This window comes from Strix aluco, chromosome 7, assembly GCF_031877795.1.
Source record: "Strix aluco isolate bStrAlu1 chromosome 7, bStrAlu1.hap1, whole genome shotgun sequence".
Classification (NCBI taxonomy): domain Eukaryota; kingdom Metazoa; phylum Chordata; class Aves; order Strigiformes; family Strigidae; genus Strix; species Strix aluco.
This window is the reverse complement of record NC_133937.1, coordinates 17,249,870-18,329,848: the sequence shown is the minus strand read 5'-3', so window position 1 is coordinate 18,329,848 and position 1,079,979 is coordinate 17,249,870. Positions and strand designations below refer to the sequence as shown.

The following is a 1,079,979-nucleotide window of genomic DNA, read 5'->3' as shown; positions in this document are numbered from 1 at the left end:
TCTTAAGTTTTTAAGAGAAAGAGAGCTTCTCTTTCAGAGTTAAGATAGGGAAGCTGGGTGGGTTGGTTTTTTTTTGGGGGGGGGGATGCTAATTGCAAAAATAAAGTTCAGAGTGAACTGGCAGTGTAACTTGACTGTAGCCTGGAACGTTGTGTACGATTTGCTGATAACCTTACAACAATCTGTATGAAAGCACAAGACAATCATTGCTAAATATCCAACAATACTTAGTTTGCTGTAGAACATTTTTGAGATTACTCTCCTACAGAATGTACAGTATGTCCAGAATCTGCTACTGACCTGATATATTGTGATAATGATGGACATTGTACGTCAATCGTGTGGAGTAAATTGTGCTTGCGAGCATTTTTGTGGCAGCACCCCTTATGATGCATGTGGAAATGGCCTTGCAGAGCCCACCTTTGCAATCTGGTGGGATGTGAGGAGCCGGTGTGGATGGCACAGGGGTGGTACTCTTTCTACCCTGACTGGTGTCAAGACCTAACTTTTCAAAGGAAAGCAAAAAGATACCCATGTTTGAAGCTGTTCCTTAGACGGATAGAGAATACTTCTTTGCTGAATCCATGCTAACCAGTGTCCTGTATTATGAATTATCAGTCATAAGTATTGTCATTGGGATTAAGTTATCTCTTAGGTTAAGGAATGAATTTGATGCTTTTAGCAATTGCATAACTGGGAATTCTGGCATACTTCTGTTGGATTTTTATGGTGTAGCCCAAACACAGCTTTGCAGACACCACTTTCCCCCTTACAGAATATTTTAACACCAAAGGAGTTATTCAAGGTTGGTACAGAAGAGCAGTTTCAAGGGAGCTTTAAACCTACCTGTAGACATTTTAAACACCAACCTTTCTGTTACTAAAAGGCGTTTTCAGTTCCGTCCCTTTCTGGTCCTCAGCAGGAGCTAATCGCAGCGTCCTTGCCCCATCTCGCCGCCTGCTCGGCAGAGGAACCGCGCTCTGCAGGTGTCCTGCGCCGGGCGGGCTGTGCCTCGGGCCGGGGCTCGGGCTCGTCCCGCCCCGCTGTCGGTGCCGCCGATGCAGGGCCCTTAGAGGCGGAGCGGGTTTACCCCAGCTTGAAGTAAGACCTGGCGGAGGCTGCAGCGCTGCTGTGGCCGTACCCGCGCCGCGTTACGCCTCGCTGCCCCTGCGGCCGCCTTTAACTGGCGTGGAGAGCACAAAGCGGCGGGAGAGAGGTGGTACCGCCGCCGGCTCGGCCCCGCTCTGCCGTGACGGAGCGCCGCCCGCGGGCGGGGCCCTTGCGGCCGCTTCCTGCAGCGGAGCGGAGCGGGGGGGGCCCAGGGCGGCGGGCATGGGTGGCGGCAGGCCGGGCCGCGTACCGCGGCGGGGGCCCGCCGGCTTCTGGGTGATGCTGGCGCTGGCCTGGGGCGCGGGGGCCGCGCTGGCCGCGGAGGGCACGACGACGGCGGAGGAGGAAGAGGAGGCGGCCGGGCTGGCGGGCGCCGAGGAGCCGTGCGGCGCGGAGGGGTGGGCGCAGGATGCCGTCCCGCCGGGCGCGGCCTTCGTCGCCGCCGCCTCGTACCGCGGCCCCGGCAACAACGACACGCGGAGCAACAAGGCGCTGCCCATCCTGCTGTGGTGGAGCGGGAGCCTCTTCCCCCACTTCCCCGGCGACACGGAGCGGATCGACTGCCCGCGCGGCTCCTGCCTCGTCACCCGCAGCCGGCGGGTGGCCCGGCACCGCCGCACCAAGGCCCTCATCTTCTACGGCACCGACTTCCGGGCCTACGAGGCGCCGCTGCCCCGCCTGCCCCACCAGACCTGGGCGCTCTTCCACGAGGAGTCCCCCATGAACAACTACCTCCTCTCGCACCCGCCCGGCATCCGGCTCTTCAACTACACGGCCACCTTCCGCCGGGAGTCCGACTACCCGCTCACGCTGCAGTGGCTGCCCGGCGTGGGCTACCTGCGGGGCCCGGCGGTGCCCCTGGCCGAGAAGGACGCGTGGCGGCGGGAGGGCTACGCCCCGGTGCTGTACCTGCAGTCCCACTGCGATGTCCCCTCGGACAGGGACCGCTACGTGCGGGAACTCATGCGGTACATCCAGGTAGGTGGGGGCGCAGGGAAGCCGGGCCGAGCCGTCGCCGGAGGAGCTGGGGCCGCCTGGCCGCCCCCCTCCACCTCCGCTTTTTAATGGGGTTTGTTTGTCCTTGTTTTTAGCCAAGACGCGAATCGTAACGGGATGCATGCCGACTACCAGCTGGACAGAAAAACTAGTTGTATTCCTTCCCAAAGCGTGGTCTAGACTACACCGCATGCCAGTAGGTAGGCCTGGTGGTGGCTGTTAGTCGTGGAGTTGACCAAACTCGGGATCAGTCACAAGTTGGGCTAAGCTTGAATAAGCTTGGTCTTGTGCTAGAAGTTGCTGAAGCCTCCGGACCTCTAAGTTACTGTACCGTTAGGCTGCCCGCTTATAAGCCTTGCTCCCGTTTGAAAGGATAGGCGTGCTGTAAAATGACGGGTCACTGTGTTTTGAGAATCTGCTCCTTATCTGCATTGTAAGACCAGGTTATTTCTGTGGTGGTTTGTACTGCTGTGGCACAGCTGATGCAGAGTAGCTTCATAAACTGAAATAACATAGTTTCTTTCGAGCAGAAAAAAAGTTTAGTGCTTTTTATACTTAAAATTCTGAAGGATAGTAGATTAGAAGAAAACCAAACATCTGGTTTTAGTCTTTTGCCTAGTAATTTCTGTTTCTATTGGTTGTGATTATTGTGCAAATTCATCATGTACTCAGTAGTGAAGCAAAGACAAAAGAATGTTTAAAATAAGACTATTCTCAAAGTATGAAGCAGATTCCAGATCAAGTGCATTGTCTTTCATTTTTAAACAGTATCCTTTTAGCTCACTGTATCAATTTTTCTCAGTCTAACAAATGGAAAATTTTTGCCAGCCTGCTGAGACTGGCAGAACTGTGTGTAGTAACTGGAAAAGTACTGGGTCTCTGTTAAGTAGAAAAGTGACTTTTAGATTAACATGGAGTTGAATGCCCTTACTTACCCCTCAGTTTCTGATTTATCTGGTAATAAATACATTTTTGGGTGACATCTTCCTTTCTGCATACTCCCCCCACCCCTCAGTCTGTAGTACAGTTTATGCTGCTTTTGAAACTGAGCACTCCGTTTCCTCTAAAACGGGTAGAACTAGGACTCTAGGAACAGTCACAAGGGAAAGAACTTGGAGTGAAAGTGAAGCTAGACTAAGGTAGCTAGGAACTGTTCAAAGTTAGGAATTTTACGAGAACTATAAGCCCTGAAAACAAGCTTCGGACAAACAAATCACTTTGTAAAGATGCCGGTTGTTGTTTTAGGTTGACTCCTATGGGAAATGTCTGCATAACCGTGAGCTTCCCAGTGAGCGACTGAGAGACACTTCTACAGCCACTACAGAAGATTCTGAATTTATGACTTTTATCGCCAGGTACAAGTTTCATCTGGCCTTGGAGAATGCCATATGTGACGACTACATGACAGAGAAGCTGTGGCGTCCCATGCACTTGGGTGCTGTCCCAGTATACCGAGGCTCCCCAGCTGTGCGGGACTGGATGCCAAACAACCTCTCCATCATTCTTATAGATGACTTTGACAGCCCCCAAGAGCTAGCAAAGTATCTTGATTTCCTCGACAAGAATGGAGAGGAATATATGAAGTATCTAGAGTATAAAAACCTTGGTGGAATCAAAAACCGGTTCTTGCTAGAGAGCTTGGAGAGGCGGGAGTGGGGTGTGAATGACATGACTCTGCCCAATTACCTGAATGGCTTTGAGTGTTTCATCTGTGACAGGGAGAACACCCGGGTCAAAGAGGAGCAGGAACACAAAAAGTCGCGTGGGAAAATTCCAGCTCCCAGACCTCACATAGCTCAGTTCAAGCACATGGGATGTCCTATGCCAACCCCTGGGTTTGGAAGTGTTGAAGACCTCTCTGGAGGAGACAGGTAATGTACCCATACTATGCTTTTTGAAGGGAAAAAAGCTTCAAATAATAGTAGCTGTAACTTTTAATAATGCTTAGTACTTAAAGGATCTCTTAATATATCTCCAGTTACACTTTATATTATGTCTTGTGGGTGGTGTGGTAGTTCTGCTAATACTGTCTGGCAGTGGGGATGAAAAAGAAGCTTGGGTGGTGGTATCGGTTAGTGGTTGAATGAGGAGTGTGAGACACCCAGAATATTCTGTTAAAATGCTCCATGGCCCGGGGCAATGTGGTTATCCTTTGTCTATCTTAACCTCTTTGTTTGGAGGAGAGATGTTTTTAGGTCCAGTGATGGTAAAGCACTTAGTAGCCCTTGGGTGAAAGAAGCTCTTTACCTCATTACAAAGTAGTGCGTTAAGAATGGGGTTGCCACGGTTCAGTGGAGGCCTGGTTAACTCCTGTTGACTTCAGAGCAGAAGTTAGTGTCACTCAGAATACTTTATGAGACTTTTTGTTGTTTTGTGTGACAAAATTCTGGCTTGTGTTGAAGGACGCCATCCCATTCATTTAGGAGAAGGACTACGCAGGACAGAGTAGATTGAGTAGCTTCTTGTTACCTTTGTGCACAGGGATTGCTAGCGTTGCTGGAATCTCCCAGGCCTATAGCCCAGTGTTAGCCATCTCCCATGCAAGCTGCCCTCAAGTCTGTCAGCAGGGAGCTAACCACACCAACCCTCAGGCAGCCCTTTTTGACAGGCAGGATAGAGCTTTGTTTGCGTGGTCTACTTAGTATTTATACGTGTGTTGGTACAAAACAAGTCAGTGCTTGGGTTCCCAAACCTTGAGTTTTTCCATTGACTGTGTTTGAAGTTGCAGTTGCTAGAAGGATGGGTTCTTGCAGTTCATAAACCACGTGCACACTTCTTGTAACGTGTATTACCAGTGTAGCATGTTTGGATCCCCCAGGTTTGTCATTTTCCTTTGCATTACCTGCAACAGCTTCTGTCTTCTTAGGCAGTTACTCAAGTGCATGCAATTCACTTTCTATTAAGCTATCAGACAGCAATCATAAAGATAAGCCCTCAGCCACAGCAGATCTCGCCTATGTTCATAGCTATTACCAAAGCTTTCAATGTTCTGATGTCAGTCCCACTGTAGTATTAAATTAATTGCTTTTTGAAAATGTTGAGAAATCTCATGTTGAGATCTCCAGAAGGAAGTTGTCAATATACTCTATTCCAGTTTTTATCAGGTTACAGCTTTGTTCATTATTTCCTAGACTAAGGAATCAAATGCTTAGGAGTGTTAAAATGTTAGAAGAAACAGTGTGTTGAAAATGCAGAATCCATTATGCTAACCCAGAACTAAGTTCTATGTGGATATGAAGCTGTAAAAAAGTTTTTACTACGTTATCCATCCACAAAAAAGTATGAAGAATTTTTTAAGTGTGGGGAACTACTTTGTCCTATGTTCAGGTGCTTTCAAAAATGGCCAGCTGAAATTAAAAAACGAAAACAAACCCGAGGTCATCCCGGTTGTTTAGGAAATGCCTATTTCACAAAACTTGTGACGTTTGTAATTGAAAAGCCTTCTTCACAGTGCAATTAATTCTCGTATTGACTAATTGACAAGTTATGCTTGTAAGTAAAAGGAATCCATAATCCTTTGTTTTCTGTTGGTTGATTCATTTATTGGAGCTTTTTTATAGTAATAACTTTTCTCAGTCTCGGTAGCAAGATGTGGGTTTTTTTCCTTGTAGCATGCTATGCAAGCATCCTGTTCTATATTCTGTACTTTTTCATAGATTTTCTTTTGCTTGAGCAGCAGATGGCAGTAGAGAAGTACATTTGAAGGCACAGCATGGGTGCCTGTGCCACTTACTGCAAGCTCAGGTGCTCCTATCATTCTGTGCAGTGATCATCAGCAAAGAGTTTTGAACAGTTGGTCCATAATCCAAGCTACAGTTGCATCCCACAGAAGTTTCCGTGTCTCATTGAACCATAGTATGTTATTCTTCCCCTGTTTGTAGACATGAGATGTGTCTGGAAAAATTGTACCAGGGAAGCTTCTACATTGTCTGCTATCTGTTTTAGAAAGATATGTATCTATACTTTCCAAAGCATGATCAAGGGGATTCCAGTGAAATACAGTGGTTTCTATCTCTTAAGCATCTGAGCTTTCACCGTTTTTATCTCCAAAATGGAACACGGTTACTTAGAATTCTGAGTGGTGTGACAGTAGCATAAAATTGCCACCAAAACATCAGCTAAACATGCTCATATTTTGTCAGAGTTTGACAGTAATATTATGTCAACAGTATGATCAATTTACATGACTGTCTACTGAGCCAGTCAGTTGTATATGTTGTGGAAAAATGAGGCAGGCCTAGTGGGATGCAAGTGCTAGAATATATAATGCAAAATACAAGGTCTGACATAAATGTACACTGTGATTTGGGGTTCTGGAGCTTCTGGAACTCAAAGGACAACAAAAGCAATTGGAGTTTATACATTTTTAGAGTAAGTACTCAATTACAATACGGTTACCCTCTGCATCTGCATGGTCTGTAACCCTTATTCCCAGATGTAATTTGTTCTTACGGCTGATGAATGTGCTGAATTGACAGAACTGTTGCATCAGAATCTCTATGTAGGTATGTGTAGCTGGAGCACATTATTATACCTTCAGTCAATTAGTATAATAGTTACAGTATAATACTTAGCTGTATTAAAGGACAGCTAAGACTGAGCTGTCCTTTAGTGCTCAGTGTGGAGATGTGGTTCCTAAATCCTTATGCTTGCAGCCTCACTTGTGTCTGGACGTCTGGGTTTCACACCCGAGTGAGCTTCAGAAGACAGGCTGTAGAACAACCATTTGTATGTGTTAGGTTATGGGTCAGTCACTATAATGTATTGAATTTTTGACTGCTTTCTATAGAAAATAGTGAGTTATAGTGCTAGTGATGAGCTGAATATCTTTTTAGTAGGAACCGGAATCTCCAATTATTCTTTGACTCTCACCTTTGTGAAGAGAAATGTTTGGTTTCATTGATAAGGATTAATTTTCGAAAAGTGGGGTGTTTGAGAGGATAACTGTAAGAAGACTAAGTGCCAATACCTTTTCAGTTACCTACTTTTCATCTGTGGTATCATGAGAAAAGAGAAGCCAGTGTGCCTTTGATAAAGGAATATTTTGAAACCATCGTGGTTTTGCTAGTTCCATTTTATACCAGTGTCACAGTTTATTTATGAGAAGAGGAAAACCAGCTTAAAAGTGTATCAGATTTGCCACGTGTACACTGTAAGGGTCTCTTGCAATAGAATCCAATAATCAGCCAGGATTAAAGATAGATCTGTATCTCATGGTAATAACGTTTCACGTGTATCTAGTTGGTAATTTCAGGATTTTCCTGTTCATCCTGGGGTACCAATTTTTTCCAAGTTACAGAATCACAGTGAAATTATTTTCTTAAAAATCAATAACAGCAATGTAAAATGAAAAATATCAAAGTGTTCTTATTTCATGTTTTTGGTGAAAGTCTTCACTTGGATACTGGAATTCCTTTCAGTGTTGTTTGCACAGAGTTCAGCTGGAAAACATTTTCTTTATTCTGTTACCTACTGCCACTTAACCTTGTGTCTAGTACTTAATGCAAGTATACTCATTTTCCTAACGTGTGCCCTTATTCAGTGCTGTAAAAAACAAGTAATTCATGTTGGCAGTCCATGAACAGAGGTTAACAAGTGCAGCTGGTAAGCAAAGTGATCTCACAGTACGTCCAAGTGCTGCATTTTACAAAGGAACCTTTCGGCAGACTTTTTTTTCTTAAATGCAGAAGTGAGCCTCTGTCTGTGGTCCTTCACATTGTAATCTATGTTAAAAGGTTAATTTTGAGGTCTCTGTTGGTGAACGCTGCCGAAACGTCCCACCATAGATGATACTGTTGACCACAGAAAACTTAATTCTCATGGCATACAAGTTGTGTAGTGCTCTACAAAGAAAGCGACTATGACATGATGTGTGTTTCTTTTGCTCTTCCTGGAGTAGTGGGTGAGATCTGCTTCTGGGCAGTGCAGCCATGTTTGCTTTAATATATGGTGTATATAGTGAACGCAGAAGACACTGTACTTATTTCTGTGATTGGGAAGGAGAAAGAAGAAAAAAGCTCTGTATGTAAGTTAACAAGTATTAAGTAACTCATATGGACAGATTAAAAAGAGCATCATGTTTAGTCCTTCTTTCCAAAATTTGTGATGGGTTTATGTGGCTGGGTAGCAGATATAACGGAGAAGAGATAAATAAATTATTGCCATACCTTGATATAACACAAATGAGAGAAGTAGTCCACATGATCATGAATTGGAAGGGAATTGCTGGAAGTTGCAGTGATGTGGTCTGTGCTATGAAAAGTTTGAGAATGTATGCATTGAAAAAGAGAAAGCCTATTCTCCACCATCTAGTCTGGAGATAAAGAACAGGGTCAGGGTTGAGGGATATAATGATTTTTTTGTCTCTGCCATGTATAACCTGAGTTTGTAATGAGTAGCTGTTATTCTCTAATTGATAAATGGATTATTTGGAAAAAAAAGTTGACTCTTAGGCTAACTGTTGTACATATACCAGGCATGGAAGGCTACTCTCAAAATCATATAAGGACTCTGCGCTAGATTTTATTTTAATTTTTTATTCTCTACAATTAATAATTTAGTCTCTTTGGTTACCACCATAGCCCCATGCTGATGTTTCTAGAATGTTGTAAAGCTAACAGTGAACTTATATTTTCTGTAGAGAATTTTCATAGCAAGTTTCTTTAAATGACTTGGTGCTCAATGGCATGGTAACAACATACTTTGTTATGACCATCTCTGGGCCTGTTTTCCTCTTAGGTGAAAGAAAAGAAATGCTTTCAGTGCTATTACAGCTGCAGACTCGTTTGTTGTTTTTAATGGTTGATGGTGGTTTCTCTGGTTTTGTTTCAGTTGGAAAGAGATGTGGCTGCAGGATTATTGGCAAAGCCTTGATCAGGGTGAGGCCCTCACTGCTATGATTCATCGCAACGAGTCGCATCAGGGAAGATTTTGGGACTATATGCATGAGATTTTTCTCAAGAGGACGAGGCAACACTGACCCATCTTTGTAAGAGCTTGATTTGAAAATAGCATTGAAAGTTGAGACTGTGAATTCTTACCTCGCTCCAAATGTTTGCCTTGAAATAGAAAACAAACTCTGACAGAGACTATTTTTTCTGGTGTATGAAGTGAGTAAGTTTCTGCTACGATTGGATTTCAGCAGTGGAGATCTTAGCAACTCCTCAGCTGCTTTGATTTGAATTTCAGCTCAGTGGTGTGAAGCCACTCCTGACTTGCAGATGTCAACGTGTGGAGCAAAAGAGGAATTTACTTTCCCTTTGCATATAGTATAGTTTCCTTGTGGCTTACATGACTTCAGAGTAACACCTCTTCAGACTCTTGCTCAAATGCCCTAAGTTATTTCAGGGATTTTTTTAATCTCCAAATATTAATCATTTTTTCTAAGTATTTTATCAGTCACTTATTCTCCCCATTAAGGTGTACTTTTAGCTGCTATTAACAAATAGTTTTTCCAGCGAAGGAAATACAAAAGACAAATGTCTGTGGAGAGCAATTGTGCCTTATGAAATTGCAGCAATAAAGTTTCTTCTCAAGTAAGCATGCCTCAAATACTCCTACTTTTCAGGGTTACTGAATAGCTATGGGTAGGTCACTTACTCTCTGCCTAATCTTCCTCTTTTACTAATTTACCAGGTGATAGATACAATGGGATAAGAGACTAAATTATTTAATTCACAGTTTTCAACAAAGTATTTCACACTGGAAAGTGTATTACCTGGTATTGTGCGGAACTAGAGTAAAATTAGGGTACTTTGCTTCTTTTCAGTTTCCATCAAATCTGGAAATCCCAGCTATAATCTTGACTTCTTGTTACCTCTGTAATGCTAGCAATTCAGAGTTCTTTGAGTTGTTCTTTTTGAGCATCTGCAGCTTTCTGCAAAGACATACATTTCAACGATGGTGCCTTTCCAGTGGTCTCTGCAGTTTGGATACAAACTGTGCAGTCTTTCTGTGCTGAAGTGGATGATCAGAATCAGGTGCACTGAGCTGGTTTTGTATCTCCATCAAATCTTAATACAGTATGATCCTGGTCTGTGACTGGAGTTCCTAAAAGTAAGTGATGACATGCGGATAGATCTTCCTTGTTGCACAGCCTGTATCTTTTACAGATATAAATAAATTCTGCTGTTCCCTGCCATGTTGGGTACTTTTCTGAAAAAACTGGTCTTGCATTGGAGGGAGGCTAATTCACTTCAGTGTCCAAGGTTTAAAAACACAAGCAAATATGGCCACACTGCAGTGATGTCTCTAATGGTATAATGGTACTTTATTTCTCCGTTTGTCCTCCCTCTTCAGAAGTAACTACTGACTAAATAGCCAGAGTTTATCCATGCCTAAGACAGAATGTTGGTAATGAGAGTCTAGAGTCTGTGGGGTAATTTCATTTTGTAAGGTAGTTCATGCATGGCTATGGGAAGTCTGAAGCCTGTTAGTAGAAGCTAGGAACAGGAGTGAATCTACCTTCTGTCCCAGATTAAGTCACTATCTATTGCTTAGCTGTGGATAGTTCACTTAATCTATTTTTTTTTCTCAATTTTTGATTCGTAATGTTATAGATATGATATTACAGATATAATACTGGTATAGTCATGATATGCATCTCAATGTTTGCCTCTCAGGTCATACAACAATATTGCAGTGTTAAAATCAGGGCACCTTGACAGAGGAGACTTCAGACTCATAACTATCACCAGATTCTTGTAAATACAGAAAATGCATACACTACACTGATCTCACCTGATTATTTCTTTTTGTTTTAGTAGAAAACTGCTTTTTTATATCTCTTTTGTAATAATACTACCAAATGGTTCTTCAGCTAAAATGCTTTCATCAGTTTATATTCCTTTTTTTCAGTAACTCAGGAGACATGAATACCTAAGTGAATATATCTGAATTGTTAAAGTGGATTACTCAAATCAGATTAAGATTACACATACATGTATTCAGGTTTGAGAAGCGCTTGAGAAGTAAATTAAGATAAAACAAGTTAAGGCTGCTTTATTTCTGAATATCAACTCCTACTGAACAGTTTAATGGTATTTAAATAAATTGTTTGAATTAATGCTTTCAGTTACTTCAGATTCTCTTCATGTTTCTGTATAGAAAATCATTCAGTCTTTGACTGCATGGTTCTCTTAATTAGCTACATCTCAAAACCCTTTCTTATTCAAGTTTTTTGTGGGACAGTCAGGAGGAGAAATTATGATCCTGCTTTTTGTCCTAAACCTAAAATATAAGAATCAGGTACTAGCACTTCCTGCTTTAGCTATTTTCTCCTGTAATTTAAATAGATTTTCTAGAAGTGTGGTATTTATAACCAAGTTCAGGTATTTGTTATAAATTTATCTGCTGTTTCCAAAATTAGACATGCTACATTTAATGTATTGTCCTTGCAGGAATAACAGGATGAAGTACCAGTATAAGCATGTGTATCATAGCACGTGCCTTAGTTCTTGATTAGTGATGCCCTAAAGCTTCACTTTGCCATCCCGCTTAGCAAAATGCGCATGTTTGTCAACTGAGAGTAGAATTGAAGATATGGTGATGCAAACATAAGAGTAGCTAGCAAACCAGATAAAAACCTATTCCTTGGGACCCTGATTCATGAATTTGCTAGTTCACAACCAAGTATTCCTGTTCTCAGTATATTACAGTAACCAGTCAACAAGGTTTTTTAAGTCCTACGGGGTGTTTTGGGGGTTTTTTGCTATATGTATGTACTGAAGAAGGCTGTTGCTTTGAGCCTCATGGCTGTTGCCAAGCATGAGTATTTCTGATTGCCATATCCCTTCTTAACACAGGTATGAAAGTAGCACAGATATGAAAGTAACTTTATCACAGATACTCCATGGGTTTTGTCTGAGTTTTTCAAAGTACAACTTCTAGTTTCTAGTTAAGAGTCACGAGCCAGTTTCAATAGCTTTCTCTTTTGAGTTCTTAGTGTCTTTGTAGGTTTAACTATTTTTTACATTCTTACAGGTGGTGAACTTCTCAAAAGGTAATGAGTATCAGCTACCACTCTTCACAGCTGTGATGCTCACCCAAACCTTGTGTTTCTATTGTATCTGCAGCTTTTTCTGTAATAATAGCTTTATTATCTCCTGTATCTCACAATATGTCCATGATTTACAGAGTGTCTGTTGCCTATATTAATACACTAAATGTGTTTCACTTACTGTACACAGTGTGCAAGAATTAAGGCTGAAATATTTCTCCAGTGCGTAGTATGAATAACTTGTATAGCTGCCAGGCAAACTTCTCAGGGGCAGGAGAGGTGAGAATCCTCCCCAGCTGGGTAAAGAGTTGTGGTTGCAGTTCTGATCCAGACTGCTGAACAACCTTCACAACATCCACTTCTCTGCACAGCAAGGACTGCAAAATGTTGAATAAAGGTGGTTCTACCACCAGGGCTTTGCTTTCATCTTTCTCCTGTTATTTGGAGGAATCAGGAGGAGAAGCTGGGTCTCATACCCTCAAAGAGTTTGCCATTAATTTACATAAAGCATTTGAAAGGATTGTTATGTGATGTCCAAAGACTACTCCCAGTCCTAGCCAATGAATTTAATTTACAATCCTAGTTGTCCTACTAATGCAAGTATGTGAATGTAGACAAGGAGGAAGGTCACTGCAGCAACTATAAATATTTTGGAAAAAGGTTTCTGATTTCTGCTCTTGGCTACTAACTAGCATTCTCACTTCACTGCTCTAAATCCAAACCAGCTAGATGGCGGCTGAATGTCATCACTCATGTTGTGACTACTGGAAGGCTTATATGATACTCAGACTGAACAGTGTATGCAATGTCTTACTTAATCAAGTTCTTACAGTACTGCCCATACTCATAAAAACACACAACGGAGACTAATCAGGAATTTTAGAAAAGAGATCAAATATTGAGGATGATAAAGAGATTACCTCTGTAAACCCTTTGGTAGGCTTCTGCTAACTAGGGTGAGTAACTTCACTGCTAGTCATGCATTTTTCCTGTTTACTGTGTGACTAGAGGGAAGATTCCAAAGCCATCAGGATAGCTGTATTCACTAGCACTGATGTTCTAAAAGTAGGTATCTGCTCATATTAAACACTAGTAGATTCTGTTGATGCTGTGTCTCAGAATTGACTTGACAAGCTAGGATAACTTTATGCCCTCTGAGAGGTGAGAGAGGAGAAACGTCTGTCAGAAGGTTAAAAATCTAGCAATCCAGTTCATTGTTGGATAAGCTACAAGTTCTCATTCTCCTGCCAAACTGTGATACCAGGTGCTGCCTACTGTTCCAGTAAGAAGCTGGATATTTTATGTACTGAACTAGCAGTCTGTGTTTTCTGTCCTTTAGCAAGGACTGCAATTTCTAGGAAGCATATAACCTCAGTGAAGAATATTGATTTGATACCTAACACTGATAGTTTCTAGAACCAAAGAAGAATTGCCTCTTCTTATTTCTGTCACTGTAGTAATTTTCAAACTTAAGGATCTCTGGGTCCTCTGTGCTGGTAAGTAGAATGAGAGCCAAGCCACAGTGGATGTATATGTTTGGACGGAAAGGAGAATGCGATTCTTTCCCTGGAAATGGTCTGCAGAGTGCAGCTGCTGGAGAATCACAGCTGAAACGCCCCTCTTGCACCTTGGCAGGGTAGTTTTAACTGGTGTGGAAGAACAAATAACTCCTAGAGGACTGGGAACAGGATAAATTGAATCAAAACACAGTCATCAGGGACATCACTGTTTAAACAGGCTTTGCTATGTTAGACAAGCGGCCATCTGCCTCCCTTACCATCCTTGCATATGCACTATCCAGCCATTGTCCCAAGAGAGCCACTCCCTTAATGATTAGCTGTCATCCATTTGGTTGGATTTAATTAAGATTGTTGATGGATCTCCAGGCACCTTCTCAGAAGTTGTATTAATTGGAAGCATGCAGGGTGGCAGGTTCCTTCATTCTGCCCAGAGACCTCTACTGACAGGTTGAAATTAATCAGAGACAAAATCCTTTTAGTGTTATGACCAGCTGAGCCAAAGCCTGTGTCAGCCTTTAACCAACTGCATTTCTCTTATGATTCAGTGTCTTGGAGCTGGCAATGAGAGATACATGGCCCTGCAGAGGGATTAGGAAGGGTGGAGAAAAATGGAGCTGCAGGATTTGTTCCAGAGCTCTGACATGACTGGCATCTTAATTTGTATGCTGTTATATACATTCTTTCCTGCAGAAAAGACCCATCTAATGCTGAAGTGTCTCAGCTAGAGATGGTTCTGGGGATCTTGGAATGGATCAGAGTAGATCATGGTATTTTATGGCATCCCTGAGCAAATAAGGAAGCATCAGGTAATTTTCAGTAGAAATGGGCTGGATTTGAGTAGATCTGGGACTTAGGGATGGCAGCTCAAAACGAGTCAGGTGGACAGAATAATGCAGGGTGGCTGATTGAGATAGTTCAGGATAAGGTAGGCTGGCATTGGAGTTGGGACAGGGGGGTGACATGTCAGAAAAGAAATTGCATCTGTCATTGAGCTAATGAATGTATTTGTGCTAGTGAGTGCATTAAGTGCTAATACTGTCCAAACACAATAGTTCAGCAGACAGGAGTAAGTCTGAACCAACTGGAATCTTAGCAAAATTAACTACTAAAGTTAAAGTGGGGGTGCCTTAACTTTTAAAGCATCTCCAATTAAATTGGAGTTTAAGGAGGTCAGGGTGAGACAGCTGAGAATAAATTGTGGTAGGTGAGGGCATTATGAAGTTGTATGAGAATAATTGAGGCATTCAGGATAACCTTGGGTGAATATACTGCAATTTACCTGAAAGCTGGATCCAAGCAGTTCAGAAAGACATGGCTATCAACTCGTTTCATTTCTCCCACTACAACTGATTTCTTAGCCTCATCCCCTAATTGCTTTTTAGGCAGTGAGTGGAGGTTTTATATGGTTACTACAGAAAGTGAAGGATCCATGGTGTAATTTATCACCTCTTAAAGAGGTATTTAAGACACCAATCTCATGTTGGGGGTGTATTTTACTACAGCATTGTTGGCATTGTATTTAATTGTGGCATAGCATTTACTGTAGCATCATAACTGGCCTTTATTCCAGTTGTGATATAGTTTCTTTTTAAATCTTATACTAATAGCTTAATCTGTGTGGTTCATTTTGGTTTTGACTAGCTGAAACACAAGCTAGGATTCAGCTTTATGTTGATCCAAGTAAAGTAGTTGTAAACGCAGTTAGAATTTTACATGTTCTTTATAGATGTACATTCAGGATTCATAATGAAACGTCTGTGGGGTTCACTTGTCAGTGTGTTGAGGGAATTGGGTTACTGACTGTCCCTATAGTCAGAACTTCTGTCCCATCCATTAGTGTCTGTGCTATCAGCTATACAAAATACAGGCTATAGAGAGACTTGCCTGTTGACACATGTTTGTGTCTTGCTTCAGACATCTCTGCATGGTGTGTGCAGACATCATCACGTACGTTATTCTGTCTGCTCTGGAATTTCTTAGGCTGATGCTCCAGTCCCAGGCTGAATGCCAAAAAAAAGAGGTTCTAATGCAGACAGTAATAACTGACAGGAAGCTATTACAATTCTCCTTGCATGGCTTGCCTTTCTCTTTCTCAGCCTCCCCCCCATTTTTCTTGGAATTACTTAGAGAGCAGTTTTTGAAGGTGAATGTACCTGAAGGTGCTGCCACCATTAGCTAATGTAATTTGGAAAAGGGAGGTTGATTTACAGAAAGTGCAGTTCAGCTTCTCTTATGTCCTAGTATTTGCATCTTCCCTTTTTATTGCTCTTGTGCAAGTCAATAATTGCAGCAGGCAAATGCAGCAACGAAAAGTGGGTATCAGTAGGGGTAACTGGAAGAGGCAAAACCAAGAGTAGTTGAACTTCACGTGAACTGAATACTGAAAAGTACTTCATCTCCCTGTCTTGAATTTGCAAGATTTCTGATGTTTAGAGCTCTAGCCTAATTTGAAGGTGTCAGCTTGTTATTCTTCTTCCTCCACTGGCAGCCAAGCTAGAATGATAGCTCATTTCCTGTCCCATCAGAAAAAATGGAAGTAGAGAAACATCCCTCTTACCAAAATGTTGCAGAACTTCCAGATAGACTGAATTTGGACCTAAAGAGATGGAAATCTGCTTCTAAAGAGGATCAAAAGAAATCTTTTGTTTACTTGGAAATGTCTTCTCATATTCTTTAAATAGGACTCTAAGAAAATACTATTTTAACAGTAATGCAAAAATAGTTATAGAATCAGACATACCTGAATATGTTAAATCTGCAGATGCAATAAATTCTAGTACTGATACTGATGCAGTAAATTCTAGTAACAATACTGAGAGTATTCTGGTATAGGTCTGGTGATGTTGAAATCAAGGTAACAAAATTTCCAATGTCTTGTTAACTTCATTGACTGGGGAGAGGCAAGTGGAGTACTTTTTTTTTTTTTTTTTTCTTATGACTCAACTAGGTGGTTGAATATATCCTTTTCATCCAAAGCAACGTGCTATGCAAAAAATTGTTACAGCATTCCTATGGAAGAAAACTGATTTTTCTTATGTCCTCCAGTGCACAAGGGAAATTGGTGGTGCCTGAAGGAGCCCTGATATGGTGATAACATGGCATATTCACTGACCACTATATGACAAGCGTCAGAGTATTTTAGGTCCCCAGTCCAATGTCGAACTCATCAGTTCTGTACATCTACCTTGTCCCTCATACTGTGCAGAAATCTGTTTGCAACCCCAGCCCTTGAGATGTTACTGTGCCTTCTGTATCACCTGTCATTTTCAGCTGGGGACATAAGGGCTTGAGAATCAGCCAGATGAGTTGAGGAATTCCAGATACTTAAACTAGGAAAAAAACTTCTGGGAACAAGAATTCTCCACTACTGAGTACGAGCCTGTGAGAACACTAATACCATTTCAGAAATGGCAGTTTCAGTATCTTCGTGGAAGATACAGTAGGAACAGTGGAGGGGAGACCCTGCTGTTAGTATGCAATGGAGAGAGAGGAAGGGCTGGGGGTGAAGGTGCTGCTGAGTTTCAAGCACCGAGAAGTTTCCCTAGGGTTGCAACGGGACGCCCTCAGTTCCCTTTGAAGCACTCATCGTTTCTTGTGCTCTGGCTGAAGGATGGTGAGCGCCTCCCGCGCTTCGCTTGGCTGCAGAGGAACGTTTGGGACGCGAACTGTTGGGAGTTGTTACGGGGTGGTTCCGTCTAGCACTGAAACGGCGGGAAGTTGCTCGGTTGTCGCGGCCCTTGCCTGCAGAAACAGGGCGGGGGAGGAAGAACGCGGTTATGCCACCGGCGGGTCCGTTTGCCGTTTCGTGGGATAGCGCCGGCCGCAGCTCCCGCCGCGCGCGCGCCGGCTGCCGCAGGGCGCGACGCGCCACGCTACATCACGCCACGCTACGTTACGCCACGCCCCGGCGCGTGAGGCGGCCCCGCCCCGCCACGCCCGGCGGCGCCCCGGGACCGGCAGCGCGCAGGCGCCCGCCGGGTGGGCGGGGCGCGGGGCCCGCTCGCCGCGCGGCCTGTCGCAAAAAACATGGCGGCGCCCGTGTACCCGGCCTGGGTCATCCGCTGGGTTTCCGGGCAGTGGCGGCAGAAGAAGCGGCCCCCGGTTCTTCGCTCTACCCGGCCGCTGGTGCTGGCCAACAAGGTAGCGAACCGCAGGGAGCAGGCGGGAGGTGAGTTCCCGGTGCCAGGCCGTTAAATGCCCCCTCCCCGGGGAGGAACGGCGGGGGACGAGGCCCCCAGCCCTTGAGGGGTAGACCTGCCACCGGTGGGAGCTGTCCCGCTGCTCTCCGGCGGCTTCGCCCTGGAAAGGGTCACGGTGGTGCCAGGGCTGGGTCGAGTTGATGCTCGGAAGCGCCAGGGCGGCGGTGGGGAAGGGCTCTGGCTTGGGCCGTAGAATTAGCACACGGGTTCTTTTGGAAAGATTGCTTTCTCATACAGCAGCCCTAAATTTGTGTCTTGTGGTACTCCGTATGCGAATCACACATGTAAAACGCTTTGTTACGCCTCAACAAAGCATTTACCTTTAGAACTCAGTCAGGTGTGATGGCAGCAATGGTGCTAATCTTTGTGCTAGCAGCAACATCTTCTCTACACAAAGCAAAGGTGAGATCTTTACTTTACTGTTGTTTTTTCTCACCTGCTTCTACCCCACCTTAAACTTCTCTCTGGAGGTTCGTGCACTGCGGAGGCTGTTAGCATGAAATCCCAAACACCTGAGGTTTTTGGTTGTGTCTTTCCCTTCTAGAGGCAACGTGCATTACGGAGATGTCGGTAATGATGGCCTGCTGGAAACAGAATGACTTCAACGATACAGCTTGTGCCGAGGAGATCCGGATGTTCCATGACTGCGTGGCAAAGGCAGAAGTAACTAAGGCCTCTTTTGTGTTCTTAAAGGCTAGTAGTAGGGAAGGAAGAAACACCCAATCACTTTTTCTGTGTAATAATTTTGTAGTAATAATGTTCTCTGAACAGTTTGATTGGTGGTGGTAACCCATTTGGTGGTGGTAACCCATTTGATGCAGGATGGTGTAGATCAAATGTGCAATCCTTCCTTTTTGAATGCAGCAGTTAAGTTAAAATTAAATTAAATTAGAATGAAAATAAAGGACTGTAGGAAGGGACTGGATGTTTGGTATGTTATAACTAGGGATGAAACAATAGTCCCATCCAGTCCTTTTTGTGTTGTCAAATTCTTGAAGTAGAGCTCAGTTGCTCTCAATTGACACTGACCTAGGCCCCTTCTTCTGATTTCTTCCAGTTTTTAATCTCTAGAGCTTCAGGCCTAATGAAGTAATAACAGTCACTGTTCTTCTCCATATGATACGATAGTTCTGAATGAGTGCACAATTTGGAGCTGTTAAGTAGAACTGATTTGTATGGTGCGAGATGTGGATTATATTGTAATTGGGGAGATAGATGTACAGTGTAGGTAGGTTTCTGCAACTGGTCTGATTCATAGAATTAAGAAATAGCTGACTTGGGTGCCAATCCAATACCTGCATTATCTAGACAGTGGGAGAAAGTGGTGAGTTAGGATTCCCAAATTCCAATCCGTCATAAATCTGTAAATAGTTCTGTGCTTGCAGGGGTGAGGGTGGAGACAAGGTGGTAGAGACATAACCAGTAGTTTCAGTAATCCTCATAACAAACAGAATTTTCAGGATACATGGGGGTAGTTACAGCTGTTCTCAATTCTCTGAAAATTAGGACTTCTTTAAGGCTGTTTCTTTGAAGGCTATACATTTTCTTGAAAAATAAATTTCATATTGCTTGGAAATTAGAGGTTTCCAGCTGTATGATAAACTTGAAATCAAGTCAGTTTCAAAAGCAGACTAAAGGTAAGTATATATACTAAACTTCTCCTTAAACTGATTTCAGGTTTCAATTTTTTTTTAACAGTACCATCGTTTAATAAATAGTCATTTACTGTTGCATAAATAAAAAATTGTCCACAATTTATTTGGTAGATTACAAAGAATCAAATTGAATAACAGAACGTAAAAAGAAAAAATCTGAGTTGTTGCTATAAGTTTATAATATTGTTAATGAAGAATATGGAATAATATCATCTTTGCAAGATGTCAGTCAGTTACATCATTTAAAGGTCATCAGCTTTTGAAAGCCTGGTGAGTATTGAGCCAAGTGCTACTGTAAGTGTTCCTTAAAGAAATAGCATTCATCTGAAAGAAACATCCCAGTACAATTAGTAGTAGTCTTTGGGGGTGAGCATCAGCTCTGCAAATAAGCAGAGGTAATATTTTGAGATTTCTTTTTCTCTTTCAGAAAGAGCGCAAGAATCAAAATGAGAACATCCCGTCATCCAGGGAAAACTTAACTTCAAGCAAAGTGAACACGCTCCTGAGGAGGTTTCCTCAGATCACACGTTATGTATAATGTGCTTTATTAAAGGGACTGAAGACAAGCAATTAAAATTGGTATCTTTGGCAAAAAAGTAAAAAGTAAACTTGAGTGAGCATTTGATGTCAGGTGGTATCTGTCAGCGCTGCTGTATGGATCTTGACCACATATCTGTTTCCAGAGCAAAAACCACCCATCTTGACCATCAGCTGACTTTGTTCATGAGGTTCTTGGGTCTTGTGGTCTTAGGATTTCTGAAGTGTGCTCTTCAACTAGCCACAGTGTGGAGTCAGGCCCTCACTGTGAAATAAAGTCTTCTAGCAATGCATGTAAATGCCTTTTCCAACAGTTAGGGGGTGACTTTTCCTCATGTATGAGCTTCCTGCCTAACTTCTGAGCTGCTATCAAAAAGTGCTCAGGCCCAGACATTGAGACAATTTAAAATTGATAGTAATCTCATGACTCGTACTCCTACACATATGTATACGCAATTTGGTTCCTCTTAAAATTTTTTTAATTCCTGCTGCTGTACAAGAAGGCTGTAGAATGAGGAAGTAATCTCCAGCAAAATACCTTGTTAAAACGCAATACATTGGTAAGGATCAAATGTAACTTTAACATAGAAGCTTGTGATTTAGGCCCTCTGACTTGCAGGTGGGACAGATATGGTGCCATGTCAAATCCATTATGTTGTCTGTACTATAATAAAATAATGTAAAACTCTTGTTTGGCTTGAGCAACTCATAAGCCACAAAAAATGCTCCATTGTTTTGGTAAAAAAGCTAAAAGGGGACGAGAAGGTTCAAGCATGGACTGATACTGAAATAATGTAATTAATTATTTGTTTTGATTTTTTTTTTCACTGGAGTACCACAAAACTGCAGGCAGGTCCCTATTGTTTTAGGACCAGTACCTATTTGGTAAGAAAAATGCAGTGCCTCAGAGAACTAATGATATAACCATTTATATCACTAATTCTTGGGCATAAAGAAAAAGCAGAGTAAGAGGGAAGTCAGGAGCACACAGACTGTGACTACCCACATGTGACTAGAGTTTGCATGGAGCTGGAGCTGACTTCTCGGGAGCCCCAGACTGATTTCTGTTCATCACATAAATACTGGTCAAGTGTATGCTTTCAAGTTACTGAGGCCATTTTCGTTTAACTGTTACAATGGCTCATTAGTGGCTTATCCCACAGGGTAGCCTATTCTGTTATTGCTATTATGGCATAACTGGGTCTTTCAGAGGACTTGGAGTGAGTAAGAACATGATGTCCACATCTGAGTTTGAGAAAACGCTTTGGTTCTATGACATTTTGGATTTTCAGTCCAAAAGATGCTCTCTGAAAAGGAGAGCTACTTGCTGATTCTTTGTTTCTGAAGGAGACAAGCTAAGTTGGGAGTGAGGGACCAATGAATTCTGAATTGACTTCTGTTGATGATGGTTTTCTTTCTTTGTATTAAACCTTAAAATACAAGTGTAGTTTTGCATCTCTTAGTCTAGCAGATGTGCTAAATGTACCAAATTGTAGTGCCTGTGAAGAACTGTCTATGTAAGAGGCTGCAACAGAGAAACTAACACTTTTTTGTTCTGTTTTTACTTGGAAGTTTTGCACAGCTCCCACTAATCTGGACAGCCATTTTTTTATTTTACTGCTTCACAGTTAGCTTCACAAGTTGAGTTATTTGGGTTTTTTTCTGATCTTTTACATGTCAATGTAAGCTTGAAATTACTATGCTAAGGTTTTCCAGTCCTTAAAGAAATGCATTTGTTTGGAGGAAGAAGGAAGGAAAGAGAATGCTTTTCAAATGCACCCAGATTTTACAGTGCTTCTCAGGATCCCATGCTGTAACCAAAAAACCTCCAGTTACTGATTGTTCTTGGCAATTTGAGCTGCTGCCGTTTCCCTGTATCTCACTGTTAAGCTTGTATTGCGTGTTTAAACGCGTTCTGTGACATGCTCATATTGGGGATCATTCCATTAATAGTTCATGTGCGTAACTGCAGTGAGTGACACTGTCCTCTCTGAGTTCAGGGTTTGTTACCACCCTATGATGCTGTTACTGGGGAATAAAAGAAAACTGGGTTCTGGTGCTGAGCCCACTGGTTAAGAAGCTGCAGAGACCTGGGGAAAGAATTAAACAAAAGCTGACTAGCTGTTCTACCCTCTTAAGTCGGATTTACAGGATTTAAGCAAATCTGCTGGAATTCCTTGATCTTACTCCTGTTCCTTACAGCTTGAGTATTAGACCAGTTCTGGATATGATTGCTATTAACCACCTCTCTTTTTAGGCTTTCACTGAAGATCTCTTATGGAGGAAGCATTGATATTTATTTCATCTGGTTTTGATGAATAGTAGTCCTGACAGTTCAGGAGAAATAGGTTGAATTCCAGAGAGCCAAGAACATTGTAGAAGATAGTATTTCTTGTTCATAAGGGTCAGTACAGAATAATTTGGAAAAATCAAGGCAGAAAGACTGTAGGGAATCATAGACTACTTATTGTAGAACTGTGCTTATGTCAGGGTGAGAAGGTGATTTGTGTTAAATAGTGGACTTAAGATATTTACAACTATTTCAAACTTGCCCACACAAAGTTCAAGATCTGTTTTACCTGATCTTTAGATACGTTACCTGTGTAAACTGCTGTAGTTATATTGGTATAATTTCCTTCTTGTTCTTCCTCTCCACCTTGGAGAGGGCCATGTAGCCATGAGGAGCTTTTGAGAATCTGAGATCCACCTCTTTCAAGAAAATGACACTACATGTGCCAGAAAACCAGGAGGAGTCTTGGCAAGAAGGAAATAGTTCCAAAAGAGGACCCGCCACAGAGGAGACAACTGCAAAACCCCCCATCTTTGCACAGTTTGTCAGTCCAACAAACTCGGACTTCTGTTCCTTCTGGGGCACTGGCCTGTGTTTCCTTTAAAATCTCTTTATCTAGGAAATCACTTTATCTAGGAAAGCCTTGCCTTGAGAGGGAAGCTATTTACAAGCTACTGTGAAAGATGTCCAGTACCGGCTTTTGCTAGAGGTTTTAAACCCTATTAGTATGTGTTAAGAGGGCTAAATAAGTGAGTGTCTTATGGGACTGCTGAAGGGGCATCAACCACCTCTCTGCTGCTGACTAAGGATCAGATTTGTCTGAATGCCAGTAGATATTCTGTTCCTGACTCTGGTATATTCTTTCCTTGTGTTTTCACTGGAGTAAGCAGTTCTAAATTCCAACACATTCCCATATTTTCATTTTGCTCCTTTCTGCCAGTGCTGCTTGAGAGTTACTGTGTTGTAGCATCTAAGCTATTTCCATCTTCTGTTGCCCTGATGATCTGCCTCCCCCGCTACAAGGATATAGATTTGCTCCTGATTAACTGAGTGTAATTCTTGGCCAAATGCACTGTGTCCAGAATGCACTGTGGTACAAATCCACTCTAGAAAGGGTGCTCTCCTACCACTCAGTGACTCCTGTGAAAGATCCAACGTGTAGCAGAATTTCCTTGCATTTGATGAGTGGCTGAGGATGAGGCAACACAAAACTGTCATGTGAAGTGAGTAATGGGCAGTAAGTGAGGGAAGAAAAAAAGAGGGTTTTTTGTCAAGCCAATGGATTTTTTTATCAGCCCATTCCTTGTTTTTATGCTGAAGGTGTCTCTGGAAATGCTGCTCAGCAGACTTTGCCAGAAGTGAGCTCATTTCTTAAGGTGACCTTCATGTTTCATGCTGCAGAACACCAGGAGTTAATCTCTCCAAAATCAGAACATAGATACAGGAAATGCCCATTAGGCTGAGCTGAGGAGCAGCACAGAGAACGTGTAAAAAAATTCCCAAGATTGAACAGCTTCAAATGGATGAATTCCCTTCTTAGATTTAATAATGTTTAAAACTTTTGTTGTAGCCTCTAACCCTAGTTCATAAGCAGTAAGCCAAAAGCACTAAAAAACCCCATAGAATTGTTCATAGCAATACAATAATGATCAACCCTCTGGAAAGCATCCTAGCCAGTCGAGTGAAAATAGCTTTACAGCCCAAGGCCAAGGAAACACTTGATAGAAAAGGTCTCTGGAGGCAATACTCATGATGGCAAGATGCAGGGCTGAGAACTGGGAATGCACCCTGGAGAGGGCTGTGCCACCTGTGGGTTTTCCATGGGGACATCTGGAAGCTGCTTAACGTAAAGTTTTCTGGGTTCAAATCTGATGAGAGTTTGACCTCCGGAAGCTGCGAGCAGCTAATCGAGGAGGCAGCAGTGGGGGGATAAAGTCCAGATTCCTTCCAACAAGTCTAATCTCTGGCAAGTGTGCGCGCACAAGCCGTTTCCTTTCCCAGTTTTGTAGCTGGAGGTTTGCGGCAGGACGCAGCCCAGCTCCCAGGCGTAGCTGTAGCCTTGGTGCCGCGGGGGAGGAGAAGGACGAGGCGGCTGTGGGAAGGCGGGGGCAGGGGCAGGAGCAGAGCGGGGCAGGGGCAGGAGGCAGGGAGCAGCCCGTACCCGGGGCGCGGGGAGAGGCTGGGGAAAAGGGAGGGGACGGGGGTGCGGGAGCAGGCTGAGGGCAGCGCCCCACCCGCCCGCGCCTGCCTCCTCCTGCCGATAAGGGTGCTAGAGAAATTGTGGGACATGTTCTCCTCCCTCATTTCCCTCCCCTCCTTTTCCCCTTTCTGAAGAGAAGAATCAAGAAGAGGTGGGGAGAGGAAGGGGAAAGTGAAATTCTAAGATGCTGCTGGGAACTTTGACCCCTTCCCTTCCATCCCTTTCCCTGCACAGAAATGGAAGAGGCATCCCGCTCCCTCCGGTGCGGAGCGGCTAGTGCCCTGCTCGCGGGGAAACCCAGCGGCAGAGCCCGGGGAGGAGGCAGCAGCTGAGCGAGAGAACGTGATGCTTGAAGAAGCTTCTGCCCACTTTGTAGTGGAAGGATGGAGATCCCCAAAGTACTCGGGCTCCTGGTAGAGCTCTTGAGTCTGTTATCCTGTCTCAGATGTGTGGAGGTAAGAAATGGTTATTCTTCTATCTGCTTGTAAGAAGTCACATGGCTTTTTTAATATCCTCACTGTAAGTGGATCTTGTTATTACTTGAATATATTTTCCAAAGCATCTAGGCAGCTGTAGTCTCTGGGAAGCGCTGGGGGCTTGGGGAGGGATTTATTTCGTTGTGCATATGAAATTCAGGAAAGGAAATAAAGCAGGAAAGCATGATGCACAAGGGCTTGCAGATGCTTTGGCTTAGGTTTCCTATGTTTCTCAGGCGCCGCAGTGACCCCGGCAGGAGAGACCCTTTGTTTCTGTTCTTTGCTGATTGAGTGATTACCCCTATTGCTGTTGTGGACAGATGATTTATAGCCACATGGACAGATGATTTATAGCCACACGGACCTGGGGCAGTGACTGCAGCACAGGCTGGCTGCACTAAAATTTGGTGGTGGTGACGGTCAGTGTTGAGGGATTTTGGAAGCTGCTATGGGAACTGGCAGCAACTAATCTTTCATCAGAAGGGAAGCATATTACTTGGACTGCAGTTCTTTCGTTTATGGTCCATCTCCAAGAAGAGCAGGTTCAGGCTTTCATATACAGCCTGTTATTAGTTCAACCCATCCCTCTATTGCCTGCAGGCTTACATGTGTGTGCAGGTGCACAGTAAAAGCTAGGAGTCGGGGGACCTGGATTGTGGCTCAGTCACCTGTTTGGTGCACTCACAAAAGTGTAGTTTAGCTCACTTTCCTCTCTTTGCAAAGAGCTTTGAGATCCTCAGATAAGTCCTTCAGCATTGTTGGCTCACAGACCATTACGTGGGCTTGCAACAGCCTGATACATGCAGATAGATGGATATTTGGCTGAAAAGCATTTTTCAGTTAAATACTGTTTTATCTGTGCATCCCTTTGTGCATACACACCTGAGATCTGATCTGCTGTTTCTGAACCATGTCAGGAATTCATCTTCAATATGCAGTGTCACATTCTGACTTCTGGAGGGTGATGCTGGAGCTTGGCCATGGTTGTCAACACTTGCTGGACCATATTCATAATCTTGATTTGAAAATGACATCTGCCATGAGTAGGTGTCATTCTTGTCAGGTATCTATGGGAACTATCTCTACTTATTCCAGAGGTAGATTTGGTTTAATTCCAAATTTTACTCTTCCCGTTTTCCAGGGAGAGGTGAAGCTGAGGGAAGCAAAATTGCTGCATTTTGGAGAAAAAAAGAACCATTTCCAACAGCTAGTATTCTTTATATGCACACCTCTGTTCTGTGAATTACAACTCCTTGTTCATATAAAAGTATTAGCAATGTTCATTAAGAAGTGTTTAGAAATGAATTAAACTACAAGGAGCTAACAGAAGCATGTGCAGTTTCTTCTCATTTTGCGTCTGTGAAGATCTTGCACCTGCCTGCACACCATGTAATGGTATTGAGTGGAGATCCCTATCTCTCAGCCAGCAGTCAAGTTATAACCACCAAAACCGCTGCCTATAAGAGGAAATGCAGTTTTGGGGCCAGACGGGATGCTGGAATTCTGAGGGCTTTGTTTCATATTTTTTGTTCTTAGCTATTTAACCCCTTTTGGATAATAAGACCATAGGCCATATCATATTGTCATGTATTAAAACAAAAATCCTCAAAAAGCCTTGCTGGATTTTCTTCTTTAGGTGCTTCCCACTTTGTACATGGATGCTTATTACTATTTTAACAGGGATCCCTGGGGGTGTCATCCCATCATGTAGATATATCTCTGTTTGCTGCTGTGGCCATAGATGGCTTGCCTATAAATGGAGAGAGAATGAGTGGTTATTCGTTGTTTTTTCTTACTGGTAACAATGATTTTCTTCTAGCTTTTCTTTCCATAGGCATCTCACTCAGGCTTCCAATTCTATTGAAAAAGAACATGCAGAGCCCTGTAATGTAATGCTTAGATCAAGGGTAAATCTCTGTAGGCCAGTAATTACTCATTTTGCTGCTAGTGGGCAGAGCTGTGATTGGATTTGAAGAGGAGAAATGGGGAAAGTGGGGACAAGGCTGGTTACTAGGGTGTGTTTGCCTAAAGCAGCAAAAGGATGAGCTGCTTTTAGGACATGCCCATGTTTATTTCATCGGATAATCATCTCTCTGCTTTTGCTCTGTTTCTTTTCCCAGGCTTTCCTGGGATCCCAGCCCAACCAAAACCATTTGCAGAGTGCAGGTAAGAACAAGAAGTTATTAATTCAGTCATCGGGCAGATTCTTTCCTGCAGTGAGACCATAGGTACAATGAACCACTGCTATCTGGCATTCTTCCTTTCTTTCCATCACTTCTTCAATCCTTTCTCCTGCCTCAATGTTTCTCTCCTTCCCCAAAATGGCCAGACCACTTTCTTTTCTTCATGTCTAGTACTCTTACAGTTGGCTACTCCTCCCACATGTTCTTTTCCTTTTATCTCTTTCTCTGCCTCAGTCTTTTTTGAATGCTCACCTTTCCACTGCTCTAATAACTACTGAATTCTCATACACCCCCCTCTGAAGGTCCCAGTTGATGTAAAGCAAATGGTGTGTTTTCCAGAGACCTACCTGTAACTGCTTCTCATTTTTGTATCTTGCAGTTAACCTTCAGCTGTCACTTACACCCTCTGGGCTTGTCAGTGGCTAGAAGGCAAATGACATGAGGCAAAGTTTCTTTGTACCCTTGCTGTTTGCACTATGCATCTTTATGGCAGAAGGGTTTTCTGAGAGTGTTGTCTTCCTTTTGTTTATTCAGTGAATAGAGCTATAATTGTTATCCCTTTCTGAGTCTGCTCTTCCCATGTTATGGACTCTAAAAAGCCCACCCTCACACAGAATCTGGTTCTGGTTTCCCTCTTTCTTATTTCAGGGTCATGAATGGAGAGTTTTCTTCTTTGTTAAAGACCATATTAAATTAATTGTTGGGGTTTCCTTGCATGAGATATTTCACATGGGTACTGGCCTGGAACATTGGCACCTGCACTTCCCCCCAGAATAGGTTTCCTTTCCCTTCCTATACATTGGCCAAGTTCAGATAAGACAGGTGATATGCTAATATGTATAGGGAACATACATACAATGAAATACAATGTCATTTCCCACCTTCCTGCTTTATAAAATGAAATTATAGCTAATTTTAAATTCTTCCCAGTTTCAATCAATTTAGATAGGCAATTAATCTTCTAAAGAGTCTAGGATCAAATTTAAGAGTATCCTATTCAGATGTCAAAGCAGGTGGGGAAGGAAGTGGAGGAGTGTGTGCCAGGCTCAAGTGCTGCTCCAGAGTAAGTGAATACATCTATTGAAATAAACGGTAGTGGGAACTGATTCAAATTGTCCATGTTTGGGCCCAGAGTTAACACATTTCAAAGGTCTATCTGGGCAATTCATGACTTTCAGATCACTTTGGTTTTTAGATAGTGCATATTTTAAACATTCTTTGAGCAGCTGCCTTGAAGAGTGATAGAATTGAAATCAAGCAAGTAGCAATCAAGACTTCAGACATGGGAGGTGTTTTGGGAGATCAGCTGGTATCTTCCACATTGTCTGAGCCTCGGTGTATGATGCCTTAAGTGATGCTAACAGCTCCCTTCCTGTACCCAGCGTCCAGCGTGTGTGGTGTCGGATCTCTTGGGTATTACAATGGCTCGCTGGCAGTCACTGAGGCTGGGGCAGAGTGCCTTAGCTGGGCAGAGTTCCCTGACTATGTTCAGCAATACCCAGACCGTGGCTTGGGGGACCACAACCACTGCAGGAACCCGGATGGGGGAACTACACCCTGGTGCTTCTACCGGCTTGCGTCGGGGGCCATCGGTTGGGCTAACTGTGACTGTAACCAAGGTAAGGGCTGCTGCATGTTTGCCAGTGCCCAGGCTGCACTGTCACGGGAGGCTCAGGCCAGAAATGTGTGCTGCATGGACTTGCAAGCAGCAGGTGGGACACCCTGTGACAGAAGCACAGTACAATAACTGTCCCAAAATGTCAAAATAATTAGGACTAGAGGCTAGCCTGTGTGGGAGAAGAACGTCTGTATATAGCAGGGGGTGGATTTAAGCCGCTGTAGCCATAATGCCTTGTATAGATGTTTTTATTCTTTTTTTTTTTTACTGTTAACTTATGCCACTTTGAAAACAGTTTAAGTTATGTGGAAAACAACCCACTCCTGCTCCTTAAGTGTCCATATCAGAGCTCTGCTCATATAAGTGTAGCAGTTCAAACATAACAAGGAAAAATCTTCTGTGGCTAGGTTTGTAAATCTTCTGTGGCAAGGTAGGTCATAGGCTTGCTTTAAAATTCCTCGCGGTGCTAAACAAGGACTGCTGCTTACTTTGAGGCATGCAAGGGAGCTGAACTCTCTCAATGCACTGACTCCAGTGCAACATTCTTGTTTGTCCTTCTGTTTTCTGACCTTCCTTGCTTTTCTCACATTTTGAAGAACAGTTGTAAGTACCAGTTTAATAAATGAAATTACAAAGTCTTTTCCCTTGCCAGTGGAAGTACTTCCAAAGATGGCCTCATTAAAGTGAAGGACACAAGTTTAGGTGTGCTGTGTGACTGCACTGAGGTACTACAGACAGCAGGTGTATCCTTCTCCCAATACATAACTGAGCGAGGAGATGTGCTTTCTAAACAGTGGTAGGTATTTGTGGTGCAGTGGGAATTGAAAGGGCATTTACATTGGCACTTCCTTTTCTTAGAGAAATTAAAGATGATTCACCTGTTGTTACTGAACCTCTAGCTGTAGCAACAGTGACTCTCATAGGTGAGGTGGTTGATGGAAAATGGAGTGTCAGAAGGAATTAGAGAGCCTGCTATTTCCGTACACCTTTGCAAGGTAGCATGTCAAATCATCCCCATTTCACAGAAGGAGAATCCAAGAGGTGTGGCAGAAGCCAAGTTTCCTGTTGATATTACCATGACTTTGAAAAGGACATAGCACCAGCCATCCTCCCCAGCAGGCATTGCTGGAACCGGGAAGGTGCCACATCCCGCACTCCTTCATACAAGTCACTTCAGTGACAGCAGAAGCAAAACAGGGATGAGCGAAGCAAGTGCAGCTCAGCTCAGCTACATGCAAGTCCAAGAGTTGCTGGTCTGAAACCTCCATCAGAAGATAGCAGCTTTTTTTTTTTCTCTTTTGGAAGGTGCTGTGCGGTTGGCAGAAGATAGTAGTGTGGAGCTGTACTTCAGTGGACTCTGGGGCACCATCTGTGCTGACCACTGGACTGACTGGGATGCCAGCGTTGTCTGCAGGCAGCTAGGTCTCAGGTGGGAACCTCGGTCTGGTTGCAAAGAGCTACATGCTCATTTGGCCTTTGAAAGAACAGCCTCTGTGGTTACAGCCCCTCTGGCATAGTGTGTTGGCTGGGGTAGAGGAGTTTGTTTTGTGGGCTCATTTCCCACTTACCAGGGTCCTCTCATACTGTTTTCTTTCTGTGGCTATGCCCAACCCCAATTGGCATTTGCAAGAATTTTTTAAAACAGTAATTTCTGCTTGGTGCTCCAGACTGATGAGTGAGCTGTGAGATCATATCCCCTTTTTAGTATTACTAGGTGGCGTTACTGTAGTGATCTAATAGAAATTTTGAGAGTGTGAACCCTCTTTGGGAATCTGGAATTTAGAACTTCAAACTTCCAAATAGCAAGGAGATAAGGTCCACAGAAAAGGAAGAAGGTGATATTTGGATGTTTGAATCAGTTGATTGGTTTGTTCATCACTCTCAACAAGCGTGCCATTTCTGACCAGACCAACTCCTCTCCAGTAAGTAGGAACACAAAACGGGTTAGGTGGTGGGAAGTGCTTTGTGCTTGCTTGTGCTTTCCCATTAGACTGTAAATGGCCACCCCTTTATGCACTCCTAATCAACTGGGTTCACTGGGATGTGAAATGACGCAACTGGACTGGAGAGTCACAAGAACTGAGGGGAACTTGTAAGTTGCTCAGTGCTATGGCATTTCATTGCTCTGTTGCATTCTCTGTATCAGTGAGATTGGCACAGCGGGAAAGAAGAATCATCCTGGACTGTGGCCTGTTCCCCTGCACCTGCAGTCAGCAAACTGCCATGGGGATGAGAAAGCCCTGCTGCAGTGTGGCTATCAGGAAGCTATGTCAGGAGCTTGTAACCAGGGGACTGCCATGGTAACCTGTGTCCCTCCAGAAGGTAAATCTCCAGGGGAGGTTTGCTCCATGTTTCTTGCATCAGTGTTGCTGAAAGGATGTAAAATCTAAGGTCATGAAGCTGTTGAGAGCAAATCATTGGAGAATGTTCTTCTTTCACTTGCTATTCAGGTTGCTATCTTCCTTCCAGTGGAAAATTATCCATCCTTTTCCAATCCCAAATACTCAGAGTGGGCATATTTCTACAATTGCTGAAAGATGGCTGTTGCTTATGACCACATGCCCTTTTTATCAAACCAGGTTTTTGTCTGCAGGCAGCAAAGTCCTAGTCATCATAGCAGCCAGATAAAGAGCCATCCCTGTATCAGCAGTACCTCATACTGTGAGCTGCAATCATGGATGCTTCTGGGGGGGTCTAGAGGGGAGGATGTGGTAGGGTGGGACAAGAGCATCCCAAAAGCCCCTCTGGCTGGTGAATGACTCTACACCCTGAACTGCTGGATGTGCTTTGTCTTTGTCTTGTTCTGTTGTGCTCTCTTTCCCTTTCGTGAAGCACAGGTGTAGGTGCCCCACTGCGTTTAGTTGGGGGAAAGGAGAGCTTTGAAGGGCGAGTGGAGGTTTACCATGATGGCAAGTGGGGTACCATCTGCGACGACCAGTGGGACAACCGGGATGCTGAAGTAGTCTGTAGGCAGCTGGGACTCAGGTAATTTCTGCACTGTACATTATGGAGTGGTAATAGAAGTAGGCAGAATGAAGAATGTGAGAGCATGTCCCTTCACATAGTACCAGCTCTTTCTGTAAGATGTATACAGAAAGCCTGGGAAAGACAGTTCTGGACTGATCATCCTATAAAGGGATTTTGTACTTAATTCCCGTCAGTTTTATGGGTTTATGCTGTGAAAAAAAAAGTTGGTGCATTCCTATGTAAGGTTTGTTTGCGTTTATCCCTGTTCACTATTTTTGCACACATGTCCTAATGCAAATCTTCTTGGCCTCAGTGATAACTTGCCCTTGTGATTTCCATATGTGAACTTACTTTTCACTGACTGCCCTTATCCTCTTCAGATGGAAAGCAAGACAGAGCACCTTATTCTCCTGTGTGCCATTCAGCGCTTAACGTGGGAGCTGTTGTGTACTGAGCATTCTTGAAAATCACATTGGTGTAAAATTGTTTAAAATAGACAATTCAAGTTTGAAATCCCTCAAACTTTGGGAGTTTTGCCTGTTACCGAGATTGAAACATCACTGTCCTCGGAAGTCCCCAGGTGTCTGGACTGTTCATGTTGCAGATGCGTTTTTGTTATGTGTTGGAAGGTTTCATTACAAAACTTTCCAATAACATATTTCGGTTAACAGTTGGCAACACCACTGTGTCAGAAATACAGATTATCTATGGGAGGACACTGGCCTATCATAGGAGAGTCCCTATGCAAGGCAGAATCTGAGGGCACAAGACTGTGACCTTTCTCACTGATCATATGTGTCTGTAACATTTGCAGTGGGAACCCGAAAGCCTTGTCATGGGCTCACTATGGGCAGGGATCTGGCCCAATCCTGCTGGATGAAGTGGAGTGCTCCGGCAATGAACTCTCCCTTGACCAGTGCAAGAAGAGTGACTGGGGACAGCAAAACTGTGACCACATTGAAGATGCTGGAGTCTCCTGTGACCCTTTCACAGGTACAGATCTACAGCCCTGTGCCAGTCAGATGTGGCTGGTCTTACTCCCATATTACACGACTTGCTCAGCAGATAACCCCACCACTTGAAGATCCTGCAGGGCTTCTATGTATGGCTCCCACAAGGGCTGCCAGATGTGGAGGTAGAGAGCAAGCAGCAGGTGAGAATGTATCAGGGTATTGGTGGTGTTCCCATGGCTTTCCACAGGTGGCATGGAAAGGCTGAGATGAATCCTCCTCTGGTACATGGGCATGTTTGGGAGCAATGAATGTTTGGGTTTTGAGTGCCCACAGATATCTGTGTCTGGTTTCTTTCACTCATGGGCTGTACAGAGACTTCAGCAGTGGAGCCCAGGCTGTTTCTTTTCTCCCCTGCTGAGTGCTGATCTTTCCTTCTCCCACCCCTTGCAGAGGGCACTGTCAGGCTGGCTGGTGGCCGCAGCCACAGCGAAGGCAGGGTAGAAGTTTATTACAATGGAGACTGGGGCACAGTATGCGATGATGGCTGGACAGACCTTGGTGCCCAGGTGGTCTGCAGGCAGCTGGGCTTCAGGTAGGAATGAGAGTGTGTGTAGTGTCTGTGCTTCCTAATTTCAAGGATTAGGTACCATCACCCTTCACTGCGATAGGTTGGACCTTAATGCTTCAATGTTGTCTTCATTAGAAGGGTTATTACCATTATACAACTTTATTCAGGAAAGATTAATAGGTATCCACATCCTTTCCAAGGGGGGAAAAAAAAAATCTTTATTATCTCTTGCCTCAGTCGGTTTTGAAGGCAGATAACAAGATTGATACTGTCTTTATGAGCCCCTCACCAAAGTCAGAAAGTTCTCTTTAACACTCCTTAAATTTGCAGGTGTATCAGGTCAGCACTGCCACCCCCTCTGCTCTGTCAGCTAAACATATCACCTGCTTCAGTAGTTGAACAAAGACTATTAGGGGGAAAAAAAAGAGTAGTAGTAGGGATTTTCAGCCTGTTGCTGAACTGTTTTCCCTCCAGGTATGAGTTTGAGGAAGATTTAAAATCAGGATGCTGTAGACTTGGAGCCACTAAAGGGTTGGGGGTTTTTTGTGGATTTTTTAATATGATTAGGGTATCCTTGTAAAATTTCAGCTTTATAGACTGAAACAGACTAAACTAAATTCTTCCCTTTGAGTTCAGCTGCACACTGTGTTTGTCATCTCTTATAGTACCTAAAAGTTTGCAGCTTTCTGCATTTCAATTCCAGGTAGCTGCTTCCTATAAAAAGAATTACTTAAATGTTGATATTTTTGATGCCTCCTCTGCTAGCCCATCCCCAAATTAATGTACCTGGTGTCATGTCTGCAAAGCAGCCTCTGTGCTGTAGCTGGCCCTCTGTGCTACTATGTCTGTGTGACTGTGCCTTTGACCAGATGCTAGAAAATGGACTGGTCTGAGTGGGCCCTCCCTGAAAACTGAAGCTGGTGAGATGTGCAAGCTGCTTGGTTGCCATCCTGTGTGTCACTGAGTGGTTTAGGTCACCAATATCACAGTTGAGCTCTGCAGGGGAGTTTCCCTTTGGGTCTGAGCTTGGGTCCCTCTGTGGGATTAATGAGTTTTAATGAATCTGATGTTATGGTCTGTTTCCTTCCTCTAGTGGTCCTGCTACCCTGGCCTCTGAAGGGGACTATGCTGCTGGCCAAGGCTTTATCTTACTGGATGATGTGGCTTGTGTGGGGACAGAGCTGTCCCTCCTGGACTGTCCCCACAGCAACTGGGGGCAGCATGACTGCTCACATGCCGAGGATGTGGGAGTCCGCTGTTCCCCGGAGAGCAACACAGTCATGGATGGGAGCCTGGGTAACTTGCCTTGCTTCTTGCCCTGGATGGTGGGGAAGTGTCACCTGCTGGTCTCTTCCTTTGGAAACTCTGGCAGATGTGGGAGTTTTCCCTGTGCTGTTTCAGTGAGGGGGCTGCTTTTTGAGGACTCCTCCTAGGAACAAGCCCTGGCTGTCCTGGGGCAGAGCCACAGATCTGTGGCTCTACCAGACCTATGGCCAGACCTGCAGAGAAACTGAAACTGGAGAGAACTGTGTTGGCAGTCTCTAAAACAAACCTGAGGGGCTGAGGAACGGTCGCTGCCTTAGTGTGCCATTGCTCACTGATGAGATGCCCCAGCCCCATGTCTGTGGGAACATGGGACCCCTTTAACTAGACCCTTTAGGAAACTGGTGTAGTTAGGTTAGTGTCACACCTTGCCAAGACAAGAGGACTTCAGGTGCGAGTGGCTGTTGTGCGGAAATTTGCACTGTCTTATGTAGATGGCACACTTTTAATTAAAATTGTGAATGTATTTCAAGTTAGCATAATTTCCTCATTTATATGAGGCCTGATACTCTCCCCTTTCCCTACTACAGGAGACTTTCCAGTTTGTCAGACATTCTTTATTGAAATAGACAGCATCCAACATTTATGTTTTTCCTGGATGTAGAACTCTTCTCTTGCTTAGAATGATATAATAGTTTTATCATTTAATGGATTTCTTTCCCAGGCATGTTTTAGCTTGTCCACTCTTGGCTCAGGAATTAATAACTTTTCTTCTGTTCTTGTTCTCCTCTTTACTCAGCATTCAGAATATGATCCACTAATGATTTCCTGTATGTATTAAATAAATGAATATGACTTCTGATTCAGCACAGAGGTGAAATGTCTTCATATAGAAACAGTCCTTTTTTTCTTTTTTTTTTTTTTTTTTTTTAAGCTTAATGGTATCTGGGATTTATCTTTTCCTATAGGACCCAAGTTCTTGGCACCTCACACTCTCTGGTGTTTTGCTTGCAGCAACCCATGTATTTTCTCCTTCAGGGCCTCCTGTACGGCTGGTGGATGGAGAAAGCACCAAGGAGGGACGGGTTGAGGTATTTCTGAATGGGCAGTGGGGCAGTGTCTGTGATGATGGCTGGACAGACAGAGATGCTGCAGTGGTTTGCAGGCAACTGGGATTCAGGTAAGAGCTCTGATACATGCATCTTACAGACAGAAACAGCTCTCAGGGGGATTGCTTCTTTCTGGACCTGTTTCTGGGGTCTCCATTTCTTAGTTTTGGCTTACCCACATATGCTTGAGGGAGTAGGGTCCTATTCTCACTGTATTACAGTCTGTGTGTGGAGTGACACATAAATATTATTTGTCTTAAAATGTTCTGGTGCATCAGGCTCACCTGCCTCCTGCTTACTGCAGGTTAGCCACCCTCTCTCTATTTGCAGTGGTACAGCAAAAGCCAGGGCAATGGCTTATTTTGGTGAAGGCCATGGGCCCATCCATCTGGACAACGTAGAATGCAGTGGCATGGAGCACACCCTAGGGCAATGTGTCAGGCCTGACACTGGGATTCACAGCTGCTGGCACAGTGAGGATGCTGGTGTGATCTGTGACTATGTGGAAGAGAAGGTCCAAGATATCGTGAGAACAGGTAACATGCCCATTTCTTCTATGCAAAAATCTGGAACTCCAGTTGTAGGATCTCTGCATGCCTTTGCTTTTTCCCTGTATTTCTTCCCTTTGGCTGAAACTTTACCTTCAAAATAAGCATGTCCTGTCCTGCACCTCCTACTTTTAACTTGTTTTCATTGTCTATTCTTAGGAGCACAGAGTGCTCCCAACTAGTCTGAGGGGCTCCACCCACGTCAGGCCTTTGAGCCTGCAGAACTTCCCCACAACCAAGTCACCGTACCCTTCCTTAGAGCAGTAACCATGAGCAGACTTTGGGTTTTAGAGTACTGAGGAAATAGCTGTAGAGGTCCCATTCCTGGCTTAAGATCAGATACTGCAGGTAAGCACCTCCACCAAAACTGAGGAAACTTATGGAATCAAACCTGTGAATTCCATATGCACAACACAATGCAGTCAACTACCATGAGGATTAATGCCCTTAGGGACGGCGAATGGTATTTGGCTCTTGTTGTTACTTAACAACATATTTTGGCAATTGTTGTTACTTAAGCTGAAGGTATCTACCCAAATGCTCTAACTTTGGCTCTGCAGGTCCAGAGTCTGGTGTGTGTGGGATGCGCCTGCTTCACCGTCGCAAGAAAAGGATCATAGGTGGAAACAAGTCTCTCAGGTACTACCCTGTAATTGTTGGGAAAGTCAGAACTGGTTCCAGCTTTCCTACAGGCTCTGAAAATAGCCTGGCAAATGATGAGTACACTAACACATTTTCACTGGTGGTTTTTGAACTTGATTTGAACCAGTGGGCCTATCTAGGGAAGAATGCATGCCAGCTGAGCCCAGAGGGGGAAAAGTGGACGGGAAAAGAGGAAAACAGCTCCTATGTGTGTGACACCTATAAATCCTCTGTTTCTTCTTCAGAGGCGGTTGGCCATGGCAGGTGTCACTACGTTTGAAAGGTTTTCATCGAGATACTCGTCTGTTGTGTGGAGCAACACTGATCAGCAGCTGCTGGGTGGTGACTGCAGCCCACTGCTTCAAAAGGTGTGTTTGTGAGTGGGGAACCCCGAGGGATATTCAACAATGAACAAAATAACCTCATACAAGATTATCCTCCAGCCCAGTGGAACTACATGAGCAAAGCTTCTAAACCAAGACCTTCAGGTTATGTTGTATGTGATCTTGGAGCACTTATGGGGATGACTCAATATAGACTTGCTTTATCCTTCACTGCTTACGCCTGCCCTCTTAACTTTGAGGCTTTACAACTTAAAGGGAACCAGCATTTTTCCATTCTTCAGTGCTTTAAGGAACTGTGAACAGATAAGGTCACAAGCCTGTTGCAACTATTGTAGCCCTTTTTATAGGAAAAAGAATTCTGTGCATGGTAAATAGTGATTTGGGACACCCATTGAGTGCAACGGCTGGCATTATCACATCTGCTAATGAGGGCCTACAGTCCTGTAGCTGGCGTTGTTTTGCCCGTTTGTGAGGAGGTGGTTCAGTCTCATAGCAACTGAGACTTGTGTGAGTCTGTTTCCTTCTTAGAAGGAGTATCAAGACCTTAATTCTCATTTTTCTCCAGGTTTGGTGTTGATGTACGGCGTTACCTGCTGCGGGTGGGTGATTACCACACAGGTGTGAAGGATGAGTTTGAGAGGGAGCTGCTCGTGGATCGGATTGTCCTCCACAGGAACTACTGGGCTGGCAGCAATGATAATGACATTGCCCTGGTCCGGATGCGGGGCAGAGAGGGGCACTGTCTCTCCTTCAATCGCCATGTTCTGCCTGTCTGCCTGCCCAGTAGGAAAGAGAAGTCTGACATCAACAGGCAAGCCTGCATCATCTCCGGCTGGGGAGACACAGGTGAGCGATGGGGCTTTGAGGGGCAAGAAAGGTGCGGGAGTCTGGTTTCAGAAGCCTACATGGACCGTTAATTTATGCCTGCAGAACTCAAGGCCATGTTCTTACTGCTCCTATCATCTGTTCCAGCACATGGTGATAAGGAGCGGGGAGGTGAGGGGATTTTTGTGCCATTTTGTTTTCTTCTGATTTTGTGGCTTCTTGACCCTGCCCATGGGGGAAGTTTTTCTTGCCATAGCATCCTTCTGAAGCTGTGGGAGAGAGCAATGCTGCCATTTGGCCACAGTCATCTCTTTCTTCCCATTTCTACATGCATGTTTGCTCACAGCAGACCCCTTAGGCAGCAGCCTGTGCAGAGCTGGTGTACAAAGCCTTTGGGAGGTCCCCATGTTTCCATGACCTCCTGCCTCCTTCATGATACTGCAGTAGTGAAGTGGGGGCTTAGAGGTGGAAGGAATCTCTCTCAGACTACCTTGCTTGATCTCCCTGGGTATTGCTGCAGGGACAGTTGGGCTCCAAGGCTGGTTTCTGCACTAGGTTCGAGACAGAGCCTGTACCTGTTCTCTTGCAACACATTGCTATGGAGCTTTCTATGTAAAAGAAAACGGAATATTCTAGAAAGTATTAATAATTAAATCCTTAACTCTCTCAAGGCAATGTTTTAAAATGTTGGACTTGGTGGAGTCCTGACATGGATGCATTAGCGAGGTCTGCAGACAGCTTTAAACTCTAAATGAAGCTTTATAACTGTCTGTCCAGTCCTCCCTCCCTTTGAGGATCAGAGAACCAATGCAGGGCTTGAGGCAAGGAGGCCTTTCTGGGGCTACTGTGACTGGAGCAAAGCCATATGTTCAGAAAGCCTTGCTGCCAAAAGGCAAATAGCCCCAGGAGCTTGTCTGTTGATTTTGGACTAACCCATCCTCCCAGCTGTCTTCCTAGCTGTTACCCCAAGTGTTTAACTGCAAGTATACATTTGCCTTTGGAGTCAGGTGCACCAGGTGCACGTGTCACTTCAGGGTGTCTGGGGGGGATCAAGGAGCAACTTAGCCATGTAACTCCCTTAAGGTGTCCTGGGGCTTAATGGCTAGAATCCTTCCCACACACCAAACCCAGCTTTCCCAATGAGAGGGGCAGTTACCTACTACCTTGTGAACTTACCATAAACCTTGGGCACAGAAAGGTTGCATTCTAATATAGCACATGAATCTTGTGTTCTGAGCAAGTCTGGGGTAATAAAGAGATTAGAGCAAATAGAGACAAATCTGGTCAAAGATGAAGTAAGCTCCCTTTGAATAATATTTGGATGCCTCTGAAACATCTTCCAAAGCTTTTCTGAGGACTGATCACTTCACAAATATTACTGCATTTATTCTCTTGAGAAAACAAAGTCCTTGTTCTACAGAGGAGGAAACTGAGGCTCAGAGAGGTGAAATAAATTGAATAAGATTCAAGTTACCTGTTGGCAGAACCTGGAGTAAGACTCATCCTTTGATCTAACCTTTTTCTCCAACCTCTTCCCTATTTCTTTGATCTTGCAGATCTTTTTTGTGGTCTGGCTTTGCAGCACTGTTTTCTGAAGTTCTGGTGGTTCAGAGATGCTGAGCTCGGCCTATTTCTGTGCTGCAATCTTGACATGAAATGTACAAATATCTGTTTTTGTGCGGAGCACTGTTGCTCTAGGTTGCTGCTGTTGTCCCTAGATAAATTGGTCTGACTGGTGTGTTCTGTTCCAGGGAAGTCCTACTCGAGAACCCTGCTGCAGGGGGTGGTGCCTCTTCTCCCACGGGAAGACTGTGAGGTCCGTTATGGGCAGAAGTTCACTAACCGCATGATTTGTGCTGGGAACCTCTCTGAAGATAAACGGGTGGACAGCTGCCAAGGTGACAGTGGAGGGCCACTCATGTGTCAGAGGTCAAACGGACGCTGGATCATTTTGGGGATCACTTCCTGGGGTTATGGCTGTGGTCGGAAGGATTCCCCTGGTGTGTACACAAAGGTCAGCAAATATGTACCCTGGATCAAGAAAGTGACCAAGCTAAAATGAAAATGTCTGAACTCTAGGAACTTCAATGTATGGTCCTTTTGCCCTGCAGCAGCAGAAGGCTGTGGCTTCTGACCTGTGACTGATGGAGATTTATTTTGTCATTAGACTGTAGAACTGGGAGAAAAACAGTTATGGTTGATTCTTTAAAGCCTTTGTTTTCACTTTAGTCCATAATCTCTGAGCAGAGAAAGCAGGTGCACACTAGTAAGAACAATAAGTCTATGTTGCTCTGACTATCTGAGTCCTGTAATCACACTTGTTCCTTTGCCCTGGCACACAACAATGGTAGAAGTGGAGAGATACCTTCCTCTATAAATCTATTCCTGTTTTTGTATGTTTGCACAGTTGAAAAACACTCCAGGGAGAGGTGAGATGCTTGGAAGAGGGCACCAGGCTCTGGCATAGTGGAAAACTTCAGATATTTTTTCATAACAACTCTCTTCAATTCCAGAAATCAGAAGATTTTACCTGAGCTGAGGAACAGGCCAACAGTTGGATTTTTTTCCTTCCCTCTTGTGTCCCTAGGGGGAACCTTTTCTCTTCTGAATAGTAGGTCTCCTCCCATATGATCCCTTTAAAGTGTCTGTCCCTGCTAAGAGATGCTTCTCCCTCCTGCTGTAATCCTCTATCACACATTTCCAGCTGCCAGATGCTGTGGTTTTATTGCTGTTTTCTCAATATAGTGTTTCTTTTTGTGTTTTTTTTTTTTTTTCCTTAAAGCAGCATCTTCTAGAATCAGGTGTTGCTGTGAGAGTAAATCTTAATTTTTAAGAGACAATAGCTTTCTTGCCCTTGTGATTACTACGAAGAACTTAAAAATGTGACCTCAAAAGGCTGAATAGATATGTTATTTTTCTTTAAATCCAAATCTAATGTTAATCTCAAATATTCAGGTGTTGAATCATGATTTAATAGCACTGCGGGGAGTTTCTCTTGGTACCTTTATTCACCATAGTTATTAGCTGCCCTTTATTTGTGATGCTAGTCTTTAATATCTCTGTGTTCACAGTTCTCCCATGAAAAATGGAAATACTCCTGGGGTATAGATGAACCTCAAGCAAATTACTCGCTCCTTGTGTAAAACAGCAAGTGTGCTGCAAAGCAGCTTCCGGCTTTCCTGAAGTGTGTCCTATTCTTGCAACCTCTGGGCTATGCTTCCTCTCTTCTCTTCTTTGCACTATTTCTCTTTTCATTCTTCTCAGTGGGAGTAAACTGGCTTAACTCGAGGGTATGCAAGCACTGCCATCAAGCTGTAGTCCTCAGCCTGAACAGAAATAATGCTGAGAGAAAGCAGGGGTTATTGATTGAATACTTCAATTTCTTCCTTCCCTCTCATCTGAACAAATGAACATAGTTTCCTCTTAGGCCTTAAACACTTTTGTAAGTTAATTATTATTCTCGAGTAGGTAGCAAAATATAAAAATAGACAGAAGGGCTAAGTGCATTACCAGTTGTGCAGGGCACAGTGTCTTCTCATTGTGTATAGACAAGCCAGAGAAAAGACGGGTCTGCTCAGGAACAGGGGCAGTAAGCTTTGATGTATAACCAAGGACCCGAACGTGGAGTAATAATACAGGATGGGACATGTGCATATTTTGGGTTTGCTCATGCACTGTAGGGTAGGCAATGACTGGGTCAGGCACTGGACTGCTGTCTGGAAGGTCTGCACTCAAGGCACTGAGGTGTTCAGTACCTAGGTATTGCCAAGGCAAGAACAGGAGGCAGAGCACAGCCCGTGGATTAGCAATGTCATATTAGAGGGCATCTGGTGACAGAGTCCTAGAAATTGCCTTGGATTCAATAAGTAGTGATTGCTTAAAGCTTTAATTTGTCTTCTATAAAACAGCTTAATGTAAAGGTGCTGATCTGGCTAGGTAGATGATTTTTGTTGTGTTAATGCTAAACTAAAGAGTTCCATTTACCCTCTCTAGGGATTATAGGAAAGTTGGGTTACCAGTGTTGCAATGGTCTGTTTAAAGATCCTGCTTGGAAACCTTATTTTAAAAAAGAATTGTAGGAACCTTTAAAACATGAAATGTCAGAACCCATGCAAACTGGCCTTTGAGACAGTTCTGATCTGTTTGTGCCTCTTCTTGAGGGCCTGAATGTCTGCAGTGCAGCTTGTGCTGATAACCCTGTTTAAAGTGCCAGGCTTGATCTTTTGGCAGCGCTGTGCTTGGCTCCACACTGGCTGTGTTGTCCTACAGCTGCTGGCAGAGAGTCCCTAAGGCACAAGCTGCAGACTGCTCCTTATCTCTCAGGAATTAAAATGACAGGAGGACTGAGGGCAATTATGTCACAGACCTCTGGTCTTGCAGGGAATTAAATGCCAAGTTCCATGCTGGCAGCAACAGTACCGTCTGGGAAACATGGAGGGATTTGGCTTTTGCCTTCAGCCTTCCCCAAGCCAGCATGCTACAGCAGCTCAAATGGAGTTTCTGTGCCTTGGGTGCTGTCACATCTCTAGTTTAACCTGATTTGATCTTTCAGTGTATGTCCCTAACCCCAACAGGCACAGAAACACCCAAAGGATTGAAACAATGAGTTTATTTCCTCAAGTCTACTTAGCTGGTTGACATTCAGGAGTTAAAATACATTACCACGTAGCACGGGTGAGATGCAGGCCTGGCATTGTCTTCTGAAATTCCCATTTTCTAGTTCAAAATATTTCTCCTAGATCTTGTCACCATGAAAGCTGTCAGAATCCTTGTGATTAACACCCCGTGAGTTCTGCATGAGCCAGGAGGAGGGAAGGAAGTATCCAATCTCCTTTGCCTACTTTTACACTTTACTGTCACTGTAGGCAAGCCTGCCAATACTCTCCTCAATTGTCCTGACCTGTTTCAGAGCACCACTGTTGCTCTTTACTGTTTAAACTGGGATTGTGGCCCAAACCAAACTCACGTGCTTTGCCACCAGGGCTTACTGGGACTGCATGGTTGGATGAGCGGCACTCAGCTGCCCTAGGACTGCATTTTGTACCTAAAGTTGGCCAGCAGCAGATGTTTCAAAGGATAGTATGTGTGAGTTTGTACTAAACAAGTTTTAACAACCTTTCCTTTTGGGGAATTTTGTTCTTGGCCCATTTAAATTAATTACTTGCATTACTATTATTATAATTAAAAATAGAAGTACTTGGTCCTCTAGGTATTGTAAAAACATTATGCACTATCCTTTTGTGATTTTTTTTTTTTTTTTTCTAAAGTGTGAGAGTTTATATCCCCAACTTTCGAAAAACTATTTAAGGTAACCAGCCTTCATCTTCCATATAAATGTTTAATCCCCTATTTAATCCAACTAAGGTCTCAGCCTCAATATTTTCTGGCAATGAGAACCAATATAATTTTATTCTCCATAGCATATAATTTCTTTTTATGGTTCCTGAATTAATTGACTTTTGTTTTCATTGAATCCCATCTGTCCTTGTGTTCTCAGCCACGAGAGGAAATAAGGGGCCTGGCTTTATATTCTCTGTTGTTCATTACTCTAGAGATAGTCCCTTTTCTAAAACTGTGGTTTCTCTGTCTCTCTTCAACCCAAACTGTCTAGATATCTGATAACATGATGACTGTGTCTTCACAACATCTCCTTCTGCTGGATCTTTAAGCTCTGGTAACCAGAACTGAATGCAGTTTGCCAGGGGAGGCTGTGCCATCTGCTGATTACTTTCAGTATTATTTTCTATAGTAGGCAATGCTGTAAGTGATTTCAGTGCTGTATGTGTATTATGTATGTATGTTGGAGCTAGCTTTAAACTTGCTAGTGTGGTCTTGGTGGCAGCCTAGCTACAACGGGATGAAAACCCGCCAAGGTGAATTCCCCCCTGTGCATCAGGCAGGTGCAGCAGCCTCTCTGAGCCCAGAGCAATTGCTGTAGGTATGCTTGGGGAGCATAACGCAGCTCTGGGCAGGGAGCATCTGAATAGCTGTAGAGCTTTGCCTTGGCTGGTGTACCTGTAGGGCTGATACAGTCTGTCTTCGCAGCATTAGTCCATTGGATAAGGCTAATGCACAACACACGATTTCCAGGAGCTAAGAGCTCAGACACCGTTGCTGGTGGCTGCACTGTGCCATGTGGATGCTGTGAGACAACTTCCTGTAGCAGTGTGGCACATGCTGGTTACATGAGAAAGGGAAGCATTGGCAGAAGTAGAAACATGGCTATGGAAAGGGTCTAAGGAGCAGCTATTAGTGCTCCAGGTATCCCTCTTTGAGGGAATACCCCAGTGCTCTACAAAGACTGACCCAGTGCCAGTGTCTTCCTGACATGCAGTGTCTGCACTGGTACCCCTATCAGCCCTGCCTTGACACCAGTCCAGGCTTTGGCCAGCTGAAGATGGATTAGAGATTTATCCCTTTCCTGTAGCTGACCACTGTTCTGATGATTTCTATGAATTATGTTCTATGCTGTAATTAATCAGGCAGCTGTTTATTAACCTGGACAGGATGTCGATTACCCTTGTAATCCTTGTATGCTTGTAGCAGAGAATAACAGATCAGTTTCTCAAACATATTAGTGGAGGCACTGGTGAGGAACCAGGAACACAGATATTTGCTATCTCAGGGGTAAGAGGTGGGTCTGTCTGCCTTCCTTTCTGAAGCCAATATCCTGAAGTCTCTTCACCCCAAAAAAAGCTGCAGTGATCCATCAACCACTTGAAGACAGATTTTTATGTGTATATTCAGCAATCAGATGAAAGCTTTTGAGAAATGAACTGCACTGTGGTATTTAACACCATCTTGATAGACTCACTGGGAGTTTCTTGCAGCTAGAAGGAACAGAATGGCACCTGGTGGTAACCAACTTGGGGTCGCTCCTTGTGCAACAAGGCAATGTGACTTGGACCAATGCGCATCTCTTGGGCTGTATTTTTACTTGTTCAGAAAAATATTTAATTTCCCACATCAAGAAGAAAAACTTGCTTGTGTAGTAGCCTACTCAGTCCTATTAAAATCCCTTTCTACTAACCAGGGGCTGAGTACCTCTGAAATCAGTTAAGTGCCAAAACTGTCATGTCCCCTGGATCAACACCAATGGCTCACAAGTTATGCTAATAAATGGATTATACTGTGACTGTGTGGGGCTCTGTCTTATTTTTAACAAAGAAATCTGTTCCATGGGCAGGTTTTAAGATTTTTTTCAGCACCGAATTAAGCTAATTAAATTTCTGTATTAGTTATTTTTAGAGCAGATTTAACATGTTAAAGCATGTTACAAATTCAGCATCGTGTTAGCTACCATTACAATGAAATGCAAGCATTCTTCAAATGCCACATTTTTGGCTATTTGCAACAGGTAAGGGGTATCTGCAGGTTAACTCATTGCACTTAAAACTTAACAGGATTTAATATATTAGCTTTATAATTTATTGTTGTAGCTGATCTTTCTCTACTACCTTTGAACAAACTTGGTCAGCATGATTTAGGCTCCCTTCAGTCTAGGATTCATGTGATACCACATTAAGAATCAAATCCAGCCTCTGGAAAAGTAGAAGCAGGAGGAAGGAAACGCAGTTTGAATGAGCCACTAATGCAAGAAAACAGTTCTATTCTGCACCCCTCCCTCCTCCCCCCTCCCCACACCAACCCCACTGCTGAAAGCTACATTGCTGTATAAAAAGTCTGTTTTGAAAAATAGTCCAGTTCCATGCAAGGTCACTGCTACTGCACTGATTTTCCCAAGTCATTAGAGTTAGACTGGGGCTTGGTGTAGCTGATTCCTGCAGGCTCCAAGTATTATAGTGTATAATTTTTGTGCGTACTGACTCCAGCTTGCTGTTGGGAACTGACATACACTCACTGAAGAAAGAGCTACTTGTGGTTAACACTTCTCTTGATTCATGTCTGCCTTGGGGGTTTTCTACACCTACCTACATTTCCTCTCTTGCTTGTGCAAAACTGGGAAGGAGAGTGCAGGCATTTTAGACGGCCTTCCACGTGTCAGCGGGCACTGTTTCACCAAGCCAGTTCTGCAGCACTCTTCTGTAGTTACTGCCTGGGAAAGAAACAAAGTCGAAACTGTGGTTAGGGTTACAAGTCTGTCAAGTCTCGTGTTTTGTATTAAAGTACTTGACTGCTGCCTTCATGTGGTGAAAAGGCTTGGGAGGAGTGTATGGCGTGAGCTTACTCGTTTCAGATTGCCAACCGTAGGATAGATATCTGGCTTTGGATTTTGAAACTGAAATATGAATCAGGAGGAAACTGGGCTTTACTTCATGCAGTTTTCTAACTAGGATAGCTACCATATTCATTAGGAGAGAGGAAGGCGGGCATTCAGGTATCACCACTGACATTAAAAAAATTCGTAGTTGGGCACAATTTCCACTTTCTAATGGAGGAAGACAGTATACTGCTCAAGCAACTTTGGGTTGCTGGGCTGGGTGCTGTGCCACTCTTAAACTGACATGTCTAGAGAGGGTAGCTAGCATTGATAGGAGGTTTCTGTGGAATTGTGTTTATGTGCAAAAGCAAAAAGGGGCACTAGAACCAGCACCACGGATCTTTAACTACGTAGATGATCCAGCTAGAGGAGTAGGACAGACAAATTCAAACAAATTGGTGAAACCCCGGTGCACCATTTGATCTTCCTCTCCCTGCTTTTCAAATCCCACACATTCTGCCAGAAATAAAAGGCACCCTTCTCTTTGCAGATTTTCAAAACTAGCCTGTCTCATAAAAGAAGAAACAACTGCTTTGGATCAGCTTTACCAAAAAGAAGCTGTGAAGCTGTGTTGCTCTGATATCAGCTAAGCAAAAGGCCTCACTTCTCCTGTTTGTGCTGGCCTTCATACAGACTTTAGGGCAGCTGTGGCTCAAAGGGATGAGCTGGAAACAGGTGTAACTCAATGCTACACTCATGTTCAGTTGCTACCCAACAGAAGAAACAAATGGTCAGCAATTAAAATTGCAGCAAATTAATGCTGCTGGAAAGTGTTTGATGAGCATGTTGAGATTCCCAGCCTATGTCAGCCCTGGGGCTCAGGAGCCAGAGGCCAGTACCTGTCAAAGGGTTCCATGAGAAGAGGTCATGCAGTGGCTTGCTGTCATGTTTGCCTGATGTGCTAGCCTGGACAGTGGGCCCTCCTCGCTGTGAAGATAGGGAGCGTGGGAGAGATTTACTGTGGCAAGGTAACTGGACGACTCAGCTGAAACCACTTCAAAAGTTTATACTTCTCTGTTACTTTCTTCTCAAAAGCAGAACAAAACCCCTTCAAACAACAACAACAAAAAACTCTTCTTTGCAGTTTAACTAATGTGCTCTGCGTAAAACTGAGCTGTATGCAAAGAAGAAAATGTACTTCTAAAGGGTAGTTCCTTCCTTTCTCTTTTCCCCCTCCCCACTTGCATGTACAGGCTTGCTGGAGATAAAGTAGGATTACACCTCCGATTGTGGGATGGAGACCTGTTTAAGAGGGGACAAATGTACTATTCAAGCTACAGAACACTCTGTTTTTTTTAGAACCGGTAACCAAACACACAAGAGGAAAGCTCCTTGCTTCAGGTTTACCATTTCATTATCTCTAGCAAGACTAAGAAGGAGATTCTGTGATTCAGTACAACTATACTGAGGTGTCAAGAGAAACCCTTTAACTCCCCAAATACTTAAACCACATCTGGGTTGATTAAGACTTGGAAAATCTTTATTGTCCTACAAGTCTTGTCCTCACAGTTACACAGGTTTAACAATTTGCTTAAACTGATGCAACTTTGTTGTTGACACACTTTGTTGTTGTTTGAATCAGATGCTTCTGTTCAGCTGAGGCAGGAGCATCCACACACAAGATGCCTGAAGAAATAAGTAAAGAGCATGCCACTACTCAGTAAATTCCTACTACTATTATTTAACCATCCTGAATAAATATAGGTTGCTAGATTCAACACTAAATGTGATGAGAGAATTACACAAATCTACTTTTCTTCCCCCAGGAAGACACAGGAAATTACTTTGGGAAATGCATTAAAATTTGGGATAGTAAGTTTTACAGGACTTTGTCACAGCATTTTGCAGGCACATGGCTGAAAATGAAGATCTGCCTAAAAAAGCTACTAGCCTTTGAGTCATCTCACAAAACAACCAGCTGTCAGTACCTGCTAAGGGCTGGTCAGCTACCCTGAGAGCTGAAAATAGAATCAGCTGGTATAATCTGGGAATCCCTAAATCTCCTAAAGGAGGAGGATCATGTTCAAAGAGCTTGCCTCCTGAATACATCAGGGATATGAGATCTGCAGGTAAAACAGAATGAGATGAACACTATTTACCTATAAGCATTCAGGTAATTTTAAGGATCAACTCATTTGTTTTACAGAGCACCCTGCAATAGGTCCTACTTGCTCAAGTAAGTAGGTCTAGGGAAAAAGAAATCTTTTCTCCCTTGCTTCTTACAGAAACAGAAAAGTGTCTGAGAGGTATTATCTCTGTATCTAGCAGCTATGGTAGTTTCCAGTCATTGCGACATGCATAGTATTTCTGTTAGTGTGTCCTCTTTCTTACACAAGAGGCCAGTTAAACATATATAACTTGGAAAGCACTGACCCTTACCCATGCTCATGAGCACAAAACTTGTCAAGGTATGTTTCCTTAAATGGAGCGTTGCTGTGTGGTTGTAGCAACAGTGCTTTTTGTAAGAGAGAACCTTATGCTGAATTGACAATCCAGTTGACGATTGAACCTCTCATTGAATTCTGATGGGAGATAGCATTAATTAATTTTTTAAAATAAAAAACCTCACATCCCTAAGTTCCAAGGTTTCATTATTTTTTCTGAGGAAATGCTCTGCAGAATACATAGACTATTTTACTGTCCATCTAATATTGTACAGTGTTGTTCTCGCACTTCAGAATCACCTTTTCTTAGCAATCTGTTATTCCTATATTTAAATGCTAAGGTGCCTAATCTTTATATTTTGAAAGATTTAAGTGCTGAAAGGAAGCTATAGTGCAAATTTTGCTATGGCCAGTTACATCTGAAGGAGCAGGTTTCTTAGTATGTAGAAAGCTTCTGCTCCTGAAGAGGTGAGAAGCATGTAAATACAGCAGAGCAAGGTACCTCTGAGTTTGCTGGATTCCTTCAGTTAGGCAAGGTCTGCTTACATATATTGCAGAATAGTGTACGTTGGTCTTGACACGAATTAATGGACTTCCTATGTCACCCTAACAGTGATCCTTTACATACCAACTGACTGTACACTCTACAGCAAATATAGAAACCTGACTTCTACAGCAAAGGTGTGTAGAGAGCCAGCTACAGCAGCATGTGCATCTTTTTTTTTCTGTGTTTACAATTTTTGATTTCTAAAACTGTAGATTGATAGAGAAGGAATGTCACATTTAGAAACTTTCCTTGCTTAATTCTGGAAAACTGAAAATAATGCGAGGAACCTATGTTTTGCTTAATGCCTGCATCAGAAGAGGCTTCTCAGAGTATTTAGGAAGCTTTCAAGGATTATAACATTGCTAGTTAGGGTATAATACACTCTCTAGACAAACTGAGTTATCAGTTGCTGAGTTTCCATAAATGGGGTATCCGACCTGTTCTCTGGACAAAGAAGAGAGAGATTACTGCTTTTGCAAACTTTTCACCTTAGCTGAGGAAATGTCCAAATATGGTATCAACTGAAAAAATGTAACAGTTGTTTTCTTTCCCCTCTGAGAAATTGAGGACACCCCTTTGCAGTTTCTTTTAGCTTGATGTTACTCCTTTAATTTATCTGTGAACTTACAGTGCATATTAGAGCCTGTCAGACTGTCAACTTTGGTAATGGACGGAGAAAGAACGAAGTGTGAAAAAGAAAACAAATGCTCCTGCAGGTTGCTGTGAAAGAAAGAGGAAAATAGACTTGTAGCCTGTGAAATACAAGACACCAGACAAAACATGCTCAGCAATCTTTGCAGGCGTTATTTTCTATAAATGGCATCTTATGCTTTCTGAAGAGTAGTAGTTCATACATGAGGTCTTTGCCATAATTGTTGTCTCCTGTTTTACAACAATAATTTTAACAGCTGTTGAAAAGTGGTCCGCTACTGACTCCATTTTCCATGCATGTATGTATGTACCAATCACTTATCTCACAAACAGTGAATTCACTTTTGAATAAGGCTTTAATATCAGGCATATGTTCATATTCTGTAAGATTCCAAAGAAAGAACCTTGGACACCATCAGTTCAGTCTCCTGTGAAAAGGATTAGTCAAAGATTGGAAACTGCTCAATCCAAATGGGGGAAATTTGTTTTCCAGAGCTTGTGATTCCTCAGAGCAGCTTTGCTTTCAGCTTCCCAGTATGCAGTGTCTGGGAAGGCTCCATGCGTCTTGCATAGCCACTTGTCTAGTTAGAAGCAGAGCAAGGGGAAACGAGCTGTGTGCTGTCCCTTCTTTTGTGCTGAAGCAGTATTTGCTCCATCTGTCCTACGGGCCCAGTGTTTTGAAATAAGTAACAATGGTAGTCGGTTGTAATGTCTCTAGAGATGTTTAATATCTGTTATTAACAGTGATCAGTATATCATGAAACAGTGATCTTCTAGGAGGAACAGGAACTTAAGATACAAGAATTATCTGTAATTTTCCACAGTGTCATAGTGCCAGAGCACAAGAAACTATTCTTCTGCACATCCAATGTATTACTTAGACATAAAGCCATATGTGTGCTTTAAAAATTTGCCTTTGATTGTCATTTCCGAGTGCATTACCGCATGCGAAAAGACAATGAAATCTTTGCCGAGTCAGAATGTAGCTGAACAGCTGGGTCCCACTGCATCAGCAGTGATAAAATCTCTAGAGTGCTTTATTTTGTTATTGAGTCTGTGTTAGATTCAAGCCATAGCAAGGATGTGTTTTACTTTCCATACGATCAGAAATAAAACCATGCTGGATATGACTTGTAGAGTACCACATGACTCACCAGTGAAAAGCAGACACTTCTGGGGTGCAATGCAGACTCTCTTTGATTTTTAGTCCCCAGTGAGAGGTTAAGACAGGAAACAAATATTAATGTTGCAATTCTGCTTCAGGGTATGTGTGAGCACTCATATGCGTCTCTCTCATATGAAACACTGCATTCTGAAAATTGTGTATAACAGTGGCACAGGAATTTTGAACAGCAATTTCCTTCCTCTGAAATAAGAGAGAAAGGAAAAGGAAAAAAAAAAGTACATCTCTGTATGGGAGAAACCATCTTAGTGGCAACCTTGTCATCTCTGCAGGATTTCTCATTTAATTTCTTTCTTCCTAGCAGAGGACTTCTGAAATTGTCAGATACTGTTTTTCATGGTCTCCTCATCAGTGACTATAGTTTTTGTCTGCTGGGAGATCCACAAGGGAAAATACATGCCTATCTCATGCAGTAAATTGGCTGGAAAAAAAATGGATGTGTCTCTATGAATTCCTGTGCCTTTCCAAGCCATAGCCCTGAGGACAAGGAGAAGTGAGTGATCACACCTGCATTCCCTCATGTTGGCCAGGGGAACAACACAGCCAAGTCTGGTCTGCACAAGCCAGAAGACACATTTTTTCAGTCTCTTGAAATGCATTTTAAGATAGAAGTGCAAATGTTCACCCTGCTGTGCTTGCATCATTACTTTCATCACCTCTTCCATGCTTTCAGCCTGTGGTGTTTGAGAAGTGAAAGCAAGATTTCTTTGGAAATTTAGTCAACCTGTGGTATCCCAAAACTGGAAGAAGAATGAATGGTAATGGGGACCGCTTCAATTTAATGCAGTTAAACATAATGTGCTGAAGCACCCTTATAACTGAAGCATTTCACATTAGTGAATCTCTCTACTATTCCTCCTCTCCTCTTCCCTTTCTTGATGTAATGTGTATTCTCTACTGGATTCTGGTAAAAGCTAACAGTGCTGTGTTGCACATAAGGTTGACAAAAGATATTGGTGAGTAGCACCAGGCTTATGCCATCCCTGCCCATTTATGCCGTTTCAAGTACCGCAATGTCTAGGTCAGGGTGCTGAATCTTACCTGTAGCTATCTCTTCATTCCTTGGACACAATGTGTTTAGTTTCTTATTTTGCTCTTCTTTCATCTCCTTTTCCACCATCAAAATACACTTCAAAATTTCAGCTGTATTTTTTTTTATTTTTAGACTCCTATAATCTTCTGAATAATTTTTTCCTCACCAGAGAAACAATTTTCCTGCAGGTGAAACCCTCTTTTCATGCAACACTCCACAAAGTATTGTGATACCTTCTTGCATCTCTGCTTTCTCATGTGGCAGAGATTCTCTGCAATGCCCTTGACCCAGACTGCTGTTGATGTAACCTGCCAGAATTCCCATTATCAGGCAGGTGTGTCTCTCAAATTACTGCTGGTGCTGTGCACTAACAGGTCATTTGGCAGCACAACTTTGATTCAGTCGGACATCAACACAGGACAACTTTTCTGCTGGATTAGCTAGAACACAAGACAGAACTTTGCCACGATGTGCTACGGCATGTTGTCTTGTACCTGGCTCGCACAGTGTCTTGCCTCCCCTAGCCTGCTTGACCTTGAAGCATTCTGGGGACATGTGTGGTAGATTGCTTTGAAGAACAACCTGTTACCAACCTTAGCCACCACCTGGGAAAAAGTCTTGGGAAAAGCATCAAGCCAGCATCAGGATGTCATTTGCAGCCTGGCATTAACCAACCATTAACATGGTGAAAAACACAAAAAGCCATTTTCACCTCTTTGTTTTCTTTCAATATTCAGCACTGAGGAACAGGCAGCAACCCCATGGCAAACAGGCCTCACTTTGTTATATGAAATTTTGTGCACGCTGTAGAAATGCATCTTCATTGTCTTTTCTGTGCATGGGTCTGTTCATTTGCTTCAAAGTTGTTGCCAGCTGCATCAGACACAGGGAGTTCAGGAGAAGGTGTAAGAATGGACAAAACACCTGGAGTAGGGTAGTGCTGCACCTCCCCAGACCAAAGCTGGGGAGACAGCGTGGCGGGCATGCCCTGCAAGATGGACAGGCTGGGGGGTTGTGGCTGTGATACCAGCCTGGGAGCGTGGCATGCAGTAGAAGTGCGCACTCAGACAGAAATAGTGAGATCAGAGAGCCTGAGAACTGCTTCTTGGCGAAAAGCCCAGCACTTGGCAAAGCACCCAGAAACAAATCAAGACAAAACAGAACCATCTCAAATTAATGAAGGGATGCACTAAGCAAGGCTTTCTTACCTGGAGTGGTGTCCCCTCATCCCACCCTCCACAGCTTCTAGAGACTGGACATCTTCTTGGAGCATTTGATTCAGATGCTTGACCTTGGGAGCATCATCCTGCTCCCTCATAGTCTCTTCTCTCATGGTGTTCTTGTTCTTACCTTCTTTCCTTCCACTGGAGGATGCAAACTGTCCTTGAACTTGGTGAGCCCCAAGCACTGCCCTGCTGAATTGGAGAATTATTTCTGCATCTTAGTTCAAGAGGTGATTATGCTCCTCAAACCATGGAACAGAAGCCCTGCTGACAAGGAGCATTCATTAGTGACAGTCGTCTTGTGAGCCCAGGTTAGAACCTGTACTCTGCGTTGGCTCAGGTCACTGAGGTGTCCACAAGAGCACCTGAGCAGGTGCTCAGGTAACTGCATCATTCCTCAAATTCTCATACCAGTGCATGCATGGAAATTTTCACCTCCCAAAACCAAACAGCTCCCGTACCTCTGCCTGGTAAGACTGCAGTGGGCTATGCCGGAGGAAAACTATGCTTTGTCAGAAGGATGAAGACAATCATCAAGTTTTCACGTTGCACTGTGACTGACTTGTTTTGACCTTGGCTATGACTTTGGGCCACTTTGGGTTGATCAGGTCAAAATTTTTGTTTGTTAGGTACTACATTACATTTTGAGATAGTTTTAATCCAAGTAATTTCATAAAAGGTTAACAAAACTCCAATTCTGGTAAATTCATAGGTGAGAGGGTACTTGGACTAAATCTACCTGAAGAAAACAGAAGTGATATTCCTGAACCTCAGACCACTGACAACAGAAAAAAGGAAAAGAAGAACCCATGAGCTAGACAGTGAAGTACCAAGTGTGGAGAATGGTGTGGTACCAGCCAGAGTTACACTGAAGATCCTCCTTCAGACATCTGTGGAGAACTTTCTATCAGGAGAGTCACTTTGCACCAGCTCAGCACTGACATACGGCTGTGGTGGTTTTGAGGATATCAAGTATCCTATCACTGTTATCTTTGTGGAACCAAGGTCCAAACATTTTGACTTTGCAGAACTAAGAGCAAAGCATTTTACTCTAGTCAATGCTCTAAGTCTCCAGGCCCTGCTAAGTATCACACTCTGCCTGCCCCTCCACACTGTAGAAAGGGACTGAGCACAGTAATTACCTAATTGCCCGACTGTGTGTCATCAGCTCATACAGCAATTACAACAACTATTGTTAATTAATAGTATTCCTCAATAGCTGAAAAACAGGTTCTAGGCAATTATTTTCACCAAGAAAGAGTCTGAATTTCAGATATCCTGAATTGATTTAATAGGCTTTGATACACATATTTTTGTGTAACAGATTATTAAAGATAGTCTCACCCATCAGATGTTAAGCCTTGCCATATGTATGTGTGCATGAGTATAAATGAGCTCTTCCTATGAAATGAAAATGTATACGGATAGCCTGATGGCAAAAATTTCTGAGAAAAAAAGCACAGCAAGTCTACTAATGTTGTGAGTTTATTCACCTAAAAATTATTTATTTATGTAAAAGGACATGAAGCAAATAATTTTCTTGTGTATCTGTTACCTCAGATAGCTCCTCAATAGGATCCCTGAAAGGAATTGTGTAAGTACTTTTAGAACAGTGGCTTTGGACAAGCAACACATTGTTAGATGAAGTTTGGGAGAAAGATTTCAGGACTAGGAGGCTGTGGACTCCCATTTTTTCTCTACTGGTAGGAAAGCTACTGCTTTCCTTTGCTCAGGGTTCTGGCCCTTCCCAGAAGTTAAGTACACTAGGAGGCACTGAAGGATCTGACATTTACACAAAAAAACATACTTCTTACAGTTGATGGATGTTTTAGTAATGCATCTTTGTGTGCAAGATCTTAAACTGGTTAAGCATTACATACCTAAGAACAAGCCCCCGCCCCACCCTTCAGAGGAGGGTACGATATTACAACCTTACCTAACCTATGCATCTCCTTACGTAACTGGCATGTGAGTTACTGTTTGTGTTTTAATTTTGGAGTTGTTGACTCCTGCAACTCCCCAGACACCTGCCTCCTTCCCTCCGGCCTGTGTTAGAGAGCAAGGGGCTTTTTTGGCCTAAGTAAAGAGATCGTTGTGGTTTGACTGGTATTTTTGAACAGGGCTTATTATTCTAAGACCCATATTGCCCTCATGTTTTATTTCCTTTGTGTTCTTTCCTTGGTCTTCTTTCCAGACTAGTGCTTGGGTTTTTTTAATAGAAAACATTACTGTGAAGTTTAGTATTTCTTTCATCTCCAATCAGATGATCACAGCTGAGTTATTTCTACCTCATGCAACTTATCTGCAGTATGTTCTGGGGGTAAACCTCCACACTTTAGCAGAACTCGTGCTGTCCCATTGCCTTTGGCAGTATGTGCAAGCACAACAGGCAAGCTTTCGTTTTATTACAGCCCTTCAAAGGCAAACCGCCCTGCGAGCCGCTGCTCCGGCCTGTCCCCGGGTGCACCCGTTTGTTAGGAAGCGACCACCAGGCCCCGGCCAAGCACTGCGGCCCTTCCTTTGGGACGCCCGCCTTCACAGCGAGCCGAACCCGGCTACCGGGCACCCCGTCTTCCACAGACAGTTCTCTCAGCTCTTCCCTTCCTCGCTGACCCCGAAGGGCCGGGCCGGGGCTCGGCTCACCCCTCCGGGAGGTGCGGCCCGTGCGGGAGGCCCGCGGTCCCTCACCCCGCAGCACTCAGCTGTCCCGACATGCCCCGCGCGCCCGGCGAGCCCCGGCGGCGGAAGCCGGAAGCGCCTCGGCGGAAGTAGGGCTCAGCTGGCGGGGGGGGTGTCGCAGGTGAAGCTGGGAAGCGCGGAGCCATCTTGGTGCCCGCGCCGGGCAGGGACCCGCCGCCGCCGCTGCCGCCGCCGTCGCATCAGGACAGCGAACCGCCATCGGGCCGGGCACGGGGGGGCGTCCGCGCGCGGGGCCCCGCTGGCCATGGGCACCTAGAGCCGCGGGGTCCAACCGCGACGGGAGCGGCGGCGGCGACGACAGGCTGTCCCCCGCCCCTACCCGCCGGCGACCAGAGCCGGGCTCTCCCCGCCTGCCGCCGCCCGCGCCCCCATGAGGCCGGAGCCGCTGCCCGCCGCCCGCTGGCGCCGGTGACGAGCCGCCGGGAGGTCGCGCCGCCCCCGTCGCGGGCGCCTCGGCCCCGCCGGGCCGTTTTTAAGCCTCCGCGAGCGGGAGGGAAGTTGTCGCCCCCCCACCCCTCCCCCTCCGCTGCCCCTTCCCGCCCTCGCCCTCCCTCCGGTTCCTGCACCGAGAGTGAGAAAAGCACAACCTCAGGGAGACCTGGCCCTGCGCACAGATACCTGCTTTCCCTCAGCGGGAGCCCCGGAGGAGGAAACCGGCCCCTTCCCTCGCCCTCCAGCGCCGGGGCCGCTGGCGTCGGAAGCCTTCAGACCCTCCGTGTGCCCGGCAGGCACCTGTCCCGCCCGGAGGCAGCTCTCGTAGACTGAGCAACCCCCCTCCGCCTCAAGTACATTTTGTGGACATAAGCATTTTTTTAACTTTTTAAAGAACTTGGGTTTTTTTCTGGGATTTTTACGAGCTTCCCCTAGTTGAATACCTGCTTCTTCCACCTCAGATAGTGCTGGCTCTGATTTTCCTGGTACTGTAGTATGGGGATCGAACCAAAATTGAGATTTTAAGCATTGCAGGAGCCCTTAAGTCCATCCACCTGTTAAAAGTGAGCAGTGCTGTTTCTGTCTTCTTTTCCCCCCACGTCGCCTGTTGGATGTGATGGAACTCATGTTCGCAGAGTGGGAGGACGGGGAGAGGTTTTCATTTGAAGACTCTGATCGCTTTGAAGAAGACTCTCTTTGTTCCTTCATCTCTGAGGCAGAGAGCCTTTGCCAGAACTGGAGAGGATGGAGGAAGCAATCAGCTGGACCCAATTCTCCCACTGTCAAAATGAAAGGTGAGGTCACCCAGTTTCACTGGGATGCTCTTTGGACTCGTGGAAGTTGTGGGGCTAGGGAGATTGGTGGGTGAGAAGGAATGTCAAAGTTGCAGAGAAGTCACATGTAGGATCAGTGTCAGAATAATTTTTGACCAAAGATTGGAACTGAAAATTTTCCGGGCATCTTAAGACAAAGCTGTCTTTTGGGTAAGTTTTCACCTACATGCGCTCTGCAGTATTGTAGTGCTGCTTTTCTGAGTAGGTTTTGTGGTCTTGCTCTTGAAAATCTGAAAACAGTTTTCTATACACAAACTACAGACTTGGTTTGGAATAACTATACGTAGGCTCCCACTTGCTTTGATTGAAATACACTAAGGTTTCACAGAGGTTTTTGTAACTGCTACAAAACTACTCATGTAGAGGCATGTAAGCCATCATTGTATAGAGCAGCCTGTTTTCCTTATCTGTCTCTTTAAATTTTACTTTTTTCTAGTAAATTAGCAAACTTTCTTTTGCAGTAGTAGGGCAAGAGGGCATTAAGACTGTCTCAAGTCATCAGACTTCAGTGTGTCTGCTTCAGGAGTAGTTATATTTCCTTTCTTTTGATAGTAATTTACTTTTAATAGCAGGCAGAAAATAGATAACATTAGCAATTTAAAAATACTTAAAATTATATAGCTACTAACTCTTTGCTTGATTTTTTTTTTAAAGTGAAGCATAATTTCTCTTTTATCCTGATGTATCGTGACCCTAGAATTCAGGTGGTGTTTACACCAAGCAGAGCCAGATATAGAGTTAGCAGAAATTACACAAGCTCTTTCTACTCTTAGTTTTTTATCTCCTTTATTTTCTTTCAATCCAGTGTTAGTACTTTTCCTGTTATTGCTGACCTTTGTGACCATCACCTGTCTCATTAATATCTCCCTAGCTGGAACTGCAAAACTTCATTCTCTTCTGAATGTTAGCCTTATGTGACCAGAGAATGCAATTTATATTGAATTGTGCTGAAATCTGGCTGTGTTATGCTATGGACAAATGTTCACTTGTCACTGGATTAAGAAAGTACACTTTGCATTAACCATAGGCTTTCCAGAGTGGCTTAAGTTCTAAGTTTTTAATAAATTTGAGAAATGTCCCTAGTCCTAGGTATGTAACCACCTGTGTCTCCCGACTAGTCAGGATTAGAGTTGAGGGTAGGATGGAAACTTTAAAAAAAACCAACCCAAAACAAGAGAGAGAGAGAGAAATGCTGAATACATGTCCAAGTTGGATAGCTCTCTTGGATCCTGCTGCCAGGACACAGTGATTTTAGTTTGGAACATTTTGCTGATGTAAAGAAGGGGAACAGTGTTGGCGTGTTTTTTAAAGCTATGAATCCTTAGATGTAGAAATAAGCATTGGGCACAGGGCAAAGCATATAAACTTCATGTTTTGCTTGAAGTCTTCTTGCATATGTTAACTTGCTGGAAAGGAGCCGAAGTTTTGAAAACATACCGCTGTGGAAATAAAGACATCTATAGTTTGGCAGAGGTGTATGAAACTGGTTTCTACAGATCTACAAGTCAGACTGATGTTTGAAAAGGTGATCGTTTTTGTTCAACTTCGAGATGCTTTTAGCCAGCTGTTCTCCACTGGGTCAGTGTATGATTGTGTGTTTTTCTGGGTCTTGGCCTAGTTCCTTTAGCTCTCTTGACCGAATTAAAAGCAAGCAGCGATTGCTCTCTCTGCTGTCATCCACCTGTTGCATTAAAATGAAAAATCACTAGATTGTGCATATTTGCAATCCTCAGTCTCTTTATTGACATGAGAAACACAATAGCTAACATTATTGTTGTGATAATTGTAATAATTTACACCATATTGAGATGTTGCTGTTCTGGGTTCTGCAAACCTGCATAAGAAAGGGTTGTATCACTTGTACTTGGTTCATATTTTTTAGGTTTTAGCTGTAGAGAGACTTAATTCCTTTGTACAAAAGTCTTACTTTAACAAGAGAGACATTCTGAAAGGATACTGGTGCCTGCTTTAAGGCCTTTGCTGGCAATTCCCAGGCTCTGGTCAGAGTTATTTTGAGAAGTATGTGAACATGGATTTGCTGCCTAAATAATTATTTATCCACTCAACAAAGTCACATATGATATTACCAACATGGAACACTTGCAGCTACTTTACTGTATGCAGTGTGTTGCCAGCAAGTCTGGTCTGATGAGAGATCTGTCATCATCTGCGTTCTCCTTTGATTTGAGAACTCCCATACCAGTTTAAATTATTTTTAACACCTCTTTTTGACAGTGTTTTTGTAGTCAGAAAAAACAGTTTGTATTGAGAACTTGCTGGATCCTGAGGTTGTCCGTTGTAGTGAGTCTTCTAAAATGTGATCATTCTGAATTGAGCCGTGTGTTTTTATTTCCACAGTTTACAATTTTGCAGTGGCCTATGATGTAGTTGCCTATGCAAACAAGAAATGAGGTTAGACACCGAATTCTTCGGTGTTAAATGCTAAGAGAAAACAAGGGGAACTATATTCTGTTAGCCTTTTCCTCCAATTTGGAGCTCAGCCTTTGTTTTGATTTGGAATCAGCCAGACAAGTTATGTAATAGAAAGGATTTCTAGCTTTTTCAATTGTTTCCAGTTCGTCCTTGTGAGCATCCAGTTCTTCATTAATTAGTTCAAAGAGAATCCTCCTGAGACTGATGGAAGTGCTGTTGACTGGGGAGTCCTCTTAAACACACAAACTGCCTGCATACCCGTTATGGCTTTCTTACTTTTTGCAACTTTTAATTTCCTGCTTGGGTATTTTTAATATTATGATTACCCTTACTGTAAATTTAACAATAAGGCTTGGGGTAGCTTGTTGCAAATATACACAGTATTCACTGAGGTCACCACAGAGGGTCACCAGAAAGTTGAGTTATTCGCTTGTCAGTCACCCCATCAGCTTGCTAGAAAGATGATGGAAGGTGGAGAAAAATGTCTGAGTTTCTCTAATATGATCTTGGAATGGAATTCTTTATAAGATCAGGTTATCTTGAGTAGTTACATCAGAAAAATAGGACTGTAACTGGTTGGTTTTCCCTCATTTAATTTGCCCTATGGTGAAGTCGTCTTATATTACTTTTCAGAAGGGAGTTTTCTCTTTAAATGTGGAGGAGGAATGCATTGCATCCACTTTATGGATGCTCTTAGGCTTTGAAACTGCTCTCAGTCTCCGCTGATTCACCTGTAGTGAAATCCCAGAGGAAACTTCACCAAAGCATGTCAATTTTGGGAATACCAAGACTCCTTTCATAATTTTGAATGCTTATTTTAGGAATGGCTTGTTCTCTCATTAGACTGCCTTTATTGCTTGTTTTTACCCCTCCTTTTTTTCCATTTTGAATGAGGTAATGCTTGTAACTGATATTTGGCTGTTGCCTGTATACATCATTGATAAGAAGCTTTCATCTGTACTAGGCAGACAGGGGGTTCATCTCTGAAGTTAAGGTGAATGGCTGTTTTGAAGAACAAGGTCTTGCAGTGTATTCAGAACCATGTGGTTCCCTGAGTTGGTTTGTGGCTCCAACTCACTTTCTTCCATATCAAATTACATTCCACCTATTTTTTACCTTTCTACTAATGAATGCACCCACTTGCCTTTTCTCCACTTTTCTGGATAGGCTTTTCTTTCCCAGAAACCGTTATGAGAGCCATTATGATCTTCTCTTTTTCCCTTCTCACTTTTTAAAACAGTTGTATTTTTCATTGTAATTGAAAGAAGCCCAGTGTTTCTGCAAATGTTTTGTTATCAATTATCTTCACATAAGGATTTTTGTGACAGAGGTCTTAGGAGTAAATGTTCAAGTATGCTCATTATCTCTACAAACCCACTGTGGCTTTGTTTCATCTTGAAAGCTCCTAATCTCTTTCCCACTCTTAGTCCTTTCTATTTCACAGTTTCTGAAGCATAAATGTTTACCAAACACTTAAGAAGTTGCCATAAATACTGTAGGATTGCTAAATAGTGTGTTCACAATATTTTTGCTCAGTTTGTATTTATTCATTCACACTGGCTTCTGCTGGAAGTGTGCTGATGAGTTGTGTTGAAACTATTTTCAATAGGCAGCTAGTGAGAAAGATTGATTTTTTTTTTTTTTTCTTTCCTTTACTGTAAGCTTGAACCACTGTATACTGTATTGCAGAACACCCTCAGACTTAACTAAGAATTGATGCAGGCAGTGATCTCCTAGAAAACATTCTCATTATCCAGCCCCAGACAGTTTATGTTCTTCCAAACCGTTAGGAGTGCCCACAACGTTAAGTTCTGGGCACAGTGCCTCAAAAATGCAAGCTGTAGAGAGGGAATCATTGGCAGAGAATAGACAGAGCCTGAGGTGAGGATATGATCAGTTTAGAGAGACAACCTGATCACAGTCTGAGCAGTGTCTACACTGGTAAAATGGCAGTGACTGATCTTCATTAATTTATACAGACAAGGAAGAAATGGCTTAGAGAGCAACACTTCTTCCTCAGGACTGCCAATAACTAATAAATTAAAAATAACCCTTCCTCAAGCAGTAATTGCAGAAAACAGCAGCAGAAACTTGTAGTCTCTTTCAAATTCATACTGTGCTCTTCAGACTCGTTCTTTTCAGAGAAGAGTGTTGGTGTTATCCAAAGTGTGTCTGCTCCTTGAGCCTGGTGAAGCTGGAAATGAAGACTGTGGTTTGCTGCTGTTTTGTTACTGGCTATTACTGTGTATTATAAAGTTACAATTGATTTTTCTTTTCTTTCTACTTTATTTGTGTCTCTGGTATTAAGAGGGAGATTATGTAATCAGCTCACATCTCTGGGAGGTACAGGTGTAATATGTCTTGTTTGTTGTGGTTTTTTAATTTAATACAACACATAACAAATCTGTTTTAGCCCAAATATATCTGTTGTAATATATCCAAGTTCACTAAAAACATTAAAAATCCAAAACAGTAACTGTTGAGCAAAAGTATGGTATAGCTTCTTAATGAGTTTCTTTATAGAAGCAACAGAATTTTAAAAATATAAATGTTGGTGGGAAGATATCACAAATGTTTATGAAATAAGCAGAGATTAGGTGTCCAAAGAGTAAAGGTGATGTGAAAGTGAAGGCTTACCTGCTAGTACAAAATACATTTCTCTGTATTTTCTCACCCTAGTAAATTAGTTTCACCTACATTTGTACTCTTATTCCATAGTGGCTGGTGGTGTTGACTTGCTATATAGTAGAAGCAAAAGTTCAAGTTGAGGAAGGGACTTACTGGGTTGTAGTACGAGGTGCAAAAGGGACATTGATTCATTAGAGCTGAGGACACCACAGGGAAACTCTAGAGGCAGTCATTTATCAAGACTGATTGGCATAATTAAATGCACTGCTTCAGAGCTGGGAAGTAGATTTCAGAAGCTGTCTAGAAGTTTCTACCAAACAAAAAGGTGGTTTCATAATGCAGTAATATCTCTTTCTTTTGGAAGGATGACAAGTTGAATGACTCTCACACATTTGTCTCTTCATTTGCATTTTCCTGTGCACTTCTGAGATAATTGAATGTGTGTACCCCTCTCTTCAGAAATGGGTACCAGAGAAACCACATAAAGAAGCTACCAGGAAAAGATGCTTTTTTACTACTGACATTTTAAATGACCAGCCAGTTTTAACTCTGTTGTGGTCTTCTGGCCTTTTCCTTTTGATAGGCTTTCTCTTCCCCTCACAAGAAGTCTTACACATTCTTTCCCTATTTTAATGTCTCATATTTCTACTGGGAAATGTTTTGTCTACTGGGAAATGTCTCATTTTCTCCTGTCTCATCTTTCTACTCATCTTTCTTCCTGACTTCCATGGATTTTTCTTTTTGTTTGTTTTCTCCTTCCTTTCACCTTGAGGAGATCCCCGTGTTGCTGAATGACTAGAGATCACAGATGCTCTATTTGCATTTCAGGCTGACTGAAGCTACAGGGGTTATTCTTATCTGTGGCATGTTTACCTCTGGGGAAGCAAGGGTAAGGATTCAAGTTTGATCCTCGACTCTGGATTGTGCTCTCCCTTTGTTTCCTGCCCCTTCCTTTATCTCCCTTTTTTTTTTTTTCTTTGACCTGTTCTTCATTGCTAAAAAGTGGGGTTTATTTTTATCTTGTTTATTTTTTACCAGTAGGTAACTAGGTCTGTCCTGAGGTAAAAACAAAGTGAAGGCAAAACATCTCAGGATTTTTCTCAAGCAACACTTCAGGTTTGAAGTGTGTGGTTATTTGGGCAAATGTAATTCTACAGTGAAATGTAAATGTCTTTTGATTATTGAGTATTTTACTCAGAATAACACATGTTAAAACAGCCTTTTCTTTTCATGCTTAAAAGGTTTTTTTCATGCTTAGAAGTACTGCTTATGTCACTTTGAATACTAGCACCAGAAGTTGCTTTCTTTGTTAAATTAATGTATTTGAATATCTATATAATGTGGTGCTGTAAGCAGGAAGAGCAGGCAGGAGACTAATTTTGTGTGTCTTATAGCCACCACAGAGAGCCTCGGGTTTTGAGCTGTGCCCCCTCTGTGTACCTGGGGTCACCCATCAGCGAAGCGGTGGGGAATGAAACTGGGAAAAAACATCCTGCAGCTTCTGGAGTGTTGCTGATAAAGGCCAGGAGCAAGAGAGACCAGACTTTTTTTTTTTTCTGCTGGATTATAAAATGTGTAGGAGAAGATGTAATTCCTGCCCTCATAAAAACCCTGGAAGATTTAGAATTAGAGCTTAGTTACTTTCAAGATGCGTCTTTATTTCTAGGCAGATTATTCAATTTCAGAACCTTCATTTTCTGGGTCTGCTTTTTGCTAATGTCCTACAACATGGGTGAATCTTTGTATTCACTTTGACTGTTATAGATTTTTTTGTGAGTTGCTGAGTTCAGAGCGATGGGAAGTTTCAAGAAGCCAGGCACGCTTGTTCAATAGGTGGACGTGTCCTCCTATGAATTGTTTCATGAATTGCGTTGGACTGTTGTCAGTTCCATGCTCCTCTTGCTCTGGTTTGGTGTTGCTTCTTGTCATCAGTTTTTTAAAAGATTAAAGAGAAGTGATGCATAATATACAAAATGTTTAAAATACTGGTTCTAATTTCAAAACACCATACCACACATTTCTAAGTTACCTCCTCTGAAGCTGTGTAGTCTTGAGCAATAAGTATAGGGTTACCGACCAGAAGGTTCTCATACTTCTCGTAATTTGTGTGTTTTTTGATGCATCCTTTCTTCTTTGTTTCTTTGCCTGTAAATGGCAGTGACATTCTGATAAGGCTGTGGATAGTTGCATAGCATTTTTAACAGAAAATACTGCAAGTGATGTCTTTGAGCACATTTCTTGATGGTGCTTTAAATGCTATGGGCAAGGTTTGTGGAAAATCTGCTGTTTTGATGATGTTTAGTTCATCTATACTTGCTTCCATACAGCTAAAACATACTATCTTTGAAAAGAATGAAACAAAGGAGCTCTGTCAGGCTGTGATATACATGTTACAGAATCACAGAATCGTCTAGGTTGGAAAAGACCTTGAAGATCATCTAGTCCAACCATTAACCTAACATTGACAGTTCCCAACTACACTATATCCCTAAGCGCTATGTTGACCCTGCTCTCTGGAATTCCTTATTTTGAGAAAAGTGATGCTGTGAAAAGTATCTGGTTTTAATAAAACATTGTTGCTATTATGAATCATTGTTAGTGTTTTTAGGTTGCTGCAACAAAAACCTAAGAAAGGAGAGAATGTCAGTATTTACCAATATCAATTAGGAGAAGGTTGAACGCGTTTAAGATGTATACAACTGGAAAATCTGCGCCTTGTTTTTTCTGTATCTAAATCTCTACTGCTGTGTAGTTAGCACTGAAAAAAATTGAAAGTTAAGACATTCCCTTTCCGTAGAAGAGGAAAACCTGAAAAGATTGCAGGAGTAGTGTCTTTAAACAAATTCTTAACATCCTCATTCAGCTGCTGGAAGTAGGGGGACCTGAGTGTTATTTCTTGATGTCTCAGTGACTTTTATGCCTTTCTTTTGTCTGCTAGCTTTAATTTGTGGCTGTGAGATCTATAGTAGAGCTTTCAAGCTTCTTTTTCATATGGGATAAGGATTGGCATGTAGAAGAAAGGGAAAGGATAAATGGATAAGATGGAGGGAGGAAGAAAAAAATCTGTCCTCAGTTCTTTGTGGGAGTAAAGCTGGTTGCTGGAGGGGAGAACAGACTTGAGAAAATGAAAAAGAGGGAGGTCAGAGACCAAAACCAATACAGAAAAAGAAGTCCACATTTTTTACAAAAATATGAATAGGTAGTGTGATAAAAGAAATATTACTCAGAATTTGTCTGCAAGCAATGAGAGTCTTTACAGGAAGGCATCCAGCTGTACTTTTTTCTCCCAAGTTAGGACACCTAAGAGGCAACTTACTGAAGTAGTGGGCAGGTGAATACCTGGGCCATCAATTCAAGCTTCCTCCTCTGTTCAGAGAGATGAAAAATTGAAGCAGATGATCATCCAGAAATATTGGTAAATATGAGTAATTCATTGGTGGAGAACTGAAAGTGAAAACACCAGTTTAAAATCTAATTAGTATGGTTCTTTATTTTTTTCCAGATAAACTAGTAGAAAAAGTAAATTGCAGCTTTTCTGTTCATTAGGTTTGAGATCTCTAAAGATGCTGCTTTGAGCATGTCTCCCCAGCCAGAACTAAAGAAAAAGTGAGGCAGCCTTCAAATCAATGTAGTCCAGATGGTAATATGGACTCTTCTTTAGATATATTCATTAGAACAATGCCTGCGTGCAGCAAAGCCATTCTTACTGGCATCTTCCAGTGTATGTGACAGAACAAGATTCTTCCTTGAAGTACAGAAAAGTTTGCTGAACCTGTGAATATTGAGTATTGTATGACCTTATGGAACCTGTCCATGTCTTGGTTTTGGTCTTTGTAGGACTTCAGGTTTACTGTTCTCAGTATGTGCTCACGTGTGCCTGACTTTGTGTATGACAAATTGTGATTCTCAAGACTTATCCTCTAATATTTTTCTTTTTAATATCCATTATATTGGAATTCTTACCTGGTAAATTTGTATCTGTCTCATCCTTGTTAATCCATGTTGAGGCTAATTGAATAGCTTGAATGCCCAGGTTCCATGCTTCTGGGAAACACTGATTGCTGAAGTAAAAATTATTGGTAAGTATTTGGCATTTAAGCTTCATGGTAGCTGGTGGGTGTGTAATTAATAGGTGTATAAATGAGATGACAACTTTTTCTGAGAATCTAATATCTTTGTGAATTCTATAGGGCATCATTTAGTAATTCTCTTGAGCTGTTTACAGTTCCTGCTGCATATTGCATGTAATTCCATTTCCTACTTCATATTTAGGTCAGTAAATGCTGAGATGGGAGAAAAAGTGAAATGCAGCTGCAAATTTGTTTACCAGGGCTCCAGGTGAAAATATTTGTAACTTATGCCTACATGTAACTTTCATGCATGGCTTGAAGAGAAGGCGATCTGACAGAGAAGTTAGTTGTATTTGACCTTGAATGCCTTTGGAAGTTTTCATTGACTAATGGATTGGATTTAAAGCAGTAGCGCATGGGGTCAGCTAAGCTGCTTATCCCTCTCAAGGACAGGGAGTTAGGTTTCCCTGGCTAGTTATGACCAGCAAGTGTTTCAAGACTTCCATGGACGTTTTCAGAAGATGTTTGACTTTGCTTCAGTCTTGTGATGTTGGAGAAATCTTGGGAGATACTGTGCATTTGTCTAAGCAAATTCATGCAATGGACTGTAGTTAATCAGTGGCTCCACAGTTTTCCAGTGGTGCTTTTGTTATTATTTTTGTGCACTGAAAGTTATAGATATGCTTGTAATTAATTCCTCCTCTGTAAACGTGCTGTAGCTGCCTGCTTGCTTCATATATTCCTTGGTACCCAGTTTTGTTTCCCCCTTCTGTTCTCCCTATAGGTGATGTGGGGGAAATGGAAGAGAATTTATTTCTTCTTAGAGGAGGAACTTTCTCCAGCTGTAGGATACTAAGAAATGATCAGATGGATGCCTTACTTTGAGCAAGAGGAAATGTAATTGCTGTGCGGTGAGAGCTTGAGGAGTGCTAGGGACTTTGGAAGCCTGTGTCCCACAGTGGCAGTTCAGGCTGAACAGGGACTGCTGTGCTGCACCTTTGAACTGCGGTGGGACAACCTAGAATTGAAGGACATCACTGGGTGGGCTCTGTAACCTCCCATACAGCCATAGATCTGGGGTTAGATTTGGGGATATTTTTATGAAACCAAAGGAGATAAAAAGGGGAGTCAGGTAAAATTTTTTCAAAAGCATTTAGATATCTAACTGACTCCTGTCTATGAAGCAGATTTGTAAACTTCCAATCATTTTCCATTGGTGATGTTAAGAGGTGGTATCTTCTTTTAGTTCCTGACAGATGTTGAATTTTTTTTTTTTTCCCCTAGAGGTGAGAATGCCTGATCCTTGATCTATTATTTTCAGACAATAACTCTCCTATCACCCCCAACAAAATTGGCCTGATCTCATTCTGGTATGCTCAGTAATGCAACTCTTCAGTGTTTGCCAGTGCATTTGTTTGGAGGCCAAATGATACTGCTCTGGGATTTAGACACAGGAAAAAAGCTGGTTAGAGATTAATTTTGCATGTAATACTTAAGGATTGATACTAATGGTAGAGAGCAGCACATTAAATAGTAGAGGTTGCATGGTGTTTTGTATGGCTTCTTTCAGCATCTGAAAACATTAATACTTCTCGGTAGAGATTGATCCTCAGCTTTGATGCAGTCTGACTTTTCGATTTGTGTTTATGTTCCATCGGCTACATGCAGAAAAAATACCTGGTCCATGTTGGTCTTCATAGTTTGTTTTTTTGTCATAGATCACTGGAGATAATTTTGAATTCTGAGCTTTTAAAATACCTTGCATGGGGCAGAAGTGGGAAGAACTGGTAGTACTGAGCCCTGCTTTCAGGAAATGGGAGCTGTTTGATGTCTGTGGTCTGAATGCACAATCCCGGTTATGCAGTATGCTTTCTGCATGGGCTGAGAGAGCGAGGGAGTAACAGTGCAGGGGAAATGACTTGCCTGAAGCTGATCTGCTTCATCAGCTGTAGAGTTATTCTGAATCCAAGCTGCCCAATTTGTCATGAAACCTTGGCCAGCACTGGCATGAATACAGTGTTTTGTAGCACTGTCTGTCTTGCTTTACAAAAATCTGCTGTTCATTTTAGGATTTCTAACAGCTGTCGGTTGCTTGCCCAGGCTGCTCTTTTTTTGAGGTGAATTCTTTTTTTAGGGAAGGAAATGGAAGGGTGTTTGGATTAAGAATTTTCTTGTCTGAATTTCCAGAGGAGGTTGTCGAGTTGTGAATGCTGCATTGCCTGCCTAATGCTGGTATTACCGTTTTGGGATCTCAAGCGTGTTAGAGTGGGTGAGAGTTGAGAAAAGAGCTTACCGACATTTTGCTCTTGAGATGCAGAGCTTATGAAGAGGCAAATAGATCTCATCTGGCATAAGGCATCAACATAACATCAGATACTCCAGTTTCATCGGCACAGCCCTGTGTAGAAGATTTTCACAGTTATTGCATAGGAGAAGCAATAGAGTTAAATGGAAAATGCACCTTTCTGATCTGGATTTTACTTGTGTTTGGAAGAGGTTCTGACATTTGCCTAGAGCAGATGTTTTCTGTAGGTGTGTTGTATGCATTTGCAACAAAATCTTGTGTGAATCGTGAGGCAGAACTTAGGTGACTAGGATCTTAGGAATTTGAGTTTAGTGATGGACGAATGTGCTGGTGTTCTGTCCTGGAGTCATGAAACTAAATAATGGATTTTGGTTTAATCTTTATTTCCCTCCCTTCCCCCATCAAACATGTTTTTGGTTGCCAAATATAACTTCTAGCTTTCCACCTTTGCCTTGTTCTGACATTCTGACTTGATTCAAGTGGGTTTTTTTTCTAGAGATCTGGTTTATAATATAGTAAGAGTGTTGTAGATGTCATGCTTTAAGGACATAAGGAAGACAAGTTTGTAAGGAAGGAAGGGAAATCTGTTCTTCAGCTGGTTGACCTTTGGAGTGCAGAAGAAGTTTTCAGATGTGCAGCTCTTCTTCTGTCTACTAATTGCAAGCGGACCTGTGAGGGATGATTACACAGCAGGTTATCTGCTTGGCAATTAAAATTTACTTGGGCATATTGAAACTCTTTAGTCATGTTTACCAGTGGTGAAAGGAGGAATAACACAACAGGGGTGGTTATTTTTCTTATTAACATCTCATGCTGCTCTGAAGAGAGGATTTCTTTAGATGTTTTGCCTCCGAAAGTGTTCTTGCTGACACAGGAAACTGGTGTATTGAGAAGTTTGCCTCCATCTTCATGTAAATTGTAGCCTCTTGCTGCGAGGAGCTGTTTCTTATGTTATATTTTTAAAAGCCCTTCATCAGAAAACATTGGCCTTTTTCTTCTGGCATAGGTCTTCTCAGCAGAACTAAGCACTCCAGATTTCACCTGGTAACGCCAGTACTACATTATTTGGTTGAATTGTAATTTCTCCCTATTGATTAAGTTGTGTCAAGAGTAACAGTATTCCTGCTGGCTGTTGTTGCAGTTGGATTATGGCAGACAGTGATATTTTGTGGAATGAATGAATGTTTCCGAATAATTTTGTGGAAGTTTCCAAACAAAGTTGTATTTGGATGGTCTGACAAGGTGATCTGAGTAGCTGCCTGGCACTCAGAGGATGCTGAACTCGCTCCCCTTGTGTCTCAGGTTCTCATCCAGTGGGGTACAGGGCTGGGAGATCTGATTCTTGGCAGAGAAGTCTCATTTGGAGAGTGTGGGAAGAAAAAGGAACCATTTCCCCACAAATCTCTAGAAATTCAGAGAAAGTAAATGCTGCATGTATTAGTGTGAGCTATGCAGGGTAACATAAGAAACCCCACTATTCATCTGTGTCTCCTTGCTTGTTTCAACATTGTTTTAGCTTTAAAAGGAGGGGCACTGGTAACTGGAGCATCTCAAAGGAAGCCTTTCTGAAGTTAGATCATGACCACTTTATACATCAGTAGAAGGTTTTGCTACTGGTAGAAGGTTTTTGCTAACAGGAAGAAATGATGAATTACTGTAGGGAAGGTTGAGACATGGCTGTGGGATTTTTGGCATACTCTTACTGATTTAAACTCTTAGTGGGTTAGGACTCTTGGACCTTATGCCACATCATGCATCTTGTAAGTTTTAGTTCTGTGATCAGTTATTGCTTAGCATTATGAAGCCTCACCAGCTCTCTTTTTGTTGTGCTTTTTTATGCCTCAGAATCTTGTGGAAGTGTCACCAGGAGTTGGCGTAATAGTTAAACACTTTATTTTTAAATTTACATCTTTTAAATCATAATAACATAAAGATAAAATTTTTTTTTAACTCAGTCTAATATTGAAACAGCAGGAGTTGAGCTGAGTATGTGTGATCCCTCCCCTATTAGGTGCTCAGAGTCTTTCAGAAAAATTAGTTTGGGATACAGTCTCTATGCTTGATGTTAGCATGGTGGTGATGCCATTTTTCCACCAGTGAGCAAAGTTAGGTCAGGTGGTTTTTGGTTGGGTTTTTTTTAGCTCTGAACACATGCAGAGAGTGAGTGTAGAAAACCATTGTGAAATAGGTTTGTCAGAAATGGTTTTTTTTAATAATTCAGATGACCAGAAGGGGAACTGCAAGCTTTAACAGGTTTAAAATTACTGACACTTGAAAAAAACCCCTACTCATCCACTGTAAATCCTCAATGTGATTTAGAATTGTATTCTGTAAATCTACAGGGCTTGTGTGCAAATAAAAAATGAGGGGTTTTTTTTAATATTTTGATGTATTTTAAGGACTGCCTTATAGAAGAAACGAATTCTTGCTTCCTAAAATGTCTTAATCTTGGAGGCAGAAGTCATGATGTCATATGTTTATGCAGTCAGCCAAATTTTGAAGGGAAGTGTAAGTACAGCAACAAAAAGATAGTTTGAGCCATTAAATGTTTTGACTTACATGTATGAGCTGTTTGTGATGCAGTGTTAAGCAATTTTCAGAAATTGAGCTGAAATTTGACTCTGTGCTTTTGCTGTAGGCGGCAGAGACTTTGGGGGTGAATTGTACACCCTCCTCTGATAAAACAAACCTTTTTGCATCAGATTAAAAAAACAAAAAGCCATTAAAATGTAATTGTGATGGTTGTAACAGAATTTGTGTAGTAATAGTTGCTGCAGTTTGTCAGTTAAGCGTGAGGTTTCCAATTCTGGACCATAATCTGCCCATCTGGGATTTGTATTTTTAATGGGTTTTGGCTATGAATCTCATCAGTCTTATCCAGTAAGTGCTAATGAAAAAGTTCTGTTGCTTATTTGTCTTCTCAACTGTTTTGTACATAAAAATGTCATTCTGTGGCTTAGGGCTGATGTGGACCTCCTCCCGGTTCTTCCTTTCGCTTTCCATGTGGTTTTATTGTATCTCTGCATTTGCTACCCTGTGACATTATTCTTAGTGTAATCTCACTGCTGCAAAATGGTTATGGGGTCCATATAGAGTTGTATAACTGTAGTTGAGGAAATAAGAGGTATAAGAAAGTCATGTAAACAGAGATCCCATTAGGGTTTTAATACTGTTAGTAAGCTTACAGGGGTAGTAGCAGTGGAGGAGGAGGAGGAAGAAAACAGCAAACAAGAGAAGCAAACCTGTTTCTAAATTTAGAAAAAAACATATTTTGTCATAACTTTCCTTCCTGAGAGTTCTGTACTATTTACAGGCAATAAGAAGGGTATGTGCAGATTTAACAGGTGAATTACATGTATAGAAAAATACAATCAAGTAACCCTGATAGTTCTTTTTTGTTTGCTTTATTCTGTGAGCAAATCAAGGTACCAGTGATCCAAACTGAATCTCGATTTGTCCTCTGGTGCATTTTGTTAGTTTGTTGATCACTTAGTTCTCTCTAGGGCTATGTTTTCAATTATAAAAAAAAGTGTATATATGTGTGTGTGTATATATATATGAATTCTTGTGTAGTAAGAATATCATCCTGCCATATAACCCTAGTGAAGAAAACCATATTTTAGAGTTTTTCCTGTGGCTAACTTTGCCTGAAATACCTGATGATTGCATTACAGTGCCCTGTCCTGGCTGTTTTTCTAGATCAGTTTAGCTGCACTTGCTACCCTGTTATGAGTATGTGGACGTTTTAAAAATATAAAAAGATTGAGAGAAAACAAAACCAAAGGAGCCCTCAAGTCAGAATGCTCCCTCCATTCATCTTTTCAGAGCAAGCTTGATTAACAATCAATCAGCAGCAGCATTTGTAGCATCCTTTCTCTGTCAGTTGATCCCTATTCTTGTCTTACCTAACCTTCTTAGTCTGTCACAGCATGTGGAAAAACTCGCACAGATGAATTCCACCAAAAGCTACTGTTTTCCATTTGTTGTTGCAGCTAGCTTTGTGAATGCTGAGGTGTTTTGCAGGGAATTGGTTTGGAGTGGGTAGTATCAGAGAAACAAACAGCAGAAACTTTATTCTGACTTGGTGCAGCAGGTGTTCCAGTGTAAAGGAGTTGCTTATTTTCTTAAGACTGACAGTGCTTGAATAGTTGAGGAGCTAGGAACCTGTACCTTCACATCAGTTTCCTTAATCTGTAAAAGGAAAATAAACTCCTACATTTTAGTAATACCATGGTTTGCTTGTTTCTTACAAAAAACATCATGTTTTTTTTTTCCCCTCAGTATAAAATGGCATGGAATTATTAATCTGAAGCAGAGGAATGCTAATTGAAGACAGCTGGGTGTCAGTGTTTGAATATTGCACTGTGTCTTCAGCTTTTCAGATGCTTTGTTCTGCATGTAGTCAAGCTAGACCAGAACTGGGTGCAGGTGGCAGCTCCTTGTGTCTGTTCAGCTATTGGGGTAGGACACTGTAGGGTCTTGGTTCAGTCTTGGCGTCCTCACCCCTCGGCTTGCCAGTTTGGTTTCTTCTCTTGTATTGTAATTGGGGCAAGGAAGTTCATTCTTGGTGCCTTTTCAGTACTTGGCATGTTTGCTGAGCTGCTGTAAGAGTAGTTCCAGTTGTGCTCAAGCAATCTGTGATGTGTATGTACGTGTTCACTATGAACACCACTGAGACCAGCTGTGTGATTTGAAACGATCATCTGCAACCCAGAGAGTGATTTTTTTGGAGGGAAATGAGTTTCTAATTTTAAGAATCAGAATACAGGCCTGAAAGAGGGCATCTTGAGTGAGATTTTTATTTATTATATAATGTGCTTTTTTAGATAATCTACTCTTGACATATGTCTAGCTAATCTTTCTTTTACTATCTGATATAGCTTCATAGCTGCTCCAGCAGTTCACCTGTGAGCCTTTACAACAGAAGTTTCTCATGCTGTTCAATTCAGTTTGAACTCTTACCACATTTTCTCTCTCCCCTAACTTTGGCATGGGTGTTTAAAGGTGAATAGTTATTCTATTGTTTCAAGTGCTTGTATGTTATCTCTCTCCTCTACCTTTAAAATTAAGTTAGCTATTTCAGTTGCTTTTTTTATGCTAAGTATTTAGTTTCCTTCTGGAGCTTGGTGGTTGTGGTTCAGCAGTTCATATGTTCCAAGTCTTACAGGCACAGACTAGAGTAGCTGCAATAGCTCTTCTACTCAGGTAGCGAGCTTTTCCTTTACTTCTTTGAAAACGTAGCTATCATGTTTGTGACTGCATCATGAAGCTTACATTTAATTGTGCTTAGTCTGTTTTACTCACAAGATTGTAATCCCAAGACTATTCAAGCATGCTCTTCATATTCTACCATTTCTGTGTATTATGTACTAGTGCATTATAGATGTGCTGTATTTTTTAATAATGTTACCTGAAGTTTGAGGAATTGTGTGGGACAGGTATTAGCTACCCATCTTACAAGTCTGTGCTTGAAAGCCATAAACCAGCAAGCAGACAGAAATGTACCTTTACTTCTTGCATAGGCTGCAAGTATATTAGTTCCACACTTCTGAAAATATTCCCTTTCTGATGACTTCCTAGTGCTGGGACCTACCCAGGGAAAATGTTAATGTGACAGAAAACCGACTGGCGGTGGTGTGTCTGTGACCCACTGAATCAGTGCTGCTCTTAGTCAAATCCTCTTTGAAAAGAGAACTAAAGTTAATGAGCCTTGTAGACAGAGCTTTGGATGATAAATGCTTTTGAAGGAAGAGAAAATACCTTATTTTCAGACTTCTGCAACATGCAATATCATGTGTCTTGTCCTCAGTTCAGAGGTGAATTTTGTTTATTTTTAAAAACACATATGTTGCTTTCTATAGGATGTTGATTATTTGGTAAAATGGAAGAACGAGTAAGAAAGTATAAGTAATATCCTAAACACCTTGTATCTAATTTATTTGAAATGAAGAGTAAATTTTTAATTCAAAAGCTCATATCATTTTGCAATGTTCACCTTAGGAAACTGTTTTTTAGAGTACATTCAGAGCATTCATCTTCGAGTATTATAGAGTTCAAGACAAAGGTGAAGTTTTCTGATGTTTCCTGCAGAGTTTGAGACCTGAAGGAATATATTTCTCTGGCATGTACTTAAAGACAACAACTCTGAGAATAAATTTCTACAAAGGGAAAAAGAACAAGTGAATAAACTAAAACCAATGGCAGAGTTTTAGAAGGAAATGTACAAAAGATGAAAAACAAACAAAATATTTTTTAAGAGTTTTGATTTAGGTATGTTATGGTTAAATGTAATGCTTGCTCTGCTTGCCCATATTTGAGAGTTCTCAGCACTTCTTGGTTTTAAGGGTATCAGAGAGAAAATATATCACTGACTTAAGTCAAGGGGCATTTTACTGATAGGCACTTAACTAAAATAAAACAAGCAGAAATGCTTAAAGTGCATTCTACAGTAACAGATTTATCTTTCTACGTGGCAAATCCTGTAGAAAGCAATGTAATATTAACCATTTTTTAAATGAGGCTCGTAAAACAGGTTTTATAACACTCCCCACATACCTCCTTCACTTGTCAAGATTTCATTCTGCTTATTTCCAGTTAGTTTTACTGTTTAGCTTTTGATATTTGAAGTGCTTCACTTAATTTTCTTCATCTCCTCATTCTGTCTATAGTTGTATTACTTTGTTCCGCTCTATTACATTTTGGACTGAAGCCAGTGGGAAAGGTGAGGGGAAATGTGAGATGGGGACCAGGGATAGCTATAAAATCAAAGCTATAGGCTCATCTCTAAAAAGATAATGCAGCCTAACATGCCATTTTTCTTAAGGTGTATATAGCAAAAGCAATGTGTCCTGCCTTTGCACTGCATCTTATCGCTCGCTGTGAGATTTGTTCATTTGCATTTGTATTTATCCATTTGTATGTATAGTTTCTTTTTAGACACGTGTGTCAAATGAAAATAACCCAATGGAAATAGCATAATCAGATAACAAATACATTCAGTGCTTGGCCCAGTTGTTTTTTCTTTCAGTTTCATGTAATAACTCTTGAATATTCTCATGGCCTCTATTTTGCTGATTATTCAAGCAGTTTCTTCTCTATTTGTCTATCATGGAAACTCAATTACTGTACTGAATGAATAATAGCTCAGTTTGAACATGATCTGTTTTTATGAATAATTGTTGGCTGCAACTTGTTACAGGCTACCCTATATTAGGAAAGGTTAAGCAACGTAGCTACACTTGCATCCCTATGTCCGTAAGCCCTGCTGGCACAGAAGTTGTTTCCACTAGTGAAAATGCTTTTTTGTGTGCACAGCTTGTGTTGGCTGTTTTGGGGTTAGGGTTATTTTTATTGTTGTTGCTCCAGCAGGAATAATGATGTCTCTGCTAAAGTTTTAGCTGTTACAAAATGGCTATAAAAATCAAACCTGTAATTCACATGAAACAGTAGCAAAAAGGGTAGGATAGTCCTCATCAAAGCTGCATGTTCCACGTAGTAGTAAATAGATGAGACATGATCTATTCAGAATGGTTTAGATGCACTTGAATCCTGCTTCTTAGGTAGGAAGGTATAGATTAGATGGCCTCTCAAAATCCTTTCCTGACCTGGGTTTTGCTAGTCATTTAACCGGGAAGTGAGAATTGCTTGAGGTTGCTTATGCTTTGCCCGTGACTTTATTCTTCCAAGACTTGAAATGTTTCCTTTGTTCTGCTTGGGTCATCATGTCTGCTTCCCAAGGGGAGGCAGTGATTCTTGATAGTTTTGCTCCACAATTTAAAATGATCTTCTCCCTTGGATAGATTTATCTTGCAGATTTGTCAATTCTGTATTACTTCTTTGATTTCACTACTGTATCATTTTTTATATTAAATTTGCAGGCTTCCTTGCTGTCCTTATTTTTGCTTTCTGAGCAGAAGCTGTGATGGTTTCTCCTTTTCTCTGTTAGCAGACTTTTCCTTTTTTTTTCCTTCCTCAAAATATATTTATTATAGAACCTGAGAGTACCTTTTGTCTGTTTTATTGATAATCCCTTTTGATACAAGTAGGTATGAATCCACCAGCCTTGGATTTGTGTATCTAGAGATAAACTTCTTGAATGGATCTCTTTTTGTTTAGGACTCAAAGGAGAGTATTCAGAGTTTAATTTAAAAGCACCTAACTCAGACTGTCCAGCTGACTTTACAGGAGGCCTAACAGGAAAAGACCCTCTGATGCTCGGAGTCACATTCAAGATAAGTGTCTCACCTTGGCTACATAGGGGACTACCCCCTTGAAAATAGGGCAGTTAAACTTCTTAATTTTAGTATTTACATTGTGTGTCATTAGCTACTGTGAATACACCCTCCCTTAAAGTATCATTGAACAATTATTTTCTACTTTACAGTTATTGCCTACTATTTCTTTCCCACATCTCTTTTTTCTTATAGAAAATACAGCATTTTAGAAAGATGCATGGTCTTCTAGATAACATTATTGCTTTTCAGATTATTTTTTCCCCACCAGGTTTGACTGCTTTCAGCTTATTCTGAAAACGTCTAAGCTATGTGCTGTGAATGTCTGACTGTGGGTTATGATATGCCAGATAATTGGCCACCTGTCTTCTGCTGATTGCTACTAACACAGTACAGCTGAAGAATCAGTTAATGAGTTCAATGCAAAGTCAGCCTGTGTAAAATTGTTAAAATCAAGCTGGCTGATTTGTACTGCAGCAGATGAGGAGGGCTTGTGTTGTCTTCCCACTTGGAAGAAATGTTTTCTCTGGACAGGTAATTTCAGTAACACTTGTCAAAGTATTTTTCTTGAGCCAGTTTAGTTTAGCTTGAAAGAGAACAGCTACACTGTATAATGGAGAGATTGGAGGGTAGTTGCAAGGATCATTCTACTGCTCCTGGCACCATTGCTACTCTGCTGGTACCATTGAGAACTAGTAACTGATAGTATGTGTGTCCTAGTCCATTGCAACAGTAAGTAAAGTATTTTGAAGAGTAAGATGTACTGGTAGAATAATAAGCAGAATGCATTTGCCTTTGCTGCTTTTTTGTCAACTTAGTCTGTCTTTAGCATTTCTAATCTAACCTTCATACCCAGCACCAAATCCTTGTGAAAAGGAAAACTGTCCAGGCTGCAGGCTTGTAGCTCTTTGAAGAATGTGCAGGTGTTTCACCTGGTACTGAAGTCTTTTTTGAGTCTTGTACCTTGTAGAGGTTGTTTAGGTGTTATGTCTTTTCTAGTACTGTGTGATGAAAGACTTGGATAAAGTGCCTCTATACAAAAAGTGCAGTTAAAACCACAAGAAATACCTCTCCTTTTGTTGCTCAGAGCAGTTTCAAGTATTCAAGTGCCTCAGTTTGGACCTTCTGTAGTATCTACTATTACAGTAGTAGCAGCAATGATATTTAAATTGACTGTGTTGCACTAATTAAAACCAGTAATTTTTTCTTAGTAATTAAAAAGTAATTTATTTTTTTTTACTGACCTGATGAAAGCTTTACACCTTTTCTGATTGTCGAAAGTGGAAATGAGATTACTTTTCTGCCAAAATCTTGTTTATCAAAGGGACGCTCTACTTTTCCATTGTTCATTTTACAATCTGTTCGCATTTGTGGATGGGATTATGGCACTGTAAAACAGAGGCTCTGTCTATAACATAGAGTAAAAGTCACTGTTGATAGAGAAACAATCCTGATGGTAAAAAAAATTACTATCTGGGAGAAGGGAATGCTGCCTAATGAACCTAATTTCACTGCAATCAAAAAACCATAAATGTGGATGTTTGAAAACTATATTTTCTTTCCATATTTATGTAATCCTTCAATTTGACAGGTCGGCTCAGTACTGGGGGAGATGTTGGCTGCTTTGCTGTGTGCATGCGCTTTCAAAGCCCTCTCCTTTCCTATCTGTTTCCCAGCTGTTTGGACTGGAGGGTGTCTCTAGGCAGAGGGTGAGAAAGCCTTACTGACATCAGGGCTTAAGTTTTCCTTTGATATGTTGCCTGGAGGCCGGTGGGGAAGGAAAGCTGAGGGCCAGATTGGTTTACATTCTGGCTTCCAGTGGTGTTTTAGAAGCTGGTTAGGGAGGTGAAGAGACATAACATTGAATATCTGAAACTGAATTAATTAGGCTCTTGGCAACAGGGTTTGGAAGATGGGAGAACCAAGGCTGCTGTAGTGATGGATCAGGAAGTGATCGCAATAAAGCAGTGAGGTGCTTGCAGATAAGACAAGTCTGGCATTTTGTGTAGCGTGTAATCTAGCTCAGAGCAAAGCATAAACATAAGGCTCCCATAGCCTGATGATAAGAAATCCTCATCTGTGCTTAAACACATAAAAAGTGAAGCTAGTTTGATAGAAAGGTGGTGGTTAAATGTATTTGTATAAAACTCTTGGTGACTTCAGTTAAGATCCTCTTGGGCTCAGTGTAGTCAGCACTGTACAAGCACATGAATTCCCAGTTGCTTCTGTAAAGAACTTGAAACATAGAGACAGATATCATATGAAAGGTGGTGCTGAGGGGGATAAAACAACAAATACTATTTGAAATTAAAATCTTGTAAATAGCTGAATACTGAATGTTACCAAAAAAGTCAATACTAAGGTTCCTGGATAACCTTTCCATTGCTGTCTTGTGCATATACACTGTCATATTTCTTCTCTGTGTAATCACCTAGCATTCACAGGATGTTGGTGCCATGTTCTAGCAGAAGTGTGGGAAAAATATTTGGTTACCTTAAGCCTTGCTAAATGGCTTCAGTTTTGTCAGGAGGCAAAGTTTGAGTCACTGATGTCTGCTAGGCTAATATAGCTCTCCTGACAAAGGATTGTTTTTCTTTAGGAATGTGTACCCATGCCCTAGGCATCTGAAAACAAACATAAAGTTGGCAGGCAATTCTTTAGAAAATTTCTGTGCTGCCTTTTACTGTCTATCAAAATTGGTCCTTGAACTTGGTGAGATAAGAGAGGAGGTAGAAGAGCTGCCTGCTCTGATCTCTTTAACCTCTCATGAGTTTTGTTCTCTGAATGGCTAATTGCATTTTGTGTCTTGTTTTGCTAGATGGGCTGGTGATCCCATTGGTGGAACTGTCTGCAAAACAGGTTGCATTTCACATTCCGTTTGAGGTGGTGGAGAAAGTTTATCCTCCAGTGCCTGAGCAACTGCAGCTTCGAATCGCCTTCTGGAGTTTCCCAGAAAATGAGGAAGATATCAGGTAATGAATACTAGTTCTGTTTCACTGATGCTTAAGGAAAAGTTCTGTTCCCTAGAGGAGAATGGTTGTCCATTTGATGTCCATATATTTGCTGCTTCTGCTGTTCTCATATGCATTTTGTAATACGTGGATGGATTACTGTGGGATATGCTATAATACGGGTTTTTATTTTGGGGTGAGCTGCCCTGCGTATGTCCCAGGAAAAGCATGTACACTTGCAGGTTCTGTGTGTAAATGATAGCAGAATAAATGCACCCTTTAATTTGTCTGACAGTGACTAGTTTGTAGAGTTTTGTCCCTATGTTAGTCTTACGCAGTACTCTTGCCAGTTTGAATCTGTTGCTTGAGTCAGAGCTTTAACTGGGTTTGGAAATTGCCAGGGACGGCTGGGTCGGTATGCTGTGCAAGCCTTTTGTTGGTGTAAGTAGGAGAATCAGAATTTGCTGACTACATCAGTGATCAGAGTGGATACAGAGAGATGACTGTATTTCTTATATTTCCACATATATTGTGTGAGTACGTAGTCAAAAACTGTGGTTTTCGATCTTTTACTGAAGTATTTTTGCTGAAGCTTTTATTCTATAGGAGGCCTATCCATGTAACTGGGCATTCAGAATTTTGTTGCAAAGTAGTGATATTACACTCTTCTAGAAAAAATCATCCTGAAAGTTCTTAGATGCATTCATCTAATGTTCTTGTATCGGATGGGGGAGGTAATGTTAGAAGTGCTGATGTAATCCATAAGATCACCTGTGGGGAAATAGAGCAAGCCAGCTGGTTGTACATGTTCATTATACTGATGAGCACAGGTGTGAAAGAACCTCACATAAGCACATGAGTACGAGGAGTTTTTACTGTGGAATACTAACATTGGACCTTGAATTGATATTACACTGTATATAAAAGCTTAATTTTAGGCTATGAACGTATTTCAGAGCCTTAGGTTGAAATTCCTAGAACTACCCATGGCTATACACAAACCCATTTAGGAAAAGACTAACAATTTTTATGGTTGAATTGTAATGGAGAAATGGCAGAAAAGAGCCGGACTTCAGCTTAAAGGTGAAGATAGTAAGGATTTTTCAAAAGCCATGTCAACGAAGAATGCAAGAGGATAATACTGTGAAGTTCTCAAAAACAGGCTGATCTTGACATGCTATGTGTATCTCTTGCAGATTGTATTCGTGTTTGGCAAATGGCAGTGCAGATGAGTTCCAGCGAGGGGAGCAGCTGTTCCGGGTGAGGGCTGTCAAAGACCCTCTCCAGATAGGTAAGAACTTTGCAGCTCCATGTCTCTAGGTATTTCAGATTCCCAAAACCATGCCTGCAATGGGACAGCTCAGGTATGACCGTGTCTCAAAATGAGTTTTCCTGGCATCCTAGACTAAACTCCTGGCCACATCTATTCTTTCTAATGCCTTGAGCTAAATGCTATGTTTATTTCAGCCTCAATCAGCTGAGTGAAAAGCCAGAAATGTTCTGAAAATTAGATCCTTAATCTGTCTCAGCATTTTGGAAAAAACTGTCTAGAATGCCTTTGCCTCCATAATGCTTAAATTCCTCATTGATAAAGACAACTTGGTTTTCTAGTGGTCTGATCATGTGAATACCTTGCCTAAAGTGCATGTATGGCAGAGAGGAAGTTTGCAAGGTTTAATTATTCTCGTAGCAAAAGAACTGTATTAATAGTATAGTTAGTCATGTAGTATTTTGGCAGAAGGATTGCTGGACAGTGGGTTTTATCACTTCTCACTTATCTTGTTATTTTTATGTTTTGTGGTTACAGAAACTAATCTTATCTTAAACAAAGAATTGGACTCTGGATTTTTCGTTAAATTCTTGAAGTTAAGAAGAATGTTGAGCTGGCTTTTCCAGTGACAGCTGTTAAGACAGGGAGGCATTGTATGAAATAGAGACACTGGCATGTCAAGGTGGGCCATGTCAATCCAATGCAGATTTGTCATTTTTTCTGCAAGTATAAGCTTCAGAATTAGAATTGGCATGTGGGAACTGAGCCTTGTTGTAATGGGAAAAATAATAATATAAAAAGCTGTATAATGTTAAGGAGGGAAGTTCCTGTATTTTCCTGGGATGAGAGATAGAGACTTCTATGAGCCTGCTTAGTTGCTAGTACCAGTAATACTTAACTCTGTGATGAGTGGAATGAATAAATTTAGGTAAAGGACCCTCAAAAAGGGAATAAAAGGGACTCATACTGTAAAAATTCGGGGAGAACAAAAAGAGGAGGAGATAGTCATTGGGATACACAAATTGCAAGAGGCTGATGAACTGTTACCTGAATATAGGGTAAAGCATTTACCTAGTCCATTGTCTACTGTAATAACAATAGCAAGAATTCTTGGAAATGGAAGTGAAGCACTTCCTCATACATAAGGTATATTGAGTTGTCAGTGAGACCAGATAGTAATTTTGGAACATCAATGAAATTGAGCTAAATAGGATGAAACTAACTTTTGAGTGTATTCATAAGCTCCTGATGTCAGGACTGAAATGCTGAGAGGCCTCTAAGGCATCTGCTGAACTTCAGGAAGGCAAATGTTTAAGAGAGACAAAATGAGTTAAAATGCAACTGGCTGAAATTCAGTAATCCCTGGAACTTTCACAATGGGAAAGAGCAGAATATTGAATATATAGTGCTAAGACTGTGGTCAAAACTTGTTTCAGTAGTAAATTAAAAAGGCGAGGAGGTGTAAAGCAATGTAAGTGAACAGAGGCTGGGAATATTAGTGCAAAACCTGTGCGAGGAGGAGGAGGAGGAGAGGAGTAGGGAAAAAGAGGAGGTGGTGAATGATACAAGGGAGGAACTTCTCAAGTACACATACAGCAACTGGGCTTCTTGACAAAGGATTATGTGTGTGGAAGGGAAGGAAGTAACTTTGTTTAAACAGTGATGTTGTTTCCTCCTTAGTAGGGGAACTTTATCTAATGGAGGGATTTTAATTTTTTTTTTTTTCCATGAGTAGCAGTCCAGAAGCTGGGCAGTAGAGGTGGGGTGGATATAATTTCAGTTGTCTACTCCAAATGATTTTAAGATGTGTGGTTGCAGTTTTGAATTTCATATACTGACAAATGGGAAAAGAAATGCAGGAAATTAAGTGGCCCTTGAGAGGGGATTTGATTTGGCGGGGGATTGGGCAGTGCATTGTGATATTGTGATCAATACGACAAAGCTTGAAATGTGCTTTGTGCTCTTTTTGTCCCATTTCCCTTTGCAGTATAAGATTGAGTTTCTTTAAACGTGAGTAATTTTAGTCATCTTGCCCACGTGCAAATCCATATCCATAATTTCTGAACAATAGCACCTCTTCACCACATTCCAAAACCCCACTTTTTTACTGTGTTCTGCTATATATACACAAAGAATTGGCTTTTGTAGACCTTCTCCTGCACATTCCCCTTGTAGCAGTCATTACCCACCTCCTTGCACTGAAGACCTTATTGCTGTTCTCAAATTGAGGATAACTTCTTAAGCCAGGTAATAGACAGCCCAACCACACGGGATGCAATACTGAACCTGTTGGTCACCAGTGCAAATGAGCTAATCAGTGATGTCAAGATTGAAGGCAGCCTGGGCTGCAGTGATGATGCACTGGTGGAGTTCACAGTCCTAAGTGATATGGGTCAGGTGAAGAGTAGAGTCAGGACCCTGAATTTTAGGGAAGCAAAATTCCAGCTCTTCAAGGAGTTAGTAGGACCCCCTGGTAAACTGCCTCAGGGACAAGGGAGCAGAACATAGCTTGCAGATCTGTAAGGACTCTTTCCATACAGCACAACAGCTCTTGATCCCCATGTGTAAGAAATCAGGAAAGGAAGGCAAGAGACTGGCATGGATGAATTGAGACCTGCTGGTCAAACTAAATGGCAAGAAGGAAATGCAAAGACAGTGAAAGCAGGAACAGGTATCCTGGGGAGAGTATAGGGGCACTGCCTGGTTGTGTAGGAATGGGGTCAGGAAGGCCAAGGTGCACCTGGAGCTGAACTTGGCAGGGGATGCAAAGCATAATAAGAAGGGCTTCTACAGGTGTGTCAGCCAGAAAAGGAAGGTCAAAGAAAGTGTACCCCTGCAATGAACAAGACTGGCAAATTGGTAACGGTGGACAAGGAGAAGGCTGAGGTACTCAACAACATTTTTGCCTCAGTCTTCTGTGGCAGTCTCTCTTCCCACACCTCTCGAGTGGATGGACTGCAAGATGGGGACTGGAGGAGCAAAATTCCTCCTACTATAAGAGAAGATCCAGGTTTGTGACCATACATACATACATAAGTCTATAAGACCTGATGGGATGCATCCCAGAGTCCTGAGGGAATTGGCTGGTGCAGTTGCCAAGCCACTCTCCATGATATTTGGAAAGTTGTGGCAGTCAGGTGAGGTCCCTGGTGACTGAAAAAAGGGAAACATTGCACCCATTTTTAAAAAGGGTAGAAAGAAGGCCCCTGGGAACTACCGACCTGTCAGCCTCACCTCTGTGCCTGGGAAGATCATGGAACAGATCCTCCTGGAAGCTGTGCTAAGGCACATGGAGAACAGGTGATTTGAGACAGCCAACATGGCTTCATCAAGGGCAAGTCCTGCCTGACCAACCTAGTGGCCTTCTATGATGGAGTGGCTACATCATGTCGTCTATCTGGACTTCTGTGAGGCCTTTGACACAATCCCCCACTACATCCTTCTCTCTAAATTGGAGAGAGATGGGTTTGATGGATGAACTGTTTGGTGGATGAGGAATTGGTTGGATGGTCGCATCCAGAGTGTAGTGGTCAACGGCTCAATGTCCAGATGGAGATCAGTGACAAGTGGTGTCCCTCAGGGGTCTGTACTGGGACCGGTACTGTTTAACATCTTCATCAGTGACATAGGCAGCGGGATTGAGTGCACCCTCAGCAAGTTTGCAGACAACATCAACCTGAGTGGTGCGGTTGACGTACGTGAGGGAAGGGATGCCATTCAGGGGGACCTGGACAAGTTTGAGAAGTGGGCCCGTGTGAACCTCATGAAGTTCAACGGGGCCAAGTGCAAGGTCCTGTACATGGGTCAAGGCAACCCCCAGTATCGGTGCAGGCTGGGGAATGAAGGGATTGAGAGCAGCTCTGCTGAGGACTTGGAGGTACTGGTGGATGAAAAGCTGGACGTGAGCTGACAGTGTGCACTCACAGCCCAGAAGGCCAACCGAATCCTGAGCTGCATCAAGAGAAGTGTGGCCAGCAGGTCGAGGGAGGAGATTCTCCCCCTCTACTCTGCTCTGGTGAGACCCCACCTGTAGTCCTGTGTCCAGCTCTGGAGCCCTTAGCCCAGGAAAGACATGGACCTGTTGGAGCGGGTCCAGAGGCCACAAAAATGATCAGAGGGATGGAACACCTCTCCTGTGAAGAAAGGCCGAGAGAGTTGGGGTTATTTGACTTGGGGAAGAGAAGGCTCTGGGGAGACCTTACTGCAGCCTTTCAGTACTTAAAGGGGGCTTATAAGAAAGATGGAGACAAACATTTTAGCAGGGCCTGTTATGATAGGACAAGGGGTTTTAAACTAAAGACAGTAGATTCAGACTACATAGGAGGAAGAAATTTGTTATGATGAGGGTAGTGAAATACTGGAACAGGTTACCCAGAGAGGTTGTAGATGCCCCATCCCTGGAAACGTTCAAGGTCAGGTTGGACAGGGCTCTGGTCTAGTTGATCTAGTTGAAGATGTCCCTGCTCATTGCTGGGCAGTTGGACAAGATGACCTCTGAAGGTCACTTCCAACCCAAACTGCTCTATGATTCTGTGAAATAAGTGTGTTGTAGTTCCTGATTTCAGGGACTTTTTTTCTATTGTAGTCTTAATTTCTTTTTAACAATTGAGGAAGGCAGCAGCAGGCTCAGTCTGGATCCTAACTTTGCATCGCCTTGAATAGTGTCTCTGAGTCTCCACTTCTTAGAGATTCTCCTATCTTGGTTTAAAACAAACAAATGTCCAAAATTGTGTTGCTTTACTTCCTGTCTAAAAGCTTTTGTTCAGCTCTTGTTTTCCCATTTCTATTAGTGCTGGGAAAGCCAGAGAAAAAGTTCTTAAATTCTGTGCTGAGGTGTGTTTGCTGTCATTATAGGTGCATCAGAACTACCAAATATCAGTGAAGAAAGCTTGGAACATGCATTGCAAGAAGTATTCATAGCAGGATGTTGTTAACTCCTAGGTCACTTAAATCTTTTCATTCCAGTTGCTTACTGAGTAGCTTGGGGTATTTCAGATTTGTGCATTTCCACCTGAAATCAGGAGGACTAATAGGACTTCAGAAAAATGAATAAACAGACCTGAAATTTCACAATAAATGATAAAATAAATATTAAATGCAAAAGACATTGGTGTAGGTATCCTAAAATTCTGAAAACTGAATTTTAACCAGCGGGAAGCATACATTTCTTTTGGATACTTTCCCAGAAAGATTAAGTTTCAAGGGTAGAGCAGTGAGAAGGATATGTTATGGACTAAAAAAGAAGACCTCTCTATTTTGTAGGACCTAGTCTAGGCAGCAGTTGATTATTTCCAGCTTTTACATTTGATCAAACCATGTGTCTCAATTGAGTATCAGAGAGGACAGTGTGCTGTTACCCCTTCTTCACTGTGTGATAAAACCTTCTTCATGGGTGCAGTAGATCACTCCTGGTACTCTCTGTGCATAGCGAGCATGTTGTTCAGTGCATGTACCTGATAAATCCTCTGAAGCATTGGTGCTGACTGCTTGATGTATTTGTTCTGTGCATGAGTAGTAAATCTGGTGCTCATAAGAAGTGTAAGATGCACTTTCTGTGTAGAAAGCCTAAGTGCTTTCACAGAAGCACTAAGCTTGCCCTGCACCCACGATGCATTTAAGAAAAATGTCAGCCAGGGGGGTGAGACTACTGACAGAGCAATTCCTTTGGCCTGCAGCACATTCTCAAGGTCTCCTGGGAGTGAAGCTTCCCAAGAATTAGGGTATAGATCTTAGTGTTTTTCTGGTGGGCTACACACAGTTGCAGAATGAATGCTGCTGGTATGTGCAGACATATTTTTGTAATGTATTGTTATGCGTGGAGTAGATAAGCTGTTATCAGGTATTGGGAGCAGGGGGTGGATGGGAGGGAAGAATGTTCTTGTGGTCTCCACAAGGTGGGCAGGTCACTCAGGTGTGCAATAGATGTGATTCTTGTCTTCACATTTAAGCAGGAGAGCTGTGGTCTGCAGGAGAAGACAATAGTTGCACTTTGACTGTGAACAAGTACAATTTGATGACCATTTCTTTAAACGGTAGTGTTGGGCTAAGTCCAGAACGGTCCCCCTCATAGTTACGTTTTCAGTCCCTGCAGGCTCAGACTTTTGTAAGCTGTGCAGTGAACTGAACTGTGGTATTTTTCCTGGTAAAAGTAACCATTAATTCAATCCAGAGTTTTTTCCTGGTATGGTTTCCTGTGCCATCTCACAAACAGTTGTTCAGTACAGCAAGGTGCAAAAGAATTGGACAGAGCTGCTAGACTTAGCAGTGTCAGTGTCAGACCCTGTTCAAGCTACAGTTTGAGTCAAAGCTTGTGATATGTCATGCTGAAGCCCTTAAATTTTCTTTGTCTTTTTTTATAACTGTTCTTCCCTCTTTGCAGTTAATCAGTTAACTGTCTTCATATACAAAGAAAAATTTTATGGTAGGAGTATGATAAGAGTGTATAGCTGCAACCCATTCTTCTCTAACACCTTTCAAAAACTTCTTTTTCTCAGTGAAACAGAATTGCTGCAGTTCCAATTTGTGAAATGCTTAATTTGCTTTTGTGAAAATTAGGGCATTTTGGCATTAGTCTGAGATGCTTCTAGTGTAACAGAAGGACTAGCTGAACTGTTTGGGTTGTATTATCCAAGTGTGGAACATAAATTAGAACTGTAGCTAGTAATAAGCAGTGCAGTAATTTTGTGTGAATGCCTTCTTTTGTTTTGATTCTGTTCCAATTGCTAAAATGGCTGAAGAATTTGGGTGGCATTATGTGTACTAATCAAAATAATCACCCACATCAGGAAGAGGATTTGAATTCTGGTGAACAGGAGAAATAGAAAGGTTAAGCAAGGTAAAAGCAAGTTTGTATTGGCATGGAGATTATGTTGTGAGGAAGAAATAGTGCACATTCTTTTAAATGGGATTTAGTAGGTCACGTGCACTCCTGAACACCATCATTATTATAGTATCACAATATTGTAATAAAAACTTAATCGTATGGATTTATAATGTACTTCCCTGTGCTGATGATAGAGAAACTATTTCAATCATCTGTCCCAAGCCATATTTTTTTCACTTAAGGTAGACTGTTGGACTGAATTTTGGTTATGGCTTGGATACCCTTGGTGCTTTCTATGCTTCATTAAAACTGAATTTGAGACTAGCAGAGAGGTTCTGAAGCTGATACTCATTACTGAAGAGAATGATTAACTGGTGATAGGGACCTTCAAGACAGGTAGAAGATTCATGCTCCTGATGGCCTTTTGCTGCTCGTAATATGTGTGCCTCTGGATAACCATTATGTGTAGAGGAAGCTGCATTATGAGTATAACTGGTATGCATTGTACATGAGTTTACATGAAGCCAAGCCTCATTAAAGTTCTTTGTCATCCTGCCTGAGATGAGATTCATAATTTATTTGTTTGATCACAGATTAATGGGGCTGGATTCATTCAAGTGTTATTGCTGAAGTTTCCCTTTTCCATTGATTTTGGTTTAAGCAAGGGGTTTTTTTGTTTTCTGAGTACATGGTTTATAAAGATGGGATATTCACAAAATTGCAAGGAACTATGTAATTTATGAGAAATGGGTAGCTTCTGAAGCCACAAAGTGAGTTAATTATCATAGAAATTATGCCTAAAATATGTATAGTCTAGCTTTGACCCTGTGATCAAAAACCCACACTTTTCAGTGATGGCTTTATCCAGTTCTGCTTGTCTTTGTTAGATATTAATATAAATAAATATATAAATAAATCAATGTATTAAAAGTATTTTAGAACCTCTTATAACATGTTATGCCTCTCTGATAATATTCTGCTGTAGCTGATTGGGAAGAAACAAGTGCTGGAGACTCTAGATCCATGTCCATCCCTATATGGATGTTGTTGCTAGACATGTTTTGCTGTTTAAGTGACACATACCTAAATTTCTGTGCTAGCTGAATCTGTCTCCCAAGCACCAGAAGAGTGACTTTGGACTTCTCGATTTTAACAGGTTTCCATCTGAGTGCCACTGTGGTACCCCCACAGATGGTGCCACCCAAAGGTGCGTACAACGTGGCAGTGATGTTTGACCGATGCAGGATCACATCATGCAGCTGTACCTGTGGAGCTGGGGCCAAGTGGTGTGCTCACGTCGTGGCGCTCTGCCTCTTCCGGATACACAATGTAGGCCTTTGAATACACTTCTGCTCTCCCCTAGGCATCTTCTCTGAGTCTCTTCTCATTGCAGTTTTATGCAATACGCACTCTCTTTAGGGAAATTGTTCTTGGCACTCCTTTTGGTTACAGATTGTGCAAATGTGCGCTCACAGTTGTAGTCTGCAGAGTGAATTGTCTGAGGCTCTAAACTGCAGAATGTCCTTTGATAATGTGCAAATTGCTAAGGATAGATACAGAGTCCTTTTTGGCCCCTTCCCCTTTCTCATTTAAATGCTAGAATTATTCATTCTTTCTTTAGTTCTGCAAGGAGTGAAAGATCACCAGTAGTTAGTCTTTTATTAAAAGTCTTTGTAAATATGGGATTTGAAAGCTCTTTCTTTAGGTTGTTTGATCAGAGTGCAGAAGAGGTAATTTTGATCGCTGGTGGCCTTTATGTCCACCATTTCATTTTAACACATACTGAGTCAGGTGGGCATCATTTTGACTTGTAGATTTCAAACAGTCAGTTAAATTTATGTTTTTGTTTGGCTGCTTGTATTCTGTGTGGCCTTGTACAGAGTGAAAAGTAGGTGTTTCTTATCCCAACTCCAGGTGAAAATGCATAGAATCAACATGAAATACAGAAGTTGAAGGTTCAGTCTTGCATACAGATTAATTTCTTCAGTCTTTGGGAAGCTGAGAAATACATCTTAAGGAAGGATTAAGCTTGGATGATTGAAAGGAACAAAAGATTTTCTGCTGTCGCAGAACATTTTGTAGCTAACATGCTTATGATCGACTCCAGATTCTTAAATAAGTGCTAATAACCTGCTGAAGATTGTTAATATTTCACAATGGGTAATTGTAATAGGCTTAAACTGATACTCCTGTGAAATCATTGGAATATCAGTATACTTTCTGTACTTAGGACAGGCGAGTTGGGAAAAAAATGGGTTCTGCTTTGAATTATTAGTTCCAGTTTTAAAAGGTGGGTATGAAGAGTGGGGGTAGGAAATAAATTTTCATTTATATTATTTACACTCAAAGTTTGGACCCTGCATGAGATAAAAACAGTTATTTTTCCCTCCAATCCTTTCTTCTACCTGAAAAATGATAGTGAAAGGATTTTCAGATTTGTATATACTGACTGCTGACACTAGCATGTCATGAGCCAAGGAATATTGCTGTATGTGGACAAATCAATATCAGAAGCATCTTTATTATCAAACTGCTCTTGCCTGTTTCTAGGTTAAATTTTAGGCAGATGCCATTTGGGCATTTTTTGGTTCTGTAGAGTGAAAAAGTTTAAGAAACTAGTGGTGGGTTTTTTATCATTTTAGTTGTTCTAAGATATGGAAAGACACTGATTTTAAGATTGAAGAAAAAAACCTCTAATGAGATAAATGAAGTGGTTGTGATTCTGTGAAACAGTCTCCCACAGAGCTGGTTGGTTTGCCAGACGCTTAAAGAATAATGTCCTATTTTAGAGGTTTGTTTGTGAAATCCCTGCCAGTATTTGTGCAATTGCTAGCAACAACAGATCTTAAGCACAGCTGTTAAAACAGTTTCCTTGAAAAGAAACTCTTAAAAACAGTTTTTATAAAGCCTAGACAGCTTATTTGCATCTTATCTGCAACACACCACATAATTACAGAAAAAAAATTTGTCCATCAAGACCAAGCATGATATGCATCAGCATAGCTACTGTTCATGACACTTCATCCATGCAGTAGACACGGCTTCACTAAGTCTGACCTGTTAATGGCAGTTTATATCTCCTTTTCTTTCTTCAGGCATCTGCGGTATGCTTACGAGCACCTGTTTCTGAGTCCTTGTCTCGGCTACAAAGAGACCAGTTGCAAAAATTTGCTCAGTACCTAATCAGCGAACTTCCACAACAGGTAAAATGGGGACAATCAATAGGACTGACTTTTTGTTAAATTCAGTTATCTTTATTCTGGGTCAATTTATATGTCTTTTGTTCCAAGATAACCAGTTATGCTATTCAATTGTGAGTTGCTGGGAAGACTTTTACTTCTTGCTCTTTTAAGGTTTGCCATTCTCTTATTTGACAATTGCCTACTGCTAAATAAAAGATAAGAAGTGTCTTAAAAGGAGAAAGAAGAGTGGTGGCTATTCATATTAGCGTGAACATGTGCTTAGCTTGTGCAAGATCAAACACAATCAAATAAATACATGGCGGTGAAAAACTTAGGTCAGAACAAATCAGGTTGATTCCTTTTTGTGTGTTTGATTAGTTAACTGGAAAAGACTACCCAGGGGATGTGTTGTATGCCTTAGGTGGACAGTTTCTAATACTCCTTGTTGGTGACCTTTTGACTTCCCCTGGTGTAGCTTCTTGGGGATTCATAAGAATCATTTGGGTTATGGAAAGTAATAGACATGAAATTTTGTTAGTCAAAGGCAAAATCTACTGTCATATTCCTTAAATATCTGTGTTGTTCAAGGTCAGGTCATTTATATCATCTGTCTAAAATGCACAAAATACACAGGAATACCTAAGTGATTGTGAAACGTTTGCTTTAAAAATATAAGGGCTTGGCAACCTTTTTATGCTGATTCAACCGAAGGAGGTTGAGAAAAACTGACCTGCATGGGTATCTGTCACATGTTGGTAGTGCATGCATAATGTCTTAAGTAGGAGTTAGATTGCTCTCAGCATGTGCCTAAAATTCATATTATGGTGCTGTACTTGGGACACCAAACCACTATTGCTAAAACATCCTCTGAATTTCCTACAGAAATACTAATCTTCTTACAAGAGGAAACAGAGGAATCATATAATATGAAAGTGATATAAAAATACTGCTTTTTTGTTGCTGAGAGTTCAGCACCAATAGTTTGTGCTTCTTGCTGCATTACATAGCAGACAAAACTTTTGTTCTTTCCTTAAGGACTCGGAGCTTTATGTCACATAGTCTGGTGCTTAATAAAGGAGGGTTTTGAAAGGCTAGCAGTGGTGGTAGTTGTTTCCTGAATGGCATGTGAGTGGTTTGCTGTCAAATATTATGTGTCTGCTCCTTTTGCAGGGTTTCTTTCTCCTTTGGTCATGTGTACTAGCTGCGCACCCAGGAACATCTGGATTATTTAATTTATTACTATCTTGCCAGATAATCTGATGCATGCTGCCCAACAGAAAAGTTTGGGTTTTACTGGCGGATGCATCTTAACCTGTGTTGTGCAATTCCCTTGAAAAAGGCAAGGCATGCCCAAAGCTCTTCCAACAGTTTCATTTCTGGTCTTCAAGATTTCTGAGTGCAGAGAGATACTCTGATACCTTAGGACCCCATATTTTGACTTCATGATGTAGAATCAGAGTAGGCTGTACACGTGATTCTATTTTATCTGTATTTCCAGCTTGTGAAATTATGGTACAGTAGTATAACGCTGAATTACTTTCAAGTGTCAAGGGATATGGTGGTCTGTAGGAATGTGGCTAGATAAGATATTTTTCAAAATCTCTGTAGAAAGTGTTTTCTATATCTGTGAAAATGTCAGTGATTCTGAGCAGCTGGAATTTATTACCCAGAGCTTCTCCCAAGAGCTGTTTCCCTTCATGAAGCCAGTATTCCTATTCCAATTAAATATGAATATTTTGGCAAAAATGCCTGAAGGAGAGTCACTGCAGGTCCCTGATACTTCAACCTTAAGGTGTGACATTGCCTAGACCTGTGACTTTCCTGCTTTGGGGTGACTTAAAATCGGTAGTAGTGGAAAAAGGTACAAGAATAGCTTAATGCTGAGTTTGTTTCTTCAGGTGAAATGCAAAATATGCCTCTGAAGCATTGTTTTTCTTCTACCTGTTTGAGATAGATCGGTATTATTTGCAAATATAGGTGTGTTGAATGTGCCTTGCTTTACAGTAAATTGTGTGAAGAGAGGTGGGGAGATATCAGATATTCTGTTGCAAATCATTTAAATATTAACTATATGCCTAACCTATTGTAAGTGTGCATACTAAAGGCTAAATGGATCTACAGTTTCAGCCCAGACTTTCTACTGTGTATTTTTCTTTCAAAAAGAGCATATTAAGGGTATATCTACTTAGGATTTTGCAGTCAGGTGTGAGCCTTCTCTGTTTATGCTCTGAACTGTCCAGAAGCCACGATTAGTTTAGTGCTGAAATTGTGTTAGTTTACTATTGAGTCTGAGTTAATATATAGATGGTCCCTTTGCTGACAGGATCATAAATAAGCTAAAGTCTGCCCCAAAAGTTATGCATAGATGTAATTTATAGTTTGCTCCTCTGTTCTCATTAGCTTGGGTTTTAGAGAAATGATTTAGGAACAAGAAATAAAGAACATTCAAAGTGCAAGAAAATGATGACCTTGACTGCAGGCACTTCCATATCTCTCAAAATTAGCTCCTACTCCTCAAGAAATAAGAAAGAAACTAATAACCCATGATTCCTTTGTTTACTTCTTAGGGTGTGAATGTAGGAAGTAAGCCTTGCATATAGGTTTGCTTTCAGAAAGGAGAGGAAAAAGTGTAACGGCTGACATGCTATTGTATAATCTTTAGCACCCTCTATCGTCCTTTCTGAAAACATGACTGTGTGTATTTGATACTTCTGAAATTATGAGAGTGCTTCAGTCCTGAAAATCCAGGCAGATCTTTGGCTGGGTATATCAGGATAACAAATACTGTGTATATTGAAAGTTGGCTTCATGTTTTCAGATTCTTCCAACAGCTCAGCGCTTGCTGGATGAGCTGTTATCTTCTCAGTCTACTGCCATCAACACAGTGTGTGGAGCCCCAGGTAACCTTGATATATCTTATTTCAGTAATCTGTGTCACAGATAGGAAGTGGATATATTCCCATTGCTTTGAGTTTCGGAACTGGTCTGTTACCATGTAACTGGGATTGCAGAGTGGAGGTCAAGGAAAAGGGATAAGTACAGGCACTTGCATGTATATGTGGCACAGCAACAGGCAATTGCTGGTGTAATGGACCCCTCAGAGTGTATGCAGAGGAGGGAGAATCAAGCAATACACCTTTCTAGCAAAAGATTTTTCTTTTTAAGTTGGTATTTATTACAGACTTCTGGAAACATTGATTGGAGGGGAAGTCTCCAACCTCCTACTTGAAACAGGACTGTGTGCAACACTGGATTGGGTTAGCTGTGGCTTGGGCTAGCTTAGCCAAGTCAGACGTTACAAACTATTCCTATTTTAGTGCTGCATTACCCTTTTGGTTAAGAATTGTTTTCCTAACGTCCAGTATGAGTTACCCTTTTTTTATCATCTTCTACTACCAAGAAGAGTTTGTCTGCGTTGTGTTTGTGATTCCAAGTCGTCATAGGCTGTTAATGATCACCCCTCACCCTCTCCTTTTTAGATGAAATTAGCCCATCTTCCTCAATCTCACCTCAGGTCACATGCTTTGTGCCCCCAAATATCTTGATACCCCTCCACTATATCCTCTCTGGTCTCGCAGTATCATTTCTGGATTGGGGGACCCAAAGCTGGATACAGTATGCCAGGTGTAACTTTCCCAGTGCCAGGTAGAGTGGAATAAAATAAGTTCCTTACATCTGCTAGCTGTGTTTTTCTTCATGTAGTCCAGTTTGCAGGTTGGTTTTTTTGTTTTGTGTTTTCAGTGAAAGTTTGCCATTGATTTCTGTTAAGCTTTACATCCACCATAATCACCAAACTCAATCAGCTACTCAGCCATTTGGTTTTCAGTCTGTACTGATGCATGGGGTTTTCTGTCGCAGGTACAGAAGTGTACGTTTTTCCTCAATGAACTTCATGAGGTTTCTGTTGGCACAGTCCTTGAATTTCTCCTGGCCCTGCTGTTGTAGTGCTACCATTCAGCATGCCAGCCATGTCTCCCAATTTAGTGTTGTCAATGGTTAAGATAATGTTATGATAGCATTTTAAGATAGTTCTGAACAGTGAGTTCTGCAACAGGTGAAATAAACTGAGTAATGCTGCTTGTGTACTCCCTATAATCTCTGCGGTTGGGCACACAGAGGAAAATATTTTCAAAGCCTGCAGACTGTATATGTGTTACTTTTTTGTCAAGATCCCACTGCTGGACCCTCTGCATCAGATCAAAGCACCTGGTACTTAGATGAATCTACGCTGAGTGACAATATAAAGAAAACCCTTCATAAATTCTGTGGACCCTCTCCTGTTGTTTTCAGGTAAACTGTTTCCCACTGAAGGGGAAATGTGATATTCATGTAATCTATAAGCTCATTCACTGTATAGCCTGTTCCCTTATGTGACGCCGTGGACTGAAGGATGCTTAGTTTCATGGTCACTCTTCTGGACTGTATTTTTACATAGCTTGTCCGATGTTATTTCAGTAGAGCACACTGTATTTGCACAGTAGCTTGCTGTGTGGTGTTCTCAGTCTCATTATGCATCCTCTCTTTTAGGTTATGCATGTCTGCCCGATTTAAGGTGCAAATATACTTCTGGATGTAGAATAGACTCAGGATTTTGTACGGCTGTACTTGATTTAATTTTTTCTCATCCCTGCTCTTCTGTTTTGTCTACAGTGATGTGAATTCAATGTATCTTTCTTCCACGGAGCCACCAGCTGCGGCTGAGTGGGCCTGTCTCCTGCGTCCCCTGCGAGGAAGAGAGCCTGAAGGAATCTGGAACCTGCTTTCCATTGTGCGGGAGATGTTTAAGAGACGGGATAGCAATGCAGCTCCTTTGCTGGAGATTCTGACTGACCAGTGTCTCAACTATGAGCAGGTATTCAAATCTCTTTACTGGGGGGGGGTAGAAATTCTGGGGAACCAATGACTGGTGCCATGTACCTGTAAAGTCCATGGCTGAATAAATTTTTAACAGTCTGTATGCATTATGGGCGTATGCTTCTCCATGCTAAAATGATGTTACAGCTGATTTAGTGATGTCCCGGTAACACTATATCCCCAAAATACCTCAGTCCTTTTAACATGAATATATGGAGTCTGATGATGTCTTCTTTTCAGCATGTTTGATTTGATTTCTGCCCAGTCAAGGTGATTTATTTTAATGCTTTTTTTCTAAACAAAGTACATCACATATGACCTGTCATTTTTATAAAATCTAAAGATATGTGTTGAGTGCTAGAATCTCAGATTCTTTTGTTATTTTTGTAGAAGATATATTTTGATGGGTTTAAGAAATAAATTTTCTCATATTTGAAAAATAATATTATGAAAAAGGTTTCCTTTGACAGTTGAGGATGCTGATCTCACTCTGTAAATTGCAGTAATAAGTTTCCTTATAACTCTATCACGCACCTCAACTTTGAGCAAGGGAAACAAAATACTTAATTTATCACATTTGTTCACTTTTTCCCTCCAAGTGTGAAGGCTTCTAGTAAGAGAACCTCCTGTAAGTGTTTTGTTCTGTGGGCATATGCTTGCTAACCAGAGAAATTTTGAGAGGCCCTTAGTTCTCACAGACCAATACTGCTTTAATGCTTGTAGTTATTTTGGAGTCAAATGAAAACATGGTATTAGCTACAGATCCTGTTTCCTTGTGGTTATGAGGTTAAGTGGGAGCAGGGATGAGATGTTGACCACAACGCAGCTCCAGTGAACATTTTCTTCTGCAGATAACTGGCTGGTGGTACAGTGTGCGAACATCTGCATCACACAGCAGTGCTAGCGGGCACACAGGACGCAGCAATGGCCAGTCAGAAGTAGCTGCTCACGCTTGTGCAAGTATGTGTGATGAGATGGTGGTTCTTTGGAGGCTGGCTGTCCTTGACCCAACTATTAGTCCACAGAGGTGAGCACCAGAATCAGATCCAGTCTCTCTCTTATTTCTGTGATATTCAAGCACACTCAAGGGCTTCTTCCTCTAGATTTCTTGTGGTTTTATGATTATCTCATTACCTGTTCAACCATTGGTCCTTCTGGACTATGTGCTATGTAAGGTTCAAGAGCGCTATAATTACTTTAAACTTTAATTACTATTGCTGCTCACTTTTAGCAACATCATGTAGTTTGAATAATTTGGTTTCTGAGAGTTCTCTTTTACATGTAAGTGTAATTCTGCATTTCAGTGTCCCAGTGGAGAACATTTCTTTGAATGATAACACCAGCTACCAATAAATTTTAATGCTTTCTAAATTTAACTATTCCTCAGTTTAATAGGTTTCTGTTTAGCCCAATCATTCACTGTTGTCTAGTTCAAGACGAAGCACTTCTTGCTTTTTATGCTCTTAGGGAGTTTATTCTCTGCAGTGTATTGGTAAACTGTGTCACCGGTGTATGATTTTTCAGTCAGTGTTTTCAATTGTCTTAGGAAAAATTGTGAGGCTTTTGCAGGTTTCTAAACCATATTGTGCCTTAGTGAATCACTGCCATCTTTATTTAGCACTGGTTGAATAGCAGTGGAGATACTGAGGGCTCATGTTGAGTTACTGTGGTTGACATTGTAATAATTTGGCTTGTACAAGTCTACAAAGTGCGATGTATAAAATGTACTGAATTAGTTTAATGTGTTATAAATGCTCAGAAAGAGGTTTTTCAGAACAAACGAAAACAGGATGGTATTTTCAATACAATTACAGATCAACAGGATTAGCTTTCTGTGAACTGTTGTGTAACATTAATAAAATGCCCTATCTACGTAAGGTACATCAGGGACACTAAAATGGATGCAGTTTCTGTTTTGTACAGTTTACAATATGAAGTAGCTAAATATAGGAGATGAAGGCAAATCAAAAACTGTAGGAAGCTGGGAATGAGGCTTAAAATAAACACAAACATCAATCAGACCACATAGAAAAACCATAAAAGGTTTTGGCTTTTAATAAAGTATGAAGTTGTGCTATGTGCGTTCACATTTGAGTTATTTGGCACAGTTCAAATTTGCTCAGATCTCCTACTTGAGCTCATGCATAATTGAAATGCTCCTGCTTGATTACCTATCCTCTTGGCGTTTGAATAGTCACCAAGAAGAACCCTCTTCCACCCATTCTTGCTGTTCTTTGCAGTGAATCATAAGGAAACTTGCTACCTCATTCCTAACTCATTGCAGGCTCTCATCCTTATGTTACCTTTCCTGAGTAGTTCCCTCTTCTTTTTCCTTCTGAAAATCCTCTTCTTGATTAAGCCCTACCAGTCTGTTCTCTTGTTAATTCATTTCTTTAGTGGACAAATAGAAGCAGTCAATTTTGTTTAGCCCTTTTTGTCCTAATACCCTTTGTACCTAAATTGGGTCACCCTGTTTTGATTTTATTTTTTTGTTCTTTTGCTTTTGATAGGAAATATGAGAGGATTGAAGTGTTGGGCTTGTACCTCAGATCTCTGAAACCTGTGGCAGAAAAAAGATGGCAATTGATTGACACACTTGGTGCAGTTTCTAGAAATGACTTTTCCTCTTCTTGAATTAGATCATGCAAATGTGTAATCTGTTTAGACTATCTTGCTGCTCATATGTTTAGGCCCTCCATGAGATTTGGAGCTGGGAAATACAGAAATGCTTTGTTCTTCCCCTGGTAATATGGGGTGTGGGACTAACTGCTGTGTAATTTAAGTCTATATAATCCTACCAGCTTGCTTGTTCCTCAGAGTTATTTGAACATCAATTACTTTTGTCTTGCTTGTTCTGAGCCTATGGCTTGCAACAGTTTAGTCTCCTGAGGACAGCCTGCTAAAGCCTAAGTTAAACTGTTGGGCTCTAGATAGGCATATCAAGGTAGAGGTAAGTGCCTGCGATGTAGATTAGGTAGTCCTATCTGGCATTGTGCTTCCCTGGCTAGGCTGTTTAGATTGTACTTGCAAATGTCTTGACTGAAGTTGTTCACAGGGCTGTTTCACAGCTGCAGCAAACTGTTTAATGAATGTTTCCAAGGGCAGCTCCCCACGGTACTTGCTGGTCTGGGACTGCTGAGGCTAACGTCACTATTACCTTATTTGGGGCAGATTAGCAAACAGGACAGACAGTATTTCATTTTAAACCTCCCGGTTTGTATCATGCTTTCATGCTGGTACTGTTCACATTTTGTTTCTATATCATGGGTCTGTCTAGGACTTGGTTGTTAATATACCTGGGTTTTTTTTCAGCCTGTCTTCTTACTAATGCTGTCTATACTTAATTCAGCAGAAGATGTTTCTGGCCAAAAGGAGGAGGTATTCTGTGGGTTATGAGATAGTTTGTCACAGGTGCATTTTGTGTCTGTTTTCTAACCTGTCCTCTTACTTCTTCTCTTAGGCGCAGGGACCTTTGCTCACAGCTCAGACAATGGCAGCTGAAAGTCATAGATAATGTTAAGAGGGGGCAGCACAAGAAATCACTGGAGAAGCTCTTCCAGGGTTTCAAACCAGCTGTGGAAGCCTGTTACTTCAACTGGGAGGAAGCTTATCCCATTCCTGGGATCACATATAGCAGCACTGACAAGAAGAACTCATTCTGTTGGGTAAAGGCCATCCAGCAGAGGAGCTGCCGCTTGCAGTGTGCAGAAACTGCCTGTGAGGCTGGTAGAACCCATGGACAGGAGCCTGGGGGAGCATGTCTGCAGCCTGGGGACAGGCTGCGTCCCTCTCCCCAGGAGCCAGCAGTTCGTCCAAAGGAACTTACTGGAAAGCGGAAAGTTGTCTCTGAAACGCCACAGAGGGTTCTGAGACGACTTTCAGCAGAAGGTGATAAAGCTGTGTATAAGACTGCAGTGGGGAAAGCAAAGTTGCCAGTGAGCAAAGGCTTGACCAGTAAACATAGTGGGAAACGTCGCATGAGCAGTGAAGACAGCTCTCTGGAGCCGGACTTGGCAGAGTTGAGCCTGGATGACAGCAGCTTGGCTCTGGGGGCAGAAGCCAGCAACACATTTAGTTTTACAGAAAGCCCACTGAGCAGGAGCTACAGGGATACCTTTGAGGAGGATGGTGGGGTGTACTTCTCTGAGGGACCCGAGCCCAGTGTCAGGACCAGTTCCATGGCCAAGAAATCGCCCAAGGATCCTGTGGGGGAAATGGGTAGTGGTGATGACGACCTGCCTTCTGCAGATGAGAACAACGGTGGTGTGAGCCTGAAGCCAGAAGAAGTGGGAGAGAATGGTGCAGCAGGGGGAGGGGATGATGGAGAAGAGGAAGATGATTACCAGGTATACTATCTGAATCCACAAGAGGTAGCCAAGGAAGATGATGACAAAGCTGAAGGGGGAAATGAAGAGGAGCAGGATATATTTGCTGGTATAAAGCCTCTGGAGCAGGAGAACCGGATGGAGGTGAGCTGAATCTAGTTCAAAACACTGCTTTGCAGTCTTATGTATTGTATACATCATGGTCTTGCCACCCTCCTACCTGTCACGTTTAACTTAGTATGTTGTTAAATCAAGTGTTTAATTATAATGTAATCGTAACCCATTGTATCATAAGATATCTACAGTCTTAGTGCAGTAGTATCACACATGTCTCTTTCCCACAAGCTTGACTCCCTATTTCGGCACTAACTTCAAGTGTGTCCCAGTTTTAGCTGGTCCCACCTCACGCTCCAGGATTTACAAATGTAGGCAAACCAGTGTGTGCTTTTTACCTAGTTTCACTCTTGGAAATGGCAAAATTGAGATGAAATTCAAAATAGGTAAGATCGAGACATGCCCAGCAGGAAAAATTTAGATCCAACCATGTAAGCAGAAATTCTCTGGAAAGCCACAGGCAATCTAAATAGACTGTGTCATGTTCCTGTAATAACCTCAAAATACATTTAGAGTTTTCACCTGTATGAGCAAGCAGCTGAAATGGACGTGCATGGGAATAGTTATAGTCAGTTTGGGTTTCAGGGGTTTTTTGAGTTATTCTCCGATCTCTTATAGCACTTGGAGGGAGAATGGAACATAATCATGGAAGAACAGGCTTTTTAAGGGAGTGTTTAAAGGGATGGTGGTGAATGTCCAGGCAAGGAGGACTCTGAGAACACCTGCTGCTGAAGTGAATTGTGTTTGGAGAGTCTTTGTGACAAGTGGTTTGAGCAGGCTAGCTGCAGCCTGGGGGAGCATGGTTTGAATATGACCATCTGTTCTTTCTTGCAGATCCTGTTTGCTTGTGCAGAGGCCCTGTATGCACATGGATACAGTAATGAAGCATGCCGCTTAACCGTAGAGCTTGCCAGGGACCTACTGGCCAACCCTCCAGATCTCAAAGTGGAGCAGCCACCAACTAAGGTAGAGAGAGAGCGTGTCTAGTTTTGTGGGTAGAGGGTAAGTTACAAGGATTATATGGAATGGATATAACGACATTCTCAAGCATTTCTCATTTACTGTGGTTTAGGGCCCTGCACTGATGCTTCCTCTGGGTTGAACTTCTCTGGATGTCATTAATGTGCTTGATCACTGTGCGTGTGGGGGTGAATAAAAGGGAGAAAGAAAATAAGGGGCTATTCAGCAGGACTTAAATCTTCAGAAACTTGAGTTTAGTTAAAAGCTTCTTCGCTTTTCCTTATGCTTCAGAGAGAAGCTTGGTTTGTCTGTTAAAAGCTGCAGGTCCTTTAAGACTCTATTTTAAGTCAGTTGAACAAAACACCCTATTTAACAACAGCTTCAAAGGATGTTTTGTTTAAGAGGTACCTGCTACTGTGTGCTATAAGATTATGCAGCAGCCATAAGAAGTCTTGATTTTTGTGCAGCTCTGTGCAGGTAACACTGTTTCTTGTGATTCTTTCCAAAACTTTAGTCTCCTATTTCGTAATGTGCACCACTGGAGATGTTAGAAGTTTGTTGTTTCAGTATAAAGGGTTGAAGAGGAAATAAATAAGCATAAACTTATGGAAAATCACTTGTAGTGGTACTAAGCAGTGTTTGTTGTATGAAAAGGTTCCCCTGGAAGGGACAGGCATGCAACATCTGCCTGCACAGTATCAGTCCAATAGTGGACATATGTCTTATCAATGGGCCAGCTCTTCAACTGTGTTGTGCTGGGGTGAGATAGGGGAAGTAATGATGTTCATCAGTAACTGCTGGTGTTTGTGACTCCTCAGCACAGGGAATAAAATTTAAACATGTTTTGTTCTTCCTCCTGTCTACTAATTATTGCAAAGGGTAGGAGAAGCATAGAATCATTTAGGACGTTTAGGAAAGTGTCCTGTGACAAATTCCTCCTCAAACAGGGCAAAAAGAACAAGGTATCAACCAGCAAGCAGACGTGGATGGCAACCAACACCTTATCGAAAGCTGCTTTCTTGCTGACTGTGTTGAGTGAGCGGCTGGAGTACCACAACCTGGCCTTTCGAATAGGAATGTTTGCTCTGGAGCTGCAGAGACCACCTGCCTCCACAAAGGCTCTGGAGGTATGAAACACCTCAAAAAGGCAGTGTCCGTAAGCAACATTGGTCTGCTTGAATGCTTTTGCTCGTGTGGTTTCCATTTCAACTCCTGAAGTTTGGTTATGCTTTTATATGTTTCCTTAAAATTGATTGCAGTGGGACTAAATGGACTGTGTGGACATCCCATTAGCACACATTGATCTGCCAGAAAAATGATTAGAAATATCACTTCATCTGGAGTTACCTTCATTAATAGGAAACTCAGACCTCACGTGCCAACATGCCTTGGATTTCACATGAAGCTACAGGCTTGAAAATATTTAAATGAGTACAAAATCTTTTATGAGTATATTATTTAATTAGAACAGTTTACTACTTATCTTAAATATGTTTCCCATGTACTTGGCTAATCTGAGGAAAATAAAGCCATTTGTAAATGGAATTGTCCATATTTGCATTGGTGAAATGGTTTGAAACTCATTCCTTGGGGTCAATTGGTGCAATTGTTACATGTTTGAAAACTGTTGCTCTTGCTGATACCTCATTCGTTGGCAAGTGAACATATGCACTGTGGAGGCATATTATTTTGGACACAGGTTGATTACTATTAGGCTTCCTGTTTAAAAAAAGAAGTGTCCAATTAAGACCTTGTCTGTGTGATTTGCAGTGGCCCTGCTTTTCACTACAGGGTTGTGTAGTCCCTGGAGGTCTGTATTGTTGCTAGTTATCCACCAACTACACTTGGTACACTAATTATTGGTACTTCTTACCATCTGATTAGTAGACTGTGAGATTGGCAGTCACTTGCTACCTAAAAAGAAAACAATCACTTTCACATGTTAAGAATGGAGAGAATGCAGAAATAGCACACAGTAGTGAAATGTAACAGTCTTCATCCCATTGACATGCGTGCTGACACCCAGTGCCCGTTCTGCTGCTAGTCAGTCTCTCTTTGTCTCGATTGAGTATATTATTTAACATAGCATCCTTTTTCCTACAATTAAGAGTAATCACCTTTTCCACTGACTTACCCAGTCAAACGCTTCTCCTGATGTTCTTATGAAAGCTGATGTATGTTTTTCTGTATGCAGCTCAAGAGTCATAATTTGAGTAAAAAAAAGTATAAATATGAGGCGAGACTTGTATTAGATTTGAAAACCTGTGTTCAGTGTGGAGAGAATGGTAAAGGTGGCTAGGGTGCTAAGAGTTGCTATAATTTAATGATCCAATAAAAACTGTTCCTGTACTTTAAGTATAGGGAAAAATGGTCCACTGCCCACAGGGCCTGTGCTGATGGCAGCTTCTTGTTTCCTTGTGGATACTACCAGGTGAAGCTGGCATATCAGGAGTCTGAGATTGTAGCCCTCTTGAAGAAGATTCCCTTGGGCACTAATGAGATGAATACTATTCGAGGAAGAGCTGAAGAACTGCGAGAAGGGACACTGTGTGATTACCGTCCTGTCCTGCCTCTGATGTTGGCTAGCTTTATATTTGATGTCCTGTGCACTCCAGGTACTGTCTGCATTGGCTTGAGTGTGTGAAGGGCATGTTCTGAGATGCCAGGTCTTGAGGGGTTTTCAAAGAGAAACTGTCTTCTGTATAAGAACAACCTAATCTTGATTCTTCACACACTGTTGCTTGCACTTCCCTCCATGTTGCTTTAGAGGCACTTTGTGCCCCAGTGGAACTGTCTCTCCTTCTGCTTACATTTGAAAACAACTGGAAACTTACCACATTTCAACACTCTGTATTTGTAAAATAGTTACAAATGACTGACTTTTCTACTCTTATGCTGGTTATATTCAGAAGAAGCTAATATAAATCTAGTATTTAAAAAGGAACACAAAAACCTGGAATTAGAAGACTGACTTGACAATGTACCTGCCTGGTTTGGAGCCCTCTGAGTTTAGAGAGAGAAAGGGGAAAAAGAAAACCAAGAGATTGCTGTGGTCTTGAAACTGGTACAAGGCTAGGAATAGGACCACAGGAAGCTCCGCAAATTCAGAAAGGTCTCAGAAATGGCTTTTGCATTGAGGTCCTGGTTTTGAAAGCTGAGCGCTAATTCTATTGCCGTCTTTCAGTGGTTTCTCCTACAGGCTCTAGACCCCCAAGCCGTAATTGGAATAATGAAATGCCTGGTGATGAAGAGCTTGGTTTTGAGGCAGCTGTTGCTGCTCTTGGTAAGAATCTTTTACAAGAAAAGTCTTTTTTCATCCATGTTCTGCATCCTGCTTCGTTTTGGATGGTGAGAGTTAGTAGTTCATTCCAGTTTGGTGCAGAAATGAAAACATTTGCACGGTTTGTCAGAACCAGATGCAGAAGGATTCTACATGATGGGGTTGAGATGCCTTTGCAAAGCTGTGAAAAATAGAAGGGGGATACGGGACGGGAACTGAATGTTAAAGTAGCAACGTGAATTTTAGCTTTCTTCTTGCTCTTGTGGAAGATGTATTGCCTGGACTTTAATGGAGATGGACAATTCCAGAGAACAAAAGGCAATCATTTCAGAAGAGGTTAGACAATGATAGTGAAAGACTAGCAGAAGTACTCTCAAGCATTATCATATAATTCAGGATCTAAGCATAATCTTGCCTCATTTATCAGCTTCAGCAACAAAGCAGTGATTATATATATATTATGTTGACAATATTGTATGCCTGTTTTAAAGCAGCATACAAGAAGGAATAGAATGGTTTAAACAAGGCCTGTTCTCTGTTACCTCATCTATGAAAGGAGGAAGATGAGTTCTTTATGGGGTGAGAATGCTGGTTTGTAGCACCTGCAGAAACTGGAAAAGTTTGTTTCAAGATGGAGTTGTGGGCTTGCCTGGATTCTCTTCCTGTAATGTCTTAGGATCTGGTTATTCTGACAGTTGTAGCAAGCTTAGTATTCTGGGGACAAACAGTAGGTCCTGTTTATTCATGACCTATTTCTGAAGTTAACAGAAAAATTGGCAGGGGTGGGAAGTCTTCTTTTGCCGGTGACAGTGGAGTGAATAAAATGAGGTATAGATACTGCTCAGGATGTGGTGTAATCCCATGGGCTCACTTGTCTCTTCATCCCCTCTTTTCTGGCCTGCAGGTATGAAAACAACTGTCAGTGAAGCAGAACATCCTCTGTTGTGTGAAGGCACCCGAAGGGAGAAAGGGGATCTGGCACTAGCCCTGATGATTACTTACAAGGATGATCAGTCTAAGCTGAAGAAGGTTAGTTTTCCTTTAAAAGTGGAGAGGGAGATGCAGTGCAAACCATGTTTGGGTTTTGATGGATTTGATAGTATTGCCAGTGAGCATAAGTTGCTGTGTCATGTACTGATGATTTACAAGCTCTGTTGTGGTATTTATATTCTTCCACTGATGCAAAATCTGATTGTGCAGTGTGCGTTGCCCTGGAAGAGGCACTCTTTCCGTAGGTTTCTTAAGGTCCAGTCAGAAGATGCTTTCTCACTGCTTTTAACGCTTTTGCTTACCTGCTAAAACAAGTCCTTTGTCTCGGGTTTTCAGTGTGCACTGTGTGTGTGGTCTGGGGATTGATTCTGTTTTGCTGCAGGGATGTTGGCTTGCAGAACAGTATATCTAGCAAAGTCTTTGTTTCTTAACCTCTCACCTCTTGATATACTAGTTCAGTCCACCTGTGCCTTAATTTCCCATGCAAGGTAGTAAAACTCTGCCACACCACCCCAAAGGAGGAAAAAAATATCAAAAACTGCTGAAGCTTCAGGAAGGTTTTTATTAATTTTTTATATTCAGAAACCCTCCTACCCGGTAAGAATATTACAAGTGTCTTTCTGTCTCCTAAAGGAGAAACACTTTTGCTATACTCTTCTCCAGGGAATAACAGGGACACTGCGATATCAGTCATCTGCAAATCACACACGGTGTGACTTTTGTGTGGAGAATGAACAGTAGAAATGGACAAACCCATAAAATGTGGTTATGCATTGTTACCCAATCACATACTAAATAAGGACAAGAAAATGTTGTTGTAGGCTGGTAGAACGCAGTTTCTCTAGTGGCTTTGCCAGTTTCTTAGTAAGAGTATGACAGGATTTTTTGAATGGTGAGTGCAGAATTTTGGTAACTTAAGAACATCTAATGACTGGCAGAACTAAATATAGAGTCCTTCATTCTGTCCTTGATGTACCAGAATTACTGCTTTATTGTGAGTGTTGGGTGCTTGTCAAGTAAAGTCAGTGGCTATTTGAAGTGAAAATGGGGATATTACTGAGTACGAATGAATCTTTGCTTCCCCAGTAATACAGACTGCATGGCTCTCAGCTGCGCATTGCTGATCTTCAGTACAGGAAGATAATGCCTATAGCTTTCTAGAGAATAAGCATTTTCTTCTTTTCTCCAACAAATGGAATTTGTTGTCCACCAGGAAGCTGATTTAGTACTTTTCTGCTCTGTCTTAGTGTAATGACTGTTCTCTTACCCTTCTGCCAAGCTCTTATTTTTCTTCCCCCCCCCCCCCCCCCCCCCACCTTTTTCCTTGCTGTTAAAGATTTTAGACAAACTCCTGGACCGAGAGAGTCAAACTCACAAACCACAGACTCTGAGTTCCTTCTACTCATCTAGCAAGCCTACAGTAGCAAATCAAAAATCTCCTTCCAAACATGCTGCTCAGTCCACTGCAGCTATCCAGCAGCTTCCAGGGACTTCTGTCACTCAGCAAGCTGCTGTAAGCGCTGCAGTCCAGAGCAGTCCTGAGAACTTCGTGGAGAAAAATACACAGGGTAAGAGGTGGTCTGTAAGGGCTATGGTGAAACCCTTCTGCTATCAGTGCAGAACTGGAACTGTACATATTTGTGTGTTTTGGGAAGTAGAGTGATTATATTACCATCTGGCTACTTGGTGGTTACTAGAATGTCATTCCCCCACTATCTGTTTGGCTGTATCCATTTCTGTACACATTCTTGTTGCATAGAAGTTCAAGCTAATTTTCAGGTTTTCCTATCTTGAGCCAGTTGTATAACCAGTTAATGTAAAACTACTGTGGCTCCATCTTTTAGGTTTCTATCACAGAGTTGCAGGATTTCAGAAAGCTACACACAGAGTCAGGTACCTTCGTGTGAGATAAATAACCAAGAATGCTGAAGGGCATTAGAGATAAATGTGGTTTTCTTCAAGCTGTGCCTCCACTCTGGTGGCAAACATCACATACAGCAGCCTTTGGTGGAAAGCAGATGCTCTCTTAACTCTTCCCAAATAGATCAATACTATCTGAGGATGACCGCAATAAGGTTAGGGTTGCTGGAGCATTTTTATTCTAAAATTTTTCTGTAGTTGCAGTAAATTTTCCAAATCTTGAGTTGTTAAGATTAAGTGTTCTTGGCCTGGTATAGGGTGATATGCTTAATACTGAAAGAAAACTGAGATAATCCTGCTCATAAATACCACTCATTTTATAAAATTCCTGCATCTTCTGATGTTTATATATTTTAAATGGCCACATCTGGTTTTAGAGATACAGAAACAAATCATAATGTTTACCTTATCACTGTCCTGTTTATGCAGAGAGCTCTCAGAGGTCCCCCTGTGAGCCAGCTGCAGAGGCCACTGTCTTGAAACAAGAGGGAAAGGTGCCCAGCCGTCTGGCCCTTGGAAACCGAGGTGGATACAATGGGAGATGTTGGGGTTCACCTGTCAGGCAGAAGAAGAAACACACAGGTAGGAACTGACTAGTTCATACAGCATCTAGTGCTGTGTTAGGCAGCCTGTTGGAGTTTCGGCAATTCCCTTGCTCTTTCATTCCACTTGTCAGCCTTTCCTGTACTACAGAAGCAGTTGATTGTCTCTGGGGTGTTTGGCATGGAGAAATAGGTTTTGCTCCACAGAGTTCCTGCCCCCTTCTGTATGGCAAGTTACTATACCTTTCTCACACCAGATATGTCCTGGGTGATGGATTGGATATCTGGAGCTGAATGATTGCTGGACTCTGTGCTCCTGGGTCCAAAAACAAATTCAGAGGAGCTGCTGCCTCTTGACACTTCCCTTGGGAAGTGTGTAAGTTAGAGGCTGAGGATGTGAAGAACTTTTGTGTAAATTGTGCAGCAAGGATTTTCTTCATACTCATACAATTTGTGGAACTTGACTTTGTGTGTATATTTGCTTCTTGTTATACTCTGCCACAAAGCTTGGCAGATGCAGTGAGGGACTGGGATGGTGTGAAGGGGAAAATAAAGATACATTGTTCTGGGATTCTTCTGCTTTTTAATCTGAGAACTTCAAAATGACACTGACATCTGTGACCAAACTGACTAATTTAACCTCTCTTAATTTGCAAAGTTGAATGCCTGGCAGCTGTAAGGCTGACTGTCGCTGTCATGACTGATCTTAGTTGGGACTGTAGGTGGTGGTGGGAGTAGGAGTTTAACTACACACATTACATTTACTAGCCCTGGTGACGTTACTGTGTTGGTTTTGGTGTTGTAGGCATGGCTAGTATTGACAGCAGCGCTCCTGAAACCACGTCTGACAGTTCTCCAACGCTCAGTCGGCGTCCGCTACGTGGGGGATGGGCAACAACATCCTGGGGCAGAGGACAGGACAGTGACAGTATCAGCAGTTCTTCAAGTGATTCGCTGGGATCTTCCTCTTCCAGTGGCAGTAGGAGAGCCAGTGGGGGAGCCCGTGCAAAGACTGTGGAAGTTGGCAGGTAATGAATAATAGCAATGCACAGAGGCAACCTCTAGGCCTGGTGTCAGGGAACTAGCACATATACATCAGGAAGTACTTCCTTGGGAGTTTGCTTTGTTTCTTCTGGACCTTAAAGACTCCAGCTAGTGAAGTGGGGTACTTGTTACTGTCTGAAAGGTTCCTCTATTTTTTTCTTCTAGGTACAAAGGGAGGCGGCTAGAGAGCCATGCTCCTCATGTCCCAAACCAGCCCTCGGAGGCAGCTGCTCACTTCTACTTTGAATTGGCCAAGACAGTTCTCATCAAAGCAGGTGGAAACAGCAGTACCTCCATCTTCACCCACCCTTCCTCCAGTGGTGGGCACCAGGGACCACACCGCAACCTTCACCTCTGCGCCTTCGAGATTGGGCTGTATGCACTAGGGCTGCATAACTTTGTGTCTCCCAACTGGCTCTCTCGAACTTACTCCTCCCATGTCTCTTGGATCACAGGTTACAGCAAAACTTTATCGGGAAGCTTGCTTTTGGGCAGGAAGGAGCGGGGGGAGGCGAGTTTATGCCCCAAAATGGTGATGCTGGTGTGCTGTGGTAGCCATGTAAGCTGCTGGCACAGCTGACAGTACAAGCTGAGCACCAGTGATTTTCACAGTGGTGCTTGTTTTGGCTTGGAAAGTTCTTGCAACTTGTTTCTTCTTGTTTGTACTGCAACATGCTTCAGTCTTCAGAGCCATAGACCACTTCTCACACAGAGACTGGTCTTAACTTCTCCTTCAGGGGTCTGCTGAAGAGACACATTTGACAAGTTTGAACATGCTCTGGTGTGTTCAGCATTTCACTTTCTTCCTTCTGTTTGCACCCAGACCTACTACCTGCTTTCTATCCATGTGGCTTCTAGAGCCTGAAAAACACACCCTTGAAAATTCATGTTTTCCTGACATGATGGAAATAGTGACAGTCTAGGCTGTCGTTTGTGCTTACTAAAATCAGCTATAGCAAATTCCTCTCACTGCCTCAAATGAATCTTTAGCTTAACTTTAATAATGGTACCCTCACTCACTGCTTGCTTATTGAGGGCTCTTGCCTGCCCTGTGTTTTGGGAGGAAGAGCCTAAGTTTGACTTGAAGCCTAAGGTGAGCAACTGGGCTCTGTCCGCTGCTCTTGAAGGCAGTGAGGAGCGCACCTCCTGTTGAGGGAAGGCTGACTGGAACTGCACTGGGCATCCAGTGGTGTGAAAGTCTTCTCTCTTCCTCTTAGGGCAGGCCATGGAGATTGGTAGCGCAGCCTTGAACATCTTGGTGGAGTGTTGGGACGGACATCTGACTCCCCCAGAGGTGGCATCATTGGCAGACAGAGCTTCACGGGCCAGAGACTCCAACATGGTGCGGGCAGCTGCTGAACTGGCACTCAGCTGCCTGCCTCATGCCCATGCCCTGAACCCAAACGAGATCCAGAGGGCTCTGGTGCAGTGTAAGGAACAGGTGAGCATGATGTGGGGGCTGACTAGCACAAGCTGATTTCCACCATCGAGGATGTGCTGTTACTTATGGGATTGGCTCTTCTATGCTACTGAACAGCCTTAATCTTAGTTCTGTGGATTTCTCTTATCTTTAATGAATAGCTGTGGTTATTCTGCAGCGTAGTTGTGATCTGTCTGTTCCCCATAGCGTCAGTCATTTTAGATGCCTTGTACTTTTTTCCTGCTGTAGTTTTGCCTTCTTGTGTTCCTGGTTTTGCATTCTTCACTTCTGCTTTTCTTTCACTGCCCCCAGGACAATCTGATGCTGGAAAAGGCCTGTATGGCAGTAGAGGAGGCAGCCAAAGGAGGTGGCGTGTACCCAGAAGTCCTCTTTGAAGTAGCTCACCAGTGGTACTGGCTTTATGAACAGACTGTTGGTGGGACCCCAGCCCAGAGAGAAGGTGCCACCGGCTGCAGTGCCAGTGGTGCACGGGCTGCCTCTGAAGCAGCGCGTGGGTTGACAGACAACCGGGTGACCTCTGAGCCCACCACTGTAACAGTGGCAGCTGCGGTAACCGCAGCAGCAACAGTCATGCCGGTGATCTCTGTGGGGTCGACCATGTACCAGCAGCATACGATGGCAGGGCCAGCAATGGCACATACACACACGCAGGGCCTCCACCCTTACACCACCCTTCAGACTCACATCCCCTGTAATCCCCAGTATATTGGACACACTATCCAGCACATGCCGCGCCCAGCTGTCTTCCCAGTCCCTGGCTCAGCATACCCACAGGTGAGTTTTGCCTGTGCCTTGTTCATTTATGGTGACTTTGTGTGGCTGCTTCCAGAGGGAGTATGTCTGACTGGGGAGAGCGTGGGGCTCACACCTGCTGTGGCTTGAGATCTAGCTTCTGCTATCACTTGTTGATTTGTGATAGTTGCTTTGGCTCCCCAGCTCAGCTTTTGCATTTTAAGGAGTCTTCTGTAGGTATGTGTAAAGTCTCAAAAGAATATCAAATATAATACATCAGTAGTTTTTTTGCTTTTATTGCTCTATAGTTTCTCAGAAGGCACTGTACAGAAAACTTGTCTTCTTGAGAGCTTGCAGACTAAATAGAGACTACAGAGAGAAAACCAAAGGTTATTTTAACCTCTGCATATTTTTGAAAGTTCTTGGAGTGGGTTTCTGCAAACTGATTAGATTTAAAAGGAGGAGGAGCAAGAAGATGTAATGGTCATGTGGTGCAATGGAGTTTCTGTGCTGATTCTTCCTGTGTTTCCTCCTCACTGTCAGGTTGGACTTCCCATGCTTCAGGGTTTGTGTGGGGACATCATGTTTTGGACTACTTCTCAATGGTCAGACTTACTTATTTTCTATTTTAGGGTGTCCATCCGGCATTCATAGGAGCACAGTACCCTTATTCAGTAACTACACCATCATTGGCAGCTACAGCAGTGTCATTCCCTGGTGTGCCGGTCCCATCCATGACGCAGATTGCGGTGCATCCCTATCACAGTGAGACAGGACTGTCACTGTCTTCCAACGTAGCGAGTAAGTGTTACAGCCCTGGGCTCTGCATAGCATAGAGTTGTCTACTGTGCCTCCTAGCCATACCCCAGTCAAGTCCTGCCCCTCACTGGCTACAGGTGGAACCGGGGTTCTTGTGCTGAAAAGTTCTGACCAAATCTACCCCAGCCTAAAATTTCATATGCCTGCGGGTACTGGGGTTCATAATGGGGCCTGATTCAGCTAGTGGAATTTTAATTTCTGTTTAGCTAAATTTCCAGAATGAGGTTATTTTGGCCCCTCAGACTGAAGTGTGTTTGGAGCCCTCCTGGTCTTTCTGACTTCTAACTTATTAGAGCTTTATTCCCCCTCTCCTTAGGGCAAGGTGAGCATAGGTGATCTTGAGCAGGCTCTTGTGGTTCCTTTGGGTCAGATGAATAGAGAGTGCAGGAAGTAGGCAGACTTCTGCTACAGTAGCACTAATAGATGTCTTTCCTGCCTGAAAGGATTGGAGGCAGCCAGTACCCAAAATGTGGAACTTCTGTAGAGAGGGCAGGTGTTTTGGCAGGATCATGCCAATGGCAATCTGAACAATTGCTCACATGTGTTGGGGCTAGAGTGGTGCTGAAGACCCATCAAGTAGTGTGCAGCACTGGAACAGCAGATGTTGACTGAATTGTGGATGTGCTCTCATTGCTATGGGGATTTACACCGGTCAGGCATAATTGACACAGGCTCTGTTATACCCTCACTGGGGAGGTGGTAATGTCTATTTGTACATTTGCTTATCAGTGCTTTGCAACTCACCAGGTGCTGGAAGACTGGTACATGGGAAAACACTTGAGATGTGTTGGCCTCCTTCGTATCCAGATTATCAGGAGAATCTTTTCAGTTATTTTTGTCTTTCATTTTGATGCTAAAAAGCCACCACAAAAGCAATTAGAATAGTCCTAAGGCCTCAAGATCTGAAGAACATCGTTTGCTGACAGCCTTATTCCTGGACTGATGCTGTGACTCTTAGTTGTGAGAAACCATTTCTGTACTCCTCCAAAGAGTTATGAATCTTCCAGAACTACTAACTCATCCTAGAGCACTTAAAATAATGAAGGGAAAAAACAACCCCACCCTTTCCAGCTGCCATTGTTTATGGCTTGCATAAGCTTCTGTTTTCAGTCCTTAAAATACTGTTTCACTGTTTCTGGAGTATGTGGTGACGTGATGATGCTTGAGCTCTGGCAACAATCCAGCTCATTCTTTTATTCTCCTTGGCCAGACTTCAAATGCAGCATGGATTTTGCCCCACTCTGTGGGTTGTTTGGCACTGTGTGTCTGGTTGGTTGAGGACGTTAGACAGATCTTTCCTTGGAGGCACATTGTTCTCAGGTATTCAACTATTCACTAGTAAACATTTTGAAAAACATGCTGGAGGTGGCAGGGGAAGAGCAGAAATCGGAACTTGGAGCATTGCCCCAGCTGGTGTAGTAGCACCACAGAGAAGCTGTGAAATAAGGGTAACAATGTGCACACACCTGATGGCATCTCTGCTCTGGAATTCTCAGGCAACCTTGCTTTTTCCTCTCTGTACCTTTCTTGAGAGGGAAAGTTAGATAAACTTCAGTCCCTTGTCAGAGTACAGCTTACTGGCTCAGTGTTAACTGCTGTATGTACAAGTTTAGGTGGTACAGTGTAATGGATTTTTCTGTGATTTCCCTTGATTTTGCCCATACTAGTGTCTGAAGGTGGCAGAGCTTCTCAAATTTCCTTGCTGTTTTTGCTCGTGGTACGTGCTGCCAGTGTGTGCGATGGCGGTTCTTCCCGAGGATGGATTGGAGGCTAGCCTCCAGTAACACGCTTGCCCCGCAGTAGCTGGATGGAGTCATAGCTGTCTTACAGCAGAAGTGGAGGAACCTCACAATGTTGGACTTGATCTTTGAGTGACTTGATACTGGTCCTGCTCAGTTAATTTCCTCAGCAGTTTCTCATCAGGTGTAGACATGCACATGCTTGTTTCCTCAGACAAGAAATTGGGACCAGAAATATCAGTTAATAGTACCTTTGAGTCAACACATGTATTTGTGAGTCAAACATGAATAATGTGCATGTTCGTGGAATACTGCAAAAGAGATGGACAAGCATGTAACTGACTCCCTTCAGGCTCTGCTTGCAAACGAAACAGAGATATTCCTAGCCCATTGTATTTCAGTTGTAAGCCTGTAGTTTTCGGTTGCAGTTTTGTTCTGTTTAGGGGAACAGACCACTACATTGGCAGGGGGCGGTCAGGTGAGGGAGATGATGGCCCAAGTAAACCTTCTTTTAGGCTGGTGGTGGGTCCTAATGCTGCTGTTTTGCTCTCTTCAGTAGGAAGTGTCCATGCAGGATCAACGTTCCCAGCGATTCAGGGGGCTTCCTTGACAACTCTGTCCTCACAGCCCAACTCCCTTGTTACAGGGGGTTTTCCTGCCGAGGATGAGCAGCACAGTCAGCCTGTGAGCCCCCAGGGTCTGCACTACCTCCACTCCGCATACCGAGTTGGTAAGGATGGCCGAGTGGGTTTCTATGGCCCCCTTGAGAGGGATTCAGGGCAGGGCTGCAGGTTTTCACTGTTATTTGGCAATTTGCTACTGCACCTGTTGGGGGTGATGACATCTTAGCTACATGGGGAAAGCCACTTCATGATCATATGTGGAGGCTAAAAATGGAGACAAAGCAGTAGAAGATTGAACAGTTGCTGTTGAGAGCCATTGGAGTAGAAAAGAAAGCTAAGTGGGTTAGAGCTGGGAAGAGTCTTGCCTTTCAGCAGGTGTACATAAAAGAGTCTGGATAGGGCTCTGAGGATGTGGTTGTGCAGGTTGTGACTATGTACAAAAATGGAGTTCATCTCCTGTTCATGGATGGTGAGGGCACACTTCTAGCTTAATACCACCAGTTGAGTCTTCAGAGGCATGGAGCGATGTGTCCTGTGCCTTTCCAGCCAGGTTGTTGAAGGTTGACTTGGAGAGAACTTCTATTTTGTGGAGAGTGGGTATGTAATTAGCATTCCTTTCCCAGTCATACTGGTTATGAGGAAATAGAGTCTCTGCCTGAACTGCCATTGGTACGAGGATATCAGTCTTGGGGTTTCTGACTGATCTTAGATTGTAGTAAGCTACTAGTACATAGTTGTGGTCCAACCCATTGGATACCTGGGGAGGGAGGAGGGAGCCTCTAAGGTAAACAAAGCTAGCACAGGGCAGCAAACAAAGAGAAATAGCAAGAAAATAGAAGGAAGGCTATCTAGAGGTTGCTTGAGGTTTTTTTGCTGAAAGCTAGAGAAGAAAGTACTTGTTAGGCAGAAAGGGCTGCAAATGTCATTGGAAACATTGCAGTGGTAAGCGGTGAGTCATGAAGGGCGTTTAATAGCCTGAATAACAGAAGCAGGGGCGGGGAAGCAGGTAGGAAGATCAAGACATAGTGCCTGTTGGTATTTTAAAACTTTTTTAATGGGAAGATTTGTGTGAATAACTGTAATGGAATAAGTGAAATGTGTGCAGATTGACAACACTGACAGTCTCGGTGTTGGCCTGTTGTCTTTGCAGCTGAGTAAGTTGATTTGGGTAGCTTCTCTGTTGCAAAATTTGGAGCAAATGCATTGCTTTCAGGACACCTTCTGTAGTGCAGCCTTTGGGTCTATTTGCTTGACTCTGCTGTAGATGCTAGTGGAGTGTCTCTTTGCAGCTCTAGTGAGGTGTGATGGCTGTGCGGATTTCCCAGCCTGGAGCAGCAGATCCAGATGTTCTTGCAGATACTTCCTGTGGTGACGGGCTCCGAGGTGGGCCTTCTGTTTCTCTCTGGACTCTTTGTAGCCAGGGAATTTTCTGCTGACGAAGGACAGGCCAATCAGGTTGTATTGCAGTGAGTGAGGTGCTAGACTAAGCCTTACTGGGCAGAAGTGCTGCTTGACTCTGGCTGCCCCTTTCTCACAGGGATGCTGGCTCTGGAGATGCTTGGCCGAAGAGCTCACAACGACCATCCCAACAACTTCTCCCGCAGCCCACCTTACACAGAGGATGTAAAATGGCTCCTTGGGTTAGCTGCGAAGTTAGGTAAGGCTCAGAGCAGTACTTCAGCAGAAATCCACTTTCTGGGATTTGGACCATGGTGGGAAAAAGCTCTCCAAAGAGTGAAACTTCAAAGATTGGGTGAGCCTGATATCTGATCCCATTTCTGAGAATGTTTCAGAAGATCCCTGCTGCTCTTTCATCCAGGCAGTTGTCCCATTTCTGGGTTCTGTAGTTGTGCTGTTGAATTTTGAGCACTGGATGAAGTGCATGGGGTTGGACAGGGCTCAGAGCTTGTATCTCTTCCATTCTATAACAGCAACTTTTTTCTTTTCCCTTTCCACTATCTTGTAGGTATTCCTCTTTCTTATGTATATTTACACCTTCTGTGAAGACTTTGTATAACAATAGGTGCTGAAACCACCAACTGTTTGGTTTTTGGTTTTTGTTTTTACTTCTACTTTGCTCTTGGATCTTTTTTGTCAGATCATTTTATTTTTTTTTTTTTTTAAATTATTTCATCAGCAGTAGGAACTTAAAAACCCTCTACAAACAGCCTGTCTAGTGGCCTGGCTTCTGCTGCTGCTGCTGGGGGAGCTCCACTGTAGGCAGTAGTGGGGAAGCTTGGCTATCTCTCTGGCCTCCCTAAGACCTGAGTGCTGGGGCTGCAGGTGGTTCCTAGATGGGCAGGCAAGAAGCAATGGGAGGAGGTGCAGTGTATCCTTGCCTCTGTAGTTACTTTGCCACACCAGTTTTCTTTCACATCCCCTTTAAGTGAACTGGCAATATCAGCAACTGAGGTGGTACCTGGTCTCTAATCAGACCTGATGAATATATCAGAATGAACTCTTGTCCCCATGAGTTTGCTAGACTATCTTCCCTGAGCCTGCTGGAGGATACCTTACACTGAGAAGAAGGTGCTCCAAATCCAGGTTCTTGCTGGGAAGTACTTGATTTCTGGTGTGTCTCTTACCTTAACACTGTTGTTCTGACTTCTCCTTCCTGTGCAGGTGTAAACTACGTGCATCAGTTTTGCGTTGGTGCAGCCAAGGGGGTGCTGAGCCCTTTCGTGCTACAGGAGATCATCATGGAAGCTCTACAGAGGCTCAACCCTGCCCATGTGCACAACCACCTGCGCACCCCAGCCTTCCACCAGCTGGTGCAGAGGTGCCAGCAGGCCTACATACAGGTAATGTGTGGCCTGTCCTCTTGCCTGGCAAAGCTGCCAGGCCACTGCCTGCCTTGCGGATACTGCCTGTGCGTGTGTGTGTGTGCAGGGGAGAAGGGGCTTTGGGTACTGGTAGCTGAACTGATCCATTGCCTGACGCATCCCTTTCCCTCAGCAGGGACTAGAATAGGCATCGCTTGCCTGTATGGAGGCTGCATACAAAGGACCTTATTGTACTGCTTCTTCCAAGGCCTCTCACCTCCTGTGCTCACCACAAAGGATGGGGTGGTTCTGTGTTCCCTGTCCTCTTTCTTCCTCCGAATGCTAGCTGTACCTATACTTCTTTTTCTTTGCTATGTTTTCAAGCCCCCTGTCCACCTCGCTTCCTAGCCAATCTTTTTTTTTTTTTTCTTTCCTTGTTTGTAGCCTGTCTTCCCCTCGTCATGAAGCCCTGGCACAACTGTCTGGTGCGCCAGTGCTGGCACTAATAGTGGAAGTGGCTTGTTCAGCTACCAGTATGGATGAGATATCTGGGTTTCAATAAATCCTGATATAAGTGTGTTTCAGTGAGCCAGCTGGAATACTAGAGCCGCCTGTTCCCTAAAACAGTGTGAACAGGACAGCCCACATGTACCTACTTCTCTTGAGTAAATGACCAGAAGGGTGATTCTGTAGATACACTCTCCAGCTTGGCTTAACTGTCCTATCACCTAGGTGATATTCTGGAGAAATGACAGCTTCTTCACTTAAGCTCTTTTTCTGAGCTACATTAGTGAAATAGATTTCTCAAAAGCTGGACCTGCAATTTTGGGGCCTTAGTTGGAAGCTGATGGAAGTGACAGTGCTAAGCCTAGAGATATTCTGTAGCAACTTAGTGTAAACCTTATTCCTTCCATACCCCTTAGCAAAGGAGATGTCCAGTGAACATGCTGGGTCCCCATGTATAACCTGCAAATGAGTGGTGTGGGGGTTACATGGTGGTGGGTGGTGGGGCAGTGTTGGCTGGCCCTTTTGCACTGTACTGTGGTGCAATTTGGTGCCCGTGAAGGAGAGAACACCCGCTGATACTGTGTGGTGTATTTTGGTGTTCTGAGGGGACGCTCTCCTTGGCTGTGTTACAGTGTAAGATATAGCACTGCTGTCTTTTGAGCTAGCTCTCCTCTGTCAGAGCCTCGGAGCCTTGGGACCTCTCGTGGGGTAACAGGATCATGTGACATATCGCCCTGGGAGCTCTTGAGTCCTGCTCCAAGTGTGAGGGTGGTGAGCAAATACCTTAAGGCTCTTTCCCTGTTCCCATCCAGTACATCCATCATCGGCTGATCCATCTCACTCCAGCTGACTATGATGACTTTGTGAATGCCATCCGCAGCGCCAGAAGCGCCTTCTGCCTGACTCCCATGGGCATGATGCAGTTTAATGATATTCTCCAGAACCTGAAGCGCAGCAAGCAGACAAAGGAGCTGTGGCAAAGGGTCTCTCTGGAAATGACCACCTTCTCACCGTGACAGCAGGCGGAGCTCCATGGACACACAACCCTTTGCTCTGCGTAGTTGTAGTTCCATTTACACCATCCTTCCTTCTGGTGTCTTTTTTACTTTAGTTTTAACTTGTTGGAAACCACTGATCTGATGTATTTATACCATGACATTCCTCTCCAGCACTGTTGCGTGTTGGCGCTCTGCTTTGCTCGCTCTTCTTCCTCCTTCCCAGTGGGCTGCAGGCTTCAGAAACATCAGGAAATGAGAAGGAAGTTGAGCTGGCTGCCCTGTGGTGTAGTCACCGCTTTTTTCCCTGAGCCCCTGGAGGCTGTCCTGCGAGCAGTTTGCAGTGTGGTTACGCACGTGTTAGAGGGGTGGGGGATTCTGTCTTAAATATTTATTTTGGCATTTATAAATATGTAAACTTTTTTTTTGTATGGGCTTCTCTTACTCCACACACCATCTCCTGTCGGGAGAGGCTGGGACTGCTGTGCACAGCCAGTGCTCCCTCCATTCCTTTCAGCACCTCCTGCTGAGAGAAGCTGAGACTGGAGTAGCAGGGCCAGGGCCTCTCTGCAGCAGCTGCTGAGGGCAGAGGCTGGAGCTTGGGCAGTCAGAGTCGGTGACTGCGCTGAGCTGCCTGGAGACTGCCAGAAGTGCTTGAGCTCTTTCTCAGGAGTGTCCCTCACTGGGCACTGCTGGCTCATAGGATGTTTTGATCCTGGTTGTTCTGAATTGTACAATCATGTTTCTTTTGGCTGGGGTATTACTCTCCTGTAATGAGTTTCTTATCCCTTGTCTCTTCTCATTTCCTGATTAAACTCTCGTTTTCTTAGACTGACTCTCTTCTCTCTGCTATAATGTTGACAGTCTGATGGAGCTGGCCAGCTGTGTGTCAGTGGGAGCTCCTGTGAGCCCGGGTAGCTGGCTGTCCTGCCTTGGGGAAAAGGGGTCCAGCACAAGGCAGGTGGCCAGAACTTTTACACAAGCTGTTGAGCCAAAGGTTTCTTGCCTGGTACTGCTCTGAGAATGACATGCCTTTGCAGAGGCTGAGGTACGCATGGGCTGGGACGTTGATGGGTGTCAGGGGAGTGGTGGTAAGCCTGGGGTGTTCTGCCTATGCTTCTGCCAGCTACCAGGTTCCTTTTCTGGTCTTGACACCAGTGCTATCATGTGGTAATGCAGAGCTTTGTACTTCCAAAGTATCCTGCAAAACAGTAGCTGCTCACCCTTGGTATAATTGTTAAAGAAAGCTAGTGGTCTGCTCCCTTGTGTTTAGAGAGATGGTTAGTGGACTATGCAAGATATCCAATAGGGACAGCATTGCAGAAAATTAATTTTAGAAAGCTTTTCTTTCTATGCCAAGGAAGTGTAAAAGGCCACTGCCATTTGTAAGCATACAAGCACATAAATTTCAGGGCCTTTAAAACTGGAAGTCAGATGATTGATGGATGTTAAGAATCCAATTTCTCTGTAGTAATGCATTTTGCGTCTTACTTGGCTTTAGCCAATGACAGTGGGGAACTTAGTTTCTGCAAGCTAGAAGTAGGTGCCTGTTACTTTCAGTGATACTCTTAAAAAATAAACTAACTCATAGGCATAGGCCAAAACAGATGAACAGGCTCCTTTACTTTGCCTTTGTGTACTGTACAGGCCAGAGTGTGTGACAGGTTCCTCCACTTCTGATTGTGCAACAGTAACTATTTAAATATCTCCTTACAGCCCCTTGTATTCTTCCATAAACTGTTTAGTTACATGCTAATTATAAATACTGATGTTCGGAAGAATATGTGAAGTTTTGTGGCTTTTAAACTAAGTTCCATGTTGATTATGAGCTGGCTGTTGGGCAAAACTCCTGAATTTGACTGGAGAGCATAGCCTGATGTCTGGAAGGTTTGGGTTCCTGGAGCCCTTTCTGTGCTCTCTGTTTCTTGCAGTTCAGAACTGGGAAGGGAGTTTGGTGAAAAATGAGTTTTCTAATAAAGTCTAATCTTTTCCTTTCTACTGCTTATAGGAGAAAATTATGGGAAGAGGAGGGAGCATCTTCTAGAAGGAAAGAAGCAGAAAGGAAATGGGCAAAAGATCTGAATGTGTTAAATACCAGGAGCAGAAGTGACTGTTATTGCACTGAGGATTTGGACTGAATAGGGAAATGAAATGGCAGAGCCTTATCTGTGATATCTATTAGAAGACTACACTTAGACCCTGAGCAGGCAAGTTCTCAGACTACTGTAATTAAAAAACACGCAGAGCATGAGAGCACTGTCACCAGTATCCTTGTTTTGGGAAAATACAGTGGAGCTGCTTACCATGAGGTTAGAATGGACTTTATCTGGAAGTGTACTTGCTTTCATTCTGTGTAGTCTGCATAAAGACCGTAAGAGAAAAGAAATCACAATACCTGTTATCTTTCACTGTGCTCAAAACTTTTTCTTGTTGGTTATTTTACTAATTCTAGTCCTCATACAGATTGCACTGCTTCCGTATGACAGACCCTGTCGCAGTTGTCCTCCAGTAGCTGCAGAGCCCAAACAGAGGAAGAGCCAGGGAATCTCACCTCAGCCTGACATTGACTGAACAAGCAGCTCAGTGGTATGAGGCACAGGTTGGTAGTTTCAGAAGTGTCCAGTCTTTTCGCTGAAAAAATTCCTCAGACTGAGCAGACGGAGATGGGAGCTGTGTGGAGGTGCTGCACACACTCATGTATTCAGGCCTTCCAGAACACACTTTTAGTCCTGCATCTCTGCATCTGTTAATCTGTTGTTATTCCTGAGCTGTATCCCATGGAAATATATCTGAGCAAGGACAGGAGAAAGTGAGAAGGGAGATGGTGATGGTTTTTCTTGCCATGTGGCTGGGAGGTTCTTCAGGTATTATTCCTTCATAAGAGATGAGATGAGCTCTGGTGGCCCAGGAAACATTGATCTGTTTATTAGAGCAGAAAACATTACCCAGCGCAGTCTTGTTAGTTTGGTCACTACTCCAGGAGTGGGGAAAATACTTGTGCTCAGAAATTCTGTAGACTTTTCAGCAGAAGACCTGTAAAAGAGCAGAGGTCACAGCCAAGTCAAATTTCCTTTGACTTTCAGTTAACCCATGTGTTTTTTCACTTAGAGTAAATGTTCTCTAGGTCCTTGGCCTTACCAGCAATATGAAGTGGCTGCAATGAAGGCCAGCTGCCACAGCAGCTGGATGCTTTAGAGCTCTTCAGGGTAGAAATGGTTTTAGATAGCTGCGAAGCTGTTTTCTGTGGTGGCTACCACCTCTTCCCAGGCTGGGCAGTAAATGCTGAGTTTAGTCGGTACTAATAGCTACAGGTATTTGTCTGGATAGGGCCTCGCCCCCACTTGCATGAAGACAGATGATATTCTGGGATGGGCAACCTTGCAGTGGGTTACTGTCATGTTTGGTGAAGTCTAATTCATTGTTCATTCCTTGAAGGTCAGATGAATGAGGTCTTTAGACTGTGCTGCTTCCTGTGTCCTCTGTTCACAATGTCTTGCTTTCACTTGCCAGATTTGTTTCCTCTTGTGACCATAGGAAATACACTTTCCCTTTCAGTTGTGTCTCTAGAAATAACAGCTCACTTCAGTGGGGAGTTGGAGAAGTCAAATTTGTACAGGTACAGATGAAACCAGCTGAGAAGGGGCTGATGTCTTTACTGCAAGATACCTGTAGGCCAGTGTTCACTGTCCTGCTACTGTTGAAGATTGAACTGCTTAATTGTCCTAATTAGGGCAAGTGTGCTATGGGCAGCCTTGCACTCTGAGTTAACCTGCTGTCTGCACTTGATGTTTTGTGGGTACTTCAGCTAAACAATCAGGCATGGTGCCTAGATGTACATTTTGTTGTTCTAAGGATCAGTACATGCAGATAAGAGCAGATGGTGTTCCAGTGTTAGGATACTTAGAAGCAGATCCTTGAAAGATGGAGATTCCCTCTGTGTGTGTGTGTGTGTGTATATATATATATATATATATATATATACACATACACACATATACACACGGGGCGGTGTGGTGTGTGTGTGCATATATCAGAAAGTGTAAGGGAGAGGGTGTGAGAAGATAAAGGTGAGTGAAAAGGCCTTTTTTCCCCCTCTCCCCTTTCCTGAGGACATAACTGGCCTCAGGTGGCTATGTAGCAACTTTACCCCTTGTCTGTATGCACTCTTATCCTGTACCTGGGACAGCAGCATTTCTAGAACTTAACCTAATTGCTGAGTCTTCAGGGGTAAAATCTTAGTGTTAATGTAGTTGGTAGGAAACGTGCCAAGATTAGGTCTGTACTTTTGGATATTTGGTTTGTTGGAAGGAATAGTGTGATTTTTGCTCTTACGGAATGGATAAAATAAAGGTTTTAGTCATTGCAAGCCTCATTCATGGGAACACATCTCGTGGTGCAGATACCTGTTTTCTGTGTAGAACAGGTCTGCCAACTGCTGAGAAGGCTGGCTCACCTCCTCCCTCTCTGGACACAGTCACCTACAACTATCTTTCTTGCCTGTGAAAATTTTCCTTTGGAAGCACTTTCCGGGAGCATGAGTTAGCAGACCAGTATTTGCCTTTGGACATCAGTGTCTTTACAGCCTGTGAACAAGCTGAGTTGGAGTTGTCATCTGATGAAGCAATGTGCCGTGCCTAACAACAGGTACACCTGGGGTTAGCTGAAAAGTGTCTAGTTTCTGTCTAGTTTTGTTTGCTGTCATTAATATTTATTTGGGATATGTATTTTCCTTCTCTCACAACCCATTCAGAAATAGCCTCCTGGGGAGCTGTTGAACCTAAACTGTTTTTTAATTGTGTGTGTGTTTGGTTTTTATCAAGCCTAGCACTGTTGTATTTTGGGGCAGAATACAGGCTTTTACTTTCCCAGCTTATTTAGCGCTGGCTTGGATATTCCTACACAGTGCTAGAGTGCACTGAACTGCCTTGCAAACCACCAGTCAGTGGAAACAGAGTAGCATTGAAGTATCCACAAAGTTTATCACTATCTCTTGGTATAAGTCAATCAGAAAAGCTGTAACATGACATAAACTTGAAATAGTTTTATGTAAGAGTTGGGAAAGTTGTATTTTTCTTACCTAGACATTAAGAGAAGAGCAGGGTATTAAAATGATTTTTTTTCAGCATGTATGTGGGGAGAGAGTGTGCCAAAACAGGTAAGTGTGCTCACAGTCTGCTACTGATGCCTTTTTTTTTTTTTTTTTTTTAAACTAAGCTGAGGAAAGTAAAAGTGCAGGTTGGGCCATGAGGAATACTCAGCATTTGCTGATGCCTATGACTGTTGTATGACTTTGCTTTTAAGGCCTACTGATAGAGTGAATGGCTCTCAACTACACTTTCTTTGGAATATTTTGTATCTGAAGTGTCATATGACATGATTATGGTAAAGAAGGCCTTTTTTAAATAGTACTACTTTCTATCAGGGTTTTTTGTTTGTTTTTTTTTTTAACTACCTCCCCCCTCACTATGCCCCCACCTCCAGCATAACTCACATGTGGCTTTTGAACTTATTTCTGTTTCCTAGGAGTTTCCATTTAAGAGGAGTACTTGCACTTGGGTCAGGGTGGTGGGGGCACCTCTCCAAGTGGTGTTATTCTGTGAAAGCTGGAAGTGCAGCTTGGGGCTACTCTGTGCTACGGCTTTTGTTTGACCCTATGACTAGTCAGTGCTTTTTCTCAGGGTAGAAAGTCCGAATACAAGCTTTGTGTGCTGTCAGAAGGTAACTTCACTGCTGTGCAGTTTCTTATTGGTATAAAGACAGTGACTGTGCTCTGTAAGCAAGTTGACTTTTTTCCTTCCTTGTTGGTGTTGCCTGCTTACAGTTACAGCATTCATAACTACTTAATACTGCACAGGCTGCACTGCATAATTACTTTATTGCTGTGAAGGGGATGTGAGCTCTAAGAAGGGGAAAAGGCTGGAAATGCATTAGAAGTCTATTTTATGCAGTATTTGTACCTAGATAGCGTGCACTATGAACAGGGACTGGGTCCCCACAATTTCCTTCCATGTCATGCTTTACTTTGCCTCATTTAAGTCAGCCAGGAGAGCTTCTTTTGTCAGGAAGTTGGGGCTTAAAGGGCAGCTGTTGTGCAGGGTCTTAAGTGTCAACACAGTGTTGTTAGAAGTCCTGAAATGCACCTTTTCCAATGACTTGAGGGGTTCTGAGACCAGCCTGATTTATGATACTCTATTACCATAATAAATGTGAGCTGGGTTTCAGACTGCTGGGGCAGTGTCACTATTATGGACGTGTTGGTTTACAAGCATTTTGGAGAGTTGATAAGACTAGCTAGATGAGAACGGGGAGAAATGGAGTCTTGAAAGACAACCACTCTTTAAAGCAAAAAAATGAATTAGTTCTACATAGTTCTCAAGAGTAGTAGAGATGACAGTGTCAGGAATACTTTTTTTTTTGTAGCAAAACCAGCTTGCAAAGTGTTTCTCAGATTAGAGCCTAATCTTAACAATGCTCAGTGTTGACAGTTGTTTGTTTTGTGTTGGGTTTGTTTTTTTTTTTTTACACCCCACCCCCCACCCCCCCCCCCTTTAAGAAAAAGGGGAAAGAAACAAACTGTAGGCAAAGCCCTGATAACTTGACAGAAGGAACCAGTGCTCAATCCATATCCTGCTTCATGATGGCAGCCTGCTGAAAACACTTGTTAGCTACTACTGTCTTGGGGTCTTGCTTGCAGCTGCACTGTGTCAGCCAGGAGACACTGAGGATCCAGCAAGGGGTGGGGTGAACATCTGTTTCGGATTGATTTGGTGTGTTCAGACCTGTTTGTCATTGCTGCTCTTACCATGTACTATTGATATAGCAAAATGACTGGCAAGGAAACAAAGGATTCTCTTACCAACAGTGTGAGGGCTGCAAAACAGGCAGAGTTTGATTGAGTTGCTCGATAGATTCCTATAGGTAAACTCTGGTATGTCATCCTGCCTGCCAGGAGCTGTGGGCTTCTGCCAGCAATATGCGCCTTTGCAGTGCTGTCAGCAATTGAAAATTGCAGTTTTCAGGGACTGAATTTTTATGCAGAGCTGATACATGCTGCCACCTACAGAGACATTCTCCTAGCTCCCATGTCTTTACCCTACAGTTGAGAGTCATACCAGTATTGCTTGTACCTAGTAGAAAGAGGTACCAGCCTCCTTTTCAGTAGCTTCCTGATTGAATTCCAGAGGTTGTGTGTGAGTAGAAGTTCCAGGTTTATATGCTGAGGTTGGCATATATACATGGTCTGATGGGTTGGGTTTTTTTTAAAAAAGAAGTTGTTTCCTAGTGTTTGTTTTCCCAGTTCTCACCTTTCATGCACTGCACCCTTCCATTTCTGAAGAGTGACATCTGACTACTGTTTCTATTACAATCATGTGCCTTTCTGGTACCTAGCTCAAATTACTCCTTTTTAAATGGGTCAGTTTCCTATGCACCGGAAGTATTAAAAATATTTTTAATACATTACAAAAATGTTTTTCAGGTAATGTTTTGTGTTTACTGTTGTTTATCTTACCTTAGAAGTGAACTGCTTACCATGAAGTTCTGTTACTAAACAGTGAGGTACAATGATGAGGTTTATTTCCACTGTCAAAATGAAGCAGGAGGGTCTGTAATGCGTAGGCGCCTAATGGATTAGTATCTAGGAACCTGCATATCTCACTGGAAAAGATGATGTTGGCTTTTTGATGTCACACAGCTGCTGATACTATAAAAGCTTCTCTTAGGAGGGGGTATTTGTTTCCATAGCCTTGAAGGGATGTCTGGAAAGAGGGCAGCTTCTGCAGCAAGGTGCTGTCAGAGGGCGTTACCAGATTTGAAAATGACTCTTCATCAGCTAAATCAGAGAAGGACATTCCACATTTGGATCTGACCACAGCAGGTGACTTGTTTGCTGTTAGCATAAGCAGTAAGAGAACAAGTGTAGCATAGAAATGAAGCAATGGGGAGGAGGAAAAGAATAAATAATGGTAGTACACAGGCTGCCCTTTGCTGCTCTGAGTGAAGGACTATATCACCTGTAAACTCACCCTGACATTTAGTGAGCTCCTCCCAACATTTATTCCTGGTACCTTGATTATTTTGTAATGTTTAATTCCATCTCCTCAAAGATGTACCATGATCTGAGGTAAAGCATGAAGTAATTGTGTAAGTGACAGCCTGTAATAGATTAAGAGCAGGGTTTAATGGAGCATCAGTAGCCGTGGTCCTGGGATCATCCTCCTCCTGGGGCAGCATGTAAAAACAGCTGCGCTGCTGCTGTATTTGTGTGTGAAGTGCTTGGTGGAGAAAGAGCTGTGAGGCTGTTTTATGATGCTGTCACAACTGTGACTATTTAAACAATGTTTTGCTTCCAGTTCAATGTAGGCTGATTATTACTGTAGGTCTGTGCATCTGGACAGGAGGGGCACAGCAGCTGGAAGCTACTGCGGCAGCCAGGGATAGCCCAAGAGTCATCACTACCGCAAACCAGTAAGAGTGAGCCTGCAGGCTGTGTGCTGTGCCAGCTTCTGCAGGCCTACAGGTGCACGTGCAGAGAGAGCCCCCTTAGGACACTGTTTCTGTGTTGTTACAAATGTAAGTTAAACACCTTTGTTGCCCTCCCAAATATCAGCTGTAAGGCCTGGAGTAGGTTTTTCACTTTTTCTTACTGTCCTACCAGCTTAGGGTCCATGACATCACTCCAAATCATCACAAAGAAGAAAAATAAGTAGTACATTTATTGAATCTCCACTTACTACTACTTCTAGCCTTTATTTAGACACTTATGCTCAGCTTCGAGAGCCAAGAATTTCTTCATTATCATTCAATGTGAATGATGCTATACATGAATCCAGTGCAGGAAGTCAGGCTCTTCTCTCTAACAGGAGTGAGAGAGGGGTTTCTAGTCTTTCTGTCCTTTTTTTGGCTGCACAAAATAACCCTTTCCAAGGGCACATGAAATAAAATACTATATTGCATACTATATACATTTACATACAATGGTAAATGCACCATTCATTCAGAAATACACAATACCTAAGGCTCAATGAAGAAGCTTTGTTGAAGCAACTTCTCTCTGGATAGGAGAAAAGGAGCTCATGACAGTTGTGGAAGCTTCAGTGTACGGATCCTGCCCCTCCATTCTCTGCAACTGCAGCAACCTCCAAGGCCCATCTGCGCCTGGGAGGGAGGGACAATGGCCCACACAAATCCAGAAGCCCATGGGTCAGCGACAGAAAACGTGTACAACCATGGTGGAGGATTTCCTCTGAGAATAATTATCCAGCAACTGCAGGAGGAGGCAAAGCACCTTAGTGTACTTATTTACTGTGTGTAGTAGTAAACTAAACAGCCCCTTTTAGGTACAGGAAAACACTTTTAAGTCTAAACCTTCCCTTTTATATCCAAATGATTTCTTAACTGGTTTTTGCTTTTCTCCTTGGATTGTTGGGACTGCAGGGGGATTAAAACAGGTGCTATCTATCAGCATATGTAGTAGGGGCCCTGGAGCTGTCAGAAAGAGAAAAATGTTGCTTTTTTTTTTTTTTTTTTAACCTGATCAGACATGGGGAACTGAATGGTCTGCTTTCAGCTTTATCAGCCTTATTTTACAATACCTGAGCTTTGCCTCCCCCAACTGCTGTGCTGCACTAACACATGCCTCCAAAGTGGTCTAAGGGGACATACAGCTCCTTGGTTATCTTCTGAAATGTCTGAAGTCCCTGCAGAGAAACACCTGCCACGTTGCCATATACGGCACCCTTTTCCCTAAGATAACAAATCAATTCTGTGTGTCAGTATCTGCAGCTTTGCCTTATCTCCCACTGCCCAAAGTCACTGGACATTGTATCACACCAGCAATGCTGCAGATAGACAAGACTGCCTCCTTATTACATCTGTCTCCAAGAAGGTGCAGTCCCCAACAGCTGCACACAGTGGCACTGTAAGTAACAATCACAGCCACTGTACTCAGCCTGGGAGGAACAAGGCATTCTTGTACCTTGCTGTTGCCAAATAGACTACCAGATAAAAGCTGGGGTTCACTGGACTAGATTCCTCTTTTACTGAGATGCTGCTCTTTTCTCAGCAGTGGGCTCAACAGCTCACCTCTTAAGTCTTTACTTCTGGACTCAGAGGAGTAACACATTAACCCTCCAGCTAGTGCCTGTTTCATATACTGAGAAGAGTAATTTAAACATAAAGTGTTAACCGTGCTCTCTCCCCTGCTCAAAGTAGGGCAGGCATTCCAAATCCTTCCTGTAAGTAAAAGTCAAAGTGTAACACACCATTAATACTCAAGAATGTGACTTGCACTCCATGTGGCAGGGCAGTGTCAGAGGCAGCAGCCCTTCCCAGTGGTGGGGAAAGGCTCCGCATGCACATTCTCTGCTCATTTGTCCGGTTATTTTGGCTTGACAAGAGATGGCATCACAGCACACGCAGGAGCACCACACATCCCAATGGCACTGGGGCAAGGGAGTCCCTCTCAGCTCCAGCTGGAGTTCTGCAGTTCCTCTCGGAGCCAGGTTGGAAGGGGCTGCCCAAGTCTGTTCATCAGCTTGGATAATTCAATGTTGTGCTCCCGGTAGAAGTCTCTTAGGAACAGCCGTGACTGTGTGGAAAATACAGACCACATTAGCGTGAAAGGAAATGTTACCCTCAACACATGTTCCATAGGTCATCTAGGACACAGATGGTAGGAAAATCCAGGTTGGTTTGCTGGGATGTTTCTACATCTCTTGCTGCCAATGGATCGGAGACAGTTACTCACCGAGGAATCCATATCAGGGTATTTTCTTCCTTTACTCTTTCCTAGGCATTTGGTCTTTCCTCCATCTAGCAGCTGGCACCAAAATCCTTTTGCTTCATCAAATCTGAAAAGGACACTTGTTTTTAAAAGATATGGCCACATGCCCAATTAGTAGTAGCAGAAATTAAGTAACTCCGTAGGTATTTCCCATTTCAATGCTTTACAAATTAGGTTGGGGCTTTATTTCTTTATGGTATTGGTTCCTTTTTTTCTTAGCACCTGTCTACTTTGACAAGAAATCCATTACCACCATGACTGTTTCAGCTCTATGCAGAGGTAACATGGTGTTTCAGTATTTGTCTGTTAAGCTTGTGGGTGGGGAATAACAGTCAGTGTTTTAGTGTATATAAATTCTTTTAAAACTCTTTGTTACAGTTGAGAAGTATTAGAGAATCCCCCAACCATTTAAAGAGTCAGTGTTTTCTTGCCAAAACACAGGTATAAGGCAATGCTGGGAACCATGCCAGGGTCTGGTCTGTCCTGTCCCCTCAACTGGCCAAAGGTGAGTGTGAGGTCTGAGCAAGTACCTCCACCAAACTCTGAGGCAAGCTGACCAATACTGTTTCTTTTCTGGCCCTGGCTGAAGTGTACAGGCCAGTACCACTACTGGAAATATTCCCTTTACCATCACTACATGTGCTTCAGCCAGTAAGGCTTTCGAGTAATCTGACATTTCTCTAAACCTGCCCTCCCCTGGGGAGCCATGTGCCACGCCCTTGGAAACCAACTGTAGGAGGAGAACTGAGCTGGTTAAAGAAAAAGGCAGTTGCTCTGGGCACCTGTCAGGTCCACGTCTTCTGTAATAGGCTCTTTACCTCAGACTGTGTGATACATCCCTAATCTCCATCTAGTTGAAGATACAAGCCGCCTGTCACATGTTTTTTTATCATAGCTCCTGTACTCCCTGTCAGATATAGGTATAACATAACGTATAAGGAGTGCTAATAATTCCAGCCCCTTTTCTGAAACCACAAATACCAACTGGAAAACATCGTAACTACTGCTGTGAGCATCTTCATGCTTCTTCATGACAGTGCCAAAAACCACCCCTTCCTCTTATTTTTGGAAAGGCTAAGCTATGATTCCCATCTCAGCATAGCATCTCATGCTATCTGAACCTAATTTTAGGGTTAGGCATACCTCTGAAACCTTGGCAGGTCTCATAGTCAGAGATAAGTTTTCTTCCCATCAAGTGCTTACTAGTATCACACTTGGCTAAGAAAGTGCCCTCCCCAAAATGATTTCCCTACCTGAGGGCCTGGGTGTAGTTGAAGAGCGGTGTTACTCCCAAGAACTTCTGGATGTTGTCCATTACAGAAGCAGGGTTGTGTCTCAGCTCCTGACCATCCACAATGAGAAGCTGAAAAGACAGCGGCCTCCTTAGCCTGACAGCTCGTGCTGAACGACACCCGTGAGCTTCATGGATCTCAAAACTCCCCTGGCCTTTCTGCATGTGAGTAAAGGCTGCCAAAGCCCGTTTATTCCAGAGCAAGAAGGTGGGGAGATGTGGCCCATCTGTCATCTTAGATAGCGAAGTTAAGATACAGGCCACCAGTACCATGAAACAGTAGATCAGGACAGGCTTTGCTTAATAAACTCGCCTTTGGCCAAACCCCCTGTAACTAAGCACTAAGGCCCAGCAGTAGCACGATTTACAGATTGTCTCTGAGAATCTCATGTATTCTTTTTAGATGTCAGCAGCCATTGTGCAAACTATTCTTCTGTAACCTGTGATTATTCTCCTGTTACATGTATGATAGACAATAATGAACAACATTTGTGCTAATAAATTACCCATTCCAAAGAACAGAACAGAAAAATAGTCACATGAACTGACATCTGGGGAAGGTAGGATACCCTGACCTATGGGTCAGTACAAGGATGGTGTGTCTGGCTCTATCATTCCTCACAGCAGTAACCTCCAGGAATAGGAAGGCAATGAGATATGAGCCCAAGAATGTTTTCCCATGTCTCTCTTAGTCTTGGCAGATCTGTCATGTACAGTTTAGGCTGCTGCTTTGGCAGAGAGTAAGAGACTAAAAGGGCATTATAAGCCTCTGCTGGATTACAGGCTGCCTGAGGATAACCAACAGCAGCAGAAAGGAACTTGAAAAAACATCCTGACTCACAGAATTTATAAATTTCTTGGGAATTTAGAGACAGTAATGGTCTATATTGTCTATTAATTGACTTTTTGCAAATTTATACACAAAAACACAGAATCCTGACATCTCTGCAGTGAAACTTCCCTTTAGCAGACAGCTAAAGGCTTCACAAGACAGAAACTAACAAGTGGCAGAGCCCAAGAGCCTCTCTTTAAAGCAATAAAACTGCAGCAAGTAGTTTGAACACCTACTGGGCCTGAAGAGGGTCCCTGGGCTGCAGGCTGCCAAGATGAAAGGAAGGGATTGCTAACACGGCTGTTCTTACTGAACTTCTCAATATCGTGGAGCGCTCTGGGACATCACAGGATCCTCCTGCACTCATTTACTTTTACAAATACAATAAAGTGCAAAATTGGGAGTATTCAAGCCTGATTTCTTATGAGCTCATAATAGAAGGAAGCAAGTGGTGGCTCCTGTTCCAAAAGGCAAGACAGAAAGTGAAATGAAAACAAGGCAGCGGGGAGTGTGTGCACATGTACAGTTTGTTCTCCTCTCCTCTCCACTAAACCTACAAAGGGCTCCAGAAGAGCCTCTACTGCCAAACCTCCTACCTGCCCAGAGGGGTAGTATGTCAGCCAGCGCTCTAGGTGAGTTGAATACCAGCCAGGGAGCAGGCATCGGCTTTGCAGGTTGCGCAGTTCCTGAGGGGCCTGGGATTTCGCAGAGATCACTTGGTAGAAGGTGTAATTGAGCGCCACAGGGTCATTACGAGCACGCTGGTGCTGAAAAACATAAGCTGAATTTAGGAGCAAAATTCACACAAAATTCCACCTTACACATCTCTGTGCAGACCCCACTGACTCGGCACAACCACCCACCGATGCCTTTGTATGTAACTGTCCGCACTCTGCAGGCAGCCTGCATCATCGCCACGGCCCCTGTCCCCTACACCCCACTGGAACATCTCTCTGGCCCTCACCCACAGAACGGTGCAGGGAAGTTACCTGGTACCACGAATAGGCTCGGTCAGCAGGGTTGATCAGAACAGTAATGATTTTGGCTCGAGGCAGCAGGGCTGCACCACGTTTTGGTACCACCTCTGTGTCAAAATAGTTGGCACTCTTCTCAAACATGAAGTCTGTGCTGGCATTGGAGGGGATGGGAAAGAATTCCATGTACCTGCCAAACAGAGGGGATGCTGGTGAGTGGCACAGCCCAACAAAGAAATGGCACATGACAAAATGATGCCCTTGCTCCTCTTCAACAGGCACAGTTCACAACAACTGCACCTCCCCAGCAACACGATGAATGGGCAAATGGGTGCAGAGCTGGCAGAGCCACGACTTGGAAAGGGGTGGTGGAGCACAACATAGGAAGTTGGAGATGATAAGAGGGTAAGAAAGTATTTTGCTGAGAGTGTGTTCCCCAAGTCCTTGGCTGAGGGTAGGGTACTAGTTGCAAGCTCTAGCAAAAAGGAGGTTTTGTCCAAGACTAAGGTCAGAATCAGCTGCTGGCCCTGCCAGTGACTGCTTGTTCAAACCCATCTAAATCATTGGTCTCTTTGTGCCCCAGTCCACAGTCGAGAGGCAGGGTAAAGAGCTCTGCTCTGCCTCACGGGAGCTTGTCACATTAGTAAACATGGAAACTTTAAGACATTCGAATAATGGTAGGGTAGAGGGTAATGGGGGGACAGGGCACTGTAATGCACTGGAAGACTGGTCTCTGCTGAAATTTAAGCTGTACAACAAACTCAAATTCCATGCTAAACACAAAGATTCTCTCCTTTTGCATGTGATGCTACACTCAAATCAAGTATTTCACTCAAATACCAACCACCTTCCAGTATCTTTTCAACAGTTCTCTAAATGATCAGACAAAATCTCCCACAGCTCACGGGCAAAGAGATTCCCCAGCAGAATGCCTTACTGCCACACAGCTGTCCCTCAGAGCCACGCATGAGGGAGCGCAGTGCTTTGAGCAAGGAACACCTTTAAAATTTCTCTGCCTGGAAACATACTGGCATAATAGTGCCATAGCGACACTAGAATTTCCCTGCCGGGTGGAAACACTTTATCATAACTGCATACTTTTACAAGTAAAGACCAAGGTATGCATGTGGACACTGGGAGCCGGTGCAAGGAAGGCAGTAACAGCTCTAAGTCTAATGGGCCCAGAACAACAGTAGGGAGGTTGCCCCCTCCATAGGATGTGTCTGAACTTGGAAACCACAAAGAACTTTTTAATGAGCACACTGTTGTCTGTTCTGCATGTCAAAGGAAAATAAACCTCATGACAGCAGTGCATTCAACAAAGACTCTGATTTTTCAAAGCTAAATCAAAATCTCCTGGTGACCAGTGAGTAAAATCAGAAACTACCTGTCCTGTTCCTGGCACTAAGCAGCTGGGTTAGCAGGAAAACAGAGAACATGCGCTGAGCAATAGCAGTGAAAACAGCTGTTCAGAAATAGAGAAGCTACTAAGGTGGCTAAGGTGGACATAGAGAAAGACTCAGGAGAAGACAACATGGGTGCACCTTATCACAGAATAACACGCATCAGGGTTCTTACCAATCGATTCCTTTATGATAGTTGGGTCCATTAAAAAACTGGATCTCCTCGAAGGTGGATGGACTTGGGAAGTTACTGGTGACAGCTGGATGCATGGTCAAGAAGAAGTGCACAGCTGTTGTGCCTGCAACAGGAACCAGTTAACAGGACCCGGCTCACACATAATGCTTGGCTGAAAGCGCAGGCTTTATCTGCACTGCAACACACGGTCCCCAGATGGGCACACTCCTACCATGCGTGGCTAACTCACGCAGGTTACAACAGCGCTGACACCAAGCGCTTCGGGATGGAACTTGACCTAGCGGTTCAATCCCACATTTCAGCTCATGCAGCTGATTTAAGTCACCTGGCTCAGCATGACAGCTGTCACCCATGTCAGCTACCCCCACATCTTTTTTTCCCCGGTGGCACAGCCCCACTGTCCTGTGGCAGAGCCCACACCTGCCAGAGGGGAGGTGGCCTGGGCACTGCAGGACAGTATCATGTGTTTGGGAAGGAGATGTGCTAGGGACAACATTATTGTCCTTGGATGAGAATTCAGCTAGAGATGCCTTGGCCTGCCTCTGCTGTAGATGTTTTCCCTTTACCCAGCCAAACCTGATAGTCCTGCTCAGCACCCAGCTGTTGGCCTCCAGCAAGCCAATAAATCAGCTGAGAGAAGGGTTTTCTTACTGTGCCCTGCAAGCAGCTTGGGCCATGATACAGGAGCGCTCATGCTGCACTCACCAACAGAGCTTCACAGTGACACAGGCAGGAGACAGCAGCTTGGCTGGGACAAGCTTCCTCCCAAGGCCAGGATCACCATTTGCTGTGCATGGTTCGCGGCTGCTGTTTCACTGCACTACAGAGAAAGCCTGGGTTTGAAGACTTGGCTTTGGCTGAAGAGATTTTGTTCTCTTCAGCCTAGAAGGGACTCTTCAGTACAGTATATACAGCCATGTCACTGCCAACCACAATGCCACAGCAGTTAAGAGGTGGTGACAGAGGTCAGACAAAAGAGGATCCCTGCCTCCCACTGACAGTGACACGGAGCACGCAGTGGTACACAGATCTGTTGCAATAAAAGCAGTAGGAGGCATTCATCGTAAGCTTTGCTAAGCGTGTGCGTTTAGTCCTGCTGACAGCTTATGTTTGTGACACACTCAGAAAGGTCACAGTTTCTCTGAGCTTACGTGGAAAAGCCAAAACACAACTCTGCAGGTAGGGCTTTTCTCTGCAAATCAGGACTGAGCCAAGCAAAGTGCCAGGGTGCGAAGTACCGACAGGCTTGCCAGGTTTAGGTTAGAACAAATCTGAGATTCTCTGAAATGTCCTCTGCAGCCATTTGGCAGCTTGCACAAAGGGCAGCCATACAGATCTACAACACAGACCTTTCCAGCTCTCCTCTCTAGAGGAATGAGATGGAAGCTGCAATCTATCTTTAGATAAAACATTCGCATTACCAGTTTTCTGAGGTCCCACGATGAGGAACTTGGGGAGTCGATCACACGTTTTCTCTTTGGACCAGATATCCTTGTGCCTCTTATCATCACAGGGATTCTGCAGCACAAGTGATGGGATTAAGCATTACCACGGGAGCTAATGGAAAAGGGAGGAAAAGCTGGAAGGCCAGTCCTCTCGGGAAAATGCCATTAGCATATGAAGAACACTTCACAGCCACACTGCTGCTCTGCCAGGCATCAAGAAGAGTTAAGTAAAACCACGAGGGAACGGTTTCAAAAGCTGCAAAGTGACACAGGAGCCAAAGTCCCTCTGAGAGTGTTAACCACAGACCTTGCCCTGTGTAGCCATGCTGGCTGGGCCACCAGGATAGTACAGCTCAGCATCTGTGAACTTCTGGCAGACAGACAACTCTATCACCTTCAGTTAATTTCATCTGCTCGTTACCATGCAGAGAGCTGCTACACTGGGATAAAATGGAATAAGCATGTTTTTATTTAATGAACATGAATTCTGCAGTGTGAAATTACCTTAAGATTAATCACATTAACATGCCTGCAAGCTCCTCCAGCACCAAACAGAGCTCTTCCTCGCACACTTAACATTTCACAGCAGCTTGCTCTAATATAAGCCGTTTAACGACCCGAATGCCTGCAAGGCTGCCCCCCAGTCACTTAAGACAGCTACACCATGACTGTGTCCTACTGCTCCTACTTCCCATCCCTTCCACCTTGCAATTTGTCACTTGCAGCCTCAAGCCACAAAGGTTAAACCTAACAGCTTTATGCATTCCACCTCTGTGCTCTCGATCAGCAGTCTTGCCACACTTTAAATGTGGGACATACCTCTTGGAAAACCACTAGGAGTGGTTAAAGCTGGCATCTCACCTGCCACAAGGGATTCTTCTCCTGGGGAAAGATTTCAAAGTACTTTTTTGCAAGTTGGACAGGGGGCAATGTTTGCAGGCGAAGGTTGGTCCAGCACTGCACAAACTTGACGAGGCTCTCGAAAGTGTACAGTCCCAGACGGTCATTCCCATAGTTGGACAGGTGCGTCATGAAGATGCTGATCTGAAAATAGGAAAGACATGGGATACTGGTAGATCAGGTAACAGCACTGTTTCCTTCTAGCTTGATTCCACTGTCAGCAAGAGGCTGTTCACATCTCAGACAGTCCTGGCTGTCTGGGTTGATGAATGTCCATCTGCCAGGATACAGCACTGCCCTGGTGAAAAATGAAAGAAATGCAGCACTTGCAAGACAGGAGGAACTCAGGAGAGGAGGAACACAGACCTCTCAGTAACCCCTGGGAATGGTGTGGGTGCGGTGATAACTGAGCCCTGGATGTCAGTCCAGAAGAGTTTCAAAATTCCATTCAAGTGGCTCTGAACATTTAGGGGAACAAGCGTTAGTCAGTGACTCCCTCCTAGTCAAAACCTTGCAAAGCCTCTTTCATGGGAGAACAGGAGCTTCCCTTCCACTCCCTGAGGCACAACCAGGGCAACCTCTCTAGCTGTGGTGCCTGCTAGAGCAGGGGAGCAGGCTAGGGCACAGTGGCACATGGGACAGTTTTCACAGCGACTTGTTTCTAGGCCCACAGCTTGTCACCTTTCATTCACTTTGGAGCTGACATCTCAAGTGTAAAAGAACAACTGGCAATTCACACGTTAAATTACAAACCAGTGTACCTGGGGATCTGAACAGGGACTGCAAAGAGACCTTGCACTAGACACTGTCGTAGAAACAGACACCAGCTGATAAAAGTTTTAGATTCCAAGAGCCTTCAGCACAGGCAGCCCCTGAAAAATGTCCTGCCAAGCCTGAGGATGTAAACCCTTGGGCAAAGTGGCACTGAGCACCCATGGGAGCTCCTCCAGCACTGCAGTGCTCAGGAGCTGGTATGCTGTCTCTCCCTTGCCAAGTCATCTCTTCTCTCAAGCACATACATTTCCCTCCTGTCTGTTTTTCAGTATTTTAACGTCTGGAAAACAGCACGAAAGATTGCTGTCAGCTTGACTCTGGTGTATGGCTTTGACAGGTCCCATGGAATTGGGCATCCCAGTGCCCCTAACACAATAGCACTTTGCCAGACACTAAACCACACCACGGCTAGAAGTTAGCAAAACAAAAGCAGAACAACTAAGGCCTATGGAAGAATGACTTCGTGGATGATTTAGCACTCCACACTCAGTGTTTGCTAGTGCAGGGAAGAGAACTTAGTCACAGTAGGGACACCCACTGCTGCACAGCTCAGGGCTGAATCCTGATGATGCCAGGTAAGGTCAGCAGGCAACAAAAGGCTTCCCTGGCAGGGGGCAGGAATGGCTTTCCCACTCACAGTAGGAAAAGAGCAAAAAAGGGAAGCAGGAGACAGATGGTCTTGGGATGAAGAGATTTGCTGGCACTCAGGAGGTTTGAATTCTGTTTTCTGCCCAGTGTCACCATAGACTGGTCTCAGTGCTGCAAGGTAGTAGCACTTTGTGCCTGAGCCATCCCCAAGACACTGAAGTGAATTTAATCCTGTCCATAAGGTGCTCACACCCCAGGCTCTTTGAGTAGGCAACAGAAAAAAGTGGTAGGACTCTGGGACACATGGAAAGTAAGCGCAGTTAAAAGATTTATCACGTTTGTCTGCCTGTGAGTTTTTCACTTCTGGTTTCCTACTGAGCTGACAGAGAGGCCCTGCCAGACAGGCTCTGGCACCTACACTTCAAAGAGCAGTGTATACTTGGTGCTGTTGTGTAAAAACGATGTGCTAAATACAACACAGAGCAAAGGACAGAAAGATCTTCTGTCTAACTGCAGGGCGGTGCCATCAAGCACATAAGGCGGCAGAGGATGCGTCTCATGTTGTATTTTGCTCCTCATTTCTGGGAGACACCAGGAAGGTGGTGTGACAGCAAAGGGTGGCTCATCCCTTTGACTTACTAGTGAAACACTCAGAGGTAAAATTTGCTGCATGAACCAAGTACTGCAGCAGGGAGGACGCAGGTCACCACCTGGGGCCCCTTCAAGATTTCCAGAATAAAAAAAGCCCACACGTGATCCAGATTACCAAAGGTGTCTCAAGACTGACTACATTCAGTAAAGTGGCTCACACAGGTAATGCTGTCACCTGCAAACAGTCCGAAGCAATTGGATTTAGAAGAAGATGAGACAAGCCCAACCTAAGAGCCATTTCCCTGTACTTCTGAGCATGCAGTCATGTCCTGTAACACACATGCACTGTTTAACAAGGCCTGGCAGCTTGCTCTGCCTCATCACAGCTACTGCTGCCAAAACAGCTCTGAGCACTACTTCTGACATAAGCTACACTCAAGTCCCATCTTTCCCTCCCTCCCATCCACACCCAGTGACCCCGGGGGACTGGCTTGGTAATAACACTTCCCTCCTCTCCCCCTCCCTTCCACTGTCAGCATGCCATGGTTTCCCCTCCTTCATGCTGAGGAAAGATGAAAGGAAAGGTCACAGAGAGCCTAGAATACAGAAACCAGGAGGGTATGAGCATCCTTGCAAAATGTAACAAGCAGCTGTGGGCACAGCAGTAACCTGCCTGCGCAGTGTGAGCAAAAGTGTTTGTGAGAAGTGATCAGCCTGTCTGCTGAACATCAACAGCTATTCTCCTTCCTGACATCAGACCTCATTCACTAGTCAGAAGATCAAACATGTTCTGTTTGCACTGTGGAGTTAATCATACGCATACAGGCTTGGAGACTCCTGCTTGTGTATATCCACTCAAAGGGAGCTGGAAGCACCAAAAAGGACTAAAAGAGCCTGGTCCAAGTCTGCTACGGATCACTGCTGGGGCTGCAGGGCTGGCCAGCTTTCTATCAGGTCCGTGAGATGGCTCTATCAGAGAGGGGAGGAATGCAAGGGACTGAGTCACTGTGCAAACATGAGCAATGAAGAGGAGCTTAGAGCACAGTACTCTGCTGTTGACACAGAGAGAGAAATGCTCCACTGCCAAAAGAAAGCAAAAGCGTAAACATCAGAAGCATCTGAAGGTGCCTGAAACAGTTTTAAAAGTCACCACGAAGAGCCAACAGTAAACCTGGCAAATAAACTCATCCTGTACTACAGCACAATCTTTCCAAACTTTTTAGATCACAGATCACTGCCAGCTGCTTTGACCGTCACATGCTTATCCGCAAATTTTAATGGGTATCTCTAGAAACTATGTTTCTATAAATTCCTTGGCACAGCCTCCTGGACCAGCAGCGATCTCTGGATTACAGTCTGGCAACTGGTCTTCCTAGAGAAACCGAGAGCTCTTATTTTTCACAGTGGCTATTTCTGCAGGCATTCTTTAAGAACTGACAATTATGAATTTGGTCAAGGTGGAATTCACCCAACATATGGGAAGAGAAGCCCAGAAAAGAAAGCAGTTTCTTTCCAGCTGACCAATCGCGCCATATGTAATGCAAAGAATAGCCTTCTCCTTACTACAGACTTTCATTAAGCAGGTAGATTTGGTTGTTGTGGGTAAAGATAACAATTCTGTCTCAGGTGACAGGGACAGAAGGCTGGCTTCTAGACCTTAGGGATGGAAGGCTGGCTTCCAGACCTGGAAGTATGAACCCCTACAGCTTTTTAGCTAGGGCTGTTACACACCCATACCTTCTGCAGACCATACACACCAAGCCAGAGCTGGTCACAGGCTAACCTCCAGAAACACAGGGCCTGTTTGTAAACTACAGCTTGTCTGTGTGATGCACCCAGACCACATTGCAAGGGTCTTTTCACTATCACAGTTCTAATTCTAGGAGTAGAAAGGCACTAAACACTAGGAAAAGTAAGAGTCAAGAAAAAAATAAAGCTGAAGGAAAAGCTTGATCTTCTGATTCACTGAGCCTCTACAGTCCCAGCTGAAAGTGGCCAAAGCTGCATATTCAACACAGCAATCAAGATGCACAAGAAGGAGGGAATAAAAGAAAACATCACGGTGAGCAGAGCCACTGATGTTATGTGACAAATCCCACAAACAAGTACTCAATGACTGGGGCCGTTACTCTAGGGTTCCCGCCTAGGACGCTAGTGAGAAACAACCTACTTTCAGATTTGCTTGCATGGCTTCTTGCCCATACTCAGGCACTGGTGGAAAAGATGTATGAAGGAGAAGTAAGAACATAGAAAATTGGAAGTCAGGAGAAAATAAGCTTAAACATCATTATATTCAGAAGGCAGAGGTAGACATTCTAAAATCACTATCTAAACCCGGCAGGGCAATGTCCATTCAGAGAAAGGGAGGACAACAGGTGCCCAATCAGCTTCAGTAAGAAACAAATTCAGGTGGGGAACTGAGAAAGTTACTGTACAATTGAAAAGAACAGCATGTCTTCCTGCTGCAGCCAACAAGCAGGAATGTGAGGGACTGTGATCTGTGGTTGAAGATTGCTACAAAGCTTCATTTCCTAATTCTTTCCATTCAGGATTTTCTAAAAATGACCATTTTTTTCAATGGGAAGTGAGAAACTCATGTGATTTGCCATCCATGGCTAAGAACTGGGAAGGGACTGCAGGCTGTTGAAGGTAGTACATTAGCTTGGTGGCTTGATGGAACTGTCAAGTATTGAAAGGGAAAAAGAAACACCTGTGTTAGATCCAGATCTCCCAAAAATGCCTCAGGGCAACAGCTACACACAGAAATTGTTTCAAGTGTATACATGTTGAAAGAAAGGGGAGAACACTTCGTAAGGAAAGCCCAGAGAAAGCAATTATTCTGAACAAAACTCATCAGTGAGCCAGGGAGAAGCCAACAGGCGGCAGATGTGCGTGGAACAGAAGGAGCCAAGGCACATCTCACTTCTGATTCATGAAGACGCAGCAGCCTAGGTAACACCCACGCTACGGTGGGCCATGCTCAGCATGTCACCCTGGCTAGTTTCTGTCTGCGGAGTGTTACACTTGTCAACACTCAATACTGATGCTTCCTTGGCAGAGCGTAAAGCAAAGCAGCATTAACTAGCAAGTACTTCCTTGGCCCTCTTTTTCACATCTCCTCAGCATGACAGTGGAGACACCCACACCATGATGAGTGGTTATACTGAATCTCCCGTAAGATCTAGTCCTTTCCCACATCACACACGTAAGCTCAGACACCCATGCACTGATTCCCCTTTCAGATGAGCTTACTGGGTTCAGGAGCACCGTCAGGAAGAGTTCACCACCACGAATGCTCTTGTCCAACTCCTTTGAGCCACCGGGATATTCATTATAGAAGATAGTATGAGTAAAAAGACCACAGGTCTGTCGAGGCAGAACCTGGCAATATCAGAGAAAAGCAAAGTTAGGTAAGAGGCAGATGCAGCAGAATCTACACATGAATGTGTCAAAGCAGTACTCTGTGGATCAACATAAGGAGTAAGGGACACAGCGACATAGGTTCAGAGGACTCTTGATATTCCTCCCAACCACTTACTCATCACAGTGCAAACAAGGCAGTGGGATCTCAATTTAGGCTTGCTGTGCTTGGTCTTGCTCCCCATTCAGTACTGACCTCTGAATTGTACTGACAAACACAGAAACTGGCTTTAGCCAAGTTTTTTCTCTTTGCTCGACTTAATGATTTTGGAAACACTGGTGATACTAAGATTAATGTCTCTGATGCAGGTCACTCAAAGGCTGTCCCTTGGGCAGGAAAGCGGGCTCTGCTCACCATGATTCCATTATGGATGAATCCACGCCGGTACCGGGCAGGCCGTAGGTGTGGGTATTCCTCTGTGCTCGTTACTTGGATGCTCCACACAGATTTCCATGCCTCATAGAGTTGTGTGTGGACAGGATAAACCCCAGAATGATGAGGGGCTACGGCATAGCCCAAGTCTGTGGGAATCCCATGCTCCTGGAAGCAGAATATGCAGCTCAATCATTCAATATTTAACTAATATCCTTAATAAGGATCGTATTCAGCAATAGACTCCAAGTTAGAGCAAGTTGACAGAGTAACATGAAAATTCTATGTATTGGGAAACCTGAAATACTGCTTGTACTTCTTGTTTTATGCATCTATAGAAATATAAGAGTGATTTTATATCAACAAGGATGTCCAACACTGGTAACAGCTGCTGTAAGAATGGTCTTGTAGCTTACAGGTGTGACAAATCAGATTAATTCACAAGCCTCAGGTCAGGTTCCTCGGTTACTACAAACTAATCAATGCTGTTAAGTGACAGACACATCTGACTCCCACAATGCCTAGATGTGAGTCACTAAAGAAGGAAAGCAAAATTTCCTTAACTAATATAGACGGAAAGGAAGATGACGACTGGGCTCTGTCTTGTCTCTAGCAATTCAAAGAAAAGCAGACATGAAGCAAGAGACTGTTGAGGGTAAAGATATGGGGCCTGGAGCTATACTAAAGTGACAGGAAATATCTGAATTTCATGGGTTTTAATTCCACTATGTGGTTCTGGTAACAATATGAATGATGACAGCTCTGCCCTGGTGGCGTACAATAAAACCAGAGCCCCTAAATGAAGCAGCAACCTTCTCCTTCCCACTGCTAGCCTGTTTTACATTAAATATGTGTAATTGTGGTCTGTGCTTTGTCTCTCTTTGCAAAAGACTGTACTGTTGTTTAACCAGGAAAAGGAGGAGCCTAAACTGTTTCTATAATGCTGCAACTGTGCTCTGAATTCAAGATCATTCCTAAACTGTGTGTGTCATGGGAACACAAGACAGCAGCCTGCTATTCCCGAGGGGACTACCATCAAAAGCACCAAACTAGAGGTGAAGAGGACAATTCTTTTCAGAGAAACATGTATGCTATATTCAACTCTGGGCTGTAAGCATCAGACATTGTTCCAGCCATGCAGGATGTTCAAGGTTTCCCCCTCCTCTGCCAAAACCCAGGGCATTTCCCCTGGACTTCCTAGATAAGTAACTTCCTTCAGCATTGTCTGGGGAGGCCAGATGTAGGGCTGTTAGCCACAGAGCATTTTATGCTACCGACCAGGTGACTTCCCTACAAAACCATAGTGAATAAGGATGGAAAAGGAAATGCTTTCTCACTGCCAGAGTTTGTAAATTAATTGCATTTGGATGGTAATGCTACAAATTCACACCTCAGCAAACAAGAGCCTTGGGATTTGCACCCTGGAACTAGCCGAGCTGCCTGAGGCCATGCAGGTGCCAGGAAACACTTACCACTGCACAGGCAGGCATGGGAATGGTGTTTCTTGCCTGAAGACAGCAGGAGCCACGCATCAATTTAGACTTTCAGAACTGCCCTTCTTAAATGCAGCTGAGTTACTAGACTAGTATTTGGGTTCAGCAGGGTCCAAACAGCTATTCCAGGAGAAGAATTAATACTGTGAAGTAAATAAACTGCAATGCTCCTTACCACAGCAAATTGTTTGTTAAGCTTCATCTGTTCAGCCAGCACAGTGACATTGTGGAAAAGATGAGGCTGCATGTGACTCCACATGTGAGGGAACCACCAGAACTCCTTCCTGTGTTTGAGCAGCATGTCATCCCCTTCATCTTCCTCATCTGTACCTACAGAGAGTAGAGAAGGAAGCGCAAAACAAAAGGCAGAAGAGATGCTCGATGTTTCAAAGCAGTGCTAATCCCCTGCAATGCTGAGTTGTGCCAACAGAGAATCATGCTCTCTCTCATGTGTTGCGCACACACACGTGAACATTGGGGCTGTACACAGGCGCTGGGACCAAGGGGGTGCTAGGGGCTTACCTGTGTGGTAGAATTTCCCTGAGAAGCCCAGGTTGAAGGTGAAATTTGGGACTAAAGTTCTTAGCTTATTCTGGGTGCTCAGTAAAGCCTGTTTGAATGAAAGGAAAAAGAAATGTTCATATTCAGTTGCTCTGTAACATTTCTCTGTGCCTTACTGGTGCCCAGTTCAGTCTGAAGAGGTATCACAGGGGATGGTGCTAAGGCATTGTTGCCTGTGGAGTGAAGCAGAGTAACCAAGTGCTTGACATACAGAGTCTTTACTTGAAGTAGTCCTGCTGTACTAAATGACACCACTTTAAAACCACAGTCAGATGATGCTCTCCACTTCAGTGTGAAGGACCCAGAGTGTCTGGTGCTAAGGCAAAGGGACAGTAAATCTCATTTCCAAGCAACAGACCCCTTATTTTTTCCAGGTGCAATCTCAACACTCCCCTCCTCTCCCATGTTCACTGGGACTTTGCTACTGAACCTCTCCCCTTTCTCTGATCCTATGTGTTAATGAAAAAGGAGGACGGGGCAGCACATGGTACACAGTAGAAGGAAGAGAAGTCACTAAGATCGTGATCAGTAACTAAGTGATGCAAAAGGAGGGGGCTTTTATTTAGAGAGGAAAGGTGGATTAGCAAAACTACCCAGGGAAGGAGCCCTGCCATGGCAGGGAGGCATCCCTGGGTCTGTGTCCCTTGAAAGTGACAAAATCCTTTTGTAACAGGAAAGTTTCCTGGATTGTGGAAAGAAAACTTGGGGGAGCTGACATTCAGAGTCATCACATCTCCTACAGGTTCTCCCTTCCTCACTTGTGTCTGCTTGAAATGTCCAAAATAATTGCTATAGCCAAAGGGAAGGAGCCTTGTGCCACAAACCCCACAGTCCAGCAGGGTACAGAGTAAGACAACAGAAAGCCTTGACAGAAAAAAAAACAACCCAGAGGCTCAGTATGTCACAGACAAGACACAAACAAATTCCAGTCAAATTTCTTCTAGTGGAAAACAGTAAAAAGAGAAATGCCCTGAGATGCCCGCTCTGCTGCTACCTGCATGCTTCGGGGAAAGTGTCACTGGTGCAGCTCCCTATGGGAGAAGCTCTCAATCAAATATGGATCTGGCAGGAGGGCTGTTGGCAGGTGACAGAGATGCAGTTATTTAGATTTTAATAGCTTTTCTAAGAAAGCAATGGATTGGTGGCTACACCAAGGTGAAGGTGATGACCTCTCAACAGCAGACTTGGGGTAGATGCAAATACGCAAGCAACTTGTCACATAATATTGGGGGAAGCATAAAGACTTTTCAAAATGTGCAGGGGAGATGGGCAGATCATTCTGCATCATGTGCCCCCTCCCAGCCTCAAGGAGCACAAAAGAGAACTACAATGCTGTCTTCACATGGCTTACACTCTATAGGCGTTGTTTAGGCACACTGCTCCCTGAGTGGTGAAAGTGCATTCACAAATGCAGACTCTCATTCAGTGGAGGGATCAGCCTTGACACCTACCACTTAAGGATATCCTGACAAATCACTGCTGTCACTAATAATTCAAAACAGTGTTGACCAAACACTGATCATCACATTAATTTAAAAATGGTGACTTCTGTAATTTACTTCAATCACCCACCCATCTTTGAGCAAAGAAGTTGAGAGGTTTTATTCCCAAGGCAGGCAGCCCATGACCTCTCACACACGGCAAGGTGGGAAAAGCAGACAGATTATTTCTGCAGTGCTGCAGACACAACCAAGCTTTCAGACTTTTCCCTAGAGATGTACCTAATTGCCTGTTCTTCCTCCCCACATCCACACAACAGTGACATCAAATGCAGCCTGGAACAAATTTCAAAGATCCCAGCTCCTCCACGGCCACATGCCTACCACATCCTTACCCCAGTCCCCATGCAAGGGTAGTATTTTGAGCAATGTATGGCACATGACATCTCCAGAACCTATCACAAACGTAGGCAGTGCTTTTAAAAGGTGACATGCCAGCAGCACTGATGGCTGAAGCCTCCTTCGCTGCACAAGATCCAGAATAGGCAACGGGAGGTCAAGTTCCCCTCACATAACCCTGGTAAGACACAGGAACTCATCCTACACATCAGGGAGCACAGACTAAGAGCTGTGCATCTCTCTACAGAGAAGCACCTGCCTGCCCAGATGGATGACAATATTGCATCAAATTTGGGACCAGCACCTTGAACACATCGCCCAATATCTTAAGACAGGAAAGTGCCACTTTCTTGTCTCCAGAGCTGTCCCAAGCCTCACCACTTCTCTCTGCTGCCCTGAAAGGCATATCCAGGTCCTCAAGCTCAGGTAGGAAGGTGGAGGGAGGAAAGACAGTGGTTAAGAGGCTTAGCATTCCTCTGCACAGAGGGAGATGTAAAGGCTGTCTGGGGTTACCATGACAACACATCTGTCTGATGATAAATCCCAAAAAGCCCTGCTCTAGCAGGCAGCAATCTTTTGTGACTGGGGAGGGACCAGGGATGAACTGTGGGGGTCCCAGAAATTCTGAAACTATGGAGCCTCATGGAGTCCTGTTTTTCTGACAAGATTTATTGCTAATCATGTCCCATCCCTCTGCTGATGCTGGGTCCTTTTCACAACCAAATCCGTAAGGTGGCATAGCATAGGTTTGAAGAAATGTCTTACTCCTGCACAGAATAAAAGAGACTAAGGTGCCAAGTAAAATATTTGGAAATTTGTTTCAACAAATTATGCATTCACTGTTCTCTAGCACACTGGTTCAAAGAGGTCTGTGAGCTGTAGTAAGGTGAAACAATACAGATGTGGGAACAGGACAGGACGATGGCACTTCTCTCTGCTCTGACACCTCTGCTGCACTGTTTCTCCTTTATAAAGGAGGATGAATGATAGTACTAATAATGTCTTACAGGTGACTCAAGGGGCATTCCATTTATATCCATAATGTGCTCTGAGATTCTTAAATGAAAGGCAATCAAGAGTAGGAGTAGGCTATCCATTAAGATATAAAATAGCCAGATGCAAACAGATCTTCACGTGCAAATTTGAGAAATTTAGTTGCTCACATGGTACAGGACAGAGGGCTAGCATTTTAGCTATCCTCCATCTCTAAAAAGCAAAGTTTCTTCCCCTAGAACACGGCCCCTCCAATCCCTCCAAGAATTTCTGTTTTATTTTTCTAACTATCTTCCATTCCAAAAACCCTTCCAAGATGCAGCCAAGCCCCCAACCCTGAAAGGCCCCTTCCCCAGCTAAGCTCCCTGCTCGAAGCTCAGCAAGGCTCACCCCAGGAAGGAACAGATGGGATCTTCAAGAGATTCCCAGCACTGGCCACCAGAACTCATAAGCTACATCAAGTCCAGACCCACTTCATGCTTGTCACAGTCTACCAGAGAACATTCTCTGCAACTCACAACCTGTATTTTTGGAGGCCTTTAGTACTTAATTGGGGCAGCGAGGCTGCAGGACCAGTTGAGACATCTACATTTCTGGACACAATGCAAAAAAAGGTCTAAGCTTCAGTCTGATGTTCAATGCCCATCACTTTAAAAAAGGCTTTTCCATAATCTCAAATTATGATAAATATTTATGTCTAAGCAAATTTTAGGGGAAAAAGTTTAACATTGTGTCTTTTGTTGCAACACATTAAAAAAGCTATATAATCTCACTGATGGATCTGCAAAGATTTACTCAACAGTTACTACAAGCTCTTGATGCCATCCAGTGAAAGACAAAAACTCTCTCAATGGGGTTAAAATTCCAGGAGCAAGGAAGAAATCTGGGGAAGCCACAGCACCCTGATTCTACAGTCTTTAGGTTGCTTCTTTAGGACCTAATCCTCTTCTAAGATGGCATGGTGTCCTTGGAATCACAGTAATACAGGGCTAAACCTTCATGCAACTATGAAATTTTTAACTTCCGAAAGTATTTGCAGAGATTTTAGCTGTTTCATACAAACCCTAAATATTACCTCCCCTATCTCACATCCCTCTAAAAAGAGACAAAAGAAAAGGGGGAAATAAGGTTTAGAGTCAGATGCTGGGAAGAAAGGATACTATGAGTCCAGGAAAATGAAGAGAAACAGATGATAAAAAATGGAGGAAGAAAGCAGATTCTTTTGACAGCCTCTTCTCAAATGCTCATGCAAAGCATACTAGGAACATGTTGCAGAAACACCTTCTTCGTAAAAACTGCCCCTGTGGACACTGGGCAGCACATTCTCAAGAGGATTTTCTTCACAGCAGTAGCACCGGCATGGCTCAAAACAGTGCTGTCAAAAGAGAAAGCATTCATGGTACTGGTATTTCTACCTCCCCTACAATGTTAGAATCAGGGAGTTAGAAACTGCTGAGTATTTTCATTTCAGGTAAGATCTTCTGCTACAATTTAGAAAGGCAAGCGCTGGCTGACAGCCACCCTCACTAGATTCTCTCTCTCCCACCCTCAGCATTCATAACCCAAAATGAAATGACTGTCCTTGATTTTCACTTAGCTTGCTTTCAGACTTGCTAGCAATGATTGCTCACTATTTACGCCTTTGTAGAGATTACCAGCAAAAGAGGCAAAAACTCATCTACTTAATCTTCCTTCCTCATACCTAAAGACGACCAGGAAGGATCATAAGAGCCAGATCCTTTTGCATTAGAAACGGCTCATCTTTGTTCGCCAGTTCCATGGAGGTTTGGTAAATTCCAAGGATTATGATTTTAGAAGAGACTGAATGTGGAATAATTGAGAAGAGAAGGGATTCTCAGAGATTTTGTTTTGTTAATTAAGTGCAGCTCAAATTTCTGGTAAACTTTACAAGGGAAAAACATTTTTGTCGTGCAACTTCCCACTGTTTCACTTCAATTGAGGACTGCAAGCTCCTGCTGCAGCCCTTCAACAGAAACAGGAACTCAATAGTTATCATCTTTAAAGTAAAAGCAAGCACAATTCCTTTCTTTCTTGTTGAAGAAGAAAGCTATTCAGCTCTCCTTTAAGCATCACAAATAAAAACATTTCTCCCCTCACGCAGGACATCTACCATGGGCATGCATTCAATCAAATTATATTCAGCACCTTCTTTTAACAGTCATTTTGACTGGGAAGCTCTCTGAATGTGGACCTGCATATGGCAAACAGGCTCACTGGGACAGCAGAGTCAATTTTATACCTTCACACAACATCCAATCTTCAAACCGCTACCCTGACCACTGTAATCTAAGCTTTAAGATAAGGACCTGTGTGTTGAGATAACAGTCCTGAAACAGAGCTTTCATATAAAAGGCCAAAGAAAATGCCAGCTGTTCTGTCACTATTATATCCCCTTCTCTCCCCACGGTGCGAGGCTATCAACAAATCCATGTAGTTATTTCTCGCTTTTAAAAAATAAAAATTCATTAACCTCTCGTGGCTCTGCAGAGAGCTTCTTTTAAATGGATAAATCTGGGTTTTATCTGCTTTGCCTGAGATTCTCTGCTTACTGATCACAGATTATTCCTCCATTTCACCCTGCTAAAACCCAAACAAAGCATCTTTTGGAATTATCTTGTCTGGGTTTGTTTTTAACATCACTAGAGCAGCCTCTGTTTCCAAAAGCTTTGGCCACCTATCTCCTGTTTTCTTACATGGGTCTGTAACCCGCACAGATACTACAGAGGTGAGAATCTCTGCCAGTTTGGACTAGAGGGTGCAGGGCCTGCTTAGGAACAAGGTAAGATTGTGATCCTTCCAAAAAAAAAATCTTTCTGAGCATTTCAGCACCTCAAAACACAGGAACACTGCAGTGAAATGAAGAAAATCTTAGCATTTTCCTTAGATAAGTATTACATAGAACTGTTCCATTTTTCCATACCTGCCTGCTTGCAAACACTTTTTCTATACCTGTTTGCTTTGAGAGTTATGGTCAAAAGGTGACTCTAAAGAATTATTAAAGAATGAAGGAAGTAAAACAAATAACAGCATGCAATTAGAGCTGCTTCAGGCATGCAGCTTCAAATGAATTGTAAAGATAAAGCTAGCTCCAAACAGAATGCAAGGGCTTCCTTTTCTGATCCTTTTCTGGGATCAGAAGCAGAACTTAAAATCTCAAAGACCTGAAAAAATGGAGATGAACTGAGATATGCCTTGCATGGATACATAAAACATGTAGAAAAGGTGGTATGACTCCTAGTGAGGTGGAAGAGTGCTCTTGGGAATACGTAATGGATGATGTTCAGTTCAGGTAAGGGGACGCACATGTACAACAGCATTTTGTTTTATACCCTTGTCTCTAACGTTCTGTGCTCTTAGACAAAAGGTTAAAGGGTGCTTCACCTTGAAGTCATTTTGGAAACATGCTAAGGCAGCTGCTGTCACAGGCTTATCGTCATCATGGCTGGCACCCAGGGAACTCCATACAGAACCTATCTAAGGGCAAGTGCTAAATGGGAATCCAGAGGCCTGGAGCCTCTTACCTCTGACAACCACCTCAGCACACCTGGAGGTACAGGCAATGCCCTGTCTCAATGGCTACAAACCAGAACTGGTGGGGAAGATACAAAGGCAAGTCTTGGCTCTGTGAGGGAGCATAGGTACACGTTATCACAGACTTAGGAGAACACTTTATCACATACTTTCAAGGACACAGAGAAGTAGAAGGTGCACTTAGTTTCTTACTTTCTTCCTACTTGTTTTTTCCTTTGCCTGTCTCACTTCCCTCTCCTCCACAAAATCTCTCTCTCTGTGTCTTTCCCATATCCTTTCCTAACAGGTCACTGTATTACTTAAGGAACTGCCACGGAAAGCAGACCACAAAGATGGCATCTCTCCTTCCCAATTGTGAGGCCACAGAGACAACTCACATGAAGGCTTGGTCTGCGAATGTTCCCCTGGTGAATTTTTGTATATTCCCTGCCCAGGGATGGGGGCTGCTAGTGGAGGATATGAGTGGGCTGTAACAAAGGGTGAGAGAAAAGCTTTCTATTCCCAGTTTGGTTATGTCCTGAAAAACTAGATGGCTAAAACATAGGCTATAGCAATTTATACCGCATGGACTGGCCTACAGTTTTGCAATATAATATATACAGTTTATACATATCATAATACAAAATAATACAATAAATACAGTTTTTCTATTCTATTCTGTTCTATACTAACACAACTTGCCTTTTCCTTTTGAATGGTAAAGTTTACAGCTACAAATAGGTTGACAGAGGAAATCTGCATACGCTAGTTTCCTATGTCAAAGAGGAGACAGGACAGACCACCACAGGCATCCTCCTCTTAAATTCAGAGAGACCAGCTACAGGTCCCAGAATGAAAAATGGTCCACTTAAACCTGCAAAACTGTTGAGAGCACCACATATGGTGCCTCGGCACCTTTGCAGGCTACTTCTCTGTTTAAGATGAAAACAATTGCAGCAATCAACTCTTACACTCAAATTAAATGCAACCTTGACTCTCCTGGCATACCACACACACTAGAAATTTGTCTGGGGCCTGTAGTTATTCTGGGGATTTTACCTCTACATCGGACACTTTCATGCGAGTGCCCTCTTTTCCCACAAATATATCATCAATGTCGACTAGGATATAGCGATCAAGCGTGAGACAGAGGCGCTTGCCAGTCAAGTAGGCAATGGCATCCACGAAAATGAGTTTGTGCAGCCAAAAATTTAGGTTATTGCCAAAGAGAACCCGCTGGATCCCATCGTGGAGACCCAGGTCCTGCACCACAGTGGCATGCAACGCTTTGTGGGTGGCCAGGTGAGGAATGGACTCCGAGGACTTTGTGCTGGCCAACAGCACTGGCTCATAGGTGCTGTGGTTTGACTGGAACACTGTCCAGTCATCACCAGGCAAGGGACCCTGCTCCACCTCATTAGCCCGGGTGACGTAGAGCAGGGGAGCACTAGGGTTGATGTGATAGTCCCGCAGCCCCAGGTTGGAATGTAGAAAAAGGGGGAAACCCTTGAGCTGTGCACTGAGCAGGCTGTTCTCGTTGGCTTTGAAAAAGCCTATAATCCCCACTCCATACTCTACACAGTATTTGTCCAGCAGCTCTCGGTTCCAAGCATCTAGGTTCACATATTTAAGGATGTTCTCATAGATAATAAGAGCGTAGCGTCCTCTATCTTTGTCTGTCAGGGTGGGCATATCTCCTTTGCCAGGGGCGATCTCTGTCCTGTATTTAAACCGGCTAGATTCCAGGATGGCCACTATTTCCTGCCCCAGCTGGGAGTAAATGCTTTCCACAAAGACTAGCACCACAGGATCTGTGCGTGAGGTGTCCACAGATTTCGTAAGCCTCCAGCTGGCTTGCGGTGGGATCAAGATGCGGTGCTGGTTGCTGCAGTCACTGAAGGGCAGGGGTGGTGGCTCTTTGATTTTGGGACTGTTAGTGACGTAGTAAGCCAGGATGCACATGGAGATCAGGCTGAAGGCAATGAGCAGCAGGATCAATCTGTGGAGCTCCAGCTGTCGCACGTGCCGCACTACTTTCCACAACTGAATCATGGTGAGGCGGGCTGCCCACCCCCTCCTCACAGTCTGCACCCACGTCCTTGAAATCTCCAGTGCCGCCGTGGCAGTACCCAGCAGCAGCTCACAAAAAAGAGTGAGCAGCTGCAGAGAGAGACAAAGCTAAAGCAAATAGCTACAAGGCTAGACTCCCAGGGATCTGCCATTTATCTCAAGTAACCATGGCCCTCAATTCCCATCGCTCTTTTGTGTGCTTCCTCCTGTTCCTCTCCTCTCTCTCAGGAAAGTCTCTTGGAGGAGCGAGGTTTCCTGAATCTTGTCTCCAACAGCAAATCAGTCTGTCATCCTGTGCACAAGCAGTTTCAGCTCAGCCTTCCCAGGTGTCCTGTTTCTCATTTAGCTGTTTCGCATTCACATGATGGCACCTTCTCTTTGCATCCTGCAATTTAAAAAGAAAAAGTCAATTCTTGGTATGGATTCATGGTATTTAATGGGTTTGAGATGAAATGGCAGGATCAGCAGGTGCTAGGTGGGCAGCATCACTCGCCTGTCAGCAGGCAGACCTGTTCCCTGGGAAGTGACACACACCATTTGTGCGGGAGCTTGGCAGAACAACCGTAACAGCCTTTGGAAGAAAGGTCCTGAGAGTGCACAGGGACTCAGCATTTGCCTTGCTTACAGCAAACAGAGCCAGTGTAACTGGCCTTCCTGCACTTCTCTCTATGCCACTGAACAGAAAACATGAACCCCTTTTATTCTAGCTTGTATTTCAAAATTAACAAGAGGAGGAGAGAGCCCTCACATTCTCTGTCTTGTCCTGTTCTCATACTAATGATGATGTGTCCAAGTCCTTGCCAGTGACTTTCCAGGCCCTCAGGATATGGCTGTCCTGAACCCAGCAGGATGCCTTGAATTCCCACCAGCTCTCTTGCTCCACAACTGCCGATTTCCATGCCCCTCTATGAGGCTGCCCTACTTGTCCTGGGAACTCATGTTCTTCCAAGGCTCTCAGAACACAGCTCTGGGGAGGCATCGTTCCTCAGGCATCACAGAGCCAGGGGCTACAGGCTGCCTGCACACTGCACACTTAATTGTTGCCAACTGATTCAGCAGCAGTTGGAGAGGAAACATCTGAAACCCTCCTCACCTTCCTTATACGCCACTGAAAAGCATGAAGACTGTTTTACATCACCAACAGCACAACGTAAATTTGGGTTGGTCTCAAATACGTGAAGGCTTCTTGTTATGAAGTTCTCCCACCTCCCGCTTTGTGTTTATGACAGCAGACTATTTCACCATATGTTGTTATTTTTCCAGGATAAAATGCTCAACAAAGCCAACAAACACCAAGCCATCTAAAACATAAACACCAGGGAGAGTAGCTAAATTGCTCCTTGGTTTAAAAATAAAATCACTGTGTAGTTTTCTCTCCTTTACCAGAAGTGTGACCCACCTACAGCAACAACACCCAGGTGTGCATTACTTGGGATACAGGCACATTTTGGGGGAACACCTGCTGCCCCTCCCAGCACAGTGCAAGGACAGCCTAAATGCCAGATGTTGCTCACCAAGTCAGTCATGCTCAAAATGAGCTCCCTGTAAAAGTTAAAAAAACTTTTTTCTCTCAAAACCTTTCTTACTCACACACCCACACTCCTGCAGACATGTGCTGCACCACACACAATCCCTCTAACCACCTGCTCAACTGGCAGAGCTTACAACACCAGGAGACATACGAGCAACAACAACAAAAAGTACTACCAAAACAGTTCTTCATCCTTTCTCCATTCCTCTCATTTTTGAGCCTTTTTGTTACTATCATTGTGATAAAACAAAGAATATTATACTAGTTTGCCCATGAGTTTCAGACAGACATAAAGTTTTTATAAAGTCAGGGTTTTAACAACTAGCTCCACCAGAAATGAAACTACGTGTGAGACAGATGCTTATTTTGCTCCACCAGAAAAGAAATTACTTGTGAGACAGATGCTTATTTTGTAATGTGTATTACTAAACAGAAAAAAATCCTTCTGAGTCAGGGAAAATATCAGTTCACAGATGAGGCCAAAAGTCCCACTCTAAAACTAGACTGTTTTCCAAACTGCTGGTGCAGCTTGAAGCAGAGAAAAAAAAACAAGCAGATTTTATATGAAGAGATATAATATTGCTAACTTTGTGATAGCAGATGGAAAAGAGTCAGAGTGCTCTTTACACAAGCCTTATAATGATCATTAAGTATTATCTCAGGTAACTTCTATGCTATAAGCTCAGCAGAGCAGGGATTGGCTTGTGTAGTGCACAATGAAACCTTAGCCCTGGTGAGGTCTTCAGAATAGCTGTAGACTGTAAAATGTAAAGTATATTACAGAAATAATTTTCCACTGGAGAAACTGAGACACAGTAAATCTTATTGAAGGTCACACTACAAGGCAGCAGATGAATCAAGACTTAAAAAAAAAAAAAATTCACAAAATTCTGTTCACCACACTCCAAATGGATTGAGTCTCCATTCCCAAATGGCCCTCTGTAAGGACAGAGCTGGCTCTGGAAATCCAGCTCAGTCAGTGACAACAAGCTGTGTTTTCTTCAACACTGATGACCTATCATCTCTGTTTAGTCTCTATATACTGTTAATTTTTTATTGGAAAAATGACAAGGGAGAGAAGGGGAGAAATTACTATGGGAAGATGTAAAAAACAGAATTCAGATAGCTTTTTCCTTGTTACTGAAGTGACAACTGATTTTGAATGCATGACTCTGGATTGAGTGCAGGATATGGCTTTGTAATTTCAGTTCAAGTCAAGATCAGTCCCAGTGATACACTGGGACTGCCAGTGTATCAGCATAATACCCCAAAACATGTGTCACCTTTCAAAAGCAACCACAAAAATTACCTTTCCACCTCTACAATGAGCCTTTCCCACCCCACTGCCTCTGCAAGGAAGGCCCTGGGGATGTTACCACCCTCATGCTTGGCACTAGAGCTCCAAAGTCACACTGCAGGAGCCAGTGGCAGCAGAATTCACCAGGGCAGAGAGAGGTTAGATAGAAACATAATAAATGCTGCATGGTTTTTTATGAGGGGAATTCCCTGTAAGACACAGTATACACAGCTCCATGTGTATCAGCTGCTATGAGAAGTGGTCTTCATTCCACTCCTGTGCAACAAATTCATGCAGAACACTCAACTCAGATTCCTACATACTCGATTTTGACTGAGAAGACTGAGAATAGCAAAACTGTCTTCCCAAATAGCTTACATTCTTTTGTTTTTCAATCTCATTGGATAAAAGAGACTAATTAGACTATTTTGGATTCAAAGATTCACTATCTTAGCATGTATTAGACAAGCAGTTGTTTTTGCAGGAGAAAGTAATGTAAAGAGGGACTTAAAAGCTCAGAAGCCCATGCGTTTCCTACAGAAATTTGTAAGCAAGTGTTTCTGGGGTAGAATTTGTAATCTAAACATCACGGTAACAGTAAGAAAACTGAGAGTAATCTGATCTGTGCAAAAGCCTGGGAAAGTACTGATCTACTCTTACAACTCTTTACCCCCAAAACATCAACCTGGAAAACACTTCTCTTCCCTGGTTACACTCACTCACCTCTCCAACTTCATTTTAGTGTTGAATTGAGTCTCTATTTTGCAGAGAACTGTAGCTTCAGTTTCCTGGTTATCAGTTTAAAGATGAAAATCACAAGACAACTGAATTATTCTGCAGAATAAGGATGAAACCACAGTTTAAGCTAGGCTGCCACACCTGCAGTGCCCAGCTGAGGGGCAAGAGGGAGAGGAACCCCCTTTGCTGGGCACTTCTGAAACACAGCAGTGTTTTGATAACAATGACTCCATTCAAGCCTCTAGCGAAGCTCCTAAACAAGCCCCCATTTGTTACATGGGTGAGCTCAAAAAAACAAATTAAAAAAAAAGGCCTGTATCAGATTGCTGCTCAAGAATCTGTCAGCTCCGATCTCTTTAACAAGGCTTCACAGCCAGAGGGCATGCCAGCTGGCACGGTATGCATTTAGCTCTTTGGGGACCACATCAGCTGATTTAGGCTCAAATGAAAAGAAAAAAAAAGCAACAAAACAAATATACCAACCTAAATTTATATTAAAAGGTGAGAGAGATGTCAGAAACCACCCATATCCAAAACAAAAAGCCCAGGAAGATCTATCCTGGAGAAAGAAGAGGGGGGAAGAGGGAAAAAAAAAAGAAAACACACTAAAAATTGTTCCCTCTTAAAGGAAAAGAAAATACCTGTGTCTTCTTTTGAGATCAAACTGCTTGGAATCTAACACAAAATCCCCAAGTTTATAGATAACTTAAGGTCCATTCCAAACTCCTGTCAGGACTGTCTGAGTGATAATTGCAAGAGGCAGCAGTCAAAACCCACAGCAAGGATGAAGTGTTTCACTGGTGCAAGGATGCAGGCTCAGCAGGCTCCCACCCTGCCAGAAAAGTATTGCTACATGAGAGAGCATCAGCTGTAAGGTCACCTATCTCACAAATCACCAGCATTAAGACAAATGCTTTATAGAACTTAGATGTTCTGTTTCCTAGTGATACACAGTGTTAATGTGAAACATAAACCGTTTTGTGAATAATCAGCTGCTAAGCCACATGGCAACTGATGTGATATGAAAGCAAGATAATAATCAGAATTGTGTGGTTTTAATGTCTGATCCCCAGATATTTCCAATGCTTGAAAATTATTGTGGGGATCAGTACAAATGCTCAAGACCAGCTCTTATCCAAAACAGTGAACAGACTATATGTATTTGGGGCTGCTGGTACATTCATGCCAAGGCAGGTGGAAGATAATGGGGTGTCATTTGACACCTTTATCAAGAACTTTGGTCATCCAAGCTCCCTTCCTAGCTGAGCCACAGAAGGTCTTACCACCCTAAAAATCAGTGCCACAAGTACATTTCCCCAGCCCTTTTTATTATTCATAATATAACCCCTCTTTCTGGAATGCACAGCAGCAGGATCTTGCCTTTGTCCAGAACAGCTCTAATTCAGAGATCTTTCTCTGGCGCTTCCTGCGCGACGGTTGTTGCCTTGGGCCCCCAGAGGGACTGCAGTAATTGAGTTACACAGTAATCAGAGAAGGAATCTGATTGATTTTCCAACCCATTCCACTTTAATGGTGTCATCATGACACACAATTCCTCATTAGTTTGCTTGATTGTGAGACACCACAGCCCCTCCCTTGTCTGTGGTGGTATCTGTTTTGCCAGGCCTCCATGTACAGCCCACCTCTCTCACGAAGGTGGGGAACCTGGCAAGTAATGTCAGCAGAGCACAGTGAGCCACATGGCAAAAGAATGAGTAGAATCTCCGGAGAACTGGTTGTATTCCACATACTGGATAAAAAAATTACTGTGGAAATTACAACCACGTTGTAATGTAATTGCTAACCAAGCTCATTTTTGGGCTCTGGGCATGTGTTTCAGCTAGCACCCACTGCCAGTCAAATCCTGTGGTGAGAGACTGCCCAAGGAATACAAAACTCAGATCAAAGAGGCAAGAACCACTAACGGTGACTGTGCTGCTCCAGCAAACAGGCTTGCAGCCTCCAGCCAGCGCTGTGCTCTGCTTCGGCAAGTCCCCACACAAGGATAGGCCTCTTTCGGTACAGACCTGCGGTAAGCCGGAAAGCTGCCAGCCGGCCAACAAGCTTGAAATGTGTCAGTCTGATATAAAAGGAGAAGATCTGTGCGATGGAGTAATAATTATTTTTATTTTTTTATTATCATCCCCAGACAAATATGTAACTTCACACCTTCTGCATGAGAAACAAACTGCAGTCCATGCTAAACAGATCTCATGAACTCCTCTCCGCCCAGCCTGGTGGAAACCCAACTGCAGGTTTGAATTTATCCTTGTGCCAGTGCAATGAAGTTTGAAGGCACCATGAAGGCACAGATCTTAAGAGAGGCTGCCTCATGTTGCCAGGCCAGCTCCACAGGGGGGCTGCACATGGATCCCATGACTCCTGCAAGGTTCTTGCTGTTGGGATATATGATATACCCCTGCCACTGACAACCTAGTTTGTGGCAGATCTTTGTTCTCTTACTCCTTTACAGCACAAAAAAAGAAACAACAGGTTTAGTCCTTCCCATGCCAGTGACAGAGGCATGGCCCAGCACTACCTGCTAGCAGTGTAAACTAACCCTTTCCTCTGAAAACGAAAATAGCCTCCTTATAAGAGCTTCCAGGAAATCTGGTTTTCAGCTCCCTGCATTCTCCCCATCATACTACACTCACTGTTTAGGTCATTACAACTGACCTGACTCATTTTCAAAAGCAAGGGAATTTCAAACTTAACACTGAGGTATTCGCTCAAGTTGAATGTCAGCACCACAAGCCCCTATGTATTTCACTGTCTTGGCACAGGACAAATTTGGGAAGGGAGAACAGTTATCTTGTTTTTTAGCCTGCCTAAAGATCAGATGTGCAAATCAGAAACCCGAAGAATTATTTAACAAACAAAATTTCAACCTTCAACAGTTGCTGATGATTGACTACATAATAAAAATAATATGTAGCTTGGCTGATGCACACCTTTGCTGGAATGAAAAGGAAAGACTACAAGTATTGTGGTAGTGGAAGTGCTCACGGAAGTCAGAGCTTTTCACCAGCTGAGGGGACGTAACTGCTCCGGGGGCACACAGGTCTCTAACGCAACTGTCCACGTGACAGAAAGGAGGCACTTTCCTCAGAAATAACCACAGGGGCATATCCACTCCTTTACTTCATGTGCTACCAAACCTCTAACACCTAGGTATCAGGCCACCACAAGAACTGCACAGTTTCATTCTAGCATTACCCTTCCTTCTATTTTGTGCCTTTCCTGACACATAGGTCTATGCACACTCTGACCCCTAACCCTTTTCCCAAACCAGGCGATAACATGAAACATCAGCTCCTTTCTGCAGCCAGGCCCTTGGAGCTGCAGGATGGAGAACCAGAGTTAGCACAGGTTAGAGCCTGCCACACAAGGGACTCCAAGTTGCTCTCCAATCCCACCCAAGTGGGAAGTGAATATCGCAGTCACCCCAGATGGTGGGAACACACCATCTTCAGCCTCCTCCTTACATCAGTAATCAACACGTATGCTCTATCATGGCAGAACATCTTGAATTCAACTATGAGAACAGGAAATAAATGCAGTTCCTTCTGCATTAGATATTGACAAGGATCTAACTTCCACTCCCTCACGCACCCTGCTTATCACAATTCAGATAAACGATCCTGCTGCAAAAAGCAAAACGTCTTCTCTGCTGTCTTCTCCTAAGTAACTTAATCAAGTGGGGAAATACAGTCAAACTGTGGCAAAAACAAGACAACTCAGTGTCAGTCAGAGTTGAAGTGCCTTAAATAGAAATGTACATTATGGAAGTTTATCTGTAATTGCTATGAAAGCAGCCTAACCATTCTTCCTTCAAGCTATACTTTTAAAATTTCACCTCAATTAGCAATAGGCTGATCTTCTATATTCAATTGCTTCCTCCTTCCTGTAACACATAGGAAGTAATCTTCTTTTCCAAACTATTTTACCTAGGAATATATGACAGTAGGGAACAGGTTTAATAGTGTTACACTGAAAGTTTGTCCAAACTGACATGAGAAGTTAAGTATGCCCTACCAAAGCATAAAACCTCAGGAAAACTCTTGTGCTTACCTGTACTTGTGTATTTGCACCAAGATCCACAGGGTCAGAATTTGCTGAGCTTGTAAAAGAATATGTTCCCCAGAGGTGTACAGCAGGTCCCTCTTGCCTTCAGCTGAGGTCTTCTATTCACCAGACCTCCACCCAGTGTAAAGCTAATAGCCTATCTCCCAGCCTTTTTAGTTTCTAATATCCAGTTCTCTATTACCTTGGTGTGATTGAAATAAGTAAGTCTCCTGGACTCAGAGAACAAAACATTCACATTTTCGCTGGTTTGGCTACTGCAAGACAGCTTTTAACACAGTGCAAACTTACTTCAGAAAAAGGGAGTAAAAGTGATATAAGTAAGCTGTAAATCTGGCCTACCAAAGGCATAATGAGTAAAAACAAGCAAAGGGAAGAAGAGTAGAAAGGGTGGAAAAGGCATTACTTGAGGTGTATGGAGATTACATAGGCTGGCTGAGACAGTGGTTTGGAGGGCTGGGTTTTGCAAGAAGAACAAATGCAAAGTGCTCTACTGCCTTCACAACTACCTGTGCAATGAAAATCATCATCTGTTTTTTCACAAGCGTTATGGCAGAAATAGATTTCAATGGGGAACTCTGTCAGGAAGACTGTCAGGGCCCTGCATACACCAACGGTCTCTGACCAGCCTCCATCTACTGACCTGGGAGCCGTACCTAAGCTCAGGCCGTGACCTGAATTACAAGTATGGTCTGCCTTGCTGACCTGATTCTGGACCTGCCTGATGACTGTGAACTCATCTGGTGATCAGTGGACTCTAGGTTGAACCTGATGGCTGTCACTGACCACCTCTTAGTTGTCTTATTGTTGCAGAGTATGCTGCCTGGGCTGGAGGAGGAGGGTGGATGGAGACTCCATGCATGGTGGGTGAGGGCAACTCCAGCCTACTGGGATCCTTATAGCCTTGATAGACTCAGCAGCAGCTTCACAGGCTAGTTAGTTTTCAATGCATGAAAGATGTGTAAATGACAGCAGGACAGAGTCTGCTAGAGAAACAGGGTGATAAAGAGTTATGGCTATTGTTAGACTTCCCTGTCTTAATGTGGGTGGAATTATTTAATTTTCTCTCAAACCATCTGTGTTTGTAATCGTTACAAACTCAGAGCAACACAGGCAATGCACATTTATTTCCACACCACAGTTTACACTATGTCACGCTCACTACCATTTTAAAACAAGAATTTCAACACTCTACCTCCTGTTCCCCCTTGTAGAAACCTTGTTTTTAATCAACACAGAAACAAAACTTACTATTTCAAAAGACATATACCTCAAATATATTAATTCATTTTAAATGATACTGTAATTACATGCCACTAGTTCTCAGTCTTCCATTTTATAGACTTAATCGCTAAAGTGGGTGCTACATGCTTATATTTTTAATTAGTCAACTGATTAAGAGCAGAATTTTTTTCTACTATGAAGCTGCATCTTTAAAATACTCCTTCATGCACAGTAAACCCAGGACCTCATTAACATCCTAATTAACAGTACAGACAAACTCAGGAACAAAAGCTGCTGTATTTGCAATCAAATCTACCCTCTGATCAAACTGAAGTTTTGTCAGGAAAGCTCAAGATTTTTGAGCAAAATGTACATCTCCATTAGGGACTGCAGCTGAAGACAAAAAGGATCTGGGTACTGAAAACTGCAAGGTGCCCAATTATGGGTTTTGGAGACTAATTCAGATACCTTGGAGACTTTTTTCCAAAATTTACAAGTAGTAAAATTCCCAATAAAAGGCATTAAACTACTGAAAATCAGATTCATTTTTCATTATTAACATGGAAACTATTTATGTTTTCAAGTAAGAAATTGTTTTTTCCATGAAGAAGCTTAGTTTTGAAGTCCACTTTTATTTTCTGACAATGGAAAAATACAGGATTAACCTTCAAGTCAAAAATCAGTGAGGTTAGTTTTGTGTGCCATTTTGCAAGCTTGTATAAGTATTTATATAATTAAACAATTATGAAACTATTACTGTTTCACATATAACACTAAGATATGAGGTCAGATACTATCAGAAGTGGGACCTGAAAATAGAAGTATTCAGAACACTGTTTATTATGAAACTTAGTCTAAAGCAACATTAATGTTTTCAGGGTTTCAATTTCTTTCTTAATAAATCTTCAACTTGGTTCAAGTAAGTGAATTGAAAACAAAAAATCCCAGTAACTTTTTAAAAAATCAATAATCAGACTGCCTTGTCTCAGTTGGAATGGAAAGAACAGACTTGTCAGAAAAGTGTATTCTCTCCAGGTAGAAACATGCATCAGCCTGTATGGTGAGGTGTTCCGTGGGATGGAGAACTCGCTTCCCTTCGTCTAGCCTGGTAGAAGGTATTCAGCCTATAAAATGCACTACAAAATATGCAGTAACTTGATCCACCACTTGCATACAACAACATAACCACTTACCAACATGTAGTTCTACTAATATGGGGGGCCTTGTGCTTTTCTGCAATGTTTTTGTGGTAAGACTTGTTCCACAAACAAGGACACAAAAATGCTTTATAAACAGTAAGCAGATACATCTCCACGCATGCCTCTGCGAGCTTGTCCATGCTAGGAAAGTAACCACAGCACCACAATTACCACCGCAGTAAAGCTGTGCAATGACAGTAATATTACAAAACACCACCAGATTTGCCCAGAGCCCTGTGTTTTCTACCACCGTTTCATGCAAGTTGATAGACACAGATGAACTTTGCCTATACAGACAGGCTAGCTGATAGCACTTGCTGAAACACAGACACTAATCTTCCACAGCCTAGCAATTACCTTAAGATAAAACATGGCTGCTCTTAAATAGCATACCGAAGATAGTGAACTAAGTGAAAAATTCTGCACTCAAAATGGGAAGGGGAAATTATTACTAACCATTGTAGAAAGAGCTAATGCAAACAATGCTCAACAAAACAGTGGCAAATACACTCCTTTATCCTGCCATAGGTACTATCTCACATTAAGAAACACGATCCAGAACAACAGATACAGGGAAGAAAGCACAGAGAGACAATTAGTCAAGTAAACAACTTGGGAATGATTGCTGGAAGAAACAGGTTCACAAGAGCAGAGAGGGGGGGAGGATTTGGCAGCAGAGACTGGAAGACTGTTCCAGGAATAGGAGGCAGCATGAAACAAAATGCAAAGCTGAGAGTAGGAGGAAGAGATAAAGGGAGGAGTGCACAAGGAGTCAGAGGGGAGTAGAAGAAAATGACAGCTCACATCACTTAAGAAGGCAGAAACATAGTGCCTAAAGACAGAATTTGCCTGAGACATTAGGTCTAGCTTGCCTACTTTTAAAAAACATAGGTTCTTTAATAATCAAAAGAAGCAGGGTCTAAAAGGCTTAACAGCTCATCTTCCAAGACAAGTTCCAGCAGAAATACACTAGCATGCTTACAGCTTATGTATTTAATGCTGATGGAGGAGGGCTCATACAGTCTGCAAGTCTAAAATTCACCATGTGCTGCAATATTCCGGACACACCACAGCATTATTTCATCCATATTCTGACTAAAGCCACTCCTGGTTTGGTTGTGAAAATCTAATACACTTGCAGTACTAACTGCATTCATCCCTTCCCCCTCTGTCCAGAGAGAAGCATTCAGGAGCAAAAGAAGGCAAGGACTGCATTAGGCAGGAAAGTTGCCTCAACTACATTCTTACAGTGCTTTCTGCCCTTTCAATTGTAAACCGTTTCCCATACAGAGACAAAAGTGGTATTAGCTAGCTGACAGTGTAGATTACCTGCATTAAAGAATACCCACAAGAAAACATTATAAATGCTGAAATTTCATTATTAATGTTGAAATCTCAAGCACAAATGTGCTAATTGATCTCAGTGAGGTAACAGATACTTTATAGGTTTCAGATCACTTAACACTGCAATCATGTGCACAGATGTGATGGGAGAGAAACAACCCCGTTTAGAGCATTCAAGTAATTCAAACTTGACTTTGCAGCAACATTTAACTAAATAATTAATGCTCTTTAGTAGCTCCACATTAGATTAACACTATACTTCCAGACAAGAATTCTTCTTCTTTTACTACTCAACATTGCTGCAAAGGAAAGAGCAAAGACAGTCTGGATATCCAAACTGAATTTTCTTCTTCATCATAGCCAAAACACAAGAATTAAATATTTTTTAGCTAGACAGCAACTTTGAAGAGCTGTAATTATGTTACTAAAAAATACACTGTGATAAACATCTTTTAAAATTTTATACATTAATTTTAAAGCTAAATACACAAATTAATTTAAACTCTAATTATTTGGTCTACTTAACTCTCACATAATTAATTTGGTAGCTGGAATACAAAGATTACAGCTTTTTGGAAGACATGCACTGTTTTCTTTCACAACAAAGAAATGAAGCCTCTACTTGAATTGTAAAATTCACTCTTCATTATGAATCTGGGTTAGTGTTTCTGCAATAATCTGAAATGCTTTGACTTTGTCCTCACTCTCCCCTGAAGCGCTAAGTGGCTTGCAGAACATCTGTGATTGCAAGTGTTAACAGAAAGCGTATTCAAAGGACCCACTGACATCTGGGTATGGTAGCAAGAATCCTGTCCCAGTGCTTTTTTATACTTCTTTTTGCCCATATTCCCCTTTGCCTGCCTGTATTTTCCCAAACAGTTTATTTGACACAACCAGGCAGCATCACAGGGCAGCTGCTTGCGACTGGATGCAACAGCCTCCTCTGCGCTCGCCAGGCGCTGGCTTTGCTGCCTGACTCCCCTCTCCGTGGAGGGGGCATGGGCAAATGTGCAAATTCATCAGTATCCCCCACCCCGGCCAGGAGAGCAGACCTGAACATCCTTCTCCTCCTTGGCCGCACAGGGCTGCCAGTTTGACAAATGCATTGGTCATTCCAGCTGCAGGAAACCGACCGATGTGGCTCTGTTTCAAGTCCTGGTGTTCGTCTGCTCCGTGGGGCAGTCCCTTGGCAGCAGTGCCAGCAGATAACTCTACCAAAGCAGTGCCAAGGTGCATGTGTTGGGGTTATCAAGTCATATGCTACCCTCATTCAGCTCCTCCAGAGTTAAGACAGGGTGACTGTTTTCTAACTCATTCCTGCACACGTAAACTGAGGACCCAGTTTTGTCCTCTCATCCAGACGCTAATTTTCCAGAGCATTCAGAGAGGAAGACTCCACAGCTGAGCCACAAGCGAGGGCTCCATGTTCAAGAGACCAACACTGGGAATTGCCAGGGAAATTTCAGCACCCTTTTTGGCTTCCTTCTCTCCTTGCACAGTTACAAAAGTGGCAGAAGGAAGAACAGCACTATCACGGGAGATGAGACAGGGTAGGATATTAAAATCTTCAACTTCCCCTTTGTGGACCAGTGTGTACCCTCTGGGAGGGAGCTAGACATCATCCTAAAAGCTAGGGAATCTGAAAGTGAGACTGAGTTCAGTTCTTTATTCCACTTCTAACTTGATATGGTTACACATCTCCTGAACCCCATTCGTAAAATAAAAATCACGTTACACAAAGATGCTGAGCACTGATGCCTCAACACTGCTTTGTGAATGTATTAGAATGAATTGGTATCCTGATGTTACCTGAGTAAAACACAAACTTCAAAAGAGCAATAAGGGTGGGATGGCCACCACTCCCTGCTCTACTGCAAACACTCCAGAGAATGACATCTGAGACAGACAGAAGGTGAAAAATCCTCTAGCAGTTCTCAATTAGCAGAAGGATCGTAACTCGGCTTCGTTTGCTGACAGCACAGAGGTTGCTCCATGCAAGGGGTGAGAATTCTCTTCCCTTCCTCTGCATTTGCCAGGCTCTCATCCATTTCTTTTTCTTCACTGATGCTATCTGCATCAAACAGGGGAACCACGCTCATTCAGCGAGGGCCACCTCAGAGGTTAAACTACTGGCAATGGAATTTAATTTAGTGGGAAGGGGGAAGAGAGTGAATTTATTTTAGGTCAAATTGCTTATACAAAGAATCACCTTGGACTCTGCAAATCTAGGAATACAAATAAGAGGAGTTATTTGAGACCTCTGCTTTTTTAGAGAGGTCCGCTTTCCTTCACGATCCTAAACAGACGAATGTCAATCAACCAATTTAACGTATTACAACCAATTTAATGTAAATGTAGGCTGAACCAATGCCACGAATCCTACCCCTAAACTGCCCTATCACCTCAGAAGAGACACCTTAACTTCTTATCCCCTGCTCCTTATAGAAATCCAAACCAGAACAACTGTACGTGTGTCAGGAGACCCTGGAGGTCAGTGTTACATGCTTTCTCACATTCCCCACCCTCCCACCCCTGGAAAAACATTTGGCCTTTGCACAAATATATTCTGCATTTGAATTTTCAGTATAAAAATGATTACTTACTCTGAAATGAAGCACAATATGGAGTGGCCACTAAGCACCACAGAAAGGCTGAAAAGCTACAACACACTAAAGCAGACAGAGGTGAACTTCTACATTTGGTCTTATTCAGTTCCAAAAGGGAGGGTCTTTGTATAATGTCAGTTCATATATTGGGGTATGTAAAAGCAAGATTATGCTTCCTTTGTTGTACGATACCTAACTTTACAACCTTTTGTTGAGAAGGCGGCATCACACTGGCTTGAAAGCAGCTTTTGAAATGGTAAGCAACAAAAACAAAATCCCTTTGAGGAATATATTGCATTAAAGATGGCTTCAAATTTGCAGTGAAAGATTCCAGCACCAGCCATATTCCGAAAACAATGTGTGCTCGCTCTCCACCAGCCCCTGTGCCTGGCTTGCTGGCTCTACAGTGAGTTTGTTATTGCCCTAAGGGAGTATTAGATAATGAAGAGCTCTGAGCTTTCCTTTTGCTTCATGCCTGGGCTCATCCTAATGTGTGTAAGCAGGCTTAGCTTGCAGACTTCCTTTCTCAACCTCTTCCCCCTCCTATTTTCCAGCAGCCCAGCAACATTTTTTATAAATGAGCACTATCAATCGCCTCTCTTGAAACAAGCTTATTGAATCCATCACCTTCTTTAGATTGTTTCAGAGACTAAAACGAGGTTCCCAGCTTTCAAACACACCTGAGTACTTTTACTGCACTAGGTGACTCCAACATGAAGCATCAGAAAACAGGCACCCCACAGAGTGATAACTACTCAAGTACCTGCTCCAGTCCAGCTCTGCACTACAGGTGCCACTTTATCCTGCTAGAAGAAAACTGCAGCAGGGTCCAGGTGTATGGAGTGAGGTATGACAATGGAGACACATCTGTCACACTGAAGCGGTAACACCAGGTGAACGGGAGCTCATGCAACCGGACCTTAATTGCGGTTTCAGGCAAATGGCTGCATCCACTCATGAAATGCCTCTGACATAGAACATTTTACTGAGGGCATAAAATGGTTGTTTAACAATGAAGGACAGCAGTGGGGTTAACAACTTTTTGTTTTATTTCATCTAAGGTGAACAGACTTGCTACATCATATCTGGATGGTTTAAAACAATGGAGACCATTTTTATTGACAGATCGTTTGTATTTTTTTAGTAATTTCTTTCAAAAGCAGAGAAGCCACACTGGCGGTTGTCTGACAATTCCAGCAGTGAGGTAAGACCCAAGATTCCTGGAGTTAGCAGCAGGTCAACCTTTGACAGGTTACTTCAGCTCTGTGTTGGTTAAATATTCCTGTCAACATACACCTTTTCATTATCTCTTTGGGATTCTTGAATTGAATGCCCTATTAAAAGGCCAGATTCTAATATAATAGGGGGAAAATTTCACTGCAATTTTAACTAAACAGAAAAATATGACATCACTTAAGCAGAGACCAACCACCCTTCCTCATCCTTTATGAGCTGAATCTGGGGAGTGAAGAGGGAGGGAGGAGAATGGAACTGAAAATTGTGTCTCCTTTTCCATATAGCCACATCGTAGAGGGAAGGTTTTAGACAACAGGAGCTACATCTACACAGTTACTTATGAAGCAGCCTAACTATGTGACTACCTCTGTTACCGTAAGAGGAAAAAACAAAGACCATTAAGAGAAGAGGCCCTGTGAGAAGTTTCTTGTCTGTGCTCCAGACCAAGCTCTTGCTTCCTACATCTGTGTCACTTGGCCACATTGCAGAAGCATCTGTACTATCAGAATGAACTTGACTAGTTAATTAAAGAACATTTTTAAAGGCCCAAATTCTGTTTAATGTGCCTTGATCAGGAGAATGGCAGCTATATCTCAGCTCGAGGATCAAGAAATTTCTTAATAACCAGAAAATCCTCAGCATTTCAAGTGAATCTTATTTCCCAAGGAACTAAAAAATGGAAATCAAACACATTTTTAACCAAAGGATCTTCTTTTACTAGTTTGCGGTGAAAGGAAAAAGAACATGTGTAGCAATTTCCATTTCTAAGCTTTCAAGTCACTAAATATTAACTTTGCACAACTAGCTTTGCTCTTGAGATGCAAATGAGAATTTAGATTGCTGTGTGACATACCACTAGAAAATATGGTTGCATTAGTCCTCAGGGAACACACAAGACATTATCTGATTTTTTAAATGTTCTATTTGTAATGGCTCTAATCTTTACAATGACTTTATCAGTTACCAATATTGCTGGTATCTGTTCATCTTCCACTCGGGTTCCCAACACATAAAGTGACTATGAAGGGTCAAGGGAGTATCTATTTATAGTGCAGTGTGAGCAGTAACGTAGATGAAGGCACGCAGCTGTAACCAGCTTCCTTGTACTATTCAAGTGCATTCGTGAGCCATCGGCAACAAACAGGCCAGATTCCATCCTCCTTCAGCACATTTCAGAACCTGAATTTAACCCAGCAGCAAGGTTAGATGTAGAGACATCCTATCAGGGAGGGCAAGGGAGAGCAGAGGGAGGAGGAGGAGAAGGAACTAACAAAGAGCTTAATGAGCAAGCAACATAGCAGGCATATCGGTGGGAGACACAAGCCCTGCCAACTCCACTCAGTGCACTGCCTAATACAGTCACTGAAAAGCAGCTCCTCCATCCTCCTCTCAGAGCATTGTCCTTGCAGATGACAACTGGTTAACAAGACAAATAACAACGCATGAAAGAAAACAATGTTTCTTGTAACAGCCTAGGTAACAATTACATAAGGAATAGCAAAGATAAGCACAAAGATTCAAAAGCCTACCTTTAAAATCGAAATCCTCAAGTGAAGTTACTCCCTCAAAAAGGGTCTGGATAGTCAGCAACCCAAGGAAACACATGGAGCAAAAGGGAAAGCAAGAAAGCCTGAGAGCTGCTCTTCACAAAAATCACATATAAAGTGAGCTGGCCTTTCTGGAGAAGGGCAGCTGGGCTGCACAGTTGGTAGATGGCTGAACCATTATTAGTAGCAGTGGCTGCCTTCCCTTCACTCAGTGTTGCCAAAATCTCTCAGATCGTTTTGTGAAACTAAGGATGGTGGAATTTTAAGTGCAGACAAATGGAAAAATGTAAATAAATACATGCTAAAAAAGAGCACATCACTGCTGAGCATAAGCACCATTAACCACTAGCTGGTATATCATACTGCAGCTACAGGTGGGTGGTGGGCAAAGCACAGTCCCACATAAAACAATCCAAAAGCACAGCCCTCTTCTCCTCAGAAACTATCTTGCCTTGCAGCTCCTCTCTGAAAAGCTTCCATGTCACTCCCTGAAATCCCAGGAACAATGAGGAAAGTAAGGAAGACGGTGTGCAGAGGAAGGCAGAGAAGCATGGTCCAGTACTCAGATTATCATGGCACACAGCAGATTTGAGATGCTCCTTCAGGGTGAGGATACAGCTCCACTCCTTCCTCCTCTTACACACTGTGCATCTAATCTCGGCAGGGCGTTGAACTCCATTTGCACGGTAGACAATGGGATCTGGCAGCAGTTCAAAGGCATTTCTAGCGAAGTGATTGAACAAGCTCACTGCCGGCGCAGGCAGACAGGGATGCAGAGCGCCCCGCTTTCCTCCCCTTCGCTCCCCAGGCTGCAAGGGCAGGTGCTGCACCACGGGCAGCCAGTTCTCCTTTTGTTCCAGTGGCAAGAGGATCAAGGAGGAAACCAAAAAGGTACCGCCATGGAGAACAGCAGCACCTAAACCCACATCAATAAGGTAGAGGGAGGCGGGGAGTGAGGGGAAAGAGGAGGGAGAGAAAGAGAGAGAGAAGAGGGAGGCAGGCAGGGAGAGGGAGGGCAAGCGGGCGGGCAAGGGGGGAGAGGGGAGCAGGGCAGCCCAGACAGCAGCGCCTGGCACCCTGACAGCTTGCTGCCGGAGTTCGTCTTCTGAAGCTGTCACAGGTTTATGGATGCCTCCAGACTGACAAGCTGAGGGAAACTACACTCACCAAATGTATTCAGCAGCAGTAAATTGCTTCTCTTGCCCTAATGTGCCTTGCAGTTTCACTCAGTGAACTGATCTCATTATCAGAGGGAGGGGGGTAGGGCAGACCAACCCAACAGCACACCAGCTAAGTATACTCAGACACTATTATTGAAATCTGGAGACTGGAATAAATCTGCAGAGGGACACTGAAAAATCATCTTCTTGTGCACCAGTAATAAAAAATTAACATGTTAAAAGAACAAATACATAAATCTAAGGCTATGTTCTGTCCCTATTTAAGCGTGTTTGGTCACTGTGGTAGTGGGGGAGCTAAACTCTCTTTATACCCCTGAAAGACTGGCATAAGAGGGGCTTTTTACTTTAAAATGCAACAGAAAAAAGATGTTCTAGAGGAGCAGAGAGGCAGGCAGGAAAGGAGGCGCTTCTGACCACAGCAGCATACTCTGCTCTTTGAAGAGGCAATGCCCTAGGTATGCTCAAAGTTGTATCCTTTCCCAGTCAGCATTTGGGAGAAGAGGGTTTTCAGACAGGATGACACACTAGCACACATCTCTAGAGGAGTTATTTTAACAGGAGCTGACAGCACACAGCAAACACTTGTGTAATAAGACAGTGAAAACTAATGCAATGGAACATTACAGGGTATTAGAGAGTGCTCTGAAAGAGGCCTGAATCTCAGTGGTGCTATCTCTGTAATAAAGCGAACAAAGCACCTCCCGAAAATTTTGTCCTGACAATTACAAGCTAAAAACTAAAATCAGAAACAAAGGTCAATTATCAGGCTGTTGGGGTTACCTAGTATGACTTAACCTGCTTTTGCAGAATGTCTAGCTTCTCACAGTTATATTGACCAGGTACTGCAGTATGGTCTGTCTCGAAGATATTTTCTACTGTCTCATTGCTCCTACAGGACAGGAACAAGCCCTGGAAGCTAAGGTAGAAAAAGTTTTGAATTGTTTATGATGAGTAGATGATTTTCCTTTCGAATTAACAATAAAACTCATTCAGAATGGGCATAGTATTATGTATTCTTTCTCTCCTATAATGGCACAGTCATTTGTTCAGTGTTGTTTAATCCTAAAAGATACATTACAAAAACACAGCAAATTATTTATTAATTTAATATGAAAACTGAAAAAAGCACTGAAGTCTTTCAGAAAGAAAAGCATGCAGACATTGATATTTATTGCTAAGTGGTGAATACAAGATGAGGTGCTGAGGGACAAGGATTACACATATGAAACTAGTGCTGCTGTCCTAATCAATCAGCAAAAGTTAAATGGATGTTGAGTACCTTTGAAAAATGTGGTTTCCATATCTAACAGGAGACAACTCTCTGTTCTGCCTCGTTTAAAAAAAAATCTTCTCACATACATGTCATGCTACAATGCAGCACTGTAAGTTTTCAAGCCTCTTTGTGAACTGCAGATAGATGATGCTGAAAAAAAATTCATTTATACATAACCTAAAACGATTTAAATTTTTAGCTTCCAGCTCCCCTTTCCATTCAGGCTGCAGTACACAAAAAGCAGATGTTGGAAATCTCTTGATACTCCACTAATCAAAAAGACAACAGAAAATCCTGACTCCACACAACAAAGAACTGATTTTTAGAATAACCAAGATTTTCATGATGAGTTTTCACCATACACTTAATACTTTTTCTCCAGTCTCCAGTGTTTTATAGAGATTCAGGTTTATTGGACACTTGCTGGTAGTCTTTTCAAATTTATTCACTTAAAAAATATTAGAGAGAAGAATTACTGCTGCTCCAGGTATATGAAGACAATTAACTTTTGCTCACTGCCTCAAGTCACAACTTCAGTATCTCTCTCAAAGGCTAGATTTCCTCTCCTCCATTCTCCCTACCCAAACCCCCTGCACTTTCCCACTCCCCCCAACTCCCAGAACTATTTCACAGTGTCCCCCAGATGAATGGCAAGCAGAGAAAAATTTACTCAATTGCTGTTAAGCACCACTTAGAGGCAAATACATCAAGTATGTCCTCATGCTAGTAGATAGTTATAGTGAAATTTCAGTGATATTTTCCTGAACAGTCAGTCCTAACTACCCTGGCATGCCACAAACTAGTTCTGCTCAATCTCACTTCATGGTGACTGTCTCCAAAAAGCCCTGGAAATAAAGGGGGAAATGCTGGATGTTGCTACCAATCAAGAGAGAACCTCTATTGCTGCACATTGTAAGTACAGCCTCCCCTTCCCAGCCAGCTTCCCCGGTCATGAAAATAGGGATAACCACGTAGGTGTCTCTGTAACATTCCCGGTGCTGGCTATGATATATAACAAGGCCCTTCTGACAGCATTATGCGATCTTTGTATTCACTACTCCATGGATTTCAATTATCATAGTGAGAGCAGAGGCACAGCTGCAGAATTATGCAACACCAGAGCAGAGGTTTTCCACCAGAATCAGCAGACTATTTCTGAGGGGTCTACAGAAACGTTACTAAGAAGATCAAGCCAATCATCAGTAGCTTTAATTCACTGTAAAGGTGTCAGTATCTTTATTAGACATTTTTTGTAGATCTATCAATTAAAACAGATTTTTAAAGTACCTTTTGTTAGGGTAGTGCCCAAGAAAATGAAAGCAGACTCAAAATGTCTAGTCATGGTTCAGATAAAAGTCTCTCTTCTGTCACTGGCTGAAATCACATGCCCGCTGCAGCATTTCTGGACCAGCCTTTATCTTTCCTCTACTTCTAATACTCAAAATCTGTAAAACCCATCTGAAAACCAGAATCAACTATTTGGAGAAAGAGAGGGGCCTTTCAGAGTCTCTATACCTAAACTAAGAATGGTGGTTGTTACAAAAGTATTAACAGTATTTGCAGTATTTCCTCCTTAACAGGGTCATACTGTGTAATAGCTTAATTTCCAGGATGTTGATTAGACCCAAATCTCTTGCTGTGCTTTGTATCAGTTGCTTAAAAGGGTATATGGTTTCAAGGTAAATATGTTTGAAATAAGTGGCCTTAGCTTGTAAATAACCCAATCTTGAAAAGTTACATTAAAAAAGAAGCAAAATCCCACTATCCAAGCAAATCTGCTAAAAGACCTATATTGAAATCCTGGGCTTCAAACCCCAAGAGAGACTCGACAGTCCTCTCTGATGTGTCTCATTTATTGGGCTATACTACAAGGTGTTTATTGGACCTTTACAATGACTGTAAATGGCTGGGCAAAACACATTTTTCATGTCCTGTCATGTCAGAAGGACATACACTCCTCTGTTACATGTTTTTCAAAATACCTCAAGGTTTAGGATGCTATTTACACTTGAGAAATGGATGGGGACTAAATGGTTCTGGAACTACCAAGACATAGCAAGATACATGTTTGTTTAGGTTACATTCTTTGAAAAATTTTCTTGATCAAGCCTTATTTGTAAGCCACCAAGGCACAACAGTGTTGATAGCACTATCCCTGAACAATTCCTAACCTCCAGACAAAAACACACAACAAATCTAGCATGGTTTACAGTAATGTGCCAAACAAGCATTTCTCACTCAGTTCTTCAGTCTCACACACACATCAGTCTCGTCTGTGCACAGATCTTGTCCTCCAGGACTCTGCCCACTGATTCACTTTACCACATTTTACAGGTAGTGACAACACACGGGATATGCTGTACCCAGTCCCATAAATCTTGAAACTCTCACTGGAGTCAGTGAAGCTGAAACATGTTTGCGTGTAAATTTCATTGAAAAAATACCAGCAAAGACAGGTCACTACTGAGGTACTTCAATACTGCACCAAGTACCTGAAAAAAATTAGAGTTCTTTTAAATTCCTCCATCCTTCCTCACCCAAATATTCATAAAGAACCTAGATTACCATAGCTCTTTTCAAAAAGATACTTGGACACAAAGCAGATTTTTGGGGGATCGCCAAGGGCTGAGAGAAAACTTCTCATCCTCTTTAGTAGCCACAGAAGGGATAGGAGAAGATTTAAGGATGCATTCAACCCAGCCAGTACCTATTTGATAACAGAGGAACAGCTTCCTGTCCTGAATTTCCCCTTTAACTGAGGTTAGCTGAGATCCACTCCCTAGCACAAGGAAGACTACCGTTAAACCCAACAGCTTTCTGGTGTAAGAAGCCATGTGAACATTGCCAGAATTGAGGCGTGGATGGGGGGTTGAGAAAAAGAGAGGGACCCTGCAGACTTGTGTAGGTACAATCTGTTCAGATCCACTAAGCTCATTTTATTTGCACAGATTTTGGTAAACTTCTAGCTGGCTTTAATGTTTATGTTGTCACTGGTAAAATCTACCCTACCTGAAATCCAATTGAAGACATCTATGTCATATTATCCTTTTTTTTTCCCCTGCCACTGAAATAGAAAACAAGAGTAGTTCTTGAGAAGGTCTAGATGTAGTTGACCTTGGGATTGATGGGGGTGGGCGGGGACACAAACAAAAACCACACCTCTGTCCCTTACATCAGGAGACAAGTGAGCCATCACCCTCCCTGTTTGCAATGAAGCGCCTATCTGAGGATTGACAAGAATTTCTGGGGCCAGAATAAGCATGTGAGGGAAAACGTTTTTCTTCCTCTTCAGTGAAACAAAGGGACTTTGTTATAGGTACCAGTTATAGCATTAAAACTTGTGAGAGATGACAGCATACACAGCAAGCAACTTTTCATCTGTTCCATTAAGGAGCTGAAGGTGTCAGGACCCTGAGGGCACTATCAGCCCTTAATGGCACAGACCAGTCTCACATGGGACCTCCATGCACGCACCGCTCTGCCCATGGTCCAGCATCCCCATCTGCGCTCAGGCCTGGGCCTTTGCTCTTTGCCTGAACTTTGCTGTAAGTGTACCTGTCTGCAGCCCTGCCTCCAGCCCTGTCTCTTGGATTGACTTAGGCTGTAGGTAGCTTGTCTCCTGAAGAGACCCCTCATACGTACACTTTAGCTTGTACCCAGTGCTGCCTCCAGCCCTGTCTCCTGGGTGGATTCTAGACCCATGTTGTAGCTTTGTCTCCAGCCCGGTCTTTTAAACTCCTGGATGGAGGGAGCCTTATTGCTCCATCTTGCCTGGGACTGTCAAGAGACGCCGTTACTAGCACCCAGCTCTGCCTGCCATGCTCCGACCCCGTGCGTCTATGCCCCATCACTGAGTGCACTGTCTGTACTGGGGTCACCCTTGCCTCCTGGCTTGCCTCAGCTCCTGGCCCTTGCTGTGCCCTGACAGGAGGCCAGTGCACAGTGGTTGCAGGAACAGATTTAAAAATCAATGGAAACAATATTCATCTCTTGTAACTGTTGGCTGGACAGGTCCTTTCTGGGAAGCCCTCCAAGTTGTCTATAACCACAACCTAAGTTGATTTCCAAGCCTTTAAGCATGGCCTTAGGACTGACCTTGGCAGTTTGGTGACGGCCTTGGATCAGCAGCTTTAATGCCAAATACAGTAAATATAATCTGAGAAATGAACAGAGTTTTGTAATATATAAGTACATGAATAATTTTGTGGAAGGTGAAAGAAAGGAAGAACATGTTTGCATTTATAGGAGAAAACTTAATGGTAATGTTGTTACTTTACCTCTTCCTCCTCGAAGTAGAAAAAAAGCTCTTGATGTACTGAACACAGCACTTCCCAACCATAAGATTATATTCATTTAAAATGCATGGTGAGAGAGGTGAAAAGCGCCAGAGTTAAGCCATTCAATTGACAAACAAATGATACGTTCAGAGGAAAGGAAAGTGCCCCTGCCAGAGCACCTTAAGTCATGCCCTTCTGCTTTGTAATTAAGTTTTTCTCTCTGTTCAGCTGTGCTCACATTTCTTATCTCACAGAAGATCTCCAAAGCCCACTTGCGCATAAAGTAAGCTTATATAGAGGAAAGGATAATGAGGTTAGTAGGTGTTGCTATGCATGTTGCTAGCCTTACGTAGTCTTTAGACTTAGTGCCTACAATTTGAGACATTTCATTTTTGTATTCATCTTTAATACTCAACAGGCTCATCTTCAGCAGCAGCCAATCCTTAAAAATGATGTAAACAGTAACTGGCAAAAATTCACTACTAACTTGCCAGTTCTCTTGAACTTCAGTCCAATAAACTAATTAAAATGTTTAAGACCAAATCCTGTCCAAGCACTACAATTCATCTCTGTTACAGAAATGAGCATGATGTCATGAAGACACACCATCTAAGTAAGCCAGCATATTTCTGGAGATGTTTCAATGACAGGACCTCACCGATATGATTAGATCAATTCCACAAGTTTCAGAGGAAGTGGTTACTATAACCTGCCCCCAGACAAGGAGATGAAGAACTGGTGACTGCAAAGAAACACCTGGTAAACAAGTCCTTAGTAGAAACGAATGACAGAACAAAACAGACACAGTTAGGAACCAGAAAAAGATAAAATATAATGAAAGAGAAAGGGAGTTATTTGTTCCTTTACTTCTGCTACAACTGAATAGAGTTGAGATATCTCACAGGAAAATAAAGGTTTTTAGGAAAATAAAGGTTTCTTGGAAAGTAAGCTGCAGGCATTTTGTGGCTGACTCTCTGTAATTGAACTGTGGGATATTACTGGCACAGGCATCTCATTGCAGAAAACATTGAAACATTATTAACCAATAAGTAAGTATTGCTAAGAATGAACTAATTATGGGTTAGAGCACAAGGAAAGCCCACAGTCCACTTTAGAATTAGTAACAATAACTTACAGTTTCCAATAACTCTGTTTGCATGTACAGTGAAATGGGTTCTGCATGGCCTACCAGCCTATATATTCTACTCCATGGTCCTCTTTCCATCTACTGTCTTTCTACATTTTTGCTGTCTTTCCCCATTTCCTAGCCTCTGTGTCAATAAAATCGAAGGTGCAGTGGCCATTTACTGTGGCTGTACCTGAAATCAAAGCATTCTTCTCCCTTTGCTTTTTAGCCATAATGTCACATGTACCTTTGACATTAGAATATATGAAGCATTCCATTAATATTTTCACTCTCTCACTTAGAAATATTTATCAATTTCTCAAGTGAATATTACACCAAATGTCTCTAGAATTATGCAACTATTCAAGCTGGACAGAATGCTAATGTGGTCATCACGCTCATTCTACTCCATCAGAAGTTTTTGTTTATTCTGTTTCTACTCTTGAGTTTGCAAAAGCAGCCCTGGTTTCTATTACCACTCACAACAATGTACTGCAAGTACAAAACCCATCACATGTTTCAAGTTATTTTTGCTTGTTTACTAGTCTTTGCAAGTTGCACCTGCAAAATTGCCAACAAAAAGTTTACAGGAGACAAGACTTATTATTTGAATCACACTGGAAAAATGAGCTATGAAAACAGGGGCACACCACCTACACAGGTCCTACCTCTTTTCCAACCCTCCAAAATCCTTTTATCCAACCAATGCCTGAGGACCCTTCTCTACACATCTCCAGAAAACTCAGGGCTATGGTTGAGAGAAAGCACAGAGCTGCAGTGTGAGTGGGGCTGGGAAGGGGCTGCCAAAAGAAAGTGCGAGCTGCATGGAGACCATCCGTGGAAGAAAACTTTCATCTGGGCAACAGTATTGGACTTGCCTATCCCTTTCCAGGAAAATTAGGGTTAAAGTTCAGCTTCTGGTTGACAGACAGAAGTTTAGAGCTGAAGCATGTGTAGAGCTCAAAGAGTCTGAAGTCCTCATTTTAGCATGTCCACCTTTCCTCACCACCTGAGTTTCTGTACACTGGAACACAGCATTAAGTACCAGCTTCTGCAATTTCCTTTTTATAAACCCAGTCTACTTGCATAAGGAGCTTGCAGTTCCAGCCTCTCTTTTTTTGCTCTCTGATTTTCTGCACAGCTGAAGCCGTAACAGTCTGCTCATATAAAGCAATCTGAGATATCCATATAACTGAGGACACTCTTCAGGCATGAAAAAGTATTTCAACCAGACTTGCCCAGCACACACACAAAACCAAATCACCTCTGTTCTTTCCAAGCAAATCTAGGAACTTCAATGGAGGGAAGACTTGACCACATGCCTCTTCTACTGCACTCACTGTATGAACTTTTACTCTTAAAACAGAATTGACCTTTCTGCAAGTATTGCAGCACCTGAAATCCATAAATGTCACAGGAGCCTGAACATTTTGCATCAGGCACCTCGACAGGACTGGTGCTTTTTTGCTACATTAGAGTGCAGTAGTCAAACATATGTCCTAAATAAACTCCACAAGAATTACCTTCCCTCGCTATTCATCCAGACAGAACTGAAGGAAAAAAAGCAGGACGCCTTTCCTTCAGCACAGAATTTAGACCAACCCAATATTTCTATTTTTAATTACATTTATGATATTTCCTGTGGGTATAACTCATGAATGCAGTTCTAGTATGCTGGGAGCAACATAAATATAGTCATTCCCAAAAGGATCTTACAGCTGTTATGCACGGGTCAGAGATTCTGTGAAATATAAAATCTGAAACTTTAAAAGCTTTTTAGTCCACATCCTTCACATTCCATTTCAAAGGCAGAGTTAATGGATACATTGCCCCAAATTTTGCCCACAAGGTATGGAAGTAATAACTCCATTTAAGCAAAGTAATATTTAGCAATAAGCAACCACCCAGTCCTATCTCACTCTGGAACTGCATTAGAAATTCCTTTCTGATCCAAATTAATTCGTTTGACACTTCATGCTGACAACTGTGCAACTGAAGACAAGACACATGGAATTGTTTCCTCTGCAAATCATTCTAAGGGGAGGAAGGAGGAGCGCAACTTCACACTGCAGCATACAAGTCTAACCGCCTCCTCCTCCTCCCTGATTCCTTGCCTCTTATTTTGACATGAGACCACTCAAAAGGACTTAAGTAAGCTCTTCCCCTTACCAAATCTGGAGATGTCAGCCCATAAAAATGCAAAAGATTCTGCACTTACCTCTGATCACAGTCTGGTGAAGGAAAAATACTCATCAGCTGCTTCTCTCAGGAACACCGTTCTGTTTTAAAATAAATAAAAAAGAAACAAGACTTTAAACAGTGCTTCTCTCTCTTCCCTAGTGTTAGCCTCCACATCAGTGTTTGTAAACATTTACTTAGCAGGAGCACCTTTGTTCTCCAGAACCAAGGTAATGATTACAGTACCCTAACCATGGCATGAGGACAGAATGAGGCCGTGACAACAGCCTTGTTGGCACTGACTAGCTGATGACGTAGGGTTGCACTGCAGCAGGCTCAATTGTGCAAGAGTGAGAAAGAGTGGGGCGAGATGAGAAATGACAAGCACAGGGGAAAAAAAAACCAACCAACCAACAAACCAGGAACCTGGATTTAGAGGTAAACCACGAAGGAAAAAGAAAGTTCACAGAACAGGCAAATGCAGTATGAGCTGAGAGAACTGGACTTGCCAGCATAGTCCTAATGAGATTTCTCACATCTGTTCATTAATATAGTTGCCTTTGAAACAGCAAACAAAGCAAACTGTAAGATGCTACCTTCTTTAGTCTTGGCCACAGCTAAATCAGTTCGGTAAAACTTCAGTGTTGTGACAGTCTGTGTAGTCTATTGCCAAAGCCTTTGAAAGAGTCAGGACCATTAGGTATACTGCGAAACAAAAAACAAACCACTGAAGGACAGAGTTACACCCTTCCTCCACCCCTCTAGCTGGCTACCGATCACAGAGATTAAAGTACTTTGTGAAGCTAACTGAAGCTCAAGAAACTTCTGTGTGTGTACACAGACACACACAGCTTACCAGTAAGAGCAGCTTACTAGTGAGAGCATCTCAGTGGAGTCACCGAAACCCTGAGGGAGGACACTGATTAGAACAGGGTCGGGTCTAAAAGGCTAATTTTACTATACCTGTCAGCCTCTAAAGGCAGCTCTTCCACATCAGCTGTATCTCAGATACACCACTGCTCTCCTGTAGCTTTCTAGCTCACACAGACCTTAGTTCAGCAAAAACTCTGACCTTTGAGTTTCCAATAATCTTTAATACCTCTACAGCCAATTAGTAAACAAATAAGAACCACACTTGCACTGTCTGTAAATATAACCAAGGGCAGCCAGCTCCCTGCCTTCCTTGCAAATTTACAAGAGCAAAATTTTCTCTTTTCCTTTTTGCTGGTTAGATAAAGATTAGTTTAGGAAAGAAAGCACCTACCCTTCCTCAGTACACAACTTTCCTCTTTTATTTTGATCCATAATTCTTATGTTTCTTCACTAAACAGTTTGAGAAGGCAGAACAAGAAGCCCTGCAAGTCTTGCCTCCACAGATCCCAACACACCAGGGTAAACATCAAAACAGCCAGATGCAACAGCAAAACAACTGAACTACGAAAGGGGTGAATGTTTGATGTCACTGTAAAAGAACAGACAACTAAAGAAATGTTTTTCAAAGAACTGTGACAATCCAGTGAAACTCACTGAGAAAACCAATCAAATTAGGAAGTTAATTATGAGTAGAATTTATACGATGGCAGTGGATAAGGCTCTCATATGTCCACTACTCCCATGGTAGTCATTAAGACCCACACCAGCAGACACACCAACATCCAACTAATGGCATTTAATGTAAGTTTCCCATAGGGGTTGGCTGTCCCCTGATGTTTTACTGCAAAATAAATATTTTGCACTTTCTGATGCAAACTATTACCAAAGTGGTGACTTGGACCAAGATGGAGTATCACTCTGGTTCTAGTTGGTTTTACTCTCCAGAATACAGCACACTTGAAAAAAAAGGATCAACAGATCACAAATGCAGGAGAGACACTCAAAGAGGAAAATGAGTTACAAATAATTCTCTCTTCAGATTTTAAAAATGCAATTTACTCACACTTACAGAAGCTCAGAAACAGTTGTATCAATGAGGTAAAGAAACTCCTGCTTTTGCAGTCCCACAGTTTTCCACTAAGCCATGTCACAACCAATAGAAATAGAAACACAGGGGAGGCAGAATTTAACACCAACTGAATGGGGTAACAAGGAATTTAAATTGAATGCAATAATTGATAAGGAGCCAGTGACAAAACACAAAGAACACAGTGATATTATCAAGCAGATAGATTTTTCCATCAGGAGAATATGACTGGAATCGGCTAAATCGGATTTCACTGCAAGATTTATTTTAAAGAACCTTAAACTAAAGGAGTGGTTTAAAGCAACACTAAAGAGATGACACCGCTGTCGTTTCCACAGAAAGCCAAGTGAGGTGACAAAAACCTTGCCTAATAATTTCCCATTAACCTCCCCCATACAAACTCATCTGCCTATGTTGTTCATGAGACGCAAACAGATTTGTTTGTCTAGAAAGCCCTCAGTACAAAGCGCACCTTACCACCATTATCAACAGCTGCTAAACGCCACTTCCCAAATACTTAATAGAGAAGGCAACACCACATTTCATCTCTAGGCATCAAAGCATTTACTAATGGAAATAAACCTCTGCATAGCACACAATTAAGGGATTTTGGAAAGGTGTCATTAACTCTAGGAGCATCATATCTTTTCCTGTGTTTGTATTTAGTTTCAAATTCACCAGTCATAACAGTAGAGTGGAAAAGCTCAGGTGCTTGTGTGCTGGCCATGCAGGCTCCTGCAGGAGCTCCCATTAGTCAGGCTGTGTGCCGTATGGAGACTCAATAAGCAATGACATTTGTATTCCTGACAGTTTCATTTCTTTACACACCAGCCACACTGGAAGTTTCACTTTACCTTTTACTCCGGAAAAAAGGTCAAACCTGAGTGTAACAGATGCTGTCTGGAATGCCCAGGACACATACTAGAGCATGTGTGTGGTCCCCTTCACCATTACAAGATAAAACAGCTTTCAGAAAAATGAGAAGGGTGCTTAGTTTTTCTAACCATAAAAACCTTAATATTTACACAAATTAAAAGCAACAGGGTCCACTTAGTCTGAAGAACAGTATTCACAGGGGAACCCAACCAAGTAGAACTATTTTCCCATGAAGATCTCAGTCTGGGCAAATAATCCAAGTCACACTAGACAGACAACAGTTCTACTCTGTATGTCTCTGTAATAATTACACCAGAGAAACATGGCAGTCCTTAGTTTAGAAATAATAGTAACTTTAAAAGCCCAAATCAGAAGCACAGTGAAAATATATAATGATAAAGCATACATTGGGAAAACACAGAAGGTAGCTTGATACGGTCAAAATATGGAAAGATTTACAGGCACATGAGCAGAGACTAGAAAGCCCTGCTTAGTAAATGGTGGAGATTTTTAGTTAATTTCTGTAAAAGAATAAAATAGAGAATAAAAACTATAGGGACCTGAGGCTTGCATTTCTTCCTGGATAACAAATATTTTATATCACTGAAAGAGCTGTGTAGCTTTACAGGTCAAAGATGCACAAAGACAACACAGAGCAAAGACAGGGGTGACTTTTGGTGGCTACAGGGAGCAAGGATGAATAGACTGCAGGAAGAGAGGGGAAAATGTACATAGAGAAGGGAAAGAGAAAAGACATAGAGCTATGTGGGAAAGAGTAAAACTGAGGAACAATTATCAGAAAAAGTCCCTGTCGGAAACTGCAAATGCTCAAGAAAGAAGCACTATGGAGAAAACAGCATTGCCTGTCAGGTTCTCCTAGGAAGTGAAAGAAATGGAGACTAGGCAGCAAGGATATACTTGAAATAGTTTATCAAGGACGTTTGCCATCAAACCAGATTATTTTAACACATATAGCTCCTTTATGGCTCATTCACGTGCATCCAGCAGAACTGGTTTGAGAAGGGAAACAGTTTCCGAGACCCTGTGAAGCTTTTAAGTGAATTCATATTTCTAATAAGAGAAAGCAGTCTCATTTTCAAAGTACTGTAAGTGATCTCTTAAATTCCTCCCCTCTCTCTTGTATGATGGGTTGCCTTTAATATAATTCACGAGAGCAGCTTTCACAAGAGAAGAAAAAGGCAGAGGCATCTGAGGAAGGAGAAGCATCACTTCAATAATGTAAAGCCAAGGGCTTAGCATGGTTCATGATTCAATCAATGCCCTACTTCAGATCTTGCATGTCCTTATGTGGCATCACCTGGCCTGCACACAACAAATGAAAGGAGTCCTCCCTGTAAGCCTATTCATGGCACGGAGGGCATGTGGCACATACCCCATCTGCCATCAGCACGACTGTGCTTGCTTGCAACCATGCTGCTCTGAAACACCCATGACTCTGACTGCTCCAGCAGTCTGATTTTGCGGAAAGGCCAATGCAAGCAGTGAAGTGTTAAAACCGTTAATGCTATCTGTCTTTGCCTCTGTCCTTTTCTCTTCTGCTATCAGCTCCCAACAAGCAAAAAAGCAAACCAATTGCAGTGAAGGCCAACGGGGAAAAAGATATCAGTAACAACCTTCTACCCAGTGTTGCAGCCTTGCAGCTAAAATCATGCCATCTTTGTGAAGAGAATAAATTTGTAAAAGAAAAAAGGGAAATGACTACAACTAAAATATTAGGAAGAGATCTCTCCTTGTTCTCTTTTGCTTTCTGCTTTCATCACATGAGTAGGAAGGAAACAGTTTTCTCAGCTGATGAGCTTCCATTGCTGCAATTCTCTCTATCCCCTGCCCCTTTGTTTCTGACTGTTCCTCAATGAGCAAAGAATGATCTTGAAAAAGGAAAAACGATCAGTTATGTATTAGATAGATATATCTTAAAAGACTGTCAGTTTCCATCCTGTCAGAGCCACTGCCTCCTGATACCAATGCTGTAATTAAGTTGATAGCATTAGGCATTCTCTGAATTACTGGGTTAAAGTAGCAGAGCACTGTATTTAAACCTTTCACCCCATTCAGATCGTTTAAAACAATTCTGCTCATGGCTTGTCTAAGCTACTCCTCAAAGCATTCAAAATTCAGAGCACCCAAAAGAATTAAAGACACCTAGTTTGGACCTATCTTTCGCTGGTGCTAATAAACCATGGCTCACAGACAAAGCAATGCCTTATCTCCCCTATACCAGTCATAAAGCAAGCATTATCTTAACAAAAATAGCATTTGAAAAAAATAGCAAACAAATAACTAGATTAATGAAAGGCAATCATGTGTTAGGTTTCCAGACAGCCTGAAAACACCTAGGAGCCCAAATCCCACAGGAATGAAGTTAATGTCAACATAAAACTATGTAACGGCTTTGTGCCTAAATGGTGACCCCCAATTTACAGTGAAGTTGACAGCTACCATGGAGAATTTAAAGAAAAAGTGGGTCATTTATTTCTTTCATTTTATTCCTTCATTAAATAAAACAAATTAAGTCAGAAGCCTGCTGACTTTAAGTCCATGTAATTCCTTCTCTACGTTTTTCATTTATCATTGTCAATATTTGATCTGGACAGTGTTGCCTCTTCAGGCTCCTTATGCTTACTTTTATCCCTGTCTTTTATCATAAAGCAAAGTGCACTCTACATTGCCGAGGAGATTCCTCCAATATCTAAGATGGTGTGGGGGCAAAACAATGCATAAAGAGCTTCTCACTTAACCTCATAAATGCGCCTACAATATTATGAATCTTCAATTCCAAGTTATGATTCACCCCCACCAAGGAACTAATTAAAACTAATATTAACATTGCTCATTTTTTATAAAGGAGAAAACCCATAAAGCCAATAATCTATACTCAAATAAAAGGTACAAACCACGTTTGATATGACTGTAAAGACACATTGCAATAAAGAAAATGGAGTTTTGACCATAATTCAGTTCTAATGTGCTGTTTAAAGATCTTTCCTTGTATGCACTTTGGGGTTCATAGTAGTAACTTCCAAGATGCCTAATAAGTGGCCATAGCACAGCTGGCTGTACAGAAAAGATACATAATGAGAAGAGATAGTCCATCCAATAAACCAAATAAAAATTACAAATATAGTTCTTCTTCCTGGATGCAAATGCACAAAGCTGAATGAAATCCAAATCTGGAAGAATAAATATGGTATTTTGAAGCCAAATTTGAAAGGGTAAGATTTGTTAGCAGATTTGCTATACCTGTTTAATTAGGTGCATTTTGCCTTTTTCAGTAGGTGAGAGGAAGGAAATTTGCATATATGGAAATAGAGAAAACAGGTAAAAATAATTTATGTTTTCAGGGGGATGAAGGGAAAGAAGAAATCAAAACTTCTTACTCAATTACCTTTTACATATTTAGCCAATGTTCAGCCCCAAATTCAGCTTAGCCAATGCTCAGAAACAGACAGGTATCTTCAGGATCTTTCCCACACTTTGAGGTATGATAGCTTGCTTTCTCTTTCCACAGTTTTCTCAAGCTCTGCTCCTCACTGCTGCTGCCTTCCAAACGCCTCTATACCCAGCCACTGATGGTGAAGGCTGCAGGTGCAGTCAGCTGGTGAGGAACGCACAAATGTTGAACAGACTGTTCCTCCTCCCTGGGGGCTCCCAATCGCCACCGACAGTGGCTGTATAAATGCTCAAATTGTCACCAAACCTTCCCACAAATGGAAACAGATACCTGATCCATCCACAGAAATCTCCACTACCATATGAGCTTGTCTGGAAGAATATTTAAATGCACTGTTTTGCCCCTATCTACCATCCCTCTTTCTTTATATTTTCTGGGATGCAGAGGTGAAACAACCTGGTAAATGAAGCCATTTTAAAAGAATATAAATGATGCAGCTGCTTAATCCTATTGTTCATTATGCTTGGAAAAAAAATCTTTGCATGAACAAGTAATTCTCTTTATTTTCCATGAGACAACACTACAGATTGTGGCTACTGAGATAGTAGTGCCAAAGCAATGTGAGGAATACCAATTCTTTCGGTGCTACAGGTGCAAGGACTTGGCCATATCCTTTCACTTGGTCTTTTGAAGTCAACAATCTGACTGTGGTTTGAATTGCCAGGAAGAATGGCATCTGAAAAAAGGTACACATGATCAACCATCCTGAGTTCAAGGAACACCGTAAATGCTTTAAGATTAGTAGTCAAGAAAGCCTGCAGATTCTCTAGGACACTGGGTTATGATCAGGGAGAAGTTTCAGCACTTAGAGACTGACTCAGGGAAGCACAACTAAAGCAGCTCTGTGTGGCATTTTTTGAGAGTCACTGACCCAGAAAGGCACTAAAGCAAAGCTGTACATAACATTCCCAATGCAGACACTCAGCTCTGTGCTCTGCTGCTAGAAGGAAAACACTGCATGGAGCTCCACAATTTCATAGTTCACAAACAGCTAAGGGAGCTTTTGTGCTTGCAATGAAATGAAAATTTCTACTCTCCTTCTTAATTTTTCTTTTCACTCAAGTCAAAAGCTCTTTGCTGCCTTCCTTCTCTCTTCCTCTGTCTTATTCCACCCTTTCACAGTGATTCTGAGTCAATCAGTGATTAAATTCCCTATATTTTTTATGCGAAGATCTGACTTCCCTGGCTTCACTGGAGCATCAGTGAAGGCCTCCCTCCCACTCCTCTCTCATCCCAAGAGACTGAGGCATACACAACTTTGCCTGAGCATCATTTCGGAATAAGGCCACACTTGTGTTTTTAAGAGAGGCATCCAGCCAGCTGGAGGTTTCTTTATGGCTTTACTAAGTGCAAAGCCTTTTAGACTCACAGACTGAGCCAAAACCCTGACCTACCATGCCCTTGTGGGACCAACAATATTCTTCCACTACTTGAGAGAGAAAATACATTAACTGTCAGTTTAGAAAGCATGCAACATGGCAACTGAATATTATCACTGTAGGATACTATCAAAGAGAGTTTCAGTAGATGAAACACAGCAGGGTCTGGTGTGCAGGACAAATATTTTTTTAAGACCTTCAATCAACTCTGCTCCATTTTAAGCCAGGTAAAAAAAATTTATGCAAAAGCAGAAGCTTCAGTTTGAGTTTTAGACTACATTTACATGTCAGCATGAGAATCTGATCTAACACTTGTCACAACCATCAGAAGTATTTCCACTGAATTCAACAAGCACAGGGTCAGGATTTAAATTTATGTTGTGCCAGTATTTGTACATACATTTATGTATGTAAACACCATGGTATACAGTATTAGAATAATTCTTTTTTGGCATGGAACTGTCTAAGTATTACATATGCATCACAGCAAAGGGCTGGGTTTTTTAATAATATTTAAAAACTTCTTTCTCCTTTGGAACCCAACCATAACTCATTTTTACCTCTGTAATAACATAAATTCTCATCTCACTAATCTGCTCCCCTCCTCAATAGAAAAAGAGAATTTGCAAAGAGGATGATTAACCAAAACCGCTTCAGTTAAGGCTCACTCTGCTTAGATGTTTTGACACTCCTAAGCCATATTTTTCTACTCATTTTCTGAAAATGCATGTTCCTTTTGATTCAACAGATTTACAATAGACGAAGTCAAGAGACAATGCCCCATCTGAGTTACCTCATAAATCAACAAAAACATCAGGGGAAACCAACTTTTTTATCCTAGCAGTGCAAACAGAAATTGCCCTTGTCCAGCCTTATTTACCCAGACCATCTTGCTGGTGAACTGCATAACCCTCGCATCGTGTCCTGAACATGTCCACGCTCCTGTGGACCTAGGCAGTTGCAGATTATAGGCCTTTTCATCGGAAACACTTTTTTCTTATTTCTTCCCTTCAGCTTAACCACCAGTCCAACCTGAACAGCATAAAACCAGACAAAAGGGAAATAATTTCCCAAATACCAACACTCAAACCACTCTGTACTTCTAACCACCATTTTCTCCAGGCAAAGGCTCTGCCATCTCACCCTCACCCAGACTCAAGTCTGACTAAACTGGCAAAAGTAAAACAGAGCTGTTCAAATACAATAGCATTTAAGTCTTGTGTCAACAGAAGCATGAGAAGCAAAGCTCTCTCTAAAACAGGCTAAGTATAACTTTCTGATTTACAAGACAGCAAAATTGAGGAACAGAGCACACACTCGGACACTTACCATGTAGCAGCAGAATCAAGAATGTGAGGTTGCAGGAACAGAGTTCACTGGCTCCTAACCACTGCCTTTTTGTCGCTGGAGTGCTATTTTTCTGCCCGCCCAGAGCACCCCTCTGATTTTTTGCCTCACATGGAGCACAGGCCAGACTGTGTGCTCTCTGAGGTTGCTGGCATAGCCAGGGCTGGGACTGTGGCACTCTCAAAGTTGTGTCTTCCAGGTGTTATCCTTGGTCACCACAAACAACATTAAACACCCAACATTCAACACAGGGCACCTTCAAGCGTTTACCAGAGAAAAGGCAGTCATTTGATGCAAAACCTATTTCCCACTAAAAAGCACTGGTCTTTCCTTTTTTCCTAGTACCCTGCCAATTCCAGTTCACCCTCTGTTATATATTTGCCCTAACAAAGGATATCCCGCGTTGCATCACAAAATTAATGAAAACATTTTTTCACCAACAAGAAGACTGATACCTTTTTACCAAGAAGAACAAGAACAGTTCTTTTAACAAAATCAGATTTTACAGGTTATCAGAGCCATCTCTTTGCCATTTCAGTGGCGTCTGGATAACAGTTTTCTGTCCCTTTTGCTGCCTTTCTTGTCTATCTCAGCTGGACTCAAGCTAATAAGCTTCTCATTAATGAAACAACTATGCCAAGGTACTGGCAGATGGTCCTATGTTCCAAGCACATCTTCCCATTCCCTCCCTCCCAGAAGTCCTAATCTATACACAGTGTAATCATCACAAAAAACATATGCTCCCTGACAGAAAGCTTCCCTTCCATTATCTCTGCACTCTAGGGGATTGCCCCCAAAACCTCAGCAACACAAAGCAACTCCCTTCCTACTTAAGTCTCAGTTTCCTATATGCCTGAAAACACATTCACCAGGTCCTGGCCAAAGTGCCTGTACAGGGTTTAAAATCCATGCTAATCTCTCCATAGTACTGTCCATGTCCTAGTCCATTACTAGGCAAAATGCACACACACACATATATGCACATTAAAAAAAAAAGGTAATATATATCTCATATTTTTTACATGTAATACTTTGCCACAGTTTTATTTACAGGTCCCTGTAAGAGTATGCAAGCCCTTCTCTTAGATGAAAAACCATATAGTATAATTTAATACATTGGTTACCAGTAAATCTCTTGTGCAACACTTCTATTTAAATGCTGAGTCAGCCACTAATTGGGTATCTCATATATCTTAAAATAATCTGTTTGTTTCATCTGCTGGCTCCCTCTCCCCCATCAATTTAATCAGATTATTGTGATTGATGGATTCATTAACATGGTCATCGTATCCTGAGAGCACAGCAACTTCTACAGAGAAAGTTTCAGGAAGGAAGAGCAAGTATCTCCTTATAACAGATAGTTATGAGCACAGGAATACATGAACACTATCAGTTTCCCAGCTGTGGGAAGGGCTGCACAAGGTTATTTCTAGACACTTATGATAACTTGACTGGCTTTGCTGGAGCTCCTCAGAGAAAGCTAGGGGTATGATGGGCACAGACAAGTCACCATGATGTGAAGGGTTGTTTTAGCTCTCCAAATTGACTCTGAACCTTCTGAAAAATCATTTCTTTCCAGAGGAAGAGAAAATGTTATTGTCAGTTCTCTGCATTTAATCCCAACAGTACTCAACAGCTTTTTCTCTCTGTAGATAGGGAAAAACACCAACAGAAAATAGAAAAGCTTCCCTTTAATCTTTGCCACTTCCTTTACAACTTCAAGTTGAAAGTCTTCAAAGTAAGACCTCTTCTCACACTGCATAACACCTTAAATCACTCCTGATTGTTGTAGGGAATAATTTTAGTAACTCCAAAACTATCTACCTTACAAAAGGTTAAAGAATTAAAATGCACATTCATTTCTAGACTGAAACAAAAAATGATAGGTCAAATACAGGCAATGGTGGGCAAGGAAAGAGTGAGAAATATTATTCAGCTAGCAGTAAAAATAACATAATTATGCTTCTGTAACTTTTGTCATCCAAAAATAAAGAAGCCAAAGGACTTTGATAGTGCACCTTCCCAATCCTCCCAAACAGTAAAGGAAAATAGAAGAAACGTGGCACTTACTGGGAAAAACTAACTACAGAAAAGCATGTAACAGCACTGCTCCAGTACCCAGAAGCTGTGACTGCCTGAGGAGAATGATATAAATGACCTCCACCTGTGCTTACTAGTTGGCTGAAACTTTATTCACAAGTGAGACAACTCTGCCTTGAGCTGTAACTTTATATCTTTTTAAAAACATCATAAACCAGATGAAAAACATATTACTTAAAAATATGGTAAGACACCAAATTCCTAGGGAGAAAACCTAGTCTCTATCTTTTGCTGTCTGCCAGAGCAACATCTGAGAGCCACTGAGCATTTCAGGATCAAAAAAGCTCTCGGTGAGCATCTGTGAAGTGGAGAATTTGGATGAGAATTACTTTGGGAGGATGGCCAGCCTGGTAAACAGCAGCAAGCAAACAGGAAAGGCTACTTGTTGGAGGCAGAAATGCATAATAGGCTTCCAGAAACTAAACGCACCATACGCAATTAAAGCAATTTATTACAGTTACATGGCTTTGCACATTTGGAAATGCATTTTCCCCTTTTTAGTCTCGGAGTTATGTGCTTATTCATGCAAACTGAAAGGAAATACGTAAACAGTTTTGAAAATGCAAGAAGAAAGTGTGAGAATGGAACATTTGATATGGCATTATCTTGCAAATGCCTCCAGATTCCTCTCTGGTCACTGTGTGGGCAGCACATTCCCAGGACAGAGCACGGGGTGGGCGGGAGAGAGGGGACTGTAAAGCTATTCATGAACTGCATTTTGTCTTTTCCCGCTGAGGTTCACTGGTGACCTACTGGAGCACTGGGGAGGAGGGAGGGCTGGCCGTGGCAGGAAGCACACACACAGGAGCCCCCAACGCCCAACGCGCTGGAAGAGGCCGTGCCAAGGGAGCGAGGCCCTCTCTCTGACTCGCTGCCCACACAGGGCCTTTTAATTGCTCTGCTCAGGCTGCTCAGCCACTTTGCAATCTCCCATTTGGATGTACCATACGTGGTCATTCAAGAGGAAAGTTAATCCATCACAATGAAGTTCTTACAAAACGGGCAGCCCTTATCCCAGCCCCCGCATAAATAAAAATACAAGTTACATCGCCCTGATTGCCTAGACTTTCCCTGACCCCACCGAAGCTCAGAGACATAGGCAACAGCTCCCTGAGACAGATGAACTGAAGAGGACGGCGGAGAACCCACGCTCACTGCTATGCTGACAAACAAGGCCTAAGGGCACCCAATCCTGGCAAGATAAAGTCTCCACATGTTGCATCATACACTGAGCTGCTGTAAACATGGGAACCATCCTACGTCTCCCTACTACAGCGAGCATCAGGAAATTCCCCATCACACAGCACTTAAATTTTGACAGCTGAAGATGCTGGTAGAAATAGAAACACAGACTTCCAGTTTACTAGGGAAGGACTCTGCCCAGGATTTTTCTCTTGACCATCCTCTGCCAGCAGGTCCTCCCTTCCCATATTCACCAGTACCCTTTGTAGCACAGGGCAGCTCTATAACCAAGGCAACACAAGAAAGCAAGGAGTTCTTCTGGAGTTCTGAAGACAGGGATAGATTTTGAAGCTGTGGTATGGAAATAATGTGCAATTGCTGACAAGTGGATGGTAGGCACCAAGTACATAACAGATAGCTACTGGTGTAGGCTGGCTATGGACAGAACAGCACAAAGTAGTGCCCACAAGGTAGGGGGTAAAGGAAAAGGGTGGGTGGAAACAGCTGGAGAATCTGGATAACTGGTTTATCTGTGCAGCCTATCATTACTCCCAGTATCCCTCACAGCAGAGGGATATGGAAATGACAGCGCTGTGATATAGCCCTGTCCCCTTTCAAAATGTTCTCCCTGTGAGAAGCGTCAAGATTCATTCATACACAGTAGCCTGTAGAAGTGGTAAAAGAGAGTCTTTGGGGTCTTCTGAGTTCAGGGTTAATTTCTGTCCTATTTTTAGACCAGCAACATCTGGGGCTCAAGAGGATGATGTAGGATGAAGGATGGTATAAAAGAGAGAGAAAATTACTCTGCCATGTAAGAAGAGAACGACCTAACAAGCAAAACTGAAACACAGTAGAATGACAGAAGTCACTAGGCTGTGATCACAGTGGGCTATAAACCAGAATACATCACATTAATGAGGTAGGAAAAGATCTGTCATATGCAGAGTATTACACAGAGTCTAATAAAAACATTCTCTATTAAGAGAAAAACATAATCCAATTCCTATGTAAACAACTTTCATATTATACAAATCATGGTACAAAATGCAGAAAACACATTCAGGAAAAATGGCACGTAACACTGACGTAAAGCAAGCTGTCAATAAAATCTGATAAAATCATAACACTGGTGAACAGAAAATATATCTATTTGAACTAATCAAACATAACAGTAGGAGAAGATTTTAAAGATTTGAAGCAGCAAATGCTGCACTCTAAAGAAGCAGAAATGGGGGTGCAGTGAGGTTTTGATTAATAAACCTGACTTCTGTAGCTTACAAATGAATTGAAATGAAGGATTTGGGTTTTGTGCTGTATTCATGAAACATTCAAAACAGCCGGCACCTAACTTGCAATAAGGACTCTATGCACTTTGGCAATACAAACAAATTGTAATCCAAACAATAATTTCATATATATGTATCAGAAGAATAGAATTAAGAAGAAACATGCTGATACATTATGCCTAAGCGAAGTACTAAACAGTGAAAATTATAACCACTCATACTTTTTTTGAACAGGGTGATAAATAAATTAGCAACTCAAAAAAAGGGGAAAAACTAGACACCTTCATGAAGGCACACTGTGTGCTCAGTAAGTAGTGACAGTAAAAAATGCAGTAAAAATGCAAATTGAGTTATATTAAGATGTATAAGAAATTAAAAGGTGAGCAGTACAAGAATGAACATGTGCTTTCCACGGAAACACTGTTCAGTTCTCACCACTTTATCCTAAAACAACAGAAAAACACTGAACTAATGGATTGAAATTGCTAATTGAAAAAAAAAATCATATAAAGAAAAAGATCTAAAGTTGGTTGGTTTTCTTCTTTTTTTTTTTTTTTTTTTTTTCTTCCTCCCCTGATTTGACAGAAGGTTTAAGAGGTACATGAAAAAATCCAAAACAGTCAAGAGGAGAGACTGGACAGATTAAGAACTATTAATTTGGTTTCTTAATAAAAGAACAGGGAATACATAATGAAACTCAGGAGCAAAAATCTGGGCAATTTGAGATTATATAGTTTTATATCATACACAATTATCCAGTAGTGCTTACTATATGGCATTAACACTGATGTTAAGAAAATTATGAAACAGTAATATTTATAATAAGCGTATCAATCAATAGCAACAAACATCAATCACAAAGCACAGAAACACTCCTGTTTCAAGACAAAACATAACTATAAATAGCTAGGAAAAGTGTAATATAATAATCTTGCTCAGAACTTTTTTCTTAAACAGAGCTACTGTTGATAAGGGAAGGACTTTGAATCTTGATTCACAGATGCACTGATCCACTATGGGCAATAGAGAAGACATACCAGTAGCAGTTTCTTCTGCAGGAAAAACATGTTGTAAATTATACCACTGTAACTACAGTGATAAAGTCTTATGAAGTGTGCCACACAAATGCAGAACAAAGAAGAGCTTATAGTTTAAGCTTAAGAGACAACAGAAAGATGTATAGACAAAGCTGCAACAGAAGTAAGACAACAGTAATCAACAATACTGGTCTAACTTTTTTAAAGTAAGGGGTTTTTTTAGGTTTTTTTGACATTACTAGAGACCTTCTTAAATATGAGGGGCAGAACGGGAGGATGATACTTTGACAATTTATGACAGACAGGATGGAAGCTGTTATCATTGACCTGAGATAAAAGCTATATACTGCCACAAAAAGGAAGACACATTACTTATTTTTTTGACAAGATATTATGCTTGCTGGATATAAGCAGATCCCTTCACTTTAGGATCCCTTTCATTCCAAGACTCCATATCAGTGACAGAGATAGTGACCGCCACGAACGCTGTCACTGCCACCTCCCATTGTTGGTACTGTGGCAAATACGGGGAGACAGAAAAGAGAATTTTTGCTATGTGCCATGTGTTGTTTACCAGTACTGTGGGTGGCTGGTGTCAGGCAGGAACAGCTTTAAAAATCAAGAAAAACTAAAATACCACCAGCAAGAAAAGAAACACTTTAACCCTGTGCTCTCACGTTTTCACCTTTCCTGTTTCAGCTTCAAAAGGAGACAATGATCTTGCAGGTAGTTTGTTCCACCTCTTCTGGCTGCTTTCTCACCAGAAATGACTCAGTTGGTACAATGTCCTGTGGTCTCGGTTGCATCAAGGGCTGGCTGCTCCAAGAGAGAAAGTACAGGAGACCCCGGGGCACTTACAGGGTGCAGTTCCACCATATCTGAACATGGCAGGCAGAGCAGTGTGCTGGTGACAAGGTCCCAAGCAAGGAAAGTGATGAAACAGATCCAAGGGCCACTCAGGGGTCCAGTTAGGAGAAAAAGGAGCCAGGGACAGGACAAGACAGAAGACAGACTATCTACAACATAGGTTCATGGTCCATTCAGGAAATAAGGCTGGAGACAGAAGAGGAGACAAGCACACCTACCGCGCCACTCAGGCCGGGACTGAAAGCCCAGGCCTGAGCTAGATGGCAGTCCCTGGCCAAACAGTGCACAGGTCGGGGTCCATAATGAAGCTTCTCAGGGCACTGGCACCCTCAGGGCTGATGCTTAGCTGGTTTCTGCAACCTCTGAGTGCAAGGAAGGGCTGTGCACCTCTGAAGGAACAGACAGATGATGTGCCAAAGACGTGGTATCAAGGGTGGTTTATATTCACACATTCTACTGTCCCCACAGGAATATATACAAACTGCAGATCTCTGAAAGCATTTTTCCCCGTGGGAATATACACAAAATTACGGATATCTGAGAGCAGTTTTCCTACTAATTACATAAACATATTGCTGTCAAACAGTGTGCGGGGTAAATACTTTTTTCCCCACTTCACCTGCACTGGAGTGTGCTCTCCTGTAATTGCTCTTTCAACCCATACTGGCCTCTGTATACCAGTGCACTCTCCACTCAACTATAACTTAAAAGGTCTGAAGCAGCGTTGTGCCTTCTAGCAATCACCATCCCAAGTGTTTTAAATGCTCTTGACAATACAGGCAATAAGAATGCATGCCCTTCTTCAACGCTCTGCTATTGTCTCTTACACCCTCTTCAAACAAAGATCAGGAAAGGGGAGCCTCTCCTGCAAGAGAAGGCAGTCCTGGAAGTCAGAAGGAAGAATAGTGAGGAGGTGTGACAAGAGCAGGGAACAGCAAACCTAAACAGAAGATAAAATCTTCTGGACCAATTCCTTCCACATAAGCAGCGCTGGGCTTGTCTACACCGATACTCTTCTTTAAAATTTCCTCAGTTTCACTGCTGCCAGTGCCCGCAGGGATTGCAGCGTGAAGTGCTGCTCTGTACCAGTTTCCCAGGCACAGCCATTAACGTCTGTACGCCGATTCGAACGGGAGACACCCATTTCCCTCTTGCCCGGGACTTTCTTGCTTTAAAACACTTGACAAGCATGGTTCAAACTTTAAAACCATAAATACACTCTTCTCTGTGTGTTGGGAGGAAAAACTTGGGCCATGAAGAAAAGTACTATGGATGCAGAAAAATAACAAACTTCTGCAATTTGTTGGGCTTTGCTACATAAAACTGCCATAATTACTAAATTTTCGATTAAAAATCGTACTCCTGAATTTTCTTTTTTGTCAAATAGCTTAAAAATGTGAAAGTACACAAAGTTGCTACCAATGTTCAGCCAACAGTTACAACACACTGACCTCTATCTTAACTCAACATGGCTCTAACTTCAAAGACTGCTTAAAACTATTTAAATACCAACATTATTAAGCACAGCAGGCATGCTGAATACTCAAATGATGCCAGCATGCTTTATGCCAAACCCAGTCTCTGCAGTTCCTCCCCCTTATTTCCCAGGCTAAGCTTACCTGTTCTCCAAAGCAGGACTTTCCTGTCACGCTCCTTCTGATAGAGAGGAGTGGTGTTTCCCTGCTCTCTCACCCTTGGACTACAGCTTTTTATTTTGCCATCACTTCCCCTTTTTAATAACTGCAGTGGAGGCTAAGGACACAGCCTCTTTGTTACAAGTCACAGGTTTTCACCCTTACCCCAGCGGCTCTGCAGGCACCTTAGTGACTGCTGATGGGGGGAACCCAAGGCTGGACTGAAATCCAAGCGTGGCTCTACCGCTGTACACCAGGCAGAGGTGAACGGAGACCCCCGCTACCACTGACTGCACTGATGGGCTCAGGGGGCGCTTCATGCCTGACTGCACCTGCTTGTGCCGATTTAGAGGCTGTAACACTACAGAGATTTCTTTAAATAAGCAGCATACAAGGAATCTGAAAGTATTATCTACAGAAGGACAGAACAATACAGGAATTTCTGCAACTCTTTACAAAATTAACCAAGAACAGAGCTACTGTAAAAGGCTCAGTCTCATAAGATGACAGGCAAGTGGTGGAAAAGCCTCGACTGCTAAAGCCCTTCAATAGTGTTCCTGGAACTTCCAGCATCCTTTTCACTGCATTTGTTACGATCATACATCTTGATTGACACTGAAGCAAAAAATACTACATCAAGAAAATTATCTGTCATCAGTAATGGTTACAAGGAAATGTCATAGTTGAACCAATGTCAAAAGAGTTTAACTGCTTAACTTATCAAATGCTTAGCATACTTTAAAAGTAAGGCAAAACTTTCAACAGTTTCTCAGTCATCACTCAAAGGCTACCATTAGTAACATTTGGATCTCAAGAGCATTCAGTAGTACGTATTGTTGCTATCTGCCAGCGCAAAAGAAATGTTTAGCAGCCTGAAAAATGTCCAAGGGGTAAAATTGCAACAGCTCATTTAAGAGGCAGCTATGAGGCTGCACAATCAAGAGCGCAATCCCAGAGGAACAATCTTCACAAGAATGATTTTATTTTTATTTTAAGCTCTTCTTCTTTCTGTCTCTTAAGGGTCCTGGGTGCTGTTATGATACCCAGACTAGTACTAATCACTGTGTTTTATGTATCATTTTCCTCCTGGTCCTTATTGCTGTGGCCCAAACACTTTTAGTCTCTCCCAAAAACCAGAGCATGGAAAGATACACTGTTCACCAAGACCCTTTATTCCAGACTGCTGGACTCCAAGGCACAGTCTTATAATCAAATTATTCTTAAGGCTTATGTCAAGTGGAAAATGCATCAAATTCTTGGCTCCAACAAAAACAAAACAACTCCCTCCAACTTAGAAGACATATACTTTCCGGGGTAAAATTTTCAGAATTGTCTTTTACCTAAAAGTCATAGACCTTGCACTTCTAAGTAATAATTTGCTTTTAAAAACATTACCCTTGAACATGATTTTTTGTAAGTGGGAAAGAAAAAGGAGGAATCTGGATATAAAGAGTCTATGAGCACATGGGGAAATCTGTGTTCTGTTCTCACAAGTTAACCAGTACTTGGCACAGGTATTGCATTTTTCCACCACGAGTTATCTTCCCTGCCTCCAAAGTAATATATTTCAGTTCTATCTACAAAAGGTACATACAGTAAATCGAAGTTTAGACATACTTAAGCTTATGCACCAGCAAAGGACTTCTATTTACAGTCACTTTCTCCACTCCCTTCCCAAAGTAACTCTTAGCCTCTGAGTGACGTCATTCTCCACTAGTTTGCAATGATCAGTTCTACATTCTGGATACTTGCTGTGAAACCTCAGAGGAGCTGGAGGATAGACAGGGAGTAAAAGCTGGACATAAGAGACCATGCCAGCACAAATATCCCAGATCAGTTACCAGTATAGATCCCCTGCATTAAAAGCCTCCTGTTTCTGAACGCTTCCTAAAAGAACCCTCAAGCACACAGTCCTGCTGTATGCAACGATGGGATAAATTAAAAATGGTAGGAGAGGAAGAAAAGAAGAATCCTAAACATAAGGAGTTTACCTAAGGAAAGGTAAACATGTTCAAAGAAACAATCACGCACACAGTAACATCTACGGACTGAAGCTTGAATTCAGGTACAGATTTCTGGTACCTGATCTACAAATCATTGAGAAGTCCTGGCTACTACTGTCAGTCTTAACATGCTGAAGCCTTCTACAGCAAAGCTTTCCATAGAATCGTTGAAAAGCTTTGCGTACTAGCTCATCTTGCAGCTATAAGACATACCTTCTTTTGAAACTTGGAAGGCATATTTTGATGAAGAAGGATAAGGCAAGAAAGGACCCCAGAACTTAACATATGGGTTCAAGCGGTCTTTCTTTCGCTTTGCTGCAGAGTACTCAAGCACTTTCTTAGACCAGTTCAGAGTTGAAATCCGTTTTCCCCTCTCTCAGACATGCTTATATCCCCTCAACACACTATCAAAATTATTACTTTGGCAAAAAACTTTCAATATATCACTACAGGGTTAATTTCCTTTTACCTTCTACTATCTCACTTGAGTGCAGAGTGCTCAGCTTGGCTAAAAGCTCAAAGGGCATGAATAATGTAAGAGGACCCCACTTCGAGGACCATTAATGCCTCAGAAAGCCTTACTGGATCTCTCACCAGTTCTCACTTGCCTTATCCTTCATTTCCTTTAAATGTTACAATACCAGCACTAGATCAAACCCAAAGCTCTCACATCTAGCACCTCCCCACCAGCCATGCAGCTAACAGACTACGGAGACTGAGGAGTCAAAGGGGGGCCAGGAGGGGAGTGGCCCCTGCAGCCTCCTGGCTATGCCGACTAGCTGCTCCACCTTCTCAGCCTGTTGTCAATTGCTCCTCAGCTTCTTTAACTTTTGCCTTCAGCACTGAAATATTACATCCTTGGTTTAAGTAAAATCACTTCAATTCCCTTTGAGTTATATAAAGACATAACAAATGCAAGAAATAGTTTTAATATTTGGAAAAAGTACTTTTTGCTTTCAAGGATAGCTGAAATCCAACTGAACTATTCACCTTGTGACATAACATGCACATCAACCTTACTAGATGGCCCATTAAGCTTGGGAAAATTTGGCAATAAAATGAGTCGTGGTTACAAGAAAATCCAGCCAGGTGCATGCACAGAGGGAAATGGTGAGTCTGAACATTATCTGATGAGTCACAAACTTGATACATCACACATCTATGAAATTACATACAGTTCTTAATTGAATAATTCCAAATCAAATCAGGAAAACACAACCAGAATTACAGGAAATACTGGAATCTTGAGCAAATTGCCTTCAGTGTCTGCTCTCAGTTACGCTATTTGTAAAATACAATCGATAAACATAACTATTAAGTAAATGCAAAACATGATTAGTCCAATTCTTAAACAGAAAAAAATTAGGTAGGGACTTGTTTTGGTGTTATGTATCAGATACCTGCTTTGCACTACATTGCAACTATAATACAAATTCTGAATGCTGGAGAGGCTGGAAAATGGGAGCTGGAAAAGCAGGTTACATGTAGGCAAACAATCTGAATGTAGAAAATCCTCAGATTTGCATATGCACAATTATGATTTGTATCAGCTTTCCCTGCATACATAAACTGAAGTAACAAAATACATAAAAACAAATTGTGAGAACTTAAGGTGGAATGTCTGAACCTAACACTGCATACAGAAAAAACCATCCTCTACACTTCAGTTTTCAGTTAGTTTGGCAAAGCCCACACCAGAGGAATTTTAAGTGACACTGCAAATAGGCACCAAAGAATAACTGAAGGGGAAGATGGGAAATCACAAGTATTTTCTGTGGTGATAAAACAGTATTAAAAGAAAATGAAAGAGGAGGGGCTTGAAAAGCACAAAAGATTCTAAGCCTGGCTGGAAAAGTACTTACAAGTAGTTTGAAGCTGTGGTTTCAAATATTTAGTATCTATAGGGGCATCTGTTCCAATACTCAGAGGGTTAACTAAAACCTTCTTCTACAAGCTTTATAAACTGAGTCCTGTGTTAGGAACCACTAGACAACTATTTTGTACTAAACATGAAAAATTGTAATACAAGACATCTGTTGAAGTTATAGAATTACCTGTAGCTCTTCAAAATTTGCTTTGGTCATTATATTACCTATTATGTTTTCCCAATATCATATATGATTGTGTCAAGTGCTTTGAAATGAAAGATGCTATGTGCTGCATGGCTCCTTTATTGAGACATCTGCTAGGAAACTGATTTGGCCAAATCATAGTGAGTGACAATGAGTGCTATTTAATCGAGACAGTATTAACATAACTTTTAACCTGTGTCAAGTAGCTTAATGGTAAATTACTGAATGTTAAACAGATATGGAATTTTACAATCTGGTCCTTCAATAAACAAGTTCTTGAGTAAACTAAATTGTATGGTTTCTTCAATGTGAAGTCAAAAAGAGCTAGATACAACCAGAGTTGAAGTCAAGCCATGCAAGACTTGAAATCATAAACTTAATTTTAAATTTTAAAAAGGTTCAGTACTGAAACGCTCTTATCTTTGAACTAAATATGTTATCTTTAATAAGAAAAGTACATCCAGATGTGCTTATAATTAGAAAGTAATAAAAGATATTTTAATTAATTTCTGGCTTTTGTACATATATGAAATTTCTGACTTGGATGTTTAATCCTGAACAGCTTTTTACATTTTATATGGATAAGCATCAGTGAATTTCTGGCCTTAGCACTGTAAAGATGGCTATAAACAACATGCCTTTCCATGATAACCCCAGATCATGTGGTTTCATCCATTAGCCATTGCTTCTGTCAGTCAATACATCCACATACTATTTGTCAGAGAAAAATATAAAACTTCTGGCATCCTGACTCAAAACTACTGGGAACTAAAATACTGATGGTGAAGAGCGACCACACTCTGACATCAAGCAGAAGCCTTTACTGCAAAAGCATAACATAGTGACAGATACTCCCTTAAAGGAAGGGAGATTCCCGAATCCAATATTAATAATATAATTGAGATGTCTGAATTTTAAATCAAATGGAATTTTAAATTATTCCGCAACATACTCAGTCAGTGATTGTGTTAAGAGCAGAACAGCACTTACTACAATGTTTCCTAGAACATGCAATTCCTAAGAAAGGGGAGTAAAGGAGACAAAAAAACCCACAGAGAACAGTTCAATACCACAGATTATACGCTCTGCAGGAAAAGATGACAGTTTAGTTCTTAGGACTAGAATACTGGGGAAGAGTCAAAATAAACCAGTTGAAAAACAAAGCAATTATATTTAGACTTGCATTAGGCACCCGCATAAGAAAAGACTGCTTTCTTAACCACAGATGAAAAAGCCAACCCCGGCAATATATCAGCATCAAACCATGCACTTCTGTTCTCACTCACCTTTAAATGATAACAAAAAGGGGCTGATCTATGGAAATATTTCAAAAATTGAAAGCTTCTTAGTCCTCCACACAGCAGCAGATGTTGAGACTGGTATGTGTACTTCAGTTTGAAGGGAAGTGTCTTGCTACCTACAGGAGGTAGCTTGAAGCTGTGCTTGAAGCCCAAGAGGTGGCTTAACATTTACTTCTTATTTCAGTGGAGCAATTAAACATAACATGTCCCTTCCCCACAATGCTAGGATGAATGCTGTGACAGAAAAGTAGGTTTCTTAATGTAGCACACACACAAAAAGTGTCTCTGAGCAGCTGGACAGAAGAATGTACACCTGGTGTCATACTGCACATGAACACATGCATGAAGTGGACAAGCTCCTAAATGATTACAAGAGCACATGCAAAGGGCTAAAATGACCGTTGCTAATGTCCCAGTCCCAGGCCTTTAATTTGCAGAGCTTAGAAAGAGCCATGACTTTCAACACAATAATTTTATTAACACTAAAACCCACAATTAAGTTGGACTTGCTCCTTCCACTGTCACTTCATAATCACACTGTCTCTGTCGAGGGTTACACTCTCCCTTGTGCAAGCTGAAATCTCAACAGGGGACAAGAAGGCCAAACTTTTCCACAGGTCTAATTCTCAAAGCAACAGCCACCTTGGGGGGGGGGGGGGGGGGGCAGGGGGGGAAGAAAGTGTGCTGTTGCTGTGGAAACAGAGCACAAAAATACTCCTATTAAATCGATTACCTCTTGGAGGATCAAACACAACTGCCGAACAGTTACTGGAACTTCCCCTAGCATACAGGAAGGGTTAGGACAGGGAACACAGTCAGCCCAGATGTCTCCACCACCACCCAGTTTTCGGGAGATCTGGGACAGCTTTTCAGAAGCGAGTCCCTCACTACACTTGGTGAGGAAAGGCATCTTGTTTGTTAAAACAATTACCATGACATGAAGGCCCTGAAATGGGAAGAAGATAAATTGCACAGCTTGCTTAAATACTTCATAGATGCATTAATACAGAATCCAGGACACGGTGTTTAACAGAGGACTGCAGAAATGCCTGAGCCTGACCCAGAAGTTTACAGCCTGAATTCAAAAGCAATGCTGGTGAATGGTAAAGAAGAAAATTAACATACATCCTAGTAGAGTTGTTCTGTTCCTTGATCCCTAAGAGATGAAAGGGAATAAATAGAATGTGATAATGTAATTAAAGACTATATGATAATTAACACACAAAAAATGTCTGAATTAAGATCACATGGGCAAACATAGTATCAGACTACTCTAATTTTCGAGTGACTTGACTTTAAAATAATTCTTATGCATAAATCTATAGTTTTGTTCCTCTCTCTATTCCCTTTGAGATCCCTTAACTGTGGAAGCTGTTCATACCCTGAACTACATGAACAGTATGAGACTGCAAGAATCTTATCAGTCAGAGAGAACACTATAGTTAAAAACACAGATACACGAAAGCCAGCTCCAGGTTTTCAGGAAGAAAGGAACTGCCAAGTGTCAGCATTAGAACTCCTCATACTATCAAAGATCAGGTGAAACCAGCAACTAGTAGCTATTTGATACTCTAAACCACTAATTTTGCTAAGACATTTTAAACATCAGACAGAGATGGCAGGGGATTCCAACAGGTTAGAAATTTGTTTACTTAATCAATGCTACCAGACATTAATTCCCCTAACTCTGAATCTTCTACCCTTCCTTCTCATCCTCCCAAAACATCTCATATTAAAAGAAACTAGACATTGGCAAACTAGAAGAATGATTTATTTTACAAGAGTGTTGTGAAGTTTAATTCATGTTTGTAAAGCCCTTTGTATTGCGCCTTTCATCTACTGTGGGAACCTCATAGTATTATCAATAAGGTCATTTCTACAGTAGAAAGGCTTTGCTAAAATAGCTATACTAGCAAATCTGCCTAGTCAAGATGTGGTTTACACAGGCAAAAAAGTTATTTTGCCAGAACAGCCAATACCACTTCCCTGAAAAAACAGGCTATACTTGCATACATTTTTGGTGGTATCTCACTGAATCTAGCATATAATATTTTATGTCAGCTAAGGGTGATTTCTGCAGAATCTTAACAAAACACAGTTATGCTGGCAAAACCTTGAAAGGTACTTCTGATCAATGTATTTTGGAGACTGCAAATGAGGGATGTGTATTTACTACTTCTACAATACCAAGCCTCTGCGTTCATTTATTCACATGAATGAGCTAGAAGAGTCCTCTGTAAAAAGATCCCGTTAGCAGCAAATGCATTTGACTTTACTTTTTTATACAAAATGTTTGTTTTGGTTTGGTTTTTTTCCTTTAAGAAGCTTCCTTAAGAAGCAGAGGAATAAAGGCAATTAAGATAAAGCTTTGGTCAGATATATTCTGCCAAATAGAAAAGAACAGAATATTAACAGCACTAGAATGAATGCCTAGAAACTATTATACAACTGAAAAGAACACAGATTATGGTACAAGAAACTAGTTCATGCGACAGTCATTTTTAGCTGTGCTATTATTATTTTCTATTCAAGATGCCAGTTTTCTCACTCAAGCTTAAAACATCAAATATCCAATTGTTATGTGTCTCCTAATAAAGGTGGAGAGGCTCCATCATGCCAGGTTCCCAAACAACTACTCGCCACTTTTTTCTAGTTGCATTTAGCCTTTTTCTGAGCTGCTCAGGGTGGTAGCCTGCAGATATCAGCAGTAGTGCATTTACATTTTGCCTTTCAACATTTCCCGATCTTTCTAGAAGTCTGTAACAAATCTTATCACCCGAGGGCTTGCTTACACAGCAAAAGGAAACTCATCTGCTTCACATCTCTGGAAGGCTTTTCTTCAGTAGATACCTGTATTTATTTTAGAAGGGTATCTTTCCATATCTACATGCAGTAGCACACAATTTCCTAACACCCACAGCACCAAAGCTATGCACTACAGTGTAAGACTTTGGCAGAGCCAGTTTCAAATCTGTGGCGAGTTACAAACTGGCTAAACATTTTCCCACAAACTGATTTGGATCAGACATGCTTTTATCCGGTATAGAGCTCAAAATCCAAAGACAGAAATTGCCAGAGTTAAGGGAAGTAAGCTACTTAACAATATGGAAAATTTGTTTTCCATATGAAATATGGTTTCATTACCAAAAGTTAAGCATGTGTATTCAGTTGCTTTCTACTGAAAAGTAAAGCTAAATCTACTTTAAAGCAAAACTAAACATGAAACTCAATCTTCTCTGCTATTGAGACAAATTAGAAAAAGACTAGCTGATGTAAATTAATCAGTAACCTATTATTTACCAACATAGCACTGTAGATTACACAGCCCACATATCAAGACTACTTGATGCACTTTGTTACACCTAAGAATTATTTATGTGACCTCTGAAATAATAAACCCAATAATAAGCAGTAATTTATAATTGTTACATGTTCCTCCTCAGTTACTGATATACCTGTCTATATATCATGAAGAACAGCACTGACTCAAAAAACAGACTTGACAGTTCTGGACTAGGCTTAAAAAGAGCAAAGCTCAAGCAAGAGTCAAAATACATGAACTCTTTTTGCAGATTGGTTAAACTATAGACCAAAGCATGTCCAGGTGGCCAAGCTGTATCACAAATAGCGTAGCCAGCAGGACTAGGGCAGTGATTATTTCCCTGTACTCAGCACTGGTGAGGCTGCACCTCAAACACTGAGTTCAGTTTTGGGCCCCTCACAAGAAGAAAGACACTGAGGTGCTGGGGCACGTCCAAAGACGGGTAACAAAGCTGGTGAAGGGTCTGGAGAACAAGTCTTATGAGGAGCAGCTGACGGAACTGGGGTTGTTCAGCTTGGGGAAAAGGAGGCTCAGGGGAGACCTTATTGCTCCCTACAACTACCAGGAGGTGGTAGCAAGGTGGGTGTTGGTCTCTTCTCCCAGTTAACAAGCAATAGGACAAGAGGAAATGGCCTCAAGTTGCGTTAGGGGAGGTTTAGATTGGATATTAGGAAAAATTTCTTCACCGAAAGGGTTGTCAAGCACTGGAACAGGTTGCCCAGGGAAGTGGTTGAGTCACCATCCCTGGAGGTATTTAAACAACATGCAGATGTGGCGCTTTTGGGACATGGTTTAGTGTTGGACTTGGCAGTGTTAGGTTAACAGTTGGACTCGATGATCTTAAAGGTCCTTTCCAACCTAAATGATTCTATGATTCTATAAAGCTACAGCACCAAAAGCTGAGCTTTCTTGCTTCCATTTAAGAAGCACTTTCTTGTCATAATAGCTTTTAAAAAAGCTGGATCATGTTTCCTTTCTCCACTAATGTACATTATGCATGTAAGCAGCTGTTCCTAATCAATGAGAGTTAGATATTAACACTTCATACAACATGAAAATTTATGTCACAGCCTTCTTTCAAAAAACTATATAAAGATATTTTCCCCCTAGCTCCATGCCATAGGCCAGATATCACTCAATTTCCCCTACCTACAACACAGCAGCCATGTACCCCTCTATCCTCCATAGCATCCTCTATCGGTATCACTAGAAGGTTTGCATGAAGATCAAGGACAGAATATGGCAATTAGACAGTAACTATATTTCTAGTTGGAAGAGTTCATTCTTGCCTTTGGGATACTCAGCAGAAAAATTTAAGGTTAACAACCTTTAAAGGCAAGGCTATCTTGCCCCTCTGTTTCTTCCCATTCCGCTCACTTCTCTGTTTTAGCTCCTTCCCATCCCTTCTTAACCATCATCTTTCTTTAGTCTCTGATCACAATGACTGATCCCTTCATTTCTTCCCAGGATGAGAGCTCACAGGAAATTTGAAGGGTTCAGTGCATAATCTTTCTGTATTTCCTGGGTCCTGCCTATACAAAATTGCTCCCTTGCTGAGCATGTCCTGGCAGTGAAGTTTAGCTAAAGCATTTGGAGTAAGAGTCTAGGAGTAAATATGTGGACGTTGAGACCAGGCTTCCCAGTGGAAGGTCACCTACTCTGAAACATCCCTCCATCACTGACAAAGATATCCCACATTTATCATTCTCAAGTTCAAGTACACTTCAAGGCCAACTTTGTTTCTCTTAAGCAAAAATGGAAGAAAAAGCATGCACTCAGGCTGAGGCTTTTTTTCTCTATAAGTTTTCTGGAATTTATACCTGCTCCAAAGTTTCAGCAGGGGTAGAAATGAAATTTAAAGGGTAGAAAAAACAGTTACTCGGCATGATCAGCTGTTCTGTTCTGCTCTACACTGAAGCACAAAGCCGCAACCACAAAGGAAATGCAATAAAATGATGAGGAGCTCACTTCTACTCAGAGAGAAAGCTGAAGCACCGTGAATGGTATAAGAAGACTGAGGCTTCATGCTTTCAGCAAGCTCACACAAATATGCTCAAGCTGTTGCTTTTGACCTTTAAGGCCCTTCATGATTTGTGTCCTGAACCACTAAGAACAGGAAAAAGTCTAGGACAGGTTAAAGATTTAACCAGTAAAGAGCATTTACATCTCAATGATGAACTTCCTAGTTCTAACAGAATGGAGGTTCACCGACTTTCAGAGCATGCTAGGGCTTATGTACTGAAACTTTATGGGGATGATGGGAAGAAGGATAAAATACAGAGGAACAAAAGATTTAATTTTTTGATATGTAAGTTTTGTAGCTCTCAAATAATCTGTATAGATGAAGTTTAGAATTAGATCTAACTGCACCCGAAGATATTTATTGTAAAAGAACAACACAATTTGGAAAAAATATGCAGAATTGAAGATATACTGATTTTGCAGAAAGGACTGTGGCACAATCAAAATCCAGAATTTCTTGCATATTAAGTATCATTTAAAAGGTCAGCCATAAATTCAAGAAATTTTTTTCAGTAAAAAAAGCAAACAGAAAAAGCAGAACTCTGCCTGTCTAGGAATCCATTTGTGCACACTATTTCTTTGAATGTAAAACACAAGCTTCAAACGCAGCTGCACCTATTTCATAATTCACATCTTCATCACCTAACTATAAAGGCAGCATAACAGTCTCTGCTTATGCACAAGGTATCTATGACAAACCATCAGTCCTAATTGAGGAAAATACATTGTAGACAATGATTAGAAAATGGCCTTTTGGCCTCTGAGAAATAGCACTGAAATTCTAATTTGTTCTCATTTTAACATATGTCTGTATTTTAACATAATGAGAACATACTTCGATGCAGTTTTATCACTACTTTCACAAAGGAAAAGAACAGTCACTCTTCAGCTGAAAATGGGTCAGAAAAATGTTACCTTAAGACCGAACATGCAAGACACGTTAAATCCAGGTGCCTCCCACCAAAATGTTAACACTTTTAACACTGCTTTTCCACAAACGTTTTATTTACAAACAGTTCTTTCATAAGAAGTTTTTCTTGAAACAGCTGTAAAACAAACAGTTGAAGACCACAATCATGCGATGTGTTACCCTTCTCCCCCCTTTCCAGAGCATGTGTCAGAGCCAGTGTCTTGCACAGAAGTACAGAAGAGTACCTCTAAATCAGCAGACAAACCCACGATATGAAAATCTGTAATGTCATATGATAATAGCTGATCCTAAATTACTTTTAGAGTCCTGAGATTTGAAAAGGTGAAGAAAAAAGAATCACTGCTGGATAAGTCTCATATAATCATCTGAATGGCTCTATTGTCTCTTTCGTCATGCTGAAGTTTGCTTTGTTGTTGTTTTCATCTTTCCTTTTAAAATAGCCTCCTGCAGCTCTAAGCTAAGGATCTTCCTGGAGCTTCTATGCGACAGCTGCAGTATCTTAGCCATCTGTTTAATTTATATTTGCTAATGCAGCTCCTGCTGTTTTCAACTGACAGCTTTTTTCTCTCTTATTACCCCCACACGGGAAATCATTGCACTTGCCAAAGTTTCTCTGTAATCTCACATGTCAAATCAAGTCTGGTGACAAAAGGTGATGAATGAGGCTCCTATGCACCTCCCTTTTGTTTTGTTAAAATTATGAAAATCTGTAAGGGGGTTTTATGTTATTTCTTTAAAGAACAATTATAAACAAAAAGAAAGGAAGTAGTATAGAAACAAAGAGGGAGATCGTCAAGGAAAATCATATTCCCTTCCTCTCAACATGGTAATTCTGTGGGAAGGTTGAGGCTGGAGGATCTCCAGGATACTCTCAGAAGTAGAATATCCATTCCATTCCAACCTCTTCAGTCATCTATGCCCACTTACCAAAGACTACTGACTTTCCCTCACTTGCAATCAATATGCCTCCTAACTTTTCTGGAGTGCTCTAGATCTCAGAAGTATTCATAAGTCAATGGGAAGTGATGGAGCCCTAAGGCCCACATGTTGCAATGCCAGTAGTTACTGCCATCCTGTAAAGCCTTCAGCACAGCAGCTGATGAGGAGCTATCAGGGATGCACGTCTGAGAGAATACTTGGGAGACAACAAGTCATAATCTCTTATTACCACTGTTCCCAGAAGATTATGATGAGAAATTACATCTATTGTTCCGACATTCTAGAGTTGTCTCCTGCTCCTAACATCAAAGCAAGCCATAGGACTGAACTTGTGACAGCTCCCTATCTTGTGCACAATCATCCCACCAAGCTCTGGAGGATAAAGTCACTTGAAGTAAAATGAACATTTCTGCTTTTGAAAGTACAGCAAGCTAGTGCCAAAAATAACTGCTGGTGCACTCTGGAGAAGGTTACTGCTTCATCTTCATATCCCCACTCCTTGAATAATTGTGGTACAAAAAGTCGATCTTGAAGAACATATTGGACAAAACAGAAAAGCTAAAAAGAATAACCTAGAATAACATCAGACCTAACATACTAATAGTGACACCATACAGGAGGACATCACATCCTTTCCTACCCAGATTTTGTCCAAGAGCCAGACAAGACAACTCTTAATTTTCATTCTGTGTCTCAGTCTTTCCATCTGTAAATATACATAAATGTTCATGTACTTCACTATAGTACCATTATACAGCGCTATAGGCTAGATAGCCAGCACAGATTCTAATGTTTTTATAACTCAGTGCCAATACCAAGGGGGAAAAAAAAGTCAACCCAAGGAGTATACAAGCCTGAAAACCTGAAGAGCCACTACTCACCTTCACTTGATTACTTGTACTTTATGGCATTTCAGAAGTAACACAATCAAGAAAGCATAAAATCTTACCATATAATAATGTAGATACAGACTAATGTCCCAAGTCACCAAATATCGGTTTCTTACTAGCTCCATCAACATACTGAACCGAAGACCCACAAAATATGAATTATCTCCCAGTGTCTATGTCTACCATGCTATGCAGGCCAAAATTATCCTTTATATCAATTCTTCCTTACCTCAAGAAGTGTATGCGCAGTCTCAGAAAGAGCTGTGTTGTACCAGATGCAGACTGAGTGAAAACACCATGAACCTGGGGAGAGAGAAGTTTCATATGTGTACCTGACAGTGTAAGGCAGTAATATTTTCCAAACTGCAAACATTCTCCAGCCAGGGTGTCTGATTCATTTCAGTACCTGAACTACTGCAGTTTTCAGTTCAGGAAATTAAAGGCTGATTTTAGTGATTCCTTCAGCCAGAAAGAGGAATAACCGAACTGACTACAAACTACTCAAAGCTGCAAATAAAATAAAAAGATCAAAGAAGAACTGTAAGTTAGGCATACCGGTCTTATCTTTTTCAGCCAGATTTCTTTGTTTTCCTCCTTCTTCCTGGGTTAATAAGAATTATTGAGTGTTACTTTGACTAGCCTCCAGTCACAAGCTCCTGAAGGAAAGAGGAGGCTCAGCCATGTGCTGTTGCTCAGTCTGTTTACACATTATTGTACCTGTTAAGCAGAAAAGCTAAACCAAGGACTAGGAAGACCACAGGATTCCAGCTGAAAGGAGAAAACCAGTGCACAGTGAGGTGCTCTCCTAGGTGAGCAAAGATGTCTTATACAACATGACACACCACCACCGAAGACACAGCATAACGAATGTTGCAAAACCAGGTGCAGGACCCAAAATCTTCAATGTAAGATGTTAACAGATTTTACAACTAACAAACTAGGTTAATTTCTTCTCTGTAGACTACCACAGCCCAAGGACAGAACAATACTTTTATACCCCTTAGGGGCAAACACAAGCAAATATTAGAATCATAGAATCATATAGGTTGGAAGGGACCTTTAAGATCATCAAGTCCAACTGTTAACCTAACACTGCCAAGTCCAACACTAAACCGTGTCCCGAAGTACCACATCTGCATGTTGTTTAAATATCTCCAGGGATGGTGACTCCACCACTTCCCTGGGCAACCTGTTCCAATGCTTGACAAGCCTTTCGGTGAAGAAATTTTTGCTAATATCCAATCTAAACCTCCCCTGGCACAGCTTGAGGCCATTTCCTCTTGTCCTATTGCTTGTTAACTGGGAGAAGAGACCAACACCCACCTTGCTACCACCTCCTTTCAGGTAGTTGTAGAGAGCAAAACGTCTCCCCTGAGCCTCCTTTTCTCCAAGCTGAACAACCCCAGTTCCCTCAGCTGCTGCTCACAAAACACGTGCTCTAGACTATTCACAAACTTCGTTGCTCTTCTTTGGACACGCAAAGCATTGCTTCCTGTGGGACGTTACGTTGTGGTAAGTAGTGTATTCATACACACCTGCTTTTGGACACCTTCTCATCACAAACTAACCACATAAGATATAAGGGGGAAAAACCTGACACTTCTTACTGAAAGAAAATTGGCTGCTCTTTTTTTTTTCCCCCCTCCATAAAATACCTCTGCTATACAACTTCTTAGTGCATGCAAACCACACAGGTCTACAGGCTTTCCTGGAACCAGAAAATAAAAAGGCACCTTTGCCATTCATACTCAGAGACAAAAGATACTTCAAACTGAGTACATTTGTTTTAGGAAGAAAGACATTATTCAAGGGTAGATGGATTTAACAGCAGAGTCAGGTACAGGTTTATCTGCCCTCTCAATCTTTTCCATAAATGTCCTGTACATTGAGCATCCCAGGAGAAAACATCTGAACTAAACACGTTATTCTTAGCTTGGTCAGACACCACTTGATACAGCCTTCAACCAAGCATTAACAAACTAAATCAGCTTTCCATTGTCTAGGATAGTGGTGGATGGGAATAGCCAGATAACAGAAAACCCCGAGCACACAAACCCTGCTGCACAGAGGCAAAAGCCCAGTGTCTTTGCACCACGCTCTGCAGCGATCCAGGTTCTGGGAAGACGCATAGCTGGGGTACAGAGGCAGCCCTGTAAAGAACCCCATCTGACAAATCTCTCAAAGCAGAAGCGATTACAGTACATATATTACTCTTTTTTACCACTTATCCCTTCTGAAACTACTGCTATCATCAGCTCCATTGCTCTAAGTCTTGAAGAGCCAGAGCTTCAGTCCAAATCTGCAAGTTGTGGACCCCATACTGGCTCCTGAATGCTGCTCCAGCTTCCCAGTGTCCCATGTTCCATGAGCACAAAGCAGAGCGATCAGCAGTGGCTCTGAACAAAGCTGATGAAGGCTCAGCATGTGAATTAGCTCAGGGTCTGAGCCACGCAAAAACTTAGGTACTGCTTCCAGGTCTGAGCCTGGGATTTCTGTATGGATAATTTGTTACCTGAATAATGTACCCATGGAAAAGAAAACATTAGCTGTAAAAATTAAATAGAAGAAAGGCCAATTGCAGTGTCTACACAGTAGTTCAGAGGTCATGATTACAAAGGCTAATTGGAACATCCCCCATACAGTGTTTGAAATCCTGTCCTCTAAAGTTTTACCTGTGTGTTATTACTCTTCACTTCCCAGCATCCTCAGGCATTCCCCAAGAGCCACATGGGCAAAGAGTATAAAAATGATACTCTCAAGGAAATCAGACTTGACTCTCTAGGCTGTCCAATGTATGCAAGTAACATATACTTAGTTAAGCATGATTGTTCATACAAACCAAACCATTACGGACCCTAATAATCACCACCCTGAACCTTAACTCTGAGCTCCAATGAACAGGTCACAGCCTTCCCAAAAAGGCTAATACTAGTTTACTTTAAGCACAGAAGCAATAGCTTTCAACAAATTTCAAAGAATTTGAAAGTTTTACCTTCCAGAAAACCAAGTTTTGTTATTCATCTGCACTTTAGGTGCCTAGATTTACAATGAAAAGGCAAGTACAGCTGCTCACAGCTGATAAGGCCTCATGCTACTGGCGTTTATTTATATCCATGATCCAGAGTAACAAACCCACGTACTTTAAAACAACTGAAGCAACTGTTAGATAAAATATAGAAATGGGAAGATCGGACTAGAAGCCATCTCCTTTACTGTATAAATCCCTTCACCATAAATCAAGAAAAAGCACATTTGGGTGAAGGTAATAAATGATCCATACTGTCTCTGAAGATCAACTGCCAAAGCAGAGAATCTCAAAAACAATTTCCAAGTTAGTACATGATGGCAACTCCTGATGGCACCTTGTTGGTTCTCATCTGAACGCTGGGGCTAGCACCTCTGCCAAACCAGTTAATGTCTTTCGACTGAGCTCACTTTGTTTTGTGTACAGGCAGCTTCTGCTGCTCAGAGTTGCTCAGGACCACAGGCATCGCAGGATGACGTCTGAGAGCACGGGTTTAGCATTTGTGATTAACCTCAAGCAATGCCTGGTTTGTGGGGTTGCAAAGCATAGATGGAAACACAAGTTTAAGGTCCCAGGAAATAAGGAAGACATACTTGGTCCCATGGGGCTAATCCCAAGAAAGAGCAAATATGAGAGAAGACAGAGGAGCACGGAAAATAAGTGTGCTTCAACCTATGGCCATACCAGCTTGGCTCAGAGCTGATGTTACTCCTGCAGATGATACTCAGCCCAACTGAGTCTGAAAACCCCAGCGTAAGAGGACACAACTCACACATGCAGTTATTATACCACATTGAGATACTGCCTATAGAAGAAACTGCAGCTTGTCCTGTACTCATCTGCAACATAGTATTTCTCTGTGCTCAGTCTGTTATCCAAAAGCATATTACAGAGGAGCATTAATAGCTTCAAGGTACAGTTCCACAAGAAGCATAAACTAATGTTAGCAGCTACCAGCAAAAAAGGTGGACCCACATCCCTGGCTATTCATAGCACGCTGATCCAAATAACTAATCCACCAAAAAATTATCAGTCGGTCAGATTTATGAGCTGATCGAATACACCCTACAGCTGTCTGATTGCAGGAACTGAAGCAAGACAGAAATGCCACAACTATGGCATATGAGAGCAACACTAACCTTTTCAGGAGAAGCATAGTCTGAGACCACCTTTACAAAACAGTTTCTTTATTACACAGACTAGAGGGGAAGGCAGGGGATATAGAGGATGGCTAAAGAATGTCCTAGTCCATTAGACCACATATTTTTTTTTGTGAGCATGCATGTGTGTGTGTCTAGTCCTAAATCTGAAGAATCACTATGCAACTGAGACACTGGTTATTTCCATCTAGACTTTTAAACTGTAAAATGGTAACAAACTTTGAATATGTCATAGGAATCAAAACCCTGAACAAGAGTGAAATACAAGCAGCACTTTCAAAAGCTCTCCCTAGTGTGCCCTCCTGTTTCTTCTGTAGTGTCTCTCTGCTGTGAAAGATTTTAACTTTTAAATAAAACAGAAGCAAATACCACTTTCAGATATCCCTTTCCCTGCTTCTCTCTTACCTTTCTGCTCTACTGATAGAATAAAAAAACAGTATCACAGCTGGGGAAGCAATACAGAGCCAACAAAAAAATAACCAGACTAGCTGGGGAGGGATGTATTGGTATACACTCCTACAGCTCTGGAACAAGACTAAAGGAGAGAATTTCACAGGGACAAATCTGAAATAGCCAGCAGCTGACCTTGAGGCATACACTACACAAATCCATCCAATTATAAGGGGCACCCCTCATGTTGCACCCAAATTTGACTCCATCCCACACTAGTTTGCTATTCCTAGTCTTTATGGTAAACTGATACCAAACACCTATTCAGAAATCCAAGGTCAGAGGGAATAGTATTTACATTCAAGAAATTAATCCCACTTCTTGTCATGCCCCCTGTACTGTATTTTATTTTACAGTTTTTCATTTTGATTTTGTGTTCCAAATTTGGGTATGGCAAGACAACAGTAACTTCAGTTGCTATGCGCAATGTAAAATAAACAAAATAAATAAAAACTCTCAGCTTGGAGACTCCAGTGTTCTACATCTATAGATAATGCAAGCATCAATACTATGTGCACAATGTTTAGGCACAAAAAAATCAGGCAGAAAATCAGTCTCAGACACTGACCAAGGTAATTTTAAGTATAAAGTATGCCAGATGCAACAGAGTTCTACTTGGACAGTGATTACAGGCAAAAGCAAATTCACAGTACCTGAAACTGTCACATTTTTTCCAGTCAAACCCTCACAAGTATTTAGCAATTATTTAAATCTCCCCATCCCTGATGAGCAGTAATACTGCACATTTGAGTCTTTTAACTAGCAGCCACATGGTTTATGGAACAGCCACTCCGCCAGGTGAGGGGAAATGATCTCCTGTTGTGCTGACCTAGACAGAAACACATTTTGTCTCAGCTGGAAATTGTTCTTACACAACCAGTGCTCTAAATACACTACAAAATAGCTTAGATACCTGATATCATAGATTTTAATATTCTGAATGTGGATATGGCCATCAAAATCCCCACGGCTTCTCATTCCTCATACACTTAATATGTTGATTTAATTATATGCCTATAATTCAGTTTACATTTTACAGAAGACAAAAGGTAGAGAGATTCCAGTAAATGACACTTGAGATAAGAGAATGAGCAACTGGAGAGCACGATGCTCATTCTTTGCATATAGACCAGCCTATAATAAAGGGCTTAAAAATTCACTTGACCAGAGCAGGTAGGAAGCCTTGGCAAAAGCTAAACTAAAATTAGTTTTCCAGACTTTAAGGATATAAAGGTAACTTGCAAAGTATGAATCAATGAAGAGCTGTCTTCATAAATCCGTGGACAGAGACAGCTTCAGTCTGCTGCTCTGCTCAGGGCTTTTTCCGCAGCTGCAATGAACAAAGCTTTGCCCGTGCTCACTGACTGGGGCACCAGGCAGCAGGGACAGGAGATGAAGCAAACGAGGTCAATTCCATGCTGCACCGCCTGGGAAAGCTCTGAATGGAAACCCAGACACTGATCACTGAGGAAAGGTGAAGTAAAACATCTAGCAAACAGAAGGAAGTTTAGAGATGGATCTTCCTCCAGCTGCCTGTATGTAAATAGCACCCAGGAGGCTTTAGGGTGGTAAGAAAATGACAAGCTCTGGCTACTGTTCATATGAGAAAGGAGGAGGGGAAAATGAATCAACTCTGAATCTAAAATGAGTGGGACATTAAAAAATTTTCCAAGAATAATTTAACCAAAGACCAGACGGAATGAAGCAGAGAAGCTACCAGATGTGTCTTAATAATAAAATTTATTATTGCTGTTGTTATTAAGTCAGTCCAATTCTCATTAGGGAAAATATAAAAAAATAAAAAAACCCCAATCAAGTAAAGGTCAATCTTGGTGGGAGGAAGAGGAGGCAGCATTTCGGAGGGCAAAGTGAATCAAAATATATCCATGTTGAAAACTGGAAGATTTTTTTTCAGAAGTTGAAACCTGTCAGAAATACCCAGAAAAATTTGACAACCTCTAAAATTATTAGCATAACAATCCTCACAAACAGAGTAGGAGAAAAAGATTGGGGATTTCATCTTATGCAAACTCATAAGCAGGTAGGAGTATATTTTCTTCATACAGAAGGTATAGTCTAAATCAAAAAACCCAAGCAGGTTAACAGAATAAATGGGAACACACATGCAAGCCTTGGTGCTGTTGTTTCAGCTCACTCAAAATCACCATGTTAAAACAGATGCTCACCCTTTTCCCTATCCCTTACAAATGGCATCATGAAGCTGAGTGCCTGTTAGGAAGCTAATCCCAAACTACAGTATCATTCTGTGTCCCAATGGACTTCCCCCCTCTTTTTTCCTCCCTGTATCACTTTCAACTCCATCTGACATGGGTGATGTTATTTATAACAAAAAGAAGCTGCTTCAGCAGTGCATTTTTGAAAATTTAAGTTTTTTGCGTACCCCAGCTAACCAGGTTCAAACCAGGAAATCAAAGCGCTGCATATTATCTGATACCACTATAAGTCACAGATAATCAGGTCCACTACACATGCATCCTTCTAGGGAATCCCTAGCTTTGAGGACAAAAATACTACTACAATCTACAATTGTCACAATAAACTAATTAAGGAATGGGATGGTGTACTCATACATACTTCATATTTATATATCTGGTTTTATTTTGTAGGTATTGACACACACACATGCCTTTCTGATTCAGGAATTAAAAATTCCCTTTTAACACACCACTGGCTGAACAGCTAACATATTAGCATTTTGGAACTGGCTTGCACAACAGGAAAAGCGACGGCACAGTAGGAAAACTCCAGCAGAGAGACAACAATCCAACAACAAACAGGACATAAAGCATCAAATAGAAAGTGAACTCTTGAGGAACTAAGACAGATGCAAAAGCTGTTGGTGGTAGTGTGGAAAAGTGTATTTGTTTAGCAAGTTTAGGAACACAGAGAAGGTGTGGAAATATTTACCAGTGCAATGCTCTAAAAAGACATAAAGAATTCACAACCGCTTATCAAGCACAGCTTTTCGAAAGCACCGAGAACAAATTTCCATGTATGACCTTAAACAAATTGAAATGCCACCCGCTAAAGTACACCACCAGTATTAATTCCTATGCTGGTATGGTCCTGACACAGCAGCTTTTAGCAGAAAGCTCAGAAAAATACTTCCTCACTCCCAACAAGTACATGTTCGTGGAATGCTTCTGGTTGGAAAAACTGTCTGAATTAATTCTAAAGTCATAAAATTTATTAACCACTACTTCCAGAAGTGAAATCCACACACCTACCAAACAATGCCAGATATTCACTTCTCCCAAACTCTATTAAGTGGTCATCAGTCAAAACAGCCCCTCCAGTAAAAATGACAAGCTTAAGCCTTTCAGCACAAACTGAAAATTCTCCTGATCCCCTCTAAAACCATAGTTATCTTGTATGAAAAGTAATAAATCACAACAAATAAATACTTACTGTAAGATCTATTGTTTTGATTTTTCTGCTTTGTAGCTCCATTTCATGCACTTCAGCAGTATCCCCAACATCACATTTCAACTTTGGGCCTGTCAAGATCCACAATTCCACATATTTGTTATTAAGAGGTACCTTATTCAGAGAGCTGTTTTGACACTGCACTAATAATACCACACGTAGGCAACCAGTGCGTACAGGGAGTGTTAGAATCTCACTAAACACTGACTCTCCTGCTAACTTCAGCATCGCAGCCAGGAAACCAGGCAAGTCAGACTGCAGCAAAGAAATTCCACTTCTCATGTGACGTGGCACTAAGATGAAGGCTAAAATAAGTATACGAGAAGAACAGGTTATACCAGAGCATGCATTATATATTCATTCATTCCTTACCTTTCCCTTTACACTGCAGAGGTTACATCACCACTTGAAACACAGTCATAAGCAGGAGCAAGTCTTGTACGTGAATCTTTCTTTCCCTGGGTGCTTTGGGGAAGTGAGAGCATGCACTGAAGTGAGCATTCATGCCTCAGCCAGCTTGAGGACAAGGCTCTGCACCAAAGTCCTTAAGACCTTCTCACGGCTGCTGATTTCATCCATGGAACTGAAAGAGCATCTCAGCAGGACACTGCCAGCCTCCTTTTCAGCTCCCTCTCGCTGACTGTGAGTCTCTGGCAAGTGAAATGTCAAGAACCAGGCAGGGGCGGTGTTTGGAGAAGGAGGGATAAGAGATTCTCACCATCCATCAACCTCAAAACCTATTCAGCCGACAACTTGAATGGAACTGGCATTTCATTCTCCATGGTAACAAGAGATGGAAGGAGCTTGGAAAAAGAGAGAGAGGACAGACCCAGGAAAACCTGATGTTGAAGAAGCAGGGAAAGTTGTAAACTTTGCAACTTCTCTCTGCTGTGCAAGTTGCATGTAGAAGAGGGAAAAACCCTTTCCTTGCCTGCAGAGTCCCTGAGACAAGCTGTCTCACAGCCATGATGAGGTGCCCTTTATGCAGGGGGAGGAAATCCCTTATTCTGCACCTCCCCAGAGGAAAGACAAAGGCCTTCTGAATAGTGAGAATTGGGGAAAGCTGCAGATTATTGCCCCACAGAAAACAGAACTGCCTGAAAAAGAAAAGATACTGTCATTCCCCATACAGCACTTCATGTCTACAGATTGAAGCCACTGATGCCAACTCAGTCTGTGTGCCAGCACAGACCACAAACTGGAGCGGAGAATCAGCCTCTTTGCCTGCTTTCCATCTTACGTGGAAGTAAATGTTTGTTACTTCTATTATGCTGAATCACTTAGATGCACAGAGAAACAGGGTATTTCTTCTCCAAGGCAAACCAAAATGAAGCATGGAAGCAGCTAGACTTAAAATTCGGGCAGCACCTTTGCCAAGCTCACAGGAGCTCTGGGTAAGTCAGTTATTATTAACATTTCAGGCCTGGCCACCTTCTGAACTTTTTTTCTGCTATTTTACATTCATAACTTGAGCTGCCACAGCCCGAATGTGCACAACAGGGAAATTACATTTGGATTCATGCACGTTTGTGTTCCAAGCTGGCCCCATGCAGCTACTGAAAGAGTCTCTGGCTAAAGCACTTATGCAAGATAACCAAACAAAGGACTGAAAAGCTCTGCAAATCCTGGCTGCTGCCACTGCCATCTTATTTCTTTCTCAATTCTTTACACAGATTCTTTCCTGAAGGACACATTTAAATCTCCCTCCCCCACCCAAACCCACCACCTCTCAATTCTAAGTTTGTTCTCACTTTTGTATTGCATATGGGACACACTGTTGTGTGGTACTTTTTTTTTTTTTTTATAGCCTTATCTATACAGTGAGCTTTTTGTTAAATGTGACCTGCAGAGTTTTGAGTTTTCCCAGTAGACCTCACATCTCAGCAAATATGTTTAAAAATCATAGGTTTTTTTAAACTATCAATTTTTCTTCATCTTTCCCATTTGAATTTTGGACATTTGTCTTTCAGTTTCTTATGTAAGTCTTTATTTACCATTCATGACATTGCAACCCATAAGGCTTATATATGCCCTTGTCCACTGAACTTCAGCCTTTATCCACCATCAACCATTTCAAAGCAGTGTGAATACATTCTTTCTTTTGGAAATATTTTCCTCCTCTGAAAAAAATGTGTTTAATTTTCTCCTTTGTCTTCAACGCTCTGAATCTTGAAAAAAACAAAATGGAACCTCGGAGGGAACAATCCTACAGTCACTTCACTGCTGCAGCCACATTCTATCGTTCTCCAACTTATCTTCCTGAGACAGGGGGGGTCTTTCCTTAGGTAAAGGGGGGCATATTTACCTTTTGAAAAGTACTTGAGGTGCATGGTTTAGAAGTTCTTTCCTGAAGAATTTAAAAAGAAAAAGAGAAATGAGACTGTTCCATCCTTTCTCTCCCAGTCAAAGCCAACTAAACTGGGAGTGACACAAACCAGCTGGAAGATGTTGGCCTTCTACAAGTCTAAATAAGCAAATAAATGCTGTTAAATGCATCCACACAATCAGATTAATTCAGTTCTTTTCACTTCTGAAGATATTTCAGAATTCCAGGGAGATACTGCCATCTCTTTTAAAATATATTCTACCCACATCTATTTAGATGAAGGTATTTAACATAAAAAGCTTTTTATGTTCCTTTCATAGAACAATCTCAGAGTACTTTGTTATTTTGCTTTGTTATGGGTGCACATAAAGGAAAGAGGTATTTTTGCCACTTGTCACAAAGCAGCATCATCTTCTCTGCACTTGCTGTTCACGGAGTTTCACCTTGATCCTCTTGAAGGTTTGAAAGCATTGTTGTTTATCTGCAGCTCAAGGAAGGGATTTTCTTTCTCTCTGAAGTTGATTCTAACATACTTCAAAGACTTGCCATCTACTGACACCATCCACTTGTCTTCCTGTGATCCAAAAACTATAACCATAGAAATGGAGAGCCTTCCCAAATCTGTTCTAGCAGCGTGCTTTAGGCAAGGGGGAAGACACTGACACTGTCACCAATATTCAGAAATGTGCCAAAAAGCATTCCAAGAGCAGAGGGCCATACCAACCATACTGTGCTACTGTGTTTTCCTACAGCCACCAGAAAGGGAATGTGAATGTGTCTCACCAATGAGATACACATTTTGGAAACAAATCTACTACGAATTGGCAAAAGCCAGCATCTCAAAAGGCACCCTACCGAGAGGTACTGAAGTGAGAAGCATGCCCACACACAGAATCAAGGTCTTATCCAGCTTCCCAAAACAGAAGAATAAACAGTACAGCACAGCCAACATTCAAAGGACTGCCACCATGTGTGCCTGTCATGCAGTAATAAAAGCTGGAATACAGCAATAGCTTCAGGCTGGCTGAGAACGAAGCTGACTTTGGTTCTGATCAAGTTTGGTGGTCCCACACAGCTCTTGTGTTACAAAAGCTACCATCTCAACTGGCAGCAATTTTAGAGAAGTGAACCAGTGGTGAACCTGAATCAGTGGTGAATCTCACTAGTGGGACAGCATTGGCAATGGACGTCATAGCAGCCTGTATTGCACCTGCTCAGGAAACAAACAGATTTTCTGCTGCCAGAGCTGTGAACCCTGAACTAAATTCACACTTTTTTAAAGTAGATGCCTGCTCTGAAAACCTTGACATGCCTACCAAGAAAGCTAACATGTGAAGTGACTACATTGTAACAGTGCTATGATTTAGCAGTAGAACACCTTACTACAGCTACTCCCTGAAGTACCACATTAAAATAGGGAAACAAGCAATGCTGTTCTAGATTAAAAAAAGAAAATAAATACATTAAAACTTAGCAAATATGCCAAGTTTTGAGTTAAGTATCCATCCACAGACCAACACAGCCAAGACTGAGCCAGAATTTAGAGCGTACAAGAGAAGATGTCTTGAAAGGTGTTTTAATACAACATAATAATCCCCTGTACTTGGGACTGGTAAGGCCGCACCTGGATTACTACGTTCAGTTTTGGGCCCCTCACTACAAAAAGGACACTGATTTACTCAAGCGCGTCCAGAGAAGGGCAACGAAGCTGGTGAAGGGTTTGGAGCACAGGTCTTATGAGGAGAGGCTGAGGGAACTGGGGGTGTTTAGTCTGGAGAAGAGGAGGCTGAGGGGGGAACTCATTGCCCTCTACAACTACCTGAAAGGAGGTTGCAGAGAGCTGGGGATGAGTCTCTTTAACCAAGTAATGAGCTATAAGACAAGAGGGAATGGCCTCGAGTTGCGCCAGGGAAGGTTCAGACTGGATATTAGGAAGTATTTCTTTACAGAACGGGTTGTTAGGCGTTGGAATGGGCTGCCCAGGGAGGTGGTGGAGTCCCCATCCCTGGAGGTGTTTAAGAGTTGGGTCAACATAGCGCCGAGGGATATGGTGTAGTTGGAAACTGCCAATGCTAGGTTAACGGTCGGACTAGATGATCTTCAAGGTCCTTTCCAACCTATATGATTCTGTGATTCTGTGAGAGATATCCCAGCTCCAGGATGACTCACCTGACACATGGAAACAGTGGAGAACAAATACCCTCCTGTTCCTCCTCATAACCGTGTGAGAAGCTCAGTCAATCAGATACTCCATATCTACAAGTACTCACAGAGACTGATACTATGCCATAAAGTAACACAACAGTAAAAACCCCTAACTAAAAACTAGAAGAGTGGAGGGACCGGCAGGGCAGCCATGAGTCATTGTTCATTGGATGCTTTTCTGGTCCTCAATGCCCTCTTATTTCATATAAACCAGAACCCTTCAGCCCCAGAATAATGTCACCGGAGAAGGAAAGAGGGCATTTATCAAGTTGACAGGGCAAAAGACTCAAGTCCAGCAATCTCCAACCAGGCCAACAGCTACCCCACTGAATACCATGGGGAAAAAAAGGCAATGTCTCCGGTATCTACAACTCTGAAGCTACAATTCAGATTTTCTTTTTTTTAAAGCAATTTTTACTTCTGGGATTAAACAACACATTAACTTATCATCACCACTTGAGGAATAAACACCCATTTTGATTTCAGGTCAGAAATCAGGCACCATCACAGAAATAATTTATGTAGTTGTTAGGTTAACAGCTTTGCAGATTCTGTCAATGTCAAGAGTTCACCTGCTGTGGGAAAGGAACATTTACTTTTTGGTTTGACATTCCCAATTTCATCCCAGCTAAACAAAAGACAATTTCTAATAAACATGGCAAGAGAACTACAAATTTATACTTACGAGCATCATAGAATAAAACTCATATTTTACCTGGCTGAAATGCAGAAGTGAGAAAGATCAAGCAAAAAAGACAGATACTCAATGATAAAGATTCAGAGGACAAAACAGTAAAAACACTACACATGAATCTCTCAAAGCATGCATTAAAATGGTTTCTGGGAATAAAACGTGATTAGAAAGCACACAAAAATCTTCCAAGAAGTCGAGACCTCAAACAATTCTGGACAGCATTCTGGAAAGCCAAAGCATCTTGATTTAAATTGGTAACTATGGCTGAAATATCTCTGAGCTATTCTCAATACAAGTAATTTCAAGGTAGGAATGATCATGAGATGATTGAATTTTTGATCCTTGGAAAAAACAGAGAGGGGTTAGTAAAACTGCCACCTTAGACTTCCGGAGGGCAAACTTTGACCTGTTCAAAAGACTGATTAACAAAATCCGTTGGGAGGTTGCCTTGAAGGATATGGGAGTCCAGGAAGGCTGGACATCAAGAGAGAAGTCTTAAAGGCACAGGAGCAGGCTGTTCCCGCGTGACAAAAAACAAGCAGGCGGGGAAGGAGACCAGCCTGGCTAAACAGGGACCTTTGGCTGGATCTCAAGAACAAAAGGAGAATCTAGGACCTTTGGAAGGGGGGCAGGTCTCTCATGAAGACTATAAAGATGCAGTGAAACTATGCAGGGAGAATATTAGGAGAGCCAAAACGCAGCTAGAGCTCAACCTGGCTACAGCTATTAAAGATAATAAAAAATGTTTCTATAAATTCATTAACAACAAAAGGAGGATTAGGGAAAATCTCCCTCCTTTACTGGATGCAGAGGGAAACATAGTGACAAAGGATGAGGAAAAGGCTGAGGTGCTCAACCCCTACTTTGTCTCAGTCTTTAGCAGTGGAACTGGCTGTTCCCTGGACACCCAGCCCCATGAGCTGGGAGATGGGGAGAGGAAGCAGAACCAGGTCAACACAATTAAAGAGGAAGTGGTCAGAGACCTGCTACACCACTTGGATGCACACAAGTCTGTGGGACCGGATGGGTTACACCCAAGGGTGCTGAAAGAGTTGGCAGATGTGCTCGCCAAGCCGCTTTCCACGATTTACCTGAAGTCATGGCTAACTGGGGAGGTCCCACTGGACTGAAGGGTAGCAAATGTGACACCCATCTACAAGAGAGGCAGAAAGGAGGATCCAGGAAACTACAGACCTGTCAGTCTGACCTCGGTACCGGAGAAGGTCATGGAGCAGGTCATCTCGAGTGCCATTAAAAGTCATATAATGGACAACCAGGGGATCAGGCCTAGTCAGCATGGGTTTATGAAAGGCAGGTCCTGCCTGACAAACCTCATCTCCTTCTATGACAAGATGACCCGACTATTGGATGAGGGAAAAGCTGTGGATATTGTCTACCCGGATTTTCAAAAAGCATTCGACACAGTTCCCCATAGAATTCTCATAGAAAAACTGGCTGCCCATGGCCTGGATGAGCGTACGGTCTGCTGGATCAAGCACTGGCTGGATGGACGGTCCCAGAGAGTGGTGGTCAATGGAGCTAAATCCAGCTGGCGGCTGGTCACAAGTGGTGTTCCTCAGGGCTTGGTGTTGGGACCTGTGGTGGTTGAGTCCCTGCCGGGGTCTGAGACCACGCAGCTGCTCCCCCACAAAGGGAGTGAAATACAAAGCCCCAGGGCTGAGATAAGGAGAGGTTTAGTACAACAGCGCAACAGCAACAGAACAAACAATAACAATAACAGTAACAGTAATAACAATGAACAGAGCAAGATATCTACCGATACAGCAGAGAGATGTCGTAACACACGCGTTAACCGACTCTCCAGTGCTTGGGCGCCAGGAGGTGATGTCAGCATGGTATATGAATAACCCAGCTAGAGCTTCCCCCCACTGCTGGGGAAACTTAACCCTATCCTAGCTGAACCAGGACAGGACCATTTCTGTTTAACATCTTTATTGATGATCTTGATAAGGACATAGAGTGTATCATCAGTAAGTTTGCAGATGACACCAAGTTAAGCAGGAGTGTTGATCTGCATGAGGATAGGGAGGCTCTACAGAGAGACTTGGTTAGATTGGATCAGTGGGCCAACGTTAACGGGATGAGCTTCAACAAGGCCAAGTGTCAGGTCCTGCACTTGGGCCACAACAACCCCATGCATCACTACAGGCTTGGGGAGGTGTGGCTGGAGAGCTGTCTGGAAGAGAAGGATCTGGGGGTTCTAACTGACAAGCACCTGAACATGAGCCACCAGTGTGCCAAGTGCCAAGTTGGCCAAGAAAGCCAACAGCATCCTGGCTTGTATTAGAAATAGTGTGACCAGCAGAAGTAGGGAGGTGATAGTCCCCCTGTGCTCTGCACTGGTGAGGCCACACCTGGAGTATTGTGTCCAGTTTTGGGCACCTCAATACGAGAGAGGTATCGAGGTGCTGGAGCGAGTGCAGAGGAGGGCAACGAAGCTGGTGAAGGACCTGGAGAATAAACCCTATGAGGAGCGATTGAAGGAGCTGGGGCTGTTTAGTTTGAGGAAGAGAAGGCTGAGGGGAGACCTCATCACTCTCTACAACTTCCTGAAAGGACATTGTAGAGAGGTTGGTGCTGGTCTCTTCTCACAGGTAATTAGTGACAGAACAAGAGGGAACGGCTTTAAACTGCAACAGGGGAGGTTTAGACTGGACATTAGGAAAAAAATTTTCACAGAAAGAGTGGTCGGACAGTGGAATAGGCTGCCCAGGAAGGTGGTGGAGTCACCATCCCTGGATGTGTTTAAGGGTCGTTTGGATGAGATGCTGGGGGACATGGTGTAGGGAAGAACTTTGTAGAGTAGGGCTGATGGTTGGACTCCATGATCCCAAGGGTCTTTTCCAACCTGAATGATTCTGTGATTCTGTAATATGAATGGAGTACAGAGACTGACCTGACCTGATGACACAACACATGTGGCATCAGTAAAAGAACACACCGTACCACTGAATTACCAGTCATTTCCCACTGCAGACACACCACCCCAAAAGGGGAGGGATGGACTTCATACATAAAATTTTATCAAACTATATTTCTCTAATAAACAACTGATACTAACTCCACAGCTTCCTAACTTCAAGTGTGCCACAAAATTAATCAAAGAGAAGAGCTTAATAGAAATATCTTCAAAAGAATCAGAATTATTTATTCAGACTATCCCCATAAGGGTAAAGATCTTCTGAATTCCACAGGATTGAAATTTTAATATATTTTAGGTTAAATGTTTTTTTTTTTTTTCTTTTTTTGAATTAGTCAGAGTGTTTTAAAAACTTTTCATAAAATAGGAACTCATATTCAACATCATCCATTAAAAAATCTTTCCACTACTTTAGAAACAAAAGAATAAATACAAAATCCTTTGCATCATAAGAGTCTCATGTTTCATAAGAGACAGAGAGCAAATGACTACAAGAGTCCTAGCAATTTGTTTGGCTAATGTTGTCTGAAACACCACACACAAAGTCACCTCAATCTGTTATCCAAGAACTTGCAATAGCACTAAACATTAATGACACATGGAGAGGTGAAAGCTATCAACCAGTGACGGAAGAGCTCTTAGAAGAGCATTAGAGGCATCTATGTTTTGAACTACGAAATGTTGTATCTGCAGTAAAGGTTTTCAGTATTTCACAGGCAAACATTTTCATGCAAATAAATACATGTTCCTCTAAACTGAAGAAGTTTACAAGGGCACAATTAGCTGTTTTCAGTGAGTATAAATCAGACAGCTGCCTGTAATTGGAACCAGGAGCAAAAGATGTATAAGAAATGCTTTATTCTTTGCAGATGTTTTTCTGAGATTTAAGGGAAAGTTCTACTTCAAGAAATGAATATAACACTATTGAAATCTACATGGTCTATGGCTTTAATGGGTAAATTTACATATGAATAGCTAGTTTATTTTTTTTTTATTCCCAATTTCCTCTTGGATTTTACCTATTTCATATAAGATTAAAACAGCTACAAAGATTCTGCAAGCCAAATTAAGAACACTGTGATACCTCTGCAAATAAAGCTATCTTTTAACAAGCAGCAAGGGGGGTCAATGCAAATGAATCAGCATTAACTGCTAACAGTGCAGAAAAGGAAAACACTACCCCTTCATTCTAAGGGGGATCAGAAAAGGCTCCAAATTTTAAGAAGTGAGTTTTACATATGAATAAATTAGATACAAGTTTCATTTGACAGAGGCATGTCTAAATGTCTATTTCTGTCTATATTTCATAACACTACTGAAATACAACTGATGTCCAACATATGCTTGAGACACAGGACACTATTTAAGGCACAGCACTAAGCTATGTCTTAAAGGTCCATCAGTGTAAATAATGCAAAAACAATGGGTTTGGGGATTGGGGGGGGGCGCAGGGAGTGGAGAAAACACATCCTAACCAATCTTATCTTCCCGCTAAGTCAGCATCTCAACAGCTTAACTATCTATAAATGAACCCATCTCTTAAGAAGAAACTGATTTAATTTAATTCTGTATCATTCTGCAAATAAGAGGACAGTATTTAGAGCAGGTGGCACAATTTACTTCAGCCTTTCTGCTACAACTAACTGCTCCCACAGTTTCTAAATCACTTTCCAGTTTTACACAATGATTCCAGCTGGTACAAAACGGAGAAATTTCTCCTTCAGTGGAGTGAAGGGAAAACCAGAATCAAAACCCTTTTCAACATGCCAGCTGACCAAAACATTACAGATAAATATAAAGAGGAACCACAGATTACATATTTTTATACACCCCCACTCCCAAGATACCAAAATAATGGAAGAACCAGCTGAGGTGCCAATGCAGATGTGACCTAAGAGGCCTCAGGCACAGACAAATAAGTAACTTCTGCAACTTTCAAGGCAACATAAGTTCCCAGCTGCCGTCTTCTCTTCCCTAGTGTAATAAGATGTATCACAAATTCAGTTTACAGTATGATGCCATATTTTGGCTGGAAGGCATAAGAGATCTGAATTTAACAATGTGTTAAATTGGAGTGTAGCACCTGTGTCTTACTACCAGCCTGTTTGATTTCCCCAGGGCAGGAGATATGCCTGCCACCTGGAGAGGGGCAGCACAGGCTGACCTACTCTGCCTAGGCAGAACTACCTGGGTGCAAGTTCCAAACCTGACCGCAGATCCTAGGTACTGTGACAGTGGTGGGGAGGGAAAGCACACTTTGAATGCTATCAAATGTTTCAGAGAAGAGGGATAGTCTCTGAAGGAAAATATTTAATATCATTTACAAGCATCTCTCACATTATCTCTTCCCACTTGTCTGTGCTGATATAAAAAAAGGTGGGCATACATTATAATTCAGGCAACTGCTTCAAGTGACCACACCACAGACAGAAGCATCAACAGCTACCACAAAAGGACACATTAGGGAGGCTTGTCTCTCCTACAAAATGCTTTAAAACAACCCTCTCTGCTGCAACATGGACTTTAATTGAACACCTGCATTCTCTCAAGGTATCTTACTGACAAAAACGGTAATATGATGGGTAATGAAAGGGGATAAAGCCTTGCTTCCCAGAAAATAAAATCAGGCAGCTGATTTTACCAGAGGAAAAAAAGGAGGTTCAAGCGCTCACTAATGGCTTTGTAAGTGTCTGATTTCTAATGCTAAAAGCTTCCTGCACTTAGGTTATGAATCTGGAAAGGAGAAATTACGAAACAACAGTATGTTACACATTGTCTCACAGGCATGTTAACTTCTACCTCTTCTATGAATATAATTTGTACGTTGCAGCTTTCTGCATTTTGAAATTTCATCATCTTTTGGAGCAGCAAGAAGGGAGACATGTTGCTGAAAACATCTCATATTTTCCAGGCTGACCTTGTGTTCACTGATTCCCCACACAAACAATTGCCAAAATACCAAACCAATCCTTCTGTCCTGCTGCCTTTTCTCTCTGACCTCCAAGTAAATACTCCTAAATATTCTGTGACTGCTTGGAAAAATCTACTGTATTTCCACCCCCTCAAACCATTCCTCTGTGAAACATTTAATCTTTAAAATACAATGCTGTCACCTTCTGTTTGCAGGTTTCTGCCATTGCTGTCACTATGGAAACAATCAGAACATCAAATATGTCAGTAGGCATGACTTATAAAATATGGAAGCGCCAAAGGTAGAGACTCTACATAAAAAAACAATCAAGACAAAATTAGCTTGATAGCATGGAAACGTTGGCTTTAAAGGATTTTCAAGTTCATATGAATTCCTAGGGCAATGCTGCAGCAAGCTATGGCCAAGGAGAAAGGTGTCAGTGCAGCATCGTGCATGAAGTTACACAGCCAAAAGCTGCAACTATCCACCAGGACAAAGTGTTGTAATCATCCCTCTTCCATCCATTTAAAACAGAAAAATCAGACAGTAAAGAACAGTCAGTATATGCCCAAAACATTACACCAACATAAAAAATACTATGGGACATACAAATATTTGTTTCTTTGCTATTTAGAAACAAATTAAGGAAGGCCTTTGCTCGTGCAGCTTGCATTGCCTGTATCTCAATAGCGCAGTCATCTTCCCTTCTGTTCATAATCTTTATTCACACCTGCATCAGAAGCAAAGTCAAAGCCAATTATTCTTGGCTTCCCAACCAAACAAAGACTTAAAGCAATTATTAGAGAAACTTCGGCTATAGAGCTTGGTTGGACAGCTATTCTGTTGTGTTGTGGCTTCAGCAATGCAAAGGCAGAGTGCTTATTACTGCTCTAAGACAGGGTTCATCCAAGCCCTGCATGTGCAAAAGAAGCAGTTTTCCCCCACTCCCAAAGCTCACCACATACTTCACTTTGACATGTTGACTCAATTATAGCACATGGGAGCCTCCAGGGAAAAAACACAGCTTTTTGAGACAACTCCTGCTCCACCACACACATACTCTCTCTGTGCTTTTTTTAGAAGCTCATTTCAGGGAATGTTTTGCCTTTCGTCATCCCATTATTCTCTTTTTCTCCCCTCACTACATTACTGTGATGTACCTACACCCTCCGTGTTGGTGCTTTTCCTCACCTGTACTGGCTTAGAAAGTAAGCCACTATTCTAACTCAAATTCAACTACTGAAGTTACAATACAGAGAGCAAAAGTGAGAGGAACCTCTTCTTATGCCAAGATAGAACATTTTAGCTTAAGAAAAAAGAGCAAGAAAACAGCTCAGTCACAAATTAGAGCCACAGAGCACGAGGAGAGGAATAGACATGCAGCTGTGAAGCACTTTTAAAGCGTTGTGGAGCCAGAAGAATAAATGTACACTTTTCTTACTAATTACATGGCAAATGGTAAGCTTCAGATGCCACTTCAGGCAGGGGAGACAGTTTGCCAACTAGTCAGTTCTGGACAAGGGACCCTGAAGACTGCTTGCTGCCTTTAGGACTTGGCTGAAAGACTTAGGCACATCCACTGCCTTCAATGCTACGTGCACAGAGAGCAAATTCCCTTACATTCAGATTCTCCCAAGTGGCTCAGTAAAAGAAATAGTCTACAGTATTCTTGACTTAAAAACAATTTTTTTGACTGGATATCTTAATGACAGCTGGAAATTTACCAGATTATTCACTTTTTGCCATGGGACCCGCCACTCTGGCAGCAGTTAAGGTACTCTAAGATGGAGATACTCCCTTCCTTACTTGAAACATATGCTTTTGATTCCTGATTTCCAAAATATGAGATTACATGCTTTGCCTGAGGTTCCCTCTACTAGACTGCAGGAGTCAGCTGGGATGAATCCAGGCAGGAGCTGCAAGGAGAGAACAACTGAAGGATTTGGAATCCTGCACTATCAACAGGGTAAGAAAGAACAAAAGAAGTTATAAATTACAGAACTGAGAGGAAAGGTAGAACAGAGGACAAGGTAAGCTGAATCATAATGTCTTCTGTGGGAGCTCCCCTTCCACAAAAAGCATCTTCCAGAAACAGAGAGTGAATTTTGATGCACCATTTCCCTGGTAGTTAATGATGACCATTAGTTCAGAATATGAGGAAACTATATGATAGTACAGAAGACAATTCAGAGCTGGAGTTTATCTTGCTCAAATATTGGACAATTTGAAATAAGCCATTCCACCCCTTTTGAAAAGTTTCAAGAAATCCTAAATTAAAATATTAATGAAAATAATCAGTCTTTAGAAATTCACTCACACATTGTATCATGTGTGTTTATACCCTCTTCTATCTGGCTCTTCTTTTTCCTCTTTTCCATCAGTCATGCATGCCCAGTCCCACTGATTCCCATTTACACCTTGGAATTAATAACAAGCATGGCCATGAGTTCAACAGAGAAATTTGGGCATAATAAAAAGTACCTCCTGTTAGCAGTTTAGGTTTCCTTCTGCTCAGCTCTTCTGAATAACTCTTTGTTCTTGCATAGATAAAGCAATGTAAAAAAGGAGATTTTAAATTACCTGTGCTATTCACTGCTTCCAAAATATTAATATATTCATATTTGACATGTCTTCAAAAAAGTACCAGATTTTTAAACCCAGAATCATATTTACATGGTACTACGCTGTTTCCCATTTGTGTATGTACCTCTCTATCTCTTCTTTTCTCTTGTATCCTTTCCTGCCCTTTAAGGGAATTACAAAACACTGCACTAAGTATTCTAGGTAACAATACATTATCTACACGCTAATTTCAGTATTATCATCTATTGTGCATTTCAAGAGACTATAGTACAATTCTGAGACCATAATTAGGCTACTTTCATCAGGCTGATGTTAATTATAATGTGACCTCTAGTAAAGACTGCTCTTAGGACTCTGAACAACCACCAAAGTCAGTGCCACAACACTGAGCTGAGAAAATCTAAGTGATAAACATTATGAACTTTTGCATTTACTGTATGACTTCTGCTGCATCAATTATGCCACTGAGATCAGTAAGGGAGATAATTAGCAAAATTCCTTGACATACATGGAGGGAGCTTTTATTCTTTGGGCATTTGGAAAGGAAGGTAAAGGAACAGCAAACTGAGGTTAACTTATTTCTGAATAAGAAGTTCACACCATGATTTAAGGTACCTGAGTTTACTACATACTGATTTCCTATCTTTATAAAGTTAAATTTCACTTTTTCTCAATGCATTCATGCAAACAAGACTTCAGCAGTCAACATGGTCAAACTCCCACTCTCCATGTACATTCAGAAAACAAAGTGCAAGGCAGAAGAACTGTTTCAAGTGAAAACACTTCCTTGTGATGGTGAATGTACCAAAAATGAAAACTGATTTTACCAGATGTCCTGGTTTCAGCTGGAATAGAACAAATTTTTTCTTCTTAGTAGCGAGAATAGTGCCGTGGTTTGGATTCAGTATGGAATATGGTATGAGAAGAATGTTGATAATACACTGATGTTTTTCACTGTTGCTAATAAACCAAGGACTTTTCAGCTTCCCATGTCCTGCTAGTGTGCAGGTATATAAGAAGCCATGAGGGAGCACAGCCAGAGCAACAGACTCAAACTGGCCAATGGAACATTCCATATCATACAGCGTCATGGTCAGTATATAGATGAGGATTGATCAATAAGCCCTTTCTTGCTTCCGGGATTGCAGTTTCGGGATTCTCGCTTCTCTGGGATTGCTAGCCAGCAGTGGGCTGCGCATCGGTCAGCGGGTAGTGAACAATCACATTGTGCATTACTTGTTTGTATTTTCTCTTATTACTGTTATTATTATCATTGTTATTTTGTTTCAATTATTAAATTGTTTTTATCTCAACCTACAACTCTCCTTACCTTTACCTCTCCAACTTTCTCCCCCATTCCCTGGGGTGGGGGAGGGTGAGCAAGCGGCTGTGTGGTGCTTGGCTGCTGGCCAGGTTTAAACCACAACAGCAGACACTGAAATGAGTACTTTGTATCAAAGAGAAAAGGTCCCCAAAAGGGTCATTATGTCACTATAAATATCATCCCCTATAGCCCTGAGATTGATTACTTTCAACCCCATTACTTGGATATAACTTCCAATGACCCTCTTAGCAGAAAGGATTTTAGAAAAAATGGAATACTAAACTCCAATCTATGGAAGAAAGACCCAGGCAACTAGGGACAAGGTTAATTTTATCAGCTATCTTATCAGAAATGCTCAGTGCAGGAAAGAAGTAGTCCCTAAAGCCTGATGCATCACGTACATAAGTAGTCAGAAATATTCCTTTCTTAGGGTGACTAGAAGTATAGCCACACTTAATCGTCTAACACAATATTTGCACATTTAACCAAACATATTTGAAATCTCTCAAATTGGCCAACTGGCATTAAAGGCTGAAGAAACCAAGCATATCTGGATCTTTATAAGAGATTGATATCAGAGAACTGAGAAGCTTCACGAGCAGTTATCAACATGGGAAACCACTACTAGTGTGGAAAAAGAGAAGTTTCGTTATCTGTGATTCCATTGAAGAAGACAGATAATTTTTATCGGTCTTGTTTATAATAGGACATGCAAAGGAAGCAAATACAGAACTGAAGAAGGTAATCCTGTTTAACGGAAAAATATACCTCAAGTCTGAAACACATATGCATTTCTGCTCAGACTGTTCTTGCTTAGTATATCCAGAAAATAAAATTGCATCCATTAACTCTTCCCTCTTTGCTTATCTGATTAGCGAACTAAATATCATCTTCTTACTCTGGGTGCTTGGAGTTTCATTTTAATAGTTTAATGACAATGGAAAAGCCGCAACATTGAGTAACAAACACTTGCTATTTTCTTTGCCTTTCATATCTTTTCAAACACACTCTAAACTAGAAGATACTTTTCATACACATACCCAAAGTTCACAGGTACAAACCACCGACAGAAAGGAGGGAACAAGGCACTGCATGCAATATAATTGTGCCACAACTGTGGGCTAGTCAGTACTGACTGTATCTGCAGCAGACTGAACTCACTCTTCCACTCTAGATACTCTGATACTCTAAAACAGAGCACCAACAAGGGAAATACGCTTCAAAAGACTTATTTGTTTTGGAAAATGACAGAGATTCTCAGTCACATAACAGTCGTCTTCAAAGAAAATAAATTAAATCTAAAGCATCCTACTGATTCTGTGATGTTCAGGAGCCCGCACTTAACACTGCCTATATCCAAATGCAGCTCTAACAGAGCCCAGCAGGCTCTCCAGTGGAATCACACTACCAGAACAACAGTCAAAAATCAGCATGTAAACCCAGGTCCCATTGTACATGGTGTACCACAGCTATTTCAAATATCCCTTCACATTAACATAACGGACAAAGACAACCTGTTTCGTAAAAATGAACAAGTAGGAAAAAAGACAGGATAAAATGTAATTTATTGCTCAGTAAATACATTAAGTTATGATTGAATTGCATTGATGACACTTGTGCTCCTTTTCTTTGGCATAAACAAAGTAGTTACCCCTGCTGAGAGAAGAGAACCTCTAAATCCAAACAAAGTGCCATCTGTGTAGAGAAAGAATAAGATGACAATCATGTAACATACATCTATCACATTTTTAATGCTATTCTGGAAACTGGAGATGTTCTCCAGTAAGTACAGCATAAGAAGTTAGAACAAAATGAAACACCTGAAAGCATGATTGTTGGCAAGAAGCTATCCCCAGGAAGGACTAAGGGCGGGCAGCACTTCTCAGCAATTTTTCAGACCCAACACACATGCAAAGCTTCTACTTTGTGGAATCTCTCCTGCTCTTCTAGTTCATGGGAAATTTCATCTCTGCCAAACAATGCAAGGGAAACTGAACTGCAAATTCCATTAACTTGAACTCTGAGACAGCAACTCAGCTACTGTCAGTCACTGACAGCTGGGAACAATCCTACCAGTTGGGAGAGACACTAAATTCAATGCAATATCCACCCCCGTATACTCTAGTCCACGAAAGCCAGTGCATCTTAAAGGCATCACACGGATGCTACTGCTTACTGGTGAGGGACATGTCAGTCGTCTTGAAAAAAATCCCTCAACAGGAAGGGCCTGCTTCAGGCAGTTGCTGATAACACAGCCCCACATGCCCAGAGCTCGTAAACAGAAGAGCACTCCATCTTCAAATCCGGTGTTTCTAACACAGAGGTCTGAAACTTTGCCCTGTGCCCGAATTTCTGGTTTGAGTGAGGATTTGAAGGGGGGGCTTAGAAGGTTTTCCTGCAGTAAGCTTATGTACTTACAATCACCTCCAAACCATCAGTTCTCTGGGGATGGAAAATGAAGAGTAGTATGCAGTATGTTAATGTAAGGACTCCAAAGATCCCTCTACAGATTTCACATGTATCAAAGGTGGTGTTCAAGCCTTCCTCCATCACGAATCAGAGAACAAAGAAACAGATACCACAGAACATCAGGGATGACCAGTCAGCTTCCTTCCGTACCTAAAATTACATTGCTAAATCCGACTATATTCCAAATAAAGAAATATTTTGTATTTCTGGTCTCATCAGGCTGTCTGATTTAACAAATCTGACTTGTGCATTACTTACTGCACTTCTGTTAGATGCAAGAAGTTAGTACATGTCTACAGCTCAGTCAGTTACATGGATATGAAGGCGGCATACAGTAACTCATTTAAAAGGGTGAGAGAAATGAAAAGAGGAAAGAAGCAACTTGCTTCAGATCCCTAAAACTCCATCTTTTATAAAAGTATCACATTTGGAAATAAAGTTAAGGGAGTTTGAGGCATCGGTTTGGGGTTTTTGTTTGTTTCTTTTTAAGGAATCCATGCCTTCTAGAGGACAACCACAAAAACACAACTATCTTCAGTAACTGACCTAACACTTTTCAACATAGAAGCTTTGCTTGCTATTAGGGCCTTGTCTACAACAGAAAGTTTTAGAGAAAAAAAAACAAAATGCTTTTTCCAATTCAGTTGTACCACTACGCACATGATTTAGCTGCTAACGGTAAAAGGACCAAAGATGCCTAGCCTCAAGAGTACCACGATAATTGCCGATTTAAACCTTATTGGAAATTATTGTTCTCTACAACCCCCCAGGTACAGAGTTCTTTATGATTATTAAATAAAATTGCAACCTCATAACTGTAACTCCAGGCCAGATCCTTACATCTACCTGCCACCTCTTGCTATTAAGCTTGCTCCTTGTTTGCTTGCAAATCTTTCTGTATATTGTATTCCTCATGATTGCTCCTCACCACTTCCTGACAGAAGAAACATGCCAAATACAACTGCAAACTCTAATTCAATTCATACTGTTCTGCCAAATGTCAGTCAGGGACACACTTCTGACACAAAGAACTAGTTTTTGAGCTGTATGCAGTAGACTACTTATTTTAGTGTCCTTCTGTTAAGAGATTATAAGTGTCCTTAGTCAGAAAGGTTTTTCTCATAGATGTCAGAGCAAGAGAATCACAGAACAAGATCTTGCTCCACCAGGAATATTTATCTATACACAAAAGCAGGAAAAGAATCTTGCTTTGTCTTTCATGATTTCAAATATATGCCCTGAAATTTAGTAGATGTCTTTGAAATGACCAAAGTCCAAAAATAACCCAACCCCCAAACAAAAATCAAAACAAGTTAAAAAAGGAAATAAAAACATGTAACACCTTTTGGACAATAAACTCCATGAAATATTCCTATAAGGTCAAAAAACACGATTGTGATACAATAGTGGCACGTTAACATGGATTTCTGATATCAATAGACAAATCTTCTGAGACAAGATGAAGAGGCTCCAGATCAGACCAACAGCAAGTGTACCATGAACACACATGAACACACTGCTTTTTAAAACAAGTGGATTCAAAAACAGAATCCAAATAGCAGTTACAGAACAGGAGCTCTTCCAACCTTTCCTTTTAACAAATACCCACATCTCTCCAAAAAAAGTGTTTAACAGCTTCTTACAAGACAAGGCAATACTTAAATCATGATTTTTAGTAATTAATACATATTTTATTAAATATGTATAATAATCACATTTAATAATGCAGTGATATCTCTTTAAAACTTTACTACAGGAAAAATTAAGCAATAACAGTAACTGACAAAATTGAAAATTATGTATCTCAGCATGTTCTAGTTTTATCAAGTATAAAAGTCCAGTTTTCTAGTGGAATACACAATATTTGCTTTTAATCTTGAACATTCCAAGATATTTTTCTCCATGAAGTCAAGATATTCACTTTACATACCTTCTTGTATGTAAGTATATTTTAGGCTACTAGCTGGAAACTTCTAGAATGTTTTACCCATGACTCTCTTCGGCTCCTAAAATATTAAGCTAGTACTCTAATGCGGAGTGGTTTTACAGGTAGATAACACCAGTATTTTTAAATATAGAACATGTATAAGGAAAACAGTCTGCAGAAGACAAATACACATATAATATCTGACAACATAAAGTTTTACAAATGCTCCTGAAGAACAATCTTCAAACCTTATGCATGACATCCCATTTCTGATGGTTAATGCAGTCTCATGGAAAACAGACCAATACAGACCTTACAGTATCACATATTTACTTTCATCTACCCTTCCTTGAAGTACTAATACTCTCCTATAAACAAAGTTTTGTTTGCATGCCGATAAAACACATTATTTCTTATCCATAAAGCACTCTAGATGTTTTTGAAAGTTCCCTTCTGTACTAATCCTTTGTTGTTTTACTCGATTCACTGCCAATTGGAAACACTTGTAAAACGACACACCCCCCCACTGCACTGCTGCATGCCTGGCACACTCGGTATTTCACTGACTGAAGAGAAAGGTTTCGAGAAATTCCTAAGTATTCATAGCAGAGCATACTATTAAACTTATCCCCCATCTCATAAGTAGCTTTCTCGATTTGGTAAAAGCTTGTTTTCTTTTCCTTTCAGTTAATGATCAGGTACCTCAGCTACTTTCAGAGGACAGCTGATGTGACATACATTAGATTTGATGAAGAATTCACACAACTATGTAGGAAATGGGTAGTCAAGCACTCCTCTCAGCCACACCATCCCATGCTCATCGTAGGGTAGGAATTGTATTTTTATTACTATTTTCAGGGTGTCAGAGATTTCTCTGTCTCTAAATTCAAATCTGTTCAAGAGATGAAACATGCCAACCTTTCAGCTACTCTGATCTGCAGTGCTGCAGAATGCCACACAATTTACACTAAACCAGAATTTAACAGTGCTTTGATGGCTGACACTCACGATTTTATGAGCTGGTAGATTAGATTTTCTCCATTGCAAACCAAGACACAGTTTAAGGTGATAGGTTTGGTGAGTCTGAATTTATCAGTTCCTCTGAACAAAAATCTGCATCAAAGAGGATGGAAGTTAAGTACTCACCTTTTCAGCACCTTTGTTCAGAAGCCAGCACACAGAGCAAAAGCCAATAATGCCTGGCTTACAAGCACACCCTCCAGCTGGGGTGTGGGGAGGGGAGTGTAAAATGGGTCTGGATTAGAGATACACAGGAAAGAAAGATCAAAGAGTACTTTATTTTATACAAGTATGAAGATCACTGCACACAGGCTGAGCAAACAAATGCTTTGTTCTAAACGCAAATTATTCAACAAGACAGTGCACACACTATTGTGCCTCCTTAAAAACATGTCAAGTGAAAGTGAAGACAGTATTTCTTAATCACTGAAACTGATTCCCCCTTATATAAAAGGAAAAGCAGGAAGGGGAAGAATATGCTAAGAACCTCCTGGCCTGTTTTAAAAGCTGACAGTCCACCAGTCAGAGGGTTGCAACTTCCAAGACCGTAAGCATCATGGCACTGAGAACTTGGCTTTAAATTTCACATGAAGACCTTACTCCATAATGAAAAAATTAAAACACACTCTCAGATGAAGTCCTCAATAACAGAGCTCAGGCAGACAACAGTTTAAATCCTTGTAAAGACTGCATGTAGAGACCATGTACAGAAATACAATGTAGCATCATAAATTCACTTAGTGCTGTTTGAAAACTAAGGTTTAGGGTTTTTTGCTTTACAAAGGAAAGCCCCAAAACTGGTACTCTTTCCAAATTCTTTAAATAATCTCTTCAAATTAATCCCAGGGCTGCCTTCTAGCCAGCAGGAGTCAGACAGCAAATGCCAAGCATAACTGCATCTTTCCTCTCACAAGCAGCAGCTTGACGCGACTCCTCCTCATCGTCCTCCTTCGCCACACCAGAACACTAGCAGGCAGTTGACATCTACTCAGACAAAAAGCCACCGAGAGCAGCAGTGAACCTGAACACCTTCTACTACTTACCCTATCGCACAAGCCAAATGGAGCAATTTAGGGCTGCTCTCCATCCTCTCAGATGCAGTCAAACTGACTTTCTGGCTGCAATTTAAAATGCACTTTATTTCATTAAGGAAAAATTCTCTGCTGCTTCCTCTATGCTAAAAAGATTTTGCTCCTGTTCTTACCATCCTATCAGTTGCAGGTTTAGCTACACGCTGCACGTAACACAAATAGTAACTCGCAGCCTGGGAGCTCCCTCACCCTTGTTCACCTAGATGCAAACAGGAACAAAATAGTGCAACTAGACCTCTATATCTGCTATTAGTTTGCTCCCATTTATTTGCAGCTACAGCTTTTAGGCCAAATGTAGCAAGACAATGTTCTTGAAAGTCATTCCCAAAGCTTATTCACCTTTCTTCTCCCCTTGCTTCTTTTTTCATTGTTTGCCCAACTGTTCCTTTTTAAAACATTTTTCTAAAGAAAGGCAGCATCTAAGCCCGGCTTCGCCTGTGGCTGCTCACACCTCCTGCTTGGAGGATGTGGGGAGAGGGTGCCCCCATCCCTTGGGAGAGGGGCTGGGAGTGGGACAGGGGCGAACACCGCAGGGGGAGCTGTGAACCGTCTCCCTCCGGCACCACTCAGTGCAACCTTGTCTTGGCAAATCCCTGCACAGTATGCAATAACATAGATTTGAATTGGGAGGAAGCATTAGGGAGGCAAAATTGAAGAGTTAAGAGAGGCTGACAACTTGCCTTAATACCTCAAAAGCAAACATAAATTAAATGTAAAAGCGACTTACTAAATTGTTCAATCTATTTTCATCAGAAAGCTGACTCTTTGATGTTATATTTCCTGAATCTTTCTACTAGTCTCATATATTTGATCTTATACATTTGTCCTTCCAACCTTTCCTTTGGGCAGACTATTCCATCCTTTAATATATTTCATAATCTCACTCCCTTGTTTCTAGTTATGCCCCTTCTCACCTTACTAAATTAATTAGTTTCTATCTTTCAAGTATGTGCCTCTCAAATATTTGTAGACTCTTATCACATCTCTCACCTACACTTCTAGTTATCACATAGCCAAGGCAAGCATGTTTGCCTGTTGGTCCCTTAGCGTGTACCCATTTGTGATTTGTCCCTCAACTCTCTTCAGTTGGTTTACATCTGTATAGAAACAAGATGTTTGGGCCTGCACACTTGGCAAGTTAACTTTCACAGTTGTTCAAGAAGGAACTTCTCTTTAATTTGTATAACCCAAAACCTTATTAATTTGGTTTTTACTGCCATGACGCATCTGCAAACTGGTTTATCAGCTGCATAGCTACGCACTCCAAAGCCTTCTGGTGCTTGGAAAAACACTAGCACTTTTCCAGTTCCACTCTTCCCCTAGGCACACAGACAAATACACATTTCAGGTTAAACTTTTTTTTGACTTCATTCTCTCCAGTGCCTCCCCACAAATGGGAAATAGCTAAATTTGATGCTCTCTCATAATTTCTAGTATCTCTAGTTCTTCTCTGTTAGTGTCTTCATCTACATCTGGATTTACCTCCCAACATTCAGCATCTTACAAGTTTAAAAAAAACCAGGATGTAAAAAAGATGTTAAAAACATACACTTCTCAGTAAGATACAATGAGACAAGGTGGCTAACATCATGGCTAAACATGATGTTCTTCAGTACTACTGTGTTTACATTTCTGTGACTTTCTGTTGAGAATTTCCTACTCAGCCTAAATTGCCTAATGCAAAAGGAAAAGACCAATACAGATAATCCAAAATATCTTAAACCAGGTTAAGTCAACAGCACTGTCAGAAGGTGGCAGGTATCTCCCTTCCTTCCCCTCCCTCTCCCACACATGAAGCAGCTGCACATTGCCTTTGTCGTGCTGTCACTGTCCTGTGCTGGCATACGCTGCGGTAAGCCAGGTATTTTTCAATTTCTGATTTAGTGCATTGTGCATCTGCACAAATACTTGTAATGGCCCTGTGCACCAGATTATGCAGGCATGGGAGAGGAGTGGGACTGTGTGAGAATTTACACCACTGAAAATTGTCCATGGGATACTGGTCCTGTATTCCCATTTGTAAGCACCACCTCAGCATAGGAAAGTAAACCTGAAATGTTGTAAACTGGAAAGTCTGCAAAAACCCAAAGACTTCTCAAGAACAGAGGGAAGGAGAATCCTGAGCATGTGAACACTGAAGGTTTCTGCGAAGTTGAGGGGACAAGATGAATTGAACACAAGGTAGATCTGTTAAGGAGCTGAATTCTTTCAAGGATTAGAAAAAACCCCGATGGAGTAAAGGAATACAAGAACACATTGTTTATTGGAACTTTCTCAAAAGATTTGGTCAAGTCCTTCACAAAGGGCTACTCAAGTCGCTGTTCAGGCAAGAAGAACAAAGTACTGTCACAAGCGGGAAACTGGCAAAAAGAAACAAAACAAGAACCACTGATCAGTTTTGAGCGTGGAAGAAGGCTATTTGTGGAGCTCTCAAAGATTAGCATCTATTTTCTTTCAGGTTGTTATTAAATAGTTGCAAAACAAAGCAAAAACTGAAATAAAATTTCAACTGAACATAACTTTCAGTGAGGTTGGTTGAATACACAGAATAACATGAATTAGTTTAGGAAATTCTAAGAGAGAGTGCTGTTGGGCAGTTTGGGACCACAGCAACAAAGAAAATGAGAAAGAAATAAAACACAGAGGGAGGTTTTAAGTTATGATCTATAAATTACCTGTAGTTACTCTGTAAGAATTTATGTCATGTGTCAGTGAAAACAGTCATTTGATCAGCATGGTAAAAAAGTAAACAAGACATTTAGAAAAAAATAATATTGACATTATATATATTATTCTTTAACATACGCTTTCTTAACACAAACCTTCACATTTACTGTGTTTAAGTCCACCCTGACTGAAACTGTATTTAGCAGAAAGAAAAATCCTCAAGAAAATGCAATGAAAATTATCAGGACAAAGAGTATGCTTAACACTGAAGGGAAGCTATACAGAAACAATGTCGGTACCATTGAAATCACAAACAGACTTGGAAGGAAATTCTTTCAGGTGGAATCAGTGATATCTAAAGCATTCCCACCACATTCGCCTGTTATCTCCACTAACATCTTCCAGGACAGAATGTCCAGAAGGTCCCTAGGCAATGCAGTCTACTGCTTAACTGCTTGCGCTGTTGTAAAGTTTTTCCTGAAGTCTACTCTAATTCTGCAATTTAAGCCCTTTACTTCTGGTCTTACCCTGCATAAACATGGAGGAGAAATTTTTCTCTTTGCAGCACACTGTAAAATTTTAAAATTATTTTAACTTCTCCAGCCTAAGCAATTCTGCTTGTTTCATTCTTTACTTGTGGGTCAGATTTTCATTGCTATTGCTTTCTCCTGAGCTACTTCCAGTTGGTCCTCATCTCTCCTCAAGTATGGTGCAAACAAGCTGCAGCTGTACACAGTTCCAGTACACAGTATAGAGAAAGACTACCTGTCTCAGACGCTGGGCTCCTTCATAAACATTATTTGCATTGTTGACTCATGTACAAGGTATGATCCACTACAACACCTGCTTCTTTTCCACAAGCCTACTACTTAGCTAGTCTTCACTGTTCAATATTTGTGCAGCTGATAATTCTTGCCTAAATAAGATGTTTACCTTAAGCAACAAAAAAATTCACAGTAAAATTATAAATCGAGTTATTTAAAGTGGGAGGAATTAAGGGAGAAGCAGCCATGCATACCCATGTAATCTATTAACAGAGCAGTATTTTAGTTAAATCTAGCAATAAATATGAAAATAGAAACATCTTTAGTTTCTACAAACACAAAGGAGATAGGCATTTATACAGTTAGGGCTTTTTTTAACCTCCTTGTCTTTCAGTGAGATGTGTGTGCTTAAATCTCTTCAGTGTTTCTGAAACTCACTCATAATTATGTAATTGTCCACTGTGGAGATTTTAACACTTCCTCCAAAACAACCAATCATCGGGTACTACTGGAAACAAAACAGCATATTACACATACAATTTCTCTGACTGGATATGGCATTCTCATCTTCTCCTTTATTTCTCGTAAGCACATTTTATGACACAAACTAAGCCAAAAAGGAGAATGGGCATTATAATAAAATGAATCATGATATCAAAGAAATAAAGTCATGAAATGGCAGATAGAAATTTTTCTTTTACATATTTGTGCATGGATGTATGAGTTCTGAAAGCTATCATACAGTATTTATGGCAAGACCTAAAAACATCACCTACAGTTAAAAACAGGAAGCTGTATTTTGTGACCAAACTGTTGAGAAAGCATCATATCATTTGTTTCAACCATATTCTCATTGCTATTTACATCACAGCACACACCAAAAGGCTTCAGCCAAGGTTAGGATTTCTATATATTATCTATCTACCTAAACACATACACAAGCACACAAGTGTATCTGCATATATAATCAGACTTCTGGATGCCTAACAAAAGACAGTCCCCGTCCCATATACTTTTTTCAAAAGAAACAGAGATAGCACACAAGTATAAGAACATAAGTATTATCCTAATTTGACAAAAACAGAACTGAGGCAGCAATGAAGTAAACTACCAAAGTTCATATGAAAAGCAGAGCAAGGGACCTAGGTCAAATTTTCTAATCTCCGTTACAGCATATTAACCACTAAACAATCGTCCTGCATTCCTTTCCCTAATCACCAAATAGCACAGATGTAAGATGCCTGCACTTAGCACTCATTCACAGTAATACTGGTAGCTAAACAACATATGTAATGATTCTCCAAGAGAAAGCAAGAAATACTTTAATTTTTTACTGTCCTGAATTTAGGAAGCCCGTATCACTGTTTTCACTCCTCCTTCTCTGGCAGTTTATACCAAAGGCCTACACAGGCAGGGTTTAAGCGAACAATTTATTTCACAGCTGAAGCAAACTAAGAACTCGGTCACTGCTGTCTACCTCTAGCAGTTGGTTGTTAAGTCATGAGACCTAAAAAATTGCATTAGTTACTTCACCCTGAAAACAACACTATCACAGAGTGCTATCAGAACAGCTGGGAAGAGAAAAATAACACCTTAAAGTACAGTGCTTCTATATGTGAACAGACTTTAAGAAATAGAGAATTAACTGAAGAAACATTACCAAACCTGTCACAGACATTTTCATCTACCCTTGAAAGAAGCATGCAAAAAAGAGGTAAGAGCAGCATCAAAACTGAGCATATATTTTCACAAAGAAAATCGGAAACGCTGCAGGAAATGATGGAAAAGAGAACCACTGAACCAGAAACTAGGTTAGGAAGGGACATCTCCCCAGAGCCCTAACAAATCCATTACAAGACCCTAGGGAGATGCTAAAAAACAAGGGCCTTTTGTAGAAATGTTTAACGCTCCTTTATGTGATACAGTGCATATATTTACCAAGAAGAGTAATGCAGCACACTGAAACTAAAAATACAATTGCGTACTGAAAGAAGTTAAGAAGACAAGACAGCATTTGATCAAAGACACACAAAAGGTAACAGATTACAGAAGGGTACAAATGATGTGAGAAAAACTGATAAGGGTTTATTTCAAAGAACAGGGAAGAAACCACAGAGAGAGAGAGTTAGCAGAAAATATCACAGAGGTTATACTTGCAGTTTTGTGAAAAGCCTAACGCAGCATTACAGCAAAGCACAATCTGCAACAAGCAAGGAAAAGAGCCAAGTACCAACGTGCACGGTGGGCACACGGGAAAAACATCTAACTGGGTACTTTTACGACCTATTTTGTTCATTTTATATTAATGATAGCTTTCTAATCACTTTACGTTTGTATCCAGGCAACAGGACCAACCATGCATGTAAGAGATCAGGATGCTATTAATATATCTTTAAGCTGGGGCAGATGACAATTTTTTACAGAGGCAGTAAAGAATCCCAGGCCTTGTTCTCTCCCCACCAACTGGAAAAAGACATCCCACTCACACTCCAGATTATACACTCTGCTGCAATACAGCTGCAAACTACTCCCACCACACAAATTACCATGTGATAAGCGCCAATTCCACTTCTATCACGTGATACAATTACTTCCAGTCAGAGGACAGAAAAATATCAGTAAGAGTTGGCAGGAAATGGGTAATTGGGACAATTCATAAACTCCTCAACTTGCTTTCCAGCATGTCTGCAGAGTCCTAAGAAAAGGGGGTGTACCATCAACCAGATTAATTTTTCTGCTGCTGTAGATCCAATCTGCAGTCCAAGCTTCTCACCTTTGAGTGAGATATTACAGTTCTTGCTCTTATCCTGTACCTTCACACACAACTTTCAATCTAGCAACATCAGAATGATTTATAGAAGGAAATAAAAGAGTCCTCCCAGTAAAGACAAGGTAATGTATGCAAACAGCTAAACGGCAATAGGATTTCTGGCTCATGTCAGAAAGAGCAGCACACTGACCTCAGCTAAATACAGAATCCATCCTCTCTATTCAAAAGAAATGCCTGTATGCTATTAATATCACAAGATGAAGCTCAGCTGTATAAATAAAATCTCTTATTTCAGCTAAATCTTCATCATATCTCTGGCATCCACCACCTTCTCCTCTTCACAACAAAACTCTCAGGAGAGCCTTCAGTGGAGGTTTTTCATAGCAAGCCTGTTGCTCAAGTACACTGGACAGGAATGTAAGTCTGGTTTTATTATCTCCTCTTGGCAGGTTAACATTTTCAAACAATTAGCTTGGAATTAAGAAAAAAAAAATCAACAATGAAGTTCTGAAGGAAATGCTCAACTAAGTATTTGCAAGTCAGCATGGTTTAAAATGGAAAAGTATTGTCTGGGAGTCAAGGGGACCTGCTCACTCTTTCAAGAGACTTGCTGACGTGCTGGATGACCTCAGGCACATCACACTTGATCTTTCCCACATTAAAAAAAAAATCTCCTTATATGACCTTCCTACGTACCTCACTTTGAGAATTAAAAAATAAATACACTGTAAATCCTCCTATTATTATTACTGCTGTTACTATGGGGGCTGGAACTGTCGTCAGCAAACAGGCAGGACATAATTTAATTTTCTTCAAATATTTATTATGCAACAACATAGCCATCTGTTTAACACTCACTAGATTTAGTTTCTGTCTTAAAAAACACAGGGAAAGAAAATACCAGCTTCTGCCTCTCCTTCTACATATCCTTTTCAGCCACATATGCACTAATACATAGCCAATATCCTCTTGTACCACACAAGAAATTGCAGGAAAGCAGACAAAATTTCAGCTTGGATGAAAACAATTCCAACCACAAATTTATTCTCCGATATACCAAAATCAGAATCCCTAGTTTTAGCAGTATTAAATAAATTTTAATTTCAACATTGAGGATAAAGGACAGGATATGAAGGAAATGGGGGGATGAGAGGAGATAGGTGGCAATAAAGCACTGTGCACAATGACCACATGCTAGAAGAGGACAGATATAAGAATATTATATATCTATATAGAAAAAGTAACTTTTCAGTAGCATTAATTTCTCTCCAGTACTTTATAAAATAAACGTTCTTAAGTAACATCTGTTTCACAAAGGTGCCTTTGGAATCTAAATGTATTCTATTTGGACACTTCTATGAAAAGGTTTCTCTTCCTTCCATTTACACTGTATTCTTCCATCAGCCTGTATACAAAAATCTTTATCTAACATGTCTCACGTCATATCACTGGGACTTTGAGATAATACAAGTCAAGGAGGTAGCAAAAATCTAAAGTAATTAACACACACTGAATTTGCTAATGAGGAAAACAAAAAAACAGAAGGCACCGGTTAAAATGCACACATTTCCTTTTATTCTTCCCTACTCCCTCTTCTACTATTCCAATCCTGAGATCATGAACCATTCCCAACACACCTTAGCTCCTGGCAGCAGCATCCCTTACCATGCCAGTCCTGGTCCACCAACGCATTTCCAACATACAGAGCTCAGCCCTAACTGGGAGCATGCCCTAATTTTCTAGAGCTATTTATAAACTGTGATACCACATCAGATCAGTCATGCCTCTCAGAGGCCACTATCTGATACCGCAACAAAAAAGGGCATGGAGCTCAGGCTGAAGAAAGTCCAGCGCATAGGTGAAAATGCATAAGCAAAACACATAAACGCAAAAGATGCCCAAAGTTATGATGCTTGGATTATTTTAAACAGTTTATTTTCAGATCTTCTATTGCTGACAATTCTTCCTCTGTTTTCACACACCCAAAGTATAACATGGTATAATAGCAATACACTGATACCATTATTTATTGGCATTTGATGGTTGAATGGATAGCAAATAGTAACTCTCTAATACAGTGTCAGTATTTTGTCCATCAACTACACACGTTTGTTGATGTGTCTTTTTGCTCATGAAATACGTGAAGTAAATTAATTTTTAAAAAACTGGGACTAACAGAACCAATAAGGATCTAAATATTACTTTTTGCACAAAACCCAAAGAGAAGCCTAATCATTTAAGAGAGGTAACGACTGTTTTGAAAATACTTCTGTGTTTGTGACCATAAGCCACCAACTCAATTTCTCTCACTCCAACTTGTGGCATTGCACACTTACTCAGGAGCAATCTGGCCAGAAAAGCAGCAGGTAGCCCTGCCGAGCCCCAGCCATGCCCTGATGCGTCAAGGGAGCATCAATGCTACAAACAAACTGAGGGCTGCTCTGTACCAGCGTGTTGGCCCAGCACTTCGGGTATGGCACAGTAGGACCAGATAATACACTGCCTTTTTATGTATAAATGACAAAACAACATCAACAGGCTGCCAGAGCATCTCTCAATCCACCCATATCCAACCTGTATCAGCAGCACGGAAACACAGCTACCCACTTATGAGTCACACTCCTGTGGAGGAATGGTTGAGCACCAGCACTGGCAGGGGTCTCTAACCTCTCTTCTCAACAAGGACAAAGGTTTAGACAAACAAAACAGCAGACAGACTTCAGTCCAAAATGAGGTAACACTGGACTTTGTTCCAAATGAACATGATTTGAGAACAGGTTAAAGATGTGCCACTGTCTGCCTGATCCAGGCAAACAACTAGGTCTACTGTCTGTTATGGTTCTTGAAGATACTGTAAAAAAAAAAAAAATAAAAATTCTACATTATTCCTCAATCCTGTCAAAACCCTACATTTATTTTAAGTAGCCTATGTTGCAGAATACACTTCTACCTAATATTTTATCACCAGTGTAATAATCTGAATGTAACACCTTGTTTTTAGTGGGATACTGATAATTATTTGTGGTCTGGTAAGAATCAGTTATTTAAAACACTTCAAAAATTATCCAGGACATAAAAACGTCATTCTGAATTTGGCCTAAAACTCATTCACATCAGTATCCTACCATCTGTACTGTCCAGTTCCAGGTATTTCAAAAACTAGCAGAAGAAAGCCTTGAAGACAAATCTGCAAAACAGTCATCAGGAAAAGTAGTCCTCCTTATTATCCTTTACACTTAGGGATACTTTAAGCTCAAGGAAGCTGTCGGTCCCTTCCAAAAGGCCTTAAAAGTTTGTTTTCATCTGCAGGATTTGTCTATATAACAATTACTACTCGCCTAACACATAAATATAAGATTACTTTTGACCCCACAAAGTTTTATCCTCAATGATGTACTGCAGCAACAAGTTCCACAGATTAATTTATGCACTCAATGAAGTATCTTCCCTTTGGCCAGAACTGAATTTGTTACCTTCCAGTATCACTGACAGTCTCCCTTTCTGATGACAGCAAGCTATCTATTCCTAAACCACTACTCAAAACAAGAAATCGTCAATATCTCTTTTACAAAGAAACTATTTCATAAATAGAAAGTGCTCTGCAATGACCATAATTCACAGAGATGCTGTAATCAGTATGAAAGCTACCAACAACGTATACATTGCACCTTCTGCATCTGAGATGAGGTGTCTTACCAGCAATACTACCCCTTCTGTGACCCTGCACTTGGGCTTAAAGAGCAGCGCTCAGAGCACCTCCCTCACAGCTCAACACCCAGGCCTACAAACAGCAGGACCAAGGTCCCATCATGAAATAACAGCAATACCATTGTCGTGAAGCATAATGGTAAAATACAGTTTTTAAAGGGCTGCTGGGTTTTCTGTCAGCACAGCTGTGGTATACTAGAAAGAGACACTCCTCCCTTGATGGTAGGAACAAGCCTAACAGCTGTATGAATTAGCTGATCACTGGAGTATTGTTCTTCTGAACTTTCCATCAGACATAATGTCTACCTGCAAGATGTGAAGTTTGCAGCAGTCGGTGCCTTCATGATGCTTTTTTAAAGAATTAAGAAAGTGGCATATATAAAAAACAGCCAAATGATACCTAAAAATTACTGAAAGAGGTTACTTAGCTAACTGACAGAAAGGGAGAAATACACTTGGAGGATCTGATACAGTAATTTGTCCTCTTCATCCACCCAAATTGTTAGAGCAGGCTGAATAAGGCATTTCCTGATACTTTTCATTGCCATAAAGTGGATGTTATATCCTGATCTGGCCAGAACTACTGACAGGAGCTGGAACCAAATCCCCATCGGTGTGCTTGCTAACTTCCACTCCACCATCTGAAAACCTCAATAGCAAGTATGTGACCCACTCCCCAGTTAAGAAGCTTTGCATAGCCAGTAACTCATTCTCTTGCAATTACAGGTGGCCCTGAAATAGATTAAATATCTTGCTATCCACCTTCGAAGGTACTCTTATTTGATTTCAGTTTTTCTTGTATTGACAACTGGAAAACACTGATGGATATCTAAACACTGATGTTAGCCATCAGGGCTTCACCTGGGTCAAATAATCTCTCCATTTATTAGAAGGACAATTACAGATGACTCAACAGTTTTTAAAATATTAAATGAAATCTCTGACAGGCCTAACAATGAGATCACCACCAATTCTGAAATGACAGAAGCTTATGCAATGGTTTCGAGTCATCTAACACTAGCAGTGACCAAGTATCAATAACACTGTGCTTTTAGGACATATGAAAAAAGGTCTTTTGGTACTTCAGAGATGGGCTATGACAAAGACTGCTCAATCTGGATGAGCCAGAGACATTCAAACTGATCATACACCAAAACAACAGTGAAACAGAATTTTTCATTAGTTTTGTCATGTTTATCTAATGCTAAGAAGTTAAATGTGATGGATGTTTGCTGAGTTCCTCCTTGTCAAGACAGGCTGTGAGTGACAATGGTCCCACTTGCCTGACTCTATTACCCCTCTGAAGCTGCAGAGGTACAAACACTGCAGCTACCGCTACTGCTTCCAGTGAACACCCCTTCCATACACACGCTTCCAGTGAATCTGTGACACAATCCAGTGACACCTACTTGGAAAACCATCATTTTAGCAGGTCCTCTGAAAAAACAATACAATAGTACATAATCTACCCACAAACACTAAGACAGGACAAAGACCTGCCCTGTGTATAAGCTAGTTCTCCTGTTTCTCTCCTTTCATCACTGAGAATTCAGTTTAACTATCTCCAATGAGTAATCTGCGTTCTACTCAATTCACCTGTTTTTACCTTTCCCTGAAATAGTACTGACAAATAATTAAACATACTTACTTGCTAATTAAGGAGCCAAGGAGGAGAGGGAACAGCAGACACAGCAGGCACCTTCCTCTGATACATGTTATGCAGATGAGATAAAAGGCAAGAGCATTTTACAGAAAGGCCTCAAGCAAATGCCATTTTCCATTTGATCTCAAAAAATAACTTCTAGCACAGACAAACTACCCCGTGAAGATCTCAAACAGCTGAATTCAACATTGGGCACAAAATGAAAAGGTCAATTACAAATCAACATCTCCTTTAAGTTCCTTTTAAAAACATCTAAAAAAGGACTTCTCCACATCAATTTTCCCTCTTCAGCATATCTCTTCCAAGCCTCAACACCTTGCACAGTAAGTTTGTTCTTTAATATCGAAAACATGTATCCAGTGACTTTTTCCTGTGGGTGTTGCTGACAAAGGAAGATGAATATGACTCACTTCCTGTTTGTTTTTTCAAATCCTATCAGCAAAGTCCGTGGCTGTCTCCTACCCCGACTTTCTGCTCCAGAAGATCTGATGCTTGCTCCTACCACCAGCCCTCCTTTCCCCCATAAAGGGCAGGTGGCTCACAACCAGCCCTGTGCAGCCCTCAGAAATGAAAAAATCCTGCAAGCCATGGGTCAGCAGGCAGTAACACGGATGTTTGCCGGATCCAGTACTTCTCGTTAAATCTGTATGCTGACTATTTCAAGTAGTAAGCTTCTGGATGCAAGGACTGCCTCTTGCCTTCTGTAGTGGAAATTTCCTAGGGCTAAGTTAATAAAAATATCATTTAAATACCAATCACAACTCTGAGAACTAACGAAATTCCACAGTTACAGAGGCAGACACCTAAAAATCTGCACACAGGTTGCTAGCAACAGTCTTACAATAAGGGTGGCCTTGTAACACAGCAGAGATGAAGCATTTTATTGTTTAAACACAGTGATCAACTGATGGTTAACCTCTGGTCTCTTCACTGTTGAAGACATGGATTTGAAGTAGGTGATATGGAAAAATGGGTCTGCTTTAATTATAGTGCCTCACGACCACTGATCACACAGATTTTTGTTCAGAACTACTTAAGAACAAAGTACCAGATCACAGGACTGCTCAGCTACACCATCAAGTGCAACACAAACAGGTCTGATGTAATAAAAAATACTCCAGTCTACAGAACAGCAACTCCACTAAGAGCCCCCAAATTTAAATCCCTACAGATATAAATTACAAAAGGAACAACCTTCCTGTAAAAATAACATGGAACTCTTAATGTAGAATACAGTAATAAAAAGTGCTATTTTTCTTCCCCTCAAAAGGAAACTTGAAAAAGTGTAACTACTGAAACAACTCTGTGGTGATATGGAACTAAGGGAGCCATACCTCTCTGAACTATTGCTTCAGTCTTGAGTCTAAAAGGATTTCCTCAATTTCCTCGTAATCATTCACAATAACTTGTTTTGTCTAAAGACCTTGCATGTTAGCTATTACGTTAGAATATACTCTGAAGCTGCACGCTTCTTTCTTCACAGGCAAGACAAACTCAAGGTGGTGAGTGATCTGGGTTGTTAGGACATGCAGTATGCAGATTAGGAGAGGGATATGATCATCATTTATCCTAGTATCTGTGGGATCTGCTGTTCCAGCAGTGGATTCCTGCCTGTTTCCTTGCTCTAAGTTTCATGGCCTGAAAAAACACCTGTGCCACTGCATGTTATTCTTGCAGGTTTTTTCCCTAAAGGAGTAGGGTAGAAAAGGAGGCTGGCTTGATAAGGAAAAGGAAAATAGCAAATCTGGACAAGATGACTGCAAAAGCAAAGGAAATTACTGACTCATAAGCTGTATATTAAGCTGTTTCACAGGACCTCCCACCCTCAACCTCTCCACTTCCTTTTTCCCTAGAAGTGCTTAGATTTATGGGGTTTTCTCCCTTTATGCTAGCAAAGCTTCCCTATCATTTAGGACAAAACACTACTGCTATTGCCACAGAAGAGAAGACCAAAGGACAAAATACAGGAAGTAATTCAAGGTATGACTTTTTCTGCAACTGATTATTCCCCAAAGACAGGAAAAAAGTCCTAGAGAACACGGCAAGTTTCACAGATCTAGTGTTTCAAGGCTGCAAACTGCACATACCACTCTATAATACCAGTAAGAAGAATTAATATATATACAATGCTTGCTTAACTCACACTGTTGAGTTCCAAAAGTTCAATTAATACCAGTAGATACAAAAAAACCTTCAATCTGTAGCATGCTTTCTTCCTCATAGTAATTACAATAAAATGTGTATAGATGGTAGAATTAAAAGAACGAGTTTGAGAAAATTAATTTTTTTCCCCTGTATTTTCATGATCTATGTAAGTCAGAAATTGTTTTAAGGGAGATGCATTAAGGTTGTATAAGCAGAATTAATTCTGATATGTTCTATCTTACAAGTGTTCGTCTTCACAATCTTCAGAATATCTGAATGTGGTGGTGTGCATCCATACACATCTCCATGTGTGTCTCCTCCTGTTTCCAATTTCCATGTTAAAACAAAATCCTAAATGATGAATTCCACTACCTAATCATCCCTCTGATATCACATGCGCAGAGCTATCACCTGATCTGCCACAGGGGCACCCTGAGCTAACCATAAGTTATAGCAACTATAGGTGGTTGTTCTCAGTGTGGAAGAACTATAAAACAGAAGCACCACTGCCAGAAGGTTTTAGGTATACTCTGACAGCCAGGTCTTCAGATTCAGAGACCTGGATTCCATCCAAGGCACAAGAAGATGCTACAAACCTTTGTATCTACTTCTTGCTATCTGAGCTATTTCATCTTTTCTCCTCCAAAGCCTCTCTCTCACACAACCTGTTATAACCTAACCTTCTCGTGTTCCTTGTGCCACGCTTGCCCGTCCTTGCTGGTCATCTGTCAGTTCCCTGTCTAGCATTTCTCCTTTGGCAGCACACGCTGACAGACGCAGGATCGTCCTGACACAATATTTTCCGTTTCATTAGCACCCAAAAGCCTACTAGCACCTCAGCACATCCACCGTTTCTATGAACACCATTCATTTCCTAGAATCAGACATCTTTTTTCAACAGCCAGTCTTCATTTCCCACAACTTACACCTTCAGCTTCCGTCTCCTTTAAGGACCAGTTTGTCTGCTGGCCTGCTCCAGCTCACAACCCCTGGATGCCCCAGTACAGGACCTCCCTCCTCCTGTCCCCTCTATACAGAGACTGCAGAGTCCAGACTACAGGACAGGTTCTCAGTTCTGGTGCAACTCCAGTGCTGACCGTATCCAACTGACAGGGACCTGCAATTCAGAGGAGAAACCAGGGTCAGTCCCAGGCTCCCACTCGCTCAGTGAGGGTGGCATCTTCAGAATTTCTGACCAGCTCTACAAAGTCTTAAGCATGCTTAAACTATATTTATTCCCTTAACACTGTATCGCTCAGCTAATTCCCATGGGAACATAAGAGAGTATTCTAGCTGTAATGCAATATCAATAACCACGTATTTTGTATATACGCTTCTATTCTTTTTAATAGTTAAAAACACTATCATTCATGTTCATGATAGTCCATATTCATTCCCCTATCCCACCTATCTACATTAGCAAAAAAGACACCAGGTTCAATATACAGATCCTCTAGAGTGCACACACAAACCCACCACATAGCTTAGTTAAGTTACCAATTCTCGTAAATCTTATCCACCTACTAAAAAAAACGCGACGCTACTTTTCCCCTGGAAGGGGAATTGAGGTGTGGAGGTAAAGACTAAAACTACAGCAAAAAATGCTGTGATCATTCTAAGTACTAGCCCAAAAAGACTCCATGCTTCCACCATTTTCTGATGAAAATGTGGCAAAGTGCTGAAGCTGACTCAGCTCTCTTTACAAATGCTTTAAATACTTGTATCTTCTGATGAAAAGTAAGCTCAAAGTTTTCCAAGCAAAGGTAATGTGTATTATATACTTTGAAAACATACAGTGTGGTTTAGTAAATGTTTATCATTACTCGCTGGAAGGAAGAAAAAAAAAAAAAAGCAGCAAAGTAAAAACACCTTCCAAAGAGAATTAAATTTTCTCCTTTCCCAATTTGCGTACCTATAGTGGGAGGGTCTCTTGATAAAGCCAGTGGCCAACCAGCACATGCTATTTAATTGTGATGAGGAGCATGATGTGATAAGAACAGCTCAGAAGTCTGGGAAAATAGCACTTGATAAAAATCAATAGAATCTGTTAGGGGTGGAAATCTTTACAGGACCTCAGATGTACGAACATCACAGATCTCTTCATGCAATGAAATTTCCTGAGATAAAGCTGCTCTCTAGAAAATTAAGTCCCATTGTGCAAAGCACAGCCCGTACAAAGTCACACCACGAACAGCTCTTCTAACCATAAATAAACTGCTTTAGAAAATGTAGCTTTTTACTGGAACTGACTTTCGGGTCTCCTTCTGACAGCTGACATCTTTCTCCAAACCAACACAGCAGAATGTCTGATATCTGTAAACTACTTTATATCTCATAGTAACAGAAGAAAAACATTACATTCACTGTTTAAACTTCACAATCAGGAAGCGCTCTTAGAGAAAATGCCACGTCAGATATCACAACTGGGTGGCAACTGGTTTGTACTCTCTGCTAATGGGGCCTTCCAGTCCCAGCACCATCTTTCAGAAAAATATCAGCTGGCATTCAAAGATCAGAAACATCAATATTGATTAAAGTTACATTCCAATTTGAAAATTTTAAAGCCATATGAAATTTTCAGGCTGCTGGGCTTTGGGGGAAAAAGCAGCAATGCTGGCTTTCAGAACAGGTTTCTGATCTCCTCGAAAATCCACATTGGTGTGTAAAAGCCAGCATTCCAGCAAGAATGAAGATCCCTTATTGTAGGTGCTCTCAACCTCACCACATGCATCCCCCCTTTCTCACATACCATCTGAGTGCAAGTGGTCAGAAGGAACAGGGCTTACCTCGAATTGTTAAGAGGCTGACACACTTCACTGGAGTTAGAAGCAGAAGAATATGGTAGAGGTAATCTTATGACTGCCTGGCTCTTGGAAGGGCCAGGGGGCTCTGATGAATATATTTATTGCTATAATCTTGAGCCAAATGCCTAAGGGTGACTGCTATTTCAAATCCTCTAAAGCCTGTGAAAACAGATAATCCATTGTTTAAAGATTTTAACCAAAAAAGACCAAGGTTGCAAAGCCTCAGGCAGAAAGAACAATGAAACACTAGACAGGGGAGCACTCTGCATTAGTTTGCTACCCACATATTGCTATGCTCTGCACACTATACAAGAAATAGCAGCAATTGGACCTTTGTGTTGAGAGCGAGCTTTTACTGAAGAGGGATGAGAAAGGGGATTCCTCTGCCCAGTCTCACAGCTACCTGTTCCCAGATGCACTATACACCAAACGTTTTAAGCCTTAGCAGTGATTAGTTATGCCCAACATGAGCTATATTAAATAGGCACAGAATTTTTAAAGCACCTGGCACTTGCTCTGGTAATGAGGCCCCTTTAATAAAATGCCTCAAGCTGAATACTTAAATATTGCAGCATTCAAAAAAATCAGGAGTCATTTATAACCTCAGCAGCTAGTGCATTTAAAGCATGATGATGCTGTGCTACCCGTGTAACGGCAATGCTGACCTTGTACAGGAAGTTTGCCAAGCCAAAAAAATGCACTGTATAACTTGCTCCCCAGGAGAGAGACACCATATCCAAGCAACTGTGAAAGGGAAAGAACTACTCCACTTGCTGCTCTCATGTACTGCTTCCTAGAATTTGCCATTTCCAAACCCAATAAAAATTAACAAACATTTCTAAGAATTTTTGATGTGACATTTCCTCATTCCCGTTGAAGATGCTCTTCAGTGACAGTGATAGGACAAAGTCTTTCACACCAGTATTACCAACTTGAAGCTAGATTCAGATCAGTACTAGTCAAAAGTCTTTTCTACTTTTTTCTCATATTCCCCGCTGATCTCTATTTCTGCAGTCTCAGTGAGGTCAGCCTTACAGGAAGGAGTGAGAAGCCTCCTCACGTTCACAGGATGGATTTCACTGCAGCAGCCAGTCGGTTCCCATAACTTTTCATGAAGCCAAACAGTTCTTTCTGCTGCTTCTTCATTTTCCTTCAAGACAGGTGGAATCAAGCTAGATGGCAAAATTTTCCTAAAAAATATTACCTAAGGATAATTCATTGTAGGAAATCTAAATTTTAAGAGTTGAGTGTTAGATTATATCCTAACATGTGTGCATACAAGGTCATTCCCATTTCATTTGGCTGAGTTCCCTCACCTTATTCTGGCCATCATGAAAGTCCTGGCATGCATGCTCACAAGCCTTGCAACCACTTCCCCAGCTTTGTCAGCAGTTTCACAGCTACACTGGAAGACAGTGATGGTGAAAGGTCATGACTGCAAAGGGAGATGGAACTCCATACACCCCCAGGAAAAGTTACAGATATCCCAATAGAGAGCTGGTAGCAGAAGCTGTATAACACCAGTGCCAAAGGGTTGTGAAGACAGGACAAAACCAGTACAGCTCTCAACACTTGTTTTCAAGACTGGTGCCATCAGTTCCATCCTGGCAGAGCAAGCACAACGTTTCTAAATCACTAGCCCATGAAGACCAAACAAACTCTGCATCCCTACCTAATGCTTTCTCCAGATGAATTCTAACAGAATCTTGCATTTGTGGTTTACACCGTACATCTGTATGGAGAGCTGTTTGTCTGTCTTTATTTATAAGTTTGTTCATTTTTAAAACTACCCAATATAGACTTTAAGACCAAACAGTTTACAGACATATCCTTCAAGAACAGCCTTGCTTCCAATGCAGACACTGTATCAATTACCACTGCTTTGTCTTTCAGCATTGCCTCTTGCTGATTTTCACCCTTGCACAGGATGCATTTCAGGAAGATATAATTGCAGGAAGGGGAAGGGTCTTGAGCACTCACAACAATTTCAGTCCCCAAAGATCTGTCCAGAATAGTATCATGGGTCAGACTGTCAGTGACAGGGTGTTAGGAAAAGACGTTGAGAAAAACACAGAAATGTGGGGTTCTTTTTTAAACAAGGTATGGAAAAAAACAAAACCAAGAACCATTCTATAGAAACCTAACTAGTTTTCTGACATAACGTGTCATGTCTTTCTAGTAAATTACACAGATAATGCAGCACTGCTCATGAGAGAAGCTGGCAGGTCCTGGAGCAGGACTCCAAAAATTACAGTGCAGAACCTGTAACCCCAGGTCTGGTTCACACCCTGATCAAAGCGACTGCTTTCCTCTTCCCCTGGATGCATCTCCTTTAGAAACGACTATTTCTATGATTTCTTCAATCTTCCCCCTCAGAGGAAATCACTGGTATAAAAATTAATCCACTGTCCAATTAAAAGTGGAAAAGAACAGGCAGCGATGAAGGGCTGCAGTTACTGGCTCTCAGTCTGTTGTGGATGCACCTTGGCTCTTAATCATGCTGCCTGCTTCCGATATCCTTTTGGAGTTTGTCGTGACCACTGTTAGTTTTGCTGGAGTGGTGCAAGGAGAATTAGCCAAGACTCCTCTTCGGCTTACACCACGTGAAATTGTACTTTTAAGGTGATCATCTGGCATATGTTTAGGTGGTCACACCTCTCCTCTTCTCCAGAGAGGGCAGTCCTGGCACCTCATCAACTCATCCTATCCCCAAGGCACTCTGTGCCATGCCAATACAAAAGCATTTGAGCCTGACTGGGTTTCTTACAGATCAACTGAAAAGTAACTTTTTCTCTCCTGTAAAAGGATAACGCAGCAAGAAAATGAAATTTGTTTTGTTCTGTTTATTTTAATTTCCACATCAGTTTCCTGATTCTGCTTGCTGAGTGGTTGTGCCAATATTGAGAAGGGTCAGTATAGGATTGGATTGCTTTCCTCAGTAGTAACATCAGCTTAAATGCAAATCACAAGGAGTATGTTCAAAGGGCATCTTCACCCTGTTTTCATTTAGCAGTGGGAAAAAGCTACGACTGACATATAAATAGATAATTACACAACAGCTCTAAAACTTGAAAAGGAATTAACCATAACAACCTCAGAGAAACATTATACTCAACACCAACTGCAATTACGACAATCCCTGAACACTACCTTGTTCTTCTTCACCTGCCCACATACACAGCGCAAGACCAAAAGGGACTTCCAAGCTCTGTCTGCTACCACAGGCACTGTACCATCACGTGTGGTTAGTGAGGAATTTGTATTTAAAAGTAATGCTGCAAAAGGCAAACATCAATATTTTGTTTGAGGCAAAGCAAATTTTCCTGCAGAAAGCTCTGTGTTTATATGTTTATGTGGACTTGGGCCATGGAAACATACCCTGTTCCACGCATGGTTACATGATACTAAACTACAGACACTGACACATAACAGCATGTTTTCATGGCAGTCTTAACTCGGGGAAGTAGGCTTATTCACATCATGCTTGATACAAGTGGCCAGATCTGAAACAGGAACATAAAGGAAGCATATGGATGAAAGCCTGCAGACAAAACTAAATCAGGAGACAGTGACAGATCTCTGCTTATGAGGAAGATGATTATGACTCAGCCGCAAGTCAAGCACATGCAGTTTGAGCTCAAGTATCACTGACTGAATCCAGAACATTTAATTAAAAATGAATAAAACCAAGGAAATTACAGGTAACAAATTAAAATACATTATTTGTAACTGAAATGGGGGGCAGGGGAAAACTTGATGTTTCAGAGGTGTTCTGGACAATAGATCAGACATGTAGACTAGCAATTTATGCCAGGCTTCAATGCTGAAATGAATCTGTCTCTTTGCAGCTGCCGGACTGGGCCAGGATCCCACTTTATTCCACTGAAAAGACAGATTTGACATTGTGATAGCCCACAACATTCTCCTGAAAGTGGATTCACTCAGCTGATGAAACAGGGAGCTGCAGCAGTCCTCAAGCACAGCCACTCCATGTTGATCGATGCAACGTCTACACTAGTTTCTGCCTGCTCTTTTTAATACCTCTGCATCCCTCGATAACTGGAAGGACAACCAGTTCACCAACAGCAAGGTGCAGATGATTTCATTTCTGCAGCTCCTCAGCTGAGACAAACAATACCACTTCAAAGACATCTCTACACCTGAAACAGACTCACACACAAGTGATGCCCAGAAGAGAAATACAAACGAGACATGGGCGATGACAGATGGGAGAGGATGACATTTTAAGGAGTCAGCCAAGACGCCAACCTTTTCTCCACTGAAAACTTCTGCCTGTAATTAGATTGCACAGCATTCTCAGTCTTATTGTGCTCCTCGTTTACCTTGGGCCATCAAATATTAAGAGGTATTCAACTTGCTGTGAAATTACATTATCCATCTCAAGCAGGGATCTAGACACTATATGCCACTGCACTGGGCCACTCCAAGCCTGACCTCATCATTCTTTCAAAGTTAAAACTTCCAGCAGTGCAAAACTGAGGCTGTGCAGGAGAGAAGCCTGCCTCTTTACAGAAAAAACGTCATAGGCCATTACCTGACATTTTGGCATTCAGCTTGCTTCCACAATCAACTATAATCTCAGCAGTTAAGGTTCTGAATTGAACGAAGGCCTACTCATGACTTGGTCTGACTTCTCTGGGACAGGCACAGCTGGCCGGGACCACAGTAAGGTCCTGGTTACCAGTTACAGGGGAATCCTGTCTGTTGAACAACTTAACCACACAGGCAATGGCAAAGACAGTCCACAGTTGCAGAGCATGCTGTAACATTCAGCATTTGCAAAAGCTTTCAGAATAAAGTGTGAGTGGCACAGAATCACTGCATCACCATTAGCTAAAAAATCTAGAGAAAAAGTGCTTTAAAGATGGGAAAGGTAGTTAAGATCAGAAGAAACAATTTTATGTAAATCAGTTATCAGTGAAGGCATTAAAAATGCAACACTGAAAGCAGTCCAGGATTAGGAGCAAGTTAGTGTCACTCTGGGGAGGTGTTCAACTTGCCTTCTGCTCAGGTATCTGTCCTGCTGACATTTTCTACATTTGGGCTAACATCCTCTGTTTTCATTATATTCGGTGGAAAAACAAAAAAGAACTTCCAGAATGTGATTCTCCCCACCAAATGCGGACATCCGTTTCAGTGTGAAATTAATTGAGCCCTAACATACCCTTAAGATAAAGGGAACTTACAGTGCCTAGCTCAGATGTGGACACTTTAGTTACAGATCTTCATGCATCATCAGACGAGTCCAACTCTCATCATCCACAAGATGACAGAACTGACTGTTTTAAAAGCCCTTTCTGACATGAAATTTCCCATGCGCTTTAAAGCACTGGGTAGGACTAGAGAGCTAACGCAAAGGCGTTCAGTAAGAGGCTCTTAAGACAAAAATAGACATTTATAAAATGTTCTGGGGTTCTTCTAACCTTTCTGAAGCAAATCCCAAGTTTCCCTTCTTTTCTAAATTGATCTCTACTACTTGGAGTCTATCACAGCTCAGACCTGTCATCCCACTGTTTCCTTTGCGGAATTTATACCAAAGTGTTTGAAAATTTACGAGTTAAGATCTGTTGAGGAGCTCTAAAAATCCACATGCAAGCTCTGATTTTACTTCAGAAGTACTGCCAAGGAAACTAGCATTAATTAGAGACAAGCTGAAAGACCAATAAAATACTAGGCTAATGGAATCATCTAGAACAGTAAGACTAAACATGATCAAAGAAAAACAAGTTGCTCTGTCACGTAATCTAATGGTCCTCATATGGGAGCCTCCCAACATGAACCACTCAGAGGAACACCATATTCTTGGGAGAGTTTCTGATGCAGAAATGAAGGATGTAGGAGACCGGAGAAACAGAGGAGAAAGGGCAGGGTGCTGGGGTTGTATGCTTTCAAAGAGACTGACCAGATGGCAGACCAGAACTGCAAAAAGAGATTAAGAAGGGATAAAATTGTCATTTTGCTGTCCTTCTTTCCTCCTTCCTTGTTGCATCAGCTTTGCCAACCCAGCTCCCAAGGGAAGTGCTGAATACAGAGGAAAAACATACATCAATAAATAAAAGCAGCAGTGATCCCTAGCCCCAGAGAGGGCTATAACTTGTTGACATATCATTTAACACATGTCCTACTCTCTCCCCCATTGTGGAAACCCTTCCTCCCTGAGGAGGTACCTGCGAGCCCTTGTCTCCTCGGTGAGCTACAGTATTGGGACAAGAAGGTAGGAGAAGAGGGGACAGACTCCGCTGTCTCTTCATTTACAGGGAATGCCCAAGACAATCTTTTCCACTAATGCAGACACTTCCAAAGGAAAAAAAAAAAAAAAAAAAAAATTCAGAATAATGCACTGCAGTGCTGGGAGAAAAAGTGTCTGATTAGTGCAGCTGTATTCGGATCCCACCAAAACCCTAGATCACACTCCCCTCATTCCCATCCCACACTCAAAACATGCACCAAAGTGCTGAACATGGTAACTGCGGCATGACACACAAAGAGCACAGAGACCAGCACTAGGACCCACACAAGCCCTGTACACTGGGCAGAGGACAAAATGTGTCTCTCCTTTTAACTCTTGTTTCTGGGTAAAAAAAAAACCAAACCAAACAAACACACTGGTATCTAATAACTGTTAATTTTCATGCTTAACTTCATAATTTGTATTTAATGATGAATATTAAATTCACTTCATGGAAAAAAAGTGTGCAGTATTTCAAGCTAAGTTAAGGTGTTAACATTTCAGCCTGAGAGCAGCTGCAAACACTGTTGATATTCAATGTCTGCAACCCCAGCAGGAAGAACAGCTTCGGTTACATACAGCTACAAACACATGTGGAAGAGACCGGTATTTCTGAACATCTTGGTGTTGTCGGTACATAAGCAAGTGCTGCGTGAAGCTGTCCTTACTTATTTTGCACTATTCATTTTACTCAACAAATTCAAAAGCAGGCTGAGTCTATATATATAGACCATGACCATCCCTCTCCTTGTTTGGAGAGTTTGGGCAGCTTTAAAAAACAAGCCAACACCAATTCCCACTTCTGTGAAAACAGATCTTGTGACATTGCCCAGACTAAGCCACAAATATTTTGAGAAGGTCCGAACTGCATTTACAATCTTATCAACTCCTTCGCATTCACTGCTAGATCAGTTAGCTTACTAAAAATACTAGAGCAGGCAAGAACATGATGGAGGGTATCTTCCTGGTGCAGAAGATTAATTCATCATTCACATCTAGAGATTTCTACTGCATTTTTAATAGGGTACATATGGATTGAGTATAGTGATCTATATAATTTCCTTTCTGGATACAGGTCTATATTGAAAAACAGTCCCCAAACAGCAATTGCCAGAGGCTTGAGACCTTCAAATATCGCTATGCAGAAAGACGAGTTTGGGCTCTGATGTATGCACTCCAGTAAATCTTTCAGTGGCAATTTAAGATGTAACTGTGGTCCACAACTCTGCTGGAGATTCCTGCCCTCTGAGCTGGATCAGCAAAGCAGAAAGTCTGCCTGTACCTTTGCTGCTGCACCACACAGCCCCGAATCTCAACTCCAGCAGCTGAAGCAGAAGCACGTATTCCCTTCTGATTTTGCTATAGTGGGAAAAGTGCCAGTGTAAGGGCAGGAGACACAAAAAAAACCCCACCAGCCTTTGAGACTTCTAGAGCTGATGTCAGAGCACCCAGAGATCAGGCGGGAGCTGCACCAGCACACCGTGCCTGCAGACTGTGCTGTTCCAGGCCAGAGGTGAAGTGCCTTAGCTCAGGCATAATGAAACGCAGAGCTTCACCTCTTTGCATTACATTCAATTAACCAAAGCAACTGCGTTCAGCAAAGTCACAGGGAATTTTATAAAGACAGCTAAAGTTGCTCTGGGCCTTCTAAAAATACGGTCCCAGCCCTAGCCTTCTACCAATCCTGTGCTGCTCAAAACCTGTCACCAGACAACAGCAGCAACTTAGATGTATTTGCATTCAATTGCAGAGACTGAAGCTAAAAAGGGAAAATCGAACTCAGAGACCCTTGCATCAGCAACGGCTACAAAAAGGCTAGAGGAGCAGAGAGAGCAAACGGGAGCATTCACCCCAATTATTTTCAGACCCGGCACTCGTGCCCAGCGCTGCCACCGCAGACTGCTTGTGTGCTGCTGCTGCAGCATCGCTGCCTTACACCCACAAACTCCGTTGCCGCTGCTTGTTGAGCTGGAAATTTGATACACTGCAAAGGTTGCTGACAACCAGAGGCTGCTCGCTTGTCTATAAAATATCCTGTAATAAATTACATTACAGACTGGGGAAAAGGATTCGGAAGAGAGAGAATTAAAACACAACCTTATGAGAGCTAAATGAGACCAATTAAAAGAGATTTGCTACAAGTGCTGAGGGATTTTGACCCAAGCTGTAATCAGGGATGGATATGCATTCCTTTAAAAGAGGAAAATGAGTGAGAGATCATGTGTAAACAACTCTGCCAATTAAAATGAAATGGATTATCTTATCTATGCAGCTCTGCTCAGAGAATCACTGCATATTCCAGATATACCACAGAGAGATCTGAGATAGGTATTTAAATCTCTGAAACAAGGCTCAGTGATGAGAAGATACGCTGTGGTTCAGGACACGGTGAGGCCTCAGCTGCATTTGGGTATCCTCCCCCTCCCCCCTTTTTTTAAGAAATCATGAAATTATAAATGGTAATATGAAACCAGGCTCAGGCTTTTTTACCAGGTCACCTACATGAACTCTGATGCAGATCAGACAGAAGAATAGGCATCACAACAATAAAACATGCCTTACATAAAACCACACAGCAGACAGCACCATCACTGCGCTACTAGATACTGCTGAAAAACACACAGCTTGCCAGTACACACGTTCGTGTCCTGAAAAACACTCACAGGTATTGATCTATACCTTAAAACTGCATCACAACCCCATTTTGCTGCCAGATGCCCCAGAACTCCTCTCTCCTCACAGTCAGCAAGACCGGAGGGCAGGATTGGCCCCTGCTCGCCACTCTGACACCAGGTCTGCCAACACATACCCAAGAGCAAAAGTCATTTCTGCGACCTGAGAAAAAAACGTGACATGGACAGATGTACCACTACTTCTACTCTGTGTCCTCACTCTGCAGCTAATTTTCACTGCTTTTTGAAATTTCCAGTCCTTCCTAGCTCAAAATCATATATACAAAAAACCAGTTTTACAAGGGCTGAAGAAACACTGAAACAGAGGAAGAAAAGACACATTAGGGAAGCATGTATGAGAAGCAGCAGCAAGGAAAACAGGATCATGGACTTGGGAAGAGCAAAAACTAAAAGGGAAGAATGAACGAAAAGAGGAATTTGGGATGAGGAATAAAACTTTAAGAAGAAAGCAGCAAGCATACAAGACAATAACCTTAAGAGATACGTACTCGTTCACAGTTGCTGACAGTGGAAAAGTTTGAGAACATTTTACGCTGGTTGCCAGATTCGAGCACAGAGTTTTTCCACTGGCTCAAATCTGGTCTAGTGGAGTTGGGCTGCTTTTGAAGCCAGCCTAGCTCTTAACACAGCACAACCACTTTTGTATCATGTGAAGTCCTAACTAAAAAGACCTTCTAGGTCCAATCTGCCAGGAGTTGGAACAGTAATCTCAGTGCCACAAGAACAGATGCACTGAGAAGCCTAGTGCAGAAACACCACCCAAATCCACTGTGGATGGAGCACTTCAGGTGCCTCCATGCAGCAGTCTTACAGGGCTCAGCTCTGGGACTGCTCAGTGGTGTGGATGCAGAGCCAGCTCACATGGGCAACATGAGCACCTTAAATTCTTGGGGCTGATGCTAGGCTTGCAATTATTTCTGGCTCTCAGGGTGTTTTTGTGCATAAGGTGTCCCACCGTAGTGGTGTCACCTAGATTCTTCCATCATCCAAAATTTCCCGGCCCAATCATCGTAGATAATTGAGTTGACTGCACATAACCTGAAAAATTCATCAGGCGTTTCTTGTTTACGTCTTTGCCACAAAGGGCAAGGTTACATTTCCTAATGAGAAACGCACGTACAATTAACAATTCTGAATACTTCTTTGGCAAGACTGGTCACAAAGAATCCCAGTGTGGAGTAGTGTAACTTGTGGTTAAATTCAGATATATGACATTTGCCCACTTCTAATTTGGGCCACACAGGGTTTATTCAGCCTTGCATAAGCAAACAGGGGCGTCTCGTGCTTTATTTATTACTTTACCACTGCAAATGTGTTTTAACAAATAAAGAATGGGACATACTATAAGAACAATTCCTCACGTTCTATCGGCTTTTCCTGCATAACGTCATTTTTGTTGAGTCTTCACGCAACCACAACGGAACCGGCTGTTGGCCTCTACTGACACAACCCCCGAACAGACGCGTGTGTAGCACACGCTGCCCAGCTGCGGCCGCACGACGGGGATACGGGCATCCTTCGCCCCGCTGCACGCCGACTTGTTCCATGGCGGTCGACGCTGGACCAAGTAACCCGGCCGCTCGCAACACAACGCCGTGGGGTAAACAAAGCCGGAGCCAGGCCGGGAGCGCCGCTCCGGCACAGGACGGTGCGCCCAGCCGGCGGCCAGGGAGAGGGGGCTCCGAGGGCCGGGAGGCACGGCAGCTGCCATGGCGAAAGAGCTGCTGCTCCGGGCCGCGTGTCGGCGGCTCGGCGCCCACGAAGAGCGGCCGGGCAGGGCTGGGAGACCTCCGGCCCTGGGCGCCGCCGGCAAACGGGGGCGCCGGCGTGGCGGGGCCCGAGTGCCCGCCCCGGGGTCGGCTCCCGGCGAGGCCGGGCCCCCCCGGCCGCACAGGTGGCTGCAGGGCGGGCGGCACCGCGCCTCAGGGGCAGGGGGCAGCGCCCTCCCCGCCGCCTGCCCCAGCTCGGCGCCCCCCGCCGGCGGCCGCGGCCGCTCCCCTCCCGCGGCCCGGCAGACACCCCGCCCGGGGCCGCCGTCCCCCGGCCAGCACACAACTTCCCCCGGCCCCACCAGCGCCGCTCACCCGCCCCCGCCACCCCCCGGGCCGGGCCGGGCCGGGCCGGGCCGCCGCCACCCCGCTGCCCTCCTCCACCTCACCTGCCACAGGGAGGCCCCGCCGGGCGGGCTGGCGCGGGCAGGGCACGGCTCCAGGAGGGCGGGCGTCCCCCGGCGCGGCGCGGCGGCGAGCTCTCAGGCCGGCCGCGGCCCGCCGGCTCCCGGCCGCTGGGCGTCCCTCCGGCCGCTGGGGGAGCCGCCGCCGCCTCCGCGTCGCTCGGCCGCCATCTTCCGCGCGGGGGAGGGACGGGAGGCCCCGCCCACCGGCCGCGCGCCGGGGGCCGCCGCCGGGCCGGGCCCGCCCGGTGCGCCGGGAGCGGGACCCCGCCGTTTGGGGGGAGAAGCCGGCGGGAGGGCTCGGCGCTGCTGCACACCGTGACCGAAACACGGTGCGGCGGGTCACCCGCCCCGCTCCCCGCCCGCCTGCTCGCTGCGGTTTGCAGCAGGGAGGCACCGCAGGCGCGGCAGCGAGGGGACGGCGGCACCGCCGCAGCCCGGGATTACAGGGCACGGGTGCAGCCGCCGTGCGCGCGGAAGGCGTGGGATGCCCCGAAAAGCGGGAGGTAGGGATTGACACTGCTGTAACATCCCCTGCGGCAGCACCCGCCCGAGAAAAACAAACATACGCGCGGTGCAATTTCCTACTCGGAAAGACGGAGAAAATTGTAGTAGGAAGCCAGAATGGGATGTGGAGCCACATCACACGATTCTCGGCGGAGGATGGAGAAGGGGACAGCAGTGTGGCAGTGCTGTTAGCACGGTCCTGCTTTTGAATCTGCGGTGCTGAAAGCACTCACGGTGCTGCGAGGGAGTGAAAATTGTGACAGGTTGGCAGGAGTAGGACCTGGAGTGGTCAAAAGCAGCAGAACTGGCTGGTGCCAGAAGAGGAGCAAGCAAAGCGAAAGGTGGTGCTCGGGGAATGAGGCCTCATCCTGGCAAAGCACCGCTTCCCATCCCACAGTCTGAGCATTTCTGGCACCCTGTGGATCACTCCCCGGAAACCCTCAAAAAAAGCATCACAAGATGGAAGTTTGCTGTAGGGGAACCTGTTCCTCTACTGAAAAGTTGAGAAAGCTTGAAAGTCACTGCTTTCAAACACATACACACAGGGCTTTTTGCCTTCAGCTAATCAATTTGTACCTGAAGCAGTGACCATGCTTCTGCAAGCCTGTTAAGCCTGAGTTAGCAGGTGGATCAAATAACCAAAGTAAAGCAGACAAAGCTATGAGCAATCATATCTTAGCGCTGTTCAAAAGCCTGTTCTGCTTCTGCTGAGGTGGGGGTGCTGCTGGCCAGAGGCTGACGAGGCAGCTGATCCCACCACCTGCACCAAAGCTGTGGTCCCATCAGGCCAGGTCTGCATGCTGCCAAAATACCCAGCAGCACATATTTGAACACGTGGTTGCATTGCTGTTGAATTAACCCCAACACGTGCCACAGTGCTTACATCAGATTAAATATCATCCCCCTGCCTGCAGCCATCCCGAAGCTAGTGTGGCAGCAGCAGGTGACACCCCATCTACCACAGAACTTGCACTTTCCAAAACAGCTGAGCAAATCTGAGCCAACAGGGGGAATCTGTGGCAGTTCAACACTTGGTGTTATGTGCTTGTAGCATTTATGATCCAGTACTACATTCTGTGAAAGTGGATTTACTGTTTCAAACCACAGTTTGATATTCTGGTATAAAAATAGTTTTTTTGTAGTTCCTCCCTCTCCCCCAGTCCAAGCAATCTCAGTCACACCGAGGGAGGGAATCATTGATAGGAGCGTATGTTGTGCACTATAGTATGCTATACAGGTGCAATAATATTGGCTTAAAATTCCATTTAAATCTTCAGTGGAAGAAATCACACCAAAATATGCCCCACCTCTCCAAACCCTTCCTCCCTCCTCAAACCACCAGAGCAGAATTCACCTGTCTTCCTTCGTGTTTCACCACATCACAACTCTCAATCCCTCCGTCATCACTGCCTTTCTAGCTACCTCATATGTAGCTTCCTCTACTCACTTGCAAGACACCTTTAAATCCATCTTGCATCTCTGCTCTCTTCCCCACACCAGCCTCCTCACACTCCAAACCACTCCAAGTGCTCGGCTTTATTATCCCCTTTTCATCTTCCAGGCTATGATATTGCTCTATGCCCATCTCACTTAGCACGTGCTATCCCTGGTAACATTGCATTTCTCTGAAGCAATTCTTAAGGTTAGATAAACAAACAATCCTTCCCTGGATATCCAGTAAAAAAATGAGTTATAATGAATATTGCCCACTTCTATTCAAGTTTTAAGGAGTCAGGAATGGAAAGGTCAAAGTACAATGCTGTATAGAAGATTAAAAGTGTTATTGTTTATGTGGAAGCTCAATTACGTATTTCTAATAGGTATGGAAGACTTACTGATATTGTAACAGATTAGAAAGTGTTCAAGCTTGCTGGCTTGTTATATTTAAAATAATTTCAGCATTAATACTAATTTTGGAATGAACAAGGCTGAAATCCGTTGACAATTCTTGAAAACATTTAAGACTATCTCAAAGTTGGGCCTTTTTTATACAAGAAAAATATGATAAATTCAAAGCAATGAATTTCAAACAACACGAATAGAACATATCATTCTTGTATAAGTACTTTTTCAGTTTATTTTGAACTTCTAAACATGTAGCAAGAAACAAACAAATGATTGCTTTCTGGAACAGGAACAACCATACGGCAGTAGCACTGCTGTAACTACCAATAAAACCTGTAAGATGTTCCAACATAAACAAGGCCTCTGAAGCACAGCCTTGACACCATTTTTACAGGCTATCCTCTGTCGGTATGAACACTACACTTTCCACAGAAACATGAAGAAGAAATAAACCATGACAAGACAGCATTTCATCCCAACAAGAACTGGCCAAATCCCAATTCTGCCAATGTGCAGTCGTATGATGCATTAACAAAAAGGTTTTCTGCGAATAAATGTCATCCTGCCCATCCATTCATGTATAATTATGGTGAGTAAAATTATGTAAATCGTCACAGATTAGGGACAAAAACCTTTCCCTCTCCTCCCATTCACCTGTCTTTCAGAGGACTCCACTGTGGCATAAGGAACTTTCAGACTGAGATTTTATTGACTTAATTATTTGCATCCTTTCACTGTGGCCAGGTTGTCTTAAAAAACAGAAGCATATGCATTTTTATTTTCTAATACTTAAATACAGAAAAAATTGCTTGCTTAAAATTCCTCATAATACTACACAGCAACCAGTAAATTTGTGTTCCTTACTGGCAGGCAGGCAGGGCATTCCTGCAGGTGAGGAGTTATCAGGCACTAAGGATCTCAAGGGAAAAATTCATAACCCTCCATTCAAGCTGCTTTAAGTGCCCCCAAGGACCACCTTTCCCAACTCTAAACTAAATTTATGCCAAACCCAAATAAACAAGCATTCCAGGTGCATTAGTCTGCAGTCCCAAATCTTTCAAATTCTCAGGAAAAATAAAAGACATCTGTAAAGTGTAGCAGCAATACCACCCAGCTGCTCTGCATCACTGTTCATCAGTCTATTCCAGTGGTTTCTACAGAGGTCAATCTCATTATATGCACGGACAAATGGGAAAGCTGAAACACAGAGCACACAAGTGGCTTGTCTGCAGCCATCCTACAGAGCCACAGCAAAACCAGAAACAGACCACAAATCTCCTGATTGTTAGTCAGATGTTCTGTCTATGTACCTATGTCATCAGCTACACATAAGTAAAAAGTAACAGTTTTCATAATAAAATGGAAAGGGTAATCAACACTTGAGGTCTGGTTCAGCTTATGCTTCTCCCCACATCTCATATGTACTATAGCATAAAAGCATCCTCCCAGACTTGTGCCACTAGCCCAGCAACTGAGAGCAGACCAATCCCAGTTTAAAAGGAAATCTGATTTGGGTACAAATAAAAGGTACCATCAATCATTGTCTTCCACAGAGTAATCAACCTGTATGTACAAGCATGCATGTGCATATATTGGGAAAGAGGGAGAGAACTTAGAAAACCATGCTCAGACACTTCTCTTAGGTAGGAAGATGTCAAAACACCATCCAATAGGATGAGCAGATTTTAACCAGATAGGGCATACCAGAAAATAAATTTCTGGGAATATTGCTGCTTGATAGCTCAATACTGGAGCTATCACATTGCAGACAAGTACCATTCCCAATCCCTGCTGTCAGCTAAAACATAAGAAAACATAAGACGGGAACCCTTTTTAGAGCAGATTCTATCCCATTTTTCAGTGGCCCTGCCTAAGACTAATAGAGCACTTGCAAGTGGTAAACGCATATACAGTACAGCTTAAATGGAACACCATCATCTTTTTAAAATGTGCTTAAATCACACACATACACAAGAACCCTCTGAAAGGCCCCATACATATGCTACATAAATATTCTTGACATAAGCATTAATCTGACTATTGTGCTTTCAGTAAGCGTTTAAATTACTCTTGTCCTGGTTAAAAGAGCTACTAAGAACATGGGAAATCATCACTAACTTCATGGGTATCTTCCCAGCGCATATCAGATCATACTGCAACATTTCTTCAAAGATCATTAAGATATGATTAACTGCTTCAGGAGAGACCTTACCTGATGAATGATGCTGCCTTGGATGTCAAAAAGGATAGCAGAACCTCTCTTTTCTACTGTAATAGCAGGAGCTATCTCTCCTGGCCATGAACAGATTGTCTTCAGTCCCAGTGAAGTGGGCTGTAAAATCTTACCTTCTCCCTTTAAACACTAAGGACAATTTTCCTCCTGTTTCATCAGCCAGCAAAAGCAATCATTTCATTAAGCAGCAGCAACCGACACCCATTTACTAGGTAATTGCTGCAGTTAGAGGGGATTAAGCACACTGAACTCTCCTTCGGTGTTAAGGCAAAGCCACCCCCTGCCACCTGCAGCGCTTCCCAGAGGCACCTGAGCAGAGCTGCGGGGAGCGGGGGCCAGCCAAGCCTGCCAAACTGGGGGCACAAATGCTAGTAGGAGCCCCCCAGGCTTACCTGCAGCCAGTACCAAAACAAGATGTGTATCCCCAGGGCTATCAGAGCAGTAACTGTGCCAGCCCCGACACACGATCAGCTGCCACAAGGCCAGCAGCAGCAGCAGAAGAGGCAGAAAAGCAGACAAGCGTCTCGGGCTCACCGATGGCCGTGCTCCCGGCCCAGCTGGGAAGGGGGCTCAGCAGAAGGCAAGAGCATCACATGCTGCAGGCTCACCGCTGAGCCCACCGGCCCTTCAGAGAGCAGCCTGAACAGTACAAGGTGGGAAATAAAAGAAAAATGCCAAAACAGTGAAGGCCTGGGTGGAAGAAAGCCTACCCAAGCGAGAATAACTGAAACGCTAATAACAAGAGGCAGTATAGAAACAAAACAGGCTAAATCCACCTAACTTCTAACTTCTGCTAGGAAATCACACTTATGCGGCTAGACCAGACAAATTTGTACAGGTGAGTGGTTGATCTGTGCCTCCACAGGTGCATCCCATCTAGGACACAAAATATACTAGCTCACAAATGAAAGAGCTGCCACCTGAGTTCAGCACGTTTACATCACGCAAACCTAATGGCAAGACAGCTTCTCCCACAAAGACTCTGAAATAGCCAAGAGGAAAACAAAGACCAAGAAAGGAAGTAACAGCATAGTCTTGCCAAGGGTTAGGCTATCAGGAACAGAAGCAACGTTTCCGTATTATCCCATGGTCTGTCAGGGAAATGCCATGAAGTTCATTTTAACAGGTTCTGTTGTGCCTTTGTTTTTACTAATGCTAGTATTTTTTTCATTTTAGGTATGGTACCACTTTTTTCCTTTTTAAACCTACTTTCAAATTACATGATCTACTGACACACACACAAAAAAGCTTTGCGGATTGATTCTTATCTCAGAAATGCCAATTCCGCATTGTCCCATGGTTTAAGAGAAAAATGTGACACTCAAAAACTTTGCACTGTTTAAATGTTATTTTATTAAATATCTTCAGTTCAAGGTTTCATTGTAACAAAGCTATGAAGGTTCTACCAACATTCAGACCAAACAAACAAACACTAGCTAACTTTAATTATTTCTATATCATGCAAAAATTCTGCATCAAATGCCTTCCATTTCCTGTTTAAAATGTGATATTTATAATATATATTATATAGATGCTTATATTAGCCCCATAAGAGAACATTAAGAATGCTAAAGGTGTACAGCTGTGTTTGATAATGGCCATACCAAGCTAAGTTTCTCATTAACTTAAAAGGAAACAAAACAAACAAAAAAACCCAAAAGAGAGTTTTTGTCTCCAAGACTGTGCAAAACCAAAAAGCCCAACAGTTCTGTTCTTTTAAAATTTTTTTTGAAAGATGCAGGTACTTAATACAGAGGGTTTTCTTTTTAATTATTAATAATAATCAGGTAAAGAGACAAGGAAGATCAGACCTAAAGAAGGCATGCATAATGTTTTGTATTTATCTTTTTTAAATGGCATAATTGTAATCTCCTGTTTGCTCTCTCTTTGTGGCTTTAAAAAAAATCTGAATAAAATACCAAGACTTTTCACTTTTTCCACTTCACTCACTGACTTAGTGCTGTCTTAAAAATGTTTCGAAATAATAAAATCTAGTGTTTGCCCCCCATACCCTCCCATACTCCTCCCTGGGATGGTGGAGGGAGGAAAAAAAAGGGTATTTGCTCAGACAAACCTGAGAAGTGTGGATGGTCTTTTTCTTCATCAGGAGTTGGCTGATCTAATACTGGTGTGGGATAGCACCTCTCTAACAAAGGGAGCAGAGAGCTATCTGTTGCAAAGCAACAGCTCCACTTTGTGCAACAGCTTTTATTTTCTACATTCTATTAAATAAGGATTAAAATTCCAAATTGGCTTTCTTCTCTTCTGTAGTCTGTAAAAAGGTTGCCTCACACTTAGTATGCTGTCAATGCAATCACTTAACTCCCTTGAAAGATCTGAAAAATTATTAGGGGTAGACAGAAATTCAGGTAAAAGCCCATCCCTACTTCTGCAAGTGATGCCTTCCCTTGGTCAAGACAAATCCTGCCAGGTCCACCAGAAAGACTACTTTCTTCTTGGGGCTAGGCTCCCTCCTTGGTAAGGTCAACAAAACACTTCCACATTCCCCACCCAGTGAATAAAGGAAATGGACTCTTTTTGCAGCAAAGAAAAGAAAGAAAGATGAATTGGCCCAAAGGACAAACATCAGATCACATGTGCTAATTCCCTTTCCCCTCTACTTCATGAGGTATCCTCTAACACCCAGAGGCAACATAGGGGGGTGGCCTGGAGTCCTTCGGCTACAGTTTTTGAGGTTCTGATCTGATAGTTTTCTGTGTTACAACTTCACTGTAAAAAATAGAAAAATTACCCAAATAAACACTAGGAAACATGACACTTACAAACATCAGATGGGTTAGTGGTGGGGAGAAGCACCTGGCTGGGGCTGCTGGCTCCCACTGCTACTTTACTCGGAGACCAAACAAATCAAACAGGAGGCCAGGTAACCCCTTTAATTCTATGGGTGCATATATTTCAGTATAAAAAACACACGCTATTTATGCCTCATATAGGAGTGTATGTGCAAGTTTTCATGAAGAACATAACACTAAGTTTTTTGTCTGCTTCCTAAGGAACACGTGTTCTGCAGCACTGTGGATCCCAACTATGCTACTAGAAAGGAAAAAAAATAGAAAATCCCATACATGTACCTTCTTCTTCTAAAATCTCTGCTCTTAATGCAATGCTTTTTTTGTTTTGTTTTGTTAAATTAAATAAGCTGGCTTCAAACCTTCATGTTTGGCCAGGTAGTGGCTGTTTCTAAAACCAGTATCTCTGAAGAGCAAGCTTCTATATTTAAGTTATATTCACTTAAACCCATTTTTTAAATCCCTACTTCCACCTTTAGTTTTAAATCAACATCCCATTTTGTTTGGTTGTTTTTTTTTTTTCTTTAAAAAAAAAAAAAAGTCTGTTTTGGGATCCAGCAGCCGAGCAACCGGCTTTCCATAGCGTTCTTGCTGTGCAGGAATTGAAGAAGAAACAGGCTGAAGTCAGTCTGCCAGGCAACAGGAAGAGAAGCACCTCCTCTCTCTTGAACCCCAGTCTTCACACTGGCTCCTCTGGGGTCTCCTCACCACCTCTCACCGATTGAAGTTGCAGCACAGCCTGAATGCGATGTTAACTTCCACCATAGCTTTGTGGAGCACAGTTCAGCCATCCACTGCTCAAGTCGCCTCCTTTTTTGCTCTCCCACTCTCTTTCTCTCTCCTTCACTTTTGCTTTCCCCCTCACTTCATTTCTGAAAGGTGTTCCAGCTGCTGCCATTTTCTTAGCCCCGGGGGAGGGGGCATGTTGGATAATCTGTCATTTACTTAGCATTATTCCTGGTTTTTTTATTTTATACAAACAACATGTCTTTTTTAGATTTAAAAACACCTTCGTACAGCAGAAACAGACACGATGGATCCATGGAAAACAACAGAAAGGCAGCGCCCGGAGCATCAGATGCATGCAGGGTTTCGTGCATTTGGCTGCTGCCTGTTTGTAATTTGTATTTATTTTTTTAACGTCAAGACAGACATGACCGTTGCTGTCACTCAGGCACTCCAGAGCTGCTTGCTAGGAAGATATTGCCCTCCAGCTGAGTATCTCCACAAGTTGCTGCAGTCAGGAAGGTGTAGTGTCCACCCAGAAAGGAGAGAACAGGATGGAAGATGGAAGAAAATAAAGCCAAACATTAGCTGTACACAATTAATAAAACATTTTCTACGGGCTAATTATTTGGTGCAGACAGAAACCCTTCCTAATGCAACACAGGCTCATGAGGAGAGCCTTGAAGACAAGAGGCACACACTTTTGCTTCCAGGTGACTGAGTGTGCCAATGAAAACAAACTACTTCCTAAAATGAATTACTCCCTTGATTGGAGCAGACCTGGGCCCACTATCTAACAGTGACATACCAGAAGTTGAAGTTTCCCAAGGGATGATCAAAGGCTCTGGTCCTAAGGAACTGTTTCTGCCTCACTTCTCATGGGCTTTTGCCTTGAACTGAAAGATTCAGTTTTTTAAGTCTTTAATAATTTTGTCTCTGAATGTTCTTAATATTTAAACAAATGTATGAGCTTTTCTGCAGTTTTACAAAGTTGTATCCCTAGTGACTGCTTTTAGTAAAGGCTCCTCCTGGCTAATCTTCTTGGGTCAAACTATTGGATTTATTTTGATGAGTTTTAAGTTTGGATTTTTTTCATGTTTGTTTAGAATTGTCCTGCCATGGAAGTCTAGTCAAAATCTTCTTTCTACCAGTTCTTAGTCTGCAAGTCTTTATCACAAACTCTCTTATTAAAGTCTTCTCCCTTTTCCTCTCTTCTTACATGGAAGTTCTCTGACTAACCTCAAACTTCCTTTACAGCTGCAGTTTTTAAGATGACTTACTCAAAACTGAATTCTGCCTTCCAGGTGAGAACAAACCACTGACTTCTATTTAAGCATTCTTAGTCACCTCATTCCTTCTTCATCCTTGCCATTCACTGCACATGGGCCAACACTGCTCCAAAAGTGTTCAGTGTGTTCAGCTGGGGGCTGCCCACACTGACCCCACTCGTAATTGCACACAGATACTCCTCCTTCAGAATCCAGAAATGCATGCAAATATTTCAACTTCAATTTAGTTTACAGGTTTTTTAAAATATTGTTTTAACTAACATTTTGTGGTTTGGAAATGGCTTCTGCTCTGCAGTTTTTTCAGAAACATACTCTTTTGGAGGAGATGCAACATTTCAGCAACCAAGTCAAGGAAACATACCTCTTCTGTAGCAGCGAAGACTCTCCATTCCTAAGTTTCCTCAGAACTCCTAGGCATAGTCACTGAGCTATACTGATCTTTAATTTAATAATTGCTTTTGCATCTTTTTTGAACTAAATCCAGGAAGAAGTCTCCCTCAACATCTCTATGATGAAAACTGATGCAAGTAAGTTATTCTTTTGTTCCCCTGCAAAGGCTTTATCCTTCTCACTTCCTTACTCCCTGGAAACTCAGCTGATTGTCCAGCTTTCTTGAAAGCTTCCCTGCTTCTGGTGCCCCCAACTGGCTTTTGCTTTTCAAATTCCATTTGTGACCTCTACAATTTGCTTGTGACAGTTCACATTCCTCTCCATTGCCTTCAGCAGGATTGAATCCCTCATTACACATAAGAATAAAAACTGCTCTTGGCTTAGTCCCAAGTAGTACACAAGACTAGGACTCAAGTAGTAACTATACTTGAGTGGTTCATCCTGAAATGACCACATTAGAAAAACCTGTCTTCCAGGTGTAGATGTTTTTTGTGTTTGCTCTTAAATAGAAAATCTTTAGTAAAAAGGTCCTAAGATTAGGAAACATAGATCTTCAAAATGAATGTAACATGTACTTCTGCATGAAATTAAATGAAAGACTTTGTACATCTCACTAAAAGAAACCAGTAAGGCAATAAACAAGAATGCCTAAATGCTGCAGAAGTAAGTGCATCTGCTGTCCTTCAGGAGCAGGCAACAATTGTTTCTTCCTATCAGATTTTATATTCAAAGTTTCCTCCAATGCTGAATTGTGGCAAGCTAATTGGGGGATATTTTAAATCCTCTGATATTAATATTTGTTTAGATCTTTTTTTCCCCACTAAGTTATCTCATTTACACTTAATAGCTTCTGCTAATCAAAAAATCAGTAAAATTTATATGAATAAATCTTTACTCTTATGACGTAGAAATTGTTCTGTATAGATTTTACAATATCCTCTCTAGAATATATCATTCTCATCAAAAAAGTTCTCTGAAATCTCCCCCAGCATGTAAAGGTAGATCCCTGACAGCTGGTAACAGCAAACCTGTGCACAGCATGAGATACTCTTCCTCTCTGCTCTGGATTAGCACTTTGTCTGAGCACAGAGCTGAGTACCTGGGAAGAAGCACTGCTGCTACAAGGGTAGTCATGCTCAGGAACAACTGTCTGGCACATGACTTCAGTTTGTCAGGAGAGGCAGATAAGCCTACTGAGTCCCGAGAAGGTGATGCATCACTTGCACACAAGTCCTGCTGAGTCTGAGCTTAGAGAAAGGAACATCAGCTGATCAGCAGAAGTTTTTAGCCTACAGACAACTAAAAATGGTTCTCTCACAGCCAGCTAAACAGCCTTGAACACTGATTTCCCCACATACAGCAGCCTTAGCTGTGTGTATGATATACTCCTTCCCTGATAGTCCATACCCGTATTTGATCCTCACTGGAGAGGTGCTGCAGGAGCTCCAGAGCAGTGGTAGTGGACATTCAGCCACTTGCCATCTCGGCGGTGCCAGACACGTGTCTCTTCAGACTGCGTGGTGCGGGGCCGGCCTTGGCCATCGATGTACTGTGTCAGGCGGATGTATGCGATGCAGGCAGCATCTTCACCAATGACATGGACATGGGGGTTCAGGATGGTGGTGTGTATTGGCTTGCTGTTCTTCGACAGTACTGGCAGAACATGCAAAACCATCAGCTTCATTTCACTACTAAGAACGAACAGCCCCTGCATCCTCCAACCTCGTTTTGTATTCTACTCACCTTCCACTGGATTCTGGGATACAATGAAAATCGCTCCTGCAATTTTCCAGGCAAAATCCAAGCAATTCTTTCCCCTATCACCCATTCTTCTCCTTAAGAACTGCACACTTATTGCCTAGAATTCCCTGGCCCCTTTCTTCCCACTTTTGCAAAGCATACTCGCCACTTTTTAAACATCAGTGCTGCTGCTTCTTCAGTCATAGGAAAAGATCTTTTAATCACAGAATATTGTTGCAAAGGAGTCAATCAGGTGATCTTTAAGCTAGGCCTGCATTAAATATGAACAAGCCTGAGAAGTCTAAAAATCACTCCAGAACAGGCTTTTGAGAGAGACAAAGTCTGCATACTTAGAGCACTAGGAATTGCCTATACTAAGGACCTTGATCTAACCCCCAAAATAAAACAAATTGAACAGCTCAGGATTTAAATTTCAATTATATCATCCTGTGGAGACATCCAGGAAGAGAGGCAAATCCAGTAGTATAAATGATAGCATTTCTCTCAACTCTTTTTCCTGCCCCAAGTTGACAAGGTGACCCTTGTATCCATGTAACAAGTTCATTAGTTGTTAGAGATCTGAAACTGTCCAGGGAAAACTCAAAGCAAAGGTGTGACTGATTTGTTCATGACTATGTCTGACCATTTGGTATGTCTATCCCAAACATACATGTTGTTTCCATCAAAATATACTCATTTTTTCCATTTCCGTATCAGTACGAAATCTGGTGTGCCTCAAACTTTTAAAGCTCCTGCAGTCCATGCTTACAAAATATTTGCACCAGGCAAATTGTACACATACAGTGAAATGATCTGCGGGGGTTAGAATTGAAATTGTTGCTGAAAAAGGCTTTTGAGAGAAAGCATGCTGGCTCTTACTAATGCATCATAACCCATGCACAATCAAGTTCTTGCTGGTTCTGATAGCCAGTAAAAACAAGGGAAATTCTCCCCCAAAAAAGGCATAAAGGAAGATTAGAGAGAAAGCTGTTGGTGTTACCAGATCTACCCACTCACAGTTCTCAAAGTAAAACTTATGGAAATCCATTCCTTCAACCAGGTTCCCCAGTGCTTCAGGTTCAAATGAGGTCAAGCCAGGATCACAGATTTTTCTGCAAAGAAAAGTACCACAGCCTTACAGCGTGCATTTGAGCCCAAGGGCTATTTAACACAATGAAGCACTGGTACGTCATTTGACTCACACCCAGTGTCCACCTAACTATTGCCATACTCCAAGGAGTAAATTCCTGGAGGACTCGGTCCTACTGCAACAACACGGAGTTGGTGATAGTTGGCATTTCACATAAAACAAGCCTCTAGGTTTCTGGCTTTTCTTTTATTCTCTTTCTGCCCATCTCACTGCCTTCCCCCCTACTTTTCTTACAATGCCAGGACATTCTCCTTTTGTCGCTCCCATTTCTGTTTGATACCTGACTTCTTGATGCTCATTGAGAGAGCTCTACCATATCCCTAGCCCTAACTGATGGGAGGTTAAAAAGCACAAAACTTTTTACCATCCTGGACTGCATGGCAACTGCTCATACCCAGGAGCCAGAACATCATTTTCACACGAAGTGATAAACAACCTGTCAGAAGACATCTGTACTTACGTATAAGCCTCAAAGTCTCCATTGTTGATGGCTTCTATCAGCTGCTCTGTTATCTTAATGATCTCTTGCTTACGCACTGCAAACAAGAAGAAAGACCAATTTAACTGTGCATAAGACTTCAGTGGGAATATGGGGCTAGTGGGTGCTTCCTACAAGCAATTTGCAGAGCACCGTTAGTCTAGATCTCATAGGATGCTGCTCCCTGCATTCTGGAGATATGCAGTAATGACAGCCATCCACATGAGAGTAGAGGGGCAGTGGTATGAAAGGGGAATGGTGATCCCATAATGCAGGGAGAAAGAAAATAAAGAAGTCATATTCAATTTTTAATTCTAGAGAGGTCTAAGGCACCAGAGGTGTCTCCTGAATAAGAGCCTGAGGTGCTTCTGGGGAGTCTGACCAATGAATGTCAGTGAACCTGCCAATGTGAAGCACTTCTCTGGCAGCTTAAGATGTGGAAACCCTTCACCACAGTAGTCATACACAAATGGCCACCACACAGATCAAGCCAATTGGAAAAAAAGTCTCCCAACAACTTGCCTATCACCATCACCAATACCTCAGCTATTATGAATGCTGCAAACAAGCAACTGGGACATGTAGGGATGACTTCCGCAAGCTAGAAAGACAACCGCAGCAGGATGGATGGGTTGGATGAACAGGTCCTAGCTACACACTAGTGCACACACCGTTCGTCAGGCAGTTAGCTTCTGCCAGCTCCTACAGCACAATTATTTTCAGCACTCTGACAGCACTGCCTTTAGCCCAAGCCAGCACACTGGACTTCAAGATGAATGAAGATGGGGCTAGCTGTCTACTGTTATTTGGTCCCTCTCTGGCCAGCACCTCTGCACTCTCTTCTCTTGTTTCCCACAGCCGACTGCCCAGGCCCCATCCCCTCTGAGGTGTTCTATCACCCACGCTCATCTCAAGAGTTCTTAACACTTGCAGTTTGGGTTGGCTCTGTTAAATAACACAATTCTAGTTCTATGACTATATGTGCACCATATATATGCCTGAGCCTATATGCTTACCCTCACATCTCTTCAGCCTTCCCCACAATTTCCCTGTAGGTAGAATATCCTGCACATTATACAAACATTTAGGAGGCGCTCTAGCACTATCTTCAATGTTACCAAATAATTTACAATTTGTACCACCAGAAGTGAAATTTATCTGCCCTTAGGCATCTAAAATGTAGGTGTCTGAAATGGAACCAATCACCTGACTGGTCCTCCTCTAGGCCCTGAAAGAAGTCGGTACTTCAGAAGTCTCACCTGAGGCATCTCAGATGCCTATCATTAGGGGGATGGCATTTAAATCCAACCTACCATCTTTAGCTGTCCAAATCGGGAAAGGTGAATTCTACTCTAAATGCCAGAAGATGCTAGTCTGAACTGCTCTCCCCTGTAACTTCCATCCACATGTGCATCTCAACACACCACTGATAAGCGCAGCTGAAGAGCAACAAGATGATAATCTCACTGGCTCTGAAAGATGTGTGCACCCATTCTGGAAATCAGTTAAGAGAATTATACTACCCAGCCAGCCACAGAAACATCTCAGATAGGGGACAACTGGCTCATAATAGTAAGGGAGCTGGTTTTGCCACTCAGGCTGTATGTATTTCCACATGTCGAAAGATGTATACAGGGAATGGATCAAAACGACACAGTGGGCTATGCCTATTATGAAAAATGGCTTCACAAGCAAGTCATCTGGAATTGCTTCTGCATGAAGCAGGGCTACTTGTTGGACCTCCCTCCTATGAGGAGCACACACCAGTGCGTGCAATGTCCAGAAGATGGAGTTCATGGGAAAGGCTCCATTTGGGATGAGTGAGGAAATCTGCAGACAACAGCCACTATGTGCTGACTCATCTCAAGATTTGTACCCCCTTCCCAAGTGTCACTATGCAGCAGCATCGCCCCTATCCTTCAACACAGGTCCATTCCATCAGACTGGGCTCGTCTTCTTGCTTTTACTACATGTCCCAAGCTACAACCAGCACACAGGAGGTGAGCCATTCTTCCTGAAAGACAGAGCACCTCGGGATGTCACGGCGGAAGGCATTCGCGCCTGCCGCTCCTGATGAATCCACGGGGCCTCCTAACACACGCTGCACAGAGGCACGAAGGGGGGGCAGGCATGCACCAGCACGGGTGGACAAGTGTGACTCACGGCTCTGCTCCTGTCCTTCTCGAGTAACGCAGGAGGCAGCCCCGCTGCCGCCGCCTGCCAGCAGGGCTGCAGAGGGGGACCCAGCACACGGGCAGCCAGCACACGGGCACCCGCAGCACCTGTGGCGGAGGGCACTCCCAACACCGGCCAGAGTTTACAACCGGTCGGTCTCTCAGAGCCGGGGGCCGGGTTTGGGGCACCCCCGCCCCCCACCCCCCTACATCGCCCGCGGCCCCGCGGCTCCCCCCGGCGGCGGCCGCCGCTGCCTGCAGCCCCAGGGCGCGGCGGGCGGGAGCGGCGCCGGCAGCCGGCGGGAGCGGGGGAGCCGGGGGGGGGCTGCCCTCGGCCGTGCCGCCCGCCGGCACCAACCCGCGTCGGCGGTCAGCTCGGAGGGGCGCTCCGTCCCTTCTCGGACGGACGGGGGGTGAGGGACACAGAGGTGGAGAGAGGAAAGGGGGTGGCTTTACATCTACGGTAACTAGTACTAGTTGTACTACTCCACTACTGCTACCCAGCTGCTAACTTACACGGTGCAGGGTTAAGTACAAAGGGAACTACTGGAGTTAGCAAAGGCTCCGACCGAGCACGCTCTAACTCCAATGTCTGCCCTGGGCTGTCCCAGGCAAGAAGCTTCTCTTCACAAGACTGTGTAGCTGCAAAACAAATGTAAGCATTAAAATAATAAACAAAAAACAGAAAGCAAAATAAAAACCAACAAAGAAGTACAAACACACACAGCCCCAACCCCGGTCAGCACACAGAGACAGCCACATCCCAGCAACCTCTACCCGCTCTCCTGCCTCTGTCACACATCAGCTGGGCCGGACGCTGCCCAGAGGGGACCACCCCGGCACCGGCACAGGAGACCCCTCAGAGCACAACAGGAATCGCACCAGTGCTGCTAGAAGTAGTCTGAGGGTGACCTAAAACACTGGTCGGGGCAGTGACAGAGCAGCACGAGGGCAAGTACGAGATATGGGTGACAGGGAAAGAAAGTAGGGTACCCAAATCACTGCAAATCTCAACTCGGAGGGGAGCAGGGTGGGAGAATACTGCCCCACTTGGCAGAGAAGTGATTTGGCACTCCTCAGTGTACCAGGCAGGGCCTTGCTATGAGGAAGAGGAAGGAGTTAATAAGAAAGCAGTGATGGACAGTTCACAGCAAAAAGGACTTCAGAAGAGATCATTTCCCTTCCGTTCTGGCTGGGCAAAACACTTTTCACATTGCACCTCACAAACCAGCACTTTGACATCCTTAGAGCTACTTCAAAAGTAAGTAACAGAGGCTCCGACTGCTGCATCGTATGAGACTCTGGTGCTGTGTGCAGGAAACCAGGGAAGGAAGACAGGAGATGGAAGAGGGCATGCCTGTTTCTTTCTTTCCAGACTGACCTGAACAGAATCAAATACTCCAGACATTCCCAACTCACATTAAGGACCCCTCCATCATAGGTTTTAAGTCAGGCAGCTAGTACAGTATGTCTGTGTGGGGGAAAGGCTGGGAATCCCATCTAGATTTTCTCCAACCTACTAGCTTTTCTCATATCCATTTTCAGCGTTTTTCAGCCACAGGATCCTCTATGGATGCAGCCAATTCAGGAGAGATCAGGCAGACGATACCATAACTGTCAGACTAATCATGGTACCAGCTAACTGAGCTAGCAAGACAGACATGCAAGGTAAAGCTCACAACAGAGAAATGCCCCTCAGAGACAACATTATCCAAGGATTTTCACTCAAGAGCACCTGACAATGGATTCAGAAATGCTATGGGGTCTTGCAGCAGCCACACACTCCCTTCCAAAGCATCCTTGAAGCAGTCTGTAAAAACTCGGTTTTTGTTCCTTTTGTACTTCCCAAGCACCATCCATGTCTCGGGTGCTCAGGAGTTCTTGACAAGCGAGATAGAATTTAGCCTCGTGCATCCCCTTCATAAGCAGGCCTGCACCACTGACCCCATTTACCACAAGGACAACTAAGAGATGCAGTGACTTGCCCGAGGAAACCCCGAAAGACAGTGTCTCTGCAAAGAACTCCACGTCTCGCCCAGATGAAAGCAAGGGAATGAAATTAGCTAGGATGAGGTTCTGTTGTTGTGGGTTTTTTTTTTCAAAAAGGGAAGGAAAGGTTTGAAAATTTTCAGTGTGCAAAGGAGGGTATTTTGCAGGAAGGGAGATGATTTCTTTTCATTCCAGAGTACTCAACATGAAAATCAACATTCTGGAAGGAAGTTGAGGAAAGGAAAAACCTTGGGGAAGGAGAAGGGGGGAAGGTGGAGGGAGGGGTGGGAAAAAGATGCCGTGAAGCACTGCACCCCTGGACTTACTGGCTGAGAAACAGAGAGAAAGCTGGGACTGCATGGACTCAGTCTGTGTTTTGCTCTCACTGTGCCTCCGTCCTTCAAGCACTGAGCTGCCGTCCCCGGTGGAGAGAGGGGGAGCTAGCATGGCAGGGAATTAAAACACAAACACAAACAAAACACTCAAGTTCAGTAAATAAAAAAAGAGAAAGGAAATAGGAGAACATTAAAGAAACCACAATGCTGGGCACAAAACATGCAGGAGTATCCTCCAGGGCAAAGCCAAGTAGACAGCTCTACAACATGGACCTGCTGTGCAATTTAGAATGACACGGGGGGCAGGGGGGGGCGCTGCCTTTAGCCCCACCACAATGGAAACAACATATCCTTGAGGCAACTGTCACTGATGGATCAAGATGATGTCTCCTACACCAGAGCAGAACAGATCTGTGTAACCTGCTGTCTGTTGAAAATAAGAAGTCGGCAGAGGAGTCATGGCTATGCAGACTGCCGAGAACTCCAACACCCCCAAACCTTTTGGTCTATTTAGTTTTGCTTGAGTGCTTGCTTAGCTTAAAACATGGAAGGGCAGGAGCTGAAAAGGAACACTGGTGAACACTGCTACACTTAAAACTGAAGCACTAAAATTACCAGAGCTGGCCATAGCACAAACCATTACTGTGCAAGCTCCTTCCCTCCCAACCACCATTCAAATGGTCCCTTCTATTAAAATCTTAACAAAATTTTCTAACCTCTGCCAAAAAAAAATACCTCAGTTTTGATCTGCAGCAATGTAGCCCTATACAATTCTTCATCGATTTAACCCTGGCCAGCTGTCGTCCTTCTGTTTCAGTTCTAGCCTTCCTCTCCTCACAGCATTCGTATTCCTGTCTTACAGGACGCATTGGCTCAACTGGTTCAAGCCTGGGACCTCTCCTGAACAAAAGCTGCCAAAGGAGACAAGGTTCTGGACAAATATCTGTTCTGGAAGGATACCCAGCAGAGATTAGATATATCAATTTCTTTACCACACTACCAAAACCATTCAGTTCCCTTCCCTCAAAGCTGGATTCTTAAACCACGCATTACTCTTTGGCAAAAAGATGGGAGTTAGAATACTGTCCTGGAATAAGGTCAGGTCATATCTGAAACAATCTGTATTGCAGAGCTCATTCACTCACTGGCATGTGTTTCTGCTCCCTGTGACTCCTCAGAAGAGGAGGCAGCAGCCTGTGATAAGCCACAGGAAAATCATCAGGAATTAGCCCAGCTGACAGAGGTGACATTGCTGCTACACCACACGGTCAGCACTGATTTTACGCTGGATATGTAACTCAGATTGACTACAGGGAGAATGAGAATACCTCTGCCTCAAAATGCAACTATTAACACATTTGCCTCAGAATGCAAACTGCATTCACCCATCCCAAACCTCCTCATTCAGGAAAATGTCTGCTCATTCTTCTTTAGGGAGGTCAGGAAAAGGACAGCTGCTGAAACAACATAAGCAGATATGGGACTCGGAGCTCCTTCATTTAAAGAGTTTTACAAGCACAGAATATTTATGGTATGGTCACTGAAAGGTGTGAAATCTCTTCTCAGCCTTTTCCTCTACTGATATCTCAGTTAAGAACATGAAAAATCATTTCCATTCACAGATGACAGGCTGAGAATGATCTTCATCTTAGAAACAAAAATAGACCCAAAGAGGAAAAAAAAATAGAGAGGGACGTGTTTGCATGTCACTAAAGAGATTCCCAGAAGGGGTGAGAAGGGAGACTGAGCAGTAACAGTGAGGTTTCAACTGTCTGTAACCTAACCTACAGGGAAACACAAAAACACAACCAGACTCCAAACCTCAAGGGACTAGTAGGGATTTTCCACACCTAGAAATGGACTGGAGATGAACAGATTATGGTATTTGCATGAAAAGAATTCCAACTCTGAGACAAAACCAAATTATCTCAGGGCAAACAGTGTTTATATACCACAGAGGCCAAGTCAGCTGGTTCCCCAATGCATGGTCCCACTGTGACAGGAATGACAGCGTCATGGCGAATTTATGAACTGAGTCAGACACAGAAATCTGGGAAGCTAGTTCAAGGCAATGATCGGATCTCCAGGATCCCCTGCCTGCACTCAACTGTATTAGAAATTACAGGAAAAACACCTACCTTTCAGATCCTCATCTTCAGTCGTGGTGTTACAGCTCTCTGTGGAACCCTGCACAGCAGAACAGAGCATTACCAGGCATCAGCAGTTGGGAGCATGAGTAAATAGTCTGATTTTTTGTGAAGAAAGATGAGGAAAAGCGCAAAACACATTGGCAGGGATGGCAAGGAGAGTATGATACAAGGAAGACTTGGATGGAAGCAGGCTACCTATTAAGCAAAACTTAGCATCTCTGCTCAGCTTTTGCATGTTCAAGCCATCCACCCAGAAGTTTCACAAGGACAGAAGTTACCAAACTCTGTCAAATGAGATCAAATAGGAGTTGCTTCTGTCTGGAAAAAGAATAGCCACAAAAAGCTGAAGAAGGGCTCCTAGGCTTTCTCAGAGGAACAGGTCTCCACTTCCAGAAGATTAAAAAAAGTGCGTAAGTGCCTGTATCTTCTCTTCCACCCCACATACGAAAGAGAGTGGCGATTATACACCACAGTAGCAAAGAGATGATAGAATCTGAATGCCTGTCCCTATTCAGCCTCTTCCAGAGATCCACAGCCATACAACACAACCCTCCCAGTCTACTGCCAGCAGTATTCGGGAGCGTGCTACAAACTAGACGTCGCAAAGGCAGAAACTGAAGTAAGACACACGAGTACAAGGACGACAAGAGAGAAGTGGAAGTTTCTCTGGCAACACTCCCATCCCTTACCTTTATGCCATCTGTAGCATTATGGACAACAGTTGTTTGAGGCTCCTAGGAAAGGATGGAAGAATCATTAAACTCCAGTTCCAAAGCATTCTCTCATTTCTTTTCACTCCCCAGCAAGTGGAGAAAAGGTGACTGACATAAAAAAAAATAAATCAAACCACAAACTCCAAACAGCACACGTGTGCTTGCGTGCGTGCGCACACACTTCCTGCACCGAAGGTTTCCTGAAGAGAGAGGCTGCACTAAAAGCTACAGTCACAAAGAGACAAAGCCCCCAGCTTCCCTGCAATTGCCCTTAATTCCCAATTTGCCTCCAGTGAACCAGGCTGGCACAAACACCAGATGGCAAGTGAGCAGCCAGCCTGCACCCTCTGCAGCCGTTTGTGAAGTAATGAGCCCTCAGCAGCGTCCTCGCTGGAAAATGCTTCAGAGGAGGAAGAGGGGGAGGAAAGGATAATACTGGGCTGGGGCCTTTGTCTCCCAGTTTTTTGGAAAGTTTTCTGTGTGTTTTACCCTAAAAAAGGGACATTCATAATTTCCATAATAAAAAGGGGATAAGCCAGACCACCTCAATGCCTCTCAGAGGAGTTGCTAAGGGAACTGAGCTGTGAAAAAAAGGCACATTTTTCTTAAAGTCTCTAAAATGAGATCCAATTTCAATAATAACAAAAATAATTAATAATTTAGAAAGGCTCCCTCAGTATCAAAACCATCATGAACAAAGCCAGTGAAGGGAAAGCAGAAAATTATGAAGTGTCCCAAGAACCCTTCACCCCACAACAAACAACAAAAACATCAAATCCCACCCTCTCACCCCCCAAAAAATGCCAAATCCAACTCTCCACAGACACACAACAAAGAGCAGCTACCAAGCCTATGGGTGCTAACTAGCTGCTGCACTCATCCCTTCATTACCGGGACAAGAGTTCAGATCCTGCACCATCTCCTCCCAGTGCTGTCACTCCTGCAGGGTGGCTGAGCAAGGGCACCAGGGACTGTGACAGTGCAGTGATGGACACTCACCCATCTGCCTCTGTCACCCACTGCACTGCTGCCTGGTCTTCCAAGCATACTGAGGCACACCACACTGAGCTGTGCCGTTAAACGGACTAGGCACAGGGCACCCTATGAAGCCCGCTGCACACAGCCCAAACAGAAAACGCTAGCCCAGTAAGTCAGCAAGCTGCAGAGGATCAACCACACAACTGAGCAGGCCAAATGGGCTATCAAAGGATTCGTCTAAAAACCATTTGCCTGCTCTTTCTTCTGTGGTCTCCTGAAGTTCATCTTCCATTTCCTAAGTGTTGGAGAGTGGATGGAGCTTGCCACTCTCTTCTTCCAAACCAGCCTCCCAAAAGCCAGCAGGAACAGTTGAACGGGACACACAGAACTATACAGGGATGGCACACAGGGAAGTCCAGGCAAGCTGCAATCCCCACATCCAACCACAGCTCTGCTCAGCACCCCCACCCCGAAGCCCGTGAGGCTGTGATCAGGCCCCACAGCAGCACAGGGACACAGACAGAACAAAGCCAAAACACAAGCTGAAACAGAGCAGCACAGGCAGCACTCGGGATGGGGGGGAAGGAGAGAAGGGGAGAGTACAGAATCAAAATTAAACCAAACAGGAAAAAAAAAAACAGTGGTTGGGGAAGATACCATGGACGTCTGCACTGGGGGTGTTTCTTTTGCAGTGCTTACTATACTGGTTTTGTTGTTGCTCTGTGGCTGAGACAGAAAAACATGGTTTTAGTTCCCCTGCTGGGCAGCAGAGGCAGCAAGAAAATGACAGTATTGCTTCAACCCCAACCATCTCCTCAGACCCTCCCCTCCCCATAGACTTGATCACCAAGAAGTGGGAGGAAGGAGTGCTGCCCGCTGTGCTGGACATCATCCTTCCCTCAGAGGCAACAGATGTTTTAAGAGATGTACCAAAACCCAAATGTGCATGGACTGCTAGAGCTATAAGGAAGGAAAACAGAAGGGAAAGGCAGTAGTCAAAGGGATGGGGAGAATCCTGAGATGAGCACCAACAAAAGTATTTGGTGAATAAGAGTGAGAGATGGCAGAAGTCCCAAAAGAAAGAGACTACAGAAGTGAGAGACACACAATAGTCATGGTGCAGTCTCAAACAGGGGACAAATGGGAGTCATGTCTGAGGAGTCCCAAAGCGTGCAGGAACAGTCCTAGGTATGTGATGATGCTGAGGGTCCCAGGGAATCTACTGATGCAAGAAAAAGTGTGGTCAGCCCTAGAAAAGGTAGAGAAAAGGAGAGGTATAGTGATGTTGTGTCCCTGCTGTGACCTGAATAGAGACTTCAGGATCAAAATATGGAAAGGGATGAGTATGGGACACAAGGAAAAGGCCATGTCATTCCTCAAGTAGCAAGTCCTCTGCATGGTGCCCAGTAGTTTTTCATCTTTCCCCTCTTCAGTCTCTCTTGTAGCTGTGGTAGAATAATAAAATCTCCATTTCCTGCATTCACACAGCACAACAGTGAGGCAGTCACCAGCTTACTGCAAAGAAACATCCCATTGAGTCGTGTATGTCAGTTACATCAGGAATGAGCAAAGTCTATGTCTGTAGGAAGTCAAACCTGTGTCCACTAGTATATAGTTCCTAGCCCACAAATCCAATCAGTTGTTGGAGAATTAGGCTCACAGTTACACTGCCGTGTAACCCCTACACCAGGTATACAGCTCTCTTGCTGCCAGACACCTGCGACAATGTCAAAATCAGCACTGCAGGAGCTTCACTGAAACTCCCTGGTTTACAAATCAAGGGTACTAGATGGGAGCTCAGAGCAGCGTGACCCTCATTGCATCGGCTCTCTATCCCACCATTCTTGGGGAGTGCAAACTTGTACTGCAAAACATCAGATCCTTCTCATCACCCCGTAACCACCACAAAGAATGCAGAAGTCAAATGCTGAGCTGGAAAACATCTGCCAAAGGTTTAATTATGTCAACCAGAGACAGATCCTATGATGACTTCACACATGCCTACTAATATTTCAGTTTTTCTTCACAAGCAGAATGCCTTGGCTTAGCTATCCCTTTTGGAGAGGGAGAGAGGAGAAACAGAAGAGGAAGATGGGGCAGGTAGAGAGGGGAGGAAGTAGAAGAGAGAGGCAGGAATTAATTCTTTAAAAGTCCATTGGGGAAAAAAAAAAGCATATAACACACTCATCCCCAAAGCTAAGAAAGGAAAATTACTGTTTACTGCCTCTTCCTATACATCACCATGTTGTCCTAAAACTTTGGCCTTCCAATAGCTTTGTTTCCTGCATGTATTTCCACCCTAATGGCAAAAGAGATGACAGGCTGCTGTGGATGTAAGAGAGGCACAGATAAACCTGAAAAAATTAATCCCAAGCTATTTTGTGGTATAAGCACAACCAAACTTCTGGCAATGCCTGGGTCCACCCCTCCACACAGCACTGAGGTTCCCATACTTCTTCAGAAACAGTGATCCTCATGCAGAGAGATCTATCTTCCAAACCTCTTCCGGGTGAGAATAGCACAGCCCATTTTTCTTCCACTGAGATAAGAAGATAAAGTTAGCATAAAAGAAGCTATACAAAAATACTTCCAATTTTTGGAAGGCTTTATAAATGAGGCCAAATGGGAGGGAAAAAAAACATCCAGGAAGACACTGTTCAGGAAAAAAATTGACAGCAGCTTGTTAGGTGTGGGATGTCACCTTAGAAAGTGCAAACCCATGCACACCCAAAGCACACTGTCTGCCCTCCAGGCTGCACTGAACACCCAGTTCAGCCATCATACTCTTCCCCAGACAGTGAACTGAAGATGACCAAGTATCATGTTTGCTAGTCCAGAATCACATAACATTTTACTCCAGGACAGAGCCCCAAGGAAATAAGAGGCAGAAGACTTAGCCTAAACATTCTTCATAGCTCTTTCTCAGATGGAGGTATCTGACATACTGAGTTTCCCACACACACTCATGTCTTGTGGCCACCTAAACAACGGCCCTTCCCTGGAAAAGACTGGTCGGCCCTTCCCAGAACCCCAGGTGGCACAGCCAGCTCTTACCCCTCCTTCCCCTCCTACTGCCAGCCAACATCATAGTCACTGGGCAGGCTACGATCCTTGGTAATTCACAGCAGCACAGTTCAAGTTAAGAGAGGTCAATTCACCTAAAAAGGTGCCAGGCCCTTCGTAAAATCTATGTAACACTATTAGTTTTGGCACAGCAGTTGGCAGCGCTTCCTGCACTAGACAAGAGACAGACAGGCACAAACAACACAGAGGGTGCAAGAGAAAGAAAAGAGACCAGTGATCATATCGCTAGGGTCACACATTTCCAGCCAGCTAAAAGAAAATAAGTACCAACACATGGGCCACCTTCACTGCTTCCTTTTTTTCTGAGGCTGACACATGGTTTACGTATCCCAGCTGCTTTAAAACAACATGCAGGGGGAATTTAAGTATTGCTGGTAGTGGGCAGGAAAGAAGGGAAAGAAAGGCAAAATGAACTCCTGCCCTGGAGTTTCATAAAGGCAGGGCTGGTGAAAAATAAGTCCCCCACATCAGATTTTCCATGCAGTACTTTCAGAGTATTTTTTTGCATTTACCTAGTTTTAAGCTGTCATTGAAGGAGGAAGAGGAGAAATATCTTCCAGAAAGTAATGTAGAAACAAATTATTCTGCTTTCTCAGTACTATAACATTCCTGTTCTTACCTGCAATATGGGATAAATATTTTCTATTCTTTTTTTTGTGTAAAGGAGATCATGCAATAACTAATTTTTGTACTTTAGTTACTGTTCATACCTCAGTGTCAGAGACAAAGGCATCATCTAATGGGCTGTGTATGACTCCTTACAATATGGTACTGGCCAATTTTCTCTTTGCTCCCTTGAGAGTGGATTCGACTACTTTCCTGACAAATTCTATGGATGTCAAACATCTGGATGGATGAAAAAAGGAAATGAACAGGACAGGGGAGGCAGTTACTGGGTGTTTGGTCATGCTGGGATACATAAACGAGATCAGGACAAAAGGAAGTTTTGGATTATAAAGGCTCTGACAAACCTTTTCAGTAAGTATGCTAAAAAAAGAAGTGACCGTCAGCTCTGAGCTGCCCGGCGGTGCTGTGCCCACACATTTCATCTGAACAGAGAGGCCCCATCAGTCTCTGTCACATTTGGAGCGACTCCCAGTTTGTTCTACACTGCAGGGCTCCCACCAAGGATGACGGCACCAACACCAGGCAAAGCACCTGCTCCTCTTTTTGGCACCTCTGCAACAGAATGACAAAGCCCCATGTCCAGGCAAGGCACACACCTGCTCTGCTGAGCCCAGGAGAACCACTGCCTTTTTTCATTTCACACTCAGAGCAGGCAAGGTCAAACTGCATTGCCAGCAGTTGATTTTCTGCACAAAATGGGAACTGTAAGACTGGCTGGGAGCCAGACAATCACAGGGCCCTTTTAGTGAGGACATGGACCTTTCAGTGCACAATGATCCCCCCCTGCCACCGCCCCCCTGCACAGACATGCTATGTAGGGTGATGAGCACAAGCCGAGCGTGCATGGCATGAGAATGGCGGACGCACGAATCGCAGGCAGCTTACGGGAGGTGCTCACCATCAAATGCACACTGGAGCTCGACTTCCTTTTCTGGACACACCATTGAGAGAGGGAAAGAGAAGGGAAGAGAGGAGATGAGAAGAAAAGCACAGAAACTATTCACACATTAGTGTGCCAGCAAGAGCCCCCCTGCCAATATTGCTCCCCTAGGGGCAGGTATAAGCAGCAGCAGAAATGCACAGACACGCGAGAAGGTGCAGAAGGAAGTCATCATTAAAGAACATGACTACACACCAGGGGAAAGGGCAGGGTTGAAGACCCCCATCCACTCAAACATCAAGGTCAGAACATAGGTGCCCCACACACTGATATAAGGAGAGGAGAAGAGAGAGGAATATATATGCACAAGATTTGGGATGCAAGGTGCTCTCCCACCTCAGAAAACTGTGCAGCTTCCCCAGACACTCTGAAGAGGTAGGCAGAAACCCTCCATGTGTTCACATTTGGAGGAAGCAGAGCTGTGTTTCAACTAGAATTGGAGGGTAGGGAAGAAGGCACAATGGGAGGGGTATCCCAAAGGGCTAAAGAAAGAAGAGGGAACTTTTGTTCATAGCATGGGGAGGAGAAAGGCTCTCTCATACAGAAATTGAGGCTGACTGGAGAGGCAAGGTGCACCCATGCTCAGACGTAGAGGAAAGGCAAGACAGACAAAGAGGCACTCAACAGCCAGAACACCTTGTGCTCTTAGATACTGGGAGGAGAACACACAGAGAGCAATGCTCAAACACTACTCAACCTTCTTGGACTCTACTCTCGTTCAAAGGCATCTTCAGTCATCTTCAAAGACACCTTCACACCAAACTGCACTCTCCAGTAACCCAGACTCAGCATACATTTCTCTACTCTTTCACTACACTCTTAGGGTCATCCTGTCCAAACTGAGCCTGGCAGGTCTTTCAGCATTACAATGCTACCCTTCCTCCTGCTGTCTCCACATACATTTTCCATCTGCCCTTCTCCCTTGGTACTATCTAGGTTATTCCTCTGCTGCTTACTACAGAGTCTAGCTCACAGACTAGTGTAGGACGGCACGTCTCAGCCAAAAAACACAATGGTGTGGGCTCAGCTATGTAGCTTTGGACTCCTGCACACTACCACAGCCCACCTCTGGAGCAGCCCTTTGAACTCAGTATAAGCCATGGAGTTGTACCTCCCCATTTCACACACTTACTGAGCCTCCACAGCTGTCACCTTGAATACTGCCTTCGTCCCTGCTATCCTCACATCAGAGCTCAAGCACGCATACAGATTGGAATGTCTTTGAGAGCAGAAGTGCCCATGTTCACCTCATACCCAGAACCACATTTCTAATCACACCATACCGTCCAGAATCATGCAGCCACTGCACGAACAGACTCAAACTAGCAAAGCTTCTGCCTCATCTGATCTTTAATTCCAGTATGGACAGACTTGGAACACTGATCTGTTCAGCATTTGGCTCATGAATCTTCCACCACATGGAGGCACAACATAGGGCTTGCCATTACCTAGTTTACAAACTTGTGATTCCTCTCACCTTCTTTTAGGAAAATTTAGCTTCTCCACAGGCTTTTCCTCAAGCTAGAACTAAAATAGGATGTACTACCAGTGCACGAATACAATGGTTAGACCATCAACAACCCAGAGAAATCCTTGTACCCAGTCACAACAGGGAATTCTTAACTGGAAGTGAAAATTCACATCAGCTGAGAAACTGCCCCAAAACTTCAGTTTTTATTTTTAATGTATCCTGTAAGTTGCAGCAGACAAACAGAGGCTATATGGATACTGCAGGGAAACTTATCTCTAAGGAAGACAGTCTCATTTGAAGTTCATACAGATTTCCAATGACTTACAGAAACAAGAAAAAGGACAGAAAATGTAAAGAGACAAGCAAAAGGTTCAATATGAGGGTCAACCAAGCCATACAGAAAACAATCACCCTCCTATATTAGAGGCACAAGGAACACTGACACAAGAGGAAACAGAATCCTCTGCAGATCAGAATTTAATTAAAGTACAATCTAAATTTAAAACAGTGTTGGTCTATTAACATGGCATGATGTAGTGTAGAAATCCCAGAAAGCACACTATTACTGGCTACTATAATAACCGCGGGAAGAAAAGCTATCTAGGTAGTATGAAAAGGGTGGGGAGTGAGGTCTGTGTTAAGACCAGAGCATGAAAGTACTATTACAACTCAAGACAGGTTAGATAATGCCAACATGAGGCACTGGCAGTAAGTGCTTCAGCACTTATTAAGTCAAAACATACACAAGGAAATTACTAAAACCAGATCGGTCTCCCAATCCCCTCTGTAACAGCTGTATCAGACCCATAATACCACCTTCCCGAGGTGACTAGCTGAGTGAGCAGAAGTTTTTGTTCTTCTTGTAATGTGACTATAACTTAGCAAAGTAAATAAAATAACAGAAGTTTAGTTAGAGAGTTCTCTTTCCATAACACAGATACATCTCTCAGTATTTCTAGGCAGTGCAGAGACATCTCAGGGAATGCAAAAAATTGTTAAAGGCAGATAGCCTATGGTAAAGTATCTCACTGATCACTTTAAGGACTTCCCTACATCTGAGTGACAAAACATTCTCCCAAAGCAGCATGGACGTTTTCCTCTCAAACTCAGGGATGAATGTTTGTTAAAGTTCTATTTCTGTATTTGTGTGAAATTCAGGTGTTCATCTCAAAAGAGAGGCAGATTCTCTACAACGAGACTTAAGGAAGACACTTTAAGTAACAATAAACAGAAGTCAGCAGGTGACAGAAGTCCCTTCAGCATAGCAGCAACACTAGAAATGTCAAGTGTAAATCATTCCAAGCACCTGTAGAAAATGCAACACATAATAGAAGATGCTATAGGAAGTAGAATGAATCCAGGCAAGGTCCCATTCACAGTTCTGGGCATTTAACATGGATATCTTTTACAACAGCTTTTTGTGTTTCTGTCTTCTACATGCAGTTCTCCCACAGTTTGATACTGACAGTATATTTATGTTAAAATATGATGTTTGCTGCAACTCATACTCCTATAGAGAACATAGTTGTTTCAGGATTTAAGGTAGGAAAAAAAAAGTTGAACTCAAAGATCAGTGAGAGGCAGCCTGAACTAGCAGATTTGAGGTCCTATTTCTACTTCTGCTTTAGTCCTTTTGTGTGATGCTGAGCAAATCATTTCATCTTTGTCAATCCATCTTTTCTCTTGCCCTTTGTCAGCTTGTCTATTTAAATTGTAAGCTAAGAGGCAGGGATTTTCTGCTTAGGCATTGCTACAGTGCTAAGAACACTGGACCTTTGATCTCGGTTGGAGTTTCTAGGCATTATAACAATGCAGTAAAAAAAAGTGAATGCATCAAAGGTGGGTAGAATGTGTTATTGGATGTCAGCACTTAAACAGATCTGAAGCACTCCCCAAGTATCTTGCATAAAACAGTTTGGCATAAAACTGTGCTGTTCAGGTGAGCTTGGGTTCTCCTCATTTAGCTCCACCGTAACAATCTTTAAACAGTATGGCTTTAAGATCATGAAAAGTCCAGATACAGAAATAGGAGCATTAACTCCTGTTGGTCACTGCATGGATGTTACTTGACCCTTACAGATTTCCAGGCCCTTGCAGACTTCCTAAGGATTCCCTGTTGGTTCACTTTGCTACTGTGCCTTCTCTAAGGCATGTTTCACAAACTGCTTTCTCAGCATCCGTGCCAGCTTACAGAGGATCCTGCCTTCCCCTCATACTCTTTACTGGGCAAAGGGCAGGAAAAGCTGGTACCCACCAGGCATAAAATGTACACTTACCACAATATTCCTTACAAACAGCAGAACAAATGGAACTTGGTGCCTCTTTACAGTTATGTAAGATGAAGGGCAGGTTTTACATTAACCTTGTCACACCAAAAATCTGGATTTTTACTCTTTCAGCTGAGTTGTTCTTTCAGCTATGCTATTCAGCTTTTACTGCGAAAGAAAACAGTGTGCATGCAGCAAAGAGCCAAGGTAGAAAATCAACAAATTTTGCAGAGCACTGCAAGTGAACGCTGTTAAAATCTGCATCCCATAGCATTCTCCACAAGTTACTATTTACATAGAGTGTTACCCGGGGCCTGAAAAACATTATTGATATAATTTTGTATCCCCCAATCACAAACCAAAGTGCTCAGGAAAAAAAAAAAAAGAGAAGAAGAAACTCACAAAGAGCTTAGAGAATTGATTTTAAAATACTTACAATTACATACTTAACTACAAATAGCACCTTGTGCATTAACAAATTCTGATCATAAAGATGGATCTGACAGGCCCCGCTAGAACAGGAAACACATGCATCCTCTCATACCAGTAGGAAGGGAAACTCCCCTTTGGGAAAAAGGGAACACAAGTGTTTGAAGGGCTGCCCAGAGACAAAAAAAAATAACAGTAGGACTGTAACACTAACTACATGGAGCCCAGACCCTGACAAGGTCAGAGAAAGGACATTCAGCATAAAGTGTCCTTAATCTTCACCCAGGTGTCTGCCCCAGCCCATTCCTTAACCCCTTCCTCACCTTGCAGTGGATGGCAAATCCAGATTACAGGCAGAAAGGGGAACAAGAAAGCAAGTAAGTTTGACATGAAACTATCTAAAGTAAATTTTAAAATGGCAGGTGCACAATGTTGCTCATAAATTTAGAATCTTAAAAAAAAATACCTGGGACCTACAGTGGTGGCCACAAGATACGTGGTACGTTACATGGCTCTGCAATTCGTCACCCAGTATCTTCTAGCCTCACTTTCTGGATTTGAAAGAAGAAAAGCATGTTCCTTGGGGATAAAACCTGGGCCTTCCTTGTTGTTACTCCACCAGCTTGGATCCAAATTCTGCCTGAAGAAAGTGAGTGCAGCACTACCAAAGGTTTGGTGAGCAGGGACAATTTAAGATTCAAGGCAGTTTAAATCATTCATTATTTAAGATAATGGAAAAGTTCTCAAGTGCCAAGCTGATGAAATATCTACCAATTAGCAGAATTAGTACTTGAAATAGAAGCAGCAGTGCAAAATGAAAACCAGGAATGCTTCAAATAGATTTTGGAAGGGAATTTGCTAGAGGAGAGGGTCATACACATGGACATTTATCAAAATAACCCCAGTTATTGGAATAATAAAAAGTTTCTTTCCTCTCCTCCCCTCCTGATTTAAGCTTCCCATCCTCACTCCCAAATGGTCTGATGCTAGTAAAATGCACATATCCTTATTGTTTTAGTGCGTTAGGCTTCCTTCAGCAAAGGATTAAAGCCATTTCCCGTAGAAACAAAAATTGTGGTGTTGTTCTTACTTATCAGCTCAACATGACTCACACTAGATGCTTGTATCACCACATATGACTAATACATCATTCCTCTCTCATTTATGCTAAATCAGCAACACACTGCACCTTGCATCAGATATTCACCAACACACATTTTCATGGAGTTCTTGGGAATAAAGCATGAGAAAGACGTATAGGCCTCACACAAACTTGCTTAATACTATGTAATAGTAAATCCTACTGTATTTGTCAAATAATGCAGGTTTCTAGCATAGATAGCTCTGAATACCAGCCAAGAGGATGGGAAAGTTACCTTGAACAGAAAGTAAATTAAGACAAACCGGCAATGTTAATTTTTACACTAGTGTAATCATCAGTTTGTGGAAGAAATACTCTTTTCATTCTTATCTACTGTGTGGTAACACTCTCATGCAGCACAGTCACCCTGGCCCAGATAAAGCCAGTGAAGAAACTGAAACATATTTTCTCTCAAATCTCCATTAGGAATTAATTTCAACAAAGGCTTTAAGAAACCAACAAACAAAAAACCCAACCACCAAACAAACCAGGAGTCTCCATATCTGGAGAGAACATGAGGAACAGCCTAACCTCATGGCATGTGGTCAGAAGCAGTTAAAAATACAGCACACAATGCTCATTCTAAACCTACATCTGATGTAAAATTATTTATATAGGAAGTAGGAATGAAAAAGATACCACAAAGTTGAAAATATGTTTGGTGTTCAGATCATGGTATCTGTGCTCTGCACTACTGCAATGGGCAGAAAATCAGTGCGCTACAAGTAATGCTCTTAACTCATCCAGTCACTGGCACAAGTTCTTTGTCAGAACTATCTAAGATGCAAAAATCAGTGAAGCTAAAATTACAAGTTTCCTGCATGAGGAGCAACACATGAAAAGCAGGCTGTTCACAACAGTAGGGCCACCAACCAGACAGTGACCAGCACAGAGACTGCTGCACATCAGCCAAGTGTGCCAGTACTGCTCCAATAAGCAAATTGAAGTGGTAAAAGGCTACACTTCCATGGGATGACTAATGGGAAGCAGCACCCCCTGTTGACAGTAGGGGCAAGGAGGGAGATAAGCATATAGCCACAGAAATCCTACAACAGAAAGTGTTAAGGATGTACCACAAACACACACAGACCACTACCTGCTCTCTATCTTGTCCAAACTTAGCACTGGGGGGAAGCGACTTATACTTTTAAAAGTCTGCATTACTGAGCAAGAGGGTTACTCAAAACACCAGCTTTAAGAAGAAAAATATAACTTCCTTCTGAGTTTTAAAGCTTACAGAAATGAGGACTCAAAAGCCACACCTGAAGATAGATGCCATTCAGGGAAAATGGAAAGCTTAAACAACTCTTCTGAGGGCTTTCAGCCCAGGTTGAAAGCATGCAATGCCCATTGTGGGCACCACTCCTGTTCATACTGCAGAGCAAGACTGCTCTGACGCTTAGGAGCAAGGAAGTTGCACGCTGACTCTTGATTGCAGGTCTCCAGTGTCATGCAGAAGTAGAGAAGAGGCTCCCAGAGGGCAACCCCATTCACCATGTATGGAATATGCTATAATCTCTAATCTACCTTCCACTTTATCACAAGTATTCAATTACATATATCAGGAACAACGTATACTGTGAAGAGTTGAAGAATACTTCAAATCAGCTAGAAAAGCAAATCCAGCTTTACCCTTTTCACACAGGAAGACACTGTGTTCTCAATGAACCAAACACCACACGCTTTCTATGGAGCTGGAAGTCTCTAACATACAGGTCTCCTTCTAACTACGTGACCAGGAAGCTGTGGCTCAAAACGTGTGTGTGCGTCATCTGTCCATTTCTGGAAGATTTTGACCCAAGTTGTAGCACTCCCTGAGACCCTGTTGGAAATCAAGAATCCTGAGAAGAAAGCCAGTTTTTTTTCTAGGTAGGTAACATAAAACACGTGTTGTTATCTGCTGCTTTTCTAGCTGCTTCTCCCCTGCCATGTTGGGAATTTGAAGCAAAGTATCTGCTGGTTCTCAGTTCACAACATTTGCGATCATCCATTCTTACTCCACTGGGATTTTACAGTAATGTTTTCCATATCAACAGATGCTACAACTCAAACACACTTGCTGTATCAGCGTGCATGTGTTCAGTGCATGTCTGTGCAAGAGGTAGACATGTGCAAAGGCACAAAACCGCACTCTTTGCAGGCACATTTCAAAGATAAGTATCCTAGGGCAAGAACAGCAGTTCCACATAGTATTTTGGTCAAAAAACTCCAGAGACTTTGGTGTCATTAGGGCAGAACACAGCAGAACTGCAAGAATGCAGGTTTTACTAGAGTAGTCCCCAAAATAAACAGAACTTCTCTGAAAACACCTCTTTTTCCAGCACCCTGCTTTGTGAGCCCTCTAGAAACAGAGCCTCATTAAAATGGAAAAAGGCTAAGACAGCAGGAGAGAATAAGCATGCTGGTCCTGCAGTGTGTATGTCAGTTCCCCAGCATGGGGAGAATGAAGACTGTCCACAGTGCAAAACCAGGAGATTAACCATTCCACCTAACAGCTGTGGATGAAGGTTTGGGCTTCAAATGGAAATGCAAGCAAATAAACCAAACCCTACCTTCCCATGTAGAGGACAGTTATCCTGTGGAACAGTTAGGGGAAAACAGTGGTCTAGCCCCTGTCTCTACTCCAGTACCAGATGGTAAAGGGCTACTGCCTGCAACAACATACAGCCTTGGGAATGGCCTGTTTGACCTCCAGAACCATGCGCACAAGGAGTGAAATTGAAGTGAGGAAAAAATAATTCCCCTCAGAAGGTAAAAGGATAGCACCTGGTCCTCAGGGATGTGAATTGAACTCTAGCAAAAGATTCCGTTTCCATTCTGTCCAAACATGAACATCTGGAGATTCCTCCTTCCCTACGCCTCTTCCCAGCTCAACCTTCAACATCTGTCCAAGGGGGGAGGACAAAGACATTTCCATGGGGTGTGCTGGGTATCATCAGTCACTGACAATTGTTCTGTGCAATTTCAATATCCAGAAGCATTCTGCACTGAACAGAACAGACTAGTCAGAGGCACTTGTCACACCTGAGCAAGTCCTTGGTGTTTCTAATCCATAGCATTAACCAGTTTTCCATACTTCAGAGAAAGGTGAATCCTGCTAGTACAATAGCATACTTAGCTAGTTGTTTGATGTATAAGGTGCATGTAAGGAACATCAAGATCCCACCCAGGGCTCCATAACAATACACCAAACATAATCCCAGCCACAAGACAGGCTGTGGTTTTACCCTGGAAGGGGATAGGCACCAGAGAAAGCTGCTGACTTCTGTTCAGATGGTGGAAGAGACACAGTGAAATGGGAAAGCAAGAACTTACCTTCACTCCATCTGACTTCTTGTTCAGCAGGCTTTTGGCAGCTGTGGAGAGAAGCAGAAGTAGGTCAGATTTTGGTTTCAAGACTATTTTCTCTCTCCCCACTTGCCTCAAAACTGCACAAGACTTTAAGACAACCATTCTGCTAATTCCTCTCTAACAGCAAGAGACCTGGAAAACAGGCCAAGTCACTCATCAAATCCATCCTGCTAGCAGAGAGTCACCCATCCTATCTATTGTCCGCTTATTTAGGCAAAAATGCTCCCACTTCACTATCTCAGGAAGGCCAAGTCTGAGACTTTAGAGCTCCTCTGTTTCAATCCTCCACTCACACACTGTGACCCCATCCAGAAGTGCCCCCCAGTTACCGGGGAAAAGCTAAAGAAATCTGCCATATCTTTGCAACAGGATAAAGGCTTCACCCTCAAGTAGTCATTCACATAACAGGCTTTGCTTATAAAGGGGGCACTGATAACGCAGAGGCCTCCTAATTACTGCTATTCACAGTTACTCTGGGGAAACATCTGGATAGCTGAAAGGAAGAGACTGGAAAAGTGCAAAAGGCATTGTCTGGTAGCTCTTTTTAAAAAAAAAATATGAGAAAAGCAACAGGAACTAGGCTGAATTTCTTAATTTAAAGATAAAGATGCTCTGCTGTGCTCAACTTGAACAACTGGCACTAGCAATGAAAGTGAGAACATGATAAACACAGACAGGGAGCCCACAACAAATGCCTGGCAGAAGGCACCTTGGGACTGACGAAGGAGCTTCTCCACCTATTACAGGGAAGTGGTATGTTGACGAAGACTGTCAACAGTAAGACCCCATCTACAACCTCAACAGATATAAAACACAGCTTGCCTACTCATGAAGAACGTACTCAGTTGTTTCAACTTCTGTAAACAGCATGCTAGAAACCTACTGGACCAACACACTGATATGCCTCTCCTAAGCAGCTGCTGGGAAGCATACAGGTCTGGGTACTTGACCTGCGTTTTAGCTCCAGCAAAGATGAGGCCTGGGAAAAAAGCAAGTCCTGAGACAACGCGCACTTGACTGTTGAAATGCTTCACTCCCAAAGGCATGCTGACCAACTTGTGCACAGAGTGCTCAGTCTCTCTCTAGAAGCAGCAACATTAAACAAAAATGTTTTTGCAATATCCAAGCAACTGTTCAAGTTTTATGTCAAAAGCATTTCCTGCCTTCCCTACCACGTGACCCTACAGATATGGATTAACTAGACAATATTAGTTGAGCTGGTGCAAACGGCTACAGCTTTTCCTCACAATAAAGAGGTGGCACCCCATATACGCTTATTACAATCTCTGAATTGGTCTTCCTAATTCTACTCCCTAATGCAAGTATAAAGCTAGATAAGGATTTTGTCTTCATTCCTGCTCTCACAAACCATCCAAGAACACTAGAAGAACCTTATGCAGAGGTTTTCTGAACATGACATGTTAAATACAATGCTCCAATATGCACACATGAAGATGGGCGAACTGACCCAAGCAACTCATCTGCCCTGCAACAGTTTCTTTGCTAAGCGTATACATACTAAAGTATTGCAAGACTGAATCTAACAGGTAAGTTCTCGCCACTTTCAAGGCACAATGAAGATCAGCTTGATGGCACATGCAAGTGAGAAGGCAAACAAGGCGACCGTGCAGTCAAAAGGGGTCCAGAGTTTATACCACACATACATCAAGGCATCTCACACAACAACTGTTGAAACTAGAAACTGTTATGGCCTTACAACACTTCAGAAGGAATAAAGGATTCTGCAACTTAACAAATATCACAAACGGGACATCCTTGAAGTGGAAAAAAAAAACAAACCCAAACCAAAAAAACATCAGAGAAGGGAAACAGCACCACCATATGTCCTGGGAATGACCCAGGCACAAGCTGGGAAGCAACATTTTTCACACTTTCTGCAATTTCCCCAGAACCTCACATTTGTCTTTGTGGACAGAAGGCAGCTAAAATCCTGTTCTACAGCATTAAAGCAAATTCAGCTGAGAGTCCCTGTGAGCAGCCCAGCACTATATAATGCTGACCCAGTGGTCCTCAGTGCAACCTGCCCATCTAGCCCCCTTCCCTGCTGGTACCCCTGCACAGCACACACTGCTCTCCCACAGGCCTGTCAGCATCCCAGCACTGCAGAAGGAAACTTGGTCTGTGGTGTATTTAGTTCATGCATTGTACTGTCATTTGTAAGGACAACTGGAGAGCCCATAAAATGCATTCATCACAACCAAAGATGACTGCAGACACCTCAAACAAAATGGAGGCATGCGGATTTACCCACAGGTCAACCTGCACATGTTATGAGACAGAAAGTAGAGGGGATGCAAGTGAAATTTCTGCATCAAGCAACAGACAGGACTTCCTGTAACAAGAATCATTTTAGAAGACAGGTAGTACCATCCAACATGCAGCTTAGCAAAGAGACAACAGGAGGGGAAAAATCCAAGGACACATGAAAGCATATTCTTTACTGTTCAGGAAATGGTCTTGTACCCATGCTCTGCAGTTTTTCAGGCATCAGATACTAGTATTTATTTTCACCATCCTTCCTGCTTCCTCTACACATTAAATGGATTATATTCCCTCTTCTCAGTGGAGTTAACAGTTCCTCCATAATGAAGCAATATCAAGGCACATGCTGCTAACCTGGTAACTTGAAAGCACAGTTCTGTTCCTGGTTTAACAAGACACCCTCCAGTTAATCTCTGAAGAGAAACACAAAAGGCCTCCCCTGCACGCACCCCACATACCCCTCCCTCTTCCCACATGTCTCAGTTTTGGCCTCCAAAGGAAACAGTCTGGGCTCTGGACCATGCTCCTGGCAGAAGCACAAATCCCCAATGCTGAACTCATCAGCAATAAACACTAGGCTCTGGTACATCCAGAGTGTCAAGGGGAGGGTGGTGGAGGAGGGAATTTCCAAGAGGGACTGAAATACCCACTCCAAACACAGCCATGGATAGCGCCTCCCTCCCGGCAGCCCTACTTGTCCTCTTCTAGAGAGAGCAGACCTTCTTTCACCCTGTCCTGGGTTTGCCCTGTCCCCAGCTGTCAAATCTCAGTTACATTCTCATCTTGGTTAACCTTTCAGAGAGTATTTTTTGGGATGCAGGGATAACACTGAGGTTGCTTTTATTAAGCCTAACTCATGATGCTAGTCTGACAGACATGCCAAGTTCTGGCTTCTAAACACATGAAGAATTTTGGACTTTGTTAAAAATTATTAGAATAAAAATTGTATCATGCCAACACAGAATTCCCAATGACATAGAGTTGCAGCTTGTCATTCTCATATTCTCAGTTCAAAGAAAGTCAGATTAACTAATTCTCAACTTGATGTCACTTCTGGGGCTCACCACAAACCAACTGACCATCAGTATATAGTCACAAAGAGGCACCTCTGGCTACCATTACAAACAATGCCCATGAGTGTAGGTTAACTCAAAAACATGTATTTGTTAAGGACAAGACACAGCAAAGACTGATGCTTAACTCTCTGCCATGATGGCTATTTAGGCACAAGTGATTCTACCAGTGGCCATTTAAACACATCAGAGTGATTTCACAGAACAGATGGGAGTTGTTGTCTTGTGTTTACCCTCACTTTGATTTCTGTCTCAGCAGTACCCTTTCTCTTAGATTCTCCAGTGACATGCTGTGGGAACTTGTTGCAATAGCAATTGCACAGGAACACTATGCGCTGTGAGAGATCAGTACAAAGACAACCTATTTGCATGGGATAACTGCCTGGCAGAATGTACAACATGGACTCTTTCTCTGGCTGAAAAGTTTATTTTAACTTTTTTTAAATCCTGCTTTGTTATTAACTCCTTCTGCTTCCTAAATGACACCACTGTTCCAGAAATGTACCTGAACAATAGACAAGCAGCAACATTTAACATTTCCCCCCTGAATGAAGGGCCTTCCATGAAGGCTTCCATTCCTCAGCAAGACTAGAGTGATTCTGTTCAAAGAACTACTACAGGATAAACAAAGGGTCATAAAGAACAGTCAGTCACTTCAAAACACTCTTTAAAACAAGCAGAAAGAGAAGAGTAGAACCAGGTGGAAAGGCAGGTAAAAACCTCAACCCATTAGGCAATGCAAGCTTTTATGTGATCTGGACCCACAGGATCTCTAGACATAGCAGACACCTTCTTTCCTATCCTATTCATCTCATCAGGCGCAGCCAGTGCCTAGCGCATATTTCCAGTGCTTCGGGATATTCTCAAGGATAGATAGTGCTTGACAATGCACACCCACCTTTCAGACATGCCCTGATGGTTTTCAGCAAAGTATTAAAAGAGGGAGCATTCATTAAAACTAAAGCCTGAAATATGCAACCCAGTGGTGTCCTCTTAGCATGAGCCACAGAGATCCCAGTTCTCCCACTAATGAATAATGGAGAAACTGTATGGGGGCCAAGTGATTTCCTTCTGCTTTTTTTACCTCTGCCAGCCTCAGAAAACCAAAACATTTTCCAACAAGACTACATATAAAAAGCCAAAAACCAGGAGCCAGACCAATAGTCTGTGACATTTCAATTAATGTTTTCAAACACCTTCCTTCCCTCCAACACAGAAATTTCACATCCTGAAAGACACTCTCTGCAGTTATGCATATGTACACACACAAAGAGAAACAGAACCTTAAAGGGTCGAAACAGCCTGAACACCCATCCTAGACGTTCGAGCCTGAATGCCCCAGTCTGTCCCAAATTCAAGGGTTGATAAAAGAGCTCCTCTCTTGCAGTATTACAAAAACTCCATTTCCCGACAAACCAAGAAATGCAGGGGTGAAGGGCAAACACCACAAGAAAAGGCATTCACAGAGTTCTCCTGAACTTTAGGGAGAGAAAGATAAAAGTAAAGGGAATTATTATAATAATTTAAATTCACTTTTGATGATAAATTAGACTTTCAGGCCATAGTGATAAACATTTAAAAGCAGCAATGAAATCCACGTGATTCTGGGAAGCTGCAAAATGGAAGTTTGCTTACTGAAGTACACTACTTCAGCAGGCCCACACTGTAGTAGCTGAGCACCATTCTCTGAAACCCCTGACTGTTTCTCAAGCAACTTGGAAACAACTTAATTCTTCATTAAATGTGACTTCATCTTCTGCTTGGGAAATGTGGTTGCCAGTGATCTCATACTCTTTTACTCAAAGTTCTCTGGAAACATCTTGATAAATTTTCCCTTCATATTTTCATCCTTTGAATTCACACCCAGAGGTTAGTGTTCATGTGAGTCAGGTGATACAAATTTCTGGTCCTGAATAGACATCTACATAACTAACACAACACAGCAGAAACTTGAGATATGTTACTCGCACAATTTTAACTTTGGTTAAAGGAGAGAACCCAAATTCCAATCTGAGTATAAATATATATATATGTACACACACACAAAAATAGCAAAAATTCAATTTCGCAAGCACTTCTGGAAGGCAGGTATAACAGGACAGTGAAATATTTCAGTACCACTTTAGTATTTGTATCATTTCCTCCTTCTTGCTCCTTAGTCAGCATAAAAACGTCTCTGTACAGGTTACACCAAACATGCACAGGCATATTCAGCCCTTCTTTACTTACTCAGAAAGCACTCTGTTCCCTGTATCTGTCTTTACCCTCTCTCAACCTCACCTATCTAGTTAAAAACCCAAAACCGCACATCAGAGAGTTAACAAGGATCTGTAGAGACATGTAACGAATTCCAGCTATTGTCACAAGCTGTCATAATAACTTCTTCACAAAACTGACTTGATCAAGCAGTAACAATTCCCAAGAAATAAGCTCCGCATCAGTTAAAGACAGAGGTTTCAGGGGTAAGGTTTAATTACCCACAATGTCTGCCTTAGGATTTATTTTGAACACAGGGTAGCACACACTTGAGAAGTGAATTTCATAGAGTGTGAAAGCTTGTTGAACAACAACTCCCCAAATTAACAGTTGCAATCCAGTTAGGAAAACAGTGCTACAAATTTCATGTAGTCCACTTGTAAGTCTTGTATAAAAATTAACTTACGGAGAAAAGCCACTTCTCAGCGCTTTGTGAAGCTGGCTGTTTCTAAGATGAAAACAGATTTTGACCATCCTTTCACTCAGTTTACAGCAGGCTTACAGTTTTATCTACATAAATTAACCCAGGCACCCTTAAATACTGCAGCTATTAGGAATCTCTGAAACCCTTGCCAACTTTCTCCTAGTATAAATTTCCATTTACTTCTCAGAAGGTGATTTAGGAGTTTCTTGCCTATGATCTAATCAACTGATTTACTTGACTGTACTTCTGTATTCTGTAAGTGAACACAATCAGATCAGTGTTTGCTTCGATCATCTGAACATCAAAAGCCACAAGTGAGCACCCAAATCATCCTGTGTATACCCTGCTGTGACTCTAAAGATCCGACAGCGAAGTTTAGATTGCAGTGTTCTCTCTTGCAGTTGAGTGAATACCTACCAGAGTGTGGACAGAAGCTACAAACTCCTTATTATAACCAGGTCTCAACTTCCTGACTTACACTAAAAGGAGCGCAACTGTATTTCCTTTTAACAAATAGCCTACAACTGATCTGAGACACAATCTTTTAAAAATAACCACAAACAGCCAGTATTAAATTGTTGAATATACCGTAACTGGGGAAATGAGCCAGATCACATTCCTTTATCTTTAGGAACTGACCTGGCACAAAAGGCACCTAGCAAGCAACAGATTTATTCACAAATGAACAGAAACTTTTTTTTCTTTGTAAAAAGTAAGATTTTTTGATGGGAAAAAAAGAGAAAGTACTGCTACAGACTCTTTAAGCATACAATTTGTCACAAGCTAAAACCACACTGTCAAATGAAGGAACTCCCCATTACAAAAATGCATGACAAGGAGACAGTAATGACAATAGGATTAAAGAAGTCTTCTCCTATTTCCTGCAGACAGTACTATCGTGCCTAATTAATTGATACCAGAGTCACATGAGCCTTTGTTTTCCTCTTGGTTCAAAACATCTGTGAAGAAGCTTTTAGAAGATCCCATCCCCAGACAGGAAGCAGCTTCTCTCTTCATAAATCTAGTTCCCTGTCTGCTGGGAATGGGGCTTTTAGAGGACCACAAAACAGTGTCACCCAATTAGAGAAAATAAAAACCCCTTAAGGTCTTTAGGGAAAGAAACAAGTAATACTTTAGAACTTTTCAAGCACAGTTAGATGACCTGTCATGATAGGAAAAGTCTGAGCTATACCCAAAGTTCCCACATGGACTGCCTAACTTTTTACTTTCAGTTAGCATGCACTTATTCTTCAATTCCAGCAGATTTAAGTATTTCAACTGCAGCAATTAAAAAACCCAAGTAAATTAAAAAATAATTTTAAAAGTCAAGCTTATATTATACACAGCCCTGCAAAGAAAAAAAGAGTAGCTGATCTCCCCACTTTCAAAACACATTGAAATATTATGAATTGCTACTATCCGCAGAGGCTATAAATGCTTTGCATCTAAACTCACAACATTTATTTCTGGGCAGTTTTTCAGAGTGTCTCATTACCTGGAATCACAGCTTACATTCAAAGCATAACTCAGTGATACCAAGAACTCTGCACTAGGCTCACTATGGGCCACCTAGGATTTCCTTTTCTTCAGCTGTTAACTGAAGCAGATCCAGCAGTTTCAGCCCTTGAGACAGAGAATGAACAGAGCAAGCCTCTTCCTCCTTGATACTAGCTCAGGGAATAAGTGGATGCATAGGTCACACACCATTAATGAGAACCCTTCTCTCAGGCATTTCATGTACTCAAAATCTGGGCCACAGGAGATTTTCTTACCCAAGCACTTCTGCAGCTTCATTAGAAGTGACAACATTTGCAGACTAAAAATGAATCTAAAACTGCTGTTTAAAAAGAATAAAAACCCTGACTATTTCAGAATCATCAGTTAAGTGAAATAAAAACTAGCTGTGTGAATAGATCAAAAACAGTTCACACCAGCAGAAAGCCCAAGAAAACATTAAGTTTCATACAGTCCTGCAGAAGCCCTGTCGTTGTGCCATAGCTCCTCAAACAGTTATTTCAGAATCACTCCGACAACAATGTATAATTTTTAAGTCCTGTAACAGGACAATTCTGGGAGAGGTGAATGGATCAAATTACTCTGTCCCTTTAAGGCCAAATTATCAGAAATGCAGTAAAGAGAAATTGCTGTAGCCACAAGTAGTCCTAAAATATTGGCACAGATTCACCTGAAAGCAAGAACTAAGGAAAAACTGTTCTGAAGTTGCTGAGGGTTGTCCCTTAATTGTAGCTTGATTTCACATCCTTTAACATTTTCTTAAAATCACCATATAGGAGGTTAAAAATTCTGCCCTGATTTCACAAAAGAATGTATGCATGAACGCACACGTTGAATGCTGGGATGATCATTTCACAGAGGTTTTCATTCCAATTAGAAGTTTATTGTAACATCACCCAGAACATAAGTATTAGTATCCACCATTAGTAAATGGCCAGATGAAATTTATACACTTCCATTTCATTCATCATCACTTATAATCCATACAGCAGACTTTCGCTTGAAAGTAACTGTAGTCAGGTGCAATAAAGATCTGACTCATGCACTCAATTATTGCCCTTTTTAAAAGAGAAAAAAATGGCGAAGAGGGCAAAGAAAGCAATCAATCCCATAAACCAAAAGCACTTGCAAGTAGAGGTTTTCCACCCAAATGGAAATGAACACAGATAAGACTGCATCACCTAGATACGCTGAGCCAAGACAACCATCTTCCAAAAAGCACTGATTTGCATGTTGAAATTTGCATTTTCAGTAAGTGCACTATGTAATGCAGTTGGGTGGGCGCCAGACTACCAGTTATTAAGCTTAAAAGGATGAAAACCACTTCTGAGACTCCAAGAAGGAAAACTCTAATAGCTAGATGCTTCAGACCCATTTTTGATGAGTCAAAGTAACATAATACCCAAATAGCTTCTGTCCCTATTCTCTGCGATATTATTACTTGCCCTGTGGCCCTGCCTCAGGTCTAAAGGAATCGCTGCTACCTAATAAGATTTCTTGATTCCTGGTTTCAGATGTGAAACCTAACAAATGCCAGCTAGAATTTCCCCAAAACAATCTGGTAACAAAATATCATGAGAAGATTGTGGCAGCCGACTTTGTTTTGTACCAGACTACAGTGCCACATGCTCCTTCCCAAACAAATCACTTTCTATTTCACACTGGTCACCAGCCAAGGCAAAGCAACCACCATTATACCATGATGAATTGTGAACATGTTTCCTCCCCTCCTACTCAACCCCAGAATGGTTAAAATATCCCCTCATTCACACAAAACAAAACCAAAGAACGGATGGGAACAGTGAGAACCTACCTGAAAAATTCCGAGACACAAGCATTGTCGTAAGGATTGCACCCTGAGGGGAAGAGAAAGCAGGGGTAACAGACAATGTCACTTCAGAAGGGGCTGGGCTGACCCGTGGAGAACAGTGTGTCAGGTGCCAAAGCAGAGGTATCCCAATGCTACATGGAAAGTCCCAGTGTATCCAGGATTCCCACACGTGGCTGTTGGACCTGACATGGGATCTCTCAGAGTCCTGCCTTGCTAGAGTCCAGGCAGGATAGCCTAGGAAATCTAAAATGGCACCAAGAGTTAAGCTTAGACACACAGTTGCTTCCTAGCTTTCAAACAGCAGATAGCCACTTCATGCACAGGCCAGAGGCTTTGCCCAAGCTACAGGCAACTGATACACTATTACTGGGAGGCAGAGAATGACCAGAACTAAAAGTCCCAGCAGTTAAGAACCAGTTGCTCTATTTCAGCTCTCTTGCAGAAAGTAGAAAGAGTGATAATGTAGCAGAAGAGGTATGGGAAACTTTCAGCTTTGGGGAAAGAAACTACCCATCTCCTCAATACAATACTTTAGTGCCCTGTACTGGAGGACCACATAAGGTACTTCAGTAACATTAGTGAGCTAATCATAAAAAAAAAAAAAGTTGCTAGGAAGTCCTTAACCTCAAATTCAAGGGATTAAAAACAAACTTAAGGCAAACTAACATAAACTTACCTTTAGCTTCCTTCTAGCATTGAACTTTCTCAAGCATTCCACAGTCTCCTGCCTATGCATCATCGAAGCAACAGTGGATCGTTGCTGAAAAACAGAAACAGCAAAAGATCAGGAACATACCCTAACCAAATCAGCCAGGGGAGTTCATGCCACTTGCACAAAACTGTGACATGTAAGCTGACTTGGCCAAACCTCTCACCACTGCAGGGCTGCAAAACACTGCAACTGGTTCATAACTTAAGAACTTCTCAATACAGCAAAACAGGTTAAGTCAAGGTTGGATATTACAGGACTGTGCCCAAGAAACTCTATGACTAAGGTACAGATGAAAGTCAATGCTCCCTGTCTCTCAGACACACAAATGGATCAAGACAGTTAGAAAACAAAGTTAAATGAACAAGCATACCCACAGGAAACTGCATTAGAAGCACTACAGAAAAGATCTGGGTTGCATTAGTTATGGCTCTAAGGGGAAATTCCAAGCAGTAAGTGAAGACTACCAAGCAGTAGCCTTCCTGGACATGGCAACTCCCTGAATGTGAGTGCTTGACTAGCAGAGGCCTTGGCATCTTTGCATCAGTTTTGCAGAAATAGATTTTCAGTGTGTAAGAGGAAAGATCATATAGCTCTATTATACCAATGCAAAAACCTGAGCCTAACCTCTAGCCAGTGATGCACACCTGTCACCCACAATAGACTGGGATCCCATCAGCTGCAAAAAGAGAACTTCCCAGAAGTGTTGCCAGTCATTGAGAGTGCACAAGGAAACAAGAGACTGATGCTGCCAGGCATTTAGAGCACGTGAGGAAACCAGAGACTAATGCCAAGTAGCTGTTGCTCTTGCATAGAGCCATAAGCCTGAATTCCCTTTACAGGGACACTGGGTGAATTACTAACTTGGCAGATCAGTGTGTACAAACCCTCCATTACCTTTCTCCTGCTTGGAAAAAATTCTGCAATACCCAGAAGAATTGTAAACCATGCTCATATTCAGCTAGTTTCATGGGAAGTCTCTGCTTTGATCCTGTCAAAGCTAGTCACCTGCTGCAGTACACACAGCAGTGTGGAGGGAGAATGTAGCTAAACTGTCCTCTAACAACTGTAGTGACCACTGTTCATACAGCCTCCTTAGGAGTGACAGTCATGTCCAGTTGTTCCATGTGGGCTTACAAGAGTCAGGACATGCACTTCAGAAGTTCAGTGATGCTAAGAAACTCAGTGTCTCAGATAAACTTTCAAGACTTCCTACCACATTTACTTCAGAGGAGCAATACAACTCCAGAAAAAAAACATATGTTGTACACAGAGACTGCAGAGCAAATGGAAGCAACTGACTCAACAGGAGGCAGTTTGGGTGAGAGGCTGAAATGGCTGTGAAATGAAACAGAACTCCTCATAACTCAGAGAAGTAAAGCCTCTCTTGAACTGTTCTATATTATGTTGCCACAGGGAACGAGCTATCGTAATACATACAGCTTTGGTTACAGGCATTAGGACAAAAGTTAAATATACAGGAACTGCTATTGATTACTAGCATGCAAGGAGAAAAAAAAAGAGATGCAAAGTTTCAGCTAGTGTGAAGTTTTGACCTCCAAGGAACTTGCATCACTTTACAGCAGATACTACACTCCTGTTACACAGATGTTTACATAAGTAAGTTTAAATTGCTAATTTGTTGTTTTGTGGCAGAAGGAAAAAAACATCACAGCTCCTCAAGAACAAACGAGCAAAGAAATACACTAGACAGATCCTAGAAAGCAGAAGTATGCTATGGTATTACAAGAGCATCTGGTTAGACCTTTCTATTTCATACTGCAGAGATAAAAGTGCACCATTGCTGCCCTCCCCTAAGCCCACTCCCAGCTGCATTCTGGGATTTCCTTGCCAACTTTGCAAAAGATGAAAAATACTTATGTGTGGGGTCTGGCAAGGCAGAAACTACAAATGCAGAACAGCAAAAGTTTTTTTGCTGATTTTGTTTACAGCCAGTTAAGCTGCAGCACAGCAGAAATGTTCCAACATCGCAAAGATGCAATGCAATAAACTGAAGTAGAGATGAAGAACAAAATAATCCTAAAATATTTTGTCTGATGCCAAACTCCATCTGACATTTTAGGATGATATGGATTGGAAGAGGAGATGTGGGGAAAAACAGAAACTATGGACATTGATAAAACTTCTAAAAGAATAAGGTATTTCTTTTTTTCCTACAGTGGCAATAAAAGCACCACAGCATGACACAGTCGGCTTGTTCAAGGTCAGCCTCCAAAAAACAAAAAAAATCACAATTTGAAATATTTAAAATATTCTGGGTTCCTCTGCAGCTAAGTCTTCTTGAAGTGTCTGTTCAGGGTAAACCACAAATCAGCCTGTAATAGAGGAAAATACTTACGCAGACCCATGGATGTTTGAGAGCCTGGTCAGCTGTGATGCGCTTTGCTGGGTTTATCGTCAGCATCTGGTTGATCAAATTCTTTGCTTCGGGAGTCACAGTGTCCCACTCAGGTGATGGGAACTGAAAGAGGAAGAAGGAACAGATGATGAACTACAAATATCTTCTACTAGCAGAAGAGTTTCTCCCTCCTACACAGCTGAATTCCAGTTTTTGCCCTTTTGATACCAGGCTAACATGCTTGCAAAAACCATCAATTTTTGTGAAAACCCATGCTGAACAAAAATTGTACAGAATCCAGAAAATGAATGGTACCAGACAGCAGGACACACCTGTACCATTCACCAGACACAGGCAGAAAGATTAACAGTTTAAAAGCCTTTTAGGAATCACTCAGAGCTTTGAATTTCTTTCACACTCAACAGTCAAAAACTTAAAGTCACAGATCTTTTTAACCAAGTTCTGACATGAAAAAGACAAGTACTATCTTTTTTACCCCACCTTGCACTTTCTCCAGCATGCTAAAAAGCTATAACAGCATATGCAAAATCACACTTAACTACAGCAAAACCTCATGAAAGCAAAAATGACTAACAGAGAATATCCCATCAGGTATACTTTCCCCACCATAAAGCACAATATCCTGGAACAATACCAGTCACTTAGGTGTAGTGACCCACCAGCATGTTGTTATCAAGCATCTACTGTACCAGAGATCATTACTTGGGGAGCAAGAGAGATGTAATAGTGGATGGGAATAGAGAAGCATGGAGCAAAGAACAGATTCTCAAGTATTTCAGCTGCTGATCATCTATGAGGGATAACTGCTCTCTCTTATAATTCCAATAATGATAAAGATGAGATATTTACACCATCCTCCAGATGCTTGCAGTGTGTTATAGATGACAACATGCTGAAATTAAATGCAGTACGTCTCACTCCTATGAATCTACTGTACAAATACAGGTGAACTTGAGAACACAAAGATAAATGTACTGTTGGGATAAAGTTCCCTGTCTTTAAAGGGGGGTGGGGGGGGCAGAGATTGATCTATTCTGAGAACATTTCCTTACTCTACTACATTATTTAGATAAAGTTTATTCCATCTCTTTTTCTCCTGCATTTTGTGCGTTGCTCAGTTGGGTCATAAAAATACACCCAAGATATTTGATTTGCATATAATCTTATTTCTGCATTCTCAGGCATCAGCAAGACATTACACAATTTGTTCTGCAAATGTTACAAGAGACTACTCAAAAATTATGATACTGAGCTTTCAAGCCCGGACACTTTCCCCCCTACCCGAACTCCAAGATACTCATGGTAATGCCTTGCAAACCCTCACCCAACAGCACAAAGTCCAATTCACAGTTGCCAGTTCCTCTATGGCCAAAAGAGAACAGACCACCCCAGTGCATACAGGCTCCTCCATACTGGAGTAAGGACACCAGGGCCAGGTACGCCAATAAAACTTGAGTTGTTTTCTACCACATAAAACAGGGGAGGAATCTACTGATACTTGTTCATTATAGGTAAGAATTCAAAACCAACAGGTAGATAGGAGACATCAGGCACTTCACTCCTCATGACTTACAGAAAGAGTTAGACATTTAACGCCTAAGTACTTTGAAAATCCCCATTGATATAATTAGTGCAAAACCAAATAAGAACAAGCAACACAGAAACAAGAGGGGCAGGAAAGCAAGAGAACACAAGTCCATTTAAGGCTGTCAAGTACAAAGATATCACTTCACTTTCACTCAGGAAGCCACTAAGCCAGGACACAGGGTTAGGCAGACCTTTGTTCTCACCAGTACAGCCGCTCTCAAGGTCTCAGGCACAGAAGCTGGGAGGTAACTGGGGTCCACCAGAACCCTTTCTTCTTTCCTTTTTTTTTTTTTTTTTTTTTTTTTTTTAATTTTAGTACAAACCACAGAACAATTTACAAAATGAATTCCCCAACTTCCTCTTGATATTCATGCCCACAGGATTTAAGCTAGGATTTCCAGGAGTTCCTTCTTCCCTCCTGAGACTCTCCTTACATGGAAGAACTTACGTCAAACATTCAAGCTGTGGTACGTAAACCACGTTTTACACCACCTTTACTCCCCAGTACTAACCTCCTTGCTATTCTTCTCCTTCAGGCACCTTTTACACCTCAGTTTTGCCCTGCTCTGAGAACTGTTCCATGAACTGCTTGGCTTTTTACCAGAGACTCCAAAGTGCCATGCTGATCCCCACCACAGAGCCACCCCTCCAAAGACCCCTGCCATTCAGTCCATGCTGGGCTCCATGCTTTCCACAGCTGGAAGAAATTCCACTATGGCACTGAGGAGACCAGAGGCCATAATTTAAGCTATTATTCTACAGAACACTCCCCTGTACTTTTAATTAGGCCTTGATAAAGATAGGGTCCATCATTCTACCTTCCCTCGGCTCCCCTGAAAGAGTTACCATTGGCTATATCTGCAGCACATTTTGGTAAATGCACGAGAAGACACCATTTCCCACCATCTGCATTTCCAGCTCTGCATTTCCCTAATGACCAGCAACGTCCTGGTGCCCACTGCAATGCTTTCCACACATCCTTTCAGTAGCCCCCAACAGGACTGTATCCCAGGCAGTGAAGACAACGAGGTGTATGAACATGCCAAACTTCATTTTGCACAGTAGCTTGGGGCCTGCTGCTGGACACCAAATTAGATAGTGCCATGTTTTGGATGGCTTCTACACCCATGCAGGTACTCAGCAAGAAAGTGCCCTTACGTCATAGGCTCCGGCTTTGATCTGCTGATAGAGTTTGTGCTGATCTTCATCCCAAAAGGGAGGGTACCCCACTAGTAATATGTACAGAATCACTCCTGGGAGGGAGAGACACAGATACACTATGGTTAGGCTAATATGCCAATTATTCCTTCAGCCCTCTTCCTTCCCCAAGGCAATGACAGTCCCCAAGACAATGATTGCTCTATATCTTCATTTGCCATCACATTTAGCCCTCCAAGATAGAAAAAGACAGTACAAAGCTCTCCTCTGCTAAACCTCACCCTGGCACTTCATGTTCAGTGCTTAATGACAGCTGCCAGGAGCTAGAACAAGGTGCATGATGTCCTTCTACCCTCTTCTGGCTATCATGGCTGGTGAGCCACAACTCCCAGCTGCTCTCAGAATAAAATGAAGCTACATAACCTGGGGTTGCTGGGCAGCAAGGGACTTCTAGGAAGGACTATGTTTTTAGATACTTACTGAGCATGGTCTTGGGACAAAAGTGACACTGACAAAGCTAATACTCCTGGCCTGCAGAGAACCATTTAGTCCATGTCAGGCAACACTGATATTGCATATCTTTAAAGTTATCGGTCCCAGATACATTTACACTTCATTTTTTCCTTTTAAAAGATTGGCTCTCTTCAGTATTTCATCTTCTACATACTTAATGTAATAGGAAATTCCTACAGTTATCTAAACAACTGACTCTGCAAAGCACAGACAGGTCCTATCTCTTGAGTCAAATGAGTTCAGCCTCCAATATTAACTCCATCTATACAAGGTGCTTATCCTCAAGTTGCCTTCATCTCTCCACCCAATAAGAAGGAGCACTGCACACCCTCCCAGCAATAGGTTATACGGAATTGCTCTTCTACATGAAACAATGTTGTTTAAGTGTAAAATGTTTTGACAGAATCTTACCACATGCCCATATATCCACTGGTTTTCCATAAGGATCTTTTCTTAAGACTTCAGGGGACAGGTAGCCTGGAGTGCCAGCAAACCCTGCCAGGAAATGGATGATATGAAGTACTTACAGTACTCAAGCAGAAGGGATCTTGCCATATCACAAAATCCACTAGTGGTAACCAACAAATTCCAAAACCCACTTCCCACCCTTCATCTCATATTTATTAGAGCTACCCCTTGGTAAACCAAGAGGGGAAAAAAAAAATAAAGAAAATCAGATGGGATCAAGTGTCTATGTATTGCAGGAAAAACAGAAAAGAAAAAGGGACCGTGTCAATCAGCTGGGCACAGGCTCGTATGCTAGGCCTTATATCACCGTTACATAAAATGGCTTGGAGTTTGAAAACACAAGACATGGATGGGACACATCTGATTGCCAGATGGTGTGGGCAGACCAGGAGAAGCAGCCTTTCCTCCAGAATCTCCGCAGCACTGCAGAGTCTTGGAGTTGATGTTTAGCCTGAAAAGGTCTCATTTTTAATTATGTTTTAGCTAAACAATAAGGCCAGATACAAATGTGCCCAAGGAAGGCCAGGTCAAATGCATTTCTGTAAAATGACCAAACAGAATTCCAGATGTCTACACTCCTGAGCAATAGGGAAGTTCAGATCAGGGTCTAAACTTAGCAGCTGCATTCATCTCTGACACTAGCATCTACTGTAAACCAAGAAGAAAAACAGAGAAATACATAGCCATCTTTTCTGTCTTTATTTATCATATGCTTTCCTCTACTGCACCTAGGCTTCTGCCCAAGGACCCATAGGCTGAGATGCTTGGAAAGGAAGCAGCAATGCCAAATACACACAAGCGTGCTGGAAGAGCTGAGAAAAAGTACTCGGGGGGGTACAACTCAACCAGCCACTAGGAAAGGGGGGAGCAAAAGTGAGAAGCTCAAACACTCTTACCAAACCAGGCCTGCTGCTCTCCCTGAACTTCTATAGCCAGTCCGAAGTCAGCCAGTTTGACAGCAGCACCCTTACATTTACTTGCCAGTAGTAAATTCTCAGGCTGGGGAGAAGAAAGAAAAAGGCATAAGAATGAAAGACTGACATCCTCGTTAAAGCCTCCTACCTCAGTATTCACATCATTAAATTCAATCTGCTGGCTGAATTTAGCAGGTATGTACTAAAGCTGTTCAGGTGAAGGGAGAGCAACAGCAACAAATGGCTCTGACCTAGAGTGGCAGAAAATCCTTAAGTCTAACACAAACACTCTATGGGAGCCAGAGCCTCTCCCAACCCAGCCCATAAATTACATGCTGACACCAGAGGGCACTGGCAGTACAGTTCCTGCAGCACAGAACTCAAAACTTGTTTCTGTCATCCCAGCAGAGAGTAACTGGGGTGGGAGGGAGGGAAGGGGCAGGAGATGCAGTAGATAAAATCTGCAGTGATGTTTCTCCCCATGAACATTACACAGGCCCCAAGGCACTGGAAAAGTAAATATGACGTTAATAAGGGCTGCCAAATACAGCACCATAATGTGGGAAGGCATCATCTGGATAGGCAGTAGCTTTCATTCCTTACAGAAAAACCTCAGCCTCAAACTGGCATAAGCAGCCCAGCAGTGAGTATTCTTGTAAGCTGTTTTTTCATGGTACACATTTACAGCAGCATAAAATATTCTGTCTTGCTACTGCCACCATCACCTATATGACAAGCAGCCATGTCACTTCCCCCATTTGCCAGGAAAGGGAGACAGACTTTTGCCCCTCACATGAATCTCACTTGAATCATAATTCTGTTGTGTTCCAGCAGAGGACTCCAGCAGAAGGCTTAACACAACTCCACAAACTGTACTGAGAATCAGCAGCTTCCTCTGAAGCACCAGAGCAACTAGTTACATGGGACTCTCTGAAACCCCAAAGCCTTTAAGGTGGTGCCTATTACAGCTCTGCAGGAAATGCAACTTGTAGACAGGCAGGACAAAAGTGATTTCTCATCCTATCCCCTTCTGATCATTTGTGCAATTCCTATCAACTAAAGTTTTTAACCAAGTAAGACAGAAGCCTAGAAATCCAGAAACAAGAGCTTGTCTCAGTTTCATAAATCTGATGAAGGTCTTTTTCTGCAGCCTGCTCACCAGTTTCATAGCACAGCAACCCTCTGTCCCTGTTCTGCCTGACAGGAACAAGATGCTCATTCACCTGCCTTAAAGTACTGGGCATGTGCCTTGCATCTGCTTTGAACGAAGGGAAAACAGCCTTGTCCATCACAGTCCTTGCCATAAGCAGCATGGAAGGAAGGGGAACTGGGTTTCAATACATTTGGATGCCACTGGCTTTTTACTATATAGCAAGTGGAAAAGATTGTGTTTAGTCAACCTACACTGATGAAAATTCACCAGCATTAACAAGTCCCTAAAGCAGAAGACCAATGAAGTCTTCTGAAAATCCCTCCTGACTTCAGATCACACCTGGGCTTGGCTTGACTAAGGAACAGTGAAATTTAGGGCAGGCTTGTGCTAGCTAAGCACTATTTGCTTCTAAAATACAGCTACAAACACCTTAAGACTAATGGTGCTTATCCATGTGCATGTTTGTCAACATATGGGTTGTCTGAGGTCTCACATACTTTTTGGTAAGGATGTGAACGCATTCCCTAATTTCTTACGGTCCCTATGGGCAGCTCAACATTTAAAGTTCTGTAAAAGCATGGCAGCCAAAAGACAGGCTTGTGAGAGGGAGGTGCAAAAGACAAAACTTCCCTTGAAGCAAGCTCTGCAGTTATTACACACTGATTCTGAAAGCCAAGTTTTTGGCAAGGAGTTAAATATTAAATAAAGGGCACAGGATCTTTTACTGCTAAAAGGAATGGCTACTCCTCAGGCCTGGATGGTTTCAGTGAATCAGAGCAAGCAACAGGAGAAACACATTAACTACTACAGTGGGGAGTGTCTAACAGCTGACAAGTTCTAAACAAGTTCACAACTTTCACACAAACAAAACTTGGGAAGCAAAACAGATTATACCTGCACACAGGATGCAAAGGAAAGCTTAAACCATCCTGTACTGGAAAACACTACTGATTTTCATAGAGGCCTTAATTTTGGACAGTAGTGCCTCTTGGAGGCTGTTTTCTCAAGAGCAGGTGTCAGCTCTAATCCAGAGCAGCCTTTCCACAGTAGATCACTTGCATCTTTTTCACAGTGCTCTGAATCAGAAGGCCAAAAGTGTTGCATGGGAGTATGCCAGAAACACTAAGGGTTAACAGCTGTCCACTAGATCAAAACACTGGGGGAAACACTGCCACCGAGCTTGCAACATGCTTTTACCTTGCTCTCTGCAAAATATTCTTCTACTCTTCCCCTTATGCATTGTGTAACAAACCAAAACCAACATTAGTAGCAGGTGTCATCCTGCATTAATTTAACTGGACCACTGGTGGCCATCACCATTCCCACTTTAGACAGAGAAGGCTGCAGGGCAGGCAGACCTTCCCGCACAAACCTCTTCATTCTGGAGCCTGCCCAGCTCCCAGTACAGCTGGCACTGCGTGGGAAGGGAGTTTAAGTAACTACACTGTGGGGACTCTGGGTCTATAAATGTGTTATAATGTGGCAAATGGTTGATTCACCCAGTGTTTAACTGGCCAGCAGTTTTGGTTTTAGATTAAAAGTGCTTCTACTGATGAGAGAAGAAAGAAATGACATGAAAAATTCTTGTTGTGCATCTCTGCCCTAGCCCAATGGCATGTGTTTGGAAACAGTGCAGAATAAAAATATACATGCTCTGTGTAGACAAACTCATCCTGGCAGATTGAACAGAGATTGCTCCAGGTCTCTAGAGATCTCTTCAATGGCAGACTAGAAAGTGTCCTTCATTATAATGAATCCTACCCAAGTTTCTCTGAAAGCCTATTGCACTCCAAGGTTCTCTACTCCATCCTGGAGCTGCCTCAGAGAGGCTGAGAGCTGGCAAAGTTCATGAAGACTGAAAACTTCCTCAGGAGTTCAGCACACCCTCTAGAAAACTTTGAAGGAGTGAATTTGTGCTTCAGGAACCCCTGAGCCTAGTTCAAGTAAAAAAACCCCTGCCAGCTGGCAACACAGTATTCCTGTCTTGCCTCTTCCAATGATCCCCTGGCTGCTCTCCTCAGCCTCTGTGGCACGGAGGAAATATTACCTTCAAGTCCCTGTGCACGATATCATGCTGGTGAATGTGATTCACACTCTCCAGTATCTGATGAATACAGTGGCTGTAAGATAAAGGGAGAGACACACAGAGTTATGCACACACATACATACACTTGGCATCTCATCTCATCCCAGAACTATTTCCCTAACTTTTATATTTGTACCAGGAGAGTTCAAGACCCCAGGCTGAATCCCTTCATCATGCCCACTGGATGCCACAGCTCAGGGCTGTCACAGCTGGACACGCTCAGCCCCCTCAGCAACAGGATGCTAAACATCCTATGTATAGCAGGACCACAAAGCCTCTCTTCCTACCTCCCATCATGTCCTTCCTTTCCTCCACATCACACTAAGCATCTCACTTGTTCCTTCAGCCAACAGTGTCCACCCCACACAGGAGAACCAAGGCACTCGAGTATCTGCAAACAGCAGTCGAGATTGGGCAAGCAAGACCCAATCACTCCGGGAAACATTCAGCTGGGCTAGTCCCAAGCAAAGAATAAACTTTTAGAGAGCAGCAGCCTCCGCTGGCAAATTCAGGATGATGACTCCTGGGCGCCTGCCAGTTTGCAGAGCTTTCAGAGAAGCATCTCGAGCACTTTGCATACACAATGTGCACACACACCCGCTTGCTGGGTGCCTTTTAAGTACAGATCCCACTTAAGGGGTTAGTGATCTGAAAAGCAGACTCATCCCCTGTTAAGTGCAGTATGCTGCACTCCCCCACCTCACAGAAAACCGTGTCTCTGCCACTCTCACTGCTGTAACCACAGGGGCAAAAGCAAGATGTTATTTACACCTGTTGCATAAGGACATTGCAACACACTCATGGGTGACATTTCTGGTTGAAAACATCTCTGCTGCTAAACATTTACTCAGCTCCCAAGGGTGAATGTGGAATGGAGCAGGGATTTTGACAGCTATGGCTGGGCAGTAAGCACCCAGATGTAGGCAATTCAGATGGGTCTGTGTCCTCACTGCAGGGTTGGTCAGCCCCCTCACCAAATTCTACAAATCTATGGGGAACAAATTTGAAATGAGTGAAATATTTGACAGAACAGACATTGGCTACTGGAAAAGATGGCAAGAGAGTGAGGGAAGAAAGAGGAGAGGAGGTATAGCACTGTGTATTTGCTACCCCCACCCCTCCGGAGCTGGCAGTACAATCCTCAGGGTCGGAGTCCATGAATATCTTCCTGCTCCCAAAACAAAAATGTATAATTAGAACAGAGCTGAGTCTGAGCGAGAGAGATTTTCTGGCCAAAAATGGCAAAAGTGTGAGGTGTCCCAGGCGAGCCAAGCGCGGCAGATTGGCACGGACCTCACTCCCTTGCTCTCCCAGCCTGCTCTGGAATTCAGCTCGGCATGGGGAGAGAAAGGGAGGAGTTTCACTCTGTCATCTTGTGGGCACTGTGAGACCTGGCCAACTGACAGTCGGAGAGCTGAGCACCCTGAGGAAGGCTCACAGAGCAACAGACCATCCTCCATTTCTACTAACCCTGCCATAATTTTCCAGAGCACTGTTGGTCACTGCCAGCTCTTAACCATTTCAGGGAATAGGCACTGGCAAGAGGGACGGGGGAAAGATGATGATTGGTAACTTCAATACTTCCCAACTTCAAGGCAGAACAGCTTGAGTGACTGTGTATCTGACCAAGATGCTGTGCCTACAACATGTGTACAACCCACTGAAAACATCTACAGGGCTCTCAGACCTATTGCCAGGAGCTCCGTCAAGAGATGATGAGCTCACTGGCCTTCCCCATCAGCTCATGGTGGAGCGTGCAGTGTAACGCCTCATTTGAAAGCATCATGCAATGACCAGAAGACGGAGGCTGTAAGCATACCACAGGGAAAGCAAACAAGTGCCCACAGACTCTGCAACAGTACCTACACTAACACACCGGGTCATGCTCTTTCCTTCCTTGCACTCACTATGATCTTTCTCACAGTACTACCTACGAAGCTCACCCTGCAGCAGCACACCCGACTCCCTTCTTACCCCTCTCATCTCACAGCTCCCCTAATTCCTGTTCCAGCAAGGGTTAAGAACACAGGTGCAGAGTAAGCAGGGGTGAAATGTCACCACTGGGCCACTCCCAGGCCCTGCTAAAGCAGAACAGGAGCTGCCTAATCCCAGTTTCAATTCCAAATGTTTCATGTCCAGCAGACGGACGGGTCAGAGAACACCCTCAGCTACTGCTGCACAAAACACCCAACCCTGCACAAACAGCAAAGGGACAAGCACAGGTCACTTCAGGAAGCTCACACATGGAAGAGAAGGGACACGCTCAGAAAAAGAAGGGCATAACTCTAAATCTTTTTAATATTAAAATATAAAGGTTGCTCTCTCATACTGTGCCTTTTCTCACTGTGCCAACAAGCTCACAGTCAGAGAAGGCTTCCATAGAAACATAGCCTCCAAAGCCCCCTCTCCCCCTGCCCCATAAACCATTACCTAGACACACGCAAATTGAATGTGTCTGCCCAACAGCAATGGCACATCACTGGAACCCCTACTAGGAGAAGGCAGAGGCCAAGCAGGCAGCACTCTCACAGCCACATGACAGCTCTCCCCTACGTTTGCTCACGAAGGACACACTGTCACCACCCACCAGAAAGGTCAGGCAGACAAAGACACTAGCAACGGGTCTCCCAGCAAAGAGTACAGCGTCTGCAAGTGGCAGAGACAGCAGTGTCTGCAAGCAGCAAGGACGAGAGCTGCAGTGAGGCAGGCTGTCTGGTGACAATAGTTTATCCTAATAGCAGAAAGAGGAATCGTTTTTTCCAGATGGGGAGCAAGAGTGTCAGAACAAAGCCATGCACAGAACAGCAGTCAGGGAACTCATTCCACTTGCCAACACACGTGGCACATACACAGAAGGGTCTGGAAACAGTCTTACCTGGCATCTGCTTCACTGTAGTATTCTCTGGCAACAATATCCTCAAAGAGCTCCCCACCAGTAACCCTGGAGCACAGAAGAACAAGGAAGGTTACAGAGCCCATGCACTTCTAGCTCAATGCTGCACGGGACGTACACGGCCACCCGTCTGGGCCCCTTCCCACAGCCTGTGTGGGGATCTGCAGCACAGGAGTGCCAGGGCAGAACTCCACCACCACAGCACCAGCCACTGGTATGCCCATGTCCCTGACCCCTTGGACTGCCATTTCACCAGCAGTGTACAGGACACTGTTGACACACTGGGCACAAATTGCCCATGCACCTCTACAGAGCTTAGTATGTGCTAAGCTTGGGCAGAATACCCCTGCTCTGACCCCCTCCAGGCTGCCTCAGAGACAAAAGTCGAACAGCCTCCCTATACAGGATAGCTATCTTCTGCCATCCCACGCTTACACCTGCTGCCAGGAGCCTTCCTGGTCCATCCCCTACCACACAGTCAATGGATTTTTGTCAAATAGGCCAGAGGTATCTACAGGTCTCAAAAGAGAAAGGGAGAATTATATTAATGCAGGTGCTTTTTATTCCACTGTTAGTCAACCATCCATGTGCCTGTACTACTGGTGAAGCATCAAAGCCAAAGACAGACACTTACAGATCAAAGACGAGGTAATGGAAACCTTCTTCTGAAATACTGTCGTGGAGCCGCACTGCAAAAACATAATCAAGAAATGCTGATTTACAGAGCACGTAGCAAATATGACACTTCACAAATCAAACCCATGCACACAACCAAGCTCTCCCTCAACCCAATCAGTTTATTAATTCCCTATGCCCTTTGCTTTGTGTGCTCATTTAGCGACCTATTTCCTTCCGTTATCTCAAAGGAACAGATGGGTGTCCTTCACATACACCCACCTCTCCCCAGCGTCAAAACAAACTCTAAATATCTTTGACCTCCTGTTCGTTCTCCTCCTCTAATGCTTCAGTACCCTCCTTTCAACATCTGCCTACTCACGTTTTGCCATCTCTCCCCACCCATTCTTATTTCCCAGAACAAACGCTTTTCAGAATCTACAAACAAGCCCCCAGACCAAAAACTGACTTCCGACCCCACCTGCATGTCAGTGCCATTGATCTCCCTTCTGCTTTTCATCTGTAAAGCTCCATGAAGTTCCCTCCTTTTACTTTCTTTTCCTCACTTTGTTCTGACTTACAACCCAAATCCTTACCCAAAATTCAGAGTCAGTTTCTTGTCTTGTTTTTTCTGACTTGTTACCAGAGATCACATTCTGATCACATTCCCCTTCTCAAAATTTCATCCTCCTCCAGCTTCTTTACCTATCCCCCTCTAGTTCTGCTCCTATTGCTTAAATTAACCTTCAACTTTTTTCTTTCCTTGTCCTCTTTAACCTGCAGGACCGGGGTTGCCCCCATGATGGGACACTATACTCTGGTATTCTGGGGTCTCTGGGGCTCTGTCTTCCTTTCCCCATGTTACACATGGAAGTAACTATTGTATCTATGCAGCCAGCACAGTGCCATTTCCTCCTGTCTGAATCAAAATCTCAATTTCTTTGGTGTTTCTTGGATACCTAGGCACTAATTCTAATCCAAGAGGTGAAACTAAGCCCTTAATTTCATATTGCTACTTACTCCCTACTTTTTGCTTTTCTCCCCTGCTGGAAAACTTAACTATTTTCCCTGCCAATCAGAGTCACAAGTTAGCACCCCTATTTGACTCAATTCCTAAATCCTCACACACTGACTAGGATAAGTTCTCTTCTTCACATGACCTTTTGACTCTTTCCCTGTTGATTCACCCAACTAAAGCAACTAGCTGAGACTAGACTGGGTCTCAGTCACTGTAACACCTTGTAATCGAGTATTGACTAAAGTAACATTACTGTTCTCATCCCGACAAGAAAAATCGCATTATCCTGCTCTGTCACTTTAATGGTACCTTTGCCTCTCTTCCCTGTCTTCCATTCCCTTCCATACAAAATACAGCTGACCTGTCTTGACTTTTCCCAACATCATGATTTTCTCTGCCAGTAACAAGAGGTCAGTTTGCACCTCTTATTGGCACATAACATCAGCTACCATCACCACCTTGGGAATCTTTCAAACTAGCACTTGGCACATGCTCCTACCTCATATGGAACAGCTTTTGCAAATGTTCTCAGTGCTCTCCTCTAATCCTCCTTGCAACTCTCCTTTGTTAAGGCACCCTTCCATATGTACACAAACACACAGAAACTCAAAATTGAGAGAGGCACTGATGTGGAGAGACCACTGCCAGTACCCTTCCTAGAAGTATCTAATTCTTTCCTTATTCTTGCTGCCTGTACTTTCTTATGTTTTTCCTTCCTTTATTTACAAGCTCTCTGGGCTGGACCATTTGACCAATTTCCTTTCCTTAGCATTTCTACTGCATCTAACCACAGGGGTTTGGGAGGAGCACTCCACCCAGCATAATGCTGCAAATAAGCCAGTACAGTCAGAGTACTAGCACAGCAGGTGTTTCAGAAGCTACACGCTGTTCCTACAGCATGAAAACAGAGACACATCACCTTTAAGAACTATGTTCCTCCAATCATTCACTGCAAAAAAATTTTCTTCCAAACAAGCAGTTTTAGTTGGTTTTGTAATAACTTCATTGCAATACAACTTCGTGTTTACAAGAAAACTTGCCTCCTGAGCACTTGACAGAAACCAGCAGAGGTGGCATTACAAAAACACAAGCAAGAAGAAAGGTATTTCCTAGAAGGAAAGATTTCCATTCAAGTCTAGAAACAAGATGAAATAGCTGAAACAGACACTTGGATTCCCAGTGCAGGGCAGTTTTCACTCCAGTGCACAAGACTATTTGAGGTGAATGCAGGAGACAGGCACATGAATAAGAGCTGAGGCTCAGGATGCAGGCAAAAGCCTGTGAAGAGACCAAATAAAGAGGGAAAAGATGGAGAAACTTCAAGGAAAGCTGAATGTGCTAATAAAGTCATGTCTGGTGATGCTCAGTGTGCATGAAAAAGCATTCTTCTTCCTCTGGCACCTGACAGGTCACTGAAGTGCTGCAAGAAACACCAAGCAGAAAGACAGAGTAGGAGCACAGTCACCATCAGGCTGAGAGCAGAGGCCATGAAAAGGGAACAGCAAACACATCTGCAGGTAGAAGTGAGAAATAGCGTATGATAAACTTTGATGCAAAGATGCAGGCAGCAAATTACATCAGAAAATAAAACATAAATGAGCTGATTGGTGCTATTTCTTTGTCCTGAGAAAAGCAATTCTGTCAGATACATTATGAAGAGGGAAGGAAGTAGCAATTCAGGTGGCAGATACTGGCAGAGGCAGCAGAAAGAGCCTTCAAGGATAGTAAAACACTATTTGCATCCTTAGGTGAGGAACCATGGCAGGAGGACAGAGACAGTTCATAAATACTGACATCACCCTAGGGCTACACAGCAAAAGAAGGCCTTGGAGGCAGGACACAGGTCATTAACTTAACAAGGGAGCTCCTTCCTCACCATGGCCCAGAGCGATGTGGGAATAAAATCTGCCCAGGATTTAATCTGTTGAGGTAACAAAGCTCAGGGAGTAACAGTAGAACAGCAAAACCCAGAAAAGTTATCGGAAAGATGACAGTAGGCCCCACCACCCTGCATGGGAATCATTAGGAACAGCTCAAAACATTAGGCTTAAAGTGTGGAGGGTGGCAGCAATGAGGGGAGTCAAAAAGGGTGAAGAACAGCCTGAATATACCAAAACTCTTGTGACTTTGAATTCCATCCCACACCTGCTTCATACCAGTGCTTACAGGAAGAAACAAAAGCAATACCCAGTAGCAGCACAGCAAGACCACCCATTGCCCTTTTACCCTAATGTTTTGCTTACCCACCCTCCTGCAGAGCCACAAGAGCCTTCCTGACCAGCAAGGATACTGCAATTGGCAGCTCTGATGCCATGGTTCACTCTGCTGACACACAAGTTAAAATGCTCTGCTTTCTAATATAGTGCTAACTACCAGGGACTGTCACCTTAAAAACATGATCTGCCTTTTCCAAAACCATTCAGCCAGCCCATGCGATGGCATATACTCAGAAGTAACTCCACTACCTTTAGCTCATGTCAAGAATAAAAGCATTTAAAAAGTTTCTTGGTCTCCTCTCCACTTTGGTTTATAAATATGATCCACATTGAGTTAACATTCATCATAAAGATACACAAACATCAGAAACCACCTGATACCTCCACCTTCCAGACAGTATAGAGCCCTCTTTGCTTTAAAGATGTCCTTTGCGAGCACTCTCCACCTGAAGGCAAGACACAGGTTCCTAAATGGCCAGTTCCAAGAGTGGGCTGTCCTCTGTTTCAGACATTTTGCCATGAAAAGGAGATCCCATTTGTTCCACAGGATGCTGGTCCTGACACATCATCTAACATCGCCATTACTACCACAAGTTCAGCTTCAGCCAAGCAGTTGAGCAGAGACCACATAGGCTGCTCATACCTGTGTAACCTGTTGACACGAGAGGGTGAAAAATATAATCATATGTAGATGCTGGAGGGTGAAGGATTCCCCAAAACTGACTATCCATAAGAAAAATGAAGAATTAAAAGTATTCATCCAGTTAACTTTTTCTTCAAAAATATTACAGAACCCTTTTTTTTTTCCTCTCCTCAGGGAAGCAGTGATGTCTATGCCTAGTGCAGCAGGCTAGACAAACACACACATCACAAAAAGAGTCCCAAGTCACAGCAACAGGCAAGCTGCACAACAGCAACACAGGGTCTTCCAAATGACCAAACTACGGAAGAGTCTAGTACTTGCCAAGGAACCTGATCTCACTATTCACCAGAAGATGAGATAAATTATTTCTATTAACTGATTCTGTTGCCCAGAAGCAGGGATTCAAACTGTATTTCCTTCGTAGCCAAACACACTTAACACAGAGATTCTTACAGATGTAGGAAATCTATCCCTGACAACACCACACACAGCCAGGGTCACCTGATGACTGTTCCCATGTCAAAGGTCTCTGATGGATGAAAGAGTGCTTACTACAACGGTTAGCAGGAACAGACAAGGAGAGGGCAGTAAGAAAGAAAACAGAAGCAAGTCAGACAACGAGGCACTAAATCAGTTACAGGATATGGCGAAAGACTGTACCCAAGGTTTTAGCCAGGGCACAGAAAAAAGTACCATCCACACAAAGCACAGACAGTAGACTTCACCAGCACATCTAATTTTGCAAGACTGTCAAGTCTTACAGATAACTTCAGAAATAATAAATAAAAAACCATAGCACTAGTAACCAATGCCAGAACAAATGCTATCCAAAGGAGCAAAATCAGTTACAGACTGTTAGGCAGAAACATCTTCTGCAACATTACCAGCTGGCTGGTCAGCAGAAAGTGCGCATCACCACTTGGGTGATATCTCCAAGAAGCACATATATTCTGGGAGAAATAAGCTGTGGTTCCAGTACAGCATCTCGATGAAACAATGTTTTCAGGAAGACACAAAAAAAGCCTAACTTTGTTCATACACAGTCCTGAATCTGGTACTGTAGTGATACTCCACCAAAGGTAGTAAGAGACTGGTACCTAAAAATGTCCCTCCAACTTTAAATGCACACCTGTAACTCTGCATGGTTAAAGAGCTGCGATGCATCACTACACACAAGGCACAACCTAGGTAACTGGTTTAAGTGTCCTTTTCTTCCTCCCGTCTCCTCTCTAGCCTCATCCTACGTAAAATGATCTTACATGTACAGGAAGCACCTCCCACAAAGTTAGCCTTTTGAAAAAATAACTAACAACAGAAAAACAGTGAGACCAAAACATTCCCTTTCCCCAAAAACTCAGACCTTCAACACTGCCTGATGCAGGTTACACAAATTATTTTCTGTCTTTTGCAGGTGTAAGCATTTGCAAAGAGCATGATACCAGAGCGAGTGGCTCAAGGGGACATGCTGCGACTACTGAACCTAACAACAGTTGGATACCAGGAGTTCAAGCACCTTCTAAGAACATCTGCTGCAAGTATTACTTTTCTCTGCCTGCTGTCTTCAGAGTCTCACTGGAAATCTTGTCTCAAGAACAAAACTTCAAGCTGATACTTCAAAGTGTTTCAAAATCCTAATACATGTAGTTTTTATTTTAGAAATAAATAATACTAATAAACTATGATATTAACTACAGAAAATTAAGCATTTTAGTGAGAAATACCAATGCGGTAACAGTCATGCCATGTGGTTTGCATTCCCTGCCTGAAAAATGTGACCCTGTACAGGCAGCCACAGCTCTCTGATGCCGGAGCATGATATAAAGCAACTGAGCTTAAGAGGAGAATTATACCAGCCTAACAACCAATGCAAATTGCTGCTGAGTCATGCAAAGCAAAACTCTGTGAATGCAAAAGTTGAAGTGAATCATGAAGAAATCAGACAAGAGCTTTCAATTTTTATAAACATTCACCTGAACTACAGGAACATAAGATATTGAAAAGCAACAGGCATCTTATTTTTAAAAGGTCACATGTGAAAGGCCAATTGATACTGGGGTCACAAATACAGATTATGCCTAGCCCAGATTTGGCCCACATCTTCCCTTCACTCTGCCCAGTGTGCTGAATATTACTTTTTTACTCTTATGTCAAGCATAACAGGCCAGAAGCATGTATGCCTGCTACATAAGTCCTAGGATGAACATTCCCGTATATCCCATGTCTACAGCAAACAGTGGAGCAGGGCTGTCCAAGGGCTCAGCTCATGGTTGGGGAAGGCAGGCTCTTGTAACACAGGGTGGTTTCTGACAACCTGCTGCAAGTAAATCTCTGCAAGCAAAGTAGTTACTGAAGTCACCGCAAAAGGCAAGTACACAAGCAGAATTTCACAGGACAATTCCCGTATCTTCACTTTGCAATTACTCATCTCTGCTCAGGAAAAGGTAACATGGGCTGAAATATGCTTGCTCTAACATACGAATGGTCTCTGCCTGTCTTTAGGGACAGTGTTCAAGCTACAGGGTAGGGCAATCTTGTCTGATAAATCTAGGTTCACTGGTGTTCCTAAGTGTGATGCATTTGGATGTTATGGGAACGTAAAGGACACTATTAGTCAACTATCTCTGCACCAACACACATCATGTGCTGTGATTATATAATATTTGGGGCTGTGAAATCAAGTTACCTGTGTTGCAGTACCTGTAGCAGAGCCAATACAAGGCAACAGAGATTTCTGGTTGTCTCCTGGGTCATAGTAATTGCAACGCAGTAACTCTTTCACACAGCCTTAGTAATGCAAACTCAAAAGTGCTCTGGGATCTTCTGGACTGAACAATGCTATTGAAAGGTCAGCCACTCATTAGAAAAAGCCACAGCTTCACTTCTCAGCAGTTTCCAACCAGACATCAGACATTTGCCTGCATCATGGAGAAAGGGAGGAGGTAAGAGATACCACAAGGGGCATATTTCAAGAGACAGTGCATGCCAGAAACAGCAGAATAAAATTGGAGACTAAAACCTGCCTGATGCCCTCTTCCAAAGATATTCTCCAACGTGCCAGGATATGCTGAAACTATAGATACAAATACACGTGGCCCGACAGACTGCAAACTGAGCACTATCGTCCGTGGCAGCACAAGTGACAAGTGAACTGACGCAGGTGGCTACCACCCACTCTCCGCTTCCCCAGCTGCTCACCAGCCTGGGCAGCCAAGATGGGAATTGTCCCACCACCTCCAAGCCTGGCTGCGTGCCAGGATGCTTCCCGCACGGTTCACATCACTCAGGATGCCTGTCCCGCGAGGAGCCACCACCAACCTGAGACTGCCTGTGAGCTGGGTGCTCAGCTCCCACCCCAGCTGTTTCTCTAATTACATTAAACACGCAGAATTCAGCTGCAGCTGCTCAGGCTGCTTCCAAAAGGACTCTCCTTTTAATTAAAAATTTGCTATTAAAAAGCATTAAATTGTGTAATGCAAGTAATCCTCTGGAAATCATCTGTTCCAGCAGCTAATGACCAGCTTTGTTAGAGCAGTAACTAACAGGAGCAGGACAGTTAGCTAACAGGACATCGCATGCTGCTGTTAACCAGTCCCTTAGGAATGTCAACTCTTTTGCTCCTCCTCCTTCCAAATGTGACACAGAGAGGTTACACTATGCTGGATATATACCAGCTTCCTGTAAACTCCCCAAGCCCACAGCGTTTCACACCAATTGCAGTTTTAAAGCTTTGGAAAATGGAAGAGAAGAAGGACTTGTTAACACTCTGCTCCGGTTCAGGCAGAACCAAGCTGCTGCAGGCTCTGCAAAGACAGACAAGGAACAGTCCCAAGGGAGTGTGGAAAGGCACACAGAGGTGTTGGGTTTTTTTCTCCCCCTCACCATTGTTCTCACTGTAACCTTTTTAACACTCTGGCATTAAAAAACGAGGTTAGAGTAGTGCCATTTCTGCCATACAGGGTGCCAAGTCAGGGGAAATTCCCTTCTGCACAGAAATTCACAGCCTAGAAAGAAGTTATAGGGACAACAGTATCTTTCCTGGTAAGAAACTAGTCCTTCCGCAGAGGTAAAAAGCAAAAGTAAAAAACCACAAAGTATTTTGTAAAAACCATTTCAGTGCCAACTAAATGTCATTTTTCCTTTGATTTTGTAATGTCTGTACTGAAAGGCTGAAGTTCAGCACATGATACATAACATTTAGTGTGCCCTACTTAAACATTACATGAGCCAAAAGAGTGCATTAGCAGGAATATTTTCTACTCTCCTGATAACAGCGCAATCACAACCATCCAGAATTGTTATGAATAATTTCTGATTATCCACATACCAGATAAGCAAAGTACTTTAAATAACCACTAGTATTATAGAGGAGCTTCTTCTAAAAACCCCCAAAATAATAACAAGCTGACTTTCCTGGTATCTCGAAGAAAATACATAGAGAACACCCCCACTTTACTAGAATTAATAAAATAAAGATAGAGGCCGTGACAAAGTTAAGGTCTCTCATACAGGCTTTGCAACTTTGTTACACTCATTTCTGCCATCAGGGACAAATCAGGCTTTGGTGTTGCAAAGCAGTGCTCCTGCCCAACCAGGCATGTGTTCTACCTGACATCCCCTCAACCTTGCTGTATTAACCTGATTTTCACAACTGCTTTCTCACATTGCCCAGGAGAGTTATGAAAATCTTGCCTGGTTCAAAAGGCAGGCTGTTGCTTGCACAATTTCAGAGTGCAGCCGTCCCTCTGTCCTGTTTGGTGCTCAGGCAGGGGGAACCCGAAGGAGGCTCCTTCCATTTTCTCAGTGCTATTCTAACTAGAGAGAAGATGGGGAAAGAAAAAAAAAAAAAAAAAAAAAAAGTAGGGGAATCCTCCTCCTCCGACTTTTGCAGTACCTTTGAGTGGACTGAGTTTGGCCATCATCCCACTGTTTGGTTTTTTTAAGGGAATGCTTTCATGCAGATAAGTCTTGCAACTAAACAGGTAAATAATGGATTCAAAATACCTCTTTAGTACAGACCACAAAGACATACAGAACAAATATATCCCCTGGCAAGCAAGAAAATGCAATTGTTAATCCCCCTCAATTTGGGAATGGAGTATCGAGTTTTTCTTAAAACTACAGGAAAAGCTATAGGAAAAGGAAGCTGAAAAAGAAGAAAACAAGAAGTAAATAAACAATAGGTAGTAAAAGAAGTAACTGGGAGAATCAGAATGAGAAATAAAAAGCTGGACTGCCTTGGATTTTCAGGAGCCTCCTCTCAGCCAGACCTGCATGGGCACTCACCTAAATCCCTAACAGCACAAGGACTGGAAATACTAAATGATAACTTGCAGCTCAAAGGCTCAAACTTTCCTGCAGGATTGCACTCTGATACTATGTTTGGGTTTTTTTAGAGTGTTTGGTGGTTGGGGTTTTTTTTCTGGATTTTTTTTTTCTGAGGGGGTGGAGGAAGAGGAGAGCAAGTTAAATTAGGTTTAAGGCCAAGAACATCATTGCTTGGCCTCTTAGGAAGCACAGCAACTTGCTGTCCCCTCAGACAGCCTCATGACACTTCCAAGGAAAATCTGCTCAGTAACTGAGAAAGCCGTAAAGCATAACTCTTGTTACAAGGTCTCTTCTCCCACCATCAGCCTCCGCTTCCCCACACCATCCCCTCTCCACACCAGTTTCACCCAAGAACAGGAGCGGTCCCCCCAGCAATAGAAATCACAGGACAGCAGCTTTAAACAGCTGGCCAGGCATAGGAGCATCCCACTTGGAAATCGCTGAGCTTCCACAGGGCAACAAGCATGGCCAAACCACTGGAGAATCCCCAGCATTTTAACTATTCTTTGCATATAACATCCTTTCCATTCCAATTGCAAAGGCAGTCTGGATGTCTGCATCCAAATGAAAACAAGGAAATCTGCTGTTTACACCAAAACACAGCCTACTTTTTTTTCTTATTCTTCTTAAGGAAGCGATTCAAGTCTCTTGTTAAGGAAAGGTGATAAGAAAACATTCCAAGTGGCAGCAGGGGGGAAAAAAGTGAGGGCCTGCTTATCAAGAGTAGTATCTCAATACGAGGAATGGGCGAACCTGAAGTTATGACTGATACCACTAAGACAACAAATTCAGTATTAGGTCTGCAGACATGATTAAAGCACCCCATTTCCCACTCAGGTTAGTTATGAGCATTGTGGGATTCTCCAGCTGGGCTGCACAGAGAAGCACAGCATCCTTCTTGGTCCTTGCAGCAATTCCCACTTTGACCATAACCAGCATTTAAGGGCACACAAACTGGAGGCCTTTTTTTATACACATCAATCAAAATCACTCCCACGAGACAAAGGTACTAGGAGGACAGACCACTTGTCCAAGAATACAAAACTGAACTAGGCCAAAAGAAATTCTTCTAATTCACAGGAGATTTCTATATCATTTTCTCCCCATTTTAAATAAGAACATGTCCAAAATTGTTGTTCTTGCTGAGAGATGCCAACAGATAGAAGTTAAAATAAAAAGAATTCAGGTGAAAGTATAGTTTGGAGAAAAAGTCAGAAGTAGGAAAAACCTGAAAAAGCAATAACTCTGGTAGATGCTGAAGACAGCATTTCACTACTGCTATAAATTCCCTCAAATAAATTAACTCTGAAGCAGTTCAGCAAAGGATGTGAAGGCAGAAATCAGAAACAGAATTTGGCTTTGGTTCTTGGGCTACTACCAGTCTCTCTTAAAATATGTATTTTCATTATTCTAGACCTAAGTGCATGCAGTTCTTCACAGCAAAGGCTGCCATGAGTTGGGACACAATAACTGGCCAGAAGTGCTCAGTTTGAACTAAAAGCAAAAGATATTAAAGAACTACTTTGTACAGTTGGGTTAAAAATATCCAAGAAAGCATACAGATCATCTGATGACAGATCCAGAGAGGAAGCACATATTTAGACTGGTCTAACAAATAAAATTTAGGAGGAGGAGAAAGACAACACCTAACACCACCGTGGACAAAATGCATGCACAGAGCAGACTTCATGGTGACTAAACAAGACACAACCCTATGCTTGTAGGAGAATACAGGAATACCAGAGAAGAGTTTTCAAATTATGAATGAGGATTTTAATCAAATTTTGCATCATTATTGCTTTGGGAGTCCTAGGACAGGAAAGGTCATGTTCAGCACTGTGCTGAACTTCACATCTGCACTGAACAAGCCCACAAGAAGATACTGGGGTTCCCAGCTCTGTCACTGCTCTAGTATTTGATGGGTAGCAGGAAGCATGGGAAAAAACTGAGTGCTCCCCAGGAGAATCCCTATGTAGTGAATGAATTAAAGGACTGAAAAATCAAATACACAGACTGACTGGAATTAAGTTTAAGCAGAAGACCAAAAGAGCTGTTCCAGTAAGCAAGAGTTGATATTCAATACATTGTAAGTTCAGCTCTACAACAACTAGAAAGCAATGGTGAAGTTTATTTTATCTTAGCCATTGCATAAGCTTCAGTGGCACAATCAGGAAAGTGTCTGCAAATGAAGGATCAGGGCTATGAGTGTGCTTATAGAAACGTGCTTCTTTCCTGCAAAGCAGGGACCAAGGGAGAAGAGAGCCATATCATTTTCTTCTATGTGTTCCTGGATACATGCATGTCAAATGCCCACAAGATTTATAGATAAGTGAATCACTGGAACAGTAAGGGAACAGTAAGTTGTTCAAGAAGTGGAATTCCCCACAGAGCCATGACTCTTGCCAACTTCAACAGGCATTTTATCGGCTTACAAACAGTGGGGTTTTTAATGATGTTGCATTCTGCCTCTCTTTAACACTTCCATATCTTCAGTAATGGGTACATCTTTTTTGCCTTTAAAACAGGGTGAACAAATCACTGATTGATCTCCATTCAATTCTGCTGTATTTGGTGAGCATGGCTGGCAAATGGTTTCCCTGGACCTGAATGCGAAATACTCTAGGAAGTTGTCAGGAGGAAAAAAAAAAACAAGTTGAAAGTTAAGGAAGGAAGTCCTTCCTCTACTGAACTAAAGTCTGAGGTGACCAGCTATAATGGCATATTCAAATGGATGGTTTGCAATGAGGACACGGTACATACCGGGAGTCGGAAATCAGAAAATTGTCTCAAGTCAACTTTCTTCTGTCCAAACAAAAAAACCTTACTGCAGTACTAAGCTCTTAGAAGGATTACTCTACTGTGATTACCTTGGCCATAATGTGCATCTGAAGACAATCAAAACACCCAATTACAGAGCAATAGATGAAGGCATGTTAGGGTAACTCTGGAAGTGGTCATTTCACAAAAGCAACAACAAACAGAAATACCACCATTATTTTGTACCTGGAATAACCTTTATTTTATTGGAGTAGCAGTGTTATGGTCAGTGTGTTGCAGTCCAGAATCTCCATAGCAGAATCAACTGTCTTGCAGCAAATGGACAAGAACCACAAATTCAACAATAGGTTTGCTTTATATCCTGTGTACTGACAGGAGAGAAAAGCAGCTGACCTCATAGTGTCCTAAATTTCAGTCCTCTGCCCCAGACTTACTAGAGGCTCAGGTCACTGTAGAAGAGGCAGGACATGCTGCAACACAGTTTGCAACAAAAACAGTAACAACAAAACTTAATGGGGAAATTAAAGCAAGTGCAAAATTTGCAGAATTCTTCAGGATTGGTGCAGTGTTACTAGCATAGCTCACTCTGAGGCAACACACCAAGCATTCATCCAGAACAGTTTACAACACAGAACGGCAGTAACTAGGTGATTACTAACTGCTAATACAAATTTCAAGGAAAAAACCTACTGCTATGTCAGAACAACATGTTTCCCTTCTATGACAGCGTAACAATTCCAAGGAATGTGGAAGCAGCAATGCATGTAGCATCTGCACTTCAGCAAGGCCTCTGACAGCATCTTACGTGCTATTTGCATACACAATTTAGAATAAAATGTGTGTTCATAACTAGCTTACAATGGTGTATACAACTCACTGAAAAAACATACTCAAAATTGGTAACTGTCAAACTGGAACAATGTATCAAGTGATATCTTTAAGAGTTTGTCCCAAGTCCAACAGTATTCAACAGTGCTATTAATTATCTACATGATGCAATATATGGCATTGCTATTAAAGATCACATCACTGTAGGAGGAGTTGCAACCCTATTACACTATCAGAAGATAAATCAAAATGGTCTTGACAACCTGGGGGGGGGAACCCACAGAGTGGATTTCTCCCTATTTCTTTTAATAAAGACAAATGTAAAGCACACTTCAATAGGAATCCTCGTCTATGCAAGTTGGAAAAATTATTTGCTTGCCAGAAGTTCTGTAGAAAGTAGTATGGAGCAATAACATGTCAGAAAACAAATATGCATCAACAATATAAATGGCAAGTTTCACAGGTTGATGTACAAAACAAGAGTATCTTTGGCAGGACAGGTGAAGCAATTCTTCTCCCTCTAGGCAGCACTGACATGGCCTTAGTTCTCATCTTATGTCCAGTTTTCAGCATCATATTTCTAGAAAGATGAAGCAACTGGCAAGAGTCCAGGAAAGAGGAAAGAAAAAAAAAAAAGACTCGAGGTCTAGAAAACATGACATATGAGAAAAGATTGAAAGAACTGGGTTTGTTTAGTCTGAAGAAAAAGACTAAGAGAGACATGATAACAGTCTTCAAATATGTAAAAGAGTGTTACAAGAAAGAAAAACTACTTTCCACATATACTCCAGATAGAACTAGAAACAACAAGCTAAGATAGCAACAAAGTATTTTTTTTCTAATGTCTAACTGACAGAAAAATTAAACATTTGAAATATTGCCATTAGGGGCTGTGGAAGCATTAAAGGTTTTTAAGAACAAACATGCCTGGAACCAGTCAGGTATAAAAGGTTTCTGCAGGACTGCTGAATGGACCATATGTCTTCTCGATGTTTTATTCAACACACTTTGATTCTGTGTTGCAGGCATAAAACTTAATTCCTTTATTGCTATTTGTGACCACCCGTTGAGTTTAGAATGACTAGTCTCTTTATCTTAAAAGAAAAATTGTTCTTTCTAGGAAGACAAGAAATGTTCTGTAGAAAATGAAAGAACCACTGACACTCCCCCATACTGTCTTTTCCAAACCACAACACCAGACATGCATTGCCACTCATTACAGATGAGGAACAAGCTGTAGAATTTAACCAGGAATGCGATATGTTTTGCTTTTGATGCAGTTTACTTATAAAAGTGGTTTTCCTCTTATGTATAAGATTTACTCTGAGAGGCTGGGCAAGAAAGGATGCAAGAAATTATAAAAAAGAGATGATGAAAACAAAGTTAAGGTCAAAATAAAAAGTGGTATTACCTACTAAACTCAGTGCAAGAAGTCTTACGGGGTAAATGAAGCTCAATAACTAGCTAATATGAGTTTTAGTCATTCTGAATATTGCCAAGCAATAAATTTACCAGCAATAAATATTGCCAAGCAATAAATTTACCAAATTTATTCATCAGTGCAAGTTACTGTAGAAGGTGGCCACTGCTCCTCTCCTCACACGATACCTCCACAACCACACTCAGATGCAACAAAGCTCTTTCTGTTGAAAAGCTGCCTCTAAGATGCTTTGCATTTTGTGAGGTCCCGAGTTTGTGGAAATTGCTTCTTCATCCCATACGGAATAGGCTACAGATGCTAGTCCATGGGGTATGCCGTAAGGCACGTTTCCTCTCCCAGGTCTTCAGATGATAGGAGCAAATGATTATGAAGCTGAAAGTCTGGAGACCAGACAGATGCCCTTTAAACATTATCTACACTGACAGATAGGGTTATGCAAAAGAAAGACAATGTAATGCATCACAGGTTTCCCAAACAGGGATATTTAACAGTGATTTGGTTGAAGGTGGCAGTTTGGTATTTCTTAATGTTTTCTTAAACAAATTAACTCAAATTAGACCTTAGCTAGGATCCTAGAGGCTTTATTTAAAGATCCTAAAAAGGGGATTATTAATGGTCCAACTTTTTTTGCTCAAAGCAACTTCCAACAATGTGAAATTTCTCTAAAAGAAAACTCAGGATAAACTTCGATGGTACTTTGAAACTAGATAAAAATCCATGCCTTCCCTCTACAGCTCAGTAAATAAAGTAGTTTTGGTTTGAAGTTGCACCTTATTTTGCCTCTTCCTGTATTTCTAGAGAAAACTATTCCATTTACTTCATTATTTTTTTTTTTTCCCCACCACTGCCAAAATGAGCAATTTGGTTTTGGTCTCTTTTTTTTATAGGAAGTAGCCACTGCAATGAGAAGAGCTGACATATTAGCCCACCTTCCTTTAACTTTGGGCATGTCACTGAACACAACATTTAAACAGATACATCAAAAAGTGCTAACTTTAGACAGGTGTAGGGAAAACAAACACAACAGCTCACTCCCATTGCAGAATGTCAGATGAGCAGCCAAGGAGCAGGGACACTTTAGTGAACATCTGGGCCAGGATGCTAAGGAATGGGACAGGGTCATATGCAGAATTCGTCAAAGAGAGAAACTGAGGTGATTTCAACAGACAAGTTTGACTAGTTGTTGTGAACATTCAGAATACATCTGCTCTCTCACAGTGCACTAGATGAGACACATTGCTCCTCTCTCACTCCCATCCCCTTGAGCCCAAGGAGGTTTACCAATATTTGGATGCTTTAGAAGTCGGCAGATTCGAGCTTCACGTTCCAGTTTCTGGTGATCTGAAAGAGAATAAGAAGGCATTAAGCACCATAACTCTGAACTAAGCTCTTGTTCATATTCAACAGAGAAAGGAACACAGTGACCCAGCAAACATCCAGACGGATGTGAATTCCTGACACACGACTGTCTCCCAAAACCTCACAGCCATTTCAAGCAAGGGCTATGCAGCCGAGGCTGCAGGAGGACCTCTGCTCCCACTACAGAGCTAGCACTAAACTGCTATTCCTTCCCTGGATTCAAAGTGAGTAGCAGCGCTCTTCCATCAGCCTTACAAATATGCAAAGCCACTTCCAGTGACAACCATTCCAAGACTTAACCCCTTGTCCAAGGCTGGAGAGTAGGAGAAAAAGTCTGAAGAAACAGCCCACATGAAATGGGGAAAGGACCTGCTTCCACTCCAGAGAAACACTGGGGAAGAAGAGGAGAGTAGGAGGGAGAAATACACAGCTCCTGCTAGCGCACAGCCATCACATGAAGTATGGAACTCCGTCAGGTCCAGCGAACCGTAAAAGTAACCATACTTGAGTACCCATGGACAGACTTGTTGGTGAAATGCTGATCAAGCACTTCAAGATCTCCAGGCAAGAAGTTCTGCCCAAATGCTAAGTATGCTTATCCCAGCCCAAAGGCAACATCAGTTTGAACACAATCATCATCTGGATTAAAGAAAAAAAATATCAAGGAGAGTAAAAAATGGTTTCTCCTTCCTAGAAATGGAACATGCATGAGTGCAAGGAAAGGAGAGGGAGCTACAGCAACTCTGCCCATCTCAGCCAAGAAGCAGGGAGCCTTTTAGCCACTGAGGCTCAGACAGGAGATTTTTCACTACAGCAATGACTGACTCCTGAACTTTCACAACAAAGCCCCCATCCTCTCAAATGAAATGGTCACACTGGACAAGCACAGTTTCACTGAAAGGATTCTGATGGATGCAAATCTTTTAGGCAGCCCTGGCAGCTGCTACATTCTAGACTTCTAGGGATGCAGATGCCTAGAAAGAGGCAAGAAGTAAGGACGGCCCTTCCTCCTCTGTCCAGCCATCAAAAGAACATGGCAAGGGGAAGCAGCAGTCCCTGCTTGCTTTTGACATTTCTTCTGTCACAGACCTTCAGCACACAGACTTGAAAACACACCTTTTCTGCATCCCCTGTGACACAGAAGTCCTCTCTGCATGAGTAAGCAGGACCCTTGGCTGGTTGGGCTACTCAGCAGATCACTGGAATGCAGCATCCTCCAATTGATAGGAAACCCACTAGAGACTCATTTCAACAAAGCCACACTGCACTGCTCTGCCCAAGAACAGCCTGTGCAGCTCCATGGTCTCTGCATGGTCTTCCCTTCCCTTTGTAAAGGAAGGCTTTGGGCAACTGTTCTCTTCCCAATGAGCAGAAGACAGAGACTGAGCCAGATCTCAGCTCAGAACACTTTTCTCTCCCAGGCTGGGAACAGCAGCTCAGGGCACTGCAGGATTTCTGTCGTCTTTCCCAATGCTGAACTGTAGAAAATATCCCAATTAATGTTTTATAGAGCTGAGATGTGCTTACATCCTCATCTGCTACTGTTCAGCAATGGGGGGAAGGTAAATTACTCCTTTCATCTCTCCTTCCTTCTCAGTTGTGGAAATTATTGTTGTTGTTGCATATATTTTACAGTTCTATGCCAGAACCACTTTCCAATAAAGTAGCAGGCAGCAAGAAAGCCTGGAGAGCTTCCATGCTCCCGAGGCCTTGGTGCAGTGCAAGCACTTTCTCACCTGCATTGCTGAGGAGGGGTGGGGGTACCTTAGCTTCCCTTTTAGCAGCATCTCTCACAATGAAGTTTTGCAAAACACAGTTGCAAGGTAACAGACTGTGCTGCATACTTGGCACTCAGGCCAGATTCTCACAGCAGGACAACAGTTTGAGATAAACTATCCATAGCCTGATTGCACGCCTGGGTCTTGCAAATTCCCCACTTACCCTCCCAGCTCTACTTGGAACTCCTACAGACGGGGATCCTTCATCCACCCAGATCACGTTGCCCTCGTGCACGGTTACACTTGCTGAGAATCTGTTCCCAAGTACAAGGACATGGGGAAGCAGACAGCAAAAACAGCTGAGCAAAGGGGGAAGGAGAGGTAAGAGCTCACCACGTGCTACTCAGCCACCAAGTCCTGACAGCCAGGACAGACAGCTGACAGGAGCAAGGCTCAAACAAAATGACATAACCATCAAAATGCCATGGGAGATGTAAATCAAGAGCAATTGCTCCCCTGAAATCCTACACCATCGTGCAGAGGGAGGGGAGCGGGCAGGGCAGCTAGTGATCATGGGCAGCCACACCATAACTTGTGACAAGAGGTCATCACCCCACACCCCATCTCTCCAGCACCACACTGCCTGGCCGGAGACCAGAGGAAGAGTACAGCACTCCAGTCACAAGGTACAGGAAACTATTTCTGGTCAGGGGGGAAGCATACCACACTCTTCTGTCTCCAGGGCAACAAAATAGGCAAACTCAAGCACAACTCACAGAGAGAAAGCACACTCCAGCCCCAGGAGCACCAGCCCGCAGCAGCCAGCCGCCACAACCGAGAGCAGCGAAAGGTCAGGCAGGGCGGGTTTCCTGCCGCGGGTCCTGGAGGAGCACGGATCCCATTCCTGCAGGATCACCCGTCCTGTTGCAGGTGGCACAGAACACACCCCAACCTGTGACTCGAAAAGAGCCCCCCTCCACCCCCATCCCCACAGAAAGCCCCTTTTTAAATCTTTCTTCACCGCCCGGTGGCCTTTGGCACAGTGTACGCATTTGACTCTTGTTTCAGAAGGGATCAGTGGCTGAGTCGATGTTACTTGTGGGGAACAACCCGGTACACCTAAATGCCTAAGAAATAAACACGGAGCTGTGATTTTTCTACCTTTCTCTGGTTTAACAACAGTTATTCCCAGTAGGAGACAGAAAAAAACAAAATTCTGTGAGTCCAGCAGAGCAGTCAAAGGCTGGACTTTCACACATCTCTTATACATGGTCTCACCAAATCTTAAAAATGTGAAGTATTCTTAACTGTATTTGAGTAACAATGAAAGGATGACATGGGTTCAGATCCCTGCCTTACCAAGAGCTTGTAAAGCAAATAATTTCTTCTCCCTCTGCCCAAAAGATCAAACTTATTTCTCCAAGCCATTTGTGGAGTGAAGTGTTTATTCATAATGCACAGTGGAAGTACACCTCGTAGCTAAGAGAAACAAAGCAACACATCTGACCTACCTTACAGGATCCCAGGCCTAGGACATTAAGCCTATTTCCCACCTTTCACAATCTATGAAATTCAACCAGCAATTTCCATAACTTGCCTAAAACACCGTATATCCTTCAGAAAACATAAGGGTTCACATTTAAGACTTAAAGTGATAAATAAAGCCATACACCCACAGAAGATACTCCAAATGTTAGTTATCCTTCCTGTTAAAATTTAGCACTGCTGTTCCAAGTCTGAATTCATCTACCTCCTGTTTCCAAATATTGGATTTCATTAAGCTCTTTGCCTGCTACGTTACAGAGCTGTCTAGCCCTGAACAATAGCTGATGCTTAAAACTTAAGTACAGGATATTACAAACACTCATCTAATATTCATTTACTGTTTTCCAGCCAAAAAAGAGAATCTTGCTATTTGGACAATTCTTCTATCTACAGTCTGAAGCAATGAGTATCTACACAGACAGAAAAGTGAGTCTACGTAGGTTTTTTTGTAGCAAAATTTGAAATGTAGATGTAAGATGGTGCTTAAAAACAGCAGGAGAAAAATTTCTCGTGTTTGATACACAAACTAAGGTGTGAACATTTATTTCTCTTATTAGTCCTTTATATGATACAATTTCCGCATCTTGTTCAGCATGTGAGACTACATTTAACCCAAGTACCTTTAACATTACTGCTCTGCAAATACTGCGCTGTCACTCTAGTAACATTAATACTGGGTTTCTTCAGAATATACCTGAGAAGAAACAGTCTGTTGGGAGAACTGGGACTTCTTTGGGTTCGGTTTTGATTTGTCTAGGGATTTACTTTAAGAGAAAAGAAGAATGATTGTGTTACCATCATTTGTGAGAGTTAAGGACCTGCAAAAATGAAACTGCTTCATTTTATGCAAACATGCAGCTCATTCTCTGGGACAGGACTGCTCATGCACAATTAATAACATCACAGCTGTAAAAATCTCTAACCAAGCAGGTTAAAACAAAAACAACCCTGCCCAAGTACAGAGGACAGCAGACCAAAACCATGATAGTTTGTCCTGTTTGGCCTAAATGCATCAAACTTCAGCTGATAAACAGGTTAACATGATGTAAAAGAAAGGTATACCCAACAGAAATACAAAATGCACACAGCTTTACTTCATGAAAAACTGGAAACCTCCAGCAGGGTGGGGAATATGACTAGTTTTATACTGATGCACATTTCTTACTCTTTGTAAGAAAATCCTTTCATTGTCTAACCACTTCAGTCTGTTACCCCAAAGATGCAGTGGCAGAGATGGACGAGTAACGCAAGATCCAACTTCTGGGCTCCATCCTTCAGGGAATCAGTTTCTGGTTTCCTACTCTAGCCACTACACACACGGCTGCTTTGCAGGAGGTTTTTCCTCACCAGGTCTTTCTCCTCCAAGGGTACCCAAGGCTGGAGGAGAACATTTTCAGACACACAGACAAGGCACAGGACATCCACAAATCCCAGTAGTCTAGAGCTGTCAAGTGAGAACATTTACATAACAACAGAAAAAAAAAAAGATTAAGAAAAAGGTCACCATGCCTAATCAGCCTGATAGGAAGCTGTGCAGAGGAGATGGGGCTGCCAGGGTAGCACAGGGAGACCTGTCTGCATGGAGCTGAGGTACGCTTGCAAAAGGCAGAGTCTGGAGAAAGACACCTACAACAAACCCAAAAAGGAGATCAGTTCCAAGCAAGGGGGGTGAGGGCTGAACCTGAGCTGGGGAGCAGGAGAAGATGGTTAGGTGCCAGGTGCTGACACTGCCACCCTGCGCAGGCAGCACAGCACGAAACCCTCCCGGCTTCGAACATAGCTACGATGCCCTGAGTGACTCTTGCTCCTGAGAGATGTAGAGAGGGGTTTTATTTCAGCTGCAGGCAGCTGCCACGCAAACATGCTCTGCAGCTGGAGTCTTGGCACAAGCTTCTCAAAGGACCAGTGACCAGCGAGGTTGAAAGAGATGTGCCCTTTGTGCCCCATCCTCTCCACCTGACCAGGAAGCACTGACATTCATTGCTCTAGGAACAAACATCAGCAAAACCACACTTACTTCAGGTAGTTCCTTCTCCTAGCAAGCAGAAGTCAGCATTAAAAACTAATTGAAAGAGTGGACAAAACAGTTACTGAAATAGATCAAACCTAGATTTATCAAAGTGATTAATTTCACACCTACCAGAAAATGAGGTGGAAAAAGTTAATTCTATCATACTTTCTTCAACAAGCATTAGAAACAGATCATTGTTTTGAAACACTTCCACATGCAAAGGAGCACACCCACAGCAGCATTTACTGGCTTACTTTACCAAACTGCAGCTATTCTGAGGTCCTGTGGCTAAAGCTCACTCTTTATTTAGTACACCTGCCTTAAGAATTAAAAAAAAAAGGAGGGGGGGCCACAACTTTTAGCAGCCTAAATGTTTAGCCACCTCAACAGGAAGGCAGATTCTTTCCTAAATGCAGTAAAAACAAGCAGCAACAAAACTAACGCTTAGTCCTGAATCATCTGTTTGATGAGAAACTGTGTTATGAAGAAAAATCCCTTCCTCCTCCCTTTACCAATACATAATCTTCCTGCTCTCATCTGGAATATACAATCCAGGATACTAGAGTTCACCTGTCTTCATTCTGCACTAGGACCATGCTCTATCGTTGCTGTTAGAGGCTTGAAGCTATCATTCCTGTGGGAATACATTCTAGATTACATTTCTGAGAATGGGAAGAGGCCGGAAGAAGAATCAAACCCAAAGCAATAAATTCAGTTTGATTGCTGTCATCATGCCAATTCCGGGAGATAGTCAATTGGTGCCAGCTGCTAAGATATCATTTGAATTGCTTCAAGACAGAAATCGAATTTGCATCAAATACATTTTGTAGTGTGAGACTAATCTGAGCCTTCAGGTTCCTTCATGCTTTTCTTTGCTTGTTTAAATTTAAACTTCCTCTCTGAGACATTCCCAGGAAGAGAGCTAGCTCCCTCATCCCATACTTCCAAGCCACAGACTTTCCTCCATATTCTCTAATTTTTATAAAAAGACTGTGCTACAGAACAGCTGAGATCTTTCAGCATTTGCAACAGGGTTGCACGGGACAGTATGCCATGCCACACCACCACTTTAAACATGAATACCAGCAAGTCTCAGATCACCATCTCCCCTTCTGTAGAAGTTAGTAGAAACAAACAAAAAATCATCCTAGGCCTTAAGAATGACCAGAGGCCCCCATAGATTCCATGTATCCTTTCTGACAAGAGGTAGCAGCAGATGCCTAAAGAGAAGTATAAAGAAAATAAGCATATAACAACACTTCCCAAATGCTCTCTCTCCCTCTCCCCAACTTTGCAGCTCAGGACTTTGACATTTCCATTTCAGTGTTTCTACTCTGCCATTTCAAAGACCAGCCAAAATTAATAAATCTGTAACAGCATACTACCCCCATTGCAGGCGACATTTCTGAAAGCCAAAGTCTGTCTTACAGCCTGCCAACACAGAACAACCCCAGTGGCACAATGTCCCAAGCACAAGGGCAGAGGGGAAGCCATCCCCTACCACCACCAGCAGCATCTCTGCTGCAGCAACTGTGCAAGAGTCATAAAGTCACCAAGTGGAAGACACGGCCGGAACAAGCAAGTGAAGATGAAACAGCAAAACTCCACTTTTCTCGCTCAGTGAAAGCTAGAGAAACAAGATGGTGGTGAAATCCTCATCATTTGCCTTCAGCTACAGACAAACACGGAGGTTCAAGTGCCAGTAGGACACAATAAACAAATATAAGACTTCTTTAAAGAAATGCCAACAGACGTACTTTCTGACAAAGCCTTTTCTCTAGCAAAACCACTAATATTATTACCTTGTAACAGCCTTTTCCCACGCTCTCCCAGTCTCCCAGAAACAAACAACTCCACACATAGAAGTGTAATACTATCCCTAAAAGTACATACACACATGGACCTTAAAGACAGCCAGAAAGCTCACACGGTTGGTAACAAGCTGTTTCCAAACACTAGTATCTATGAACCCCTTGGTATTACTGTACTGGAAAAACAAAACAAACAAAATAAAAGGAACAAACTACACAAACTTAGAAGACAGTTTCCACTGTTTTGTTCAAGTAATGCAGAAATTAGACTATCAACACCACAGAGTAGAAGTCAAGATGGTTTAAGTAATTCTATTTCTATCTCCAACAAGCACCCTGCGGAGTGAGCCAGGGAAATTTATTCTCTTTTCCACTATTTCATCACCTTGTACTTAGTTTGCAAAGATAATCTAACTGAAGGCAGATATGAACATGTATGCAACAGTGGCAAATGGAAAGAAGGTATAAAACATACCTGAAAGAGATAGATCTTTCTAAAAAAGTTATAGTATGCACCTTTGCCATTGTAGTTTCTATGCCTGCTGTCATTCAAAGCTGTCTTTTCTTTACAAACGCTATTTTTCAGTTTATCAGCAACTTGTCCAATGTTGTTCTTTCAGTTATCCAGCAGGTGGACCTGGTAAGGGAAGGAGAATTCCTGTCCTCTTGCTTTCAGCAGGAATGTGTACCCAGAGTATTACCTACTGTACACATTATAAGGCAAAAGAAAAGCAACCTGACGTGCACATTAAGAGGAAGCTGGGAGCTTGGACTCTCACAGACACCAGCAACTTTCCAGGAACTTCAGGAGTCAAAGGAGGTCAAATTACTGAATCAGCACAGGCTTACAGCTATAGGTGAGAGACATCTCAGTCACAATTAATGATGTGAACACATGGGGGTTAAGTGTGCTCAAGCCTGACATGCCATTCCTTGCCTACAAAGGCACAGATAAAGCCGGATTGGGTTTTCTCTCTGAGACAACTCCCACCATTCCATTTCGGTTCTTGCCTATAGCAGATCCCAATTTGACCAAAGCCAGCACTGCAAAGCAACATGAAACCTGAATATATGTGCATGCACCAGTATACAGAAAGGAAAGGAGCAAGCACCCCAGCCATCCACTGGAGGCATAGTCGTTGGCTTCACATTTGAAATCAAGTCAGAATCTGGGTAAGGGACCTCCTGAGCTTGCTACAGCACTCAGAGCAGGATTTTGTAAACCCCTTGATGAGACATCCCTCCACAGCATCCACTGCCCCCTTCCCAGCTGACACATCCTTCCCCACAAGCCACGGGCCCCCAGAGCCACTGCTCTCCAAGTTGTTTTGAAAGGTGTTCCCAGTCTTATTCAGCCAAAAGCAATGGGCCAAATCAAGCCCAGTGAATTTAGGTTGAAGCCTCAGTATCAGTGTAGCCACTGAAAAATGAGCCAGCACCATGACTGCATTAGGAGAGTGGAGGATATCTGTCTACAAAGCAACTAAACATAGGCCAAAGCACCATTCAGGCCCCAGTCAAAGTCTTCAATAAGCTCTGAAATGACACACATGTCATCCCTCACATACAACCCCTGCTTCTGGTCCACATCTCCTCTCAGGCCATACCAGTTCCTCTTGCTGGCAAGACAAACGTCTCTTCATCTCCCCAGTCATCCTTCCCATGTTTCCAGTGGGATATACAAGGTCTGTGCCAACTCTGCTTTATTCTGTTTGCTTTTCCCATCAACCAGTTCCTTTAGTTACTAAAAACCAATGAAGAATTTCCAAGGCACTCTTGATATGAATTTCATTCCCCAACTTTTTTCTTTCTAGCCATCAGCTTATTTCATGCCACCATGATGGACGCAAGTCATAGAGAGAACATCACTCCCAGGTTTGGTGGTGAACAGGTTGGAAAGAAACGTTTCACCTCTGAGGTTACCTTCCAAACTGTGTGCTAGGTTGACACCTACGGCCACAGGAGTCAGTACCTACAGTCTGCTGCAACAATCAAGAATTCTACCAATTGACCATTAAAACTACCCACCAATTCACCACCTGCTCCATTGGCTACTGCAAAGAGGGCCATTTCTTGCTTCTACAAGACTTCCTCCTGGCTCAGGGCAGGATGAAACACAAGGAAAGCCAGCACTGCAGTGGGAGGTGCTGGGAATCATTCCTGCAGCAGTGCATTGTAGCTCCCCCCTAAAGCAATACATCCTCCAGTTGAGGACAATAACAAGGCAGCCACCTTCATCCTGACCTGAAGCAATGGAGATCACCAACCACCAACACTGACAGGCAGCACAGCAAAGGGCAGGAATTCTTTTATCTCATTTTATCTGCTGTGCCCAGGAGGCGTTAACTGCACCCGCCACAGGCCTGACACAGGAAGCAGTGCGGTGTAATTGTACTCCCCCTAAGAATGGCGCAACTGCCATGCTGTCCAGCCCGGCGGGGCATTTGCTTGAAGGCCCCCACCAGGTTTGTGATGAGCGTAATGGTGTATTTTAGCTCTCCTTGGGCATACTAGGTTAGCGTGATTTCAAAAGCTTAAGAGAGCCTACATCCCAGAGAAAGGAAGAACAGTGGGATACAAACACAACTAGCAAAAGGAATGAAGCTTTCAAACCAGAAGATGCTGAGCTCCACAGCTTTGAATAGTCAAACCACCTCCCCTTTCTTGCACCAAAGCAGAGCAAAGATTAGTACAATCCTCTGTCGTTCTCACTTCAGACCTTGTATCCTATAAGACGACCTTCAGTTCAGAGTAATTGTCTATAAAAACACAGGCCCTCATACCACCTGCACCCCACCCCTGCACCAGAGCCCTCCCCTTCCTTCCCCCTGCCCCACAGGCAGCACCCACCACCTCCTTTCCCCAGTAGGGCTGTGGTTCAGCATGTTCCCCTCCATTTTGCCTCCTGCAGCTCGCACTTTCCTCTGTGGCCCCACATCCTGCAGCACACCCCCCGCCAAGGCCATGTCTGGCAGCACTGCGCACCCCCAGCTTCCTGCAACTCAGCAGGGAGACATACCCCTTCCCTTCCCGGCAGCTCCCGGCCACACACAGGGCAGCCCCAGTCCAGCCCTCTCATCCCTGGTTTCCCACCTGCAAGGGCACCGGTTTTTTTTAAAACTGCATTTTACAAGTAAATCACGTGCTCAGCTGCTAGTTTGGGTGCAGAGCCAAGAAACCAGTGCGTGGGGGAGGGGAGCTGATGTATTTTTTGTTTCATGTGAGCAGCTTACCAGCTGAGACCAAGAGCAAAATCTACCCCTGCAGCCCTCCTTCACCACCAACCCCTTCCCCTAGATGGTCTCACAGCAGAGATGCAGAGCAAATGCACAACACACAGCCTGGCATCTCATGACTGCAGTCAAGCTTGAAGTCAGAGAAGAGTTGAGACACCAGCCTCGAACCCCAGCTGGTATCTGAAGGCTTACGCATAAGGAGCTGATCTTTTCTATAAAACAGCAACGGGTCATGGAAAACAGGTGGTGGGAAACATTTTAAAATACAGTATTAAAGGTAGGACAGAGAGGAGGAGCATGCTCTGCTGCTCCACAGGTGTTGGGATGGTTCCTCCTATCCCACTAGAAGCATGAGAGCCCCAAGAAATACTGCAGTGCAAACGATGTCTGATGTCCTGACATGGCAACTGAAGAGCCCATCTGCATCTCTGAGAATGAGGTCTGGGGCAGCGTTACAGACAGCATGCTGTGGTCTCCCATGCAGAGAAAGGTAGAAGTTGTGGGTTAGGGGATTAAGTGGCAGGAGGCTGCAGTTACAATGCTAATTTACACACACAACTACATTTTTTAGGTTAGAAAGTTGGGGGGGGGGGGGGGGGGGGGGGGGGAAGAGGACACGACACAGTGTTTCAGATCTAAGAGGCTGGCTGTAGAATGTGTGTTTAAATAAACAGCATCCCAACATGATTTTGCAGAGATTAAGAAGGGACAAGTGATTTTTGAAATAAACATACAGTCTAAATTTTAGAGGGGTTCTACACGCTTTCTGCAATGAGATGGACAGGACAATATGCACAGCAATGTCTCTTAGCTCACACAGAGCTGTGCAATAATGTTTTTCTCAGATGCCCTTTGCAGAGCTCTCTTTAATTGTCCCTAGATAGACCTGCGGACCACAACCAGAGATTTTGAGAAAATAGAAATTCTGGCAAATTTCTAGAAGACATATATTTAATTAAGGAGAAAAAAAAAAGATGTTAGAAAACAAAAAAATCCCCATAGAACAACTACTTCCATAGCATCTTTTGTTGGAGAATCTCTACCTTTACTACGCAGCCTGAAAACCCCTGAAGCACAAGGGTTTTTTCCCTGTCTTTAAAGAGATGGAGGAGAAAAGCAGATATACTGAAACCAGAGACCATGTCAGTGACAAATCTGTGAACAAACTCAGATCTTTGAATTTTGAGCCTCTCACTACCATGTTTTTCATCCTTCTGCAGAAAGAGAAATGAAGACAGAAACAATGCAGTTCAAATCTAATGGATTTTGAGTAGTCTCTCAAAGCAAAAACTGATAGAGGCAGCATTAGCACTGTTGTGATACCTCATCATACCTCACTCTGGGAAGCATGAAATCCTACCTCAATGCCACACTAGGACCTAATAGATTTTTATTATAAGGTCTGGTGTTCAGAAGTGAAAAAAAATAAAATAAAAAAAATTGAAAAAACAACATTTAGCCTGTTTGGGTGGAACTGCCATCCAACAAAGCCTGCATTGCACTTGACAAGAACACAACCTGAAAACACATCTGGCCTGTCTGGCGAGCACAACACCTTGAAAGTAGTCACCCTCCCTGCTTTCAGATTTCCAGGGAAAGAAGCACTTGACTTGCATCTTTTCCAAAAAAGCAGCTGTTATGCTACAGACCTGATTTATTCTCTGGCTAAGTTTATTTCTTGTTTTGATGAATGTTTAATGCTCCTGGCTAGATCAGTTTAGATCTTGTTTGCCAGGGGGCATTTAATGCTGCTTCATTACCGTAATACTAATTTTAAGGCCATCTACAGCTCTTTCCCCCCACCAGTCTTTTGCTATTGTTTGGACCTAAATTACATGGTGCATTTTGGCACTGAATTCCACAATATTGTATCAAGATGACAGACACTTACCGAATCTCAAGAGATGGCAAGATTCGCCAATTACAGACATACCCAAAACAGCAATCCTCACTGATTAAGTCCACCCCATATACTGATCGACAAACAAAGACTGAGGATGAGGGGTTGAAACCGTAGCTCTCGTGTCAAAGCATGCAGATCTGTAAATTGCTGCCTATTCCAAGCAAAAAATGAGAGAGGAAAGGGAAGTGTGTCAAAAGGAGAAAGAAAATGCAGTGAAACAGTTATTAAAGCACTAACACCGATATCTACAAAGCAACTTTCTTTGTTGAGATTGGGTTTTAATGCGGTGGCGGTTAAGAAATCGAGCCAACATGTCTTAAGACTAAACCCTCCTTTTTCTACAGAACACACAAATGAGGAATAGTGTCAAGAGAAAGCTTCTCCCACACTACCCACCAGACAGCCTCAGCTCTGCCCTAAAAGGAGCACTTCCACCCTACAAAAGTTACTTTGACCCACACAAGTTGAATTTCAAACCAAAAAAAGACAGCAGAGCATGGTCTCCTATGGCCAGCGCTGGAGAAGCCTCCACAGTTCCATTCAAGCTCTGCGGAGCACAAAGGTGAGATCCAGACTGCAGCACCCCCTGTTAAAAGAGACTCCCCAACAGTCACCATTCCCAGCACACAGCATGGTAAAAAACGTCTCCTTATGCTTCCCTTTTTCCATTGCTACCTGGACGGCTGGTCCAGCCAGACAAGACTTGGGAACCAAAACTGCTATCTCCATTTCAAGGCGAATGCTAGCAAAAGTGATCCCTGCCCTTTCCTCAGCCTCTCTCCTTCAGTTCTTCTGTCAAACAGTGTACCCAAATACTGCAGTCCTTCAGCACGGCAGGCAGAGGACAACTACAGATGTTTGAATATGGTATATTGTGAAGATATTGCTGCAGCCCCAGTATAGAAATACACAGCTCACACAGCTCAGCTGAGGAACGTGGGAAAACAGAAGTACAGCCCTCTACCTAAAAAAAGAAAAAAAAAAAATCATCTGTGCTGTAGGACTGGTCTCTGCAGCAAAAAGGGGTTCACAGGTACTATGACCCAGCAGACAATGGGGGCTGTGGCAGGGCAGGCAGCACTGTTCAGGGCTTAGGGACACCGAGTCTGTGTTGTATCCAACACAGCCAGAATCTGAAGCGACAGTAGCCAGTGGGCAGGGAGGCCTAGAAAGCATGTCCTCCAGACCCTAGTAAATGCAAGCATAAAATGTGCTTCTAAAAGAAAAACACTAATGGAACTTGTAGCCAGGAACACCGACAGGAGACAAAGATGACTAAAGTGTCCAGAGGGAAGCCAAAGCCACAAGAAAAAGTATGGAGCATGGAAAGGACAGAGCACCCACCAAAAAAAGCAGTGCAAGGAAAATGGGATCACATGAGAAGAGAAAGCCCAGCTCAGAGATGAGACTTGTTGGCCTTAGTAAAAGGGAGCAAAGGACAGCATGGTGGCTGCCCAGGGCAGGCTGATCTCCTTCACAGGCCGTAACCCTCAGCAGCAGTCTGAAGCATTACTGACCACGTCACCCACAGTTCAACAGAAACTAAACCTGGTAGCCTCTGATGAGTTTATCAACTAACTGTTGTGATCACAGAGTAATCAGTTTTTCATTTTACAACTATTTAAAGAATTTCCTGTAATTCACTCTCCCCACATTCATTCTTCCACCACGCCACGAAACGTGCTTTTCTGTGCAGCTGGAGCAATGCCACCAGACCCTCCAGTCACCACAGCCAAGGTGGTGCCCAGAGAGGGCATTCTGCCTAAGAACATCAGCCACCACCTAAAACAGTGACCACGCTGTTGGCTGATCAGCTTAGGAAGTTTCTGCCTCTGGCCCATCTGCTTGTTCTCACCTCCTCAGAAGAGTCCAGTGCCAGATCAGCTGTTTGGGTGGCAGCCCTATGAGCAGGGAAGGAGGAGAGGCAGAAAAGGCAATTTTAAGTGTTATCCAAAGCCAGTTGAGCTTCCAAGGCAGTTGATAAAATTAACAACCTTAACAGAAACTGCCCACTGCAAACAGCAACCAAATAAAGCAGCTAGTTCCCAAATGGCTGATGACCAAGCCACAGCTGCAAGGGGGGGAGGAGAGGGGGGAAACACTCATGAATCCTTGAGTGAGTCACTCGCTCCCTGCATCCCTGCTGGCCTAGATAAATGCTGCTGCCAGTCGATGATGGGTGCTGCAAACCAACTCTTAAACCCACAGCATCCCTGCTGCTCATCTCCTGGCCGACACAGAGCCTGCATTGAACAACGCAATCTCTGTGCAAGTGCACAAGCAGGAGAGGTAGTCACAACAGCCATTAGGTCTCTGAGGTTCCCATATGGCTTCAAAAGACTTTTATGTCTCTTCTTGTCCTTGCTCCTGCTTTCAGAAGTCACTCCTCAAGGGTTGGGAACTCAGGCAGGTGAGGATGCAATATAAAGGCCTCCCTTTTAGATGAGGAAAAGACTGCAAAGAATGTGAAAGCAAATAGATAATAAAAATAGTGATGAAGACACTGTGTAGGAAGTTGCTCCTTGTCTCTATACTAGCATTAGTTTGTTTATACTGCTGGCTGCTCACTTGTACCACCCAAGCAATGAGTTCTGATGGATCACATCAGGACTGTCTTACCTCAGTACTCAAGTTTAGGAAGAAGGAGCAGTAAGGTTAGCAGTAATCCTGATAACCACCCAAAGCACAAAACACATCAAAATTGAGAGCAAATTGTATCAAGTCAAAATCACATGTGTTAACATCTGCCCTACAGATGCACCAAGGACAGTGAACTGGTTTAAAACAGATACTCCAGCTAGTTAGATCTCTACAACACAAAAGAAAGCCTCAGCTGATACTGAGACACCACAGCTGCAAATCCTGCAGTAAAGTTGTTCAGTGCTTTACAAATGGAGGCTTTTAAGCAAGTCCTGTGGTGCTAGATGCAATCCCTATGGGAGAGGGATTAAAGTTTTAACTATCCTCACCCATTGAGTATGTGACAGATTTCTTTCCCCCAGTTTCATAAGTGTACAGACACACTAGAAGAAATGGGGAGAGAAAAGGAAAAGAACCTTGAAGGAACAGAGTGTCCACTTTCTGCATCTGCAATGCTGGCATACATGCTGGATGCTGAGGATTTCAGCAACAGAAGCTGCCTAGCTGATATTCGCACCAAGAAGGAAGGGTCAGGCCACAAACTCTAAGTTTCAGGCTAATGATGTTAAATTTCACAATTTGTAAATTCCATCTTCTACGTCACACAACTCTGAAAACTTCCCCCATGGCTCTTGGTTGTGAAATGACAAAACAGAGGACCCTGGGTAAAACATGGTGGTTCTCACAGTTATAATTGCTTGAGATAGTACTGGCTCCTCCTCCAAACTGTTATCGTAAGTAGTTCATGGAATGCAAAGAAATAAAAGAATAGCTTCTCCTTTGCCTAACCTGTCTATTCCTCTGGTCTGAAGATTTATCTCACCGTGGTCTTCCCACTCCCTACACAAAAACCCCATCATTTAAGGTGCACCTGCAAAGCTTCTTCATTTGTAACTTTTAAGACATAAAATGGAAGTATTACAGTGTTGTCACACATGGTTAAAAGCAAAGAATATGCACAGAAGAGAGCAGCACAGGCAGAAAACAAAATGCTGCATAGGGCACCTGTCTCAATCAAGAGTATGATAACAGTAAATCCTACCAAGTATATGTACATACAATAGCTTCATAAAGGGTCACTGAGTATTGATGAAAGGTCAACAGTTTAAACTACTTGTGCAGTCTTTCTACAGCCCCCTAGACAGGCAGAATTGCTTGAATGCTTTGATACCAGGTTTCCCTAAGGAAACTGCAGCCAAAACAAGCGTATCTGAACTCATTTACTGCAATACTAACAAGTGAAAAGGAAAGAAATGATCATTTCTGCAGCGTTCAGACCAACACAGCTCACACTGAGAAACAGAGCAAGAGAACGAATGAAACAGAGTGACCCGAGACATGAAGTGCGGCATACCATATGCTAAGACAGGCTAAGCAAATTGACTATGGTAGTCACGAGAGTACTCTGTCCAGTCTCCAGCTGGGTACTCCAGCCCACTGATTCTCCTGAACATTTGATGCTTCTACCCTTTCCAAGCATTCATCTGGTTAGCAATGCCCATGTGTCAAAAACCAGTCCAGCCCAAGACATGATGTATTCATGAGGCCTCTAAAGTCGCCTGAAAATGCAAAGATGTCCCACCTTAAAAAGGCCTGTCTCCCACCCAGCTCTGGCAAAGGTAAAACACAGCAAATCCCTGCTGTAAAAGAAAGTGGTCCAGGGGCTAAACAAACTATGGAGAGACAGAGGAGAGCAGCTTCCCATTCTACTGTGCTCCAAAATATCACACAGAAACACAGCAATAGACAAATCAACCAGTGGACTTGGAGACCTGGGAAAACTTTATTTACTTCTACCAGTTGACTTGGTCCATCCAATACTACTCCAGTGTAATCACTGCTTAACTTCCCTGAGCATCTGGCTCCCGAGCACAGAACATATGTCACGTGCCCCGGTGTTTATACATCTGTGCTGGAGGCAGATTTATATCAACTGGCTCAGGTCCTGCTTGTGCAATCGATCACCCTTTGTCATATCTGAAAGTGGCATTTCTTTAGCCAAATTCTGGGACCTGGGGCAAGAGATTCCTCACCAAGCTGTCAGGGAGCCCAAGAACTCAGAGATGAAAGGTCTCTGGAAGGAAGAAGTCACTAGGATTGTTGAGCTTGTGTGGAACAGAGCAGGTGTCTGTATTCTTTGGAGAAAGAAACAGTTTTAAGAGGAACAGCTTGATGCTGTTCTGCTACCAGCGAATATGCTAGGTTTTAAACAGCAAATATGTTTTAGTGACCAGTGTTTGATTTAATGTCCAAGTCCAGCACAGATTTCTTGCTTCTGGAGTCCAAGTTTCCCTCTTACACTCCTCTGATCTCACAATACTTGTGGACTTCTTCCTTACTTTACATTTTAACTAATAGACTTGTGCTTTTAAATTAATCAGTTTTTCAGTTTGAAACATGAACAACAAACTGAAAAGACCTATAGAAGAAAATGCATGCTTTGGCTCTTTATAGAAAAGTCAGCAAGTAGCTTCATATAAATCTTAATTCAGAAGGTACCCAAAAGACAGCTGAGGGTCACTGTTGATGACCTGTGGAAGTCAGCACACATGGCACTTGGCTATCTCAACTTCTGCAAGCACCCAGGAGACCTGCAAGTGCAAGCGTAGGCAAAAGGAAGCAGCCACCCTGCCACAGGAGTAGCAACTAAAGCTGGATATAAAGAGGGGGTGGGGAAAGGCTGCAGCGAAGACCTGGTGTCATACCAGGACAGGCAGGGAGAGCAACAGAAGAGTGAGGTCATTATCTGGCTGGGGGAAGGGCAGGATGGGAGCTGCAGAGCAAGAGAGAGAAAAGAAGGCACCCTCCTGCCAGACAAAGGACTGAAAAAAAAATTTAAAAAGTAAAAAGTCAATTTCTTGAAAATTCTCTTTTGTAATGTTGCAGTGACATGTAAACCACTGCTCTAGCAGCCACAGAAATGCCAGATGAATGCAACAGAGGCTGGTTTGCACAGAGAGGAAAGGAGGAAAATGCACTTGATGACATCCTCCAAAAAGGACACATGGTCTCACCAAGTACTGCTCTCCTTTACTCCCCCAGGAGGTTCACAAGGCAGTGCTGCAAGGAGAGCATTTGATGGCAGTAAGATACCCTTTCCTGTCCTTGCTGCCTTGAAAATAGTTGAGGTGCAAAACAAACTGACCAAACTTACAAGCAGTTTTCTAGATTTCTTTTCAGAAAAGGTCAATGTGACAAGCCCAGACAGGCTTTTATGGAATCTGCTTGCCAAATCCAAGACCGCACTCAAGCATTCTTGTTCAAGTCCCTTATGGATCTGTCTCCAATGATGAATGCCTTTGGGACCATGGAAGCAATTCACAGAGCAGGGTTCAGAACAACTGTGTTATAATTTTTCTATCTGATATACAATTTCAATCTAAAAGGAAGCCTTTTATTGAATTACAAGTCCTACTTTTTAACAACACACTTACCAAACACGAGTAGTATCTCCATGAACATCTTGGTGAACATTGTTTCCAGTTCTTTTGGGTAGTTTGTTAACATACTGTGTGTATCTGCAAGGGCCAGACAGCATGGCACTAGAACAATAAGCTTTCTCCATGAGCTTTTAGCAAGCCCACAAGCTTCCTAACCTGCAAGTGGGAACCTGTCTGTTGGTAGAGTGCCAAGAGAAAAATGGGATGACCCTTCACAAGGACCAGGCACACAATCAGGAGTGAGAATCTGAGCATGGTCCAAATGTACGTGACTAACAGCACGCTGTCAAAGATTTTATCAAAAAAGTTAAAGCAAGGTTTGACTCTCCTGCATTGTGGACATGACACAGGTTCCAGTATGAGAAGTGACGATCAGCATATGGAACAGAAGATTGCTTTAGGAGCATGCCGTGACTCTAACAAAAATGAATACACAAATTACCATATGGAATTAAGTTTCACATGAGGAAAAGGGGCAATAAACTGCCTTTTGTAAGTGACCTGCACACTCTACTACACCACTGATAAGAGTGAAATAAAACAAGAGGAAAGAGATCCCATCAGCAACCATGCTCTGAGCAACTGCTTTTCTTTTAGTGAGACAGGAGGGGAAGGAAAAAAAAAGTCTTCATTAGTCACTGATAGGATAAGTTGTATTTACAAAGACTGCATTAGTCATCCACTGGTTTTGTTCCAGAGGGAGCAGAGGAGGGCTCTGTCTTCCCAGCTTCCACATGCAACAAGGCCTCCATGCCCGAAAGCACAGCCACTGCACACAATTCCAGAATGCACTCACAATGGCACAAAGTCCCTGCATCCCTCCACCCAGGTGCTGCCTTCTGCTCTCTGACAGACACCGACTAGGAAGACACAGGTGGAAAACAAATTCTTCCCATTAGTATTGGCCTACACTGCCTCTCAGGGCTCGGTCTATTAAACACACATCAAAACAGCACCACCAGCTCTGGTGGAAGACGCAGGAAAATACTGAGGCTGCAGCTTCTCTAGTAGCTGTCACTGCTCACATGAGAGCTCATCCACAAAGGAAGATAAGAGTGCAAAGCAAGCAAATCAGAGGTATTGCAAAGGCAGTCGCTCCTCTTTTCCTCCCTGAAGTCACAGCATGCTGTGGAAAGCCTAAAATACAGAGACCCTACCCTAGTCAGGGCAGTTTGAAGTGTCTGGACTAAATGTACTTCTGCACAGCTTCTGTGCATGCCCCAGCTCTCTGAGCATACCCCAGCCATCAGACAGGAATTGTCTCTTCCTGCACACTTCCTCCCCATGCTGGCTATGGCCATCGGGAAAGGCTGCAGCAAGCAGGACCTGCCCCTCGGTATGGAGAGAGCGCCAAGGAAATGCAGTGGCTGTGTTTCTTGCTGACACCTGCAGAGGGGTTCACATGCTGGGGAACGCAAGACTGGTCAGGCAGGCTGGGGAATGCAAGACTTGTCATGGAATACGCTGTCCCTTCAAACACTGAGCTGTTATCAACGCTTTGAGAGCTTCTGAGCTGTGGGGAATCTTCCTCCAGTTCATCTGAGAAATTCTGGGAAGTTCTCAAACCCCTGAGAAGAGGGCTGCCAGCTTAGTGCATGTTTTACTGCTACTGTCCCACAAATCTATTCATCCCTGTTAAAAAAATAAAACAAAATCAAGCCTGTAACCACACTCACATCTGTCCAGCTAACAGTGATTTTGTTGCCTCTTCCCCCCTCCCAGCCACTCATTCATCTTCACACAAAACAACAAAGGGATTACACAGATGTTGCTTTGCTATCCTGACCTTCTTAACCTATGCCCACGTGCCATCAGTGATGTTGTGCATTCACCATCCCATCATCCATACGTCAGAGACTAACTCCCTTTTGGCTGCAGCCTCATTCAAAAGCTGAGTGGTAATTCTCATCTGCTACACAGCTTCATGGGAGCAGAGACAGGAACTACTACCCTCCCTGCACGAGTGGTAAGCAAGGTCCAGAGCACAACACGGTAGTCATAAAGCACAACTAAAAAGGAGAAGGACAACACAGGCAGCATACCCAGAGTGGTAGCCAACTGAGGAGCAGCAGGAACACTGGAAAACTGAACGCTCAGACAAGAGGTCCACAGCAGGGACAGTGTAGAGCATCTGTGGATGTGTGTCTGGGGAATAGGGAACTGCACCGTGAGGGACAGGTTTTCACTCTATCATCCAGCAGAAACAGCAGCTCAAATGGAGCTAAGGCTACTGCAAAGGAACCACAGAAGGTGGCTGGGCCACTGGTTTGCATATAAACTGTTTTCTACTCCTGGGTGAAAGTCTTTGTCTAATCCAGAAAGAGAAGCTGCACAAGTCCTGCAGAACAGGTCAACAAGGATTTTCACAGTCATCACTTGACCACATTATGGACACAGGAAAGTTGCATCCCATCCAGCAAGGATAGACTACCTTCACTGTCTAACACCCAGCTTCAGAGAGCCTAAGAAGAGATGCTAAGGGCAGTCTAGAACAAATCCATGGTGGTGTCTAGAGCGAAAGAATGAACACCCTTATGATTCAGAACAACAGCTGGGGAGGTTCCAGGTGAACAGGAGGAAAGACTCTTAAACTCGCTCAGCAAACTGGAGGAAGCACACAGCAGACACAGGACCAGGTAGCAAGGAAAGGTCTCTGGCAGGGACAAGAGGATAACTTCTGTATGGCCATTGCTGCAATGATCACAGCCAGCATCGCTGGTGAACCTTGTGTCAAGACTCAGGTACCAGCAAAATACAGCTGTCAACACCTGTTCACTGGTTCACCCAAAACACAAAGGGAAGCAGCAGGTATCTGTTATTTTGATTCCAAGAATCAGACCAAAGGTGGTCTTAGGCTCAGCCCTGCTGTTCCCACAGTTTTCCTCTGTCTTCTGCAGCACTCCAGGCACCTGCTCTGCAGAGCTGCAGGGCTGACGCATCCACAGGGCAGAGCAGAGCCACCTTCCCAAGAACAATTTTCTCTGGAGCTTTGGGGGGGGGGGGGTGGTGTGAAAAATCAAGGCCTCATCAAACCAAAACCCCCTCAGACAAACCACAACTCAGCTGCTGGGACTTACAAACCAACACAGCTAACAACTCCCAGAGTTTTCCAGGGCGCGTAACTGTGGTTAGGAATACATCTGCCACAGCTGCATTTCCATTCCTTTGGCAGGAAAGGTGCATGGAGGAGTAAAGCAAAGCATGCTGCAGCACACATGAATCACTGGGCTTTTTGGTCACTTTCCTAGTTTTCAGATCCCTTTTTCACATTTCAGAAGCCATGAAAGTCATGGTAATTCCCCATGCACACCACATCCACAGTACTAACCTTCTCGACCTCGGGACATTAAAAACACCAGCATCCCTAACACACCATGTTAGCACAGATGTAGGCTATCAAAACCCCAGGGTTTCCACTGCCCTCTCTGCTGTTCTGCCCTTATCGGACAGATGGGTGACTCTTGCTAGCATCTTCCATCCACCTGCCTTCTCACCTCAACTAAGAGAAGGGACAGAAATCACCCTTCCATAGGATCTGATGATGACACATCCAGCACTGTAGAGAAGCTGTTGTCTATAAGGACTCAAGTGGTCACACAGGTTTTTCTCTATAGGGTTACAGGCTGGAAAAGTTCCAGGAGGCTGGGCTTTAGTGAACAAGACCCTGTGCAAGGGGATACCATAAGCAGCTGTTCTCTGGGAAGCCAAGACCTTCACTTTAAAAGTGCAGCAGGAGAGTGAGAGCTGGAGTAAAACTGAAGTGGTAAGCAAACTGCATAACAATTTCCTCTGGAGCTGGCACTCACAAGCAGGAGACAGACACCCAGCTTCTGATACTGTTCCTGCTGGGCACCTTCTGTCCTTGCAAAAGAGCCTCAAAGCTTTATGGAGATATCTACTCTGCAATCAAAGGTTTAAATGCAGCATGAATAGACATATCCACGTTAGCACTACACTCACTAGCAGAAGTAGTAATAGTGGGATTCATGGACTTTAAGGCAAATTGTACAGGCCTGCTGGGGACCTACATATGTGCCTTAGCTGCTAGCCCACACTGAAATCCACATCAACGTGACTTCAATGCTATTATCTCTACACTGCTGAGAATAAAGTTAGTGAAGTATGTCCTTCATGCTGCAATCACACCTTCTGCTATACTGCCAGCAGAGACACCAAACTCTCTCTTCATCAGCATCAGATTTTCAGTACTTGTATACAGACTAGAAGCAGGATAAGAGGAATGGAGAGAAAGAGGGAAAAAATACAGACACATGGTGAGAGATTGCTAATTACGCTTTGTTTATCTAGTCCTGCACATTTTCCCAGTCAAACACTGAACACATCTAGAGACAAGTTCTACAATAATAATAATATTAATAATAGAAAAACATATCAAAAGGGAGAGACACATGAAGAGCAGCTCCAGGTACTCATAGCACATGTGGGTGAAGTGATTACACTTCCTATCTCACAACTCCACTGTCCACAGCCAATTCCATTTTCAGTGCAGTGAGCAAGCAGCATCAATCTCCCGCTCAGTGAGTGCAGAGAGTTACAAGTACACACACGGTAGTTCCCATTACAGTGGTCTCTGAGCACAAGCTACCAGAATCCACAGGTGTGCTGCTCTCACACACTAGCTCTCAAAACTAGCACTACAGGGGAGGAAACAAACCAGAGTCAGCTTTGCATAAGTTTTAGAGCCTCCAGAGAAGTTCCAGGTAAGTTCAGACACACACAGGACTACCTTGTTCCCACAGGGCTGATCCCCCACTTCAGCATGCTGGCAGCACTCCTCCACATTCAAAACTGTGGTCAGCCCCTTCAGCTGCCTTTTTACATCACATCAGCCAGCAGATGGGACAATACTGGTAGTTACTTTGTTCAACTTATGCCTCAACTCCCCACTTGAGCATGTTATCCCTAGGTTGAGTTAATGTTCTCCCTGATCTGACAGTCAGAAGTGCTTTCAAATTGTACCAGAGAAGAGATTGCCAAGAAAAACAGGAGGCCTCAAACACCCAGAACTTCATCCCTTCCCCTCCAGATGGCAGGTACCAGAAAGAAGAGAGGTTTTAAAAAATCTCTTTCTGAATTTTGTAAAGATTGGGCCACTCTCAAAGACATGTGTGGTAACAAAATGAGGGCACAGAACTGAAAAGGGTTTTGGAACAGGAAGGTCAGAAGAATGACACTGAGTCATAATCAACAGGACTGAACTCCATCCGAGTTAAGCATGTGCTTGTTGTATCACCAGCACACAGCCAGGAGCTTGGGAGTCTGAGCCTTACTCAAATTACGAGCTATGGCTGGCTACCTGAGGCCACTAAGCCAAGGAAACTGAGAAGCAGATCAGCCACAATCACACAGTGCTACCAGCTTTGGATGTGTGTTTTGGGACTTCTGGAACAAACAAGGTCTACAAGGGCTCAGGTGTACTGTTGCTGGAAGAAAAGCAAGTCCCCAACAGCTGATTGTCTTTCCTTCATTTCTCTTCCATAAGCAAAACCCTCAAAATACATAATTTAAAAAAATAATCTACCCTGTTAACAAAAGTAAAGAACAGCTGAATGCACTCCTTTCTTCCCTTAAAATTCACATGGTGTAAATCTGTGCAAAAGACTCCCTGAAGTTGAAGATGCACATGCTAACAGAAAAAGCACAGAAAACAAAAGAGCTGGAACCCTGGGATCTGCAGACTAGTTCATTTAGCAGGATCAGAAGTAGCTGGGAAAGAGCATGAGAAGGAAGGGGCAGAAGAAAACACACTATTTAGTCTGCACCACCACCAGTCCACTACTGGGCAACAAAGAACTCACCAGTACTCCCATATCCACTACCTTGCCATGTCAGGAAAGCAAGTGAAAAAGGAAGACTAAGAATGAATGCACGAACTGTTATTAGAGTTCTACAATATAACTGAGAGAGACCAGTGACCTCCTCCAAGAACTCAACAGGATGCTTTAAAGGCTCACCAAAGGGGACAGACTTTCTCAATTGCTACAGAAAGCTTATTACAAAATAATCCTGTTAGTTTGTTTCAGGACTCTTCCTGAGGGAACAGAGGGAAAGGCAGTGTGGTGATAGGAGCCAAGAAAAGAATGGATGTTTGGTGAAAAACCCTGATGGCAAAGGTGCCAGGGTGGAAAGTAACAGCCTGCCCAGCTTGCCTTCATCACAGAAAAAGCACGCTGCCCTGCCTGCACATGCAAACCCACGTGTACGGAGAGCATTCCTCCCAGCTCCAGAGCTCAACAGTGAAAAAGACTTGAATGACATCCCACCAGGGTACAGACGGGACATCGTTCTGCCTGATGGTCCAGGAAAAGCTACATCTTGAGATGCGCAAAGGCACAGAGGCAGCAGCTGAGAGGGAAGGCCTAGGGAGATTAACGTGTTTATCTCTTTGCTTAAGTCTCTTACCAGCCAATCGTTTCAGCCCAATGGCAGCAACAGAACTAAAAATAAGAACTCGGGCATTACCAGTGACTCACCATGTGGGCAATGACACTGTGAGGGATCACAGAGAAACCTGCTCCCAATCCTGGAGCCTAGCTCTCTAATCATAGGAAATGACTTCCCAAAGAGATGAGAGAGACACTACATGGAGATCTCTTCATTCAAGTAATCTTAAGACTGTGCGACATTCTCTTCAACCATGCAGTGGCTTTAGATAATCAGAGCAATGTCAGACCCAAATTTTGGGTTCAATACCTGCACCTCAGAGAATGAAACTGAGGCATGCATGAGAGGGGGCAAACAATGCCATCAGATCAAGTCCACGCTTTCAGAACATTAAAATTCTCTGCTAGAGGCAATGCTAGCCACGGCTGGTCTTTGTTTCTATCTGGATCATGTCTACCAGTAAACATACTTTATGAGGAGAGCAATTCCTGCATGTTGCATTAGAAGAGTTCCTACAGCAAGGACAAGCACACACCAGCAAAGCTAGCATCACAGCACGATACTGTTTAGACTGAAGAACCTCCTGCTCCCTCCAAAAAGCACATCTAGCCTTCAGCTGGTATTTTAGTAATTCAGCTGTATAGAGACGCAGTGGCAGCTCTGATTCCTTTAAGCTACTGGAATTGAGGATTCCAGTAGTACAGCTGTGTGAGCTAAAGGTCCCACCATAGCACTGATTCCCCTCACCTTCTTCCCCAAAAGTCCACAGGTAAGATATAGCCAGATTTTTTGCACTGTCTCGAAGAAGGCGGTGGTCACACTCCTGGCACTGCCTATGGTGCAGATCTGTCCAGCAGCAGGTACAGAAAAGGCCCCTTTGTTGTAACGTTGGCAGTCACCGCAGTCCCATCCTTCCCCTGCGTGTTTCCTAATGGCCCTGTATCCTCTTTGCTTCTGATGCTGGCGCAAGCATTTGTGCAGCAGCGCACTGAACTGAATAGCTGAACTGATCCATCATTAACCTGGTTCACCATGTAACTATATAAAGAATTTGTCCTGGTGCAAGGGGGAACAAACGGTCAGAAGAAAGGCTCCCTCTTTCAGGAGCAGCACACAGCTTGCACTGGCTGCAACTGCTTATGAAGCTATGAGGTACAATTCTACTATCCTTTGCTATGATACTCCAAGAATTAGTGCCCACAAGTGGTTTATGTCAGACTCTGTGATGTTCTAGTCTTCTGACTGAATTAGTCTACCCCTAATTTCCAATCCATCATGAGAGACAACTGTTCACCAGAACTCCCCCAACATTCTCCCTTTATAACTCCCAGCACTCATGTAAGAGGTCATCATTTTTGTAAGTACAGAATGCAGATCAACCTTTACCATCCCCTCATCACATATTGAAGAAAAATATCCAGTTTCACAGATTAGAAAAAAGCAGAGTGAGAATAAAGTGATTTATTTGAAAATCACAAGCACTCAGCAGTATAGCCAGGACTTGCAGAGTCCTAGATCCTGTGCCTAAGAGAAAGAAGAAAAACCCAAGTCATGTAATACCAGGATATCGCATGTGATCTGGATTATAGCAAGGCAAATATGACATTGCTATTGAGACAGCACTGCTTTAGAGGCAGGCTGTCAGCAGCTAGTGAAACACACTGATTTCCCAAGAAGCAATTATGCAGTTGGCTGCTTACAGTCAGAACCAAGGACCTTGCCAATGAGAACAACAGACAGTGTCTGATATCCATCAGGTTGTCTACTGCTCTTTAACAGGGACAGCCAAAACCAGAGTGTACTGACACCCAACTCTACATGTAGCTCCCATCCATTCAATATACTGGAGAACTTGCAATGAACAGCATCTCCTCCTGTATCTACAAGCATACAGAGCCATTATCTCTCTAGCCCTAGCTAGTCAGGAAACTGGCAGGCCAGAGCACCAAAGAATTTACATGATCTGAAGTTAAAACTGGAGACTGTTAAAGCTCCCAGTTTGCCCTACACGGACAGAATGGAGATCACACATCAAGAATTATTCAAGTATTAGAATGATAGGACACTTCACTTGGTGACTAAAAGAAATGGAAGCTTTACGGGGAAGATAACTTAGAGCAATGTATCTATAAAAGCACATCACTGATTGCTTATGGAGAAACTTTTCTTTATTACAGCCTATGCATAACTCCACACTCTAAGGGAAAAATCACAAAGATGGCACCAGAGGAACAAAGAAAGTGAAGACAGGTCTGGGGAAAGCAGTTACCAAATTGCCATTGCAGGTACTTAAGAAAGGAGTTTCAGAAGGAAGAAACAGGTGACACCACCAGAAGCCAGGGCTGGCAGGGAGCGCTGCACCAGCCTCACGCTGATGGCAGCCTGCACTGCTGTGGGCTAAGATAAACCCATCTTGGCCTCTCTGATCAGCAGCACAGGGAAGACAAGATAAGCATTCAGCCCAGGGAGTGGTAACACCCAGACTACCAGGAAAAGAGGGGATTTTGAGGAGTTTCTGTTTATCAAACAAGCAGATTCCCCACATAGGAGGACCTGGGACAGCTCATTCTCAGAAGTCAGAGGAGGAAGAGGGCAGTGTATCTCAGAAAACCAACCATCTGCAGCTCTAAGGTGCTTTTCCAGTTTTCTTTGCCTCCTGCCAAGTTTAAACACATTTTGCCCTGTCCAAGGCAGCTGTTCTAACAAGAGGCTGTCCTTAGGGATTTCTGGTTGCCTTCATGATACCAAGATGCACCCTTGAGTCTTAACCACTGTGCAAAATCAGCCTGTAGTTCTGTGGTGATCAGATGCTCTCAGGAATATAATTTGGACAAGAGAAACAATGAGTCATATTTGGGCAGAAATACAGTATAGACCACAGATATTTATTTTGCATCTTCCTGTGTTCATCAGTACAAGTTAAACCTGGCTGCTTTCCTTTGTTCCTCACACTTTTGAAAGAGCAATAACCACACACTCTCCCCAAAAAAGACAGCTTTATTTCTTCTGATTTTATGCTGAAGCATCATATTCCCAACACGTTAACTGTCTTCATCATGTCTGAGTTACTCGATAGTATAATTTGGGTTCAGCTCCAATTTGAGATCAGCCTTGTTCAGCGATTCACCAGCCCATGACTGCAATTCAGTTGTCCCGTTAGCACAGTCAGCTTGGGATGTACTTTAAGATCCTTCAGCATATGAAATCTTATTACAAAGATAAAATATTTTCTCCTGGTTTAGTTCATAAGATTATGCTTAGTAAAGCTCTGAGGGCATCATCAGACCATCTGTGCTGGTTTTGGCTGGGGTAGAGTTAATTTTCTTCCTAGTAGCTAGTATGGGGCTATGTTTTAGATATGTGCTGAAAACAGTGTTTGTAATTCAGGGATGTTTTAGTTATTGTCGAGCAGAGCTTACAGAGAGTCAGGGCCCTTTCTGCTCCTCGTACCACCCTGCCAATGCGTAGGTTGGGGGTGCATAAGAAGTTTGGAGGGGACACAACTGAGACAGCTGACCTCAGGGATATTCCATAACATCATGCTCAGCAGATAAAGCTGGGGAAAGAAGGACAAAGAAGGGGATGTTCAGAGTTATGGCATTTGTCTTCCCAAGTAACCATTACGCATGATGGAGCCCTGCTTTCCTGGAGATGGCTGAACACCTGCCTGCTCATGGGAAGTGATGAATTAATGCCTTGTTTTGCCTTGCTTGCATATGCAGCTTTTACTTTACTTATTAAACTGTCTTTATCTCAACCCATGAGGTTTCTCACTTTCACTCTTCCAATTCTCTCCCTCATCCCACCTCAGGGGAGTGAGCAAGCGGCTAGGTGGTGCTTAGTTGCCAGCTGGGGTTAAACCACAACACCATCTCTAATCGCCTACCTCAGTAGAGACTGGAGTGACCCAAAACATGACATCTTCTTAGCAAATATTTCACATGTATGTTTATAGGAAAGATCATCCTGCTCAGCAGATAAATTGCTAAAGTCTCTATCACGTAGAAAATACACGTTAACATATAGACAGGTCATGGCTAAGAATCCAGATGAACAATTTGAAATGCCCTTCAAATAAAATACAGGTCCAGATTGTTCAAACTGGCTGCAAAAAGAACACCCAGCATTTCCTACAACACCTTATGGCACTGGATTTTCAGATGCTTTAAACAGCAATTAATTTAGTCTAATTTAGCAGTAAAAGGAGAATACACCATTTTGCAGAAACACAATCTGAGACTCAAAATAGTCTGCATTATAAAACGTTGAGGCCCAATATGACTCTCTGCTTTTCCACAGACACCACCTGCCCAATAAGATTTGCTTTGATTAAACTTCAGTTACTTCTAGAAGAATGGAAACAGACAAAAAGGGGAGGGGGGGGGGGAGAAGGGGGAGCAGGGTATTGGGTTTTCTGTCTGAATTTTATACTAAAACTGAACAAACACCTGAACACCAGGTGACTTGCTTATCACACAAGCTATGAGTAAGGCAAGATCAGACAACAGATAGCTCACCATCTTTTACCCTCTTTTTAAGGCAATATTGCCTCAGATACCCATTTTCTACAGGCACTTCTAATAAAGGGCACCTCCTCTTCAACACCAGCTACTTACAAACTAAGCTTTGATATCCAAACTTGAAATGCATCTTGAAGTGGCACCCAGTCATTTATACTGACCCAATCCAGTTGAAAGACATTCCAGACATCTTGAAAGAGATGGTAAGTTATGACAAACTGTGTCTTGTCTTCCCCATGCTTTTCTGCACACTTTTCAAAAGCCATAGGAAGAGAAGGAGATTAAGTGGCAGCTACTCCAAAGGCATGATCTCTCAGTGAAGCATTCATAGATGTAAAAGCTTTCCTTCTCTACCAGCCAACAGGTAACCCAGTAGCATGACCAACAAACCCTGGGCTGCAACACTGAATGACCAAGCCAATGAAGAGATAGAGGAAAAACGCTTACGTTGACCCTGTAGGCATAACACATTTAAAAAAAAAGTAATACTTAAGTTCTGTTCCCAAAAAAATGTTTTACAAAATACCCAAAAGTTTAGAAAATGGCAGAACATTATCTATGCAAAGTTATAGTGATGACACATCAAAGATGCGATTACAGAACACATGATTAAATGTCTGATTCCAAGGAATACCCAAAAGTTTGATTTTCAGCAATGCTGGGTATGTCAAGATAAACTATGCCCAGCAGAAGCATGGGTGCTCAGTGCTTCCATCTCTAAAACAGACAAGCTAACGAGAGCAAATGGCAATTATAAGGTCCAAGTTTTAGCATAAGCTCACATCATGATGTTCAGTTTTGCAATTGCTTTGTCCCCTCCCTTTGTTAACGCCATATTAGAACATATTAAAGCCTAGGGGAAATCTTCTCAGTTTTGATTCTCCAGTAAAGAAATCCCAATCTTTTCAAGCACAACAGCCTAAGAAAACAGCACTGACACATCCTTGCAATTCTGGGTTAAACTCACAAATCTTGGCCTTGTGGCAATACACAGCAGAAAAGCAAGACCTGGAAAAGAAAATCTGGTCAAACTGCATGCATGCAAACCTGGCACTGTTGAGTGTTTTTGGCCGTGAGGCCACAAAATATTTTGCACCAAGAGCTAATTTCTCCTCTCTCCTACACAGCAGCGCTCTGGACAGCCGCACTAGTGGTCTGCTCCCCGTCACGCTGCCAGCCACTTCCTCCTCCATGCACTAGCCCGCTTCCTGTTCAACAAGCTCGCGGCTCTACCGGGGATGCAGCAGCTCACCATGCAGCATCTTTCTCAGCTCCATTTTAACTGAAGCTGCTAGTCAATGCTCCTGCACACCCTAGGCATCCACCAGTTTCTGATTCCCATACGTGAACAGCTTCAGAAGTCTGTTTTCTTTTCAAGCAGTTGAATCTCTCCCACAGATGGCTCAATAGTCCCTACAGTGGGTTTTGAGTGCTTGGTGGCAAACACTCCAATCCCCCTCTTCCACGAAGCGCAGGTTTGTGAGTACATAACACATCCTGAAAAATTACATGAACTCCCCAAAACCCCTCTACCTCCACACCCAAGATGCAATTGATAGAGGCAAGGGCAAGGTGGTTTGAAATGCTTTCATTATAGCACAGAAATGGCTCCTTTGAGAGCAGACACTGACACCCTTCTGCTTAGCACCAGAAGAAGAGACAGAGGAATAGCCACTGAGCTAGCAGCTAACTATCCATCTAGGACCACTGAGCTTCAGGTACATGATCCTGCCACAGACGGCAGTTAATAGGAGAGTGCCTTATTATAAGATGAAGTCTATTTAAAACCCTAAAGGGTCTGATACCATTAGCTCGAGTTGTCAGCCAGGTTACAGAATCAAGAAATAAAGTCCGTCTTCAGCAATCAATGCTACTCCCAAAACGGGAGAAGAAACATCCCCTTTATGTGAAAATCTCCCCTCTGTCCTAAAACGTGCCCACTTTGTCCCACAGCATGGAAGTTCTCCCAATATACAGAACACTTATAACCACAGAAAGTCGTAATTCTTAAGAACTACTTAGCACAAACAAAGGAGTAAGAGAACAACCAGAGAAATCCTTTTCAATGAGGATGGTCAAGCTGGTCCCATATTAGGGGAAGCTATTCCAAGCTTGCAGAGTGGCATGACAGGCTGTCCTATCTCAAAAGGAAATTATTAGTATGGACGTGTGGGTACAGTACTGAGTGGGAGGACACTAAGGCACAGATAAAGGGAGCTTCCACTTCTCTAGACTTTCCATGTAATTCCTTACTATTTATTCATATGAGCTGATATCATCCATGCAGTCTTCTCATGTCAGCTCCTAAGCAGGAACGTGGGGCTTTTTTGTATTTCAAATCCAGTAGTTGTTGCCAATCCTCCCCTTTCCTTAAGCAGAATTATTCACATATTGAAAAGCAATGCATACCCTTTCCAACTAAAACAGCACATGATACAGAGGTGACAACACACTAAAACACAAACATAGCCAGATGAATAATTATGTAAAAACATCACTTTCCTACTCCATGTAGTGCTGTGTTGCTGACTCAGATGTGCTCATTCCAGCAGACAAAAAGCTGGTTCTACTACTGCTACTCCTGCTGAGGCTTGGGTAAGCAAAGTCAAGTCTATTCCAGTCTCAGCTAGGCTCAGTCTGGGAAGCTCTTTCTTTAGTACTAGAAGCCCCAACCCTGCAAATCCCAGTGGGAACTGAAGATCATGGGCACATTTGTAGGAGAATAATTAGTTTCAGAGCCAAGACTGTGCTCCTCCCCCACTCCCTAAATTAAATAAGCCAAGAAAAAGTACACAGCCATCCAGTCATTCTTGGAGAATCATTTTTCTGACTAGGTCTGCACTTTAAGGATGCCATTTTTCATTATTGTTAATAGGTCTCATTAACTAGAAACTCTTAAGCACAAGACCATTAGTAAATGCAGTTTACACTGCACAAAAGCAATGCCTTTACGGTGGCAAGGGCAGGAGGAAAGGAAACAGTTTGCCTTTCCATAAACACTGATAATTCAAAACTAAGTACTATTTGCCCTTCATCTGGGTTCACAGTTATTCCAAATGAATTGACAGTTAAGAGAAGGATGGCTTTAAAGATCTCCAGTGTGCAATTAGCATATACCTCATGACTTAAAAATTAATTTCATTTTAAAACACAGCAATTGGAAAACAAAACAAAAGCCACCTCTTTTTCACTGAAGAAAAACTTTCAGAGCTTTTTGGGGTTAGTGATCACATCATGGATTTATAAAGATATGTGACCACATCCTTAAATTTCAGGCACATAAGCAACTTAAAAGAACAATTTATTTATTTTTTTCCCTGAAAGAGCCTCTCGATAGTGAACTCTCACTTCAGCTCAAAGTCTGAAACAATGTGTGTTCTTGGAAGCCTAAAAGAGAAGGCTGTACAAGAATTTCACTTTTAAGAAGCTACAGAGCCACTAAGCACAGAGGAAGCTGGCAGGCTTCTTGCTAGAAGAGTCAGCCCAGGCAATAGTTAAAAACCCCACCTCAAGAGTCAGAGAAGTACCTATCCAATTTGTTGTAGTGTTTCAGTGCTCCACAAAACCTGTAGAATGACCAGGGCCTTCAGTTAGTAATACAGCTGATATCCCTACAACTTGTGCATTGAATCAGCTAATAACTTATAATTTTCCACAGAGATGACTTGACATCATACTCTTCATGCTTTCAACTCATATATTGCTTAAATTAACTTGAATTTCTAGTCATGAACAGACACCCTGTTTGTCTGGAGGTGACAGCATATCATCCCAAGAGAAGCAGAACAATGTTTATATCTCCAGTGTAAAGAGTTATTTCCAACCATGCGCCACATCCAGGCAGTTAACAGGACTGAGCCTGGGAGGACTGTGCTTCACATCCTCCTTCACAGTACTGACATTCCTTTTCATAGGAAATAGGAAGCATTTTTTTTCCCCTAGCTTTTTAAGTGTCTTTTATGTAGACCTGCCCTACACAGAACTTCTAAAAACACCATCATGGGATGCTACATTACTGGTTCTTGAGCCTTTCCCTTTGCTATCCTCTCCCCCACCTTTCACCAAAAAAAAACCCCTAACAAACTAGCAGTAAAATTCTTTGCAACCTGGAGGCCAAAAAGTTACATGCAATAGTGCTAGCAAAGGTCCACGCACCAGCGTTAGTCCTCAGCAGCATTACACGTCTAACATGCTGGAGATGAAGAAAACAAAGTTGAAGTGCAAACAAAGACAAATGCAATTTCCAAAAGTGGAGAAAGTCAAGCCACAATGGGCAGTACTGTCAGCTCCTAAATTTAATATACACTCATTGCCAGACCACTAATTCATTTTGTCTCGCATTCCGTAACCAATGGTGGCTGAAACCTGCTAATTCAGGTAGAACAGCGACAGTTCAACTTACAATGTGCTGGAACATTAGGACAGCCAGATGGCAGAAAAGACAGACTGAAAAAGGATAGTGGCTGGATGTCCTTTATTGTTTGTTTATTGTTTTGTTTTTAAAAATCAAGCAATAGGATGGATCACTCTCAGTGTTAGAGTCAAACCTCCATCCCTTCCCCTACCTTCCACTCTCCTGCTGTGGTGCTAGGAAAGGGTGCATCTCCAAAGGGAAGCTTGTATTCTTCTCTGAAGTTATGAAGAAAACAACCGTCAATTAAAAAAAAAAAAAAAAAAAAAACAACAGAGACACGGATCTATGTTTCAGGACTGTCCCAGTCATCCTGTACAAAGGGGAGAAGAGATTAATTTCCCAGTGCCAAATACAAATAACCTGAAGAAATAAGTCTGTAAACCCTTTAGTTTTTAACAATAATTCCTCTCCAAATATGCTGACTTTAATTACACAGAAGTTTCTCATGCTTTTTTCCCCAAACTATGGTATTTTTCTCAAGGCAGAAAGTTTGAAATGAATTATTGAAAAGATAAATTTTCAATTTGTTGCATAATCACATTTGTCTCTTATAACAGAAAGGGCACACAAGAACACCTAACTAGTTTTCACACAGCACACTTTAATTAACCTTAATCACATTCCACCTCTCCCTAGTATTTTCCTTTTCCCTCCACTCCCCCACTCATATGGATACTCCTTCCAACACCTCCGCAGCATGGTTTCTAACTGCCTTCTAAACAAAACCTGAATCACACTATTTGAAATGAGAGCAGTATCCCCAGCACACACACTATTAAGTGTAGAATAGCCTTCTGGTCATTCTCTCCCATTTTTTACTGCCTCCCCTAAACCAGCTTTCAGTTAATGATAGGTCTTCAGTTCTGTCCCATAACTTCTCATTATTCCTTCTGAGGAGCTAACAGTAATCTTCTTAAACGCATCCAAGATTTTATTTCTCCCTGGGCGGCAAAGGATGTTCTACTCTTGAAGACTTCATATTAGTTTGACATTATCGTGTGATCAAGAGGGCTCGCGGCAGTATACCTTGTGAATCTACAGCTGTTTCCTTTGGAAAGACTTCAAATGTCTTAACCATTAATGTGAATGTTTACAAATTCTCTGGGAGGTAGGAAACCTTTGCACAAACAGACTGATTAGTTAGCCAAAGAGACAGTGAGTGGGGAATGGGAACGGTTTTCTGACAGCATCCCTTAATCTAAATTTTCACAACTGACTTAATTACTTGGATCCTGAAATGCAGCCAGTTTTAGAATTTATCTAAATTCTTGTCATAAGATTGCTCTTATTTCCACTCTTAGGTACAGCTGCTAATCCTGGAGAGCTAAGTTTTCATTTTTGCCACCTTACTCTAACACACTTCAGAAAGCAACCCATTGCAGGTGTCCCCATTCCTGTAGTTATGACTGATACAAGAAAACAATTTTATATCTAGGTGATCTCCTTTACTTTTTCTGATCATTCTTCACAAACACACACACAAAAAAAATCATGTGCTGTTTACTGTCATCTGTATAAGAGCCTTCTCTACCAACAGCAATTACCTCTAGTTTTCAAACCATCTCTTATCACCCAGAGAAATAATAGAAAGGTAGAGAATCCAAAGGCATGCCCAACAGCATATTTCAGAGCTGTATTCCATAAACAATAAGTAAATCAGGGGAAAAGTACTACAAGGAACACGCCACAGTCTTACTCCTGTAACCAAACTAGACTACAACTCCTCTTAATACTACATGCTTTAGCCCATGCTATTTTCCTGCCAAATGCTCACAGTCTTTTTTCTACCTACACTCTTCTTATCACTGTTATAGCAAAGAATATGACTTGGACTCTTTTCCTAACTTGTTATGGCTAATTGCCATGTGTTCTGGAAAGCACTTTAAAATTTGCATCTCTTTCAGTATTTCTAAGTGTAAAACAGGGCTAATACTTCCCTGCCCAGTAGTGGTACTGGGAGTATAAAGGATGCTTAATGAAAGCTATTGATGCATTACATAGTTGATGGGGGAAACAACAAAGCAAGACTAAGGGTACATAGCTAAATAAAGCTGCAGAAACATTTTCGTGGCGGCGCAGAAGAGCACAGTGCAGTGCAAGGACAAGGGGTGGGGGGAATCAAACTCCTGGAGAACAAGACTAAATACCCATCCCCTTTCACAGAGAGAGCAAAGTTCTAAAAACACCTAGGGAAAAACCCTACTTGGAAGAGGAAGTTCCTGCCATTGACTCCACTTTTGCCAACATATGAACAGAAACCATAAATCTGTCCTGGGCAGGAGGGGCTATGCAGGCTCCTTCTCATACAAGCCCGACACACTTCAATTCAGCCACCACCGTCAGGGCTGTCCAAGCCTGCAGACTGACTGCATCCAGCCCCTAGTTTTCCACCAACATATCTGTATAATGTGGCCCTTGAATAAAATGCTATACAATAATGCAGCCACTGGTCATCAAACAGTTGGATTTCTTTTGAATGAACCAAGAAAATCTATGTTTGAACCCAGATGATGAAAGCTGAGGAGGAAAACACAAACACAGAATTTCTGCATGCTTCTAACACTGGTATGCAGCAGAACGCCATTCTTGACTGCATGAGACATGTTGGGGGGCCTGTGTCTACACAACAGCAAGCCTACATTCATTGTTTATTTTTCAGCTGTTCCAACCAGTTGAGAGGGGGAAGTCTGCTGAAAATGTTGCCTTGATTTGGTATCTGAGGGACACAAATGAGAGGAGTAAACTAAACGAAAAAAATCTTCTTGAGGGCACAGATGAATGGTTCTGCATCCAACTGCTGAATGACTCCTCTCCAAAAAGAGATAATACCTCTGTCAAAATACGCTCTTCTGACAAGAAGAAACACCAAGCCTCAGAGGATTAGAATAATTAAAAAAAAAAAAAAAGGCCAAACCATCTATTTTAAGACTAAGTTCCCCTAGCAATACTAGGATAACTTTAAATTAAGCAGAGAAAGCTGTAAATACAGAACAGGCTACCAAGAAATTTCAGTCAGAGAAGACTTAAAACACACGTATGCGCCACACCAGATATCACCTATAGCAGAGCCACCAAAACACTTCTATACAAAAGGGCAAAACGCACCATGTATCAGTAAGTCCCCACAGCAGTTAGAAACAGGAGGCATGGGAGGAAAGAGACAGCATGGCTGCTTCCAGCTCCTGAAGAGTCCAAAAATTCGATCATGTGGATGCAAAGTGCAAAGGCACTTCTAGATACTGTATAGAAGTGAGACAGCAAGAAGACATTTTAAGAGGAAAAGTTACCACTCACTAAAGCAACTTTAAGTGTAAGGATTGCTTCAAAACATACACAAAACGGTTTCTAAGCACTGATAAGTCTGAAGACCCAATCTAGTCAGGAAGGAGTGTCTCCCAATCTTTCTGTAACCAGGCTCCCCTTCGGGCAGCTGGCAAGGCTGCGCATTGCACAGCACAGCACTCACCCCCTCAAGACTGCTGCCACCACCCCTGCACCACAGCCACCCAGTTTCATAGTCCCAATGGCATCAGGCCTGAAAATCACGTTAATATTCCCCATTACCTCGATCCAAAGCCACTCAGGGGTCTCTGCTCCCCATACTCTCTTCCAGGAGTACAATATAGGCACACAAGAGCTATCTCCACACCACCAGCTGGTGCGTGGTCTGGTGCACTAACACACCACTCCACATGCGCAACTGCAGGAGATCCTGGTTCCCAGAGTTACACCCAAGTAACCACTTCTATGGCTGCTCTGAGAAACCTATCTGGAAACCAAATGCCTTCCCATCCCCACCACTACAATAATTCCTTACTGAAGGGTTCTTCTGAGCTTGGTTTCTTGATCCAAAAGGAAAAGGAAAGAGACTTGTTGTGATACAGAGAAGTGAACAGACATCTCCAGAAAAAGAGGCAGGTGCTCCTTAAACCAACACTGTCACCAGAGACTTCACATTGTCAACCTGTGGCCTCATTCAGCTGGGCTCTGTAATTTGTTTGTACTACATTCATGCTTTGCTAGCTATAGCTGCCATAAAAATCAACTTTTTCAGGTGTTACAAGCGGCAGATCTGGGGTAAGAGAAGTGTTTAAAAAGAATAAGCACACACCTTCTCCTCTAGTCTAGACCAGGCATTTGGCAGCAACCCAGTGCAACCTAATACATCCAGTACAAGGAGCAAATTGCCTGTTAGGGACAGCCCTGTACACCGATACAGAGCTCTGCAGCACTGACATTCCTATGTACAAAAAAGAAAAAAGGGCAGAAACAAACTCTAGTGCAAGCAAAGAAAGGCACTTTTTTTTTTTCCTTTCCTTTTTCTTTTCCCCTGGGCCAATTCAGTTGCAACATAACCTATCACCCTGGAAGCTCAGTCTGCTTTTCACAAGGAGTCATGCTGCACAGTCATTGCGGCTATCTCCCTACAGGTAGGCTATCACCTACAGATGATGTAGTGGTAAGGGACTCATGTCCCCCATGAACACCCTTACAACAGAAAGATCAGGCATGATAGCAATGAGTTGTGAGTCCTTTCTGCATCTCAGTGACATTTTCATCACCATAACTGGCCACGGGTAGAGTATCCCAGGAAGCAAACACTAAAAATAACTTCTTACAACAAGTCAGCCAGTCCCCCGGCAAAAGGGGAGGGAACATTGCTTATACATGGTTAGCACAATTCAGTTATTACAAGAGGGACAACAAAAGCCCAGCAAACAAGAGAGGCAGAGAGGAAACAGAGGAGGAAAAGCAGGTGGTGAATCATACACCAATTTCTCCGACATCACCAATGACTGTCAATAGGAGATGCTTTCCGAAGCAGAATAAAGAAATGGAAGTATAAACCCAGAATATTTTTAAATGCAGTGAAGGAGGGAGCCTTGTCTGCTGAGCACCAGAGTGAAAAAGAGCAAGCACCCTCCCCACCTGCAGCCACCTTTAAGGAAGGTCCTGTGGGGCCCTCTCCAGCTCTGGCCCAGGGAACTCCAGGTACCCCTGTGGATCTTTGTGGGAAGGCATCACATTTCCCAGCTACTTAACTGTAGAAACCACGGAGGACCTTCTTCACCAGAATATCCTCACAAACTTGTGGTTAGGGAACCAGCAAACAATCCTACAAGTGCTCCCAGGCATAGCTGATACCCAGGCAGTCTTTCCAAGGGCTTCTACACACTGGAGAAGCAGAGGGGCAGGGAAAGAGCAGAACAGCAAGCCATCAACTCCTCGGCCATGTGCTCAAAGCCACACGCTCTCCAGCCAGCTTCCCTGACATGCGCTTGGGTGCTGCAACCCTTGCTGAGCTCCCTCTCAGACAGTGCATCTGCCTCACTTGCAGCAGGGCTACCACAGCACGTAGACCCTCTCCTCATCCTTGTACGATGTCACTCAGCAGCTGTCCCCAGCCAGGTACAACACCGGCACAGCCTTGGCACTCCAGCTGACTCCATCTGTGGGCTTCCTCTCTGGCATCACAGCATCTCCACAAGTCACCAGCATCACTCCTTTGTACCAGCAAATGGTCGCTCTGACAACCCGTGCAACGGAGGAGGACACAGTAATAAACTTGGGACTCATGAGGCCTCTGTGTGCTTCTGAGTCACGTGCAGAAGCTCACAAGCTCCGAATTGTAACAGGACATCCTGTTTGAGAAAGGAGTGTGCAATAAAGACATCCTGACAGGACCGGTCCTAAGCAAACACCTGGTTAGATTCTGTGGCAGAGTGAGAAGGGGAAAAAGCATGACAGGATTTTTCAGTTCCAAGGCTGCTACTCCTGCATGCTTTGTCACACATTTTCCAGCTCCTGAGCAGCTGGTGCAGACACAGGCACAGAAAGGAGGGGCTCCTACCATCAGCACTGTGCTGCCATCCCTTCCTCCTCCTCCTCCTGCAAAAAGTCTTTCTAAACAAGTTTCCTGGTGCTGTGGGGAGGACCCAGCCACAACTGCAGACACTGGGCTTGCTTGCGCTTGCTCCCTCTTGATTTACAGAACTTCCCCGCTAACAGCTGCATTGCAGATGAACCCTCTTAAAGTGGACATGCAGTAAGTGAGACTAGGGCATGGAGCTGCTCCGAAGGCAACACAGCCATACCAGCAACCTCTCCACTGCACGCACAGCAACTGCGACCTGTGCAAGAACTCCAGCAACTCTGTCTCGATCTCACTACGCACAGAGGGTCCTGAAGTGTACAGCTTAACAAAGAGAAATCCCATCAAGTAAGCTCATTTCTGGACACTAGCTCCTCTCTTCTCCCCATCAGCGGATCACATCAGGTGCCAGTGGGTTTGGATTAACTGGCTAAATAAGTATCAGACTACAGCTGGTTAGCAGACAAGGTAACAGTGTGGCAGGGAAGCAGGTCTCAGTAGTGCCACGTTACTGCAATGCAGGATCCAGGATTTCAGAGATGCAGAAGGAAGAATATAAATTCCTCTGGTTCAGTCGAGCTGCATGTTTCCTCATTCCCAAGCCAGCCCCCCCCCCCCCCCGATAAGCTAACTGCATTGGTGAGACCTGAGTTTTGTTTCCAAGATAGGGAAGGAGTTTTAGCTTGTTTTTCAAACAAGAAAAAACTGCAGCAGTTAACATTTCAGATTTCATGAGGGAGATAAGCAGGCTGAAAAACCTAGGAAAGCCAAGCAACTTCTTGACCATTTGTGAGGTGGTGGGCAGGAAAGGTTTTTAAGCTCAGCTTTGGGACTACTGAAGAAACTAAGTGTACCCAGCCACAAAGAGTTAACGAGGCATAATGCGCTTCTTTAAAGCTGGGTAACCAGCTCTGCAGCAACATAAACTGCTAGCAGCAGGGAGAGTCCCCTGGACTTGTCAGCAGTATTTGATAATGGTTATCAAAAAAACAAACTACCTTGTTCCTCTTTTTTCACATCTCTGATGCTGAACTTGGCTGTCTGGAGAAGACAAGTGCATTATGAGAGCTTGACTCCCAGTCTGCTGCTATAGAAGTGCTTCCACAGAAAGGATGAGCTGACCAACAGCCTACTCCTCTACATCATCCTTATTAAGTGCAGGAGCAATTCAGACAGAGAAGGCTGTGGATCATTGCTCTGCACTGATCAGGCAACAAATAAAAATTTTTATCTGGGCAACTTCATAACAAGCAGTAGACACAACACAATATCCTAATCTGCAGAGCTGGCAGATTCTAGGCCAGATGACATACCAGTCAAACAAAAATGGGCAGAGCTGGAAGTCACTTTTCAATCCTGCAGTCCAAAAATCAGGAATATTTAAAGTAACACAAGAGCTATGAATCACTACTTTAACTTGCACTGAAGAAGCACATCCGTCACGATCAAGCTTTGTCTCTTCACTGGCACAAGTTATAAAATAAAGCTGCGCAACTTCAAGTCTTCTAATCTCTCCAACACAATCTCAACAGAGGACATTTGATACCCAAAGCTTAGATGGAGAGGCCCCGAGGCAGGCAAAGTTAAACTTAACAGCATACTAACTCTTGAGGCAAACAACAGAAAGAACTCCCGCTTGGCATCACCAGGCTATACTCTCTACGAGCCTCCAAGAACAACCTTCCAGCAAGTCCCTGTGGGTTACAGTGGGCACTAAAGACAACTTGCTTATTCCACATCTATTTTTTCCTCCAGCCACCCTGGGTGATTTCTTGGCCCATCACCCACAAAATGTTATATGCTTTTACACAAGGGGGTAGGAGGGAAAAAAAGAGAAAAAACCCAAGATACACATGGACATTTTCAGAATGACAGCTGCTCCACTACAGTAGAAATGCTAAGTATATTTGGCAGGCACTGGAGACCAATACAAGAAGCGGTTTAACAAGCTGTTTTCCCTGTAAAAGCTTCCAGGGCACCCACGCTATTTGAAATGTGCATCTAGTAAGTGCATCCCAGAGAAAGCACTGGACTACCCCCTCTGAAGTCACATTTCAAGTCAGGTGTATGATATCATGTCTCTAGCAGCAAGCACAGCAGCAGGATCAACACACATACCTCTCACATCTCCAGAGCTGCAGGGAACTTTACAGACTATATTCTGCTGCACAGGCAAGGAGATACCTCACTTAGAAGCAAGACCACCAACTGCAGACCCCTCTGGAATGTATGGCAGATTTGGAACAAAGCAACAGGTTCAGGAAATAATCTCCTTCAAGAGAGAAGTCAGGGTAAAAACTCACCTTCTTGAGCTACCTTACGATCAATCCCACCTGTAAGAGAAGAGGGCTCAAAGGAAGGAAAAAAATACTGTGCACTCAAGTTTAAAGATTTATTTAAAGCTATTCTCCCTCCTCTTTTCACTTCAGACTTCAGCCTGTGTCAGACCACTTCTCCTTTTCTCAATGCTCCCCTGGGATTGAGAAAACCTCCTCCTTCTTCAAAGGAGAGTTGTCTTCAGCATCAAAAAATGACATCTCTCTCTTCACGGCTATCACTTACCACAGTCTGCACCAACTGACTTATCAGAGATGACACAGTAAAAGCAGAAGATAAAGCACATCCAAATACTGAGTTACTCCACTAGACAAGCTGCAGCCTACACCAGCTATCTCGGGTGCCTAGAAGAGGAGTGGAAGTGAGGGAAGGGAAAGGAAAGAATTCTTTCCACAAGCTTTCAGGAACTGGCTTTGGAGCCTTAACATCTTTGTTCTCACTCATGGCCTGTATTCACAGGGGCTTAAAAGGCCCACTGGGATTTGAACTAGCAGGAAAGACCCATACCACTAATTTCCACAGATACTAATGTCTCCTTTCATAAATAAAAGTTTTAAGTTGAAGAAGCCCTTCTAGAAAAAAAACCTAGTTTTAATTACCACAATTCTATCTTACTAAGTCTGCAGACAAACATTTTATGCTAGTATGTGTGTTGCTGCACAGACATTTGCCAGGCATGACGACATAAGTCTTTCCTGAGGCAGCCTGCAAAAAAGCTACCATGATAATGGGTAGTACTGCAAACAACCAACTGGTACCACCTTTCAAGCTATGGGGCACTGAGGGCAGAGACCCCATCATCAGCTCCTCGTTCCCCAGCCAAATGACTAATTCTTCTAGAATCAGTCCTTATAATGGTCAACCTCCACAAAGGAGGCTGCAGCACAGGGCAGTGTTAGGACTTCCCTCAGACTCCAGTGGTGGGAAAACTGCTCAAGCCTGGCCTCTCTTACACGATACCTGCTCATCACCCAGGCCTTCCTCTTCACGCTATCAGCTCTGATATGCGAGGACACCACTCCAGCTCTGGGAAGGGAAGCCAACAGGGACAAAAGCAGTATGCAGGGTCAAGACCAGTACTAGCCCTAATAGTGCTGACATGGTTTTGCATCAGACATTTTCAGTTACAACAGCCTTGCATTATCGATAACACTAGTGCAGGCTGATTAGCTTCATGTTCGATAGTCTGAAACCTGCAGGCAACACTGAGACTTGATTATTTGCACCGACTCTGATGCAGAAAAGCTCTAAGCACAAGGTAGAGAACTAGAGTTATTTGTGGGTATAGGGAATAGAAAAAAAGGCAGAAAAAACAGACACCATCTTTTCCCACTTCTTACATTTCACTTGCCAAAACAATGCAAATCCTGCCAATTTATCCAGTGAAAGCAGGGTGCATTCACATCCTCTTCAAAGAGCGGATCTGTCAGAGCAGTATTGCCCAGAGTTTAGACTGGAGAAAGAATGCCAGTCCGCATTCCCCATCACCATCCCAGTGGCTATAGGAGAGTGAGCCTGGTATTTCTCACTAGGATGCTGTCCTTCGTTAATACATCATCACCCCGCCCCCCGCTCCTCCTCCTCCCCTCCCTTCCCTCCTATGAGAAAGTTTAATCCTTTGGCTCACATGCATCTGGTAAATTTTTCAGTCCCTGTTTGCCACTGTCATCATAGCAACAGCCCCCCAGAGATAACCCAGCAGCTCTGCCACAGCAGGCAGGCTGCCACTCCCTGCCTTCTCTGCCATTTAGCCTTTGGCTCGGTAGGCCTGCAAAGAGCTATGCCCACTCCCAGGCTCATCTTCACGGGCACCTTCCTTCCCTAGAGATATGTTTGCATGGGTTTTGTTTTCCTTTTAAATTAACTGTATCTTCATTCCCACAATGCCTACTCTTTTCCCTGAGATGGCTCTCAGCTCAATTTTTGGGACTCTGACAGAATCACACTAACAACAGCATTGCAAAGACACATGCTACCTTTGCTGCCCCGGAGAAAAAGGGTCTTGTGTTTAATAGCCAAATCACCTGTGCCTTCTAGCAACAAGAAAAGATTAGCTAGAACCCTTCTCGGAAGCAGGACACTAACCTGGACTTGTCCCAGTATCACTGCTAAGCAGACACCAGCCACGTGAAAGATGAGACAGCCCAGGGCTGAGGGTGCTTGGAAGACAGCTAACTCAAGATGGGAACTTTGGATTGAAGCAGCAGGACAGCAGGTCACCACTTTGGGGAGATATGTAACACATGCTCTCAGGAACATAACACAAAAGTGCTGAGAGTACAGTACCACATCTATATGCACATGCACACACACATCCTCCGAAAGGTCATCGTATTTACTCACATCTCAGACGGGGAATTCTTCTGACTCTGCCAGAAGCAGAGCAAGATAGATCCCGACACCAGGAGTAAAGCCCCAGTTATTTCCTCCTTTCCCGACCCCATCACAAAAAGGCAAGATACACCATTAACCAGCTCTCCTTACATCTCTGAATTATTCTCAGAGACATCAGTAATTAGCCACTTGCACCAGCCACCATCTTTGCCACTCTGCTTATCTAACAGGTGGGAGCAACAGGAATTCTGCAATATTCTCTGGGAGGAAGGAAAGGGTAAAGCAGCACTACTAAAAGGATATTTTCAATCAAAGCATTATAGATTAATACAATTACTGGTTAAAATAACCAATCCACAAGAGACAAATGAACATTTAAAACAAATTCAAAATTAAAACAGAAAGAAAGGGAGCCAGAGAATAACTGGTGGAAAAAGCTACGAGGAATCAAAATCTAACAACTATAGACTCAGTTTCCCCAGAAAGCTAAATCCATGCCCCACTGATCTTCAGCTACCCTCAGTGTTCAAAAAGCTGATTTCTAAAGATACTGTCAGCCCATCTCTTCAGAAGTATTCTGCTACTGTTCTCCAAAAATCATGTAGGCAGCAATACCAGAATGCCCGGGGAGCTGTAACAGAAGTATACAGTGATATTTAAATAGACAGTAAATTTAAGAAGGTACAAAAAGGAACCGGAGGTCAGCATAACTCATAGGACCCCACATTTTGAAGCATTAAGCTTATTGTCATAAGAGCCAACAGGAACTACAGTTGTTTAAGTTACAGCTTGACATTTCCCCCATACACTAAAAAAAAAAAAAAAATCAAGTGAGCACCTCAAAATCTTAAGTACGCATTTGTCTATCAGAAACCAATGCATCTCTGCTTTCCCCAGGATGACTACTTTGAGCACTGACATCACTTCTGTTGCAGGAAAACACACAATGGTCACTCTTCACATTTCCTTTTACAACATACAAGGCTTCTTTCCTGCACTGGTGATCCTGGTGACAGCTGATAGTGCCCTCTTCCCCTGTCCCAGACAACAGCAATATCTCATTCCAGAGTCAAACACTGGCAAATTAACAATTCTGTAAAGTCTGTTATCTTGGTGAAAATCAAGAGATTTCAAGATCAGAGAAAAGAAAAAGAAACACCTGAAACACCAAAACAGGTGACAGGCCAGAATTAATAAAAAGGGAGTGATGCCCTGGTTGTCAGGGTTGTGAAGCAGATAGATGGTGCTCATAGGTGGCACAGTGGAGAGAGATTTTTATATTGGCGTGCTTCCCTTTTAAAAATTGTCTTCAACCAATCTGCAGGGCCAGAAAAACTAAAATACTTCCAGGGTGTGGAAGGGAACAAGAAGATTTTCATAGTCCTCTCCTAAAACTGTGGTGCTAATGCACTGTTTGGGTGGGTGAAGCACTCCTCAGAAATTTCTTTATGATCTATGGATGAGTCCTCCTCTGGCAGTGATGGTTTTGGTACTGTCCAAAGAGGGATTAAATTTGGAGGCAGTGAAATTTCCACTCTACGCCCCAAAACCAACAAAAAAACCCCCATAGCTTTTGCACTTGATCCTTCTTACAAGAAATTCAAGTAGCTCACATTGCCCCAAATACTTAGTGTGCTCAACATCCCACTCTCCACTGGAGAGACACCTGGAAATACTGCAGTCGTGGCTCGCTGATCAGAGCAAATGTTCTAGAGCCAAGGGCTTTGGGACACGTACAGGAGTTATGTCTAATCGCATCTCTGCCATACACAAATTCAGTTTATATTGGGAAAACAAGGAACCCCACGCTCTCACCAAGCCCCTTTCTCCCACTTCCCGTGGAGGCAGTAGGAGCTCCTGCCCAATCTGTGTGCCCACTGCCCCCCCCCCCCGCATTGTTACTGCTGGAAATTTAATACTCAATGTGACCACTGAGAAGACAGACACGAGCTGAAATCCTGTCTGCTCTGTTCCAGCTCCTTTATAAAATATACAGCGTAAACTGAGAGGCAACCTGGGGTAACCCCAGCCATCACCGACATCCACAGCGGGAGGAAGCCAGCTTCTGGCCACCGCGAGCCACAGCATTAGCAAGGCTTCCACCGCTCGCCACCCCGCCAATCTCTGCCGGCTCTCATGCCAGGGCGCTCTCCTGCCCGCGCCCTTGTGTTGGGGCGGCCGAAAAGCCAGGCTGACCCCCGGCGGCCCCCAGCAAGCTCCCAGCCCCAGCCTCTCCCCCAAGGTCAGGGTCTCTGCTTTTACACACAGCCCTCCTCTCCCAGTGGCGCTTCCCCTAGCCACACATACCGCCCGAACCCCTCTTCCCCTGCGCGGGGGGCTGCAGGCGGAGGAGGGGAGGAGGAGGAGGGGGAGGCAGGCTGCTGGCGGGCGGCAACGGGCTGCAGTTTGTGACATCAGCAGAGCAGCCCCCCCGCCCCCCCCCGCGCACGCGTGTGCGCTGCGGTGCAGAGCGGAAGGTTCAGCCGCCCGCTCCCCCAGGCAGCCCCCGCCGCGCCGCGGGGCGCAGCCCTCTGCTCCGCTCCCGACCCCCGCCACGTGCGCCAGGACCTCCACACAACTCCCCAGCCCTCACTGCAGCTCAGCTCCTCCTCTGTGCGTCCCCTCAGCACAGCATCGCTCAGGCTCCTCGCGGGCGGCGCCGGGAGGAGGAGCTGGGGCGAGGGCAGCTCTCCACACCCAGCCCAAAGGCCAGCCCTGCGGGAAGGGCAGCCCCCTCCCACACCAAGGGACCAGACCCGATCTGGCTGCTCCGCAACTCCAGCTGAGCAGACGCGGTTTGCCCTGCCGTCCTCTGCACGGAAGGACATTTGTCCCCAGCCCAGAAGCCCGGGCACGCACAGAGGACACCTACCGCACGCCACATTTCTACACGAGTTCGGCTTCGCGCTGCAGCCCCCCGGGAGCGGCGTGCCGGGCTCCCCCCGCTCTCCCCCGGAGCCGAGGTGCCGGGCTGCACTGCACCACCGCTGCGCCCACCTAACGCAGCCCGCTGTGCGGTACCCCCGGGGCTTCAAACCTGGCAGCCACGGGAGCAGTCCCAGAGAATCCGAAGGCAAACACCTGCTAAGAACATTTACTGAGCAGAGCAAGGTAGAAGGTAGGGACTGGGGCTGCTAAACTTCCTCTGCAGCACTCCAGCTCAACATTTCAGTCTCCAGGGAAGCTACTACTGACACCTCCAACAAAACATACTGTAAAGCCCAAATCAGCAACCACTGCGGAACTGAAAGCCAGAAGAGAGGTGTACGAAAAAGAGCTGAGCTGGAAGTGTAAAGAGAGAGCTTTTTTCCTGTCGGGGTTTGACACACAGAGGTATTTCCCTGCTCCTCCCACAATCCACATAATCTCCTACAGGAACAACAAAATAACTGGGTAGACTGGGCAAATTTTAATCTGGTTTACAAATTTGGAAAGATGGAGAGCAAGGGAGAGAATCCACCTCTTTATTCCACAGGCAAGAGCAAAGTCACAATAAGCAAGCAGTGAAGCGGTCTAACTTCCAAGGCAGCTGCTTTTCATTTTTCCATCCAGAGATGTCACTTGCAAGAGTTGAAAGATACAGATTTTCAGCAACAAATGAAATTTAACAATAGATGTAATAAGGCACAAAGATTTCCCCCCCCCCCAAGAAAACAAAACAAAACAAAACAAAAACAAGGGCCAAAAATCCCACACATGGTGGTAGGATCGCTATATACTATTTGGTATAAACAACATCCTAAAAATTACGACAATAGAGCTCTGCCTACCTCCTTCCAACGCAGGACTATCTCTTAAACTACATGCTGGAGAGTCAAATCCTGGATATTTCCCTACTGCTACTAAAGCAACTGCTACTCTCTTGATCCTTTTGATCACTGCAAGCAATTTTATTTTATTTGAACTTCACTGCTGTCCAGGAACTGAAGCACTACTTCCTATGAATTTTCATCTTCAAAAAGCATTCTGGTGACCCACAAAACAACTTCCAAAAAATTACAGTTATTACTTCCCTCTACCTGTAGCTCTGGTAAAAGCCTGTGTGTTCAATCCCACAGGAACTTCAGATGACTGAAGCACTGTATTTCCCCCATGTGTAATAACCACTGCTCTTATATGTCAGCTGAATGCCGACTGAGGTGAAGTCTGCTTCCCCTCCCTTTCCACAAGCATGTGGCCCCTATTTAACATTGAAGTTCTTGGCATATTCTTCACTGGGCAGTCTTAAGCATCAACACAATATGAATAATAGCAAATACTTCATTAAAGCAGAAATATGAATTTTAATCTAGACCAGCTCTTACTGACACGATTTATTAAAAAAGAGAGAGAACAGGCATCCAAAAATCATAGACAATAGAGAAACAGACTCTCCTCTCAACATCTGACTTTGTGTTTTACAAAGCTTACTAGACTGAAGTTGTTAGGACCGCCCTTCACAAAGACCAGCACCACATTCATCCTCCTTGCTTTCACAGAAAAGCCCTGTAACAGCACCATGCCACTTCAACTCTTTACTGCTTTAAGAAAACAGTTTGATAAACATGTCAAGTAATACAGAACCCTTTAAATGCATACAAATAACCCTGAAGTGTCCCTCTTCCTCCTTTTTAGCTTTGTACAACAAGCTATTCAGCACTTCCCAGTCAGCTACCTAGCATTTCTTCATCAAGAATCTTGAAAAATAAAGGTAACTGTAAGTACCACAGAAGGAGAGCAAGGCTTTGTTACTATTTCCCTGGACATAACCAAGTGAAGCACTACAGCAGGCAAACTTCTGTGAAGCAGCAATGGGCTACAAATACTTCTCAGCAACAGCAAGACACTGACTCTTGAAGTAGCAGTTATTACACACAGGTTCAAATTCTGCTAGAGAAGGTACAAAATGTTAAATGTAGCTATGCTTAAGTTGGAGAGGGGCAGGGTGTTCCTACATGAGGCAATATTCTGGCACTGTGACCAAGCCTAGAAGAAAACCAAGAGCGCAGGAGGCAGGTCAGGAGGGTGGGTTGGTTAATCTGCGCAACAGACAGGCATGCAGTTGGGTGCACCTGAAAGCCCTGTTCGTACGTAGTGCTGGGCAGAGACATGGCCTCCCCAGGGAGAAGTGCCAGCTTGGGGAAAGGAAGCATCAGCCAACATATATCCAGGATACTGCAGAATTAACACCGTAATTCTCCTCCCGCGGGAGACAGCTTTCTAAAATGCCTTTCCCTGAAACTTTCATTTTCAGGTTGCTGAATCAAATCTCGCTAATCACTGATTTACAGCTGCAATGTCTAAATAGCATGCATTTTTCCTTCAGTGCTTTAAAGACCTATTCCAAGGTGAATTCAATAAGTTCCTATCAAAATATTCGGTCCCTTTTTGTACTAACCACTTGAGCTATCAGCAAACACAGCTGGAATAACTGAGGAACCTATATATTCAGCTGAAGTCACCATCCACTCTTCACTGTAAATACAGATTCTTTAGTCCTCAGATAAGACTGCAACGAAACCTGATCAGTCCCTGTTTCTGACATTCTTCTGTACTAGCAGAAATGTCCATTTCCTTTCTTGGCTCTCCCCACACTTACCCTCTACCTAACCAATACCTTTGCAAGTAAATCATTGCCAGCTGCCCCAAGTTATGTAGCTGATGACCAGGCCAGTATCCTTAACGTATTTTATAAATAGGAAGGTATGAGATCTAGAAAGTAAGTAGTAGATCAAAACATGGCCTGTATGCACCCATACTTACTTTTCCTACTTGCTGGGTCATAAAACCATCATCACCTTAATATGAAAAACAATTAGAATCCATATATTGCTCCCTCTGTAACTCATTAGGTGCCCGAACACTTAAAAACTGACTCCATCAGTTGTTCTGTTACTTTTGGACTTCTGCTAATATGTTTCTGAATTTTGTTTCAACTGTATTCAGCCTGCTGTTTTCCCAATTTTTCTTATCTCCAGAGTTAACTTCAATACCACCTCCTTTGTAAGAAAACGGTTTCTCATTTGCAATCAGTTTATCAAGCTACCCCCTCCCTCCTCTAAGTAGGCTTGTGTCCACTAGCATCTGAGAAGATGGCTCTCCTGAGCTTTAGTCCTCACTAGAGGATGGACAGGGAACTCTGTGGAGCGAACACATCATTAATGGCTGTCAGCAAAGCAAAGCCATCCTTTGAACCTCTCCCATATTAAGTTGAACTAATTTTGAACTCAGGAGATAGGATATCCCATCTACATCAGCAGGCACTGTCACCTGACCATGGAGGGGACACCAATTCTCATAGGATCTGCAGCCATCTCCTAAACAACCTAGGGCTCCGCTGGTTGGTCCTCAACATGACCTCACAGAAGCTAGATACCAAAACACCACATTATCACATATGCTTACTTCCGTTAAGTCAAAAAAAAAAAAGAAAAAAAAAAAATCAACCTTCATGGCACTGCACACTCTACTACTGATACAAACCACAGTAAATGGAAATTTTTCACCATTCTTCAAGCTGTCTTCTGCTCTTATCATCACATTTCACATTCCAGCAAAAGAGAGAATACATATTCTATTTTTCTCTTTTATAGGGATTAGGCAAAACATTCTTCATTTCCCAATGACTTATCAAGATCATTTGCCTCCTCCTCCCGCTCTTTTTTCATTTCTCAGTCAACCCCCCTATTGAGCCATCTATTCAACTAGTAAGACAGTCAAGGGCCTTAAGACATTCATTTTATCAAATCTGAAAGGCCTCTACAGACTTAGATCTTGTCTTGTTCACCTCTTCTAGAAACAAGTCACCTCTAGCATCTCAACTTGTTGCCCTCTGCTTTCAGCACCTTTTACCGCAGTTCAGTTTCTCTCATTCTCCTACTCATCCACCCCACCCACAAAGCAACTTTAATCCCTGTAAGGGTTCCCTACAAACTAGAAGATACACTAGGTACACTACCCTTTGTGCATACATATGTCCCTGGAAAACAGAAGACCAACAGCTTGGGGGAAGAGTTAACATTTTTTCTCTTTTCATAAGACTACAGTCTGTTCTCAGGTTTTGGAAGGCTCCAGGACTAACAAAACCAAAAAATGCTTGTTCTAATTTGTTGAGAAGTCAAATTCACAAGATTTCTCCATCCAGCCTACTTCAGTCTTTGAAGGCAACCTTGTTAGTTTCCAAACACACCATGTTTAACTACAGCATGAAAGGAGCAAGGCATATAGCATCTATCCTTCAAAAAAAAATAATCACATCTGTTCTGGTAAGACAGATCTCCTAGGTAGAAAAGACATTCAGCAAAATCAGTCTCCAACACTTCTCTTTATTATGAGTGATTGGTACACACACACATACATAAATCTTCTATAAACATACCTCTAGCTCAACTTGCAGAAGAAAAATCTCAAAGAAAAAAAAGACAACATCACTTCACAGAGTACCCATTTCCAGGTACAGGAATTTTTCCTACCATCCTACGCTGCCTCCTTTCAATCTCCTCTTTGCCACACAACTCAATTATTTTGTAATGCTGAAATAATGACTGAGACACGCAACTACAGATCCCTTAAACTTATTACAGCTTTGACTCCAGTGAAGTGTTTTCTATTAATAAAAGGAAGAAGGGTAGATTGAGACACTAACCTCTGGCTGACAGTTTTTTGGTGTTGATGATTTTTGCAGCATATTCCTGTGATGAACTTTTCTTTACACATCTGCGGACCACAGAGAAGGCTCCCCTAGAAGAAAAATAAAGAGGGTAGGAGCTATGAAACTGAAAATGAGAATACAATAGCAGCAATTTCTATCCCCAGAGCAGACCAGATTAAGGACAGGGCAGAAGACATAACAGAGGAGGGACAACACATGAGAATCTGATGAACAGTGCATGCTGTCTGATCAGCAAATAAAACCTAGTCTACATGTACTCAAGCTTCCTGAAGACCCCTCAAGCCCCCTCACAGACAGCGCAGTAAGAACAGCACACTGTGCAGGGAGAGAGAGACCATACGGGCACAGAAACAGGACATGAAAGGATTGATGAACGGGAGACAAGCAGCCCAGAACAACGCTGCAAGCACTAGCCAGTAAGTCCATCTTCCGAAGACAGTATCCCCAGCAGTTACATCAGACAACCAGGACTCATTTCTCCCACGTTCAAGTGCCAGCTCGGTCACGAAATCGCTACAACGCTTTGCAGAAGTTACTAGTTCTCTTACATCTCTCTACCCACCTGCAAAATGGGGATAAGCATGTACCTATTAATGAAGTGAGTAGGAAGCTACGAGGCTTTGTACATTTTCTCAAGCTGGAACTATTGATATTATTACAACTATTCCAAAGAGCCACTTGGAGAAGAGGTCTGAGAGGGAGGGAAGAAGGATTTCTGTGAGGAAAAAAAGAGATAATACAACAGAGAACAAGGTGAAAAGATAGGGACTCAAAATCTACAGGAATACACAGACAAGCGCTTGAAAGCAGTCTCTTCTTTTTTTAAAAAACAGTAAAACAGGATGGGAAAAGAGTAACAACTGGTTTACAGGAAAGATCCAAAATGGGGAAAAGGACAAGTAAGAGAAAACTGGCAGAAAATTCCAAGTCCTTCAGACCAGAAATGCGAACGCGCGTCTATGGTCAAACGTACATATTTAAAGTATAAGAAAGGGGAACAGAAGCTGCACAAGGGCTCCAGAAGACAGTTAGCCCCTACAGATAGCCTAAAATAGCTTGAATCCTCCCGACACTGTAGAGTCCTGCCTTTTTCTCCCCTTCCTCAGCCTCTACATACAAACCAATAAGCAGCAAGGTGAGCACCAGCACCGGGGCCCGGGCTTGGTGACACACGGCTGCAGCAGTGTGGGGAAGGACGGGGACACCGGGCTGGCGAGAAGAGATGCAGCAGAGCCCGGCAGTTGGTGCAGAAAGGGAGGGAGGGGGAGAGCAGCAGCACCCAGGAACGCACTGTCCCCACAGTCCTACTCCGGCCGTCGCGCCGCCGCTTTCCTGCCCCCCAGGGTCCCCCCGCAAAGCCCTGTCCTAGGGTGCAGCAGCAGGTCTGCCAATGCAGAGACAAGCGCGGAGAGCGGGAGGGAGAAGCGCGCTGCAGCAGCACCTGGTCCTTTCACAGGGACGAGGAAGTGGGGACCGAGGCACCGCGGAGCGGCAGGAACAGCGCCGTGTCCCAGCGCAGAAACAGCTGAAGGCAACGTGTAGCAGGGAGACGGTGCGGGGAGGAGGACGCGGCAGCCCGGTCCCGAGGAGGGCAAAGGGGAGAGGGAGGGAATCCCGGGGTGCAACAGGAGCGCGCAGCCCGAGACAGGCTGCGGGGACACCCCATCCAGCGGCGGGGACGACCCGGGGACGGAGACACCTTTCCCTCCGGCGGCGATGCCGCTGGGGTGGACCGAGAGCAGGATTACAGCGCGGCAGCTAATCCTCCTCCGGCTGCCGGGAGAGCCGGGTCACCGGCGCGGGGCTCCGGGCAGCGCCGCCGGGGGCCGGGGCCGGGCCCGGGGCGGGCGGCGGGGCGCGGCGCGGCGCGGGGCGCGCAGCGGGCTCCGTACTTGCCAAGCTCCTCGTAGAGCTGGTACTCGTCGGTGAAGCGGGTGCACGTTGCCGTGGTGGCCATGTTCGGGCTGCGGGCGGGCTCAGTGCCGCTAGGGCATGGGGCAGAGCGGCCGGGACGGGCCGGGACGGGCCGGGCGGGCTGCTCGGCGGCCTCCCTCCTGGCTCGGCGGGGCGGCGCGGGCTCCCCCCGCGCCCGGCTCGGCGCTCCCCGCTCCGCCGTGCACAGTCACCGCTCGCCGGGGAGGGGAAGGAGGCTGAGCCTGGCCAGCACCGCGAGAACTGGCTCGGAGACACCCCGCGCCGGCCCCCTCCCTCCGCCCCTCCGCCGGCCCCGGCCCGCCACGGGGTGTGGCCGCCGGGGGCGCTCCCGGGCCGCCCGCAGCGCCGCCGCCCGCCTGGCCGGGGGGGGGGGGGGGGGGGTGCGGGCTGCAGCCCGGGCGCGGCCGCCTCCTCCCGCCCGCCGCCGCCGCCGGAGCGGGCACTGCAGTCAGCGCCCCCGCCCCCGCGCATGGAGAGCGGGCGGGCTGCGGCGTGCTCGCCCCCTCCCCACTCGCTCCGCCGGCAGCTGCAGGACCGGGAGGAGCCCCCCGGCCGGGCACGCCGGGCGGGTATTTCTCTTAAATCCCCCCTCGGGGGGCGCCGGGCCGGGGCCGCTGCGCCCAGGGCGGGGAGAGCCGCGGCCGGATAAACTTCCTGCGTGCGGCGAAGAGAGAAGGGGGGAGCCACCACCACCGCCGCCGCCCTCCCCCGGGCGCACGTCGGCGGGGCTTAGCGCTGGGCTGGCAGCGCCGGGTGACCCGGCCCCTCTGTGTCCTGGCGCGCGAACTGCCGGCCCGCAGGCAGCCGCCGCCCGGCCTCTCCCTGCCGCTCTGGGCGCGCTCCGGCCGGCCGGCGGAGGAGGAGGAGGAGGAGGAGGAGGAGGAGAAGGGGGGGGGAAGGCAGGAGGGGCAGCTCCTGGTCGCTGCCGCCCGGCCTGGCCGCAGTCTGAGGCCACCGCCCAGCGCGGGGGACGCGCCGCGCTGCGTTGCCCCCCGCGAGCGGGGGAAGCGGAGCCCCAAGTCCTCCTGAGCCACCCAGCGTTGGGCCCGGCCCGCTCCGCTCCCCAGCGGGCAGCACTGTCGGGCTGCCCGACCTTGGGGGTGCGCGGGGGAGTCCGCGAGGAAATGAACCATCTGGTGCAGAGGTAGAGCGGTAACGCGCGAAATGGATGGAAACTACTACAGAACGAGTCCGGTATTCGCACACACGTATGGTTTATGGTGATGGGACTCGGACGCAGAAGGTGAACAAAAATCGTCGGTCTCTAACTGCAAAAGAAAACAAACCAGCCTCTGTTCTAATAGCATACCAGCCGAGAGTGCTGTCTGCGGTGCCTTTATAAGCAAGTTTATTTTCATCTCTTACTTAAGTGAGTCTGTCTCTGTCTGAACAATTGCCAAATCTGCTTAATATGCAGATTTATATAGGGCAGTCACTGATCCAGCCGGAGAGGGAAGGACTGCTCTGGCCTCTCCTGCACGACCAGGAGCGCGAGCTGTATTAAGGACATACAGAGAGACGGGTGAGCATACTGTGAGCCAGGAACAGCATTTAACTGATCTGAAAATGAAAAGTACTGTATAAGTACCATGCATTACTGCTCTGTGACTGGACTACGAAATCGTCGTGTTACTCAATCCCATGAAAAGCACTGACAGCAGCCACCAGTATATCCCCTCCACTCCCCATCTCCACGTTAAATGCAGCCAGCCCAGCGCTGCAAAGTCTTACACCTAAGTGATGCAGTGGGCAAAAATTCACCCAGCCTATGCAGAAAGTAGATAGCAAAAGTAGGACAACATAACAGTACCATTACAACAAAGAAATACTTCTAGAAGGTGATTATGAAACAACAGCGTTCTGCATCTTGCACCATGCCAGCATTTAAACCTGGAAACCTGCTGATCCAGCAGAATAAGTGAGAGAACCAACAAATGTTCTATCCAACAGGTGCCAATCAGTGAATCTGCCTCCTGTCGAGCTAGAACTGCTCCAACAGCTTCAATCAGTGGTCCACCAGTTTCTCTAACAGCTAGAAGAGTTGCAGAAGAGGAGGAAAACAGCCTGACAACCCACGGTCCTTACCAGGAGAATTGACTGATAATACAAAACTCAAGTGGGAGTCTAGATGCGGTGGTGGGCAATGTTGCTGATACTCAACCTGCAGCGCACTTCCACCATCCAGAATGACATTAGATGTTCTTTGTGAAGGAAAGGTGAGCTGTTAAGTTTGTGTTGTGGTTGCACTAGGCAATGTAGTCAAGATATATGCAACCCGGTCCCCTGTGTTAAAATGTACGGAACAACTAGAAAAAAAGACTCTGTTCCACTCTTTGTTCCTCAACACAAAAACTGAGGGTGGATGTTTAAGACCAGATTTTAGCACACTGTGCTGAATGAGCAGCCAGAGGGAGAGAATTTGAGCTTTTGTGTGTTTGTCCTGTGTTCCTACAAACCAAGGAAAGATGAAGATTTAAAGGGGTACAAGCCGTGAGAAAGAAATACAGCAACAAGAGAGGTTTACCTAAAGCTATGTATTAAAACACAGTGAGATTCTGCAGTTGAAAACTTTTAACTGGACTCAAAGACTGTTCTGTGCCCTACACAAAGCACCCCATGATATTTAAGAAGCCCTGATTGCAGTGGTCTCATAAAAATACATGAGGAACATAAAAAGAGGGAGACAGAAGAGGAAGTTTCTCATCTTCAAGTGTTACAAGGAAAAGTGAGGTCTGGAAATCAGAAAGCAAACAGAGGACTGAGTGCAGAAAGAAAAGCTAACCATGTGTTATGCATTGCAAGTGCTACAGAAACAGATTGCTAACCGAGAAACTTGTGTTAAGCGAGAAGTGGGATATAAATTGAGTGACAGACTTGATTAAACCAAGTACTGAGTGGGAGACTAAATTATGGGAGTAGAGATTTCAAAAGGAATGTAGACAAAATGAAGCAGGAGGAGGGGTGGCAATATGGATAAGAGAGTATTGTGTCAACAGAAAGAAATATTGATGTTCTGGCTGACATAGCAGCCTACTTGTACTGAGAGTAAAACCACAAATAGAGGTGAATTTTGAACGGTGTCTGGACAGGATAATGTTGTAGGGCCTAGAAAATATCTGAACAGTAAGAATGGTTTTTAGCAAGCCTGTGTGCTAGTAATGGGAGATTCAGCTAATGAACAGTAAGGGAGATTCTGACCTCAGTTATGCAGGATTGAAATCTGGAAGTGATACCTTGCTTTTGGTATTAGCCAGCTGCAGATTTAACATTAGCAGAGGAGCAGTTTGGCCTCTATCTTTCGATAGCACAGGTTGGCTTATACAGTACGCTGAACTGTAAGGGATTAATCTGATTTTAATAACTGGAGCTGAGTAAGAGGCACTAAAGAAAGTAAGTAAAATGCAAAGGACTTGGGTGTAAATGGACATTTCCTCTGATGTTAATGAATTTTGGACCAGGCCCCATCTGTCCATGGAGCCTAAGGTCAGCTTTGGCACGTTGAGGAACATCTGTGGGAGGGCAATAACACAAAAGCGTTGGTCTTTAGGGAAGCAGAGTAAAGGATTACAAAATGAGTTTGCAGAAACTAACTGGAATTTGACCCACTGTGGAAAATGGGAAGGATGCTGGAGAAGCTGCACAATAGCATCTTTCCAGCAAGGTTGAATAAGCCAGAGGGCAGCAAGTATCAGTGTGCTGAGTGGAGCAGCACTGGCTGAGGGTGATAGCAAAAATAAAGGACCAGGGAGGGGTAAGAATGGGTGAAGTTAGAAATCAGTCTGGGAGGGTGAAGGCAAGAAGAAAAAAAGAAATAAGAAACAAATAAAATGAGTAGGCATATTTTTTAAATAGACAGTCTCTGGTTTTCTGCTGTTAACTTGCGGTCCCACAAAGAATCAAGTAATTTTCTTCTCTGTGCCACTGCTATCCAGTCTGTCTATTTAGAGGCAAGGCATTTACAGAACATAAAATTCAACCTGCCCTGCTCTTACGTGGGACTTCCTGGCACTACTTCAGTATAGTGACAAATGAAAATACAAAACAAAACATCCAAACCTCTAGAACTGTGTGAAATATTATATCATCTTAAAATGAGGAATTTTCTGGCAGGTGAAAGTGAGAAAAAGTGTTAAAATTCTTAACAATTATTTTGCTTAAGTCTCTACAGAGGAAACTGCAAAGTGTTACCCAAATCAAGCATCATTTTATTGTGACTGTCCACATAGTCACTGTCATGTACACAGAAGAAAACCCCTTATTTTCATAGGTGATTATTCATGTTGGCTATACGATACAAGATCTCTCAAAAAAATTTTTACTTAAGCAATTGTTGAGTATCTACCAGAAAAATCAGGTTCTTTTATTATGCCTGGTTGTTCTCTTTCTTCTCCCAAACTGAGGTTCATTTGTTACCTCTGAAAAATCATGATTCAGATGAGCCTAAGTGGATTTGTAGGTGTAGTTGATAAAAATAAAAAGTAGCGTGCATAGAAGGAAGGTTGGAAAGAGAGGAACTTTCAGCGAGTGAATATAAAATTTATATTTGAAATAAATGTTACAGTTCTGGAGAGAAGCAAACACTAAATTACCCTATTAGTACAGACTATTCAGCCATCCATTTTGTTTAGTGTCTTGTCTTCAGTAGTGACCTATTCCAGATAATAAATGTGATGGAGGGGGAACAGGAGGGGATGAAAGGAAGACAGAGAAGGAAAAAGGAAAGGAATCAAAACAGGCCAATAAAGACATCCATATAACTATAACCCACGTGCATACTGCACACTACTGGATTAGAGAGTGGCGTTCCTCCTGACCCCAAGCTGATGATCAAAATATGCCCTGAAGCACAAGGATTGGTAGCCCTTGTAATTTTGATCCTAGCTTGTCTCGTTGCATATGCTATTCTGTTTCATGTCAATGCCTAATCCTTTTTGATACTTACTAAGCTATTTAAGTCAATAATATCCCATGGCACTGAGTGTCGCATGTTAATTATATGGCTCATAAAACATATAACCTGATATCATTGCAAATTTGTTCTATTTTAATGTCACTGAATGCTCTCTCCTGTTATGACATAGGGTCAGTGGGTATGTTCACATGGCCAGCCCTGTTCTATACATCTCTGCTCTTCAGTGCTGCAGGTCACTGCCCCCAAGGGAGTTCAGACAAAGGAGGGGGAAGCTACAATCCGGCAGGATCTCAGTGCCTGGGTGCCCCTGGGCAGGCCCTGTGTGCCTGCTGATGGACTGACTGGTTCCCCAGCTCCCCCAGTGACTCATGGGGACACATGCCTTTCACTGGGAGTTTTGCAAGCCACTTAGACATGAGGTATTCTCCTCTCAGCTTGAAGTGCTTGCAAGTTTGGATTTCAGACGTACAAGTTAGGTCCCCAACTAGGAAAGGGAAGCATTCAGTACACATTCATCTTATTTAGCTGCCATAAGCTCACTCCACACAGTCTTTTCTCTGGAGTCTTATCCTACCTCTACTGAGGGATCAATACCAGTTTTATTAACCGATTTCACAGCCTGTTCTGGATTCCTGCACAAGTACACATGATATAGTCAAAGCCTTGTGGAAGATAACACATCGACAATCTTGAAGAGCTGAGTACTTCACCCGCAGACCCATACAAGAAGGGGCTGCAGCAGCCTGAATTTATGTTTCTCATCTCATGAAAATCCAAGTCCCTCCAATACTAGCCTGAGCTCTAGGTTAGAAACTGAGTGAGCTCCAGAAGAGTAGCCTTTCCAGCCTCCTCTTTGAAGCTTTCTTTGCTAGAGAGACACCACTAAACAATTTCTGAGTGCTCAGCTCCAATGTTTACTGGCTGCTCTCTTAACTGATCAGTTCCACAAAATATTTATGCTTTCATCATATCTAAACTATCCTTTGAAATGTATCAGTAAGACACTATAGGAAACACCAGCGAGGGTTACAGAAATCAGACAAATGTTCTGAGCAGTAAGAACAATTTCCTCTAGTTCTGTATCTACAGCGATAATAATAATACTGCATTCAAAGAATTTTGAATTTTCATTCCTATCTTCTTGAAACTGGCCAATGTCAATTGTTAATCAGTTGAAGAGCAGGGTTTCCCACCATTTATATGGCAACAAGGTCGTGTTCCATTAATTCCTCTAATAATTATCCAGTAACAATAACTGGTATGTTAAAATCACCCTCAGATGAGCTTAGCCTCAAAATGTTTCATGTCTATTGCCTCCCTTGGTGGGGGGACAACAGACAAGCAGATTTGCCTGTTTCACCAGAGCAAGTGAACAGATCTGTGTGCTCAGTGCCAAGTGTAGCTTAATACTGTCTCTAGATGGCTCTGCTGTCACTGAAGGGTTACTGTGTGGGTATACGATAGTGGGGAAACATCTTGAACATTCATTTGAATATGGCCATCACAGTGGAATGTCCAGAGGCTATTTTAAGATTCACACTGTTTGTTTAAACAAGATTGTGTGACTCAATGACTGTTACATAAAGGATGAACATGGATTTCTCCCTGTATCCCAGATATCTCCACCAACTTAAATTATTGTATGGCATTATACCTAAACCATACTGAATGGTATTGATCACTGAAAACTAATGCCACATCATGGGGTGGGGTCTCCCTCTTTTTTTTAAATAAGGTCTCTGTCAAGGGGAAGGCTAATACTGCAAGAAAGTTGATGGATGGACAGTCCTCATGAGCTGAATGCTGTCTTTCAGTGTTGAGAATATGAACAAGCAACTCCCTCATTGCTGTGGGTCACCCATAACCAAAAGGAATGAGAAATGAGCTGTTTGGTTTCTGTGGATCAGTCATTGCCATCTATTGCTACTGCTAAAAAAAAGACTTCCATTTAGTGCCAGCCACAACAAATTTTGTTTCTTTGCTTTTTAAAATGGAGCACAGATCACTGGGAAAACCTCAGATTTAACTCTCACCACCAAAGTCATCATAACATTTGGCCATTACCAGCTCTGTTTGAATTCTACTCCAATTAAAGATAAACTTAATATATCTCACACTATGCATCTTGCAATTCCTTCCTCATGTCATCTCAGTTGAATTTATGGCACAGTCCTTGGGGAGATACTAAACTTTTTCCATTAAGTTCTCAGTTAGGTCTTGATTTAAATGGCTGTGGATTATTGTCCTAGATTAACAGTGCTAGACACCAGACACACTGAAGTGTATGCAGACACTTGAGATTACAAAGAGACCAAATCATTCCCTTGGGGAATCTGCCATCATACAGTATCTTGAAAGATCAGTCTCAAACTGCAGTCTCTCCAGAACAAGGCATCTGTCTGGTCTTGTTTGGTAAAACACTGTGCACATCTGGTAACATGTGATAGACTGATCAGTTTGAACTGCATCAGGTCTCAAATCATAACATCCTACCAATTCAACATCAAACCAAGACCAGAGTTATTTAATGTTATCATAAAAAGAGAAGGTCATTTTTAAAAATACAGGGGTTTGCTTTCTTCCATCTTAAATATAACTTAATAGCATTCCATAAGGCTTGGTTATTTTTGTCAAACTTGCAGTTTGAAAGTTTAGGGTTTTGAAAAGAAGTGCCCTGTGCTCCTTAGCCAAGTGGGAGTGCAGCATTATAATATGCAAAATAACATAATCATCTAGCACTAGGATTCTCAGTCCTTTTCTCCTGAGAGATTACTCTGAATCTGGGAGACCTCACAAGCAACATTTAATCATCACAGCCTCCTAGACCATTCTAAACCATGAAGTAGAGTACTTTCACATCACAAATGTCCCTGCTGTAATTGGCATGAACTGGCCCCTCCTGGCAGTCTCAGGAAGTCAACGTTTACAGAGCCGTGCTTTCCTGCCATCACCGGGCAGAAGTCCTTTCAATTTAGGACTAAGGCAGGAAGGGTGTATTTTCACTAAGTGTCCACGGTACAAGTACGAAGGAGTAGATGCAGAAACAATCAGTCTCCAAAGTATTTCCCCATCACTTTCACCAGCACTAAACTTTCAAATAACACCTGTTGGCAGAAAATACTGGTTTTCATTTTTTCATCTCTGAATCCTCTTGGTTCAGTGCTTCATCTCCTCAATTTAAACAGTAACTGTTTAAACATGACCTTGACATTTTTAAAGGAGCCTGTAAAACCTCTCCGCTGTAAAACAGCCAGATTAACATTTATGCATAGTTAAAAAAAATAAACACTTTAACCAAAATTGCCTGAATGTTTATGTGAGGGGAGAGATGGCTCACAGGACTCTTCAAAGAACATTGGCAGCAATTTCCTATCCTGAGTAAAATAAATTAATTAACATACACATCTGTTTAACATCAAAAGAAAATCTGGCTCCAAGGAACAATCCAAAGGAGAGGGCCTGTGAGTGTTTACAAACACAGCCTGAGCCAACAAGTGCAGCAAGAGGGTATTTGAGAACCACAGTGAGGCCTCCACCCAGTAGCTGGACTCTCCAGTTTCTCCAGGGTTCAGTTCTGCCTGCATGTGATAAACAGAGGACATGCAGTGAGAAAGATGGGCCTGATTACCCAGCCAGAGCAATAGTAAAACAGTGATTTACACTCCCCATTAACAGTCACAAAACCTGTGGGAGTAAGTAAAGTAAATCATGTTTTACAATGAGAGAAATGAGGCAGAGAGTGGGACAGTGACTCTCTCATGACCTCATGGGAGTGCAGCCACCACAGAAAGGCAGAATTCAGATTGTTCCTCCAACATGAACAGCTGCAGACACTTTCCTATTGATCTTGATTTTGCGTGAAGGTAATGCAGTGGTGCCACTCTGAATTACACATGCAGCTCTCACCAGATTTCTCCTCAGAACTGTGCCTTCAGCATAGCATACCATTCACAATTAAAAACTCACTAAACCTTTGTTGTTCTCCTACAACACTTTCCTGTGGAGTGGCTGCGAATGTTACTGTTTTCTATGCCTCCTTCTGAGTGTACTATGTTCCTGGTATATTGTTAATAAAGCTAAAATGCAAAAGAAAAAAAGATGGTTCTTGACAGGCTAAAAAAATTACACCCAAGATCTGTCAGTTTGGGTTGGGATCCCCATTAAGAATCCTCCACTGGGAGTCTGCAGTGACACAGACTTCCTGCCTTTGAAGGGCAGGAGTCAAATACACCTGACTGTGGAAACACAAATATTTGCACATTTAGAAGCCCTCAAAGTAGCTAAAGGAATTTCTCTACTGCAGAGGAGGGTATTATTTCCATGTTTAATGACCTTATGTTACATTTGAAAAGTACTAGCGAAAAATACATCACCGCAGCTGAGTAAGATGCTAGCTCGCAGCTGTTTGTTTCTTGAATACCTGCAAATCACAGAAGTGCATGCGAATGCATGAAGCAGAACTGTGTTTCTGGTCACAAAGATGTGGGTAAGGTGACTCATGCTGAGGTGTGCATGTGTACATGCAACTGGATGGTGCATAGCCTATCTGTATGTAGGTACTACAGTCCCATAAATGGGAACAAAAGCAGAGAGATACCATAAACTGTGCAAGGAAAGATTAAAGCTGTTTATATATATGTATTTCAAGACACACACAAAAAAAGTCAGAATCTGTAAAGGCCAAGGATCCAGAGACAACAAGGAGGAACTGGCTTAAAGTGAGCTCCCTACAGCAAAGAAGGATAGGCTAGTGGGTGTGTCAGAGAAAGTGACAAAACATTTTATGTTTACATGAGAAATTAAATGCTGATGATACAATTATGGGGCAAACTTCATTTAGCTTTTGGCTCACAGTGAGTATGGAAGAGGATGTGCACTCTATGATCCCACGCGGCTGTAGCACTGGACTGTCATTCTCAAGGGAAGAGCAAGCTCCCCATGGAAATCACACCTGCTGGCAGTAAAGAAAATCCATAGAAATAACATCTGTCTCAGCTTTGGCATCTGTCTCTGCTCCTAGGCAAGCATGGTGGTAGGTGAAAGCACAGTCTGGACTGTCTCTGACTTCACTGGATGGCCCCCAAGCCGAGGGCTGGGATGGCGTTGGCCCAGGAGCCAGTGTAATTCATTTGATGAATGATGCCAGTTGAGGACTTGAAAATCCTATTCCTAGTTTGCCCTTCCCTTCAGCAAGGGGGAACAGAGGAGCTAAAAACCTACTTGTATGTCACTAGAAATACCATTAGAGAGTGAAACTCAGAATTTTATCAGGCACAAATACAACTTTTGGAGCTCCCATATGATTCCATTTCTCTTGCTTTGAGGATAGCTTCATATCAAGCCCATATTTTTTTGTCAACAACTTAGACACTCTCTAAACCTAGATATTGCCTATTTATTTCAATCTATATCTTCATCCTTTTGTCTAGAGGTTATAATCCTCTTGTTCCCTTGGGATAGTATGCACTACTTGGTAACTGAAAGAGTTTCTTCAGCATTTTCTTAAATATATTTACCAACACTGATATCACGAAGGTGGCTGCCTAGATCACCAGTTTTTGGGGCACATGTGACTGTCCAATACCACTAACAGACCTGCTTTACTATGAGTAACGTTTGTTCCTTTCTGTATATGAAGCATTGTGATGGACACAGTTTTGAGCTCTGATTGCTGCCCAGCTGTTTTAGAGATGTGGCTGTTTTAGAGTCACCATGCACACTTTGTGAATTAAATTTATATGTACTTGTTTGTCCACCTGCTAACAGACCAAACCTCACAGAAATTTATCTAATTGCCAGAGACAAGGAGCCAGCCTCCTGCATATGCAACGCCTTTCTGGAGCTAAAACTTTGTTAATTACAAAGTGTATAGCCGGTACAATAGAAAGTGTTGTATTAAATGAAAAGGATACTTAATATCAATGGTTTCTGGTTGTCCCAAGTCTACCATTCCACCACTTTAGTAAAATGTTTTATTCAAACACACAACGCACAGTTCCTCTAGCCTTAGGCTAGTGCAACGAGACCCAGCAACGATGACATGCAGAATTCAAGTTTCCAGCATAACTTCTCCAAATGCTAGAACAGGCTGGCAGTCAACAACGTTCTGCACGTGCTGGGCCTGTGTGGAACCCTGTCCATGTAAGTTGCTTCTGGAATTGATTTAGCTTCTGGAACTATTTTAGGAACAGGAGCAGAAGACAAGAGACATGCAGGACTTGCCTGCAGCTTTCAGGACCACCTTGGAAGCACATGTGCCCTTTGGGAATGATGCTTGTGGGAACCTATCCCCATGTGAGTCCATCCAGCACAACTGAAAGGGAAGAGAAACAGTGCTGAGTACTTAGTCTGTGAAGGCCAGCCGGTAATGTATATGGGACGTTTTGTGATAGTAAAGATTTAAGAAGCAGCAAGGAAAAATATGCAAGCTACATACAGTTGAAACAGATGTGGGACATCTGAATGGAAGGCAAGGAAAGTGAAAAAGTTTCAGTGACTACAAGAACAGTCCTGCTACTACTGACTCAAAAAAATGAAAGGCCACTGTGGGAGAAATAGCAATGTATTATCAATGCAATTTAGCATTTATAAAACAAGCATCAGTATGGCAAGATCTCAAGTCCTACAGACAGCAGTGAAAAGGAAACGTCATCAGGAGATCACAGTACATAAATCCATGAAAGACAGTCCAAACCAAATGGCTTCAGAATTCTTCCTTAACAGTCAAAAAATGTTAGTAGAAAGGAAAGTAGGAGAGCCTCAGCTGAGCTTCATGTTGTACTGGAAGAGTTTTGATCACCAGTCACATATATGAGATGCTCAGGTGTCCTCAAGAAAACGTTGCCCAGAGACACCTGGGGTCTGCAGTCACCGTGGCCCTGCGGCACTGCTGCCAGGCCTGACCGCGAAGGCAGCGGTGCACGCTCACTGCAAAGGTCACTTACCTGTAACCCTGCCTAAGGCTGGGTAACTGGACACATAAATCCCTCCCAGGTGTAAAGACCCCACTCGCCAAGATCTCTAGACTGCCTGAGAATTAAAACCACATCCACAACAGTCATTTTAGACTATTTAATCCTGTGGTTTAATTATCTAAGAAAACACTTTCAGTTTAAGGGGGTATGAACTACCCACATTGCAAAACTATATTCCTTTCAATCAGCTTCAGCTGTAGGTCTGTGTGTCCTACTCTTGACATTGCAACTTCTGCTTTTTTTGTGTTCTGAGCCCATAAAACCCTCTTTGGGCTCATTTACCAGTGTTCCCTTGTTTAAGTCTAACCTTATAATAGGATCTTGAAGCAGGTGACCCTGCCTTTTCATCATAAATCATCTCCTCTACTGAATGGTTATTGTGCCTTCTTGGAGGTAAACAGAACTCTTTGGAGATGGGCTACTTACTTGCACAGGACAGCACGTATTTACATAGTGATGTACAACAAAATGAGATAATAGGAGAGTTGCAGTAATGAGTCATGCCTGGACATCATTACATAGGCAGACCTCCTAATCCAGGCATAAAACTATTTAGAGAAAGGGCTCAGAAGAAATTTATCTCTCCCTTTTCTGTGTCGTTTACCTCAATGGAGAAATCAGAAACCATCATTCAGATTCATTTTACTAGGTTTAAAGAGATTTTTGGCACTTATGAAATTATCTCTATCACTCAGTATTTTTTAGCTATTTAAAGGAGAATTGACAGATATCCATGAACATATTTGAGGAAAAGACCTGATTTATACAAGATAGCCAAGTACATATTTTAAAATTAAATTTCTAAGAATCTATTTAAAACAGTCTTTTAATATTACATGTAAAAAGGAGGGGGAAAAACACAAGGCAAAATGTGGATGCATACCCCATAATCCCACCATAATTAAGTAATTTTTCCTGAAAATTACTGCAAATTTAACATCAGGCTGGGCTAGCTATGAGGTACTCATTCTTTTTGTGTCCATCTCAGAAAGCTTCTAATGCAAAAGATTTACAGGCATGAGGATGTACTACAACAAACAAACCAACCTATCTCAATTACTAATTTCTTGTATTTTTCAGAAAATAATTATGCTATACTGTGTTGGTATATACACTGCAACAGAGGAGAAATCAAAGACCCCAAAGCATATCTTTCAGCACCCAGAAGTCTGCTGTGAATTAAGGTTTTCGAGGCTGAAGGTGCCACTTTCTTCTGTCATGTGTCACACTACAGGCAGGAGAACCTCTAACTGCTGGTTTTAGCAGTTTGCCTAGATAACCTTTACTGAAAGCTCAACCTCCACAAAGGGTATCTCTATAGGGTCCCTCCAAATAGCTACTAGGAGGGTAATAAGGGAAAAATCAACATGCCTATGTATTGAGAAAAAAAAGAAAAAATACTCCAAAGATACCTAAAGTAAAAAGAGACAAAACTCTGGGAACTGGAGGTGGTGGTAAGGGAAGTATTTACTTAATTTCTCAAGTAATGACTCCACTGTTAATGAGCACAGGAGGTGTAGAGTCAGACTAGATCTGATGGGGAGGTAGTTCCAGCATTAGAGGAATTATTGAAACAACAAGCCCACAGTTTGCACTTGAGAAATAAAGTTGATCATGGTTACTGTAATTACACAAGCACACACTGCCCCCAGAAGGCAGCATCCCACACTTTTCCACTCTTGCTTTTTTCTGATGCTTCTCATTTGCCCACACTAACATTTATTGCAGATGCATGTCAAGTGATGCTCCAGTGGAAAAAATATCCCAGCTTCATGTATGAAGTGACGGACTCTTAGCTGGTCATTACTATTCACAAGTAAGAAGGGCAACAAGGACAGCCAAATATATGGAACACTGCTCTAACAGAGAAGATTAAGTAAACTGGGACTTCCAGAGAAGATTAAGTAAACTTCCTCCAAAGGAAACAAATGAAAGCAATGTAAAACTTGCATATAAAATAACAAGGGGATTCAGAGGAAGAAAGAAGAGAAAGCAACTGTGTTAAATGCCATAAACATATACTTTCCATTAGGAAGCTAGTCCTGGTATTTTCCCCTGGAATTCACCAAGCCAGGTAACTTCAGACTTGCTAGGTATCAGGCTAATAGGTCTTAGAACAACAGGGTGACATGGTCCTCCAGAGTTCCTCACATCCCTGCTGCCGCCCTGGGCTTCCCAAAAGTACATCAGGACCAGTCTTGCCTACAGAAACACACTCCTCCCAAGCAGTCGGCCCTGACCTCTACCAACTCATAAGCAGCACTCACCACCATTCCCACCCCGGGGCCTGAGCCCTGGGGGATGAGGGCAGCATGGGCTGGGCTGGTACTTCCTGAAGGAGTTGGGTAAGATCTCATAATCCCGAGCAGGGCTCCGAATGCTCCCCCCGGCTGTCAGCTGGGCCTGCACAAACTGATCACAGCCCTCAGCAGAGGTAATGCAGCCCCTGAGAGAACTGAGGGAACCCATCCTAAGATATCAAAGTGCCTGCCACCTTCAGAGTAATTTTTTGCACGATTTTCTCACTTGGTTTATATTTATTGATACATCCTTTTCCTCTGAAGCCTGAGGGAGCTTTAAAGCCTTTTTCAACCTTCCCCTCTGCAGAACACACACATATCTGCAGTAATGCAATTCCCTTTGCCATTTCCTAACCGGCTCAAAATGTTAAATCCTGGTCCTACGAGAGGCTTTGCTGTAAACAGGCCGTGTGCTTTCATAAACGCACTGTTGGGTAACAGCACAAGCAGCGAAGGGGAGTGACCCGGGGGGGTGTCTGACACGCGTGACCCGGGGCGAGAAAGACTACAGCGCTCTGAGAAGCCCAACAGCAACTACCTTCCGTACACCTGGAGGAGTGATGGGAACACTCGGACGCGAGTGCGAGGCCCACTCGATCCCGGACAGCAGGGCAGCACGGCGGGGAGGGGCGGGGCGGGGCGACGGGGAGCGGGGGGCCGGGCCGGGCCCGGCGGCGGCCGCCAGGGGGCGCCCCGGGCCGGTGCCGCCTCCCGCCCGCCGCGGCCCGCGCTGGGCGGCGGGAACCCGGGAACTCGGGAGTCCGGGGCCGGCTGGGCCCGAACCCCGAAGCCCCGCCGGGCCCCTGGACTCGGCGGGCTGGCACCTGCCGGCGCTGGCATACTGTTTTCTGCCTGCTGCTCAGGTGTGGCCAAAGCCACAAAAGGAGTTATTTTTATGGGTAAGGTATTCAAAATCATACAGGGCGGAGACGTTTTTGAGCTGTACTTTGTGTCCTTATCAGTCTATGACATTTTACGCAAAAATTTTAAGGGCAGAACCTGTTCAAACTCGTTCAAACATTTACACTGACAGATTTAAAATGAGATCTGTGGGTTTAAGCAGGCTGCACAAGTTACGTTGGTTTGGATTTTCTGCTATCCTAACAGCAGCTCAAGATTGCTGTAAATCTAAAACCCAAGCTCTACCCCAGCGCAGCCCCAAGCACAGCCCGCGGCGCAGAAGATACCTCAGGCCCTGCCCAGACATAAGGTTTGGTACAGCTCTGAGGTGTATGAGGAACCCTCTGGCTGTGGTGCCTGCCTTCCTCCAACAAATCACCGCCCTTCGCAGTCCAATTCCTGCAGCACCCTGACAAGTAATCAACAGATCCAATCAAAATTGGGATCTGCAAGACACTTAATTGCAAACTCAACACGAAAGAGGAATTGATCAAAGAGCAAAGGGATAATACACCATGAAACACGGCACATTTCTGTGGCAACATCCAGTTTAAACGTAACGCGGGCTGTGAGAGATCATTCTTGAAAAGTTATTTCCAAATAAAGGATCTGTTTGTGAACTAAGGTACCTTGCAAGAGTTGGGACCAGTAAGACAAGACCCACGCCATTAGACAATTTACATTTGTAAATATGGGCCTGAAGCTGTCAGATTTTCAGTTGCTTGCTGCATAGTGGCCTCAGACGAGCCCTACACTTCTTGCTTCTCTCTCTTCATTTGCAAGATGATGATAGCACTTATCTCTCCTATAAGTCACATACTGGGCTATGACTGACAACTGGTATATAAAGAATGAAGACTTGTTAACAGTCACTGAAGTTATGCCAACTAACAACCCCGCAAATTCATTCTGTTCTTGCTGTGGGTGTATTCATTTAGCTAATGAATATCAGTGTGTGGGATTAACCAGACAAACCTGTAGCCAGTGAGAAATGAATACTATGCAGGGTGTGTATCCCTCTCAGCAATCCATGATTAATACTTGTTTCTACTAGAGTTTATGCTTTTCATAAACTCCAGAACAATAAGCCCCAGTTTGCTCAGGGGACTTAATTTTTCTAAATACCATACTCTGGAGGTTGTGGCTCCCTAGGTGGCTGACAAAGGACACACAAAAAATTGGGAGAAAATCGCTTCCGCTGCATTGAACCTAAACGTGCATCCCCATTGCAAACAGGAGGAGGGGCTGTTGTTTGCAGTTTAGAGTTCCCAGGGCTGTTTGCCATGTCCAAGGGAAATGTTTGCTACATCTGTAATATGTTACGTGCCGTTGATTTTAATTGCTTTTCAAAATGTGAAGACAGCTGTGATATTTGGAAGAGGCGGGTGAACTGCACTAATAATCTCTGTTCTGTAGCAGATCTAGTCCACACTGTGCCATGCCGCTTTTCAGCAAAATTCTGCCAGTACCCTGGGGAGTGGGGAAGGAAAGGAAGGATCTTAGGCATGCCCTACACAGCCAAAGAAGTGAGCTTGATTAACTGTTTATCGTGGAGCTGCCTAAACAGAGGTCTATGTCCTTTCTTATCAGAACCTACAGTAAAAGCAACTAGCTCTAGTTACACGGCTGTGGAGCTACTACAATATGCCTTGTTGTGAGTAAAAGCAACACTGAACATCATATTTGGCAAAAGTTATTTGGTCCAGTTGAGAACTGTCTTGGGAATTAGTGACTTAGTACTTGCATTAGGAATGGGTAACCAGGAATGCACCTTGGTTGAGGGCTTAGAGGGGTTCTTCAAATCTTTGGGAACACTCCAGTTCCAGTCTAATGTCCATCTGGAGGCTGTTCCCAAAAGGTTTTAGATCCCGGTCCCAGCTGATGATGTATGAAGGAAATTCATTGCTTCCTTCCGCTGGGCAATTGGTATTCTGGGACTTTGACTCACCTAGAAGTGGGTGGGAGGTGCAATGGGGGTGCTGATTACAGCTGGGTGCTCTTGAGTGATGGGAAATGCTGCAATTTGCTTCATCCAGTCCCTTGGAATCCAAGTGCATAGTCTTCTTCCTGGGGCTTGTGTAGAGTCTCAGCCCCAAATGTGGAGTGTGTTTTTCACTAGCAAGAGATGAGCCAAATGAGAATGACATGTCAGTGGGTTAGGAAGCTTTGCCTCAGAAAAGCTGTACTGCACAGACCCCACAGCCAGCTTTTTTTTGCAGCTGTGAGCAAACCTAGCACAAAAATCAGAAAAAACACCAGCAAGGCAACTGTGGAAACTGGTAGATTCAAACAGAGCAACGGAGCAAAGCTACTGCTTTCATTCTGTCACTCCCCGATAACCAGATGCTTTCAATAAAACTGGATGTAAACATGATTTTCAATCATGGATACCAATTTCTATTTCTTCATAAGAGTTAGGTGTGAATTCTCTGTATGCAAGTTGCTTAGCGCAAACTGCTGAACCAGAAGTTACTTATCTATTTAGAAGTACAAATGGGTAACAAACACAGACTGATTTTTCCCAGTAATTTCAAGGCAAGCTGTGGATGTTGAGTATCTCTGGAGAAAAAATAAATGTAAAAATATCAGTCTGCTTTCATGTGCCAAATATTAATTCTTGGAAGACTGACCTCACACATGCTGGGTCACCTCTTGTTTGACCTCTCTGAGACCTGTGTTCCTCCTCTGGATTATGTAAATAATAATGATATTTCTCCTTTTAATTTGGCCAAATAATAATATGTTTATACTAGATATGATTAATTGCTGTTCTCACACATCAGGAACGGGTAAATCATTCATTTCACCATTTTTAAAGATTTTGGCTTTTGAACTGTTTTAATTTGACAAAAAGGTTGTACTGAAAAAATCCAAACACTTGCAGTTACATACCTTGCTGAAATTACAGCCAAAGCCATAGCCTTACTGACATGAACATTATGAATAAACAGGCACTTCAGATTTCTTTGCATAAACAACTAGACGCAGGTCTGAACAAACAGAGACAAGTCTGTGCCGGCCACCTTCACCACCCAGTCCCAGATGCCAGTGCAACACGGGACTGTGCAAGTTCTACCTGCCAGGGCCCTGCCTGCACCTCCCCTGCCCCAGGGTTTAGCCGCCTGTGCTCCAGGTCTGGGATGATGGTGCTCGGCTGTAGTCTGGGTTCAGACTGGGAAACTGGGGCCTGCCTCTGAAGCTGAGACCCTTGGCCTTGGTCCTTGACCAAGCTGTGTTGAGGTTAGCCATGTCCCTGGTCTCCTACCTCCCTGCCCCACTGACCTCCTGGCCTGACCTCGGACATGCCACTGCAGGCTCACCTGGCAGCTGGGTGCTTGGCTGAGGCTGGTTACCATCCCTGCTCCTGCCCTGCCCACCATGCCGGCCAACTGTGCTCCAGCCGGTGCGGGCACAGCCCTGCCTGCCCGGGGGTGAGTCCCTGCTGCCAGCTGGCCTCCTGCTGCTCCCTGGCACCCCAGGCATCAGAGCAGCCCTATTCCCTTCTCACAAAGGGATCAGAAATGCAAGAAAAAGGCTTCCTAATTACTTTTTATCCTGGACAAACAAATATATTTGACTGTTTTGTGTGAGCAGAAGCCCCTCCTATGCCTATGATGACCTAGCTTAAAACCTTATTGTGAATTGATCCAAAAATTTGTGTTTAGATGGAAAATTTTCCCCAAAACTCTGCTCTCACAAGGCAGCTGCCTAGCTGATCCTCACCAATGAACTAACTAGATCTGGGAAATACACAACGAAACTTCCTGTAATCTAAAATGGAGACTGCTGAGTGCTTTCAGCACACATAGGTACCACCAGCTCCTCACTGCACACAGCTAGCTGGTGTGCTGCAGAGGTCTGTAGGGGTGTAGTGTGTACAACCCCTGACTCACCGAAACAGTTCGAGTCAGTCTGAAACAAACCTGCCCATTACACTGGTAGGGCTCACACACTGCCCTGGCATCTGGGCCATATTGGCCTGCCTTTGTTAAGGCAGATGAAGCAATGCTAATGAACACCAACCAACATTCACCTTGTGTCATCCAACCCCAGCTAAACACACTCAGGAGAGAACATAAAGTTGTAACTCACTGTTGTAGGCAATGCATCGTATACTATCTAAAGAAGAAAAGGCAGGCAGAAAATCCTTTTCACTGGCTCAATAAGGAGATACTTGTCACTCTACTCTGTAGAGGTAAGATTCAAAACAAATCTACTACCAGCTAACCGTTTAGACATAGACACTTCGAAATGTTGCTTCACTTAGCTTGTACTTTTTGAGGGAAGGCACTGGGTCCTCTGCTTGTCTTGTGTTTGTACAGTAACTAGAACAATGGGGCTTTGATCTATAACCAATGTTCTTACAGTTATTCAATAGCTGAAGCATTTAAGAGGTATCAGAAAATTGCCCAGTGCAACTAGCAGATAACCTCAGTGGTTGTCACAGGACAGACTAAAGATGAGATAGGACAAAGGCAATAACTTCGAAAGAAAGGTAGAGGCAAAATGGTAGGATAGTTTTGTGCTGTGCCTACACCCTACGTAATCTGAATTAAAAAAGCAAGCTTTTGAATAGTTGTTCTGTTTTAAAAAACAGACATTAATTACCATATTAACCTATAGGGAGAATGATGGAATCTAGAATGACCTTTGTTTTTCCAAGTAGTTTAACTTTAAAAAAAGCTTCCTTTTGGGTAAATACAGTAGTCAAGAATGAAAAATTTACAATTATTAATGGTGTAACCCAAAGCAAAAAATACATTATTTCAGGCCCATATGTACCTGTAATACACTGAAATAATCTCAGCCATTGCATGATGATTGATTGCTGAGATTTTCCATATTACTAGTTACACTCCGATTTACTAATTTTCTATACGTATACATTTATAACACATTTGGGCATTTCTGAGGCCGAACATTTTGTTTCCAGTGTCTTCTCTAACTACTCATAGTTGAATGATGTGACCAATTAAAAATGGATGACGCTGTATAGGGTATTTCCATTATGTCTTCAGGCTGTGCCTAATAGCACTGTTTTTCTTACTACAAATTATTTTGGTTTCCTTGAAGAAGTCCAGTGACAGAGATGAAAACAAAGATTAAATTATCCAAACACAGATGCTCAAAAGCAAACACACAAGAACTTCAGTATAAGGATCCTTAGGAAAGTAATGCCTTAATTTTCTAGAGGACAAATATAAAGAATACCATATCAAGGGGACATGCTGAGCCTCAGGTTTTGTCCCTGGTTATTGAAGGAAGCCACTTCATAAAATCCTGTTTCTTAAAATGACCAATTTTCTCTGTGAAACAGTGACAGGCTTTTTGTCTTGTTTCATCACTTGGGAAGGCACTCCAGACCAATAGCTGTGATTGTCAGAGAACTTCTTTCAATTTCCAGCCCAAACTCACAACCACTGGACACTGTCTGTATAGTCTGTTTCAGGGGTTCACCTATGTGACATTTCTTGAATAGCTTCTGCCATGTAAATGCCAACGGAGATGTACATCTTTTCCATCCAGTCACCTTTGTGACCATTTGGTGCCCAGCTCCCTGCAAACTCACCTATACATACCCTTGTTTACTGCTTTTTGTTTCCTTGGATCCTCTGGTCTTGTCTTTGCATTTTTTAGCTTTTTGCCTGAGTAAACACTGCATACAGTGTTAGCAGATTCACCACCTATGTGCAGAGGAAGGAAGGAAACCTCCTCGCAGCCTTTAGCTGTAGGCTAGGCCTTCATCCTCCTCTCACAGACGAGAAGCTGCAGATGACATGGCACATGAACAGCATTCAGCTGGGAAAGAGATCTTCGTCTCAACAGATGGACACTTGTTGGGCCTGACAGTTAACATTTCTGATTATTAACAGCGTTTGCAGGTACCCACATTAAAAGATCATGTTTTAACATGTTGATTCAGGAAATTAATTTGCATACATTTGAATAGATTTCATTGGCACTGAAAATAAATAATATCTCTACAAAACATCACAAGAATCATAAGAACAGACAAACCTTAAATTAGTGGGCTGAAAATTTTAAATAACCCGACAGTAATGAAGGTGTTTACAGCCAACATGTGAGTCAGTGGCAAAGCTGGTAGTAAAACTTAGCTTTGCAACTCATGAATCAAGGGTCCCTCCAAGGCATAAAACTGGCCTCTACACTAAAGCACTTTATGTGTGTTTTCAGGGTGAGGGAAGAGATTGGAAACTGTGCTGATAACCTAACTCTCAGTTACCAGTCAGGTCAAAAGGCAGGATGCCAAACAGGGTAGCTCAAATACTTTCATCTATGATGACACTTCTAGAGGCATGTGAAATCTGTAACTGTCTTAACAGATTCTGTAACAGACTAGACCTCTCATTATCCAGGCAACCCGAGTAGGTGTCATTTGTAACTAGGTATCTGTGAATTTCCCAGCTGATCAAAAGCAATTTTGTTATTAGCTCCTCAGCATTCCCTCTTTCTTGTCTTAGCCTGAAGAAAAGGAAAACCCCATACTAGCACACAGGAGAGCAGGAAAACAGGCACAACAGAAAGCACAGCATTGCTCAATGAATTGGGAAGGGAATGAGAATACCTGTCTCATAGCTTTTTGTTTACAAGGTCCTTCCTCCAACACTACTTAGAGAGGGTGGTGTATGTGCCCTGCTTTTCCAATTATCAGGCACCAGGTAACCAAGGAGTAGATTCAAGCAGGAAGTTGAGGAGGGTAATTTTTAATGTCAACTCTGTGTTTATGAATAGGATCCGTGTCCCCGTGTTTTGTCTAACTATAAGTTAAATTGTCACTTATAGGTATAAGTTAACTTTATATAAACCAGATTTTAAGTGACTGAATCTGTTTACACTTGAAGCTGCACAGCTTCATTAATTGGGTTCAGCATTCAGCTAAACTAACCATACCTTTCTGCTTACCAACCTTCTCCAATACAGATATCCCACAACAAAGTAAATCATCAAAATTGTAAAATGATTGAATACAGTGAATATGTTCTTTGTATACCCATGTCCTAAGGCACTTTCTGCCTTAGGAAAAGAAAAAAAGAACCGAAAAATACCTCACAATTCATTACGTATTAAAGAATTTCAATGACTCACTTGTTTTAAGAGTATGATCCACAGATGGTTGGTCAAATAGGTAGGCATTACCTTCTCAAAGGCTGATATGGTATAAAAAATTCCTTAATCACACTACTGTGGCTTCTGAATGCAGATGTTTTTTCAGCAGCCCAAAACGTTTCATTAGTTCTGTAGGAGCATGCTAACCCTCACCACAAAAAAATGGAAGGCCTGAGAACAGGTGTAAGGATAAATTAAGTAAATAAAGTTGTAAGCATCTGATCAGTTGAGCACAGAGACTGTGGTTTCTCCAGAGTCACTCGAGCCACTGTCAGTAAGAAAGCTGAAATGCAATATCACAGAGCATGTGAATCAGCACTGTCAAACACATTCACCTTTACACTGACAGTTGTGTACAAAGGTGCTAGCCTGCAGCCAGAGTTTTTCAGTCTCTGCAGAAGAAAAGGAATCATTCATCACTTTTCTCATTAGAGATATCCTTCCCCTATAATATTCAGGCTCGAATTTCAATTTCAGACACACTAAAGCACAAAGAGTGTTGATGTGTCTGAGTCCTATTTCCTTACAATTCCATTAACAGTTTTCAGGAATAGATTTGGATACATTATAAATTTAAATAAATCTATAATATATATAAAATATATTTTTTTACAATATATAAAAATAAATTTAAATAAATTATCTGCACCACCAACATTCTTCCCAGCAGAGTAGAAGGTGGGAGTAGACCTGGTCTTCTGGTTGATTTCCACCCACAGAACAGATGGAGAGCTCCAAATGTAGTTGGCACACTACCAGGTGTTCAGCATATTATGATATACTGCTACTCTATATTCATGAAGTCCCAAATGTACTTGCAATACATCTGTATCTCCCCATCTGTAACAAACTAGCTCCTTGAAGGTTAAACACTACTTAAGGGAGGAAGGAGATAAGCCATCCTATAAAGGAAGCCTTTAATCAGCAATAAATACAATGAAGGAAAGTAAGATCATCCTGTTGGAAAGCAGTGTGAAAGGAAACATGGAACCATTTCCTCCTAAAACCACACACTCACCATGCTATTCTTTCCCTGGGCAAGTTTTCAGCTGCAGCTGCTAAGAGTCACATTATCAGTCACATTATAAGGTGAGATCAGCTCCTACTGTTTCCTATGGAACTCATGCAAAAACTTGATAGGAAACAAACTGAAGGCAAAGGCATTTGAAAAGTCAGGAGAGAGTTTCCAAAGATGCACCCGCATTTTGGAGCTTTTTTCCCAGCTGTACTCATGCCACAGACAACAGAAACCTATGCAAGCAAAGTAAGGCCACTTTACCAATTATTTCTGTGAGCAGTGCCAGAGAATTGAGCAGGAAATGCACTGAGAACTAGCAGGAGGAAAGGCCATCTTCCTGTTTAATAAGAATGCTGTCTGACACAAACACTTCATTCAAGAGCCTCATGGCTGCAGAGGTTAAAATGGAGACGGAAGGACTCTGAATAACTTAGCGTTTGGCAAATTCACCTCCTGAACGTTGTTGGTTGCCAAAAAATTCATTCTGACTCACAAGCAGCCATATGTATTGTTCCACAAAAGGATATGAATATGTGTAGCACTTGCAATGATGGCCCTTAAAAGCAGTTAAAAATTTCCAGCAGTTTTATTAGATTTCTCTCTCACCTGAAGAAGAGTTATGGTTTGCAGAGGAGACCTTCTTAGGCTCTCTGAATGCCACTTGTTCAAAAAGACCTGGTGGGTGGCCTGCCTGGGAAAAAGAGAGCAAAAGCACGGAAGCGGAGGTGACCTGGTAATGTGTCAGCAAGGAGTGGCAGGCCTGAAAATTCAGTACAGAGCCAAAATGGGATAGAGGCATATAATCAAAGGCTACTTTGCTACAACAGTTCTGCCCTGCAGAGCTCTTTTTTTAAATCCTGTGCAGCAGGAACCCTGAGGAAACAGCATTTCACCTTCCCAGGGCTGATGCTTGGTGATTGACAGTGCTGTTGACACAACTGTCAGGTTATTTCATCACAGAATTTGGCCCCTTAATTGCTCAATTGAGTTCTTCATTATTTCAGAGAATGCTTGACTCTGAAGATCTGCACATGTGTTTGTCAAAGGGAACAAAACCAAGCCTATGTACTGTGGATTTTCATACTCTCCTCTGCTAGAAACATCTTTGGCTTTGCACATCTAAAACATCTTCTATCTTGGACAGCAGCATGCTCTTCACATAGTCATTAGTCAAACTCCACAGCATGTCTAGGTGGTAAGTAAGCTGTATAGTCCACTAAATGGATATGTACAGTGAGAAACCGAAAAATTCTGACTTACCTAAAGCAACAAAACAAGACGGTAGCAAACAATTTTGATCTAGATGGTAACATTTTCCTGCTTTGCTTGCTGTTACTTTTTTAGGTTGACTAGCAGAACTCTTCAACTCTGTATCCAAAACCAAATCTTTTCATTCCATACCTGTGGGAATTTCTCATTGTACACTGGCCAGGCTGGAAATCATAAGCTTTTTGCCATTAAAAAAAATCAGACTGTTATGTTTCAAGGAAGCTGTCTGCGTGTCACAAGTTTCTGTCTCCACTAGTTTCTGTCTCCACTATTTTCATGCTTTGAACAAAATTTTAAAATCACATCTAATGAGGATATGTCCCTTGCATCTGATAATTTATCACTTCCCTCGGATCCACACTCCAGCTGTTGATGTCTGCCTACCTGAGGACTCAAGCATGCTAATGGTATTTGTAAGGGAGGCGAGATAAGTGGACAAGGCACACCATAAATGGCCAAGACACACCAATATAAAGCAGGGATCAAAGATGTATCTGCATGCCCTCAAAAGCTGGAACAGAGAAAAGCTTTAAGAGCCCTTCTCTCTTACTGGCATGGGCACCAGGGTGGGAATGCCCACATTTGGAGTCCAGAAGCATTGCCGCTGTTTATAAGTAAAGGAGCTTAGCCTAATTTTTGCTGAGAATTCACTGCTTGTTTTAATGTCCCCACAAACTATTTGGCACCAGCACAAAGGTTTCTTCAGACAGCTGTGGGATATTACTGAGCACTTCATGCTCCTAGCAATGCAGTAATTCCCTAATCACTGTATAATTAAGGGCTTTGTTGAGGTTCAGTGACATATTTGTGCATTTGAAGTGCTGCACCTTGTTTCATAGGTCAGAGTGACACGCACTGAGAAAAAAGCTTAATTTCTAGCCAAACTTTTATCTGCAAAGGTGGGTTCTTTGATAGTGCTTCATAGCTGCTGGAGGTGTAGTCCATCCCCAACCTGCTCCACTTGTCCTCCCCTTGGAACACAACTATTCTCCGCGTTTGCTTTTAGTCACCATTAAAGCCCCGGTGCTCAGTTAGAGAACTGACTTGGCTCTCTTGAGATCAGAGCAGCTAAACATTGAGCCTTTTGTTCTCATTGCCCAGTGAAAAGAGAATGAAATTCCTGAGTGGATGATTCTATCTTATTTGATCACCGTTTATAATTTTGTCCTTTGTTTCCTGTCATGGATTTCCCTGGGAAAGAAACAAAGAAGCTTTCCCTGCCTGGTGTGTGATTTCCCTGCCCTTCTGCTGACAAGCCAAATGGTTGGTGCTGACTGGTTACAATATTACACTCTATGCAAAAGGCAAAGGGGAAATGACCTGTCAGCACCCAAATAATAAAACTTGCAACTGTCACATTTCACTCCTGATGACTTATTTGTATTTCTGTCTTTTTAGAGCCTTTTTCACCCTGGAAAATCCTAAAGAAATTTTAAAACACATTTACGAATTAAAGGCTGTTTCTACCAACTTTTTGTCATGCAGGTGCTTCATGAAAATTTGCACTTTAAAAATCATGGTGATGACTGACATGAATGTCTGCAGAGGCAAGCACCATTCTTCTATTCTAAGTAGTAAGTACATTTACCTAGTGCACCATATACATTGTCTGCAAGATAGGAGGTTACATCTGTAAAACAGGCATCAAGAGAGCTGATAAAAATTTTAAACAACCTGAGTGACAAACACAGGTCACCTTCAGATGCCTAACTTTTTGTTATAAGTGCCATTTCATGTTTCATGTCCCAGCAACATAAAGATATGAGGATTACTTGAGATATTATCGATCCTCTGCATTTTTCCAGTTCATCACTATGTGCTCCTTTCATGTACAGATGATATATCAGAAGATTTAAGGAATTCTGACTCAAGCCTTGATATATGTAGGCAGAAAGATAAAATATTGTCTAAAAGGATTTTAGATGAGTTTTCCAAAAATCTTACATATAGAAAAAAATATTTTGTAATCAGAGACTGGCATGTTAAATAAAACTCATAAGGATGTATAAGACAGAAGCAATATTCTGGGCAAGTATGGGCATTCCAACCTGCTGGTATAGTAGAAACTATAGACTGACATTTCTACAGTGACTAAAATCCCTTGAGGCTTAATGTAATTCAACCTGCTTTTCTTAAGGAAGTATGTTCAGTGTAGGTTTTGGCAACATTTTATTTTTCACACATGATGAATTAACCAGCAAAACATCCTGCTCTTTCTCAAACAGATGAAATAAACTGTATGATTTTCCATGAGAGTTTTTCTCCTCAATAGAAGATATTTTAAAAAAAAGAAAAGAGAAAAAAAGAAAACACAGAACAAGACCCAATCTAATCTCCATTGAAAACATGATGTTTGGTAGAATATTCATTCTCATGGGAACTGAAATGAGATACCAACTTCTAACAGGTTTTTTTGGGTGGGATTTTGCATATCCATTGTATCTGCAATTTTGGGTGTTTTTCATGAATATAAGTGCCCCCACTGACTAGGATGACTTAAAAACCTCAGTCACTCACTACTCCATGTCTTCTAGCCTATAAAAGAGGCTGGGTGAGAAAGACACATGGCTGAAACTCATGGCGTTCCCGGAAAACATTTCTGATTCTCTCACAGATGCTCTGCAAGACATGAGGCAAGTCAGCGTCAACCTGCTGCAAAATCTAACTCTGGACTGAGTTTATGCATCACCTTTCTATAAAATGAAGAGTGATGGTTTAGAATAGAAAGTCTTCAGGGCAAGGAGGGTGATTTAGCAAGTAGTTGTAAATTTCCTGGCATGTTGGAAGCCTGATTTCAGCATTGGCCTCCAGGCAAAATTTAAAGGTAACGCAAGAGACAATAATAAACTTTGCTGCAGCTTCCCTGTGGAGCACCTGGGTGCTACTGGTGATCTTTATCTGACTCTCTTGTCTGTTTGATGGCTACTGCATTGCTTGCAAAGTGCTAAGAGTTAAACTTAATAATGGTAGTTTCATATACCGACATGAAAAAAGTAAAATAATTCACATAAGTGATATCAAAACAGGTGTCAAAGGCCTCTGATCAAGCCCCACACATCTCCAGTGGAACAGTGCTACAGAATATGCAGTTGTTAATGGAATTTTTGAAGATCGTTCCAGAATAGGAGAGGCAAGAGCTGAAATTTTGCTTCCTCATCAGTAGTGACACTTGGATAAGCAGGACTTGTTTCCATGCAAAAGAAGATGCTAAGCACTTAATATAATAATTTGCATGCTGGCCTTTTATTGTTTTGTCCTTCTTCTGTGACTCCTATTCTCTGGATGCATAAGTAATAAGTAATTTTTTCTGGGTCCTTGTACCATGAAAAAATCACAGCTCCCTTCCAAACAAGTTGTTTTGAAGTCGTCAGGCAGAGTGAAGCTGAAAGAACAATGATGGCTGGAACCATAGGCTGAAAACACCTTTGAAACATGGTTGTACCCAGAAAAATGAGAAGACCTGGGTACTGTCATTCAAATAACTAGATCTGAACAGGTCTGAAAGAAAAGGCCAAAGATACGGCTAGTCCTGAATAACAGCTGTTCTAAAATATGTATTTCTGTCATACAGAAGAATTTCATTTTATGTTCTATGTCTGTAATATTGTTTCTTTTAACTGCAGAAGGGGTGGATAGAGTGATTCTGGTGTAAGACAGTGTATATAAAATCTATTGGTGTTCCAGTTTAAAATAAATGTGCTATACTGTTTTAAAATACCTGTCTATAAAGTCAGTCTTCATATTCTCTGCCATCCAGTTTCAAAACAGACACAGCATATCCTCTTAAGTACAAGGAATCAAGAACTGTTGAGTAGATAATGATCTCAACATGAATGTGCTTGTAGCAGCAAAACCAGTTTCTATGCAGAGATGGACATTCTGTGGTGCTGCCATTGAATATTGTCATTTTCATGCAATTGCTAACATGGGAGTCTCCCCACCCTCTACTAGCTTGCTGAAAACAGAAGTCACATGATACTCAGATACTTAGTTGATTTTTTACTTATATTTCAAGATGTATCCCCTATTCAAGTCTGGGCCAAAAGATAATAAAACCCATGTCTTTTCAGATTTAGGAAATTAGTATGCTTTATCTTCCACTACGGAAGCCACTTTCTGTGTGACTTGTTCATGCAGCTCAGTGATCAGGCACTAGAAATATCAGGCACAAATGAATTCTTATTTTCTTTTGGTGACAGTCCCACCTACAAGCTGTGATCGCCATGCCTTTTCTGGGGTCACTGAAAGAGTAAGCCTTGATATCTGAGCCTTCATGGATGACGATATCGTATCCACACACATGCTCACGTTGCTGCACATTTCTGTTTTTTCCCTTAAGCTTTGGAAGCACTAATGAGAAGCTGAAGTGCTCTGCCCTAGCCAAGAGTATGTAAACCCCAAAGAGTTGAGGTTCTAAATAAGAAAGAAAAAGTAAAGAAAGTAGTGGGTGAAAGGAAGCACCAGTGGCCCAGTTTGATCAATGAGAATCAATTTGAAGAGATGTTAAAGGTCAGTTTCAAGAGGTACATATGCACAGCAAGACCTTCAGAGGTAGCTAGACTAGTTAAATTCCTGAACTATTCAGTGAAAGAGTTACCTGTGGGTAGGGTCAAGTTCCAAAACACAGTTCCTCTACATCCATAACTGGAGGCGAGATCTGAGGCAGGTTAAAATCAGAACACATCTCTTGCACCTGTGACAAACAGAAGCTTAATACAGTAATCAGCTTTGGAGATTGCTATTTGGTGCTGAGACTGGCTTTGTATAGCAAATACTCTGGCTGGCTAATTTTCTCCTGCTTCATTAAGCCACATCTCTTGCAGGACACAACCATTCTCTTCCTGGAGAAGACCCAGCATCTTTCTTCCTTAAGTGTTAGCAAGGTACAGTTTTATTATCAGAAAACATCTGGGCTCATGTGTATTACAGCATTGTTGCTATGGGCTAGCTAATCAAATCAATATACAATCCAAAAGGAGACCAGCAAAGTCTATTTTCTGGATATTTTGATGTGTGTTGAGTTCAAGTAAGAATCATCCCAGGTTCAAGATGGAAAATCCTAAGTACTCTTGGAATCCCTTGAAACTCTCAGCTTTCAACTATCTGTATTCCTTGTCCTATTAATTCTTGTATCTTCTTATCATTTCTCCTCACCTCCCCAACATCCTACAGATACTGGATATTAGCTCCAGCCACAGCTCTACAACTGTGGGTAAGCCTGACTGCCTTGACACCTTGCAAGAAGTCAGTGGGAGAGTTTGTCTCCCTCTTCTCAGCAGGCTCTGCTATCTCTGTACCACACCACCCATTAGTTCTGTTTCCCAGGGTGGCACCAACTGACTTGCTTTATATTTAGCTACAGCATGTCTCATGATGTTTCGGAATGTCCTCAGGTAAACTTACTAACTCCTCTGTCAATCCCATGAGTCAAGCCAGACTGCTTCTGCTGTCTCACATGCTAAAAAGGTTAGTCCTCAATAATCTTTTCTGATCAGAAAAGCCTGTGTATTAGACGAGATGACCACGCCTACCTTAACACATCTGCTTGCTTGAGCTTTTCTCAGTCAAACAGCCAATAAGCCTCCAATAACCAAAGGAAAGGAATAGATGTTCCCACATAGAGCTGCAATTCCCTACACTGCAAAGAAAAACTGTATTATAAGGTCTCTTCTTCAGCTAGATCTGAGGACACAGGACGGACAGCCCAGAAGTCAGAATTAACTTCTCATTGCTAGGGTGTCTTCCACAGACAGCCAGAGCTGGAAGAAAAGATACAATCCCAACTGGTCACCAAGATATATCACGAGAGAAGGTGGGATCTGTCTAGTTTCCATTATATTACCATTGTCTTGTCTCCCCATAACCCTATAATCTCAGTTCTATTCACAGAGATACAGGTAAGATAGTGAGTAGCTTATCTTGGAAGTGCGATTTCCATGACACTAGAATTTGATCATTGCCAGGATCAAAGATCAGCTTGGCCAAATAGACTGAGCAACGTGGGCATCTGTGAGAGATCTGCTAAAAGGCAGCTGCAGCTGGGGAAGAGCTAACTTTCAGTAGGAAACAAAACCATGAAAAGCAGGTGTAAAACAGTAAGATATGACATAGAAATACAGGGAGGTGGACTTCCTCTCTCCTGGATGTGGATCACAGGTCATTTTTGTTTTCCCTTCAGCCACACCTTGCTTGTTTGTGTGATCCTTTCACATAACCAAGAAGGAGGTAGGGGTTCATGAAAGGCAGGATATATGGGGCACAGTAGACTGGAGAAATGTAGTGAAATGTCTGTGGAGCAAGATAGAGGATAAGACCATATCCCTCCTTGATGGATCCATCCTGCTTGTTACCCTCCTCTCTCCATGTACTTCTTAGGGAGCTGGCTGGTGTGTCTATACCCAAACCAATCAATCTCTGCAAAAGCTAGCACGAGAATGTTTCTGCAAACCACTGTCCTGTTTTGTGTATGCGTCACCGAGCTCTGCTTTCATCACAGCCCACTTTCTTTCCAAAGAAGCTCTCAGTTCCTCCAGTCCCAAGTGCTGACAATGATCTGCACTCTTCCCTGCTCATGCTCTGTGAATGTCTCCAGATTCACAAAACTCTTCAGCCCCCACATAGAGCCTTTGAGGAGTCCTTCCTCAAAGTTCACACCGCCTATTTCATTGTTAACTCCTCTCACCTTGATGCAGGGTGTATCTGCATTAGTACATGCTCATTATTTTATTCTTTACTTTCTCGTTTTGGTCATAACTTTCAAAATGGTTTCTGAAAGATTCAGCATCTCCGTTCCCTGTCTACCTTAATGGGTGCTTTGACTCGTGATGCTCAAACAGGCAAAAATCCCCTTGTAACACCCAGGCATGTTTTCACAATCATTCTGTCTGCCTGATGGGGTGTTGGGAAACATCTCAATTACAGTGTGCGCAAGTACTCTGTAAGAGCAAACGACTCCCAACTTTCTCTAATGTGTTAATAGGTCTACTATAGCTGTAAAAGGGAAAGAGCTCAACAGGAAAGGTAGACATGACCAGTTCCTTCCTTAGACAGTCTCATTGACTTCAGCTCTGCCACTCCGAGCCACCAAAGGCAACGGGGAAGGGAATTCAGGGGAAGTCAGCTGGGGCAATGAGCTGCACAATACCTGCACAACTTACATGTTGCAGAACAAGGCATAGGCCCAGGCAAGCCAGAGCATCACTCAGGCCTGTGAACAGCAACTGGGTGTTTCAAAGTCCAAAAATAGCTGCAGGCAGGTCTGTAGTGGTCATAGAATCACCTGCATGGTGTGGAGTGAGGAGGTCCCAGATTAATCCCTAGCTCATGAGACAGCAAGACAGCCTATGCAGGCTGATTAGGGCACACTTCTATTTCTCTCCTTGTTCTTGCTGCTTTTCACTGCCTCATTATGTCAATAACAGTGTAACAGCAACAAATGTTTTCAAGCTCACTTTTTTACTAATTTTTTTTTCAAAGTAGGAAAAGAAGCGTGTCGCATCTGTAATTTATTATGCCTCACTCTCTCTCTAGCAAAAATTGGAATGACTCTAGAAAGCCACAGATTTGGTACAAAATTCAGCCCATCAAATATCTATAGTTTTGACAATGGATGGATTTCTGTAGTTTTGTGCTGGTTTTAGCTAGCTGCCAGAAAACAGCCCTGTGGTGAAGAATGGGCTTCTGGGTTGCAATCTCAAAGGCATCTGAGAGACTCAGGCTCTTCATTTTATCTCAGACTCCAGAGGAGTTCAGTGCAGGAGCACGCACTTGTGAGAAAACCTAAAGGGAAGGTGGCCCTTTTTGCCCTGTGTTCTGAGATGCTGTCCTGAATTCTCAACTGAAATGTAAGACCAGAGAACTAAGGGTTCATTCAGGCTCTGCTACTGATTTCCTCCACAACCCTGAGAAGTGTTGTCCCTCCCGCCAATGTGTGCACCTGTAACATGGGAAGTATATAAACTTCCTAATGGCAGAGGTGGTGGGACTGAATTAATGAGTCTGTGAAGCACTGTACAAAAAAATCAAGTATGCAGGACACTTTCAGAAAAAGAGTATACAGTTGCTACATCACTGAAAAAGTCTGTATAATAGAGCGGTAATAATTAAAAACATAACACAGCAACTTGGGTTAAAGGACAATATGGATTTTAGCCAAGAAAGAAAAACCTGTACTAACAATTTGCCAAATATTTGCAGAATGCACTTTCAGACTCACTTAAATGCAGGTTCCACTGGACACCTTTGGACAAAGCTGATGTCTAGAGTAGAGCTAACAACATATTAAGATACTGCAGAAAAGGGGAGGCAGCTTGGCTGATGTTGGCATTCCCTTGCAAACTCCTAAAAGACATACAGAGACAATTACATTACATTATTTTTCTTGAGAAAACTGTTTTTTTTCTCTGACTGTACAGGAGCTAGCTCACTACCAGACACTTGTACACACACAGTTCTGTGTGTCTGAATTAATTAGCTGCCTATTAAAAGGATTTCTAAATCATAATTTATAGTTTATACTATTACAGGGCTCTCCAAAGCCATATTTTCAATAGGCCTCAGTCATGGTTTGTATTCATGAGTTACTTGGCTCAGCCAAGTGCCCTCTAGCTTGTTAGCATCCTCCATCAGAAGTCTGGAATTAAAATACTCTGAGTCCCTTATTTCAATTTTGTTTCCTTGTCTAAAGGGCACAAAAATATGAACAGGACTTCAGTAGTATTGAAAGTGTTTCTTAACCACCTGGTGATGAGCACCAGTAGTCCTGCTGATAACTCAGAACCAGAGTTCCCTTGTGTTTCAAAGGACCTGAGCTTTACTGAAACAAAACACAGTCCCAAAGACTGAGACTTTGATCTTGCCTTGACATACTCAGATATACAGTGCACCTGTAAAGGAAATAAATTTCATTCAGATTTGCAAACCCAGGAGTAAGCATTCTGCATAGTTATTTGCTTAGCTAATCCAGCCAAAGGAAAAACTTGCCTGAAGGAACATGTAAGCAGTTTGCTGAACAAAGGCTGTTTGTGTTACAGATTAATTTCCAGACTTTTTCTGGTTAAATCCCTGACAAATACTCCACAGGCTAACTTCAGTTTGTAAAACAGGTTCTGACTATGATGGTTTGTCATTAGTCCAGTTGTTAGATAGATTCCCAGCTCTATGTCAGAGCTGAGAACATTCAGTACGTAATTGGACTTTCCTTTTCCGAAAGTTTGGTGTTTATCTGACTAGAAATCGGTCATTAAAGGTCACTTTCATGAACATGAGGAAAAAAACTTGAATCTTGTGTAACTCAGGGTTATATAATAATTTTGTGGCTGAAATCATAATAGTGATTTGCTATTTTTATTGCCACATGACAGATGCCAATCCAGCTGCTATGTTCTCCCTCCAGGCGCAGCCTCCCCTCCTCCAGTGCCACCAGGAGGAGATGAGACATACGAAGGAGCTGAATATTATAGGAAAATAATCTGCTGTGAGCCAGATACTTTGGTCCCCCAAGTCTGCATAGCACTGTGTGAATGAGATAGCTAGATACTGCCTTTGTACGAGCAGTGCAAAGTTGCAGAAGCTGCTCTGACCTCTCCTGCACTGGAATCATTCCGTTCTGTATATAAAAAGAAACAGTGAATGAGTCAGAAATGGGGAGAGAGAATATGGGAAAAGGAGAGTCATGTTTCAGACCAGGAAGAGGATGGGGACGGAACACAGCTCTGCAGACCTGAGCAGTTAGTCCAGCTGTCCCTGTCACACTGCTACACAAGCAGCACGAGTTGAAATGGTTTCCTGCAGCATACAGCTAAAAGCCAGAAAGGTGCCCTGAAAACATTTGAGTGAACAGCAGAATTATGACCCCAAAGTTGTTGTGAAAAGGAGCAAATCCTTAATCACTGCTTGTCAGCTATCCCACCCTGCCTTGCCCTTCCTTGCTTAATGTGGCCTCAGGATTCTGGCAAGGAAATAAAAAAAAATAAATAATCACATCTTTGCATACTAACTATGAGTATTGCAGCATACCAAAAGCCCAGGTATAACCTTTTGCACTTTATTCTGTATGTAAGAAAATTTATCTGTAAATGACAAAATCTGGTTTTACTCACTCCTTGTGAACTTGGAAATGAAATCTTTGTTTAAGTGGTTTTCTTCTGTCATACATTCACACTGGCTTATTATTGCAGAAGAGCAGGCAAGTGCTGAGCTGAGAACATCGGTTTGCCATTGTCTGAATGGTCACAAAGTGCTGAGTTTTGCACAAAGTAACTTTTTACTTCAAAGTTTCTCAGAAGATCTGAGTTGTTTGCACAGGTTTGCTATTCTGGGGTTGCTTACAAGTGCTGAACAGTAGAAGATGTGCTTGTTATTACATGAAAGATACTAAGTGCTTAGAGGGTTGAGTTTGTTTGGTTGGGTTTTTTTGTTTTGGGTTTTTTTATGGTGCCAAGTATCAATTACACTGAAAAAACACAAACAATTGACCAAATCCCCCCCAAGCCCCCATTAAAGCTAATGCCTTAATTCTCTGTTCCATTTCCCCACTTTCTCGTGGAAAACATAAGAACTGTAAAACAAAGTTATGACATTTTCATTTAAACTGCTGGACAGGATAAAAGAGTGGAATCACAACAACTATATAGTCTTTAATGAACAATTTCTTAACCTATCTACAATTAACTACATAAAAATCTTAAAAATGATAGTATTCTGCTGCTGATGGAGAAAATCTCTCTCAATTGTCTCTCAACTGCAGGTAAATTCTGTTCTCATTTGCACTGTGTAAACAAAGTAGCTCCACTTAATTAAATTCCTGCGGTATCCTGAGGAACCATAATTTGACACTCAATTAAAAGAACTGAACATTATAGATCAGATGCAAACAACTGTCTTATTACTCTATGGAAAGGCTCTCATCCTAAAAAATGGAAGATCCAGCAGCCTTCATGCACTGTTATGCATATCAACAAGCACAAACTTTGTCTTCCTCATTTTTAACATCCTCCAAATAAAGTGAGAAATAGAATAGAAATATACAGACGAGAAGCTACATTTTGGATCTTACGAACACAGGAGATACTAATAGAGGCAACAGTTTCTATAGGAACTGTGTGCTCTGCCCTAAGGCATTTCAATGCAGTTTGGGCATTTAAATCCCCAAGATGCATATCAAAATATCACCTTTAAATAAGGAAAAAAGCAACCTAAGAATCATTTACCTCAAGGATCATTACATTAAGAGGTAAAGTTAGAACTGACATTAAAGAAGGAGAGCACTCCCATGGCAAAGTTCTTGGAATTCCTTTATAAAATTTCAAAATATTTTCTTAAAGAGGATTTGAAATTATTGCTTCATAATGGACAGATACATGCCTGTGAAGAAGCCCTGCCTTATCCATGGACACATGATTTCAAAGGGATTTTTTAGAATTATGGATGCTGAGTTAGTCCCTTCAGAGATATCTAAAGACTATGGTCTTGTCTCATAGCAAAACCTGTCTCAGAATCTAGAATTGTATTCTTTCCTTTAGAAGTATTTAATAATTTTTTATTACCTAGAACTATAAAACTTGAGGCTTTTCAGTCTAAAGATGATGTTGTATTAATGTTGTCAACAAGAAATTACTGCCTCTATGCTGTTTTCAGTTACTGTACAGTTGGAATTAATTATTATGACATCTGGTTGCTCCAATCTGTGATTCACTGAGTTCACTGTCTAGCAATTTGGTGGTCAAGCTCTGAGGAGCTAGTCTGTGAACAGGCACCACACTGTAACATTCACTCTTTGACTCTTTTTCCAGCTAAGCAACTTCTTTTCCACTGTCTTTCTTTTCTGCGAGCCTCTTTCTTCTACTGGCCAGCCTCATCTCTTTTCATAGTCTCTCTCATGCCAAAGTGCTGTGCAGCTTCTGGTACATTGCCTGTTCAATACATACATTTTCTCTATACATTTCCACATTGCTTTTATTCATTGCACATCTTCATGGAGTGATGTTTGGAATACTGTGGGTTTTCCACATTATTTGTGAAACAGGGTTCATCCAGTTCTTAGTGGGATATGAGTAAACAGAATGTAAACAACCCTTCATATCAACATCCTAGTTTACATCAAACCTCTACCGATGTCTGCAAGTGACAACATGTTTACCGATTGTTTTAGAAATATTTACAAGAGGAAGTGATAGTAAGGGGGAAAGTGACCTATAGATAAGGGTCTTCTTGGGTAAGTCTGCCATTTAAATATCTGGCCTAGGACACTCCCTCCCTCACTATACTGTAACACTAAGAAAAGCTGTGTAGATCAATAGCTGGCTGAACCGCAACTGTACAACCTGCCTGAAAGCCCCATCTGACTGTGTCCATAGCTGTCCATACATTGGAAAATGTAAGTATAACACTGGCCAGTGTTGGTGGTGATACAGCACTGGTCAGTATGCTCAGGACTGTAAAGATTCTGTCACTGTTGGTGGCAGTCTCTGCTTTTAAGTTCATATGGCATCTCATTTAACTTCAGCCTGTAGCACAACATCTGAGGACAGGCTGTGTGTTCCTACTATAGTACCCATCACCCAGGGCCACGTCTCTCATTTTGGTGTAGTGAAGCTGACAGTCAGAGTATACCCTCTCTGTGTGGCAGAGGAAAATCTGGACCCGTTTTTACAATCCCGTGCACTACAACTAGGTCAGTGAATCATAATGGTGACTCACTGTGGTGTCTGTTGATTATAAGCAGTTTGGTGGATGCCTGTTCTTGAAAAACATTGCTGCAGAGGCCAGGACTTCAGGAAACATGTTTATAGGAATGTTGGTGGTTTTGAATTTGAAATGGGATTTACAAAAAATTAACCAAAATCCATAGAAAAGCAGATTCATCCCTGTCAACTCATTCTCTGGCTCTACTGACCAAGTTCCAAGAGAGGAAGACAGGTCATCAGTTCAAGTTTGCAATCTTCAGCTGGCAAGACTTTGCATCATTACTTTGTCATGACATGGCATCACCCTGCTGTAATATAGTGTATCATACGCTGCATCTATCAGGAGCCTGATAATGACCACAGGGAGCAAAATTCTCACCTCAAATGCTTTAAAAAAAGATTTTGCTTCCATTAATGACATTTTCAAAATACATTCAAAACATTTTGTGGGTCCTATGATTTCCTATCTGAATCCATGCTTCAAGCCTTTTTCCAACAATCAGGAAGGTGAAAAAAATATAACTGAGATTCTCCACTGCTCCAATACACCAAGGAACCTTGAAGTAATATAGTAACTGTAGAAAGTCTTGCCATGAAATTGTGAAATTTGGCAATACTGACAAACTGGAGGGTGGTTTGCTGCTCCCTCATAGTTAGCTCATAGGAGCATTCAGCCAGGCGAGAAGACTGAGTTACTACACAGACTCCTTTGGGCCCACTTTGTGACATGGTGTCTATGTAACAACTCATATGTTTCCATGGTTTTATTAAACATGACCAGACTTTGAGCCTTTGAGACAGCATGAACTCAAAATTGTTGGTTTTTTTGCTTTCTTTATTGTAACTTTCATAATTTATGAAACTAAAATCCATTTTTCCCCCTTCTAGTGTTCCCTGGGTCTGTGCTACTGGGGTGGAGGTGGGGGTGCAACACTGCTGGGCAGCTAATTTTGGGAATTCTTCAAATTCTGTGTATCCAGTCTCAGGAGAAAGGATTGATTTGCATTACTTGATTGTGACTGATTTAATTGATTAACTTCTTTCCCAGGAGTATAGTGCCTTGTAACTGGCTTTGGGAGCAGAACCTTTGACTTTCCTATGCAAGTAACATGTTCAGAAGGTAAAGAACAAAAAAAGGCTATCTGAGCAATGCAGTTAATTAGAAACCAAATTTTGCAGAACAGTTCTGATCTGCCAGCTGCAGTCCTGACTGTGGTCCTCAAACTCTGATAGTCAAATCCTTGGGCTTTCAAACTTGTGACAGACACATCACTTCCCCTGCAGATGACTTCCACTTATTAACAACAGGAAATTGTCTCTGCAAGAGCCACGTGCTTTGCTTGGAGCACCAGATTTGGCAGCCTGTAGGAAGGAACACTTCCTCTTAGACCTCAGAGGTCTTCAGTGTAGTGCTCTGACATGCTGGTTCTTCTATTTTGATCACTGTATCTCCTTCCCACTGCAAATAACCAGCACTAAGATAGGTCCATCACTGTAACATTCACTTGTGGAAAGAAAAAACAAAAGGCCTCCAAACCATTAAAATGCAAGATATATATCAATGCTCCTTTGGAGTTACACAGAGCTTGCCTGCATTAGTCAGTAACAGGTTCTTTATTAGTGTGTCCTCTACTATACTGTTACTAAGGGGCTACTGCATCACTAACACATCTATGTACCAGGTCTATTGCAATGTCTGCAGAACATGGATTCTTCTCAGTAACACACTGATGTCAGAACTACCAATGACCAATAGTGCCTGGGCGATAGTTTGGGTGATAAAACTTAGGTCTAGCAAATCTGGCATATTCTCTTGGTGAAAGTTACGGACTTGTACATGGGAGGATACATGGTCCCTTAAAGGGCACACTTCCTAAGCCTTAGTCCAAAGTTCTTTACTAACAGTGAAATAATAAAGCAACTAATTAGAAGCACCTAGAAGCACCATCAGATGTAACTAATGTTACATCTGATAGCTGCACTTCTATTACAATAGCTTATTTTTACTGTCTGGGTTATCTTGGCAAAGGTCTGATTCAAGCCATATGGAAAGGAAGAATTCTAAAAACTCTGTAATGCTGCTAGCTCTTTCTGTAGAAAAATGTTCTCAGGGGATGGGGACAGGGTTCAAATGTGTAGTGATTTTACGTCTTCCCATTTCTGTGAAAAGAAGTGACAGCCTGTGACTAAGGAGGTCAATCACACAATGGTAGTAAGAAATAGAGACTCTCCACCTTGGAAAGATGGTGGGGCAATATCTGTAAATAAGTCATTGATGATCCAATGCCTGTTCTCAAAAGAGAGGATGGCTGGAAAGTGACAAGTGGGTTTTTGAATGGGAGCTATGAATAAAAAAATTGAATATGGACATGAACATAAGAGTTTAAAAAACATTATCCACCCTTCATTGAGTTGTTTTATTGTCTCACCTCCTGTTTTTGCTTAGTTGTCATGACTGCGAGAGCAAATATGGAAGAAGGCACAAAAATTTCCCCAAATACAAACCCTCTGCACTACATATGTTGCTCACTGCATTGTAGCCACTCTACAATAAATTACTTTTACCCTGAATGTCTGGCTGCCCTAATCTCATTGACAGTGCTGGCACTTCTCCATCTGTTCCAGCCTGACTCCATGGTATTTATATTCAGGAGTTTTGACAACTTTATCTTCTAGATTTGCATGTCTGCGTATGCAAGCTGCTAAAAATAATCAGATTGTTTCTACTCTACCATGGTCGATGGGTGATAAACAAGAATTTGAGGAGAAATTCCTAAAACTGCCAGGGTTACACAGTATCATGATGAAGTATAAACACTGCAGATTTTTTTTTCCAATTAAAATACTTTAAATGCATAAACCGTCGTTCAGAAATGCATTTAAGCAGATTTTTAATTTCCAACACATATGACTTATAGGCAGGTCTGAAAAGGCGTGATTTCTTGAATCAAGCCAATGTGCATTTTAATTACACAGTGCACTCATACCATACTGACTTGATTATAAAATAATCTCAAATTTAAGATTATGCTTCATTTTGTAAGATCAGAGATGAAAAATGAAGAAGATGTTATTAACATTCACTTTGCTTTGCTGCTCACGGTCCTCCTGCCCCTGCAGTTTCTGTACTATACACACAGGGGGTCTTCCCCAGTACTGTCCACAGCCCCACACAACAGCTTCCCCTCCTGATCCCACCGGGCTCCACAGAGCTGGTTAATCCAACTCTCTGTACCACCCTACGGCTCCCCAGAGCACTAGACTGAGATGATGCTAACAGAGAAGGGGGAATGCAAAAGTGTCCCCCTGACTATATAATAATGACTGAAGAAGGTTGGACTATATCCACCACTATCCTCTCCAACAGGGATTATAAAATCTACATCTTCACAGGAATGGGAACAGGCTAAGCAAACAGGACAGTTTCGCCCTAATGCTCTCTCAGCCTCCATATATTTTCAGTTTCATCCTGTGTGGCTGCTAGGTATTTTGCTGTACCTCCCTAGTCATGTAATTATAAATTGCATAAGGGGCTTCAGCTGAAGCTGAAAACACTGTGTTACTGGAGTAGCGTCTGCTCTTAAGCACATCTTGTTTGGGTTTATTGCAGAAATCCATTCTGCTCCCAAGTAAGCCTAAGGCCTGCTAACAAGAGCCAACACAGCTTTGTCAGGAACAAATCATGTCAAACCATGTTTCCTTTGTGGTGCAGGAGACTACTGACCTCTCAAAGTGGAGTTAATAGATCCATTTCCAGCACAATCCCATATGATATTCTCATAAGGAAACTAGTGAAATACAGTCTAGATGGACACTGCTATGGCGTGGCATACATACAGTAGTCATCTGTGTTTTACTTGCAAATAGGGAACCCATTTAAGTCAGTTCCCACAGGACTGGTACTAGCCAATGTTCTCATTGACAATTTGGATGACATATTGGAGATTACAGTTCTAACATCTGTCACAGTGCAAAACTGGGGGGAATTGCAAGCACTCTGTAGAGCAGGACAAAATTTCAGAATTGTTTTGATTAGGATAAGAGGAAGTTTGAACGCAGTAAGATGAAATTTAAGAAAGAGAGGTGCAAACTACCACCCTTGAAGAGGAAGAATGAAAGCACACAAATTCAAAATGAAAAATAATTGCTTACTAGCAAAAGAGCAGTGAAGCACTTGGGCAAAATGTCACACACTGAACAGGGATCAACAATATGATGGCTACAAAAAAGGTAAATCTCAGCTTGTTCCAAATTATTGGTTTTGTTGTGGATTAGAGAATGGAGGTGAAAATCCAATGCTTTTGACTGCTGGTGAGGAGGAGTATGGTATTGTTTTAAAGACAAACAAAATAAAGATGTAGGCAAACTGGACAAAGTCCAGAGAAGGGCAATATGAATGATAAATCAATTAGGAAACATGCCCTAGAAGGAAAGGCTGAAGAAATTGGGATGATAGAGTATGGAAAAGAGACAACTATGAAGGACCATGAGAAAACACGAAGGTAAAAGGCTTCTAATATATGAAAGGATACTGAACTCTTCTCCACCTTTAGCAGTAGGAAAATGAGAAGTACAACATGCAGAAGCTGAGGTTTAGTACAAACACTGCAATGCTATGGAAAAAACTGTTAAGGAAGTTAGCTGGAGAGGTTTTAAGTCCCATTCACCAGAGGTTTGAACACAAATGTGTCTCAGGAATTTATAACTGTTTCTATCTGTTTATAAGTAATACTACCTTAGTGAGGAGGTTACATGACCTCTCAAAGTTCTCTTTCATTTTCACATTTCTGGGATCATTTTATCAAACAGGAAAATATAAGCATATAAGGATTATGATGACTTCCCTAAAATGAGATAGACTAGAAAGAACCAAGAGAGAATACAGATCATGAGACTTTAAATTATCTGCTGTAAGCAATACCTCTTCTCCCCACTATGCACACAGCTCTAAGTACTGAGCAAATTGATATGCATTCCCAAAACTCTCAAGGAAATTCCCAGCTTCCTCCTCCTTTTTATACACTGTACATTAAGTGTTAAGACTGGTAACTTAATGTTGCTGAACATCAGATGAACTGTGGGACAGTTATGGCAGTAATTCTAAATAGTCTCACATTTTTATAGGGATTATGGATAGAGAATGTGAGGCTGCCTTTGTCTGCCAAGGACACCTATTCCTTTGTGGTACTTGTAGACCTGTGAAAGAATACATGAGTCCTCTGTGTCAACATTTGTAAGTCATTCTGCCCACCATGAAGAGAAGAACCATCACAGCAGTGACAACCTAGAGCCATACCTAAATTCCACTTCGGGCATGGAGGCAGCTCTTTGTATTCCTTTTCTCAGTCATCGTTAGCACAGCCTCTGCAGGCTGGCCTGAGAGATAGACAAGTAGCAGATTTCTTATCCTAGCACATTAAATGTTCTTCAGAGCAAACCAGAGTAACCTGGTTTTGTTTTATTTTTTTTGTTTGTTTTAATTGCCATAGAGTTGATATGGGTTGGGTTTTCATTGGGTGATGTTTTAAAAACTAGTTTGTTCTTGACCAAGGACTGTTCAATATTTTCAAAACAGCAAGAAGGGTGGAATAGAGATTATCATTATTCAACATACAGGGCTCAAATACTAGTGAAGATTAAGTTAGAACTTAAGGCAATTTTGGCAAACTCGAAAAACAATTAAAAAAAAAAGAATGCAAATCTCTTTTGGCAAATACAAGAAAATGAGCTCCAATGAGAAGATGGCACTGGCTGGGATACTACTGTCCTGGCAGCAGTTCCGTGAGAATAGATCTCAAGGTCATTCACAGAAGATGAGTCAAAAACATCATCCTGCTGTGAAAAATGCAGGTATTGTACTGAAGTGTCTACATTGGAGTATGGCCTGTACAACACATGAAATAATCCTGCTTCACTATCCATTTAGGCACTCATAAATCCTCAGCTGAAACACTGGGTGCAGTTCTAGGTGTCAAGAAGGACATGGGCCAGTAAGAGAGAGAAGGACACCAACTAATGCATTCAGAGGTTCAGGAAACACTGCCTGTGAGCAGAGATCAGACACACACTGCATCAGTCACACAAAAAGGCAGGAGGGGGGATGCCACAGCAGTGTTAAAGTACATGAGGAGTGTAGAAATAAAATGTTTAAATGCCTGTGGTAGACAGGAAGAACTAATGGATTTCAGCTGCAGTGACTGTAATCCAGCTTTTCATCAGAATAAACTGATGAGGAGTATACACTGTCTTTATTATCATTGGTTTTTTGAACCAGGTGAAACAAAGTTGTAAATGGAGTGACCCTGCTTTTGGACAGAGGGATGAACCTAAGGTTCCTTTGAATATGATTTGTTTTACAATTCAATGAAAAAAAGAGTAACACAGGACATTGTATTGTAGATGGTTCATTCCTGAATTTAAGACTATAAAAGAAAACAAATCTAAAAAAGTGATGTACATCCCTCTGTCTCTCAGACGACTTCCTTCTCACAAGACCATGAGGATGTGAATATTATCAATTCCTGTTATGATATGCAGAAACATAAAAATACTAACATGGGAAAAAAAGAACCTCAAGCAAATCATCCTTTTCCTCTTTAATCTTTGACACAAGTTCCTTCTGTCCAACAGAAAAAATAATTTCTCTGGTTTATGCCTATTATGGAAATGGAGAAGTGTTTGACACACTAACAGCAAATCTTTCTAAGAAATATTACTCCCTCCAGAAATTAATTCCTTGCCTATCATTATAATCCATTACGCAGCCCAAAGCCTCTGTGAGACACACTGCCTTCAGATACCTAGGAATTAGTTAATCTTTTAAATTTGACTGCAGGTTTATCCAATTTCCCTATGCCTCAGACCCTATTTCCTGGGAATACTGCAAGGTTAAAACCATGACTGTTGAAGAAAAGTCACTAAACAGGTACATCACAATATACTTAAAACAGTCTTTTCCTTGCCAATACATCAATAAATAGGGAATGGTCTAGATATTATGTTGGCTGGAATGCATATGAGTTACTCCTATTACACACAGCTTTTAAAATTAACAATACTTTAGCAGCATTTTATTTTGGTTTTATTTGGAAGATGCCTCCAGTAGTCATAAAATCTCAAAAGGATCTGAAAACAAGGAAAAGCATCGTTCCTCACTTTCAGTTAGTAAAAATGGCTGCTATAATTGCTAAAAGAACTTCAATGACTTGCATAAGGTAAGAGATATTTAGATTCAATAAACACATTTTCCACACGAGAACATCTGAAATTAAAGATCCATTTTCACAGCTGGGAGTATTACTATAATGAAGATCCTTATAGGAGCCTATTTATGCTGACTGAAGGATTAAAAATAAGAAAAAAATAAAGTATATATAAATCTCATCCAGACTCAGGGTTCAGGATACTGGGATCAAGGGGTTGAACCTCATTTACTGGTTATAATCTTGCAAAGAGCAGGCTGCAGAAGAGAAGGAAACAGACATTCCCACCATCTGCTAAGCAGCCAGCTTTAAACAGTGCAAGCACTACAAGTAGTAGAAGAACTTGAATCCTGACAGGGAACATGGACTGTAATCCTGCAGCCAAGGAGCTCTTGGGTTCTTGGCCAGACAAGACATACCACCAGCGTGGACAGAGCTTCTACTGCCTAGAAAAATCTGTCTGAAAAGACAGTTATCCTTCGTTCAATTTGATGAAGACAGTTGTAAGACATGACATACTGGTGTGGTAATATGACAACTTTTGCATGCCTTTCTGCATCTGAAATAACCCCTCTGAATGAACTTTCCTATTTGCCTCTTCAGATCAAAGTTCATTAACATATAAGAAATTTCAAACATATGCTATGTTCTTAAATGTAAGGATATTAATAGACAATTTGCTTAACAGGAATGGTTTTCTAAACAAGGCCTCCAAAGTAATAAAACACAGAAAACCAGAGATGGTTACAGAGGACAGACCCAGCAACCTCAGTTCCAAAACCAGCGCCAAGAACAATACTGGGGACACTGACTCATGGAGAACTGTTTAAATTCCCGAGTAAACTACTGCACATCTGCATTATATCCTGGAGAAAAGCCGGACTTGTAGATTTTATCTTCTTTTATGAAACTCCTTAAAATGACCCTTGGGCGATCTCAGACAAAAACCGAACACTTTAGGAAATACAGGGCTCCATTGACCTAACTGGTTGAAACAAGCTGAAGGCAGGTAAGCTGTAAGCATGCCAGCTTCAGCTCATAGGCCATTTGTGCGTCTTGAGATTCACTTTAATCCAAGTTTATTTGACAAATGCAAGGAAAAGTTGCTTCACCTGTACAGAAGTTCAAATAGTAAGATTCAGACTTGTCTCAGGCTTTTAACAGCATAACTTAACTTTTGAGAGAGTACTCCCAAATGCCACTTTCAATGCAAAAGTCTTTCTGAATAGAGTCTTAGCCTGAAACATCTCTTTTTGTCAGTATATTACCAGTATCTGAGAATAAAGGACATTACAAGGTGGTGTATAATATTAACTGTAACAATGGTTACCACGAAAATCCCATGCTTTTGCATACAGTAAGAAGTCTAACCCAGTAAAAGAGGGACTGCACTGTAAATAGGTTTGGTTGTAACGTTTACACTGAAGGCTTTTTTGGTTTGCAAATATTTCATGAGTCAGTTCTGATTTCTTCAGATGTAGTCATTGGGTCATATGAGCATATCATAACATTTTCACAAATACCTGAAAATTATTTGAATGGAATCTCACAAACAATTGTGCCTCTGTGTGTTACAGTATTTTCAATGTTGATTCAACAAACTCCATTTGTCCTTTTCAACACAGTTTCTCTAGCATTCATATTGTTATAATCATAAATTTACATTAAGCAATGCCAGAATTGCACTCAAGATACTTCAAACTATCACATTATCTTTAATACAGAAAAGAGAAAGACTTGTATAATCAATACTGAGCTTTTAAAACTAGTAAAGAAAACAACTTGACAGCCTTCTCCATATACTCATAATTTATTGGAGAATTATTTTCTTTTCTAGGTTAGGCTACGTGTCTGAACATGTCCCTGAAATATGCAGCTTTGCCATGAATTGCATAAACAATTAACAAAAACACAACAACTGAAGCCAAATCTGAGAGGAAGACTATTTCCATGACAGAACAAACCAGTATAATTGTGGTTTAGTTCCACATCAATATCTGTAACCATACCAGTAAGGGGGAAGAAAGACAATTTCCGTTCCATATATCTTTTGGTTCTTAACACGATTATTTAACTTCTTTAGGATATTAAAATCGAAATTTTAACACATTAAACTACATCATCTGGTTCATATTCATTCTTCATTCTACTGACACATTCAAAGAATTCTCAGATAAGAGAAGCAAGATTCATCTTGCAAAACCTATATTCTTTCATCCTCTGAGAACAGCTTCTTCCAGTGTTCCCTCTGTTTTAGCTAGTTTCAAATAAATGTTGGGAATAAAGGTAAGGTTTTTTTCATATACAATACTCTGACTTAACCTTGGAATATTTTCCAACACAAAGGCAATATTTACTAATTCTGACCCTCTTCAGCAGCAGCAATTTTAATTGAGAAGCAGCATTGTATTTAACATTCCCGTACTTCATATTACAGTTCATTCAAAAGTTTCAGATGCTGCTTACCTCCTAACAGCGCTACTTCTTTCCAAACTACTAGTTTGATCAGGCACCCCTCTTTCTGATATCTCATTTTTCATATGTATTACAAGGAGAAAGCAGGTCCAAGACAAGTGTCTCCAAAATTAAAAGAGAAGATAGATACAGAAAGTTTGCAATCACAGCATTTGTCTACATTTCCCAACTATTTCCTAACACCTTGTGATCCACTAGGCTAACCAAATCAGTCGTGGGCTTGCCTTTGCCAATAAACTTAAGGTGGGCATGACTCTTTTGTTTGATTTTACAACATTAACCATTTTCTGAATTATTTGTAATGATATCTTCCCTCTTATTGCCTGTCATAATTTATATTCCAGTTTATTGATTTCATTTGTCAAAGACTTCTGTGTGACTTTAGTGGATTTCAAACCTCACCATGTAGCCAAAATAATTATTTGGAATGGAATGGGACAAATGTTTTTTGAAACTTCTGTATTTAGCTCTAATTCCCTTTAGAAGAATTTAAATTAACGAAAATTGAGTAAGCATGGATACAGGAGCAAAGACCATGCTGTTGTACCAACGCAATGCCTCTTTGAAACAGCACAGGTGTCAAATGAGTCAGGCTTCAATGCCATAGAAGTGGGCTACTGAAAAAGGCAGGCCAGATGGGAAAAACCTGAAACAAAGTTACAAAGTTCATAAGGGAATGTGGATATATCAGTAAAAATCTGAGGTGTAAATTCAAAGGAAAGACAAAATGTAATTTGTCTGGTGGTTAATAGTCATTAACAAAACCTGCAAATAACAGAAGAAGCAAGATACAATGTATGGTATGCAGTATCTATGCAGAGGAAACAGATAAAGATGACCCTCCAAAGTTGACAGTCATATTTGGTCTTAAAAGCTACTTAAGTCACATCCTACTTTGTTTGGAAATGCAGCCCACAGTTATGTAAAGCAAGACAGACTTAGCGTCAAGTCATGATTGCGTAAACTTATTTACAATAGCGTAAATAAAGGAAGCAGCGTGAAAACATATGTTGAAAATCTGACTGATGTTAGGCAGTCCTCTCGCTCATGCTATTGCAATCATTTCACTGATGTGGTGATCAGCAAACTTGCGTAGGGACAGATATGTCTAAAAATTGTTCCTTGCCATCAAAAATACTGAATACGCAAACAAAGCTTAGTTCTACCTTGGCTCTGAGGAACGAGTCATATGGGTAATGAGACAGCTAAAAGGTTTGCAAGCATCTGGACTATACTCTGCTGTGGATTCAAGTTCAGATAAGGTGACAGCTGTGAAGAGGCAATATGGTATGTCCTTCTAAGGAGATACACTAATGTGCTTCAGGAGAGCTGTGCTAGGTCCTATATATTTGAAAGTCAAGAAGTACTGTGAAGGGATACCTTATTCTTCAGATCCTGAGTTTGGTGCAACTAAATCAACTAATGTTTCACTCATGTAAGACTTGGATTTTGAATTCTTTGATAATTGGATGGAAAATTGTCAGTCAGTCCTTGCTCTGGCACCAGTACTATCAAAAGAGGCACATCTCTATACACCTTGATGATTTTTATTATCACTTTGCCCACAAACATGGGGGAAAATGCCTACTAACTGTACTTGCATGCTATTATATCAAATTTTCTCATCCAGATCTGGCATTCATGAAGTCTTCTGGTAAAATAGTTACACTTTAAGATCTGATTTACATATCTCTTGACACCAGTAGAAACACTGGTACTGAAAGATACTGCACAACAGATCCTCACTATACATTTAAACATCTGTGAAACATCAAAAGAAACTCAAGCAAAGACATCATCTAAATACTTTTCTTCTTCATCCCCCAATTCATATTACTGAACTTAATTCTGCATCTTTTGTATATAATAAATTCAAATGTAGATTTTTTTTGGTATGTATTTAAGAACAAAAATCTGCCCCTTGAAAGTTTTTGGGTATGTAAACCTCACACGTCTGTGTGACTGCAAGTGACAGAATCTATTTGTGCATGTCAGCAACAACAAAACAATCCTATAGATTAGCTCCTGACAAGGACAGTAAAGCATACAAGCTTTCAACATTAAAGAGGTCAGTTGCTTGGGCAGAACATAGAGCTCCAAGCAACACAGGAACTCATGATGCTTAACTGTCATTAAAACCAGTCCTGCAGTGTCAACTAAGTGTATGATTCTCAGAAAGCAAGGAGTTTTAATGTACATAAATCCTGTATTGATCTTGGTGAAGAGAAGGTAATGAAATACACCAGTTTAAGAGCACCTGTTCATTACTCCTCCCTGAGAGCTGCGAAGGGATCATTATTATGTGCAACCTAGGAATACATCTGTAAGATTTACAGATTTTAACCGCAAAAATTCAGATGAAAAGAAATTTTCAGTTTGCATTAGAAAGTGCTACCAATCACAAGTGAATGGGAATTTTTAATGATATTTCTATACTAGTAGAAGTCTTTGTGCAGGTACTACTATGCTAGAATGGACAAGGGTTAAGGATACTCATGTATTTTATTTTGCTCATAAAATTACTATGTGCTTAATTTGCAAAGTATTCCAAATAAAAATTTCTATAATAAACTAGGCCAAAGGCAGGGATTTTCTAAAGAACATGAGAAAATGGTATGATAAATCTCGTTGAACTCCAGCTCATTCAGGAGCTCACTTTAAATAAACATAAAAGATTAATGTAAGAAGTGTGACAATTTTATCTTCAGAACATCTAGCTTTAACTGTATAATTTGCATACATGCTGAACAGGCTTTTGTGTGAAGTATGTGGGATCTGTGAAATAACAGACAGGCAGCAATATAAAATTATCAGTATTGACCAATCCTGGTCCAAAGAACATTATTCCAGCTTTTCATCTGGTGGAGATATTAATCATAGGAAGGAAATCCTTATCAGCATGGAAGAAGGGGTATCTTTATCAGCCAAACAGCAAACACAATATACTATTCTTTTCTCTTCCTCATTAAAATTAACATCTCCAGAGAAGTGGAAGTCTGATTCAGAATTTCTACAGATTTTTAATGACTAATAAAGTCAGGAAATGGGAATGGTGATACAAAAAGTATCTACTTTTCATCGTCCTAGGGATGAATGCAGTTCTGCACTTGAGCGAGTGTAGTACTTCACTGCAGGACAATGCATGGGGTGTGTGTCAGTGCACTGTATAGATTCATGTTGCCGCCCCCCTTCCACTAAGTGGCAGTTACTGCAGAAAATACAGAACCAGATGGGAATTTAAACCCACCCCCATTTTATTTTATTTTAGCTACATTACTCTTTTACATTAAATACATAGATAGAATAATGGACAGCAGAACACTGAAAGAAAAGGAAATGGGCTTTAATGAGCGGTACCAGAAGCAAGCAGTTCATTGTGGAAGAGGAGTAAGCACTATTTTGACCAATGAAGAAAGCAAATAGGTTTCAAATCATGTTTAGCTTCATTCTGACAAAATCATAAAGATTCTGAAAGTTAGTTCTCAACTTCCATGGTCCAAAAGGTCTGAATGTTTATCCAGACTTCAGAATGATGCTGGTTTTATCAAAATTGAACTCCTATTCTTCCTTCCAACAGGCCCCAAACATACCTCTACTCTTTCTAGCAGACACTAGCATCTCCATTGTACCTTCTCTTGTCTCAGTAGGACATGATATTTGCTTTCTTCCAACATGCCCCTCTTACTCCCTACTGACTTTGTGCATGTAGAGCAGAGGAAAACTTCTCAGTTTATATCTCCTAATTATCCTTGTATTACCCTTGTTAGGTGCCTGGGGAAGTATCTTTCCTTCTCAATGCAAAGCATCTTGGAGTTCATGTAATATTCCCTATTAGTACTCAAACTAGCTACGCCCTTCAGGCCTGAAAAAAAGCAGTCTTCAGTCATCTACACTTTGAGGGCAAGAGAAAGACTAGCACGTCCTTAGCCTTTTCTCCTTCCTTTGCAAGACATATCAAAATGAAAATGAGTGACTGATGGCAGAAGAATTGTTGAAATCCTTCCATCTCTTTGGATACTTGGCACATGAAACATGTTTGTTAAAAGAAATTTGTAAAGGTTTAATTGTAAAGGTGTAATGTGCAGGAAAAAGTTCTTTATGCATCTTTCCAGCTCAGGGACAGGAATTCTACAGAATTTTGAGGGGGAGTTTTGCTGCTGACTCACAACATCTATCGTCATAAACCAGAAAATGAAGACACTCGTCATTTTCTTTAAACATGGCCCTTGGTTACTCTAAAATCTGTATTCTGTGGCAGTTCTTATTTCCGATAGTTAAAATTACAATTTGTTCGTCATTTCACAGTGATCAGATGGATATGCTGTCACCATTACCAGCTGCTGAACTTTGCCTTCCACACAGGAAGCTGTTTTCCCTAACAGGGCTCTTCTTTTAAGACACTTCAACTTACGTTGAACAACATTTTGCTTGAAAGACGTGGGATCTGTAAAATATCTGACAGGGAAAAATATAAAATTATCAGTACTGACTGATCCTAGTTCAAAGAACAATAGTCCAGATTTTCATCTGGGGGAGATATTCACTACAGGAATTGACAGATAATGGCAGATAATACTGCTGAAGCTGGGAAGCAGCAGATGGGACTGCTGCTAAGTGTGCAGATATTTTTTAAAAAGCCTGAAGTTTCATTTCTGAAGTGTTGTGCTCCCCAAACAACTAGCATATAAATATATTTTTGGCAGCCAGTAAACATTCCAGCTAGAATACCAATACCATGTATCAGTGGAAAGTAAACATCTCCTGATTTACTCTAACGTCTCAAATGGAGGAACTGAGTTAATGTACTGGACAATCAAACGCAAACCCCTAATCTCCACAGAAATTAACACCATATTGTACCATAGCAAAGACTGTTTCTGATAGACATGTCATCTTTAAGATTGGAGATCTCAATTTGTCAATATTCCAATACACATCTTCTGAAATCTATTAGGTGTGGAGATGTCTATCAGCAATGTTCATTTAAAGAGAACAGAGATATATAGGACTGACTTTGCAGTTAATGAAAATGATTTGGGAAATCTTTCTAGTAATGCCATTGATTTCTCTTTCCAGATTTCATTTTTATGACCTTGATCTAGTCAGCTGAATTTTCCATACCTTAGTTTCTTATTTGCTGTCCTACCAAACAATGGTGTATTAGTTGAATTGTGAATTTTTTGAAAGCATGACTTTCTATGCATATATAAAATGCTTAAAACAACAAAATCCTACTCTACTCTAGGCTTTTGAAGGACCAAAACCAGAAAATACATATAGAATGCAACAGTTTTCAAAAAATACCTGAAAAAAAAAGGTATAATACGTTTTGGGGTGGTCAGCTTAAGATACTTAAGTCAACTTTTCATCAAACTTAAGTGCCAACTCAAGAATCTTTAAAAGGGGTGAACTGAAGCACACACATTTTAAAAAAAAATCAGCACTTGTAATGTACTCAAGATAATTCCATACACTTTATGGACTTGAATCACTTGTTAGTATGGCACATGAATTTTGCTAGCTTTTTTATTCTATAGACCACACATATTGAGATCCCTTATGTAATCTTAAAAATTACTCCACACCCTAACTAAACTAATTTACCATGAATGATCCAGAACTCCTTCAACTCCATTAGAGACAGATGGCATGCAAGGAAGAGCAATGTCCCAACTTCCGTGGGAGAACTGTATACTTTGGACTGACAGGCCACTTTATTTCAAACTTCATGAAAAAACAAATCTGTTCCAATTTGTAGGTATTAAGGGTTCCTGTGACAGCTTGTATTTACAAACTGGAACACATTAAATGCCTTGAAAGAATGTGGAGTATGTAACAACATGAAAATACAAATATTTATCATTTACTTTAAATTATAAGCCCAAAGTTTCCAAGGAAAGGCTTATACGGAATTCAGAGAAATACAGGCATCTGAAAAGGTCTTAATTTCAAGGGGCTTTGTTGTTCTTTATGAATTTTTCCAAAACTACTCAGTAGTCTTTAGAACAGCAGGCTACTTTTCTTAATGTTCTCTGAAAGAGAGAAATAATAGTTGAGGGGATTTATCACTATGGAGCCATTAAAAATGGAAATAATGAAACCAAACCCATCACACAGAGTCACACACATCGCCCTCAGGGCATTTCATTGCTCACATGATTTCACTGAAGATACCTGTAAGTAGAGCCCTGGAATGGATCTCACAAGACTTACATTTACACCCTGTTTTTCCATTGACCTATAAGCAAAAAAATTTAAACTTCTGGTGTCTCCTGCTTCAGCTAAACCATTTATTCATACTACCATCTATCCAGAATACCAGATGCAATTTACAGCTGGTATCCCCCACAAACATAGTATGTTTATCGGGGCTTTTAGTCTAGACCACGTGTTACAGAAATTTAAGACTATTCAGGAGAACTGTAAGACTTTGCATGGAGACTTCTTACATTTCTGAGTGGGGTCATTTTTGGTATAGGTAAAGCGCCAGCAGTTGCCTAGAGCAGGTGATTGCTAGGGCACGACTGGAAATGAGTAATGACCAGAGCTGCAAGCAATCAGATGTGCTCTTGTGGTTGTCTTTAAAGGAAAGATCAGGGTGTGGGAGATGACAGCTCCAGCTAGCAGCGAGGGGAATGTATGCCCTTAGCTATACCAGTCTCTGCCATGGCTTTCCTCCCATCCCTCATATATACCTGGGGGCAGCTAAAGCAGCAGGCTGATCTCTCCTCCAGTTTACACGTTGTATGCCAATTTTATGGACATGGGTTTCATTTTATCTCTTATTCTTAAAAAGGGCAAAACAAGAGCTGACCTACTAGCTAGGAAGCATTTAAAATTTTGCTTAATGAGAAAGGCAAATAAAATACTACTTTTAGTTGTCTTTTTAGTGGTAGAAATTTTTAATGGATTGACTGGAAACCAGGCTGAAACTTGGATGACCTTCTTCCTAGTTAATTTCAAGACGCTGAAAATAGTTGATCATCTTCATTACGGAAAAAAATAATAAATGGAGCCCCTATTGACTGAAAACACCACAGGAAAGTATTTGGTGGCTGTGACTATTAGTGCTACTTCCTCTTACTAATTGTATTCTTATAATCAGAGCTCTTTCTATTACAGCTAATGATTCTGTACAAGTAGCATACAATACTGCCATCTTTACGTTTCCTAATTGCATCATTGATAGCTGTAAATACAACTGTTCGAAGGTCAAAAACTGTGACGTCAGTGGAACTGTGAGGGTGTAGCTAGGAACAAATTTTGACTCACTATTTGTAAATGATCACTCTAATGACCAGTCTGATACTGAGCTACTTCACCACAGCAGAAGATGTTTACCATTTTTCTAGAAATTTTTCAGATTATTTAAGTAACATTCACACATTAGTAGCAAAAATGCAATGCTGCTCTCTTTCTATAATGCGGTGAATAGTTTACTTTTAAAACACAGTGTGACAAGCACATTATCTGGTAGTGCCACAGTATCTTTTCAAAATTACTGTCAAGATTGTACAGCCCTTTGCTGTATCTTTCCTCATGGGAAACAGTAAGCAGGAACTTGCAGATATAACTGGTTGAGTTGTTTTTGAAACACCTGAAAGTTAAAAAGGTAAGCTGTTTATATAGTTTTAATAACAAATTTTGTTGAGTCTATTGAACAATTTAAGACTGTGGACAATGCAACAGTTTCTTTAGTCCACCCATGAATATATGCTATCTGGGGACTGGGTACTACAGCAAAAACTTTGGTGTTCCTGAGTTTTCAGCCCAGCTGGTAATGTGAGCTGTTTCTGTCATTTCTGAGCTCTACCTCTACTTCAGCAGTTATAAAACAGCAGCAAGAGTTCTCACTATACCTGTTTTACAGAACTACACTGGTTATTGTCTGCAGAAATATCATCAGATAGAAATATTCAGGCATAGATGGAAACCAAGACACGTACAAAACCTTAACTGTTCCGAACTTTCATGCTTTTTTTTTAAAAAAAAAAAAAACTGCCATTCTTTTGTAATTTGAAAGAAGATAATAACTTGACCTTATAAAAACAGGCAGAAAGATACCTGCTAGACTTGTAAGTTGTGATCCCTTCACTCTTGTAGTCACTCTCTACTGTGAATAAATTGGTGGCTCACATACCCAAATCAGCAGCATTTAACATACAGCTAGGAAAGCAGTAAAGGATACTCTTCCTTTTTGCCCCATCTTTGTGGAGTGACACAATGTGATATTCACAGCTCCACACAGCAGTCAGACCAGAAAAACAATCTATGCAACCAACTGCATGATTGCCACAAGCAGTAAAAAATCTGAGGAGATGAGGGAAGCAAAAACCATGAGACATGCAGGGAGCTGATGAAAGGGGAGTTGGGTTAATGGTCTTTGCTGGGCATGCCTCTGATAGTACAAGGGTATTTTTGTGGGAGTATATTCTGCGCCTTCCAGGAAGATTGCCCACAATGAGATAGTTGGGGAAAACAGCTGAACATAGGAAGACAGCTATCCATAGGACAGGAAGTAGGAGGAAAATGGACAAGTCATTAACACCTTTCACATAAATTTCACAGAACAGCACCCACAAACACCTATTTTAGGAACACATCCTACTGTAAATACATCATTCTACAGTAAATATGACTAATTCATAGTCCTCCATCACTCAGCTACTTTGCTCATACCACCTTGCTTTTCCTCTTCTAGGTTACTGGTTTAATGAAGAGCTTCCTGCACTATGAAGTCAACAAGCAATTTTATGACATACCTCCCCAACACAGTATGTTACGTGTACCTCAGCAAACAGAATGGCAGAAGCACGTACAGCTTGACTAATTTCAGGACTGAGATACAACAATTATGTAGGACAAGGAAACACACATGCTTTAGGTGAGAACTTAACTCGCCCCACCACCTTTATGACTGGAAGCTGGATCAGTGCATCACTGGGTTGGAACTTCAGCAGACAGCAGGATAGTGCTGTTCAGGGGATCTGTTTGCAAGCCTTGGCATAAGGGATGTGCTGGAGAACTGGAGATCAACAAGACATTCTCTACAGATTTGAGACAGTGGTGCAGCTCACAGAAAAGTGACTTGGAAATGGTTGTAACTTGGATACCTGTGCAACAGAGGTCTGATTGGGATTCACATTTTTGAATCTGCCTACAGGGCAATCTAGTGGCACTGCAACTTGTGTAGACATACCCCAAGACACTTTAAGCATGAATCTTCAGTGTGGCCAGCATAGCTGTGGCAGCTTCAGCTCCGCATGCCCAAAAGGGACTCTGGGCCTAGCAATGAAAGCTACATGCCCCTGCAGCTCTACTAGACGTGGCTAAGTTAGCAAGTGTAAAGCTACCTTAGGAATACCTACACCAATGGTGCTTCCCACCTGAATTACAGGAAATTTCAGATACAGTTTGCAGGGAGTTTACATTAAGGCATACAAATCAGAAACATTCTGTGAAATGAACATTTACTGTTAGTTAGCTCTTTTCAGATTCTGTCCTAAAATAGCTATGTTTCTTAATGTGGGTCAACTCTAGCAAGAACTGGACATGGTGCATGGCAGCCACGTATCTTTCCTCCAAAGCCTGCTTGTTTAAATATTTTTCTCAATAATTAACAGGTTACCTGCCTCAGTCTTCCTATATTTGAATGGTCTCTTTGGTTATTCAGCTACTAACTAAAGAATTTTAAGAACTGTCTTGTTTTCTACTATTTTATTTTAAAGAAATACAGAAAGGCAGCCTAAACCTTATTCTTTCCTTTTTAACCAAGAAGATAATTCATTTCAGCTGTTTACAGTCATACTTATTGTCAGTATCAGTTCTAGATTACAAGATAAACCAACAACGATTTTGAACTCCACAGGGAATTTATTCCAACTCACTGGAGCATTCTTATCATACTTTAAAAATCTTTTAAAACTAAACAAAACTAAACAGCCCCCTCTTGTTTACACAAAATGGGTTCAAACATGATGTGACCAAATGCCCATGAAATGTCAGGCAGCAGGATGCACTGGTGAGTTCTGGCATGTTGCAGGCTAGCATTGAGAACACACAGGGCATTGTATGAAGAAATTCATACTGTTAGCATTCCCTGAAACATATCCCTTTGCAAAGTTTGGCTCATTTGGAAGGGTGAAAATAAATAGTTTCCATAATAGGATAGAATATAGTATGTTGTGCACCTTGCTTTTTAATGCAACACCAGGTAATTAAGTCCTTTGATTTAGAGTTTGAGAATTTTTTATTCTACTATCACAGACTACTTTCAAACATATGACAGAAACCCCTCTTTCTGCACGTCTTTGGAGTAAGCCAGGATTCCTCCCCTGTGAGGACATGATGTCATTTCAACCCATGACTCTGACATGCCAGATATCTTCTAGAATGAATATGAGAAAGATAAACCTCTTCATTTATTGTTGTTTGTATGGCAATACCCAGTCACACCTTACTTTCAGGTGAGAGCTGTTTTATTGATCTATCTGGAACTCCAAGAAAAGACACCTTCAGCCAAACAGATCCCACTAGCAACAGGTTTAGTTCCTATCCTACCAGTCCAGTGCAGTGGAAAGAAGAGCCCTAACCTTCCTCCGTGGAACTGTTTCTCTTACATCTTTTCTAGGTGTGGCAGATGCTTTTGGTCTTTGTGGAATAATACTTTGGGGAACATTCTGCTACTTTTTGAGGTGAGCAGTTGCAAGAAAATAATTGTTTTTCTTAGAAAGCCTTCCTGAAATTATTTCCGTGAAAGGAGTAATGCTTTTTTCTTGAAAGCAATCAAATGTATTTATTGTACAGGCAAATAATTCACTTTACTAGTAGAAAGAATTGAAGTGGACTACAATTTCACAAAATGAAACTCATTCCTGCCTGGTCATCTGCAAAACTGAACAGGTTTCAGGATGTCTGGCACCTTCTAGTCTTGTAAGGTCAAAACTATCAACTCCTTGTTCTCATGTTTTGAAACTGGATGTTCATAAGCATTTAAAAATGGAACTTGGAAACAGAGCTCATTTCTGCCAAGTTAGAGAAAAAGAGTCAAAACTGGACTTTCATTTCTAACATTTTATTTTGAAACAAGGACAATGAAAAGGAACTAAATTTGTATGAAGTTCCATTAGAGACAATGAACTCGTCTTAAATTTTAATATCATCCATTCTAAATTATTCAACTTTTTATCCATGAAACATGGCCAATCAAAGGATTAGGAACTCTTCAGGAATATCCTGATCGAGTGAATCCCACCTCAACAAGGAGGTTGCCCTACACTTACTTTCATAGCTGCCATCATATGCCTACTTCTCATTCACATTCACAACCTCCTAGCAACCCATGGGAACTCAAAAAGGTAGTAGAAAAGTGCAGTAAGTGATATGAATAAACATCTGTAATGCTAAAGATATGGTTGTTTCCAGTAGCTTCAAGAAAATTACTGTTCTCTGTCTTTGCTATCTGTGGTACTCCTAATAATTGCTGATGGGTACATATACCCAGTGGGCCTGAAAATTTTGAGGTTTTTCTGAGGCAGCTGGAAATAACAGAATGAGGACTTGTACTAAATAATAATCCAGTCCTCTTCAGGCAGCGTTTTGGGAAACCTCTGGCTTAGAATTCAAGCACTAGAATAAAAGGCAGGTCTCTGTCCTACTCTTCACCCTGACTGCTTATGACCTTGAAAAATCTACTTTCCCCTTGTATTTATAGATAAGAAGTTAAGGCAAATAAATATGCGAGGCAGAGTCAGGTAAGATGCTCCTATATGAGCATCTTCAGCTAGATGACAAGTAATATGGATGACAGAGGTCTACATCTAGTGACTATGCCTACTGCCACACACTTCAGAAAGAAATCTCATGGCTAGAAAGGGAACTGTGAAAATGTAATGATGTTATCCTGCACCTGCAAGCAACCTCAATTAGCTGCTTTCAGAGCATAAGTTGACAATCGTTCCTCACCAGTGTGAACCACTGGGGAAGGATCTGCTAGCAGAGCTTTATTTGCTACAGGAAAGAAAGAATGAAGAAGTACTTTCCCAGGAAGTGAAAGAAACAGAAACTTCCTGCTGCCACTAAACATGGTGTTTTTATTTATGTATCTGAAGGAAATGAGGAAGTTGCCCTGATATACCTAAAAAGACCTTTGGGTAAAAGACATGCTTCTCCTCAATATTTGACCCTCAGTCTCTCTTAATCTTCATCCCAGAGAGCTGTGTGTACCCTGGCTAAAATTCTTATAGTTAGGTGAGACAGCACCTACTTTTTTTGCTTTCTGATGAGGCTGCATAAAGGAAAGAGGTCCACTGTAAGCAAATGAGTTGTATAAGAGCAATGTAAGCAGACATCAAGGAGAGATGCCAGATACTCATCTTGCGAAACTCAGTGAATGCTCGCAAACCATAAGCACTGACACATGCTTGAATTCTCAAGCAGTTAAAAACTCCTGTCTTAGCCATTTTATCTTCAACCTGCAGTTCCAAGAAAAGGGTGAAATAAGCCTGCCCTTTCAGTCATTAATCAGATATGCAACAGCTTTGACTGTTTGTGATCCCGTGAGGCTCAGAAATAGCAGAGTGCAGGAAGTGGCAACGAATCCTATTCATGAACCAGGTTTAGTACAGGAAGGGACAATGCCTTTTATTTGCTCAATGAGTTTTCACTAATATGCTGTAAAAAATGTTCCTAAAGCTAAAGTTGGAAGGGATTTGAGCCGCCTAGTTACTTGGCAATGTAAGACCTTTCCAGTAAGTCTTCAACTACTAACCTTTCCCCATGACTTGAAATGAATAACTGCTTCAGCACAGTATCTTCACAGTTCTCCAAAGGCTAGGAAAGAGGTAGTCAAGTAATAAAATCTCAAAATAACAATGTTACTATTTTTTTCAGTTCTCTTTTGCCAGTCCCTAAGAGCCGAATTTGTCAGGAAGTCAGAGTGCTTGCAGAGGGACTCCACTGTCTGTGATTGCACCTCTCTTGCCAACTAGTCCAAGTCATCCCCTGCACTCTGTGAGCATCCATGCTATGGCAATACAGATATAAAATACCAGTATCTCTGACTGAAGAGCTTTTAAAAGTTTTTAATTTTCTGCACCATGTTGTAAATCTTTTCAGTATTACAAAGTGAGAGCAATACACGTACAAAACCCCAACATGCTCACAAACAGGTTGCTTGGCTTCTATAACTGTTCACAGAACTACAGGCAGAGAATGTGCTAGTTGAAGGAATACTTTAAAAGCAACACTTAAAACAAGTAAAATTTGAGAAATTGAATGAAAAACTACTTAACTTAGGATGCGCTAACATGAAATACATTAGTGTATGTTTGTAAAGTACAAAGACCAACAATTATTTGTTTTTTTAAATAAACAGATGTTAATATACAAATGGACATCAATATGGTAATAGGATGTGATCAATTTCTTTTGTTGTTGTTTGTTTTTTAAACTGTCAGAATGTGGACAGCCTAAATCATCATATCTGAGGGGGAGAGAGAAGCCAAAAAGATGCTGCAACAGGCAGGATATGACAGATGATGGCATCAATAAGGATTCTCATCAAAATGAAGTTACGGTCAACTAGTGAGCTTCAGCATAGGCAGACTGCTGTGTGGGTGGATGGTAGGACAAAGGGATACCAGGAATTTCATAAGGATTGGCATTTCTGGTTCAATACATAGTGAGAACTGGCACTCTATATTATGTTGCTGGCAGTTGGTCTCACACAAGGCCACAGACTTTGAAAGCTCCCGTTACTAATCGCATATGATTAAATTGCTTTGCCTACATTATCCCCTTTCCTCATTTCTTTAGAAGTGTTTCAACATATTTCTATTCCAAAGCCCTGTATTTAGAACCTTATTTTTCACTGACCATTTCCTTCTCCTCCCCTTCACTTGACTAAGTGACCCAGCCCTTCCTCTAGTTTCTCTCCCAGGGTAGCATCCAGGCTCCCTCACTTCCTTCATGATCAGGTGGAAAATTCTGTACTGGAGGGTGGAGGAAAGATAAAGGAAAGGGAAGGGGAGAGACCAGGATTAATTGGTGTGTGTGCATGATCAGTGCGTTCTTTATATGACATGTTTCAGAGTGAAATCTTGCCACTGTTTCTCACATTGAGTAATATCCTATTCCTCACTCTGATGGAATGACTTACTCCTTTAAGAACAAAGGTGCTTGGACCTGCAAGCCCAGTTCCAGCAGGTGCTCAGAGTTGGTACTGTTGTGCCCAGGGAACTGAATTTTGCATGCTTATGTCCCTTTCTCTGCAGTAGAAGCTACTGCATCACCCTTGATGAATCCCATCTTCTTGCTAAGATGGTACATCTAATGTTTAAACACATTCTCAGCATTAATGGAGGTACGTTGACAAATTCCACCTACCTCCACCTGCTAAATGAGCTACCTACCATTTCATATGTTCCATAACTCCAGAACCAGTTAACCATTACATACAGATTACAGAGATTAACTAAATGGTCCAAATGCATCTTCCTGCTACAAAATTCGAACCATTTATATGGAGCTAGTAATGATTTTAACACTAATGCTAGCAGGTCCAAAACAGGCATTACCGAGAGTACTACTAAAATTTCTCTAAAATTGTCAAATGTGGGTAGATATTATTTCTCTAATTACAAAAAATGAAAATCAAAAAAATGATAAAAATATTTCTGTGAACAATTAAACATGAAAAAGATTTACAATTCTAAGCACTATGTCATCAACTACATGCAGGATCACAGCACCTACACTGCCTGTTGGACAACTTCAGATTTGAAGCTGTGATCTTTCACAGCTGCTCCTGGCATTATTTTGTAAATCTGGGTACAAAAATTTGCTGCCACAAACCTTCACACAAATTAGTGTGTGGATGAATGACATTAGACATCTGTTTTGAGGACTTATTTTTCTTAAATTGTGAAGTTGGGATTTTTTTTCTATATAATGATGGGATTTAAAACAAACAAACAAACAAACAAAAAAGAAATCCAAAACAACAGAAAACGTATTGAGGAGAGAATAATTCTGTACTAGACATGTGAAAGCCAGTAGGAAACATTACTTGTGCAGAGCATCTCCAGTTTAAACTTTGCTGAGGTTTGTTCAATTCTTATCCATAAATTAAGACTTTGTTTAGAAAAGGCCATTCTGAGTCACTGTACACATCTACTGGGTCACGAGCCCTGAGAGGAAATGTACTGCAAATGCCTCAGTGCATCCCTTCAGTTGCAAAACTGAACTAGCTGAAAATGCTCAGACAGATTCACAGTGATGGTGTCTGTCTCAAAGACAGTCTCCAAGTGGGATAAATCATGGGATTGCAAAACTGCAGGTGCCAAGCCTGGCACCTCTAGCAGTGCCCACAGAAAGACAGACTGAACATCTGAGTTGTGGCACTCATCCTTCCAACATGCATAGATGATAGTGATCAGCTAAGTGCAGGAAAAAGGTACAAGCTTAGAGGAAAGGAGAAGAATTATTCTCCCAATGAAGTAAGTGGCGGAAAGTTGTATTTATCCCTGTCTGGACTCTGGGATGTTGTGGTTAATATCCCTATTCTCGTCAATAGTTCAATGAATTTCCCAGTGGCCACAAACAGTCAGGACTTTATATTCCACAATCTAGAAACACGTTTGGACACTGGCTCAACACTGACTCAGTGGGCAAGGTGCCGTTCACTGAATCACAAACACCACTTCCTGCGGGACTGTTTCTGCCTGTAGTGTTTCGAAGAAGTGCTTGGCTGGTTAGCTGAGAATCAGCCTCACAACTTAAGACAATAAAGTTGCAGGATATATGCAGTTTGTGTAGCATTTGAACAAAATACACTATTCCATCCCACAGGCTTTGAATGAGGTTATTCATATGCAGTAGCATTTCATATGTGTTATACGGTATTCATTTTTCTTAGGAAGACAAACTAAGTTTTTTCAAATGAAAAAACAGACAGCACATCTTTTTTCATGCTTTTCTTGCTTTGTGTCTTCTTCAATGGTGCTGCAAAGCACTTCATTATAACAGAATGGACATCTTATTGAATAGGATGATTTTTCCTTATCAGGAAGACATGAGAGCTAAAACTTTCTGAAGAGAGTTGGGTTTCTATATCTTAGGCTGTGTACAACACAGACAAAACCAAAACAAGCAACTCTCAGGTCCCTGTAATATTACACATTTTAAAAACAAAGTACTAGTGGGGGAATTTTACATGGTACTATTATCAGAAATTACACGTATAATTTCATGTGCACATACTGCACATGACCTTCCCAGCTCATAAATTCATTGCTAAGTCTGTGGTCAATAATGCTGGTAAATGTACTTGCTCTTATGATATGGAAAAGAAAGACAGCAGCCTCTTCCTCTTGGTGATAGACTGTTGGCTGCAAGTAGCTAAATGGTTAATTCCTAGTGAGGATCAGTGAGTTTATCATGAGGTCATTCTTGCATGCCAGCGCTAACCACTTCAGCTGTACATGGGACAGCAGAGCTGTTTCTGCAACACAGCCAAGCCCAGGCACTCTCCTACAGTTCAGTGGCTCTCCTGCTATGATTTCCATTAGCAAAAGTTTTGGCAAGTTGTGCTTATAAAGATGTTTATCAAGTACTAGGAATATGCATGAAATAAAGTTGTAATCAGAAGTAATGGACGTTTCTGTTTAGATTTCTCATTGTTAGTCCAGCTGTAACTGTTCTCATTTGAGAGCTTATTTAAAATACATTTGACTACTTGCATGCCTGCCAAAGAAGCCAGTATTTTACACCAGGTATCTGCTTTAATTGGTAGCAAGTAGTAAGTCACTTTTCATTTTAAGAGTGATCAAAAATTTAATTAGTCTGGAGGCTCGATTAACTAGATTTCTGAAGAAGTTTGTCCAAAAGGAGAGTAGTGCTATGAGAATACAAGTGTGTAAGCCTAACCATGGACTGCTAACACATTCAAATTTCCTTCTTAAGTTTATTGCACAAGGAACTAGGGCATTATTTTGCTGTTAGAGTAACAGCACTGACCTCTTATCCTATACCTGAATAATGAAAACAAGAACCACTGGCAAACTTCAAAATTCAAATCAGAAATTCTCAGATGACATAAGGTGGGCTCTGTATGTGCCAGGCACTAAGATCTGAACCAAATCTTTTGCAGTTAATATAATTTTTAGTTTATACAATAGATCCATAACATTCGCAGTATTCCTATATACCCAAAACTTCAGCTTCTAAGTACATTATTGTGGAATTTCCCATAGCCACAACCCAACATGGTGCTGCAGAAAATTGTCCTGCTGTGGAATACAGGTTTCAGCAGAGGTGAGACGGCAATAGTACTATACAAGAACTCATGAGCTCACTGTTTCCTTCAGTTGTTGCATAAGATCTACCATTCTGAAGCTTTGGGATAGAGTATCAGATAAGGACACGCTCCTATTGTTAAGCACCTGCTTAAAAGCAGTGCTTATAAGCAATAAACACTTTTATTCTGTCAAGTAGTAAGAAGAAAATATGATGTTGATTTCCAGTTGCTCAGCTTTCTGGCTCCTTCTCTTCCTAGAAAGACTTTTTTAAAAAAAGTGTTACTACTGCTTCAAAAGGTAAATCTCATGTCAGGGTTCAACCTGTCAAACCAAAGGTACCTTAGATGTCCTGATGAGTCACAGCTCCTGGGACTCTCCTGGCTCTAATAGCATTTGTCCATCTAACATCTGAAGAAATCCTCTCATAACATGAAAGTCGCACCAGGTATTTAAGTATCTACCCTTATTTTCACTTTTATTACATTGCTGGGAGATGTTCATGTCATTTATTAATAACCAGAACATAGCTTATAATATTTCTTTTCCCTTTTAAAGTGTCTGTACTACATAGATACATATTAGAGCTTATATTTATGTTTTTGATAGTTTTTTGAAGATACTTAAAGTTTGCTTGTGTGTCTAGTCTGAAGTTGCTTACACAAACTGTTTCAAGTTATAATACTTGATATATATATGCTCGCACAGACTTGAATATCACATGCTCAAACTGTGGTTTCCTTATGTTCCCTAAATGATTTTGTCTTTCCTCTTTTTCTGTATTTTCTCATTTTTTTGAGGAATCGGTCTTCTCAGTACTTATCACAGCTAGGGAGAAAATGTCGAACATGCGTATGGAAGGCAATAGGAAACACAGAGATCCAAGTGTGCCAAATTATCTTGCTCCAGAACTGAGAGCTGTGAAACCATAACTGTGCTACACTGTCAGTTGAATGAACCTCACTTTCAGGAATTATCTCATGTTAATGTAGTGACATGATTTGAGGATCACAGCAAACGCCTCTGCCTGGCATTGAATACTATTGTGGAATCACCTACTAATATATCACCAGACTGTCAAAGACAAGATAAATTCCTTTTTCAATATGAATCACACAGTGGGAAGAACGAAAGGCAGAGGAATAGCATTAATCACCAAAAACTATCTGAAGCAAGCAAGTGACCTAGTAGCCTATATTGCCTTTATTGGAATTTAGCTTGAAAGTCATCACTCTTATGAGCTTAATTTCCACTTGTATTGAATTTAGGCATGGAAACATTAAAAAAAAAAAAAGGTGCTTGGCCTGGTTCAGAATGCCTAAGGTAGGTATTTGATGTCCTTATGTCCCATGAGAGCACCCCTAAAAACATTTAACAGGTCCCATGGTATATGAGCTCATGCTTTTGTAGAACCATTACACAACGGACATTCAGCACCTGCGCTAAGACTCGTATCAAGTTATCTTCTAAGAGCAGGAGCTTGACAAAAGAGCCAGCAGTAGCAGCATCCACTTTTTGCAGCTACCCTGAGAGGAAAGACTGGGATTCCAGGCTCTTGTCAGCTTAAGGCATGAATTTCTAGCTTTTACAGTGAAGAGGGTGGCCTAGGGCAAGAGTCATTCATCACCTTGTCCTGATGAGAATGAGGCCCTGCAGAGAGAGAAATGGGAGATCTATGAGGCACAAGAGACAACTAGGTAGTTTTCCAGGAAAAGCAGTTTTATTGGAATATATGTTCTACAGTGGGCTTTTTGTATAATTCTGTGGATACAAGAAAACAGAGGTGAATTATTACAGGCCAAATACTGCTCCTTGTTACACCAGTATAAACATGTTATTCAGTACCTGAGCTTATATGTTTCTGAAGAGGGTTTGGGTCTCTGATTTAGTAGGTATTTTGGCCCCCAGACCTATTCCATTGAAGTCAACAGAAGACAAGGATCTTCATAAGCTAGTTTTCTTTTAAATAATATTCAGTGCAGTGTAAGGTAGTTTTAAGTAATATTCAGTACACCATAATACAGTAGCCTAGGATTTGTCCTGACATTCCTTACTCCCACTGAGTAATGCTTATTCATAGAAGTAGTTCCATATAATGAATTGTGTTACACAGACTATATTAGAAATTTCCATTTGTCTCAGGGGAATTCACATAGGCTGGCAAAAGCCTTGTTATTGGACTACAACATGAATGTTCATCACCAGGTGCCGGGAGGGAAAATCCAATTCTTTCCTATTGTCTGTCTTACCTTAACTATATCCCACTCTTTACACCACTTGCAACTCTTTCACACACTGATGTCTTCAGAGCTCACCAAATACCAATTTAACAGTGGATTTCCTCCTCCAACTCCAGTTTAGGCTTTCTCCAGTCTTCCTCTGTCCTTTGCGTGGAGTGGAAGCTATTCTCACCAGAACTGTTCAGAAGCAGAGCTCTGTCCTCATTCTCCTGGGCTTGGGAGATCCCTTTACACATCACTGGCCACATTCCACAGCTCTCTCCTTCATTGCCTCTCTTCGTACTCTTCTAACTCAACACTTCTTGCCTGGAAATGGCTCTCTTTTGGTTTCGTTTTTTCCTTCATTTTATATCTCACTTGGAAACACAAACTAATTTGCCATTTCTATGCAGGTGATGTTACACGTCTACTGTAAACCCCCTTCACTCTGCCAAAGAGTAAATCTGCACATCTGTCTGGTATCACCTTTTGTAAGACCTTTCATAAGACGAAACTCAGTTATGACAGAGCTTCATCTTTCCTGGTCCTTTTGGGTCCAAAACCACTGTCCTCCACCTTCTTTCTCTATCATTGAAAGCAATGCAACTTTTCTGCCTGTCAGAAGCCTTGACAAATGCAATTCTGATTCTCTTGTCTGCACTCAGAAAAGCTCCTCCAAAGGCTTCTCTTATGGAATTCTCTTTGATCAAGTCATCCTGTCTCATCTGGCTGTTCTTCACTGAGTCAACCATATATAATTTGTTTTCACTCTCAGAGCACCTCATGACCTATGTCCTCTAGGCCTATCCTCTCACATTCATCCTCTGGATGCTGACTCCTCCTGAATAACCTGTGTGCCCAACCTCCACTGTCCACTTACTAACTTTTCTGATATTAAGTCCATGGATAAGTGGCTTTCAACCTTTTCTAGCACAACCTTCCTTTGCTACTGTGTTCTCCTTCCATTTCTGCCAACTACTTAATAACACTTCTTACCCTTCTGCTGGCTAAACCACAGCAGTTTCTGAAAGGCAAAGGACACTTAACACTGTCTCTTTCCCTCTCCCTCCCACCCCGCTGCCACCTTCCACCCTGCCTCTCTGATCATGAGTACAGCAGTACCAGCACGCACCCCAAGATGCTGAGCCTTATAGAGCTATATAGAATATAGATTAGCATGGACTCTGCTCTACACCTTGCCTTCTCCATCTTTCCCTGTAAATGCCTACCACTGCTTGGTTCATAGAGACAAGGGAGCATAATCCTGACACCTCTTGGGGATCAAAGGGAAGATGCACTCCAAAGCTGTTTCAAAAACTCGCAATGCTGGAGGCTTTGTTGTATCTCAATTTGAGATATTTTGCTCAAAACCACATACATTTCAGGAGAAATAAAACATCATTTCCAAGAGTTCTAACCAAAATCACAGAATGGCACAAGTGGTCAGTATCACCAAGAAAAAGTCACGGTGACAGAGGAGGGAGACAGAAAATAAGTATTTCTGCTTTCTGGCAGGAATACCCTTGGTGGTACTGATGATAGTATGACTATCTGGATAGTATGACATACTGGATAGTATGACCTTTGAAAGACTTTGCACAAGGATAAAAAAAGGCCTATTTTGAAAACAAAAAGTATTTTTAAAAGTTTTTTTCTGCTGTGCTTATCATATACAAGAAGGCTCTGTAATCTCTCTTTTTTTCATTTTTTTTGGTCCTCTTTGTCCATCAATAAAAGCTGCAACTGCCATAGATGGGATAGGGGTTAAAGTTCTTGCAGAAGAGCAAGCACAACTTTCTTTAGAGATGTAGTTACTTAAACTCTATAAACTTTAAACAACAATCAGCAAACAAAGATTAGGGAAAGTAGCACAGTTTCTATACTAGAAATAAGTTACAGGAAGCTAACAAGAAAAAAAAGAAGACTGCAGCCAAAACATTCGAAGGAGTGGGAGGGGGGAAAAAGATAAGTACTATTATTAGAGCACCCAAGATACATGCTGTTATTAGAGTACCCAAGTTAATTCTGTTTCCCTTTTCTTCTCAGCACAGTTTCTTTATGAGCTTATGCAGGAAGAATGCTGTTGTTCAACAGCACCCAGGAAGCAACTTATTTTTTCTCCTTAAAACTCTTTTTTGTCTGAATTGTTCAATAGCTGTTCACTTGCAAATGTATTAAGACTCTGCCTGACACACTGGGCAGTACTGCCCTATGGGCTCTCTACACTCCCATCTTTCTGCATCTGGTATCCTTTTCCTTCACCTGTAAATTCACAGGGGGTGTCTTCTTTCTTCAGAGCTTTTTCAGTACCTCATAGAACAGTCCATGACTAATGTCATTAACATTATGATTACAAAGTTATTTTTCTGTAGCTTGTATTTATTTAGATAATTAATGCTTTAGAAATTTATACTGCTGCCCACCATTATGGAACCTGGACATTTACAGTCAAAACAATCCTGCATTTAAGTATTGTAGCATAATTCTGTGCCATGGCTGCAAGCAATCTGCATCTCGGGTGAGCAGCAAAGGATACACTCAGCCCAGCTGCTACCCTCTGGGCACACAGAGCTCCCTGCCACTGATCCTGCACCCCTGGATTCTACCTGAGAGATGTGAGACCTACACAACATGCTGTTTTCGCAAACTGGTAAGAGCAGGCAGTGTCACACCCTACTGTGAGCAGGAACAATTAATTGTCTCCCCACTAAGACATCTGTTATGGTATTAGTGCTACTTGGCAGGACAGCCTGTAAAATCGCCACTTCCTTCTCTGTAGGTAGGAACTGTCTATGTTAGTTTAGGCATTTATCTTCCTTCATGAGTAGGAAAGCCCAAGACAGAGGAGGAAGGAATGGAATCCTAAATGATCTTCCCAGGCAGCGTCTCATGGAGATGAGCAGTGCCAATTTTCTCTCCCAAGCTGTACTGCAGAGGGAGTTAGGGTATGCTGCTTCCCTGGATACACCATCACTGGGATATAGCATGCAGAACTCACTTTCTTCCCAGTTTTTAGCAAATCTTTTTTCTCCAGAAGTCTGCCAACTCTCAGTTTGTTGGTTTTCCTGTAGAATGTGAATCTGATTGACTGACGCACTGTGGAAATAATAGTCCAAGCCAGCTGTTTCTGTAAATTTCCAGTGTTAGATTTCAATGTGCTATTCCAGATCAGTAAATGGCAGGCAGACATAGGATTCCCTTGAAAAATATTCTACTTCAACACTTAAGATCACCAAAAGAAGCACAGCTTAACCCCTAAAAACTCTCTACTTGCTTTGTGCTTTCTAGCTTCAGACTCAGAAATCTTCTTTTCTGGGTTCCCCCCAGTGCTACCAGCAACTAGAAACTAAAGATAGAACTAGACCTAAACGCAGACATAATTTTAAGCTATTTAGGATCTGGATGAAATGTCTGTAGCTCAGACTAATCTTTGCTTTAGATACTAGCTGTCTCAACTGAGCAATTTCAACAAATGTCAAAGAGATTGGTGATTTTCATGATCAATGGATTTTCATAAATGCCAAATAAGATGCAAGAGATAGTTTAAAAGCAGGTGCACATCAAGCTGATGAAGAAATCCTCAGATGTGCTCATTGCTTTTCAAAAAAATATCCGTATCCGGACAGCTCATTGAAACAACAAAACATTGTATATAAAAAAAGAACACTCGTCAAGTAGCTGCTTTCTACGCATGAATGAAAGGAACCCAGAGACAGGGGATTTCGCAGGCGCTCAAGGTGCTCAGTCTGTATCTAGAGTCAACTTCTAGCACAGTCAGTCGCTTTGAAGAACACAGCTGGAGTATCCAACAAAACTATGCTTGAGAGGTATTGTATTGTTTTAAAGCTTCAACCACATTCTCTCCTAGTGTAATAAAACAGCTGAACCAACAGCAGTTGGTTACTTGTTGTGACTGAAGCAAGTTTGCAAGTTTTTGATTACACTGGCTTAAAGATAAAGGCTGCCTACTCCTGCTGCTCGCAAAGCAATAAATAATGACAACAAGCATCCAGAGACAGTCCAGTGGCCCTCAGCTGATACACTCTGCTACTTCTACCCACACAGATAACACAGATAAGAGAAAAACAGTAGGCAGCAAGGAAAAGGAACAAAATTTTAAATCAACAAAGAAACTTGAGTAGCTGAATTATACCTAAAGGAAATGAGATCACCATTTGCTTCAGATTCCAACCACAAACAACTGACAAGTAATCAAGAGTCATTAAAGTACAAGAATTTTTATGAATCACATTTGACTTAAAATCAGCTCCTCTGGAAATTCCTGGGACTCATACAAGCTGTAATTTGAAAGTATAAGATTAAAGAGCGAGCTGTATACTTTTAACTTTATGAACAGTGATAATGTAACATTTGAAATCTATTGGTTTACATTTAAAAATCTATTGGTTTATTCAGTCATACCTGTTATTATCTCACGAGCTAGAACTAAACTGATTAAAAGAATTAACTTGGCTATTATCAAAGGGATAATACAAAATGTTTTACTGTAGAAGTGACCGTGTTTTTAAAGGTGAAGCTAGAATATTCTAAAACAACTTTATACTAGAAAATTTCCCTTAAACTTATAACACATTTTATGACTGCCTTGAAATCTTTTCTGCCATAATCCAAAATTTACTGTAACACAATACTGTTCAACTTTGAAGTCGCATTCTAATACACAAAGCAGTTTTAAATATAGCTATATTCTTTATATTCTATACCTATAGTTGGAGCTACATAATTCAGTGATAAGCTATTTTATTTTTTTAAAAAACCCCAACAAAATCTATTATCATTACAGAGATCACAAATCATGTCAAAAGGATCTATGTGTTTTCTTAGCTTTTGTATTCTTAATCACTAACTAAATACTGAATGGGAGGCTTAACCCTGCTCTTTTAGGTGAGATGTCAGAGGTTTAGGCACACATAACCGCTCATATGCAAATTTTGACTTCTCTGTTCTTAATGCGCCGAGTAGAGAGGACTTGCAAATGATTTTTTATTTCACAGGAAGCCATGTTGGCAAAACAGATATTTTACTAGTCAAAGGGCTAATTCTGATATTATTTATATGTGATACAAACCAGAAAGTGTTCCACACAACCACCAGACTTAAGGCAATAAAAAGCCTCAGGCTAGTCTGAGCTCTGACTCTGAAAGTGCCTGGAACAGAAGGGACTGCTCCCCCTGCACTGAGCCACACTACCTTTAGCAGGGGCTTGCAAAAATGCCTGCTCACAGAGGCAGAATTTCAGGTTTAGGGCAGATTTCAAATCATGTTGTAATTTTAAGCAGGTGGAAATTCCTATTTGGTTAGAGAGTGTCCCCCACTGAGAAAATCAGTGTGGAATATCAGGGTACCACAGTAAGGGAAATTTGTCCTGATAGAACAGCACTTCTGTGGCAGTTATTTTTCCTAATATTGACAGGTTACTTAACTCTCCATGAATTCTATTCTTTTGGAGTTTACAGATGGACCACTAGAATCAATGTGTCATGGATAGTATTTTTCTTTAGTTTTAATATTTTATCATGAGCTGTGAAAATGAACACTGGAACTAATAATACCTCCACCCCTGGCAACTTCTGCAAAACAATGCAAACTTCACAATCTCTTTCAGTGCACCACCATGAGATGAATACCCTGTATTTCTTTAAGAGGGTCTGTGTCCTCATCTAGTTGGAATGGAATGTTATCTTTTCTAAATTTGTTAAGTCAGGCTGGCAGATTAGTCTGAAACATTCAAGTTACTTCAACTATAAATTAAAAGAATCAGCAAGATTTTTATCAGCAACTGAAAACTAAATCACAGAATCACAGTAAACCAAGAACTGCCTGACTGTGGGTCTGATCCTACTAGCTCTTCAGGGTTGGATCCACTGCATCTGATCTCTGCTTGAGAGAAGTACTATACAACTGCAAGGGGTTCACAGACTTGGATCACATAAGTAGCTCATAATATGTGTATAGATTTTCTTTGTGCTATAATCCAGGTACAGACAAGAGAAATATATAAAGCCCTATTATTAACAGCCTGACTATGTAAATGAGAGAATTACTTTAGATTTTCTGAATTGCATTTTCTTGTTTAGGTGCTGCACTCCTACTAAGCAAGTAAAGTGTCTTCTATAAGGTCACCCATACCACTTCCTGTAGCACCTCTCTTGTCTTCAGAAGTCTTCCCCCCTTCCATCCTGCCCACACCTCTGCCAAATTCAAATAAGAGACCAGAGTGATGAAACCACAGGCACGTGCAAAGAAAAAGAACTAAATAGTGGAAAGCAGAAGTGGTTCTCAACATACAAAACTTGTTCATGGGTCTGTACAAGAGTTTCTCTCTTAAGCCCCATGCTTGTCATTAATCAGTATCTACTGGACAAGTAAGTTTGCCTGAGAGTCTTTCAGTAGGTATTTCCTTTTGTTCACTGTTCTTCCCAAGCAACTTGGATTTTGAGTTACAAAGACCTTCTTTTCCTCTATCCTATCACAGTCTTATTCTGGAGAGATAACATGGCTTGTAACAGGGCCCTTCTAAACTCTCAAGACATGCAGCAATAAATAAATCCTGACCCTGAAACCACCAAAAGTCCCTTGGTAGCAGAACTGGTTCCGTTTCACCCCTCCCACTCCCTGGGTCTGTGCAATTCCTATCTCTGCAGGCAGGTCCAGCTTTGAGGTTAGGTGGAGGTCTTGCCAGAACTGCCAAGCTACAGATTTTCCAAGGTCTCTGCCTTAAGACAGGGCACATAACAAGGGTCCAATGGTTTACTTCACCTGAAACCTCACTTCAGATCTTGTTGTGCCAGCCAGCTCAGTGAACTCAGGCACTGGAAATTCTCTAATCCATTTCTGCTTCCCTAAGAGTCACTTAATGCTCACAGAGATCATGCAGCCTTGTTTGTTGTGAGATTACTTGCAGTACCAAAGCAAACCCATTTGCAGCTAGCTTGGATATCTCTCCGCTAAACCACAGTTTCAGTTCAGTCATTCAACTATAATTCATTCACCTATCTAGGTGCAAATATTCAGACCAATGGAATTTGATGGCACTAAAGCAGTACTGCAAACATATCAGGGTTTCTGATTAGTAACTGTTACCAGTCCAATTGAAACAAAGTGACACCACAGCCAGGGTCACTTCTGGTGGCCTTTTAGATATATTTTGTCATTGAGAATAAAGTAATACAGTATTTCAGTAAAAACTAAGTATATGACAAATGGTAGAAAAAGGGAGTTTTGAATCTTGCTGTATCTTGTGCCAGAGTGAAGACAACAAAAGGTTTTGGCTCTTGGACCTGGGAAACAAATATGAACCTTCAGGTTTTAGGGGGCAAATGAGGAACAGGGGACATCTACACAGCTTGGTCAAAGATTCAGGTTGAAGATAATTGCTCACATTTCTCCAGCACTTCTCAGAGAACAGCAAATGTGAAAGAGGAAACCCAGATGCTCTAGGGTTGACTCTTTTTCCAGAAAGAGAGTTTGAGGAAACAACCAAGGCCTAGCACCTTGGGCTTAGCACCATGCCTTGGGAGTGTGGAGGAGGAAGAAGAGGAGCTGTCCAGCCTTGAGGAGCCCTCCTCTTCCCTGCACCTTGTCCCTTCCCTGCTCTCCCTGCTGAATCAAACCATGACCCATTTCTTCATTTATTATGTGTAAGGTTGGTATATTAAAATTCATTAAGTGAGTACATGTTCGAGACTGCTTTTAAAATCTGGATTATTTCCCCCCCTGGAATTTATTCCCTAGGATAAGTTTACTCTACAGCCACTCCTCTAAAGTGAAGAGTGCCATGGGGATTCTACCTCGATATTTTCTGCCCTGTTTCTTAGAGGATCTAATTGCTTGGGATGTTGATATATTCAGTCACCACAAAGAGAGAGAAAAAGGACTCTCCTGAAATTCAGAAAGATTTGTTCCTTACTTAGGTTCATTTTTGGACTTTCAGCTTGAGCTGTTTCTCTTGACTCAGTTCCTGCCATTCAGTGAAGTGAACTGGGCATGCTTTCAGCAGACATGAGGTCTGTTCTGACGTGAGCTTTAAGATCTGAACAGAAATGGATAGAGAATGTAAGTGGCCAGTACCCAAATAAAGGTATGGTTATACCACAGACTTGACCTAAATAGAAGATGGGGAGGGAAGAAGAAAGCTAAGCCATATTCATACCAGTGAAGTTAGATGTCAAATGTAGAAGGGTGGTCTCCTTAAGCTCTAAATTTTCCAGTTATGAAAACATTCCTCTTGAGGGAAATTCAGGTCAACTCCTGCTCTGACCTGGCCCCTGAAGAAACTGCTCTTCATCAGCTACACAGCCTATGGAGACCTGTCTCAGCTTAGTCACCTGCACTACCTGAAGCTAAACCCTACGAATATACCCACAAATACTATGTACAGGTTTGCTGTTATTCACTGCGTTGCTGCAACATCACAGCATAATGTGAAAAACCACATCTGACTGGGCTAGGAAAGGCTATTTCACTGGGCCTGCCTTCTTAGATAGATGTCTGGCAGTTCACATCTCCACCCACATCTTATGAAATAATGACCCCACTTTGACTATGTCTTTGGAAAATAGAAATTAATGGAAAATCATGACCAATTTCTTAGAAACAGAAGATTGCTTAGGGGCGGGAGAGCTGTAAGTAGTTTTGGAGTAGGTGAGTTTAGCCCCTGCTGCGAGCCCCGTGTCCTAATAGATTCCAGCTGGCATGAGGACTGCACCCTGTTCGCCTCAAACGTCCTGTGTTTCAACTCTCTGAAAACACATTGAGTACCTCCAGCACACATTCTGGCCCAATACCCCCTCCCAGTGGGCTGTTTAACCCACACCTGAATCAATTTAATCCTCTACTAATTAATAAATCATCTGTGCTTCTGTCATTATGGGTAGCGCCGTATGAATCAAATACACCACGCTTGTTCATCTCTCTAGACATGTTTCAGCACAAGTCATTCTTCTCATGGCTGTCCCTCGCATTTCTCTTCTTTTTTTTAAACACCTCTAAGAAATTGCTGAGTGTGGCGGGGAGCCAGGGAGCCCCTTACTGAAATCTAACTCCGAACCGAGTCGTTTGCTCGCCCTGACCGTACTCCCCCCGCCCCCCGAAACTAAAAAGCAGCATTTAAAATTTCCCCCTTGAGTCACTCCAGCAGCTTTTGTCTGCAGCGAGGTACGGGCCGAGGCGTTCGCAGGTCCCAGGGGGCGGGTGCGGCCCCGCCCCAGGGCGGTGGCAGCAGCGGCGGCCCCGCCCCGGCCCGGCCTTTATAGCGCCTGCCCGCCGCCGCGCTGCCACTAGCCGCCGCCCGGCACCCACCAGCACCCACCGGTATCCACTGGCACCGCTCCTTGGGGTTCCTGCGCTGGTAAGTGCTGTGCCTTTACAACCCGATTATGATTTAAAGGCAAAAACGTCAGGTCTAAGTCGAACAGAACTGAGTGGTTGCTCTTTAAATTAAAAAAAAAAAAAAAAAATCTCCTGTGATGCGGTATTTCGGCAGCGGGGAAGATATGTTCTACGTGCTACAGTGTATCGTAGTTTTCACAAGAAATCAGCAGTACTGCTATTTGTGATGCTAAGGTTGGGCCTGAGAAACTAACTATGGTAACAAATGATGAATTACTTGCATAGCTGCCAAATGTGCTAAAAATAATGATCTTAATATGAATAGTGTTTAAGGGAAAATGTACCTGCTGAAATCACAACTGAATCTGAACAGTGTGCATGTCCAAGTACCTGAGGCACGATTTGCTTTCTTGCATTGCGAAATCTGCTTATAAGCGAAGGGTGCACCTACATTAGCATTTTGGTTTGGATCATGTCAGCTGTTTCCAAATGAATCCAGTGATCTCTATTCCCCATGTTTTTGTTCACACCACTGAATGGCTTTAGAGTACTTGTGCTGTATTTCTTCTGAATTAAAGCAAACTGGAAGATGCACTCTGAATATCAGCAGGTGTTTGGTCTGCAGGACCAAACTAAAACTAGTTGAATGTAGAAACCTCTGAAGTAGATATAGTGTGGAGCAGGTGTTTAGCACCAACTCCGTTCTGCATCCCCTCTCCTACTCCAGTGCTTGCTGATGTAAATATAATGAAGATTCCCATGGAATCTTTTAAAAATCAAGTTTTGCAGTTTTCTAGAACTGAGGCCACTTTAAAAAAATAAATCCCATTATTTGCATTGCAATTTAAAAAAAAAAAAAAATATTGGTACTCAATAGCTCTCTTCCCTGGGTGTTTTTATAAGCTTGGTTTTTAATAGTTGCTATTGGGAAGATTGCTATAGATGGTTGGCTACATGATCCAGATGCATATAAGAAATCAAGACAGAATATGTTCTAAGCCTCTCTAATACTCTAATCAAATAAGAGAGGTAACACCAAGACCAGACTTTCAAGAGTTTGCAGTGGTCAGAGGTACTCAGTGAAGTGGCCAAGCTTATGTAAGTGCCTAGCATCAACAAGATGCAATCAGCAACTATAGAGATAATGAGAAAAGAACCTTTCCCTTTCACACACTAAATGTAGTTGTTCAGTGCTTTTGTTGCAAGACAGTTAATAATCAGTTAAACAGGTACAAACAGCTGGAGAGTTACTCTGCCAATTTCTAACTGGGTTAGTCTACCCTGCAGAAACAGAGTATGGATGTTTCCAATTTCCCTTTCTCTCTTTCATTTAAACTCTAAACAAATCTGGTTGTATTGCTAAATGTGCAAAGAAAGCTTCAAACAATAACTTCTAATTTAATATATGGAAATAATAAGCAGATATTCCACAGCAAGTCAATGCTTAATTCTTCTGTTAGTTGTGTTGTGACTTAATCTGAAACCAACGGAAGACAATAGAAGCCAGAAAGATGATGCTGCAAGCTACAACATGACACTAAGTTCCTCTTTATTTTCAGAATCAAAATAATACAGATAGAAGAGGAACGAAGTGAGAAGTTAACTAACAACATGAAGTTACTCCTCTTCCTCACAGTAACCCTGGGCACACTTGTCACGGGACTAGATTCTGTAAGTTTTGAAACAAATGGGGGGTTCACTTGGAACCACTTCTGGTTTTGATTATACTTCTACTTTGGACAGTGTAGAGGCTTTTGACTTGAATTCTCCTTTTTGCTGCCTTTGCATGTACATATAAATCTGCTGCACACACACCTCCAAGAAACATGTTTTTGAACCCTTTGGTTTTTCTTCTTTCTGCTCCACCCTAAGATGTCTGCTAGCATTCAGATAGTGAAGACGTGCAATAATCAAGAGATCTAGCTTTTTTTTCCTCTTCATGCAATTTAGACCTGGACATTGAGTACCAAGAGCTCACTGGTCTTCCATGGAGGTGGTTATTGGGCCTTAACTAAATTTCTACATCCCCTACTTCAAAATGTGATGCTAAAATAGGACCAACAGATATATGGATTTGAATATCTTTGACTATCAACTTCTATGACAGTTGATATCTATCAGCAGAGCTATTCACCAACATTATGGAATTATATTGTTACCATTACTTGTTTTTGCTCAGAGAAGCCCACTTAACATCTGGGAAAAGTATACTAAAAGCCTAATCTTATTTAATTCCATGGCAAATGAAATATACAGCCTGCAAAGCAGAGGCAGGATCTGAAGTACAGGGCAAGAATCTGTTGTATAAATCTACTTGCTTTTATTCCATGGCACAAACATGAAGCACTAAGGTCACCAAAATGAGAGGCAGCTGAAGAATGTTGCATCTTCGCTGCACTGCTTGGTGACTGAGAGGTAGCGAGGGAGAAGTTTCCTTCCCTGTTTTAGGGACACTGACCATTGAGAGTTGCTGAAGTCCTTATAGTAGAAATAATTGCAATGTTAACCTGATGCGGTGGACCTGCTTCGTGTTTTTTTCCAGAGTTTTTTGTGTGGTGTAGGGTTTTTTCTTCCCCATTCTGCTTTGCTCAAGTAGAGTTTCACTCTTCATTTACATCCAGATTCCACAGAGCAGGTTCAGCTGGTAACTACATGGAAAAACTAAACTGTTGAATGTATCCAGTAGGGAACAGAGCTTGGGCCTATAAAGGATAATCAAACCACATAAAAGAAACTGTTTCCTTAAAATCCTTTTTTCTTTTCCCTTAGGTTTATAGCAAGAAGCACTACAAGCTGTCATATAAACGCAGATCAAATCACAAGGGTAAATATCTGCCTGTTCTACCTGAACCTAAAAAGAACTTGTTATCCTGCAATTACATCTTCATGCAAGAAGGAAGACTCTTAGTGATACTACATTTCACTTCATTCAAATGTTTTGCCTCTAATTATTGATGTCTTTTACTTTCAGAATGCCACTGTTTGAATGGAGGAACCTGCATTACCTATTACCTCTTTAGTGAAATTAATCGTTGCATATGCCCAGAAGGATACACTGGGATTCACTGTGAACTAGGTAATATATCTTCCTTAGTACTAACTAAATTGATTGAAAAGAACTAAAATATGAGATGCCAAGTGAAAGTATTACCCATAAACACATGACTAGATATTCTTTAGCACTTTATGCTACCAGACTAAGTGAGGACAAACAACTAAATATTGGCGAAAAATCAGGATCTCTATTTTTTTTTTTTGTCCTTGCCTCCTCACTAATGTTGGCTAACTCATAAATGTTTTAGTTTGGGGTGAAAGTGAACTTGTTTAGGAGTCTTCAGAAGCAGAAGAACAACTGATTATATTGTCAAGTACACTGAAACTATTAAAGAAGCAATATGCATGCTTTAAAGCATAAGATACTTGATGCTCAGAATTCATACAGAACAAATTTAATAAGAATATATAATCAGTCCAGATTTTTGCATCATCTGTTTTCAAGTGTAATGCATTAACTTTTTTCATCAGAAGGATTCATACAGATTATTTCTGTCTCAGAACAATTATAAACAAGAACACACTGCTAATGAAATATTTATTTTCCCAGACACTAACAGCATATGCTATACTGAGAATGGGGAAGACTACAGAGGAATGGCCACAGAAGATGAATGTCTGCCATGGGACCTTCCCTCAGTAATCAGGAGGGGTCATTACCATGCTCACTTGAAGAATGCTTTGCAGCTCGGACTGGGCAAACACAGCTACTGCAGGTAAGTAAAGCATCACTCTTTATAGGATTGTCACAGCCCCAGAAATGTCTCAAGTGATAGTACATGTGTTAAATAATGAAATATTAGAGATTAATTTTGACTAAAAATACTTGGAATATAATTCTTTGAAGCGTCTAGCATTCTCACCACTGAAGCTGATCGTACTGTAAAATTCCCAGTATGCAACAGTCATAGTCAGTTGTTAATTATTTTCTCTGGCATATCTTGCAACAGAACACTTTTGGCATTTTCAGGACAGTTAGAATTCTAAGATACTATAATTTTTTTTAAACTGTTGTTATAAAAAGAACAATTACTCTGTTCTAGAAACCCAAATGGAAGGAACAGTCCCTGGTGTTACACCAAAAAGGGATTCACCATTCAAGAAACAACCTGCAACATAGAGAAGTGTGGTAAGTAACACTAGCTTAAGATGAGTGATTTTTTTTTTTTTTTTTGGGGGGGGGGTAATAGCACAAAGTTGGTACTTAGTTGTAAGAACATCTGAAGAAAATTTCTCCTTTCATAGGGCGTGCATGTGGTCAAAGGAGCATCAGCAAGTACTTCAAGATTGTTGGTGGAAGCCAGGCAGAGGTTGAGTCTCAGCCTTGGGTAGCTGGCATCTTCCAAAATATAAAAGGCATCGACCATTTTCTGTGCGGTGGCAGCCTCATTGACCCTTGCTGGGTGCTTACAGCAGCACACTGTTTTCATACTCCGTAAGTTTACAGCTCTGCATCCTTCTTATCTATAACTTTCTTCAATTGATTTATTTGTGTAATGCTTACTGAGCAACCCTTCAAAATCTACCATAGTAAGAATGTTCTTTTGATTGAGCAAAACAAGAAGAGCAGCCCTAAGCATTAAGCCTCTGAGAGTCCAAGTCTAGCAGAATGAGCTAGCAAGATGCAAACATTTTGGTGGATTATGCAATTTAAACAATTTCAGGGTAAACTGGAGCCAGGGTTTCACTTTACCTTAGCTGTTCACAAATCTTAAGAGTTGTACCTGTCAAGCAATACACTTATGGGTGTTTTTTGTTTTTCCTGTGGAAAGTTGATCCTCCTGGCATTCTGCAGAGGATTCTCATTGCCAATGCCTGGCACTAGTACCAGCTAGCTAGGTGTGCATTTCAAAATGCCCAAATATCTTAATCCCTTCAAATAGAAAATCGGGATGCTTTCCTTTAGAAAACTGGATCAACTTTCAAAGCTGACTAAATTTTGCTTTTTGTTGTCAGCATTAAAGTAAACATGAAACAGAACTGGGACTGGATCTAAACTGTTGACCTCACTCTCAGAAACTGATAGTCTTCTTGAATCTCTCTTACTCAGGTCAAAAAAACCACAAAACAAATCTGTCTACAAAGTCTTTCTTGGAAAGTCCATATTGAATGTTACTGATGATAAGGAACAAGTATTCATGGTTGATGACATCATCTCTCACCCTGACTTTACAGATGACACAGGTGGCAATGAGAATGATATTGGTAAGTGTCATCTTAATGTGAGCCTTTAAAACACTGAGGATAGCTGAAGGCTATGTAATTGTGGCATACCTCTTCTAAAAGAAGTAGAACCAGAGATGAGATGAAGGAACAGGAACTAGGTGCTTCTGAGAATTAGGCCTGTACTGAGCAAAATTTTTCCACTTGTGCCACAAACCAAATTTATGTGTCAGACACATTACCTGGCACATAGTCAACTATAAGCCTGTCTTATCTCTGGACCTGTACAAGTCATAGATTTTTTCATAAGCACTGATGGCAGCATCCTATTTATACCATATTATTCTATGTCTACAGACAACATGCTATACGTATAGTAAACGATGAAAAAATGCATGCATAGTGTATAGCAGGGGAATACCAAATCAGGTACCACATGAGCTGAGGGCTATCCTGAATTAATACCAACTTCCATAAGTCTCTCTGGCTTTCACAAGCCTATCCCTAAACCACAGATTTTTCGCAACTTGCGCAGAACAGACTTGCCACTCTTGCACTTGACACTTAGGACTCTACCACCCCTTCCAAATTTCTGTTGCTAAGGAAAAAGACTCAAAGAATAGCTTCATAAGCCCTTCTGGTGAGAAGTACAGTATAAACTGCCCCCTCTTCAGCAGGGCAGTGGCTGCTACCCTCTACAGCCAGTCAGGAAGCTGAAGTTTTAAAGCATCTGAAGATATACTTGCAAAAAAATCTTCCCTGAGCTATCAGCCTCTATCCTGCCAGGAAGAAAGTTCAAGTTAGAACACTTGACAATTTTAGTGCTGGGAAATTAGTTTTATTGTTGCTAAATAATGACCCAGTGTCATTCCAAAAGCAATGATAAGAACCCTATGTAACCAGAACTAAATGTAATTGCCACTGTTCCTGTTAACTGTACCTGATATTCCTATTGTCAGAGAACTTGAGGGGAAAAACTTTCTTTACAAATTTAACTTTATCTTCTCTGCCTTGTTTCTTAGCTTTGATAAGGATAAGAACAACTTCTGGACAGTGTGCCGTAGAATCCAAATATGTCAGAACAGTCTGCTTGCCAGAGAAGAACCTTTACTTACGAGACAATACTCGGTGTGAAATATCTGGCTATGGAAAACAAGATTTTTGTAAGTGAATGACTCTTCTTTCCAAAGTTATTTCCACAATGTGAGAACTCAATGTTTTTTATACCATGATCTGCAAAGGATTAAAAAAAGATTTCTTTCTATTATTTGATATACTCCATGTGCATATCTCAAATATGATCTTTGCTATCTTTAGTTGTCCATGGCATTCCCTATCTGATACTTCTCTCACTTGAGACCATACAAAGTAAGCCAAGATGTAAAACATAGCAACTTTTTCATTCCTGGTGGGATGATGAGTAGAAAAAAATAAAGCTGTGTTGGAGGATTAACAAAGGATTGCATTTGTGCAGAAATTTCTTCAAAAACTATCAAACTTTCCCTCTAGAAACCAAGCGTTATAGTTTGCATTTGGAACACTTGTTTTAAAGAAAAAAACCTTACTCATTAACAGTAAAAGTAAACCAATACTGCATAAGATGGAATTAAGAGCATTGAATAAGAACTGGAATGGTTATGCTAATTTTTTAGGTGTTGAAAGTATGTGTTATGGGGGTTATTTTGTTTTTGTCTCAGTGGAAAAAATGGTTAAATACTCTTCTGTTTGCAGATGACATCTTCTATGCTCAAAAACTGATGTCAGCCACTGTAAACTTAATATCACAGACAAAATGCAAATATGAGTACTATGACAATATCAGAGTTACTGACAACATGGTCTGTGCTGGAGATCCCACATGGATGACTGATGCATGCAAGGTAAAACTGGTTTTGTTTTATGTTCTAAATAATTTTAAATGCATGTATCCATACATGGATCAGCTGGTGGCATGTTGTAATTCTACTAGTCAGAAGAATCTCTTGTTTATGTAGCAGGATTTTAGTACATCCAGTGGAGTTGACCTGTAGTGTGGCCAAACATATGGAGAAGATTGGGGTCTAGAGTTAGGTGTTATCCCCTTCAGACCCTTCTTTGGAGGTGCAAGAAGTGCAGTATTTTAGGCCATGAGGAATAACAATGGCTTATTTTACAATCTATTCAAGCAATGGTTGATATGCATCAGAAGAATACAGCAGCTATTCCAGTCTCAGCTTGTGCTTCCTTAACATTAACTATACCCCTGCAAAGGGATAAAAGGTGAATTACAGGGTGAGACTGAGCCCTTCCACAGATTCTTCAAACCTAGATTTACTTTGTTGCACCCTTACTGGGCAGAGTGGCCATATTAGCCACTAAAAAGAACAGGTGTAGTCCTTAAGTGAACCTTATGGACAGGGAAACAATTCTGTGATAAACAATTGGCTATGTTGGCTTTGGCCTTCTATCATTAGCCTAATATCTGTGATTATAAACTTAGGATGGAGTGTTGCATGCGAGGTAACTATTATCTCCGTGCCCTGCTAGGGGGGAACTAGAGAACTCCTTACCTTATAGACTGTGTTCAAGTAGCAGCAGACGCTGAGCCTTCTGTTCCATCTATGTAGTATTCTCAAAAATCAAAACTTTAACTCATAGGTATTTACTAACTTGTTTCACTCTAGAAAAACAATAACCACAGGCTCCCTGTTACAAAGGCTCCATCTGCAGAAAATGACCTAATATGTTCTCTTTATGTTGTTAGGGAGATTCCGGTGGCCCCATGGTCTGTGAGCACAATGGCAGGATGACACTTTATGGGATTGTCAGCTGGGGAGATGGCTGTGCAAAGGAAAACAAGCCTGGTGTTTACACCAGAGTTACTCGATACCTTAACTGGATTGACTCCAATATGAATGCAGTAATTGCCAAGAGTCGTTTTGTTCCTGAACCAAAGTGACCTTTTTTCTACAGCTGGACTCAAATGAACAAGATTAAGCCTATACTTGATGCCAGGACACTGAAGTCCTGAATGTCATGAGAGGCATTTCCTTTTAAATGCTTGCGTGGTCTGCCACTCACATCAGTGTTTCTGAGGCAGAGAGACGGTTGATATATCTTACTACTCTGAATTACCTGAAAACCACTCAGTGGGAAGCTAAAATATTTAACATTTAAATGAGTATTCCCATGCACAATATTATGCATATCAAGTTCTGTCCACTTCATTTATGAACCAGCATTTGGTCTGGAAGTATTGGTACAGTTTTAACTTATTTAACTCAAATATTTGTTTTATACATGGCCTGAGTCTAAAATCTTTCCTCATCACACTAAACTCAAGTCCTAGAAATGTAAACTGTTAATACCAGTACTGAGAGGGTGATCAGGCTTTGCAGCAGAAGAAAGTGAAAGAAACTGCGTGAAGGACCAAAGTCTACTTAAACTGAGGCAACGCTTGGTGTATAGGAGTCATTGCTACAGACCTGACATACAGTAAAATCTTAAGAATGGCACCTGTAGCTGTGTCAGCATTACAAACTCTTAATGTATTCCACTTAAGAACTGTGCTGTAAGAAGACAAATTGGAAACTTGGCTGGACTTCTAGGTCACATCTGAAGGTGTCTGAGTTGCCTGAAGTCTGATTATACAATCTCTCTACATCTACCTATGCACCCAGGAGAGGATTTAAGGACTTAGCACCCATTGAATGCTGTAGATGTCAAAAGTCAGAACTCTGTTTCTATTAATTTAACTGATATCATATGAAAACTACTTCCCCCCCCCCCCCCAAGACTTATGCCAGTTTTATTTTCAAACTTGTCTTTCTTTTATACATTTGAATTATTTGTATGAGGGCTGGAACCTCAAGCTTTATTTAATTATTTTTACTGTGTTTAACTTATTGTTTGTATTATGGATGTTAAACTATCATTAAAAAAATCCTGTTCTTCTTATGTGTCTGTTCCTCCTCTCTTGAAAGGGGAAAGGTAGGATGTGAAAGAGAATGGCCATTAAGTTCTATTCTGAACCATGAAGTCCCTTAGTAAAACATAAATGTTTGAACTTCCTCTTTTACTAAAGCATTTCATATGAGAAATTTAATATCTTCTACTCTAGGCTAGAGTGCTAGAAAACTGTGCACTAGCAAGACAGAGCATAGGATGAACAACAGTGCTGAGAGTCTAATATCCATGCTGCATCCACTTCAGGACTCCCATCTAACACTGTGGATGAGCCATTCTCAAGTAGTTGTGGAACATTAGGTGGAAGTACAAAGCAAAACCTCCTGTTCAGGCTTCACCCTAAGGGAATATTGTTCTCGTGCTCCAGAACTGCTCCAGAACTTCATTAAGATGCTACTGCATGAGGAAGAAAGCAATGTAGCAATATAGAAAGGTGCTAAAAGGAAAGTGATAATTTCAGCTTTCCTCAGTACTTCTTTGTGGATGCTTAACTTTTGAAGAGAAGCAATTGCAACTGACCTCAAGTACTGCCAAGCAAAATTTGAGGTAGTAATTACATCTGAAGAGCGAGATTTATTTATATTTCAGTTATCTTCTTTTTCAAGTAAGAAGTTTGGCTAGAACTGATTTCATAGTGGAGAGTAAGAACAAAGAAATACTTAAAGCTAGCTGCATTTCTAATTCTGGACAAACTCAAAGTAAGTCTTTGCTGAAGATATGTTCTTTTGTTTGGACAGACAACAAAGGCAGAAAATATTCTCAAGGTCTTCTCTTTTGGGGGGTTAAGGGAACACAGTGACATCCTAGCATCACTTCAACATTCTAAAGAGCATGCACTGTCTGGTTTGATTTTGTTTCTTTTAAGGAAGCAGTAAAATGAGACAGACTGGAGATAGTGTATAAACAGGATTTATAGCAGCTTTACAGAGAAGAGTTTGTATCACAGCATCAAGATGCCACATACCTGTGTGATGTTTGTAATTGTGAAAGTAAAATGCTTGCACATATCATAACAATATTCTGCCAAGCATTAAATGGCTTCCTACACTTAGATGGTCACTATGGAACAAATTAGCAGCTTCATTAGCAGGCAATCCCATCCATCCTACCTCAATAACACAGGGACCCAGCAAGACTCCAGTAGCTACTGGTCAAAAGATCTCAGATTAGCCATTTGGCTTGCCATTTTTTTGGCCTATTTTTAAAAAAGTTAGTACCCAGGTGTTTTGTTAGTTCTTCATCTCTCAAATGCAGAATTTGGGTTCAAATTACAGGACCACTAGCAAAATTTAACTGATTTTTGTAGATCAGACCATATTAACATTTACTTTCTCATTATAGTTCATTCAAGAATTCAGAAAAAAATTTCAAATGTATATGTGCAATCATTTCTTATGGAGCTCTCATACAAACCTTTTGGTCTCAGTCACTCGCTGCTTAATGATGAATGACTACAGATTTCAGAAACATTTTTGAAAAATCTTGAGAAAGAAATTTGTTGTGAACTACAAGCGGTGCTCTGGCTACAAATGAGCAGAATTGGCTCTTTTTTAAAAGCACACATAATAGCATTTTGGTCAAGTGGTTTTTTGTCATGTTACACACACCAAAGAATGTAAAAAACCTCCAAAGAGAGAAAAACTTATTATTCCTTCTTTTTTTTTTTTTTTCAAATAGAGATGACCTAGATAAATTCAACTCATTGTTAGACTGATTGATGTCTTCATAGCAAGGCAACTGTGAATTCAGAGTTGCTCAGATACAAATTCAGCTATAGCAATCCTTTCAAAAACCAAGGGAAAATGCATAAACTAAATTCTCTCTTTCCAAAAAGCATACTGGTATTTGTGAGGAGCATGCTACATGCTGTAACTTATTGTACTCTGGGTACGTGAACCTTGCACATTGGTGATGGAATGATAGGAGTAAGAATCTTAATGAAGTCTTGTACTTTAGATTCAAGACTGAAGCATGTAACATCTGGACTATTTCCAGACCTGTTATTGTTAAGTCACATGTCTTTATACTTCAGTTTCCCTTGGTGGGACAGTACTTCCTTTCTCCCACAGATCTGCCCGGGTATGATTTGTCAGGAGGAGAGAGAGTTGACAACCATGTGAATGTATTGTGAGTAACATGCTGACATCCTGGTCTCATACAGGGACAGCAAGCACTATTTAAACATGAAATGATTACCACAATACTGGATTGTAAACTCTTAGGCAATACGATTTGTGGTTCAGATCTGCAAACAGAAATTTATTAGTAGAGGTTACTACTGTGTGTAGTAGTTATTTGCCAAAAGCATGCATACTGTTTGTGGACTGCTGATTAAAGTTTGTGCAGGGAGTTAAAATTGCATCGTTTCTAGAGACCTCCTGTCGGAGAGCTCCTGTGAGAGACTGTGAGACTGGAGACTGTGCAAGAAGAGAAGGAAGACACCTCTTCACTGCTTTTCGAGACAGTAACTAACAGGACAGTCTGACAGTAACTGACAGAACAGCCTGACCAGTGATAACAAAGAATACTTTGGGCACAAAGTAAGCAATGGTAATATGGTTTTAGATAAAAATATACTGTGTTTTAATCACGTCTTTTGGGATGCTACAGCTTTCTCACTTCAGTATTTCTTTCATTTGAACATTTATCAAAGTACTAAACTCAACAGATTTCTAACAGGTGGAGAATATAAATATCTTCAGGGTGATTGCATATTATCATCATTGTAATGAACAGCACATTTGTCATAGACTTCTATGGGCTTTTTCTATGAATAAAGTCAACACAGTTTAAATTTCAACTATAGCAATCATTATGAATATAAGTAAGAATGAAAAAGAAGCGATAAAAATTTGCATTTAGGGCTCTTTCAAATTTAGGAAGGTCTGGAGAAAGTATGAGTAAAGAGAGATTCTTGAGAGCAGAGGAAATTTAAATGCTGCTTTGGGTGTGCAGTCTTATTTGTTCTTTAGTTTATGTTAGATGAACTGCCCCAACAAAAATGAAATCTTTAAACAAACATACAGTGTACATACATCTCTGTTTTGTCTGATATAATATATATATATATACTCTCTTTCAATGTTCTCTGCATGCCTTTGACCCCACAACTACAGTATCATCTGGCTGGCTAGTTATCAGAGTCTGGGAAAAAGAAAGGCAGAAGACAAGAGCACTGTTTTGCAAAACTTTCTCTTCCTGCAACAGAATCCAGAAGAAACATTTTCTTTCCCTTCTTACAGAGACTGAGCAGAGGATGATCCAGATTGTGGTGCTGGTGAAGATGAAGAGAAACAGCCTAGTGAACTGTACATGGAGCTTGGCAAACACCACTGCAGAATGACAAGAGAAATACTAGAGAGAGGAGGTTTTTGGAAGATATTAGATATCTGGTGGGTACTAACATACATGCAAGACAAATGTTGATACCATAAATCTGCTCTTACTTAAGCATATTGTTTCTTGATTTCAGATATGTGGCAGGCAACAGAAAGGAGAAGAATGGGAGTCCATCAAGCATTTAGAAACAGCTGAGAGGTGGGCATCAGCCAAAGAGAAGAAATCATACTCTCAGAAGCCATAGGAACATAACTAATATGAACTCAAGTCCCTACTTATCTTCAATACTTTCACAGAAGAAACATATTAAGCAATGAGGATAAAGTAGTATCTGATGTGTCCAGAGCACTGGAAGTTAGTTTAACCTGTCAGCTCTTAAAAGGAAGTGATGCATCCTGAATGGACAGACCACTTTACCTTATATAGCTGAAGCTTTCTTCATGGAAGTGAAACTAAAATGTGACTCAAAGCACTTAAAAATAAAATCTGTTTTAAATAAACTAAGTTATGGTGAAACACAATATATAGTCACCTATTTCTTGCATACATTACACCATTTCCATGTGGAATTGTATGCGTGGGAGGATTTTGTTTGTGCATATTGAAACCTGAACTAATAAAGCACAATATGACTATTTGGTCACCGAGCCTTTGTCTCACTTCTGACACAACCACAGCGCTTGCTTTGGGGCAACTGGGAACAGAGCTTATCCATGAAAAGAGAATCAAGCCTTTCTGCATCCATCAAACTTGTAATCTGAAGTTTCAGATACTCCATCTCAAGCCAAACTAAAAAAAAAGTAAGTGACATACTTGAAAAAAATGCATATTCATTAACAAGCAAATCTGGGTTCAAACTCGGTCTGGCATACCCCTTCCAAATCCATCCCATCTCATACAATTACACAAATGGGCAATCTGAGCAGAATTTGGGTTGTGGTGTTTAACCTCTTGGCAAGTGAAGGAAGTGGAACTTTAAGAAGGGAAAATGCAAGAAATGTATGGAGCAAGTGCTATGAACATCATCAACAGTAAAATGAGATGTAGACTCTCGAGTCAAGCATGAAAACATATACAGACCCACATAAGCAGTATGCTCAATTCCTGTGTCCTGTTCCATAGCTATAGCCAGCTAGCGAAATTCAGATTTAGGCTGCATCTGTCTGGTAGGATACACTAATGATATCTGAAGCTGGGAAGGACTGAAAATATACCAGCATCCCAACAGAATTCAGAGTGAGCTTAGGAAACCAGAGTTATTGGAAATGAACAAGCTAATAAAGACAAAGAGGAATAACCAAATGCACAGATGTAGATGAGTGACAACTGGTATTAAAGCAAATGCAGAAGGCATAGCAGACCACAAGCTGGATTTAAATCAACAGTATTGAGTGAAAAAATGTAAACATACTGACACATACATCAGAGCACAGCCTGCAAACCTAGGGACTAGGCAGACACTCAGCTGTGTCTTGTTTTGAGCATCATTCTTCTTGATGGGAACACAACAATAATGATCAGTGGTCTGGAACATGACAAGGAGAAAAGGCTGAAAATATTTGGTTTATTTTATCCAGAGAAGCAAAATCTACAAGGAAGATTTTCTTCAAAGGGGAAAAGACTGCGGCAGAGAAGGGAATAAACCGTCCTCTGTGTCTACAGAAGATAGGGTGAGAAGCAGTAAGCCTGGTTGCAGGAAGGGAAACTGAATCAAAGTATTATGAAATTACTCTACTGGTAAGAGTACTGAAGCACAACAATAAATGGCACTGAGTGGTGTTGAACCTCCTTCACTGGAATTTTTCAGAACAATTCAGACAGACGTAAACTGTTATTTCGGGCTCCTGCAATGAAATTGGAAGAGATTTTGAGAAATCATCTAATCTCAGGTTCCCCGTTTTATTATGAAATAAATGAGCATGCTCAGTGACTGAGATGACTTTATGAAAATACAGACACCACAGGGAACTTTAGAAATAGTATTACACAATTTAACTGTCTTTTTAAAAAGTGACTTTAAAAAAATGGCTCCTATGAGAGAAAATGATCTGGATGTCTGAATTAACAATTAAAGGCAAACCTCTTAACTTTTGAGCAAACTTTTCAGTGACTCTTAACAAAATAATATTCCAGACAGAACTAGAATCAAATTAATTGCCTCCATGTCCCACTGGGCAAAATATTTTCAATGAATAACATGTGCAACTGGCAAGAGAGTGAAATTATTATCCCCCATTGGAGAGTGGAAACATTATTTCTCTACTGAATAACTGGAAAGTGTTTTGTACGTAATGCTATGACTTGGCATCATACGCATGAATTACCTCAGTATGTTTCAAGCTGGAGGCCTCTGGGTGTGATAAAACCTTCCAAAGCACAGTATTATCATAAGGAGGCAATCATGAAAGAAGCTGAAAATCACAGGCAACCACCAGACTTTGCTAGTTGCGGGCTTATGCATTTTAGGATCTGATGCCTGTTTGGTCACAGTATACTTCCAGAAAACCAGATGGACACATTTACAAATAAAAAACATCCGCAGGCAGTTTCATAATTTATTAGAAATGAAGCAAACTATCTCTGCTAGTCACAGCTCAGATGTTCTAAATTCAGTATATTCATAACTTCAGCAGCAGTAATTAAGAATCACCATTTAATAATTCTTCCTTATACTTTCTTGTGTTGTGGCACAAAACTTTAATCTAAGTTAAAACAAAACATCCCCAAGTGACATAAATCAGAACATCACTACAGCTGTTGAAATTGCAGCTGTTCCATGAAGATCACAGCATGTACTTGGCATTACAGCACATTGACACCCATGATAAAAAATTTTCACTAATGTTCCAACTCCTTCATCTTCAAACACACCTGCAAAAGTCTGACACATTGAAAATTGGTGTGGTTGGGTAACTTTTTCATTTTTAAATATGCTTAATGTGGTATACTAATAGCAACCCCAGCCACATGAAGAACTGCCTTGAACAGGTACCCTTGACCATCTCAGTCATATTTTGCTCTAGAACTTGCTAGTCAGAACCTAAGCCAACATTGCAGGACAACAAGCAGCTTTAAGTAGCTGCCATACAAAAAGGAATTGATTTGTCTCAGAAATTATTTGTTCCAGAAAAATGAGAGAAACTATCAGATTTAAATCAGTGACAGAATTCAAGTGCCATCACTCAAGTGGGAAGACATTTTTACTTCCTTATGTGGTTAATAGCTTCTGCTTTATTTCTGGAAGGATCTTAGCTGCCATTTTACAATTGTGATTCTTCACCGAATATGTCCTGGGCATCCTTGTTTGGGTGTTTGATTTGGCTTTGAATGCCAAATGGGGCATGGGGGCAGAAACTGAGGTGGAAGAATCCCTCAAAAACGTGGGGTAGAAATGCTATCATGTGAAGACTGGGCACAACACAAATATTTAAAGTATTCAGTTTTACCGAAGACCACTGGAGAGGATGAATCTAAGCTTGGCTGCTTCATTTATTTCCCTTAGACACCCTGCATTTGGAATCAAGTGTATTTGATAACAGACACCACATTCTACGTATTATCTTTAAGAACAAATGATTGCTAATTTAATTTCAAACTAGACATAAACAGATAAATTTGAAATATTTTTCCAGAACAACCCAATTTCATCTAAAATAACTGCAATTAGGTTTATCCTACGTTTGAAATCTTTTGGCATCTAAGGACACTTCTGTCTTACAGTAACTATATCCTTTATTCACAATAGGCTTGTTTTAAGTCATGCAGTATCACAGAATCACAGAATCATCTAGGTTGGAAAGGACCTTGAAGATCATCTAGTCCAACCGTTAACCTAGCACTGACAGTTCCCAACTACACCATATCCCTCAGTGTTAAGTCGACCCTACTCTTAAACACCTCCAGGGATGGGGACTCCACCACCTCCCTGGGCAGCCCATTCCAACACCTAACAACCCGTTCTGTAAAGAAATGCTTCCTAATATCCAGTCTAAACCTTCCCTGGCGCAACTTGAGGCCATTCCCTCTTGTCCTATCACTTGTTACTTGGTTCAAGACCCTCATCCCCAACTCTCTGCAACCTCCTTTCAGGTAGTTGTAGAGGGCGATGAGGTCTCCCCTCAGCCTCCTCTTCTCCAGACTAAACAAGAGCTCTTTTGTTTATTACCTGGGGAGACAAATCAGAGAAATTTATCATATTCTGTAGCTGAAACCAGGCTATGGAAATATTTTTAGATATGTAGCCTTAGATAATGTAGCCTTAAAACTACATTAAAGGGACTTTCAGAACATTTAGGGTGGAAATTATATAAGCTGCTAGCTTTGCTCTAGAAAATTTGGAACAGTTTTTGTTTTTACAGTCATATTCTAATCTTAAAATACACATATGTCCTCCTGAAGCATGAAAACAATCACATGGACAGGAAAAATACTGACTGTTCAGAGGCAACAGAGTTGTCAAACATATATGCTGACAAATGGTGGAAAGGAGATAAAGGGACAGTGGATTCCAGCCGTCCAGGGATGCTACCTTATGAGTGCTTTGAATTGCAAAGCTTAAAAATAAAGTTTGTCACCTGACTGTGAGCTATGTCAGCAGTCTTTTAAATCAATAAACTTGCAATAGTAACAAAAATATTTATTATTAATTGCAGCATTGAAAATGTCAGGAGGCAGCAATATTTAAAGACCTCTCATGAACTCGATAGAGTATCTCAATGAAAATATACCAGACCTAAAGTGCCAGGCTATACATACCTATGCTGGCATTTATGCTGATTGACTTTGTGTCAGTATAAGAAAAGAGACAAGCATATACGTACAATGAAATTTTATCATTTTGACTACATTGATTTTATAGTTTTGACTACATTGATTTTATAATTTTGACTACATTGGTTTAAATAAGTTAATCATCTTTCCCTGTTTGATAATTTTACAGCTACAAAGACAATGTGGTAACAAGGTCTGAATTTCACAAATACATGAGCTTTTCTACTACATTTTTTTCCTAGCAACAATTCATGACAAAGGCTGAAGGTTTTACATGTATATATCTGATGTATTTCATCAACTGATCCTGCAAATCTCCAGCATTTGAGCTCCTGTATTCAACAGCCTGAGAAGGTAGATATATCTGATGGTATATCCTAGTTTCTATAGGAACAGTCAAGATCAGATGCTATTTAATTATTGTTTTTTTCATTTTCTGGGTATGTTACTTGTCCAGCCACTACAACTAAAATTAAGTCTGTGAGCTCTCTGAATGGCAAAGAGCATTTCTGTATGAGCTTTCTTACTTAGAAGATCACCAGTACCCCAGCCATGTTGTTGGTATCACTGCACAGGAGCCAGTGGCTCATGTTTCATATTAACAAAACCACTGCCAAACAGAACTGTTAGACTTGTATTTTTAGTTACAGAATCTTGCTATGAAAACAAAGATGCATCTGACAGTCTTTATACAGATTCAGCAACAGAAATGAAATTTAAAAGCCCTCAGATCAAAGGTACAGGCAATCAGATCAATTGGAGATTTGTGAGCTATCAAGGAAATAATGTTTTAAAGGGAGAATGTAAATATAGCACTGGAGAAAAGTTCAAAAGACACCTTTATTACTGAATGATCTACAAGAGCAATTGAATTCTTATTTCCAAATTTAGTCCTACTTGTTTGGGCCAACTTCATCTCTTGTTTACAGGAAACAATCTCACACCTACAAAGCTTCCAGCAGATAGGGCAGCTTCCCTGTCTTTAAATGCCACTATTCTCTATTAAAACTTTTATGAACATCTGAAGAAAAGGTAATTACGTATTTCATTGATTGGCCTAGATACACTCAAACTTTGATGGGTCGCACTTGCTTTTGTTCAAATCTATTTTTAAGTTTCCCGCAATCGATAACCCAGACTGTGAGGAGCAGCCTCTCGCCTCCTCTCAGGGTACCAGTGCACACAACTGACACTAGATGGGGCGGCAGCCTCAGAAAAGGAGACGCTGTCCCTCGCAGGCATTGCACAGTTTACTGAGCCAGTGCACGTAAATACACCGAAGTGGTTTTATTTATAGCATAACCTTTGCTCCCCTTCCACCTCGGTACTTATGAAAAGGTAAGCAAGGGATAAACAGTAGGTACTCAGCCATTTACGTATATAACCCCGCACTTCTGACTGTGATCCTGCCAAACAAGACTGTGATTCCTCCTTGACACTCACAATCTTGCATCTTCCTGACTTACCCGATTTCAGGCAGCGCTGGCAGAAGGGCCAGGATGCTGCCCTTATGAGAATCCATTGTCGCCACAAAGGGACAACAGAGCCTTCGTGAACAAAAGAAAAGGCCAGTTATTTCATGTCACGCTCACAGGAAGGCATGGAAACAGAGGGAAAAGTGTTTAAGAAGAGATTGGGAAAAAAAAAAAAGCGCATTACTGTTTTCCTCCAACAATACATGAGTTCGACTAAAATAGCATAGGCAAGGATAAACTGGCACGTAAAATACGAGCAAACACGACAGTACTGCATCTTGCCTATGAAGAGTAACAGTTATAATCGTTTTGAGTGGGAGTGATGACAGTGATCTTCGCTCTAAAGCGCCGGATCATTAAAACGTGCCCGCCAACTGCTGCCACTTCCGAGCATTTGTTGGGAGCATCCCCCTCCGCCCCCCGCTCGGCGGCGGCAGCGGCTCCGCTGGGGGCGACTGCGCTCCGCGGCGGCGGGGCCCGGGGGCCGGCGGCAGGAAGCCCCCGTTCGGCTGGGCATGCCAGGGCAGAGCCGGGCAGCCCGGGCTGGGCCAGGCCAGCCGGGAGGACCTGTGGTCAGACAAAACCCACGGGGAGGGGAAGGTGCCTTTCCCCCGGGACACCCCAGACACCCGCAGTGATGCGAGGCTGTAACCCCCGATTATGAAAATATGAACTTTCATATCTTTAGGAAAATATTAACCTCAGGCCGTGTGACCACGTCTAAGTACGAGCCAGCTCAGGGCTGTGGCCTGAGAGCTGCGAGGCGTTACTGCTCCTCGGATGGAGCTACTGGTGAGGCTGGGGGTGGCACCCCCAACACGGTACTGAGGTCTCCCTGGCACTACGCTCGGCCACTGTTCCCCAGCCCACCTCCATGCTACACACAGAAACGTGCACTTTGTTGGACCCGTGTTACAACAACATACTGTTGTAAATTTGTTTTGAATTGGTTTAATCTCTTGGATTGGGGATGCTGAAAGTTTTAACTTCAAGACAACACCCACGAAGTTTCTACAGGTGCTCAGAGAACTCAGTCCTCGACTGCTTTCTGACTTTAATGCAGACACGCTCAGGTAATAGCCAAAAGGTTTTTTTATAATTTGCTTCTCATGGGTCTTCACTTCTGACATCTGGCACGTTCAGGCGGGGAAGGGAAGTACTGTCAAATGACTTTTGACAATGTGCTTCCATCAGACGGCGTATGAACATTTCCAGAACACAGCTGATTTTACACTAATTATTGTAATCTATTCAGGCACCAATGCACAGCTAAAAAGACAAAACACCACTTTGTTCAAGAAGTCCCATTCCGAAAGTAAGAATGGCATTACAGTATCAAAATACATGTAACACAAAGATTAACAGAACATCCAGTGAGAAACCACTTGCATATGTTTAACAAATAAGTCTGCACACCCCTTTCCTCCAGGTGTCTATCTGAGTTATCATTCATTGACAAATTTTATGAAGCCCATGACCCAAACATTAGGAATCCTTATCCTTCTGGATCTGGGAAATATGAAGCTGTTAAAACACCTATGACTGGAAAACATACCTTGTAAGGTCAAGAACTTTTTGCATGTTCTGATTTATCAAATATACACATTTTTTAATACATTGCTATAAGAGAAATATGAAATATATGGCAAAGATAAAAAAATCCTAGTTCGTCATCCCATTAAAGAGCACTTTAAAGATTATTTTCTCCTTGACATATGAACAGAACTCAATATTGCTTAAGGAAGCAAATGCTACTTTTCCAGATCAAACCTGAAAGCTTATTTCATCTCATTCTGCAGATGTCAAACATGACATCAGTCAGAATGCCTGAGATATTCTGCATTTCTCACAAATTACCTACCCCCATTAGAAACTGCATTTAAATAGATTTATTACATACTCTGTTAGTTTATTACAAGAGAACAGCACACAAAAATTACCCCATTTCTAGGTTACTACTGATCTTCATGACAGATCAGTTACATGCTAAAATTATGCCAAATCATTCATTCCTTTTATAGTCATTTCTGCCACAATTATATGATATACCATGTTTTGAAAGCAAATGAGATTAAGCTGTGGCAATCAGCATTGAAACAGAAGTTAAAGGAGGACACAGATAATTTTGATAATCTTCAGTAACTTTCAAAATTATTTATAGAATTTATATCTTTAGCAAAAATTGGTGGTTCACATGCCAAGAATAAGTAAGTAGATTTTTTTTGGCTTAAAGGATAAATTCTGACTGAAAATGTGAAGACAATTTAGTGTGGAAATTTTTCTAAAGCATTCAGCTACAAATTAAATGAAAGGTAACAGTCAAGTAATTAATTTCCTCAACAAGACGCATTTGACCTATTAACATATGCTGCATAAACTCAAGGCATTACACTGGAAAAACCTCTGTCATGAAAAAGATGGGGATTAAACAGCTGTCATTTCCAACCCTTGCTGGAGAATGAAGTTTAATGAATAAGCTCCTACTGTTACTGCCCAGGTTGCACTCTGCGTGGCAGCCTTCCAGTATGTGTGAGAAGGTTATTAAAGCCGCAGCAATGGGGGATATTTAACATGTATCACTGGGGCACTGAACAGGGTCTGGACAACTGGTATCTTCTTGCATAGGTATGAAAATAGAATTCTGCACCTTAGTGCAAACGCACACTTACTGGCTCCTGTAAGTTAATTCATCCATCAGTGTCTTATGGACAACTCCTGATTTTCCACCTCCCTGAGACCAAAGCCTATTGTGCCTTTCATAGCACTTACATAGCTGATAACCTCTTCAGATCTTTTGCAAGACAGTGCAGATACATCACAATTCAGCTATCAAACATGCAGTTCTCAAACCTCAGTATCAGATGGTCAGTCTAAGAGCAGTTATAGACACTGCGAGAGCCAGGGGTGTATCTCCTGTACCCTTGGATGTACTCCCGGTCTCTTCAGCATGGAACCCGCTCTAACTTATGTGTCTCCTTTCTGCTTCTGTTTGTCCATCTCTAAAAATAGGTTTAACAGTTGCAACATTTCTCTATTCGCTGCGTATTTCTACCTTTACACATAAAAGGCACATCATGCAAATATATGTAGAATAGATTTCCTTACTATAAGAAAGTGCAGAATCCCATTAGAAGAAAAGGTACTATGTGCCATGAAGATAAGATTTTTTTTAAATCTGGTTCTTCACTGTCTTTTATCAAATCTCAAGTACCTTCTTATTATAATCCATTCTTAAGTAATCAGAGAATTGTAACAATTCATTTCTTTCCCCTATTGTGAATGTACATCGATAAAAAACATCATCTTGCTGGAAAAGAAACAACTCAGTTCAGGGTTTTTTGTTTGTTTAAATAAAGACTCAATAAATCAACAAACCCAACATTAATAAAAGTAAACCAGGCTTAACAGCATTAGTCAATTTGTCTCAGGTCTTAAATTTGAATTTCCAGTTATTTGCTTCCTTAGAATAATCTCTTTGGTCAATAAGGAATTTTGTGAGCTCCTGTAATCGCATGTAAAAGCTGTTATTGCTACCAGTTAAAAGACAGGTAAGGGAAGCTAAACTGCAGGTAAGCAAACAGCCTTCAAGGAAAAAGGCAAGTGTCCATTGCTTATCTAGCATACAGTTCAAATGTGTCCATATGCCAGTGTTTGGTCTGGCATACAATTCAAGATGTAAAGAAATAAAATGGGAATGCTATCACCCACCCAAGCCCCCCAGACCCTAGATGCTGAAGCCACTTGTAAAATAACTGGACAGACAATATAAGAAAATGGACGGGGGACTCAGAGGCAGCAAATCAGGCTAGCGCTACATTTTGGCATAAACCTTTCAAGAATAGGTGCAAATTTTGCTCTGCCAATGACCTGTAAAACAGTGATGTGCTACAAATAGCCAGTTTCATGGGCAGGATGTGATGTGCAGGATTTCTGACCAAGATTTATAGAGAAACTCTTTAATTTATTGCTATTGTAGATAATTTTTAAGCGTAGGAAGGAATCTATAATCTATGGATGTTTCTTTTCTTTTTCTGAAGCTCTGCAGAGGTAGGGTACAAGGCAAAGATGACTTTCCAAAAGTTTTATTAGGACATCTGAAACGTTGGGTAGCTGGAGAATGTTGGGACCCTACTTCTAAAGCAATTATAGACTACCACAAACTTGTAGAAACCAACTGCTAGTTCTAATACTATATTTCAGTATTCACAAGTCAGACTGTCTTGGTTAGCTAAGGAAGAAAATGTTTTCAGGGACAGAAATTAATATCCCAAGCTATGAAGCTAACCAATACAGGATGTGGCAGAATTTTCACAATGCACAGGCCCAGTTCGCTAAACATCAAATTGCATACACTGAAGGAGTCATTTTTACATATGCAACACAAAAAAAAAATCAGTGCGTTCACAGCTTAATAAGAGGAAAAGTGGTGATTTTTTTTGGTCATATTTTACTTTTTGATGCAAATTGTTCCAACAAGGTGCAGACCCATGTCTAAACAAAGGATTTACTACCCTACAGGACATTTTCAGATTAAGTCCATAACAGTACAACTACATCAGTTAAAAAGGCACATAGAAAACACTTGCATTTTGTCATGAAACATGTCACATCTTTATTTTAGCTGTTGCAAAGGGGTTAAACTCTGCTAAAGAGGAAAGCAGTGCTTCAGCAAAAGAACCCGATTTTCCTTCCTGACTATACAAACTGTTGCATATATTTTCCCCTCTAGCAATCTCATTTTCATTGTTTCACACTACCACCCTGAATAGTAATTTGGCTTTGAATAATTCCCCTCATCATAATGCAGATGTCAACACCAAACGATACAGGCACATGCTACAGTGTATGCAGCAGCTCTGGTTTAAAATGCAGACTCTTGTATGCAGAGCCAGTGGAGCATGTGTTTTTTATTTTTCAGCTGTTTCCAACAGATTGAAAATTCCACAGGCTACAAAGTCTTGAATAATTTAGAATGCTGCATGGAAAACTCCTTAGCTAGAAAAATATAGAGAGGGGGAAAATCACTTCATTTTACTTCACTGGATAGATTTGATCCCTAAATAGTAGTGTCTTCCTAGGGAGCAGAGACTAAGAACATAAAATATGCCAGTTCAGGAGAACATATTGATTCATTATATTAATGAGACTCAAGAGCAATTTCATCATTGAACAAGACTAGCAGCAGGGCTATTTCTCTGCCTCTGTGACAGGAGAGGAATAAAACTAAGCTGTAGGACTTGCTTGATTACTCAGAACTGACAAAAATCAGGTAGGTGTAAAATAGATTAGCCTGCAATTGCTTTAACAGCACGGTGTTGGGGAACCAAACACCATGGCAGTTGTTAGTTGGAAAGGAATGGCTAAACATATTTATTCAAATGCATTGGTGATTTAAGTTAAATGTTTTTAAAATGTAAGTTAAATGTTTTAAAAATCTATTATTTATGGGCCTCTCCTGAGTAAAAGAGCATGCACTCAGCAAGGGAGTAAGTTAAGGTCAGATTTCTCATCATGCATCTTTTTCCATCTCCTTTGTATGTGTCTTCCCTCAGCTGGAGCCAAATTAAAAAATGGTATTTATGTTGCACATCATTTTTCAAACAGCTATTTTACCAAAAATTAAATACATTATAACATATGGCCCACATTAAAAAAAAAAAAAAATCCTCTGCAATCCTGTTTGTCTAGATTATGTCCTAATGAATAAAACAGCAGGACTTTAAATTTTTTTTCAGGATCAAGCCCAAATATTCAGCCCTGTCCTCCTCAATACAAGCAGCTCCCACTGAATCTCACAGGGACCAAGTACTCATTTCAGAGGCAAAAATCTCACCATTTTATCTCTTACCCTATAGTCCAGATTGTCATGAAACAGAAATATACTTCAGTGAAATCAAATGCCTGCAAAGACAGCTCTCAGTCAAAAGATTTAAGACACTACAGAATGCACAAGTATGAACTTCCTATGCAGTTTATATTTTGCAAACATTTGCAAGTCATAGTTTCAAGGCTAGGCTGCTGCTCTAGCAAGAGGCTGAGAAGGAACTCAACTGCTGTAGCAATAGTGCTCTTTCTCTGAAGAGCCCTTCTGGGGCTTTCCTCACTTAGACCTGTCAAGTCTCATTGCTCTGAGCATATAACTCACTCAATTAGACCTCAGCTTATGCACTTTCCACTTCTGCCGCAGAGTCTGCATTTCACTGTATTTGCAGTGCCAGGATTTTCCTCTAGCTCTTTGCTGTGCCTTGTTCCTGGGGTTTCAGAAGGAGCAGACATGGCAGCAATGCACATTTTCTGGGCAGCTGCCTAGCAGCTCTGCACTTTCCTGCAAACACATGAATTCATGACATGACCTTGAGCATGCCAGATGCACAACCTTCTCCCTCATCAGCTGGAGTCCCATGAGTCAATATCTGTTAAAAGATTCATACTCTGAGCATCGACCAAGTGAGCAAAGGGAATATAATTCACCAAATCTCTCCATGTCTAATGAGATAGTGCTTGCACTCAAGTGAAGCCTACCAGAAGCAAACAGGCAACACTGCCAGCTTCATGTGGACTGGAAACTAGTCACCAACTTGGCTGCAACTTTCCCCAGCTCCAAGTGCCGAATGGAGCTCAATCACTGACCGAGGGAGGAATGGCTGCGGTCCCAGCTTTGCTTCTGTCACTGATGTGTACTGAGAGTGGAAGCCCTGCACATCAGGCAAAAGCCAGATAACTTGTCTCCTCTGTTTCTCAAAGCCATGATGGAAGCAAAGGGCTACATTTTGTGTAGGTTCTTGGCTTTAGTAGTGACTCCTATTTCAATGTGTAGTGGAAAACTTTTCAGTAAGAACTAATCATACTTACAAAATCACATCCTCTATTGACTGTAATTAGACAACTTAGAGCATTAACTTCTTGCATGAAACTTTCATGCTTTTAGTAGTTTTACTTCATTTTGTGACACATTTTTAGGACTAATGAAAATACAAAATAAAAAAAGCTGAAAACCATAAACTCAGGGAAGCTCCATTAATTATGCATCCATCTGGTAAGAGCTGTTCTTCTTTCTTGCATAGTACTTAGCAGAAGATAGTTATTTTCTATGGCTCAAACCACTTCATTGTTGCATTAGCGCTTATACTGATTAATTAAAATGACATGTGAAAAACCATCAGAGCATAACTTCTATTAAACGGGGAATTTATTATCATCACATAGCCTAAAATTGATGACTTAATTGAATTTGCTGCAAAAGCTGCACTGCCAAGCCAGGTGAACAACATTGCAATGCCATGTATTCTGTACCTGGATGGTTGCTTGTATGTTCAGAAGGAAAATAAGCTTAGGGGTGTATGAAGACATAAAACTCTTCAGGCATTTAGACTAATTAAAACAGGTAATTTCAACACAAAGGAAATGAGCATGGAGATGAGTCTCCATTTGGAATCTGTAAGAGCACTTAATGCATAAAAAAATGGTTGTGAAGATAGATGTTCATACAGAAAGATTCTGACACTCCCAGTTAGCCATTATCAATATTTTTTAAATGAAGAAACAAGCTAAACACTATATAAACCAAAGGAATGAGGAATTAGATTTCATGAGTGGTCATTCCCATGTGGGACTACAAACCTTTAGTACACTGCTTGATCGTTGGCTGCAAATACCAACAATCAAAGCAACCTCCCCCTGTGAAAGCTGTCTTCAACTCTTCCTTCAGCTGACATTGATCTCTGTAGAATTAGAAGGAAGATGACTTGCAGCAAATATGTGGGGTTTTTTTCTATTATCTGTGTACAAAGAGTCCAAAGGGTGCATCTGCATCCCTGATACTGACAAATAAAACCACAGAGTGCTTCCTAAGATAACTTTATCCCAGTGTCACCAAGCTGCTAAATGCTTATTATCATACTGGGAAAGATCATGGCACAGCAATTAAATCAACTGCAATTATGTTTCTCAGCTGGAGCTGGTGTGTCAAGTATAGAAAACAACTTTAAAATTAGCTCCCCATTTCACTTACTGTTCTCTCAATGAAAAGTTATGAAGCTTGAACCTGCAATGTTCTTGTCTTCCTTCACCTCAGCATCTCTCTCACAGTCACAGACCAGACTTGGTTTAAAACAAGCAGCCTAGTCAACAAGAATCCTGTACTGCAGAACAAGCTAAATAGTTTTCTGTGAGTTTCTAGCACTAAAGGAAGTACCAATGGTATTTAACAGTGTGTTTAGTTAGAAATAATACCATTCATCCTAAAGTGGGATAACAAAAGCTATGAAAACTTGTAAAGATAATTAGTGTTTTGCTTAAAGCCCAGAATTAAGGGATTTAAGCTTTCCTTTACAAGAAAAACTGTATCCCTCATGGTTGCAGAGAAAAAAAGTAAAATCATGACTCAGGTGTTTCCTTAAACAAAACAAAGAAAGAAAAGAAAACATCTCATGAATCACAAAGAACAGCCTGTGATTTTACAGGATGATGGGAAAGGGGAGAGAAGAGAAGGGATACAGAAGTCTGTAAAATATTAACATGCTTGAACTCCGTATAACTATATTTGTGATGTATTTTAAAGTTTATCCACAGGAAAGCCTAAGCAAACAGAAGACAAGTCTGAGTGGTTATAATATTGCTAACATTTGCATTTCACTTTCACATGCTGCACCACAATAACAAGAACACAGAACTAGACCAGCATATCTTAATTCTGCCCTGCAGAATCTTTCAAGCTCACAAAATTAGTGTTAATTTCCCTTTGCAATGAAAACAGGCACAGACTTTCAATACTTTCGTAATAACACAAGGGTTCAGGACAATCTGATACAAGTCCCTGCTCTAATATTTGAATATGTATTATGGGTATTTACTATAGATTTTCATCCTACATCACTCTAAATCAGGCACAGCATGGTTTTAAATGGGCTTTTCCACACACCATGTCAGTAGCCCTACTTTTCAAGCTGTAGTCAGCCAGCAGGCTGTAACCCAGTCTTTAAATATCTCCTTCTGCCTATTTCTTGGAATTTTCACATTATCCAATAGTTTTACAGAAGATCTAATTTCCACAAACTAGGTCTACATATCACCACCATCTCTTAAGAATCTTTTTTCTTTATGTGCAAGCAAGTTTTAAGTCTTAGAAGAAAAGCTCGTTTACTAGCCTGCATGTAGCAAGAAGGACGTAGCAGACTTCCACACCACTTGTTTCTTCTTTGTTGAAAAGCCAGCTTGCAAGGGCCCAATACCTACCACCAGAATCCACCAGAATAACACATCAAAATATGAAAGAGTTAATGTGGGGTTTTTTTCCTCTTGTTGGGTAGGCAGAATTTCACTCTACTGACACTCTATTCAGCATGACCAGGCCAAACATGAAGCTGAAAATTTTAGCCAAGGTGAAAAGGTGAAGCCACACACAGGATTCTGTAACCATACTGCTTCCAGTAGCCAAGCTAAATTGCCCAGACTTAGCAGGGCACCTCCATGCTGCATTGCACAGTACTGTGTATGCATTGAATAGCTACTAGTGTAGAGGGAAGATATTTAGGCAACAATCCTCTTAAAACAACCTCATTTGCTCAGGAGAGAGTGACTGAAATAGCCTTTGAAGTGAGATGGGGCAAGATGAATGTCTTTGGTGGTTTTGGGCATATATTCAAAGTGTTCTGAAAATGTAGCAAACATGAAAGGTTACCCTGAAAGCAAACAGAAGGAGCCAGTCCACTACTAAGTCTCAAAAGTACAGCCATTAAGGATCTTGTAATGTCTTATTTGGGAAAGTTGATGAGTGCCAGATCAATGAAGATACAATTTTGGATCACTGATTTCTATGTAAGAAAAACAGACCAACTCATAGAATTCAGAAAAAAGTACTGTCTGCTGTTTTACACCAAGATGCCACTTTTTGAATAATCTATATACAACATCAGGTCACAGAGGATTTCACAATTCTACAATGAAGATGAAGGAGAAGCTGAAAGCATAGAAATTAGATATAATTGCATGTCACAGCATGAAAGCAGTATATGCATATACATGAGGGATCTTTTCTCCTTCATGGTCCTGTTGAAGAAAGCAAGAATACTAGGTATCACTAGCATCCAAAAGCTTCACCTGGAGATGAGAACTCCAATGGATTTCACAGAACCATCATCTGCCTTTGCTCTTTTCTTCAAGCCAGCAGCTATTAAGAACAGCTAAGGTAAAACAGATCAAGTCCTTTGGCACAACAGAAACAATGAGGCATAGATCTTTGTTATTTCCTGACCTCAGTCCTCATTTTCCCATCATCAAATGGCACAGCTTTAGGGTTACTCTGACTGACATAATGTGAGAAAGCCCCAGATGGTTTTTACAGCTTCCAGATAAGCTCATTGCCTTATCCTGGCACAGCCATTGTGCCAGTATCTGAGAAAGCTGTGATGTAGAGCTGACTGTTGTTTTTGCAGCAACAACATTTGCCAATATTTACTCAAGGAAGAGGAGTGGCAGATGGTTACAAATGAGTCATTGGTAAATAATGCAAGAACATTCTTTAGCTAACCCTGAAGCAATCCCTAGGGATTGCTGAAGATCCCTATGAGACACACAACATGTATTCCATGGACTTAGTTTTAAGGAAAGTCTAGTTACAAACACGGAGGTAAAACATTGATTCTAAGTAAATTTTATAGTGCTCCTTTGTCTCATCTCCATCTGTGCTTCCAAACAATTTTTTATTAATTACATTTGCGAATGTTTGTAGTCCTTGAAGTCAGAGGGCACTCCTGGAAGCTCAAATCAGGCTCCATAATACCATTAGCTCATAAAAAATTTCCTATACATAAGTGAGTGTTATGCTTTTTTTCCCCTAAATTAGACATTGCAACACATGCATAATCAAAATCAGACATAATAGCAGCTGAACCACTGAGATGAGCAAATAACTTATGTCAATGTGGCGTGACTCATTCCTTAAATAAGAAAATTCTCATAATTTTGCGCAGTAAGAGGCCAGTATTCTCTTATTTATTCAAGTACATTCATTTTCTCTCTGCCAGTGCCATTGTGTAGCTATTGCGTATGGACCCAGGTTTAAGACAGCATAAGCAAAAAATCAGAAAGTCTGAAACAACTATATGTGAGTCAACAGTTAGGGAGTGGATTTTACTGGGAGCCCCCATTCACTGTGATGGAAAAATTTCAAAATGAAGGCAAGTGAAGGCAACGTCAGACAAATGAAATGTCAATTATGATTCCTTTTTAGAAACACAGTATATCTCATGAACACCCCTTCATTCTGTTTCCTTCAGCAAATTGACAGATATTGTCCTCCTTGACTGGTAGGCCCCAGCCACAACGGGCTCAGCAGTATGCTGTATTTCCATAAATTCACATCCACCCAGTACCATCTTTAACCACAGCAATCAACTAGCCACAGTATGGCTTAGTCGTTTCCTTACAAGTTTATGTCTCATGAACAGTATAGATCCACATAACAGAGGCATATGTGGAAATTTTCAGAACCAACAGAAACACAATTTTAGATAATAGATCATTTAAGGAGGCAGTTAAAGTTTCTCAGAAACAGAAACATTCCCCCCTTCAGACTTCTACTCCTCACTTGTTCTTTGGTCAGTGCAGGTTTAGATCTGGAATTTGGTGCTACTGGTGCCTAGCAGCATGTACACAAGGCAGCAACAAAAAGGAGTTCTATTGATGCCTAGAAAGCCCCAGCTCAGCGTAAAGTCATTGTAAATTTAGCTAAATGAGCTAGCATTGCTCATCAGTCATCCACAATTAGTATTACACTGCTGAGTGGCTGAAGAACACAATGGCCCATTACCAGACAAAATATAAAATCAGAGCTGTATATTAGAGCTCTGCCTTTTTCCTACAAGGAGTGAAGCATTATATTCTACAGGTGATAAGATGCACTCTGAGAACATCCAATAACCAAAGAGCTATAGAAACTCTATTCTCGTTTGCCAGGACTAACACCTCCCCCAGCAAGAAATCTTTAGCCATTGGTGAACAACAAAAATCATGAGGAAAACCCACAAACTACAGCTCTGTTTCACTGTTAATTGTTTTTTGTTAGTCATCTTTCCCGTCCTTATCCATTTACTTTAATTTGACATTTGTGTACAGGCACATCTCTCACGTGCATGTGCCACACACACTTACATGCTGTCTGATGCTGGTTTCCTGTATGAAATGGAAGCAGAGATTCTTCTATAAGCACCAAGCATCTACTCAGACAATAAGCACATCATAACTTAACTCTGAGGATCTGGAAGACAATGTCATTTTTTAGAGTTATTGTGCCATCTCACAAATTGGAAAAAAACAATATCTCCTAGTCAAGGTAAAAATGTATTTCTTGAAGCTGAACTATGAACATTACTTTAAAATTTTTCAGCTTACGATGTCCAAGCACACTCAGATTTCTCCCCCAAGAATCAGTCTCCCTATTGGTAGTGCATCTTTCTCCAGATTACTAGGAAATTACAGCTTAGTGGGTGCAGAAGCAAATTACTATACAGATAGTGCTCTGGTTGAAGAGACAGAAATAGTCATGTATTTGCTTTGTAATTGGCTGGCACTTGCTATCGACCCTGTAAATCCTCCACCATGACATGCTGATTAGTATGCACTGTAATTTATCAGCCAGCTGTTCCAGGCTGGAATTCTGTGCCTTGTAATCCATGCTCTAAAAATGCTGTATTTAAGTACTGTCGCTACCTGCTAGACTATAGTTTGAGAGTTTAAAGTACAGAAAGCTCCTAAATCATCAATAGCAAGAGAAGAAGATATCATTAATTTAAAAATACATCTGTTTAAACATACATTCCTAAAGAGCAAAAAATAGTCAGGTGGGTCGCTAAAACTGCTAGATACTAATGATCATAAAGCCACATGTGCTACACCCTATTTTTGGAGACTCCTGCAGCAGATGCTCTTTAGGAAGTGTCCCTGACAGCCAAGCAGCAATTATCAGTATAATTACAAAGGCATTAGATTACAGAAAGCTACAATTTATGGCAAACAAGTGCAACAGAATGAAGCCAGCTCCACAGCACTGCAGTAAACCTACCCAATTTCAGCAGTGCTTGTCAAAATAAGGATCCTGAATATGACTTTGGACAGAGACCTAAGAAATTTAGGCTAGTCTGTATCCTGTCTGTTCTCTTTTTCCTTCTGTTTAATTGGTTGTGAGTTGGAAACAAGCAGCAACACTGTGGCCTGCGACAATAGCTAATGCAAGAGTTGCACTTCTGATGCAAGTCATTTTATATAAAACGAGAATAGTCATGTACAAGGCAGTAGTCTTGTGTAGACAATATTTAGTAATTTTGACCTTTCTGGTTTGCTTTCCAGCAGTGCTCCAGCTTGCGTATTTCTCTATACAACTATAACCTTCTAATGCTTTGGTATCAATAATCTTCAGATTTTGCACCCTCACTGACTTCAGGTCAGATATTGTGAGATACTATGCAAAAAGAAATGACATTAGTGAAAAAGGTTAGGAAAAGGATATGGTCAGAGTTCTATAAAGAACAGAATAGTTCAAGAAAGACCAAAATTAAAAAAAAAAGAATGTTATGTTCTGTTACAGTCTGGTCACTAGGAACCACCATACATATGAGAGGCAGAAGTGAGAAAGGCCAATGCACAAAAATCTGGCTTGTGGCTAGTTCAGGCTTTCTACAATTGATTTCTAAGACTTCTCTCTTGCTCTGACATAACAGGTAAGCTCTTTAATTGCAAGTTTATAAACCTAAATATGTATTTCAAAGCCATCCATCACTATGGCATTTGGATGGCTTTTGAGAAATACACTGCTAAAGCAAAATCATCACTCTGGCCACCACCTTCCTGGCGTGTTCAAAACTGTCACAACCATTGGCAGGGAACATCCAGGGCCTAAAGTGGCAAGTCTGTTCTTATGAAGGAGAAAGATACACCTGAACAGACCATACATAATGCCACACAGCCAAGATCTTGCAATCTGCTGAATACTGTCTTCAGGGCAGAGGAAAGTTAATTGAAGACAAAACATTTAAAGTAACAAAGAAAACAAAACTAGTTGTAATTTGATGGTTGGCACTTTGATAGATCTGCAGAAATTAAAATATGGAAGGGTTTTATCTCTAAGCTGTTAACAGTGGGAAAACAGAAGATTCACATTCCTGGGCGGGCCAGACAACTGCTGAAATTTAACATATATGGTAATTTAATTGAGACATTACTACAGGTTTAGGAAAAAATAATTCAATCCTGGAAAAGCCTTTTCTTCACTAGAAAAGACAGAAATAACATTTCAGCATAGTATTTACCGAAGGAACCACTACTTCCCTGCTATCCTTCCCCTGGCTACATTCCGTTTTCTAAGAAATATAAAGATTAAAAAAAAGAAGGGGGAACGTGAACAACTAAAAGCCAGTTTGTGGTTGGTTACTATTTAAAATATCAGTATGTCTAGATCCATTCATCCAGAATGGCCTCAAACCTAACAGACTGGTTCTTGTTTCTGTACTTCATGTTTACAAAACATGAAGATTTCCCAGTTGTATCACAAAAATTTCTAGGTAGGATTACACCAAAGAGTCCTTTGATTCTTGATTCTGTAACTGCATCATAATAAAGCAGCTCATCTGTCCTCCACATAACCGTGTTTTCAGAGTTCTGTGCTAACTGGAGTTTGGAATAAAGTAAGCAGGATATGATAAATAATTCTGTGCATTTAAGTGACTGTGTGAGGACCACAAACAACTGAGCTTGTACATCCTTTGCAGTCTGAGCCTGAGACTGCTGCTTTGGATACCGGGAGTGAGGACGCACAGTGATGCACTCTCTGTTGCTGATGTAGAGAGATTGCTTGCTGCCCCAGTGTATGCATTCCCCAGAGTTCAGTCTTATGTTTGAGACACTGAAAAGTTTAACCATATCCTTTCCTTGGAGTGCATCACCTACATAGTGTACCTCAAAACTCTTTCACTTCTCTCCATGCCTTGCACTAAGCCATATCCTGTCTTTCCACACAAAGTATTGTGCCTGCTCTGACACAATGCCAGTCTGAAGGCAACAAAAAGCACTGGCATTGGCAGGGTGTCCCTAATCAGCTCAAACCTTCTGCCTCTTGTTTCCAAGTCACCAACCCTTCTATTTCTGTACAAGCTGCATGATCTCTGATGGCATAATGTAGTCGTGGTGCCTTGCTTTCTTGGGTCTCCAGATGCTTCACATCTGTAGTCTGTCTGTTACACTGACTAACAACCCATTTCTTCATGTAGTTTAGGGTGACCTGATGAAAATGCACATATTTGGGGATAGCAACAATCGCATTATATGCCCACATTGGAATTTGTTCTCTTCTGACTATAGAGATCCTGAACTTTAAAAGAGCATTATATTTTACTTGAATAGTACATTTCATGTTTGTCATCATAAATAGTGATGTTTGACAGGTGCTTCTCATTTGCAAAATGAAATATGAAGTACTGCATTTAGAATAAAATGCACAGTAGTATCTAAAAGCAATGCAAAACTCAAACTCTGCCATGAGTGTTATTGGCACTCAGCATACTTATGTAAGTTTAAATGAGCAGTATTATTTATATAACGTAACTGTGGAGGCACTAAACACACTGTGCAAATGCAAGAAGAGGTGTATACTATTTTATCCCACAGTCAGTCACACAAAGTGGAGAGAAACACTTACAAACCTCCTTGTTTAGAACTTAAAGTATCCTTCACGCGTTACCACAGAAGTCTCTACTAGCCAATGTGTGCTGCAGAAGGTTATTCCACAGCATCAAAGAGCAGATTTATTTGCCTAAGCTGTTACAGTAGACATCCAAAAACTCTACACAGGAGCACCCCGCATACAGCGTTCTCTCTTTTACAGAAAACGGGTTTTTTTGTCTGCTTTAGTAGTGACACACAGAAAAGGACAAATGCATTTCTGTTTGGGATTTCTTGATCAAAGCTGCCTGCATTCATATGACACTGTACTTGCACAGTAAAGTCACCTGCTTTTAGGACATGCCAGAATTACTGTGTGCGCATAGCTGTTTTACTCAACACTTTCCAGAATGCCTGTGACAGCGAGCATGCCCGGGGTTTCTGGAAGCGCAAACCCAGATCAGAGCTGTTGGGCACTTACAGCAGTGTCCAGATCAGGAATTTCATATATTCTTTGGTATATTTGCATTTTGTTTATTTGGAAAAAGTGAAATAGAAGGACAGGGTCATTGTTATGGTTTTAATTGTTTGTTAGTTTCAGCCAAAACCAGAGTTACCATTTTTATTTATATATTTCATCCACACACAAAGAAACTCAGGGTTTAACACACAGTCAGACCCATTGCATACAGGTGATACTATTCTTAATGCTGGAATATTTATTTACATGTGGGCCTGCTTGCTTACATTAGTTTCAAAGCAGCTGAACAAAAAGCAAATTAACAGAAAATAGAGAAAAGAGTAAGTAAAAGAAAACCAAGAGAAACATTGGAGAAACTTCTTCCAGGATACATAGCAAGACAGTGTCAATGCTTGAGTCATAAGACTCAGCAGTTCTTGGATTTGGAGCTTCAAGCTCAAGCAGAATATGCTTTTATCGCTCAGCTCAAAAAATTGCAGATTCAATTCAAAATAGTTTATATTATCCTCTACCTACTGTCAGGCTTCCCACTGTATGAGTTGTTCAAAGATTTGGGATAACCTAGCTGTCTTAGCAGTGATTCATATAAACAACAAGAAAAATCCTAAATAGCAACAATTATGGTTGATATCTTTGGTGCCGGTGCCAGGAGGAGGCTGCCTGCCAAGGGGAACATTCCTTGCAAGTTAGTCCTACAATGTGCTGGCAGCTATCAGCGTCTGGAACGAATCTGATGTTCTGCTCAGTCGGGCTGCTCCCAGGGTGCCAGCGACGCAGAGCAACACAGGGGTGTTTCAGGGAGCCCCCCAGGGTTCACGGAAATGAGGCATTCCCTCTTCATCCATACAAAGGAAGCTTTGTGATAAAGAATCATTTTGCTAAAGCTTCTGGTGTAAGGCACAGGAAGAAAAAAACACAGTAGGGAGGTCAGGCTCTGCTTCTTCAGCATTTGCTTTCATCTGTTAGCATGCCTTAAACTGAACCATTCTCTTTTACTTAAAATATTGCGTCTCACAGTGAGGAACGTGTCAAGATTTTTAGCATTGATCTCCATGATAGAGTCACCAGCTAGCACAGAAGAATGTTTCAGGATGTAAAGCATATTGTAGCTTTTGGACTTATAAGCACCAGATTTTGCATACTGTAGTAGGAGGGGCACTTGTAAGAGAAGGGACTTAAAACTAAAGCAAGTCCATGTTCAGTGCACTTCCTTCTGGAGGCTTCTAAAGGTTAAAGGTAATTTTTTTTAATTCTTGACTTCCGCCAGAGAAAAATGTAAACTTACCCTGTTGAAGACTGAACTGTCTCTCCATTTTTGAGTATAGCATTTCCTGATACCTTTTTAATATATGATAAGGGGTAGGAATATGCTTGCCTAGTAACTTAATATCGGATTAGGACAGTAGACACTACTGCCATGCCACCTTACCAGATGAGCACAGCGCTTATATGAGTGTCTCTTAAAATGCTTTTTGAAGTACAGAAAAAATTAAGTATCTTCCTTGTCCTACTGCTCATAGTAGCTGTGAACATTTTTATTTTACACTAAGCAAGCACAGAGTTCCCTGTGAAGACAAGTTCAGACAATCTCAGATTCTCTGAGTCTGCACAGCTCCATTTTCCTGGATGATTGATTACATTTGACTCTTCTTGACCTTAAAAGAGCATTCTGAGAACAATTTCCGTGAGTAGCTAGAAGTTGTAATTTGTTCAGTAAAAGATGGCAATTTCTGCTGCTGAGAATTTAATGGAAACATATTCTGTGATGAGCTTGATTTTAACTAAAAACAAAAAAAGAAAAAAAAGAAGAAAAAAACCTTTTATGTCACCATCTATTTTTCTTAAAATTTACCTGAGTTAACGAACACCATCTCAATTCAAGTCATAAGCTTAAAGATAAAGATTGGGAATCTTTTGTCAGAAGATACTAAGTATCATTGAAACTCTGCAGAATTTAACAGATTTAATAACTACTAGGTCATTGATTTCGTACTTATTCTTCTTATACTTTTTTTTGGCTGTTAAAATCATCAGAGGTCTTAATTTTAACCTGACACTAAATAAGAACTGAAAATAGAAAAAAAAATAAATAGGGAAGTAATAATTTTTCAGAAGTTTAGACACTTTAGAGCTTGAAGTAACTCGGTTAGGGGAACTTGTGCTTCTCTCCAGTGTGATAGCAAACAATGCTGACCCCTCCAACTGCCCAGGTTTGGAAAGAAGGCCGCAGTGTCAAAGTGTGCTCAACATGTGAGAGCCCATGACATGAAACTTTCTTCCACCCCTGTCTCAAAGCCTATTTTATGACGCACTGACTATTTTGAACTCAGGCATGTTATTCCATTTCATTGCTGTTCTCCTATATTCCAATCTCTCATTATGTTATCTTGAAAATCATGACATGATTTGCTGACTCCTTTCTTGAAAGGAGGTTTTGTCATTTATTGGTGGAGAATTCTTTTAAGCAAGACATCAGATAACCTGACTACATGCTTCATATGTCTTCTCCTAGAAAAGATGATTTTAAAATATGCAAGTAATGTTTTTTAGTTAATTAAGCACATCTATAACTCAATAAAAAGAATATTGTATGCTGGCTGATGTTTCAAACATCTTTGCTAAAAAGATTTCTTTGCAGTTATCAGTATTATCTTAAATACAGGAAGAGCCTTGAACTGTGGTTTTAAGACCTGAAAGCAGAACATTGAAAGTGTCTGGATGGAGATGTAGCCTTTTTAAGCCTAAAAAGAAGAGGATTTAAAAGGACTGAATAGCTCAAAGGATTAGCAATGAAAGACAGACACTTTCACATATAAACTTGTCTGAGTTCATCCAAATTCAACAGCAACTTAGGTCATCAAATTAAAAGAAGCTTTGGTGGTTCACTGGAAGCAAGTCTGTGGCTCTCATCCCAGTTTCTAGAGAAAAGATACTCATCAAAAACATGCCTCTATTTGGCGTTCATACTGGGTGTTTCAGAAAAGACCAAGAAATGAAAATACACAGAGCAGTTCTCTCTAAATATGTGATATTAGTGGCCTAGCTAGAATAGCATGTGGGGAGCACAGCCTCCCTTTTTTCAGTTGTGGATATGCAATGCAATCCCTGAATAAAAGCAGATTTTTATAGTATTACTAATGCAGAATTTTCTAAAAACATGTAATATATTCAGTAAGTGGGAAGGAGAGTTCAGGTGATTCACCACTGAATTCCTCATTCCTGAATTTAAACTCTGTTTATAGCATAATGTACTTAGCATTTTACATTGTTGTTGTGGGCTTTCTTTTGTACAGTCCTTCCCCATAAAACTGGACCCAGATAAAGCTGGACTCCTTTCTGTCAGGAACACTGTAGGAACATACACATGCTTTTATAAGACACCGCTATCCCACACACACAAGGGACACTGGTGGGCCTCAAGTGCTTGAGCAGACAGTCATTGCAAAGGCAGTGAAGTCACTATGATGAGCCATGACCAAAGCTGCCAGGTCGGGGGAGCATGCAGGTCACTACCCATCCACTTGAGTTGAGACAGTGGGAACTGCAAGAGTAATCAGGTCTCATTCTTGCTCAGCAGAGCAAGTTACCATCCAGTTACCAGCTCAAATTTCTGCATAAAAATTCTTCAGTTTCATGGGCATGCATGTTTCTCCAAGTGTAAAAAACAAAGCTAGACACTGGGAAAAAGGCACAGATTTTCTGAGAAGCTACAAATTAATAATATTTCCCCAAGCAAAAAAGGGGTGGAGGGAAAAAAATGCCTTTTTCCTTAGACATCTTCTCATATATAAGCATATGAAAATTCTAGATATGTTCACATGGCTGTAAGCTCATTGTGATCAGTAACCCCACAAAGACAAGCTGCATTTTCATGAAAAATCATTCTGTACATTTCTTTTCATCAAACCACCCATGGACTTGGTGTTGGGTGCCCTCTATTCATCATCCAGTTCTCTCAGTCTGCATGATCAAATAATTTCTGCGCCTAGAAATCAAATAACATCCTTATGTAGCTGTTACGAATACACGAACACACACACATCAGACTGTTTGTCTCTTCTGCTTTAAAAATGGGGGAGGGACAGGTCCAGAGCACTCTAGCTATAAATGCTTTCTGTATATCATTGCATGGTACACTTGCACTCACCAAACCCAGGCTGGTGGTATAAATAACCCTCTCTTGAAGAGCAGACGTTAATTTATCTACTAGGGTTTCCACCTGTTAACATTTTTCAGAGAGGGGCCCTGTCTGGAAATAACTCTGTATTTGATGATGAACTCTATGTGCTTTACTGGACAGAACCAAGATGTGACTCACTGCTCTGAGATGTGTAAATTTTAAACCTGTTTCAGTCGTGGAGGCTCAGACTTGTCTGATAATAGACATCAGTGGCAGAGCTGAAAAGAGACCACAAAAATCTGGACTCTTGAGATTTTTATTTTACCTGAAAGAAATGTTGGCACTCTGAGAGTAATCTCAAGAAATAAGTCACTATAAGGAAGACATCACTGAATAGCAGCAGCAGGCTCTGCTTTCTAGAAGATGAGAAAATGTTTGTCCATAGGACATCTTAGTGAACTTTAAGCCATGCTTCTCCCTTCTGCTAGTCACAAAATCATCATAATGATCACGGGAGAGTCACGTTTTCTGATCACTGTGGGATTTACTCATGTGTTCTTGCATTATAAATTTTGCTCTCAGGTTTTTCTCAAGTTACCTGTAATAGTTTTGTAAAAGATTTCACAGTGAGGGGGAGGGAATGGACATAGAGCAGGACATTCTTTATTAAAGGATATTCTTATTGTCCTAACCATCATGATACTAAATGATCATATCAAATTAAGCAGAAGGCTTATTATTGAAACAATAGTCAATATCAACTGTTCCTTGTACTGTGCTCCCAGTTCTTGACTGTCTTTTCAAACTTTTATCAACTTACAATTTTTAATTCCAAATGAAATAACATTTTCAAAAATTTCCATAAGGTTAATATAACATTCTCTGTCTTTTTCAGCATTATGTCATGACATTCTGGAATTCATTGAGTCAAACTTGTCTGAATTTAAATCTTATTTGGCTATTGGGGTAATAAAATCATGGCAGTTATATTTCAGGGAACATATTAAGGGCAGTGATTCTGATTAATGCAGAGATTGCCATTATCCTTAAGAGGTAAGACAGACAAAGTAATTGCAATATTTTGGGTAATTGTGCACTAATTGGGCACTAGTATTGTTTCGGGAGAACTAGACAAAAGGTGAAGTACAGATAACCATCACATGATGAGGTCTTGCTCCTGCCCTGATAATACTGGAGGTAAGTTAAATGTATGTATACAGAAAAAGAGCCACAGCAATATATAACTATTCATTTAGCGAGATCTGCTATGAAAGATAATTGAATATGTTTTGGTTTTGACAAAAAAGATTCCATATCAAAGAGGATACGGTAGGGCTGGAGAGTGGGAAGAAGGATTTCTTTATCTTAGGATTGTGGCAGCTCAGGAAAATTTCCTAGCAGTGTACAACAGGAAGAATCAAGAAAATCACTGGACAGAGCATAGTTTAGCTGCACACAATTCAGTGAGGAAGACAGGAAACTAGATGGAGGGCAGTTTTGACTGTTAACAGTTCAGAAGCGACACCATGACAAAACGGAGACTGCGTCAATACATGGGCTTAACCCTCACTCCTCATACACATATTGTTTCCTACAGTAAGTAGCAGTATGACCTCATCAACACTTGCTGAGCTTGATACACAGCACGGGTGCTGATATCTATCACTCGTACAGAGCCAGTACAAGGTCTTAGCACCATGTAAGACCTATGGCCTACTGAGGGGTTTTGTGGTGCCAAATCTTATGAATTAGAGTCAGTTCCTGAGTTACCATCAAGGGCTCTGATCACTGTGTCAACCAAGGCGTACTTGTCTAGGAATTGTTAACAGATGCCCCATTTCCCCACCTTCCATTTTCTCCCCCAAAATAAGAAATAACCTGCAACCACTGTGACACACAGCAGCTGTAACAGATAAACAATCCACTTTCCCACACAAGAGACACTACAACTCCAGCCTAATACATTCTGGCAAAGATACTGGTATCAAGACAGCATAGCCTTCCAAATGGGACTACAGGCTATTCTGTCTCTGTTTTGATGATCATTCCTGACCCTGAACTGGTCTTTAACATTGCAGGGAAAAAAAATAGCAACTAAAACTTCAGAGAGAATTCAGTACTGATATATACACTCTCTCACAGGGACAGAGCATGTCAGCACAACAAACTCTGGCGAAGCTTCTTTGATGGATTAGCCTGAACGAGATGCAGGCATCATATTTTTGTCAACAGATAAAGGAAAACAGGACCAAACTGAAATTTTAATATCTCTAGCAGCTATCCCCCACAGGCTTTTCTCAGGGGCAGTAGAGTTCATTTCTGCATGTGCCAGTTACACAGCCAGTGATAGCCGAGTGAAACAAAGAGGGGAAAAGGGATCCTTCTCTATGTAGCTATCACACTTTGATAAATTTTCTTCTTGTATGACTTACACTGACAAAACAACAGAAATCCAGGTCTTTCCAAATAAGCAATGCAAAAAGCTTGACTCAAGGAACTCTGAATCTGCCTTTAGTTTCCCACAGAAAAACAGCAGCTATATACTTCCGGTCTGCGTGCCTTGTTTTAGATGATAGAAAGTATTTTCACAGATCACTTAGTGGGATGAAAAGTTAGGATTTGATGTTGCAAGATGCCAAATCTCTTTTTTCCACTAAAGCAAAAAACATCTGATGGTCAAAACCTCATAGCTTTAGTTGCTGTTAAACTGGATTTGATTTTGTTTTATTGCAATCTTCATCAGCCTTACTATTTTTGAGTCCTCCTCCTATTTTGAGCATGGCTGCTAGCAAGTGTGGATTTACAGATTTCAGAAATACAGAGCAGTTCTGGCAACTATAGTATATCATGTTGTTACAACAGTTGGTGGTCTTGAAAAAGAGGAAGCTTGCAAGAAACATGCACTACACTCGCAAGAAACCTGGAAGAAAATATTTGGTGAGTTGTCTACACATGTTGCTAGAATCAATGGTTGTTCAAAAGATTGTAGTAATCTAGGGATTCTGTATAATAATTCATGTCCTACAAAATTTAAATTACAACAGCCTCCTCATTGCTGATTCTCTATTTCAAATAGCTTCAAGTCAGAGACTGGGCTAAGTTTGTGTTTGAATACACTACAGCCAATTTCCTGAGCAAAAGACACCTTCTATATTAAGATTTTTGTTACTTCTGAAAGTGCCAGTTAAAACCCAATCACATCTGTTCGGGGTTTTTTTTGTTTGTTTGGGTATTTTGGGGTTTTTTTAAGGAATATTCCAAACCAGATTTATGAACACTGGTGAGAAAAGCTGGCATCTTCTGCTTTTATTCTTATAGTACCTCCACATTGTATGCCACTCTGAAAAAATGCTCTTTATTCTGGCTATCAAGGCTTCAAATAGACAGTGTTTACAAAGGTTCTCATGTTGTACCTTTCCTAATGTAATTGAGCTCTTTACTGCAAGGAATTAATGAACGGGAAGACAACCCGGAGTATGGGAGTGCATAAGAAAAGAGACTGTCAAGACATAAGTAGTATCACATCATCTCTATCTGGAATCTAACACCTAAACAACCCCCCTCAGTTCTCACTTTCTAATCAGAATTTGTAGCAGTAGCTGTTAGAAATAGCATTTTATTTATAAACAGATAAGATTTGAGATAGCTACCAACGTGCAAACAGTGTTTCAAAGCCACTTCATAATCCCTTCTCAGAATCAAATTGCACTTTAAAACAGTACTTTAAAAAGTATGAACTGTCTTCAGCCATCAGATGACCTGACACTTCAAAGAAATATTTAAAAAAAACATCATAAAGGTGATTGATTGATTCTATAGAAGTTTAGCGATCAGCTTTCCACCATCACACACAATCTTCAATTTGAAGATGGAAAAGGTGATACAGCTTCCCTTACAGTTCTCAGTAAGGGAAGCACTGTAGAACCTTCAAGGCCCCAACCAAACACAGGAACTCCTGCAGAAGTAGAGTACCTAATTATGAACTACAGCATCCTGCTCTAAAAGGCTAATTTCCCAAGCTATATGAGGTATTTTCTAAGGGTCACCATCTCTGAGATTACTAAATCTCAGAAGCAATCAGAGTACCGGTAACTTCCTTTGCAACAGATTTATAGATATTAGCCACAGAAATATTTGACATCAAATAGAGGAAAATTCTGAATCCCTTCCTAGGCCTGTACTGGCCATTGATAAAGATTAGCCCCATGCAAACTAAATACATTAATAAACTAGCACATTTAATGAGGACAACAGAAAGTAAGTCAGATACTGAGAAGTCATGTAGTATTGTAATTAAGTGTAGTGTTGTAATTAAGTGTTGTGACTCAAAATACTTTCTGGGATTTTAGAGCTTTTCTCCCCCAAATAGATATGTGAATTAGACATATTCATTTAAGTGTTTGTATGGCATTAAATAATTAGAGAACTCCAGAACTAGTGCTCTAGTAATAGTAATAGTAAGGCTAAGAAGAAAACTTCTAAAGTTTTAGAGTCAGGAACACTGAATGCTGAGTTAGTGGAGATTAGAAAATTACCTAAACTGATGTAACGAGAGCAGCTTTTTTCATCAGATAATAAGCAGACAAAATTATGCCTCTCAGAAGAAAAGGCTAAAACAACACTCCAGTCTTCAAAGAACACTACTGAGTGTCTGAACACACTGCAGTCACAGGGGAACTCCTTTAAAGCTTCGCTGGCTGACACTGGGGCTTGTGGGCATGATGAGACGAGTTGTCTGCATGAGTATTTTGTTTTAAAGTCTTGTCCACACCACCATGTCAGGTTCAAGAGAAAGCTATAGCCTAAGAAGTACAGATGTGGGTGACAAATTTGTTTCAGACTGTGAGTTAATAACAACTAGATTAGCCAGTGGGCTAAATGAGAGTGATGATACACACAGCATGAAGGGAGCCTGTCTCATGACCTCTCACTGAATTCCCAGTGATAGCTATGAACTGTTCTAGTATTTCTGAAGTGATTAAAGGTGACCAGTTTTTAAAGGGGATTTTAAATTAGCTTTTATACACAATTCATTTTTACTTCTTTTTAAAAATCTTTACTCCATAATAAATACTTTGAACTGAGAACTCTTGCCTCATTCACAATGAGTTGCACACCTTGGGGTGTTGTTCTTCAAAAACTTGACTTCAGGTCACAGCCCACATTGTTGCAACACTGCAGACCGTTTGAAATCTGTGGCATTGTCTGGTCTGTTCTAGCTATATGGGAAGAGTAAGACACAGTTGCAGCTTCTAGTGTTTCTGCACAGGGTAAACACACACAAGAAAAAGGGACAAAAAATACTATGAGAGGAGATTACTCCAGGATTGAGAAAAGCACAAGTTTGCAGTGTCTCTTACAAGACTGGAGTTTGTCCTGTTTTCTCTACGTCAGTATCTGCAGGCCTAATTCCAAATAAAGACAAGGCCTTTGTGTCTTTGCAGATGACAACATGTAAATAAAATCACAGTTTACACTGCCTTACTTACTTTTTTATGATAACTATATACAGTTTCCACTGCAAGAAGAAATACTTGTCTTTCTGCTAGCCTTCTGAGTGCTACTTGGTATGCCCAGTTCTTCAGCAAATAGAAAATTAGTGCCACATGTAGTGGCCAGACTATTCCTAGAATTGCTAGGGGAGGGGAGATAAATGATCCAGTAGGAAAAGTTTACAGCTCTACTCTGTACTTTGGGAGACCTCTGTAAATTCTTAGCAAATGGGTGGCACTGCTCCCAACTGCGGTTGAGGCACTTCCTATCAGGGGTTTAAACATAACCAAGGGGATATGCTCACCTCTCAGGAGAATGTTAACAGCAGTTTTGTAATTGCAATAGACTATTGTTACCAAAAAGCATGTTGGAATGACACAGACTATATAAATTCTGTCTCAGAGGCCTATATGAGCTGCTTGACATCTCCCAGAGTGTCTTAAAGCTCTGGAGACTCTGGAAGATGTTTTGGAAGATGTTAAAACTCATCAACCACACTCATGACTGAATGGATATTCCCCAACTTCCATCATAGTTATAAAGTGTCCCATACATTACTTATTCCTCTCTGACTCTTCACAAAGGTACCTTATGCATGCCAACCTCTGTGCAGTTTGCTAATCACTTTACCACAAAAAGGGTGAGCTAGGGTGCACTGTTTTACCATATCACTACTTACTGTGGTCAACACTATTGACCACATCTATAGCTGAGCTAGAATCTGGAACTTGTATAGCAGAAGCAATTCATTTGCTGCAAGAAGTTGGATTTCAACAGACTAAGTAATGTTCAGAGTGCTTATGTACACAGTCCAAGGGCAGCTCCTGCTCTGCTTCACAGCTTCCTTTGCAATATCCAGGAGCATCTCTGGACTATCAAGAGTTTAAGTCTAGACTGAATGGGAATAATGTGCATGTACCAAAACATATAATTCTGTTGCATTAATTCTGCAAGTTTCTTCAAAATTAAAAACTCTGGTAATGGTTAAATGGGGAAAAGGTCTGTGGATATTTTCCCAGGTCACATAAATTCTTTGACGTTCAGGGGTAAATTCCTTGCTCTATTAAAATATGTGTAAGTTCTACTGCTTAATTAAGTGAGATGATGATTCCAGCAAAGATATTACCTTGCATGCTTAGGACTTGGATAAAATTTTGCAAAGTTGGGCTAAGTCCTTAAGAAATCTGGGCCAAATCATAGCTTATGTAGAAATTATGGAAGACTGAGGTATAAGGTCTGCTTTTTTTTTCGTATATACAACTAGTAGCTAATATTACATATTCTCCCACATGTTCAAACAGTCCTATAACCATTTGAGAGATATGCAGAAGTCTTACAATAGTATAATTTGCATACAGTAAATAAATCATGCCCATGTAAGGAAGTTATAACTATGCCAAACATTTCAAGAATGGGAATGCATAAGAAAAGAGACTGTCAAGATATAAGTAGTATCACATCATCTCTATCTGGAATCTAACACCTAAAGTCAAGAACTCAAGAGAATGGATTCTCAGCTGTGTATGTTACTGGAGCTAGAGAAGTTAAAAGAATTAGCTTAGAATATCCAGAATGAGCAGAAGAGAACCAACAGTTTTACTCACGTGTTAATTCAGTGCTGTATCCAAGACCACTGGTTAAAACCCATAATAGCATTAAACTGGGAAGCTAACTCTGAGACCACCTCTTAACACATCTGAGTGCATTAACAGTAAGACAATCAACACTCAGTTGCATAATGACTGTGTTCATGTCAAGTCACATAAAATAAAAGCACATAGAAACAGTGCTCTCAAAGGGCTCAAAAAGAGCCTTCCACAGACTAAGCCTAAAAATATGACTTAGTAATTTCCAGGCACTATTAAAGAATGAAGAAATGTTTATTTTTAAATAGTCTCAGTTCCTTCTTTTCTAAATTAAGGACTTATTCCATGCCAACCTCAGAAGAAAGTACTACACATTAGCTAGTATCTAACCCATCCTTTGAGAAATATGTAGTCCTGAATAAACTTGCATAGAGCATCAACAGATATAAGTAATACCATTACTTGTAGAGAAAACAGAACATTCACAAATAGGGTTATCAAACTACCAGCAGATAAACTGATATTACTATAAATTGATATTACTATTACTGCTAAACAATACTTTGTTACTTAATAACAGTAATTTTTGGTAGCAAAAAGATAGGTCTATTCACTGTTGATAATGTCAAACCATTATGTGCTGTATCTGTATTTCTTATAGACTACAATGGAAGTTTTGCAAGTGCAGCAGCTTTATAAGTCCAGGTACTTCTGAATGTCATTTTGCTAGTATGTGAACCACACAGCCTGTAAAAAAGACTACCCTAATGGGATTTTCATATGTAGTGGAATGCATGCATCTAAAATCTGACCCAGCATGCACTATGTCATGGAAGATATGAGCTTGCTCAGCCTTTCAGGTTACAAGACGTAACAGGAGAAATTCACTGCCACATTACAGGGGTGAAAAAAACCCAGTTTTTCTACCTTGGGTGGGAATTCCTAAGTAGGGTTTCTTACACCTTCCTCTGAAAGTGTCAGGACTGGCCACAATCTGATTGGACTTGACAGGTTAGTGATGTGATCTATATGACAATTGCTACTTTCCTACAAAAAGTCTGTGTAAGTATTTGTGCTCCTAGGAAAATGCAAATAGGAAGTACTTTCTATTTCTTATATCAAATAAAAGTATCTTTGTCTGCTTCTGGAATACTAAGAAGTCTGCACTCAGTGTGGCTGTAGGATGCTAGCTGGGAATAAAAAAAGGGAAAAGAAAAGAAGCCTGGAGATTTTCACAAAGCTCTGGAGCATTCCATGCATATGGAAAAGTTTGGAGTAGCATTAGCAGTAGTGCCAAATTACTTCTTCTCACTGTAAAGGCTATCTTTTGACTGTGGCAACTGCAAGTAAATACATTTCTAAGATGTCAGCTGCCATCTCTTTAATTTTGCAGGCCAGGGGGACAGTGCTACCTTGTTTCCCATGTATTGCCATGCTTGAAATTCAGACTACAGAGAGCAGAAGGGGAAACAGTGCAGCAGAAAGAAATAAAACTCCTTTGATTCTGGGTGGGGTGGGAGAGCCACATACTGGATATGGAGGGAAGAAGCACAGTTCTTCATTCTGCAGTACTACCAGCTGCATGGTTAATTCCCTGGAGTGCTCCTGCAGTGTCCATACATTCAGATGTATTGAAAGCAAGCTGTAACTTAAGAGTATTTAACATATTTTCTGCAGGCTCAAAGTTGATTGTAGCCAATTATCAACATTTTAAATATACTTCAATTTATGTTTGCATGTACTTTTAAGTTATTTTGTTCTCAGTTAAAAAAACCAATCATTTTATCATAATGACTACTCCTTTCCTTAGGACTCTTTTTTTTTTTTTTTTTTTTGCCTCAGCTTGTCCCAGAGTTGAATCTTTCCTAAACAACCCTTTCCAAATGAATGTCATCATTGTTTATCATCATTGTCTTTTTCTTCTTCCTACTTTTCTTCTCTTTTTTTTTTTTTTTTTTAAATGATATTGGCAGCTTTAGATGTTATCACAGAACAACCAAGCCTGGGACACTGTGGACAGGTGCTGGGCAAGATTCTTTACATAGCTCTTCTCTGACAAGGCACCTCAACCCTTGGCCTCTGGCACCTGTTGTTCTTTGGGCCCTGGATTTACTAGGGAGTTCCCTCCCTGCTCCCTGCATGTCCACACTCCCTCTTGTTCTACTCCTGGGTCTTTATGCAGCTCCTGCAATTCCAATCCTGGACTGAAGAGACCCTGAGCAGAATCTAAACTATGCACATTGAGCATATTGGGTTGTTTGTGGGTTAGGTTTTGGCTTGGGTTTTGTTTGGTTGGGGTTTTTTTTGTTTTTTTAGTTTTATTTGCTCTTTTCCTAATGTTCTCTTAGACACAAGCCAAGGTCAGGCCTGGGTTGCAACTCTACTCCTTCCCACTTTGTGGGTGATGGAGACAGCTGAATGGCAGCAGCCAGGAGGGAGTCTTTACACTTCCTGCTTCCCTCCACAGTGGTGTACACCATTGCATGATTCAATATGAACTGCAGAAATTCAATGCAAAGGCCATGGTGTCTCACTCATACACCATCTCTGAGCTTAGCTGCTTGCACCCATTATTAAAGTTGTGTGAAAATAGTAAACACAAGCTTCTCACTACTATAATCAGCATAACTGCTTTGGACTTTTGCACTGGCATAGGATATCTGTGATATTATTTCTTAAAAAATACTTGTGCTCCTTTTGCATTCACTTTTTTTTTTTTTTTTTTTTTTTAAATAAGAATAACAACACTTGTTTGCTAGTGTGGAATGGAACAAAAATTTTCTTAAGTGAAGTCCATTGCAGATACAAATACACAAATCCAAAGACCATGTTATCTGTTGTGCTCCCCAGCTGATCAGTGTCCTGGACATAACAATCTCTCTTTCACATTCCATGTAAAGAAGTCCTCATGTAATGCCATCTATTCTTGCACTGGCAGGTTTCCTTCCTACCATAACATGTGGCAATTAACATTTATCTTGGTGTTGAACATTTGACAAACAATCAAAGGGGTCCCCAGACTGTTAGAGCCAGGAGCTCTGGAGGCCCTTTCTATAACCACTTGAAAGCTATTTGCTTTTAGGTTTTGAGCCATGCAAATCTGTGAACCATGATTCTCTTTGTACTTCAGATCTTAAACTGATGTTGATCCCGTATTTTGCAACTAGACAGCTAAAAGGAGAACCAGACTGCAGCATCCAGTAGTGAAGGTTACTGTGTTATCCTCAGGATCCTCCCTCCTGCAAGATTTGGAAAGCAACTGTGTCGAGGTGATACACCTTGTACACAAGTACCGCAACCAGCTCTCAGAAACACATTGCCTGTACAGAGCTTTACTGACAACAGCAAGTGCAGTGTAGGGCCTTCCCTACTGATAGTCACATTTGGAAATACACTTAGTGATATTATTTTTAACTCTTCCTGAAAGCTACAGAAATACTGATTTCCTATGGGAGCTGAAGGAAGCTGACCTCCCAAGAGGTTTGTGCTGTGGATGCATGAACTGTATCTACTCAGATAGTTGTACTCAGATACTCAGATGTGGGGGGATTTCTTAAAATGTTTTGCTTCAGTTTAAACTCATATTATTGCTCTCCCTTAGTATTACTTTGAAATTAAAATATAGAAGGCATGTTTCCATTGCTAAAAGGAAGCCTATGCTCACTGTCTTTTCACAGACAAGATAAAATCTTCTCCTCCCTTCATGAAAGCTCTGATACTTAAAGCAGTCCTGTCTGTAGAATGCTTATATGATTTTCCCAAAATAATTTTTCTCCCTGTCTCAGTCCTTTGTGCAGAGTCTGTTTTCTTTACTTCATTTTCAGATCTAATTTTCCCTGAGTTTCTATTGCATTATGTTCTCTCTGCCCTCTCTCCCAGTCTCCAAGAGAAATGCAAACTTAATTAAAGACACATGGAATTTTTAGGCTATGTTAGTTAGAGACGGTTAGAAATTGAAAAGGAAATAGGTTTGCATGAAGCCATGGGAGGTTGTTTCCAGGCTTCTTTTTTGGAAGAGATGCCACAAGTTTACTCCCAGCTCACATGAAGGAGATGCAAGGATTATATCTCACAGAGAGTGTCATAAAGCATGTAAATAAGGTGCATGGGAGTACACTAATAGGTATCTTTAATGTATGCACAATTTTTCACTTACAGCTCATGTTTTGAGTGTGAAAAGCACACGTGGCAGTTAGAGGTTTGTCCAGCAAGGCAGTCTCTGTCACGTGACTAGATGCAAGCCCACTCTATGACCTGACCAGCAGCTGTGCCTCTCAGATCACTGTGTCTGCGGTTGTCCATAGGGTCAGGGCACGATGATGCAGCATGTGTTCTGTTTTCCCTCACATTATTGCTAATCTGGAAATAGGAACAGTGCTGTGTCTGTACAACATGTAGCTTAGTTGTAACAGAGACGAGTCAATTCTAGCAGAAGAAAAGCTCAGTCACACAGAAAAGAGGAAGTAACAGCAACAGCAGATAACAAGTTAGTTTTCGTACCACACATCATCACCCTGAAGTTTCTCATTAACCTGACACCAATTTTGGTCCTTCTTTCTCGATTTGAGGTGTTAGAGAAGAATCACTGTACAGAAACAACACAAAGACACACAGAGTCAGGCCACGTGTGTCATCTAGCACACTACCACAGCTCTGACAGTGGTCAAGAGTAGATGTCTATGAAAGAGTACAAAAGCAAGGCAAGAATAAAATAACAATTCCCAAAGTACACATGTCCAGTTGAAAACTCTAAAGCTGAGGATCTTCTTGAGCCAGAAATAGTGTCTCTGTGTTTCATAGACACTGATGGGATTATCTACTGTGAATTTGTTCAAAAAGCTTTTGAACATTTTTTACTTTTGAACTTTGTTCCACATAAATTTTGGAATCAATAACATCTTTTTATGGTGATATAGTGAAAATGTATCTCTACTGAAGTCATAAGCACTTAACATTCAGAACCCCTTATTTTGTCATTTACAGCTATGGATAGCACATAGTTATTTATTTTAATCTCCAACTAAAGTCTGAGCAGTTTAAGTGTGTATTGCAAGGGAGAGCCTTTTACCTCTTTGCAAACTTATTTTTGGACTCCTTGATCATGTACAGGGATGGAAGGTGAAAAGCAGAACCAAATTAGGCATTAGGGTTTAAGCCTTTTGAGCAGTAAAATGCAGCTTTCAAACAACAGCCAAAGCAATGTCTTCTCACAGAATAAAGTACAAAATTTCTGCAGTTAGACAGAAACAACTTCATCAAAGTTGCAACATTTCCTATTTCAGACAGCTCTGAAAGCTAATGGTGTAATTTAGTAGCACTCCTAGTAAGTCTTTCACTGATGGCACATTAGCTGAATCACTATGACTCAACTTTAACACTACAATCCTAATTTGAGAGACTTGTGACTTGAAATTTAGGACTCCTTCTCATTACAACTTGGACATGGTATCTTTATTTTGGCAGCAGTGGTAGAGGAAAGGAAGGCATGAAGGCACACAAGAAGTTGTTTAGAATCTGCAGAGAGAAATGTTGATGCTTTTGCCTATGACATAAATAATATACTCTCATATATATCACCACATTATACCACCCTAAAGGAACTCAAATTAAATTATTGTTCAGACAGCAGAGTCAGTTTCAGAAGTTTGAAACACAGTGCAATCAAATCTCTTTTGCTAACAGAACACAGGATACTTCATTTAGGCAGTTTGAAAAGAAAAATAGAATCTTTTACCTCCATCTTGACCTTAACAGAGTCTCCCAGGACAACAAGCACCCTATCTCTTTCACAGGTGTTCTTGCCTGAGATGTTCTTCTAGAAAATTCCCAACTCTTTCACAATGAGTAAGGGAAAAGAGCCTACAAATTATTTTCTTTCATAAAAAGCCCACCTCCATAAGAGGGCTTTTCTAATGGCATTTCAATTTATATGAATCCGGCTTCATTTTCCTTGACTGTTTCTAAAAAGCCATATTTATCCTCATGCTAACAAAAAGTCCTACACATTGTCTATAATGCAGCCAATAAAAGTACCACTTACAAAGTATCCTGTAAACAGTGGCTCACTAGAAATGTGAACTACTTTGCAGCCTTCTACTTTGTCAGACTTGCCCTGGCTCGTCTGGCTCTACACTCCTTTGGCCTGTAGGTCACTGCTTCTCTGTGTGCCTGGATGACATGCAGCTACCGCTACTTACGGAAGTCAGAAGCCTCAAAAATCTGCAACAGATAAATACAAGCGAATCTATCACCTAGTAGTTAGAATCTGTTGATCCTCTACTTTCTTGGGCCTTTTTCAAAAGGTCCTCCCTGTCTTAAATGTATATCAAAAGCTCTCGTTAAGCCTTTGAATAAGGATTTCCAGAATGCGGAGTCTAAATATTGGTGAATTTAATTCTGTTGAGAAAGACTGTTCTGGCAGAATTTCAACCAGACCTGGTAGTAAGCCCCACTAATCTCGCAAGCATTCTTATGAGTCTTCCTGATAAACCTGAAAACAGATTGGCATTGGCAGAATATGGATACACGTTTGGATTTGAGGTAAGTGCACTATTACATACTGAAAAAAAGAATTGAAAAAAATAGCTACACTTCTGTTGTTAACATTCTACAATGCTTCTTGCTGCTAGCATAGTATTTGTGTTTCATTCCTTTATTCTGACTAAAGCATTACAGCAGTTACCTTTCTGAACAAATTCTAAGAGTTCATGTACCCCCAACTATTTTGTCCCTTGCTGTGCTGAGGATGCTTCCCAAGCTACTACGGCTGCCTCTCTTCTCCCATATTTGGAAGTTGGCCTGCAGTACGGAGATCCCTTGTGGGTTTCTGTTTAAATTCCAGAGTCAGTGTTGCACATTACCATTTCCTTCAGCTGATGTAAATCAAATACTGTATGAGTGAAAAATGTGAGGATAGGCTTGGCTAACTGCTTTGCAAGGAAAACTGTAATGAATGCAGAAAGTTTGTCTCAGGAGAAAATGTTTCACAAGCGCAGCATGCTTTGCGCAGTGTGGGATTGCTGAGGCTATTGACCCTCATTTGGCAGCAGTTTGCATGCACTTTACCACTGTGTACCACATTTAATTGGCAATGCTGACACAGTATGCAACAGTAAAGAATGACACGCTCGCATGGAAAATACTGTTGCTTGGCATCGGGGGGCATTTTTCTATACACAGAGCCCAAAACCTAAACGTCACTTTCATTTCACCCCTGAAATTTTAGGGCATCTGCAGCAAATTTAGGAGCCCTTAATTTTTGCTTCTCACCTTGCAGCAGCTCCAAGACAGCAGAACCCAAACATCTGCTAGTTTTAAAAAATGTTAAAATTTTTATTAATCAAGTGTTACTTTTTGTCAGTGGACTGAATACATAATATCATATGGAACATAATACCTTAAATAGGAATTATTTTAAAATATTTTAAGAGAACTAATAGCCAAGCTCCTTTAGGACAGGATTTAAGAACCTCTCATTCCTATCTCTGAATATTCACATGGGTAATCTCACCTGTGTAACTGGGCAAAAATCCAGTCCACTAACACTTGAACTCTACAGGAAAGTAAGGCAAAGCACAGGGATCTTCTCTGTGTGTAAGAGATTCACAATTTAATTCTTAATAGCTATGAATCTAACTATAGAGGAGACTAAGGAAAAGATTATCATGTTTTCAGTACACTTTAAAAATATTCTAAAACAAATCTTATGGACATAACATCTCACGAGGACATTTTTTTCTAGCGCAGAAGTGTTGCATGGATCAATGTAATTCTGGATTCTTCCCTTTGCAACAGGATAAAACTCTCACTATGGTCCTAATGATCTTTAAACCTATGAGTGGCACAGTGTTGAACACACACTGTCCTTTCTGTGACACCACTGCATTTTTATGAAGAACAAAATGTATACATTCACAGAGCAATCGTACAATGAGTCCTACAGAATTTTCTGCAAGTACAAGGTCCAATTATGTGAAGATAACTGTAGGTTCAGGATCTCAGGGCAGGAAGAAGGAAGTATTTTTGTATTAGGTTAATTTTCTTTCTTTATTGTAATTACTCGAAGCTCCTCTGAGGTCTGGGACACTAGAATAGTTTTAGTCGAGATGAATTAATGAATGCGGCACAGATAAGAAACTCAGAAGTATGTCAATGTGATTTATTCTGTAGATTGAGATCTCCACTGTATACGGAAGGAGTTTATACATATATACAGAAATTTGGTGCTATCTAGCAATTTCTTTTTTAAGTATTGCCTAATCTGGCCATTTAGTACTTGCTGATGGCAGTAAACTCCTATATCTACTAATACAAAGCTACAAATCTTTAGTATGTATGCTAACTATTTAAGCCATAATCTATGAAAGAGTTAAAGATCTTTACGATTACCCAGTAAAAAAGCAATTACATACATGCATATATTCAAAGAGGTCATTATTACTAAATATAGTATTATTTAATTTTAGACAGTGGCTTTTCCAGAAGTCTTGTCCAGTTCAAAGACTTTGGCTTTGTGGTGAATTGGAATGTACACAAAATTGCAGAAACCCCTGAGCCTGTTCATTCTGCAGTAGGGATATAAATAATTTACGAGACTCCAAACCAGCAAAATACTCAAAATTTCAGACTAATCTTATACTTACCAATGTACACATGCTTTAATACTTTGGTAAATCAAATCCAATATGAGGAACTACTAGGAAAGGAGTTGATACATACAAGCACCTAATACTACAGGGGGCGGGGGGAAAGCCTGCAGAGCTGCAACAGGCACTGAGAAACATGTAGCCAAAAAAATGCTAGTATTGCATATGTCATCTTATAGGCTGATTTGGATACTGGGGTCCTTGAAATTGAACTGAACATAATTATATCCAAAAATACTTAATCAAGAACTGACTGAGTATCAAGATGTGTTCTTGCAAGGCAGATAAAGAAATTTGAGAACTTACTGTAGGCATCTCAACTGAGGTACCTGTCCATTTCCGTGCAAAGTAAAACAGGGAAGCTTAAACTGATCAACAAGAGTGGTTTAAACCAACTTTTCACTTTTTAAGGAAATGCACAAAGGGCATACAAGAAGTCAGCTACCACATCTCAGCCGGAAGATACAGCAGCTCTGTAAACTGCTTTAAGACAAGAGTCTTACTGCTCCCAAAAAGCATGTACTTGGAAAAGAATCATGGTGCAGCAAAGGCCATTTAAAGCTGAATTACAGCATTCAAATGAGGTTTAGTATTCTTACAACACATTTAACATCCTCAGTTTATTTGCTTCAATTTCCCTGTGTCCATGTGTAGACATGACCATAAATATTAACCAAAATCACTAGTGGTAAAATGAATGTTTAGACTGCTAAAATGGTCACCTACTGTGAATAAAGCACTTAGATTGTTTACCAGATAGTCAATTATATTGACAAGCTTTGAGCCAGCATGCCTATACTCAGAACACAAGTATACACCTCTCATTGACTAAAAATGGTTTTTAAAAGAATACTGCCATAACAAATGTGATACTTGGTGGGATATATAAGAACAGTTTTTTCAGTTCTTTTTTCTTGTAGTGGTACTCATCTATCCAATCACAGAGTCAAGCTCCTGAAAACTACCTCTTGCTTTTTGAAAAACCAAAGTCTATCGTAGGTTCACAGTAATGTTGTCACAAGGGTAGAAAGACTTCTTGTTTGCATCTAGTGTGAATAGACTGTGTAATTTTAACTACACATTAACTATCACACATGCTTTCCACATACGTGATAATATATTCTCATCTGGAATTTTTCAGAAGAAAGGTAGGAAAATCTGTTTTTTTGAACCTCATTCCTAATTAGCAATTTCTAGAATAAGCATTAATATATATACGCACATATGTATTTAATATGCTCACCCTTCTTTTCTACATGTTGTATGTTCTTAAAAACATTCCTTGAATTGTGTTGTTACAATTGTTGTGATAGTTCACAATAAACCACTTAAGAATGCAGTGTAGTTAATAAAATGTTTTGGGATCAGAGCGCAGTAACTAAGAAGATATAAAAATAAACTACATTTGCACTCTTTGTTTCCCAGTAGATGCTACACAGCTGTATAGAGCTTCTAGCAAGAAACTCCTTAAAGGAGATGGTGAATTGGTAGCAGCATTCTCTGCAATTCTAAGCCCCACTGTTTTAACAACCTACAGAAGGGCAGTTAGGAACCAAGCAGCCTTGTGTGATGAAATAAAGTTCATTTTTCAAGAGATAGCTGACAATTGTGATTTAAATTTTCCCATCCTAATAGGCTGCTCCCATCTAGCTCAGATAGTGACTGATGATGAGTCAATGGAGAAAAATGCTTAAATGTTGGTCTCGTTGCAGTTCCTAGAACACAGACAGCCAAGACCCAGAACTAAAGAGAACCTAACCTAGTTTCATGGCAGAAGTCATATCTATAACGTCAAGGCACACTGACAGACTATTACGTTGAAGTTAGACTGTCATACCTCCTTAGTAATCTGCTCTTTCTTTCCCCCAAGTTGTATTTTCTTAGGTGTGAAATGTATTCTTTCTGTGCTGGTCACCTACATGCTAGAGCTGTCAATAAAGTAATACCGTTCTACAAAAAACCCATTTAATTTAAAATATATGTTTAAGGCAGACATTACCACAGAGGAAAAAAAATTTTTTTTTTTAAACTTCAATCATCCATTGCTTACTCCTTACATTACCCAAAGTTAATGGCTTGATAAGAAGTGCAGAATGCATTGACCTTACAGTCTATGTCCACTGATCAACAGTAGTCTCCAATCCTCATAAAAGAGACCCTACTCCTTAAATTTCAACATATGCTTAAATTTTCATAAGATCAAGACAGTAATGAAATTCAGTTTATGGAATATATGGATACAGCATTTCTGTAAACTTTCTCAGGCAGCTATTCAGGTGTTACTCAGAAAAGTTAGAAGTTGGTGCAGTCAAGGAACAACAGACTATTCCAGGGAAAAGTGCTTAATCACAGCCAAGTGCATTTGCCTAGAAAACCTAATCCTTCTCTGCCTAAAACTGAAATAACTAATGTAAAATGTAGGTTAGTGCTTATAGCTAACTAGACAGATGCACTTCAGTGAAGTATTAATATTAGCAAAACACCTTATAATTACAGAAAACTGCAAGTTCATGAAGCTTTTTGAAAACAGTTCTGTTCTGCTGCTCCTGCCACTTGCAGTTGCAGTGCCATGCACCCTAACCGCAGGATACAGAACTCTTCGAAAGATACTGTGGAAGAGGCTGCACTGCAGCTACGTTGTTTGTAAGTGCACAGTGTTCTCTTTTTCTACCAAAGCCTATCACGTCTGTATTCATATATCTCACTTCAGTAGAAGTAGAAAGAAGATTTCTTTGCTTCATTAAAAGACTTCATTATGTGTGAGAAAAGGAGAATTTGTTATCTGATTATCTGGGACAGAGACACATTACGGCCTTGAAGTCAATGGAGATTTTTGTAAGCAGAAGAGTCTGCTGACATCCCTGTTCTCTGCAGAAATGGGTTTAACTGGACTCACCTGAGTTCTTATGAAATAGTAAAAGACATTGAAAGAGTGTCTTAAAAGCTCATCCTTTCATTCTAACCACTTTAACTTATTTGAGATGCTAATCACCACTGTCATGCTAATAATAGATACTGCTTCTTAACAGTACTAAGATTTTGAGTGTGTGGAAAGTAAATTCAGCATCTTTTTTTCTCAGTGGGTAATCCATTGTTGCATATGGAATACCATACTGGAAGAGGACAAAAGAATTCATACATTTCCACCTTGGGTTCAATAAACGGAAAATATTGTGATCAAATCCATTTTTACTTTCTAACAATCTGTTAGAATCTGGAGAGTTAATGAAACTGTATAAACTGGAGAAGCAGTAGCAGCATAATTAATGTATAATTACAGACTGAATAGTGCAAAGGGCAAAATAAACTGATTTTTAAAAAAAAGTACCTGCTGCAAAGCTGTTATTCACATGACATCAATGCGACAGATCTGAATACTGCAAAGGAAAAGAGAAAACACTGTAAAAGTGCTACTTAAAAAGAAAAAACAAACAAAAAAGCAGTGCTACATGTATTGCTGTAAATTGTGTGGACTTTTTCTGGATGTGGCTTCAAAAATTAGATAGCCACAGCAGGCAGAAAATTTCAGTGATGGGCCTACAGTACAGTCACGTAGTACTGACAATAAAAATTGATTTTTGCATGGGCAAAAATTACACCAATATAACCCCAATAGTGAAACAAACTCTTAATACCAACACACCCCCAAATACAAATGCAAACACACATATTTTGGTCCTGTAGACAAGTAAAGTTTCAGAAGGGTACCAAAAATGTCCATCTGTTCTGTATTTTATTCTGCTGTAGCAACTATAACTATTAGAGCCAGTTGGACAGCCTTTTATAATGGTCAGATAATACTTTTTTTTCTTTAAAACATATGCATGCACATGCATGTTTCAGCCAGAACTCAGTATACAAGATCCCAGACTTAAAGCAATTATTTTTAATCAGAGAACTTAGCTTATGTGCAAGTCCCACAAATGACTAAACATGTGGTTTATTAGGTTTGCATACTTCTACAAAATGGAATTTAGCAGATTATTAGTTCATAACATGGACTAATTGCTTTTTGTAATTCCCAGATGCTGCATATCTGGAAGTAGTGTGCTCATGTGTACATGTGCTCATTATTACTGATCCATAGTATCCTAAAGAAGCATTGCTGGGAATGCATATACTAGAAATGATAAGTACATGCTATATAACCAATAGTTAACAACATAAAATACTCCTATGGTGCATGGCTGATGTTTTAAGTATGTTTTGAATGCCAGTAACATAATCTGATTATCTGTTACCAACCCTACAGGTATACCTCTTTCCAAACAAAACTGGATTGCACAACATGGAAATTAGTTGTCTGACTTCTACTGTTACAGATTCAATAAATACACACACCTAAACACAATTCCCAGCATACTAAAAGAGAACAGCAAAAGATGAAATTCAGAGCTAAAGGTGTTGCTAAGATTTCTAATCCTGCATAAAACCTGTTTTTCTTAGCTCTTTAGGCCTACAACTTGTAACTATGCCTGTAGCTCCAACAGTGACAACTCTGGTACTGGAAGTTATAAAGACAGATCCTTGTGCACACCAGAAGCCTTACTGATTGAATTGCTCTTTCTATACGTCCCTGTGTCTGCAGGTTGGACCAGCTGTGTTCAAAACTGCACAGAAAGCATACTGTTTGCTTGGAAACATTTAGGAGTGAAAGCTAGTCTGACAGGAATATTGATTTATTGCTTAAAATAGCAGCTCCCGGACAAAGAGAAAAAACCACCTAAAAGCCAGCAATAATTTTCCAAATCCAATTCTGCACTCACGTTATCAAGGAAAGGAAGAAGTACTGACGGCAAGCCTGCAACCCCTCACTCATATGCTTGGTTTTATTACGACGAGTACTCCCCATGTCATAGGAGACACTGCACAGGCAGCGCCGGCGAGCGGGCAACGCAGCCCTCAGTTACGAGCTCACAGCCCGAGTTTTACTGCGCCTGGCAGCGGTACTTGCAGGCCTCAGGACAGCGCTGCCGGAGCGGGCAGCGGGCCGCGGGCGAAGGCAGCTGCCCTGCCGGCCGAGCCGCCGCCGGACTCCAGCATCAGCGCTACGGGAAAGCAGGAACTTATGTCACTCTCTGGCTACGGTTTGCATTCGTTCCCCCAAAACCACGTCGCTCACCTAAATGTATTTGAACGAGCGCCCGTGCCGCTGGTACCACCAGAGATCAGAACGGTAGAAACCGCCAGCCGCGATTCACTCCCGCCCGACCTGGCGCTCCCGGCCGCCCCGCAGGGCCGCCGCCGCCCGGCCCTGACCCCAGGGCTCTCCCGGCGGGGCGCTGCCGGGGCGGCGGCCGCTGTCCCGCCACGTGCCCTCAGCTGCAGCGGGGCGGCCGGCGGGGCGGTCGGCGGGGCCCCCCCTCCCCCCGCAGGCGGGAAGCGGCCCCCGCCGCCTCCCGCCACTTCTCCTCAGGGGGGGCGGAAGCGTCGGGACCGCGCCCAGGGCGGGCCGGGCCGGGCCGGCTGCGGGCGCCCTGCGGGGAGGGAGAGCTGTGGGGAGAGCGGGCGCGCGCGCGCGGAGGGCGGCAACCGCCGCCGGGGGGAAACAGGTGGCGCCGGCGGCGTGCGGGGAGCTCCCCGCGGGAAGCGTCCCGACACGGCGGCCAGGGACGGGGGGCACGGGCCAGGGACGCCCCCTCCTCTCGGCCGCCCCCAGCTACACGCACCGCGCCAGCCGCGGCCCGAGGGACCAAACTTCAGCCGCCGGCGGGGGGGGCGGGGCGCAGGAATCCCGCCACCCGCCCCGCCCCCCCCCCCCGCGCGCCCGCTCCCCGGCCGCTATCCCGGCACCCCGGCTTTAGTCGTCTCCTTATATGGACACCAGAATGTCTGACGTCATCCCAACGCTGGGAAACCAGCGCCCGCGCAACCAAGCATGGCTGGGAAGGCGGGTGGTGCGGGAGAGGCGAGGGGGCGGAGGGGAGGGAGGCTCTGGAATGTTGATGGACGTGGCATTGCGCCACTGGGAGCGGCGGTTCCGGCTTGGCCATTGGACGAGGGCGGCCGAGGGGGCGGGGAGCCGTGGGAGGGGTAGGTTGTGGTGGTTGAAAAGCCACCGCCTGGCTGAGGAGCGGTGCCAGTGTGGGGTGGGCGCTGCCAGGGGGAGGCGAGAGGGCAGCGAGTTCGAGTCCCGCCTCTGCGAGCTTCAACCGGCAGCCACCTCTCCGGGCTGCTGTAGTCTGCTGAGGGGAGGTTTGAGGGGTCGCTTGTTTTCTTTCTCTTCTTCATTTTCCTACTCGCGCGGAGGCCGCGGCTTTCTCTGCGGGGCGCCAGCCCGCAGGGACAGAGTTTGCCAGGAGTTTGTGCGGACTTCGGGCCCCAGCCCCCCTCGCCCCGCCGCCGCCATGCCCGTCTTCCACACGCGCACCATCGAGAGCATCCTGGAGCCGGTGGCCCAGCAGATCTCCCACTTGGTCATCATGCACGAGGAGGGGGAGGTGGACGGCAAGGCCATTCCGGACCTCACCGCCCCCGTGTCGGCCGTGCAGGCCGCTGTCAGCAACCTGGTGCGGGTGAGTAGCGGCGGCCGGCCCGCCTCCTCCGCTCCTCCTCGCGGGAGCAACTTTGGCCGCCGCGGGCAACTCCGGGGTCCCGCGGAGCCCGCCCGCCCCGGCCTGTCGCGCACAGGTGCGCCGGGCACCTCCCTACGTCCCGTCCCGTCCCGCCCGCCCGGCGCCCCGAAACGGAGCGACTTCCCCGGCGGTGCTGCCGGTAGCGGTGGCTGGGGCCGGGAAGGGGTTAAGCTGGTCCTTTCTGGACCTCAGCGGCTCCTGTCTGAAGCCGTCTTCGGCTGTTCCCGCCCCGGCCGGTAAAGGAGCTCGTCCAGCCGTGCTGCAGGGCAGTGAGTTGTCCGATACAGCGGGCTGGTCACCATCTTTCTGGCTGAAGTCTGCCTTTTTCTCCTCCTGAGGGACAGCATCATGGTAAAGTGCTCTGATTGTTGCTGTTTACACCGTTCTCTCCACTCAATGCGGAGCACACCCTGAAATGCCTCACAGATGTCTCTGATATGCTGTATGGTTTTTGCTGTCTTGGAAACTCCGGTTTTAAGTGTATGCACTATAAAAGGCAAAATACTTACTCGGTGTGTTCCTATCCTAAAAAAACAAAACCAAAACCTTCCAGGCATTTGATACTGATTTTTATATTGGTGAAGGCTGGCAGTTCATTACCAGTGCCTGAGTCGAGGAGGGACAGACCTGTGGTTTCTAGGCAGTTTGGAGTTGTAATTTGTTCTGTTTGTTACACAGCCTCGAGTGTGAGCTACTGTTTGTTTGTGGGAAGCTAAAGGTGGCTGGAAATCGGCTTGAATCTCTCATCTTCTTTTAAGTAGCTATACATAGCATGTCTCTTCTCTGTATTTGCAATATGGACATTTCAGTCTGAGAAGTGTGAATGGTTAACACATTTGAAATGTTTTAGTTGTATTGGTACTTTCATACCAACTGCATCAGAAGAATAGCAAACTGTTGCAAGGCAGAAATGTCTTGTTCGATACAGAAAGCACTGCAATGTTGCATAGTTCTGTTTCATTACGACTTACTTGCCTGGTAATACTTACCTTGCAGTTGTGTTAGGTTCATTTACAGATACTCTGAGTTCATTTTTGAACATCAGAGTTACTTGCTCACTTTGAATCCTATAAAGTTCTTAAGTCATTCGTGGCCTTGTGACCAAACTTTGCCTTAAAATAAAGTAGTTGCATAGTTAAAATACTGTGTCACTATTAACTGATGTATTAATGCACTGAAATAATGAGGCTTGTGGGTATAAGAAGCAGGTGTATGATGACTAATGTATGTGATGTGTTTGGCAGATTTCAGCCTGTAGTACTTGCTACTGCTAGAATAACTTGCCACTTTGAGGTTTTGCAGTTTACTACAGTGTAACTACAGCTCTTGGTCCCCATGACTCCATGAATTTTGCAGGATGTGCTGTCTGGAATGCTTAAGCTTCTTGCTGACTTTAGCTGAAACTCTTGTTTTTATGAAGAACAACTGGTCTGCAGCAGTGAACTGATGTAATAGGTATATTGGCTGTAGGGTGTGAAGCCTGAGTGTATGAAATACTTTTCCTTGAAAGGAAGACTTCAGAATAACGCTTTGCCTCTCTAAGCTTAGCCTGTATCACTGGGTTGTGTGGCTATTTCTCCCTCTCCTTCCTCTTGAAAGAAACCTGATCTGATCAAATAGCATTTATTAGAGAAATGCAGAAACAGCATTTCTTTCTGCAGCTTGCTAATGCCAGCTCTTCTTTCATTTTTGAAAGGTTTTGGAAACCTCTGGTTTTCTTTTCTTGCATGCTAGCTAGATAAAAAGGAAGACTGTTGAATTATTTTTCTGTGTTAATTCTCAAATAGCAAATAGAAGTGGTGTAATCTGAGGTGGTACTTAAAACGAAGATGCCCTGATCTGTTAGAATACAGCTTTGACTACATTAGGAAAAACAGAATTAAAGTTCTCTTTCCTATCTGGAGCTGTGTTTTCAGTGCATTGTTCTGAAGGTAAAGGTAATTTATGAAACTGCAGTTTCACAGGAGCAGGAATATTTGTGCAGACAGGTTATCTAATTGTGAGTCTTCTGGTGGCTTCACAGGTGACAGCAGAGATGGAATTATCATTATAACCAAGACAGTAATGGAGCTGCTAGCTCTTTGTGTTGCTTGCTGCCTGCTCAGGGTTCTCTGTGTAGCGTAAATATTGCAGAGTGTACATGACAGCAAGTACTGACCAGCAGAGGAGTTTTTCAGTGGTAACTTGTTACACACAGCAGCACCATTCTCTGGCTCCCCAGCCTATAGTAAGGTCTCCACCATTTTTAAGGTGTAATATTTAAATAATTAAACTATTGTATCTGTAAGGAAGTGCTCATAGCAGTGTTTGAAGTTCTGAGACCCATTCTTGCACAAGGCCTGGGAGACATGCTGTATGGGGCAATGGGCTAGGAAATGGCTGAGGAAGGAGCCATGTGCGGTAACTTAAATGTTATTTTGTTGACATTCCTGAGATGGAGTTATCACAATACACTATATCAAAGATGGAACAGAGGTTGATAGATAGGAGAGTCTTAAATGAAGACTATTAGATGAGTTAAAAGGGGGTCCTTCTCCTAGATAACTACAGATCTCTGTATGAGAACTTTTCCTTCAGTTTGCCATTCAACATGTACTTCTGTATTTTTCTGTCAAATGGATGTGCTGCATTTTAAGGTTTGCCTGAAGCCACCTTAAGTTTCATGGGTTTTTTAATGTAAGGTTTGCTCACCTAAGAAGACCTAGTGGTAGGGATGCTTCCTTGTCAGAACCGAATTATAAAGTAATCCTGGGTAAGAGATAGTCCAAGTCATTGCTGAAGTTAATGAAATAACTACATCTTTACAAGTTAGACTCTTTCCCATTGTAAATACCACAGATCTGGTATGCTGTATTTCCATATTAGTTCCCAAGATGGGACAGTTGGATTCTACTGTGTCTTGCGTATTCTGTTAGAGGATAGCTTTTGCAGAACAATACTCAAATAGTTTTGAAGTAATTTGAAACTTCTTAACTGTGAGATACGTTTGCCCGTGCAAAAACTTTGCATGTAGAAGTAAGTGGCAGAAGCTTTTTTCCACAAAAATAACCTTTGATTGGAGCCAAGAATTTGAGGGAGAGGCTTCAGATTAGTATCACAAGATTAATAATGTCCCAAATTGGTCTTTTTTTAACTGAAGGTCTTAATGTTTTTGTTGGCTGATGTTTGAAGTGGATGTGTGCCTCTTATGGGAGGATTGTGGTTTGGTTTGGTATTTCTTGTAGCTAAAGATGTTACACTGTAAGACGACAGAATTGGTTTTGGGGAGGGAATAATCAAACCCAATAGGCAGGGAATAATTTGGAGCTTGCTAAATATGCTGTTAGTGTAGTGGGCGGTGAAATGAAATTCTACATACTAACTGACCAAACTTAACTGGGAGGAAATGAACCATATGGTGATTTTCTATTTTTTTGTAATAAAACATTAATCAAACTTTTAGCCTATTTTTAAAAAGAGGGATTCCTATCAAAGATGACTAATGATGGTGCAGAAAACTTAAACCTATCAAGCACATTATATAAAACAACTTCATTTCATGGAGAAGAAAAATCTCCACTTTCCATTAGTGAATTTACAAGCATTTATGTTCAGAGTAATGTTATATTATGGCCAAACAGAAAAAGCAAATTCTACTTTGATGTTTTAAACTCAATTCACTTACTACCTTGTATGGATTCTGGCTTTCTATCAGTAGAGGCATAGCCCTCTTTTGTCACTTCTCTCCACTGCTTCAGACGGAACTACTTTAGAGCAGTGTTGCTGCTGCTCTGCCAAATACCAACAGTACCATGGGTGAAGCTGCTGAGTTTGACGGATAAGGAAATAATTCTGTGCATGAGAATTAAGGTAACAGAAGGGAACCTGACAAGGGACTTAGTAAGTACACAAAATTTAAATACTGGAGCAGGATCAGCAACTCAAGGAGATGTTGGCTTTTCAGAGGCTGGGTTGTTGAACCAGGTCAGTGCTCTGAATGATCTGATCTGCTTTACCAGAGACCAAATGCTTGACCATTACCCTGTTTTTCTGACCTTCATTTTGACTGAGTTTGAGTTGCCTGATGAAAGTGGCGCTAGTGTGAAATGCTCATAAATGAAAGATTTAAGACACTTATGGTCACAAATGAAGTGTCTGAGATCTTTCAGAACAGAGATCTGCTCTGAAAGGCCAGCAGTTTTCTAGGTGATGATGCAGCTTCTGTGTTTCCATCCTCCATGTTATAGGTGCTGTCCTTTTGTATTTGAATCTGTTTCATAAGTGTCTACATGCATCCAATTTCTATGACATTATTTTTTGTGGGGAAAAAGTGCTTTACTCTAAATTGTTAACTAACGTATTTCTCAAGAATGTATTCTTAGTGGATGCTGTGATACCCCTTTATTTACCTACTGAGATTTTGATGCTTATGAAACTGTGCTGACATCTTTCTGTATTTCAGTCAGTAACCCCAACTAGCAGGTCAGGCTAATTATCAGTAAGGGTCTCTTAGCTTATAAATATCCTGTCTCGTAGTCATGGTTTGTCAGATGTTCCCTTTAAGCAGAGCAGGGCCAAGCACTGTTTTTAAAAGTGAATAAATGCAGTCTAGAGTAAGGTGAAGCTTAACTGAAGACTGTACTTGATGAGAACAACACCCTTATAGCACTGAATCAAACAGTCATTTGTGTCAGAGGCTTTTGCCACTTCCTAAAGTTGTGTGGTCAGTCTCTTTACCACCAGCTGAAGCTCACCCCATCTAGGCACAACTAAATCCACACAAATGTACTCTCAGAACAGGTGAAACTCTAAGTACTTAAGCAGTGACATAAAGTTTAAAACCAACCAACCAAAAAACCTTAACTGTGGAAGAATTGGATTTAGTGTAGCTATAGCAGCTGTCCTATCTCATCTTAATGGTGAAGAAGTAGTAATGACCTGAATCAATTTGTATGTTCTGGGTACATATCCATGGGCCTCTGTCAAGTGAGAAGTTCCCTGGGGTTGCAGGGCCATGCAGAAAGAGCTGTGCATTTTCCCTGGACAGGCTGTAAATTGCCTACCAACGCCTGCAAACCACCAACTTAGAAATCACCTATAGAAATGAAATTGTGAAAAATGCAGCCTGCCTTGAAATCCTTGTGAAGACTGCAGCAGCGAAAGTCAGATACATGGCTAAACACTTAGAATGAGGAGAAGTGATCTGACTGTTGCAGAGAGGGGACAGTAAAACAGCTTCCTCATCCCTAAGTTTTCTGCTGTAGCTGACTTGCCTGTATCTCAGGGTACATAAGAGGAGTGAGCTGTCGAGGGTGGGTTAGTGTTTCTCTTTTTTTGAGAGAATTAGCTTGCAATATTTATGTATCTTGGAAAAGGATGGAGAAGAAAGGAAAAAGGTGCTCAAGGGGTTGTAACTTTCTGATTTTTTTTCTTGATGTTTGTAACTTGTGAGGGGATATGTATAGATCTGCACCTCCACATCTCCAGTTTATCATATTGGAAGAGCCTTGATCTCATGAGAGAATGTCTTTTCCTTACAGGTTTCTAGGTCTTGTCTGTGTAGTAGAAACTTGTGATTAGTGTTAGAGAAAGTGGTTTTTAAATAATAAAAATTTCCTTATTTTTAGAAATAGAACATTCTACTTCAGTGTACCTGCAATTTCTTTAGGGGCAAATTAACATATTGTGGGAACTGTGGCCATATTCTCTGAGAAAGCGGATAAAACCCATCAGGGTGTGTGCATGGGAGGGACAGGGAGAAGAGTGATTAATTATTAATCAGACAGAAAGCAACTTTGTAATAACAAAAGCACATCATAAACTACTTTCTTGCTTTTATCTGTTAGGAATTACCTTTATGTAAGTGATAAATCAGCTTCTGATTTGAATGGAATAATCTTTGTTCTGTTATGTTTAGAGACTTAATTTATACCAGTCTTCCATCAGCTTTAAAAGGAATATTTTCTTCTCTCTTTAAATGTGCATAGAGATGGTGACTGTCTCCATTAGTAATCACATGCAGCTTGCTTTTTTGGGCATAAAACCTGAGACTATTATTGTGGAATGGATAACCTTAAAGTGGCAGTTGGACTAAAAAATTCCATATGCCAACTATATGGTGTATACCATTTCTGCTCCGGGAAACTTAACATATGCTTTCTGCTGCATAAGTGAATTGCACCAGTGAGGGAGGAGCTGTTAAATCCATATTAAAGGCCAATGTTAAGCAATTTATTCTTGTTCCTGGCTGCTTGTAGCTTCAGTGTCATGTAGTTTTGCTTTGTGCTTTGAAACAAGAAGGTGTTTTTCTCCACATAGTGATATTGGATTGTAAACATGGAATTCCTTTTATGAAGATTAATAAAACAGTGAACCAAATAAAACATGGTTCAGTATGTTTTTACACTTAGAAATGTGTAGCTTCAGAACGTAAGTGGAGTAATTTACATATGTCTTCCCCTTCCCAATATAGTTGAAATTTGAATTGATGAAGCAAGTCTTTGAGAGGACTGGAGGGGGTGGGGGGCAGAACTAAACAGTGTTTTTCAAGATATGTTAGCAAACATGTGGTGTTAATGCCAATTACTGGAAATGATGCCTAAAATCATTAACTGGTGGTTGCAAATGCTAGGGTATGTTTCTTGTTCCAAATCTGCTAGAATTATTAAATGACACTTTTTTTGGCAGTGAGTTTTCCAAAGGAGAGAATAGGCTGGTCCTAGTCCTAGTCAGTCCTTGCCTTGAGTATTACTCAATTTGGTAGTGGCTTCACATACAGCTAAGACCAGCTTTTTATCTCTACTTCTCTGTTGCACAGCTTGTATGTGTTGTTCCTAAGCTCTTGTTTCTGATTGCATTGTTTTACTTAGTCCTACTGGTTTTGTATTTTTTCACCTCAAATATGAAGATAAAGTATCTACTGTTAGTAATATCCATCTTCTGCTGCCATTTCTCACTCTGAAAAGCGAGTCAGACTTGCAGGCTAGACCTTAAGGCACATTGCAATGTAATATTTTTTTCCTTTAGTGAGCCAGGTTCTATTCTATTACTTGCTCAGTCAAATGCTGAGAAACAATTCTTCTTGATACAGAACTTGCATCTGTGGTCATGGTTCTTAATTCCTGCAAAATTATAACCTTCCTGGTATTTATCTTTAAACACAGAAGTAGGAGCTCTTACTAAGGAACATTGTTCTTATCTAATTTGAACAGTAAAGTATCTTTTTTATAACTATAACTGTTATAAGTTCATCTACTAAATTAATTGTAATGTTTAATTGTGTAATTTCTTCTTTAAATTTTATGACAACAGGCAAGAGACAATTAACTCTAAATTGTCCTCTAATTGGAGTCTAAAGTAACAACTTGTGTTGACGCATGGAAATACACCACAGATGAGTGGTTATTGCGACTACCTGCATTTTGGAAAACACTTTGTGGATACAAGATGATTTGCTGCGTGAGACATAAACTGATGAAATAAAGGCTGGATCTTTTCGGTTACAAATATTTCACCAATGAATATCTCTTGAAAACATGAGCCTAGCATCCTAGCAGCTCAAAACTGAATTGGGGGTGTGGGGAGAAGCAACATGCATAGTATTTGGAAGTAGGTCTAGTTTGTCCCTGTAGTAATTTCAGGCCCTAGTGCATCTGTAAGAATATGAAAAACAGGATAGAGAATCAGTAGAGAGGGCAAACCCTTCCTTTGTTTACTTTGACTAATAATTCAAGTCTACAAGCTCAAGGGCAGCCTTGGCTGCAGTGACCATGAAATGGTGGAGTTCAAGATTCTTAGGGTAGTGAGGAGGGTGCACAGCAAACTCATTACCCTGGACTTAAGGAGAGCAGGCTTTGGCCTCTTCAGGGATCTGTTTGGCAGAGTAGAGTACTGTGGGATAAAGCCATGGGGGGAAGAGTGGCCCCAGAAGGCTGGTTAATATTCAAGGATCAGCTCCTCCAAGCTCAGGAGCGATGCATCCCAACAAAGAGGAAGTCAGGTAAGAACACCAGGCCTGCATGGATGAACAGGGTGCTCCTGGACAAGCTCAAACATAAAAAGGAAGCCTACAGAAGGTGGAAGCAAGGACAGGTAGCCTGGGAGGAATACAGAGAAACTGTCCAAGCAGCCAGAGATCAGGTTAGAAAGGCCAAAGCCCTGGTAGATTTAAATCTGGCCGAGGACATCAAGGGCAGTAAGAAAAGCTTCTATAGGTATGTCAGTGATAAATGGAAGACTAGGGACAATGTGGGCATTCTCCAGAAGGAAACAGGAGACTTGGCCACCCAGCATATGGAGAAGGCTGAGGTACTCAACAGCTTTTTTTGCCTCAGTCTTCACTGGGAAGTGCTCCAACCATAACATCAAAGATGCAGAAGGTAAAGGTGGGGACTGGGAGAATGACGAACCGCCCACTGCAGGAGAAGATGATGTTTAAGACTAAGGAACCTGAAGGTGCACAAGTTCATGGGACCTGCTGAGATGCATCCACAGGTCCTGAGGGAACTGATGAATGAAATGGCTAAGCCACTGTCCATCATATTTGAGAAGTTGTGGCAGTGTAAGGTTGCCTAAAGTAGTTGTGGATGCCCCCTCCATGGATGTGTTCAAAGCCAGGTTGGATGAGGCTTTGAGCAACCTGGTCTAGTGGAAGGTGTCCCTGCCCATGGCAGGGGGGGTTGCAACTAGATGGTCTTTGTTGTAGTTGTACTTGTACTTGTCCCTATCCTGAGATGGGAATCAAAGTTTTCTGTGAAAGCGTACTGAAGAACTCACTCTGGAACAAATCTCTTACTCTGAAGTAAATAATGTTCTGATGCTTCAGAATAATTATTTCATTATGAATAATGATCAGTGGATAACTGGAAAGGGGAAAGAAGGAAATAAAGCCCTCAACTCCCAAAGGCTTTCCATGATTACTGAAACTGTCAGCTCATATTGGCTCTTAGTTGATGATGATCTTTCTCACTGAGAGAATGTGTGTTAGAACAGTTTCCCCATACCCTGCCTTCATTGGTAGGGTAGGAAACTGATTCATGTCAGGGTTCTTCAGTAGAAGTGAAGAAAAGAAACAAGCCATTCCTGTAGAAAACTTGTGTGTCTTGCTGCTGTTGGCTTAGAATTCTTATGAAGAGACCTTTTGTAATAAAACTGCATTGCATTTTCCATCAGTGGTTACACCCACAGAATAGTGAGCGAATGTAACCTGATCTTCTTCCACTGAGGATAAGTTTCCCTTGTGCCAAACTTTCAGTGCGTCTTGGGGACTGGGGTTGCTGAAGGCAGATCTTCTCAGTAAAAACTGAGGTAAAGAAGGTACTGAGTACTTGAGCCATTTCTGTGTTGTGACCAGGCCCCCCACCTATTCAGCAGTGGGCCTACATTTTACCTAGTCTTCATTTTGCAGCTGCTGTACTTACACAATAATTTTTTGTTGTCCTTCATGTCCCTCACCAGATTCAACTCTAGATTGTCTTTGGGATGGACCCCATCCCTGCATGCTCAGGTAGTGTCTTGGTATTCCTCCTGAGTCACCTGTCCATGCTTCTACCTCTTGTGTGCCTTCTTTTTATGTCAGTTTTGTCAGGAACATTCTGTTCATCCATGCAGGCCTCCTGCCACCTTTGCTTGTCTTCCTGCTCATCAGGGTGAACCATCCTTGAGCTTGGAGGAGGTGATCCTTGAAAATCAACCAGCTCTCTAGAAGCCCTCTTCTAAGAATTATGTCCTATTGGTTTTCTCCAAGTAGGTCCCTGAAGATGCCAAAGTCTGTGCTGAAGCTCAGGGTCTGATTTCTCTTGTTTCTTCCTTTTAGAATCCTGAATTCCACCATCTCATGGTCATTGCAGCTAAGGTTGCACCTGACCTTTGCATTCCCAACCACTTCTTCCTTGTTTCTAATAGCAGAGTGCCTCCTATATTTGGCTCCTCAATTTGTATCTATCTACTAATGAAAGATGATATTTAGAGCTTACAGTGCATGATAGGAAAAGTACAGTATTTCTGTACAGTATTGCAGTGAAGGTAAGCAATTTTCATATTAAACTGATTTTCTGTGATGGCCTAAGAAGGTTTGACTTGAGCAACTATCCTTAATCTTTGTCCTCAGGTACATATGGTGCATAAAGGAAATAATGAATAACAGACCTGAGAAAGTACTGCTTTGGCTAGTTTTATAAGCTTTATACTAGGGTAGCTTTGTTTATGCAGCTTAAAATGTTTGGGTATGCTGCAAGTGTTCTGGTCTCAGTGCTCTACATACTAGAGTTGTTGCAGTTTTCAGTCACTTTGACTAGGATACAGTAAATCTTCTATGGTAATTCTGAATTGTCTAAATTCTTTAACTGTCCTAAAAGGTACAGATTAGTTCAAGGCAGTCTCAGTTCAGGCTAGCAGTAGGCAAAGACCAAAAGCCTTGTTCTGTAATGAATGTAAATGTAACTGCATTTGCAATTCATAAGGATATTCAGGAATGCTTGATATTCTTGTGATGGTATTTATCCAGCAATGCATCTTTTTAAAGTAGGTGATAGTAAAGATTGTGTTTTGTCTTTTCTTTTTAATGGACACACTGATGACATACCAGACTCTGCTCTTTTCAATGTTTGTCTTCTGTTGGAATAGTAAAATACAATGATATTAAACTTGAACTGCATTTTAGTAGCTGAGTCTTTGCATGAACTACAGAAACAAGCCTGTCCCTTCTTAAATGCTGAGGAGTGCACAACAAAATAGCTATAGAAATTAGTTTCTTAAACAGGTATAGTCACATAAGTGCTAAAGTACTAGTATGAGATAAGGCAGTTATTTCTGTAACGCCTGAATTGATGAGGAGCATTCTGGCCTGTACTGGGTAAGTCACAAGTGTCACCTTAGCTGTCATTGTGGTAATGGCAAACAGTAATGACTGTTTTCTTCTGTCTTTAGTTTTTATTAAATTCTCATCAAATAGTTAGTATGTAATGTAAGGAACAGGTGCATTAAAACAGGGAGCTTAATAAAGGCTGAGCCAGGAAAGTCTGTATCAACTTCCTTGCCCATTCTAGTCTTTCAGCCATTTTCTGGGTATCAACTCTTCAGTTGCAGAAGAGTCTGAAGACTCCTGTCAAGCAGGGAAGATATTAAAAGATGTCATCTGGAACTTCAGTTATTCCAGCTGAGTTGCTTTCTCTGCTGTCTTCAAACTACTTCTTGAGTTTGGAAGAGGCTGTATACTTCAACTGTTTTTGAGGAGGAAGGCATTAATAAAACTTTCTTTTCTTATGCAGGCCTTGTCTTGTTTGCCTGCACAAATACTTCCTTGGAAGGAGCAGAAACAGACTTCAACCAGACTGATAGTCAGTACATGTGAGAGCCAGATAACTTGTAAGTTGCAAGAGTGTTTGGGTGGATTTGGTTCCTGGTGACCACAAATTTGGTTATGTTTTGAACAACTTCTCATAAATGAGTAAAATATCTATATATAGAGATATATAAAATAACTACTCAAATGAGTAAAATATCTGCCTGTGCATAAGCAATGAATGGTTAAACTGTTAATCTCAAAATAGGATAAAGTAGTACATAATTGAATGAAACAATTAGTGCTAAGGTTTAGCTGTATGCAAGGTGGCATGTTCAACCTTCCTATTTAAACTCTATGGAAACCTTGTCAGTTGCTAACATGTGTCCATGCAGTCATCTTAACTTGCTTAGCAGATATTTTTAATACTGAAGTGTGTGATGTACTGAATGTTTATATTAAGAGTTACCACTATTTAAAAAAATGCTGCTTCAAGCATCCAGTTGGAAGTTATTGAGGTTACTTGCTTTGGTGTGTCTTTGCTTTTAAAAATCTTACTTTTGTAACTTTGCTCAAGATTGACTGCATTTCAGCCTCTGAATGTGTATACAGGTGTCTAAATATCCTTCAGCGAAGTCTTCAAAATCTGATTCTGTTAAAATGGGTCACAAAAACCACTCAATACCTGAAAGAAAACTTATTCTCAAGTGTAAAAACACTTTCTTAAATTACTTCATATAACCTCTTACGAGGTTTTAGGTGAGAGAACAAGTTAGTAGACTGACTAGTGTTTGGACTGCACTAAAATCACTTTCACAAGCCTAGCTGTCTTTGCTTTTGGAGAATAATAGTTGTGCTGAATAACAGAAATAATCAAATGGGGTTTCTCTCAAACTCCAGAATAGTAGCAAAAAGGTCACTTTTTTATTTAGCTTGCCCTGATACAATGATGAAAAAACAGACTTGTGAAGGGATAGTAACTGCCAAACTACTGACTTAACTGTATCAAATGGAAAAGTGCTACTTGATTTCTTGCCACACTTATAAGAAGTTCCCTTTTTCTCAAAAAAATAAAGGGGTGGGGAGTGAGAACCTCACTAAATTTTAGGTAGGTTTCAGCTTGACTTCAGTCTTTCTCTGATGGGGGAAAAAAAAGTAGTAGCATGGCATTTCTTTTATTTCTCTGAAGTTAATGCTGGAGAAAACCTACATTCCTTAGCTCTCTGACTAGACTCCACTGGCACTTGAGCTGCCAGCCCAGTGCACTCTACCCCCCATGCAACAGGAAGGAATTTATTTTTTGGTCGATAGGATTTTTTTCCTCTTCGCAGCTTGATATCAGTGATTATTGTAGTTCAAAGGTATAGAATATAAAGTGTTTTATCTCTCAATTGCAAGCTAATTTGTGGCATAACAATTTTGCTGTGGCAATTTTTTGAGGGGGGGGGAGCAGTTGGAATCTGACCTCTTATCCAATTATTCAGGATAGTGAAATTCTAAAGAGACTTTGCAACCCCGAAGCGGTTACTAACTGCTACAAAGAGTTGTTGTGGCAGATTTTTACCTAGCTGTCTTGCACTTTTTTCTTGCAAAAAGCAAACTTCCCTGCACATGGCTTGCTAGTTTTAAATGTTCTGGTGATGCTGATAACTAACCTTGTTACTGTGTGGCAATGGAGGAAGTGAATGGAAGCTGTGAAGCGGTTTGTGAACTTGATGGATCTAGCTTCTGCCTTCACAATTGAGTACAATTCCTTTCTTCAGATGTTTTTTCCAGTTTGCTTGTTAGCTGGCCAAAAACTTGTGTTTCTGTTTAATATAGTATAATGGTTGCTCAGAAGAGTGGTTCTCTTCTGTTCCATTGCTTTTAAATTTGGAGCCAGCTTCCTCAGATAGGACAAAATGTTGGAAAAGAGTGTAGCTTCCTGTTATAGGAGATGCTTTTAGTCAGACTTGCAGCAATACTGCTGTTTCTCTTTTCAACCACATTCTTATAGCAAGTATAAAGGAACTTAATCTCTAAATGTGTTTACCTTACAAAGATTTAAAGGATTTTTCATTAATTTCTATTAAACTTCTAAAAGGGTTTTAACAGTTAGAAATGGTACCTATAACTCCTCAAAGTGGTAGCAATTACATACTATCAAGTGTTGGTGGCACTTTAATATCCTTTTTCTAATGTGGAGTTCATTTGTCAACATTCTTCTAATGTGACTCAGCAATGGTCTGCTGTTAAATGTTGTTGTGGATGATACGTATTTGTACAGTGCCTGGCACAATGGAGTTCTAAAATACTAACGAATTACAGTGAAAGAACTTCTGTTTTAAAGTCATCAACCTTTCTGCTGTCTCTTTATGATTCAGTGTCAAATCTAAGGATTAATTTTTAAGACAAATTTATGGAGGCTTTACTTCTCTACAGCTTCAACTAACAGTGACTGGGATTATTTCATCTGTATGCAAGAGGGGAAACCAGGCTTTGCCAATCAGGGGAATTGAACAAAATGAGTAGTTTTAGCCTAAGTATTTGAAGGTTACAGTCCAGTGCATACAAGTTGCTTGCTTACACTACCTAATATTCCCTCTTTGTTTTAGCTGATGATAGTAGTAGCTTCATGTTACAGAGCTACACTGAGAAAGTCTGCCCATCCCATCAAGCATGTTCAGATGCTACTGCCTACAGTAATAGGGCCAACCAAATCCATTGGTACAAAGAAAAGTCCCACAGATTTTGGTAGTGTGAACTAAGCTTTCCAGTCAGCATTGCAAGAGTAAGACCAATGCTTTACTTGGGTGAACATAGAGAAGTATAATGTAATGTACATTAATGTTAGTCCAAAGCACTGTACTAGAAGTAGTCTGGCTCCAGACTTAATGTAGACTGTAACAGTGGCTAAGAGTAGGTTCTACTCTAGGTGGCATGGAAAACAATAATTGTTCTGAGTGAGAAATTAGGTTTTAGAATGTATTACATGGTAAAAATTCCCAAAGGAATCCCTGACAACTAGGAATTAGATTACACCACTCTTATTGGTTATGTCACCCTGTAGTAGAAGATTCTGACTACATTGGTAACATCTGCTGGTATGCCATGGTATATTAGCCTTTACCACAAAAAACATTGAATCTCTTCAAAGAATAATTTTCAGTGTGAGTCAATAAATAAATAACAAATGCTATTGAAAGTAGTTGTGTTTAAAGCTTTTTCTAGATGTGAAAAGTAGGTTGTTACCAGACCACAGAGTAAGCTTAATACTTACTAAAATCTAATTTTAACAGCTGAGTAAGTATTCATCTAACTCGGAACTAATGCCAGATCAGACATTTCTTTGATTTTTTTTTTTTTTAATATTCTCTATCTGTTACTTCCGTTGAGTGGCTGCTTTGTAACAGTTTGCAAATTCATTGTGATGACTCTGCACGTAAGTGGGTTGTCTTCTACATGCTGAATTACTTGCAGAGCTGGTACAAGTGGTCAGAAGCACTGAAGGCAAAATCAGGCTGGAAAACAATCACATGATATTAAGTTTCTGACACACTTAAGTTTTTTTTTTAATGGTGCTGTAAAATGAGCACTGTTCCTTGGAAAACAGCCCACCATTTCTAGTCCTTTTTCTGTTTAATGTAACTAGATACTGTTGTAGCTAATTAAAACATCACATTTAACATGTGAGCAATGTTTACACCATTAACTTACTGTACACTTGAATTAACTGTTAGTCAAGTCAAATGAGACTCATATGAAAGACAAATTGTCCAATATGCTACAGAAGGTAGACAATCACTATAAAATACTGTGTTAGTACATATCGTGCTGGTGAAGAAACACTTACTGTGTCAGGGCTTATGCCAAAGGGTGAATGCTGTGAATTTCGGTTACTTCAACCATATATTAGTGAACACATGAAGATAATATAATATTTAAATTCAATGAAAAGTATTACTTTATCAATAAAGGTAATTTTAGATGAGTAGTGTTTCCCCTCGAGGGAAACAAAGGATTAAGCAAAGTCAATGAGAGACAGAACTCTGTCCAGTTCCTGCATTTGCAGATTGATTTAAGTAAATAGATTAAGGTAGTATCTCTTATGTGAGTTCCTTCTCTGCCTTGCTACTTTGTTTAGCACTAAACCCATTTAGTTTTTGTAACCCATCAAGGTAATGGAAATAGATACTTGCTTGACAAGGCTGCAGATAAATAAGCCAGCACTGATGACAGGCAGATGAGAAGTCAGTAACTTTAAACAGTGTCATGGGAAGACGTGGTGGGAATTGTTGCAAGAATTTCAGAATTACTTAGAATGAAGTGTAGTGTTATGACAGTGTCTTTGGCAAAATAGTTACATTTAGAACATGCTAAAAAGCGGTGTCATGTAAATGATGGGGTGGTGAGTATTCTTTCTTTTACTGCTAAATGCGTTGCCCCTAGCAGGTGCTGAAAGTGAGTGCTTATCCTGATTTGTTTTGTCTTAAAAATCAATGATTGGTATTTCTCCTCCCCCTGCTATCAAAGGTGTTCAGAACTGCTTTTTCCTTCTCATGCTTATAAATTTTGTCTTTCTGCAGGAAACTATTGCTGTCTTAAAGGAAAAAAATTCTTTTACTATGAAACCACTGTGCTCTAGGAGGGAGCTCATAAGGGGTGCTGCCCTTTTTTTCTGTGGAAGAGGGAAAATCAGTGTTGAACTGTCTGGTCTTCAGAAGTCAGTACAAGTTTGCATATAACAAATAGAAGATCCTAAAATTCAGTGCCTGGTAGCCAACCTACATTTTTAGTTGTAGTATATTAAAATGCTTCTTGTAGTTAACACCTGTCAAATTGGTAATGTTTTCAAAAAGTAAAATGGGTTATAAAAAGTAGCAATGGATTTTGTAGTTAACTAAATATCAAAGTGAAATTAAGGCATTTATAATGGACATCTGCCTTGCATCTGATTTAGTCAGATACCTTAGAACCTTGAGAGGGAGAAACTTCACTAATGTTCTGCATCTGAAACTTACTCAAGAAGTAACAGAGAATAGGTATTAATTTGTCTTCTTTCTTCGGCTCCTTGAATATTTTCTGTGCCAACACATGGATAAGTGAAATACCAATTTAATAGTATTGTTACAGAGGCCACCTCCAACTTAGTTTGTCATTCTGATGAAGGAACAAACCACCCTGGGGAGAAAGTCTGTTACTACTCATGTGAAGCTACAGCTTGGGTTGGTTGAGAGACACTGCAGTACAATATTTATCTATATTAGAAACACAGCAGAGTGGCCTGTGAGAATCTGTATCTGGAAAGAAATCTTTCTTCCACTTGATGGTGATCTGTGAACTTCCTGTGGTGAGACTTGTTATTATTACTCTGTTACCAACAGAGCCAAAAGCCTTAATCTTAAGTAAACTTTTTAGATACTTCTACTTGATTTAACACTTGGAAGGCTTGGGGGGATAGGATGCATCTCAGTTACTGGGGTGGGGATGTGGGGAGATCCTCATCAACCAGAATTCTCTCCAATGTGAAGATATTAGCAGATTGTCAAAGATGATGCAAACCTACCAGCAGCATTCTGGTGTTTGGTTGCTTGCTTTTCAGACAAGTATTGGAATAATGAGAGAATTTCTCTCTTTTATATCATGTGTTATGTTTTAGTACAGTACTAATGTGTGTATACATCTGCAGCAGGATTTGTGTTAATAGGTGCTCTGAAAGTTGGTGATTTGCAGGTCGGAGAACATGGAAATGACCTGGAAGAGCTTTTGGAGTCTGCATGCTGTTTGGCATGATGTTTGGTATGCCTTAAACTTCCTTGTAGGGTAAAAGTAGCTAGTTGCAGCTGTGAATCTAATTTGTAGAGGATAATTGCTGTCTGATTTTTCCAGGTGAGTTTTGTATATGCTCAAAGGTCAGAACTGGCTTGCTTGGCTGAAGTGGAGTTACAATGTCTTAAAGTAGTTTTAACTCTGGAGTACTGGTTTAGAAGAAGAAACTTTCTTGATAAAAGAATTAACTTCCAAATTATAATAGCTCTGTAAAAAGTCTCACATCATCAGTATATACTTTTGTTTCCTTTATGTTAAGTTGTGCATCCTGCAATTAGCTAAACCATCCAATCCTCAGCTCTGTACTGGTAACAGAGTTAGTAGACATTAGCAGCATGAATAAGTCTTTTGATACCCAAATGATGTCATTTTTCGGTTTCCATATGGTTCTTGTTTCATAGTTATGTATTTTACTTGGACAGCAGGATTTCCTTAGCCTCAAGCCAATTGAATTTGTCTTAATTGCCAGTGTAGACAGGTAGGTCAGTTTGCTGCTATTAGAGACCAGATGGCTGGAGTGTTCTAATTTACTTGACTTACTGCCAGATGACTTTGAAATTGTACCTTGCTATGCCTGGAATGCAGTCTCCAGGGTAATCATGAGAAAACTACAAGCCAGTATAAAGCTTCCATATTAACTGAAAGGCAAAGTGGATAGGCTCTGATTCAGCAGTCTCTAGGTTCCTTCTAGGCTTGAAGGAATAGTGGTCTTGTTGACTGATGTCACTGGTAGTATATGTGCATTGCTCACTAAACTAGAAGCAGGAAGAGAATTCAGCTGCATATTTCTTTGGACTTATTTTTCAGTCTTTTAATTGCATTGGCCTATTCCCCTGCATAGTACTAGAAGAACTTAAACCTTCTTAAACCAGTGTTAAACTCACTAATTCCAAGTGACATACCAATCACACTTTGAATTTAAAGCAAGATGAGAGCTGAATGATGAAAAAATTGGAAATTTTCTTTGCTAAATACTTCTGAAAGGGCCTTTGAAGGAAAAACAAAGTTTTGTGTTTAAAAACCCCAAGTGGTACCTTGTTATAACTGACTTTTTTAAGTTTTATTGAATAAGAAGGATTAGTTTGTGAGGAGTGACGTGTACACTTGTTCTCATGGATTTTTTTTTTTCTAAAAACACTTCAACATTGCTTGCTTCTTCTGTCACAGTGTGCAGAAAGTTCTGTCTTTACTGGAAACTGTTTGTCATCTGATGATCATTTATGTGATTTATGAAATTGAGGTGGAACTAAGAAATTTCATGATGTACCCCAAAGTTGTTTGACTTGTGTTTGGCGAAGTTTTATGCTTGGCTGCTATGCCAGGGTATATGCAATTCTGTTTTGCTAACATTTACCACATGGATTATGGCAGTTAAGGTCCAGGGCATGATAAAACAACATTGATTCCAAAAGCTGTATTTCTAAAAGAGCTGAGTGAAACAGCTTGAAATACCAACAACTGGACCTACTAGATACTGCAAATAAAGATAGAACATGGGTTGCAATCTAAGTACTGTGACTGACAATGATGAAGGTAAATAGCTAATTCTGATTTTTAGTCTTGTTTGCTGTCAGAGCTCCTTTCCAAAAGCCTTCTGTGTAATTTGGCTTCAATGACTGGTTTCACAAAGGGAAAATTGAATAACTGTGAAGTAGTTATCAAGCAATTATTGAAAAGGACTGGCAATTCTGTTTTGAGATGGGTTCTAGACATGGATATGCAGTGTAGAAACTGTTGTTGTTGCAGAGTTACAGCACATACTTAAGTTTATTTTTTCAGGACAGACATCTAAAGAAATAGAGAAAGAAGCTGCAGAGAAATTTATGAAGCTGCACTGATGTATAACAAACTTTTGATGTGAGATTTAACACTCTCATTGTCATGTCACTATTCTTCCTGGAAGCTTGCAAAACATGGAAGAATGCATAAACCAGCAACTGGATTTTAATGGGAGATGGCTTATGGTAAAGTCACTTTTACAGGCTACAGACTAGATCACTTTAAGTGGTACTTTGATTTGTCATGCAAAACTCATACTGTAGCTTATTTCTCGGGGGAAACCTGAGGCTCTGCTAGTGTTACAGCTAGGGCTGTATGCGTTCACTGGATGATGATGTGAGTATTTTTTAGGCTCCTTGCTAAAATGACAGCTGTTTTAAGTTAGCTTCTGGAACATTGTAAGAAATAATTCTTCTAAGGTCATCTTCCTTTTTATCTGGGGAAATCCTGTAAGCTGCAAGGAAAATTACACTTCAGCATTTGTCAAATTGGTATGGTCAATATAGGCATTTAGAAGAATCTTTGTTTAAAAAAAAACCTAAACAAACCCACCTCCAAACAACAACCTTTGGACTCCCATGTTAAATATTTGCATGGTTTATTCTAGGATAGATGCAGTCTGTACTCTCGAACATCTAGATGTTAAGAGAACTAGATATTATTGGGTGTTTGTGGTGTCTATTTAAACTTAGAGAATTACAGAAGCTGAAACTATTTCTTTTCACTGAACAGTTGTTCTTTGCTATGTCCAGCAGGCTAAGAAGACAGGAAAGGGACCTTGTGGGGTGCTTATGTCTTGTCTGTCTTTCCTGCAATACAAGCAGATATGACAAAAAGCTGCAAAACTAGTTATAAGGAAAAACCTCAGCCTGATCAGAAAGTTTCCTCTTGTTTTTCTAGGGAGAAAATGCTCCCCAGCAGGAAGCTTAAAACGTCCTGATCTTCTACTGATCAGTGGCAGACAAGTGGGTAAGAAAGACAAGCAAGGTTAAAAGCTAAAAGCAGCAGGAAGTCTCCTGGTTCTTCCAGCTGCATTCCTAGAAGGCTTTTCAGTGACCATATATGCCCTCTGACTTGTGTCCCCATTTTCTTTAAATTTCAAGACTTGTCTGCTTCTTGCTCTCTGAGTAGCAGGGAGCAAAGCAGGGAACTAGCTCATTCTTTATTCGGCTGATTTGCCTCTAGTATCCCAAAGAGTATGGAAACGAATATGGGTGAGTAGAGGTTGTAACTATGAAACTGTCTTGGTAAGTTCTGATTGAGAGCTTCCCTTACTTTGTGCTGCTCTGGGCAGGTGCAGTGTTTAAGAAGTTATGGTCTCTTTACTGTGGTAATCAGTGCAGTTTCTGAGGAACAATGAAAAATGGCCACTTCAGTATTACTTAAAAGCAGAAGCTTCTATTCCATGGAGATTGTTGCTTCCCAGTTAGTTAGGGAAAGATTATTTTACAAGGTAAGAATTTCTGAAACCCAAGTATGAATCCTGTTATTTTTTCCTCCCATGTGTACTGTTGGATAGAAGTAAAATACAGGTTTCACAGATAATTGTTCTGTATTAGCATGAAGCTCGACAAGCCTTCTGTTTGAAATGGGGTATGTATAGATATTACATTTTAAGGAAAAAAATATCTTCATTCCCTTGATATTGGAGTATGGAGAAGGTAGAGTTCAGTGAATCTCCACCTTGTGTTACACAGCAGTGTGTTTGAAAATTGTGTAGGCCGTGTAAAACTCAGTCTGAAGAAACAGTATCTTATTAAAACAAAACAAAATCCCCCTAACCACAAAGCTAAAAAGGAAAACCCACAAAACTCTTTTGTGGTTATGTTTTTTTAGTCATGAATGTGGCTTCATGTTTTGAGACTTTGCCTGATAAATAGTATGTGGAGTACATTGGTTCTTTACATGCCCCATCTCTATACCTTGGCTACAAATGCAAAGAGCAACTTCTGGAAAGGTTAATTAATAGCTATGTAAATATGGAATGCTTTCCTTTGATCCACAAGATTTTATATTTAAACAGATTCAGTGAGTGTGTGCTGTACTGGTGCTTAAAATACAGTAAAAAGTCCTTTCTTCTAGAAAGATATGGGACTTCTTTAATTGAGGCCTGTCCTGGTTTGAGCCCAGAGGGAGAAAATAAAACAAAAGGTTCAGGAATTGAGATAAGGACAGAGAGGGATGATTCACCCATTTTATGGTCATGGACAAAAGACAAGCTTGTTAGGGGAAGAAAAAGAACATCAATGTAACTTAAACACCACCACCACTTAATTTAACTGTAGGACAGTGAGAAGTGTAACCGCATCTAAAACACTTCCCCCCCCACCCCTTCCTTCTTCCCAGGCTCAGTTTTGCTCCCACTTTCTCTAGCTCCCCCATCCCCTGCACCACTGGGGGGAGGTTGCAGTCAGTTCATCACCTGTTGTTTCTGCTGCCCCTACTTCCTCGGGGGGGGGCTCCTCCCTGGCTCCAGTGTGAGGTCCCTCTCATGGGAGACAGTCCTTCATGAACTTCCTTTGGCACAAGGCCTTCCCATGGGCTGCAGATCTTCAAAAACTGCTCCAGTATGGGTCCCTCCCAGGGTTTGCAATCCTCCCAGAGATGAACAGTCCCAGCACAGGCTTCCCTCAGTCCTGGCTGCCTTTGGGTGCAGCCACCTGCTCTGGTGTGGAGTCTTCCATGGGCTGCAGATGGGCATCTGCTCCACTGTGGACCTCCATGGGCTGCAGGCGCACAGCCTGCCCCCTCACCGTGGCCTGCAGGGATGTTTCTGCTCTGGTGAGCCTCCCCCTTGGCCTCCACTGACCTTGGTGTTTGCATGGGTGTCTCCCTCACAACTCCAATGCTTCCTCCAAGGTTCCCCTTCTTCAATACATTATCACAGGTGTGGCCATGGTCACTATTTGGCCCAGCCTTGGCCAGAGGTGGGTCTGACTTGAAGCCAGGGGAGCTTTTGAGAAGCTTCTCACAGGGGCCACGGCTGTAGCCCCCTCATCTGCTACCAAACCCAACACAAGGCCTCATGGGATCTGCCGGAAATCTTGGGTCCTGTCTGCATGCTATATAGTGCTGAGGATATTGGAGGAATGAGTATTTCTGCTTTGATGGACTTGGAAGAGAAATGTTTTCAGAGTTTAGGACAGTTTTGAGATTAAAACTCTCCATAAAAAATTAAAATGGGAATTGACTCATGTCCTATATGTTACTTTCATTTGAAGATTAAAGAGCCTAGCTAACCATAGCAAAGAATGTCCGTATATGTGTGTATATATAAAGTGTGTATAGATCTATAATTACTTGATAATGTTTTTGAGTAGTGAACCTAGACCCTCTTATGCTTTCCAGATTGAATGGAGAAATGCTTTTTGTATGGTCTAATAAAACTAGAATTAACTTACACTTGATGCTTGATGTGGTGTAACTTCAGCAGACATTGTTTCTTGGTTGCTTCTGTTCAATATACCAATAATGATTGTTACAAGAGGGTAGCTTCAATTTGAAGGTCACTCTAAACCTTCTCATGCATTCTTTAAAAACTGTATATCCTCAGAAATATACTTACTATACTGAACTACATGCAGGTTGGTACAGTTGCAAGAAGCAAATCTTGAAGGCATAGTTCTTTGGAAATAAAGTATTACTCTGCATTTTCCCCTGGTGACAGCCTTCTGTCTGAATGATGTGTAATCCAGAGCTTTTGCAAATTACTTCTGGGCTATCTTTATCATGCATGTGTGCATACAAACAGGTGAGAAATATAAAGGATGTGTTTCATGAGTGCAATGGAAATAATTAGAACAAAGGAGTCATGGTGGGTCATGTAACCCTGTCCCAAGAAATGGGGTATGAGATGCGATGTACCTGAGGCATTGCCATGGAGTTTAGGTGTCAAAGCAACACCCCCGTCCTCTGCACTAGTATGCATGGCTCTTTGTTGTGGTTTGAGCCCAAAGGGCAGGTGAGCACCACACAGCTATTCACTCACCCCTTCCCGCCCTGCCCCCACCACCGCTGGGAAGGAGAAAAAAGAATTGAAAGGCTCAGGAATTGAGATAAGGACAGGAACGGCTGTCTCACCTGTTAACAGGCAATCTCTCACAGGTGAAAGACAGGCTCCTTACGGGAAGAAGAAGAACATCACTTTAATTCAAAACACTAAAGATAATGACACTTAACACATTGAATGGGACAGGGAGAAGTGTTACCATATCTTAAAAACAACTCTTCATCACCCCTCCCTTCTTCCTGGGCTCAGTTTTCTTCCTGATATTTCTACCTCTGCAGCAGCACAGGGGTAGGGGAGGGAGGGTGCAGTCAGTCTGCCTCTTCTTCCTCCAGGACTCTGGGGAAGCACTCGTCTGCATTCTTTAGCCTACTCCATGTGGCAACCCTCCCATGGGTGACAGCCATCGACAACTTTCTCTGTTGTGAATCCTCTCAGGATGCATTCTTCTCAAGATACTCCAATGTGGGTCATCTCCATGTGTTGCAGTCCTCCCAGTGTTGAACTACAACAGTGGGGGTTGCTTCTTCCCACAGATTCTCAGGGATCCTCCACAGGTTGTGGGCGAGTCTCTGCTCCTCTGGTGACTTCCATGGGTGGCAGCAGGGGGGTGGCCCTGCTGTCTCACCACAGAATAGTCTCTGCTCTGGCACATGTCCTCCTCTTCCACCTTCTTCCTTCCACTGATCAGTGTTCCCATAGGTGTCCTTCTCATAACACCTCCTCACAAGTACTAACCCCCTCTCAGGTTCCCCTTCTTAAATATGTTATTGCAGAGGTGCAGCCACCATTGCTAATTGGCTTGGCCTTGGCCAGAGGTGGGTCTGACTTGGGGCCGGGGGAGCTTTTGAGAAGCTTCTCACAGGGACCCACCACTCTAACCCCCTCCCCTGCTACCAAAAACCTACCTCGCAGACCCAGCACTGTTAGTGAGCCTACAATGAACATATGAGACAGAAATCTATCATAAAATTGAAGACTTTTTACCTCCTCTCTGCTCTTCATTAGTTATAAATATCTGTGTGACTACTTGTAAGTCTAGTAATAATAGATTAAAAAAAAAAAGTAGGCTAGGCTGACTCTGTTTGAACCAAATAAAATACTGGAGCCAATCTCCTTCTGTAAAGCCCTTCTGAAAAGGACCAGACTAGGGAGACACAGTTTTTGGCAAGCAGTGTAAACTTGAAAGGAAATGGTGCTTCTTGGAAGGCTGTACAGGATTAGAATTGGCAAGTGCTGTGCATACTGGCACACTACAACTTCTGTCAAAAACCAGCAAGTCTTTAAACACCAGCTGATGAGGGATTTTCAGGGCTATCTTGTCTAGCTTGAGCAGGCCTGGCAATTCTTAACACAAACTAGTGTCTGGGTTAAAGACCTTCTGTTTTGTGATGCCTTCCTGAATAGCTTATTCAGCTGGAAAATACAGTGAACAAAGGAGCTGGAAATATTTTGTCAAGTTGGTGATCTCACAGTTCAGAGAGCCAGCTACCAATTATAAAGACTTCTATTGTATAACATAAGAGCTAGTGTGTAGAAAACTCTAGATCTTACTCTATGTCTTTCTTTATTAGCTTCTGCGTAATTATTTTTGCTTAAAGGATGGTGTGAATGTGGATGTGGGGTGTATTCTCAGTAATTAACTACATTTTTCTAATAGACTAATTTCAATAGCAAAATGGAGGTAATTTTTTTGTTTTTAAACTTTGAACTTGATTTCTGACTTGTGTGTATTAGGAGGGAGGGAAGCCTACAGAGTTCATGGTGATTAAGTTTTTACAACTAAGTGCAGCAAACAGTATTGTTTCTGGGGAGAGGGGGAAGAGGAAAAAGTCTGTGTCCCACACTGGTTAATTTAGTAGAGATGTTGGCGGGAAACAGCATATGATTTCTAAAGCATTAGGCTAACCACAGTATATTGGTCTCAAAAATAGAGCACCAGCAAACCTAGTGAAAGAAATTGTCATTAGTACAAGTAATTTTTTTTTGTTGCTGTTTTGCTATTTGTTTTTATCTAGGCTTTACAGTGAAATTCTGAATCTTAAGTATGACTTCTTTCTCCTGCAGGTTGGAAAAGAGACCGTGCAGACAACAGAAGACCAGATCTTGAAAAGGGATATGCCACCAGCGTTTATCAAGTAAACTCATTTTATTATAAATCTTCTATTGTAGATACAAGAAACCTGTTCCAATGCTAGATCATTGTTACTTAGTTCTGCTGTAGAGATTAGAAAATACGCTTATGTTTGGTTAGCTCTTTGGGGTCTTGAGGCTGACCTTTGTTAGGAACGACCTTTCTGCCAGCAGTGACTTTTTCTGTTACATTCTGTATATACGGGTACATATCTAGGGTATTTCTTCCTTTAAAAATAAAAAATAATCAGAGTAACAATGATACTTATCTATGTGCTGTTGTAGTTTTGCCTAACAGTGTTAGAGATAATGTGGTGTTCTCAATCTCTTCTATTAATTTGGTTGGTGGAAGAGTGTGAATTTGTTAGTGTAGGCAGCTGATGCATGATACAGCTGCTGAAAATCTAAGACATTTGAAGAGCAGAGACTGACACCCTTAATTCCATGGCTCAGTGTCAAGGACAACTGACTTTCTTCTGCTGCCTTAAATCTTAAAAATCATACATCACTTCTTGTTGTGGAATTGCCAAGCTTCTTACTGCCAACTGACAAACTTTCACTGATGTGACTTTGCCCTGCAACCTACTGAATGTAGTGACCTCTCTATTAGTGTTGTCCAGTGTATATAGAATGACTGAATATTTTACTGTATTCTCAAACAGAAAACAGGAAGATAGTCAAAACAAGAAAGCATTGAGGCAACTAAGAAAATACTAAAATAGGAAACAGAGATGACATCTAAAGAGAAAATTTATGTTAGTGAAAAAGGATTTAGTTTGTTGCACCGTAGGTTGACAAAATGAATAATAAAAAAATGCCTAGAACCAGGTGGTATTAGTGTAAGAGTTCAAGAATGAAACAACTGAATTATTGGTGAAGTACAGTCTCTCACTTGAGACCATTCAGGATGTCAATCAAGGTGATGCTACTGCCTGAGAAACTTTCTAGGGGAATCTCGGGAAAGGTGGTCTATAGGTCTGAAATACCTTTGGACCAAATGACTAGAAATTCTACACTAGAGAATAGAATTAACAGATCCCAAATACATATGCTTTGCTTTGGGTGAATTGACAGTGTTTCTGTGGAGGGAAATCCTGCCTTCTAAATCTGTTGGTGTTCTTAGAAATATCACAAACAGGGATAAGGGTAATCCAAGTGATACAGTATACACTGATTCCTGAACTTTTTGGCAAAGCTTTTAAGAAAATTAAGTAGCCACAGTGTAATAAAAAAAGTTCTTGTATGGAAAAGAGAAAATTGAAAGTGAAAGGAAAAATTACATGATTAACCCTGGTGGCAATGGTAGGAGGTAATCAGTAGGGCTGTAGAGATCTCTGCTGGGATTGTGCTTTCACCATGTTCACAAATGTGCTAGAAACCAGGATGAGCTGTGAGGCAAAAATACTTGCTAATGACCTGTTTTACACAGGGTAGTGAAATTAATGGATGACTCTGAGAAATTACAGCTGGACCTTATTAAACTGAGTGACTTGATATTAAGTGTGGATGATGTTATTTTGAAAGTTCTAAAACTATATACTTGTTGGGAGAGCAGCAGGTGTAGTGTCAAATAGGATGACTGACTCTGAACTTACCATTACCAATAGTGAGCAAGGTCTTGGAACTGTGATAGATGTATGAGAACATCCATCATGTGCTCAGTAGTGGTCAAAAAGTAAACCAAATGTTAGGTTTATCAGCAAAGAATGAGAGACCAAAATGTCATTTTATATTTTTCTCTCACACCTTGGTCCCTAAGTTTTATAAAGGCTGTAGTAGAACTGGAAAAAGCTCATAGAAGGACTTAGAACAAAGGTATGGCATTACTTCTCTATAAAGCAAAGGTAAGTAGGCTGGATCTTTTCAGCCTGGGGTAGGTGATAGAGGGGATTGAGGCCCTGACAAAGGTTGAAGGGAGTATGAGTTGCATGGAGAAGAAGATAGAAACTTACTCTTCTCTTCCTGTGCAACAGCTTGGCGGGGGCATTGCTTTAAGCTAGTAGTTTATAAACCAACAATAGGGAGAGCCTCTTCATACAACAAGTCATATACTGTTAAAATTCTTTATATAGGTTTGGAGGTTAATAGATGAGTACTTAGAGGAATCCATTGTGGGTTATCAAATAGACAAACTGCAGGAAATCCCAAGAACTTAAAATAGAGGATGGGAGAGTGTCCAGAGGAAGTTTGATAAATGCTTATCCTGTTCTTAACCTTCATTAGGCATCTACTTGCAGCTACTTTTAGAGACAGGATGCTGAGCTAAATGGGCCTTTGATACAATCCATTACAGAGTTTATTATGCTGTGTTCCTGGTGTGTGATCTTGTTTGGGTGTAGAGGGGTTTGATTTTTTTTTTTTTGAGGGAAGTGTTTATGTATTGAAATGAGACTAAAACTTTTTTCTTACTTCTTGATGAGTTGTATACAAACATGTAATTTTGATTGTATTCATTTTCTAGGATGTATAGAGTTTTTAGTTAATTAGCTGATTGTTCACCTGGACAAGTAAGGGATTAAGGATAAGAGATTTTGTTAATTACTATCCTGTAATCAGCCTTTGATCAACATTTGGGAGATTGTGGAGACTTAAATAGTTAAATTACTGTAGCAATGTGATACAAACACTTATGAATAGTACCACTTTATGCTGCGTCCAAGAACTCTTTCTGTAGCAATTCATGAGTGCTTGAATTGTGATATAATGAAAAATGGGGAACAAAGTTGTCACAGTAATGAAACCTACTTTACACAGTATTACTGTCCTAGATGCAGTAACGTGAGTTGGAATGTTCAATGGCCTTTATGAATGATAGCCTATTGCATTTGTTGTTTTTTGTTAGACTGGAGTTTATATCAAAATGAACTAGTACATATTAACAGTTCCTTGTTAACACTATGGAGCGTATTGTCACTGATATCTTTGTGTTGTAGGGACAAGTCACAGTCACAGGTGAGCTGCCAAGGGAGTCTTACCTTTTCCTGCCTTGAAGGGCAGGATTTGGATGCTGGAAGTGAGAGAGATGAGGGTTGTCTTTTTCCTGAGAGGAGAAGGAAAAAAAAAAAAAACCCAAACCTTTTTTGTTTCTGAAGTGTTAGTTTAGGATTTGGCATTCCTCTTTAAGGGAGCGCTCTGGCAGAACTTGTACTGGCACATGGATGATGGGATAAGGAGCAGTGCGGATGCGCTAGCATCGCATTCCCTGTCCATATTTTGTCCATTCAAAAGCACCACCAGCTTGAGGGAACCATTCTTGGAGGGTGAGGGAGAACATCTGCTTATTCTTTTCAAGGACTTGGGTTTTGGCTTGCCTGAGACTGGCACTGAGGGTTCATAATGAATATATATGATGGTAATCTGTAATGTTTTTCAGTAGGAGTGTGGTTGTGCAGCAAAATAGTTTGTTGGCTGCTGAGAAGCTATCATGCATCCCTTTGCTTGCTACTGACATAAACCACATTGGAACTATTGACCTAGAGTTAAAAAATGCTGTGTTCTTTATCTTAATTGTCTTAATCACTAGGGAGTATGAGTAATGCATGTAATTTACATCAGATATTTTGCAATGTGTTCATATTACTTGTTATACTTCTCTTGTAAAGAAGGAAAAAGCTATAATCTCTAGGCAATGAATAGGGTAACACCTGATTTGTTTATACTGAGAATAAAAATTTGTCTGCGTTTAATTTGCACACACAAACTCATTTAACAAATCAAGCATTAATGTTATTCTATATTAACATTATTTTGGTTGCCAAGCTGGAGCTGCATTGCTGGTAACCGTATTAATAAATTAATGTTAATGTAAAATATTTGCTTTTTCATTTCTATTTCTGGAACTGCAAGTAATCTAAACTGTAGTGAGTGTGCTCACTACAACTTAAGTGATTAGGAATTGAAACGAGCATTATTCAAGCATCAAAGACATTGTCTGGCATTTTTGGGCAAGCATCTCTGGGAAAAGCAGAGGTCAATCCTAAAATGTAAAAACTAAAATGATAGTTTAGCATAAGCTAAATTTTTTCCTCACATTTCATAAGGAACACACTAACAGAAACGAAGCTGATTGACTACCATAAGTAGTATGGTTTAAAATATCATGACCTGTGTTTTTTCCAAAAAGAATTTGGCTGGTGTTAACATAGCTTTATTGTAATCATGCCTCAAAAATATAATTTTTTTATAAAGCTGGGGTTTTCTTAGGTTGTGATATCATACAGGGATTAGACAATTCATCATGGCAATGAACTTGATTCAAAACTTTTGAATGTGTTTGATTCTTGTGATAGAACAAGTGGTTCATTTCAATGAATATTTTTAGTGGGGTTTTTTTGCTTTGTTTTGCTTTTTTAAATTAATTGAATTACTTTTTTCCCCATATTCTAATATTTTGTTTCCTAGCAGGGGATGTAAGATGTCTGATTCTTAAACACCACTCTGCTTTTTTGTACATAGTGCACACTCCTGAAGTCTTCCAAATGCATTGGGAAGTTTATACAAAATAGACTTTGTGCAAGTAAAATGCAACTTTACCTTTTGGAGGTTCAACTCTAAAAACAGTAAAAGAAAACTCTGAATCTTTAGAAACCTTATTTTTGTTAATTATGGTGACTTCTGGGGTAATACACATTTATGTTAATTCCTTTCTTTACAAATGAAGAAGCCAGTCTTGAGATAATTACTAGCATTAAACAGATGACCATGAAATTGAACTGTAGGAAATTAAGTATTTCTGAGCCTATAGCTCTGAGCTGGCTGAATAGGTGATTTGTTAATCCCTTTCTTGGCAGAGTTGAAAAGAATAAATTTGAGAAGCAAGCGTGGAAATCTAATTTATTGAAGTCAGTTGACTTTGATAATACAACTAAGTACATTGCATAGTAATGAGCAGACCATTCCCACTTTCTGCCTTGAAGTCCTCCTGTATTTCTTACTCAGTTATGAGTTACCACCATCTGATGTCCTGAGCAGATGTCTCACTAAAGAGCAGGTTATGATAGGGTCAGCTGGCCCAATTCGGTCTACCCTAGGGAGCCATTAGGTGAAAACTTTACTTTCTGAAAAGAGTATGTTTTCCTGTAATGAGTGTCTTTATTTCTTTTACAGTTAAATTTCGATATAACCATTAAGTTCTGCCATTTGTGTTGAAAAGGAACATAGGGGAGAAAATGGGATAACTGTGTAACTTTCCAATAGTACTTAACTGAAAGTATAAAAGAGTATGTTCAGGTGATCAGTAAAAAATAAGCTATATGACAGGCATGAAAAAGTAGTGATAAGATATAGTATTGCTGTAATAAAAGGTTTTAATGTTTGTTGGAACCTCCTGTAACTTGAATGAGCACATGGCATTCACATGCATAGAGCCTATGTTTTAGACTACACTTATATTTCTGAGAGAGAATGGAGGAAAGTCACAGTAAGTGTAGTCAGTAACTACAGTTGTGAGTAGCACAGCTAACACAGAGATGAAGTCTGAATTTTGTGTTTCTCTAAGCTGTCATGAAGTAATTACAACAGAACAAACCCTAAAGTTTTTCAGTGTTCCAGTTCTTAATATTTTAAAGTTGCTTGTTAAATGGCTTGATGGAACCTAATTTCAGAGTTCATTTGCTTATTGTAGTACCTTCTGTGTTACTGTAATTACATACTGTAATATCTTGCAAAAATCTCATTTCTGTTTTTAAGTCTGGAATTGCAAGCAGCATTTGAAATTCATACCATATCACTGAATCTTCTGGCTATTTAAAATGCTGTTTATGTTGTGTTAACACCCTGAAGAGCTGGACTACAGCTTCAATGAGCAGGGCGCAGTGTCTTGGTTTTCTTAATACTATGTTCTTTTGTCTTAATGTGTATCATTTAATATTTATTAATAGCAATTGCTTCTTGGATGACAGTGCAAATACAAGGCTGATAAAGGTTAACAACTGCTTTGACTGTAGAGTCCTAAAAGAATAACTGTTTTGTCCCCTGCCCTTGTCATTAAGAATGAAAGGTGTTTTGCCATGTTGGGGCCTTTCCTTAATGACATTGTATTGACTGTACTGACTACTTCAAACATTGCCTACATTGGAAGATTGCATGATGTCTGAAAATGTGTCGTACAGTTGCTGGTTACTTTCTTCTTAAAATAAATACAACAAATACTCTACTTTCTAAACTATAAAGGTTTAGAATGATCAGTTTGCTTGCAGTGCTTTAAGTAGTAAAATTAAAAACAAATCCAGCATTTTCTCAAGTCTGTTGTCATCCAGACAGAAACTAATCGGCAAGTTTTGTCTGATGACCTTCCACAGAGTGGAGAACGCCTGCACCAAACTTGTTCGGGCAGCCCAGATGCTGCAAGCAGATCCTTATTCAGTACCAGCTCGTGACTATCTAATTGATGGATCAAGAGGCATCCTTTCTGGAACATCAGACTTACTTCTGACATTTGATGAAGCAGAGGTAGGAATCCCAACATGACTGACATAGGTATCTGCACAGTAGTATTATTAATTCAAATACCCACCTAACTGAATTAGGTATTCTAAACTATTGATAAGATGAATGTGTTTTTGATTGTTTTAGCTTGACTGGAAGATATTTTGCATTCCTGTCTGTCAGAAGGAGCTTAGGCATGTTGCTCTGTTTTGTTAAGAGCATCTTTGTATGACATAATGTTTAGGCATTGCCTGCGATTATTCCTCAAAAAGCCCAGATCCCATCAACCCTGTCTTACATCTTTCTGACACTTTTCTGTATTCCCTTCACCATACCTATTACTGATCCTTGTATTCTCTGTACCCCTTCACTGAAAGACTGTAGGCCACTTCCTAACAAGTCTGTCTGACTCATTAGCAGTGGCAATTTAATTGTCCTTAGGGCATGGAAGGTAATACACATTTGGACTATAGCTGGTCAGCTAGAAGATGTGTTCTGATAGATCTAACAGTGCTACATTTTGGCTGCTCCACAAGCCAAAAAGTGGTTCAGAGGTGCTGTTTGTCCATCTAAGGATGGACAAAAAAGCCAGAGTTGCAAGAAAACTTTAAAAGGGGTTTTGAGTGTCTTACATTTGAAAATATTTCTTTGTTAGAAATCTTACTTACTCTTGTGATCCTCTTTCTGGGAATGTGGAGTCTTTCTCATTTCTAAATAGCAAATATCATGCTACTGTGAGGAAATGAAGCTCACTTTGTTAGAAATGCTGATGTTAATTCCAAATTTTACGTCTGCAACAGTTTGTTAATCTATGAAATTGTGTTGCTCTTCCTGCTGTTCTGAGTAGTCTAATATGGCATCCTTGACTCTCATTTATTCAGCTCACAGTACTGTTAGCATGTTTCTCTGAAATGAAGAGAATGCTATGGGATTTCTCCATGGCACTTCTGATTACTCATTATTTTAAGTAGTTTTTAATAGATACTACAAAGTGTTATAGGACAGAATTGCAAGGAAGTTAATAGCTTTTAATCTCCCTGCTTCCAGTGTTAAGAAAATTAGTTGACTTTTGTGGAGTTAATGCTTCATTGAACTAGTCTGATGACTGCATGTTAACCAAAAGAAAAATATTAGTCTGGAATGATTGACTTTTCACAAATACAAAAGTTGGCATGTCTCTATCATACTATGTTTCAAGATAAACTAACATTGGGACAAAACTGAAACGACATTTAGAGGAAACTATGATCTGTTCTAGGCACTGAACACTGCATGTGATTGTTAGGAATTAAATGTTAATTAGCTCATTCTTCAATGAGAATTGTATGTGATGTTGTCAGAAATAATGTGGTTCAGGAGGTTAGAAGATTAACTGACAGAGAATGTTTTGGAATCAAGTATGAACTGAAAAAGTTAAGCTGAGGCAGATGTCCAGGGGTAAATAAAGTACAGTCTTCACAGATTTTTCTGGAAAGCTTAAAATGTTGGATCAACCTTTCCCACTGGAATGCTGGATAATGCTTTATCCATATGTAAAGCTGTATGGTGAATAATAGTTCCACGGAAAATTTGGAGTCTGCTTTATGTAGTTGTACTTTGTGATTTAAGTTAAATATTTTTTTATTGATGAAATTGCAATTAAAAACTTCAAGCATGCAGCATACTTAAATGCACTTCCTTATAACCTGTTTTCTCAATGCTATCCTTCATTTATCAAACAAAATGAAAACACTGGAAGTAGGATTTTGCATTTCTGAGTAGTGATATGCTGATTAAATATTGTCTTTGTCAATACAGCACTTGTGAGTAATGGCATTGTAGGTAACATAATCAGTAACCTTTGTGATTGGCCATACATCATGTTAGCAAATGCTATACCTATTCTGTTCATATAATAGGCTTGCATTTCTAATTCAAGTGTAACTTAGCTTCAGCTAATAAATGATGGAATGTTCCTTTTTTAGGTCCGTAAAATCATCCGTGTCTGCAAAGGAATATTGGAATATCTGACTGTGGCGGAAGTAGTAGAGACTATGGAGGATTTGGTGACATACACAAAGAATCTAGGGCCAGGTTTGATTTGCTACAGCCTATCATAAACATACTAAGTATAGTCTTTTCCACTACCTCTTTTTCACTCCAGCACCTTCCTCACCCAAGTTTTGAGTGTTTGGGCAATGATAAAGCAGTTGCTTTGAAAGTGTCCGTTGGAAACGGTTTCAAACTAGAGGGCAAATGATGACTCTTTTCTGGTTCACATTCTCTCATAAGAATGCAGAAGAGTCAAGATGTTGGTAAATGATACATACTACACAGATGATATGTACTGTACTTTTCCTACACTATGTTATGTGAGGGAAGTAAGCATGCACTAGTAAGAGTAATACAAAAAAACTGGACAAGCTATATATTTAAGCACTCACAGCTATGAAGTCCATTAAGCTGGTAAAATGTCTGTACTAACAGATGGTTAGGCCTAGTAGGAATTTCCTGGAGTAGTATAAGCTACATATCATATATTAGCATCTTAATGAGGTTGCAGAAATAGCTGTCTTGCAGTATAATACAAAAGCCCAGCTGTTACAGAAATTATTTTTGTTCATTATTTGAACTTCACTACTTGTTACTTTGCGGTGTTAACTCACACTTTCACTGGTGGAAATAAGCGATTGGTAAGTGAAACACTGGGTTGCTATAGTGGAAACCTGCCATTAATCTCTGTCATCTTCTACTTCTAATGCTTTAGTTTCAGCAAGCATAAAGTTGTTTAGGTATTTAACAAAAACATTCTATAGGATCTCGATGTTGTGATGGTAATATAGGAAGATGTTGGAATTGAAGTTACACTAAACTAAGGAATGCTTATATAAACAGAGCAGGAGTCTAGTTAGTACTTTATATATAAATAAGAATACATATGTAGAGTAAGAAGAACTAGCTCATAAATGAAATGACTAGCAGCTGTCATGTCACAGAGCATGTTTGTAGATTATCTTGGTTTTTTTAACATGTATACTTCACCCTGTTTCTGGATGTGAAAAACTTTTTAAGTTTCATGTGAAGATATAGTGTTCTCTGAACTTTTTCTTATGTCCTGTGAGAAGTTACCTTCAACTAAATAGATTTTGCCTCATTTTGAACAGGAAAAGATGAAGCAGAAAGGGCAATCTTCTCTTTCCATGAAACTTGTTCTTTGACTTGGTATATACAATGTCAGTTTCTCTGTGGTCATTGTCTTCCATGTCTTTAAAATGGAAGTTTCCCCAAACTTCAGTTTACTCTGTTTGGCTCAGTCACAATTTCTTAGAATGAGATGTAGGCTTGTACTTTATTGCAAATAATCTTCTCTAAACTCATGGTGTTCTGCATAAATAGCTAATCTTGTGCTTCTGGCATGCTCTAGAAGCACTGTCTTTCTCCAAGGTAAATGCTGCTCAACATTTGCAGCCTAGGCCCACAAAACTTTTTATGCCTGTGGTCCTTGTTCCCTTCAGCTATATCAACGGGCATCTAAACTTAACTGTTAATGTGAGCACTATGTAAATAACAGGAATATGAGTATGCACACTTAAAATCAACAAGCTTATAGGTTTTATGTTGGAAGTAGAGAGGAGAACGTGATCACATATTTAGGCTTTTGTCATTTGAAAGAAAAAGTGGTTCTGCACAATTTACTCCTCTATGCTGTCAGTGTGAGGATTTACTACTTCTCAGTATTGTCATTAAAGCTCATTTAACCTTTTTGTTATATTAAGATGCCTAAGATGCTAACCAGCAGAAAAGTAATTCAGCCAGAGAGTATAGAGCTTTCTTCCAGTTTTATCTCCTGTAGGAGAAAGAGTAGGACCACAACAGCATCAATTTAAATCAGCTTAAATTTTTATGAAGCTCTGTCTGAAGTTTTCACGTGTGCTATGTGCTAAACCTCACAAGTCTTAACTACTGAAAATAGATTTGTTCTAGAATAAATTTAATTCTTTCCACATTTCTAGAACAGTGAAACATTTCTAGCAGAACTGAAGTATAAATAGATACAATTCTTGAACTCTGGTAGTACCTCAAGGCAAACAAACAAAACCCTGATGTTTCCTTTTTCTGCCACTCACACTTAAGGCTTTGATCAAGTCTTAACAGAAAAGGAAAAACCCGTGAATTAGCCTCCAGAGTTCATGAAGTGACTTCATGTCCTAAAGCAGTCATTTCAGGTATTTTCCTATTTTATTGTTGGGGTTTTAAATCAAGAATTTTGAAGAGTCCATTCTGCTTTGCTTAGTGGCTATGTTTTCAATCAGTGGCTTCTTTGAAGCATCTAGAATGTGTTTTAAGTAACAGCTGCTAATATAAACATTGTTTTAAACTTCAGTATAGTTGTCATAATACTTTGTTCTTGTTTAGAAAGCTCAACTGTTGCAAATTAGACTTAATATTACGTTTCTTTATTTATGACTATGTTTGATTACTTTTAATCTTTAGGAATGACAAAGATGGCCAAAATGATTGATGAGAGACAACAGGAATTAACTCATCAGGAACACAGAGTTATGTTGGTAAACTCCATGAATACTGTAAAGGAGCTCTTACCAGTACTTATTTCAGGTATTTTTGGCTTTAATTTTTAATATCACTCTGAATTGTTGTCTTATTTTGAAGGGGATTTCCAATGTTTTATGTTTATTAAAAAACCAGTCATGACATTGCTTCTGTACTCATTGCAAATATCTTGTGCTACTTGTAGTAAAACTACAATCTCTTCGAGATAAAATGGTCCATACAAAAGAAAATGTATTACCTCCGTATAAATGCAGTAGGAGATTACCTTAAGCATTGATCATATTTTGCATGTACCTTTTTCTAATCTGTGGTATTTTCATAGCTATGAAGATTTTTGTAACCACGAAAAATTCTAAAAGCCAGGGAATAGAAGAGGCCTTGAAAAATCGCAATTTTACAGTAGAGAAAATGAGTGCTGAGATAAATGAAATAATCCGTGTATTACAACTCACTTCCTGGGATGAAGATGCCTGGGCTAGCAAGGTACGTTTCACACCTACATTTGTATATAGAAATCTAATTTTTATCTACTATGTTATACACTTATAAACTTGTGTTTTGAGACTGTTGAAATATGTATTTGTGCATCAGTTTTGTAACACTATGTAATCACATCACGTGATCTCTTCAATGTTGAAGAACATCTTCAGAGATATTAGTGTATCTTTCAAAATTAGCTCTCTCTCAATAAGTTAAAAGTGTGGCATTTGAAGGTGGCTTAGTGGTTTCCTGCACCTGGATGGTCAAACAGAAGACTTAGATTTGTTCACAGTTTAGTTCTGGCATGATTAGGAAATCATGGAATATAGCGTATTCCTCTCAGAGAAGGATTTTTTTTTTTATATATATACAGCTACCCTACATAATCATATTTGACAGAGGGAAGTTAGGTATAAAAGTTATTTTTCTATACATTAAAGTGGTCTTGTAGCTAGGCATTCGTGAGATTACCTGAGATTTTTTTTCCTAGATGCTACTAGAAAAGATACGCTGCTGTCATATTTCTTGTGCAAATTTTAGTCAATTTTTGGGGATCCCTCCTGGAACACTTCTCTCCCTTGTCCCCCTGCCCCATTTTTAGTCTGGACATGGGAGTAAATTTGAACTGTTTGCCTTGTCTCAATGAAATATATGTTAGACTGAATAGCCTCTGGATGGGTATGATGTCTGTGAAGCTGACATAGGGGCAGTATTGTTTCCTTGCAACTCAGTGTTAAGCTGTGTAAGTGACTGCAACCACTTACCTGGAGTTTAGTGGTGCTCTTAAGTGATACCCACTGAAGATACTTGAAATGTCTAGCAGACATAAAGCAGGTCTGACAGACAGAATAGTAAAAGTGTTGTTGTGGTCTTACGAATAAATGTAGCTCTGTAGCTGAAATTCCTGCCGATTTATGGGGGTATTTTGAAGTAAATTGATTTTTTTAAGGGTTAGTGCTATGAGCAACAAGTAACTGTAAATATATTTAAAGAAAATACGGAGACCTGAAGCCAGACTTATTAACAAATGAAATCTTGCAGAAAATCTAACATTGATGTAATCTAGGCATTAAAATCACTTTGGCCTATATTGTTTGGCACTTTGACCCTTAGTTTGCCTTTTGAGTTATTTTGTCACTATCACTTCCTTATTATGACTACTTTATGCATCTTTGTTTTTGTTCTCCTGTTTCTTACCCTTTTTTCACCTTTAGAAGGTAAGCTTTCTTCCACACCCTACACCTCTACCTTGTACTAAAACCAAAACAGCATGCATGTGGGATTTTGTGCTGTGTGCAGACTGTGTGCTGTGCAACTTCTTATTTGTGTGCCAGCTGTGACACTATACTTATGTATATACACACGGAGGTTTTAAAAGGATCTTAATAGCTCTGTCTAGCTATATGTAGAATTGGCTGTCACTAAGGGAATATAATTGCAAGCTGAACTGCATTAAGACTGTCTTTCTGAGTCTGATTAGAGTTAGCCCAAGATTTTAGAGCACATTCTTGCTGAATGCTTTTGTGTTAATTTATGTTAGTAGTCTCTGTAGCTACAAATAAAGGATCCAGTCATGCAGGAACAAGCTTTCTGCATGCCCAGAAAGCTTTATTAAATCAGGAATTTTGTCCATTCTGTAGTATTTTGCCAGCAGCTTTCCTTGAGTTCACATGGTTCGTGTTCTTTAGGTCTGCACCTAAAACTTCAGTTCTGTATGTGCATTTTTTCAATTCAGCTTTATTTTTTAATTTAATTGCAAAATAAAAGTATTTATTTTATTTTTTTATTTTACACAACAAATTTGGTAATTCTTCTGGCAAAAAAAATGTTGCAGCAAGTTGGCAATTTAGCCTTAGGGAATTCTTAGTCCTCTTCCTACTGAGGCAGATTAATAAAAGATTTTATTAAGAAAATGGTGTAGTAGCAGTATTTCCAAATGGAAAATATTGGTCATTACACGTAATGCATAAATATGTTGTGTGGACTAGTATAATCAAAGTATCATTCTGTTCTGTGTTAAGAACTTCTTAATTGTATTTTCTTTTTGAATTAAGCTGACGATTTGGAACTGTAGCACTGGGCATTAACCAAGCAGTTATGACAAAGAATTTGAATTGAAAAACACAGTGGGATGAAGAAGCAGGAACTAGTTTGCTAATAGCCACCTATTACAGACCTTTTCCTGTATTTGCATATATATCTAATGGTTGACTTACTCATTATTTTTCTGGAGGGAGATGGGGGAGCTTTTTTTAACTCTACTTGAGATTACTGTTGCGTGCATTTTGTGCCTGGCATTCAAGGGAAAGATATTTTCCCCATGTTTTTCTGGAGCAAAGTAAGGTGTGTTTGGGGATGCACAGCCTTGAATTTTAACCTGTGTGGTACATGCTATTGTTGATGTTGGAATTTATTTTATGTTTATTATTCTATCTTGAATTGTTTATACATTGAAGTATCACAAAATCTATCTGGAGATAGTGGAGAATGAAGAAGTGTATGGAGCCAGAGTTGCAGGCTTTTTTGTAAACTATTTTGTTGGTCTTTCTAGACTCTGAAATGCACATTACTGTTACTGGATTGCAATAATCTCTGCTTTGCACCAGCATTGGATTTTTTTAAAATAGTATGATTTAGAATTGAAATGCTCAGCAAATACTGATCTCTGACAAAATCTTGGGGGAAAAAAAGATGGTGTAATTTTTTTTTCCATTCATAGCTTTGTACCTCTTTTCCTTAAACTTTTCATTTTACAGAGGAGTTTAGCTTTCTCTTATATTTGTAGTGTTTATTTTTCAATGAACTTCATGTAATACTCAATTCAGTTATCTTCCATTTCCACAGAAATGGAGGGAGTTAAAAGTTGTAGGAAGCTGAGGAGTATCTAGTATCTTGCAGGATTGAACCCTGGGTGGTGACTAAGCCATCTATTCTGCCAGAAGGCTGGCTTTGCCTATTTCCTTCAACATTGCCTTCTTTGGTAATGAAATGCAGATATTACTACACTAGACCACTTCACTGAGTCAGAGGTTGTATTTTATATTCAACAAGGGATTGTGTAGGATTTATTTTGCTCCTTTTCAACGCAGTGCCAATACCACCTGCTCCATGAATAATCTCAAAATTCTTGGTAGTGACAGAAGTGATGCATGAAGGTATCTTGAATAAGTGCTCATTTGCTTTAGGAACTGATTTGCAAAAAGCCAACTTGCTCTTTTCCCTTTAGACAATGTTGCCCTAGCTGTTTAACTTGATTAACTTAAGTTGTTTATCTCTTCTGGAAAGGTAATACTGCTGCTTTTGTTAATAAAGTTCCTTTTGGCAACAGGGGAGCTGTGGGGAGAGGAGGGGAAGAATCGTTTTTTGCTGATAAAACTACTCTGTATGAAACTTTTTTGCAGGATAGCTGTAGGATTTTTTCTTTTCTTCATTGCAACTGATACTATGCTGGCAAATCCCAAAGAGCAAAATTTTAAACGTATTTAGCACTTTAGGAAGGAACAAGGAATTTAAACAGCTCCAGAAACCAGGAATATCACACTTTAAAGCAGTAAGACCCTTGAGCAAGTTGCTTTGTTTTGTTTAAATTGAGTATTTCTCCTTTTTTCTTTCTGCTTAATAGCCTGAATTGTTGGGTAAGTCTAGACATTTCAGGATTGCTACACCTTTGTTGCTTGCTGAGTATCTGACACTAGACACACCTGTGGCAGAAACAAACGTACAGTACCAACAAATCTAGTTAAGGATATGTTCTGATTTCCTATTTAAAAAATACTTGTCTCATTGCAGTGAAAACTTCTTATCAGGCTAAAGCTGAGAGGAATTCCTTGCCATGGCAGTTTGAGCTGTGAAGATGGAAAATCTGTGCTTTAAGAGCAGTTGTCCTGGAACACTTTGATGGTTACACTAGGATTTCACCAGATTTTTTTTTTTAAATAGGAGAAGGGAACACTATTTTGCAAACGTGAGTGCAGAGCCACACAGGATAGCAAGATTTACACTGCAGAGCAATCCAGTTGTATAGCCTTCATATGATAGGACAGATGGATCCTGTTATTGCTTGGATAGTGCTAGCAGTTACAAAATCATGAGTGTAAAAGCTAGAATACCCTTGATTTTGTCCCCTGATACAAGACTTTAGATTCAGAGGCTTCTATACAGTTTTGCTGAAACTGCAATTCTGCAGGCAGCTGAGACAACACAAAAGCCCGTGTTAGTAAAACAGGAGGGGCAAAACCAGTTTTCCCAACACTCTTCTTTTCTCAGTCATCCCACACCTATCTTCTCATCAATACACTAAGCAACATTTCTTGCCTTTTTAAAAATTCAGTTAGTTCTTTGTTTCAAATTATTTCTGGATAGACAGGCCTGCAGTAGACCATTAGTTCCAAACTAAAGTAGCTTCAGCACATATATAAAACAACAGAAAACTGTAACACCTACCTTCATAGCTAGGAAGTTTTTATATACATTTGAGCTAGGAAGTTTTTATATACATTTGAGCTAGGAAGTTTTTATATACATTTGAGCTAGGAAGTTTTTATATACATTTGAGCTAGGAAGTTTTTAATATACATTTGAATACTTAAGTGATTATTTACTTGTCTCTTATCATATATTAAATGCACAATTCTCAAGCTATAGAGAAGATGACTTCTAAAAGAATGTGCCCACCGCCACCCCTGGCTGCATATCCTACCCTGTTGAAGTTTTTTCAGACATGCCCTGACCTAAGCTCTGAGACCCAGTTTCTAGATTTGAGAACCGATCATCCAGGTGAAAATGATTCTCCTTTTGGTGCTCTCTTTCAGGCTGTGATTCAAGAGCCTTTAAAAATATTCAGCAGTGTGTTGCATGACCTTCTAGAAAGTTGGTTGCTGAATTATAGCACCTTATGAATAGCTGACAGACCAACAAGCCTGAATAAAAATGCCAGAATGTTTACAGTGATGTATCTTTGAGCCTAAGCATGCAGAGTAAACAACTCCACAAAAACACAGCAGTTCTTTAGTGTTGTCAGGATATCACATGCTATACCAGCTACTGATTGTTGATGCTAGTAGGCTCCTCTTGATAAGAGTGGGACATGGATAGTCCAATTCAGTTGGAGAGTGAGAGCCAGGCTTCTTTTCATCATCTGTATACCATGGAATGTTAGATGCATTTCAAATTATTTCTATGAGCTATTTTGGCTTTTTCCCAACTTTCTACTTAAGGTACTAGTTATATTTTTCACTCTTTCCATTTGTTTAAGATAGAAAACTTCTGGCCTCTAGTGGAGAGATGACACATGAACAATTAACAGTGTATGCAGAGGAATGAGAACTGGATGGTTTTATCTCCTCTGGTCAGAGGTGTTGGATAGTAGCAGTGTAATAGTCAAAGAAGCAGCTTCTCTTATGCTCCTGGCAGAGGAGTTCTGAGTTTAAAACAACCTCATGTGAATACATGTGCTTGTCTCCTAAGACATTAAACTCCGTATTTGAGAATTCCAGGAATTAGCTGGCGGTCTGTTTTTCTGCAAACAGCAGCTGTTTGACTTTAAGCAGCAGAGCAGGTGAAAAATGTAGATGTGCAGCCTCTTACACTGAAGTAAGTCGTAAAATTCACTGGCCAATTTTCATTTTTGAAAAGTTTAATCTCATTGTTACAACTTTTCTATGTGCCCTGATGTACATTAAGGAATAAAATGGAACTAACGCCAAGGTGTGTGCTTATTAGAGCTCTGACTTTAGAAATTAAACACTAGAAAATAAAGACATAGAAAAATCACTAAAATTGCATGCATATTTTCTGCATTTTGAGTGAATTGAAAATGTCTGCCTTAATTTGAAAGAAGTGATTATGACCTGCTAGTTTTAAAATGGGTTTTGAGCTGCTTATATGGATGTGTTTCTGTAAGTAGACTCTGCTTTATAGAACTTCTGTCTGCTTTGGCTGTGTTGACTATTTGTGCTTTGATTTTGAGAATCATTTTGGTGGTTTCTCTTTTGTAAAGGATACTGAAGCCATGAAAAGAGCTTTAGCCTTAATAGATTCAAAGATGAACCAGGCAAAAGGTTGGCTGAGAGATCCAAATGCACCTCCAGGTAATGTTTAAAAAAACATAACAGCACGAAGTATTTGGATTTTTAAAAGTCTGAATAATTATATTGTTTAAGGTAAAATTGCCTTTAAGCATTAATAACCCATACATAGTTTATCATTCTGGAGGAGCCTGTATTTATTATTTTCTTTAGATACTAGATATTGAACAAGTTGTGTCTAAATGATCTGGAAAGCTTTGCTTCTTTTCAGTTGGCTAAATAGTATACTCTCTATAACATACATGTTTTTTCTTTGCAGTCCACTAGTAAAAACAAAAACCCATAAACTGCATTGAACAGTATTTAACTTCAGTGGTTGCTAATACTTAAAATCCCTCCTTTTGTATTTTCAAGTTTGTGTGACTTTAGATTTGCTGAACAGAATCTCTTTAAGCATTTTTCTTTCAGTCTTGACATAAAATTTTTAACATGAAAATCTGCCGTAAATACTGTAACTCCAGTCACCTTTACTTATGTAAAGGTTTTGCCTTTGTATGCATCTTTAAAGCGAATAAAACCAGATAGAGGCATGTTCCATTTGGACTTTGAAAGACCTTATCTGAAAGACTTCCTCCAAAATTGAACCCAAAATAATACAGTTGTATATATGTCAGAAGTGAATTGTTATCTATGGAGCTGCTGCTTATACTACTTCTGACCTCGTTCTCCTTGCCACACTTAATCCCAGAAACCTCAAAGTTATTTTCAAAGCCTTCTATCATTGACACTGACAATTAATGACATAAACTATGAAGAATTCAGTAGCTAAGGACAAATGTGGAGATAATTGTAGAACTTAACTGCAAATCATTTTTTACTGGGTGTGATACTTACGGGATCTGAGTGGGTTGAAAGTAAAAGGAATGTTGTTCTTGCATCTTCTTTAGCCAAAATCAAGTCAAATTTGCAATTGGCTGAGGTTAAGGCTGTATGAATCTTGCCATGTTACTCTTTCCCTTCTCAGCTTGAATTACAGATTCTACAAATGAAGTATTAATAGAAATTAAGCTATAATAACAGAATGATTAAATGACTTGAAAAATATGGCACATGATGAACATTAAGGTTATGCTATATTGTTTCAGAAATATTGTCCCATTATAATTACCGCATTTGGTGTATATCTCATAGTTTTTGATAAATGTATTTTCACGGCTGAACCTAATGCAGTTAATGTGGTGGGACATGATGAGACTAGCAGTTTACATGTCAAGGAATATCTTGTTTGTTTTACTAACTGACTCTGCATCTTAGGGGATGCTGGTGAGCAAGCAATAAGGCAGATCCTTGATGAAGCTGGAAAAGCAGGAGAACTGTGTGCAGGCAAAGAACGCAGAGAGATTTTGGGAACATGCAAAACGCTGGGCCAAATGACTGATCAGCTGTCTGACCTCCGAGCTAGGTAAATCTATTACTTTTAATGGACAGTTTTCCAGTACTATTGAAACAGGTTTTCTGAACTTGCAGTTGTCACTTCCTAACCTGTAAGAGAGCAGGTCAGTAGCTGTATTTTGCCTTTTTTACTTCAGTCTCTTCTGATGAGAGTAATATGTTTTAACATGTGAAATCTTAATTATATAACATGATGAGCAAAATTGCTCAGGTAAATAAATCAGAGTTTGTTTAACGTCAAACCTTCCTCCAAATTAGTCAGAAATGAAATTTTAAACTCTACTGTTAAGTCTATCCTCCAAAGAGGATATACCCCAATGATTGTAAGACACATGAGTATTCTAGGTTTTAGCTGTTTATTGGGATGTTAGACCACAAGCAGTAGTTGTTGTTGTTTATCAGTCACTGATAAATTCTGCTGAACCTCATTTGCATTTCTTGCATAGAGTTTCATTTAACCAGAGCCCTTTATCAGTTTTCTGCCTCTTCATTAGAAATTGGTTATTCTTTCACAATGGTGTTTTGAATTTAAGGGGTTTTGTTTTTAGGCAGCAGATGAGTCTCTTTACATTTGCTGTATTTTTTTGATGTTAGGTACTATGCCCTTTTGTTCTTTTACCAGAAAGTAGGAAGTATGATACTCCTTTGTAAAGGTGTAAAGACAGTGAGCTAAATACCATTCCATATAGTTTGAACACTATAACCCAGTTCCCTTGGAGTATAAGGAATTTTTCAGCTGCTTATCAATGTAGTAAGTCGTTAAGCTAGAGTGCTCTAACACTGGTTTCTTTATTTTGTTGTAACACTCCTTCCCACCTCCCAAAAATAGCGCACCCAGAAACCCAAGAAAGCTATTATTGCGATCCATTAGGGATACAGGTAATTTTTCTGTGATATAATATTTTCTCCTAAATGTTAATGCGTCTTTCAAATTGTCAGAAAAAGCAATACAAGTTTGGAGTTGTTTGGTTTTTGTTTGGTTGGGTTTTTTTTAAAAAAAAGCTTTTAGGTAAAATAAGTGCCTCTTCTGACTCAAGGCCCTAGTGAAGTGCAGGAAGTGAGGAAATGAAAATTATTTGGAGAACTGTGTTTTGAGTTACCTTAAAAACAAATTCCCTGACATCATTTTAAATCTGTAGACTGTCAGGCTCTGAAGTGTTGCAATGATACACACACAAGCTTGGAATAGTTCTGTAACTTATTTCCATGGAGTTGTTAGTTTGTAATATAAAGTCTAAAAAGGCCAAAATTCAGAAATACTGGTTTATATTGTCATTAAAGTGATCTCTATTAGCTGTAATAGTGGTAGTGGATGAGAAGCTGGTTTTAGTTTATTTTCACTTGGATTTCCAGCTGTGATTGACCTTAGAGAATGTAAGAGTTTCTTTGTATCAGTGTTTGCATAGAGTATTAGAATTAGGCTGAACTTCTTGTAAAGCAGGGGCTGGTGTCAGCTTTGTATTGTGTGAAATTTTTGGAGGTGGTGGAAGAGACAGAACTAAGATATAGTAACAAATGAGTTCGGTTATATGCTAGTTTAATATGTGTATAACTTCAACTCAGCCTGTGAGAAATAAGGTGTAAAGAAACATCTCTTGAGACTCTGGCCTGACTGTGTAAATACACCTTAGTGTCTCAGTAGCATGCTTTTCATCCTTCTACCTACTGTGGTCTTTTTAAAGTTAGTAGTTTGATAAAGTTAATATGCTCAAAAAGCTTTCCAGTAGTCAGGCTATTTTGGAATGGTATGTGAGATTTCTTATTCAAATCTAATGTTCTCAGGCATATGTATTTGAAGTAATCTTTATCCAACTTTTAACTCCTAAGCATTTGAACAGTGGTAGTGCTGCAATTTGTTTTTTATGGTCCTGTAAATTTGTATTGCTAGCATCCTTTTCACCAATTTAAGAAGTCTTACCAATAGCCCGTAACCTTTAATCTACTTTGTCAACATGATTGAGGCAACTAAGACGTCTTATTTTCACTTTCAGACTTGCAGTCCTCACTTACGTATGCTGAGACATAACTCCTGCAAGTTCTGACTGACTTGCAGTAATCTATAAATGAGGAGATAACAGGCCTTGCCCTGGGTACTTTAATAGAACTGTATCCTCAAATAGCCTTACTTTGTGACACTTCAACTTGTTCATTCTTCTGAGGATGCTAAATGCTAAATTCTGGAAAGGGGAAAATATGCTCTTAGTTTTAAACTCTTCTTGTTGGTTCCTCCTCAGTTTTTTTGTTTTCCCAGGGAAAAAAAAAAAAAGAATTATTAAATACTGTATCTCTGGCAATAATTGCTGGGAATGCTCATAAACAGCTTTTCCTCTTCATTAGAAAAGAGCTTTGTTCAGTCCTGAGCTGAATCTATGATGCTCTTTTTGTCTTGGGCAGAGGACAGGGTGCTACACCCATGGCTATGCAGAAAGCACAGCAGGTCTCACAAGGTCTGGATTTGCTCACTGCAAAAGTGGAGAATGCAGCCCGCAAACTGGAGGCCATGACAAACTCTAAGCAGGCAATTGCTAAGAAGATTGATGCTGCTCAGGTACCACTAATGATTTAATAAATACTTCAGAACATGATTACGTTGCTGCTGTTAGACCTGTTATACTGAGTTACTGTAGTTGTTTCCAAACACAACACAGTTACTTGTTAGGAAGAACATACAGGAAATACTTGCTTTTACAAAGAAAAATCTTAAATTCAGTAATTTACAGGGTGCTGTGAGTTTTGCTACAGCTTATGACATTTTTCTTTTCGTAATTTTTTTAGCATTGCTGAAATTTTAAAGGTTATGAAATCAAAATGAGGGAACGCCCTAAATTTAGACATAAATTGATCTTGTTACAGAAAGGAGCAGAGGAGTTTCAAACTGCACAGATTTACCTGTGGGTAAAACCAGAGCCCTTTCCTTGGGCTCTTTTTTGGGAGTAGTCAGATCATGACTCTCTAAAGCCCACTAGCTAAATTTTACTTCTGAAAATACTGTTGGCAAATGTTGGGGGGAGAGAGAATGTGAAATATTTGGGTAGATTTCATCTAGTTTGCCATCTTCTTCCAAAACAGAAGCCAGACAACAGAGCAACTTCATGGTATCTAATAAACAGAAATTGCTTTTGAAAAGTATTTTCTGTTAAATAAAGTTTTGAAAGCTGTATTGGTAGTTTTTTTTATTTAAAAGTCTCTATAGAAATAATATTACTGTTTACCTTCACTTGTACACAACTTCTTTCTACTAAGAATTGGCTTGCGGATCCTAACGGGGGCAGTGAAGGAGAAGAACATATTCGGGGAATTATGGCTGAAGCAAGGAAAGTTGCAGAATTATGTGAGGAGCCTAAAGAAAGAGATGATATCCTTCGTTCCTTAGGGGAGATCTCTGCTTTGACAGCTAAGCTGTCAGATCTGCGGCGACAGTATGTATTAGTTTTATCAGCATTAATTTATTTGAATGACTTTCATTTGCAGTTCAAAGTGCCGAGCAAACTCAGAATATTGATGATTAATTGGGGAATATATTTTCCTCCAAGAACTGGGAATGGTCATCTTATACTTCTGAGTTTCTATCCTGTATTTAGTAAAAATTGAATGCGAAGAATTCTTCAGTTCCTAGGCGGCAGGGGGAAGCTAACTTTAAGATCCTTTAAAAAATTTAATTTATAAAATATGGTATCGTTTTTAATGCTTCAACTTAATGATTTTATCCCAAAGCCCAACTTGCACTATCTTCCTCAAAAAAAAAAAAAAAAAAAAAAAAAAAAAGAAAAAAAAAAAGAGGGAGAGTAACTAGAAAATATTACCTAGAAAATATTTTCTTTCTACTGCCTAAGGAATATTTGACAGGCAAACCAAAGCCAAAAGTGAGCTCCTTTGTACTGTCAAAGCACTTCAAAGGAACAAGAGAATGTGAAATTTAAGTTTGTTTATACAGAAAAATGTCATCACTGTTTTTTGCGAAGCATTTTACTAAATGGCAACGTGGAATATCTACCACTTCAGTCATTGCCAGTGTTCTAAGCTGTAACTGCAAACTACATAAAAGATATGACTTTCATAAATGTATTTCTATATAGGTTTTGCAAAGAGAATGCTTGAGAATGGAAGTGGAGAAACAGTTATTGTATAAACTGTGATCTTTATCTATGGCCAGCTGCAACTATAGAGATAAATATTTTTCTTTCTTCATTAGACACTTTAATCAAGTTTCTCTTGAGATTTAGCTGCTGCAGGTCTTAATGTGCTACCTCTTTTCAAGTTTGTGTATAGCCTTGGGTCTGTTGTTGCTTACTGTTGCTGCTTACTTTTCTGCTTGTAATGTGTGGCATTATTGCAGTTGCTGATAAGACAGCCATGAGTATGGGAAATCCAAGTCATACATCAGTATTATCAATGGCAGTACCATGTCTTCCCCCATCTCAGTGCTCTGTTGAACATATGTAATATCCAGGTACTACAGCAGAGAAGTGTGAGGCGGGGATTTATGGATATCAGATCTGCATTATTTGCTCTGAGAGTCGAGTGTTGAATTTAACCTTATTTAAAAAGATGAAGTACCTTCCATTGTGTCTTCCTGCTGAATTTGGGACTAGCTGTAAATGATCTTTATATGACTGTTATATTTTTTTAATCCTTAGTGGGAAAGGTGACTCTCCTGAGGCCCGTGCATTGGCTAAGCAAATAGCCACATCACTTCAGAATCTGCAGTCCAAAACAAACAGGGCTGTAGCAAATACTAGGCCAGTTAAAGCAGCTGTCCATTTGGAGGGCAAGATTGAGCAAGCTCAAAGGTGGATAGACAATCCTACAGTTGCTGATCGGGGAGTAGGTAAGTGTTTCAGTGTGCTCTTCCCCCCACAGTTTATGGTAAAACTTGTAAGTAATTTTTATGACTGAAACTACTGCTTCTGAGATGCGTGGAATCTCTACTGACACCTGCAGTTTGTGACTGAAGGTTTATAGCCAAGCCCTGGCTGCAATATTATTGAATCAAGCTGGCCCGTGATTCTCTTTGTCTCTGGAAGGAAAACTTTGGGGAAGAATAGGAGACTGTGTCCTGTAGAACAGACAAACTTTAGACTGCTCCTTGCTCTTACTATGCAAATAGAGTATCTTGAATTTGAATGTATACCTACTCCAGCAAATTAATTAAGTCCTTCATAGAGGAGAAAAACATTCATAAGCCTGATCTAAAAATACCACTTCTTGTATGATTTCTGAGTAGTCTGAGGAGAATGCTGCTTAATCAAAGAGAAAGGTGATCTGAGAATCCAAGCATGCTATCAGCAAGCATATAATTATGGTTTAGGAATTGCTCCACTGAGAGCTTATTGTAAACCTTTTCTGAAATTTCTTGTTTAGCTTCTTCTGATGTTATTTCAAGTAGGTGCATGAAGCTTGAAAACTGGATTCAGTAATTTTTTCCATAGCAGTTAAGTCTGAGCAAGTGCAGTTACGCTGAGCAGTGCAACTGATAACGACGAGTGGAAACATGCCATATAAGAAGTAGTATAACTGCAAACCTCTAATACCTCTTCCTTACACCTTTCTCTGTCTGTCAAGATAACTTCTGTGGTGTGAATAACCAATGACAGATCCTTGAATTAAAGATTTAATGATGTTGATAGCTCGGATGCTTGTGAAGTGCAAATTTATATGCAATATTTTAAACAGAATAGTGGAGTTCCATGTTTTGACACTTCCTGATGAGAAAATTGCACACAGAATGAGATAACCAAGAAGGCGGTAGATAGGTCTCATGAGATGTTTTGGCAGTGGCTGAAAACCTTCCTGATTTTGGTGTTTCTCTTGAACACCTGTGAGGTGATTGGGTCAAAAAAGTGCAAAATCTAGACTTAATTTTTATTATTTTTAATTGAAAAGAATCCCCCTGAAGCCTGTAAGTGCCTAGTTAATCATGAAGCTTGCATACATACTGAAAGCTTGCTGAAGGAACTGAAGTTTCTCAACACTGGATATATACTACAGAATTTAATCAAATCTGGAGTAATACATCTGACAGAAATGTGTATAGAGATGCAAGATGTGGCATGTCCCATGACTTTACTGTTTCTAGTTCAATAAAATTCTAGTTGTAGCATGATGTCATTGTACAATTTTTTTCATTTAAATGTCTTTCAATTGCATTGGCACATGGCAGGGTGCTTATAGGAAAGGTATATTAAGAATATAAATCAGATATGTGCAGTCTTCAGTCTCGACAGCACTTCTGGTAGAATTTGGCCTGATATTTTCAGTGCTATGATAATGTGAAAATACTTCAGTATTCTCTGCAGTAGTAATGACCATGTCACAAATAACAATGTGTGTTTGCAGTTATCGTAATGTAGTCCTTCAACACAAACTGAATTTTGAAGTAACAAGGCAGAATATGTATTATTTTATAAACATGTGAACCACTTCAGTAGTGTTAGCTGCTACAAATATTTACATGCAGTCATGCTATGAATTACCCAGCTAAGTGATGGCGAAAGTACTTGTAATTGGCAGATACAGACTAGGCAAGATGTATTGAAATACTGAACTGGTGAGTGAAGTGTACTTGCTTGGCTGCACTTGACTTAACGCAAAACATCTTGGGACATTCCGACAGCACCAAACTTAGCTATTTTAATAAGGTTTCTAAAATGATGGTGGCAGCGCTGAGTGATTCTTGGATAGTCAGGTCCTGTGACAACTTCCTTCTAAGTAATTTTGAGCTTGATTATGAACTTGGATTACTTGTGTGTTATCATTGGCTTAAAATGATTCTTCAGTAGATCTTTAAAGGACTAAATATACGATGACTTCCTTTAAAAGAAGAATACTATTGTATTATTGAAAGAACAGGAAGCTTCTATAAGTGAATGAAGGAAATCACCCATGGTAAAAATAAAATTTTTTTACAGAAAAACTTTTGACACACAGTGAAGGCTTTGTAAGGTGGTCTTCTGCCCCCCCTCCCCATCCAGGACACTTGGCATTTCTTACCCATGATTTCTGGAATTCTGAGAGAGGGTATTCTGCTTTTTCATTTATGTTTTCTACTTGGCTTTTCTCCCCCTCTTCCTGCTCATCTTCTAATGACTTTTAATGATGTGGAGATGAATTGCAGTACTTGGAATTTGCCAGTGCTTTCTGTTGGAGTCAACAGATTAGTTATGTAGGAATAGCTGTCAGCTGTAATGGTTAACTTCCGTCAGACCACCCTAGTTAAAAAGGATGCATGTCTAGCCAGAGTTGCTGTAATAAGCAAAAAGAAACTGGTGAGAGTTGAATTTCTGTATGGGTTTGAACTGCAATTACTCAATAATGAACTGCAGAAGATCCTTTCCACTATCTTGAAAGGTGTTCTTAAAACCCCGGGAATTCCGAAGTGTCACTCACTTACTTCATGGTGCATCTGATTTATGCCTTCAATTTTTTGTTCCACTGTATGTTGACGCACCATGACTTCTTCCACTGTAGGCCAGGCAGCAATTCGGGGTCTGGTTGCAGAAGGTCGTCGTTTAGCCAATGTCATGATGGGACCTTATCGTCAAGACTTGCTTGCCAAGTGTGACCGTGTAGACCAACTGGCTGCTCAGCTAGCTGACCTCGCAGCAAGAGGGGAGGGAGAATCTCCGCAGGCCAGGGCAGTTGCTGCTCAGCTTCAGGACTCGCTGAAGGTAAAAATCTGCTCTTGTGCAGTGAAACACATTATATGCTGAAGTATTTGCACTCCTCTGATGAAGTGCTTGTTTGTATGAGGCATCAATAACAACAAAAGCACAGCAAAAAACCTGTTGGTTTAGCCGAGATACTTAAAGCAAACTTTCTACAAAGGCCTCGATATCATGCCGAAGGGATTAATTCCAAATGAACAATTTGGAAGTAAAATCAAAAGTCTCATTTTAAAAGAAAATGGTATGCTAGCATTGCAAATTTGAGTGACAAGGTCTCAAATCATACTGTTCTTAGCTTCTGATGCTGCTTCAAAGAGTGGTATGTAAGTTTCTCATATTTCAAATTAGGTAAGAAGTGATTCATTGATCATGCTTTTAAGATCATTTTATCTTAATGGCTGTCATTGTAATGGCATTTTTTTTTTGCAAGAAGAGGTTTTATGGGATTTGTATCCCTACAAACTTCATATTTCTGTATCCTATACTAATAATTCTCTTTTTTTTAAAGGATCTTAAAACACGAATGCAAGAGGCAATGACCCAGGAGGTTTCTGATGTTTTTAGTGACACCACAACTCCTATTAAATTGTTAGCAGTAGCAGCCACTGCTCCCTCTGATGCTCCCAATAGAGATGAGGCAAGTATATACCCAGGCAGTCTTTTTCCCATGTGAAGCTTCAGTTATTGTTTAATTTTACCTGAACTGGTATTTTGAAAAATGAATCAGTATTCTGAAAAATGAATTGGTATTTTTTTCTTAAGATTGTGATACATGCTTATTAATTCTGATAGCATAATGATTGCCATGCAAATCTCTCTGGACTCTTGGAGACTGCGAATTGTGCTGTATGTACCTGGAAACTGTATTGTCCCTGACCTCAATAAATGGCAAAGATTTCTCTCTGTGGTGTTTGTACCATGTTGCCTTCAGCATGCTAAAAATTTTTGTGCAAAAATCACTGGCACACTGCTTGGTGGATTGTATATTTCAACATTTATATAAGCTGATTAAAATAGTCAAATTCATGCCAAGATTGATGAATAGATTTAACCTGTTCTCTTGCTGGATGATGTTTCCTGTACTTCAGAGCTACTGATTGCATATGAAGCATCTAAAACTTTGTCTGGCAGCTCTGTTTGGCTAGTTGATTTGAACATGATCAAAATGATTCCCAAGGCCTTGGGGAATTTAGCTGTATGACAGGATAGCTTTAGGTCAGTATCCTTTGGTAGTATCCTTTGTTGCCCAAATGAGTTAGTAAAGAAGAAAGTCCAGTAATGTAAAGATTAGAAAAATAAAACAGCTTCAGAGCTTTTGTGTCCTCTTGCATCCTCACAAAAGACGAATGAAATTTGGGTGTTATGAAGGTGTCTCTGGTATTTGGCACTTGGAAGAAATTCTGTATTCTGTTAGGGAACTTAGGTGTTTTTAATGGTTTTCTCTTCTGACCATTAGGTGTTTGATGAAAGAGCAGCAAACTTTGAAAACCATGCTGCTAGACTGGGAGCTACAGCAGAAAAAGCAGCTGCAGTTGGAACTGCAAATAAAACTACTGTGGAGGGCATTCAGGCAACGGTGAAATCAGCAAGAGAACTTACCCCACAGGTTTGCTTCCTTAGTCTCAAAAGCCCATTAAAAGGGCTGGGGATGACTTCTGTGGAATTTTCTTTATGCTTCTGTTCTCGGAGAAAGATGTTAATACCAGCAAGGAACGTAGTGCTGACACTTTGAAAAGGGGAACGGCAAATATTTGTGTATGTGATACCAAATAGAGCAAACTGATTAAATGACATCTCTTACTCTTCAACTTTTGGACAAAAGTGTTAGTGACTTATCCTTGAAACAAAGTTATTCTGAGGCTTAGTAAAATATGTAAGTGGAAAAAATGCTCTTTAATGAATTTTTTTTCCAAATCAAACCCCAATCTAAAATTTTGGTTGTCTACTATGTGTTGTACTTTAGTGCCTTCAGGAAGTGTTTTTAAGATATATTAGCATGTAATTGAAGTTCCAGAAAGAAAGTATTTATATCAACAAATTCCAGAAGCATTGTAAATCTTCAAGTATCTAGATGTTGAACTAGAATTAATGAACTAGTATTCCAAATGAGGAGCTATGCATCCAGTCCTGAAAAAACAAATGCTTTTTCAAGAATATGTGTGATGATGTTATATACTGATACTTCCATAATTAAATATTTTCCATTGGCAGGTAGTATCAGCTGCTCGTATTCTCCTGAGAAATCCTGGAAATCAAGCTGCTTATGAACATTTTGAGACCATGAAAAACCAATGGATTGATAATGTAGAAAAAATGACAGGTAAAGTAGGAATTTTTGTTGAAGAATATAATTATGGCTAACTAGCTGGTATGGATTTTTTTCTCCATTCTGTCGGGATTGATGTAACATGCATAAGAGTAGTGACTAATTAAAAATAAATTAAGAGAAGTGGGAATGTGCTCTCTGGCTCCAGAAATATGTATATGTTACAGCATGAACAAAATAGCTTGTTTCATATGTGTTAATTTTGAGCTGCAAGGGAGGAAATTTGGCTTTAGTTCTTCTGTGGGAAAAACAGAATACCATTACTTTTTATTGCAATTGCTATTCTAGCAGTATATCACTGTAGCAACTTGCGGTTTTTTTTCTGTGTCATCTTGGCATGTTGAATGAGAACAGATAAGTGGGGGTAAGAAAACACGTCAAAAATTATGTAACAGCTTGATGAAAGCAGTGAATAAAACAGAGCTACTGATCTACTGAATCTTGCTGAAACATTTTAATGTTTTAGTCCTTCCAAAGTGCAGATCCTTTGCACTGCTCTGCTATTCTCCTGACTGTATACTACCTCCTTCCCCATCCCCATAATTAAATTGTGGGTATTTTGAATCTTACTGTTTTGTCATTATGTATCACCCTTAAGTAAAAGCACAGCCAGAGGAATATTTCCTTTTGAATGAATGGGAGAGGTACAAAAAGTACAGAATATGCTTAAAGAAATTTGGTGGGAGGAAGGAGTCTCTGCTGCATATACTGTATAAGACAGTTCTTGACTCAAGCAACATTCCATGATAGATGAGTAAGAGCTTGGGATGTTATTAGTGATTAGTTATTAGTTATTAGTTATTGCTTGACCATGATTACTGTGATTACTGTGATAGAGGTACCACATAATCAGAAGTAAAACTGCAGTAATACATTTGGTCTCATTTCCATGCCTGCTTCTGCCTCTCCCCACCTCCCAGTTTGGAAATACTTACTTTTCTGGTCATGAATAGTTTCTGGAATATCAAGTATCCCTTTCCACAGATGAAACTAGAATATTAATGTGTTTAAATTTTATTCTAGGGTTGGTGGATGAAGCCATTGATACTAAATCTCTGTTGGATGCATCAGAAGAGGCTATTAAGAAAGATCTTGATAAATGTAAAGTTGCAATGGCCAATATTCAACCTCAGATGCTGGTAGCTGGTGCCACCAGCATTGCTAGGCGAGCAAACCGCATCCTACTGGTAGCAAAACGGGAGGTTGAAAATTCAGAAGACCCTAAATTCCGGGAAGCTGTTAAAGCAGCCTCTGATGAGCTAAGCAAAACTATATCACCGATGGTAATGGATGCTAAAGCTGTGGCAGGAAACATTTCTGATCCTGGTAAGGATTCAGTCAGCTGATTTCAAATGTATTTTTTACTAGCTGAAGATAACGTAAAGTAGTGCTCATTTTATCTTGTACAGCTGTGTATCCCCTTTTATGCAAATATTGTGTACAGTTAAAATCCCAGACTGGTGAAATCAAGGTCACACCACTAACTGCTAAATCCTGCTCTCTTAAAGTGCAAGCAAAGACCTTTGGCATGTTTAAGGGAAAAGGATTCAGCATTCTAGTTTATTATGTGATTTCATAATCTTTATTAGAAGTAGTTGTTGCTAGTTATCAGTAGTACTACTTTATATAAGAAAATATTATATAATTTCTTTTATTCTAAAAGTTGTCTTGGGATTTACTGTGGCTATTGATAGTGACTTACTCATCCTAGGCTTTATTTTATGCCTGTTGCATATGACATTAACATTACAAACATGTAAATCCACTATAAACTGTTTGATAGTTTTTAAGCATTCTTTTTTTAATGGATATAAGTGTATATAGAAGTACTTTTTTGGGGCAGTGTTGCAGTTTTAAATATTACATAATACTATTAAACTGGTAATGGGATTTTTGTTCAGGTTTGCAGAAGAGTTTCTTGGATTCTGGGTATAGAATTCTGGGAGCTGTGGCCAAAGTCAGAGAAGCCTTCCAGCCTCAGGAGCCAGATTTTCCCCCTCCTCCTCCTGACCTTGAGCAGCTTCATGTAAGTGCAACATAGTTTGTAATACAATACACAGTTGTCACTGACATGTGGATTGCACACTGAAATTACTTGAGTATATTTTTATTCCTTAGAAATAAAATGCATTGTCTGGCCAGCCATGCCTACAAGTAGCCTTAAATCTGAAAAATGCCAATCCAGCTTTCAGAAGAAGAAATTAAAACATGGTATTTCATTTAACAGGATGCACTTGAAAAGCTGGAAAAAGGCATGAGGTCCTGCAATCATGTCTTGCCATGACACCATTCTTTACTCAATCTGTATACTGTTTCATTGCACTGAGATTTTTGCCTTTCTTAGCTGACTGATGAGCTTGCTCCTCCAAAACCACCACTTCCAGAAGGTGAGGTTCCCCCACCCAGACCACCACCACCTGAAGAAAAGGATGAAGAGTTCCCAGAGCAGAAAGCAGGAGAAGCTATTAATCAGCCCATGATGATGGCTGCTAGGCAGTTGCATGATGAAGCCCGGAAATGGTCTAGCAAGGTAAGAAGTTGTTATATGTGTCTTGTGCTAAAAGGAATATATATTTTTTTATTTTTGGATCAGTGCATTTGGTCCAAAGTCAGTTGTCTCAATGACAGAGAAAGTCTTTTATAGACCAAATAGTAAAAACACTGCCGTAGGAGGAACTAGAAACCCTTTCAAGTTTGGAGCGACCTCGGGTCAACTGTTCTAATACTCAGAATTGCTAGAATGCTTTATTAACATGCCTCTGTGAACACAAATATACCTTGTATGCTAAGCTGTTTGTGATCCTTGATGCTAGTATTGCCTAGAGAGCCACTAATACTTATGCCTTTCTAGGCTGACAAGCTGATTGCTATATTTAAGTGACTTTGAAACATCTGTATGGATGTTGCAGATGCCAGCTGCAGGAATCATGAGCCGGTTTGTCTTAATTCTGGAAGGAACTGCAAGTTAATCTGGTGTGTTTATGATCGGAAAAGTGAGCATATATAGGTGGCCTGGTCTCATTCTTCTTTGTAATGAGTCACACTCACTATGAAGGCCTCACCATTTCAGTGCTATGACAAAGCAGTGTGAATTCATCAGTCTTATAAATGCTAATATAACTTTTTTGCTTTCCCCCCTTTTTTTTTTTTTTCCCCCAAAGAGCTACATTTTTTCCTCTGGCAGCAACTGAGTAAGAACTTCTGAGATTTAGGCTTCTGCAGGTATAAATTAAAGGTCAAAATTTGCTTTTTAAAATGTCCACTTTTTTTCTCCACCAAATTGAATGGTGAATGAGAAGATAAACTTGAATACCTTACACAATCAACTTTAGCACTTTGTGCTTAAGGAATACCTGTTTTGGAAGTACAGATAAAATACAAAAGAAGTCCTGCAAATCTGTTTGAGTGTCTCTTCCGTAAAATTAAAAGCTCTATTTTCCCCATACTTCTGGATATACCAAATACATCTTTATATTACTAAAGAGATAGTACTGGAATGTAATGGTCATCTCAGAAGGTAGTTTTGAGGCCAAAAGTCTTAATTTCAGCTTCCTTAAAAGTGTTTTGATGTTTGAATCCCACAATGGGTAACTTAACAATACACGGTAGGTGATAAAATGCTTTTACTATATGCATACTAAATTACCTACATATATACTATATACGTTCTGAATTAAATAGTGCAACTGTTAAAACCAGTAAGTTCGCCTAGCATTTGTCCTCCTAATGCTTTTTTAGCAATCTTATTCTACCAGTAAGAGTACAGTTATTCCGCCAGTAAATTTTGGGGGAAGAAGTTTTAAAAACATTTTTGTAGTCTCTGAAGTCACTTATTGGGTGGAAGAGGGACTGATGGAACATGGGTTAGACCTGGAAAGGCAGAAATATAAGGTCTTGCTCATACTAAATCACAATAGACTGTATCAACTGTCTTCTGCTTTTTTTGCCCAATTACATCGGTCTACTGGTAGTTTACCATGTGTTACGCTTATAGAGGAGGTGAACAAGTACTTAGTCTTTAAAAAATGTTGGTAACATTCTTCATTCTTGTAAGATTTAAAACCAATTTGTTTTTTCTCCTTTACAAAAGCTCCTCTTTCACTTGAGTGGATTCTGGGCTTTTATGTACTCCATTTTTCTCATGGAGCACAAGCTGAACACTGTGTGTTGCTTTAACTTTCCCTGCTTTTCCTCCTTATTTGGATAAATCAGAGAATGAGTCATATTTCTAAATTTTTCATTAGATTAAGACTTAAATAGAAGATGAGTTGATTTGGCAGTATATAATAGTTACCACTTCCCTCCAAAACTTGTCTGTCTTCATTGGCGTAGATTGATTTTTTTTTTTTTTTTTTTTTCTATAAAAGCCCATATCTTAAGCAAAACACAGTCGAAAATGCATAGTTTTTGGTTAAGGGTAGTTTGACTTTTATCACACTTGGCTTTAGTCAGAGAAATACAGTTAGTAAACTTGTTGAATATTTTTCTATTGAAACGCTGCTGTATTATAAATGCCTGTATTGTTATACCACTTACTTCTTCCTTGGGATCTAGCCTAACACAATATATTTGCTTGAATCCTTTTTGTTTTTTTTTGAAGGTAATGGATACAACATGTTGTGGCAAAACAGTTATCATATGCTTCGTGATCCTCTTATTCTACTAATTCTGTTTCAGTCTTTAAGAACTGTAAGATTCACAACATTCATAACATTCAGTATCACCTCCTCTTTTCATAACCCAGTTTTGTTCTTTTTCATGTTATCTGCCAGTACTTCAATACTCACTTCTACAGTGTCTCCCATCCCACTTTTTTTTTTTTTTTTTTTACTCTACAGCAAGCAGTGTCATTGTTTTTTCTGTGATCCTGTTCCTGCTCTTCTTATCATATATATATGAACAGGCTTCCATACAAAGCTTTCTATCTGCACAAATACCACAGTCATCAGCTGCTGCGACTGCTTCTATGCAGTCAAAACAGCTTTCATTGAAACAGAAAATCCATTCATTTCACCATTGTCTTGCCAGAAAAATGTTGTTCTGCAAGTCAGCATCTGTCTGTACAAGCTGTATGCTCAGATGAAAAATGTTGCTGCATCTTTGAATTGTAACTTTTTAATATTTTTGGTAACTTTGGTTCACAGGCGAAATGTTTGTTTCCTTCTGCTAATCTTGTATTCCTTCCCCTCCTCCCTCTGACCTGATCCTAGAGCTGCCCTGTCAGATCCTGAGAAACAAAGAGGATGTTTTGGTCACTAAAACAGCTCAGTTCATGCTCTTCTACCAAATTCTGCTTCTTGTACTAACTGTCCCCTGTTTCTCCACCCTTGCTGCCACCTGCAAAGCCTGAGGTGACTGTGATTAATGAAGCGGCTGAGGCTGGTGTAGATATAGATGAGGAGGATGATGCAGATGTTGAATTCACTCTCCCCTCTGACATTGAAGATGATTACGAGCCTGAGCTGCTGTTAATGCCAACCAATCAGCCCGTTAACCAGCCCATTCTGGCTGCTGCTCAGTCTCTACATCGGGAAGCAACCAAGTGGTCTAGTAAGGTACTCCTGAGTCTCCCGGGGACTGATCCGCGTGCACCCAGCCATCGGGAACGCTGACACATGTGCATCACTCGTGATCCCTGCTGGGCCCCGCCGTTCTGAATGAATCAGTGTGTCTGCACTTCATTTTAAGGACTGAGAGTGGCTTCACAAGTTTGCTAGATCTGTTTGTCAGTGCTGGATTGAAGCTTGATTTGGGTCACATATTAATATTCAAAGGCTTCCTCTCCCTTTGCATCTGCCTGTTCTTCTTTGTTATGGCAGTTTTCAAATTGTAATAGGGGTTGTTTTCCCTCCCCACTCCCTGTTCTTTTTTTCCATTCATTTGGGCTACCTGGGAAGCCATGGTTAATGGTTTCTTAATGACTTCCAGATACAGCAGAGTATACAGCATTCAAGAAGTCATTTAATGTGTCTATTGTGCTTTGCCTTCATTGACGCCATCAATTAAAATACCTTCCAACAAGGAATGGCTTTGTATGGCAGCGTTTATCGAAGAGGACTGACTGTCTGCTGGCTTGCACTTGGCTGTATTGCAAATGCTGGTCTTGAGAGAACTCTTTTTCTGAAGAAGCTGTGCTGAATGCTGTTAGCTGCTGAATTGAGATTGTGTTTATATGAAACCAGTGGAAATCTAACATGAGGTTCAGACATTCACAAGTAGCCTGTCTCTTCTGTCTAAGCACAAATGTTTGCAAGACTGGTCACTTTTTGTAGCATGCTGCAAAAAATAAGGTTGGTGTCCCATAACAAACAAAGGTTAGGGGGGTGTGTATGTATATGTATGTGTGTATGTATATTTACATAGATAGATATACTAAACTCTTGTAATAAAAAGGGCTTTAAAAATGTTCTTGTCCTTTTCAGATTCTGATGCTTGGATAACTTGTTAGAGGGCTTCGTAAATGACACTGGTCCTAATTTCTTGATCCTCCTACGTGAAAACATGGAAAAGCTTTCTGTTATGTCATTTGCATCCTAACTGGTTATACTAGCAAACTGTTTAGCTATTAGGTCACGGTAATGAATAGTTCAGCTTTTTGTGTCACCTCTATCTGTAAAATATCTGGGATATCTTCTTGAGTTTGCTAATAGTGAATCATGAAGTATTTGCACAGGGATAGAGAATACATTTGCTAAGCTGGGTTCTCGCTGTGTACTCTTTGATCCGGACTTCATCGGTCATTAATTGTGGAATTATACCGAGGAAAGAGCCTGCTAATACTTAAGCTCACTCTACTAATATTTCATCCACACAATAGGGATGCTTCATGGCACAAAATAGTTCACTTTTGCTAACAACTTTGCGAAGGTGAATCTAAGTATACTAACAGACTACTAACAATTGATCATCTAGGTCTGCTTTTTCTCGTACTAGGTTTCTCTCTGGAACAGTGTATAAGAAATGGTTTTCCTTTGGTCATACTTAATTCACATGTTTCAAATATTTCTTGGAAGTATTTCTGTGACTGTAATTTTGATGTACAAGAATCTGGATTTGAATGTAAGAAATACCACTAGATTATCTTTTGAACTATCATGTTCTTCTCTCCTGGAAGCTTTATTTTAAAGGGGGAGATTATGTCAAAAAGGAATATTTATTTTCAAGGAATAACCTTTTTTTTTAAAAAAAAGTAATAGTTGCATCTCATTCTGCATTACCTGGGACAAAAGTTTTGTATGTTACAGACTGTCTTGCATTTATCCTCTAGCATTATAGCAGCATAGCTGATGCTTTAACAGCTTCAGTTTCAGATGCCACTGAATCTTATGCTCAACTGTTATGACTACACTATTTAACTTCATTAGCATTATTTAGTTTAACAAGCTATTTAGCACACTTTAATTTTAAAAAAGCCTTTTTTGGGAAATCTGAAATTTCAAATGCTAATAACTTGCTTTACCTTAAAACCTAGCCAGCAGAGCAGTAACTCTCATTCCATGGACAAACTAACACTTTTCTTTACCACTTCTTTTCCAGTTTTGAAGTGAACTTTTTTCCTGAGTGTTAGGAACATTAATTAGTACAGATGTCCCCTGTTCCTTGAAGAAACCTCTTCTCTGTTCACAAACAGTTCTTCCATCCTTAACTTCTTGAAAGGGTTGCTACCAAAATGTAGACTGCCATTGAGTCATGACTTCTGTGAAGCTTCTGTCCTGGCTTGAACACTAACTCATGTTGTTCTCTTCAGGGTAATGACATCATTGCTGCTGCTAAACGAATGGCGCTGCTAATGGCAGAGATGTCGCGCCTGGTGAGAGGAGGTAGTGGAAACAAGCGTGCCCTTATTCAGTGTGCAAAGGATATTGCTAAGGCATCAGATGAAGTCACTCGATTAGCCAAAGAGGTGGCAAAGCAGTGCACTGACAAGCGCATTAGAACAAACCTCTTGCAGGTAATGAGTTTACTTGTAAATGCCTCAAATACTTTTTTCTCTCTGTTCCCCTCTTAGTGTGAGTGAGCACAGCAGTTGTGGCAGTAAATCATGTGTATCTTCCTTGGCTTGTAAAATTTTGTCAAGTTCTCTGTCTGTTTTTAGATCCCATGGCCATATATATTCTGTAAAGTCAGGATTTGTTTACAGGTGAGTGGAAGACGCTAGTGTCCAAAGAGGTTTTGAAAAATACTGTGCTATGAACGCTGGTCTGTCCTAAGCCTACACTGCATTGTATTTCATCTGCTCATTCATTTGTATCAAAGAATAGTAGCAGAAGTATAATGCTCCTTAGTTTTTCAGTCTCAGCCAAATATATGTCATCCCATTCCTAACCAAGCAGATGCTTGAGGAGTAGAAAAGTGTTGGCTCCGTCCCCAAAATTTCCAAAGCAAGTAAAATAAGATTCAAGTATCCTACCAATATTTGTCAGAAAGTCTTGAAGCTTGTAAGATCCCTTCTGTGCTTACTCCTTATCTAATAGTAAAACAGAATCAAAAAGTTTCTCTGACAAAACAGTAAATAATGTATTGGTCCAGTTTACAATGGGAAGTGTTTTTTATCCCCATTCCTTAGGTCTGTGAGCGAATCCCAACCATCAGTACACAACTGAAAATTCTCTCCACTGTCAAAGCTACCATGCTGGGCAGAACTAATATCAGCGATGAAGAGTCAGAACAGGTAACAAGTGTAAAAATTGATGATAGTGTGGAATTGTTGATGAGTTTTCTGGGGAAAAAATTACAACATGTATTATCAGATGTGTTCTGGGAATTCAATGTGGGGAAGCTTACCTCAGCTGTTTGGTGAAGATAATTTTAGTATAGCACCTTGGTTTCTGGCTCAAAAGCTGCAGTTTAATAGAGGAACATCACTCCTTCCCAAGCCAAAAAGCTACTCTGGTTCAAATTTTTATATGAACAACTTGTTAATCTCCTTGATTTAAAAAGCGAGCTAATGAAAAGAACTCACTTCTACAGTTACAGCAGGTTTGACATCAGAGGAGTAGTAGCACCCTCCGGTGGATTCTAGTGAAAATATTTGTTCTCCAGCAACATCTTGAGTACTTGTCTTGCAGTTCAGTTAGCTTCCAAATGCATGTTTTCAGCTGAAATCCTGCAGCTTTGGCTTCTGAGAGAGATGATTCTGCTTTGAGACACTAAGCTTTTATTCATATTTTGCACAAATACACAGTGAGAAATGGGAAAGTCTTGTTTTGAGTCAGGCTCACACTTGCTGGTTTCTAGAGGCTAGTTGTTTCATTTACTTTTTCATAGTTTAAGTCAGCAGTAAACTGACTTAAGATGCTTGTACCGGGAGTCCTCATGCACAGTGAGTTTCCATGCTACTGTCCCGAACATGGTATTTACTAATACGTTGGAAATTTTTCTTTTTCTTGACAGGCAACTGAGATGTTGGTTCACAATGCCCAGAATCTCATGCAGTCTGTGAAGGAAACTGTGAGAGAAGCTGAAGCAGCATCCATTAAGATACGAACAGATGCTGGATTTACTCTTCGCTGGGTCAGAAAGACCCCATGGTATCAGTAAACACTTGCTACATTGTTTTCTGTAACATCAAATGCCTTTTTTGGAAACAGAAGAGATATATTAACAGCAAAAGGTGCTGTATACATGAGCTTAAGATTAGCTTATGCTAATGCCCCATTCTAAGGGTATAAATTATAAGAGAATGCATTTCAAATGTCTTCGGAACGCATTTGATATCAAACACTTCAGAACTGCTTCCGACAGTAGACAGTTCTTATCATTGATTCTTTTTTTTGCTTTTTAAGATTATCTTCATGAATTCTGTACTCCCAGAAGCACATTTCATTTATGCACTGTATATTCCAGTAGTTACCATGTGATGATATAAAACATGGACCTCACTTTAAGCTTGTATTGAGAGTCTAGGACACTATTGGTTACTTGGCAGTTTTTTAGGGACAATCATTGATATAGCAACATTCAACTTTTCAACAGGATTTTAGCTGGCTGTTCTTGAGCCATGCAGAAATGATGGAAGGTGTGGGGTTTTTAATTAAAAGTGGGGAGGGGGAGCAGCAGAACAGTTGTAAACTGAGCATTAAAATTCTGTGTCTGAAATGATATTTTTTTTGCTTTTTGCCTGGCAACAGTACTTTAACAAAAACTGGAGCTGTCTTTGGCCCTCTCCTGTCACCCTGTAGGTAGGCATTCCAGAACTCTTGTACTGTACTGAAATGCTTTGCAGTGGGTGTTAGTGGCACACTGTTGACAGCTTGAGCCTTATGGCTGGAGACCTTAAATCATGGAACTCTTTCCTTCTTGCTCAATTCAGTAATGTATTGAGCTGAAAGTCCTGGTTCTCTTAAGCTAGCTGCATGTCCAGGACCAGAAAATGCCACATGCTGGCTGTTTTCTTTTGAAAACCAAATGAGCATATGCAATTATTCTTATTTTTCTTCTTGCCTCCATCTAATGTTATTCCAACCACTCAAGGTGGAAATAAAAGATAAAGATATTCAATTAAAAAATACCTTTTGCCTCACTGCCTATGTTTCCACAATGCATAAGCTTTTTGAAACCCAGGCACTGCAGGGACATGAAACCCTTTTTAGGTAGTCTGATGGCTACCAGCAAACAGTGGTTCCTAATACTAAACATACCAGGATATTGTAACTGTTTTTGACATTTGGAGGCTCAAAATCTTCTTTCAGGTTCAGATAATAATATATTGAACAAAGTGTTACTGTATCCTTAAATAAACCCCAAACAAAAAGACAACAATAAAAAAACCCACAAAATCCTCCCCCCCCCATTACTAAAATAGACTTGGGATGCATTCATCCTTCCATAATTGAACACGCCATTCATTTAATTGCTCCGTAGTCTCTTTTGGCATTTGACAGAAAGGAGAATTACTGTTTTAGAATTAATCTCCGTACACTTGCAAGGCACGCTTGTAGACTTCTGCCTAGATCAGTACTGACTTCATGCCCTGCCCTCTTAATTTGCTGAAAATTGTTGCATGATCAACACACCTTTAACAGAAGTGCTCTTGGGGAAAAACTGCCCAGTCTGAACAGCTCAAAGGAAGAGACACACAACAGCATCAGCTGTCCTTTACCTGTCTGCAACAGTTACTCTATACTTGGACTTTCTCCCCTCCACCCCCAGCTTCATTGCACTGTTATCTAAAAAGGGAAGTTAAACTGATTATAATACATCTGCCTCAAACTGACCTTAGCAAGAGAAAGCATGTGTTCGTCTTTAATTCACTCCTTGTGTCTGGGTGTTATGAAATACGTGGTACTTAGGATCTTTCCTTAGTATTCTCTTCCTGCAATTACCTGGAACAGGAAGAGGAAGGAAGGGGTGCCAGAGCCTTAACGTGAATGTCTTGCATTTGGTTGGTTTATACCAGATCTTTAACATAATTGTAATGTAGTAATTTCTATTTAATAGTAAATAACACTGAGTAGGTAGGGGTTATTTTTAAGGGATTTTCTAAATAGTCTTCCTGTATTACTTTTCAATGCTCCTCACATTTCCTCCTGCCCGCCGCCCCCCCCCCCCACCCCCCGCCCCAGCCCCGGCTTCTCCGTGAGATTTTTTTTTTTTAGCATCACTGTTTAGTTGCTTGACTGATACTAATGCAATATTACTAATGCCTTTAACACATAATTGTTTATGCCAAAGATCACTTTTTGTTTATTGAGGAGTGTTTGCAGGAAAGTTATGAATCATGGTTGCCTTTGATACTCTTCCAGAATGTTTGCTCTAAGTTCTTGAACTGTTTTGTAGAAGCTAAGATATTTGTCCACCTTATGCAATTACTGCTTTTTTTGAACTCTATCGGTCTTTAGACCTGAAATGCAGCAAAAATTTGAAAAAGACCATGAATGTCACTTAGAAATGTTTTACCACTATAAAACTTTGTTTATAAAACAAAATGTATTGTATAGTCTAATGTTTTCAACCTTTCTTTGGTTCTGTTAAAACAATAAAAATGCATTTGTACAAATGTCAGCTTGTGAGTATTAATGATAATGGAGCAGTAGATAACACCGTAACAAGAAGAAAAGCGAAAAGCTAAAGCAGCAGAAATACTAAAGCAACAGTTGCTTCTACATATTCTGAACAGAAAAAAGTGCAAGTTTCTCAAACAGAAGATTAAAAGAAGTTGTTTCTTTTTTTCATGCTGGTAAAACTAGTAATTAAAGTACTGGAAGCTGTGGTCCAGTGGGAGAAAACGGGAGTTTTTCCAGAGGCCTGATGGTCATCTGTTCTAGTAGCACTGAACAAGGTTCTGAAAATGTGAAATGGCATTTGCCTGATCTTGTCAATAAGAGAACTGCTACTCTGGCCAGCACCTCATTAATCTGAATTTTACTTCACAAATGGAATGCAAGGGCAATCAGCATGGAATCACCATCCTGTTTCCTTCACTCCCTCATAGTAAGAACCTCCTATAAACACTTCTTCTCACTAAAAATTTCTACCAGCACACGTAATGTTCTGACTTTGTGGAACCAACATTTATTGGTGCTGTAGGACCAAACATGGTCCCACAGTGCCAGAAGGCATCTGGAATTTATTAATAATTGGTAAAATTCAGATTTCATACTGCTCACATAGTTCTTCCCATACCTGAGAGAGGATGAGAACCTCAGAAACAATCACCTGTGTCAGCACTCCCAGAACTGGACACCTAGAGAGGGGGAGATCAAAAGTGGGAGTACTAATTCCTCAAGAATGACATCCTCCAGTTTCTTAAGCTGTACTATTCATACAGGTGCTGGTGCAATTTATTTATTACAGGGAGAATATGAACACAGTTCCGATTCTGCAGATTCTGCAGTCAAGTTTCCTGTGTTTGGAGAAATGGCGGGAGCCAGCACACCTACAGCAAAAGGTATAAGCTTCACACAACAAACACTGTTCCTGATGAAAACCATCTCCATGCTCAGGGTGGTTTCCTACCAAGTGAGCGCAATTCTTGTTGACAGTGACTTCTGCTGGCGTGAAGTATGGATCAAATCTCTTCCAGAGACAGCAGATTTGTGCGTGCTTCCCGGGTGCCTGAGGTACAGAAGGTTGGCAAGGTTTGCTCTGTAACGTGCTGAAGGGCAGTGTTGGCATTAAGGCTAGCCGGTTTTGGTATTACATTATGTTTGGAATCAGTAATAGTGTCAGTTCTGAAAGGAGATCGTGCAGCATTTCCAGGCTGCTAATGCAGAGAGCAGCTCCGGCTACTCAGACTGAAGCTTGGGATGTTATCAGTTACATCTGAAGACAAGACTTCTAGTAAAATAACTGAAGGATACCATCTGCTGTGAAATGCGGAGCGGAACTGTAAGATGAGTAATGAATTGACGGATGTTTCTCTGGTTGAAAAAGGTAGACTAGGAGGTTGGTAGCTTTTAATACCCAGTGTTGTGTCTATGCAAATGCAAGGCTTTCTTACAGGTGCTGGTTTTTAAAAGTGTTGTTTTATTTACGCTAATCTGCAGTAATTTCAGAAATACACAATGGTTGTCTGTGGCCAAGTTTACCCTAGTGATACTACTAAAGTTACCAACAGAGAATATATGCTCATTTCCTAAGTGGCTTACTGCCAGTGTTCAGATGGGTTCCCCCTCCTTTTTTCAGACCAGATCATTTTTTGTCCCAGTACTTGAAATTTTGCCTACTGATTGACTTCAGTTCCTATTCTTTGTCTGAAGCCAAGTTAGCACCTAGTCATCAATTTGTAAGCCAAACAGGTTAAGGAAATAAAGATTCTCCAGTATCCCACCCTTAATTCTGAACCTGTGTTTCTCAGCCTGCTATGTACAGACCAAGTGTACGGTTTGAAACCTGACAGGTACTGTGGAGCACACAGTGGTTTACAGAGATAACAAGCTTACGCTGGTGTATAAGGAAAAGTTTAGTCAGCTCTGCATAATCACTGTTGTGTCTTTGCAATGTCATAATCTAAACATTAATTGTCCTCCATTTAAAACTAAAAAATATGAAAGGGAGTTTACCTGCCATGCTCCTAAATGCCCTTTCTAAACTTTATCCCTGTGCAGCTATATTAAGTTCAGTAAAGATGTAACAAATAGTCAGCATTTAATTGTATATCAGATGTCTCCTGCTTAAGAGCATCATGAACAGTTTACAATAGCGCGAACATTTCACAAGAGAAGATGTATTTGCAGTAGAGTTCCCTTTATTTCATAACGTTAAAGCACACAACCATTAAATACACTTGACACTTCTATTGTGCTATCTAAAAAGCTACGCTCCAACGTACACACGGCACAAATCTGGTGGCATCCACTTCGAACAAGTGGAACATCTAAATCAAAGCAAAGGCTTCACATAAAAAATAGATCTTACTCTCTGCAACTGTATTCTTAAAAAAAATGATGGCGATGATGAGATATAATGGAAAGAAAGTGGATTACTGAAGCAACAATCACCTCCCAGATTTAATGCAGAATGTTATTTTTATCAGCTCATCTGCAGATGGCACAAATGAAAGCTGATTAAGGCAAATGCTTCTTAAGAAAGGCGATTTCTTGTAAACAACAAGGAAATTATTTTTTTCTTCATCAGAAGCTCTTTCTCAGGAGTGACACTTGCTATGTCCCAGGCCCCTGTGGGACCCCTGCCCCTCTCACTGCTACTCTCTGTTTCTGAAGGGATTACAAGATGCTTCGTGGAATGCCAGCTTGCAGCTGGCTGTGAGAATAGCTGAGCTTTCTTTGCAGGCGGCTGCAGCAGCAAAATGTGCCGCCACAAGAATTTTCCAGTGGCCTGTCTGGCCTTCATAATGTGCTTGGCCTCTGGGCTTTGGTATCTGACTGGCAGTGTAGTGTTTGCAACATTTTGTGGGTCACCTATATCAAACTATTCACCAGCACAACAATTCAGTAAAAAAAAGAGTGAAGGTGTATTAGAAAAGAAGTACCTTATTTTAAAGCCATATTAAGAAAAAACTAAGCTATGCTTTAATTTTAAGAGCTGCTGTGCACAAATACTTTGATCCCAAACTAATCAGTGTCTATTAATTAATTGGCACCTAATTAATAGCAACATAAGTCACTAAGCAGTCAAGTTTTTTTAAGGGGAATTTCTTCTTGGAAGTAGAGCATCTTCTCATGTCCTGACTTGGAATTTTCCTGCTTTTGTAATATATTTGACACCTTTGAAAGGCTTGTATTTTTCTCCATACATGTCCAGGCGATTCACTTTCAGCCCTGAAAAAGACAAAAAGAAGTAGAAAGTTAAGAGCAGAATGCTAGAAATCATGTCAGTCTGTTTAAAAGTCCTGCATTCTTGAAGCATGTTAAGATCGGTTAGGAAGCTAATTTTCCTTACTTTCACAAGTTCATCTGGTTTGAAACAGCATAAGAGACCATTCTTGTCATCTAATTGTAGCTGCCCTGGCAGGGCAACAACTTTTTTCTGTTCTACTCAGTGAGCCAACATCCTCCTTCCAAGGGATGAACTACTGAACAAATGAGTATCTTTCACAGCTTCTGTACACTACACTTGCTTCTGATAATGCAGATGAAGCAAAGGACAAGCTTTAGAATTCTTTTCACTCTAAATCATAATTGCAAGGACCAGCAATCCTTTCACTGTTAACTGAGGCTTGCCAGTAGCTATTAATTACCTAAAAGTTTCAGGTTGTCCCCTCCCTGCTTTCTCACAGGTCCATTACCTCTGGCATCCAGCCACTGGATTCACTATGTTTTGCTAGATTTAAACTAGTGGGTTGCAAGTTTAACAGGAAACTGCAGGATTCTGTTCTTATGCAACAACTAACCATTACTTCCTCAGCGAAGTAGCCTAGGAAGCAAAAGGACCATAGCCTTGCACCTACCTAGAAATGTACTACACGTACTACCACCAGTTCTCATCTACTGCCTTCAGTTATCCTCCTTTCCAAATTTGAGCCTTTGCTCTGTTAGGGCCTTAATCCTGCAAAGGTTGCTTGCAGAAGGATTGTACACATGGACAACTTGCACGATTTAAGTGTTTGCAGACTGAGGCCTTGTTTGCTTTAAGTTTACTTTTGCACTTACCCTATAGACTTCATTCTGATTTTACTTGCAGATTGTTTTGAAGATGAAAATCTAACCAGCTCCAGAAGGAAAGAATAAGAAGGGCATTCTTTAAAATTAATGGAGTTTTTTGACCACTAGAAAGGGCTTTAGTGGTACAAGGCTAAAGCAAGTCAAGAGCAGCATGCTAAATCATCATCCATCATTCTTCACTGAAAAGATAAATTTGCATGTTTAATGCACAAGTCAACAAAGAAAAATCTATTCTTCTGTACACTTCTCACAGTCTTTCTTAAGCAAAACAATCGGGAATTCACAATTCCCAGCAAGGGAGTCTTCCAGCAAGGGTAACTGTCAGGTTTGGGTAAACCAGACTTTACTGTTTTGGACCAAGCTGATTTCAGATCAGCATCTCTAATTAATCATAAGATTAAGTTTCCCACTTCATTTCCTACTGCTACTCATCCCATCAGTACCAATTCCACATAACGCCCACCCACTCACCTGAAATTGCAAGCTGCTGTATCTTAAACTGGATATTTAAACTTGGATTCTCCTCTGGCTTGGGGGCTCCGGACTGCAGGTTCACTATGCCCTTCAGGTTTGGTAGCTTTTGAGGAGTAATTTTGCCGACATCCCATGTTAACACCTTGTTAGGAAAGAGAGAATAAATAGTAGCAGTAGCTTTCTAGGAAACAACCTATGAGGTCAAGTTCATGTCAAGCTTTTAGTTTGCAGGCTGGGTACAGAAAGTAGCCTGGTAGCCCTGAGAATTATCCCACTGACTGGGAGATGGCATGGTTAGGGCTCCTGCAGGTACGATGTCTTTTCTTTCCCAGCATTTCTTTTGCCCTGTCAGCATTCCTTAGTTGGTCTGTGCACTTAATTCATCTTGTTCGCTTAGTAATGGTTCCTGTTAGACTGCGTTGGCTAGATCCATGAAGCAAGGAGAGTAACCAGCACAAAGGTCACAGGAATTTAAACACGAGAATGAGGAGGACAGGAGCAAGGCACTTGGCAGAAGATGTTTAAACTACAGTAACTTTTCTAAGGGTCACTTGTTTCCCATTGATTCTTACACTTTAGAAAAGACACACAGAATCAAGTTGACCCTTTACTAACCCAAAAGAGGGGCTTTTTTGTTCTTATCATAAACTGAGAATTGTTGATAAATGCAGAAAAACCTCAGTTCTCGCTACTTCTACAAACTTCTGCAGTTACAATCCACCTAGTTATCCCAGCTCTTGATAAAAACACAGTATAATTTATTTCTGCAGAGAGGAAAGGAGACTTGAAGAGTTTTTAAAAGATCAAGGTCTGTTCTTTTTGAAACAAAATGTTACTTGGAGAGCTTTCACTTACAATTCAAATCAATTGCTGACTGAGATATTCCAAGGGCAGTGGAAAGCTCAGAGCAGGGTGTTGGAGCCAGCAGAAAGGTCTGGCTCAGACTGCATTTCAGTGAAATGGTTCCTGGGTACTAAGAAGCTTCAGGAGCTTTACGAAATTTAGGTCTTAAACCCCAGCTCAAAGGCAAGAAAGCAGGACTCCCAAGATACAGTTTTTCAGACCCTTTGTTTTCCTTCCTGTGTGTCTTCAGGCAGATCTTTTGGAAGAGGTTTTTTTTCTCATCTTCTGCTCCCCATCTTTCTGGCTACCTCTTTTCAAGTCTACTGCCTTTTCTCCAGATAAGTATGCTTTAAGGAACATAGACTGCAAAATATACCATAGCTGAAACCACCAGCAAAATACTGCAGCATCCACTAAAGAAAAATACTAGGTGGGTGAAGGAGCAGGGGAAAAGAGAGGAAGGAAAGGGAGTGGGAAAGGGAAGGGAAGGGAGACTGGTAAAATCAGAAATCACAACTGGTGTGTATCTAAGTTTGAAAAAGTAAATTTTAAAGAGAGATTTTAATTCATAAATGTATGCTGAAGGGAAAGTTTTCTACTAAGTGTGGAACACTACTGCAGTGCTCTGCAATATGTGTGACTTGTTCTAATGTCATCTTAGATATTTAAATAAATAAAAATTTAAGACTTACTTTAGTAACTGGGTCAAACGTATAGCTGCCTTGTGTAGCAGTGAGGTTCATGTTAAGTACGGCCTTTGGCATGTGAACTGTCATGACAACTCCTTCTACTGTTTTCCCCATATTCTGTTTTGGTCCAATGGTAACATCAAATCTTCCTGAAGAACTATTTTCCTTAAAACTGATCATGTGTTTCACATATACAGGAATTGCCACCAAGCTGAAAAGAGAAGACAGTAGCTGAATGCAGCCTGGCTACTTCTGTGCTCTTTCTCATAAATAGTCCTTATATTTCTGGCAGGTATTCAAGTTAGAACCAGTTTGTTTCAAAAGTGAAATGTGACACTCAGCTCTTCAATATCATTGCTGAAGTGATTTTATTAGCAGAGAATCACAGGAAAAAAAGATTTTTTTTCAAATCACTTGTCCTAATCTCTTTCCCTCTATCTGTTTATTTTTTTAAAAGTTATCTCACTGAGCCAATTCTCAGAACAGCCACCTGTCAAATCAGACTTAGTTTGCAAGTATCTGCAGTTGAGACATTTTCTCTTTATTCTTTTTATGAAGATCAGAGTCCTCTATGTGTACAGAGACTTAGCCACAAAGCATCTAGCGGCAGGGATTACTGGAATGAACAGCCCTGCATCATGTGTGGTTTATCCCACTGAAAAAGTGATTGCTGAGTACCAGCAGCTCACTGAAAAACTGTTTTCTTGTCTTAGTGGGGACAGAGCAACAGATGAGACAAACCTGCGAACATGCATTTTAGCAACAATGCCGCTTCCCCACCCCAGCAAGGAGAAATCTGCAGTTACTCAGTTGGAAAGCAGTAGATGGTGTATCTGAAGAACCAGCCTGTCTAAATGGAAACATACTTCTGTGAACTGACACGGTAGGAGATCAATCTGAAATTCCCATCGGGAGGAATAAACGAAAGGACTCTCTCAGACTCCCAGCGTTTGAACCGAATACATGGATGGAAGCTGACATCATCCAGCAGCCGTGGGTTCTGTAATAGTGGCAAAGTGGTAAGTAAAACCTCAACAAGTATCAGCAGTTTGAATGAGCTACTGAACTTTACATAATTCCCAATTCTTAGAGTCTTAAGTATCATTCCTAGCCATTATCTGAGACACATTACTGAGCTAAATGGATTTCTGATCTGATCTGGCATAGCAGTTCCTGTGAGTGTATTTTTATGTACAGACAAAAGCCATTCCAACCACTGAGCAATGCAGCAGCTTCTACAATACAATGCAAAACTTGTTATTTTTTGTATGTGTAACACATGAAGTAGTGATTGCACTCTTAAAATTATTTAACTCTCATCATTAAGAAAAATAAATCCTGAGCAGTTAAAATTCCCAATTATATACTAAATTTACCATGAATGAAAGAGAAAGATCTGGCATTCCTGAGAGCTTAATACATGAATCAATAACACCTTGGATTTCTGCAAAGACTGTGGAACCTGTGGGGAAAAAAAAGACATTTATCTTAACATTATTATTAAGGGCCTAACAAATGTGAAGTACAGCTAGAGGGCACAGATGACATTTGCACAACACTCAAGAACATGCCAAGCACAGATAGGAAAGGTCATTCCAGTTACCTGAGGCCTGGGCAGCTTGCTGAAATACATGAGCCAGAGCAAACAGCTTGTCCCAAATCAGCTAATTATACTTGTGCCAGCTGTTACACAGGACTTTTACTGGGTGTGCTTGAACTGGTTGCCAGCAATAAGCAAATAAAAATTTCAGAATATGCAAGCTCTGAATCTTCCTTCCTTTCATCCCTGTCCCCTGTCTCCAGAAAACTAGCAAGTTGTGTAGTGGTGCAGGGAAGTTGAAGCACATCAAAACAGTCAACATCAAAACACAGTAAGTTTGTGCTAGAAAGCTCCAGATAACCTTGGCTTTCACAAGCATGGCTTGTTTAACAGTGGGATTACATATTCATCTGGATGTTAAATAAACCTATAGCAAAAAAACCCCAAACCAAGAATACGAAGCATCTTACCCAGGAAAGGTTCATTTCCTTAAATGCCCTATAAAGACGGAAAGGCATGAGCAGGAGTCTGGACTAATTAGCCCTACAAGCAAAGGTTATTTTAGAAGATATGTAGAAACTGTTGCTGATCTAGTCAAGGGGAAGGAGAAACTGTGGGCTAATACTTTTTCTGAAAAGAAGAGATCTTGTTTCAGATGAAAGCAGTTAACCATATCCCTATGAAACAAGATAACATCCCTATTGTAGGGGAGCAACCTTATCTACTTCTTAGTCCTAGTGAAGGTTAGGAAGAAAGATTCTTGCATTGCTAGTCCCCAGGTGATCAGGGCAGAAAAGAGTATCCATGACTACTGCTGTGGATCCTCAGTAGAAAATTTAAACACTCAGTGGACACTGATTGGGCTTGAAATACATACAGAAATACAAACATGGTCTTGGATTAAAACTCCTCAGACTAAGCACTTGTACTACTCTGGGGAATCCTACTGAGCTAGGAGCCTGAACACAGCTGTCAGCGTGTTCTGACTGTGATTGCCACCTTCTTTTAATTTCAAGTCAGTGAGAGTAAGAGCTGCACAATAGCTATTTATGACTATCCAGTGACAACTGTGGCTAAAGCGTTTGTCGAGTTGGTGTACAGAACCAAAACAACATTGACTACTGCTACAACAGCAGCACTGAATGAAGAAATCAGAGATTGCTCCCTACTCCATACCACCAAAAAATGGTGTCTTGCAGCCTTAAACTTTAGGAACTGATGGCCCCAATGATGAACAAACCAGCAGGCTCCTGTCCACAGTTTAGCAGTTTTCTTTATGGATCACTTTCTTCTACTTCTTGGCACTGGTAACATTTACACAGAAGTTATCAGATTCCTCCTCAAAGTTAAATCTCAGATTAAAGATGTTTGTATTTGAAGATATCATGTTTCATTTACAGAAAAGAAATCAGTATTATTACGCTTCATAGTACCTGGCTCCAGTTTATATATAAGGAAAACAATACTGTCCAGCTATTTTGCACCAAGTTTTGTCTTGCTATCGGAAGAAAGCTAATGAAAGCTTTTGTCTTGCTCATTTGAGGGCCTACGAGGACTACAGTAAATTGTTGGCAGGAAAAATGGAAGATAATTTTCTCATCACATCTAAGACTTCAACTATTTTTTTCCATTTATATCTCTTAAGAGACAATCAATATACAAACAGAAAATATCAAAGTATATATTTCTTGTGGATGTTCTTGGAAGTAGCCTAGAGCATGTTGCTATTTTAAGATGAACTGAAGAAATACATTTGGGGACATCATTTTAAATGGTATATTTTTATTTAAAGATATAGATTCATGTACATAAAACACACACAAAAAGGTGGTTGGACTGTATTCTCTCTAAACATCAGCAGCTAAATGTAAACATGCAACAAACAAGAATGAGTTTACAAGGCATCTTACCTGATTTGTCTATAATTGCATCAATTTCTTCAACAACATCAAAATAGGCTTCATTGTTTGTGTATTTTACCCCTGCTCTGCGCCAAGGAATGTTAGACAACTGTCCGGTGGGAAGTGTGTCACCCACATTACTACTGCCTTAAAAATGAAAAGGAAGTCAAAATCAGTAATTAATCACAAGAGGAATGTTTCAACTGCTAAAATTAAGAAACAAATCAAGATTTGCCCCCAATAACTGCAAACTAGAACCTGGACCGCAAAAATTTCATTCATTCGGTAATGTGAATGCACTTTAAGTATGTGTTCAGACTTACGGTTTTCAGACTATTTTGCACACAAAATACAAGGCTCAAGTTAGCAGGAGGAGTTAGCTAGATCTTGCGAAGGATTTAATCACTACAATTCAGGACATTACAGCTCCTTGTGAGGGCCTTAAGCACACTTCCCCCTTCTCCTAAGAGTTTTAGCTGGCTGTCCTCAGGGCTGATTTACTGATGAGAGTTGTTATGAAGTTGTTATGAGAGTTGTTATGGAAGAAGCCTTAGGGAGGGAGAACCCCCTTCGCTTGGGAGCTGTTGTTCGGCTGAGGCTCTCACCCTGGGTACCCACCCAAGCTACCCTGCAGCAACATGACAGCCACGTCCACACCTGACCACATGCCAAACTGATCCAGACCCTGGCCCATGGACTTGACTTTCTGGCTTGACCTTTCTCATCATGATGGACTTTCCAGGCAATCACTGAGCTGTAGATGACCCTGTTATCATCTGATCCCGATCCTGACCCTGACCTGTTGGCTCAACTTCTGGGCTCCTTAACAGTGATGCCACTGCTCCTTCTTGCCTTGCTGTCACCCTTGGCTTCTGGTTCTTACCACACAGTGTTAGAAAAGGGCTTCCTGAGCTACCCAGTTATAAAGTAAACTGATGACTCTTTAAAAAGGAAAAAAACCCCAAACTTAACACTTCTGAGGCTTAAATGACTGATCTTGGAATCCCAGTATAGTGGAAGTAACTCCCTCTGCTAGAAGGAGGTCTCAGGACAGGGCCACAGCTCATGCTTGCTTGTGTCCTTTAGCACAACGAATACAGCAGTGTGTCCGGCCATGTCAGACAGCTTCACTGACAGGCTGGCAGCCACCATTTCTCTTTTCTACACAACCTGCTAGGTAGGCCCTCTCCTAGCAGGCAGAAAACAGAATTTTTCATTCTTTTGAGCTAGTGAAATAACCCACACAGGAAAATCCCTCCCTAAAGTCAACCCCGGTGCTATAACACATGGGGGAGGATTTGCAACCATTTCCTCCCTCCCACTGCATCTTGAAGGGGAGCAGTTGCTGTGTCTGTGCCTTGTGTCCCTCAGCAGCCTTGCTGGGTGCAGCAGTGCTACGCAGGCTGGGCTGCCAGGCCAGGTAGGTGGGAGAGCTCTCAGGCTGCCTGCCATCTCCCACTGGCTCACGCTGAGCTGTTGACAGTGACAAGATGCAGGCTGCCCTGGGCAGGCACTTTAGCCTGCTAGGGAATTCTAATAAGGCTTTAGATGAAACAAGAGGATTTGATGCTGCAACCCTTGGCTTCAGGAGTCTTAATTCCCCTTACAGTGGTGCATCTAGTCCATTAACATCATAGGTATTTTTCATAACTACTATCATCCAAAACCACATTAAAAAAAAAAACCAAAAAACAACCAAAGACCAAAAAACAGAAATTCAAACTGATGAGATTTATACTCAAAAGATTAAAGTGTGCTACCTCAAAGACCAGCTCGTCCAAGCACTACCTCTGTGTGGCCCTGCAGCCCACCTACTACCCTTCACTAATGCAACGTGCAAGCAAACATCTCACATATCTCTGTCCCCATGTGACACCTCACGGTGTACCTCCCTTGCACCCACTTGGCAGACAAGCAGATTCCACCAGCTCAGCTGACAGACATTTGGCTCTGTCAGTGCCAGACATACCCGTTTACAACTGCTTGAAACCAGCTCCAAACTTGATGGATGCTGATGGTGGTGGGGCTGAGGAGGAGGCTGAGGACAGGCTACTTGCTTCCCTTCATGCTATCTCTTCCCAGTCAGCAAAGATTTATCAGATATCTGTTATATACCTCTCTATAATCATTTCTTACAAAACGCATAACCTTCTCCGATGCCCCTCTGTTATTCAAGGCTTGGGGCTAGCTCTGTACCTATCCCAGAGCACCTGCCTACAGTATGTGCTGTCTGTGCTGGGAACTGCAATTCCTGAGGGATTTCAGCAGCTGTGGTCCTGCCTCTGGGGATATCAAAGGGGCCAGGCATGAACTGCAAATAAGAAGGAAATTGCTTTTATTCAGCTCTTAATTGTGAGAAGTGGTTCGACAGTGGCCTTACCTTACAGATTCATACCAGTAAGATATTATTTTTTCACTCTGAAGCATGATGGGGCTTTGTTTTTAAGCAGCCAATCACCGCTGAAAATTATTTTTCATACCTGTGATGGAGTTGACAACGGAGCGCAAAATTGTAGGAGGCTTAATCAGCTCCTTCAGTATGTTAGATTCTGTTGCCAGTGGAAAGCCATTGTCTAACATTTCTTCTAGAAGCTCATACACAATTACTACATTGTCCTTAATTGCCGTCTCAGAACATTCGCCAAAGTAATCCTAAACAAATTAGAGATTACAAAGGAGAGGATTTTTATTCCTATTAAAATGCTTTGCAGAATTTTGTTTGCATTTTTTGCTTACAGAAACCCTCCAATATATCAAGGAATTTTAGTGCCTAAACTGACTAGCTACTTCTGTAGTCCGATGGCATCATATGTTAAATTTATTATCTAATTAGAAATAAAGACAGAATGAACAGTGAAATTAATGTAAGCTGGTTTACTAGTATTATATGTCCCAAAGGTTTTCCCACTTGTGAACATTAACACAACTTCAGTTAGAAGACTCCTGTAAAATAAGGAGACTATCTTTTGGCAATGCTTGGTCTTCACAGAGGTTCCTTTATTTACACTATCTGTGAAAGAGGTTGAAAACTGACTCAAGCTTCGCAGCTCTTTCTTCCCTACAGAGCTCTTCATGACTGCAAGCTCCTTCTTTTCATCTATATAACATGAACAGTACAAAAGCTTACAGAAAAAAGACAGCATTTACAAACTGGGACTTGGGTTTTAGTGCATGTGCACTGGTAACTACAAATGAATGCACAAAATATACCTTATTTTCCTTTGTACTCTATAAACCAGTGCTTGAGCTAAAAATTGCAAAAGGGAAAGTCACTGACAGAAGAGTTTATTACCTTTCTTTAAAAGAAGTTTATACACAAATTCCCTTGGAATTATTTCAATGTTAAAATTATTTAATGGTGACAGACCTGGAAAGTATCTGCTACTCGGTGCAGAAATTCAATTACAAAGAGTGGTGGCACTTCTGTTTGTATGACAGACACAAAGAAGATTTTATCCCGATAGATGCTGATGAGGTAGTGATGTGGTGTTGAGATGACAGGAGGCACATTCTCAACATCAATTGCTTTCTCCTGAGCTTCAAAGAAATAATCACACACAGATTGGCTCACAACGCTCTTCCAGTGCTTCTCCAAGAATATATCACCAGAACAGTTTATAAGAAACAGGCTGTGGATCATTTTCTGTTGGAAACACATTCAAAGAAGTTAAAATAAACAAAAGGACATGAGGATTGACATTATTTCTTCTCCCAGATTCCCTTTCTTAAAACAGTTATTCTTTATTAACATGCACTGTGAGTTTAAGATTGGCTTTGCTGTTTTTCTTTAAATTGCATTTTCTTTACTTAGAGGAACGCTCCACCACAAAATATTTCATGGTGGATTAAGGCACTAACATATCACAATGTAAGCAAGAAGCTAGCACCCTTGATTTCCACTTTCGCCCCTATTTGGTATTTGTAATTTATTTCTTAAAGAAAAAGCGGACTCTCATGAGGTGACACTTACTTAAACATGTTTGGCAACATGTATGGATAATTTATACATAGAATTTCCTATGTCAGAGGAGTTTGCATAACATTTACACACATAACTAAGAATTGCACTGTCTTAAAAAGATACAGATCTTTAGCTTGTCAGCTTCCAGCCACTGAACTAGAAAAGTGGTTTTTATTTGCTGGTTGATTAGTCTTTTACTTATGTTTTATGTCAAGCTGCACTTGGCTAAAGGGTTGGAATTCATTAAATGTACACAAAACTAGGAGTTTAAATCTGATTTAATGAGTAAAATTGCCTCAAATATGCTTGACACATGAAATATGTTTACATAAAATGTTTTACGCTTAAAAACTCACTCATGAAAAAGGGGAGTATGAAATGCAGATAAGGAATGTAACTGTTTTTTTCTTATATCATCAAAGATTTACAAATAACATGCCTCAGCCACTGATCCTTCATTTTATTCATGGGACAAGAAGTTTATCTGCCTTTTTAAGAAACTAATTCCCAGTCTATTTCTCAACTTTCAACAAGATAGTAAGTGAACTAAGTTGTTGATTCAAGTGAAGTGAATAAACTATTTTCTCCACAGCTACAGAAGAGACAAATGCTATCAGACTTGTTTATCTCTTCAGCCTTTACATGAGACAGATACAATGTTTTAGCTGACCTGCAGCACAACCATCCTCTGACAAAAATAAGGTCCAAGTTTAAACTCAGGCTTAGAAAACAAAACAAACAAATTGTAACCCAAGCACCAGCTCCTCAAGGTTAAGTTAACCTGGTACTTATATCCTGCATAAACTCAATTCTGTTATTGAAGAAGCTGCCCCTGCCACTTGCTATTTATCCCTTTTGCCTTCCAGGTAAAAAAACATTTGAGCAGGTTTGTGGCTCTGCAATTACCTACGTTAGGAAACTGGTCCAGCTATAAATTGTCCCAGAAGAACAAGTATCTGGTCAGATCAGCTTCCTGATGCAACATTGCCAGAGTGCTACAGCTGACACAAAGGAGGTGGTGGAAATGGGCAGATGATGGCAATGGAGGTGTCCTGAACTGAAGTTTATTTAGCCTTTGGCGGAATTCAAACGTGACTGGAAAGAGGCCAAAGAGTTACTGGAAAGAGGCCAAAGAGTTACCAGGCATCCACACCTTGAAACAGGAAGACCACTGTCAACTCTGCATGCCCAAGAGAAGCCAAACACATCTAGCAAAAACCTATCATAGCTTTTTTATTAATCTTAGGATGTTTGGCCAGGATCATGCCATAAAATGCAGGTAAAATTTGGTCCTTTGCTAATGTTAACTCTGCCACACAAATATGAAGACGGCACAGAAGCATCTAGATGTAACTGGCCCAGCCCCCCGCCCTGATTTTAAGAAGTCCAAACACTGTATGATTAAGCCTCATTCCAAAACACTGGAATAAGCATTCAGCCCCATCCAGAGTGAGCTCTTCTTGCTGTGTCTGAATCTAAACTGCCCAGAGTACTAGGCTGACTTCCCAACATGCTTGTAACACTGAAAAATAAATGGTCTGGCCCTACAAATCTTGACAAAACAAAAAGTATGCCTTCCAAAGCTCACCAGAGAAGTGAAAAAGGACTACTAAAGAAGGTAGTTAGCATGCTATTTCCCTCCACCTAAGTCAGCAGATGTGAGAAGGGAGCCAAGATCCAGCTTTTCAAATTCTAAACTCCAGCTGTTCCTTCACATGCATGACAGCAATGTGCTCATTTCACTGGGGCCTTGTCAGGTCTTAGGTACCTCTGGCTAAGAGCACACACTGTCTTGGTGGTAGACACAAAAAGACCAATAGTCAAAATGTGAACAGAAATATCCAACTAAGCCAGTATGGTATATAAGAGGAAGTTCTTTTGGGAACTGTGATTGCCAATTTGCTTAAGAGTGGGAAAGAAAACAAAGCCACGAAGCATTATTGCGTGTTTCTATTGTATCTCTCCCGGCCCAAATTAATCTCTAATTTAGTTTGTTAAAAAAACAGACAATTTTAATACTGTAAGCACAACATTCTTATAAAGGAGCCTTGACACAACTGCTTTAATCCAGTTCAACTAAACATGTTCTGAATTTAGCCAGCGCTGAACATTAAAACCCTCCAAAATCTCCTGGATAGTCACACAATGGTGGCAAGTATAATCAACCACTGAATGTCAGTATTGTTCCACACCAAGGCAGCCCAAACATATGAAGGTGATCAGCTATAAAGCTTAGAATAGTTCTCTGTACATTTTAATATGGATACAATAGCATATCTGTTAACAAATACAAGACCCAATTCCTAGTAAATGCACACAAAGCTGCATAGGAGTTTCCATACAAGCAGCACCAGTAAGACTCCATTTCTAGAGGACTTGATCTACAGCCCACTGTGGAGAAGCCATGCTGGACTGCAGGCAGCTTCGGACGATACTCTCACAAAGTATATCAGATACACGTGACAGTGTTTTTAAGCCCTAACAGTTGTCCTGCTGTTAATCCTCCTACAGATTCTATTGATCAGAAGTGACTGCATTTGTCACGATATACTTTTAACAAGCAGAGCCACGCAGCAGGTCAACATAATTGCTACCTAAACACAGCCACTTCATTCTACTGTGCCCACAGCAAGCTCCTGGTGCATGAAATGTCTGTGTTAGCAGGGCCTCTTCTTTTGCCCTAAGTTCCACCTAGGGTATTAGACCATGACTTGATATACAATCGAGGGAGGGCATGGGTAGCCAGAAAAGGCTGTAGCACTGGACCACTGCCCCTGTTTACTCATCTGCCCCAAGCTGCCCAGGTACTGGCTGTGTTCATTAACGAGTGTTGGTGTGGCCTTGTGCTGAATTGGAGTAGCAAACTGATCCTGGGGACCATGCTTGGCAGATCACAGCTTTACAGTATCTGTGGAAACTGAGCAGTAAAATACCACCTAACTGCCTACCCTGTCTTCTGGGTTGGAAGATAGGAATTACAGGATTTCCCATGATACATAATTGTTCTGCTTCTAGAGTAAGAGTTCCCTTTAAAACCCCTCACATACTCCTTTTCTCCTTCACAAGTATTAGCGGTACACTAATTTGCTGCTAATTTGAAGCACTGGAAAATTGAAGCTCTCTCCTTGCAACCTAAGTACAAAGCAGGTGGACCCATGGGCAGGAGCCCTGCCCTATCAGTCAACGGGCAGCTCAGTTTGTATGCTTCCCAGCGCTGACCAGAATAAAGAAGCTCTTATGGCAGTGGGGACATCAGTCTGTTATATGCAAGACTAAGTAATTTGATTTATCCCACACACTGTCAAGCAATTGGCATCAGCCAATTAAAGATGGATTTCACGTTGGATACCTTACAACTGGTACTACTACAAAAATACCTTATGTAAGCTATTATTTAACAAAAATTGCTTACAGTGCTCCCAATACTGAAGATCTCCCTGCTACTCTATTTTTGAGTGCCAGATTTCATTTCAGACATGTAGACATCCCTGAATTAACTTCTCAGTACCCTACCTTCTTCTATCTCATCAGAACATTAGATAGGCAAAGAAAAAAAAGATTAAAAAATGCTGAACATAAGAAATCCATCTAGTAACAGCAAGATTCCTCACACCAATAGGTCAAGTTAATACTTGTGGACAAACAGCAAAGCATGTTTAAGAGCTGCAGCACTTTGAGGGTAAAGGTCTTGATTCAAAGTTCGTAAGTTTAAAAAAACAGTAGCAAAAGCACACCACCAAAATTTAAGACTCGTGGGAGTACCTGTGCAGAAGCATACACATACACCACTTTGAGATGGCAGCATAAAACCACTCGACGTAAAATACCGAAAGTGTGCTTCTAGGACTATTTCAAAAGGACATGCCTCTCCTCTCTGCTTTAGACTGAAGATGTACGTGGATTATTATTTGCATCTTTTGTCCAGAGCAAGCCATCCAAGCTCATTTTCAGTGGGCTGGCAGCCTTCCATACTACTGCCTGACTGAAAGGCATCTGACAGGCTCTGCAACAACAAGCAGTCCAGCAGAGGTTTTTCTGCTTCTTCTCAGCTTTCCCACCCCTGCTCTGACATGCAAAACTACACGTGATTCTTTGCAGTCATTTCCATCCTACCAGAATTTGAAGTCCTCACAGAAGAACTAAATATTTTAACTAAGGCGCCTTCGATACGCTGTTTCCAAGTCTGTATCTTTTCTTTTGACTAAATCTGGATTTTGCAACATTACTATTTTTTCAATCTCTTGGCACAGAAACATCTGGACTGAAGTCACAGCAGGCTCACAAGACAAAAGTGGAGCTCATTGGCAAGAAGGAAAGGCTGCAAGCACGGGAAAAAGACTGATTGCACATGCTTGTCCTTGGCTACAATTAAGTACTCTAAAATGTAATTAATGCAGAAAGACTCTTACCAGCTGCTTTTCCTTAACACTGAGCTGAGTTACAGTCAAAGCTCTGAAAACCAGGAAGTGAGGAATTGATCACTGACCTCTGCAATGCCCCTTTAGAGCTAGTAGTAATTACTGAAAACAGCTCAAACTGGGACTATCACTGGGAAAGTATTCCACAGCTTCCACGTTCCTGGCATTTGGCACAGCTGCTCTGAAAGGTGGAAGGATTAGTGGGGGTGGACTGTCTGAGCCTTTGTTACAGATTTGTGGAAATGAACTTCTAGTGACAAGCGAATGGAAAGTAATCAAATGCTTAAATTAATGTGGAGAAACAATTAAGCTAAGATAGGCAGTTCTATTTCTATTTTAAAGCTAGTATTTTTGTCACAACCAGCTGGTTTTCCTATAAATTCAAACTGTGTCACAAATGTGGCAAAACTAGACAACCTTTGCCCCAACTCCCCAGTCCCATTCACCAGCTCTTAAAACAGCAAACCTAATGAAGAGAAGTCCTATTAAACACTTGAATGACATTTTCAAGACAGCCACCATGGCACCTCTGAACATACGTATAACTGGCTGGACCAACCTGACACAACATTAGAAGTTGTGATTCAAACTGACAGACCTGGAAGTCTCAGATCTTGCTAAAATGTGAATGTTCTGTAATTTCACGGTTTTCATAAGGCTCCTATCATTGTTAGCATATCTTACTGCTGCTGCCCAAGTATCATTAATCTTTTTACTTACAAGATGCCCATGGCTTAAGTATCTGCACATTAAAGTAAAAACATTTTTATAATCCTTCTTAAGAACTGCCTGGTGTCCCTCTCCATTAATCAAGCAAAACTTCCATAACCAAATCATTTCTAACTCAACACCATAAAGCACTTGTGTCTGTACAACTACTCAGATGCATATTTTATCAGCAAGATCATCCCTATTAAAGACTAAACACTGCTTCCCAGATGCTCAGTATACATTTATTTATTTTTACTATCTTATTTATCTTTACTCTCATTTAAAACACTGTTAGTAACTTTCTGGAATTGTTTTTAAAATGAAGTAGTCCTTTGAGAATACTCTGAAGTTGTCTTAAATCAGTGTTTGGTATCCATAACAAAATTTCCAACTTCCTCCATGCTTTTACCAGTAACAATCACAGCCTGCATATTTGTGCAGCATTTCATCTACTGACTGATGAGCTTTCCAATAATACATTTGCATGGTGCCTCTGTTCAATTTAGTTCCAGTATAAATCTTCTAATTGCTGGCAAGATAGTTCCATCTCTTGTCAACAGAACAATGTTAGATCCTGAATAATCGAACACTATTAGATACCGAATAACTGCAGTTCCCTTCGGGACCTGCAAGAACAGAAAGCTTTACTGTAAAAGCTGAAAAAGCAAGAGTTTCATAGAAAAAAACCCCAACAATTAAAAATTCATTGCTAAACCTACATTTTTACATGAAGATGGAACATTTCTAACACAATTTACATCTGAATCAGATGTTTTAGGACAACTAAGGGACCACTTAAGAAATTCACTCTCTGAAAGCAGTACTGAATAGGTAAGTGAGGACCAAATGGACACAAGTAAGGTATCTTGTCACTCATTTACTGTCAACAGGATTTTCAGGAACAGACTGATAATTAGGCTCATATTCCAGGCAAACCATGGAGAACTCTGAACAAGACAGCAGGATTCACAGAATCACAGAATCATCTAGGTTGGAAAAGACCTTGAAGATCATCCAGTCCAACCATTGACCTAACACTGACAGTTCCCAACTACACCATATCCCTAAGCGCTAAGTCAACTTTACTCTTAAACACCTCCAGGAATGGGGACTCCACCACCTCCCTGGGCAGCCCATTCCAACGCCTAACAACCCGTTCTGTAAAGAAATGCTTCCTAATATCCAGTCTAAATCTTCCCTGGCGCAACTTGAGGCCATTACCTCTTGTCCTATCACTCATTACTTGGTTAAAGAGACTCATCCCCAGCTCTCTGCAACCTCCTTTCAGGTAGAGGGCGATGAGGTCTCCCCTCAGCCTCCTCTTCTCCAGACTAAACACCCCCAGTTCCCTCAGTTGCTCCTCATAAGACCTGTGCTCCAGACCCTTCACCACCTTTGTTGCCCTTCTCTGGACACACTCGAGTAATTCAATGTCCTTTTTGTAGTGAGGGGCCCAAAACTGAACACAGTCATCGAGGTGCGGCCTCACCAGTGCCGAGTACAGGGGTAAGATCACTTCCCTGTCCCTGCTGGCCACGCTATTTCTGATACAAGCCAGGATACCATTGGCCTTCTTGGCCACCTGGGCACACTGCTGGCTCATGTTCAGCCGGCTGTCAGTCAACATCCCCAGGTCCCTCTCTGACTGGCAGCTCTCCAGCCACTCCTCCCCAAGCCTGTAGCGCTGCTGGGGGTTGTTGTGGCCCAAGTGCAGCACCCGGCATTTGGCCTTATTGAAACTCCTACAGTTGGCCTTAGCCCATCGCTCCAGCCTGTCCAGGTCTCTCTGCAGAGCCTCCTTACCCTCGAGCCGATCAACACTCCCACCCAACTTGGTGTCATCTGCAAACTTACTGAGGGTGCACTCGATCCCCTCATCTAGATCATCAATAAAGATATTAAAGAGAAGTGGCCCCAAAACGGAGCCCTGGGGGACAACACTCGTGACTGGCCGCCAACCGGATTTAACCGGATTCGATCACAGGATATCAAAGCCTCATCTCAGTAGTTCTTTGGGAAGATGTTTTCCATTGTGGTCTCCCAGTTCACTGCTCCAGTAAGTCTGACGGGCCAGAGCGACAGTGCTACCAGCTTTATACTGCTCTTTTTCACAGGCTCTATTTTAAGAGGCACTCAAGGTTCCAGAAAGGACAAGCACAGTGCCAAAGAGCCATGCACTACTGAAATACTAGATCAGAGCCAACAAGTATCGCTGGAACCCTGCTGTAAATTGCAGCTCCTACTAATGTGTGTGTACTCCGCCACAACTAGCCCAAACGCAGATGGTAGAAAGAAGGTATATAACCATTTTTACTTCCCTTCTCTTCTATGAGAAGACAGCTGAGCAGCACTCTTTAATTCTTCCACCCTATATGAATAAAATCAGGTTCATGAACAGTCTTACAGAATCTTCTAAGTTCCTGTTAAAAAGCAGCCTCTCATGCATTATGTTGAAAAAGCATAAAAAACATTTCAGTTATTTTCTGTGTATTAACCAAGTTTTGAAAGCTATACAGGAAGCTGTAAGTTGGGGGAAAATAAAAAGGAAATATCAAGAAGGAACTTAACATTTTAAAAAGGTTTAATTTGGTTTCTTCCCATTATTACAGCCATGAAGCACAGCTGCCACTTGTCACCTGCTGTTCAGACCTCTCTATCTCAAGGACTTCAATTTCTCTGTCATGAATTCTCATGACAAAGTTTCTATTTAAGATTCTTAATGCAGAACTGCTTGTAAGGAGAGCTTTGTTTGAAAGAGTAACTGGGACTTAGTGGTGCATAGCTGTTTTGCACAACAGGAAATTTCATTTCTGGACAAGGACAGCAAAGTTAAGAGTGTGTGGAGTGGTCTTAATGTTTAATTTGCCACCTGCAAGGAATTTTCAGGTAGTATGTGCACACAGATGGGAAAGAATCTGCTTGTCCCATTTTTTTTTTTTTTCAAAACAAGGATTGCTTGTGTTTTTGAGTTAGCACCCAATGTTTACTAAACTACAAAACTAGACATTTGCAGTGAAATATCACTCTTACGGGTTTTTCTGAATAAATGAGAAGCCTCCTGGGAACTGCCAGCTGAATCATTCTCATGGTTGGCATAGTCAGTTCTTTTGTAAAACACCGCTTCCAACATTTTACCGTTTGCATGAATAATTTAATTTGCTGGTGCTTTTCTTGCAAAATAGCTTTTCCTCTCCCATACTGCAATCTCCCTCCTACGAACACAAATTTTCATTATTCAAGTATGATTTTTTGCCTGGTTGCTTATACAGTGGCTACATTTAATGGTGAAGCTATTCCTCCAGTTTGATCAACATTTAATGGGTACAAATCGTTCATCATACTGAAAAGATGGTACGTGCATTGCTACCTCAAAGCAGATTAGCACTGAAACAGAAGAAAAGCAGCACCAACCTCCACTCAGCTACCTTGTTAGGTACTGAACAGGGTAGAAGCGATATGCAATACACAGGGGTGGATGGTAACAGATGAATTTCCAGTGTGTATTACGCAAATCTACCCTCACGGTGCCCCTTGCTGGTTAATCAAGCACCGCATGACCAGAACCACTATGTTTGCAGCAATGCTGCTGTAGAAAGATTCAGGTGACCTGGGTGCTACCCCTCCTGGAGCCCCCCCCGCCTCTCCTGGCGGAGCTCTGCTGTCGGGTTTGCATACAGCTTTGAACGGCAGCTCCTGCAACCCCTCCAGCAGGCCCTGTGCCTTATCCCCTAAAAACTAAACCAAGTGACCGCCCTGTGCATAACCCCTCCTTCTCACCACGGCTTAGCATTTCAGAGAGTAACCTGTGGAGATCCCGCTGGGACGGGGACACCGCCCCGGGCAGACCCCCAGCAGCAGCCAGCCCGGCCGCTTCGCCGCCCGACCTCACGCCGAGGCCCCGCACACCCGCAGCTCTGACAGGCGCCGGCGCACGCACCAGAGCCCAGGAAAACAGGTTTTTTTATTCAAACGCGGAAATAATTTTGTATTTAAATGGACACCGGACAACGAAAACGGACGCGGGTAAAACGGGAAGTCTCAGATCTACTGGGCCGTCTCCCGCTACCACCGCTGCCAGGGCTGTCACCCCTGCCCCACGCCAGCCACACAGACCTGCCGGCGGCTGCGGACGGGGCCGGGCCCAGGTGGCTCCGGCCGCGCGGGGATTCCCGCGGCTGCCGCCGAGACCTGCCCCACCGCGACGGCCGCCGCTTCCCCCGAACGCGGAGACCCACGCCCCCCGGTGAGCCCTCCCTCGGCGGCCCGGGCATCCCCCACGCCCTACGTACCTCCCCCGGCCCGGTGCGGCCCGCTCGCCCCGGCCCGGCTCGGCCCGTCCCGCTCCCGGGGCAGCGGCCAAGATGGCGGCGAGGCCCGGCAGCGCGCGGGGCCGCCCCCCGGCGGAGGCGCGGGCGGCCGGGGCGCTGCCTGCGCTGAGCGGCAAATAACGGGCGCCCCCCCCTACCCCTCCCAGCCCCACCGGTCCCGCCGCCGCGGCCAGCCGCCCTCCGCCCGCCGGCGGCTCTCGGCCTCGGCGGCGGGCAGCGGACCTGGGCTCCCTCCAGGCGCTAAAATCACTCGGGCGGGCGGCGCGGCAGCGCACGGCTGGGCAGGAGCGGCGGGCGACGCGGCCTCCCCTCCCCGTCAGGCGCCCGGCGCGGCCGCCCGCCCCGCCGCCCCCGCCCCCCGGTGGCGGTGCCGGCGCGGTCGGCGGGGCGGGCGGGCCGAGCGGAGCGCGCCGAACGCCGCCCAGCGCGAAGATGGCAGCGGGGGAGCCGCAAGCTAAGAAGCTCAAGCTGGAGCAAAAGCAACTGAGGTAACGGGCGGCGGGGAGGGGCTCTTCTTCACGAAGAAGCCCCAGCGGCTACCGGAGCGTCGCTGGGTGCCGCCGGTGCTGCCCCCGGTGGAGGACGAGACACGTGCCGCCGCGGTGCGCGGTCAGAGTCACGCCGGGAGGGTCCCGCCGGGCCGGGCTCGGCCAGGCTGGGCTGGGCGCGGTGCGGTGCGGGCAGCTCCGCCGCGGGACCGCGCTCCCATCCCGGCGGCGCCGGGCGCACGTGGAGGCGGGCGGCGGGGCCGTCCCCTGCGCCGTCGCCGCGGGGCTCCTGCTCCTGCCACCGCCACCGTCCTGGCGGCCGCCCCGCGGGTCCCGGTGCTCGGCCCCGGCGTTTGCCCGAGGGCGTCGCCGGGCTGGACGCCCCGCAGCCGGGGCAGTGGCGGGCGGGAGCGCTGCTGCCGCGGGGCCCTGGCTGTGCCTTGGGGCAGTCCGGGGTCGGTTAGTGCGAGTGAGCTGCTGAGCACCTAGGCAGGGGCGTGCGGTGAAACGGGATGCAGCCTGCAGCTGCGCCTCCCGGCACTGAAACACGGCTTGGGTCGTCACCCCGGGCTCTTCGTCTTCGAAAATATCCCCTGAAAGCCCCGATTAATACCCTTGAGGAGCGTCTCTTGCCCCGTTATACAGGAACTTAGCTATCTAAAAATCCCCGTTAACATGTTGACACATTTTCTTCAGGACACGTGGAATACATTTAAACATTTTCATACTGAAATAATCTGTGCCATTTGCTATACTTCCTTGTTTGTGTGATCACTGTGTCATGTCACTGACTGAATCCCATCTGACTGATGGCCTGCACAGAGACAAGCCATTTATTTTTAAATGTCATAGCAGAAAAAGACAAGGTTTCTCAGTGCAGGAAGGGCAAAATGAGTACTGAGGGAGCTATAGCGGAGCTTGTGTGGGTGCAGTTTCTGGTTTGTTTTCTCGGGATTATTCAGACAGGAATATAATTGTAAAATAGCTGATCTCCTTTTAAGTATTCAGTATATGAAGAGGATTAATGACATAAGGCCTGAAAGGTCCAAAATTACCTTGGCGGTAACTAGTAACTTGCTCAAATATAGCATAAAGGAGATACACTTTTAGTACTGAGGTGAGAAGAGTCCCTTTTCGTACTGATGTCCTTACTGAAAGAACTAATCCTATTAAATTTGTCAAAGTCAGGGTACTTGCTCCTTTGGCAGCAGAGTGACTTTTCAAGTCTAATAATAGTTGACAAGCTCAGTTGCAGATAGTGGAAGAGGAAAAATATAACTGAGCTCTGTAAGCAAATAAACGGCAGGCAGCAGTGTAAGGTTGTAATTAAAAAGCAACAGTCATTTCCGTGGGCCTTAAAGCAAGGTGGGGCAAGAAACTGGTGATTGTAATGTTTCTGTTTATAAAGCTTATTAGAGGAAACCGCATTTTACCTGCTTCAAGCCTAAACATGAAAAATGAAAAATTTGAGAACATTATTAGGGTACTGAGTTAAAAAGGTAAAGGATATTTACAATGAAATGAAAAGCTGTGGTGACATGCTCTGATAACAACTGATTAAACTGAAAGTAATACTTTTGTAAGGTATGATAGATAAAACATGAGGAACGTTGTTAGAGCTTGTGTATTCTAATTCTGTGTCAAGTTATTTCAGTATAAACTAGACTAGCTCTGTTTCATAAGAGGAGAAATGCCATAATTAACTGGTGATCAAGTAGAGTTAATGTGTGCTGTGGGCCACAGGTTGGACTTGTGAAGCGGGTGAGGTGTTTGGACTAGCTTTGGCAGACCTCTGCACTCGTTTGAAGATAGCCGAAAGAACATGTTTGACTGAGTGCTTCTGTGGGACTTTGTCCCGCGTTAAAAGCTGGTACGGAAGGTGCCAAAATGGTTGAGGTTCCTTGACTTTGTTGTATTTGTAATGAGGTTCGGTTGTTAATGCGAAGCACTGCTATGTATGCTTGGGAGCATTAGAAACAGTTAACCTACAGATTTGAAAAGAAGTGAAAAATCACTTGAGAAATTTGGGAACTAACTACTTCATATTTGTTGTACCAAGAATTAGAGGAGAATTCCATGTTCTTGACATCTAGATCTGAGACTCCAGCCTCTTCAGAAGACAATGTCTAATGGACTCAACAAGGATCGTCATGTACCTTACTTATTCGCTCATATACTACGAACCGAAATCTTCCCTGTGGCTCCCACAAAAACTATTTTAATATAAAAAAGGACATAAAAAAATTGAGTTCCACTCTGTGATATAAGCTGTACCTTATCAACAATATTTTTTTTCATCATTTTCTCTCTCAAAGGGGCATCAGGTTTCATGGATACATACGGGGTTTTTTTTAAGTCCCTTTTGATTTCAGGCAAAGGAAAGCAAATATTGCTGCTCCCTCATGAGGTAGGCAAAGCTGACCGGGTTCAGCTAAAGTTGTTTGAAAGCGATATAGGATGTCCAGCTTTTGCCACCCAGTGAGCTGAACACAAAGCTCGAGACCCAAACTAGCATTCCCAGCTCAACAATGTGTTGTGCTGACATTAATCTGCTGGGTGGCAGGTTTTGCATTGTCTTTATTGATGGGTGCAAATCCCTGCTAAAACCAACGGGCTTTAGGCAAGGCCGTTAATGCATGCTGCGTTGTTTCAGGCTTCTGACTACATCTCTGCTGTGTGAAATAAAATATCACTGTGTGTGTAAACTGTACTGTTTGAACAGAAAATAGGCTTGCAGATCTGCAAATGGCTTGTAGCATCAACTTACTAGAAACATCATGAGGCATTCCTTCAGAGGAGAGTTACTAAGGATTTCATCCTTTTATATTTGGTTTGATTTTTATCTTGGAAGTCTGTGAAAACCACAACCAGACTTCTGTTAACAGACTGGTACAGTTACAAAAGAATTTGGACATTCTCTGTAGAAATTTTGAGTTTCTATGTACATGTCTATAGAAATATGCATGTGTGCAGAAGGAAAAAATTAACAAACTTGTGAAATCCTCTGCTGTGAAGTCCCCTCTGCATTATGGCCTTCTGGCCGTTCTGCAGCAGCTGTATTGATTGAATAGTCATGACGTGGCTGGCTGTTTGGACAAATCAGTTCATCTACATGAAGACAATGTAAGCATTGAATTTGACAAATACTTTATACTAAAAGTACAAAGTACAATATTCCTCTTCTTCTGTTACTATTAGACCTCTCTTCCTTTTCAGAATAAATTATCAAACACTCTGGGTAATTGTTATCAAAAGCAATCCTTTGTCATTACTGTTCTGCTAGATTTTAGACAGCTTGATACTGTTGACTGTAAAAAATACTGCTAATTTCATGCATTTTTAATTTTCTTAAGAAGCTGGCTTTTAATTTAGCTTATTCCTTCCTCTCTACAAAAGAAAGAAAATTCTGAATATTTTAAATTAGCTCTGACAAAGCTTTCAGTTGTAATTTAGTAAATAATTTTTCTTTCTCTTTTATTATCTCTGGCTTTTTTTTTTTAATTTCACCTCACTCCCCATTTGTATTCATTTCAGTTTCTGTCTTCATGGCTTATACTTTTCTCGCTTTCCAGTTTCTCATAGCTGCAAATGTGGGTGACTTTTTCCATGTCAGTACTCTTAATGCCCCCTTAGTACAAAGAAAGATCTGAAACTCAAGCACCTTGCTGTTTGCTCCCAGAATAGTAAAAGCAATTGACTTTTTCTTCAGATGGATATTTAGACTCCTGTAGAAAACAGACAAATAGTTTTGAAGACACTAGCAACAGACTTTGCTGATTTTGCTTTATTTAGGACATAACAGCAGCAACCTTCCCTTCAAAGTGGTGTTGACAGCAATATATCCAAAACCGGAATGACTTGCAGCATGAAAAATACCTCGCTCTTACAGTTCAGGTGCTTGTTTTCATTGTTCAGATATGTAAGTCTCAAATTACTGTTTAGATTGACATGTGTCTTCACCTGGCCTTTGATGTAATCCTGTGGGATTTCTCACAGTGTGTGTCATATTTCCACCGTTTTGTGTTCTTGTATTGGAGAAGCTTCTTATGGTGTTTTCATCCTTTTAATTAAAGTAATTCCTTGCTCTATGGGAAGGAGTGTGTAACCTGAGGAAAGAGGATGTCGTGAGAAGGCTCTTTCTGCTCTGGACCACGAGCATGGCTGGTGTCTTTTTCTTTTGTTACTGCAGCCCACCTGGCCAGAAGAGTCATACTAATGAACAATGATAGTTTAGAGATAGTAGTCTTTGCTGATATCCTGCAGAAATGTATGCTTCTGACACGGTGTGCTGCCTTGCTGAAGTCAACAGGACTAGTCTTGTCCCTAGAGCTGCTTGGGTGCTTGATTACCAGTGGGAGGGGAGCCAGTGGCTATTTCATGGTGAATCTTGAAGTTCCTGTGAATTTTTATGAGATTTCCGAGTTCCTCCTTTTTCACCTACTGAAACAGCTTGTGTAGAATTACTCATCTAATTGGATCTACTAATATTACTTATAAACAGACAAGGAAGATGCCCGGAGAGGAGGCTTGAGCGAATGCAGTAGTTGTTGCATACGTTGTCAGTGCAATAGTGTGAAATGCGCTTTCTGTAGAACAAGACCTTGGCTTACTCTGCTGCTGCTGAGGTATATTTCATGTGGAAATGTTTGAAGCAAGACTCTGGCTTGTGATTCAAGGTTGTGATATTGGATTTGAGTAGTTAGTTACACAGGCATGGTAAACAAATATTTCACAAAACCAGTTTCAGAAGCAGGGAAGGGGTTGCTATCTAAAGGTCATTAATTAGTATTTGCTGGCAATGTATTGGAAAACCTTATCTTCTTGAAAAAAGTAAATTGAACTTGCAGATACAATGTGAACACTGTTTTCTCATGGCTCTTCATTTTTTATTTCCATAAATGGCTTCTTATATTAGTATGTAAATTGAAATTATTTTATTTATAGAATATCAAAGCATTTTGTGTGAAGGAGAGAAGTCTTTGGGTATTACTCAGGATTCAGTGAAGGGAAAGGTGGGGTTTTTTTTCCCATTTTCAACGGTAATAATTTCTGTAATGATTGTTTGACTGCAGTCAAAGTTGTTCCGCGCTTGAAGAATATGGTAACATAAAGCTACTTGCTGGCTTTATGCTACCTTGGGATTTCATTTATGGTGAAAGATTTTTGTTTTGTTTTGTTTTTTTTCTTGTACATTCAGTGGTACAAAGCAGTTGTAACTGTCTCAAGGGCTAGGCTATTTGACTAGAATAAGATAGAAAAAAAGTATATCTGTCTGCAATGTGGTGAAGACTTAGCAGATTTATAGACTTCCCTTTGCTCTTACAGCTGTACGGTCTGTGAAGCTGCATTAAAAGAAATGGGATTATGCAATGGAATTTTAAAATAATAAAAAAAAATCTTTTTAATACTTTGCTAGTAGATCCATAGAAGATAAAAATACATCTTATTTTATGTTGCAAAATATGAAATTCTCTCTGTAGAAAAGTTTTCAAAACAACCACTATTCTAGTAGAAAATACATGCAAGCTCTGCAAAATGCTGTTATTGAAAGAGAATTTGTGGACTTCCTGCTTGCTAGTCCCTTTTTATAATGTCTGCTGAAGCTGTTATGTAAAAGATCATCCTTCTGTCTTGCAAAGATAAGGGTGGGCAGTTCATCTAAGATTAACCTTAGTTTTGTACTTTGAAGAAATTGAGTAAAATATGGGGGTTAATGGAGAACTTTTTGTTTGTATTCTAAACTGGACAATTGATACTAAGTATTGGTGGTGTAAAACGTAACACACAAGTCAAAAGCTAAGGCCTAAATTGCCTATAGATTGGATACACATGTTAGAAATGTGTAAAATGTGTAGTTTCATGGATTGCTTCAATAAAGTGCAATTTTAAAAATTCTCACATGCTTACCTGTTGTTATATCAGGTAGGGATGCACTTCATTTTTAATTCATACCGTGCTTGAAAGGAAATGTTTTAGTGAATTCACCTGAGGAATAATTGTTCATCATATGTAGAGGAACTCCTATGGTCATGCAGATCTCTTGCTTACTGTATGGTAACAGAAGCAGTCGAGAGAAATTGCAGATAGACCCTGTCAGGTATTGTATATTTTTAGATACAATAGCTGTGAATTCCATATTTCCCTCAAGGATTTCTGAAGCCAAAATGCATGTGAAGGCACAGGTTATCTGCCCCACGCAAGCAGAGCAAGTTTGGAAGGTGTCAGGGAGGCTGAGCGAACTCAGGCTGGCTGCCTAGCACATATGTGATGTGACTACAAGTTGAACTTATGGCACAAGCATCATAAAGCTAATCTATGAATGACTGTAAGCAATAAATGACCATTTTTCCAGGGATACCCTGGTTGTTGTTGTTCCACTTATGTGCCAGAACTTCCAGAAGTTCCCTGGCAAATGACCAAAAAACCTATAGTGGTGGGTGATGCCTCGAAGACATCAGTACCAGTAGAACCTCTGGATACGTGATAGTACAAGCAAGGTGATTGGGCACTTGGGAACAGTTGGAGATTTTTGAAAGTGTGATTGACAAATGCTGTTGAGGTGTCATACATGCTATTTCACAAAAGGCTGTTTAATTTTTAAGAAAAACACTCTTTTGATCATATCTTACTGAACTCATAAAAGTTAGAAACATTTGATTGTACCTCATTTGGACTCTGTGGCTTAATATTCATAATATGCAGTTCTGTGATACAAATTACTATAAATATGCATCATGTTAATGTATTACATCTATGTGCTTGTTAAAGTCAGGCAATTACTTATAGGGAATCTACAATTTGATTTTTTTAAAAAATGGGTTTATTATTTAAAATACAGTGATGGGACCAGCAAGACCAAGCAGTGTTACTACTATTGTTATATTTGCCTGTGATGGAATTCCCTCCTCCTGCCCCCCATTTTCAGGTATAAACCAGAAGTTTGACTGTTAGGCATGGGAATAGTTAAACTAGGAATAATCTATTGTTCAACATCGATTGGAGGACACAGCCATTATATATCCAAATACAATATTTACACTTTATTAAATTTCAACATCCTCCACCAGGATTTGGGGGCCTGTTGTATTGTGTGGTGCAACAGTAAGGGGATGAATGCATTTCCCACTCCAATTAGTTTGACTTTTCAAGACCCCTGACACACTCTAATAATGAGAATTTTGTAAGTGGTGATTAATTTTTGAGTGTCCAGTTTACAGAACCTAGGAAATTTGTCCTACATATCAGGTATTGAGCATAAGTATTCCTGTTATCTTCATGTGACACTGTAAGTCCTTGAGCATTGTGAACTTCTCCGAGACACACAAAAATCAGAAATAGTTGAAAAGTTTGGCTTTAATTTTTCTGAGTACAATATTCCCATTTTGTAGATGGAGAGAAAGGGAAACTAAGGCTAAATAATCACGATTAGGAAGTCGTAAAGTTTAAATATTTAATTAGAGGGGACACGGCAGCACTTAACAGAACAACGTGGGATTCACTTTTGGCAAAAACAACCCCTTCTGACATCAGTTTCATGAATCAGTGTTTCTGGTGCTGGTAAGTTAACAAAAGTGCCAAATCTGCACGGAGTAGCAGTGACTTTGACAGCCAAATGAAGAGTAAGCGGGTAGGAAGAGCGAGAATAAGAACCGGACTTTGCCGATGCTTTTCCTTTCTTCTGTGGCAGTTCTGCTTGAACGTCAGGCGGACAAGAAACCAGTTGGGCAATGAAGGGCTGCCCCTTTTTTCCCGCAAACGGTGGCCCACGGGCCAGCATCTCATCCGTGTGTCCACTCTAGCCCCCTGGTAGGTTGGAAAGATGAGTAATGTCCGGTAGCTGCGTTCCACAGGTGGCTGCTGGGTGCTCCACCAACCCGGGAGCGCAATAGCCCTTCTCTCTGGCACCGGAGCGGGAGCCCGCACCGCCAGGCCGGCCGGCCCTGCCCCAGCCCCCGCCTGCGCGGGGACGGGGTCTTCGCTGGCTGAGGGCGGCGATGCCGGGCGGTGGCGGCCGAGGAGGGCGGAAGGCTGCACGAAGGCCGGTCACCTGAGGCGGCGTTAAGCTCTGACCCATCGCGCAAATAAAAAGAGTGAAAATGCGTTCTTGGCGAGTGTGTCAAAATCGCGCGTCGGGGGAGGCGTCAGTCAGCGGCCGGGGAGGACGAGCCGTCCTGGAGCAGCAGAGGGGCGGCGGGCAGACGTCCCGGGCGGGAGCGCGGCCGCTGGCCTGGGGAGCAGCCCCGGCCGGGGGCGGTTGGGGTCCCCTGGGAGTGCGGCAATGCCCACGGCCCCGTGACAGCTGAGGGACAGCGATGCCAGGGGCTCCGCTGGCCATCTTTAATGTGGGCAGTGCGGCTAGAAGTCCGCACCTCTTCGCTGCCTCGATGAAACCTTTTGGGTTTGGTTTTTTTTTTTTTTTAATTACCGCTGGCGACCATAATTGTCTCCTCGGGCTGTGGGAGGGAGGTGACAAGAGGAGGTGTGTGGGAGGTGTGTGCTGTCTGCCCGGACCAAAGATGGCGGCCAGGGACCCCGGGGCGCCGGGCGGGCGGCGCCGCTCGGTACCGGGAGCTTCTGAACTGGGGCGCGGGGCCCGCCGCCAGCGCCCCAAGGCCGCCGCCGCCTCCCGGGGCTCCTCGCGCGCCGCCGCCGCGGAGGGTCCGGGCCCGCCCCCGCCGGCCGCCCAGCCAATGGCGGTACGCGCGGGCGGGCGGGGCGGGGCGGGGGCGCGCGGGTGGGTCGGCCGGGCCGTGGCCGGCGGCTCAGTCGCGGCCGAGGCGGGCGGGGAGGCGACGCCGCTGGCAGCGGGGCGCCATGCCCACCCTCAGGTAACGCCGAGCCCCGGCGCGGCGCTCGCAGCCCAGCCCGGCGCCCCGCGGGAAGGGGCGAGCGGGCGCCCATGCGCTCCTGCTCGCGGGGCGGGGGCGTCCGGCGCTCGGCTCTTCCCTCCTTCTCCACCCGTGTGATGAGGGTGCGGGGTAGCGCGGCTCCGTCCCCTCCCTCTGTCCCTCCGCCGCGAGGTGGTGTTGCGGCTGCACGCCCCCGCCGCGCCGGTTCCCTCCCGGGCCCTCAGCCCGGCGGGTGGGGGGTCACCCGCGCCCCGGCCGCGCGGAGTTTATTTCTGGCGGGCAGGTGGGCGCGCGCGCTGGCGTCGCCGACCGCCGCCAACAGTCGCCCGGCTGGGGTCGATGCCAGCCCTCAGCGGCTCGCCCGGCCAGCCCTGGCGCGCCCGCCCGCGCCTGCCCAGGCGAGAGCCCCGCGGAGATGCGCCGGGCCGGGCTCCCGGAGATGAACGGCGGGGCGGCGGCCGGGGCGCGGCCGGGGGCGTCGTGCGGCGTCGCTCGGCGGCGGTGCCGTTGTCAAAGGTAGCGCCTGAGCGCGGGCGGCCACCTCCCGCGGCGGGGTCCGCCCGTGGGGAGGGGAGGGCGGATGTCCTGGGACTCCGGCAGCCGCGTTTGAACCTTAAAGCATCGCTGTAGCGTGCCGTGACAGGAACCTAATTTTAAATGAACCCCAAATACTGAGAAGCCGGGTCATAGTAACGGGCTCGGCTCTTAGCGGTCTGTTGGAACTGCCGTGGTGTCAGTTTATCAGGGATAACTGAAGAATGACAAACCCTTAAGTTGACATGCGTGAAGGGAATTATTATGACCAGTTTTGCATCCTGAAGCACTTCATCTTAAAACAGGGCGGTATTGTGAAGTGAGCTGGTAACCTTTGTCATGTAATTATTTTGATCAGTCATTATTTTGATTAGCTGCTAAAGAAATGCCTAAAACTACAGACTCCAAGTTCAATGATCGTTCAAGGCAACTCTCCCATCGAGTCTCTCCGCCCTCAAAACTCAAGTGTATCAGATTTCACACTGTTTCTGACCGAGAAGTACAGACGGTAACTCTTTGAAATTGCAGTAGTATCTCACTATTGGAGTTAGCACAGCTGTGTAAGGAGCTGAGTGGTGGTGGAACAGTTTTTTTCCTGCGGCAGTCTTGATTACATAAGGCCAACGCTTTTAGGCTTGGCTTCTAAGCTGAAACCTGTGAATGGATCACTTTAGAAGACCATGAAAGTTTCATAATGAATGAAATCTTCACTGAAGAGACTCCTCTAAGTCTGTATGTAAACATGTAACTCCTTAGCCAAATACTGCCTTTACTTAAGACCCAAGTAAGGAAAGCATGTGAGCAGTTCTGCAGGCTACTTGTATCTTTATGGTCTATATGCAAAAGTTATTTGCTGACCAGTGATGCAAGGGAAATTGTCTGAACTCTGGAATTATGGAATAATAGTTCTGAGGTGCTTTTAGTGTCAGACAAGTTATGGTTAACAGTAAATGTTACCCTATTCACTTGTATTTATGTTGGGTAGGTAAGGGGAATGAGAGAAGGATGTTCTTAGTCGAGGGCTTATACTTATTCAAATGCTGTTGCTAATTCAAATGGTACTATTGCTCTTTTGTTTTAACTACATGTATAAATGATTTTTGATAAATTAAAATCTTTTGTTTTATGGGGTTTAACTTTGACTGAAGCTGGTATGCTGAGAACAGGCTTTTAGAACATGCCTTATTTGGCCTTACTTTTAAGGGCATAGTCAAACCCTATAGAAATATACCATTTTAGATCTTACGAAACCTTATATTTGTAAATGAAAGACTAGGCATACAGCTGAATATCATGCAGTTGGGACATCCACATGTCCCAGTCATGTTTTATTAAGACTTTCTGACTGTAAAAGGTCTTGGCGTAAGAATTTAATATTGAGTGTACATTACAGTTGCACAGTAGTATGAGGCTGTTATAGAGCAATAAAAAAGGTGAAATTTTCAAGATGGCTTCCTTTACTATTAGTTACTATTATGTAGATGAGAAAATTTTTGCAGCAATTAACAAGAAAAAAAATGGTTTTTATGAAATAGCTTTTTTTTTTTTAAGCAAGACATGCCAGTATCCAAAGGCTCAAAATAATATTCTGTCTCTGTGCCAGTAACCAATAATATGCTTTCACTAATATTTTGATGTTGCTATTCCACTGAAGTGCACAGCAGCACGGGATGATAACAATATTATGGGGTAGTTAGATACAGTACTGCTAATGTTCAGCAGCCAGCATGAAACAGGACTGTATTTTTAAAAATGCCTGCTACAGTAGAGCATTAGTAATGAATAATCATGATATTGGACACAGCTTTCCAGACTGTTCAGTTGCAGTTAATTTTGTTGACTTCTTAAAAAGAATTGAAGGGTAGCTCAGTATTGATGTGGGGTTTTTTTGTTTGGTTGTGTTTGGTTTTCATCCAGTTCAGTTCTATTTAATTACTTCTGCAACTTGTGATAAGAGTAATATGTGAAACACTAGCTGCTTGTGAAAAATCAATCATCTTGGCAATCTCCAAACAAAGTGCCATAATTAGCAGGTGAAGATTTATTTATATTTAATGAATTACATTGCTTGAACTTAAAATTACAACTCACTTTATCTAGTCAAAGTTGAATGACGAACTCATAAAATATATTGCTTGCTGTCAGGAGTTTAGAATGCAATGCAGTGTACAACCAAGTTTTCTGTAAAGTAAGTTACCCTTGTTGCTGTAGTTTTGCCTTCTAGATGAACAGTGTATTTCTGTGTCCAAACAAGTTTTAGATTTGTATGAACGTTATTTTTAGAGTGTAAAAGGTAGATACACTGTTCATATACATAAGTACTCTGTGTGGCTGTGTACGCATATATATGCACACACACCTACACACTGACGTCTATAGTTGATGATATATATGCCCTTAATTTGTGCAGGTGGAGGTGTTGTATTTTTTGAAGAGCTTAGCCAAATATTCTTTTGTAATAGGTTAATTTTGTTAAGCAAGAACATTCTTCTCAGATGGTTAGATACCAGCACTCCCATGTAAGAGGAAGGACTGGAGAGAGTCAAGGAGGCTGTGGAGTACCTAAGTGTCTGTTCTGTCTGTTGCAGGGATGTATTTCCCAAATAACCTATGTATTGTGAAATCTCATATTTCAGGAAACTATTGCTGCTTCCTTACTATGTTTTATGTCTAGTTGTTTGGAAATAATCCGTGAAATTTTAATCAATGCAGGTGTCCAGTGTGACTGAACAGCAAACATAAGGCTGGTAAGGTTCACATGTACTGCTGAAAGAGTTAAACTTGGGTGAGATAACAGTTTAATATCTCATTTTCTTTCTCTGGAGACTTGTAAATTTAGCATTCTCTAGGATCCTAAATATTATGTATAATTTTATGTTTTTAAGGTATGTGGTTTTACAGAGTATATGTGATTTTATTTTTTAAAATTTTTGTTTTTACAGAGGAGCAAACTGTAGCCAAGTAAATGCTATGCCTCGTGTTGTGCCACAAAAAAGCTCAATAGTGTAACAGGGCAGATACTTTGCAGCCCCTCAAGAAGGAAAAGATGATTTGCGCTGCACTGAAATGTAGCCGGTGTTGGGTTAATCACGTTGAACGTACTATGGATTTACACAGCCAAGTCTTTCTCTTCAATGTTAGAAACACTGGACTTTCCAGATCGTGGTTCACAAAGCTTGTGTTAGAAAACACTGATCACAGTGGTGATCTTAAATGTCTGCTTAAACTTGTTAAATTTTACATTTGTGACTTGGAAAGAGATTGTTTAGACTCTTCCCATTTTTCTCAGAAAGGTATTTTTACCAAATGCAGCATCAGTCAAGGAATGACACAACCACAGTCTTCAGTACAGATGGAGTGTATGGATTTTTCTCCTTTTTGCCAATCGAATGTTAATACCTGGTTTTAAGCATGGAAGTTCTAGTACTTTGGGACTTTGTTAATTGAAACATTGAGCTGAAGCAACCAATGTTAATTGAAAACACAAAGTTACCTATTAGTATATATTAGCTCATGTATTTAGATTAATTGCAAAAATAAGTTGAGTGTTATAACCTTCATACCTCTCTTTTTCATAGACATCAAACAGTTAATGTACTCAAAGTTTTATGTACTTGAAAAGCTGTCAAGTTCTGCTATCCTGCGTTTGGTTGTGAGAAGCAACTGTGCTGAAGTTGGGGAGAGTTTGCCCAGAAGTTTCAGGGAAATGTTTCTGAACATACATTTACTAGACTAGTGATAGCTATCTTGGCTTTTAAAACTTTCCATCCCGGATGGCACCCTACTACAGAGCCTCTGGAGTACTTGAATGGGGGTGATTATAAAATATTGTGGGAGAAGGAAGGCTTGGAGATGGAACAGGACTTGTATGTGATGTAAAGAGCTGCCTGGATTAAATGGCACTGAAAGTGCTAGTTCCTGCTGCTGCTGACAGACTAGGAGTTTATATGCACATTATTGGCTTCATAGAGCTTCTGTGGATGCTAAACCAGTGCATCTCATGCTGCTTCAAGTATATTGACCAGTATGTTCTGCAGCCTGCAGCTTGTTAACTGTTTGGTAGCTTCTATTTTGCTTTTCTGTTGAACAAGGTGACTTCTTCATAGGTAGTGACCACAACATGTCAGCTGTATTTGAGAGAGTTTTTGAAGTACAGCTGCTCTTTTCTGACATACCGTACACTTAAGTGCTGATACTTGTCTTACATAGAAGTTATCCATGATATGCATTTTTTTCTTAAGTGTAGGTATAAAATTATTGATGTGTAGATTTTCACAGAATGTGAGAATCAGCTAAACATCAGGCACAGGAGCATACGGTTTGGGACAAATCTGCGTTCAGCACTTTCAGAATTCTGACTTGTTCATTCATTGTCCTGCAATACTACTGATGCAATACTTAGTCTTTAAAATGGAGAGAATGTCCTGTCCTGGGGCTCCAACTGCAATCTCCTTTATCTTCATGTCTTCTTAACTGTCATCTGTCTCTCCCTCTTCTTTTCTTCTAGCTAGATATAACTTATGGTTATGCTATTCTCACACTGACAAAAGTATTTAGTGAGTCTTGTAGGTTTTTACTAAGCAGATGTTATCCATCTCAGTTAGGAGTGAGCTGGATTTCTGGCTTCATCTTCACAAAGTAGCGTCTTCTGCGTTTCACTTACAGTGAAATGGGCTGTAAAGGCCTGTCTTTAAAGCTACAACAAAAAATTGGATACTTCAAGCATGGTTTGCTGTTTGTCAGTATCAAGGTTATAATCACGTTTTCCACTTCTTCATTTCTGGACTTCAGAATTTAGCATTTAATGTAGACTAATGTGGCATCATAAAGAGGAAGAAGTTTGACTCTGTACTTCTCGCAAGTAGCTTCAAATTTGACGAATGTTTGTTAGCTAAGGGCTTTTCATAGCAGTTGTGAGAGGAAGTAAGTGAATGAGTTTCCAACCTCTGTTGGACACAATTCATGAGATTGTTCCATACCATCCCTTTTCCACTTGTTTAATATTCTTTTTTCTTATCCTATTAAGTAGAAATTAATGAAATCTATCATTTAGTAGGCAGATGTTGAGTCTCTAAAACATTTATCTTGCTCTGAATGGGCCAGAACAATTGAAAACTCACTTTCTTTGAGATTCAGCTGACACTGTTTTCATCTTTGGATAAACTGCGGATAAACTTTGGATTCAACTACAGCGTTCCGGTAGTACTTTTTGGGGGATGGAGACGCAGAGAATATGCTTCCTCTGCAAATACTTGATAGAGACATAGTGAAGAGGGAGGCATATTTGATGGTCATACTGAAGCTACCTTTGGTGGTTACAGCAAGGGCTTGCCTTGCCAGTTGGAGGCAGCAGGTGTTAGCTTAGCAAGGAATGTGGTGGGTTTGGATGTAGTTTTAGGCAGCCTTCGAGAACAGCTGCATTTACTCCTACTTGACACTGGGCCATGTATCTAATCCTTTGGTATTACTGCATTATCACCCAAATACATGCTATTCAGGAATATGTAACACATGGTTTCTGAATGAATCTAAAAAAAAAGTTAAAGCCAGCTATTTCAGCTGTTTATCATATCTCTGATGTCTTGTTTTTATGTGGCAGAAGTCATGGTAATGAATTTCAAATTTATTAAAAAGTACATAGATTTGTATCAGTAGATGACTACGCTGTTTAAGATGGCTGACAATGCAGAATCCATAGTCTCTTTAATTTCATTTTATTAAAACAGACTTAAATTGTTAATTAGTGGTCATTAGCAGAGTAAACCCAACAACTAAGTCTGTTCAGTGAAATTTTTATAATCTGGTCTGATGCTCCCCCTGTCTAAAATCTGGTATTACAACCTGAATGTAGTCCTTTAAAACTACAGAATGCGTCCCGCAGCTGTAATTCTTTATCTGAGTGAATGATAGCTTAACAGAATATATACCTTTATATATTCTTGACTGCTTGCAGTCTGTATATTGGTCAAAGAAGATTATTGTAGGCTGATACTTCAATCAAATTTGACTGTCTATATGCCAGGTCTTCATGTGACTACTGCACTGGGCAAAATCTGTATCTTTTTGTTCTTTAGCTGTATTCAAGAAAAACTTTTCTCTCTAATAAAAAGAAGTCTTCAACATATTCTACTAGCAACAATAAACTAGTGCTAAGCTAACTTGAAATAATTGATTCTCTTACAGTGAAAATGTCCTGTTTGGAATGGGAAATCCTCTGCTTGATATCTGTGCAGTTGTGGACAAAGACTTCCTTGACAAGTAAGTCTTGATTTTATTTTATTTTTTTTTAATGTCAGTTTTGTTTCCAGAATGATGTTTATAACTAAACAGAGGACTACCTGCTTGTGCATTGCTAATGTAATCCCTGTGGGATTCTGACCTTATTCTGAAAGAAGCCAACATTGTATCAGTCATTTGATTAGCTAGAAGCCATATGAAGCTGTGGTGGTGGTGTCAGTGGAAAGCTTCAGTGTTTTCATGTGGTTTTGGTATTTATTGTTTTCTATCAATTATTTATTGTAGTCTCTTCATGCTGTCTTTGCTAGCCTTTGATTGGAAGCAATCATCAATGTCAGTAAAATGTAGGTAGCTCTTGTATGAGTAGTGTGCTACTTTTGCTGTACTATTACAGTGCTCTTTTCTTCAGTGATGACTTTGGGTCAAATGAGCGATTTCTGTAACACACCAAGAAAAGTTGGGCAAGTGTATGTTTTGGTTTTTTTAATATTCCAATTTATCAGTCAAGAACAGGACCACTTCTTACCATGTGGTCTGTTATCTTGCTTAAGCCTAGTAGTTATGCTACCATCCATATAACCATATCACTGAATTGCTGTTGGCATTAAGTTTACTCATTCTCTGATCAGCTTAGAGATGGGTCTTTTCAAGAGATGTAAAATATAGTTGTGCTTTTAAATCCTTCTGCATGAGCTCACTTTCTTCCAGTTGTTGTTGCTTCTTTCTCCTGTTTGCAAGCAATCAATAAGTTGATTTCATCTTTCAGAATGTTCAGAATTCTTCCTTTAATTTTTAAAGTGTTAATGATTTTTTTCTCTAGTCATTCTTTTAGTTATCAATGGAAATACTGGATCAAGAATAAATTTCACATCACCAAATAGTGCAGAGTTTTTATTTGTGAATGTGTACTGTCAGCCACAAATATTTTGTTCTGACGCTTTTAATAATAGCAGTAATTCGTTTTGCAATGGATATTTTATCACTCAAGTTTTATCTAAAGGTGTGTTTAGGTGAGAGCCTGAATATTACAAGCTGGAAGCAAAAGACAAGAATGTAATGGGTGTATCAATCTCAAAAACATATGGAACTTTGAACACTCAAGACATAGACTTGATTTCTGAAAAAGTAAATTATTCTGATGTAATTCTCTGCCTTGTGCTTCTACTGAAATAACTTGAAAACTAGTCTCTGAACATAAGTAATGTCCCAGCCCCCAACCCCAAAATACTCCCCAGCTAATCCTTATAAATTGCTGACACAAGAGGTGGTAGGAACTATATTGCAGCAGTGAAATCCTGCAACAGTGCATTGTGCTTTTCACTGGACCTGATCTGCTCTGCAGAATTTAATTTAATAATTAGAAGTGTTATATACTGAAATTTGAGTCTGTTGGACAAGTTAAATTATCTCCTGGAACAGCATATGCTTTGTGAGCATTTCTTTACTGCCAAAATGCCTTTGGGGAGTATTGCATTATTTAAAGAAATAAGCAGTCCTCCAACAGCAGTTTGATAGCTGATAAGTGTGATAGCTCTGGTGATAACCTGAAAACCGAGAAGCTTGTCTACCTTCTTCACATGTACCTGATTTTATTTCTAGCTCCCTATTTATGAGTGTATGCATAGTCATCCATTTAACAAACAGACAAGCATGTTTCTACTCTTAAGTCGAACTACCTTTTGCAATGCTTCCTTAAATGAGAATCAAATCCCACGCTTCCTCAGCTTGTGAAGGGAGATAAAATAGCAAACCTAGCTGTAGAACAACTGCTACAATAAAGTTATCTATTCAAATGCTGCCGGGAGGTGCAAGAACATAGATATTTCAGGACTGTGAAACATTTGACAGAGAAATTGTCCATCATACTAGCCTAGTGTCTCTGTTTCTTCTTGTCAGAGAAGATGTGCATCCATCTCTAGCCATGTAGCGTCAGCTGTTGGTATCTTGGCAGTGATCAAGTAACTCTGGAGTTGGTGTCTTGCCTCTTCAGCTGGATGGACGTGTTTAATGGGGCCATCAGGCCAGCTGGGCTCTGACTTGAGCAGGTAGTTTAGGAAAATGGGGAAAGAATTTAGGTAAACACCCATAAGAATTTTATAATTTAACCTAATGTAACCAGTGCGAAAGTTATCCTCCTCTCTTGTATAACTAGTTTTAAGAGTAAATACCTTTGTTCAGAATAAAGGATTTGATGTTGCAAGTTAAATCAGCAAGTATATTGTCAATGAAATGAGAGAGTATTAAAATGAGTTCTGTAACCAGATTATTTTTGTAACTATTAGTTAATTTAATATTTCATATTAAGAAAATGCGAATGGAAACAGCATGAGATTGAGTAGGAAGTCTCAAGTGGTCTTTTTAATGATATTTAAATGTCCTACAATCCATGTTATAAATAAACCTGAAAATAAGTTCATAATGCAGCCCTACCCCTGGCAGATTCAAACAGCTTGCTGCCATGTAATACTGGTTTGAGGAAATGAGCAGTATTGGAAGGCTGGGTGGGTGTTTTTGGCTTGGGTTGTTAGCACAACCCTGTCACCCTTCTTTCAAGGTGGACTTTGGTTTAATCTGGGCTCCAAAGTCTTTTGCTCTTTTGACAAGCTTTGGGAAGCTTTAAGCCTTTCCTAGACTATTTCTGGGAGAGGTGGTCTTAATTTATATCATGACATAGCTTCACTGTGGCTGTGAGCTTTTTAGACCACACCCCCAGTCTAGCATTACCTGAGCCAGAGAAGCTTTGGCCTCTATCAGGTAGGGTCTCATTTCTTATCTTAATACAATCTCTCTAATTTTTTCTGAGTCACATTTCTTACCTCTCTACAGGGAGACAATCTGAAAAAGTGTTAGCAATGTTGATGGCACTGGTCAAAACTGGTGATACCCAAAGCCACTTCAGTTTCTGTTCACAGAGCTGGAGAGCAGTCTTGAAGTAAATGCAGTCCATTGTATGCCCTTGGTTTTTCTGAGTATCTGCATGAAACATATGAGAAATGCTTTTTTTTGGGGGGGGGGGGGGGAGGTCTTCTTTTAATTTGCATTAATTCCATAACCTAAGAGTATTTATCTTTATTTTTTCTAGGATATAGATACTTGCTCAAAGAGCAGCTTTTTATGGGTGGCAGGGGAAAGAACAGAAAAAGGATTGGTGCTTTGTGGGTGAATTGCTAACTATAGCTATGCTAATCTGTGAAAGTAACTTTGCTAACAGGTATTCATTAAAGCTTTTGGTGTACTCAGTTCTACCTGTGACTTTTAACAGGAATAATTCCTTTACCTAGTGAATCTGTAACAGGCATTTAAGAATAACTTAATCTACACTATGTATATTAAACTCTAATAAAGTGGACAAAGAAATTCAGATTAACATGTCAATGATGTTTTAAGACTCCATAGAAACTTAAGTACTGCTGACTCCTGTAAATACTCCAGTGTCCTGCTGTTAAAAGTTAGGAGATGGCATCTGTTTCATTGCTCCCTCTATAGCACTCTGTTTTGCAAATATTTAGTTTTTGACATTTATCTAACTATAGTTAATTTTTAGGCAGTGGAGATCTGGTTGTTACTTATCGCCTCAAGGGCACATCCAGCAGTTGAGAAGTGTGTGTTCACACAATTCTTCTCTTGCTGTTGTTCCACATTTCTGTCTATGACTGCATGAATTGAGGAGGTAGAGAAAATCGTTATTGAACAAATTTATGTTGACAGAATTATTATGCTAGTCTTGGAACTTCTAAATATGTGAAAACCTTGTATCTTCCCTGATTAGCCAGGGGGAAGGCAAGGAAAATATTTGTAATTGACAGCACCTGTATAAGCATGTAAATATCCTTCAGTCCATGCTCTTAAAAAGGAGTGGAGATATAGGTGAAATGATGATATGTGTCCTATTTCTCACATCAAGGTTAAGAATGCTTATTGTTTTATTTCACTCTAATTTCTGGGCTCTTTGCCAGAGCCATGATCTCATAAAGTGGGCTATGTTTACTAGTCTGGATGCCGAATTTCATTATATTTGTCATCTCCAGACTGATTATTTGATCACCGTCATTGTCCAGGATTACAAATTGCTATTTGATTTACTTCTTGGTTGTCAAAGCAGCCAGGTCTTCTTTTTTGTGTGTTTTGTGGTTTTTTGGTTTTTGGGTTTTTTTGTCTTTAAAATCAGGGTCTATGGCAATCTTTGCACAAGTTCATTGAAGGTGCTCAATAAAGGTCTGTAGTTTTTAATAGCTTTCATGCCCTGTATCACCTGCTCCTTAGTTCTCTTCCCTGCCTTCTCTGTGACACTGTTGTAAATACAAACTATCTGTAAACCAAGAAATGGGTTTATAATCTTTTACTCTTCACTGGAAAAACAGGTATGAAGAAATGGGAGAGGAAAATGAATGGGGTCTTCCAAGTATGTGTATTTTGGAGAGGTGGTGATGGTTACTATCTGAAAAGAGAGTATCATCACACTGAAGGAAGAAATGCTGTCATTTTGATCTGTAATTTCACAAGTATGGGTATGGATCCCTTGCAGGGTGCTACCAACTTGTCTGCGGCATTGAAAGTGGTTGGGTCATTAGTGGAGATCCTGAGATGTTTGTTCATTCTCTACCTTTCCTCACTGCAGAGTACTTTTGGAGGGTAATGGATTAGTTAAGCACAAACTTTACTAACAGAGCAATGTTGACATCTGGTAAATTAAACTGTCTTGTTTGAGGGTGTTTTGGTGCTTACTGTGATGGAAGTGAAGATGATACACATATTTGATCTTTTTTCGACTCTTGTGGGAATTTGGATTATAAATTTAGGGAAAGGGTTTGAGAAGCAACTGAAATGAAAAACATCTGCTTAATTGCATTAAATTTAGGTTGGTTTATATAGCTGTGACTGTAGACATTCTACCATGTGTTATTCTCAACATTTTCAGTTTGTTACCTTTGCTTGTATCTAACAGAAGCCTTTGTAACTTCCCATAGCAAAAAAAAAAAAAAAAATTAAAAAAAATAAAATCAAAACACCACTCATGCAGTTAACTTTCATAAAGTGGCTGTCTAAATAGCTTTTACACAATCAGAAGTGATTATTTGTTCACCAGACTTGGGTTTTCACACAGTCTTAAGGCTTCAATACAAAACAAGCTCTTTCCTAAAATCATGTGTAAGTGAGCTTGAAGACTGAGAAATACGAGTGGTGATTCTGTACCAGGAGGTTGCAGGATCAAAGAATGCACAAGCTGCAGATATGGACTTTGCTGCCAGATTTAAGTGGGGAAAAAAGCCCCCAAACTTACAGCTTTTTTAGTTTTACTAATGTGTTTACTTTGATTCTGTGTGCTTCATTAATCCTCTGGGACAGGTTAATTGGTTTTTATATTGCTTTGAGTTGGGGATTGTATTATCTGTCTGTACAGTGCTGAATGTGTGGAAAGTACATAGTAATAACTTCAAAATGTGTCCCTGAAAATTTTTTTAGGAGATAGCTTGCTATGTGATGTTCCATTGTTTCAATAATCCTTGTGAAAGTTTTCTACTAAAAGTATCCGTTGCATTGGCTCATTTGGCAGAGAAGCTGAACAACTGAGGGGTTTATTTTTGCCTTGTGTTTTTGAGTTGTACCCATGGAAGTCAATTTCGCTTATCTCAGGGTCTGAACATAGAGCATTGTTGAAACTGTTGAGCCAAATTTCATCATCTGACTGCTGGTAAATTATAAAAACTTCAGTGTTTGCTTGCAAAAACAGGGTAATGCCTTAAAAAGGTCCTCTCAGTACTGATGTGCCCATAAATTTGGTAGCATTCCTGACAACATAATTTAGAGTTTACTGCAAGCCTGATAATTTCTCCTAGTGAGTCTAGTTAAATGTGTAGTTTAAATGAATGAACGATTTTAGTTAAGATCCATTTGGAAAAGGCTATTTGAAAAATCTGCCTGTGCAATACAGAGTTTTGCATGAGGAGCTGTGATGTTTTCAGGATATACTGAGCTTGAGCAATGACTATAGAAGAGCTTGTAACTACTTATTTACCTGTAAAATGGCACGTAAGATGTTAATGAATAAGAAATATTCCACTCCTTGTTATCTCTTCTCTTTATTGTGTTTTCACTTTCTTAAATGCTTGCCTAGTAATAAACTGCAAACTTCTTCAGAAGATTTGCTGTACATGTCAACAGAACATGTCTTGTTCTTGGATTAATTGTTTTCTTTAGAATAACACATGACAGACTCACACACATCTTATCTGTATTTTTCCTCCACTCCCAAGTGAAAATTTGTTTAACAAAACTTTCGGAGTTGCATTACAAGGCAATTGAAACCCAGTATTTAATCATTTACCTTCTCAATGCAAACAAGAAACTTTCAAGTGAAAGAGCTCTATGTATTAAGTAAGTGTCTCTGTTTTTAACTAGGCTATAACATTAAATGAAAAGACCCTCGCTGAAGATGTCTTTGATGGAAAAAGCTGGGTTTCTCAATCCAAAACTAGATGGTAAAACTTTCTTTTTGAAAGTGATACCTGATGTTTGTACTGAAAAACTTTTCATCTTAGAGTTTTCCGATTGCACAATTACAAGGTTGATTTTTTTATTTAGGATACAGTAGATAAAAACTGTGATTCATGTTCTGGGTATGGTTGCAAGCATTCTTAATTACAGGGTGCTAAGATGCAATTTTAATACTGTTTTCCATTCCCATCCTGCTTCTCCCAACAAAAATTTCCAACAGCATAGGAAAGGCTAGAGTTTTTCTAGTTACTATAGTAATATAGTGAAACAGTTTGATCACTCATGAACTGAAGAAAAGTCCAGTCAAAAATTAACTCTTATGTGTAACATTCTGAGTTTTTTTAGTGTAGATGAAATTGAGTTGTCATCTCTTAGAAAAGATAGCTTTTTAATAGCATTTTTGAAGTGGCTGGAATACCTTCAGCTTTTTAAAAACTTAATTTTTTAAAAAAATTAGATATCTAAGAGAATTATAATGCTCATTACTACTTGATTGGGTTTGATTCATTCAGGTCAAGCGATTTGCAATCTCAATAGCTTTTCTTCCCAAGTTACATGTATTAAGATGAGAGGGATTCTGTCCTTCCTTTTGAAGTTAAATACTAAGTTTTAGTATTTCTTTTTAGTAACTTGCTATTCCCGAACAGTGTGCAGGTACCACGTCAGTGTTACTGTTGACTGTAACCTAAGTTATGAGGTGCTTATGCCACTGTTGATACCTGATACTGTGCTTGTGCTCTGTGTCACATAACCACGTCCAGGCCTGCTCTGTGCTTTGCCTCTTCTTGTCTTGGGCCTTTCTGGAGCGTTGGACCTGTGGTTTCTGCTGTAGCCACAGGGAGAGGGTGGAGGCAGCCTGTCTTCCTCTTAATTACCGGTGTTCTTGTTTTCCCTTAGTCAAGGGCTGGAAAAGGGTAAACCAGCTCTTTGAGTGCTATTTTACTTTATTTTTGTCAGGGCAGAACCATCGATACGCCCAGTTACTGGAGACCAAGTCTGTGGTGTAGACTGCAGGATGTCATGAAGCCTGTAGTTCCCTAGTAAGTTCTGATCAAATGCAGAGCTGGGAACAAATATCTTTCGTTTACAAATCCTTGATTCCCTATTTAATGGGATAATAGACCTATTTCAGTGAAAGTGTTGTGTGCCTTGTTTTAATTATTATGAGTTTCAATTGAATTTATCAATCAGATGTAGATTTTTGTGCTGTGTGTCCTACTATACCATTAGATCCTTATTTTGAATCTGTGCCAAATCCTATAAAACAACGCTATATCTCTTAGGACAACTCAAAAATTGCATCAGAAAAGCTCTGTGTCTTTGCAAGCTGCATGAATTATTTTGGATGTATAAATTATCCTAACTTTTTTAATTCTACTTTAAACTTGTGGGTTTATGTCTGTCTTATTATCACATGAAGACTAGGGAGCTATGGCTAAACAATTTTGGGTGATTATTTTTCCAGTGCTCCAGTGATTTTTTTTTTTTCGTATGTTTGTTCCCTTGTCATGAAGTGACAGCAAAAGTGATTAAGTTTCAATGCAAGAATCTGAGATGCACATGACAAATCATAAAGGGGAGCATACGACTGCCTAATATGACAAGCTGTAACAAGTGAACAGTAGCAAGAAGTTACGAAAATACAAATACTACCATGGACATTTTTTCAGTTCTTGTATTGTTGAGGCTATTTACTTCTTTAGTGTTGAAGCTGGGTTTTATTCTTTTTAGGCCACAGGAATTTCCCACTGGTAGGAAGGTAGGTAATAAAGATCACTGTAAAATTATGCTATCACTCTAGTGATAGTCATCTAGTGTAGTCATCTTCCTTCATGAGAAGTGAAACTATGACCAAATTCAGTGCCTGACACATCTAAGTAAAGGTGACATGCAGCCTCAACTATGGATATTAAGTTAATAGAAAACCAAAAATGGTACATGGTGATGCAAGTGTTTTAATCTGTGTCTTATGTGGCTTCAAGCTAGCATACCTTATCTGTTCTGTTTTCAAGATAAGAACTGTAGTTACAATGTCAATCTTTAATTTCTAATATTTCTATTTCCCTGGCCTTCCAGTAGAAGAGGCAAAGTGTTTCAAAATCTCATGTGTCTCTTGGGAACTCTTTTTGTTGAGCTGCTCTGTGGAAAAGAGATTGAAGACCTTCCCCCAAATCTGATTGCTATAACTTCATTTTTGCAAGAGTGTGTTCTAGTGTATTTCATTGAAGCTATTTTGGTTTTGAATTGTGCTTGTGATGTTACATACAGCAGTAGAAAACAACAACTAAAGTGCTAAACAGAACACAGCTGTTAATTGGTCTACATTAGGTAAAGCATTTGGATGTGTGTCTTGATACGGTTTCAATTCCAATGTCTGTAATATTTTTAATCTAGCTTGCAATTCCATAAGCTTGAAGTTGTTGGAAATCACATTTCAGAGGATTATGGGCTGGGAATTAGTTACCTGCTTTACTTAAGGGGAAAAAAACCCCAGCTGATCTTACCACCTTTGCAAAAGCTAGCCTGTGCAAAATCCCAGACTTCTTTCTTAAGCAGCTTTTGTGCTAGTGACAGTGCTAGTATATATAAGCTAAGGCAAACTGTAGAGTTGTATCAACAGATTCCACCATTCAAATACCAAATTAATTAGTATGAGTAAGTTGCTTGAGTAATTGCTAGCCTTTTGTTGTTTTGAAAGCACCAACTACAAATCTCTGCTGTAGCCAGGAACATCTGAGGTGTAGCTGACTTGTTTTCAAAAGTAGGACATTCAAGGTTTTACATGTAAATTGGGGTAAAAAGTTAATTAAAAAAGCCTGGCAACTTTACAAAATAGGAAGGTATTGAATTTCAAATTTCTGCTGACTCACAGAATTAGAAATGCTCAAAACACTTTTCTAGAACCAGCCCTGGGACAAAACTCTTACTCAGCCAAAGCAGGAAGCTCTTCTGGGCCATAAATGGCAGGAACTGTCCAAATACCTCAGTCCCTTTTTCCTCTGCCAGATCCTTGGATGTCTGGGCTTGATGTTGCAGCTACCACTGTGGGTGAGGGGTTAAGATACAAAACAGTGGCTATGGCTAGAGGCGAAAAGGAGGAACAGTTCTTCCCAGAAGCAGTAATTGCTGTTCTTGCTATGTCTGATCCTCTAGTGGTAGCAGAGCAAGGAGTTTATCTCTCAAGAGCCCTGTATCTCCATCTTGGTATTGCTCCTTCATTTTTTTAGGGTGAAATTAAAATTTTCAGTGCAGTAAAGAAACGTTCTCTGCCATTTTCTATATACTACTTTTTTTTCCAATAAAGCTAATGCCTTTAGTGACTTGTATAAGTTCTTTCAGCATGTCTGGAATTTCACAGTAGCTGCAACACTTGTCTGTAGCTTGCTGTTTGCTCTAGTCAGTGTTAAAAATAATTTTTAGAGAAAGCAAATTAAGGCATACGAACTCCATGGCAATTCTCTAAGTTTCTGTAAGCTGGACTGTCCTGTAACAAGTACTCAGGTGCAGACAGATGATGGAAGAGATCTAGCTTTTCGAGGTAGCATGAAGACTCATTTAGGTTGCAGTAATAGTATGGAATTGATACTTTTGCCTAGCCAGTCACAAACAGAAAGACATTCATAAAATTGTGTAACAGGAAAATGCAATACATATTAAACTATATTTTTTAAATAAACAAGAAAAAAATTTTAACTGGTGTGTAAGACTCACTGTTAGTGTCCTTATGATTTCTAAATGGAGCAATACATTTTGCCTTAAATATGATACATCAGTCTTTTTCTCTGTGTCCCTATGAATGATGAAAAGGACAATTCTTAGCATTTTTTTAGACAATAAAGTATTTAACATCAATGAAGATTCCATACAGCCTCAGCACTTCCAGTATCCTCCTTTTGGAGGATTTTATTGCTTGAAAGTAATATTCTGGGCTGACTGTGGCTTTTGAGTTCTTAACTGGAGAATAATTGTCTTTTGCCGTGTCTTAATTGATTTTTATTGATGTGGCATTTCTTTCTTTGTACTAGAGATATTACAATAATTGTATTTTAGAAATTCTGTTTTCATTTTTTCTTTTAGAGACAAAGACAGATCTAGTATGGGGACAAAGTTGTAATTCAATTATTAAACGTGTTGCATGTTGATGGAGCCTAACACTGGTTTATGTTTGCAACAGTGTAATGCTACTGCCTTTGTTAGTTTGTCCAAAGTATTAACCTGTATTTTATTGTAGAAGTAGAGCCTGTCACACTTCATCCTGACACCTAAAGCACATTGCTTTACAAGTCTGCCTTCTCCTGAGAAGAATAATTCGTTTGCAAGTGTAAAGAAACTCAATTGAGTAGCTGGCAATGCTATTCATATATGGCTTACAGAGAGTCTTTATTTAAAAGAAATCATTAAAATCTATAAATCTAGGCAGGAGAATCTCAGGGATACATCCACAACCACACTACTCTGGGTTTGCCAAATGATGCTTTGTTATAATTTCTTTCTCAGAGCATAGCTCCTTATGCAGCAGTAAGGTATTTGGGGATTTTCAGCACCAGTACTGACAGGATGTGTTGTAGAACTGGTACAAGTTGGTCTGAACAATGAATTTTAAAGTGATAGTAGCAAGTAATCATGGGTAGCTACAAAGAGAACAGGAATCCTTCAGTTTATTCCAGTTCGGATTATGTATATGTTACCTAAAAATGTCAACAGAAGTAAGTTTTTACACAAATGAAATTTTAATGCAAGATTATGAAAGCTGGTTTGTGTTTATAATCAACTTCAACTACAAACCAGTGTTTATTTCTGGTTGAAGAAAATGGGTGTGTAAGGGTTAGGTTATGATTTAAGAACAGAAACAATGCAAAATGACTGATATGACTAAAGAAATTATTTTAAATATTGAAGGCTCAAAGAAGTAATACTAAAGGAATATATTAGAGTTCAGTCTGTAAGAAGAACTACCTATAGTTCTGCACAAATTGAATTGTTTTATTCCTTGTTGAAGTTATTAAAGGTCAACCAAGTGTATTTCTACCAGTGCAATGAGTATAGAATTCAGAGAACCAATTTTAAAAAAAAATGTACAGAGTGCGTAAGCTTTTTAAAAGGTGCTTGCAGTCAGATATTTCAAAAATTATTACTGAAAAAACATTTTTCTCTATCTGTATACTGGAAGTGTTTAGATGTCTTAAATTTTTAGCTCACTAGTTGAGAACTGTTTTGACAAGGCCACTACTATATGCTTAAGTCCAAAGTGATAGGGCTGACCCTATTAAATGATCATAGTTTTCCACAGCCTGGTGATTAACAGGCTTTGAACTTTCCTGGCTTTCTTAATCCCTTTTAATCATTTAAACCTATTATTGTTTTGACTTCAATTTCAAAAGCCCTTTAAATCTGTCTTATAATATTAATAGCTGATTAAAGTCCTGATTTCCAACCATATTATCAGCGGGGAGTCTATCTTATTACACTCAATAATTTAGAAACAACTATTTAGGAAAACATTGATCAAGAAGAAAATGAAAAACTATAAAACAATATAAATATGTTTATATTTAAATTAGTGATTGTATCCATGTGAGAAATTGGGGAAACAAAATGCTTCTAATTTATGACATAACTATTTTTTTTTTCATTTAGGTTTCAGGAATGTAAAATTTTGAGTTAAGTCTGTTGAAATTTAAATCCATCTTTCATTTTCATAATAAGTATTGTGGTAAAATACTTCTGCTAATGTTTTTGAGATCTCTTTCACCCAGAAATTCCAAGTTTTTTTCTGCAAAGCAGAGGTTTGTGTAGGATGTGATACAGCCAAATAAGATTCCAGTCACACTAACACACAGGAACTGGGTACTAATAGCTGGGTAAAAATGATAATACCAGAAATTACTCCATGGGTTCTCCAAGATGGTCCTTCATTCTCTCAGCCCTGATATTTATATTCCAGTAGCAGTGTTTAAAGTCTGGATTTTTTAAATAAATGAAACAGCCATGTTCTGTGGTTTGAGTTGCACTTAAACTTTTCCTTAAGCAGATGCTTTTGTTTTTTAAGCAGTGTAATTCTCTGCCGGGACAATGCTACATGCTCTTTCCCTAGCAGAACTTGATTCTTTGTCATTGATAACTGTGAAGTAATTTATTTTCAACAGTCTTCAGATAGAAGTATTTTAACCTTCTGTTGCTATTTTTTCATGTCTCTTTCCCATTACCACTAGTGTGTGCTTTACTCCCACCTACATTTCTTCTTTCAAAGGTAAATGTCTTAACTACATGTTTTTCTGTTGAATTACTTCATCCCATTTTTAATGAGGCTGACCACTTACTCCGGGGTTTTTTTGCTCATTTTGATTTGTTTTGCTCTTTCCTATTTCTATATAGAAGTAGTTCACTGATGATTCAATGTTAGACATGAGTTGGAAGCTTGGGTGGGGTTAGTAGCAAATTATGACACCTATTTCCCCCCACCACCCCCCTAAGTTACTGCTTTGTGGGATGCCTTTACCTCTGCCCATATTTTTATTATTTTTATTTACCTACTTGGCTCTGCATCTGTCTGTATTTTGAAGTAACTGTGTTTGAATGGGTTCATCTTACTGTCTGCTAGAATGTTCTGTTGACACTACATACCCTTGCCAGTCTGCTGTCATCTGTGGATCTCATCAGTAGCTACTGTACTTAACTCTAGGTCACTCATAAATGTGTGGCATAGTGTTGAGTCTAGCACTGATCCATGTTGGAGTCAATCTGAAATGTGCATTCTCTCACAGCCCTAATACTTCCCTAAAAGAATGTCTGAAAAGTATTTTAAGCTATTGCCTCTTTTGTTGGTATACATGGACTATTGCAAAACTTAGATTTTTCTGGTCGCAGGCTTTCTTCGGGATTGTATTGCCGTCATAAAATCCCTCTTTAATCTTTCAGTTTTTCAAGGAAGAGGTTCTGGACTTGCATTTTTCATTTGGCAACAAACCAGTATCTACTCAGTAAGGAATTTTTCTAAAATTGTCTAACCTGTAGAAGGTCATCCTAGGGTAACTATGAATAATGATCAGCTGTCATTAAAACCAGAAATTAAGGTAGAAGGGGTCCCTGTTTTGCTGTCAATTTGAGGCCAAGAAAGAATGTGAAAAGGTGTAGGGGGGACCAACTGCCCTATTATGGAATAGGAGAGAGGCTAAAGGGGAGAGAAATTTTGAGAGAGTGGGGAGTGTGGTGCCTTTCAGATGATGAAGCTGGGAGGCTATAGCAAAGCAACAGAGGATTTTATGGAAAAAATGAAAAAGCAAATGTATTAAACTGGCAGAATAAAAACAGTGCAAGTCAGGCAAGAGACAGACTTTCAGGTTATGAATCAAAGCCTTTTACTGTTTGTTTTTTTTTTTTAATGGGGGAAAAAGATGTCTTAAAACAAATATTTGGACTAGGGTGTATGTATGTGCCAGTTACAAAAAACTTTTAATTTTGGATTAGCTGGTTGTATCTGGTCCATGATGAATTTGGCTGCTGAATTTATACATGAGGTGTGGTCTCGGTTGTGGTTTTTTGTTTTCATCTTGATTTAGAAAATGCACAGCCCCTAGAATCTGGCTTAGCAAGCTTAAAGTAATGATCCAAACAAATAGAAGTCATGGTACTTAAACTTCATATTTATGTACATGAAAAAGATTACTAGGCTAATCAGAAGAGTAAGGGTACATTAGAATTAACTGAAATTTATAAGCCTTGTCAAAAATGCAGAAATACTACCTTGCTTTAAGTAGTATTTTACTACTGTAGGAAAAGCAGTTCACTTTTTGCCTTTTGATCTCTGTCTAGATCAAGTCAGAAGAGATGCAGTTAGCAGTTATGGCAGCATTACTCATTCTGTCTGATAAATTGCAGATGGAAGAAGTTGAGAAACAGGCTGACCTTCTGTACCCATCCCCCATAAATCTGATGTGTTAGAAATGTTTTAGGAGCTTCTGTTGGGCTTGCTGTGTGCATTGGTCTGTAAATGCTCGTGAGGATGCACTGTTATAGCAGGTTCACACATGGCTGTGTTTCTGACCTGAAAAGTCTCGTGGGATGCGTTAACTGCATTTGGTAGAAAGCAGTCAATAAAGTCTGAAAAAGGACATGTGGACACCAGTGTCCCACAGGCTGGTTGTCCTAGTTTTTACAAAATTAATAATTAAGAAAATTCAACAGAAAAAGGACTGCATTTCTTTTTTTAGAACAGTTAAAGTAGCCTTAACATCACTTGAAAGTTGAAGCGACATAATTGCTGAATCATTTTTATGGAAACTTCTTTAGATTAATCTGAAATACAAGAAGACTATACTGAAGTCCTTAAAGTTTCTTAATGGCTTTGTTGAAAATTTATGAAGAATGCTTCTGCAGAGCTCTGTCTTAAAAGGTCTTGTCTTTTATTGATGAAGCATAGCCTAGCGTAGCATAAATTCTACGTGTCTTGTCTGGTTAGTAAAACCAACAGAGAAAGTGCACTCTGTTCCTTTTTTTGATGACTTTTCTGCAACGTTCAAAGAACATCTTAGAAATCTACCCTTTCATAAATTCCATTTTTAATCAATCTGAGAACAGTAACTGCAGCAAAGCATTCCATAAGCTTATGGAATAGCACAGCCCAAGTGCACTTAAAGGGGAGTAAGGTTAGAGCTATGTACTGTGGCAAAAAGTTCATATTTATTTCTATATCAAACAAGGCAGAGGAATGTCTGCATAGATACATGTTTAGAGCTTCCTAGGGTGCTTTACTGTCATAACTTTGTATTACTGAAATAGTTAATGCAAAAAAAACCCCTATCTGTAGTGTCTTGTTCCTTCACAAGTATTCTTGAAAATATTGGTGAAAATATTACTCTGATATGTATACAGTTTTTTGTACCTCTTTGTTTCTGGGTAGTCTGCGTGAGGGACATTTTGTCTTGGTTCTTCTGGCCCAAGCTGCAGTGTCTATGTGCTGATTTTTAGTTTGATATCTGCAATTTTTAGCTATTTTTTCTATGTAAGTTTTTGCTTAGGTTTGTGGATTCAACTCAGTAATTTTTCAAGGTAAATTAATTTTGAAGCTATGAAGACCTATTGCCGTTTTTTAGAACTGCTCATCACCAGTTTTTATTTTGGACAGGTGAGTTTTACCAGTTTTTCAGGAAACTCTTGTTCGTAGAGCAGATCTGAACTTGATATTCATTTGGAATTTTTCACCAGTACATATTTAGCGTAGGCCGTGTTTTCTTTTTAATTTGGTTAAGGCTTTGTAAAATTGGATATTGCCTGAAGGGAACCATGCCTTATGGCTGTTTGTTACATTAAAAGCATTATTGTAAAAATGCTGATGACAGTCCAAGCACATTAATTTTCATACACTCTCATATTAGGAGCTGGGAAATAAAGAAGTGTTGTAGGATTACCATTTCAGAAGGATCTTTAAAATGTATTGCAGAAGTCAGAGCAACTTACAGGTTTTAGTATGCTTAAAAAATGAAAAGCAGACATTTAGTAAAAATGTTACATTTCTGCAAAAACTGAAATTGAGATAATGAACTTGTAGGTGAATGCTAGGGAAGTCATATATATGCAAGGGGAGAAGAATATACTGCCTTCTTTTTTTTTTTCTAGCACTATAACCAAATAGAATGTGAGGTCAGAATTGTACCTCTAGCTGTTAAACACAGTAAAAGTCTTCCCAAGTGGCCCTGGCATTTTTTTTTAATAGACCGTATTTAGCGAAATTTCCTGAACGCCATTATGGCTCTGTATACTATCTGTCCTCTGAATGCCTACAATAATCTTTTAGTCTGGCTCTGTGCTACTTTATTTTCAGGCTTGTGGAAAAGGGAAAATATTTAAGATTAATGTAATTGTGAATTTATAATGAATGTTTTAGGGGGCTTTGTATATATCTGCAAGTACATAAAATTTGATTCTGGAAACAACAATTAGGAATTTCAGATCTGAGTTCTGGTAGAGTTATTGGTTACAGTAAACAAATGAGGAAGAAGATTGAGAAGTTCAGGATAGCTGTCTTGGGAAGTTGAAAACATCGTTGATAATTAAAACTCAATTATTTCAAGATTTTTCTCATTGAAATATATCGCCAATTTGTTAATGTTCTGAAGTTATGGAATCGGGGGGACTGATGGGAGGCATTCAAATTGTCTTGCTCAGCAGGCTAATTTAGACATCCTGTATCACTATGCTCCACTGTAGTCAAAGGATAGAGAGGTGCTTTTCCAGAGTGTGAATTGGAGTTGGGTCTTTGTTTCTTGATGAAATGTAGGGGAATTAGTTTCCTCGTTTGTCCTGGTAAGTTAAATGCTTAAACATGCCTTTTTGTAACCAGATTGGAAAGAATACTGTTTAAAAAAAAAAAAATCTCGACACTGAAAAGAGTATTGTAAAGCAGCATGAAACTTCTCATTTAAACTGCTATTAGAGGATGTGTGATAGGATAATGATCCCGCTTCGCTCCTATCTGCAGCTAGGTCACTTGAGCTTTGATCAGAACAGGGTACGTTGGAGTGACTATGATATGATGACATCTAGAGGTTAGACCAAGATGTGGATAAAAAATTCCATAAGAAACTGGGTTTGGGGAGAAAGCCGCTGTCTTCCAAAAGTGGAAGTTTTACCCAAGGTACAATCAACCTACTGAACTGTCAGAAGCCATCAGCTGTGATGCTCAGAGACTGGGGTGTGCCTATCTGGGCAGGCAGCTGCACCACCGTTTGGTGGAAATATGCAGCTGTGCAGTGTGATAATTGCTGCGGTTGGGGTGCTTATTCTGTCCATCTTTATGATTACGTGCAGCTGCCATTTTGAACGGCGTGGCTGGAACATTGGCTACTCTTCCAGTAGATTAAATATCAAAGTGTTTAAATGTATAATTTTCGGCAGGTACTACAGTTTGTTTTGACACCTACCTACAGTCTTGCTGTAGACCCTTGCATGTTTTTATTCTTAGGTCCCTTTTTTGAAATAAGATCTTGAGCAGTGATGAAGAGACTGTTAACATTTTGAAACTATATCACAGTTTGGTATGGGGTAGTTGAAAAGAATAATCATTATTTAATGTTCTAGAATGTCTTGAACTTTGAAATTCACAGGGCAGAAAATAGGAAAAAAAGTGAAGTTATAGTCCCTTCAATTCCTTTGCCTACTTTCATAGACTCTTTGCTTCTCTTGTACTTACTAGGTATGTAAATGTATAACAGATGTACAGTATGTTTTTCTGGTTGCTTAGAGGGTTTTAAATGTCCTTATTCTAAATTTTTCGACTGTGTATCTTTAGCTTCAATTTTGCATTTAGTATCCTCGGCTCATAAAATGTTTTTTAGAGAAATTCTCCCAAATCTAACCTTCGTCAGTTAGGAAGAGCCAACTGGTGCTTATCAATCTTGCCTACAAAACACATGTTGGGAGATATTATGTAAGCTGTTCACTGTGCTAGTTGCACATTTAACTTTTTTAAATACTTCAGCAGCTGTGTATGAAATATAATATGCATCCTGTCTTAATGCATATAGTACTAACAAATGTTTGAACTCTACAAGCATGTCCCTTTGTGGGAAACTTCCTTTGATAGCAACTTGTCAAAGAAATATCTTTAGGGCTTAAGGAAGAATATTTGAAAAATGCCATTTTTGTGGTGAAAGAAGGGGGTGGTGGTGAAAAAGATTAGGTAAACTAAGGTTCACCAAAGGAACCATTCTGCAAACCTCAGGGGTAGCAACTGTGTCTCTCCCTCACCCCTCTCTGGTATGTCAGTAACGTACCCGAGGCAAAAATCACACATCTGTTAAACAGCATTCCCATTATGTTACATGGTTTCTGTTGTATCTGACTTATTAGTCTAAGTAGTGAAGGGTTATATTTGTTTTTTTTTCCTCTAAATAACTCTGGCTGTTAAATTGTGGATTTAAAAAAAAAAAAAAAAAAGTGAAGGAACAAGGAATCTAGAAGCTTTAAAAAGCTCAGGTATAGAGACTATTTCTATATCCTCAGCAGATAAAATTGTATTCAGTTCTAGCTGAAGTAGTATGATTTCTGGTCAGAGGAAAAGCATGCAGTGTTATTTTTAGTAAAGAACAGTTGTGAGGTTATGCAGGTATGTTTTTTAATGGGCAAAATGGTCTCCATTTACAAAATGGATTGCATATTAGTCAAGGGTATATCTGTATGTGACAGGCAGATCCTTTTAACAACCAACCTGATTTAATTTAAAGTAAGATTGCAAGTTACATAAGAAGATTTAGTGTCCTTTGTCCTGTGAAAGATGTTCCTTTTAGAATTTCCCAGTAGCTCTTTGCTTTTTCTCTGATATACAAGTATTTGCTATCAATAAAATGCTAATTAAGACATGACAAATGGACATATAAGGGAGGTGTAGCAGCATTATGAAGAGACTGGTGTTGGACTAGACACTTTTTCATTAAAGAAAAAGAGCCTGATAGTGTTCACTACAGAAAACATTGATTTGGAAGTAAATGTAAGATCACAACAGTTAAAATCTGTAGCTTAAAGACTGATAGGATGGCAAACTATAAAGAAGACTCGGCAATTAAACCAAGTGACCTGAATCTGTTATTGAACAGTGTTATAGTATAGTCTGCTTGCTGTAAAACTCAAATGCAAACCCTGCATTTAGAAGGAGGATGTGGATGGACCCCACTGTATCCTGATGAGAAGTGACTACATGAAGGATTTAACAGCAAAGTGGATAAAAGGATGCAAGTCAGCGTGATACTATGGCAAATAACCTAAGGCAGTCCCTGCATATGTAAACAAGAAAAACGGGTCAGTCAGTCGGTGTCTTGTATGTTTGAATGCAGCACTAGGGAGCTTGAGAATGTGTCCAGGATTGGTGCTTGCATTTTAAATGAATGCTGAAAAAACAAGTTTCAGAGAGTATCATCAGGAAATACTATAAGGAATAGCGAACATATTTTATCTGTTTATTTGAAACAAAAATCAATTTGCAAGATAGCTTGACTGTAGTTGATTGGTGACCAGAATCTTTCCTCAGGAGGAGTAATTTATGGTTCTGCAGTTGACTGGAGCAAGGAACAAGAACAGAGGGCAAAGGGACAGTGGGAACCTTCTGCCTTCTGCAGTGTGAGCAGTTAGCTGTTTGCAGAATTATCAAATGGACTCTTGACTTCTTACAAACCAATCAACCAAATGAGAAAAAGAAACCTCAAAAAACAAACCGCATAGAAAACCATATCAGTTAGATTTGTGGAATATTTTGAGATGGCAAAAGATTTTGTTCTGAGGCAGAACAAAAGTGAGGTCACTTCTTAAAGGTTTTCCAAAGTGAGTGACAATGCAGCCTGCAGCATGACCAGTAGTAGCCTGTGCTGGGGGAGATGGGGTTTCTTTTTCCCTCTGGTTCAGACAGCGTAGGCAACTTATTCTGTCAAAATGCCTATTAGGGTAAGTTAACAAAGAAAATTTATTTCTCTCAAGCTCTCACTTTCATCAGAGGTTGCCTGTATGGACTGCAGAAATTTTCTTAAATAGCCTGTTGTTAAAGTGTATTTTTTCTATAGAATGTTTTTGGTATTAATAGTTTTATATGGTACAGGGAGAAACACTACAGCCGGTTTTAGTGTTCGCGTTGTCTGTATTCCTCACTGTCATGTTTTGTCAGATCCAAATGAGAAGATCGCTGTACAGTTTATGGTATGAAGTGCAATGATTTTGGATATATAGCAAGGCAAAGAATCTGATATAATTTGAAGCCAGGATATAAAACAAAGGTTTTGTGTGATGTTAAGTTTACTTTAATAAACATGTAATAAATTTTTTAGAAAACTTTGCTGCTGTCTTTGCAATACCTGAGGTACTGGAATCAACAAATACTACATAGTTTAATTATTTGCCAGTTTGAAACTAAAAAACTACATTTTATGGCTATATTCTCAAAGGAGTAACTACATTGTTTTGTGTTTTGTTTTGTTTTTTTTTTTTTTTTTCAAGGTACGGGCTGAAGCCAAATGACCAAATTTTGGCAGAGGAGAAGCACAAAGAACTGTAAGCTCTCTTATGGTGATATACATGCATGTTATATGTATTTACTTTTCTATGTACATACATATCTTATTATTAAAGACCTGAAGCAAAAATTTTGTGTTTTTATAAATAGCTTCTGCTCTTCAATATTATCTGCTGTAAATTACACAAAATGTCTGAAAACTAATTGTTTCCAAAAAAATTTTAAATTTTTTTTCATTGATTTGTTTTAAAAATTCTTTTCTTAACTGCAGTTGGTACACATGCAATTTAAATGTCTCAATGTTCATCCTAGTTGATGTTTTATGTATAACAGTGGTTATAGTAACAGCTACTGCCTGCTTGCAGTATGACTGTGTATAAGTGAAATGTTTGTTTATATCTGGCAGAAATGAAAGGATTTTTTTGAGGTTCAATGTTGACACATTATTTTAATTTTCCTACTTGCATGGTATCATGGCCATTCCCATCTTTGCAAATTCTCATCAGCGCAGTCGGGCTGTGTTGTGGAGTGTAGCTAAGAGTCACCAGTGCCTTGTCAGTTATATTGAAATTTTGCTAGTTTTGGCTAATCTGATTTTGTACCCTAAAAACTCTTGTTCCCAGGGAAGAAATAAGATCCATTGTTGAATGGATCATTCTTTTGTCTTGCAGGAGAAGTAGCCACAGGAAGCTTAATCAAACATTTCAATAACAGCATATTCAGTTATTTTGCTCCTTTATTAAAGATGCGCCCAAACCAAAGAAGCTTGAAGTTCAGATTTATTCCAATTTTTAGATAGTCTTCTATGTTCAGGCAAAGTAATCTTTATTTTTTATTTTGGCACACCACGTACTAAAATCCAAAAGCTCTACAGTCGAGTTGAAAGCAAATGCTAGGTACTGTGCATAAGCATGTGTATATGTATTTAGAAAATGCAAAGTAAAAAGACTGGTAGGTATTGTTGTGCATTATCTAGATATGGAGGAGGGGGATTCTGAGTTTGTATGCCTGGTTTTGAAACCTTCATTTTTAGTGTGTTTGATTTTGTTGTTTTTTTGTTGTGTTGGGGTTGGTTTTGTTTGGTTGGTTTTGTTTTTTTCAAATAGTAGCTTTTAAAACAGATACTGAAGTTCTTCAAGTTACTGACTTTTGAACTGTATACATGTTTTGAAAGTGGAGGGAACTTATCAGAGCTTGATATGCTTTCTGTGATGACTGATTAGTTCAATCAACAGTTACTATATTAAATGGGAAAAAAGTACTCAGTAAATAAAAGATGCACAACTGGAACATTCCTGCTCTCTTGTATGTGTAAGCATAAAGGTTACAGTACTATAATACTTATTATTTCACGATTTAGTTTAAAAATTCTCTTGTTCTTAAAGCTCTTAATTATGTGAAGTAATTGTCTCTCTTATTATTGCTGTTTTTAATTTACACATTAATGCCACTGACTGAAGAGCTATACTCAGTGCATGAACTCCTGTTTTCTTCTTGCCTCATTCATTCACTGTTCTTTGAGCTGCCTGAGAAATGTTCTATGTGAATGTCCTCTTTGCCATCCCTCAAGTCTGTATTACGTGACTGCTTTTTTTTGAAGATAGTTGGTATGAAAGACTGTAGAAAATGCTTCACTTGTCAGCCCTTATATAATTTTATTCAGTGTCTTCTCCATGATGACTAGTGGAATATTCATATAAAAGTCATATTTCCAAATAAGATACAGATTTTTAGGATTACTTTCACACTTCTTCCTTTCAGGATAGAGACAGTGGGGGATTTGGCCCCTTTTGTGTGCATCTGCATGCTTAGATATAAGAAAAACACCATTTCTTTTCTATTTTAGACTTTCAGCTCCTGCACATAATTGTCTGTTCCCATTATTACACTAGCATTATTTTGCATTATTTCATAGTACCCCCAAAAGACTTAAGCAGTTATACATGTGTAGGATGAGGTAACTGTTTAAGATGCATTAATATCTATAGGTGTCAGGTTTTCCCATGTTGAAAGTTTGGATGTTTCTCAGTGAGGTCATACATTTCAAACGGTAAAAATGTATTCTGGTAACGAAGATTTAATTGTTTTGGAAAAAGATTTATTTGCTAAAAGCCTTAGTGATTGAATTACTAGCCAAACAAAATTTCCATGTTCTTTCAGAGGATGAAAAAAGACATTTAACTTACATTTGTACATCATGGTAATGTACCTGTGACTTTAAAACTGCTTGAGCTCCAGGCAAAAGGCAGACAACAGCAGTTGCATTTGATCAGTAGATAAGATTGGGTTTATGTAGAGCACTCTCTAATGACAGAGCACTTGTGGACAGCATAATTGTGATTAACCCATTAAATGTGTTAGAGCATTTTTAAAAGATAGAAGCTGGAAGTATTAAAAGTGCTAGCATGTTGAGGAGTTAAACACCAGTTAAATGACATACAGGTCTGTATTTTGGACAGTACAAGTTGTACTGTGTACACAAGCTTTATTTGCACAATAGATACTGATTAAACTGAGCCTTTTGACATGAGATTTCATTTGAAGTAGTTTAAACATGAAAATCCTGTTTGAGCTTTTCATTTTAAGTGTGTTGCATATTACTTAGTTGCATATTAGTTACTTAGTTTACAGCATAGTCACTTCTTAAATTGAGCCCCTTTAATTAAAGAAAATTCAGTAAAACTAAAGTTTTACATCAATCAGATGCAGTTCTATGTGAATCAGCTGGTTTTTAATTATTATCACTACAGTAGCTCCTGAGATTATTTATATGCTGTTGGTTAGAATGGAAGAGTTTGAACATGCTTTTGCCGTTGACCTTGCCATCTTGAATGTCGCTGGATACTTGACCAGGGGAAAACTCTTGTAGGTCAGTGTCACGTTGTTTCAAGAGAGGTCTTCTGGAACTTTTCTAATATGCTGTGTGCTCTTCTTCTCAGACCATGTTAACTGTATGGTACAGAACAGATTAAACATCGTGGAACGTCAGCACACTTTCAGTCCTTCAGGCTAAATTCTCTGATTTAATTTACAGATGAGTTATTAGATACTTAACTATCCTTTTCTGATATTTAGATAGGCTTTCATATTTAACAGAAAAGCCAGTTCTAGGGAATGGTGCAAGACAATTTAGCACTAGGGTGATTGTTGCTGATTTGGTTGTAAACTGGTTCTTAGGTTCAGTGCCCTTATAACTAAGGTGTTCTCCTGAACCTGTCCTAATGTTTTTAAGTCAAATACAAAAAAAGTTAGACTCTACGTATTCCTCTTCAGTGCCAAAATTCCCCCTGCTTAAAATACTGTATCTTACAGTCTTTGAAATGTCAACAGCTTTTATATTGACTTACCTAGTAAAGAAGACTTCTTTTGGCATTCTTGAATAGTATCACAATGATTTCTCTGACTGTCAGATGTCCTTCAGTTTCTTAGAGATCACTTCTCAGTAGCTGTTCTTCATAAAACGTAAATTTTGTTCAGTAATAAATGCCTTATCTCCAAAGGTAATTGGGCCAGCTACACAGTGACTTGGCGTGATCCTTTTGTCCTTGAATCTTAGTTATCTAGAGATACAGCCACTAAGACAGACTGGAGTTAGTTTACAGGCATGGCATCGTACTTCTATTTTAAGAGCTAAGGTATGAAAGTTCACCTTTTTTTTTTTTTTCTCTTCTGCTTCCAATTCACTTTGACTTTAGCAGCCTTTTAAAATTGTGTCTTTTCATTAGTGTGTACTTTTTTATTTTAAAGGAATTTTTTAGCACCAAAGTTGTAAGTTGGTGCGTATATACAGTCTTTTCAGAATTCAACTGGAAGTATCTACCCTGCCATACTGCAATCAGCTCCTGAATGCACACAAGCTGGGGAGGTTACTGTCTTGCAGCTCAGCCAGGGAGTGGAATGTGTGGAGACTCCTTAGTCTGCCTCCATGTAAAATTAGCAGATCAGTTCAAATCATCTTAATTGATGATTAAGCCAAGTGTGCCAGTATTGTTGTGAATCAGATGAGTAATCATATTTGTTCTCACTGGCAAGTTTGTTACTGTGCAGTGAGAATAGCGAAGATGAAGGAACAGTAGTATCTTCAGTTTGCACAGCTGTTCTACAAGGTAAGCAGGCATTTGTGGCTGAAGAGAGGTCCTGGAGATGTTTCCCACCTCTCCCAACCCAACTAATCCTCTGTAACTTTGAGGAGGGGTACAAAAGAATTCCATCCTGCAAGACTGCTGTGGAAACTTGAACATAATAAAGTTGGTGAGGCTTTAATGTTGCATATGTCTTTCCCCTTCTCAGAACAATAAATAAGTATAAACTTAAAAAAAAAGAAAATATTTCTCTTGACCCTTTGTATAGTCCTTTCACAAGACTTGCTCCTATTTTTAATTCCCAGAATTGGACTGAATGACTTCAACTGAAGGTCATATTAAACAAGTATAGACATGTGTGTGCATGTGCATGTTCTGTTGCCTGGCTGAGTTTTTTTTTACTATGGTTCCACATCAGAAGCTTTTGAGGAGAATAAATTTAAGCTAGCTGCAGCAAACGATGGAGTGTGATATCAAATGGTCTTGATATTAAAGTAGAAACACTTCATTTGTTTATCCAATGCCCAATACAGGGTCCATTTTCACTGGGTAGAGTAGTGTTGGCAGAGGTGTTGGGGGTTTTTTAGTAATATTCTCTTTTACTAAAATGTGGCCTGTAGCAAAATCTTGGTAGCTTGACCAGCTTGTATGAATAGGCAACTAAAATGTATTCATTGTGAGTCTTAAAAGCATTGTTTGGAGTTTAGTGGTACCACTGAGTCTGTAAGCAATGCTTCAGGACACTTGTTTTAATACAGTTTTGACTGCTGGTTGTACAATTTTATGAACTGTTTTCTTTAAGCAGTTCTGGCTGTGGTGGAATACTTAACTGTTTTGGAAGTTGGTTGAAGGAGAAAGTAGGAAATGGGGCAGCTATTTTGTGCCCCACAGCCACCTCTGCTTTCATAATCTATCTTTTTACAAGAGATACAGGCAGTGAAGTGAGAAAGAGGAAGAAGATAAATATAAGCTTCCTTTCTCTTCAGTCAGCTGTTTGATGTGTTGCAGTTAGAAGGAAGGGCAGACATGTTCCTCTGCTGCAAGTTTGCTGAGAGAAATTTATTTAGGTATTTCATTGTTAGCTGCATACTTGCTATATGAATAATTTTTCATAGCGAACCTGAACAAGGGAGAGAGGGACTCTTCAGCTTGAGAACAGCTATTTGGGTGACTGATGCAGTTTTGACTTATCTGTAACATCTGGGGTTTTTTGTGTGTGTTCTGTTTTTGCTTTAGCCAAGATGTATATAGGTGAGTATTCAAAGGGTGGAGGCATAGTAGTGCAGTTTAGGGGTTAAGGGGGACTGTATGACGCTTTGGAAAGTGTAGAGATATTTACAGTAGGGGTTTAGAAGTAGTCTGGGTATGTTAGAAAGCTAGAGGATATGAAAGGGATTTGAACCTCTTCATGGGAATGTTGTAGTGGGGTTTCCTTGTATTTGGGGGGGGGTTTACCATGTATAGATCATTATCTATCACAGTATTTAAGTGCAAAAGCTAAGGCACTCAACCTCAAACCCATTTACTGCGCAACCATGCCTCATTGACGGTTCAGCATGCAGTGAGAGACATACGAATGCTGGGGACAGAGAGGGGTACAACTGTCTGTCTAATGCTGTTGGAAGCAACCAAACTACAGTATTTTGTGCCACTAGAGGGTGTAGCTTATCTTCAGGAACACTTTCAAAAATCTTTCCGTATATGTTGCTTTTAGGATTAGGTGTCCTGTTGGTGTATAGTATCTCTAAAATACCTTTGTTTTTTATTCATCCTGTTCCCTCCAAAACCTGAAAATGAGGGTAGAAAATTGTTTTGGGGGAAATAGATACTAAAATATCAGAAATACTAAGCTATAAATCTTTTATCAGCCTACTCAACATATGCTGACAACATAGAGGATTTGTATGATTGGGGTGATGCATGAACCTGTCACAGATGTCTGTCAAAGCTGTTGAGTTACTTTGTATAATATACCTCACTTGTAATTACATTTGAGTGGATTAGTATGTAATATGAAATGTGATTTGGCAATGAAGTAATGTGGAAAACTGCTATGGCAATAACAAGGTGCCCAGCTTTATGAAAAAGCTTACCAACTCTTATCTTGACACAACTTTACTTTAGATTTCTTCCTAATTTTTTTAGATCAAGCTATCATACTGGTCTGTTCCTGTTGTAGAGGTTTGTATGAAAACTTCAGTTAAAGTGCCTACTGTGGAATTGATACTATTTTTACCAGACCAAATATTTTTAGAATTGCTATAAATTGAAACTTCTAAACTACTTTTTAATGAATAAGAAGTAATTTATAATGATCAATTTCTTAAATTGCCACCTTTTCCCAAAGCAAATATAAATTCTGTTGTATATTGACACTGTTCTGTGACACGGTTCTTGTTCTTATCAAGCATTTCTTTAAGTAAACTCTCATTAAATGCTTGGGAATTATGTGGAGTAAAAATCTGGATGATGTGCTGTGGATATTCAATAAACATGCAAATGTAATGAAACAGATTGATGGTTGGGAAGAACTCTGTGCTGATCTGGAATGCATTTTGTTAATCCTGTTCCTTGGGTTGTTGGCTCCCTCTGTAGAAATTACTTTAAATTGCAGTTTGATTTTCTAGAATTGTTTTATCACTTCTATGGTATATATAAAGTCTTGACTCACGTGTATGACAAGAATGATTTATGGTTAGCTACAAAATTTCTACTACAGATTCCTCCCTCTATTTTTCCTTTCAGTTCTCTGCCTGCCCACGGCCCCACCCAAATCTTTTGAATACAGCACCAATGCAAATCAGTGTTACACAAATCATCTCATGAAATTCTTGGTAACAGACAATCCTGCATAAAATTTCAAAAAATTAAGAATCTAAATTATAGTAGAAATGCTTTTTCCTTCTTTGATGGAGGCAATCTTCACATCTGCTTGAATTTAAAATGAAACATTACAAGTGTTAATTATATTGCATAATTTAATTTTGCATCCTGGTATTGATGATATGAAATAAGTAATTTGCAGATTACTTACACAGGGTGGTAAATATATTGGATCAATATTTTAAAATTGTGCTTATGTATCAATACAGTATTGTGATTAGGCCTTCTGGCTCTGTTATTTTGTGTATATAAGCAAAACTTTGCTATGTAGCTTTATAGACTCTGTTAGAATATTCTTTATTATTAAGCAGCTCTTGGAAATTAGTACTGATTCATTCTTATATGACACTGATTACTTGTTAAAAAATAGAAGAAAACTTATGATAATAATAGCTATGATGTCGTGGTTTAAGTTCAGAGGGCAACTGAGCACAGCACAGCCGCTCACTCCCGCCTTTTCCCCAGTGCTGGGAAGGAGAAAATAAAGCAAAAGGCTCTGGAATAGAGATGAGGATAGGGAAGGATGAGCTTTACCATTATGGCACAGGCAAAAGAAAGACTTGTTAGGGGAAGAAAAAAAGAACATAAATTTAATACAGACATTAACAACAACAACAACAGGTAACAGACAGAGTAGGACTGTGATAAACATTACCACGTCCTGAAAACACCTTCCTCCATCCCTCCCTTCTACCCGGGCTCAGCTTTGCTTCCAGTATCTCTGGCATTCCTCCCCTGTTGCAGCATGGTCCCCCTCTCACAGGAGACAGTCCTCCACAAAGCAGCTCCGACATGAGTCACACCCACGCGTGTGGGTCACTCCTACATGTTGCAATCCTCCCGGTGCTGAACTACCACAGCAGGGACTTCTTCCCACAGGGTCTTGGCCTTCTTCGGGTGCAGTCACGTGGGTTGGTGTGGGGCCCCCCACAGGCTGCAAATTGTCATCTGCTCCACTGTAGACCTCCATGGGTGGCAGCGGGGGTGGCCCTACTGTCTTCATCATGGGATACAGGGGAGTGTCTTCTCCAGTGCACCTCTCCTCCTTCCTCCTCTGTTCTTCCACTGACCTCGGTGTTCACACAAATGTTCTCCTTGCAACTCTTCCTCACAACTCCCCCAACTCCTCCCAGGTTCCCCTTCTTAAATATGTTATTGCAGAGGCAGAGCTAATTGGCCTGGCCTTGGTGCAAAGGTGGGTCTGACTCGGATTGCGGGAGCTTTGAGAAGCTTCTTACAGGGGGGCCACCGCTGTAGCGCCCTCCCCTGGCACCAAAAAAACCCCACCACTCACTCTGTCGAGGGCATATGGTTGACAGATAAGAGCAAGGCTCATGTTCCTCTGGGAAACTTGTTTTTGTAGCCTGAGCTGCTTGTCTGAGACTGTTGTGTGATACAACACTTCCATGGTAGTAGGAAGGAGGAGAACTGGAGAGGAAGGAGAAGGATGGATGTGAAAGCCAGTGGAGAATCCAGAATATTTTGTGTGTGACATGAGAACCCAAAAGTAAAACAGCTACTAGAAGACTGAAACTTAATTTAAATCAAGTTATAGAAGTTCCTATTGTCAGATTTATTGTTCTTTTGTAGTTTTGCTATTATTCAACTTAATTTTGTATATTAATTTTTCTTCTTTTACCTTCAAGAGATGTTTTCCAAGTACCTGTGTCATCTACTTTGATTATCACTAGTATATTATAAGTGGTACAAGCAGAGATATCAAAAGATTTTCCAAGGGGAAGATGTTTCAGAATATTCCAAACTGTAATTCCAGCTCAAATTTGAGAGATTTCAGGAGCTCTCACAGTACTGATTATTGAGTTAAATTGATCTTTCATAACAATTTCTTACAGTTGGAAAATTTATGCAGAAATAGGTGGATTGGCGTGGACTTGCCCAGCTCTTCTATGTAGTGAGCTAATGAGATGAGTTACTCTATTGCTCTTTCTGATAGTAATTACTGTTACTTAGTATGTACTCTACATACTTTGTTTAAAGCAAGGAAATACGTTTTTGCTTTTGCTGCCTATTCCTGAAATCACCCTCAAGCACAGACTGAGCAGGTAGCCCACAGCACTGTATTGAATGCCCAGACTTGGAAGGTTCAAGTATTCTGAACTCCTGTAAAGGGGTTCATCTTGCTGTTCACTGAGTGTTCATAGCAAAGGCTTCACTAACAGCATGAAATAATTTCACCTTCTTGTCCCCCCCTGGGGTTCATGTTTCAATAAATGCAGTTTGGGCAGTCAGTGAGGCATGATTGTCCAGAAGGAGATTTTTCCTTCACCACTTCTCTTGACACTTTTTTTTATTTTACAACAAATTTGAAAATGGTGTGAGAGGTTATGTTAACTGTATTTTGCATTGGCTCCAGATATGCACAAAGTGCGGTGCTAATACAGTAGTGACGTGACTGTGTGGAACCACCAACGTATTTGAAGACTGAGTTTTGAATACGCAGACTTAATTTTTCCATAATGCTCCATATTTCTGTCAATCAATCTGTATTGATTTCTTTCAGATAAAGGATGGCATGCATACTTACAGTAGGTTGCAATCCTAAACTGCAGAGCATGCAAAGCCTTTTGGGATTGCTATTTCTTAGTTAAGGTAGCTGGAAAGGTTTCTACGTCTTTGTTGCACAGAAGCGCACAGCTTAGAATTGGACAAAATCTGTCTTTAGGGTATTAATTTTTATGTGTTACGCAATGTAGCACTAAACTTGAGATAGTCTAAAATGTAGAAATGATTAATTGGTCATTTTACTACCTTGGAAGATATGCCATCTGTGTTAGTGTCTTAGAGAATGTAAATAAAGATACTGCTGTGGGACAGTTTTGAGCTGTCAGAGTAATTAATTTATGCAGCTCTTGCAACTTGAAGTATTCTGAGAGATGGAATGAAAGTTTAACTTAATTCTTTTATTGTACTACTTACATGTTGTATTTTGCTCACAGTCCTCTGGAAACAGCACTAGATAAAGAAGAAAGTTAATATCTACCTATTTTATGAAATTACATTAATTTCATTAATTTCAGAAATATAGTGTGTGTGGAGGAGAATCTTCAGAAAATCTTCTCTGGACAGATACTTTAATTCTGGTTTTCTTCAGATTTTAATGAAATATGCAGCAAAGCTGTTGAAATTGTGACAGTGTTTGAAAGGCCCAGAAAAGGGACATGCAGTCAGCACTGCTTTTGCCACAAGGTGGTGCTTTATGTAGTAGCTTGCTTTATGGCAATTAGTTGAAGACCACCCTAAAAGATGTAAAATGTCTAAAGCTTTTAACCACTTTAAAGTACTTGGCAGTGCACTGCTGTCTTTTTGTTTAAATACTTCTAAGCTTGAGATGAAGAGGCTTACTACTTTCACAGACACTATTTAAAAACAATGAAAATAAGAAACGTATACTTTGTACATCATGTGCATGCACAGTCTGAGCTTGAGATAAGATGCACCTGAGTACAGCAAGCAAATTGTGTGGGGGTTTTTTTGTAATGCAGACCACAAATGTATTTGGTATTCAGATTACTATGGTAACAGAATATGTTACAATAGGCAAAGTTGCAAACCCCAGAATGATAGTTTAATTATCTCTTCTCTAAACTCAGTTTTGTAGTTTGTTTTTTTGGTTTGTTTTGTTAATGGCATGATATGATTGAAGTGATGTGCTTTAAAATCATTTACACATGTTGCTGATATGATTATCTAAAAGCTGGCCAATGCAAAGTAAAGTAAAAATATTCATTAGTTAGTATATACTCATTTTTTTGGATATTCCTAAAAGTAGATGGAGAATTTAAGCTTTCGATATTTTTGCATTTTAATGGGAAAACCTACTGTAACAGCAGATATGCTATAACTGAATTTTAAAATGCAGGCATCTTTGATTTTTTTTAATAGCTTCAGGCTTTTGTGAACTCTTATAATTTTAAAAACAGAATTCATTGCTTGATGGCACCTGTGTGTGTGTGCTCTGTTTAAATGCATAAAGTATGTAATTTATTGTATCTTCATAATTCCATAAGAGACAGAGACAGAATATAATGCCACTGTTTTTCCTAAGTAATCAGATAGTAAGCTGTATTTTGGTGTAGTCCTGTTGTTTGTGGACGTTTGTGTGCTTTTCATTGAATAACATGACATGTATTTTTGCCATGCTAGGAGTTCAATTTTCTCATTTAAAATCTTTTTCAGTAAGACTGTTTAGAACTGAATTGCCAGAGAAATTCGACTGATGTCCTGCTTGTTACACTATTGTAAAAAAGGCATCATCACATCGTATATTACACTTCCAAAGCTGCTAATGCAACATCACTCTCTTCAATAATTTAACTTTAAAAGTATCCTCATTTACAGATGTAAGCACACCAAATAAAAAATATAATAAGCTGTATCAGCAACTGAAAGAATAGATAAGTCTCTGTTGTCCATTCAGTCTTTTCTGGCTTAAACTTAACCCCAAGAGTACCAATTAGTGCTCAGTATAGTGGATTCTGCTTTTTTAAAGGAGGTGTAATCATCTATCAGAGCAGATTAAATGGCTTGTGTGAAAATAATTTAGTAGCTGTCCATTAATTGCCTTTCTTTTCATAGAACTTTAGAAAAAGATCTCAAGAGATCATTTAGTTTCATTTCTTTAATCTAGCTAGAGATGCATCTTTGTCATTCCTGGAAGATATTTGTCTAACCTCCTCTAAAGGTCTTTGGAAATAGTAAGATGTTGTGTGGAAACAGTGCAATTTTACTGCATAATCTGTATTGCTGTGCTGCATCATTTTCACTGAAAAGTTCCATCTCCCCACACACAATCTAGGTTTAAATCTGTTCTGAATAGATTTCAGTTCTATTAGCTGTCCTATTCTCCACTGACACAGAGAACAGATTAGTCCCTTTCTACTGGTTTTATTTTTATATTCTCAAGTCTGCCTTCTTCATCTGTAGACTGGAGAATTCAGGATACATCTCTTCCTGCAGCTTGCATCATCTCAACTTCCCAATTTTGCTGCTTTCCTCTGGCCTCCCTCCAGTTGTTTTAGGTACTTCATGAAGTGTGTTGCCAAAAATGGGATACAAGCTTCCAGCTGTGGCCTTGCCATATGTAGTATGGAATTCCTAAGGCATCAGATGAAAACACATTAATCTCAACGCTGACAAAGTGCAGTATTCTGAGAAGTAGTATTGGAGTCATAAATATTTACCTCTAAATTTAAATTTTCCTGTCACTTTGGAGATACTGGTTGGTATGTCTTAGAACTAAAAATTAGTTTGTTATTAACATTCAGTTTAATTGTTTAATTAAGAGACAAGACTGATAAAAAAAAAGCTTAAAATTTCCAGCATCTATTACTTCCTATGTTTAGGATTTAGTTTAAGTTCAAAAGTAACTGTACTACTATTTAACCCCTATTCAAATATGATTGGCTTCCCCCTCCTGAATGAATGAATTTTGGAAAAGAAAGTAGATACTTTAAACAATTCAGATAATTGGCTCTCACAAGTCTTCTGGATACATAAAACAACAATTAAAAAAGTTGCATGTTGAATTCCCAGAAGTGTTTCTTTGTGACTCAAATTTCTAATGTGGCTTCAGAGAATTGAAAATTGCTGTTTTGGAATGGCTGCTAGTTTGTGTTGTGTTGGGAGTGGATCTTCTTCTTTGCCTCCTGGTAAGCAGGACACCATGAGTTGAAGGCAGTTAGTCATCATTTTCTAACTGGAGTGATCAAAGTTGTATATAATTTATTTATGAAGGACAGTTCTTTGTACTTCTGACATCGGTTTTATGGATGAGCCTTCCTCTTATTAGAAATCAGAGCACAAAATTTGTCAGTTCTGTTTCATTACAGAAGTTTCCCTTTGCAACACATGCTATAAGAGCATGAAATGGCAGAGAGCCACAGAACTAATGCCCGTAAGTCAACTGAACAGCGGAGGAAGAACAGTGAAGAGTGGTTTGGGTAGATTACAGAATACATAGGAATGGGATGGAAAAAAAAGGCAATGGTTCTAAACTAGGGAGCCAGAACAGACCAGGATTGGTAGGACAAGGCTATATGCAAAGAGAATGTACATATGTATAAGCTGGGGTAAGGTTCTGCGCACCTACGTGCCCCTACAGGCAAAAACCTAGAGCAGGCAGAGTAGCCTGTAGTGCGAGGAAAACACTGAAATTTAAGCCATTTTAGTAGTGTGATGGAAAAGATCACTTAAAGTTGACTGACTGATTTAATCAGGACATCTAGAAGCCCCTGCTTAGCAGTGTAAGTATATATGTCCGGTATAGATATATGGTTTTACATTTGCAGGGAGATAAGTTTGTGTTTTAGTGTAAAACTGATTTGCTTTCTTACTGATCATGAATAGCATTGAAGACTTGCCAGGAAATATCTCATCTTCTGATCTATGTATTTATATAGCTCAGTAATCATTGTATATGGGTGTCCCAGGCATTTAAATTGATTTGTTCTTGCAGCTTTCTGTTAGATAAGATTGTCATTTTATGGATTTGTGGCCAAAGCAAACCGGGAACGTAGCCGGCTCCAAACTGCATGGGAAACTTGCTGCAAATTCAGAAGCTGTGTGCTTTAACCACCAAGCCATCTGCTTATTCTGAAGGGGGTCTCCTGCCCTAATACTGTGACTGTATGATCAGATGACTTTGCTTTACAAGAAGTGAAAACAGCAACTGACACACACTGCAGCTTCTGTCCCCAAACCAGTGATCACAGATGGAGTGCAGCTGCTGCAGGGGATTCAGTGGTACCTTCTGGTCACATGAGTCAGCTGGTGCAGTTGCAGCTGCAGATGCCAGTGTCTCTGCTGAGCAGCTGAAACCAATATACATTATTCAGGCTGGTGCAGGAACGTGTGGGAGGTGACTGAGATAAACTCGCTGTGCCAGTTAAGCATCTTAAGCACCCTGCCCCCAGTACGTGTGTCCTGGCCTGGCCTTGTCTCTGTAACTGATGTAGCTGGCTCTGATTATGAGGGGATGAACAATAGAGCTGCAGACAGTGAGAATACAAGGGTATTAATTAATTTCAGTTATTAATTTCTAATATCCATGTAAACAAAACTGAATAGACACACATTCTCTTATCCTGCTTGTCCTAGCTTTAGGTCAGCAGGATGTGTGCAGGTGTTGTATTGGGCTACCAGAGATAGGAAGATAGAAACGCAGTCTTCTATTGTATTGGAGAAAGTATTTTGGGAAATTCAATATTAGTGCAAAAATGTGTTGAGTGCTTTAAGTTGAGAGTGTGTATTTAAACAAGACATGCAACTAACATAGTTAACACTATGCTTTTAAATTCTGGTGACAGGTTGTCTTACAGATTTGGTGAAGCCTGAGATGGGCTACTCTAATTTGCTTTTGAACTCACCTAAATAACTTTTCTAAAGTAGGTGATCTCTTCAGCTGACATTTCTAGCATTCAGCAACAGTGAAACATGTCTGTATGCAACAGCAAATGAGCCTTCTTTTGGCACAGTCCCACACAGATTTCTGAATTCTTAAAAAAGGATAAAAGTTTTGGGGTATAATCCTAGCAGCAGCTATGGGAATATTTTGAAACAGCAGCTTTCTTAAAACCTCCCAGTGTGTGAACAGCCCACTTCACAACGAAGACAAAATCGTGCCATCGTAGTTGTCCAAATACATGTGTTAGTGGTTGATGTAATTTATGGGAGTCTTTCCCAAGTTGGAAGGATGTGCCTGTGTCAAGGGTTGGACACTGAACTATTAAACTGTGTGACTCTGTTTATATACTGTCTCTACTCTGACAAAAACACCCTGCAAAATTCTTTAAAACCAGTTCTTTTTTTATTTCTGCTGTATTGGTTATTGCAGATGGCAATTACAGTACAGCAGCCTTTTTTCTCCTTTATTTTCTTTCGTGATTTCTTTCACACCTGCCACAGGAGCTTACCATGAGTAGAGGTCACTATTCTGGTATCCAAAAATTTAAACCGCTCTATTTTCTGAGGAAATAAGACATCAACCAAATGAATAGAAGGGAGAAATGTAACTGAGTATGAATAAAAAAAAGAGGGAGGAATGAACAGGCCTAAAATACACAGAGAACAGTTGTTTGGTTCTTGGAGGGTCGGGGGAGGAGTGTGTGGGTTGTAGCTTTTTTTTTTTTTTTTTTAAAGTATATACCAAGAAGACACTGAGTTGTTCTCTACATAAAAAGCGATAAGGAGCTACATAGTTCAGGAAAAAAGCATTTTCAACCTTCAGTAAATATTAGCAGGATTTTAGCAATAGAATAAACTTGCATTACAGATCTTGTAAATATTACAAGTCGTAAAATCGTATATTTGATACTTGAAATTCAGTATTGGTTTTGCACAATTAACTTGTATGTGCAGCTGCTCTTTTCAAAGTCTTTGCTAGTACTGCATTTCCCACCAAGAATCCTATATTCTCAGATGGCTGGCTGCTCGGTAAACTGTGTTTAGAAATAGAAATACCCAAATACCCTACTTAGCTGTTTTACAGTTGCTCCAGCAGAATCACTGTAAGTGTGATTAACTTCTTAAAGGGAAGATGCTGCCACTGGATGGTGCTATTGTTATGTTATTTAACTTACATTCTGTGATAATGTGGATGACATGAAATCTCCACCCCTGTCCTCCCCAAAGATTTTATAAAGGTCTGCTGCAAGGAAATACTATCTATACAGGTCACAGTGCCAATAGGAAAATAGTCATCCATAACCTGTACCTTCACAAAGGTTGGTCAGAGGTAACTCTGTCTTATGTGATCTGTATTTGAGCTTTGCAGATGAATGTTTAATACAAGTTTGAATGAGAGCCTGCTGCTTGGTAATACGGTTGTTTTTATGGAAGCTGATGTTCTTGAGGAATGGGATATATTTGAGCCAATCAGCTCTGTGAAATCTGCATATTCATAATATATCTAATTATCCAGAAAGAGATGCTGAGTTACTGAAATTGTCACTTTGAACAGTTTCCTAACAAGGGGACTGTCTTTTAAAACGGCAGGGGTTACATAGTTAGCTACCTATTGCATTACAAAAAAAAAAAAAGTTTTGACTGTTTTATGCAAATACACTGCATTACCTTGTATAAATGAGAAGGTAAATCAGCTTTTGAAAGCCCTTCATGTTTTTTGAGGGGGGAGAAAATGAATGCTTCTTATAAATTTGCATTTCAAGAAGTAAATAACTACTTTGAAAAGGTGCGCCTTCTTTTAAAGATTGCAGTTTGATAAGGTAGAGATTTCAGAATTAAAATGATTTTAGACATTTCTGAAATTCATCTTTGAATGTGATATGAACAACTGGAAATGTACTCCAATTTTCCTATAAGATGGTTTAAAAACAATTTATTTTTTTGTGCTTGGTCTCTCTCCCACTTTCATTTTCTTTTATATATCTGTCCACAGGAATTGAAGTAAATTTTTTTAAGAGGCCTGGGAGAGGAGAGGAAGGAAAAGAAGTATCTCTAGAACATAAGAAAACTATTGCTGCTGTCAGTCCTCACTTCAGAAGAAATTATGAGATCTGGCAAGACACCATCTTGTGTGTTTGTAGCCTATCTCTTTTACCAATTGAGCTATCCTGTATCTGTCTTCTGATAGTTTTTAAGCTCAGTGGGCAATATTTCATAACCATATTTGACAGGGCAGCAAAAATGTGTAGGATCGTAAGTTACTTCAGGTTTCCGTCAAGTTAGTGGCTTGATAAAGAAGAGAGTCCAATGGAGGGAAAGGTGGGTAGTATTCAGACAGTATTTGCTCCCAGCAGCATATTGCCTAGTTGTCTGGAACAACCACGATGCAGGGAACCCCAAATCAGCAGGTCCTCTTTTATCACCCACCAAACACCTAGGTTGGAGGAGGTGGGAGAAGATGAGGGTGAAGAGGGTACTGTGGTGGGACTTCAGGAACATGACAGAGAAGTAGGAAGGTTTAGACTAGATATTAGGAAGTATTTCTTTACAGAACGGCTTGTTAGGCATTGGAATGGGCTGCCCAGGGAGGTGGTGGAGTCCCCATCCCTGGAGGTGTTCAAGAGGCGGGTTGACATAGCACTTAGGGATATGGTGTAGTTGGGATCTGTCAGTGCTAGGTTAATGGTTGGACTGGATGATCTTTAAGGTCCCTTCCAACCTGGATGATTCTGTGATTCTGTGAAGTAGCAACTATAGAATATGCTTTCTTAAAAAATGAGACTTCATTATTTATCTGATCAAGAAGCAGTTTTACATTCAGCAGGTAAATCTTTCAATAGGCTACTTGCTGGATATGCTCATTCCTTACTGAAATCAGAAGCTGTTAACTTGCTCCATCTGCATCTTGAAGACCTTAGTTTGTTTGGGCTACATATGCTGCATCTGCCCTGGAGTTCTAACTTTCACGTTATTACTTGTACTTTTCTGAGATTAAAGTAGCTATCTTTTTTCTTTTTCTTTCTTTTCTTTCTTGTTTATTTGGGGTTTTTTTAAAATTTCTTCTGGTTGTCAGATAACCTGTTACAAAGTCTCTGTTCTAACAGGAGTAGATTTCAGTCTGCTTCTTTTGGTGCAATTATTTCATATGCTTAATGTTCATTTTTCTCTTTTCTGTCTCAACCCATTAACTCTTTCACTGTGTTTATTTTACTTGCTGTTGTAGCTGTTAGCTCTGTGTAGCACAGACATTGTTGATGGTGACTTAACCTTTTGAGATAACAGTAAGTATATACTCTTACAAAGCAATGCTATGTATCTTGAGTTCTCTGAGAGAAGGCAGATCTTTTCCTAGAGCTCTGCTCAAGAACAGGGGTTGGGATGAGGCAGGATGAAGTTAGACTGTGAGGAGCTGGCCTAAAGGGCAGACAAACTATTTCTGAGAGAAGTCTTGAAAATTGTTCAGAGGTTTAAGGACATGGTGCAGTACTGTTGGGTCTAACTGGAGATCCTTGGTGCCACGTGGGGAGCAAGAGAAGGTGTAGGGAATCCCTGGTGGAAACTGAAGTGCAGTGGTTTAACAGGAAGTTGGCCAGCGTACTTTGGAACTTCATGTGAGGGTTTTTACAGCAGTGACAAGTGTTACTGATCTTATATTTGTAGTATCTGTTGGGCTGAAGGTTATGGGATGTACTTACTTGTAACAGGCTATCTATATATAGTTATGTTGCAGGTGGTAGAAGTTGAAAAGACATCCAGAGTATTAGGCTAAGTATGTCAAAGGTGTAATCTAAAAGGATTATGATTTAATGGATCCATTTCTCTTGCACTGAGGGTTGAAAAGATGGAGAGATTTAATTCTAGTTGAAAATCCCCTTTGTTATTACTCAGTTCTCCGCACAGTAGCTGGTAGAAATGTTTAAATATTTTTAATAGGTTATGTAACTCTTCTCACTTGATACAAGCGAATGGATAGCTAAAGATACTGTTATTTTTCTAAGTTTCCACTCTCCACTTAAGTTTCTTAAAATCCCTTAGCATAAAAGGCCTAAAATGCTTAAAAGTAAGTAAAGATCTTAACTAATGTTAATCTTACTGCATCTAAAGGCACTGCAGTGTAAGCTGGATGACTCCTTTTAGTGTGATATGTTTTTATTTCTTCATCTTTTGAATACTTGAAGGTGGTGTTTCAGAAGTTAAAAATGGAAGAAGCCTTTGCATTCTTTGTGTCCATCTATTTGGGACAAACTGAGATCGTCTACAAGATCAAATACCTGCAAGAACATGTGTTCTTGTAATTGAAGGTGGGAAGTCTTCTGTGGAGTGTTTATTGGACAGTGTCACGTGTGTGTGAGTTATTAATGAAATTTGATTAATACATTTTATAATTTCATTGATCATACTTTATTTTGCATCTTTGTGTAGGGTCACTATAAAATAATCGGTCATTTAACAGGGGAAGAAAGCTGACATTATGTATCTGTAGATTTTTTCAAATTCTGCATGTTATATGATAGAACCAAAAATGAACTGTCCATACAAAAAAGTTTCAATATGAAATTTATGAATTATTGTAGTTAGATACATGGCTTCAGATACACCTCAGTTTTTCAGGTTTTTTCTTGATTATCGGGTCTGCATGTGGAAGAGTGACTATGTTCTATTATGTGACTGCTACCATGCCCTCCAGCTTCTGTATGAAATAGCTAAGCAGAATTATCACTTGTTTGAAGGAGTATGAAATCATAGATACATTCCCACATGGAAGTCTCATATTCAGTGTGTCATAGGTCTGTCTCACTTAAATTCTTATTACTAGAGATTCATTTTCTGACTGTAATGAGGTAACACATCACAAACTCATGTTTTAGTCAGTGTGATTGTGAATATAGATGGGGTATTCAATAACCAAGATGTAGTAGTAGCATATGTCTTTTTTTAAATTTATAACGTACAGTAGTCATGATGGATTTCATAAAACAGATATTGTTTCAGAGCATCCAGCTTAATTTGATAAATAAAGAGAATTCTTTAAAGATACCATCTGTTCAGGCCTTGTGTCCAATATCTTCTTAGTGTAACTGATGAATCTTCTCTGATTATTAGAAGTCTCTTCTCCAACTTTTTTCCAGTTTTCAGTTTATTTTAACCTTGCTTTCCTAACTATATTTTTTCTTGATCCATTCTTTTACATAAAAGCAGTTAGAACTCAGGGTTAGACATTAGTGCCCCATGTTACCTTTACTCTCCCTTATGTCTTGGGTTACTATTCAAACTCTGTATCTTGTAAGATTGAGAATCCTTAATAGGTGTATTTTAAGGAGCGGGAACACTGGCATTTTGTACTGCTCCTCTGATGTATTTTTTTTTTTAACATATATCCTGGATTCTTCTTCATCTATTCTCCATATCACAGTTGAGTTAAATATGTAAGCTGGCTTTCATTTGTTACCCTGTTGTTCCACTCTTACTGTAAGATGGGGTGCTGGAGTTGTCCCATTTTGGTCATGCTATGACTGGTTCCTGTCTGTGGGAGCTCTGCCTTTTACTGTGGGGAGACACATGCACAAGTAGAAGAGGAGTGAAAACCTTGGACTTCTTCCAGAAAGAGCTTGCCTCATATGCTGTCCTCCTCTTCTGGTGTAAAAACTTCAGTGTTAGTGATGTTGTCCCAGACTTGACGACAGCCTACAAGTATCTTGATAGGGAGAAAATGCAGAGTGTTGGAGAGTGGTTTTTAGTATAAAAGAGAAGCAAACCAAGATTAAACCAATCTGGGAGCGTAAGACATGCAAACTGATCTAAAATGAAGCATGCAGAAATAGGTAAGCTGGTTGGATGAAGGAATGAAAATCCTGCAAGCGGTATCTTGACAATTATGAAACAAATTATTTTTCCTTGTTAAGTCCTTAATAAACTGGGGCAAGGGAAAGCATATGCAGATGTTACATTGTGCATTAAACCCCCAAAGCAGCAATGAGAGGGAACACAGTATGTAAATTTCTCATATTACATCAAGACTTGTCTCTGAATACTTGGTGTTATTTAAAGCAACTTTGTTGCATTGGGTGAACTTTGATCCTATTGAAGAACATTTGATCATGTTAAGTGCAGACTTCAAACTGGTGTTTATCTTGAAGAAATGTTTGCAAGTAAGTACTATATGTATATCTAAACAATCTAAAATTACTGGTTTTAGTGTGCTATATGTTGATATGCAAATTTCTCTTAGCCCAAGGAGTGTATTTACTGCTTACCAAATTGTGCTTGATGCTTCAGTTTCTCTTAGCAGAAAGAAGCATTCATTTTATGGACTAGCTTTTCTTCCTGCTCTTTCATCATGAAAATGTAAGTTTGGAATGAGGCTGTGTAGGCTTGGCCTTAAAGGATGCAGAGTGCTGTTACCCTGACCCTTTCTGGTGCTGACACAATGGCAAGTCATTTACTCCAAGTAATGTACTTTGGGACCAGTCCCTGCTATAGCCTTATCTCCTCTGTGTACTTTGTAGTGGGAAGGTGAAATGACGTCTATGTTTTTGGGAGAAGAGAGTATTGTGGTAGTCTGAGGTATAGTGCTACCTATAGTACAGTTGGTTACTACAGCTCTAGTAATCAGCCCTGTTCATGTAGATGCCACTTTTTTTTGGTTTAAGTAGACTGTAGGTTATCTAAGCCGTTCCGTGTTAATACATAAATGAAGGGTGCTTAATTAAACTGACTCATTGGATTTACATACAGCAATAGTAGGTGGGAAGATGATGTTATATATAATCCTAAAAACACAGCAGGGTGTTAGCCTTTGAGGAAAAGACCCTTAGCTAACCTGCATGCTGTCTGGACAGATTGAACTAATGTGTTCAATAGATGTATTTATGCTAGTGTCTAGTTTGGATTTCCTCTATTTTCTTCATTGAATCTTCCAGCTGTCTCCACTTACTGCACTTGGCTTTCCATTGTAGAGTGATCTCTGAGCCCATGAACTGAATTCTTTTTGGGCAGAACAAAAAAGAAAGCATGCTCCAGGAGCATACCTTATCAGCCCCAACTGCTATGAACTCAGGCTATGGGAGTAGGCAAGAGCTAGTCAGACAGATGCCCCAAAATACTTGTATAGTACATGCCTACTCCTTAAACCCAGCTAATTATCTGGCTCTACCATTGGCTCTGTACATACGAGCTTGAAATTATTTTTAGACCTAGGATTTCTTGGGACAATGTGCTACCCATCAAGCTATCTGCATAATTATGATGGCATTGTTAAACCTTTCAAATATGAGACTGCTGGTGCTAAGCTCATAGTGGTTAATGTATATAGAAGCTTTTATCATCTTTGAAGAATAAACAAGTGAAGACATGGTGAAGAGTTCACCACTCTGTTCTTGGAAAAGAATAACCACCAATGGGATTTAAAGATAAGAGAAAAAATCAGGACTGGTCTGGAATGCATGTACTGACTGCTAGTAATGCTTGTATGTTTGTTTAGGGATGTTGCCATACAGTTAAGATTTTACAAAAAGCTTGCTCTTCATAAACTGGAGTCTGGAGTAGTAATATCCAGTTGCTGCCCTTTTTACAGTTCAAGATAAGTTCTACTTTTAGCCTTAAAGGTACAGTTGAGGGAGTACCTGTTTTTTCCTGGCAGTGAACACTATCAGTTTACCAGTCTATAGGGAAAATTTGTGGCATGTGCTGTGTTATCTTATATTCAATTTCATGTTTGGATTATATTTTTTTTGTTGCAGTCCTCCAGTCCTTTAGGATTTTGCCTGCCTGTGTGCAGTAACTGGGAGAGACTTTCCCTTCAGTGCATAACTTGGTTTTGCATGTAAGTCTCAGGCTTGTTGGAGGTAATGGTAATGCTAGTGCACCAGGATTTGTGGTAAAGTGTGCTGTGCTTTTAGCGGTATTAAAATATATTCCATGCCTGCCAGGCAAATCATATTCATAAACTGAAGTTCATGATGTGGAATGAGATACACAAGAACTCTTTGAGTACTGGTTTTCACTTTCTTGTGTGTTCTGGGACATGGTGGAGTCCCTTAGGTCATCTAATACATTTCTTAATATTGCAAGAACTTAAGACATTTTTGATTCTTTCTATACTATTTTTTGTTGACCATTGATTCCCCCCCTTCCCCCCTTCTCCACCCTATCTATGGCAAACCTGGTATTTTGTTAGGGTACGTTCAGGCTAACATTAGCAGGAAGGTATCCTAGTGTGGATTTTGGTCTGAAAGTATATGTTCTATGGCCAGTCTGGATTATCAGTGGTTGCCTATAGCTATGGAGAGGATTGTACTTTAAATCAAATGGTCCATATGTTCTTGTATTGTTTTGTATTTCCATTTTTGCCATTTAGTGATGTTTTGCTGCCTTTAATAATTGGAGGGCAAGGCTGCCGATCACTAAAGCTACTGAAAAAGAATTATCTTTGCAGAACGTATTTCTAAAAACATCACATGTAATGCAGATTTTAGGCTTAGCAGCAATAGCACAAACACTTTTTATAGAGACTTTAATATCACTGCAGGGTTTTTTTGTATAATTCGTATTTTTAATTTCATTTGCACTACTTAGATGTCAGAGTAATTGCTGCTTGCAAAATCAATTAAGTAAAACAAAGTTTACAGATATTAGATAGCAATGGAACATGGAAGAAATTGGTGGGAGTAGCAAGAGAAGGAAATGCAATAGTTCTGTGTTTGTACCACCCACGTTGTGAGTGAATTAAGCAGCCTTATTTGGGAACTGCAGCCCTCTGAACTCTTGATACATGAGAGAAAGTGGTGTCAGTTTTAACAGAGGGGAGGAGGAAGTTGTTAGATGAGGCACCTACCATCTTCTCTGAGGTTTTGGTTTTATTTTGTATTTACTTACTTCGAAGCCTGTTAATTCATCTTCAGATTTCTTGTACTGATAACCTGTTTCGTTGGGCTTGGTTTTATGTTTTCTGTTCTGAAGTTAGACTTGAGCATCTGGACTGAGGCCTGATTCTCTACTGTAGAGGATTTAAAACTTTTTGGATGACTCTTTCCCTCAGCCTGAAATGGTTTTGGTTGCCATATGTTGAGTTACCAGTGAACTTGAATTTCTGGTGAGTATTGTTATTGTATCACTGTTGAGTGAGAGAGAAATCAGTTATATTCTTAAACTTCTGGAAGAAGTACCAACATGTATCAAACTGTCAATAGACTAAGCATGAAAATACTGGCGTACTTCTGTGGATGCAAGGGGGTTGATAGTACATTTGGAGCACTGTGGTGAAGAGCAGCATTTTGACCTTTTATGTGCTGCTTGTGGGTTATGTTTCAAGGGATTTTGGAGGTGGAGGCATGTGTCTTGTTTTTTTGGTTTAGTTTTTTTAAAAAACCTTATAGCTAAATGTTCTTAACTTGTTTAGATTCCTATGGTAATGATGGTGAAGTCGTTGTAAAATTAATTTGCTAGCCTTCCAGAGGAAGGACTAGCATGCTTATTGTAAATTACATGCATCAAATTGATTTGAAATTGGACCATTAGTTACATTGATTTAAAGTGCCAGAAAATTGATCTAAATTTCATAACTTAAGAATGGAACTAGTTTCTCTTACTTATGGGAGGATGATTTATTTAGAGACCAACTGGAGCATGAGTACTTGTATAATAAAGTAGATAATGGAGAGACAGCAGTGCTAGGAAAGAAGTAAAAGGGCTATCACAGTTTGTTCAGGGAATAATTTCAGTGTAACCCATTGAAAATCAAACATACCTGATTATTTCTGGATCTCTTGTTAAAATGTGTCTCCACATACTGTCACATTTTTAACAATTGCATTTCTTTCCTTTCCTTTTTTAGCATGCTTTGAAGCTTCAGTTGGCAAGCATTGTGTCTAGTTAATAAAACCTTCTAAATAAATGACTTTTCCAATTGTAATGAATGAGATGGTACGCTAGCATAATATATTCAGAAGATGATGCTGATTAGGAAAATTTGAAAGTTTAGTATACTGGAAAGTTTGAAAAGGTGTCAGATACTGAAGTTACCCTGAGAAGCAACAGTTGGAGGAAGCATGTGAAAATAAAATTTGAATTCTGTTTTTGTATCTACGCCTTTGCAACTGGGGGTTCTGTTTTGGGTAAACTTAATCCTGTGGCTAGTTTTTTGGAACCAGCAAATACAGTTAGATCATGTTCAAATGCGCACTGTTTATGTTTTGAATCAAAGTTAAATTGCACAAATTTAAGAGTATAGCAGTCTTCAAGCAATGTAAATACAAAATTTCCAGGTGTATATGACATTGATAAATACTCTTATGTTATAGAATATTTGTAACCACTTGAGACAGTTAATTCTGTTTCCTCAGATAATTAATTAATAGTAAAAACAAATGTATTCGTTTGTTCGTGTAAGCTGTGACCTCTGGTCCACAGTGTCCTCTTAAACTTTAAATATTTCTGTGTAGAACTGAATGTGAACGTCTTAGTACTGAGCTTTTTCTCACTTGTCTGAGATGCTTAATGCTGCGAAGAACAGACCTGGATTTGTGAATGTCCAGTTTCTTACAGGGGACTCATGCTAACGTTAATACTATGCCTTACTGAGACTAGAGTTTTCACGGGGCTGAGCCACCTGGAGGTGCACAGAATAGCATCCTCCATTAATGGTCATGGAAATGCATGAGGGGAGCCCGAGAACCAATTAATTTCGCTAAATATTTTCTTGATGCTGAAGGGTAGTGGTGATGCATATGCATTGAATTAACTTCTTATCAGTCTCACCATTTTGGTGTTTCATTTTGCCAAAAATCATGTTTGTTACATGGTTAACGAAACCGCATAGTTATTCATAATTATTTCAAACAGAGAACTGATTTTCTGTTAATTTAGTGTGAATAGATTTGCTGAAAGTGCTCATAATAAGCATACAAAAAGTAAATGAGAACGTTATGATCAATTGTGATTATTACTATTGAGTTTCATCATAGTCTTAATACCCTGTGTGTGCAGAAAGCAACGCTGGTGCTAAGCTGTATGAGTAAAAAACGTGTCTATATTAGATAAATTTTAAAATATTTAGGAGGGACTGGTGCAGAGTTTGAGGAGAGCAGGGGGAGGAAAAAAGATTATGATGGGGGGGTTTGTACCTAGTTGTTTTGAAGTTATCTAAGTACATGGATTCAGAGAACTGAGTAATATGTGTGGGTTATTAGACAAGTTATGGCAGTTCTAAACCTGAAACAATCTTTGAAATGGATCAAGATGCACTCACTTTAACTTTTCCAAGCTAAATTCAGCAGTCTTAATGAAAGAAAAAGATAAAAGTGAGTGAAAACGGTAGGCAAAATCTTAGGTATGGGGATATTGAATTTAGTTCTGGTAATAGAAAAATACTGTAGTTATCGATTATAGTAGGCAAGTAGGTCAGTTTTATTAATGTGTTTGCTTACATTTTATGTTTCTGTAGATTCTGTGAGAAAGATTACAAGTATTTAGATAAAATCGGGGAAAGATGTTTTAATCTTGGTAGTGAATAAAGCAAGCATTGGGAGGTGGGGAGTGGGGGGGAGAACCAATGATGTTATTAAAACTTTTTGACTCTTCTTTTGTTGTTAATTTACAAGAAACAAATTTTAAGGTTTAACCTCTTAAAATCATGATTTATGTTTATCTCTGAAGTTGTCCACTGGCTGTTGCACTTCCCCTGCTTGGTATTCATTTAAATATATAAGAAAATGATTTTTAAAAAAATTTTTCTACTGGTTGCTAAATTCATTAATGGTTAAGAAAGTAAAAATAATGACTCAAAGATTTTTTGTTTATGTAGTAAATGCATCTTTAAAAAGTTGCGTTCTAACTTGCACTGTAAGTAGTACCATTAGTAATGAACATCATAGAGGAACCTGACAATGTATGAATTATTCACTGGTAGATTATTATATCTTTGTTGTTAGCATGCAAGATAATGAACATAATTACTGTGGCAGCATACTCAGGGGAATGTGCAGTTCTTCCCTCTGTCTAGACTGGAGTTACCATCTAAAGGAGTATTAAGAAAATATGGATGAGGTCTCATAGCTGAGTTGCTGCTGCTTGTTTCCTTCTGCTGCTTTAGTAAATGGATATCCTTTGTACACTTTAATTTTAAAGGTTTGTGGGGGTTTTTTTCGGTTTGGGGACTTTTTTTTCCAATTTCTGAGAATAGTAATCGTCTTCCTGTTCTCAGTCTGACAGTATTACTTACTGACTAAAAGGATTTGATGTTTAATTGTAGCAGGATTGTAGATTTACCCTCTTCTATTAGAATGGTCTATTATAGTGAATTAGTATAAACAATCTAATTGCTTAGGAAATCCAGGGTAAAAGGTTAATCAGCAATTTGCCTTTCTTTTAAGGACTTAGCTTGTTATGATTTACTTGTCTTAAAGAACTTTGCAAGGCATTAGTTTGTATGCCTCTCTAATCTGAGGCTGTCCACCTGATCTTAAGCTTTTTGATGAACCAAGTACTTCTGTCTTCTGTTTTATATTATGATAACGTAAATTATCTGCAATAAGCCATCCTAATTAAAGTTGGTAAATCTACAGCTCTGCTCCAATTACACACTAATCAATTATACACTAATTTAATTCTACTTAGCTTGATACAGTGCATCATTAATCAGGTTCAGATTTAATACAACAGATTTACTGTATTAACCAAAAAATTGGTGCATTCAAATGGGGGGAGATGAAGTCACGATGCCAAACAGTGTACAAAAATACTTTCTTATCAGTAATGTGTTACAAAAGCTTTCATTTTTCCTTGGGGCGTATAACTAAAACTAGTTCTTTCTTTGTGAGCAGATTATTGTTATGAGCTGAAACCACTGATAATATAATACATTTAAGCAGATCATGGTGGTAGTTCTGAATGCTATACGTAATTATCTAATATAGGCAATTGTCTCACTTCTAATGTTATTTAAATGATTAGCTGTAAATTAAATTTGCCAAAAGTTGCAATGCCCTTTGTGGTAGAACGGTAAAAACTAGTGGCCGAGTAGATGTCGTTCCATTCAGACTTCTAAAACCTTTACCTATATATAACTCTTTGTCGAAGTTTAATTTATCTGCTCCTCTTACCATTGGGACTGCTGTTTTGGTGGGCTCTTACATAGCCATATGTGCAAGAAGGCTATCTACATGCTCTCTTTTTCCCTCTCCCTTTGCAAGGCGTAGGAATGTCTGAAATCTGCCACCTGGAGACTCTATAAGTTTGTGAGTTACAGGGTGTAGCTCACCTGAAAAATACAGATACCACACAAAACTAATATGGTTTCCAAAAGTGCTCACAAATAAAGACATTAACCGGACAAATCAAAAATTCTGAAAAAGAGAAAAGAAAGAGAGCCCAGCAAACAAAAGAAGACAAGGTCTGCACATGAGGTCACTTAAAACCCATTCCTTTTGGAAATAGTTCAGTATAACTAGATAAGGGTTGAAGGGGAATAAGGGACTTCAGTAGGTATTTCATAAAGTAAGATACTAGGTAGAAACTAAATTAAATAATAAATGAAATTAAATTTTATTACTGAGAGGAAAGTATGATAAGTTTTCAGATACCTTTGCAAGAGAAAATGCAGGAGGACAATTAGGTTGTAAAAAATTTTTGGAAGCCATTACTGGAAAACAGGAATAAGAGAACACATGGAAAATTGTCACTATCCTCAGGCCTCCTGTTCTGGATAACATGCATCTTTACAAAGAAAGGGAACTGAAAAAAGAACTTTTTGAGATTCTCCCTGTTCAGGTACAAAAAAATCATGACCAGGATTTATTGTCTTCTGCTATATATGCCCTTGGTCTGTCCCTGTTCAAGATTTCTTCTGATGAAATGCGTATTTAAAAATTCTTAAATCCAGATGGTTTGCAATAAAGGCTTTGGAAAATATGCTTATTTGTCTTCCAGTATCTTAATCTGAGGCTTGTATGTGATACATTGATGATTGTCTGTCATTGCCATTGCTGTCACATTTCTGTCCTAAATCTACAAATCTTTTTATAAAAATAATGTGTTCAGAAGATGAACAGCATCTTCAGTTCACTTTTCCAGGAGATTTGCAAGGCAGCCTTTTAGAGCTCTTTAATTTGTAAAGGCTTGATTTAGCTTAATAATCTTTGCCAAACAAGTTTGACTTCTCTGTTACAGGATCTGAAACTGAACCGAGGAAGAAAAAAGGTCTTTGAAACTTCTCTGGATATTGTATACTTCATTTCATGTTTTCGGGATGTGTCTTTGTCCAGTGATATCTTGTATTTACATTTTGGGGAAATATTTGTGTTTTCTATGAGTTAAGCTAACAAATGTGCAGTCAAATATCATAACAATGTGATGATTGCTCATGAAACACAAGAGTTTACTTTTGGGAGTATTTTTAGTGTGGATGTGTCTACTCGTTATGTCTGGAAGTGATTTAAAGTAATTGGCCTTGCTTTAGGTTAAAACTGACCAACAACATTTATACAGTCAGCTATTGCCATGTTCATTAAGGTTACAGTAACTGTCAGCTGTATGATTGTCTTAAATTCTTCAGTCTTGATAACAGGTGTGTGTCTCTGTGCTGGTGTTTTTTGGCAATATGATCATACATGATTTTTTTATGTAGAACTGTTCAGAGCACAATATGAAAAGAATGGTTTTTGTGTAATGAAAAGATGCCGTTGTCTATAGAGCATCATACACTGTGGAAGATGAGCTATGTGAAGACGAATGAGAAGAGACATAGTTTAAAGTGAAGACAGGGTTCCTTTACAGCAGAATTGAATAATCTTCTGGAAGATTGAATTCTAATCTTTTGTGTAAATTTGTGAAATTTCACACTTCCCCCCCCCCCCCCCCCCCAAGTGTTTGACTTGTGATCTTAATGTGCTGAGTACATAAAACTGTAAGTAGATGAATGGAAATTATACTTTGAACGTATTAGGTACTAGATAAACCTGGATACAGAGAAAAACAGGTCCTACGCATAACAAGTTGAGCACTCAAAATCAATATATTTTTTTTGCCCTTGCTTCCACAGAAAGAGGATAATTATACCTTTAATCTCAGAGGGATCCTATGAAAATACATTTGTTTATACTTTAATACAAGTGCTTCACTATAGAAATTTATGTCTCAAAATACTGCTGAGAAACCCAGTAAGTCTAAGTGGCGTATGTAGAAGGTGTAGGGCCACAAGCTGAACAGAGAGATGAAATAGAAAGCAACACACAAGAATAAGCCGAAGTCTTATTTCCAGCTTTTCCTAACTTTAAAGTGTTTGACATGGAACTTGAGTGATTTTAACATAAGGATTTTGTGCGTCATTAATAGTTTCATATGTTTTGTATAGCTGTCTTCTGGGTACAAACTCGTTTTGCATTGGGTTGTAATTTGAAACTTTAGTAATTTTGCTTAAAGTTCAACTGTTTCCACATTAGAATAGATCAGTCAACTGAGAAATCCCCAGTCGTAAATCCAGGAAATAGAAGCTAACCAAAATGTGTTGGAAGTTCATTTTATACTTTTTTTTTTTTGTAGTTGTATATGGAATGTGTGAATCGTGAGAGATCTGATTGTGTAATATTACCTGTTGTCTCAAAATAGATGTTATATATTATGTTTTAATGAATGATTTTAACTCTGCTATGAATTAGTAAAGGAGAACAGTTACAAGTGGAGAAAAAGAACCTCATGAATGAAAATCAAATTACTATATTTTATTAATGAGGTGATAATTTATAATGGTATAATTACGTTCACAGTATATGACTAGTTGTTTCAGGAGTTAGTTTTTAATAAAAACATGGACACATGCATAACTTACACTGACGCTCTTAGGTGTGTGCCACTGTGCATGAGAATGTTCTGTGTAGCGTGCCAGTAGCTCTCATTGCAAGTCATTTAAAAGTAGCAAGTGATACGTCATTTCCACAGCAGGAGTTTAGATTTGTGTGATATAAAGGCAATAGTTAAGTCATGATCTATGCTAACTTTCTACCATCTATGTTTATGCAGTAAAAAAGTGTATGTACTTGTGTTCCTAGTTCTATAGGGAAGTAAAAAACTTCTGTGAAAACTGTCTTAAATCGCCTTTGTGACTGATGGCTTACTATTCTATTTTCAAAACAAGTATTTGTAAATGTGTGAAGAATGTTAGCTACTTTCAAGTTATGATGACTGCTGCAAAAGTTTCCTTATGTTTTCAAGTATTTTATATGATGTACATTGTTCATAATGAACTTCTATTTAACGTTTAAGATTATAATTTCCCTCTATAATGAATGAGTGCCTATTAATAAAAATATTTGTTAAATAAAAAGTTTTGTAAAATGGACGCAGTCCTCAACAATTATGGAAAGTTAATTGAACAGTTATAAAAAGTTACTTTTTAGAAATAAATACATATTAGCAATATAAATATGTTTTAAGAATAGTATAAATGTTCCAGATGTTCCCAGTATTCACAATTGACCACAATTACATATTGCTGGGAAGTTGTCTCCCTCAAAAGCAAGTTCTGCACATATAGTTGTGCCTTTGAGTATGTTGCAAAGCCACAACATAGTCACTTTTAAGCCAGAAGAAGAAGAGATCAGGGACGTAAGAGCATAAGCTGACAGTACTCTGATTCTAGACCAGTTAAACTGCCATGTGTTATACATAGACAGATATCTACACTGTAGCAAAATCCCTGTATTTATTTTGCAATATATAATACATGTTTTATATATATGTATGCATACATACATTTTTTCCAGATACTTGGTTTTTTTGTTTGTTTTTATTATTACTTCCATTTTTATTGTTATTCTTGTATGAGTAAAAATCAGAGTAAAGTGGTTTTGGTGACCATATTTGTTACTTCTGTATCAGCTCCTTAGATATTATTGAAGGAGAACATGTCTCAGTATTGTTTCGTTACAAGAACGCAGGCTTTAAACACAACTTGCATTTGGCTCTGTTTTGACAATAGTAGTTAATATTGTATGGTTTTTGTTAAAGCACTGTTGAAAAAAATCTTATTGAGTTATTTGCAATGTTTTTTTTAAAAGATGTTTTAAGATTTCACATACAGTTTAACTGATCACAGATGAAACTGTAAATTAATACCTCATGAGTTTTACTGACTGCAGCGCATTGTTTGTAATTCAAAGCTGCTTTGTTCCTACCCACTAGGAAAAGACCCTGTTGAAGCAAACAAATTAGAGTTCACCATGATATCAGACTGTTTATTAAAACTGAAAACTCTAATTTTGAAGTTATTATTTCACTGTGACTTTCATAATAATGTATTTAGAACATATTTTTGAAAAGCCTAAATCTTTAGAAATTGAAATAGAAAATAGAAAATTGGTTTAATTGTTGGTCTTAATCCACCTTGGTTGAAATTTTGTACTCAAAGAATTACATGGCATGCAAAAAGAGAAAATGTTGCAAGTTGCCTCAGTTCAACTTATTCTTTGATCAGATGCATTTCCATTCCTATTGACTTGAATATGGTCTTGATACAAATAACAGCTCTGAATCAAAAAGCTTTAATGTATATTTTGTGTATAAAGTTTAATTTTCTTACTACCACTGGTCATTCTTAGCAAGAGAGAGTCAGGATGAATATGTTTGTTTTCATCCTCCTTTTTTGTCAAGTCAAAGGATTTGGAGGGAGGCCTTTCTTATACTTTTACTATTTTTACAGTATAATTAGTGAGTAAAAATTGGAGAGGGAAATCGTTTTACACAATATGAGACATTCTTCCTATGGTGAGCGTAAGTCAGGAACTCCTGATAGAAAAAGATAGGCTTTGTGAACAAAGTCAGGTTCTTGCAGAGGTGTTCCCCTACAGAGTGGCATATACAAACTTACAGGGGAGTTAGGCACCATCTTCTGTCAGGTAGAGACACTCTCTTCAAGCTCTCCACTCAGTAATGCTCTCTGTGGATCATCCCACAAGACTACGGAAAATATAGCTGAAATGTGTTTGAATTGGGTAGTATTGCTGTAATGCGGTGAACATCACTGGCCAGCCTTTGGCATAAGGGCCAAACATTTTTTTTTTTGCAAGTGGTTCAGCCACACTAACATAAGTGTTAGTCCCAAGAATAGACATGTCCCAATAATACCAAGTAGCCCAAGTCTTCTCAATAACAAAACAGTGTGTCATGGTGTCAAAGGCTACTTAAAACACATGAAATGGCTCATGTACCTCTGCTCGGTATTATGTAAGAACATAGTTACGGTCACATCCAGTCAGTTCAAAAGCTCAATATTTGAAACTGGAGGGAAGGACTGTGAAATATAGCAAGCATTACTGAATTTCTGTGTTGGTGTTGAATATTCTCCCAGCTTCCATCAAATAATGTTTAGACAGTTTGTGAAATGGAGATGGTAGGTGTTTGGGGGTGGGGAGAGGAGTTTCTTACCAAATAAATTTTGTTAGATGTTTTGTCCATTAATTTATCGAGTAATTTCTTGAATCCAGTATGCTTCTGACATTCATGGTCTGCTGAGGAAAGAGTGCCATAGCTTCACTGTACATCATCTAGAAGTATGTGCTTTTCCATCTTTGGAATCTGTCACTAGCTTGGTTCATTTATGTCCTTTATCTCTTGTATTATGAGATTATGTGAATAGTCACAACTTGTTCCACTTACGAATTTATAGATTATTGTTTCTTTCCATAGTTGACTCTTCTAGACTGTCCTGGTTGTCTTCATTAACGTGAAAGCATTTCCATTACTTTGATTATGCCTGTTGCTCTTCACTGTACCTGTTTCAGCCTCTCACCATTTCCCTTTTAAGGTGTTGGGGACCAAAGCTGCTTATGGTGCTCACGCTGTTGATTTTCACTCTGGCATGATGATATCCTCCATTTTTATTAGGAGGAGCAGAGAACAATCATAACATGGAGATTTTTCAACCTGGCCAATCTTATACATGAGCAGTAGTATTTAGGTCAGGGTCCTTCATTGTTTTAGGACTATTTTTACTTCATACACACCGATACATCACTAAAATGAAGTCTTGACATCCTCTTAGAAGTACGTTTTCTAAAGTTGGTCTCTCATATCAACCTCAGGACATTCAGATTTGCTCATGAAAACTCTCATTCTGGTCTTGTCTAGCTATTCAAAATTGCTCTTTGAGCTATATGGAATGTCTACAGATACTACAAAAAGATGTGTGGGTTGTGGGGGTTTTTTTAATTCTTACATGTATTTTCCTTTTTCCCTCTCCCCAACAGGAGATTTAGGTATGGTTTTGAGTTTTGATTTTTTTTTTAATTTTTGTAATATTTTTCTTTATTTGTGAAAGAGAAAGTTAAAGAAATGTTTCTAGCATTTTCAGAAGTGGTGGTGATTGCTTCGAGTTTCTGTGGAACTTCGTTAGAGTTGCCTGATTTCTTGAACAGCTGGGTGTTCTTTATCTTTTGTGACCTTAATGTGAAAGATTGCGTTTGAAATTAAATGCCTTTCGTTTTCTTCAAAAAGTGTGCAGTGAGCTCCTTTGCAATCTCTTTGTATGTTGCTTTCTCTCCTGTGGGAGTTTTTGTGTTGTTATGTGTAGAAGATTAAAGGAATGTTCAACCTAGAAATAAGAGAACTGAGAAAATGTAATTCAGTTTTCTCCTGTACTTTTAATTATAGACACAGAGGGCTGGTATGAGCCTCAAGTCCATTGTACAGCACCAGGCTAAACATATGTAGCTGGAATATCTAAAAGTTTGTCTAGCTGTTCTCAAAATACGAGTGAAGGAGATTTTCTCCCCTATATGCAGGGTGTCTCACTACATGTGGTTAGCTTTCTGTAATGTGTAGTCTAAGTCTTAGTTAAGCTAATTTCTTCCTGTCTGCAAGAGACATAGAGAAATGTTTGATTTCTTTGTAAGAGTCATTATTCAACTGTCCATCTTGTTTCTAGATATTTCTTTTCTTGTCTGAGCTCAGTTTCTTCACTCTTTTCTTATACATCATGTTTTAATACCTACTTGCCTTATTCTACTTGCCTTCCAATTAATTCTCCAGACTGCTTTTCATCTCAAAGTAGGCTACCAAAATTGGACTTTGACAGTTGGGGCCTTCATTACTATTGAGTAGAAAAGAGTACATTTTCCTTGTGTCTAACACTTGTCATCCTTACTACTATATTCCAGAAAAATATACACAATTCTGCTCCCACAGCTGCCACAATGGAATTATGTTGCTGACTGATTTTTACATTTTTGATCCTCCGTTACTTTCAGATACCTTCTCCCTTCTGCCCCCAGTGATGCTGCTGCCTAATACTAGTTATTTCCTGTTTGGTCCTTGTTCTTTAAATTTCTGATTCATCAGTGCTAGTCCTCACTACCTTTCTTCTTAAAAGAATTTTTTTTGTTGTTTTTATCTTAATTGTAATTGGAACATTAAGCAAAGTTTAGGTTTTGTTAAGTTTAGGTGCCTGATTAATAAATGTTAACTGCGCAGCAGAATGGGATAATCACATCTGGACCAAGCCTGAGATGTAGTTTGGTTATATAGGAAATTACAGTTTTAGTTGATGCTTTTCAGTTACTGGTGTTACAACTTAAGAATACTTAGTTTTATTTCATATTTCCTGAATGAGAATGTCACATGAGAAAATGCCAGGAACATTTTTTAAGTTGAGACTTATTATGTCTACTTTTCCTCTGTTCCATACTAGGCCAGTTATCTTGTTGAAGAAAGAAATGCATATTGATTTGTAAAGAAAATGTTGATATGAAGTTAATGGTCACTGTGACAGTTAACTACCAGGTGCTTATGCACTGATGTTTTGTTCCAGCAGCTTTCCAGACATACAGGCCACTGATGGTTAATTTCTAGCTGCTGAGTCTCCCACAGAGAAGTGGGCCGGTGTGAGCCTCATGAAGTTCAACAAGGCCAAGTGCAAGGCCTGCACCTGGGTCAGAACAACCCCCAGTATCAATACAGTCTGCAGGATGAAGGGATTGAGAGCAGCCCTGTGGAGAAGGATTTAAGGGTGCTAGTGGATGAAAACCTGGACATGAGCCAGCAATGTGTGCTCACAGCCAGAAGGCCAACCGTATCCTGAGCTGCATCAAGAGAAGTGTGGCCAGCAGGTCGAGGAAGGAGATTCTCCCCCTCTACTCTGCTCTGGTGAGACCCCACCTGCAGTGCTGTGTCCAGATCTGGGGCCCTCAGCCCAGGAAAGACATGGACGTGTTGGAGCAGGTGCAGAGGAGGGCCACAAAAATGATCAGAGGGATGGAACACCTCTCCTGTGAAGGAAGTCTGAGAGAGTTGGGGTTGTTCAGTCTGGAGAAGAGAAGGCTCTGGGGAGACATTTTTGCAGCCTTTCAGTACTTAAAAGGGGCTTATAAGAAAGATGGGGACAACTAGGGCCTGTTGCGACAGGACAAGGAGTAGTGCTTTTAAACTAAAAGAGAGTAGATTTAGACTAGATATACAATGAGCTTGGCAAAACACTGGAACAGGTTGCCCAGAGAGGTGGTAGATGCTCCACATCTACAAGACAGGTTCTTTTTTTTTTTTTTCTCCCCTAGTTTTTGCAGGGATGAGTGTAAGAAGGTAAGTTTCTTCCTCATTCATTCCAACCTTCTTGGGAAGGGAGATAAATTCTTTCATGAAGAACTCCTGTGATGAAATGCTGCTTTTTAGAAATACTGTTCAGTGAAAGAGCTTGTGTGATTCTCTGAAACTTAACAGCTGACCATAAGCTTCTTAATAATAGCATGAAGACTAATAACACAGGGTATCACTAAACATGTCTTGTTAGTGTCATAGTGGCAGGGTGTACACAGACAGAGGGAGTCAAAATGACCAGTTTATCAGAGGGAGCCTCTTAGTGTTGTCATATTTGGGTCAAATGTTTGGATTTTTCCTTTCAGTCCATGAATTGTTGTTCTGCTGAGGAATTAGCCTTTTATTGCTTCTTGGAACATTGCTTTTTGAAATGATTTATGCAGTACTATTCCCTTGCAGCTTTTCTGTAACTTGTGATTTTTGGGTGGGTCGTGTCCCCCCTGTTCATTGCATATGCTAATTTCTTTTCCCCAAAAGGTGACCCTCTGAGATTGTGCCTACAGAGTGAAGAGATGGACTGAATTGTCATAGGCTGTGGGATAAGTTATTTTTAGCTGTTGGCATTTCAGGCTGGAACACTTCATTCTGTCGTGCTTGTTAATGAGTCATCTGGAGAAAATGGGCTTCTTGCTTTCGGAGAGGGTCTGTAGCAAATAATAATAGGCTAATCTTTGCAGGAGATATTCTGTCAAGTAACTAAAGCTTCAACTAGAAAATATGTTGAAATGGAGGCTTATCTCCCTGTAAGAATGAGCATGTACTCACTATTATTATTGTATTATGATATATATGAAAATCTCAAAAACTGGAAGACTGATGAAGAGCCTGGTAATGATATAATAGTGAAACATTTTTGAGAAAGAAGGTTAATTGAAGACAGTCACCTTTTACAGATAGAGAATAATACATAGTTGCTTCCTAATTCAGAACATCATTCACTTCCTGAAGTCTGAATATGTTCTCTAGTTCTAGGAACCTTCTGGAAAGATTCCTAACTAGATAAGCCCTATATAATACTTGCATCCTTGAGAGAACCCCAAATTCATCAACATTCAGTGTATTATTTTAAAGGGTTATCCAGCATCTTTGTTTTGGGTCTCAACTGAAGACCATATTTTAAATTTTTTTTCTTTCTGTGTGCAATTCATAGTCTCTTCTTTGACTGCCTCCCTCAAGATTTGAAGGTTTTGTGCTGATACAACATGGGAGGCTTTGTTTTGCAGCTGAAAATATCACCGCTCAAGTAAAAAACTCAATGTAAGAGTAATTAAAGTTGTTAATCTGGTTGCTTCATTTTTGTATTATTGAAATTCCAGAATTTGGTAGTGCAAATGATTCATTTATAAAAAAAACTATGCAAAGATTTAGGGAGGACTGTATGAAAGACAGGGAAGAAAGACCCACAAACCCTCTTCTGTGAAGGAAATGATTTAAAGAATAGCATCAGTATCAAGTCTTTTTGTCACCTTTGGTACTGCCAGTGCCACTTACAATCTATATGTTTACCTTCTTTTGTTTACACATCTTACTCTTGTAAAGCATATTACAAGTCTGAAGAGGCCTTTCTGTTTTGGTGGCAAGAGCATATTTCCTTTAGAGCTAATAATTTTTAGTCTCCATTGATTATTTAGCTGTTTGGGTTTGCTTTTTTCAGTTATCAATGGAATATTGAGATAAAAGAGAACGTTCTATCTTACCTCATTCAGATAAATATTTTTGCATTATTAGCATCTGTTAACCCTTCAACCTATACCATTTTAACCCATCTTCTCAGATTGCTGTGGTCACTGTACAAAATGCTTTAAACCTGAATGGTTTAATGATTCTGATATTACCAGTGTGTGCTGCTCCTAGATAATCCGCAGGATTTAGACTGGTTTAGTCAAGATTAATATTTTAGATTTTAAAAATCTAGCATATGTCTACATTGCCGACAGTAGTGTTGTGGTCAAAACACTTGAGAAACCTATGAATAAGCTGGTGTAAGTATCAGAATCAATTTAACTGCAGTAGCATGAAAGATTGCATGGTAAAACTTATCTCTGTTTTAGCAGAAAGAATTAACTTCTCCTAAACATCAGGCTGCTGTGGCTAGACTGCTTCCAAATCCTGATATCATGTGTTTATGGCCAGTTTGAGTACACTACACTGACTCTGTAGGTTATCCTGTAATGGTCCCCCTGGCAGGCAATTTATGCATCTTCTCAGGTGTTAGGCTATTCTATGTATCCAGTCCTTGGATGTCATCCCAACAGTCTAAGCTCTGCTGCTTGTAGGAGTGCCAGGTTTTTGTCTTTTCCAGAAGTGAAAGCAGTGTAGTTCTATGTTATTCCTTCTGAACAGTTCTGGTTCCTTCTTTCTTGGGTTTGTTTTTTTTTTTCCCCTGAGTATCTGAAGATGTTGATAATAAACAGTTGATTCCTTCTGTAGTTTCCAGTGCCACCTAATGAAAATGAAGGTGTGGACACATGATTATGTACTTACCAAAAACTTGAAAAAGGAAATATATTTGGGAGTATGCGTGTGTGCTTGTGGTAATAAATACTGCCTGTGGTTTTGAGCTACAGAAATTTGTGTTATTATCCACTATCAGTAGGTGACTATCTTAAAGGATGTTCAAGACAGAGCTGTATTGAGAAACAGGGAGATTAAAGAGAACTAAATAGAAATCTTACTTGGTATTTAATGTTGATTGTGCTCAAAGCAGGGTTTTCTGCACTCATTTGTTCATGAGGAAAATTATTATAGCTCACTGAATGTTAATAAGAGCTTGGAGTGGATGTATACTGTTGTCTTGGTCTACCTACATATCCTGATGTATTTTTAATGTTTTCTTGGTTTAAATTTACTGACTGGTTACTGATGTAAAAATTTAAAATAGCACAAGGGGTGAAGAAAAATAGATGTTTTAGCAGTGTAGTTGAATTGATATGAACCATTTATGTTATTGTAAAGAACAAAAGATTTATTTAGGTTGTGGTTAACAAGTGTCACCATTGTTTTGGACTTTGTGCTAATAGAGAATGTTTTCAGATAAAATGCTTCTTAATCTGAGTGATGTATGGAAACAATTAGTTTATAATTTGATTTTGGAACAGCCCTGCAAAACTTCCTAATATTTTATCGACTCTGAATTGGAACCCAAACTTTGCAACTTGGTTAACTTATTTTTTAATGTTTTACTGTTTTGATGTATTTATAGATAAAAGTACAAATTGTAAAGTTACTGTAGTAAAATATTTCTGTCTGCCAGGTGTGAGTGTGCATATGGGGCTTTTTTGTCAGCTCTTTACAGGCAGCTTAACAGGGTTTGTACTGCAGCTTTAGATAATCTAAATTGTAGCAAAGATAAGGTCTAAGATCTCTTGATGACTGAATACTTTTAATATTAAAATATTCTTAGCAAATATTCTGTTAAATTAAACAAATTTTCACTTTGATGTGAGCTGGCATAAGTTGATGCTTGTGAAACAGCAGTTTCAATTAGCGTTCACTAAAGGTTTATTGACAGTTAACACCTGGTCTCTACTGTGCCAAATAGGAAGCATCTATTGCAGTCTCATATGATTGCTGCATAATTAGGATTATGATCTCTAATTTGCTTTTAATTTTGTAAATCTAGTCTTATTTTCAAAACCTGTCAGTGTTACTTGTGTTCCTGCATTTTTATTGTAGGACAAAACTATTGATATTAAAAGAATTAAGAAGTATACTACTTTATCATATGATAAATAACTTCCCCTTTCATTGGTTAGTTAGCAAGGAAATTTGGACATGACAAATTTACTTGTAGGTCTCAGAATGCACGTATTCTTCCCATGCTACTTACAAGAAGCAAACAGAAAACTTTTTTTTGCAAGTGGTATTCTTGTATGCAAGCTGCCAAATGTATACTGGGAACATCAGGAGCAAGTGTAAATGTTTTCGTAATACTGCTGAGAAATAACAAAGGAAATAACCTTGTTCCTTAATGCTCCAGAACATATTTTGGCACATCCAGGGATGAAGAAGGTAAATGCCACATACTTTTCCCTGCCTGCAATGTCTTTTGATCCTTTTGGTTATGCATAAGGGCAGGGAGCTATTTCTGGCTACGAAGTTTTACAACAAATACTATGGTGCAAATCCCTATATGTATCTGCAAAATTTTTGAGTCTGGGCTGATCTTTTGGAAGATCTTCTTCCAAAAAGACAGTAGGAGGAAAGCATAAACTTGTAGTGAATTACTGAACTGACGGAAATTCTCTAATAGTATTTCTGATTATCTATCCTCACGTGAAACTTTTAAAATGTTTTGATGAGAAATTTAGTGTAATGTAGTAATCATGTATTACACATATCTTAAGGTTTGTGAAGATACTCTATGTATATATAATGTGTGTATGTATTTGTAGCATTTATTGACAGAAATATAATCTTTTAATATTCTAGTGGTATAGTTTTTCTTTTCATTTTCCTACAACACTTCAGAATATCAACAGAAACACTTGCCTTGTGATGGCCGATGCTTCTGAGAATAATCATGTACATTTTTGAGATAATGGAGAGGAGGAAGATATCCAGATAATCTGGAATAAAGGCAGCTTTTCAAGAACACTTGCATAAATTTGCCTGACTCCTTGCTGAGAAAAGAAAAAAAAATTACTTTGAGAAATGTCTTTAAATCATGATCCTTAAGAGCTGATGTTTTAACCTTACATTTGAATGACTGTTACTTTTTCCATCTTGTTTCAATATGCCTAAATGCAAACACATGTGGAAAATGTTCTTTTGGCTTTTATCAAACTGACATTTAAGTGCATTTTTTTCAACCTCACTAACATTTGTGGTAAAATATTTCAAAGCTATGAATCTTGCAATTTGCCTATGCATTTTTTTTTTCTTCTTTCATATATTAACATTTGGTACTCATAATCCTAACCTGGTTGGAATTACTGGCTTTTTTCATTTGCTGTTTGTTTGGATGAGGTGATTAGAAAAATACTTTATATGAAATTCTAGTTTGCAACAGTAAATACTTCCATGAAGAGTCAATGTTTTCTGAACTTCAGTAAATAAAGGAGAAAAATATGATAATCTGCTATATTCAGTTGTAGCAATCATATTCCTAACACTTTTAGCTTTCTGTTGTGTTATGTCCATGGTGCTAACCTGGCTCCAATACTTCCTTTTTAGCATGTTTCATTCTTCCCCTCTACTCCCCTACCCATTCCCAAGCTCTTTAATTCTGTGCCAAGCTAATAAGGAGAAGAACTAGCTCTGGGTTAAGTCAGTCATTGCCAAGCAGCTGTTACAAAGTTTTCTCATGTACCTTTGTGATTCTACCTCATTTCTAAAAGGCAGTATTTTTGCTCTTTCGGATCCAATTTTAAGTAAGATCAACCAATTATATCTGCATCTCGATCTTAATTGGTCATACGTCAAAGACTAAGGATGAAATAGTTCATATATGTAACTATTCTTTCTGGGGTTTGCACTTTGAACACTGAGTTGTACAATTTAGAGAAATTAGGTACACTCTTTAAAGATAAAAATATGAATTACTTTTTACCTACAGTATTTGTCCTAAAGTATTCTCCCCTTTACTTCTGTTTAAAAATAATACCTTGTGGTTTACCTATAATGTTTGAATCCTGAGACTAGACCTTTTCCTTAAATCTGAATTAGATTTTACTTAGGAACAAGTTATGAGGGTTTTGGCTTGCCTGCTAACACTGACCAGGGAAGATTGTCTTTCTACAACATGTGCCCCATCTGCCTGGCGGTGTGGCTGCCGGCATCGTTCTGGCATTGGCCCAGGCTGTGATGAAACTGAGAATGTGACAGATGACAGGCTTGTCCAGATGTATGCATAACTACTTCTGCCATGCCCTGCAAAACAATCAGGATGCACATTTGGCGTTATTTAGTTGTTTGTGTAGATTTATTCCAGAAGGGTTTTCTGAAAAGATGGGAATAAGATTTGGTACTTTTTTGTAGTTTTACTGAGCTTTTAGTAGTATTAGAACAGGTTGTATATGATGCTCTCTCACATATGTTTTTTTTTTAATTTATGAAGTGATTTCATAGACATTCTGACACCGTTACTTAATTTGAAGGTTTAAGTAGATTTTAAAAAATGCAATTAAAAGGATCAAACATTTAGCTGTCAGTGTATTTGTCTGGTTCTCCTCACAGCTGAACACTTAAGCTATTGCCATGTCTTAGTATAACTGCTTCTTGCAACTAAATAAATATCTGGGTAAGGTGTCGATCACCATTAATTACGATTTTTAATGAAAATCTAATTAAAATTCATCCAATAGCTTGAAAACGTACCAAATCCTACTACCTTCTTTAGAGGTATCAACAAAGGCTGCTTCCCCAGCCCCAACTGACCTCCAAAGAAAAAGAAGTTCCAGACTTATGTGTAACTTGCAACCTTTTATTGGTTAATTAAGAGGTTTCCATCTTAGTGTTTTCAAAGGTTTTTGTAACACCAAACAAAAATGTACAATCCACTGATATATTTTATTATTATTATTATTATTATACAGAATAACCAGATTTTTGTCTTATATTCAGGCTGTCATTATCTGGCAGACAAAAGCAAAAAATGGCAAAAAACTGGTTTTGGCAGCTGATTCTTTTAAAGTGTAGCTCCCTGCTAATGTATGGTACTGAGTACATTTTAGGCAATAAGCAGATATATCTAAAGATATCCAGGGCAACACACCCTGCTGACAAACAAGAGATTACTTTTCTCTGATTCTTGCAGGTAAGTAGCTTCTGAGATATGCATCAGAAGTGGTTTTCCTGATGCTCTCTCTATATAAGACAGTTAAATGTTGGCATTCTATGGCCATTTTACTCTTCAAAAAGAGTTTCTTTGTAGTCTAATATAAATTGTGTCCAGAAATTTAACGGCATTACTTGAATGGCTTTAATTTTCCTTACTGTAGTTCCGTTGCCTTATGTTGTCTGCCTTCAGTTGTAGGGAGTGCTTTATGTGCTTGTTTTTGTTGTCAGTTTGGTTTTGAAACCATGGTGAGCCAAACATAACTGTATTTGTTGCTGTGTAACATAGAACAAGAAGATAGTCCCAGCTTTAGAAAGCCTCCGATTTTGTGTATAAAGCAAGTTGCAAGATGGTTATTGATCCAGGAGAGGGTTGCCAGTCATTAGGCTGGAGAATAGCCTCGGGAAATCACACAGCCTTGCTGATGGCTTTTTTTAGACATTATGGTGAAAGGTAGTTTGAAGGAAGATTTAAAGTAGACTTGCTAATATTAATAGAAAATTCCAGTAACTGGACATTGGATGATATCATGGATTAGTGAGAGAAAAGGTATTTTTGTTGACTGCTTTGTGCGCAGAGGCTGTTGTAAATCTGAATGTCTGGAATGAAGGATGGTATGTTCAGTGCCATAACGCTTTGCAGGGCCTTGAGAATATAGACAAGTAGCTTCTACCTGAAATGCCTGAGAAGGGGCTGGAAGAGGCGTGTCGAGAGAGGTGAGCTGATCAGAGAGATAGCCGACACAGATGATCTTTTCAGCTGTCTGAAGAGATTAGATATTAAGATGAGTGCATTTATCTGTATAGTACAGGAAATCATGCTTTTTAAGAGGTGCTGTGAGAAGGAATAGTGTAAGGTTTAAATGTAGTTTGGTAAGAGGACACAGAGAAGATGGGTAGTGATGCTTAGGTTATGAATGGTTTGAGTGACAAGCAGACTGGTGGAATTGTCAGCAGTGGTACTTACTGGGGGGAAATTCTAACAGCCGTCTCCAGTTTGAGGTAATGGTATAGCATATGTAAGAGGAGTCTGTGCCTTTCAAAAATAAGCCTCCACCTCCTGTAATGTAAGGAAGTGTATTTTTTTTTAAGCGTAAAAATATTATTCTTATTCTTGTTGGTATTCTTTTATAAAATAGCTTCCTCCGTTACCACCTTATCCTTTTTTTAATAGCCATTAATTCTGTCAAAAATGAAGCTCACCTTTCAGTTTCAAGTTCAATTAGGAGTCAATCCTTTTTTATAAAGGGGAGGGAAAAAAAAGCAACTGACAAAAGTGCTGTTACCTTTAGTGTAATTGAGCAAAATATTAACATATCCTCTTTGGTCAGTGCTAGAGTTGATCACCAGTATCACAGCTGAAAACATATGCTGCTGCAAATGCAAACTTGTTTCTGTTAAAATATGCTGTAATGTGGTGAACAAATTCATGGTACCAAAAATAGGGGCCCCTCTATGGTGCTGATTGTGGGATTTATTATTCTGTTATTTAAGGTAATGGTATGTTGCTAGGTCAGGAGAAGGGTCACAGTTCTCAGATACAGCTCAGCCTTGAGAAAGACCAACAGTTGCAGAAACTGAAACAAAAATATTATTCAGTCTCGCTCATAAGGTTCTAATTTTCTTGAATTATCCTAAGTGTGATAACAGCTTAGTCCTGAAGCACACACAGAAGCTCTGTTTAGCGTTCCCAGGCCTCAGAGCAGTTCGTACAGTTGAACTTCCTTCCTTAAAATGGAGAGTTTTATAAAAGCAAATACCATGTTTCTGGGCATGCTGGAATGACAGTTTTCTCTTTGCAGGTCAGACATACAGCAGACAGTGACAAAGTCAGTGTTCTCATGCTGCTTGTGCCATCTGCTGACATCTTGAAAAATGTCCATCTAATTGTTCATCTTCTTAAGATAAAAAGCTATTGGCATTCTTAATTTTGAGGTCATTCTTGACATGACTTTGTTATCATGGTCTTGTGGATTAAAATAACACAATTTATATTGTCATTTTGATGTGTCATGGAGAATGACCAGCAAAAATTACTTTTCTTACAATTGTACGAAGTCTTGTTCTATTTTGTATACAGATCTTTGGAGGTGTTGAGTTTGCTATCTTAATTAGAAGAAAAGGAGTTAGGTCTGTTAATGCTCAATCTGAAATAGTGAAAGATAGTCACCATTGTTTGTTTTACTCTATTAAGTACTTGTAAATTCTTTGTTCAGATTATTTCTTAGATTACATAGCTGTCACCTTGAAATCTTCATAATACAGACAGTATTTTAAGGCTGTTTCCAATTTTTTTCCTAAATGCAGATACCACCTATTTTATTCAAACTACAAAGATAAGCATTTAAATGCATACTCAGCTAGATTTAGAGATGCTAACATAGATGATCAACTACAGTTCACTAAATTTATAAGATTTAACATGTCATTAAATAATACGGACATAGAAACATTAGGTGTCTTTAGGTAAAGGAATTAAGATATCAATTGGCATGCTTGTAGATATACAAGAATACAAAAAATCCATGTGTTTTGGGCAGTACACACTGAAATTGATTGAAAAAGTAAAATGTCAATTAAATTAAAGAAAAAATATTGCCAAAATACTTAATTGGTTCATGATGGTTTGTATGTCTTTGCTTGAGAAGCAATTGTTAGGAGACCTGTTGGTTTTTGTTACTTTTTCCCACTCTCAGATACTTGCTATCATTTGAGGTTTCAATTGCTTGACATAGAATTGGTGGATAATTAGTAGTGTGGATAACTGTGAAAAGCATATGTAGTAATTTAATTCTTGGTTCTTTCTAATTGTCTGCCCATTGGTAGTTTGCTAGGGTGAGTAGCTCATTATTCAAACATTTTTAATGGAAAGTACTGTAGAAATAAAAATGGTCTTATTAGTAACATGGTATTGAAAATCAAAACCTTTTAAACAAACAAGTCATTATTTGACAGTTCTATCCCCAAAGCCATTGTTCACATACTATAAGGAGATGGGGGTTGTGAGGGGGAGAGGAAGGGTAGGGTTGGCAGATAGCGTTCATTTTTCATTGTGTCTGAAGTAAAGATGTGTCACTGCTTTGAAAGATTCTAAAGGTGAATACAATAAAATATGTTGAAATACATCTATCTGGGCAAGCCTCATTTGGTAAAGATAAACATCTAAAGTTAATAGACCTTAAGGGCAAATCTACGCTATTAATTAGGGTTGACCTTGAGGTCATTTTGAACCTCAAATGTACAAAGAAATTTTACAGTAAACATTTTAACTTGCCTGCAGGAGTACTTCCTTCTGAGTTTAATGTCTTCTGAGGTTGTTAATCCTGCTGTTTAATCCACTGATTTTGAAGTGTGCTTAGAACTTACAGCATGATGCAGTATTTATGCACAGCCTCCCTGCAGACTCCACAGCTCACTCATTCTAGTTCGCTTTTCTGTGACACTTCCATTTTCTATAGCCAGTGACTAGAGAGAAGGCTGGTTCTTAAGCTGTGGTGTACTGTGATCAGAGATGCAAAATATATCTTAGACAAGGAAGAGTGTTCTATAGAACTCTATCTGGGTCTTAACCCTAAAGTTTGATCTGAAATGTGAGGGTAGATATTTTCATTAAAAGTTTAAATATTTGTTTTGACATTCAAACCTAATAATATACTACTGAATGTTACCAGAGAATGCTGTTTTCATAGTAGTATGACTTGAAGGATTTGAAAGCTCATCTGGAGACACTTGGCTTTTCTGTTATCAGATTTTCTCACATACTAGTAGATTTGTTCGTAAAAGTTCTTCACCTGTCAAAATGTGAAGAAAACTTTAAACTTAGCACCATTTTCATGTGAAAACTTAAAACTTAGCACCGTTGTTTGGGTCAATTTATTTTTAAACAGAGACCAGATATCCTGAATCTTCTCACCTAATTTTACATTCTGTTTTTAGCTTTAATGAGGTGAAATAAGTATCTGAATGTCTTCATTTACATAATTTTTCTTCAAGCATATATTTTATCAATATAACAGTTCATTACAATCAAGCTTATGGTTCAGATAATGTTTTGTTTCAGTTATTTACTCTACTTGCAACTGTAAGGTGAAGGATACAAATTGATGTCACACTTTGCTTTGTACTCTGGACAAGATCTAAATAGATGTTCCTATCTTGCACCATGTGTAACAACTAATGTATCTGAATTTCTTGATTTCAAATAACACGATGTCATCTCTTTCTAATCTTCATGTCGTCTTTTGGAAAAAAAAAATGTACAGAGTTTAACTTTTTTTCTCAACCTTCTTTTTTTCTTTTTTTTAACAGATTTGAAGAACTTGTGAAAAAGTTCAAAGTAGAATATCATGCTGGTGGTTCTACTCAAAATTCCGTTAAAGTGGCCCAGGTTTGTTCTTCCTTAAAAAAGAATTATTGATAATTTGAAGTGTTGAGTTTGAATCAATTTGATGCTTTGTATTGTCTGTGTTTGTCATGAGCACTACTGAGTGCTTGTGATTCTGTTGCTCGGGGTATGCTTCTATTTTTTGACATGATTTATTTTGAAGTTGTGCTCTTCTTTCCTTTCACACACTTTCTGTTAAAGTTATAGTTGCAACTACTATGTACCTAGGAGTGGAAGGGAGAGTTTTAAGGAAGATTGAACCAGGCTTTTGTCAGAGGTGTATGGTGGAAGGATAAGAGGCCAGGACAAGGTCCCTAGCTGCAGTTAGGAATCTTCCAGTGACGAGAAAAAAGTCACAGTGAGAATTCAACACAGAAGTTGTTGAATTCTGTTGAGATTTTCATAACTTACCACAGTGAGTCCTTGAGCAACCAGATCTAAATTTGAGGCTGGCCCTGCTCTGAGTGGTTGGTTGGACTAGAGACCTGCAGAGGTCCCTCATAGCCTGCATCATTCTCTGATTCTAACAACATTTATCCTGTTAGAACTTGAAAGTTTATCCATAAAAGAATGAAATGTAAAACTTTGGCTATGGGTATGATGAATAACAGTAATGATGAATTGGATTTCAGTTATATTAACTTTTCTATACCTAAAGCATGCCTTTTGTCACAATACACTTAAGCATATACCTGTGTGTGTGTATTTTTGGATTGCGATAAATGTACAAATCCTATAAATAAAAATATACAAACTGTATTTATAAAGTTTTTGCTAATGATCCTGGCTTATTAACTTCCAGACTTATTATATAATTAAAACTTACTGCCACATAGCATTAAATACATGTTTGGAAGAAATTAAGTTATAATTTAACTAAGGTTGTCCCCACCAATAAAAAGGAAAAATTTGTTTATAGTAATAATCGTTGCTCCTTTGTACAAAATAGTTGCTGCTTCTTTACTAAGGTTTTCATTTTCTGAAACCCCAACTGTTTTGCAAATATTTGTGATAAAGATATTTCATAACAGAGAGAAATCTAAGTTGCATGCGTGTTATTGTATATAGCATTGTAGTTCTGAAATGGTTAAGTTTTTTAAATACAGACAGCTTTCAGAGCTTTTTTGTTTGGGTTGGTTTTTTTACTATGTGGTCAAGCCAATTTTTTGCTTCTGATACTTTGAAAAAAACCCTCTTCATCAGGAGGGCTGAAGTTACTGGATTAATTCTGTGTTAGTATGACTGTTGCTTGACCTATGGGAATGGTGTAGAGATGGTTTCTCCTCCATGACCGCTGATTAGAGGTCAGCTTTTTGGAGGGAGTTCTGCAACTGTTTATTAGTTCAGAGGCATGAAACTCTGCTTCCTTTTCTACATCAAGATTGAGGAGATTTAGAATCAAATGCATGTGGTAGACTCAGAATTTCTAAACTTTGAAGTATTCAAAAAGCCAAGGATTTTATTTCTGTCTCTCCTTGAAGTGACCTGTGGCATCAGCTAATTTATTAGTAAACTATGTCTCATACTTAACTGTCTCTTAATCTATCAGTCCAGGTATTGTTCAATAATTATACTATGAAGTATACAGAACCTATATAGTAAATGAAATAGATTAAATTTAAATCAATGAAATGTAGAGGTTTCTATGTCAATGCTCCGTTCTTATACTGATCGGGTTTTGTCAGTGAACTTTTCCTTTACCTTGGCTCAGAGCTGGGAGCCGCATTCAACTCCAGTTGCCATCTGGAATTGTATTTGTCTCCAGAAGGGTTGTCATCTCCTAGTTTTTGTTTCAAATAAGATTGAAACTTCAAACAGTTGTGCATGAATAACATAACATCACTAAGAGGCTTGAAAAAGAAGGATGGGAGGGTGAGAGAGAGAGAGAAAAGAGAATTCTGGAAATCTTGAAAGAAGCTGTTATTCTGTAAGGTTTTAGCAGAAGAAAAAAATGTGAGGATAGGAAGATAGTTTAAACCAAAAATTAAACTAGAAATTCTGGAAGAATTTTTGCAGCAGTATTCATTGGCATATTGGAGAGAATGAGTATGTAAGTGATCTTAGATCTTGAATAACTTAAATATATATTTATTTGTTGAAAGTAACAGGAGAAAGAAAAGACTGATTCAGGAAGCCTGACTGGTGGTTGAGAAGTAAAGAACCAATAATTAGATTCAGATCTCTGAGGTAGACACACTCTTAAGTGAACATGGATTCTCTGTGGAAAGACATATGGTGAAGAAATCCTGAGAATACAACTCCTATTAATTTCTCAACCTGTGTTACTTTATGGGAAAAGCTTGAAAAAGTATGCTAAAAGCTGAGAGATATAAACAAAAAAGTTTGTTTCAGCTGTTTAGAAGTTGATGAGAAATAATGGCATGTTAAAGAAAACCATTCTTGGAAGCCTGACTGCAGTAGAAAACCTGTCTGAGTAGAATGGTTGGAAATTAACAAATGGCCTCTGAAGTCTGGCAATTGCTTTTTTAAAAGTTAATTTCTGAGTGGTAAGAGTGTATTATTAAGGAGTGTGGTAGGAAAATTGGAGAGCAATTAATAAAATGATTGGAATAGAAAAAAAAGAAGAATTTAAGAAGCAACAGAAATAATTTCACTGAATTGTTTGTTTCAAATAGTCTGCTGCTTTAAAGGTCAAAAAACCACTATATTGAAACAAAAACACCCAAAGGCAAAATGAGTGGGGAAACTTATGGTATATAATGTGTTTAAAAAGGAAAAATGGTGTATGGTGATCATCACTTTTGTTACACAAGCTCATATATTTTGGATATTTCTTTTGTATCTGTAAAGATAGAGAGATCTACTCAAGAAAGACTATGTCTCTGTTCCTGAAAAAACCCTGAGTTTAAGTTAACAGATAATTATGTCTTAGAAATACTAATTCATATTAGGAGAGGTATAGTGACAGAGTGATTGAAGAAAGTGGAGACAGAAAAGCATGTGAGGGAAAAGACAAAACTGAGGATAGGAAATAAGTAATCTGGAAAGTGAAAAATAGTATAAAAATCCCAGTGTTGCTCTGATTCTGTGTCATTGTGCTGTCCTTGTTTCTTCCTTACCAATCTGCTTTTCCTTGTCCACTCTGGTCTTTCTTGGGTGCAAATTTGTTCACCTGGTAAAGAAAAGATGGCTAACCAGAACAGATTGAGTACTTCTAAGGCCTTAAGGAAAAGTCTTATTGAAATAAATATCTTTTAATTTAAGACTTTGGTACTGAGTGGAAAAACAGAGACAGAATGTAAAGAATGGGGAGAGGGGAAAGGAATAATGATAAAGGGCTTTCCTGAAGCGCAGTACAATGCAGAAAACAATTGGAATCCAGATTAATGGTGAAAATGCAGGTGATGCACTTCTAGAGGTGCAATGTTACTAATAGACACAGTTGTTGGGGATTTTTTTTTTTCCTTAACCCACCAGTAGGGAGTGTTAATAACTTTGTTGGACCAGGCTTTAATCAGGTGTCATTCACTGAAGATTGCTTGATAGTACTTTGGAATATGAGGACTATAGATGATGAGCTGAATTGCAATTGTTTAGTTTCTGGGATAGAAACTAAAGTTGAACTTTCCTGTTTCTTTTAGTGACCTTGGCATTAGAATTATCCTTTTATACTAACTTCCAGTTTTGCTCTGTATTTAAAGTTGAAGTTATGATGCACACTTAAGAACAAGGAGGAGAGTGGGGGTATCAAATTGAAACTGCAGTGTGCTGCTCTGACCTTTACTTGTCTCATTAAATTTTGGCTTTATATCTAATATGATATGTGACATCTTGCTTTAATCTGAGCTCTTGCAATCCCTCCAAATGATTGGATCCATTATATTAAATCTATAAAATATGCATACATGTAACTGCATGCAGTTCATAAATAATGTATTGTTTTAGAGTTCTGCCAACAATCTAAATTCAGATTTGTGAAGACAGTATTTTACTACTACTCAACTTCCTTCTGTAATTTTAATTAAGACTGTGCCTGTCTAACAACAGACATTGATCTGGAAGGAGAAAGAAAATCTGAATTTTTTAATAGGGGTTATGACTTTAAAGTATCTAAAACAGATAGTGTACATGTGCAGAGAGGACAAGCATTGCTGACCAGGCCATATTTACATGATTATTATCAATGTTTATTTTGACTTTTGAGTGCTGAGGTTAGAACTGCAAGAAGTAGTCTTTGAAGTTTCATCTTTCTAACTCAAGTGCTGGATTTCAGGTCTGAGTTGATGGAATTTTATAACTTGGATTTTTAAACAATACAGCTTTGGCAACAAATAACACACTTTTGTTCTTGTTTTTCTGGAAGTGCATATGAAGAATTCCGCATTCTTCATCCTCAGAATGGGTGCTCTTCATTTATGCTCAATTTCTTAATATCTTACTTTCATTCTAACAATTCTGCTATTGCTGTGGATCTAACTTAGCAGTTAGAGCATGCTATATTCTATCATTTATTCATCCTCAGAACTGCGAAAGTCTCATTACACAAGTTTTATTACTAGTGATGTCATGTGAACTTGGAAGAAGATAGCTTGACACATTACAAGTTGAATTTGTGGGACTAGCAGATAAAATGAAAACGTAAGTTACAATTCTTGGGAAGCTTTCTGTATAGGTACTCTTGGGACTTCACAATAATGTTTTTATAATACATACCTCAAAATCATAATGTCTCCCTGTTTTTCTCTGCACTACCTCTCGCTATCTAATTGTAAGCTTTTGGTTTTTTGTGGTTGTGCAGCATTTTTGCAAAAAGCCTACATACTGCTGTTAGATACTTTAAAGAAGCTTGGTTTTAAACTAGAGTATGCATTTATTTACTCTTAATGTGTTGATTTGAGTGACTTTTAAATGAGGGATAACACTAAGAGAGAATGATACGATGATAAATTTTATTGTACACTTGAGTCCCACTGTCTTCTGTACATAAGGGAAGTATGACACTTTCCCAGTATCAGCCTATATTTCAAGGGCTTGTAACTTGATCCCAGTTTTCATTCTTCAGTGATGATGAACTTGATCTGTTAATCTAAAGTGATTGTGCTTTTTTTAGCATTCTAATAAACTGACAAGTTTGAGAATTTAATTTTGAAAAATGAACAGATTCATGCTTTTTTATAAAAAATGATATGTGCTGAAGGCTTAGTTGTGTTTTAAATTTTTACTCTTTGTTATTTGAGTAATTAGCCAAACGTTGGTTTTATATTACACATATGTGTCTACTGGGTCATGTCATGCTTAATCCAAAAATAGTGTGTAAAATTAAAAATCTGTCTATGAAAAATACTTGCAGGCAGAACTGCAGTTTTTAAAGAATATAAGCTGTAATCTTGTACACATATAAGTAATTTCACTGCAACTGGTTCCATGCTTTTAAAATTAAGTTTGTATGTATTTGGTAAGTAGTACCCTTCGTTAAACACTACTTATTGTATGTAATCTACAAAGTCCATCACACATTAGCTCTTCAGTGATCAGTTACTTAGTGATTTCCTCCTCACTTTCCTATCATTCTATATAAATGAGCATATAACTAATGAATTTAATGTTTTCCTCACTTATGAACATTTCTGGATTACTTCTACACAATTGATTGGACTGAAGCATAGCAGGAAGAAAGGTTTGGCTTTGGAGCAGGCCTTCAAATGTATTGAACATGCATAACTGGAAGAGAGGTAATGTAAAAGTTATCAGGGAGGTCACCCCAAGCATACTGTCATTTTTTTTATGTTGACGCCACTTTGCAGGACCTCTCATTTTTTTATGGAATCCATCATGCCATCAACTAGAGATGTTCTCTGTTCTGCTTATTGTGTGCTTAAATTCACTTATGCCACAAATGAGTTTTCTCCAAAAACTGTTTCTAGAATAGTGCTCCCAGAAAGTGCAAACAATTCCCCTAAACAACTTTTTCCTCCTACTTAGTGAAGTAGAGAACATTGAGCTCTGTATCTTTCTATTGACCAAAAGGAAATAGGTATTTTTTTTCCAAGAGAGGTAGGCTCTGTTCTTTCTGAACCATTTGGGTCAGAATCTTAAATTCCTCAGTTAGTTTTGGTCTTATTTGGCCTTGATTACATCCCCCTACTCAGATGGGGTTTGGTGGCCCCAGCAAACATGTGTTTCCAATATTTTCAATAGTTCAAGCCAGCTTTCAAGAAAAAGTATGAAAAAGCTCTCAACCATTTTCTGTTTGGTATGGTTTAATAAACTTAGGGGTATAGCCTCATCTTCTCTGCCAGAAAACAATCCTGAGGCATGTGTTTCCTTCTATACCAGCTCCTGCATGTTTCTGCTGTGCTGCACTGGTGTAGCTTTCCACCAGCATGGTCTCCTGTCAGTGACAATGCTGGCACCCAGTGCTGTCCTGCAAGTGCCCGTACCTGCTTCTCAAGCCTATTCAATGTAAAAGAAGATAAAACAGAGAAAGAGTTAGGACTTAAAGCTAAATTTTTCTTATTTATACCTTGTTAAAGTTTCTATGATACTAGCCAGTAAACGGAATATCTTAAACATCTATCCCTAGTGCTGTGACTGGTCCTAATGAGTGAGACCTGTACTTGGTGAAGAAATAACAAAACATGCCTCAGTGCTGACAAAGATAGTTATTTAAGTGTGTCTCTCTGGAAATAGAGCAATGGCTCTTCCCACTGTTGCAAAGACCATGTCCCATTGATAGTGTCACAGTGGACAGTATCACATGCCAGTGACATCAATTTCCTAAGTTATTTATTCTCTCAAGCACACTCTATCATTCATGTGTGTTTCCAAATTAGCCAGTGTCAAACACTGTGGTGATGTGTCTGTGCTTCTGACAGAACAGGCAGCCTTTCCTCTTCAGAATTACAACATGCAGCTTGGGAAACTGGTGTAATGCCTATGCTGATTGGTACAGATATCTGAGAAATTCTGTAATATCTGAGAGCTGCCTAGATTTTTTTGGAAAGCCTTAGAGAAGATTGCTAGACCTTTCACTCCGCTATACCTAAGATCAATTTCAAAGCCTTATTCAGAGCTACCTGGAACAGTTCAAAGAAGCAACAAAACCACTTTATCATGATGGCAAACTCTACAAAATTCTAAGCAAATTTCCCCCAGGTTACAAAGCGGCATACTTCTCAAGCTTTTTTGTGCTTGTGAAGGAAGCCCATACATTGTTTCTGGGGTTATGTGTCAGATGTTGAAAGTAAATGATGCAGCAGTGTGCTGGAGGACCTAACTTTTCAAGGTTACTGATAGTGAGGCTTTTTCTGCACACTGGTACTGGTGGCATATCAGGAATAACTCTGTACAACTCTCTGTGTATATTCATAGGCCTGGGAATATAGTTTCAACAAATACCAGGATGGTTGGAAAATGAAGCTCCAAAGAGCCTGTGGCACTTTTTCAGATTCTGCAATGCCAGGTCCCTAAATTTGTCCTCTTGAAAAGGAGTCAGTTTCAGTTACACCGTTGTCAGTTACAGCATTTCGTTATGAGACAGATGGTAACTGTTAAGCATTGCAAGACGAATGTCCTTATGTGCATCATTTTGGCATGGAATTGAGTGGCTGGCTGCTGGTCACATGGACTTGCGTGTTTGATGCACCAGAAGCATATCCACTTATTTCTTTAGGTCTTGTCCCTGCCAGCAACATCAATAGGATTGTGGGAAGAATGTCTTTGAAATACGTCACATCCGAAATCACTTTAGAAAAACAGCAGAAAGAGTTGTACAATCACATTCCCCCTAAATCCATTCAGATAGAACCTTGAAACTCTCTCCTCAGTGTGCCTGAGTGAGCTTCAGAGTGCTTATGCAGCCTCTGTTCTTCTATCCAAAATTGTTAATTTATTTAAATGATTAAAGACTGTTTCCATATTCCAGAGTAATCAAGCATCAGTCACCCACATGGAATCAGAAGGCACTTTATAAATGGTAGCAGTTGGCTCTTCCTGGGAGTGCAATTCAGCTGCCTGCTGCTTGACTCTGCTTCTATGCCTGTTTAGCTATGTGTTAGCACCATGTTTTAAAGCTGTAAAAATTTGTCAGTTTTTTCAAAAGCAATGAAGGAATTTGGACTCTGTCCCTAAGCTAATGTCCAGCTGAATGAGTGGACTCAAAATTCATTGGTTTTGGTTTTGTTTTCCCCTGAGCCAATGCCATCTCTAACTTGTAAGCCATGCTATATATGAGAATGAGATTGATTAGCACATTCCCTAGTTTACGTTTATCCTGAAAATAAAGATGTTTCTAGGTAACACAATAATTAGTGCAGACTGGGATTTATCCTGAAGAAATAAACAGCAGAAAGTATCAGTGAGTCACATTTAGGAGACCTGCTTCTAAGAATGCCATGCTGTGAACCCACCAACCTTTTTGTAGGCAGAGTGACAATGGGACTTTCTCAGAACCTTTCACTCCGTGAGGCTGTCCATGCAGTGGTGGACTGATGACACTCTAATAGTTGACTGACATTTACTTGACTTGTTCCCATTGGTTGACACTGGCAAGAGAATAACTGCTTGATTCAGAAGGGAGGGTACATCCCTGTGCTTCACTGATATTAATTTGGCATGCCACTCAAGTCTTGGGAGCTCAGGAGCTGTTTTATCCTTAGCAGCTCAGTAAGTTACATAACTACATCTTTAGCAATTAATTAATGTTAAGTGATGTGATACAGTGGGGAGTTAATTGCTTTGGAAATCTGAAATGCCAAGTTACAGGGGTTGCTTGCACATCTTGAGAATACTTCCTGTTGAAAGCTTTTTTTTTTTTTTTTTCCCCTGAACAAGGACACTAAAAATCTTGCTGTTAGCTAAGACCTCTATTCAGGTTTTATACTATTTCTGGAGACCTAGTGCTTTCCTCAGAAAGTTTAAATATACTAGTATAACTTTCTTGTACACTTATTAGATATATTCACAGGTTTGTTACCTAAACCCATTCTTTTCTCTCTTTCGGTTACTTGTGCTTAATCCAAGTGCATGTATGTCTGATTTTGTACTTTTGAGTTCTGAATTTGACTTTCCTAAGTTGCATTATAGTCATGTAGTAAATTATATACTTTTCTATTTCTTATGTATATGATGGAGAATAGTGGTTTATCAGAATAGAAATTTAATATAGGAATTCACCTAGTCTTTTTAAGAATGCAAAAGGATAAGGACTGATGATTTGACTGGTTCATCAGGAGGTGCTTTTTTTAGGTGCTTTTAGTGCTTTTTTTTAGGACCCTGAGCATGATTTCAAAGAAACATGTAGGATTGCCTTATCAATCACATCAGCAGACTGTTTCACTGGCCTTTGCAGTGACTAGGATTATGTGTTATTCCGTTCAAAGAAAGGATATGGGGTAATGCAATGAACTCCCAATGGAGAGTTCTTATTCTAGGACTACTCCATCAGTAGTTGACTTACACCCTGACCCATTAGAGTCGGCCTGTTGGTATTGTTATTGGTCTATATGTCTAGTCTTTTTAAAAGAAGAATTTTCTAAAATTTGACCTCATTGATAATGCGTTGAGTTTCTCACAGTTTAATTATTCTTGCTGCAAAATAGTATTTGGGTGGTTATAATCTTAAAGAACTGTAGGAGAATATTTACTAGAATATTTACCCCCTATTGCTGGCATTCTGTTCAAAGCAGTCACAGGACCTTAAAGGAAAAATATGCCTCTTCTATACTCCAGATTTGTTAAAACACAAACATATGCAGCAGCTCCACTTAGTTTCTTGTTATGTTGTACCTAATGAAGTAAAGCACTGAAAGTTGCTGATATTTTATTCACTTCAAATGCTATGCTTGTGTTCTGCTCTTATTCTGAGATGTTTTTAACTTGTGAGTGTAGGAAGGGTCCTGTATGCATGATAGCTAGATTCTGCATACTTTCCCTAGCTATTCACAGTATCTACCTTAAACTCTTCTCCCATCCTCACACATGCCACAGTATTGGGACTAACTGAACAATATTTCAAGTATTTTTGCTTTTCTTTCTCCCAAGACACTATAGGGTTGCCCTAGAAAACAAACAAGTAAACTTGTTTGCTTCTACACGCAGTTTTAAACTTTCAATTTTTCTAGTAAGGCCACCATTCTGATTTAGTAAGACTTCTTCAGGAGTTAGATGTGGACATTTTAGAGTTGAATAATACTTAGTAGTAGAAGATATACTTTGTATTACATATTAGTCTGTGTAAGAAGAGTTAAGTTTAGATATTCTAGGAAAGTGAAATGACTACACCAAATTATACTGAGTTTCTTCATGATGTTACTGTCTGACAAATGAATTAAGAAAATTATTTACTCTTATTCTGTTAACAGTAGCATTAATGCGTTGAGATGTATTTGTAAACCCTAGGAACACAACTCTTTCTTTCACTGTCACTATAGTACAAATGTGCTGTAGGATAAATTAAGCTGGTTAGTTCGTCTTTTAAAAGATACAACCTGAAATCACAGTGATCTCATATTCTTAGTTTGTAAATAAATTTTATAAAAGGATTTTTAAAGAAAAACAACTTTACAGAGCTCACTTGGACACTGAGATGAGCTGGGATTTTTCTATGCCTTTTTCATGCATCTTACGTAGAAGAAAATCTGTGTGACTAGATTAATTTCATAGTTTACAGTAGATGATTATTAAACAAAGAAGGAAACTTGTTGACATGAAGGTTTAATATTGTTGTTATTAATTGTTCAAGTTTTTAAAATACTTTGTGTACAAGTCGAGACTACAGTGGATGTGATTGATCAAAAAAGCTAACTTTTGTGTGGCCTCAGCAGTTGTCACCTATGATCTCAAGATGGATCAGCTTATTCTGTAACAGCTGCTAAATTGCTGCAACCTGCAGGCTGAAATGCTAAGAGAAAATGGGTGCTGGTTTATTTTAATTTACCAGGCTGTCAGCTGCAGTAGCTCAGTAGATATGTCATGAGCAACTGAATTGTTCCTGCTGTGAGGGCAAGGGTTCCTGGGAAAGGGATCGGTAGTCTGCTGGTTAAACACCACTAAGCTCTCCTATGGAAATTTGTTCCTGGTCATAAGTCAGAGCTCTGTGCCTAGATGAGAGCCCAGAAAATCAGTTCTTCCTCTCTAGGGATACACACTACAGAAATCTGGCTGGATCATTCTCAGGGGTGTCCAGCTATGTTTGTAAGGGCCCCTGCCCTATTGTGGGAGGCAATTTGATCTTAGATTATTGCATCTTCAGTTTCTGAATATAGCTAATGAGAATTGCAAGGTAGTCCAAAATTCAACATTCGTCTAATTACAGTAACTGAGGAATTTGAATCCCCAAATTGATTTTACTAACAGTTGTCATATGTGAAATGCAGATATCTTGATAACATGGTGATATGTATTACCTTTTAAAATTGCTGTGAAAAGTTGCTAAATACTGCTGCTTATAACACCCCCCCCCTTTTTTTTTGTAAATGAGTTTAAAGGATAATGCATGTGATTAACCAAATCTAGAAGTTTAGGGATTGCCTAGTTAAATCACTGGGTTTTTTTCAAAGGTTATTTTCAAAACTTGATTGAATTGAAATATTCAGAATGCAATAAGTTAGCACTGCAGGAATACACTTATATTACAATTATACCTTAACACTAAACTGAATTATTACGTCGTTAATTGCATTTTTTAAACATGTGCTTACAATACATTAAAAGTCTGTTTTTCAAAATTGTATTGAAATTTTACTGCTTTTTCTCTTGTCCAGTGTTAGTTGCCCATAGGAGACAGGTCTTTCTGGTGTTTTAGAGTCATGGAACTGAAAGCTCACATCTCAGAAATGACAAAAGGAACCAGTTCTGGAGAGCAAAAGGTAGTAGGTCTCATTCTTTTGAGGGAGTCTTAACATATAAAGGTGAGGAAACACCCAGCTACCAAAGGCAAAGGAATTATTCTCAAGTAAGCATTTGTCCAAGTATTTGCATAGTTACCTTGTTTTTTCAGAACCATTCCTAATGAACAAAATTCTTTATTTTTTAATTTTGTTACAAGATAGTCCATGACCCTTTAAACTGGGCAATTTATCAAGTTTTGCAATGACTATCAGTGAAGATACTTTTCAAATGCTTTGCTGTAGCCCTGTAAAAAAATCTGCATGCCTCGTTTTTCCGCTAAGTACATTCTAGGATCCAGAGCATATGATCTACCATGAGCCAGGACTGGTGGGTCACAAAATAAGGGCAAGTTGGTAGGAATGAAAGGAAAATTTTCTCTTTCTGCTACCCTATTTCTGGTATGGATGGATAATGGCTTTAGGTATGACAAATACAATTTTTTCAGAAGAACTAACATGATTTAAAAAACTGTAGCAATGACAGTTTTTAAATTTACATACATAATGTAAATTTGAGCTTTATGCTGGGAATGCTGCTGTGAAGTAGACCAAGTGTGATTTTCTGTGACAATCTAACTGTGCTAGAATTTTAGACTAGATGACTCAAAGCTGCCCTGCTAAAAATAAAGCAGGTTTCTGTTTTAAAGTCTGAGCTGTACACATACAGAATACATATGCAAATAAAAAAAAGCGAGCTTCTGTGTATGACAGATTTTTGATGCTATTTTATTTAACTCTGACATACAGTTCAAAGGTTTAAGATTCTGAGAACTAAGGTACTTAAAAGGTAACCGTGACCTGGTCATAGGAAGGTACCTGTCCAAGAGATTCCTGTGTCAATAGCTTTAATATTTTTTACAAAGAAAAGAAACTGGATGCAGGATTTGGTGAGGCAGCAGAGGCTTGACATCCAGGTTTCCTTTTGTTAAATATTGTGGGCAAGTTAAATTTTAGAATCAATTTAAAGGTTAATAATTAAATTCTAAAGCAGCTTCACTTACAAAATGGAGAATGGCATGGCATGCTTTATTAAAAAGATTGAGGTATAGTAGTTGAGTATGTATCAAGTCAAGCAAGCAAGAACACGTATCAAATAATTATTTTTTAATTGCAACAGGAGAAGTGAGATGGCATTTTGGGTTCTCGGTTTTTCTTTTAGATTTTCTCATTTTTCCTGTCCGTTCTTTGAAACATATTGATGAACTCTTTTTTAATACTATCAAGGTGAGTTTTAATTATTCTTTAATTTTTTCCATAAGCCATAGAAGGAGGGGGAGAATTTGACCATCATCTGACCTGTGTTCTTCTCAGATTTTTCTCATTTTATTAGCATCATGAAAAGTGTCTAGTCTTTAGGATGCTTTTAGACAGCGGAAAGCAGTGTTTTGACTACCAAAAAATAAATCTTCTGTTCAACCAAATACACAAAAACTTTTTTTGTATAACTCATGCTCTGAACTGCTGTCTGACCACTGAGGTTGAAGTTATCTTTTATGGTGTGTCTGGCTTAACATGAAATGACCTCTTCCACTGTTCACAGTCCCATTCCTTGCCTTTTTTGTGAGCATGTGAAAGACACCAAATGTTCCCAGTTCTAAAGCTATGTTTTAAAATGATAATGGGTGAGGCAGACGAAATAAGGTTTAAAAACAAATCCCACCCTTTTCCATTTTTTATAGGGCTTTTTTAATGGTTTTGCTCGCTAGTTTAGGAACTTCAAATTGCTTCTGACACTAGACAAATTGTGCAATTTGCTCTTCACCCCCACATCTCTGCAAGTGTTTGCTCTGGATTTCTTCTCCAACACAAACTCACTGTATCTCTTAGGAGTCTGTAGTCTTCCCTTGTTCTCCAGCTTTCTTGTTGCTTTACCTTTCTGTTTTCCCCATTCTGAGTTTAAGAAGGGAGGACCCCTTTTTTCAAGAGAGCTGCTCCAGGTTATTTTCAGAAAGTAGAAATATCCCTCCTCTTCTAACAGAGGGACTCAGTGCAGTGGCAGGATGTCATATACTAGAAGTTTTCCTTTTTATTTTGACAGTCTGCTTATGGAATAGCTGATGGCTCTTTGAATAGTACTTGGTCTTTCATTAATAGGGAGTTTGTCAGGTGCTGCTTGGTCTGCCAAGTATCATGACCCACTGTCCTTGTGGAAGGAGTACGTTATAATTAATTCCAAAACTCTTGCTTTGTTGCTTTGATTTTGGAGTATGTTTGTGAGTGTTATGGGGTAGGGCATAGGGTCCAGCCTGTCCTATAGGATCATGCTTGAATTGTAGACATCCACATCTCTTTTAAGGAGACCAGTAGTGACTTTTTTTTTTAATAACATACAATTTCAAAATATAATTTTAATATAGAGGAAAACTAAAAAGAAAAGCACTTGATGCTTCTGTATCTTTCTCTATGTACTTAGCTTTTAACTTATGAGGAATTTGTTTCAGAAACAGATGGAAGGAAATTCCAAAAAATACCCGTCTTGTGCCATTGTTGTGGATCTATTTCACTTGACCCTTCCATTAGATTGGCTTTGGATGTGGGTAAGCATTCATTTTAACAGAGCTAATATTAGGGGTGTAATCAAAGGAGTAATGAAAGAAGAGATGGAGACAGCCTTTCTACAGTCATTTTCATTATTTATTTGGCTCACAGCTCAGAGGTCCAAATATTGTTGCTACTCTCAGGAGCAGTGATACCAAACTGAGTTTGGTAACTGTATAATGGGAAATTACATCTTTGTTGCATGTGCTGTCTTGTGTGGAGTCTTTCAGACCTCTGTTTTCTTCTCCATGGTAGTTAGAATTCACATCAAACCCCGGGGGGTTATCAAATGTTGCCAGTATGCAGACATGAAATAATTGTATGTTTCCTTTAAGTCAGTGCAGGGAGCATCACCTAAAAGCTTCTGAGATATCTGAACATAAGTGAAATGCAATATATTGGGACTGAACTTATTCAGTGTAGAAGTGATACCAACGGAAAGATGAAACCCTTGCTAGAAGTTAGTGCTTAAAATACTGCGCTTTATTAAAAATGATGCGTAGCTTATGGTCCTATTCAGTCTAGGAGAGAGCTTTTAAAAGTTGCTTTTTATTGACTACAAGTCTGTGCTGTTATTCTGACAGATACAGATCTTACCTTTTGAGACTTGCATGCTTGTTTAACAATCATGTACCTGGAAAATACGTGAGGCTTAAAGTAACACTATCTGGTCCAGAATATGGCAACTTAAGGTTGAGCTGAAAGCTTCAGTTCTAAACTACAGTTGCTCCCCATTACATATTGAAACTGGCTCCAGAGCATGGTACTAAATATCAAAGCTGACTGGACTACCTGGGGGAGTGTGTATCCTTTAGCTGTAAAGATCTCTCTCGCAATGGCTGTCCTCTTCAGAAACAGGGGAGCTATTAAAAATAACAGCTGCAAAATCTGGAAAGTAGTCATCAAATTTGGAGATACAAGAAAGTAATTTATAGGTATGAACTCTAACTTACACATCCTAACAGAGGACAAATGAGTCAAATCAATGTAAAGCAATAGATTTTATGAGCATTTTATATCATCTCTGAATATGGTCTAGATTTTTTTCCTGATGATTGGCCCACAGAAATTTTATTTCAAGGGAAATTAGTGACCTCAGATCTTACTGCCTTCTGAATCACCTGTAAACTTTCAATGGTGACAATAAATCCAGAACGGATGAAAGAATGTGTGATTTGCATCAACTGCTTTAGTTTGTATGGATATACCATAGTTATGTGTGGCCATAAATATTTGAGTTGGAAAGAAAGCTTATTTTCATGTACAGCTGAGTTACCTCTGTAACTTTCATGTACAGCTGAGGAACTCTGAGTTACCAAGGTGTCACAAGTCTTCAGGGTCTAAAGTAGTTGCTTGTCTTTCTTTGGCCTATGGCCTTGATTCAAAATTGTATCAGAAATAAGAATGAGACAAATACTTTGTGATTCCTTCTCCTTTCCTACCCTTTGCATTGTATCAGTATCTGATGGAAATTACAACTCCTAAGAGCATTGAGTGGCAGTGCACAGATAGTCTTCATTGATAAAGGCACATTCTAGAACCTTTCTTTTCTAAATCATTCAGTGGCATCTTTTAGCCTGAATTTGTAGATTGAAGCATATTATATGAAAGAGACTGCTTTAATTATTAAGTCAAATATTTTAACTTCATTTCAATGCAGTATATTTCTCTGAAGTTCATGGGGTATCTAAAAGTTGGAGATAATTGGATGCTATGCATTAGAAACTTCTAGTGCAAAACCTTCAGTGGTGGTGACTTTAGTCAACTTAGATTTGGACTGAAGCACATGTGTTTGTATGTAATGACAAGCATAATTACTGCTACTAGTTATGCTCAGGTTTTAATTTGCAGGAAGGAAATATATTAAAAGGTATTAGGATGATAAAAGCAGCAGTATTCTCTTTTTGCTTTCACAAATTAGTGGCCAAATAAGAGGAAACAGTATGTAAAAACGATAACCCATTATTATACCTTTGTGTTTATTTGCTTCAACTCTTTTATCATGCTGTTTTGAATTCCAAACTTCTATGATCTTTTTTACTCTTTCATTGACATGAATGTCTATGCCTTTTCAGTAACTATTTATGATAATGGCCATTTCATTTCTTGCTTTCTGTGGAGTAACATAACTACAGATTTAAGTGTAAAGCAAGATAAACATAGTAAAGAGTTCAGACAAGACTGAAAGACAACTGAGGGGAAAATAAGGATTGATTTGATTTTTTTTTTTTTTTTTTTTTTGGTACTTTTAGGAATATTTAGCTCTACAGTTGGGCCAGAATGTAAAAATAGTTGTTCCTGGGGAAGTGGAAAGTCTTTGGTAGAATGCCATCAGGCAGTTGTATTTTACCTACTTTCACTTTGACCTTTTTTAGTCTGATTCTATACCTGTCTCTCAGTAAATCAAGTTGCATGTGCACCCATCAATTTCTGATCAAAATGATGGTGGGAGAGGAAATACTAGATGAGAAAAGTGAGCTTTTACTGTAGAAATAGCCTCTCTTTCAAACATGTCCAATAACTTCTTAGAAATAAAAAGATTTACTATTGGGATTGGTCTACAACACTGCAAAATTCCTCAAAAATGTGCCTGGGTTTGGCATTCTCTTTACTTAAGCAGGCATAACACCATTGACCGACATAATTTGTGATACTAGAGCATAATTATTTAATCACAGTAGCAGCTCAACTTGCATGTACTCATAGGTTATGGTTTCTTAGGTAATGGAACAAAGGAGTTGCATGTTTTTATTCAAATCTATGGCTATCTTCCCTTTCAAAACTGTTGGTGTTTCTTTAATAGGAAATACAATAAAACATCTTGAGAACACATGTAACAGACTTTCAGTGTGGATCTACTTGCTGTCCTCAGTCTAGTGTGTTGTGTCTAGGTGTTGTAACAGTTTCACATCTGTGATTGATCTGTACGTGGCATGCGGTTCATTACCTAGACACCAAGCCGTTAAGGTGAGGCTTCCAGCTAGGATACCTTTGCTTTTGTTGGTAAACTCTGGCCTTTAATTCCTGTTACAAGTTGTTTATTTTGTATCATATTTTCTTGGTGTAAGTTGAAAACCCAAAAGCAGTGATGTTTTGGAGATTATATGTGTAAACTGAATTTGAGACAATACTTTTGAATTGCAGCAAATAAGCATCTGTAGAAACTCTTAAATTTCCACTGGGACCAATATACTAAAAAAGGAAAGTTAGTTTTTAAAATGCAAAAAAATTTATTATGTCAGTACTTTAAGTGGTTGTTTTTATCTGAATAAATAGAATAAGATTGTTTTACAAGTATGTGTTGTAAGAATAAATGAGTTATGCACCTGCTATCAAGTCTTCCCTCATTCCTGTGAATTTCAGGAAGTATCAACTCATTCTTCACAAAAACATTGTTTTGAGATTGCACTACAGATAAAAATCCATAAACTGTAAAACCCCATGCGAAAATGTAAGCCACCTTGATCAGATACTGATTTAAATTCATTATTCCAGTCTTTCATGAAGGAAGTTATGAGTCCTAGTCAGCAGATACTACACTTCTAGTAATGTAACTTAAGATGATGAATGTCAGGGCAAGTTTTTTCAGTTTGGGGCTTCAGAAATTGAAACTGAAATGTGGGATAGATGAGTAGTTAAATATCTCATTCTAAAAATGAACTGGAACATAAAAATTTAAATATCATCTAACAGCAATGAAATTTGAAGTTAGGTTTGTTTTAAAACCCCTTTTCAGGCATTTTTAGGTAGCTTTTTATGTATTTCAATCTTGTTAATTTAGGCATTACAAAAATGTAACTTCAAAGTTGGGAACTTGGAACTGACAAATACAGGGTTTGAATATTCAGAGAATTGTTTTCCTGTTACTCCTCCCTCTATTTCTTAGGGTTTTCTATCAGTATAAAAGATAGTACTCCCTAACATGGGCATAAGAATCAAATTTATCCAGACTTTGAAGCACCTATTTACTAGAGGAAGACTGGTATCTCTGTGGATTTGAGGAAGAAAATATAGAGAAGCTTTTTCTTTTCCTCTGTCATATAATGAAGTTTCACTGTATTTTGTGACTCTTCACACTCTCAGCTTTGTCAGCAAATAGTCTTTCCTTCCTATGCAGTGCTTAAAGATTTCAAGAGCCAGATTTTTCAAGAACCTTTACCAACTGAGCCAAATGAGTATAAGTAGTAATCAGTCCCAGGAATACTGAAGTAGTCCATGCAGTCACTGGGATGCAGAAAACCTGTATTCAGAATGTGCTTTGCCATTTCTCAACACCCTAGCTAGGTGATCTGCAGTAAAACTGTTGGGTGTGCTCGGGTCTGTCTCTCTGATGAGGATATGCATTTTCAACGTGAGCAATCTTCCCCAACAAAAATCTTGCCAAATAAAGATACCTTTCTGCACTATGCCTTGGTTTCAGGGAGACCGTACATTTTAAATGAGAAATCTTAAATGGAATGAAATTAAATTCCCAATCTACTGCATTCATGATCCACTTCGATCTCTAATTTAAAACCAAGTGAGAAGAGATGAGTTCTTAACAATGGAGAGGAATACGAAATGGATGTTGACATTCTGTGGAACTTGAGTTAATTTCTAATGGCAACTGAGTGCCAAAAACTTGTCTGAGACTGAGGTGCGTAGTGAAGTATGGTATAGTACTGTAACTGAAAACATACCTAATTAGTACTGTAATTGAATATAAATCTAGCAGGGAGACTCCAAGAAAGGGGATATCAAAATTTCACTTTCATTAACTTAGTATTATTGTCTGTGAGGTTAGAAAAGAAAACATTTTGCAATGTTTTATTCTTTTCAATACTTGAAAAAATCATTATTGAAATTAATAAAGGTCTAAAGCAGCATTCTGTGATTAAATATTTATTGAAGTTATGTTTATACTTAAGTCAGATTAGTTCAAACTCATTTTGCAAGTCTGTAAACTGAATTGCACTAGAGTTGCTAGAATTAGTAAAAGTTGTGTTTACAATGCTGTTTTGCATTCTTTATATCAAAAGAAATTGCAGAAGCATCTGAATATATGCTGTTAACTGGTTTTAAAGTGATATGCACTGTTTAGAATGTTTAAATTACTAATGAATCCATTATAATTCTTTAATATTTTGTAAGAGTATACAAAATGAAGTCTGATAAAAGGGATAGGCTTTTCTATTGTAATCTCATATTTCATCATGCTTTTTGGAACTTGCATGCTACAGAAAGGATGTTTTAAATTAGAAGTAGTTTTTGTGGATGCTTGAAAGTCCTCAGAAAAAACTACTTGGATGTTAAAAGAAATTGGATCCTGTTAGTATTTTCCATTTCATGCATACTAAGTCAAAAGTGTAATAACTAAATATGCTACAGGGGATTATTAAAATTATACAGTTATTTTCTAGCTGAAAGTTGAAATTATCTGCTACCTTTCTTACTATAATGTAATGCTTAAAAATGTGTACAATTTAACAGAAGTTAAAATTGTAGATGGTTTCCAACCTTTAAAGTAATTCCCGTTTGGTTGCAAATTCCATTGCAATTAGAAAATGCCATAACAATTTTTAGTTTTATTTAAGACATAGAAGAATAGATCTGATTTCCAAAAGTGCTGTGTATCAGCAACTCTGAAGTATTTTAAATTCTAGCCAGAAGCACAACATAATTGATATTTATATTATCGGCTACAGCAGCATTCTCAGTGCTGTCATTTTGCTTGTAATTTTCTCCTGGCTTGTAAAATTCTGTCTTATTTATTATTTGCACTTTATTCTTAATCAGTTTTGCTAATGTAGTAAAAACATTGAAATGTTATTATATGATTAGCAATTTTCCACTATATTAATCCAGCATTACATTATACTGTGTGGTGACAATAATGATTTCTTATGTGGTAATGAGACAGAGTTATTAACATGTCCCGTTATTTAATAGTTTCTTAATTGCATGATGGAAAAATATTTTTAGTTACCATAACCAGCTGTATTAGTGGCAGGAATTGCAAAATGGTGGGATCTGGGCCATAAAAATGTAAAGATATACTTTGAATGGAGCACTGTCTCCATCACCTTGAAGCTCTCTTGTTTTTATGTTTGTTTTCAGGAATCGTGTACTTATTCATAAGGTATTTTTTCCATATTTTGAACTCAATATTAATATTGACAAATAGAGAAAGACTTCCAGATTTAATGCACATTTACCAGTGTGCATTAGATGGGTATGCAATACACTTTTTAATGAGGAAGGCAAAAAGTCTATGGTGTCCAGCTGGGAAAATGATTTAAAATCATTAAGTTACCATGGCCATGACATAGTATACTGAAATAGCCACAGTACAAACTAAGAGCTGCATGTTAGCAGGAATACAAACTCTGCTTTAATGTTTCACAGCCAGCATAAAACAAGTAAATACATATAATAATATATCAAACTCAATGTATTGAGTGTATTCTTACATTCAGTAAATCATTTAAGAAGTATTGGAGGTACTAGGTACTTCAAAAACTGGAAGTTAGAATTCCTTTGTGTGTATGTGCATGCATGGAGGGGACTGTTTTTTCTGTGTACCTCTGTGTGTGTATAAAAATGCTTAAAAAACCCCCTTGTTTTGAAGTGGTTTTTAATTAGGCTATGCAAGACTATTGAGAGTTTGCTTTGGTTTTATTTAAAACATTTAAAGTTTCACAAAAATATATTTACCATTTTAACAGTTTTAAAGATAACGTGAAAAATTGTTGGGAAAGAGTAAAAAAAGAAAAATAATTCTAGTCAGTGGGGGAAACAAGTGTATTTTCAGATCTAAAAGTAGTATAACCATGTATAAGATAATGATACAATGTGTACTGGCAAGTATGTTGACAGAAAAATCTTATTACAAGGGCATCATGTTAAGCTTCAGATGGAAAAAGACACTGTAGAGATAGAAAATATATAGCCCTCTATATTATTATCAATAATCTAGCTAGTACAGCGAAATTCAGCATTCGACCAAAGCTGAATGACATTTCTTCTAGAAATTAAATTTTTCCTTGTAACCCATAAGTCAATAATTGTTTAGATCTGAAGCTTCATATTTCTTACCAATATTAACCAGGCATCATACAGATAAAAGTACGACCAATATGTTTTTGGGAGAAAAACCCAAAATAATCTGGTTTTGGAGATTCAAATATCAGTTTTCTGAATAATATACAAATCCAGTTGCTAAGAGATCAAAATGCTGTGCATTGATTTAATTTTAAAAATTATTTCCTTCCAATGAAATGTAGATATGGATGATTTGTGTAGCTATTTTAAAAGACGTTTTATATTGAGAAAATTGTTCTTGAATTGAAATGGATATGCTACACTTTTCATATTCAGAATGTCAGAGAGTGAGATCCTTGTGTTAAGTAACATCCCAGTTTTAAACAATAGGAGTATTGGATTGCTTTCAGAGCTATACTTACTGGAGGCATAGTTCTGAGTCCATCGTGATTCCAGTGAATTTATAAATACATCATTGTACATTCCCCAATGTCTCAGGAGCTTACCTAGAACAGGCAAAGACTCTCCAGCTGCCACTTAGTCTTGCAGAAGTTCTTTTGGCCATGATGCAGTTGGAAAAGATCATGAAGCTGATCTAAACTTTTCATGAGTCTGTTTGTATTCCAGCTTTTCTTCACTATATTGGACTCTCATTAAACTCTGCTTGTTTCTATTTGCATAATCTCACAATGTAATAGTGATGAACTGATACTAGGTTTCTTCCATTGTGTGTTCTCAGGATTAGAAACAATTACTGTTTTCTAGCATCGATGTCTTTAAGCTTTCATGATAAAATTACTTTTGCTTCTGTTATTTTTGTCTTTCAACTTGGAATATTATTTTCTGAAATATCTTAGACTAAAAATGTTTGAATTTATTAGTCAGCCTTATTTCTGTATTCTTAGGTGTAAATTGTCCAGCAGGAAATGCATGCAGTTTTCCTCGTACCCTTTTCAAATCAACAATTTAGTTTATGAGGTAGTGTTAATGACATATTAAAGGAATTTATTCTAAAGGTTCCACTAGAGTGACTTGCATTTTATTACGCAATAAAAACAGTGAGGCTTCTATCAGGATTCTTACAACTGAGAATTTTGTATAATATAACTGTCACTTAAAGCCAGTATTTATGAACATGAGGGCAGTCCTGTAATAAGTAAAGGATGAGCTTTCACTAATTTTGCATCTGCTACAATTAAGAGAAAGATTTAGATTCTCTTTGTGTAACGTGTTGTAAAACACATTCTATGAATGAAGCTGAAATGTTTAACCTGCTTTTATTACAAGTTTAAATAGCATAAGAAAATGACATCCATAAGTGCACATCCTTCTAAATGTATATGTTGTTCTTAGTGGTTAATTTCAATGGAGTTCTTTGTCTCTGATTTGCTTCTAGCAAAAGTACTGTGTTCTGTTCAAGTATTCTGGCAAAACTCAGTGAAAACTTGCTCACATTTCAAGTTTTCTTTTCAAAAAACAGCAATAGACTACAGAAACATTGCAAATGCCAGCATTGCTTTCATCGCTGTTGTGTATTAACTAGTTATTTCAGGTTATGGCTGAAATTCTACAGTGAGATTAGACAATATGGAATCATAGACCAAAAAAATGTGTTTTTCTGTCTCAAGTAAATGAATAATAGTACTGGTATAGTGGCAACTCTAAGCCCCTTCTTCTTATAACGTCTACTTTCTATTATATATAATCCGGGTTACTGAAAATCCTATTAAAATAACACTCCGTATTTTCCTCAAGTTTTGTATTATTTCAGGATCTACTTTAGATGGAAAGCCTTAAAGCAACAGCACTAATGAGAGTTGATGTTTAGATGCTGTACTGAGTGTTACAATGTTGCAAAAGTTGAGATCATTACTCAGTCTCACGTTTCAATAATGCAGATTTGCTCCTGCTTTACAGCTTTATTTTGCCCATCTGTGTAGTTAAATACACATCTCATGGTGTTGAATTCCTAGCTGCAAGACCAGAAGCTCTTACAGAAACAGATGAGCTATTGCTATCAGAATAAATGCTTATGAAGGTGCACTGTAAAAACATTAGCTACCTAAACTTACGGGTTTGTGTTTGTCCCTTGCCACCCCTTTCAGATGTTCCTTTGTTCTGACAGATGAAATGTGGAATGTTTTTTGTATTTTAATTTATCACTAAGATAACTATTGATGAATTTTTGTTCTCTTCATAGGTATATATTTTCCATTTTTGGCCAAAAAATTTGCAGTACTTTTGGATATTAAGGGGGGAAATTAATTTGTCTTGCTAAGTTCTATAAACAATTAAGAGGTATATTAACTACTTCTATAACTGTATATATAATTTTCACTTTAATTTTGCCTTTTGTGTCAGAAGTTACAACACTGCAGATATTTGGATGATCCCACAGCAGTGTTGTTCTTCCTTTCTGGTGGTTGGATTGTTCTTGTACTCTGTGATACTGTTACATGTGGGTGGACACCTTTTCTCAGATCTCACAGACAAGAAATGAGGACGCTTAAAAATAGGTGTTTTTTCCCTTGTGTCAAAGGATAATGTTTAAAGCTCAACTTCTTAATGTGTGGTTAAAAATACTTTATTAATTGTCTGAAAAATTTTCAGATACTTCTAATTTTCAGATGCTACTTTAGTAGCTTCTAAATTTAATTGATTTGACCAAAAAAGAAGTAATATTTTCTGATTCTTTTTCAATACTTCTTTTCCTGCTTAATTATTTCAAGTGGTTTTCCTGTTTGTCACAAAAAAAACCCGGCAAACCCCAAACAAACTGAAAACCAGCTTTTATTTGAGTATTTCTCAAACAATTTGACTATGTCATCTCTCAGGCCTGCTTTGTTGGATTGATGGTTCTATGTTTACCTATGCTTTACATGTCCTCTGTCATATCTTATAGTATTTTGGTGATTTTCTTTAGGTGTGATCATGCATATTAATAAGCAGACCATTGCTCCCTCAAAGTTTTCTTCCGAGTCTAGTATCTAACTCTTCAAGAAATCTTTGAATTTATCCCTTCTTATGTAATTTATTAGAAAGTCTCTTACCATCTTGTCTATTCTTTGTGCTCAGATGCATTCTGAATAGATGCTGGAATAAGGAGTAGCTTTAAGTTACTAAAGCTATAAAAAGTATCTGGTGTGATTTTTTTCTCAACTGCAGCATCTGCATCAAAATGTTCCTAGCTTGTTGTTTAGAGTGCCCATTACCTCACTCACCTGGCTCTTGATGTTGTTAATTTTATGATGCTGCCAGTGACAGAGGAATATTCCCAGCTGTCCTATTGTGTGTTATTTATAAACTCACGTACAGTTCCATTCTGTGAATTAATCTGTGAACTGTCTCAGGACTTTTGAGAGAACTATACTAAAGTTGTCTTTTGACAAAGACTTTTTCAGTTTCCTACTTGATGTCATTTATTTCTGATTGTTTCTCTTCTGGTTTTTGTGTATTGCATTTGTGTTGTACTCTACACAGCTGGTGGTCATTTGTCATCTCATCTATATTGATCTTGGCTATGTCAAACAGCTTTCAGTCTGTTCCACCACAACCAGAATCTGAACAAAATGCATGCTATAACTATGTTCATTTGTCCTGAGATGAAAAATAATGTCATACTCTAAGCAGTGAACCACATCAATTACAGAATTCTTATCTTTTCTTTAAGTGTTCTGTATTAATAAAAGGAGTATCAAATCTGATAGTTCTAATAGTCAATTGCCACCTTTTAAATTACAGGTATGTAATCTTTCCTTTGAACAAATCCATACAGCCATCAGAACAATAGCAGTGTGTGAATTACAGCTTTTGCAGGAAATCAAGCAGGGAGTATGAAAGTCTCTGTTGTTTCTTTCTATATTCATCTTTGCAATAACAATGCCTCTGCTCATTTTCACAAACCTTAATTGTCATTCAGAGTATCCCATTTGAGTTCAATTATACGCTCTTAAGGGGAAGGAACCCTGTTAATGTTTATCTGTAAAGCACTGTGTTCATTTATAGCACTCTGTAAGTAGTGATCAATTTTCTTTTATACTCTGCATTCTGGTTTGTACTAAATCCATTTTAGCAGGCAGTAATTTTTCAACACCAATCTTTCTCAGTATGTGTGTTATTGGTAATTCAGTAAAAAACTATGACAGTGGCATGCAGTTTTTTACTCGCTTTTTATCAATTTTGTTTCTTAACTAACATTTTCAAAAGCAATAAAATGACATATTATTTGAGAGCATTGCATACAGGTCAGGTGAAATCTTACTTCTTCCAATTTTTTCAAAACCCATGTTTTTCGTGTCCCAATTAAAAAAAAAGGTATATCTGTTTATGCATACAGGAAAGCTGTCTAATTTTCTATCTTCCAGGAGGGCCGTATTACAGATCAAAGTGATTAAGTGCATTATATTTAATGTTTCCATCTTGGTTTAAGTACTTTTGTTTTAAATTATTAAAATACAGTTTTATTTGGCTTACTGATTTCAGTTCTTTAAGTAAAAAGAAATTTAGAGTCACAGTAGAGTGTAGCCAAATTGACTTGGGAAACTTTTCTGAGTAGTTTTGTGATTTTTTTTTTTTTTTTTTTTTTTTTTGTTATGAATAATACTGCCCACCTGTTTTGGAGAAACAGTCATTATTATAATTTAAAAGAATAAGATTGGGTGGCATACCCGAGAAATCTTCATGCCAGACATGTTTGCTAAATTCCACTGTGTAGGAGAAGTCCTGAGAAGTCATGGAGATGCACATTTCTGTACAACAGATATCTGACAAATAGGCTGCCTGCTGGCTAGCACTTCCCTGGCTTCCCTTGTTTTTTCTCTTGGTTTTTCCAGATTCTGGCTGAAATAGCATTCTTGCATATCTGTGGCTTTTTATTTGTTTGGTAGGTTTTTTCTAAGTATCCACACCAGTGTACAAGGGGATTTCTGCCATTTAACCCTTCTTCCTGTCTTCATTTTTGACTACTATCTTCTGAACCATTTAGGTCTCTATAGATCTGAGAAAACACGTGAAGTTGTATTTAGAATTTTAGATATATTTTGGGTATAAAATGATTCTTTTATTCCTCTCTGACCCAAGTCATGTAACAGTGAAGCTGGGAGAACCTGAAACTATTTAAATGAGAATCAAATTTCATGATCCCAGTTGTTTAAATCTGTTATCCCGCTGGCAAGTGGGAGATTGATATAGCCAATTTCAGCTTGTCAGAGAATAGCATTTGGTTATACCATACATGAGAACAGGAGCTTCTCATGAAATATTTCATGTCCTCTTTTGGTTAAATGTTCACACAAAAACACAGCCACTGAGCACCTTGCTTTCACAGTAGATATTTAATTTTATCTCTAATCATTATCAATAGAAGTTGGAGTTATCTAGTACTGTTGAACATGGAAGCCCATGTTCTCGAAGTTTAGGCATGTAGACTTGAAAATTTTCATGAGTCTCTATTCACACTGAAGAAACGCTGACAGAAACTATTTCTAGTGAAGAACAACGTTCTTAAAATTTAAGTTGCTTCCTTCTTTTAAGGATTGAAAATGTGGCTACAAATAATTGTTACAGAGATGAAAGATTGCTAGGCACACAAACTGACAGTTTCTAAATGTTAGTTGTCAGAAAAAGATGTTTCTGGTGTTATCAGTTCAAGTGAAATATAGTTGTTCAATGGCTTCTTAGCAGTTAAATATGGCCCTTTTTTCCAAGGTCCTTTTTTTTCCTGACTTGCAGTGGCTTTTGGCTTGTATTTATTATATATTTGCTTTTTTGATGTATTTCCATGCAGGATGTTATCAAATGAAGTATTTGGCAGAAGTACTGCCCTGATTTAGCAAGAATAAATAACACATCATCTGTAGCTAGAGTATGCATTTATTCTCCTTGGAAACATATATTATGGTAGATACATCAGCATTTTTTAAAGTGTTTTATCAAAGTTTCAAATTCAGATACAATAAGCACGGAGATGCCACAGCAGGCATTTCGGAAACTGATTGGTTACTTGTAGTTTATGGTTATAGTTATGGTTATGGATCAGACGGAACAGAATCCATAAGTGTTATGAGAATTGGGAAGGGGGATTTCTTTGTGTGGTGTTTTCGTTTTGTAAGACCAGGGGGTAGTAAAAGCTTGCTAGGGGGGCACCGTGATAAAGTAGTAACTTCAGATTCTTATTTAACTTTGTAGTGGTCCATTTACACTGCTAGAAGTAGGGTGACTTCTAAAAGCCAACAAAGTGCATATGTTGAATGCCAACACAGGTCAAATTTTTAAGTTATGTGTAAGAATCATGCCATTTCAAAATAATTACAGTGCAATTTTGAGTATAGTGTGGACATCTGCTGTTTACAGGAGAGGAAATCTAGTGATAGCAGTTTAAAACTGCCAAATGAGAAGGAAGGATAACTCCATAGACTACTGTATTTGAAACTGAGGTAAAATCTCAATTGATGTGGGTTTAGATGTTTGTTTAGAAGTATGTTTTATTGCTTGTTGCCATGAAATCAGTTGCTCAGAAGTTATGTGATATGCCATGGTTGGTAGGGCAGTGAAGTTGCTTTGGAGTAAAATAGATAAAGCAAAAAATAGACTTCTCACATACAGTGATCTTGAGACCCAGAGATCAAGAAGGAGAGGTGGCATAGGCTGCTCTGAATGTTTCAGCTTTGCAGGTTTAGGTTTGAAAATTAGCATCTTTTAGCTCTTGCTTATTAGTTCAGGATTTTATCTTTTAATTGCAGAAATCATACTAAAGGCAGACATTCAAAAAATCCGAACAGACATGTTGGACTTAGGTTTTTTGGGGGTTTTGTTAATCTTTTGTGGTGGTGTTGGAGGGGTGGGAGGTGGTTGGTTTTGGTGTCTTACAAGCTGGTGGAAGTCATTAACATTTTCAATTCTTTTCAAGGTATGTTAGTTAACATATTTCTAAGGTAAAAAAGGTAAGGACTAACGTACTTTAGTGGCTCCAGTTACAGTTACTTAATATTAAAGTGTTAAGTTCATATAAGCATTTGTAATTCGGCTTCTGGAGGCTTTGTAAGTTGTCAGTCTGAGATCCTGTCATTCTCTGTAAACATCAAAGGTGTCATGTGAGACACAGACTATGTACAATTTGTTCTTTGTTTTGGAAATATTCATTAGTTAAAATTTTCTGGTTAATTTTGCTTAAAGAAACGTAGTTTAGCATGCTATTTAAATGTAAAACTTGTAATTGCCTGAAGAAGATACTTCATTTAATACAGGACAGGATTCACTAAAGTTGGGGCTGCTGAAAGATTGTTGCACATCTGTGGAGACTGTAAAAATGAATGCTCAATTGTGTACATATTCAGTGGTGTATTATTTCATGGTAGCTGCAGATGTAAGGTATGAAGTTATCTTATTCTTTGAAGAGAAAGACCTGAAGTTGTCTAGATACCACAGGCAATTATGTCTTTTACTCCACGAATTTGTCAGCTTCATCTAAAAACCATCTGATTGGTTTTCTACCCTACTCTACTTTTTCTGAAAAGCTGTTCCAAAGTAAGTAATGTTGTAGTTTCTGTCCTGGGTTTTTCCTGTCTACCTTGCTTCCACGTTTGTGTCAAGATTCTCCTTCAAGTAGCCATTTTGGTCTTTATGCAGAATTGCAGCATTGATGAGGTTTGAAAGGCCCTCCAGTTCAACCCCCCCCTTCTCAAAGCAGGTTCATGTGGACTGTCAGGTTTTGAATATCTCCAAGGCTGGAGTCTCCATAGCCTCTCTGGGAAACCTGTGCCAACTTTCGACCACCCTCACAGTAAAAAAGTGTCTTTGTTATGCTTAAATGGAATTTCCTGTATTTCAATTTGTGCCTGTTGCATGTCACCCTGTCCCTGGGCATCACTGTGAAGAGCTTGTCTCTGTCTTCATCAATCCTTCCTATCAGGTATTTGTACATCTTGGTAAGACCTCTACTGAACCTTCTCTTGGCTTATCAGTCTCTGCTCTTTCAGCCTCTACTCATGATGTGCCAATCCCCTAATCGTCTTAGTGGCCCTTCACTGGACTCAGTCCAGTATGTTCCACTGAATAGAGGGGAGCAATCATCTCCCTTGACCTGCTGGCAGCGTTCTTCGTAATGCAGCCCCAGGATGCTGTTAGTAGTCTTTCTTGCAAGGGTGCATTGCTGGGCCATGTTTAACTTGTTGTCCACTAGGACGTCCATGTCTTCTTTTTTTTTTTTTTTTTTTGTGGCAAAACTGCTTTCCACCCAACCTGTCCTGGTGAATGGGGTTATTCCTCCCCAGGCGCAGAGCTTTCCAGTTACCATTGTTGAACTTCATGAGATTCCTGCTGGCCCATTTCTCCAGCCTGTCAAAGACCCCCACAACCATCTGGTCTATCAACCACAATTCACAGTTCCATATTGACTGCAAGTATGCTGAGGGTGCAATCTGTCCCATCAACTGGGTCATTAGTGAAGATGTATTGTCCTCAGTGTCACCACCAGTGGCTGGTCTCCAGACAGATTTACTGGGCTGATCACAGCCCTTTGAGCCCAGCAGTTCAGATGGTTTTCAGTCCAATTCATTGTCCATTTATGTAGACCATACTTCATCATTTGAGAATGTTATGAGAGAAACTTGCTGAAATCAAGATAAGCAACATCCCTTGCTCTCCCCTCATTCACTGAGGTAGGAATCTCATTGTAGAGGATAGTCTAATGTATACAATCTTTGTGATCCTTTGCTTTATTAAGCTATACAAATCTGAACTATTTTAGGATTCCTTTATACTCTCTACATTCTCATGATGTTACTGTTCTGTTCAATTTTTATTTTTCTGTTTTGAAAACAGTGACCAGACTGCAAAAGGTATTCTGATCGTGGTCATAAAAAGGATTCTTACAATCAACTTAATGTTTCACTGTCCATATTGGAAATGCTATTTTTTTAAATTTAAAAAAAAAAAAAGTGTCTTTTAAGGCATCTCAGGTTGTCTAAGGTTGTGGTCAATTATTATGTCCAGATCTTTCTCCAACAAATAAGCCCCTACCTTTAAATGGGGGGGGGACACACCAAAACAACAACTTACTGGGCATTGAATATGTGACTTTGCATTTCATACTAAGGCATTTCAAACCATTTCTGTTTTCACGGTTGAATAGTTCTTGAATTCATTTGGTTCCTCTGTAACATTTTTTGCTTTTCCTCTTTATTGAGCTTCTTTGTAAGCAAATCTCATTAGCACTGTTCTGTGGAGTCTCTCTTAGTGTTTTGTAATATCTGTCCTAGGGCTGATCCTGGAGGAGCTCCAGCATTAACTTGCTTGAAGCCTGATGATCCCTATTTCAGGATAACCTATTGCCAGGCACCACTGCCTATTACTTTCCTGGGATTTGTGTACTACCAGTTACCATTTCTGCAGCTTCATTAATAGTTTCCTCTACAGCATTAAATCAAATATTTCAGTCAAGTCTAGATATATTACATATCAAAGAAAAATGTCAGATTTGTCTGACATAATCTGCCCTTAGGAAGTCTGTGTGGCATTTTTCCCACTTTTACCTCCATACATTTCATTCAACTATTCAAGAAGAGTGCCTGTAATCTTGCATGATGTTGAGGTCACATTGCACATCTTCAGTTATCTATATGATGTTTTCCCTTTTCTTCTCCTTGTATTATTTGAGAGTGGTCATTTTATATCATTTGTACTTACTTTATCCTAATCTCTAAAACCAGTTATATCTGACTAATTTAATCTCTTTGGTAACCCCAATGGCTTTAAAGTCAATTTTTGCGTAATTTTTTCTGCTTCATGATGACACTTGCTATTATCATAATACTGTTTTTGTAATCAACTGTTTTGCAACAACAATCTATATATTCTGAAACCAGTATTTTTTTAAAATCACTTTATTGTAACAGTTTAGAATCAGTACTTGAAATCTATTAAATATTGGAAGTATATCAAAGATATAATAAAGATTGACATACTGGGTAAAAAATAAGTTATAAATATTGATCATCATAAACATGTAGAGTTCCATTTTACGCTTAGAATAGTAGAGTAATTGCTAGACCAATAGTACATTTAAGTTAGAAACTCCAAGTTTTATTGGCTTTTTATACAACCTAGGATTTTTGAGGGGATTTTCAAAGCTGTAGGTAGCTCTTAAATGTTAATGTTCATGCTTCTTCAGTGGATAGTCAGATGAAATTTTTAATATTTCCTATCATTGCTAATGTAGAATGGATTATTTAAAATTGGACCCTTATGCTATATCATAGTATCCAAAAAACCACTGTTCAGTAAAATGGTCAGCACCAAGTCAATTGGACATTGATATATATTTGACTGAATGCTTTCAACTACATCACAATCTGATGATATAAAAAGTATATCTGGATGCATTATTTTTATAATTCTCTGCAGTATTGCAGTTACAGTAGTAGTATATTTTATTTTGATCTTTCTAATGAATCATACAACACCTTTCGGAAAATCAAGTGCTGGAATACTTCCATCTAGAAGTCTTTGCCAAATGTAGTATTATTATTATAAAATAGGTGTAACTTCCTTTGCCAATCATATTAGCTATGATAGCAGAATGGAATGCCAAGTACTGGCAGCTGTTTGTTCTTTTCTTCACTGTCTTTGATATCCCTTGCTTAGTCATTAGTACTTCCACAAACATTTAGCAGGTTAATGTGTCAGCTACATATCAGCTATAAAAGTATTTTTGGCAGTCTTTCAAAGAAACTTTTCTTTTGTAGCTGAAAGAATCCAGTCTTCTATTCAGTGTTTTAAGAATAATTTGAGTTTAGACTATACAAACTGTAGCTGTAAAACTGAACATGGGCATCACAGTATTTATGAAGTATTTAAAAATGTATTAGGTTTAATTTATTCTGAAAACTTAAATTCGAGAAATCTAAAGCCACAGTTTTTCACCCTCTATATAACTTTGTCTGGCTCTGCCCAATATTCTAGATTGAATTAATAATAAATTCACAAAAAGACAGCATAAATTGCAGATTAAAAAAAAAAGATGCAGATAAGCTTGTGTTAGCCAAATTAAATTCAGTGTCAAACTTGTAAATTTAATTATTTTAGTATGTAGAACATTGTAAGATCTTACTCTACTCAATTTTCTTTTCATATTGTAGACTGTTGAGGCTTCTTCCCCCCAACACCACTTTTACCTCTTCCCTAAGACCTTATTCTGTTTGTACATTGCATTGTTGATTTGTTCCTCAGATCTGCAGATCCACCCACCTGGAACGTTTCTCCCATCGTATGATTTTTTCCTGTTCTTTAAAGTTACAAGTTGCATTGTCTTAACACATTCAAAGTTAAGACAAAATTTCTCCTCTTCAGTGTTTTTATGTATGACCCTCAAGTTAGAGTTCTTTAAAACAAACAAACAGAAGTAGTTCCTAGCAGTTACGATGACTGTCCCCACTCTCTGGTGTGACTAAATAGTTCAGCTTTTCTGTGTTGGAGTCAGGAAGTACAGTATATTATTAAAGGATCTTCACACTTGCCTGCAGACTCTGTACTGTGTATCTAAAAGACTTTATTGTCGCTGTGATAAACATGCACAACTCCCACTAATGGGAGTTTTGCCTGAATGTGAAGAGAAGAATAACTTCTTCATGCAGTAAAGGAATTAACTGAGCTATGTTTGGTTCATTGGTTACTGAAATGTGATCATTAGACTCGAAGGAAAAAAAGTATTTGAGTGATGTACTAGTTTACTTTGTACTGTGCAGAAACCTATTGATTTGCCAAGGCAGAGCTATTGGATCAGTTAACTTTTGGATACTTGCTGTGTGGTTATGGTGAAGGTATAGCGTGACAAAAAAGCATAATTTTGTTACTGATTCTGTGAGATGTAAAAGGAGCATGTTTTATTTGCGCAATTAAATAAGGTGAAAGGAGAGCTTTATTGAAGTTTGCTTATAAAGAAAAATATTACTTGTTTTGCAAGCCATTTTGACATTTAACATGATTATAGTAACCTCATGAAGAATTACTCACTGAAATTGTTTGATGACTTTAAGAGAACTACTGAGTTATGTATTCAGACCTCTTCTGCTGCTCCACTTGGTGTTAGTAGTGTTGTGTTCATTTTTCTATTCTCTGTATGTTAAGTCAGAGAGTTAAGGGTAGTTAGAATTCTTACGTTTTCTTGTTTGGCTCTATTCTAGGCCTGACTGTGGAACAGAAAATAATGCACTTGGGTTGTTCTGAAAGTTTTGTAACCTGTTCTCTCCACCATGCTTCTGTTACTTTAAGTAGTGTCTGAAAAAAATGTGAATGCCTTCTTGAGTGCTGCTGTGATGATCTGAAAAAATTGAGCTGTAGATAGTGGCTTTAAAATTTTATATTTTTTTTTGTTACACAATATGATATAAGACCCTACAATTTGTGCAGAAGACTGCAGATAACTGGAGCTCCTGTTAGTGTACATGTAGAAGGTTTCACTGAGTGATTTGGATCTCAGACTGCATATTTGGAAGAAGTAATTTTGTTTTCCAAATACAAGGTGCAAGTCCATCTTTACTGAGCCTTGTGGTAGGCATTATCTTCAGAACACAACAAATAATACAGATAATACTGATTGCATATACAATATTTATTGCTTGGTTTAGGTGAATGTTATTTTAGCCAATTTTGAGTAAGCAAAACCTTTTTTCTTTTTGATATGACACAGTATAGTGAAGTAAATGTTGAAGTGGTTTATTATCTGCCAGGTTTTCTGAACCAAACTTTAGGCTTTCGCTGGAGTTTGGTACAAAATATGCGCATGGAAAATGGCTTCATAATTGCTTATCAATGATTACCTTTAAATTTGTAGGGGTATGCTGAAGACAATGATTTTATGTATTCTGATGAAAGCAGATATGCATACCTGGGAACAATTTGTTGTGATTGACTGAACAAATTTTACCCATGTACTAGTAACAATAGCTTGGTTTTCTTCCAGGTACATTCATTTCATTACTACAGTTCAAGGAGACCTTGTCTTGGAATTGCTCTGAGTTTGCTCAAGGGAGAACAATTTGTGATTGCTTTCCAGGTAGCTGCAGTAGGAAGTTGTTGGGTGATGTACTCTCCCAGACAGAAAAGTAGAATTTTTACTGGGGAAACCAGCAAAGTGAATGTCATCTTCTGGTGACATGCTTGTAAGCGACCAAAAAGTACTCTCCTGCCATAAAGAGTTTGTTGTACAATAGCTGTATATTACAATAAAGAAGGTACATCTTGAGATGTATTTAAGCTGTTAAAGTGACAAAATAAAATATTGGATCACTATATAATGCTGAGTCATATGTGTAGTGTAGTTATAATCACTTTCTTTCTTTAAGGTAGTTTACATCTTACCAAAACACTGGATTTTTCTCTTAATAGAAATTTCATGTGCAGCGTTAAAACTCTGAGTTCCATAAATCAGCTGATTCCTACATACTTGATAGGAGTTGTTAATACTCTCTAAGTGGGATCCATCATTGCACACTGTCAGTTGTCAGAATTCATTGCTGTGCTGCAGAATTCTCTCTGAATTTTCTTTTCTCTGTTCTAGTTCTTTCTCAGTGTACAGGAATGCAATCTGCTAATCCTAAACTTGGTATGTACAAACTGGCAGTGGTGTGGACTGACAGTTTACTAAAAATTTAAGAGGGTTTTTGTGCTCGGGGGGGGGGTTTTGTTTGTTTTGGTTTTTAAGGAGTCTAACACGTTTGAGGAATAAGCTTAGACTTCTGTATCAGCATTGCAGGTTTGTTGTTGTTGAAAGGTTTTGGGTTTTTTTGGGGAGGGGGAGGTTAGCTTAATGTTGTAACACTTGGAGTTTGCTATGCGTGTGATCTCTGGTAAAGTCAGGGTTAAAAGGATTTTTACACCTTCCTACATTAATATCTTCTGAATGTGCAGCCTACAGAACAGCAGAGTTGTTGTCTTTGTAAAACCTGATTCCAAAACAGTCCAAGATACCCTTTTGATGTATTTCTCATTCTCATTTTTTAACACTGCTACCTTTTGTTTAGACTTTAGCAGTTGTTAAAATGGATAATGGATTAGCAAGGAAATTGGATATGGTTCCTTGATTTAAGAATGCTACTTTTGGCCTTAAGTGGAGGAAAATATTTTTTTTTAAAAAGAAAAAGTTGACATGATTATACTATGTCATATTTAATTGCAGGAATAACTGTAATAACATTGTTTTCCTACATTTGTCACCATAGACTTTCCAAAATATTAAAATACTGGGATAGACTTGATTTTAACAAATACATTTTGCAAAATAATGTGTTTATTTTGGCTTGTGTGTAAAAAGCTCTAGAAGATGATATGCTTGTGCTGGGTCTCGGTTGTAGAGAGGCAACTCATCAAAATCATTGCTATGAAAGGGTGAGCTTTTAGTATCGCTAAATCTAGAAAGAATTCTCAGTATGGCAATTATTTCTCCTCTTTGAGGAAGCAACCTGAAGAATTGATAGATCTGGTTTTAGACACACCAGGCATGACAGGCTGGTCTGTTAACAAAGGTTAGCTATAAGCTGGTAATACTAGTTTCCTTTGTAACTTTCTATTGGTTTTGGGGTGGTGGTGGAATAGGAGCAGATACTGAAAATGTTGACTTGAACTAACTAAATTTGGGTTCATTTCTAATTTGCTCTTTGAAGGAGGCTATTGCTTGGTATTTGCCTTGTGTTTGTAGGTATTCAAGTGATCTAAAAGTGATCATGGACTTGTTAAGTGGTCCATAGAAATAGAATGAGAAATGCTTGTCTGCTGTATGGAATCTTTCTAGTGAAAATCTAAGTGGATGTGCACTTCCAGGAGAAAACTGGAGAGGTTTGAAAATGAAGAATCTTCATTACCATGTTGCATTTCATCAGTAGAAATGTTAGCCTTATTAGGCTAAATTTAAACAATATAAATACTTGTCAGGCCCTCTGAGAAGTTGATGATTGTGGTCTTGCTCCTCTGAAATTTCTTTCAAGGAAATTTAGAGCATAACAGATGTCAGCCTCAGAAAAGTCAGGCTATCCTTGTGTGACAGCTACATTTGTTTTCTGGAAAATAATAGTAAAATTAAAATGGCAAAAGAAATGGTAAATAAAAATTATAAAAATAGAAGCAATGGTAGTGATGTGATGTGATGGATTGGCGGTACACAATCCATACCTCCTCCCTAGAGAGTGAGACCCTTAGAAAGACTTAGGCTGTCTCTTAACATGTAGCCACAGGGCAACCCCTGTACATTGATATGTGGTACAATAAAGTGTGAATATGGGAGTATATGCATTATAAACCTGCTGCCACTGGCCACTGCTGCTCCTGGCCAGTAGTAGGCTGCTTTTAACCTTCAGTAACAATTTGACCAGTCCTGTTTTAGACTGTCTTAAATCAAGAGTAATCACATGGCCATACTGATAAGAATATTAACAAACAAACCCCTCTCTAGTGTCAATATAAAAAAAAAAAAAGTATTTTGTATAACATATCAGATCTCTACAGCCTTTTCTGGAGTGTGGGTTATGTCCTGTTAATACAGGGATGAATGCTTTCAACATTATTAAAATAATGGATCTGCAGAAATTGTATTTGTTAACACCTGAACTTTCTAACTTAATTTCAGCTTGCTCTTTTTAATATTAAATTGCTTTGGTTTTATAGAAGTAGTTTTTGCACCTAAACTGGTAAAAATAAATGTGTTTATATTTTCTTAGGAATAAAAAGTGGTGATGTTGTCTTTAAAATCATATGCATTAGCAGTACTTTTGTAACAGTGTCTAGCATTGATCTGGTCTGTTCAGTTTCAAATTGCTTTACAGTTACTAATGAATGTCCTCACAGCCCACTAATAGAGCAGTGTATTTGTGTCCTGAGGACTTAGTCTTGAATAGTCATATACTATGTATAACAACTAACAATTCACCAGATTTAAGATAATAGGACCAAATTCTCTTTTAATCCATACTGGTATAATCCTACTGATATCAGTCAGGTTCCGTCAATATAAGAGCAGAAAATTGGCTTTTGTATTAAAAGTATCTGAAATACTTAGGAACTTGTTCTGGAAAATTAAAAATAAGGACTAATCAGTTAACCTCATATCATTACTTGTTAGCTTTTGCATCAAGAGAAATGGTGTTATACCAGTTATAATTGGTGAGTGTTTTAATACTGATACTTGTCCTTATCTTTGAGTTGATTTATTGACAGATTCTCCTCCTAATGAAGTTTAGGTAGAATATTTTTTCCTGTTGCTTCAGATATTCTAATGTATTAGCATTTTTTCATACATCTACTGCCTGAAGCATACATTCAGTGCCCGAAGCTAGTTTGCTGCTTCTGTTTTAAGTAGCATTTCCAAATCTTGCATGCCGTATTACAAATACAAATTTGCATTTGATGTCATTTTATCATCTTGACAGCATCCTAATCTCCTGTGTTCCTCTGACTCTATAGAGAATAAGTAGATGGCATTACAAGTTGTTATCCATGGGAAATCATGTAATGATGTAATTAACATTAGTAGAACAGCTAACAATAATGACAATATCCAAAAACTGCAGAAAGAATCCTTAAAATGACATTGCAGTTTTTATCTTTCTGAGAAGGAACATATCCCAAGATATTTATAGTTTGAAAACACTTGATTTTAGTTTTTCTTAGATGTTGAGTTTTTTATATATATGTACACTTGTGCATTTTAAGTATGATGGATTTTGTTCTGTCCAGAAAATGATTATACAAAATACCCAAGTAATAATAATATAATTTTAGATCCAAATTAATTAGCACGTATAAAATTAAGGTTTCAGATTAAGTACCTGTTGTCTAATGTGTTGCATCTTCAGGATTCACAATTAGCATATCCTGCAGCCAGTGCAAGCAAGATATGGGGTTGTTGGCATGCCTGAGGCTGCTGAAAGCAGTAAATGCCCCTGAGCAGAAAACAACAGAGATTATGAATTACATTATTGCTTAGACTGTCTTACATCATCATCTTCTATAAGGTATACATTAAGATATTTCTTTAAAAAGTAAATGGACTATTATGTGTGCTCAGATGGAGATATTTTATGTCAGATTTATTATAAAGAAGAACAGATAATTCTGGATATTTAGAATTTCCCATGAGGGGAAAAAAAAAATCAAACTTTATAACAATTAATAAAGTTACTGTATTCCTAATGCATCAGCTGAATATTTCTGTCTCATTTAATAACATTGACTATCCTTTATGACATGTACAGGCCAAGAGTGTATCACACCAAATTTTGGCCACAAGATTTTTTCATTTAGTTGTGTACTTGTTTTTTTAAACAGTTATTGGTTATGATGCTAGTAGGAACAAAAAGGTCCCAGAGTATGTTTTGGAAAGCAGTTCCTTATGGATATTTATCTGATTCTTTTTTTTTTTTTTTTCTTCCTTTCTTCAGTGGTAGTATTCCAACTCTTGCCTGTCAAAATTAGGTTATGAATTGACATTTCACCCTTACAGTACAATCTTCAATAGCAAGCATTCCAAAATACAGGGGGGAAAAAAAAGTAAATGAGAAAATCCTAAATTTGTGAAATAGGGGGATAGAAGATAGGCACATTTTCAGAGATGCTCTTTTTGTCCATATTTAAAGGATCTTGTTACGAGTAGAATCATAAGACTGAACTGAAATGCCTATCACTAAATTCATTTTTTTTTAAGGATCACTTGTGGTCACTTGGTGGTTTATGGTATTTGAGTGATTTGACAGCCAATTTACCTGATCTTCAGCAGATCTGAATACACAAGTAAGATGCTTAGGGAGTTGTTCCTGCAACTTGAATATTTGGGGATGGTGGCTGTAATTAAAACATATTTTTAACGTGAAGTTCTATTTACTGTTTTTAAAAACAAATCACTATGTTTTTTTATCCTTACAGGAATTCCAGTTATAATTTATTCTTGGTTTGCCATGTTCATGGAAAAAAAAAAAAGACATTTTGTTTCATACATTGCTGGTCTTCAAAATTTGGCATTTTATTGTTGCACATGCTTTACTACAGATAAGACATTGTTTCCTTATTTTACTTTAAACTCCTCAGATGGTACTCTTTAAGTCTGTCCTGCACTGGATGTCAATCCTTGACATAGATCTTCTTATCTTAACTATTACAGTTTAATAGTGGTCAATACATGCATTGTAGAAGATGGTATTGGGTAGGTTTTTAGAACATTGAAATAATGAAGTTATACACACATACTTGCAGATACTCCTTTAGGTAAAATAAAAAATAAATTACCAAATTAAAAGATAATATATACAGGGTCATACTAGTTATGGATTTGATTTGATTTGCATCTGCATAAATCATGCACAACTCTAGTGAAGTGAATAAATTTACATCAATATAAAACTGTATTAATTGACATCACAATTGGGTCTGGGCTTTCCAGCTTCACAGAAGAAAGTGGAAAAGAAAATCATTAACTTCAAAATACACTTCACTCAAATAATGTTAACTAGATCAGGGCTGTACAGCTGTCTGCAAAACATATTCTCCTTAGTGTTTCATGTATGTATTTCTTCTTTCTGTTAATTTTGATTTTAGAGTTTGGAAAAAAAATTTCCTGTTATACAAAAGATAAGATAAAGTTCATCAGGTCTGATCCTGTGATTTTTTGAAGCCAACAGTAAAAGGGTTGACCGATTTTTGAATCAAAACCAACATTTTCGTAAATGCAAGGTTTCCCTTGCCTTCCACTCCTGCCAAACTAGGTCTGGTAGTTAGTGCTGAGGCTGAGCTGATCATGGGAGTCAAGTGTCTTATCTGCGATTGAATTCAGGAAAAAACAAATTTAAGAGCAATTTTCAGTTCTTTTTCAGAAGTACACAGGAGTTGGCAACTAAATTATCTGTTCTGTGAATGTTGTTTGAACTTACTAGAAAGTTTGAGCTAGGTGCCAAGAAATTCAGGTAGTGCCAAGCTCTACTTTCAACTGCACATAATTATATGTGACTTCTGTCATACATTTTGTTAAAAACAAAAAAAAAAGTTAAAATTTGTTATCATCAAGTATAAAAGTTACCATGAAGGAGGGACTACGTCAGCTAAAAAGTAATCAAAAGCTATAATACAATTATTTATTTTGCTATTCTGTTTGATATTTGGGAATCAAAATAGAGTTTATGACAAATAGAAGGTTTCTTACATTACTTTGACAAAGGTATTGCTTGTCCCACCACAGCAAATTTAAAGGCATTATGGATGAAACTGGCAAGGGGGAAAGTGATTCTTGTGAACTGGAGCAAATACAGTATTTATATGCTTAAGAAATGAAGAAATAGGAAAAAACATATTGTTGCCATTCAGTTATTTGTGAATAGAATAAAACCCATGTGGGTAGATAAACATTAACTACTGTGGAGGAACAACTTACCATCTGTCCCCGAAGTGATTAGCAAAAGCACCTGATATAGGGTCTTGAGAAGTTCTCTGCACTGGGCTACAACTTTCCACCACAGAATTTCTGGAGAGAAGGGAGTGGGAGCCCTGCAGCATGCGCAGAGAGTGCCTGGCACAGCACACCGACTGCCTGCCCATGCACAGCGTGGACAGCTGCTGTTGCCGTGGGCACTCCTGGGCACTCTGGCTGTGTCCAGCTTTCTGTGGGTGAGCAACGGGGTTCCGGAGTACATGCACAGGGACTGACAACTTCAAGACCTGTTGAACCTCCTCTGCAGATGAACTGGCAAAATGGAGTGTTATGGGCAACAGCTGTTTATCCAGACTTCTTGATGTCAGTAAGCAAGAAACAATAAGAAATAAGTACTTCTTGTGCAGCTAATATTCTGTATTGGTTTTATATCTAGTTGGTACTGGAATAAGCTGAAAGGTAATTTAGAAGTGTATATTCTTATCTTGTTCCTTTCTGAACTGTTAAAGGTAAGGCACCAGTGTTTGTGCATGTAGCGATAAACATAATAATGAATTTGTTTCAGTAACATAAAACATTAGAATTTCAAGGAAGTGAGTACTTCATCTTGGGAAAACTATGGCAATTACTTTCATTATTTTGTGAGAGCATGTATGGGTTCTCCTCCAGATCTCTGTTCACACACGCACTGTGGATCCAGTATTCCCCTGGAATCTCACCCTGGTCTGTGTGCCAGTCACAAACTTTGGTGGACATAAAGCATTTCCAACTAAATGTGGTTGGAAGTCACACATGAGGAATCCAGAGGCTTTTCTGAGACTTGCCTATTCTAAGGCAGTCATTTTTCAGTTAGTTCACATTTTTCTTCCTTAGAAGAGGAATCATTCCTTAAGAATATTGAACCTTGGAGGAGGGGCATTTCCATGTGGAACTGTGGATAGAGTATATGGGGATAACACTTAAGAGAGGCCAATCCTGAAAGACTAATTCCTAATGGGGTTGACTCAAAGCCTAATATCACCATTCCAAAGTTTTGTCTTGGCCATTCAGAGGGCTCCTAGTCTAATGAGAGAAAGCCTTGAAGTTGGAGGAGAGACACCATTGTTACTATTTTTTTTAACTTTTGTTCTCCTAATCTCTTCTGAAGAAACTTTTTTATTAACTTTGGAAGAAATAAACTTCTTATCAGTTTAGATGGAATGCTCCACCGCAATACTATAAGCCTTGCTGTATATATACAATAAAGTCAGACTGAATTTACACCCTTTGTGATTGGGTGGGGTTGTTGTGTATTACTCTGAAAAAGGACTGCGAGTTAATAGTGCTGATCCCATCACTTCTGAACTTGTTTGGAGCTCCTGGAACATTTCCTCCTTTGAACTCATATCAAAAAACAGTTAGAATCTGGCTAGCTACTTAATTTCTACACCAATGCTGTTAGTGCTAAATGACAGCTAATTAGTTGCTTTCTGGACTTGATTGTCTGCCTTTGTGGCATGGTTTGACAGGCTCTTATTTAGGCTAATGTTTACAACCTGTAAACATGTTCTGTTACCTGTAAGCCATATCTTGACATTTATATGGAACCCATCAATTTCTAGTGGACAATTCTGATTTTTATTTTTCTTATTCTGGGTTACATATCCCATTCCTTCAGAACAATGAAGTACTACTGAGTAACTGCAATAGTGCCAAAAATCAACACACTCTCCAGAAAAGCCCAGGCATCTTCGTGACACCTCTGAGGGATGTATGTGTTCAAGCATTTTATAGGTTTTTCCCACATGGAGATTATCTACTTTCTCCCTTTCCTGCCCATCCCTCTGTTATGCCTTTGGTGCAGCATCTGGGCACGATGCGTAATTATATTGAGGAGTTTTAGAGTCAATGTTTTCCTACAACTGCTAAGTAAACTTTTAAGGTTTGGATGCTACTTGGAGCCAGCCAGTGTGGGAATGAGATGTGGAAATCAACCATTAGCTGAATAAAAATGGAGGTATTTAATAGTAACTGAAAATTATTTGAAATGTATTTTCTGTAGGCATGTTTGCAACTAGTCCTTCTTTCTCTTTTGACCAAAAAGGATTGGGATTTAGAAATGGAAGGGTGAAGTACATTTCACATTATCCACTACTTGTTGCTGTGGCAACATTGATGCATAATTTTAAAGGCAAGCATTTCTCAGCATTTGGAATAGATAAAATTTTGTGTCGTCTTGCTATTTTAGATGGAGAAATATAAGAATATGATGAATCATAATCCTAATTATCACATGTTCACTTGAAATATAATGTATGTTATATTTGTAAAATAATTTCTAAATCAGTAAAAAGGGTGATCTCTAATTGCTCAGGAATGTCTCATAAATGAAGCATTTGCTATTACAACAAAAATTATAATCTGTGTTTCTAGAGCTGTGGTAAATAGTTTAATGCATTGGGAATTCTTGACAACAGATAGATGAAGACCTGCCACTTCAAAAACTCCCTTGCCTTAACTGCTTTCTAACTCCAGTAGTCAAAAGCTGTTAAGCTTTAAGTGCTCTGTCATATTGGTGGGCTTTTATAGCAAAGAGTAGAGCAGACAGCAGTGATGATGGAAAACGATGGTAGGTAGACTTAAAATACTATAAAGCATAGAGACAATTGTATGTAATGCCTGGAATTGAAATCTTTTTGAATGAAATGATCGGCCATATGTGCCACCCTTATGGACTCTGTAAAAAGAAGAGAAGAAATGTACCCTATTGGTAACTGTGCATGAAATTTCAGTGTTAGAAGATATTGACCAGATGTTTCAATCTCAACAAATAGCTTGTTATGTGACTGAGTGAAAATCTCTCTGCTGCTTTGATCACATACACCTTAAAGGAAGAAGTAATTTAATAGAGGCTGTCAAAGTTCATCATTGTCAATAAACTTTGACTTGACCTTTGCCATCTGTTTTTGATACTGTTACTGATAGAAGCTGATAGGCAGCTGTTTACAGTTTGTGCTTTATGAATTCTGTGCTGCCAGACAATGAAAGAAGTCTCTTCACTTGTGGATTTTTTGCTGTCATTCTGAGTGTGGGTGTATTCATTGAGACGGCACATCATCTAGCAGGGGAGTGAGAGTGACATATGCATACATTTTGAAAAGGAAGATTTGTTTGAAGGTTATAGATATGCACAATTGTATGCAAAATATCCTAAAATGTCACTTTGCAACAATATCAACTTCACTGTAGGTTAGCACTTAAATACATACAGTGTTTTACACTGGAGAATTTTAAGACATTTTTAAAATGCTTGTCAGTCTTCCCTATATCTCTATGAAGTGAGTGCTAATTCTTTACATGTAGAGTACGCTGAGACGTGGTTAACAGGTAGTGTAGAGTTGCCCAGTGAGTCTGTCTTACTGTACCCAAGTATGATGTTCCATTTTCATGTTGTTAAGCTGTTAATGGAAGCATACTAACACCACAGCTTCTAGCCACAGAGGAGCAAGACTTTTTTGTTTTGTACTTTATTTGCCACCTTGCCGTGTTTCGCGCACAGTGCTAGGAGGTTAGTATCTTTGCGTTCTTTTACTGATAAAGATGCTCTTAAACCTTACTTTGTACATAGCTTTGTAATATTAGCAAATTTCTTAATAAACAGTTGTATACACTGAAACAGCTGCAGAAGAGTCCCAAGTAAACCTGGAATTCTTACTGTTGTGATCACTCAGATGACAGTTACATGAAGAGTATGAAGAACTGGCAAGACTGCCCCTGTTTTGTAGGTGTATCATCTTTTACCCGGTTTTGAGAAGGGACCACATTAGTGTTGTGGAAAGGGAGTGAGGCATCAGATCAAACAAGGAGGTGGTTGATGGCTCAGGTTCTGTGCTTCAAATGGGGAAGGGACACAAGGCCAGCTGTGGTCTCAATATGTGCCTTGTAAGGTCTTGCAGGAGACATTCTGCCTTTGGCCTCAAATAACATATCCTGTATTTATAATGTTACAGTTCTGCCTCAAATACCTGAAGTGCTACAGCCTCTCTTCTGAAGTTCAGTATAAGAGGGTGATGGAGTAAGGAATATTGGAATGAGGTGCCTAGACTGGCCAATATTTAAGGGGTACAATAAAAGAGAGCTAGCTTTTGGCCACATTGAAACTTTGAAATATGGCTGTTACATGTTTATTTACAGAAAATATGCTTGTATTTGTTGTCCAGTAAGAAGGTTACAAACTGGACTAAAAACACTGGACAAGCAGATGAAGAGCAAGAGGGAAAGAATAGGAAATGGAATACAAAAGAATAGCAGCACAGAGAATAGTTATTTGGTTTATAGATTTTGTTAAGAGGCAGTTTGTTAGCTTTGTGGTTTTAAATGTAGAAGTGACTGAAGTGCTGCTCCTGGATCATTAATGTTTTGATAGACATCTTAATTTGGAAAGCTATAGCAAAATGCAACTTGTGGCACCACAGTAGAACTAACAGATATTCCTGTGCAGAGATTTGGATAGTACCTGTTGAACCAAATTCTGATAAGACTTAGATACTGGTCTCAGAGCAAGGCTTTAGCTAGTCTTTCCCTTTAAAAAAATATTATCACTTTTATCTCATTTGACTGGAAGTTGCTTGAGGGTGTTGTCATGCATTTTAACAATATCACTTCCTCATGTGAGATTTGGTAGTTTCAGCTAACAGTGGAAGAATTACTGTGCAGGACATGGGGCTCCTTTTTGCAAGCCTGCTTTTATAAAGATAAGCTTATTTTTTTCTTATATGGCCGTTATGTGATAACAGCTGTTGCAATCTTTGAATGTTGATCAATGAAAAAAAGAAAAAGGAAAAAAACTTGCAAAGGTGTTGGAACAAAACTGTAGCATCTCATCTGTTTTCCAGGGTCTTGATGCTGTATTCTCATAACAATGATTCTGGGGTGGGTATACTGGGTCTGCTTGGGGTGGAGTTAATTTTCTTCATAGCAGCCCGTATGGTGCTGTGTTTTAGGTTTGTCACCTAAACAGTGTTGTTTAACACAGTAATGTTTTAGCTATTGCTGAACAGTGCTTGCACAGCATCAAGGCTTTCTCTGTTTTTTCAGTCTGCTGTCCCAGCAAGTAGGCTGCAGGTTGGGAAGGGTCACAGCCAGGACAGTTGACTCCAACTGACCAAAGAAATAGTCCAGACCATATGGAATATGGTCAGCAATAAAACTGTTGGAGGCAGGGAGGGAGGGGGAGTTTTTCTGAGGTACCTGTGGATCAGAGACTGGCTGGGCATCAGTCTGCTGGTGAGAGGTGGTGTATGATTGCCTTTGCATCATTTCATCTTGTCCCATGGGTTTTTTTTCTCTGTTGCACTGGCAATTCTCTCCCCCATCCCCCCAGGAGGGAGGATTGAGAGAGAAACTGGGTGGAGGCTTAGCTGCTGGCTGGGGTTAACCCACCACAGTAGGGATTTTAGATGACATAGTAGGTGTAATGGTAACAGAATATTGCATTCCAGTTGTGCTTGAGATGTATCACATTATTCACAAGAAATAAGTGAGCTCACTTGGAACAGTGACGCTAATGTCTTTTTTTAGGATTGACAGGTTCCCATGTTTTTAAAATATATATATATATATAATGATTTCATTTTTGATCCCACTTTTTCTCATTTTATCTTGTTTTCTAAGATGAGGTGTGATTTATTTTCTTTTAGCATCTAAAATATTCCTAAAAATATTTGTAAGAGTTTTGTAATGGACTGTGTATATAATTGGGATTATTAGGGATGTGTCCGAGGGGTACAACAGACTGGTGAAACTTTGAGAAGTGTATGGACTCATTCTAAAATTCAGACTATTAAAATAAGAGATATTCCAAATAGCACTCTGTAAAAAGAAGCTGTTTCTGTTCTGATTTACTAAAAAGAAAGCTTCGTGAGTAGTTGCTAACATTGTTTAGTTTAGATTTTAGCAAGCATGGTAAGTCTTAGCTAATTTTAGGTCTTTGGAGTCCTCTCCTCTGTGAGCTGCAATTTAAAATAAGATCAGATTTGACACATCATGCAGAGAAGAGTCCAGCTTCAAATAACACACTTCAGATTCACTTCAGATGTCTGTATTCAGTGTTAATGAGTTTTGAAGATCCTTCACTGTGAAGGGGCATAATGCTTCCTGTTGTGTTGTCAGTTCCTAGGCATTTAGGATTCAAGTCTACAGCTGAACACTCCTGTGTGCAGAAGGTATGTCAGTCTAAGCAAAGCTTCGTATGCTTTGGCATTGTTAGTTTAAGATGACTGACAGATGTGGAAATGCACTACTGGCTGCAGCTTTAAAAAAGAATTCAGGAGCTAAGGAGTTCTGATGAAGAACAATGTGGAACTGGCAGCAAGTGTCTCCATCGGCCTCCTTGTTCTGATTGTCAATCTTGTCCAGTTAACAGTGGCACTTACAGCAAAGCATAGAGTCAGAGTAAAATGAAATAATTTCTGAAGGATCTTTGTTTTAGTCAGAGGGCTATAAAGCTCTATTAAGCTTCATCAGTATGATGTCTCTTTTTAAGTCTTACGGGATTGTATACTGAGACCCAGCAGTAACAAACGCCTTTTGCAGAGTAAGTATCTTTGCAGCTGGAGAGTGAGGTAAAGTAGATCAACTATTTAGTTTTGCTGCTTTTTGCCTTTCAAGTAGAGGTCCTCCTTTATAGTGAACTTTGCAGGAACAACAAAGAGAAGCTCTGAATGCGGATCAAGGGTTGTGATATAGGATACTGGAATCTGCCACTGTGGCAGAAGCATGGCATTCTCAAGCTGAATAGGATAAGCTTGGGAAATAAAAGTCAAAGAACTCAGTTCTCTTTCTTTCTTTAAGACCACTGATTTTCTTTCACATAGTATGAAGGGGCATTTTTTTATTTTTTGGGTGTAAGGGACCATTCAGGTAACTCTTGTCATCTCATCTTGAATATCGTTCTCAAAAGACAGCATTGAGTAGCCAATCAAAGTCAAGTCCCTTCTAGTGTTGGAAGAAGTGCTTCCAGAAGTGCTTCTGTAACTCAGAAGAAAGGTTGTTTCCAAAGCTGTTCTCTAATCAGACAAAAAGGGGAGAGAGGTGTACCACATCTTCGAGTCTGAGGATGTGAAAGAGTGGGACATAGTTAACTCTAAGCAGTCTCACAGTCACAACTGAGTCTTCAGAAGTTTTACTTTTCACCAAGTTTTCTTGGCATCTCAACATCTTGCAAGAAAAGACGATGCTGTTCTCTGCAATTGCCACCCACTCCCTGGAACACAAAGGTTCTCACACTTCTCTGATAGCTAAAGCATGCCAGAGAGTTCACCCTGTTAACTCTGATCATGAAAAAACACTTGAACAGATACTCCTACTACTGTGAGCACAAGTTAGCCTCATGAAAATACGGAGTGAAGCGTTCTGTCACTCTCTAGTGTATCCTTGAGTGTCCAGGGTGCTGGCCTCGTTTGGAAGTGCTGGCTTCAGTATTTGATTATAAGGAATAATGTGTCTGTAGGGATAGGATAATCTGATATTAGATTATGCTTATTTTGAAATCAACCTAATTTTAAGATACTTATGCTAAAGGCAAGAAATAATTTTTTTTTTTAAAATGTTAATATTTGCTTTTAGTTTACCGGAGTGTATACAACAAAAATGCAATCTGTTTAACTTGAGAAGATCTGAAAGGTGTTCTATTTCCTGTGCTACTTCCTCTGTCACGGATGCATATCTTAACTGAAAAGGTCAGGGCCTGTCCCTGTGTGTGTACCTGATGTCCAGTCTGTGTTGACAGAAGAAAACTTTAGGATGGAGAAACACATTAGATTTCATAAACCACTCTAGATTTTGAGTTTCCTTTGTGGTATCCCACTTCTGAGGCTGTCTTGTTCCTTCATGATAAGTTCCTACTTTTGACACTTCTGTCTTTGGGCCATTAACAGCCTCAAATTCCCTTGGGTGATGGTGAGGATTCATGGTGTGGCCAGGTGCCAGCCTCTCCTGACCAGGCTGTCAATACAGTTAGTTAATAGCTGCCTCACTGCCTAGCCAAACCCTAGATAATTAACTCATTATGCTAGTGCCTGCTGAGCTGGGTCATTTTTCCTTTCTGTCTAGAGTCTTTTTCATTCAATTAAATCTTGTATTCCACATAAATCTATAAAATTAATTTGCAGTTTATATAACCATATATATGGCATTAATGTGTGCAGTTTGTTACTGGCCTTCGTTTGATATTGGATATAATGCTGCACAACTGTTTCGTGGTGATGTCTTGTGATGACTGACCCCCATTCCCATTTAGAATGTTTTAGCCAATATGTTGCTAATAACAGCAATGATGGTGGTGTGTGAAGTAGCCCATAGAAGCTGGTTTTTTTCCATATCAAGCTATTCAAAATTAAACTCCAATCCAGCGTCAAATTTTTAAAAAAGTGCTCCAGAGTCTGCCTTGAAGATGTTATTTTGTCTCTTGTTTTTTCACACATATGCAAAAAATGCCTGCTATGTCTCATTCCACTAGGTGCAACTTCAGTAATATACCACAGAGCTATTTCTGCAAGTTCAGTTTCCTCAAGCTTGTAACGTGATGTCTGGTTTTTGCCTCTACTAATATGCAGCCTTTTAGTTGAGGAAAGGAGGAACAGTTTGGAGGAGTTCTGCAACTAGCAACACCTCACCACTGTTATTGTGGGAATATGTGGAGTAATACCAAGAAGCTGAGAGTATTTGTAACTGGTGATCTGTGATGAGAGGGTCTTTCCAGAGAAACACTGCTGGGCTACTTTTCCATCTTCCTCAGTGTTGCTTAGCTTAGCTCAGATGTTCAAATGAAAAGAGTATCTATATAGTGAGAATATTCCCCTACCATATAATACCTGTGTTTTAAATAATCATGAGCAGAACCACTGCTTATGGAAGAAGTGGTCTGCACAATATACAGAGGTTCATCACAAGAAATCCTAGATCCTGACTTCTGATTCTCAAGAATACTTACATTTAAAGTAAGGATTGTGACAGTTATATATGGCATGTATCACATCTGAATTCAAACTGAGCTGCTGCCAATAGCCAAAACTGTGATACTTGAACAGAAATTCTTTTTTCAGAGATGTATGTGAAATATTACTTACTACTGCTCCAAATGTTGTCAGACTTTATATATAAAGGATGGAAAAGTTATGTCACTTGATAGAATGTTGTAAGCCCAAGGTGCATTTGAAGTCTTTATGTTTTCTGAAGAACTGTTGGGAGTATGATGCTTTGATAAATGCTGTTCATAGTGATCTCTATTAATTCTTGTTATTTGTGAAAGTAAGGCATGCTTTTCAGCACGGGACACAAGGCTTCAGGTACTTCTGTTCTTATCGGTGTGGAAATTGGTTCCATATTTGCTTACAGTAGGTCAAAACATCTTTAGTCTTGTGAAATAATCTGTTCTACTTAACCGTACCTCCAAATATAAAAGATTACTGTTCCTAAGACATCCTAAATGAACACTGTGCAAATGTGTATTATGTATGTGCAGATGTATGTAAAATACAAGGATATTTTAGATAATTCTCTTGTTAGGGATTTTCTTAATTTATATTAATTTAGAGTGATATGGAATAGATTAGCAGAGCATGTGTAGTGTGCAGAAATGGAATGCTGCCACCATCTGACGACACAATCTTTTTTTGTCCTTAAACTTCATATATATTCCTGCAGGAAAGAGGCCTTGCAACTTTTGTCCACCTTTGCCTTATTAATGAAGACTTGTATATGACTAAAGATTTTCTTCTTTTTTTTTTTTCCTCCTCTGGAGCTGGAAGTAATGAAGATGTGACTAAGCATGTATTTGCAACTCAGATACTTGACCTTTCTACAACCCACAGTTACCACTAATGCTGCTTTGTAATGGAGACATTATCGTTTATTTAAATCTTGATTAGGAAACAATTATAAGTAGGGTTTTAGTATAGCAGTAAATTGATGTAGCCTTTAATTTATACTATAGATTGAGTGGATAAGCTTTCTGACTGTAATTAGAGTGAATTATAATGACTTCAGTTGGTTGACTCACCACTAGTGGAGTAGGGCCTATGATTGTTTCTTCACATTTATTTTTTTAGTTCACTCTTGATTTTACATTGCTGCTAAATGCCATTTTTTTAACTTAGTACAAAATGGAGTTAACGTTTACAGTTGAATGATACATATTTTGTATTAATAAAAGAGGAGCTTTATGAAATAACCTGGCACCTTAGCAACACCATGCAGCTATGCTCTTTCTTTAAAATTCAAGTGACAGAACTGCTCTTACGAAAGTTGGAGATAGATATTTTCATGGGTGGTTTAACAATGTAAATGGGGAGCATTTCCTTTTTTGCATATAATTAAATGGTAGACACAAATGATTCTTTTCAGTACCATTTAGTTTTTATATATATTGTGAATGTTGCACAATGTTTCTTCTTAGGTTTCTCAAATGTATTTTTTTTCCTTATGTGTATATCTCTGGTTTTGTTGCCTTTTTTTTTTCTTTTGTCTTTTCTACAAATTTTCTTTAAAGATAACCATATGTTGCTTGATTAAATATAAGTGTAGGGGCATCTCCTTTGAGCAAGGAAACTTCTTTTGAAATACCTTGTAAAAACATACTAATCTACTTTATTTGATAGTGAACTACATGTATTTAAATTTTACATTAGGTATTAAACACTCAGTGGGATCATTAAGGGTAAATTTTTTATTCTTTGCTGAACTTCCCTCCCTTGATGTACCAGATGTTTTTTACTTCAGGCACAGAAGTGTTTTGTATGTCACAGTACTCTGCAGTCACAGAATTAAATATGGCAAGTGGAGAGAAAAAAATGGCAAAAAATAATATACCAGGCATGCTAACTTTGTTTTGTTGGGTTTTTTTTTGTTTTTTTTTTTTTCCTTGTCAATCTGCAGTGGATGATTCAGAGCCCTTACAAAGCTGCAACTTTCTTTGGGTGCATTGGCAAAGATAAATTTGGAGAGATCTTAAAGAAGAAGGCTGAGGAAGCTCATGTGGATGCTCATTACTATGAGCAGAGTGAAGAACCAACAGGAACCTGTGCTGCCTGCATCACTAGTGATAACAGGTCAGGGGTCTTTGATATTTTCCTAAGATATAAGTGCAGTTGGCATAGTGTGTGGAGCCTAATTGGTTTCGAATATTTGAAATACTTGAAAAATTGTGATTTGAATGATAAAGAAAGTATTTGCACTGGTTTGAGACAGTACAGGACTGCCTGGCTCATAGTTTGGGGCTGGGTGGTATTAATCTCCTTTTAGAGAACAACAATCGTATTATGGCAGAAAAGTATAAGGTAATAATATACTACTTCTTTCTGAACTTTATAGCTTCCAGTTGCTCTGGAAAGAGAAAATATGTGGGAGACAAAAGTTGGTTAACAAGTATGTTTATGCAGCCTATGTGGAAGCTGATTGGTATGTAAGGTATATGCTTGATTGGCAGATGAGGAATATACTTCAGGTGATAACGGGTTTAAAGAGAATAGATGTCAGCATATAGCCTGATTGAAAGGGTTAATTTGATTTTATACAAGATGAAGAAAAAAGTGATTTTTTTTTTTTTTTTTGCTGTTGCAGTTATTGAGTTCATCTAATAACTGTAATTCTGTATGTCTACATCTTAACATTTCTTCTGAATTTTGTCTTTCATGTTTTCATTTGCTACTTTTTTTCAGACGGTCTTTGTTATATTATAAAAACCACCCCACTTCTCCAGAACTATTCAACCTTTCTTATATTTGCAGACTATGAACAATGATCTGTGATATTTTATATGGTTTCAGAGCATTCCATAAGTAAGAACCTGTTTATAGAGTGTTTTGTTTGGGATATTGTAATAAAATCAATAAAAACGAGAATTTTAGAAAGCGATAATGAAGTCAATAGGCATTTATCTTAAGCATGGCCCTTTGCTTTCTTCTTTCTCCCTCCACCCTTAACACTTGAACTTATGTGCTATTTGCTGATTACCTCCTGATGATTTTTTAAAGGTTTCAAAACCAGACAGTCATTAATCTTGAGATGTTACCAGCACACACCAACCCTCCCTGATTTCTGCCAATATCCTAATTTTCTGATACTAGATATTGAAACAATAATGAAAATGGTATCGGTTACCCTGAAGAATATTTTCTTTTTGGCTCTGAGTAAGAGCAATATAACTGTCATTATCCTTTTTGGTTTCCCTCTGTGACTGTCAGTGCTGTTGATCCTGAGGAACTGCTTTTTCCCTTTCAAAGCAGTATCAGGAGTTAGTAGAATTTATTAAGGTAAGATATCAGTCCCATAATTAAAATCCACACCAAACTTCCTGACAAATTAGTGAATGTTTTGAAAGGCAATAGGCAGCAACGTGAACTGAACTGAGAGTCAAAGGAGGGACAATTTTCTATACAACAGGTAGAACCCTAGAACAATTTTAGAGTGGACGTCTGGTCTAGACCCCTGCAGAAAGCAGGGACAACTTCAAAGTTAGATCAGGTTTTTCAGGGCCATGTCCAGTGAGGTTTTGAATATCTCCAAGGATGAAGGTTGCACAACCTCTCTGGGCAACCTGTTCCAGTGTTTGACCACTCTTCATGGGAGAAATTCTTTTGATAATATCCATGTGACATTTTCCTTCTTCCAGCTTGTCTGTTCTTTCTTATGTCCAAGAATAGTCTGGCTCCATCTTCTCTGTAAACTTTAATTAGATATTTGAAGATGGCAGGAAGGTCTCCCCTTAGCTACCTCTTCTTAAGGCTCAGCCAAGCCCTTCTTCATTTGTTAAGTGTTCCAGCCCAGAACAGAGGTTTAACTCTGTTCTGAATATATAACTTCCTTTGCCCTGCTGGCTGCGTGCTTGCTCATATAGACCAGAATGTGATTAACCTTCTCTGTGCTGGTGCACTGCTGATTCAGTGTTCCAAGCCTGATCCACCAGGACCTCCAGGTCCTTTTCTGCAAAGTGCGTTGTATCCTGTCAACATTCAGCCTGTATTGTTGCATAGGAGTTATTCTGTCCTAGTTGCTTGACTTTGCATTTGCCTTCAAATTTTCTGCCAGCCCAATTCTCCAGGCTGTTGAAGATTCACTGAATGACAGACAGCCCTGTCCTCCAGCTTATCAACCTGTCCCTCACAATTTAATGTTACATATAACGTCTTACTCTCAGGAATGAATGTACATACTCAGTGGAGGAAGAAAGTTCATTCATCTTCATCTGGAGTCTTGACATTAATTATGGCTACAGACTTTCCCCCTTCATCTCCAGGATCCATATTCAGTTTTTCAAACAGAAGACAAGCAATAAAGATGTTTCTGCTCTGCGATTCTCTCTCTCTCTCGTCAGCCACATAGTGTCTGTGTAGGCATCCTGTAGCAATCATCATTTCCTAGATGACATGATGGGAAACTGAAGTCAAGACTGTCAATAGACATACACCATGAATTCAGGAAAAATATGTGCATCTTTTGCCATGCATCTCAATGGAATTTAAAAGTTTAGGTAAATTTATTTATAAAAATGTCTGCAAGTATTCTTTTAACTTATTAAGCAGTATTTTTGGTTTGCTTATATAAAACACTTTTCTCTCTTAATATCAAATGTTTGCTGAAATACTAGAGACAGTGGCTTCATCTCAATCACTGTTTTAGAGCATGCTTGAGAGTGTGCAGGGAGTACAAGAGACTTATTTCCCTCCTCAGGAGATAGAAAAAAATGGCCGATGGTTGCTGCTAAAGACTTTATTGTGCAACCCCACCTCTTCTGGTGAGAGCAAGTATATTCTCAGGCTTTAATTACTCTCCAATTGTTTCTTGGTTTTCAGCATTTCCTATATTTGTAGGAATCACTTCAACCTGGCCCCAGTTGATAACTCTATTGATTAATCTCTTGTCCCACTTGAGGTACATGCTAACTTCCTTCTTCAGGTAATTCAGACTTGCCTCTTTTGGAGGAGTGGGCTAACAGGACTCCTGGTTTTCCCAGTAGGTGGCTGTGTATATTTATGTTCCAGATACCCTGATGTGAACATTTCTTGTTTCTGCTAAGACTATAGCTTTTTGCAGGAAAGGGTTCTGAGCTATTCTGTGATTACCACTCTGAATTCTGTAGCTTAGCAGTACTAATATGCTTTGTTTTCTCAGAGCTTTTCAAGAAAATCCTAACAGATGATTAAAATCTAAAGTAGTACCTACACTCCGTCATAATCTGTGACTTTGACTTGTGCATTCTGCTCAGAAATACCTACATGCACAGGGTTTCCATTAAGCTGTTTGATTTGAAGCATTCTGGCTGTCTCTAATTACTGTATTTCATTGAAAAGATATCTACCTTTTCTGTGTTCCACATGTCGAACATAGTGCTGGTAGACTTACAGTTTTAATTTGGAAAAGCTTGGTGCTTTGTCTTGAGTGTTAGTCTCTTATTACACATCATGTGCAGAGCATCTCTACAGTTGGATGTAACCACAGAGAACTAGGTTTACAGTTTCAGGGCCATGTGGTAAGTGAAAGGAAACATACAGAGAGTCTTTGCTTAGTTTTCTGGAACATAATTGCTTTTCACTTAGCAACATACGTAGACAGACAAGATTTTTCCAGCTAGGTCCTTGATGGATATTTAGGGTTTGCCAAAACTGAAAGATTTCATTTGCTTTTTAAATTTGGTTTACAGAAAATTACCACAGTTATGCACATGACTGTCTTGGACTTACTTGGTTCTCTGGTGGATTTCTTGTCATTGAAATGATAGTATTCATCAAGAATGAAACTTCTTGCCCTGTAACTTGTACAGCTACAGAGGCTTAGTCTATTTGTTTATTTATATATATATTTTTAATTTTCCAAATTCACATTAGTTCTTAATTGCCTTAAGGCTTTAGAATTAGAGATAAGTCCCAAGAATATTCCTGGGATGAAATGATACAGAACTGTGCTGTGTATTTTGATACATTCAGAAAAAGTTAGTCTAACTTTTTGTTTTAATTTTTATATACTTGATCTGTTTAATTTACAGGGATTGTCAGTGTTGAGTGCATCAGGAATTTTACAGGGAGACTTGGTTGCTATCTTCATAGGAGATTCTTTTGGGATTTTGTTTGGTTTTTGTTGAATAGGACAAAGAGAACTGGTGATAGTGGAAGGATGCTGTTTTGAGGTGGAATAGATTTTCAAGAATTCTTGGTTTATTTACCACCTGACACTTGTACATGGTACTCAGTCTGGAGGCAGAAGCATAACTTGGTAGCAGCAGATCAACAGTTCACTCCGAGCCATTGTCTCTGGGTTGTAGTAGCATTTATATGGAAAAGGATGATATATACATTATCAATTGTATGCATGTTGGAGAAGGCAAAAGTTTTCAATAGCCATATATTGTATGTGTAATTACATGTTATTTATCTGGCTAATGTACTTAAATACCACAAAACAGTGGTGTGTTAATGTTAAAAGTGCATCCTATGACTATTAAATTTTGAAAATCAAATTTAAAACTCTGTATGCCAGCATGGAAATGTCTGTTTCCCCAATGCCCTTTCTCTAAATATTGAATGTTATTAAACATTCTCATAATAAAATTGCAAAGAACGATTTGGTTGTGGTAGCCAGAGCGAAGAACTAGTTCATAAACATCTTTTTATGACCTGTTTTTAGGAGTACACCTGTAAGTTTTGTGTGTTTCATAAGACTGAATTGAATGGCTGAAGAGGAGGATTTAAAATAGGATGTATCTTACATGTAACAAAGTAGATAGGATACCAGTATTTTTGTTCTTGCTAATGGAAGTTGTGCCCTACGGCTTGTTATAACTTGTTAGGAAAGAATGAAGTACAAATGAGGTTTTGGTAGTTTTCCAGTAATACACAGCTAAGCCAAAAGTTTTTTTTTAACAGTTCATCATCTAAAAGTAGCAATGAGACCCTTTTTCATTTGCTAAAGGAAAATATGAACCTAATGGGGGAAAAAAAACCTTTTTAATGTAACTATTCATTGGAAAATTGTAAAGGCAAGACATACATAGCCATCAAGATTTTTATTCTAGCGAGGGAAAATAGTTTTCAGAAGATAAACTGCAGTGTTTACTTTACTTTCGGTGTTAGGTACTACAAGAGTTTTAATGAAAATCTTCAGATGCTCTACCATATAGAGGGAGTTGATCACAAAATGCAACAAAAGTTGATTCTAAGCAAATGAAGGCACGTGAACAGTATAGTAGTGATAGGTTACATAAACTATGTAGCTGGATTTTAAATACATTATTTAATATATGATTTAAATTTAAATTGTATTTAGTATATGAATGATTTAAAATATATTATTTAAATACTATGAAATGGTCAAATAAAGTATATGTGTTTTATGGTGCTCTTTGTTAATTGCTTTTATGTTCCTTAGGATCTTTGATTATCTTTGAGAAATTTTGTTCTTTGTGAGAAATTTGCAGTAATGTTAGTTGAAGAGGATCTAATGCCTGTTTTTTAATCACTTTCAGGTCTCTTGTAGCTAACCTCGCTGCTGCTAATTGCTATAAGAAGGAAAAGCATCTTGATTTGGAGAAGAACTGGAAGTTGGTGGAAAAGGCCAAAGTTTATTATATAGCAGTAAGTTCAGCTTCTTTCAAATTGCTAAAATTTGTGTTACAACATTGTGAGGTTTAAGCAATGAGCACGTCTGTTGCATATGGTTTAGGATGATTTTTTAGGAATACGGTGGAAAAAAATGACTGCTTCAATTTCAGCATAGTTTGATTTCTTTGAATTTAAATGTACAAATGTAGAAGTATGTTGTGTGCTTTCTTAAATCAGTGGGAAAAAATCATAAGAACTAAACATTTTCAGAGCTTTTGTAGTAGTGCATCAAATTTACATTTTACATTTTCTAGTAAATTGTTGTGAAGGATGCACAAATTATGTAGAAAAACACTATTAGCATAATTATTCATTGCAAACAGTTTGAGCTTATTTGTGTGAACAATCTTAATTGCTATTTATTCCATAGTAATTACTATGGCACCTTATAACTCAATATTTCAGAAACAATGATTGTGACAAATCTCTTGAATGTGGGCGGTGGGGCAAACTGATTTTAATGATGAAATCTTACTTCTGGAATAAAGGGGTTTTGAGGATGGGGCATTAGTAGATTCACAATTAGTATTCTTTTCTCACCATCCAGAATGAATCAAGACAGATTAGTGTATTTGTGTAGATTACATCTTGCCTAAATGGAAGTGGTGAATTTGTTTTCATCTTGCTCTCAAGTTGATATGACTGATCAAAATTAGGAAACATAAAACATCTATGACAGATTAAAACCTCCTAAGATGCATGTAATATATGGATTCTGTATGACAGCTGCTTCTATTCCGCTACCTGAGCTATGTGGGAACAGCTGGTAAAAAGTGTAAAAAATTGATTATCCAGGAGGAACAACTTCATTGAAAATACAGTTACTTCTTTTAGCTAGTGTTAATGTCTCCTACAGCCAGTTAGTGTGCACTGCTGTAGGCTTTACATGGTTGTTATTGATTCTTGTGTATGGCCAAGACTGCCCCTTTATAACTGTCAAAAAATACTTAGAACCTCAGTATACAAAGAAAATATATCCCACTGCTATGACCATATGTTTGTGCTGCAGTTAAAAAAATACATAGGTGTATTGTCTACTTATTTTTTATTTCTGTTTTTCAAGGTTTCTTAGTTTTTTATATATAATTATATCTCGGTCTGTTCCAAATGGAATTAGCTTAGGAATTAATGCTATTGGCTAAAAAAATATTGAAAGGCTAAGAGTATAGTTTAAATGAAGAAGAAGAATGACAAATGTTACCAAAAGCTGTACTGCACTCAGGTTTTTTTTTAATTCTACCATGCTTATATATAATTACCAATGAATCTTTCAATATACAATTTAGAAAAATTAAGCTTAGTGGAGGTACTTCAGGAAAAGTGGAAAATGTTACATGAGATGAAAAAAAGCTTTGGATTTTTTAAGATACAGCCTTCATCTTATTTTAGTTCCAAAGCCACTCTTCTGTGTTCAGTCAGTTTGATCACTTAAATTTTGACTAGGTGATTTACTACACTGATTTTCATGTATATTAAAAGCTGTTCTTCAGATGCCAGTTCTACAACATTCAGGCTTTAACTAAGAGACAGAGAATTATTGTACTAACCTAAAAATAAAACCCAAGGTGCACATATGTTAATGGATAAATAAATAACAGTGAAGTGCTAATGAATTGTATTAGATATTTGCAATATGGAATTCAGATTAGGGAAACCATGTGGCTGCAGGAGAAGATCTGTTGGGTAAAGAACCTGGTTCACACCTGTAGCAAAAGCACTCAAGGATGGGTTCATCTAAGAGATTTCTAGGACAGTGTTACCACTTCAGCTGACAGATTGCATGTGTAACTTTCCTTAAGGAAAGGAGAATGTGTAGAACTATACATGTTCCCTCATGCTACAGTGCATTCATGCCCTTTTATTTAGCTTGTTTACTTGCAGGTTTGTAGTGGTTTACCAGATTAAACAAAACCATGTAGCAAATGATTACCACTCCTGAGGTATAGGGTTGCTCTCTGAGTCATTAATTTGTCTACTGTTGTCTGTCTTTGCTTTAGTCTTGTTACCTTCCTTGCCTTTGCACTGTGCATATGTTGCTTTTCATTTCCTTCTTTCTATCCAACTGTCACCTATTTCTTGGATTGCATTAGAATGTATGTTAGTGACAGATACTTATTTTGGAAATCCGTGTCCTGAGATTATCAAACAATCTATTTTCTTGGCAGGGTAGGGCAGTTGTTGCTTTAGGACAGGTCTGTGATATTCTGTGGTCATCTATATGTGTTTCCTAGAATAGGTAATATGCTTTTCAATGCAGCATTCAGCAGAATGGCCCTCAGATGAAACTTAGCTCTGAAATCTAATCAATTCACAGAGGGAGGAGTAGGTACAAAGGAAAAGATAGTGAAGCTGTGACAGAACCCTTAAAGACAACTTCTGTTACCATGAATGAACACAATACATTTATTTTAGCCATCTGGTAATCAGATCCAGCAGACAAATTGGAGAAAGACTAGCAAAGAATAGGACCCAGTAAATCACAGAGAGAAGCAAAATACAGAGGCTGCCCCAGCTTTCTCAAAGATGGTAAACTTTAAAGGTGTATTTTAATCCTTTAAAATTGCTCTACTTTGTATCATTTAAGATAGATTACACGTACTGTCAAACTCAATGCAATTTTTTTCCCTTCTCCAGATATTATTCATATACTTGCAGTAATTTCTACCATTGACATCATATCTTCCAGTCTGTCATATTCATTTCACTGTGGATCAGCTAGCTGTGCTGCTGGTGTCTGATTAGAATTCACTGTGAGGGATTTTATTTGGTTCCTACTGGGTCTAGAAAATGTCTCTTCCTCAGACATTTCCCTTATTTCAAAATAAGTTGAGAGTTATGATAACACTAAACATTGTCAGTCTGTCTCTGAAATTGTGAATGGGATACAACCTGACATGAAAATAATCTTAAATTGTGTTTTGTGTTGTTTTGGGGTTTTTTTCATTTGTTTCTTTTCTCTTTTTTTGTGAATCTGTGCTTTCTGTCAGGACTTGCATTTTAGAATTCTTATGTGTTAGAGTTGCATCTTACAAACTTGGGTTACAAAATTCCATATTTGGGCACCTTATTTGTCTTATTTTCAGAGGCATTTAATAAACTGATAGTAGTACTGTATTTATGTAAGCATTGCAAAGAATTCTACAACGTATTGAGTTGTGGGGTTTTTGTGTTGTGTTTTGGGGTTGTGTTGTTTTTTGTTTTTTTTTTTTAAGTTCATCAGTGTCTTTAGCACCAATATGGGAGTTGCTGGTACTCAGTTTTTTTGACATTGCACACAAACTTTTTAATCTTTTTAATGCAACTTGCAGTATATGGCTGTTAATTTTCATATCTTACGAAGGCCTGGAATGCAAAGATATTTTTATTTTCAATGTTTTTGATTTAAAAAATAATCTCATAAAAATTACTTAGGAGAGCAGAAAACTGAGGAGAATCTTAGTTATCATTTGACTCCAATGAACACCTCTATGTTACTGTATGTAAGGAATTCTGTACTTTTCATAATGGGAAGAAAATGTAAAAGGAGAAAATGCTTTTCTTCATTAAAAACTCCACTTAATCTTTTGAAATCTTAACTCTGTGACTAGTGATACTGCTTGCTCGTACACACAACTGAATTTTAACTTTCTGCCTGTGTTTAAACATTGCCACAAGTGTGGTACTTCCCAGATCTGTGTTTTCTCATCTTCCAGTTAGCCATCCTTATTTCTGCCTGTTATTTAGCTTTACTCAATTTGTTCTTCAGTCCAACACCTGTATGTATTCTTTGCAGTTGGAGGCATTAGGTGGGTGAAACTCTGTCAGTTGATGCTAATATTATCTTGGTGCTGAAGTAATAAATGTGTTCTTGAAAGTTCTTTTGTGTGCTTCAGTTTTTCTTTTTTTCTTTTTTTTTTCTTGAATACTTTACTAAGCATATGAAATGGCAATGGCTTAGAATGGATCAGTTAAGTAGCTCCTAAAAACCAAAAAGATCTTCCTTTTAATAAAATGCTTGTCTCTTTTCTGTACCAAGGAATATAGTAGATTGTTGTTTAGGGATTGTATTTAAATTTGTATTTTGTGGACATAGTTTGTGCTCTTAAAAAGCTGCTGTTATAAGTGATGTCTCAGAGCTTTTCTCATTAGTATCTATGTAGACTCCTTGCCTAACCATTTCATATTGGTATGGCACTGCTGTTACTCATGCTTATCTGTGTTCATTAAAGAGATGTGGGACCATTTTTACACTGTACGTTATGCATTATGATCTCATCTTTGCTTTTGAATTTACAGTGCTTGAAAACTTCAGCTCCTGTGCCACCTGTTGTAGGTAGAGAGTAGAGGAGAAATGAAGCTTTTTTGTAGCTCTAAGATTTATTTCTGTGCCGCTGAATTTTGGGTTGCTCACTTTCAGTATTGCCATACAACCTTTTATTCAGATAAGATAACACTTTCACTCAGTCAGCTTTGCATGGGCTGTTGTTATTTCACAATCCATAAGTTTAAACTATTCCCTTCTCCTACTTCCATGTAACAAATAATAGAAGTTTTTCAGTGGTGATGCCTTTCGGTTGTACTACATTAAGTATAAATTTTTCTAATGCTGCTTAGATTTATTAGCCCACAGTTAAATTACATTCACCACTTTCAGCACCTCTTTTGTGTTTACAAAGTTATTGGCAAGTGTAGTTTGTTTTGATGTTAATGACAGTTCTGATCAAGACCAGGTATTCTGGTCTTAGTCTGAGTTTCAAGTCAGAAATGTCATGTGCTGTGGCATGTCATCATGAACCCAATGTAACATACTTATCTGCTGGAGGAGAGGTTTTTAAAGCTCCAACCACCTCAGTATGTTTCAACAAATACTGTGATATTTTTATATTTATTTTCTTTTAATGCATAAGTGCTTGTCTAAGCAGAGAGATACTGTGGTGGTGTAGTGGGCTTGATGGTGGAATTATCTGGTTTCAACATGAGTCTGTCAAAACATAAGCTTAATGTCAGCAATGTGTAGCAAAGCTTAAATAACATTCTACAGTATTTTACATAGGGTTTGGCTATTCTACTTGAGAAGAAATGCTGATTATTATAACAATGTAAGTATAAATGAAATTTCTTTTGTGTTGTCTCCTCCTTTCAGAGGCACATTCAATGAAGGCATTTTTATTGTAATTTACTGCTTTGATGAGTATGATAATTTACATGGATTGTGATAGGTGTTTTTCTTTGAGATATGCTAGGTCTGTGTGTGCATCATGGGAAATGAGACGTAGACACTGTCAGGAATCAAAATAATCCCCTAAAAAAGACATTTATTTGAATAACTTCACAATGGCTTTTTTTCCATTGATAACTTTTTGCCATAGTGCTCTGGCATCAGTGTGTATGCCATTTGACATGCAAAAGTATTTTTTACAATAATTAACAGGTTTTATGGCCAGGAAAATACCATTCTGAATGTCTTAACCATAAAGAAGCTAGCAACAGTCAGTTAGCTGTGGCCTTTTTTGCTGGCCTGGGATAACATCGCCTTCCTGAAGCCCACCATCTTGAGGGACTGTGTTTTCTGGAAGTTGTAGCTGAAGTGTGATGCATTCATTGTGGAGAGATGGTAGACTCTGTATCTAACTAGGAACTGTCTTCCAAATCAAATATGGGAAAAATACTTTCTCTCTCATAAATACAGAAATTCACAGCTTTATTTCTTTGATCAAAATGCGAAAGAGCTTTGTCTAAACTGGCACCAGCATGTGTTATGTCATTCTGTGATGTATTTAGGACATGGTGTGCATTATGCTACCATTTCAGGTATAACTTCTCATACATAGACAATTTTGCCAGTGTTTTCTCAAGTAATTGATGTGGAAAAGTGAATTAGAAACTTTTTTTTTATTTTTTGCAAAGTTTGATCCTCAAGATGTCATTCTTTTGAAGATGAATGTTTTATACTTTATGCAGAAAAATGCATCATCAACTTCTAAGAAAGATTATGTCTTCTTTTTCCCTAATAGAAAATTAATGGAAATCTGTCTAACATCGTAAAAATATTTATTTCTAAATGTTCACCTCTATGTTATTAATTATAATTTATTTATATGAAGAATATATACCTTTCCTTTCATTCTCCTCCTACTGCAGTAGCCTTTAAATTGCAGATACGCTTCTTCAGCACAGTAATTAGTGAAGCTCAGTCATCGCTCTTTTTATCATGTGATTTTTGGATGTTTTTTAGAAGAATGCATTATTAGAGCGCTTACACAGCCAGTCTAGCTGCAACAGCCAGGCGGCAATAGCAGTGCCATTTTTCACAAAGAAAATGTTGAACAGAAGCCAAATGTTTGGTGGCAGAGTCTGTTGCTAGGAAATCAAGTTCCTGAGGCGATTAATGACAAAGCAAGCAATAACAAGAAGGCAGAATTACAGATTTAAAAGAGAGGGAGAAAAAAGTGGTTGGTGTTATAATTACCCAAAGAAATCCGTACTCATTAAATTGGCTGTTTTTATGATTGACTTTAATTGGAGGTTAGCTCAGATATTTAGCTCCTTTCCCACCCCTTTAAACACACACATGCACATAATCTGTAGAACTGCAGACTTGTTTTTCTAAGCATTGAGAGGAGCTTGCCCTGTAATTTGATCCCCACTGACAGATGCATTTTCTATGCTGCCATTTTGAATTAACCTATTGTGCAACAATTTTCCTCAGCTCTGTTGAATAAAACATCAAGTCTTATTACCTCAGATGGATTTGATAGAGTAAAAGAATGTACTTCTAGCTGAAGTAGACTATTTGCAATGAGTTCAGTGATTTGAACTCTGCCAACAAGCACCAATAATTTGTGATGTGTACTTAAAGAATGAAAGAGAAGAGCCACGTGGGGGGTCTTTTTGGCTGTATGAAGTTCAAACACAAACCTCAGAGTAATAATATTGTTGTTTGTGCTAAGGTTATTCCCTGAGATCAAGCCTTTTTAGATAAAGCATGTTAACTAAGATTTTTACCATTAAGCAGATTGGTTTTGAACCAGAGATTCTCTTACCTCAGGTGGTTATCCAAACTGTCAGGCTACTGTGGGATTAGAAAAATAAAAATCAATCCCCCTCTCCCAGAAACCCCAACAGTTGGATTTTTCCTCTGAGACTTCTTTGTGAAGAGACATTTTCCCTTGTAAAGTTGAACTGTTTTTAAATTATTCTAAATTCCAAATAATTTGTATCCTCTTCTAAGGGAAGAACCTTTTTCACTTTTCTCCCCAATTAGAAAAACTTGTGCAGTTGGTTCAACAAAATTTTGGCACAGAAATGGGGAGGCAACTGATCCTGACATTTAAATCCTGTCATGTTTCATCGATCATGTTCAAGACAATATTCCCTACTTGCAGCAAGTGATAAGTGAGAAAATACCCTTTTACAGTACCTATACGTGAACATACAGAAGCTAACTATAAAAGCTAAATGATGCCATAGCTCTCCAAATTCCTAATCAAACAGTGGAACAATAGAACTGCGCGTATTCTGTCCAACAATGCCCACATTACTAATCAGATGCCAATGCCAAGCTGTCTCCTTTGTTAAATACCCAGGTTCCCTGAGGCAAGAAGACAGCTGCTATAACTACTATGAAATTTGGTAGCTCAATCTATTTTTGCTACCCTTGGGCTATCAAGCTACTGTTAATTCAGACCACCCCAATTGGTACACTTTAGGGATTTTTTTCAAAGTGTTTGTAATTAAAATGATAAAACATCATTATTACTCCAAAGATGATGTGCGCAGTTTGCATTTGACAGATACCTACAGAGATAAACCCAGCATGTAATTTTCATTGACATAATGGTTGTGATTGCATTACCCTTTTAAAAGTATATTGCTGGGGGGCGGGGGGAGCGGGACGGGATAGGGAGGGGGACGTGCAGGAGGGGAAGGGGCATGCTTTTATTTCATTAGTAGAATTTGTAAATCTGTTGAAATAGTAAATCAGTCTCTTGGTTGTAAACTACTTGTCTGCAAAGGCTGAATCAGACTTTGTAGCAGAGTGGGGAGCGGTGAGAAGAGGCGTTCACCAGGGACAGGGACCCACGGTGCCACCCACAGACCACTGCAGAGACCTCTGCTCCCAGATGCCTCTGCCTTTAGGGACACTGAGTGTCGAATCATATGTAAAGTATGGGCAGATTTAACACACTATTTAAATGTAAATTTAAAAGGGAAGCCTTCATACGCTAAGGGGTGAGGTGAGTCAATTTGAAGGGAAATTTTCACTGCAGGTCCTCTTGCATGTCAGCCTTTATTAGATGCTCTCTTTATGAGAGCATGAGAATTTTGTCTGTTACCATGTCAACTTTGTTAGAGGAAAATCTCAAAACTAAAGAAAGTACCAGCAAATCAAGGAATTAGAAGCTCTGACTGAAACAGTGTTGGTTCTATCTTGAATTATTTTTCATTTCAGTACTTCTCTGATAAAGTTTTAAAAGTCATTAATTTAAGACTGTTCTAAAGACTAAAACTTGAAATTTGTGAATTTCTCTGGTTTAACTTACTGATTTTGGATGCCAGCTACCAAAATTTGTAGTAAATTGGTAGTCACCACTCTGTGTACAGTTGATTGAAATTTGGGGTTCCACCTTTCTTCCAGAGGAGTTGATCTCATTAACACATGGAGATGTTGTAATCTGCGTAACCCTGGAATATGTATTCTTTGTGTCTGTGTCATCAACTGTTGCATTAAAAACCGCATATAAATATTACAGCAATTGTGCTCTCTTTTTCATGAAGAAGGTTAATTTTTTAACAGCAAAAACTATGTGCATGTGTGTAACATGAGAGCCAAGTTAAGCTATTTATGGTAGCCCACTACTTGGTCTGAAGTTGAAATTGTAGTTTCATTTATCAATTACGTGTGTAATAGGGACAGTGCAGCTGTTAAAATACAAACCTTTTTTTTTCTTGCAAATAGTTATGATTAATGATTTGCTTTGAAATGAGCACTCTGAAATTATCACATTTGTGCTTGTTATTTCAAAGCCAGTAACTTTTGCACTAAAATTATAGAACATTAAAATACGTATACATAGTGCAAGGGGATTCATACATGCTTTCTCTCAGCTCAAAAACTGAACTGTGCTGAAAGGCATTGATTTACACCGTACATTACAGGTGTTTTGAAATAGCAGTAGTTGCAAGCAAGGTAGGAACTTGAAGGCTACTTTTGGATTCTGCAAGTAAATTCTAATTTAAAAAAATTAAAATGCTTTTACAGCATAGCTAATCAATATCCTAAAAAATCTGTGTCAAGTAAATTTGTGTGCTACGTTGTGCTTAGCAATTGTGTACTTAGAGTAAAAAAGTATTTTGCAAAAATGCTTCTGCACAGGTTTGCAGTGATAACATAATAAACACATTAATAGTATGCCTTGCAGATTGGGCTTTTTACAACTTTGTGATAGATTTTTTTTTAGCCCTTTAGGAGGCAGAAGGTCTGAGTCCCGCCAACCTTGTTTGTTATCAGGTTTATTTGAAACAGGAATTGACTGATTCCTAAAGTAGACTCTGGAAATTCATTTGAAAGAGGCTACAGGACTTAAGACAGATCCTGGACTGGCCTTGCTATAACAGAGGAAAATACTTTTCCTCTTCCTCAGGAGACATCAGCTTTAGCTGATATCTTCGTGGTGTTTACTGAGTTTCTTTCTGAAGGGTAGAACTCTGCCTTAAAGATAGGGCTGAGCAGATTCTGTGGTGTGGCTTTAATCCTCCTAGTAGTGGGGCTAATGCTCAACCAGCACTGTGTTGGGCCACCTGCTTGGTAAATGTACTTCAGATTGTCTGGTTTGGTGAAAAGAAAGATGATCCTCCTTTTCTCTTTTCTTCCTCCTTTAATTAAGAATAAAATACTTAAGGAAATACTAAATTCTCTGAATAAGTAATGAGTGCTGTTTTAGAAGAAATTTCTAAGTTGGAGAAATAGCGGTAGACACTGTTTCTTTCTAAGGCATATCCAGACCATCCTGGTAGCAGGTGGGGTTTGACTGATGAAACATCATTTCAGCAATACGAACAAGATAAAAACACCAGTACTAATCCTTGCAAAGGTTTGACTTAAGCAAAAGCCAAGGGCACTTAGATTTTGACCACAACAGAAGGGGTTTGCTGACGAAGCTGCTGTGGAAAACCCTCCTGGGGATTTACACTTCTCTCTGGCATAAGCACCCCAATGTGGAGACAGTTTATAACAGCTGCTCTACCAGCAGAAATGCTCTCACCTTCCCAGACTAATCATACTTGCACCAGAGTTTTTATTGGCAGGACTATGTTGGTTAAGGACAATGTGTTTTTTTAATGTTTCTAAATAATGTAGCTGCTTGGGCAAAATCATTTAATAAATACCTGGCCATAATATTCACTATAAATACTAGCATACTCAGACTTCGTAGCCCATAGAAATTGTAAAGCCCTTTCTAAATCACAAGATTTCCCATGTGTAGTATGTGGCTAGTAATGTCTAGTCCTCGAAGATCTGTAGATGAGATGATCTGTCTTGTTACCACTTTTTATGCTAAAGTTAGTGAAATTGTTTTGCAGAATGCCACTGCTCCTAATAGTTTTTTGCCAACTATGCTATTGCCAGATGCAATATAACAATACTTCCCTGCAAATTTGAAAATGGTGGGGAACAGCAGTTAACAGTAGTTAGCATGAAATATGCCTCAGCATATGCCTCTGAACATGTCTTTTTAAGACCATATGGAGTATAATTGGTGCTGAACAACATTGAGGTGTTTTGTGAAAAGTAAAGGCTAAGCATTATAAAGAGTCATAAAATCTTAAAGAATGAGACGAATGGAAGGAATGGGAGAAAGGAGAGAGGTACTAAATATTCTGTCTTGCTCTCTGAACGTAACCTGAAGTGAGAGACCACAGTGTTTTTAATAGATTTTTCTTCACAGTAGGATTAATATTAAGAAATTCAGCACAACAATGGCAGGTCATGGGCATGGAAGATGGTGTGAGTCATTAGAATGAGGCAGGAACAACCTTATCATACGTTGAGAGCACCCAGGAGAATATTGGCATTTATAGCTAGGCTTACTATCATTGGCACTCTTTCTATGTGGAGTTCTTAAGGCACTTGATCACAGCAAAGCAAGGTAAGAATGAATTTCATCCTTAAATATGAATTTTCCCTGTCTTTTGAGGACTGGAGTCAAAACTTGAAAGTTTTTACTCATTTACTTATTGAGATATCTTATTTCCAAAAGGTGATTTAGAATTAGTAGAGCAATGTGTTAAAATTAAAATTCTTCACCATTTTATTGATTTTAATAATGAACTATAGCTGAATGTAAAAACAAAAAAAAATTGCAAACTGTAAGCGATTGAAAATTTTTAGCAACATGAAGGATCCAATTTTCTTTGAAGAAAAAGAGAAATTTTCAATGAGCTTGTATATAAAGGATAGCAAGTATTCATTGCCCAGAACTAGTGCTGTCCCTAAGTGCTTCTTTATACTGCTGAGAATGGGCTGAAGAGAGTTTCTGCTGAGGGCTGTAGATTCTTATCTGCCTAATTGAGCCATCATTTGTTGACATGAGTGAAATCATGTGACCTGCCTTTAATGCATTTCTCAGTAACAGCAAAAAGTGGAAAATGTAGTTCATGAAAGAGGAAGAGAAAACGTTAAAATTTTTTAGAATAGACTCATACAGAATACTGTGAGGTTTGTATTGCAGCAGAATCAAATGTTTGAATGTTTGTACAGTAAATACATTAAATAAAATAATGAGATTCTAATTATTTTGAAAGCATTGGACTTCTATTACACAGTCCCCAAACCTTCAGAATATTAATTTAGCATGTTCTTAGTTTTATCAGTATGATGATAAAATTACATCAGTAGAATTGAAAGCAGGTGTCATCTTTCTTTTTGTTTGAGCAAAAATGTCCGCATAGTCATCTGCCCAATTGCAGAGTTGGTACCAAGTGCTGTACAGTGTTAAAAGGAACAACAGAAAACATTCAATATTATCATTTAGTAGATAAATATCAGAAAAGGGTATTAAAAAACCCTGTAATTGGAAGCACACTCTCTGCTTTATTCAGTCCATCTAGCACATGAATTTTACATTAAACTTCAGTCATGCTCCCTAACCAAATTATCCTGTTTTATAAAATGTAGAATTACAGGCATGCTGCTGTCTTTTTTGAGATACCTGTTTGCTGGAATAGTCTTCTTTTGGTTGGTTGGTTGTTTTCCCAACACTAAGTTGAATTGATCTCATCTGTATGAAAAGTTAACTTCAATTTTGTTTTTAAAATAAGTGATTACTGACTGCTGTGTTGATGAAGTGGTGTCATAGGTTGGAGGATAGGGGTACAGCAGCAAAACTACTTTAGAGTGATATATAGAAATCATGTAACCAAGGAACCTGAGACTGATATAGGTCTGGAGGTTAGCTTACCAATGAATAAATAATCTGATCGTGTCTGCTAATTTTCATATCACCAGCAGTCATGTCACCACTGACCTGACAGGGAAAAGTATCAGAAGAGTACTTGAGTCTTTCTGCAACAGCAGATCTCTGTAGGACATCTTCTAGGCTGAAAATAGTTGGCACCTGGAAGAGTATTGTATGTGCTTCTCTTGTTTTACTCTCGTCTAGACATCCACTTGTGGCTGCTGTTGGGATATGATACTGGACTAGGAGGAACTTTGACCTGATAATTGACTATTGCAGCTTTTAAGTTCAAAAAATTGATGGCTTGGACCTCTCATTCTTCATTTTTGACCTAGTAAGAGAAGAAAAATGTGAACAATAATGAAAAGTAAGACAAAAGTGTTAGAGGTGAAAAAGAAAAGTATAAATCTTTAGATGTTAGGAAAAAAATGCTCCTGGGCATGTTATAATATTGTGTCTGTTATTCTTTTGCATAAAAAGAATACACATACTTCAATGTTTTATTTTCAGAAAAATTGTGATAATATTCATACAGTAGAGTACAGCTCACACATTTGTGAACTGTGGCAGAGCATTTACTATGTTTTCCACAGTGTTCAAGCTATTGGTTTTAGATTTCAAAATAGATTTTGTAAGCCATAATTGTCTTAAGTCTCTATTACAACTAGACACTCAACAGTTAATATCTGCCCTGAAGGTAAAATTTTTAATTCTGACTGTGCAGTGTAATAATATGTAGGTAAATAGAAAATTCAAGGGTGGATTTAGACTTTCACATGTAGAAGGCAACATCCAGGACATGAATTCCATTTTCTAAGCTGAAGGCTATAAATGGCTATAATAGCTATAAAGCTATCACTGAATCACAGTCAATACACCTGGAGTCAAAGTCATCCTTGCCTCCTCTTGTTTCCCCATTTGGGAGAATAATGCATGCCATTTGACAGAGTACGGGATATTTTGGTGCTGAGTGACATATTGTCAGGAAGGAAGAGCACTGCCACGTTTCCCCCCATTCTCCTCATTTCAGCCCGGTTAGATTAGAGAGTAGCAAACCTTAGACTTTGTTCTTGCTTCCTTCTTTCTGCTCATAACAGAAATGTATTTGTGCACATGCAACTGATGCATCAGTTGGGATTTGAAAAGTAATTTTCTCTTCCTCCTAACAATAATTGAGCAGTATTGTTACAGCCAGTAAGAGGGTTTTTTTCAAAAATCTAAGTTCAATCATCATCTTGTCTTTTCATTCTTATTAGTACCATATATATTGTAACGCTAAAAGTAGTCACCTACATTTTATTGTAAATTGATACTACTTAATATTGCATTAGTTTTACTGTACTGTATTGTTCTCTTGTTACAATTCAGCTAAGTTTTCCATTTTTATAATGGTATGGTTTAGTTTTAAATTAATAGATAATACATAGCTTTATTTGGAACTCATGGAAGCTGCTTCCACTGGTAGCTGGAAGACTCTTAAGAAAAACAAAACAGAAAAAGTCTTAATATTATTGAGTGTATGTGCCCTTTAGGTAGCATATGTGTGTTCTTGGTTTTGCCAATTCAAAATGTCCAATGGAAATCAATTTCTGGTTTTAGTACAACAAGAAAAGGGTGATTGAGATAATAAGAACCTTGGTTTGTTGATATGGCCACTGGCAAAAAATCAGTGTTACAGAGTGATTCATCTAAACTAGAAGGGCAACAGTAGCCCACAGCTAAGTAAAAAGAAAAATCAGTTAAATTGTATGTACTCTTATGTTTTGCATATGTGCCTTAATTATTTAATTGAAGTAAGATTAAATACTTATTATGACATCAATAAACTAAAAATTCGTGTTATAAATTAGGCAATGTCCTAGAGACAATCCTGTACAGATTTTTGGGCTAAATCTGGAATGATTTTATAGTCCCTTCAAGTTGAAGAGCTCTGTCTAAATATGGAAGTTTTGATGAAATGCATACAGCATGTTAGCTGTAAATTCTACATGAGTAATATTTGCTTTGGAGTTCTGTTTGTCTTCACTGATAAGTTTGCTTAGCAATACTGAGAAACGATGATTGCCCTGAAATGAATGATGGTTCAAAAATAAGCCCTGTGCAAATTAGGAGGAGTTAATATTTGCCTGATACGACAAATGAGTAAGAAGTTTTAGAGCAGGCGTAAAAACAGTTCTCAAATTAAACTCACTTGTTTAAAAAGAATGAAAAGCTTTTAGAAATTCTGTGAAACATTGTGGGTTCATCTTCCATGTCAGTAGTGTTTATTACCGCAAAAACCACAAATGTTTGAGAATATGTTATAATAAACTATTCGATGCTACCCAGATGTTAAGGATTATTATTAATGACTAATTTTGCTTTGTAATTGCTATAAAGTTTTTTCATTACCAAAACCTCTGATGAGAAGACAGCTTTCCCAAAATTTCTCAGTGCACTGTTTTTTATATTGAACTTCATAGTTTGTTTATTTTCTAAAAGCTCTTAGCTTCTAATGTCTGATATCAAGTATTTTTTTTGTCTAAAATACATTATAAAAGGACACAGATATGGTTGATCATTTTTTAATTTTGTCTAGCCTTGTTTGGCATAATGTTTCAAATAATGGAACACCACAGATCCTTCAGCCCCAAAATACTCTACTGTTTCGGTAATAATGGGCCAGAGAAATTGGATTTCATTCTTCTGTCATCTTTGTTCGCTCTAACTTGCCACATTAAAAAGATTACTGCTGTGCTGGCAATAAAATCCTGGGTTTCAAGTGTATGGAAGCAGAGGACTTATGCTGCAAAGGTGGTTGGTTTAGTCTCCAGAGAGAGATACTTTTAAAAAAATTTCCTTAGACCTCAACCCTCTTCATGATAATGTTCTCTATACTTTTATAGTTTAATTTGCTTGTGCCACATGAAAGATTTCTGTTGCTTGCTGTAATTTGATGTAAATCTAAAAATTCATCTTGTCATTCTCAGAATCTCTCCTGCTGATGAGCTGCAGGATTTGGTAGCCCACAGTCACATGGGCCTTTAAAACTGAGTCATGGGCCTCATAAATAATCTAAAAAACAGTAACGATACAATCTGCAGCTGTTGTCATACATAGGAAGTATGACTTTTTTTCACAATATGGAAGGAAATTAAATGAGGGGGCAAAGAACATGTTATAAAGGAGTTTAGTGCACTGTAGGTAATGCTGGTCATGTTTTTATTCAACATATTTAAGATACTTTGTTAGGATGTGGGATACACCATTTGGTTTACAGTGTGGTTTTCCTGAAAGGTAGCATTGGTTAAGCACAAAAAAGCAAACAAATAATTTTCTCCAGACATATGTGGTTGATATTCTGTGACTGTTGGCTGTTAAGAGCCCCAGACTAGTGGGGGTTGATTTGCCTTGCACTAATGTGAGTGTGTATGGTTGGTGGTTCAAATGCAGTAAATCTAAGTGTAACTTTTCTCCAATTTTGCTCATGTATTTGTTACATACTTCACAGATTTTTATAAGAGATTGTCATATGCTGGTAAGACTACCTGATAAGTTTAGAACTAAATTTTTGATGCATTATGTTGACTGTACTGTATCCTTACTAAGTAAAATTTTGTTAAAATTTTATTAAACACCATGTCATATGTTCATAATGGGTATCTGAATTTTTAATATAAATGTTACAGTGAGTTCCTTTTAGTAAATAAAGGTAGCTCGTCATCTGACTTCAGCAAGCTAACCCTAAAAAAAAAAAGGCAGAAAAGGTGATTTCATTTCAGAAAATAAATTTTCAGATACTAGCAAGTCAGATGCAAAATTAAGTGTACTTTCAAGTTGCTGCTTTGTCAAAATGAATTTAAATTTAGGGAAATCCCTGTGGATTTAAGTGAATTCTCCCAGTAAGTTGTGTATGTGAGAGAATACTACTTAACATGGTAAGAAATGCACAGCATTTATTATTGCTTTCCAAGCTGACATTGCATGCATTTGTATCGGTTTACAACTGGCTTGAAAGCAGTTTGATAAGTCTGCTTTCAGAGGTGGCCGTTCTATTCCAGCTGTGACATAGCAGGAGTATTGACAGTTGGTTTTAGTTGAATGGGAGTTGAGCTGCTTTGAGCAATGCTTTGTTTAGGAGTACTTCATGCTCTGATTGTTCTTGATAGTTTAAGGTGCTCTTCAAAGTTACAGGGAGGATGTTTCGTACAACTATTCAGGCATGGGTTGGACAAATTTATTGTCATTGATTTTTCTTTTAAGTCCAAAAGCAAGAATTAACCTCATCCCCTCTATTTGCTTCAAATCAATCATATTGATTAGATAAACTCATTTTTTCCCTTCCTCTTATGTCACTCTCATTAGATATTTAAACATATGTAAAACTGGGATTTAGATACTATTTCTCTTTAAAGTATTTTCTTCAACAGAATAAAAAAGAGAAATATTTTGTCCCACAGTTTTATTTCTCATGTATAAGAGCAACATTTACAACTCTTGAGACAGTGAGCTTATAGAGTAAGGCAAGTGCTAAGGAAAGAGTGGGACATTGTGGTCATGGGGTAGGGAAGGTGCACAAAATACTCTCAGCTTTCAGTAATCTGCAGCTCAAGGTCTTCCTCAGGTACAGGTGGTAGCATGTTGCTCAAGAGTTCTTGAGGTTTATGAGTTTTTCACAAGTAAACGTAAATAATAGCTTTTTTTAACTTCTGTGTTTGTGGCATCCTGGAATAACAATACACTTCAGTAGTGTAGGTATGAAAGTATATTTTTTTGTTTTGAACTTGTCACCTGGTAGTTTTATTTGATGTCCTTTAGTCCCCATAGTATGAGAGTCACTGAGCAATTGTTCTCCGTGTCCTTCCTGACACTAGAAGCCAGCTGTTTGTTCTAGAAAGGGTGCATTCATATGAGATGGTTGACATGGAGTGAGCAATGATGTGAACGTAGAATGGCAGGCTGATCCCATATGGATCTCGTTAGGGTGGCTAGGTTGTGAGGAAACGCATCTAACTTTTGAAGTGAAACAAGTTAATGTGTGCAGTGGCTTTAGAGTTCCTAAGGCTTGCCTGCAGAAACTAGGAAATAGTGAGTAAGAGTGTGAGTTTATAGCATGGTAGTTGTTCTGCTATTACATGAGTACTCTGAATGCACACCACACTGAAGGTGCTGCAAGATATGCTTTCATACGAAAAACATGGATAAGCTCCAAGTATAGCCTTTCCAGAAATTACCATAGAGTACATACTGTACTACAGCCTATCTTATGGTACATTTCTTTCCAATGTGGACAAGCCCAAATACAGCATGTGTGCATAGATTTCTATTTTCTCTTAGTAACTTTATCTTTTTTTTTTCACTCTTATATTAAACATAGTAGCTCTTAATTTTGTGAGTAATACTTGCTTTTCACATGTTTGTGGCATCCTGGCTCTAAATTCAGGGTCCTGGTTTTCTTACTTTTTTCGTACACTGGGTCTGCCTGCAGTCATGGAGACCTGCTTCTGTCTCCCAAGAGCTGAACACTGTGTTTCATGTGAGGATGTATGATTGTAATTTATTCAGAATTATTTACTAAACTTAATATAGACTCTTTCCTTGCTTTTTTGTAGTTGCTGAGCAGTGAGTTTTTCTCAAGTAGGTAAATCTTGAGGGAGTTCAAGCCCCTGATACTAAAATAGAAAACCTTTCTTTACGCATTTGAATGGCTGTAGAAGACCTAGGATAGGATTGTATAAATATTCTAGTGATGGAGAATGGAGATTAAAAGATGAGGAAAAAAATCAATCATCTAGATTTGGGAGGGTAAAGACAAAAGGAATGAAACAATTGACAGCATGTGAAAGTAGTACCTTTCTTGAGGCCTCAGTCTGTATGTCTAGTTTGGTGCTGCTGGTAAAGAACAGGGCAGTCTGAAGAAAGACTGTATGCTTCCCAGAAATCAGTTTGCTATTTTCTAACTGTTATCTAGATAGACTAGGTTTTGTGAAGTTGAAAATCCCATCCCCCCCCCCCCCCCCCCCAAAATAAAGGAAAATCAATGTTGCTTACATTGTTTTACCCCATTTTTTAATTGGCATGCAAAGCTTTTTTTTTTTAAAAAAAAAGTTGGTTTGTGATTTTGTTTTACGTTGTTAAGGCAACTCACAGAGAGTTGCATACATGGGTATGGATACTTTCTCCCAAGAGTGTAAGCTTGTGCTGTTTTAAAAACCCAAGATTATTGTATATCCAGTAGCAATAAGTTTAAAAAAAACAAACAAACAAACAAAAACAACAAACAACAAAAACCAAAAACCAAACAACAAAACTTGGTAATTATAAAATGTGGGCTGCTGCACATGGCTTAATGCCAGAACGGTAAGTGATTTGCAATGAATCAGTAATATCCTGAAAAGAATTTTATCACAGTGATGCCCTCCTACATGTAACTCTGGCCTGTAGCCTTGCTCAAAATGAGGATATAAAATCATTCCATGTTTTCACAGCAGCATGTTTTCTTATTCATACAGGCTGTTGTGCAGGCACTTATGATTTGTAAGGTCAGATTTATAGATAAATGTAACAAAGTAATCAACAAATACTTTAAAAAAGTGGTATGTGGAGAAGGACATCGTGGGCATGCAGTGGTGCTATGTGACGTGCTTTTTTTTGTAGTATTGCTGATTTCTTAAACAGTCTGAGCACGACTTCTGTGAAGTGTGAATAGGCTGTATTTCTGCCCAAGCCTCAGAAAAGCATGTGTGCCTTCAGATGCCATCTAATTTCATTTCTTTTTCTTTGGATGTGGTCTTAGTAGCACCACAGTATAAACAGTCCAGGTGTTTTACCCTGACTGGCTGCTCTGAGATCCTTTTCTAGAATTTTTTCTGTCCAGATCTGCTAATCTGTTTTGCCCCCAAAAAACATTCCCACCTTTATGTCTGTTCGTGAATTGCAGGAATATATTTATCAGTAGAACCTGATAGTAACTGAACATACACAACCTGGTAGTAATAAATTTTAACGTAAATTTTTGCACTCAGATAGAGGGTGCTCCCTAAGAGGGCCTTGTGTTATTATGCAAGGATATCATGTACATTTGCACTGCAGAGTTAGGTCAGGTTTTCTCAGCTCAAGTAGACACACTGAAGTTTGCTTGTCTTGAGTGAAGGTGGACACACAATGTGCAAAATAGCAATTCAGTTACTCTGCATGCCCTGCCGTTACTGTCTCTTGTGTGTGACACAGAGGTTCCTGGGGCTCATCCCAGGGTTAGTTAAATCACTATCCCATATGCTTCCTAAGCAGTTATGTTATAGCTAATCAATCCTTTTGGGGCACATAATGATATGTGACAAAGAATTAGAAGTCTTGCTGTGGAGTCTGTCAGCATCCACGTTCAGAGTAGTTACATTAGCAGGAACTGAGTTGTTCTAGCTTGAATTTTACTGTGTATTGTGTCATAAAGGTTTCTGCTGTGGCAAAATGCATCCAGCTGACAGTCTTTTCCTTCCCTTGTAGGTTACGGCCCACAGGACAACACTCCAAAAGATAATGTCTAGACTTTGAATTGAACTCTGAAACATTAAAAAAAAAAAAATCCGTCCATAAAAAGGGCTAATGGTTAGCAGTAACATTGCTACCTCAAGAGTTGTTTTTTCCTCTGAATCTTTGTTCATAATACAACAAGCCTGCTCATAAACACCAAATATATGTTCTCAGGGGAAAATCTGAAGAATATTTTCTTAAATATACCAAACAAATTGAGTATTCCAGTTTTCTTCTTTTAAAACAAATATTTTCTGGAAGACTAGTCTCTCACAAAAGTGCATATTGATGTGGTATCCATGTGGGACAGAAAAGGATTGTTTGAGCTCACTCAAGTGAAGTCTTCCACCCCTTTTGTAACAAATACAGACACCAGTAGATGAATGAGTGTTACAGCTGGTGCCTGTTACGATCACATGTTCTGCTTATGGATCTTGTCTTACTCTAGACTTGATGTATTACAATAATTGAAGTAATAAACTTCACAGTGAAAGATTCAAGAAGTAAAAGATAACAGCCTCTACTCAGAACTGAAATGCCTCCCTTTATTAAATTGAGGGTTTGAAGTTTAGGAGAGCAGTATTTCTGTGGCTTTTTTTTATGAGAAGACTGAAATGTTTGCTCTATTTCTAGTGAGTGTAGGTGGAAGAAGGCAACATTTTGTTAAATACATGCAAATATAACAACATTCTGACAGGAGCAGTGTTAATTTATAAAAATGTCCTTCACATGTGAATAATTGATGAGGCTAAAGTCTCCCACTGAAGTTTCTACATGATGGATCCATTTCACAAAGGAGCTTAATTCTTTATTAATGATGCTTTTAACTCTGATAAAACAAATGAGTGGATTCTTGAAATGTGCCTTTTACCATTGCTTTGTCTTTCATTCATATTTTTCTATTCAGAAGATCCAAATGGTTCTTCATTCAAGTGACTTATGGCCTGTGTAGTCTCAGTATTTTCACATGTGGTCTTCAGCCCATAGCAGCAAGGTTAATGTCTGTGTTGCAGAAAGAAAGAAAAAACTTAACAGATGTCTGTGAGTGCAAGGAAGTGTTGTGGAAGTAGAGATGGGGTCCAATGCTCTCTGTAACTTTGTAGAGAGTTTTATGGAAACTTGACATTTCTGTAGTGCTGGCATCCCATACCAGTGTCTCAGAGCATGATGGCTGCCTATTGTAGGAACCCTTCTTGTCAGCAATCCCAACATCAAAGCTAACATATTTATTTTGTAGAAAATGCAAAGTCTTAGATTCAGTGTGTCTTCCATAAAACAAAACAAATCCATCCTTCAAAAAAACCAAACCCAAAACCCACAAAAAAAACACCAAAGAAAGTTAGTTTACCACTTAGTTTATATTTTGTACTATTGCTTTCCTTTTTTGTTTTTTTGTTACTGTAATATCTGACCTTTTTTTCTTTTAATAGTGACTAGCCTTTTCATGTATTTGCCACTTCATAGAAGAAAAAACTGTTAATTCATCTTTAATTTCTAGTGAGGTCAATGCTCTTATTATTTAATAATGTATCAGTATAGAATATTTCTATAGAAGTTAGTGGACAAGATTATATTCTGCTCCCTAAGGCTGCCCAGATAAATATGCAGGTGTGATATTACATTTTCCCTTTGAATCCTGTGGTTTCCATGTGACAGGAAAAACACACACATGACTAAAGCTCTAGTTCTGTCTAACCATCTTCATCAATCAGTATAGCTGTTAAAGAAGTTAAATGCTAGTGATGTGTCATTTAGCAAGATCGCTTTATCCTAGAAGCAGGTAGTCCTGTTGTTGCACTAATTGGTCCCATGTACCTACAATTCTTTACAGGGCAGTTGGTGCACAGGACAATTTTAGTACATGAATTTAAATGTAGTTTTTAAAAGTACTGTCTTTCTTGAGTAAGGCTAATCTGAAATACTACATTTCCTACTAAGCTTGTTTGTCCCTGAATTGCACTATGTTTCTGCCGTGGTGTAGAGTGTTCAGGAAGAAGCACTTGATCCTGAAGACTTACAAGCAAAAAAGAATACCGATAGCAATATTGCAATCCTTCCAGAAATCTCTGAGGACTGCCTATTGTGAATAGATTTCATATGTGGCGGAAATAATAGGCATTTAGGGTACAATTCATAGTGGGGGGATCTTAAAATAAATTTTCGAGGGTTTTTTCATCTATTTTCTGGACTTTTGGGCATACTGTAAGGTGAAAGGTGGAATTGTTGTCAAGATGGTAGATCCTGCTGTGGTGCTGATTAATTTCAGTATGCAGTCTTATATTACAGAAAGAACTAGTGGAATAATGAATCCAATTATAATTTGTAAGAAGCTCAGTTAAACTCTACTAAGGAAAGCATCTGGTTTGTTACAGTCTTCCTGAACATTTAAACAACTGTGTGCATGTTTCAGCTTCAAGCTGATCTTTCAAAAATATGTAAGTGCATGCTTTACACAATTCTGTCATAAAATTCAGTTGGTTGCATTACTTACGTGCCCTTTTCACAGCATTCTCTCACCTCCCACTCATCTTTAGCAAACCTCTGTAGTTATTCCTACTGATTAAATTGCTGCTTAGAGATGAGTAGAGAGCTGCAGGCTATGCATCTTGTGGATCTGATGTGATCTTTGAAGACTGGTGGTGATTTGTGGATGGGCTTTTTATTTACCTGTTTAAACCTGGGAGTAAAGTTGACATTCAGAAATAGCATGCAGCTCTTGACATGTGGCATGGAAACCTGAACATGAATGCTTACAAGAAGATACCTTTTGTGCTGGTTTTAGATTTGTGCTGGTCTATAAACTTCCTTTCCTGTTTATTGTTTCACAGTACCAATTTTGCTTCATGATCGAGCGAAGAGTGGCTTGGCACAGGAATAAACACTTCAACCCATATGTCTTTTGGCTAGTAATATTACAGAGGTGAAGTTTGAACAGGGAGGCAAGACAGTGCTTTTTTTTCTCCAACTGCAGGAATGTACCGAGTGCAACAAACATAAAAGGCAAAAGTAATTGCACAATCCATAAAAATGTTGGCCTAAGTAGGCACAACTGTTGATCTAGTCAAGAGATGAATGGGTGGAAATCACATATATTATCTTTCTCAGATTCTCTGACTCAAAGTTCTGAGTATGTAAATGTTATTGTTACTCAGTACTTAATTGTAAAATTTATTAAGATATTTGATCCTAAGTTTTTAGTGATGTGATATTCCATGAATTTAAATGTATACCACATGAAAAAACAAGTGACTCCTTAGTATACACTGTTTCATGGAAAAGGCAACTGAAGAAAACCTTCCCTATCCTTACAAAGTTATCATAGAATTCCCTAAAGTCTGCCTTTATAGTAATATTTTGTATCAGACTACAGTTTCTATTACTATAAATGTGAAATTACTCTTAAGAATGCCTTACATCTTTTATTGTAAGGCTATTTATATATAAAGGTGTTAGTGAATTTGCTGCTTGTCCATTTTCAGAGTTGAAATTCAATTTTAAGGCTTGGGGTCAGCATTTTTCAAAGTTTGCAAAACTGTAATCCTTGAAAAATATTGTACATAAAGTAGCAAGCTGTTTTATATTTGCTAAAAGCTGAGAAAGTTATTACTTTGGCTTTTGCCAAGTAAGATGACTAAAAAAAGAAAAGTTTATCAGAGGGGATTACGGAAGGAACAGATTTATGGCAAGTGTCTGATATATGCCCAGAATCCTCATGTTCAACTAAACCAGACTTGCCCTGGGCCTTCTGGAGCACAATGCCCTTAGCAAGTAGCTTTCGACAGCTTTTTCAGGAAGCAATATTTTTCTTCAGAAAGAGGGTCACTCCACTGTTTTTCTTTTTCCTTCTCTCCTGTCTTATCTTTTGAGTTCAGGAAGTATTTTAAATTTACAGCCAGCTTTGAAGGCACGAAGCAAGTTCAGCCCCAAAAGTATTTCCTGTTATGGCATTAATCTAATTCCATGAAAGTAGAACTGATTTTTCATCTGTAAAGTAGATAAAGTGCCTGGAGCAGCAGACCATTACTCTGGGTTATCATGATAAAGAGGCTTAGTTTTGACACCAAAGTGTTTATCAGCCTAACCAGGGGAAGATTTCATCCTTTTTGTTGAAAGAGATATTAATGGATTATAATATTTCTTTGCTTCATGGAGACAATGAGTTCATATTGAAAATGCTGACCCAAAACAACAATGTTCCTGTAACATATTAAAGTGAATTTATCTGGAAAGCTACAAGTACGTGGGGGAACAGGGAAAACTAGTTGTAAAATGATAATATAGTGGGCAAGTACGTTTTAAGTACATGATAGCACTAATTTCAGAATTATAAAATAGTTTATAAATTCCAGCCAGCAGCTCTGGCTGGAGCTGCTGCTTTCTGTATGGCTTCAGTGGTGTCTCTGAGTGTGGTTAATCTGATCTGCTTATTTTAAGGATGTTCCAAAATAGATTACATAATAGCTCTCTGATACTGTAGATAAGAACAACTTTCACGCTTCTCTTAGTGGCTTTTAAAATTTTAAAATTATTTTGCCTTTATGTTTCTAACAGTGCTTAAAGCATTCTGCATTTACCTAGAAATGTGGAACATCTTATTCCTTATTTGTAAAACTGCCTTCTACAGTGTTTAAGATTATGTTCGTATTTATGTTATAAAGAGATAGTTTGAAGATAATATTTAAACTTGTCCATAAAAACTAGTGTCAATTTAAAGCTTTGACTGTATCCCAAGTGTGTACCTGTACAAACTACCTATGCAAATCTGCTTCAGGCTATGGGAGCTATAAGAAATCTCACAGTCTACTTCTTCCCCACACCAATTCCAGTGTCTGTGTTTAGGTGTCATCTCTCCAAATTAACATTCATCTCCATATTTGTTTGCTGTCACTTTAGAGCTAGGGATAAACTGTATTCACTGGTCTTGTGAATGTTAATATAAAATTTTTACTTTACATGTAATGAATAGGTTTTGGTATGTGAGCTCCTGAGAACTAGGAAGTGATGCTTTTTTTCCTCACTGACCTGTTAGGAAGCATTGCCTTCGGTTTGCTTGGGGACGTAGGAACCTAAATTGGTCCAGCCAGTAGAGAGAGGCATGCCAAAGGCAGCTGTAGGGGATGGTGACTGAAACAGATTTCTGCTAGCATAAAAAAAACTGGGGATGCACAGGCCAAATAAGCCATAAATACTCAAGGTTACAGGAATCCCCAAGAGTGACTTCAGACTTGAAAGAAACACTGTTAAAAAGCAGGCATAGAAAGAAACATCATTCTGAGTGAATCATTTTCAGGGGTAGCAAAGCCTGAGCCCGTGGCTGGTGTGAAGGAGCAGGGTCCAGCTGGGGAATCTGGATTGTCCTGAGGATCCGCGGGGCTTGAAAGTCTGCTGGCTGAAAGGAGAGATACACAGACATCTTGAGGCCGAGCCAAGATGAAGAGATAGCAGTGCAGTGTGCACTTGCTTTGCTTCTGTGTCTGTCACCAAATGTGATAGGTGGTTTGTTCCAGAAAAATGTCTTGGCCCACCTGGGCTAATTCTCTTTCACCTTCAGGCCTTAAGCTATGAATTCTGCCCTGATTCATCGTGTCATTTGGAAAAAATGATTAAGTGTGGTTGTAAACCTATGTGCAAATTCATTATTTTAAAAAAGTGCTTACTACATTTCCATGACAGACAATATAGTCTTAAAGATAAATAAGACAGCAGTGTTTTCAAATCTCTGTATCTGAAAAAATTTCAGGCAAGGATGTCTGTACATTTCTTGTGGAGGGTAGTGTACCCAAGCATGTTCTCCCTGTCCTTACTTTGTATCTTCACTTGTCTAGTATTATAATCTGTTGGCCTGCACTCTGAATTGAAGCAGGGAACTGAACTGAGTGAAAGAACAGAAAATAAAATGTTGGGGTTTTTTTTTTTAGCCAATCTCCTAGCAACCCCACAAACAGTTCTCCTGTAAAACTGTCTGTGATATAGGGATATTAATGAGCAATTGAGAAGGGTGGAGGTTAGGAATTACTTACCCTAGCACTGCTGATAATAAAAGTGTGCAAGTAATTGGGGCCTGTCTACATCACGTTTACATTTTTAATAAAGAAAAAGGGATTTATGTGAGGCATATTTATTGGCCCCCACTTCTAATACCACTATGCTTGTACATTATTATTTTGGACTTCCAAGACATTAATGTAGTACTTAGTTTTTAAAATATCTTTTTATTTAAATGTGGGTAGATGATGGTGTAGTAGCTGAGTAAAAACTGGTATATACACAGAAATTTAAATTTGAAATATTTCAAAGAAAGGTGTGTATTATATTTTTTTCCTTTTGCTGTTTGGCATAATGAAATAAAAATGACATATTATTTGTTTGGTTTTTCAAAACTACTTATAAAATTGGAATTGCCTTTATTTATGCGGTGTCTGTTAGGGCAGGTCTGCAGTGGTGCATTTGTTCTGCAGTAGATCTTCAGCTTCAAAAGCAATGTAACAATCCCCTTGAGCCACATTCCCCAGTGGCTTTCCCAAACTGCAGCCTGGAAGTCTGCTGGAGAAGGGGATGGGAGCATCTGGGCCTGAAAGGATGGAGCACTTTCAACTCTGTTGTCTGTATTGTAGAACAGCTGTTGAAAGAAGGTAACCACCATGAGTTAGAGCAGCAATTAGCACTGCTTTGGCATATGTTGAAATGCTCTCACCCATCCCCCAGAAAAGTGAAAAATTATGTGAGATACAAAGGTAGATGTCCCTTCTCCACTGTATCTCCTGTATGATGCCTTTCTGAGATGGTATTATGTCTTTAGTCTATTTGTCAAATTTCTACCCTTTGATATTTTGGGGAACAAGGAGGTGAAGGGAAGGAAAATTATGATTCCTCTACTTATCAGTAGATTTTTTGCATATGATCAATATTTAAAAGCTTTCTACTGAAGAGCATTGGCTGTGAATTTCCTATGGTTTCCTTGGAGGAAGGAAGGGGGAGTTGTGTATTATTACAGGAAAAGTAGGTCTTGTTCTAAAACTGCACCTATGGTTTCAATTAGTCAACTCTCAATTATAATAATGTAATGAGGAGGTGGGGATAACCTGAGTAATTGCAAATGTGACTAACACAAAACATATGTAAAATTAGTTTGCAAGAGCCTCCATTGAGAGCTTAATGGAAATAAAAGTCCTATGATAACAGTTGGTGCACACAGAAGATCTCATCCAGTTAGACACATGGAAGTAGTAGGTGCTTCCATTGCGACAAAAAACTAGCACGGCTGTCACTCCTGTACGCAGCCAGCTCTCCAACCAAACCAGGCTTAATCAGACACTCCAACCATGGTTGATCATGAGTAGCATGGAACTGCTGGGAACAAACAACATTATAGAAGAAAAAAATACCTTGTCTGTGTGAGTGAGGGACTATTTATTGGAGAAGTCCTTCTATGAACTACTGAATTGTTTTTTCAGAACTGTTGTTAAATAAGCCTTTAGGTCTTTTTTCCTTAAGTATTGGTAATTGATGAATGTTATGCTGGTCAGATATATTTGCTTCTGGTTTTCTCAGTAGCTTTGACTGTATTTAATAAATACCACATGCCTTCAGACTGCAGCTTTGTGATAGTCAGAAATGATGCAATTGTATTTCATCCTTTTAACAGAAAATGCAACCTTAGTATGTAGTGTGGTAGCTGAAGAACAGAGGTAAATTGTTCCCTTCCTGAATGTTGATGTAGAAGTGTACATGACTCTTCACATCTGTAGTGAATGTTTGTCACATGCCTACTTTAAAAAAAATTTTTTTTAAATAATTTTTGGGGGCAGAAGGTTGAAATGGAAAATATGCTTAAGGTACAAAACTATTTTCTGTTGGTTTAATTGGCAACTGTATCCATTACCACCTTATCTAAGGCCAAGGTGAAAACATCTCTATAATTTCCTTTCCTTGAAAAAAAGGAGTATGTTTGTCTTTTAGAAAACATTGTCTGAGGATTCTAATCATACACAAAGGAATCTCTGAATTAATATTTTCCCTAGCAAGTATTTAAACATTTTGCTTTAGATTATTAGAGATAATCCTGTTGCTCAAGCAATCCCTGAAATTTCTAGGGAATTACAGGCATGTAAACTGGAGGATTTCACCAGGCAAACTTAGTAGAGACTATAATAAATAGAATTAATGAATGCCTGGCTAAATATAGTCTACTTGGGAGAAGTCAGTATGGTTTCTGCAAAGGGAAATACAACCTATGGTGTTTGAAGGACTCAACAAACATGTGGGTTATTCAAGTAATACAGCTATGTCTACATTAGGGAGGAATGCCATACAACAGGAGTAGTCTTCAAAGTAAAACCATGCAGAGGACCAGGCACCCATGTTATGTTTGGTGTGGGGGAAGCAGAAGGCACTTGGAATAGTTCTTATCTGGCTGAGTGGACCACAAAACAAAACTAAAAACAAACAAAACAAAAACCAAGCCAAAACAACCCAAATGTCAGGAATTCTAAGCAAGAACTAGAAAAGCCACAAAAGACAAAACATCATTAAGTCATCAAAGAAATCCCCACCTTGGATAATGCTTATAGTTCTGGTTCTGTCAATTCCAAAAGGCTGTAGCAGAACTGGAAAAAAGTTCAGAGGAAGACAATAAGATAAAAAAAGATGAAGAATGGCTTCTATGAGGAGCATAGGAAAAGAAACAGTTGAAAGGAAGAAACTATAAAAGCTGGAAAAATCAGTCATGGTGTGAGGATACATTAGGATCAACTGTTCACTATCTCTTCCAAGGTGAGACTTAAGTGTTACTTAGTCAAGTCCAGATTCAAAATAAATACAGGTAATAGACATTTGGGACATCTTGCCAAAGGTGGTTGTAGATGCAAAATGTTTGCTTCCAAGACAAGTTCTTGGAAGATGGATCCACTGAGTGTATTGCCTTATAAGACAAACTACAGCTGGCTCAGGAAATTTTTTGAGCTGGAAACAATTGGATGCTGAAAGATTATGTAGGGAAAGTGTGAAAAATATATGCCTTGTTCTTAGTTTTCCCTATGTGTGTCCACTCATGGCCATTATTAGAGGCAGGACACTGGACTGGATGGATCTTAGATTGAACAAATATAGCTATTCTTATGCTCAGTATTGGAAGTTGTGGGTTAATTTCCAGAATATACTGAAACATTAAAAGATTTATAAAGAATTCCTATTCTACAGAGAGACTTTTCTTGGATATAGAGCTGATAAGAGCAGCTGTGCTGCTCCTTGTTTCTATTTCCTACTTTTGCCTTTGGTTTTGGTAGAAGTTTGCTAAGGCAGAGCTGTGGGAAGGACGAGTTCTGGCAGAATAATATGGAACCTGATGCTTAGCTAATGTGGGAAAATACAAACCAACAGCTTACATAAGTACTAATGGAGATCTGCAAACTGCCCTTCATGTAAGCCCCATTATTTCATCCAGCAGAGTTTCAGTTGGAGTGGAATATCTATTTTTGCAGAATAAGTACAATTAGTAGCACTAATTCAAGCAGTATATATTGCCCATCAGCTCTTGCCAAAAAAGATGATTGGAAAAATCTTTAGCACAAGAAAGCTAAAATGCAAGATTAACTTCAGATGTTTCACTCTAGCAGCAACATATCACTCAGCTTTGAGTGGATTATACAAAAAATAACGTCTTTTTCTATATTATTACTAGCATTCTTCTTTCATTGCACCACAGATGTTACTGAATTAAAAATTATTTGGGGTACCCTGGACTCATTCTGAAAAGTTAGCAAGAATGAAAGTAAACTCCCTGGGTGAGCATCTGCCTATGGCTTACCTTTACACATGTTGTTTTGAAAGATATCTATAATAGCTCAGAGTGAGCCAGCATCCCTGAAACAGTGAGTAGAGCATGTTTTAAAGTGTGTTTCTGTTGTAGAATTGTCTGTGTATGTGAAGCTATCATCACTTGCTGGGCTTGCCATTTTTATCAGTCCTAGTGTCTTTGACCATCAACCATGTAATTCTGTTATTTCATTTATTGTCCTGTCTCAGCTCAGGGATTCCAAATCATGTGGGCGTGGCAAAGAGTCTTGATGAGTGCCTGTTACTCATCTGATGCTATCTTATGTTGGGGTTGGGCAGGGATATTGCAGACAGTGAGAGAGATCGATGTGCTAGTCCCACAAGTATGCATTTCTTCCTTTTTAAGAAAATTAAATTATCTTTTGTGCTTCACACATTCACTGGTTTCTATTAGAAAGTTTTAAAATGTTTTTGTCTACCATGCCCTTATTATTGTATATATGCTTGTGTTGCGCTGCTCACAATCCATTTACGTCCTGTTTTCTAAGGGGTGATCACTATATATGTATTTATTTCTGCAAGGTCTTGGGTCAAGACAAACTTCTCTGGACAATTTGAACACAGTCATTTTAGCCATCTGTTAGCCTTTGCTCATCGTGAGGGGTTTTCTGAAATTAAAAAAGCAAATACCAAAAAACCCAACACTATAGAAATTAATGCTTGATAGATATTCATGCTGCTTGTTTTCTCTCATAGTGAGAAAGCAGCTTAATTATTTTCAAGTAAAATCTTGCATTGTTGGATTGAAATTTGAATTACTTCTTCAGAAGTAGTAAAGGAGCATACTGTTTCTCTTAAGATAATGACATGCATGTGCTCATGACTGATTCAGTGTTTTGATCTCAGATGCTCTGGACATTTATCAGGTAGCTACTGTCATATAAATTACACATTAATATCACTAAGATTTATTCCAGCATTTGCAGTAGTGGAAGTTCCCTTCATGACAAAGTATTAACAATGTTACAGGGTATGTATCATATTATTGGAAACATTTTTTTTTAAAAAAAAAGCTACCTACCTAAATATACTAAGCAGCTACATCTCATTCAGCTTTCTGATAAAAACCTATCACTGATTTAAGTGAAACATTTGAAAACCTTACAGAAGTATTCATTTCATAAATAAGATAAAATCATCTTAAAAGCTTAGAATCCAGTCTTCTGCAGTTGGTAAAGGATATGTGATCCATCAGTTATAAATTTCTGTCTGATATTTTAAGATATTAGTGAAGATTTCCCTAACTTGAAATTAGCTTATGAAGACACTTGTTACTTTCATATGTCTATTACAAAAAAACTTGTTTAAACAAAGCCCCATCATGTGCAGGTTTCAGAGCCAACAGAAATATCAATGTATATATCCAATTATGCTGGGGCGTTTTTGTGTTCCTGAACCTTGAACTTTTGTTTTCTGTTTCCAGACGTTTGTACTGTTTTATAAATGTTGGCTCATTATTTAAGAACAAAGTAGAAACAGGAGACTTGCAAACAGGAATCAGGAGCCAAGGAGAAGGGGAAGGATGAGGAAGCAAGCAATACAGAGGGTATGTTTTCAACTTTAAATATGAAATCATATTGGAAATACGGTGATGATGCTGACACTTAGAAACCATTCAAAAAAACCCCTTATATAAGAAAGAAATATAACCCCTAAATAACTTTTAGGAAGGAGGATGTGCCCCACAGGGGCAAGACAGAGGGAACGTTCTTTGGATAGGACTATATTCAGAGGACACCAGGAGCAACAGCTGGCTTAACTCCATAGTTTTGAATGACCGATCACAGCATACATGACAGTAGCCATCACTCCTCCCTGAACAGGAAGAGGTAGCTGGAACCACTGAAAATCTTACAGCTATCCATGGGAGGAATGCGTACCAAGTAAGCTGAGCAGTTCTGATGCTGTGCAGTATGTTTCTTTCTTTTTTTTTTTTTTTTTGGTAGCTAAAACATGAAATTGAGAGAGAGACATAATTTTTAAGTTATTTACAGTGGCTGAGGAGGAAATGGAAAGGCAATAGGGAATTTATGATGGTTATAAAAATAGTGGATAACTAATAGGAAGTTTGTCTGTGATCTTAATTACTTTGCTTGTACCTTGTATCTCATTCACTTGCATTTTTTCTAAAGTCAGTATTTTAGGGTAGGAATTGAGTCAGCCTTTATGTATCGATCACCTGTATTATAATGAAGTTGCGATCTAGATCAGAGACTTTGAACAGTACCACAACATGAATAAATAATAAAACAATATTAATAAGAAACAGCAGCCCATCTGCACAGGATGTACAACCACCCTAAATTCTATATATATCAAGTGTAGATGAGTTGCAAACTTTGAGGGTTTTGAGGTAGTGCACATTTCCAGTGTAGAGGAGATTTCCTTAATCAATAAAAGACTTCATCGTGAAGAAAGAACTTTCGTATGTGAATGCCTATTAAAAGAAAAAACATGTATATTCTAAAACAAACTACAAGTTATCTGGGTCTAGCAGAACTTCCTGCTTTTGAGATTTTAAATTATTAGATTGTAAGCATTCCAAGACAGGAGCTGTTGGGTCGTTTTCTAATTGTAAAGCAGTAGCACAATGAAATCTGAAGTAATACTCATGATACAAAATGATTTACTCAAAGGTCTTACCTTCCTTTATGTTCCTTACCGTCTTGAAATGTGAAGATATCAGGCAGATGACAAAAGGAAATATCAGCTGTCCATGGATACAGACACCCTAATAAGCACTTAGCAAGATAGTTAATGATTAACTGTGTGCATTAATTAGTTACAAGCGTTATGTGTCATTAATAAATCTATACTTAATTACAATATTAAATACCTTATGTGTTTTATGATTAATTCCATAACTAAAGCAAGCATTTACATGTTTGTAAATAAGTGATGATTGCGGAGTAATTATCATTAAATTGACTAAAATGAATTGTTAACAATGTCATTGTAACCTGCTCCTTTCACTCAGCCTAAGAATGAATGAAACTTGTGGTTGGGGATGGGGGGGAGATCTCCCACCTTGTTTGTGTATTTGCATGAGAAAATTCTGTGCTGTGTATTTTCAGGTTAAGAAAGATAATGTAAAACAGATTCAGAAACAGCAGCCCATTTTTAGCAAAGGCAGATAATACTGTTTGCTCATAAGTACATTAGTATATTGTTTTGCAATTTAGTATATTTCTAAATTAATAAGAAAAAAGTAATCCTGGTGTGTCGTTGGTAAAATGTTGTCTATGTACAGTTTCTTAAGAGAATAGATAAAAGCTGTGTGCATTTTATCTTTGTGTGAAAAGTGATTACACAAAATGTGCCTTAGAGTCTGTTTTTGTCCCATTGAAAGTTGGGCAAGTCTTATTTAACTAAAGCAAAATCAGGCCATTATTGTTCTACACATAAGGAACTGGTTTAGTGGCTTAAACTACTAAAATGCAGTTGAAAAATCTGCAGTTTCTTAGAACTACAAATTAAATTCTTCATCCTTTAGAGGCAGATGACTTGAGTGCCTACTAGTTTAAAAAAAAAAAAATTAAAAATCTGGTCTTTTCTGTATTTGTTTCTCAATTCAGTTTTCTAAGAATGGCAAGCAGTTTAATTCTTACTCAACAGGGTTTTTTAATACATGTTCTTCAGTCATTTTCAGTTAATATCTCTGGGCTCACTTTGCATAGTAGATATCAGAAAATGCCACATAATTGAAAAAACAATAGGAAGATGTTTCACCCACACTTGTTTCTGCTATACCTCTTACCTCATCACTAAAAAGCTTAGCTTATTGGTATACTCTTAGGTGTCTCTTAGGAAAAAATAATGCTGGCTTAAGTAGAAGAGTTTCTGTTTATCAGCTTTCTGTTTCTGGATGCTAACAACATCCCAACATTCATGAAAGGTTTTCTGTTATTGCCACTGTCATAACAGATGGGCTTTTGTGTTGATGACTTGTCAATCTGACTAGTTTCAGTTCTTCCCATGTAACATCTTAACAGTAGAGGCATGACCATTCAGGGAAATTAAGACACACAGTGGTCTTGGAATGCAAAAGGATATTGCAGTTTTTTTGTCTTCCTCCATGGATGTGGATGGATGTGAATTTCAATGAATTACTAAACTTGATTTTCTGCTTGTTTGAATGCTTTCTAGAATAAAAGTTCTGTGTTAACTTAGTAAGCAAATTGAGAAAGAATAAAGTGGTTTTTGTTGGGAGGAACAAAACTTCCCAAAGGGAACAAGAATCATCTCTATTTCACACGTGTTCTTTAAATTCAGGCACATTCTTTAGGTTTTTTATCTAAAAGCGTCAGGAATGACATTAGCTGTAGTAATGACGTTTCAGTCAGCTCTTGATGAAGATGGAAGTTTTCTGAGCAGAGCTGGTGGCCAAGGCTCTTTGCAGACTCAGCAGATTACTACTGCATTATTTAACGGTTCTTATTTTTAAAGTTATCACTGGAACCATGAGGGCTAGAAATATAGGCCATTTTCACAGTTCTAAACCCTAATTTTCTAAATTATGTTATAAAGTAATGTGTTTTCCACAAGTCCATTATGACATTTGAGAGCTCTAAAAATTTAAATAAAATTTGTTTCCTCCTGAGAATGGCCATCACCTCGTAATAGTAAAGTTTATGATCCACTTTTACTAAAAAGATAATTGTTTCACTGCATTTCTCAATGCATATACAAAGTTCTCACAGAACAGTACTGGTGTAATATTGATACTTTTGACTGAATATTCCGTCACAGATTGTGAGAAAGATGACAAAGGTGACAAAGCTGGAAGCATGCAATTAGTGTTAGTCTTCTCTTAATTGCAAAATGTAACTGTTCTATTGAGGACTATTAGGAGGAAGAGAGGGAATGAGAGAAAGTTTGTCTTCAAGATCAAGATACTGAGTCTGGAGCCATGAAAAAGGCCTTGATTCCTGGTTGTGCAATTCGAACTTTTTGCAGGACCTTGACTTAGAAGCTTGCTGTTCAGTTTAATTCAATAACACTTGCGAAATCTTTTCAGCTGCTGTTATAAGCACAAAGTATTAGTATTATTTGCCTTGCTGTTGACAATTTGCCTCAGGGATAACTGCTTCAGCCAAGTATTTCCATTTGTATTCACTAGTAGCTATATATATGATATACCCATGGGTCCCATTGGTCCCTGTTGTGATTGTGATGTGCTCAGAAAGGAAACTGTGAATTATATTTCTGAAGAAATTAGGAGCATCTTCTAAGAAAATGTTCTGTATGAATCCAATTATATGTAACATTATTAAAAATAAAAATTCTGCTTTGCTGTCCCAAGACTAAGACTTGTTCATTGAACAGTGCTTCAGAGAGGACGAGATTGTGTGATAGATGTATTCAGGAACTATTGGCCATATAAGCAAGAGTTTAGACGTATTACATGCATGTGCACAGGTCTACACAAATACATCTGTCTTTCTCTTCTGGCTGAAATCCCTCACAGTCTCAAACTTACTTTTTTCTAAAGATACCAGGCTTGTATTTACATTATATAGTTCACAATTTGTTTGCCATAATTTTAAATTTGTCTTTGTAATAATAGAACTGTGAATGCAATTTTTAAAATAATTTTTCAGACATGAGAAATAACATTCGTTTTTATCTCAGGATATTTTTACTCTAGAGAATGTTAGATTTGGTATTCCCAGACTTTAGTACTCAGAGAGAAAGTCAATGCAAACTTCGTTTCCTGGTCACACAACTAGCCTTAACACATACTTTAGATAAAGACAATAAAAATCATAGTAATGTATAATATGTTATTAACAAAAATATGCATCTTTGGTCAGTGCCGGGTTTTTTTAAGCAGCCAGCAGAACTTGCAAAAAAGCCAACACAGTTGCAGAATTGCTTTAGGATGCTATTGATTTTACTCTCTCATCAATTGCAAATTAATTTTGCTGCAGTTTATAAAACACTTGTATTGTTCTAGCTCTTGTTCTTAATAGCAGATGAGAATCTCTAGTTCAACTGAATTAAACTATTACAGCCTTGTGAGATAGAGCCAGAAATGAAATCTGGCTTGCATGCTCAAGTGTTGGAAGTCGTGCTATTTGGAAAGCGGCCCGTAATAACTTAAAGCTTATATAATTTTAACTCCTTGGTATTCTTTAGATGCTCCAATTCTCCACTGGATGTCATGGACCAGATTCATTAACTAAGTTCTGCCAAAGACCTTCTGCCTAGTATTCCCAGCTGACAGCCTCTGTTTCACAAGTGCTTTATCCAGTAGGACACAGTGAACACAGGGTCTTGCAGAGTTCAAAGAGGATGAATCCAGCCTCATGCTACCTCTGAGAAAACAGTCAAAATAACTGAATGTGTAACTTTTTTTAAAAGTACAAATATTTATCTTAAGTCATAATGGTTTTCAGGATGCATGTTTTAAAGACTAATTAGCTGTGGTGTCTTAACTTCTTACCTTATCTGCTGGTCGATGGCCTGTTAATGCATGAAGATTGTTCTACTTCCCACTATGCTGCTTTTCCTAATTATCTTTTTGAAGATGTTAAAAGACAAAAAAGCAACCAAGCTTCCATTCCATCTCTGAACAAGGCTATGCTGTTAATAGAGTCTCCGTCCCCTTTTGTTGTACGAGAGAGAACTAGAGAAAGTTCAAGTTTTGTAAAAATCTACATTTTTTTTCTTTGTAAACAAGAGATGAGTCTTCTTCCTTTGGGAAAATACTATAAAACTGCCTTTCATTTTGGTAGCATACATTAGATATCTAAGAAAGGTGCTGTGACAATGTAGGTTTACAACAGAATTTTTAACATAATGTAGTTAAAACATTTTCTAGTGTTCCAGTCACAGATGGGATGCAAGACTAATTTAAAGACTTTCTTATTACTTGGTCTTTTCCTGGCAGGGCACGTAGCTATGAACTAGTACAGCTACCATCATTTTCAATTGCCACTGGATTCTAAGTGCATACAATTTTTTACCAAATTCACAATAAATACCATGGAAGGTCATTCTGTATTCAAAATTATAAAATCACTATGTAATAAGAATCTGGGTAAATGTTTTGAAATACCAAAACAAATCAGGTGACAAGTCCCTAACAGGGACTATGAATTTATGTCACTGTCCACATGGTCAAAGAATGAGCAAGAAGTGTTTTTGCAAAGACTTGGAGTGCTGATCTGCTCCTTTTTGCACAAAAATAAGTAATAGGAATTAAAAAAAAAAAGCATCCATGTTTTTAACTGCATGCCATCCTAACAATATAATAAACAAATATTTACTGTCTAGCAGTAACTTAGAATCTGACACACACCTTCTCCAGTCCTCTTTTTTCCCAGTGGAAAATTGCATGTAATACACTTTTGTATTTTCATTGCCTTTGTGTTCTGTGAATTGCTGAGTGTTTTTACTGTTAAGATAAAGGCAGAAGAAACATAGTGAGACTAAGTGGTCGTTATTGAAATACAAGAATCACCGGGAGGATGCAGCAGTTTCATGTTCTGTATCTACAACATACTTCAAGTTTGGAACTGGTGCTAATTTTTGTGTTTTCAGGGCCAACAGGCCGTTTTCTGTAATTCTGAATGGGCACCTAGGATTTGCGCAGTAAAAATTATTTCAGCTTTGAGGAAAATACAGGATGGCATTCATTCATTTATCAAGTGCAAGCTTAATGAGAGACTTTAAACAAAAATTTTGCAGTCCTAGAGATATATTATTGTTGGATAACTAATATAAAAGCCCTCATTTTCAGAGCTGAAAATCTGTTATGCATGATACATCATTTAAGTAATAATAATAAACAAAGCCTGTCTGTTAGAATATTTCAGTACACTTTTGAAATATTGTGAACATATAGAAGACAAAACTTACATGACAGTCATGACTGGCCAGCTAATCCATAGCAGACCTTAAAATTAAACCCAATTTATTTCACATTATTACTAGCCCAGAAATGGCAACGTTTCCCTCAAATGAGCTTTAAACTTCTATTAAAACTTCCAGTTTTTCACAGTAACCTAAGGAATTCAATGACAGCCATTGGCCTGTAGAGAATATTAAAGTCAATGTAGATCAGGGCTTTGAGAGTTCATGCTGCTGTTTTTTGCAATAGCTGTAATCTTGGAACTGTGAGTCGTGTAAGAAGTAACTGTGGAAGAATGCTGAAGTCTTACATATTCTGTTGAACTCAGATAGCAATTATCATTGGCCTTTTAAAGGCATGACAGGGAAAACAAATGTGAAGTTACCTTAATGAAAATTTCAGTAAATTGAAAGAAAAGTTCTAAGGGTTCAGTACTCAAAGCTACTTGTGAGTCTGGTAATACTGATGGACACCAATAGTAGTTTCAAAAGTAGTTACTATCTTACATGCCAGCCCTGCATAAGTTCTTTTTAAAAAATCCTTAAGAGTGTGTCCAGTATTACAAGGATGAACAAAAGAGTGTGGTGTTCTCTTTAATTTCAGCTTTTCTCTTTTCTTGTCTTCTCAAGCCTACTCCTTTCTTATCCTGCTCTGCAGTTTGGTCAGTCAGAAACCATGGCACATTTAGACAACACATCCCCCAATTTGTTATGTTAAAATGAGACTAATAGTTTCCATGCTGTTGAGGTATGCAAGCTACTGTTACCTTTAGCTTTGGGGAAAATGTATTGGGATATTTCCAGAAAAGCAGAGTAAGGTATGCTTCTCTTTGTGATAAACTAGCAGTTGTGTACTTTATGGGTGAGGATTTCTACAACCACTAAAGGGCAGTGCATGCCATCTTATGATTTCTCTTCTGCAGCTGTTGAACAGTCTTTGCTATTAAGCAGATTGAGATAGATAGAGACCATTGCTGGGCTTTCTTTTTCAAGAGATTTGTGAGCTTGATGCAGTTTTTAACACATAAGATTAAAGGTCTACTACTGTGAGCAGGACATGAAGAGGAAAATTCTTCCCTTTTCTTGTTCCTATTCAGAGGCCAACTGCCATGTGCCTGTAGTAAGTAAAAGAGCTGTTTGTTATTGAAATAACATTTTTGTTGGCCAAAAATTGGCTTACGTTGTAAGAGGAATCATAATTTCAGTACCGGTACTGAAACAGAAGTACTGTGCAGATCTAAAGGTCTGATTATGCCAAACACAATGTGTGGCGTTTACTGTGCAATTGAAACTCTTAGCTTCACTGATAAGTAAATATGATCAGGTTTTGGATTAAGCAAGTAAACATAATAAATTAAGATATTTGAAATCATGTCTCCTGTTCATGTATTCTGACAAGTATACTTTAATTGTTTATCAAGATAGCAATATAGTAAATATACAGTTGCTTATGTTAAAAATTCGGCATCTTTCAACATGTAGCTAGGAGTATCCATACACTATTCTTTGTGATATGGCTCTTTTACCACTAAATGGCACCTGTTGGATAATGTTGATGTCTTCTTTAAAGAATAACTAGTGCCTCATAGTGTACTGTGTAAAATATTGTCTTAGCAGGACAAGGCTGCCCTGAGTCATTGCTCCATTATATATGACTAGTCTTGACCAAATATGTGATATAAGAAAGTGGAATATCAGAGCTGCACTCAGTAGTTACTGGGTTAGCAGTTTGCTTGGGCTTTTGGGTTGGGTTTTTTTCAGTTTTCATGTTGTATCAAATTTGGGGTTCCATTAAGAGGAACTGGAAAGTTGTTACTCTAACGACAAATGAGAAATATATCTTATCTTTCCATATGCGGTAAAGGAATAAATTCTACAACAATCTGAACAAGAACATGTTCCTCTGGGCAATTTTTCATCATCTGAAGGATAGCTTTTACTTTGATACTATTGTGTTTTCAACCAAATTCTAATGGCAGAAAGAATGAAAAAGACTATTTTCTCAGTTTGGGTATGACAGGAATGCAAATGTGAAATAGATACCTAAGTATTTCAGAGCAAATATGCAGCCCAATGGTTGCTAGTCCCTCAGTCTCAGGTCTAATTGCTTAGTAAGTCTTTATAAAGCATTGCCATGTTATGGAGCCCCATGGCATCTAGACTGATGGAATATTGTACTTGGCTCAGGTTTTTTCTTTAGTTTGTCTTTCATAACAAGGGTAGTATTCAAACAAAGTGGTTATAATGAGTTCCTTTTCCAGCAAATAGGAATTCCAGGAATCGGCTTCTGTGTAGGGAGGAGTGAATGACCAAAGGAAGCAAAAGGTTCTTGCATTCTGTACAGCACTATGAAACTTGTGAAAAAGTATCAACTCCAGTAACTGGCCTGCTTCTTTTAAAGCTAGTTCTTTTTATTGAATTACCTGGAATAAACTAAACACATGGCAGAGCAGTAAAGACAGGCTATTTCATTATGTATTTTAATATGCTGAGGTTTTTTTATTGGTGGATTAAGCAGCTGTGTTTTGTTTTTCCTTTATAAAAATTTTTCAGAATTTTTGAAAACAGTATGGAAATGTTCTGCTATAAGAAAAAAAAAAAATCTGTCATTAGTGCTTACTGTTGAACCTTTAAAGTGGTGGTAAGTATTAAAAAAAAAAAATCTGGGATCATCAAGGTAAGGAAGCAAGGCTTAGTTCAGTGTCCTGCTGAAAGGTGGCTGTTTAGTGTATTCTCTCTTCAGGCAGTTTCCAGATCAGATTTTTGTGAGAGATGTCTGCAAAATAGCACTGTAGAGGTGACTTTCTCTTTGGAAAAAAAATTGCTGGCCTTGATCAAAATTCATTTCTCTCAGGCTTTGCTATTTTAAAAAGTATTTTAGCAACACATTAGGATAAAACATAGTCCTCCCATGTTTGTCATCCTGTGGAGATCTGAATTAAAGTCAGAGCTACTGCATGCATTCCTTTCATTTCCTCTGCTTAAAATTTCCTGGAAATAGTATTATCTTAGCTTAACGATGACATCCAGTGCTGACAAATTTTGGCCCAAATGGGAAGTTTGAGAAAACTATACACAGTTGAGAACAGTCATAATTGAAGGTGTGAAACCACTTAAATAGCTGTATGACACTGAAAAGGAATTCCTGAGGTAAGAAATTAAGTTCCTGATATGAGTTCTTAGGTATCGGATGGGTTGTTGTTCCTGAGGGCATTTTGCAATTGTGGATTGAGGTCTTTTACATCTCACCTTTATGTTATCATTTGGAGAACTGATTTGGGGTTTTTTGGGGTGGGGATGTTTTTTTGCCACTAGTCTAGTAAGTAAAGATATTCAGTAAATGTCTATCAGAAACATCACTTCTTTGTGTGAAGAGATTAGACTTGACACATGCAGTCCCCGAGTTCTTAGTTGTCACAAAGGTTACGTGTCCTATCAATAATGATTTTGCTTGTTGTTACGGATGTATGTTTTATGACTGAAGTATATCCAGTTTGCAGGGATGAAGCTGTTAGCAGATTGGTCCGTGTTTTTCTGGGTAGTATGGTAGCATTGCACAATCCCATATTTCTAGAAGATACCATGTTCTGTTCTGACGCTCATTTGCTCAGTGTCCCAGACAAATCAGTGACGAAGCATGAGCCACAGCAGAGGATGCCGCTGTCAGCCTAAGGTCTTCTCAGCTCCAGTTGCTGGAGGAGAGGGGATCCACGCTGTGAAATCTCAGCATTACGGGCTGGGCTGTTAGGGAAGCGGCAGCAGTTAACTGCCGAATGAAATGCATGAGTGGCACCAGCTCCAGCAGATGGGTCTCTGTGGTGTCCATACTGGTGTGAGCTTCCAGTCCTCAGTGGACTGACATTAATCTGCAAGGACTTACTACCTAGGGCGAGGTTGAAGAGTTTTAATAAAACGGCAGGCACTTCGGTTCCACGTCATGCGTCTTTCTCTCCATTTAAAGTCTGGTGTTTTACAGTGGTACAAGCCTTAAAGTATAGGAAGGTGCATGTTTTACAATTCCACTTTACAAAATATCCATAAAAGTTTATGTAGAAAAACTTTCAATGTTTAGAATAAGCTTTTAAAGTGTATTTGTATATGTTTATTTTTGAAAAAAATTAATTACAAGAATATGTTACTACTGAATGGTGTATAGCCTTTTAAAGAAAGAAAAAAAAATTACTGCCAACTGCTGAACAGCTAATTCACTCAATATAAAACAAAGATGCATTTCTGTAGGGCTAACGACATGCATCCCATCTCCTTGACAACCGCTCTAATTACCTCAGCTTGGACGATCAATATTTGATCTTTTTCCCACCATACAAACATGTCACTTTAACTCCATAGCTTTCTCTTAGCTTTTTGATAATTTGCAGCCAAGTGAAAATGGTCCTTTCTATTTGTTCTCCCTGGCTTGAGGCCAAGGGTTCTCTCAATAGTATAATGCAGTTCATTGATATGAATTTGTTGATCTCCTGGGTAGTTTTTCACAAATTTAGGGCAATTAAAAACCTTTAGAAAGCATTTCAGTTGAAGTCAATAATTTTGCTTTTAGAAATTACTTCATCATTTTATGGTCATTTTTGCTTCATCTGTTCATAAAACAACTTCAGAAGAAAGGCAAAGGACCATTTTATTGAGTAGTTTATATATACATAAAACCCACAGCTTTCAACTTAAAATTAAGCAGCAATTTAGAAATATCTTAATTGGAATGTTTAATTTGTAAGAATAAGAAATTTTTAATTTATTTTGGACTCTGAAAAGTAATTCTCTTCCTTTTTAATACAAAGATAATGAAGCTTGATGAACTTTAAACAATAGTTACAGAAATTTTCTAAATACATTTATGTCATTTAAGGTACAAAAGAAATCCAGTGTTGGGATGGGGGTTGATTTGTGCATTTTGTTTTGAATAATTTCTGTTCAGAGAGGTTTTTTCTCACTAGACTGTTCCAGAGACGTTTTAGGATTTACATGTATTACAGCAGTATTATTTAATCCAGAAAGCGTTTTACAGAGGCTCAGAAGATTTTCTATTTATATAACAGGCCATATATAAAGGGATGCCATCTTTAAATATTAGAAAAGTCAGAAAGGCTATGCAGTGTCATGGTGTCTTTCGCTGCTTATACAGATCTTCAAGTGGTGTCATCTGAGTTCAAAATACAAGATATCTCATCGTACAATATCATGCAAAGAGGGAATTATTGAACATCTTTTGACATCTAGGTAAGGAATCTAGTTTCCTTGGAAAGAAAATGGAATTTGTGGGGGAAAACCAAGGAAGTAATGGTCACATAGAGCTGGTACTTCATCATCCCTTTGTGGAAAACAGGGAAGGATATGTTCTGTCATTTTGGAGTGAATGGTGTGAGGATATTTACTTTGAATTTCTTGTAGCTGTTACACAGGTAAATAAGTTGTCAATGAGACACAGAATAAAGATTGAGTTCTATGGTGAAAATAAGTTAATTCTTTAAAGATTCTAATGATGACCAAGTGCCAGAAAATTGTGGAATTTTTTGCTGAAAGATGAGCATATGCTAAGATTTCAGACAGCTTCACCTTGCAAGGATTTAATGGAATACTGAGAGATCTTACATTTGATAAAGAGATCAATGACATTCAGAAAAGTAAATTATCTACAGCTGATGATGTTTGAAATAATGCAAAAAGTTATTTGAATTTTATACCCAAAAATCACAACAGAAACTATGTACGAAATTCCCCACCCTGCTTAATTTTCTACACCAAATTAGGAAGTGATCCTGTAAAGTAAGTGATTGTTTCACACAAAGCTTCCTCAGAAAGCTTTGACGTGTGATAATGACAATAATACCAATACGCAAAAAGAACAGAATCGAAGTTATGTGGGTTGGTTTTGATGGTGGCTTTCCTCATCTAGGAAGCTTTGCATTCTGCAACTTGAGGAAGATTTTTTGATTGCAGAGGGTGTTAAGGGGTGGGGAAGCTGAGTGCATAATAGTGAAAAATGCAAAATGTGCACTATAGAACTAATGATTATCGTCCATTATCCATAATCTCTAGTGAACAAAGGGAATATCTGCCCAAGTAAGCAGACATACGTTCACTCTTTGTATTCCCAAGCAGATGCAAGGTTGTTATGCCATGTTCTGAAGTGTCCAAAGGCCATATTCTATACAGCACTGAGTCTGTCTTAATGTACCTTTTTGCTGAGATGCACTTATTAACTAACTTAGGCTCAGAGCTGCACTAACATAACTTTGCCAACTCTTGATTTTCGACTGACTTTGCATCTGGTTACACAAATCATAAACGTGCGTCTACCTGTAAAATTGTTTAACTGTATCAAACAGAAGTGTGTCCATATCAGTTTATGATGGCATACCATGCTTTCTTGTTGATAGTTGTATTCAGCATTTCAGAATGGATTAATGCAAACCTGAAAGCAGCAAACTCATGCAAAGAAAAGTCACAGCTAGAGTACAGCGTTATGTGCTAAACAATTTCCTTAAGATACGTTAGGTGTGAACACCAGACTTGTCAAGATGGACTGATCATGCTTCCACTCAGTGAGCACTAATAACTTGAAGTTTGTGGAAGCATTAGTACAGAGGAGATGATACTCTACAAAAAAGCTTTGTGAATTGTTGAATGGGGCAGGTCAGAAGTAGAAATAGTGAGCACTCAAAATTCAGGCCATGGAATGAAGTAATTTAATCAAGGTAAATTCTTTTTTGTCATGTGGTTTATTTACTCATTTTGTTTCCTTTTTTCCCATGTTGTCATGAGTGGGAATCTATGTTGTTGAAAAATACTAGGATTACCTGCAGTGGACAATGCAAGATTTTTTGCTATCTGGAGTTGTATTGTTGTCTTGTTATTTTCTCCTTAGGAATTACTGCTAAGCTCTTGGTGTTTTATGGAAAAGATTAAATACTTTGTTTAGTGCATGCTGTGTTTATTAAATAGATACACTGTGTTAAATTATAATCTGTTCATAGAGTAAAAGGCTACTATGTCCAAGGATACATTAAAATCTTTCCAACTGCTCATATCTGCAAAACGAAATCTAGCATAGTAGATCAGGGCAAAAATCCCTCTAGCCAAATACCCTGTATCTGACAGTGGTCAGATATTCAGATATTCCTTAAATATTTAAGGAAATGGGGGAAGAAAGAGTCTTTTTTCCATGGTATCCTGATAGCTTGTGGCTGTCAGCAGTTAGGGACTTCACTGATCTGAAGCTGAATCTCCTCACTCAAGAGCATCATGTTCCCATCATGATATTAAACAATTAATTCGTTCATTTGAAGAAAATTTTCATTTGATGTAGTAGGATAGTTTATTAATTTTTTTTTATACTAACACTGTCAAATTTTTGCTTCTACAAGGTAAAACATTTTAATATAAATCCTCAGAATCTTGGTAAAGATTGCTAGTTATTCAGGAGCTACTGAATCCGTAATTTGCAACAGAGTACAAGAGTAAATCATTCAGGACCTATATGAGACAAGATGAGTGTTAATAAGATGACACAATTTCACTGAGTGTAGACTCATCTCCTTGAAGGCAAAAAAATAATTTCCCATGAAATACCTTCTTTACTTTGGCTAATTAGATTCAAATTTGAAAAAACTTCACTTTTAGCAATGGCCTACTTATTTAGCCAACTACTGCTTAACCAAAGAGACAGTCAAAAGAGGAACTACATCCTGTTATTTGTATGAAGTACAATTTTTTAACTACTACAAGAATTTGGGTCCAGCTTTATTAACATAGTTATTTCTGTGAGACAGTCCAAAACCAGAAGACGTGTAATCCTTAGGGAAGAGGAAGATATTGAGAGAGGCGATATGAAAAAGTGAACAGAAAAATGTAAAGTCTAAGCCATTAAATTCAGTGTATCCTTACGTTTTGTGCTGATATTGTCAAAGCACCATTTTCTGTTCTAAGATACACAACGTTGAACTCTGGAGGTTGCTTTTCTTCTTGCTTTTTAATTTATACCCATGCTACTTCTGAAACAGATGGGTCACTTTGTTCTATCTTTCTTTTTGTTGTAGTTAGAGAAAAGGTAAAGGTGGAAAGTATCATTGTGGTATATGGATGTCAAGTATATTTAGATAAGCAACAGTTAATTTTATCATAATGCATCTTATTAATAATGCAGTCTCTTTAGACAGTAAAATCTCTTCAGAACCCATTTCAGTTTAAACGTTGTATGCAAAATGGTGGAATAGTTTTCATGCACCTTATAATAGTTTGTTAATTAAAAGTAAATAGGGCTGTTAAGTGGAAAATGAAATTATCCCATTGCTTAAAATACCTTGATGCAGTTTTTATTACAGGTTGCATATGGTATCTGTTAGGAATTTGAGCATGGGTTGGTTGTTGAATTATTGTGTGGATTAGCTGTAGTATTTGAAGGTTCTTGACTTTAAAAGCATGTGTCTGTTTTAAATCCTACATAAATTCCTCACAGTTTTTTAGAACAGTCTGTAACTCTAACCAGGGCATTTTTAACACCACAGCTTCAAACAACAGCAGGAGCAAATCTAAAACATTGCTCTGAGTGGTTTCATAACATCATTAAAAGATTTCATTTTAATTAGATAAATTCCCTCTTTCTTTAACTTTTCAACCTTTCTCTCCTAAGTTCTATAAGGCAAAGGGTGAAAAGACTAACTGAATTGAATTAAATATTAAAACATTAAAATTGGCATTTTAGAGCTCATGAGGAAAAGACAGGGGAAGAAAGAACTCATGAAAAACATATATTTCATGCATATTTTAGATTTTATTTTAAGGCCTTTCCAAAACTATTATGGATATTCTTAGTAAGAAATATTATAGGCTGTGTTGCCTCCCAGGGCAGCTAAAGTTTCCAAAAGGAAGTTCAATCTGTAATACATCTTTCACATGTTATTTTAATAAAAAGGCAAATATCATTTCTGGGTTTCCACTGCTAAATGAAGACTCATTGTTTGGTCATGTTTCCCTACATCAGCAAAAACATTTAGAAAGAATAAAGTATTTATTTCAAGTTACACTGATGTAAAGCATTATATGTATGTTACAGTAGAAGTGATTTGAGGTTGAATGTGAAAATAGCTTAACTGGTGTCTCCCTGTTTGTATCTCTGTGTGTCCAGGCTTACATTCATGGATTCATTTGCATGTATTTACATGTGTGCAACTTTTTCTCCTCACTCAAGAGCAGAGAAACTTTATTGGCAATCAAGTACTGTTATCTACAGAAGAGCAAATGAAAGAGAAATTACATTTACTTAGTTTGCTGTTACCATTTCTCCAGAGCAACTTATAATTTGTATAAAGTCAAGGGAAGCTGTTCACTGCTTATAAGCGTTGATCTGCATTGTAAAACCAGTAGCACTTTCACTATTGTGGGTCATTAGCCTGAAACGTGCTGAAGGAATTATAACAAGTATTTGCAGACTTTAAATACTCTATAGCATGAATGCAATTTGTCTTACTAACGTGTTGTCTCTGGTATTGGTAGAAAATGGCTCAGTCCCTTTGATGCCTTGTGACACATGGTATCGTAGCAGCATATGTTTATCTTGTGTTTTTACCTTGGTTTTGAGACACAGTGAGCACCAGCTTGTTTAAGAACATAAATTTGGTTCAAACCCATTTGAGTGATGAATCTAGATTTGTTAACAATGTCAAAGCAATGTTTTAACTAGGTTTCTTGAAAAAAATGGCAATGCTGTGTAGATGGACCTTGTCTAAGTTTTGTAGGATGAAACTAGAATAAGAAGTTCACTACTCCTAACTGTTGGTTAAGAAGGGAAAAAGGTAGTTACCAACTAGTCTTCAATTATATAAAACTTTCATGAATAATTCTTATGGTGATGTCCATGGGCCTGTCTTAACTAGAGCTAAATTTGTAATTGGTAGTGTATATATACTAAGAAGAGTTTATTCCTTTTAATAAACAATCAATGTCAGGAGGAAGCATTCTGCTGAAGTCACATCCATGCCATTTTTACTTCCTCACAAGAACTGTGTGCCAATCGGTAGATTATGTGGCTAGAGATGATACACACGGAGGAGTTCACTGGAAAAGTTCTGTCAGCCTTTGGAAAGGGGGAGATTGATTCAGGTATAGCTGAGTTTACTCATCAGTGTGGTACAGTCAAGAGAGGAATTTTTTTGCTGAAGTTGCATCATTGATAATTGAGCTCCTGCGAGTCGATCCCATCACTGTTGTAACACAGAGGCTTGGGTGATGCAGCTTCAGTACAAGAATGGACATCACTTTCCTATATGCCTGGCATTAACTTCCCTACTGTCCTGAAAAAACATGCTTCAGGTGTTCGGGCCTAACGCTCAGGCGTAAAACCAGAAATGATGGTTTAAAGCGATGGGAATTGGGGCCATCTTCAGGTAAATTTTCCTGTTGGTTATTCAGGCTGTAGACAAGAGAGTTATGGGACAGCTCCCATGTGGATGAATGTTTTACTCATCGCTCATTTAGATATATTGTTGCTTTGCTTACCCACACTGACAAATACATTCTTGTCCTCCAAAACCATTTTTCTTGTTTCATACTTAGTGCTTGTGACTGGGGAAGTACTGCATGTTGAAGGCACCCAGGGAGAACACTTAGAAACATCAGTAGTTCCGATCGTGGTCTCAAGTGTTACCTGTTACTTGTTCGTGGCTAGAGCACTATTTCTTTTTCTTTCCCCTGCATGTAACAATAGAAGATTTTAAGGGATGGCTTCTGCCATTCTGCTTGTCAAAGAATCCTGGTTTTTGAGTTCAGAGTTCACAGAGGCCTTAGTTGTCTAACTGAGGGAATAGAAGAATAATATGAACAACTGATACTCGATTATATGACTGAATCCCAAATGAAAAAATGTAAACAGCAACACCCTAGGTTTACCAAGTCTGTCAGAGCTGGCAAGAAGTCCTCTGACAGTCAAGAGCTTCTATTGCTACCTCTGACTGCAGAATAAAAGTGACTTGATTCCCTTTGGGGATTATGTATGGTTCAGTTTTATATATTGATCAGGGTTTTTAAATGCTTTTAAGGCTTTTAGACCAGGTGTTATTTGAGGAGTCAGTTTCTCTAGTCCTTTGTGAGCTGTTAGAATGCTAGGGTATTGCTAAGTGATTGACAGTGCATACTTCTGGTTTTGTCACCTACTTTTTATTTAAGTGAAAGAGACGAAATATAGACAAATATATTTATCAGTTTTTTAGTTTTGTATAATTATTTCTAAATCTCCTTGGTTTTTCTTCTTAATGCTGCCACAGAAACTGCAGCCTATTTATGAGGAAAATTGAAGTAACTTTTCTGAAAACTGTGTTCTGGAATTAATTTTTATTTGGCTTTTATTTTTTAGTGGACTCTGCATAATTTGCCAAAATCTACCAATCCTTAGTTGGCTTATATTACCTTTTAAAAGTTGGCGGTTTTTAAAGTTTGGACTACATGTTATTTGTTAGGGATATAACCTGACATCTCTGGTAACTTCTCAGACAGTCTCAAAGCACTTTCTAGATGACATAATTGATACATCATATAAAGAATCAAAAAGAATGAAGCTGCTCAATGACTCACAACAGCACTATGTGATAGTTTAGGACAGGAAGTGTGGAATAACTATGTGCAGCTGGATCTACAGGATGAAATTAAATAGACAGGAAATACTTAACCAAGCTGGAATTTAACCACATCCAAAGTGGAATTTGATGTGGAAACTAGCACCTTTAATTATATGAAATTTTTTTGAAAGGAACGCTTATGATTGTATGTGGCCGCAATCTTAATTGTTATCTTAAGTGCTGATACTGAAATTCAGTCCCTGATTGAATCAAATTTTACTTCTCTTGTGAGAATGTCAGAATCCTAATTGTCTTTGTTATACATCCCTCTTCTGTGCAGTATTTCCTTCTGGAATGGAAATGAATTTATGATTTTCCAGGATCAAGTTATCAATTGATAATGATTGGTCTTATTTTTCCTGTTTAACAAAATAATTAGAACTATTTCCCCTCCATTTCTTCTGTTGTTTTACTACAATTGCAGAGTGTGGACAGGACTGACTTTGGTCAGTATTATGTGAGGACAGAGGAAGTAAACACACAATCAAACCCCTTCTCTCTCTCCTCTCTGTCCCTGGAACCTTCTCTACAACCTGTCATGCAAACTTAACTTTTTCTTTTTTCATCCTATTATTTTAGTGCCTTGGAGCCTTAATGACAGATCCAAGCCCTGTTGGCGTGCTACTCAAAGAAATATTTCCTGTTGTAAAGCGTGCAGTAGGGAAAGCACATGGAAATAAGAACATAGCAGTGATGTTGGTCTGAGTATCCCAGAATCACTGGTGGTAAAAGTTCTATAATGGACCTGGAAAAGGAGAGGCTTATGAGAAGCACTTCATCTGCTTGTGGGACAGAATGGAATAAAAGCAGATAGCTAATTGTTTCAAAAGTGAAGTAGTGAGTGGTAAGTGCTCACAGATAATCTGGTTTAAGATGGGTAGGAAAGCCAGAAAGAGGAACCAGGTACTGAATACTTGATGCAATCAATAAGGAGATGAATGGAAAGTGATCTGATTAGATACAGGCTGGAAATTATTTCTTTTTCAAGGTCAGTTGAAATAAGGTGATGTCTGGTCAGTTTAAGCTGTGTGACTAAAAAGTAAAAGAAATGTTATGCAGAAACTATTAGAAAAATTAAAATGAAGTCCTAAAAAAGATTTGAATTGAGAATGTGGTTTGAAAGTGTGGGTCTCAGCTTGGACAGAATAAATCAAGACTTGAACAGAGAGAGAGGGAGGGAGAAAGGTCCTTCCACTATCAGCTTAAATATGTGTTTGGTAACAATTACATGGAAATAGGCTAGAGCTAGAGGTAGTGTAAAGATGTCTTAAACCAACCTGTATAACCATATTCAGGAACACTGAGGAAGATCTTTCAAAAGATGTGCTGAAGGAGTTGTTAGAGAGATATGAGCATCAAAAAAGGGAAAAGTTATGGAAGTCGAGAGAAAAAGAACACTTCAGAAAGAAGAACGTAGTCAATTCTACTATAAGATAAATTACTATAAATTACAAAATGTGCTACTTGCAAATTAGATACCTTTATCATAAATTCTTTTCTATTGTCTTACCTTCTATACCCATCCTTTCCTTTTTCTTATTAAAACAGTTGGCAAATCTTTAGCTTGCTAAGTTGCACATTATGTCATTGGTACATTGAGGCACATGTATCAGCACAGTTTATAAATGGAAGCAGCTGGTTTCCTCTGCACTTAAGAGAATGTACAAACACACAACCAAGATCTTCAAATCCTCTGTATGCTTTGGATACAATTCCTATCCTGAAAAGCCATGCTGTGATTTCAATTAGTGCAGATGTGCACCAAGCCACCTTATTGGCTCAGGAAAGAATTCTTTTGTTTCAACACTTGAACTGCTAGATCTGGTTAATGTTACCAAATGAAAAAAAAATAACATCACACCTATGGTATTAGTCTTATACTCCAGTATCTGAAAAAGCCTTGGCAGGGGGAAAAAAAATGTTATCATCTCATAGGGAAAAGCTGAATTCATACACAGGAACTGCAGGATTACTTCGACATTTTACTAGTCCCCTGTAACACCAGCAAGTCCCATAAATGCCTAATGGAAAAACAGCAGAAAATGAGATCTGCAGCAGGCCTTCAGAGATCAAATTTATGTTGCTGAACACTTTTTTCAGGTCAGGTTTAAAGGTCAAAAGAAAGTGGATAGATTAAATTTGCTGATTTTGCCAACTTTAAAGGCCCCTTTTAGAGGTTTTCCGTTTCTATGGGAAGCCCCAATATGCTTTTGGATAGTTTTGTGCAAGAACTGAAATATATAGAATCTTTACTGTATTTTTCTCACATGAGAAAGACACTCTTATAACAATATTAGTTATCCCCAGTGTGCCCTTGAGCGGCATCTGATTTAGATCCAAGGTATGTTATCATCTTGAAGTAATTAATACTTCCTATTAATAAAGTTTTTAGTGTATATTCATTTCATATGCAGACTAAGACTCATCTGTCACAGGACCAGCTGTGACACCATAGTGACAAAAAGAGTTACCCCAATTCATTTTCACACTTGTGTTAAAATTTATCTCCCTGTTTCTCACACAATATTTTTCCCTTCTGTATCTCCAAGCAGAAAAGTATCTCCCAGTGAGCATCACTAACTTTTACACTCTGAGATCCCTTAAATGTGAATAGAATCAAACTATAATACCCTCAGTTGAGAAGGAAGAAAGTGGAACACAAAAACTTAACCACAAAGGACATTCTCGATCATCAGTCTCTGCAAACACTAGTAACAAAATGAGTGACTGGGAGCGGGAGAATGACTGTTGGGCAATATCTTCAGAATCCTAAGTAATTTGCGCATAATGCCGAAAATGTCATTTTTAGAAACAAAACACCCTCTTTTCTAAAGGGTAGTAATACTACACAAAGACAAGTTGAGTTAGAAGCTTAGCTGCTGTACATGCAGAACAAACAGTATGTTTGTATATCTGTATTTTGGTTTGTGGATTTATTTATATGGAGTTATTTCATCAGTCTTTAAATGTATGAGTAATTCAGTGAAAGATTGTTTAATATTAGCCTAATGTCAAGTCTTAATACTTCCCAATTCAAAAAATTTTGACCCAGCCTCCTAAGAATGTCCCCTTAGGAAAATCTTGAATGTGTAGCAACTACAGTTGTTCTCTTAGTATATATAACTACTTGTAAATTATCGTGCTTGAAGTCATAGTAAATATTCACTCAAAAAGATTTTTAAAAAATTATTTTGAATTGCTACTTTTTTTTTAACTTTCTAGTGGATACTTTTCTACCACATGATGATTTTTAGGACATGAGGTTTTCGGAATAGTTCAGAATTTTATTAGTATCAAATTCAGCAAAGACCATAGACAATTTTGTTGGCTTTCAACTGTGTGAGTTTACTTTTTAACATGAAATGGTCTTTGAAATGGAGGAATTCTGTGACATCTTTAAGAACAGATTTACCAGTATCTCCATAGTTTGAAGTACATTATTAGCCACTCATTTAGGAAAAGCTTTCTATATAAAACTATAAACACTAAAGAATGTTATTCTTACAGTTCAGTTCTTTAGCAAAGCTTCAGCTAGGATTTGAAGAGCTAGCTGTGATAAGATCTTTGTCTCTTGCATGTAGTCTTGTGGGAAGTCTTGGTGTTTGAACTTCACTGCTAGTTATGATGATTTTCAAACTAGGCCAAAGTGGACATAATAATTCCAGTTTCAGTGCTAACTGAAAAAAATACTGAAATGGGAGCCCAAACATTCAAGAACTTTTAGTGAAATATAGCTGTCTTTTAAAATCACAAACACAACAGATTGTCTGACCAGATATAGACCCTGCTGAACTAAATGTAATAAAACTTAACACTTGGTTTGCAGCTTAGGAACAACTTATCACAAAATGTGTACAAACTCAGGATAAATTTGAAAATTCTCCTTTCAGAAGGGAGCTGGTGGGACAAATTTTAATAAAATTGGATACATCTGCAGTGGTATCATATATCAACCAAGAGGCAGACAAAAGAAGTAGGAATTTATTGGAGGAATCCATCTGACTTTTCTTGTGGGCAGAATTACATCTGGCATTTGTGAGGGTGTGCCATTTCCCAGATCTTCACAGTATGTTGGCAGACTGTTTTAACAGGCTTGGATGTTCATTTGGGAGAGCATGATCTCTGAATAGATACATAATTCACTGTAGTAAAACCAAGGTACAGATCTCCTTAGAACAGACTTTTTTGCCATAAGAAGAATACCCAAAAGCAAATACAAATTTGTAACAGGCAGTCAGAAAAGCAGACAAAGTATTACTGTATCAAAATGTCAGACATTCAGAAGATGTTTTATAAAAGTTTAATTTTTCAAACAGCTCCTTGTCATATGTATCCTCTTCTCAGAACATAGAATGATTATGATGGTAATTGTGGAAAATTGCTAGTCATCAGTGCTATTAAATATCTAAATTCTAAAATGTATCATACAGACTTAAAATTGTTGAATATTTTCCAAGGACTATTATTCCCAGTGAATATTCTAAAGTTCCTTTGCTCTGAGATGAGAGTGGACAGGGTACATGAGATACAAGCAATTGTTGTGGAGAGTAGATGCTGGAAAAGCAACTTCACAGGAAGACTTCTGCAACTCCTGCACATCTGAATGCAATTTGTCAGGAGTAAATAGGGTCAGAAAACACCTCAGACTCTTGTTTCTTACACATATGATGAAGTACTGCTGTACTGCAACACATTCTCCAAAATCTGCTTTTTCAGCAGCCTGAACCATACCATGGTGTTATTACTCATTGGTTATGGATGTGCATTAGACTAGACTTCAGTACTGTTGGATTTACAAAGTTAAGTGCATAGCTTCATGGATCTGAAGTTCTCATTCAAGGAGTCATGTAATTTCTCTGCTTCTAGACAAGGCCAGGGCTGCAGTTTCTAATAAGTAACAGTAATTATCTCTGGCTAAACCTAGCAGTTAGGTGACATAAGCATATTCTCCTATGATGATGTATATCAATTTTAAGCTAGGAAGGTGTGGATGAAGCAGACTTTAACTGGTTCTAGTTCACACTGGAAGAAATCAGTTGGGTGCTGGCAACAGAAAATCGTCACTCTCTTTGTCGGATATTAAGTGTCTGAAATATTCATTTGGTCAAGCTGAAGTCTAAAACCTAAGCTAAATCATCATATTCAGAGTAAGTTCTTTCTATTGGAGCAGTTTTGTCTGTTTTGGTGCCCAGAAGGGAAATTTCCCATCAGATGCTTGTCAAGAAACTCAATCTCTAACGTTCAGCAAACGTTACAAAATCAGGACCAGTTTCACTGTTGGCACAATGGTGCTCATTTGTAAAAGCTAATGTAAAGCCTATGCCAGCAAGAAATTTATTCTTCTGTTTACATTTCAGTTTTATGCCCTGGTGACTGATTTAAAAAAAATACCTTTTTTTGAAGTCTTTGTGCTTCATAGCATCCATGGAGAATAGGTATATGAGTAGACATATCAAGGATCAATTTACCTTCACAGGAGCCACTATATTACAGTAAACAATTTTCAACGAGTGTCATTTGCAACTTTTATGAAAATCTATCGGTGTCCATTTGCGGTACAGAGCAACTGTGCTGATTGTGTTCAGACCTTGAGGAGTTTTGCTGTAGAACTGCAGGAAGAGCTGAATGTGCCTGCATAGTACTTTCACCTGAGTGACAGGTTAGAAAGAATACCTCTCCAGCCTGCCTGGTGGCTATTTGAGTATAGAAACAATAAACAAGCAATCCATTTGTTTGTGGATCCTGTTTAAATTGTTGATGAGGACAGGTAATATTTTATAGACCAGTTATTTCCAGTTACAAATTTTTTGCACTGAGTTTTATGGAGTAAGATTTTCTTACTACAGAAATACAGAGCATAAAAGGAAAAGGAGTGAAAGGCAGTTTGTGCTTCAAATTAGTACATCTAAAGTGAACAAAGCCGTCCATTGTGTTGCTTTCGTGTCACTGTTGTTAGATATTAATTTGATAAGGACAGAGTATGTTAAAATGGGGACTGGAAAAAAATGTTGAACCTTTTCTTTTCCTGACTGCTTTATCATACATTATAATGTTTATTGTTGAGATTAAGTACTCTCTATTCAAGCAGTAACAAGTTTCATAGTGGAACAAAAGTAAGCAGCACTCACAAAATTCATTTTAACAAAAAGTATGAACAGAAAGATATGAAAACTATTGATTATGTTGTCTGTGGTGACATACAAACAAAGTGATAACTGTTCACATCTATAAAAGTTGAAGAATGGCAATGTCAGATTGTGCAAAGATTAACATAAGAATCTGACATCTTTGGTGAAAATTTATAATTACATTTGACACTTTGGTAGAGATTGGAATGAGGGTGGAATCTTGTCAAGTAATTTTTTTTGTGGTTCATGTCATTACCAACTACTTAACCCTTTGATTAACAACAATTATTACTATGGATAAACTTGACTATTGGAGAGAGAAATATGTTGTCCTGTGATTTATAGTGGCCTTCAAGCATCTGTTTCAGAAGGGAGCTTCTTAAGCTTAATTTTGTTCTGCAGAAGATGTTCTAAATAGTATCATATAGATATTGGTTTCCAGGAAAAGTTTTCTGAAAACAGTTGATGTGTGTCTCCACTGCCCTTCCTGAAGAAAATTAGAGCTCTAAGTATCAGAAAGTTGAAGAAATGTAAACTATTTATTCATGGCTTCTGTACTCTGCTTTGGAGGTACCATCAATCACTTTCTTTTCCTGTTATTTGTAGAAGTGTTTGATACCACTCTGCCAGTGTTTTGTTTCTTACTAGACTACTGGCAGGGCTGGACCATAGATGTGGATGAAGAACTATTGCAGGGACAGGAGTGAAGAGAAAATCCTTGATTTCCATAGTTAGTTGTTTTGAAGAGAGAGCAAGCTCCAATAAATACAGAATCACTGGGCTTTCCTATAAATGAAGGCATGCCATTGATATAGATACATAAAAATATATCAAAAATTTGAGACAGAGACTTTCCATGTTTGCTTGGAGGAATGTATGCTGCATTTTACTTTGACATGGACCAATAATTTTCATTCCCTAAAATAAGGTTATTTATTATACCGTTCCAAAATATTCTAGTTTGGCTGTTTAAAAACTAGAAATTATTTAGCATAAAGAATGGATTTAAACTCTCAGAACTGAGGAGGTGATTTTGAGAGATCCAGACTTCTTTTCTTATAGAAGCACTAAAACATGAGCTTAAAAGCTGATTTGAAAAGGAGTGCTTTTTCATTTGACTTTATTTATATGTGTCCAATATGTCAAACTTATTCATTGATATTCTAATCTAGAAAATCATGGTTATAGTGTATAAATTGGCACATAAGTTAACACTGCTAAATAAATTACGATAGCTTTAGTATCTATTTTTCTTATTCTCTCTGTTTTCAAAGACAGAAATTGGATAGCAGAGATTCAAGTAAAGGACACAAAAGAGCAGGAAAAATTTTTTTCATAAATTAATATTCTTGTAGCAAAGCTCATTCCTTTCTAAAAGACTGTCTACATATAGGGCTGTAGGCATTATTAAGATCTCATTGACTTCATAATTTGGAATTCAGAGAGACTCCATTTGAAATTGAAGGGCTGCAAGAGGACCTTAACCTCTAAGGTGTTGTTCTACTCCTAATGCATTTACATGGCTCATTTACAAAGTATATACATTTTATGTTGTTTATTTCAGAGTAAAATAGCTAATTTCTTACATGATTGTTAGAGGTATATGCAATATCGGGGATGCTCTGCTCTGAAATACTCTCTTAGAAGCTGATAGAACATTGGAGGCTATATGCTTTGTCCACATTTTTTTTGTCCATAATTTTCAAATACACGCAGATGTAGTATATCATAGATTTCTAGAATAATTCAGGTTGGAATGGACAACCTGAGGTTTGGTAGAGCAAATTTGAAGTTTATGGCTAAAGGGGTGTTGTCACAGGCCACGCATTCTTAGGGAACAAATAGGTATTTGCTCACTAAGTTTCAGGGGTTTCCTTTTCTCAAAATCATTTTACTTGAAAATGCAGACGTATTCTGCATCAAGAAAGGTTAGTTCTCTGCCATAGCCTGACCACCTAACTTGATCTTTTATTGATCTAAAACTGGTTTTTAAAATATTACACATTTTAATTAAATGCAAAAAAATGTTTGCTCAGTCATATTTTCTGTATCTGTAGTCTGATTTTCTGGGAAGGTGGGCAAATAATGTGACAGGACTGGAGTAATTTTCAAATAGAGAAGTATGGAAAATACTCAGTAGAAAATTAAAACTTAGAGTATTCAAGCATCTTGAATAGCAGTGCAAATTGAAGGCCCTACTGAAACTTGCTACTCCCACAATACGGTATCATAGAAAACAGTGTCTTAACAGAGAAGTTTTCTCTCGGGTTATAAGATCTGGGAGTAAAAGACTAACACTACTCTCCCTGGTTACAATAGTGGGCCTGCTATTAAAAGTGGGTTTCTGAGGTGTGAGCTCACGAGTTCATTAGAAACAGGAACTTAATGTAAGTATTATTTGGCTCTAAAAAGCTAATAGTTAAGGGTATTCCCCCGCATTTTGAATTTGAAGAAAGTACTCATTCAGACTGTAATAATACTAGGCACTTATATAGCTCATTGTATTGAAAGTGTTCCACAGTAAATTATTATTACCCAAACTAAGTTAAGTGAAAATGTCTTTGTTTAGAGTTCAGTAACTGTCCACATTTCAACTATATTTCTTAATAGTTATTAGAATTATCATAGGTCCTGACCCTCATTTATTTGTGTATTCAGAAACGAAGTCATTCAACAGTCTTTATATAATGAAAATTAAAAGTCCAAGCAATAACATTAATGTTCTTTTAAATAATTAATTTTAATGTGTGGAAGTGTGAGCAATAAATGTTTTATTGTAAACCCTGATGTGGTAATTAATCTAAGTGATTAGGACCTAATTGCATGTTCACAGTAAATGTTACATTTGCTGTGAAAGAAGTCTTTTTGGAATTGTGGTTCTGGGGCTAGAGTTGTGAGAAGAGTGATATTTAAAAGGAAATGTTAACATACTTACTTTTAAACTTGGTGGGCCAGAAGAAATTGAAAGAAATACATTCTCTATTATTTTGCCAATTACTTTTTTAGTTCTGAGCATTTTATTTTACTATGCACTTAATTTTATGCAATAGTGGTGCTTATACATTAAATTAAATATATCATAAGGACATGTAGGATGTTTAAAATCACCTACCAAATACATTGGGGAGAGGGAGAGAGTATTTGTTTTATTAATCTTTTACACCTTAATTTCCAAATAGCAAAAGTCCTATTATTCCATAAAACTTGTCATTACTTTAATGCAAATAATGTCACCCTGTGAACAAAGTTTCAGGTGCTCTGCTTGTGCTTTGGGTAGCCCTATTGCACACCAAATGAATTCAGATTTCCACTGAAGCTTTAGAGCTGCTCTGGATTTTTCACTGATATAATTTATGGAGTTTGGATCCTTCTTTTTTTGTTGTGTGGGGTTTTTTTTTCCCCTCAGCAAAATTACATTTTGTAAATACAGTATATGCTTCTGTGGTTCTATGTAGAGCTCTGTTTTGCCCATGGTGAATCTGCTTTGCTTAAACAGACTCAGTTAAAGGGTGAGTTAGCATTTGAATAGTGCAATAAGCTTCAGAAATCTTCTGTATTACCTCTTGATCATTTCTTTTTTTCTCTTCACACCTACCATGCTAATCAGTTTAGTCTTTCTGATGATATGATCTTTATTAGTGAAATAATATGCTCTTTCTTTGGGGCTCTTGAAATATGTTCTAACGATCATGGTAATGACTTTGATTAATATTTAATCCCCATGCTGCTATGTTCTTATAATTTACAAGATCTCAAAGGTAGTTGGGGGGAGGGAAGAAAGATTTCTGCTTAAGTCTTTCAATATGAAAGTGCTTAGGGAAAAACATACCTATGTTTTATTATACCTTATATCTGTTTTCTTACCTGAATTTGAATGAAACTTTTTATAGCATGACCACATTGTTGACAGGGAAATCCGTAAGGTATAGAAGTCATGGCGGAGTTGACTTATTTTTCATGGCATTGGATTCATGCCTGTATTTGTTTATATTAGGTAACAGTTGCATTCCTCTGCATCACCTGGGAATCCTGACACTGAGGGCACAGGTATAGCGGTATATGCTAGTATAGAGCAAGAGGTTGGTGAGGATTTTTCTTTTTCCTTTTTTTGTGAGCAGGGAAACTAATATTTATAAATACAGCAGGGCAAGCCAAAATTAGTTTCGTCCTCCACTCCAAAAGTCACAATATTTGTGTGCATATTCACATAACCAAAAAGTCTCTTGCATGTATACAGCAGAAGAATTTGTATGGTTTTTAGGCCATGGAATATTAAAAACAACATTCTTAAGTAAGTAGTACTGATACGCAAGCTTTGAACACTTCTCCACAAGGCTTTGTACAACCATATCAAATAATCTGCATTTTTACAAGATCTTCTGATGCCCAGTCAGTCAGTGGTGATTATCTACTAACAAACCAATGGTCAGTCATTGTTTCAGCCTTTGAGTGTTCTACCTGTATTTATAATATAAACCATTGTGCTGATATAAGAACATTTAATTAAAAAGATACTCATATTTGTTCTCTTCTTGTTCAAAGCTATTTGAATAATCAAGGAATAGGCTTGTTTTAAATGTTTGCTTATAGAGCTTTCAAACTCAGGATTAACTGTCCAGAGAATTAGAAATTCTTTATGCATTTGTAGTTACATAGATTCTCTCAATTTACTAATATACTGTAAATATTATGTACACACCAAACTTGAATGAATTCAACATATGGTTGATGTTTACATAATTAATGAGATGACAAATTATATTAATGTAACTAGCCGTACACAAAAAAGCAAATGTTGCACAATCATCAAGGGCCTAAATTAACCATACCTTATTCTATACTTCCTGAAATACTTATTTGCCAGGACAGGGACCCTGGGATTGTGCTCAAAATTGTGGAAATTAAGATTGAAAATCAACTATCTCATTGTTCCAAACATCATAAATAATACAGTTAGCAGTTTTTAGCCTTCTGGTTATTGTTTCATTAAACAATAACTGGTATGTCTGAGCCTACTTTCTCGTCTAAACTCAACATTATTCTTGTATTAATAGATGAGTTACCCAAACCTAATTTTGATAAAGAGTTGTTTTAGGAGAATGAAAGGTGAAAGAAACAGTTTCTCTCTTTAATCAACAATTTAACAAATATTTTAAGATTCATTGCTTTCTCAATAAGGATTAAATTGCTTTTCAATGAAGAAAAAGTGTGGCGAAGTGTTTTTGGGATTCTAGGAGAAAAGAAGAAAAGTAGCTTGGTTTCTATCAGTTTGTTGATTTGCAGCTTTTATTTTATTGATGGTAATACCCTGTACTTTATAATACCTTTCAACGCAGAATTTCAGTCATTTCAGTAATGTTAAGTAATTAAACCTCCCACTGATTCTGCCAATGGAGGTGTATTTATCATTATAACTATTTTGCAAGTGGGTAAACAGACACAAAAAAGGTTGAATTATTAATCAAAGTAATAAAACCTCTAGACTCCTGTGTCCCAAATGATGTTTAATAATTCCTCCAATATTTTGTTATAAATTCAGTATAAATAAAAATAGAATCTCACTCCCTGAGCTTAATAAACTCACACAAAGCTGTATGGTGAACTTTAGAGTGAATATAGAGATTTTTTTGCATCCTCACAGAGGGGCAGACTTTAGGGAGCTATGTCAAACCATCATCTTAAGATCTTAATTCATCTTGCCAAAATGAGCTTAACTAACTTTGTAGTTTCTAGGGAAACAGGAGAATTTTTTATTTGGGATGACATTTCCCTGCACCAAAACTAGGTATATTGCTGCTCTTTCACATAAGCATTTACACCTCCACCTCATTGTTAAAGTTCTCATCTACGTGCTCTGTGAGTATACATCTCATAAGTAGTCACACAATTATTTTGTCCTAAATATGGTTTGGAAGAACTTCCTGGAGAGTGCTTAATTTAATCAATAATAATCAGAATTTAAGAAGATTTCCAAATTGTGTAAAATTAAAAAGAAATTGTAATATATACATAAAATAATTATTTTCTTTAACATATAATGTCAAATATTGGAGGTTTTCTGCTACTGTTGTAATCTGATAGATACTAATATGGCAGCAATCAGAGTTCACTTCAGCAACAAAGAAGCTGTTCAAGTCTGAAAGCAATCCTCTCCTTCTGACATGTTGGCACCATCATAGAGAAAAATGTCACGGTCAATATAAGCACATTTACTGACAGTTAGGTTTTTTCCTATGTTACTGAAAACTGTTTGAAACTTGGCTTTTATCAAAAACAGAAACACTGGCCACTCAGAATGATAAAACAATAGTTTACAGCTTAGTCATTTTCCAGTTATAAAGCAATACTTTCATAAAAATAAACAATGCATACAGGAACAAGCTGAAACAATTACTCAGAGAAATTGTTGCATTCTTGCTGTCCTTGCTTCCTGATTTAAAACAACTGTCTCCAGTAGGAACTGGATGAAAAGCAGCGGGTTTTGTTTCATTAAGTAACCACTTGCTGATCAGTACAAGATAAAATATAGTTCCAAAATGCAATTGATACTGTGTAGGTACTTTCTAAGTTCCTAAATGACCTATTACATGAAGAACAGGTACATAGATTAAAATAATGTTCATGTATTTCACTAATTTACAGACTGAACATTTCCCAAGTGGGTAGTTATATAGAGCTTTTGTCCTTCCTAGAGAAAGTAAAAAATGACTTAAAGCACAAGCACCTTCATTAATAAGAGTCATGTTGTTTATTTAATTTGTGGGGTTTTGTTAATTATTTCTGGAGGTTTTTTCCACATCATGAGTATTTTAATATTGCTATCATTTGATACTATTCTGTCATATTTTAGTAAGGAAAAATAATTTAACAAATAATTTCAAGCAGGAACAGGTTGCAAGTATAAATGCTCAAAACTCAGAGGAAGAAGTAAGGGTTCACTAAGTCTGCTAACTTGACAGTGTTGCACATTCCAAGTATTGTGCTCAGATATTTCAGTGTTAAAGATAGTTTTTAAATTGATCCCTGCTCTTTTAAACTCATGTAAGTACTAAGACAGATGAAGAGCTTTTGCTCTAACATTCCAAGAAGATTCCTTCTGGTTCTTGTTCTGAAGGAAGATGATTTCATTCCCTTGTCTCACAGGGGGTGGGACGTGGACTGCACCCAATCTGTGCTCCGTGAAGTTCAGAGGCTAGAAGACAAAAGTCTTTCAGTCTCTTCTGATTTTAAGGGCACCTGGAAGCCTTCTGTGACTTCTTCTGTCTAGAGAAGTTACCTAGTGGTTCATTCTCCATCCCAAGAATTGCCATGTGTTGCAGCTTCATGCCTTCCAAGCCCTGATATTTCTGCTAGACTGCAGCAGATGAGACTGATGGCAGAGCAGAGCTGAGGAAAGTCTCTTCGGCCCAAGTGTGCGGCTTGAAGTTCTCTTTGTGTACAGAATATAGGAAACTTAACCAGGTCCAAAAGCTCTGACTTAGTTATGTCTGTTGTTTAACAGAGCAAGTTCTTTTGGCACCTTAGCAGTCTCACTCTTTTACTGGAACTGCCAGCATACTTGAAGTTAGATGATTTCTGTAGGGCTTTACTGAATCACAGTATTTATCAGGACTGTCACTACGTAACTGTCAAACTTTCTATGTGCCTGAAGAATTCCACCCTTTAGATGGATGAGTGTGATGTCGTCATAATTGCGTTTTTATGTAAATGCTTGCTATAAAATAATTTTGGATTAAATGATGTGTTCCTTTCATGTTGGCAGAATATAATTTGTCTGAAATGGCAGCAGACTGTTGTATATGTGTTTCTGAAAGTTAAATATTTTGATTCACACTTGTGATTTATTGATTTTACATTGTTACCAAATGGCATTTCAAAATCAGCTCAGAATACCATGGTTCAAAATCCTGTCACTCATATGATAAAGTTATTTTCATGTAACCTACTCTGCAAATGGGAGTGGCAAGGAAAGAGGAAGAGCTAGAAGGATGAGAGGGCAAAGGCATTTTGGTAGGTAGTAGGCTTGAAAACAATTATTTATTTTCTCTGTATGTTCTTATGCAGGCATCGCTTCTGTGCTATTAAACAATAATAAATCAAAAATTGCAAAGCTGTTTGTTATCATCTCAGCCTGGATTTGTCTAAATGTACACCAGGTCACAGATTTCAGTTTTGGCTTTAAGAAAATACTCACTGGCTTAAAAAAAATAATAACCTTGATTCTCACTGTGCAAGCATTACATGTATGTAATCCAGTCAAATTCAGTGCAAGTACATTATTTCATGGGAACAAATGATGGCAAGACTTCTCAGTTTGGACAGAACACCTTACACAGAATTACTTTCACCAAAGCCAGAGTTGTTCTGGCTTCATGAGGTCCTTCAACACTCTCTGATTTTGTGCTGCTGACACTTTTGACACCCTTAATTTGCTGCCCTCACATCTGCTCTAGCTAGTTAGGTCAGAAGAAACCTTTTGGGTCTGCATGGAATAAAAATGAGAGAGATGACTTGCAAAGGCAAATTGCTCGTGTGTAAAACCACCAAATCCTTCTGGTAATGCTAGTGACTATACAAAAAGACTTGAGTGTAAAAGAGTATCCTATATTCACAGTACCCTGGCATATTTTAAAAGGTGCATCAAAGAATTCCTGAATATTGTAAAAGTGAGATTAATATGATATTCTCTCTTGACTTTTTCTACTGCTGTCATGTGCATCTTAATATTGAATTGTAAAAGCTCTTACGTTACAAGCAAGCTACTGTATCTCCCATAGCCATGTCTCTGCAATACACAAATGTGTTTTTCTTATTGCTTCCTTTTTGTTTCTCTTTCTGCCACAAGGTAAATCTTTTTCTCCACCAAAGGACTATATTTAAACAGAAGGACTGCTTACAGTGCATAAGAAAATTATAATTTTGTTTTGTGTGTATATACATACAAATATGCATATAAATAATTACGTCTATCACCCTGTTTTTCTGGTGTGTATGTATTAGTTCAGTCTTGTTCTCTGGCTTGTGGTACAATGGTACCTTCCTTCTGGCATAGAAAAGAAGCTCATTACATTTTGAGCAGCAGAAAATAGTGGCACATCATGAAGCAGTAGCATCTGGTACACTCAGTCTCTCCATCAGTGCACACCAAAGGAATACTGCATGCTGCTAGTATGTCTGATAAACATTCTAGTTTAATAGGTTTTCTTAGTACAATATTGCTGCCTTTCACTTTGCTTGACTGCACTGTCCAATTATTGTATGTCCTCGTAGGTACAACATTCTTTCACAAAGATAGATACATACATGGTAATTTCATTTCATATGCAACATAACTTTCTCAGGCTGTTGGAATTTCTGTATGTTAACTGTCTCATCCTTTGATTACAGATATTTTCCTCATAGTTGTTTTGAGGGTACAAAGGTTCCCAAAACTCTCAGAAGTAGGCTGAGGTGTGTAGGTGGGTACAGAATATCTTCTGAGGGGCCTCTTAACCTTCTTGTTAGTGGGAATAGAACTTCTTACTAGTGAAATACAACCAGTGATACCAAGATATGCTTATTCTTACACTCAAAGCTGCTAATGTTGGCTAACAGTTGTTAGAGTAGGTAGGAGTAGTTGACTTAGGCATTCCTGTGTGTACATCTGTCTGGACCAAAAGCAGTGGCAGCTGCAAGAGCATGGGGGCTATGGTTCTAAGGAAGCCCTGGGGTGACTTTGTTGTGAATCCCAGTGAGATATAAGAAAACCTGTTTGTTTTAATGGAGTTCATTCCTGTAAAAAATTGTAGCATGCTACAATAGCATGGTCTGTGACTTATCGAGTTGTAATTCAAACTTAGAAAGCTGGATTCCTGTAACTATACTGGCCATAGCTGTAGTTGGAATTCCACTAAAATAGAGACAAACTCAATTTGTATATACTTAAGGAGGGGAGTCTACTTAAGGTTTCTTTAAACCCAAATTTGGTCAGTTCAGATTTTATACATTTTCTTCCTACTTTGTTAATTCCATTGTGTGAATTGTACTGCTAAAGATTTTTTTTTTGCATTGCTATAACTTTTTTTTTGCAAAACAATGTTATTATGCTTGGCAAAGAATTCTCATACACACAATTCTTAATTTCTAAATGTTTTAAAAAACTCTTGGAAGAATGCAATTAAATGGCAGAAGTGATTTTTAGAAACCCAGAAGACAGGGCTGTAGCCTTTGAGAGTTCCTGGCCTTTACTTTGCAGGATCTGAAAAGCAAACTCTCCTATCTGCATCTTGGTACTTTTATGTTGCCTTTCCAAGGAAAAGGGAGTTGGATGCAGGCCTGAGTTAGATCTCATGGGGATAGTGTTCTGTACCCTAAATTACAATCAGATTTCTTTTAGTTCAGATGAAGTTTTCAGCCTAAAATTGGTAAGAAGCCTAATTATTTGACCAGGTTACTATTTACATAGACCACTGTATAGCAATCTGTGATTTATCCACAATTGGCAACGTTAGCCATGAAAGGTTTTTATTTTGTGTTTGGAACACTTTTTAAAAAATCAAACTCTGTTCATTAAATGAAAAACTAAAAGATGGTAGAGATTGCTATGGAGACGAGATGTTATATAAACTGTTCATTTTAATTCTTCAGAATGTCAAAATAGCAGAGAAGCTTGGATGTTTACAAGCTTCCAGTCGTTTAAGGTACTGAGTAACTCCACAAGAGGCAAAGCATTCTTGCGCCCTTTGGACTTTTATTGTCATGTAGCAAATTGTACCCAGATTTTGAAATCAATCATGTATTTGTTAGACTGGAGAGCGTGGAGTAAGGAGGAATAAATAGAAAGACTTTCTAAGTAGTCTTTAATCTATAGACTTTCCATTATATTATTTTTCCAGTGAGTAGAATGCCTAAGATGATCTGTTAACTGAAGTATGCAGGATAAAAATACAGATATTCTGTGATCTGAAGACATACTAATATGGATAAAAACTGGAAAATAAGATGGTTTCACTATTATACCTTTTAGAGTGTCGTGGTGGCAATGTTACAGATAGGACTATGATGGTGTTTTCTTTATCAGACTCCTCTCAAAGTTGTTTGTTACCATGCCTTAGACATTATCTCTGGCCTTAAATTTAACAGTTGCTGCTCTTTCTTGAAAATTACTATTATTCACTGAGTTTTGAGAACAGTTAGTAAAATCGGTTTTAGGATTACAAAAATGAAACATACAAAATCTGTTCAATTAGTGTAAAGACTAAGCCTTTGTCTAATTAGTAGATTAATGAAACTATAGGGGATCTTTACATAACTCCTGGAACACCTCCTGGTTGAGGTAACCATCTGTGCTAAATTCAAAATGGCAGCCTTGAACTGTTCATCATACAGGCTTGAAATTGACATTCACAATTTAGTGGACAAATAGTCATTTCTGCATAAATTCTATTTATTTTGTTTCACAATTGATACTTACTTGAATGTTCATATTCAGAATAAATAACGATACTTTTTGGAGGGGGGGAAATAAAATACATGTGCGGAAACCTGAAAGCCCCTAGGTTTTTCGTGCAAAACAACTACTACAATGACAGCATGCTCAACATATTTATTATAAACAAGGTCATAATTTTTCAGGCAAGGGATTTCATTAATCCCCTAGCTGTGTACATAGCCATTGTACTGGACTTTGGAATTAAGCAGCACAGTCTAATTGACTCTATTACTAAAAAAGGGATGTTTAGAATTATAATATATCACCTTTTAAAATATGAACATTAGTCTTAGCTGCCATGGGAAAGTGGCATGCACTTGGAATGCAGAAGTACTAATTCTACTAATGCAGAGGTAGGGAGTTATATTTAATTTTGGAGGGCTGTGATTCTAGGCATATACAGATTCTTTGTCACCTCTGTAATACCTCAATGGAAAGGCAGTATTTTCCAGAATTTTTTATCTGTGCACATGTATGACAAGGGTGGGTTGGGGAAACCTTCTAGAAGCAGCGTATTTCACGTGGTTCCTAATATGAAAGTAATAACATTTCATGATTTGTTTGGATGCTTGCAGGGATTCTTCCTGACGGTGTCACCAGAAGCAGTATTAAAAGTGGCTGCTCAGGCTTCTGCAAACAACAAGATCTTCAGCTTGAATCTTTCTGCACCATTTATTAGCCAGTTCTACAAAGAGCCTATGATGAAAGTCATGCCTTACGTCGACGTCCTTTTTGGAAATGAGACGGTGAGTCTTACGAAAGTAATTGAAGTATTTCAATCTCTTGCACCTAGCTGTTTGTGCCTAAGAGCCTGCTTCCTGGTTCTCTGTTATTTAGAGAGAGAGAGACTGACCATGTGAAGTGTCACTAGAAAATTAAATCCATGATCACAGGACTGTAATATTTCAGTAGATGCCAAAGATGTCACTTGGCCTGTTAGGGGCTTACAACTTGCTCATTCTAGTGTAGAGACACATGAACAAGTTTCTCTAGGTTAAAAGAGGACCTATCTAATACATTGACTGCTTTGTAATAACTGTGCATGTGCATGATGTACTCACCCAGAAGTTAACTCTCTGCTGGCAAAGAACATGTGAAGGGCTACTGCAGAGCTGCTGAAGTTCTGTAACTTGTTTTCATATCCCTACTGCTGCTATTAATAGCATTTTCTGTGATGAAGATGACTCTTTGGGGAGAAGTGGGGGGAGAAAACTAAGATACAGTTAATTAGTTTAGAAGGTTCTCATTGATTTCATGGTAGATGGACTGGCAGTCCATCTAAGGAAGGCTTATCTTTGCTATGCAACAGTTGGCAAACAAGTTGCATGAAATTCTGCCTGGAAGTCCATGGTAATAGACCAAATTAATTCAGATTTCAGTCATTGTAGTGCTATCACTTTCTGATTTTTTTTCACTTCAGAAAGTGCTCTTAAATATGTATTAGTTTGCTCAGCAGAAAAAGCTTTAAAAAAGCCTTGGAAAGTGTGACACACCTAAATGAAGCGTGGGCTTGTATCTCAAGATAGCTACATTAGTACAGGAAAATAATGGAAAAGTGACTTACTCCTGTCAGTAGTTATTCCCAATTGTGACACAGGGAGTTGCACCAACACAAGTCAGTTTTTACACTATTGTCCATGTGTCCATGTGCCCACATTAGGGGCTAGCATTGTTACAGACCTTTTTTTTTAAAAAAAGGATTTTAAAATGAAGAAAATTGCAATGTTTTTAGATGCAGTAGTATAAGGAAAACTTTTTAACTATAGTTAACTATACAGAAGAAATATTTTCCAGCCGTTTTACTGCTATTGCCAACTCTTACCTTTATTCTGTCATTCACAATACAGTCCTTCACAAAGATGGTACTGAACATTTTGATTTAATAGCAGTATAATCTCAACAAAAAAATTTTGTCAGATTTCACAAATTAAGTAATACCAAGTCCAGTCGATGTTTGGATGGAAGGGCTTCATAGAAACTTCTGGGATTAAACCTTGCTGATCCTTTATTTAAACATTGCCCCATTGACCTGTTAGGAGAATTCAGATCACAGTGGTTCATTAGGTGCTGGTTTTGTATATTTGCACACTTTATAAGCAATAGTCCACTATACTGGCAACATTCCAATTTTAGAAGTTGTATTCAGACTACCTTAATTTCCCCTGCCATTTCAGTTTGCTATGGTATTATTCACCTGCTGTCATAAAATATTGTATAGGACTGTTGTGTGTCTTAAAGTTGAAAGACTCCCTGCATTTTCTGTGTATAATTTCTAAAGCATTTTGTTGTCTTTCAGGGTAAAAGATGCTACATATATACTTCAGAGTACCAGCCTCTTATGATTTGTTATTTATACTAATCAGTTGAAAGCCTGATAATTTCTTAGTCTCTGCTTTCTGCTATATAAACTGGCCATTGCTGCTTTTGAGTTGTTGAAATGCTATTTGCAGTGATTTATTCTCTTGTATTTCTGTGTGACTTGAAACCATGCTCTTGGCATGGTGTACTTCTAGTTTTTAGTAGCTGGTGTATCTTGTGATTGTCAGTATTTCTGCTCTCTGCATATGGTTTATGATAAAGAGTAGTTGCAAAACTCAAGAGAAGCTCATTCTGACATGCTCTGCCTTCTAGTAGCTTCCTTTTTTTTTTTTTTTGTCTCCTATATTCATTTCATCTACAAGTATATTCAGGTTTTTTTGTGTTTATGTATGCCTTGATGGGCAATGAACCACTTCAGCTAGCCAACACCGAATTTTTGCCCATTTACTGTGATTTCTTTTTGCTACATTTTCCATCAGTTTTGCTAGTTAAACACTAAAAGTGCAAGTTAACATATAAGCAAGGTATACTAAGTGGTGTGGTTGTTACTTTATTAGTACAAACAATACTCTTAGACATGATTTTTATTCTTCCCTATATTTATCTTCACTCCACATTATAGACCAATACAATTTTATTGTTAAGTGCAGAGCTGTTTATTTTTTGAGTAATACAAAAACATCCAAGAGCAGCAAAATTCAAAATTGCTGCCATTCCTAAACTAAAAACAATTGGCAAAGTGATTTTAAATTACATCTTCTACTTAAAAATTTACATCTGAATGGAGATTGGTTATTTCAAGTTTCAGCCAGATGGTAATTAAAATGGGCAAGTTATAAACCTCTTGGAATAAATATTCTAGTTTAAAATGTAAATGCCAGCATACCCTTAACTGCAGTGGAGACACTAAATGCTGTGATAACAACTCAGTACATGTATCAGTTTCAGCATTAGCTCAGTGACCACTGGTGGTGTGATCATTTGTTTAAATCCCTTTATAACTAGCCAAACATCTTGTCTTGGATTTTTGATACTTACTAACTGTACTTCATATAATAAATTTAGTGCAGAACATTCAGAATAGGAATAATTATATGTTCATTGCTGCTAACCAATTAGGGCCATTCTGCAGTCATTATCTAGCAATACATGACTGGAGAACTTGATTATTGTCGTTGCTTTTAATTTTTATTAAATTAAGGTTTTTTTAATAGTGTCATTTTGCAAATGGTTCTCAGCAATAATACCTTCCAAGCTACCATAATCACTGGATAATTAACCTGCCAGGATTAAGCACACTCTACTTTGCCTCAGGATGCTTAACTCTCAAATAAGGTCAATTATCTCCTGATGATAACTGCTTTGTCACAAGTTGCTGCTTAATTCGTCTGTAAAAGCTCACCTTAGAATACCTATTTTACAACTCAAAGTAACTTTCAGCAACAGAATGGTCAAAGGAGTGAAAGCTTTTATAATTACATCTCTACACAGAGTTGTGGAATGTTTCCTACACAGCAATTATACTAGGAGCTTCAATTTGCATGTATTTCTTCCCCAGACCTCTTTCCACTTTCCCAGTTAGGGCTAAAGCTTGATGCCTCTGATACACTCAAACCATCAAAGTCAATAATGGACGCAGGAATCTGAACTCAATTTCCAGTCTCTCCAAAAGATGTGAGCTACAATGGCATCTTCTCAGGGAAGGAACTACTTCTGGGGGGAATGGTCTGTGTATTTTGAGATGTGCAGCTGGATAGGAGTTTCTTTTCTATGGAGGCTTCACAACTTAAGGGACACTACAAAGCTTTCACATGATTCATCCCTGTATATGTCAGTCATTCACGACTCAGAGGAATATTAAGATATTGATGTGGTAAAGATCTTCTGGGTTCTCTTCCTACGTGTAGGCAGGACATCACTAAGAAATTTTAGAATTTAGAAACTTTAGAATTACAGACATGCTGAGCTCCTTATCTATTGCTTTACGACAAAAACCATAACCAAACAATATAGCTTCCAGTATACACTGTACAGCAATCAATAAAAGTTGAGGAGGTTATGTAGGAGAGAAATCGTGGATTTTTTCTAAAGCACAAATATAATAAAGAAAACTAAGATAATGATTATTCTTGGAAATTAGATCCTCTTCCTCTCTAGTGTAGAGTCGTTACTTCTAAACACCCAATCTATGAACAAATTAATTACAGGATTGTAAACTGAAGTTCTGCAAAGACAGACACTTCTGCAAGCTCAACGGGAAATTGATGCTGGTGTGACAGTAAATGTGCTGAAAAGAAAGAAGGTTGCATGCAAGACTTCTATGTTTTAAAAAACAATGACAGTAGCTTTAGTGGTGGTTCTGGAGTTTCGAATCCTGAGCTTTAAAAAGATGGGTGCCTTTGTATGCAATAGATATCAAATGGGTCTTGTCATCATTTCATCTTACAATTATACTGAAATGCTACATTGTGCCTCCTTAATTTAAAATATTTTCCAGTGAGGTATCAAGTACTAGCATAAACATCCCTACAAATGTATGTGGTTTGGACACAACCTTCAAGAACCTTTTTTAGCCTTTATAAAGGTGAGTCTCTTTAATGACCTGGAAAATTCTCTTTAATGGCAAGGAAAAACAGTAAATCTAAAACTGATAACAGTGGTTAACATACTCCTGATTTTGAACTTGCAGTCAGTCTACAGTTTTGTGCTTATTTTAACCCGGGGAGTGAATGGAAATGCTGCTAAGTTTTCTGGCATAAAACTGTGTTCAACGCACTAGGATTTACACTTAAGTGACCGTTTCCAAACAAATTGGTCTATTCCCTTTCTGTAACCTATAATGCATGTTTGTAAGCAACTTTCATTCCACATACTTTGATATATTACATTAAGATATGACACTGTGAACAACCTTCAGTCCTGGCTGCAAATTTCCTCTGCCCGATTATCACCTGGGACCAGACTGATACCTGCGGGCTTAGGAATGTGTCCACAGCTCACAAGAATTTTGAATGAGATGTAATCACTTTTGTAATATAAATGATTCTGGTGGTGATTCTTTTTAAACTAGTGTGCATTCATAATGGCATAACTGAATTGATCAGAATTTACACCAGTGTAATTGCTACTGTTTATAGACCTAGCAGATAGTTTTCTATACTACCTGAATGTCCTTTCACACTGGTGAATTGCCTGATTCTGAGGAAACGATTAAGAGGTAAGAGACAGGAGAAAATCAGATGGCAGATGTAATTTGGTGTGTGGAGGAAGGGGAACACTGTTTGACTTTCAATAAATAATGAAAGGGAGACAAACATTTCAGTCTGTTCTTCTGTATCAGATGGGGCCAAGAAGTAAGGAACACAGCAAAGGATGGCTGGTCATGCAATAAATATCAGCAGATTGATGTTTCTGTTTGAAGTATTTTCAAGTAAGCATTTAAAATTATTTTTGAATGTTTGAAATTATTAGTAGAAGGCAAATAGTAGATCATATTTGTAACAGAGTATCTGGAAGAGGCTCATTTTACTGTACTGCTAACTTGCACATATGTTATGTAAAGAGCCCTTAAGAGACCTTGATTCTGTCTTTTTAGCTTACTGGAACTGGTTCATATTGAGGGGTTATTTTCAGTCAGTGGTTGTTTGCAAGCTATCTTCCTTATAAGTAAGATCAATCTTTACGTTCAGCTTCTACATCTTCATTCATTTTGAATTAAGTTTTCAGAAACATTAATCATCTTAAATGAAATTAAGTTGGATGTCAGTGTTTTGCATTTCAATTGATATGCCAGTATTTTCCTTTCCGTTATGCTTTCAGAAGTTCTCAGAAACTTGCCCCACAGGTGAGGGTAATTATCTTCATTTCACAGGCTGAGTGAGAGACTGAGGCTTGCACAGTCCCCTACAGGGAGTCTGCAGTTAACTTAAAAATTGTAGTCAGCTATTCTGACCCAGTTTATTGAATACACATGGGGAAAAAAATTGTGAGGACACATCTCATCTTCTCTTCTGTTTTAACAGGTAGAGGTTTTTAAGGTCAGCTACTGCTGGTATTTGCTTTTCTAAACTGTAGTAAACAGGTAGCAATTTCTTTTTGTAAATCCGACATTTAAGATCTCTGCAAAGTCTTTGGAGGGAGCCTGGGAATTAAAAATTGTAATTCTGAATGGAGAAAAAAATAAATATTATTTTTCTTTTGTATCTTTGTAGAATTTTGACACTTATTTCCTGGTGCAGGTGTTGTGTTTTCAATTATAGGAAAGCTATGACATTGTAATATTACTGCTGAATTCATAGAATTTACTTTCTCAGTATTGGAATATCTAATAAATTGTGACCAGCTGAAAAATTAGAGGGTCTCTAGCACAGGGGAGGTTGATAATGTCAATGGCATGTTGTAAAGATGTGCTGTGGGAAGGATGCTGAAACAGCCCAAGGCTATTTCAGCTGCAGACACTGAATCTGTGTCTCCCTCTCTCTTCTCTCCGCACCGCGCCCCCCCCCCCCCCCCCCCGCCTCCCTTGTGAACTGCAGTGGCTCTCTAAGATAAAATGCTTTTAAATCATTTCCCAACCTTGCAGCCGTCTTTGATAAAAGCCCTGTTATCTGAAATGATATGAATCACCGTGGAGTTAATCATACCTTATACAACAACATATTTTGTTGTGATTCATTCTGTTTCAATTAATCATCTTATTTATCTACATTGTCTCAGCTGCTGCACTGAAATTCATGAGTAATAAGCAAGTAATTATTATAGTATAGTTTACCTAGTACATTATGAATGAAAGGAAAATTGAGAGCCAAGTATTTAAATTTATATTTAGTGCTGCTTTCAGCTAATGTCTAGTTATTTAAGCAATTTAGGAATCCTAACTGAAAAATGGCTTTCCTTTTTCCTGTTACGCAAAACAAGCAGGTATTTAGAAGATAAACTCATACTTTCCAAAAAGCTTCACTTCTTAAAACTAAAAATATTTTCTGGTAGTCTCTCAGAGCACTTAGGGATATTTATCCTTCCTTATGCTATGCCATGTTGAGATACTTTTAAGATAGCGAATAGTGGAGAGAGTGCAGCACAAGACAGAACATGTCCTGTGAGAAGGGAAGGTAGATTTCACTGTATTTCAACAGCTTGTGTTTTGCTGATGATGATTGATAACCCTTTTCACTTTGTAGCGCTTCCCAGAGCATCTCATAACACTTCATAAACATTAAAGTTCCGAATAAACCAATAAGGTGGGTGTGTAGTCTTGTCTCTCTTTTACAGGTGGACAATTGAGAGGTTTTTTGCCCAAGGTCGTACAGCAAGAGCAGAGCCAGGAACAAGTGAAATCAAGTTCTAACTTTTTTCTTCAGTTAGTGTCCTGAAATGTTGTCAGCCACTCGATACATTTAGGACAAAAATCACCTGTCTGGAGGAAAAGACCTGCAGAATTTGGCATTCAGTTTTCAGTGTAATTTTAATATATGTCTTTTTGTTTTGTTGTCCAAGCTAAGGCCAATTCAGTGACTCCACATTTCAAGCCCTATTTGGGTCAGATGTAGACAGTTTCTGATTCAGAGCATTGTTAGATCATGCTAAGGCCTTTTATGTCAACATATACTGGGGATTCTCCCCCTGTTACAGTCCTTACAGTGAATTGTAAGGCTGCAGTGCTATGTTATCCCCATGGATAACATCTAAATGTGAGCTGACGTAGAACTCTCTCACCTGCCCTTATCACACAGTCTCATCTTCCCCCTTTAGTCAGATTTAGCAATTTTATGTCCATAGCAAGAGTGAGTTCTGTGGACTAGGTTACTGTTGAATCACTGAGCTGGTCCAGCTTTCCCAGGCAACACGATCACTAGATCTGATTAGATGAGAGTGTAATACATGGTGGTATGGAAGACTGAAAGCCTGATAACCTCCTTGTTTCATCTGATCTAACTAGTCTATATTGTTAAGGTTTCCCAAGCAATATAGCAAAGAAACACAGCTGGGGACATTGTCTGACAAAGATTTTATTTCTGTTGTATAGTATTTACAGAAATATCCTTTTTAATCCTGACTTATGTTATATATGCAGCCACTCAATACAGTTTTATCTGCATGTATTTAGTTGAATGTTATTATGCATACATAAGTTCAGGTATTAGCTGTAAAGTTCTTGGACAGAGGTTTTTATATAAAAGAGCTTGTATTTGCCTAAGGAGTATGTATTGATGCTTCCTGTGTTCATAAATTTGAGTCTGAATAAAGGGTACTTGAAAGAGAAGAAAAGGAAGGATAGTCAACGAGCCAGTAATAAGTCCATGATGATGTTCAAAACCCTGTGATCATGTATTATAGAGAGGTCTGGAGGCTGCTCTAAACTAAATTTTTCAAGAAAATATGCAATACAATATAATAAATGTAGAGACTAAAAATAGATGTGTATTTCAGCCTGTATGAGTGCAAATGTTTTAGTAATTGTTTCAGTACTGAAGCTGCTTAAGAAAAATGCATACAAAATGCAAACGTGTAGTTGTACAAAGGTAAGTTGAAACTGCATTAGAACAGCTTTTGATTTTTGTTTTTAAAACTGTTGTATAAGGAAATAGTCTTGAAAATATGGTTTGGGGGGTTTGGAATAGAATTGGCAATATCTTTATTACATTAACCTCTTTTTCTATACTATTACATAGCACTATTTTTTCAAAACTACAGTTTTAACCTTGTTTTCTTTCTCATGTTATCTTTATCTATGAGGACCTTTCTTCACCCAGTTTTTATAGCTCAAATAATATTTTTATTCCTTAAAGAGGGTTTCACATCTGATTACAGATCTGAAGTAGTTCCATTTTTCTGACCTCCTTCAACAAAGAAGAGCAAGACTAGGCATTTGAACCCTCTCTTCTCTCCAACTAGTTATATAATCTTCTGTCACTGGGATTCCTACTGTTTGTAGATTTTATAAGAATAACTGTAACACACTGATGTTTCCTTAAGACTACTGAAAAGATGCCGTGTATAAGTAAACAACACAAAAAGATTTTTCCTTCATGCACTGGCATACACATTGAAGGTATTTAGAACTGACTTCTGCTAAACTGTTATTGATTAAAATCTATATTTTAATTTTTAATTAGAATTTAGAGTTAAGACATTAGAATTGATAATACTGAGCATTTTCATTGATCAAATTTACTAATTATACAATTAGAATATAATTTGTCCCTCATACAAATGGCATTAAAAGGAAAGTTAAACGTACACTATATTATGAAGCATATTCAATGGGTCATAAATATATGTAGGGGTTGCAAAAATATTTTATTAATTTCTAATAATATTTCAAAGAGTTGTCAAAAAGTTAGGAATGGAGCTTGGAAAAGGAGTAGAAAAAAATATGGTTTCAGCATACCTAAAATACCTGAAAGATACATAAAAGAATCCGTGGTTTTCCCCGAGGTATTAATTGATCTCTAAAACCTTGCCTTATTTATAAACGTAAACCACCCCATTTACAACAGCCTTTGGGTGATCATTTTGCAGCCACATGAAAGTGTGTCCCTAAGCTATATTTTGAGGTTTAGTGGTCATATTCTGACTTACAATATCATTTGTTTAAATATTAATCTCCCAGGGAAGCAACGTGGAGAATTTGCTTTGCTACAGGTTTTTGTTCCAAGTTAACAGAACTCACGTCTCCTAGTCATGACACTTTTTTAATTCTCCACTAAACCTTTACTTTAGTAGAAGTACTGCCAACACATAAGTGATAAGTGTCAATGTCAAAATGTTGCCTGTTAAGTCCTCAGACCCTCATTTGACATGCTAGATTCCATGTCAAAACCAGCAACATAGGCAGTCATGTTAGGGAAACATGCATGAGTCAGTTTGCTTTCCATGCTGAAGTAGTTTCCAGGTGAAGAAGCTTTCCTCCAAAGGAAAGAATTGTAACAGTCTAATGGCTGGGATGGTAGAAACTTTGAAACATATAAATCTGTCTGTTTCTTGGTTATGTTTCTAGCTGTGTAGAGGGGAACCCCCTACTCTGAATCTGAAATTCAACAAACAATTGTATTCATCATCCTCAAGTTATTTCATTTGGAGGCAGCAGTTTCATGTGCAGAAAGTTTCTTCTTCCCAACTGCAGCCAAGGAGAAGGACTTCCTCAGCACCCTTACAAAGGAAGTGGCCATCAGCATCTGCTTCTTGGACCTGGCTGGTTCTCTCGCTCCGTATGGCCACGGACTGTCCTTGTCAATAAGCAAAAAACCTTTAGCATTTGAGAAACTCACTTGAAAGCAATGGGAAAGTGGTACACGTTCCAATGGGAGACCGTTAGTATCCCCAAGTAATCTGTCCTTAGTGATTCTTTTCAAGCTGTCCTGCTGTTGTCAAGGTACAGACAGCTCTGCTTGTTGAATAGGCTTATTGAGGATGTCCCAAATATTTCTGAAGTTAGGAGTTTTATTTTAAAATTTTCTGATGCTGAAGATTGATGGATCTTGATTCAGGGGCAACTAATTTTTATTGAGAAATTTGGCTTCTTCATCTTGATATTATTGTCCTTTGAGTCTAAGCCAGTCTGCAGGTGCCAGTCAACAGGATGCTTATTTCTTGTTCCCTGTAGCTGTCCTTCTGAAGGATACTGGTTTTGTAATTGAGAGGCCAAGTTATTAGCTGTATCTTTGATTCCTGGCAGGTAAAGGACCTCACAGAATTAGATCCTCTTCAGGATCTCTTTTAACAAAGTGTGTTTCTGCTCTGGAATTCCTCTGAGAGATTAGCGCATTTTTATCTTGTCTAGTCAGACTGTTGACCTCTCCAGGTTGTGCCACATTCTTTCTTTTTAAAAGAACTGGAATTTTCATGAGAAATGAAGTTGTAGCCATAAATTGTATTGTTGGGGCTATTCTGATTATTCTGAAAGGAGGACCTTGTTGCAACTGGAAGAATACCTGATATTTCATGGAATTGCAGGTATCTTTCACCATCAGTTCATCTGATGTTTTTTCATAACTTTTTTTGAAACATGTATGACCTTTATGGATGGGCAGTCAGATGGTCTTAACACGCACAATATTTAATATATATGTCGTTTTAGAGCAGCTATGATTAATGTGTCTTTTTGGAGTTTCTTCTCATTGGAATTTCTACTAGACCAGTAGATACATCTGTGAGTGGTCTTGGACACATACCAGTTTCAGATAAATGGATCAGTCAATTTAAATTCTGCACATATATTTGCCAAACACTATGCATTTGATTTGAACATCAAAGTAAATGCCAGTTTTGGATGGAGCTACATCTTGGTATATGTGAATTACGATAATGAGTCAAACTACTGAATCTAACTGCTCAAAAAAGAACACTCATCATCTGGAACCAGATTCATTTCTTCTGGAATCTAAACTAGTGAAAAGAACTGACGAAGTACGTAGCCGTATGCTGACCAATTGTAGCCCATCTCTGAACATGCATTATCTGAGAAGTAGGTGGACACACGTATGAGTATTCTAAAGGGTAGCACTGGTGGGAGGTGGACCCATCATTTAGAGTACACCATGGAAACCTTAAGTTTCAGGAGTCTATATTAACTCTACTTGCAGATGAGTTTCTTTCATATTTCAGACAAGAACTTTGTGTCCCAGGATGAGTGGTGCATGTATATATTTCGGGTAGAGTAACCTAAAATTGATATCTAAGTGTTTAGTGTGTCAACATCATCTTCAGCTGTGTTCTTGGGATAATTTTTAAGGTGGCATGGAAGTGACAGTGTAAGTCATCCCAAAGTTATCTTATCATTTATGGTAAAAATATTAAGTATTTTAGGGGGGGTCTTCCTTGTAACAGACTTTATTCAAAACATACCTATTAATTTTGCACCTCTTCCATTGGAATTATTTTTTAGGAAGTTAAATGTCAATTATCTCTTTTTAACCAATCTTCACCTCTACTATTCTTAAATAAGCGTTTCTCTTTCTTGTTATTTGGAACTTAAAAGTACACTGTATAGAATACTGCAGCATAAAGTAACAGAAGTTGGTTACTCTGGAGGGCATTTGGATAGATCTAAAGTGAGAGAAGAATATGTAATATGTTAACGAGGAATGTTATCACATCAGGGAGATGCTTAATTCAGGAATAAATCATGCAGACATTCCTTCTTGTGGCTGTTCAAGGTAACAATTTTTAGAATAGTAACAAAACACAAGGCAAACCCCCTAATTCTTCCTATTAAAAATCTATACGTTCAATGATACAGCAATGATTTTGAGTGTTATGTGGATGGGGAGAATTGGATAATTAGACAATATGGCTATCCACAGTTAATATACTTTAACTTATTTTTCAGGATAAAAGCCAACTCTTTGATGAGAGTTTAAAGGAAATGGGAGCGTTCTGTAAACTTTCAGTTTCCTTCAGTTTTCTTTGTTACAGTTTTCCAAAGCCTGGGTCCTGGACTAGATAGATTGCTGATCTGATCCATTATGGCCAGTCCTGTGGTCCTTGAACAAAGATATTTCTTTCAAGAAAAGATTAGCCAGATAATTAGAACTATCTCATTTTACAATTTATAGAACATGTGGAAAGTTTTCTAATGATTTTTTTTTTTTAATTAGAATTGAACAACTGTTTTCACTGCTGCTGTTTTGTTCATCTGTTAAGAAGACCTCTTGCAATAAATCCTTGTTCAGGATAATGAGTAAGAAAAATTATACTTCATGTAGATAAAATTCCCAAAAGTAGATTTGAAATATATCCAACTCATCCTGCAAACTGTTTGAAATGTAACTAATCTTGTCTATACTAATCTGTCCAAACCATGTTACTAATTTAAATCAAGATCATAACAAGTTATGATGCTTACCTTTTCATAACATTTCCTTAACTACTTTTTTTTTTAGCTTGTGTATTTCTTGCATACCATGAAACATGTCATATACAGAATATGTGATGGATTGGCATGTTAAAATGGTTTTGTGGATCCTTTTCTAAGGCAACTTGCATTACGAGCTTGCAAACTGACCATCTGAGTAATATGTCCATCCCAAGACAGCTTTTCTAAGAAACCATCATGTGTTCTTTCTTCTTGCCTATCTCCTACCCTTATTATTACAGCAGTTAACTTTATAGAAGGTGTTTGGAGTACTATACACAGTACAAAACAGAGTAAGAGGTATGTCCTGTCCTGAGAAACTTAACATTTTAAAGAGAGATAACAAACAAAAGACTGAAGAAATAATGACTAGGGAGAGGTGAAATGTCGTAACAATGATCATACACTTTCTCAGTGCCATTACAAAAAAATGTAGCTAAGGTTTTTGCCCTGTAATCTCATATATCAATCTTTAAAAGAAGTGCAATCAATGGAAAAGAAAGAAGGAATGATGGGTTATGCCAAGTCTAGATATACAAGTCCCTTCACTATAGATTTTTTTAGTAATTCTTTTGCATTTTTTTTGTTTTCAGTCTTAAATATCATGAAGAATTAAAGCAGTTCATGATCAGTTAAAATTTTAAATATTTAAGAAAGCAGTATTTAAGATTAACTGTTCTTCATTTACTGACCGTTACTTGGAATCAAAAAAATCTTGTATTTTTGTAAGCATAGTAAGCTACACTGTTTTTCTTTAAACTTTAGGGTATGAATTATATTCCTATAATGACAGCTGCAGGGTGGAATGTTTTAACACACTGGAGTGAGATATATCTTGGACACATTCTTGGTATCTTAAGTTCAACATGCTCCATATGGTGCCACTGAGCCAGTGATTTTGAAGAAAACAGTCAAAGACTGCTGAAACAGCGTAAAATACAAATTAGTCTTTGCTATATAAGTACGAAATTCACTGTCAATCTTTTCAGCTTTCTGCATGAATACTTACAGCAACTTTTAATAGTAGTCCCCATGTTTTAAAACAACTGTTGAATTCTAGCAGAACAGAGTAAAAGATTGTGGGCTAAGAATGCGGACTCATTATTGACTGTATTATGCCTGAGTCTTATGCAGGAGAGCAAAGTGAAAGGAGGTTGGGCTTCCCTGTATTGTTACATTAATCTTTAACATGGCAGCAGGGATTGTGTGTTGCAAGATTTGTGAGAAGTAGGTTGCTCTTTGTTAACTTGGTCCTCTGTCAGCACAAAAGAGCCATGAAAGAGCTGTGTCACAGGGAGGTGTATTCTCAGTCCTGCTATTGAGAATAGTAATGACAGGGTACCTTGTAGAAAACTGTGTAATAACCATTGTTATGACTTAAATATTTTAGTGTTTGTGGTACTGGATTAGCTGAGAATCATGTTTTTAGGACATTGGACTTTTTTCATGTATGTATTTGTTCACACTATCATGACAGGTAGGAGTTAATGTATGAGTAACTTGCTTGTCTTTTATCTTAATGTGATTGGATTTTTTTCAATATAAACTTAATCCTGAGTTTCCTGAGTTTATATTCATTCTTAAGGATTTCAGAGTTCTTACAGCATACTTGCAGTCCTTAATACTGAAGTTATTGGTTCATACCCTGATTTTAACTCTATATTGACCTGATGGAAGTTTTAGTCCTGGATGATGGTGATGATGATTATTGTTGTTACGGCTTTTTTAAAGTGTCCAAACAAGAAACACAAGGATTACACAGCCATGCAAAAATTCTGTCTCTTTAAAGGACCAACCTTACATCATTTTGTATTGATGTTGACTCTTAAGAATGGATTTACAAGTATAACAGAGCATAAGAAAAACAGCCACAGTGCACCAACCTGTTAACCTATACTTGTATACCTTCTCTATCACAGAGCAGCATAATGAAATGAGAGCGTTACTGATGAACCAGACCCTTAAGGTGGTGATTTGCAGAGTTACATTAATGTGAAGTTGCACATTACAGCCTGAGCTGATCTAGGAATTTACTGCCAGAGGAAGGTGGAGATCTTGCTCCCTGTTCTCCCCCTTTTCAGACTTGTAGCTTCTGTCGCAGGTTCCCTCTGTGCAGTGCAGCTAAGGCAGCAGAGACATGGGAGATGTTTTAAAGAAAAGGCCCAAGGAGGTGTGGCCACATGATTTTTAAACAGGGATGTAATTTGAGACAGTCAATCTAAAAGTAAGAAACCAAAACACAGTCCTTGAGCTTCTCCCCCACTGCTAAATTGTTACAATCTATAAAATCATTAGACAATGACTGACAGGCAACTCACATTTTAGTAATCCCATATTAGAGCTACCTGCACTGCTGTAGTCCCTCTAGAAATAATTAGATAAAACAATCATCAACAGTTTGTTTAAATGTCCATCTTTAAATACAGCCTGAATGTCAAATTTCAACTGATAATTACTTATGACATGTTTATTAAGTCCTTTGGGACTTAATGCCAATGCTGGTATCTGTGGTAAAGGACCTAGTTGCCAACCAATGGATTCATAACTGAAGTTCTTGTATGCTCTTGGAAAGTACATTCAAAGCATGCAAGGTCTTGATACAATATTTCCTTATAATAAACAGAGGTCAAATCTCTGCTTTAAGTGAAAAACAGAACTTAATATTGGCGTTAGAGACCTGACCAGAACATCAGTGATACATTAAGGTAGATGCTTTCTCCTCGTATACAAAATATAATTACCACCGTTTTTTTCCTCTGGCAGCAGCTGGATTCTCTAGTTTAAAAAGGGATCTGCTGATGTTCATCGAGTCACTGGACATACATTGGTATATGTTCTATGAAAGACTTACTCTGCCGTACCTCCCGCATCAGTGATAACTGTGTAGGCCTTCCAGTCTCCATGGCCATTCTAATCCATTTGATATGATGATATAATGCAGCTGTCACAAAACACTATCCCCTTTCTTTCAGAAACATAAGACTTCCAAGCCATACACGTAATCTAACCCAAGGAAACGATCCCAAGGGATCCACTTGACCTATCAATCAGTGCCTGCCTTCATTTTGTGCCATGGGTAGACTGGTCCCTTCAGTTACCTGCTCAGCAGGATTACAGTCCCTGTGTAAATTGGAAGACAACTGTGCCTTCCTTGTCTGAGTATCAGTTCATCATCACTGTGTGTGAGAAGCTTGTGTTAAGCTATGTGTTAAGCTTGCACTTAACTGTTCCAAAACAAGTTTGTGTATGAAAGACCTCACAATTGTGTTACATTGCTCATCTGGGACAAAAGGGGGACCTCCTTAAGCCAAACATTCTTTATGATGAAGAGCAGAGCATGAAAGGAGACCAAAACCTCTTTCTGCACATCACTGCTATTTGCTAAAGGAGGCAGGGTTCAGCCTGTTCTTTTCTAATTTCACATCTCAGCCGTTTGTGGGTTATTTGAGGAAAGGAGGAGACAAAGAATAAGGGGAAGACTTGCGAGGATCAAATGGAGCTCTCTACCTGAAAATGGCTCTGTATTTCCCAGAGAGAGAGAAATTTCCTTAGCCTTTCAAACTTTCCACAATGGCTCAACCTTACCTCAGTACATCAAGGCCTGGGAATAGTTTTCTTCATGCAGGCCAGAAGCATGTTCATACTTTGCTACTTACAGGCCAATAAATTACTTCTCCAAAAAGTTCCTTTTTTGATAAATCAATCTGCTCGTGTGTTTGCACTATATTATGTAAGAGGAGCCTTGTCATCTTATTGAAATAATAGGACATTGTGACATACCAAGTTTTTCTGGCTAGATTTAACAGTTTTAAAGGAAGCAAATTATTGCAGCTCCAGGGCAGCAGTAACTTACGTAGTGACAACTTATACATGTTTTATGTACCTATTTACTTCAATGTTCACTACAAAAGTATAGTTACCATAGCAATGACCATGTCACCAGATTTCTTTGCTGGTTCTGAAATACAAAATACCCATATGCCACCTGAACTGTGATTATTTTCTGCACAAGTACTGAAAGTATAAGTTGAGAGTGTCACACACTTCTCTAAACAAACAGTAACACATTGATTCACAGAACATTTTATGGTGAAAAGCAGTTGGTGCAAGTGGATCTCAAGTCGCTAGCATCCCTAGTATTGTAAATGCTTTGCCACTAAGCTGAAAGAAAAGCTTCACTGGCTCCTATCAGCAGAGACTCCACTAGTATATACTTAACCTTTAGTCTTCTGTGGAATATTGGTACTTACATACAATATTCCAGGAAAATAATGTGTACTATTCAGGAAGACTTTTTTTCTGGTTTTAAGTGTGAACTCATAAACAAAGCCATCTTTTGGCTGTTTACAGCTTGTTAATGTTATAAAAAATAGCATCACAGAAAGTGGTGTATTTTCTCCCTGCTGCTTCTTCTACTATAGTAATGGCAAATCTATGAAGAATTTAGGTAATGACCTATACCTTGGGGTGCAGCTCACTAAGACCGATAGATTCGAGAAGCAAAGTACTAGATTTCCCAAATCAGTATTAGCCACTGGGGTAGTGGCGGGATAACCCAATGTGACTTGTGACTGTGGGCAAGTAAAAGATTAAAACTCTTTTACCGCAGATCTAGACTTTTCCTTCTTATAGCTGAGTTATGTTTTCTCACCTGTAGACTATGTGAGATAACCTGAATACATATAACAACTGTGAATACAGATATTTGAAGAAAAGCAGTTTGAGGGACTGCAAACTTAATCCACCATTGCAGTCATTCTCCTTTAATAAAGACTTGTCTACACAGGAAAAATAATCTGAACTGAGATAGCACATTATTTTGAGCACAACACCTTTAACTCAGATTTGTATTGTGTCCATTTGTGGACAGTCTTATGTTGGAACAGGAGTGGTTTGTTCCTGGTTAACTTATTTTGAAAATGTGTTTAACTGAAGAGGAGCAGGGCACATGAATTATTGAACAAACATGTCAACACATGGAGCCAGCCATTAGCAAATCCATGTGAAGATGCAAGAGTAAAATTGATCCACATTCATGTAATGGTTGATCTCTTCTCCCTCACATCGTGCAGTGTCTAAATTCTTCCCACAAAAAAGAAATCTCACTTTGCTGGGTAGGGAAGTGGACATGATGCTGTTAGGTGTTACGTTTATCTGTATGAGTTGTAGGGAAGAGTTAGGAAATTAATTTAGCTGGGAAGTTTGATGCAATCTCCTTAAGTCCTTGAACTGGAGGTGGAGGCTGAGTGGTTCAGATTTGAGCTTTATGTAGCAATGCTACTGTTTAGACTCTAAATCTGATCAGAAGGCCCCAAAGGAAAATGAAGGCTTAAATTAAAAAGAAGGAGATTTTTTTTCACGGCTTCCATGTGGACTGCAAACTGTGTAAAAGGATCAAAAAGCCTCTTTCATTGTGTTATAATTAGTAATCATTAATAAGTAATTCTAACTACTTCCATTTTTATTTGGATTCTCTCCATTCTCCTATATTTCTTTCTCAGAAAAAACAATCAGTATTTTTATGTTTATCTAGGCAGCAATCGGAATTTGCGAATAATCCTTTAAGAGCATAGGTGTACCTTCAGCCAAAGACATTTGAACTGACCCCTGGACAGGTGACCTGCAAAACCAGATGGTTCAATTTGCTGGTGCAAGTGTTGTGCTTCAGGAGTACCTTAAGCTGTGTGACTCTGCCTGAGTTACCAGTTCAGACTGGTAGCTAAGGTAGTTCAGAGATCTCTGTGATGCTCCACTGCCTGATATAAACATGTCCAAAGACATATTGTCTCTGACCTTTGCACAGACATACAGGTACTTTATAATTTACTGTATAATTTATCAGATAGCCTTCAACAGTGACCTCTCCATGGTAAGGGTAAGTTCCAGCAAGTCAATGGAATATGACCACCCAACTTCATGCTGATGGGCGGGTATGGTGGGAAATGTTGCCCAGAAAGCCCCCTCTCTCTGCAGCTGATCTCTACAGCTGTGTGATAGAGCAGTTCAGTCTGTCTGTGTCTCTCCACTTTTACCACATACTGCTTTCATAGTCAAGAGTGTTTTTTCCAGCTGTGATGTTAAAAAGTATAACTCCATTTATACCTACAGGAATAGTCCAGCCAGTGTTTTTTATCATTACTGGGAAATACACTCAATACGGAAGCACAGGCATCCTGTATATGGTTGAAGGTATAACATACACTCACATGTGTTGGCCCTGCAACAGATTTAGGAATAAATCTGCCTCAATTTCTGGATGAAGGCTGTCTTTCTAAAGGCTGTCTACTAAAATCTGACATCCAGTTCTTGTTCTATAGCTACTTGACTATTGTATTTCTTCTCTGTCCTCTTGCTGGTGCAGCCACCCGTGAGGGGTGGATTCCATGTGTGTGATGCTCTCACACATCCTGCTCTGCTGCCAGGAGCAGAAGACCTATTTTTTTGTGACATGAAAAGAAACTTGCTAGTGCAGTACATTACTAAATGCTAGAGACTTATTTCATGAAATGGGAACACCGCAGGGGAATCTGGCAAGGAAGATGTGTTTATGTAACTGAATTGAGTGTTGCAACTGCCATCACTTAGTTCCCTTGGCTGCAGTGAGCAAGTTGTGAGAGAAAAACAATCCAGAGATCTTCAGACACTGAGGGCAGCTCTCATTACATACAAATAATTAATAAAAATGAAATGCAATATTATTAGAAAATACAAATGCCATTCATTTTCTTACATGATCATGCGTACCAAGCTCATTGATAGGGTCAGAAACACCCAGGCTTTTGCACTTTTATTGGAAGTACATATTCTTTGAGTGTCTTCAGCACATTCTGATATCCCAGGGAGATTCATGACACAAGAGTAATTGCACATAATGTAAACAAGATCTGCATTAGTTGGCTCTTTTACTCAGAATCCTTTTCCAAGTCCAGATGTGTGATGTGTAAATGTTAGGAGAACAGAGTCCTTATGAAGTAGCTTTATCAAATGCAGCTAGTCTTCCAGCAAAACGGAGAAAATATAAATTAGAGCTCAAGACCTTGGTCAAATCTGGTGCATAAAATTTTATGGTTATATTTAATGTTCCATATGTGCTTTGGACAAGTGCCATGTTTGTAAAGAACTGCTTCAATATTATTTTTTAAAAGTGACACTTTTAGCACAGTATCCTCTGCAAACTGTTCACTGCTTGCCATGTAAGCCAGCCAGGCTCCAAATAAACTGTTTATTTTCATGGTCTAAACCTAAGATCAAAATGCCTTTCAGAGCATGGTGATTTTCAAAACATGGCATGGTAGAGGTCATATGTGACGTTTCGAAGCATAATTCAGAAGAGTTGATTAACTTGACTGAAAGAGGAAAGCATATGATGCAGAAATCTGACAAGAGACAAGGAATTAGGAACATGTGTATATGTCTGCTAGTACTGAATATCTTTTCTGGCTTGTTGTTTATACCATAATTAGATTTTACTATATTATATGAGCACTACATTCCTCTTAGCTCTTTTAGGAAAAACAAACCTCAAACCAAGTAGATTCCACAAATTTGTGCCACTTTTCAGAGGTCCTAGCCTATTTTTTTCTTTATTTCCCTAAATCCCTAAATAGCTGTCTTTTTAAAAAGCTTCCAGTGCAGCATCTGGTGTGCTGTTATTGCCACTACTTTTGCTCCAAAAGCATAGCACTACTGTTTTAGAATGTTCCCATTCATTTGTTGTCTGGTATTTGGCCAAAAAATTTATTACTAATATAAGAGAAAGAAGTAAATTTTCAAGAGCCCAAATCAGAATGCAATCTGAACAAAAGAACAGCACTGCTTTGACCCTACAGCTCTTTTCAAATTTTGCATAAAACGGAAAAGACACAGCGTCTTGGAAGAAATCACAGGAATTCTTTGTGTTGGAAAGTGTGAGGCAAACTAAAAAGATTGAAATAACTTCTGTTATATTTAAACACAAATACAATGCTGCAGGCAGAGGGGGAAAAAAAAAAAAAGGTTATTTACACTTCTAAGCACTCAGGAGGTGTGAGGAGTCTGTAGTGAAGGGCGTGAGTGAGTACATAGCTAAAAATAACCTGTCCAGAACTGAATTACTAGTACTACTATTACTATGACTACTAATTTCAGCTTCAGAATAATTTGTAGTCTTACATTTGTCATGTAATAAAATAAGAAATGTATCAGGTGCAATTTCAGGTTCATTTGCAATATGCTAACATATACTAGGCACATAGTAATGGTTAACAAATATATAAATGATATTAAAATATAGTGTCAATCTGTTATCTCAGTAATTAAAAAATAGTTGTGAGACAAATCCTAAAATAAATGTAGCATTTTAAAGACACAGAAGTAGAGGTTAAAATGGTAACCATTCTGAAGTATAGCTGAGGATTTTAAAATGTTCTTTGAGTCTTCGGAGTATGTGAAGAATGTGCATATGGCATAATCAGAGATGCTAAGTTTTTTGTATGCTTACGTACAAAATTTATAAAATGTTATTGCTTGAAAACTATGATACATTTTTATGATCCTTTACAACTGGTGCCACTAGGAGAGTGTCCTTGCTTAGTAGAGATTTAGAGAACTGCTCGTGTAAAAAGAACACACTTGAAACTCAAAGTTTTCTTTTATTCAAATATTTCATTTCTCTTCCATGCAGACTGAGTCCAAATTTTACTTTTCAACTTGGCTTTCAAAGTTATCTGTGTGAATTTATGAACTGAAGAACAATAGTACACAGCAAGTTGTACAACAACCTCAGTTATTACACTGTATGGTGGGTTGACCCCGGTTGGAAATTGTATTTTCACTTTAATATTTTATAACTAGTGAATGTATCAAATGATATTTTAAAAAGAGAATAGATAATAATTCATTGCAACTTATATTGTCAAGGTAAAATTACTTCATAGTAGCAAAAAGATACATCAGTGCTATTGTAAGCAGTATACCTCAAACAAGAGCTGTAGGTGTTCAGAAAACTTGAAAGTGCTGATAAGTTACGGTATTTTAATGGCTGTGATTCCAATGCAGGCACCTTTTTTTCCCTAGTTAGAAGACTAGTGAATAAAAATGCTTGTGAAAACCATTGATTTAATCAGGAACGGTTTGGAGAAAGGGTGCAGGTAGAAGACTGAAATACAGAAGGTTTCAGAGAGGGAGATCACCTTTGTTTTGTCATGAGATATATATGCATTTGGGAAAGACTTGTGTGTGTGTGTGTGTGTGTATGTGTACATAAAGTTAATTTAACAGGGAAGGCAATGCCTGACAGACAAAACCACTATGGATTCAGCCTCTGATCAGTATTACTGCTGCTATCCAGTGCATCTCAGAGAAAATGATCACATTGAAAGAAAGGGGATTGCATACAGTTATCCAGGTAATAATGCATTGCTAAACTATGCACTTTTAACAAGTAAGTTGTTGTCATGATTATGCTGTTATGTATTATGTGAAAGATTACTGATCTTTGATGCAGGAGTGTAATTTTTTCCATTATTACGTTACTTAATTTTGAAATTTTTTTCTATAGGAATTCATGCATGTTCATACATCATTTTATAATTTTTTTGCATCTTTTTATTGTTTTCCTTTTTCTTGATGAGTGTGGTGTCTTAAAAGTAGAAAGGCGTGCTGAGAAGGCTTATAGTTTGCTTTCTGTCACAGGAATTTTGAACCCCACTTTTTGAAAAAAATTCACTTTCATGTTTAAAAGCATAGTGACTAAACCAACCAATAGAATAGTCATGATCTTTTTACCTAAGCCAATTTTTAAAGGAAAAAGCAATTATAATGAAGTGAGAGTGATTTGAATGCATGAAGCAATTGGTTATAGATAATTTGAATGTCTGCTGCCAAGCATATTATAACCCATGTGTAATAGGTGAAGTTCAGTGGTCAAGACATTAATAGACTTATATGTTTTCTTCCATCTTTGGTGTGTTGTACTGATGCTAGCAGTCCTTTGGCCAGCAGAAGCTGGGTGGAGGGTTTTTCTGAGTCTCTGAGAGATACTGCTTATTTGTCAGAGCGGCTTGTCCTGAATCATTTGTAGTTCGTGACCATCCTCACCTGCTGTGTGGCTGTGGTTAGTTGCTTGGTTTCTTTAGCTGTTTCTTTTCCATCCTAACAGTCATCTGCCTGTTCTTCATATATCAATAAGTCTTTGATAAAGTCTTTCCCTGTCTGCATAGGCCCAGCATGGATTCTAACCCATGCTTGCAGTCAGTAACTACTATCATAATGCAAAGTGTAATATAAAATTTTAAAGACCTTGACAGACTGGAGAAATGGGCCAATGGGAATCTCATGAAATTCAATAAATTAAAATGGAAGGTCCTCTCAACTGGGGTGGAATGTTGGTCCCAGGATAGGCTGGGAACCAGTTGGGTGGAAAGCAGCTTTGCAGAAAAGGATCCCAGGGAAAAAAAATAGATTTGAGCCAGCAACATGCCCTCACAGCAAAGACGGCCAGCAGCGTTCTGGGCTGCAATTAGGAAGAGCACTGCCAGCAGGTGGAGGGCCGTGATCCTTCCCCTCTACTCAAAACTGGTGAGATGCATCTGGAGTGCTGGGTCCTGTTCTGGGCTCCCCAACACGAGAAAGACATGGACTTACTGGAATGATAGCAGCAAAGGGCCACAAAGATGATATAGGGTTTGGAGCATCTGTTGTATGAGGAGAGGAGACTGAGAGCCTAAAGAAGAGGAGGCTGAGATCTTATCAATGCATATAAATACCTAATGAGAGGTAGTAATTAGGATGGAGCCAGGCTCTTCATAGCAGTGTCCAGTCACAGGAGAAGAGGCAACAGGCACATATTCAAGTACAGGAAATTCCACTTAAACATAAGAAAAGGGTGGTCAAATGCTGGAACAGGTTTTCCAAAGAGGCTGTGGAATCTCCACCCAAATGGTCTAGATGATGTTTGGAGGCCCCTTCCAACCTCAACTACTCTGTGATTTTTGTAATACCTCTTTAAAATATGTGGGAATTTGTGATCCCTCTAATTTCATTACTTGACTTTTCTTTCAGTTTCTGCTCTGTTTTAGCCCATCTCAAGTTCAGATTGGTTTCTCTTAGAAAAGGAATAAACATACAAAAAAACCACTCATCCTCAACACTTAATGGTCAGAAGCAAGTAAATTTTATACATTTAAAAAAAAATTGGTGCAAGAAATTAGCAACTTGTCCAAGATGATAAATAGTGTCTTAGTCACATCTGGAATTAGAATTCATCTTCTTCAGTCAGGACCACAGTGATCTAACTGTGGTCAGATAGAAATTTTGTTTTTCCATGTAATGACAAAGAGACCTGGACAGGCTGGAGCGATGGGCTAAGGCCAGCTGTAGGAGTTTCAATAAGGCCAAATGCCGGGTGCTGCACTTGGGCCACAACAACCCCCAGCAGCGCTACAGGCTTGGGGAGGAGTGGCTGGAGAGCTGTCAGTCAGAGAGGGACCTGGGGGTGTTGATTGACAGCCGGCTGAACATGAGCCAGCAGTGTGCCCAGGTGGCCAAGAAGGCCAATGGCATCCTGGCTTGTATCAGAAATAGCGTGGCCAGCAGGGACAGGGAAGTGATCTTACCCCTGTACTCGGCACTGGTGAGGCCGCACCTCGATGACTGTGTTCAGTTTTGGGCCCCTCACTACAAAAAGGACATTGAATTACTCGAGCGTGTCCAGAGAAGGGCAACGAAGGTGGTGAAGGGTCTGGAGCACAGGTGTTAGGAGGTGGTTTAGTCTGGAGAAGAGGATGCTGAGGGGAGACCTCATCGCCCTCTACAACTACCTGAAAGGAGGTTGCAGAGAGCTGGGGATGAGTCTCTTTAACTGAGTAACAAGTGACAGGACAAGAGGGAATGGCTCAAGTTGCGCCAGGGAAGGTTCAGACTGGATATTAGGAAGCATTTCTTTACAGAATGAGTTGTTAGGCGTTGGAATGGGCTGCCCAGGGAGGTGGTGGAGTCCCCATCCCTGGAGGTGTTTAAGAGTCGCATTGACATAGTGCTGAGGGATACGGTGTAGTTGGGAATGGTCAGTGTTAGGTTAATTGTTGGACTAGATGATCTTCAAGGTCTTTTCCAACCTAGACGATTCTGATTCTGTGACAGTCTTGTGAGATAGAGCCACTAGTACAGACTGAGAACTAGGTTTTTCCTTCCATGAAGTAGCTGCAGTAGCTAAAACTGAAAATACAAGAAAAAAAATGTATCTTGAATATTTGTATATTGAACACAGATAAATGCATCATCAAATTAGCATTAAATAGCACAACAAAATCCAACAAGAATCTTTAAGTCAGCTGGGGTCAAACTTCATTGAAAGGGTAAAATGTGTAATATTTAGATCAGTTTAAAAGTTGGTGTATTGCTGGAGGTTGCAGTGAGCAATTTTTTAATTTTCTTGCTAGAGTTACAAGCAATGCAAGCCTAGCACATGAAAGGAGTTACGTGATGATTGCTTTTTACAGGGTTCCCAATACCACAGCCTTAGTTACAATTCTAGATGGCTGTGCATGACATCACACCAAACAAAGTGTATAAAACAACTCAATTTCACTGCTAAAAATGTGTTAACCTTTTAGCTGGACTAGAGACAAGTCCTGCAGGATCCCGGCACTTTTAGCACAGTATCTGATTATTCTCTTCATCTGAAATTGCTAGGTGAGAATATCTTGTCAGTGATTTCAGGCTAGTGTGAGTGGTTGCAATCATAGAAGGCCTTGTTGAAAATGATGCAGTCTTTTATTTCTGTTTGTCATCCTTCAGCCAGAAAGTTGGCACTAAGAGCATCCAATGAGCAGTATTAAAGACTTCAAAAGACCCCACACATCTTTTATTTTTTATATATGTATAAAACTCTTATCTTGTAGCTATTAAATTAATTTTAAGATATTTGTTTTCATTTTTATTATGTTCTCCTGATTCAGTGATGATTAAGGAGGGGGTCTTTTTTTTATTCTCTCTCTCTTCTGATCATGATGTATCTATTTTTAAAATGGAGACAGGCACATTTGTATAAAGAGGTGGTGTAAGGAAGTATCACTCACTAATTTGATGCTTATAATATGGGAGGAGAGGCACACATCCAGAGTCATAGATAGTTCAGTTCTTTAGGTAAGGATGTATGGTGGAGATATAGGTAATTGCGCTTTATCCATCATAAAATTTCAAAATGGCTCAGAGGCATATCACTGCTGCAGCTGTTGCAGACCTTGTAATGGTATTAAGCTCTGACTCAGAGTGATTTTGCTGTAGAAGATTCTAGCAGGAACTATAGTTCTGGTAATAACCTGAATAGGAGAATAAATAACTTGAATATTAATGAATTGTACATGATACAGACACTCCAGGGTGAACCCAAGCAGGACAGGAAATACGTTTCTTTCTCAATTCTTTTCACACTAGGCTTTTTCAGACAAAACCCTCTGGTACTCTGCCAGAACCCCCTCTGAACGTTACAGCTTTAACCCCATATGGTATTTATACTTGTTCTGATTATTCACTTGAACTGATTATTATTGTTTTATATTTTCACCTACTGGGTGAAGGCCATGTAGATATATTTACCAGTATCTTTAGTACTACTGGAGCAAGCTGAAATAATATTTTAGTATATGATATGAACTCTTGCTATCTTTATAAAAAAAAGCAATTTTGGGGTCTGGCACTGCTCATGGGAAAAGTAAAGAGGGAAAAAACCACCTCAGTGTTCATTTATCATAATCTGCCCATCCAATTGATGCCAGCTGTGCTTTCTTCAGTAGTAACCAGTGAGGGGTAGATACTTGCTCAGATACTGCTGATTCTCAGGTTGATTCTCAAGCTGTGTGCAGGGTCTGTCCGTTCTGTGACCACTTTTATTGATCTTCTCTGAAACATGAACAGTTGTACACTACTGACCAAATCAAGGATTAGTCTTCTGTGCTTGTCAAGCAAAACTAATATTGAAGCATTACATCCAATGTAGCACATTCCCAAGTATAGCTCAAACTTTATCACCTGTAGCAGAATTTCACCAGATAAACATTTGTTTCAAAAAATATGCTGGGTGGTTCTTTTGACTTCTGTTTCTCAAACTCTTATATGACCCATATTAAAGCAACTGTATCTGGGGGAAAGAAAAGAAAAAAGAAAAAGGATAAAATCACATTCGCCTCCTGAGCCCTCGATGCCTTCATAAATGGCCAGTTTTTAATAAAGGCGTATGAGCTTGTATTCTTTTAGACAATGAAATGTAGTAATAGTTGACCTTAAAGTAATGCCTGTCTAAATCAGACTACAATGACAAAAAAGGCTGGATAGGACAATCTACAGCATTTTGAGTAACTGTTGGTAACTATTTAGCACTGAATTGAAGAGGAACATATGTATCTTACCACTAACCACAATAAATGTACTGTTGGCACTAAAGGTTAGTGATCCAGCTGGAACTATGTCCTGTAGACTTTCTATCCATTCATTTTAAATAACAGAATAATAGTGGCCATTTTTTGAAATCATGTTTTCAACTGATCACTGGCTAGTCTTCAGCAATATCTACCTCAGATTCCTTAGGTAGGTCATGATTATCATTACCACAGCTTTGACACCACCCCTATTTGCATAGCATGAAAGTAATCATAGTTCTTGCATGATGTTAATTCATCATGCTAAGAACTGTGGATCTGCCGTTATATGCATACACATATATATAATGACAGATCTATTATGCATCTATTATTTTCTCACTTAAAATTGGGATGGGCTATAAAATCAGGTGTAACTTAGTTTGGGTTTGTGCAGCATACACGGGAAAGAGTAGTATAAAGATAGATCATATCACTGCACATTTATGGGCTGCATTAAATACCTGGATTTGATATAAGAACACCCCACCAACTGGGTCGTGAAGTTAGTGGGTGTATGTGTGACATCTTTGTTATAATTCAAAGGCAGCAACTGAAAATCCATTGTCCTGTTTGTGCCTTAAGACACATTTCCAGGGTCATATTTAGCATAAACTGGCCTGGAACTGAAAGAGTGGAAAACATGGCATGGCACAGCTCACTAGCCCCGCTTTTTAAAAACTAGCTTAGCCTTGCACTGTGACAAGTGTTTTATGAAACAAATATCAAAAGGAGGGCACATGGTGATCTTGATAAGTCATTCTTCATGACTTATCTTCTGATAAAAAAGAGGGAGATTTTAACAAGAGATGTCTTTTATTGGCCTGTATTCAGAATTACCGGGCACAACAGATACTGCTGAAATCAGAGGTTCTCAGTACCTATGGAGTGTATAAAACTAAGGGTATAGCTCTGACAGAAGTTTATAAGAAAGCTCTTTGTTAGGGACAAGGAAAGATGGCAGAAGGGATAGGCAGATAAGAAAGACAAATGTGCCTACCTAAGGAAAGCTGAACTACAAGTGTGAGTAATTATAATAAAGCAGAAGACTTTAATGTCTCTATAGTTCAGTGAGACAAATAATACATCAATTTTTGGTTGGTTGGTTATTATTTTTTTGGTTTTGTTTTAGAAAGTTTTACAAGTATATTGTCCTTTAGGAAATCATGAATAAAAATGTCTATTTCAGAAACACAAATCTTCAGCGCCTATCTCTAAGAAAGGAGATTGTCAGTATAAAACAACTTTGAATATTTGAGTCAGTCTTCTACAGGATGAAGTTGTAGATATCAGTGTGTGTCACTTGCATGAAAGTGTGTCCTATATCCCCATTTGCTTATTTGACTTTGTTGTCACCCATTTAATTTAGATAACAGGCTTTTAATGTTACAGAAGATTTGTGAAATAGACTTTGTTGCCGCAAACAAGGCAATCAGTAGAAAAGCAAGAGAGGATACAGAACACAAAGTTATACCAGGATTGGAGATGAACTCATGAGTGGGATGGATAGTACTAAATGATTATACTGAAGAGAAAGGGAATTAGGCAAGTGAGTAGCCTTCAATGTGTTCAAGGAAACCGTGTAAATGGAAGAACACTAACAATTCATGCTTCTGGAATGTATGAAAGGAAGGAAATGTTTAAGATTGATTTTTAGATTTTAACAGTTTAAAAGTCGTGTAAAGTATTGTGGTGGAAGTACTATTCAAGTTATAATCAGAGTTGGTACCAGTAAGAATGGTTCCATCAAATGCAGACACTTAAGTGGATGGTCCTCATAGTCATTTACTGTTTTGCATTGAGTGAGTCCACTCAAGTTTGCTTTTTCATTTCTTTTTGTCGTTATGCACTCTGCACTGCCCTGTACTGCAAGGATCTTCCTCTGCAGTTACACATGCTGTATGTGTGTGTGCGGTTTTAGGATTACACTGATTCATGGGCAGGGCTGAACCCACTGAGTCACAGATTTGTTATGCAGAGGAAGAGGATGGTATTCCTGAAAATGTGAATAGGGCTTGTTTGGGGCTCATTTTGTGTGAGTCAGGAAGTTATAGTTATTGCAATAGGAACTCCCTCAAAACCTGCCGGTAATCTCCCAGTTAAAAAAAGTAAATCAAATCCAGGGGTTTTTTTTCTTTTTTTTCCCTGAGGAAAAATAGAGAATTAGAGAGAGCTGCACAGACTAGTACTGTAATATGTGAGTTTAGGTTATTCTGTGAGATGTTTCCTCTACCAAGAAGGATGGCAGGGGAGGGATTAGCTTCAGCGTCCCCTGCATTTGCTTTCTTGTGTAATTACGGGAAACGCATTCAGTGTGCAAGGGTATCATTGCTGTCCTGCTGTTTTATCATTTCTTTATGAGATAATGTTGATTTCAGCAATGAAATGTAAATTTAGTTTACAGAGCTCCTTTTCTCCATATAAAGGTTAAAATGCATATTGTAGATAATACTGTTGGTGGTGCTTTTGAAACAGTCTTTGTCAGCTAATTTCAACAATATTTTAAATGCTTTTCAATGTTTTAAATGCTGTTCAGTACAACTGCATGAGTTTTATGTTGGCCTACATGAATTAATTTTAACACAACATGCATGTTGTTACCATTTTGGCTATAATTTGATCAACTCATCATAAAACCTTGGTACCAGCAAAAAAAAATTTAGATGTGTTGAGAATATTTAATATATACTGTACCTTCTGTGTGTTATGGCAAACCAAACATACAGTTATTGAAGTTGAGCCATCTTAACTCTATAATCATAAAATTCTTCTAACACAGGGGGATAACAAATACTCCTAGGAATGCAGATGCTAATGGATTCTGTGTTTGGAGGGTATGTTTCTGTTTACTTACAAACAAATAGTTTGCATTGCTGGTGATAAAAGGGCTCAGAATTTTAAAACTCCTGTTACAGTTAGCCCCAATGTAGATTATAGACAGCTCCATTTACTAAATGATGGGACTTCAACAGCAGTAAAATACATGCAAGAATGGAAATAGTTTTCAGCTAGCAAGCGAGTTCTAACATAACAGCAAAGCTGGTACTAACGGAAGCTGTCTTTTTTATTGTTATCTCTTTAATTTATCTCGCTTTCCTGTGTAAACTGCTCACTATTGTGCAAAGAGGGTGTGTGTTAACTTTGGTGACACTGTGTGACTCCCATTGAGTAAAGTACACAGGTTTTTTTCAGCATGACTGTATTTAGGATTTTTTTTTCCCCCCCAAACTGCATAAGCCAAATAATGTTTCATAACTAATAACAAATCCCATTCCTACTTTAGGTGGTACGACAATAAATTCACTGTCGTGGTTAGTAAAAAGATTATATAGAAAAAGGAGTGTGAGTTTTTAATATATTTAGTATGAAAGAGTAAAAAGGTGGGGGAGAGGGTTTTATGAAATGAGATGTTCTGTTGTAGGCAATAATGGAAAACAGCTCTGAAAATGCTGAGTTGGAGTGATGAATGAATAATGTCTAAAGTTTATCAAAACTGGAAGAACTCCTGATGTGAAATGAAGCCTCCTAAGAAAATTTTGTTCTGTCGCTGTTTTGCTTTGCTGTTGTCGCATGTCACGCATGAATGAAAATGCTGCATTCTCTGGGGAGCGGTAAAGCTTCTGTGTAGGTTGTTTATTTCCTTAATCCCTCCTTCTTCGTGATTTCCAATGTCAGATATAAAATGGAAAGCCTGTAAATATAGTGATTATCATACTGATTATCACCTGCATCAGGGAACGCCCTGGCTGGCCATTGTAACCCTAGCAGTCTCCACATGTTACAGCCACTTAGATTTTAACCTGACTACTTTATTAGAGACGTGAAGCTCAGTATGAGGTGCCCTAGGGCTGCACAGATGGGTTCTGCTTGTTTCCTGTTCTCACTGTTATTGTGAATAGATACTAAAAGGTTCTCATCGCTTTTATCTGGTTAATTTACTTTGAACTGTCCCTGGCATTCAGGGCCTGCCTCACATTTCTCACCATTTTGCAAACACCAAACTGTAGTCTCCAAATGTGTGTTTTGAGCTTTATTATCTTTTTTATTGGAAGGGTCTTAATTCTTAAAGGGATGTAGTCCTGAGAGAGGCTGATTCTTAGGGGGCTGTAGGCACAGTCCTTACTGAAAGAAACTGCTCAGGAGTTATTCTGAGGTTCAGTTGATAGGAGAGAAGAAAATTAAGATTGCTGTTGTTCTTTGGTGTGTTCAGACACCCTTAGATTAGAGGTCAACTGCAGGAAAATCTATGATTGTATGCTACCTACCATTATTCATGTAGCTGGGCAGCAGACCAGGCTAAAAGACAATGCTCTAACAGGAAAATCTGAAGATGAGATACTTTTCAACAAATGCGCAATCATTTATCCTTCCTTGTGGAAGGGCCAGGTCTTTCAAACCACATGTGCTATGCATGGGTGCCCCAGTACAGAAAATTAAGATGAATTCTCTCAAAGTCTTCCACATAAGGAAACACTACTTAACTGGAATAGTTTTTATTTCACACACATAAGAATGTACTGGTGTCCAGTTTCCTGGCCAAACAATAGTTTAACACAGATGTTAATGTCCTGCTGCATCGGGACCTTAAAGAAATCCCCTTAGGACAGATCAGTGTAACTTCCGATTTCAACTGCATGACCAAAAACCTGAGGTTAAAGAAGTAATTTGGCTACAGTATATAATTTTTAGTCCATTTTCTTATTCTTTGCCTCCTTATTGCTCTTATTTTTGTTTTTTTCTGTGTCCCAGTCCCATTTGAGGCTTTCTTGATTGTGTTGCAGTTCATTGTAAGTGCATCACTTTAGAGTGGAAGCTTGCAGGCTCCTTTTTTCATACGAGCATAGGCTTTGTTAATCACATGCTGCTTTAGGAAAACACTGCATGATATCTTTGAACCCTACACTCCTTCTTGACAGCCAGGCTAGCAAATGTCATTGACTGTGTGATGTACAAGAAGGAATTCAATTGTAAGTAAATTGTCAAAGTGGCTAACCTTGCCCGCACCCAATTGTCAGGACCATGATTCAGTTTTTCTGTCAACATCAGCTAAGGCTAACCCGGTCAGCCTTATGTTTCTGCAGTGAAGCAGCCTGAGGAGTTGTGCTTTTCAGCTTATCACATTTTATTAACCTCAACTTACTGTTGGTATAATCAATTCTACCCACTTCAAATTCTTATATTGCCCCCAAATTGGCAGATCATATAGGTCCACAAGTATGTATTTTCTGCAGCACTTACAGCTGTCATGGGGACACTGGACTTGAATTGTTTAGTACAATAGTTATTTTTGTTTAGTTGGATCAGCTCACCATTTTGGCTCAAGACTTATCCCTCTATTAATATCACTTAACAAAGATCATCTGGAAGAATGCAAATTAAAACTTAAAGACTTTAAGGGTTTTCTGCAACATTTGCAATGTCAAGGTAGAAAGTGAGTAAGGGAGAAACATTGCTATTGTCTTCTGTCTCATTGCTTTTATTTCAAAACAGATTTTAATTGCTCCAATTAATATAAATAAGAAATGAGGACATTCTGATACCCTGATGTTTCCTCTGTTCTTTCAGGAAGATAACATAGTTAAATTGCCTAAAGCAGTGATTAAGACATCAGAGTATTTTAAAATGCTCATCTGATTCCACTACAAGGGTTTGAACACATTTTGTGATTCTATTTTGTTCATGCACTGTAGATGACAAGTGATTATTTTAAATGGCTTGATAACCTTTATCCCATGAAGTGTCATACATAAATGGAGATATGATACAATTTCAATTAACAATATGTCTGAAGGATGTTTGTCTGGATTTGAAGTAGTGGTTTCCTAGTCAAAGTCCTATTTCCAGAAGTAACTTTCCTCGCCTGGAAAAAACATATTGTACCTTCTTTATTTGAACTTATGAAATGTGTTGACATTGTGCTGTTGTTGGGCTTGAGGGAAGGAGGGGGGAAGCTTTTGGTGCGACTATCAGAAGTGAACAACTGTATATGGGTATATTGAGATAATCGTGTAAAAGGAAAACTGGCTGAACGAGTTTCAAAATGTGTTATTTCTTCATTATCTAGCACTTTATAATTAACTGTTCTTTTTTTATTATTTCAGGAAGCTGCCACTTTTGCTAGAGAGCAAGGCTTTGAGGTGAGTTAACCCACAATTGCACACTAAACAGATCCTAAAGGTTTTTTTTCTTGCTGATAATGAAGTTCTTTTGGACAATGATTGATGTGCTATTATACTCTCCAAGCCTCGCAGCGGTTGCCATGGAAACTTGGCAGTCGTCATGGTTTCTTTGTTCTGCCAGCTCAGTGTTATGACGCACTCTGCTAGGTCTGCACCCAACATCGCCTACAGATGTTATTTATTGAATTTTGAAAAGCCTCTTGGGAAGCCGAGAGGTTGGGCACGGTTTCAAGCTGCCTCTGCAGATATGGGACCTGTCAGTTTGTTCAGTTAAAAAGCTACCTCATTAGCTGCATTACACTCCATAAGGATTCACTGCTAAAGCAGTGGTGAGGCAAGACTAAATAGTGAAATATAACACCGCTTAAATAACTTAAACCCTGCCATATGCGGATTATCATTATGCAAATGAATTTTAGAAAGGTTGTATATAAAATTGTTAGGTACTGATTAATGTAAACCATGCTTCTACAAACAGCTTCCTTTAGAAGGGGTAGTGTGGAATTTGTGTTTCGAAACATATTCTAGTTGGTGTTTTCCATCTGTGCTCTAAAAATGTATGATCCACTTTCTTGAAGTAAACACTGTTGATTTTACAGTGATTTTCAGAGCTTTTGATTTCATCTTCTTGAGGTATTATTTGAATAATATCTCCCATTGGCTAAATTCAGATAATTTAATCTGGTGAGCTATCAGCTATTGGTGTCTAATGCTGAATTCAAATAGGCAGGTTTTAAATACTATAATTAATGTGACAACAGTTGTGCTAATTTTGCAGATAGTAAGTGATCTTACTGAAATCTAAATTGCAGAACTGAATACACATAAATCCTTTTACATGTTTTTCCACTGGAATAAGACCCACCTTAATTGATTTGTTTGCAGTGTAAAAGAATAGATAGGAGTTTGACTGCTCAACACCCATTTTGCATAAATAATAGAAGCCGCGCAATTCAAACCGCATCACTTTAAGAACGTGCTGCTTCTGTGTGTGGATGGTTGCATATAAAAAACGAGGGAAAGACTGACAGCTTTTGTTCTACAATTTAGATTTCTTTAGAACCATACACCAGCAGGTACATCAATGCCACCAGTGTTTTAGATATTAAAATTGTGGGCTGTCCCATTTCATTTTATGTCTCCCAAATTCATGTGGCTGCTTTGTAGAAATCAAGACTTTTTATCACTGTCAATTTTCATTTGTATAATCTGTGTTGTTAGCATAAAAATACACTTTGAGTTTATTCTATCAAATGAATGAATTTCACAGATGCCTCCAAATATAATATGAAGCATAACAAATTATTGGTACCCTCTGGTAGCTAGACAATAAAAAAGAAAGGAAGTAGTGTGTTAAGTCTACCCATTCTATATTTTTATTGCCCCCTTGAGCTAAAGACTTTGATTGTGCCTGGTTTAAATTCAGTTCTAGTGACAAACTGCTTTTGCTGGTGTCTGCTAACTACCATCTTATTAACCTTTCCATTAGTGCTTGCTTAGAGATTTTAGCACAGTTCCTTCTGAACATCCTAAATCTGCCACATTTGATTACAGCATATCAGTAAAGTGCACAATGATTATGATCTTACCTCTTACTACCCCCTTGCTTGGCAACAGCTCACATGTCAAGTTTACTGACAGAGATGTGTAAAACTTGGTAAGTGTCCACAGTCTTGTTTTCCCATTGGGCTGTGGAGGCACAAAAAAATCACACTACTAATGAAGTATCTTAGGGAAAACTTAAAGAATTTCAATTAGCCTTTCAATTAAAACCAAGAAGAATTTCCAGCAACTCTCAAAAGTTTGTAAAATTGATTCTGTGATTTATATTGAGAATAGAAAACTGGTGAAATGTGGAAAACTAAAGGAAAGGGTGACCTTGAGTGACCAGGGCAAAAATCAAGAGAATATTGATCATAGAAACGATGAAAAGTTGCTGGTTGCTGAATTTGAATTGCAGCCTGGAAAGAATTTTATGTTTTTACAAAAGTAATCAGAAATCTTTTAGCATAGAGAATCAGTTGTGACTGGGTTGTTTTTAATCTTCTGCTTTTCTACCTCCCAGTAATTTCAAGAGTTTATGTGGACTAAATGCATCTTTTAAACATGGATTGAGTTAAGTATATCTGAAACAATTTTGGGGAAAAAAAAAAAAAAAAAAAGAAGTAAAATCAAGTCAACTTCAGGAAAAAATACACCTTTTCTGAAGAAATAAAATCTTGTCATAGGCAGTAGAAAACACTTCCGTGACACAAATCTGTTTTTTTCTTTGTAAGAGAAACCACGTTCAAAGGAATTTTATTTTTATGTTTCACCTTACCAAGAGTTAGTTTTCAACTGTACTTTGCTAAAATACAAGGTATTTTTGTAAAATCAATCACGATATTTGAAGACCATTATTTCCTTCATTTTATCTCCTGACCAACACTTATCTGTAATTATCAGAAGTAGAACATTACTTCTGATGCAGTCTCTTCCTGGAGTGCATCAGTGTTTCCTTTTTTGTGAATTTCATGTTCTCTGACATTTTAAAACTATTAAATAAATAGTAAATTCACTGTCTGTGAAGACACTGCTTCATCCTAATTGCATGTTGCAGTCATCTCAGTAATCCATTACAATAGTCACAATTTTTATCCCAGGGAAGCTCTTAGACTTGGTTCCCCTTGAAGTGGTAGAATGGTTGTCAGTATATTTTAACTGGATGTTTATAATAGGTTTCAAGTACAAAATTGCCAGGAAAAAGGTTTATGAGGTTTTGTTTTTACAAAATGGTAACTTGCTGTTTATTCTATGTAGGAATTGTGAAAACAAAATCCTACTTTAACATAAAACTTAGGGTTCAATTCTATCTGTCAACCCAAGAAGTAAAATGACATGAATGGAACAGTTGGTATCTAAGGGGTTAGTAGCAGCTGCCATGCAAAATAATTTCTCCTGTTAGAGACAGAGGTCTCCTCCTAGGTATGTACTGGTTGGGTAACCAAATTAGAGAGTTTTGGTACCCTGGACCAGATTTAGGTCTTCCAAGTTGATGAGGTACTCTGCACAGGTCCACTGTTTTCAATGGATTTATGCCTGTTTAGGTCAGGGTGATGGTAGTCCCAGCTGTAGTGTATCTGTTCAGAGGCAAAGATCAGAAGACAGTTTGACTAGCAGTTTTAACTGTATGCAGTTTTTCACATACCTCTATCTGATCCTGGGATATCCGATTTACTTTCTTGACATGCATATATTCCACTTACTTGCTGGAATGAATGCCACATGCAAGGCTTTTCAGGTGCAGCATCAATAGGCAAATCATGCTTTTGTGAGATTTGTATGTTAGCTTTGTTAAATAAGATTCAAGTATATAATTGGATATGTGTGAGTATCCTGGGAATATGGGACATGTTATAGAGGCTTTAGGACCACAAACCGGTACAGTCTTACCACTCAGCCATGTCTGTAGATACAGGATGTATAAGAAACTCTCAATAAGTATGCAAGTATGAGTCAGTGCAAAACAAATATTATTCATTTCAGCTATTTGAAAATATTGTGTATATTCTGAGCAGAAATAGATGACAACATTTAATGATGTTTGCCTGACAATGAAATGAGGAGCATAGTACCTCTGCAGTCTTAAGCTGTAAATATTCACATATTATAAAATGTCACACTTGTACATTCAAAGTACAACATAATGGTAAGGTGGGTTTTTTTCCAATATATTGTGGAAAAGTTAAAGCCAACACTGAGGTTGCAGCTCTGTCACTATATAAGCTATATATATTATGTATATATATATTTTATTCTCTTCCTTTGAAAAAAATTTAGTATAGAAAGTGATTTTGGCTAAAATGGCCAAGTTAATTCTCACAGAAGATGCTATTCAGTTACTTTTAAAGTCTGCAATCAGACACAAGTCTCCAAACCACTCTGTTTTGAAATTTCTGCGTTTTAAAAAATTGCCTTTTTTCCCCTAAATACCTTCCTTCTACTGTTACATGCCGATTATATATTTAATTCTTCCCAAAAACATATGTGCTTTTTACTTTCACTGTCTACTTTATTTCATCCTTTACCATCATTCTTCACTAATCTTTTTCCTCAGGGTCCTCTTTCCCTCATATAAGTTCATCTTTATTCTTTCTTAAACTGAAGAAATCATCTCTTGATTGTGCCATTTTCTTCTATTATAACTTCCTCATTTTCCTTTTAAAATACAAAGTGCATGTAAATACATAGCACAAATATCTTCAAGCTCTGATTTCTGTGCCTGCTTTGCTCCACTGTAAATGCGCTTAATAAAGTCCCTAGTAGCCACTTCCCACTTAGCAAAAACTAAACACCTCTCTCCTCTTTCCTTTGATCTCCATGATGCTTTATTGCATTTTCTAGTTCATGGATCTCTTAATTATCAAGGCCTAAAATAGTTCAGAATTTAGGTGAACCTTCAGAATCCTACATATTACCAAGCTGGAGGCCTGTGGTTCTCCATACACCCCCCTTTGCAACAGCTTGTGCCACCAGCTGATACCTGCTATTCACAAATGTCTTAAAAAAACATTTCAAAACAGAAGAGCAGCAATTTCATTTTTTTTTCATCTAGCGTCTTTAAGGGACTCCTTGCCTTTTGAGAATTAGGGGTAAGATGGCCCCTGTTCACCATCCTCAGTTCACACAGAGGGGTTCAAGATCCTTCTCTTTCTTCTGTGGTGGAGGATGTTGCCTTCTAAAAGTGATGTTAATAGTCTAAGCAGGAGGAGGGAAGAAATAACACAAATGAGAGTGTAGTATATGGAAATGAAAGATATGAGAGAATTTTAAAAAGATGTAAAGAGGCCAATAAGTAAGGGGATTTTATTTCCATGTTTAGCAAATGTGTATGAATCAGTGGGCTCACTGGCTACCAGAGCTGGGGTAAAAATTAAAGGGAGGCTAAGAGTATTGCAGAAGAGCTAGATAATTTTCACATCAATAGATACTGGTAAGTACATAACCCAGGCATATTCTCTGTCCATAAGAAACATGAAGTACTTGAAGATCAACATGATTATCTAAAATCAACAAGTAACCAGGACTGAAGGGTATACAGTTCTTGAAGTGTTTAACTGACCTGCTGATGAAAAATGATCAATCTTTTGTTAAAATCAGCAGCTAGAGTCAAAATGGCACATACTGTACCTGGATTTCAAAATAACACTATATGCTGATTTTGAAAAATGAAAGTCAATTTATTAGTAATATAAATTAATTGTAACAACTCTGGGAAATTACTTGAAACCACTCCGAACAGCTTTATAAATGAACTCTTATTCATTATGTAATTGTGTTAAAAAATGAGTTGAGATTCATAATGAACAGGACACAAAACAATGAAGAAAGTATTGTTATGTTTTCATATATTCAATGCTAGGCCCTCACCAAATCAGCTATGTTTCACTACAGTCTCTTGTACGCAAGAGCAAACTGGGAAAAAAAGTCTGGTGTCCTTTAACACTGATATGAATAAAGTGGTACAAAGTAAGTAGCACAGAGAATAATTATAGTCTTTCTTACTCTTCCTAATGTTAAAAAAGTAAAAGAAAAAAATATAAATTATGGCAAGAAATAGGTTTACATATACCAAAATTAATTTGTAGAACTTGCTGACTTGAGATAAATCTGAGAACAAAAGCTTCCCACATAGCTTTATAAAAGGATTTGATGCTTATACAAATAACTGGAGTACCTATATTTAGATTACATTGAAAACTAAGTAAATCAGAGATTTAAATCCTGGTGTTTCAGATCATAAGGCAACTATGAGATTAAGAAGGATAATAATCTAATGACAAGTTGTGCTGTTAGAGTTTCTTGCATCAAATTAAACGTTTCAAACTTGTTGCTGTCAAAGACATTGAATGGATGAGAGGTTTGGTTCAGTATGCCAGTTTCTCTGTTCCTAGCTACGTGCATTATGGTATACAAAGTCCTTTAAAGCAAAGATTCCTGAAATTTTTGCAGCTTAGCCTTACTTCAGAAAATCAGAGATGTTCTGTGCCCCATGGAGTGTACCTTTAACCCTTTGCTTCCCTGCATCTCAATTAGGCAACCAGCTAGTGAGCACAGAGCATATTCACCTGGGCTCCACACCCTCTAAGGTGCCATAGTGTACAGTCAGTTTACTTGCTGAGTTCAGTTGCTGTAGGGACGTTAGAGAAACAGTATTTGTAATCCTGCTGAAATCAGAGGGATTATAGTACTATAAAACCTGGCTAAATTGGATGAAAGTCAGGCTCAGAGTTTATCCAAAGTATTCTCTTACCAATTTTATTTTTAATTTTATGACAGGTAAGGTTAGAATCCAGTCAGCAGCAAAGAAACCCACTAATTGCTCATTAGAAAATGCTCTGTAATTCCTTTGTCAGCTTTGCAGTTTTGCAGCAATTGGAATACCTGAACTATCATTATCAAGATTAAAAACAATGGTCTCATAGTACTACATAAACCCTTAGGAGAATTAAGTATTCCTCCCTTTAAAAATCTTCCTCTGATGATAATAAAGTCTATTTTATACCTAGCCATAAGAAAATAAATCTTTGATCTGCTAATAAAGTCTAATCTTTCACCACTCTAGTATGCTGGTAACAAGAATTTTCTTTCTCTCTGTTAATAGACTGAAGACATTAAAGAGATAGCCCGGAAGACACAAGCCCTGCCAAAGGTGAACACTAAAAGGCAACGAATCGTAGTTTTTACCCAAGGGAAAGATGACACTGTAATGGCTACAGGTACATTTTTGAAATTTCTGTTGTTGCTCACAGTAAATATTCTAGTTAATCAATTACAAGTTGTGGTTTTACAAATTATAACTGTTAAATGGTAGTCAGAGCGTTTGCCTTTTGATGTTAGCCCGTGTTTCTCATCTGTTATGCTTTCAATTGTTTTAAGATTCAGAATTTAAGTTAATATTTCACAAGAATGTCTGAGAATTTAGTTCTGAACATCTTAAGTTCTTTTTTTATAGCATAGATCTAAAATAATTGATCCAGTTGGTTTTACTCAGATTTTTGACTTGAGATTTTATCTGTGTAGCCATCTTTGCTGCAAACAAGAACACACTATGCCTGCTGAGAACAGCTGTGCAACAGTATAGTATATTTAAACATTTGTGAAGAGGAGGAAGTGAAATCCAGTACTAAGTGAATTTCCAGGCTTTTTTGCTTTGAGCAGAAAGTCTCACTTTAGCTTTTCTCAGCCGTCTGCTCTTCTATTCTCAAAGGAGTATGCGGGAAAAAGGTGTTTTAGCAGGGATACAAGTAGTTTGTGCTGTCTAAATTGATGATGTACGACGCACAGATTTAAGCATTATAAACATGACTGCCTACCTTTTGACAGTCTCTTTAATTCTGTCCACCTATGCTTCTAGACTAAATAAAGCTATTAAAAACATGTGCTGTGGCAAGCCATTTTAGTCGTTCATTCCTTCACAAGGTAAGTTATTAGTCAGGGCTGAATTCCTTCTTTGGAAACCAAGTGAGGTTGAGGAAGCTTTGCACCTGAGGGACTGGTGCTTACTCACACGATATTTGCCTCAAAATCAGAATTGGCTTCAGACTGTGGCTGCAGGGCTAGGCACTAAGTAGGTATGTCACTGCTATATAGATCATTCTTAGCAGCAGTTTGAATGATTTCTCCAGTAGTTTGCTTCTTCCCCTATTTTGTTAGCTACAAAGTGGTTTAAAGCAAATAGAAAGCAGTCATTGAGAGTTGGGTATGTGTATCTCACTGAATAATGGTGGAAGTGTTGCTTCCAGGAAGTTACTGCATTACATGAATGGCCCATATGGAGGCACTGCACCTGAGTATTGTACTTTTGACTGAAAAATAGCAGTATACAAATGTTTTTATAGATGAGCTAGTAATAATGGTAGTAAATCTAAATCTTATATGTAACCCTCCTGTGCTCTTATTTCATTTTCACTGTGTACTTATTTTATTCTTCAAACTGGAGTTGTTAACAAATCCATTAATCCCTTCTTTGATATTTTTACAACTGGGAGCTTATTTGACGACTGACACTTGCTAATCTTAGTTGTTTGTTTGCTATGAAATGAACTTAAATTAGAGAATGCACTTTATATACATGATAAATGCAAGATGGATAGAGAGTGTATGCAATGGTGTCAGCTACAAAAGCAAACATGATAAATGTTAAGGCAGTTTTGAGCCGTGGGATAAGCTATTCAGTGCACAAGCATAGCTGAATCTCTTTGCTATGTTGTTATTCATGGCAGCCAAATAAATGTCAATAATAAAAGAGAATTAAAGATTTTCATTTCCCAGAGGCAGTCCTCTAATACAGCTTGATCTTTCATTTCATTTGTAATTCGTTCTCATGTCAGGATGCAATCATTCGCCAGGCTCTGTGTGTCATGTTAAGTCATTTAATAATGATTAAGAACATAAAAATGTTTGGCCTGTGGGGCAATTCTTGAAAGAGATACCAATTTGTTATTGTTTTCCCCCTTTTTCCTTCCTTTGGTGTGGATCATCTTTTTCCCACCTCCTCACATTAAAATAATAATGAAAGAAGGAAAATGTGTCCCTTGATTTAGCATATGATAATACCACAGAATGGCATAGAGTACTGCTAACACACTTATTTCAACACTAATTAGGTCTAGTTGGGCTTTGAAACCTGCAGTGGAAAGTGTAAAAAGTTTCTAAATTATATTTGGAAGAATTACTGCATTTAGGCGTAGTTACCAGTATAAAATTCATTTACTTTTTCTAATGCACAGAAGAGGAGTACATTTTTTGAAAAAGCAGGCTGTGTGTAGCTATTTATCCTGCCTTTCTGAGGAAACATTATAGTCTCAAAGAGTTTGTGGCTAGATTAAAATAGTATTTGCACAGTCAGCTATAGATTTGGATATGGTTGTTGGTACCTTCTGCTTTATATTTTGTCCAGGATAATAATAATAGCAACATGTTTATTAGCTGGGAGATGTTTCTGTCAGTAGTGACTCAACCAGAGGAGATCAGTGTCCAGGCAAAGGTCACTACTCTTTCTTCCCTTCTACTACTGCCTTTAACCATCCTTCATCAGCTGTTGGGCAGATTACATATTCCAATGGACTTAGTTTGTCCGAAAGAGCACAGGATGGAGCTGGAGCTTACAGGTGCAAGGGTAAGACTCCAAGGTGAATTTGGCCATTGTGGGTTTTCCACCTTTTGTTCCTCCTCCCCTTCCCCATTTTCCCCATGGAAAGGTCTCTGCTCTCTGGCAGCAGCGTGGAGCAGCATTACTGGGAGCCATGGGGAGTAGAAGTTGAATGGCTTGGGTTAGGCTGCATTCTGTGAAGAGACACAGCTGGATGCCTTCCCCTGCCCCCTTCTTTGCCTTGCTCCTGCCCATGCATGGCAAGATGAGATAGGCAACACTGAGGCTGTAAGAGCATCCTTAACAGAGCTCTTTTTCCTCGGTCAAAGCCTCTGCGTACTGTCCAGGACAAGGCAGCCATGGGACTAGGATGAGAGGGGCTGGGTTATGAGAGGAGGAGTGCACGTCTTCAGTGGGTTATGTGTAGGCTGAATGGGGGATCAGGTAATGGAAGTAATAAGGAGATGCACATTGATACAGCTCTGGCTGGAAGGAGGGGAAATAAAATGGATAAAAGGGGTTGTTGCAGGTTGCCAGCTCATTTGTGAAAGGGCACAGAATTACAGGTGCTAGAAAATAGATGTGGAATTTCCATTTTTTCTTTTTTTCTTGGTGGGATGAAGAAGGCCAGATACAGCTAATCGTTACATGTGGAGAGGACTGAGGAAACAGTTGTTGATTCCTGGACATTCCAGAGAATGGAAGAATCGACAGGTATTTGATGAGTAGAGCGTAGGGCAGAAAGGCACAGTTTGTTACCAAAAGGAAAGAAAGATTGACCAAAAAGTTCTGAGAATATAACTCTTATAGACAAGGGAGAGAGCTTAGACTGAGACAGCTAAAACATCTAATTCCTCCAAAAATCTGGCCTAGCTGTACCGCAAAGATGTTTAGTCATCTTACGAATTGCAGCAGTTTACACAGCATTGGTTTAATGCCCACCAAAACCACTGATAGCTCCACCTCAAACTGACCACAAGCTGTAGGCACTCAGGCATGGATTTGACAAGCATCTTAGAGGTCCATGCAACTGGAGCAGATCATGAAAACGGTGAGAAGCAGTAACTGCATCAGCAATCCCAATCTAAGCCATTTCCATTTGTCAGTCCCCTTTCTCTGTCTGAATTATTTGTGGTTTCAGAGGAAAAATTTCTATCTCTTTATCATGGAGCACACTGGGTCTTTCTCCTGTCTGTTCGTATCTTCTCCATCACAGTACTTCAGCCCCAAGGCCCCTTTTCTCTCCCCTCCCTTCCTGTTGTCTGTCAGTAGGAATAATTGCAAGGAAGAGGCAAGCTCAAATTCAAGCTGAGTGTGATCAGTGTGTTTTATAGGGAAGGAAAGGAGTGTTTAGAATTGGCACACAGGAGCTGTGGCAGATGAAATGTTGACTAAATTAACTGTCAACTTCTAATAAGACTCCACAGAGCATGTGCAAATGATCGTTGTCTGAAGTTTTCCTCTTAATGTCATAGAATCATAGAATGGTTTGGGTTGGAAGGGACTGTTAAAGGTCATCTAGTCCAGCAGGGAAATCTTCAACTAGATCATGTTGCTCAAAGCCCCGTCCAGCCTGACCTTGAATGTTTCCAAGGATGGGGCATTTACAACCTCTCTGGGCAACCTGAGGTGCATTTTTTTATTATGTCAGATTTTATCTTTTTACTGAAGAACTTGAAGGCATTGGATCTTCTCAGTGACCCTAAGAATTAGCATTGACAAAAACATTGTAATTTTCTCTAGCATCAGTCCCCAACATGACTGAATTTTGATAAAACTCTCTTGAAAAAAAAAATAGCCTGTGAGAGACACCTGTGACAAAACATTTCAGTACAGAGGATTATGGTTTGGAAAAGGTACTGATAACTGAAAATAAGCTCTGTGGACTTGCTTACCAGAAAAATTTATTTGAGGTACAGTATTGGGTTGATTCCTTGTGTGGATGCTCCTTGTCCATACTGGAAATTACTATCAAGACTGATCCCACTACAGCAGCCTTGTTCCATCATATCCCTCTTCCCAGGCCTGAGATTCTGGATTTGACTGAAGGTTCCTGAGCTAATGGGATACATTCATTTTATGTTTCAATACTGTTTTCTGTAACCACAAAAAATACATATGCAGGGAAAGCGAGGAGAGTTAATGAACACATGGAATCTTCTGATTTCAGCAGCTGGAGCTTTTAAGAAATGCACCAAAAATCACAAGCTCTGGCAAGAACATATATGTCACATCTATATGTGTGCTATAACATTTGTCAGAATCAAATGCTGTGAAAGCTATCCCTTTTACAGAGTTGCTCATAACATTTTTAAAAAATTGCTTTTGGTCAGATACATTTTATGACTGGTCTTGGCCCAAAGGGAAATCTTTGGAAAGTCTGAGCAAAATCAGTTCAGCAATGGAAAAACATACTTTTATATTGAAATATTTGCATAATTCAAAAACAGCTGAAGCTACAAACTTTAAACTTGGCTTGTTTTATAGCTTTAATAGAGGAAAGAAAAACAATCCAAATTTAAAGAAAATCACTCCAGCATTTTTCAAGTTATGAATGATGAAATCTGGCATGTTCATACGTGAACATAGAATTTTCCATTCTTTTTTCCCCCCAATGTTTGCAAGACCACCTCTGTTATGGGCACATTTGTAATAACCTCATTTGTTAGAATATGGCAGTAAAAATGGATTTTTTTTAAGGATTCAAGCATTAAAGCCACCTCAGTTGGGGCTATTAACCACTTACATCTTCTTCAGTTTTTGGGGTACATCACTTGAGATATTTCAGGAAATGTATTAGCAGTGCTGGCAAATGTGGTAAAATGAGAAGGGTCCATCTTAAAAATTTCTTAGTGCACCTACCACTGAATATAGGTCATACTGAATTTCTACTTGTTATTATTGTTATTTAATCTATTCATAAATTAAACAGCATGTGCAGTGTAGCTACATTAATATGTTGCCATAAAACTTGCAACATTACCAAATTTTAGAGCCAGCCTACTAAGCTTTTGTTGTTGGAGTAGTACTAGGCATTTGCCTCTACCTATTATCTGAAACAGGATAGATACTGAGCTAAATGGGTGTTGGTGTCATCCAGTACAACTGTTCTTAAGGTATGAACATATGCAGATATGTTCATAAATTAAAAGTTTCTGTGTTTGGATAGAACCAAAACCTGATCTAAATTAAAATAACAAAGGTATGGATAGTATGTTTTTATGAATGATGAAGCTTCTTTTACTTTGTAAGGATATGTTAGATCTTAAATATTTTAGGAGAGTTTTTAAACCATTTGTTTTAGAAGGGTTGTCAAAATTGTGGAAACTAGGGAGTTCTTAAATCATAATGGCGTGGTGCTGTATGCTTTTCGGGGGAATAAAAAGGCCTGATGTTAAAGCATACAACTTACTCTAAACAGAGGTCAGTAGGTTTTGCTTGTCAGGTTGTGCTGCAATCATACACCAGCAAGTTAGCTTGTAAGACTATCTATAAAACATAGAAGTATTTATTACTATTGACACTGCTGACATTTTATGGTGGGCCTGTTTGCAGCTTCTCTTTCTGGAAGTTACTGAGTATTGTGTGTTCTCCTCTAAGAAGCAAGAAAAAGTTATTTTTTTCCTTACTCACAGCTTTCATGCTTAGCCTTCCAGACAGGAAAACCTTGACTAGCTCTTTTTATCAGCCAGCCTTTCTTATGTGTTTACACAAACAAGAGTAGTGTCTTGGACCTGGGGAAATAGTAGTTGGGTTATATTACAGTGTGCTCTCTTTTTCACAGTATTGCACACTTTCACTCTTCCCTATCCATTTATATTCACAAATAAAAAGTTTAAAGAACAAAAATGGATTTAGGAAAAAAGGAAATTTTAGTCTGCTATTGGCATAACAAATGAGCCAGGAAGCCCAATAAAATTATTTTTAGTTTAGTTGTGACTTAGGAAACCACAAAACCTAAATTAATAATGAACATTTGTTGATAGGGATTAATGAGTAACAAAGCTGGTAATACCTTTTTGTAACTGAGACCATTCATGCTTTCATGCTGTGGGGGAGAGGCGATCTGAGCATTTTATTAGACAGCTGAAACACATTATTGAAACCTAAGTTCCGATACTGGTCTCTTGACTGGACTTAAAAGCGTATTGACTGTTGCATCTCAAAAAATGCATATACATATATGTAAATAGATATATGTATGTAAGTAATGTGTGTGTATGTTTCAGTAATTTCATATTGATTTAAGAAAAGGATGTCCTTTCTAGTCTAATGCATTAACACACCAGTTTAGTCCAGAAGCTGGGAAATCCCCTTTTCATGTGCAATCACTAGAAATAAGGAATTTTCAAGGCAAAACTGTGCCTCTTATTAAACCTAGCTTGAATTTCAGGTGCTACAGTGAATTTACATTCCGGCATTCTGAAGAAAAATTACCCCTTTAAGCTGTGAAAAATGCATGTTTGTTGAAGGACAATAAATATAGGCCCCTATCCCATTCCTTAGGACTAGGCAGTATTTCCTCTTACACAGAAGAATTTCTATATTTGTTTCCAAGATACAAATACATAGATTTAGGAAGTCAGTTTTTGTACCATAATTCTAAAAAGGATTCTTGGAGGCATAACTGTTAATATACAAATCCACTGCTTAGGCAGTAGAAATTATATGGTGCTGGAGAGGCAATATAGAGTGAAAGAGTGGGAGCAGGACTGGGGCAGATCAAAGGTATGTCTAATGTGGTATCTGCAACAGTGTACAGTAGTGGGTGCCTGTAAAGGTGGATGAAACCAGAACAAATCTATAGTGATACTTCCATGTTACACTCTCCTAGCTTCCAGTGATCTGTAGCTTGGGAATTTCTGAACTAGAGATGTTGCCTTTGTGCTCAATAGTCCAAAATAGGATTTTACTGTACATAATGTCTTGTGAAAATGAGTGTTACAGACTCTCTGATATGTAAGGAAATACGTCCTCTTATTTGTTTGGATTCATCCACTTGAGAATCTCACTGACTATATCCTGCTGCTTATATTGCATGGCCAGTTCATAATCATTCCATAGGCAATGCCTTGTTACTTTTGATTTCACAGAATTCTTGCTTATCTCCCTGTCACTGGTCTTTTTTCCAGGCTCTTCTCCCATTCTGTTTACTTGTTCTTTGTTTGCTCTGTAATTCTGACACCCAGGCCACCCTTCACTGCACCTTTTTTCAGGTCTGCTATGTTCTTTGTGAATGGGGGACCAGAATGTTCAACTTGCAAGTGCCTGAGAAGTTTACAAATTGGTTTAATTTTGTTATTTCCTTTGTTCTGTATTCCTCTCTTAATAATTCCTAACATTTTATTTGCTTTTCTGGCTGCCACTGATGATTGATCTGACATTTTCATAGAATTATCTGTTATAACTTCAAATTTTCTTTATGGTGTGGTAATAGGTGGTTTAGAGCCCATCATTGTGTGTTTAAAGCTAGAATTGTTTTTTGTATGTGCACCTTTTTTATGCTGATTGACAAAGAATTTTATAGCCCATTGGTGTAAGACACTTTTGCAATTCTTCATGCTCAACTTTTGTTTTTACTAACCCAAATGAGTCTAAAATGTATCACAAGAAGATGGCACACACACTGCACTGAAGAGCTTCCCCTCAGAAATGGGGAGGTGCTACCCATAAACAGGTATGCAGTTAACTTCAAGACTGGACTTAGGCAGGGGGATTTCAATAAGGCCACCTCTTAAACCACCTGAGGCCTGTCTTGCTTGACTCTGGAGAGCAAAGTTAGATAAATTTACAGTAAGATACTGATTCAGATGCCATTAAATCCTACATGGACATTCTTGTTAAGGAAAGTATCTTAGTACACTGTAGCTTTTTTTTTTTTTTTTGAGAAATTAGGCCTTCCATGTGATATTATTCCTCAGTTACAGCCTCCACATAGAATTAATTTATCGTAAATTTCTGATGCCTCCTGTATACATGGCTGTAACATGTTAAAACTGGTACCATTTTACTGGTGACCTGAGTGAGTTCTGAGGTGGTTTGTACAGAAAAAATTACATTGGCACATAATTCTGTTTGCTCAAACCATGAAGCAACAGAACTACCTACCAGAAATCCTGAAAAGACAGAATTCTAGTAATTAAGCTTTCTGGTTACCAAGGCAGTCCCCTACTGTTCTGGGCAGTCTTGGAAGGAATAAAGATTCACCTTATTCATTCTATGGCTACGTAGTCCTCAGAGCACAAGAGACTGACACTTGGATCCCTGGTAGTTTTAAACTGATAGAAAAGTCAGAAATCACTGGCTCTTCCTAGGACACACATTTCCATGCCCTACTTTTCCCCCACCCTGCCAGCACTTCTCCGACTGCACGGGGAACCAGTTCAACAGCCTGCACAGGCTGGCAGAAACCTACCCTGGTGAGGTATTGAGCTCTCTCAACCCAGCTCATTGTAGGGTCCAGACAAGTGCTAGTGCCAGCATGGGAGGAGATGATGCAGCATTTGCAGTAGGAGCAGACAAGGATGAGGCTATAGTATCTGCAGACTACAGTGGCTGAAGTATCTGTGGAACCTCACTCCGAGGCATAAAACATGATTTTTTATTTTGAACTTCCATCTAGCAACAAAGACTGTAGTTGCAAAGTTGGAAGCAAAGTTGTTCCAGGATTGGCTGGTGATATTATAGAATTATGTCTGCAAAGCAAAGAGCAAAGAATAAGGGGACAGAGCCATGAATGTGCTATCAGAAGGGAGACGATCACTTTGACATATGCTGAAAACCACTGATTTTATCATAGAACTATACTAAATGGTGAGACAGCAGAATCAGTCATTCAGTAATTGGGAAGCACTGGAACTAATGACAGCCTTCCAAATTCAATTTGTGCTTTTCACATGTACATGTAATTGATGCAACTTTGTCAAGGTTATCCCATTTTCTGAAAATGACACCTACCCCTCTCCATGTACACCAAACATGAAATTCTGGTGACTTTTAGTTTTTAAGTAACTGTTTTTGCAGCTACAATGTTATGTCAGTCTAAATATGTCTTTCTGACTTTTTGAACAAACTGAAGAAAATCCAAAACTACAGTATTCTGTTTCATGTAAAATAATTATCCTATAAACTTTTAATTAACTTTATGCATTAAGTTCAAAGTTCAGCATTGTCCTTTTCTATATATGCATTCTGTGTTGCTGCAATATTCAGTATTGGACGCTACCCGTTTCTCCTTAAAAGCATATGCTTTAATGAGTTGAAATCCGAAACCCATGCTTTAAAGGTTTACAGTGCATAGGCTTCTCACCTCCTAACACTTAGGTTCAAATCATACTAACAGGGTGGCTATTTTATGAAATTATTCACAAAGTAATTTTTTATCAATAATTTTTAAGAAATATATTTTCACTTTACCCTAATTTGGTGTAATTTAGATTTTTCATTGTAAGAAATTAAATGTATGGCTTGTTCAGCAGGTTTCATAATAGATCAATAATTTGTTGGCTTAACTTTTTTTTTCCTGTGGAGGTATGGGAAGATCAATGTCTGTAGTGCCCTAGGTCACGATCAATACTTTTAATAAAACTTCTTTTTTTTTCTTTTTTTTTTCCTTTTTTTTTTTGCCTTTGTACCTTTGTACGGTTTTGCTTTTATTAATGAGCTTTTCCTTTAGTTTCAGACCATTAATGGTTTTCAGATAATGTCATACTGCCCAAGGTCAAGGCCAGTTTGAACTTATAACTCTACTTATCAGTGATTAAATCTATTGGATGGGCTTAGATGTGTTAGAAGACTTAAGAGTTTGAAGTACCATTTTCTAGAGGCTCAAAGTTAAAACAAAACAAAATCTCAACCTTTTGGGAGGATAACACATTAAGGCTTTTCTTTCAATTCCTTCCTAAATAAATAGCAATTGTCTTATTTATGGATCTCATTGGTATTAACATCACAAGTATCTACTGTGGCCTTGACTGCTCTTCAATTAAAGATATTAAATGACCCATATTGAGTTTTATAATAGTATATTTCTCATTTTGCAAAACCAGTTTGTAGTAAGATAACGCATCTTTTGTTCATTAATGAAATTCTGGATGGGAGGGTAGCAACTTATCAAAGTATGTTATCAGCAGGAGTACTTGCAGAGAATGTGGTATTATTGTCTCTAAGGCTCAACCCAGTGTCTTTTGAAATCAATGGAAAGATCTCATTAACTTCATTGGATATCGATTATGGCCATGGAGAACTTAAAACAGTCATGAATATTAATGGTTTATACAGATCTTTGTGTCTTTTTGTGTACTGTACCTTGTCTGCAATCTCCAATTCAAGTTTTGTAGTCTACCTAGAGGTTATACAAAAAGTGAACTTTATGTATGCTGAAAGTTTTGATAACACATTTTATCTTAACATACCTTCTTTGTTGTCTGTTACAAATGAGGTGCATAAAGAACTGGACCCTTTGACCACTGGTACCTAGGCAGAATATCTTCTGTAGAAGATCTTTTTTTCTATTATTTTGGCAGCATTAGCCTTTTTTTATTAGGCAGCAGTTCACTTCATAACAAATCATCACAGGAGTTTGAACAGCAGAATCTCTACTCAGAAGGTGCCCTACAGACTCTGATAGCCTATCATCTTTAATTTAGAGATTTTATTTCCCATCTTGTGATTACAGTTGAATGAACATTGTAGAAAAGTTTAAATGATGGAACCTACATTTCCAAGCCTCTACTCTTCACCTGCTGAAATACTCACAATAAAGTAATTGCACAGAATGGAAGGAGAGTAGAATGTGTGGATGAAAATTAACTGCAGGAACTGACCCTTTGATTAGAAGTTTCTCTGCTATAGCATCCAGTTGCAGGCAATAGAAGTTGTGGGAAATAGGTGGCTGAATGGAAGACAAATCCTTAAGTCCAGGAGGGACAGAGCAGAGATCCTGCCTAGTGGAAAAAGTGGACAAAGGGGAGGTTTGAATGGGTCCTGCTTCACCTGACTTTGGGGATTTAGGATTCATTTTGTGTAAGATGACAAAACACCTAGAGTTAACATTGCAGGGGGAGGCAGGGTGAAGGTTAACTGGAGTTCCCAAAAATGGTTAATTGTCAAAAAGGCGAATTGTGAGATTTTATGATCCGTTTGGCTCAGTGATTTCCGCAGTGGGTTTTACAGATAAAGCAAAGTGAAAATTGTTTAAATGCTGTATCTCAAAAGTAGGCTGTGCACATTACTCATATACCAATGACCTATCCTTGAGACACCTGAGCATAATATAGAATATGAAATGGCAGTTTAGATATAAACCTCTGGATACCACAAAAATAACATTTGTGTAGTTGATCCCGTTTGAATGAAAGTAGACTCCAGCTTACTTTCACCGTTGCTGTTTTCTTTGTTATGAATAATAAAGTCAGTAAAGAAAGCAGAACTGACTTAAAGTATATACAGACAGCAGATTTAGTCACTACAGTAAACATGAACTGTTTCTATATTTTTAGGTTTTGGCTATACTTACTGAATGATACAATAATAATGTTTATTTAAAAAAGAATACAGAGAGTCCTCTGAAACCAGATTTAAAGTTTGCAAGGCTGTTTATGTTGATTTTGGTTGCTGTAGTCTGCTACTCTGTGCCCCCCACCGCCCTCCTAATCCATCCTGATTCCTCTGCCTGCCCCAGTGATTAGCAGTCAAAACTAAATCAGAGAGGAGTCTGTGGAACCAAATATTTATGTCCCTTGTAATCCGACACTGTGATATTGTACTGTGAACCTGAAAACATGCCAGGCCATGCATTGTGGCTAAATAGCAATTGATCACAAACGAAACTGCAGAACTTTATTCCAAATTGTTGGCTTTATAAATTTGATAATAAGTACATTTCCTGATAGAATATGAAAGTGCAATAAACTATGTATGCCCTCTCTTTCCTCCCCACCTGTCCAATTGCAGAATGCTGATTGTACAGTATATTGTTGTTGCTGACAACTGAATAAGAATTTTTAGGAGCAGTTGGCTATCAAATGATGGCAAATTTAAAGGTTATGCAAATTGTGCCAGTACAGCCCAGCTTGTTTCAGACCTCTTTTCTCTATTATCATATCAATTGAGTCAGCTCATAGTAGACAAAGCAAGGTTATGGGAACCACCTAGAGCATCATGCACCATTAAACATCAATGCAGCATACATGAACATCTGCAACAACGATCTTATTAACAGAGGGTATAACGGAAGGCAATAAACAGCTTTCTTAGTGACTTAATTGTAAAAAATTTAATAACCTAATACTTGCATTATTTATCAACAGCAAGTTGGTCAAAAATTATGCAATGGTGGTGGATTAGATTACAATACCTATTGCACGCTGTAAATTACTACAAAAATATGAAGATCCATTTGTGAGCAGTTGAACACTGTAGTTAGTAGAATGCTAAATATGCAATTTTCTTTTAATCTCTGGTGCATCATGGAATATAAGTATCTGCTTTTTGCACTGACATTTTTATATTTGGCTAAAACCACATGTAAAAAAACTAAAGATTGTTTTGGGATTTCCTGCTTAACTAGACAACTTAAACATTTCAAAAATCAAGTCACAGTTGTTTTGTTGTGAAAAGTAGAATACAGAAACCATAAAGTGGTCTTTGTGTGTGCAACCAAAACGGATATTTGGAGGAACAGAGTAAAGCCTGTTAGATGTTTGTACTGAATATCTATTGTGTGTTGGCTTCTGGAGGAGTCACTGCCCTGGTCTAGGAGATGAGAGCATGTGAAGCTGTAATCTCAAATGGCTTAGGGAAATAAATAGAAAAATTAAAATATGTTTGAAATTAATGATAAAGGTAAACAAGGTTTGGTTCTTCAAGGCCAAGACAAACTGCTAGGGATAGGCTAGCCTTGGAGCACACCCTTTGCTGGAATCGGATAAATTTATGGGGAGTGACAGCCCTCCTCTCCTTGGAGACTGCGAGCACTGGTGGATTCCCTGGTTTTGGTTAACAGGGAAGTGGAGGCTTACTCATAAAAGGTTGGAGCTACAGAAAGGAAGTACCACTCTTCCGATTTCAGCCTGAACATGCAAAATGTACAGGCATTTAATAAAATAAGAAAAAGGAAAGAAGAGACTGGGTGAGTAAAACAATACAGGCTCAAAGGTCAAGTTTGACAAGAGCATTCAGCACAAAAACCTGCTCCAAACATTAGTCTGCTCCCAAGCAGCTTTGTTCCTTCCTGGCACCCTCTGCTCCCACCTCTGCTGCTGCTGAGTAGCAGCTATTGGATCAGATTTGTATTTATATGAAAAAAAGAATGAAATCTTCTAAGTTTTTGTTAGCATAAAATTCAAAATTGTGCTAGGGTTGCTGGCTACAATCAGTCTCCGGGCCACCAGTAGACACCTCAGTCATTTCTCTAATCAACTGGCAAGGATGGGGGGAAACAGAGTGAATGAAAAGCCCATAAGCAGCAAAGATGAGTAAAAGTTTGGTACAAGTATAAGTTTGTCAAGTTGAGAGTTACAGAAGATAATTTTGTTTCTATAAAAAAAGGAAAGGTTTTCTTCAAAATGTTAAATTGAAAGTCTTAATTTTTTTTAAAATCTGTGTTTATTTACTCTAGGAAAAGATGGGAAAAAAGCAGGCGCAGTATGTCTAAATAACCATTAAGTATATGTTTCATACTGAAATGGTTCTACAAGGAACAAGTAACAGGCATTTTCCAATTTTTTTTTTCCACATTTTTAAGTTACAGGTCAAATGATATCACTCTGTAGGCTAACCAGAGTTTCCTCCTGCATATCTATCTGTTTTTTAAAGCGGTATCTGCTTCTTGCCTTTCTTCATAACTTTTCATAACTTAATTATCAGAGTGTCCACATTTTATTTATACATACCAGTTTGCTTGCTTACCAACCTTGCTTTTCAGATTGCAAACTCTTCAGAGCAAGAACCTTTTTCTTTTTTTTAATTCTAATACATATCTTGGTGGTCACCTTGACAGTACAAGAATACAAATTAGGTTTAAAAGATCACAAGTTGAACTTGGCTATACATACCAACTAAAGTTTGATTAATTTTAAAATGTTTTATTGCTTCTAAAAAGAAAATCAATGTGTTACTTTGGTTTTTAGGTTAAAATAACTTAAAACTGAATGATTCAGCAATTTAATACTACAGAAATAAAATGTTAAAGAAAAGTAACTGAGAGCAACAGGCAATGGTAGGGGTTTGACAAGGTTCCACAGAGATAGAGGCTGGAAATTTTTAATTTGTCTGCTAGGTTAGTTATTTTGTTTTTGTCAAGCACGCTGTTTTTATAGCGTTGGGGTTTACTTTAAATGACAGTGCATGCACTGTAAAGCCTGTTGTGTTACCTTTATGAGTGCCTATATGCTACTGCCATGCTTTAAAGGGCTTATTACACAAACATGATTCAAGAGCTCTTGCTGGAAAGCATTTGTCAAAACTGCTATTATAATAACTGTAACCAGATTAATTTAATTCACTATGTAGTTAATAATTGTATAAATTCAGCATTGCATAATTCACATTAAAATGTATGTGACATTATTTTAAAAGGTGGTAGATTGACTGTCCTGCTTACCACAATGTAATACTTTTAAAACTGATCATTTAGAAGTATATTACAGAGATCATAGTTTGGGGTATTTAATTGTCTAAGAAATTATCTGCAAGTAATGTAGGGGAAAAATGAACTTCATTTTGGGCCAAATTATCTTTCTAGAGTGGCATAATGTTTAAAAAGTTCCATTAAAAACAGTGGAGTTGCTCTGTTTTTAACTGGCATTTTAAGAGCAAAATATTTTGCCATTGAGATTAGAACAAATTTCAGCCTCCACTGCAATGACATCTTCTAATAGCTTTAAAACCTGCAAAATCCTGAGAAAATTCATTTAACAAGCATGTTTCATTTTTCAAAAATAAATAAGTAGTCTAGGGAGATCTTAATTGTAGGCAACACAGAATTTACAAATACAGCATGAGAAGGAAGGGATAATTGTAAAAGTTCTAGAGCTGAACTCTGAGTTAAAAGGATGAAAAATTGAAATTTCTACATGTAATTTGAATATTTAAAGACAGTGTTGTAGAATTTCTATGGTATATCTACCTCAGCAATATCTAACTCATATCCAATTATTTTTTTTAAAGGAGAAATATATATACACATTAACTTATTTTTAGTAATGTTTTTAGGGAAGGCTGTCTCTTTCATTCCGATGGACTGATTTTATTTATGAAACTAAATATAAATTCTCCCAGAAGAAAAAGCTCCTTCAGAACTTCTCTGTAGTGACCTAATGCTCACTCCTTCTCTTTTCAGTCTTACTGATGCTCAAGTAAAATAGAAGTGCCTTGGGCCCATTGCTGCCTCCACTGACAACCCATGCTTCTCAGATTATCATGTAGCATAAACAAAGCTGTCATGTAACATGGCATTTATTTAAATGATGTGATTTCTGTGTTCACCACTCTGAAACTGAGGTATAGCTAAGAAAGCTTGCAAGTTTTGACAGGTGTGTTTGCCCTGCTAGGGCAATATGCTTCATGTATAAAAAATGTGAGGCATAATGCAGTTTTTGTCATGCTCAAAATGAAATTATAATGTGGTTTTCTCTGGTTTTGTTTTGGGGTTTTTTTGTAGCCAATGCCCTGATAAGCTTTGACCTGATTATAGGTTGATATTTGTCAGAAATTTCTCCCATAGGAAGTGTTTTGATGGTCCAGCTATGCAATGGTTTAAAATATGTCTGTAGAAAAACATGAAATGGAATACAAACATACATGCATTCTTTCTAGTGTGTGGGTCAGTGCAAACAGTCAGTGAAGTGCACAGTCTGCTTTCTGAGCTGAAAGATGACTCATTTTTGCATAGGCCTCAAGTTTCAGAAGGTTGAAGAGCATGTGTGAGCTAGAACATATGTGTCAGTGTAACTCGCACGTACATGTGTGATGTATTCTTTACATTAGACATGGACATTTCAACTGTCATCATTTGTGTGTGTTTTCAATTCTTTAGCTACCTATTTATGACTAGAAACAGATTTGTTTCTATTTCCCATTCACATATACGTCTCAAAAAATAGTAGTTGGTGGGAGGGATGTCCTGGTTTTTTACATGTAAGGATGAGATAAGATGTACAGTGGACAAACCAATACATGTAGGATTTATAGTACAGAAAGAGATATTTGTATTTGTTAATATCCAAGGCCAGATCTGTTTTTGTGTCACCCTGTACTTTCACGGTTGTGGCTACGCTTGCTTCAGTAGAGCATGCTCTACATAAGATCATACAATTAATCAGTTTCATTTATTGTAACCCATCTCTTCTGTCTTCAGGACTGATTTTGATCTGAGCTCTTCATAGGAATTCCAAAACAGTCATTGTGTTGTATCGGTGAAACCTCTGCAGAACCTCTTCTTGATTTTGTGCTTATGACTTCACACCCTTTGCCCTTTCTGAGTCCTCAACCCCTTTCATAGTCCGGACAGAGATCACAGGGAAGGGATTTAGGTTTGAACACTATCTTATGTCTTCAGCAGCCATGCTGAGTTAGAGGAGTGCATTTTCTGGCAGTTTAGTGGGTGCAGTTTCTGCTCCCTCTGAAATCTGTGCCTAGCGGGCAAATGGCAGTACTCTTGTGTGCTCGGAAAGGCTTTTTCAACAGAGTTCACTGCCATTCTAAACCTTAAACATTGTGACACATGCCAGAAAAATTCAGCGGCTTGCTCTTTAGAGCAGTTTTTCCATATATGTATGCATACATATATATATATATAAAAAATGTTATATTAGCACCAAACTGAAGCAAAACTAGTACTTTCTGCTGACCTCTTGCTTCCCTGTCTTTTACACACAGCCACAGTGTTTTGTTTACTTGTGCAAACAAAGAATTATTTAATATCAGAAGTAAAGTAGAGCTTCAACTCATGGCACTGGCAGTGATGATACAGAAAATACTGATGTTTAAGTGGCTTCCACACCTTCTATAAAGTAAACAAAACACATTTGGGCTTATAGAAGCTATTCATGAGTCATTAGTTGATGCTGTTACATTTTTTACAATTGTAACTGGATACAGAGTTCTGAGTCTGATCTCATGCTGGTATAAATCAAGAGTTATTTCAAAGAAGTGGTGTTGAATTAACAGGAGTGCAGACAGAATCAGACGTAGGTTCAGAGGATATATGCTGAGTGCAAAAATAGTGTTTAATTTTACATCATGGCTAATAGTTGATGTGTATGAGTGTACAAGTTCCTTTGGAGGAACCTTCTTTCCCCTATTAACTCTAACCCTATGAATCACACTTCAGTGAGATGCTATGAATATGACTTCTGAATGAAAATACTCTTAACTAGATAATGGGACAATCCGTATGTCTGAGGAGAGCTATAAAGGAACGACAAGTCTCACTGAGCATCTTTGGATTAACTTTACTTCCTAGGAGAGAGGGAAAGTGGGGTCTGCACACTGTCATTTCCCCTGCAGATATCTACAGGACCATGAGTAGGGCCACAGAAGATTCAAAGTCTTTGGCATCATATTTCTTTCTCTGCTTCTACTGAGAATGAACTAGCTGCCTCTGAGGGACAGTACTTTGCGCCCTGGCCAACACAGCAATATGAACTTACTTTTGCCTAGCAAGCTGAGAATTTTAGCCCAATTGCACCACTTGGGTCTTTTACTACAGAAATAAATTAATATTTGTATTAATTGTATCATACCATAGACATATAAATACATTATAAATTACAACTGCTCTATAACTTCTTTAGGGTAACATTGTTATAGCAATAAAGGCTTAACTTCTTCTAGATTACTAGTTATAAAGTTTTCTTTGCTACATGTTGAATTCATTAGAACACAGCATCATTTGTTGCATATTATTAAAATATTTGATTAGAAAGATCCCAAAACATGTGGCTGACTTGCATCTCGCTTGTTATACTGTTTAACTCCATTGACTTGCACAAATAAATTCCTTATTTTTCTGACACACCCTGCATAGCTACAGCACCAGGCCAAACAATGCACAGAAGTAGATGGAGAAGAGAGGAGATGTTGGCATGCAAAACAAGGCAAACTTAACATGCACACAGAAAGTGCCGGGGGGGTGGAGTGTTCATCCAGTACAGCTATCTGAAAGTCCCAGCCTGAAAATGCAGGATCTCATTCTGTTTGCTTAGAAATGACAGGGTGAATCAGCACTGCCAGGTTTGAAATACATCATCACTTGGAAGTCTTAAGGATTTCTAACTGGGGGTTCAGCACACAGTGCCCTGCCCCACATTACCTTTTAACTTGGGACAGTGCTGTGCTGCTACAGTGGGAGACTTGGGGTATCTATTTCATTTATGTTATCAAGTGAGGTATCTTTGTGTGAAGTACAGCAACAACAGCATTTTTTACCGTAGAGAAAACAGGAGAAAGTGTTGTTATGCTAATGATTTTTAAAGACGTATTAATGTGCTGAAGGAGGTGCAGAGACTTAGAGCCTGTAGGCTTCTGGATTCTACCTTCCACAGAGAAGAGCTCAGAATCATCCTGACTGACATGGGCTTGTTTCAAAAACTTTTCTCATTGCTTCTTACCTTATAGCTGCCCAGAGACATTTATAGGTTTTGAGTTCAGGTTTCTATGTTCTATTAAGTTCTTCCTGTCTCTTTTTTTTTCCCCCTCCTTTCTTTTTATCTGTTTTTGGCCCCTGATCTAAAGAAAATTAGAGAGGATGGAGGTGGGGAAGGAGATGGGACAGTATTCTGTTTCACAGTTGTTCCTTTTTTTACAAGTTAAAGCTCACAAAAGAAACCTGAATGTGTCTCCATCTTGTAAGCATCTGTACTACCACTACCAGCCCACGGATCAAAAGATGATTTAAGGAAATAGCTAGATGATTTTGTATATATTTTAGGGCTCCCTGCCTCCTTTTATTTTATTTTAAAACAAAATTAAGGACACTCCAACATGTTGCCCATAAGAGTTCTGTTACAGGTAATTAAATGTAAGTTTACACATTTAATCTACTTTTAAGAGCAAGAGAGACTGGTAAATGACCCAGTTAAGGAAAGTACTCAGCCTAATTGGATGTAATGATTGCTTGCTGGTGTTTATTACTGTACTAAGAGTAGACGTGTAGTCTGTGATTCTAATTTGGTTTAAAGACAGACCTGTAGTTTTTGTAGCTATCATCAGAGTTTGATTGTTTCAGTTAACATCATGAAATAGACTTGTGTTCATTTGGGAGCTTAAATGTATTAGAATGGAAGGAGCACTGTTTTTTCAGTTAATATTGCTCTCCAATTATTATCACTCCAGACTGTTTTACCTACAAAAATATCCTAAGCTAGATATGCGAGCACATATTTTTGCCTGAGGAAAATAGATAGATTGCATATCTTTATGTACATAATGCAACAAATTAACACTAACTAAATTTACCAATGAGCTGATTCCTTCTGATTTATCTGTGAATTTTGTCTTCAGTCTATGAAATCACCACATTAATGTTTGATTTTTATTATTTCTATATCATTCTAAACCAGTTGAGTTCCTCACTAATGTAAAATCATTGAGAGTTGAATCAAAGTCCTGAAATGTTAATTTCATTAATGCTTATTGCTAAAACTTCCCTAATTATAGACACCTTATTGCAATTTGCACTCACAATTATGGACTTCCAGGAAATTATATCCAAGCAGAATGTGTTGTATCCCAGGGTGTTTACCATAGAAGATATTTGTTGCTTAAAAATAGAACACTGGATTTTATGCCCAGAGGAGTAGCACTTGGACTTCACTTACGTAATTATTCTTTATTTCATAAGCTCTCAGCATGATAAATGAAATTGGAACTGACTTCAAAAAGCAAGGCCACTGGTGACCAGTGCACTTAGCCAAGGTGTCTCTGTGTTCACTATGATGGATTTTGGAGTTCTATGACATAATAGATCACACACAAAAATGAAGTTAAAGCAACATTAAAGTCACAAAAACAACGGTATTCAGAATGGAGACTTCTGCTTCATCTTAATTCACCCTGTTGTGCCTAATTGTTACAATACACAGATCAGTGAGAGATGTTAGCTATTTTTATGCTATTACACAGACGTGGGAAGGTAATTTAATGGCGGCTTTAATTTTAACTGACTTCATCTATTGTGAAGGAAAGAAAAAAACCCTCACTATTTTGTTGTATCTTTCAGTATGTATTATTGTTAACTATAGTTTAGTAGACTCTACTATGCTAGTACAAGTTCTCCTAAGGTTAAAGAAAGATGATTTGCCTATTGGATATGTGCAGATGGTAGTATCTTTATAATGTAGTATGTGCTCCAAAGCCATGCTGTCTCCTTCTGAAGCTTCAGTACTTCAAAATATGATATTATTGCTCCTCTTGAAAATACATAAATTTGTAGAGACAGAATGTATGACCCAGGTAGAGAGAGAAAACTGTGATCAGGAAAAAAAAGATTGTTCTCATACCAGATTAATTCCTTGATGTATTTGGGGTTTTAGACTAATTCAGTTAGTTACATTTACTGCAGAAAGAATAGAATAAGAGCTTATATTGCAATACTTACCTGCAAGTACTAGAGGGAGCTGAGGAAAGAAATCAAGACAGAGGAGGAAAATAAAGGAGAAAGATGATGGTGAGAACTTTCACTTGTTACTTTGCTTGAATGGAGTCTTATTTGATGCCAAGCCCCATTAACAGCATTCGAAATACAGTGTCTGTGCATTATTCACTCTCTGTGCCCAAACACATACATTTGTATGCATATGCAAGTGTCTACTGTGTATTTAACATAGAACATCTGTGTGTGCCCATGCACACTTGGGAAGGAAGCAGATTAGTTTATTACAATGTGTCTTCAACAGAGTTATCACTTTGTTCATTGTTTTAGTATTATCTAGAGCAAATCATATATACCTTCTTATGAAATGGATGAATACACTGCTCGTCTGGCAGAGTTTAATATAAGACCTCTCTTTCTTGATTTCCAATTCAAATGAATCCTGTTAAAATTACTAAAAAACATTGCTCTTGAAGACTATCTTAAGAGCACAACACAGCATTGAAGCACATTTCTAAATAGCTTTCTTAACAGGATAGAGAGTAGGATGCACTGAGAACTGACTGAAACCTGTTCTTTAATTGGAATATTCATCTTATGTTTTTCATTACTCTTTTTCCTTTGCCTCTCATGGATGGTTGTTGCTAATGCTCCCCTCCCCTCCCCTCCTGGTGGGCCAGCCAACAGTTCCCTCTGGAGGCAGCATCATTATATCTGCCTGGTTCACTTAGTAGCAGATGGTGAAGAGCAGTAGAGCTGATACACTGCATTTCACAGAAACCAGGATCCTTCTGGTACCTCTGCAGCATACACAGACTTGCCTGATTTGAGACTGTGAATTCTTTATATGCCTCCCAAACTAGGTTTCCTTGTTTGCTACTATGTACGTCAGTGTAAGAGCAATTTTTATGATCTGCTCTGTTGCTGTACAGTGAAGAAACTACTCATCTCCAGCTTTCAGCTACTGGAGGATCTATTCCCCATTTTATTTATATTTTTACCAAAAATTAAAAGAAAACAGCTCTGATGGTTTTCATTTTCACTGGTTGACAGGCTTTTCTTCCCCCTCCCCTTTTTTTAATTCCTGCTGTCTGCCAAAGGACAATCTGTTTGCTCTGAGACAGTTTAATGCATACTGACTACCAGAGGCAGAACTTCCATTGGCTCTGTTACAGGGGTAATTTACACTTTAACAAGGTATTGTGACAAGGTGGTAATTATATTTTTATCACGTCATTATGACATTACCACCTGGAAAGCCATAGCTGATTAATTAGTGGCATATATTAAATTTATAACCCTAGAACTCTAAAGTTATCATACCTAAGTGGTGTAATTATGTTGAACTGTGGTGTGGCAGTGAATCGGAGGTGAAGATGCTGAGTATCCACCTATTGCAATAGGTTTAACGAGTGCCAGTAGAGGGCAGGGAGCTGCAGAGGAAATATTTTTTTTTAAAAGAAATGCTAAGGAAGAGGGTGAAGTCATTGAAATCTTGAAACCAAATCTAGTCAGATGGCAAGTTGCAAGGCTTCTTACGTATATGTGTTTTTTAAAAAGATGTAATTTGAGAACACTTTGATTTACACTAGTTCCTGGTTTTTATTTCACACCTTTATTTTAGTTAGTTCATGTGCATTTTGTTTTTTACAATGCAGCAATTTATGCTGAACTTTTGGAGGCTTAGACTGGCCATTCTGGAGGCCACATCACCTCTGCAACTAATAGGAAGGACTGTTTTTGGCAGGATGGATTTTTCTTAGTCTTGTCTAGGTGTTTTATGTTGTTTCTCCTGATTTACTTTTTGTCTCTTGCCCTTAATATTAGGAGATAAAGAAAAGAAATGAGGCTGGAAGTAATTAATGAAAATATCCACAACAAATAGGTTGATCAGATGTGTTCTTGTATCCCTATACAGTAAATACAGACAGAATTATAAACCAAATCTATTTTTATCCAAATTATTATGTTAAAGGTCAGAGCTCCAGTTTTGAATTGTTTTGATTTTCACTGTTTGTTGTGTTTTTCAAAGTCATATTTCCAAGTAACTCATGTTTTGTTCTCCCCTTCTACTATAGAAAATGAAGTGACTACTTTCCCCGTGTTGGTGAGTGATCAGAGTGAAATTGTGGATACCAATGGAGCTGGAGATGCATTCGTTGGAGGTATTTCTTACTTCTTTCTCTGTTTGGAGATTATTTTCTTATTCTCTCTGTATAAAATTACCATTTTTTCATTCAACTGTCCTTCAGAGTGAACTTCATTCTTTTAGGGCTTTTCTCTGCATCCTGAAGTTATATGGCTTAATTAAGTTCTGATTTTCAAAGGAAAAGTGTGTTCTATTACTTTAAAAATAATATGCCATTATGCTGTACTATGGTCGTTTTCATGAGATTAATTGTATCTGTCAGACTGTTGCGTAAACAAGCTGCATAAAGTACTATATAGTGTACAGAAATCCCTCCTGGCTTAAATGTTAACACATTGTTGTTCTTTAAAACAGGTTGTAGTGAATATTAAACAGTATGTTAATAAGTGAGCATAATGTCTTCTGATCGTGTCAATTTTGGTAGAACATCTGCTTCCAATACAATTATTTGGACATCAGAAAAGAACACAAAGGGTTAATTTGTTAAAACAAATGCAGAAAATATCTGGCATTGCTTAATATCCATTTGCAAACTTACTATTTTTTTTGGCACAAGCTCTAAGGAAAAAAGAGGATGTTATGTCTATGCCTGTTTTAAAAAATGATTCAATATAAGCCAAAAACCAATCTAATCCAAAAGTTCTGTCATTCATTGTAACCTTCATACATGTAGTTCTGTGATGCACTATTGCATCCTGAAGGCTCTAATATCCAGTGCATATTAGCTGTAAGGAGCTCCATTAGTCACTAATTTACTGGAAACATTACCAAAGAGACTTTATAAATAGGATTGCAGGGCTCAGTCTTGTAGCTCTGAAGGAGATAACAAGCAGTGTGTTACCAAATTAAAGCCTCAGAATTGTGTCCCACTTCAAGAAAGTATTCAACATAGCTTAATCTTAAGCATGTGAGTAATTCCATCCATACTTAATACATCACTTAAATGATAAATTTTCAGTATATGCTTAAATCTGGCTAAAAATAGGAATGTTATTATTCATTGCTTTGGTGCTTTCGTGAATCAAAGAGGACAGAAATAGAGGGAAACACATTAGGTCATATTATTCATACACCTTTTAGTGCATGCTTGTCACTCTCTATTGTTCCTAAGTCACAAACAAGACTATATTTGAACCAGTAAGTAGCAGTGACTATAACATAAATAAGATCTTCTTCAAGTGCTTGTCCTTGTATATATGTGCTCTGTGTATCAGCTGTGCCAGTAAGCTGCTGTTCTTGTGAAAAAAAGAGAAAAGATCTTGCCTATTTGTTTTCAGATCCTGAAAATTAAAATAATACTGGGTAGGGCCCAGGCGGGCAATATGCTAGACATCAACCAAGCTTTGCCTCAGCAGGAAGCAGCTTTTCATGTGTCTGCCATGTTCATCTTGGGTTGTATTCTCAGTTCTTCAGATTTTAGGCATTTTGAAATCAGGACTTTTTTTTTTTTTAATAATCCTACTTTTGTTCTTTCCTGGTTTAATAGCAGGAAGACTATTGCAACTAAATAATTAGGCTTTAGGAACTGCCTGGTCTCTCATAACCCTTCCTCTTTAAATTATATCCTTTTCCCTGGTACTGCCATAGCTGCTGTTTTTCTGTGGAAGGGCTAAAACGTTGTCTTCAGTTAAATTATTCAGAACATCCTGAATGAAAAGACTGATATAAGCCACATCAGACTCTATTCCAAACTGCTACCTTTCACGAGCAGTGTAAGGAGTTCAGGCACTCCTGTCAGGCTGGTCTTGGATCGGTTGTGAGATTTCTTTCTCCAGGGGGAAAAATTATGTGAAAAATGCTAAACTCTGTTGGGAAGGAAGGAAAGAAAAAGAAGAAATCTTCTAAAAGATCAACTCCCCTTTGTCATTCTGTCTATTGAGATAACATTTCTGGATACAGCAAGCTTCAGTGTATTTGGGGTAATCTTAACAAAGGTCCTGTATCACTGTTTATGGCTATGTATTATTTCCCTCAGTTCCCCCACAAATAGCAGTGAGGCATCAGATCCTTTTTGTGTGGAGCACAAGTGCAGTGCAGCCCAGTAGTAGCATGGCATTGTACAGCTCTCCCTCGATACCAGGGAAAGAAAGGAACACAGCTGGTTTTCCTTCTGTAATGGAAGTTGGCTCAGCAGTTGCAAATCTGTCTGAAATCTCATTGTGGTTAGACACTTACCTGAGTATTGGTATGTGAGCTTAGGTTCTTGTTGCACCATATTTCTCTCTGCTGTGACTCAAAGCAACAGGAGCTTTAGAATATCCATAGTTCTTCCATTAGCTTCTAAGATATCTTAGTTCTCCTCTGTCACCCCATAAACAATAAATTGGTCATTTAGTCTCCTCAGAGCACAGATTTTCCTGAGTTTAGTCCAGATGGGAGATTTGGGAGTCATAACAGTCTAGATACACAGCTGATTCTAGTCTTCTATACTGTGGTCTCCTTCTTCATGGAGTCATTTCATTTTCCTTCCCATATGTAGGAAATAGGATACTAGGCTGGATAGTCTTTGATTTGGTCTGTGTTTCATTTGGGGGAAATGTCTGTATTTTATCTATATCACACTTTTCATGTGTTTTCAAAGTACGTATTTGCAAAAGGAAAAGTTCTTTATTGTCTCCTTACCAGAAAGCCCTATGCAGTAATGGTGGTAATACTACTCAACATATATATCTTCTGTTGATTCTAGCATTGAACCAGATACAGTGTTATTGTCCTGACAAAATTTTTATAATGGGAAGCTTATATTCTCTTCAGTGTATTTCTAGCTTTTTTCTTTGATTGAGGTTTTTATCAAGTTGTTACTACCGAGGCAACAGTACATGTAATATTTTGATTTTAGTGTCCTTGTAGCAAAATGTTTCAAAATTCATCCCTTGACAAAAAAATGCACTCAGTGTTATAAGATACTCTCCTGGAAACGTTGTTCCTTTATTCAAACAGCAGAGAACAAGACTCCCATGGCAAAGCTTTTCATACTTCTCTGGGACTGGTATATTAACATGACTGAACAGTGGGTTTGTTGGAGCAGATGTCTTGGTTGAGAGGGGAATGTGGGATATAATGAGAACTAACCCCATCAACCAGGATTTATTTTACATTAGGAGGTTGTTACACTCTATCTACACTCTATCATATTTTGAAAGGTCTTTCATGGAGGCACTCTCTTCCAGAGGTATAACTCACAGATTGTAAGGAAATTCCTTCTCAATAATTATGCCAACTTGGCAAATCACTCCTCATGTGTTTCTCCATGTGAAAGTGGAAAATAAGAAATCTGTTGGGTTTTTTTTTCTCTAGAACCTATCTAACTACTGAAGGTCTTGAAATCTTAAAGTCATGAAAAAGTTTAAAGACACAAAGTTTCTGGGCACTTGTGACTTGGTGAGTTGATTCATGAGTTCAGCATTTCTGAACATGAAGCCGCTGGCCTCCAAGGAGAACTAGCTCACTCCAACAGCTAGCAACAAGAAATAAACTGCATTTTTCAGTTGAAATGTGTTTTTATTAAGTTGGCACCAGGAATGTCTCTGAATTTCTTGCCTCTTACTGCAGGCATCAAGTCATCTGCCGCTCAGGCTGGTGCAATGCATGAATGAGAAACTGGGTTTTAAAATTGCTGCAGGTATCTTTATGCTAAAAACACTTCTTTAAACAATAGTAACAGAGTTCTGCCTTTATTGCTTGCCAGCAACACTGCTACCTCTCAGAAGTTTAAGCAATAATGATTTACTTTGTAGCATCTCAGCACCTTATGTGGATTTCAGGGGTACCACAAATTTTTGGTTATAAAACCCTGAAATACCCATAAATTAAAGTTGCAATTCCACCTCCAGATTCTGATGACATTGACAAATCACTTGAGCTTTGCTGACATGGCTTATGTCACAAAAGTGCTCTTAATAGAATTACAGTCTTCGTTTATAGAGTTTGGGGAACATTCTATTACTCGTGAAGTTAACATTTATTTATTACTAGTAGCCCCAGTTTGAAGTTTTGCCATAATGATAATCAAAGCATATTTAATAGCAATGAATAGACTGAAATATGGATAGTTTTGCCATCTTGTGCTTTCCTTTATGCCATCTTGCTCTCTTTAGCCAGAGTAGGTCTGCCTTCTGTTTGGACTCCCCTTTTTGCCACCATAACTAATGAAAACAATAAGCATCTTTTCTGGTAGTTACTGCCATTGTTCCCTGCAAAATCTCTCCCCTAGATTCTGTCTACTCAGTGGAACTGGGTAGAGAGTTCATAATAAATTAATAGGAGAAGGTGTAAAATCAATGTTTCTTCAGGTTCTGTCAATATAAATATATTGACTTAGTAATCTACTATGATTTAATCATATACTGCATGAAAAGTACTAGAGTATGAAATGTAATCACAAATCATTTTCAAGTAGTGTGATGAAATAGGGACAGAATGATCACACCAAGTGTCTATTACTTAGCACCATGTTATAAAGATGTTATACCATTCTCAAGGAAAAGAAATCCTGAGATAGAAGGAGCTATTCATTAAGCATTGTACGGTGCCAAATATGAGCTGATAGCAATTTGCCTCTGTCGGTATCAAAGCTGAGGTCAATGGCTCAAACCACCTGTCAATTTAACAATCGCATTGGCAGCTTTCATGTACTGAGGAATCTTATAAAGCTGCTAGCTATAGTTTGAAAACTACATTCAGAATTTCTTTGGTGCACATGTTTACAGAATAAGCAGTTCTCTCTCTTGTGAAACATAGCATGAACCTTACGAGATGGCCAAGTGCTGTCTCAGCTACCAGAGAACTACTCTTGATAGAAGACAGGGACAGCACCAAAAGAGGAATTGTCATCTTTTGTATGTGTCCTTGTGTGAGCGTGCCTCATGGCATCCTTATCTTTTCTTTAGAGACCACAGGGCTTAATGGAGATAAGTCCCTCCTTTTATTACTGTTTCTGTTGTCAAACTGGCTCAATAAAGCCATTCCCTCGTCTTTAATATAGAGGTTAATTCTAAACATTATTTTTTCATCTTAATCTAAATGCCTCTACAAATTAGATAAAGACCTTGGACTCCTAGAGTTTGCCTAAAGGTCATCACATTGTTCATATTTTAGCCTGTTTTCATGAGGTAAATGCAAATTATTTTCTATAGAGTAACACCTAGCTTTGATTTCAGAGCTAAGTAATATTTGGTATACTTCTACATTATTGAAATGTTAAAATATTATCCTTAATGTGAAACATTCTTTGAATATATTATACATATACATATATGTATGTTTATAAAAACACAGCACAAGAAATATAAATATAGGTTTGCAAAGAACCCATAGTGCACAAAATAATTGCTCATCATTACTCCTCTACTATTAAAAGTTTGATTCAGAAACCTTCTTTAAAAAAGGTCTGGTTCTGTTTTCTAAACACACTAGTATAACTTTGGAATACCTTGACTGAAGCCAGTGGATTTAAACAAGTATACTATTGATAAAAATGGAAACAGAATTTAATCCAGTATCATAATTCTTATGCTGCTGTTCTGCAGAATCCATCATTTATGGAAGGAATCCAAGAATCTTTAAAATAAAAAATCATGTGAGTTGGCCCTGCTTTAAGCCAGGGACTGGAGCAAGTGACCTCCAGAGGTGCCTTCCAACCTAAATTGTGCTGTGGTCCTATGAGTTCCAGTCCTGTAGGAGTTAGGTTCCCAGATACCATTTCCTGTTCCTTTGAAAAGCCAGCCTCAGTCATCCTCAGAGGGCACTGTTGGTGGCTAAAGAGTAGAAGCAGACTGAATTAAAAAAATGAAGCTTATGCAATGCGAATTCTGTCTTTTCACAATAAATCTGATACTGAGCAAAGATGGACTATATTCATGACTTTGTCTAATAAGTCCCTTACGAATTTCATGTGAAGGAATTGTGAGGATGGAGGCATGTGCACGTATGAGAAATGAAATAAGTTCTTATGGATAGTTGCTATATGGCTATACCAGGAGTGCTAAACATGCCAAAAAGATCTGATAATGCCTTCAGCATAGACAGGTGATTTGTATGGTTTGTCAGAATACTAAATTATGAGTGAGCTTGTGACTATATTGAAAAGAAAGTTCTTTAATGGATTTATACAGCTCTTTAAGATTGTGGAAGAATCTGTTTTCACTAAAAACATTACAGAGAAATGAAATATTCTCTCTGTTGTAAGGCGGCTCTCTGTTGTAAGAGCCACCCTCTCTCCAGTACTCACCACCCCTAAAACATTCTGGATTTGTTGGAATAGGAATTCAAGGAACTAGGAACAGTTCTTTACTGAACAGCAGGAGTGTGATATCAGAAGCTACTTAATCCACTTACGGTGGTCTTTCATTTGTATAAGGTTTTTATACTTCTTTAAGATACCTTGGGAAGTTGTCATCATTTTTTAATCACATTTGATAGAAAGAAATACAGTGGATAAAATATCACTGCTGTGAAGTACTGCCTTCTGATAACACCAGAGCTCTGAGATGCAATTCTATCTGCCAGCTGGGAGTGAGGGGTATTTTCTTGGTGATATCAATTAAATACGTATGTGCATGTAACTTGTTATGGCTAATTTTTGCTACAAAATTTATCTTCATGAGCAAAGAGACAAGGGGATATTACTTTGAATTGTTCCGTCTTTTCTTTAAAGATAAATGTTATACAGAAATCAGCACTCTCTTAGTCTTCATTTATACAACATGGGTGGCTAATTGCCTGTGAGCAATCCTGTTGTTACTAAGATCATGGCTGATGAGATACGAAGCTTTGAAATAAAAATACCTTCTTAATGTCATCAGCATTTTGACTGACAGCCCATTTTGCCCATCTTTAATACTCCTGTTTTACAAACAGCATACCTGAGTATAATAGCTGAGCTGCAGATATGGCATCAATCTTTGCTTGCTAGGGGATAACTTGTCAACATGTTCATGACTTACCGCCCGTCTGTTCTGATGGTATTCGTAACTCTCTGAGAAACATCACATCTAAACCTAGGCTGTTAGATGGCCATGTTATCTCTGTAACTGACCTTCTACAAACTAGAAAATTACCAGATTATATGTTCCTGGTTGATTTTTCTCAGTCTCAGCTAGAGACACATCATTATTCTGATCAATAGTGAGCCAGTCACTAGTAATTTCAACATTAGTACTGGCACAATTTAGAAATTTGCCACAGTTTGAATTGCAGCTACTTAAACAAAAACATAAAAATAGATATCACTCAGGAAAAACATGAAATATTCCCATTTTCTTTTTAATTCCCTACTTCACTTTTTACCGATTTCCATTCAAAATTATTTCTGTGCTGCCATTATACTTAAAACTAGTAACAAGTGTTGTCCAAGTATAATTTAATTGTGATCCAATCTGATTTGTTTTGTTTTAATTGCTATCCTTCTCTTGGTTTCCAACTGTTCATCTTAATTTTATTACGTATGTATTTTTTATCAAAATACAGTCACGTAAATATGGTAATTCACATTTTCACCTATACAATTTAAAGGCAATCCAGAAAAATACATGGTAGAATTAATGTAAGGCAAAACATTAGTATACTTACTGTCATTTTTTAAATAACATGTAGAAGTGAGAGATCCATTTAAAAGGATCAGTGTATGGAATTAAAAACCCTCAGAAGTTCCTAATTAGACTGAAGCAGGACCTGATCCTTCTAGCTGCTGTGTCTCTTTTCCTGTCAGTGACATCGTCAATGTTAAAGAAGCCTCAGTACACAACAAAAGGATTAATATTTTGCAAAATTGAGTTTTAAAAGGCCTAATTTACCTCACCATAAATTCAGTGACATTCTGGACAGGCTTTGTGAGAAATAAACGTTGAATAGGTTGCATACATTTTAAAAAACAAACCTACTGTGTTAAAAATAGATTTTCAAAACCAATTATAAAGTTCCAATTTTTGCTGTAATAGCTATGGGACAATTACAAATTGACTTAACGCCTCAAAGCAAATCATCACCGTTTAAAATACTTTGTCATGCCTACTATACCTATCCTCATCTCGGTTCATTTTATGTTAATGTGTCATGTGTTAGAAAATCATGTAATGATAAAGAAAATGTTCATGTGGAAGGTTAGAAATTACTTTAATGAGTTATTATTACCTTGCTTGCAGACTGTTGGTAATATTTTTGTGTTATTTTAATGTATTCTGAGTAGAGACAGAGGCACTAGTCAGATTGGATCATCAAGAACATTCCACTGGGAATCAAGACAGGATATAGTCCCCTAAGAAATGATGTGTCAGATTAAGCTGATGCTATATTTGCAGGAGATACAACAACACACAATTAAATATAAAAATGCACTGAAATATGTTATCCATTTCATGTCTGATATGACTTGGTGTGGTGCTATGGAGATTGACACAGTGGCCATAAAGGTACTTCCCAGGCTGTGGTATTAGCTAGCAGGACCCTCACTCACTTGCAGCTGCCTCTATTATAGAATAGGATGGTAAAGTCTCCTATAATTTGTTCACTTTCCCCACACTGAAATGGGCTCATACTTGAAGTGGGAAGACAGCAAGTTTGCAGTAAAAAAGAAATAAAAGAAAAAAACATGGTCCCAGTTGAAAGCAGTGGTAGTAGCAGTGCTTGTAGGTTGGTTTGACACTGATCCTGACTCTGCTTAAAGGGACATTACTGTTATTGGTGATCAGTAAATGATTAGTATCAATCCAGGACTGTAACAGAAATTTAAAGAGGCAAAAGATATTAAATGCCGCTATATTAAAATAGGAGCATTATGAATATAATGCTAGGGTAGGCTATTACAGCCCACAAAAGTCAAGAAATTCATAGGCTGTCTAGCTACCGTATTCCAGCTGCACTGAGTGTTGCTTTTTGATTCTCTTTGCATGCTGCTGCCTTGATTGTGTGGAAGTATGCTTTCAAATAAAACCTGACTGAGAGATGGTCACTCTGCAAACACAACTTCAAATCTCCTAGCTTTTATGCTTGTGAATGTCAGCTATGAAGTTACATTCATGTAGCCTTTTTTGTACTTGAATATATGTTAAAAACTGAATAGAGGATAGTACATAGTATTCCATTTTGTTATGCTTAGAACTTCATTATTTCTACATTAAATTTGTGAAATTGTCTTCCTCTTATCCCAAGCAGTAGGTGTAGTAATCTGCACCATTTAATGTCAATACAACAGATCTGTTTTGAGGCTCAGAAAATTTCCTCAGGTACTAAAAAAAGAAAAGCTTATTTCATTCTGCTGCCTCAAAAATGGCTAAGGAGAATTTTAGCTTTTGAAGAACACTTCTAGGAAACTTTCTAGGAAATGTTTTTAGGAAAAACAAAGTGAAATATCAGCCTGGAAAGTAGTTTTTTCAGATAGTTAGAGAAGATGCTTCCAATGAAAATACCTGTATTTGGTTTGGCATATACAGTGCCTTGAATATTCCTTGTGAACTTGGAGGGATTTTTCTTTTAATCAAATGTTTTTCCCTGATCCTGGCTGTTGGAGACAAGTCCAAAGCCACCAGATTCTGATCCAAAAGGGAATTTCCCAAAGTTCATCATGTGGACTTAAAAATTAAAAATAGGACCAAACCAATAGAAGTTCTAACTTTGTTACCAGTTTCCTCCATCACATCTTTCTTGGAGCATATTTTAGACTGAAATTATTCTTTTCCTGGACAATAAGACATGCTGGCGAGTTTAATAGAGGTGATATGCAACAGGTTATAAATAGAGTCCACTGAGGATGATTAATGTGAAGGGTGTCACAGTGCAGAACACTGAAGCCTCTCCTCCAGCTCTGAGCTGTTCCCCCTCAGAGGGTGGACAGTACTCAGTCAAGGCATAGGCCACTGATAGGAAAACTCCCATCTGTCTCAGTAGGCTTCAAATCAGGATCTAAGTTTTCTCCATCCATTGCACAGCCTTCAGGACCAAACCACCATTCCTACTTGCACAAAGACATCAAAGAAATAAGACTGCTAATTTTCCTTGGAGAGAATCACTGATGAGCGCAAGCATCTACACAGGCCTTGGGGAAGTGTGATGACACCTTATTCTATGAGACACAGTGAGCTGGCCCAGTAGGTCCGAACAGTGATAATCATATATGCAATGCAATAAAATTATTCAGCCTTGAGTAACTGATTCCTAATGGAATAACAGGGATGTAGTGGAGTTTTATTTTGATATTTTTATTGTCACATTTTTGCAGGAATCTTTCATTAACATTTTCCACATGTAATGGTTTAAAGCATTAGAGTCTGAACTTTTTTTTGCTTTGTGTATTCAACACCTCCTCTCCATTCCAGGCAAAGGCTGCTTAACTGAAAACACTCCTTTCACTTATTCATAGTTGCCTAGTAAATGCGAAGTTGTATTATTTGCATGCATCCATAAATGACTGTATAACCTCAGACTAGGGAAGATGTACACCCATCTGAGTGATCCTTACAGAAATCCAATGCATTCAAAATGTGTCTGTAAATATAAAGAAAATGAGAAAGATAGGGACAGCAATACCAATAGTAACTGCTGTTCTTGAAAACAGGTTTGGTTTAGTATTCATGCTGGTGATTAGAAAATAAGTTTCTGTAAGAGGGTTGTACATAGACAGTGAAATGCATCTAGCACATGACCATTTTATAAATAAAGTAAATATAGACTTCCAAAACATTTTTTTCGTGATCTCATGGTTTTGTCATTCTCTGGAAATCAAAATATTGACATTTACCAGGCTGTTTGTTCCAGCTTTCTGATCTCCTGCAGTTTATTTTTATAACAACCTTATCGATGAGCCTCTTACTCAGCTCTCTAGGTTTAACTGAGTTGAGTCGATTTGTTACCACAGCTTCAAGTAGCTGTTACAGAACAAGCGAGACATCCTAATAAAGCTGTAAACGTGTTTACTCAAACATGGTATTGATTTTACTTGGAGAGGGAGAAGCTAGTGCTTAGCATGGTGTCAGGAAGGATGAATTTAACTGCAGTTTTTCATTGTCATCTGTCATGGTTGTGAAACACTAAGTGAAGCCACAAGAGGATAATTAGAATTGCCAGAAATTTAGCCCCTAAAATCAGTTAACCACTTGAGATTTTTGTAGTTTAATTAGTTTTTATTAAAACTTTCCTCCAGTGGTATAGTCAGGAAGGGTTTTCTCTTGTTCTTTTCAGTGAGAGTAAGATTTCAAGGTTGCCACTTGTTAGATATACATCTTAAATGACTGTTTTTCTGAAAGGGTTGGTAACCTTTTCTCTCTCACTTGTAATTAGCCTGGCACTACAGTTCTGTAGAAGCACAGAGCCATTTCATTTTAAAAGAGAGGGAAAGAAATTTGTTTGTACACTTATACATTTGTAGTTAATAACATATATGTGCATGTGTGGAATAATTTTTACACTCTATTTTGAGAGAGAAAGTGCTAAGGTGTGTGAAGGTTGAGAAGTATAATGTATTTGAAGATGCTTACATTTAATTTGTCTTATATGCTGTAAGTCTAATGTGTCAGACCACAGTGCCAAAATACATGAAAACAGAAGCCAAATCCCACCCTTAATCAAAAACGTTTCCATTTAGAATAGCCAACAGTCGGTTTGATAGCAATGGGCAGGGCCTCTGGCTTACCACAGTTCTTGGCTGTAATATCCACCATCTGCCACAAAATTAAAAAAAGAGAAACCTCAGCATGTTGACGTACGGTCGTTCAGTGACTATATCGTGGAATCATTTGATGCCAACATCTTTTACAAAATCTAGGTTGGCTGCTTGGCTCTTGGCACCAGCATTGCTAACCACCTGATTACAACTGACCAGACTTGTGCTACCACAACATTAGCCCACTCCAGCGACACTAAAAGACATCCAAAAAAACCTCAGTCATATCAGCTACAAGGCTTTAAACTGCTAGGGTAATCTTTCTTGAAAACTGCATCTTCCCACACTGCTGGCCTGAAAAGCTAGTGGGATCACATAAAAATAGATGAGCGTTCGAGCAACTGTGATAAATGCTGTTTACGAACAAGAGTGTGAAAAGGTGCTTGCAACTGTCCCCCATGGTGGAATAACACCATTTTAAAAAAGGCAGTTCACAAATTAAGCTGTAGAAACTTTAAATACAAAAAAGAGGAGGCAGCTCAGCTGTTCATGATCCTTTCTGTGACTGGGACAATTTTGCTGGTGAATGGCTGGGCTAGCATGGATTATATTAGGTGCTTCGGGGTCCAGCTGGAAGAGGAGGATTGTCTGGGAACATCACGTAGCAAAAAGGTTTTGAGGGGCTTTGACTCAGGGTCAGCTTGTAATTGTTTATAATTAATGCATATGATAATTGCTTTTTTTCTGCTTTTCTCTCTTGCATTTAAAAAAATACATGAATTTTGCCTTGGGCATTTTATAAAGGTTGGAAGTGTGAGAGAAACTGCAGAAAGACGAGTAGTGGGGGAGCTGGGTGTCGGAGGCTATAAACGGATTTCCAGCCAGCATTAGTAATTAACAGTCATTAAAATTAATTGTCAAGTGTACAGTTTGAAATGAAACATTTGGCTTCAATATGAGCTGTTTTTAAGTGTTGTTTAAACCATTACCAAAGCAGACCAGAACTGTTTTAAAATCTCCACTATTGGACTCCCACATTCCTATCCAACTTCACTATTGCTAGGCATTCATTCAGAATTACCACTGATAATCTGGAAACAAAACTTTCAAAGAAATCACTGATTTCGATGAAATTGCCTCTGAAATGTCTATTTTGATGGCCACAAGAAAATTAACTTGATTCTCCTTTAACGATTTTTAAGTGCTACTCAGCTCTTAGAAGTAACAAAGACAACACCTTTTGTGTCAGTCAGTGGACTGTCTTGCTCTGTCTTTTCAGACTTATATTGACATCCCCAAAGAGACTTGAGCTGGTTTCAGTGAGGGCCTTGGTTTGAGTCTGGATTTTGAAGCTCAAGCACCACTTCTGGCACTTGGCTTTCAGAACTTTTCATTTGGTGGTGAGCACAAAAAGGAAGAAAGCAACTTGTCTTTTTTGTTCCTCATTCTGTTTGCAGACCTAACAATTATAAACATTGTCTTTGAGCATATGTAGTAAGGAAGCTGGAGATAATAAAGATTAACTCTTAATTATTTCAGGCACACTTTTCAGAGCAAAGCGATTTCAGAGACGCTTTACTAAGCAGAAAAGAAATAATTATGGGCCCAAAATAGCTATTGGTATGTTATAATCACTTCTATCAATCTGGGAATGCAAATACATTTTGTACCACTCCAAGGTTTAAAGCAACTTTTGAAGCAAAGTTGTCTTTGCTTTCTAGGAAGATGCTGAGTAAGTGGGAAGAATTGGACAGAGTTCCAAATAAGTTCTTATCATTACTAGGTACAAGGTGGTTACTTGGCTATCCATGCCTGTGAGGGACAAAAGGCATCCCAGTCTACTCTGAAAGCTTACCAAGATGGCTAATTACAGCAAGGTGGCCTACTAGGCATCCTGCAACTGTCATTTCTCTTACTCCAGAAACAATAAATACTTTGAATGTCAGGGCAGGAGGCAGACAAGTGGGAAAGCCTTGAGTTTGGTTCTTGCCTTTGTGTTCTAGTGTGAAGAGAGTGGTACACAATGCGTGTAACACCATCCACAGCTTCAGCAGTGTAGAAATGCTAGTGCAGAATGGCTGCAATTAGAAGATGGTAGTATTGCCTGACATTGTTTTGGTAAAATACATGAAGTGAGGTTGTCTGGTGTGGCCAAACTATACTACTCCGTTCTGCACTCCAGTCCAGTGATAGCTAGGAACTAGTTCAGGCCATGGCAGAAGTTAAAATAGTTGCTGAGCTACTTATGTTCTGGGATAATCTAGTTCTGTGATCCTGAGCCTGTGATACAGGATCGGAGTTCAATCCTGCCCTTTCTGTCTGTGAAATTGTAGGAGGAGTTTGAAGTAAGTCTGAAGCCATGTTCACTTATCTTCTTGCATTTCCAGTCATGGCACCTTAAAGAGATTACAGCCTTCCACTGCTTATCATCTTCCCTTCACTGCCCTGCTCACTGGTAGAGCTGTTTGAATACTCACTAACCCACTTCAGTTTAAATCAGCTGGGTTAGCAAAGATATACCATTCAACAGCTTACTGTTTAAACTAATCTGGCTCATTTTGACAGAGCATCAGGTTATACAAGCAGCAAAGAAGGATGGTGAAAAACAGATGGGGCAGTAACTTCTTCAGCTGGAACTTGAAGATCTGAATCCATGCCTTGAGAGTATGACTCATGGCGTTTGCATCACAGTACCTTATACACTGGAGGAGGCAAACTCTGAATTATATTCTGACCATGTTGCTTTTTACTGCATTAACTAAAAAGAACATTCTGCAGCTAAGGCAGCCAACCTGATAGAGCTCTTTGTTTCTCTGCTCAAACAACATTGCTTTCTGGTGTTCCCTCGGGGTCTGCTTTGCCAACTGCCTAGTCTTAGTATATGATGTAGTTCTGTGTTTATGATATGTGTGTTTGTATTGTCATTCGATGTGATATTGTGTCAGATACTGCTATTTCTAGTTCATCTATGAAACACATACCTTTTAACAGAAACTCAACAGACAAGAATGGTTTGAGGGCAAACTCCCCACTGCAGTTTCTACATCTCTTATATGACAGCTGTACTTAATGTCATTTCTCCACCACTCTGAATTCACAGAGATCTCTCATTTCTATCCCCAATTAGAAAAGGATGTTTTTTCACCTGATTCTGCTTTCACTTAGATCAGAATAAATATGAAGTAGCTTCACTGAAGAGAAAAGATACATGCTAGCTTGAAACTACAGTGAGCTTGGGAGGTGATGACAGTCTCAGTCTAGTTGGTACTGAAAAATAATTCATGTTTTATGGTCCTTTGCTCCTTGGATTTTCTTCATATATGTTTGATGCCTTGATCATAAGCATAGAGGACAGTTGTTCTTTCTTGTATAAAACCCTCTCTGAATTCATGCTCTGCACAAAACCTAGCCTCATGTTTGCCTTTGGAGGCCTGCCCAGTGCATCTTCAATACTTACTGAGTCAGAAATGGACTCTCTTAACAGCCTCATTTTACATACAGTTACAACTTGCTCTCAAGTTTTAACCACCCAGAAGCACACTGGCAAGCTCCTGCCTCCCAGGCAGTTTAAATTTAATGATTGACATTCTCCACGTATCCAAGAAAGTTTCTCCTAAGAATGCATGTTAATTTAATGGAGAGCAGACCATTTTCATCTCGTTATTCAGAAATGGTCTGATTTCTGCCAGGCATGCTGTTTGAATTTCTCAGCTGTTACCCAACTATTACAGCTGGACCATCCTGCCACAGTTGTGTTGTCTGTCATCCCCTGACTGCCATCAGTGATAGCACTCACAGCACAATTTCTTCGTGTTTCAGATTCTCATCTTTGTATACTGAAAATTCCTGTCTTCTCCACTTGTGCTTATGGACTTAACTTTTGTTGGTGAAGCAGTCATTTTTTCCCAGCTAGTGTCAGTCAATATCTGTGAAATTCCAGCTAGTATGTAGCTCTCTAGAAGAGTATTGGTGTCAGAAACGTACGAGTTTTCTCCTAGCTGTCAACTAAAACGCCTACTTTCTATGGCCTCCCTATTCCGATGAAAAGTATTTGATTTATAGATTTAGTAGTTTTAAACTCTTCTCCCATTCAGTGCAGTTTAGAGAAAACTATGCATCAACTAGGCTTCCTTTCACTATCAGTCATGACCAAGAAGCCAAGATAGATCTTGGTAATTCATGAAAACAGGATCTGTTGGTTACCAGTATTATCTTTCATTAATCTAACCTTATATTTCATGGTTGACCTGATTTTTAATCTTCAAGGAGCAGACATTATTACATAGGATAAAATATTTTTATCATCTTCTAAAAATATGCTCTAACGTGCCACTGAAAGAAATATTTAGAAAAGGAGCACATGTAAAATAAGAGCATCACAATATAATATCGAGTCTTTGTTCCAATAGTAACCAAGCTGAACAGAGAAAGTGTATTTGAAAGCAAGCTAGCAAAACATACCATCTTTGAATCAAAATTTGTAATATGTCAGAAATTGGTACCTATGAGCTACGTAGTACTCATAAGAGACAGGGTTTCAAGACTAGATTTGTACTGTCAAGGCCCAAGACCTGTCAGAACGTGACACAGGAACTTGGAATGGTGGATGAAAGCTTTAAAAAGAACATGTTTCAGCTTGCTAGAATTCTGATTTTCCTGGGCAAGCCTCACTTTCCTTCTGTGATTGGATGAGGAAGAGAGATACATCTGAAACATATTAAAAACAGGATAAAAGTGAATAAAATATTACCTCTAGAATGACAGAGTGAAGGTTTAAATTATAAGATACTAAGTTTACTTTTCACATCTTGAAAACCTCTTCCAAATTTAAAACACGTATTTCACCTCTGCCATAAGTTCTGTCATGCTTTCAATCACAATAGTTTCAGTCAAGACAAAATGTTTCAGAAGTGAAAGATTCAATCGATAAAATTTCTGGTGCCACTTGTACTTAACTTTTCCAAGTACCTATGAATAATCTCCTTTTCAGGACTCCCTGCTCTATATTCATTTAAAGAGCTGATCTGGTTTTCAAAACACTCAGCTCCCAATGATTTCTGGTTTTCTAAGCCATTCCTGCTAGGGCTTTGTTAGCTAAAGCAGTTAACCAAGTGCCCCAGTTCTGAGAGGTGCTTCGTTCTCCATACGGTTTGCTGTTTATATAGGTATCTGAACATGCTAAGAGGTACCCACTGTTTCTGAAGTCTTAGGTTACATTTCCCATAATCAAGGGCAATAGATGTCATCTAACTTTCTTCATCATGTAAAAATTTCTCACCTTCTTTTCATTGTGAACACCTGTAACTGTGAATATAGATAACATTTATTTGTTATGTGCCTTTCTCTTTTTTTGCGGAAAGCTTGCAGAGTGACAGTTGTGTGGGGCTGTAGCCATAGCCAGTATGAACAGAAGGAGCTCTCTTCAGCAGTGAAAACTGCTTCTTTGTTTTTAAAATGGTATTTGAGGAATCAGCAGTTCTCTCTGGAAAATAAGAGAGCAAGAAGTCTGATAGAATCATTTTGAGGGCACTAATAAAGACCAGTCCTGGTAATCTTTAATTTACTTGAAGCTACCAAATGGAGACTTCAGGTAGAAATAACAGCAGCAGGTCACTCAAGCGCAATACTAAATTTAAACTAGCCAGGCTACCTCTGTACATACAGTTAGGCCAGTATTTCAGTGCTTTGACCTGTGACAAACTGATACACCCAAAAAACCTAATCTAACCATTTTCCAACTTCTCTTTCTCTCCCACTTTGCTCCATAGGCTTTCTCTCACAGCTCGTCTATGACCGGCCAGTGACCGAGTGCATCCGGGCTGGACATTACGCAGCCAGCGTAATTATCAAGCGTTCAGGTTGCACCTTCCCAGAGAAGCCTGACTTCCACTGATACTGGTGAATTGGAGGGATCAAGAGTAACTCCCATGTTGCCATGGGATTGCTGCCTACATTTTTCCTCCTTCCCTTTCCTCACCTTTCCAATTACCTGCATCAACGCTTCTGTACTTCTGTTCATTGTATTCTAAACAAAATAGGTATTTCTATGGTGTTTTCCTTTTCATACCACTACAATGTCTCAGTAATCTTAACTTTGGAAACAGTGCTAAGTGAAGCTTATTCTCTCATTCATCAGGAAAAATTGTTCTATTTACACAGTTTATAAGGAAGTCCCATGTAAATGACACTGCCGATTAACACCATTAAAATACTTTGTTAAATTATCTAGTTTGTATCCAGCTGTGGCCAAATCCTGCTCAACTTACATGAAATCAACAGACTTGACTTTATTTGTCACTTAACATTATAAACCAGGAATTGTTCTTTCTGTATAGTGGAGTCACACTAGTGTAGAGAGCGGTGTAAATGTCCCAAGAATTTCCTTATATATTTGAGTGTACAAGACCAGGCTGTCAGATCCAGCCCAGTTTCCATGAAAGTGAATAGCTATTTTGCCCATAATTTAAGGACCTGATCTGAAGCTGATGCCATGCATTCGGTCATCTTGCACTGATGCCAGTAGCTTTGGGTCTGGCACTGTGTGAGAGAAGGGTCTGGCCACTCTATGCACAGTCACATTCATCTGTCAGGTGAGCTAGCAGAGGTACTTTCAGTGATTTCAGGGCAGATGCGTGAGTTGATGATGAACATAAACATGCAGATAGATCTTATCTCCTCCATGTGAGCTTTCTAGAGGCTGTATTTAATTAAGGTACACATAGTGAAAATGAGGTACAGAAATATTTATGCAGGATATATTGACAGGATATGCCAAACGGAATCTCTGAAACGCACATTTTTAAACTTTTAATTTACTTTGGATAATTAAGCAATATGGTGGATTTTGTTTGTATTTACAGTATTCAAAGAGGTGATCTGACACTGCATTCATTACTTTGCTATGTAATTTGATACTGATAAATAAAAAATTGTCATACAGTAACTCCTGGCTTTGCACTGGTATGTGTTCAGCTTTCCTCCATGTATCGTACTGAAGTGGGAACAGGAAATGGGTGCTTAACCCACAGTCCATACTAGAGCTCACCATTTTATATGTGACTTTCAGTGTCCAGGTGGGTGTTCAAGGGTGATCTCAGCAGTAAGGAAGGGAAGGAACATCAGGTTGGTATTTGTACCACAGGAATGATGAAAAATTAGTGGCTAGGGTTCATCAGTGCAAGCTTTGCACTTTACTGCATAGAATGGAACAAGGGATGCACAGAGTTAGGATGTTGTTATATCAGTTTGTGTATTGCAAAGACCATGTGGAGAAATCAAGGCTATGATCCCGATTTGCTTGTTTGGCCCAGCATCCACTCTGATACATTGGACAGCAGGCTCTCTCGTCTTAGAGATCACCTGGTGAGATCCCTGCAACTACATCAAGGAGCTTCAAACCAGCCGCTTCTGAAAATCCTCATGGGGCCATCGTCACAAGCACAGGTCACTGCATCATAAGCATGGTCTGTTCTTCAAGGACTCAAGCTCACAGTTTCTATCTGAAGAAGGCTGCATGTACAGGCCGTGTCTATCTGTGGACCTACTCATGAACAGCTTTGTGCAAATAAGACTTGTCTGGTTTCTTCATAGTGCTACTCTCAAAAGAGCTTTGGACTTGACATTTCTCATGTTCTAGCGTAGGAGAAAGGAAGAAGAATGAATATATTGGAGTGAAAATGGAACTGCAAACAAAACTGAAAGAGGCTACAGTGTGCATGGTCTTCAGGTTTTATGGGTCGATCAGAAGAATGTTATTTTTTACATCTCATGGTTAATTTTTAATTCTTTAACTTGAGATATCCATCCAATATATTTTAATCAAGAAAAGCTGACAGGCCGAGGAAGGATGTGTTGCAGTCCTTGCTTTTAATGTATGGTCACATATGCTTACTTCATGAATTTGGCTGTCAATAAGGAAAACTCCAGTGGTCTAGTGGTTAAATTTACTGTTCCCTTTGATCTGTATCCATGACCCTTTCCATTCCTTTTGAAACAACTTTATCAATGTCCTGGCCAGATAATTATGGCCCATTTAAAACAAAATATAAATATGTAAACATTCTTCACTCTACCAATGAAACTACAAGAGAGCATAACTACTGTAAAGGAAGGGAGGATATGTAAAGGAAGGTAGTCATACCATAGTGGGGGGTTGTTCTTCCTTTCTCTAGGCTATTCCTTGTTTTCAATTCAGGATGCAAGAGAGTCAAAGCAGAGGTTCCCTTCTGAGCTTTTCCACTGACGTGCTTGGTGAGCTTGAGCTCCTGACATTTGGCTCTTGAGTGTCAGCTACAAAGCATAATTTGAAGCCAGTGGGAGCGGCTGAGGAATAAACTACTACCCAATTCATGGAAGGGCATCAGAGTCTGACCCATTCTATTTAGTCATTCATTATTTCTCCAATATCTGTCAATGGATATTCTTGGATGATGTATAGATACTTAGAAACATATTGCCATCATGCTAAATAATTTCAATTTGTGCTGTCAAATTGCCTGACATTTTCATTCTGGATTCTTTTCAGGATCTGTATTTCTTTCCTTCTTCTCACTGATGAAGGGGTTTTTATCTATATAATGGATAATGGTGCCATCTTTAATATTCTCTCTCGCAAATATTCTTCCTCTGTCTTTGGTCCTCTACCAGCTTATTCCACACAGAGGCGTGTTAGAAAACTGGTGTTCCTGAAAAACGTCACTGAAAGAGTTGTCTGCCAGTGACATGTGCCACTGTCTCAGATCCCAGATGGGATAACTGAAGTGAGTCTGTCACTGAGCTTGAGCCATCATTCAAACCCAGAGTTCTTACCTGGGTTACTTTCACGAAAACAAATACTGGAAATCCATTTCCTACCAGCCACTAGCCAAAGCATATCACCCTCACTCAGATAAAACTCTTCCTTTTCGCTGGAAATGACTGCATCTCCTGTGCCCAGCACCATGCATTTTAGGCTTGTTTTAGTACCACAGAAGCGGGTAGCAATGCTGGTGAGATCAACAGGCAAGGAATCAGGAAACAAAGGTTATGTTTCTGTTTCTGCAAGTGATCCACTTGTTACTTTGAGCAGATCACTTTCCTCTCTCAATCTCTTTTTCTCTGTAAGGAAGATGGTAAGCTCAATTAGATGGTAAAAGAGATGAAGGTGATAAGAATTCAAGTAGGGCAGTATCGGCCACATCTCTGTACTCACTGCTGGTCTTTTGATTATTTGAATTTTCCCTTTTGTACATGAACTAATTTAAAGCTATTTGTTTACCCTTAAAAAATATTGCTAGCTGTTACTACTTGTTTGAGGGTTAAGGCAGGGAAAGGAGAGGAAAAAAGCTTTACTTATAAGGTGAAGTAAAATATGCTACATGAAAATGACAATAGAAATGCACACTGTTTTAAGATGACAAGTCTGGGAACAATCTTTAATTTAAAGGGTCTTATCCACAGTTTTCATAAAGAAATGTTAATTAAAAGTGTGATGACATGTTTGGGATTTAAAGGAAATCGTTCTGCAAAGGATTTATAGCAATCACAGCTCTAGAGCATTAGGATTACAGATCCTTGTGCTGTTCCTTTTCAGCGATCATGTGATTGGCCTGCTGTTAAATATAGCTCCCATTTAGTGAATTGAGACAGGCATGGGAAAGGTAGGGATAGTTTCCCTTTAACCAGCGGGATTTCAGAGGTGTTGGAGATTATACAATTCATTAGTTTTTACATAAGATCAAAGGGAGAGGGGAAGTCTTAATTTGGGCACCAACTGCTACTATCTGAAAGTCTTGCAGATTAAATGAGAAGTGAACATGTGCAGTGCTAACTGCTTGTATTAGAGCATGAGCCTATTGTTTTATATCTCACTAACTCATTGTTCTCTTCCTGAAGATAATTCTCACACTTAAGACCTTCAGAGATAGTTATGTCTATTGTGAATAGTTCAGCAACCAACTGTCTCAGAGGTTATTGCCTAAGCATCTTTCCCTTGGTCTAATCCCCTGCAAGGTTTTTTTCTGAGCAGTGTTGTTAATCTAAAATGACTGCTAACTGACTCCTGTGTCAAACATTATTCATTATGTGCTTTAAACGCTTCCTGCAGAGGCCAAAATAAATTTTGCTTTTTAAAAGCGGACCACAAGGGGTGCCTATGTAGGATATTTCCTAAAAGATTAGCCTCAAAATGGCAGTTAAGATGATGAGGGGAAAAAACTGTGCTCAAAACAAAGCTTCACAGTTTAACCAGGGACATACAAAATGGACAAACCTCAGTTACCAAAACCCACTCTTCATACAGAATTATCTATAAGCTGTTCCTGTGAGAGAAAACATACACCCTTGCAGGGCAGGAGAAATACTTTATATAAAGACATGGAATAAGCGACCTTATTAGAAAATGAAGGCCAAATAAACAAAATTTTTAAAAGCAGTAATTCTTTTGTGTCTTGGTTTTTTTCAGGTGTCACTGGTGTTGGCATAAAGTGAGAGGGGTTTTTTGTGTCAATGGCACTGTCAGGCCTTGAATACATAATGATAGTATGGGAAGAGAAACAGACAGATAGATTTGAATAGCAATAAGGTGGGTTTTCTTCCAGTGTGAAAAAAGCATGGGATTCATGTGTACTGAGATGAAGTATAGCCTTGCTGCACAGTGCAAATATTTAATGCTGTTCTAACTATCCCTTGGTTATTGGAGTGTGACAGTTAATAGCCATCAGCTGCCAAACCCAGTGAACAGTTTGGTTCCCTAAAAAGAAAATGAAAAGTTAAAAAATAAAGCCAAGTCAGACTAGAAACCCGCAAATCATAAATGTGCTATAGCTTAGCAGGCAGAGCATCTCCAAAGTTCAGAGCCATGTCGACCTGAGCTGCTTCTCAAATGAGAGAGAAGGATCGAGTACGTCTGTCTTCTAGTCCTAGCTTTGCCAGGTACTCACAGGCAAGTTTTGGCTGGGCTTTCTGTCTCCTGAGGCCCTGTTACTCCCTAGCAATGTGTGTAAAGAAGATTGAGTAAAGACTGGAATGAAGAAAAGTAAAGCATTATCATTATTCTGGATCAAATATCTGAAGTCGGTGGTGCAGCATAAATGCATGGAAAAATGGAAGAGCTCTTAAACAGAGTGTGAGAGAAACTGTGTGCTCAGAAGGCCTCCCTGTCTATGTTAACATCAATGTAAAATATTGCCCTAAAAAGAAGCATTACTGTGAAATAATAACAGCATATGAGAGAATATTTCAAGAAATAGATTTAGCTTGAAAATCACTTCTCATTCTACGTTGGGTTTTCTTTTTTTTTATTCATGCTAGAAGTAACACTTCACTGTACTTAAAAATTGCTCTATTTTGAACGTACCTACTTTTTGGGACCTTGGGAATAGCCACATTCCCTCTTCCCCTATATATTTGCCAGCTATGCTTACGCAATGGGAAGTACCAAACATAAGTGATTAGGTGGCCATGCTCTCCAGGCTCCCTGCGTAGCCACTGGAGAGCGTGCCTCCAGAGGACAAGTTGGAGCAGGGAGCTGAGCAACAACTCCTGCAATGCTCTGCAGGCACCTCTGCTGATTCAGAGAGAGAAGGTAGGATGGGACCTACCTACTTTAAGGCTGTTAGCCATCTAAAGCGAGAGCAGAGAGAGGGACTGATCTTCCCCGGCCTTTTCCCTTTGTTGGTAATTGCATTTTTCACAGAAAGGCAAAACAAACAGCAAAGGCAGTAAAAAATATAACCACCAGCAAAATGACTCTCATTTAAATTACCTTGATCTCAGTTTCTTAAAATTATTTGAGTTCCAAGTTAATGATGATTCTTCTAATCTCTCCTGTTCATATTAATACTTGTGGTAGATATTGTACAAAACCCTTTTGCTCATCTGCTGTTTGGGCAGTGCTCCCTACACAACCTTTTGTTTCCATAGGATTTATCTCTCTCTTGAAGTATTTCCCCACAAACACACTTCCTGTCCCAGTTACTTTCATATAAAGAGTAGGTTTGGTTTTTTTAAGGGGTGAGGCAGTTACCAATCACAATAGTTCTCCCAAAAATTAGATTGTTGTCATATCTATAGATCAGTGAATTATAAATGAAATCACTGATCGAACTTCAGGATTCGTTTTCAGGCATATAACCTATTGGTGGGACTATTAATGGCACTCAACTTGCAGAATTTCCAGGGTTCTTCTATCAACATATCACACAGACCGACCTATTTTAGTCTGGCCTGTCCTAAAGCATAGCCAGTTGCTGTGGGTAAGTTGCAGGGTAAGGATAAAGCGCTTTCCTATCCATCTCCCAAGGTCAGTACAATAACAAACACATTTTCTGTCTCATAGTGAAAAACATTTATTGGTGCATCTTTTGCATTCCATAAATGACCACAGATTTCACAAGATGAACGCTCTGGATTTAGGGAAGGTTGTGCTCCAGATACATGGTGATTTGTATGTATCATGAATACATACATGATACATTTCATTGTCTAAAATTAGCAGTAAGACAGCCTCCTGGGGCTTGATGTTTATTATGCACTACAGTGTTTCAGGACAAAGCAAGAAACAAGATTTTAGCACATAACCTGGCAAATTCAGCTGGGGAAAGGAAGAAATTAATTTGGAATGACTTGTCATAGTATGTTTACTATAGAAATTTATGCTAGCTCAGAAGTTAGCCCTTCTACCCCCCAGCAGCAGCAGCAGCAGCAGCAGCTTAAATTGGACCATGGGAGTCTCACGGAGTAGGAAGATATTTGAGTTTCCCTGAGGCTCAGAGTTCTGCCCTGAAAAAAAGACTCACATATTGTTGTCTCAAAGAAAAAAGATAAACTGTAGTGTGCTTGGGTATTAACTTGCACAGTATCAGCTGCAGCTTTGCAGTTTGGGTTGACATGCAGAAGTACTGTGTCATCCTTTGCATGACATATCTGCACACCTCTGCCTGACAGTGTTTGCTTGTCCCTCTTGAACCAGCCTATAAAGTCACAAGTAGTATGTTTTATTTATCCTAGACTTGTAACTTTTTCTTAATGGCCTCATTTTTCTAAAAGAGATGAAGATGGGGCAATGATGTGGAGGACATCTCTCCTGTATCATAGTTCATACCTTCTGAGACTGTCAGCTTCCCTGAGGATGCACTCACTCTCTGCTGAACTGATGATGAAAGAACTACTCTGTGCTAAAAAAGCCAGTGAGATTTCTAATGATCCATTGTTGCTTATGCCTCTTCCCATGTTTCACGCTGTAGGGAGAAATCAACTCTGTTGAACCAGCAGCAGCCCTACCAAAGGACCAGCCACTTTTCTTTAATTGGCTTCAATTCTGGTTCTTTAATTTTCCTCGGATATATCCTGCCCATGTACTAGCCCACCCTGATGCTGTGATACTGAGTCAGATCAGAGCACAGGGCATTTGGCATTGCAGCCCCACATTGCATCTGGATGAAGTTTAGTATGCAGAGCAGCAAGGATCACGAGGGGCTTGGTTTACTTCCCCTCCAAACACTACCGGCAAAAAGAAAACAGACACAAATGCCTGTTGCACAGGTCTCTTGCCTCTCAATTCTGCTCATTTTGCTCAGCTTAATGATTCTTTTTGGCTCCCTCTTCCCTTCCAAACCATAGCTGTGAATATTCATCTTTAAAAGTAAAGCACCATAGAAGTGGGCCTTCATACAGGACTCTTGCCGGCTGCCACTCCTGCTGACAAAAAAGATTGCAAGAAGCAAGAATTTGAATAAAGGACAAACGTCACATATGCTGTGTGCTATGGAGGACAAATGCTGAATACAAAATATGTTTAATTGCTGAGTTAATTATCTCACTAAAGTCTAAATGTTGTTTTTCGGCACTCCCCCCCCCCACTCAGTTGTTTACTTTTATCAGTTAGAAAATAAAAAATCAATGTCATGAAAAACATAATTATATTCCTACTAATCTGGAGTGTTTTCTCATTTGAGTACTGCAGTCTGATGCGTTTTATCACTTTCCATCAGATTATAGCAGTGGAAATTGCCAGCTAAAAGCTATGGCTTTAGAGCAAAAAAGGGGAAGAAGAAAACCCACCCCAAAGCCATGTGCCTTGCCAATCAAATCTTATTCCTAATGACAAAGCTTCTGTGATTTCCTTTCTGACAATACATGAATAGCTAGTGAATAATTGGTTCAACAGGAGCTTCATTAAAGTCCAAGAGAGAAAGCAAGATCTTTCATGTGAATAATTTGGAATGATTGGTAAAGATGAGGCATTATTATAGGATTGCCTTCTGCTCCACAGTCAGAAATATGCAGCCTCTTCCTTGCTGAAGTATGAAAACATTTTGCAAATAGTTCTAGCTACTCCCAAGTGGTGGATGATCTTGCTACTTAGTGAAATGACTTTTTGGTTGCTACTGTTCCTGGATTAAATGCACCCATTCTCTACACAAATGGAAAGTAATTGAGCTTTGTCTGTGGAGCCCAGCTGCAGATGCATCCTCCCACTCCTGGCTTGAACAGGTTTTGGTATAAGCTGTGGGTGCTTCTCCTCCACCACTGCAGCTCAAAGGGTAGTGACACTGACCCACAGAAACGCAGGCACTGTGACTATGTGCCCTCGCTCACCCCACCACACTGCTTCATGCCATGCCATCCAGTCTGGGCTGGAGAGTACATACGAGGTAAGTGCATCAGCCTGTCCGGAGCGGCTCTGTCACTACACTCTTCCTGGCGGGCAAAAATAATGCAGAAGGTTCAGCCGGACACCTGGTCAGCAGAGTGATCATTACCCATGAGAATGACCTGTGCTCATTTACTGGAGCAGATGAGTCCACATCAAACAGCCACCTTGACATGAACCACTCTTTCCTCCCAGCACTCTTACCATGACCCCCATGTAGCAGGGCAGTGCACTACAGTGGGGTCCTGCCAGTAAACTACACAGATGCTTGTGTCACCCTCCCAGCAAGTTAGGAAAGTCAAAAGGAGCAGAGATGAGCTCGGGATTTCAGGGGATGACCAAGCTCTAGGACTGGGAGCTGACACCCTATAAAGACAGGCCAGTTTTTGAATTTTAGATATGGGATCCCTCCTTCGTGACAAAAGTCCAGATCTGCCAGGCCCAATATTTCTGACTAGAGCCAATTAACCTCATGGTCTTGCTTGGGATTTCATATGCCCCTAGGTTTGCCATATGGCATTTTAAACTCCACATATACCTCAGATTTTAACAAATAACCATTTTTTAAAGGAAGGAACAGTTAGTTTCTCTACCCTGCAATAACAGATGCTTCAGCTCACATGAAAAACCTTTTAGTGATTCTAGCAGCCCCTGAGCTGAGTTGCCTGACTCCAGCCGTCTTAGATGGATGTGACCTCAACATGCGGAAGCTCAGCAGCAGGGCAGCTGTCTCCTTCTCTATACCCCTGAGAATAATGAAGCCTTCTCCACTATGTCTCAAGACATCACCTGTGAAGCTCTAAAACAGTCAGTGAATGCATTAAAATATCACTTGAAAGATAATCTCATAGGCTCATTCACAGTCTTGAGGCAGAGCTTTGTTACTGATGCCCAGTGTTGGGGTTTAAGGGTTCAGAGTTTCATGCTGTCGAGTCTTTTCTAGCTTGTGTTGGAGAAGGCCTTGAGCAGTACCAGTGTGGCTCTAAGTGGCCCCAAGGAAACAAACCCACATCCCAGCTGGACCCTTTCCCAAGAGGTTTAGCAGGCTGTAGTAGGACCACAGTGTAAAGGTAGGCCTCAAGGAGAGCATATTGGATGAACCTCTGGTGAGGGTGACCATATATGTGCCAGCAGACACACACGCCCTCCTGCTCTGGCCTCTGCCTGTTTTGACAGGAGCCAAAAGTCAGGGAATTGGTTTTTCACCCAGCATACCCACTATAGCTCAGCATAGTTATGCTGATGTACAGAGACATACGCTACCTGCCAGAATTTGGTCAATTCCTGCCAAATTAATGACTGTAGTAAATAACAACAGCAATGTTGAACATGATCCTACTCCTCTATGCATTGAATAAAACAGACTTCCCAACTCAGACGCTGTGGCCTGATGTCAAGTGGCTGCAACCCAGCCAACTCAGAGCCACCGAGGAGGCCACATGTACCAGAGGAGATTCACTGCAGTATAACTTTAGAGGTTTCATTTGCTGTGAGCACTCATTTTCATGGACAACAGTTAATCTGAGCTGTCCCTTTACCATGCTGAGGCTCCTCACCCCATGTGCACTTGAAATGTGGAGCACCACACTATCCCTGCGGGACTGAGAATCTCCAGAGGGTCTAGAGGCTTGGCAGACCTTTCTCTGCAGTTTTTGAGTTTACAATGTCCTTGTTCATTTTCATATCCTACTTTTTAAACCATTTACCCCATCTCTTTCTCTTTTCACAGGTCTTCAGGTGGCCGGTCAGCAGAGTGTGCATTGCTGACATTAAACAGCCCTGTCTGAGAGATGAGAACTAATAGTATCAGAATTGATAATATGAAAAACATCAAATTCATGGCATGCAGCAACAGTGAGCAGGATTTCTGTGAACAGTTTTGTCACTCATTACCAAAAAGAAAATATTTGTCATTGCTCTTCCCCAGAATGTTTTTACAATGGCAGCTGCTACCTGAGCTGGTATTTGGGTTGCTGAGCAAGTGAGCAGCATCCTAAGGAAATAAACACACAGGCAGGTGTGCAACCATGCTCATTTGCTGCTTTTTTGAGGGCAGGAGAAGGGTGATGTAATTAGCAGACACATGTTTAAATTTTTAATTAAGAGTTTTAATGGATTATTCACTGCCTACCAGAACACACATGCTCTTACTTTCTCACTCTTTTAGGCTGGGTTCCTAAGGAAACCAGGCTTAGTCAGTCATGCTGCCTGCCAGCCAGCCAGCCTTCCTTCCTAATCAGTGTTGAACTCTTTGGGGTTCATGGCAGGCAAGCGCCACTTTTGTGGTAAAATCATGACTGCATCACAACACAGTGGTAGGAAGAGGTCTGAGCAGCTGCTTCAGGAGTTTAGCAATAGGCTTAAAAAGACTTCTTCCAGGAGCAGGGCCCAAGCCTCCAGCAAAATCGACAGGGGCAGGGGGAGGAAGGCATGAGAGGAAAGCAGAGGAAGAAGAAAAGAACATCCTGACATGTTGACCACAGTTTCCCTGGACTTTCTCTGACTTACTGTTCAAAGAGGACTTTTTTATATTGTTTTAGTCTCATGATACTTGCTGGTGTGGTGGTACTCTTTGTGGTGCCAGCATGATACAGGTTGCAGCTGACGTCAAAAGGGCACGTAACTGAAAGATCCATTGGACTCCAAGAGTTGTAAGTGTAACTGCTCACACAAGTTGTTTTCTTCTGCTTGTGTATTCATGGCATTTATTTCCAGGATGTCTCTATAGTTTGGGTACAGAAAGGCTGGAGGACTAAGAAAAAGAGTTCCCAAAGTTTCTACCCCTCTCTTCATATTGCTGAGAGAAAGGAAACTATGTAAGACTATTAATCTTGCTCCTTACATGGTTCAGTAGTACAAGTGGTCAGTTTGATTCTTGGCTGAATCCACCATTTCTGTTCGTCTGTGAAGGAAAATGGGTTTTTTTGCTGAGATCATCAGCCTTTAAAAGCTGTGGAGATTCTGAGAGGAACATCCTGTCAGGGAACAGCAAGAGCCGGCTCTCTGCAAGGGAAGGTGAACTGAGCACGGTAACACAGCTGACAGGGCAGGAGTCTCACCAGTCCCACAGCCCCCAGGCAAGGCCACCAAGGCAGGTCCAGCGGGATTAACAAGGATCAGGCACAGCCCAGTGAGCACCAGGCAGGTACACAGTGGTAGGGCAGGTCTGAGATCAGACTGGAGGTCAGCTGCAGGTCAGGGTCTATGTCCAGAGCAATGGGCCCAAAGCCAGGGACAGGCATGCAACACAGCAGGAATTTTAGCTCAGCTGGGGCCCAAATGGAAGAGGTTTAGCTTAAAAGCAGGTCCTGCAGGAAGTGGTATCGGCCCTGGCTGAGGCCTGCCTGCAGCACCGTGTCCAAGGCCAGCACAGGAGGCGGGGCGGCTCTCAGCTGTGCTAGCTCTAAGCTGGCCCTGAGCCCAGGCAGCCAAACAGCCAGGAGGGGGGATGCTCTCAGGGCCCTTAGACAGCCCTTCTCTCTGTGTTTGCTCTTGCTGAAGCATGGAGGAATAGTTGGAAAGTTGCTATGTGATGTGGAATGGTCCCCGATGGCTTTAAAACCCATAATCTTCCCTTTTGCATTTAGGCTTGCCAGATATAACTGCTGCTTGTTGCCTGGTGGTCCAGCAAATGGTTTTTCCAACCCTATGGAGTCTGAGGAAATCACAAGGCTACTCAACACCTGCTGGTGAACATTCCGGTGGATACAGGACGGAGAGGACCCTGGCCCTAAGCACAATGTGAGATGGATGACCACCTGGGAAGTCCAAGGTGCAGAGTCATAAATACTAAACCACAGAAGCTGAACATCCAGAAATGAAGCTCATTGTTACAGCTGAACAAGAATTTAAAAAGAAAAAGCCACCAAACTCTTTCTGTATGTGCACAGTTTAAGTGTGAAAGTGATTTCACCGTATCCATGTCACAGGGGTACAGAGCTGCTCCTGTACTCTCAGAACTACATAAACTCACCTAGCAGCTGGGATCTGAGCTCTCAGTCAGTCCCAGCAGAGCACAAAAACCGAGTGTTGCGAAGCAATCTGCCATGGAACTCCTAGCACCAAACTACAAGAAGATTCTTGTCCCATAATTGAGATTTGCATTTTTTTTATTGTTTTGATTATTTCACTGCAAAATACCTCAGTGAAGCTACAAAGGATATATTTGACATCTATTGCTGACAGGTTTTTCTACAGCATTCACCAAAGCAATGTTTTGTGTGCCTTCTCTTCTGTTCTATTTACTACATGAATTATCCATGCATTAACAGAGTTTACAACCACTTTCATTTTTGTTACTGTTGCATTCTCACTTTATGGGTAACTTTGTTTATTAACTCCTTCCCACCGACTTGCTTGAAGGTAATGCTTTGTTCTGCACCCGCACTGCCCTGCTAACCTGCATCGTGCTTCTCTGAAGAAGGTCCATGCTATTGGTTCCATTTGCAGGATGGCCTAGGGAGAGATGAGCAGTTGTATTGGGCAATCAGTTTCTATTGGAGGTTCTGCTTAAATTCCAGAGCACAACATATCCCTAAAGGACTTTCCCACATTGGTATCTCTGTCAGAGCTGCTGTTTGAACAAATGCGGTGACTCTCTTGTTCAGACTCAGCACTTGTTGCAAAAGTCAATCAAACAAGATCCAGCCTGAATCTGTTTGAAGAAACAATCTTGGAGCCTTAGGGCCTCCCCCCCGCCCCCCCCCCCCCCCCCCAAATCTCTTTTGTAGATAAATTAGTGAACACATATGTTGTAAGAGCAGAATGAAATTGTTCATGTTATGACTCTCTTAACTTATTTGGGGGTTATAATTTTGGTCTTAATCCTGTTATTGCATTTTTTTTTGCTGGTAATCTGCTTTGTTTTGTTCATTTACGTTATTTTAATAGCCTATATATAAACCCATTATATCATATCACTGCACTAAAAGTATGTGTGTACAGACATGTATGAGCATGTGTCTACAGTTTTATATAGATATGAAGTAAATTGTTTTTTAATATAAAACTTGTCTTCTTAGATTTTTAAATGTGGTGACAGCTTTTCAAGGTTTATTAATTTAAGAATAAGATTGTGTTGGACTTATGGAAGAATTTTAAGACACAACTGCAAAATGCAACATAGAATGGAAAATATAAGATACATTTTGGCTCCTTCTGTCCATTTTAAAAACATATGAAACAGAAAAAAAAATCTGAAATGAAAAAAAATCAGAAATCAGGAGCTGATAGGAAAAAAGTCTTGCTGTATAGAATGAAAATATGGACAACTCTTCCAGGCTCCCTTTCAACAGGAAAGCATACATTGAAGGATTGAAGTGAAAGAAAATGGGAATATTTGGCTGGACTTAAGGTTGGCTCTATTAATGATTCTTCCAAAAGACTATTGGAATTCTCATAGCCAAAAATATTTGCCATTCTTTTTCCATGTGCAATTTTATAAATCAAAAGGCAATGGATATTGCAAAAATTCCTGAAAGTATATGGATGAGTTTTCCAGCGAGCATCCAAGAAACTGGAAATGTCACAGAGCCTTTAATTTAGCCTTGCTAGCACCAACACAGCACTTTCACGGAGTATTGCCTTCACTGGAACTGCTCACACACTCAGATGTTTGCAGCGGCAGTTTTGTGCATGGCAGACTCTTGCAATATGGAAGGTTTCTTTTCCCTGGCAGTGCAATATGCAAATACACTCCACTGATGCAAAACTGAGCCCACTTAGTGCAGCTTATCATACTGAAATAGCCTCATCAGTGCAAACACCCAGCATCCTCTTACCCAGGCTGTAATAAGATCTCAGTGACATATACAAGGGTTTGTAGTATCAGGTTATTATTTGTGTAACATTAAAGTCCTGCTCTATGTGGCAGGCAAATGTATGACACTCTTCATGGCATTTATTTGTAAAGAAATCTTGAAAGCACAGTACATCTATATATCAGGGCATATAAGCATTAACAGCCCTGGCCACCCTCACCTGGGGCCTCTCCACCACCCCACCCCTGCCCAGGAGCCCCATTTCAGCTCAACCCTAGGCTATGTAGTAGGAGTGCTGAGTTCCAGCTCAATTGCAGCCGTGCCAATGCCTGGCCATGGACCCTGCTTATCCAGACCACAGCCCAACTTTCCAGCTAGACCTTGACTTTGGCTCTGCCTCATCGCCACGGGCCTGCCTGCTCATCACTGTACCCACTATGGATCATGATTTGCAGATCGACTGCCTGGCTTGACCTTGGACCTGCCTCATCACCACAAATTTGCTTGGTGAGCTTGACTTTTGGTTAAACCTGGCCCTGATCTTGGGGTCTGCTCTACCCTGCTCCATCACTGCCAGCCCTGGGATACCCCTTGGCTCCTGGGCCGCAGGGTGCAACTGACCCTTGCTGCTCTCTGACAATGTACTAACAACTCACTATGTGTGTCCAGGAACAAGAGAATGAAATTAAGAGATTAATTACAAACTCAAAAGAAATTGTTAATAATGGAATCAGTGACTCAGCATCCTCACCACCATTAGGATATGCCACGTGAAGGATTTTTTCTAGTGTGGCTCAGACCCTGCTTCAGCAGTATGAAATATAGATCATGAATTAATTAGAAATAATTCAGTTGCATGATCATAAAATTGTTTTTCTTTCCATGAATGGATGTAACTCATCTGTCTCTGTCACAAGCACTCGAATTTGTCTCTGAATTGGACTCAGGGCCTCCTGAGTTTCAGATTCTCCTTCATTAGGGGTTTTAAAATTATACACATGGTTCTGAGAACCTCAGTCTTTTTGGGGTTTTAAATCTGTCTAGCAGTGGATAGTAATTCTGCCTTCTTAAATACAGCCATATGGCTCCCCATGTACCAGAGAAGCCTTGTACCTACAACAGTTGACAGGCTACTTCTGCCCAGTGTTGCAGCAGGGGACTAGGTAGAGCAGAAGCAGAACCACAGTCTGGAGGCATAAGCCCTGAGAAACCTGACAGCTCCAGCTCTTTCTCAGTTCTTCTGATGCCCCTCAATTGAGCAGCACATCGCATGCAGCTTCCCTTTTCACTGAACTTGCAATGACTGCTGTGCTCCATTGTAATTCATCATGGGAGAAGAAGACAGACTTTTGTCCCTGGAAAACACCTGTCTGTCTTGAAGTATATGCGCAGTTTGGAGTGTCAAGTTTCTGGACTCATGCTAAAGACACCTTTGTCAGGGAAATGTGGTATGTAGTCATTCTTCTTGGTGTGTATGGGGGTTGGTTTTATTTCTTCACTGCACATTTTGTGGCCTGTCACATCTTTTCATATAAAAAAAAAAATCCTGTACTAAGCCTCAACAGTTCATAACACTGTGTTGAAAAATGTAAGATGCTGCTGAAATCAACTGCTGCTTAAATCCACATGGATCATGTAATGTCTAAAAGCTTCTTTCCCCACAACATGGAGGAGGTGAATTTAAAAAACAAACACACACCCCCCCCCACAGCTCCCCCAAGCTCACCATGTAGTCATTCAACTCAAGCAGCCAGTCCTGCCTGTAAAGAACAACACATTTAATATTGCTAGACTCATGATGAAGATCGCAGGGGTGTCAGTTCTCAAATCAAAGAAAAATAAAGGTTCATGTTCCTGTCCCAAGAGAAGGCAATTGGTTTTGAAGGGTTGCCAATCTAGAAATTTCAAATGCAAATATGCACATGTGCCAGCAAAGTCAATGTTCTGAATGTATGAATAACCTTTCTCCAGACTGGATAGTGTAGCAAAAAGCCCTCTGAATGGCAGTCTTTGGCACAACTGAATCTGGTGCTGTTTATTTGAATCTTTCACCTAAAAAGTATTTCAAAACAGAAAAATAAGTGGCTACAGGCTGCTTAATTGGTTTCTGATGAGGAATATGACAATTGCTTACCCAAAATAACAATTTCCAGTAAATACTAATATAGGAGAAGAACTGATTTAGGACTATAATTAGGGTTGCAATGCTTAAAATCCAGTAGAGAAAGATTTAGACTGAACATCAAGAAAAAAACCCTGAAAGCAGCAAGGTGTTTATTTTATGAAATGATGGGGAGGTATTGAGGGAACCTCCACCCAGGTCACTTTAAGGTAGTTCATTGAGAAGAGTGCACAGCTGAGTTATATGTTTATTCTGGACTTTCATTTACAGGTCATCTTTAAGTTGAAGCTCTAAATAACACATTTTAGGGAGCAATCCTGCTGAAAAAAGTTAAATTTGCCAGATTTTCCTCATTTGGATCTATGTTCTCTGCTTCCTTTCTATGATGCTCTACTTGGAGCACTTAAAGAACTAAATCATCAACTCCAAACAAGTAACTCCTTTCCTCCTACCTTCTCTCAAAAAGAAGAAAAAACAATCAGAGAAATTACAAAGAGAATTTTAACTAGATAAAATCAAGGAAATTTCAAATTGAAGTAGGCCCTTCTGTTTAAACAGTGGTTAATGCTGTTACTGATTAGAATCACAGTAGTGCCTAGATGTCTTAGCTGAGATTAGGAGGGGGGAGTAATGTCCCTTCCTTTATACTCTAGATTAAAAAGACAGTCAAAAGAGGTATTACTGTCTCTATATGATAGAAGATGAAACTCTGGGAGGTTAAGCATGTGACTTACTGATAGAAAGTCCGTAAGAAAGACAAAAAACAAAGCCAGATCTTCTGAGTTTCAGTTCGTTGCTTTATTCCAAACTCTTTCCCTTTGTCAGGGAGCTTTGTCAGGGTAGGGCTCCGAAAAGGTTTGCTGTTACTTGACCAGTACGTTGCTACCTACACAAAGTGGGAACTACAGTGCTCACATCAGATGGGCTTTGTGGCAGGAATTGGAGCCAGTTAACATGGCTGGCTGTGGGTTAATTCTTTATGAAATGAGATTGTTGTTCATGTGTGTCATGCAACTGCACTCAAGAGACACGATTTTGATTGCTTGCATTACCAGCTGGGAAGTCAGAAGTTTGTAATTTTAGAAGCAAAAGGAGAAATGTAATTTCCTGGACTATAGATGATTTTTTTAAAAAGCAATTATCCAATGTCTATAGAGTCAACATGTAAACTCAGTGCTAATTCTTTTCTAAGAGGTTAATTGTTATAATAGGAAAAAAACTCATATGCGGCAATTGAAATTGAGTGGGTTCATCACTATATTCAGAACCCCCCTTCCCAAGCTGAACATGTTCTAATAACTCCCAGCATTTATACAGACAGAAGCATTTCTGAGCTCTAAGTCTGCTTCACCAAGAGGCAGGTTAATATTTTTCCTATTTAACAAACAAGAAAACTGTAGCAAGGAGCTTTCAGCAAGACTGGAGACAGTACCATGTGTTTAAAACTAAAAAGATCCTGCTCCCCACTATTGTATTTAATCTCCTCAGCCATATTACTTTCCATTAGACTATTTGCCTCTTGATAGCTCTGGATAGCTGTGGATTTGAAGCCAAGGAAATCATAAAAAAAAATACAAGTGAAACCCTGAAAGTAAAAAAGGACATGTAGGGTGACTGGGCAAAGGGATGTGGACAAGAATGCTCTACTGTAAGCTTCTGGTTTTTTAGGAATATGTTGTTACTGTGTATAATTTCTCTGTGAGGATGTCACTGCTATTTTACAAATATTAATGACTTATTTTTACAGATTCCCTCTGCAGAAGGTAAATAAAAATAGCTTATTTACTGTCTTTCCTGAAATGGCTACATGTAGGCACAGAAATTCAGGGCCTGATTTTCAGAGGAGATGACAACAAAAAAAAAAGGTCAGGCTTACTTTTCCTGGATCTAATGAAGATGGAATTATTTTTCTTATATTCCTGAATGTTCTCCATTTACAGATAACTATTCAACTATGTTTATGTTTTAATTTTAACCAAATTATGGTGTTGGATTAAAAAGTCAACATTTGCTAATAAAAACATTGAGTTTATTGTGAATGCTCATTCTTTGCGATGCTGCCTGCATACATAAAAAGAATTTCTACCTCCACAAGTTTACAATTTAAATGGTATTTCAAATTCTACCACATCCAGTTCTTAGTATAAGGAAAACCTGTAGTGTAATAGATAATTTGACAATCTAAAAAAATGCCAGCAAGCCCCAAAATTAGGAAATGCATATTTCCAATGTAAATAATTTCTCATTTGCTTGCTCAGTTTTACTACTAATTGAATGGTCTGCTATGTGTCTTGGCATTTGCAATGACAGCATTTGTGAGAAAGTTATTTTTATGATGTAATGTGCAAATATATTACATATATTTGTAGATTCCTTTCCTGTTAGATAATTTGGCATTTGCTTTCTTTTTGATTCTTTTATGTATTTCTTCCTTTCCAGAAAGAGCACTGAGGCCACAGATGAGTTCTTTATTTAAATTATTTTAATTTAAAAAATAAGATTAATTATTTTGTGCACTCTACTTCAAATTGCTTCATTTGTAGGAAATTAATGTTCAGCATTACTTGGAAGTGAAGAAAAATGAACAGATCATTTTTAAAAATCTGTCATTAGTACTATATATGTATTTTTCTATTCTTAATGACTGGGATTTTAAATCAGCCATAGAAAATTAAACCCAAACATGCAAACATTTAAGGTTTGATAGTGAGCTTATCAGTCAGTGGAAACCTTTCAGTGGTTTTAAAAGATTTGGGATTATTCCCTGAAGCAGGAATATAACTTCATAAATACACTCCTGAGTATCCCCACTAAAAACTTCAAGACTATTCAGTTGCAGTCACACATCTTGTTCAGACCACGGCAAAGCTGGGTGAGGATTGACTGAGGTTCTTGGTACTGCCCACCTTCTCTCCCCAGACTGTTTAAGCATAATTACATCTGTAATCACTCCCTAACCCGATACAGTTTAGCTTATACACTTTTAACGACAGGTCATTTCTAGGATGTCTGAAAGTTCTCTGTACCTTCGGTGGGGCTGCTTGCGTGTAAGGGAGTGACAATCCAGAGGATGACTCACTGGATGCAAGTTAAGCACCCAGCTCCTGTCGAAACACAATAAGAGTTGATTAACTCCCAGCTGAGCTTTTGAAAATATCCAACTTTGCTCTTAGGCCACCTTTCAGCTGAAAATAATGCATAGAGAATGCTACTGGTTGAAGTGGAGCAGAATATTCATCTTGGTTCTTAGCTCAGGCAGCATGATATCTCACTTATCAGCAATAAACTGCATTTAAATAAATAAATAAATAAATAAATAGATCATAGATAGATAGATAGATAGATAGATAGATAGATAGATAGATAGATAGATAGATAGATAGATAAATCTGGCAGCCCAGAATTAAGAGGGTGGGTGAAATACTGTGAGGAGCAAGAGAGACAGCAGTGGATGTTATGGAAAGACACAGGGTCTGATTATCCAGGCGTTGAGAGGGATGGGGAAAAAAAAAAGAGGGGATGTTCTGCAGCTTAATTAATGGAAAGAGGCTTGTGCATCTGACAGCAGCCCCTCTGCAAGGTGAATTCTTTCATAAAGAGCCTCATTCATGAGTTGCCAAGACATCCACAACCTATTCTTGAATTCACACAAAAATTAAAAGAAAAACAACTGACTGGCTAATTTAGCGACTTGCAGGATGCAGCTGGTGCTACTGTTTTCACAAAAAAAAAAAAAAAAAAAAAAAAAAGCCTTTTCCCTTCCACCTCCTAACCATTCCAGTCTTCCTCCCCACCCCCAGCTATTTTGTATCCTGCTGCACCAGTGAGGAGTGTGACAACTCCTGACTTAGCTGGCACTGTGGGATATCGAATAACAAAGGGGAATAATATCAGGATAACAGGGGGGTTCTGGCCAGTGCTAAGGAAACAATTCTGACAATCTCACTGCTTGCCCAGGTCCTGCCATCATCTGAGAGGTAGAACTTCCCTCTCTTTTTTTCTTTTTTTTTTCTTTTTTCTTTTTTTTTTAATGAAATAAACAAAGGGCTTCATTATGCTGGATAATGCAACTCCTTCTCTGGCATCGTGATAAATAACCAGCTACCTATCCTATGTACCACTGAGGAGACAGTTTGTGTAGTTCAATGTGATGAAGAAGATACTTTATGTTTCCAGCACTGATACATTATTACCTTAGCTCTTTCTAGCTGCTACTCCACATTCTCATATTACCTGACACAGAAAAGCAAGTCTCTCCTGCCCCCCCAAATCCTTTTCACTCAGATTTTCCTTCCCAAATGATATTTGATACAAAATCCTACTGTGCATGACAGTAATTTAACAACCAGAGTTAGTCAGGTTGGGAGCCCTAACACCAGCAGGCCACTGGCTATTTTTAAAGCAGCATTGAGGAAATCTAAAGGTTTCTGAAAGGTATTTGAAATGATGTGGTATATTGGCACCTGACTCTGACAGGCCTCCCAGTCTAGCTAACAGAGGTAGAGTTGCTCTAGTACCAACAGCTATGGGAAGTGACTGAAATAAATTGTTTGTGCAGTCAGAGCTTTATTTAGCAAGGGAACCTCACTACTGATGCTGCCAACAAAGAAAGTAAAGAAAACATCATACGGACCTAGCTAAAGCTCCAGCTGGAGATAGCAGTTTGGTCCTTGAGACCAGCCAAACTCCACTTGGTTCAAGCTGCAAAAGGAAAAGACTAGAGTGGAGCTTGCTCAATTTTCAAACAATACAGAGCAGACCTAAGGTTCTTCTAAGCCTGGGCACAGCAAATTCAGGGCTGGTTTGTCACATGGGTTATTTCCCAAACTCCCATCCTTTATGAGAAGGTGGGTGTGCCAGGAGATGCTGAGCAGAAGTTGAAAGGGGAAGTGCTCCAACCAGCTCTACATTAGGCAAAGGTTTTCACTGTTCGTGGAGTCTGAATTGTGGGTGTGCCTTTCAGTCATACTTCTCATTGCTCTGGCTGCTTGTCTAGTGCTGGTGAACACCACAGGTTGGACAGCATCAGAATAGTCTTCAAATTATGTGGCTGATAACAGCCTCTCTGGTCATTCCAATTTCTTCAGCTTATTAATAGGCTTTTTAAAAATACAGTGGAAACTGGATGAGAATGGGATTAACAAAAATATGGTCAAGCTCTCTCCTCCTGCTTTTGCTTCATGTTTCTTGGCAATGTTTGACCAATAAAAGACTGCCAACAACGTCAAGTCTGGAAATTTTCCCCTGGCTAAAACTGAACTAGAATGTAGTACACCCACATCACAGTTGGAAGTTGTGAGGATTCATTCAGTTACATTAAGGACTGTCAGGATCCTTTAGAGGCTCAAAGTAACCTTATTTAGCAAAACTGCCTTTGCAGTCTCTTTTATTGGCTTCTAAGTACTGAGGATGGCCTTCTTTTCATCTGAAGGGCTCAGCAAGTGTGATGCCAGGCTTTTTGGAGAGGCTTTTTTCCCCCTCTCTCTCTTCTTGACCAGTTGGATCTGGAGGAAGTTATAAAAGTAATGTTCATTAAAACAGAGAGCAAGAGAGTATTCCAGCAGTTTGGAGAGCACAAAAAGCTGTTGGGAAGCTGTGAAAGGGATTTTGTGTGAACTCTAAAATGAATCCCCCCTCTCATAAAATGACAACCCAATATCCCCAAAGGGAACAGCAGGAGGGAAAGCTAAACCTGTGGACAAAGTCAACCGATAGTGATTGGAGAGTTAATTACTTAAAAGCTCACAAAGACAAGCTGAGGTGTTAAAATGGCTCCTGCAAACCCCAGCACCCTCCCCTTTCACCTAGACTAACTAATCGCAGCAGGACATAGCTAGAAGGACCTGAGCAGCCCCTGACTATGGCAGCTTTCCCTAGCTCTGAGCAAACTGTTCTTTATTCATTCTCAATTCCATCCTTCATCTCATCAGCTGCCCTCACAAAGTATTACCGTAAATGCATATAAAAACACAAAGCTGCATCAAGTTCAGTGATGCCGGTTGACATAGAGTCCTGCAATATCCCAGGCCTTCCTCTTGGGATTAGCCTAGAACACACTACTCTTGCACACAGCGGCAAAATGCTTCCTATCGTATCAGTGCATTTTACACAGCAAAAGGAAAAACTTAAATCCAGTATAGCTATAACTAACAATTTACTGTGGAGCCTAGGTGCTAATCCTTTTTTCTCCAGCAAATTTGAGTCACACTTTCTATTAAGATTCCATTTGTGAGGTTTAACACAAGATTAGCAGGTGTTTCTATGTAAAGTGTTGAGAGTTTAAATATATCAGTAAGGTGTTTCAGATGATGATTAGCTATTGTGATAAAAAAACCTACTGACCCATTGGACTTGTAACAATTGATCAACATTTATTAAAACATCTATTAATCACTTACTAATCCTTTATCATGTGTGTATAAACAGAACCTCCGTATGCAGTATTGTGAGATACTGTGTATATGAAAGACAGTCTTATAGGACACCATCATGTATAAGAGCCACCTGGGTTTTTTTAGCCTTTTCTTTTGCACACATTAATTCTATTAATCCTGTTGCCTCTTTAAGATGTATAACAGCTAATGCGGCAAAAAAGACATGCTTCTGCTAAGTTTTCAAATATGTGTTAACAGGGCACTACTTTCTTCATGACTAGCACAGCTACTCCATAACTGGATCTCCTGTGGCTAGAGCAGGGCCCTTGGAACTCAGGTGGCCAGAGTTTTTTTTGAACTGGCATCCTCTTCTAACCACTTTGCTCTATGCGTTGTCTCTCTGGTTGGAGAACGGGAAAAATAATATACATTCACCTAACAGAGCTCTTATAGGAACTAATTAATTAAGGATTGTAAAGTACTTTGATATAGCAACGTGGTATATTTGCTGGAGTAGAATGGAACATGTGGGATTTATTATAAAAAGTCACTGTCTCCATCCCTGTGGGATGACAGCTGATCTACCACAAACACTTACTTCCAAATTACAGTATTACGCCAATTACAACTCCTGAGTTGAGACTGTTATAGCATTTACCTTATAATCTGTTAGTTTCAGGAATTAAAACAGCCCCCAGATCAGTAAGATGGCAGCAGGAGACTACTTTATACTATTATTCAATTTCATTAAATGCAATAGATGAGACAGCAAATGATCAGAAAATATCCTCACAGATTATTCACTTTGTGTGTATCTGTGTGTGTATAAATACACGCATGTATATATTAATATAATCTATATTAGTATTTATTAATAGTGCTTAAATAGGGCAGTGACTCTCTGTTGTGTGCAGCAATGCATCTCCTCATACATAAACCAAGAAACGTTCTGTTTGTATTCACAGGGGTAGACTTAGTTACATGGATTAATCTTTCTGATTAAATTTCAATATAAAAGGCTGTAAAAAGAAATCTCATAGGTGAAAAAAGAAAAGGCTGTTTTAATCCAGAAGGAATATGAGGTTGAAGGTTAGGGTTACAGGGAAGCTGCTGAACCCATAGCAGGTGAGCTAAGCAGAGGAGGTGGTACAAGTAAAGCATATGTGTGTTCAGCTCATCGGCAGGGACACGCTCAGAATGGCTGTAGGGGCTGGGGAGAAACTCATGGCACTCTTAGGATGACTTCTCTCCCCAAGGTCACTTCTTTCAACAGCATATGCCAGGGGAGGCAATTTCCAGGTGACTGTAGTCATATGTGTGGTTATGTATGGTAATAATAGAAGGAACATCCTGGCTTTGTTGAAGTCATAGGCGGTTTTGCCAGAGTTTGATGGGGGTCAAGACTTCACTCTCTAGCAGCTCCAAAGATAAACAGGGATCTGTCACCATACCAACATGGACAACTATATAATTGTTTCTAAATATGTAACAGCCCTACTAGTTCCAATGGAACTGCACCAATGATTAAAGCCCTCACAGGGAAATTCTTATTCTTATGGCAGTAATTTCATGCACAAGAATTTTCTCACTGATTTCAAATGAATGTTCAAACTCTAATTTAGTGTTCTTTTTTGTATACTGATGAATTTGGTCTGTGTGTGGCTGGGTTTCATTTAAGCAGTAGTCTCCAGCTTGTCTTACAGCACTCTATACATATAGCATTTTTAAGATTTTTGATTTGTGAGAACTGAATTTAACTCAGACCATGCTCAGACCTTAACTTCTTGTTTTCTCTCACTTGTGATCCAAAAATAGCAACTGTACATGCATTTTTAGAATAATCCTAAGGACTTTTAGTGAGAAGGATACCCTTACTACATACACTACAATATAAATGTGCAATCAAATATATTTTTCCACGGGGGGGGGGGGGAAATATCCTTTAAATAAGGATATTTAAATTATAATTAAAGCAAGGAAATTAATGGAACAGAGTGAACTGGGCTATAGTACTTCTTTCTAAAAGCAGATGAGAGGGAGTAGTTTTGATTTTAGATACTTTTTTTAATACCAGGGATGTCTTTTTAGCAGATGGAATGGGTGTATTCAATGTGTAGGTGTCTAGGCACCTGTTACTGCTCAGGGGCATTAACTGTTGTACTTCATCAGTTTTGCAGTGGCTATGGGAGAGTAAATCCCCCAAAGTCTGACAGTAGAAGACATGCTAAAGTGTGAATTTTATTGCTTACACTAACTTACTTGAAGGGCTTATAACTTTTCCATGGATATTTTTACTGTAAGGTTTTTTTAATACAATAAAACAAAAACATTTCTGATCTAGATCACAAACCAAAACGCACACAACATATTAGACATTCTCAATTAGATTCAAAGTGTTTCAGGTACTTATGGCTTGTCTGTGTAACACGCACAGTCTCAAATTGAACTGCCCTAAATTCACGATGCAATTCTTTTGAAGTCATTATTTTGGGAAATAGTATAATTGACAGTAATAGTGGATCTAAGTTCACTGGAGGATGATTCATGTACAAAGAGGTTCATGTGCTTAACTTCACAATTTACATAGTGTTAGGTACACCTGTAAATGTCAAGATGCATAGGAATTTCTCTTCAAACAAAAGGTTCTTGAATATGTTAAAAACTGGAATACAACACCCAATGACATATTGTCCTATAAAATTTATTTTTAGTAAAAGAATTAAATTAAGAAGAATGAAAGTGTTTAAACCAGAGACTTTTATGATTTTTCTCTGTGCTATTACTTATGTCTTCAGCACACTTGTAATTTCAAAATGGCCAAACAGACTGTCAAGTTTTCTCCAGTGTTTTGTTTCCTGAACTGGGATGTGCCATGCCAAGTTTCAGTTTCAAGAGATTATTTTTCTCTTTTACCACTAACCAAGTTGTAAATTTCCCAGAAAGTAAAAAAAAAAAGTTTATAATGGAAATGTTGACACAACATTCAGAATAGTATTGCAAATGTGAGGCTCTGCTACAAATTGTGCTGTAATGATTTATACTGTTTCCAACAATTTAAAAACTATTTTCAATCACAGCCAAATCCTGCATAATATATGAACCTTGAAGGATTCTCCAACAAATATTAGGTCACTACACATTTCAATTTCCCACTCTATGTTTAAAAGGCTGCATCTGGCAGTTAAAACACTAAAACCTCAGTCAACAGGTATGGTGTCATAGATACATGCTGGAATATTATTTTCACCCAGTAGCTTTCTGTAAGTAGGTCATTCAATTTTACAGTGCTCTAAAACATCACCAAAGAGCTTCCTTATACAGTATCTCCAGCAACTGACTCTGAATAAGTTGCACTAAACCTTAATGCTTAGTATTTTATTATGAAAACTTTGTTCGCTTGCTGGTCTACATGCAGTACACAATCTAGGAAAGTCCTTCTTAATTTATTGTAGAAGGTTATTTTCCACCCACTACAAAAGGATATTTTTAAAAAATGTTATCTTTATCTTTTCTTCTTCAGGACCAGATATTTTTAGAAAACTTTTCAGACAGGCATCTAACACAACACGTCTCCCACAGGATGTGGAAGAGAGGATGTCTAGGAGACCTCTGAGATGGGTCACATTTCAGGTTTGGGTAGATGGCCTCGTTGGGTAGATTGTCTTGTTGGTGCTTGCTTGAGGAGATGCTCAGGCAGGTAGATTACCTTTTCCTTCCTTGCATGATACCCTATGGTATATATCCTACAGTATTTTGTCACGCCGTACTTCTGCAGAAAGTGGTATTTGCTCGCCATAGCTGAGAAAATTGTCACAAGTAGTATTAAAACTTCATCATGGTGAGTGGCCTTTGGCAGCATGGCTCAAGACAGCGTGGAGAAACCGTTTACATAAGTTTTAAGCCCGTATGCATTATCACCTTGTCCTTTAAAATATATTCCTCATAACATCTTGATACATTTACAACAAACTCAATGGGAGGAGAACATCTGTAATTTGTTCACCCTCATTCCACCCCTCAGACTAATTATGGTTGCCTCAAACACAATCCTCTTCCTCCGGACCGAGGAACTGTTCAAACCCACTCGGAAGGATTTGCCAAAGACTGACTGTGGTGGTGCTTCCATCAAGACATTTTAAATCGCCCCATACTGGACGAAAAGCCTAACCCAAACCCCCGAGGACGGCGTGAGGGCCCCCCGGGAGGCGGCGGTGACCACTTCCCCTCAGGCCGCCTTCCCGCCCAAGGCGCCCCGCAACGGCCACCCGCGCGCCCCGTCCCTCAAGCCCCCCACCACCGCCGCGCTCGCGGCCTGCCGCCGCGGGGACGCGCCTCCCCCCAAACTTTATTGCCTTTCCCCCCTTCTCTCCTTTTTTCCTTTTTTTTTTCTTTTTTTTTTTTTTTTTGAGGGAAAAAGGTGGGGGGAGCTCAATTTCCCACTTGCCAACAGCAGATAAAAAAGTGGGGAGGGACCTCTTCTGTCACAGCCTATGTAGATTAACCTTTCAATTAGCTGTTATCAGGTCCTGTGTCTTAGCACCAGTCCTCGCAATCTGCGTCCGCTCGGCATCGGGAAGGCTGGAGGTCTGGGGTGGGTTTCTGTTTTAATTTCTAAATTAATGATAATTGTTCGTGTGGTTCCCCTCCCCCGCCTCTCCCCCGCCGTGAGCTGAACGCTTGTGTCTGATCTGCCCGTCCACCTTTTAGTGTTTTGGAGTGAGAAGAGGAGCCCCGCGGAGGAGGAGGAGGAGGGGAGACAAGGTATTCTCTCTGTATTCATCTTCTTTTTTCCCCTCTTGCGAAGGGGCTTAGAGAAGGTAACTGGTGCAATCAATCCGCTGGCTGGGGATTCCCTCCACCCCCTCCCCGGCTCGTCTGGCTCTCCTGGCTGGGTCTCTTCAGTGTGTATGTGTTTGGGGAAGGGGGTGGGGGGAGGTTGTGTTGTTGTTGTGTTCCTGGCTCTGGTTGCAGCCAGGAGAGAGAGCGAGCGAGCGAGAGAGCGAGCGAGAGACAGAGAAGGAGCGAGCGAGCGAGAGAGAGAGAGGAGCCGCGATCGCGTTTCAGGGGCAGCACATTCCGCAGGAACCGCTGCTGCAGAAACACACACAGGCAGAGAAAGGAGGTCATTGCAAGCAAAGGGGGGAAAACCTGCATCGGAGGTTAGATTCCCAGGAGTTTATGTGGGGGATAATAGGGAGCATGCGATGGGTTTTGTTTTGCGTTGGGTGACAGGCTGCAATTTGCCATAATAACCCCCTTTCCCTCCCCTCTCTCAGTGCAGGGGGCTTGTCACTAGGCTGGGTACTTTTTTTTTCTTTTGCATTGGAGGCTGATGCACGTGTTTGCAGACACTTGTGCTCGGTAAATGCATTGCAATGCTCTGCGTTTTGCAGGGGAGGGGGAGCAGCAGCAGGAGGTGATGGCTGGGTTGGATGGGGTGGGGAGAGGGGGAATGGAGCGGCGGAGGGAGGCAGGGGATGGCTGAGGTTTTTGTGTTGCATGCTCCCACCCTGTCTTTCTGAAGCGGCAATTGTTCCTTCGCAGACGGGGTGGCAGAGAAGTCCCTGTGCTTCGCATGGCGAAACTTGCAGGGACCTGCATGTGGCTGGAGAGCTGGGAGTCATTGTCGCCGTCCCCGTTCCCACCCCCTCCTCCCCTCCCTTCGCGGTGCGGGGTGTGTATGTGCGCGATAAGCGGCTGCCAGTGCCAGGCACCTCGGGAGGGCTCTGCTGGGAGCATGCTCTTCCATCTCGCCCGCCCGGGCGAGTGGCAGGATCCGAGGCACGCGCGTGACGCTCAGGATTTAAGGCTGCTTATTAGTGTGTGTCGCGCGCCCGCCCGCCCTGCCGGGCTGGTTCAGGCGGCCGCCGCCGGTGCTCTTGCTAGCGATCACCCTCTCGAACAAACTTCAGGAGCGGGTGGGGCGGTGGCGGGTGGGGGAGGGTAGCGAGGCCGGAGGGACCAGACGGACGGCAGCGGTAGCCAACGGGAGGGCGGGCTTGTTAGAACTCTCGCCTCCGCTTGCGGCAGGTGACCAATCGCTAGCGTTCGAGGCCCAGCAATCAGGCGGGCCGGGCTGTGGCGGGCGGGTGGGCGGGCCCGGCGGGTGTGTGGCGGCGGCGGGGGCCAATGGCAGCCTCTGGTCCCGCCCATTCTAGCAGGTAGGCGGAGTTGAGCGTGAGGGAAGGGGCGTGCCTCGTGATTGACACGCCACGCCTTCCAATGGGAGAGACAGGCTGGTTGCTGGGCGGAACAGGGCTGATGTGGGCGGTTGATGGACACGGGCCCGCGGCCTGTGAGCGTGGAGCGGCGTGCGCAGGACGGCCCAATGGCGGGCGCAGGTGGGCGGGGCGCGAGGGTAGGTAAGGTTTTAATGAGACTCCATTGGGCTGTAATCAGTGTCATGTCGGATTCACGTTAAGTACAACAGGGCGAAACAAAATGGCGGCGTAGGTGAGGCGAGCCGAGCCGCGGCGGTAGGGGGAGTCGCGGCGGCCGCCGGCAGGGGGGCAGCGCGGCAGGGGGGCAGCCGCCTCGGCGCAGTCTGGCAGCGGGAGCAGGGGAAGAGCCGGCAGCAGGGGGAGCCGCTGCGGCGCCTGGAGGAGGCTCCTCCCCCCGCGGCCCCGGTCCCGCGGAGGTGAGTGGTACCGGGGAGGGGGGGCCCTCTCAGCCTGCCTCCGGCGGGCGCGGCGGGGCGGCCGGCGCGGCCGCTGCCCCCGCCACCGCCCGCGCGTCGCCCCCGTGGGATGGGTGCAGGTGCACGCCGTCGCCGTCCTCTCCCGGCTGCCCTGTCTTGCGGGGTCGCCGTGCCCCGGGGAGCAGAGCCTGCGGGCTTGGGGTTTCTGCCTTTGAAATGAAAAATCCTGGAGTAAGGCTTGGAGGGTCCAGAAGCCAGCCCCGGCTCGGCCCCTGTCAAATACAACAATGCCTTGGCGTTAGGCACTAAGGCGTTGCAAATCTTCATGGCTTGGGTATACTGCAAAAATTTTCAGTAAGTTGGGGAGGGGAATATTCAAGCCTCTGAAGCCACGTTTCAGAAGTGATGTTTGCACCGTATTTTCTTTGCCCAGACCTCACCTTTAGCATTCTGTCACTGAGCATTGAAAATAACCTGCTCTGCAAAAAGCAAACGGATACCCCTTCTGTTGAAAAAGCACTATCCCAAGAAGAAATGTTTTCAGTGAAACCCTCTTCCCAGGTTAACTGCTGGCATTGAATATTACCTTCCCATGCTCCCCAGTGTTCACTAGTACCATATTTTAAAGTGCTCAGAACTTCCACGGAAGAGGGTGGGAAGGGTGAATTTGGTGATTTTGCTGGTGTCATGTCGTGGTGATGCTGTTTCCTCTGGTGGTGCTTGCTGCTGTCATGTTGTGAACTGCTTTTTAGCATATGATCTGAAACTAGCTTGTGGGGTATTGCGGAGTGCAAGCAAATCAGTTTGATTCACATGTACCTCTTTTGCTCCCCATACCAAGTCTTTTGGTGTAGTTTTGAAGTTACTGTAATGTCTCTTCATCTGTCTGTTTAAGCATGTGCAAGTGTCATTGCCCATCCTTGTTATAATTGAAAACTGTATGTTGTATAAAGAATAATACAGTAGCTGGGTTCATGTTCTGAGTAATTTTAAGAGTGTCATGTGTGCTGGGAGTCCTTGCCAGGATTTGCTTTCTCTGTCTCTTTGTATTTTGCAATGGGGAAACAAGTATCTTGCCTCTCTTGCTTCATTAATTGAGATGGGGGTGGAATACAGAGGTGAATAGTGACAGAATTCTAAGTAATAGCTTGGGGGAAAGAAAAATGGCAAAAAGCTTCCTGAATGCAATGGCAGTCTTCTCTTCTTCCTCCTCCTCTGCTGCAATCCTTACCTGACCCTGATGCTGCAGCAGAGAGCTGGCCTGCTGCTGCTTCTCCTGAGTGTGTGCAGAGCAGGTAGGAGGGAGCAGAATGAAACTGCTTCACAGGTCACTGGCAGGTTGCACAAGTTGCTGTCATCCTCACCCCCCCTTTTTTCTATTTATTTTTTTGGTAGCTGTGTTAACCTCAGTTTTTAAAAGTTTAACGGCATTTATACTTAAGACAGCGAAAGCGAATTTTTCATTAATTTCTCCAAACAAGACTTAAGGTTCTATTTTGTGAAATGCTTTTGGATACTTGTGTATAACTTCTGGTTTTGTTTCTTGGGGGTGGGGGGGGGAAGCGTAGCTAATTTTTCTTCTTCTGGCTACGCAGCCTGTTTTCACAATCTGGATCACTTGGAAATAATTCCAGATACTAGTTCGGTCTAAAAGAGACCTTATTACAGGATTATAGGATTACTGATGACACCTAAGACTGACATGTTCAGTCAGTGTATTCTTTAATTAGAATCAGCTGTACAGTATGTGTGTGCTTTATAAAGGACATATTTGCATTTATTCTAAATCCCAAGCTGCAATTTTGCAACTTCTTTGTATTTATCTGATAATTTATGACTTAGGTAAAGGGACAAGCCTTGACTAGAGATGGCTTTTCATGTCTTAAAAATAATATATTGTACGTAACTCTCTGAATGCTTATGTTCTGCAGCTCTTCAGTAGCTGACTTGTTAACAGACTTGGTAATATAGTGCAATCAAACTTTCTCAAATGTTCTTATTTTCAAAATAAGATACCATAGAGTGTAGAAGATGAAATATGACATATGACATAAAAGAGCTTGCTTAATGACTGTTGCCATAAAACTTGGAAGCGGTCTTGTGCGCTCAACAGTCTGGAAAATCTAATCTGTGATTGGATGGGTACTGTTGAGGGTTTGGTTAAAAGTCACTTAATTATGAGGGGAGGAAAATTAATAAATAGACCTGAATGCCTGCTAGTAATGTATAATCACTCTTAAAAATTGGTATTGCCTCAAAATCTGTTTGGCTAAGTATCACACTTGTTATATTAAATTATGTATGACCGCCTTGTTGTAGTTTTGGTGAAATTAAGTTCTGAACTTGGGAACCTGAATGTTAAACTTCTGTGTGTCCTCTTATGTTAAATCTGGAAAATTTGTTTCTAAAGCAGTTGGTTTTGTCTTTATCCAGTCACTCAGCATGTATATGGCTGTATCTCTGTATTGCCAATCTTGGATTAGTCTATCTTAACTTGATTTATGAAAGACCATTTTAACTTGCAGCTCCAGGATCACTGAGCTGAATTATATTGCTGGCAAAGATGTTTGTTATTAAGAGGTTATTCTGAATCTTATGTATGTTATATCTTGCCATACCAGTTGTGGAGGTCAGGGTGCTACACTTCAGGTATGTATGCGGTCAAAGTGGCAGCATAACAGAGACTCTAGGTTGTGGTAAAACAATTCAAAAACTGGATCAGATGAGCTTTGCATGGTTTCCTAAAGCAGGATGAACTTGGATTCTGTTGGAAGGTGTGAATTTAAGATGTCTTGATTTTCCTCTTGAAATATCCTGTTCTGAGTGTTGGAAACTATGTTTTCTGCTGATACACTCAGCTAGTGTTGATTTAGTAGGCGCTAGTATGCAGGAGGTTGTATTACACATAGGGAATTTTAAGTAAATAAGTAAAAATGTAGTTCTGAATGTATATTGCTGTGAATTCCTATACCAAGCAGCAGACTTTACATGAAGATACAGGTTTATGTTCACCTTTTGCCACAGTCACTGCCCAATAAAAATTCCTTTAACCCACAAGTTACAGCATTTATACTGAAATGTTCATTGGTGTCCAGGTGCTTGGAACAGACCTTGCACTGTGTGTTCTGGAATTTAATGGAAGTGATGTGGTTGCTTGTATGAAATTTAATACAACAGTACTGCAGTAGGTTTAAAAATGAGGCAAGTACGTCTGACTCAGCAAATGCAGTGTTTGGCATTTAATTAAGTACTGACTATCTTCATGAAGACTCAGAACAGTTTAAATAACTTCTAAACTTAAAAGTGGCTTTCTAGGAATCTGGGTTTTTTTATGTAGCCACAGAGATCTTCTCAATCTATAGGCAGAGCATCTAAAATAGTCTCAGTGTGTGTGTCTCCACTATGTATAGAGTTCTGCTTTGTTGTATTACTGTATTTTCAGTGTCAGAGTGGTGAGAGAATTTGTAGGATTCATAATACCATGGAAACCTTTTCCTTCCCTAAATTTGTCTGCATTTTGCAGCTACAGTGTTATTTTGGAATTATCTGAAAACAGTGAGTATAAACAATGCTGTTGGGGGAAGAATGGCTTTTGCTAGCTGGATCAAATTAAAATGTCTGTTTACAGAACAAGTTATTGTTTTATTACAAATACTTGAAATACACAGAACTTATCAAATATAACTTGCATGAGTACAGACTGGATGCAAGAAATGGGATCCAATCTGTGTAGATCAATGGGGTTCAGTATGAAAGCCAGTTAAACATTCAGGGCCTGCATTTGTATCTGGACTGTGTCTTTTTATTCTGTCAGTCAGTTGAAATGTCATATTTATAAATCTGAAAATGCTTAAGCTTCAATCAAACCTAGAGAATGACAAATTCATAAAATGAATTGATTAATATTTCTATTGTTTGGGTATAGAGCAATTTTATATTCACCAATAATCAGTTGTTCTTTTGTTACTAATCCTGTTGTGTAGGTATAATAATGTGTGAAACATGATCTGGAGTTTATATTTGAAGAGATTTTTTGAGGGGGTAGAGGGAGGAGAAGGTATGGGACCAATAGTGGTTTTTGTACTCATCCTCTTCACAGTTGCAGAGGAATCTTTTTAACAAGTTGAAAATAATTTAGATTACTGCATCAATTCAGGGTTTTTTCCTATTTATAATTTATTCAAGTTTTAAACAAGACTGAAATTGCAAGATGACTCGAATAAATTAATAAAAATGAGGTCCAAGACTTGTGTAATCATAAATATTATTGTTAGTTATAGGCTGCTTGCTTTATGAATGTAGTTTCAGATTAACTCAGTTTTGTTGTGAAACTGGTAAATCTTCTACTTTACAAGACAACCCATTTATTGAGAATGAATATTTTCCTCTTCTGGTTTTTATTTATTTTCTTTTGATTTGAAGTAATTATACAATTCTGTTAATGTCTTCAAAAGTTCTTGCTCACATTTCACGGCATAAAAAACTAATACCTCAAATATATTTACTTCTTCATAGTTCAATTTGTGTGGTGTTTTTGTTTTTCTTTTTTTTTTTTTTTCATATATTGTCCTGCAAAATGAATAAACTCCAAAATGTTCTTTCAGGTTTATTGTGTGTTTGTAGCCACTGAAGTTTCTATTGGAGTGGTATATTCTGTAATAAGTGAAGAAAATTATTTGTTAAACTGTGAGTCACCAAAACATTTTGTCAATGTGGCCTCTTTATATGTCTTCATGCTGACAGTGTATTTCTGTGAAAATCCCTCATGTCTGTTTCTAAGAGTTTGCATCAAAAATGTGTGCCTCTACTGCACACCTTAGAATGAGAAGTGCCTCTGTGATTCCTTTCTGTATTGTAGGGTACTTAGGTATTAATGAAGGATGTAATACTAGTAACTCAGTTCTGATACTTAGTTTTTTATTTTTCCAAGCTGTATGATCAACATATGGCATGGCATTTACAGACAGCATTCTATAAGGAATGGCAGTGGTTGATAATTTAGCTTTTATTGGTTGGGGGTTGGTTGTTGGTGTTTTTTTTTCTTAGTGCATGTATAATCCAGGTAGATAGTAATTTTCTTATACCAGTGGGTCTAGAAATTATTTGTAGGCAGTATGTTTTAGAGAATATTTTCAGATCTCTGGCTGAATGGGAATTGTTGAACAAGTCAGTAGGTTAAGTTTTGGGGTGATGGAATTTAGGGAAACTAAATCCACTCAATGTTACGAGAAGTGTGGAAGGATTTTATGATTACTTGTTTGGTGTAGGGTGGGAATTGGTGAACATTTCGCATCAACTCACAAAGGTTTTTGCATACTAGAGCATCTACGGTATGAATGCATGTCTGAATTCATTCTGTTTCTTTTTACTGCTTCAGCATTAACTGTATTCTCTCCCTGCCTCTTCTTTTTTCTTTTTAAAGGTTGCAACAAACTTTCTTATAAGGATGTACCAGTATCATCACGAATTAATCCTTTCTACCTTTCCATAAGGGTGAAGTAATTGGAAGTTTCAGTCAGTGGATATTTCCCTGCCTTTTCCGACTCAGGATGGATATTTTTGAGATGCATCCAAGTAGAGTGTGGAATCCTTTGATTTGTGTTTGAGGTGAGAACAACCTCTGAAAGATCTGCTAAAAGGATAAGGAGGAACCTCTATGGGTAACCCTTGGCTGGAAACAATTACTGGTCAACCATGGTAAAACTTGCCAACCCTCTTTATACGGAGTGGATTCTTGAAGCTATACAAAAAGTTAAAAAGCAAAAGCAAAGGCCTTCTGAAGAGAGAATATGTCATGCTGTTTGTGCTTCCCATGGATTAGATAAGAAGACTGTTTCAGAACAGTTGGAACTTAGTGTTCAAGATGGTTCTATTCTTAAAGTTACCAACAAAGGCCTTGCATCCTACAAGGACCCAGATAATCCTGGACGGTTTTCATCTGTTAAACCTGGCACTATTCCTAAATCTGTTAAGGGATCTAGAGGAGCTTGTAATGAGCTTCGTAATGTGGATTGGAATAAACTCTTGAGAAGAGCAATTGAAGGGCTTCAGGAACCAAATGGCTCCTCCCTGAAAAACATAGAGAAGTATTTGAGAAGTCAGAATGACCTAGCAAATATTTTCAACAATCCTGCCTTTCAGCAGAGGTTGCGCCTGGGGGCCAAACGTGCTGTGAACAACGGGAGATTACTGAAGGATGGACCTCAGTATAGAGTGAATTATGGCAGTTTGGAAAGCAAAGGAGCTCCAAAATACTCCAGCACTTTCCCAGCTTCTCTTCCACCTGTCAGCCTTCTACCCCATGAAAAAGACCAGGTAAGTCTGAAAAATGAGAGCAAATGTAGTAATGCAAAAATGATTCTTGTTGTTCTTTGTTTATTTACCTAATGCATAAATAATGATTCTTTCTGTTCTTTATTTACCTGTGTAAAGGTATGTAAGCGAGGATGCATGTCAAAGATCCATGCAGAATCAGTTCTGGTAAAAGAAGTTTACTTTAGCTCCCTATGTCCTGCCGTTCTGTGTTGGATAGCTTGTTCTTTGGATTTTCAGTAGATGAACAGAGCATCAGGGAAGAGCACAGCTGTCTTCTAGGTGTCAGATTGTTCTGTCTCGCCTAGCACACTGGCATTGCTGAAATCTACAATGTGATTTGATTGTGGCCTTTTACCTTCGTTTTATGCCTGGGCATGCTGATTTTCTTGTAGTTTGAACACCACCTGAAATACTACAAGTAGAACTCTTGATATTGAAGACTGTTAGAATTATTATTTGTAAAGATATTGGTATGGAGATACTTAGCTTTCAAACTACAGTTAATAGGAGCTGGCGTTAATGTAAATATTCTAGGAATATAAGTGAAGGTGTCAGAGTGACAAATTGAGCTAAACTGCAGAATCCTCCTCCTATTTCAGTTTTATTGGACTTCCTACACGGGTTTGTTTTTGCTGTTATTTGGGCCGTGTTTTTAGGTTAATTATTCACAGGGTTTGCCTTGAAGGAGAAGGGGGTGTCAATTAGTGTTTTGTTTGTGAAAGGATAGTGTCAAAGACATGTCTGTAGGCATTCTTTGATCATTCCCCATTTAGTATGGTAAAGTGTGTTTTGAATTTTCAGTGTATTTGGGAAAAAAACCCTACCTTTCCTATTTGAATTGGGTTACTTTGACTATTTGTAAGTTGGTAGTTTGTTTTTCTTCCCCTGCCCCCCCCACTGTTAGTGGTAAAGTTTGGTGGCAGTTCTTTTTGGCATGGAATAATCCAGACAATTTTGCTGTAGTAGAGGTGCCATTAGTGTCTCCTCCTAGAAACTGCATCATTGGTTTTCACTTGCCTTTTTCCTTCATCTGAAAGAAAGAGTGGAAGGCACTGAAGGGTGCAGAGTAGAAAGTGCTTGTGTTAGAAATATTTAGTGGTCTACAAGTTTGTGGAACTGTCAGAGGTGACACTACAAATGTTGATAGCTGTAGGTTGATTTTTGTGAGCTTCTCTAAATGCATGGTTCCTTTTATATATCGATATCTATCTATTTCTGTCAAATTGGATGCATGGAGCTTCGCACTCTAACAATCAGAATGGAAATTCAGAAGTGTTGGTTACTGTGCGATTACTGCCGTAGCCGTACCCTATAAAGATTTAATTACTTGTAGTGATAAAGCTAAGTACTTTCAGAGATTCCTCTGTAATTCTGATACTCTAGTGATGTGAAAAATTTGAAGACTGGACTACCGAGCAACCAAAATAGTTTAATAGTGTGATGCTTCACATGAATTCTGTGGAAACAAAAATCTCCCTTGGTAGGCTACCTACTGGGACTGGCATCCATTGCAAGGAATGTTAGTTGGGTCACAGTGCTGAAAAAGCCGTTACTGCCGTACTAAAATACTAAAATAAGGATAAATCTGTCTTTTAGAAGTTAGCCAAACAAATCTGTTCCGTAGCAAGTGCTTTGGCAAGAAATAAGCTTTCATTTGGGTGCTTCAAAATTAGCAGTGTGATTTGTGTGTTTAAAAACTGTTCGGCATGCACTTTTTACTGACAAAAATAGTTTTGATGTGAGATTGGTGAATCAGTAGTTGCATATCAGTGTAGTGCACTGCTTTGTTGTACTAGTTGTGACACAGGTTACTGGGAAAATACATACAAACTTGTTTAAATATATGATTTTTGATGGTCTTCAAGCTGTATGGCTTTAAAGACAGTTGTGAAAGTACCTGTACATAGGTGTCTGTTATGTGACTGCATGTTCGTTTGAAATTGGTAATTCATGAATAAGGAGGATGATGCTGCAGGAAAACTTTTAGGCTGTTTTTATTGGAAGTATTTTAGTGTCAGTATGGGGCATGTCAAGACTATTTATGGAATTTTATACAGTAAAATGAAGCCAACTGGCATTTCTCAGGAATGGCTAATCTTTGAAGAGAGTGGTGTATTTTAGAGTTTCTTTGGCAGGTTGTATAGCTAGGACAATAAGAGCTGCTTGCTTGCTTGTTTGTTTTGTTTGGTTTTTTTTTTCAGTTACTAGAGGTGAAGTTCAAGTATCTTTTTTTACTCTCCTTGAGGAGAAAAAAGAACAGGAGGATGTGCAGGAATCTTTTAGATAACTGCAAAAGTTTGAGTAATGTTGACTTTTTTAATGCATAATTAATATCTTGTCAAGATGAGACAGTTAAAAGATTTAGTGCATTAGAAGTGCATCAGAGCTCCCTCTGGCAATCCGAGCTTTCACACAGTACCAAATGCAGGCTTTGAACTTTTCTCCCCGAGTAAAAGGTGATCAGAAGAGAGATAGTACTGCCTGTGGGGGGGGGTTGTTTTTGCTTAGGTTTTTTTGGTGCTTTTTGTTTTCGTGGGGGTTTCCTTGTCTACTCTCCCCTCCCTACCCTCCCCCCTACCCCCCAGAGGCATTGGAGTATCTAGTGCACTGAGAAGACAGGTACTATTGCAATGCAGTGCCACTGACGTTAGTTTTGCAGACCTGGAGCCTTGACTGTGTTACAAGGGTGTTGAGTGTTTTGCATTCAATGAAATACTTACGTGGAACAGGGAACTGAAAGTGCTAAATTTTCCTCTTGATGTTGATCATATGCAGCTGCTTTTCTTGCCTTCATATTAACTCCAATCCAACTAGATACGGTGCTCTTGTTTCATCAGATGTAGAAATAGCTGCAGGTAGTTACAGCAATGTAGCTTGTGTTGCCGTGTTTCTTCCTGTTATCCATAGGCCTGGAAGGAAGCATTTGTGTAAAGATGGTGTTTCCTTCAAGTGATACCCTGACTCTTCTGGATTTGGGCAAAGGTGTGTCAACTCTTAGGAAGTGTGCAGTGCAGCTGTTTAGATCTTCTGTTCCTCCACCCCTTTCCATTCCCGTGTGTGTGTAGAGGTTTGCTTTTTAACTTCTGTATGAAGAAATGCAAGCACAAGACTCATAGGAAGGACAGATCCTATTGGAAGGTCAGTAGCTCTCATCAGCTATACAATGTCTGGGCAGTACCTGATATAAAGTGTAATGAGTGGTATAAATGACATTTCAAAGGGACATCCCAGTTATCCGAAATATTCAGCCAGAGGTGGAAACTGAAAACAATGGTGTTCTTTAGGATGAAGACTCGTAATTTTTTTTTTCTTTCCTGCAAATAAAAACCCAAAACCACACACACACAGGAATTCAGGGAAAAAAAGGAAATTTGTTGCCTAGTAGTTTGATCTTGTGCACTTCACTATATTGCAGTGTATAGTTACTTTTAACAATTTAACTGCTCTTATGTGTTCTTCCTTATGTTCAGAGTATCTTGCATAGATATGTTCTCATGTGCTTCACACCTTCTCTCACCCAACATCTTCTGAAAAGGGCTGTATGAGTATGTTAATCAGAAAATGCAGTGTAAAAACTGATAACATAGTAGGAAAGGGTGTGAACAGAGAGGAAAATCAACCTGAACATGTTGAGAGATACTTAGATTTTTGAGAAGCCTTTGATGAATTAAAATACACTTCTGGAAATGCAGCAGTAAAGTGGTATTTAAAAGTTATGTTAGTCTTTAGATGGGTGTTTAATTAATCTTTAATGGTGTCAGCTGTAGAATGGCAATATTGGGGGTGTGTTTTGTGTGATTGTGCACCGGTGCACTGTGGTGTTCCTTGTCTTCCTTGTCACTTGGACAAGCACTAGGAGTTCTGCAGTTTGGGAACTGTATGAAACCTACTAGGTCGTAGGGATTAGCCACCTCCTGAGCACAAATGCCATGTGACTATAAACCTGAAGAAGCAGGTGTTTGTAGGCTATAGACAGCTCTTTATTTACTTATTTTTAAACATAACTTGAAAGAATAAATTCAGCTTAAAAGGTGAAGATACAATGGCCACTGTAACATTTTCGTCTCAGCTTTGCTATGTTCGGAATAATTACATAAATAACTACTTAAAGTATACTTTGAAAGATGCAGTGCAAATGGAGAAGACTTGATCCATACTGCGTTTTCTTCGTTCTCCTGAACACTCTCTTGAACAGCTTAGCAACTGCATTAATGGTTGTTTCCATCTGATTCTTGGCATGAACATTTTTCTTAATCCCCCTTTCACTTTTAGTTTGTCTTTCTAAGATGACTTTCATGCAAAACTAAACTTGTTTTATTAATTTTTCATACTCTGAACTCCTATCTAATTTTGTTTTCACTGGCCTACGTACATTTAGCTTTTGAAAGTGTAACTTGGCATGGGTTGAATTTCAGTTTTCTGGTATGTAGCTTGTGCCAGTGCAGACACTGGGTGTTCCTCCTTCTGTCTTTCAGGCAAAGGGCCAATCTATAGAGAATTGCTTTTTTGGCATCCAGGCTCCTCCCTGCTCAGTTTTTCAGCTTCCTGCCTTCCTGTGGGTAGGCAACAAGAGACTGTTGGCTGAGATTTCTTTGCTTGCTCTACCTTGTTCCCTCTGGCCTCTAGACTTTCTGCTGAGCAGAAACAGAAAAGTTAGATGGAAAGAAAGTGCTACAGAATGTATCTTGCTGTTTTACACGTAAGGGGATATTCATGATGCCTAACTTTGGAGCTGGCTTTACATGGAGTCTGTGCTCCCGAGGATGAGTCTGAGGACCAAAATGCAGTGATAGGTAAGTTTCTATAAGAGAGTGTCTGCAGTACTACAGTTGAAGAGACTGTAGACAGGGGTATGAAAAAAGAAGAATGAAATCTAGGCTTGAACTTTGTCAATCCATAAAATACTATTGTCTTTTGAGACAACTCATGTTTTTTCCCCTCATAACATCTTTGTGGTGACAAAAACTGAGAAATGTTAGTGTTACCTGACAAATGCTAACTCTCACATTTGTGAGAGAATTACCTCAATTCACAAGACACCTTTATTTCTTGGAAGCATGGCCCGCACCTCAGTGTGTGTTGTTCTTGGCCTTGAAGTTCTGGGATGATTGCTAGGTGCTGCTGCTGCTCTCTCACCTCTCTGCTGAACTTGTAGCTTCTGAAATGCTAAAAGTACCAATTCCATGCAGAAGCCAAGTGAACACTTGCAAATGGATCCTATTCACACTTGAGATACTGGAGCTTACCAGAAATGGAAGAATGATTTACCCCATGTTTTAGGCATTTAAAACTGAAGTGAAAAAGTCTTGTCCCAGATTGTGGAGGAGTGGCTTATACCCCTGTAGATAGATATATCTGGCTTTTGGGGCTTTTTTGTATTTTACAATTCAGCACATTTGAATCAAACCAAGAACCATGCTTGTAAAAGTTTTCTGGGATTGTATGGTGGGAGGGAAATTAAAACCTGCTATTTCCTAAGTTAGATTTGTCTGCTTCTTCATAATGTGTGGCAGAGGTGGAGGTTGGGTTCCAATTTCTGATGTCAGTGACTTGGTTTCTGCAAACAGGTTATCTGTTTGCAGTTCCCTAAAGAACTAGCAGGGAAGACTCATCCTTTTTTTTTTTTTTTCCCCAAGCTGGATGTTTTGGAACATAGTTCTGCATGATGTGCTCATGATTCTTGTTTACTGCAAGGAATAATTCCAGACTTTATACTGCTAGCTGTTTAATTGTAAGGATTGCTAAAATTTGATTTTCTTGGTAGTCTCACTTCAAAAATAATTGGTGTGATGTACTGCTGTGAGTCCTGTATTGAAACTGACAGCAGTGAGTTAAAGAAATCCTGTGTAGTTCCAGCAGTTCTGTTTGTGTTTGTTCATTTATGCTATTTTCTGTGAACTCTTAACTGGGAGTGACATTTGATTCCTATACTACAGTTAGAGGTTTTACTTGATGCATTTTTCCTCCCAAGATTAATTTTCTTTAACCACTCAGTACATGGATATCTCCTTTGTTGAGATTCCTTCTAGAATATAGAAATACCAGAAGTCTACCTTAGATATAATGAGAATTACCTTGCATATTTTCTTAGTTCTGTATCCTGACCTATCTTAAGTGTCTTTCCTCTTCTATGGGCAATAATAGTGATAGTCTTGACTCTAGGGTGTTCTTTCCGTGGCAGTTGAAATGTGGTAACAATTCCATGTTGTTTCTTGTTGTTGCAGGAACTTTGTTACAAAACTGGTGATGAAGAACCTTCATAACTTGCAGTTGAAGTTGTCTGATAGTTTTTGACAAATTACTTTATTCTCAGGAAAGATCCCCAGGTATAGATCAACTGCTAATCAACTGTAGTTTTCCAATTTGGTGGTTGGAAATAGCAAAATACTGTCACTTTTGAAAGAATTTCAAGCTAGCGTTGAGAAAAGAATTAATTGATGTAAAAGTCTTCTTTGCAACTTTGAATCCATTTATGGTTCTTCAGCATCTTCTTCCAAAAGGCAACTCTCCTCTCTGTATTCAGGACTGTATTTGCCTGTGATTGTGAGGGCCTGTTTCATGTCAGGACACTAGGACTTTCTGGAATCAAATGGAGAGGGTTGCTGTTGTGTACTGAAATATTAGGGCTTAGATTGTGGCTGTAGAATTCTGAGGATGACTCACAACAAATCAGGTGTCACTTAGCTGACAGATTCACTGCTGTCCTTTGTGGTTACCTGATAGGAGACAAACTAACTTTTAAACTAGTATGATTGCCTTCAGTTGCAAACACGTGTTTGTTGTTGTTGTTCCCTGTCTATGTACCTCCTCATTGAGGGAAATTACAGCTGGTATCACTTAGATTTTTTCCTTGGGTTTTTTTTTCCTCTCCAGGTTCTTGAAAAAGAGCTTAAAGTTTTGAATTCGCAGGCACAGGCAGCCTTCTTACAATGTCTGCGTAGGCAACTCCAGGGCTGCTGCATTTAGTTCTAGGTTTGTGTGGATTATTGTGATTTCAGGTTGCACTGTAGAGAAGATGTTGCACAAGGAAAAAGTCCTTGGGAGGGAAACTGCAAACTTGTAAATTGTCAACTCTTGTGTCGTGTTTCTACAGTCATAGATACACATGTGCAGGAATTTCTGCTTTATCAAGTGTTTTGATTCTAGAGGGGCAGAGTCTCCCATTTATCTCCCCTTGTGGTGGTATAGCTCATCAGTTACCAACTAATGCAGTACTAGGTGCAGTAGGCTTGAGACTTCTGTTTTTAATTACAAGCAGGACTCTGGCACAGGAGAAAAGCTGTGTATGATCTCAACAAAGCTGTCTGGGAGGCATGTCTGATGTTTCCTCATCTAGGAAGAATCCTTAATAGAAGTGGGGACTAGCATAAGATGTGGTAACTTTGCCACACATTTTCCACATGCTCTGAAGCATTTAATTTCATCACCAGTGGTGTTTTGAAGTTGGCTTCGATTTCACAGCTCTGTTTCTTTCCAAAGTAGTGAAAATGACTGACTATAGTTTTAGGAATCAATTTTTATGTAATATCCATGTATCTGTGGCAACGTTAACTAGCAGTGTTTGCATTTGGCACCTGTGATAAATGTGGCACCTGTGTTTCAGACATTGAGTACACATGGTTCTTAACTAATGAAGAAGTAGTTGCAAGTAACAGTTGAAAGGAGTATAGTCAAGATAACTTTATCATAGATGTGTAGAATTTTTTTGTCTTTGTGTGGGACCGTTATGTTAAAGCACCTCTGTCAGCACTATCTGTTGGGTGATTATAGTGAAGATGGAGACTGTGATTTCTCAGATGGCAAAAGAATGAGAGGTAACTGACAAAAATTGCAGAAAGGGAAATTACAGATAGATGGAGAAAATCCTTTATAGTGAGGATGGAGAGACAGGGAACAGGGGCTTGGAGAGGCTGTGAAATCTCCATCCTCAGAGGTGGTCAGAGCTTGTCTAGGCAAGGTACTGAGCAACCTCAAGGAGCACTTGAATCTGGTCTTGTTTTGAGTGGTAGGTTGGGGTTACATGGTCCAGAGGTCTCTTCCAGCCTAGAGTATTCTGTTTCAAGTTGAATTGAAAGTTTGTCAGCTTCTAACTGTTGGCTAATAAAACAGAAAGTATAGTTTATTTATGCAAGGCTGTGATGATGAAGATTTGCAGACAGCTGCATCAAATAGCCAAAATTTAAGCTAAAGAAGTTTTAAGAGGGATGGAAGCTTCACCTGGAAAAACCATTGCTGGAGAATTTCCAATGTGTGTGTGTGGGGGTTTGTTGGGTTTTTTTGTTGTTAAAGTTTCTTTCATAAGTGCATTTTGTGTCTGTCACCTTAAGAATAGCGAGCATCCTGATTTCTGCTTTCTTGGGACTCTCTGAATCTGGAAAAATAAGGGCTTGGTCGCTGAAGTTTTAGCTGTATATACAAGACCGAGGATGCTGAGTTTGAAGCCTGCTAGGCTTCATTTAAGTTTCATGATTATGTTGTGTGGATACCTTATCTGGTGCTGCTTGGAGAACTGTTGTCCTTTATATTGATCTGTAAAAATGTGAGTAATGCTTAGCTTGCAGGTACTGCACAACTCTCTGAAGTGTTTAGGATTAGTGGATGATAAGCAGTAGTTAGCAAAGGGGTATACAAAAATACAGTTAAAAGGTGATGAAAAAGGCAGTGTTTGAGCCTAAAAAATTCTCAAGACCAAAGTAATCTCCATTATAATCATTGAACTTAGTAGTAGCTAGTTAACAAGTTCTATGCTTATAAAGGCTGCTGTATATCCCTCCCTTCTGTTCCAAATTTAAAAGATACTCAGCTTTAATTTTTTCTCTTTTGTCTTCTGAACACAAGTATACCTTCTGTAGGAGTCAGATTAACAAGAATGTTAGAGGTAGAGTACAGTGTATTGACTCCTGCAAGTAAGTGGTTATCAGTCAGTTTATAAATATACACATGGAGGTTTATGTAATAAACAATGAGGTTATACATAAATATGGTATTTTCTGATCTGAATATTCTTGCTCTGCCTTGAAATGTCCAGCTCTCTTCCCTTCCCTCTTTATCCAGTTGTGAAAACTGAATGTCACTGAAAACTTGTTAATGTTGTTTTACAAATATTAATGCTGCTTTAATATTGGAAAATTGGATAGTAAAAACAATTTCTATTTATTTTGACATGTTTGGCATACATCCTGCTGATGTAGCAAAGCAAGCTTTCATTCGGATGTTACAGATGTTTTTCTGAAGGTCTAAAAACTACAAATAAATCAATCAAGAAATGACTAGAGAAAACCACTCAAGTTAGATAGCAGCATGTGCTATGTGCATACTGAAAGGTCTGTTACTGTGCTTCTATATGCATATGTTTAACTACATGAAAAAGTATTGGAGCTCACACTGTCATAGAAACCAGTGACTTACTCTTCTGTGGCCATTTTAAAGAATTCCTCTTGTTGGGTCACTTAACATGGACAAACTCTTGAGGAGTACTTGTGTCTTTTAATGGTTCTAAACGTTCTTAAAACAAATTTTAAACTATTACATTTGTAAAGGTGACGGCTTCCATTGTAGTCAAGCAATTTTTCTCTTTACATCTGTGCATTTAACTTTCTCATGGTTAAAAGTCAAGGATGTTTTACCCTGGATAAAACATGGAATGCAGTAGCTGTTTAAAAAAAAAAAAGTAATCCTGGCTTTAGGTAGTCTTTCATTTATTGACAACTATTTAAGAACTAGGAATCTGAAAATTAATTCTGTTCTGGGCTTTGCCACTTGGAATTTGTTTAGTGATGGGCATTTGTTTTCACTTTATCCATTTGTGCACTGTGTTCAAAAATCAGTGAGTAGCTGCTCATCTTGCAGGCATGTTTTCAGCTTTTCACTAGAGAGTTTCAGAAATCTTTTCAGATCTGAACATGAAAGGTATGGTAGGAGTCTTTTATTTGGAATAATAAATCACTGGAGGAGTCTTCCCCTGTGTTCCCAACTTCCTGTACTACTCTGAATTCAAGATGGTACCTCAAATCTGGCTGTGAATTTAAGAAAATAATTGGGGCTGCTATTCAGCCCATGATTGCCAAATTTTGTTTTATGTTTCCTGGAAGATACTAGTGGTGGGAGAGGGATGTACTGGAGTTCTGTTTGGTACCCCTCTTTATCATTGATATCTCTGTCTTCTTAAGTAACATTTTCAACATATTTATTAGGCATCTTCAGCCTGTTATGGAAAAGGTATTGATAATTTTCAGAGTTCGACTAGAAATAAAACTGATTTATCTGTTTTTATGTTAATAAACCTGCTGGAGTTGACTTTGAGAAAATGACTTTGACAGCTGGCAGCTCTATTCTGCCTAAGAAAACAAAGCTGGATGTTCAGGCTTCATTGTGTGAACATGCCATATTTAATTTTCTATATGTAGTTCTAAACAGAACTGCCTATGATCTGCTAACATAAAACTGAATCTTAATGATTTATATTGTTTCCTTCTCAATATTGTGTTTGGATGTATTTTGAAGAGACCTCACAAAGATTGGATTTCTAGAGAAGAGCTACTAATAGAGCTGAGGACTCTCTGGCCAGTGGTAAAATTCTAACTTGCTTGATGTTTTGCTATTACAAGTGAGTTTCACTAAAACAAGTGAATTTCTAATGTTCTTAAAAGTTTTATATGGTATTTACTTGTAAAGCTTGATGCCTTAAAACTTTGTATTTTAAGTTAAAGTTATAAATATCTTGGTGTTCTTAATAGAAGACAACAAAAGTAACTTTCTCACCCCTGTGTAGCACAGGAGGGAATCCTAAAATAGTTTTAGTAGCTAAAGTGGTTTTAACCTTGAATCTTATTTTGGTTTTCCTCTCAAAAATATTTATCTTAGTTTTTTAGCAGATTTGTCTTACCTTTCCATTTCTGACAACAGCCTTAACAGCAAGTATTTTCCTCTCCCCACAACACATGCATTTTATTTACTTCACTGTTACTGATATCATTGGGAGACCAGAGGCTTTAAATAAGGTTAGCTTTTGTCTTTTATGTGCACAGCTATAATGACTCCTATTGTTAATTGGTTTCTTAAGCCATGACAACTTGACTTTTTTCTTTTTTTTTTTTAAATATATTTAATACATTTTACCAATTAGAGTAGACATCTGTTTGGAGATCAGTAGCAATCAAAATCACTTATGAAGAAATTGTTGGCTCATGATGCATCTAAAACATTTCTGGAAGTTCAGTTTCTTTTTAGCTGTTGCTAAGAGATAAACTTTCATTGACATGAGGGATGTGAGGACATGTCAGCATGCTACCAGTTGTTTTATAGGCAGTTAGCTCTGCCGCCTTGCAGATGGTTGGAAAAGTCTTAGTAGTGGGTAAATGTGTGCTGATTATCTCATTGAATTAAGGTAACCTTTTGTCATTCATTGAATTCTGCAGACCAGGCACTGAGCAGCTGCTCTACTGTTGAATTCTGGATTTAGTGAATACAAAGATTATGCTAAAGGGTATTTAGTCCTGTTCCAGGTACTGAGCATTGGACCACTGTAAGAATTTTTTTTATTTAGTACTGTCTCCAGTGTGTTAGTGATCAGGACAGTCCAATAAGACAGTATCTTCAACATTTTGACTGAACTGTATTTTTCAACTTCATTGTCACCGCATACTCATTGATACTTTAAAACTTCTGAAGTAAGTCAGAGAGATTGCAAAGAGCCGTAGTTTTTTTACTTCCTCCTCCTCTCCCTCTGCTTTTCTTAAAGTGGGGCAAAGAGAAGTAACTCCTGTTTCTGCCTGCTTTTTGTATTGTTAGTTTTGGGTTGTGTTTTGTTTTGGTGTGGGGTTTTGGGGGGGGGGGTGTGTGTTTGTGGTTTTGTTGGGGTTTGCCTCAAAAACAGTTTAAGCAATCTGATGATTATGAAGTTCATAAATACATCTGTTTATGTTGGATTACATATATGTGTGTGTGTACCTCATCTATTGGGGGTTATATTTAAAGGACATAGTTCACTGTCATGTTAAAACTTGCTTGTAAACTTGTTTCACCACCCTTTTGAAAACAGATTAGTAGGCAGAATTAGGTTTTCAATTAGGTTGCTTTTATTGAAGACTGTTTTCAAGATTTAAATAAAATGTTTAGTTTCTGGTACGATTTTGGAAAGGGATTGGGGAAGGAATTGGAGTGTTCAGCACGTAAAGCTTAAATTATTTGGATTGCAGAAAACAAAAACACTTCTGGATTGTTAGTGTTTACAGGCTTTCAAAAAACAGTTCTTCAGATCAGTATAGTTTTGTCGAAGAAAATTCTATTTTGTAAGGATCTGAAAGGTGGGGGTTTTGTCAGAATAATTCTCTTGCTTTGGAAATAAAATGGATAAAATATAACTGGAGTAAGGTATTGTTATAGCAACTGTATATAAAGGGGTGTACTTGTACACTGTGCTGTATAGAAGGGGTTAATATACTCTCTTCTGCGACACAGTAATGGATTGAGGACTTAAGGGATCTTCTAGAGAGATGCTTTCTCAAGGCATTATGGTCCTCTGCTGAGATTTAGAAATAGATTAGAAATAACTGTGTTTGGTATTACAGTACATCTTTTCCAGGGTAAGAGGTAAAGAGAAGAGGGCTAAGAGGTTTAAGGGTCATTATCCAATGCACCTATAAGAGCAGGTGTTTCTGAGGTCCAGTTTAGGTTCATTTTCCCTGCACTGCTTAAGTGTAACTTTGACTTCATTCTTGAAAGTGTGTGGGGGTTTTATTTTTATTTTATCAAGTATATAATGTTTTCATGGGTTCTTAGGTTTCTTCCCAACCCTCAACCAAAATCATATGTACTGATTAGACTTCTGCTGGTAAATAGCTGCTCATCTTCCATGCAGTTTCAAGAAGTATCGTTGGGCTGTTTCAGTTGAAACTACATTGTTCAAAAACTAGAAAGTCTATTTTGCTGTCAGGATTATAATGAAAAAGCTGATTAAAAATCAGTATCTGAAGTATAGAATTTAGAAATTAATCTATTTTGAAGTTGATGGAATTTTATGTTACATAAAACTATAGTAAGATGCGCATGTGATACTCTGAAGAAATCTTTGCAGGAAGCCTGGGAGCTGAAATATTTTCCCTGCTGTAAAAATACCACAGTCAAATGATACGTATTTGAAATTATGGAAAAGAGGAAGCGGCTTCATATTTTTTTGATTGCCCCCAATATATTTTTGCCCTAATAATCAACTTGATTTCCATTTCTGAATACAGTGTTAACGCTTAGGTGGAATACATTCCACCATAAATGTTTGGAATAGCTTCTCAGACTGAAGAAATCGCTCTTCTCTTGTACCTAGTGGAATTTTTTGATAGATTTTTTTTTTTTCCTCCTCTTCTAGTTTACTGAAATGCTGCCATGTTACTCCAGTACACTTCCAAGAATTCCTCTCCACCTCTGTTAAGTATCTTAACAGGTTTCTTTTGTGACCTGGTTCATGTTTTGAAAGTTAATCATGCTCATAGGGCATAAAAATCTGAGATACTGTTATAGAGAAACAGATGTTAAGCAGACCTTTTTTTAAAAGCTGTGTGGTTGCCCCGATGTTAAAACTAGCTATTGCATAATAGTATATATGAAAATCAAGTCTTTCATCTCTTAGCAACCTTTACTAGACTATACTGGGTGACTAAGGTAAACTGGTTATTAATGCTTTCTTCAGGCAAACCAGACCTAAATACAGTAGCTCGTGCAGTGGTATTTTTCAGTTGTGAGGGACTGTGGCATCATTGGAGACAGGGATGAAGATATGCAGGCTGCATGATAACTTCAAAAATACCAGCTTCTAGTATCAGAGTTCAAAATGACAATTTATGGCAGTCTTAGTTACAGCACTGTTTCTTGGTGGCGCTATGATGCGGCCAAAAATAGCAGAGGTTAGCATTGCACAGACTTGTTACAACTTGGGAAGTTTTCACCTCAGGTCTTTTTAAGTCCTGTAGTAAAGGGTGCTTGCTTTTGGGTAGTTTTTATTAAAATATTGCAAAATGCTATGGTTGGAGAAACAAACCCTTAACTTTGTAATTAAATTTAAACAGTTTTCTTGGAAGGAGTATCACCAGGAGGAGGTAGTACAGGGAATATTGTATATTGCCTTATTATATCACTCTATTGAAAACAGACTCTTAAACTCTAAAGCCAGTAAGAGAGGGTAATTAAATTCTTAATTGGGGCTGATATTAGCAAAGGTACAATGACAAATGTCTTGATACAAGCAAAACAGCAACAGGGGAGCATGAGTTAGAACTGCGTTTCAAGCTAAGATGGCAGCTATTTCTTGTAAAGAGCTATATGAATGTGTGTTCTCCTGTAGTCTGTTGATATGTTGACTCTTATATAGGAGTAAAACCACCGGTTTTGCTAACAGTTTTTAAGTCATACTACGAGAAAGTAATGTTTATATTTTACTTGCAGTTTTAACTCATTTGTATTCACAAAACAGTAAATACTTAGTCTACAAAAATATTTTTCTTAGTAGATCTATTAAATTCCATCACAGTTCTGTTTGATACATCTTATACTTGCTGGCAGCACCTATTCCCTCTGTGGTTATTACCACAGAAGACAGGTTTGGTAATTATGCTGTATGCCTGACTTTCTGTTTCTTATGAGTGGGGTTCCAAGTCCTTTTTGGGCTTTCCTAAGAGCAGCATAGTCTAGAACAGATCACCCACTTAGTGAAAACAATAACAAAAAGGGTTTTTCTCATTTTGTTTTTAAAAAAATCCTTTTTATGCTGGCGTAGTAGTGTATTGAAGACTTTTTTTGAGATTGGTGTTTGTTGTTTAGCCTCATCTGTGTAAAGCTGGAGGGAAAAGCTATAACAAATGATTAGCAGCTTCCATGGAGGTACTAAGTAGTGTCCTGTTATGAAAGTAGGAGGCAGTGGCATATAATCTATATAAAACCTGTTCACACTGCATATAATTCAGCTAAATTCTCAGGGTTCTTTTGTCAGAATTACCAGTTTATATTCAGACTCTATACTTCTGAGGTGGTACCAGCATCAGTGAAAACAGTATACTGTGTTTTTTTGTTAGTTTTGTAGTCACTTTGAGTGTTTCTTTGGACTGCTAATTAGGAAGTCCCTAATACAAATACAACAAGTGATAGAGGAGGCCCAAATATTGTGTCAAGATGGACAGATTTCATTCTTCTAAACTTGTGGCCACTTCAGAAACTTCATGCTGAGCAGTGTTGGTTTCTTTGCACAGCTGTTCCTGGACTTTTCCCATGAGGTGACCTTAACTGATAAGATCTTAACATGGGTTTTGTGGTTTCACTGCTCATAATCAGGGGAAGGAAAAGGCCAACTATGATGTGAGTTTACCATTGTGGTATAGGACACAGTATAGTTCATGCTGTTTCCTGTCTTGTCATGATCTTTATTAGGGTCTTTTGCAGAGTTAAATATTTTAATATTTAACTTAAAATAATTTGGGGAAATGGGAAACATACATGTTAAGTGTTGAACTCCTCATCTGCTGAATGAGGAAAAAAATCTTTTTCTCACCTTTCTATTTCACTGGCAATAGCTTCTTCCACCCACCTACCTCCCTTCTACCATCAGTTCACACAGCTTAAAAAAAGTAGCTGGCTTGGGGCCCTGACTACAGTGTATGTATTTTTTGACTAGAGTAGTATTGACCAGAAAAATGCAGGTTTAGGGCAGTGCTTACATTTCCAAAGCCTTTGAAAGGGACTGTTGAGTCTTATATGTTGTGCTGCAGGGTCTGCAGTGGTAGTAGCACAGGTGAAGCTTTAGAGTAGGGCTATCTTGTGTGTTAGCTCAAGAGCTCAAGCTTTTATAGCTGGATTAAAATAATCTTTCTTTGATCATGAACACTGGATTAAGTTGTGACTAAGTTAAATAGATAATCCATGGAGTAGAATCAAAAGACCGAATGAATGCAGTGAAGGTAGTTTTTTAGAGACTAATGCTTAATTATTTGGACTTGGAAGAAGATTCTGTCTTGAGGGGTGTCATGCAGATGTTTTATTTGAGGCTGGAAAGGCTTTTACCTAGATTATAGGAGAGAGCAAACAAAAAAGATGGAATTTTTGTTAATAGAACATTACTCAGAATTGAGTAGCCTGATTTATCCTGCAGCAGCACTTCTGTAGTACTGTAGTTTTTTTACTGTTTAACATCTGAAATAATTTACCTGATTTAAGAAGATCCTAACTCTCCTCCAGGGTATAACAAGTTATAAGGTAATGTTTCCTTATAGAGGATCAAGCTGTTACCCTCAACTTTATCCATATATGATCTTAACTAATGTATACTGGTAACTAACTTGCAATCAGTGACCACAAAACAAATTCCAGGAATCTGAAGACTAACCTTACTAGCTGCCTTATCCATGTCTTAAGGTTGTCTTGTTTGAATTTGTGTCTTGAACACAAATATTCAAATCTTCTTAATGGAGTGCTAAAAACTTCCTGGTTTGTGCCTAACATTCTGCTACAAAGGTCAGTTTCTTCCTCAAAAGTTATAGCCTACTGAAGTTATAATGCTGTATAATTAAAGTATTATTCTTTTGCTGTGGGTTTGCTTTTGTATTTGTAGCAGATTAACACAAATGTGTAATTAATACATTGATAAATGATAAAATAATTTATGTTAAATGCTAAAACATTAGGGCAGAAGAAAAGGATGCTGTGCTACAGAGCTCAGTTGTACTTCTATGCTCTTACATCATGTGGCCATCTGTAGAATTGGGTGAGGTGTTTCCCTTGATTTTGAAGGCTTCCTGAGTTTGGTAAGTACAGATTTTTATGTGCAAGATCCATAATGACCTTAAGTATCACCATTCTTTTATGGGGTGAAAACCTGAAGTATCTTTAATGGCAAAACTTAAGTGCAGTGTACAGGTTTCGAAGTGGAATCTTCCCTCCTCTTTTCCCTTTCCCCATGGATTATATAGCTTCATTTGAATGAATGCTTCAGACAGTGCAACCGAACCAGCAGATTCTTGACACACCTTTTCAACTCTTACCAGTACTGATGGGTACCTACCTGTGAAAACTTCTGGAGACACTTGGCTAGTGTGTTATCCTTGATAAAATATGTTCTTTCTGGAGTAAAATGTCCTGAGTGCTAGCATGTTTTTCTGTGCTGGCTGTCAGGGTTGACAAGTGACATGTTAAAAGTGCAATAACTAAAAGGCAGAGTGTTTTTCCTCCTAACAGGAAGCATTTTCGTGGCTCTTTTTTTTTTTTTTGTCATTTTTTTGTTTATTCATCCCTAGTAATAGAGAGTAAAATACTTTAAATTGTCTGAAATTCCAAGCCATCATGATTATACCTGATGTGAAAACAGTATTAATAAAACTCTAGAAGTCCATAATAAAAAGCTGTATTATGCAGTTAACAGGTGTTGTCCTTTAAATTCCAAGCAAGATGCAAAGAAACCGTGAAAGGAGTGTTATTCACTTTCATGCTATAAAGTAAAGGGTAGAAGTGAGGGGGAAGAAACACTAACTTCCTATGAAAGTTGTCTTCTGTGTGTGTGCATGGCAGTATACAAACTGTTAGATTTCTGAAAATCATCCTTTCCTCAGTGCTTTTTGCTTTGTAGGGATGAAGGGTACTGTGCCGTACTATTACAGGCTGTTGAATCCTGTCTGTTTACTACTGCTTTCTCCTTTGATTCATTGAAGACCATTCATGACACATGTTGAGGGCTAATAAGAAATGGCTTCTTGACTTTCAGACCTTTATATGCTAAACAAGATATTTTCTCAGATCTTCTTGTTCTTGGAGATGAAGATTTTGCAGAAGTAGATGAAAACGTCTTAGAATTTCTTATGGCTGTTTGAAATTACTGAATTGTCCATTGTCTTTCACATGTACGCTACAGGGGGTTGACATTTCAAGCTGTTCAGGTAGAAGAAATTCTAAGAACATGCATTCCAGGTTTTCCCCGAAGGATTTAGGAGGATTTAGCATGTTGGTCACTAATTGAGATTTGAGTCAGCTAGGACACTTCCTTCTCCTTGTTAGTCCAGAAGGGTATCTGGCATGGCTGGACCTGCAGAACTTCTATCTGCATGTCTCATTCACTGCTGTAATCAGAAGTAAATGTATTAATTTCTAGTACTGGAGGTAAACGAATCTGCTTTTCAGTCTCTAAGTAATGAGTCTAATCTATTGCAGTAAAAGCTCTACCAGTCAATGAGTGTGGTACTTTAAATAATTCTGTGGTTTAAATCTAATTACTGTACAGTGCTTTTTAAATCAAACTTTTCCTGGCTGCAGGGCAAAGCATCTTAAGCCTTGTCAAACTTAAACTGTACATTATGTGGAATATTTTAAGAGTGATAGCTATGATCCTGTCTTGTGCAATGTGCTCTGTATTTACAAGAGAAGAATTGCACCTGTTGAAGTTGATCAATTATATAGGAAATAATGGGATCGACTGTACTGAGATGCCAGAAAATAGTGTGTAAATGAGAGCCAGACTCATTAGTCTGTGACATCATACAGTGAATGAAAGTTTTTAATGATAAACTAGGTACTAATTATGAAACTTTTTCTGTGCTACAAATGAGCTCATTTATAAACTGCCAGCACCTGAAGAAGGAGGTCTCTTAGGGCCAGAGGCTTGTGTATTATAACATATTTATTGGTTTGATAAAAGCTGTATTGCATTATCTGTCCAATTTAACCAGGAAGTATTTTTCTTATAATTTAACTGTAAATCTCAAGAGGAGTGTGTTGTTTTTTTTTTTTTTAACATTCTAATGCTGCTTAGCAGTACTGATTTAGGAATTGATGCAAATAACTGTTTTAAACAGCTTCCAGGGAAGTGATTTTTTTTTTTTTTTCTTCTGAGAAGTGATTTCTGTGTGCCTTGGGGTACTATATTTTTACACATATCTTATATTCATACACAAATGTATATGTGTATATATAAATGTTTTGTTTGCATCACCTTCATTTATACAGTGATTTACCAACCTTGTCGTTTTGTGAAGACTGACTGATTTTTAAAATAGAAAAGTAGGGTACAAGATTCAGTGAGGATGGAAGGGAAAAACAGAAGACTACAGGGAATGAAAGAAAGGTGAAAGAAGAAAATACTCTGTGTACTGTTAAGTTTGTAATGGTGACATTTATCACTTAGATCAGCTTCCTTTCTGCAGGTACTGCCATTCAGCAGTGTTCATGTTTTTCACTTGTCTTTTCAAGTCAGTTGAGTAACTTGGTGATAGCTGCAGCCAGCTGCAGATGCTTGGGCCAAAAGATGGAGGGTTGCTGTAACAAACAGCATGGCACCCTGTCCCTCAGCAATAAATCAGGCTTTTATTGCAGACATGGTTTTTGATGGCCTTCTGAAATCGCTAGCAAAATTGTCCTGGAACCTATAGTGTCAGTGTGTTCCTCACCTGTGAGATAATCTTATGAGAAAGTCACATGAGGAGTGGGAGACACTCAGTAGGTCAGCAATTCAGGTGATTATGGCAGCTTCTTTTTGTCATAAGAACTTAAGGAATGATCTCTGTGCTATCACACTTTCTTAGTGCTCCTTTATGGAGTAAGTGGTAATCACCTGAACATCACTTAACCCTGTTGTTATGCAACAGGTGGGCAAGGATTTCTAGATTAGGATCTAGGATTTCTAGGAACTCAAAGTCACAAAAGTATGTCAGACTAAGCCTTATGGAGGGTTAAACATTATGAGGAAGACAAACTAGTTATGTCCTTCTCTCTTTGTTTTGGTCTAGGATTCATAATTTGTGAAGTTACATGTTTACCTGGAACACCTTAAGTATTCTGCTGGTTAAAGTGATAGAGAATTAGCTGATGCTCTGTGCATGCTTTCTGAGATCTTTCAAAATTGTCATTGTCTCAGTGCCTACCTGTTATGCTTCACTGAAGTCTTTAGATAACATGTGCAGATCATAAGTAACCAGCTCTGATCATCAGCTTACTGAGTGCTGCTTTTCCTTCACCTTTAAATCTGTTTTTTGCAATGAAGCTTTGCATTTACAGAATTTTCCCTATTGGAAGAAATAAGTCTTGAGAGATTTTCACATTCCTTGCAGAGCTGGTCCTTGGTTTTCTGATCCATCTTAAGGACCTTAAATTCCAAACTTAATCTGCTGCAAGAAGACTTTCTCCTGCCATCCTGGCTTGTTGACAGCTAGCCTTTATCACATGTCTTCTGTGTGTCGTGTTCATAAGAATCATAACTCTACATTCCCCATAGGTAGTGCTGTTGCTGTTGACATGTAAATGACATGGAGAAGCCAATGACCTTTCTGTTCTAGTAACTGCTGCAAGAGAAGGGGGAGTAAAGCTGGAAGGTGGTGTCTCTGCCTTCAGACTGTGAAGAAGCAGTTTGTTGTTCTGTAGACTGGTTTTCAGACTATTCCTGATGAAAACTATACTATAAAGCTGCAAGGACCAGGATGTACTTTTGAAGGGATTCTGCACACTGGCATGTGTTGTAGCACCTCTCTCTGTTATTTGTGGTGTCCTGTATCTTGTCCTGTATTTTCTCATGCAGAGTAATTTCATTGCCTGCATGTAGTAGTAACTGGGATTGGTTTGAAAGTAGCATGACTAAATATCTTTGGATGGTAGTAGTTGTTTGTTTTGAAGAATAGGAAAACCTTTTCATAAGGACTCATGATGAGTGGGGATTTTTGCTTTTTTAATTGCTAAGAATACTGTTGTATTTCATGCTAGGATATTCCCCTCTTCCTTCTCACCCCAGTCTAACACGTGACTGCTGTTTACAACTCACTTGTGACATAGGTATTGTACTGTATCTCATAGTAAGGCCTGAAACTACGTGGATGCATGTTTGTTTCCAAGAGAGGATGTGGAGGCATAAATGATGTATAGTGAAAGCAGGGGGGATGGGACAGGACACATCATTGTCTTGGGAAGATAAAAACTTAACTTGTGAACTTCTCCACCTCTGGAAATCACATCAAAGATTTATTCTATCTGAAGTAGACGATGTGTGTGCACTTTCAGAAAATACAAATCTTCACTGAATATATCACTTCACTCCTATCATCTAGGATTTTGCTTGAGTGTCTACCTGAAAGCAAGCAGTCCCTTTACATAAAGTGTACTGCCTGTCTTGTCTCTTGAACTAGAACAAAGTAGAAAGGTCAATGTGTGTGGAAGTGATTAGCATTTATGCTATTGAATTACTGCATATGTATTTAAGCACATTTTTAGTGTACCTATCTCTGTGTTGCCAGAGGTTTTCATACTACATTATGCAGGCATCAGGGTTCATGTGATAATATGCAGTGACCATCATGACCTGTCCTGGAAGATATTGGGGTAAAGACTTCAAGCTGGAGACATGCCCAGACTGCTGAACTGTTCGGAGTCTCATGGCAGCTACATATGGAGCTGTGATTGCTGCCACCTTTTGCAGAGTTGCTGCTGCTTTTGAATTCATGTAGAGAAGAGTGTTGGTATAGTTCTCTTAGCTGGATGTGTTGCTTCTGTGCAGTCAAATGATTGCACAAGTTGCTCCAGCCCATGGATGTGATGTCTCCCAAACTGGTTTTGCACAAGCCACCTGTTGCTGCTGTTGATTTCCAAGCCGACTAAGTCTGGGAGCCACCATGCTAAACCACATCGGTGCCAGAAGAATTAAGCAGAACTTAAAACAGGAAGCTGAGAGGTTGTCATAATAGCCTGGGCTTCTAGACACTTATTTTGGTGGTCTTCCTGCTATTTGTCAATGTGAGTTTCTGTTGTCAGTAAGAAAAGAGTATCTCTGCACCTCAAGAAAATGTATTGAAAGCAAATAGATCATTAATGTTGGCTTTTACTCAGATCAAATGTAAATGCCTTTACTGTACTATGTATTAATGGTCTTGGTTTGTTTGGGTTACTTTATAATGCACAGTTGTTTTAAAGGAAATTAATCTCTTTTGACTTTGTTCAAATACACTAAGCTTAATGAAAGGCAGCTCGAACTGGATTGGTTTAATGAGGCCCACTTCTATCAAATTTACTGCTTTAAACCCAACTACAAATAAAGTGAATTAAAGACCAAATTATTTCAATATAGATGTGCATTGAGCCAGAGTGTTATAATGATTAATTTCCTCAAGTGTTTAATTCCCAGTAGGTTTTTGTGTCAACAGCCAAAAAGGAATTTATTGACTTTACATTAAGCATAGTTAGGTCTAGCTGATTATATTATTCAAGTGTAAATTAGTGGGTGGTAGAAGACTGTTGTATTGGAATTTTATTTTGTCTTAGGCAAATTGTCTCATGCCTTATTAACTAGCAGTCCTTAAAATGTATAGTTCTGACTCTTGGAATAGATGCTAGGGCATTCAGAAGTGTTTTTAGTGGGTTTCTCCTATTCATTATGTCAGAACATCTGTATTCAAGCACTGTTTTTCCCCTTTCCCTGCCCAAAGAGAGTGCTGTTAAGACTGCATAGTAAGTTTGAGCACTTTGTGGCAAATTCACTAGTTGTTTTTTTTTTTTTTTTTTTATTTTAAAAGAGATAAGATGTTTAGGTTCAATTTCAGTGTGTACAGATTTATGGACTATTTTCTCATCTGGGATAAGTGTAGTTTAGACACAGAACACTTCCCATTGCTTCCCTTTCAAGTCCCATCTTGTACATCTGTTGCTCTAAATAGATGACTTTCATTTGTCTCTGTGCAGTTTATGGATTGCAGTCAGGAAACACGATTTGACTAATGCCTCCTGTCTCATGCAAAGATAATGCTAGAGGAGTATCTATTTTTTTGGTTGTGTTTTAAAGGGCAGCAGATGCCATGTGGAGTAGTTAATACAGTGTATTTATCACTGTCAAAGAAGTTGTATCCTCAAATGCGTTCTCTTCTCCCCTACCCTAACATGGCATCAGAGCATCATTAGAAATGATAGGTGTTGAAATAGATGATCCTGATAGACCTTTCTATGTTTCAATTAAAAAAAATTGCACAGCACAATTTTTAAAAGCAGATATCTAGTTGGACATGACAGCCCTCCAGTTTGAAAAAATAATTACTGTTGGATCAAACTTTATGTTCCATGTCTGTTATCAAGTTATCTATCAAAGAAAATGAGATGAGTGATTAAAAGGTTCAGATCAAAGGCAACTGATTTAGCTTCACTGGAGGCTCCCATCTTTTAATTTAAAATGTATCTATGTCTAACTGATTACCTCTCACATTTATAAAGAAATATTGACATCCTGCTAAAGTATGCAATGACCTCACTTCTAGCTGAGTTGTGTAGGTTTCACTGCAGGCCCTCTGAAAGCATTGATATTCCTGTAACCTTTTGAGGCAAGATATGTGTTTAGTGTATTAATGAGCTGGTTGAAGTGATGTACAGTAATTTCATCCTTGGGTAAAAACAGATGTGAAAGATTCCGTTTTAATATTTAATCAAGCTCGAAGCCTCTGTTGGCTTGTTTAAGTTGACCTGACAGCATCATACCTGGAAACACTTTGAATTAAACCCTGAGTGCTTGACCTTGTTCAAACAGTTGTAATTTAATAAGGCTGCTGTCTTTGTGGAGATAGTGCGGCAAATGGGCAAATCCTTTCTTGGCCAGGATTGCTTTTTATTGCAGTGGAAAAACTTCCTATCTGCTCTTCAAAAAAGATTTTAATCAGATGAAGTAATAAAAATGAAATAAATAGCAAAAGAAGTTTTGCGTAATAGTTGCTAGTCGTAGATTATACTTAAGGGATTCAGAAGATACCTACTTTCTTCAAATGTCTTCTAGCATTCCCTTGTGACAGGACCCTGGCAATCACTATACTGTAGCTCATCTCTTGCCAGAACTTCTCTTAGGGTTAGGAAGCTATTTCTCCAGTGATATATGTTGGTCTGTCCTCAGTAAAGTCAGTAGAACTTGTATCAATTTAAGGCAAATGGAATGCTTTATTTTTTTTTCCTGCATGTGCCTGCAGAATGTTTCTAGACTTTGGCATGTTTCTCAAAGCAATGGGACCCAAGAAACAAGTGCTTGAATGTTTGTGAACAAGTGTCATGGTATTAGCGAAGCTTTAATGGAGTCAAAGATAGCCAGTGAGCATCAAAGTATGTTTCAGCGTGGTATCTGGGGTCTACATGAAGTAGGCAATGTAATACTGAGACAGAGGTCCTGAGAGAGGAGTTGTTTTAACTCCATTAATCACCAAGCTAGGAATGAATTGAGAGAGAAAAAATTGTCCATCTTGTTCTGCTAAATGTGATTTGCATATAGTAAAAACTTGGTTGTTTTTTTCTGGTCTCACCTTTTCAAAGGAATTAGACCTATATGTCAGTTCAAATTCTACAGCAACATTAAGATCAAACATGGAGAAATACTCTGTAGCCCCACCATGTTTTCTGCTTTGCTTACATTTCCACAGAGTTTTGCTTGTTTATTTTTAAGGTGTACCTAATAATGTTCTCAAATCACTTTAAAAAACAAACAAAAAAAATCTGTCTATGAGCAAACTGAGGAAAACTGGAGATAGAATCTAAGTTGCACGTTACCTAGAGAAGACTTGAGATTCAGATAGATAAGAAAGGAGACAAATGATAAGGAACTGCAAGTTAACAAGAAAAATGGAAGAAGTTGAAATACAGAAATTTAGATGTTTACATCATCAGGATCCATATCTGACTGACTAACTCTGTGTGGATATTCAAAGGCTTAATAAAATTGTCAGCCTTCTTAAACATTGACTGGGCAGAACTATGCTGCTGTTAAAATTTGCTATCAGATCTGTTATTTGACAGTTTATTTGGCAGTCTTCCCTCCCTAAGTTAAGCATGTGTTTTAGTAACTCCAGACATTATATAGTTTAAATAACAATAGTAAAATCAGAATTAATTTTAAATCATTTTCATTCTGTAATATAGCAACACTTGATTATGCTACAGTGTTATTACAAAACATCATATGGTTGTTGCTAAAGAGTATTAATGTAGTTTGAAAGTACATACTGGCAAGGTCTGTATATACTCACAGAAAGCTACCACACGTTGTAACAAACATGCTTCACAATGCCAAACAAAATAATCATTCATTAAAATCCCCCTTTTCTCACTCTAGCAAAGTGTGACTTTATCTTATTGAAGTTGAGAATAATTCCAGTTTTAATGTAATGGAATTTACATTGATGTAGGACATTACAGCTTTCTTCGTCTTCCTAGGATGCAGTTGATAAACATGAGATGTATGGATGTATGCATTCAACACTGTTCTAGAATCAAGCAATGAATTGGGGTAACCTTGACCATGTATTGTAAAGAATTACACTATACTGACTGCTCCAGAGTGGATCCAGCACATCATGATTTCTTCAATCATCAGTTTTTTCAAAGGCATTAAAAGAAAATAGCCATTCAGAGTTCTGCTAAACCTCACTGAAGCATAGCTAGTTGTGGGTGGTCTTTGACTTACGTGGGTGAAGAAACGAAAACAAATTCTAAAGTAAGTGTTCTTTCATCTAATAGTTATTGTATTGACACCTTGTGTTTAGGGATTTTTAACAGCTTCTGTGGTTTGAGAGCTTGATGATTTGTCAGTCTTGAGCTTGCTTCTCTGATCTGTCATCACTGTTGTTTTGTGCAGTAGCCTGCTTCTTCTAAAGCTTGCATTTCTACTAGAACTCTAGCATGAGTGCAAGGACACCAATGATAGGAAGCGGCTGTCAGCTCTGCGTTAGTACTGGGAACCTCTGGCAAGACTTGAGCTTCAGTTTCAGCCTGTGTTTTTGTGGATCTTCTACAGATTCTGCTTTGACTATTGAAATGTTACCTGACAGCATTTTGGCAGTTTATTGTTTGGTTTTACCCTAGAACGCTGCTGACATGATGCTTTTCACCTCCAGGTGACTATTTGAAATATGGTTCAGGCCCCTTACTATGGGCGATTGATTACTTGCAGGCTTACGACTGAGATAAGGAGTCTCAGTCCAGTTCTTCATGAACAGTTGTCCATTTTAGACTTAATCAGGGTAATTTCATGGTTTTGCAAGTTTCAACAGAGAGTCTGGGCTATTGATTTCCTGTAGCATAGGAAATACATGAAGGTATTGCCCTTTAATACAGTCCATCCCTGTTTTGATTTCTTAGAATGTGTCTGAAGCCATCTGATAAACACATTTGAGGAAACTTCATGTGCTGTACTTGTTTTACATACTAAAAATATACAGTACTTTTCCCAGGGCTGTTAATGTGATACCATAGCAAGCTGGCAGGTTTCTACTGTTGTCTCATTTTCTTGGTAGGACCTGGGACCTTGCAGGTGGCTGCTTATTAATTGTCCCTTGACTCATGGGGACAGGTGTGGCTGCTTCTTAGACCAGAGATGTAGAGGTAGGATGTGCTTTTGGCAGATGTACTGTGTTAGCAGTTCATTTTGCTAGTAGAAGGAGAGAGGCTTGATTTAGGCTTACTTGATTTGGATGTGATTGAACCATCACCCCACTTTGCCAAATACCAAAACAACAGAACAGACTAGTCTCAAGATCTAATTTATCTTTTTAAAATGAATGTCCTATGAGTTTTCAGACTACTTGTTACTAGTTATTGTTTGAATATAACAACAGGGGAAACACAGGCTTCGTTCACTCAAAACAGGCTCATAGTTCATGAAGATGTGACACTGAGGTATAGTTTCCTTGGAAGTTAACTGTGCGGGCAGTTTGGGTTCCTGTGAAACTCCGAGAAGCTTCCAGGCCGATCTTTACGTGCCTTTGTAGTATATGAATGCTACTGTTAACGTTCACTGTGTATTTCCTTTATCCTGTGGTTATTAAAAACTAGATTAACTACACTTAAAAAACTGACAGCTTGCTAATTCTGGATGTAACTGGGTCTGAGGAGGTGTCCAAGTTTTGACTTGTATAAGGTTGTTTTTAAATGCAGTCAAGTAAAACTAGGGAAGGAAAAAAAGGCAATTCCAGTGTTGTAGCAGATTGACAGGTTTTGTTTGGATGGAAGTCTCTAGTTTCTGTGCAACTTCAACAGTGCTAGTTTCTTCTGAAATGTATCTGTCTTGGACATATACTGCTGGAATCAGCAGAGATGCTTAAGGTGAGGCTGGCCCGATATACAAGAGAAGAAAAAGTATTGGAGCTAAAATTTCCATTACGGGAAAAATTTACACATTTGGCAAGGTTGCCTCTTTGTTTGTTTACTTTCTGCTTTTGTACATTTAAAAAAAAAAAGTTGCAGCTACACTGAAGCTGCAGTCAGTGTCAGATGCACTTTGCCCATCTTACCTCAATAAAGTTTAACTTAATGGCCAGTTCCAAACAGTTAGCTTGTACTCAAACAAAAATGGCAGTTGGGTTTTTGTGGAAATTGACAGTGGCATGGAGCTGCCTTTGGAAGCATTATTGCTGAAGGAAAAGGAGGGACAGCGCTCTCTACATCTTTCTTGTTGGTATTTCAGATAATGGTAGACGTGGTAGTCAGCTATACAACTCATGTATGATACTGGATTAGATGTGGCATATGTTCATTCTTGGTAAGCTGGAGACCCAGGGTAAATAAAGAGGAGGAGGAGGAGGAATATTGGGGATGTGAGCGTGAGGGATATAGTTTGAGAATGTGGAGATGAGGAGGTAGTGAAGGAAGTATAAAAGAGGTAATCCAATCAGAAGCCAGATTTCACTAGATCTGTTGTTCTGGGAAATGAACTGTTTACAAAGGTCCAAGACTCTAGGTTAAGTGAACTTTGTTATTAATGAATCTAAATACTTTTAAAATCTCATGGGTTTAAGGGATATTTCATAGCCTAAAACAAAACAGGACATCTGTGAGTGTTGTTTTTCTTCTTTTGCAGCAATAGGTGCAGATTTCATAATCTTGTTTAAGCAAAGCATCTGCATGTTCTGTTCCTTAGTATAGGCTGTGGAATTAGCCTGCTAGGATAGCCAGACATTGTAATGAAAAATACTTTCATTTCTTTGGTGTGATGTCTCTTGTTCTTTCTGGCCTGTTCTCACCCATCCTGTTCCCATTACACAAAATTGGTTTCAGGAAACACATTTTTTCATTTGTGTACCTTAATGGAAGGTGCAACAAAGCTAGGAATTGTCTAACTTATTTAATAAGGTGAGCCACGAGTCAAATGTAAGCTCTTCTTTCTTTGACTACACCAGATCGAATACAAAATAGACAGCCCAGCAAGTGGATTTTGCTTTGGTTACACTGTTCAGCATGTATTCTGAAGAGATTACCCCTGGAATCTCTTGTATACACAACTCCCCCCATGCCCTTAGAACTTGTGTAATGTAAGTACAAAATACCGTTCTTCTCTGAAAAGTATACAGTGATATTTTTGATTTGCAGAGCTGTCCAGAAGTTGAAGAGTTGTAAAAAGAGCGATATGATTTCCAGTGGTTGGGATGAAAAATTTGAAAACTTACTTATGTAGTACGGATTAGAGAAATGTCTTTGCATTATTTTGTTGTAAGCTTCTCCATTTGCTTTGCCTTACTGAAAGATAAATACATGCATATGTAATTAAACCAGGAATCAGAGTAGGTTACTTTCCTCAGTAGGAGGTGCAAATAATTTTACAACTTGTTTGTCATGACTACAGCTTTATTTTTTTGAAGGTGCAAGCAATTAGCTGTGTTGATTTAGCTGTATACTTGGTATCAATACCCTGCACCGTGCCTACAGAGTGATCAGTGTCACATTGAGTGCTGCATAGTAGGATCTATCTAACATGGTTCTGTAACACCAAGCCCAGGGGGACTAGCAGCATGAGCAGCAGTTTGCTTTTGACAGCAGAATGTCCTTGTTGCTATTGATTGGGTTGTTCAGTGAAGTGAAAAAACATTGATCCAGCTTTAAACTGGTAGTTATATGATAATCCTGGAGATGAATGAGTATCAAGTGAAGTATTGCTGGAGGGAGGTGGCATGGGGGGGAATCCAATGCTAGTTTTTTGTGTAACTAATAATAGGCTAATGATACTTTAAAAATAGATGTTTTATTATATAGATCTGCACCAAATTAAATGGAACTAATAAATATGAAACAGATCTTTCTGTAGAACAGATGTAAGTAGTGGTAAAAGGACATATGTCTCCTCTCTAATTCCCCAAATAGTTGCTCTCTGTGTGTGTCTGTAGTCTGGGGCACTGTCAGTAATGCTGATATCTTCACTGGTGATGAATGGTGCAGTGTTACTCTTTAGTATTTTGGTGTCTGATGGTTATGTTTGGCAGTGAGCTGCTCTGAAACAACATATATGTGTTTTGTAGCCACTGTCAGTTAATTCATGTTTAAGTTCCATCTCTCTGTCCCCATCTGATCCCCCTGTTACATCTAAAGCTATCTGAATCATGTTACTTCTTCATTGTAAAGCTAACTTTCTTTTTTTCTGAAATGAATAACCTTGGGATATTGGGGGGTGGAATACTAACTTTGAGCTGACACTTCCAACACTTGATCTCCTGATTCTCAGATATTATCAAGCTAAAATGGATGAATGAGATGGCATTGCTGGTGTTAGTATTTATTGGGATTTGAGTCTGCTTTGACATTTGCTCTGTAATCTTCTTATTTGGGGTGGATGCTTCTTACACAGCTCACTTAAGGAATGGGACAAACATCCTGAATATGGGATGGAAGGACCCTCTTCCCCAGTCAGTATCTGATAAATGTCAGTTAAGGGGAGGACCAAATGCTGCATCTCTACATTTCTGGCTACCTGAGTGTTGCTGGTGCTTGTTCAACCTGGGATCCAACATGGATAGGATTGTGCTACTAGGGGGTAGGATTAAAGGGCTTTCTCTTTCTTCCACTGTGCACTTATTTTCTACCTCCATAAAGCTAAAGTTGCACACTCTTCTGTAAAGACAGCATGCAAAGATCCTGTGTGGAGATCTTAAGTTGTTTGTTCACTGTGGTCCACAGAGCCTTCTCCAAATAAATGCCCCAACTGTAATTTATGCAGAACAGACTGCAGGTCAGACTTTCAGAAATGCTGAAATTCATCCTCTTTCCCTGTCTACTTTTGCCTTTCCCATCCCCCTAAAAGATTAGTCTCTGAAGTGCTTGAATTGTCTGTGTGCATAAGCTTCAGAGATAGCGAACTAATTTTGAATAAAGCTGATTTATAATCTGGTTTAAAAAAAGGAAAAACAAAAAAACCCCCGCCTCATAATATACTCTTTGAATAAATTAGTCAGCTAGTGGTGGGATATTTTTTGTTGCTGTTGTTGATTTGGGGGTAGGGGTTGCTTCAAGACACAGTAAGTCCAACCTCTCTTATTTACAAGAATGCTGCAGCCTTGGATTTTCAGCACTGTAACTTACTTTGGGCAGGTCACGTTAGAGATAAATCTGCACAACTGGTGAAGAATCCTTTGTCCCAATTTGTGTCTGGTTTCTTCAAAAAATCAAATGGTCTTTAGGGCAGGAGATCTGATAGCTATTACAGTGCAACTGGAGAGAAGCTATCACAGTGCTCAACACACAAGCTAAAAGTTGGGAAAGAGATTTTTGATCTGAGTGGTTGAAAGTGGTTTGATTATGGTCTAAATATTTCAATGGTTTATTTGGAAAGCAGATGGCTTTGTAATATGTGCTCCTGCATATATAGTGTCAGAAAGCAGTTAACTCTTCTCTGATGAATCCAGCAGAACTGGGGGAAAATTGGAGTCACTCCAGATGTTAGTATAGGAAAACTGTGTTGAAACCAAAACCTGCCAGGCTCCTCTTATGGGGGGTGGGGGGGAGGGGGGGAAGAGGGGAGACTGCAAACTGCAATGTGTAAAACTGTAGTCCAGTAGGCTAGTGAAACAGATGCTGGTCATATCTGTTTCTATTGACAGCTGGAGAAGGGGATTTGAATTTTATCAGCTGGACCATGCCAGGAACTTATTGCATCAACTTCATTGCTTGTCAGAATTTAGTAGTTACAGACATGAGCACTCACCTGGTTTAGTTGCATAAGATGTTTGTCTTCTGTATCTGCATATCATTGTTCCTTGTACCCTACTGAATGCAGCTGAATACCAGTAGGGATGACCAAACCAAAGAAATTGCTCAACTATCTATTGCATTTCATAATAGGATTATAATTTCAGGGCTTTAATTTAAACTTTTAAAATTTTTTATTTACAAAAAAAGAGGAACTCTGTTTTGACAGTGAAGTAAAATTGGGGGAAGAAATAGCTCTAGAAAACAGCTGAATGGAAGTAGTATTGTCTAATATACTGTGCATTTATTGGGGTTCTTGGAGCATTTTTTCATAAAAAGCTGCTTTACAGTTACTCTTGCATTGAATTCTTAGACACTTGATTGTAAGTATGAAAGGTCAAAGGTTTTACTGGGGTGCTTGTCTCCAGGATCAGGGTACATAGTAACTTGGTCCGATATTTGCACATTTGGTATCATCTGTTTGTGTCATACAAAGATGATTTTTCTGTTTACAAAAATATCCCCTCCTAATAATCATACAATTTTATAATAAAAACGTACTTTTACTATTAGTCTTGCAGTGATTCCAGACCAATATGCCTTTTAGGTGTAATAAGTAATAATGAAACAAAAGGCAATGATAGCTACTTACTGGTAACACCCATTTTATTTCTTTAAATACGTTTACCTCTTCCAGGAAGCTTTGTAATAACTATGGGTAAGACCTTTTCCAAATGGGGATGTTCTTTATAAGCCTAAGCATTAAACATGGATCATATTATTACTTCTATATCTCTTTTTTTTTTTTTGGTATTACTGTAAGAGTTTCTTCACTTCATTCTTCATTTTATTATTGGAATGTTTTGGGGGAGTTGTATTCGTGTTAAGCTTAATCCTTCTTGCTTTTGCAATATGCTGTAGTAGCTTCATACAGAAATTAATGGTACTAAGCTTTAAAGAGGCAGAAGTAATTTCAGTATTATTCCTATTCTGAAATACATTCTCTCACTGTTTCCTCTTGGTGTGTTTCTCTACTGCTCTTTTGTCTTAACTGTCAGATCTACACCCCCACCCTCACCCCCTTCATTACACTAGGATTTACTACTGAAGCATGATCATTTGCTGATCTTGTCTTATATTTAACCTTCAGTCTTGCTTTATATGCTTCTTGTGATCAGATGGTTTTGTACTTAATTGAGAAGGTAGAAGTGACAGATCAGTTTAAGTGCTTGGCTGTAGTTGTCCTCAGTATCAAAATTGTGATGATATTGCAAGAGAACCTGATTGCATCGGTTGCCTCCTTGTTTGTCTTACATGCAGAATTCAAGTGTATACACCTGTGTACACATTTCCCCTCTCCCCCTGCCTCCCTGCTAATTTGGATATTAACCAGTTCTCTTGCCCATGTTGCATACTTTCTTGCTCCAACACAATTTGTTGTATGTAGTTGGGGAATTTAGAGTAGCATTACATTAGATCAATTTGTTGTAAGTTAGGCTTGTATAGTCACAGAATTTGGTGAGCTGTTTTATTTCTAGCATCATTAAGTGATTTGTGATTAGATCACTGGCTTAAACAGCAGTGCTAAGTGTTTGCAACTCTGGCATGCTATACCTTTTGCAGAGTTCCAAGTGAGGAACTATTGGGAAAGATAGAGGCTTAAAAACTGTTCAGGAGGCAAACCAATATACACAAGACTTCAGTTCTTTCCTTTAAACTCCTTTTTATGGTTTTCCTTCTTAGAGAGGAGGTGTGTAGAGTATTTAGAAAGAAATACTGGTACACTTAAACTCTCAACATATATTATGCATACTTCATAATGTAAATGTATAGACAAAAACTGTTTTATAATCTGAATGTTGGAGAATGTCCTTTCATGAAATGGGGAGGTCTACGTTAGAGCTGCATGCTGTTTTAAAAAACAGTTTCAATGGCAAGTGTATTTTCAAAGACATGTCTAATGGGCTTAAGACTATTGTACGAGTTTATTGCTATGCAGAAATGCTCTTCCTAGCATTAGTTCCTTCACTTGCTAAAGTAGCATAAACTAAATGTACTTCTGTCCACATAGAGTATGTATGTTGAGGTGATATGTTACTGTAGGTGAAAAATTCTGGACGATTTTTGGGCATGGGAATGTATTTTGGGGACACAGAGAAATTCCCTTTGACCCTGCCATGGTCAAAACTGAAATTTGGGATTTCTGTTGTCCCCCCCACCCCCCAATCACATGACCAAATATTTTTATTGATTTTTCCTTTATGGAGTACACAGTGCATATAATTTTTATGCTTACCTAATAGGCACCTGTTCTTATAAATAAATGAAAAGGTTTGGTTGTCAGATGATCCAATTTCCAAACTGAAATAGAATGAAGGCATCTCCCTTAATTCTTCCTGATATATCTGAGTGGAAGGGTCAGTTTAAGAAAGGTGTTATTTTTTTTGCTGTAAAACAAGGTGGGGTAGTCTAAAACTATGAATAGCTTATTAGTTTGTGAGAATGTTGTCTTAAGAATAAAATTGTTTTAAAATACTAACCTGAAGTCTAGGGCAAATACTGAAGTTTCTTCAGAGAAATTATGCTTGCTCTGATCTCTGAGCAGATCGAGTACACATGAATGCATGTTCACTAACTTAAATTAGAGCATTAAATGAAGACAATCACTTCTAAACTGCTTTATTTTGCAGGTGTCCCAGAAACTCTTCACTTTGACAGTTATTGCACAGTCTCCTCACTTTTATCTCCTGTGTGCTTGGGGGTTTGGGGTGGGGAGGAGGTTCCATCTGTCTCTAAACTTACAATCTTGAAGCTGAAAAGTTCTTGGTATAAGCACTGCTGAGAATGAATTAATATTAATTTCTTATGTTACTTTCTCAGAGCTGACACCTTTTGACAAACTGTGCTGTAGGCTTCTCCTTCTCTTGTGGTTTTTTTTTGTTTGTTTGTTTGGGTTTTTTTCTCATGTATCATTTAGGGGATATGTGTGTCTGCCAGCCATGACACATTGACTCTCTCTGTGTGTAGCACTATAGTCCAACTGCATATTCAGCCCCAGTTCAAGGGATAGTGTCAGAGCTCCAAGGTGCTGGATTCTCTCTGGTGGTATTTCAGTATCGCCAGACAAGGAAATAAGGCCTTAAATTCTATAAACAGCACACTTTCCTAGTCTTGTTTTCTAACAGTGATACTATAATCAACTATCCAAAGACAGTTGTAAGGGAGTCAATCACAAGTCCAAACTAGAAGCTGAATTTCTTCATTGGATTAGTATTCTTGCAGCTGTTTGTAGCTTAATTCAGATGCTTTCAATTAAATTGGACTTTGGGAAAGCTGTAAAAATGCCCTGGTACATTGTTCGGTATTTTAGTGGAAATACAGTTAAGTGGGGGAATGGGGGATTAACTAGTGTAGTAATAAATTTATGCCCCTGTATAAACAAAAGTTGCAACTATGGGTCTGACATCTTATGCACCTCTGTCAGGTGGTACCACTGTGATTTGTTTGCTGGTAGCTTTGTATATGATTCTTATTTCTGATTGAATTCGGAGATCTCAAGCTTTTAGAGAATATGCTTGTGATGGTAGAAGGATTTACTCCTGAAAAAGTTGGGAGGCTGCCCAGAGAGTTTGTTGAACCTCCATTTTTGGCAGTGTTCATGACACTATCATGTTGATCTGCCATGTTTCCACGTTGTCTGACTTGACATCAGTTTACTTTTTACTGTGAATTTATTTCCTCCTTCTCTGAACATGCCATAGAAGTTCTTTGTACTTCCTTACAGAGGTGATTCAACAGAGGTATTCTGGGGAAAAGTCAGTGAATTTAGGAGATAATGATTTCAGGAGGCTGTATAGATTTGTATGAGGAATACCTTTTGCCTAAGCTGATGGTTTCAGTATTCCGTTCTACTTCCACTGCACCTTTCCTGTCCGAGCAGTGTAGATGCTCTAGAGGATGCTGTGTCAGCAAATTCTGCAAATTCTGATCAAGAGGATGGATGTCTTAGTGAAGGTCTTGATTTTTCCTAGAAAGCAGTGCTGGAGTAGTAACTATTACTGCATGATTAGCTATGGTTATGGGCAGGAGAACAGCATTTCCTTCCAGGAAAAGCCTTAGAATGTAGAAAGACACTCTTGCCGTATCTTTCCTCCTGCAGTTATAATGGAGAAGGGGACAAGATGCAAAAAAAGTAACAAATACGAATTTGCCAGATATCCTTACTCTTCTACTTCCTTCTGTACCTGTGGGTGTTATCTGTAGTTGTTGTGAAGGAGTAGATGGTGTTTATCTGTGGTGTGTTGGGTTTTTTGTGGGTTTTTTGTGTTCGTTTTTATTTTGAGGAGATGCAGATCTTAAAGCAGAAATTTATGCATTTTTACTTTAAATTTAAATTTCCCAGATCTTACATGATATTGTGCTTAAAACTGAGTATTTGGGAAAACATACCCAGTTGTATCCATTCTTCCTTTTCCCTATCATCCATAAGATAGCATTTCATATTGTGAATGTGTGAAAGATCTCACAATTAATGTTGATGTTTTGGGGATGTTAGTGCAACTTCTTTTCCCTGAGCTTCTGGGAGAGAGATGATGTTAGGAAACACAGAATCATGATATTAACAGCACATTTGACTTACAGCTGCTGTTTTCTCTACAGGTGACTTCTGGTATGGAGATGTTCTTTGCCTTTTTTTTTAATAGGGCAAGGGGTATGGGGTATAATACATAACAGTTACTAGTTATCAGTCTTTTCCAGCACACTTGAACAATAAACTTCACTTCAGTGAATAACTGTCAAACTTCTGTGCTCGTATGAATACAGAATCATTAAATTGCAATGATAGAATTAAAAAATAAATAAATCTGCAGGTTTTGTGGGCTGTCACTGATACAGGATTTGAAGAGAGCCCTTTTGAGAGCCTTTTTTTCTAACAGTAGAAATTTCTGACTCTTTCAGGGTGAGGTGAGTTTTGTTGGTGTGTTGGGGAATAAGTTTTCTCACTCTGCTGTCACTAAGAGAGGAGGGACTGTTGACCCCATTACAAAAGCAGAAGCTAGAGAGACTGTAGTTGTGATGTTCTTCCTGAGTGCATTTTAACTGTATTTTTATTGATTCATTGATGGACAGGAGGAGGAGGAGGGAGGAGAGGAGAGTTGGGTTTAGTAGCCAGTAGCAGCTGAACTACAACCCATGAATTTCCCCAGCAGAAGGAAAGGACTTGCTTTCCCTAAGAATTTAGTATGTACCAGAGAAATTGCTGAGAAACCTCTGTTACCACAAGCTTATTAACTTTGCCAAACAGCAGCAGTGATAACTGTTATCTTACAGATATCTTACAAGTGCAAGTTTGTTTTCTTAGGTATAATGAAACTTTAAAAGCATTTAAGAGGAATAGATGGTCTAAGCTAATGTCATAAACCACTCATGACTTGACTCGCCCTTCAAGGAAAGTCCTCTTCAGAATACACGTTCCTTAATATGCACTTCATGGTCTTGCTAAACAAACTCAGTCTAAATTAATTCAAATCTGTACTTGGTGGCCAGTAACATTAAGTGTTCTGTCTGTAAACAAAATATTATTTCTTGTGAGGCAAAAGTACTTGTCCTTTCTTCCTGCTTTCAACACACTTGATGAACAAATTGTGGAATTCCTGCTAGAGTGCAGCCGAACCTAGCAGATGATGTGTGCAGCCTTCAACTCTCCCAGCCAGCACCAAAGAATGGTGCTGTTCTCTCTACATAATCGAAGAATTTAAGAGTAGTAGAAATATAACACCTTTACAGATGTCCTAAATGACTGGAAACATACACTCTTCCACCAGCCCCCTCTTCCCTTTTGAATGGAAGGAAGCAAACTGGTCACTGTGTAAAAGTATGTATTGATACATAGCTGTTTCATAGATTTACATTGTGGGTTTTTTGGTGTGTCAGTCATTTAAAAAAAAAAAAATAGAGTGAAAGGTTATTTTCAGTGTCTAGGTTCGCTTGATTCATGTATTTTGGCTTTTAAGCTTTGCTATGTTTTGAGTAATGAAACTATACAGGGCTTTTTGTGTGGTATTAATACTTTCCCCTTCCTTTCCCCCTTCTTTTTCTTCCTTTCTTGATGTTTGGTCAGTGTCATCTCTCTTGAAGTGTAGATTTATTTCTCATAAAAATTATTGTTTTCTTTGGCAGGAGCTACAAGCAAGTCTGTGTGAAATTATGTAATGTCTGAAAAGTTATGTTCATGATTAATTAGCCTATCATGAAACTATTTTGGTGTGTGTGGAATAGCTAGATCATACTTTTTATTTATTTGGCAGTGGTAGAAGGCACTCTGGTTAGATCAAGTGACTTTAGAGTGCTTTGTATTAACTATTACATACATTACCTGGTTACATTTGGAACATGAAATATATGTAATTTTCATTGGTGAGTTGATGTGAACCTTGCATTTGGGCTTAAATAAACTTTAAAGGAAACTAGCTTGGGCTGTAAGTATGTCTTATTTCCCAAATAGTAAAATTTATAGTTGTTTGCTTAAAGCTGAGCGCCCTTTAAATGGTATATTCAAGGAAAATTTTGCCAGAAGTTAAGAAATGGAGGAATGATATATCTGAACTGCATTGACATCAGTGGCACAGCTCTCAGATGGCAGTGGAGTCAAGATCTCAACCAGCATTTTAAGTCTGGAGAGGATTTTCTGTACAATTTATAACACAGGCTTTTGGTTTTTTTTTGTTTTGGGTTGTTTTTTTTATTTTGATGGGGGGTGGTGGTGTGTGGGTGTTTGGTGTCATGTTATTTTTTGTTTTCAATAAATCTATTCAGTACAGTTAAATTATTTTCCAAAAATTCCAAGGTGTGGATGTTCAGTCTTTCAGATGTTGACTTGTTAGCAAGACTACAATTCTTGTTAGTAATGAAGGCTTTTAACTTCTATTGTAAGCATCAAAGTAGAGGGAGAGGGAAAGGGTCTCTTCTGTGGGTTGGGTTATGTAGAATTCTTTATAGGTGGCTATTGAAGTGATCTGTGTTTTAGCCAAGTAGTTTTCAAAACCTTTTCTACACTCTTTGAAAATTCTGATTTTCATCACTTAATGGACATTTCACAAATGCTTGCTTTTTGCAAAACTGAGGGAGATACTGTGCTCATCCTAAATGTAATTACTCATTTAAATTTGTTTTGTTGTTAAACACCACATGTAATTTTTTGTTTTCACTGAACCGATGGCATTCTTTTGCTATAAGCATAGATACTTAGTTGTAAACACTTTAAATAAATACTGGAGAGTTAAGCCCCCAAAGGACAAGAACTATAAATAATACTTTGGTTTAGACTGTTAAGAAATAGCAGTATTGCCAATCTCATTGCTTGTGCCTCGGGATCTACTGTCTACTTGCTGCTTCTGATTGGTTAAGGGAAATACTTTTCTCACGCTAGCCTATAAGGGAGCCTAAAACATGTAGTCCATAGGGATCAGAATTGCAGGCTTCCTTGCAAGAGATCAAGGTCAGAATTCTGTTGTATTTATCTGCTAGTGCTAAAACAGCTGAACAGTGAGTACATGAAGTGAAAAATTGGACCTACCTGTTTACTTGTTCCTTGGCATTACAGGTTAATCCAGTCCTAAAGACTGTTCAGTGGGTTATACAGGGTAGCTCTTGTCATGCTGCTTCTCTGTTTCCATTGGGATATTTCATTTTCTTCTGATGTGAAGGAAGAGGCAAAGCAAAACTATCTGCACAGAAAACTTTCTCCTGAAGTGGATTTCTGCAGTATGCCTTAGATGAGTTGATCAGTGTGTCTTGTCTCAACCATGCTCTGTGCTCATTTGGAGTTTGATCAAAGAAAGTGGTTTTGTGGTTGCACTGCCCAAGAAAGGCTGCAGTGGAAGTAGTTTGACTATTACAGATAAGACTTTTGTTTCAATAAGCAGTGGCCCTTAACTGTGGATGATGTTGTAGGTACAGGTTATTTCATTACTTAGTTCTGTTACTGAATGCAAGTGAACAGGAACAGCTTCCTGTTACATTAAATAATCCTGTCAGTGTTGGAGGGATGTTGATGCTAGAAGACTTCAATTTCAAACTTGGGCATGGTCCAATAGTATTGTTAGATTGATTTACTAAGTGATGATTTTTTATTACATTCTTCCCTTCAGTTATAGCTTTTTGATGGAGTGAAGTTACTTACCACTTTCTGTAGGCTATCAGCATTATAGTTGCCTTTTTGGAGGCAGAGCATAACCATCTTGAAACACTGTTTAAAAAACCCTCACAAAATTACACTAAGCAAGCTGCTGGCTGAATGAACTTTGCTGCTGGCTGAATGAATTTTGCTATGACCCTTCTGTTTTGTTTTTTTTTCTCTTGTATGAAATCTGATGCTAGGACTTGTATGCTTTCCCTGGGTAGTATGGCAATTTAATACTGTTTATTGGACAGAGAATGGCCTCTTGGACTTCATGGGCTTTGTTTTGATACCACAGACTTTGAAATAATGTAGAAGATAGATTAAAACCAGAGTTTGAGAGCCTGACTAGATTTCTTTCCAGAAGCCATGCAGTACAGATTGCTACAATAATTTCCCCCCCCCCCCCCCCCCCCCCCCCCCCCCCTTGCTTAAATGTAATAGTTGAAGGCAAATCTTAAGCCTGTTTCCTTCAAGAGACTTTCATTTAACTTTTAGTTCATAGGCCTACTTGGAAACTTTTCTAAGAAAAGCTGGTTTTCTGTGAAATATTTACTGGTTTTGTTCTGAACAGTTTGAGCTCTGGTTTACATAGCATGGCTAGTTAGCAGTGCTTTATTATATTCTAATGGAGATAATTTTACTGTTTTTGTAAAATGAACTACAGTGATCTGGGTTTAAGTCTAAAATTACGTTTTGATTTGGGGTGGGTAATTTCTTCACAGTATGTCAATATTGAACATTACCTATACATATAAAGAAACAGGGACTGATAGAGCAATCTGTTTCATTTGTTGGAAATGCCAGCCTCTTAGGTAACTCCTTGGGGTACAGGGCTACTTTGCCTGTTCACCTTTATTATCACTCTGCCATGGATTTCAGCACTTGATCAAGTACAAAACTGTTGATCTCCTAGGTCTTGTATAAAATACACTGTATGTACTTTACGGATCTGGCAGATTTTCAGTGGCATTGTGTCTTGAGCAATGGCTTGTAAAAGTAAACACCTGCAACTGATTTCAGTGTCTTGGCTGTTGAATTAACTGCTTCTCTCAAAAATAAAGTTCAGTTGCTGTTGGGGGGCAGGCAGGGGAAATAGAGCTGTTAGCATGTAATCAGCTATTTGTCCAGCTTTCCCTTTCTTCAGAAAGGAAATCAGGAATTATTTTATAATAAATAAATGAAAAATAGATTTTTATTACCTGAATTGCTATGTAGCTCACCTGGTAGAGTAGTATCTTAGTGCCAGTGTTTTTACCAAATAGAAACCAGTGATTCAGCAACAGAAAGGTCAATGGCCTAGCTGCTGTTACTTGTTGCCCACAGGAATATAGGTGTTCAGCTAGGTGAGTTCTCTACTATTTGGGCCTCACTAAGAGAAGTGACTGTGTTATTTACAGTGACATTATTTGTATTACACCTGCTCTTAAAATAATTGTTCAAGCAGAAAGGATGTTAAGTTATATACATGTGTTAAAACTAAATCCCTTTTTTAAAAAAAAATCCCAAACCAAACACAACAAAAAACCCCAACAAACAACAAAACCAAAACATAGTTCACTCTGTTTAAAGCTTCCATTTCATAATCACATCAGGGGAAGAAATCTAAAGAAATAGTTCTCTTGTAATCCCTTATCAGGTTCTGGAATTTGCAGCCTTAATTATTTTGCTTTGGTCATAGTATTTTTTCCCTTCAGGTATGTGAGGGCAACTATGCAGGATATTTCTTGACTTCATGTGGAAATTCAGCTGCTTCATCTTGAAATAGAATGGTGCTCTGGTTGTTTCATTTACCATTGCATTTCAAACACTAACTCAGTCTCATAAAGTCCTACTTCTGTATTTAGTATAGCACTACTCAGATCTAGATATTGCTGACAGTAAACTTGCCCCAAAGAGTAAACTAAATAAAATATGCGTATGATCAATTTAATATGCAATTAAACATTTTCCCTAAGCAATTAGCATCAAGACAACTAATAATTATCCTGTGCCACACTGCAGACATATACACATTTATGTAGGATGACTTTGGTAATGTTATGAATAAAAATACGCATATATACAAACATCGTGAGTAAACATCATATTATGGCAATGAAGTGTGAGCTTTTCATACTGGAGTTTATTCAACCTGCTTAAAAGCAATACTTTTCCCCAAAGAATGTAAAAATTGACATGCCCATGGGATCATGGTCTATGAATTGCACCACTGCTTACCTGCTTGTGATTACATGTGTCACCTGCTTCATCCTAGAGGCATTGCAGTAACAGGTAGAATTTGGAGTTAGGAAATGCAATCCCATGCAAAGAACTGTATGTACATGTGACAAAACCCAATGGATTCTATGTCAAAAAGTTTGGAAGTCTCTTAAACATATGAATAAATTGAGATATGTGAAGAAAATGTGAAAATAAGAAGCGAACAGGATTGCAGAAAGCTAGATACTTACATAATTAACTCTACCTCTGAATGAATACCTAGAAGTGTACTTAAAGGTGAGATTCTTGGAAGGTTTGCAGACTAATGATGTGGATGATGTGTGTATTTTAACCACATGTCATCAGACACAAAGGGTGGCAATGTGGTTGATGGTACAGAAGATGAGGTCATGATGAGGATGGTAATGATAGATAATTGTTTTAAGGCTTAAGTGCATCGTTTTTGTGACAGTGCATGGTGAGTAACAGAAATATATGTTGCTCTTAAGACATCTAGATGGATTTAAAGGATTGAGTTTTGAGAGAGGTGTGAAGAGTCAAAACTCTCATTACTTTGGAAAAAGAAGAATTTGAGCTACATAAAAAGCAAAGGTATCACTTAAAAGATGACCTCATACTTTGACTTGATTGCTGTGCAAGGAGTAATGCAACTCTAGGTATAATCTGCTTGGTTGGGTCTGCAGTAGTTATTTCACTTTAGTCTGTGGGAGTCAACAGACTGAATCAGAGAGGGAGGGTACACTTGAGGTTGTCAGAGTGCCAGATTGAAGAGTTTAATTAAAAGAGAGAGAAAAAACAAAAGTAACTTTTTAGCCAGGAACTGTAGTTCAAGCTATGTATATTTTGAACCACTTGCTGGCCCCATAGTAGGCAAGTAAGGGAACAGAAAGGAGGAAGTTTGGAGTTGAAAAAGAAAAAAGTTTTGGAGCCCTTCTAATTTTAACTTATTGAAATATCTCTTTAGATGACGCTGAAGACATCACTTTTTAAAAAACGTTGGTGTAAAGAAAATGGATCTGAGTTATCTGTATATAAAAATCTAATTTAGAAATAAGTTTTGAATTAATTTCCCAAGGGTACCCTGAAGAAGGTGAAAGGAGCAAAGACACCTTTTTTTTTTCTTTCCCCTTGCTCTTTTCACTTCAAAACCACTAAAGAGACAGTTTTGAGAAGTCTGAAGACTGCTTGGCCCAAGGCTAGATTTGCAGAATGTAGATGATGGTCATCAGAATCACAGGAAGATGCAACTAGAAAACTGCGGTGTATATAGGATGTATTTACAGCTTGATGTACATATAACCTGGCTGGGAAGCGTAAATACCCCTTAGTGTCAGGATCTGTAGGTGGGCTGTAATCTCACAGTGGAGAATGCAGAAGAGGGGACTTGTGAGTAGCCGTCTTCATAGCCCAGTTATATTAATAGCCCTGGTTACAGGACTTTTTTAAAATTATTTTAAAAACTCTCTTTACTACTACAATAATGGAAAAGTAAATATATTTTTTAAATGTCTAGTCCCAGTTGCAGGACCAAAGCAGGAAACTCACACATGAAATAACAAATTCCCTCCCATTCAGGAGGGAAGAGCCTTCATTCTACTGCAGTGCTATCATAGAAATTGATGAAAGATCACAGAAGGGATGCAATTTAAATAAGTAAAGTATCTGAGTTAAATAACTTCTGAAATGATAGCAGGGCCTACACGTATCCAAAGTGATATTTTTAGGCTGTCTACAGTAGTCTTGTCTCTCTATTAAACTTGAATTATGGTTTGCAAGCCTCCCCTCTGTAAGCGAGGCTTTAAATTAATTCTGTTAAAAATGAAAGCTGAGTCTCCAGAGGACTGGGAGATTTATCTGAATTTTTGAGCTGTTGCTTTGCACCCTTCTCCAGGAGATGTATCCTGTGCTTTGGGTGGTGGATTTTCAACAGAAAGTGGATTTTTAGAATTTCCAGTGGATATAAACTACAAACAAAATGTGAATGCAGGTTGGTTTATGTGAAGCTAATTAAGAGGACCGGGGCAAATGAATAAAACTCTTTATAGAAAACGTGTGTGTGTGTGTGCTTCTGTGGTGGTTTTGTGGCTTTTTTGATCATGGTTTCTTCTTTCCTGCATGCTGATCAATATTCACTATGCAGAGCACACTTATCTTTAGCTGGTTTCTTGAATACAGCTGAAGCAACTTTAATAAATTGAAATTAGTTTTGTTTTTCTTTCTAATATCTTATACTATTATATGAAACAACAAAAGTCTAATTTGAAATAGAATTTAGCTTTTATAGTCTTTCCCATATTGCAAGGAAAAGACACTTTTGAAGCCTGAAGTTGCATTCTGTTTTCCAAGCAGTAATTGTTGCAAACTCCCCTGTTTTACATTGTATTGTTTCCCAGTTTGGAAGAGGGAGCAGGAATGCTCCTTTCAGTAACTTAAAATAGAAACTGCATTTAGAAAACTCTCTAGCTGTGTATGCTATTTCATGCATGTCTTCCTCATTACAGTGCTTGTTTATGAAGATGCAGGTTAGCTTTTTGTCTGTTCAGTTCCATCAGCTGTAGTGATGCTTGTTGACTGATGAGGTTAATACTAAGACACACAAAGTGATGTGGGGAACTGTGTTCAAGTGGGACTCATTGCATCCAGGGAGGTAAATGATATGTTTTGCTGTACGAGATAGAAATTTCTCTCCCAGAGTATTTTAACTAAACATACAAGTTTGCATTGTAGGCTTGGCCATATTTTTCAGGGTGGGAAGGAAGAGGCAAGTTTTTTGTTTTACACTTCCTGGTTGTGTGTTTTTTGTTGTGGTTGTTTTTGTTTGTGTTTTTTTTTTTATTTAAAAAGATGTTTTAAGAATATTACGTGGAATTATTAGCTGAAGAACAATGAAAAAGCTGGGAATAATTTAGTCTCTGCACACATCATTTCAGCTCAGGTTTGCAAAGTGCTCTGGTGAATAGAGTTCTTAAGCCTGTTTAGGGAACTGTAGTTTTCTTATGGGCTGAGGTGGGAGAGTGCTTCCCCTCCTGCTTGTTACCTGTAGAAATATGTCAATTTGGATACACTTTCAGGAGTTTCCCACCTTATCAGGAGTGCAGTGTGGAAGTGAGATTTCCAGTTTTCAAGACCACAGTTCAAGAACATGACACACAGTGTTTCTGGGTGTGCTGTCACAATCTTCTTGACTAGTCATCCGCTGATTGCTCTGTGTGTGTACACAAAGGGGAGGATGGACCTGCAAGAACATGTTTTGAACTCTGAGATCCAGTATCACTACTGCGGTTAGATGCCTTTGAGGGTGTCTGAATCCAGGAGGACATGAAGGGTTTTAAACTTCTCAGTTTTGGATAATTTACATACCTCTGACAGTTACGTTGTGTGTCATAATTCCCATACAGACATACTCTTTGAAAGTACAGGAGGGGAAAGTGAGCAGAGGAAGCCACTGTGTAGTAAGGAAATAGGAGGTTTTTAAAGAGTGAAAGAGAACATAAACATGTATTCTAGCAGTGAAATTACTCTTTTGGGGGAAGAGAAGAAGTTTCAGACTACAGTTTTTCCTCAACACATACTGTTTATGTAATTCATAGACTTAAAGGCGTAATAAAAAAAATTGGCACCCTGGACTGTCCTCTTTTTGGAACTGCCTTTGTGCTGGCTTTTGCTTTGTGCTTTCTGAATGTATAGGTGCTACGTTAGGGTTTGTAGCAGGTCTGATATTTTCACTCTTCTGCAGTAATAGCCTGTCAGCGTGTTTTTATCATCATTTGAGTTAGTGTGTACTTTTTATCACGTGGTACTGTAGAGCTAACATGGGATCTACTGGACAGTTGTCATTAAGAAGTTGTTTTGTTCTGTGTGTTTTGTTTTGGGTTTTTTTAAATTAAAGTTTAGCTTACCTTATAATAACTAGTTCCTGAAATGTGATGGATTTTTTTCAGATGTTGAAAGTAAACTCAAATATTTTTTTTTTTTACCCACAGAATGGGTGCAGTAAGGGAATTGCAGCTGAAAGAATTCATAATACCTTGCTTTGCCTGTGACCCAGAGCAACTGCTTCAGTAGCTGTTAGTAGAAATCAGTACCTGTGGCTCATTCCACTTATTTTCAATATTAATTTTTAAAAAACAGTATTTAGAGATCGCTACTGGTGGTATTTCTTGTTCAAAGAGTTCTTTTTTTCAAACTTATGATGTGATCGTTTAAAAAAAAAAAAAAGAGTCCATGAAGGTGCTTTGTGAAAATGTAGGTGTTCTGAAAAAGCAAACTTGCTTCTTCTGTCCTTCTGAAGGCTGTAAATAGTTAAGTAACTGAAGTAGGATAAAGATTGGGACCACAACAAGGGATCCCTAGTGAAGGTCGTGGTAGTTTCAATTTTCAATAAAATTTGCCTCTCTGTCCTGTTAACCCAGGAATTACTTACATGCTGTTTCTATTCATAGGGTAATGGAGATCTAATATTTGTGTATTGTGCATGAGGGTGTGTCTTCTAGCAGGTTGTCAGATGGTGTTGAGATGTTTCGGAAAAGGCATTGAGAGACAGTTGCAAATGTGAACAGTTGAGGTTTTTGGTTTACTGTTCAAATTTAAATTTCTTGGGAGTGTCTGTGAAACTTTTCTTTTAATGTGTGTATAACATTTAATGAGATTAGCACTTAAAACCATAATTGTGTGTACACAGCTAATGCCTAACAATTTTCAGACAATCTGTTTAAAGCCTCAGAGTGCTATAGCAATGCAAATAGTAATCTCCTTGCTTTCACTGGGATTTATAGTTACGGGTAACTTTACATACTCAAAAATAAGACTTTTCAGTCGTAACAATGTGACTTTTTTGGGGGGTGGGATGTCAGACCATGCTAGATGCTTCAAGAATTTCCTGGGAATTATAGATGTCATCAGATAAGCATGTAAATTCCATAAGCACAGAAACTACCGTAGGAAAAATACTGTTATTTCAGGCCAGAGTTTTGAGACAAATTTTGGCATAATGTAACAGAAGTCCAGCTGAATTTTTACCAAGGATTCATTTTATGCAGTGGCAAAGCCTGTTAGTTTCTCAGAATAGATAGCTGTGATTCATTAAAAAAAAACCAAAATAATTTAGTGGTTGCATAAATGACTTCTGAGTCTTTGCTTAAATATGGAAACTGCACTAGTTTAACTAAGTGCTGACACTATGTTGTTACTTCTAAATTAGTACAATTTTTGTGTAGACCAATCTCAGGGTTTGCAATATATGCAAAGACTGTGAGAAAGCATTGAGGATAGTGGGTCCTTAATGTTTCAGAACTTGTAAACTATGTTAAGTAGTTGAAATTCACGTTTCTTTATTAAAAAAATCAATTACAAAACACTTTCTGAAGTCACAAAACCTAATATTTTTCTTTATTTTTAGTCTTTAACTGTAGCACACACTAAGCATAGTTTTTCTTGTTTTCTGAAGTGACTGTAACAATGAAGCTATAATCAAAACATAGTGAATGCACTAGTTTTTTAGTGAAAACAATCTTAAGTGTTAGGATAATCACAAACAATTACTGCCTAAAATGAGTTTAAAACTAGAAATGTTACAAAAATACATTTTGGGGGTGTGGTTATTGTATAATAAAGATTGGGGTGTGGGGAAGGAACCTGAACTTTTAAGGTAAGGTTGCTATAGCACCCAGTGCTCAACTGACATTTTTGACACTATAATTGAGTCCTTGCCAGTCTGTGGACGTGGAGCTAGCATCCTTCTTAGGCCTTGAAAACCTCACAGTATATGCCTTAGGTAGCCCATATTTTTTTTCTAAGTACTGCAGTAACCCAAATCTGGAAACACTAATCTCTGCTCTTTAATTCCCTGTTCTTTTTGCTCTGCCAGATGTTAAAATTGGATGATATTTTAGATTCTTTATGGTGAATGATGTCACTCATGCATTTTCTCTTTTCCTTTGTTATCTGGGTGGTTTGTTCTTCCTTCCTTTTTCTACCCTGTATCAAATGCATGCAAGAGGATGAGCTGTGATGCTATCCTTCTCCACCTCACCAGCTGCACCAGCTTGCAGTCTCCCGTTGCCCCCTCCACCCCCTGCCCCGATCCCCATGATTTGTTCTGCAGATATGCGTTCCTGCTTTGCATGGTGGGTTAACAGCTCAGAAACCTTCCTTCTCCCATCACTCCGGTTGAGGATATGTAGGCACACTGGGATGAAATCATTTATGGGTTTGCATTGCCTTCCTGATGAAAGGCAGTTGCTTTCAAACTTGACCATCTGATGGTCTTCAGTCTTTCTCTCTAGATACTGAAGGGCAGGCACTTGACTATAATACTTGTTCTGATAGCTTTGATTTGTGTGGTTTGTGGGATCTTTTATGCAGCACAAAAAAATAAATCACAGTGTATACGGTATACCAAATTTTTGTTGGAAGTAACTGAGCTGCAGACCTTACTACTTGTTTTTAGTGAGCTTTTTAGGAAGGTGGTGCAGTTATGCGATCAGAGCGAGCGTTTATATAATGCCTAAAGCAGAGATACTGACTGGGGCTTGCTAAATAGTCTCTGATCTTCTTTTTAGTAAGCATATGAAAACATATCTGCGTAGGCTTCCTGGTTCACACAGCTTCTACAACAGTGTCTGTCCAGCTGCAGTTGATGGTTGTTTATAGGAACAATTTTGCCTCTGCGTTTTTGCCTGAAGGGAAGGTGGGATACATCTGAAACTTCCTATTGTGAATGTTAAAAACAATGCCTGGTTTAAAATTTTTATTGTATGTGTAGCAGGATTAAATAGGTATCTCCTACCAAACTCTAATAATTAGTGTGAAGTAATACGATCTGTTTAAAACTTACATATTTGAGAAACTTACATACTGTATTTTACAACGTAATCCTTTCTTTCCTACTGATTGTTAAGAAACTAAAAATGTAAACTTGGGCAGATGATCACCATGTGTGCATCATGAGGGTTTCTGAGCCAAAATTACTGATGTAAAAATATTGTGATATGGTACTTTTAATGCTATTTATAGGATTGATGGACTGCAGTGGTTGGATGTATGATGTTTTAAAGCATTGATTGACTATGACAGTTGAATGTATGATGCGTAAATAAGTATTGTTCAATTTCTAACTGGAAAGTAAAATAAAAAAACCAACCTGTTTACAGGTGTTGAGTTGATGGTCTATTATTGCTCCATGGTATCTAATATATCCTTTTTAAAAAAGGAAAACATTCCTATTGCCTGACTGCTTTTTGTGAAGTTTCAGTTTCTAAATGCAATTTCATATTGGCATAAGGTATGCCTTTTCTGCAAATTTGCCCCTACTGCAGTTGAAAATAGTTATTTGAACAGGGCAGCCTTTTAAATTTGGATATACAATTTCTAGTGACCTAGAAAACTGAGCACTTTTGAAAGTTGTAATTTACCCTGTTTCCAAAATTAAAGGAATGAAAAATTCTTCTTAGTTTTTATTAGCTCTGTTGAAGAAATAATAGTATATTACTGGATTAGAGTTACTCAGACCTATCTTCAGTGACAGAGCAGAAAACTATTAATGTGGTTCTTAAATATTGGGTGAAAAAGTTATTTTCCTTTTGAACTGAGGTTGAATAACATGAAAAATATTACAGGTTCATCTGGTATAAAATAATGCGGTGTTGAATAACTGGCCATACTAGTTTCTGTAAGAGATGAAATGGAATTAACCTTCCTGGTGACTAATCATTGTTTTTCAGAAGATGGTGATACACAATTCCTATATTTTAGAAGAGAAACTAGTGATTAAACAAAGAGATACAGGTAGGAGATGCATTTCTGTTTGGATTATATTCTGACCCAATCAAAAAAAAACCAAAACAAAAAACCCAACCCCAAATTTTAGGATAAAAATTAGTTTATCCTAATTGAGGCAGTTATGAGCCAGAAATAATACTATCAGTATGAATATAATTTTGCTTTGACTGTGCAAGCTAAAGCAATATGAAACTATATTGGTTTACTGTGCTGACAGGAATGTGTGCATTCTTAATTTTCAGTAGCTCAGAGATCAGACCCAGTAATACAGTTACTAATGTAAATGGCTTCAAAATATATGTACTGGAGCCTGTAAGTTTCTTGAAAACTTGTGTGTTAAGTGGTAGGCTTTGCAAGCTATTATTAGGTTAGGTATGGGAACATCAGTCTTTGTAGCCTTGAACTGCCAGCAACCTTTGTCCTTTATTTTACCTTCAGTTAAAAACAAAAAAAAAAGGAGGGGTGGGTGGGTGTTGAAATAGGGAAGTAAATGAATGTTGGCTAATGGCCATGTCTTTTCCTAGAGCAAGAAAAAAAAAATCTTGGAAAGATAAATGAGATTGTGGACCTGGATTTGAATGATATGCAATGTTTGTAAATTATTTATCAGAGCGAGCCTTTCTGAAACGGCTAAAACACTGTTGATATCAAAGGGAAGGAGAATGGTGTGGTTGCCAAGAGGAGATTTTTACTGGATTCCACTAAAAGAGTAATCTGTCTTTTAGAATTATCTGTATTAAACTTTAAGTAGCAGTTAAGAAATGTTCACAAGATGCTGCAAGCGAACAGTTGTGTTTGGATAGCTCTGGACCGTTTTTCTGCAGCTGATTGTTGGTATATTTTAGGGTTTTTTTCTGTTAATATTGTTGTCTTGTTCCAAATATAAGTCTGTTTAAAAGTGTAAAGATTGAACAGATCTGTTTGTTTATGATATTTTATTGACAAGAATAGCAACTAACTCATTTTCTTTTATTTGTTTATGCATTGTTTTTAACATGCAAGTAAAAAAATTCTGCAGGTAACTGGTATATCCTTTCCCACCTATAGAATTACTGATCTCATTCAATGACATCCTGCCAAAACTGAGAAAGAACATCAATTCTCTTTAAAAAATTTTTTAAGTGTGACTAAATTGGAAATCTGCCAGTTTCTTAACTTCAACAATTACTTTTGTCCAGGTAACAAGTCAATATTTCAGCTATCCATATAATTCATAATGGAGGTCTTGGTAAGACTAAGGACTGCAGACCGTGTTTGTTATCATTAGTTATAAGAAGGTAATATTGCAGTTCCCTTTTGTAGTTTCTGGAAGAGAACAGACATCTCCATACTTATGACAAGTCTTCAGCTCTGGTATCTTTTACATATATTCTTTGGGGTATACAAGTATGTCAATATTCCGATAATTGGACTGTGAAGAGATGAACATTGATCAGACCTTCTGAGGACGAAGCTTTCAAAAAATGTACTACGCTTCAGGGTATGTTTATATGGAAGTGGTTGTAGGCTAGGGTGAGGATATGTGTGCTCCTCTTGTCTGGGTAGGACAACTTTACCTTGCTGGTGTCAGTATTCTTGGGAATCTGCTGCTTGATTTAAGATTATCCTAAAGCTTAATAATATAAACCTAGTTTCAGTCTCTTTGTATTACGTTGTATTGAGGTATAAGGGTATATCTACATGGAACTGATGCCTTCTTAAGAATACCCTTAAAAACAAGCATTCCCCCCTCTAATGGAGTACAGATTTGTAGGTCAAGTGAAGATAGTCTGTCAGCTTTCAAAGTATTGTGGCATAGAGTGGAAATGTAAAAATTGAAGGTGAAACCAACAAATAATTACTTTGATATATAAAACTAACAGCATTGTTTAGCTAAACCTGGAAACTATGACTTTGTGAAAGAAACTATTTTGATTTTTGTGTAGTAGTGATACTAGGTGCTACAAGCCAGCCTGGGAAGGTACTCTATTATTTGAGTATCCCACTTGAAGAAATAGTTGCACATAATTTTATTTGTTACAGATCTGTTTATAGATAATTTTATGTAGACATTAATGAATATTTTGGATGATGCAGCTAAATAGTTTCAGTAAAGCTCTAGAATTTACCTGCAGAAACTGTTTTGAGGTATTTAATTGCGGATAGTTTGTCACATAGCAGATTGGGAAGATCAGGAAGTAAATTTGTGTCAGTTCTTAAATTTTTCTCTGAAAAGTTCTGTGTATTGCTTCCAGACATGGAAGCATGGTTTTGCGTGTTTTTTTATTCCAATTGTGTATCATAGCTGATGGGACTCATCAGACTGTAATGGATAACGGTTGATCTGTTGAATACAGTGTTTTTACCCTAAAATGGTAGTTTGAGAGAGAGATGTGAGTTGTATTGGATGGAAAAGTAATAAAGTATGTCTTAAATTTGAGAGTTTTTTTAAACAGTCCTGGTTTTCTTGTGGAAAGGAGCTATATTAATCTGTAATAAAAGCCAGTTTGCGTCTTAATCTCTGAGCGCTATTACATCTGAAGACTAAGTGATTGTGTTCTGGAGTTGAAATTGTGTGTTCAAGAATAGTGTCCTAAGTTCTAATTTTTCCTCATTTCTGATAACACTAGTCTTGTGTTGGAGAGGTTTACATGGATTAGTACACAAGGTTGCTTATTATGAGCCACCTTAATATTTATGAAGTATGTTAAGATAGTAAAATTTGGTATTCCAAAGTTAGTAAAATGGACTTTTGTCTTGGTAATTAATAAGTGGTACATCAAAATGTCAGGTAAAAGTGAAGTAAGACTACTTTCTTTTATTTCTTTTGGTTTTTCCTCTCTCTCTAGCTAACTCCTGTCTGTTTTTCAATCTAGCCACGAGCTGATCCCATCCCGATATGTAGCTTTTGTTTGGGAACGAAAGAATCAAATCGTGAAAAAAAACCAGAAGAGCTGTTGTCTTGTGCAGACTGTGGGAGCAGTGGTAAGTTGGCAGAATTTACAAATACTAGAAATGTTTATGTTTAAGTCTGTTTTTAAGGTATTAATAATATCTTAAACTTCTGAATGTCATCTTCTCTTTGGACATAGATTGAGAACTGAAACAAAGCAGGGGGAGAGAGACTTTTTACTAAAATTTTTTCATCTGGATAAGTACAAATGAGATGTGTGAATTCATATTTATGCCAAAAGTATAGATCTGCTTAGTAAATTAATAGAGAAACCACACTTGTAAAATACAGAAATTCTGTTACTGTTTGGGATCTATGTTTGATCTGAAAACTTAGTTTTGCATTGTGACATTAAATGATGATGATGAATTTTGTGTGCAGATTTGCAACATTTCAGAAGCTGAGGAATAATCATAATAATAAAGGCTGTGTAACAGTCTTTGCTGTTGCCTGTCTTGTGTATCCAATTCATTTTTTTATAAAATTCTTTTGTTACTCAAGTGGGAATTTGAATAATATTTCAAATAACAGGCTAAAGCTGTTAGGCACCTGTTACTTGTCAGGCAGAAGACAGTGACTCTACTGTGTACCTTACTCGGGTGTGTTGCAGCAGCTCTTACAGACTCCATGTGGCTGTTCTGAATGCAGGTGCTTTCCTTAACCTAAGCTAGGTTAATTTTGAAAATGAAATACTGTAGCACACTGTTGCTTTGTGCAATGCATGCCCATAGATGATACCAAACATGTTCTTGGCCTAGGTTATTCCTGATTTACAGAAGGTTTTGGCTAAGAAACTTGGACAAATCTCTTTAGCAGCTCTGTGCCATAAAGCTTTTTCTGGCACAACTCTAGAGTTCTGGATGTGAAAATCCTCTGATCAGTATAGCTATTCTGAAAAAATCCGCTGTGGAAGATAGCTTTATGCTGGAGGAGGACTTATTTGGCCAGTATAGTTTGTCAGTTGAGTGGACTGCTTTTATTTAGCTGCACCAGTAAAAAAACTTTTGCTCCCATAAGCTCTCAGCTGCCTTGGGAAGTACTTCTGATAAAGCTTTGCAACGTAGGCCATCCTATCCCAGCTCAAAGACAAAATAACAGTGTTGCTTAAAGTTACAGGCTGCAACATCCAGCTGCTTAGCACTACCTCTTTGTGCTGGCACCTGGTTGCAAATAAACTGGATGAAAGAACAAATAAGAAGTTTGATCAGTTCCCCAGTCCAGTTCACTGTAGAGCCATGCCAACTTCTATGCCAGAATGAAGAAGAGGGAAGTGCTCGGGCGGGAAATGAGTAGTGAAGTGGTACAGTCTGTGTAAGCCAGTGCTGCTTTTGAGAAGGCTGGAAGTGGAAGTACTGTTTGTGTCTTTGAATTCAGAGTCCATGTGTGTCATTTTATAGTGCTGAAGATAGTCTGCCTTGGGTACTGTGATAGCTACAAAAGTACTTGAGTGAAAACAAGACAGTGTGGATCAAAAATGTGTTTTCAGTTATCAGGATATGCTTTTGATTGTATGCTTCTGAATCTGTTACCCCAGACAGATTCTTTGTGTTTGTTAGCCAGTGTATTTTTTCATATATTCAAGCAAATGGTTAAACAGTGAAGTAAGGAAGTGGCTTTTTCACCCTAGTATGCTAAACCAAACCCCATAGATTTTAAACTGTCTTCCCTTAATGGTTTACAGGTTTCCTGTATTTTTCAAATCTGTATTCTAATATTTGGAAATTTAATAGGATTTGTGCTTCATTAGACTCTGGTACGCAGAGTTTACATTAATCAGGTGAGTTTAGATATCAGCTACTCTTCTGTTGTGTAATAATCCCCTGTTAGGTCTGAGATGCTTTAGAACTGGAGGTCTTGACTTTCATGGATCAGCTTCCATTTGAATTAACACTGATATATTCTCTCTGCCTCATTAAGACTAAATTATCTTTAATTAGTTCCTCAGATGTATTAGATATAAAGAACGAAATGTTGAGACTGCCAGTCGGATTGCTGGATGGTTAAACTTCAGCTACTGGTGCCTAACTAAAATAAAAACCAATCTCAGTGCAATTTATAAATAACAAAACTTCACTCAAGTGGAGGTTTATTGTAATTGGATTTTTAATTTTGCACATTGTAGTGTATCTCAAAGCTGGTCTTGCTGTCTAACAGACATAAAAAATTGCATGTTGCACACAGCAAGCAAATTGTTCAGTTGATCAGAGATTAAATTGCAGTGCCCACTACTGGCATGTCTGCTTTCCTTTATGTTTTTGTGTCAGTTGCTTGTGTCTCTTCAGGTAATGTTTCTGTGTTCTGAAAGCGGAAACTATCTGGATATCTGCACATTTCATTGATATTACTCTTATTTTGTGGTATTTGGGAAGATAATGTATTTGGGCAGTAGAAATGAAATGCACTGTGTCACTTTGCACAGGGTGTTTTCTAAGGAGTAAGATGAGGGATGTCAGATGTGATAAAACAAATCCTGTTATAAAAGCAAACATTGTTCCTTTTTAAAAATTTTTTTCCTCTCCTGCTTTTTTTCCCTATCTTTTGATTTTTCAAAATCAATAGAATTGAGAACTGGAATCAAACTCTACTTCCGTTTTCCCAGTTGAAAGGTGCAGGAGCAATTAAAGAGCTGCGGCTGATAGATTTTAAAAGGGAGTTGAAGTTTTAGAAAGAGGAGGTGAAAAAAAGGTTGAGTTACTGGGGAACTATAAAAAATTTTAAAAGGCGGGAGGAGTATCTAAAATACCTGTGGGTACTGTCCTTTCAAATAAATAGTGTGTTAGGCTGAGAAGGTGACAGCGTTACCAATTAAAGATAGGTAGGGGAGGCTGGAGAGCAGAACAACGAAGACGTCAGAGTCAGGTTGACAAATAGGGACAGAAAGGTTTGGGAAGGACTGTGCGGATTGCTTCATAAAGGAGACTTAGGGTATGCTTTAAGAATAAGCTCACATGGAAATTGTCTTAATTATTGCTGTCTATGGGAAGATGTTGGCTAGTCGCATAAAATGAACCGCTAAGAAATCTGCAGGTGGAAAAGCCTACTGCATGCCTGAGATAATGCACTGATCCTCACTGCTCATAGCTGAAGTCACCCTAAATAATAATGCTTTCTATCTAAAAGGTTATCAAACACAGGAGATTTTATTGTGAATTATACATTAGTTCCCACCATTTGTATCAGTTAAAAATAACTGGAGACATTAGCATATTTAACTTAGCACTGTACATAATTGTTGTTACTGATGTAATGCTTGTTCTTTTAGAAGACTAGTTGTTTTGTCAAATCCTTTGAAGAATAAACAAGGCCCAAATTTGCAATGAGAAAACAAAAGTGGGCAGGTTAAAGGAGTTGCCTTGAGTCACAAGGGAGTGAGACGTTCTGTTTTAACTTCCTGATCTCACCTATTTCTGCCACATCAATATATCACATATCTTAACCTTTTCTAACTGGAATGGATAAGAATGAGTTTTAAAGTATTTAATTTCTAATAGCTTTACTTTAAGCCTATATGTATTCCTGGTGGAAACTGTCAGCTTTCAAATGTCTAAACTTCCAGTAATCTGTTAAATTGTGTGCTACACTAAATCTGTTGAGATTTAAAAGAAAGTCACATGATTGAACCAGGAGAAATTACCATCTGAAACACTTCAAACTAGAGTTTGATCAAGTGTTGAAAACCTCTCGGCAGATGTATCAGCTTCTGGATATGGAGAAGATAGTATGTTCTTGATTTCAGTGTATTTCAGTTAGAACTGAAATACTATGAATTTTGAAGCCAGAAACATGCTTTCACTCATCAACTCTTTCAAATTTAAAGAAACTAGCTGTAAAATCACTAAAGGTCACAGTGACTCTGTTTAACTGATTACAGAAATTTGTTAAACTAAAACAGTGGTTAAAACAGAGTCCCTTTCAAAAGTGAAACCTGTGTTGATTACCACTTCATGTCTGGTAGGCATTACCCTCTACTTGTTACTGTTATATTTGCACTATGTCAATTTGTGTCCAAAGTGAAGACTGTAAGTGCTATCAGCTAATAAAGAACAATACCATATGTTATTTTGAAATCTGAACATTTCTATGCTGTCTTTGCTAGTGCATACCTAGGAAAAACAGTAAAAGCACGTGGCAAGTGCATACTGATGATTCCCATTTGCACTCTTCCAGCCTCTAGTTACTTGTGACTTCAGGACTTGGAGTTGCAGGCAGAACCTTCAAATTTAATACCGATAGATTTTTTTTTTCCTTGAATTTCTGTCCAATAGTAAAAGCTGACACCTGAGGATATTAACAAATGTATTAAGCTGTGTAATTGCTTGAATGAGAAATGTTACATTGATAGATAACAGAGAAATTCCTGTTACACCTAATCTGTGCATAGTTACTAACCAGTGAGAACGGATGTTTCTTATGTTTATACTTCTCGGTTATTTACTTAAGGCAAAGTTAAATCCAACAGTTTAAACCACAGCTTACTTGCTCCTTGAAGTAAATCACTTCTGTGCAGGGTAGATAACTCGACTTAAATGTATTTATATGGAGGTAATTGGTTTATGATTGCACTTTAATGTGTTAATATAGTTGTTAAGTCATGGTTGATGAAAAATCTTTCTGTGATATTGATTATTAATATCAACCACTCTAGGGAGCTTTTTTCTTATTTCTTAGCAGATATTTTTTTAAATGAAGCGCTTGTTAAGTTTTATTGAAGGGAACAGTGTAGCATCAAACTCAACTATGCAGTTACAGAGTATATTTGCCACTTTCAAGAACAATAGTCACTTTAAGTTCAGACTCAGTTTTAACCACAAAAATTTGTTAATGTATCTTAACCGGTACGCTAAGAATCAAATGTCAAGGCCTTTTCAGTATTTTTGCTTTTGAAACTACTCTTTGAATTAATTCATTGATCTTTACCTAATAGATTATATATTCCTGCATTTTATTTTGAGAATATACTATATTTATGCAATTTAAGTTGCCTTTCAAAGTTTAACAAAAAGTGGATTAAGACTTGGGTATATATAATAAAAGGAAATAAAATTGGAAATTTGTGCTTCTTAAAATGTCTTTTGCATTCCATCAGTTATCTTTGCCATTCATGCCTCAGTCTGTTAGAAGACAAAAATAGCAAATGCTCATGAATTAGCCTGCATTCTTGTTTGTGGTGGTTTAGCTCAGTCTTGGGCTGAGAAGCAGTGGATGGAGAAAGTCTGAATCACTATGGGAGAAAGCACATATCCCCACTCTGACAGCGAGAAGAAAGCACCCTTCACGCTCATCACATCACTGCAGCCATGTCTAAGTGTAGCATGGCATCAGGGATTCTTATCTCTCTGACAACTTGTGGGTTGATGTTCTTGATAATCTCTGAATATAATACTGGCAAAAAGTGTTTCTCTGGGAAGGCTTATCCCTTCCTATTTAACAATGCTTTTATCTTTTCTGGATTAAGGGTACACTCTATTGAGGCTGTTGAAGACATGAAAAATCACTGCCAGTGTTGCCTAAGGTGTTGTATGTGTTCACTCGTCTGGTATCTTGTATTAATTGGAAAAGTCATGTAGGCCTTCTAGGCTACCATGAAAAGAGGATGGTCCCACCGGGGAATAAAATACCATTTCATGGGAGGTAGTAGTTCAGCTACTCTTTCCCCCCTGTTTAAAAATCTTCCTTTGCAGTAAGCTTTTCTTCTGCCAGTTGCCTGCTTCATTTTTTTTTTTTTTTCCTTCTTACTGCTCTGAAGCTGGTCTTTGTATATATAATTACATAGTAAGTTGGAATGAAAAATGCATATAGCTTGACTATTAAGCTTCTCTGGTAGAGACTTAGTATACTTAAAAAAATAAAACTATTTTATCCAAAGATTTCCTCTATGTTGCACTGCTGTGGAAGGGGAACGGGGTCAAGTTTGTAAAAATACTTTTTTCAGAACCAATGGCAGTTTAATATGCTATGGAAATAACCTAGTGAAAATAAAAATTCAATTTCAGGTGCCTGTGTAGACCATTCACAGATGTCAGTTACAGTAGAAGTCAACTTTCTACCTGTCTTCCTAAGCGAGTTTTATGGCAGTTATGTATCTTTGTATGAAGCAGATGAGTTAATATGTTGCAAAGTTCTGAAAGCAGCCAGTGCTTGCAGGGTTCTGGTGATGCTGGCTTACATCCTGTTGAACTTAAGAATCAGTCTTATCAATGTTAAATCTCAAGCTTTAAATATTTTGGTTTTTTTAGGACATCCATCATGTTTGAAATTCTGTCCTGAGTTAACAACAAATGTGAAGGCCTTAAGATGGCAGTGTATTGAATGCAAGACATGCAGTGCATGTAGGATCCAAGGCAAAAATGCAGTAAGTTAGACTGTTGAGTGTTATCTGACTTTTGTTTACCATAGCTCTGTGCTTAGCACATGTGCAAATACAAATCACTGATGTACAACTTCAAGCAATGCTGTATTAAGTCTTTTTTTCCTCTTCCTCCCCCCCCACCCCCCCCCACCCCTGCCACCCCCCTTCAGGATAACATGCTTTTTTGCGACTCCTGTGATAGAGGGTTCCACATGGAGTGCTGTGACCCACCACTTTCCCGAATGCCAAAAGGTGATAATAAAAATCCTTTCAATGAAAATACTTTCATTCACAGTCTTTTCTCGTATTAAGTGACCAAAAGCTCTTCAGCATGCTAATTATTTTTGCATTGGTAAAGAGTATGATTTCAACCATGTCAAAGCCAATTTTATTTTTCTTCACTTGAGTTTCTTTTTTTCTCAGGAAAATAGTAAAGGTCTGTGGTCAGCTGACCAGGTGAATTCACTGAGCATTGAGTTGTTGGCCAGTTTATTGAAGGTGAAGTTTTGTGAAGGCTGTTAAAATGTTTGGAGTATATACACTGACAAAGAAATCTAGAGCAGGTGAAAGAGCCTGCTTCTTCATGCCTTCTGTAAGAGTAATTTAAAAAACAGACAAACAAAACACCTGTGTCTTCAGGTTCTCTAATCTCTAGATTTCTGATATATGGCACCTCTTTCTTCTGCTTGCACATCTTTATGGCTTTCCCTATTTAGTCTTAAAAGTTACACTAAAGACTTTTTCCAGCTTTTTTTTTTTTCTTTCCCAAATCCCCAGCCTTATAACACTTATTTAAGTATTTAGATATGGTCATCTAATGTTAAAAGGATGCCGAATTGAAGTTGTTGTATATTAAACATACCTATGTGTGATCTGGTATTTTCTTGAGGGCACTGTAGCCTAGATTGCTTTGTAACACAGATGTGATTTCCACACCACCCCCCGCCCCCCCTCCCCAGTCTTAATTGTGTCTGAAGAAAGATCTAGGTAATATAAGGAGGGACAAGTTAGAACAGAAATTCTTTTAAGAACCCATTTGCTCACAATCTTTTCTGTGATCCTTATTACCTCTTTTTTTTTTTCCCTTTCATGATACACTTTACCTTCAGAAATTTCAAAGCATGGGTAGAAGTGGATCACTTTTCTTTGTCCACTTCCACTTTCCCATGTCTTGTTCATAAGATAATTTGTTGACCTTGTATACTTGGCATGTATCTTGGTAGACACCTGCAGTACAGATTAAACTGTGTACTATTAAACTTTTTTTCGTTTATGTAGGGATGTGGATTTGCCAGGTCTGTAGACCAAAGAAGAAAGGGAGAAAGCTACTTCATGAGAAAGCTGCCCAAATAAGGCGACGATATGCAAAACCTATTGGACGACCGAAAAATAAACTAAAGCAACGAATGTTGTAGGTTTCTCTTAATTTTTTTTTTTTGTAAATGTTTCTAAGAATGTAGTCAGGTAAGAGTTGATGCAGGTTCAACTACAGTTTTTAACACTATTTCAAGTTGGGGAAAGTATGTGATGAGTATTCTGGTATATGCCTTTCAGCCCCATGGCCAATAACTTCTTAATTATAGTGGGTGCTTTTTGTGTTATGTCAGAATATGATGAAAAAACTTCCTGTAAGTTACATTTCTAGATCCCATAGTTTTTTAACAAAACTTGTACCTATAGCAGACGCAAATAAGTCTGCATGATAACATATACCACAGCTATCTTGTAAGTGTAACTTCAAATAATTGAAGTACATACAGAATCTATACCAAGTGGATAATAGTGAGTTACTTATTTCCAACTTCAGGAAACTGTTCTGCTCAAAGACCTACTCTAAAGTTGTATAAAAATAACTTCATTAGTTAAGATCAGCTCACATAACCCATTCCAAAATGAAAATTATGTAAGCACTACAGAAGTTCTGGTTTCAGTGGTACTCTGGAAAAAATTATTATTTGAATTCTGCTGTTAAGCTGCCACTGGTTACTAGGGAAGAGGTTGCAATTCCTCTTGCTTCTCGGGAATGTGTTTATCTAAGACAAGAGAGTGCTGTAATTCTTTTGGCGTCTATTTTTCCAGGGAACACTGTAGTTGAACATCTTAAGGCTTGGTTGGAGGATTGTTTAAGTAGCGTTCAAATGCTGAGTTGACATTACACTGAATGTTAAACAGGAACAGATTCTGTGTTAACTCCAGTAGCATGTTGCCCTCCATCACATGTTCCTATCCACATACACCTTTCTTCTCCTCCTACTTAACTATGTGTTTGGTCATGTCAACTCAGCAGCTGAAAAGCTTTCTGGCTCTATCTACTACTCATTCTGTCATGTGGCTGTTACCCAACCATTTTTCTCTGTAGTCTAAACACCTGTCTGGTATTCTTCAGAGTTGCACAGTAGCTGCTGTAAAACTTTGCATTTTGCAAAATAAGGATTTCTGGAGCCAGTGGAGCCAACGTGTAAAAACAGAAGGAAAAAAAATGTACTCTCAGTACTAGGATATGGCACACTAGTCAAGTTGATGTATTTGGTGCTGTGCAGCTTGGTATATTCTCTTTCTCCTCTCTTTCTGCCAGGATCTCTTGTCTTGCCTTTTTGGTCCTTGTCCTGAAGTGCAGTGTGTGTTGCTCTAGGAAAGCAGTACAGGACAAGGATGAAGTGTGGTGCTACATGAGAGTAAAAGATGTAGTTGTAGTGGCTCATGAGAGCATGCTGTTAAAGGAAGAGTGGGTAAAACATTCTTTTACTTCTCCATTCTCTTCCTGACTAAATAACTTAAGAATTTGAAGGTCATTGAAATAGCCATACAACTTTCATTTTTTTAACTGAAATTCCTATATATCACTGTGTGCATAATAAAAATATTCCATATATCTCTAGCTACACCTCTGGTTTTACCCCTTAGGAAACCCCTAAGCCTTCAACTTGGAGGTTAGGGTTCTAATACAGTACTGCCATCTTCTCTAAATACATTCCTGATCTGGGTTCCTGCAGTGGATTTAGCAGGAATGTTTGTCTGACAGTAATTCTGTTTCTCCTCCTTCCTCATACACGTAGAACAAAGGCTGGAAGGTTATGCGGGTTTTACTGTTATATTTTGCTAATGGGATTCTGAGTTACAACTTTTAAAGTAAATGTCATACTAGAAGATGCAGAAGTTCTCTGAACATTGCATGATGATTGTGAATATTTTTATAAAGATTTCCTCTTCTTTATAGCACATGAGCATGTTAGAGTAGTACTTGTCGGGGTTCTTTGTATAATAAATATTTGAAATACTGTGGGCACACTTCTGTGACTTCAATGTCTAATAATTATCTGTATAAAGAAAACAAAGTAATCTTGTATTGGAAGAATAGCGGGTAGGCGATGGGATAAGGGGAGAGACTCTTCCTCATGTAATCCTATTGAAAATTGATCATGGGGTACAGAAAATGGCAGTGTCATATGTAAAAGTCTGTGGTCACAAGAAATACAGGAAGGTTAGCTAATGCCACTTAGTTTTTTTGTCTATACAAAGAAAATCTGTCCAGTAGTACTGCAGTAATTTTTTGCCTGTTGACCATCTGTAGGAAGTCCTTCACAGGCAAATTACTGTGTAGGATTAACTAAAACCAGGTGTGTGTTTGGCCCCTGGCACTGATGGTGATTACTACATCTGGTAGTGAGAATAGGTCTTGTGATGGACATAAGCTTATGGCACCAAAGGATTTGAAAGGCTTAGAAGTTTTTGGTTTTGTTGCCTCTTAGGAGCTAACCAAATTTAGGGACGTGTGAGTGGAAAAGGGGCTAGTTCTTCAACTGGTGGGCCCTTGGAGTTCAGTAAACCAGATGGTAGCCCCAGGCTGTTCAATCTCTAATTAGAAGTAACCTCTTGGAATTAATTACTTCAGCATCTCAATTAAGAAGGCAAAATCTGTGGAAGAAAACTTTCCGCTGCAGAGTAAATAAGCTAACTTCAAAGAGCAGGATGGAAAAGGGAATAGAAGCATTTGATGCAACTATATAGCTTTGTTTGGATTTGCAATTTGATCATGTCTCATGATACCGATTTCTTTTACTGCAAATATTTTTAAATGTTCTGTTTCTATATACTTACAATATACTACTCTTCAGCGTATCATTCAGTCTTGTTCCTCTCTTCAGTCATTTGCGACCAGCTAAACCTGTACTTCTGGTGTCACAAATGTTGGCTTTCAGCATGTCCTTTTTCTTTCTAGCATTTAAATAACACATACCACTCTTCTTAACACCTTCCATGTTAAGCCTGACTGGTTTACAGCTTTTCTCCAAACACCACTTGGTCTTACGGTTTTGCTCTTTCCCTTTCCTTGGCTATTTTTGGTTTTGCTATTGTTACAATTTCTAAAGGAAACAGAGTCTATTTCTTTGGTTTTGTTGTAAAGCTCTTCATAAACTACCTCATTTTGCTTTTAGGTCTTTGGTGGTAACTTTTAGGCTAGTGTTAACATACATAATCCAATGACAGTATGGAAAAAATAGCAGTTTCTTGAAAACTGACTGTATTGCTTTAAAGGGCTAATACACTTTCTCTACATTTTAAACAAATGTAGTCCGAAGTTAAGTGTTTTGATATGCAGTAATTTGTTAACACTGAACGTGTGCATCTCCTTTGTGTGTACAATAAACTCTGTGATGATGGATCAGTTGTTGTACTCGGACACAGTGCATTGGGGTTTTTCTCCAAAGAAGCACACTTTTACCATGTCTAAAAGTAGGTGGGGAGACTGTATACTTGGGAGATCCTGTTATCCCAGCTGCTTCTATTTATATGTACTGTGGACTGTCTTTTTAAGAAAAGGAGGTGGGGAACAAAAAGAAAAAAAGAAAAAAAAAGGGGGGGGGGGGGAGTAGTTGGATGTTATGTCATAATGTAAAATGTATTTCCAAAGTGTGTATGTCTTTAAATTTCTTTAAAGATTTTTAAGTACAGTGGCATAAATAACTTGTATAAATTGTAGTACTATTTGGCAGTAGTTACAGACTTTTAATGCTGATTTTCATTTTCCAAATTTTTGCATAGGTCTGTAACCAGTGATGAAGGATCCGTGAATGCATTCACAGGAAGGGGGTCACCTGGTAGGGGTCAAAAGACTAAAGTCTGTACCACACCTTCATCTGGTCATGCTGCATCTGTGAAGGATTCAAGCAGCAGATTGCCTGTTACAGACCCCACTCGGCCTGGTGCCACCACCAAAATCACCACCACCTCCACCTACATATCTGCCTCTACACTTAAAGTTAACAAGAAAACCAAAGGGCTCATTGATGGCCTTACTAAGTTCTTTACGCCATCACCTGATGGTCGCAGATCACGAGGTGAAATAATAGACTTTTCAAAGCACTATCGTCCAAGGAAAAAGGTCTCTCAGAAACAGTCATGCACTTCTCTTGTGTTGGCTACAGGTACCACACAAAAGCTAAAACCTCCACCTTCTTCACTTCTACCCCCAACCCCCATCTCTGGTCAGAGCCCCAGTTCGCAAAAATCCAGCACTTCCACTTCTTCTAACTCTCCCCAAAGTTCTTCCAGTCAGTCAAGTGTACCCTCCTTTAGTAGCCTTCCTAATAACAGTCAGCTAAAGGGACTCTTTGATGGACTCTCTCATATCTATACCACTCAGGGACAGTCTCGAAAAAAGGGACACCCAAGCTATGCACCACCTAAACATTTGCGTCGTAAACCAGAATTATCTTCCACATCAAAATCTAATAGCTGTTTCTATGGAAAGAAAGAGGTTGGGAGCAGGTTTATTTCTCATGCCTGTACCTCTGGATGGGGTGTGTCTAGAGGACATGCTTTTAAAGCAATTGCTCACCTCAAGAGAACAACTTTCCTTAAAAAGCACAGGAATCTAGGCAGATTAAAGTATAAAGTGACCCCTCAGATGGGGACCCCCTCACCAGGGAAGGGGAGCTTGGCAGACGGAAGGATTAAACCTGATCAGGATGATGGTAAGCAAAGGTCAAAGCGCCACCCAAACCTGCGTCCCGTCCAAACCAAAATTCTTATATTGTCACATAGGTCTTAGCTATTTCTCTTGTTCTTACTTCACTTTCATACAAAAGCAACAAAACTTTGACCTTTTATCTAATGCTGACTAAATCTCCAAAACTTTTTTTTTCTGACTAATACCACACCACCTCTTTATTATTTTTTGCATCTGTAGTGACACTAGGAGCCCCAAATGCCTTCATAATGTTGCTTATGGCTGTGTAGTACCGCATGAGTAGCCATTTTTCATGCTACTTCCTTGTTCTTCCCCTGCCCTTTCTCTGGCAGTAGTGCTGTCATCATGATTGTGTGCTGTCAGTGCTTATAACAGTGGGCATTTCAATTCATTTCCCTCTGCTCCATTGCTTTTTCATGAACAATTCCATCCTGCTAGTCTCCACAACACTTGATCTGTACTGCTGTGAGCTACCTTTTTTATAATTGCTTTTATTTAAGAAAAAGATATATTTATAATGTTTGAATGTAGACTTAGCTTAGCACTGGTCTCCAACTTTAAGGGCAACTTTTGTCCTCTTATTTTTCTTTTTTACCTTGTAGAGTATACCAGAATTTATCACCTGGCATAGTTCTAGTGATAGAATATACTCCATTTCATGAGGTTCAAAACTAATTTAGTAAACTGGACTGTAAAGGCTTAGACAGACGGACAAGCAAATACAAAAAATAGCTCATGCAACAGCAAACTACAAAACAAAAAGGGGGAAATGTTTCATTTCTGTTACTTAGTAATCCCAAATTTAGTTAAAATAGGGAGTCATAACAGCCATAGTTACTACAATCCTTTTTAGGAGTATCACTTTGCTAAGGCACGTATAGTCTTCATGTCTGTGAATAAACTTTTTGCTGGTTTTAAATAACAGATACTGAAATCAAACTAAGCATCAAACAAGAAAATACGGATGTATTTCTGGTGGGAAGCAAGGATACTGTTACACAGGAGGATTTGGAAGTATTTAAGCAGGCTCGAGAACTTTCCCTGGAGGTAAGAATCATGTTGCATAAAATGTAGTTATTTCTGTAAATAAAACCTCATTTCATCTTCATATGTGTATTCCATCTTCATTTTTAATATATTCCTTTTGATCTAATGTCATGCTTGCTGTGAATTTAATTTGGGATACACTGTATATACAGTTACATCCTCCTGGATAGGAGACAAGGCATCACACTGGAGTGGGTCAGATGATAAGTGACACGTAGGATAGATTTTGAAAAATACACTTGAGCATTTTTGGGCACAGGACTACCACTGATAAAGCATAGAGATTAAGCGTAGCTGACATCCTGGTCAGGACTTGAGAGGATGTTGGTCGGTAAAAATGTGCCCAGTGATTTTATTTTTTTTTTTTCTCTGCAGATAAAGCAACCAATGTAAGAAGTTAAGTCTGTCCCAGCAAATACCATTTGGTGGGAAACTGGGTTTAGTGAGTTTGTAACTTCATTTTATGCAATTATTTAACACACTTTGAGTTTAAATACTGCAGACTTTTTCTAGCAGTGAAAATATTTGAGCTGAATCTGACTAAAACTATTTATACCAGCTGGTGTTAGTGCTCTTCTTTAACATATGTAGTTGTAAACTAAACCTTGTGGAGACTGAGTTGTTTTGTTTGAGGGGTTTTTTTGCCAAGAAAGAGGGACATGGACCTGAATCTTCCCGTAGCAGACCAGACTTTACTTTTTCTGTGTCCATGAAATGAGCAACCAGTGTGGCTTTGAGAACCTGGGTCAGAAGGGAGGTGCATGTAACACTTCAACTGCTATTTTTTATAAAATTGCATCATAAATGAGTATGTCTTGTACTTTTTTCAGTAATGGAATTCACTTAGTTTTTTTTCATGTTTACTGTACAAGAACTGACATTACCTCCTATGGGTCAATGCAGTGACCTTTTTATAGTCTTCATTCGGAGTGTATTAACTAACAAACTCAAACCAAGTTTAAAGATTCAACTTCATTATTAGTTTGTACTTCCATTTGCTTGGGGGAATTGTTCCCACCTCCTCGTCTTTTTGTCTTTCATAAGCAGTCCAAAAATGCTAGGTGCTAAGACTTCTAAAATTTGTGTCATTGAAATTCCTTTTCTTTATTTCCACCTTTCTTCCTTTTTTGCATTTTACCAGCCCTTTAGGGTCTAGTAGTCATTTTCTGATCAGCTCAGCTTCAGTATGATAGCCAAGATTAGTGTGTGTTAGTATACTGTTGATTGTTAAGAGGTAAATTCAAAGGACTCTAGAAGAGTTCTGCTTATGCCTTCTCCCTCATTGTTTTGACAGAAGGACAGCTTTGAGTTTGAAATAGAACTGTAGAGAAGTCCTTGCACTAGATACTGCAAGAGATGAGAATAGAGGCACTTGTGCCTTTTAATTGATTGGGCCATGTACCATCTATTTGTATGCACTTGTATGCACTGCTCATTTAACTTCATGTGTAGTTATTTGGCACCTGGAAATAAATTTTCGCTGTTTATACTTGGCTGTTTGCAGACTCTGTCCTCTGTCCAGGTTGGAAGAACTTTAGCAACTGATTTGAATACTTCAGGTTTTTCACAGCTTTACTGGGGAAATTGATGATCTAAAGCGAACTTTCCTTTTTCTAGAAATAATATTTTGCTTTTATTGCACCTGACAGAAAATTGGGTGTAAAAACACTGGTGAAACAAGCGGGCGATACCCTTCAGTGATTGAATTTGGAAAATATGAGATCCAGACCTGGTACTCTTCACCTTACCCACAGGAATATGCAAGGTAGTGAGTTGTCAAGATCTTCGTACATTGTTGGAATTCTTACTAACGTGATTTGTTTATGATTTACAACTTGTAAAGGTAAATATGCCTTTGTAGTTATAAGTGAGAACAAGGATTTGTCTATTTTTTTTACTAGTTCTAATCAAAGATTCATGGAAGACTGATTTTCCTACTCCTGCATAAACATAATCTTGCAGTGTGTATTGGCGTGTTTTTGTCTGGGGTTTCTTTGTGGGTTTTTTGGTTTTTGTTTGGTGTATTTTTTTGTGTTGGGTGTTCTGTGGTTTTGTGAGGTTTTTGTTTGGTTTTGTTTTTTAACCACTGCAACCAGGTATGTCCAACTTCTGGCCATTTAGAGCACTTAATCTTGTTTGTCAGCCAGAATTTGTTAACCTCCTCTTTCTAAGGACCAGGGAGAAATCTGAACATGTTAGATAAATAAAGACAAAGCGAGCAACTTGTGGCAACAGCGTCTCATTTCTGGCCTTCTTTGCCAGGGTGCACCTCGGAGTCAGGCAGAGAGCATGAACTAGTATGTGTGCTCAGAAGATCTCTGCTGACTTTTGCATGTGCTGAAAATAAATGTTTTATGAATCCATTGGATCTATGGCACACATGGAGATTTTCAGAACTGTATGTTTATCGAGCTCTACTACTGTAACAAGAAACCAAGTTATGTGGTCTGTTCCAAAAATGCCTTTGCATAGCATTATTGTAAGCTGCCTTTTCTCTCCATCCCGCTCATTCCTAGATATCATCATCTTTGCGTGGTGGGAATGAGGGATATATTGTTAATTGGTAATATAAAAAACAAGGGCTAAAAAAGTGTAGAGAGCGTTTTTATTACCTATACCACTGCTTTTATAGTGTTAATATTTCATTTCAGTTACTTATTCCCTCCAATTTATATCATATTGTGAAAGAGTTGGTACCTATTCCATCAAGTAAATTAATCCCAGATAGAGGCGTAATGATGGGTAATTATTAGTATGAGGCGACAATGGAATGGCATCTGTAGGAGGCAGTGTGGTCCTCAGCTCCGAGTGCAGTGTGATTACATCATACAACAAACAGTTCAAACTACTTTTTATGTTGTTGATAAACTTTCTTAGAATAGTGTAAACCATGGCTATGATCCCAGTGTGGTCCCAGGATGTGCCAGTAACTTCAGAGCCGATAGACTGTCCTTTGTGCTAAAACTTCGTAGGCTAGTTTCTGCAGCGGTCTTCCACTGCTTCAGTAATTTAAAAATGAAGGAAAATAGCCATAAAATTCAATGAAAGGAGCGGTTTCTGGTATGTAGAACACAGATCAGCATTGTCTTACACGGGGCATGTGGGTTACTTGTATGTAGTGTGAACTGAACCCTTCCTGGAGGAATATAGTTGGCTGTGTTTCCTGTGTCATGGAAGTGTGTGGAAGGGAGACTTTCTGCCTGTATGCAAACAATTTGGATGGGCTTCTGTGTTCAAGTGAAGTGATAGTTTAGGTGGAGGTGAGGGGGTACAATCCTGCTGCAGTTTGAAGTCCCATCCAAGTATTTGGAAGACAATGGAAAGAAAAATCATCTCCTAGCCTTCCCCATGACAAAATAAGGAAAATTAAAGGGAAAGAGGTTCCCTGTATTCTTCTGTGTGCCTCCTTTGTCTTTGCTGGAAGAAGGGTGAAATTTGAGATATGACTCCAGTGTGCCTGCTTTGATGGAGACCACAGCAAAAGCTTAGGTAGAATGTGGGACGGGGGAAGTAACTGGGATCTACTGGAGTCCGGACCACAAAACAACTGACTACAGTCCAACTGTATTGAATTAGGTTCACTCTGCTTGATTTAATCTGATTTTTTTACTTCTATTCCTTTTCTAATGGCTGGTGTGTGTATGTTTAATCATTCACTCTAATGTGATATTTATTTATTTAAATGGAAGCAGCATGTACTTATGGTACCTTATATTAAATGGGGAGGGCCTTTTGCTTTGTGGTAACTTTTTTTCTTTACAGAATTCAACAATTTTTTTTTTGTATAAAATATCTTTCTAATTTTCATACAGATTACCAAAGCTTTACCTGTGTGAATTCTGTCTTAAATACATGAAAAGTAAAAACATTTTGTTAAGGCACTCAAAGAAATGTGGCTGGTTTCATCCTCCAGCCAATGAAATCTACAGAAGAAATGACCTTTCAGTATTTGAGGTAGGTATATCAAGAAATCTAAATTTCTGAAAGTAACCAGTTTGTAGACATTACAGACCAGTTGTAGAACTAATGAAAACTGTAGCATACTTAAATACTTCCTTGGAGATTCTCCTTATACTGCAAAAACAAGTCCATCTTTGCTGTCCCACCCTGCCATGTTCCCTCACTATTCTTACTTTCTTTACTTGTACTTCATGCATTAGCCAACCTCTTAAGATACTTGTATAGCATGCATCTCAGATGGGTACTGCAATGGAACCTTTTGACTGGATTGCCTTTCCCTTCTCAGCAAAAGTACCTCTTGCACCCGTTCATTTCTGGCTATTTGAGTTTCTTGGGGGTAGAGAGAATACTGATCATCATGTAGATGCTTCCAGTGTATAAAAGCAAGCAAAGCAGTTTCTTGTGTATTGTTCTAAAAATACTAATCTAGCTATTAAGTGCTTTTGTCTTCCTTTTGGATATTTGAGAAACCTGCCCTGGAACATCCTGGTTGGGTGATGGAGGTTCAGTCCAACTTTGGCCAGAAAACACTGAATTTGGGAAGTCCAGGGTTGAGCTTGTAGATATGTATTCTTTTATAATCTAAACTATTCTCTTGATACACAGCTTCTTTTAAACTTTGAGGTTTTAAGGATATCCTGGACAACAGAATTCTGTGTTTCAAATAGCATACCTGCAGTTATTAAAGCTGTGCGTTAACCTCCACATTCCTGTTTCTCAAGAGCTGTTAACGATTGCATTTACAGAAAAGACTGCTGGGGTTATTAGGACTTGGTTTGAGGCTGTTTCTCAACAGCAGTATTGAGATGTGTATCTTGATAACTTCTTTTTAATTGCAGGTATCATAAATTGTAATTGAAACTTGTGTTTTCATATTGTATAAATGTCTGTTGTGCCTGGTCACTGCCATTATTCATTCAAGCAATGGTAGATGCAGTCTTGAAGTTCTTATTTAAATTAGAACAAAATCTTAGTATTTGGTTCACTTGTTTGGTTTTGTGCTATTAAAAAAATAGTTATTTTTATCAAGATGGCTTCCTTCCTGACTTGGACAGGTTTTTATAAAGATTGTAGATCTGACAGAAAAAGACTTAAGTTTTAAACAGACTTAACTCCTTTTCCTATCAAGAAACAAAATTGTCCTAGTCAGTCCAAAATAATTCCCATTTTCTCTATTAGTAGATGCGAAGAACTGTGCAGCATACAATAGGCAAATCCTGCTTTCCAGTTTATTTTCATTAGCTACTGCCAACATGTGAATAAAAACTTCTTAAAAAAAAGAAGTAAAATACAGCTGTGAGAAAGGGGTGGAGAGGTAGGGGATTGACACAAAAATCACAAGGAAGACAAGGTGCATGTGAAAGCAGTGTCCCAACTCTTTCTCCACTGCTTTTATTCCCTTTATTTTAGGTGCTTCAATAAGCACTTATGTTAAGACTTTCTAAAATAAAATGGGTTTTTTATTTCAAAGGTTAACATCAGTTGATAGTCTGATAACTGTAGGAACTTACTCATCAGCTGATATCCTTCCTCATAGGTACTTTCAGGAATTCTGTGCACCTGTTTTCTGTTGGACAGAATGAAGGGTTTGTGGTTTCCTTCATACTTTCTCTTTTTGAGAGAAATTAAAATGAGTTTGGCATTTAAGATTTATGTGCCTCTGCCCAGAGCATGACTTTGACAGATTTGAGAGAAGACTTTGACATAGTTTACTACTGTGCTATAGCCAAGAAACTTTTGACAGATGCTTGCTTTTGAACTTGCAGTCCCTCTTTTTTTCTTTTTCTCTTCTCACATTTAAAACTGACGAACAAGCTGTGTTTGCCTGGAATTGAAGAAGTTTTGTACAAATGTTCTTACTGAAAAAGATAGCTTGCATAATTTGGGTTTTGAGGCTTATGACTTACCCAGTGATGATTTCTACTTGCTTCATGTTCGCATTTAATTTGCACACTTGCTAATAAGTGTGAAAAAGAATAAAAAAATACATGGACAATGGAGTGTGTTGGATGAGAGCTTAATGTATTTGGTAGGTTCTCAAGTGCTGTGTTGATTCTTATGCCTTTAGGAGCAATAGCTGTTCATTAAATGTTTTTTCTTTAACCCAGATAATGCAGCTATACTGTTGAAGTCATCTTGAAACCCCTAAATATATCCAAAAGGTTGAGTTTTACTCAGATTTGTAACTAAGATTCTTACTAAAAACGAATTAGAATAGAATATGGCTTCTTTTTCAGCATGGTGTGCATACCATTTAGCTGTCTCTGAAATACAGCTAGTGACTTTATCAAAGAATATCAGTACAAGCAAACCTTTCCATTAAGATGCTTATTTCAAAAATGCTGTTGCCTTTGACTGAGCTGTCCCTTTCAGGGAGTAACTTAATAGATCTAGGAAATCTGCATCTGTGTCTGGCTTTTCTGTAGCTGTCTGAATCACAGCTTGACTCTTTACACTCATAACATACCTAGACTAATTGTAGTAGTTAGCCCGAAAACTTAGTTCTCTCACTCAATAGCATTTTAGTCTGGCACAGAAATTTTGTCTTGTCTAATTTGTCTAAAACATTGCTGTGATTGATACATAATTGGCAACTCATTCATTGGCCTTACACCTTAAGGATTCAACATAATGAACTTCATTGGGTTTTGGGGGTTTTTTTGGGTTTTTTGTTTTTGATTGTTGTACACCACTACCTTCTAGCAAACCACAGTTTAATGTAGTTTTAGATAGTACGTTTTTGTTCTCTGCCAGTCATACTCATTTTCCTTCCAGGAACGAAGTGAAAGAGGCAAGTCTGACTTGAACAATGAGTAGGTGAAGTTAGTTTGCTTAATAAATCTGGATACTCGGAGGATATTTACAAATGCAAAATAATTAGTACAAACTGGAGAATTCTTATGTAATAGGAATCTGGGGCATTTTTCTTCTGAACCTTAATGTGGTTTTCTTTCTGTAACACCATATTGTTCACGTTCCTTCTAGGGATATGATTGATTCCATAAGTTGTTTTGTCCTAACATGTTCGTGCCATTGGAAATAACCGCATCTGTCTTGCTTTCCAGGTTGATGGAAATGTGAGCAAAATTTATTGTCAGAATCTTTGTTTGCTAGCTAAGCTCTTTCTGGACCACAAAACCTTGTATTACGATGTTGAACCATTCCTCTTCTATGTCCTTACAAAAAATGATGAGAAAGGCTGCCATTTAGTTGGATATTTCTCTAAGGTAAAAAAAAAAAAAGTGGTGTGTGTTTTTATTGTGGGTTTTTTTTTTAACATTCATAATTTCCCACTTTCCTTAATACTTGTGCCAACAGCAAAGAAAAAAAGTTTGGAAGCCTGAAATCTCTGTAAATCTCAAATATAATGTGTGTTGTCTCAAATACACTTGTACCTTCTTGTCTCAAAGACTGATGCAAATTGAGAAATTGTATGTGCATTCAACCACATGCATTGGGGGGTGGGGTATTGGTTTGGGGTTTTTTGTTTGTTTTTTTGTTTGTTTCATGAATGTGTTGTGGTTTCAGTTGAAAACTGAATCTTTTTCTTCCACCTACCATTTTTGCAATGGTATACCAAGTCTAACTTCTAAAAGAGCTAGGTATTTGAAATGTTGATGTGTTTTCATGGTTTTTCTGCTAGTTTAGGCTGGCTATTTAGACATAAGTGGCCATGTTCATCTCTTGTGTACAGTGTGATCTAATGCAGTTACTCACTGCACTGAATGTAAGAATGCATTAACTAACTTTGATGGATGCCTTCTTTAGAGTGGATATATCTGTTGATTGTGCTTTTGCTTTGAATTTTAAAGCAATAGATGGCTGCTATAGACAAAAATAATACTCATGTGTACTGTGTTGACAAAGATGACCAAAAGTAATGGTGAAGTATAATTAGATGTGCCTGCAAGAGGAAAAGCTTCCATTATTGTCCATAATTTGTCCATAAGAATTGTGATGAATTGGTGCTGTTACTCAGAAATTCAGTACTTCTTGCCCCTAGTATCACCACCTCCTATCACCTATATAATTTTCTTTCTTTAAGAGGTGATTTGTCTGAAGATACTATTTTGAAGAAGTCTAAAAATCTTGTCAGAGTACGTGCATACTATACAGTGATCTCTTGGGGGTCTGGGCATTTCCTTCTGAGATGTGGGCCTTGCTGGGATTAAAGTAATAGTAAGATGTATAGGCACAATTTTCACTGTCTCTTATGTCAGTCAGAAGTTCTTGTGGCATACAAACATGTCAACTCTGATATAGGCAAGTATTTTTTAGATTTATTTAAGATACGGCAGGTGTTAAGGTGAGTCTCTCTTGATGTTTGCTCCTTTTTTCAGCAAGGATGCGTCTTCTTTCGCTGCTTCACCACTGTGGCTTTTGACCAGTCTGTTTGTCACATTTGATGATCACAAACTTTTTAGCTACCAAAATTTAGGAAAAAAAACTTAATCTCAAATTATTTACTGAACTTCCCCCCCCCCCCCCCTTTTCTTTTTTTTTTTAAAGAAAACCTGTGCATGTGTATGCTTTTGCTGGCAGAAATGCTCTGGCTTTTCTTCCGTGATTACAAATACGTTGCCAGGATATGAACTTCATACTAGCAGCAGTCTTGAGAGTTTAGGAAGCCTATACAGAGGAAATGCTTCACCGTACCGTAGAAACTAAGACACCTTGCAAAATATGGCTTGGGTATCTGCTCTCACAGCTGAAGAAATGTTTGGAAACCAGTGTACTGGCATGTGATCCCATCAGCGTCATCACTGGTCTGGTGTCATCTTATGTGAGGAGGCTGAAGTGATAGGTGGTGTCTTAAACTATATGTGCTTGACATGACTTCTTGTCAGTTAATGCTGACCTGGATATTTTTGGTTGATTTATTTCGTCTCCCTCAAAACTACCTCGTGCTGACTTTGGGTGGTTTTTTTTTTGGTGTGTGATCTTTTAAAGGTAACAAGACTTGAAGGCTCTTCCTTTTTATCATTAAATCTGAAAGAACTTATAACCTTATGTTGCTGCAACAGCTTCCTAGTTTAGATTCTTCCTTCTGTTGTCATAATCAGTGTAATATTTGCCTCAATTGCCTGTATGTTATATTACTTCATTCTGTCTGAAAGAGCTCTGGCTTCTGAGCATTCTGCCTTGATTTGGATTCAGGTGAGAAGCATTCAGCTTTGAAAAATTTAGCATGCTTTGAGTGTAACTTCTTAGTTCTGTGGGTATGGGGTTCCTCCCCTCCACCCTGACCCCATATTCATTTAGAGAAAGAAGACAAAATAAAGATGGAAACCAGCAGGCACTTAGTGTAGCAATTGCAGAAAATATAACTTCACCACGTATATGGATATTATTTTCCACTTTTACATCCTTGACAGAATTGTCAGCGAAGCATGAAAATATTTGTCGTCTTACCTTCCTCCTCCTTTACAGCACTTAAACTTCATTATGCTGTTTAGACAATGTATTTTAATGTTTAAGATTCTGAGCAGTTCACTAGTTTAAAAAAAGTATTTTGAAGGGTATGTTTGATAATTCCTCCTTATAATGAAGTATTAACATGGAATTATTTGACTTTGGTACTGACCCCATGCATCTGTTCACCTTATTGGGATATTTTACAAGGACAGTGGCAGGTGCAGGCAATTGCCCACTTCAGCAGTGCTTTGACATACTTGATCTGTTTCTCCTTCCCACAGGAAAAGCTTTGTCAGCAGAAGTACAATGTCTCCTGCATAATGATCATGCCCCAATACCAAAGGCAAGGATTTGGAAGGTTTCTCATTGATTTCAGTAAGTGAAGTGTTTTATTTACACTTGTGATCCAGGGAGCTGATGCTGTTACAAGACACTGTAACATATGAAACTTTATTTAACTTGTTTTGTTGTCTTTATCAATAGATAATGGGATTTCTGTTTATATTTACATAGGATAGAAAAGCTCCCTGAAGTGACAAACTTACTGCTGCTCTGTTATTGTACTCAAGGAAATTGAGAATGGATCTCTCAGCAGTAATATTAGCTCACAAAGCTATTACCCTGAACGAATTGTCTAAATTACTTTCCATTTTGCCTTGCTCATTACTATAAGAAGCAGCAATTATTTGTGATTATAGCTAAGAAGGTGTTAGTCCAAGGCATTGTCTACATTCTAATATTTCTAACTTACATCTTATTTTAGCTAAAAAATTGTTTTAGCTGAAGAATTGCCACATAGAAGGAATGTATTTTGGTTTTTGTCTTGAAGTTCATCACTTCCTTAGTGGAAATTGTTACCAAGAAAAGCGTAGGTGTATATGTACTTGCTGCTTTATTTTGCTGAGTTGTCTGACCTGTCAGAAAGCTTCAGGCACACTTCTTTAAATATAGATTTGTTACTCCCCAAATCTTTAAGCTGCAATGAAACTCCAGACAAAATTCTCTAAAGAAACTTTTCAGTTGAGTGTCCTCAGTACTACAGAATCTAACTTTCTACTGTAATTTAGAGGATGATAAGGAATTAGTGTATGTTGTCTGTGGTTAGTTTTCACTATTACTTATGGTTTTTAAAGCATTGTAGAATTACATGACAATAGAGATAGTTAAGATAATAAGATTTCTGCCCTGAAGGTGTATACAAGAACATGAAAATGCAAATAATAATACATTGCAGTATAACAGCAGGACAAAGACAATAATTTGTAACTGTAGAGTTTTCAGGTTCTGTGTCTTGTAGTGTTCTACCCAATATGACTACACTAGAGTTCATAAAGATACTGAGTATGTCTCAGCATTGTATGGCTTTATAAACAGTCTTCACTGTACCCCTGTGAGTTATGTAAGGATGGTTCTGGACCACTTAATCCACCATTGAAATGTAGCCATCACTGGAGCAGAACACAACAGCTGTTCCATTGTGTGCCTTGTGCAACCTTTTAGGAAAGGCAGTGAAAAGTACCGCATATTTCTGGAACTTCAGTGAACTTTAAGCTTACTTAGGTAGAAGTTGGCACTGTTTTAGGATTAGGATCTCTTCTTGCAAAAGGAGATGGGGAACTCTTACTGGTCACAAGTGGTAAGTACTTCTAGGCTTTTCCTTTGTTTTTTACTTTGTGGTGTCTTTCAAAAAAAGCACTCTGAACAAACATTCTAGTTGAGTTTGTGGTAGCTATGTGTACAAAACTGATGGTACAGCTGTGAAACTTACGGATTCCACAGAAGCTCTGGATATGGATATGCTGCATCTCTCTGGATCTGTGCTCTCTTACTGTGCTATGTGCTACTTAATCTCAAAAAATCAGTAGGGTATTCTGTCCCTCTTATCGTTCTGGAAAAATCTGGAAGCACATCAGGTTGTTTGAATCATTAGGACTTCTATGATAACTTGCAATGTGACCTAATGATATCCTTAGCTTGAAGCTTATCTGGTGCTATTCTTACACCTTTCCTCTTTGTATCACAGGTGTAAGATGCAGCTGTATACATGCTGGGCATAGTCCAGAGACCAGCTTTAGCTTCTGCTGTAGTTAACAGACTGCCCACTTCATCCACACGCAGTCAGTCCTTCAGTGCCTTTCCACAGTGTTTTCCCTTTGTTTTCTGGGCAGAGGTTCCCTTAACTAAGCAGGAATTAGACTGTCTCAGTTTCCCACAGAAGAACCAAGAGGTGGTTGAGAAAGTCTGGCTCTAGTGAGAGAGAGGTGCAAACTAAGTGAAAGGTAGTGAGAGAACTGCTTGTGGCTTTTTTCCCCAGGTGTAGAAAGGAAGGTAACTTCAAGGCTTGTTTCCTTCTGCAGGATGGAGGCTGAATGCTGTTAAATGGGGCAGCCATACCCTCATCTGGATTAGTGAACCCAAAATCTGTCTTCTCACAAAACCCCTTCAAAATCAATTATTTACTTTTTTTCTTGGAATTTTGTGTTTCTACCTCTGATATAGTAATTGATTGACTACCATCTTTGTGGTTCACCCTTTCTGTTCACTTGTGATCTGAGAATAAGTTGCTCTAACTGGCCTGAGAAGATGAGATATAACAAAAACCCAGTTATTATTCTAAACTTGAACAGAGCAAGTTTACCATAATTTAAAACATTTTTTGTCAATAACATTATCTAGACTGTCATGTTCTCATAAATTTAGTAGAAGATAAATTTTATACTCTGAATGTTAAGTCTTCATTTGTTATGCGGTAACACATCTAAACTGATCTATTTTGAATTCTGTGAAGCGGTCACTGGTACTTGTCTCTTTTCTAACAGTAACCAGAACAGGTTTTAGACTAAAATAATAAAAATATAACTGAGAAAGTAATTTTCAGAATATGATAGTTACCACAAAAGGGGAGGGTGTCAAGAGCTGAGTGCAAGCAGTTGACTGCTCACATTACTTTGTATATATACACTTGATAGTTAGGCTGGAAGGAATGCACCCTTAAGCCACTACACAACTTCTGCTTTGTCAGCAGTATGATGAAAATGTAGGTTGTGGTACAGAATTTGCTTCCTTTTAGGTAAGTGAAATGCATTTGTTTGTTCAGATTGTGATGCATTCCTTTGTCTTAGACTAATTTTAATCTTTATAATGAGTCTGTGTGGTCATCCTATAACTTGTAAGGGAAAACCAATTCTTTTATTTGTTTTTTATTTATTTGTTTTCTGACCATGTATTGTGGGGTGTTTTTTCCAACTTTTCGCTAACTACATTTAAACTTAACGATAATGCTGTTATTTCTTACTCTGTAGACACCAACATAAAGCTTTGTGTAAGGTCTGTCTATCTCTTCAGAAATCTATAATCTTACATGTGGAAAAAAGATTTTTAGCAAGAGTACTTTTAAGTTTTGTGAGAAGGTGTACTGTAAAATGCCTGAGTGTCTGATTATCTTCAGCAAACATTTAATGTGTAGTTTACTGTGTGTCACTGGTTATTTAAATGGAAATGTTTTTAAAAACACAATATATGCATCTTTATCTGTTCTGTTTTTTTAAAGCTTGGTAAGGTTTTTTTAATTTTCTCTTTGTAGGGAAGTTAGAGGTTTTGACTGGGATAGAACCTTGTTGGACTGTTAGAAATGGAAAAGAAGTTTAGTTCTAAATAGCTATCATGGTGTAACTGTTGATTTGTAAAATTGCAGACTTGATACTGCTTCATTTTGCTAAGTCACTTTAAGATAAAAAAAGCTTAACCTGTCTTACTTTCTAGAAGCATGTCATACTGAAGACAAAACGGTTTACATGAAGTCTTCATTTAGTATACACTGAGTATGCTTTATTAAATATTATTTTATAACAGTATGTTGTTTTTTTCAGATAGGGAACCTAATCTTTTCTTGGAGTGTATATAAACATACAAAAACAGTTCCTGAAAATGAATAAGGGTCTTAATTTGCTTGTTATATTTATACCTTCCTGCCTTTCCCAGGACTGATAATTCTTGCCAAACTTCTTGAGTTTGGGCTTTTTTGTTTGTTTGTTTTCATTTCCTCCTTCTTGTATTCTGTGAGGTTGACTGGATTGTGATTGCAGGGTTGTACCTGAGGGAGAGTAATTGACTTCTGTATGAGTCTTCTGTATTTGCTGTATATTAAAATTTGGACAAGCAGACTTCAGCTTAAGTTGATCCAGAAATAAACCAGAGAGAGCAGGCTTTTATTGCATAAGATTGCATTCTGGGTTTGTTTCACTTCATGTCCATTTGTGGTGATACACAGCTATTGTTCCTGTCATGAGGATTATATTATTTGCGTTTGGGTGAGTCTCTATATGTCCTCTGTCAGTTCAGCCTGCATTGCTGTTGTGGTTTTGACAGCGCAAGTACTGAAGCTACAGTGTTGCAGCTGCTGCTCTCGATGTAGTCCCATTTCTCTTACAAACTTCAGCAGCTTCTCTATACAAGAAGTTTTTCTTGACTTTCGTGATTTGAGCTCTCACAAAGCTTAGAATCTTCATATGCTTTCTATTTCTATTCACTAGACTGCAGTGCCAAAAAGTATTAGTATTTCTTTATTTGGCATATCTAACACAGAGTTCAATATTACTAGAATACTGCAGTATTTCATACTTGTTTTCTGTATGTTTAAAGCAATCTTTTGATTCACACCTCTTCACAAAGCTTAGCTTATCAGTCTCATATTTCTGCTTACTGGATTGCAAATTCCATGCTGGAGGCCTAGCAGCAGTTGGAGGAAGAAAACGCATGTGACAATATTAGGATAAACCTTTCCAACTGGTGAGTGAACTGACCAGAGAAGGTGCCCTGCTGGACCTCCTCTTTGTGAACAGAGAAGGACTGGTGGATGATGTGACGGTTGGAGGCCAACTAGGGCACAGTGATCATGAAATAATAGAGTTCTCTATTCTTAAGAGAAGCGAGGAGAGGGGGCAGCAGAACTGACATCCTGGACTTCAGAAGGGCTGACTTTGACTTGTTTAGGCAACTGCTTGACAGCATCCCTTGGGAGATGGTCCTGAAGGGTATAGGGGTCCAGGAAGGCTGGGCACTCTTTAAGAAGGAAGTCTTAATGGCACAGGAGCAGGCTGTCCCCAGGTGCTGTAAGAGAAGCCGGTGCCAGAGAAGGCCACCCTGTCTGAACAGGGAGCTTTGTCTGGAACTCAGGGAGAAAAGGAGAGTTTACAGCCTTTGGAAGAAGGGGCTAGCCACTCACAATGATTACAAAGAGGCTGTGAGGCTATGCAGGGTGGAAATCGGGAGGTCTGAAGCCCAGCTAGAAATTAATCTGGCTTCAGCAGGTAACAAGAAATGTTTCTATAAGTACGTCCAACAGCAAAAGAAAGACCAGGGAGAGCCTCCATCCCCTACTAGACACAGGAGGAAACACGGCAGTGATGAGCAAAAGGCTGAGGTGCTTAATGCCTTCTTTGCTTCAGTCTTTAATAACATGACTAGTTGTAGTGAGGGAATCCAGCCTCCTCAGCCAGAAGACAGAGACTGGGAGAACAACCCCCTCACAATGCAGGAGGAGACAATCAGTGACCTGCTGCATCACATAGACACACACAAATCTATGGGACCGGATTGGATGCACCTGAGGGTGCTGAAGGAGCTGGCTGGGGTGCTCGCCAAGCCACTTCCCATCATTTACCAACAGTCCTGGCTGACCAGGGAGGTCCTGACAGATTGGAAATTGGCCAATGTGACGCCCATATATAAGAAGGGTCGGAAGGATGGTACAGGAAATTACAGGCCTGTCAGCTTGACTTCGGTGCTCAGGAAGCTGACGGAGCAGCTCATCCTGAGTACTATCACACAACACGTGCGGGACAACCAGATGATCAGGCCCGGTCAGCATGGGTTTATGAAAGGCAGGTCCTGCTTGACAAACCTGATCTCCTTCTACGACAGGGCGACCTGCTTATTGGATGAGGGAAAGGCTGTGGATGTAGTCTACCTTGACTTTAGTAAGGCCTTTGACACTGTTTCCCACAGCATTCCCCTGGCGAAACTGGCTGCTCGTGGCTTGGATGGGCACACGCTTCGCTGGGTAAAAAACTGGCTGGATGGCTGGGCCCAAAGAGTTGTGGTGAATGGAGTTAAATCCAGTTGGTGGCCGGTCACAAGTGGTGTCCCCCAGGGCTCAGTTTTGGGGCCACTCCTGTTTAACATCTTTATTGATGATCTAGACAAGGGGATCGAGTGCACCCTCAGTCAGTTTGCAGGTGACACCAAGTTGGGTGGGAGTGTTGATCGGCTCGAGGGTAGGGAGGCTCTGCAGAGAGACCTGGACAGGCTGGAGCAATGGGCTAAGGCCAGCTGTAGGAGTTTCAATAAGGGCAAATGCCGGGTGCTGCACTTGGGCCACAACAACCCCCAGCAGTGCTACAGGCTTGGGGAGGAGTGGCTGGAGAGCTGCCAGTCAGAGAGGGACCTGGGGGTGTTGATTGACAGCCGGCTGAACATGAGCCAGCAGTGTGCCCAGGTGGCCAAGAAGGCCAGTGGTATCCTGGCTTGCATCAGAAATAGCGTGGCCAGCAGGGACAGGGAAGTGATCTTACCCCTGTACTTGGCACTGGTGAGGCTGCACCTCGATGACTGTGTTCAGTTTTGGGCCCCTCACTACAAAAAGGACATTGAATTACTCGAGCGTGTCCAGAGAAGGGCAACGAAGCTGGTGAAGGGTCTGGAGCACAGGTCTTATGAGGAGCGGCTGAGGGAACTGGGGTTGTTTAGTCTGGAGAAGAGGAGGCTGAGGGGAGACCTCATCGCCCTCTACAACTACCTGAAAGGAGGTTGCAGAGAGCTGGGGATGAGTCTCTTTAACTGAGTAACAAGTGATAGGACAAGAGTCCCCATCCCTGGAGGTGTTTAAGAGTCCGATTGACATAGAGTTTAGGGATATGGTGTAGTTGGGAACTGTCATTGTTAGGTTAATGGTTGAACTAGGTGATCTTCAAGGTCTTTTCCAACCTAGATGATTCTGTGAACTGTGCTGGCTAAGTATGTTGATGATTCATTTACATCACAGTAACAACTGGATTCAATGCTGAGGAGCAAAGTCCTTGATAGCCTTTTGTTATTTATCTTGAGGGTGTTTCTGGTCCAATTGATTGTAGGAGTTTCTTCCTCCCCTTCAGAATTCCTTTTTTTAGTTTGGTTTATCTGTTCATTATGAAGTGATTATTTTTGCTTGAGAGAGGAAACCTGTTTTAATGGTGCTGGGATTCTATGTGGGCTACATATGTTTTTTGTTTTGGGTGTGTAGGATTTTTTTGTTTCATTTGTATGTTTGGTAAAGTCAATGCTGACTTTTTCACCTTTTTTATCATTTATTGCACTCAACTTTGGTGCTTTTTTTTTTCCCATTAGCTTGAACTAACCCCTGATTTCCTTCTGGGATGCATAGCTCAGGTTTTTTGTGAGGAGACCATGATAGGGAAAGACAATTCAAGTCTGGCAGTGAAAGAAACAAACAGAATTTATATTGAGGAGTTGTATTCTGGTGTAGGAAAATTGGGTCTGTTAAATGTCCTTGTTTGCTCATTTCCCCAAATCTGGTATCTGTTTCTTGGTTGAGTTTTTTTTTTTTTCTTGTTCCATTCAAACAGGTGGGTAAATCTTCCAGGTCCTGATTTGCAGGAGCAGCAGAGTACCAGCAGTAGCAGAACTTGTGCAACAGCTCATGTATTACATAGATATAAGTTTCCAAGGGATGAGAGGAACAAAAAGTTTGCTCTACAAATAATGGGAAATTAAACTGTAAATGAAAAGTTATGGCTTGCTTCCTAAATGCTTTTCATGACTAAACATCGGAGCAATTGATAAAGGAAGTTAGGACTATTACCAATATTTATAAATTGGTAACAGATAGAGATCCACTTCTTCGCTCGAAGTCAGGTTAGTGGCAATATTCATTAGCCTACGTTGCTTCTCAGTAGGAAATGGCTCAGCAAAAGCTTGTGAACAAGATTTGGTGGGGTGGAGTGTTCCTTCGCTGTTTACAGCTTTGGAGAACTTGATTGAAGATCTGAAACTACAGCCTATTTCTTTGACCTCAGTTCTAGTCCTTTCTTCTCTGCTGCAAATTCCTACAATCGTTTGTCCACGTGCAACCATTTAGGGGCATTTGTGTCCAAAGCTGAATCAGTGAAATATTCTGGGCTAGAAGTGGATGGGGAGTAAGTACAGGTGTCCTTGAAGGTGTTTGTTAGACCCAGATCACGTAATGATCCTGTATGCACTTTCATTGAGAAGTAAGGGACGGTGATCGGGCAGTGAATAGGCAAAAAAAGGACAGCTACCTTTGTAAAGTGCATTCTTGAATTCTTTCCAGTTTGCACTTGTTTCAAAAGATCTGCATCTCTCTATGGAAATGTGGAAGATCTTCATTGCTTAGGGCTCAGTCATGCAGAAGTGGTAAGCATTGTGGATTGCATCCAGAGAATTACTTAAGGCACAAAAGCTGTCCCACAAGTATTGACACATAACATAAAACTACTGATGAGAATGCGGACAGTGGGTTTATTTATTATTGCCAGCAGTTTTGAGACAGTTTTGAAACAAGCTGAAAAAACTGCATTGTGTGACACCTAGGTTAATCTGCAGGCACAGTTAAGAAGAGTGTGAAGAGTATAAATAGTTTTTGGTTTTGTTTTTTTTTTTTTTCTGGTCCTTAGTGCAATTTTGTTCTCCAAGTTTGGTGAAGAGCTGGTCTAGCCTGTAAAATCAGTTTTTCTGGGAAAGGGAAGAGGCTTGATTTCTGCTAAGCTAGAAGAAAAACATGAATACTGTTCAGAAATAAAACTGCTTATTTCCGAAGAAGATCAATTCAAACAGCATTTTTTCTCTAGGATCAGCTAGTTATTTCCAACTTCTTCATGGCGCCAGTACTTCAAACCTCTGTCTTCTGATAGTGACAAAAGGTTATTTTTGATGGAAAATAAGAATTTCTTTTAGACAATTTTGGGCCTAGTTTTCTCACTAATGTCCACTACTATGTCTTGGGTTTTTGCAGGGTCTTCAGGAGTCAGGGTTGAGCTTTCCATGACTAGTTGCAGTTTGGACAGTGAGCTCTTCTAGTTCCATCTTCCACACTGGCTTTGTGGTGTTTTGGTATACTAAGAAAGTTTGGAAATGTTGCTGTGCCAAAAGTTTGATTTCATAACTCTTACCTCTGGTTCTTGCTATAGTATTTCTAGGCTTTCTGCTTTAACAACAGATTAAATTATTCCTCTGTGTACTGAACCAGAAAGCAATGACTTTTTGTGAAGCATCATGTTTATTCATTCATCAAAAAAAAGAAAATCAAGTTGAACAAAACTTGAAACTAGTAATGGACTAACACGTGGCCTCGCATTTAGGGCTGATAGATGATACTAGCATTTGAGAAAATGTCATCCCTGTTTTGAAGATCAGTAACTTTTTAAAAATAGAAAATGGGATGGAATTAAATGGTGGAATAGAGTAAAAATGCTGCTTGAGGTTTTTACAGTGGCTCTGAAAGTATTCTATTGGTAAAGACAGCCTTGGAAAAGGTGACACATGTTCTTTATTCAAGGGCTTTCATTTTTTGGTAGGAAGCTGGAATGAGGCAAATGAAGCCATTACAGTATGGAAATGGTGTTGTTTCATTCTTTTAAGAATACTTGAATGCAGAAACAATGACAGACTATTAACAGAAGCACTAAAAGGGCAAAAGAGTAATGAAAAGACATACAGTTTTCTTCTTCATTGTGATGAGTTCACACAGTTTCTTTGCTGTATAGCCTTAGCTTGTGTTGTTTTAAGTAGATGTGTAGACTTTCCTTGTAGTAACAGGTTGAGGTGAGGGGTAACTGATTTAAAGCTCTGTATTCTCTGACCTTGGACTGTGAAAACTTGTGTTCTTTATACTAATTCATAAATTAACTTCTGGAAAACAAAGCAGACTGGGGGAAAAGAAGAGGTAAGATAGATGCTGTAATGGAGCAAATTGTTAGGAGACATCAGAGGAAGTAACTTCACATGTATGACATGTAAGTTCTGGTATGCTTGTGGAACTGCTGGGAACCACTTCTGATAGCAGTGTGTTGTTTAGAGCTAGGCCTAAGCTGCAGTGGGTTGTAAGTGGTTGGATCTACTTCTTTAGTATGTGTTTATATAGAATTGGTAGTCTAAATCCCTTAATCTGGTCATGGGAAATAATGCATTGCCCAGAAAGTAATACTTCAGAAAAACTACTTGAAGAAAACCAGGGGGAATTTTTTTAAACATCTAAGTACTTCAATCAGATGTGGATATGAAGTAGAAATAACATTTGGAAAACAAGGGTGTCTGGAATGATGCACTCTCTCTGTGTGCATCACACCCCTTACACTGTTCTTTTCCAAAATCTGGTGTTGAGATGTTTTAGTTTGCTGTAACAAATACTGAAATATATCAGAAATACAATCGAGGCATAAACATGCTTTAAAATGTTGTTTACTGTTTTACTTTGCTGTGCTCTGTAGACAGAATTGAGGTGGTGATGAAGTGGGACCATATTTTTTTTTTTAAGATTAAATTTATTTTAACCAAGAGCATTTTGGCATTCCCTTTCTCACATTACAGTCCTAAAAGAACTGTCTTCTTACTGCTGAGGGTGTGGCAAACAAGGGAGGGTGAGAATGAGAGGCTGAGGGTGAAGAGGAACAGGAATTTTTTCTAATAGGCTTTATTGGAATAATGTATTTTCAGACTACACTTACAAAGTCAACACCACAGATTTAAGGATCTGTATAAAACAGGCCTGTGTCATTTATTACCTGTGGTGGCCTGTATTGAATCATTCTGTGTTGCGTTTTTTGTGGGGGGTTTTTTTGTTTGGTTGGTTGGTTTTTTTACTACTGACTGACTTGACTTGTGTAGCCCAATATAGAACACTGTGTCAATCTTCTGGTTGTTTTTGCTGGCGTGTTGTCCTGGTTTCAGCTGGGACATGTGTTTACAGATGTATTGTGTCCAAAGGAAAGGTTGAATTACCTGCCTTTTTTCTTTTTTATCTTTTTTTTTTTTTTTCCTTTAAGAGGGAGCTGAAAGTGTCTATGTGAGGGAGCCTGAATGCTACTTCTTATTTTATGTTCTTCTCTTGGTGACTGATTATGTTGCTGACCTGAAGACATGAGTTTGGTCTCTCCTAAATAACTAATAAGAAACATTGTGTCAAGCTGAGATTTAGGTGAAGGGGAAATAAAGATGGATTTTGAATCAAGCTTTGTTGACTTAAGATTATTCCCAGAAAATCAGCCTCTTGGGATTTCTTGGCATCACTTTTATATAGCTTCAAGACACTGCATTTATCAGAACTGCAAAAGAAAGAGGGCATGTCACTTCAGATACAGAAGCTAAGACTGTTTTAACTGAAGAGCATCTTTATTTCAGATAGCATTGAAAACAGCTAAAAAGCAAGGCCAAACATGGTAACAATGAAAACAAATGTTTGTTGGACAAAGCTATCTTTATAGGGCATTAGTGAACAGAAGAAGCCATCTGCTGAAGACTGGTGGCTGAAAACAGATTTTAATTAAGTAGTGCATCTTTAATGATCAGGAATTTCTGCTTTTGACTGCAGAGTGTAGTTCTGTTGCAGCAAGTCAGTGGCAAAGCGCGTATTTTGTAGCCTGTCATGTTGTTGAGGCACAGTGAGACATCTCACCTCAATGCGATAACCTGGTGACTTTCTTCACCAGGTACCTTTCTTCTCCAGTGCCACTACTTTTATCAGGCAGCTCTACCTGCTTGTAAAGAAATTATATTTTTTGCTTGTTTACTGCTGTTTTGAGCAATGGTAGATAGTTAGCAAATTGCCATGTCTTGGGCTTAGCTTTTTGAAATGTGCTTTAATAGATGGATTTTTGTGTTCAGCGCTTGGTGGGTAATATGCGCTCTTTTTATTATGCAGTTCCTGTATCTGCTGGCTAACCGGGTATCACCATGAGATTCCCTAATAACCTCCTTCATCTGTTGGTTCTTTCTTCTAAATCTTTCTTGGTTAGTTCCTTGTTCTACAGTATGCTTTAGTAGAGCAAATTAACAGCAATGACATTTTGCTGTTCACGTAAGACAAATGCAGTTTGCATCTTCTTTTGTGTCTTACAGAGTATGTGTGTCATGACCGCTTACCTGAGCAAATACAATATCTGCAGTGACTTCCTACATGTGCCTTTTGACTTCTCAGTACGGACTCCCCATTTTGCTTTTGTTCACGTTCTTTAGTACTACTAGACTATCTTTTGTAGGGATGAATAAAACAATGATAGAAAAAGCTCTTGGGCTTTGGAACTTGGTTACTGCTCTAAAACGGTTAAAACCATCCCTGATACAATTTTGGTCCAGGGCATCTGTCACTTCCCAAGTGTGATAACAATTTTCCTGAGCCATGAGTCTGGGAGCGTTATGTTAACAGCCAGGTTAACACTCTAGCTGAAAGTCAGAGCTTAATGGTATGTATGCCATCTGTCTGTGCTGCTTGGCCTCAGTGCCATTTAAAGGTTCCGGGCATAGTCAGTTTACTTGTTATATTAGGCATAGCCTCCTAGGTCCATCTTCCTATCCTGTCAACTGAGTCTTGTAGGAGTATGTAGAGCTGATAAGAAAGCAAATAGGTAGTATTTTCTAACCAGCATGTTTGATATACGTTTAACAACGGTATTTATGTGCTGTCAACACTAAACACCAGAAGGTAATGGCAGTTCTTAAAGAAAATTCATTCAACAGTTACAGTTTATAAGCAATTTACCATTCAGTGTCATTTATTTAATAATTTTAGAATGTGAATTTAAATAATAACTTGGAACATTGCTTATAAAATCAAGAACAGTCCAGCCTTGTTAATGATTCTCTAAACTACTTAACCTGCTGACAAATTTGTTCATCCAATTGGTAGTCAGGACCAATGCCCTCTGTGCATGCAAGTCTTGCTTTTAAGGGTACTTCAGTTCCTTTTGTCTTGCTTATGCTTTCACTCTGCTTATAAGTACTTTGTACACAGAACCTCCGTTCAAGGGGTTTACTGTCAACTGGCACAGGTAAAATAAGTGTTAGCCAATTAATTCACTCAAAGGGTGCCTTTTGTTGGTCTGACTGTAATGCAGTCATCTTTACCTTTCCTTCCCTTCATGAAGGGCATTTGTTTAGTTCTAACCTCTTCTCTGAAGCTTTCTATAAAGGAACTAAAGGGTTTGGGCCCCCTGTGTTGAGTTTACTTGAGGATGTGGAGAGGAATGAGAGCTGGCATTATTTCTTGTAACAATAATGAGAGAATCTTTGGCTTACTCTGTTCATCACAAAGAAAGCTTTTCTTTAACCAGACAAAGAAGAAAAGAGAATGTAGCAGGTTGTTCACTGATCTAAGCATCTCAAGTTACAGCTAGTCTTTCTTTTTTTTTTTTATAGTGTTTGTGTGGATCTTGGCATTGGGGTCCTTTGAAGCTGCCTCAAAAGTGCTTTCAAAGAGGGTACTAACACCTATTTAAGGTCCTCTATCTTTGACCTTCCTCCCGTTGACATAGATAAGAACAGTTCAGAGGCACACAGAATAGTTATGGAAAAAATGGTAACATGAATTAGTTTTAGGAATCTTAAGTCTTAATAAGCTCACACTTTCACCTTACCTATTTCTGTCTTCCACTCACGGTCATGCCTCTGAACTTCGAATGCTGAGCTGACCTAACTGCATTGAGCTGCCCTGTCTGAATACTCGGCTGTTTTGATTTTTACGACTACCCTTTTGAACCTGTGTCTTCACAACTTGTTCATATAATTTCAAAACAAAGTATTTGATGTTTTATAAGACAAAAGGAAGTCTCTAAGGATAACTTGAAATGCTGGTTTGAGGGACATCGTCACTTTAGATACTGGTGTATTGTAAAAACAGTTACTAGCATTTTCTGTCCTTTCAGATCTCTGGTTTGATACAGAACATTGCATGGAAACTTACGAGTTCTTCCTTTCCATATTAAGGGACTTATTTTACTTGGTTATGTTTCAAACAAAACAAAGTTTAATGGAAAAGTGCTCAATTCCATCTGTCCAAGTCTGGTAATTCATTTGGGGGGGGCTGGCCTTTAAAGAGACTGAGAAGAACTAAGAACATGAAAGGGCAAATAGTTCACTGCTTGTTTCTTTTGTTCTGGATAGATTCTCATTAATATGTTTTCTTCTGATGCAAATATTAACAAAATATAAATAGGAATTGAACAGTGCTGATTACATAAGGGCAATCTTTTGGCCACAAACTATTGCTTACAGCTTTCAGAAAGGCTCCATTTTATGACTAGGGGACTCTCAGAAGTAGATATCAAGCTGCTTCCAACTTCTGGCAGTAGTTTGACTTTATTGCGGCTCCCCTGTCTGCTCAGGGTTTTCAGCAGTGTGTTGGCATCTTTAAAGTGTGTATCTGGAAAGCTTTCATAAGTAACTTGATGCTGTCTTCTGTATGAGAGTTGCTTCAGTGGTGTTGGGATACCGTTGCTATGTGTGGAAGCATATGTAAACATTTATATGTGTGATTGTGATGTGCATGCATAAATATGAACCTGAGGTTGACAGGTGTAAGTTATACAATGCATGAGGAAAAGATGGCATCCTTATAGATCATGCTGAAATCCAGAATGCTAGCATAGCATTAATTTCTTATTTTGCTGATGTAGTGTATATATTTCTAAATGGACTTCTGCTGTAAAGGCTACATTCAGTCTAAAACTGGGGGAAGATCGGTAGACTAAAATCTGTTCTTATGATCCAAGCAACCTACTCCTATTTGACTCCCATTTTCATTACATCAGTACATTGTTCCTATCCCTTTGCTACCCTCCAGCAGATCTGGTCAGTGGTGATATTTTTGATCTGACTTCACTGGCAGATAGACTAGATCAGGGGACTTCATTGCTGACTTCTTAAGTGCGTGACATGATGGGGTGAATAACCAATATCATCCAAATGCTTAATTGCATGTGTTGTTGCTCTAATTTGCAATGCAGTTAATCTCTACAGCTGGTGCAGAGGTGCACCATGCATTCAAGGTCCAAATCTTCCTGTTTGTTATGTAATTGCTCTGGACCAAGTGATTAGTTGAAATACCTGTGAATTTGTCATCTGTTATTTAAACAGCTGCAAGTTTAGAGGGCATATTAATGCTAGATATACTTCCTGATAGGAAAATAATGTTTAAAATGGGCAGAAATGCATCTACAATGTTAACATAAAAACCACAAGTGTTGAACCTTCCCCAGCCTTTGTCTGGATACAAGATCATAGAAGTGCTCTCCAAGATGAATCCTAAATATGAGGAGAATATATTTGCCTCTTCGTGAAGTTTCTTATAACTGTCTATCTTAACACTTCATGAAGACTCATACTTGTTTAAAGTATTTTTTTCACTTTTTCAGAACAGTAGAAAAACATACAAATGCAGTGACCTTTGCTGTAAACTCAGTACACTATAAAATATGATCGAACATTTGTATTAGTTTCTTGTACTGAGCAATATTCAGACTAAATGGTAGGAAATGGAACAAGATACTACATTTTAGAGCTGTGCATTTTAGAGCTGTGTGATAGCAGTTAAGGAGAAATAAGTTTGTGTACAACTAATTTGGTTCCTAATTCAGCATGAGCGTTTTGGAGCACAGCATAGGAGGAGGGAGCATGTTGATGGATCCTTAATTCAGAAGGTGATTGAACTATGTTTGGGAACTGAAAGACTGCAGGTGAAGTTGCTTGTCAAGTCTTGAAGTGAGGTAGGCTTGTGTTCAGCTTCTTACTTAACAAACATGTGCATGACTGAGATATGCAAACCTGGCAGTTGAGTGGAACAGCTGGCCCAGAATGGGGTGTCCTGAGGGTCCAGAGAGCCCACACAACCATGATGGTGAGGTGTCACAGACACCAGTTGGAATGAGCACACTGGCACATCAGAAACTGACTTGGACAGAACTTCTAGGGGAATAAGTAGCCATCCAGGTCTTGGGCTTCTTGGAGAGCGGGGTTTGCAAGAGACAACGTGATTGGGGTGGGCAGGGGAAGGGCGCCCTCTCACACTGCGTTTGAGATCTCATTATTCCAGTTTAAGTCCTGGAGACAAAAATGAGGAAATGGAAGACTGTGCTCTGTCATAGAGCTTTAACCTCAGTCAGAAGACTGGACTGCTGCAATAGATGGATAACAGTCTCTTCAGGAAGAACAGGCAGAGAAGCCAAGGAGAGGAGATTGTACTCTACACAAAAGAATGACTTGGAAGCATGGAGCTCCACTACAGGATGGGTGATAGGCCTGTGTCATGGTTTAAACCTGGCCATCAGCCAAACACCATGCAGGCGCCCACTCACCCTCAAGTCTGTACGCCTCAGAATCAGAGGCTAGGGCAGCACTCATAAATACTGTGGTAGGCATTTGTTACAGACAGCCTGATCAAAAAGGGAAGAGGATGAACCTTTTAAGCAACTGGATGACATCTGCTAGTGGAAGGCCCTTGTTCTCAAGGACTACTTGAAACGCTCTGATGGAAGGGCAGCACAGCAGGATACAAGCAATCCTGCAGTTTTCTGCACGGTGTTTGGGACAATATTTTGACACAGGTTTTGGAAGGACCGGCTAGGGCAAATGTTTTGCTGGATCTCCTACTTGCAAATAAAGAGGAATTGATCAGGCAAGCAATAGTGGCAGCCCAGGCTGTTGCGGCCATGAGATAGTAGGGTTTCAGATCATGAGGTAAGTAAGGAAGGCAACTAGCAGACTAAGGCCCAGAATTTTACCTTGTTTAGAGAACTGGTGAGTGGTGTCCTGTGAGAGGCTGCTGTGAAGGGCAAAGGAGCATGAGACTTGTTGATCTCCAGAGACAGTTTCCTCAAACTGCAAAAATGACTTATTCTAGTGTCATGAAAATAGCAGACATGACAGTAAGCCTGTTAGACTGCAGGGAGAACTCCTGACCTGAGCAGAAACAAAGTCTACAAAAGGTACTGGTATTGCTTACATGTGCAGGAATGGAATTAAGCCAGAGTTTGGTTGGAGTTGAAACTGAGGGATGTGGAGAGCAACAGGAGAGCTTACAAGTACGTGGACAGCCAAAGGAAGAGTAAGCAGAATATGGCCCTGCTGTGGAATGGAGTAGGCATCGTGTGACAACATGAGGGTGTGGTGGGAATCTCAGAAGGGATCTGAGGTACTCCGTACTTTCTTTGCCTTGATTTTCACTGACAGGGCCTGTTCTCTAGTGTGGCAGAATTTAAGGAGAAGAGAGATGCTAGAGATGGTAAAGGAAGATCAAGTTACAGAGTACTTAAGTAAAATGAACATATGCAGACTCATAGGACCAGGTGAAATTCATCCAAGGGAACTGGCTGATTGCAAGACCTCTCCATATCATCTTTGAGAAGTCATGGCAGCTGGGGGACATCCTCAGTAACTGAAGGGTGGCAAATGTTACATACATCTTCAAAAAAGACAAGAGTGGACAACTACAGCAATGAGTGAAATAAATGAATTTGTATCATCATGGTATTACAAAGATGATGGATTTGACTTAGTATAAGTCACATAAATGCTAAGGTGCTTCTGGATCTGTATAAATTCTGTCTACAGGTATTTCTACATACACTGTCTTCTGAAACTTCTGCTGTTAGCATCAGATAAGCTCATGGTGGGAGAACTTACTTTGGAAGTAAACTTTAGGAAGTTTGGAAGTAAATTGCTGTCAGCAGGCTGTCATTTTAAGCACTGTGTTGCCTAGGTGCATTTTGAACTGGACTTGATGATGTGGTACTCAACACTGGCAACTTTCTTCAAGCCTGTTTATAGGATCAGTGATGTATTACTATTGTGAGTATAGCTGAACAGGTCCAGAAAGATAAAATGAAGTTTAGTTGTGCATTGACAGCAATTCTGTGTAGCTGTTCAAATTAATTTGCTTGTGGTGACCTTAGTGCATGGCTGGAGAGCAAGCATGTCCCTTAGAATGGCAGCAGTGCTTCTATCTTTGTTGTCTGTCTTGTCCTTGATTCACAGGCAGTAAAGCCATTTACAACTCAGCTGCTGAATACCAGTACATACAGATGACATGTCTCATAGACAAACTGAAGCTGGTGACAGTTTACCTTATTATGACATGCTGTAGCAGCTCAGGAGCTGTTTCATGACTCTGTGAGAGCTGACAACCTGACAGTTGTTCTAAGCTATGTCATATTTGTGAGTTGAAACCTGTTTATAAAATGGGCTTTCTATGTAGGCAAGGCTTAAGCAAGTTTGAACCGTTTAAGTTTGCTTTTGTGTTTTACTGTGAGGTGAATTACAGTGGCAAAGAGAGACTTAATGTTGGAAGCCAATGTTAATAGATTTGAATTCGGTTCATATGGCTTATTCCACACCCTGATTCTCAGTCATTATCTACTACAAGTATACCATCTGAATTTCTGGGTTTAAAAATGATTGGGAGATGTGATAATATAGTGTCATCTGTTTTGGGGGTATGTTAATACATAAGCAATAAATTAATGCTTTTGCAGTGATAGTTCTCTTGAATTTTGATCCTTTGTACTTTAAAAGGTGGAGAGCTTTTTTCTTCCATGTAGATGAAGTTTAAAAGTCACAATAGAAATTTTCCTCTTTGAAGCAAGGTACCATGATGATGATCAAGCAGTTTTACTAGGAAGCATGGAAGGTGATAGCCTAAAAAGCTCGAGAGGAAGCTGTCTTGATGAAACCCTGCTAATAGCATAAAGATTTCTTATTTGCCAAGTCCACTCTTGTTCAAAGTCCAGTAGATTATAGTGGCAGGGTTACTGCTAAAAGACTCTTTGGAGTTTTTCTAATCTAGGCACCTCTGCTGTGTTGCATTTTCTGTACTGTTCTTGTGCTCTGTAAGAGTTGCTCCTATTCAAGAGCTCTGTGTGTTACATTTATTAATTCTGTGAATGTGGAGGGATGCAATAGGATGTAAACATTTCTCTGTAATGAGTGTTTGCAGTGAAGCAAAGCTCTGCTTCTTTTCTTGCATTAAGCTACCAACAGTGTGATTCTGGTTTTGAAAGAAAGATTGTATTTGGCTGCAGCTTTGCTTTAAGTTAAAAGCCAATCTAATCTGCAGATAATTTTTTAAAAAGTGAAGATTAAATTTGAATTACAAAATTTGAATGAAGAGTTGTGTTCTCTGGAGTAGCTAGGATGATTCAAGACGGGGACTCTGCAATACTCTGGTAGTACACATCCTAATTTTAAGATGTTCGTCATTTTGGTTTTTTTTGTAAACTGAGTGCTGTCTCAGTTACAATAACATAACAGACTTTCTTCACTAGTATTTGTAACTTTCTTATTCAGAGAGATTAATGTTATTGATTTCTTAGAAGGTGGTATTGAACGTGACTTCTTAAATAAGATCAGAACTGTGTTTTGTCTCCCATGCATTATGTGATTGATACATAAAACTGTTTCCAAGATCACAGACTCTCAGATACATTTCTTTTAAATTTTTCAGTGTAAACTATTACTTCCAGCTTTTTGTAGCAAACAAAAAATCCATCCTAGCCAAAATGTGGGACTCACAAATCCCTACCCTCGGGATCCACTTTGAAGACTCTGTTTTAATTTTTAACCTGCATAAGTGCAAAACAAATATGTGGATTTTTGGTAGTAGCATAGGAGACAAAAGCTGCAATTTGTAAGTACTTGTCCAGGTACAAAATGAGATTCAGTACGCTATTTCCCATTCAGGCACATTTTTGCTGATTGTCTATTTCTGCTGAAGACAATGCGATGCAATGAGATGAAAGATATTTTCAGAATAATAGTTAAACATCATACATGGATCCTGATAAGTGTGAATTGCCTCTCTTTGTGTTACTGTTCTCAAAGAACCTGACTACCTGTAAGCAGTGAAGTTAAAGGAGTAGAGGAATTGTGTTAGATCAGCATAGTGTCCATTGTATATGGCACAGTGTCTATTGTGTGTGGTGAGGCTGATCTGTGAGATGTTCCATTAAAGGAGCACATGGATAGTAGAACACAGGAAATGATAGTAGAGATTCAGCTGGTAGTATCTTCTGGAGTAGATTGCGTTGAAACTGCCTCAGATGCTCCCAGTGGATTGTATTCTGACTGTGTTGAATTTTTAATAAAATGTACAATTGTATTGTCCATTGGAGATTGCAAGAGATGTTGTGATACTTTCATAAAGAGGACTAATATACTTACTTTACAAACCAAATACAGCCTTCTATTTCTTCTTCTTAAAACCTACTCTGTTACAATTCTTTATTTTCCAGTGTGGATGCTAACCAACCAACTATTGTTTACTCTTTGTATTGAATATAAAATACAGCATTTCTAGGATTGTCCCAGGATATAATGGTTTTTTAAAAATAGAAATAGTAAATATGATTACATTAAAAATACTTGATCAAAACCTTGATATTAGCTAGGTTATCTTGGTGAAGTGTTCATTCAATCCTGTGCAATATGCTTCTGTGTGTAACTGAGCCACGGTGTGGCCATGCTCTCTTGTGTGCATGTGAAGAAATGTAATTCAAACACCTATATCCAGGTTGCAAATGGGCTGGAGGGAAGGGAGGACGAGACGAGTTTTTGGTTTTATGGTTTACTTGAATCAAGTTAAATTACTTTGCCTTACTTGAAAACCTAATGGCTCTATAATGATTGTGGCCAATCTTAAACACACCCAAAGAAACAGAACTTTTTTAGCTAGATCTCTTTTTTTTTTTTTGACCATTCATCAGAAGTGAAAAGATAAATTGATATGTTCATTGCTATAGAATATCAAGCATGTATAGCGAGTACACAGATTGCAGGAGAGTCCTTAAAGAATATCTTAAAACTTCTTTTGTCTTCTGTCAATTGTAGTGTGTTCACTTGGTTTTTCTCAGTGTACCAGTTCAATTGTCTAGTGTCTTTGCTGCTTCTTCCTGTGCCACTGGCCTCTACGTAATCTGCATCTCTGTCATCTTACACACTTGAGGGCTAGCCTACCTTTGCTACCATGTTAAAAAGCAAAGGGACAAGTGTGTATTTTTTCAGTAGATAATGAAATTCAATTCAGCTGTCTGAAGCTAAATTGTATCCACCTTATTTAAAACTTTGGAGCGATTTATGCTTAATATTAGAAAGCTAAGGTAGTGAAGTTTGAAAATGTGTATGGCAGGATAAGAAGGATATGTCTTGGGGATTTGGAGATAAGAGAGACTTAGTAATGAAATAGCTGCTTATGGCAGTTTGTAACTTGAAGTATGCATAAAACTGCTTTCGTGCCATAGAACTGAAATGGGGCTGATATGATCCTGATTTTTAGAAGATATTCAGGAGAGAGCTAGGGAGATACAAGTCAGTTCACCTCATGTCAGTACCAGCTGTATTAGTGGACATAACAATAAAGACTAGTGAAAACGTAGGTAAATGCAGTGAATGGAGGAGGAAGATAGACTCTGTGCTGCTTGCAAAAGACAGTGATACTTACCAAATCATATCAAGTTCTTCAAAAATGCTAAAATGTGTGGGGATGATAGACATCTGGTGCATTCCGTTTGTTAGAACGGAGCCAGACTAATTCTGTTTGCATGTGAGTTCCACAAGATGGTTGCCTGTTTTAGTCTGTCCCTTGGATTTTTCTGTTGGCCACTGTCAGGACAGGGTACTATCACGCTGGACCTCTGATCTCACGCTGTTTAATTTGTTTTAAGAGACAGAGCTGAGCATAACGAAATCAGTAGTTAAGTAACTGAAGGTTTCTGGAGATTGACATAGATGTATTAAAGTTATTGTTTTCATGTAAGTGTGTTGTGGACTCTGCTGTAGCTATTTTCGGTGTTACATACTAGGAATGCCCTAGATTGAAATTACAAGATACTGCTCAAGTTAATTTCTTTAAATGTTTGTTTTAATATCTGATTATCTCCTAAATTTGTGTTGAAGGCATAAAATACATATCTTATACTAACTCTCCCTTCCTCAGATTGAATTTCTTCTAATTGTTTTAAATCTTGAATAAGATAAAACCTTAGAGGTTTTGGGGAGATTTGCATGACAGAAATCAAAGGCTGTAAGTCGCATGTGGCATGTTGCTTCACTATGAAGGGTGGAGATAAGGCAAGAAATAAAAATAATTAATGGTATTTTAACCATTTAATTTTGTGATACTATCATTCATATGTCCAGAAGATAAGATAGACAACTCTTTGTTCTTCTAGATTAGGTTTTACATTTTGGTGTGGGGTTTTTTTGGTGTGTGTAACATACAGTCTGACTTGTTTACTCTTGGGGAGTGGGTGGGGAGGAGCTATATTTTGTCCTCTGAATGTTGCTATTGTTGATAGTCTTATATCAAGGGTTATAGTTTAAGAAAGTTCTTTCAGGTTTCCACTTCAAGGCTATCCATTATTAAGATTAGGCAGACACAATGACACTGGAGGGTATCTCTTTAACAGGGGCATATTGTACTCATTTCAGATGCTTCAGGATAGATACACGAGCTACCAAGATCAGTGTTTTTTATTTACCTGCAACTTAGATCAATTATTTGGCGTCTCCTTGGTAAGTTTAATTTAATAGATGTCATTCAAATCACAGAATCTGTTAAGAGAAACTTTCCATTCAGTGCTCACTACATGTAACTGAGACTGTTACCTCTGATTTATATTTTTGATGCTATAGAATGTGAATATCTTGGATAAGCATAGATTATATTGTAGAATTGTAGAAGAATACTGACAGATGTTACTACCATGCAGGTGAAGTTTCACTGCTTTAATGTAGAGTAAAAATATGTGAAAATGCCTGCTAAGAACTAGTCTTAAAGTTCCCATCCATTGGAAGGATCTGATGAGCAAGGATATACTAGTAAAACACTAAAGCTACTTGTGGTTGCGTAACTAATGATTTCAAACTCTTGATAGTCATTTCTTATTAAGCCTCATTAAGATGTTTACCAAGAAAGTATAGTTACAGCCCTGTTATGTATAAGGAAAATGGAAGTGGAGGAAGAAGGTTCTTGTCAAAGTAATTTTAAAGTATAATGAAATACAAGAATGAAATTCAGGTCTTGCAGACAGCCTACAAACACTATTAGTGCCCGGGTTTTCTGGAACGTGAAGTTGGTAGGTTAAACTGTAAAGTTACTTGAAGCAACTGTAAATTCTCCTCATGGATTTGTTTTAAAGATCTAGGTTATTCTCCCTCTCTTTTCCTCTGTTGAGACTTCTATCACTATTTGTACTGCTGCAGTTTGGCATGTGTTTCTATTGGCAATGATGTCTTAGCATACAACTTGTCTTTATATGTTGTAAACAAGCTGATCCAAAATTCTTTCTTGGTACAAGTGAATCTTTGTCTAAAATTATGCAGAATAAGCTATACACTATAGGACTCCTGTTGTGCAGTTGGAACTAAACCACTTCTTTATCTTCAAACTATTCAGGATGCAATGTGGTTTTGAATGTGAAGTTTGGCTTTTTCTGTCAACAACAGCTACATATAATACTAAGGTGTATCATCTAGTTATTAAAAAATTTAATATGCTGCAACTTGAAATGTCAAAATACCTTCCTTTTCTTAAGTTTTAAGGTAGTGTGTCTTCTGTAAAACAGAATAAATTTTCTTGCTGTGTTTCCAGTGGTACCATGCAGATGTAAGCGGGCTTTATGTAGGTGTCTGTGTGCTATGTAGAAGTAGGCAGATGTGGGATGGTATTCCTCCTGAAGCTCTGGCATTTTATCGTAAATCATGCTAGTAGATACGATGGGTATGCTACTTATTTCACTTATTTACTTGTTGTTACTGATCACTTAGAATGTAGTAGGATGTCTGCTTTTCTGTGTAAACATTTTTAAGCAAACTGGAGGTTAGAGTATGATGACCAGTGCATATGTGTTTTCCAGATTCTGTTGTGGACCTTTTGTCTTGCCCCCCAAAAAGGAAGACCATTATTTTAGGCTAAATAAATATGCATGTGTGTATGTATATGTGCATTTCATATTTTTATATACATATAAAAAAAGATATGTGTGTGTAAGTTTGTATATGGTAGAGCATACATCAAAATAAGGGAACAGCCACTGCTTCACTCAAAGCTGGATGTTAATATGTTCTTAATTTATAGCTAACTTGATTAGGAGAAACTTTGTGAAGAAGTCAGGATTTTTTTAGCAAATGTGACATGGCTGTACTAGTTGTGTTTTAAAGCAATCTGTGAAAAATAAGAGGAAGGATTCCAACTTGAAAGAAAAAAAAAGTATTTAAGAATATTGGAAGACAAAAGAACTGTGTGTTGGTGGATTCCAAATGACTTGGAGTAAGGTAATTCCATAAGTGTGATGTCCATGCTTATGGTGTGGAAGAAGCATTTTGTAAGCCTGGTGTTTAAGGTCTGTGTTTTGGTAGCGTTTGTAAAGGCACAGTGCAGAATATGTATTATGCAGGGATGAATTACTGTGAAAGGATACATTTTATTGTTTGGTTTTTGCTTTATACAGAATTAATTTTAATAGTGACAAATACCACACTACTGTTTTCTCCAAGCAGGTGTGTTCTCCTTTACATTATAGAAGCTTCTTAAAGCTGAAGGGAATTAAAAAGGACTTACAACGTACATGGAATATAAATCGAAGGTGGTGTATTGCATAATAGCTGATCGGTTACTGTCTTGAAGACTGCAAACTGGAATTATGTGAATGTTCTTAAACGTGAATTAAGGGAGATTATTTTTGAATTATTTCTCATAAGTAATTCTAGCAGTTCAACTTGTAAATTATATGTCAGCTCTGAAATACAACAGTTTAATCAAAAACTTATGTCACCCCAGGCTTCTTGAAGAAAACTGACTTAGCTGATATTACCCATGTCACTTCCTCTTGAGATTCTTATGAAAATTCTTGGCTTCAGTGATGTAACTCAGGTGTAAAAATTTCTTAAGAGGCCAGGCAATTGTAGTTCTAGATGAGATCATGTATGATGACAGCTGTTCTGAAATGTGTTGGCTTTTTCTCTCCTCCTTGCCTTATGATTAGAAGGGGGTTTTAGGTTAACATTTGATTCTCGTAAGATCTGAGTCTTTTACAAAGATTTAATCTTTTCCTATGTCACTATAATTATGAAAACCAATCTCTTTTGTTGATAGGATTTCTTTAATTGCAAGAGTTACAATAATGTAATCAGTCATGCTGATCTTTCTGTTAATACCAACTTTCTTAAGGGGCAGTTAAAATTCTTTATTTTTGTTATCTCAATAAGGTATTCTGTTTTTTTTCATTCTAGGCTATTTACTTTCTAGAAGAGAGGGTCAAGCAGGATCCCCTGAAAAACCATTGTCTGATCTGGGTCGTCTCTCATACTTGGCTTACTGGAAAAGTGTCATATTAGAATACCTTAACTGCCACCATGAAAAACAAATCAGCATCAAAGGAATGAGTCGAGCTACTGGAATGTGTCCACATGATATTGCCACAACCCTGCAGCAACATAGCATGATAGATAAAAGAGAAGATAGGTCAGTGAATCTTGTAAAAAAATTTTTAAAATACCGAGACAAAACAGTCACATTCTCTACTTAAAAAATAGTTGATGTGAAAAATATCTGTGTGAAATTTTGACCTGAAAATGAGTGATAATCATCTTACTGAAGAAGTCATTACAGCCAGGTCTTGTTAATGGGGTCTTACGTAAAGAGTTTTTCTCCCTAAACAAATGGTGGTGTTTTGGATCCTCTTTCATGTTAATGGTTAATAGAAGGGTGTGGCCAGCTTGAAACATTTTCATTGAAGAATTTTGTTTGATTCACTATCATCTTCTGTAAGTACAATTCCCGACTCTTGCTTTGCAAGTATTTTGCTTTGAATACTGGTGAGGGAAAAACTTGGGTTTGTGGATGGGTGGCAGTCTGTCTCTCCACACCCCCTTTTTTCAGTCATTACTGCATTCACACAAGCCATGGGATCAGATCACCTCTACATGAAGTCCTCCTTCCTAAGGTACTACTGGGAATACAAGTTTCTATTTAATGTTATGATCAATGTTAGTGTACTGGGAAGGTGAGTTCCTGTTTTGTGAATATCTTCTTTCTTAATCATTTTGATTGATATTTTAGACTTTGAGTGGTTTTTGTTGTTTGGGCTCTCTTTTTTTTTTTTTTGTAGAATGCCTTAAATGACTTTCAATAGTATTTGTGTTTCTGAAGAGCTGCATAACTCTTTCTGGATCTTCTAATCATAGAAACTTTATAATTAAGCAAAACTGCCTTAGAAACAGTGGGTTGCCAAAAAATAAAATGAAGATCAGGAATAGCTCAGCATCAGTAACTTTTATGTGCACCAGCACTAGTATTCAAAACTAATAAATTTTGAACTAGTAAGAATGCAAGTCTGCAAAAAGGAGAGTGGCTTACATGATGGTGTTAGGAGTAAGAGGAGTGATATCATTGCTTTAAAACCATAACTTTGCTTATTTATGGACAGCCTGATGGGACAAATGCATTTTAAGGCAGAATCAAATAGGTGTTCATTACTTATATGCAGCCTTTGCCCTGTCACAAATTATTACAGGCCCTGAATACTGACAGCCAATTAGAAAATAACATTTTCTCTGTAGAATTCAAAATACTTTATGAACAAGGTCAGTTAGTCTTTCTTCACAGGTAGTAAAGCTTAGACAGGGGCGTGAACTGACCTGGCTAGAGGTATCCAGAAGGTCAGTGGCTGAGCCAGGAAAAGAAATCACATCTTTGAAATCCCTGCCAGACACTTACTCTGAGAGTTGGGTATGGCTTCTTGTGATTTCCTGAACTTTGTTAATTTTTTTTACACGTAGTGAAGTAGAAGTTTGTCACAGTTCTGTGAAAAGGGTTCAGCTGGATCTGTTTGTTGGGGGTTTTTTAAGCATCCTCTCAGTTAAAAGCAATGTTGTCACTTAACCTACCTGATTTTTACAGCATTTGAAATCCTTGCTAAAAAAACCCCAACATATTTTTCATTGTTTAGAATTGTATAGTTCTTTGGGGAGCAGGTCTGTGGAAAGGGACCTGGGAGTCCTGGTGGGCAACAGGCTCAATATGAGTGAACAGTGTGCTGCTGTGGCAAAGAAAGCCAACAGGATGCCTGGTTGCAACAGTAAGGGTATCACCAGCAGAGATAAAGAAGTCATTATCCCACTCAGTGCTTGTCAGGTCACACCTGGAATACTGTGTTCAGTTTTGGTTCCCACTATACAAAAAAGATGTGGCCAGGCTGGAGAGGGCCCAGAGGAGGTCCACAAAGTTGATCAAAGGACTGGGAAGCCTGCCATGTGAGGAAAGGCTAGGAGATTTGGGTTTGTTTAGTCTTGAGAAGAGAGTGCTTAGGGGAGACCTTACCACCATGATCCACTATTTAAAGGGTGGCTACAAAGAAGATGAAGACTCCATTTTTACAAGGAGTCACATGGAAAAGACAAGGTGTAATGGGTGCAAGTTACTCTTGGGGAGATTCTGATTGGACACAAGGGAAGTTTTTCAGAATGAGAACAATCAGCCATTGGAATAATCTCCCCAGGGAACTCGTGCATTCCCCAACATTGGACACTTTTAAGATACAGCTGGATGGGGTGCTGGGCTGTCTTGTCTAGACTGTGTTTTTGCCAAGAAAGGTCAGACCAGATGATTCTTGAGGTCCCTTCCAACTTGGTATTCTGTGATTTGTAACAAGAGACTTTGGGTTATGTGCTAGTATATTAACACACTGTGTTATTATGTTAGTCTTTACCTACTTTTGATATGCTACTTCATTTCATAGTAATTAGAAAATTGTTTTCTACTGCATCAGCATAGGGCTAAGGTACACTTTTATGCTTCATTAGAAAACCTGTGTTTCTAACTTGCTCTCTTGTCCAGATAGTTGCCGAACAGTCTTCAGTTGTAATATTAATGACTTTCTCACTCTACTTGATGATCCACAGTGTTTTCTATTTATGCTTCTATGTTATATTAAACATGGAAATTGTTCTGGCAGTGACTGAAGTGCTAACACTAAACCTCTTGCATGGATTTAGAGTAATCAACTATAAAACCTTTACTTCTGTCTCTGTTGCCCTAGTGATGTTTAGTATTGAGCTTTCACTTCATAAATTGTTTTTTTTCTCACTTCCTCTTAGTAAACAGTCAGTAGTGTCAGCTGATATTTTCAGTTTGATGTATCCATTTATTTACTCATCTATTTTCACAGGTTATTGTGCAAAAGGATTTAAACTGTAGGAAGGTTGTTTTAGAAGATCGTTTTCTAAAATAAATTACTGTTTATTGGATTGTAGATTTGTAATTATTAGAAGGGAAAAGCTGATTTCAAGTCATATGGAGAAACTGAAAGCGAATCCACGTATCAATGAAGTAGATCCTGAAAGCTTGAGATGGACTCCTTTGTTAGTTTCTAATGCTGCAGTTTCTGAAGAAGAGAGAGAAGCAGAAAAGGAGGTAATAGCAGAAACTTCTTACTCTGAGTTCCCCTTGCTTTGGATTTCATCACTCTGAATATTCAACATTAGGCTGTCTTAAATAGAGCAGTTTTTACTTTGACTGCTGCTTAATGATAGAGGATACTGATATTACTGTAATGCACAATTTTTGGAAGCTGTGCGGCAAGACATGGTAACTTTGGGGGGATGAATATGAAAACTTAAAACATGAATCACTTGTCATGGAACTGTATCACTCTTGAGGTAGTCGAAGAGCATGTAATCAGATCAAATTTGGTGCAGAGCTCAGGGGCTGCAGTGTCAATCGATTCTTTGTGTTATGAACTTGCTCAAAGTGATCCATGTCAGTGGGCATGTAATGTAGTGCTAAAGGACTTAAATCAATTCGCTGCATCATTAATAGTGCTAAATATCCCATGAAATGCAATCTTCTTTGGTTTGTTATCCTAACTGTTGTAAAGGAGCTACTAGATGATTCAGCTGAAATGTTGTTGCTAGGTTAGCCAGCAGTACTAATCAGGGTTGACTTATTGTAACTCTTTAGCTGAACGTAAAGGATATGGCTAAGTAAATGCTGTTTCAGTGACCCGTTATTTTAACCTCAACCCTTCAGGCTGAGCGTCTGATGGAACAAGCTAGCTGCTGGGAAAAGGAAGAGCAAGAAATATTCTCCACAAGAACTAATAGTAGGCAATCACCTGCAAAAGTACAATCTAAAAATAAATATTTGCGATCTCCAGAAAGTGTGGCAGTGGTGGGGGAGCGAGGGCAATCCACAGAGCAATCTAAGGAAAGCAGCGAGGAGGATGGCGGGGATGAGAATCAACAAAGTTCACCTCCCCGGCTGACAAAGCCACAGTCACTGGCCCTAAAAAGAAAGGTGTGTTACTTCAATGCTTTGGTTTAAAGTCATTCATCTCTGATTTCAATCAAATTGTTATAATCAAAATAACAACCTGTTTTTTTTACAAACATTTATTAGACTGTTTTAATCCTTTCTATATTGTTTGGACACTGAACAACTCCTGTCTTCTGTTTTTTCTCCTCCATCCATTTTTTCATCTTTTGGATTTTCCACAGAACAATCAGAATTTCCTGTTAATTTTTAAACTAGTGATTGCCCTCTGCTGTTTGGCATTGGTATTGGTTCAATATTTTAATGGTTCTTCCTTTTTTCTTTTTAAGATGGAGTCCAGCTTGTGGTGTTTGTCTTTCTGTTGTTTTTATTATAGGAAATCCTTAAAGGGGATTACCCTTTTTCAAAGCAAATGCTGTTAAAACAAAAGGTTTTTTTTACCCATATTCTTCTAATTTCCAACAGATTTTAAATGTTAAATCCTGATTACTGCAGTGTTTACCTAATTCTTAATTTGATTGAAAAATCAACTATTTCAATGCCTTATTAGTAAACTAAGCATCCCAAAATTTGAAAACACTCACCTTAGCATATGTATTTAGGTGTCTCTGGTGAGAGTTAGGGAACTGGAGTGTCCCTTTGTTTATATTATAGATGACCAAACTTAAAAGTAACTGTATATCTGTGAGAATGCATAATAATAGAAATATAAACTATGGAACAGTTTTTTTCTTTATAGCAGCCAACTGTAGGATTCTTTTAGTGTATTGGTGAGACCCATGTGAAGCTTGAGGTGCACTTCCTTTGCTGTTACCTGTTTTTCTGTATACATACTTATTTCTAAAATAGCAGAAACCAGAAATGTAAAAGAATAAACTTTGATACTTGTGAAGGTTTTGGGGGGATTATAAATCTACAGAGGAAAAACATAACATGTAAGTACAATTTTATGTAATATTGCGATGAATATTATTTGACAGAAGAAGGTAAAAGTCACTACAATATGAAGAAAATTCTCATCTTAATTTTCATGTACAGAAAGGTTTGTGTGCATGTATAGATACATTTATTTTAACTGTTCAGACATTTTACTTTTAGATTCTATCTACATTTGAATTTGGTGCAATGTAAGTTGTTTTTTTGAATGAGTAAATAGATTATTGTAAACTCAATTCACAAAAATGTATTTATTTATATCCAGAGTCAGCTAATAAACAGCAATGTAGGAAGAGTTATATTTGTGGAATTACTTTTTCAGAGACCTTTCATACTGAAAAAGAAAAGGGGCCGTAAACGCAGAAGGATTAATAGCAGTGTTACAACAGAGACAATTTCTGAAACAACAGAAGTGTTGAATGAGCCATTTGATAACTCAGATGAAGAGCGTGCCATGCCTCAGCTGGAACCCACCTGTGAAATGGATGGGGAGGATGATGACTTGAAGCCTGTGATTAGAAAATCTTTTGATTATCAACCTGGGCAGCAGAAACAGGAGGAGGAGGAAGAGCAGAACAAGGAGGAGAAAGACATTCATTGTTACAGGAGTGATGACAATTGTACAAGTAAGCTGAAAATGTTGTATCATCACAAAATTAATTTGTTGGGTGGCCTTCAAAGGATGTGTTTATTTTTGTCATAAATCTGGAAATTTTTAACAAGATGTATTTAGCTATTTCAGTCTTAAAATCTTACAGTCTTAATAGTGCTTTCCTCTTAGAGGTGCTACTGGAGCCATTAATCTCATGTAGTTTATTAGAATTCAGGGATGGCTTCAGATTTTTTTTTGTTTTGTTTCTATTGTGTTTACTACTTTTGTTATTCCTGACCCATTAATATTATAATCTGGTTTTTTATGTTCAGAAAGCAAATGTTTTTCATTCAGAAGCAATGCAGGTCTTGTCATGTTGCCAAAAACAACTTTTATGTCCCTGCAACAGGGCATTTTCTACCAACAGAGCGGGGGTATCACTGGAATATTGTATAATACTGGTTTTGTATCCCTGGTAAAGGATACAAGCAAAAAGTAAGATTTGATTTACACAAATATCTTTCTATTCAGCATCGTTGGTAATTCAATGAAATGTTTGTTGTTTCTGGGACACAATATGTCCTCAGTACTAGGGTCCCTATTTTTTTCCCACTAAAGGGGGGGATAGTTTTAACTGTGTTCTTTCAAAGCTGCTTATCTAGTTTTGACTTCAAGGATATTTCCTGGCAGCAAAGCTAATGGATGGATAGTGAAACTACTAATGAGCTATTCTGAACATATAGTCATTCCTTGACCTCCTGGCTCTCAAATTACGCTTATAAGTTTTAATTCCAGAATGAATGACTAGATTCTTAGGTATATGTATTTTCTCTAAGAAGCCAGTGGGTATTATTTTAGTATTTCCATAATTGCATGGGAAGTTTAATCTCTGTGATCCTTAGTTGAAGGATCATGCACTGATTTCTATTTTGAACAGCTTTTGTGTGACTAGAGCAACCATGCTTACAAATGTTGGTGCTGTTACAAACCAGTGCACAGGTACATTAGAATATCATTGCTTTTTCCTGCTTCTCAGCAGAAATGAATTAAACTAATGGTAGCAAATTAAGAGTGTTCCAGCTATGTCCCAGTGGTCATGTTTGCACTGCTTTAACTAGACTGATACTGTGTATTTGTCCATGGACCATGTCATCATATTAATTGACTGTAAGAGTGTTACAACACTACAGTGAGAGGCAGAACTTGGCAAAGGACTACCACTGAAGCCATTATGTTCCCAAGTGCAGCATATTATATCCTAAGAATTCTCCCTTTTTCTGGTGTATGTGTAAGTGATACCTGGGGAGAGAAGAGAGGAGTGAATGTGTTTGGGTAGTTTTTTTTATAGTCAATGGATTTAGTGTTCTGATGCACTGTGTTTAATTTCAGTTATCTTTTGCCTTTTGTCATGTATTGTGAGTTGTGACATGATATGCTGCCCATGAGAAGACACCAGAATGAACCACCTTTTTTTTTTTCAGTGTTGGTACTAAAGCATGGTTATCTGCTTACTATGGCTTGTCCTCTGGAATGGTCAAACAAGAAACTCCAGACTCTCATGTTACTAATATTGAAAAAGATGAATATGCATTAGATCAATGTCTCTATAAAGTGATGGCATACCTCTATTTTAAAAACAAAGGTTGATAATCAAATATTTGGACAATATTTTTGCTTTAGTTTACATGTCTTGTGATTTAAATCTCTGGGATTCTTCTAGTGTTTCAATAGTGCTTCTGATGGTAACTGTTAAAAGGCCACCAAACAAGAACAACTTTATATATCTGTTTAAGTGTGTTTGAGCCGTAGATATTATGTCATTATATTGTGGTTTGAGATCTGTTTATAACTCTTGTTCCAGAGCTGCTTAATATATTTTGAGTTTATAAATTACTTTTGAGTTTGTTTGAAAATATTGATTAGTTTGTGCAAGCTAAGACTTTTCTTTTGTCTCTATTGCTTCCTAAGATAATACAGAGGATGTAGCTGTGTTGGAAGAAAGCACTAAAGACAATCTTGAACCTTTAAAGAGTAAGCAGGGTTGGCCCAAAGGAGTTAAGCGTGGTCCCTCTAAATGGAGGCAAAGCAAAGAAAGAAAACCTGGCTTTAAGCTAAATTTATACACTCCACCCGAGACTCCTATGGAGCCTGACTATCAGGTGATGGTGGAGGAACAAAAGGAAGTTGCTGAAGACAAGCCCTGCTCAGTTCCTGCTGTTACGGAGGAAGGGATTAAAGAGCCTGTTGAAGTATTACCACCACCAGATGGTGAGGTAAAAGAGGTAGAACCTGAACCTCTGTGTCCACCCAGTGAACCATTTGAAAAACAAGAAAATGATATAATGAAAGCTGGGGAAGAAGAAAGGAATGTAGAAGAAAATGGAATCAATTTAAAAGATCAAGAAAAAGACAAAGCAGGAGAGGTGTTTCTGCAAAAAGAGGAGTCTGTGCATTTGGATGATCAGGAGGAGGAGGAGGAGGAGGATGAAGAACCTTCTCACAATGAGGATCATGATGCAGATGATGAAGATGATAGTCACATGGGTTCAACAGAAGTGGAGAAAGAGGAATTGCCTAGTGAAGCTTTCAAAGAAATGCTGGAAACTCAGCAGTCTTTTTTAGACGTAAATGTTCAAACTGGTAATTCAAATCAGGAAGACTTAATGGAATGTGGTGTTGACCTTGCAGCTGATGAGTGTGAAAGTGACCAGAAAGAACTTGCTACAGATTCAGACCCAGTGCCTGAATCTGATGATGATCATACAGATAACAACCAGGACCAAAAAGCTGGTGAAGAATCACATTCCGATTTCAAGGGAGAGAGTACTGAGACCATGGAGATTGATTCAGAGACTGTTCAAGCAGTACAGTCTCTAACCCAAGAAGCCAGTGAACATGAAGATACGTTTCAGGACTGTGCAGAGACTCAAGAGGCCTGTAGAAGTTTGCAGAACTATGCCCATAATGACCAAAGTCCCCAAATGACCACACTGGATGATTGTCAGCAGTCTGACCATAGTAGCCCAGTTTCGTCTGTACACTCTCATCCCAGCCAGTCAGTTCGTTCTGTTAATAGTCCAAATGTTGCTCCCTTAGAGAACAGCTACGCTCAGATCAGCCCAGATCAAAGTGCCATTTCTGTGCCGTCTCTACAGAACATGGAGACCAGCCCGATGATGGACGTTCCCTCAGTTTCTGATCATTCACAACAGGTTGTGGATAGTGGGTTTAGTGACTTAGGGAGCATTGAGAGCACAACAGAAAACTATGAAAACCCAAGCAGTTACGATTCTACAATGGGTAGTAGTATCTGTGGAAACAACTCTTCTCAAAACAGTTGCTCATACAGTAGCCTTACATCCAGTAACCTAACACAGAGTAGCTGTGCAGTGACACAGCAGATGTCTAACATTAATGGAAGCTGCAGTATGATGCAACAAACAAACATCAATTCTCCTCCCACGTGTAATGTAAAATCTCCCCAAGGTTGTGTTGTTGAAAGGCCTCCAAGCAGCAACCAACAGTTATCCCAGTGCAGCATGGCCGCTAATTTTACACCACCTATGCAGTTAACTGAAATCCCTGAGACTGGTAATGCCAACATTGGATTATATGAAAGAATGGGGCAGAGTGAATTTGGAGCAGGGCATTACTCACAGCCATCTGCCACCTTCAGCCTTGCCAAACTGCAACAGTTAACTAACACGCTTATGGATCATTCTTTGCCTTACAGCCATTCAGCTGCTGTAACTTCCTATGCAAACAGTGCCTCTTTGTCCACCCCCTTAAGTAATACAGGTCTTGTTCAGCTTTCTCAGTCTCCACATGCTGTTCCTGGAGGGCCCCAAGCACAGGCTACCATGACCCCGCCCCCCAACCTTACTCCTCCTCCCATGAATTTGCCACCTCCCCTTTTGCAGCGTAATATGACTTCATCGAATATTGGAATATCTCACACCCAAAGACTGCAGACTCAGATGGCCAGCAAAGGTCATGTTTCTGTAAGAACCAAATCCACGCCTCTGCCACCTGCTGCTGCAGCCCATCAGCCACAAATTTATGGGCGTGCTTCACAGACTGTGGCCATGCAAGGGCCTGCACGGACCTTAACGATGCAGCGTGGTATGAACATGAGTGTAAATTTGATGCCAGCCCCAGCTTATAATGTCAATTCAGTGAACATGAATATGAATACCCTTAATGCTATGAATGGTTATAGTATGTCCCAGCCAATGATGAATAGTGGATATCACAGTAATCATGGGTATATGAATCAAACACCCCAGTACCCTATGCAGATGCAGATGGGGATGATGGGAACTCAGCCATATGCACAGCAACCAATGCAGACAGCACCCCACAGTAACATGATGTACACTCCTCCAGGGCATCATGGCTACATGAATACAGGCATGTCTAAACAGTCTCTTAATGGATCCTACATGAGAAGGTAGGCCCTTTGGAGAGACAGACTACCAAACTGGCATATTGGATTGATCTGCACAAATATCTTTTGGAGAGTACGATTTCAAAACCAGCAATTGGTGTGAATGCAAAAACATTTGTTGGCACCATTTAAAAGCTGTATGCAGCAGAAAGCCTTATACAAGTTTTTCTTTTTTCTTTATTTCTTGTTTTGTATTTTGTTTCTTTTTTTTTTTTTTTAACTTGTGGGATTTAACTTCTCTTCATTGGGGGGAATTAGGTGGTTTTCCATTTTTTATTTCATTGAGCTTGAAGTTCTCTGGAAAGGAAGAACTCTTTCTATGAACTGCAATTACACAGCAGCTGATGGTTCAGAGCCATTTTATGTGCCTGCTCCCATTAAAAATGTGGATAAATAGACTCCAAAACTATCAGACAGTACTGGATCGTGAGCTTTTTCTCTCCTTTCCCCACATGTAAATGCCTTTTAGCAGTTCTTTTATTGTATTATTTTGTTTCTGAAGGTGACACTTCTGCATGCCGCTAATGTCTTTGTTAGTGACAGTGCATTTTGTAGTACTGTACAAGTGTTGTGCTTAACAGTAAGCCATTTCTTAATTTTTTTGCCTTGATTAGGTTACCCTAGTTTGAGGGGTAAAAAAAACAGAACTATATTTTTGTTAATTATAAAACTTGTAAAAAATAATTAAAAAAAAAAAGCTGCAAAAGCTATTCACATTTTGGTTAGTTCAAAGGGTTTTATTGCTGTATGTTTAGTGTAAAGTTGAGACTTTTCCATTTTTGTGACCAGTTTCTTTGGGGCTGGGGTAGGAAAAAAGGCAGCTTTCTGTTTTATAAATACTGTTACATTTTTTTGTTGATTGAAACATCTCAGTGTTTATTTGTCAAGTTTTGAAACATTTTCATATATGTCCAAATACTTGGCAGGATTTAAAAAAAAAAAGTAGTGAATTTGGTGTAAAGTTGCTATTTTATGGAAATGCCTCTAACTTTACATTTTCATTCCATCTGTAGATTTTTCTATCTTTATAAAATATTGGAGTTATTTTTTAAGGGAAAAAATAGAGCAGTAGCGTGTGAATAGCTCAAACTAAGCTTACAGATCGCATGTAAAAAGGCAAAAGTTATTTGTGTCTGTTTATATTGCTTCCTTTTTTGTAGCCTTTGTACCTGTACAGAGTGACTGTAAGGGCCGAACAGAAGAGGCTTGATACATGTAAAAATAGGACCCAGTGACACTCTTGTATTTATCTGTTATCTTTTTAGTCAGTCACTTAAAAAAAAAAAAAAACCCCACACACAAAAAACCCACCCAAGAAACAAAAATAAAAACTGCAAAAAACAACACCCCCCCCAAGCTGTACATTTTAACATAAAATAAATTATGATGAGCCATTTTTAGCCTCTTGTGTCTTGTCATAGTTTGATGTTGCATGGGACTTACCTCCTGAAACAGTGTTTGTTACAGTGCTCTCACACGCTTGATCTAAAGCCCATTAAGGTTGATGGGGTTTGGATTAGGCTGTTAGAGCCTAAGTGTAGGTTACTCATCATAATTGCATACACCTTGTGAAAATAAAGAGTATCTAAGATTATTTTTTTTAATAATCTTAATAAAATATTGAATAAATATGTATTTAATACATTACAAGGTTGTCAATATTTAATGTATGAAACTTCTTTCCTATAGAAAGTGTTATATATGTAAAAGGATATATGATAGTAACAGACATGGTGTTTGAACTCTATCTTAATGGTAGAATTGTAATCTCTTCCTTTGTCATTGTTGCTGGGTTACAAGACGAGCAAATCTTGTGTTGAACCTCTGAGTTCTGTGTATATGCATGTATATGTGTGCCCATGAACACACACACATATATGAACACTTATAATCTAGCAATAGAAGGTCTGTAAAAATCAAGAAGGCTGTTGATACATGGAGCTTGAGAGCGGACCTTGTTTAAATTGGGTGTGTGTCAATCTGCACCAGAAAAAATCCTTGTAAGAATTTTTCAAAAATGCTTCTAATGTGAATTTTGGCACTGAATCCTCCCTCTAGCCCACTGACACTGCAGGAAGGTTGCTAGCTAAGGTGAAAGGGTGGGTCGTCTTAACTGAAAACTCTGTCCCCATTCCAGTATATAAAGCAGCTTTATGGGTGATATATGCTCACAAGTCAGAGAAATGTGTATTTCTTTAAATAAAACCTTAAAGTTTGTGGTGTTGCCAAATCAAGAAGTTGATGCTACAGATTCATGCACATAACGTGTTCAATTTTAATATGATGGGGCAGCAATCTAAAATAGTGGATCTGAATGGGAGCTAAAATTGCTGGTCAAATGGTAATTTGGAGTAACTTGTGTTTTAGGGGTTCAGAATGCTTGATAAGGAGAGCACAATACAACAAAGATCTTTGTTCATGCACTGACACACTGTCAAATTTGCTTTTTGAAGGCAGAGAGTATTCATAGTACGTAAACCATATGTGTGTTCATCTTCACAAAGTTGCTGTCACAGTTTTTTAGGCTTAGGAAAAGGAAAGTTGAACTCAACACAGTTAACGTGCAGCCTTTCAACTAGAACTTTGTATCTTTGCTGAATAATTGCATCTCACAGTAGCACTATGTTTTGTGATTTTTCATTTGTGTGTTTTTACAGTGAGTGAAAAAGGCACCTGGGTCTTTATTCACTGCTGTTTAGTTTCAGGTTTTGAAGCCTGTAACGTACAGGCAAATCAGACCTTCTTACCATTTCAGTATGTGCTGACCTGAAACAGAGCATCCTGACTCCAGCATATTACTAAAATTCTGTATTTGCAATATATGGATTAAAAGTTGGGTGGAAAATGATGCACTGCGTGTGCACAACAGGCATGTTTCCAATATTATTTTTTTATTTTGGAACTGAATGTCTTTCAGGAGGACAAGTGGCTTTCCTACATCTTTTCTCATATAGCTGTGAATTGCATTACTGCACTAAAATTTCTGTTTCATAAGAAGGCTGTCTTTTCCTTGGCAGATCTACCTCTTCTATGTATTGTGTGCCCATTGTAGTGTCAGTTTTGACAGTGTGCCCTAGCACCACCCCAGCTGAGAACTAGCTCTTACTTTTAGAGTCTCAAAAGAATTCTTCAGAGTTGCAATAGATGATTCTTGTGAAATGCAGGAGGTTTCCCTGCCCATGCAATCTTAGTCTTTGGTTTCACAAATAGAATACTCCATACCACTAGTGATTTGCAAGAAGGAGATAAACTTGCCTCATTCTATATGTACTTTGCTTGCAGACCTGGCTTGTAGGTGAAGTCACTGCTGCTAACACTTGTTAGTTGGCTAGTTAGCAACTTGCAAGAGTTGCCTGCTTTGAGGAACCTACGTGTTCCCAAACTTTTGCTTTTTCTGATTTAGTCTTAATTAATTCTGGGAGAATTGGAAGGGGAAAAAAGCTGGGAAGTAAGAAAGAAGTATGTTTACTTCAGAATTGTATAATTGGCATAGCTGTACCTGCAGAGTGCTTCAGGCAGGGCCTGGTTCTAGGGAAGAGACCTGTCTTTGGAGTAGCATTTACTTCATCTGGAAGCTGCCAAATGACAGTACTCTCAAAAGCTGCTCTCTAGCCCTCTAGCTAAGATGGCAATGCTATGTGTTGTTGCACTCTAGCTATGTGATCTCCTAGCAGTGGACAAAATATAACCTAATTTTTACTAACTTTGTGAGAAGCTCTGTCATATAAGCAGAAACAGAGGACTTCTAAACGTACAAAAAGTGCATGTTAGATCACTATGTCTTTTAGTTCTATAAGCTGTTTAATTTGTCCATCAGGCAGTCTAGTTGATGGAATCAAACTCCATTTATATACAGTGTGGTAAATGGAAAGGATGGGCCTGGCAATTATCTGCAGTGTTGAGGGTGATCCTAGCACAGCCTGTTCTGTAGAGACTGATACCTTTAGCAGCAAGCAAACTGACCAGTGTAGTAAAGATCTATGACTCTGTTTTTCTTCCTCTTTCCTTTACTTTTAATAGTGTTCTGTATCAAAACTATGTCTTTCCAGCATATATAGTCATATAGGTCAACTCTTCATAGTGAAGCTCTGGGGTATGCATTGATCAAATGTTGTTGGTCTGAGCTTTGTGGAGTAGGGAGGGTGTTTGTAAGAAGATACAAGGTAGGATTACAGTTCTGGCTTTATCATAACTTCGAGTACTTTAAATTCTTGGTAGTTTTTTTCTCTACTAAATAAGAATATGTAAGTTTAAGCTGTGTTTAAGGTCTTTAAGCAGTATGTGTAGAAACACTGGAATACAGGGTTCTATTGGTTGACTTCTTGAGAAAGCAGTTTTGTGCTATTTTTCATCTCCATGCAAGAATAGCAGCTCCTGGTTTCTCAGTAGCTTGGAATCCTGTCCTTTGGATTGTCGATACATTCTTCTGTCACTATGTCAGTGTTGCCATGTGCCAATTTCCTAATCTCCTATGCAGGACAAAATGAGTGGGAACTACTTAAGAGGTCTAGTATTTTGCTTTCTATCAGTAGTTGGGAGACTGCTGTTTGAAAGCTCTGTCAGTCTCCACCAAAAGCAGCTGGGCCTCAGGAAATTAAAACTTTTCCTTGTGTATTTGCACAAGTCTCAGACTGCAAAAGAAATACCCATCTCCAGGCCCCAGAAAATTGTTCGAGTACAATTCTGCATGTAAATCAGCTACAAATCCTCTTCCAGTTACAGCAGTCATCAAGCTATCGTGCAGTACACAAGAAAGAAAATAACCTGTACCTTGACTGAGGGAAATCCTGGTAGATACTTGTTGTATTTTAAAATATCATTTGGTATAGAATTCCTGTCTGTAAGGCTACTGCTAAGAAACACACTGCTGACATAGAGGTGAGAAAGCTCAGCTTTCTCCATCACAGTAAATGAAAGAGCAGGGCCATGTGTCTGAAAGGCAGGTTTGTCAGACACAAGGCTGGGCAAACTGTTGCATGTCTGGGTTGTGAATTAAATTGCAGTAGAGAGTAAGATGCTCTGAAAAGGTGCATTTGAAGGTCTGTGGAAGTAGATGGAAAGAGTTGAGGGACCCCATCCAAGAATTTTTTGACTCTTTAAACCCACATTGTGACTGCTCATTTATTTTTGAAGTGTCAAATGACTTCCTTTGAGTTTCCTTTTATTTCTGTTTTTTCTGTGTTTTTTTTTTTCTAATCCAAGTGTAGGGATACTGCTGTAAGTCCTAGAGTTTGTGAACAATATCAATGATAGAGATACACACTGTGATGTGTTATTTGTTTTTTAATAGTAGTCTAGTTGTGTTTATTGTGTTCTGCTGTGTTGAGAATTTGAAGGTAAGGTATTTATTATACAGGTAAATACAAGCATTGCATTATGGGTGCCTGAAGCCTTGGCTACAGTTACTGTTTGGAGATGACTATTTTACTGGTTTCGGGCCCCAGAAGGAAGTGAAGGAATAGGAAGGCCTTCGCACTAGAGAGGTTAAGCCTGTAAAGAGCTGTTAACATCTACAAAAAATGGTCTACAGTTGTGCTCAACTCTGTTTTGTAGTGTATACTCGCAGTTCTCAGTGGCATGTTTCTGCCCTGTGTTCTTTTTTTTTTTAAGGAAGTGTCCAAGATTTCTACAGTCCGTACTGCACCAAAGTTACAAAGTCTTTGTCAGCTGGTAAAGACCAAGAAAACTCTCCTGTGCTCTCAGTGGCTAGGTCGCTCCTCTCAGGCATTGAGGCAGTAAATAGCTCTTACCTGCTACATTGAATTAGGCAAAATTCCAGTGGAGAGGGTGATGACTTGACCATTTTGCAGATGCAAAAAAGGTAAACATGGCTTAATTGTGATCTTCCTCTACAGTATATTTTAATAATATCAAATACTGCTGAGGTGGCAAAACTCTGATTGTGTCAAAACACAGTTACTCATAATTTGTATTGAATAGAGCAAATTGAATAAGTTTAGGCAGAAAAGTAGATCTGGTATCCCCATTTGTGTATTTAGACGACTGTCAACTGATAGAATTATTAGCAACTGTATTGGAGCACAATAATGTATTAAGGTGTCTAGAGCTGAGATAGGAGAAAATACTTGGTAGTGGTAAATATAAACAGTGGTTTCTGAAAGCACAGCAGCAGCTTTTTCCTGGTTAGTGAGGTGGTTGTGAGATATTCTTTTAAAGCCTTCACCTGTGTCTCTTGCCTTTTTAATCAAAACTAAAATCTCATTAGAACTGATTATAATCCGTGGTTATTTAGGGAGTTATCAGGGCTGCACAAGTTTGATGTTGAACTTCCTCTTAGCAGTGTGAAGGACATCCTATTTTTATTGTTTATTCTAGCCGATAGTTTTTCCAAGTGCAGGAAAACAAATCACAACACATAATTTTTTCAGTCTTTTTTTTCTTTTTTGTGGACTAGTAAATTGACTTGGATAGTCTATATGTAGGACCTTTTAAAATTCAGGCAGTTGAAACATTTAGGAAAAACAAGTTAAAACTGAAACTGCTAAAATGTGTATGTATCTCCTTGAATTGTTGCCCATTATAGCTGTTTATGCATTTGACCTTCTCAAGACTCTTGCTTTGTTTCTAGTTTGCATGGTCTGCTGCAAAGTCCATTATGAAGACTGGGTAGTTGATCCTCATCTGAAGGTTCTCTAAAGGCTGTGCTGCCCTAGGTTATTACTGTGAAAGAAGAAATGGAGATGCCAGAAAACAGCACAAAAAGGCAAACTGCGAAATCCTTCAGGACTCTGGGACTAAACTTAATCTATGCTGCTACTATCCTGGTGTTTTTCCTGCAAAATTTCTTCAGGAATGCCTAGCTGTACTCTTTTAAAGGCTGTGTGCTTGGGTTAGGATCAGGGTTTTGGGAGTACTTGGCTAGAAGATGGTTTGCTTTAAGTTGTGCCTGCTTTTGTGCTGGAAAGGCTTTTTTACAGAGAGTAAAATTTATTTGTTGATGTAACAAAGAATTCTGCTAAGGCTGGAACATTCTAAAATGATGGGTTTTAAATTTGGCTTCCCTTCTTTCTCATCTTGACAGCATTTGAAATGACTTTGTTTTTCCTTCCAAATAACAAATGATCCTTGTGACTGTGTAATTAACTACACCTTCCCCTCCTCTCCTTTTATGGAGTTTCTTTTCCAGTAGTACCACCCTGCCAAAAACAATACTAGATCATGGTGCTGTTCTCGTTGTCATCAGGTGGTAGGCTGTTTTTGGTGTTCCTCCTCTGCAGTGCCAACGCTATGTCCAGTTCTCTCAGCTGCTTCAAGAAGCCCCGGTTTGGCAAGATGCATCGGTGTCTTGATACTTGCTCAATGGCATCCACTACTGTCATGTTCTTGTAAATCATCAGGTAAGCCAAGACCAGTGTGGCTGACCGGCTGCGACCCATAGCACAGTGAACCAGAACCTTGTCTGTGGAAACAAAGAGAAATGATGCAGAGATGACACTGGGTAATTTCTTTTTTTGAAAGTGAAGGTTTCTGTAATGCCCCTGCTTTGTTTGGGGGTTTGATTACCCTTACCAGCATTTTTGTAAGGTCCAGCTGTTTATAGATAGGGAAGCTGAGGCTGTAAATCTTACTGAGTGACTGAACACCATCTGCATTGGAGATTACCCATTTAATCCCAAACCAGGTATCTTTGAATTTATTTGTGAACAAAGGTTGCAGAGAAGGCCTGGGGGCTGCAACCTTGCATTAAGTAACGTACCAAGCCCTGCTACAGCCTAATCTTACAGGCCTCACAAGCAGCATGTATGTAATTATGTGTTTGGGTATAATGACCAAAGCACGGGGTGTGGGAGGTTTTGGTGTGCTATCAAACCATCCAACCATGAGGATAAATGGTATGCATGCAGGCGACTTTTTCATTTCTACCAGCTAGACACAACAGCTAACAGAATTTGAATTTTTTGTTCTGACAATCATGTCCTTCAAGATCTAGATTGCATCTCTTTATGCCCAAATACTTCATTTGTAAGATATAGTTAACAAGTCTTTTTAAGGCTCAGTGATATTTTTGAGGGCAAAGGATAAGAAGGACCATAGAAGATACCAAGCATACAACCAGGGGGATAGAAAGAAACCATCTCTTAAACTGTAGAAGAGCTTCTTTGGAAATCTCTGGCTAGTCACCCTTACCCTGTTGTGTTGAATGAAAGTAACCACCACGACCGTCACCTCTGAGTGTTTTATATGATCGTCTACTTGCAATAGTGGCCTGTCTCGTATACTGTGAATGCAAAGTCTCTGCTAACAGTTTTTGTCTCTGAATAAATGTGTCTCAAGATTTAGCTTAGTGACATTGCTTGGTTTAACTTTGGACTTCCAGAGGCAGAAAGTCCTTGGCTCTACGTACTAGCAAAGATATAAGACAAAGTGGAACCTTCCCCATTTGCTGTGTCTGGAGGAGGTGGAGGAAGAGAACAGTGAGTGGGTTCAGGTCTGATTGACAGGTTTTGAAACACTTCAAAAGATTTCCAAAAATGATTCAAAGCCCTTGAGGGGGTCTTGCAAAGGGTTGAACTGCTGAAGGAAGTAGATTTGGAGCATTCTCTCTAACACCCTGCTAAGCTGAATTGCTACAGGAAAAAAAAAATCCTATCAGGGCCAATAATAGTTTATCTCTGTCAGCTATGCCTAGTGAGAAGTGTTGGGTGCAAAGCCATGACTCCTGCTGATTAACTCCTTTGCTTCCAGGCACAAGAAGATGTCTTGGCACAAGTAGCATTGCTGTGTAATGGATGCATCAAGAACTGCCAACACTAGAGGATTAATGGTTACAGTCCGCATCCTAATCCCAGCAGATAGTCTCAGAGGCATCTTGGCAAAATTCCAGTCTCTCTGATAACTAAAAGTGCCTTTTCCTCTCCTGGAAAACGATAATCCTTTCTATTATTACTGCAAATATTTGAAACAGATGAAAACTCTCATTTGTTCAGCTCTTCATGCTTCTCTTTAGAGCTTCCCACCTTCCAAATGGGTTGCTGTTGAGGTGGTAAAATACGTGATAGGACAAGCAAGTCTTTGCTTTGTGTGGGTGGTAAAAGCAGGAGATCTAGGAGAAAATGTACAGTTTTATGTTGTGTTAGCAAAGACAAAAAAATGACCGTACAATTTTCTGGAATGCCCCCTGGTTGTAGGAAAATGAAGTCTCTTCTTTCCTGTGTGTGAATATTCAAGATCTGTCTGCCTGTTACAGCAAAATGCCACGTCCCTTCTGTACTATTTTGTAGTTTCTTCAGTTCTGATGTAAGGACCGATCTGAAACCTCTTTCCCCAAGAGGGAGTCTGCTCTTGCAGTCTTTGATTCTGACCACTTGCATCCTTCAAGGTGTGGCTGAATATGAAATACCAATGCACAGAGCCAGAGGTCTGCTGAGTGGTGACAGGTCCCTGAAATATTTTGATCACTTGACTTGGGCTTGTGTTACTTGAAAATCTGTCTAGATACAGCACTCCCTCTCCAGAGTAAGATGGAGTGATGTGAATGTTGAGGTGTCTTTGGTCAAATGCCTTGGGTCTTTGTATCGGTCTCATATGTTTCTTCTCATATTGCTTTTTTTTAATCTCTGTCTTTAATGTATTTTTTCCCATGACATCTTCATATGGAAAGAAAATGCTGTTCCCCTCTACTTCACATTCTGAGGAACTAAGACACCAGGGGAACAAGTACTAAATCTGTAGCATAGTAGGGAACTTAAAAACCTCTTTAAAATTGTGTTTTCCTTTCAGGTTAATCAGGCCTCGCTGGTATAAATTTTAAGCTGTTCTATGATCTGAATTGCATGTTTTGGGAAATCTTTATGCACAGCTGAATGATAGCATGCATAATTGCGAACGGTTTGAGTTTGCCTCTAAAACCTGCTCTTATAGTTGGGCTGCTTTCACTGTTTTTAAGCTCCTCTGCCCATGCTTAAACTCTGCAAGTACTGCTCTAAGGTAGTTTTTTCACCATTACAAAGATTCTTGAAGGGTAGGTCAGAATTACAGCATTAGGACTGTGTTTTGGCAGCACCCAAATTGGCAGACTTTCTGACCTGTTGCAGAAAGAGGCTACTTCGTTTGCATAACTTGTTTTAACAACGTTGACTAATGAGCATTTTCCCAGCGAGAAGTGTTGTGTGAAGACAGCTATTCAATGAATTTGATCACTTAGCAGACTGAAGGTCACACGCCAAACAATGCAATACAGCCAAAGTAAATTCGTTAATACATACATTCTGGTCACAAGAGTCAAAACTTTTCTTTTTCCCTTTTTCCCCCTCTCTTTGCATTTGCTCAGTTCTAATGCAAAGTAGCAAATGACTGTCATTGTGGTATTGATCAGAAATCTTTGCACCAGATTCTGAAGTCACATGTTGTTATTACCACTGGAGATGAGTACTTGGTTACTTAGTATAACGTCCTGTTTAGGAATCTGGATGCCCTTTGTCAGTCAGGAAGATGCACACAAATAGTCCTTTCATTAAGGACTTGAAATACAGAGCACCTTTCTACACTAGATACACATTCACAAATAATGCATTTATGTTGTTGGAGGAGAGAACTAGTTACTTGCCTCTAGTCTTTCCTCCTGTAAGTGTAAGAGACATCAGTGTACTCTTTAGTTTCTGGAGTCATTCTCTTGTTCTGTAAATGTGTATTGGTGGTGCATTCAACATGGGCCATGAATATGTGCCTTTATGCATATCTTTGGCTGGGATAGGAGATGTACATTTAGTGTACTTTTTTCTCTGGAGAAAGTTAAGAGCTTGCTCTTTTTCTTCATGAGTATTATGGTAATTATTTTTATTGGTCTCTATCAGAAGGATCCTAGCTGTCTTGTTTAAAAACTATGTGAATGTGGGAGGCAGTGCACAGCTACAGGAATTACTGCAGTTGGTAGTACCTATGCAAGTGCAGATTTTTTTTGTTTTGTAGAAGTTCATCCAGTCACTCTTTGATTTGGTCTAGTGTTTCACTGTTGTACCGGTGCTTGATACTGTTTCAGAACTTCCTGGACTTTGATGTGGTTTTGAAACAAAAAGGTTAATACTTCTCCCCCTGCATCCCATCCTTCCCTGCCCCAATGTGTACTGGGATGCAAGGTTATTTTTTCAAGCCTTTGCTGCTTCCCTTGTGCCTGTTTCTTTACCTCAGTGCAGCAGACAAAGGTCTTGGAGGAACAGGAGGGTAGTGGGAGTGAGGAAGTCTGCATTTCTTATTTCAGCTACTCTAGCCTAATGCTGACCTCTGGCCTCCAGCCATGTCTAGACACAGGTGGTGTTAGTTATCCACTCCTTCCCAAAGGCAGTGCTTCAAACATACCTTTTGAAATATCAGGTGCCTTTCTTCACAAGCAAGCTCCTGAAGCAGTTTCTCCTGCTATTAAGACTTTGATTTTTAAAACTGAACTACTTTCAAGACTTTCTCTTGAACAAGGGAAGGGACGGTTGCTGTAGACTATATTTGCTGAAAGGGTAAAATGTGAAGACCTGTCTGGCTATTGGGGGCAAGCCAGGTAGTAGCTGGCTACAGCTGAGCTAAACAGCCAAGAACAGAAGCTGACATGAAGCTAGAAACTTGCTATGTGACCCTCAGATATTAAGGTCTTTGTAGGTCAGAAGGAAAGTCTTAAGTTTCTCACCTGGTTTCTGGTAAAATATCCTGTAGAGATTTATTTAAAAAAAAAAAAAAAGGCATGTAGGGGAAAGAGTAGTAGTATTGAAAGCCCGTGTGAGACCTAGGCTGTAGCATTTTACATCACTGTAAAGCTTTCTGATAGAACACTACTGGAGGTCAGAAAATAATGAATTGTAGTAATCAAGCTGACAAATTACAAAGGCTTTAATGAAATGTTTCTAGATCTCTGCTGGCAGAGTTGTTTGGGTCCCCTGCTGCTTGGAAGATGGCAGAGAGATAAATCTGTTATAGCATGGAGTAGATCTGATGGCCAAGTAGGAAGGTAGGTTTATATTTGTAGAGTGAATCTAATGCTGCAGAGTGTGAAGCTGTGGAGTGACAGCCTGGAATCTCTGGAGAGCACTCGTGTTCCGCTCCCACCACTATGCAGCCAATATTCATTCAACCTTTCTTAACGTGGACTAATTTGAGGAAAAAACAGCTAGTTCATGGAACCTATGCAATGTCCGATTCTCTCCGATGTGTTTATGAAGGAGTCAAAACAGCAACAAAAAATCTTACCTTCTCTTAAACTAGTTCCCTGCTACTAGTTTTATATTCTCTGTTAAACTGTATTGGACTTGTTTCATTCCCACAAGCTTGAATGCCATGGAGCTATGCTCATAATCAGATGGAGTACTGTACTGTTCTTAACCATTTTCAGCACCCTCCTTACTTCTTTCATCCTGAAGCGCATTATCAATGAATTCAGATGCTGAATAGAAGAACTGGCTGAGCTTGAAAGTGGGGAGATCATCTGCTTCCACTCCATGGTACTCCACAGTCATGTCGTGATAATATTCTGGTCCTGTGTCCACGTTCCGCTGACCATGGGCCGCGTTGAGGATGTGAGTGAAGCCTTCCTTCTCAAGGCTGTAGCGATCTAATGCAGTTTTCCTGTTAAAACAAGAGCTGTCATGAAAGCAAAGAAGCTTCTTACACAGCATGCCAAAAAAAAAAAAAATCTCTGATTTGGTATGTTCTAAACGTTAATGAAACTGATAATGCATCATTTACCATTGTAAAGATCTTAAGATACTGTCATTCAGAGTGAATGATCCTTCTGGAGTTCATAATTATCTCTCCCAGGTCCTTAGAGTACCTTAAAAATGAATTTATTTTCCTGGCACCTTTGTAATGTAGGCAATAGTGGCTTCTATCCATCTTGTACAAGAAGAAACTTGAGATACAGAAAGAAACAGAATGAATTATTTAAAGTCATAAAAGCAAATCAGTGGCAGAACTTGAAATAGGACCCGTCTGCCCCATCAATTGATATCGCAGAACTAATAAAGAGTCAGTGATATGTGAGTAGTAAGATCATCTGGGATTCAAAAAGAAGCTCTTCATTCCTAAAAGAAGTTACTGAGTTTTTTTTCTCCATTTCTATTTTTAAAAATAAAAATAATTTTAAAATGTCACCCTTCTGTGGTCACAGCTCCCTATCAGATTTCCTTTTACTGTCATATTTTGTTAAACCACAGGTCTGAAGCAAAAAGAACTAGATATGGAAACTGGATATTAGATTTTAGTGAAAGCTGAACATCATATATTTAGCCCAATATTCTAATTTATTCTTGTCCTCTTTTCCATTGGACAAGGGAAGTCAGATAGGATAGGAAGTGTTAGATTTTTGTGTGCCCAATACCCACTTGTAAGTGCTTGCCAGCAGCCTGAAATTCCTCAAAAAGTGCAGAGTTTGTGGACGGGCATGTAAAAACTTTTTTATTCCATTATAGAAAGCTTTTAGGTTTGGCAAGTTTTGTTCTGGAAAAGCTGTCAAGTTTCATTAGTGCCTAGGAAGACTACTAAGCTTTTTACAAAAAGTTGCATAGGCTTTATTCTGTTAATGTATTTTCACATAACTACTGCTGCCATTAATGAATTAGTGCATGATTTGAAACAGCATTTTCCAACCAAAAGTACCTCTCTCCATGAATGTTTCCTGAACATTTCAAAGTGTAAATGCAGCTGCTGTCACACAGGACACTGTGGTGGGCTACCTGTAGTGTTTCATAATTCTAGTGGTGACAGCTCAGAATAGCTTGAAGTTGACTCCACCTTCCCAGCCTCTGTCGAAGTCAAAATCTCTCTTTGAGCAGTCAAGAACCTAGTGATCAGAGCACTTAACTGGGATATGGATACTGAAGGTCTTACCTATGCTTGCTCTTACTTAATTTAAGCTCATGATAATTGGCTGTTCTGAGTAGATATTCCTCCCTGCAGAAATTCGTTTATGGACAGGAATGATAATGTCTTGACCCTACTGGCATTTTTGCCATGAAATGTTGTAAGTCCCCTATGTGGAGATTTAAAATAGTAAATAAAAACTCCAGTTAGTGTGGTGATGCCTGCCTAAGCTCAGTAGACTCTGAAGGACAGACAGTAACAGTATCTTGCTGCTGGTGCTGTGCTTTGCCACCTTCACCTCAGGTTAAATAATGCTCACTTCTTTCCTTTGTATTCTTGTTGCAGTGATTGACCTATAAATACTTTTTCTCCCTCCTTTTAGGAGATTTGTGCCATAAGATTCTCTTCAGGTACACATGCTCTATACAAAGTTTTTGATGGACTGTTGATACTACCAAACTTTGGCTTCTGCAAACACTGCTAAGGCTAATAAATAGCATTTGAAGTAAATAACGAAATTGTTCCAAGCAAGGACAATGTCAAACAATAGGTCGCATGACAGTCATTAACATTTGACAGTTACATTCATCTGAAATCCAATTTTACTGTTTCCGTGATTAGATTCTCAGGAGATTGCTATTTGACACAGTGGGTGCAACAAATGCATTTGTTTCTGACGGTTGCACTTACAGTCTTGTTCTGTGTTTTAGGATCTCATTTTGAAGTGTTCAATAGCCCCATTGTTTCAATAGGTATTCAGGAAGAAGGGGTACTGTCTTCCACTAACCGCATAAGCAGTCGGCTCGATCTGGCCAAGCTCTTGGGAACTTCCCCTTCCACCTCTGAGTCTTGCCTGTAGCAGCATACTGTGAATTTGGGACCCGGGATGGAATTAATCCTCCTCCTTTTTATTTAATCAATTAAAGGCAAGGCAGTTAGGTGTTCATTTTGCATCACAATTTGCATTAGCCATTATTTTGCCCTTGGCCTGTTGGAGTTTGGGAATATGCATGTTGTTACTCTGTTAGCTCCCTCTGTTTCCCACAGCTCAGGCTGGAAATGGAATCGGAAGCAGCCAATGTATCGACCTTGAATGCTGCTACAAAAAGTCCGTTGTAAATGTGCAGATGTAACTAAATAATCTGTGAAATATCTTTTTTTTTAAAGTAAATTCTAAATGTACCAAGGAAATACTTAGGGGATTATCTACTCTACTGTTTTTGGCACTGAAGAATTTATACTGTTTTCCTCAATGCTTGGGATAGGCTGATTTTAAAATGTCATCTGCTTTTTAATTGTGTTTGATATGTAAACTGATTCAGCAATATCCTTTTGGACTGAATGTAACCTTGCCCATTATAATATTTTTCTTTATCATATGGATGCACATTTTTTTCTTTCTACTGATGTTGCTAATCTAGAAGACTTCTAGAAAATGTATGCTCAGTGTTGAGCACTCAGATCTGTTAAAATCTCCACATTTTCGCTGGAATAGATACTCAAACTGTGCTTGTGTAGGTGTTGTAGAACCTGTTACTTGAACCAAGACCTTAAACATTTGCCCTGGCTAAGTGGAGCATGGTCAATGTATGTAGGTTCTGTGGGTGTGTGGCTTGTGCATCTGCAGGCTGACCTATTGCATGTAATCTGTAAAGAGGATGTCAGGTACCTTTCTTCCAGCAGATACTCTGGACAATATTATCTACAGAAAGCTTTTCCTAAGGTTTGTAATATGTAATGTTGTGTAGAGATCTGAGGAAACAGTTATTTTGCAGTACAAAATAGTGTTCACAGGACTGCAAGAGGTGCTTGCCTTGGGCTTTAGAATTTGCATCTTTTGAAGAAAGCTGAAGAGACGTTTACTCTTTCACAAGAGCAAGAGTGCTTGGTTTCAAACTTGGTACGGAGATTAGCAAGCACTTATACTCACTGTTTTTCCTTTCTCTCCATCCCACCAGTCTTGCACTTGATAATTACGTTTTCATAAGAGATCTCTCTGTTCCTTCAAAAATTTTGTTCTTTTTTTTCCTTGTAAAACTTTCCCAAAAGCTAGGCAAACAACCTTGTTGGATGACCACTTGTCATACTGACCCAGCTTTGTCTGCTTTTTCACTCCCATCAGCTGTCTTTTTATCTTGCCCATTGATCATAAATACTATTGGGCAGGGACAGCCTGTGCTGAGACTCTGACACTGCCTTAATATAGGCAGTTAAACTTGAGGTCATGCTGTGTCTGCAGCATGTTGATTCTCAGTTAACAGAGAGCAAGAAACAGGCTGTTAAGCCCTCATATAGGGGGACCTATATGCCTGTAAATGGAAATGTTACTGTGCCTCTTGACGTGTTTGCTTGGACTGGCTTTTGCCATCAATGAACTCTGGCTTTGTGTGAAGGACTGGCTTGCTTTCCAACCTCAGCTGAACCTCTAGTGTAAAGGCCATTGTGGAAGCATCCCTCATTATCCATTTACTTTAATCGCAGCCTAATGTTTTTTCGTGTTCCATCATGCATGATATTCCTGGTTGCATCCCAAGGAGAGGGGAATGCTTTCCGTCTTCCTTGCAGTTTTTACTGTGCCTGAGGTATCTGTATTTTAGATGAAATAAAGGAATAAATCAAGCATAAATATCTGCAAATATCCAACTGGTTGAGGTGGCTAATAGCATAGGATCATTCAGGGGTATATGAATCATATACCTTATTGGAGGCTTTATAACTCTAATTCACTTTCAGCTAGAAATGGCACAGGTTTTTTTTTCCCTTGCAGTTGGCTCACTACCAGAGTTTAATAGTCAAGTTAACAATATTCTTTCCCTCTTCGGGTGCTGCTATTTTTTAATAAATTGCAATTAATATTTCAATTTCTGTCATTATAGTTGAATTTTAAGTAGCCATTGTAAAGAAGAGTTTGCTACAAATGCCAGCGTAGGTGAAGCCATAAGCATTTGACTACTCTTGCAATTGTTTTAATTTTGTATGTCTCCACCATCTGTGCTATTAGCACTTGATTTCCTTTTACATGGTGCAACTATGGTCTCCAGTGTCTGCCTTGAATGTGTTCCTGTGCAGGGAAGGTGAAGTGTGGCACTGGGAGATACCAGTGAAAACTTCAGTATACGTCAGTTTAGTAAGAAGTGAACTGGGCAGATTGGCCCCATGTAAAAAGCTCATCAGCTCTTCAATTCAGAGCACATAAACATATGCTAAAAGTTAAGCATACCCAGAAGTCCTTCTCTCTATAGCAGACCATGTTAAGCAAAAGCTCAGTGCTTTGCTGAATCAGACCCTGCATTTACTGTAGGACAGATGGACTCATAAACATGTTTTTAAAGTTCTGAGGCAAGGGGGAGTACTTTGATATGGGAATGCCACCTAAATGGTGAAAATTGGAGACAAAATCACTTTCACATAGGGATATATTGACAATTGCAGACTATCACCAAGAGGGAGAACTGACCCAAACAAAAATGTCATCCATTTTCAGATGGTTCTCAAAAGACTGTTTACATCTCTTGGGTTGTGCAAGGGCAAGTAAAGGGCCTGTCCAAGACATTAACTGTGCCAGTTGTCAGTTTTAAAGCTAAGATTCATAGGATTAAAAGCAAGTGCTGCAGCAAATCCTGCCTTCTTCTGGAAGCAACAATGTAAGTAGTTATAATGTGAATGAAAATGCTTGCTTTCAAGTTGCCGTCTCCAGTGTACGAAATCCCTTCTCTCTCTTTTCAAAAATATGGTCATTACTGTCATGACAAGTTTTAGTCCCAGCTGGTTTCATCAGGAAGATGCCCAGAAGTATGGAGTTGGAAGAGGGGGGAAAATCAACTTGCAGGCACTGCAGCCTGCAACTCCACATCAAGTATTAAGTATATTAAAAGCAGTTAACAAAAGGAAGAGAAGGCGGCTCATGATGAAAACCCAAATGTATCTAAAGGAAGGGAAATAATGCTCCAAAATGCCTCACGAGGGAGTGGGCAGGGCAGCTCCCTCCACAGGTACGTCAGCACTTTATAGCTGGTACTGGTCAACCAGACAACTGGTATGCTCATAAGCTCTAAGTAGAGCCAAGTTTCTTAAACCTCGTGCAAAGGTTGGGCAATGCAAACATGTTTCAGTATAGACTGTTAAAGCCACAGATTGACGTGACCAGATTGATAAAACACAAGGAAATCTGAGGCAACATGTTACTAGAAGAGGAATCGTCTCTCTCAAAGTTTTCCATTTTCTTTAACGCTGAAGGAAAGCTTGATGCAGGATGATAATTTACCAGATGGTCAGTGTCAGAAAGAAGCTTCCTGAATATAGGCAATACTGACACTTTCTTAAGAAAACCTGGCAGTTCTCTCTCCTGAGAGATGTTGAGAATTTCCAATAATACTGACCCAATTTCCTTTGGTAACTCCAGCACTGAGGGAATCTAGATAGTGTAGCATTGTATCTCCTTTTCCTTCTGAGGTGTTGCTCCATTTCTGTGAATACCTCCTGTTCAGTGTGAATTAGAAGAATTTTTAGGTACCACAGAAAATACTCAACAGGATCTTCATAATACATCGTAGAAAAAGATTTAGTAGTCTATTTTCCTCTAGCCCCAAATGGTGGATGTTGTTTCTGTAAGTGATACAACCTAGATACAGAAAATACCTCTCTGCTTTCCATACAGCAAAGGCAGCAAACACATGTGATGTGGTCAGTCAGTTCCTGGTCTTGACTTCAGTTACTCACCAAGTATTAGAAATCACCTGTAGACAGAGGTGATGTTGTGTGGGGAAGTGTTAATTGTCTTGGAAGCCACTGCTGATTTAGGACATTTATGGTCCAGTGTTACAGAACTGATTTTCCGGATTGTTAAACTGCTGTTACAATTGGCAGATTCTCATACTAACAGAGTTGAAATTATGTCCTCAAGAGTGTTGTTATAATCTAAATCTGTACACACTCCTATTTTTGTATGATTAATACTGGTGTAAATCCTAGGAGTTCATAACACTAACTACTTGCTACCCTGAGTGAGTCCCATCTTTCTTCTAGATCAGTATAAAATGTCTTTCTACTTAGTCACTTGGAAAAAGTCATACTGTATTGTTTTTCTGAAGAAAAGGAAGAAGAGAGAATGAGTTTTAGTTAAGCATGTATTTAAAGTTTAGTTATACATTATAATTGTCATACACTCCAATCTGTAGGTTTGAGTTACTCATGTGTACTCTTTGAACCTTACCTGTGTTAATTCTCAAGAACATAATGTTATGAACAGCTTGTGTTCTTGAGCTGGGGCTCTACTGGGACAAGCACTGACCATAGCTTTCTTGAAGTGGAAGCTCAGTTCAGCTGCATATCCAGAAAATTATTTTTCATGTTTAACCTGTTAAGAATTAGGCTCCAGAAGACTTCTTTTCCCCTGGGAGTAGTTTGAGAACACAGAAAAACTTGAAAATGGGATCAAGCCTTAAATCCCAATGAGAGAGAGGATGGTTAAGAGGAAAACAAAATATTGGGAGGCCTTTGTCTTCAGCTAAAATATTCTTTGAAATTCAGAAATGTGGAACCATGAACATCATCTCAGGTAATAAGGTGACCACTGAAGAGCCACAAGAAGAAACTACAAGCTGCATAACTGGCAGAGATTTTTCCATGTGATTGTAGTGAACCAAGCAGGCTTGGGATCAGCCAGTAAAACTGCCCGTGCAAGTAACCTGGTGACCAGTGAAAGAAAGGAGCAAGACAAAGCTGCATTCTATCCCTTTAGAAGGCTTCTGGATGTGAGGAGGGTACATGCAAGCACTAATCCTGGTAGCTGCTGAATCAAAATCTTGGCAAAGCCTGTTTTTTTCCTATCACTGGCCTGTCTCCTACAAGTTCCAGTGTCTGGTCTTTAAAAGTCCTTGGAACTTGCTGGAGGAAAATTTCAATTGGAGCTGAACACAGCATGTTATATTTTGAGGCTTTGATTATTCTGGGCCTGACAGGCTCATGGAGATTTCATTGCCTCTGGGTAACATCTGCAGCAAAGCAGTGTAACAAAAGGATTGAGTGGCCTCACAGGACTCCTTGATAGCCTGTATTGCATTAGAAGGAAGATGTGGTTACGTAGTCAGGGTAATTAATTAGCATTTCCATAAGCAGTCACAAGTTCTGTTAACCTTGTAAATGCAGGAGGCAGGAATGAAGCACAGATGTGAAGGCTCTGAAGATAAACTCTATATGTGTGTGTTCACTTGATTTTGTTGATGAGCTCCACTAAATTCTTTCAAGATCAACCTTAATTTAGCATGGCTAAGGATGCAAATACACCCAACATCTGTTCACGTCTCCATAGCAGCTCTTTGGCGACCAGTGCTACAGCAAGATCTGAAAATAAAACAATACAAAAAATCCTGCCACACTGAAGGGGGAGGCTGTTGGTCAGAAGTAAGATGTGGAACTGGCTGAGGATAGATACAGAGGTCCCTGGACTTTGCCTGCTTCAAATCAGATTTTAGTTCTAGTAATGAAAGCTGCATCTTGCCTGCAGACCAGTTCTCATCTCAGATTTTCTGCTATTGGATGTCAAGTTTGCCCTTATCTGGCTGACAATAGTGGTTCTCTTGCAGGGAGCCCCATTTTCTGGTGAAGTTTTACTTCTGTTCACCCCCCACCTGCTCCTCACTTCTTTTTCCTTCTCTATTGGTTTTCTCATTCTTTTGTCCCAGTCACGTGGAGGACTTGTTTCCCCTTGAAGCACCATTGATTTCCTCCTGATCAGTCCCCTGCAGAAATATACTGCCCAGCGTGAGTGGGTGTAGCTCGAAGTACCTGTCAAGAAGTTTGTTCTTCTGGTTTGTACTAAGTGCAGGTGTGTGTTGTATTCAGTCGTATCTCCTAGCATTTATTAAATTACAAGGTGTAACAAGCTACTGCTACAGGAATGATTACAGGAAATAGTCAGTGACTGGTGTCCTGGGCTTGAGGACTGACTATCCAAAGACCTGTTTTCTCATTAGATCCCTTAGCTCAGAAGGCAGAGCTGTAGCTTCATCACAGAGATAAGATGGAAATTCTAATGGCTTCATTCAGAATAATTTTGCTGGTTGTTCTTTACACTGAATCTTGTGTTAGAAATATCTAACAAGAGGGGTGGGGTAGTATGGGGAGAGGACAACTCAACCCCCTTTTCCTTTGTTCCTGAATCATTTGGCCAGGCTCTTCCCATAGCTTTTTTTTTTTTTCTTTCTCTAGAAGTGGGAGTCTCAGCTGAAGCCCAGAACTCGCGTGTCTTTCTGTTGCCTCTGGCGCCACAGAAGTAATTGGTCGATGATATTAGGAGTCTTGTAACTTTCAAGGCTGTATATCTTTCTTCTTTTATAAACTGGCAACAGATGAATTTTAGGACCTTTTAAAAAATTATTGAGAACTTTGGAGCCAGTGGGGCTTCTGCTTGTGCCTTACAGTGATGATGTAAAATAAATGTCATGTTAGCACAGGGTGTAGAGGAAAATGGGAAATGGACCAATACTGCCTAAGGGGTAAGAAAAGTTCTCTCGCTTTGCTTAGGGTTTGGGTTGGGCGATTTTCTGATGGCATGTCTCCCTGCTGCAACAGTCATCTCTGCTTGTTGGAATAGGCTGTTTCTAGTTTAGTCCTGTGCTCAGCAGAGCTAAGTCTGTTTTGAGGGTTTGGTTTTTTTCCAAATCACACTTGGTCTCATCAGTGAGACACATATCTGCAGCTTTGCCTTCCACAGGGTTCTAATCTCTTGAGCAATTTGGAAATGCAGAGTATTCCATGTACACAAGCATAGGCTTGGAAATGCAGAAATACCACTTCAGGTTGAGCTGTCTCTTCTGTCACTTTTCAAGAATTACATTTTAGGCTTAAACCAACCTAAGCTGTGGTCCAACACATCTAGGCCATGCTCTTGTCAGTGTAACTGTGGAAGGACTTTCACTCAGAGATAAATGACAAATTACTCCTTGAAATGAGCCATTTAAAAATAGATCATGACTAGCTTTGACCTCTGCAGCCTACACTGGTGCCACAACTGCTCCTCTTACTCGGTCTTTAACAGTAGACCCTGCTGCACTTACCCAGCACTTCCCTGAAGCAGCAGCAACCAACACTGTGTGTCTATATCTGTAAGGGCCATGTCAGGCTCCGATTGCTCTGTTGAACTCTGGCATCTGTCAGTAGCTCATCAACTCACATCATCACCACTAAATACTAATGAATGGGTAGGAGGGGGAAAGAAACACTTTGTTCTGTTGGTGAGCTGTACTTAGTACAGCTTAGTCATCTCCTGTGTAGAAGAGATGAACTATGTAGACTTACTCATCTCCTATGTAGAGGTTGGGCCAGACTTCATTGACATGAGTGTACTTCGGGCATCCTTTCCAGAAGAGTCGCTCCAATTCAAATGCACCTGGGGTACAGTAATCCTCATCAGGATCTACTTTGATTGCTGTGTATGCATTTTTCTTCCCAACGTTCAAACCTGCTGATGACATCTTGTCCATGGAGTAGTGCGCTCAGGACGTGCAAGAAACTAGAATGCAATGAAAACAGAAGGTTAACCTGAGGAAGCACAAAGCAAGCGACTGCTTCTCCAGTTGTGGGGCGCTGGGAGCAGCACTGGCCAGGTGTGATTGGGCTGGGCATGGTATGGGACAGAGGTACCTGCTCTGTGGTGGACACAGACTTGCACTTGGATTTCTGTCTCCCCTGGACTAGGCAAGGAATTCTTTGTTGGACGAGCTCACCAGCAAAGGGAACAAAAGCCAAAGGTTTGTGATCGCTGAAATTCAGAGTCCACTTGGAATTTATTTCTTGGAAAATCCACTGGTGAGAATTTGGCTTGGTCCAAGGGATCTAGAGCAGCTAGGGGAATGGAGTAGGGAAAATATGTTTCTTTAGCATTAGTTGTGAATCTCCTAAAGGTGGCTTCTTTATGTGATTTTCAGCAACGCAGGGAGATAGATTTGTCCATTTAAGGGAATGCTGGGTGTACCTCTTCTACTCTTTCAAGATCTTAATGCAGCCCTGCACACTGAACCTCACAGACTTTTTGCAGCAATGAGAGTTTGCTTTTTTGCAGCACCACTGACTGATTGACAAAATATTTTTTAGCGAGGATAGGCTCAAGAACTTCCTTCTTTTTAGGTTCACTCTTTTTTTTATTTTTAACCTAGATGCATACCTGCTAAGTGGGTAGGAAGAATCACTGATGAACATATAGAAGGGAGCAATGGAGTAATGTTATCCTGTAGCTAAAATCAGAGTATCATTAATGTTGCCAGAAACAACACCCTTTGCCTGGCCATGCTGTCAGAGCTGTGTTGCTCAGAACTGACAACCTTGATGTCCTGTGCGTTTTGAGCTATCTGCTAGTATAGAATCCTTTGGTGTTCACTTTACACTTCTCTCGAAGCTCCAGATTTTCTCCTGCTTGCTGTGATTTCCTCAGCTGCTGTCCTGATTGAGGCTTTTCCTTTAGAGTTTGCCTCCCCCAGCTGTGGAGTCAAAGTTACATCCCAGTTAGGTGGTCTCGCTCCTCCCCTACTTCCCCAAGGCTGTGCCTCACTTAAGAGCTGGGCACTGACCCCACGAGCAGCCCAGCGGGAGCTCAGAGGGCAGCCTGGAGTTGTTGCAAAGCTGGTGAGAGAAGTTAAAGCCCA

The 1,079,979-nt window shown here is 39.9% G+C and overlaps 12 protein-coding genes and 4 long non-coding RNA genes across 66 annotated transcripts; 11 read left to right on the top strand and 5 right to left on the bottom strand.

Annotated features, from left to right (window-relative positions):
- The first annotated feature begins 1,327 nt into the window (after positions 1–1,327).
- POFUT4 (protein O-fucosyltransferase 4) lies at positions 1,328–9,645 on the top strand. Its single transcript, XM_074830653.1, has 3 exons — positions 1,328–2,088; positions 3,352–3,977; positions 8,938–9,645. Exons 1-3 carry the CDS (start codon positions 1,333–1,335, stop codon positions 9,083–9,085), a joined length of 1,530 nt encoding a protein of 509 aa, XP_074686754.1. The 5' UTR covers positions 1,328–1,332; the 3' UTR covers positions 9,086–9,645.
- A 7,961-nt stretch (positions 9,646–17,606) lies between these two features.
- Positions 17,607–20,703, top strand: CHCHD1 (coiled-coil-helix-coiled-coil-helix domain containing 1). The gene is made up of 3 exons (XM_074830654.1): positions 17,607–17,791; positions 18,367–18,485; positions 19,905–20,703. The coding sequence occupies exons 1-3, from the start codon at positions 17,650–17,652 to the stop codon at positions 20,013–20,015; spliced, it is 372 nt and encodes a 123-aa protein (XP_074686755.1). The 5' UTR covers positions 17,607–17,649; the 3' UTR covers positions 20,016–20,703.
- A 1,114-nt stretch (positions 20,704–21,817) lies between these two features.
- Positions 21,818–45,135, top strand: LOC141925874 (neurotrypsin-like). Its single transcript, XM_074830650.1, has 16 exons — positions 21,818–24,366; positions 24,739–24,959; positions 27,101–27,146; positions 28,546–28,782; positions 30,087–30,210; positions 30,928–31,103; positions 31,619–31,766; positions 32,563–32,741; positions 33,152–33,293; positions 34,363–34,565; positions 35,571–35,712; positions 35,972–36,177; positions 36,750–36,828; positions 37,077–37,199; positions 37,741–38,021; positions 39,752–45,135. The coding sequence occupies exons 2-16, from the start codon at positions 24,888–24,890 to the stop codon at positions 40,060–40,062; spliced, it is 2,469 nt and encodes an 822-aa protein (XP_074686751.1). The 5' UTR covers positions 21,818–24,366; positions 24,739–24,887; the 3' UTR covers positions 40,063–45,135.
- Positions 45,136–56,081: 10,946 nt separating this feature from the next.
- Positions 56,082–119,582, top strand: ZSWIM8 (zinc finger SWIM-type containing 8). 5 transcript variants are annotated; one of them, XM_074830638.1, is made up of 26 exons: positions 56,082–57,168; positions 79,693–79,846; positions 81,022–81,116; positions 89,075–89,247; positions 91,014–91,121; positions 93,919–94,000; positions 95,270–95,390; positions 95,751–95,952; positions 96,806–96,981; positions 99,415–100,423; positions 101,228–101,359; positions 102,301–102,480; positions 103,785–103,968; positions 104,538–104,636; positions 105,538–105,662; positions 106,960–107,191; positions 107,973–108,125; positions 108,891–109,113; positions 109,295–109,584; positions 110,347–110,570; positions 110,862–111,344; positions 111,935–112,103; positions 114,417–114,590; positions 116,021–116,236; positions 117,106–117,284; positions 118,565–119,582. In XM_074830638.1, exons 1-26 carry the CDS (start codon positions 56,991–56,993, stop codon positions 118,766–118,768), a joined length of 5,565 nt encoding a protein of 1,854 aa, XP_074686739.1. In that variant the 5' UTR covers positions 56,082–56,990; the 3' UTR covers positions 118,769–119,582. The 5 variants fall into 5 exon arrangements, with proteins under 5 accessions (XP_074686739.1, XP_074686744.1, XP_074686741.1 ...); XM_074830639.1 differs by having other exon boundaries at positions 56,083–57,168; positions 116,021–116,140; XM_074830643.1 differs by lacking the exons at positions 117,106–117,284; positions 118,565–119,582 and adding an exon at positions 115,773–115,866 and having other exon boundaries at positions 116,021–116,142.
- Positions 119,583–127,443: 7,861 nt separating this feature from the next.
- Positions 127,444–267,627, bottom strand: NDST2 (N-deacetylase and N-sulfotransferase 2). Of its 6 annotated transcripts, none has more exons than XM_074830644.1 (16): positions 267,459–267,627; positions 210,493–210,566; positions 179,684–179,744; positions 151,793–153,188; positions 144,333–144,420; positions 143,986–144,140; positions 142,300–142,485; positions 141,777–141,905; positions 136,533–136,715; positions 135,648–135,744; positions 134,206–134,329; positions 132,643–132,817; positions 132,250–132,420; positions 130,784–130,893; positions 129,495–129,597; positions 127,444–129,335 (listed from the first exon to the last, which is right to left on the bottom strand). In XM_074830644.1, exons 4-16 carry the CDS (start codon positions 152,783–152,785, stop codon positions 129,210–129,212), a joined length of 2,640 nt encoding a protein of 879 aa, XP_074686745.1. In that variant the 5' UTR covers positions 152,786–153,188; positions 179,684–179,744; positions 210,493–210,566; positions 267,459–267,627; the 3' UTR covers positions 127,444–129,209. The 6 variants fall into 6 exon arrangements, with proteins under 6 accessions (XP_074686745.1, XP_074686746.1, XP_074686747.1 ...); XM_074830645.1 differs by lacking the exon at positions 267,459–267,627 and adding an exon at positions 251,394–251,524; XM_074830646.1 differs by lacking the exon at positions 210,493–210,566.
- Positions 130,890–142,337, top strand: LOC141925873 (uncharacterized). Its single transcript, XR_012623977.1, has 3 exons — positions 130,890–130,986; positions 132,906–133,032; positions 142,254–142,337. It is a non-coding gene; the product is annotated as an uncharacterized LOC141925873 (long non-coding RNA).
- A 5,760-nt stretch (positions 267,628–273,387) lies between the features above and the next one.
- On the bottom strand, positions 273,388–395,759 carry CAMK2G (calcium/calmodulin dependent protein kinase II gamma). 21 transcript variants are annotated; one of them, XR_012623973.1, is made up of 24 exons: positions 395,486–395,753; positions 393,567–393,661; positions 341,679–341,738; positions 326,168–326,222; positions 325,516–325,581; positions 322,602–322,674; positions 319,384–319,486; positions 318,431–318,514; positions 317,507–317,601; positions 314,741–314,863; positions 312,349–312,432; positions 311,655–311,697; positions 302,255–302,295; positions 293,590–293,622; positions 289,638–289,706; positions 287,979–288,023; positions 287,278–287,326; positions 285,131–285,244; positions 283,332–283,457; positions 280,624–280,699; positions 280,031–280,125; positions 278,681–278,926; positions 278,373–278,520; positions 273,388–276,102 (listed from the first exon to the last, which is right to left on the bottom strand). XR_012623973.1 is itself a non-coding variant. In XM_074830618.1 (23 exons), exons 1-22 carry the CDS (start codon positions 395,548–395,550, stop codon positions 278,694–278,696), a joined length of 1,827 nt encoding a protein of 608 aa, XP_074686719.1. In that variant the 5' UTR covers positions 395,551–395,750; the 3' UTR covers positions 273,388–276,102; positions 278,681–278,693. The 21 variants fall into 21 exon arrangements, 18 of the variants coding, with proteins under 18 accessions (XP_074686719.1, XP_074686721.1, XP_074686720.1 ...); XR_012623972.1 differs by having other exon boundaries at positions 278,373–278,515; XM_074830618.1 differs by lacking the exon at positions 278,373–278,520 and having other exon boundaries at positions 395,486–395,750.
- Positions 395,760–424,635: 28,876 nt separating this feature from the next.
- Positions 424,636–531,320, bottom strand: LOC141925869 (uncharacterized). Of its 2 annotated transcripts, none has more exons than XR_012623975.1 (4): positions 531,101–531,320; positions 530,745–531,026; positions 529,307–529,355; positions 424,636–424,722 (listed from the first exon to the last, which is right to left on the bottom strand). It is a non-coding gene; the product is annotated as an uncharacterized LOC141925869 (long non-coding RNA). The 2 variants fall into 2 exon arrangements; XR_012623976.1 differs by lacking the exon at positions 424,636–424,722 and adding an exon at positions 521,511–521,692.
- PLAU (plasminogen activator, urokinase) lies at positions 471,198–480,405 on the top strand. The gene is made up of 11 exons (XM_074830637.1): positions 471,198–471,275; positions 472,816–472,927; positions 474,026–474,080; positions 474,228–474,332; positions 474,861–475,026; positions 475,354–475,439; positions 475,556–475,745; positions 476,361–476,515; positions 477,496–477,636; positions 478,205–478,353; positions 479,217–480,405. Exons 2-11 carry the CDS (start codon positions 472,868–472,870, stop codon positions 479,409–479,411), a joined length of 1,302 nt encoding a protein of 433 aa, XP_074686738.1. The 5' UTR covers positions 471,198–471,275; positions 472,816–472,867; the 3' UTR covers positions 479,412–480,405.
- LOC141925619 (uncharacterized) lies at positions 482,828–483,921 on the top strand. Its single transcript, XR_012623893.1, has 3 exons — positions 482,828–482,968; positions 483,661–483,810; positions 483,891–483,921. It is a non-coding gene; the product is annotated as an uncharacterized LOC141925619 (long non-coding RNA).
- A 742-nt stretch (positions 531,321–532,062) lies between the features above and the next one.
- Positions 532,063–598,467, top strand: VCL (vinculin). 4 transcript variants are annotated; one of them, XM_074830608.1, is made up of 22 exons: positions 532,063–532,493; positions 557,474–557,544; positions 563,839–563,989; positions 565,930–566,038; positions 568,439–568,561; positions 568,839–568,999; positions 574,995–575,085; positions 576,337–576,484; positions 578,869–579,022; positions 579,718–579,893; positions 581,112–581,302; positions 583,942–584,141; positions 584,647–584,775; positions 585,595–585,744; positions 586,350–586,458; positions 587,488–587,790; positions 588,366–588,490; positions 588,809–588,994; positions 591,810–592,019; positions 594,212–594,415; positions 595,031–595,135; positions 595,858–598,467. In XM_074830608.1, the coding sequence occupies exons 1-22, from the start codon at positions 532,326–532,328 to the stop codon at positions 596,002–596,004; spliced, it is 3,411 nt and encodes a 1,136-aa protein (XP_074686709.1). In that variant the 5' UTR covers positions 532,063–532,325; the 3' UTR covers positions 596,005–598,467. The 4 variants fall into 4 exon arrangements, with proteins under 4 accessions (XP_074686709.1, XP_074686706.1, XP_074686705.1 ...); XM_074830605.1 differs by lacking the exon at positions 591,810–592,019; XM_074830604.1 differs by lacking the exon at positions 591,810–592,019 and having other exon boundaries at positions 574,992–575,085.
- Positions 598,468–600,634: 2,167 nt separating this feature from the next.
- On the bottom strand, positions 600,635–621,470 carry AP3M1 (adaptor related protein complex 3 subunit mu 1). Of its 4 annotated transcripts, XR_012623969.1 has the most exons (10): positions 621,355–621,470; positions 611,343–611,618; positions 610,456–610,627; positions 607,985–608,122; positions 605,911–605,996; positions 605,401–605,534; positions 604,538–604,745; positions 603,000–603,144; positions 602,517–602,707; positions 600,635–601,685 (listed from the first exon to the last, which is right to left on the bottom strand). XR_012623969.1 is itself a non-coding variant. In XM_074830609.1 (9 exons), the coding sequence occupies exons 2-9, from the start codon at positions 611,613–611,615 to the stop codon at positions 601,585–601,587; spliced, it is 1,257 nt and encodes a 418-aa protein (XP_074686710.1). In that variant the 5' UTR covers positions 611,616–611,618; positions 621,355–621,470; the 3' UTR covers positions 600,635–601,584. The 4 variants fall into 4 exon arrangements, 3 of the variants coding, with proteins under 3 accessions (XP_074686710.1, XP_074686711.1, XP_074686712.1); XM_074830609.1 differs by lacking the exon at positions 602,517–602,707; XM_074830610.1 differs by lacking the exons at positions 602,517–602,707; positions 621,355–621,470 and adding an exon at positions 612,847–613,068.
- On the top strand, positions 620,749–911,574 carry ADK (adenosine kinase). Of its 5 annotated transcripts, none has more exons than XM_074830614.1 (12): positions 620,749–621,308; positions 637,448–637,522; positions 657,974–658,027; positions 705,038–705,116; positions 740,076–740,120; positions 756,837–757,009; positions 762,418–762,526; positions 829,988–830,158; positions 863,084–863,119; positions 869,805–869,919; positions 892,968–893,054; positions 910,400–911,574. In XM_074830614.1, exons 2-12 carry the CDS (start codon positions 637,467–637,469, stop codon positions 910,522–910,524), a joined length of 1,050 nt encoding a protein of 349 aa, XP_074686715.1. In that variant the 5' UTR covers positions 620,749–621,308; positions 637,448–637,466; the 3' UTR covers positions 910,525–911,574. The 5 variants fall into 5 exon arrangements, with proteins under 5 accessions (XP_074686715.1, XP_074686714.1, XP_074686716.1 ...); XM_074830615.1 differs by lacking the exon at positions 620,749–621,308 and adding an exon at positions 621,745–621,881; XM_074830612.1 differs by lacking the exon at positions 620,749–621,308 and adding an exon at positions 630,632–630,709.
- Positions 674,376–687,216, top strand: LOC141925865 (uncharacterized). 2 transcript variants are annotated; one of them, XR_012623971.1, is made up of 4 exons: positions 674,376–676,677; positions 680,116–680,198; positions 681,335–681,467; positions 686,540–687,216. It is a non-coding gene; the product is annotated as an uncharacterized LOC141925865 (long non-coding RNA). The 2 variants fall into 2 exon arrangements; XR_012623970.1 differs by lacking the exon at positions 686,540–687,216 and adding an exon at positions 682,209–686,527.
- Positions 911,575–937,462: 25,888 nt separating the features above from the next.
- Positions 937,463–1,058,185, top strand: KAT6B (lysine acetyltransferase 6B). 10 transcript variants are annotated; one of them, XM_074830589.1, is made up of 18 exons: positions 937,463–938,109; positions 938,226–938,279; positions 945,578–946,470; positions 998,422–998,530; positions 1,004,735–1,004,850; positions 1,005,018–1,005,099; positions 1,006,126–1,006,258; positions 1,009,891–1,010,822; positions 1,011,744–1,011,865; positions 1,013,515–1,013,630; positions 1,015,678–1,015,819; positions 1,018,891–1,019,052; positions 1,021,522–1,021,615; positions 1,046,525–1,046,756; positions 1,049,546–1,049,705; positions 1,050,321–1,050,587; positions 1,051,822–1,052,125; positions 1,054,060–1,058,185. In XM_074830589.1, the coding sequence occupies exons 3-18, from the start codon at positions 945,850–945,852 to the stop codon at positions 1,056,543–1,056,545; spliced, it is 6,078 nt and encodes a 2,025-aa protein (XP_074686690.1). In that variant the 5' UTR covers positions 937,463–938,109; positions 938,226–938,279; positions 945,578–945,849; the 3' UTR covers positions 1,056,546–1,058,185. The 10 variants fall into 10 exon arrangements, with proteins under 10 accessions (XP_074686690.1, XP_074686693.1, XP_074686694.1 ...); XM_074830592.1 differs by lacking the exon at positions 938,226–938,279; XM_074830593.1 differs by having other exon boundaries at positions 937,464–938,279; positions 1,009,891–1,010,273.
- A 3,620-nt stretch (positions 1,058,186–1,061,805) lies between these two features.
- Positions 1,061,806–1,078,821, bottom strand: DUSP29 (dual specificity phosphatase 29). The gene is made up of 3 exons (XM_074830029.1): positions 1,078,637–1,078,821; positions 1,068,885–1,069,105; positions 1,061,806–1,063,958 (listed from the first exon to the last, which is right to left on the bottom strand). Exons 1-3 carry the CDS (start codon positions 1,078,819–1,078,821, stop codon positions 1,063,711–1,063,713), a joined length of 654 nt encoding a protein of 217 aa, XP_074686130.1. The 3' UTR covers positions 1,061,806–1,063,710.
- Between the last annotated feature and the right edge of the window lie 1,158 nt (positions 1,078,822–1,079,979).

What these genes read in the sequence shown, in the direction of transcription:
- CHCHD1 (XM_074830654.1), top strand. Translation starts at nt 17,650, where the DNA reads ATGGCGGCGCCCGTGTACCCGGCCTGGGTCATCCGCTGGGTTTCCGGG. An exon ending in CCGCAGGGAGCAGGCGGGAG is followed by an intron (nt 17,792 to 18,366) that starts GTGAGTTCCCGG and finishes TTTCCCTTCTAG; the next exon opens with AGGCAACGTGCATTACGGAG. An exon ending in ACTGCGTGGCAAAGGCAGAA is followed by an intron (nt 18,486 to 19,904) that starts GTAACTAAGGCC and finishes TTTCTCTTTCAG; the next exon opens with AAAGAGCGCAAGAATCAAAA.
- POFUT4 (XM_074830653.1), top strand. Translation starts at nt 1,333, where the DNA reads ATGGGTGGCGGCAGGCCGGGCCGCGTACCGCGGCGGGGGCCCGCCGGC. An exon ending in AACTCATGCGGTACATCCAG is followed by an intron (nt 2,089 to 3,351) that starts GTAGGTGGGGGC and finishes TTGTTGTTTTAG; the next exon opens with GTTGACTCCTATGGGAAATG. An exon ending in GACCTCTCTGGAGGAGACAG is followed by an intron (nt 3,978 to 8,937) that starts GTAATGTACCCA and finishes GTTTTGTTTCAG; the next exon opens with TTGGAAAGAGATGTGGCTGC.
- CAMK2G (XM_074830618.1), bottom strand. Translation starts at nt 395,550, where the DNA reads ATGGCCACCACGGCAACGTGCACCCGCTTCACCGACGAGTACCAGCTC. An exon ending in TCTAAAGCATCCAAATATTG is followed by an intron (nt 326,223 to 341,678) that starts GTAAACCTCCTT and finishes ATGTTTTTGCAG; the next exon opens with TGCGGCTCCACGACAGTATT. An exon ending in AGTGGATATATGGGCATGTG is followed by an intron (nt 317,602 to 318,430) that starts GTAAGATTCTGT and finishes TCTCCCTCCCAG; the next exon opens with GAGTGATTCTGTACATATTA.
- NDST2 (XM_074830644.1), bottom strand. Translation starts at nt 152,785, where the DNA reads ATGATTCAGTTGTGGAAAGTAGTGCGGCACGTGCGACAGCTGGAGCTC. An exon ending in AGGGAAATTCTACCACACAG is followed by an intron (nt 144,141 to 144,332) that starts GTAAGCCCCTAG and finishes TACTCTCTGTAG; the next exon opens with GTACAGATGAGGAAGATGAA. An exon ending in TTAACAAACAATTTGCTGTG is followed by an intron (nt 142,486 to 143,985) that starts GTAAGGAGCATT and finishes TTCTGCTTCCAG; the next exon opens with GAGCATGGGATTCCCACAGA.
- ZSWIM8 (XM_074830638.1), top strand. Translation starts at nt 56,991, where the DNA reads ATGGAACTCATGTTCGCAGAGTGGGAGGACGGGGAGAGGTTTTCATTT. An exon ending in CCAACTATTAGTCCACAGAG is followed by an intron (nt 96,982 to 99,414) that starts GTGAGCACCAGA and finishes TTCTTCTCTTAG; the next exon opens with GCGCAGGGACCTTTGCTCAC. An exon ending in AGCAGGAGAACCGGATGGAG is followed by an intron (nt 100,424 to 101,227) that starts GTGAGCTGAATC and finishes TCTTTCTTGCAG; the next exon opens with ATCCTGTTTGCTTGTGCAGA.
- ADK (XM_074830615.1), top strand. Translation starts at nt 621,826, where the DNA reads ATGGCAGCGGGGGAGCCGCAAGCTAAGAAGCTCAAGCTGGAGCAAAAG. An exon ending in CTGGAGCAAAAGCAACTGAG is followed by an intron (nt 621,882 to 637,447) that starts GTAACGGGCGGC and finishes ATTCTCTTACAG; the next exon opens with TGAAAATGTCCTGTTTGGAA. An exon ending in TGACACTGTAATGGCTACAG is followed by an intron (nt 869,920 to 892,967) that starts GTACATTTTTGA and finishes CTTCTACTATAG; the next exon opens with AAAATGAAGTGACTACTTTC.
- DUSP29 (XM_074830029.1), bottom strand. Translation starts at nt 1,078,821, where the DNA reads ATGGACAAGATGTCATCAGCAGGTTTGAACGTTGGGAAGAAAAATGCA. An exon ending in AACCTCTACATAGGAGATGA is followed by an intron (nt 1,069,106 to 1,078,636) that starts GTAAGTCTACAT and finishes TTGTTTTAACAG; the next exon opens with GAAAACTGCATTAGATCGCT. An exon ending in TGCGCTTCAGGATGAAAGAA is followed by an intron (nt 1,063,959 to 1,068,884) that starts GTAAGGAGGGTG and finishes TTGTTTCCACAG; the next exon opens with ACAAGGTTCTGGTTCACTGT.
- AP3M1 (XM_074830609.1), bottom strand. Translation starts at nt 611,615, where the DNA reads ATGATCCACAGCCTGTTTCTTATAAACTGTTCTGGTGATATATTCTTG. An exon ending in TGCAATTATAGACAAATCAG is followed by an intron (nt 605,997 to 607,984) that starts GTAAGATGCCTT and finishes TTTTCCCCACAG; the next exon opens with GTTCCACAGTCTTTGCAGAA. An exon ending in TACCGTGTCAGTTCACAGAA is followed by an intron (nt 604,746 to 605,400) that starts GTATGTTTCCAT and finishes TTCTCTTTTCAG; the next exon opens with CTTGGTGGCAATTCCTGTAT.
- PLAU (XM_074830637.1), top strand. Translation starts at nt 472,868, where the DNA reads ATGAAGTTACTCCTCTTCCTCACAGTAACCCTGGGCACACTTGTCACG. An exon ending in GGCAAACACAGCTACTGCAG is followed by an intron (nt 475,027 to 475,353) that starts GTAAGTAAAGCA and finishes ACTCTGTTCTAG; the next exon opens with AAACCCAAATGGAAGGAACA. An exon ending in GCACACTGTTTTCATACTCC is followed by an intron (nt 475,746 to 476,360) that starts GTAAGTTTACAG and finishes TCTCTTACTCAG; the next exon opens with GTCAAAAAAACCACAAAACA.
- LOC141925874 (XM_074830650.1), top strand. Translation starts at nt 24,888, where the DNA reads ATGGAGATCCCCAAAGTACTCGGGCTCCTGGTAGAGCTCTTGAGTCTG. An exon ending in TGCAGGCAACTGGGATTCAG is followed by an intron (nt 35,713 to 35,971) that starts GTAAGAGCTCTG and finishes CTCTATTTGCAG; the next exon opens with TGGTACAGCAAAAGCCAGGG. An exon ending in CCAAGATATCGTGAGAACAG is followed by an intron (nt 36,178 to 36,749) that starts GTAACATGCCCA and finishes TTGGCTCTGCAG; the next exon opens with GTCCAGAGTCTGGTGTGTGT.
- KAT6B (XM_074830592.1), top strand. Translation starts at nt 945,850, where the DNA reads ATGGTAAAACTTGCCAACCCTCTTTATACGGAGTGGATTCTTGAAGCT. An exon ending in CTCGAGAACTTTCCCTGGAG is followed by an intron (nt 1,011,866 to 1,013,514) that starts GTAAGAATCATG and finishes TGCACCTGACAG; the next exon opens with AAAATTGGGTGTAAAAACAC. An exon ending in TACCCACAGGAATATGCAAG is followed by an intron (nt 1,013,631 to 1,015,677) that starts GTAGTGAGTTGT and finishes ATTTTCATACAG; the next exon opens with ATTACCAAAGCTTTACCTGT.
- VCL (XM_074830608.1), top strand. Translation starts at nt 532,326, where the DNA reads ATGCCCGTCTTCCACACGCGCACCATCGAGAGCATCCTGGAGCCGGTG. An exon ending in CTGTCTGACCTCCGAGCTAG is followed by an intron (nt 576,485 to 578,868) that starts GTAAATCTATTA and finishes TGTCTTGGGCAG; the next exon opens with AGGACAGGGTGCTACACCCA. An exon ending in AGCTTCAGGACTCGCTGAAG is followed by an intron (nt 584,142 to 584,646) that starts GTAAAAATCTGC and finishes TTTTTTTTAAAG; the next exon opens with GATCTTAAAACACGAATGCA.